At 40.2% G+C, this 1,153,433-nt stretch overlaps 3 protein-coding genes across 16 annotated transcripts; all 3 read left to right on the top strand.

The window, feature by feature from the left end:
* Window positions 1-14,981: 14,981 nt before the first annotated feature.
* On the top strand, window positions 14,982-178,538 carry LOC125465346 (histone-lysine N-methyltransferase EHMT1). 10 transcript variants are annotated; one of them, XM_048558706.2, is made up of 27 exons: window positions 14,982-15,106; window positions 79,775-79,859; window positions 82,370-82,977; window positions 91,502-91,652; window positions 92,088-92,215; window positions 96,686-96,913; window positions 99,151-99,252; window positions 110,023-110,137; window positions 117,907-118,014; window positions 118,259-118,404; window positions 121,214-121,357; window positions 125,016-125,239; window positions 127,326-127,514; window positions 129,457-129,539; window positions 129,824-129,930; window positions 130,591-130,713; window positions 137,820-137,921; window positions 143,391-143,495; window positions 145,897-146,051; window positions 149,550-149,717; window positions 151,306-151,450; window positions 163,669-163,746; window positions 164,044-164,159; window positions 165,762-165,848; window positions 169,749-169,827; window positions 176,075-176,250; window positions 177,795-178,537. In XM_048558706.2, exons 1-27 carry the CDS (start codon window positions 15,086-15,088, stop codon window positions 177,976-177,978), a joined length of 3,957 nt encoding a protein of 1,318 aa, XP_048414663.1. In that variant the 5' UTR covers window positions 14,982-15,085; the 3' UTR covers window positions 177,979-178,537. The 10 variants fall into 10 exon arrangements, with proteins under 10 accessions (XP_048414663.1, XP_048414664.1, XP_048414667.1 ...); XM_048558707.2 differs by lacking the exon at window positions 14,982-15,106 and adding an exon at window positions 15,565-15,650; XM_048558710.2 differs by lacking the exon at window positions 14,982-15,106 and adding an exon at window positions 15,586-15,660.
* Window positions 178,539-232,048: 53,510 nt separating this feature from the next.
* On the top strand, window positions 232,049-798,933 carry cacna1ba (calcium channel, voltage-dependent, N type, alpha 1B subunit, a). Of its 2 annotated transcripts, XM_059638404.1 has the most exons (49): window positions 232,049-232,804; window positions 234,351-234,456; window positions 241,456-241,595; window positions 433,640-433,731; window positions 439,663-439,815; window positions 449,733-449,908; window positions 536,983-537,086; window positions 595,962-596,077; window positions 601,123-601,179; window positions 603,106-603,195; window positions 618,108-618,161; window positions 622,060-622,263; window positions 623,545-623,657; window positions 623,748-623,860; window positions 625,399-625,530; window positions 627,054-627,126; window positions 630,593-630,710; window positions 631,737-631,804; window positions 637,702-637,808; window positions 641,367-641,429; window positions 651,126-651,965; window positions 653,644-653,855; window positions 655,620-655,758; window positions 661,113-661,242; window positions 667,037-667,096; window positions 668,835-668,941; window positions 677,962-678,058; window positions 682,571-682,731; window positions 693,256-693,393; window positions 695,335-695,536; window positions 697,454-697,618; window positions 701,040-701,150; window positions 702,728-702,811; window positions 713,472-713,588; window positions 715,450-715,515; window positions 722,735-722,826; window positions 728,364-728,514; window positions 737,143-737,270; window positions 749,307-749,403; window positions 752,298-752,403; window positions 765,935-766,042; window positions 770,624-770,733; window positions 773,397-773,527; window positions 782,480-782,609; window positions 783,654-783,761; window positions 785,539-785,571; window positions 787,382-787,607; window positions 790,467-790,690; window positions 794,157-798,933. In XM_059638404.1, exons 1-49 carry the CDS (start codon window positions 232,539-232,541, stop codon window positions 794,712-794,714), a joined length of 7,176 nt encoding a protein of 2,391 aa, XP_059494387.1. In that variant the 5' UTR covers window positions 232,049-232,538; the 3' UTR covers window positions 794,715-798,933. The 2 variants fall into 2 exon arrangements, with proteins under 2 accessions (XP_059494387.1, XP_059494388.1); XM_059638405.1 differs by lacking the exons at window positions 749,307-749,403; window positions 785,539-785,571 and adding an exon at window positions 749,821-749,917.
* A 15,985-nt stretch (window positions 798,934-814,918) lies between these two features.
* On the top strand, window positions 814,919-1,150,557 carry LOC125465535 (collagen alpha-1(I) chain-like). 4 transcript variants are annotated; one of them, XM_048559170.2, is made up of 68 exons: window positions 815,442-815,543; window positions 857,603-857,749; window positions 923,746-923,893; window positions 928,342-928,500; window positions 939,771-939,966; window positions 958,519-958,680; window positions 984,888-985,775; window positions 991,741-991,776; window positions 1,000,402-1,000,521; window positions 1,004,511-1,004,549; window positions 1,005,294-1,005,347; window positions 1,011,080-1,011,133; window positions 1,024,779-1,024,886; window positions 1,027,486-1,027,539; window positions 1,028,433-1,028,486; window positions 1,030,528-1,030,572; window positions 1,041,816-1,041,869; window positions 1,045,602-1,045,646; window positions 1,045,838-1,045,891; window positions 1,048,549-1,048,593; window positions 1,048,769-1,048,822; window positions 1,049,991-1,050,035; window positions 1,053,025-1,053,078; window positions 1,055,218-1,055,262; window positions 1,057,927-1,057,980; window positions 1,064,517-1,064,624; window positions 1,066,150-1,066,203; window positions 1,068,661-1,068,714; window positions 1,069,545-1,069,589; window positions 1,072,503-1,072,556; window positions 1,075,633-1,075,677; window positions 1,079,228-1,079,281; window positions 1,080,155-1,080,208; window positions 1,081,389-1,081,442; window positions 1,087,758-1,087,811; window positions 1,089,960-1,090,013; window positions 1,090,500-1,090,544; window positions 1,096,115-1,096,159; window positions 1,098,586-1,098,693; window positions 1,103,039-1,103,092; window positions 1,103,296-1,103,349; window positions 1,106,288-1,106,341; window positions 1,108,979-1,109,086; window positions 1,110,262-1,110,315; window positions 1,113,679-1,113,786; window positions 1,114,159-1,114,212; window positions 1,114,361-1,114,414; window positions 1,116,436-1,116,489; window positions 1,117,818-1,117,871; window positions 1,118,960-1,119,067; window positions 1,120,393-1,120,446; window positions 1,120,597-1,120,650; window positions 1,120,746-1,120,799; window positions 1,123,072-1,123,125; window positions 1,123,235-1,123,288; window positions 1,124,061-1,124,114; window positions 1,127,237-1,127,290; window positions 1,127,386-1,127,439; window positions 1,128,363-1,128,416; window positions 1,133,893-1,133,946; window positions 1,134,449-1,134,466; window positions 1,135,938-1,135,991; window positions 1,137,941-1,138,003; window positions 1,143,606-1,143,771; window positions 1,145,223-1,145,329; window positions 1,146,615-1,146,695; window positions 1,146,797-1,147,009; window positions 1,148,896-1,150,557. In XM_048559170.2, the coding sequence occupies exons 3-68, from the start codon at window positions 923,829-923,831 to the stop codon at window positions 1,149,040-1,149,042; spliced, it is 5,457 nt and encodes a 1,818-aa protein (XP_048415127.1). In that variant the 5' UTR covers window positions 815,442-815,543; window positions 857,603-857,749; window positions 923,746-923,828; the 3' UTR covers window positions 1,149,043-1,150,557. The 4 variants fall into 4 exon arrangements, 3 of the variants coding, with proteins under 3 accessions (XP_048415125.1, XP_048415126.1, XP_048415127.1); XM_048559168.2 differs by lacking the exon at window positions 857,603-857,749 and having other exon boundaries at window positions 814,919-815,543; XM_048559169.2 differs by lacking the exons at window positions 857,603-857,749; window positions 1,120,746-1,120,799 and having other exon boundaries at window positions 814,919-815,543.
* The last annotated feature ends 2,876 nt before the right edge of the window (window positions 1,150,558-1,153,433 follow it).

Here is a 1,153,433-nt window from a genome sequence, read left to right as displayed (position 1 = left end):
AACACAGCAGGCCAGGCAGCATCAGAGGAGCAGGAATGTTGACATTTCGGGTAAGGACCCATCTGTAGAAATGGGGAGGGGGAAGGGAGATGGGAAGTAAATAGGGAGAGGAGGTTTGGGGCTGGGGAAGTTAGGTGGGATGGTGATAGGTGAGTGCAGGTAGAGTGTGGTGGGGATAGGTCACTGGGCTGGGAGGGGTGGATAGGTGGGAGAGAAGATGAACAGGTTGTGTCGGGTCAAGGAGACAGGGATAAGAGGGAGGGTTGGACTTAAGATGAGGCCGGGGTTGGGGAGATTTTAAAACAGGTGAATTTCATGTTTAGTCCAATGAGCGTAGGCTCCCGAGGTGGAATATAAAGTGATGCTCCTCTAGTTTGCAGGTGGTGTCACATTGTGACACTGGAGGAGGCCCAGAAGGGACATGTCACCCAGGGAGTGGGATGGTGTGTTAAAATGGTTGGCTACCGGAAAGTACAGTTGTTTCTTGCATACAGGGCATAGATGCTGTACAAAATGGCCTCTGAGTCTACGTTTGGTCTCACTGATGTAGATGAGGCTACATCGGGAGAAGCGAATGCAGTAGACCAAGTTGATGGATGTGCAGGTGAACTCCGGTCTGATATGGAAGGTGTGTTTTGTGCCTTGCATGGAGGTGAGGGGAGAAGTGTAAGGACAGCTGTAGCAATTCCTGCTGTTGTAGGGGAAGGTGCCGGCAGTGGTGGTGTTAGAGGGAAGTGTGGAGCAGACGAGGGGGTCACGGAAAGAACAGTCCCTACGAAAGGCTGATAGGGGTGGTGAAGGAAATATCTCTTTGGTTGTGGGATTGGATTGTAGATAATGGAAGTGGTGGAGAATGATATGCTGGATGTGGAGGTTGATGGGGTGGAATGTGAGGACGAAAGGGATTCTTTCTTTATTTTTGTTGGGGGGAGAGAGTGTGAGGTCAGAGTGTGGGAAATGCTAGAGATGCAGTTGAGCGTATTTTTGATCACTGGAGGAGGGATGTTATGGCCCTTGAAATAGGATGACATCTGGAACACTCCATCTTGGGAGCAGATACGATGGAGGTGGAGTAATTGGGATTGGGGGATCACATTCTTACAGGAAGGTGAGTGAGAGGAGGTGTAGGGAGACAAAGACAGAGTCAAGGTTATGCGGAGATGAATTCAGTGGAGCAGGAGCAGGCAGAGACAATGGGTCGGCTGGAGCAGTCAGGTTTGTGGATTTTGGGAAGGAGAAAGAAATGGGTGGTGCAGAGTTGGGGAACGATGAGATTGGAGGCTGTGGGTGGGAGGTCACCTAACGTGATGAGGTTATGAATGGTCTGAGAGATGATGGTTTGGTGGTCAGTGTTAGGGTCATAGAACATAGAACATAGAACATTACAGCACAGTACAGGCCCTTCGGCCCTCGATGTTGTGCCGACCTGTCATACCGATCTCAAGCCCATCTAACCTACACTGTTCCATGTACGTCCATATGCTTGTCCAATGACGACTTAAATGTACCTAAAGTTGGCGAATCTACTACCATTGCAGGCAAAGTGTTCCATTCCCTTACTACTCTCTGAGTAAAGAAACTACCTCTGACATCTGTCCTATATCTTTCACCCCTCAATTTAAAGCTATGCCCCCTCATGCTCGCCGTCACCATCCTAGGAAAAAAGCTTTCCCTATCCACCCTATCTAACCCTCTGATTATTTTATATGTTTCAATTAAGTCACCTCTCAACCTTCTTCTCTCTAATGAAAAAGCCTCAAGTCCCTCAGCCTTTCCTTGTAAGACCTTCCCTCCATACAGGCAACATCCTGGTAAATCGCCTCTGCACCCTTTCCACAGCTTCAACATCCTTCTTATAATGCGGTGACCAGAACTGTACACAATACTCCAAGTGCGGCCGCACCAGAGTTTTGTACAGCTGCAGCATAACCTCTTGGTTCCGGAACTTGATCCCTCTATTAATAAAAGCTAAAACACTGTATGCCTTCTTAACAGCCCTGTGAACCTGGGTGGCAACTTGCAAGGATCTGTGCACATGGACACCGAGATCTCTCTGCTCATCTATACTGCTAAGAATCTTACCATTCGCCCTGTACTTTGCCTTCCGGTTACTCCTACCAAAGTACATCACCTCACACTTGTCTGCATTAAACTCCATTTGCCACCTCTCAGCCCAGCTCTGCAGCTTATCTATGTCTCTCTGCAACCTACAGCATCCTTTGTCACTATCCACAACTCCACCGACCTTAGTGTCGTCTGCAAATTTGCTAACCCATCCTTCTACGCCCTCATCCAGGTCATTTATAAAAACGACAAACAGCAGTGGACCCAACACCGACCCTTGCGGTACACCACTAGTAACTGGTCTCCAGGGTGAACATTTCCCATCAACTATCACCCTCTGTCTTCTTTCAGCAAGCCAATTTCCGTTCCAAACTGCTATATCTCCCACAATTCCATTCCTCCACATTTTGTACAATAGCCTATTGCGGGGAACCTTATCGAACGCCTTGCTGAAATCCATATACACCACATCAATCGGTTTACTCTCATCTACCTGTTTGGTCACCTTCTCAAAGAACTCAATAAGGTTTGTGAGGCACGACCTTCCCTTCACAAAACCATGCTGACTATCCCTAATCAATTTATTTTTTCTAGATGATTATAAATCCTATCCCTTATAACCTTTTCCAACACTTTACCAACAACTGAGGTAAGGCTCACTGGTCTATAACTACCAGTGTTGTCTCTACTCCCCTTCTTGAACAGGGGAACCACATTTGCTATCCTCCAGTCATCTGGCACTATTCCTTTAGACAATGACGAGTTAAAGATCAATGCCAAAGGCTTGGCAATCTCCTCCCTGGCTTCCCAGAGGATCCAAGGATAAATCCCATCCGGCCCAGGAGACTTATCTATCTTCACCTTCTGAAGGATTTCTAATACCTCTTCCGTGTGAACCTCAATCCCACCTAGTCTAATAGCCTGTATCTCAGTATTCTCCTCGACAACATTGTCATTTTCTAGAGTGAATACTGTTGAAAAATATTCATTTAGCACTTCCCCTATCTCATCTGACTCCACACACAACTTACCACTACTATCCTTGATTGGGCCTAATCTTACTTTCGTCATTCTTTTATTCCTTAAATACCTATAGAAAGCCTTAGGGTTTACCGTGATCCTATCCGCCAACAACTTCTCATGTCTCCTCCTGGCTCTGCTGAGCTTTCTCTTTAGGTCTTTCCTGGCTACTTTGTAGCCCTCAAGCGCCCTAACTGAGCCTTCACACCTCATCCTAACATAAGCCTTTTTCTTTCTCTTGACCAGAGATTCCACCACCTTCGTAAACCACAGCTCCCGCACCCTACAGCTTCCTCCCTGCCTGACAGGTACATATTTATCTAGGACACACAGGAGCTTTTCCTTGAATAAGCTCCACATTTCTAATGTGCCCATCCCCTGCAGTTTCCAAATCAAGAGGTCATCATCAAGAGGGCCTAAACCTACACATGGAATTCACCAGTTTAAAAATCTCCACATTCCACACCCCACCCCACCCCCGCCCCCGGCTTCATCCCATGTCCAATCGTCCCTCTCATCCCTGTCTCCTTGACCTGACCCAATATGGTCATCTTCTCTCCTGCCTATCTGCCCCAGCCATCTGCCCACTGACCAATTCCCACCATTCCCGAACTGCACTCACATATCCCACCTACTTCCCCAGCCCCAACCCTCCTCTCTCTATTTATTTCCCAGCTCCCTTCCCCCTCCCCATTTCTGAAGAAGGGTCCTGACCTGAAACATCAGCTTTCCTGCTCCTCTGATGCTGCCTGGCCTGCTGTCTTTCTCCAGCTGCACTCTGTCTTGTGTCCGTCACTTATCTACCTACTCTATCAACTTGCTGATGTCTTCATGAAGTTATGTACTGTTCTCCTCACTGTTTACAATACTCCCATTGTAGTCATCCATTTTGGTAGGAATAACAGTAAAATGGGCTATTACTAGAGTGGTAAAAAGTTGTGGCATGTACAGAGGAATCGAAGTGTCCTTATGCATGAATCACAGAAGGTTGGTTTGCAGGTACAACTGGCAATTAAGAAGGCAAATGGAATATTGTTCTTCATTGCTAAAGGGATTGAGTTTAAAAGCAGAGATGTTATATTACAGCTGTATAGGCTGCTGGTGAGGCCCACCTAGAATATTGCATGCAGTTTTGGCCTCCTTAGTTGAGAAAGGGTGTACTGGCACTGGAGTGGGTGCAGAGGAGATTCACTCAGTTGATTCCAGAGTTGAGAGGGTTGGTTTATGGGGAGAGGCTGAATAGACTGGGATTACATTCACTGCGATTTAGAAGAATGAGGCAGGGATTTTATAGAAACATAAAATTATGAAGGGAATAGCTGAGAGAGAAGCAGGGAGTCTGTTTCCACAGGCAAGTGAAACTAGAACAAAAGGGTATAGCCTCAAAATTAAGAGGAGCAGATTTTGGACTGAATTGCAGAAGAACTTCTTCACCCAAAGGGTTGTGAATCTGTGGAATTCCCTGCCCAGTGAAGTAGGTGAGACTTCCTCATTAAATGTTTTTAAAGCTAAGATATATAAAGGAGCAATAAAAGAAATAATGGTTAGGGTGAGAGGGCAAGTAAGTGGAACTGAGGATATGAAAAGATCAACCATGATCTTATTGAATGGTGGAGCTGGTTCAAAGGGCCAGATGACCCACTCCTGCTCCTGGTTATGTTCCTATGTTCTCCCAAGTTTTATGACACCAATGTACAGCATGTGGACTACTGCCATTCAAGAAGGCAATTCATCACTACCTTCTCACAGGCATTTGGGGATAGGTAATAAAAACTGCCCCAGTCAATGACGCTCAAATCCGATGTGTAAATAGAAAAAAATTGCATACTTTGAAATTTTCACTTGCGCAATAAGATTTAAACCACAGATGTACATCTCAGGAAGAGGAAGGTTCCCAATACTGACCCCTGGGCCACTCCACAACAAACATACATTCACACTGAAAAAATGCCTATTACCTATTGCTTTCAGTTACCTATCTTGCAGTTAATTTTATATCCATATTGCTACTGTTCCTTATTTCATGACCTATAAATTTTTTCACCAAGTCCATTGTGTGGCATCGTATCAAACACCTTTTGAAGGTTCATGTAAAGCTCATCACATCATTACCCTCATTGCCCCTCTCTGTCATCTCTTCAAAAACAAAGTACAGCAAATTAGGTGGATACAATTTTCTGTTAAGAAATCCATGTGCTCTCCTCCAAGTGAACTCATATTTTCACATGTGACTATTAATCCTATCCCAATTAATTGTTCCTACAGATTTGCCATGACCAAAGTTAAACTAACTCATCTGTAGTTGCAGGGCTTACTTTTTACAAACATTTTTGCACATGGGCATGGTGTTTGCAATTCTCCAGTCCTCTGGCACCACACCTGAGTCGAGGGAAGATTGGAAGATTATAACCAGTGCTCCTGCAATTTCCACTCTCACTTCCTTCAATATCCTTGCATGAATTTTGTGTTGTTCTGATAACTTCCCAACTTTGAGAGTATTGACAGCTTATCCAATACCTCTGTTTTATCAATTTTAAACCCTTCTAGTTTCCTCCTGTGTCATCATGGCCTGGATAACATCTATCTTGCAGGTAAAGACAGATGAAGAGTATTAATTTATTACCTCTGCCATGCGTCCTGCCTCCAAGTGCAAATCTTGCTTTTTATGCTTAATTGGACCTACTCCTTTCCTGGTGCATGGACCTTCAGAAGATTTTGAGATTTCCCTCTTGTTAGCTACCAGTCTTTTTTCATATTCCCTCTTTGCTTCTTGATTAGCTTTTCGACCTTGCTCCTGAAACTTTTGTATTCAGTTTAGTTCTCAATGGTATTTTCAACATGACTCAAACACATTTTTTATTCTTTAACTTAATTTCTATCACCAGTTGGTGATTGTTAGGTGATATGAAGACATCGGTTTATCAGCATTAACTGGCAATTAAATCTGATTATTACTGTAGTGTAAGAGAGCCAGAATCTGGGGATTTTACTGGGGCTACATCCTGCACATATTCTTTTGAATTGTTAAGATTCAATTAACGTTTATAAGTTCAGCAGAGATAACAAAGGATACTCTTTCTTCGTTCATAGATGGGATGTGGACATCGCTAGCTATGTCAGGATTTATTGCACACCCTTAATTGCCCAGAGGGTATTAGTAGTAAACCACATTGCTAAGACTCTTGATTAAGACCAGGTAAGGATGGCAGAGGTCCTTCCCTAGAGAATAATAGTGAATCAGGTAGCTTTTTACAAACATTCTTACATTTAACAGTTCATTTTTGTTCCATATTTTTAATTTAATTCAAATTTCACCATCTTCTGTGCTGAGAAAACTGGAGAAATCCGGCAACATCTGTGGAAAGAGAAACTGGCTTTAAATTTCAAGTCTGGTATGATTCTTTCTCAGAACTGGAATACTTCAGTTCTGAATTCCAGTCCAGTAACATCACTGCTATGCTACCACCTTCCGTATGTTGGTAAGGTAAAGCACATATTCACGTAAAGAAACACTAGCTCTTTTCATATCTCAGAAGTAAACAGTTTTACTCAAGATTTTGAAATGGTTTAAAATGCCCAATGATGCTGAAAGATTTACTCTTTGAAACACAGTAAATGTTGGACCTATTGCTGCTGTACTCACTTACAGTTTCTTAAATCTTAGAGCAATCACTCCAAGCGAGTTGCATTTTCTTGAAGTAAACAATGACAGGACAATATCGTAACAACATGAAATTTTTGTTAATGCAAACAGAAACCTTTCTTTAATTGCCTTGTTGTTTATAAATTAGTTATGCTGAGTTTGGTTGCCAACCCCCAAATGGTCTGAAAGTGTGTTTCTGGCTGTGTGTGTAATATTGTGTTGACTTGCCAAATCTGCAATCCACACTTACTTCTGATATAATTCCACAGAGGCCAGTATCCTGCCAACATGTCACCCTTTATTTACATGTGCACAGTACTTCATGCTGGTCCAGTTTCCTCAGAGTCAACAGACCCCTCACATTCCCATTTATACCTATCAGCCAGGACTCTCCGAATGGGCCAGGTTAACAGCCCCAAATAGGAAACTCATATTCTATGGGGTCCACCTGCTGATCTCATTACAATCATTACATCCCTCGCCATCTAACTCCTGTGACATTGACAAGTTCTTTTCCCTGCAGCCTCTCCTGCAATGTTTTCGCATCGAGTCTGGTTCCTCTGACTCAGCCTTGTATACGGGCAGCAAGTACAGGACTGCAGCCTATCTCCTGTGCCCAGAATGTCTCAGAAGAAATTCATCCTCATCTTCCAGCAGTAAAGGCATTGAGGCTGCAATATCCACTGTGTCCATCTCAGACTCTAAGGTTTCTTCCATGCTAGATGGAGGGGGAGAACCCACAAATTCTGACAACCGGCTGTCCTGAAAGGCCGGGAAGGTTTTACATATGCCCTGTTCATGAATTTGCAGCTTTCACATGGTCCACACGCTTGCTCAGGACTGCCTCACCTACGCAAACTTTGAACATCTTGGGACCAGACCTCATGTTGACCATGCCTGTTACTGGTGCAAGGCCATTTCTGTGGTTTTGGCAACTGAAGAAAACAGTCTGTCTCGCTTACCTGAAACTTGTGTCTACCATTGGCATTTCTAATGTCATTTCACCCTCCCAACCTATTTGGGTAATCAGATTTAACCTGGTGTGAAATCTTGATCCTATTAGCAACTTTGCTGCAGCTATCACTATAGTTGCATGAGGGTCAGTCTGATAATCAAATAGGAACATCCAGCTCTACACCATGTTATCTCAGGAACCAATACACTTTGGTATCTAGTGAAGCTGCAGGCTGTTTCTTTAAGTCTGCCTTCAAAATTTGGACTGCTTTTTTTTGCTAGAGCACTTAATAATAAATGGTATTGAGTTGTCCTTACACCAATTGCCATCTGACTTTAGGTAATACTCAAATTCCTGCTGTTAAAATGACCTGTTGTCTGTGAACAACATTTCCAGGAGTCCATGTGTTGCAAAAGCTGCTCACATCCCCTTGTTTGATGAATGAACTCTATGCAAATCCAACAACTTTGACTAAGTCCACAGTGACTAAGAATGCTGAGTCAATATAAGGGCTGGCATTGCCAATGTGTAATCGAGGCTAGGGTTTACCCGGCCGTTCCCACAAATGAGAGGGAGCTGCTGGCAGTAAATGTTTTCCTTATCGGCATTCAGAGCCTGCCCCACCAATGTCTGTATCCAATCCTGGCCACCAGACATAACTTCTTGCCAACATTTTCAGTTTAGACACCCTGAATAACCATGGTGAAGTTCAGCCCGTATCTGATAGCAACCTATTGCTCGGGACAATCACTCTTGCTCCCCATAATAAAATGCCATCCTCTATGGTGATCTGGTCTCACCAGGTCCAGAAAGGTTTCAATTCTGGTTGTGACGGTCCTTTAGTTTCCCCCATTTCTAACAGCTGTTGTAGTTTTGCCTGGACTGAATCTTTTTGCATCCACAGTCTGATATTGTCAGCTGTGACAGGAAGGGTGTCCAGAAAGTTTAAAACCAGGATGGACTCTCCTAGAGGTACATCACCAGTGGTGTTTCTGCTAGAGGGAGGTGCCTCAAGGAATCTGCATTTGCTACATGGCCTCCCGGATGGTGTTCTAACTTAGAACTGTATATATTTAGAATGAGAACCCACCACTGAATTGAACCTGAAGCAATGGGTGGCCCGGCCTTGTTCTTTCTGAGCAGACCTAGCAGGGGTTCATTGTCTGTTACTATTACAAATTTAAGTCTGTAAAGATATTGGTGGAACTTTCTCACACCAAAGATATCCGCCAAACCTTACTTCATCAGCTGGGCACATTTGTGATCTGCATCAGCCAAAGTCCGGCAGCATACACTATTGGGCGTTCCTTTCCATTCGGCAATCTGAGAGCCAATACTATCCCCATACCATACAGGAAGGCATTGCATATCAGCACCACATCTCACTTGGGATCATAGTGTGTCAACACCTTAGAAGATGACAGCTGCTTCTTCACTTCCTTGAAGGCCACATCTTAGCTAAGAGACCATTTCAAAGACTGACCCTTTTTCAATAGCAGATGTAAGGGTGCCTGGATGGAAGCCAGGTCATATATGAAATTTCTGTTAAAGGCACCAATCCAAAGAATGACCTAAGCTCCGGTACAGACTTGGGAGCTGGCACACCTTTGATTCCAATCACTTATCGTCCAATGGGTATAACCCAGTTTTGTGGACTCTGTAGGTGTACGTCCATCTTGGAGAAATGTCTAAGAATTATGTCCAATTTCTCTAAGTGCTGGGAACTCATATTCTTTGAGATCCACCTGGCTGACCTCATTGCATACACAACAATTTCCTTACCCTCTCATCTGGAATAAAACTTTAATGAAACAAGGTTGAATATGCCATTTTTTAAAATTCTCACTCTGTACACAGACTATTTTAACAACAGTTTCTATGCACACAAAGGGAATATATATTATAGCCAGCCTTTGCTCATTAATTATTAACCAGTCAGTATCTAGCATACTGCATTGAATGACTTTGTCAGTGCGTCAGTGTCTTATGATCTAGATTCATTTCTCTGCCATGAATATGCTAATCCTATTTGGATATTGTTCATAGTTCCACCAGTACGCCTTTCTTTCACTTGTGTAATGATCGTCAAAAATTTCAATTAAAAAGACAACTCCTTAATGAGACAATGATTAAAAATAAACACCACAGGAAATAATTTATGTCCTTCCAGCATGATGGCAGATCCTGCTTTGTTTGTCTGTCTGGAACATTAAAATAGTACATACAAATTGATCAACTGCTCCAGTATGTCCGATGAAAAGGCTTACAACAAAAGTATTCTGAGATTTCAGTTAAATATTTATCATTTTATTGCAACAAATTGTGTTTTAAATAAATGTGTAGGTACTTCATTACATCTTGGAGGAGTTTAAAGTTAGGCCATTTCTACTGAAGGAAATGGTAAGAATACATGGTAAGTGTATATCATTGGGAGTTTGTTCAAAACACTTCGATGCTGCTATGGGCCATTTCCAATACAATGATTTGTTTTAGAACCGTCTTTGCACCATTTTCATTTACTGTCATGCCACTTGACTGGAAACACAAAAAAACTGGGAGTCTGGCAGCTACTGTACAACATTAAAATGTTGAATGTACATTCAGGTTCTTTGGGGTTTCTTTGCAGAAAGATGCCGAGTGACAATATTTCTTTTGATTCTCTTTCTCCTCCGTCAGACAGGCCAGGAATCTGAGACTTTTTTTTACATTTCTGCACAAGATCCACATTTAGTGAATCTTGTCATTATATGCAGCTGCTGTTTTGTATTGATGTCCATTTCACTTTGATATAAAATATTGAAGACTTTTCATCAGACATAATGCAGAATAGGCTAATTGAAAGAAATCGTACTTAAAAGAAACCTCCCACAAAGGTTCACCTCATTGTTAGTTCAGTGTATTACCACTGTATATATTAATCGAATGCAAAGACCAGCAAGGCACTGTACTCATAGAATTTGTAGCGGAATGGCTTGGATGGCTGTTAACTTTGCAGAGTGAAGCTAACAGCCTGGGTTCAGTTCCTGCACTGGCTTAGGTTATCACGAAGGTCTCTTTCTCAATCTCTCCCTCCGCCTGAGACATGGTGACTGTCAGGTTAAGCCACTGTAAATTGTGTCTAATGAGAGAACAGTCCACTAGAACTATAGCAATTTTAACTTAATATTAAAAAGAAGTTTAACCTATCGAAACAAAATAATAAAACAAAAGAAAAACAAAATAAACAAAACAAAAAGATGCTGGAAGTCTGAAACAAAAACAGAAATTGTTCCGAGAAAGTCAGCAGTTCTGTTAGCGTGTGTGGAGAGCAAGCAGAGTTAATGTTTCAAGTCCAATGACTGTTCTGCAGAAATTATTTAGTAGCTGATATGATTTCTGTATTTACAGATTTTTTTTCCTAACTGGTATGATTTCTGGGTTTACAGATTTGTTTTCTTAGCTGCATTTTTATTTTGACTGCAGAACTACAAGCTCATATTCTCCAAAGATTTGTTTTATAAGCAGGGATATTTCATATGTTAATGACAAATATTTATATAGAGCACAGTTCTGTGCATGTCCATAACATACTTTTGTACTGTAAAGATAGAATATTATACTTTCAGTGGACAGCACTCACTTTCCAGTCACTGCTTCACTGGTTTCCCCCTTTAAACTATTAGTCCATTTTATCTGTTTTATAGATAGTGAATTGTGTTGGTAAGATTGATTTTGTCTGAGGTAATTACAACTACTGATCAGGAAGGAGATTGACAGCTGCTTTTACAATTTTAATTGAGTTGTTCATGTAAATTTTCTGCTATCCAGTCTGCACCAAATTAACAATTGGATATTGTGCGATAGGCGTGATTGTAATTCTAAGGAGTTCTATTGAAATAATTACTCTGAAGTATTCAGACCAACAGTAATTCAAACGATCCTTATACAATTTGAGATGCAAAGAGTTTGCACTGACAAATGGAATCCAGACATTTGGCATTGAACTACGAAGGCTGCAATTCATAGGCAAGCTAGACAGGTTCATACATTATTGGATGCAATATGCTTGGATAGCTTTGACTTTTCATACCATTCACCTTTCTAATGTACAGCTTTAAGGTTGGGGGAGACATGTTTTTCTTCTTAGCTCTGAGTATATTAGTTACAGATGGACTAAATATTCCCTATTTTACAGGCTGCATTTGAACAAGGCTCAGTAGTTTCCTTTCAAGATTTCAGTTCTCAGTAGTTTTAAGCATTTTCAGAAGTTTTATAAGCCCAGAGCTATTTAGAAAATGATATCAAAAATCAGGTAATCTTGTATTCTGTATAAATGGACAAAATTAAAGATATGCAAATATGTAACTTTGAAAACAAAAGTGACTCTTCATTTAGTGACCTGATTGTCTTGTTTTATCTCAGCCGTGACAGAATATTCCACATTGATTTGATAGCATAATGGAAAGACCTTTTTTTGTTGGGAAAACGGGAAGCATGTATGTTTGATTCAGTATTGGGAAATGGGTGGATGATGATGACTGTGATTGAGATGGATGGATGGTTTGCAATCTCTCTCTCACTTACTCACACAAACACACACACAGATTCTCAATTTTTTTCAGTGAATCGATCATATGTATCAGTAGTCTGGACTGACTTTGTGTATCACGGTATTGTATCTGAGCTATAGGAGAGAATTCATGTCAGTTTGGTAGCATAATAAGGACCAGGAATAACTATGCTAATACAAAAAAGCAATGTGCATTTTGGTGTGTTAGAGATGGGGATGGAGGACTTTGTGATTGAATTGCAGCCACTCACCTTATGTCACACATATACTCCAAACTGCTGTAATTATTTTTTAAAGTTAAAACTTTAAACTGTCCATGTGTTCTACTGTTTTGCAGCATCTTAGCCATGGTAGGCAATTCCATATTGATTTGATAAATGATCAGGTACGAGACTGAGGTTTTGGGAGGGGAAATAAAGTGAAGGTTGGGGAAGTGGATGGAGAATATTGCTATGAATGAGTTGCAGTGTCACAAACATTCAGACCTGCTCTGCTCTAAATTTTTAAGAAGTGTTAGTCTCATTCCTTAGCAATCTGGATAATCCACACGTTCTATTGTGGTGCTGTATCTAAGCGAAGGAAAATAGTAATAGTTAGGAACAACAGAGAGGTCTTACATATAAAAAGGGGAATGTGTTTCTTGGATGTGAATGTTGGGAAAAGGGGTTGGAAGGTGGTTGCTATGATTGGGTTATGCTTGCAACTACACAAACTCGGTCACACACATGTTCAGCCACATACAATTATTTACCCACACTCATTTTGTCATCCATACACTCTCAGTTAATGATCCGTACGGTTTCACCCACACTTTCATCCACACACACACTATCCCATACAAACTGTCACTTGCTCACTCACCCACACTCTCACCTAGCTGCTCCAGCAGGCCCAGACAGAGACATGATGAATCACAGACACTGTTAAGATATAAACACAGATTGACAGAGATACGGTCAACACATGCACAAATACACACAGTTACAGACAAAACACAAACAGATGAGTCAGTCACACACAATCAGACACAGCCGCATAGTCAGTCACAAGCATACACGGACACAGTCAGACATAGAGTCAATCACAGACAGACATATTCAAAATCAGATACACACAGAGCCAGATAGACAAGGAGATTCACAGAGTCAGGCATTGGCACTGTCAGTAACAAAGTCAAACATAGATAAAGCAGACAGGCATGGATAGTCACAGACATAGTCATGCACACAGGCACAGACAGACCCAGATGCAGTCACAGATATACGCAGATACAGTCACAGAGTCACTCACAACAGACACAAAGTCAAGCACAGACAAGAGTTAGACAGACGTGGACAGTTATGGACACAGTCCATCACCAATCTGAATGTCTCAGTCAGAGTCAGACACAGGCTCAGTCACTCATACACAGATTCAATCACAGACTGACATACGGCCAATGAGACAGTCCCAAAGAGATTGTTACAATCCACACGATGAGACAGTCAGATATAGACAGTCAAAACAGAACACACAGTTGGATGCAATGAGACACAGAGGCTGGCATGAAGTCAGTCGCAGCCACAATGATATATGGTCAGACACAGTCAGACTCAATGAGTCATGGTCTGAAACAGTCAGACATAATGGGACAGCCATATATTCAGGCACAGTCAGATACAGACATAGTTACAGCCAGTCACAATCTAAAACAGTCAGATATAGGCATGAGACAGCCAGTCACAGTGAGACACAGTCAGACACAAACACAGTCACAATGAAACACAGATACAGCCATTCACAATGAGACATGATCAGATACAGTTAGTCATTTACAATGAGACATAGCCGCAATGAGTCAGAGACACTGAGCCAATGAGACAGATATGTACACAGTCAGTCAGAATAGGGCAGAATATAGTCAATATGAAACAGGAAAGTTGGCACACAGTCATAGTGAGACATGGTCGGGTACTGTCAGACAAAAACACACAGTCAGTCACAATGTGATACAGATAAAGGTACATCCAGTCACAATGGGATGGCCATGACAGAATCAAGCACAATGAAAGCAGTCAGGCATGATGAGACAGAGACAGATACCGTCAGTTGTAACAAGACACAGTCACAGTCATTCACAATCAGATAAAGGCAGACACAGATATAGTAATTCACAATGCAGCGAGGTCAGGCACAGTCACAACGAGGCACAGTCAGATACATATAGTCAATGAAACACAATCAGGTATCGACACAGTCGTTTACAATGAGCCAAAGTCAAATATAGGTACAGTCATATATATTATCAATGAGGCATATTCAAATGCTGACACAGTCATTCACAATGAGACAAAATTAGATTCAATCAGATTGATAGTCAATGAGACATGGTTAGGCAGTGTCAGTCACAAGACAGTGAGACAGAGAGGTAGTAAGATACAGGCACACTCAGTCACAGTGAGACCGTGAGGTACAGGCGCACTCAATCACAGCGAGCCGATCAGATAACTCAGTCACCGTGAGACAGTGACACGCTCAGTCATAGCAAGACAGAGAGAATCAGTGACACACCCAGTCACAGCGAGACAGTGAGACAGAGACACATCGAGTCACAGTGAGACAGAGGCACTCTCAGTCACAGCGAGACAGTCACAGCGAGACACAAACACACACAATCAGCGAGAGAGTCAGAGACACACTCAGTCACAATGAGACACAGTCACAATGAGACATTCAGTCACAGTGAGATACAGACGCAGTCAGTCACAGGGAGACAGTCAGATACAGACACAGTCACAATGAGACAGTGTGGCTCTGGGCGGCGATGACGTCACGCGGCGGGCGGGCGCTGCGTCACTCGAGCTGAGCCTGAGCCATGGCTTCACCGGATCCTGAGGTAAAAGAAAAGCAGCAACTTTTCTCTCTCACACTTCACCCTCCCCAGCCGACTGCCCCTTCTATGATAACCACCACCTGACAAAACACACACAGACACCGCCCGCCGGGAGGGGGACGGAACATATCTTTCTCACCTCGGCCACCTTTACCCTCCTCCACCCCCAAAACTCGTCAGAGCGCCGCCTGCCGCTTTTCAAACACCAGGCGACAGCTTGTGTCTTTTGTCCCCCCTTTAAAAATTAAAAGTTGGAGCTTTGTGCTCTGCGTTGTAAGAGAGAGAAAGACAAGAAGCTGCGGGAGGAGAGGGTGGGGGAGGGGAATTGATGGAGGGTGGGAGGGAGGTTGGCCTGCTGACCGGGGGACGCTGGAGCGTGCCGCCCCGCACCATGTATAACGGATACGCTGCCCGTGTCTGCCCAGCGGAGGCAAAGCCTTTAGGCTGGTTCCTGGGCTCCGGGCTTACAGACGGAACGCAAGCCTGGTTTCAACGTCGAGTCCTTTCTGAAGATTTTTGTTCGGCCAAACGGCTGGGAAACGCGCGTGTATGTGTGTGTATGTGTGGGAGAGAGTTTTTTTATTGTTAGTCATTTTTTCTCTCTCTCCACCATCCGCTACCACCCCCCCCCCCTTCCTCCATGAATCCGGGCACTGGTAGATGAGACCAGCGTGGTTTTCCTTTTAATGTGCGAGTCTGTACTCGACAGTTGCCACTCAGCACGTTCAAAATAAAAGTGCTTTTGGAGGGAGGGGAGATAAGAGTATGGAGGATGGATGGACACCTTTCCCAATGGTCAACCGAAGCCTCTTGGAAGTTGAGCTCATACACGTTGGAGAGGTGGTCTTTTGCAATAGTATATACATCTCTGCACTTGCATGTTTGCAGATTCTTTTGTTTGTACAGTGACCATTGATAAGGAAGTTTTTAAAAAAAGCTGCTTCCACTTTTTGTAGATAAAGAAATGACATTTGGGCCGTGCGCTGTATAATGGGGATGTGCTTTTGGGCTTGAATATTTAGTTCTTTTATAATTAGTGGTACAGTAAATTGGCTCAAGATTTATTTTGAGCTGCATTACCGAGTTCTTAATTCTGCTTGAGCTGCAGTGCAAGCTCATTGTTATACAGGTGAATGTCAAAGTACATTTCTGCCAGCACTTAATCTTGGTTTGGTTGTTATGACATTCTTAAAAACTGAATTACCTTGTTGAGTTCTAATGCATTTAGATTAGTACGCACTTTTATAGTGGGTGGATTTGCACAGTCTAATGGTGGATATCTGAATTCTTGTCTTGATTACCTTTTCTTCGTTTACTGATTTGCATGCCAAAATGTATGTTTTGGAATCACATTTTTCCTTGTCATTAGTTAGCCTAAAGTAAGAAGTTTTTACTGTATGTTACTTCATTCTGATATTAAAACAGGATTTTCACTTTAGACAGTGACCAATTAAGGTCAAGACAGGCCTAAGTAAAATAGAGAAGATACTTCTTGCTTAAAGGCCACTTTCTTTCTCAATCTGTTTGAAAGGTAATTCATCTTTTTTCACATCTTTGGCTCTTTTTTGAATTACTAGATATGTCTAATTCTTTACAATGTAAGATGCATAGTCAGAATGTATCAGATCACTACTGTAAAAAGTTGTTTTAACTTATTGGGAAAAAATGTTTAATTTTTGATGTTTGAATTAGATGAATGTCGAAGTGAAGCTGTGGTTGCATCTCCAATTTTTATAGGTGTTTGACCATTGACTCTGATGGAAATGGTAATATCCCAAACCAGGGAATGTGTGTTACTGTTACTGTTGCTGTAGTTGTCGTCATTGGTAGTAATAATGAAAGCCAAGCCACCTAACATGCTCCAATATGCAATTTAACTTAAAAATGCAATTTAGTGATCATTGGCACAGTTTGGCCATTAGGACAGATTTGGTATCTTGTGTTACTTTGTCCAGAAACTTCTCTTTATGTATTTAGGACATCTGTAGTTTAATATGGAGTAGTGATGCAGTATCAGTTTTGTAGTGTGATTATTGTCAGTATTATGGCAAAATAAATTTTAATTGTTCAAGGGAGTTTAGAGTTGACTTTTCCATCAAACCACCAGATATGGCAGGACCGTACAAATGCATTTGGTGATACTTGCAATTCTTATTGTGAATATTTGAGATCAATATTTACAGTTGATTTTGTTGGTAGTTTCACATGCTTTTTACATGGATAAAATTTAACCATAAATTTAATTTGAGGAAAGATTAATGTTATCTGTCCTTCTGGCACAGAAATATAACTGTTTTGAATGTATTGGGTGGCACAGTGGCTCAGTGGTTAGCGCTGCTGCCTCACAGCGCCGGGGACCTGGGTTAGATTCCATCCGACTGAGTGACTGTCTATGTGGAATTTTGAATATTCTCCCCATATCTATGTGGGCTTCCTTCCACAGTCCAAAAATGTGCAGCTCAGGTGGATTGGCTGTGGAAAGTGCAGTGTTCAAGGAATAGGGTGAGATGCTCTTTGGAGCGTTGGTGTTGCTCAATGGACTGAATGGCCTAATTCCGCACAATTGGGATTCTATGATTCTATCCCAATCTGTTTACATATACCAAGTTGAGAATAGTGTGACCATTATTTGTTTTAATTATCGGTAATTATTATTTTCATTTGAGCCTATGAAATTGAGATTCAGAAAAATGGGTTAAGGGAGTTTAAAATAAGACATCCTTTTGTGCTTTTGTAAATGTGGTTTTGAAGTATTTTAAATGACTTCAACCATACTCCATTGACATTTAGGAATGGTGTGACTACTAGCACCCCCCAACCAATCCCAACCACCCTACGTAAATGTCACATTGAAGTGAACAGTTGGTAGCCTAGCCTAGTTCTGACTTGCCTTGGTGTTTGTGTTGAGGTTAATCTTTCTCTGTAGTAAAGTTGTAAAGAAATAAGTCTGTGCATCCATCACACTATTCGCATTGCATCTATTTGTATATAGTTGTTGATTATATCTAACCTGCCCTTTTACTACTTGCAATAGCTATACTGTACTCAAAAACAGATGTGGCATTCTTCATAACATAATAAATTAGACTAAGACATGATGCTGGATGATTTTGTCACTGATTTAACATTGCATATGTTAAGCAGGGCTAAAAGATTTGCATACACTGTTGTGTTTCAAATTCTGTTTTGTGTAAGTGGTGTTGTAGAAATTTACAAAATGGAAGAATATGTTTAGATCTTCAAGCTATATATTTCCAATAACTTAAAGTGAAATTTACCTTAAGTTTTGTATTATAAAAAATAAATGAAGACATTTGTTTTATCAGATTCATAGTAACACAGTGAATTAGTCTCCAAATGGCAGGCCTTCGTATCTGCCAGCAGCTTGGACCATGAAATGGCTGAATCTGCAGTGAATTTATATCCAATGAGCATGCTCAAAGTCTTGTAATTGAACCTATAGGGGGGGTAGAAGAGTTGACTTGTTTATTGTACAGTATTGAGATGGAACTGATCAAGCTTACAACTATAGAACCATCCTTCATTAAGTGCATAATTTGCACATAACTCTGTTTAATGCCTTACCGTACAGTAGTTGCAACGTTCTAGTGAGTTTTTGAAGTCTTCATCTTGTATCTTATTGGAAGTGTGCTAAAATGGACTAGCCTTTGTGTCTGTTACTGTTAATTTAACAGTCTGTTCAGTCTTATGGTGTATTCTGTTGTGCCATTTAAACAGAAAACACTCTTGAGATTTCAGATTAGCACAGCATGTGTAGTTTGTACAGTTTCAATACAGATTACTATAGGTCAGAGAATAATGTTAATTATTTTAATATTGCCTCTTGCCAATTTTGATCTTGCCTTTTACTTGCCTTGTAAGTAGAACAGAGTTGATCATAGTTGTGGAATAATATTGGTCAACTGTTGCTTTCTTTCTACTAATAGTAGAAATTTATCTTAAAGATAAATTTTCTTCATCTTGTGTTGCTGAAATGAATTTGTTCCTAGTTCTAAAATGACTCTGAAGTGTTTGGTAGAACACTCTTTGTACAATGTGGCATCTGGTTGAAATGGATTGAAACATGATCCAAAATGATATATTGGCTGACAGCTCGATAATTGCAGTGTGTAATGCAAGTATTTACCTTCATAATAATCTATGGTCCATAACTTGGGGTGTTGTTCAGTGATGACAAAGGAACAAAAGAAACAGCATGCAAGTGTTTTTAGCTAGGAATATTGTAACAATTCACTATATTCTGAACCAATGTGCTATTTTAAATGCTGGGCATAAGTATGAGCTAGGTCAGAGATGGATTGCAACCATTGCTTTGCTGAAGAATTGGTGTACTAGCAAACCATTATCTAACGAAGCACGATGAGATATGCATTTTCAGCATTACACATAAAAAAGATAAACCTGCAAGGGTGAAATTGGCAGAATTTATAGCTTGATAAAAGACTCCATTATGTGTGTTTTTTTTGAATGATCAGGTTATGTTGTTATCCAAGTTGCACAATCGTGTTTGGCCATAATCTTTTGTATTATACAGTATCATTGGTAAATTGATAAAATCAGAAGTGAAAGTATTTTATATAGATTGGGTGAATTTACAACATTCTACCTGTTTTGAAAGAAATGACCATATACAGTGGCTGAGTTAATTTTAGCAGGATGCAAATGTCTTCCTGGAATCTATACATTTGTCAAATGTTGCTTTAATATCGTTGAAAAATTGTATGGGAAAGGTTTGCGAATGTTGAAAAAAAAAATCTGATTTCAGCTAATTTTATTTCACAATAGTAACTTGACTTTGGTTGTGGTTGTCTGAAGTTTGCAAACACAAGAATGTTGGTTGTGGCTTTGTTGTCTGTGTTTGACAACTGCTGATTTGCAAATGTATCTCTACTATATAGTATATTTTCTAGTTATACTCAATAAAATATCTTATCACATTTCATCATAGCAGTCTTTGTTACTTGAGATGATGTACTTATGTTTTTAACCCAACATATCTGTGGATTGTCTCAGAATAAGCAACTGCCAGTACAGTTAAAAGGCAACCTTGTCACAGTGTAGCGTAGACAGGAAGGAATATGGAATGTGCATCAGGTGAATGGATAACTATCTGGCACTGCAGTGATGAACTGTTGACTGACTGTTTTTACTTTTTTTTGTTGGAACTTTAATTGACATTTCTCCATCAGAGTACTTAAAATACTGAAGCCTACACAGAAAATTGTTAAGCTTACATCCTGATGAACAGCTCATTGCTAGATTTTATTAACGGGGCAATATTTTCTTTTTAGATTATTGTACATGAACCATGTTGAGCTGAATTTGAGAATATAAGTTGTGCAGCAATTAGTTGTGGAGAGGCTGTTTCTCAATTTAATACCTTCCTTTTAACAATATGTCTAGATAATTTTGCCAATCAATGAATAAAATATCTGAAAGTGATTGATGTGATGCCTGATAATAGTGTCAGAAGGGACTGTTTAGTCATTTGTGTAAATCAATCTTTCCCTCATCTTGGGAGTTTATTCATAGCATTTTGGTATGGATTTGCACAGTATTGAAGCTTTGTTTACCTTATTATGCAAAAAGTAAATGGCAGCAGGTTAACATTTTGCATTTTTGGAATTAACTGTAAACTGAAAGATCATACAGTCCTATACTTATTTCTGCAAATGGCAGCCCTACATACTGGCCAAAAGTTTGGACCACAAAATGGCTGCATCTGCAGTGAAGAAATGATCTCCAACAAGCATGCTGAAAAACAAACTGAGGCCAATAGGGGGAGTTGAGAATTGAGCTGCATACAGTAGAGTACTGTATTTAATAAGAACTCAGTTTTGAAAGACCATCAAATTTAAGTCACTTTCCTAGTACCTTTACTTCAGATGTGCAGAATGTATTTTTAGGAATATTTATAAATAAGTTTGACCACAGACTTTTTAAAACAATGATATTGCACAATAAATCTCAAGCACTAACGTGCCTGATCATCTATTGATTTAGGGATCATAGATGCATTTCTCTCAAAGGTGAAGGGTTTTATGACTGAAAATGAAACTTTACTCCCAAATATTTTATGTAATCTGCCATCAAGGTTTATAGCAGTGCCATATTTTAAGAATCAATGCTTTGGTAATTTCTAGATTTGCATTACCGTGGTTTTGAAATTGTCTAGGATTTTGCCATTTATTTATGAAAGATACATTTCCCGTTGGATGCTTGAGATGATTAGAAAAACCGTCGATATTGCATTGTTGCACTACATAGACCACAAAATTTGATCATATACAATCTGAAAAGAAAAGAAATTGTTCATCCTGTAAACAAAATTTAGTTGGCTATGGCTGCTAAGAATTGTTCTCTGGTCTCTTAGACAACTTAACATTGTATCTGACAAGAAGTGATCAGGTCCAGTAGTTTTGTAAATAGTGTAGAAAATAATCCAGTGAACTGTGCATGGCATAGTTGAAAGTACCAGTTTCATTAGTGTGGTGTAATTTTTGGAGTATCTTGAGTAAATATGTGTTTAAAATAAAATTCAGCATAGTTGAGACCAGGAACAGTAGCTTTAACTGTTTTAAAGCCCGTAGACAATAGATGTTTAATGCAGTGAGTGTTGACTCTTGAACATGCACAAGGTTTCCTCCGTGCTTTGCAGATGTGAGAGTAATTTGGTAATGGAAACAGAAAAATTTGAAAGTAAAATATTTGGCAAAATTTCATTTAAGTGCTCACTGCTTACAGAAATTATTCAAAACATTTTTAGCGTCATAAACTGAGAAAGTTTGAATAATTTCTGTTGTGAGTTTGTGAATGTTTGCCCTTTATCCAGTGTGGACAGTTTATCGCAGGAGATCTTGAATTTTATAACTGAATATATATGTCAAAGCAAAATCCACATAATTGTTTACCAGGCTAGATTGTGTACAAATTTCTTAAATAAAATTATCTGAGCTATACTCTGAACATTGTCTTTATTATCTTTATTATAAACACAAATTTGCAGAATGCTTTGGTTATTACTGTTTATACCTGTTTTCATGAGATTTTAAGAATGTGGCGTACCTGTAATTTGAAAGCATGGAAAATTTTAATTTCCGATTTGTTTGATTCTGTTTGAATCATTGTCATCACTCTATTCTGCATTATTTGCAAAATATGTTGTATGCTAAATTGTTTTCTTAAGTGCAGTGAAGGAGCTTGTGTACCTCAGAATTTTTATATTTGAGGATTTAAAACTTTTTTTGTTATTCACTGTATGATGTGAGAGTCACTAACTAGGCCACACCTAATTACAGTTGAGATGTTAATAGCTGCCCTCTTGAGCTGGCATAGCCCTTAAGATTTAGTTATACCCAGATCCTGTTAGGAAAGGAGTTTAAGGATTTCAACCCTGAGTCAATGAAGGACCTTTGAATTCCATGTCAAGATGATGTAGGGCTTAAGAGTGTACCTTACAGGTTAGTGGTGTTCTCGTTGCATCGTCTGCCCTTGTTCTTTTGGTTGCTGGAGGTTACATGTTTGGAAAGTGCTGCCTGTGGAGGGGAGTTGTTTCAGTGAATCATTTAGATGTTACATGCTGCGTATTGGTGAGGGTGAATTTTGAGGCTGATGGGTAGGATGCCAATCAAGAGGACCGTTATGTCTTGGATTGTGTTGAGTTTCTTGAGTGTTGTTGGAATTAGGCGATCAGTATTGTGCCTTATGAATGGTGGACAGTCACTGGCAGATTTGAAAGGTGAGTTGCTTGCTGCAGCGTTCATACCTGAGACGTGCTCTTACAGCCACACTATTTATATGACTGGTCCAGTTCACATTCTTGTCAGTGCTAACCTCCAGGTAGTGGATGATGGGGGTCTTCAGTAATAGTAATGGCATTGAATGTGAAGGAGTGATAATTAAGTTCCCACTTGCTGGAATTGTTCATTCCTTGGCACCAGTGTTACTTGCCACGCCTGTGGTGGTTACTTCTTACTGCACATGTACAGTATCTAAGTAGTTGTGAATGTTGCTGAAAATTGTGCAGCCGCAAGTAAATAGTCCCACTTCTGGCCTCATGATGAAGGGATTCTTTTTGATGCAGCTGAAGATGATGGTTGTGCCTAGGACATGACTCTGAACAACTCCTGCAGTGATATTCTAGGACTGAGATAATTGACCTCCCCAAACATAAGCATCTTTCTCTGGCATCCATTCTGTAGTATTGCTGGGGCTCCTTTAATGTTGTATTTGATCAAATGCTGCCTTGATGTTGAGCTTGGACATTTGCATCTTGCTTCTGCAGTTCACCTGTTTGTCTGTGTTTGGTGAGGTCAGGAGCTGAATGGCTTGGGATGGGAGGAGCGGCGGCGCAGAACTAAGCATCAGAGACTGTTTTGGTGAGCAAGTGCCTTTTGATTGCACTATTTAAAACCCCAGTCTTGATTCCTGTATTGATGATGGAGAGTGAACTGATAGGGCAGAAATTGGTTGGGTTGGATTCATCTTGGTTTCTGTGTAAAGGAAAAACCTGGGAAATGCTCCGAAATTCTCCAATTGCTGGGAGGATGTAAGCATTATAACTTCGTCAAGAAACACATTAGACTTGATCTTCACATTAAAGCAAATCCATGAAACATTCAGATCAACTACATTCTCCACGTGACTTTCTTTGACCATGCAAAGGCTTTTGATCCATCAACCAGGAGGAGCTATAAAGTACTGTCTTCAAATTTGGTTGCCAGCAGAAATCTGCCACCTTCTTTTGCCTGCTCCCTGGAGACACCCAAGCAAATGCTCAAGCTCAACGTCAAGGCAGCATTTGATCAAATACAACATTAAAGGAGCCCCAGCAATACTAGAGAATGGATGCCAGAGAAAGATGCTTATGTTTGGGGAGGTCAATTATCTCAGTCCTAGAATATCACTGCAGGAGTTGTTCAGAGTCATGTCCTAGGCACAACCATCATCATCTTCAGCTGCATCAAAAAGAATCCCTTCATCATGAGGCCAGAAGTGGGACTATTTACTTGCGACTGCACAATTTTCAGCAACATTCACGGGGTCTACCACATACCCAATAAGTATGCAAACCGTGATTAACCAAGACTGTATTGCATCAACATTCTTCTCTATCTGTCTTAACTGCAACAGTTCACCCTGTATCCATGGATTCTTTTGCTGGTACGGAGGTAATCTACAGGTTGAGGAAACTGTGGAAACAGCTTCATCCCCTGTCTAGAACCAAAAACCACCAACCTGTATTGAGCTGCAGAATGCAGATGACATTTACATCTACACAAACTTTAGACCCAAACATCTGGAAGACAAAAGTCTTGTACCAGCCTGCTTCCACCATGTAACACTGCCAACCCAACTATCAAGACCCAGAGAGAGCCACTGGACGCAGTGGATCAATTCCCATATGTGGGAATTTCCCCTGAGGGCAGACATTGACAGCAAATCTCAGTATTGCCTGTAGTGTGCCAATGAAGCTTTGGCCATCTGACAAAAAGAGTGTTTAATGCTCAAGACCTCCAACTTTACATTTAGGCTTATAGTCTATAATGTAGTGATGTATATACGTGTGTGTATCAGCGTGGAGACACCTCAAGTCCTTAAGAAATGTTGCCAACAATGCCTCATTAAAATTCTGAAAATCCACCGGCCAGTTCGGGGTCACTGACATTGATACACATTTCAGGCCAGCATCCCTAGTGCTAAGGCCCTGGTTGCAGTCAATCAGCTGTGTTGGGTGGACCATTATGCATGGTTGACACATGGCTTCCAAAACAAGCTTTCTACTCTGAGCTTTATCATGGCAACAGTTACCACAGGGCAGAAGAGGCACCTTTTTTTAAGGACTTCGTCAAAGCCTTCCTAAAAATTTGTAACATGCCTACTTCTGGACATCTCTAACCCAATTTGGAGAAGAAGCATCTGTGAAGGAGCCAGTCATTTCAAACAATTGAAAATTTGAGTTGCTCAGTTTTTTGTGCCGTGAGGCACCAGCAAGCACCATGTGCCTTTCTGTAGCAGTGTGCATAGCTCCAGCATTGGACTAAAGACCAAGAACAAAGAGGACGGATGCCAGAAATCTGAAACAAAAACTGAAATTACTGGAGAAACTCATCAGATCTGGCAGCATCTGTGGAGAGAAAGCAGAGTCACTGTTTCAGGTCCAGTAACCCTTCATCAGAGCTCTTCATCTAACATTTGGATATAGCAAGAACTGTAGATGCTGGAATCAGAGTCAACACACTGTGGAGATGGTGGAACACGCAGGCCAGGCAGCATCAGAGGAACAAGAAAGTTGACGTTGTGGGTTGGGATCCTTCATTGGAACTGATCAGTTGCCTGACCTGCTGTGTTCATCTAGCATTGGGCTGTTTGGTCAATTCAGGACCCATATCTCTGGGGTGGGATAATGTCATTCTTGATCCTGAGGGGATTGCTTAAAAAGGCAGAGGACTGTAGTGCAATTGCTTGTTTGTGGCATGGGTAATTCTGAAGAACAAGTCTTCAGTACTACCACCAGAATACTGTCAGACCACCTAGACTTTACTGTATCCAGGGCTTTGAGCCATTTTAAAAAAAAATGTGATGTGGATTGAATTTAATTATTTGAAGACTGGCATCTGTGACCCTGGTGATCTGAGGGTGTTGATCATTTGTTCTGCTCCTTTGGGTGAAGATGGATGAAAATGCTTCATCCTTGTCTGTTGTATTGATAAGCTGGAGTCCCCATCATTGAGGATATCTGCAGAACTTCCTTTTTCTCTTGTTTAATTTTTCACTATGGCTCAAGACTGAGTGCAAGTCTTAAATCTGATCCATTGGTTGTAGAATTGCTTAACCTTGACTATCATATCACATGCCAAACAGCAGAGGCAGCATAAGTCCTGTGTTGTAGCTTTACCAGGCTCTCAACTTGTTTTGAGATTTGCTGATCCTGGCATGCTCTCTTCAAACCAGAGTTGAACTCCTGTCCTGATGGTAATATGGAAAAATTAATATCATTGTATGGCACAGTTATACCAATCCTTAGTTATTTGTTTTCATTGTATTCTTACCGTCATATTTGCTTGTAGTTTTTCTCTCCTCCATGAATACACTCTCACCTATCTGTCTCTTATTTGGGACCCCTCACCCACTTGCCTGTCTCGTCTTTGTTTTTGGTCCACCTGCTTGCCGACACATACACCCTCAGTTGGTTTGTAGTCCCTCTGTCTCTTTAGTAACGTTTCCTCTTTTGTGTATTTTCTATCAGACTTCCCTCTATATTTTCTTTTGTATACTTCTGCTGTTGTGATTTAACTTGTATATTGGATCTCTTTTATTTTGTTCTTGCTGTGTTCTTTCTTTACTTACAAACTCCTGTTTGTGCTAACTTTCTTGTTCTTTTCCAGTTCTCTGTTATATTGGCATAGGCTGTTCAGCCATTTGAACATGCTCTGCTATTCAATATGATCGTGGCTGATCATCCAACTTAACATCCTTTCACTCCCCATACCTTTTGATCTCTTTAGTTCAAAGAATTATATCTGAATATTTTCAAGGAGGAATTAATGTTTCGGCCTCACGTTTTCTTTTGCACAGAATTCCAAAGATTTTGTACTCCCTGGGTGAAGAAGTTTTTCATCATCTCAGTCCTAAGTGGCTGACCTCCCTATGTTTAACCTGCCACGCTTGGCTATGGACTCACCGGTCATCAGGACCATACTTCCTGTGCTTGCTCAGTTTAGTCCTGTTAGAATTTTATGTGTGAGATTTTTCCTCCAACCAACAAAGTCTTCAAAATTCCAGTGGATATAGTCCTAACTGATTGAGTCTCTCCTTATATGTAGTCCTGTCATAGAATCCTAGAATCCTTACAGTGTGGAAGCAGGCCATTCGACCCATCAAGTCTGCACCAACCCTTCAAATGGTGCCCCACCTGGATCCACTTTCCCCAACTGTATCCCTGCATTTCCCGTGGCTAATCCATCTAGCCTGCACATTTTTGGATTGTGGGAGGGAAATGGAGCACCTGGAGGAAACCCACACAGATACTTAGAATATGTGTAAACTCTACACAGGTAGTAGGAACTGCCAATGCTGGAGAGTCTGAGATAACAAGCTGTAGAGCTGGATGAACACAGCAGGCCAAGCAGCATCAGAAGAGGGGCCTAGACTCCAGCATCAGCCTTCCTGCTCTTCTGATGCTGCTTGGCCTGCTGTGTTCATCCAGCTCTACACCTTGTTATCTTAAACTCTACACAGACCGTTGCCTGAGGGTGGAATCAAACCTGGCTCCTTGGCACTTGGAGACAGCAGTGCTAACCGCTGAGTCACTGTACAGCCAACCATGTCGTTCAACTCTTTGTTGCACCTCCTCCATAGCCAGAGCATTCTTCCTGAGATAAGGAAACTGAAAGCTCTTGCAATACTCTAGATATTGTCTTACTAAGTTTCAGTGCAATTGTAGCAAGTCATCACTGCTGTTGTGCCTGAAACCCCTCTCGGAGGTCAATATACCGTTTGTCTGCTGTGCTTGCTTCCAGTGACTAATGTACAGCCAGTCTCATTGTGCCACTCCCTTTCTCAATCTATAACCATTCAGATAATCTGCCTTCGTGTTTTCGCTACCAAAGTGAATACCTCACATTTATCCACGTTATTCTTGATCTTCCATCCATTTGCCAACATGCTGGACTTGTCCAAGTCACACTGAAGTGTCTCTGCATCCTCCTCAGAGCTTATCCACCTACCCAGCTTTTGTGTTGACAGAAGACTTGGAGGGAATTTGCATTTAATTCTCTCAGAAATAATTAATATAAATTATGAAAGGCTTGAGATCCGAGCATTAATCACTGCGGTCCTTCACTAGTCTATGCTTGTCTTTCAGAAAAAGATCTGTCTTCCTCATCGTTGTTTCCCCTCTGCCAACCAGTTCTCTATCCATGTCAATACGCTATACCCAATACCGTGTGCTTAAATTTTACATCCTAATCCCTCATGTGAGTTCTTACAAAAGTCTTCTGAACATCCAAGTAGACAACATCGCTAGCTTCCCCTAAATTGATTTTATTGTTACATTCTCAAAATTCTAGTAGTTTTGTCAAGTGTGATCTTTCATAAGTCTGTGATAACTCTGTTTAATGCTGTCATTATTTCCCAAGTGCCCTACTATTAATTCTTTTAAAATTGGTTCTAGCATTTTCCCCACTACCAATATTAGGATAGCCAGTCTATAATTCCTGCTTTCCCTCTACCTTGTTTAAATGGTGGGGTTGCAGTAGCTACCCTCCAATCCATTTTTTTTCTGTGTAAAGGTTGAGCAAATCCAAATGTGGAATAGTTGCTGAATCTTAAAATATTGAAAGATGATCACCAATATATCCACTTTATCTAGGGCACTTCAAGTATTCTGAGATGTAGGTTAAACAGGCCCTGGGGCTTTATTTGATCTTTAATTGCATCAATTTCCCCAACACCATGTCTCTATGAATACTGATTTTCTTCAGTTCCTTGCATTCAGTAAGCTCTATATTCCCTAACATTTCTGGGACATTATTTGCATTCTCCTCTGTGAAGACAAAATCAAAACTTATTGAATTGGTCTGCTAACTCTTTGTTCCCAATTATAGTGTCCCCTGTTTCTAACTGTGAGGGACCTACATTTGTCTTTGCTGATCTGTTTCTCTTCACAGACCATATAGAAGCTTTTACAGACATAACAAGGCGTAGAGCTGGATGAACGCAGCAGGCCAAGCAGCATCAGAGGGGCAGGAAGGCTGACGTTTTGGGCCTAGACCCTTCTTCAGAAATTTCTGAAGAAGGGTTGAGGCCTGAAACGTCAGCCTTCCTGCTCCTCTGATGCTACTTGGCCTGCTGTGTTCATCCAGCTGTACTCCTTGTTATCTCAGATTCTCCAGCATCTGCAGTTCCTACTATCTCTAGAAGCTTTTACACTTATGTTGTGTGTTCCTGTAAACTTACTGCCATATTTTATTTTCCCCTCTTAATCAATACTTCGTCCTTTGCTGAAATGTAAACTGCTCCCACTCTTTAGCTCTGCTTTTTTTTTGTCAATTTGTATGCCCTTTCCATACTATTCCTAATTTCCGTTGCTAACCATGATTAGGCCTTCTTTCCTATTTCATTATTCTGGCCAACAGGAATGAACAATGGTTATATTTCCTCCATATGCTCTTTAAATTTTTCCCATTACTTGTCCATCGCCATCTCTTTAAGGTAAAGTTCCCCAATCTATTGTAGCTAGCTCACATTTCATTCCATTGTAGTTTTTAGTTTAGATTCAGGACCCTAATCTCAGAATCAATTGCATCCCTCTGCAGCTTAGTGAAGAATTTGTATATTATGGTCACTGTTTCCCAAATGGCCTTGCACGATTAAATTGCTAGTTATTTCCTTCTCATTACATTAGATTCTGTCTAGGATGGCCTGTTCCCTAGTTGGTTCCTCAATGTGTGTATCCAGAAGACCATTCCATACCCATTCCTGGAATTTCTCCTCTGATTTATTACTGATTTGATTTGCTCAATGTATATGCAGAATTAACTTGCCTATAATTGCAGATATATTGTTATGACATGCATCTCTAATTTTCTGTTTAATGCCATTACTAACATTACCGCTATCGTTTTGGTCTGTATATATCCCTTACTAACATTTCCGCCCCTTGGTGTTTCTAATCTTAATCTGTACTAATTCCACTTCACCAGAGCTAATGTCCTCCTCCTGTATTGTGTTAATTTCCTCTTTAACCAGTGATGTATCCCACCTTCTTTCATTCATGTCTCTCCTTCATAAAACGTGAATGCTCTGGATATTCAGTTCCCATCCCTTGTCACCCTGCAGCCATGTCTGTGTAATCCCAATGATATCGTTCCCATTTATATCTATTTGCGAGACTAACTCATCTATTTTATTGTGAGTGCTGTCAACATTAAGCCACAAGCCTTGTCTTTTCCACATTTTTAGTCCCATTTGCATTATTTTGCACGTTGGCCCTGTTTGATTTTTACCTTTTCAATTCCCTGCTGATTTTCCCCACCCCCCCCCCCACCCCTTTCTTTCAGTTCTGTCTTGTGATTCTTGCTCTTGTTTCACTCTCTTCTATCTCCTTGCATAGGTTCCCATTACCCTGCCATTTTAGATTTAAATACTCCCTAACTGCACTTTGTGGTGTTCTGTCCATATTTCTCATTTATTTTTGCACTAATTATTGTTCTTAGTTCACATACACTTTCCTTCCTCTGTCTTTTTTGGATTTCTGAATTTCTCTACTGCTTTGTTTTTCTCTGCTATGCATTGTTCTTCCTGTCTTTCCTCTGATTTATTTGTCCATTTTGAGCTTTTGTTCTGCAGCTTCTTTTCTAGTTTGTGTGGCATATCCATTCTTCCCATATGTCCAGCATTTTGAGTTTGATTTTACTCTTACTCAATTGCAGATTCTGTCTTAGTGTCATGTCTACTTTAATTTGATTGTGGAAACTTCATCTTTCACCTTATTGTTACAATTCTTTTGAAAACAAATTTCATGTTTGTTTTGCTACAACACATTAAATCAGGTGCTGAATTCTGCTAATTCTCCAGGGCTTTGCAACATCAAATACATGTGGTGTTAGCGAGTTTTGAGAAGATTTGTAGCTCAGGTTGAGTTTCTGGATGTGAGTTTGCTCGCTGAGCTGGGAGGTTAGTTTTCAGACGTTTCGTCACCATTCTAGGTAACATCATCAGTGAGCCTCCGGTGAAGCGCTGGTGTTATGTCCGGCTTTCTATTTATCTGGTTAGGTTTCCTTGGGTTGGCGATGTCACTTCCTGCATTGGTGATGTCATTTCCTGTACTTTTTCTCAGAGGATAGTAGATGGGCTCCAAGTCAATGTGTTTGTTGATGGAGTTCCAATTGGAATGCCATGTGGTGTAATTTCAAAGGCTGTGAGGTTTGCTTCCATCTCTCCCAAGGATCTGTTTATGAAAGATAGATGTCCTGGAAACTGACTTATTCTAGGATGAAGGGGTTGTCTTGTCAAGAACAATGAAACAGATTAGGGCTTATTAGAAGAGTGAAGGGTGATCTTATTTCAGTGTTCTCTGAGGGGCTTGACAGAGTCGATGTTGAGAAAATGTTTTCATTTGTGGGGAATCTTGAACTTGTGGCCATAGTTACAGAATAAGGCAATACTCAATTAAAACTGCCCCTACACCTCCCTCCTCATCTCCATCCCAAGCCCCAAGAAAACCTTCCACATTAAACAGATGTTTACCTGCATATCTGCTAATGTGGTCTGTTGTGACCGTTGTTCCCCATGTGGCCCTGCTGTACATCGGGGAGACCAAGCGGAGGCTTGGAGACCACTTTGTGGAGCACCTGTGCTCGGTCCTTGACAAATGACAACACCTCCCAGTCGTGAACCACTTTAGCTCCCCTTCCTACTCCCTGGACAACATGTCAATCCTGGGCCGCCTCCAGTGTCACAACGATGCCACCTGAAAATTGGAGGAACAGCACCTCGTATTCCGTCTTGGGACCCTACAACCCAATGGTCTCAATGTGGACTTTACGAGCTTCAAAATCTCCACCCCCGACCTCATCCCAAGACCAGCCATCCCACTCGTCCCTGCCTCCTTGACCTGTCCGTCTTCTCTCCCACCTATCCACTCCACCCACCTCACTGACCAACGCCCACCCCCACTTTCTAACAGCACTCACCTTTACTAGCTTCATCCCCGCCTCCTTGACCAGTCCGTCTTCTCGCCACCTATCTGCTCCACTATCCACTTTCTACCACCGCCTCCCTCCCTCCCTATTTATTTCAGAGCCCTGTTCCCCTCCCCCATTTCTGAAGGAGGGCCAAGACCCGAAATGTCAGCTTTCCTGCTCCTCTGATGCTGCCTGGCCTGCTGTGTTCATCCAGCTCCACACCTTGTTATCTCAATTAAAACAGAGATGTGAAGGAATTGCTTCTCCCACTTGGTGGTGGTTGTTTTGATTCTATACCCCGGAGATATGTGGAAGCTGGATCACTGAAAGTATTCAGAGGAGGTAGATTTATTGAAATATTGGGATGCTGGAAACTATGATAAGTTGGCACGAAACAGAAGTTGAAGCCTCCAGCAGGTTAGATATGTTAAATGACTTGAGCGGTCAAATGGCCTCTCCTGCTCAAAGCTCTTATGCTTTTAAAAACAGGATGAATATGTTTATGCATCGGGAATTAAACTTCAGAACTTGGTCTGCAGTTTGAATCTGAAGAATTGCAAACATAAAAGGTCACCAAGTCCCATTTGCTACAACAGTTAAATTGTCACCTTACTAAGTATCCATCTCTTTTGAAAATAATTCCTTTGCTGTTGTATGTCATTTTTAATGTAGACAGCCAGGATGGTCCTAGACTAAATTGTGCTCTGAACATGAACCTTAGAATGGTATTACACAACACTGATTTGGCGTACCTTATCTATGTCAGATGTTTGGAAGAGCAACTTATCTAGTCCTGATGCTTATGGTCCTGTGAATGTTAAGTTGAGATTTGATTCCTGAACATAACTTCTACATTGCAGAGTAGCTCTGTTGAAGCACCTGAACTGCTACAACATGAGGTTTAGGTTGCCTCTGTGTTTCTTAATCCTTCACCTTCATTTTCTGAATTTTTCGTTGTGGAATGTAGACTTGGAAAGCCCACAACTGTTTATACCGAACACCAGTGGAATGATTTTTTGAGTTGCTGCTTGATGGGGTGGCATGGGGGCTCAATGGTTTGCACTGCTGCCTCACAGTGCCAGGGTCCTGGGTTCGATTCCACACTCGGGCGACCGACTGTGTGGAATTTGCACATTCTCCCCATGTCTGCATAGGTTTCCTCTGGGTGCTCTGGTTTCCTCCCACAGTGCAAAGATGTGCAGGCTAGGTGGATTGGCCATGTTAAATTGCCCATGGTTTTCAGCGATCCGTGGATAGGGAGAAGGGTCTGGGTGGGTTGCTGTGAGGGTCATTGTGGACTTATTGGGCTGAAAGGCTTGTTTCCACACTCTCTAGGGATTCTATGAATGATGTCTTTTGATTGAAACGATCCTTTAAAGAGCGATGATTGATTCAACTGTTCAGGCTACTGCAACTCAGTTCCATTTGGAACACAACTTTCTCATAGCCATTCAAATCTCTTAATGCATGATTCTTTAAGGAAGTTACTCATCAAATGTTGAAGGGTAGTTCGGAGATCGCAAGAATAGTTGCTCCACGAATTCGTCACTGAGTCAGCACTTGGTCTCATTGATGTAGATACAGTAGACCAGGTTGGAGGATATACAGGTGAATCCCTGTCGGATTTGGAAAGTTTGTCTGGGGCCTTGGATGGAGGTGAGGGGGAGGTATAGGGGCAGGTGTAGCACCTCTTGCGGTTGCAGGCAAAGGTGGCGGGGTTTATGGGGAGTGTGGAGCGGAGGAGGAAGTCACTGAGTGATTGGTCCCTACAAAAGGCAGATCAGGGTAGGGAATGAAATATCTCTTTGGTGGTGGGGTCCGATTGTAGGTGGTGGAAGTTGTGGAGGATGATGTGCTGGATGTGGAGATTGGTAGGGTGGTATGTGAGTACCAGGGGTCTCTTTGTCCTTATTTTTGTTGGGGGTGGGGATGGGAGTTTGAGGGCAGAAGTGTGGGAAATGCAAGAGATGTGTTTGAAGGCATTGTGGATCATTGGACAGTGAAAGTTGCGGTCCTTGAAGTAGGAGGTTGTCTGGGATGTCCGGGAGTGGAACACTCCATCTTGGGAGCAGATGCAGTGGAGGAATTGAGAGTAAGGAATCATAATCTTGCAGGATGGTGGGTGAGAGGTGGTGTAGCCAAAGTAGCTACGGGAGTCGGATTTGAAATAGATGTTGATGTTGAGGCGATTACTAGAGTTGGAGACGTGGGGAGAGGTATCAGAGATGGTCCAGGTGAATTTGAGGTGGGGGTGAAAAGTGTTGGTAAAGTTGATGAACTGTTAGAAGCTCCTCATGGGAGCAGGAGGCAGTGCCAGTACAGTCATCAGTGTAGCAGAGGAAGAGGTGAGGGATGGTGCCAGCGTAACTGCGGGTGAGGGACTGTTCCACATATCCTGTGAAGAGCCAGGCATAGCTCGGACCTGTACGGGTTCCCATTGCCACTCCTTTACAGCGCTTCCCGTTGCCAACCATTTTAACTCTTCCCTCCCAACCCTTGATGACATGTTCAACCTGGGCCTCTTCCAGTGTTATACTGACATCACAGGCAAAGTAGAGGAACAGACTTCCTATTCCACTTTGGGAGCCAACAGCCTGAGGATTTAAGCATGGAATTCACCAGTTTCAAAATCTCCCCACCCCCAGCCTCATTCCACGTCCAACCCTCCCTCTCATTTCCACTTCCTTGACCTGACACTACCTGTATCCATCTTCTTTCCTACCTATCCGGCTCACCTTTTCCACTAACCAGTCCCCACTACCCATTATCTGATCCACCTATCACCAGTCCACCAACCTTTCTGCAACCCCTCACATCCTCTCTGTTGCCTCCTTGACCTGACATGATGTGTCCATCTTCTGTCCTAAGTATCCTCTCACTCTTCCCACTGACCAATCCCCACTACCCACTACTTGCATCCACCGAACGCTATACCACCTAGCTTTCACCAGCCCCACCCCTCCTCCCTGTATTTATTTTCCAGCTCCCTTCCACACCCCCCCCCCCACCTCCCCAGATCTGAAAAAGGGCCCTGACCCAAAAAATTGACTTTCCTGCAGTTTTGATGCTGCCTGACCACACTGTATTGGATAACAAAGTGTGGGGCTAGATGAACACAGTAGGCCAAGCAGCATCTTAGGAGCCCAAAAGCTGATGTTTCGGGCCTAGACCCTTCATCAAAAAAGGGGGATGGACAGAGGATTCTGAAATAAATAGGGAGAGGGGGAGGTGGACTGAAGATGGATAGAGGAGAAGATGGGTGGGGAGGTAGGGAGAGATGGTGGTTGGATATTTCAATGATAACCACTGGTTTTCTTTTTGCTGTTTGGAAGACAGTGACTTCTTTCTGCTGGGTGTGCTTACACAGCAGCTGGTACTCGTCTCGTATTGTCTCCAAATCACTTTTTACATAATCATTGACCGTATTTGACCTTGAGCTGTGACTTCATTCTTGGCATCAGTAAAATCTTTCTATCAGTGAATGGATGAGGTGTCCTCTTTAGGATTTTAGGTGAATTATTAAACCCCTGTTATGATACTGGTAGTAGTTGCGTACTCAATGCCTTCAAGCTGTCACCAGATACAGCATTCACACTTTTTTCAGACTGGCAAATCAATAAATCTCATATTTCCCGCACCTTGTTTAAAGTTAGGATCTATGAAGGAAATCAGAAGTTGCCTTGGTACTTAACACATTACGGTATTTTCAGCTTGTTCTTTGTAAAATATATTTGATAGTTTCCATCTGTGCTTAAATTTCTTGTGGAAGGACTATTTGACTCTGCTCTAGAACTTGGACATGTGGCCTGGTGAAGTATGTGCCCTTTCAGATGCCTGCTGGATCAATTTGGTTTAGTCTTTTCAGATTTTTTGACCTCAACCTAGATGTCTACCTATAATTCTTTATCGGTTGAAATTGAGAATCTTAATAGGGCTCTGGCATAATGCAGCTACACCACACGTGCTTGGATGGGTATATTTAAAGAAGTGTTATGCAGGCCTTGTATTTAAGTTGGGGAGTTCCAAAGTCAAGTCATTAAGCCCACCTTAAGACAGATCATATGAATTCCATAAATGTTTTCAATCTGTGTTTCATTTGTGTTGATCCATTTTTAGGCCTTGGCTTCAAATTTTTAGAAGTGCTTTCTAACTCTGTTTCATGGCATACTTTTACTTCAGACTATTCATGATGTACTCTTTGTATAGCTAATCAGGATCTCTGTGGATCACAGAATTGTTCTATTTTAGTTTTTGCCAGGTATTCTTATGCTAAATGAATTTGACAAAATTAAGCTAGCAAAGGTAGCCTAATGAGATCCTGATGAAACAAAGCTGGTACTGCTATGCACATTTAAGTGTTAATGTCTAAGCCTATCTTTTATGTAAATTCAGAGGAAGTAATTCTGGAAAAACAGTAGATAACAAGGTGTAGAGCTGGATAAACATAGCAGGCCAAGCAGCGTCAGAAGAGCAGGAATGCTGATGTTTCGGGCCTAGACCCTTCAGAAATTCACCAATTTCGGACATTCTCTATCTCTGAAACAACTTGGTATTTTCTGTTTCATACCAATCCACAATGCAGGGCTATTGCATATGTGTCTACTTCTGATGGTGATGCACCAGACTTAAATGAACTGAATCGTGTGCAATAGAAAAAAACAGTAAGTTTGAAGAATGAGATCTTTGGAGAACAAATTGTGGAATTCTTGATGGCACTTCATTAATCTAATTTAAAGATTTTGAGTCTCTTAGGAAGGACACTCCATAATCTGTCAGGAGTAGTTTGTTTTTGAGATTTACATGCATATTACAAGGTATTGTGGTATTTTTACCAAGCTTACGAAGAAAATTAATTACTTTGTAAACCTAACTGACTGGTTCCGTAGTCTGGTCCATTTGAGGCGGAGAATATGAAGTGAAGCAATAATACAGTCAGAGATGTACAGAAACAGACCCTTCGGTCCAACTTGCCAATGCTGACTAGAAATCCTAAATTAATCTAGTTCCATTTGCCAGCATTTGGCCCAGATCCCTCTTAAACCCTTCCCATTAATGTACCCATCCAAGTGCCTTTTCAAATGAAATTGTACCAAGCCTCCACTGCCTCCTAAGTCAGCTCATTCTGTACTTGCACCGTCTTCTGCATGAAAAAAGTTGCCCCTTTTTCAATCTTTCAAATCTTACTTAAACCTATGCCTTCTGGTTTTGGACTCCACTACCTTGGTGGGAAGACATTGCTGTTCACCCTAATCATACCTCTTTTGATTTTATAAACCTCTGCAAGGTAACTCTTCAGCCTTTGCTCCCAGGAAAAATAGCCCCCGTCTATTCAGCCTCTCCCTATAGCTGAAACCTTCCAACCCTGGCAATATCCATTGTAAATCTTTTCTGAACCCTTTCAAGTTTCACAACATCCTTCTTGTAGTAGGGAGACCAGAATTGAATGCAGTATTCCAAAAGTGGCCTAACCAATGTCCTGTACAGCTCTACATTACCTCCCAATACCTATACTTAATGCACTGACCAGTAAACGCAATCATACCAAATGCCCCCTTCACTATCCTGTTTACCTGTGACTCTAATTTCGGGGAACTAAGGATCTGTTTCGCAAGGTTTCATTGTTCGACAACACTCTCCAGGACCTTACCATTAATTGTGTAACTCCTGCCCTGGTTTGCCTTTCCAAAAGGCTGCTTCCCACGTTTATTTATCTAAATTAAACTCCATCTACCACTTCTTGATCCGTTTGCTCATCTGACCGAGAACCGGTTGTACACTGAGGTTACTTACTTCGTTGTCTACTGCACCACCAACTTTGGCGTGGTCTGCCAACTTATTAACCATACCTCCTGCATTCATGTCCAAATCATTTACATAAATGACACAAAGCGATCGACCCAGTATTGAGCCTTGGGACACACTGTTGGTCCCAGGTCTCCAGTCGAAAAAGCAACCCTCGACCACCGACCTCTTTCAGTTACCTTCGAGGTACCAAATGTGGATCCAAATGGCTAGCTTCCCCTGTATTCCATGTGCTTAAAATATTGAAAATTCCAAGGAAGAAAATGTTTGGGTATTGTTTCTATGATTTTGACATCCCTAGCCAGAATTATACGCATTCTGCAGTAAATAATGAATGACTGGTGCTTGCTGCTGCCTGCAAAAAAGGCAGCTGTCAAAAATTTGGAGTGTCCATTTATCCTATCCTGATGAGACTTTCAAATCCTGCACAATCCAAGAGGGATCTGTGGTGCCCTATGACAAACTTAGGTTTTAGGTTGACCAGCCATTTGGGTTGGTGAATTCTCTCAGACAACATATCAGGAAGTAAACAGTAATTGAATAACAATCAGTTTTCAAATTAAACATTCGTACAGTGGTGGGCCATTTAGGTAGAAGCTGAAATAACATGAAGTTTAATTTTTATTATTTTTAAAATAAATAGTGTTTATGATATGAGGCATCGTACTCCAAATTTGTAATAACTGAAAATTCATGGCATGGTGTAATGACAGAGAGGGGGGGAATGATTGCCCTTCTTTCTTTCCTACACCAGAATATGGGCAGGTTTTGAATATATCACCTGACATATCAAGTACAAAGTATCCTGCTTTATAGAGGGTTAATGCCAAATATCATGCTGTGCAAATAAGAAAAATGAGCATCTTTAGCAAAGTTTCACCAGTTGAACAAACATGACAGAGAAATTTTGAAGGCAGAGAGAATAGCAAGAGAAAAATATTTGTCAGATGAAAAGGTGTCCAACAAAACAATGGTGAGACTTATGAAAGAAAGCAAGTGCTACACCTGCCCCTATACCCGCCCCCACTCCGATCCCAGGCCCTAGGAAGACTTTTCACATCAAACAGATGTTCACCTGCACATCTGTCAATGTGGTGTACTGTATCCGCTGTTCCTGTTGTGGCCTCCTCTACATCTGGGAAACCAAACGGAGGCTTGGGGACCGCTTTGCAGAACACCTACGCTCTGTTCGCAACAAACAACTACACCTCCCAGTCCCAAACCATTTCAATCCTCCCCCCCCCCCCCCCCCCCCCACCGGGTCCTCAGACGACATGTCCATCCTGGGCCTCCTGCGTTACCACAATGATGCCACCTCAGCATCTCATATGTCGCTTGGGAACTCTGCAGCCCAAGGGTTGCAATGTGGACTTCACAAGCTTCAAAATCTCCCCACTCCCGACCACATGCCAAAACCGGCCCAGCTAGTCCCCGCCTCCCTAACCATTCCTCCCACCTCGAGCCCCACCCCCATCCCTTACCCACTAACCTCATCTCTCTTCTCTCCCCCCCCCCCCCCCCCCTCCCACCCCCCCAACTCCCCACCTACATTCACCTTCACTGGCTCTAACCTCGCCTCTTTAACCTGTCTATCTCCTCTCACCCTACCTTCTCCTTTTATCCACAGCACCAGGGACCCGGGTTCGATTCCAGCCTCAGGGGACTGTCTGTGCAGAGTTTGCACGTTCTCCCTGTGTCTGCGTGGGTTTCCTCCGGGTGCTCCGGTTTGCTCCCACTGTCCAAAGATATGCAGACTAGGTGGATCGGCCATGCTAAATTGCCCATAGTGTTCAGGGGTGAGTGGGTTATAGGGGTATGCTACAAGGGGCGGTGTGGACTTGTTGGGCCGAAGGACCTGTTTCCACACCGTAGGGAATCTTAAAAAAAACTAATAACGTTGCGTAGTTTTTAAACCTGCTGCTAATTGTCTTCATACCATAGTAATTACTTTTATTCCCTAAAGATCCAAATTGTTCTGAAACGTGCCAATCTTGATTATGCTGACATCAGTCACAAAAGACTGTCAGCTAACATTTCCTCGTTACTTAAAAAGTGAGAGGGGGAGAAATGGATCTAGAGGGCATGCAATATTTTTTCCTCATTAATTTGTTAGCAGTACTATTCATGACATTTTGCAATGTTTGAAATTTCCCAGGTCAACGTGCAGATTTTACTGTCACTGCCTTCCTGTTTTCGGAGACCAAGTGTTTTTTTGAGGTTTACAACTAATGAGTTTTCGGAAGAGTAGTTCAATTATTTTGTCTTGCATTGAAATATGGTGGAACTGCTGAGGTCCTAGAAGAAACAGGGCAGTGCTGGACATAGTTTTAGGGCACAGAGCTAGGTAAATGGTAGAAGTGTCAAGTGAGAGAGCATTTGAGTTATAATGACTGTAACACACTGAGATTTAAGGTAGTCACAGAATAGGACAAAGGTGGACCAGAACTCAAGGTTTTGAATAGCAGGAAAGCTGATTCTTAATAGGATAAAAGCAGGATCTGGCCAAAGTGGACTGGTGCAGTTGCTTGTAGGAAAACCTGCATCTGAACAATGAAAGCCTTTCAAAAGGGAAATTTGAGAACTCTAGATATTGAGAAATGTAGAGGATTGGATAAGGGGGAAAAAAAAACTGAAGCTTATCATGGATACTAAGGGCTCAGAATACCAGAATCCCTAAAGGCATACAGAAAGTGTAAGGTGTTACTTAAAAAAAAGTTTGCAAAAGTGAAGAGGGGTTGCATGATGAAACAAATTGACAGACAAAAGAAAATCTGAAGGTGTTGTATAAATATAATTAGGGGTAATATGATAACCAGGAAAAATGTAGGGTCCATTGGGGACCTAAATGGCAAACCACAAGTGGAGGTTTTAATTGAGCAATTTACATTTGTATTCATGACAGAAAAGAGCAATGTTGGCATTTAAATCAGCAAAGAACACTGTGATATGCTTCAACAAATGAGAATTGAGAGTGAGGAGGTATTAGTGGTTTCAGTGGGCTTAAAATTTGATTTAAGTCATTGGGCTGGATGGCATGTATTCCAGGCTGCCTGTAGAGTCAAGGGAGGAGATTGCAGAGACTCTGATATCAATTTTCACATCCTTGCCGGACACAGAAGGCACGTCAGAGGACTGGAGTACTGTTAATGTGGTATCATTGTGGAGAATCTTGATGAGATTTAGCGAGGGAAGTACAGGCCAGTGATTTTAAAATCAGTGATAGGGAACTTGTGTGGAAAAAAAATGTTCTGAGGATTGGAATTAATCTCCACTTGGAAGACAAGGATTAATCAAGGACAGGCAGCATAGCCTTTGTTGGATGGAAGGTTGGGAAGGGGGATCAAGTATGACATGTTTGTAATAGCTTTTCAAGAAGGTTACTAGCTTTGTAGTTAATAGTGCAGCTATTGTAATTGGCGTGGACTTCAGTGTGGCTTTCGACAAGGCCTGCCACGGGAGATCCTGTTTTTCTGTAGAGCTAGGGCCATATCCTGTAGTGTACTGTATGATTTTTTGCGGTAGACTTAATGCTTTTAAAGGTGATTAGGATAGTTAGAAATGTTAAATGCCGAGCTGTTTAAATCTCCTACCCTTAAAGAAAGAAATCAGTCACTGTTTATAGGAATTGAAATGACTGGAAAGATTTTCTTTCAATAGCTGTTTATTGATATAACCCTTAGTGCTATCATTTGTGCATTATTAATGCTTGATATTTTTATAACCAAACAACATTGATCAGTGAACCATAAATGCACCGGATTGACAATTTGAACAGTTTTTTGAAGGATTAGCTGTCTGATGTGGTTAATAATACAAATGATTGTTATTATTGTGGATGAAGTGCTTGAAATTTAAATGAATGGAATGATCTTGTGATTTAGTGTTTCCTTTATATCCAACTTCTGTAATAGACATTTGAGACTTGGTTTTATTTCATTTTAGCATGACTCTTGTGTTTTGCCCATGGTGGATAGTGGGTGAGTTTACAGAGATTTTCAGGAGCCATGGGATTTGGTTTGGTTGATAAATTGGCACTAAGTTAGCGTTGAAGTTATGAGGAACCATTTCAAATGGGTCAGCATAGATGTTATGAATATAAAGGCCTGCGGTGGGTGTTTGAGAGTCATGGATTTGCATGAGTTTGCTTGTGCGGACAAAGGGACTGACCAGAGGGTGTGGGTGTGACGGTTATAGGGCCGAATGTTTATGAAGTGAATTTGGAGTCCAGAGGGCTGAGACCTGCCTTTTTAAAGCAGGCCACCTCCTCAACTGGCTGCCTTTGTCCACTCTGATCTGGCAGAATCAGGTTCTGAAAATAAAGTAATGCCACCTGGGACCACCCCCCCGCCATGTTGTGATAAGCTGGATTTCCTGGCATTGTGCATCTACTTCTTCAGGGGTGCTGAAATGCTTTTGATGGAGTTACCGGATAACAGAGGTCTCTGGAAAGTTCTCCAATTGTTGATCAATTTTCTTGTATACAAGTTGCAAATGGTTTTTATTTATTTTCTTGTTTGTAATAATAAACATAAGTAAAGACAATTGTCTTTTTATTTCCTAGCAGTAGAGCATCTACTTTCCAATTGTATCTTGAAATATTTTTAGAGCTACTGAATAGTATATGCTCTTTATTAGCATGGTAGAAATTGGAGGATGTTTCAAAATATGCAAAATGTAACATTTTAGAGATATTCTGTCAATTTGAATTCTGAGATAACTTCACATCAACAACATTTGTATTGATGTGTTGGTATAAGATAAAGTATTAATGCATTTACCAACTGGCTTTCATCACCTTTGTATACCTCAAAGCAGTTTGTAGCCAATTGTGAGGTGCTAAACAGGGGAACCAAAATCCCGTTGACAGCAATACTAAATAAATTGTCTGATGAAGGGTCTAGGCCTGAAACGTCAGCTTTTGTGCTCCTGAGATGCTGCTTGGCCTGCTGTGTTCATCCAGCTACACACTTTGTTATCTTGCCTGTTTATAGCTAGGATTTTCCAGTTTTCAGTGAACCAGTGGCACAGTCCATTTATTACTGTTGCATTTACCCATAAGCTTTCTATTTTCCTTTGCACTGAAGTTTACAATTATGAGCAATTGAGACTAGTGCAACACTCTCTCCAAGGCTTCCAGCAACTGTGAGAAAAGGACCAGAAACTGCTTCTCCTTAACCAGTAAGATCGAGGAATCTTTACTGAGGCATGCAGAATTCGAACAGAGAAACATAAGAATTTGGACAATTGAATGACAAATCATTTGCAGGCAGCAACACAAGGAGGTGGACAGAAAATTTGAATTGTGAGCTTTTTTTAAACCAAAACAAAATAGGTAAACTTTTTTTTTGAAAAATCAATGCTTCAAAACTAATTGGTGTGAAGAAATGAAATTCCCTACTACTTGCCCTTCCATTTGCTTCAATGTTTGTTGGCTAGATACTGTTATAGTGAAGTTTTTGGAACAGTGTGCAAAGTATGTATGAACAATAGGAAAAGCAGCTTTCTGCATTCCACGTAGAACTACACGTGTTACTAACCCTTCAGTCATGGTAGGTGTCAATAATGTCACTGTTTATTTTTGCAGCAAAATCTGGGCCAACATATTTAAGGAATTGTTTGAGAGATGAATGTTGGCCAGGACACCAGGAGAACATTCCTGCTGTTCAAGAAGGAAACTCAACATCTCAAAGGTGATGAGGACAGAACAATAAATGCTGGCCTGGCTAATAACCCTCCCATCCAACAAATTTATTTATAATACACGAGGGACCAGATCAAGACTCAATGTCTCATCCGAATGGATGGCTTTTCCCACAATACAGGATTACCTTAATATTGCTCTGCAGTGTCACACTATACTTGGTGCTTTACGATGCAGCCAGTGGAATGGACCTTGCACATATTGTTCTGACTGAATTCAGAGTGCTAGCTACTGTGCTCATGCTGAGACCTAATGTAAATGCAAATGTAAATGTACACATGGATACAACTTAATAGGTGAACAAAAATAGAACGAGTATCATCATTCCAGAAGATATTTTATATCATTGAAAATTAAAACATTATAGTTCCATATGAAATAGTCATTCTAATCTTGTTTAAGCAATTGACTGTAGCAGGTCAGCCAGTGGACAGAGACTTCTTGCAATTTGCACTAGAGCTTGCTCAGATCTCAGCAAAGCATGCAAAGTGGCATTTTGCTGGTACTGACTTTAACTTTTTAGTTAAGGGTATGTTGGTAATTTTGGTTTTCATACAATAATTCTTGTACTTGTGTCTACATTTCATTTTGATTTCATTTTGTATTGTTACAGTACTAACAGTTCGAAAGATTTATTGTAAAGTACACTGTAGAGTGTGATAATTATCAAATTTACTTTAATGTTTATTTTTGTTAAGACAGTTATTGAAATCTTTCACAGAGAGATTGTAGATGATCAGTAAATGAAAGTTTCTGTTCTGATTTCCTATTAAATCTATGTTCCCATCGCAGCACACCAGTAATGAGATAAAGATTTGTCATTGAGGCTTTACATCCTGTTTCAAATTGACTAAAATCATTTTGGACATTTGTATTATATTTGTTGTTACCTTTGTAAATTGTTGTGCGAGAAATATAGTATTTGATGCAGAGGATGTAATAAGATGCATTTGAGGCTTAGAAGGCTGTGATGCACAATCCACATGGTAAACCAGACCCCTTTCTAGTTTTACTAAACTGTGGTTGGCCTTAAGGGAAAGAAAGCCCAGGAATATCATTAAAATGTTTGGCACATCATTGACATTTTTAACGTTAAGGGTTGAGCTGTTGATTCATCTTGCAAACTTCTAAGAAATGAGATATACTTGTAAGATGCCTCAACGAAGCCTACAAAAAAATTAAACTAGGAAGCAATAAGGGACATGTACGAAAATTCACAATGTTTAAAGTAGATTTTGTTGAAATTCTTTTTCAAAGATATAATTCACTACTTTGACAGATTTACTTCAGCAGAAGTTATGTTTAAGTGAATTATGATTAAAGTGAGCAGGATGTGGTGGCATCTTTCTGTAAAGAAAAACAGAATGAACAAATCTTTGTTAGGCTGTCCAGAGTTTAGCACCATTTGAGCATTTTCTTTGTTTGAATTTTCCTCACACTATCATTGGATGTTGAAGCTGTCAATTCTCCTTCCCTGTAGAGAATGCCATTACCTAAATAATTCCACTGACGTTAAGTAGACATTTTCACTTTGTAATTGTAAGCAACTTGATATTAGTAGTTAGTATCAACATTTCTTACATAACCTGTTTATTCATTTCATTGTGTTAACAACAAACAAAACAGAAAGAAGTGACTGTGATATATTAATAATTTGCGTAGAGGTATTGCAAGATTTACTGAGATTGAAGGAGAATATTTCGTTGACTCATTGTGTTTCTGAGAAGGGTGTTATATCCAATATTATATTGAAATCAGTCAGTCAGCTGGTCCCAATATTTCTACTCCTGATATATATATTCTAGGAATGCTTGCATTTTGTTCAGTTGCTGGTAAAACTATAACCTACAAAGTCACTGTGAGATCTGTTAATTGCAACATTTCATTTGTCACTTCTTGTTCGATGTATTAAACATTTAAAAATCGCACTTTCTCTTGTAGATATTAGCCATTTTGAAATTAAGATTGAGATCCTCAATATTATTATTTTTAAATGGTTGCTGTAATATCCTTAGATTGCTGTGAGAGAAAAGCACAAATTATTTAAACATTTTTTAAAAATCTAAACTAAATTGAACAACTTGTACTATTTTTTAAAGCCTCAATTTTTCACCATGGTTTTGCTTTTGTAAATTAAACAAGATTTATATTTGTGTCACAATCATGGATGAGTAAAAAGTTTCAGCTTTCGCTTTTTATTATGAAATTTCCAATCTGCAAAGAATTTCATTCAAAAGAAACACCCTATAAGTACTTTTGGCGGAAATTAACATAGCAAACAAAATTATTCAAGAAAGAGAATCATTTTTCTGCAGTGTTGATGGAATTTTGTCTCCCAGTCTTCTAAACAGATTGGAGTCTGTCTACAGACAGCATGATTAGTTTGTTTGGCTTATTTTACATTTGAAACTTGTCTTAGAATCATGTTTGCAAATGATCTGAAGTACTTTCTTGCATAAGGAGTGTTCTATCAGAATTGTAGAGAACTACCAAAATGCATACTAATTGTAATGTTGAAAAAGATTTAATATTAAAATGAAGTACAATAATGCCACATATGGAGTCTTAATTTTGCACAGCTTTGCACAAATTAAATCTAAAGGTCTTTCCTAGAAATTGTTCAACTGTTTTGCAGTTTGTATTTATTTTCAGCAATTGAGTTTTAAATTGTCGAAGTGTTGAGTCATAGACCTTGATCGAATGCATGACCATTGATTTGTAATATTCTCGGATGTGTTACACAGTATCCTACAGTGCAGGTAATTTTGTTGCGCATTATTGTTTAAATTATACCAAAGGGACGGACACAAATGAGGATAAGGAACATTGAGCACGAAACGCTCTTGCTTGACCACTTGACAAATGAAGGAGTGACCTTAAAAGATGAATTAAGGAATTAAATGCATGTTATAGTCTTCCTGTGCATTTGCGATTTAAACATTTATTCATTTATGTAGATTAGCAATTTCAGACAGAAGGGAAGATCCGATCTGGGAAGAGTTGTTTCTTGCTGAGTGAACATATATTCTGAAATGTTTTTCCCCAAAACATCTGACTTGGCCTCTGAGCAATTTTCCTGCAAATTTCCAGACAATTATTTTTGTCAAGAGAAAAAAATTCAACTACATTTCCATTCAGAGCTACCTAATATTAATGTTGAAATGTTTAGCAGTTTATAATTTTGAGATGATACAAAAACTAAGTGTAGAAGTTATAATGTAGAATCAGGATTTGGAGAAAAAAAGTTAAAATGCTGTAGGTTTGAAATAGAAACCCAAGATCTTTGGAATACTACAGGCTTGTCATCTAAAGAATGAAGACAAGGCCATGTTCAGATGTAAGCTTTCATCAGAAGTGACAAGTTTGCAATTCCCCTGTAAAAGGATTCTTCACTTGTTAATTATCCCTTCCCTACCTCGTTTCCTTAAATCCTTTTAAGGTGAAACAATAGTTTCCAGTTCTACGTATAAAATAGTAACCTACCTTTTGTTTAGCGGTGCTAATGAATCAAAATTAAAGGTGATACTCATGGTGCTTACTATTTATGCACAACTGGTATGGCAGCTTCAGCGAAAAAGCAAATACATGTTCAGTAGCCAAAGGTTTCTGCTTTATTTGCACTTATTCTTAGGTTTCTGAAAATGGTATTGCACTACCTGGTTCAACCTTGAAATACATTGAATGGCATGAACTTGCTGTAATAGTGCAGTACGTATGAACTAAGCTGCATGTGCCCCTCCAAGCCACTCACCATGTTGACTTGGAAGTACATTGCTTTTCCTTCACAGTTTTTCGGTCAAAATCCTGGAATTGACTCCTTCAGGGCATTTGTGGATCAATTTTCAGCGCGTGGACTGTAGCAGTTCAGGATGGCGGTTCACCATCACCTTTTCAAGGGCCAGTAGGGAAGGGCAATAAATGATGGCCAGCCAGTGATGCCCAGGGAGCAGATTAAACCTCACTTCAAAAAGTTAATTTTGTCATATTGAGTCTAAATACCCTTTTAAATATGTTGAGTGTCAATTATTGGTAGTTGCTATCTTTTAGCACTAAAAGGGAGCTGTTACAAAACAGAATTTCATGGGTTAATTGTTTGAGATTTTTGAATGTCAATTTTACAACAAACTTTTACTTTTGTCGTTTTTTTTCTTAGATGCACAGCATGATTAGTTTGTTCTGTACCTCATTTGACACAATCAATCCACTCTTAATTTACACTTCAACCAACTTACTGTGAATTTCACAATCCCTCAACAGATTTTAAAAGTTGGACAATTGCCTTTGCTCAGGCACCAGATATCCATATTGCTTCAATATCACTTTATTGGCTTTGACTTTTAACAAATTGCCACACTAAAAAAATTAAATAGGCAAGCCAACTAATAGCAGATGGTGATGAGATGCCCTGTCACAAAATCTAGGCTGGTGCATTTTTCCAATTTTTTTCTTACAAGGTGCAACTAAATTGGCATGTTTAGCAATCCATTACAGATTGGAAGTTTTGCCTTCTCCTCTTCAACATGAAAATTGATTTGCTGCTTCTATTTACTGTTTGAGATGACAGACACTTCCTACCTTTTCTATTTTGAATTTCCTTAGTTATCACTGTCCTGAGTTCTAGGGAAGCGATGGCTAAATATGGCATCAAGGAGCCCTTGCAAAACTGGAATCAGGTGAGAATCAGAGCAAACTTGCTTGTTGTTTTGAGTCATACCTGGCACGTAGGAAGTTGGTTGTCATTGCTGGAGGACGGTCATCTCAGCTCCTGGGCCCCTGGAAATCAAGATAGTGCTTCATCTGCAGTTGCTTCATCAATGATCTTCCTTTCACCGTTAGGTTAGAATTGGGAATGTTAGCCAGTGATTGTGTAACACTCATCATTTGCAGATTCTTGGACACTGAAGCAGGTGACACTCAAATGCAACAAGACCTGAACAATATTCAGGCTTGACCTGACAAGTGGCAAATAACATTCATACCAGACAAAAGCCAGGCAATGAATATCCCCAGTAAGAGACAATCTAATCACTGCCCTTTGATATTGAATGGCAGTGCCATCACTGAATCTACCACTATCAACATCCTGGGTGTTAGCATTGACCAGAAACTCAACTGGAGCAGCCATATGTTTACAGTGGCTATAGGAGCAGATCAAATGCTGGGAATACTGCAGTGAGTTACCTGACTCCCCAAAGCCTGTCAACCATCTACAACACTCAAAGTTTGACATAAGCAGGTTGCTTTGCCCTGGATAAATTGGCACCAGATCGACCAACATCCACTCCTTCCATCACTGACACTCGGTAGCAGCATATGTATAATCTCTGCAGAAATTCACCCAAGATCTTTCGTATTTTCCAAACCCTTGACCACTTCCGTCTAAAAGCAGATATGTGGGACCACTGCCACCTATGTGTTAACCTCAAAGCCACTACCCGTCATGAAATTGGAAATGTGTCGTTGGGTCAAATCTGGAATTCCTTCCTCGATAGGTTTATCAGTCTACGTACAGCATGTGACTGCAGCAAGAAGGCAGCTTATGACCACCTCAAGGAGCAGCTGGGGCGGGCAATAAATGCTGGTCAGCCAGTGGTGCCCACAAGACAATTTTTAAAAAAAATTATCCAACTCCTACAAGAATATTGTATTCGCTTTCTCATGTAAAGTGAAAAAAGTGACATAGAAACATGTTTTTATATTTTAAAAACTACCAAAGATTCTTGGAGATGGGAATGTAATTGATTAGTAAAGCAAAGAAAGCAGTTAGGGAAATGTGATGCCTTCTGACACTCTTCAACAAATACCTGTCTACCAATGCAAACAAATGAAAATTTGGAACCAATTAGGTTGAACAAAGGCCCCTCTAAGACGAATAAGGGAATAAGGAGAGATTTTTTTAGTGTATGTGTTTTTGTGCCAAAATGTAGAATATCTTGATACATTTTGTTTTATTTCCTTCCTTAAGTCATCAATATTGAGTGGGAAGGAGAGAAGAAATTTCAAAAATAGTTATTGAAAATATTTATTTTGATTTGGATGAAGTACTTAGACAAGTTAATTTTTTATTAGATTTTATATAATGTTTTATATCGTAAAAATATTCACACATTGAGTGTGTTTTGTGTATTTTGCATATACCTGGGAGATGCCAAGCAACTGAAAGGGTGATGGTTTTCTTTGCATTTTGGCAAACATTTCTCGCTGGTTCCTCTTGAGCAGCTCAACTGTCTCCTGAGGGAGTAATGATTAGACATTGAGGGTCCATGAATGAGCAGCAGCAAGCAACCAGCAGCCATGTAAACATTTTTATCCCGTGAACTTGTCCAGCTTAATTTACATTAGCAACAAGTGTAGCCAGTGCCACTACTTGTAAGTTTAGATCTTCAAAGGACGAATATTATTTTTACCTTTTATTACTGATGTAAATTTACATTTATTCAAATGTCCAGATGATTAAACAGAAGCAATTTGCCAGTTTATAACCGAAGCTGAAGTCTAACCAAGTGCTATTCCACCACCTTTAAAGTTGAGTCAGGTCAAATGAGATCATATGATCTAAACCGTGAACTGAAATACTGTGGGAAATGTTTTTCTGGGCTCTTTACAAATTATTGTGCCATTGAACAGGTAAAATGCATTCCTGATCAAATGGAGCAAGACTTATCTGGAAGTATTCAGAGAGATATGTAGAGTAAAAACTTGGTTTCCACTATGGATATCAAGACTTCTAAACTTTTCTTTATAATTTGTAGTTATTAACTCAAAATAAACAAAACACTTCTAAATAACTTTTGTTTTAACTTTAGGAAGGTATAGGTTTTTAATAAACTTGTTCAACAAGATCACAGTTAAATCACCAACAATGTATTTTTGAAGAAGAATCAGAATGACCTCAAAACATTAGCTATGTTTCTGTGTCCCAGATGCTGCCAGACCTGCTGAATTTCTCTGGCATTCTGTGTTTGTATATTTGTATGGTGCTATTGGAGCAAGAATTTCTGTGTTTTATTATGGAAGAGAAGAAAAAGGTGATTGAAACTAACCATACTGAAGTGTTGAGAAAATTGGATGTTCTAGTTTGGAACTTGAAGTTGATGATAAGTTTTTTTTCCTTAAAAATTTGAAAGGAGAAAGTGGTAAAGAAGCTACTGGTTAACAAGTTCAGGAGTGAATGGGTGAATTGCCATCAGGACTACAGTGGAGAAATTGATAAGCCATTTTGGAGTAGTGGTCCATGTGGAGATGAAAACTGAGTGAAGGATGTGAAGAATGAGTGGGTAAGCAAAAATGATTTGAAAGCTAGACTTTGTAACTAAAGTAGAATGCTGCAAATTTTGGAAATCTGAAACAAGAACAGAAAACGCCAAAAAAAATTGAAGTAGAGTTTGAAATTTAATGTGATGGAAAAGGTTGCTGGACCTCACTTAAAATTATAGATGAAAGTGTGACTGAAACAAATTGCTTTGTCACAATGCAGTTTAATTGCTCATGCTGGTTGGTTACATACTTTCAAGCAATCTGTATATCCATGCTATTGATTTTATCAGCCAGTCATAGATTAAACACAAGTAACTTTTCGCAAAGTCCAATAAAATTCAAGTGGAATTGAAAGAAGATCAAGGTTATACTGATTAAGTATCCGAAAAAGACATTTTTAATCAAAAGTTTCACACTAAAAGTAAGGTGCACCAATTGCATTGTGTTAAAAATTGTAACAAGAAGCATGTTCAATAACAAGAAAAATGAAATGATTTGAGTAATCACTTCCAACTTCACAAAAATAATCTGCTGAGAAGGACCAAAGCAATCATGTGCTCATTTGTTTTTGGGGCTCCTTTAGGTTCAAATAAATAGCAAGATCTCAAATATATTAAATGGGTAATATGAATCCTTTCAAGGCTTAACATGTAGACCATACTATCTAGCGCTACTGCATTATTTAAAAATGACGTTCCATTCTGATTTTCTTTAAACAATGCCATTATATCAAATGAAAATTAAGTATATGAAAGGGTTTACATATGCAACAAAGCTGGAGCAATACCAGTCCCAAAATTGCAGCTTTGCCCAAGAACACACAAAATCATAACTCCAAATTTACAAGAATATGTACATATATTTTATTTTCATGCATTTCCAACTATACAAGATACTATTTCACCAGGACCATTGTTCATTCAAACTGAAAAAGTAAACCAAAATTATAAAGAGAAAATTTAATAATAGCAGGAGAGAAATATCTAATTTCTTATACAATGCAAATAGATTCAGCTTCAGTTTATAAAATAGGCCTGGAAATCAATGAAAGAACTTTTGATGTCATGGTGGCGAGTGACCTGACAATGCCAAGCTGAAAGAAAACTAAAGTAGCCTTCCCATGGTGGCTACACAAAGCACTGCAGTAGCGCTAGATAGTATGGCCTACATGTTAAGCTTTGAAAGGATTCATATTACCCATTTAATATATTTGAGATCTTGCTATTTATTTGAACCTAAAGGAGCCCCAAAAACAAATGAGCACATGATTGCTTTGGTCCTTCTCAGCAGATTATTTTTGTGAAGTTGGAAGTGATTACTCAAATCATTTCATTTTTCTTGTTATTGAACATGCTTCTTGTTACAATTTTTAACACAATGCAATTGGTGCACCTTACTTTTAGTGTGAAACTTTTGATTAAAAATGTCTTTTTCGGATACTTAATCAGTATAACCTTGATCTTCTTTCAATTCCACTTGAATTTTATAGGACTTTGCGAAAAGTTACTTGTTTTTAATCTATGACTGGCTGATAAAATCAATAGCATGGATATACAGATTGCTTGAAAGTATGTAAGACTCTGCTGCTTTGGAGAGGATGTTTTGTTAGGTGTATTTTTCCAATGGAAAATCACATTTTTGAAATGTTACTTGTGAAATTGTAGTCAGTGTTTCTATCAGTTTATTGAAATACATGTGAGGACCTGAATTCCACTTTTGCTTGGACAAAACAGATTCCCATTGCAATTTTCAGAGTTTTTATTTTCATTATGTAATTGTTGTAATATTTTGATATTAAGTAAAACAGCTGACCTTTCAGTACTGCTATATAGTGGGAAGTTCTGTAACTGATTTAGTTTCCAGTAGTAAAATCCAGCTGTTCCAGCAGTTAAAGCCACAAAATGGTGACTTTCTCAAAGTACCTCAACTGACCATACTCAAGTCATTAAATCTGATTGTATGAGGCTACAGAAATATTTAATAACTGTGATATAGTTGAAAATTATTCTTCTACATAGAAGCTTCTTGAGATTTAGAAGTTGGTTGGTTTATAGGTCTTACACTAATCATGCTTGTTTTTTTTCTTTGTTTTTGAGCTTCAAGTTTTGAATGCTGCATTGTTAGGTTAAAAACGTTTTTCTTTTGCTAATATATTTTATGTTGGTATTGGGAGTTCAGAGTATCCAATGGTTGAAATATTGCTGACTGAATCAAGCATTCATGTAATTTACTGTTGTAGTACAAAGACTCCGCAGTATTGAAAATCCTGGATGATTTACTAATTGACAATTTTAAAACACCAGGTTACTGTTGAATAAAATGGTTTCCATAATGTCATGCTTTCTTACTGAACATTGGAAATCTGTTGATGAGTTATATACTGGATAAGATATGCTTATTTGGAATTATGCTTTACAGGAGTCTGTTGCTGGCTATTTGCAGGTCAGTGACATTACCAGATGTTGAAAATAATATATTGTAAGGATATTTTCTTTAAGTATTATTTTATAAACATTATAATCCAGTTTTTCTTGGAATGTACATGAAATAGGATGTTTGTGTAACTCAATAAAATTTGTTTGGTTTCAAAGTAAACTGCAACTATTCATCAAGCAAAGTGATTCACTCAGGTTCATTCAGGGATGTGTTTACATTTTTAAGAGTAAGGCTTTAATAAAAGGGCAAATCTGATTTCAATAGATGTATTCGTACCATTGCTCACAGTATGTAATATTCTGTATTCTAGAAATCTACTACAAAAGAGGAAGGGAATAAGTGAATTTTGCAGATGCTTAAATTGGAATCATCTCAAGATTTTTCTTTCAGTGAATCATATTAAGTCAAATTGTTTTCAGTTGCTTGTTGACTTCAGGTAAGAGAACATGGGATTTTGTAAATCAACCTTGTTTTTTCCAACTCAAATGAACAATTTTTTTCCCCTTTGTCCAATTCTCCCACCAGCTTATTTTTCAGTTTAGCTATTTGATGGCAGTCAGTTCCATGAATTTCTCATACTTGTGCAAGTTATAAGCAATCTCACTAAAACCAAACTGATATGTAAAATCTGAACATAACCTCCTGTGCAATTTCCTTGTGTTAAGGGCCATTTTTTTTGCTTTAGGCCCATATAATCTCAAGACTGGGGTTATTATGGTTATGCCAATGCCATAATGCAAGTGTTTTCAGAAACCTTGTACTTTGAGCTTTTTAATCTTTGTGCAGTTATCAGTTACTTGGAATTTGAGGGTGAAAGATAGCATTTGGTTCTGTGAAGCTGTAACTTGTAACATTTCAGTTGATATTCTTGGGGCCTTGTGTTTACGTGTTTGTGCAAAGTAGCTTCAAAGTTCAAGCGTGCAGGCAAACAGAACCCTATTTGTACAAGTTCAGGTAAAGAGGTACTTTAATCTGTCAGCATAGAAATTGCAAACTGCTTTCAGGTTGGAAATTTGGAGTTGCTGCCTTTTAATGTAAAATAGTATTGATGGAGGACCAGGAATCTGAGGTTTTTTTTCCAGGAAACAATGCCTCAGAAAATACTATCCAAGATAAACAGTCAATCTACAATTAATTAACTATTGCTAGATCTGCGTGAAACAAAATACAAATCTTTATTACACTGCTTTGAGATTTCATTGGGGTATCATAGATGGAAAATATGTAAAGGTTTTTTTTTTGCCTTCCACTAGTTTGACAAATGCCTTTTGTAATTAACCTATGGTGTTGAAATACTGTGATCAGAGATAATGGGAACTGCAGATGCTGGAGAATCCAAGATAACAAAGTGTGAAGCTAGATGAACACAGCAGGCCAAGCAGCATCTCAGGAGCACAAAAGCTGACATTTTGGGCCGAGACCTTTCATCAGAGAGGGGGATGGGGAGAGGGTTCTGAAATAAATAGGGACAGAGGGGGAGGCGTACCGAAGATGGAGAGAAAAGAAGATAGGTGGAGAGGAGAGTGTGGGTGGGGAGGTAGGAAGGGATAGGTCAGTCCAGGGAGGACGCACAGGTCAAGGAGGCGGGATGGGGTTAGTAGGTAGGAAATGGAGGTGCGGCTTGAGGTGGGAGGAGGTGATAGGTGAGAGGAAGAACAGGTTAGGGAGGCGGGGACGAGCTGTGCTGGTTTTGGGATGCAGTGGGGGGAGGGGAGATTTTGAATCTGGTGAAATCCACATTGGTACCATTGGGCTGCAGGGTTCCCAAGCGGAATATGAGTTGCAGTTCCTGCACCCTTTTTGGTGGCATCGTTGTGGCACTGCAGGAGGCCCAGGATGGACATGTCATCTAAGGAATGGGAGGGGGAGTTGAAATGGTACGTGACTGGGAGGTGCAGTTGTTTATTGCGAACCCAGCGGAGGTGTTCTGCAAAGCGGTCCCCACGCCTCCGCTTGGTTTCCCCAGTGTAGAGGAAGCCACACTGTGTACAGCGGATGCAGTATACCACATTGGTGGATGTGCAGGTGAAAATCTGCTTGATGTGGACAGTCATGATGGGGGTGAGGGAGGTGTGGGGGCAGGTATAGCACTTCCTGCAGTTGCAGGGGAAGGTGGAGGGGTTGGAGGGGAGTGTGGAGCAGACAAGGGAGTCGCAGAGAGAGTGGTCTCTCCGTAAGGCAGACAAGGGTGGGGTTGGAGAAATGTCCTTAGTTGTGGAGTCGGATTGTAGATGGCGGAAGTGTCGGAGGATGATGCGTTGTATCCGGAGGTTGGTGGGGTGGTATGTGAGGACTAGGGGGATTCTCTTCGGGTGGTTATTGTGAGGATGGGGTGTGAGGAATGAGATGCGGGAGACACGGTTGAGGGCGTTCTCGACCACTGCGGGGGTGGGGGGAAGTTGTGGTCCTTGAAGAGCGAGAACTGGTTTTGGGATGCAGTGGGGGGGAGGGGAAATTTTGAAGCTTGAGAGGTCCACATTGATACCATTGGGCTGCAGGGTTCTCAAGCGGAATATGAGTTGCTGTTCCTGCAACCTTCGGGTGGCATCATTGTGGCACTGCAAGAGGCCCATGATGGACATGTTGTCTAAGGAATGGGAGGGCGAGTTAAAATGGTTTGCGAGTGGGAGGTGCAGTTGTTTATTGCGAACCGAGCGGAGGTGTTCTGCAAAGCGGTCCCCAAGCCTCCGCTTGGTTTCCCCGATGTAGAGGAAGACACACCGGGTACAGTGGATACAGTATACCACATTGACAGATGTGCAGGTGAACATCTGCTTAATATAGAAAGTCATCTTGGGGGGGATCCTCTGGAGGTTGGTGCGGTGGTATGTGACCGCCGACACCCTCATCCGGCTAGCCGAACTCGTCCTCACCCTCAACAACTTCTCTTTCGCTTCCTCCCACTTCCTGCAGACAAAGCGGGTGGCCGTGGGTACCCGCATGGGCCCAAGCTATGCCTGCCTCTTTGTAGGTTACGTGGAACAGTCCCTCTTCGGCACCTACACAGCTCCCAAACCCCACCTCTTCTTCCATTACATTGATGACTGTATCAGTGCCGCCTCTTGCTCCCAAGAGGAGCTCGAACAGTTCATCTACTTCACCAACATCTTCCACCCCAACCTCAAGTTCACCTGGGCCATCTCCAACACATCCCTCACCTTCCTGGACCTCTCAGTCTCCATCTCAGGTAACTAGCTAGAAACATGTCCATTTCAAGCCCACCCACTCCCACAGCTACCTAGAATACACCTCCTCCCACCCACCCTCCTGCAAAAATTCCATCCCCTATTCCCAATTCCTCTGCCTCCGCCGCATTCCACTCCGGCACATCCCAGATGTCCACATTCCTCAAGGACCGCAACGTTCCCCCCGCAGTGGTCGACAACACCCTTGACCGCGTCTCCCACATTTCCCGCAACACATCCCTCACACCCTGCCCCCGCCACAACCGCCCCAAGAGGATCCCCCTCGTTCTCACATACCACCCCACCAACCTCGAGATACAATGCATCATCCTCCGACTCTTCTGTCAACTACAATCCCACCCCACCACCCAAGACATTTTTCCATCCCCACCTTTGTCTGCCTTCCAGAGAGACCACTCTCTCCGTGACTCCCTTGTCCGCTCCACACTCCCCTCCAAACCCACCACACCTGGCACCTTCCCCCTGCAACTGCAGGAAGTGCTACACGCCCCCACACCACTTCCCTCACCCCCATCCCAAGCCCCAAGATGGCTTTCCATATCAAGCAGATATTTACCTGCACATCTGCCAATCTGGTATACTGTATCCACTGTACCCGTTGTGTCTTCCTCTACATTGGGGAAACCAAGCGGAGGCTTGCGGACTGCTTTGCAGAACACCTCTGCTCGGTTCGCAGTAAACAACTGCACCTCCCAGTCGCGAACCATTTTATCTCCCCCTCCCATTCCTTAGATGACATGTCCATCCTGGGCCTCCTGCAGTGTCACAATGATGCCACCCAAAGGTTGCAGGAACAGCAACTCATATTCCACTTGGGAAACCTGCAGCCCTATGGTATCAATGTGGATTTCACAAGCTTCAAAATCTCCCCTTTCCCACTGCATCCCAAAACCAGCCCAGCTTTTCCCTGCCTTCCTAACCTGTTCTTCCTCTCACCTGTCTCCTCCTCCCACCTCAAGCCGCACCTCCCATTTCCAACCTACTAACCTCCTCCCGCCTCCTTGACCAGCCTGTCCTCCCTGGACTGACCTATCTTCTTTTCTCTCCATCTTCGATCCGCCTCCCCCTCTCTCCCTGTTTATTTCAGAACCCTGTCCCCATTCCCCTCTCTGATGAAGGATGTAGGTCTGAAACATCAGCTTTTGTGCTCCTGAGATGCTGCTTGGCCTGCTGTGTTCATCCAGCTTCACACTTTGTTATCTTGGGTTGAAATACTGTTACCAATTTAAACTGATGTGCACCTACACTACATTAGGAATTCTCTTGGGACTGGTCTCATTTGGACTAGCACTAATTTATACATGGAATAAAATGATTGAGAATGGGTTTCTCTTCTCATTTCTCAGTTGGAAATTAGATTTTAGATCTAAACTGACAAAGTGACAGTCGATGTTGACTTCCTTTCAAATATCAAAGTCGGATTTTCTTCAGGTTCACCAACTTTGGAGGTTCAGGATAACATCAGAAATGGTACTTACTTTTACTTTTCAATGTAGCTGCTGTGGTTCTAAAGTATAAGAGTGCCTGGTCAAATGTAAAAATGTTGTGTAAAATTTGGTGGATTCATGGTATTCCATCCCTTGCAATTGGTATCCAGGCCAAAGAGATTTTAAAAATCCATTTTATGCTGCAGATTTTATATTTTGGTTTCAAAAGCACCAATATGTGGATGACAAAATTAAACAATTCTGGTTGTATTTGAGTCATGATATCCTGAAAAAGAAATGGTGGCCTGTTTTCTTCCATCCCTTGCACATAACATCCCTCTACAATGGCAATAGCGGTTTTCTAAGATAAATTAAAGTTTAAGTAGGAAAATAATTTGAATACGTATAAGAATGTAAGAGAGTTCAAAAGAGAAAAAATTATCACTTTAGGACTTAACAGTGACTATTTAAATATATACATAATTTTTAATGTTCTTAAGTAAGTGTATTACTTCTATTGGTCCATGTGTGCTGTTGATAATGAGGTGACCTGTGGGTGACTGTGTTAGATCTGTGCCAGCGTACCTGCTGTAGTTCATGAGAATCGCAAAACCTGGTTGAAATTCAACAAGCTGTATTGTTTCGTCTGCAGTTGTTGTTTGTTACTCTTAAGATCTTCCTGGAGACGTGAATAACCCTGGGTTCCATTTTACTGCAACTCGCCTCCTCTGAATTGTTGGCTTCTCCACCTATGCCGTAGCTACCAGATATGAGTAGATCACAGATTTCGTCTCCTAGCAAGTTGAAGGCTTTCCATGTAGTTGCTTATGCTATATCTTCCCTTTTGCCTTGTCCTCACACATTCTTCCACTTTAGCCTCCAGAGTCCTACTTCTTTTTAAGCACCAGTTTAATTCCAATAATCAAAAGTGCCACAATTCCAAATACAGAAGTGTTTGAATACAAAATTCAGCCCATTGTGTCAGAATTGACTCGCAACTGCATAATTCAGTGAGTACCCATATCCTGTTCGTCCCCCCCCCCCCCCCATAACCCTGTATGCTGCAATTAAGCCCGACTCCACCTTACCTTTCAGCAGTGCTTTCCAGGCCTTAAGCATACACTGCGTAAAAGTTACTCCCTCCAAAACACAAATATGCCTCTTGTGGCGAGGCCCAAAACAGAATATAACATTCAGGTTGAGAGATGAAGAAGGCTCTGTTAAACTGAAGCATGTTATATTTCAGAACAACACTCTGTCCCCCAGCTCCCTGCCCCAACTAGAGCTTAAAATCTGTGGAGGATGCAGCATAGTGGTATGGTTGCTGTGCCCTGCAAAGGCCTCCTTATTAACATCTGGGGGCTAATCCCAAAAATGGGAGATCTGTTAGTCATACTGTCAAATTCAAATCTTATAGTTCGTGCGTCAGATAACGCCATCATTATCCCTGGGAACACCCTGTCTCACCAGCATGACTAACCTCTTCTGGGTGTCTGCACAGTGGTAGAAAGTGAGGAGGAGTTTAGCCTAGAATTCCTCAACCTTGACTCTGGAGCCCAATGTCAAATCTAGGCAAAAAAACTTCCAACTGACTACCATTTACTCTTTGGCTGATGGCTCAGTACTCCTTCATTTTGAACACCATTTGGAGTAAGCACTAAGAGTGGAATGGTGCATAATGTATCTGGGTGGGGAACTTCACTGTCCATCACCAAGAATGACTTGGCTTCACCACCACTGACTTGAACTGGTTGAGTCTGAAAAGATGCAGCTGCAAGACCTGGTCTGTGGTAGGTGATTGAAGGAAACGTTAAAAGGGAAAAAAACATACTTGAGATCATCGTCCCCAGTCTGCCTGCCCCTGTTGCATCTCTCTGTGACAGTATCAGTAGAGTGACCACTGCACAGTCATTGGGTTTTAAGCTCTGTCTTCACATGGAAGGTATTTTGTCTTGTGTGTATTACCACCTTGTTAAATGAGATAGACTTTGGACTCATGCAGCAATTCAAGACTGGGCATATGAGAGGCATTGTGCACCATCATCAGTAGCATATTTATACTCCAATGCAGTCAACAACCTCATGGCCTGGCAAACTCCCCACTCTGCCTTTGCTGTCAAGGCAGAGGATCAACTGTTGTTTAATGAAGAGTATAGGACACCATGTCAGGAGTCACATAAGCAACAAATAATAGGTGGGATAAGGGATTTCATAACTTTTGGATTATGTCTCAGCTTTGCAGTCCTACAACATGCAGTTGTCAATGCTGGTGGATGATTAAACTCGTCACTGGAAGAGGAGTCTCCACAAATACGCCCATTCATCAATGATGGAGGTCCCAGTACATCAGTGCAAAGACAAGGCTGAAGATTTTCATCAATATTCATCCAGATGTGTTGAGTGGAAGTTGCATTTGGGCCTGTCCAGAGGTTGCCAGCATCACAGGTGTCAGCCTTCAAGCCATTTTGAGTCACGCCACATCATATCAAGAACTGACTGTAGGCTGTGCTCCTGTTTTTTTTTCCCCTTCTGTATCAACCTATGAGGCTCATGCTAGCAGCACTTTCCAAAGTCAGTGCTAGGAACAGAGTCCACGCATTTTGGACCTGCTGCGTAACTATGCAGTTTAGAGACACTGTTGACTGCAGACACTGGATACTGCAAAGAATATAAGCACTGACAACACTTCAGAACTAGTACTAAAGACTTGTCCCCAAATCTTACGAATCCCCTAGTCAGACTGTTTCGCTTCACTTATGACAGTGACATCTATCTGACAAACGGAAAATAGACCATTATACAAAAGGTATGATAATCCAGTCCAGCTACTTATTGGCCAAATGTAATCAGTAAAGTGGTTGAAGTGGCCATCAAAAGTGCTTTGTTCATGCTTAGCAACAATCTGCTCGCTGAAACACTTGCATTTTAAAATTCTGTTGAGACATGGGTACCACTGGCTGGCTACCAGTTATTGCCCATCCCTGGCTTCCTTTGATCTGAGTAGCTTGCTTGGTCATTTCAGTGGGTAGCTGAAACGCTACCTCATTGTTGTAGCTCTGGAGTCACGTGGGCCAGACCAGGTGAGGATGGCTGATTTCCTTCCCTGAACGGCATTAGTGAGCTAGAAGGGTTTTTCTGACAATCAGCAATGGTTTCATGATCATCAGTAGATTCTTAATTATCTTTAAATCAAATTCAAATTCCACCATCTGCCATGGTGAGATTCAAAGCTGGGTCCTCAGAACATTACCTGATTCTCTGGATTAATTGCCTTGCCATAATACCACTGAACCGCTGCCTCCCCAGTTTGGATTCCATCAGATATACTGATCTCCAGACTTCACGACAGCTTTTATCTGAAGATGGACAGAAGAGCTGAACTCCAGAAGTGAGGGGAGTGATTTTTCTTGACAATGTATTTGACTGAGTGTGGTATCAAGGAGTTCTACAAAGCTGAAGTCAATGGGAATAAAGTGGAAAGCACACTGCTGGTTTAAGCCATGAAGGAAGATGGTTATGGTTGTTGGAGGTCAGTCACCTCAGCTCCAGGACATTACTGCAGGGGTGGTGTCCCAGGGCTTAACCATTTTCATCTGTTACATCAACAATCATCCATCCATTATAAGGTCAGAAGTGGGGATGTCAACTGATGATTGTACAATGATCAGCATTCACAGCTTCTCAGATAGCAAAGCAGTCCATGTCCAAATGTATTAAGATCTGAACAATATCCAAATTTGTGCTGAAAAGTGGAAAGTAACTTTTGGACAAGTGCCAGACAATAACATTCCCTTGATATCTGATGGCATTACCATTGCTGTATCTCCCAGTTATCAAGAAGCTGCTGTTATCCAAGAGCTGAACTGTATAAGCCTCAAATATTATGGTAACAAGAGCAAGTCAGAGGTTAGGAATTCTGTGGTGAATAACTTGCCTCCTTTCACACTAGTGCCTTTTCACCTTTTACAAGGCAAATATCAGGAGTATGATGGAATTCTCATCCTATCCCCAAACTTGCCTGAATGAGTGCAACTCCAGTCACAGGAAGCTTGACACCATCCAAGGCAAAACAACCCACTCGATTGGTACCATATTCAGATGCACTGCAGAAATTCACCAAAGCTTTCTTAGACAAATACTATCTGGAACTCCATATATACAATGCCTATCGATGTCATTTCCCAGTCTCTCATATTGTTGTACTGCTCAAATAGGTTAATTAGATCAATCAGATATGATCAGTCCTTCAAAGATCCTGTTCACAAAAATCAGTATAAATTCATCCTGGCCAGTTACTGACTCCTGAACTGTTGAGTGTGGAATAAGTGGCACTTACTCCCTAATAACCAAGTAACCACTGGTCAGTTTGGGTTTTGCCAGGAGCACATTGCACCAGCCCAAAATATAATTGGTCCAGATATGGTGGGCATAAACTAAATAAAGATATGAGGCTAGAGTGATTATCCTTCACATGAATGCAGCATTAAACTGAAGTTGATGTAAAATATCTTCAGTAAAACTGATTCCTTTCGATCAACATGCAATATTTACTGGTAATTGGAGTTAATACCTGTTACAAATGAAGGTTGTCGGAGACCACTTAACTCAGCCAGCAATCTAATTCATCTACCTTTAGCTGTTTTGTTAGTGAACCATCTGTCAAAAGGCCCAATAATGAAGCAGTCTGCAACCTGTGCAGAAAGACCAGGGCAGTATTGTCTTTGCTGATGTGGCACCTGACATTTGTGCTACATGTGCCAGTGAACAACCATTCCTGACAAAAGATTTACTTGTCTTGGCATTCAGTAATGCACCATTCCACCAACCTCCGTAGTCAATCGATGATTCTCCATCATTTCCGCACGTCCAGTGATTGTCCAACCAGTGGTACTTTCCCCTCCACTTTGAAGCATTATGAAAGGATCGCTGCTAATACCCTAGTCCACTTTCCTTACCAAAGTGCCTTTTCATTTAAGTGTGGGAAATATGATACTTGTCCTTTTTACCTACTCCCATTCTCAAAGACCCCGAAGACTCCTTCCAGCTGAAATCATGATTACTTGTACATTTTTCATTTTAGGCTACTTATTTTGACTATTTATCAGTGGACTGGTTGACTGCTTTATGCAACATTTTTGTTCACTCGTATACGGACTTCACTTATGCTTTTCAAGACAGATCACTGGACAAATTTTAGGTGCAAGGATATTATTGATGTTTGTTTTGCTAAGCTTGAGAATGTGAGGCCACTTGTCTTACTGCCTCAGCTGTGACCATTTCATCATACATCAGAAATCAAACTTGAAGCTTTTTGTTTTGTGAATTGTAGCAAAATTGAATGGTTCTTGTGGCCATTAAGCATGAGTGAGCACGGTACAATGGATTAAACTAAAATTCTTAGCTTAATAAAATGCTAATTTCTTTCCTCTTCAATTTTTTTTAATCATTTGCTCGTGGGTTACGAGTGTTGCTGGAAAAGTTAATGTTTGTTGCTAATCTCTTATTGCTTTTTAGAAAATGATGTTGAACCACTACAGCCCTGTTGATTTAGGTATACTGGTGGTGTTGTTTAGAAGGGAATTTCAGGTTTTTCACAACAATTGAAGGAATAACTGCAGCTGTAAGCGTGTATAGTGTGTGTTTGGATGCACTTTGTTTTTGTTAGGTATCTGTTGCCCTGGTCTTCTGAGAAGATTTCGCGTTTGGAAGGTGCTGTCTTAGGCTCAGTGAGTTTGCATGCACTGCTGCTGCTGTGCACTAGTAGTGAAGAAAGTGACTCTTTAAGGAGTTGAATGGGGTGCCTTTCAAGGAGGCAGCTTTACCTTGAGCTGTGTTAAGATTGTTCAGTGTTCAGGCCGCACTCATCTAGACTATTGCAGAGCATTTCGTCACACTCAAGACTTTGGTTATATGGTAGGATTTGGGGATATTCAGTGTTTGGTTACTTACTGCAGAATTTCCAAGTTGTGATTTGTTCTTGTAGATAGATTATATGGCTGGTTCATTTGAGTTGCTGATTATCACAGAATACCTACAGTGTGGAAGCAGGCCATTCGACCCATTAAGTCCACACTGACCCTCCTGAAGAGCATCCCATCCAGACTCACCCCCTACCCTATCCCTGCACGTTCCATTCTAGACACTATGGGCAATTTAGCATGGCCAATCCACCTAACTTGGACATCTTTTGAGATAACTGGAGCATCTGGAGGAAACCCACGCAGACACGAGGAGAATGTGCAAACTCCACACAGACAGTTACCCAAGGCTTGACTTGAACGCAGGTCCCTGGTGCTGTGTGTGGCAGCAGTGCTAACCACTGTTCTACCCCAAAAATAAGTCTGAGCCAGGTTGGAGTGGTGGCTGGGATCAAGACATTGACACTGGGAGATTCCATGATAGTGATGCCATTGACCAACGATTCTTAGTTGTTGGAGGTTGTTAATGCTAGGCATATTTGTGGATTTGAATATTAATTGCCAGCACAGTTTGGTTCTGTGCCTAAGGAGTGATGGGTGTTGCCGAACTCACTGCAATGAATGTATTTTTCAAGAAAAATAGCCTTTAAAGCCAACAGCTCCTAATGTCTTCATTATGGTTATAAACATTGTCCATTATTAAAACATATTTGTTGTTGCTGAGTGATGTGAAATTGAATAGTAATTTTAATTTTGGGCTTGTTTTTGTTTCGCACTATTACTAAGGCTTTGACTTTGAGAATTTAATTTATTTGTGACTAGAATATTTTAAACTGTTTTGAAAGCATTTGCTCCTGGATTTTATATGCCAGTGGGTCAGCTGGATTTATCTCAACTGTTAAATCCCCATTTGTAGAAGAATGTGGGATAAGCTATTTTGAATCGCATGATTCCACAGTTCGCATGAACTGGAGATAAAGTCCTGGTATATCTTTGGGAGAGATTTTCGATCTTTTGTATTCTTAAAAATTGGTCACTTGTAAATGAGTACTATATTGAAATTGTGATTTTAGTTTAAAATATTTATTCATGGCATGTACTGTCAGTGGCTAGCTTAGCATTGATCGCTCACCCTCATTACTCTTGAGAAGGTGGTGATGAGCTGACTTCCTGAATGTCTGCAGTTCCACCACTCAGGGATGGGAGTTAGGAAGGGAGTTCTAGGATTTTGACCCTGCGACAACAAGGGAACATTGTTATAGCCCTGAGCCAGTAGAAGTATGAACTGAGGGAGAACCTTGCAGGTGTTGGTGCCTGCATGCATTTGTTACCTTTGCCTTTCAAGATGACAGTGATGGTTGGTTTGGAAGAAGCCGTTTAAGGAGTCTTGCTGAGTTGTTGAATGCATCTTTGTAGGTGGCACATACTATCGCTGTGTGGCGATGGAGGAGAGATGAATATTGAAAGTAAGCGGGTTATATTGTTCTAGACAGTGTCAGACGTCTTGCATGTTGTTGGAGCTGCATTCATTTAGGCAAGTTTGGGGGACTTATTCCATTGCACTTTTGACTTGAGCTTGTAGTTGGTGGAGAGGATTTGAGGAGTCAGACAGTGAGTTACTTGCTGCAGGTTGCCTACACTTTTGTAGCCACAGTATTTTTACGGCTCATCTAGTTCAATTTGTAGTCAATGGTAACGGGCGGGAATTGGTGGGTGGAAATCAGTGATAGTAATGCCATTGAGTGTCAGAGGCAGATGGTTGAGTACATTTTAGTTGGAGATGGCTATTTCCTTTCATAACACAGATGTTGCTTGTCATTTATTAACCCATACTGAATGTTGTCCAGGTGTTGCTGATATGGGCATGGATTTCATTATCTGAAGAGTTGGGAATGTTGCCGAATATTACCCAATCATGTGCAATCATCCAGGCCTCCTGATGTTATAGTGGAAAGAAGGTTATTTGATAAAGCAGCTGGTTCATGGTTAGGCCTTGCACACTACCTTGAGGACCTCCTGCTGAAATGTTGAGATGATGACCTGCAACAAAACACCTTTCTTTATTAGGTATGGTTCCAGTCAGTGGAAAATGTTCTCCTTGATTTCCATGGACTCCAGTTTTGTTGAGGCTTGTTATCTGACTTTAGAAGTATGTTAAACCTTTGGGGCATTTTGCCTTTGTCCAATCGTAATGATCAATTACAGTTGCCTCAGCTTTAAGACTGGCTAAGTGATTCCTTGTGTACATTGTGGGATATTTAGCAGTGGCAGAAGCATTAGCCTTACTGAAGTTTTGAGAGCAGGAGGGAAAACCTTTCTTATTTAGTGGTCACTCTGCTCTCTTCCTCACCCCCCCCCCCCCCCCCCCCCCCCCCCCCCCCCCACCGCCCACGTGTGCGCGCACACAGAAAATTACTTTTGTGTGTGTGTGACATATTCGTTGCAGTGTCCTCAATTTCTTCAAAATTGCTGTGGCCTCAATTTGTGCACCTTAAAGAGAAAATTGACTGGAGGACCCCACTTTGCTTCCTTTGTGAAATGGTGGTGGCAGATCTTTTGAATCTGGTCTTTATTAATCTATTGTGCAAGTTGTTATGAAATGGAACCATTAAGTCCAGGATTTGTTTTGTTTTCCTAAGTCCTTGAAATATGAGGACAATTTGGAAGTGAAGGGAAAACAAGTGTATTGGAAAATATCTGTAATATGGTGATTTATTTTTCCAGTTGGTACTGACAATTGTATTGTAGACCACATGTCCATGTAAAATTTTGTACATCAGATGATAGTTGCACAATGTGCACCTCGAGAGCAATTAATCCTGATGTTATTACCCACCCAAATGCACATAGTTATTTTGGTCCAATTATATACCCTATCTTAAGATGCCTTGAATCAGATCCTGTAATCAAAATTCTCACAATTGATCTTGTCTTGACCCTTGAAGTAATATATGACAAAATTGCACCATGCTAGTTTTAGAACTAGAAACCCTACACTAAATTGTATGGAATTCTAAACTTGGAATGTTGTTTAGAATTCTAATTTTGTATTCGGGTGTATTGCAGCTCAGGCATACTTCTACAGTCCTCCAAAATGTTATTGATGCAAGGGAATTGAAATGTAAAACAAGGTGTTATTTTTTCTTTGCAATTCTACATTTTAATTGCAATTTTAAGCTCATTGACCGAAATTGTAAGCAATCTACAAAAATACTGTTTTTATGTCTTCATTCCAGACACAATGGAAGAGTTGGTAGTGTGATTAAATTATTTCACAAAATAGAATTATACACAATATTTTTGTCGCAATGTCAAATTGTGGTCTAAATAAATTTGATACAAATTTGTATAAGTCATTGTCACCTATTACTCATTTATAAGGATGATTATTGGATTGAAATTGTGTAGTCATTTTGACTCCTTTTGTAGATTTGCCACCACCATTCTTGAAGTAAACTTGCAAACTTATCCAGATTCCCCCTCTCCAATGTCCGAGGAATTTATCAAGTCTCATACAAAAATAGTGTAATATGTTAGAATTTTAGTGAAGCATTTAGTATCACCATGATATGCCTGGTTTAAATATACTTGAGCCAGTGTTGTAGTTAACAACATGATTTTTACTCTTGATCCACAGTATTCAGATTGAAAGTTGGTTTGAAGTCTTTGTTGATTCATAGATCATACAAATTCTAGTACATTTAAAAGAATCTTAGATTTTGATGAAGCAGACTGTTTGTTTGTCTGCCACAGCACCCTTTTTTTAATATTTGCATCCTCCACAACCAAGAGAATGAGAATTTAAAATACATTTTGAAGCAATTGTGTTCAGCGCCATTTTGGGTTACTAAATACTAACGTAGGATTTTGCATATTTTCAATCCATGTTGACACAACACATAGTACAGTATTTTGCTTAAGTGCCTCAATTTCAAACTGCTTGATGTCAGTGCAACAAAGTAGGAAGCACCAATTATTGTTTGTGTAATGCTATGCTCAGGATACCAGCAAGTGTCATTTGAAAAGATACTAAAACTTAGCTTGAATCCAGCAATTGCTATTTTATAGACTTGCGTGCATATTTGTATAGAGTATATAATGCAATCCATTGGAGTAATTTTATATCTTTCTTGAAGCATGGTTTACCAAAATTGTTAACTTGTGCGAAATAAATTTTATCCTCAAATGTAGTCATAACTAAATCAATGGAAAATTGTTGATCTTGTCTGCATACAACTAGTATCCATAAAGAGTTGAATTTTCAAATGCGATACTTTAACTGGCTGTCCTTGAGCATGCTCACTTCAATGAATAGAACCCTGTTGGGAAGCTGTAGGATTTGCTCACAATTCTTTGAATCTGATGTAAACACTAGTGATTTTATGAAAGGAAAGATCTTGGATATTGATTGTATAATACACTGTATATTAGTTTGTGTTTTTCATAAATGTATATTGCAGTTTCCTACAGGCATTTTTTTTTTATTGGGAAGCAATTTTTAATCTTGGTTTTTGAATTTTTGTAGATGCCCTGCTTCAATGGATGTAGGATAGCATGTTTTGCATATCTGAAACCACCATTTAACATTTGACTGTCTACTTAGTGTTGTAATTCTCAAAAAGCAATGAATAGATGTAAGTATTTGAGAGGAAATGCATAAAATTTGGCAATTTATTGTTGTTTCCTTTTAAGATGTGTTTATGAGGATTAGTATGTTGTCAAAAGAATTTCACAAATTGACATTTTCCATATTTAGTTGTATTAGTGGTGTGATGATTAAAAAGAATCTTAACTGGGAGAGTTTCAGACCAAAGGAGAAATGTGTATGAATTTTAAACTTGTTCCAGTATTTTCAATAAGCAATAATTAAATTATTTATAATTGTGATGTAACAGTTATGTCTGGCTTGCAGACCCTGCAGCATTGATGCATTGTGGTGTTTTGGCATTCTAAAATGGAGAACATTTTCACTGTACCCTTTCCTCAGTTTTAACATGCAAGTGCATATGCAAACTGAAATCCATATAGTTGGTGATAATGGGAACTGCAGATGCTGGAGAATTCCAAGATAATAAAATGTGAGGCTGGATGAACACAGCAGGCCAAGCAGTATCTCAGGAGCACAAAAGCTGACGTTTCGGGCCTAGACCCTTCTTCAGAGAGGGGGATGGGGAGAGGGAACTGGAATAAATAGGGAGAGAAGGGGAGGCGGACCGAAGATGGAGAGTAAAGAAGATAGGTAGGGAGGGGATAGGTCAGTCCAGGAAAGACGGACAGGTCAAGGAGGTGGGATGAGGTTAGTAGGTAGATACCTCTCAGTCTCCATCTCAGACAACCAGCTTGTAACTGATGTCCATTTCAAGCCCACCGACTCCCACAGCTACCTAGAATACACCTCCTCCCACCCACCCTCCTGCAAAAATTCCAACCCCTATTCCCAATTCCTCCGCCTCTGCCGCATCTGCTCCCACGATAAGACATTCCACTCCTGCACATCCCAGATGTCCAAGTTCTTTAAGGACCGCAACTTTCCCCCCACAGTGATCGAGAACGCCCTTGACTGCGTCTCCCGTATTTCCCGCAACACATCCCTCACACCCTGCCCCCGCCACAACCGCCCTAAGAGGATCCCCCTCGTTCTCACACACCACCCTACCAACCTCCGGATACAACGCATTATCCTCCGACACTTCTGCCATTTACAATCCGACTCCACCACCCAAGACATTTTTCCATCCCCTCCCCTGTCAGCTTTCCGGAGAGACCACTCTCTCCGTGACTCCCTTGTTCGCTCCACACTGCCCTCCAACCCCACCACGCCCGGCACCTTCCCCTGCAACCGCAGGAAATGCTACACCTGTCCCCACACCTCCTCCCTCACCCCCATCCCAGGCCCCAAGATGACATTCCACATTAAGCAGAGGTTCACCTGCACATCTGCCAATGTGGTATACTGCATCCACTGTACCCGGTGCGGCTTCCTCTACATTGGGGAAACCAAGCGGAGGCTTGGGGACCGCTTTGCAGAACACCTCCGCTCAGTTCGCAACAAACAACTGCACCTCCCAGTCGCAAACCATTTCCACTCCCCCCTCCCATTCTGTAGATGACATGTTCATCATGGGCCTCCTGCAGTGCCACAATGATGCCACCCGAAGGTTGCAGGAACAGCAACTCATATTCCGCCTGGGAACCCTGCAGCCATATGGTATCAATGTGGACTTCACCAGTTTCAAAATCTCCCCTTCCCCTACTGCATCCCTAAACCAGCCCAGTTCGTCCCCTCCCCCCACTGCACCACACAACCAGCCCAGCTCTCTTCTCCCCCCCCCCCCCCCCCCCCCACCCACCCCACTGCATCCCAAAACCAGTCCAACCTGTCTCTGCCTCCCTAACCGGTTCTTCCTCTCACCCATCCCTTCCTCCCACCCCAAGCCGCACCCCCATCTACCTACTAACCTCATCCCACCACCTTGACCTGTCCGTCTTCCCTGGACTGACCTATCCCCTCCCTACCTCCCCACCTATACTCTCTCCACCTATCTTCTTTACTCTCCATCTTCGGTCCGCCTCCCCCTCTGTCCCTATTTATTCCAGTTCCCTCTCCCCATCCCCCTCTCTGATGAAGAGTCTAGGCCCGAAACGTCAGCTTTTGTGCTCCTGAGATGCTGCTTGGCCTGCTGTGTTCATCCAGCCTCACATTTTATTATCTTGCATATAGTTGGTGCTTGGGGTTCTGTACTTCTATACTGAATGCCTTTGAATGTAAAATGACACCAAAATTTCCTCAGCAATTCTCTTCAGTCGTTGTGCTATTCCCTGAATGGTTGTGGATTATTGCCTTGGTGTTTGGGATTTTGTAGCTCCCTAATCTCACTTGTTTATTACTAATTGAAATTGAGCAACATGGGACTTTTTAGTAATATTGGCTGCAATGAGATTTTAGAACTTGGGAAGCCATGAGGGATACTGTTAGGAAAAAAAGGGTTAAGTCTATTTACATAAAATGAAAACTTAGTCACAGTAGAAATGAGAAAGAAGTATCAATTTTATCTACTAATTGCACCATAATTTTAGGGGTATATGTATCATGTTTCAATGAAATATTTTAAATATGAATTCAGATCTTTTTCCTCTGCTGTGAATTGAGTGGTGCAGCAGCCTTGAGCAGTGTTTCATCTCTGGATCCAGGATTTAGCCAAAACGAGAGCAGATTAGTGCTCTGAGTACATTTATTGCTGTATTTGTAAATATTATGATACACATGGCTCTTATGATTCAGATATTGATTGTAAATCTGCCATAAAAAGTACCCTTTTGAAAATTGAGTCCAAATGTGCTATTTATGCTTTAGATCATAAACCTAACCCTTTTGCATTCCTAAGTACAAATGCAGTGTACAGAATTCCAAATGATTCTCCTTTTTGTTTTATGGTCATCTGCACGAGTTTTTTTTGAAGTGAAGTTGCCACAGTGAAACAATCTTTTAATTATTTTCAGTGAACCACTTTTAATCTCTTGTCCATATCAATAGGCTCTTAATTCCTTTCTTTCATTCATAAAATCACGTTGTTTACCAGACGGTCATTTTTCACTCTTCCTGCAAGTAAAACTTATTGTCTCTGCTCTGCAATGGGTACTGACTTTTCCCTCACCACTGCACTCATCCTACGGCATCTTGATACTTAAGTATGGGCTGTGATTGTTGACACTGAGGCACTCAAAATTGAACCACATTCCAGTTTTGTGGGCATTTGCATGAAAAGTCTGGAACCTTGGATGATTTATTTTATCCTCCTTGGTTCTCACATGCTGAATCCATTTGTCATATCCAGCTGTGTCTGTGATTGCTGTGAACTGTAATACGTGGAGAATCACGCTCTCTATAGGTTTGTGGCCTGTAGGTCTCATGAAAAATAGCACGAGGTAGGATCAGATTTGTTTTTGCTGAAATAAATCAAAAATTGAATATTTTTTGTTTTCATGTCCAGATTTAATAGAAAGCTTTTCATGTAAGACTTAGAGATAGTAATGTTCTCAGCTTTAATTTTCAAATGGTTGCTCCATATAAACATAAAATGGCAGAAACTTAGAAGAATTTCGTCCCGAGCTTAAATAAAAGTTTGACCTTCAAATTCAGTTGTAATATCAATTGTCTTAAGATGAGACATTTCCAGAAAATAATACAGTGTATATTGTGATGTGAAACAATGCTTCAGAATATAATATTTTCTCTTGCTATTTTGATTCTCACTTGTTTAAAAGATGTAGTTTTGGATGAAATTTTGCTTGGCAATCAACTTGAGTTCTTTCTGCCATATTTTTGCTTCACATGTTATAAGTTGTTTAGTTCTGCCTTTTGTTGTGTTTGACATACACAAAATTTTGTGTAAGCGGTTTTGGTATTCCAATTCCGTTATTTGATAAATTAATATTGAAGTTTTTGCTTATTAATTGCTGGACCCTCAACTGAAATTCTTGTTTATTTCCAGTGTGCATGCTTTCTTCAAAGGGAATTGATACTGCTTGTTTAATTTACATTGAAATAAAGGAGCACAAGGTTACTTAAACAATTTCTATCTGTATGATGATAGTCACATGGTAGTGAGCTGAGGTGGTAATTTCTGAAAGAATTCCTCTTTTGTTTCTAACTACGTGTACCGTGCAGTTAGAGACAACTATCATCTTAGTATTAAGTGTTATATTTTCAATCTGCTTGACTACTTTCAGTAAAGCACAAACTTCCATAGTAGTTCTTCCAATTGAACTGTGGCCTTTTTGTGAGCAGTTTTTTTTTAACTGAACTACATTAAGTTCAGTGTAATACGGTAACGAACCATTTTAGAAATTTATGATCTGTTGTGTAATCACTCAACAAACCTTCAAAACTAGGTCTTCCAAAATTAAGGATGGATTAGTCAAATTAGATTTCTAGCAATTCCTTTGTCTAAGTTCCATCCAAGTCTGAACGAAAGCAGATTTTTAAAGAGTGAGGCTTTATTTTTGTATTGAGGTAGTTTACATTCATAGTTCTACATATTCTGCATTAAGCATGTGTCAATGATACTTTGCACTTCACAAGATTTAGCACTTGTTTCTACCTGTGGAATTGCTCAGTATTTTTGTTTGAAATTAGGTCGATGATGATCAGTTAAGACTTGCCAAGAGGGAGATGTTTACTTATTTGCATGATCCTGCCTTTCACAATTACAAGACATAGATCAGTGTTTAATGAATTAAACGTGTCTTAATTGAACTGAACATTTTCATGAAATTTCAAGAAATTTTAAAGAGCTTAAAGCAAAGAACATTGTCTCAATAAGCCTCAAAATGGCAGATAATTTTATCTGCAAGGACTCATGTTTTGAAATGGCTGAATCTGCAGTCAGCTGTCAGTATTGAGCATGCTCAGGTCATTGAATCGTAGTCCATAGGGGGAGATGAGGAGTAGAAGCTCAGGAACGGTCTTCAGCAGGAACTGGGATTTACAACTATTTTGAGCCTTTGTCCATGGAAAGGTATCAGAGTGAGCTGTAGATCTTTACTTTTGCAGACTTTGCTATCTAAAAAGCTAATGTTCACTTGCTACTTGTGGCTCAACTTAGAGATTTTAGAATTATCAGCAATCTTCCTGAATGGTTTGCAACCAAACAAAATTCCCCAAATAATTCTCCTAAATTTAAAGATGAGAATAATGATTCATAGCATAGAGAATTGTTAAGCAATTTGAGCAAAACTACAAGATAACCACTTGATTGTATAACTTTAAACGCCACTGGATTTTAATGATTCAAATAATAGTTTCATGTTAGGTTGATAAGCTTACAGCATTGCTAACAAATATTTCTCCAAGTACTTGAAGATTTGAAGTAACATGGATAATATTTATGGAGTCAAAAATTAACTGTCCTAAAGAATGACGGTTGAAACATTAGGGAGTTAAAGGTCTATCAAGAAAACATCAATAAGCAAATGGCAAATACATTTTTAAGCTGGTATGTAAATTTCTGCCCCATTAAATAAGTTTTTTAAAAACAACATTCCTGAGGATTTCACATGCGTAGCTATTTGTGCTTCTGTATTTTTCTAAGCATTAATACTTCTGCCAGATGGACTTAAATGTCTAATAAAATCAAAGTCATGGAGAAATTCAGCAGGTCTGTCAGCATCTGTGTGGAGAGAGGAGAAGAGTTAGAGTCTGCTATGACTGCTCTTAAGAACTAATAAATTGGGTGGAAAATTGCATCTAAGACATGTTTTAATCCAGAGGCATGTTGCTTTGCTCCAAACAACAAAAAGACATTGATTTGTTCAGTGTTTGAGCTCTTGTGGACATACTTTTGGAGCAATGCTGCCAATTGGGTTAACTTTGCATGAATCTTGTAAATGTAATGAGCAACACAATGGAACACATTAGAAGGGATTCTGCTGTAGCAGTGCTTTTTACCTCTCTGCTTTTAGAGTATTATGAACTGTGCTGGGCTCTCACACATGTTTACTGAAATAGTTAAAATATTTCCAGTGGGTTGACGATTTGGCTGTAGTTACAATATCCAGTTGGAATATAAACATTTCATTGTGTTCTATGTCTCTTTTCCCCACTTCAGTAGTTTTCTTTGTTATGTAGCTGATGATGTGCATTATTGATGACCACTATAGCATATGGAGCATTTTAGCAACTGCGAATATAATTTTTCAATAATACTGCATGAATAGGTAGTTTATGAATTGCAACTTGAGAGCATAAGTCTGAGAGCTTTTTAAAAAAAAGGCAGTTGAATGAACTTTTAATATGAAACAGTAGTTAACTCCATAATTTGGTGAGTTGCTAGTTGGAGCAGTTTTTCAGTGTCATTGCGATTTAATTATTCAGTCAGAAGGAAATAATTTGGTGGAGGTGGAGCCAACAGAAAATTGAAAAAATCTTGGCCGTTGTGTTTTTGTCATTTTTTCCCCTGAATTTACAGTCTTCGTATCATGAAAGCCGCACTTGCTAAATAGGGAAGAGATAAAGGAAAGAAATAATTTTTATATAAGGTATCTTTGCATTAAATTGCTGTTATAAAATGTCAACATTACTGTATTCTAAAACAAATATACTATTAATTAAAGTTAACATAGTGTTCATGTCATTGGGAATGAACGTTTTGCTCATGCACCAACGATAACTGGAACAAAAACAGTAACATTTCATTACTGTTTACAGACTGAATTGCTGAGATTTATCAGGGTATTTACTAATATGCAGTCCGTGTAATATTCAAGTCAGGTAGCTAAGAGCAACCTCTTTGCTTTTGTGTCTGCACCCATCTCGTTCAGTGAAAGACTGACTGATTACATGGCACAAATCAGAAACATTTTGTTAGAAGTCCTGAGGTTTTGGGACAGAGGGAGGTGGTCCAGTGTTGCTGTGTTACATACTTTGTATTAGTCTTGCTCTGAATATTTGATTGATTCCATGAAATTGCTGTTCACCAAATTATTGTACTAAATTATGAGGTAGAGACTATTATTTATAGCTTAGAAATTATGTAATGTGATATTAGAAGCTTTAACTTGTAATTTTGAAGTTTCCTCAAAACATTTTGGAAGGCAAAGTTGACAAGATAACTTGCAACAAATTACTTTTAAATTCTAATTATTTACATATGAATGCAAAAAGAAAAGAGCTGATGTAGATCACCGGCCATTTTGAGCCTGCTCGGCAAATTGGGAAGGTCATCGCTGAGCTGTTTTATTAGATTCCACATTTCCAGTTAAACCCACCCCCCATGCCCAATGACCACTTATTCCCTTTTTGTCAAGAACCTGTCTACCTTGCCTTAAAAATATTTTAACGATTTCGAGTTCGGTGCCTTCTGAGGCAGAGTTCCAGAGCTGTACAACACTCTGGAAGGATGAAATTCTCATTGCTGTACTTGCTGGTAATGATAAGGCTTTAGTCTGGAATGACAAAATTGTAATGTTGTTTTAATGAATCTATACCTTGATTTTAGGAAGTCTTAGCAGTCTACGTTACATCCAGTAAAATAGAATAACACCTATACACTTTTACTCTTACCTCTAGGGTACAATTTAATTATGGGTTAGTTGAAACTCAAGGCACTTGCAACTACTGCATGTCTTTATTTTGTCAACTCAACCAAACCTGTTAGGAAATGACAGTTTTGCTCAGTGTTTTGGTTGTGTTTGCGCAGTTGCTCCTCCTAGCCTGTAAGAGTGACTCCTGCTGGGCAATCACCAGTACTGTGGTGCCACAGTCAACATGAATTGCCTGAGTGCTATTTCAGTCTGAGAGTGAGAGATGTGCTTTCTCTATGTTACTGTGTGTGTTTTCACCCTACACCGTTTTTAGAGTGCCATCCAGTTTTAGGAAACAAAATCTCAGCCTAGACCAATTGCAACCAAAGAAGAATGCCTCTTCTCTGATAACAAAGTGTAGAGCTGGATGAACACAGCAGGCCAAGCAGCATGTTAGGAGCAGAAAGATGCAACTTGGCCTGCTGTGTTCATCCAGCTCTACACTTGTTGTTATCTTGGATTCCTCAGCATCTGCAGTTCCTATTAACGCTGATAAAATGCTTCTTCTGTATTTGTTTTCCTAGACATTGGCTTTTGTTGCTTGTGAATTATTTTGTCCGATTTTCTGGAAAACTTTCTAATTCTCTTTGCGATTGGAATAAAGTATGTGTACTACATTTAAGTGTGTTGATTGATTGTTCCATTGAAGTGGGTGTGCAGAAATCCATGGGCAGATTGAAATATCTTGATCTGTTAGAAAAAAGGACAGGCAGGGGACCTGTATTTGGGTGTTTGTGTAAAAGTCATTTTGGACTTTACTTTCCTCGTTTCCAGTGATCTCAGTACAATGAAAAAGTAGCTGGCAGTCATGTTCTGCCATAGTTTGAGAATGAGAAACCCTTTTTATGATAAGCCAGTGCCTCCCAATGTTCACTTTCATTCTGACCAATATCAGTATGTTTTCCCTCATGCCACTAGAGTCTACTGATACATTACTTATGCTGACACTAGAAACAAAAAATTTAGCAAACCCCCTCAAGATAATACATTTGAATATTCTGTATAGAATTACTACTGTAAATTAACCTAGAATGTCAATTTCAATAGTGCTGCAAATAGTTACACCTGACATTTGTAATAACTTTGTATTCAGACAGTTTGCACCATAGAAAGAAACCACCATGTCGTGTTGGTGCTAGGTCTTCAGTTGAAACTGTCTGTTCTAATCCTATTTGCCAGGCTTTTCCTCAAATACATTGTTCAGTTTTAAATTATACAAACTTTGATGTAGTAACTCCCTTATGGGAAGGCATTTCAGATTCTAACAAGCCTTATTTTTTAAATTTCCTTTTTTGATCTTCCAATCACCATTCAAAGTTTATATCTCCATTTTACCAGTTTGCATAGGGAAAAGAAACATTTAATTCACTCAATCTTTCATAATTTCGAAAATGTCTTTCACCTTCTCTATTCTAGGGGAATAAAGCTTTTCTCCACAGGTACAATGTGTAATTTCTAACATTCTGGTGAGTCTTCACTGTCTCTTACCATAACTCCCTGAAACCAGATGCATACTTGCAATGCAGTGCAGCAAGTCTGGCCTACTCAATATCTGGTGTAAATTCAGTAACATTGACTTGCTTGATTGTCAGCCCACATGTGTATTAGAATTTAATTTGCATTTTAATAACCTTTCAATCTGCAGTCTTTATAAATCTGTTTATAAGTAGTACCAAATCCGTTTCTCCATTTGAAGTCTTCCAATTTATTATCATTTCACTACAGTTCCAGAATTTCATTACAAAGTTTGCATATGTAATTTGAAACTTTTTTAAATATTTAGAATAATGCAGAAGATGATGTAGAAATGATCAAAAGCAAAACAGATGGAAGCAGGCTGTTTGCAGTAGTTGAGGGATCTAGGCAATACTTCATCTCATTTTTTGGTGTGCAGACCTTCAAGGCCTCTGGAAGTCAATGTCTTTGCAAGCTGATCAGCCTGAGGGCACATTGCATCTAGAATGAGGGGGTAGTGAATTTTTTTTAAAAAACCGCATTTATCTAGTAAATCTCTCAAAAAATGAACACCCCAAAGTACTTTACAGCTAATCAATTAATTTTGGGGTGTAGTAAATATTGTAATAAATCACTGAAGTCCACGTGCCTCAGGTACACGCATAATGCTGCGAGCAAAGCAGTTTCCAAGTAAACTTTCAACAAATGAGTTCAACGTTAGTGATTCCATTGCCTAATGAAATCATCATCTCTTTTCTAATAAAGATCTATTTCACAAGGATGCTGACTTTGATTTGTTGACCCCAGGGTTTTGACCATGTTACAGTGAAAGAATGGCAGTATAGTTGCAAATTAGGATGGTGTGTGGCCCATTTAGGTACATGAACAATATTTCAGGCATAGGCTGAAAAATGGCAATTATGTGCCAGACAATGACCATCTTCAATAGGAAACAATCTCACTGTCTCCCAATGACATTGAATGCCATTACCATTTCTGAATCTTCCATTCTCAACATCCTGGGGTTACCCTTTACCAGAAGCAGTTGAAGCGAACATGAACTGGACTGTAGCTGTAGGAAAAGATCAGAGACTAAGACCTCTGCAGCGAAGTGACTCACCAACTGACTCAAAGCCTGTTGACCTTCTACAAAATACAGATCGGGGGTGCGTCAAAATATGCTTCAATTACCTGACCAAGTACAGCTTCAGTAATGCTCAAGAAGCTCAACACCATTCAAGACAAAGCAAACCCATTTGAATTACATTCCATTGACTACTTATTCCATTGGCACACAGTGGCAGCAGTATTTCCCATCTATAATATGTGCTGTAGCAACTCAGCAAAACACCTTCAACAGTAACTTTTAGACCCATGAATGTTTTTTAATATCAAGAAAGACAAGGGCACAGATGCATGGGAACACTGTTACTTGCAAGTTTCCCTCCCAGCCGCACACCATCCTAATTTGGAACTATATTGCCATTCTTTCACTGTAACATGGTCAAAACCCTGGGGTCAACAAATCAAAGTCAGCATCCTTGTGAAATAGATCTTTATTAGAAAGAGATGATTTCATTAGGCAATGGAATCACTAACGTTGAACTCATTTGTTGAAAGTTTACTTGGAAACTGCTTTGCTCGCAGCATTATGCGTGTACCTGAGGCACGTGGACTTCAGTGATTTGAGAAGGTAACCAGGGATGAGTGACAAATTCTGGCCGAGCGAGTGATGCACACACCATGTAAAAGAATATTCAAACCGAATGGCGGAACCTTGCGGAAGACTTAGAATGTTTTGGAGACTAGCAGGATAGGTAGATGTGTTGGAATGCACTGATTGTAGAAAAAAAAATGAATTATAATTCTCACTACTTAAATATTCTCTGTTCATCCAGTATTGGCTTCCAACATTTGCCCAAGGTGTGTGTTTGAACTTCAGTTGTTTTTTGGTGAAGAAATATTTTGGCCTGTCAAATGTCAGATTTTGGTTAACGTTACGTTGCAACCATAGCCTCCTATTACCTGACCTTTGAACAGGAGCATCCAGAATAATGAACTTAACCCCCTGGTTGGACCCCAGTGTATTTCCTTAGAGCAGGATGAATGTAACCTGGCACTTGGTAATTCATTATTTTTCCGCTTGTTTTGCACAGCCACACCGCAGTGGAAATGTTTGTTTTTGTTGCTGAAAGTGTTCTTCTTGATTAAATTATGTATCGCATGTTATTGTGTTATGCCAGTACACCATTGCTCATTTGCAGAATCTAGATGTGGTGCTTCACCCACTTACCAGGGTCCCTGGATGCTCTTTCACATAATTTTTGAGTTTTCTTTTGTTTAAACTAATCTTGCAACTTGATAAAATTGACAAGGTCACAAATGGTTAGAGTAGTTTCGAGTTAGCTTCCTTCCGTCTGCATGCAAGTGCAATTGATCTTGTTGAAAAGGGATGATTTCAGAAGGCAGCGGATCACTTAAATTGAGCTTAGTTGATGAAAGTACAATTAATAATGGTTTTCATTGATCACAATCTCCAAATATGCATGAACTATAGAGAAAGAAGTACTAAAGTCGACAAAAATAATCCATCAGTTCAAGCTATTTTAAAAACTAAGTATATTTATGTAGAGGTACAGTATATCTATAAACGATAGCAATTCTCTCTTTGGATTTCAGTCTGCAGATATGACTGGGGCAGACACTGCTATGGAAGATCGGAAGCGGGAAGTGGCAAAAGAACTATCCACAACTGAAGACAAAGGTGAATAAAGACACACTCAGAAACTAAATGCCGTTAATATTTTTTGAATATGTTGTCAAAGCAAAGCACTAAAACTTTTAGTTCACAGAACACTTGGAAGTAATTCTAATGAAAAAAAAATGGATTTTGATTTCCAGTTATGATAGTCTGTTGAGTTTGGTTCATAGTTGACTATGGAGTTTAAAGTAAGCCATGTAAGATGGAAGAGTTTGTCTGCCATAGTTGATTTAGAAATCAAAATTGTACCATGTTATGTCAAATTGTATTTGTTGGCAAAAGATGCTATTTAAGCTTTCAGTAGAAACATGAATTCATAATTTGCAATGCACAAATTTTTACTCTGGTGTTTTAGCTGATTGAAGATAACTGTTGTGGTGAAATGCATCCTTAGGAAATTGAGTTCATATGTTAGAATGGGGTTATGGGTATAAGGCAGGAACAGGATACTGATTGTGGATGATCAGCCATGATCACAATGAATGGTGGTGCTAGCTCGAAGGGCCGAATGGCCTACTCCAGCACCTATTGTCTATTGTCTAATTCATGATTGTGGAATTTTGGACAGTTAACATAGAACAGTTCAGAAATAACTTGGGTGTGGGGATTGAGAATAGTATAACCAAACTTAGAGATGAAGTTAGAATAGTTGGGAAAGTAAGTTGCAGTGAAGAAATAAGAAATTTACAAATTGATATTGGAAAATTAGGTGAATAGGCTAGAATTTGGCGGATGAAGTTTACCGTGGAGTAGTGTGAGGTTATCCATTTTGGTCAGAGGTATAGAAAGGCAACTTAATGTGTAAATGGAGAAAATCTTCAGATTGCTTCAGTGCGGAGAGGTCTGTGTGTCCTTGTGCATGAATCACAGAAAACTAGTATGCAGGTACAGAAAGTAATGAGGAAAATAGAATTTTGGCATTTATTGCTAAAGGAATAGAGTATAAAAGTAGGGAAGTGTGGCTGCCACAGTATGAAATATTAGTGAGGCTGCATCTGGATTACTGCATACAGTTCTCACCTCCTTACTTGAGGAGGGATGTAGTTGTATTGGAGGTGGTGAAGAGGAGGTTCATTAGTTTGATCCCAGAGATTAGGGGTTTGTGTATAAGATTGAGCTGTACTGGCCTACACTCGCTGGACTTCAGAAGGAGAGGAGATCTGGATGTGAGTTTGCTCGCTGAGCTGCAAGGTTAGTTTTCAGATGTTTCATCACCATTCTAGGTAACTTCGTCGGAGGCTCACTGATGATGTTACCTAGAATGGTGACGAAAAGTCTGAAAACTAAGCTTCCAGCTCAGCGAGCAAACTCACATCCAGAACCTCAACCTGAGCTACAAATCTTCTGAAAACTCGCTAGAGAGGAGATCTAATTGAGATATATAAGCTGGTAAGGGCAATTACAAAGTAGACATAGAAAGGGAATTTTCTTGTGGAGCATTCTAGAATGAGAGGTCTTAGTTTTACGCTCGGGTAGCAGAATTAAAACAGATGAGGAGAAATTACATCTCTCAAAGGGCTATGAATCTGTGGAATTACTACCCCAGAGGATACTAGAACATTGAGTAAATTTAAAGAGAAGCTAGACAGATTTTTAGTTAGTAATGGGTTAAAGGGTTTTGGAGAGCAGGCAGGAAAGTGGAGTCGAGACCAAGCTAAGATTAGCTATTATTGTATCAAATGTTGGGGCAGGCTCAAGTGGCTGAATTGCCCATTCCTGCTCCTTGTTCTTCTGTTCCAAAGATGCTAATGGCCCATCTTGTCCAAACCTGTGCTTTAGAAAAGCAGCTCTCAGCTTGACCATTCCCTTGACAGCTTGGCAGTTTCCTTGGTAGTTTCAATGCATTTATCTTCCTTTTTGCACATGTTGATATCTACTTTTAACAATCCCAAGTGACACTTAGCCACATGTACAGATCATCTTAATTCTCAAGATGCTCTTGGACTTATCCAGAAGGGTTCTCTTTTGTTTAAAAAAAAAACTCATGACAGTTTTAGACTGTCTCCTGAAAGTTCTGAAGCGTATAAATTGTGTCATGGACACCCACTAATAAAAATGAAAATGCAATCGTGCCCAAGAACCATGGATGTGCAAATTATAACCCAGCCCCGTTGTCCTTACTAGTGATAGTCATGGGTTTCGGGAACAGGACTTCCTGAATTGCAACTCTTGGACCATTTTGACTAATCTAGGTATTGGGTTGCTTTCCAGCCAGTTTCTGCAGAGGTAAAACTTCACAATTTTCTACTATAAGTCCAAATGAATGAGTCTGAAAATAAGTATTTCTATTGAAAGCTATCTCTTGCGAGGTCAAAATTTAAATGTTTAAAATAATTTTCTAAAACTGTTGATTTAGTACAGTTCTTTTCTTGATCTGAGATGTTTAAAAAAAAAGTCTTACTGCATGTATTGAGAGTTTAGTATTTTTCACTATTGGTTGTAATTATTTATTTAGTTTATCCACAGTGTTTTTGTGAAAAGAAATAATGAAAGTCTTGTGACCTCTACTACAGGAAGTGACCTTACAGCTGCTAACTTGAGTGCCACAGAGAAGCCGCTGGAAGCTTGTGAGATGTTTGCAGATGGTGAAACCAATGGTTCTTGTGGAAAGAGTGAAGAAGCATCTTCAACAAAGACTCATCAAGCATCAGTTAGAAACTCTCAGGACACTCTGAAAACAGCATCATGGGATTTAAGTGAACTAAAGCAGATAACCGAAAATGGAATATTGGGAGAAGATAATAAGACTGTTAAAACTAGCAATCATATGAATTCAGATGATGTGACACTAACGCCTTTGACAGGAAGTAATGGATTTGTTTTAAATAGTAAACCCTTACTGCAGGTACAGACTGGGAGTCCTCCTCTAATTGGTCATGCTGCCAAAACACTTCCTTCATCTCCTAGCAAAGGTGGAGGAGTTAACAAGGTGAAAAACTTAGGTGCAGTTGAAGTTCTGCAAAACCAAGCCATGAAACCGCTTAATATGGCATCAGCCAAATCAGGAGAAGAAAACCCAGAAGAAAACACATCTCAGGCTAAAAAACTGTCACAAGGCCTTAATGCTGAGGTCAAGATTCACAGAGCCAGGAAAACTCTGCCGAAACTTAATTCAAATCAGGTGAGAATTTGGCCTTCAAAATAAAAACTGCTGTTGCTGGCTACGAACTTTTGTCTAATTAACTCAAATTCAGAATTAATCACTTTTAACCGGATGTCGCCGTAAGAAATAGATCATTGATAATTGTGAAGTATTTACTTTTGCAGAAAAATTATTACCTTTGGCTTTGCAGAGAGAGCTTCAGTTATGTACAGCATCAACTCGTAGTTAAAAACCCTTTCTGTTTAGACTGTTTTGATTGGTCAATTTAAGGGGTATGCTTATTTGTGGGTTTGTATGTTAGGACGTTCCAGGAGCAGGTGCTGCATGTATGGCTGCCAGTGGTTGGTGCCAGCAGGTAGGGAGCAAAAGCTTCAGAAGGTAAGTGAATGAATTAATAATTAATTATTCCGTTGATTGTAGAGAAACCTATTTGGTTCAGTAAAGTTCTTTGGGAAAGGAAATCTGCCTGGCCGACATTAGAGTCTACGGCTTGGAGTGCAGAGCAGCTTTTAGTTCTGATTGTAGGAAGATATGGTTTAGGAGTGTGTGAAGTAAACATGCTGCCAGTTCAGCTTTGGCCTATGTGTATGATAGAGCTTTATGATTGACGTGTCAGTATTTTTGGAGCCATTTTTTTGAAACCAGCATGAAAGGGATAGTTTCTGGAGTGCTAATGGTAATTTGTTTTACGAGTAGACGTAATAAATATTGAAGTGCATGAGCTTGCTTTCAATTAGAAGGATAGGCAATCGTTTTTCTTTGGGGAAACACCCATATTTTTGGAAAGCTTTTGTTTTCAGTCCATAGAATTCCTAGTTGAAGTCAGATGTAAGAAAATAATTTTCCTGAAACAAAGAATTAATTCAGAAAAATTAGAAATAGGTTACCTCAATGTAAGGATTTAGTTTGAAAGTCCTATGCCAGAATTGTTTGGGTATCAGCTTGAAGGTGTTATTTGAAACTGTGAAAGACTGAACTCGGCATCTTTGTTGAATAATCATGCACTATTAGACTCTGAACATTGGGAATTGAAAGCAGCAGTTAAGTCAAGCCTATTAAACTGATAGGGACGGGAGTCCTCTCTGGTCTAGAGGGATTCTTTTGCGTTAGATGGAATATTTTTGTTGTGTTTCAGAATCTTTCAAAATATGTTGTATGGACATAGCTGGGTTTATTAATTTATCTTCATTTCTTTTATGCATTTAACTCTTAATATATTTTTTAACACCAGATCTGCAGCAATGTACGCTTGTGACTCAGTGAAAGATTACCTTCTGAAATTTAAAAAAACACTCTCCAGCCATATTTCAGCCTGGGATCTAACCTGCCCGGTAATAACTTCAGCTGGAATCATAACACCACAAACTTTACAACTGTCCTTCAGAGAAAGGAAAACTGCCAGCATGTAACTCAGATACCATGCATCACTGTTGATGCTTAGTTCCTTCTGAGGTCACTAACTTGATATGAAATTTAGGGCAGCACAGTAGCTCGGTAGTTAGCACTGCTGCCTCACAGTGCCGGGGACCCGGTTCATTTCTACCCTTGGACGATTGTCTGTGGAGTTTGCACGTTCTCCCCATGTTGATGTAGGTTTCCTCTGAGCGTTCCGGTTTCCTCCCACAGTCCAAAGACTTGCAGGTTAAGTGGATTGGCCATGCAAAATTGCCCATAGTGTTCAAGGATGTGTAGATTAAGTGGATTTTAGGGGGATGGGTCTGGTTGGGGTGCCCTGAGGATTGCTGTGGACTTGTTGGGCTGAAGGGCTTGTTTCCACATGATAGGGATTCTGTGATTCGATGATTTATACTTGTGAGCAGTAGGAGTGAATCAGTTTTCCATTTTGCCTACCTGGGTAGTGTGGTCATTTTTAGCCCAGCAAAGATCAATGCAGATTCTGTCTTCTTGAATTGCACGTATTTGTGATGTGTGTGGCTGAGATTGGTTTTAGATCAAAGCTAATGGAGCGCTGGTGAACAAGACAAATGCAGCAGGTGGTAGAAATCTACAAACGTAAACTGAAAGCAGTATAAGTATTCAGCAGCTCTAACCGTATTTGTGGAAAAGAAACAGTAATCTGTTTCTCACTGAAGCACTTCACAGGTGCTTCTTTGCTTGCGTGTGATTTTAAAAGTAATTTCCCCTGTCCACTTGTGTTCCTTTCAATCAATAATGTCTTGATCACAGGTGTTTTAAAGGCGTGAAACTATATACTAGGCTGGAGAACATGGAAATCAATGGTTCCTGTAGTGAAAGAGAATCTGGGATGTTGCTTAATGCTACGGCGGGAGCTAAATGGGGCATGTGTTTTAGCACTTTTTTCCAGTTATAATGAAAGGCGCCAGCAAAAAAAAAGGTGCTGTATGTGTCAGAAGAGGAGAAATTAATTGTTTGGAATATTTTGAGTGAGAAGTTGTGCCTCGTCATGCAATTTACATTTTAGAAGGCAGAAGATAATCTGTCTGATGCAGAGGTTTGCAAGGTGGAATGTGGAGTTTTAGGGTTTTTAAGAAGGGTTCAGAGGAATAAGAAATGGGATAGACTGAGAATGATGCTTCTGAAAACCTCAATGGAAGGACATCCTGAGTTGACAATATATTTGCGTCATTCTTTTTGTCTGCAACACCAGAGGAAAGATTATTATCAGCTTCTTCATCTTCTGAGATTCAGTCTGACATTCAAGGTTAAAAACCCTCTTAAAGATAATGGGGGATAACGGAAGATAATGAGAGAAACATTTGGTGAGATTTAGTACAACTGCTTGTTAGAATTGAAATATCACACATTTGAGGTTTTAACTCTTTCTCTTTCCACAAGTGCTATGAAGCCTGTTGAGTAATTCAGCATTTTCTCTTCTTAATTCCCAATTTCTTGTGTTTGACATAATTTAAGAATTTGAATATCTTTTTCCAGTACAAATTATGAAACTTGTCGCTATCCTATTCAAGCAGTGTTAGAATTAAAAGGGTAATATTCCAACTTTGTGTCCTTGCTAGAATGACTCCAGGGATGAGATACATGTGCTACATAAATAAATTTGAGATGCTGAACCTGCTAGAGAAGAGAAGTTTAAGAGATTTGATAGTGGTGTTCAATGTCGTGTTAAGCCTAGACAAAAGTACATGGAGAGGAACTGAGAGACCTGAAACAGAGTGGTAGCATCTCTGGGCTAGCAGGTCCAGGTTGACATCCCAGTTACTCTGAAGGTGTGTCATAATGTGTTTGAATAAGTTGATTATACCAATATATCTCTATGGAATATCTGCTTATGTATTTAAAAGGCAGTGGGAATTTTTAAAATTTCCTTTTCTCCCCATTTCAAACAATGATTGATGGAGATAACAAAGTGTGAAGCTGGATGAACATAGCAGGCCAAGCAGCATTTTAGGAGCACAGAAGATGCTCCTTGGCCTGCTGTGTTCATCCAGCTTCACACTTTGTTATCTCGGATTCTCCAGCATCTGCAGTTCCCATTATCTCTGAATGATTGATGGATGCTGGTTGAAACAGGGAGGTGGGACTGTAGGGATATTGCCACTGGACTAGCAATCCAGAAACCCTGCTTCCTGATCTGAGGACATGCGTAGAGTATCACTGCGGCAGTTGGTGAAATGTGAATTTAAAAAAATGGAATAAAAATCTTGTTTAATGGTATCCATGTAACCGCCGTCAATTGTCATTAAACACAAATCCATTTGGTTTAGTAACATGCTTTTCGAAAAGGAAATTGGCCATCCTTACCTGGTTTGGCTAAATGTGATTCCTGACCCGCTCAGACAGCAATGTGTTTGTTTCTAACTTACATATGGGCAATAAATGCTGGCCTAGCCAGCAATGCCTAAATCCCATGAACAAAGTAAAAAAAGAAAATAATGTGTGAATGATTAATGATTGAGGTGAAGTCATCAAAGGTTTCCTGAAATGTAACCTCCCAGGTGTTTATTTTAATAACTAATTTTTTTTCAATGTTCCATCCATTGTGTTGTGTACATACAAGAGAGAGAAAATATTTGTGCTGATCAAAATAAACTTGTCAGTGTTACAGCTTGGACATCCTGTGTTAACACACGGTACGAATGAGATCAGCTAGTAACATCGTTGGAATCTCAATTGTAACTCAATCCAAGCAATTCAATCCCTTTTATGCAAGCTCCTTTTGAATTCTTCTTTTCATCAGTCTTGACGTGACTTAAATGCAGGATATGAGGTACAGAAATAGGCCATTCTGAACGGATCTGTGATTATTTTAGGATTTGAGTATTCTGAATTACTAGCTATGATTTTTATTATCTGCTTTGACCCATTCCTTATTACTAGATCCAGTTATGAGTCCTTGCTTTTTTGGATTTTTACATATCGGGTTGGTTGGTTACCAAGGAATGAAAGATTATTGGGAATATTCACGAGGTTAGGTTAAAATAGGACCAACCACGATCTTGGTGAATGGCAAAACAGGCTGAAATGGCTGTGTGGTCTCTTCTTGTTTGTTGTATGTTAGACAGGAATTTAAACCCATTGTAGGAACTCCAGTCTGTTATCCCTTCTGCCCACTTCTGTCTTCTGTGCATTTGCAAAAGGGGTAGTTGAAATCCCAATGACTATTATTCTGTTTTATAACTCCATATCTCAATTTGTTTACCTATTTCTTTCTCCACCTCCATTCCAATAATATGTGGTCTACAGACTACATCTATTAGTCTGATTCACACTTTATTATCTTGTATCTTTCATCCGTGTGGTAATATTGTTGTCATTCTTATGGCTATGTCCCTATTTTCAGTGCCATTATTTTATCCTCAATGACTACAGCGACACCATTCCCCACTGTCCTATCTTTGCCTTATAGTATACCCTGCAATGTTTAATTCCCTACATGATTTTTCTGTAGCCTTGTTTCAGTAATTACTATCTTGGTTCCTCCAAACACAGCTCCTGCTTTATTAGGGACATTGTGTCCACTGGTATACAGATATTGTGACTAACTTTTTAAAAGGATTTTCTTTCACTCTGTGTTTAATCATCATCTTGTGCTGCTGTTCCATAACACTCTTTATTCCATTACCATCAATGCCCACCCTCAGTTTTTACTGTTATGTTCTCATCCCCCTTTCATTTCCATTTAGGTTACTAATGTTTCTTGTAGTTCCTTCTCTATATTTTACTAATTTGAGACCTATGACATCTTACACTTTACCCTTTCCGCTCGGACACAGTTCCTGTCCTGGCTCACTGTACCCAATTTTATCAATGCAGCTTCTTGCAGTTTGAATTGATGCCAGTGTGAAGCGCCCTGTTTCTGTACACAAGTCCCTTTTAATTTCATGATCAGTTTGCTCCCTTGCCAATTTGTATGTGATTATGGCAGTATTTCAATTAATACTTTATTAATTTAGCAGTGAACTCTTGATGTACATTAGCAGAGCAACCTCCTTGTTCTTGCCTTTGAAATTTGTTCCAATATGTACCCTAGCTGAATTTACTTCTTTCCTTTCCATGTTCTTTTCCAGCGCCAGCAACAAAGAACTGGTAGTAAGACAGTTCTTACCATCTATAGTTTATTATGAGTACTGGTTTGAAAAGCAATCTCATTGTGGTTTGCTCACAAACTCTTTAATGTTTCTAGGAAAGTGCCTTAACAATAAAAGTAGAAATGTTCAAAACTTAAAACGGTTTTTACAACCGAATCTGAAGACAGAGCAGCCCACTTGATTGACTTACCTCCAGCTGAAGCACACTGATTGCACCCCATTTAACACCTATAGCAACACACCATTTACAAGGTGTTTTCACCAACTCACCAAGGCTTAGATAGTACCTTTCAAACTCACAACCTCCAGCACCCACAAGGGCAAAGGCAGCAGCTATATAGACTACCAAATTCACGTTTCACTCAAAGCTACAAATGGAAATGTATTGCCATTTTTTCACCAGTTGGACTAAATCATTTCCAGAAGACAGCACACCAGCACCTTATCCAGAGCAATTAAAGAATGATGGACGATAAACATTGGCCTAGCCAGCAACATCAACATGGATTAAAATAAACCAACAATGGTTAGGCTGTCACAGTTGTTGCTCTAATTGCGTTTGGACAAATGCATTAATAGGATTAAAAGTTGATTCTCAGTTATCAAAATGAATTGATCCCTGGCCAGCAGCAATCTTTGTTAGATAATTATGATTCCCAAATCTCTGTCCACAGACAGAGGTAGCAGTAGTCACCTGTCAGGAATACTGACTTTTACTTTCAGGGCTAAGTACTCAGTTTCTAATTTTGCAGTAATGAAATCTGTCATAGTGATTGTAACATAATCGAGTTCAGTGTAGTGTTTGAAAGTGAAAAGCATGAATCAGTTTCTAGATTTTAGATTTAGGTAAGGCTGACTTTAGGGAGATGTGGTGAAGACTGTCTACACTTAACTGGGAAAATATGATAATGAATAAAGTAACTGACTGGTGGGTGCTTTTGAAAAATACATTTAAATGCAATACAGAACCAGTTTAAAGCCCTGGGTGGGAAAATTTCACTTAATAGAAAAAACAGTGATGGACAACTGAAGAGAGAGGGGACAGTATAAAATTTTAAAAATGCTTCAAAAGTGCAAAATACAGGACAGATCCTGTCAAATGGTAAATATACAAATACGGGGAAAGGGCTTGTAAGACCTACTATAAAGGATTATGAAAAAAAGTTTGCAATGGACATAAAAGTCAATAGGAAGGAATATTATAATTGCTCCTGACCTTTCACTTTCCCTTTATGCAATGTTGGCCGACTAGGACTGAAAGTGGGAATATTGTCAGTGACAATGGTGAAGTGGCAGGCATGTTGAATAGTTACTTTGCCTCAGTAGTTATAATAGAAAAAGAGGATAGGTTGTCAAAAGTCCCAAGGGAATTAATAGTGGATCAAAGGCAGGGATTGAATGAACGTAATTTAAGTCAAACATCAAAAATGAGAAAATTACCAGAATGAAACAATGACAAATCCCCACAATCTGATAGTTTCCATCAAGGGTATTAAAGGAAGTTGGGAAGCCCATTGTAGAAGTCCTAACTGATATTTCAGAGTTTTGTTGATAAAGGAGTTTGCCCCTCTGGATTGAAAAATTGCATATGTCACGCTACTTTTTTAAAAAGCGAGAAAGAAAATCAGGAATTTCAATACCAGTTAGCCCAACACGTGGGGAGGTGTGGAGCTGGGACATTGTTGGGAATTGTTGGAATCTATAATTGAGGATAAGATAACTTAGCACCTTTAAATGTTACAGTTAATCAGCATGGATGCATGATAGGTAGGTCATACGTGACAAACTTTCATTGAATTTTTTGAAGAAGTGACTAAGGTAGTAGACAGTGGATGGTCTGTGGATGTTATTTATGTGGGCTTCCAGAAGGCATTTGATAAAGTCCCACATAAGAGACTTGACTAAGGTACACGCCCATCAGATTGAGAGTAATGAATGACACAGCTGGGAAACTGGTTGAGTGACAGGTTGGTGACATTCTCAAAATAAACTAACGCTGAAGTCATGTTCCAGTGCCCATTAACCCTCTTTTTTTCCTTCACCAATTATCTGACCTCTCAAAAGTTGACAACATTCAAAGCTGATTAAAAATGACAGTAGATGCTGGATACCCATGTCCCATGAATGACTAACAACATATTGTATGATATTTAATCACAAACACTCTGAATTCTGGAGTTTTTTGGCATTCAGCAAACAAGTTTCTTTTGCTATCTGTATTAAGTTTTAAACAATTAATTTTAAATGTATTGTTCCTTTGTTACAGACTCCAGAATCAATAAAACTGTGTTTTCTCTCTCTACTCTGTCCTATTCAATCGTAATTATTACCATACTTGTCAAATCAGTTTATTCTAATGAAAATAGCTGCAATCTTAAAACCTGTACCAGTCAAATCATATATTGCACAATTTAAAATAAATGAACCCTAAATAAAATCTGTTGTGGTTTTTCACAGCTAAGGATTGTTCAATATATATCTGCAGTTTTAGACTCAAGGTTAAGAGAATTCAGGAAATCAATTGATGCCTTAACTTTTGATATATTTTGTATTTGTACTTTGTATTAGAAAGCTGAAGTTTAGATTCATAATTAATTTGCAGTTATATATTCATAATCTGATCCAGATAGGCTTGTGAAAATGTCAAAATTATCATGTGAAAAAGGTCATTTTAAGTAGTGAACTATCTGCTTCAGCATTGTCACAAGATTTTGGTTTTGTTTTCTGTTTTATCCAGCTAGAACTGTTTTAAAGAAACTTCTGTATCAAAAGTTTGTGAGCAGATAATTGAGTTGCATTCAATAGTACACATTATCAGGGAACTAATTTCATGTAAGGACCAGCTAGGGTCTTATTCACTGACAGCAATTGGCTTTGACTAAATTTATTTCATCTGTATTAAATTTGCAAACATCCTTTATCAGGACATACTTTATATCAATTATAATAACTGAGTGTTACTTTTAAATCACCGTGTTTACAAAGCTTTAATTTTGTACTTCTACCTTTCAAAGCCACCAAACAAAGACCCAAAGGAAGAGAGTGTAAATAGTCTAGAATGTGGAACAAAGCCACCGCCACCTCCATCACCACAACCAACACCACCCCAGCAACTGATACTACCTCAGAATCAGAACAGTACTGCCACTAGCAAACCACAGTCAGGTAATAAGAAAAACTAAACTGGAATGCAGTAAGTTTTCATTTGATTGTGCATTCAGTGTAGTGTTGAGCATGTATGGACATCATTGTTTTATGTTAAAGAACAAGTATTTTAAGCACAGTAATTATTAGATGAAATCACTTGCTGTAAATCTATAATGACTGACTGCACAGAAGGAATCATGCTATGACAGAAATGTTAATTTTTAAAATAGTTGGAGATGGTACTTTAGTATTTATTTTTGTTTAAAGGCCAAATAGCACAGCATGTAACACATATTCAGACAGTGCAATACCACAGATCCATTTCTGTATAACTACATGCATTTCTGATTGACAAAGCAGCAGATATAAATCTGAAAGACAGCCATGACTTAAAGTAACAAATTTCACACTCTTCAACGTGTTAAATATTCAAAATAATTAAAACTTTGACAGTGGCTAGGAAGAAGAAGAGGAAAATGGGAACTTATAGCCTGGCTCCTAAGAAGAAGACCAAACTGCTAAAACAGCGCACCGTACTTGAAATGTTTCAGAACATGTCACAGTCTGCATCTGGCATGCAGGTGGGTTGAAAAAATGCAAGCTTATGATAAGAGGAACTTCTTCCTGTCTCTGCTTCACAGAAATGTATTACAGCAGATGAGTATAAGTTGATTTTCCCCTCAATTTTTTTGTTCCATTGTCTTAATTTTAATGAGTAGCCACTTTTAGATAAATGCCTATTGTACTTTATTCATGATGAAGATATTGATGATTTTGTCAAGTGAGTGTTACAATTTTATTTATTCATTTGTGGGTGTGGAATGTAACAGTTGGGCCAGCATTTATTGCCCATCCTTGTTACCACTGAGAAAATAGTGATGAGCTGCCTTCTTGAACTTCTGCAACTCATTTGGTGTAGGCACATCCACTGTGCCATTAGGGATGATACTGGGAGGAGTTCAACTGAGATTGTGCCCTTTTAAAACTGAAGTTAGAGTTTACCTTTTTTGAAAGGCATGTTGCACCCGAGTTTGGCTATAAGATTCAAAACAAAGTGTCCAACGACACCCCTTTTCCTTTTTATTGGAGTCAGCCTGTCTCAGATTGAGGTGGAAGTTGCTTTGAATGAAAATGGAATGTTCTACTTAAATTTTAACTATTTGAATGAAAGCTTACATTTATTATAAGAGTGAACATGGCTGTGAAAGACTACATTATTTAGTGCAAATTGCAAGCAGTCATATCAATACAAAATTTTAGGTCTTGACATTTGTTTGCTTAATTTACTTTTGGCACAAAGCCTCCATTTTGTATATGGCATTATTTCAAGAAAAGTGAGTCATTGGAAAATTAAACTTGGACGTCTGTTGGAAATAATGATAAAATTAATTAAAAATGAATACATTGGATATTGATGCGATTCTTAAAGTGGTCACTTATTCAGTATGTTCACTCGTTTCAGATACAAGTAAAATTGAGCAAAAGTGCAACCTTTGGCTTTAGAATTCCATCTCATGCTCTTCCTGCAACTCTTGGACAAAGAAGGAGCCGCTAGTATGGCTGTCCATCTATCTTTTTCTCTCATTAGTCTTTACATGTTGTCATATTGCCACAATGGCGCAAGTAGTAAGGAAATAGCTCCGCAAGCATGGAAACTAAATCCATGCCATTGCGTTCTTATATACATAATGTAAACAATTTGGCAAACTGGTCATCTGTATAAATTCTTACCATTGCAGAATTAAATAAATAAATTCCCCTGCATAACTAATATTTTTCTTCCTTGTGTCCCATTTGCTCGAATGCCATCACATAGAACCAGATGCATAGTCCTCGAGATAGTTGAACTGCACTTTTCTCACCCTACCCAATGCACGTGGTCTCATTCCTGGCAAATAATGACCAAATTCCATGAACGTTATTTAAAATCAAAAATCAGCACTTCTTGTCCTGCAATTGATAACCTGTGACAGTTTCTCTTAGATCATGAGAATGACACAGATGAAGAGGAGAATTTTTTTTTCTTTGAAAATATGCATCGGCCCAGTTGGAAATAATCAGCAAAAGCCTTTTATTTGATGATTAACTATGATAGAACAATGCAGGACTGAAACCGGCCCTTCGGCCTACAATGTTGTGCTAAACATGATGCTATATGAAACTATTCCCTTCTGCCTGGCCTTGGTCCATATCCTTGCATTCCTCTCGTATTCATATGCTTACCTGACAGTCATTTAAATGCCCTTATTGTATCTGTCTCAACCACCACCCTGGCAGTGTGTTCCAGACTCCCTCCACTCTGTGCAAAAGACAGCTTGCCCCTCACACATCCTTTGAACTTCTCCCCTCTCACCTTAAGTGCAGGCCCTCAAGTATTAGTTATTTCCACTCTGGGAAAAAGATGCTGACCGTCAACCCTCTCTAAGCATCTCATAATTTTATAGACTTCGATCAAGTCTTCCCCCACTTGAGAAAACAACCCGAGTTTTTCTAGCCTCTCCTTTATAGTTCAAACCCTTAATCCGAGCAGCGTCCTGGTAAACCTATTCTGCACCCTCTCTAAAGGCTCCATATCCTTCCTGTAATCTGGTGACCAGAATTGAACACAATATTCTTAAGGTTGGCCTAACCAAAGTTTTATAAAGCTGCAATGTGACATCCTGACACTTGTACTCAATTCCCTGAGTTTAAAAAAAGGCGAGCATACCATATGCCGCCTTTCCCACCTGATCTACTTGCGTGGTCACTTTTAGGGAGCTATGGACTTGAACCCCAAGATCCTACTGTACATCAGTGCTGTTCAGAGTCCTGCCATTAGCTGTATACTTTTCCTTAACATTAGATCTCTCAAAGAGCAGCATTTCACATTTCGTGAGATTAAACTCCACCTGCCATTTCTCCGCCCACATCTGTATCCTTTGACAACCTTCTACACTATCCACAACTCCACTGATCTGTGTATTGTCCGAAAGCTTACTAACCCACCCATCTACATCTCCATCTAAGTCTGTCATTATCACAACCAGCAGAGGTCCCTGTATGGATCCCTGCAGAAACCACTAGACATGGACCTCCAGCCAGACAAACACCTTTGCACCATTACTGTCTGTCTTCTATGGGCAAACCAATTCTAATCCACACCGCCAAGTCAGCGTGGATCCTGTGCATCTTAATCTTCTGGATGAGCCTACCATGAGGGACCTTGTCAAAAGCCTTACTAAAATCTTCTCAACAAATGTCACTGCTCTAGACTCATCGATCACCTTTATCACCTCTGTGAAAAATACCAAGTTTGTAAAATATGACCTGGCCTACTCAAAGCCATACTGACTGCTCCTTATTCGGCCATGCCTTTCCAAATGTGCATAAATCCTATCCCTAAGAATTCTGTCCAGTAGCTTCCCAACCACAGATGTGAGACTCATCTGGTCTGGAGTTTCCTGGATTAACCCTATTTCCATTCTTGAACAAAGGAGCGACATTAGCTGCTGGCCAGTCCTCCAGGACCTCTCCATTGACTAGTGAGGATACAAAGTCTTGGTCAAGATCCTGGCAATCTTGCGTCTTGCCTGTTTCAGTAACGTGGGGTAGATGCCCTTGGGCCCTGAGGATTGTCCATGTTAATGCTCTTCAAGAGATCCAACACCAGTTCTTGATCTCAAAATGCCTTAGTACATTAGCATGCTCCTCACCAATCTCACTATCTTCCATATCTTTCTCCTGGGTGAATACTGATGCAAAGTACTCATTTAGGATTTCACCCACATCCTCCAAGCAACAAGTTTCCTTCTTTAACCTTGAGTGGTCGTACCTTTACTTTAGTTATCCTCTTTTAATGTATGTATAGAATGCCTTGGAATTCTTAACCCTACTTGCCAAGGCCATTTCATGGCTCCATCTTCTCTCCTAATTCCCTACCTGAGTACTTCATTGCTTTCCTTAAATTCCTCACAGCCCCTGTCTGAATTTTACCTTCCTACACCTTGCGTATGGTTCTTTTTGACTTTTGACTAAATTCACAATCTCACTCATTATCCAAGGGTCCCTTGCTTTGCTGTTCTTGTCCTCCTTCCTTACTGGAACATGCCGGTCTTGAGCTCTCATCAGCAGGTCTTTTAAACAATTCCCATATGCCAAATGTGGACTTGCCTGATAACATCTCCTCCTAATTAACAGTCCCCAGCTCCTGCCTACTGATGTAATTTGCTTCCTCCAATTCAGTATCATCTTGTAAGGTCCTGACTGATTCATAACTACCTTAAAACTGAATTGTATGACAGCATTTTTGGTTTAGTTATATTTAACCATTTACTTGGATTGAAATGTGGCCGTTTTGATCTGGGTTAGCATAAAATTGTTAATTGGAGGGCTTTTGTGGTACAGTGCTGTCTCTCTAGCTTTTGGTCAGATGTCTTGGGTTCAAGTTCTACGTGCTCTAGAAGTGTCATAACACATATGAATAAGTTGATTAAAATATTTAATATTGCTATCTGAGCATGTTCAAACCTTTTTTCACTGAGCATTGTGGGATATTTGATATACCAGATGCTGCTGTGTTGTTAGAAGATTTCATACTGAAGAAAATAATCATGGTGGTATGGGCAACATTTTGGAGAAACAATGGAAACCATTCTATCTAACAAATATGATTTTGTGTTTAAAGGCAGCCTAAGATAGTTCATCTAAGTGGCAAACATAGCTGTTATCACTAATGCAACACGAAAGAGATAGATGCCAGAAAACGAATGCTGATTATATTTGAAAGTGTCTTCTAGCCACACTGAAGCAATGGATTTTAAGTCTGTTACATGAAATTTGTGCAAATCCATCTCTGAATTCCGTGGATTTTAAAAATTGAGTAATTTCAAAAGGGGAGAGTCAAGACTTGGAGCAGATTTTGAGGTAAAAAACAATAAGTGAGAAAGCACGGTGAATTTGCTAAGGCTAAGCGTGAGTTTTAAGTGACTGAAGATTCTAAGTATGTGTAACTATTTTGGCTGCGCCATATATTTAAATGTTGTCGTGATTGTTACCTCTTTCCTGTTTTATAGGAACAGAAAGATTCCTCTAATGGTGTCACTCAAAACCTAAATGGAGAGAATGCTGATCTATCTCAAGACATGGAGTCTGAAGATGAAGAGGAGGAAGATGACGAGGAAGAAGAACAAGAAGAAGAAGAAGAAGAAGAGAAATACAGTGGTGTAGACCATCCAGATTCAGAGTTATGCATGGACTTTGGAGGCACTGACAACATTCATAAAATGGAAATGTCTAAGAAAGTATGTTCTTGATGCTTTGTCAGTTAATTTTCACATTAACAAGAATATTACATGAGCATGGATCATTACCATTCAGTGCATGAAATGAAGTTCTTCTTCAAACCTCTTCCGTGAAACATTAAATTTACGCTCCCTTGTCCAGGAAGTATTAGCTAACATTAGCAGCTTTTCTTTTCTGTTCTTAGCTAGGCTTGTCTTAATTTTGTCTGTATATGATGACCTCACCACCTCTTTTTTTTTAAGGGAAAAAGCCCTAAATTTTGCAATGTAACCTTATCAAAGACTCTCTCATTCTTCAAGTATCACAATGAGAAGTATTTTAGTTGTGGACTCACTAAAGTTTTATGTTGATTCGGGACATACTCCTCACTTTTGAGCCAATACTTATTTTATGCAGTTTCAAACATTGAGATTATGAGCATCTGCTAAAAATGTGTATTTGGGGAAGCGTACCATCTGCAAATGTACTAGTTACAGTTAAATTTAGTTGCTGTTTTTGTGAAGCATTCTGTGGACTCTTGACCTTTTATAATTGTGTAACCAAAAAGAATCAGTAACCAGACTGGAAAAATGAGTAGTTATACACTTGGATTGGCAGTACCTGGAGTATTGTATTCACAGTTCTAGCCAATAAGAACTATTAAGAATTATGAATTCTTTCATAACTTCCATTGAAGTTAGACAGGAGTGTTTTGAGATTGAGTGACAAAATATCACCAATGCCGTACTACTTTCCCTGTGTTTGTTCAGTACATTGAATTTCTAAATTTTGGTTGGCTTGAGAAACATTTTACCGGCAGTGGCATTACTGGCTAAGGTCGGAATTACATCCTATTTATATGTTGACATTTTATAAAGAGCTTAAGTTCATGATGAACTATGATACCTTAAATTTCAATTCTTTTTCAGTACGATGTTGATAGTTTCACATATTTTTAAGTCTCCATCCAGTTCCATGTTGTATCAATTTTGCATTGATGCAATTAATATTACATTTATACCAATTCCAAAATGATAGAATCCCTTGAATAAGGTCTGCACACAAAGGCAAGCGATGCAGTGCCAATACTCTTAGTTCCTGGGATTTTGCACAGAATGCTACCTGCTCCAAAATAGGAGAAAGTTGATTTTCCAAAGTTTTTTGGCAAGTCTTTGAACCTTTCTTTAAAGCATCACAAGAAATGTCATTATGGGCTCATCTCTGTTTATCTGGTTCTATTATATGACACACTCTTCGAAACAATCCTGCACTTTCTGTTTTCAGCCATAGTAATTTATTTGTCCAGTGGGTTAGCTTTCAGTCCTCATAGAACTGGAAATAAATTTGAATAAAATTCTGTAATTCCCTTCTGTTATGGATCAATCACTTCTATCAGTTACAGAACCTGAGGGCATGTAGCAAAATAACTTAAAACTTTACATTTCCAACCAGATTGTGCAGATTATAAAATGATGAGTGAACGTGGCTTAAATCTGAGATGTAGGGGATGCGATGGTTTCGCTAGACTGTGAATCCAGAGACCGAGATAATATTTGGGGACTCTAGTTCGAATCCAGCCATGGCAGTTGGTGGACTTAGACTTTTTTTTAAAATTGAAGACAAACAACAGTGAAACCATTGTCAATTGTCAGAAAAACTGACCTGGTTCATGAATTCCCTTTAGAAGAAGGAAGAAGTTGTCCTTCCCTGGTCTGGCCTGCATGTGACTCTAGACCTTTAACTCCTCTCTGGGCAGGGATAGGTAATAAACGTTGGCCAAGCCAGCGATACCAAATCCTGTAGCCTTTTATTTTGTTTTCCATTGTGAATTTCCAATCTCAGTTGTCCAGAATTGATTAGTTATGAGTTGGGTGGAAATGTAAGAAAGCCAGTTGAAATAAAATACTGTTCCTTGGATGTGATCTTCTCAAATGACCAAGTCACTATTTGCTCCTGTCAGATTGAAAATGCTATTTGAAATCAAACCTTTTCTCTTTCACAAATGTAACTTACCTGCTGGTCAAATCGTATTTTGTGCCTCAAACTTCTTCCCAGACTTGATTGTTGATAATATAGCAGGTCAAGTTTAAACATATATGTGGTGTCAGAGACTTTTTATGTATGCAATATTGTAGCTTTTGTTTTGCTGCTTTAAAAGTTACAATTTGTTTTCATTGTTATTTAACATTTTGAAACCAGTAGAAGTTTATCAAAGATTATAGTTCACTGTAGAATTTTAAAATATTTCACTACCCAGGCTAGCCAGCAAGAAGAATATGATCCTGAAGAGGATCAGGACTCTGATCTGGAAGATGATGATGATGATGATGATGTTGATGATGACTTTGAATCTGATGTGGTGAGTCATTCATCCTGGAGTTGTGATTGCTGTAAATTTCTGCTGTGATTTTTTTCTTTCTCCCAGTGTCTCAGATCACTTTTCTAAATTAATATTTGTTTCTTATAACCTGGAAGATGCTATTACTTGCCCATAATCTCAAAGTTTGCTACAAAATCCAGAAATCTGACAAGAACATCTCACCTGAGTTTTGACTTCCTGGTTCATCTCTTGAACTTAGGTAGTATCTTCCTTTGCATCAGACAGCAATGGAATAAACAATTTTAGTTGACAGGACTTGGGTCATGAGCTGCCAATTCATTATCAAATTGTAAATGAATAAATTAGCAAAATTAATGATATACTTGTAGATTTAGAGTAATTAAATATTTGCTGACTGTCAGCTTATTTTGACTTTTAGCTCCAGGTGGACTGTTTGATTTGAACAAGGCAAATTGAGAAACAGTATTCTGTTGACAATTCTTACAGACAAAAAGAAACTGTGTCTCAACATCAAAAGAGCTTTCAATCCAATCAATATCAAAAAAAAAACTGAAAATGCTTACATAAGCATTAAATAGCTTGTCCTGTTCTTCACACATGTCATCACGACAGACCTGAAATTTAACTTGAAAGTATGAGTGGGTTTTGGTCCTGTTTTCAAGATCTAGAAATGGTGGTGATGCTGTACTTATTAAACTATCTTTTTTAGTGGTTGCAAAATTTGCAGTTTTGATTTTGTTTTCACAGAGGTTTATGTCATTGCATTAAGGTGTTATTGTATCATTACATTTAGATCATAAGATACCAATTCCATTGAATAGCCGTGCATTAACAGAACTCTTTACAACTAGCTAAAGCACTTGAAGAAATAGCACTTAACACTGTTCTTAATTAGTTCTCTGGAATTGGATGAGATTAATAATGCCACATTAATTGCCCATTTCTACGATTCTGAGTATATAATTTGAATTTGAGACAATTGATGTTTGCATTGCCAGTTCACATAAAATGGTTTCATTTTAGTGGAGCTCCATTTAGTGGGTGGCAGCTTAGACTGATGGCTGATTTGATTGGCAGCTAAACTGGTCACTCCCTGAAGCCAAATACCGGGATGGCAAAATTCAAGGTTTTGGAATCCAGTTCCCTCAATAAAATAGAAACAAAAAAGTGTATGGCCTGGGACAACTTTGCTTAAGTTTACGAAGGATAGCAAGCCCAGAGAGTGAGCATCAAATTTAGGACAAACCAGTTTCAGGTAAATTTCTGTTTAGAAAAGTGGAATTAGCCTCGTAGAGATGTTATGTTTTCTTGTGAGGAGGATGCTGAAATTGAAGTATGAGGGAATTTAATGTAGTTTATTTGTTCACCTTTTCTTTATAAAGTAAATCAGTCTATTGACTTGTAAAAGGCTTGTTTAACTTGAATATTCATCTGCCTTTCTGAGATTAGGGAAATGTATTTGACAGCTTGTTCTGGAACATGTTCATTTGACAAGGGATTTCATTGCCAGGCTTCTGTTGGTCATGATACTGTATGTTGAAAAAGAATTCACAAGGGTTGTAATGTCTATTTGCGTGAAAGACCATGAACCATAATCTTTTGAGAATATCTAGCTCATATGTAATTTGAAACTGTTTTATATTATCTGTATTCATTCACAAGAATTTTTTCTGTAACAAACTTAGTTTAATTAAGTTGTAATAGGTGTATATATAGTGGCATCCCTAATGTTTTAAGAAGAAAGAACAACGAAAATTACAGTACAGGAACAGGCACTTCGGCCCTCCAAGTTTGAGCTGATCCAGATTCTCTATCGAAACCAGTCGTCTATTTTCCAAGGATCTGTATCTCTCTGCTTCCTGCCCATTCATCTATCTGTCTAGATACATCTTAAATGACACTATCATGCCTGCCTCTACCACCTACGCTGGCAATGTGGTCCAGGCACCCACCAACTTCTGCGTAAAGAACTTTCCACGCATATCTCCCTTAAACTTTTCCCCTCTCACCTTGAAATCGTGACCCCTAGTAATTAAGTCCATAAGACCATAAAACCATAAGACATAGTAGTGGAAGTAAGGCCATTTGGCCCATCAAGTCCACTCTGCCATTTAAATCATGGCTGATGGGCATTTCAACTCCACTTTCCTGCACTCTCCCCGTCGCCCTTGATTCCTTCTGAGATCAAATATTTGTCGATCTCTGCCTTGAAGGCATCCAATGTCCCGGCCTCCACTGCACTCCGTGGCAATGAATTCCACAAGCCCACCACTCTCTGGCTGAAGAAATGTCGTCTCATTTCAATTTTAAATTTATCCCCTCTAATTTTAAGGCTGTGCCCATGTGTCCTAGTCTCCCCGCCTAACGGAAACAACTAGCATCCACCCCTTTTAAACCATACATTATCTTGTAAGTTTCTATTAGATCTCCCCTCAACCTTCTAAACTCTAATGAGTACAATCCCAGGATCCTTGGCCGTTCATCATACGTTAAACCTGCCATTCCAGGGGTCATCCGTGTGAATCTCCGCTGGACACACTCCAGGGCTAGTATGTCCTTCCTGAGGTGTGGGTCCCAAAATTGGACACAGTATTCTAAATGGGGCCGAACTAGAGCTTTATAAAGCCTCAGAAGCACATCGCTGCTTTTATATTCCAACCCTCTTGAGATAAACGACAACATTACGTTCACTTTCTTAATTACGGACTCTACCTGCAAGTTAACCTTTAGAGAGTCCTGGACCAACACTCCCAGATCCCTTTGTACTTCTGCTTTGTGAATTTTCTCACCATTTAGAACATAGTCCAAGCCTATATTCTTTTTTCCAAAGTGCAAAACCTCACATTTACTCACATTGAATTTCATCACCCATTTCCTGGACCGCTCTCCTAAACTGTCTAAATCTTCCTGCAGCTTCCCCACCTCTTCAGTACTACCTGCCTGTCCACCTATCTTTGTATCATTGGCAAACTTCGCCAGAATGCCTCCAGTCCCTTCATCAAGATCATTAATGTATAAGGTGAACAGCTGCGGCCCCAACACTGAACCCTGGGGGACACCACTAGTCACCGGTTGCCATTCCGAAAAAGAGCCTTTTATCCCAACTCTCTGCCTTCTGTCAGACAGCCAATCCTCATTCCAAGCCAGTAGCTCACCTCAAACACCATGGGCCCTCACCTTGCTCAGCAGCCTCCTGTGAGGCACTGTATCAAAGGCCTTTTGGAAGTCTAGATAGATAACAACATCTACTGGGTTCCCTGGTCTAACATACTTGTTACCTCTTCAAAGAATTCTAACAGGTTTGTCAGGCACGACCTCCCCTTACTAAATCCATGCTGACTTGTTCTAATCTGACCCTGCACTTCCAGGAATTTAGAAATCTCATCCTTGACAATGGATTCTAGAATTTTACCAACTACCGATGTTAGGCTAATCGGCCGATAGTTTTCCATCTTTTGCCTTGATCCTTTCTTAAATAAGGGGGTTACAACAGCAATTTTCCAATCATCTGGGATTTTCCCTGACTCCAGTGACTTTTGAAAGATCACGACCAAAGCCTCTGCTATCTCCCCAGCCACCTCCCTCAGATTCCAGGATGGAGCCCATTGGGGCCAGGAGATTTATCAATTTTTAGACCTTTCAGCTTTTCTCGCACTTTCTCTTTTGTAATGCCTACCATACTCAACTCTGCTGCCTGTCTCTCCCTAATTGTTGGCACACTACTCATGTCTTCCACTGTGAAGACTGACGCAAAGTACTTATTAAGTTCTTCAGCTATTTCCTTATCTCCCATCACTAGCCTTCCAGCATCAATTTGGAGCAGCCCAATATCTACTTTTGCCTCTCGTTTGTTTCTTATGTATTGAAAGAAGCTTTTATTATCATTTCTAATATTACTAGCTAGCCTACCTTCATATCTGAGCCTCTCATAGAACTCAGAACATTACAGCACAGTACAGGCCCTTCGGCCCTCGATGTTGTGCCGACCTGTCATACCGATCTCAAGCCCATCTAACCTATACTATTCCATGTACGTCCATATGCTTATCCAATGACGACTTAAATGTACCTAAAGTTGGTGAATCTACTACCGTTGCAGGCAAAGCGTTCCATTCCCTTACTACTCTCTGAGTAAAGAAGCTACCTCTGACATCTGTCCTATATCTTCCACCCCTCAATTTAAAGCTATGCCCCCTCGTGCTCACTGTCACCATCCTAGGAAAAAGGCTCTCCCTATCTAACCCTCTGATTTATTTTATGTGTTTCAATTAAGTCACCTCTCAATCTTCTTCTCTCTAATGAAAACAGCCTCAAGTCCCTCAGCCTTTCCTCGTAAGACCTTCCCTCCGTACCAGGCAACATCCTAGTAAACCTCCTCTGCACCCTTTCCAAAGCTTCAACATCTTTCTTATAATGTGGTGACCAGAACTGTACACAATACTCCAAGTGCGGCCGCACCAGAGTTTTGTACAGCTGCAGCATAACCTCTTGGTTCCGGAACTCAATCCCTCTATTAATAAAAGCTAAAACACTGTATGCCTTCTTAACAGCCCTGTCAACCTGGGTGGCACCTTTCAAGGATCTGTGTACATGGACACCGAGATCTCTCTGCTCATCTACACTACTAAGAATCTTACCATTAGCCCAGTATTTTGCCTTCCAGTTACTCCTTCCAAAGTGCATCAGCTCACACTTGTCTGCATTAAACTCCATTTGCCACCTCTCAGCCCAGCTCTGCAGCTTATCTATGTCTCTCTGCAACCTACAGCATCCTTCGTCACTATCCACAACTCCACCGACCTTAGTGTCGTCTGCAAATTTACTAACCTATCCTTCTATGCCCTCATCCAGGTCATTTATAAAAATGACAAACAGCAGTGGACCCAACACCGACCCTTCTGGTACACCACTAGTAACTGGTCTCCAGGATGAACATTTCCCATCAACTACCACCCTCTGTCTTCTTTCAGCAAGCCAATTTCCGATCCAAACTGCTATATCTCCCACAATTCCATTCCTCCACATTTTGTACAATAGCCTATTGTGGGGAACCTTATCAAACGCCTTGCTGAAATCCTTATACACCACATCAACCGGTTTACTCTCATCTACCTGTTTGGTCACCTTCTCAAAGAACTCTAAGGTTTGTGAGGCACGACTTTCCCTTCACAAAACCGTGCTGACTATCCCTAATCAATTTATTCTTTTCTAGATGATTATAAATCCTATCCCTTATAACTGTTTCCAACACTTTACCAACAACTGAGGTAAGGCTCACTGGTCTATAATTACCAGGGTTGTCTCTACTCCCCTTCTTGAACAGGGGAACCACGTTTGCAATCCTCCAGTCATCTGGCACTATTCCTGTGGACAATGACGAGTTAAAGATCAATGCCAAAGGCTCAACAATCTCCTCCCTGGCTTCCCAGAGGATCCGAGGATAAATCCCATCTGGCCCAGGGGACTTATCTATCTTCACCCTCTGAAGGATTTCTAATACCTCTTCCGTGTGAACCTCAATCCCACCTAGTCTAGTAGCCTGTATCTCAGTATTCTCCTCGACAATATTGTCATTTTCTAGAGTGAATACTGTTGAAAAATATTCATTTAGTGCTTCCCCTATCTCCTCTGACTCCACACACAACTTACCACTACTACCCTTGATTGGCCCTAATCTTACTTATGTCATTCTTTTATTCCTTAAATACCTATAGAAAGCCTGAGGGTTTATCCTGATCCTATCCGCCAACAACTTCTCATGTCTCCTCCTGGCTCTGCTGAGCTTTCTCTTTAGGTCTTTCCTGGCTACCTCCATAGCCCTCAAGTGCCCTAACTGAGCCTTCACACCTCATCCTAACATAAGTCGCCTTCTTCCTCTTGACCAGAGATTCCACCGCCTTCATAAACCACGGCTCCTGCGCTCTACAACTTCCTCCCTGCCTGACAGGTACGTACTTATCTAGGACACACGGGAGCTTTTCCTTGAATAAGCTCCACATTTCTAACATGCCCATCCCCTGCAGTTTCCTTCCCCATCCTACGCTCCCTAAATCTTGCCTAATCTCATCGTAATTGCCTTTCCCCCAGCTATAACTCTTGCCCAGTGGTATAAACCTATCCCTTTCCATCACTAAAGTAAACATAACAGAATTGTGATGACTATCACCAAACTGCTCACGTACTTCCAAATCTAACACCTGGCCAGGCTCATTACCCAGTACCAAATCTAATGTGGCTTCGCCCCTTGTTGGCCTATCTACATACTGTGTCAGGAAGCCCTCCTGCACACTTCCTTATTGTTCTCTTTGTTATCCTCTGTTTGTTTTTGTAGCCTTCCCAATCTTCTGATCTCCCAGTGCTCTTGGCCGCTTTATAGGCTGTCTCTTTTTCTTTGATATATTTCCTGACTTCCTTTGTCAGCCATGGCTGTCTAATCCCACCCCGGATGATCTTTCTCTTCTTTGGGATGAACCTCTGTACTGTGTCCTCAATTACACCCAGAAACTCCTGCCATTGTTGGTCTACTTTCTTCCCCACCAGGCTCTGCTTCCAGTCGATATTCGTCAATTCCTCTCTCATGCCCCTGTAATTACTTTTATTTAACTGTAATACCATTACATCCGATGTTGCCTTCTCTCTTTCAAACTGCAGACTGAAGTCTACCATATTATGATCGCTGCCTCCTAAGTGTTCCCTTACTTTCGGGTCTTTTATAAAGTCTGGCTCATTACATAGCACTAAGTCCAGAATAGCCTGCTCCCTTGTGGGCTCCATCACAAGCTGTTCCAAAAGGCCATCCTGCAAACATTCCATGAATTCCTTTTCTTTGAATCCACTGGCAACATTATTCACCCAATCCACCTGCATATTGAAGTCCCCCATGATCACCGTGACCTTGCCTTTCTGACATGCCCTAGCTATTTCTCGGTGCATCTTGCGCCCCTGGTCCTGATCATTGCTCGGAGGCCTGTACATAACTCCCATTATAGTCTTTTTGCCTTTGTGGTTCCTTAATTTCACCCCCACAGACTCCACATTTTCTGACCCAATGTCATTCAGTGCCTTAGATTTAATTTCATTCTTAACTAACAATGCAACCTCACCCCCTCTGCCTACCTCCCTGTCTTTTCGATATGTTGTGAATCCTTGGATGTTGAACTGCCCGTCCTGAACTCCCTGCAACCATGTCTCTGTGATGCCTACCACATCATAATCATTCAAGAGGATTTGTGCTGTTAATTCATCTACTTTGTTGTGAATACTGTGAGCATTTAGATAAAGTGCCTTAATGCTAACTTTCTTATCATTATTAGAGAGGTTGGAAATCCCAAAGCTATCCTTCCTTTTTGCTGTATTCCTCGTCTGCCTCGAGCTTAAATCCACCTGTACACGTGCTATCCTGTTGCTTATCTTTCCATTTAACTCCACATTCCCTATCTCTTTCACTTTCCGTTCTCTCCCCCCCCCCCCCCCCCCCGACTCAGAAGTTTAAAGTCCTACTGACCACTCTGTTTATCCTTTTCGCTAGAACACTGGTTCCAGATCGGTTCAGGTGGAGACTGTCCCAACGGTACAGATCCCCCCTGCTTCCAAAACTGATGCCAATGCCCCATGAAATGGAATCCCTCTTTCCCACACCAATCCCTTAGCCACGTGTTTACTTCCCTAACTTTCTTTTCCCTATGCCAATTAGCACATGGCTCAGGCAGTAATCCGGAGATTATGACCCTTGAGGACCTGTACTTCAATTTCTTTCCTAGTGCTTCATAATCCCTGAACAGGTCCTCTACCCTAGCTTTGCCTATGTTATTAGTCCCAATATGGACCACAACAACTGGATCCTCCCCCTCCCGCTCCAATATCCTTTCAACCCGGTCGGAGATGTCCCGCACCCTGGCACCGGGCAGGCAACACACCATGCAGGATTCCTGATCTGGCTTGCATAGCATACTATCTGTCCCCCGAATAATAGAATCCCCGATAACAACTATCTGTCTTTTTGCTCCCCCCTCTTGAATGGCCTTCTGGACCACGGTGCCGTGGTCACCTGGCTCATCCTGTCCACAGTCCTTTTCCTCATCCATACAAGGAGCAAGAATCTAATATCTGTTGGTCAAGGTCAAGGGCTGAGGCTCCTGCACTCCTGAACTCTGAAGAGTCCCCTACTCTGGAGGGGGAAATGCTTCTTGCCATGCACCCTGTCTGTACCTCTCATGATTTTGTAGATCTCAATCAGGTCCACCCCTCAACCTCTGTCTTTGTAATGGAAATTATCCTAATCTACTCAACCTTTCTTCATAGCTAGCGCCCTCCATACCAGGCATCATCCTGGTGAACCTCCTCTGCACCATCTCCAAAGCATCTACATCCTTTTGGTAATGTGGCAACTAGAACTCAGTATTCCAAATGTGGTTGAACCAAAGTCCTATACAACTGTAACATAACCTTCCAACTCTTGTACTCAACACCCTGTCCGATAGACAATAGACCGTAGGTGCAGGAGTAGGCCATTCGGGCCTGTGAGCCAGCACCACCATTCATTATGATCATGGCTGATCATCCACAATCAGTATCCTGTTCCTGCCTTATCCCCATAACCCTTGATTCCACCATCTTTAAGAGCACTATCCATCTCTTTTTTGGAAGTATCCAGAGACTAGGCCTCCACGTCCTGATGAAAGTGTGCCATATGCCTCCTTGACCACTTTATCCACCTGCGTTGCTACCTTCAGGGTACAGTGGACCTGAACACCCAGATCTCTGTGCATCAGTTTTCCCCTGGGCTTTTCCATTTAGCATATAGTTTTGCTCTTGAATTCGATCTTCCAAAATTCATCACCTCGCATTTGCCTAGATTGAACTCCATTTGCCATTTCTCTGCCCATCTCTCCAATCTATGTATATTTTGCTGCATTCACCGACAGGCCTCTTCATTATCTGCTACTCCACCAATCTTAGTGTCATCTGCTAATCAGTAATTGCTAATCAGACCATCGCTATTCAGACCATCTATATCTTCCTCCAGATCATTTATGTATATTGCAAACAACAGTGGTCCCAACACGGATCCCTGTGGAACACCATTGGTCACAGTTCTCCATTTTGAGAAACTCCCTTCCACTACAACTCTGTCTTCTATTGCCCAGCCAGTTCTCTATCCATCTAGCCGGTACACCCTGGACCCATGCTATTTCACTTTCTCCATCAGCCTACCATGGCGAACCTTATCAAACACCTTACTGAAGTCCTTACTGAAGTTTTGTTTGTTTCCTACGTTAATTGGGACCTTGCAGGGTTTTTGTGGTGATATTTTTCTATTGGAAACTTACTCAGCAAATTCTTAAACTTGCGTGCATTTTTATACTGTATTTTGGTTTTTCTGTTCTTGGACTTTGTAATTCTCAATTGTCATTTTTGGAAGTCATGAAAATACATTTTTTTTCAGTATAATTCTGGTTTGTTGTTATGTCTGAAGGTATCTTAGACTAATGTTCAAAATGAAAAGTCACAGAGCCGAAGAGCTGTATGGCATGGAAACAGATTTGTTTTGGTGCAACTTGTCCATGCCGACCAAATATCCTAAATAAATTTAGTCCCATTTGCCAGCATTTGGCCCATATCCTTCTCATCTCTTTCTGTTGTACCCAACCAGAAGCCTTTTAAATGTTGTAATTGTACTAGCCTCTGTCGCTTCCTCTTGCAGCTCATTCCATAAAAGCAGCACCCTTTGTGTGGAAAAAATTGCCCCTTGGGTCCTGTTCCCTTCTCAACTTAAACCTATGCCCTTTAGTTTTGAGCTCCCACATCCCCTTTCCCTGGGAAAAGACCTTGTCTATTCACCCTATCCATGCAGCTCATAACTTTATGAACCTCTATGATGTCATCCCTTAGCCTCTGATGTTCCACTGAAAATCGCCCCACCCTATTCAGCCTCTCCATAAAGGTCAAACCCTACAACCCTGGCAACATCCTTGTAAATCTTTTCTGAACCCTTTCAAATTTCACAATACTCTTCTTTTTGCAGGGAGACCAGCATTACACACAGTATTCCAAATGTGTGGCCTAATCAATATCCCGTACAGCTGCAACATGACCTCCCAATTTCTATATTGAATGCACTGACCAATAAAGGCAAGCATACCAAATGTTGTCTTCACTGTCCTATTCACTTGTGACTCCACTTTCAAGGAACTATGAATCTGCCCCCCAAGGTCTCGTTGTTCAGCAACACTCCCCAGGACCTTACCATTAAATGTATAAGTCCTGCCCTGATATGTCTTTCCAAAATGTAGCATCTTGCATTTATCTAAATTAATATCCATTTGCTACTCCTTGGCCCACTGACCCACCTGGTCATTCCATTGTATTCTGAGGTAACCTTTTTTGCTGTCTTCTACATCTCCAATTTTGGTGTCATCGCCAAATTTATTTAACTATATCTGTTCACATTCAAATCATTTATGTAAATGACGACAAGCAATGCACCCAGCACCGATGCTTGTGGCACACTGTTGGTCACAGGTCTCCAGTCTGAAAAGCAACCCTGCATCACCTTCTACCATCAAGCCAGTTCTGTATCCAAATTGCTCGTTCTTCCTGTATTCCATGTAATCTAACCTTGCTAACCAGTCAACCATGAAGAACCTTGTTGAACGCCTTACTGAAGTCCACATAGATCATATCTATCGCTTTGCCCTGATCAGTCCTCTTTGTTAGGTCTTCAAAAGGGTAATTCAGAGAATATTCAGCAGTAAATCTTTGTTGAAAATTTATTTTTTTGTCATCCAGAGTTCAGAGTCTAGTTTGAAAAGGAAATGGAAGAGAAAAGGGAAGAATGACAGTCCATGGGTAAAACCAACTAGGAAACGAAGACGAAAAATCCGGCCAAAAAGTGATAGTAGAGGTAACAGCAGTAATTGCTCTATTTTGATGGAAAGGAAGTGTCACCTTTATTGTAATTGGTACTGTGATACCGGGTGAAAATGAATTATTCTGTCCTCTGTATTTCAAAATTCAGTTCAAATGTCAATCATCATAGTTAAATTGTAAACCATGGAGAATTGTGAACTGTTTTAATACTTTACATTGAACGTTGGCAGTAGTGTTGTGAACTTGAATGATCAAGTGTGGTTTTCCCCATATCTGTTCAGTGCATTGAATTTTATAAATTCCGCTGGCCTGGATAAACATTTTTGAACCTTTCAAAAACATTTTGAAACATGGGCTATTGCCGCACGGCTGCCTTTTTGTGCCAGGGACCCGGCTTCAATTCCAACCTTGGCTAACTGTCTGAGAGTTTGCACATTCTCCCCATGTCTGCATAGGTTTCTTCAGGGTGATCCGGTTTCTTGCCACAGTCTGAAGATGTGCAGGTTATATGGATTGGCTGTGCTAAATTGCCCGTGGTTTCTAGGGTAGGGGGTAGGTCTGGGTGGGATGCTCTTTAGAGGATTGGTGGGGACTCAATGGGCTGAATGGCCTTTTTCCGCACTGCAGGAACTCTATGATCTATTCTATGTTTGCATTACCAGCTTAGAATGATAGAAGAAGAGAGTATAATTAAGTCCTCAGCTAAATTTTTGACACTTATCAACCTCTTCATGAATTCAAACCTTTCAATGGTGTTTCAAGGCACCATGCTGATTAGTACGTTCACAAACTTTGAAATTTCCATTTAATTCCAGTAGTAGAACTTTTGCATTGATACAATCCACTTTAAATTTATATCAATATGACAGTAACACTTGAATCAGCCCTGTAATCTGTGTCCCTGACACTAAAACCAAAGATAGAAGGTCATTTCTAGAAGGTACTTTTTTTTAAAAGTTTCTAGAATTTTGCGCTAGATGTTGTACAGCTCCAGAATAGTGCAAGGTTGATTTTAAAAAGTGCTTGGGCAGGTTGTTGAGGCTTTCTTTAAAGGCTCATAAGAAGAATTATTCTCACTTGATCTTTATTTACATTTAAAAAATGACTAACTGGAAATCTGGATTTTAATCGTGGGTCCAGACAGTTTAGCAAAGTTGTTAGTGGGTTATTGCATTCTGTGTTTTGTCTGTGCCCATAATTCCAAATTGGGAATTTTGGTGCTCAAGCACATTGGGTCTATCAGGATAAAAGATCTGAGAGAGTTTATTTAGGCATGAAAAAGGTGGGAAACCTTGCAAATGAACAAGGTTAAAAGCAGGGGTCATTTAAACTGAGGTCCAAGACTCATTGACTGGAGCAGGAATATTTGTAGTAAGGCCACAAATGGTAAGATTCATAGTGACTGGAAGCCCACATTTTACCCCTCTATGCCACTAATATTTATTTCTGTCATAAGAGGAGGGAACTCTCCATTTCAACTGCCAGAAGATGGGAGTCTTGCATTTTATTTGTGAAATGCAGATGAATCCTCCAGACATGAAAGAGCAGCGAACTGTATATTACTGTGAAATAAAATTATTAAAATTCTGTAATTACATAAGGAATACATGGTCTCAGAAAAATATTGTCAGTAGAACACAGAATTGAATATCTTGAAGAAAATAGCTTACCTTCCCATCAAGTAAATACACTTTCTCTGTGCACAATCGGGGATACAGTTGATGATGTTACAGCTTGTTAAGTGGCTGAAGAAGCAACAGGAGTACTTTAGAAGAAGCAATGAAAACCTTTGACAATTTTTCAACCGTTAAACTCAAAATTCTTGAAAGATCAAGGTTTAAGTGAGTTTAGCTTTTGGTCCAATTCATAGATGATTTTATTAATGATAAGTACGTTTTAATGAAAAAATGTTTTGATGGTGACTTTATGTTAGAATTAATAAGAATTGAAATTGTGGGAATTGCTAATGAAGCTCTGTTAAATTGTTACAGTCCAAAGTAGGCTTGAGTTTGGAGAAAGTCAGACAGATGATGAGTGAAGCATAAGCCCAGAAGCAATAGATCAATCATAAGAGAAGATCAATCTTGACGCAGGAGATTAACAGTGGTTTTACAATCCTGATAGGAAGTGTGTACTAGACATTCAGCCCAATTATTCTTAAGTCTTCACAAAAGTATGTGATCGATTTAGTCACTATAATGGTTAATTTGTCCAACTTTGACCACTATCGAAGATCAAAGCAACATACTGTTTGAGCAATAGACAAGAAAACAAAGCATATTTATTAGAAATAGTTTGTCCTTAAACATGTGGTTAACATGGATTATCATTTAATAATATGCAAACTTCAATGCCCACTTTAAATTCCAACGGACAAGTTCATTCACAAACAGGTCAGACAAGACACAGTTCTGCAGAAATAGCATGGGAACAAAATATAGGCACAGAAGAACAAATTCTCTGGATCAAGAGTCCAACAATAAGAGTGGGTGGAGTGAGATGAGTTTCTCAGAGTTCTTTTGCTTTGTGTCAGTTGCAGAAGTTTCCCTATTCAGTAGCTATTATTTGCGTGTAGGTAAAGTTTGTCTTTTCTGATAGTTTGTTTTCTTCGACTCTCAGGATGGATGTAGGGGTTACACGAGCATTCAAAGTGTTGGTTTTCTTCCACTCAGAGGAGAGTGGAGGTAGTGTGGAACAAGTGAGAGAGATGGAGGTAGAGAGAGAAAAATGTGTCTTGTCCTGCAGGCTTCTGGAGGTCTGAGTACAGCTGTCCCTTCTCTGTGATCAATTGCAACTTAACTGCACATCAAACAGCTTTTATAGTTATCTGGTGTCAGCATCTCTCAAATATATCAAATGCACATTTTCCAAAAATTACATTACAAAGTCACAAACAACAGTTCAGAAACCATAAAATGAGTAGGACAGGAACCATACACTACAAGTCCTTGTCAGTGCTGTGGAGGAAAGAAACTTCATGGACGCAGACAGTGCCTCGTTATTAAAACTTCTTTTTGTGTCCCGTTACGTCAGTTTCAGAAAATGTTCAGAAGCAGGCCATGGCTTCAGAAAAGCAAGAAATCAAATAATAATCCACCAAATTGGGTTAATCAAACAGAAAAGTCTGCAGAAGAGGAAAAAAATATGCTTTGTATGAAAAGCTGATACTTGTATCAGTGATTATTTCACAAATTTCTCTGTGATGAGTCATAATATATATTATCAGAAAATGAGCCATGATACAGTCTGTAGCCCTCGGCCGTGTTCGCTATATGGTCCAGGAGGCGTAATATTTCAGACTGAAGGAATACGGTGAGGAACTCCCCAATATTTGGGACATACTAAATATTACATTGCATGGTTCACAAACAAGAATCCTCAACTTGAGTAGGAAGATATGTTTTCACTTTAATATTATACCAAACATGAAAGAGGTTAAAAAGCAGAAGTTGAAAAGTTCCTTTAAACAGGAATGCGCTCAGTGATCCAAATGATTGAAGAAGCTGCAAGACAGTGAGTGATGTAGTGGTACTGACACTAGCCTAGTAACCAAGAGGCACAGCTCATGTTCAAGAGTTGGTGATATTTGAATTCAAATAATAAATCTGGAGATAAAAGCAAATCAAGTAATGATTATGAAAGAGAGTGGTGGGCTTGTGGAATTCATTGCCACGGAGTGCAGTGGAGGCTGGTAGGTTGGATGCCTTCAAGGAAGAGATCGACAAATTCTTGATCTCAGAAGGAATCAAGAGCTACAGGGAGAGTGCAGGAAAGTGGAGTTGAAATGCCCATCAGCCATGATTTAAATGGTGGAGTGGACTTGATGGGCTGAATGGCCTTACTTCCACTCCTATGTTTTATGGTTTTATGGAAATCATTGTTGTAAAAACGCACTTGGTTCACTGATGTTCTTCAGCAAGGGAAATCTGCTATCCTTACCCGTTATGGCCTACATTTGACGCCAAATCACAGCAATGTAGGGACAGCTCTTAACTGCCCCTCTGTACAGTGTATCATGTCTCATTATCAGATAATATTGTACCATTCACCCTAGTAAAATTTGAGATGACCACTGATACAAATATTAACTTGTCAAAAGTAACACTTGGTTTTTCTTTTGCTGTAGACTTTTCCACTTCAGTAACCCAGTTGTGTAGGTCATTATGCAGCAGGTCACACTCTACAATAGGTATTGGAAAGTAGTTATCATATTTGGGATAGAAGAACAAGTTTGTATCAGGGATCTGAACAGAAAAGATATGGTCATCCAAGGAGCTTCAGATCTTGAGGATTGTGTATTACTCATATTACCAGAGGGTCTCTATGAAGGAACCACAGGGATCTTATTCCACTGCAGGTTAATCATCCACCACCGACTGATTAGCATGAATCCAGTGGCGAACATGATCTTGTAATGGATCTGCATACTTCAGGCTATCAGGAAGAGAATCAAAAGACGCCAGTTTCCAACCAGTCTTGCAAGTCTAAAGAGAACATTTTCCAAGAAAATGGTAAAGCTTTCAGACTGACTTTACAAATTCAAGTAGAGTAGGGAAGGGGTGAGAAGAACATGGTAGCAATAAACAGAGTTATGTCAGCAATGCATAACATGAATGATTAAAATAAAAGCTTGGGAAGAGTGTGTAACAAAAAACAAATAACTGTGGATGCTGGAAATCTGGAACAAAAACAAATTACTGGAGGAACACAGATAAAAGGTGTAGAGCTGGATGAACACAGCAGGCCAAGCAGCATCAGAGGAGCAGGAAAGCTGACGTTTTGGGCCTAGACCCTCTTTCAGAAAAGGGGGAAGGGAAGGGGGATCCGAAATGAATAGGGAGAGAGGGGGAGGCAGATTGAAGATAGATAGAGGAGAAGATAGGTGGAGAGGAGACAGACCGGCCAAAGAGGTGGGGATGGAGCCAGGAAAGGTGAGTGTAGGTGGGGAGGTAGGGAGGCGATAGGTCAGTCCACAGAGGACAGACAGGTCAAGGGGGCGGGATGAGGTTAGGAGGTAGGAGATGGGGGTAGGGCTTGAGGTGGGAGGAGGGGATAGGTGGGAAGAAGGACAGGTTAGGCGAGACCGAGCTGGGCTGGTATTGGGATACAGTAGGGGGTGGGGAGATTTTGAAGCTTGTGAAGTCCACATTGATACCATTGGGCTGCAGGGTTCCCAAGCAGAATATGAGTTGCTGTTCCTGTAACCTTCAGGTAGCATCGTTGTGACACTGCAGAGGCCCAGGATGGACATGTCGTCTGCAGAATGGGAGGGGGAGTTGAAATGGTTTGCGACTGACAGGTGCAGTTGTTTAGTGCAAACCGAGCGTAGGTCTTCTGCAAAGCGATCCCCAAGCCTCTGCTTGGTTTCCCCGAAGTAGAAGAGGCCACAAGGGGAACAGTGGATGCTGTATACCTAATCAGCAGATGTGCAGGTGAACATCTGCTTGATGTGGAAAGTCTCCTTAGGGCCTGGGATGGGGGTGAGAGGGCAGATGCAGGGGCAGTTGTAGCACTTTCTGCTGTTGCAGGTAAAAGTACCGGGTGTGGTGGGGCTGGAGGAGAGTGTGGAGCGGACAAGGGAGTCACAGAGAGAGTGGTCCCTCTGGAAAACAGATCAGGGTAGGGAGGGGAAAATGTCTTTGGTGGTGGGGTCGCATTGCAGATAGCAGAAGTGTCGGAGGATGATGCATTGGATCCGGAGGTTGGCGGGGTGGTACAAGAGGACAAGGGGAAGTCTGTTTTGGTTGTTATTGTGGGGAGGGGCGTGAGGGACGAGTTGGGGGAAATGCAGGAGACTTGGTCGAGGGCGTTCTCAACCACTGAGTGGGGGAAGTTGCAGTTCTTGAAAAACGGGACATCTGAGATGTACGGAAGTGGAATGCCTCCTCCTGGGAGCAGATGCTGCGGAGGTGATGGAACTGGGAATAGGGGATGACATTTTTGCAGGAAGGTGGATGGGAGGAGGTGTATTCTAGGTAGCTGTGGGAGTCGGTGGGCTTGAAATGGATATCGGTTTCTAGCTGGTTGCCAGATATGGAGACAGAGGTCCAGGAAGGAGAAAGAGGTAGTAGAGATGATCCAGGTGAACTTAAGGTTGGGTGGAAGATGTTGGTGAAGTGGATAAATTCCCCCACCGCCCACCGCATCCCAAAACGAGCCCAGCTCGTCTCTGCCTCCCTAACCTGCCCTTTCTCCACCTATCCCCTCCTCCCACCTCAAGCCCCACCCCCATATCCGACCTACTCACCTCATCCCGCCCCTGACCTCCGTGGACTGACCTATCTCCTCCCTACCTCTCCACCTACACTCACCTTTCCTGGCTCCATCCCTGCCTCTTTGACCGGTCCGTCTCCTCTCCACCTATCTTCTCTTCTATCTGCCTCCCCCTCACTCCCTATTTATGTCAGATACCCCTCTCCCTGCCCTCTTTCTGTAGAAGGGTCTAGGCCCGAAATGTCAGCTTTCCTGCTCCTCTGATGCTGCTTGGCCTGCTGTGTTCATCCAGCTCTACACCTTGTTATCTCAGATTCTCCAGCATCTGCAGTTCCTCCTATCTGCTGGAGAAACTCAGTAGGTCTGGGCAGCATCTGAAGAGAAAGTGGAGTCAATGTTTCAGGTCCTGTGACTCCTCTTTAGAGATTATGTACATGGATTTGAAAGCATTAATAGTGATGAGTGCCATAAGCACCACTCACCATCGTGACATCATTTGGGTTAGTGGGCTGAACAGTTTAGGATCTTGAAGGATTGAGACTTGACATCTGGCCCTTAAAGTCTCTGGAACTTTGTCTATCATATCAATATAATCTGTAAGTAATTGCTGATATGCAAAAGCATATATTGTTAATGACAAGAGTGTCCTTTTGTTAGACTGGCAAATGGTATCCTGTATCAGGTGAGACCTGACAGGCCTCCTATTCTTAGAGAAGGTTGCAACAACCTTTATGAACAACAACTCAAATAGTGTAGTGAGGCATGCCCATGCAGTAATGATTTTCATGAATTAGCTTGGTTTTTGATTCTGAATATGGGCTTTCAGGCATGGGTGAAATCAGAACGTTCCCATTAGTCTTACTGATGGGGTTCCTATTTTGGCACTATATTTGATTAGCGCTAAAATTAAAAACATATTGTTTAGAGACTTTATGCTCACAGAATTAAACACTGGTTGCAAAATTACATGTATAAACTTGAGGTGTTGACTGCAAATTTATCTCCTGCCAAATCACGGTCTAATACTTGTGCTATGCAGATACCAAGTACCAAGCACAGTGGCTCTGTCCTCCGTTAGCTGCATGCGTTGCAACGATTCCATGGAATTACTGCCTTTCTTGTGATTTTGGGACTAACTGTTAGGCCCACATTTCAGTGAAGGTTACATTAAAAAAGCTTATCTGTTTCATGAAGTGTTATCATTTACAACATGTGCTAATTGTCTATCTCAGTTGTGCTATGAATGGACTGACCTCTAATCATGAATGCAGTTAGCAATGCTAGAACCAGGTGTCTGTCATAAGCTGTACTCTTGTAGTATAATGTCACTAAAAGAATATTCAGTCGAAAAATGAAACCAATTACAAGCTTTAATCAATTAATCCTGAACTCCCAGACCTGACTCAAATGTTAAGAATTGAGAGAATATTGAAACAACATCTGGAGAAAGCAAATGTTCTAGGCGCTAAAATGTTTAGGAACTTACAATTAGAACAAAACTTCCATCTTGTAGAACCAGCATCCAAAACCAGGCTTTTGTATGATTGGAGTATTTTATAAACATCTGACTGTGAACTTCATTATTTACAGGTGCTGAAACAGAGACTCCAGCTCTCATAGATAATAATGAGTATACTGAAATGCCTCTGAGTTCACTGAATCTGCCTGCAGGTGGTCTGTTCACTTCTCAATCTATAGGTAAAGCTGCATTGTAGATTTTCAAGGTGTTAAAAAGCTTTTTTTAAAAGTTGGAATTATTTAGTAATATACAGTAAGAATTTCAAAATTAATTTGGCAGATGGAAGCATTTGGAAAATATACGTTGTTTGGAGACTTCAATGACATTTTATATGGTTTGCGTCAATGTTTACAACTTTGTTTCTGTATTCATAAACGATAAAAGGGTTGGTATGAACTGTTTCAATATTGTAATTCATCGCAGGCATTTCCCAAAGCTCTGACTCAGTGGAACTAGATAAGCTACAGGAGTTACCTCTTTGCAGTTGTCGGATGGAAACACCAAAAAGCCAAGAGATTGTTAAACTGGCCAACAATAAGTGTATGGCCACAGAGAATATAGACGAAGAGGTAAGAAGGACTTGGCACGAATTTGAGTAAACAATCACTCGCGTGGACATATGCTGGCTGTTCGATTTGTTATTCTCAAAATGTCTGAATTATGTTCAAATGTAACTGACTACAGTACACCCCCCCCATGCAAAATGAGCAGACAAATGGAAATTAAAACAGTAGATATAACAGTTTACAAAAATAATTAAATGTATCCTGACAGAAATAAGTATTTAAGTTACTTGGTCATATTTCTGGAGCTTCATTTAAGGTTTAAATTTAATCAAAGGAAATGTGTAGTTGTACATTTGTTATTAATGTGCAAAATATGGTGCTATATCTTTGTCATTTGCATATCCTCCCAATGTGAAGACTTTTTTTAATGATTACTTGCTGCAGCTTGTTCTTTAGAAGGTTCCCTATACATGTAGTCTGTGTAAACACAAGCATGCGCCACATTACAGCAAGTTTGACGTTTGGGTAAATTTTCACTCAATTCCATGTGCCTCTCTTTCAGTCATTCTAAAGCCTGCCTATCTAAATGGTTTGTTGGATTGAATCCCTTTAAAGGTAGAGTCTCAAAGGGCAGTGAACTTTAATATGTCATCTTAAATATTTTAATTTAACTTGAGTTGAACTGGTTTACAAATTCAGTGCATTTTGTCAAAACTCAGTTGGGAAAATATTGAAGCCTAGTCTGCTTTTACTTGCTTTTATTTACAGAAAGAAACTTCGTATAAAGTACATCTCCAGCAAAAATGACCTGTTTTTAAGCAGCGTAATGGTAAAAGAACTGAAGGGACGATTTATTGTGTTCATAAATAGGATTTCTGTTTTGTTATTTTTGGCATGCAGAGAAAGTCTTGACTATTTGTACTTTTCACTGATTAATTTACAATTATCAGAGAATTAAAATTTTGACTTATGGATTTGCCTGTCTTTAGTGGTTTATGACTTGGGCAAAAAATTGTAGAACTAAAGACCAGTCAGTTTTACTTCTAATGGGGAAATTTCTGGAATTGATGAAAGAGGAAATAACTAAATACTAAGAAAAGTCAAGCTCAATTCACCAGTGCCAACACAGTTTCACAAAGAGAAGTCATGTCTGATGAATTTGTTAGCGTTCTATTAAGGATGTAACCATGAAGGTCGATAATGGGCATCCAGTGGATGTGATATATCTAGACTTCCAGAAGACATTTGTCAAGGTGTTGCATAAAAGACTGATCCAGAGAGTTAAGGGTAGTGTATTCGCTTGGATAGAGGACTGGCTGACTGACAGAAAGCAGAGGTTTAGGATAAATGCGTCCTACTCTGGATGGTAAGCTGTAACTATAGTGGGGTGTGGTAGGGTTCAGTTCGCGGACGTCAAGTATTTACAGTCGGTATAAATAATCTGCAAGTAGGGGAAGAGTATAACAGCAAAATTTGTTGATGATACTGAAATAGTTAAGAAAGCAGCCTTTGATGTGGAGATAGAGTTTACAGATTGATGTTGACAGACTAGGAGAATGGCCCAGAATCTGTCAGATGCAGTTTAATGTGGATAAGTGTGACGTTGTCCATTTTGGTTGGAAAAATTTAAAGACAAATTATTATTAAATGGGAAGCAAATTAAAAGTGCATCAGTACAGAGGGATCTAGGCATCTTTGTGCATGAATTACAGAAATTGGGTGTGCAGGTGCATTATATAATAAATGAATATCCTGGCATTTATTGAAAAAGGACAGGACGACAAAGTAAAGAAGTATTGGTACAATTATAGTAGGAATTGGTGAGCCCACACCTGCAATATTGTGTTCAGTTTTGATCTCCTTACTTGAGGAGAAAATGGTGGCACTGGAGGCAGTTCAGAGGATGTTGACCAGAATGATTCCAGGAATGGAAGGGCTGCCATACAAGGAGTGGTTGTGTAACTTCGGCTTGCCAGAGTTCAAAAGAATGATAGGGAATCTGATTGGAGTATGTAAAATGCCGAAGGGGATTGATAAGGTGGAAATTGAACAGATGCTCTCCCTTATGGGACAGTCTCGAACAAGATGTCATGGCTGTGGAGTGAAAAGACGTAGGTTCAAAACTGAAATGAAGAGAAACTACTTCTCTTGGGTTATGAATCTGTGGAACTCACTGTCCCAGAGTACCGGAGGCAGAACTAGTCAACAGATTCAAGAAAGAAATATGTTTCTGATGAAAAGTGGGATAAAGGGCTATGGGGAGCAGGCAGGAAAGTGATGTTGAGACCAGGATAAGATAAGCCATGATTATGTAAAATGGCAGAGCAGGCTTGAAGAGTTTAATTGCCTACTCCTCTTAATTCCTGTGTTCCTATACTTTAATCCGCTGAGTAGAATAAGACAAAAATAAATAAAGTCTCGCATTTAGAAAGCATCTTGCACAAGTTCTGGAAGTTCTAAATTGTGCTTCAGTCAATAAGGTACATTGGAAGTGTAATGAATGCTCTAATACAATTAATACAACAGTCATTTTGCACACAGCAAGGTCCCGGAATTATCAGTGAGAAGCCAAAACAGGCAATCTATTTTAGTCATTGTGGTTGAGAGATAAATATTGACCAGGACACTGGAGAAAATTCTTCTTAAAAATAATACCACATGATCTCTTCCATTCATCTGAAAGGAAAGACAGTCCCCCAGTTTAAAGCAAAAGTGCAATATTCCTTCAGGACTCTCACTTGATAGAAGGAAGACACTGTATGTACAAATCAGAGTTAAGCTGTGGTAAAAATTTCGTGATGATAAAACCTAGTTCATGGATGTCCAAAATGTATAAAGCAAGAGCTCTAATTTGACTACATGTTTCTTTCAGCTAAGTAGCTGTATTAACAGTGTAATCAAAGAAGAGATGATGCGACCCTCCAATAAGGTGCAGCTAATGGTATTGTGTGAGGACCACAGATCCCGGATGGTTAAACATCAGTGTTGCCCAGGCTGTGGATACTTCTGCACTGCTGTAAGTGTAGAGCATTCCTTGTAGATAAATACAAATATCAAGATGCCAAATATTTATCACATGATTTTGATTGTAAAACTAAAATGATGTGTTGAATCTGTTTTGTGGAGGTTTTCACTCCATGAGGCCACGTGGGCTTTCTTGCCACACTTTAACAAATTTTCTTCATTACTACTTACCCTGCCCCTCTGGTGCTCCTCCTGCCTGATTCTACCGTTCTCTATATCTGGAACAACTTTGCCACGGTTCAGATACCTTGGAATGGACTGGTATCCCTGGTGTCAGTGCCAACTTCAAAAGACAGTTGTTCACCTAATCACGCATTGCTAGTTTGATTCTGCCCTGCACGTTACTTGATATTTATGCTGGATATAGCAGTGAAGAGAAACTTGGCATCCCATTTTCCAGACAGGGACCTGGAGGTCCATCTGGGTAGGGTGCTGCAGAGATGGGAACCAGCAGTGAAGACCAGAAGACGAGACGTTGCCAGTGTAGTCTGAGATTGTCACTTAGGTTAGTGCAGCCTGACATCTGGAGGAATCCACAGCATTGTAGGAAGAAAGTAATGAGCAACTTCAGTTGTCCAGTGTAAGTGCCACCATCTTATTCCAATATCTTCCCCTCTCTCACTCTATCTCTGCTACTATACCACTTTACACTGAGACTTCTGATATACCAATCTCACTATTGCTTGCTGCATCTTCCTTCACTTGTGCTTACCCATCCAACCCGTGACACCACTAATCCTACGTGCTTTCTGCGCTCCTTACTTGCTTGCTTGAGACACTTCGCCACCTACACCAAATGTAACAGCTATACCATCCACTTGCATCTCCCTTAATATCTGCCTGTCTCATTCCAGGAGGAAAACAATCCAGATTAAGGTAGCCATGTCAAGGCAGGTAGTAACATGCCTGGTATTTGAACCCTCATCCATTAGGTGGTGCAGGTCCTGACTCTGACTGCCCCCAGCACCTGACTGACCACATCCAAGCCCTGGGCTGGTTTTGGTGCTGCCCTTGACTTACTGTGCTGGGACCCCTTGACTGAAGGCTATCTCCCTTGATTTGACTGAGAACTACTGACAACTTGTGTTCCCTCTTTTTATTGCAGTCCACTACATTTGGATTGTCTTACCACTTGTGTGGCCAAGCAGCTTAGAGTAACATTCCCAACAGCATGACAAGCTGTGCTAAATGGCAGAACATGCACCAGTGCCATAAGCTTAGTATTTCTGGCTGAAGGGCAAGTTGCAAAAACACAATGCAAGCAAGGCATAGCAGGGTTGCACTGAGCATCCAGATAGGCTCAAAGTTGGTGAGCACTCAGAGGAAGCTAGCACCTTGAAGATGCTGCCGGGTTCAGTCCATGGACTGTGTGCACGTCCCTGAGCACAAACTGTTATGGTAGTTGCCATCATGCCCCTAGGTGTAGCATCAAAGTGCAGAATTGTGTTATAATGACACATCCCTGACTCATCTACGTTTCTTGGAGGCTGGTTCATATTGTATACCAATATCCATGGGCACAGGATTTGTGGTCAGCACCTGTGGAGTTTGCCATGAGATGTCAGTATCTCATGTCTAGCATGGAGGTCCTTTGTAGTAAAGCAGCAAGCTGAAGTCATCAGATACCAGTTCTGAGCGGAATTTTGAAAATTCTTGATATCCAGTTTACTTGTTGTGGTATGATAGAAGGCTGCATATTAGTGAGACAAGAAGTGCAATTAATAAACTTGAGAACAAGCAAAATTCCCAGTAAATATAGACCACTTGCTGCCTCGCGCAAGTCTCACCTTAATGCCTGCAACAAGAAATGTAGAGTTGTTTCAGACTTTGAGATAGGCTCACTGCACCTCTCACATAATTGTGCTGTATTTTTCACCAAGGCCCACATTGTTTCGACCACTAATAAGATTTCACTGGTGTTTAGTATAGAGCAAAGATGCAGAAGTATTTTGTCATATATGTGATATAATTAGTCTGTTTCCAATTTCAGGTTAACTTGTAATCCAAAAGATCACTGTGATAATGTAGATTTTTAATTCATAATCAGAAAGTGTGTAAGACTTGGTTTGTTTTTTTCAGGCAATAATAGAGCATTTTATATCCCTCACAAATTGAGAAACAAAGAACTTCTGCATTTTTGAACTCAATCACCAAGCAGCTTGAGGATTCGCCTTGTACTTTGGAAGTTTTTAATTGTCGACCAGATAGCATAGAGATATAAAGGGGGATTTAAGTGTATTTGGGTGTACAATGGCAGAAATAGCAAAGGTTTTTGCACTTTTACAATTAGATATATTTTATACACCATATTTAAATTAATTATGGATTATGTTCTTTAGATACGTTGTTAGGAATTAAATTCCTTCACATTTTGAGTAGAATGAGAGAAGAGGAAGTGCTACTTGTTGCTTGCCTAAAAGTGATCAGAAGTAAGTACATCAGTGCAGTTAGGCCAAGTTGGAAGAATTTTGAATCCTCTTTCTCATAAAATGCGCAATGCATTAATTTACCTGAAAATAAACGTAAGAATGGGATGGTTACAATCTCAACCAGACTGAGAGCACATCCGTTCATAAAAGGTGCGAAGGGATACGTTTATTGCTACACTGAACGCGTCTTATGTTTTTTGACTAGTTTACAGTACTTCAATTTAAACAAATAATTCAAATTTGATTTTTTTTTAAACTAACAGGATGATCCTCCAACACTGCAGCAGAATGTGTCAAGTTGATTTAATAACTTTGGGGCAACTTGATTTCAAAACTAAGAGTACATGTCTAATCAGTTGTCTGCTTTAGTCAAAGCTAGTTCAGGAGGCGCAAGAGAAAGTTGTCTCTTATGCTGGGAAATTATGAAAATTTAGAATTGATAGCCAGTTTTTGTCATTTAAATAGAAGTCCAAGCATACCACTGTCAGCTAATTCATTCATTTTACATCATGAATGATGAAAATAATGTGAAAAAATTGACCTTTACTGCTTGTTACTTGTGACAGGCATGTATTAATTTTGTAAAAACCAAAAGAACTGCGGTTGCTGTAAATCAAGAACAAAAACAAAGTTGCTGGAAAAGCTTAGCAGATCTGGCAGCATCTGTGAAGGAGAAAACAGAGTTAACATTTCAGGTCCGGTGACCCTTCTTCAGAACTGATGGTGGCTGGGAAAACATCAGTTTATGTACAGAAAATGGGGAGGTGGGTGAGGTAGGGAGTAGATGATAGGATAGAGTCCAAAGAGAGAGAGAGACAGTTGGACAGACAAAGGAGTTGCTAATGATCAGGCTGGGAGGGTGGGTAGTTGTTAATGGCGACAGTTGGTGACTAACAACAGGGAGTGTGTAGTGGCAGGCTATGTAGGGGCTGGGACATTGGAGAGCTTAGGCCCTAAAGTTATCGAATTCAATATTGCGACCGGAGGGCTGTAGGGTCCCTAAGTGGAAAATGAGGTGTTGTTCCTCCAGCTTGTGTTGGGCTTCACTGGAACGCTGTAGCAAGCCAGAGACTGAGATGTTGGCCAGGGAGCAAGGTGGTGCATTGAAGTGGCAGGCAACTGGTAGTTCAGGGTCTTTTTTGTGAGCAGAACGTAGATGTTCTGTGAAGCGGTCGCCATGTCGATGTATTAATTAATGTGTTAATTTTGTGGTTGTTCCAGGGGACCTTCATGGAATGCCAGCCTGATAGTACCATCTCACACCGTTTTCACAAGAATTGTGCATCTCATGTGAATGGATTGTCTTTCTGTCCACATTGTGGGGAAGATACTATTCAAGCAAAAGAAGTTACCATTGCAAAAGCAGACACTACCTCTATGGTACCTCTCCCAGAACAGGAGAAAATTGTTGCTGTGAATGGAAAAGCAGACACTACTACAGCAAGGTAGCCATCTTTGTTCTGACTGGATGAATTGCAAGCATTGGGACTCCAATTTGTATCTTGCATATTTGTATGATGAGAAAAGCTTGATGAATATTGTTTTACTTTTAAAATATTCTTAAGTTGAGTTTAACTGTGATATTTGGAACAGAAACATTTTTTGTTTGAAAAACCTTGATAACTCTACAATGTGTTCTCTAACTTTTGTTTACTTGTCTTCATAACCAACTATCATTAGTAGAGAAATTGCTGGAGTCTGTGTTATAAAGGATATGATAACAGGTCACTTAGGAAATACCAAAGGGCTTACACAAAATCAGCATGGACTTTTTGAAAAAAAAAAAAGTTTTTGACAAACCTGCTGGAGATCTTTGAGAACATAACTAATAGAATAAATGAGGGAGAACCAGTGGATGTAATATATTTTCAGAAAGATTTGGTTAAGATCCCATTGAAAAGTTTGTAACGCAAAATCCAAGTGATAATTTACTGGATAGATCTATATATAAATGGGTCATTTTGAGTGGGTGTTTGAATGATAAGGAAGACGTAGAGGCTTAAAGGCAATTTATGTAAATTGTGTGAGTGGACAAATGAATGGCTGATGCGCTCTAACTTGGATAAATGTTTTCCGCATTAGTCAGAAACACAGAGTAGCAAAGCATTATTTAAGTAGCGATAGATTTGGAAATATTGATGTACCGAAAGGTCCTAGGTGTCCTGTACACCAATCAATGAAAGCCAGCACACAGTTGCAGCTACGCTGGCCTTCATTGCATCATGGGTTGAGCGCAGGAGCAAGGAAGTCTTCCTACATATGTACAGATTCTTGGTGAGATGACGCTTGGCAGTATTGTATGCAGTTTTGTTCTCTTTACCTAATAGAAGATGTACTTGTCATAGAGGGAGTACAGCAAACAAAATCACCCGCTGGGATGGCAGGTCTGTACCAAGAGGATTGACTAAGCTTGTATTTACTAGAATTTGCAAGAATGAAAAGGGAACTCATTGAAACTTATAGAATTTTGACAGGGGTAGAAAGACTGAATGCAGGACATGTTTCCCTTGGCCAGGGGTCAGGGGCAGGAATCTAAGACAGGGTGTTGTGGTCTCAGAATATGCACATACTATTTTGGACTGAGATGAGAAATTTGTTCACTCGGAATGGTGAACCTGTGGAGTTCTCTACCACAGAAGGATGTGGAAGCAAAATCTCTGAATACATTAATGAATAAAATAGATTTCTAGAAGCTGAAGTGTATTGCAGTATGAGGAGAGAATGTGAATGTGACATTCAGATTGAGGATCAGCCATAATAATGCTGAATAGCAAAGGAGCCACATGGCCTGCTCCTGCTCCTATTTTCTATATTTCTGCATATATATGTAGATTATTGGCTCTTATATGTTATTGAAGGGCATGTTTATAGCCAAAATTTTGTTCTTGCATAATTCCTGGGGAGAGGATAAAACCAATGTGCATACCATTCACTCATTATTTGCAAGAAATATAATTTGGGATATCAGATTATTGGCATGACTTAATTTTAGCAACTTCTATTTTTATGTGCTGTTGTATTGTGCACCCAAGACATGTTTAGGTTTGCTTTTCTCTTAAGATACATTAATTTTAGTTATTTTTGCCTTCTGTATCTTAGATATTTTGTTAATTTTGAATTAATCAATTTCTTGCTTTTATCAGTAGTTAACTTGGCTTCCTACTTCAAGGTTTTGATGAGAGCCTTGTTTCTTGTAATGCATAGTTAGTTTTGCTGTACTTGATTTGCCCCTTTCTTGAAATAATAGTGGGAAAATGATGAGTATTTGGTGGTCTTGAAGATTAGTAGATCGGCCTATAACAAAAATACTTTATTTAATAAAGAAATCAAGTTTCTCCTCAGAATTCTGTTTGTAATGGTGAAGGATGTTCATAAATGTAATTTTTTTTATGAATAAGCTGATTAGTTCAGTTTAACCTTAAGCACATTCATAACTTGAATGGTAGTGGCGTCGGTTAATGAGTGAATGATCACCTTTGGAACCTGAATTAACTTTGGTCAGCTTATGTAATTTTCAAATAATTTTTGTAGCAGTGCTCGCATAAGAATGTCCGTGGAAAGCAAGCCTGAGGGTGCTATCTCCAAAGTAGCTGATAGTTCAGATACCTGTAGCCTTTCCACTACATTGAAAATGGGAGTAGCCATGTCAACTACAGGACTGCCACCTGGCCCTGGGAAAGAGACTATGGAAAGCATTCTTATTGCACTTGATACAGAGAGGTAAGCATTAAAAAGTAAATGTTTACAACAGAATAAGGATTAAACAAGAGCCATTTCTTTTTGAACCATTTCATTCCTTCAGACAGGGCTTTGTCAACACTAAGTGAGTTTCTAAGAATTCACAGGTTGACATGAGGTAGTCCTCTCCCATGTCTGTCCCTCACTTTCATGTAGGGAACTGGCATGTTCCTGTTCCTTTTGGTTTAGCTGGAATCTGCAAGTTCAGTGTGAATGATGAGTGCCTTTAATTTATTTCAACAAGTATCAGTCGCTTGGCTTCCATATTTTGTTGTTTATTTTAAAATGCAAAAATAACCCTGAATTTCTCATGTTAGGTTGCACTGACCCTGACATTTGGATTACTATTGTAGCAAACTTTTGAGATTCAGCACTGTTCTGCAATGGCACTCTCAAAGTTGTGCAGTACTTACCTGAGAATTTGACTTCTGACGGGCAAAACTGGGAAGCTTAGACCTCTCTATGGCTTTGTCTAACACTTATCCTGCTCTTGTAATCCCGAAATAAATGCTTTCAACTTGCCCAGAAATTTACTTAAGAATTTCATGGTGTTATTCATAGGTATTAGGACCTGAGAGTGATTAATAGCAGAGTAATATTGGTAAGGATTCAAAATGCATTTCAAAGCAGATTTGTTGAACAATTAATAAACCTTCACACATCCTTCAACTCATATTTCCCGCACCTTGACCCAGCACCCACTCTCCATGCCATCCAGTCACCCATACCTCCCCTTGCCACTCTGAAACAATCCCGATCCACAATTGCAACCCATAATCCCACATAATTAGCTTTTGTGCACCCTTCATCTCTTCAATAATACCAAAAAAAAAATCAGTGCTGTCTTGGACCTAATGCATGTGGAAACAGCAGCTGTCCAGTTTCAGTCCGTTGTGCGGATAAATAATTTAAAAATGCAATTAGGAGTCCAATACACTTTACCATTTATTTAATTTGAAATACATTTTTAAAATTCAGGACAAGACATTGCACATTTACTTAAATTAAGGTTATACAAACTTGTAAAAGCTACTAAAAGGTTTTGAAAGATTAAAAATAATTAACTTGTAGTTGAGGACTTTAAAACCTCTCCAAAAGTCTACAAGCCTGCTGGACCATATGCAGCATGCTTTGTGCAGCTCACAAAAGGGATGCAAAAGGTCTTGGTGATTGTGGATCTTATTACCATCCCTCATAATTGTCTTCATGGATAGTAGTGCCGTTGCCTGGGACAAGAAGCCCCTAAATGTTTTGTGGAAAGATTGAGAGTACAATTTACCACGGACAGTGCTGTGGCATTGTTGTTGACTTGAAGGTATTGGCCATCGTATTCTGCAAAATACAGACTTCTTTCACTATGTTGAGAGCTTAACATTTTGAACCATCCTTTATTAGCTTAGTGAACAAAAGTTTCCCAACACGGCACTGAGCTTGCAGGAAAGCCTCTGAATTTGATTTCATGTTTCCGTTGAGTTTATTAATATGATTGGAATGCTGGCATTTAGGGTGTCACTGATCTAGGAAAAGTAAATGAAAATGTCTTTTATCTGTCGTTTTCTATTTGGTCGATGCATGACAATATGGTGAGAAGTTGGATCAGTTAGTCACAGTATCCTCAGGGTTGAATAGTCTGTCAACTGTTGCTTGTGGAGCTGATTGAAAGTTGGGTAGCAAAAGTTTATGAATAAAGCAACAGACTAGAAATGGATTCTGAATTCTCCTTGAGATTTCTGTATCGACTTTGATTACGCTTAAGACTGGGAGCTCAGCTTTGGGAAGTTTGGGCCAAAATGTATCTTCTGCTCTGCGAGTGCCTGTTGGATTTCACAGAATTGAATGCTGTGCTGTCCATATTCCTCCTAGTCATGAGAGAATAGCCGATGGTCCTGCACGTTTTTAATGAAATTTGTTTTCTTTCATGTAGACCCAAGAAGCTGCGTTTTCACCCAAAGCAGTTATATATATCTGCTAAGCAAGGAGAGATGCAGAAAGTGCTTTTAATGTTGGGTAAGTTCTAATATAGCTAAATTTGGGATATAAAAATAAAACACATTTAAAAAGAGAATGTGCACAAGACTCTTCAATCAGCTCTAAAGGAGTGGGATTTATCGGCTGAAAAGTCACCTTCCTGCATTTTTTTTCTTGCATCTCTAACTTACAGGTGGAAATAACAATCGCTTTGATATCTTTACTTTTGTAATGTACTGATCTATAACTGGCCTTAAATTAAGACCGTAGGAACACAGAAATTTGTCTGAGTGCTCATTTTTTTCCGATCATCTTTTCTCTAGTTGATGGGATTGATCCTAACTTTAGAGCTGAGCACCAGAATAAGCGGACACCTCTTCATGCAGCTGCTGAGATAGGCCATGTGGAAATTTGCCATATGCTCGTACAGGTTAAAACGGTTTTATTTTGTTAATTCTCAATCCCTATCCTTTTCATTATATCTTGTGTGTGTTCCACCTAGATAATTCTGCAATAAATGAAAAAGATAAACCACCTCCATAAATTCATTACTGTATGAATTCAGCATTACAGCCAGGCATATGTAATGATTTCCAACATTAAAGAAGTGCAAAAGCTGGAAATCTGAAACAAAACCCACAATTTCTGGAGAAGCTCAGCAATCGTGGCAGCGTTTGTGGAGAGAAAGTAGTTAAATTGTGCTTCCTCCACAAATACTGTTTTACCTGCTGAGTTTCTCCAGCAATTTCTGCTTGTTGTAAGTCATCTTTTTAAAAAAAAAATTGATCTGTCTCCCTTGTGGGTAAAGACCACATTTATTGTTCTTCCTGACTTGCTCATTAGAGGGGGGTGATGTTTCATCATGAATCATTGCAGCCTACCTTGTGATTTTTGTTCTAATTTATTCTGTACATCTACTTTAACGTAAAAATACATTGTTGCAAAAAATTGAGTGAGAGAGGTATGAGCCCCGTTGGATAACATAGTTGTAAATCTGATTATTGGCTTCACCAGATAACAACTGAAAGTTTTGTGTAGAGTGAAACGTTGTTACAGTTTGTATCACAAAGACAGTTGGCCTCTCTTGCAGGCTGGTGCCAATCTCGATACTTGTGATGATGATCAGAGGACCCCACTGATGGAAGCAGCAGAGAACAATCAACTTGAAACAGTAAAGTACCTCTTGAAGGCAGGTGCACTGGCAGATCACAAGGTTAGGCTGAAAGTAAAAGATAGCTTTCAGTGTTCAGTAATCTCTTGTATTTTCCCTGTAAATTAAACTTGGGCTTGAGTATTGCACCAGTTTATAGTGTGTGTTTTTGGATGTAAACCAATGGATTAAAGTCTCCGGTTCTTGGAGTCCCGGATTAAGGGAATTTGGTGGTCTCACTTCCATATTTTGAACAAAAGCGTACGACTCAAATTTAGAAATTAATTGAATGAGATTCATTGATGACAATGGAGGAGATATCGAAACATGATGTTTCAAAATGACGCATCCTTCTGAAGCTGAAATTGAAGTAAGCCATTAAGTGAAGATTATTCTGCATCTGTGATCTGAGTTGACACAGGCTGCCAAAGAAATTCCAATTCCCATAAATGCCAAGCATCATCAATTTTAGAAAATATCTCCAAATATCTGAACTTAAGAAAGGTTACTAAACTCTCAGACCTAGAATCCAAAGAATGGAATCCGCTGACTTGTTCAGTAGTCTCGCTGTTCTGTTTGTTCATTGTTATTAGCTTCTTGCTGATGACCTTTGGTTGTGTTTTCTTGAGTTTTTAATTCATTCATGGGATGTGGAGTTTGCTGACTCGTCCAGCCTTCGTTGATCATCTTAATTCCCCAACAGAAGGTGATGATGAGCTGCCTACTTGAACCGCTGTAGTTAATACAGCATAAGAACACCCACATGACTATTATAGAAATAGAAATAGAAATAGAACATTACAGCACAGTACAGGCCCTTCGGCCCTCGATGTTGTGCCGACCTGTCATACCGATCTCAAGCCCATCTAACCTACACTCTTCCATGTACGTCCATCCACGTCGAAAACAATTGAAGTACCTTTCCAGTTTCTCCTGATGTTCACATCATGTGTGTATGTGCGTGTGCACACGCGCAGTTGTGTTTGTAAGGGGGAGCTGATAAGGGCAATAGAGTTTAAATGTTATGCGTTATCTGCTGGTGGGTTGGTAACTCTTTACCTGCTGCTAGAGTTGAATTACTTGTAATAAGTTCCTGTTCAGTCCAGAATCCTGCTCCAAGTTTTCTATCAGCTTGGTTCTGGGAAGTTTGAGTTTGATTTGATTTATTGCTGTCACATGTACCGAAATATAGTGCAAAGTGTTGTTTTGCATACTGAATTGGGGAATTGTACCATACAAAGTGTATCGGGGAGTAGAACAGAGTGCAGAATACAGTGTTACAGCCACAGAGAAGGTGCAGACAGAATTCAAAAGTCTCAGTCAGGTACATTGGGGATTTTGTGAACTTTTTAGATTCATCAGTTTTGTAATGAATCCAGGAATGGCATGGTTCAATTTCCAGCATGCCACCCCAATCAGGCGTAACAATATGAAGGCCAAAACTGCTTAGTTTAAGTCAACTCCATAAGGCCATAAGATGTAGGACCATCAGTAGGCCATTTGGCCCATCTGTCATTCAATGAGATCACTGTTAATCTGAAAGTCCTCAACTTTCCTGCCTTTTCCCCATAACCCTCGATGCCTTCACTGATGGAAGATCTGTTTATCTTAGAGCGTTTTTTTTTCTCAAGATGGCAGTGGAGTAGCAGGTGCTGAGACTGGAACTCATCCACTCCGATCAGCTTTCTTTCTCTTTGTTCTTTATTCTTTTAACCCTCCAGCAGCATCAGCAACTGCAGCAATTCCAGAACGAGCTGGACATGATTCCATTTAAACTCAGGGTCTCCCAGCAAGCAAATAACAGGTCCTGTGCTGACTCTATAAGACCATAAGGCCATAAGACATAGGAGCAGAAATTAGGCCATTGGCCCATCAAGTCTGCTCCACCATTCAATCATGGCTGATAAGTTCCTCAACCCCGTTCGCCTGCTTTCTCCCCATAACCCTTGATCCCCTTGACAATCAATAACCTAACTATCTCAGTCTTAAATGTACCCAATGACCTGGCCTCTACCGCCTTCTGTGGCAGTGAATTCCATAGAGTCACCACTCTCTGGCTGAAGAAGTTTCTCATTATCTCCATTCTAAGAGGTCTTCTCTTTACCCTAAGGCTGTGCCCTCGGGTCGTAGTCTCTCCTACCAATGGAATCATCTTCCCGACATCCACTCTGTCCAGGCCATTCAGTATTCTGCAAGTTTCAATTAGATCCCCCCTCATACTTCTACACTCCAATGAGTATAGTCCCAGAGTCCTCAAACGTTCCTCATATGTTAAGCTTTCCATTCCTGCGGCTATTCTCGTGAACCTCCTCTGAATCCACTCCAGGGCTAGTACATCCTTCCTGAGATAAAGGGCCCAAAAGTGCACACAATTCTCCAAATGTGGCCTGACCAGAGCCTTATAAAGCCTCAGAAGTACATTACTGCTTTTATATTTAAGTCCTCTCAAAATAAATGCCAACACTGCATTTACCTCCCCTGTCCCGGGCACCTGCAGGAAGAGAAAGGTGATCTTGGCCCAGTGTAGCTGTCTCTCTGTGTGGTGGTCTTGTTTCTGTGCGGGGGTCTCATCCTTGTCTGGCGTCTTCTTTGCCTTCAGCACCCAGGTATTCCAGCAGCCCAGTGTGGCAGTCTCAGCCTGGATCCATCTTCAAGGTATTCCATTGTTCCCAAATCGATCTTCGCCAGTAACTGAATTGTGATGAACTTTATCCTGATTTACTTTTTTTTTATTACTGTGCATGACTTCAGTCATTGATGCAGGTGCTATGGTGAGGCAACTTGGAAAACCTTTCACTCTATTTTTCATGTAAAAGTAGACGTGACAATAAACTTCTATTCTCCTTTATTCTTTGAACATACTTAATGACCCAGCTTTGACAGACCTCTGTGGTAAAGAATTCTACAGACGCACCACAGTCTGGGAGAAGAAATTTCTCTTCATCTCTCTCTTAAATGTGCGACCCCTTAGTCTGAGATGATGACCACTGATCCTAGACTTTCCCACAAGGAGAAACAACCTCCCCATATCTACCATGCCAAGCTCCCTAAGGATCTTAAATGTTTCAATAGCGTCTCATTTTTTAAAACTCCTATGAGTACTGCCCCGATCCATTCAACCATAAGACAGTGCCTCCATACTAGGGTTAGCCAAGTGAACCTTTTCTGGACTCCCTCCAATGCCAATCTGTCTTTCCTTAGGTAAGGAGCCCAAACTGTTCACAGTATTCCAGTTCTTGTCAGAGTAATACCTTGTACAGCTTCAGCAAAAGCTTAACTTTTGTGGTCCATTCCATTTGAAATAAAGGTCAACATTGCATTTGCTTTCCCAATTACTCATTGAATTTGGACACTGGATTTTTATGATTCATGTACAAGAATTCCCAAATCCCAGCTTCCTGTAGCCTTTCGCCCATTTAAATAATATTCAGCTCCTCTTGGAAGGAAGTTCCAGAATTTTGATCTGGTTGTCGTGAGGGAATGGCAAGTCAGTATGGTTTATGATTTGAGGGAATTTTACAGGTGCTGGTGTTTTCATGTATTTGTTACCTTTTGGCTTTTTAATCATTTGAGGTCATGAGTTTCGAATGTGCTGTTGGAGCAGCCTTAGCGAGTTACTGCTGTGCATCTTGTCGGTGATACACGTTATCAGTGATGAAGGAAGTGCAAGTTGAAGGTGTTCCATGAGTTCTTTGTCATGGATTGTGTACTACTTGAGTGTTGTTGGAGCTGTTCTTAGACTGGCAAGTGGACAGTATTCTGTGATAATCTTGATATAGTCTTGTTGATGGTAGACAGGCATTTTTGGACTGACTAGTTTTTTTTGCTTAACTGTCATACTATTTAATGATTTTCACCATATAGTCAGATGCTATGATCCAATGAGTAGTGTGGCTATTTTGGAGATATGTGTGACTCCAAGAGGAAGCAGAACATCAGAAATATAAAATTTAGTTACTATGTCATGCATCTGGTACAGGATACAGTGGGAATGCTTTCAATCTCAAAATCTTTACATTGTGGCTAATTGGGCACAATGGGCTGGATGAGCACTCCTATGTTAGCCATTACTTGTGTAGATACACTGTATTTCTGGGGTATCTCTTAAGCTGTTTAGTGATTCTTAGAATGTGGGTATGGTTACAGTTCACTGACAAGCAACCTTCAGGCCTTCTAACAGCTACCATGCTAACAAGAAATATCTGTGAACCTATGGGGAAAATCTTTTGTATTGGCATGCTATTTCAACTAGCCATGTAATTCCTTTTGGAATCTTTGGTGCCTAATGATAACCTAGTAGAAGATAGATGTTTGATAAAGTTAGAAATGAGTATGATTTATACAGTTCTGTTCTGTTCTGAGGAAGGGTCACCGGACCCGAAACATTAACTCTGCTTTTTCCCCTCACAGATGTTGCCAGACTTGTTGAGCTTTTCCAGCAACTTTGTTTTTGTTATGATTTATATAGTCCTATTTTAACAAAAGAACTTGGAGCAGGAGTAGGCAATTCAGCCGCTCGAGCCTGCCTGCTCCAACATCTGATAACGGCAATCTCATCTCGGTCTCAGCTCCGCTTTCCTGTCTGTGCTCCAAAACCTTCGACTCATTAATTAAAGTTTATCTATTTCCTTCTGAAGTCACTCAATGTCTTAACATCCACTACACTGAGGTTGTGAATTCCATGGATTCATGACCCTTTGAGAGAAGTAATTTCTCCTCAGTTTAGTTTTAAATCTGCTACATCTTTTCTCAAAACTATGACCTCTTGTTCTAAATTGCCACACGTGAGAGAACATTCTTCCTATGTCTACTTCATTAATCCCTTTGAGCACCTTATAGACCTCAGTTAGATCTCCTCGTTCTTCCACACCCCAGAGATTAAGGGCCTAAACTACTCAATCTCTGTTCGTAAGACAAACCTCTCTGAAATACCTCCAATACAACTACATCTAACCTCAAATATGGGGAACAAAATGGAAGAAAATTATTCCAGTGACAGTTCCCAACAAAACTAAGCTGGAATATGACCTCAGGTAATGCTTTGTTAAAAAAAAATTGTGAATTGAATTTTGCTGGCTTGACAAGTATTTATTACGAATTTTTAATTGCCCTTGAGAGGGTGACATTGAGCTGCCTTCTGAAACAGCTGCAATCTGTTCTGTGTAGCTACACCCACAATCCTCTTAGGAAATGATTTCCAGGTTTCCTGTGAGGGAGTGGCAATACAGTTCCAACTCAGTATGTTGAGTGGTTGGGGGGAGGGGGAGTTGCAAATGGTGGTTTTCCAATGTTACCGTTGTTTCACTTGGCTGATGCCATGCATTTTGAAGATGTGTCGAACATCTTGGCAAGTTGTTGCAATGCATCATGTATAGGGTGTTTGCAATTGCCATTCTGCGTCAGTGCTACATAAATTAATTTTGAAGATGCAGTTCTAGTTTTCTAACTGTTGGTGAGTATTGCACTCTTATGCCATCTTGTGGTGCAGGCACTCATTTTCAGAAAGGGTAGATTTGGGTACTATTCAATAGAAAACAATTCATTAATTTTAGTTAGAGTATCTAATCTTTTACATAATGCTATGGGGCGTAGCTTGGTACTTTGGGCCCTTTTTAGGAGTAGACAATTTAGGAGTTAACAGAACCTGCATTTATACCAGGATACCAAAATTGGACACATCAGATTTGGTTGCATGATGTCAAGATAGCAACAGCTCAGCATGAAAAGAGGCCCTTTGGCCCATCATGTCCATGCTATTTATCAAACATTTATCTATTCTAATCATAGTCATTTCAAATGTTCTTCTCAGTAGTTATTAAATGCCTTGAAAATTCCCAACTCTGCTGCCCTTCTGAACAGAGAGTTCCATACATAACCAATCCACTGTGTGGAAAAAAAAGTCCTCAAGTCCTCTCCATCCACCCCCTTACCTTAAAACTATGTCCCCTGTTTATTGTTCATTGTACTGAAGGGGAAGCTTTCTTCTTAGCTACTCTATTTATGCCCCTTAGAACTTTGCACACCTCAATCACATTCCTCCCGTAGCCTTGGGAAAATAACACCAACCTATCTATTGTCTCTTTGTATCATGTTTATATGCATGCAAAGAATGCAACTATGTCATACAAAAAAGCTAGGGATGCATGGTGCTGCCTGGCTCCAGGGAGGCACCATAGACCAGTGGAGTGCTGGTGTGTCAGTTGATTTCACTGGAACTTTGAAGTTCACAGGGCACAGATGTGGAGTGAGAATCACCCAGTTTTATTTCATGACTCGGAAATGTAGTTCAGGATGAGTTGCATTGGACCTTACCTTTCTTGGAATTTGGCATTTATCAAGATCAGTAATTTCATTTCTGCCAACTAGTATCAGAATCAAGCAGTCCTTGAAGAGATGTGCCGAACTTCAATTTCAGGAAGATGAACACCACCGTTTGGCTGTCCATGTGACCTCTGAACCACAGAATTAAGGATAGTTTTGAACTATCAGCTGAAGTCCATTTGAAACTACTTTAAGCTATCTGAAATTAATTTGCAAGATTCTCAGAATCAGCTGATGCAGGAGACTTTGATTCTGACAGTTGAAGTTAGATTTAAATCCTGTTTCCTTTAACCAATGCCTTGGATCCACTGTGCAACTTTATTTTTTGACTTCCAGCATAATTTATTATTTTGAATGTTGAGATACAATTTATAACTTTAAATTCAATTAGAAGCATAACTTCTAGATTGATATTGTATGTGAAATAAGTGTAAATGATTTGTTTAAAATTGCATATATTAATATTTTACTAGAGTCATGTGGCTTAATTGCAGTTCTTTATTGGAAATGCTTGCATTTGTCATTGGCCCTGGACCTCCTATTTAAGTAACTAAACAAATCTCTTTTTGCCTTCACTGGCATTACATAGCCTGCAGACAGAGTTGACTTTATTTTACCTAATAATTCCTTTGGCTTTATGGGAAAAAAAAGGAACTTGAAAATGCTCAATATGTTTAAGTTTTATGAACAACTGAATGTGCTCCCAGTGATGTTCCTATGTATTTCCCATTGCTGAGCACTCTGGGTATTTGATAACCAAAATTGTATTAGTGATTGCAATTATTTGTCTGCATATTTTTATGCTGCATTTTACTTTTAATTGCACAATTCTGACTTTTTCTCCTTAGGATGTTGAAGGTTCAACTTGCCTTCATCTGGCTGCTAAAAAGGGACATTATGATGTGGTTGTATATCTTCTATCCACGGGGTTAATCGATGTGAGCTGTCAGGTGAGACAGATATTGTGACATTGTCATAATTTGTGTGTCCCACAGACTAGATGTCAAATGTTTGTTTCCTAATATCCACTAGAGATATTAAATCTAATTGATGTATTCCTGGTGGATTCATGACGTCATCCACCTGCCTTGAATCACCCATTCCTAAACACTCAATATTGGTCAGTCTTCCAAATATGTTGCCCTCCCAAGCTAAATACAGATAAACTCACTTTGTTACCCTAATTGGGTACTCTTGATTATTCATAATACCTCCATCTTTTCTCCACTAATTTTATAATTATTGGAAACATTCAAAGAATTTAAGAAACAAGATAATTTGGTTTAAAACCTTCTTGATTTTTCTCCTCAGTTGCTTATGGAAGTGACTTGCAGCTAATCATCATTTTCTTTAGATTTCAAAACAGTCTTGTATGATTGGTAATCCGAACCTCTGTTGAGTTAAAACAAATTTTGCTTAGTGTTCCTGGATAAGGGAGCAGGGAACTAAATCTAGAAATCCAAACTGTGAGTACTCCTATTTAAATATCAAATGAACATAAGGTTGTCCTTGGCTTTGATGGCTCCTCTGCTCCGATCAACATTCAATGTCAATGTCTACCTGCCGAATGAATGTCAGGGTAATATTTGAAGTGAAAACAGATGAAAATTGCAGGGCGCAGTTGATTGCAAAAGTAAAGCTAGAAAAAAAATCAGGTTTTTGTTTTAAATGCTAAAGCTTGCTGTGTCAGTCTGTTTAAATGCAGTAGTTAAGATATTTAGTTAAAATGTATTTTTGCAATGTAAACTGATGGCTTCCATGGGAACTGTCTCTCTTTCGCATAGAGGTATGCTTTTCACATATCTTTAGGGCTGTGCACTTCATCTAGCTTACTGTATTGTGGCTTGTAAAGCACGAATGGCTTTGCGAGTATTACTGAAATATTATCAAAATGTTGTTGAAAATCTTTATAAAGGAATGGCAAACAATGATGCATATTTCGACTTTGAAAATTTAAATAAAATTGTTAAAATTATTAACACTCAAAAGCATTACTAAATTTAGTACAAAAGACATGAAACTGATTTGCACGTTATATGAAATTTTTAACAGATTTGTTTTGGCATCCCCACTGGGTATGTAATATAGTTGTGTATGCAGTTTATTTCTACAGTTTATAACTGACTTCTAAAGTTATAAACATTTTATATATGAAAAATGTCAAATATGAATCTAATCTTAATACCAAATCATTAAATATCCTAAGGGAACAGGAATTCTACTTGACAATTAAAACATCCGGAGAAGAGGTAAAAGTTAATATAAAGACCTCGATTTTGTGACAACAGTTGCCACTGATCTTGAAGAAAGCCGCCTACAAAGATCTTGGAATTTCTGTGCATAGGTTTCACCTTTCCTGACCTTGAGTCTGACTCTATGTCAAGGAAGCCTCCAGACATCGGCAATAGTGATTCATCAAGCAGAATAAGTAGCTAAATAAATGGAAAAATACTCTGACTGCAAACTAGCAAGCTGAAGGCACTGATTATGCTTCATTTTTAATTTGTTATCATGGAGAACAAAATAAATTATTGATTAGGATACGCACTTAAGATTACATAAAAAGGTAAACTACAAAAAAAGTTAAACAATGTGCAATTTTTTCTGTTAGAGAAGTTCGATATTCCGCAAATGAAATATTGGTGTTTCAGGCCAGACAGGGTATTTAGGAATAATCATGAACTGACTTATGCTATTTAAAGTCCAAGATGTACCTCGTTATCAAGGCATGACCCATCGAATGGGCATCATCTTGACAATTACAGAAATCTCTGCTTCTGAAATCTGATTACAACTGGATTTCTACTTCAGTGTTCTCTCCCGCAGAATCCTTCGTTCATTGACGATTGACTGTATTCCTCAGGGTATTGTCACTTCTAGGAATCTCTGAAACTGGGTATCTGTTTGAGTGGTACTTGCCCAGAAGATCCTATATTCCCTGGCTCTTACAATTGTTCTGAATGGCCACCCACCTACTTTCCTTGCGACTCACTGCCTTTCTCTTGACCATCTCCAGGAATGCACGATGTAGGATACTCTCCTTCTTCCGGATGTTCCACTGACTCCAGCTGTCCCCTGAGCTTGGAAATCTGGAGCTTGAGCTGGAGCAACCTCCTACACACAGTCACCCAAGAGATATGAATGTCCTGAAGTTCCCATCTAGTGAAAATTTGCTTAATTTCAGTCTTCACAGTAGAGGAAAAGGATTCTTTATCTGTCCCTCTGGGGAAACTAATAATGATCCAAAATTTAATTAAGTTAATGTGAGAAAGAAAGCAGTCTCTCCAAAGAAATGTTACTAATGACTAGCAAATTCTCACAACTGGACGATTTTTACCAAAGAATCAAAGCAAGCAATTGAGGCAACTACAGGTGCTTTTGCCAAAATCTTCCAAAATGCACTTGATTCAGGAATTGCCCATTTTTAATCAAAATATGGAATCGTAGAATCCCTACAGTGTGAAACCAGGCCATTTAGCCTTTTGAGTCCACACTGACCCTGTAAAAAGCCTCTGACTCAGAACCACTCCCCTACACTATCCCTGTAACTCTGCATCACCCATAGCTAATTCACTTATCTGCATACCTCTGGACAGTATGGGCAATTTAGCATGGCCAGTCGACCTGACCTGCACATTTTTGGACTGTGGGAGGAAATTGGAGCACCCAGAGGAAATCATGCAGGCAAGGGGAGAATGTGCAAACTCCAGACATACAGTTGCCTGAGGATGGAATTGAACCTGAGTCGTTGGTGCTGTGAGGCAGCAGTGCTAACCACTGAACCACTGTGCCACCCTAATATTTCAAAGTAACTCAATATTTGAGAGGTGGGAGAGAAATCAGGAAATTATAGATCTGTCAATCAGATTTTTTTTGCGATAAGACTCATGGAATCTGTAGTTTAAAAACAGAGTGCCAATATGCGTTTATATTGAGTTAATTATTTCAAATGAAGCTAACTTAATTTTTCGTGACTGTAATTAAAATTGCGGTTGGCATTATCTAGGGATGTAGTTATAGCAGGGATTGGAATCTAAAATTAAAGTTCCTTGGTGTTGAAGCCAAATTATTGACCTAGTTAGGAAACTGCCTTTTGCCGTTTAACCAATGTTGGGATAAATGGGTTTGTACCAATAGAGGAAGGAAATGACTCATGATATGCCACAAGTATCTGGGCAGAGGCCTCAACTACTAATGAAATTTATTAATGACTTGGATATCAATAGAAAGCCATATGTCCAAGTTCACTGAATATACAAAGATAGTGGCATAAGAAGTAGTACAGACAGGAATATAAAACAGCAAAAGACATTAATATCTCAAGTGAAAGGACAAAACTGCAGTAGATTGATTTTAGTATAATTATGTATGAGAGCAACAATTTCAGACCAATGAATGGTGCATATGAGTTTATTTAGAAATACTAGGATCATGGCATTGCAAAAAGATCACTGAAATGTAGTAATTAAAAACAGAAACATAACCAAAAAGGCTAATATCAGTGTATGATAGCATCCCTGAAAAGATTGAATAGAAAAACAAGTCAAAAAAAGCTAATAGAATGCGATTTTGTGTGTCTAGAGACCGAGAATAAAATGGGGCAACACTTATCAGCTATTTAAAGTCCTGGATAGACCAAATCTGGAATACTGTGGACGGGTCTGGGCACCTCACATTAGAAAATCTATTTAACTTAAAATGAATGTTACTAAGGCTCCAAAGTGCAGAACATGAGGAACAATGGCATAAAATTAGGCTTGCAGTCACTGGAATGTAGGAGGTTGAGCAGGGGAAAGGATGTGTTGATTAAGGTTTTAATAATGTTAAAAAATTAATCGACTGAGATAGAAACATTGGCCTCGCTGATGCCTTCCGCCCTCTGCTATGGACAATCAGGAGAGAATGTGGCCAAAAGACATTTAGTCTTTTGGGAGTATAGGACTTGAGTATTGCTTAATAAAAGGGAACATGCTTTTAAAACTTGTCATCTTGCATTCGTTAGGACAAGGTTGCTAAGATACCAATTCTCAAAGGGAATATCAATTTGAAGTCCATAGAAAAAGGATGCTAAGTAGTTGGCAGGTGAGCTGTGATTGGTAGAGAAGTTATCATGGAGAATGTGCTAGTTAATATGCTAGCATTTTTCCTTTTCTGTTTTCAAAGAATAAGGCCTTGCACTTCAATATTTGTGGTGTCTAGCATGTGCCAGTAAGGCACACTGTGATAAACTCAATCTTAAATTGGTAGTCAAGTTGCAATCTTGAGTTGCAATTCCTAGCGCAGTCAGGATCATTCAGGAAATGTCCAGTAGTAGAATCATACCTAATGTTGGACAGTATGTCCTGAGTTTTGGAAGCATGGGTAGTTGGATACAATCAGTTGCTGCCTTTTGCAAATAGTTGCAGGATGTATGACTAGTGTATCTGGCATTACTTAGCACTGAAATTCATAGACCTTTTGTGTGGTAGAATAGTCTTCCTGGCTTGATGGCAGCTTTTTGTTAGTGGAGTGTTACTTGTGGTGCAGCTGCGGAATAGCCATGCAAATTTTCCTTTACTCATTCACGGGATGCAGGCATCGCTGGCTAGGCAGCATTTATTGCCTGTCGTGAAACTGCCTTCTGGGCAATAAGAGTCAACCACATTGCTGTTGGTCTGGAGTCACATGTAGGCCAGACAAAGTGAGGAAGACGGTTTCCTTCCTCAAAGGACATTAGTGAACCAGATGTGTTTTTCTGACAGTCAACAATGGATTCATCTGCCGTGGTGAGATTTGAACCCAGGTCTCCAGAACGCTATCTGGGTCTCTGGATTAACAGTCCAACAATAATACTACTCAGCCATTGCCTCCCCTAAATAGCTAGTTTCACCTGCTATTTAGTTGTCTTTTGCAAACAGAACATTTCTTGCACGTTGCCCCTTTCAGTTGAACGAAAGCTTGGGAAACAGACTTTCTTTGTGATTCCCTGTGGTAATGCCTTGACCAATGATAGTTAATTTATGTGGTTTGACTTTAGTTAAAAGCTGACAGTTAACCAGTTCCTGTTGCATACTTTGAGGCAATGCCAGTACCAAATTTCACTTGCTGACCAATCTGTGATTCTTGTCTTGGTGAGTGCAAGATGAAGAGCTTTGGCAGTGAATGTTTCTTCAGTTGTAAATGATCCTTTATATAAAAGACGACAAAAATGTGGAACACTCTTCTGCAAAAAGATGCTACCTCAGTTAATAACTTCAAATCTGGGATTGATAGATTTTTGCTGGTCAACCAAGTGTATTGAGGGATATGGAACCAAGGTGGATGATAGCTATGATCTTATTGAATGGCAGAACAGACTTAATGGGTTGAATGCCCTCATCTATTCCCATGTTTCAACTTGATTTGTGAATTTACTTGCTTTCTCTTTATTCTCTGAACAGGATGATGGTGGTTGGACGTCTATGATTTGGGCCACAGAATATAAGCATATAGATATTGTAAAGCTGCTGCTGTCAAAAGGAGCTGATATCAACATTAGGGACAATGTGAGTTAAACAGTTGGGCATAAAGGAGGCTAATCATACGTAGTCAATCTGTATACACAATTGTATTTGGAAAGGACAAAATGTTTCTGATGTACCTGCTTTCTAGTTTCATGTTTTAACCATTTAAGTGTTAAACAAATGGGGTAAAGGAAATTTTAAAAATATAATGGGGAGCTTGGCGTTGCTTTTTAACAAATAAGTACTACTTTTGTCTTGATTTGGTTTCAGTTTAGCACTAGTTGATGGAATGAAGTCTTCATTCTCTTTTGGTTGTAATGGTTTTATATAAGTTAAGTTTAGGCAGTTTCAACCTAATGCATTGTTTGTGCAGCTGTTTATCACATTTTGTTGTTACTTTGGCAGTCTGATTTCTATCAAACGGAGTTGCTGTGAGAAAACTATGGTGCTGTAACTGCAGCCCTTTGGCATATTGTTTGGATAGAATGAGAGGAGATTTATTGTGCATATATTTCAGATGAGCTGTATCTGTCAAGTATCATATTGTCTTAGAAGCTTCATTTTCCTTGTTGCCAGGTATCATTCCAAAGCAGTTACCATTTTAAATTATTTAATCCAGCCAGGGTTAATAAGTGTAACAGACTTGACTATGTTAATAGATTTTGAGTGATATTTATGAGCAGTTAGACAAACAGTTTGCAAATCTTTTTTTTAAATTGGCGAGTGTACCCCTGAAGAGTGAGATCCATCAACACAAGTTACAGATTCACATGTTAATATGCCACTCCTACTGAATTACACCTTGTCCAGCCTGTGTAGAATTGTTTAAGAATGGTTCTTCAATTTCAAGCGCAACAACAGTTGCATTTTGACATGCTCTCTGTTTACCTGCAGTGCAGTTTTTTTTTTCGAAAAATGTTAAAGGCCACAAGGCCACAAGGCTACATGCTTTGTATTGTAGTTGCATCCCCTCAAAAGTAATTGTCAGATCTTCACTGAGCAGGTAGTAATTTATTTAACAAAGAAAGCGTAGCTTGAACTTCTGAGCTACTGTCTGTGTTAAATGCAGCAAGTTACAAACCGAAGAAACTGAAAACTTATGGAACTGATAGGAATCCGCCACACCAAAATAAAAGACAACAGCTGTTACCTTTAGAAACTATTTCCATAAGAAACTAACTAAAATCACTTAATTTAAACATTACCTAACGGATTAAGGCTATTTTAAATGAGGTAACTTTCACTTTAAATAGTTGATGTATCAAAGGTACACTTATTGAAATTATAGGCATTTGTATTACTATCTGCACAAGCATAGAATCATGTGCCATTTTACAGACTTTCCAAACGAGCCTCCGTTTTGTAGGGTTTCTTTCTTCTGTTCTGGCTTGAGCTGCATTCACAAAAAGTGGCCTTTTATACCAAGTCCCCAGACATAGTTACCACCAACAAGGCACTTGTCCATGAATATTTCTTGAGCTAGGATGATCCTGATGGCACAGATTCCTCAAAGTCCCTCCTTTAACTCACTTAAATGGTCTGATGGATACTGGCACCACTAGTTTGGCAGCATTCAGTATTGCCCAATTCACAATTCCTCACTTTTCAGCGTTCAGCTCTTTCTAACTGCAGAGCACACATAGCGACGCAGTCTCCCTTTATCTAATCTCATGGACCTGCTTAAGCACCAGGTTATGTTCAAAGAATGCCAAACTGAAAGACTCCACTCTGGTATAGACACAATAGTTTGAATGGCCTCCTTCTGAACTCTCAAATTTTATGATCCTACCTGGAGAAGACCTTGCTTATTTTATCTTCTTGCACATTCCCAGTATTCTGAGCAGCCAAATGGAAAAGAAGGCTAGGCCTGCTTGCTGCAATTAGCTTTATATATACCCAGACCTAATTAACCATCTATCAAAGAACTTTTCATTATATTGTTTCGTTAAAGGGGTGTTGCTCAAAAGAAAATACAGGCTTTTTGCAGCCTGTGGGTCATTCGCAAATACTCTAGCAGTTTACCCTAAAAACATGAACTTTGTTTGTCTTTTCTATTGGTAAACCTAAGTCTTACATTCTTCTTCTCTTATTCTTTTGAAGCTGATTTGATTTAACTTTATTTTCAGCAATGAAACTGATATCTTGGTGGTCTTTTACTTAGCCTGTTATTGTAATCATTGCTTTGAGATCATTGATAAAAATCCAGTATTTAATTGCAAATTCTAGATTGGCTTTTGGAAGAAAATCTTGTGTTTCTCATCAAAAATTGCAAAATAATCATATCCAAATTGTTATTTTAAATGATTCTCTGACATTAAAGCATAACTTCAGATTCGTAGTTGGTCTGGACACTGGCTGAATGGCTTCATTTGTGTCCTCATTTTTCTGTCATTGTATTGTTCTAGGTTAACAATTGTTCTCTTTCCCTACTTTCACTGCACAGGAAGAGAATATCTGTTTGCATTGGGCGGCTTTCTCAGGGTGTGTGGATATTGCTGAGATATTTTTAAACGCAAAGTCTGATCTAACTGCAGTAAATATGCATGGTGACTCTCCTTTGCATATCGCATCAAGAGAAAATCATTATGAATGTGTAGTGTAAGTACTTCTTCAAACTCTGAACTGTCATAGATAATGATGTGATGATGTGTTATAATTCACTCAGGGAGTCCATGTTGCTCTGGCAGCATTCCCTTTCGCATGCATGTAATAGCATGGAGCTGTGGCTAGTGATGTAGAGGCTTTAGTGTTCTTACCATCATATGGCTAATCAGGAATATGTCTTGTGCTCCTAATGCTTGCCATTGGCATATATTGGAAGTATTGCGGGTTGATACTCACCCTACCTAGCCATGAACAATCCTTCCTCTGGGCGATCACCAATCTGAACCACAATTTACCCTCTTACCTCCATGTCTTCTCAGATAATGAAATAAGGTGCAATTTTTGAAGTCGAAATTATAAGCTCAACGCAAATGATCAGGCCAATATTCCTGAGATTTTAAAAAAAAGAGATTTCCTGTGGGTAAGCTGTAAGAGAATGACAGTATTCTGTCATGCATTATTAGTCATTTTTGTCGTTGAATTCAGATTGACCTTTGGACATCAACTAGTCAGCTGACTGCTCAGCTTGACCTCCATTTAACATTTTCTTAAAAATAGTTGCTTACTTTTTGCTTTGTTTAGGATTTGCTATAACAGTTACTAAGCTTCTTTACATTGTTCCCCTTTCCTTCTTTTGGAAATACAAGATCAATAAAGTAGTGAGTGAGGAGGGGTCCTTCACCTTTCCTGTTTTAATTCTCTTCCGTTGGCTAAAGTAATGATTGATGGTGCTTTTGGCATTAGTCTATACCTCTGGATAACTAGATTCTTTTTAAACTACATGTATACCAAGGAGCCAAATCAAAAGTTTTCTTGGCAATCATGATAAATTATGGAAATGTGATGTAAAACATACATATCGGTACAAAGTTGTAAACTAAAGATATATTGTTCGGTATGGAAGGAAGATGTAAGGAACATACAGTTTTAAGCATGCTCTTCAAGGTTTAAGTTTCTAATCTGAAACTGTGTTCCTTGTATTGATGATATGTCTTGTATCCCAGCAGTTGAGTATTATAGTATCCTTCAAATTCTAATTATCAGGATGTTGAGGTTGGTTGGCTCACTGAGCTGGTTTGTTGTTCTGCAGATGTTTCGTTACCATGCTTGGTAACATCCTTGGTGCAGTCTCTGATGAAGCATTGGCGTGTTTTTGCGCCTGGTTTTTAAACTCTGGGGTCTGTTGCGATGGATTGCCTCACTTCTGGGTTTCCTCTGTAATGGAATGCATATGGGGTTGAGTTCAATGTGTTTATTAATAGCATCTTATTAATAATGAATGGATGGGATCAAGCTCCTACAGAACCAGGTTTTTCAGTTTCAGCTTTCAGCAGTTGCTGGGTTCTTGAAACTGGATGTGGAAGCCCTTATTTCTCTCTTTTTACACCAAAAAGCTGGGGTTTTCTTCCTGCTGCTTGAATTGCATGTGAAACAATTTATTTTACTGAATTTGCCTTTGCCAAGTGTGTGTTTATGGGATGTTGCTACATTGGAACTGGTAACTGGTAGTAGTTAATAGGCATATTATTTTCTTTGCATTTTGATAGTTACAGTTAAGCCAATTCTTTTTTTTATTTTGTCTATATTTTAACTGCTGTAAAAATAAAGTGATTTTGCTTAAAGTTGAGTAGTTTGACCAATTGAATTCCAAAACAAACTTGGAGCACTTGTTGGGATCAAAATCTCTAGTTCCTGATTGGCTTTAGGATTATTGGACTGAAAAGCACTGAGTGATCTTTTTTTAAATTTTGTTTTAGGTGTTGCAATCAGTTGGTTTAAACAGGGTGTATCTTGTGTAATAATGGCTCTTTCCGTCACTGGGGGTGGAAGAAGTAACTTTGGGCATTTTATAGAAAGTGAGCAAGTCAGGGCTTTTGAAATTGGCAAGCAAGTTGAGTTGGAGTTTCCTGTGTCTGTGAAGAAAGGGGAAATAATTGTAATTACAATTGCCAGGAACGCATTCAAAATCATTGGGGTTTGCTATATTCAATTGCAATTGAAGCAGCCTGAATTGGAGGCAATGGTAAAAGAAAAAGCAAGAATAGACACGGCAGAACAAAGAGAAAGTGAATCTGTTTGAATTATGATTAAAAGCACAGGAAAAAGAAAAAGAAAGGATGACTCAAGCAGAAGAAAAGGAGAAAGAGTTTTTGAATTTTGGAGGCTGGAATTGAAAACTCAACGTTGACTTAAATTGGCAGATGTAGATGTGAAAGGTAGGAATAGGGATGAGGACAGTGATGGAGAGCAATCCATCGTAGCCAAAGGCCTGGTGGGTACCATTTAAATATGCCCAAGAGTTGCCTAAGTTCGATGAGAAGGATGTGGAATTTTTAAAAAAATTTCATTTGAGAAGGTTGGTAAACAATTGAAATGGCCAGTAACTATGTGGGTATTGATCCAAGCAAAGTTGGAAGGTAGAGCTAGTGAGGTATTTGCATCACTAGAAGAGGAGGTGTCTTGAGAGTGTGATGAGGTGAAAAACTGTCTTAAGTGCATATCAGCGAGCACTGGAAACCTACAGACAACATTTTAAGCATTTAAGGAGGTATCCTGGACAAAAGAACATATATAGGCTGAAAGGATTAAACACGGTAATTTTGATAGTTGGGTAAGGGCATTGAAAGTCATTAAACATATGATGCTCTTAGATGATTATTTTAGAGGAGTTCAGAAAAACACTTCCTGAAGTAGTGAGCACTCAGGTGGAAGAGCAGAGAGTTAAGACTGAAAGATTAGCAGTGGAAATAGGAGATGATTATGAGTTGGTTCATAAATCAAAATTTGGCTTCTGACATCACTTTTACTTTGAGAGGCGATAAAAGTTGAGGAAAAGAGAAACCCTTAGGTGGTTTGTGAAAAGGAGAGCTCATTGAAGATAGTTTACCTAGGGTAAAAAGGAAATCCATGAGGGGAAAGAGAAGTTAAAAAAATGCTCAAGTAGTTTCACTGTAATAAAGATAGAGTTACAGGCAAGCCAGTTTTTAAATTTTTATTTTGTCTGTTTTTTAACTGTAGTTTAAAAAGGTGCATTTTTGTTTAAATTCGAATAATTTGACGGATCGAATTGCATCTGGAATACAGTGCTTTACATTTACCTCTAAAGTCAGAAAAAGTTAGGGTCCAGACTGTCTTAATATATTTTTGAAGGGGTTTGGTCTGGTTGGTAGCAACCACTTTATTATCATTATTTAACAATGTGGAAAAAACACGTTTCAAAATCAGTGTGTATGTAGCATGTTGTGTAACATTTTTTCTGTATCAGTGATGAAACAGATCTGTCTTTTGCACTCCAGTGAAACACAGATGTGCAGATCTTAATTGCAATTGAGAATGATGTTAGGAAATACAGCATAGAATGAAGTATGAATTATTGTAGTTCAACGTGTTAAAAAAGATTGCCCATTCAAGTGAAAATGTACTTCAAATAATTGCCATTTAATATCCCTATTAATATTCTGATGACAAAACTGGTTATCTGTCCACATTTAGGCTTTTTCTTTCACGTGGCGCTGATGTTAACATTAAGAATAAGGAAGGAGAAACACCACTCGAATGTTCAAGTCTGAACTCTCAAGTATGGGTTGCACTACAGATGAACAAAAAACTTAAACAAGCATCAGCTAATAAGATTACCCAGGTTGAAAAACTAGTTAGCAGGTACAGTTTTGCACATTCTGACTTTTTCAGCTTCACTGTCAGAGCCAAATATTTTAGTTTGAATTTATTTGTATTTTACATTTTCTGAATTCAAGAACTAGTTTTTGTTTTACTGTTGTCATTCACAATATTCATACATTGGAAATGGTCTTGGAGCAGAGTTAGCTACAATACGGAGTAAATGTTGAAATTAACTCTCTCTTATTAGCATTTGATTAATCAGCATTCATGAAAATGCATTTAATGTGCAAAATTGATATGAAAGCCACACCAAGTAGTGAAGTAGGTTTCTTTTTTCAAAAAGTAACAAACTTTACATTTTCATTAGATATTTTAGATACTTCGTTTTCTGTCATAATCTCTTACAGGTTATGTTTTGTTTAATTGTTACAGATAACATTAGTTATTTGTTGGTTCTAACTTGTTGGGGAAGGACATGCTAAGATGAGATGAGACTTTTTTGGGATGTTGGATTTCATGCAAGTTTTCTGCTGCTATTTAACTGTTGATCTGTGCACATGTTTATAAGTAATGCTTAAATAGTTAATGGCAACATACGTGCTCGATTATTTTTCCATATTATTTATCCACTACTGAATCTTGAGATTTAAATTTTTGATTTTTATAAAATGTTTTGTTTGAAGCATCATTATGACTGGTTCTATTTATCTACATAGCAATAGTCTCTGTGCTTCAAAGTATGTGATGTACTTTTAAGATGATTCTGAGCAAGGGGTTAAATACTTTACTCATTTGTTAAAAATAATGTTCTTCTTACACTATATTAACACTGACAGTAACTGACACCAATAGACTTGGAGCAGAATCAGTGGCTCTTGTAATGAAATGAAACAAATTTAAATTGCAGTCAATGGGATAACCAAGTGGAGGGGCAATATTTAAGTGACACTGAGGGAATATATGTTCACGTCCAAACATTAATAGATGCTTTTTCACCGATGATCTAAAATTTTTGATTTGTTAGTAGCTGTTTCAGTTTTCTTGATGAAGGCCTATAACTCCACAGAAATTAAAGTTTCAGTACGTTGTTGAATAATGAACCCTATCAGTAACTGAACCATATATGGAAGAAATGTTATCGGTCTTATCCCCATACTGTTGTTTGATCTGTATTTGTGGTGGGGCCAGAAATTCACCACTACCATCCTGCGGCCTTAGCACTATGATATTGAACATCACCTAAACAGTGCAGAGAGAAAAAGTCAGGCAGGAATGTAATAGATGTTCTGTCTTGCACAGATGATTGATAATATATAAGTAATAAAAATGAAAGGTTTCAACAAGCTTCATCAATTTAGAAATAAAATTCCATGATGATTTGTATGAAACCTCTTCTACTTCTGTATGTAACTAAATTGTTAATGTAGTCAGACAACTTCATGAATATTTGCTAAGACCAGTTCAGTTAGTACCTTGGAAAAGTGGGAAATTGAAAGCAAATTTGTTTGTATACGTATTTTTTCTTCATCATTGTCTTTCCAATTGTATACTTCTTAGAGATTGTTTTGCTCATTGATGTGCCTTCAACAAGAAAATGTTCTTCTTTTTTCCAAAATTCACACAACAGAGATATTGGTCGAGGTTATGAACGTGTACCAATTCCATGTGTCAATGGTGTTGATGAAGAACCTTGTCCAAATGACTATAAATATGTTTCCCAAAACTGTGTAACGTCTCCAATGAACATTGATAGAAACATCACACATCTGCAGGTATGTTATTAGTTCAACCCCAGGTTATATTACTGAACTCAGATTTCTACTGAATTAACAGCTAAGAACGTAACCAAAGTATTGATTGTCATTTTAAAAATAAAGTCAGTGATTTGTTGATGATCTTCTCGGAAGCATATCTGCTGTCTCTTCCTAGACTGACCCACATGTCCCCTCACTGATCCCATTCCAATACTGCAGTTGACTTATTGCTATTATAATGGTTGGGTTTAGGTGATAGATACTGCCAATGTTATCCATGTTCCAAATTTATATATAATGCACACATTTTAAAAAGCAAAATGGTAAAACCATGTTTACCTATGTTGGGAAATGAAAAGTTATAAATCAGTTGTAAGCTGGGGGCAATATCTCTACTGTCATCAAGCCCTACTTACACAGAGAAAAAGTACTGAAATTAAATACTTCAGTCTTACCAGCTTTTGCATTAGAAGAATCATATTCAGAAAAAGACAATGCATAAACACATTTTGAAGATTTTCATCTTGCACTGATTAGGACGTTTTGCAAGAACATGCATTTGAGGGGCAAACCAACATATATGACAGGAGAGACCTGATTGGTTGAATGCTAGAGGCAATAAAGAATGCAGACATTAATGCTGATTTTAAACAAAGCCTGATTGTTAACCTTTAATCCATAACCATTGGTGTCCAGCAGTCTTGACCTTGGCCTTTAACTTAAATACCCAAACATAAAAAATAGTCAGTAGGAGCCCATGTGTCTTTTCTTAATACTTCATATAAGAGGTTAATGTCAGCTGTACCATCTCAAAACGTCTGAAGGTGCTGTGTAACAAACAAAAGTTGTCTTGACTGTTTTCTATTGTAAAAATCTTGATAGCATGAGAGATATTGCAACTCATTCCTAGATTTCTCTTAATAGGTTCTTGATTTGAAGTTTTCTAATCGTACTTGATTATACTTAATTATTTTCAACAGTTGGCCTCCACAAAGTTGTGAATTTCCATACACTTATCCCATAAATAAAGATTGTCCTACACTGGGAAATGATTAAATATAGAAGCAATGTTATCTTTTCATTTATTACAGAATAGAACTGGGGAATACAGTTTTTGGTATATTGGCAACATTGTTGCCTAAAACAAGGAAGATGCTTTGGTGTTAAAATTCTACTTCAGTACACAAAAGGATTAACTAAATCTTGAAATAATATTTCACATAACAGAAGTGTGATAATGGATCTGTCACCTAATCTGTGTTTGCCTTACATGTCTATGTTAATAGAATCTTTTTAGGTTTCCATCGATTTTGCTGCTTAACTAAGGTTGTTATTACCATGCATTTGTCAAAGGCTATCGACTATTGTTTGAAGTATGAATTATTAATTTATGATTAGCATTTGCGGTAAAACAATTTCATATTGTTAATAAAAGTTATCTCATGGTCTTTGAATTGTCATTTCTTCAAAGAAATGCTGTAATATTCCAAACATGCAAAAACTAGAATGGTTCTTCGAGTTTCTAGATGCATTGGTTGACATTGAATGTACTGTCTATAATTTGTGCAAGTTAGTTATTGTACACTCCTGAGCAAACATGGTGCGATTGTATAGCACTTTTTATTCTACACACAATTGAAAAGAATCTTCATGGCATAGGAATCACAGATCTTTGACATACTTGCCAATTTCATGTCCCAAATAAACATTATTGCACTATCAAGATCACCAGGTATGTTCAAACTAAAGTAGATCAGAAGTCAAACTTATCTTTTGAACAGACTGAAGGTCAGTTTCTAGCAATTGTTATCAATGCCTTGGGGGTTAGCAATGACCAGAAACTGAGCTGGACCAGCTGTTTAAGTATTGTGGCTATGAGAGCAGGTCAGAGGCGAGGAATCTTGCAGCAAGTACTGACTTCCTGACTGCCCAAAATTTGTCTGCCATCTGCAATTTGCAAATCAGGAGAGTGATAGAATGCTCCCCACCTGTTGGGATAAGTGCAGTTCCAACACTATTCAAAAGGCTTGAAGCCATCCAGGGCAAAGCAACTTACTTGATTGACAGTCCATCCATGAACATTCACTCACTCCATGACCGATGTTCAGTAACAGCAGTGTATGCCATTTACAAGATGCACTGTAGAAATTCTGCCCTTCAGAAAACACCTTCGAAACCCGTGACCACAACCATCTGGCAGGGTAGCAGATACATGGGAGACTGCCACCTGCAATTTCACCTCCAAGCTGCACACCATCCTGAATTAGAAGTATATTTCCACTTCTTTAGTGTTGTCTGGTCAAAATGCAGGAAGTTTCTCCCTAACAGCATTATGGGTCTACCTACAACAGGTGGACTTTAGCAGTTCAGAAGGAATGCTGAAAAATTTCTTCACCCCGCAAGTGTTGAGACTATAGAATTTTCTGCCACAGAAAGCGTCTGAGGCCTAAACACAGTGTCCTCAAGGAGGAGTTGGATTTGTTCTTAGGGTGAAAGGGATCGAAGGGTATTGGGAGAAAGTGGGAACGGGCACTGAAATGGATGATCAGTAACGATTGTATTGAGTGACAGAGCAGGCTTGAAGGGCTGAATGGTCTACTCATGCTTCTGTTTTCTATGTAAGGAAGCTTACCACTACAATCTCAAGTGTTCACTATGCCCCTCTTATTTACAACTAGGGTCCATTGCTTGAATTCCTTTTAGCTGAAGTGAAGAAGTTAATATGTGAAGTCAGATCTAGCAGGATGGCATTCCTGAAATGCTTGATGTTTTCTTATGCAGTGAGGCTCTGCAGGATAGAGAGAAAATTCCTGTCTACTGGTTTTGCAACTAGTTACTTTATCGCAGACCACAAGTTGTTTCAGGTTGTGTTTCTCTTCCTAGCTCTTTTTCTGTCTGGAGCATTGTTTCTTCTGGTTATTTCAAGATGGAATCTCTCTTTGTCTCTCCAGTTTGCCTTTTCCACCGTTCTTGGCTGGCGAGGATGGCTGCTGTCACTGGCAGACCTAATCAAAAACTAAATCACATTCTAAAGAAGGCACTGACATTCTCGAGAGCTCCTTTCCCAATTATCGTTTCTTAGGTTCGTTGATCAATCCAGAATTTATGTTTTTGCAATAAGTTGTCAAAGAACTTCCATTATTTGGGAGGATTTAGACAGACTTAGTGAGTGGGCAAAAACATGAACAGTACAATGTGAGAAAATGAGATTATCCATTTTGGTAGAAGGAACAGATGTGCAGAATAGTTCTTAAATGCTAAACAGTTAGAAAGTTGAAATGTGCAAAAAAGACCTAGGCATTCTTGCCAATCATTCACCGAAGGCAAACGTGCAGGTGCAACAAGCTGTTCGGAAGTCAAATGGAATGTTAGCCTTTATCTCGCAAAAGACGAGTTGAATACAGGAGTAATGCAATCTTGCTTCAGTTGTATTGAAGGTTGGGTGATCTGCACCTGTGATACATTGCTCTGAAGAATTATCTTCTGCCATCTTGTTCTCTCCCTCCATGGATGCTGTTTGTCTCAGTGTTCTCTAGCATCTGTTATTTTCATTACTATGCAGTTTTGGTGTCCTTGACCTAAGAATGTTATTAATGCCAAAGAGAGAATGCAACAAATGTTCATCAGGCTTGTTCCCAGAATGGCAAAACTGTCCTATGAAGAGAGAATTGGCAATCTGGGACAATAGTCTTTAGAGTTTCAAAGAATGAGAGTTGATCTCATTGAAACTGTCAGAAGTCTGAAAGGAATATACAGAGTAGATGAAGGTGAGATGTTTCCACTGGTTGAAGAGCCTAGAACTAGGTCATGGGGGTGGGGCACAACTTAATAAGAGTGATGTCATTTAGAACCAAGAAAACGAAATAAATTTTTCTTGAATGCTTGTGAATCTTTGGAATTTTTACTCCTGAGGCTTTGGAAGCTCAGTCTTTCAGTATATTTCAAGTACAGATTGATAGATTTCTGGTTGCTAATGGTGGAAACTATAAGAGCAGTAGTGTGGGTCAAAGTCATTGAAGTGTTTAATCGTTGATCACGTTAAATAGCAGAGCAGACTTGACGAGCTGAATCATGCACTCCTGTTCCTCTATTTCTCTTTTTTCCTGGAGAAGAGCTGTTACATAACTGGGCATGCCTTGAGGAAGGGCTCATAGAATGCATCTGCAATAATTTCCTGCTACAATATGTAATGGAACCTACGAGGGAGCAAGCTATCCTAGATCTAGTCCTGTGTAATGAGACAGGAATAATTAATGATCCCACAGTTAGGGATCCTCTTGGAAGGAGCAATCACAGTATGATCACATTTAAGATACAGGTGGAGTGTGAGAAGGCTGAATCCAGTACCTGTGTCCTGTGCTTAAACAAAGGAGACTATGAAGGAATGAGGAAGGAGTTAGCTAAGGTAGAATGGAAGCAAAAACTTTATGGTGGGTCAGTTGAGGAACAGTGGAGGACTTTCAAAACAATTTTTCGCAGTGCTCAGCAGAAGTATATTCTAGTGATAAGGAAGAACTGTAGGAAAAGAGAGGGCTAACCATGGATGTCTAAGGAAACAAAGGAAAGTATCAGATTGGGGAAAAAAAACAGACAAAAAAGCAAAGAGTACTGGGAAATCTTTAAAGGTTGGAAAGCCACAAAAAAAAGTTATAAAGAAAAGTAAGATAGATTATGAGAGTAAACCAGCTCACAATATAAAAACAGGCAGCAAAAGTTTCTATAAATGTAAATCGACAAAGAGTGGTGAAGATAAACGTTGGTCCTTTAGAGGATGAGAAGGCCAATTTAATAACTGGGAATGAGGAAATAGCTGAGACATTAAACAGTTATTTCGTGTCGGTCGTCACAGTGAAAGACACAAATGACTTGCCGAAAACTAATAGCAAGAAGGTTTTAACAGGTGAGGACCTAGAAACTATCATTATCACGAAGGAGGCAGTGCTGGGCAAGCTAATGGGGCTAAAGGTAGACAAGTCTCCTCGCCCTGAGGAAATGCATTCCTGGGTACTAAAAGAGATGATGGGGGAAATAGCAAATGCACTAGTAATTATTGACCAAAATTCACTGGACTCTAGGGTGGTTCCTGGAGATTGGAAAACAGCCAATGTGACGCCACTGTTTATAAAAGGTAGTAGACAAAAAGCACACAACTACAGGCCAGTTAGCTTAACTTCAGTAGTGGGGAAAATGCTTAAATCTATCATTAACAATGAAATAGCAAGACATCTGGATGTAAATTGTCCACTGGGAACACCTAGCATGGGTTCTTGAAGGGTATGTCATGTTTAACTAATTTGGTGGAACTCTTTGAGGACATTACTGACATGGTGGACAGTGGGGAACCTCTGGATGTGGTGCATCTGTTTTTCCAGAAGGCATTTGACCAGGTGCCACACCAGAGGCTGCGACATAAGATAAATTTGCATGGTATTACAGGTAATGTACTGGCATGGATAGAGGATTGGTTGACCAATAGAAAGCAAAGAGTAGGGGTAAATGGGTGTGTTTTTCTGGTTGGCGGTCAGTGGCTAGTGGTGTGCCTCAGGGGTCAGTGTTAGGACCTCAATTGTTTATGATTTGGAGTTGTGGACTAAGTGTGGAATGTCAAAATTTGCAGATGACACGAAGATAGAGCAAAGTGTGCAGAAGACACTGAAAGTCTGTGGAGGGATATAGATAGTCTAAGTGAGTGCGCAAGGGTCTGGCAGATAGAGTACAATGTTGATAAGTGTGAGGTCATCCATTTTGGTAGGAATAACAGCAAAATGGACTATGTTTTAAATGGAAAAAAATTGCAGCACCCTGCTGTGCAAAGGGACTTGGGTATATTGTGCATGAATCGCTGATGCTGGGATTGCAGGTGCAGCAGATGATTAAAAAGGCAAATAGAATTTTGTCTGTCATTGCTCGAGGGGTGGAGTTTTAAAAACAGGGAGGCTATGCTGCAGCTGTATAATGTCCTGGTGAGGCCGCACCTGGAGTACTGCCTGCAGTTTTGGTCTCCTTACTTGAGAATAGATATACTAGCACTGGCGGGGGTGCAGAGGAGATTCACTTGGTTGATTCTGGAGTTGAGAGGGTTGGATTATGAGGAGAGACTGAGTAGAGTGGGATTGTACTCATTGGAATTCAGAAGAGTGAGGGGAAATCTTATAGAAACATATAAGATTATGAAGGGAATAGATAAAGTGGAGGCAGTGAGGTTGTTTCCACTAGCAGGTGTAACTAGGACTAGAGGGCATTGCCTCAAAATAAAGGGAAGCAGATGTAGGACTGAGGTTCAGGAGGAACTTCTTCACCCAAAGGGTTGTGAATCTGTGGAATTTTCTGCCCAGTGAAGTAGGTGAATCTACCTCACTGGTTTTTAAGACAAGGCTAAATGAATTTTTGAACCGTAAAGGAATTAAGTGTTCTGTTGAGTGGGTGGGTAAGTGGACCTGAGTCTCAAAGATCAGCCGTGATCTTATTAAATGGCGGGGCAGGCTCGAGCGGCCAGATGACCGACTCCTCCTCCTAGTTCTTGTTCTTATGTCTCTTTGTGATCCATTTAGATCTTGCAGTTATATAGTCAGGTGACTTTTTAGCTTGTTTTGTCCAGTTGTAGTCATAGAGTCATAGACATGTACAGCAAGGAAGCAGACCCTTTGCTCCAACTCGTCCCTTTCGACCAGATGTCCTAAATAAATCTTGTCCTATTTGGCCCTATCCCTCTGAAACCTTCCTATTCATATATGCATCCAGATGCCTTTTAAATGTTGTAATTGTACCAGCCTCCACTACTTCATGTGGAAGCCCATTCCATACATAAACAACCCTCTGCGTGAAAGAGTTGCCTCTTAACGTCTCTCAGAATTCTTTCCCCCTCAACTTAAACCTATGCCCTCTAATTTTTGACTCCCCCATCCCGTGGAAGAGATGTTGTCTATTTGCCCTATCCATGCCCCTCATGATTTTATAAACCTCTATAAAGTTACCCCTCAGCCTCCAATGCCCCAGCGAAAATAGGGCCAGCCTCTTCAGCCTCTCCCTAATAGCTGAAACCCTCCAAACGTGGTCACGTTGTTGTAGATCTTTTCTGAACCCTTTCAAGTTTTACAACATCCTTAGCCAGTTTAATTTATTTTATATAAAAGCCTTGGAAACAGATTTTTTTCCTTAGAACGTACAAGGCTGTAACTGCATAGCTGTAACATGAAGCATTATTCAGGAACCTTTTTGTGCAAGTAGGAAGGATCAGTGTAAGAGACAATATTTGCATGAGCATGGAGATTTGAACCATTGGGGCTGTGATTTTAAAATTTGGTGTGTTAATGTAACATGAAGTTTGTGCAACATGACTTGCTGTGCAGCTTTTTTTCTTGCATGTATTAGGGCATTTTGCAAGATAAAACTGTTTTGCCTTGTGGTTTCTGTTAGGAATTTCTGGACTTGTTTTCTTTAAGGATGAGGGAAAATGTCCATTGCTAGAATATGTTCTCGATTAGTCCCAGACTGGCCGTATTTGTCTTTGAATAAATCCTGTTTGAGCTCAGGTACATGCTTACTCCGCAAAGAAGCTATCAAATTTTCCAGAGATAATGGGAACTGCAGATGCTGGGAGAATTCCAAGATAATAAAATGTGAGGCTGGATGAACACAGCAGGCCAAGCAGCATCTCAGGAGCACAAAAGCTGACGTTTCGGGCCTAGACCCTTCATCAGAGAGGGTCTAGGCCCGAAACGTCAGCTTTTGTGCTCCTGAGATGCTGCTTGGCCTGCTGTGTTCATCCAGCCTCACATTTTATTATCAAATTTTCCAGCCTGGCAGGTGGTCATAGTTAAATTAAACCCATTGTGGTATTAAAGAAAGGACTTTCTAATATAGGTACTTTATATGGGGAGCTTTTGATTACTGTACAGGCATTTGGATCTGTAAAAGTGTGTTATTGTGATTAATGGTTGCTGTATGTTGCCACGTGTTTTTGTCTGACTTGGACACAATTATTTCTTTTTATTGTTGAAACAAAATCTGCAACATGGCATGCGTATGTTTCAGTGAGAGACCATCTCTTTAGAACTAAAACAAAACAAAATGTGATCTATCAAGCCAGATTTCAGTCTGGGTTCTGACTTGTCCAGTAATAGAATCATAGAATTCCTACAGTGTGGAACAGACCATTTGGTTTAACAAGTTCACACTTTCCCTCTGAAGACCATCCCACCCAGACCCATTCCCCTATCCCTGCATTTCCCGTGTCTAACCCCACTAACCTAAACACCCCTAGGCAGTATGGGCAATTTTGCATGGCCAATCCCACCTACCCCGCACATCCTTGGACTGTGAGAGGAAACCAGAGAACCCGGAGGAAACCCATGCAGACATGGGGAGAATGTGCAGACTCCACAAAGACAGTTGCCCGAGGCTGGAATCGAACCCTGGTCCCTGGCGCTGTGAGACAGCAGGGCTAACCACTGAGTTGCCGTGCCGCCTCAGTTTGGATTATACCATAAGGAAGGTAGTTGTAATGTTGACGTTTCTTGTAAAGACAGTGAAATACATACGAAACAGAAATTGCTGGAAACACACAACGGGTCTGGCAGCATCTGTGAAGAGAAATCGGAGATAACATTTTGGGTCCATTGACCTTCCGTCAGAGCTGAAATATATAAGTAGGTAAGTTGTACAGCAGCTGTACAGAGCCTTGATGGGACAACATGTGGAGTATTGTGTACAGTTGTGGTCTCCTTTTTTGATAAAGACTCATTCCTGGGATGAAGATTTTATCTTGTGAAGGAAAATAGAACTGTTTAGATCTATACCCATTGGAGTTTAGGAACATGAGAGGTGATTATATTGAAACATATGACACTGAGGGGATTTCATTAGGTGGATACCAACTGGATATTTCCTCTCGTGGAGGAGATTAGAACTAGATGTTTCCACTTTAAGACCAATTTTGTTTTTTAACTTAAGAGGCTATAACTTGGAATTTCTCTTCCCTAGACAGCAGTAGAAACTTGATTTTTTTTCAACCCGCAGTAAAGGCCTCTGGAAAGCTGCTGGGCAGTTTTAATTGAAACAATAACCAGATCAACCGTGATCTTATTTATTAGCAGTGTAGGCTCAAAGGGCTGAATGATTTACTTCTGCTCCAAAGTCCTATGTTTTCTTGTGCCTCCATAGATTTATTGGAGGAGCATTAGAAAACTGGACAGATTCTGTTTTCTAAATCATCTGCCAGAAGAGAGGAAAAGGGAAGAATGAAATGACAGGAGAGTGAAGTGTGAAGGTCAGTTTGAAGCATCTCTCCTGCCATTAAAGTAGGGAATAATAAGGTTTTTGTTTTGGGGTTTATCCCACTATTGTGTCCACTGAGCTGCTTAACAGCTTTTCAAGGTTCTTAGAACAACAGGTTGAGCTGCATATTTATGTACTGTTCCACACAGTGCCACATTCTTTTGATTTATAGGTGCTAAATATCAGTGATGAATTTGGAGTAAATATTGCAAATATATACAAGGGTCTGGATTTTCCAATATCCAAAGTTATTTTTGCAGTGTGGATGGGAGTTGTGCATTTGGATCGTACAGAATCCTCAATGCAGCAGCCTCCAAAGGATTTTCCTGGGAAATTTAAGATTCCAATGGGCAATTCCTCGATGCCTGGAACTCGCATGAAATTATCCATTTTTATATTGGTCAGCTCAGAGGTTCTGCTGCAGTTAGCTAAATTGTTACTCACAAAAAGTTAGATAATTAAAAGATGATTAGGTAATTGTCTCAAGTTCAGGCTAACTATTAAGCTGACTCCCAGCTTACTGCACACATCCTCAACTACATCTCCCCAGAAATCTTCTGCCCCTGGAATTGTGATGTGACCTTTCTTCCTGCCACAGGACCTGACCCCCACCCCACCAGAACTAAACCACCTTCCCCCACTTCTCCTGTCTTACAATCTGGTATCTTAACACTCACTTTACACCTTTACTATTTGAGCTGTCAAAGTAGTTGCAATAAATTACAGAATGTGGCAACCACTATAATAGAAGGAAAAACCAAGGATGCTGAATATCTGAAACTTAAACAGAAATTGCTGGTGAAACTCAGCACGTGTGGCATCAGCAATGGGTAGAAAGCAGAGTTAACATCTTGAGTCTGGTGACTGTACTTCAAGTTCTGTTGAAGATTCACTGGACTTAAAACATTAACTCAACTTTTTACCCACAGATGCTGCCAGACCTGAATTTCAACAGTAACTAATGTTGTAGAAGAAAGTGTGGTTGTCGCCTGTCATCTGCCCCCCACGCCGCCGCCCCCCCCCCAAAAAAAAATTATTGTGTACACTACAGGAGATTTGTTGGTTCAAAGTACATGCCACATTTCTGAAGGTGTGCTGATTGGAATCTCTTGTCAGAAATGCATAGCTGTTGATATTTAAAAAAAAGGAGCAGAGTGTCAATCTAAGTATTATTGTAATTCCTAGAAAAAACAGTGTAAGCCTTTCTGTTAAATCATGAGTGCGGTAATTAAATTTAAAAAACTTGTGAGAAAGCAAACCTGTCAGGTTAACAGTAATTTTCAAAAAACTGAGCTGAGAAAACCTGCTCTGCAAACGTTGACGTAGTCTATAAGCTACTATATTAGCACGGTGGCTCAGTGCTCAGCGTTGCAGCCTCACAGCACCAGAAAGCTGGGTTTGAAACCACCTTCGGCTGACTGTGAAGGTTTGACATTATCCCTATGTCTGCGTGGGTTTCCTTCAAGTGCTCCAGCTTATTCCCACAGACCAAAGATATGCAGGTTAGGTGGATTGACCATGTTACATTACCCATTGCATCCAGGATGTGTACGCTAGGTGGATTAGCCATGGGAAATACACGATGGGGGGGATGGGTGGGTTGCTATATGAAGGTTTGGGATGGACTTGATGGCTGAATGGCCTTCTTCCACACTGTAGGGATTTTTGATATCAGTTTAGTCCTTTGACAGAAACAATAGCATTTCCGTACCACATACCCGATTCAGTGTTTTAATGTTTTTTTTTGTTTCTCATTATATACTTCAGATTTCGCATGTGATAACTTTTAAGTTCATTACTCATTATTACTCATCATTAATCCTCCAAATTGAGATCTTAAATTATGGTAATTAAAAATGAAAAAACATATGCTCTTTCTGAGGAAGGACTATTGATGCTTCTATCACAGGTTGATATTAATGAAGGTTGTCTTGTGTCAAATGCTTTGATAACAATTTCAAATAGTGACTGTTATTTCAGAAATAGTGCTTTTAAATAGCTTACCTGCGAACTGTTCTAGAACAATGATTTCATGTATTCTACCTTACTGGTAACTATTCAAGACTAATATTGCTTAAAAAATTAAAACCATGGATGTTAATATGGAGATCAGTTGTAGATTGCATGTGATTGTGTACTGGAGGAACTTCAATCCTCAGTTCTGTCTTCAGGCATGCGTTTTTTTTTCAAAATTATGGTTAATTCTGTCTGCTAATGGAATTGATTTTTCCTGTTTTCTAGAAGGGAACCTGTGACCAGTGCTGAGTGGGAGATTGAATTTCAGAGAAGGATTTGGGATTTCAGAAATTCAAATTTGTCGAGATAAATTGATTTGCTTCTCTGATTCTCTGCTTAGATTGGGTGCACGTTTCCCGTTTATCATTTCATAAAGGACCAAGGAATTCCACCCAGAAATTATCAAACTAACTAATTAGAAAACTTAGCTGAGGCTTAGGGAAATTGGGCTGATCAAATTTAAATCAATTTAAGTTTCTCTACCAGAGTGGTGGTGATTTGTGACAAGAAAAAACTCAGCTGTCAAAAAGAGTGCTTTTAAAGTATTGATGCTGCAGTTGAATCATGATTAGTATGTTTGGCTAAATTTGTGTCAGGTTAGACTAATGTAGCATATGGTTATTTGTTTGTTATGTCATTTAAATGATGTATCCTAGTTTAATGTGACTAGTGAATTTGCCAAATTTAAGGGAGGGAGAATAAAGATACATATTTTTAAATAAATAGTCCAGTTGTCTTCGCAGATGCATGGTATCTCATGTCAATGTACTATAAAGTGCCATTTGCAAAATTTGTTGCAACTAACACAAAAAAGCTTTTAATTACCTTAGTGACATTATTTTAATGCAACGCAATTCATATTAAAATTATTTACAGATTTAATTTTTGTTTAAGACTTGCTGGTGGAGTCTCCAAAAGTAATTTTTTCTCTTTAATCCCTGCAGTACTGTTTTTGTGAGGATGACTGCTCCTCTAGTAACTGTATGTGTGGCCAACTAAGTATACGTTGCTGGTACGACCAGGTAAGCAAAATAATTTCAGTTCAGAAAAATCTTTCCCCCTAAGTCTCCTTATGGAAACTAATTTGTTTTCTCCACACCTCAAATCGTTTTCAAACAGTAGAACTTGGTTATTCCATTTCTGTCCTATAATCAGAGCTTGCACTTGTTTAATTTTGTTAAGCAGTAGAATTACTCAAACCCAAGCTTATGTTGAAGAGGTTAACTTTTGAAAGCAGTACACTATGGTTTGAGACGTAATGCTTTGTCAGTTACTCGTACAAGTTTAAAATATCATTGCAGTGTGCCTTGTATTTTCAGGATGGACGACTTCTTCCTGAATTCAACATGCTGGAACCACCACTTATCTTTGAGTGTAATCATGCCTGTGGATGTTGGAGGACATGTAAAAATCGTGTGGTGCAAAATGGAATCAGGTCAGGCCGAGTTTATTGTATTTATTGTGGCTTACTATAATCCACTGATTATAAAACCATATGACTAGGACTAGAGTAATCAATCATCAATCCTCATTCCCCTGTTCTCATTGTGGCCTTGACTCCACTTCCTTCCTCTTTTCCCAAAGCCTCCAACTTTCATGTTGATCCAAGATCTGTGTAACTCAGCCTTGAATATATTCAATTACTTAACCCCCACTGCTTTCTGTGAAAGACAATCTCAAAGACAAAGACATTCCTCCTCATTGCCCTTACACGTGGGGACTGATGTTTTTAAGGTGTGCCTGTGTAGATTTCCTCACGAGAGGAAAGATCCTCTCCGCTTCTATCCTGTCAGACTCGTTCAGAGTTTGCTTTTCAGCAAGATCACCTTCCATCCTTATGAACTCCAATGAGTATAGGACCAGTGTGCCCAGTCTTTCCCCATCAGACAACCCCTTCATCCCAGGAATCATCGCAGTGAGCCTCCTCTAAACTACTTCCAATGCAAATATTCTTTTCTTATGTAAGGTGACCAAAACAGACATTTTTCTAGGATCGTTTGATCCGAAGCTCTGTGCGGTGATAGAAAGGCCATCCCTATTATCATGTTTGTGTATTTACAGTGTATAATGGAAAGCCAGTTATATTATTCATAAATGTGTGGCATATCTTCGGGAGATAGTCATTCTTCAGCAAAGTGCTTGTGTGCATGACAGCCGAATGGATTATTATATGAAACTGTAAGGACAACTTTATGTTTAAACAATGCTTTAACTGTTCAAGCTGTATAAATACAACATCCTGTGTTTAAACAATACAAAGCAGCGTAACCAGTGACTTTCATTTTTAGAGAATTGCAATGACTTTGATCATAATAAAATTTAACTGAGTTGTATGGTGTGACGACTGTTACGCAATCTGAAGTGCACTGCAAAAAGCCATGTTCTTTTCAGCATAAGCAAAACAATATTATTTTTGTATTTTGTGACTGGTAGGGAAGAAAGTACTTGCTTTTCCTTCAAGTGTGGTCATGGTTGGCTGTGCTTTACCGAGATTGGTAGATTTCCATATCCGATGAAGTTGCAAGCAAAACATTAATCTATAATAAATGATTCTGATAATATTCTCACACCTAAATAAATTGCTTTTCATAGTTATGATTTCTCATTTATAATGTTTAATTCCTAACAGTCATTTTACGTGTTGAAATTGGTTTCAACATGGGTTGTGATGAAACTTTTGAGTACAAAAATATCAGCTTTCAAACTACACACTTTGTATAGCATCTTAATAAAAAGGTTTCCTTTGAAACATAATGTATAAAATTAATGAGTTTTGCTTACCACAAAAAGACTTAATTGTATTAGTGGCTTATTACCTTCACAAAGAACAAATTACTTTGAAATGCATGACCTGTTGTATGTGCAACTGCAGTAGCTATTTTGCACACAGCAGGAGTTTACAAATAGCATTGTGTTGAATAGCTGGTTAATCTGAAACATGAAAACTTTTCACATTTTCTGCCAACTTTTGCTTAAAATTGCACACTGTTTGCAAATATTTCTCGTTGCTTTATTCTGTTTATTCCATTTTCTTCAGGGTCCGACTACAAACCTATCGTACAAAGAAAATGGGATGGGGTGTTCGATCATTGCAGGACATTCCCAAGGGTCATTTTATCTGCGAGTAAGTATTGGATGTCTCAGTGGTTGCTTCTACAAATTAAGAATGTTTATATTTAATCAATTTTCCTGACTATTTAAATGCTGTTACTTCAACATGCTACATGCCAACAGCTGGGATGCTTTTGCTTCCCTGCTAACTTGTGAAGGTCTTAGATATTTGATGAAGGTGCTGTTCTGATCATCCTTAGCCAAAACAGAAAGAGAAAGTGTATACAATGATGCATAGCTGTTTGCTCTGCCAAACTTGCTCTTTGTTCGCTCACGAGCATTGTCCTTTTTTTAAGCTGTATCTGAACAGGCTGTGCTGAAAGAAGTGAAAAGGTATAGATGTGACTTGTAGAAATCTAAGGCTGTGAAAAATCTCCAGCCTTGAATAATTTATCAATGCTCCAAAATTCCAGTTTAAGGATTGCATTTTAGGTTTCTGACATTGAGGGTTCATATTATAGAAATAACCAATGCCCATCTTGTATTTCTGTTACCTATAAGTCTTATTGTGTGTTTATATTAGCGAAGATGTAGTTATGTGGCAACAGCCATTCAGATTCATTCAGCAGTAACTTGTTTCCCTTTTAGTTGTTTTCTCTGTTTTTATTTGTGCAATTTTCTTGTGTGTTTTTGATTTTCAATTTTGTATATTTCTGTGCAGTCAGTCTTCCATTTTGTTGTCTATTGATAGCATGTCAAGTAAGTTTTTTGCTGCTTGCTTTTCCCTCACCTTTTTTCAAGGTGAGAATGAGTGCCCTTGAAATCCAGACTGCATTTGATTGAGTGTGGCACCCAGGAGCCTGAGTAAAAGTCCACTGGTTGGAGGCATACCTGGCACAAGGGAAGATGGTTATGGTTGTTGAAGGTCAATAATCTCAATTCCAGGATATTTCTGTAGGAGTTCCGTAGAGTAGTATCCTAGGCCAATCACCCCTAGCTGCTTCATCCTTTCCTCCATCAGGAGTACAGGAAGTTTGCTGATCATTGCAGACTGTTTAGCACCATTTGTGACTCCTCAGTTACTGAAGCAGCCTGAGTGTAAATACAATAATACCTAGATAATATCCATGTTTTAAGTAACATATTTGCCACACAAATGTCACTGGGTCAAAATTCTGGAATCCTTGCCCCAGCAGCATGGAATGAGTACTTAAACCAATTGGTTTGCAGCGTTGTAAGGAAGTGATTCATCGCATTCTGCCCAAGGGCAACCAGGGATGGACAATAAATATTGACCCAACCAACACTGCCTGCATCCCGTGAATAAAACAGAGTTTGTGGAATAATCTGATTTTGATGTTAAATTACATTTTTAGATCAGATTATAGATTCCTTACAGTGTGAAAACAGGCCCTTCGGCCCAACAAGTCCACACTGCCCCTTGAAGCATCCCACCAGACCCCACACCCCCCACCCCACAATAAGCCACACACCCCTGAACACTATGGCCAATTTAGCATGGCCGATCCACCTAGCCTGCACATCTTTGGACTGTGGGAGGAAACCGGAGCACCCAGAAGAAACCCACGCAGACGCTGGGAGAATGTGCAAACTCCACACAGACAGTTGCCTGAGGTTGGAATCGAACCCAGGTCCCTGGTGTTGTGAGGCTGCAGTGCTAACCACTGAGCCACCATGCCGCCCCATGAAAATGACACTTGAGAACTTCTTTGAAAAATGACAGTTCGTATGAATGTTTCCATTGCTCATTTGAATTATTTAATTTGAAGAGAATAGTAATGGGTAGCCGTTACTAGAAATTTGCTTTTAGAAGTCAGACTTCTTTCTTAATTGACCAGTTAATTGATGTCAGTAGGAATGAGTTAAAATATTCCAGTTTGAGGTTTTCTTTGAGATTTTTCTTAGTATTGGGAAATTTCTGTGGAACCTGGACAAAAGATCTTGCCATTTACTGTTTGAAAAGGATTTTGCTTCTGTAAACCTCTAAGTGGTGGGGTGTATACCCTTGCCACCCTTTTATAACGTGATTTTGGGCTATGAAATCAAATATGGTCCAGAAAATCCAAATAATTTGTTATCTATTTAGAGCCACTACTTTCTGATAGACTTATTCAAATGTTAATCTATTTTAAAACTTGATTTTAATTTGTATTGCATGCGTGTTATTGAAGTAAAGCCACTAGTGGTTGCAGTGATGAGCAAGTACATGTGTGCACATGGGAATTATAACAGGGGAAAGGGCTGTTAAGTCCAACTAATCTGTTTTGGTATTTATCCTCATACTTACAAATAGGTCTAATCAACAATGCTTAGGCTGTTTATACATCCCTTCAATCTTTTTTCTCCCTTTTTAAAATTATCTTGTGAAACAGAATTTAATGTTTCATACCCATTATGATTATTTTACAAGGATTTCACTAATATAAGTAATTGTAGGTTTTTATACATTGCAAAATTTATGATATGTTTTAAATTTGGCAAGCATTCGCTTGGTGCCATTTATAAAATTGGTATTTTATCACATCACCTTTAAATTCACAACTTTGAGGATTAGTATTTGTGTTCAATGTGTGCAGCAGAATCACCTGCATGTTGAATTTTGTTTTACAGAAACAAATATTAAGAAAAAGAATGTTCATGATCCATATACCTGGATTTTTGAAAATTATAATGCTTTCAGCATGTTGTCAGAGAAAGCTCAGTTGATTTCATTGTTTCTGCTTAATTATTTTAAATTATATGTATTTATGCTATTCACTCAATTTATGTTTATGCTTTTCATCATTGTGAAAGAGGAGGAATCACTTGCTATTTATGTTGTAATTTTATTTGTCATATAAATGTCATATACACCTTTTCATTGAATGTTAAAAATAAGTGCAGACTCCAAAATGCATTGTTGAACAGCATGGGTCAGATTTGAAACATGAGGGTGCAGAGTCACTGTTACAAGGGGACTGTTAGCTTCCGTGAACTGAGTGTGGGTGGTTGCTACCTCTGGAGAGTGCTCAAAGATGTTGGGGACTGCTGTCCAAAATTGAGGCCTGGAGAGGCAAATGGCAAGTTGTGCTCACTATTCTGACTTGCATGTTGGGAATTGTTGCCAAATTATTTCTCTTAGATATTTTACTTTTCTCCCAAATAACAATCAGTAAAGTGAGATTAGGTACTAATGGCTTGTTAGTGCATGAATTGAGAATCACAGAATCCCTAAAGCGTGGAGGCAGGCCAGTCAGTCCATCAAATTCACACCAACCCTCAAGGGTATCCCACCCAGACCCAGGCTATCCCTCTAATCCTGCATCTTTCTCATGGCCAATCCACCTAACCAACACATCCCTGGACACTATGGGCAATTTAGCATAGCCAGACTACCTCAGCTGCACATTTTTAGACTTTGAGAGGAAACCGGAACTCCTGGAAGAAACCCAAGCATACACAGGGAGAATGTGCAAACTCCATACAGACAGTTGCCCATTTAGTCCTCTCACCACTCACGAGTGAGATTTTCATCTCACTATTCAAAAATTAGCTGCAGAATCGGACATTTCTTTCTCAATATTGAGAATTACTTTTCTGCGGGTCTTGCTATTTTTTCCCAACTGACTGACCACTGCCTGCATTATTGAAGGCTGGGAATATACCTCCTCCTATCCTGGGTGAATTACTTTGTAGCCTGTCTTGAATTGTATTTCATTAATCTAGATTATCTTTCTTCAAATGTTAGAAGTGGGATCCGTTAGAAGATATTCTCAGGTCTGTCTGTCACCACTGTGTCTTTTAAGGTCTCTATTTGAAAGTACTATTTTTCTGAGATATCAGTACATCTGGAAATGTAGATTAAGAAGCATTGCTGACCAGACATTTTGGCTGACTTGTATTTCTCAGTAAAGAACCAGTATTAGCTTATCAACGGAAACAACTTCTGAAACGATGCCTTTTCTTTGTACAGGTATGTTGGGGAACTTATAACTGATGCAGAGGCTGATGTCCGAGAAGATGACTCCTACCTTTTTGACCTCGATAATAAGGTACTTATTAATTTGTCACATGACCTGTGTCAGATCTGTTATTTTATTGGTGTTGCTGCTGCATCACATTATGGTTTGATTTACAAATATGTTTATTTAATGTTGACATAAATCTTGAAGGTTGTCCATTTTCCTTGAAATTCTGCCTGGCCAGGAAAGCGAATACTTCTCAATCAAGAAAGTGGCAAAAGTAATAATTTGGATGGTAAAACTGCATAAGTGTAATTCACTTTAGCCTGATGCATTGTCATAACTTGTTGAAAATTTGTGAACTGAGTGCAGAGATATTCATGGTAACAATAAGGATAGAAGAATTTCAGCAACATTGATTGTAGCATAAATGTTAATGTACAAAATGTCATGTTGAAAGGACCATAGCATTTAGATAAAGACGTTTAAAATAGCCATCAGTCACTTAATGAAGGTAATTGTGAGTGTTTTCAATAGACAATGCAACATCTATCATGTAAAAAAAATTATGAAGAAATTTTCTGGGAAAAGTAAGATATATTTAATCATACTATTCCATGCCTTGTGCAACCCCATCCTACAAATTGATACATATAATGATGTGCAGTTGACGTAGATTGTGACAACAGGCCATAACATTTAGACATGCAAGATTCTAATATATTATTTTTGATGTGGAAAGTCAATGTGGCAGTAATTAACTGCAAAGCTAATGTCTTTAGCGAGAATAAAGAAACTATCACGGTAATATAGAAAAATTCAATAGTGTAAATGAAGTGTGGGATTTAATAATTTCTAGCCATTACCTGATCCATATTGCTGGTAGTTTGAAAACAAATTTCAGATTAACATGTTGCACTCATTCCAAAATCTAAGAAGTCTTTTTTTAAATATTGCAATGTGCCATTTTTATTTCACAATTTTAAAAAGAATTGTGATAAAACGATTAATAATGTCACCAAAATTAATATCTCAATCTTAGTTTTTTTTTCTGATGAAGTTCTACTCCTCACGTAAAATATTATTGACATTAATCCATGCTGATGGTTGTATCATATGGTTTACATTAATAGAGAATTCTCAACTAAAGACGACCAATTTCAATGCGATGAAAAGGTCTGAAATCAGTGTATAATGGGACCTGAGAATGTCAGGGAAATCTAATGGAACAGTGGGTGATCTTTAAGGAAGAGATACTTCCAAGTACAGGCAGGGTACAAATCAATAATGGGGAGGCAGTGGCATTAGTGGTATTATTGCTAGAATATTAATCCGGAGACCCATGTAAAGTTCTGAGGACCTGGATTCAAATCCTGCCATGACAGATCTGAATAATGGGAACTGCAGATGCTGGAGAATCCAAGATAATAAAATGTGAGGCTGGATGAACACAGCAGGCCCAGCAGCATCTCAGGAGCACCAAAGGTGACGTTTCAGGCCTAGACCCTTCATCAGAGAGGGGGATGGGGTGAGGGTTCTGGAATAAATAGGGAGAGAGGGGGAGGCGGACCAAAGATGGAGAGAAAAGAAGATAGGTGGAGAGGAGAGTATAGGTAGGGAGGGGATAGGTTTCAATCAAAGTGGTGTCCTTCCTCATCTGTACGTAAGGATACTAGTGATAGTGGGTCATGTCTTTTTGTGGCTAGTTGATGTTCATGTATCCTGGTGGCTAGCTTTCTGCCTGTTGATTTGGGACAACACATCCATCCTAGGACAAGTCAAACAGAGGCACGCATGAGAATTCCTAGAAGCATGGCATTTCAACCAGAACTCCATCAACAAACACGTTGATTTGGAGCCCATCTACCATCCTCTGAGAAAAAGAAAAAGGAATGACATCAATGCAAGAAATGACATCACCAACCCAAGGAAACCTAAACACATAAATAGAAAGTGGGACATGACGCCAGCGCTTCACCGGAGGCTCGCTGATGTTACCTAGAATGGTGACGAAATGTCTGAAAACGAACCTTCCAGCTCAGCAAGCAAACTCACATCCAGAACCTCAACCTGAGCTACAAATCTTCTCAAAACTCGCCATGACAGATGGTAGAACTTAAATTCAATAAAAATTCGGAATTAAGAGACTAATGATGACCAGGAAACCATTGTCAATTGTTGGGGGGAAAAAACCCATCTAGTTCACCAATGTCCTTTAGGGAGGGAAATCTACCATCCCTACCTGGTCTGGCCTGCCTGTGACTCCCACAGCAATGTGGTTGACTCTTAACTGCCCTCTTGGCAATTAGGAATGGGCAGTAAATGTTGGCCTGGCTTGTGACACCCTCATGAATTTAAAAGAAGAGTAGGGTGATCAGTAAGAAAGTCAGAAACAGCACTTCTCAAATGACAAGGCATTTCAGGTGAATTATTCAAGTGAGAACCAGATTAAATACAGTAAATTGAGAGGGGAAATAAAGAGGAAAGTAAGACTGGCAAAGGGAGGATGGCAGTAGAGTGGCTGTCACCATCAGAGAGAACCCAGAACTCTTCCACTAGCATGTGTATGGTAATTGGAAAGTAGGTGGTGAATTGGTTGGAGGCATTAAGCAAGGTCAGAATACTGTTAATCAATGTTTACTAAAGAGAGAATCTGACATACCATTGATAGAAGCAGAGATAATAAAGACCATGAATCATAGAGAAACTAAAAGGGAGGTGGTGCTGGAAATACTTTGATAAGTCACCTGGTCCAGATGGTTTGAATAACAAGAGCTTTCCATAATCTTCCATTGTTTCCCCTCTCCATTGGAGGAGGCATCAGAGAATCGGAGAGGAGCAAAATGACACTATTCCAAGAAAAGATAAAACAATAATTCTAGCAACTACAGCCTGGTAGGTTTAACATCAGTTGTGGGTAAAGTTTTGAGATTCTCAATCAGGAAAAAAAGCAACAGGTACTTGGTGTGGTTTCAGTAAGTTAAGGTGATCCAGCATTGATATATATTTTTTTAAAAGGAGAACGTGCTTGACTAATCTTTTATATGTTTGATGAAATAACAGAAAAGGTTGACGATGAGAATTTGTGGATGTGATTGATATGGATTTTAAGAAAGCATTTGACAAGAATTTTCGTTGAAGATTGTTTAACAACATTTGAAATAAAATTGGATAAAAAGTTGACTTAAGGGCAGAAAGTAGTAACTCATGGTAGATGATTTTTTTTTGAACTGAGGGATGGTAGACAACATTGTTCCTCAAAGATCAGTGCTAGGGCCGCTGCTGATTTTTTTGGCTTAGATCTTGGAATATGGAATACAACTTCAAAACTTACTGATAATGCAAATAATGGCAACTATGAAGATATGGCAACAATGGGGTATAAATAGGCTAGCACAATGGGCAGACAAATGGCAGGTGGAATTTTAATACAAAGAAGTGTGAAGTGATGTGTTTCGATCGATGGCTAGTGAGAAGCAATATAGATTTAATGGCACAATTCTGTCGAGATTGCTGATGGTGGCAAGATATATTAAAATAGTGGTTACAAACAAGTGAGAATGACAGGAAACACTCGTGGAACAATAGGTGATCCTTAAACCAGAGACAGTACAAATATAGGCAAGGTAGGATCAACAAGGGTGATCGGTAAGAAAACCAGAAACAACATTGCTTAATTGAAGCGCGAGGTTGATGTCAGGTGAGTTATTCAAATGGGAACCAAATCAAATGCAGTAAACCAAGAGGGGAGATAGATCTTGGGTTTCATTAAATAGAAGCATTGAGTTTAAAAGAAAATTTATACCTAACCATTCCTGTGGGATTCCAGTGAGGCATCAACTAGACTACTGCATCCAGTTCAGATCATTGCACTTCGGGAACGATGTGATGGTCCTTTTTGCCAGAATGTTTGTGCAGTAGCGGCTTCAATTGGCTACAAGATTAGATTGGAAGAGCTGGGCTTGTTCCCCTTGAAGCAAATGTGATTGAAAGGAAAATTGATACAAGTGTACAAGAGTATGGTGGGTTTAAGGAGACAAGGAAAATCTTTGGGTGTTGCTGATTTAATATTTTCGGCAAAAGCTACAGGGTGTACCTTTTATACAGCAAGTGCTAATAACCAGGAACTTGCTACCCATGGAACAGAAACAAAAATATTAAAAGAAAATTAAATGGCCACCTGAAGGAATACATTTGTAGAGCTACAGGAATCGAGCAGGGCAGTGGAACTGACTGGATTATTCTCTGGGGCCCTGGCATGGACTTGATGAGCTGAATAGCCTCATTGTGCCATAAATAATACACTCTCAATAGTGATGAGAGAAATTGCAGTAGCACTGATTGTTCCTCTTTCTTGTTGTGGAATGTACAAGCATTTAAAAGGAAAGGGTGTGGACAAACTCCTGGCTTATTTATGTAATGTCGTGTTTCAGTAAACAATGCATTTAATCAGTCAAGTCTGCGATATCAATTTAATCTTTTGAGTGATGTTAAATGATTTTGGAAGTGCGTTTCCGTTTATTACAAAAATGACTAAGTGAGAGACATTGCCCTAAAGCTTGCTGGATAGTTGGCAAACGTTTTAAAACTTAAAAACTTTAAAAATTTAAATTCTCAAAATAGCATTGAAATCAACTGGTTTTTCAAATTTAAAACCTTAACATTTGAATTGAAGTTGACCAGTGTTGTGTTTGTTACTCCTTGTAGATACGTCAGTTTGCGGCTACTGGTACTCCGATTAGAATGCAAAGAATAGCTTAATAAAATGCACTTAAATCAAGCAACATTTTTGTGATTTATGTGTTGACACATTGAGTAATGAGCAACCCTGCTGTTTAAAAACAGAAAAAGTATTCGGACGGGAACATTGTGTGCAGTTTCTTGCCCGCTCAAACATCAAACAGTCAACTCACCCAAAATTAACTAGGTACACGCTATTGTAGTTAAAAGATTGAAAGAAAAGGAGGAGAAATTCTACAAATGAAATTAATATATTCAGATTGTTAAATTATAAAAAAAACCCAAAAAAAAATTCTAGAAGGGATTAACTGAATCCTTCGGACAACTTAAAATTTGAACAGTGACTTTTCTAAAACTACAATTTTTAGGTATTCAGATTTATTGAAGATGTATCATTATTATAAAGATGGATTATTACAATAGATATATTTGAACATTTTACAGTCCTGTTCAGTACAAATCAAAGTTGTTTGAGCACTGTCCAGTGTTTTCTAAGAAATCATTATTTCAGCATCTGTGTGGCATTTTAACAAACGGGTTGAATATATGTTTGAATAGAAGACATTACGAAGCAGTATAAGATTGAAATGTTAAAACATCTCTACAAATTGAGCTCACTGATTTGAAGTTGCTCTCTTTGCCAGAGGAACCCACCCAAAAGAATCTGTTACCCATGCCTGTCCTTTGTGGTTTACATTTACGTTGGATGACTGCCTTGATGAAGGGTCCTGATCTGAAGCATCGACTCTCTTGCTCCTCTGCTGCTTAACCTGCTATGTTTCTCCAACTCTGTACTACATCGACTCTGACTCCAGCACCTGCAGTTCTTGCTATCATCTTCTCAAAGCTTTGTATCTTTTCAGCTGTTTCAAAGAACTATTCATTTATTCCCACTTCCTTGTTTGTTTTGTATAGCTAGCGAATCTATTCCTTTTCAATTATTATATCTGATTTCTTTCTTTTAAATTTACTGTTGGATTTTCTTAAACAACCCTTTCAATCCGTGCATTTCAGATCACATATATCTCATTGTGTACATGTTTACTTCTCAGCAAATCTCTGGATTTTGCCAGTTATTTGAATTCTATGTTCTTTGGTTGTTGACTGTGCCTTGCTAGTGGAAGCAGTTTCTTTGTATTAACTGTAGTAGTAGTTTTGACCGTCTCTTTCAAAACTTCCCTCAGCCTTTCTTCTCTAAAGATAAGAGTTCTAGCTTTCCTATTCTCATCAGTAATTTAGAAAATAGTCTGAAAGTGGCAATGATAAATGTTTGCCAGTTTTTTGCCAACTGATTACATTTTGTTTAATTTGAACCATTTTGGCAAAAATTGCCGAATTGGATGTTGTTACTTTGTTTTTTAGTATCCACTGAAGAGGTAGTATTTGTAACTAATACATGCATATCTTTAATTTTTAAAAGTACAGAAAGTCATTCGGAGGAAAAATATTTGCATGAGAATTTCTACCGTTTCCTGAAGTATCTCCCATGGTGCATTCTAAACATCATCTTTCTGAGCAGACCATAATTACATTTCTAGTATTTTTAACTGAGGGAAAAAGTAATCAAATCCATGATGTGTTTTTGCTTCATTTTTAGGAAGGGGAGGCATACTGCATTGATGCTCGTTATTATGGAAATGTCAGTCGTTTTATAAACCATTTGTGTGAACCAAATCTGATCCCTGTGCGAGTTTTCATGTCACACCAAGATCTTCGTTTTCCAAGAATTGCATTTTTCAGCAGCAGGGATATCAAATCTGGCGAGGAACTAGGGTAAGTCTTAAATAAATTACGTTTTCTCAACTAATAGCTTGTTTTAATATTTCAACAAAATATCGTAAACCAAATGCAGTTGTTCACTACAGTGTTAATCAAGATATTTGCAATTAAAGGATAAATTCCATCTTGAATTATCTTGAAATGAGTTTCCTTGTAAGCTAGTTAGTGCACATTTTGGTTCAATTTGAAGTGCGACAGTGAAGCACACTAGGCGTTTGATTTGATTTATTATTGTCATACGTGCTGGGATACAGTGAAAAGTATTGTTTTGTGTGCTAACAGACAAATCGTACCTTTAGGCAAGTACATCAGGGTGATAGAACAGAATGTAGAATATAGAGTTATAGCGACAGACAAGGTGCAGAAAGAAGTCTGTTCATAGGTCTGAACAGCGGGGAAGAAGCTTTTCTTAAATCCATCAGTATGTGCTTTCAAACTTCTATGCCTTCTGCCTGATGGAAGAGGATGGAAGAGAGTATAACCAGAGTGGGAGTGATCTTTGATTATGTTGGCTCTTTCCCAAAGCACTGGGAAGTGTAGACAGAGTCAGTGGACGGAAGGCTCATTTTTGTGATAGTACTGAGCTGCATTCACAACTGTCTAATTTTTTTGCAGTCTTGGCCAGAGCAGTTGCACACCAGACTTCTTTGCATCTTGATAAGATGTTTTCTATGGTACATCTATAAAAATAATCTGAAGTCCAACTTCCCTCATTTCAGGCTTGTGGAACAAATTTGGGTGCATTCTTGGGATATTTGGCTAGTAGCCAACTTTAAGGGCCTTTAAATGGCCATTGGCTAAACATATGGATAATAATGGAATAGTGTAAGTTAGATGGACTTCAGATTGGTTTCACAGGTCAATGCAACACCGAGGGCCGAAGGGCCTGTACTACTCTGTAATTTTCTATGTTCTAATTTGTTTAAAATGTCCCACTGGGTAGGCTGCGTTTTCAAAATGGAGCAATTTGTTTCCCTCTATTACCGTCAATCATATTGCTCTGAACAAAATGCACATGATAAATGGGCACCTGCAGTACAAAAGTGGTGTTCAATATATGTTCACTGATGAATATCATACTGCAGTCAGCCAGGAAAACAACATAGCAAACTTTGTTTGAACCAGCACTCTTTGACAAACAGGCAAAAATTATTTACCTGAGAGGCCAGATGTTTACTGTATTATCGCGATCTCTGTACATTCTGAGTAGTCAGTTGAGGGGTACAAGTGAGAAAGCTCTCTGCTGGTAAGTTTTATTTAAGGCAAAGTTGCATTATTATTTGTGATGCATACTGCACATAAGGTATAACAGTGATGTGCAAACCCCTGCATTACGTTTCTAATACTTAGTGTGTGTTTTTACATTGATCAAGTGGACCTTTTGCTCAACTGGAATATTTGATCAACTGGTACACCCCTGGTCTCATAGATGCTGATGAGTAAAATGTTTGTTATATCACAAAGAGGCAGGGATGTCTTGCTTCATTGTAACTATTGTCTTTTCTAAGTCCTAACTGCCTACTGTGTTTATTTCTTAGATTTGATTATGGAGATAGGTTCTGGGACATAAAGAGTAAATATTTCACCTGTCAATGTGGTTCAGAGAAGTGCAAGCATTCAGCAGCTGCCATTGCTCAGCGACAAGCCACAGTGTCTCAACTAGAAGCACAACAAAATGGACTCCCAGACACCAGCTCAGCCACATCTGCCAATGTTTCTTGACATGCTAATTCAACCTGGACCACATTGAGCTGAATTGAAAGAAATAGCTCTGCTTGTGTGAACAGAGTCTTGAAGCACCAGCTCAGCTGTACTGATGAAATTCTTCCTGCGAATTGTCTGTCTAGATATTGACAATAGGACATTTAATAAATTGAACTTTTGTTATAGTGAGGGCCAACAGTTATGGTGCTGATTATTGTGTGAGTTTACATCCAAGTAAAACTCACCGCAAGATTGTATAAAGGAACAACCTGTTTTTAACATGAATTCAAGTAAACTTTTTTACATGTAGTAGTATTAGTAATAGTGAAGTAGTAAAAGTTTGTCACTATGAATTTGCCATCTGCTGTTGATGCGTGATGGTTGGACATTAAAAATACCATTTTGCATAAACTTTTTCAAGGTCCTTTAGTGCAGGTCAGTTTTTTTGTGCAAGTCTTTCAAGAACTTTACAGAAATGTTACTGTTTGCATTCATTATAATTTTTAATGGTTTTAAAGGGCATTTATGCTTGATTCATTAGTGTTCTGAATTTGTATGCAAATCTTGCTGAAATGTTATAAATAAAAGCAGTTCATAATTGATTTATAAAGTGTGTAAATGCTTATTTTAAATTGATGTGACCACACTACTTTGAAGGCTGTTGTCTTAATGCCTTATTACAGAGTAGTTCAATTTTTGACAAGCTTGTGTAAAGTATTAATAAAGAGTGTGATAGTGACACAAACAAGACACAAAATGATGGCATTTAAATGCACGCCAAAGGATTTTTTCATTTGGCTGCTTTAGATGGAGTAGAAAGTTTAAAATTATTTTCAAAGATGCATTTCTGCTTTGTGAAATTTATTGGACTAAAATAGTCAACCAGTGTTCATCAGACATGCAGGTGTAAAATACACTTGATCTATTCAACTGATCACTTTGATTTGATCGTGAGAAATATCTCTATCAGCCAGTGTAAAAACATTTTAAAATTACTTGCAATCAGTATGCCATTTCAGATTCTTGGCAAACTTGGTTGCCATTGTATACTCCAATTACATGGCTAGATAGTCCAAAAAAAGCAAGATTTCTTCATCTTGACCTACCAGATGATCAGCATTTTTGGGAAAATCACCACTTGCAGCATTTCTTCCAACTAGTTTCCATACTGACTTGTAAATGAATTGCAGTTTCGAATCCCTACAGTGTGGAAACGTGCATTTGGCCCGTTGAGTCCACACCATCTTTCTGAACAGCATCCCACCCTGAACCACCCTGTAACCCTGCACTTCCCTTGGCTAATCCACCCAGCCTGCACATCTGCAGACACTATAGGCAATTTAGCATGACAAATCCACCTATCCTACACCTCTTTGGACTGTGGGAGAAAACTGGAGCACCCAGAGGAAACCCAGGCAGACAGAGGGAGAATACGCAAACACCACACAGCCAGTCACCAGATGCTGGACTCAAACCTGGGTCCCTGGTCCCTTGAAGCAGCAGTGCGAACCATTGCAACACTGTTTCTTTAATTTTATGGGCTCAAAATTCTGTAACTTTCAAACTAACAGCACTTCCCATGAATGACAGCAGCTTTAAGGGGTTGATTCATTATTCCCTTCTCCACTGCCATTAGAGATGAACAATAAATATTGGTCTTGCCATTGACCCCACATCTTTTATGTCAATTAAGAAGTCACAGTATATGTTTTGGTTATTGGATGATGTCAAGTGAATTTCAGTTGAATGAGTGCTTTTGAAGTTCAAAATCAGTAAGTGTGGAGAGTGGACATCGCATTGCAATTTGAAGAGGTTATTTTCTTCACTGAATTTTTGTAAATGTTCCCCAGTTCTCCTCTTGCATATGAACAAAATTAATTGTCAATAATCAATGATTCAGCTGTACCTTTTGTCAAATATAAATGCAAGATGTGTATTAAGCAGGAAGAAATTTTATTTTAAGAATCATTTTCAGTACATTTCATTGCATTACACTTTCCCTGCAACCTCTTTACGTTATTGGCAGGGTCTTGGTAGGAATGGCTTAATGAAACCTCTTTACTTATTAAATATTCATCTTAAGTTAAATGTAATAAATGAATAGATTGATGTTTGCCAAATACATTCCCTATGAGAGAAGTTTTTAAAACAAAAATACCTAACAAGTGCAGGTTAAGTTTGTTGTCTGCAATTCCAGCTTTATTGCTGTTAATTGCTAGACCCTGATGTACTTCCCAGTAATTTTTTTTTGTTTCTAGATTTTTGCCTGAAAAGGGACAAATGCACCATTTCTGAATTTGGCTTTCTCTCTTTTGCCTATACTCTGTCATGGAATGTGGTGTTGCTGGTGAGGCCAGCATTTGATGTCTGTCCCCAATTTCTCTTGAACCAAGTGATTTGGTAGGCCATTTCAGAGGCCAGTTTAGGGTTAGCTGCATGGCTGAGGGCCTGTAATTTTAAATAGACCAGGTAAAGATAGCAGATGACCTTCTCTGAAGGAAATTAGAGAACCAGATGGACAATCAATGATGTTTTGGAATAACACTTTTAATCCAGGATTTTATTTTTTAAATTGATATTCTATCATCTGCTGTATTGGGTTTTGAATCCATGTCCCCCCAGATCATTAGCCTAGGCCTCTGAATAGTTTGGTGACAGTATCACTATCCCTCCATTTCCAGCACACAGTTTAACAAGTTTTGTCTATTGTGGGAGTTAGAATTATGCCTATGGCACTTGGAAGCCACCAAAAAGCTTTAATTGTTTACAATTCCTCAATGAAACTAGAAGCAAATACTTTCATCTACAAAAATAACCAATCGAGTGAAGAATGTGTCAAGGCTTTTGCTGCGCTTTTTCAAAAATGAACTTCCTTTAATGATTTGACCAATAAAATGAACGATTCTTCTACCCTGTCACCAAATCGGACAAAACCCATAAAATTATAAATCTTGAGACATTACATATTTCAACAAACAATTTTCCATTAACAACTGGTAAGTTGCTTCATTTCGTTTTTCCAATGTGTCCTTGGGGGCGTAGGAAATGGTTTGCACAAGTTCTTAGCCCAGAATCCTGCCAACTTTTAGTCTAAAATATCTTAGCTGATTTCCTGACGCAATTGGTCACGGAAATTCAGACACAAGTGACTTACACCTATTCTTGAATTGATTTATTTGCACTGCGCATTGGAAATCTTTGCCCAAGTCATCGTTTTTGTTGTGTGAGATGTGATCCTTTCATTGTACGTTAGACAAATAAAGAAATGTCCTTTCATCATTATCAAATTCAGTTCATTTGATCCAAGTATGGTATAAACTATTGAGCATATAATGAAGGCAATGCAGTTCTAAGGTAGTATAATTCAGTCTGTAAAAGTCATTGTCCATAAGGGATCATAGACATCCTCCTTTATTCGCTGCAATTCTTTGTTCTGCAGTTATTCTTCTACTTGCTGATATTGTCTGTCCAGTCCTCCTCGGACTTGCCCTGTTTTTTTCTCCTGATGTTTCACCTTCATTAGCTTGTAATTGCTTTGGTTGAAAACAGTATAACCTTTTAATCAAAAGTTTTGTGAAATTTCAGGAATGTTGAGGTTTAAAGACCTTAAAATTGGTTCTTAAACATTGAGAGTTGTTCTTTGGGAGATCATGTGTCCAAGTCAAGGAAAATAATCTTGTTTATATTGCATAGGTTATGTGCAGAGACATTACAGGACAACGCTAGAATTAACCAATTGAATCAATAAAGTGAAGAGAACTTTAACTTGTGTTCAGATGCGGGCATCAATTAATATTCATAAGCTCTATGTCCAAATTGTGTAGATTCTTGACCAAACAAAAATCTGCCATTCTATATTCTATGTGCAATGTTGAGGTTAAATATCAATATATCCAGCATCATTGAGTGAAGAAAGTGCCTTAGGACTCATCAAAATGTAATTTGTACTTTGTTCTTGCCTTCCTTGAAGAAGAGAGAAGTTTCTAAAGCAGTGCAAGAACTATTGCAAGGTTTTGTTAGAGCTTATAATCGTTAGCTTTAAAATTTAGAATTATTTAATTCTGGTGAAGAATAAAGGTGAAATTTGTAAATGTGGCTAGAGATGAAGTAAATATTTGGTAAGCAGAAGTTATTTGTGACAATGAATGAGGAAAACCACACAAACCTTGAGACTCATTCAGCAAATTATCTTCTGACGAGAACAATATCTACAGTGGTGTAGAGCTTACTGCATTGATGTGCCATTTATTAATGATATTGTTTCTGAACAGCTTGTTCAGATTAATTTTACTCTGTTAATCATGTGTTGCTTAATATTGTCTGTGTTATTCCTATTTCAAAATATCAAGTTCATTTTGGAAGAAAGAACAAAATAAAATGATTATTTAAGTAGAGAAAGCTACACAGAGAGACTTGGAAAGTACTTGAACACAAAACACAGAAAGCGAGCACATGGCTGCAACAGGTAATCTGGAAGGCCAATAGAATGTTGGCCATTATTTCAAGGGGGTTGAATTAGAAGGATAGGGAAGTCTTGCTGCAATCACAAGGTGACAACATTTGAGGTGCTATAAACAGTTTTATCTCCTTCTGTAAGGAAAGATATAATTTTGCTGGAGGCAGATCAGAGGAGGTTCACTAGGATGATCTGCGATATGGAGGGATTGACCTATGAGCAAAGGCTAAACAGGTTGCAACTCTACTTACTCTACTAGAAGAATGAATGGTGATCTCACTGAAACATGACATTATTAAGGGGCTTGACAAGGTAAATGCTGAGTGGATGTTTCCCCAGGTGGGAGAGTCTGGGGCCAATGGGAATAGTCTCAAAATAAAGGGATGCCAATTTAAGATACAGGAGGCAAGTTTCTTCTCTGTGGGTTGTAAATATTTGGAATTACTTATCACAGATAGCTTTGGGACTACGTTCTTGTGTATATTTAGTCTGAGGTCCTTGATCAGTAGGGGATTTGAGGGTTATAGGGAAAAGACAGGAAAGTGGACGTAAGGAATATAGATCAACTATGATCCTCTTAAGTAGCAGAAAAGGCTTGAGGGACTGAATGACTGACTGACTCCTGTTCCTGTTTGTTATGGTCTTACTGGTGATAACAACTGCAGCAACCATTAGTTTTTGTCAAATTTATGATAGATGCATTTGATGTTTGATGGAATGTTAATGTATCATTTGTTTCACCCTGTGTATATCAGTTATGTAACCAACAGAACGATGAGCTTAGTCTGTACTAAGTTTTCCTCATGTCCAAAAAATGTATTTTTGTATCCATCCTTTCCTCAGCTTTCATTATTTTAAATAATCTGAAGCTGGGCATCTGTATCCTCAATTTCCTCTTCTAATTCCTGATCAGCAAACTGCCTCTTCAGCCCTACTTTCACTCCTCTTATCAACTTGTCCCATCGATCTCCACAATCATCACTGCTGATCCCTCAAAATAGACACCTGAAACACTATATCCAACCTTTTAAAATCAATCTTATCTTTTCACTGAGTGGAAGTTAAGATTGATAATTCATTGGAATATGTAGACAGCTTAGATCTGTTAGGATCGAAACATTAGCTGTGCTTAGCAGACCTACAATGGCTTCCAATTATTTTGCTCCTGTGGTGTAGAAAAATGATGCAAGATACTTGTCAGAAATGTAAAGAAAACAGTGGATGTTAAACAAAGACAATGATTTTAAGAGAGGTGATCAGAAGTTTGACCCAGGAGGTGGGGCCAGGGAGTGCAGTAACTGCACTTAGTTGAGTGGAAGACGCAACCAATAGTGAGACAAAAGGGAGGGTACTCAAGATGCTGGAATCAGAGGAACATGGGAGTCAGGGTAGGGGTGAGGGAAAATTACACAGGTATGAAAACTTTAGCTTTTGAGTATGGGTGCCCATAACTCAATAGAGGCCATCAAAAATCCATTTTGGAGTTGATGTCACATTAGATGTATACATTTTAAATGAGGTCAAGTTGATAAAGATGGAAGTGGCAAAGGCATTGGTAAGAATTTCAGTAGTAGGATGGCTAAGATGGATGGGTGATGGCACAGAGGTGGTCGTTGTAGGAAGATATGGGTTGAAATTGCCGTCATTCAAATACAATGCAGAAGCTGCAATCTTCCTGAGACAATGGCAGAGGAGGGCATTGGTGTTAGGGGTGTTGAAAACTATGCCTTCAGTCTTCCCAATATTCAGATGAGTTAAACAGTGGCTTACTCTAGATTAGATATTGAACAAGCAGTTTGAGATAATAGAGGTACTGAGAGTGGTGGGGAAATAAAGCTGGGAACCATTGACCTGTAGGATGGAGAGTACTAAACTACGAATAACTTCTGTAAAACATTCTCTTTTCTTCCTTGGAATGCCCATCTTCACACTTTGAATCCTTTTAGCCCAATCCATCCAAAGGTGGTGGTTGTAGATGAGTTGGAATTTTATCAGATTGATGTTTGTAATTCCAAAGCCATCCATTTTATCTGAAAACTATATTAAAATTGTTTCTCTGACTTTAATTCAATGACACCTCTGGATGTTACCTCAGAATGAGTAATGATGATAATCCAGGTAATAATAATAATGATTAATGAAAGTCAAATAACTTTGGCTTTGCTCTAAACTTGAAAAAAGCAACAAAATAGCATCTCTATTAAAAAAAAGCTTTTGCAATTATCTTGAACAAGTAACACTTCAATAATTTCATGTGTACTTAGTACATGTTTAAAAGTGGCAAAATAAGCCAAAAACATTATCCTCAATTCTTATAAAATGACACGATTGCATGGCATGGTGACAGATAGCCCATTTACCCAGCAAATGTTAACTGCTTTCAGCATGACTGTATGTTGGTGCTTTGATAATATCCACTGTGAAAGGAAGTAAGACTTCCCTTTTCAATTTGCAAAGCCTCAGTTTCTGACTGCTGAGCTCCAATAAAGTTCAGAAGCATTTTCTTCACAGAGTGAAGTCTTTATTTCTCGTATATTGTCTTGCACACGCATAAACTTAACATTCATTGTTCCATTTTAAACTCGACTGAGTCTAATAAGAAGAATATGGCACAAGAAAGAAGGTTGGAGAATTTGCTCTGGGATGAGTGGCGATCATCCATTGTTTATGGTGAGTTGCAGATGAGATTGTAGGATAAAATTAATGGAACAAGTTGTTTTGCATTTTCTGAAATGCTGCCTACAATTTATGGGTAAGCACAAATTCAACTTCAGTGCTCATTCATATGAAAACTGATGGGTTGTGTTTGCTTTCAGTAGTGGTTTAAGGTTACAGCTAACAATATTGTGACTGATAGCTTTGCAGGGCGAATTGCTGGTGCTTTTGGGAAGGTTTAAAATAGGCTTCTCATTGGGTAGTAATCAAAGACATTGCTCAAGGTGAAAAATAATGCTGACAAGTAGAAGAAAAGTGGCATGTACTGAGGATCATCCAAGCTGAGAATACAGAAGAAATGTAAAAATGAAGTGAAGGGGGTGCAATATTATTTGCAACGAGGTCAATGAATTAAAAGCACAAACTGAGGTAATTGCCATTATGCAAACATGACTGTAGGATGTCTGTGACTAGGAATTGAATTTTCAAGGATATTCAACATTTAGAAAGCACAGTCGAAAATGGAAGAGATTGTGTTTTGCTACAGTTAAGGGATGGGATCAGTATAGTGCCAACAGAAAATCAGAAGACAAACTGTGGAATCTGTTTGGGTGGAATAAGAACAGCAAATAGTTGGAGATGTTTAGAAACCATCAAACAATAGTAGAAGTGAGAGACCTGATATTAATCAAGAGATTAGAGAGCATGTAGTGTGTGCATTGGAAGGATATTATCAAGCTGTCAAGGGGTCAGAAGAGATTTACTAAGATGTTGCCGGGTCTGGAAGGTTTGAGTGATTAATAAAGCTTGGATAAGGTAGGACTGTTTTCACGCTGCCATTCCATATGATCATGGCTGATCACCCAACTCAGTATCCTGTTTCTGTTTCAATGACTGCCCTACTGGGGAGGTGACGGCTGCTGCTGGTATAGCACCCATCCCCCATAACCCGACATCCAGGATCATCACTGGTACTGTCCACAGCCAGGGTGGGGAAAATGAGTCATAGGCTTGGGGGTGTGAAAATGGGAAGGTGGGTGCTGCAGGAGGGAATGCTTGCACGGGAGATAGATATAGATAGATAGTTAATGGTAGTTAGGATGGGGGATTTCAAGACTAGAGGGCATATTTTAAGGTGAGAAGAGGGAGTTTTAAAAAAAGGACAGAAATTTTTCTGTACAAAGAGGGTGGTTTCCATGTGTTTGCTTTCAGGTTACAGCTAACAAGATTGTGACTGATAGCTTTGCAGGGCGAATTGCTGGTGCTTTTGGGAAGGTTTAAAATAGGCTTCTCATTGGAAGTATACCCACATCCACCCAATGTTTCAAAGACATTTGGACAAGTACACTAATGGGAAAGATTTGGAGGGATAGGGGGCAGGAGCAGGCAGGTGGGACTAGTTTCCTGAGGAAGTGGTGGATGTGGGTACAGTTACAATGTTTCAAAGATATTTGGACAAGTACACCAATGGGAAAGGTTTAGAGGGATATGGGCCAGGAGCAGGCAGGTGGGAATAGTTTAGGTTGGGATTATGTTCAGCATAGACCCTTTGGACCAACAATCTGTTTCCATGCTGTATGAATCTGACTTGATTCTGCTTTTAGACCGGGTAGAGCTGAGGAGAACTAAGGATGCAGAGGTTGAATTTCTGGAGTATGTCAGAGATGGCCCTCTGGAGAATGTTGAGGAATGTGCTGGAGAATAGAATTTTTTTCAGTCTAGTATTATGTGAAGAAAAGAGGTTAATTATAACCTTGTTGTAAAGAACCTTGAAGGATATGTGACCATAGTATAATTTATTTTATGTCTGAGAATATGATAGATCAGTTTGAAGTCAGGTTCTTAAATTTAAACAAAGGAAATTTATGAAGGTATGTGGGACGAATTAGTTAAGGTGGATTGGAAAAATACACTTAAATATAAGGAATGGGTAGTTTTAAAATAATTTTTACATAGTTTACAGCAACATATATTCTTTCAGGCACAAAGCCTCCCTAAATTGTCAGACAGTAGTAGCTAATAAGATAAGGATTGGACAAGGTTGAAAGAAAAGACCTGTCGAGCTGCCAGAAAAATTGAAAACTTGAGGACTGGGAGGATTTTAGAATACAGTAAATAATGACCAAGAAACTGATGAACAAAGAGATAAAATACAGTTGTAAACAATTTTGTAGGCATATAAAAGGAATGTTTGACTAAGACAAATGTGGATCCATTGCAGTCAGAGTCAGGAGAGTTTGTAATGGGAGTGCAGAAATGGCAGAGAAACTTTTTAATTACATCGCATTTGTCTTCAGGGAGGAAGATGCAATAAATGTCCCAGAATTAAGATGCAAGAGATTAGAAAAAATGAGGCTTTGAAGGAAGTTAGTAATACCGGAAGAGACAGTAATAGGTGGTGACATGGTAGTAATGTTATTGATTGTAAGTCAGTAACTGAGAGGGGTTCAAATCCCACCATTTTGAAAATTTGAATTCAATAACATTCCTAATAAGCAACAGTGATGATGTAAGCTCTGTCTGTTTGTCATTCAAGTAAGAACCAATTGGTTCACTAATGCCATTTAGGGAAGGACGTCTGCCATCCTTTGTTGTGGAGTCTCATATTGGTCAGATCAGCAATGTCATTGACTCTTAACTCTCTTCTGGGCCTGGTTAACAATGCCTATATTCTGTAAACAAATAAAAACAACAATATTGGATCTAAAAATCTAGCAGACTGATGTGGCTGTTGCTTTTCAGGTGAATATCTGATAACAAGGAAATCACAAAGAAAATTGTCTAATAGTGAGGGAAGAAATTGAAGTTTGCATTGGAGAAATTAAAGATTGTGATGGTTAGTGAGTCCCAGACTGTTGAAAGAGATAACAATGGTGGATGCATTGTTAGTTATCTTTAAAAATTCTATAAATTCTGGGATGGCTCTTGCAGGAAGGCAACAAATGTCACCCCACTATTTAAGCAAGCACTATTGCAAAGGAGGAAGAAATTGGGAACCATATTGGTCATGCATCATTACCCTTGAAAGAAAAGTGCTGGAATCTGTTGTAAAGGGCACTTAAGAAAGAACAATTTAGTTGAGCGTAGCCAAACCTGGGTTTATGATAGGAAATCACATTTGACAAACCTGTTACTAACAGACAATTATTTTGGATAAAATGGAATCAGTGGATGTAGTATACCTGGAATTTCAGATAAAGTGTCCCACAGAAAGCTAGTTGGCAAACATCAATCACATTGGGACAGGAGTTAATATACTCGCATTAGGGGTTAAGGATAGGCTAAAAGGCAGAAAACAGAGTCAGAATAAACAAGTCTTTCTCGTGTTGGCAGGCTGTGATTCGTGGGATACCGCAAAGGTCAGTATTTGGGACCATAAGACATAGGAGTGGAAGTAAGGCCATTCGGCCCATCGAGTCCACTCTGCCATTTAAATCATGGCTGATGGGCATTTCAACTCCACTTCCCTCCTAATCTCTCTCACTCTCTAAGTCAGCGATTTGAATGTAGACATAATGTAATGTTTCCAAGTTGGCAGATGGCACAAAGCTGGGTGGGAATCTTTGTCTTGAAGGAAATATAAAGTGGCGTCAAGAGGATTTGGTCAGACTCAGTATGTGGGCAAGAACATAGCAGAATATTATTTACATATTTGCTTAAGAAACAGGAGTATCACTGTCTGGCCAGCATTTATTGCCTGACCCTAGTTGTCCTTGAGAAGGTGATGGTGAGACACGTTCTTGAAATGCTGCAGTCCACATGCTGTTAGTTGACCAGCAATGCCCTTATGGAGGGAATTCCAGAATTTTGAGCCAACAACAGTGAAGGATTGGCAATATATTTCCAGGTCAGGATGGTGAGTGGCTTGGAAGGGAACTTGCTGGTGGTGGTGTTCCTATGTATCTGCTGCCCTTGTCCTTCTAGACCAAAATGGCATAGGATTAGAAGGTGCTGCCTAAGGATTTTTGGGAAATCTTTGCAGTTCATCTTTTAGAAGTACACACACTGCTGCTGCAGAGCATCTTTGGTGGAAGGAGTAGATGTGGAGCCAGTCAAGTGGGCTGCTTTGTCCTGGATGGTGTCAAGATTCTTGAGTTCTGTTGGAGCTGCACTCATCCAGGCAAGTGGGGAGTATTCCATGATACTTCTAACACTGCCCTGTAAATGATGTACAGGCTACAGAGAGTTAGGCGATGAGTTATTCATTGCAATATTCCAGCCTCTGACCTAACTTTGGAGCCACAGCATTTATATGGCTGGTCCTGGCGAGTTACTGGTCAATGATATTGTCATGGTTGTAATGAGGCCAGTCAGGCGGACTTCATAGAATATGAGTTCCCTGATTGGGACTATTAATCCAGTCCAATCAGGGATCCCTGGCTGACAGATATAAACAGGGATGTCAGAGGTCCTGTTCCCTCCGAGAGCTGGCCCTGAGCAAGCTGGATCAGTTAAGGATTTGCCTTTTTGGGAGTTTTAATCAAACAGTAAATCCATTTTCGCAGATGGATAAATACCCAATCCTTTGCATGGAAGATTTGTATGCAAAGCTGATGGGGCTGGGGGGTGCTGTCCTGCACGAAGTTGGACAAGAGTCATGCGTACTTACAATTGCAGTCAGACATTCAGTTTGAAGATCCTGTAAATGTATTATCCTGACACTGCTTTCCCTGTTTGACTGAGAATATGTCCTTTGATAAGGAGTTTTGGCTTCCGTGTCACTTTTTGTTTTACATTTTGCTATTTCTCATTTCCAGTATCTTATGTTCATCTTCCCTACAATTGTTCCTTGTTTACTGGTGTTTAAAACTGGTACCACATTCATTCAGCATATATTCTCGTTAGAATTACTGTGAATGATATGCAACATTTTTAATGAACACCTTTTAAAAATATCCTCCCAGGTTCTGGTATCCAGATTGTTAATTTGAGCAAATAGGACTTTACTAACAAATGCAATCGCAGCATGCCTGATTATGTTCATTGGCAGAACTGGCAGGATTAGTACTTTGGCCTCATTACTTAACATCCACATTTATAACTTAGATAAAGGAAACTGTAATGTTTTTAAGTTTGATGATCATACAAAGGGTAGTGCAGTGGCTCACTGGTTAGCACTGCTGCCTCATGGTGCCAGGGACCTGGGTTCAATTCCACCCTTGGGTGACTGTCTGTGTGGAGTTTGCACATTCTCCAGGTGCTCCGGTTTCCTCCCACAGTCCAAAGATGTGCAGGCTGGGCAGACTGGTCATGTTAGATTGCCTATAGTGTTCAAAGATGTGTAGATTAGATGGGTTATAGGGGGATGAGTCTGGGTGGGACACTCTGAGGGTCAATGTGGTCTTGTTAGGCCAAAGGGCCTGTTTCCACATTGTAGGGATTCTAAGAAAGTTAGCTGTGAAAGTTCAACAAGTGGGTAGAGTACAGAGAGACATAATACAAGGGCGAGTAGGCAAAAACATAGTAGATGGAATATAATCCAGTAGTGAAGTTTGACAGTAACTGGTTTGGTAGGAAAAAATGTGTTTTAAAAAGCAGAATTTTTTTGGAATGGTCAGAGCTGGGAAACATTATGAGGAGATGTTGTGTAGACTGCATCACTGTTGACTGAAATTGAGAAGAATGAGAGGCGATCGAACAAATATCGTCTTTTAAAATGGACTTGACAAGTTAGATGTTGAGAAATGCTTCCCTTGTTTGGGCGACAGAGTCACTGTCTCAGAATAACTAATCAGTCATTTAAAACCAATGTGATAAATGTCTTCACTCAAAGGATTATGAATGCTTGGAATTTCCTGTCTCAGTGACCTGTGAATACTCAATTATGATGTATATTCCAGACAGCTGGATTTTTGTGTACTGACAAATGTAGGGATAGTCCATGAAAGTGAGATAGAAAATGAGCCATGATTTTTTTGAATGGCTGAGTAGGCACAAAGCTCCAAAGAGCAGTCTCCAGTACCCTCCTTTATGTTCTTAATGACATGGCCAATACAGGTTGAATGTTCATATTTTGTGTTTTAACTGTTCTGTAATTTGGAGAGCTATTTGGATAGAGTTGTGAGCTGCACTTTTAAGTGAAGTCAGACAGGATGGATGCCTAATAAAAGCAAAATACTACAGATGCTGAAAACCTGAAATTAAACAAAAAAGAACTGTAGGAACTCACTGGCAACATTCAGGGAGAGAGAAAAATAGAGTTAACATTCCAAGTCCTATGACTTCTTCTGAAATTATTCTGAAGAAACTTATTTGATTCAAAACATTAACTCTGCTTCTCTCTCCACAGATGCTGTCAGAGCTGTTTAGTTTAACCGGCATTCTCGGTTTTTTTAAATTTAGAATTGATACTAATATGTTTTAATCACACAAGTGCAACAACATGCCTTTTTCATTGTTCCATTTTGTGAGATTTCCTATTCTTACTGGATTTGACCTAATTCAACTGACTACAACCCCATCTATCTGCTGCTTGCTAATATTTGCATGAATCTTGCTTACAAATTTGATTTAGAGTTTCAGCAGGTTATATTTTCCCCACAGATGACCGACAAAATGCTTCAAATTATTTCTAAATTAGGGTTTGCTCCAAAAAAGATCTGGTGGTTCTTCAACTCTAGAGAATTAGGAAAGAAAGGCAGTCATGAAGTTATTGACATTCCATGTGAACTACAGTGAGCTTTGGTCAGTAATAACTAGCAATGGGATCCACTTGCTTTCTGCCCACTAACAAGATATGAAGGTAACAAGAGGAGAACAAATGCTAAAATCCCCATACCACTCCTTGTTGCTCACATTTGGTGACACTTGTAAACTCAGTTACTGATGGTTTAGCAACAACCTTCAAACTGTAACTGCAAACATTTTGCTGTGGTAAGTTCTGAAGATCTTTTGTTCCGTGATTAATATCACATCCTGGACACTCTTCTCTTTCTATGTTATAACTGGTATATTAATAAACAGTACAGACTGGCATTGGGTGACCTGAGAGTTTAGATCTAGGTTAAATGGTTTGAAGCCCAGTGGAAGGATGGATTCCAGCTTTCTGTCTGGAATATTTCTGACTGCAGAGTGTTTGGCCAGTGTCACTTCAGCCCAGAACGTAAAACAAACCCTACACTCTGAATGAATCCATTCTGCATGTTGTAATGGCTGTTTTTTTTTCAAGAAACATGTTCACAACTCCAAAGCCTGAATTCCTGTCCAGGTTGGATACTCTGAAGGCAACAGTCTCTGCTCTACAAGGCTTCTGCTTTTCTAGAGAACTCACAGCACTTTACAGGGCAGCAAGGAAAAGCCTTCCTGAAAGTTGTGATCAGAGATAATGGGGACCGCAGATGCTGGAGAATCCAAGATAACAAAGTGTGAAGCTGGATGAACACAGCAGGCCAAGCAGCATCTCAGGGGCACAAAAGCTTTTGTGCTGCTTAGATGCTGCTTGGCCAGCTGTGTTCATCCAGCTTCACACTTTGTTATCTTGCCTTCCTGAAAGTTAACTGTTTTTGAAATAACTCCATAGAAGCCAGTATCCCATCACCAACTCATTTGCTACTTACTTATGGAGAGTCCTTGACACTGCTGATCCAGCTCCCGGAATGAGAAGAGCCCTCTGATATTCCTGTTTTTGTTTGCTCTAAAGATGCTGCTGATCAATATTTTAACTTGTTTCTTTCTCCCTACTCAACCTGTTTAGAGATATTATTACACACCTTTGGAGTGAGTGGGACTTGAACCCAGGTGTCCTGGCTCAGGGAGACTATCACTGCACTACAAGAACCTGACACTCCTGTTCAATTCGATCGGCCAGGCCTCCTTGATTAGACCAGGTTAACAGCCTCAATCACTGCAATCATGAAAGGTTACAATCACTAGAGCTGAGATTGCAGTTTGAAGTGCCGAGTTCTTGCCACTTAATTACTGTAGAGAGAGGTGGGAGTAGAGAAAAGAATAGGTTAAAATCTTCTGTGCTGACTCTGACTCATGATCTCTCAGGTTCTGGGTAAATTCTGTGGTCCAGGAAAGGCCTAGTGCCAAGTGTGTTGGATTAGGGAGATACAACCTGGATACAAATTTGAGATACTGAACTTGTTGCAGGTGCTAAAGGACAGGAGACCTTTACACTGATGGCATTATGAGGAAATACTTGAGGCAAGGATTTCTGCTCATCTCATATCTTATGAAGCTGAAACCGAGAGGAGATGGATGAAGACTTTAAGGCATAGGAGCGGAAGTAGGCCATTCGGCCCTTCATGTCCGCTCCACCATTCAATGAGATTATTGCGGATATGATAATCTTCAACTCCACTTTTCTGCCTTTTTCCTATAACTCTTGATTCTTCTCTCGATTAAGTAATTCAAGAAGTGACTGAGAAGTTCTTTCCAGGGTGGATATACAGGCCGGAACCAATTGTGCACTTTGTACACACCATCAAACTGGCATTTAAATATTACAATGAGCTGGGACTGACAATTAAATAGCTAGACATGAGTCAGAGAGTAGGCAGCTTTAAATTTGAGGCTTCATATCAATAAACCTATGGAGGCTCACTGGAGATAACAATGTGTGGAGCCAGATGAGTGCAGCAGGCCAAGAGGCATCTTAGGAGCAGGAAAGCTGATGTTTCGGGCCTAGACCCCAAAACATCAGCTTTCCTGCTCCTCTGATGCTGCTTGGCCTGCTGTGTTCATTCAACTCCACACCTTGTTATCTCGGATTCTCCAGTATCTGCAGTTCCTATGATCTCCGGGGCTCACTGGAGTGTCTGGCGGAGTTATACATTAGTTATCCAGCAGAGGGAGTAATGCTTACATTTTAAAAAAATTGAAGAGGCAATCAGAAGTGTTCAATTGATTTATAAAACATGTTGCCATTAAAACCACTGGACTATTTGGAATTAATTATTAACTAGTGCCTTTTAGACTGGAGTCAAACAATATCTAAATTTTAATGTTCTTATCCTTGTTTTTAGGTTTATCTTTGATTTTGCCCCTCTCTGTCCCTCCAATCTCCTTGAAATTCAAATCCTCAGAGATACTACACTGAGCATGAGGGAGTAAGTAGGAATCCCTTGGGCAGAGCTCGAACATGGTATAGTTCTAAAGGAGAGTCATCTTTGTTCTTGCAGCTGTAGTTACAATGACAGTCCATCAGATACATGATGATATAAAGTAGCAATATATTTAATGATTCTGGGTTTCTATTTCCAGTAAAGAGTCACCCATGCCATCTCTGGACCCTCAGAAGCTGTTCTGTTTTATTTTCCCTGTCACTATGTACACTGTGAAGAGCTATTTGTGGCTGGCAGCTATTGACTTGGTACATGGCTCTAACTATGGTGTCAGCAGTAAAAATCCTGGAGAGTCCCAGCTATGGTGCTTAGAAACAAACAAAATAGGAGCATTTGACCTTTCGAGCCTGCTCCGCCATTCATTATGATCATCCAACTCAGTAGCTTATTCCTGGTTTTCCATCATGCTCTGCAATCACTTTAGCTCCATTGCTATAACCAACCGCTTCATGAAATAATACTTCTGCTGGTGAGCACAGTGCAATATAGAGACTGCCCACACATAATGAGGGCAGCTCATTGTACGAGGTATCTTACTAGAGCTCCCCAAGAAAGGCTGTCCATAGATCTCCATAATTGACATTGAAATTTTTACATAAAATTCAGCCCAAAGAGGTAGTCTAAAAATTCCAATCTTATTTAGAAACAGCAGAGAATAACACCATGTTTTCTTGCAATGTGACACAGATTGAGCAGTGTGGATTCAGGTTACTTGAAAAGTTCAAATAGTTTAAATAAGAGCTCAAACTACAATCTAGAGTTGCAGGTACCTATATGGTACCTCCTGCAAGCATTGTTTCTTGCTTGATTGCACATAATAGTTGGTCACTTGTATACCTTGGTTCATTAACAGATTAAACACTGAAAGAAACACACCTCTTGAAGAACTAGAACACTAATTCAAACCTATGTGAGTCGTAGTTCTCGAGAGACTACTCAAGACATTCGAAAAGTTTAAGTGCTAGAAAAAAAATGGCATTTCAGTTAAAAGTTCATGATGCAGAAATAAAAATGGCGAAGTTTGTGATATTATATCTGACTCAAAATATTATATAACAAAGTGTGAAGCTGGATGAACACAGCAGGCCAAGCAGTGTCGTAGGAGCACAAAAGCTGACGTTTCAGGCCTCGGCCCTTCATCAGAAAAGGGGGATGGGAGAGGGTTCTGAAATAAATAGGGAGAGAGGGGGAGGTGGATCGAAGGTGGATAGAGGAGAAGATAGGTGGAGAGGAGACAGACAAGTTAAAGGGGCGGAGATGGAGCCTGTAGAGGTGAGTATAGGTGGGGAGGTAGGGAGGGGATAGGTCAGTCTGGGGAGGACAGACAGGTCAAGGGGGCGGGATGAGGTTAGTAAGTGGGAAACGGAAGTGCGGCTTGAGGTAAGAGGAGGGGATAGGTGAGAGGAAGAATAGGTCAGGGAGGCAAGGATGAGCTGGGCTGGTTTTGAGATGCAGTGGGGTAAGGGGAGATTTTGAAGCTTGTGAAATCCACATTGATACCATTAGGCTGCAGGGTACCCAAGAGGAATATGAGTTGCTGTTCCTGCAACCTTTGGGTGGCATCGTTGTGGCATTGTAGGCGGCCCAGGATGAACATATCATCAAATGAATGGGAGGGGGAGTAGTCCCAGCTCATCCCTGCCTCCCTAACCTGTTCTTCCTCTCACCTACCCCGTTCCACCTCAAGCTGTACCTCCATTTCCTACCTACTGACCTCATCCTGCCCCCTTGACCTGTCCCCTCTCTACCTCCCCACCTACACTCACCTTTACTGGCTCCATCCCCACCTCTTTGACCCATCTGTCTCCTCTCCACCTATCTTCTCCTCTATCCATCTTCAATCCACGTTGCCTTCTCTCCCTATTTATTTCAGATCCTCCTCCTCCTCCCCCTTTTCTGATGAAGTGTCTAGGCCTGAAACATCAGCTTTTGTGTTCCTGAGATGCTGCTTGGCCTGCTGTGTTCATTCAGCTTCACACTTTGTTATCTCGGATTATCCAGCATCTGCAGTTCCCATTATCTCCACGATATTATATCACTCTTTTTCCTGTTCAGAACAAATTATATTTGCCTTGAAATGTTAATTCCATTTCTCTTCCCATAAATGCTGTTAGACCTATTGATTATTTCACAGCATGCCACTCTTATTCCAAATTTCCAGCATTCACACAATTTTCCTTTTATTATTTTGGATATTTTCGAAAACTGAAGATTGATTGAGTTACAGTAGTCAGGATACGTGGCATCAGTCATCCCACTACAGGTATAAAAGATATTACTTGTTGGTTGTTTTCTACTTTGGACTTTAATAAGATGCGGTTACTTTGCAGTTGGTGCTGAGTAATGCACATTGCAACCTGGCATCATTTAGAAACAAAGTTTCAAAAAAAGGAATTGTGTCTAAAAAAGAGACCGTAAGAACTGCTGATGCAGGAGTCAGAGATAACAGTGTGGACAACAACAGAAGAGCAGGAAAGTTGACGTTTCAGGTCAGGACCCTTCTTCAGAGAGAAAAAAGTTTTCTGTAGAAGGGTCCTGACCCAAAATGTCAACTTTCCTGCTCCTCTGATGCTGCCTGGCACGTTATGTTCCTCCAGCTCCACACTGTGTTATCTCTTGTATCTGAACAAGGTGCTAACTTTCGCACAGCACCTAATTCTGCCTGGATTATGGAGTGCTTAACATATTGTACTCAGTTACAAATTTGTCATTCAAATTGTGAAAAAATTTAGTATTTTTTGTTCCATTTAGATATATTGTGTGATGATGACAGAGGATGTGTTATTCGTTGATAGATTTCTTTTTAACTGCAGTCTTATCCATTTTCCGTCAATACTAAATTGGTGGAAAATTGTCAACAGTAGCCCAAGTGGCAAAAGTGTGCTTTGAAAATAAATTTCCTAACATGAAGCACGCTCCCTATAATCTCTAAAAAGACCTGGTACAACAAACGTTTACATTCTACCTTGCACCGGCAAAGTATTGGGAAGGTATTTTCTGTAGTTTGTCTTTAATGTGCTTCCACATCTAGGTGTGCGTGTGTGCACATGTATGATTTAAGTGTGACCTGCTGGATAATTGTATGCACAATGGGCTGGGGTGAGGATTGGGGTTTGTCTAGCCCAGTTGGCTAGTCAGCTTATTTGGAATGCAAAGTAACACCAACTGCATGGGTTCAGTTCACACACTAGCTGACGTTATCATGAGGGACTCTTCTCTTCAACCTCTGTCCTCACCTGAGGCACAGTAACCAACAGCAGTCGTCTCTCTCTCTCTCTCTCTCTCTCTCTCTCTCTGTCTCTCTCTCTCTCTCTAATGTGAGAGTAGCCCTATGTCTGGTAGGACTTAGATAACTTTACCTTGAGTACAAGTGGGAGCAGGGTTTGTGGAAGCTTTACTTGGTATGGTTAATTTGTAAGACATGGTACATTAATGAATTCTTTCTGTTCTTTCTGTTTAGCTGTGCGCCGCTTTGGCTTGCACACCTGGAACAGGCTGAGAAGAGGGTCCACAGCTGGCAGAGGCTGGTCTCGTGGATCATCCAGTCAAACGAAGAGTCTGAAGGCTGATGTAGAAATGGCTGCAACTTTGGATGAAAAGACAGTGGGTGCTTCTTCTGAGCCTGTAACCTACTATCATGCTATATACCAGCTACAGGGGCAAGAAGAGAACAGAAATGCAAAAACCTCATCTAGCTCTGAAGATGATTGTGATATGAGATACTATGCACTGGCCAGTCAACAGCTAGAAGCAGGAGATCAGGCAGCAAAGAAGAGAAACACCAGTGAACAGCATAACAGCATAATTAAAACGCATGAAATATACAAGCATGACCTATCACTAAACAGTTGCCAGCAATCTTTTCTCCAGCACAGGAGCCTTCAGCAGCCTTCAGAAAGGAATAAGGACAAAGACTACAGATTTAAACAGAATAATCCTAGGCCACGGTAAGTTAGCAACAAAATTGTGTTAATTAAATTTTAAGAAGTCATAATTTACAGCCCTCTTTGACACATACAGAAATCAGCCTTCTATCACTGTGATTCACCACTTGCTTTTGGACAACGAAATAATTTTGGTTTGCTGCATAACTTCATACAAATGAAGAGTGCAAACTGGAGCATCTCATGACACTGTAGCGAATCATCTATTACTAATCTCTCCATCTCTCGCCATTTCAGATGAGCAGTTGTTTATAGATAGCTTGGGCACCTGTCTACAAGTGTAGAAAAATGTGAGGGGACATCCTTCATGAAGTACCACAGTCAATGCTGGAAGTGAACCCACACTGATAGCATCATTTTGCATCATTTTCTAACTGTCTTGCAAAAAGAGTTAACCAACTGGGCAATAAGTCCAACAGCACTGAAAAGCTATTTCACTGATAGCAATTGAAACAATGGACCACATTTTGTTTCAGACCCAGCTTGCATGAAAGATATTCCAGCGCCAGCGTTGTGTAGCTGTTTATGTGATAGACTTAAATATTTCTATTGGTGAGATTGTGTATCCCTGTTCTCAATGTCCACACAATTTTCAATGTAGATTGAAACAGGCTTACCGATTCCAAAAATCCATCTTATTTTTAACGACTTCATGGACTTGATGGCAATTGACAAATGAAAAAGCTACTCGTATATTGTATTCAGACAGGTCCACAAGTTTTTGAAACATGGTGTCCCACTGTCACCCACATGGTGTCTCTGTGCACTATCTGTCTCAGCTGTGTTTCATAGTTGAGGAATTTTTCAGATAAAGAAAATTTAAATGGACATTTTATGCATTACATCTCTGTCAAGAGGGATCACAGTTTACGCAGTTAAGGATTGATGGACATTTGAGCAGAAACTCTAACCTATAGTGTGTATATTTGCAGAAATGTACAAAAATAAAAGTGAAGGGACAGTCACTAACTCATTTCTGGACTCTTAAATATCTGCTATTTCTTTTGCCCTATTAACAACTCTGTTTTCAGGTGTGAAGGCCTTAAACTTTCAAATTGTCTCCTTCTCACCTCCTTCAAGATGCTCCTTAAAACCTACCCCTTTAATACAATATTTAGCAGCTCATCCCTTTTTCTGCTTTTTGGGTGGAACCCTTTGATCTATATTATGTAAATGAAAGCTTTGGCAATGAAAGGCTGAATTTATTTCGTTTTTCAATATTCTTGATCATTTTGTAAAATTCAATTCATATTTAAGTTTATAATATGTTTCTCTATTTTAGTGAGGTGGAACAGCTTGCTCTCTTCTCGATCAAGTAACCAGAATGCAAAACAGTGATTTGTCAGCTGCTGTCTATATTTATTACTATTTATGTTTATTGTTTGAATGTGGGCTCTTGAAAGAACAATCCCATCCTGTTAATAATTGAGGATGTTGAGTTCATCAGATTGGTCTTAAAATTAACAGTGTGTTTCCCCACATTTCACAAAAACTTGGCGAATATATTGACAGTACCCTGTCATTTGCTTGTGGTGATCTTTTTAACATCATCAGTGAACTGAGTGAATATGCCTATCTAATATCATCACTGGATGTCATTACTAGCTTCAGACATGTAATTGATTCAACTAACATGAACATTTACAGTGGAACTTTTGCTGGGGTTATGTAGTATTTACATTCTTGACAATTTATTTTATGCTTTAGTTTCATTTCCATTCTTTCGTTCAAATTCTCTGAAGTTTCTTTAAATGAAACATAATAAAGTAACAATTCAATGCCAATCTTGATATTCTTGATGCAAAGCACTTTAGAACGTAATTACAGAAGAACTAATGTGTAATGATTTTCCAGTATCTGAAATGATCAAAAACTGCTCTGGAACAAAAATATACTTGTAATTAGTTCTTTTTTAAACAAGCACTACCAGGATGGTAAGAAATCTGTTTTTCGAAGTAGTTGCCCATGTCAAAAATATTGAGAATTACATAAAATGCAAACTTTTCATTCACATTGGCTGCAATCTTTGATTCATAATTCATGTTTAAAGTGTGTAGAAGTACAAACTGCCACAAGGTATTTTTATTTTAGCATTATTTTAATTTCAATTTGCACAATTTTGTGAGTCATGGCTCAATGGGAATACAATGGTCATTATGGATCTGTTAATAACTGCAGCTGTCAATTCCGTATTCTTGGAAAGTTTTACTTGCAGCAAGGATTGAAGGAGATGGATCAAAGAATGCATTGAGATCAAATTTTATGGAACAGAAGGACATTTGCTGATTATCTACTTACATTTTTCAAGTGAATTCATGCTAAACTGTTGTGAGACTGGAAAGCTAGGGAATTACAATTTGTGTTTGATGGAGAACACTCATTTTCTGTTACTTCCATGGCCTCAGAGATAACGATAAAAGTGACAAGTGGTGTTTCTGGTAGATGATATCTTCTGATTATCAAATAATATAGCTCCAAGATATAAAATATTCAAACTGGCCCTGGGGTTGATTGGAATTGGGTTTTATGATGGTTTCATATTTAAGAAATTTTTGTGACTTTAAGTTGAAGTGTGGAATTTGAGAATCTGGATTGTTACTTGTCTAAGAGGTGAATTAAAGGACAATGGAACTTTTTAAAACTTGCCACATCTTAATAGTCCCATGTCTTTCGGTAACTGCTTGTGTACTGATGTGCCCTTCCCAGGATACGACTGTCAGGTTACAGCTTCTACTTTGGATATTGTTTGGAGCAGTTGGTGACCAGCCTACCAAAGGAAAGAAGCTCATAGCTCAGTTCTACTAGTTCTAAGAATAAACTTTTATTGTGATTATCTTCTTGAAGAGTAACTGAAAGACTTCATGATATTATATTTTCTGAGCAGGCTGCATCTGCCAAGATCACAGAGGCAAATGTTTATGTTTTGTGACACACATCTATGCATGCCAACATATTAGACCTAGAGCCATCTGAGAATCTCAAATCTTATCTTTTCTCATTCAAGAACTAAAGCATAAAAATGTTCTTACCCAATAAAATCTCTGCAGAGACAAATCTAGCAATTCCCTTGTGTTTGTTTGTGTGGATTTATGTTTTGCTTTATTTCAAGGAATGAATGTTTACATTTTCATTTTACATAAAATAAGTGTTAATCTTGCATCTTCATTGAAAAAGTTTTGTTTTATAATAAATCAAAAATTTCATGTTTATTAAAGTAGTCTGGTTGATGGGTATTTTTATTGTTAGTCTAATATAGAGGATGTACAATTGGCTATATCAAAGCTGGCTAAAACACTTGAATTTATATTGTTACCCATGGGATAGTGGAACTGGAGAAAGACAGTGCACTCTTCCATCACAGCCATGACATGACCAAAGACTTAGACAAAAGATTAAAATGTACTCTGCGCTTGAACTAACAGCTTGAATTGAAATGGTGCCTTTTATCATAGATAATGGCCTGAGGTTTTTCGTAGGCTAGACTTGGAAATGTAACTGACCATGAAAAATGGAAGAGGTAGAGAATAATTATAAAGTGGAGCAGAAAGCTCAGCTGATGACGTGGATTTAGAATTCGATAGCTGAAGTGTTCTGGGAAGAAAGTTTCAGAAAGTGGGACTAATGGAACTGAGTGAATGGCATAAAATGCTGTAGCTTGGCAGTCAATGTACAGATCAAGCAAATGTCCTGTTTAGACCACAGTTAAATTACTGCAATCAAACTCTCTGGGTACTCACAATTAATTCAATACTTGTTGAAGTATTAATAGGACTTTTACATTTTAAAATGTGTGACGTTTTTGCAACTGTACTGCGATTTTTCTTTGTGTCGCTACAAGAAATGTTTGTATTCTGCTATTAGAATATGCAAAGTTAAATCCTTCAAGGGTTGTGAAGCAGGCAGTTTTGAAGCTTATACTGCATGAGTAGAGACAGAATTCAGCACTGCCTTTTTTGCCTGTTTCTCTGCACATTCATCACTTATAGTATGAATCATTGCATAATGTCCTATACTCATCTGAAACCATTCTATAGGTATATCTGTGACGGTAACCATCCTCACTAAACTTTATCATTCCCTTTATCAACCAAGGCTGCTCTTGTTTAGAGCCTGACTTTAGATTAATCCCTGAAGTTCATCTACTCATTGCTTGTACTTTGCTTGGATCTGGCCTTACAAAATTTTATTATTGATTGCAGTGTGCTCATTGTGATGAATGTTGAGTATTCATCCTGACGAGCTCAGGCCTTTGCATTATTGAGAGCAGAGAAGAAAATTTGTTTGTGTTCAGGGAAAGAAAGGTTGTAGGCTGCTGAGGGAAGTAGTTGTGTGATGGATTATGATTCAGATTTTAAAATGGTGAGAAGCACAGATAATGTAGATGACAGAGGTTATTAATCTAGGACTGTGAGAGCAGTTCCAGTAGATGTAAATACAAATGCAACAAGCCTCAAGCAAGCTTGGATGGAGAATATTTTTCCTTATGTTTTAGTGAACTCTTGAACCAGCCCATGAGTTAAATGTTTGACCTGGACACTGACCTTCAGGAGGCAGTCTCCTACAAAATTTAGCCTTAGAGGAGCCTCAGCTGCTGTGGTTGTCCATTAGGTATGAGGTTCTTACTCCCATGTGGAAATGAGAGGATGAGCAAACTGACTAAAGCTCTGTGGGACAGAGCATCTTTCAACTGGGAGAGGAACAGAGAAAAGTACAGGTAATAAGCAGTAACATAGTTATGGGAAAATATACTGTTTGTTGCAGCAAAGGCAGAGAGTTCTGAAAGTTGTATTACCTACCTGGTTGCAAGGTTCAGGAAATCCCTTCTGGGATGGACAGGAACTTGGAGCAGGAGGGGAAGGATCTAGTTGTCATGGTCCACTTAACTACCAATGACATAGTTAGGATTAGGAAAGTTGCTCTACTGAGGGATTATGAGCAATTCAGGGCTAAATTATAAAGCAGAACTATACAGGCAATAAACTCAAGATTACAACCTGAGCCATGTGTAAATTGGTGTAGGGAAATTAAAATAAAAAAGGTAAATGCATGGTTTTAAGATTGGTTTGGGAGAAATGTGTTCTGGTTCATGGGGCATTGGCACCTGTATCAGGGAAAGACTGCCCTATTGAGGCATACTTCATTTGAACCATGCAGGGACTAGTGTCTTAGTGAATCCTGATACTAAGGTTGTAGATAGAACTTTAAACTACTTAGTCAGAAGTGGGGGTTGGGGCCAGCATTCGATTGATATGAATATTTTAAAATCACAAAGAATTGCGAGAGTAGTGATGCAGGGTAGTGAAGGGGCAAACAAAGATCAACAAGTAACAGGAAGTAGCAAAAAAACTGTTTGAAATGATTGTTCAGGAAGGGAGGGAGACTGAAAGCAGGAAACTATTGGCCAATTACCCTCAAATATGTCATTAGGAAAAGACTGAACTTCATTATTAAAGAAAAAGCAGGATATTTAGGAAACTTTAATGCAATCAAACTGCACCATCATGGTTTCTGAAAGAGATCTTATGATTGAAAAACTTTTTAGAGTGCTTTGAGGGCATGACACATAGAAATGATAAAAGGGAATTGGTTGATGTAGTGTATTTGGATTTCCAGAAAGTAATTGATAATGTGCCCCATAAAAGGTTGTTGAATAAAATAGGAGCTCACGGTATTGAGGGTTTACATCAATATAGAGTGAGGATGAGTATGTTAACTAACGTCTCAGAGTCAGAATTAATGAAGATTTTTCTAGTTTCAAAGATGTAACAAATGCCACAAAGATCAGTGCTACGGCCGATATTATTTGCTAATAAAAGAGGGCAGAATGTAATGTATCCAAATTTGCTAAAATGATACTAAAATAGTTAACCAATGGAATGTTATGAAGACATAAGGAACCTGTACATGCACATAGATAGATTGAGTAAGCAGCTAAAACCTTGGCAAATGGAGTTGCAATGACAATAGGATTGATTCAGTTTCACTGTAAAAGGCACTAGATATCACACAACAATTAGATACTAAACTGTTCCGTGCATTAACATTTCAGATGGATTTTGCTGTGGCAGGCATGAAATGGCATCTGCTCCTCGTAGGATTTGTGTTTGCAAGTTTACCTTTTAATTTTTTTTGTATGCGTTGAGGTGCTGGAAGTGTGGACTGATAACGTATAATAATGGAAGTCAGGTTTCGGGGCCATCTTTGGAGGGAAGATTAAGAAAAACAAAGTAAAAGTTTAAGAATAATAGACATTCATAAAATCTCCACAACAAGCGAAAGGATGGTAATCTAGAATTGTGGTTTTAGTTTTTGATGCCACAAAAGATAGACTGACTGTAGTTGAATTATGTCATTCAAAATATTTTTAATCTGGAATGGACAAAGATTAGCAATCTGTGGCAAATTAACTATACTGAGTATAGAAAGCAATTTCATGCCATAAAGTCAATATCAACACTGCGCCCAAGATCTTACAGCGAATTGGTGCAACTTGAACAGTGGCTTACAGATTTTTGTATTTAACCATATACTGAAGGTAATATACCATTTGTATCTAAATAACTACAAATAGCATTAGTCTTACCATTAACAGGAAATCTGGGTCATTTTCAATGCAGCATAATGCCAAGTTTTGTCAATATATGCATGAAGAATGTTCTGATGTTTTATTACATGAATGTAATATCAATGCAAGGTATTATAAAGCTGGGATCATCACGGGGTCAAAGCTTCAGGCCATTTAATATGAGGACAGGCCCTGAAAAACACAGTCAGAAGTGGCATACACTATTTTAATGGTAAGAATTAAATTGCAATATGTTATTTGAAATAGAAGGTTTGTGTGTCAGGTGGCCATGCCTATTGATAGTAGATGGTATGATTTGTTAGCATGCCATTACTTCCGCAAACAATTTTGTACATCATATGGTGAGTGCAAAGTCACTAAGAGACTTTGTCAATTATAGGCTAGTTAGTGAATAGTGTAGACTATTTCTCTTGGAGTCTCAGATTTTCTGTGAATTGCCATATTTCTTTACCGGAACTAACAAACAGTATTATTAAGAGGTAGCACTGCAATGTGTGAGGGGGGACTGTCTGCTCATTTAGCCTGATGGTCTTTCATCATCCTTTTGGTGCATTTAATTGTGCGGCTTGAGGGCTTTGTGTTCTGGAACTGGGCGATGTGTGGCTCAGAGTTCATTTAATGGTAACTGAGGCCAATGCTAGTAACAAGGCTACAATCCTTGATTTAAGTGAGTGGGCAAAGGGGCAAGAAACAGGTTCGTTTAGGTATCCTGCACATTGCTGGGCAAAACCAGATAAAACTGAGACAAAAGAGAATGGAAATTGAGAATCAATTGACAATAAAGTGAGCATTAATCATGAATAGCAATCTGAACAATCTTGTTTGGTGAAGATATGACGGGCACCCCATGTTGCAGTTACTATAGGACACAACTGCTTGAGTCCACCACAATGGGCACGACACTCCTGATTATACGCTAATGCTGTAGCTGTTCCCTCTCACAGCCTGACAAGGCTGATCGAAACCTACAGATTTCAGATCCTGACTTCTCATTGCAATGTGGATCTAGTGCTTATGAAAACTGAACAAAGAGAAAGTGAATTGAGAGTTAATTCCTCTTGTAGGGCTCACCCTTCTCTTCCTGAGTATCACATGCATGGTGACCAGCTGTGTGAGTGAGAACCACAGAGCAGATGAATATTCCAGCTGTTTGCTCATCCACCTTGGTCAGCAATGGCACCTCATACTGGCTACATGGTGACATACCCCACAGTACACCTGAAAGTAGAGATATCTTATTGTACTATTCATATCTTGAGCCTGTTGAAATGCCAAATGACCATTAGACTTGAAGCTTATTCCCCCTAATTTGGTTTTCCCCCATATATTAAAACATTAGCTGAAGAATTGGATGGTGGCAACATCGCCTCGGTTCAATTGCTATGACAATGAAGGCCTGTGGAACTCTTACTAGTGGATCAAAGCTCATCTGGAAAAATATCCTGATTAGTTATACATTCTGGGTCATTTTGGGCATTTACTTTACTTGAATCATTTGATATTATTTGTTTCAGTATTAATTCTTGTCTTATTTGATGTTGCTCATTATCTGCAATTTATTTTAATCACGTTATCCAAGGTTGCACATAAGTAGTCCTTGGATGTCGGCGTTGAACACCATCTCCACCTATTGACTATATTTTAGACAGACTGTGGAGAACTGGTATAGGCTGCTGATTGGGATGGATAAGAGATGCTAGTTGAGTCAGCAATGCTCACAATTCATGAAGGATAAACGTGGTCGAATTGACACTGAGAAATGGAAATTGGAAGCAGGAATGCCATGAAGAGAATTACATTTGCATTGTTTTCTCCCTCTGACTATTTTGGGCAGCACTGAGATGGTTTCAACAGGGATGTGCCCTCTCGGATCCAATTGTCTTTGTAGATTTCATTCTCAATTTTTAGTGAGTGCATAGCTTGATAATGCAGATTCCTCTTGCATTTAGCCAGGCAACTGTGAGAGAAGGAGCAATGTTAGGACTTCAACAAAGCACAACAGACATTTTATCATTAAATCAATCTAAGGAATCACCTAAATTATAAATACTTGATGAAGAATCTATATTCAAAAGTCAAGATGTTTCTTTCACACAATTTAGTACAACATCTTGGCATATGTGATCAAAAGAGACCTCAAATTAATGCTTTCCTTCTGCATATCATTAGACATAATTGATACACATTTAATTTTACTAGCATCAGATTCTGATGCCGCCTAATAATTGAAGGCAAAAATTCCAATCAGTCTGGACATGGACAGATGAGACATCCTTCAGAACTGGGCAAGGTATAGTTTTGATGCCATGAAGTGAGCTAGCATATGCTAGCACAAGGAGCTGTCTGATGCAATTGGAGTGCTTTTATATCAGCTGAATGATTTGAGAGGTCCTTGGTAACAATTTGGGAATTGGTAAGTCCCAATAACACCAGCAGCACCTGAGTGTAGAATTCACAGTGGAATTCATATGATTTCTTCATTACATCAAATGCTGACTAGCTTGCTTACAAGTCCAGCAGAATCCTATCCACTGCTATACAATCACAGCACAGAATGGGTACCATCTAAATTTCCAACCAATGTCTGGTGAAAGCTCATTAACAGATGCCATCTAATTGTTCCCTTTTCATGTATCCCTTAACAGCCTGCCTTTTCAGTTCAAATTAATTTGCAGTTTCTGTCCCAACAGAGTCTGAATCTAAGGAGCAGCTGCAAGATCCATGCTATTCTCAGTCCATCATGTTGCCAATTGTTCCAACAATCCTTGCTAAAAAGTAATTCAACAAGTATCGCCCGATTTATTCTTCAAGCTTTAACCTTAAACTCTGCGGTTTGTGGACACTTTGAGTCACAGAATCATCAGTCGTTCTCTCACTACTTCTCCGAAATTTCTTACTTAGACCTAATTTGTCCATCCCAAAATTGCACACGTTTATGGATCTTGGCTCAATGTCAATCAATGGCTTAATGAAGGAGGGATTCAACAATTTAAATTTTTCTTTCAAAATGAGTGTCCCACAACCTATTCTAGAGTCATGGTTCAAACTGATCAGAATATCCAATGATAGTAGGAACTGCCGATGCTGGAGAATCTGAGATAGCAAGGTATGAAATTGGATGAACACAGCAGGCCAAGCAGCATAAGAGGAGCAGGAAAGTTGACGTTTCGGGTCAAGAGTTCAGAAATTCTTCTGAAGAATGGTCTCGACTGGAAACATCAACTTTCCTGCTCCTCTGATGCTGCTTGGCCTGCTGTGTTTATCCAGCTTCACACTGTGTTATCGCAGAATATCCAATGAGTCTGACAAGGAAAGCTTACACATGTTATACAGATTTTTTTCAATTTCCAGGATTTGAGTCTTTGTATTCACCATTATAGCAGATTTTGCTCATTCTGACTCCTGAAAGGAATGTTTTAAACTGGGACTTTGAACTGTTTAGCAACATTTCCATTATTCCCATCTCCTTCGCAAAGCATTGCTGTTCAGATTTTCTCAGGGTCGCGATCTGTATAGCTAAAAGGTCCTCATTTTGATGAAACACTGCTTGGAAAACTATTAATCTTTAATAAGTTTATAATGCTTTAGTTCACTAGACTGCAATGACAAATTTCTACACAGTTATGACTCAGAGAACAAAGTCTTGGGCATTGAGGTTACTGTCATTCTATGTCTTCTCCTTTGCCCCCTATTCACTGAAACAGCAGTTCAGATTTCAGACCGCAGAGCTGGAAGGCTCCAGGTCATTGGCCATGTTGGACACTGTTGATCATGAACAACTGATTCTGGTATTGTGCCAATATGTTAGTGAAACTGGATACTGCATGTGGAGATCTTAGATGAAGCCAAACTGAAATTCAACTAGTGTCATATGCATTGTTTGAATCAAAAAGTCCCTGCATGAGGGAAAGACCATTACAGGTGACGCAGTTCTGTTAAGTCCAATTATAAACCTGCAGCTAAAGACGGATAAATGCATGCCTGAGACTGTCTATGGTGCACCAATATTACTGAGTCTGTTAAACTGTTATATTTCTCATGACACCTTTCACAAATGTGAAAACACGATGTTGAGTCAAACTTTCACTGATCATAACTTCTCATCAGACACCATTAAAATTAAACTTTAACTGTTTTTCTTTCCAAAGATTCTGCCTGACTTGCTGCGTATTTCAAACTTTTTGTAAATTTTACATTTCTGCAGTATTTTGCTTTAATTTCTATTTAATCGGTTGGTTTTCATTATTTACGTTCCCCATTAACCTGTTCTGACTGTCGACACTGGTAGATTCAGTTCTAGATAGATAACGAGTCAAGGACAGACAATATACTAACCTTCCTATCCCTCTCAATGATTACGCAGCCTCCTGTCTCACATTTAACCAGACTGCAAACTTAAAGTGAGGCCTGATCTCACTGATGTACAGGGTAATGTTTAAGCTTGCTCAGCGATGTCAATCTGTGATCTGTTCGGTTTAGAGGGCATTTGCTTAAAATAATGTTCAAGAAATCTTAAATAGAGGCGAGTCTCTCAGGAGCAAAATGTGATGCACTTTATTTCACTTAGGGTAATAGAAATCTGAAAGTCAATCTCATAAATGGCTATGGATTCTGAGTGGCAATTGAAGTTTTCAAAACTGAAGTACATTTTTGTTGGAAAAGGGAGTCAAAGGGTATGAGGGGCTAATGAAGATGTGGTGCTGTGAATTGACAGATCAAAAGCACAATATCTACTCCACATGTATGATACTTTGCTGAATCTCCTGCACAGAGCTATGCTGTCTGAAAGGAAGAAGTGACCCAAAGTGCATATTGCTGCATTCTGAGTATTATGTCAAGAGACTAAAAAATGGCTCTGTGGCCCCTATGATGAGAAACTGTGCTACTGATGCCTTTTTGGCTGTCACTTAAACCAAGGCTAATTTTAATCTCTCCATGTCCTATTTAAGAAACCCAAAGGTATGGTGCAGCACACTGTACCCATACGTTCTGACCTCCTGAACAAACCTTCCAATGACACCATGGCTGTCTTATGTACTCGGTTTCTTTTAGAGATCAGAATCCTTTACTTTCATTCTCCATCCAAATACCTCTTCCTGCTCCTCCTCATTGAGCACTTGCCATTTGCTCCTGTTTATTTCTGCTCTTCTAATTCCCCAATGAGCCACCATCAAACTGATGATCTAAATCTCCCCTGAACTCTTGTTTTTTCATAGGTTTCTCACTTGGCTGTCTATTCCTGGTATTGTCTGATTTCTTGGATGGCATTTTCTGATTTCCTGTCTGCCATTTTATCTCTTCATAATAGTTCATGAAGCTGTAAGCTTGCAGTGTTAACCTGAAGAAGCTGCAAACAAAATTGCCAGAAGGTGCCACTGAATGGCACACAGATATTTAATAACTGCTGAATGTTATGTTCATTCAATATTTATGACCAGCTACAAATTGTAGGAGGGTTGACAGTTTACTTAAATTAGCTCTTGCCTGCTCTTTTTGGCAGTAGGTAATTGGTAACATGGCAGATTCACAATACTGGAGACGTTTTAGTTTTAGAAAAGGAAATTGCATGGCAGAGTAATTGCTATTGATGATTGATGTGGGCATAATTTAGGACTTGACCTTTCACAGATTTACATATTGTCTTTTTCAATATTGCAGATCTTGTATTGGACATCTTGAAGAATTCAGAACCAACACATGAGTTTAATTGAAATTAGCAATGAAGGTTGAGTGGCATGACAATGGGGTTAGTATTCTGGGAGGTGGGAACCTGACCATCAAAACCAAACCTGATTACTAAAACTACCAAACAAGTAAAATAGGCCTTTAAAATTGATATAGTTATGAGGTGTATAACATTACGGTTTGATACTGAATCTTTTCATTGACAAGACAATCATATTTTGGGTCTGGATTTTTAAATTTAGGGTCAATGAAAGGGACCATATGATCCATTCCATGGTCTACCTGACAGAGACCTTAAATGGTTTGACTGTTTCAGATAAAGAAAGGCCCCGAATGTTTTGCGGTGAAGAAGGTATAAAATATCTATGCATGGAGACAATGATAGCAATGTCTGAGTATATCATAAGTAACTTGCAAATCTTCCAAGGCCTCGAGAATGGTACTAAAAGGATGATCTTATGAACAATTATGCTGTAAATGATCTGTTTCTAACATTAAAAGGAGGTAGTATTAAAGCAGCTAATTAGGAATTCTATCTAGATGTAACATGCAAAACAGTGTCATGAGGAAAATCTCAGGACAAGTCACTTTTGAGATCTAGTAACCCAGTTCTACACAAATTCATAAATATGAGAAATAGACAGAAATTTGTTTGGTCCAATTTGTAGCTATAGGAGAGGCAGCAAAGAAGGGATAGATGTAGTCAGTCCTGTATCTGAAGCAGAGAAACTGATTATTCTTCTTCCTGGGATGGGAGCTCCTGTTTAAATTGAGGTGATTGATGTCAGGAGGAATTAAAGGAGGCAGGAAGATTTGCCTAGCTTGGACTAGTGTGAAGGAAGTTATAGTGTAATGCTCACAATGAATATCTGTTCTGAGATTTGCATTTATATAGCTGGGAAAGTTAAAGGAAGCAATACAGTGGGCTCACGGAGCAACTGCAGACAGTTTGCTTCAAACACTGTAATTCTGTAGAAGATGCCATATGTGATGAGTATAAAGGAGAATATGTCTTGCAGTAATTTAAAATATAGTTTACCTACAAAATGAAAATTGTGCTTAAACAATTGTGTTTTCTTTAGGTATTTTTATAATAAAAGTTTTAAAACATGAAACCTTGTCATGCTATTCTTTCAACTCATAACTTGAAGTCTGAAACCCTTTTAAAAAGTTTTTGGCCACTTTTAAGACCATAATAGAATATAAATGCAGTATTTTTATATTTATGGAAACTCATGAAACAATCCAATACACAAGACATTGTGTTTTTTTGCTGTTTCAAGCGATTGCCAGACTCTATATTCTAAATTAGATTATTGCAAGACAACTCAATTTAATGGAATTGAAATATTTTGAAACTCCAGGCTGAGACAGGCACTGTTGAAATAAAGTTCATTGTATATTTATGTGTGAGAAACCAATGACATCAGACGTGAACAAAAAATTGCTGTCAAATGTTGAATTCAAGATTTTCCTGAACCTGGTGGACTTATAAGTACATTCCCAGAATTAATAAATTGCAAAGCAATGGACTAGCAGATGAGGCTTCAGATTACTTGGAAACTAGTCTGCAAACAATGCTTTACAGGAAACATTCTACCAATTATTAACCATAGAGACAGGAAAGAAAGAAGGATTTGATACCTTCAATTTACCATTTGGAGCTGTGAAAGTACATGAGTTGCATTTGGGAAAGAAAGACTGAAAGAGAAAATGAGGATATTCCAGAATGCATCTCTGTTGGGAAGTGTAGTCACTATTCCAATATAGACAAATCCCAACACATACATAGCAGTACCCCAAAAACATAACGATGAGTTAAACGGCTAGTAGCTCAGTTTTTTGTGTTGCCGATTGTGGAACAATTACTGACCAGGGTACCAGGGCAGCTCACTACTCCTTGGTTGAAAAGTGGAATTTGAATCATTTAGGATCATTTGTTTGGATGATGAGAATTCAATTCAATTACACTTCTGAAAGTCCCCATGCTATGATGATGCAGCATTCCTTCGGCACTGCACATGCTGTTAGATTTCATGCTTTGCTCCTGGAACAGATCTAAAATATTGAATTATGACAGTGGTAATTAGAGAATGATTATGGAATGAAGGCCTCATGTTGTAAATAGCACCATCCATCTGTTTCTTTTACTGTTGCAACAGGCTACTTAAAAGCTGAGGATTTATTCCATCAGTTTCATTATCAGGCAACATTATAGAAGAGTCCTGTGTCTTTCCTATAGCCCATTTAACATTAACATTTTGGATGCAGAAACTTCATAAGAACATAGCATAACAAATAGGAGAGTGTGGAACAAGTTCGTCCTTCAAGCCCGCTCCACCAATTGGTAAGATCATCGCTTGTTATTGTTATGTATGACATAGATTCCAGACCAGACAGACCTACTTTAGATAGGTTATGGCATCAAGATGTCCGAACAAAATTGGAGTCAATGGGCTTCAGGGGCAAACTCTACTTTATTTGGGTCATAGTTGGCATATAGGGAGATGATTGTGCTTGTTAGAATCATCTCAGCTACTGGACATCTCTGCAGGAATTCGTCAGAGTGGTCTCCTAGGTCCAACCATCTTCAAGTGCTTCTTAAATGACCTTCCCTCCATCATAAGGTGAAAGTGGGCATGTTCACCAATGATTGCGCAATGTTCACCATTTATGACTCCTCAGATACTGAAGCAGTCCTTATTCAGATACAATAAGACTTCAACATTATCCAGGCTTGGGCTGACAAGTAGCAAGTAACATGCACACCTCACAAATGCCATGCAATGTCCAAATCCAATAAGAGACAATCTAAGCACAGTCCTTGACATTCATTGGTGTTACCATCACTGAATCCCCACTATCGACATCTTGGTATTACTGTCAACCAGAAACTCAACTGGACTCTCCACATAAACACAGTGGCTGCAAAACCAGGTCAGATATTCAGAATACTACAGCAAGTAATTCACCTTATGACTCCCTAAAGCTAGCCTACCATTAAAGGGCATAAGTCTACAATGTGATGGAATACTTCCCACCTGCTTAGGTGAATGCAGCTCCAACAATGGTCAAAATCCTTGAGTCATCCAGGACAAAGCAGCATGCTTGGATAGCACCACATCAATGAACATTCACAACCTCCACCAATGATGTTCAGTAGCCAGAATGAGTACAATCTACAAGATGCAGTGCAGACATTTGCCCGAGATACTTAGAATGCACTTTCCTAACACATAACTTACTTTCATCTAGAAGGACAAGGGCAGCAGATACTTACAAGTTCCTCTCCAAGGCCACTCGCTATCCTGACTTGGAAATACATTGCTGTTTCTTCTCTGTCACTGGATCAAAATGCTGGTGTTCCCTCCCTAAGGGCATTGTGGGTTGCCCTACAGCACCTGACTGTTGTGAAGAAGGCAGATCACCAACATCTTCTCAAGGGCATCTCGGGATGGACAATAAATGCTGGCCAGCCAGTGATGCCTAGGTTCCACGAAGAATTAAAAAAAGTTATTTAAAATTACAACATTTGATATTCCAGTACAAAATATCCATCTCAATTGCGGTCATTGACATCATGTAATGAAGTCAGTATTGTGTTTCAGTTACAAAAACAAAGTTGCTGGAAAAGCTCAGCAGGTCTGACAGCATATGTGAAGGAGAAAACAGAATTAATATTTTGGGTCCAGTGACCCTTTCTCAGAACTCTGCTCTGAGGAAGGGTCACCGGACCCGAAACGTTAACTCTGTTTTCTCCTTCACAGATACTGCCAGACCTGCTGAGCTTTTCCAGCAACTTTGTTTTTGTTCCTGATTTACAGCATCTGCAGTTCTTTTGGTTTTCATTATGTTTCAGTTAGTCACCTTTGTGCATGCAATGTATATTGACATAGGTAAGCACTGAACCCAGATTAAGTGTGTGTGTCTGTGATAGTGTAGTCATGAAAACATTTAGTGTGGATAATAAACATTAAGATATCAGTCTCACTAAGATTATGAATCTTTGTATTGTATGGACTAAAATATAGAAAACTAAAAAGCAGATCAGTCTTCCATCTTAGCTACACATGCCCATAATTCCTCAATTCTGCGAGTATTTGAAAGTTTAGCAACTTAAGGACCCACTTGTTGTTATGATGGAGGATAGAAGAAATTAACATTGAAGAATTAAGAAAAGTTGGGATGAATTGCTTATCTCATTCGCATTGATTTTTAGTTGACAGATGCTTTTATGGAGGCAAAATCCCCTGCAAAGGAAGGGAAAGGGAGGTGATGGCCTAGTGGTATTATTGCTGGACTGTTAATCCACAGACACAGATAACATTCTGGAGACTCGGTTGCAATCCTGCCACGGCAGATGGTGGAATTTGAATTCAGTAATTATCTGAAATTAAGAATCTAATGATAACCGTGAATCCATTGTCAATTGTTGGAAAAACTCTTCTGGTTCACTAATGCCCTTTAAGGTAGGAAACTGCCATCCTTACCTGGTCTGGCCTACATGCAACTCCAGACGCACAGCAATGTGGTTGACTCATAAGTGCCCTCTGGACAATTAGGGATTGGCAATAAATGCTGCCTGGTCAGTAATGCCCTCATCCTGTGAATGAATAAAGAAAAATAATAGGAATTTTCTCCAGCACAATGAGAAGACGTCAAGAATACGCAAAGTAAAACAATAAAGAGTTTTAAATATGATATGGGAATAAATGTTGAAATTGCTGTTGAATTTACAGAAAATAAGGATTTCAATGAAGTTTAAATTCTTTATTTTTAAATGTTCTCCAATTGTAGCATCATTGTAAAGTTATAGTTTTGTTAGTTGATTTATGGTAGAATGCATGTCTAAGGATTTAAGAAACATAGCCAGCATTGCTTTTCCTAAGCAAGACATGAATTTTAAAAATCTAAAATGTTTGCATTAACGTTCAAATTGCAATTGTAGTGAACGATGATTTGCTAAAGGTAAAACAAGCAACCGTGTCATAAATATTTGTAGTAAAGCTGTGGTTATGAGCCCAAATTAGTCGATACATCTCAGGAATGTGAATTGGACAAGATGGGATCAAAATGGGAAAATTCACACCTTGATCTCGATCAGGAAATTTCTTCACATGAAAGGCAAGGAACACATGTAACAGGCATTGCTTTGGGTGGAGTATAAAAAGTAGGCTGAAAGTTAACACTCAATAATGGTAAAATAAAACAAAAAGCAACAATAATTGGATTACCAAAGAAAGCAGGAAAATGGGGAGAATGTGGTAGATGCCAAAGTTGAATCATAATCTTAAAGGGTAGAATCTAATTGGGGCCTGAGGGACCTGGGCTATGTTGGGATTTGTGGCAGAATCATGAGGAAGTCCAGTGAGGCTTGACTCAATGTTAAGATAATCTCACTACATCTTTAATGCATCTGCCAAGCAGGGAGGTGAGTTTGTCATTAGGTAGTGGAGAGTTGCCAATAAATGGGACATATTGCTTGTTGAACGGCTTTTCATTGGTACAATTTACCTCATCAATTCATTTCCTATCTTATGAAAGGCACCAAACAAACTAGATGTTGAGATTTCCTGATATGGAAATTACAGTAGAGGTATCAGACAACTTTATTTTGCTGCTAGTTGTGAGGAGCTGCCAAGCACAAGGGAATATTTCTGGGCATGAACCCTGGGCACCATTCACATACGTCCCTCATCTGCAAACATTGTTATCTGACATTTATCAACACCTCACAATCGTCATTTTACCTCCTGAATCCTCTTGCAGGATTACTTAGGAAACATAAATCTTTGTTGCAGAATACATCAGTGACTAACACAGAAAGGCTTCTGCAAAGGCACTTTGCACACAGGAACCGGGCCTAATTCACAGATTGGACTTGAATTGCAGATATTTCCCTCCATACACCTGAGCTTCCTCACATCGCTGTCCTTGTTCCCAACACCATACGTGCTTCAGCTTCCCACCCAGTCTTCATTACCCCTAACCCTTACATTGGTTAGCCCTCCCAAGTCCATAACCTTACACTTTTCTAGGCTGAATTCCATTTGCCACTTTTCCACTCCCTCAAACCATTGATACCCCCCTGCTGTTTACATTTATGCTCTTCCCTGCCAACTATGAGGCTAACTTTTATCAGTGATAATGGGAACTGCAGATGCTGGAGAATCCAAGATAATAAAGTGTGGAGCTGGATGAACACAGCAGGCCAAGCAGCATCTCAGGAGAATAAAAGCTGATGTTTCGGGCCTAGACCCTTCATCAGACTGCTGAAGGGTCTAGGCCCGAAACGTCAGCTTTTGTGCTCCTGAGATGCTGCTTGGTCTGCTGTGTTCATCCAGCTTCACACTTTATTATCTAGGCTAACTTTTATGTCATTTGCAAACTTCTGATTTATGCCGCCCCTCATGCTTTATACTCTTACTGGCTGGAGTCCCTCATGAATCTACTGAGGACTGGGCCCATTTAACTTTCAGATTGGCCATTAGATTGAAGCAGAATCAATGTGTTACCACATAAGATGCTGGCACATGCTGTAGGCACTGAAACACTGTGTAGCACAACAATACATTCATCCCCTTGACTGTTCAATGCTGACAATCATGATAAGTTGCCTGGCTTTCAGTCTGCACTTAAAACAAAATGAGTCAGAGGCATTGCGAGTGTGTAACATCTCATTGCAACATAAATGAACGAAAAGGCAAAGTAAAACAGAGATGTTGTGAGCGTCCAAGTAAGCACATAAGAGAGAGCTTAGAAGGCAAGAGAAAAAGCATAAAATGCACCCTTTGCAGATGGGTTTATATCACTGTGTGCACAGTGGCATGGCAGGAGCATTGTACTGTGAGCTTTGAAATGCAGCAGTGAAGTTTTGAGGTATATTATGTGTTATTCTGAGCTCGAGCATGATGATGTGTTGAGCCTGGTAATTTCCCAATGCTGGCTTCAGTGGAGCATCCGTGAGAAGTTGGTGAATGGGCTGTAAGGTGGAGGCTGGTAAAAGCAAGCCATGAGTTGCGTTCACCAGGTAACCGCTCCGAGCTCTAGCACGTGATTTGGCACCATGTAGTTTCTCACCGGTGCCTGAGAGAACTATCAACTATGTAGAAATGAGACAAAGTTAACTAATGATGACTTGCAATCACATGAAAATAAGCTGCTCACTGCTCATGAGCCTTTTCCCTTGTGGTTAAAAATTCTGACTATTTTTCTCCACATCAAAAATCAGATTTTTATTCATTCTTGCTGTATTTTTTCCAAATATCTTACCATGCTGCATGCTGCTCAAGGGCTGGGAAAAAGTATAAAAAGAAAGAAATTCTTTGAGAAGAGATTGTTGAAAGGAAATTGGGTAGAGACATTCAAAATTATGAGGGGCTGAGAGAGAGTAGAGAAGGAGAAATTATTTTCGTTAGTGGAAGGACTGAGGACGAAGATTTAAAGTGATTGTCAAAATAATCAATGATGACATGAGGAAACACATTCATACAGTGAGTGGTTAGGATCTGAAGTGCATTGCCTAAGAGGGTGGTGGAGTCAAGTTCAATTGAGGCATTAAGGTGGGAGTTAGATTATTTTCAGAAAATAGAGAATGTGAACAGCCATAGGGAGAAGCTGGGGGAATAGTACCAGGCAAATCACTCCTGCATACAGCCTATGAAGACATGCAGTGCTGAATAGCTGCCTTCTATTTTGTAACAGTTCCATGATTTTGTGATTATAATGTTAGAACAGAAATTGAGGGTCCTATAGAAACTACAGGACATCCAGAATTCGAGCACTGACTTCAACTGTTGCATCAAGGTCTGCTCCTCTATCCTTGCTAATCTCCTTGTCCTTAAACAGGCATTAAATTAAAAAAGACATGTTCTCATTGATCAGCTCTTATCTACCTCTGCAACCTCCTCCAGCTCATGTGTCAGTGCATGCCATCTGCTATTTCGATTTATTCTGTGCCTCGTCTCCTGCCCACGCTTCAGCTTTGGTGGAAGAACCTTGTTTTCTTGGCCCTACACTCTGAAATACACTGCTTCAATATCTCACTTTTGCTTACTATTTTCCTACTTTCAAGAACCACTTTAAAACTTCTTTTTATTTTGTTTGCCTCCTCTAACATTTTCTAGTACTTGTTCCACCAGTCAGTGCCTATATATACAGGTTACTTTGGTTAAATATTTTGAGATGTTTATGTCAATTCTTATGTAAATATGTGTCATGAATAGACAAAAGGATATGAGAAATCCCCAAGTAATCACCTACAATTTTCATTTTTTCTCCTTTATTCAACATTCTATATCTAATATATTCTATATCTAATATACCTCTGTTAACATTTTTTCCTTAGAAGTCAGTTTTACAATGAAGCATTCCCGCGGAGACAAAGGTCCAATTAAGAATCTATCATCCCCACAGAAGCAATGGAATGGTTTGGTCAAAAGCAGTAAATCCTGTACTGTAATGTTGTCACCTTACCATTCCTTTAAACTATGCCAAACCACATATGTTTCCAGTTCTTTTACTTGAGGCAAATGTAACACATGCCCTCTCACCAGCCCTGGTGTAATGTACAAGAGATTGTAAAGTAAAAGCATCCAAGGTATGAATCAGAACGGTGACTGTGTTGACCATTAAAAATTGAAATCATTAGCATCAGTTTTTATTACTTCGTTGAAAAAAAATCTTTTTTTAAATTTTTGGCAGGGAATGGGGTACAAATGATTGCCTTCAGAATTTGAAACAAAAAGTGCTGTATTATCCCACCATTTATCTGTCAAAGGCCAAATGCAGAAAAATCTGAGCATCAGACACATGCTGTACACACTGTGCTCAGGCCCTAGCTGCAACGGTGGTGCGCTTTGATCCTGATTTCCAGTAGATAAAGAACAACAATGTTGCATCTTGTTAAAAGTTCTGGAAAAGTTTTAAGTAAAATTTTGAATGAGTCCTCTTTTCTAACATTGAATTATTTCAGAATGAAGCAACTCCACTTCTTTCCTGACCGATCATCCACGTTTTCAGTTACTTTCCATAACAAATAGTATCTTGGTTTGCTGGCTCTGATTCTGTCCTGTTAACATATTTCACCAGGTTTTCATGTCCCATTCAGTAATTCAGTCATTACTGTATGTTGCCTTTTTTGATAATGTAGTGCAACTTTTCTTACTCTAGCTTTACTCTAACTTGTCCAATATTTGCTGCATGTGAAGATGGTAGGTATTCGTTGGAATGCTGCAAACATCCCTCATTTTTTACAAATGAAGTATGAAGCAGGGGCAACAGTACACGGAGACAGTCACCACACTGATGAACTTGTGAAGACTCAGAATATCAATCACAGGATGTCCTTAGGTCACAGACCAGGCAAAGCTGTCAGTGTACTACTGCACACCAACGCCAACAACTTTTATGAGATCATTGTTATAGTATCCAAGACTGACTACAGCTGTAACAAAGATGTAACCCTAAATTTTACATATAACTGCAAACAAATGTTGATAAAAGTCTTCTGATAGTTCATTAAGATGCTTTTCAGAAATTATTCAATTAATAGCAATCAAATAACTTCACCATTCTTTTGCTATGTAACATTTTTGCTCATTTTCTTCATTTGCAACGATGTTTAAAATGACAACTAATCCATTAACTCTCTTTGAATTTACATGGTTAATGAGGTCCAATAGTTCTAGGTCTAGGGGATACAGTCCCTGACAAAGAGGTCATCCATTTAGGACTGAGATGAGGTGGAATTTCTCCATTCAGAGAGTGGTGAATCTTTGGGAAAATATGGATGCCTAGATAACGTATATCCCAGAAGGCTGCAGAGGCTCAGTCAGTGAGTGTGTTCAAGATTACAAATTGAAAACAGATCTTAAAAATAGAGATTAAAAACATTAATGAACATGGAGATACTGCAGGAAAATGTGTTTGAGGTAGACTAAATATGATCTAGTTGAATGAAGGAGCAAGTTGAACAGCTGACTGGACAACTCTTGCTTCTATGTAACATGTTCCTGAGTTCCTACTGTGTAGACATTTATGTGCATATGCCCAAATACAGACATTTTCCACGCAGCTACAGAACTGCGCCAAAGTTTTGCATTCTAATGATATTCACAGATAAATTCTAAATTCACAGCTTCCCTTATGTTAATCAATTCTGTTTAATTTGGGTGTGCGGAGATAGCAAAAAGAAAATGACTTTTGAAATGTACCTTCAGCCCATTAATTAGGGCAGCAGAACAAGGCACAGCATTTGCTACTGCACCTTGTATGAACCAATTAAAATATACTTTATTCATTAAACTGAGGACATCGTCTCCTGGATTTTCTTTTAAACAAATATCCTTATCGGTTAGCACATAGTGAATGTAAGCAAAACGAGTTTTGAATAATTATCTTCAAAAAAATGATGCAAGCTTGAGAAGAATAAATGGCTTGATGAGGCAGGAATGCTTTGCAAATGAATGGCTTTTCCTTGCAATGGATCATGGTTACAAAACCAAAATTGATGACATGATACTTGCCTTTAATTTATCTGAAAATGAAGCAAAAGACCAAATCCACTGTGAACCTCCAGCAAGATAGAAAAAAAGGGCAAGCAGAAGAATCAGTAGGTCATTGTTGGGTAAGTCCATGTTCGGAATTGTGCTCTTGGAAGTAAGGAATATTGTTGATTTTGGAAGTGCCAAGAAAGAACGAAACTAGGGATCTGCAAAACAGTGGGACCTTTGTTCTTTTTTAAGGTGATAAAAAGATTTTGGGAAAGTATTTTCTATAATAGTATTTATTATAATGGAGATGATGAAGGCCAAAAATGGAGAAAAGAGACCAAAGCCCACAACTGGATAACAAAGCACTGCAGGTGTGAATCGGTTATGTGGAATGCACGTCAGGTTTTTTTAAAATTCATGGCTCATCAATTACCAGCCATCTGTTTTGATCAAAATAACAAGTTTACATTTGCGTGTGTTTTTAATAATGTTTTTAACAAGCTTTTCCCACGTGTTTCCAGTGTACATATTTTGGCAGCTGCCCAAATGTTCTATATTGTTCTCTTTTGATGCCATTGTACGTTGTGCTACAGTGCCAATCTAGCAATTGCATATTTTATAGTGCCCTGAGGTTTATTATCAGAACCGTCTGATCTACAGAGCTCTTTAGATTCATATCAGGGTGATCCTAGGTTTTCAACAACTTGCAATGTTCAGTAAAAGTTGTGCATTTGTAATTATTTCTGAGTACTTGTTAACACCTGCCAGTGAAACAAAAGAATGAACAACTAAAAGCTCTTTTCTCAATCATCTAAAGGATGTAAGGTTTAAATATATTTATAGATATCAATATTGCATTTTTTCAAACCTCCAGGTTTGGGATCTGTGCCGTGTGTGCTGATATTCTGCCTAACGATTCTTTTCAGTGTTTTTTTTAGGACAACACTCCTCTACCTCTTCTGAACCTATTCATCCTTCCCAATATTCAGACTCTGTAAAGCCTGTTAAACAGTATTCCACTCTTTGTTATCTCAAGCTTTCCAAAAATAAAATCACACTTGTCTTATTTTTAAACCTGAATAACCTACCTGTACAGTAGCAGAAGCTCCACTGGTAAGGCCTGTCGACCCATATGTCACAACTTTGTAGTCTATCATCAAGCTATTGCAATAAGCCATTATGGATATTTTCCTTAATTTTATGAGTTATTACGTGGCGAGACATTGTCAAATGATTTCTCAAAACTAAGAAGTTTATCAGAAATATTTCTTTTCAACACTGACATGACTGCATCTTAATTTCAATTTATTTAGCTCTTACATGAATTGTTAAGAAACTTGAAAGGATCACTCAGCCCAATTATTGTCTTTTTTCACAATTACATGAGCAAAATCAGTCAGTAATTCAAAATGTCATGTGTCTAATCTAATTTGAATTGTCTTATATTCTTACCTGCTGTGGCTTCAATGCGACTCCAGCCACGTACATAAGAACATAAGAACTACGAGCTGGGGAGGCATTCAGCACCTTGACTCTGCTCCGCCATTCAATACAATCATAGCTGACTCATCATGGCCTCAATTCCGCTTACCTGCAGCTCCTCATAACCCTTCAACTAATTGCTACTTAATAATCCTTCAATCTCCTCCTTACATTTATTCATTGTGCTGGCATCTACAGTATTCTAAGGGAGTTCCACAGATTCACAAACCTTTGAGAGAAATAATTTCTTCTCATCTCTATTTTAAATCTGCCACCCCTTAGTCTAAAACAATGACCTTTCATTCTAACTTGCCCCTCAAGGGGAAACATCTGCTCTATGTCTACTTTGTCAATCCTTTTTGCATGTTATATACGTCAATCCTCTTGTCCTTCTAAACTCTAATAAGTATAAGCCAAAACTACTCAATCTGTTCGTCTGGAATTAATCTAGTGAGCTATCTCTGAATACCAAAGCAATTGACTTTTAGCTACCCCTAAAGTGGTCTCGCAAGCTACCCAGTTGTGTAAAACATCAGACAATTGTGAAGGACAATGATGCTAATATTTTCAGTGACATGTCCTAGAATGAAAATGTATATTAAAAAAATTACACAAATAATTTTCAATCTCTGTTTGATGAAAAATAATGAAGGACAAGTATCCGTCCTGTAATAACCCCGACAGGGCCCATGGGGAATCATTGATTAATTTCCTCATGGAGCTTGATGAGTATAAGTTCTCTCGGTAACAGGCAATGGCCTGCCTAGCTGGAACTCATCACCTGAGCCCTTTTAAAGCAGTCTCAAGTATATAAAAATGAAAATCCCAGGGGCACTTATAGTGCAGTGAAAGTGTCCCTATCTCTGAGCCAAAAGGCCTGGATACAGGTCCCACTTGCTCTAGAAATGCGTCATAAAATTTCGGAGCAGAGTGATTTAAATAAAGCAGACCCAGTACTCGTGGTGGTTAATGGTTAGAAACAATTCAGAGAGTTACGGTGATTTGATGGTGGGAAAACTGTTCGGTTTGTGTGATAACTTGTAGAAATAAGAAATGAATAAAGCAAACCCATGCCAGTAGTCAAGAAGGAAAAAAATCATGGTAATTTGATGGTGGGGAGAAAAAAAATTCAGTTGTGTTTAAAATCACTTCTAGATATTAAAAAAGGAAAAATAAATTTAAAAACAGCAGACACAGGGATGTCTGTCATGGTCTGGTCTAGCTTATCATGAGTAGTGGCTTTATTTTGGTGTTCAACAATAAATGATGTTCCTTTCCAGTCAGATTTCCTGAATTATTACAGCCTTCTTTCACTATTCTTGAGTGCATTCCATCAAAGGAGAATCAACACTGACTCAACGCTGTAATTAAAATTTCTTGGAATTATGTCTCAAACTCAGAAATTTTAGAATGTTAAGGAGCACAGTTACTGACGTTAAAACGTTAAAGTTATGACATGAATAATAACAGCCACAGAATGCCATTTTTTCCCCCAATAGTTAATGAGAGATGCATATTTCTTACTGAATTGCGAAGCTGTTCCCTGTTTGGAATAGTACAACTATAATACTTTATGACATTTTCAGGGCAATATATGGTACTCATTAATGGATAGAGACGTGGCGGTTCCTATCATAGACTTAGTTTACAGTTACTAATATCATTTGTGTTCAATTATTCAGTAAATATTTGTCATAACTTTTCTCATTACCAACATAAGCACATGAAATGTATATAACTATAATTTTTGTATGTTACTCTGTGTTAATAATTAATATCAATGAATCATCTTGGTTTTAATTTGATGCTATGAATTACTTATGTTCGTTTTTTGTCAAATGCACTTTTGATCAATTATCTATTAATAGCTCACTCCTCTTTTATGCAATTATATCATGTTATTTCTTCATTGCTATTGAATTTTTTTTCTTCACACATCCTGATGTTATATCACAATGGCAAAACATTGAAGTGGCTACTTAAGGCACAGGACTTTAGACTTCATGGAATATCCTCTCAGGAGAAGTATTTAGTAACTTATGTTATCCCCCATTAATGGATTCATGGATTTTGCATTTGAATGTTTGGCCATCAGAAATACAAATGACTTGGTAAGCTTTGCATGGGTATTTGGTACTGTCTACTGTCCTTAACCAACTAAATAGAAAGATCCTTGCTGACAGATGTAGAATCTGAATATTGCAATTGTTGATTCAAAGCCAAACCATATACAGTAACCTTTTTATTATCTAGCACCGATGGGACCAGGAATGTGTCAAATGATTAAATATTTTAGATGATCAAGAGATCCACATAATCAGTGTAAAAATACAAACTAAGTGATAGAAACATAATGCAAGAGGTGTACACAGCATTGTTATACCTTGTTTACAGCATAAATCACTGAAATAATAATGCAACTTTGCTTTAAATAAAACCTACCAGCAGAGAACCTTCTCATTCACACCCTTAACTGCCTATTCAGACTCATGGTAGATTGCTGTATTTGAGGAGAAATTGGCTTGAAATTGAATCAACTGTTGATTTTTTGTATGGTTATTTTTTGACAACTAGAATATTTACATATAGGTCAATAAATTAAAAAATGTAGTAACTGGACAGAATAATACAGTATACTTTGCAGTATTTACCATATATAATTTTTGCTGATTTATCTAGACCAATTAAAACTAAGTTTCCCATACATTCCTTTCTATCATCAGCGTATAGTTGTGGTACTGTGTACATTGTAAAGAGATGGACAAAGGAAGTCCTAAAAAATGGCTTCTGCATGCCATGTAGCTTCTCTTGTGGATTCAACTGAAGCAAAAAGCAGAGGCCAGGTTGTATTGCCTTAAGAATTACTCACAAAAGGCCGTTAAATAAGATTGCCCATTCAAACCTAAAATAATGTGAAGACTCAAAAGTTCTGGAGTGGTAAACAAGAGACTAGCGGTATGTCCTAAGGAAGTTCAGCATAGCTTATTTTGTTTTGTGGAGCAACAATTTATCAAAATTAACATTTGCAGCTATTTTGTTTGACTGTGATAAAGCTGGCTGGAAACAAGCCATTTTAAGGAGAACCATCTGAACCCTGACCATGAGAGAGGCAACTTGAAACAGTGATTGCTTCTCAACAGGAAGATAGAGGGAGGTATCCAGGACTGTTGTACTGAACCTAAAGTACCATACGACGAAACAAACAGTTTTCACTCACTCCCAAGTCCTGTAGAAGCAGCTGCTAAGTACTTGACTACAGAAATCATCACAGCTACTGAAAATGATGCCAAGTTTTTACGTTGTCACTTCAGAAAAAAAGAATCTTCGGGCAATAGATAGTCGGAACTGCCGATGCTGGAGAATCTGAGATAACAAGGTGCGGAGTTGGATGAACACAGCAGGCCAAGCAGCATCAGAGGAGCAGGAAAGCTGACGTTTTGGGTCTGGAGCCTTCTTCAGAAAAGGGCTGAAGAAGGATCCAGACCCAAAACGTCAGTTTTCCTGCTCCACTGATGCTGCTTGGCCTGCTGTGATGATCCAGCTCTTCACCTTGTTATCTCAATCTTCAGGTAAGATTGACCTAAATGATGTTGGATACTGCTTCTTTGTTCATTTTCAAACATGCCTTTTATCCTTATTAACTTTCTTTCTTTGTGTTTTACCAAATAACTGTAAACAGGGAGATGGTGGAAGCGTGGCAATGTCAACAGTTTAATATTCAAAAGGCCTAGCCTAATGTTCTGGGGACATGGCCAAAGGTGAAATTTGAATTCAATAAAAAAACTAAAATTAAAAGCTAACCTGACAGTGGTCATGTGACTATGGTTGATCGTCGCAGAGCCCCACCTGGTTCACTCAACTCTTTTCGGGAAGGAAAGCTCTCGTACTTATCTATTCTGGCCCATAGCTGACCCACAACAATGTGATTGACTCATTACTGCAGTCAGAAATGTCCCTAGCAAGCCAGTTAAGAGGCATTTAGGGACAGGCAATAAACATTGGCCTAGTCAGCATCAGCTATTATTGATGAATTTTTTTAAAAAGTTATCTTTTTGCACTTGAGTAATTTGCAGCAATTGTTGTGTTATAAACTAACCATTATTTTGTTCAAAAAATAAAACTGTGCTATAGTTAGTTTAAAACTGAAACACTCAGAAACTAAAAGGCGTTTGCATATGAGCTGATAAATGTTTTTAGTTCATAGATAATTTTGAGATGTCAATTTGTAGTCATGACAGTTGCATGTGAAAATTAGCAGTCACCATTAATAATCTAGTTGTTGGAATTAACTTGTCATTTGGATGAATCTTATGAAAGTATCTTAAAATAAATAAACAAGCAAAATATTTGCTGTGTGAAATTTATCTCTGAGTGTTAGAATTATGTTTCACCCTAAGAATAATTTTTATGATATTGTGAAATACAAATATAAAGTTAAGAAAAATGAGTTAAAGAAAAGTGTTCCCAGAAATATGGTACACAAGGTCAGTTGCAGTTGGCTGACAGAATTATATTGCCTTTGGTTCTCCATTCAATTCTTAAATTAATTGAAAAATGCATACTGGTTGCATATCAGAGTTGGCTAGTGTGCTGCTATGAATTGGCACCAGATTCTTGATCACTAAATTATGAGAAGAGACTCTTCTGAGTAGTAATATTAATTGTGCTGCATTTTTATGATGAATTCAGTACAATGCATTAAAGGTCTCTAAGACCTATCCTAGGGGAAACAGCATAATGGTGGTAATGTCACGAGGTCAGTAATCCAGAGACCTGATGCCCTAGAAGCAGGAAGGATATTTTCCTGGCTTGGGAGTGTCTAGAACCAGATGTCACAATTCAAAGATTTGTGGCAAGTCGTTTAGGACAGAGATGAGGAAACATTTCTTCACTTAAGCAGTAATCAATCTGTGGAATTTGATACCGCAAAAGGCTGCAGAGGCCAGGTCTGTGTACATTCAGGAAGGTGATTGATAAACAGTTAGTTCTTAAAGGCTTAAGAGATATGGAGACAAAGCAAGAATATGGCTTTGAGATAGAGGATCAGTCTTGATCGTGGTGAATGGCAGAACAGGCTTGAAACGCAAAATAGCCTACTGATACATATTTTTCGAGACCCACAGGAAATAGTTTGATGTTTAAAAGTCTGTGAGGTAGCTGAGCATACCACTCAGTTCTATGACAATTAGGAATGGATACCAAATGTTGGGATTCTCACATCCCATACAAAACAAAAAGAAAATTGAACTGTATCATATTGGATTTATTCTGAGTGAAGAAAACCAAATGTTATCTCGTTTTGGACATTTTACAGATATTCTGTAATCAAAAGATGAGAGACTTGTTAAATCTGAGCTGCTTTCCAGTGAATGTACAAAATCTTTCCGGTCGGAATGGCAATACAGTAATGGTGGCACACAGTCGTGCATAGTCCTGTATAGCTAATAGACCAGATAGGTGACAAGTAGTAGAGATAATAACAAACTTGGCCTGTAATTCCTTCTGTTTAGAAAATTGTATTTGACTAATTGAGGCTTTTTTAATATAAAAGGATTTTGTAATGTTGATGCAGCAGTTTCCTCTGACAAGAGAACCAAGAACATTAGGAGTCATCTCAGGAGCTTGGTTGTTCAGATGGGAATAAGGAAATACTTTGATGTGTCAATTGGAAGGAGCAATATGGAGTACTGTCTTCCATCTCTCTCACTCTACTGTCTCCAAATATACCTCTTCTAGCCTCACCTCTGTCCCCTCTGTCATCTCTATCATCCATCCTCATCCTCCATTCATTCCTGACCCTCTCTGCCCCTTATCCACTCTGCCTCTTTCCCTTGGACCTAGCCCACCCTCAACACCTTACCCCCTACTTCGCCTAAACCTTTGGTCTCGCCTCAACCTCTACTCCCTCATGCTCTATTCTTCTTGCCCTCTACTCCTTACTCTTCATACTCTCCTCTTCCCATCTATTCTTTCCCTTTCACTCAACCCACCCTTAGCATCCTTTCCTCTAAGCCTCTTCTCTTCTTGAATTTCTTACCTGTGCATGCTCAACTGCCGCTTCACCATTTACTCTTCCCTTCCTTTTCTTTGCTACTACAATAAAGATGTTTGACTTTGGGCAGTGTCACCATTAATAATGAGCAAATATAGATAAATGGAGCTGAGCTGCAGATCAGCCATGATCTGATCAATAGGGCAATGTGCTATTGAATTTAATGGCCTACTCCTGTTCCTGTTACTGCTGAGGTGGGTGTTTGCTTGTACGGAACTTTACTCTTCAGATAGCTCTTTTTTAATTTGGGGTTTGGGTTACTTGCTACTAGCAGTTTCTAAATTCCTGTGAGGTTTGGTGAGACCCAACTGTGTAATGTGGCTTGCATATAGATTGAGTTTTCTTGCACCCTGGTGCATCTCAGATGTAAGTGAAGGACACTCAAATTACGCAGTTTTGAGTGTATCAGACAGAACTGAAGCCCTGGTTTACAATGTCACATCCCCATTGGGTCTTAACTGCACTTGGAAATTCGCGGGGTGTCGTGGAGATAGCATGAAATCTGGGTATCATGTTGGCTCAGTGGTTAGCATTGCTGCCTTACAGTGCGGAAAAACTGTGTTTGATTCCACTATCAGGCAACTGGCTGTGTGGAGCTTGCACATTCTCGCTGTGTCTGCATGGGTTTCCTCTGGGTGCTTCAGTTTTCTCCTACAGTCCAAAGATGTGCCTGTTTAGCAGATTGGCCATACTAAAACTGCCCATAGTGTTCAGGGATGTGTAAATTAGGTGTGTTAGGCATACAAAATGCAGCATTACAGGTATAAGGTAGCAGGATGTGCCTGGGTGGCATGCTTTTCAGAGGGTCGGTGTGGGCTCGTTGGGCTGCAGGAATTCTGTGGCGCTGGTTTGAATAGTTGAGTCGGGTTTGAGTACTTTTATTTTCAACTTGATATGGAAACAACATAGTGTGACTCAATTGTTGGAATTTGAAGCTGTCTGTTGTAATTTTGTAATGCATCATTGCTGCTTTGATTCCATTTAATGATTAAATTCTGATTTACTTTTTTCCAGGAGGATATTGTTATTGTTTGGTTGTAATGTCAGACAGGCTATGGAATGGTTGGCTTGTTGTTCTATGGCTCTCATCATTTCCTGTCCAGTCTTCTGGCTGTCTCTGGCCTCCAGGACATTATTCCTAGTGCTGAACAGCCAGAATTGAAGCCAACTCAGTCTCAAACCTCCAGAAGGACTGGCTTTAAGTTGGAGGTCTGGTATCTGGCACAGTTTCACCCACTCGCTGTAATGAGTCTAGTCCACATGGCGATGAACTGGGCAGCTGCAACCATTTTTTAATCAACGTGTTTTTGGATATGATAGGACAAGCAGTATGGCCAACACATCCTGAGATGGGACTTGAAGCAATGCCACTGTCCCACATGACCTGTCCCAACTTTTATTTGTTGCGTTGTTTCAAAATGGTTCTTGATCAAACCATCGTGTTTGAAGACCTTGATTTACATTGGCATAGTAATATGACATTTTATTAAAAACAAAGTACATCTCTGAATTGAGTGGCATTAAGTTGCCTTTGGTCAGTCATTTCTGGAGCAAGTTTGGCACAGTTTAGATTTCAGCTGGGATGTCCATTTCAAGCCCACCGACTCCCACAGGAACCTAGAATACAACTCCTCCTACCCACCTTCCTGCAAAAATTCCATCCCATATTCCCAATTCCTTCGCCTCCGCTGCATCTGCTCCCAGGATGGGGCATTCCACTCCCGCACAACCCTGATGTCCTCATTCTTCAAAGACTGCAACTTTCCCCCTGCAGTGGTTGAGGATGCCCTCAACCGTGTCTCCCGCATTTCCCGCAACAGATCCCTCACACCCCGCCCCAACCTCAATCGCCCCAAGAGGATCCCCCTCGTTCTCACATACCACCCCACCAACCTCCAGATACAATGCATCATCCTCCGACTCTTCTGCCATCTACAATCCCACCCCACCACCCAAGACATTTTTCCATCCCCACCTTTGTCTGCCTTCCAGAGAGACCACTCTCTCCGTGACTCCCTTGTCCGCTCCACACTCCCCTCCAACCCCACCACACCTGGCACCTTCCCCTGCAACCGCAGGAAGTTCTACTCTTGCCCCTACACCTCCTCCCTCACGCCCATCCCAGGCCCGAAGATGACTTTCCACATCAGGCAGATGTTCACTTGCACATTGCCAATGTGGTATACTGCATCCGCTATACCCATTGTGGCTTCCTCTACATTGGGGAAACCAAGCGGAGGCTTGGGGACCGCTTTGCAGAACACCTCCGCTCGGTTCGCAATAAACAACTGCACCTCCCAGTCGTGAACCATTTTAACTCCCCCTCCCATTCCTTAGTTGACATGTCCATCCTGGGCCTCCAGCAGTGCCATAATGATGCCACCTGCAGGTTGCAGGAACAGCAACTCATATTCCGCTTGGGAACCCTGCAGCCCAATGGTATCAATGTGGACTTCACAAGCTTCAAAATTGTACCCCCCCCCCACTGCATCCCAAAACCAGCCCAGCTCGTCTCCACCTCCCTAACCTGATCTTCCTCCCACCTATCCCCTCCTCCCACCTCAAGCTGCACCTCCATTTCCTACCTACTAACCTCATCCCACCCCCTTGACCTGTTCATCCTCCCTGAACTGACCTATCCCCTCCCTACCTCCCCACCTATACTCTCCTCTCCACCTATTGTCCCCTCTATCCATCTTTGGTCCGCCTCCCCCTCTCTCCCTATTTATTTCAGAACCCTCTCCCCATCCACCTTTTTGATGAAAGGTCTAGGCCCCAAACGTCAGCTTTTGTGCTCCTGAGATGCTGCTCCGGCCTGCTGTGTTCATCCAGTTCCACACTTTGTTATCGATGATTCTCCCACAAACAGCTCCATCCAGTCCTATGTCCAGGTGAAATCGGCGTCTGTCTCTCTGAATGCTTCTCAGTTTGTTATCTCGACTGCAAAACACAGAGAGGAGAAAGAGAGAGAGAGAGAGCCCACCCTTTGTGGGTAACCTGTTTTTTGGAAACTTATTATTTACAACAAAAATATATTTGAAAGTGCTCGGGCTGGGGTTATTCACAGGACCATCCTGAAATACATCGAATGGCGTGAATTGGAGGAAGATAATTAGAAGGGCCAATAATTCTCCTGCCTTACTAGAGAGAGAAAGGAGTGCTGAAAAACCATCTCTCTGTCTTTGGAGGGTGGGAGGTCACCCGGGCGGCGTTTTGGGAGCAAATTAAGTTCGAGATTGCGTGAAAGTTTCATGTAGCAGGGCGGGCTGGCAGTGTGAACGTGTTGCTGCTCCCCTCTGTGTGTATGTGTGAGAGAGAAAGAGAGAGAGTGCACGGTGCGGGTGCACGCTGGACACGCCTGTCTTTGTTGGGATTGCTTTGTTCCTCGTTGGCAGCCTCTGTTTCTCAGGCATCTCACCCCATCAGCAAACAAGCTTGCTGCAGCCCTGGAGTGCCTACTTCAGCATTGGCAGAACATGCCAGGGAACTATTCTTGACTCCAGCCTTCACCCCCTACCCCCTTCCCCCCACCCTCTACTCTTTTTTCAAGAGGCAGCAAAAGAAATGATGCAACCCAACCCACTAGTGGAAATGATTTGGAAATAAAAAAAGGGTGGAGTGTTTTTGCTGATTGGCTACTAGGAATCACATGGGTAGGTTTCTATAAGGGACTTGAAATTGGCAAATCTGGTCACTTTCAGCATCTGGAAATTGACAGCTGCTTGTGTATTCGTGGCGGCCCCTGTTCTCTCATATCCAACCTGAAAGAAAGAGAGAGAAGGGGGGAGAGAGAGAGGAGGAGGAGGAGAGAGAAAGAGATGTATTCCTGAGGACGGCGCGATGTCGGATTGTTCAATTGTTGCTCTGGATGTTTGCTGAATCCTCTGTGGAACTTATGGGAATGAGACCGAATATTTGTCTTGGCGCCGTCTAAATTCGCCAGAAGATTTTAAATTCGCAGAGAGAGCCATCTCGTCTCCTTTCTCTCCTCTCCACTCCCTCCCCACCCCCCCGACCCGACCTCCCCACTCACCTCCTCTCCATCCTGATGTACACAGCCCGCGACCCCAGGAAGAGGAGACCTGCGCGTTGGTGATGCGTCTTCCTCCTGTGTTTAATCTGAGGTGGGATTTTAACGTGTGGTTTACTTTTCCAGAATGGCTCGCTTCGGAGACGACGTGTCAGCTCGGTATGGAGGCGGAGGTCCTGCCGGCGGGGGGAGAGGGGCGAGCCGCCAAGGGGGACCGCAGGCCGCCCAGAGAGGGATGTATGGCTCTAAATCCATGGCTCAAAGAGCCCGGACTATGGCCCTTTACAACCCCATCCCCGTCCGTCAGAACTGTTTCACAGTCAACAGATCACTTTTTATATTCAGTGAGGACAATATCATACGGAAATACGCCAAAAGAATAACCGAATGGCCATATCCTTTTATTATTTAACATATAAGCCGGGAGATACAGGTTAGAGGGGATCCTGAGAGGACAATGAGGAACACTGGCTATTGGTAAAGGCTAATCTCACTGTTGTGTGTATGTGTGTATGCATGAGTGCTGTATATCTCCAAGGAGGCTTTTTTTCCCTCATTCACATGTAATTACGGTCCCGATTGATTCTGTGTGGGAGCAGCAGCAAGTCTCAGACACATTCTGTCTGATGCACGGGGTTATCTGACAGACACATATTCATCTCCTCCAACATGCTGAAGCCCAAAGCGATTTAAGAGATTGAACCCATTCGTTATCAATAGATTGGAGCCCGTTCAATCCAAACGGCAGCTGATAAAACGTTTCGCCAAGTGATTGCCTCACTGTGAAGGCAAGGCTGCGTTTCCAGCTGCCTGTGAACATCCACCAATCCCTTCGAATATTTGCAACAACCAGCTCTGCTCCCCCCCCCCCCGCTTCTGTTAACTTGTGCAGTACGAACCTAAGAGGAGTGCAACATGCCCTTCAAGACCGTTTCTAAGAGTGATAGCAATCTGGGGAGAAACTCTTCCTCCGTTGCACTGGTTGCGTTATAAAAGGGGAGACAGATGGGCGTGTGGGGTTCTGTTGAGAAAAAGTTGCCGTGTTCCCGTTGGTGATATCCGCTGTAAAATGGGCTCGAGCGGAGGCGCTGTTCACTGTGCAGTGGTGCTGTCCAAGGTGCTGAGGATGCGCCCACGCTTCTCGGCAAACCCGGCTGGGAAACGGCAAAACAAAACCCATGTTGTGGAGAGACGGCGAGGGAATCATCTGTTCCCTTGGGTGGAACAGATCAATTGTTGTCTGTGCGTGCGTGTGTGCGTTTGAATAAGATCTTTTGGAAAACACCTATTACAAAGGCTAGATTGCCCTGGTTAAGGTTTGCACCCAGACTGGCTAATGATTTATGGAAAAAAGGAATTAAAAAGACACAAGTTGCTTCATATAATGGTGTGGTCGAATATGTTTTTCGAAATTGCTCGTCTCCCAAGAGGTACTTTCACCTGAATTGACCCCAAACTTGAAGTCAACCAATGTGGCCCCACCCCCCACACCTGATTCGGTCCTTTGTAGACGGAGAGAACGCCTACGTTGGCCAAGTTTGTAAACAGTCCTGGCGAAGAGTTTTGGCCCGAAACGTTGACTTACCTGCTCCTCGGATGCTGTCAGATCTGCTGTGCTTTTCCAGCCTCACACCTCTAGCTTCCAGCATCTGCAGTCCTATTGTCTTCAAGTTTGTAAGCTCTTCACAGCGCCACTATTTCCTCAATTCAACCTCACATGATCAGTGTGGAGAAAAGGTTAAGTGCAGTAATATTACTGGGATTCTTTTGGAGTAGAGTTCTGAAAGTTTCAGCATCCTCAGTGTCAGAATTAGTGAAAGGTATCGAACAATTACATGCTGAAACGACTTTTTAAAATAAAAATGTTAAACAGTGTATTTTCACAAGACAAAATTAAAGCCTGTACGATTACGAAAGCTCCTTCCTTAACCTCACTTACTCCATTTGAATACATGATATTAGCGACCATCATTGCAAACTGCATCGTTTTAGCTTTGGAACAGCACCTTCCCGATAGAGATAAAACGCCCATGAGCGAGAGACTGGTGAGTACCGGATGCTGGTTACATTTTCCAGGACACTGTGCAACTAAACTGACACTAAATACGTCCTATTCTAAGAGAAGAAACCTAGCAGTTAGATCATTTACATGAACTTCGTTTTATTTTTGAATCCTCCGTGATTTCAAAAACTTACCTGGAATCGCACTTAATTTACATCTCAGAAACGAACCATTTTGCGAAACTGGTTGTGAAGTTTATCTCACCTTTTCTGTTAGAGTAAGAACAATGTGTGAAAATGTTTTCCTGTGATTCCAACTGTAAAATAGGAACATGCCCGTATGAGAGGAATGTGAGGCGTTACGGGTTGCAGTGGTTTAAGTTGTAGAGACTTCAAAATATAGGGAAAATGAAATCTGTGTTTTGTCTCTGTTTAAATAAAATGATGAGCTTCTGGAAGATCACCTAATATTTATGAACAACTACTTTAGGCAGATGACAGCAGTTTGTACACAGCACACATGAAGACATAATTTGGGACACAATTGTATCAAGCATGTGAAAATAGTGAAGTAGTCTGCTAATTTCATCTTGTAAGCAACAGGTGGGAAAAGTCTCTTTCCTGATTCGAGAGTAATGTTAAATGGTTCATGGAAAACTCAAATCTTATGCAAATAACAGATAATAGAAAAAATGGTTTCCTTTGAAAATTAGGATTTGACACTTTGATGCCAATGGCTTTCAAAACATTCTGAATTGATTATATTGCATAACTAGGCCCCAATTCTTATATCATTTTCAAATTATCCTTGTTTCCACATTGCCAATTTGAAGATTGTTATTATTGCATGACTGTCAGAAATGTGAAGTAGAAAAATATTCCACACAATAGAATCCAACCTGGTTCTTTCCCTATGGCACATTAATCATTGAGATATATAATTGAGCTTTAATTGAGCAATAAAGAAGGAGAAGGTACCAATTTGCTTTTCTTTTGAAACATAGTTCTTGTCATATGTTGCTGTTGATCAAAGTAGAACTTAGTGCTCCAAAGGTGAAGATCAACTACAGTTCATATAAATGCAAATGTTAGATTTAAATTGATGGAAACTAAGGATCTCCGCTTGACATATACTTACTCAAAAGGATTATTGCTGTTCTGAGCCAATCAAAATGTCCCTCTTTCCATTAACTGTAATCTAATTCTTTCACTAAAATAAAAATTACACTTTAAGAATCATTTTTTTACAGTGGTTAATCAGTTTTGTAATCAACCTTTAACACTACTTATTTAAAACAAATCTTACACTCCCTCATGACTCATTTGGCAAAGGTGGTGTATAACTGGTCCATTCTATCTATAAAATGTCAGTCCCATTATATGTCATATTAGCTAAAAGCTATGATGATACAATTAACTTTGGAGTTCTTTGGTTAGATTGGAAGGGTCAGAATTCCTGTTTCTCATGCCTAGGTATTTGCTGGAAAAAGAACATGTATAGAAATCAGGTAAGAACACGGTGGACATTGGCATTGCTACATTCTAATACACAATCCTGTCTAGTATCAGGCTAAACATCCAAGAATGGACTATTGGCTGAGATACCATCTTGTGGAATTGTATTCCTCCTAAGTCAACGTTATCAAGGGAAGTATTGAAGAAGAAGAAAATCCCATATTAAATTATTTTGCATGCTTAATTGCATAAATACCAGCAACAAGAATATCAGAATATTTATTAATACCATAAATGGGAAGAGTTGGGATATCAGCTTGTCTATTTGTGCAAACCTTGATTAACAAGCCTCCGGCGATAACCATTTTAACTGATTTATAAAACATTTGAACTGAGTTATTTGAAATTCCTCTGAATGGAGTTTATCAACCAAATCTATAGTCCTTTGACATATTGTTCTACAAAGGTGAATGGAGCTCACCTCTACACATTGTAGTTTAATCAGATCACGTCACAAGTCTTATTGATAACTTTTCATTGCAAAAGCACAGCAAGTACTAAATGATTAAAGCCAGATAAATTAAATATAACTAAACCTACTTTATTTGAAAAATCCAACTGAATCCAATATTAGATACATTTTTATACAAATGCCAATTTAACATGAAAATAAAAAATAAACTTCTGCAGACATTTGCACAACTGAAATTACATATTAAATTTTGGAAAAGCATTAATAGCAAAGTATTTTACAACTTTCATGTGCTATAAGAACATAAGAACTGGGAGCAGGAGTAGGTCATCTGGCCCCTTGAGTCTGCCCCGCCATTTAATAAGATTATGGCTGATTTCTGACACTCAGCTCCACTCACCTGCCCACTCACCTTAACCCTTAATTCCTTTACTCTTCAAAGCCTTGCCTTAAAAACATTCAGTGAGGTAGCTTCAATCACTTCATTGGGCAGGGAATTCCACAGATTTACAGCCCTTTGGGTGAAGAAGTTCCTCCTGACCTCAGTCCTACATCTGCTTCCCTTTATTTTGAGGTGATGCCCTCTAGTCCTGGTTTCACCTGCTAGCAGAAACAACCTCCCTGCCTCCACCTTATCTATTCCCTTCATAATCTTATATGTTTCTATCAGATCTCCACTCACTCTTCTGAATTCCAATGAGTATAATTGCAGCCTACTCAGTTTCTCCTCATAATCCAAGCCTCTCAACTTCGGAATCCATCAAGTGAATCTCCTCTGCACCCCCGCCAGTGCTAGTATATCTATTCTCGAGTAAGGAGACCAAAACTGCAGGCAGTACTCCAGGTATGGCCTCACCAGGACATTATACAGCTGCAGCATAGCCTCCCTGTTTTTAAAACCCCACCCCTCGAGCAATGACAGACAAAATTCTATTTGTCTTTTTAATCATCTGCTGCAACTGCAATCCCAGCTTCAGCGATTCATGCACAATATACCCAAGTCCCTTTGCACAGCAGGGTGCTGCAATTTTTTTACCAGTTAAAACATAATTCATTTTGCTGTTATTCCTACCAAAATGGATGACCTCACACTTATCAACATTGTACTCTATCTGCCAGACCTTTGCACACTCACTTCGACTATCTATATCTGTCTGCAGACTTTCAGTGTCTTCTGCACACTTAGCTCCACCACACACCTTAGTGTCATCTGCAAACTTTGATGCACCACACTTAGCCCCCAACTCCAAATCATCTATGTAAATTGTAAACAATTGCGGTCCCAACACTGATCCCTGAGGCACACCACTAGCCACTGACCGCCAACCAGAAAAACACTCATTTACCCCTACGCTTTGCTTTCTACTGGTCAACCAATCCTCTATCAATACATCACCTGTAATATTGTGCAACTTTATCTTAGTAGCAGCCTTTGGTGTGTCACCTTGTCAAATGCCTTCTGGAAATCCAGATATGCCACATCCACTGGGTCCCCATTGTTGACCATGCAAGTAATGCCCTCAAAAAATTCCACTGAATCAGTTAAACATGACCTACCCTTCATGAACCCATTCTGGGTGTTCCCAGTGGGACAACTTATATCCAGATGTCTTGCTATTTCATTGTTAATGATAGATTTAAGCATTTTCCCCATTACTGAAGTTAAGCTAACTGGCCTGTAGTTACCTGCTTTTTGTCTACATCCTTTTCTAAACAGTGGCGTCACATTGGTTGTTTTCCAATCTGCGGGAACCACCCTAGAGTCCTATTTGGCAAAATTAAGTTGCGATTCATATTAAGTATTTTAAGAAAGGTATCACAAGATGAAATTAAGTACTTCGTCTAATGTCTGTTACTTCTGAGTTTGTAGAAACAAAATGAATTAGTGAAATCATTGTTTGAAACTTAGTTGATGAATTTGGTATTCTTGGATGGTTGTAATTGAAGAGCTATGTCCTTCTGTTTACATTCTCTTTTTTTGAAGTGTTTTCATTTGCAACAATGGTCTACCTCAGCCTTGTAATTCTGTCAGAAGCTGTACAGATGGCTTATGTCCAGAATTTTAAATGGGTAGTCAGTAGGATGGGCATTTTTTTTACCATCACAGCTACCTAATTCTGTTGGACGTTGTCCTGACAATATTTTCACTCAATGGCTTGAATGAGCAGTAGTGTTGCATAGAGGATGCTATGTGTCTTCTCTGTTTACTTCTGCATACGTGGAAATGCCTCTTACTGACAAATACTTTATTGTGCTGCTCTGATTTTTTGTTTCTGGCAAGGCAGATGCTTTCAGAATAAGAAAATCATCAAGTTTGAAAATGCTATTTGCTATAAAGTTCAAAATACAAATGCTATCCATCAGATTGTTCTGCTAGCTGTACAGCAAAAACATATGTAATATGTTATTATGTATTTTACAACTAGTAATTGGCAATGTCGTACCGTTTAGCCAAATAAAGGACCTGCCAAAAATCTACTTCCTTAAACCAATGCAATCTTCTTCAATTAATAGGATGTGTAAAGGGCCCTGAAAAAAATCTACATTCCAATGTAAAACAAATACAAATCTTTGCACCACACACCAGCTTATGAATAGTTCATGATTTCATAATTTTCTGGTTATCAGTCCAGAAGTAGCAGAGTGATTTAGGAACAAATCATCAGCTAGAACTGTAAGACCCCAGTTTTGCATATCATTTTGGGACAACAGCTGGTGTTAACCTTAAGCACTTTTCCCGTAAAATATTGGTAGTTCCTTTGTTAAGCTTCTAGCAATCTATTTGTAATGAAAAGTAACAAGATAATGTGGATTGCTGGAAATATGAAATTTTTAAAAAAATGCTAGAAACTCTCAATTTATTTTTTTATTAGAGTTTCAGTATGAAACATTTAACTGTTTTGGTCTCCCAAGTTGCTGTCTGACCTATGAAGTAATTTCTTCATTTTCTGTTTTCATCCATGATGAAATATGCCTTCTAAAGCTGCAGGGCATCATAAATAGAAATTTTCTGCCCAAGACGTGGAAGTTTTATATTCAATATGTAATTGACTTGAAGTATCACCTTTTCGATTTAGAATGATCTGGCTTTAACCTGAAATATCCTTTCAGCAGGCTTCAAGTTCCTGGAGAAAAGTTAGTTAATCTCACTGAAAACAGTGAGGGATCTGTTCCTGTTAATCCCTCTATATGAATCTCTGTAAAAAACTGGATATGAAAGTCATTTTTAAACAAAAATGATACATTAATGATATCTTACATTAAGAATGCATTCCCAAGTTTAGCATCAATGCAAATCATCTTTGACTTTGTATTAATGCAAGGCTTAAGGAGTATAATGACTGATTCTAGAGAGCTGCAGAGCGAGACTTTCTGCTCAAGGAATATCATCTGCTTTGTTGTGATGAGGTGTTAGGTTGTTACTCTGAATTCAAATTGCATTTAACCGTTAACTGAAATGAGGTTTCAAGATTCTATGATTGTATTAAAATGCACCTCTATACCACTAAAATGTGATCATTTGTAGCCTTGCACCTTTCAAATAATTCCATGGCATGGTGTTCATTGGTGTAATGTTTTGATTTGTAGGCATATTAGCATGTCAGTTAATGCCTGATATTTTCATAATTTGTTTCCATGCTTGAGAGATCCCTTGAAAGGATGGAAACATGCAATAAGTACATCCCTACAAGCCAAATGGTAACATTGAAAGATTTGGGTCACTTTTGTGTCTCCACAACAGCAGACTTAAGGAAAGTGTTGATAAACAGCAAGTTTTGGAATTTCTGGTCAGCTCTCAGCTGAAGCATAATATTAATATTGAAGGATCAATAGGAGAGAAGAAAATTGGTTTGAAAAATTGAGGAGGGGAGATTGAAGAAATGTTAGGAGGAACATGTCACTATTGTGGGTAATGAGAGCATGCTTTTCAGTATTGTTTGTCAATATGTTCTGTTTTTTGAAACTGTAATTCCCTTCCCATTTCTAATTTCTATTCACACTTACCCATTAACTCTTAAATGTACTTAGCAAAGTCTGTTGGTGATATACAACATCATTTGGGAAGTTTTTAATTTGCAACACATGGAGTCATTAAGTCATGCAGCATAGGAACACACCTGTTGGTCCAACTCATCTGCACGGATCAGGCATCCCAATCTGACCTCGTCCCATTTGCTAGCATTTGGCCCATTTCCCTCTAAACCCTTCCTATTCACATACCCATACAAATGCCTTTTCAATGTTGCAATTTAAGAAAACAGTGTACATTTGAAAACGCTTATAACACAAGTCCAACTAGAATGCTGCACTGAATCCTAACATATGCTGCTGGGTTGATTAGTCACCAAACATTTGTGTTTTTTTTTACAGTTTCCCTTACCATAACCCAATTTTCACCTCAACTATCTTGAAGATACTAATTCTCAGATAGGCAAAGCTACTTAAACCTGGTTGAAATCCATCGGATATAGATCTAGGTATTGAATTAGCTGAGTTTAACATCATGGATGCCAGCACAATTAAATCTATTTGAGCCTTCATCCAACATCCATGCTTGTTCATTTCCCAACATTGCATAGCGTTCAAAAACTCAGATACTGGCTATTTATGCCATTGGCTGTGGGGTAATATTGTCAATAGAACTGAGAGCTAATCACCTAGACTGAAAATTCAATATGATCATTGAGATTCAGGTAATCAATTCATTTGTAAGACTTTGACTTTGATAACTTTTATTCTCCATTGCAAAGAAGGTAGTGTTTTTCTCTCTGATTTTGATAAAAGTTTCAAAATGGTGTTTTCTATAATTTCCAACCATAATATCTGTTTCATGAATGACTTTACATTTACTGCTATTTAATGGTGGCCATTTTTATAATCAATCTGAATTCTGTTTTCCATATTTCACCTTTCCAGTAAAACAATCTTGGGCTAGTAATTAGACAAGATAAAAATGTTCTAATTAATTATATTTGACTATTTTCAAATGCAATATTAAAAAGATCACTTTGTATAAATTGTCAAACCTATTTCTGACTGTTGACCAAATAACTTGAATAATGTTTTTGTCAACAGATAAGCTGACCTTTCTCTTTACTGTATGCTATTCTTACAGGATGACACTGAGCCTTATTTCATTGGAATATTTTGCTTTGAAGCTGGCATCAAAATTATTGCTCTTGGATTCGCTTTTCATAAAGGTTCTTATCTTCGTAATGGCTGGAATGTGATGGATTTTGTGGTGGTTCTCACAGGGTAAGTTGCTGAAAAATCACACAGCCAGTACAATTGTTATAATAACTGATTCCAAGTATTTACCAGGTGAAAGTTTGAAATGTTAGCCATTCTGAAATTAGGAGATTTGTTATTATGCTAGGGGATTTGTTGTGGACAATGCAACGGAACTCCATCATTCTCAATTATCGTCTCATCGGTTCTTAGGATATTTCATGGCACTGATTTATTGGTTTTTAATTTACTTTCTGTTACTTGATGGATAAACATAGATCTGTTTGTAGGTGTTTATTAATCTTTGCCTTAGTGGCTAAAAAATTGCAGTATCATAACATGGAATACCAAGATTGGGACACTTTCGATTATGCACCAGTTATTAATGATCTACCGCGAGGCCTCTTCATTTTAATGGATGATAATGGAGGCTCTGCAGTGTACTCATATGCGGGTGGCTAATGCAGCATATTTTTTACTGTGGTGTAATGGCAAAATTGAGCTTGTGTTGAAATTGCTTTGATTTTCTGAACCTGCCCTCAAAATTACTTAAAAGGAATGAGAAAATATAGAGTACTGTACTGTTTGATCCAGGATCATGTAACATCAGGCCTAAGATTGCATTCCTAGTTATTGATCAGATTGTAGTTGTTCGTTATACTTGCTTGCATGAAACTGATAATGTTACACAATATTTGAACAATCAAAGATTTGCCTAACTTAACATGAATCACAAGTTAATTTATGATTATAGAAAGGAAGGTGAATTTGTGTCCATGTTGGTTTGCAATAAGGCTGTAGATTGCATGATATTGTGTAATCTAACAATAACATATTGACAAAACAGAATTTTGATACATAGCAGAATGCAGTATGTCTGCACCATTTGTATTGAGATGATCTGCTTAATGTTTTGGGCAAAACACGTCAGAATTGGAAAATTAAGTGGGAAATGAAATAATGTTAAAAGGCCAGAAAAGAAATAAAGGCGAACAAGATACCCCAAACAAAGAAAATTATTTCAAGTTACTTACATCCAGCAGCAAGTTATACATTCACCACAGATTTTCTAATTTAGTTTGTTTATAGTTTACACTTTCTCAAATTAGGATCCATTATGCAATGTGCTTTAAATGCAATGAATAGTTTTAAAATATTTTAGAGTGTGCTTGTTTATAAATAAATACAATGATAAAGCGTATACATTAAAATTTGTGCATTGAAGATAAATATAGCAGGAGATATATGATTTTGAATATCCTTATTGAACTGTCAATACAAAGCTATCACAATTTCAAACCTTAGTTACTTAACACCATGAAACTTTGCTTCAAGTATTCTGCAATTGTCCTTTAAAGTTATAATTTCAAATACTGCCTGAAATGCTGCATTTGGAATTGACCTGCTATAATGGATGCTGGATATTTCAAATGTCATAGTTCTGGCTGTGATTTGGTGGGATGTACCAGTGAGTGCTCAGTTCATGTGCCGACCTGCATCCACACTTAGAAGAATTGTTCAGTGTGGCATGACATTTAGTCGCAGTTTGAGTACATTGTTAAAATGCTGCTTTACATTAGATTTGTGGAGACAGTGGCATAGTGATAATGCCACTAGACAAGTAATTGGCATGGCAGCTGTGGAATTTAAATTCAATTAATAAAAGTTCTGAAGTTGTGTGCTTGTATCAATGGCCATTAAACTATCATGGATCATTTAAAAGATCATTCACTAATATCCTTTGAGGAAGGAAATTTGCTGCCTCTACTTGCTGCCAGTAACCTACAGGTGAATCCACGTCCACAGCAATGTGGCCTTCAAAATGGTTGAGTAATTCATTCAGCTTAAGAACAGGGAAAAAAAATGCCAGCCACTCCAGTGCAATCCATATCCTGTGTAAGAATAAGAGAAAGGTTAAAATTTAGCTAGATATCTTAATAACTATGAGATGTGGAGGAGAGATTACTCTCACTGATGGCTGAAGTTTTACCTCTCAAACAAATTTCAGATATTGGCTAACATTTATGTTTAGTGAAGGAGAATAATGCATAATGTGAACAATGAGTAACTAGCGTTTTTTTTGTTCATGATAACATACATTATATTGAAAAGCAAATAGTTATTCAGTGCTGTCATTGTTCAAAAATTCAGTGAGATGGACTGCTTCTGCTATCTTGACAATTTGTCCTTACAGTCTACACCTCACTTCTAATTCTTTTTCTTTTTAATGAATTACACTTTACAAATTGAATTGCTTTAACAAGTCTCAATAAATGATCGTTGTGATTCAATGAACTCAGAATGGACTCATTCTATGTGAGACAAAGTTCAATAAAACATATTATTTATATTGTCTTAAACAATTGAGTATTCGGATCTTTGAAGTCAATGCAAAGAATCTGCTGAAGAATTTTCATAAAACTGCCTTTAAATTGTTTATATTGGCTGTTCATTTAGTATAATTTAAGCAACAATGTATTTTCCTGTAGGAGAGAGAAATGTAGTTTTGCTTTGATTTGTATTAAAACACACAAATGATGTGTGATGCCCTGTTGTGAACACTGAATAAGTGCACTCTGCAAATGTGTTAATGACCAATAAAGAAACCCTCAGCAACTGACGCATGATACAGTTCTGACAGACGCCTTGCTCGGGTCAGCTAAATCTATTGAACTGTTTTTCCCTCCCAACCCAAATTCATTGTTGATAGAAGGTGTTAGCTCTGATTCGTTTTAGCGTACTCAGTGATCAAACAGATTTTTTTTTAATGCAAGTGTTCAAAGCACTGCTGCTGGAAAATTTTTGAAAAAGTGTTTATCATTGAAGCAGGTGTCCAATTAGATGTGTGAAATGCATTTATCCAATTGGACACTAGCTAAACTGACAGAATCTTTCAGGAATGGCTTTGTATTCAGGCCATCGGTGATGGATGCATAATCTATCTAGATCCGGAACGCGAATGTGCTAATTGGGAAAGTAAATTTACTATTTTAGCCCTAGATAAAGATCGCTATCTCTCTGAATGATTGTAGAAAACCTAATAGACCAACTCAAAGGGCTTGGTTTGTTGCTGAAGAAAATTTCCTTCCTCATTCAAGGGCTAATATTATATTTGAATTGTTCATTTTTAATACACACCGATTAAACGAGTAATTTTTTTAATGCTGTGATTTGTCAAGATTTTATAAATCATATGCTTTTGCTTATTACATATTGACTGACAAACTCGGTTGCTTCTTTTGTAGAATCTAAAACTGTTATCTGGAAACACAGTAACAGAAAAGTTCCTCTCCTCCTTCCATATCCCATTCAAAGACTGACAAGATAATTTCAAACAAAACCGCTTTCTCACTCTTTCAGACTCTTTTTCAAATATGCAGGACGTTATTCTGTATGACAGTACTGGGGATGTTGGAAATCTGAAATAAAATCGCTAGATGCTGGGGCAACCCAACAGGTCAGGCAGCATCTGCGGAGGGAGAAACAGAATTAACATTTTGAGTCCAGTATGACTTTTTTTTGGAACTGAAGCTATTCTAACAGCAATCTGTAAGTTAAATATATTGGAATTTTTTTGTTTTGCCAGTTTGTAACCAGGGATGAACACATGCTGTCACCGGAAACCTATTTCTGTTTGCACTGGTTAATCTGAAACGATCTTACAATTTTCTACCTTATTTCTTCGAATCCCTGCAGTGTGGAAGCAGGCCATTCAGCCCATTGAGTATACATTGACCCTCTGACAAGCATCCCACCCAGACCCAACCCCCTATCCTATAATATCACATTTCCAATAGACCATCTACCTAACCCACACATCCCTGGATGCTATAAGCATGGCCACAATAACCTAACCCGCACATTTTGGACTGTGGAAAGAAGCCAGAGCAAATCCAGTCAGACACAGGGCAACTGTGCAAATTCCACACAGACAGTCACCTGAGGGTGGAATTGAACCCGAGCCCCCGAAGCTGTAAATCACTGAGCTACTCTCTCTTGATGCTTTTTCTATTTGGGCCTCTGCAAACTTGGCAACAAACACCTGACTTCCTATTAATGTGGATTTTGCTGTTGAAATCCCAAACTCAGTAACATCTGAAAAGATGTTTCTTCATATAGACAGTCTGCATCACATTACTGCTTCAGTTTACTCTCAATAATATGAGTGATGTTAATGAGGAGGTTGGTTTGATGGAAGCTATGACCTACATGGCTTTAAATGAATATTTTGATTGTATGAACATATCTGTATATTTTTATTAATATCTCATAATTTTAAAAAAAGCCTTCCTGGGTCACACAGAAATACAAGCTGACATTGCCAATGTCCTTCTGGATTATTAGAGAAAGAAAACTGGGGGTAGTTTAATGGCATGCTGCAGGAGAGGGGAGAGGTTGAGAAAGCTAGTCCTCATGGTAACCTCAACCAATGTGAGAACTGAACCCACACTGTTGGCATTTCTCTTATTGCAGACCAGACACCCAACCAATTGAGCTAACCAACTTTTTTAAAATACTGAAATACTGCTGTGCTACCAGTGAAACTGTGCTTGAAGTGAAAAAGAGACAAATTTTTATTGGGAGGTATTAAGAGGTATTGAGTGTTTTGCCCTCAATGAAGGCAATTGATTTAAATACAAAACCCGAAAAATACAGAAAACACTGAATTTTCCATAACTTATATATTGTTATTAATGTTTCGTTTTTTTGAATCCTCACACAAAATTCCAACAACGGAATAGGGCTGCATTCTGCCTTATTCTCGATAATCATAACTCATTTTCAGGAATCTGTCCATTTCCTGCCTTTCAGATCTGTATATTCAATATGTTGTTAGGAAGCTAGGCAGTCTGGTGGTGCAGTGCATTAGACAATCATTACTTGATAGGATATGTGTTCTCATACATAATTTACTGTTACTGTATCATATATTTTGATTGGACCAGCAGAAAAGGTGTGATGTGAGGAAGGAAGAAATTTCAGCAAGAAACCCCCACGAATTATATTTGCTTCTTTAATATTCATTGTGCATTGTAGAAGCCTTTAAATCATTTCTATTATTTCTTTGAGACTCTTGCTACACAATATTGGGAAGTAAAAACAATTAATAGAAAATTGGGAATAATATGCTTCATTTACAAGCTAGTAACTGTATTTCATGACTAAAATAACTACTGATAGAATGTTTTCTTTTTTGTAATTCATTTGCACGTCTTCCCTTCAAGTACAGTTTGAGCTACTTGTCTCTTTAATTGACATTCATCTGAAAGAGACTATACTGTACATCATTAATAATAGTAGCTCAAAAAATCACAAGTGCTGTTTCAGAATAGCAGCTTTCCTGGTGGATAAGGATAGAGGTATTGGGTCACTTGTACTTGTGAAATCAGATGAGAACTATTACATTATGTTCATGAGCAGTATGAACACCCACATATCGATGCCAACATAGCTTCAACCAAAAAAAACAGTTTTCTTTGAAAGTCAATTGTAAGTGTAGAATATTGTATCTGGGAGTATTCATAGTAAATAATGAAAACCAATATTGTGAAGGAAACTGATCATGTTTAGTCAATTATCTATGAACTATGTGTGGATATATTATTGATTGTAGTAAAATTTAATAAACTCACAGTGATTCATGGCACAGTATAATGATTTACAAAGCTTGTACGATTGTAAATCTCTCATAGTATAACCATAGGTGTATAACTAGAAAGCTAGGAGCCAAATCCAGAAGCATTACAATTAGATGTCATGACTCGGGGCTACGTGAATAGAGCTGCATTATATTTATTCCACCCTGCATTAACCCTACCTGCTTTGCATTGGATTTCAGAAAATCATCAGGAGGTGATCGATTCTCCTTTGAAATAATTGGGAAGAAATTATTTCACACTGTTTGTGCTGAGCAGTTTAATGTGAAACAACAATAAATTAGCAACTGGGAACAAGTCTGAATTTACAGCTGTGGTGCAAATGAAGCTTTTAAGAGGCATGCTGTACACTTGCTTATTCATTAATAATGGATTAAAATGTAAAACTGTTGGATCTGTCATATAGGGCTGAACGTTACTTTTTGTTTTTGGCTCAGCCTGGGTTATTTTGAGGGATTGTTGCCATAAGGCCTGGTGAGTTTTCTCACCTATTTCTTACAAACTTGCTTCATTAAATATCATTCACATTTCTATAGCTTCTCCCATGTCTGCTTTCTGTCCCAAATCACCACACACTGTTTGTGGAACAATTTGCTACTCAACAGATATCTGCCAAAATACTGGCATCCCTTGTGCCTGTGCCATCTTTAAAAGTCTGTTGTACTTTCAGATGAGCACTGTCAGTCTGGAGCAGCCCTACCTGGCTCCTGATTTGTGCCCAGGACATGGCCAACAGGGGAAATTGATATCCTGCTTTGTGTGTAGGATCCTTGATGTTTGGCTGACATGAGAGTTCCTGCTACCCCAGGAGCAGCAGTGGAGGCCATGACAGCAAGTAAAGATCCTGGAGATGCAGTCTGATTCATTCTTACTAACACCCTTTAAAATTGTAGTAAGATCATTCCTGTACTCCAAGTCCCTTGCAAGAAAGGCCAATGTTCTATTTACCATATTAATTGCTTGCTGCACCTGCACTTGTATGAGTGTCCCAGTCTTCTCTGAAGATTAAAGTTTAAATGTTCAACTCCTTTTAAAACAAAATCCGCTTTTCTGTTTTACATTCCAAAGCGAATAACCTCACACTTTCCTTTTTTATACTGTCTCCCACCTCCTTGTTCACTTACTTAACCGAACTGCTTTGCAGTCATCTTGTTGTCTGTACAGCTTACGTTCTGACTTAGCTTTGTTTAATCAAAAACCTTATCTACATTCCTCTTTGATCAAATCAACAACATAGATCACAAACAGCTGAGACTCTAGCACTGATCTTTGCAATAGTCCACTCATCACAGCCTTCCAACTTAAAATTGCTCTGTTCATTCCTACTCATTGCTCTCTAAGTCTGTTCATCAACCGTCCATCCGTGTGAATATATTCAAATATAATCCATCTACTGGCTCCTTTTTACCTAGCCTATTAGTTACACCCTCTGAAAAATACCCAAAATTTGTAAAGATATTTTTATTTTGGAAAAACGTACTGGTTGTCAGATTATGATTTTACAGCTGCATTGTTAAGATTTATGATAAGGCTTCCTAAGTACAAGGGCAGGGGCATTACATCAGACCTTTACAAAACTCTGGTAGGGCTGCAACTAGAGTTGTGTGTCCAGTTCCAGTCACCACGCTTTACAAAGGATTTGACGGTCCTTAAAATGGTGAAGAACAGATTTACCACAATGGTTAGAGAAGTAGAGTTGCTCTTTTTGGAGAAAGGAGATTGAGGAGAGATTTGACAGAGGTATAAGATGACCAGCTTATGAAACATAGATGAAAAGAAAAATGTGTTTCCTCTTTGCTGATATTACAACAGACTTAAACTGTTGGGCAAAAGATTTGGGGGAACATGTGGAAGAACGTTTTATGCACTGGGTGGTAATAAACTGAAAATTGCTGTCTATGTGAATGGCGGAAGCAATGAATGATTTCAAAAGGAAATTGGATGGATACTTGAGGCAAATAAATTTGCTGGGTTATGGGGAACAATTGAAGTGATTGCTCTGCAGAGGGCAGGTGTTGAATATTAATTGGATATAGTGGGAAATGTGGTTATCTTTTTCTTCACTTCCCTACCTCTGAGCATATTGCCCATTTCTTGTTTTCCTAGCCTTAGGAAGATGAAGTATCCTATAATATCACACCTCTGCTTTGCTTGTGTTGAGGTTGTGAAGCAGGGAAATTGAACCAGGAACCACATTGATTCATATGGCATAGTGCAACCTATTTACACAATCACCTCTAAGAAGAGACACTGTGTGAATAGTGGAGACTGAAATAATTGTGGGTGCAAAATAGTCAAAGTTTTGATCTGTCACAAATATAGGATTGTCTGATCATGTTTGAAGAGAAGTACAACATGTATTTTTAAGGCATGTTTTGCTTTGTTTGCTTCTGTGAAAAAATTAACTGGCTTTGTTCCAAGCTGAGCTGAATGTATGGATGCCAAAGTCACATGACATTACAGGTGCACCAGTATAATAGATGTTTGCTACCCAGAGCTATAGAATTACAGCAAAGTAATATGAATAGTTTGATATAGATCCACATGGCATGACTGGGAGAAAATGCAGGCAGAAAAAAGAATTGTATTCTTGGTTGGATTGGAGAGTAGGAAGTTATCTTGGTGTTATTCAGCTCTTCAAATCCTGCCTGATATAATTCATTGATAAATAGAATCACACTCAATGATTCATTTCCATATACTTTCATTTACTTCATGCAGTTGTCATTGGCAATGACAACATTTATTGCAGATCTCTAATTGCACCTGGGGAGGTGGTAGTGTTAAGCCTCCTTAAACCACTCCAGTCTATACAATGAAGGTAGCGCCACAGTTCTACACGGTAATGAATGTGGGAATTTGATTCAGTGACAATGATGGAATGGCGATACATTTACAAGCCAGCTGGGTGGGGTGACTTGGAAAGAATCTTGCATGCGTTGGTGTTTCCATTGCATCAGCTGTACTCCTGCCAATTGACAAAGGGTGGGAGATTATACGTTTCTATCACAGAAATCTTGCTGAATTGCTACACTGGGTTTTGGTAGATGACAAGAATTGCAGGCATGTTGAGTCAGTGTTGGATGGAGTGATGATCAAGGGCATTGCTGTGGCCAGAATGGTGTCAAACATCTTGAGTGTTGTTACACCTATACAGGCTAGTTTAGAATATACCATCACACTTCTTAAAATCTTTTTGCATCAGGAAGTGAGTCATTTACCTTAGAATACACAGCCTCTGACTTGCTAGGGTCATTAATGTGGCTAGTGCAGTTAAATATCTGGTCAATGGTGATCTCTGAGAGGTTGATGGCAGCTGATTCAATGATGGTAATGCTATTGAACTATCTTCATGAGAAGATAGTTAGATTTTAGTTTTTGAAAAAGTCATTATCTGGCACCAACGTAGTGTGAATGCTCAATGCCACCTTATCAGTGTAAGCCTGAATGTTGTCTGAGTTTGGCGGATGTGGATATGGACTGCTTCAATATCTTTAGGCTTGCAAATTGATTTAAATACCGTGCAATCATTGTCAAGTGTCCTCACTACAGACCTTCTGTTAGAAGAATGGTCGTAAATGAACTAGCTACACTTGTGTTGAAAGACTCCACTTGTACTGTACATATTTTTGGATGTCGTATTGTAAAAGGGATAGAAAGGCATTGGAGAAGATGCTAAGAAGATTTGTACGGGTGATACCAGAAATGTAAACATATACCTATCAGGAAAGCACGAAAAGCCTGCATCTTTTTTTCTCTTGAAAAGGCTGTAAATTTACCTAAAAGTGTTTATTAAAATAATGAAGCATTTTGTTAAAATAGAGTCAGGTGAGTGTAAACATTTAGAATAGAATCCCTACTGTGTGTAAACAGGCCATTTGGCCCAACAAGTCCACACTGGCCCTCTGAAGAGCATCGCACCCAGACCCATCCCTGTATCCTATCCCTGTATTTTCCATGGCCAAAACACCTAACCAACACATCGCTGAACACTATGGATAATTTATCATGTCCAATCTACCTAGCCTGCACATCTTTGGACTGTGGGAGGAACCTGGAGCACCCGATGGAAACCCACGCAGACACAGGGAGAATGTACAAACTCCACACACACAGTTCCCCGAGGGTGGGACCAAATCCAGGTCCCGAGCGCTGTGAGGCAACAGTGCCACCCCATTTCTATGGTAATTTTCCAAGTTTGCCATGTCTTATTATTTATCAAAGAGAAGTTGGTGTCAAAAGCTGAGCCAACATCACAATATATTTAATTGGAAAGCACGTTATTATAATGTGTCACCCTCAAATTATCTTGGCCCTCAAATTAATCAAACACTCCAGTTTTATGTCACCAGCCAGTTCCAAACAGCTAGAATGTGTTTCAGGAATGAGAGACCGAAGCTTCTCTTACATGACTTTCACTTACTCAATTTTCAGGCTTAGCTACGTACAAGATTAATTAAAAATTTAAATTATATTTGGAGTTGTGCTTTAGTATCTTATAAAACAAAGGAGGACAAATTGAATATTTAATTGTTTACAACATAAACATTTGTAAAGAAAATAGAAAAAAAACTGGGAACTTTATATGAAATAAGTTTACATAAAGAGAAAATGAAAATACTGTTGAATTGCTACATTTTCAAAGAGCTTATCGCCTAACTGTGCTGACCATTTCTATCATTTTTCAGCAGTTCCAAAAAGTTGCAGTTAAAAAAGAAACAAAGAAGTCAATTTAAAAAATGTTGAGTTACCGCAAGAAAAAAGTCACAAAGAAGAAAATATTGCCTTTGTGAATTGGTAGCCGTTTTGCCTTGAATCAGGAAATTATGGATTTTAACTTTTATATCATTACCGCACAAACACAGCTGACAATCCAGTACAAGTACTTTGTCAGAGGTATTGCCTGTCTTTCACACAAGGTGTTATACTAAGGCCTGGTATATTCTAGCAGTCCTGGTGGATATTGAAGAATTCATGGAATATGTTCCACCATCAGGCAAAAATGGATAATCTGCTTAATCATTTCAGTGATGTTTGCAAGAACTTGATTTGCTTGAAATAGCTGTTATGTCAGGGGTAGCTTTAAAATTTATCATCAGACATTCGTGAATTGGTTGCTTTACATACATCCTTTTGTATCCCCTTGTATCCCCTTGTGATCTTCTCGCCCATTAATAAGCTAGAAAGTCTGCCATTGTGCTTGATTGTTTTGCTGCATTTTGAACAGCATTTCATACTGTGTCATTTTGAAATGATGGGTTAAATTGCTATGTCAATGCATTTTTAAATTTCACATTAACAAATTCATGGTTTGAAAAATGCCTCGGTGAGAAACAACATGTTATGATGTTACAATATGCTTGTCTTCAAACATGTGAGAGGAGTAAAACTTGCCTCATGTTGACAGACCATGGCCATTGTACATAGATTATAGATGCAGAACGAACAATGAAAATGGGAGGAATGTTTGTGTTAAGAATCTGGGAAAATATTCCGAAGTATTCTAATAAATTATAAAACAGGGGAAGTTGCAATAAACACAGGAACAAAAACAAAGTTGCTGGATAGGTTCAGCAGGTCTGGCAGCATCTGTGAAGGAGAAAACAGGGTTAACTTTTCGGGTCTGGTGACCCTTCCTCAGAAATCCTTTCTCAGTTACATTAAACTTGTATGGAACCTTGGTTCAATGACATGTGGTTAATGATGCACAATTCTGGTCTTCATGTTACTGAAAGTGGAATTAGAAATATTGGAAAAAAATTCAAAAAATTTCAATGAGAGTTACCAGAACTGAATTATAATTACCAGGAAAAACTGAACAGATTGTGGCACCTCTGTCTAGAAGAGAAAGCTGAGGAGTGACCTAATACAAGTCTTTATTATTATGAAAGTGTTTTGATAAGGCTGGCATATGGAAGCGATTTTAATTTGCTTGTGGATTCACAAAAAACGCCTTTATATTGAGAACTGTTAAAATATGAAACTTGCTATCGCTTGAAGTAGGTGTGGAAAATAGCATAGATGTATTTTATGGGATGTTAGATCAATACCACCTGCAAGATCCCCTCCAGGCCACTCACCATCCCGACTTGGAAATACTTCGTTATTTCTTCAGCGTCATTGGGGTGAAATCCTGGAACTCCCTCCCTAATGTCATTCTGGGTCCATCTACATCATATGGGCCCGAGTGGTTTAAGATTCTCAAGAGTAACTAGGGGTGGGAAATAATTACTGGTCCAGCCAGCAATGCCCACATCCCATGAGTGAATTTCAAAATATATTTATATGAAAAGGCATAAAGAGTTTTACTGATTGGACTGAAAGTAGAGTGAGAGGAGGCTTGTGTGGACAATAAACATCAGCCTGGACCAGCTGGGGAAAATGGTGCCTTTCTGTGCTGTAATTTTATGAAGTTGGACACTGAAATTCTGATCAGTGAGGAGGTAAAATATACAGAACAATTTTAGCAATTTGAGTACAGTACTGCCAATGAGAAGGTAACTAATTATTTGCAAATAATCGTTGATGGAAACTAGAGACTATACAGAAGTTATAAAATTACAATAATACGCAGAATCACTGGTTGGGGGTGGAAGGAGGCCATTTGGCCCCTCATACCCACACTGGCATTACTTACTGCCAATCTCCTGCTTTCTCCCCATATGCTTACACTTTACTGTTATTCAAATAATATTACAATGTCCTCTTGAATGCCTCATTTGACACTGCCCCCAACACATTTCCAGCCAGTGAATTCTATGTCTTAGCGACTGGGTGTTGGTTATTTCAGGTGGTTGGATAGTTAGCTGATAGCATAAGCCAACATAATATAATCAATTTCTATACCAGATGAGGTTACCATGGGAATCCTACCTCCTCAACCTTACCCCTTACCTGAGGTATCTTAGCCATCACCAGGCAACTTTCTTTTTGCTCACTGAGTCAAAATAAGATCTCACATTGCCCCCTTTTTTTTGCACATCGCAATGCATCTTGTACTACTAGTAACCTGAGACTGAACAACCAGTTGATCTGTAAGAACATTAATTTTTCATTTAGCCTGTTTTTACATAGCCTAAAATAATGGCTGACTAGTGATTTATGGAGATTCTGGCCTATCTCCCTTCTAATTGAACAATAGTCAGCAGCTATTTTTATCTTTAAAACAGTGAACAATCTAACGTGGGGATAGGGGGACAGACATTGATGGGGAAGAGTACACAATATGAATTAGAAGCTTTAGGTTAACTTTTGTTATAAAAATGTCTTTGTCTATGATAAGTAGCTTTACTTTGTTTATTTCTGACTCATTCTTAGTTATTATATACTGTGGTCTTTATTCTTCCATTTATAATGTTTGTTTTTTTTTGATCTGTCGCTTTAAAATTTTGCATGCTGTTATTGTTTGCATACCCTCTGTTGTGTTGGCAGATTGGAGCAATTCAAACTTTGCAAGCTATTTATACCCTGGATGGTAAAGTTTGTCAGAAGCGTGCAAAGATGCAGTTGTACTTCCTTTAGAGGCAATCGGAACGACAAAATTGTTTTTTAATTCTGGCCACTGGAGATAACGTGACCTCGATTCACCATATAAACACAAGTTGAGTCAAACGCTGAGATCTATATGGTTATTGTTCAAGTGACTGTCAGGTATGCATATCAATCTGAGAGATGCAAAATGTTACGCTGAGCATTATGAAACGAGAACTGTGGTTCTACACACCCTGGTCCTCGTACTGAAGCAACTGAAGAAAGAGCTATCCTTCATTGCAACCTACAGTCATATTCACCAGTCCTTATATTGGACACTGGAGACTGAGCTAGATCCTATAGCTCCACTAAATTAGCTGACCTCAAGCAAAGTGGAGATAATGAATTATTTAACACTGAAACCACTGAGTGAGAGAGGAGGAAATCGTCTCAGGGTCCCCTTTCTGATGGCTGGTGTGTAAGACTTGCTAGTAATGTGTGTGGACATCTGGCATGGACAGAATAATGCATGTTCCAACTATTCCTATGAACTGTGGAGACGAACTGGTCAAGCTCTTGCATGAGAATACTTTGGTGAGGTACAGCAGGACAATCAGCAAATAGTCACTGGATTTCAGACAGGAAGTTAGAAAAATTGACAGGAAAATGAGCATTAGAATTGCTCTCACAGTTTGCAGAAGTGAGCAATGCTAGAAAAATTTCTGTCCAGGCTCTGAGGCTGTGCTTGAATTGCTTGTCTTGGGATTAGTCTCTTTTGTTTTAGGTTCTTCCATTCAGGGCTGCTGGTAGTATTTTGCTGCAAATCTAAAGAAGACAATTTTGACTGCAGCCCACATGTTTAGATCTGGATTCTGCAGAGTTTGGTTTCCTGGTTAAGTGATGTATTGGGAATTCTGCACTTGCTTTGACAGAGTGAATGGCACCATTGATTCTGCCAGTTGCTCAGTCGAAGCAAAATGCTCGGGCAATCATTGGTATGAAACTGAAAAGAAATTCTGAAATGACAGCCTGGACAAGAGATGTCAGGAATTTTCAGTCTGAACATTACTCTGGGCCACAATCATATGCCTGGTTTGAAGCAGGAAGCTGCATTCATCATATTGAGTTTGAATGTTAGTCAAAACTAACTTCCCATTGGGTCTCTAATGATTTTGTTTGAGTGACGGCATCACCCTCCCGACACACATTCCTGTGTAATTTAAAAAATATTTGTTTATTTAATAACATTGTTAATCTACTTAAAAGTGTTGAAAGACGAACATCTAGATAGAAATGTCTGTGCTAAAGTTGAAATTAAACACCGTCCCAGAATACGGATTAGTAACTGGGTGAAAAGCCACAGTAGATATTTCAGCCTTGAAAGAAGGAATTCTCTGGTTGTCATATACCCAGAACTCTACAATTGATTGTAATGGCTAGGGCTGGTAAAAATGAATTCTGATGGATGTTAAGCACATTGAATCCTCAGGCTCAGCTGTGAGGTAAACCTGCTGCTAAATTTCGCGTCCAGCGGCACACAAAAGAAATGAACATTTGGCCAAGGCACTGATGGTGGCTGGTACTCACTGAACGAGATCCTAACAAAAGTTAGCATCTTCAGGAGAGAGGGGAGAAAGGTCTGATTCGAAAACAGGAAATAGCAAGATAAAGACTCATTTTCCTTTCGGATATTGGTAATAATTTTGCTTCACATTGTAATTTTGTCTTCTTTCTGGCAAATGTCGAGCCTTGAGACCTATTTAATAATTTAAATAATACTTTCGTTTTCAGTCAGCAGTGTGGAAGTTAAACGTTTGAATGTAGGATTCTAAAACAACCAGGCAGGATTTCAGGTGAACCTTGTTGCCTGAGTTTGTATTTGTTGACCCTGATACCTAACCCTGGGGATGCTCCCAGCTGTTTTGTTGTGCTGTGTTCTGGAAAGTATCTGTACTTGTTATGGGTAGGTTATTGTTATTGTCTTTAAGTTAACAGATAAGAGTAACTGAATTCAATAGACATGACTGTAAATTCAGGAAGTTTTTGGCATTCTCAATTTTGAATAGCTAAAGGGAAGGAATTGAAAATTGAAGGAAGGATGTTGCATTTATAAAAACAGTTTCAGCAAAAGTTGTCTAACTTTACAAGACATTTGTCGGTGAAAACCTATTTTGAGTTCTAAGTATCCTGGGGTCAGCGAGGTGATGATATAAAAAGTCTCATTTGTCTCATTGTCCAGCATTGGGAAATTTGAGATAGTCATCGAATTGTAGAATTTTACATTTCAGAAGGAGGCTATTCGGCCTATTTTTCCAGTCCAGGCTCCTGAAAGATTTGCCCAGCCAATCTCACTCTCCAGCTACATCTCTGTAGCCCTCAAACTTAATCTCTTTCAAATATGTTTCCTGCTGTCTTTTGAATCTTCCTATGGAAAATCTGTCTCTACCACTCTTCCAGGCGGGGCATTCCAAATCCTAACAATCCTCTGAGTGAAGAGGTTTCTCCTCATCTCACTCGTAGCTCTTTTGCTGACAATCTGGAAGGTCAGGCCAGGTGGAGGTTTGGAGATGCTGGTCCTGTTAGCAAGAGTAACTTTTATTTATTCTTATATTGCAGAACATGCTTCCTTTTTAGTATTTGTTATGAATAGGAAAATGCTTTTGAGATTTTTCTTAAGAATTTCAAGTACTTTTGCGTCATCTTCTTACAGTCGTCTTTTAAAAAATGAGATATCCAAGGATCAGAGATAATGGGAACTGCAGATGCTGGAGAATCCAAGACAACAAAATGTGAGGCTGGATGAACACAGCAGGCCCAGCAGCATCTCAGGAGCACAAAAGCTGACGTTTCGGGCCTACACCCTTCATCAGAGAGGGGGATGGGGTGAAGGTTCTGGAATAAATAGGGGGAGAGGGGGAGGTGGACCGAAGATGGAGAGAAAAGAAGATAGGTGGAGAGAGTAAAGGTGGGGAGGTAGGGAGGGGATAGGTCAGTCCAGGGAAGACGGACAGGTCAAGGAGGTGGGATGAGGTTAGTAGGTAGATGGGGGTGTGGCTTGGGGTGGGAGGAAGGGATGGGTGAGAGGAAGAACAGGTTAGGGAGGCAGAGACAGGTTGGACTGGTTTTGGGATGCAGTGGGTGGAGGGGAAGAGCTGGGCTGGTTGTGTGGTGCAGTGGGGGGAGGGGACGAACTGGGCGGGTTTAGGGATGCAGTTGGGGAAGGGGAGATTTTGAAACTGGTGAAGTCCACATTGATACCATTAGGCTGCAGGGTTCCCAGGCGGAATATGAGTTGCTGTACCTGCAACCTTCGGGTGGCATCATTGTGGCACTGCAGGAGGCCCATGATGGACATGTCATCTAAAGAATGGGAGGGGGAGTGGAAATGGTTTGCGACTGGGAGGTGCAGTTGTTTATTGCGAACCGAGCGGAGGTGTTGTGCAAAGTGGTCCCCCAAAAGCTGTTTTCCATAATAAAAAAAACCATCCTTGTGTTTTGTTAACTTTCTCACTCTGTGACCCATTGAATATCCTCACAACCTCTCACTGAGACCTGTCTGAGTGAAGGCCTGTTAGAACTGGAGCATAGTCACTATGACTTAGGCTGAACTCCACAGCCCTCGTTGCTGCCTTGGACGCTGCAACCATAAAACTTCAGCTCACGACCCCATTTGAGGCCCCAGCCCCTGCTTTGAGAACCATGTTGAAAAGTGATGAACTTCAGTGGTACTTTGTATTTTAGTTAAAGTATCTGAAAACCTTAAGGATTATTGTCTCTCAGCAAAATCCCACATCTTTGTGAAACTGAGAGTGCTTTGATGAAATTCAAGATGACCTCCAGCAGCACTCTAGTTCCATTGCAACAGCTGGGGAATCATTCATGGCTGCATGCCTTTCACCTCTAGGTTATAACAATCAAAAGATTGATACTTCTTGAACTGGAGTATGATCGGACAAAACCCAGGACCCAACCCCACCCCTGTCTGCTTTCCGGAGAGACCACTCTCTCCGTGACTCCCTTGTTCGCTCCACACTGCCCTCCAACCCCACCACACCCGGCACCTTCCCCTGCAACCGCAGGAAATGCTACACTTGTCCCCACACCTCCTCCCTCACCCCTATCCCAGGCCCCAAGATAACATTCCACATTAAGCAGAGGTTCACCTGCACATCTGCCAATGTGGTATACTGCATCCACTGCACCCGGTGTGGCTTCCTCTACATTGGGGAAACCAAACGGAGGCTTGGAGACCGCTTTGCAGAACACCTCCGCTCAGTTCGCAACAAACTACTGCACCTCCCAGTCGCTAACCATTTCCACTCCCCCTCCCATTCTTTAGATGACATGTCCATCATGGGCCTCCTGCAGTGCCACAATGATGCCACCCGAAGGTTGCAGGTACAGCAACTCATATTCCGCCTGGGAACCCTGCAGCCTAATGGTATCAATGTGGACTTCACCAGTTTCAAAATCTCCCCTTCCCCAACTGCATCCCTAAACCAGCCCAGTTCGTCCCCTCCCCCCACTGCACCACACAACCAGCCCAGCTCTTCCCCTCCACCCACTGCATCCCAAAACCAGTCCAACCTGTCTCTGCCTCCCTAACCTGTTCTTCCTCTCACCCATCCTTTCCTCCCACCCCAAGCCGCACCCCCATCTACCTACTAACCTCATCCCACCTCCTTGACCTGTCCGTCTTCCCTGGACTGACCTATCCCCTCCCTACCTCCCCACCTATACTCTCTCCACCTATCTTCTTTACTCTCCATCTTCGGTCTGCCTCCCCCTCTCTCCCTATTTATTCCAGAACCCTCACCCCATCCCCCTCTCTGATGAAGGGTGTAGGCCCGAAACGTCAGCTTTTGTGCTCCTGAGATGCTGCTTGGCCTGCTGTGTTCATCCAGCCTCACATTTTGTTGTCTCAGATATCCAAGGACACCATCAGGTGAAATGGTTAGGAGAGACAGATATAAAAAAAGCTATTGGTTGATGACACAATCTTTGTATTTGTTGTATGACTATAAAATTGCTTGCTTAGCTGTCAAAGCTCTTTTGAAAAATGATGAGAATTCCTCTAGCAGGAATGCAAATAGTTTAGAATGTTACATTGGATTTTTGCAGCTTGTATATCACCAGACCCTCTCTGGTGATATAACACTCTGTTGCCTTCTCTTCAACTGTGATGCATTATATACCAAACTGTGCATGGGCAAAATCTTGATATTGTTATAAACATAAAATACTGAGCAAGATTTGTCAGAAAATTCTGCTTTGTGCCTGTATTTGCTTTAAAGGGATGTGGAGGCTTCACTGAGCTTTATAAACTATTGAGGTACAGTTGTTCTGTATCAGTTTGTTTTGCAAAATTATGAATTACTGAACAAGGGTATTTGACTATTTGTAATGTACATTCTTAAAATGACATTTCAGTTCAATATTTGTTACAGGCAAAATGGATTGAATGGCCTCCTTCTGTACTGTAAAATTCTATGATTCTATGAATATCTCACATCTCTCAAAGCTGGACAATGAGATAAATTAGGGGTCTACATGCTTCAAATTAATATCATGGAATTGTTGTATATTTTAGCAAAGAAAATATATTTCTACAGAAAAGGATTGACTATTTCTACAATGTAATGCGAAAAGCTGTACTGGGAAAGGTTGGTCAAAAATTCATTTAATCTTTCACTTCAAGAAGAGAATGAACATCACAACAGAGAAACTGACTGGGTAATGTTTCTGGTTGTAATCTTTTGTTAGAACTAATGGCATTTTGAGAGCGTGCTTTGTGTTCACAGCATCATCTGTTTTTATTTCAAATTTCTTGCTTTATTATATTATGATCTCAACTAATTGCTCTAAAGTTGCTGTTTAATTTGCCTTCTCTTCGAGGGCTTAGTTGCCTGGTGTGCAGAGGGAGTTTGCTGGATGTCTAACTGCTTCTATTAAGGCAGAGACCTATGAAGCACAGAATAAAATCAAATGGTTCCAAAAGGGCTAATGTCAATTTGACCTACTGCAAAAATTAACCCTAACTTTCATAAAGCAAAGAAATCCATGTTGTGCACTTAAGGTGATGATACGCTGTTTACAATTTTGTTCAAATATCCTTGACCACACACTATGCAGACCTATCAATGAATCAGCAAACTAAATTTATAGCTTTTTTTCCTGAATGTTTAATTTTTAAAAATTAACTAGGTAGCCCTACTTTGAGAGAAGTTTCACTCATATACTGTTTTGTAGGTCCTGAAGAAATGTCAAGCACTTCACAGGCAATCTATTACTTTTGAAGTATATGTACTGTTTTACTGTAGACACATGCAAGAGGTGACCTGCATACAAGAAGACTCCACAAGTGGGAAATAACAGTAATGCATAAGTGGTCACTGAAGAAAGCTGACAATTCAATTTGATAGATTAATAGTTCTGCAAACTGTTGAACTGAAATGTCTCCTGTGTATTTAAGATAAGCATTTTAAGAAAGTACATCAGACGCAATCATGAACAAACTGTGCAGTGGCCTCGTCAGATCACATCTTCAATATTTCACTTAGTGATGGTCACTGCAATGCAAGGTAAGCTTAGCTCTTTGAAGATAATGCAGTGAAGTCAACACTGTAAGGAAAGACTGGGGTACTCCAGAGCCCGAAAAGTAATCGTGTCCACACATGCCATGCTCAATGTTAACATGGAATATAACCTAATTATTGGATTAGTGGATCAGGTTTAAATAGTTAAAAAAGAGTGGCATAATGAGATGTAGAGCTGGATGAACACAGGAGATAGATCAATCCAGGGAGTATGGACAGGTCAAGGGGGCGGGATGACCTGTCCGTCCTCCCTAGACTGACCTATCTCCTCCCTAACTCCCCACCTCCACTCACCTTTACTGGCTCCATCCACACCTCTTTGACCGGCCTGTCTTCTCTCCACCTGTCACCTCCTCTATCCATCTTCTACCCACCTCCCCCTCTCTCCTCATTTATTTCAGAACCCCCATACCCTCACCCATTTCTGAAGAAGGGCCAAGGCCTGAAACGCCAGCATTCCTGCTCCTCTGATGCTGCTTGCCCTGCTATGTTCATCCAGCGCTACACCTTGTTACCTCAGATTCTCCAGCATCTGCAGTTCCTAGTAACTCGAAAAAAAAGTGGCAGTCTTGCTTTGGTGATAGTGTTTGAGACAGTAGGTCATGGCTTCAAACCCTACTTCAGGCACTTGTATGCATATTAAGAGTAATGCCATCTTTAGAATGAGATATTGTAATATGCCCTTACGAGTGGACTTGAAAGATCCTGTCATACTATTTGGAGTAGAACAATAGCGCTGTCCTGATGTTATAGCCAACTGTTGACTGTGCCTGCAAAGTGATTTGTTGTATGTGCCTGCGTCACAATTGTAACTACATTAAAAGATGCACTTAAATGGCTTTAGGATATAATGAGGCCAATGAAAAGCATAATGCAAAATTAAAAGGTTAAATGGCTGTTGTAGGATGGACAGCAGGAAATTGTTGACAACAAAGTGATTAAATCTAGTTAAAGTATTGGAGGCAAAATTCCTCCAATAATTTCAGAAACATTTGCGGCTTTGGTATCCTCATGAACCAAGATGAGCCTCTTAAGGGGCAATACTGTGCAGATCTTTTACATTTTAGGTGTTGGGGCATTGAAGAATGTGTTTGGAAAGGTTGCAGACAATATAGTGAACCGCATAGAATCACTACAGCATAGAAGCAGATCATTCAGCCAATCAAATTTACACTGCCCTCCAAAGAGCATCCCATCCTATCCCTTGCATTTCCCATAGCTAATCTACCTAGTCTGTACATCCCTGGACTTGATGGGCAATTTAACATGGCTAATCCACCTAATCTGCACAATTTTGGACTGTGGGAGGAAATTGGAGCACCTGTAGGAAACCGACGCAGACACTGGGAGAACGTGCAGATTCCACACAGACAGTTGTCCGAAGCTGGCATCAAACCCGGGTCCCTGGTGCTTGTGAGGTAAGGTGCTTGTGCTGACCACTGAGCCTCCTTTCAATTGTTACCTTTCTGCCTAACACAATTCAGTACATGAGAGTCCAGAGCAAAATATAACTATTTGAGTAACTACTTCCATTGGAAAAGAAAAATGTCACCTTAAATCTTTCTGAAGGTAGTCAGTTTACATCATAAAATTAATCAAGGATCGCTGTTGCATTCATAATTTTGAATTTGTAAAGCAAATTTTATCTTGTAACAAGTTTACGTGTTTTGTCACCAAATTTTATTTTGTATTTTTGAATATGGACTGTTTCAGTGTTGGAAACTGATTATCTGGTTTACATGCAATTCTTATTCATTAAATCCATTCCACTTTTTTTTACAAAAAGCATCTACATTTCTCCAGGGAAAACAAACAAAAGATCCATCACATTCTGCATGTGGCCAATCAAAGCATTGACTGCCTGCCTTCTCTCAGGGACTTGGATGTTTCTCAGTGAATATACCCTGATTGTAAAAGCTGAAGTATCATTTTTAACATACTCTGTGCTACTGTGATCAGGTACTGTGGACTGCTTTCTGTTCTCCTTGCAAACATAGGGCTGTTAATGAAATATACACAAATCCAAAGAAATGACAGCATTATTGCCAATTAAAAGTTTTAGGGAGCTGTTGATATTATTGTTATTTTTGTTTCCATTGGAAAATATAGCACTCTTATAATTTGATGTATTAATGATTCAAAACATCAAAATATTGATGTATATTTTAATATTACATCAATACAGCAATTAACAGCTTCCTGTATTTTAAAATGCAGGACTTATATTTGCTGGATTTCAAACTTTAAATATGAAAGCCTTTTAAACTTTTTGGATATTCCCAACAACCTCCTTTGCCTATTTCACTTTACCCTAAATTATTAGATTATATAATCCATATACGGCATCCTGTATTGTGCTTTGATAAGATGTTGCTCTTAATTATACATTTTGTCATGATCCAATTCAGTAACACTTTCCTGTGGATCTGTCGGAAAAAATAATGTTGCACAATTTTAAATAATCCAATACATGGAATTTTGCTAGTATACTGCTTTGTGTTTCGTACTGAAAGTTGTCAGATCCTGTGGTGTAATGATGCATTTGTCCAAAGCATCAATCTGCGCACGCTGCAGCACAATACTCTGTAATTTTGAGATTAATTGTGAAAGGAGTGCATGAAATAATCATGACTTGAAAATTATGGTGTCTCATTTTGCTTAAGTTATTTGTATAAAGCGATATAAAAGCTGTCCATTATCATTGTGGGAACCAGAAGTGCTAGAGGCTGCTGTCAGATGGGAACCTTTGGTTAGACTTATTTCCATATATTTGACCTATAGCTGCAGGAAAATAAAAGATAAGCCTAGCAATGAGATTGAGCTGTTGGCTGGCTTTTATTCTTCTTGTTTGTGTTATGCTGTGCAGTGTTTTCTAAATATATATTTTTAAAATGACACAACAAAGTTTTCCCAGGTCTAGTATTGGATCATACCAATTATCCAATAGTTATTTAAAGCAATAAGCAGCTCAAAATCTTTTAAAAGGTGATAGAAACATTAAACACAAGCTTCTTTAAACGTAAAATGTTTGTGCAAAATGGCTGGAAGGCTCTGAGGATTAAAAAAAATGACTGACTGTTGTACCATCCTATATTATTTCCCTTTCAGGAAAATGGTGTGCAGGCTGGAAGGATTTGTGGGCTGATTAGCAACCTGGTTTGAACCATCGAAAAACATTTCTTCCAGCGCTAACAAGTCCTGGTGTGAGATTTGAATCTTTGGCTGTAACAGTTAGAGGTAGGAATGCGACCAATTGAGTTAGGAGGTAACAAGCTGGCAGAAGTGCTGTTGCCAGCTAAATTATACAGCAATAGCGATTTATCCAGCAATACAGGGATTTTTGCTCTGAACAATATTTGTTTGTAGGATGAAGCAAGTTTCCCACAACAGCTGAAAGTTTATTGACACCAGGATCTATAGCAAGAGTGAAATCGCATAAAGAGTCAAATTTGGCTAACTTGCAATTCCAGTTGTGTTGAAGTAATCAGCCTACTCTGTTGGTAGAATAACAAATCCAACAGAATGATGTCAGTAATAAACTGAAAAATGAATGGGTAACTCTGGATTAATTCAACTATTAGTTGGTTTCATTTAACATTTTTGTTTGATTGTGCCAGCCAATTGGAGTGTAGTTAAGCCCTGGAAGAGTACAAAGTCAAGGAGCTGTGGGGGAGGTATCAGTTAACATTGTACATTTTTTGACAGGGGGATCCCAACGTCTGTATGACTAAACCTGTGAGAAAGCAAAAACTACTGTCAATTAGAGAAAAGGTTTAAGTTGATTCATAAGTGGAAAAAGACACAAAGCAAAAAGCAGACGTTGCTAAAAAGTGGTACATTCCAACATCCAAGCTTGTCAGCTATTCTGAAGCACAAAGTAGAAACTTCGGAGCAGCTTGATAATTCAAACCAGCTTTCCAGCCGACTGTAATATCACCCCCAACCCCCTAACAAGTGTACAGTAAATATTGCATCAACAATACAAAACAAAAACATTGCAAATCTGAAAAAAAAAGCAGAAAATACTGGAAACATCCAGCAGGCCAGGTAGCAGTTGTGGAGAAAGAAAAACAGAATGAACTTTTTACGTCAATAACCTTTCATTAAAACAGGGAAAACAAGAGCACCAATTTGTACTGTATAGCACCTTTAATGTAAGAAAACGTCCCAAGGGACTCTATAGAGACCCATTATAAAACAAAAATGTGATGCTGAACCACAACAGGGTAGGGTTGAGAAGGGATTCAAAGTTGTTAAATTGATCCAAGCCACCTGGTGAAATAGAAACTGGACACAGGGCAATTTTTTTCCTGGATGCTGAGTTTATTCAGAGATGCAGGCTTGCAGAGTTCAGTCTCCTGTCTACTTTCTCAAATATCATAGGAATGCCTTTCTTTAAATTCCCAATGGATTGGTACCATAAAATCACCTGTGGTCATTTTTATCTACTATCTACCACCACTAAATCACCCTTGTTTTAAACTACTCGAATTATGTGCAATATCCCTAGTGAGGGCAATGCAGACACCAAAGGTGAGGCAAGGGAGGGAGAGGCTAAATCAAAAATGGAGTTCTTATACCATTTTAATTAACCAATCAGAATTTAATAACAAGATTACAGACTAAACTGTGATAGATTGTGAAAGGGGAACTGCAAGAAAGATTAATTTGTTGAAGGTAACATGACTCTGGGAGCATTGATACACTTTAGCTTTGCTTTTGCCAACTAAAGTTGCATTAGATTGAGTAATGATTGCAATGATGACTTAAGCATTGGAAGTGGTGTTGTGGGTGTGGTTCAGCAGATTGGTAGCTACAGAAATCTCTGTGAAATAAGAGTCAAATGTTGAACAATTGGAGTTGTTGGTGGGGTAGGATTTTCCAGGGACAGATCCAGAAGAAAGCAGGATGTGTGGATGGAGGACAACCCAAATGGAATAGATTTTTATAGTGTAGGCTGAGCATCACAGCTGAACTTGATGCTACCCTCCACTTGAGAGCTGGATAGTCAGTCACATACTCTCTTTCTCTCTCCATTGCTGCCCTGCCCTCTGACCACACACCATTCCATTTCTCCCCTTCCCCCACTCAGGATAAAACCAGCAACAAATAATGATATCAATAGTGCAAAACTATTCAAAATCTGGCATTAGTTGATTGGTTTATAATGAGAACAATACAGCTGATGTGAGAACAGTTAAAATAATATGGTAAATGCAGATTGGGGATTGGCGTTGGTTGACTACTGGGAGTGTTATTTTCCATGAATTGAATATCTTTCTTTCATTGCAAGGGGCTTGGAATAAGAAATCTTTCATTATCTCGTATGAGCATCCCCCATCTCAATGACCATGTCACATTCTTGCATTCTTTTCACAGATTGACTGGTACATTTTACAGAAAAATTGTCCTTGAGGAGCAATTTGTCTCAGAATGTCCAGGGGTTGTTAAGTTGGATTCTAAATTAATTATTTTTTACTTTTTAAAAAAAAATCATTCAGGGGATGTGGGTTGGCATTAGCTATGTCAACATTTATTGCCTCTCCCTAATTACTCAGAGAGTAGTTAAAAATCAACCACATTGTCCTGGGTCTAAAGTTACATGTAGGCCAGATCGGGTAAGGATGGCAGATTCCCCTCCTAAAAAGGAGGATATTAATAAACTAGAATGTATTTCAGCAATTCATATGAGTTACATACTCATCATTAAGCTAACTTTTGATTCCACACTTTTTTTAATTGAAGGAAATTTCTGCAAGTACAATTGGAATTTGGACCTGTGCTCTAGTACTTTACCCTTGGATTCTAGGTGATGAATCCAGTAATATTACCACTACACCACAAGACAATGCGTTGGCACAGAGGCTCAGTGGTTAGCATTGCTGTCTCACAGCACCAGAGCCCTGGTTTTGAGAGCAGCCTTGAGCAACTATCTGTGGGGAGGTTGCGTGTTCTCTCTGTGTCTGCATGGGTTTCCTTGGGGTGCTCTGGTTTCCTCCCAGAGCTCAAAGATGTGCAGACTAGGTTGATTGGCCATGTTAAATTGCCCATAGTGTCCAGGGATGTGCAGGGTAGGTGGATTAGCCATAGGAAATGCAGGGTTATAGGATAATGCCTATGACTCTGGGTGAGATGCTCTTCAGAGGGTCAGTATGGATTTGATGGGCTGACTTCTACAATGTAAGGATTCTATGATTCTAATGCAGTTAGTTGATGCATGAATATGGGGGAATAGGGTGTCATGTGATGTTTTCAATTACAGAAGGATTCTTCGGAAACTGTTGAGCGCTGACAGGGACACAGTGAGGCAAGACAGAAAACTCGTGAGCCATTAGAACATCTCCCTTTTGTGCTTTCCTCAAGATTCATTCAAGTGTAGAAGAGGGGTCTATTTTTTGCGTTATGTTGCAGTCTTTTGTCAAACCTAAGTTTTTGCAGGATAAATGTCCTCTTTCAACACGGGATTACTCATTTTAGCAAGTTGAAATCTGACTGCTGGTATGAAATAAAACTGAAGTCAAAATCTGCTTTGAAAGTTCTTGATAGACTACTAACCTGTCAGTTATAATTTTGAGCATTTTAAAATAGTTTAAAATGAAGAGCTGCCATGTGGCTGTTAGCAATGGGTTTTGGAACCAAAGAGCCATAGAGATGTGTAGCATGGAAACAGATTCTTTTGTCCACCTCATCAGCATTGACCAGAGAGATCTCCAAACTATTTGTTCTCTGTGATATGAAGGGTTCTTTACCGATGAACCTCTCTTACATTGGTTTCTGAAGTAGTTGTTAAGTTAAAATGGTTTTGTACTGCACTTAAGCAAACATACAAAGTGATTGTTCCTTGAAAGATGGATCCACATTACGTACATGATGGCTAGGTTTATGTGCTTGTGGATATGTTAATATCTATTCAGACTCCATCTTGAACTTTTTGAAGTATCGAAACCTCTAATTAGTAAGTGGGCATCCTCTGGGTTCAGAGAGGTATCATCCAAGTTGTTTTTTTTCGATCATTCTGGGCTTTTAATTCCTTCTCAGAGGTTACTTGACTGCTGCTGGGTGGAAATATCAAGGGTCCTGGTGCTTAGCTGCAGCAGAGTTGATTGGAGCTCTTTCATTGGAACAGCTGGTCTTTTCCTGTCTACTGGATTCATATGTACATATTTATTTAAGTTGATTGCTCATTCCAATTCCATTCAGGTGTTATGTACATTATTTGGGTGGCATAGTGAAGAGGCAGTGTGTGAGTCCAGGGTCTTAATTCATCAGAGAACAACAACAGGCAATGGGATTCACTCATTATACATACTGGAGGAAGAATGCATGATACTCCTACAAAACAGCAGCCTCCAGGGCATTGCATCTAGATAACATTGCAATCTTTGCATTAAATTTCCAGCTGCAGTGAGCTCCTCTACTCTTTGAGCTCAGCCAATCACCTCTGTGAGAGCTGCAACCATACATAACCACAACTGTGGATTAGAGAGCAGATCATGATATTTTGAAGGGGGTTTAATATGAGGGAGATGCCTCAGCAATTGTGGTGGATGGAGGCATACCAAATCCCAAAAGTAGAATCAGGAGGAGGTGGATAAAGAACAAAAGACAAAGGTAGCTGAGGGAGATTCAGAAAAACAAGGTGTAGGGAGAGTTGGAATTAGCTGTGAGGAGACTGGCACTCCTATGAGGGCAGTGTAAGCTGGGTAAGGCACCATCATTCTCTGCAGAGACAGGAGCAGCAAGGTACAACTTGAGAGAGGAAGAGCCAGTAAATTGAAAGAACTGAGTTGGAAGACTCTTAAACTGAGTGTTGTTAGAGTCTGAGATCCTTTATTCCAAATTGCTATTGAAGTAGAGAATTGTTAAGAGAATGGTTCTGAAGAGGTTATTGGTGAAGACTGCATAAGCTTTATCCAATCTAATGAGGTCATAAGGACTTGGATGAAGAACAGCGGAACAACTCTGGAACTCTAAGGCGGCATATTTAGACCTCCTTGTGTTGGTAATAATGTGTATCATGCCAGTGTTATGTACTTGATTGCTACCATGCAATCAAATACATCTTGTTCAAGTCCAGACCCTCTTCTCATTAAACTATGTAGTGGTCTTCCTCGACCACAGTAGACAAAACAGGCCTTGTGAATCCCAAACTTAAAAAGGTAGCAGCAAGACTCCAACTAACCCATACAGACCAGTGTAGTTGGGCTTGTCTCAAGTTTCTGTTAATTTGTACCTTTGCAACAAGAGTAATGTTTAAAAAGGAAGGCAATAAATATTTGCAAAGGAAAAGTAATAAAGAATTGCGAAAGTGATGTTTACAAATGAATGTAGTAACACTGGAAATTGGAGAGTTCCCGCTTAAGATAACTTCTTGATTTTTCCTCTTCACCTGCTCATGCTCCTCATGGTTCTTTGAAATGTTTGCCCAGAAGTGCATTCTGTCGTCATTGCAAGCCCCAGAATCGGGAAAGCCCTCCCTTAGTGGAAAAGAGCCTGACGATGGCAATGAACTGGAATATCAATAAATAAACAAGATCACTGAAATTGTATCTTGTTGGTGAAAGTGACAGGAGGAAGGAATGTTGTAGAAGATGCAACCAAAGCTGGCACTTTTCGTTAGTCAGTTTATTTTACATACATTGACTGTTCTGAAAATAGGAACATCTGCTAGGAAAACTTATATGATGAAGATTCATTCGGTATCCGTAACATTAAGGTTTTACTGTGATATTATTTATGCATAGCATTAATTAGGGATTCTGTATTGAAGAAACAAAGATCTTTACACTCTGCAATTACTTGCAAAATAAAATCCAAATGCTTGGACCAAAATTTAGTATTCCCAAATTAATATATGCTGTATGTTCTCATTTGGTTTGGCAAAGATATGTTAATAATTTAGTCTGTAGATAATTATACTTTCTACATCCTCTTGCCTGATGCAGTTTTTTTTCAGTTAGATGAGCTTTGCTGTTTACTGTCATATTTAAATTAGCTGTGGAGTGGTGCATCAGTGCTGACTGGTTCAGTTTCTATGGAGATGTTCCATGGAGCAGCCTTCAGTGATTCGGTTATTTCCCAACAGATGAATTGTAAATGCTTGTGCCACAGGCAGTATTATTCAAACAAGCTGTGTCCATGCTCGAAAAAATAGTGAACTAATTCTGGAACAAAATTTGCTCCTAACATTAACAAAGATTACATGAACACAAATAACCCAGCTGATGGTTTAAATGCTAACTGTAAGATTCTTTTTAGTTTTTCAGCTTGCTTCAGTTCCAAACTTTGCATGTGAGGGAAAAAAACAACAGGTTTGTTGATTCAGTAAGTGACTTCAGTACTTGACCAGAACAATGAAGGGGAATAAGTATCCTTATTTAGCAACAAACCTATCTGAATTACCATTGTAATCCAAATATTTATTTGCTGAACAAGATTGTGTGGTTAATTTGCTATCTAAATATTCATGCCTCATTCTACTTTATTCCTTCATTTCATGCAAGTCTTGACCCTGCTTCCACAGGTAATGTGACAAAATGGTCAGCCATGACCCCAAACAATCAGTTTAGGCAGGCTATTTCTTTCAGCAAGGTGAGTCTCACGGGTGAAGGGAAAATTGTTTATGATCAGTGTTGACAAAGGTGCGCGTTAGCATGTGTTTCTTTATTTCTTTCGGGAATTGAATAAAAAGCTGATTTTGCTCTGCTCAATCACCCCCTTTCCAAGCTTTGCTTCGGTCAATTGTAATGCTGTTTGGGCACTCATCTATTAATTGAACATAAACTGAACACTAAACCTATAGTTTCTCTGGGCCTTGTGGTTTATCTCCACACAGGCAGGAGACTAAACAAATAAGCCATTGGTGGTGGAAATCTTCTGCCTGAACATTGCTGACTTACTTGCATGGGCACAACTTCTTCAATAGCCACACGGCAGCTGTAGATCCACTTTAATGGAAAACTGCAAAGTACTTTAAAGTTTCTTATTTTGTTCCTTATTTTGAAGTGCTCATCACAAATGGATTGGATGATGCATTATGATTTGTTTTACACCTTGTATCAGGTGATTTTGTTGAGATGACTCTTAAATGCCTGTCATGTGTTTTTTGAAATTTGAATTCTGAATGCCTTGAAATCGTTCCATTGTATCATTAGACTTGCCACTTGTTCTGATAATAGATAGAAATGGGTCTCATTTGGAATATGAACAATTTTACAGAAGGGACATGAGCTTAGAGCATGGACTAGACTAGATTACATGGGACTAGGATATTGTAGCTATTAAAGAAATGTGGCTCAGGAATGGACAGGTCTGGCAGTTTAATATTCCAAGGTATAGATGCTTTGGGAGGATTGAAAGAGAGGCAAGAAATGAGGGTAGAAGGAGTTTTTCATTAGGGAAAACATTATGGCTGTACTTAGTGACGATATTCCTGAGTGATCATCCAATGATGTTAAATAAGTAGAACTGAGAAATAAGAAAAGAACGATCACCAAATTGGGATTGATTTGAAGGCCTTCCAAATAGTCAGTGGGAAATTGAGAAGCAAATACATAAGGAGATCTCAGATGTCTATAAGAATAGTAGAGTCATAATGGTAGGGGATTTTAACTTTCCAAACATGGACTGGGACTGTCATAGTACTAAGGACTTGGATGGGGAGGAATTTATTAAGTGTGCACAAGAAAATTTTCATAATCAATATGTCGATGTACCAACTAGCGAAGGGCGATACTCGACCTTCAGTTGGGGAATGAGGCAGGACAAGTGAAATGAGGTGTCAGTGGGGGATCACTTTGGGCCAAGAGATCATAATTCTGTTAATTTAAAATAGCTATGGAAAAGGATAGAACTCATCAAAAAAGTTAAAGGTTTAAATTGAAGTAAGGCCAATTTTGTTGGTATTACATAGGAACTTTCAAACGTTGATTGAGGGAGTCTATTCACAGGTAAAGGCATGGTTGGGAAGTTGGAGGCCTTTAGAAATGTGATAATGATATTTCAGAGTTAGTATTTTCCTGATTGTGTGAAGGGCAAGGCTGGTAGGTGTAGGGAATGCTGGATGCCTAGAGAAATTGAGACTGTGGTCAAGAAAAAGAAGGAAACATACATCGGGTATAGACAGCTGGGATCAAGTGATTCTGTGGAGGAATATAAGGGCATTATGAGTATAGTTCAACGGGTTATCAGGATGGCACAAAGGCAATATGAGATAGCTTTGACTAATAGAGTTATGGAGAATCCAAAGAGATTCTATAAGTACATTAAGGACATTAGAGTAACTAGGGAAAGAACAGAGTCCCTTAACAGGAGTTGAGTGAGATATTAAATGGGTATTTTCTGTCAGAATTTATTGTGGAGTAGGACGTAGAAGCTATGGAGCTTAGGGAAATAGATAGTGATGTCTTGAAAAGAGTTCATATTAGAGAAGAGGAGGTGCTAGAGATCTTTAAACGCGTAAAAGTATATGAATCCGCAGGACGTGATTGGGTGTTTCCCAGAATGTTATGGGAAGCTAGGGAAGGGATTACTGGGCCCCGTGCTGAGATATTTTATCAGCAACAACCGTGGGTGATGCATGGAGGATCATAGGATCATACAGGACGGAAACAGGCTCTTTGGCCCAACTCATCTGCACTGACCAGGCTGAAGGTTGGCTAATATGGAGCCATTATTTAAGAAAGGATGTAAGAGAAAAACAGAGAATTATAGGCTGGTGAGCCTGGTTAAGTTGTTGGAGGGATTCTGAGGAACAGGATTTACATATATTTGGAAAGGCAAGGACTGAGTAGGGAATGTCACTGTGGTTTTATGATTGGGAAATCATGTCTCACTAACTTGAGTTCTTTGAAATAATGACAAAGAAAATTGAACGGTAGCTATTGTCTATATGGACGTCAGCAAAGCGTTTGACTAGGTTCCGCTTGGTAGACTGGTTAGTCAAGTTAGATTGCATGGGATCAGGGGAGCTAGCCTGTTTGATACAAACTGGCTTGAAGTAGGGGACGGAGAGTGGTAGTAGATGGTTGCTTTTCAGACTGGAGGACTGAGGTGTGCTTCAAGGATCAGTGTTGAGTCCACTGCTTTTCCTCATTTATATAAATAATTTGGATGTGAATGCAAGAGGAATGATTAGTAAGTTTGCAGATGACACCAAAACACGTTGAAGAGTGGACCATGTAGAAGATTATCTCACAGTTCAATTGGACCTTGATCAGATGGGTCGATGAGCCAAAAAGTGGCAGATGGATCTTAATTCAGACAAATTTGAGGTTTTGGATTTTGGTAAGGCAAGCCAAGGAAGGTTGTTAATTGTAGGGCCCTTGGGAGTGTTACATACAGAACATAGAACATAGAACAAAGAGACCTTGGGTACACGTGCGTATACTACCTGAACATGGTGTTGCAGGTAGACAAGGTGGTGCAGATAGCATTTGGCATGCTTGCCTTCATTGGTCAGTGCTTGAGTATAGGAGTTGGGACGTCATATTGTGGTTATACAGGATGTTGGAGAGGCTACTTTCAGAATATTACATACAATTCTGTTCACCCTTCTGCAGGAAGGATGTTGTTTAACTTAAGAAAGTTGAAGAAAGATTTACAAGGGTGTTGCCAAGACTGAAATATTTGAGCTCAAAAGGCTGGGGCATTTTTCCGGAGGCATGCAAGACAGAGACATGATCTTACAGAGGTTTATAAAATCAGGAGGTGCTTGGACACGGTGAATAGCCAATGTCTTTATCCTGTGGTGGGGAGGCTAAAACTACAGGATATAGGTTTAAGGTGAAAGGGGGGGAAGATTTAAAAAGAACCTAAGGGGTAACTTTTTCCACACAGAGGGTGGTGCATGTATGAAATGAGCTGCCAAAAGAAGTGGTGGAGGCTGGTAAAATTACAACACTTAAAAGGCTGGGTATATGAAGAGGAAGGGTTTAGAGGGATATGGGCCAAGTGATGGCAAATGGGATTAGTCAGATTCGGATGTCTGCTCTGCATGGATAGATTGGACCAAAGGGTCTGTCTCTGTGTTGTGACTCTGTGTGTTAAATACGTCCGGCTGTGCTCAATGTGACTTAGGCTTGGAGTGAAGTGCTGCTGTTAGTTCGTTGCATTTGTGTAGTGAAGAGTCAGAATAAAACAAATTTTGCTGCAATTGGAGCGGAAGACATTGTTCAATCCTTCATTGCATTGAAGCGTGATTATGTTTATTCACTATCTTTATTAAGTTCTTTTTAAAATTTAAATGTCAAGTGGTCTAACTCAAAGAGTGACACTGGGAGAATGCTATGAATTGATTATGTGCTTTCTGAGTGTGGAGACCTATGCAGGTGGCACCCACTGTTGATGCTGTGCTGTTACGGAGCTGACTGCAATCCAACTGTGCATTTTCAATGATGACAAGAACTTGCGTATGTAGAGCATCTTTAAGATTGTAAAAGACTATGCGTCATGCAAGTGTATTGGGCAGAAAACTGAAAGACTGGCCACAGAGAAGTGTTTAAAGAAGGAAATAAAGGTGGAGAAATTTAGGTGAGGAGTTCAGGAGTTTACAGTGTTGGCAGCTGAAGGCATGACCACTGACAGCAATTGATAAAATCAGAAGTGCTTAAGAGTAACTACCTGATTTATTATTAAATGGCACTTGGATGTTAAAGGATTTTGGCTGCAGACTTGCCTCTATGCTGCCTGCCCTTTGCAACATTTACTCAGCAGCAGGACAGACCTTGAGTGGAGAGGGAGGAGAACTCAACAGCAGCATTGGCCCCTAAGAAATGTGTTTTAATATGGACTCAGGATAGGAGAACAGAGCCACACTGAACTGGGGGAACAAATAAAAAGGTCAACTGGAAGGAAAAAGTCGCTGAAAATTCAATGAAAATTGAAAGTTTCTTTGTAAAATGGGAATTGTATTGGACGTAAAAATTATTTCTTCTCCCGTTTGACTTTCTGCATCAATAAGACACATAAGACACAGACACAAGAGGATGTATTTCATATGATGTGCTGATAAGGGAAGCTGAGGGTGAAAACAAGAACAGTAAAATCAAGCAGAACATCACAAGAGCTGGAAATCTGAAATAAAAACGAAAAATGCTGATACACTCGGCAGGACACGCAGGATCTGTACAGGCAGCCACAAAATGAACATTTCAGGTTTGTGACTTTTCATCAGAAATAGGAAAAATCAGATTTTCCAAGTGACAGCAGGAAGTTGCATGGGACAAGGAGCAAGAAGGGAAACTTGGGCAGCGTGGAAGGCCAGAGACGCTGACTGGCAAAAGTTTTCATGGCACAAGGTCAAGGGAGTGATGTGGGTGAAGGTATGGGCTGAACAATATGGGCTATGGTGATGTGGGAAAATCATGTGAAAAGTCCCTTTGAGCCTTTTCTGATGTTGATTTGAGATGAGATTCTTATTTGAGTGTACCAAGATACCTGTTAGTGGGGATTACTGCTTGTTGCCATCTTCATTAACTGCACATCTCATCTCTTTAATATGGTGTGGAGGTGCCAGTGTTGGACTGGGGTGGACAAAGTCAGCAGCCACACAACACCAGGTTACAGTCCAGCAGGTTTATTTGAAATCACAAGCTTTCGGAAGTGCTTCTCCTTCACCAGGTGATGAAGGAGCAGCACTCCAAAAGTGTGTGATTTTGAATAAACCTGTTGGACTATAACCTGGTGTTGTGTGATTTCTTACTCATTAATATACAGCTTCCTATTGTATCACCTGCCACAATGGAAGTCTGAGTGGGCACCTGGTGACTTTAGCTCACCGCTACCACCTTCAGATCATTACCTTGGAAACCCAGGACCAGCGTGCTCCGTGGACAGTGGCTGCAAACATCCCAAGTCCACATACACCATGTCATTGATATCAGACAGTCGTCAGTCTTTCTGCATTAACGTGGAACACCTCTGATCCACTTGAACAATGCTGCATCTCAGGGTGAGCCAGTGCTATCTTTGTAATGTTGCTACAAGGACACTGAGGGACAGGCACCCAGCTCATGGTCTGGACAGGCCACCTCTCAGGGCTGCTCACTGTTCTTTTAGCACTCACTCACCTTGAACCTACCTGGATGTTCACATCATCTCATTTCTTTGCACCATAATCCCTCTGGCTGCAGTTTTGGCCTCTTGTTCATACTAACATAATGCCAAGCAAACTACTTGTGTCAACAATGTATAATGACAGAGATGAGTATACAGCCCTTTAAATTTTATCTCTCTGCTATCCTTCCCCCTTCTACAATTTTGGGAAGATGCACCGTGGCTGAAATGACTGAAACTTCTGTTTGTATCGCAACGTGCTTCAAATAGTCAGTTGTCACATAAATTAGATGATACTGCAATAGTATCATTGTACCCAACTAACAAGAGGTAAGGTTGATTTTAATATAATTTGATTGTCTAAGGGTTTTAGCATTAACATGATCCGTTGATGATTGGTTTCATTTCTTGGACTGCAACTCATGCATTACATCAGCTATAATGTGTGTTTTGTTAACGTGAATTGGCTGTAACATGACTGATGAAAAATTGATGCTGTTTGGACAACAGGAACTTTCTGCTGTACAGGTATAACAATTTTCTGTGGCAATTTCCTTAAAACACAATTTTCTAGTGGTGATTTTTAATAACGCAATTTTCTGCAGCACGAGGTCACACAAGAACTCAACTTTGTGTTATAACAGATCACCCTCTGCCATTTTTGCCATCACAACAAGATGCCTCCTCCAGGCACATCTTTCTTTCCAGCACTTCAAATGGACACATTCCCTTCACTACGCCCTGATTAAGTCTGTAGTCCCAGGGAACAGGCCTTTCCTTGTCTGTGACACCTTTCCTTACAAGTTGAACTATTGCAGTCCATGTGCTATAGGTAGACCATGTCAAGAGGGAGGATGTTGGACGATTTTGATCTAGTGACACTAAAGGCATAGTGATATATTTCCAAGTCAGGATGGTGAACGGCTTGGTGGAGAGCTTGCAGGCTGTGGTGTTTCCATGTTGAGCGGATATTTCCCCTCATTGGAAAGCCTAGAACCAGAGGGTACAGTCGTGAAATAAAAGGGAGCCAAATTAAGATTGAGATGAGAAGGAATTTTGTAACTTGGTGAGTTGAGAGTTGTTAGAACTGCTTGCCACTGAGAGCTGCTGGGCAGAGTCCTTGTGTACATTTAAGGCTTAGATGATAGATTTCTGTTCAGTAGCGGAATCAAGGGTTACAGGGAAAGTGCAGGAAAAAGGACCTGAAGAATGTTGGGTCAGCTGTGATCCTTTTGAATGACAGAACAGGCTTGAGGGGCTGAATGGCCTACTCCTGTTCTAATTCTATGGCCCTATGGAGGAAGGCAATATCTGTTCATTCAGAGCATCCTTTTTCACCATCTAAAGCCCCAAGCAGTAATTTACATGTACTTCTTTCAATCTATTGTGTTCACTGCTAACAAAGTGGCCTCCTCTACAATGGGGCATCCAAACAGATTGGAGATTGTTTTATGGAAACTTCCATTCAGCTGGTAAGTTCAACTTTGTATTTCCATTCACTAGTCATTTTATTTCACCATGTCACGCTCAGCATTCTCAGTTGTTTTCCATCTGCATGTATGATAGGCTGGATGGACTACCAGAACATCTGTAATCTCCTGATGTGAACTGCTTGTCCATACTGTATTCTTATTTGACATGGAAACAATGCACACTTTTCTTGTACAATAACTTGAATCCTAAACACTGAGAAAATGCTTTTTAGTGAATGAAATAGCCAAGTATTTACAGCTGGTGAAGAAGGCATATTTATCATGTTACTTATTCACAAATTTCAGTTACGTTTCAAAAATTGGGCCTGTTCAATTTATTATGTTGTGTGTTTTGAGTGCTGTCTTTTTAAATTACATTTTGACTACTATATCCAACACTGTGAACGTTAAACACCTGCATCCATTATAAGGACCTTCAAAAAAATTTCAGCTCAATTTGAAGTGGTGCATTGTCTCGGATCAATGGTTATACATTTGCCCCTGTGTTAGAAAATTGTAGGTTCAAGTCCCTTTTAGAAGTTGAATGTACAAACTAGGCTGATCGAGGTTCCGGGGAATCCTGTTTGTTGAATTTGCCAGCCATGAGGTGAGATATTGAATAGAAGCTCTTTCAGTCTAGTGTTGTGGTATAGCTATGTGTTTGAGCTAAAAACAGCAAGTTGCCGATGATTCTAATTCAATGTTCCTTACTTGTCTGATTCTTCTCATTGAAAAAAGTTTCATCAACTATTACAACTTTAAAAAACCCCTTGGCTCCTAGCATAAAAGTGCAATTGTGCTCACACGTTTTTCTGCTGTTTTAATTTGATTTTAACATGGCTTTCATATTCAAATTGTTATAGAGTCATAGAGCCATAGAGGTCTACAGCACAGAAAAAGATCCTTCTGCCATTGAGCCTGAGCCAGTCAAAAACAAGCACCTAACTATTCCAAACCCATTTTCCAGTACTTGCTCCACAAACTTCTATGCGTTAGCATCACAAGTGCACCTCTAAATACTTTTAAATGTTGTGAGGATTTCTGCCTCTATCACCCTTACAGACAGAGTTCCAGGTTCCCACCACCCTCTGGTGAAAATGTTTTTCCTCATTTCCTCTAAACCTTCCGTTTTTGCCTTAAATCTGTGCTCCTGGTCATTGATCCTTCCATCAGGGGAAAAGTTTCCTCTTGTCTACCCTATCTGTGCCCCTTATAATGCTATCCATCTCAATCAAGTCCACTCTCATTCTCCTCTGCTCTCGTGAAAACAACCTCACTCTGTCCAATCTCTCTTCATAACGGAAGCTCTCCGGCACAGTCAACATTCTGGTACATCTCTTGTGCACTCTCCAAAGCAGTCACATCGCTCCTATAACGTGGATTCCAGAACAGAACATAATACTTTAACCATGGCCTAATCAACATTTTATACATTTCCAGCACTGCCTCCCTCCAGTTAAACTCTAACATTCGTATTCAGATTAGACTTTGAGAACCATACATAAGTTACACTGTTCTGGTGAAAATTCAGTACCCAGAAGTCTTAAATCTGTTTTCCTCTCTCCACTGAGTCTGCCTAGCCTGGTGCACTCCTATTATAATGACACTGAGCATAATTATGAGAAGGGACACTATCTGATGTTTCCAAATAGGTTCCAATATACCCCTCAATTCTTGCCAACATAATTACAAAGCAACGTCTTTTGAAAATGACCATTTTAAAAATGATTACAGTTGAAATGAACCAGAATTACCATGGTTATCCCCGAGCAAATTGTTCTGGAAAGTTATGTGCACTCAAGTTAATAACCATGAGCAGTTTTCATTTCTATTTTGAAATCTATGCCCATCAAAGATTTAAAAATGTTAAGATTCTAGTTTGAATACTTAGTGTCAACATCCCAAGTCAGGTACAGCTTGGTACATGTAGAGCAATCGACTAATTTCTTTCATTCAATTTTACTGAAGCCTCATTATAGCTCTGAGGTTTTTGCATGAAAGGACCTGCTTTGTGTGGTTGGAGTTTACAGCCAGTAGAGATATACTTTCTCCCAATAGTCTGAAGTGAATCTTCAAACCAAGTTTGAGCTGAAAGATCAGATACTTATCTTGGGGTTCCTTCTCAAGCTTGAGTAGGGGCAGTAATAGAAATGTATTCTTATTAAACATATACTGCTTGATCTGTGAGTGTCTTCTGCTAATAATAGGTGTATAAAATTAAAAACGTTGATCCAATACAAAATTCACAAATTAAAAACAATGAAGATAGATTTGTCAGGAGATAGGACATCAAACTTATTTTGGATTCTGTCAATTTTTCTGCATGATCAAGCGAGAAAGACAAATGTGAGGAAGTAATATGATACCTGTCAGTTAAAATGTCCAGCGACCCTCATAATTCAGCTTGGCTCTAAACATGAAGATTATTGTGTATGTTACACTGAGCTGCTATGTTTCAGGCTGGCTCCTTCCTGTTGTAATCACAATGTGGTCAGGTTTATTTTTTCCTTTGCATTCTTTTAAATCTTTGGGTATTTTGCTGGATCTAATGTTAGCCAGCAGTGGGATTTTATTTTTCTCTGCTGTTATTGTGGTGCTTGCTTATGTGTTATTGAAGGGGTGGAAAGTTTAACTCTGAGTGGAGTTGCTACAAGAAATGCAATATTTCACAAGTTACATTTGGAAAAGAATTGCTCTTTCGATCTGTAGGCCAAGAGGGAAAGTCAACCTAAGAGCTCACTTAGGTTTGCTACATGCTTCCAACTGCAAGTATTTTGAAATTGCAAGAAAATAATGATTGCAAACGCAATAATATTTCATGTTATGAAGGCCAGTGTGCACTATCAAAATGCATGTGTTTGACTAATGTTTCTGATAGCTTCGTCACCTTACTAACAAGAAACTTACTGAATGGGGAGGGAAATAAGGAACAGGAACTGCCACCAAGCAGGGGGCTTCTATCAGCAAAGGCCAGTGAAGGGTGGTCATTTTCCTTGCCCAGACAGACCCTTATTAGCTCTTGGAGACGCTGCGCACTCAAAGACCTTCAACTGGCACATGGACCAGACCGGACTGCTTCACTGACCTGTTTGCTGGCTTCATAGTCCTTGCTTGTGTTGAGCCTACCTAGATGCTCATATCGCCCCTGCCTTGCATTGCCGCTTTTTCTTCTCATATTTTGCTTTTACCCCATTAATCAGAAGTACCAGGCTCACTGTAGTGCTGTATTGACGTGTTATTTAGTGCAAAGCCCTTATTTCAATGGGGTTAGGCTATAAGAGTAGGGAAGTCTTACAGCAATTGTACAAGGTGCTGGTGAGACCACATCTGGAGTACTGTGAGCAGTTTTGGCCCCTTTCTTTAAGGAAAAATATGATTACACTAGAAGAAGTTTAAGGAAAGTTCACAAAAATAATCCCTGACAAAGAGGGATTGTCTTATGAATAAAGGCTAGATATGTTGGGACTCTACTCATTGAGACTTAGAAAAATGAGAGGTAATCTTAAGGGGTTGACAGGGTAAATGCTGAGAGAATGTTTCCTCTCATGGGAGAGTCTGGGATGAGAGGGCATAGTACAGATAGAGGGGTGCCCATTTAAGACTGAGATGAGGAGGATTTCCTTTTCTCAGAGTGTTATGAATCTTTGGAACTCCTCGTCATAGAGAGCTGTGGAGGCACAATTCTGTGTATATTTTAAGACTGAGATAGATCAATTCATGATCTGTAGGGATATCAAGGGTTTTGGGAAAAGGGCAGAAAAGTGGATGTGATGCATGTTGGATTAGCCACCAGTCTATTGAATGGCAGAACAGGTTTGAGGGGCTGAATGGCCTAGTCATAGAGTCATACCACACAGAAACAGACCCTTCAGTCCAACTCATCCATGCCGACCAATTGTCTCAACTAAATTGGTTCTGCTTGCTTTGTTCTGGCTTATATCCATCTGAACCTTTCCTATTCATGCACCTGTCCAAATGTCTTTTAAATGTTGTAATTGTACCTGCATTGACTACTTCCTTTGCACACATGACCCACCCTCTCTGTGGAAAGATTGCCCCTTCCGATCCCTTTTAAATCTTTCTCCACTCACCTTAAAAATATGCCCCCTAGATTTGGACTTCCCCAACTTAGGGAAAAGATCTTTGCTATTCATCTTATCTATGCCCCTCATGATTTTATAAACTTCCATAACGTCACCCAACCTCATGCATTCCAGTGAAAGGAATTCCAGGCCTTTCAGCCTATCCTTAAAACTCAAATTCTCCAGTCCCGGCAACATCCTGGTAAATCTACTCTAAACCCGCTCTAATTTATTCTTCCTATAGAGGGGGACCAGAACTATACACAGTACTCCAAAAAGGGCTTCATTGATGCACTGAACAACCTCAAAACGATGTCCCATGCCTGCTAAACACCTTTTCAACCACCCCGTCTACTTGTGATGCAACTTTCAAAGAACCATGTACCTGAATGCTTAGGTGTCTCTATTGACATCATTACCCAGGCCCCTACCATTAACTGTGTAAGTCCTGCCTTGTTTGTTTTACCAAAATGCAATGCCTTATATTTATCCAATTTAAACTCCATCTGCTACTCCTCAATTGATCAAGATCCCTTTGTAACCATCTTTACCATTGACTATATCACCAATTTTGGTTTCATCTGCAAACTTACTAACCATGCTTCCTAGATTCTCATCCAAATCATTTATATAAATGTCAAACATACGTGGATCTGTCACCAATTCCGTTCGGAACAACGTTGGTTATAGGCCTCCAGTACAAAAAAACAACGCTGTACTACCACACTCTGTCTCCTACCATCAAACCAATTTTATATCCAATTGGAATGTTGTCCCTGAATCCCATGACTGACCATATTAATCATTTTTGGTTATGTCCTCAAAAAACTCAATCAAGTTTAAGAGACACAATTTCCTAAGCACAAAACCATGCTGACTAGTCCTTGCCTCTTCAAATTGCATGTAAGCCCTGTCTCTCTGAATGCCTTCAAACAACTTACCCACCACTAATATCAAACTCACTGATTTGCAGTTCCCAGGTTTCTCCTTACAGTTTTTCTTTCATAAAGTCCCATTCCTATTTCTTATGGTGTTATGGTAAAGCCAGGAAGTTTGCCGTGATGGCTAGCAATCCTCAGTCAAGTTAAGGGGCATGGTCTTTGGTTGGGGTGTTCCAGCACAGAAAGTCAACTGCAGCCTGCTGTATCAATCTAGATGCTTGAACATAGTTGAGCAGCTGCTTGACACAGTCTGAGTCAGGATCTAAGGGTGAAGAACTGAACATTAAGCAGCCCACCACCCATCTTGAGTCTTCCTGGCCTTTCTGAGGCCGTTTTCCTCCTGGAATGAGATAAAGGTATGAAGAAAGATGAAAGTGAGTGGCACAACAATTACTTTTGATGCAGGTGGCCAAGGTGTCACAGGCCAGTGAGTAGATAGCACAGAGGGCCTGCAGGGTTAATGATGATTGGGGTTGGGGCTGATGAAAGCAAGTGAAGGAAGATGTTGCAACAAGACTAGTAGAGCATGGTCCTTGGTGGGAGTCAGGTACAATAACAGACATAGAGTGAGTTTAAGGTGTCAGATGAAAGATGGTGGTATGTATACTGGAGAAATGGAGAAGGCCATTGACTTTCTTCCCACATTGCTGTGCATTGCTCTTGATGGTTGAGAATGCACTGATCCAGTGGCAACCTCAGACCCAGGCTAGCACGAACTGGTAGCATGGCCTCCTCTGCTGCCCATGCTGAAACAGGACATCCTGCTTGTGCCTCCACGTCCCTGGCCACAATGTGATAAATTTCCCTTGTCTGCAATGTCTGAAGCAAATTTCAGGAACTGTACAAAGCAGTTCTACACCGACAGTAGAGGGTCTAGGGTCTAGGCCTGAAGTGTCAGCCTTCCTGTTCCTCCGATGCTGCTTGGCCTGCTGTGTTTGACCAGCTCTACACCTTGTTATCTCAGATTCTCCCGCATCTGCAGTTCCTATTATCTCTCTCCTACACTGACAGTACTTGTCTGGGTGCACTGTGGCCTCTCAAAGGTAGCCCGGGCCAGCATTCGCTCTAACTTTCTTACCATCTACATGGGTCTTTGAGGACTGTGCATGGCAATGACGTCCTGTTTCGGAAGCCAGTGCCTCAACTGGTATGACAACACTGATAACCATGCGAGGAGCATTTAGAGGGAATATCGGTCCTGGTACCAGCAACACCAGTGAATTCTGGGAGATCCTGGGAATGGTGAGTTGTTCCAGGAACAGCAAGAGGTAAGATGGGGCTACAATCAGACTAGAGGGGTGCGGCGAGGTGTTGCAGGTAGCTGATGACACAAGTTTGGTAAGATACAGCGGTAAAGCTGACCAGCCTTTGTGGTGAAAAACCCTTCAAAAACATTACACATCTCACACTGAGCCAAAAGAAAACACAAAATTCAGCCAGGGATGGTTGTTCAGCCTGATTCTGCTATAACCCGCACTCAATCCGTTTCTGTGAAAGTTTCCACATTTTCAGTAGGAGGTACTGTATGGGGAATGGAGTCATACGGCTGACCTCTTTTCCAAGATCAGGGTGTGGAGGCCAGTTGTGATCCAAATTCTTAATTCAAGTATTGTGATTAATAACCCCTGAATTGCTTCATTTCTCAGTATAATTCCTGGGAAATTGTGTTGGAGCCAGCAAGTAATTTTCTAAAACAACAAATCAATTTTAAGTATCAACAAAAATAACAGCTGTAAGGGAAGTCATAGTCAGTAAAATATATTCACCATGATGGATTTTGAAGCTGTTTTACCATTAAAAATATACAATCGCGCAAAAGACTCAGGCAGGTAAAATGCGGAGAAGGAAAATCTTGTTATGAATATTATGAGAAAAGTCAAAGCAACATCTGGATGCAGTTACGTAGGATAACAAAATACACAACCTGGAATGGATTATTGCTGTTTACACAATAGGGCATCATTACAGTTGGAAATGCAATCTCAGAATTTTGAGTTCATTTCAGTGCTGGTGTTACATATCACCAAGGAAATCTTGATCAATGCGTCACATTATCAACAGTGATTGTAATCCCATTCATTTTCAAACTTTGCATTAACTCAAACAGGTTTCTGCTATAAAAGACATTTTATTTTCCAGGTAATATCCAGCACAAATACAGCTGTCAATAATATCTGCAGTGTTGACGAGATATTAATTGTTTCACGTTTGGTTTGTACAATACTGCATCACGTGCTGGTGACTCTACCTGTGTAAATAATGCCCAGTCTTCTAATATTGACTGATCTTCAGATTGCGTCATTCAGCTATACTCTTTGTCCCAGATATCAGATAATTCTGAGCTCTTTATTATAGACAGACTGATTAAATCCAACTGGTTTTTAATGCCGCATTGTGCTGGGCTTCTGTCTTAAGCTTTTTTTGGTTGCTTATTGGCAGAATTGGATACTTAGGCAGGTTTTCCACTGATGATTTGATGCATATTTTCAGTTTATTGTAAACAGGATTAGCTTTTGCATAAAAAAGTTGTTGTTCCTAGTTCTAACCTACCCCTGCCTGAAAATGGATGCATTCAATATGATTGTTACCCTATTTCTGGTAGCAAAAACATTTGTCCATTGTACTCAGAGAAACATATTTAGATTTCTCTTCTCTGAAGACAGTCTTGAGTCCAACTTAGGTGGCAAACCTTGCACATTTCAAGAAGCCACAACTGAGCCACCTCTGAAGGTGATCTTCAGGCATATTTCAGAGCAATGCTTTTCTAGTCTGTTCATTTATAATAGATTCAGAAGTGGACGGCCATTACTTTGGACTCCCAAAAGTAAAGGCACTGCCTATTGCAACTCGTTGTAGAGACCGTAATTTTATAGGTTCAATTCCTTTGTCTCTGTTGAGTCAGTAAAACTCAGTGAGCTAACAGTAACAATTATATATGTGCATAATGAAACCAAATCAAAATAGGTCATCTCTCCCAGTGCTACTTCATCGTCTTTGAAATGGTTCATATTAGGTTTTGGTGTAATGTTTAATAAGATCATATGTCCATGCATAAGACTGGTTGAATACTGGCATGAAGCAAAGAAAAATGAATAGTTTCAAATTAAATCCGGTGTTCTTTAATGAAAGCTGTTAAATTCTCTGGATTTTAAGAGCTATATCAAATTTTCAACAATGAGTGATGCACTTTCTCAGCCATGTAAGTAGAGAAGGCTGCCACGTTCTTCAAATAGCTTTTCTAGTGTGAAAACATCTGAATATGTTGTAACAAACCTGTCAGTTCTGGCCCTCAATTAATCACAGTGGCTGTTGAACAAGTACTTTTTTGGAAAAATATATTACTTCTGTGATGAGTCCTTTGGCTCATGATTACATTGGGGAGTATTATATTCCAGACTACAATGCCCTATCTCCTTATCTTCTCCCTCATATTCTTGAACATCTCCCTGTGGTTTAAATTCTGCTTCCTGGAAGATGCCTAGTGTCTCGCACCAACAACCTTGAGCAGCTCAAACATGTGGATGTTGAAGGAAAAGGAAGCAAAAAAGAAAATAAAAAAGAGAAGGCAAAACAAAGTAAGACAAACATGTCAAAAGTTGTACAATGAAGTGACTGCAGAAGGAATTGTGAATGAAATGATATTAAAATCAAACACAGAGGATGCTGGTGATACTCAGCCGATCTGGCAGCATCTGTAGAGAGCAAAACAGAGTTAATGTTTCAAGTATGGCATGATTCTTCTCCAGAAGTTCAGTTAAGATTACTTTCCCACAATATGCTGGAGCTGCAAGGCAGGAAATCTCCGCTGTCTGTACAAAGGTCATTTGCAGAAGACCACAAGAAAAATGACAAACATTCCGCTGACAACAAAATCCTCAGCCCAACATGCCACCTCTGCATCTTCAACCACACAAGGAGAATCAGAGAATCCCTACAGCGCAGACAGAGGTCATTTGGCCCACTGTACAGACCCTTCAAAGAGCATCTCTGCAGCAGACCTGTAGCCCTACATTGCCTATGGCTAGCCCACCTAACCTGCACATCCCTGGCTGCTATCGGGCAATTTAGCATGGCCAATTCACTGAACCTACACATCTTTGGAATGAGGGAGGAAACCGGAGCACCCGGGGGAAACACATGCAGATAACGGGAGAACATGCAAACTCCTACATAGACAGTTACCCAAAGTTGGAAATGAACATGAGTCCCTGATTCAGTGAGGAAGAAGTGCTAACCACTATACCATCCATAGTTGGTGGACTGACAGTACGTCAGTCCTATTACGTTGCCCAACATCAAATAATAAGAGCATCCTATGCAATTATAACAAGAACTTCAGTGTCTCAGAGAATGGAGGAGACACAGTAACAGAGAAGAGAATGATCTATAGTGAACAAGGCACTCTGCAGTTAATATCTGCGTCATTCTGTCCATGGAGCGAACGTTTCACAGTGGTCGCATTCTAAGGACACAGGATGTCAAGTGAGAATCTAGCAATTGGAAATTCTTTCTGTTCAGAAATCCCTCAAAAGGAGGGGATATCAGTGAGCAATCTAAAGAAATAATGAATCAACTGCATCACAGGAATCCATGCTGTCATCTTCACTCACTCCAAATTCAGTTGATTGTGAAATTATATTACAAACAGTCAAGGAATTTTCACTTCAGCAAACAGCTTTTGAATAATAACATATTTCAGGCTTTCTGCAGAGCTCTCTTTTAAAAACCAACACAAGTTTGGCTGCTCAGTGTGTTGTACCACTCTAGTAGCACCAATACAGTCACCCTGAACGTGGAAATGCTGCTTGATCAAGTCAAGTGGCAATTCCTCAAATCACAAGAAAGTTATTTCATGGCACATTTAGGAGATGATGTGTAGTCCAATAATTACACCCCATTTTCACAATGCATCACAAAAGTATCCTGGTCACCAAGTCTAATTTATGCAGTTTGTAGAACCTCCAATGACCAGCATCAAAGTGAATATCGACATTTGCTGATTCCAGGTAAGAATGATTGAGCAGAACATAGCCTATGTTTTGATTATCTGCTGCTAGTTGCAACCGACCTAACTACTTCATTCATATTCATAAATCAAAGTTTAGTATCTGGCTAGGTCATTAGCTTGACTATTCAGTAACCTGAGCAATTGCATTCAACAGTTCCTCTGTCAATGGAATCCTAATTCAACCCCTTTCCTTTCAGACCCGTCATTCACCTTTACACGTGGCCAATGGAGAGTCAGAAATAAATTTTACTCCTGTCTAATATATCCATTCATGCTGTCTCCAGATGAGCTATTGTCCCTTGAATCCTTGATTGTTTGCAGATTTCAGCTTTGCCTTCACTCCCCAGTTTTTTCTTGTGGGGGTGTATTGCTTCCCTGTATGCTGTTTTCTCTCCCATTACCCAAGGATGAAATACAAATCCTTCTTGGGAATGACACCTAGACTGACTTTAAGAGAAAAGGAATGACAAATAGCACGTTATCAGACCTGAACATACAATCTGCAGTGAATACATGAAGGCCAGTCTGAAATCCTATATTGCATACATTCCATTGATGCTATATATGATCCACTTCATTTATCTCTCCCTGTCATATAATTGCTGTAGGTTCTTTGGATTGAAGGATGGTCCAGATATTCCAGTCTTGGAAGATTATTATGAATTTGAGTTGCATTGTGCTCACATTGGAGACACATCTCAATGTTTGTTAGGCTTATGAACCTTAGAGAATTTTGACTCCACTTACTACCCACAAGAAGGCATATTCCCTTTGTTCCTTCTGCTGTTATGGATATATAAATATCAGTATGGATATCATGAGATATCAAGCACTTTGCTTGCCTGCTCTCAGAAGCCCACTTAACACAAACTGTCCCTCCATGCGGCAATTCCTTACACCAGTCCTGAGGATCACCAATTCCAAACAACCCATCTATGAGTGCTCTGAGGAGGGGTCACCGGACCTGAAACGTTAAGTCTGATTTTTTTTTCACAGATGCTACCAGACTGCTGAGCTGTCCAGTGATTTCTGTTTTTGTTACGAGAATTCATGATTTCTTATCAATAGCTCAGAGCTGAAAAACCTGCAGCAAACTGGCTACCTCATTTTGTCACTGATTACTCCCAACCGGCATTGGTCCCAATAGAAACAGTCAAAATTGGTAATCCATTCCATCCTTAAGGCATAGTAGAATGAGGAAGCAATGTTACATCATAAACTGTGTATGAGAGTGTACACTTAAAATATGTGATTGGATATTGACTTCATAAAATATATATCAACATATCTGTTATCACACAATGGCTTCATAGAATGTATGTCAATGTACATCTTTTGAGTATAATAAATTCATAAGTTATGTATGACCGTGCACCCATCTATATAATAGCTTCATAAAATATAAATGTACTCTGACAACTTAATTTAAAGAAATATTTTTGTGTAGGAAGCTGTCCCTTGGCGAAACAAGAGTTACTGCATAAGATTATCTTTCATAATACCATCAATTTATTTACTTATTATGGATCAGACGTGTGTTGTATGCACAGTTTGTGTGAAATCAGCTTATGAAGGAAAAAGTAAATGAAAGATGTTTGAGAGTTTGCCATTGTAGTTAATATATTTCCTCTCAATAAACACATGACAATCTTGCATGGCCAGAAGATTAAACATTACTGAAAAAGAACAAATTCTTTAATTGGACTTTAAAATTCCAATATATTATAAAGAAGGGAAGGCATTTTTTGTGATGATAATTGAAAATAATCCATTCCTTTTATTTGTAACTAAGTGCCATGATTATCACGTTGAGAGGTAAATATACCTTCCTTAAAGTTGAACTGCAGCAATGTTTTTGATATCAAGCAATCTCAGTCTTTGGAAATGGAAATTAACTTATAAATTATGGAGCTTATTGATTTGTTGACTTAAACAAGAGTGAAAAATTCTCCAAATTAGTTTCCCTAGCCGCCATTCCTCAGCTCCTCGTAAATGGATGCAGCAATTCTATCCTTCCTCCAGAGCATGAACATGTTGCTGGAAAGTAAATATAAACTGACTGGCTAAACAAAGGGACAAAGAATGTTCTGCATATAGCCTTAAGTTAGCTACTATTAGCAATCACTCATTGACATTGTTGAGACAGCAGACATAGCTAGCTGTCGTTGACATTTTGTTTTACAATAGCATTTTGCCAAATTTGCAGAGAACCTGAACCTTCTAAAGACCTAGATGCAAGGGCAGTGCATAAATAAGAAAAACAGTTTTGCTTCAATAAATAAGTTCAAGGGAAAATATTATCAATTGTTGAGTAGCCATCAACAAAGGTAACGGTTTGAACCATGGAGATTCATGTACAAAGGCAGCAGGGTGAGTGTCAAGACTCATACCATTCACACTGACCCTTAGCCCCCACCTGCAGTTGAAGAGAGAGTGCACTGTACATTTCTTCAGATGATTTTGTTCTGAATTTGCCTCAAGCTGTTTATGACTTAGACTGTAAATTTCTGGGAAGATATTTGGGTTACTTGCCTGTGACAATGGAATGCTGTCAGTCGTGTTTGAAGCGGTGAATAATTTATCAATATACACTTTTCAAGTAGTTTAAATTGTGAGATAAATCAAGAAAAGTGCACAAACCACTATTTCACTATTCAAACGAATATTAAAATCGGAATGCTTTAGCCTCAATAATATGTATCAGCAACAATATTCTTTGGTGGGCAATAAGATTGTACTTGTTTTTTTGAACAGGTTATGTTTGGTGTTGTGCTTCAGTTTCCACTCAGCTTGGGCAAGTGAAAGTAACACACATGGTGATCTGTAAATTGTATAACACAAAGTACTAAAACATTCTTTCCTTCAATCATTTTGAGATGAGGAATGACACTATGATATCAAAAGGTCCAGGTGGGGAGAACAGAGAGGTTTGTAATTCCCAATTGCCTGCCTGTCCCTTGCAGCTATGTCTTTGCTTGGTTGCCCCTGGAGAGGGAGCACATGGTATCCATCAACACCCTTGAAGTTTTTAGAGAGAGCGGTGGGCACCAAGGGGCTGAAGAGTATTATCTCCTCACCCCATCATTATTTTGATTTTGTTCCCTTCCTTGTCTCCCCCATTGTTTTGTTTTTTTCGTATTATTACGCTGCCCCTTGCTAGCCGTGTTAGTTATTTTGTTACTTGATTAATTAGGAGATTCAGTGATTAGATGGTAAGTTTATAAAAATCATTAAAAAGACTGAATTCTTCTGCCCGGACACACCTTGGCATTCCCAGAGTTACCAGTGGAGGGCTTTCTATGTGGGAGTTTTCTCATTTTGCATGAGAACCTGGGGTGAAGGGTATTGCATGCAGCAATTTCATGTAATCGTAGACTAAGGTACCTTACTGAATTCCAGGCCAACTGTTTTTTCTGCAGTGCTGTGGAATTCATCGGCCATGCTTATGTAGGTTGTGAGAGTTTGCTCCCTTGTTTGTGGTTTTAAATAAAAGCTTCTACAGGTCTTTTGGTTACACATCAGCCCTACACTCCTGCTGCTTGGCCATCCAGTGCAGGGGTGGAAGGCCTCCACTTGGGTCTGCTCTTGGGCCAGGCTGAAATAACCATCAATAGGCTGAGGCAGTGCACTGTGTAGGGGATCATAATTCCTGACTGCCTCCCTCTCTTTTATTGTTATGTTCACACACAAGTGACCTTGGAGAGGGATATGTGGTGTGCCTGCTAATACCCTTGAGGTGTTTGAGTGAGGCGGGCACCTGGGGGGCCAGAGTGCATTATCTCCTCCTCCCTTCATTCACATCTTTTAGCTGTTTATTATTGTTATACCTCCCTGGTAAGTGGTGTTAGTTATTTAGCTATTTGTTTAATTAGGTGATTAGAAGGTGGGTTCGTTACCTGCCAAAGGGGCTGGAGTCTGTTATTTCCCTGAGCCGTTCCATTTTGATTCAGTTCCCATCCTTGATTCCCTACTTTTCTGGTTTTTGTTATTGTTACACTGTCCCTGGTGGGCAGTTTTTGGGCTTTGTTGTTTGCTCTTTGGGGATGATTCATTCATACGATAGTGAGCTGATCAAAAAGAAAATGGGAATTGGGATCTTACTGCCCCCTGTGAACAGTGCTGTATTTAGTGAATTGGTTGTTTTGTTAACTTGATGGTGGTTTCTTTTTTAAAAGAGGTGGGTTCTTTACCTACTGCAGGCAGATTGCAGGACCTTCTCACAGGTGTGTTCCTGGCTAAAATGGCCATTAACAGGTCTGGGCAGTGGACCTTGGTGAGGGTCATAATTCCCAACTGCCTGACCCTTTTCTGCAGGTGTGTATATACTCCGGTATCCTTTGCCAGGGAGCACATATTGTCTACCAGCAGCCTCAAAGGCTTTAGAGAGAGGTGGGTGTACAGGAGCTGGAGTACATTATCACCCCTTTGAACACCATTTTGATTTATTCAACCCCAATCTGCTCCCCTATGCTCCCTGAACCCCACCACCCTCTGCTCCCTCCACCCTTCCCTGCTCCCCATCTCCCCTCCTCCCCTTTCCCACTCTGCTGCCCCATCATTGATTATTTTTTAATGTTATGCTGGCCCTAGTGGACAGTATTTGTCAATGGGTGATCTGTTGGTTGGTTAATCTAGTAGTGGATTTCAAAATGAAATAAAATGTTAGGTTCTTTCATGCTATCCCTAGTAGTGGACAGCATTTATTATTTGATTAACAGGGTGTTTTGTCAAATTTGATGGTGGATTTTCTTTAAATGAAACAACTTGTATACTTAAAGATTCTTGTAGAACAGTGGTATTGTCCCTATCTCTGGGCTCAAGTCCCATCAGCCTCAGAGGTATGTCATCACATGTTTAATCAGGCTTTTCAAAAACTAACTTGATGGATGGTTTCCTAAGGGAGGGGTGTCATCACCTCTGGTGACAAATTTGCCACATTGCCTTCAGTAGATAATTTATGTTGTTTGGTGAATTGGGAACTTTGCTAAAAAGTGGTAGATCTAGTGGTAGATTTACTTATTTGAAAAAAATGTGTTGAGAAAAGAAAGAAAGAGCTAGGTTCTTCCCCACTGAGAGTGGCTTTCTGGACAGGAAAGAGTTTAAAAGGGAAATTAGAAAACTGGTATTTGTGCTAAACTATGGGTTTACAATAAAACTCTCCTGAATTTCTGAAAGTCTTTTGCTGCTTAACTGATCATATGGACATCAACCTGTTTAAACAATCTAACTCGTGTACAGTAACTTTTAAATGGCTGGGATCTGAATTATTGAAGCCATTTTTTATAGCTTACTGGAAATTTGGCACTAGAAAAGTTTCTAATCATATTGACATATTTTCTTCAATCAGATCTTTGGAATTCTGCTGAATTGAGGCCTCTTTATTGAAATGGCAGATTGAATAAAAGGAAAATAGAAAATAATGTGCGCTTTTTATCATCTGAATTGATCCATATAGAAGCTGAGCACCAAATAATGAAAACTACTTTCTTTTGATACATGGATAAAAGTGTGATAAGTCATATTATGAAGAACACCAAATAGCTTGCCTAATTTTTCTGTTGTAAACAAAAGGGTTGTTGTCTGTTCATAGAAGAAATACTTTGCTGAAGTGTTGTTGAAACCGGTAGTGTGCAATGTTGTTATCACACCACTTGCTGTTTGCTTATTTTACAGTCTGTTGATGGGATTCGTCAGCATACAAATATTGATTCAAGTGAGTGAAATATAAGGGTACGTTTAATGAGTGCAAATACGGCCTCCTATTGACTACAACTTGAAGTCCTTTTATTTAAATGTATTTGACACATTCACAGAAGTGGATAGAAAACTAGTTTGAATGCAGGTTGCCTGAGATATAATTGAAATGTATTAAAACAGCATATTAACATGCAGAACATAATGGATATCTTAGATGTTGAATTGTAACTCCATTTTAGCATTGTATCATGAGAATATGTTTCTGTAGAGACCTAACTGAAGTAGAGTTACAGTTCCATTTCCAACCTGTTCTTTCCTTTTGATGGAGAAATCTTTGTTTTGCATCCATTAAAAATTGGCAAACAAGTTAATATAAATCAAAATATTTATTCATGTCATTTCTTTTATTTTGCCATTTTCTAGTTGTTCTAGTTGTTTGAATAATACATCTTGAACATGCTGGTCATTCAATGACAGGTCAAAGCTATTGTAGGGCAGGAAAGGAGATATTTTAGTCACTATGCTTGTGCTAATGAAAGGGTAAGTAGTGACCATGTGGTATTATCATTCAATTTTTAATTTAGAGACCCTGGTAATGATCTGGGGGTCGGCATTCAACTCTTGTCATGGCAGATGCTGGAATTCAAATTCAATTAAAATGTCTGGTATTAAGAGTCTCATGATGCCAATGAACCCAGTCTCAATTGTTCATTAATGCAAGTCTGGTTCATTAATATCCTTCAGTGAAGGAAATCTGCCATCCTTACTTGATCAGGCCTACATGTGACTCCAGACCCACAACAATTTGGTCGACTCCTAACTGCTCTCTGGGTAATTAAGGATTGGTAATAAATACTGGCCCAGTGAGTGACACCCATATTCTAAGAATGAATAAAAAAAGCATTCTTTAACAGGAACAGTTCTTTACTCTTTCTACATACCTTTTTGTATTCTTCCTTTCCAAATACTTCTAACTGATAATTTCTACTTCTATATTCAAATGCAGTAAAACATCCTTGGTCTAATAGTTAGAAGTATTTAACTTTTCCCTTCATTTTTAAAAATAATAACCCTACCTGACAACACCACACCTCCCTCAGCCTCCCACAACTCTCTGCCCCTTGAGACTTTGACTGTGTTGATCGATTTCTCAGTGATGTTGTTAGTATTGAGCAGTGCTCCCATGGAGGGCTGTCAGTGAAAACTACAGGACCACAGCCTCTGAATTTTCCATTTAAATGCTCAGATGTAATGATTTCAGACTGAACCCTCCTTAAAGATAATGCTTCCTGTTGGGATCACTCAATTTGATAATTAATCACCATCTGCTTCATTGAGGTTCACCTCTGATGTGAAATAATTGATGGCAAGGTTCAATCAGCCAGTGTTACAACAATGTTATTTAAAGTTTTGTACCTTATTATTTTCATGGACTGTTTTTGCAATTTAGGCATCAGTGTGATCTGAGATAAACTTCAGGAATTGTACAGATAATTATTTAAATTACTGAAACTGGAAGTCGCAACATTAGAAAGTACAGTCTCTTCAGCAAAAGGAAATCTACACATTGTGGATTGTACATCGTGTCGTCATTGTTGGATCATTTTGGTTTGTTCTGGCTACTTTGCCTTTCACCACCTGGGTGCCTTTACTGAGGGGGACGGTGTAGCAAAAATCTCCACCACGGTCAGTGAACCTTCCACAAGGGGAAGAGGCATTAAATATTGTTATCAACCCACCCACTGCTTATGCTTTCATTCCAGGTTGATTCTTTCCAGCATAATGCGGATGTGGTTGGTGTGCACTATAGTCAATTCTCTGCCTTTTGGTGATTAGTCGACAACCAACGTTTGGATTATTTAATCCCTTATGAGCTTGGTATCCCATGGGGAAAGGAGAGCTCGGAATGCTGCATTTTACTATTCAATCTTAAAAACATCTAGATTTGTTTTCCATGATAATGCAAGTAGATCCCTTGACATTCAGGATGTAGTTTTGAGTTCAGCCATTTTGGAAGTCAAGTTTACATACTGCACCCATGCTTTCTGTTTCAGAGTTTGTTCGAATGCTGATATTTGGGCCTGGTTATACATTACTGCCATTTCCCTGGTATTTTTAAGACATGCTGTTCCTGGGAACATTTGCATGAAAGAAAGAAAGGAACTTGTCTTTATGTAGTGCCAAAATACTCCAGAAGTAAGAGACTCATTGTTGTGATGATGGGAAAAGTAGCAGCCAATTTACACACAAGAAAGTCCAGCAAAGAAAAATGAGATAATTGTGTATTAAAGGGTTGAATGAAAGATAAGTGTTAACAGATACTACTCCCCTGTTATTCTTCAAATCGTGCCATGAGATCTATTGTATCATTCTGAGAGGATAAACATGATCTTGATTTATCACCTCAACTCAAAGGAGTCATCTTGGGTAATGAATCATTTGCTCAGTGCTGCATGAAAATGTAAGCCGAGATAACGTAGTCAAGTTTGTGGAGTGGGGTATGAGCAATTGCTGTTTAAGTGTGAGAGTGTGACCTCAGTGTTAAGGATGTACTAGTTGGCTATTTTTCCCAGCATCATGTGCATTAAAAGATAACAAATTCCATCCTATTATCCAGCTCTTAGACACTGCAACTCCTTCTTTATTCCTTCTCCCTTCCGCAATGACACTGAGTCACATCCTGGAAGATGAACAGGAATTTTTTACTGGGTGTTACTAACCTTTACATAACCCCTCACATGCACTTGGTACTGCCCATCCAATTGACTGTAGGATATGTGTGGCTGGATTTTGTGGGTTTGGTAAGACTTTTATCCACTGGTTAGAAAACCAGCATTTAGAATGTAATGTAACCAGTTGCTGCATGGGAGAGGGCTGACAGAATCAAGTGTCTCTCAGGTATTAAGCTGTTACCATTGGGCCTCCCCTGTTATTCAACTTCTGTAGTTAGAAGCTGACAGCGAGCTGTGTGTTGCTCTAGGGTGTCTTTAAGAACAGTGGCTGCTGATGGCACAGCATTTACCAGAAACCCAGGAATGTCATGAGATCCCAAACCAGAGGTGAGTGAAGGTGGGATGGTATTGTGGTGTGGGGGGCATGAGTGAGGTGGGGCAGAGAAACTGGAGGCAATGGCAGGGGTTCTGGTCCTCGCTCTGCCTGATTATTGGTTCTCCCAATCAGACAGAATGTTCGATAGTCAGGACATCTTTCCCTGACCTAGGAGGCTGTGAGCAGGATTTGTTGGGTATCCTTCTGATGTTTTCAGAAAGCAATATGGATACAATTTGATCAGCACTAAGCTGCAGTGGACTGGGATAATCGATGTTAGATAGCTAATTAATGAGCCAGAGTGACATCCTGATGTGTGGGGTGATGGGAATTCCATACTAGCTTCTTCTGCTTTTTGACATAATTAGGGTGATGTTCTTCCACGATAGGATGGCTGACATGTGGCCTTTCCAAGAATTAAGTGGGCCTGACCATAATGGCTCCTGGATCTACAGACAGCAACTAATCTTCCCCTTTTTACTTTGCTGAGTTAAAGTGTTGAATAGATCTCATGATGCAAATTATGAGTTCATTAATGGTTTGCAATGCGTCATTTACATATTGGGAGGCGGTCACTTTTCCCAAGAGAATGATGCTGCATATGGTTTTGAGTTGGTCGAGAGCATGTAAATGCTTGGTAATGGATAATAATCAATGATTACCTTCCACGTCTGCTCTAATAGATTTTCTGCAATGATAGGTAGGTTTGGATTGTTGCCAGTTTTTCAAATATGCCTATTTCCCGTATCTAAGGAAGTGTGAATTCAGTTCATGCTGGTGTTCTTTTAATGGAGGGAATTGAGCGTGCTTGACCTTACTTCCAGGGACTGACGTGAGGAGGTTCTGGATAGCAGCCTGAGGATTGCTGCACTGCTGGGATTAGTTCGAAAGGCAGGTAGCTTGTCATTAGGGTCTTTTCTCCCCTCTGCTGCTTGTCCTTCATATTAAACAGTCTATCTTTTGCCATTCCAAAGTACCCTTGGGCAGCAGAGTCCCAAAGTGAGATTGTGCATTACAGAATATTTAATTAAAATTCCAGCAGATTTCTTTTAAAACTTTTATTCATCAATTGGGAATTGCAATGTGCAAAGGGTTTATGAAGGAGTTTTCCTTTTATAGACCAAATATTCAGAGGAGCAAGGAGTTAACTGCATGTTTTAACTGTCTTGATATGACACTGAAGAACTACATTACAGATATCATATTAAAATATGTTTATAAAACTGTTTATACTGTTCCCATTGGATTGGTGCCTTATCTTTATTGTTTTTAAGTTATACGTGTCTGAAATACTAGGCTGCTGAAGCAATGACTGACTCCAAAAGCCAAATAAATGATGCGAAGAGTTTATGGTTGGCCAGAAGCTGTTAATTCTGAATGTATCTAAAATGTTTTGCCATCTTTCTTTGGGACAATGTTATAGATTTTAAAATTAAATTTCACTATTAATATATATTCCCCAATGTTTTCTCCTCTTTCTGAAAGTGTTATCTTGAAGTGGGTACAACTTTGTAGTTGCAGGCAGCCAGTACCTAATCCAGTAGCTACATTTCCAGTACAAACATAGCTAGTAAGTGCTAGGAGGTTATTTGAGAGTGAGGATGTAGATATATTTAACTTGTGCAAAGATGTTACTACACACATCTCTGGGGCAGGTGGGACTTGAACCTGGGTGGCCTGTCTCAGAAGTAGGGATATTACTACTGCACCTCAAGGTCCCATCAAGGATGGATCTATCACAGCTAAGAACCTGTCCTTCCTCCCACCTATCCCCTCCTCCCACCTCAAGCCCCATGCCCATCTCCTACCTACTAACCTCATCCTGCCCCCTTGACCTGTCCATCCTCCCTGGACTATCTCCTCCCTAACTCCATACCTACACTCACCTTTACTGGCTCCATCCCCGCCTCTTTGACCTGTCTGTCTCCTCTCCACCTATCTTCTCCTCTGTCCATCTTCCATCCACCTCCCCTTCTCTCCCTATTTATTTCAGAACACCTTTCCCCTCCCCTATTTCTGAAGAAGAGTCTCAGCCCGAAACATCAGCCTTCCTGTTCCTCTGATGCTGCTTGGCCTGCTGTGTTCATCCAGCTCTACACCTTGTTATCTCAGATCCTTCAGCATCTGCAGTTCCTACTATCTCTGAAACAATTTTAACTCTCTTTGATGAGTTGATTCTTATCCATGTGCTCAATTCTGAAAATCTAATGATTTCCAGTAACCTACCCTGGATTAAATTCTGAAAATCTAATGATTTCCAGTAACCTACCCTGGATTAAATGAAAAAAATTCTGCAGGCCCATGGGACAGTTGGAGAATGTCATGCTGTCTGCTTTAGGGAAGGTGTGCCATTCTCTGTGCAAACTGGGGGATCATCCTGCCTGCCACATTCGGGGCTGCCAGCTGTATTTGTGCAGGTGTGGCATTGGTAAGACAGACACTCATGCCAGTCCAAAACCCATGAATGCTGAGGATTAGTGTTGGATCCCAGGTGAATGGTGTTTGTAGCAAGGATGGGGGAATATCTCTTTTAGGCTTCTCTTGAGTGCCTGAGGGATCCCAAGGGAGACTGCAAACGAACATGCCTAATTCCTAACAGGCATTCATACAGGATTATATTTCTTCATGCCAATTGTGTGCCACATACAGCCAAGTGTGCACAGAGGCAAGGACTCCAATCAAGATTTTTGGAAAAGTCACCAAAGGATTTGTTCAGTTTGAGTGGAAAGATGTACTTAGTCCTTGTTAAGTATTATAATGATGATGGATTAAAGTTGCAAGACTTCATTTAACCACAGCAGATTCAATGATTAGAGCACCAAAAAGGAATTTTGCAGTATGTGGTTTAGTAAATTGATATCAGACAATGGACTCAGTTCTTGAATGAGGATTTGAGGAATTTCACTTTGGAAGCTGGCATTGGTCAGGTGTTAAATTCTTCATCCCACCCTCAAGTCGAATGGAGATCCAGAAAGGACAGCCAAAACTCCGAGGTCAATAACACATCAGACACCAGTTCTGCTCAGTTGCAAAGCAACATCATGAATAATGAATGGCATCCCAATGGAATTGTTGATGGAGACACGGTTATAAACAAATACACTGGTGTCAGAACATAATCCCAAGCTAAACATAAGCTCTCAAGTGCATGAGAAGGTAAAGCAACTGGAGAAAGCCATAGCAAAGGCAACTGAGGTGATACAACTCTAGCAACAGGGTGAAGACACTGTCAACCTTAAAGTCAAAGCAGAAAATCAGTTTAAGGGAAGCCCAAAGGCATGATCATCAGAGAGACAGATCAACCAAGATCTTGTGTTGTCAGACTACTTGAGGGTACATTCATTGTCAATCATTTTGTCGTTTGGTATAGAACTTCAGTATTGTGGAAAAAGCACCTTTCTTTCTTTGAAGCTTTTTGTAATCATCAGGACAATGAGAGGTATGAGAGGAGGTGTTGAATGACTGGCAAGCAGATTCTAATTGTTAGAGGCTACTGGTCAGTCATCATTAATTGTTGCTTTTTCCATGGCAGTACTGCTACCTATCACAGCCGTACCTACAGTACAACAGACAGTACAGAAAGTGGTACACCTCTCCCAGACACCACACAACATGAACTTAAAAGACCCTATATAGACAACAAACAAAACAAATGTCATCTACAAAATACCTTGCAAGAACTGTGACAAACACTACATTGGACAAACTGGCAGAAAGCTAGCCACCAGCATACATTAACATCAACCAGCCACAAAACGACATGACCCACTATCACTAGTATCCTTACATACAGATGAGGAAGGGCACCACTTTGATTAGGACAACACATCCATCCTAGGACAAGGCAAACAGAGACACGCACGAGAATTCCTAGAAGCATGGCATTCCAACAGGAATTCCATCAACAAACACATTGACTTGGAGCCAATCTACCATCCTCTGAGAAAAAGAACAGGAAATGACATCACCAATGCAGGAAATGACATCACCAACCCAAGGAAACCTATACAGATAAATAGAAAGCGGGACATAACACCAGCGCTTCGTTGGAGGCTCACTGATGATGATACCTAGAACGGTGACAAGTTATCTGAAAACTAACCTCCAGCTCAGTGAGCCAGCTCACATCCAGAACAAAATAAAGACCCACTCTTTTGTGGACCGAGAAGAGGAGAGCGCGGCTGTGTTGGCGGTGGAAGGAAGACGTCGGGTTGGCTGTGCACCCTTGTAACCGGCTTCGGCCTAACGCTGGTTCAGGGGAACAGCCAACCTGCAAAGATGGCTGTGGCGAGTTCTCGTGCCCCGGGTCAGGGGGTCCAGAACGCCATCTGTGTTTCCGTGAAGAAGGTGGATGAAGGTGCACCTGTGGACTGCACCTTCTTTGTGAAGAGGGTCCTGTTGGACAGTTGTGGGTTCACTACTGCGGACATTTACTGCCTGCAGGATTTCCCTGGAGGAGGTTTCTACGATGTAACCTTCAGGAGTGCCAAGCTTTGTGAGCGCTTCCTGGAGGTTTTCGAGGAGAAAGGAGGTGAGGGCCCCCTCGCCGTACTGACTGCGTCCTGCTGTTCATGATGCTGGTGCAGAGGAGCTGTATGGTGACCGTCCACATGTACAACCCGCATGTGCCAGCAGCTGATGTTCTGACCTTCCTCGGAAGGTACGTGAAGGTGGAACGGGACCTAACTGACATCATGGACCCCTTTGGGATCTGGACCAGTAAGAGGCAGGTCAAGGTGATGCTGAGGATGGGCGCGGACGGGAACGTCGTACACCCACCGTCCAGCTTTGCGATCGGCGGGAGCAAGGGCTACCTGACCTATGCAGGGCAACCTAAAGTCTGCCATGCCTGTGGTAGGTCAGGTCACGTGGTGGCTGACTACAAAGCCACCATCTGCAGGAACTGCAGGGAGGAGGGACACCTTGCAAAGGATTGCCCACAAGAAAAAAGCTGCAACCTTTGCGGGGAAGTGGGCCACCTCTATAGGGCATGCCTGCAGCGGGGGACCATCTACGCCCAGGTCACCGTCACGGGCAATGCGGGGCAAGCCCCCCTGGAGGAGAAGAAGACACCAGGCCCCTGCAACAATCCCCCTAGTGTGCAGGAGGGCCATGTTGTGCAGGAGGGCCCAGCCCCGCAGGACGGACCCGAGGCCAGCAAATCGCCTCTGCAGACTCCGCTTCCCCTGACAAACCGGAGTCGATGGAGCAGGTGACAGGTGAGCCAGGGGAGTGGGCGACGGTCCGGAAGGCGAGGAGAAAGGCACGCTGGCGGGCCCAGGCACCGCAACCATCAGGCAGGAAGAGGCAGCTACAGGGGGCCTATAAGAGCTCCTCTGACGAGGGAGATTCGGAGGAGGCCCGCCCAAAGCAGAAGCTGAAGATTTCCAGGGAGAAGGAAAGCAGCACCCTAATCCCAGGTGACGGGAGGTGTCCTGAGGCTCCCTCCGACACCCAGCCACGTGCCGCTGGGGCCCTGGAGGGCACCCCGGAACCTTCAGACGGGAAGCAGCAAACAGTGTGTCCCCAGCCTGACCCAGAGCCGGACTCTCCTGCCTCCGTACCCCTGGCGGGGGGATGCCACCCGTAAGGCAGCACGGACGGTTTCCTAAGCCAGGAGAGCATTCAGCAGTTCGCCTGGGCAATGGGCATGAAGGGACAGATGGAGGGGCTGGACCTTGGACTTGGGGAGGGTACTGCGTTCACTGCCCACAATGGGGATATGAGTTGCGAGCATTAATGTGCGCAGCGTCAAGTCCACCGCAAGATGTGCATCCACGTTGGCCTACCTGACCACCATCAAGGCGGACCTACTGTTTCAGCAGGAGTGCAGGATACCACACCTCGGCAGGTACGGGAAATGGTCCCGTGCCTGGACCTGTGGGTCTTCGATCTGGTCGGGGGGAACGACTGTCGCTCCTCGGGCCTGGCTATTCTGCTGCGGGGGCGCAACTTCACCATCTCTCAAGTTCAGGAGGTGGTGGGGGGCGCCTCCTAGTGGCTGACATCACCTATGGGAACACTCCCCTGAGGCTGATCAATGTGTACGCCCCAGCGGTACAGAGTGAGTGATTGGCCGTCCTGCAGCGGCTTCCACCCCTGCTGGCTACATCCAGGCCGGTCATCCTAGGCAGAGACATCAACTGCATCATCGATGTAGATGGAAGATCCGGTGTGGGGACAGCGGGTGGGGGGAGTAAACTGGACGTCATGTCCAGATTCCTGATGGGCACGGTGAAGGACGCCAAGCTGCTCGATGTCTTCAGCACCCCTGCAGACGGAGCGCAGCAGAGATACACCTGGTCACGGCCAGACGGGTCTATCCGCTCAAGGATAGACTTCCTGTTTGTTTCGCGGACATTCTTGGTCAGGTCCACTGGCGTCGAGCCGGTGTTCTTCCCTGACCACTACCTCCTGCTGGCCGACTGTCACTTACAGGACGACCAGCCGGCCGGCAAGGGGACGTGGAAGCTCAACACGACTCTGTTGATCCCAGAGAACGTCCAGGAGCTCAAGAGGGAGTACAACGGTTGAAGAACCGTGAAACCCCTCTTTGAGTCTCCGGGTGACTGGTGGGAGACGGTGAAGGAGAATATCAAGAGGTTTTTTGTCCTCAAGGGTGTTCGGAAGGCGAGAGAGAGGCGGGGAAAGCTGTCGCGACTCCAGAAAAGGATGCAGAACCTGCTCCTTCTACAGTCGATGGGAGTCGATGTCACGGAGGACCTCCGTGAGGTGAGGGGCCAGCAAGCCTCGCTCTTCGCTGCAGAGGCCTCCAGGATAATCTTCCAGTCGAGGGTCTGCTCCGTGGAGCAGGACGAGACATGCTCGCGTTTCTTCTTTCAGAAGGTGCACAAAGTGAGCTCTGTGCTTAGCCGGCTGAAGGAGGACGACGGCTCGGTGACGTTGTCTCGGCCCGACATTTTGAGGATCAGCAGATCCTTCTATGCCGGACTGTACGATGCTAAGCCCACGGACAGCACGGCCTCCGAGTCGTTCCTGTCGTCTATCACGAAGGTCTTAGATGACGGCACGAGGGAGTGGCCTGACCGGCCGATATCCCTGGACAAGCTGACCACAGCCCTCAAGCCCTTTGAGAGGAATAAGACTCCCGGGAGCGACGGCTTACCAGTTGAGCTGTATTCCGCTCTGTGGGACCTGGTCGGCCAGGACCTGCTGGAGGTGTACGATAGTGTGCTTCGGGCAGGGGAAATGTGCAAGTCCATGAGGAAGGGCATCATCACCCTCATTTACAAGAGGAAGGGGGAGAGGGAAGAAATTAAGAATTGGCGTCCCATTTCACTATTGAACGTGGACTACAAAATCCTGGCCAAGGTCATTGCCAACCGGGTCAGGTCTGTCCTGGAGTCAGTGATTCACCCTGACCAAACCTGTGCTGTGCCGGGCAGGAAGATCGCTGAGAGCCTCGCGCTCATCAGGGATACGATCGCCTACGTGCAGGACAGGCGGGTGGACACCTGCCTTGTCAGCCTGGACCAGGACAAGGCCTTTGACAGGGCCTCTCATGCTTATGTGAGGGACGTCCTCTCCAGATTGGGGTTCGGGGAGGGCATCCGCAATTGGATCCGGCTGCTCTACACCAACATCGTTAGCGCAGTCTCAATCAATGGGTGGGAATCGGACAGTTTTCCCGTCAGATCTGGAGTCAGGCAGGGCTGCCCGCTCTCTCCTGCCTTGTTTGTGTGCTGTATGGAGCCCTTCGCCACATCCATCAGGAAGGCTGTGAGCCTGAAGGGTGTGACTATCCCAGGCAGCGGAGGCCTGCAGGTCAAGACCTCCCTGTACATGGACGATGTCGCCGTCTTCTGCACCGATCGTCGGTCGGTGAGTAGGCTGTTGGACATCTGCGGCCAGTTTGAACTGGCCTCGGGTGCCAAAGTCAATAGGGGTAAGAGTGTGGCCATGTTCTTCGGGAACTGGGACGACCACTCCTTCATCCCCTTCACCGTCAGGACAGACTACCTGAAGGTGCTGGGTGTTTGGTTCGGTGGAGCTGGGGCATGCACTAAGACTTGGGAGGAGCGTATCACCAAACTGAAGCAGAAGCTGGGCAGGTGGACGGTCCCCTCCATCGCGGGTAAGAACCTGGTTGTCAGGTGCGAGGGGCTTTCGGTACTGTTGTATGTGGCGCAGGCCTGGCCTATTCCCTGGACCTGTGCTGCTGCGGTCACCTGGGCCATCTTCCACTTCATTTGGGCATCGAGGATGGACCAGGTCCACAGCGACACCATGTACAAAGACCTGGGGAACGGGGGAAAGGACGTACCAAACGCCACCCTGGCCCTGACGGCTACCTTTGTGTGTGGCTGCATCAAGCTGTGCGTAGATCCTCAGTACGCAAACACCAAGTGTCACTACTTACTGAGGTTCTACCTGTCCCCGGTGTTGCGAAGGATGGGCCTGGCCTCGTTGCCGCGGAACGCTCCGAGTAGTTGGACCATCCCGTACCACCTGTCCTTCGTGGAGAAATTTTTGAAAGGAAACACTTTTGACCACAAGGCCGTCAGGCAATGGTCAGTACGTAGAATCCTCGAGACACTCGGGAAAAGGAGAGGGTGGATCCTGTCGTGTGGTTCCCCACGCAGACTACCAAAGTCGTTTGGCAGAATACCTCATCGCCAGAACTTTCAAACAAGCACAAGGACATTGCTTGGCTGGCGGTGAGAGGGGCTCTGCCAATGAGATCCTTTATGCATTCCCGGAATCTCTGTGCCACTGCACGCTGCCTTCGAGGTGGCTGCGGGGGGGACGAGACTGTCGATCACCTCCTTCTGGAGTGTGCCTATGCGCAGGAGGTCTGGAGGAGGATGCAGTGGTATTTGTCGAGGTTCGTCCCGAGCAGCTCCGTGACACGGGACTCCGTGCTCTACGGGCTATTTCCCGGGACGCACACCGAGACCAACATCAACTGCGCCTGGAGGACCATCAATGCTGTGAAAGACGCTCTTTGGTCTGCCCGCAACTTGCTGGTCTTTCAGCTGAAAGAACTGACCCCGACCAAGTGCTGCAGACTGGCGCACTCCAAGGTCCAGGACTACGTGCTGAGGGACATGCTAAAGCTTGGGGCAGCCGCCGCCAAGGCGCGGTGGGGAAAGGCCACGGTATGAAACCCCTCGTCCAGAAAAGAAAAAAGGGCCCCATCTGGTAACTGGGCCCAGCTGGCGCCTTCCCCAACTGGTCAGGGGGGCCAACGGGGACTGTGCGGGGAGACGACTGCCGGGGTATTTTTTTCTTTCTTTGATTTTTTGTTTTTTTTTTTGTTTTGTTTTTTTTCCTTTTAGTTGGTGTACGTACCCCCTGGGTAACCTGGAGCGGCTTGCATGACTGGGTAGGTGTATAAATGTTTTATTATTTTGTACATTCTATGAATAAAATATATTTTTTCAAATTAAAAAAAAGATGAAACGTCTGAGAAACTAACCTTCCAGCTCAGCGAGCAAACTCACATCCAGAAACTCAACCTGAGCTACACATCTTCTCAAAACTCGCTAGCATACAACATAATCACCCTAGCGTTGAATTTAAGTGAACCAGATTAGGATGGGCACACAGTTCCAGATATGGAGCTCAATCTGTGAGATTCAGACTTTGAAGGTGTGGCAGAGGAAAATGGTTAAGATGCTAATAAACATGATAATAGAACACAGAACAGTACAGCACAGCGCAGGCCCTTTGGCCTACAATGTTGTACTGACCTATTATCCTATGAATATCAAACTACCCTGCATACCCTCCATTTTACTATCATCCGTGTGCCTATTCAAGAGTCGCTGAAAAGTCTCTAAAGTGTCTGACTCCAATACCACAGCTGGCAGTGCATTTCACACACCCACCACTCTCTGTGTAAAGATGGCAATAATGTTAATGATTACAAAAAATAGACTAAACTACTGGAATAATGCAGATGAAGTGTCGAGAAACTTGAGGGTTTATTCAGCTAGTGATAATACAATGGACTGGAAGATCCCTTGCTGAGGGATTTTAGAGGTTTCACAGATTTGTATCAATCACGAGTCACATGATTCTGATAACTGTAAAAGAGAAGACACCAGTTGAGAATGAGTGTGGAAAGAGTGCAGTCTACAACACTACAATAGTCAGCTGTATTTGATAACCTATGGTGTACAGATGTAACTAAAGGAGTGTTACAGCACATAGTTAGTTGAAGAACCTTAACTTAGAGATAAAGAGCAAGCTGCCTCAGCAGTGGGGTATGTCAACACCCAAAGCCTGAGATGGTCTCGACTGGTGTTTCAATGTGGAGGTAACATTATTGGCTTAAAGCACAAGATAAACCAAATAGTATGCATGGACAGCTGTCGTAGCTGGCTGCTATGGTAAAATATGTTACACAAGTGATCCGTGGCCATGCTTTGCCAACTTCTAATACTTCAGAGTATCTTGTGTGATTCAACCAAAAACTCCCCACTGACTATGAATAGCAAGGCTCTTATGGATCCTAAATCAAATAATACTATTATCTCATGCTGTGTCCGCCAACTGAAGATAACAAAGCATAGCATTCCCAGAATGCGGTTGCTAGTGCATTCATTCAGTTGTTACACTGGTTACAATCTATCGAAGAGCTTATATGCTCCTAGCAACCGGCAGGGTCACTTTTATGAAACATCTGTCTTCATCTACAGATGTACCCTGTTGCTATGCCATCTCATACATAACCAGAAATAATTATAGTTGATGAGGCAATAAATGACAGGGTGCTGAATAAATAATAAGATTGCAGGGAGACCTACTTGTGAGAAATCCTCAGAAATATCTCACATAGAAGAACTGTACCCCTGTCAATGAAGGGTTGCCTAATACAGTGGAGTATGCTGAAATACTAACAAAGAATTTTGCTGATATTTTTATAGAGCTTTTAGTTCAAATGTGGTTCATAAAAATGTGTTGGTTTTGTGTGGAAAACTGTTCTGAGGTGCTTTCAGAAGGGAGCTTTGTAAGACATGTACTTTAAAAAATAACGGCTTGACCCTGGGATATGGTTGAATTACTGGCAAGGCTGTATATATTGTCCATGCATTGTTAGCCTGAGGATATTGTCAGTCGATTTTATGTAGTGCAGTAGGAGAGGGATCTAAACCAGACATAACAGAGCTGGTAGGTACCATTGTTTTTTCAATACCCCAAAAGTCATGCTAAATTTCTCAACAATTATTGTCTCATTTTGTTTTTGTTCAATGGGGTGCAGTTTGTTAAAGAACTAATATTGTTTGCAATTCTATTTATTGGCAAATATCAAATCTTGTTTATTCTGAATTTTGATCAGATCTTTATTTTTAAACATTGTATTAATAGCAACTTAAATACTCAAATGTCAGTCTTAGCAACTGATAGGCCATTGAGTTGCTTCGGAAAGTGTAATCTGATGCATACAGGATTGCTGAGCTGTCACAATGGCTGCAGTCAGATACTTTATCTGTCCTGTACTCATAGCTTTCACTTAGCTTTCAGTTAGGTATATCCTATTTTGTATAATAATTTTCAAGAAGAACCTGTCTACATCTATATTTGATCTGAACGATCTTTATAGCTTTAAGATATACATTCCCTGCAAACTTTGATAATCAGCCTCTTACAGATATCTCAATGTTGGTGCTGGTCCAGCATTCATCATCAAATGCCATTTTAGTTGTTAAATTATTATGAAATATAAAATAACTGTACATCAGAACAAACATGCCTGGTTATATCAGCGTAATGAAAATGTTAATCTCTGATAAATCAGTATCTGCTAGCTAATCGTTCCTTTAAATCCAATTGCACTCTCAGCAAATTTAGCCTTTTTTTGGTTCATTGATGAATTTTACTACTCAGTGACAATTGCCGCTCCTTGTGAACGGCAAAATTTTTGGCTGATTAGTTGTGCAGTTTCCTCGGGTCATGTGAGGTGGAAAGTTAATTCATGCTCGCTCATTGTTTATTTCATTTTTGCTATCCTGTGTCAGTACTCAATTAGAGATAATGGGAACTGCAGATGCTGGAGAATTTGAGATAACAAAGTGAGGAGCTGGATGAACACAGCAGGCCAAGCAGCATCTTAGGAGCACAAGAGCTGACATTTCCGGTCTTGACCCTTTGTTATCTCAGTTCTAAATTAACCCAGTTCACAAGAATACCTTACTTGCTTCCCAAGTGATGTGCTTTGGCCCAATCTGTGAAGGCGATCCCACATTGCATGAACGTGAAAATTTTCCAGTTAGTACACTTGTATAAGTAATTCTGCTATAACGCGTGTATTATTTACGGAAATTGACTGTATTGCCATTGATAAACAGTGGGTGCTATTTAGATAATGCGATCTTTCTGTTGTACAGGTATTGTGATTTTTCATAGCTCGATTTTCTATAGGAGAACTACCTGTAAAGCAAAGGTCGCTGAAAATAAAACTGGTGAAAAACAGCCCTCTTCCTAGGGAGGAATTAATACAACAGCTTGCAACTACAACAATTATTAAACAATTTCTAACTAATTGTCTGTTATTGAGATGCAATTAATGCAATTAGTCATCAGGTTCCACGTTCAGTTCTCACTCCCAAGCTCAAATCCAGCTACAGATAGCGAGATAAAGTTCTGATATCCAGTGGTCTGTAACGATCCAATGATTGAAATGCTTTTAGTAAATCTCAAATTGGAAAGATCAGCAGCGGATATATAAAACTATCCACGGGTCAACAAGAATCGGCAATCCAAGATAACAAAATGTGGAACTGGATGAACACAGCAGGCCCAGCAGCATCTCAGGAGCACAAAAGCTGACGTTTTGGGCCTAGACCCTTCATCAGAGAGGGGGATGGGGAGAGGGTTCTGAAATAAATAGGGAGCGAGGGGGAGGCGGACCGAAGATGGAGAGAAAAGAAGATAGGTAGAGAGGAGTGTATAGGTGAGGAGGTAGGGAGGGGATAGGTCAGCCCAGGGTACAAAAGAGTTGCAGTGGTTAGGCATCAACCTGAAGAAGTTACCCTCCTCCCTCCGGACCAACCTCAGGGAATCTCTTTCCCACTGCAACTCTCTTGTACCCTGCATCCTGAGATCCCATTTTCAGGAAATCGCTATAGGAAGTCACTACACCTATACAGGAGAAAGTTTGCATTATTCAAATAGCGCCAACTACTCATTAATCGTGTTATAGCCAATTCCCATTAATGAAGCACACATTTAAGCACAACTACCTGTACTTTGACTGCACAATCGTTTGGACTGATCATTAAACTGTTAGTTCTGTACCGAATAAATGCAGCCCTACCAGAAAATGATGACTGATGCTGGGGTACAATTTCACAGGAAATGGTAACAAAACATAACTGCCGTTGTCAGACTCTTGTGTTGCATCTCGTATTGATACATTCTGTACAGGCGATCAGAAAGTGACTACTTGGACATAGTGTTATGAGAGGAAAAACATGGCTCATGGTACTGTACCCGAGGAATCTACAATTTTTGGGAAGAGGGAAAAAGAAAACTTGGAAAGAAAAAAAAAGAAATTAGTTGAAATAAAATGAGACTTGGATGTTTCTAGTGTTCATAGTTAAATTTATGGTTCCATGTTCAATATAATTCTGAATCCCACATCAATTTGTGTATTCTTTATGGCCAGGGCAGTGCTGCTTAACATTTTCAGTACCAAGGCACACTTCAATGAGACAAACAATTCCACAGCATACCCACCATGTTGGAAATCTACACGTGTGCATCTGTTATATTGTTGTGAAAGATGTCATTGGTCTTATCTAGGGCCTTTTGTTAATTTGAGTTTACCCCAAGCTTCTGGATCAATGTTTCTGCATTCCTGTTGCAACCGAGGATTGCAAATTCACTGATCACTTAAAACATTTACAGTTTGAATATTTTCCTCAGAACATATCCAAGAATACTGGAAGTAAAGAGGTTAAATTAGGAGAGCTATGACAGAAATGTTTCAGACGTCTTTGACACCCATGCTCCTGGAGGATTTCAAAGTAGCTAATGTTATTGCAGTCGAGACAAAAAGATGTCAGGCACACATTAGGAACTACTGGGCTGTTAACTTGATGGCTATAATCAGGGAAAGCATTTATGCACAATGAGAGAGTCCTACATTGGAGGTGCCAAGGCAGAGAGAATTGTCTTTGATTGCTAGTTTTAACAAAATAATAAATATTTATTTTGAGTCCATATTGAATGTTGTTATATATAGTGATGCAATCACTTTAGTCTAGTCACCTGCAAAGGCATCACCTCAGAGACTATCCCATCATTGCTGAAATTCTATAGGCAACCAGACATATACACAAAGGAACAGTGAATAGAATATTGAAACATTGCATTTTATGTTCAGCAGTACTCTATTTTCAAATCTTTTATGCAGGCATAGGAGATGTTACATACTTGCATGTTCATTAAAGGAAATATTAATGTATCTTAATGAATGATTTAAGATACCTTAACTGATAATTTTAGCTTGTTTTCTGTATTGGTGCAGTTTTTCCCAACTGCAATAGAAATTTGTTCAGTGTAATTAATTTCTAAGTTGTAGAGGGAAGCCTAGTGGCTCAGCAAATATGTGGCATTTTAATTTGGATCAAGTGTAATAAATTATTGTTATTACCATTGTTCCTTTCTCTAGGCCAAAGTTATTGCTGATATTTATGTTGATTTCTAGATTATATTGCTCCTATACAAGGCTGTGGAACTCATGTCTGTTCTTCCTGCAGGCCAACTAGGGTGATTCTGTTATGTGGGAATTCATACCACACTGGTGAACACTAGCCTAATTAATTGAAATCCACAGTGTGTGGGGATTAAGGAATAAAGTTTTCATCGATACGCATCAGCTTATAGACTCACGGGCATCTAAAGCAGTGAATAACAACATGGTTAAAACATTTGAAGTGAATTCACTGGGTCAAAGTCCCGGAACATCCTCCCTAACAGCATTGTGGTTCTACCTACAGCATGTGGAGTGGTTTGAGAAGGCAGCTTAACACCAACTTTTCATGGGCAGCCAGGAATGGAATTAATGCTGGCCCAGTCAGCAACACTTGCATCCCATGAATGAAGACGGAAAGAATTTCAATAGATTTTTTGTTAAATCCATATATTTCTAAAGGGAGTCAGAGGTGTACTAGTAGTGGACTGGATTATACCATAGGGACATGGATTCAACTCCCACAATGGCAGCTGGTGGAATTTGAATTCAATTAAGAAATCTGGAATAGAAAGTTACTTTAAGTAATGATGACCATAAGCTGCTAATTTCTGTAAAAATACACCTGCTTCACAATGCGGAAATCCACAGCTCCATGTAAAAATGCAGGTGTAAATAACACCACTCAACTCAGTGAGGCTTGGTCACAAATGCAGGCTGGGTCAGTGACACATTAGTTCCATGAAAATGAAATAAAATCTGATTCATAAAATTATGAGACAATGATAAAGGGACAATATTCATCCACATGATCTCCAAGTTCTTGGGATATATAACTGGTTGTTGAGGTCCTGTTTCCTGTTCATCTATGTTTTGCTCATTTTGTGTAAAGTACAATATTCTGATATTCATCCTAAATTTGTTCTTTGCTATTTGGAATAAGTGTTGTCTTGTTGTCCCTCAAATTAGTTTGAAGTAGTTTTCTACATTTATCTTTGATAAGATGTTGACTGCATCTTCTCAGATGCTTACTTTCAAAGTTGAAAAGTCTCATGACATGGGCTTCCAGCATTAGACACTACACCCATAATTTTTCTCTACATTGCCTTCTGGACCTCAATATCTTCCTTTATTGTCAACAACCAGAACCAGTGGAAGTATTTGAAGTGCTTTTGATCTCAATATATATTATATCTAATCATGACTTCTTTTGACTTATATTCAGTTGTCTTGAGACAGAAGACTCGCATGAAGCCAGTTTAAATAGTTTTTAGTCATCATTTGATGTACGATACTTAAGATTATATTTTCCTGTTTGAGTATTTTTGGGCTTACTCCTACCACAGTTAAGACTTGTAAATAAAAAGCATTTTTTCTTTCCCTGAAACACATTAAGTTGGAGAACAAGAGTTTGAGAGTCAATTTACATTAAGAATCAGAAAAAAAAGCCCTATTACTTTGCCCTAACACAGATACTTTGGGCATGGTAGCAATATAGTGCTAAAAAAAAACTGGTTCTTTGAAGTAAACTTATTCCTCACTTTAGCTCCCAACTCATTTACATGTTCACAGAATTAGGCTAGATATTCATGAAGTTTGGATAACATTGGAGATATCTAAAAATGGTGGATGCATCCTGAATACAGAAGGCTTGACCACAAAGATCCCATTTTTGTCAGCAGGGGGAGAGGAATAGCCTAAGAATCTCACAGTGGGATACCTGCACTCAGCAAGGCCGCTAAAAGTATTGGCTGCGTTCAAACAGACCCCGTTTTCATATTGCAAGGGCATTAAACCATTGTGTGGTACTCACAAACTTCGGATTAGATGTAAGTGCTCATGGAGTCTGGATAAGGTCAGTTTAATCATAATTATCTGAAACTACTTGTATCCCCACCCCGTTAGAAGTGAAAAAAAAATGGTGCAGCTATCTGTGAAAGTTAACAAGAAAAGTAAATGCTAAAATTATTGGTTCAGTGTACCATCTGATTTAGCTTAGACAAGACTATAATCATCCACCTGCAGTTTCACTTGTGTCCGCAGTATGGCTGAGTTTACATTTTGATTGCCAGTTCAAAAAGGTCTTTAATGGATGAGCTTTGATATGCCTTTTAAATAGAAGTTTGTTTGTTTCCATAATAGATTGACACTTGATATTTAAAACCTTTAAATGGATTTCATGAATGAGAGTTTTTCTGTGTGAATCCATTAGATAGTTAGAAATCCCTTATTTTTATCTTCACATGGCTCCTGAGGTCTGTCCATAATGGATGCTGGGTAAGTGGATATGTAGGTATAGGATTTATGAATTGGCACGGAGATGACAACGAGAGTAAGCAGGGGCATAAGTGTGAATAGGAGTATAAGTAGGAATGAAGGGAGTTTGGGAGTTTTTGGGTGTGAAATTGTGAATAAGGCAAGGGCTAGAGGGCTTACATTCCATATACCTGAGGTATATGCATCTCCTGTGTCAGGATCTTTCATGGATCAGCAGAATTGGGCAATGCAATAGGACAAAACTGCTTTTCTTTACTAAATAATATTCAAGTGTTTAAGATTTTAAAACATTCATCAAAGGGAAAAAAACATAATTGAAGTGACAGATTGGCTGATTTTTAAATAAATAATTTAGGGGTGGCATGATGGCTCAGCACTGCTGCGTCATAGCATCAGGGACCCAGGTTCAATTCCAACCTTGGGCAGCTGTCTGTGTGGAGTTTGGACATTCTTCCTGTGTCTGCGTGGGTTTCCTCCGGGTGCTCCAGTTTCCTCCCACAGTCCAATGATGCGCAGGCTAGGTGGATTGGCCATGCTAAATTGCCCCATAGTGTTCAGGGACGTGTAGGTTAGGGTGGATTACAGGGGGATGGGACTGCATGGGATGCTATGTGGGTTGGTTTGGACTTGTTGGGCCAAAGGGCCTGTCTCCACACTGTAGGGAATCTAAGGAAGAAATAACTGCACTATTTACATATTCTTAGTGAAGTCAATAAATTTTAATATGTAAAACCTTTTTGACCATGCTTTTGTGCTGAAAACACAAAAAGCTTAATTTGATGAACTTCCTCAAAATAGCACAATTGGTGGAAGCTACTTCGCTCATTATTTTGATCTTACAGCATGGCCATTTTTGCTGATGAAACTGGACTTCCACACCTTTAAAGTGAGTTTAAAGATCATAGGAACTTTCTTTCTACTGGGGATAACTTGTAGTTAAAATTCTGTAATGTTTTATGCTGGACTTGGCTGCTATGTTGCAATCCTTCTAAAGCTTTGGTGATCTCCATCTCTAATAATCTCAGTCATTATAGCTTGTGTTTTGCTAATGCATTGGCAGTGAATACTGCCAAAAATTACTTTTACTTTTTCTTCAAATAAAATGAGATGAACCTTTCTCATGAGGTAATGCCCTGGAGCAGGTCTTATTTTAAAGTAAGAGTTCATATGTTTATTGAATTGACAAATCATTAATTCTACGCAAGAACCAACCTCCTTTTAATACGAAAGCTATGGGGCATAGCCATTTTTTGTTTAAGGCCTATGGGCTAAATTTGCACATTTTTAAGTAAAGTGTTTTCTCAAGTGAGATTCATGGTGAAATTTTAAAATGCCTCAGCTGACTTGAGATATGCGCACAAATTTGTAAAATATGTATGTACAATTGTTTGATTTCCCATTTAAATGCCAGAATTCTACCTTGTGTGTATGGTGCATAAATGAGGCATGAGATGTGCATCCATTATCTGTTTTTATTTCTGATATTTATCATCTGTAGCAATTTGTTTTCCCAGTAAGGATTGCTGAAAAGAAAAATGAGAATGAAATCCCGATCAGTTTTTCCCTTAAGTCACAATAAAAACAGAAAGTGTCAGAGAAATCAGCAGTTTCTACATCGAGACAAATAGTTTATGTTTTAAGTTCAGTGTGACTTTTTCAGAATCCTTTTAAGCCAACAGATTCAAGAAAGCCTTCATTGAAACAGTTTTCAGGTTGTGATTCTATCTTACGATTGTGGTATTCAATCAGACAATTTGGGCTTTTATTGATATTTAAGTACCTTGTAGTGCAACTCGATGGGGAGTGTTATTAGACTGGTCTTGCAAATACCATGTTTTTCTATGAAATCGAACCATTGGGATATTTAACTGGAACTGAGACTTGCAAAGGAACAACAGTCTAAAAATGGCTGTATTCAAGCTAGTGTGGAGAAAAGCATATCTGGAAATGATTCCAAAGTGAATTAACTTCCTGTACTGAGCTGATATTCATTGTTGTTATTGCTTTGTATAATCAATAATTTGTATAATGCTGTCGTCATTCATTGGAAAGAATTTAAAACTGAAGTATCACACACTCGTTAATTGTTCCTTGTTGCTTCAGTTGAAGTGAGCACCACAACATCAATACAAACTAAGATGAGTGTAGTGATGATCAGTTATAAGCAATATGCATGTTTTTTCCTATGGTAAAACTGTCAATCCATTGGTGCAGGTCAATTTGAAGAACTAGCTCCGAATTTATTTTGCCAAAGCTGCAGGTTTTCTTTCTATGCTTTTGAGCAACTGGCCATTTCCAGGGCAACTTCTAGTCTGCCACCTGCAGTAGATTATTTTCTGGAAGCAATAATAAAGTAGTTTTTACTCAATGCGGAAGTATCCATGTGATGCTTGTGCTGTCAGGTCTTCACATTTCTGTTGTGGGAAAGTTCAAGCATGTTTTATTTTATTAAATAATTTTAACTGACTTACTTCTGTGGCTGAGAGCCGTAAAATTTACAGGTTCTACAGCACACCTCAGATCTGAAGGGATATTTTTCATTACCATCATTGTTCCTGTCTAATAACAATCACTCACTTAATGGCATTGAATATCCTATATGTGTACTCATACAGCATCACTATACTGCCAACCACTTTCAATCTTGCTTGCTTAAAATATGAGTGACTAATTTGTTGCAAGTGATTATAACTAATGCATAAAGTTGATTGTACTGTAATGCTATTGAATTTTTTAATTGAAAAATCCTTGAACCTGCTGTTGCTTCTCAAAGACTCATGTTTTCTTGTTTGAATTTCTTGAACCAGTTTTCTGAACTTGCCAAAATAGTCACAAGTTATCCCGTGCGATTATGACAATACAGTGCAACGTCACGCCCAGTCCTTCTTGAGCTATCTGCAGCATTTGATACCATCATTTTACAGTGTTCCCACTCTGTGCCACAGCTCAGTTACACATGCCACTTTCTTATGATTCAATTATAGCTAAAATATCTCAAGCAGTGTCTTCTTTCTCCAGACCTATTACATCTGGCATATGTTCTTCTTACTTCTGGGATCCCCAGGCATCAACTTTTGGTTTCTTTCATTTCCTCACCTACATGTTGTCTTTTAGCAACATTATCTGAGTGCACTGGCTCGGTCACACTACACTGATGATACTCAGTTCTAGCTCTCTACCACCTCACTCAACTATGTATTGTCTGCCCATTGGACCAACAGTCCTGATTGGACACAATTTCAGTGAGAAATATGTTGTAAAGGCCAAAACTATTGGGCAAAATTTTGTTCTGCAGTAAGGTTGCAAGTGTACACGTTGGTCTTTGACATCTGCATATGTGCAGACTCAAACATGGATATCTGAAAGTTTCTGTTAACGATATGTTGTTCCTTCGCAGACTGCACTTCCAGGAATCAGCACAAAAATCTCTGTAATGATGAGAACCTAGGGTAATTACCCATTGTTTCCACAGTGAAAACAGATGGGAAAGACTGTCTTTGAATGATCAAGAGCAACTGAGTTTTCAACAGGGTAGTGATAATTATTACTGATTAATCTGTTGCTTAAAAAAATGTGTTAATTTTCTTCTGTAGGAATGAGATTTATTATTGCTGATTTGAAAAAGAAAACTTTTTTTGTTCTTTCAGTCTTTCCTTCAAACCATGTGCATTTTCCAAATTTTATTTTTCTTTTTCTCAAATATTTAAACATAATGCTTTCTGTTATTTTCATGATGTTCTTTGCCATATGTGGTCAGTGAGGAGGTTTCAGCTATTTGAAAAACCTTCTTGCTGCTTACACTGAGATGCCTCACATCCCCTATAAATAGTGTTGAATTCAAACAGATACCAATTGACTGGGTATCCACCAGTGGTTCCATGGTAGCACTTGCTACTTCCAGATTCAAATCCCATTCTAAGTTTTGGGCCCAAAAATCAAGGCTGAATCTTCAGTGAAATATTGAGGGAGAGCTGCACCAAATTAGTTGTGCTGCCTTACAGCCTAAATTTTAAGTAGAGCCCCATCTGCCTGCTCAGGTGAATGCAAAATGGTCCCAAGGCACTATTTGAAGCAGGACATTGCAGTTATCCCTTGTGTCCTTGCCAATCTTTCCCAATATTCCTGAACCACCATCAGAAAAAAAAAGCAACATTATTATCAAGTTGCTCGTTGTGGGATCATTGTGTACATCAATTAGGCATTGCTCTACCTATGTTACAAATGTTACATTTCAAATGAATTTCATGCATTATAAGGTACTTTATAGATTTCGGCAGATACACTATACAAATACAAATCTCCCTTTCAGTAAACAACTGAATCATGAAAGGTTTTATTTTAAAGTAAGAGTTCATATGTTTATTGAGTTGACAAATCATTAATTCTTCGCATTGCAAAACCCAGGATAGTTTTGATCCCTGTCACAAACTCTATACCTATAACACAATTCCATCCTCCACACTAACCACTGTTTCAAGTTAGACCATTCAAAATCCCGATGTTCTATTTGGTCCCCGATGTGTAAATTGACTCCATGTTGTTTGTGTTCATTACCTTCATTACATTGGCTTCTCCACCTCTTCCTGAGCACATCTGCTGGTGAAACAAATACCCATGTTGTTATTATTTTCAGACTGAAATAACTTAGTGCTCTTCTGATCAGGCTGCCATCTCCTCCATCCAGGAATTATCTAATGCAAGGCAGTTCTGCCATTGGTTAAGTCCTTCTCATTAAGTCCTGTTCATTCACTGTTAGCTTATATTGACTCTCAGTTGCTTACTCCCTAACTCATCCTTGTGCTTAAATCTGTCTGTTCCCTTATCCATCCACACCACTAATCTGCCTCGGCCCTGTGACCATTTGATTTCTGTGTATTCCTTTGACTTTGGCCTGTTATGCATCTCCCACTCCCTTTGACTCATTTGGGCAGCCATGCATTCTGTTGAACAGGCCAAATGCTGTCCCAGCATTCCCCACCTAAACCTCTTTGTCCACTTCCCTTTTCTTTTTAAAATCCTCAAAACCAACCTCTTCAACTGTTGAAATAGCCACCTTTCCTATATCCATTTTTGTCTATAGTCATACATAAAGCACCATGGGATATTTTGCCTTTATAAGGATATGCCTTTTTAATTGGTATTTTTAAAAGAGTGAAATGAGAAAAAACTGTTTTAAAAACCAATGTAGAAAGGAGGCTGCAGTTTTTGGAAGCAAGTAACCTGACACCTATGACAGGTGTTGTGTAAACAATTGTTTGAATAAGCAGTAATTGAATTTGAGTTGCAGATGATTTGGAATGAAGGAGGTGTACACATGAAGCTGGCAACAAGAGGCTGTTTAGTCTATGGATTAATAATCCGTTGTCAATTATAAAGATCTAGTTGCCTGGCAACAACTGTGTGATTGATTCTCAGGTAACTGAACATCTTGGACCAGGGACAAGATACAGAGGGAGAGAAGTGTTCAATTTTTCCCCAGCTCAGGAATGGTCTCTCTGTTCCCTGTAGACAAAATTCACTGTAACCCTGAAGAAAACTGGTCTATCATTCAGGAGAATGTTGTTATAAGACCATAAGACAAAGGAGCAGAAATTAGGCTATTCAGCTTATCGAGTCTGCTCTGCATTCACTCATGACTGATAAGTTCCTCAACCTCATTCTCTCACTTTCTCCCAGTAACCCTTGATCCCCTTGATAATCAAGAATCTATCTATCTCAGTCTTAAATGTACTCAATGAGCTGGTCTTCACAGTCTTCTGTGCAGGGAATTCCATAGATTCACCACTCTCTGGCTGAAGACATTTCTCCTTATCTCCATTCTAAAAGGTCTTCCCTTTGCTCTAAGGCTGTGGCCTTAGGTCCTAGTCTCTCCTACAAATGAAAACATCTTCCCAACATCCACTCTGTCCAGGCCATTCAGTATTCTGTAAGTTTCAATTAGATTCCCCCCTCATCCTTCTAAACTCCAATGAGTATAGTCCCAGAGTCCTCAAACGTTCCTCATATGTTAAGCTTTCCATTCCTGGGACCATTCTTGTGAACCTCCTCTGAATCCACTCCGGGGCCAGGACATTCTTCCTGAGATATGGGGCTCAAAACTGCACACAATACTCCAAATGTAGCTCCACCAAAGCCTTATAAGGCCTCAGTAGTACATCCCTGTTTTTATATTCAAGTCCTCTCAAAATAATAGCCAACATTGCATTTGCCTTCCTGACTACTAACTCAACCTGCAAGTTTACATTGAGAGAATCCTGGACTAGAACTCCCAAGTCCCTTTGCACTTCAGACTTCTGAATTTTCTTCCCATTTAGAAAATAGTCCATGCTTTATTCTTCATACCAAAGTGCATGACCTCATACTTTCCCATGTTGTACTCCATCTGCCACTTTGCCCAATCTCCCAATCTCTGCAAAGCCTTCTTCAGCCTCCCCACCTCTTCAATACTACCTGTCCTTCTACCTGTCTTTGTGTCGTCTGCAAGCTTAACCGGAATGCCCTCAGTTCCTTCATCTAGATCATTGATGAATAAAGTGTAAAGTTGTGGTCCCAGCACTGACCCTGACGGAACACCACTTGTCACTGGCTACCATCCTGAGAAAGACTGTTTTATCCCCACTCTCTCCTTTCTGCCAGACAGCCAATCTTTTGTCCATGCCAGCACCTTGCCTCTAGCACCATGGGCCCTTATCTTACTCAACAGCCTCCTGTGCAGCACTTCTTGAAGTCCAGGTAGATAACAACCATTGGCTCTTCTTGGTCTACCCTGCTCATTACTTCCTCAAAGAATTCTAGCAGATTTGTCAGCTATGACATCCCCTTGATGAAACCATGATAACTTTGCTCTATTTTGCTATACACTTCCAAATATTCAGAAATCTCATCCTTTCCAACGAACTCCAAAATATTACCCACAACCGAGGTTAAGCTAGTCGGCCTGTAATTTTCTGCCTATTGCCTTACTCCCTTTTTAAACAGGAGTGTCACGTTAGCGATTTTCTAGGTGTCTGGGACCCTCCCTAACTCTAGCAGTTCCTGAAAGATCACCACTAACACTTCTACTATCTCTTCATCTTTCTCCTTTAGAACTCCGGGGTGTAGTCCATCCGGTCCAGGTGATTTGTCCACCTTCAGGCCAATCAGTTTTACTTGCATCTTTTCCTTGGTGATGGCCACCAGACTCAGCTCTGCCGCCTGACTCTCTTGAATTTTTCGGAGATAGCTCGTGTCTTCCCCCGTGAAGACTGACACAAAGTAATTTAGTTCCTCAGCCCTTTCCTTGTTCCCCATTACTATCTCTCCACTGTCATTTTCCAGTGGTCCACTATCCACTTTTGCCTCTCTTTTGCCCTTTAGATACCTAAAGAAACTCTTACAGTCTTCAGTTATATTACTAGTTAGCTTACCCTCATATTTAATCTTCTCCCTCCTTATTTCTTTCTTTGTTGCCCTCTGTTGGTCTTTGTAAGTTTCCCAGCCCTCTGGTTTCCTAGTCCTCTGGTTTCCTTTGCCCCATGTAATGTCCCTTTGCCATATTATATACTTTCTCTTTTGGTTTTATGCCATCCCTGACTTCCTTCGTCAGCTGTGGTTGCCTCATCCTCCCGGTATCATGCTTCTTTTTCATAGGGATGAATTTTTGCTGTACCTCCTGTATTACTCCAAGAAACACCTGCTGTTGGTGTTCTACTGTTTTTTCCTGCTAGGGTCCTCTTTCAGTTAATTCTGCCCAGCTCCCCATTCATACCTCTGTAGTCACTTTTATTCAGCTGTAATAGCATTACCTCTGATTCTATCCTCTCCCTCTCAAATTGCAGAGCAAATCCTCTCATCTTATGATCACCGCCTTCTTAAGCTTCCTTAGCAAGTCTGCCTCAAGTTGCACCACACTAAATCCAGTATTGCCTGTTCCCTTGTGGGCTCAACCACGAGCTGCTCCAAAAAGCCATCTCCGTAGACATTCCACAAATTCCTTTTTTTGCAATCCATTACCAACATGATTTTCCTAGTCCATCTGCATATTGAAATCCCTTATGATCACTGTGACTTTGCCTTTCTTAAACACCTTTTCTATCTCCTGGTGTATCTTGCACCCCAGCTCTTGACTACTACTTGGAGGCCTGTACATAACTCCAACTATGTTTTTTTTAATCTTTGCGGTTCCTCACCCCACACAGATTCCAAACAATTTGACTCTACTTCATTTCTTCCTATTGATTGACTTTCATTTCTTAATAATAAGGCACCCCCACTCCCTGAGCCCACCTGACTATCTTTTCTAAAGGACCTACATCCTTGGATATTCAGTTCCCATTCCCAATCCCAATCCCCCTGCAGCTATGCCTCCGTGATGCCCACCACACCATTCCAGCCAATTTCGATCTGCGTCACAAGATCATTTACCTTGTTCCTTATATTGTGCGCATTCAGATATAACACCTTCAGTCCTGCATTAACCATCCCTCTTCTCATTATCATTCGTTTTTCCAGTGTTTGATTGCTAGCCCTTTCCAAACACTCTGTCCTATTTGTGTGTCTGTGCTGGAGACTTTAATAACTGCTCCTGAGTTCTCCCTCCCTGTCATTTCTTTCATGTTTTTCCAGATAGTTGAATCCACCACTACAGAGGTTAACCTGCTGCTTTGTTTCCCACTGGGGCAAGTTTCACCATTTGCTTCACCCCAATTTCTAGTTAAAAGTTCTGTAGATCAGCCGATTTACGCTTTTCGCCGGAACATTGGTTCTAACTCGATTCGGGTGGAGACTGTCCCAACAGTACAGGTCTCTCCTGTTCCAATACTGATGCCAGTGCCCCACGTAAAGGAACCCCCTCTTTCCCACATCACTCTTTTAGCCACGTGTTTACTTCCCTTACTGCCAATTAGCACATGGCTTGGGCAGTAATCTGGAGATTATAACTCTTAAGGACCTGTTCTTTAATTTGCTTCCTAGATCCTGTTAATCTCTGAACAGGTGAACAGGTCCTCTTTCTTAGTCTTGCCTATATTGTTTGTTCCAGCATGGACCACAATGACTGAATCCTCCCCCTCCTGCTCCAACATCCTTTCAGGCCGGCCAGAGATATCCCCTGTATATACCAGAGATGGCACCGGACAGGCAACACACCATGCGAGACTCTCAATCCTGCTTAAAAAGGAAACTGTCTATCCCCCTAATTATAGAATCCCCTACAACTACCACTTGCTTATAAGCTGTGACTTTTACTGTTAAGTCAGAGATCATTTGTAAAGAAACTAGGCACCTTGTATCTCTTACCAACTAATTGAAGCATTTGGAGAAACAATGCACTGGGTAGCAGAAAAATCATAAGGATCATCTCAACAATGCTGCCTGGGAACAATGACTATTAAACTATCTTTCCCCTCTGTCCATAACTTATTTTAATCTGTCTGTGTGTCTGTGTCTTGATATGTATGTGTGTGTGTGTGCGTTTGCAATGAAGCGTTTATAAAGAGGATCAGACTTTTAATTTGTAGCATTATATGCTGACCGTTCAGAATTGCTTACCTTAGGCTAGAGTCTAATCACTTGTAAAGAATAATGATTCGTATTCAGTACAGAAACCTGGTCTGTGCTTTTTATAAACTTGGATCTGAAAGTTAGGTAAATTGGGGACCTTTGGGCACCATATCAAGTCTTTAATCTGTTGATGACTCCAGGAATAGTGTGGTTTGATTTCCAGGGTGCTGCTCTAGCGAGTCACATCATTATGGTAAAGGTGCTGTCTAATTGCATGCTCTTTATGACCTTCCTGTCTTGCTGCGAAACTTTGATGTACCCAAGTGCAACCTAGACAAGAGGAATATAAGCTTTCCGGATGGATGTATTACATCAGTCATGGCCCTGTATCAGTTCACACTTCAGATCTCATTGCTCTAAAGAAAGGCAACAATATTTTCAATATTGTGAATTTTCAAAATAAGTGCAGTTTGGTTAATGTTGAAATTGGATTTGCTCCACCCGATCTGGTGGTATCAGAAATTGTCTTCAGATGGAGATAGTGAGTTTTGCAAACAAGTGCACCGATAGCAGATGTATTCTGCACAGCTCCCAAGAGTCTTAGCAATTATACCTGACTACTAACGTAGCTGTGCTTACTGCTATCATGCAATAAACTATCTTGTTGACTAAGAACAGTGCCTCCTTGTAGGTGCTCTGTGGTGGTGGAATCTTTACTGCTGATCAAGACAAAGGACAGATAAAGAAGAATGATTCCAGTGCACTACCTCAAAAAAACCCTTAAACTGAAGTAGATGCTGGAGAGACAGCAGAACCCAGCATGGGGCAGTTGTGGCAATCAGGGTAATTCCACACCCGAGTAAATCGCTGAGTCATAGAAATTAGGAAGGCCTCAGGTTTTGTTTCCCATTTGGTGTTGAATTAACTCATCACAGCCAGTAGCTATGATGGCTCAGGGTCACTGTTAGTTGCAGCTCATTAGAGTATAATGGAAAAGGAAAATCAGATGCATTTTCTAAGTCTGATTGCTGCATAATGATTCTTTGCTTTTTGAATAAGCACAGAATCAGGTTGATTCTTCTTACACTCACTACCACACAGGCTGCCAATGGTCAAGTGCAAGGTATGGGAAAAGGCTTCTTGGGCCAAAAGAAATCTGGTGCTTATGCATAATAAAACATAACATTCCCCAGTTGAAGGGAAAGAAAGTTTGTTAAAGAACATTGTTTTAGTAAGTTACATTGACGCATGCAATGGAAAATGAGTAGTAAAAATCGTAAAACAAGAACAAATTTCTCTTTAGCTTGTGCTGCAATGCATGAGAAAAGTTAGAGTAGTCACAATATTTTGAGATGAAGGAGTTGTCTTCCAATAGTGCAAGAAGAAATAGCGGGAATTGGAGTAGGAGAGGAGGTTGAGAAACATGAAAATTGGAAAAAAAGATGTACAGGCTAGGAAGAGAGGAAATGTGGAGGATAAAAACACAAATGAAGCTTATTTGCTTGATGGGGAGGCCACTTCATCTGTTACAACAGATAAGAGACAGGATGTATTGACTCTCAATTGTTAATTTAAATATCTCGAATAAAATTCAAAATGGAACTTGTAAGCATGAAACACATCAGAACTGTGAACAAGATACAATGTTTCATCATTACAACCTGCAGCTTTCAGCTGGTGGTTTAATAATCAAGGGAACTACTGTGCACAATTAGTGTTGGAAGTCATGAAGAGCTGTGCTTCCTTTGATTAGATTTCATGGGGGGTGGTAAATTATTTTGCAGCTCTTTAAAACATAATTCCATCTTTTCTTCTCTAGTTGCTGTGTTACATGACAACCATACAATGACCCAATAATCTTATCAGGATAATATAACAGAGGAATGGTACATCAGTGGAAAACATGATCATTCAGCTTCTGAGGACACTCAAAAATTGGCTTTGATGTCTTTCAACAAGAAAATGCTATTTTACCCCATCAGGTCTATTCCTTGCAACTAGCCAGTTATAATTTGTAACATTCTGTTCTTCCTGACTTGTACCTCTTGCTATGAAAATGACTAACCTCAAGGATTCTCAAATTTCCTTTTAGGTTAAAAAATATTTTTCTGTTATACCAGACAGTTTTTGTGTGCGAGAGCCAATATGTCAATTTAAACACAGTCAGAAGTCACACAACACCGGTGACAAGCTTCCGGAGCACTGCTCCTTTGACAGGTCTCTTCACCTGACGACGGAGGAGCACTCTGAAAGCTTGTGGTTTTAAATAAACCTGTTGGACTATAATCACTTCACCTGATGAAGGAGCAGCACTCCGAGAGTTTGTGATTTTAAATAAACCTGGTGGGCTGTAGCCTGGTGTTGTGTGACCTCTGACTTTGTCAACCGCAGTCCAACACCAGCATCTCCGCGTCATGGCTACCAACTTATAAACACACAGCTTAGACTGCTGATCTCAGACCATCGTATTCCTTTTACAACATGTGTATGACCTTGCTCTATCAGGTTCTGTGTCTCCACTGATTGTGCTAACTGTTCCCTTTAATTGGACATTCATGCAGTCCCTTTAGAAACAAACATATTTAAGATGGCACTAATCATCTTTAATGGATATCTGTTTCCTGTAATCTTTGAAACTTTAATGCTATGTGGTTTTTAATTGTATACTTATGTTCTTCGGAATGGGAATAATGATATGTGTGATGCAACTTTAAGGTGGCTGTGATATTTTTAAGTGCAAACCTAGGGTTACTTGGTTAAGTTGTTACTAGGTGAAAAGCATTATACTCCATGGCTGTTAGTGCGTGTGTCTCATTTTCTTTTGATGCATTGTCATTCTTTTGTTGTACTGCATTTACTTGAAAGAGTGAATCATAGGAAACTACTTTTGCAATCAAAGCTATCTGGGCAGATTTCTCTTCAAAGAGAAGGCTTTACAGTAAACTGTGATGTAATTCATTTATATTGTGCAACATCAAAAGGTGAAAGGGGAACAAACCCAAGTAAGCCAAACAAAAAAATTCAATGTCATCTTGTGTATGAGTATAATCAGATAATAACATATGCAAAAAAACATTTCAACATGTGTCAGGATTTAAATATAAGCCCCCAATAATTGGTCAGAAATTGAGGAGCAAATATGTATGGAAATCTCAGACATCTGTACAAATAATGAGGTTGTAATGATTTTAACTTTCCAAACATAGACTAGGACTGCCATGGTGTTAATGGCTTGGATGAGGAAGAGTTAGTTAAGTGTGTTCAAGAAAGTTTTCTTTGTCAATATGTAGATGTACCTAGTAAAGGAGGAGAAAAACTCAATCTTCTCTTCAGATTGAGGTTTTAGTTGGGGAGCACTTAGCACCAGTGACTATGATTCTATTAGTTATAAAATAATTACAGAAAAAAGATATGCCTTGCCTAAAAGGTAAAGTTCTACGTTGTATCAAGTCCAATTTTGACAGTACTAGAAGCTAGGGAACTTGGGGAAGTGGTGTTGTCTTGAAAAGTGCCCACATTACAGAAGAGGAGCTGCTGGAGGTTTTAAAATGATCACGTGTATCACCAAAATTGTGGGGTCCCTAGCAGAGATATTGGTATCATCTCCAACCATGGGTGAGGTGCCAGAACACTGAAGGGCGGCTAATGTTGTATTTTCATTTAAGAAAGGCTGCAAAGAAAATCCAGGAAACTAGACTAGTGAGCCTCACATCAGTTTGGATGCCTTTATGGAGGGGAATCTGAGGGAGAGGATTTATATGCTTTTGGAAAGGCAAGGACTAATAATGGAGTCAGCGTGGCTTTGTCCTTGGAAAATTGTGTCTCACAAACTTAATTGAGTTTTTTGAAGACATGGCCAAGAAGACAGATGAAGGCAGAATGGCCAACATCGTTTACATGGACCTTAGCAATGCCTATGACAGGGTTCCGCATGGTAGTTTGGTTAGTAAGCTTAGATCATGTGGGATCCAGGAAGATCTAGCCAATTGGATACAAAATTGGCTTGACTGTAGGAGACAGGGTGGTAGTAGAAGGTTAATGTTCGGACTGGAGGACTGTGACCTGCAGAATGCCACAAGGATCCATGCTGGGTCCACTGTTACTTGTCATTTACTTAAATGATTTTTATGAGAATATAGAAGGCACAGTTAGGAAATTTGTAGATGACACCAAAATTGGTGAAAATTGGGCAGTGAACCAGATTATGTCAGAGTACAACAGGACCTTGATCAGATCGGCCAATGGGCTGATGAGTGGCAGATGGAGTTTAATTTAGATAAACGTGATATGCTGCATTTTGGTAAGGCAGACCAGGGCAGCACATACACAGTTAATGGTAGGGCCTTGGGAAATGTTGTTGAAGAGAGAGACCTGGGGTGCAGGTGCGTAGTTCCTTGAAAGTGGCTTCACTGGTAGACAGGGTGGTGGAAGGCGTTTGGCACCCTTGCCTTCATTGGTTACAGCATTGTGTATAGGAGTTGGGACATCATGTTGCAGCTGTACGAGACATTGGCGAGGTCACTTTTGGAAGACTGCATATAATTCCGTTTTCCTGCTATATGAAGGATGTTCTTTAACTAGAATATGTGCAGAAAAGATTACAAGGATATTATTGAGACAGGATGGTTTGAGTTATATAAAGGGACTGGGACATCTATCCCCGGAGGCTGGGGGGTGACCTCAATAAAGGTTTATAAAATCGTGAGAGACATAACGTGAATTTGCCAAAATATTCTCCCCAGGATAGTGAAGTCCAAAACAAGGCAGCATAGGCTTAAGGTGAGAGGGGAAAGATGTAAAAGTGACCTGAGGGGCAACGTTTTCACACAAAGGGTGGTGCAAATACGGGACAAAATGCCAGAGGAAGTGGTAGAGGCAGGAGCAATTACAACTTTTAAGAGAATTTGGACAGGTACGTGAATAGGAAAGGTTTAGAAGGTTATGGGCCAAACGCAGGCAAATGTCATTACTCAGTTTAGGAATCTTGGTCGTCATGGACAAGTTGGACTAAAGGCTCTGTTTCCTTGCTGTATGGCTCTGTAATGTCAAAATATTGATTTTCTTGAGGAAATAAACTGACATTTCATCACCAACAGCATCTTTTCCATATCTATTCACTGATTTTTTTTTAATGGTCGCTTTTAATTCTTGATGATTTGATCCCATTCTGAGTGCTGTGTGCGATGAAAGGAGCCAGAATCATAAAGTTGGAATTTTGGTTTTGTATACTGAGCAAGCATAGAGATATATTCTGCTTCAGTCACAGATGGTTTGGGACTTGGAGGAATGAGTGCCCTTGTAGCTTTGGCAATCGATTTTTTCCTTTCCTCATTCTGGTTCCTGTAAAGTACTGTGGCCAAGAACTTTACCTTGCAAAAGCCAAAAACTGGCCAAAATGGATTTCAGTTTCTGTACATTGATGTTTCCCAGGCCTTGAGTGTGGGTCACCTATTTGACAACGCACCATTTCCTCTAGGTGTGTCTGGGTAATTTGGAATTTTCCATGATGAATATAACAGCTGTCTGATGCTTTATGAGGACCATCAATCCCCTTAAGAAGTTTGCCTTGCTCCATGGACACAGGTTCAATCCCACCCTCGGGTGATTGTCTGTGTGGAAATTGCACGTTCTCCTGGCATCTGCATGGGTTTCCTCCAGGTGCTCTGATTTCCTGCCACAGTCGAAAGATGTGCAGGTGGGAAATACAGGGTTACAGGAATAGGTGGGGAAGGGGGGTGGATGGATCTGAGTGGCATGCTTTTCAAAGGACTTGTGCGGACTTGATGGACTGAATGGCCTGCTTCCACACAGTAGGGATTCTATGAGACACTAGGAATACTGCGGTGAGTGATTACCTCCTGACTCTCCAAAGCCTGCCCAATGTCTATAAGGCACAAGTTGGAGAGTAATGGAATACTCCCCACTTGCCTGAATGAATGCAGTTCCAATAACACCCAAGAAGCTTGACACCATCCAGGACAAAGCAGCAGCTAGATTGGCATGCATCCACTCCCTTTACCACTGGAGCTCAGTTGTAGAAATTCACCAAAGTTCCTTAGACAGCACTATCCAAACGCTTGACCATTTCCATTGAGAAGGACAAGGACAGGAAATATCTTGGAACACCACCACATGTAAATTTCCCACCAAACCACCCACCATCCTGACTTGGAAATATACTATTGTTCCTTCCCTGTCACTGTGTCGAAATCCTGGAATTCCCTCTCTTTGGGCATTGCCGGCCAATTTACATCACATGGACTGCAGCAGCTCAAGAAGGCAGCTGACCACAACCTTCTCAAGGGCAACTAGGGATGGGTAATAAATGCTGGCCAGGCAGTGATACCCATATCTTATGAATGATTTTTTTAAAGAAAGTGTGGACATCTAATGTTTTTGTCAGTATTTTAATTCTTCTCTCGAGACGCAGTGCTGAGCTCCTCCCAGATTACAACCAGTTAGAAATCAGTGAACTGATGACAATTTGCATTTTTACATTCTAGGAATTAAGTTGCAAATTACATCTGGTTGAAAGACATGTTGGTTTGTTAAGGATGTATGTACATTATAAATGATGCTGGACAGGCTCACTTGACCCAAAAGAATAATTTTGTTTTGTGAAATAATCTGCATCTTTCTATTTTTTTCAGAAGTGTGTTTATTATCCTTCATCTACTTTTAATCCCAAATTTATGTCCTGATCGTTCATTTTGCTATCTGTAAAATTAAAAGTGAAAGGAATTGGGGGTTTTTCCTTCTGAATTTCTGTCTGTTGGAATACTTTAATGTGATTGGCCACTTCTACTGACTTGGCATCAGATGTGAACAGCCTTCCGGAATGGCAAAATTAACATAACAGTACTCGTGCTCCATGGGCAGCTTCCTTAGAGGTCAGCAACAAGTATTGTCGACTGCAAATTCCAGTTATAGGTTGTTTCATTCCTCCTGTAGTTTAGCTGTACCCACATATGTGCCAGTTACATGAGGGTCTTACTGGTTAATTGTTTTCCAATAGAAAAGTTCACTGGTTTATTCCAATTGATGACCATTTGAACAGTCTGGGGTAGTGGTTCCTATACTTCCACCTCTTAGAAAATTCTTTGACAGAATTCTTTCCTGGCTCACAATTTGAATAAGATTTAACTGAAGCAGTTGCTTTAGAATTGAGATTGAGAGCTTGAGCTGTTCACACCATGTGTTATGAGCAGAAGCCACTGAGTAAATGGAATCACCCTAGTTCCACTGTCTGTCATTACAAATTATTACCTCGTCCTTGCAACTGAGGGATCATGCTTATACCTGGTGTGATATTGGCTAACTACAAGCTCGTAATTTGAGGTTAACATCGAACATCACATTGACTTTTTTGTGTTTGTTTTTATAGTAAGCAGGATAGCTCAAATTGGACAAGAAGGTATCATGTCTTAGTTTCCTGTCACAGCAACTAGCCCTTGCATGGGAGCCAGTTAACTCAGTTGGTTAGACTACGGTTCTGAATAATGCCAACAGCAGGAAAACTCGGCATCTATCTCATTGCTCTGTCCTCATATGGAAGATATTGGTTTGGCAAAACTGCAACCAGTTGCAGGCAAATCCTTTCTTGTTTTTGTATTACACATCCTCTTGAAATCAAGTTTTTAGACCTCGGTTTTCTAGGCTCACTGATTAAAATTCAAATCAAATGTAGGACAGGGATATTGCGAAGAAATCAAATAGTGTTGTGCAGCCCCACCCCAAGGTTATGTTTTTCTCTTGATAATCAGTAATTTTGCTGGAAAAAAATAAACGGCCATTGATGCTGAATGTTGTTCAATGTCTAAGAGACTTATCTAATTTCTGGCATAGGAAGGAATGTTTCTCACTTAAATCTAATAGACCTGCTGCAGCTAATGTCAGATGGTATTAATCACGGAACTTGGCTGGGTGACAGGGTGACTGAAGAGCACACTGTTAATCATTCCCTTTGAAATGTATGGCTGTATTTTCTTTTGCAAAATGGAGTAACGTTCTTGTGCTAATGGAGCAAATCTAATTGGTTAGACAGGGAAAGAATTCAATTGTATTACCTCTGTAGGGAGATTGCAACAGCCCTGAAATTTTTCATATGTTCACACCCAGCCATTTGAAATTGCAGACTTGGTTGAAATCAGATATATCCACCGCACCCCAAAACAGTGCTTTGTATCTTGATTTAATGTAATGTTTAATTGGATCCTACCCTTTGTTTAACTTTATTTTTAATGTCCTTTTCTGTGTGCATATTAAATGTGTGAAGATTTTGTGAGATTACATTTTTGCTTTTTGCATGCTTTCTTAGAGTGTGGCCAAATGCGTCCATAAGTATGTCACTATGTGCCAGTGCGTGAAATATAAACAGGATGCTTAACGACTCTGGGACAATGAGACATCTAATAGAAATCACATCATTCATCCACTTTGCAAATATTTCTCAACCTGCTGCCCAAGTTGTACAATTTTGCATGAAATGTCAACTGCACAAAAAAATGAAAATTCATAACATTTCATACAATTCTTACAACATTGCCTGACCCCATTCTCTTTGCTGCTCCTGCTTTCCCCCTGTATTTTCTGTAGTCCATTGTCCCCACTGTCTTCCTTCATTTATTTTGTGCTTTTCATTTGGTTGGAAAACTTTCCTTACTAATATATTAATACACATTTAATTTCCTTTCCACTGCAAAATCTTGATCAGATCATGGGGTTCAATTATAAATGTTGGTAGAAGCATAAATATTTTGTTTCATTATTTACGTCTTTCCTCTTCTGCACATTTGAGAATTGCCATTTCAGCACAAGCAGTATTGTTCTGGATGTTCTTCTGTGATAATTAATGATTTGATTTAGGTTGAGTTGCAGATGAATGATTTAAATGGTAGAGATGCAAACTGCCTTTAAAGAAAAAAATGCTGCCCTATTTAATCCTTTCTGTGCTGAAAGTGAGTTTCTGTTGAGTGGGGCCACTAGCTCACCATATGTCTGATGATTCACTTATGTAACTTTGAGCTGAAAGAAAGGCTGAAAGAACTTGTATCTCGACAGTGCCTTTTCTGGCCTTAGGCTTCCCAAAACAGCTTACAACCTACAAACTCTTTCTGAGATGTACTTACTGCTGATACGTAGGTAAATGGATAACCCAGTTTGTGCATAGCAACAGCTGGGGGATAAATAACCAGTGATTGGTCTTGATATGGTTTGAACAGCACCTTGGGAGTTATTGCATCTATCCAAGCAGTCATCCAAAAGATATGCTGTTGAAAATATAATACTGATACGGCCAGTTTAGTTTAAATGCTGTAAGTCCTGGAGCAAGCCTTGATCCCATGCCATTTTGAAAGGGATGCCAGTTTAAGACCTTTGTTTGAAAATCTGCTGTTCAAAGAGAGGTTTTGGGATGAGCAAAGTTTCATTCACCATTAACCTAAAGGGCAAGGGCTAGAAGAAATGCAAACAAAAATGGGGAACTGGCAAGATTTAAAGATTGTGGAGGGAACATTTCTCTCCCTGGAAATGGTGTGAGGTGGTGAGAAGGAGAAATAATTGAGCAGGTTAGTTCTGGTGAGAGACTCATTCCCTTGCTGCCTCAGCAATTGATTCTGGGCATCATGGTTCACAGGGAACTTTCAAGACCAGCCACTGAATTAGGCGCTTGAAGTAGCTTCAGACAGGCTGGTATCTGCCACTAAGTCACCATTTATTTACGCATGCAAAGTACTTGACACTGAACCAATTCCCTCAGATCCAACTCCCAGAGTGAACAGAATCTAAACACTCCTGGTTATAGCTGTCAGCCAGGACTCCATGATTGGAACAGATTAACAGCCCCAATCAGGGAGCTCATTCTATGAGAGATAGTGGGAACTGCAGATGCTGGAGAATCCAAGTTAATAAAGTGTGAAGCTGGATGAACACAGCAGGCCAAGCAGCATCTCAGGAGCACAAAAGCTTTTGTGCTCCTGAGATGCTGCTTGGCCTGCTGTGTTCATCCAGCTTCACACTTTATTAGCTCATTCTATGAGGTCCAGCTTGCTGATCTCATTGCAGTCACAGAGCTGTTATGTGATCAACCAATGGAAACTTAAAGATTTCCAATCTCAACCAGCCCAATTATCTGCCTTCCTGGTGATTGTTGACGGTGGCATGTTTCCTGAATGGGAAACCAAGATGACCTTCTTGTCCAGCGCAGGGTTGCTTCCAAATGGACCAATTTGGATGCAATCATAGGCAAGCATGCAGAGCTGCTTTCAGAAAGCCATTCTCCTACCCCTACCTATCACAGTCCCCCTGCCCATGACAAGAAAACAATGGACACTGGCCTTCTTACTGCTGGATACCACAAAGAGTAGGCCTCAACCAATAGAATTTAAGAACCAAAAGTTACAAACTCTGGCTGTTGGCTTCATTTGATTCTGAATACAACTGCTGAAACATTTCTCTCTGCCATGCCCTGTCAGCTCCTAAAGAGCTGTGGAATTTGGTGAGTTATCTTGCTGGTAGTGCTAGAGTGTCAGATGCCATCTTGTACAATTGGCTGCACACTTAGACTAAAAATCAGAAAATCATATTTTTCAGCAATAACTTTATGGATGATTACAGCAGGCAGGGAAGACTATGAGAGATGTATAATTGAAGCTTAAGAAAAGAGATAATTGGCACTTACCACAGTTTATTTAAGATACCTGAAAGAGTAAGGAAGCAAACTCAATAGTATCTCTCCTTAGAAACTTGGATATTTACTTATTCACTTGGATAAATACAGCACAGAAGGATACCATTTAGTCCATCATGTCTGTGTCAGATTTCTGATAGAGCTTTCCAATTTGTATCACATCTCACTAAAACTGCAATTCTCCCTTCAAGTCATTATCCTTGTAAATACTCAAAATTGTCCTGACACTTAATGAATTCTAACATAAGGTCGTCCCAAAATGCTGTCAACTGCAGGTCCTCTGAAATTCCTTTCCCTTTCAAAACACGGGTTTCCATGAGGGGAAAGAGCTTTTCCCTCAACAAAGTATTTCAAAGTGACAAATACAATCTGCTCCCTCACCCTCCAAAATGGGACAAAGATGGACATATGAAGGTGAACCGCAGATTGATTGTGATCTCATTGAATGATGGATGAGGTTTGATGGAGCAAATAGACTCTCTCAATTCTTGTGTATATTCTTAAACGCATGTCAGACAATTTTCAACCAACTGTCAACGCATGGGATGTAAACGTAACATTTCTCGCAAATCTTTGTCAGCGTTCGTCATATCTAAAATTTTGGAATTAATCAGTTGCTGTTTTACAATTCCTACAGTTGAATGGATTATCTGTGTTTGGACATAACGTACAAATAAACTATAATTTGAAGCCCAAGGTATTTCATTTAAATGATGTTTCTATTTGCCAGGTAGTACAAAGCTTGCCTAGTGTCATAATATCTTTTTTTCCCCTAAGCTTGGTAACCATAATTGTGAAAGTAATTTGCAGTTATGTGTATGAATAGTCATAAAAGTCTCAATAGTCATAAGTTGAATAACCAATTTCAACAAGAGAGAAACTAAGCATCCTTCCTTGGTATTCACCCACATTAGGATGCTGAATTCCACATCATCAACAGCCTGGGCATTACAATTAAACCAAAAGCTAAATAAAATCAGCCATTGTAGAGCAGGATCAAAGGACCAAGGGGCGTACACCTGTTCCTGCTTCCTATTTTGTTAATGTAAGTACCACATCTTCAGGTGCAGGACAGAGTTCAAGATTTCTGGTCAAGTAACCAAGTTTCTGACTCCCCACTAACACTGTCCACCATCTGCAAGGAAGTCTGCTTGATCAATGCCCCAAACACTATCATTACTAAAGCAGAGCCTTCCAAATTCTTGACCTCTATCACTTAAAAGAACTGGGTTAGCAGGAACATCAGCATATCACAACCTACAATTTACCTTCACACCATAGCCCATCCTGAATATTGCCATTGCTTCACTGTTGCTAGAAAAAAAATTCTGGAACTACGCCCTCAACATCACTATGGGGTTTACCAACCATGGCAGAGATTGTAGAGTTGAAGATGGTGATTTGCCATCACTTTTTAAAGGGCGGTTTGGTTGGGTATCAAGTGCTGGCCTTACCACCAAGCTCACATTCTTATATATAGTCTTGATAAGCTCATAAAATGTTATAAAAACACAGATATATGATCTCATAGCATTACATGTTCACCAAGTCAATATGCATCTTACAACCCTAATACCTTTTGCTATTTGCTGTTCTCTAATGACATTCAATCGAGCCAAGTTATTCAAATATTAGATTAAATTAGTATTTAGTTGCAAACCCTGCAAACAGATTTCCTCCTGCACCCTCCATCTCCAATATTTAATCTACTGCTTTCAACTCTGTAAACCCTTTGAACTATTTTTGTCATCATTGTCATTAATAAGATAGGGACATGTATGTTCTCCCATTACTCTGTAAAGAAGAATTTCATTTCCAATTTTCTTTCTCCAATTTCTTTCTCTAATATGTTCATTTTGATTTTATTTATTAATTTTTAAAAATTCACTGGACACCAGGAGCTGGTTTTCAGAGCAAGATTAGCTTTGATGTTAATGAGTAGCAAATTCAGTCATTTTGCATGGTGCACTTAAATACATTTTCAGAGCAGTATCCATCATTCAGGGAGTTGTTTTGAATTTGTATCTGATACAGCTTTTTATTCAAATATCTAGGAGTTGAAGAGATCAAATCGAGAGTGTTTTAAGCAGTGAACTTGAGTTGCAACTTAGAACAGTAATCAACTTTCGCTGGTATAATGTGTACTATTAAACGTGTGAAAGAACAGACTTTTGGAATATTGAAAAAGTATCTCTCGCATTGTGTTTGTTTGACTGACAGCACACAAAATGCTTCTAAGAAAGACTGTTTGGGCAGGATAATTTTCAGGATACATTGCATGTACATTGTTACAAATAAACATATATGCTTATTAAACTGATAAGTAGGATACCTGATTGCAGGCCATCATTGATCAGAAGTACCACAAATTGTTTTTTACATTTACACTTTTTTGCACAACACAAGCACTTTTGGCCGTAGGAAATCATGTAAACATAGAATTTGAGGCCATTCTCTTTGTCTGAAAAACACTAAAATCACTTTTTTCCCACCTCTGAATAGCAAGCATTGGGCCTGAGCAATTGTCTCTTATTAAAATCTCCTCACCTTTCTTTACCTTCTTTCATCTCATCAAACCCTTTCCTCTACATTTTTCAATCCCAAAACCACGTGACACATGTTTAATTTAAGCATCCATCATATAACCATGTCCTTTGGGAGTACAGTTCAGTTAATTTACCTATTATTCTATTGCTATGCTATCCATGAAGGTGATGAAGATAAAAAGAAATGTCACTGGGTCCTGAGACTGGACGTAGAATGAAATGCTTGATTGGCCCTTTATCATTCCTACTTATGATCCTGTTGAAATAGTCTAACAGCTTTGATTTTGATGAGTTTGTAAAAATACAGAGTTAAGAATAGACATGGAGGAATAAACTCTCACACATCTTGGCTGCAGATATGTCAAGGCCACCAATATCATCTGCAAAATTCTAACAGCATCTGCCAATAAATCTTAATGGTCCTTTAACTTGGTAAATTAACTTTCTGTTACTTACTCCCTTCCTTTTCACCATGGCCCTGGAACCACTCTGGTTAATTTCAAACTAAAAATATTATAAGCATATGAATCTATAACAATATATTGGAGATCCTATAAAATGTCAGCTTCTCATTGTCTACTACGATTATTGTCTTGATTAGAATTACTGACTCAAACCAGGAAAAGATTGCCACATTGCATTCCACAAGACTCCCCCACTTCACGAAAGTCCAGTTGTGAACACATTAATCAGGCCATGTTTGAAATATTTGAACATTAGCTTACTGATACATATCCAGGAGAACTGAGAATCAGAATTGTGAAGCACAAATAGCTTCATTTGTTTCATTGGTAGAATTGTACTTGTTCTCTTGAGAAGAAAACATTTAGAGGCAAAATGTTCTTGGATTATAAAATACTATGCAATGAGTCCAATGAAAAATAATGCAAGACACTTAATTTGGATAATTATCAAAGGTCTTGGAAACCAAGATGCAAATATGTTTTTACAAGAGGTAGGTTTATTGGAAAGCCACTTGACATAGGTGGCGTAAATGGTGATGTTGAGAAAAACATGGTGACTCTGCTGTGACACAGGATAGAAATGATGGATTCAGGTGTCTGAATAATGTTCCTTCATTCCTGCAACTTAATGAATCCTTTGGCAATAAGCAGCATACATCAGTTATGAAGTCCTTTCAAAGAAACAGAAACATAGAGGACTAAAGTCTGTGGGCAATTTGCTGTAGTCATGTCACAATTACTGAAGTGTCATCTGTGACTTGATATTGATTGTAATATGCCTCTAAATTTGTCTTGGAACAAATTGAATGTTGAGGTTGCAGAGATTATACTTGGCTCATCCAAAGTAATGGGCGCAAAATGATTCTTTGATTCAACACTTGAGCTTATACAGATTTATCAAATAACCCCTTTTTGACAGTATAGTAAGAAAAGGACTGTAATCTACCTAATGCTTGCAACACTATACTCTTGCTGTTGTGATTTTGCTCAGTCTTATGAAAGCACTAATAGGGCAATAAATTCGATGGCTCCTCAGTATAGCCATGAAGATCATGCTGCCCATTCATTTAAATGATAGCAGTGTGCATCGCTGTATGAGAGACCGCGCAAAACTAGCATTACTTAAAGATAGTCTGCCCTGCTCAGAAAGTAGATGTATTTCTGTCACAGAAGGTATTAGAAACTGTTGTAAATGAGTGTCTAACCTGTAAGAAGAGTGAAAATGGCACAACATGGCAGAATCTGCACTCCAATATGTCCTGATATAGACTTGAGACTCTGCTGCAAGGGACAGAAAAGAAAAGAAATCCCTTAATCAAGAGGAGGTCTTCTAGGCAGGCATTTGGGAATGGATGGAAACAGTTAGTAATGGGGGCCAGTGTGAACAATGTTACTCCCAAGGGCCTGGATGCAGTGCAGCAAAAACCTTGATGACTCACACATTGGTTCAAGGTTTATAAATGCACCAGAATCGGGTGCCATGTCTTCACAACTGAACTATTTGCCTCATACACTGCTCAATTCATCACTTACTGTTTACTCACCAGTGTTCTCCGTCAAACATAACTCATACATAATATTCACAGCCTCACCTCATCTTAACACACTTAGCTTTGCTGCAAACCTTGCACATATCTCTCACAGCTTGCATGCACTGTCAGCTGTTCAACCATGATTGCTAAGTTACTCAAACATATTGCATCCCATTCACAGACATACTTCCCTCTGTCTTGCAGGGCAAGATGGCACACAATCAGCGGTAGCATTAGCTAACTAGCAGAAGTCATGTATTGCGATGTGTTCTCACTCTCCCCTGTAGGAGACTGCGGTTGCGAGAACTGGAGAGGTCCTCACTGATCCCAGGGCTGAAACTATAAAAGATGCTGTCCCACTTTCCCATTGTCTCACAATCTCTTCTGATCCACAAACTTCAGATGGAATAAGCATCGCCATCCTACCCCCAGAACTTTGCCTTGTGTCTTTGCCCTTTCAGAAAGCCATGACCTGCTGCCTGGCCAGATAGTGGTGCTCTGGCCTGAAGTTAAAGATGTGCAAGCCTCTCATGATAGAGAAGGCCTGACCCTCAATCTCACTCTCAAAGGTATTGCCAGTTTACTTTAGATGATAAAATAGTGGCAGGATCTGTATGTTGGTGAGTCTCTGAGCATGAGTGGCCTGAAACCAGGGCCACGGGCACTGATGTGGCGACTATCAGTTCCCTGGAGACTGAGCTCACACGTGTTTCCTGCAAAGAGCTCGGATTAGAACTTTGAGCAAGCACATAAGAAACAGTGGACAGGAATGTACACATAACTGCTCAGTGCATTCGCAGGCCTAGCAGTAATTCTACTTTCACTTTTAAGGAGCATGGAGGAATCTGGCACCAACTTGGCATTGGGCTTCATGCAGAAGTTAGAGTCTGCCCTTTCCATTGTGGAAGTGGAGGTGAACACTGTGAGAGTACTTGATCTGATCAAGATGCAGCATCTGATCACTGATGTCACTCCTTTTGTGCAGGACAAGTAGAAGCCAATGTCTGGGTGTTGAAGCGAAAGCTCAGACTGAATTCCTGGGCTCTCAGTTTAATTTCATTTAGATTCAGATTGCCACCATCATGACTAGAAGTAGCAGCTCTGCCCATGTGGCCTTTGCAGCAAGCCAGCGACCACTTGAAGTATCACCCCAGGTGAATGATAGTCACTATGGGGCCACAGACCTGCTGCTTTCTCTGGATTACAGCATTCACACTTCCACTTGCCCAGGCTATAACCTATGCTGAGGTAGCGCAGTCTGAATCTGGTGTCCCAGACTTAAAGTGAGGCCATGTGCAGCTTTTTTCACTGAGAGTTGATGGCCTTCCACTAGCCACACCACCTCCACAATAGCAGCATTTTACAGGAGCACTAGGACAGGACAAAGTATCTGCAAGATTGGCTTAAACTATCTATACATGGATGATTAGCTCAGGATCATATGGAATATTGGATATTTTGTTCAATAAACTTGGTTTGGAACAATTGTTTTGGATCAGTTTCTGTATCAGCTTTGTGATTAAGAGAACCCTCAGATGATCTGCACCTAAGGGATAGTAAGATGTAAGATTGTTGTACAATGGGAATTTGTAGCTGCATTCACAGAAACTGTGGTCTACAAAAGTGGCTGCAGACTGACAGAAATTGTTGTCTCCTCTCTCCTACTCCTCTTGAGATGAATGTTGTATCCCTGATGGCCAGACCCGTGTTCTTACAATGGTCACATTTTGGAGAATAAAGGTGATCACTCAAAACTAACTGTGGCAAGGACTGGAAATCTTATCGAGAACCTGTTCGGTGAGGTTTTTTTGTGGCACTGTAGCATTCATTGTCAGCCTGCTGGCTATATCTGGCTAGTTGGTAGATAGCATTCATGAGCCAGGAGAAAACTAGTTGCTCATGTGACAAATCTATCACCCTCTGGTTTGACTTGATGACAGAATGACCTGGGGAACAACAGGCTAGCACAGAATGAAAACCAAAAGATTTCTGCCAGTATTCACCAATATAATCTTGGTCACCATTGCTGTCATTAATTCTGGCATCCTCACCCTGGTGAGGTCTGGTTGTGTGGGGTGATAGATCTTTGTGAGCATGTGTTTTGTAAAGTGGCGATGATTGACGTACTGCTCTGTAGAAAGGGAAACGCTCCTGGAAGATTTCAGGTGAATAAGGCTCCCAAATCCAAGGAAAGTCCTTTCTCCCCATCTTGCTCCCTTGCAAGCAGCTTGCCTCTTTTGTGTAGCCTGTCCTGCATTTCCTCTCATGCTGTGTATCTCAAGAAGGATGGTAGTCCATAGCACCCATGACTGGTACCAAGTGGTCTGCCTGGAGCCTTTACAATTAATGTGCAGCAGCAGCTTGTTGTCAATTTCCACAACTCAGACACAAACTGAAAGAGATTAACTGGTAACTGTTCTACAAGCTGTTGATGATCCCCTTAAATGTCACTGGTGTGTGTCAGGTCCTTGCTGCTACTGCTGAGCATGTGGTCTCCCATATGAGGTCTAGCGAAGGCACTAGCTGGCATGGGGAGTTTGGAAATGGCAGTGTCGATGCCAAATGAAGACTGAACTTTGATGTCACCATCTACTTACTCTTCCTTCTTCCAACTCGTGCCCACACTACCACCCCCATCAAATATGGTGTTTGGTGGTAGCTATGCCAGTGGTACAGAGATACCATTATATAATTTGAAGAACTAGAAACCGAATGTAGGCCAAGCCAAGAATGATATCTAAACAGGACAAATATGGATAGCCACAGTTTGAGTGAGCTGACATTTAGATAGTGTACAGCTTCCAAGCACAGCCAGGACAATATACAGTACTGTTTTAGAGCTGCCAATTCTATGGCAGAAAGTTTCTGCAACCGATGGGCTGAAGCAGAGGCTGGGGTAGGCAATGTTGCAGATGTGTAAATTGACAATCTTGTGATGGCAAGGATATGAGGAGCAGCTCTTGGCATAAATATGAGGGAACTGTCACTGCCTGTAGCATCCCATCCTGTGGATCATGTCATTTTATTTTGAGTAAAGTGTCCAAAGATTGAGCGGCTGGCATGCTTTGGACAGACACTAAGTAGAACACAGTACAAAACCTTTCCATTTCCCTTTTGAGAAAAGTGTTCAAGTCTAGACAGAATAAATCAGAAGATATTTAATTGTAAGAATTCCAGCTGAATTGAATTTAATGAATGTTCGGGTGATTGAATTATTAAATGGAAATCACGGCCAACTGAACAATGTGAACTTGGAATGCTATAGCTTCATTTTTTGCTTTGACACGTGAGATGGTGCGAGTATAAACTGTGGTAGGGGCACCATAAATCACTCCCTTTTTGGTTTCTACAGAATTCAGTTTTGCCCAAAATTCCCACTACTGATCCGTACTGACCACTTTTGCAACTTTCAGTCTGAAGGTCTCCCAATAATTATTGATTATATTTAAACATACAAAATGACTAAGACTGGAGGCCAATATTAGTAATGGGGACACTATCACAATGTGAGAGTATAAGGATATGCTTGGGGGTTGCATTAAGATAGAATCCATATGGAGAAACTTAAATGCTTTTGGTACAATTCTTTTCAGTGTATAGTAAATCAATGAGGAAGCATTGGAGATCTAAGATCTCTAAACAATTTGAGAGATATATGAGAACATGAGGCATGAGAATTATTGATTCTAATGAGGTTAAGATAAACTGAAATAAGCATAGTGCGTATGGAAAAGCAATACATTTCTCTTTATTGCAGTTTTAATACACTTACTGCTTAGCAGCACAGGCGTGTTTTAATGGGCACTTCTGAATTTGGTAGCAAGCATTAATTTTCTTTTCCACACATAACTTCCCCCTGTTGATTCTTCTTTTATGATTGACAGACTGGGAGGAGATGGAGGGTTTCTGTTCAAAAGCGATTGCATGCTTACTCACATCATTAAAAAGCAGAAGTGAGAGCTGATTATTCTATTGAATTGATGAATGGTAATTTAAGCAGTTTCAGGTATTCCATTCACACTATGCTCTGAGCTACAGGAAGCAGAATGAAAGAGAAATGCAATCAATTAACATGCAGATCCCATAATTAATAATTAAATATTTGTTCTTTGGATTATTGCCTTTTTTTGAAATGGCCTAAACACTGGAATTCGTCTCCTAAACTTCTTCACCTCTCTACCTCATTTTACTTTTAAGACATTCCAAAACCAAAACCAAACTTTGGTGCATCATTTCTCTCTGTGGGTTTTATGTCATTCTTGCTTTAACATGCATCCGTGAAGTGCCTTGAGCAATTTTATTATGTTAAATGTTCTATATAGATGTCGTTGATATGTGATCTATGATGTCAAAAATGATTTTTCTCTCTTGGGACTTTCTTGAACATCCATTTCAATGAATGCAAGAAGGAATTCAGCAACATCCAAACTGGTCTCCAATCTCTGGCAGTGCTTTTCTTGGATATAATTTAGAATTAGTTTATGTCAAATCACTTGTCTGATATTTTTGTTTCATTTCTGTGTCTTGGTATGGAAGTATCTAGCATCTGTTTTGCAGCTGCCATGGTAGATCTATTTGAATTTTGAACATATTGTGCAAGGAGTATGTGCCCCAGCATGACTGCATTTCTCTGCCACCGACACCTTCCACTACCAATTTACTAATATGCTCATGCAAGAATTGAGGCAGTTTAATGATGCATTGCCTGAAGTTTTGATCTCATTAAAATGTCAATCATAATGTTAAACAGAGCCTCTGGAGAAAATTTAAAACTATTTATCCCCTGATTTCTCTTGAGCACTGAATTCCTTTTTCAATCCTGAAGGGATCCGAGATGCACGGTAATGTTGAAATTACATGTGATGTAAACTTCATACTAACGTTTTTGGCACCATTGTATGCAACATTTGCTATCGCACGTGATCATACAGTAGATAGCAATCATTACAGATAGCTACAAGAGGCAGAAGGGGTCTTTAATAATACAGTAATAAGCTTTGGTTGGCAGTCTCCTGTCTTGCTGCTTTAACAGAATTATTTTGGGGTGATAGAATGCTCTGTATGTACTATTGCTTAGGGCATTGTCTTACATGTAGTCTAAAATTCTTTAATGTATAATTATAAACCTGGTTTCTCTTTTGTCGTGTGGTTTGATGAGTTTGGGCTTCAGACAGATGGATCGAGGAGAAGGCAAGGTCAAGAACTATCTTCAGGCTTAGACTTCAAAGTAATGCTATTTATTATACATTAGCACTAAATATTGCTATGCGTGGTAATCATAGATATACCAGTCTGTGAAGTTTGATGCATACAGGCAGTCCCCAAATTATGAATTGCTTCTGTTCCTATATGTGTAAATCAACTTGGATGCAGTTCAGAACACAATACAGTATGATATAAAATGGCCTTTCAGAAGTGAACATTCACATGTTGAATCATTAAAAGTAAAATAAAATAAATTAAAATAAAAATGAAAGGCTATGCAATCTCATTTGTAAGTATAAACATTTGTACGTTGAATGTTTGTAAGTCTGGACCCCCATACTGAGATACTGTTTCATTAGCTATGCTATGTAATATAAACCATTCTACTCAGCAAAGTTTCCAGCATATGCTTCTCTGTTACACTCTTATGGTTTCTCATGCTGCTTCTGTTCTCCTATCAGGCTTTATAATCAACCCTGCCCACATGGTACTGTTTATGGCCAGTGAGGAATAGCTCAGTGACATCAGTACGTGGCTGCTTCATGGCTCTACATTCCCTGAATACCAGTTTTCATCCATTTTAATCCTTTTTAGGAAAGGGACAGAACCACAGGAATGACGAGATGAAGAATGAACTTGAACTTAAGAGGCAGAATTTCAGGACACACTGAAATACACTGCAAATCAATGATGAACACTTTTATAAGTGCATTCACTATTGTAATGTTGGCAAATGTGACAGCTGAGCTGTAAACAGCAAGGTCTCACTAATAACTATGACATTCACAAACAGGTGAGTTATTTCACTAATGTTGATTGAGAAACATATGGTAGCCAGGTAGCTGGGAAACTCCCTTGCTCTTGTCGTCATGTGATCTTTCATGCCCTTACAAGAGGGCAGTTTAGTGTCTCATCTAAAAGACATCAGCCCAAAGAGTATAATGCTCACTTAGCTTTCCACTCATAACTCAGCCTGCTCAAATTTTGAGTGAGGCTTGAATTATGGTCTTCCACTACAGATGGAAAGTCCCTGCAGAACCAGTTAGTGAACCAAAGCTCACACAAAGCAATAAGTTTTCTATGGAAATATGCCAGACTTTCCTCAGCAACAAATTATAAAAGGGAGTGATCTCAATAAATTAAATTTTGATTTTGTAACATGTCAAGCACACAGGAATTGTTCACCCCATGTGTACAGACCATGGGAACATTACCTGTGGGATGTGATTGGTCAAAGTTGATCATCTCAGATCATTCATTTGCCTCAATAATCTTTAGTGTTGCAGACATTTGCTGGTTCACAAACAATAATTGTTGTTAGATAATTATTTGGGGAAGAAGGCATAAATTGGAAAAAGATATGGAGGTAGAATAATGCCTGTGAACTCCTGGGAAGAGTGGTGTTGATGGGTAAAATTGTCTTCACTAATCCTGCATTTATCTCCCTGTGAGGCCACAGAGTGTTAGTTTGTTGCTTCTGGTGCGAGATTAACAATTATTTTCTGGTGGGGTCATGAACTGCCTTTTTCGATTGGTATCAGGTGCTGAAACACTGCAGCTGCGCTAAATTTGTCAGGAGATTAAAATGACGCTGTTGTCTTCAAAGCCATCTGACTTGTTTCCTTTCTTGTTTTTAACTCTTTTGTCTTCAGCTTTTAGTTTCCATCATGCATGTAAAATGTGGAGGAAGTTCTGTTTAATATCTGAATACTTGCAATGAAATGCCTTACATTGGTTTTTGAAATGCATGAAGAATAGGGTTTATCTATCATCTGCAACATTTCAAATCTGCCTTCCCTGAAGTTTCTAGTGCTTTCAGAATAATTACAGTTCGGCCAGAAATAATGCAGTTGGAAGACTGCTCCCTGGGTATGTAATATTACCAGCACATTGCAGGTTTTCATAACAAAAGTTTCTAAGATAATAATCAATAAAAGTAACTATAGAATCCCTACAGTGCAGAAAGAAACCATTCAGGCCATGGAATCTGCGCCATCTGTCTGAAGAGTATCCCACCCATAAACAAATCAAGCCCCCCCATCTTATCACCATAACTCTACATTTCCCAAACCTAATCCACCTAGCCTGCTAAATTGTCTGTAGTGTGCATGGCCAATCCATCTAACCAAGTGGCCCAGTTCAGTTCAGGTTCCGTGCTTGCGTGCATCTCACCATGGTCTCTTCACCCTGTTGGTAAAAATTGCATCTGTGGGAAATTGGGGCCAGGTGGACTAGATTTCTGCATCTGGGTCCCATGCCCAATTGTTAAAGGTCCCCAAAGCCTTCCTTTTCCCTGAAAAGTCAGATGAACTGTGGGAGGAAACTAGAGCACCTGGTGGAAGTCTCTGCAGACATGGGGAGCATGTGTAAACTCCACACAGACAGTTGTCTGAGGCTGGATTCGAACCTGGGTCCCCGGTGCCGGTGATGGTGCAGTGCCATCGTGAAAGCCTGTGAAAAAGGACAGTTGGTTTATTTTTTTTCACTCACATTTTAGGCATGTGTGTGCTCTGTAAGAGCTTTTCATTTGTTACAATTTGAATAAATCTAAAATTTTCAACAATGGGAAAGCTTCAATCAGGAATCTGGTCTATCAAAATCAATCAATCTGTAGTGGCACTAAATAGAGACTCAGTCAGAGTAGAACTTTAAGCAGAAAGCGTGGCTTTAATGTATTCCATACATACAATGACACATAGGAGCTCCTGCATTTCATAAAGGAGATTCCAGAGCAAACACTATAAACTAATGAGTTTATAGCTTTTCTTAAAATCAGTTCTTTCGGTGCTCAAATGCAGAAATCTCTTCACCCCGGCCTTGTAACAGCCTTTTATAACCAGATTTGCAAAATAGAAATGTTCATGGGCTAACCAGTATTTTTAAATGAACAAGATACTGCTGGATTTGCACAGTACAAATAAAATCTAAATCCAAAAAGAATGAATGCTGGGGAAATGTTAGCCAGTCAGCATATGCAAAAAATACAGATTCCATTGAGATGTATAGCCTAGCAACATGGCATCACGCTAGCACTGAAAATTATATACCATGTTACTTATTTTCTGTTTTCTGGGTCTTTACCATTTATAGATTTAAGCATTTGCTTTATAAAGTCATAGAGATATACAGCATGAATACAGACCATTCGGTCCAACTCGTCAATGCCGACCAAATATCCTACATAAATCTAGCCCCATTTGCCAGCATTTGGCCCCATCCCTCTAAACCCTTTCTATTCAAATGACCATCCTGATCCTTTTTACATGTTGTAAGGCTGATAAGTCCCTGGGATCTGATGGTCTGCATCCCAGGGTACTTAAGGAGGTTGCTCTAGAAATCGTGGATGCATTGATAATCATTTTCCAATGTTCTATAGATTCAGGATCAGTTCCTGAGGATTGGAGGGTGGCTAATGTTGTCCCACTTTTCAAGAAAGGAGGGAGAGAGAAAACAGGGAATTATAGACCGGTTAGCCTGACGTCAGTGGTGGGAAAGATGCTGGAGTCAATCATAAAAGATGAAATTATGACTCATTTGGATAGCAGTAACAGGATAGGTCAGAGTCAGCATGGATTTACGAAGGGGAAATCGTGCTTGACTAATCTTCTGGAATTTTTTGAGGATGTAACTATGAAGATGGACAAGGGAGAGCCAGGGGATGTAGTATACCTGGCCTTTCAGAAAGCCTTTGATAAAGCCCCACATAGGAGATTAGTGAGCAAAATTAGGGCACATGGTATTGGGGGCAAAATACTGAGTTGGATTGAAAATTGGCTGGCTGACAGGAAGCAAAGAGTAGTAATAAACGGGTCCCTTTCGGAATGGCAGGCGGTGACCAATTGGGTTCCACAAAGTTCGGTGCTGGGACCGTAGCTGTTTACAATATACATTAATGATATAGATGAAGGCATTAAAAGTAATATTAGCAAATTTGCTGATGACACAAAGCTGGGTGGCAGGGTAAAATGTGAGGAAGATGTTATGAGAATACAGGGTGACTTGGACAGGCTAGGTGAGTGGACGGATGCATGGCAGTTGCAATTTAATGTGGATAAATGTGTGGTTATCCACTTTGGTGGCAAGAACAGGAAGGCAGATTAATATCTAAATGGAGTCAAGTTAGGTAAAGGGGCAGTACAACGAGATCTGGGTGTTCTTGTATATCAGTCAATGAAAGCAAGCATGCAGGTACAGCAGGCAGTGAAGAAAGCTAATGGCATGCTGGCCTTCATAACAAGAGGAATTGAGTATAGGAGCAAAGAGGTCCTTCTGCAGCTGTACAGGGCTCTGGTGAGATCGCACCTGGAGTATTGTATGCAGTTTTGGTCTCCAAATTTGAGGAAGGACATTCTTGCTATTGAGAGAGTGCAGCGTAGGTTGACGAGGTCAATTCCTGGAATGGCGGGACTATCATATGTTGAAAGATTGGAGCGACTGGGCTTGTATACACTTGAGTTTGGAAGGATGAGAGGGGATCTGATTGAGGTGTATAAGATTATTAAGGGATTGGACAATCTGGAGGCAGGAAGCATGTTTCCGCTGATGGGTGAGTCCAGAACCAGAAGACACAGTTTAAAAATAAGGGGTAGGCCATTTAGAACGGAGTTGAGGAGAAACTTCTTCACCCCGAGAGTGGTGGGTATATGGAATGATCTGCCCCAGAAGGCAGTGGAGGCCAAGTCTCTGGATACTTTCAAGAAAGAGATGGATAGAGCTCTTAAAGATAGTGGAATCAAGGGTTATGGGGATAAGGCAGGAACAGGATATTGATTGTGAATGATCAGCCATGATCATAATGAATGGTGGTGCTGGCTCGAAGGGCCGAATGGCCTACTCCTGCACCTATTGTCTATTGTCTATTGTAATCGTACCAGCCATCACCGTTTTTTCTGGCAGCTCAGTTCATACATGTTCCACCCTCTGGTAAAAAGTTGTGCCTTAGGTCCCTTTGATATCTTTCCTCTCTCATCTTAAACCTATGACCTCTGGTTTTCCCCCAGGAAAAGACCATGCCTATTTATCCTATCCCTGCCACTCATGATTTTATGAACTTCTATGAAGTCACCCCTCAGCCTCTGACACTCCAGAGAAAATAGCCCCTGCCTATTCAGAATCTCTCTATACCTCAAAACCTCCAACCCTGGCAACATCGGCAGCTTTTGGTTCTAATTGGAAATTGTAGATTTTTAAATGTTAACCTGTCTTTTAGTTTTGCAGATAATGATCAAATGTGTGCAGTTTCCAACATTTCCTGTTTTTGTTGGAATTGAGGAATTAAGCACTTTAAAGTAGCGTAATGTTACAGATTATGGTTTGATTTTGGGAACAATGTACTCTAGTCACCTGCCATATTTCATCTGACTGAAGGTGAGGAGTAAGAGGTCATTGAGCAGGGTTGATTGATATTGTAGGAAGAGCTAATGGCACATTCAAAGTTTTTCAGGGTATTTGAAGGAAAGAAGATGCGAGTAAACACAAGGATTTAGGGAGAGGTGTCCCCAGATGAAAAGCAGTACTGACCAAGAGGAGTGCCATCCCAAGGAAGAGTAGAGAAAATGGGGAACACAAAAAACCCAGAGGCACAAACACTTTGTGGCTAGAGGCAATTACTCAAGTAGAAAGGAATGAGTGTGGAGAGATTTTAAAATAAAGACACGGGCTTGGATTCAATACGTGAGACCGAGAAGCAGTAAATTTTGGTAATGGTAGAGGTAATGGGAGTGTGCAGTCCAATGTGGTTTGCAAAAAGACTTAAGGTACTGAGATTATGGTTAAATAAGATTGGTAAGTGGTGGAGGTGTCGGGATTTGAGGTGGCAGATATTCGACAAATGAGCCCTTGACTTGAGGCCAGGGACTGGAATTCACTGGAAAGGTGCAGGGTAATAATCCTGAGGTGGGAAAATGAAGTACTTCTCAGAGCTACCATATCAGAATGCAGGCTTCGAAGGGAAATATCAATCTGCAGCATGAGAAAAGGATGCTGATTTGTTGTGCAGTGGCTGGCATGGAGATGCAGCAACATCTCAAAACTGGTCAGTCTTCACGAGCTGAGTAGCCTTAAAGCAGCCTCCATGACTATTTCTCAATAAAAAAAGTGGCAAGCTATGCACAAATTCCTTTTATCTGTGCAGCACTGTGTGGGGAATTGTAGCCTCCAGATCATACAAATGATGTGCATTGTAAGCCTGATGGATAATCTTAAATTTTGTTTCTGGTGTATTTCTTGGTACAGCCTGAATTACATAATCAATAGCAGAATCACATTAGAGTTGGACACAATGTCCTGTGTTTTGCATGTAAAGGCTCACTAAACACATTAACTAGTGAGTTTTGGGAAGATTTGTAGCTCAGGTTGAGGTTCTGGATTTGAGTTTGCTCGCTGAGCTGGAAGGTTAGTTTTCAGATGTTTCTCGGTAACATCATCAGTGAGCCCCTGATGAAGCGCTGGTGTTATGTCCCGCTTTCTATTTATCTGGTTAGGTTTCCTTGGGTTGGTGATGTCATTTCCTGTTCTTTTTCTCAGGGGATGGTAGATTGGCTCCAAATCAATGTGTTTGTTGATGGAGTTCCGGTTGGAATGCCATGCTTCTAGGAATTCTCGTGCATGTCTCTGTTTAGCTTGTCCTAGGATGGATGTGTTGTCCCAATCAAAGTGGTGTCCTTCCTTATCTGTATGTAAGGATACGAGTGATAGTGGGTCATGTCGTTTTAAAAGACCCTATACAGACAACGAATAAAACGAACGTCATCTACAAAATACCTTGCAAGAACTGTGACAAACACTACATTGGACAAACTGGCAGAAAGCTAGCCACCAGGATACATGAACATCAACTAGCCACAAAACGACATGACCCACTATCACTCGCATCCTTACATATAGAAAAGGAAGGACACCACTTTGATTGGGACAACACATCCATCCTAGGACAAGCCAAACAGAGACACGCACGAGAATTCCTAGAAGCATGGCATTCCAACCGGAACTCCATCAACAAACACATTGATTTGGAGCCAATCTACCATCCCCTGAGAAAAAGAACAGGAAATGACATCACCAACGCAGGAAATGACATCACCAACCCAAGGAAACCTAACCAGATAAATAGAAAGCGGGACATAACACCAGCGCTTCGTCGGAGGCTCACTGATGATGTTACCTAGAATGGTAACGAAATGTCTGAAAACTAACCTTCCAGCTCAGCGAGCAAACTCACATCCAGAACACATTAACTATCTGTAGCAAGCAGTGTGTCAAAAGAGACAGGTGATACGATTTGATAAAGTCCATCATTGAGAAGATTAGCTTACGTACTGGCATCACATTAGCACTGAAAATTACAAAACACATTACTTATTTTCTCTCTTCTGTTTCCTTTCAGTTTTGATCAGTGTCAATCTATTTACTGTGGTGTGAACATGATAATTATGATCCAATGACAAAAGCGGAATATCTCTCCTCAATTTGCACCTCAATATTATGTGTTTGTGAAACAAAAACAGAAATTGCTGGAGAAACTAAGTATGTCTAGCAGCATCTGTGGAGAAACAGCAGACTTAAGTTTTCAGGTTTACTTACCCTTCTTCAGAGCCATGGACCTGAAATATTAACTCTGCTTTGTCTCCAAGAGTGCTGCCAGATCGCTTCATTCCAAACTTTTGTTTTTGTTTTGGATTTCCAGCATCGACAGCTTCTTGTTTGACATTTCTATGCTTTTATGTTCACAATTAAATGGAAAATAGCTGATGTTGAAATTGCCTTGTCCCTCATTGGAATACTTAAATTAGATCAGCAGATGGCATTAGATTATTTGACTGAACAATCAGGCTGACTGCTTCTATCCAGTACAAATCCCAGACCAGTGCCAGGCAGCAACCTCCTGTTTCTTGGAGGCGAACCTGCACTGACTGGTTGCATTCACTCTGGGTTTTAGAATCAAATTGTCCATAGAAAGTATAACAAATGAGCAAAAAAGTTTTAAATAATATCTCTCTTTTTAAAAAAAATCTTGTCCTAGTTGTTACATCACATTTTGTGAAGATGCAAGGTATATTACTGTAAGTATAGTTGATTAGCTGGCTACAAACTGAAACCATATACACATTAACAATGATACCGCATTATTCTGGTAGCATATAAAATTTAGAAACCGATTAAGTTGATTCTTATTGCAGTAAAATAGAACGTATGAGATCTGTAAAACATTGAACATATTTTATTGTTTGTATGAGTTCCCTGCTGACAAATATCTAGCCACAGCTGTAGCTTGTTTTTGAAGATGCCAATTAGTTCTTCAGTGCATACCCACTCTTCCAGATCATTTTCGATGCCAAAAGTTGTATGGTGTCACTTTTATTTCTCTAACAGTATTCCCACGAAAAGGTTACTGTGGTGTGAAACAATTAAGTGAGCAGTATCTCTATTGAGGAAGATGAGGATGCATGTATAGGTGCAAAGTTCAAGTTGAGAAATATTCCATTGTGGTACATTTGGAGTATTGTATGCAGTTTTGGGCCAATTATCTCAGGGAGGATGCACTGGCCCTAGAGTGAGTTCAGAGGATGTTCACGAGAATGGTCCCATGAATGGAAAGCTTAACATGTGAAGAATATTTGAGGACTCTGGGACTGTACTCATTGAAGTTTGGAAGGATGAGGGGGAATCTAATTGAAACTTACAGAATACTGAAGAGCTTGGACAGAGTGGATGTTAGTAAGATGCTTCCATTGATAGGAGAGACTAGGGTCCGAGGGCACAGCCTTAGAGTAAAGGGAAGACCTTTTAGAACGGAGATAAGGAGAAATTTCTTCAGCCAGAGTGGTGAATCTATGGAACTCACTGCCACAGAAGGCTGTGGAGGCCAGGTCAGTGAGTACATTTAAGACTGAGATAGATACGTTCTTGATTATCAAGGGGATTGGGGTTATGGGGAGAAAGAAGGAGAATGGGGTTGAGGAACTTATCAACCATGAATGAATGGCAGAGCAGACTCAATGGGCCGAATGGCCTAGTTTGTGCTGCTATGTCTTACAGTCTTATCATGGGCCTGCTCTGTTTAAAGTCTCCTGATAGACCCAATTTTCATTCTAGGGAGTTAAAGGTAGAATCGAGTCAGGCCATCTGATCCTGGAACCTGATAATGGATGGCCAAGGGGAGGGTGATGGTCAGGATGTTTTGAAGGCCTGTCTTGATTCTCTGAAACATTGTCCCAATTACGTTAGAAAGCCTAGTGCCCTGTATCCCTCACAGGCTATTGCACCCACCTAGCTCCATGGTTTCTCAAATTCCGTATGATCCCTTCATGCCACAACCACAGCCATATCCCTCATAGTCCCTTGCTACCTCATCCACAGGCTCCATTATCACTCATCCAGTTTTTACAATAAGACAACCTTTGGAACCATGTTGAGATGAAGGACAACTAATCTTCTAATAATCTAATAGAATAGAATAACAATTTATAGTCATGTGTATTTTGACAAAAAAGGTGAAAATTTAATAAGTTGCCATATCACAGTGCCTAATTTAATGACAGAAGTCATAAATAAGAAGAAAAAGTAAAAGTTCATCACAGTTGAATTAACGTGCCCTGGTTTAGCATACACTCGAATACTGGGATGAGACCACAGTGCAAGGCCAAGACCGCCCTGCCGTACCAGGACTGGGCCTCCATGCCGGGACTGGCCTCCATGCCGGGACTGTTGGAAGATCTGGAAGTTGGCCTCTGAAGCAAGGAAGGAGACTTCCATGCCAAGATTAGACCTCAGGCCGGGACTAGACCCTCACGCTGGGCTGCTGGAATACCTGGAAGCTTCCAAACGAGACATCCACGACGGGACGAGACAGATGGGACAGGAATGCCACTTCAGGCCGAGACCACCACTCCTGGGAAAGATTCCCACACCAGAAGTACTGCACACTGTGCAACAGCTCCACCAGGCCTATTCTGCCATTCCAGGCCATTTGAAGCCACCTTGGCACTGGTCCTGGGCTAGGAGAAGGTGCCTTCTGCTGAAATTGTTAAAAAAAATGGTAAGGTACCATAATAAATGGAAAATGTTTAAAGAAAGCACACAAAGGAAATTAAAGGTAGAGTGGGTAGAGTAGATGAGCTCCCCGCTCCTAGGCTGTGGAGCCCACACATTACAGTGCTTCTCCGCTGCCATCTTGAAAAGACAAATCTCACATAGGCAGACACAGTTGATTATTAAAACAGAACTGTCATTCATGAAACCTATTCAAGACTCTTAAATCTCCTAAAGTGGTTTGTCCCTTATAAAATCAATTAAACCTCTGTTTATGCCCCACAAAGACAATTAACATTGTCATAGTTTCTATAGACTGACAATCTGTGAATTTAGAACTTCTTGCTGATGAAAGGATATGGTCACAGAAATTTGAGGGTGCATACATGAGGATCAATGGTCGGCACAACATAGTGGGCTGAAGGGCCTGTTCTGTGCTGTACTGTTCTATGTTCTATGTTCTATGTTCTGAAGATGGTTTTGTAACTCAGCCAAACGTTCACAATGACACAGCACTAGCCCTTTCTGAAACGTCACCAAATAACTCAAATGAAATTGCATGCGCAGGTAATTCTTTTTCTAAACTCCCCTGAATGGTTTTTCAATCAAAGAAGTCCAGCATTTTTATTTTGAACACTGACAAACAGCTTCAGCTTGCTTCTTTCACATTTAAAAAGAGAGGGGGAGTTAAGAAAGATCACAAATCATAACACTTCAGACCATTTATGTCTACTCTGTCAGTTTGTGCCTCGCACACTGTGGGTAAAGGCCCTTGTGTCAAAGAAAGTATGGTTACCTTGAAGTGAGCATTCAGTTCAAATGACCTGGTTCAGTTCAGGTACCCTGCTTGCGTGCATCTCACCATGGTCCCTTCACCCTGCTGGTAAAAATTGCATCTGTGGGAAATTGGGGGCAGGTGGACTAGATTTCTGCATCTGGGTCCCATGCCCAATTGTTAAAGGTCCCTAAAGCCTTCCTTTTCCCTGAAAAATGTAGCACTTGTTTACAGCCATGACCAGTAAACCATTCTAAGCTGGAATTTCCTATTAATTTTTAATCTGTACTTGGAATGGTTTTTCTCAGAGTTGTCAACTGGCTGATTATTAGTGCACTGTTTTATCTCGCTCAAGGTTTTCTGCCTTACAGAATTGAGGTGATTTTATAAGTATCTGCTGGAGGAGAAACCATCAAAGCTATTGGTCAGCTGAAGAAAGCAAAACATTTTTGTTGAATCCCATGATGCTTGCTGGACTTGTTTAATTATTACACATCCATAAGCAAAGCCCATAAGCCCCAAGAACATTTTTATAGTAATCATGATACATTGGCAGATTTTGACATGACCTTAAGTGGCAATACAAGGGTAAAGTTAGCTGTATTATCTCTCATATCGGACACCTTTCTATGTCTCAGTAAAATTGAGGGAAGCATTAATAAAGTGGAGTGCACCCCTCATTTCCCTCTTGCCTCTGACAGTAGCTATTACTCCAGCTAAAGGAATAGTAATTGCAACAAGAAGACTGTAAATTTACTATAAATAGTGCAACTATGCAGGTTAGAAATGAAAGGGTGACAGTCTCGGCAATTCATATCATTGCAGCTTATTTCTGTTTTTCCATGTAACGGTGTTTAGATTAAAAAAAAACTCATTAAAAATCATAACTGGAATCTAGAATTATGACATGCTTTACATTATTTGAGTCTAAATTTTCTGTTTTGTTGTTAAAGTTCAAAGGATGCTTAATTTTTGCTAGAACTAATAGAAATGTTTTCATTCAGCTGTGTTAAAGAAAGTTGGATTTTAAGAGTTAGCCATTGATTGAGAAAGAAAAAAAAATGTTCCAAGGGGGAATTCTGTTGCATTATTTACGCTGGCGACGGAGAATAGCATTTGATGCCTTCTCACTTCATTCTCACCTCATTCCCTCCATGTTAGGTTCAAACTTTATCAAATAGCAATGGAAATCCCACAAGCTATCAATTTGATTTTCCTGTTAGACAGAAGGACTCACTGGGAAATCAATTTATATCAGTCTAAAAATGCTCTTTGTCAACCGTAAAATATAGTGGTTGGGTGCCATCAGAGGCTAATTCATTTTAAGGGCTGTGTCAGTTGTAATCATTGAAGATTTGCAATTTGAGCCTGTGCTGGCCAAATGGACTTTTAAATTCTTGAAACTAATGGTTAGAATTTAAAAGTCAACTCTTTTTGGCATGACTGTTTGGCTGACAACAGGTCAAAAATTGAAGTATTGACTCAAATTCGTCAAATTGAGATCATGTACTTTCATTTCATGAATTGTCTTTTGGGGCCTCTGAATTAACTTGGCAATGCATTAGCAGTTTACAAGGCTTTCTGGTCTGTGCATTTATGTGCACAAGGAACAAAATTTCTCAATCTTAGTACACCTAAACCCTTAAATGTTGTGGTACTTTCAGATGGGATGAGAACATTGAGCAGAGTGAAGGAAGGAGAGTAAGCAACACAAATTGACTGGAAGAGAAGGGGACAGTAAGGGAGCTGATGGAGTGGCAGCAATGTTACTGAATTGGTAATCCATATACCAGGCTGATACCCTGTGGACCTCCATAAAAAATGGACTGCTCAAGTCTACTATAGTTCCAAAATCCTAGAAGACAGAGTGAACAAAATGTCAATAAAGCTTCTTAGGAAGAAGATATACCCTAAAAGTAAACATTAAGCTTACAATATTTGTATTCTCCTTCAGATTTTTGTGTACTTCCAGTTAATGCTGATGAAGAAATGTTGGGTGTACATATTATCTTAAATTCTCAACTTGTGATATACTCCGGCTCCTCTGATGCTGCCTGGCCTGCTGTGTTCCTCCAGCTCCACATTGATCTCTGACTCCAGCATTGGGAGTTCTGACTATCCCTGTAATATAATGGTTTGTTTTGATGTGTTGTGAGATGAAATTAGGAGAACTTCTTCATTTTCTGAAATTTGCATGAATTGTTTCAATGCTATTGCATATCCATTCTGGTTTAAAGTTATTCTGAAATATTTCAGCAATGATCTCCCAGACTTGTTTCAGTTGCCTGACAGGTTCACAGAGTAATTTTCTCCTCATTGCTTCTGGACTTTTCTCTTTCTCACATCTCCTAGGCGATTACCATTAGTGGATTTTGTGGAGGAATTTGGAGGGAGGCAGTATTCCCTGGGGGTGGCATCAAAGAGAATATATGCAACTGGGATTTTCCAACAGCTTCAATGTACTAGCTGGTCTTTTCTTCCTTGTCATTACGGTTGTCCTATTTTGTTATTATTCATTGTGATGACTTTATTTTATTAACTGTGTTTCAACTAATTTTTAAAGTGGTTGCTGTGGAGTGTTTTAATGACTTTATAACCCAAAAGCTATCATGTATGTAGAATATTCTGATATCTTTTGATTCACTCACAATGAATCATCCTTTCTGATGAAATGAAGTTTACTGTTACTGACACAATTTGAAAAATGTGACACACTGCATTATGAATATGAAAACGTCAATGGACAATTATTGACATTACTTTAGAAACTTTACTGAGTGCATTGGGGTGGTTAGCTGGTGTGGTAATCTGTGACACTGGCTTTGGAACACAATGTACTCACACAAGAAACGTTGCTTTGCTTCGCTGAATAAGTTACAATTAGTGTCTCCTAGTCTTCCCTGACAATTTTTTTTGCATTATCATTCTAATATAGCAAAAGCAAACTGCTACACATCCTGGTTAAGATACTGACCTCATATTCTACATGAAAAAAAACACATATGGAAATTTTTCAAACGCTTCAAAATATCTTTTATTAGGAGAAGTGTTTTACATGGACTTATCCCTGTGAAATTTTTAAGTCCTGTGTAGTATCATTCACAGATTGCAGTCAGTAAAAGATTCTTGTTGTTCTGAAAACTGTGTAATTTGAGAGAATGATAAATAATTGCTTAATAATACAAAACACTGCTAGAAGGAGACAAGAGGTCAAAACTTTTGTCTTGCAAACATCAGGCCCTGGACTCAGGAAACAGACTTAAGGACAGCAATTTGATACAACACGAGAAGAGAGTGCTGTTTAGTTCAGCCATCAGCAGTGAGAAGATTTAACTGTCAATGTTAGTTTTTGGGCAAGACAAGTAGGTTCTGATTGATCAGGGTGATAACCATGGAAATGCAACACAGATTGGCAGTCTCCATAACCCCTTATTGTTTTTCTTTCCATGAAAATCTTTGTCAAGGGACAAAAGGGGTCATGGAATCCTCCTCAATCCCATGCCAGCATCCTGACCAATCTGAGCCTACCTACCTAGTATGAGATGACATCTTGCTGTTTCCTGATGCCAATAATGACCTAACCAGTCAGTACCCTTTTCGAAATAATTCATGGTTCTTTTCTCGGATAGGTTTCTGACATTCCAGTCCTATTAGCGCAACATTTCAAAACTTTGACATTGTCTCTTTTTAAATTTGATTGGATTTAACATTGTCAAATGTACTTAAATATATTTAAAAGTTTTGCTTTGCAAGCAGTACAGGCAAATCATACTATACAAAGTTAGCAATGTTAAAGTGATAAATATAAGGATAAAAAAATGGTGAACAATTCCCAGCCTTTCACCCAATGCTGCTCAGAGTACAATTATGAGGAGATATTTGGAAAGTCCAGTATTCCACTGATGCCTTCTGCTTTCACTTAACATCTTACCATAATGAACGAGGTGGCTGGGAGAAATTGTCAGGCCAAGGCCATTGTGGTACAGCCCAGTGATATTCAGACAGACCGAATTCCTGCCATCAGTTGGTTTATCAGCAAAACCTTCCTGGAAAGTCATCACAGTCTTGCCAGACCATAGCACTGCTCTCTCAATAGAGTGACACTTGGTGATTTACCCTGGGGGTCACCATTCCCTCAGGTGTGGGAGTGGCTGAGAAGGAGAGTCCCTCATGGTAACCTCAGGAATTGTACCCACGCTGTTGGCATCACTCTGCATTGCAAGCCAGCCATCCATTGACTGAGCTAACCAACCCCAGAAGCCTTCCCTATAGGAGTCATGAGAAAATTGACTTCCTTTATTCTTCCTGATAGTCAGAGTTTCTTTACAATCATTACTTTTGCATGTTCTTGTTTTGATTGTTGCTAAGTGAGGATTGAGGACACATTGATAATGGTCACCCTTAGTGCCAAACTAAATCTTTGATCAGTATTTGTAATATCAATAGTCTCTATGTTGATCAATGCTATTAAAACAGAGGATCTCTCTGCAACAGTCACTGTTGAAATCGTTGTTTCAGCATCCTCCACCAGATAAGACCATTGATTGATTAAGAAATCTGCAGTGGTTGTACGATTTAATAAAATTACAAATTAAGATGTAACAGTATTGAATAATGACATATATATATTTAGTACACAAAAATTGCACCCGCTTCAGGTGTATTTCATTATAGTATTATGATGATGTATCTATTGTTCACAAAATCCCAAGTAAATGTTGTTTGGAAGAAAAGATAATAGGAAGAGCTTGACACTGAGATACTGTGTAACTTAATAATGTTTTAGAATTCCATTTACAGCAGAAAATTGCATTCAAGATGATATGATCTGAATGCAGTTTCACAGTGTTGCAACCCGCCTCTGTCCCTAAACTGACTGCAAAGCAAATGGTATCAAATTACCAGCTCAGTGTATCTACTGTGGTTTTCCTGAGGACAGAAACAAACATGGATTGTAATCTATAGTATGTGACTTCTTGACCAGTTTTCAACCTGGGCTACTATTGTGAAACAATTCTGTGCCAGTTTACACCAAAACTGAGATAACTTGAAAGCAGCAGCTGATGTGAGATGCAACAAGATTGTTATTTCATGGAATACATTACCTGAAAGAGTGGTGGGAGCAGATTCAAAAGTAATTTTAAAAAGGAAAATGTCACTTTTTTAAAATTCAGAAGATAAAGTGGGGTGAGGGTGTAGGGAGTAAATGATAGTTTACCAGTGGTAGTCGTGGAAGCGGAGTCATTAGTGACATTTAAGCGACTGCTGGACATGCACATGGACAGCAGTGAATTGAGGGGAATGTAGGTTAGGTTATTTTAATTTTGGATTAGGATTATTCCACTGCACAACATTGTGGGCCGAAGGGCCTGTACTGTGCTGTACTTTTCTATGTTCTATGTTCTATGTTCTATAGTGATTGAAGATAGAGCCCAAAGAGAGAGAAGAACAGTTGGACAGGCAAATCTAGCCAGGAGAGTGAATAGCTGTTGGTGGAGCCAGTATGTGGCTCACAATGGGTTCTGTGTAATAGCAGATTATGGAATGACAAGGCCTGGTGTGTGTGTGGATGGTAACGAGGACATGGTAGAGTTCAAGCCCTAAAGTTAATGAACTCGATTTTGAGTCCAGATAGCTGCAGGGCCCCCAAGTGGAAAGTGAGTGGGATACCCTGGCCCACTCTTCTTTCACTGCCAACACACCCCCTCAGACTCTTGTCTACTGTATTTGCTGCTCACAATGTGGTCTCCTCTATATTAGGGAAACCATGTGTCGTCTGGGTGACAGCTCTGCAGAACACCTACATTCTGCTTGCAAAAAGACCCTGGGCTTTCAGTTGCCTGCCACTTCAACACACCACCCGGTTTCTGTCTCAGACTTGCTGCAGTTCTCCAGCGAGTCTCAGCATAAAAACAACACCTCATATTCTGCTTGGAGACCCTACAGCCATTCAATACTTTAGGGCTTGAACTCTACCATGCCCTAGACCTGACCCCAACACACCTGGTGTTGTAAAAACCAAGAGAACTGTGGATGCTGTAAATCAGGAACAGAACAAACTGGCTGGAAAAGCTCAGCAGGTCTGGCAGCATCTGTGAAGGAAAAAAAAAACAGAATTAACGTTTCGGGTCTGGTGACCCTAGCCCTGTTCTGAGGAAGGATCACCGGACCCAAAATGTTAACTCTGTTTTTTCCTTTACTGATGCTGCCAGACACCTGGTGTTGTGATTGCATAGTCTGTTTTTATGCACAACCCATTTTTAGCTACTGACAGTCTCCATTAACAGCTATTCACCCTCCCAGCCAGATCTTTATCCACCTCTTGGCTGTCCAGAAATTCTTCTGCTCTCTTTGGGCTCTGTCACCAATCACCTAAAGAGAAATTAGTCTGAGGAAGGGTCACCAGACCCAAAATGTTAACTCTGATTTCTCTTCACGGATGCCGCCAGATCAGCTGAGCTTTTCCAGCAACTTTGGTGTTTAATTCTGATCTACAGCATCCTCGGTTCTTTCGATCTTTAAAACAGAAGACATGCTTTTCCTTAGCTACTGTCTCCTTTTGAGGAGCACCAAATAAGATTAGTGACAAAATCAGCTAGGGTGAAGGTTGGAAGGGAAGACATAAAAATTCAAAATTACAAGTAGGTGAAGAGATTACCCATTCAGTGAGGGGAAACTGCCTTTCCTCCCTTTCCAGCCTATGTTCCAAGTCCGCACAATTTGGTTTAATTCTTAAGCCACACTGTGTACGGGACAAGTAGACACACAATTGCAATTTCACAGGAAAATTGAGAATGTTATCATTTATCATGCCATCTTTGTGGACACTTACTGAGATTTGTGGTTATGTCTTATTTGTATTAAATTGTGAATGTTATTTTTATTTTGGATCTTTACCAATAAAAACTTTTGTGACCCCTAAAAATTATTTTACATTGGAATATCACAAACAGCAGGAAGGGAAAATTCTAAGTCTCATCAATTCTTTGCTGGATTAAATAGTAATTTATGTGCCAAAAGCACAAATTTGAGTGTGATCTAGATATTCTAACCTTCAGATATCAGTATTTATAACAAAACATGAGTGCATGTTCATAATATAATATATACTAAAATCTTGTGTAAACTTAGATAAAACTCTGGTTCTACCACACTTGGAATATTGTGTTCTGTTCTGGTCACATAATTACAGAAAAGATGTGGAAGCTTTAGAAAGGGTGCAGAGGAGATTGACCGGGATGCTGCTTGGACTGGAGGCAGGTGTTATGAGGAAAGGTTGAAAAAGCTAGGGCTTTTTTCATTGAAGCGAAGAAGGATGAGAGGTGACTTGATAGAAGTTTACAAGATGATGAGAGGCATAGAAAGGATGGATAGTCAGAGACCTTTTCCCAGGGCAGAAAAGACTATTATGAGGGGTCATAGTTTTAAGGTGATTGGAGGAAGCTATAAGGGAGATGTCAGAGGTAGGTTCTTTACACAAAGAGTGGTGGGCATGTGGAATGCACTGCTGGCAGTGGTAGTGGAGCCAGATACTTTAGAGACCTTTAAAAGACCCTTGGATAGGCACATGGAGGATTGTAAAATGTAGGGTATGCAGAGTAGATTGATCTTAGTAGGATAATAGGTTGGCACAACATTGTAGGCCAAAGGGCCTGTGCTGTGCCGTACTTTCTATGTTCTGTGTTCTAATGATTGGAGACATTGCAACTAAACATTTATGAGAAACAAAGCAGAAATTGCTGGCCAAACTCGGCAGGTCTGGCAGCATGGGGAGTTGATGTTGGAGTTTGAATTCAGTAAAATGTCTGGAAGTAAGAGTCTAGTGATGACCACAAATTAATTGTCAGAAAATCGTTCACTAATGTCCTTTCAGGATAGAAACTGCCATCCTTATCTGGTCTGGACTACATGTGACTCCAGACCCATGGCATATAGTTGACGCTTAACGGCCCTCTGGGCAATAAATGCTGCCCTAGCCAGTGACACCCTAATCCTGAGAATGAATAAAAAAAATTGTGGGACAAAAGCAGAATTAATGTTTTGAGTCTGGTGATTCTGCAGCAGAATGGTTCAGTTCTGATGAAAAGTCACTGAACTATAAACATTAACTCTGCTTTCTTCCCACAGATGCGGCCAGCCTTATTGAGTTTCACCAGCAATTTCTGCTTTTGTTTCAGATCTCTGTTTTAGTTTACCTTTCAATGTACCTTTTATTAGTCTCATCATGCTGGAAGTTTTACACTGTGGCTGTCTGTCAGAGGTTGATAACCAAAGATTGAGTTCTAGCTGGGCAGAACCTTGTTTTGGCTGCTTGCATTCTACCAAATTATTATGAAGACAGCCCTATCCACTCCCAGACACATGCATTTGCAGATCTCTCTTATAAAAAATAGAAATGTAGGTTAAGTTACCTTATGGTGTACTTGGACCGGCTGTACACTAACTTACACTGTAACACCTCATTGCATATTCACTCTGTATGGTGTGACTCTTCTGCCTTCTTTCAAGGGAGTTCTACTTAATTATTCTGTTCGGTCAAGCTCTGGCTCAGGATATATACTGATTGGTTTAACTACCAATGAACTAGTTCTGTTCCCCACTAATACTAAATTTGGTGTTTTTCCCCCGTAATTATCTTTTAGATCTGAAAGCTTTTTTTACAACTTTCAATATACTGATCAATATGTGCTGTAAAGATTAGCAAGTGTCTCGCAAACAAATTCATGGCTTGCTTCTTGCAGATTATATTATTTAAAATTTAAGAGTAGACAAAAAATGGAGTCAAAACTAATAGCTGTTAATATTTCAAAGTCATGATTCGACTTTACTCCCTGAGTTCTACAGGAATTCTTCAGAAATAAAACTTATGTGTCTTGGGTTCTTTCCCAAGAAAGATAATTAGAATTCAAGACCTTTCATATGTTACAACACCACAGATTACACCCATTGTTGCTCTCATTTTATTTTTTTTAAAATTCTGAGCTACTTCTGGAAATCAAGCTTTCACTTCCGATTTACTTACAGACTTCTTCTCCACCCCCCCCCATACATTCTCTGTAATTTACATGATATCATTTCTGCAGCAAACATATAATTGAAATACATTTCCTCCTGTCAGCAAACATTAATCATGATTATCAACAGAATTTTTATTTAATCTTATCTCTGTAGAGAACATTTATATTAAAATGCAGAAAATACATTAACCCATGGCTTTGTTAGGGATCTTTGTCGGCTCAGTGAGTTTGCCCTGAAGATAACACAATTTGGAAGCATTTAATAACTCAAGTACATCTTTGCTTGGAAAACCAACATGCAAGAGTGGTGATAGTGAAAACTCTTGTTATATTTATTTTCTTCCCAATGATGCAGATATCACTACTGGCAGATTATAAATATTCAAATTCCAATGTTGGGATGTTGGATGATAATATTGAATTCATTTTTAAATTGTATCTTTTCTGTCCAGTGGTGAGAACACTGGCACATATATTCTGATAGGCTTATTCACCAGGGGAACCATTTGAATCCTTAGCAGTCACCTTAATTATTTTCATCATGGAATTATGTTGGATTTCCCATTCAGCTTATGAGTCTAGGAGTTAGTAATGATTTTTGTTAGGCTCAGTTGCCTAGTTGCCCTTCAGAAAGTGGTGTTGAGCTGCTTCTTGAACAGCTGCAATCCTCCTGCTGTAGGTTGACCCACAATGCTATTAGATGTATAAAAGAACAAAAGTGATGTACAAAAGAAGCAAGGGTGGTCTGAGAAAAGCTTTTTTTGTATAGCAAGTAGATAGGTATGGAATGCACTGCTTGGAAATGTTAACTGAGGCTTTCAAGACCATGTTACGGATGAATATTTGGAGGAAACTAATGTACAAGAAAAAACAGGTGATTGTCATTAGGTAATGACACTCATTTAATGAGCTATTGTTGGCTTGGTGGGACAAATGACTTCCTTCTGTGCTGAAATACATCATCACAGTCTCCTTCCCCTACCCATTTTAAATAGAGACAATGTAGCCAGCGTCCCACTCTCTCATTAGAGTGAGATAACAGGTGGTGGAGTTAACCTGAGAGTCACCAGACCTCAGGCTAAGGCCGAGATTTAGAAGATAGAATCTTTATGGTAACTTCAGCTGGTGCAGGACTTGAAACCACACTGTTGGCATTGCCCTGCATCAGAAACAAGCCATCCAGCCAACTGACTGTACATTGCCATCCCTTAATGGCAGACTCAAAGTTCTGCAGCTTTCTACCTAACAGCACTGTTAGAGTACTTCCAATGCACAGACTACAGCATTTCAAGCAGTTGGCACTAATAACTTCCCAAGGGCAATTAGAAATGGACAATAAATACCGGCATTGCCACTAACACTTACAGTCTGTGAATAAGTTAGAGAAAGTCTGCATGAAGCGATGAAAATTCTCGGTCTCTTTCCGCATGGCTATTTGAGCTGCTCCGATGTCAGAGATGCCCTGCAGAGAGTGCCACAATGGATCAGATGTAACTTAGAGCAAGGATCCACCCCGGATCCTGAGAATACTTTATGGGTAACTGTCAGCATAGTAAATGGTGAATGCCATTCCAATCCATTCCTGCTGACTGCAAAGTGTGCTCCATTATCTTGTATATTAACTGTAACTGATGGCTTTAAAATAAAAAACAAGAAGATCTGATCAGTATGTACAATTTTGGTGGAATTAAGCCGATGTGATCCACTTGGTGGATGGCATTTTTGAATAACATAATGCTGATCAGTGCTGTTATTTTTTAATATCTATCCCTTTATGTACCTTGTGTGCAAATCTGCCAATTTCTTGGCATTCAGAGGAAGATTATCAGCAAAATCTCAATTTCACAAATTTAATGAAAGCACAAATTGTCCAACACCTAATCCTGACTTACTACTCACTATATATCATTTATTTTCCTCAATTGGCTGATAATTTTGCATATACAATGTTGTCATTATTTTGCACAAAAGCTGTTGGTCACAGTTGCACCTGAGTACGATTTGGAAGAAAATATCTAAGAAAAGAGACAAGATTCCTTTATCACAAGAAAGTCCTTTTTTTTGCCACAACTAAATGTGCACTGACCAAGTTACTTAATCAGAAATTGCACATTTCGGAGGTACTCATTCTCTCCTCGTTGGCAATTTGGTTTAAGGACATGTAATCTGTTGTGCTTACTGTCATGAGGTATTTCCACCAAAATAGAACAAAAAATGCAGTGATGAATTGAAAGCAGAATTTATGGGACAACATGATTGTGCCACAGTCACTAGTACTAAATCAGTGAGTTATGTACAGACTGGCCCAGATCTGTTTCAGAATATAGTCATTTCACCAGAGTCTAATATTCGAGATGATAAACTGTAATTTAAGCTGTTCAAAGTTTTGTTTATCTGATGCTTGGTACACAAGTGCCGTGCCAGTAACAAAAATCTGGTGGTCAAACCAGATCTGGTGGTTAATCCATGCAAAGGCAAGTGTGAGACAGCATTTTAATCTACTACTGAACCATCTGTGTTGGTAAAACTCTTATCAATGAATGTTCGCTGCCAGATTCCCAGTGGGATATCGTAGGAGGAATCTGAGGAATGAATGGTGCAGGTTTGGAATCATAATAAGGTGAAGATTTTGAAAATAAAACCTTGCTAATTGATCATTGATGGCCTAATAATGCTAATACACCCACTTCACACCACAATAATATTAAGAAAATAAATATTTTGAAAATTTCAACAGCATGTGAATTAGAAGGGAGCAATCGTAATTCTCAGCAGATAATCTTTTAATAAGATGTGGGAGTATTTCTAAATATGTAAAGTTTGCACAATGTGCTTAAATAATTTGATGGTTTGCTGCAAAATTAGACTTTACACCTTCACTTCTGACATGCACTGTGCCTAACAGTCCCATGCCTCATTACAAATAAACAATTATGGGGGATTAGCTTTGTGAGTCGAAACGTTGTATTTGTGATAAGTATTATGTACACCAGTTCATGCCTAATAGCATTTTATTATTCTTCAGTTAACTGTGAATACTAAAATAAAAATACTTGTTAAAAAAAAGCTATTCTGTCACCCCAAAGTAGGAAATGTTATTTAGTTTATTGGTTTCCCTGGCTAGTTATGTTAATTCTGCAACCAAATTGAGAAGGATTACAAATTACTAAACTTTTGGGATCATGAAATATTCTGGTATAAGGTAGGCTTGAAAGTCCTTGGTTATTCTGATACATTGCCCTTACAGTAGGATTGCATTGAGTCAAGTATCTGTTGAGGAATTGGATGTGTTATTCACCCTCAGAAACTCCTTATTTTTCACAAGGCCAGTCTACCTTTGGTTTTAGGTGAAGGTTGGAATAGCTTCACAGTCTGTTTGGCTCGGAATTATTCCACATGCCTGATTCCAGTCTGAACACAGTGATAAATGACCATCACTTATCGTTTCAAAGAAAGCAGCCCAGTCTGTTGGGAACACCTTTACTGAAATTGATTCACAGTCTCCTCCCCAGCACAGAATATTACGAACATTACTGGAGAAATCAGAGTCTGAACAGTTTTAATTGAGTTCTGTAATTATCATAACATTATCATTTTCCTAGGTGACCTCTGTTTGCCCCTGTGGTATTTTCCACCTCCATTAGTATGTGGTGCTGGTAAATGGTTGTTTGAGTTCAATCTTCCTGTCTCTTGGGCCTACTGATTAGTGGTAGAGGATATACCACTATAACCTGCAGAAGAGACACTGTTGTGAGAAAACATGGTTTCCAGCAGCACTGTGTTTGGTCAGGTGTAATTATGAAGACCTTAGAAAGCTTGTATTGATGCATGTCCCTCTGAAAGTTATAATAGAACTCCTTCTCTCCACCTTAGAGTGGATCACGGTAGTAGAATGGGTGAGCCAATATAACATGAATATTAATCCATTCAGAACTTCTACCTTGTACAACTGATTTGACAGACACAATAACTGTGGAATTTCACTAAAAAAAATTAAACTGCTAAGTGCTGACAGCTTAACTGTGGGAACTTCTTATTGTAAATTGTTGCCTTCATATGGATCTGTCAATTTTCATGGATCTTCTTACAAGTTCTTCAAAACTGAGATCATAAAAGCAAAGGGCTGTGGACGCTGGAGATATGAAATAAAACTCAAAGTGCTAGAGAAGTTCAGCAGGCCTCAAATTATCCTCAGAGAAGGAAACAAAATTAGCACTGTGAGTCTGATATGGCTTTTCTTTGGAACAGGAAATTTGGAAGTTCAGAAATTGAAACAATGTTGGGGGCTGAAACGGCAGAGTTAAATCTCAGATTGGTACCAGTGGAGTCCTGTGGGAATTATAGTACCAGCTTTGCATTGTTAAGGATTGCACTGAGGCAAGTAATGGAGGAGCTGTGTACATGTGTATTTCATTGCATGTCCTGACTTCTCTTTCCTGGACAGTTTTAATATTTGGATTGTGTAAATTGGAATGTCAACTTTGTCCTAATATTTGAAACAATGAAAATGAATTTTGTACAGTTCTCAGATGGATGCACTGTCTATTTTTGAAATGGAACTTCCTAATAACTGGCTATACAGCACCAGTGGAAAATTGTAGCTTTTATTTCAGTGCTGTTGAAAGGACACTTGTGATTCATGACTGAAGCCCAGATCTTTCAAACTGAAGATGGTCATTGCACCAACATAACTTGACAAATATGATATGGGACCTCCGATACCCTGATATAGCAACAACCTGGGAAATCCTTTTAAACTTCCAATGTGGTCACTCAGGAAAACTCAGAGCAATTAATACTTGTGATAACGCTAGGGTAACTATAAAACTGACACTGCGTGATTCCTCACTGAATGGCCCCAAATCCTTCACAAAACCCGACCTATTTTGATTCAACATCACTCTACTCTAAAGCACTCCCGATCCAATGTCCCTGCCACCCTTCACACTCACGCACATACCTGCCACTCTAGGCACCTACGCATCTACCTGTCACTCTATCCCCTCACCCATTAACCTTACATTCTTATCTTCTGTGTACAGCTTCTTAAAAAAAGCTTTGAACCTTGAGATTCAAGAACAGAACGGTAACGGCTGTAAAAAGGGTATGCGATTTAGAGTTCCATATTGATTGTATACTGTCCGGAGATTTGTAGATCAGACATGGTGTACATTTCTCATGGAACCCCATTTGGGAATTTGGACTGGAAACATGGATCTTCAAGGCAGGGTAAGGGAAGGCAATCTGAGTGTGATTGCCATTCCTTGTAAGATTTTGGTTCTGAGTTTTATTACCAGTTTTGCATAGTTACCTGGCTAAGGTTGATTTGCTTCAAAACAACAGCAGCAATGTGATGTGATGTGTATTCAACGTGCAAGACAAATAGTGGAAATTTCTGAAGAAGGGTCCTGACCCGAAATGTCAGCTTTCTTGCTTCTCTGATGCTGCCTGGCCTGTGTCCTCCAGCTCCACACTGTGTTGTCCCTGATTCCAGCATCGGCAGTTCTTACTATCTCTGTAATGGAAGTGTTTGTTTCTTTACATTGCAAACTGCAAAATAAAGAAGAACCAATTGATATTGTCATAAAATTAATCAAGATTGAAGACTTTAAAAGACTAGTGTTACTGAGTATGTTGAATTTGTTTTGTGAGACGTGATTTTAAGTACAAAGTGAAGCGGAACTCCTCCTTTCATTAGCCTTTATGACGAAACTCACTGCATCCTGGAGGCATCATGACTTGTGTTCTTGTTACGTGAATACTGGAAGAATCACTCTCTGTTAGCTTAGTTTTTAAAGCCATGTCTGTTTCCAGTTCATCTTTGCCCTCTTGATTCCTCTCTTCCATCCATCATCTTCTCTCATCATTACCTCCACAGACACTGTACAGCTATATCTCTGACTTAAGATAACAAAGTGTGAAGCTGAATGAACGCGGCAGGCCAAGTAGCATCTCAGGAGCACAAAAGCTGACGTTTCGGGCCTCGACCCTTCATCCCGAAACATCAGCTTTTGTGCTCCTGAGATGCTGCTTGGCCTGCTGTGTTCATCCAGCTTCACACTTTGTTATCTTGGATTCTCCAGCATCTGCAATTCCCATTTTCTCTGTATCTCTGACTTATTCTTTTCATATTGTCTTAGGTGATGTACAGGTTACTTTTTTGGACGATGGTTAACACATCCCTGTTGATCACAGCAGCTTCACATCAATTTGACAAATTATTTGAGGTATCTTCCACACCTTACTCAAAGTCCTGCCTGTGATCCTCATTGTTCCTCAATTTTGAGGCCAGGCAGGTCAATAATTGGCCACTTAAGGGTGACAGCTGGGGGAAAGTGAGCAAGCTCTCTTAGGCATTGCCTGCCCCCACCCTGTTAAACTGTGGACAGGTTGAAACAGGTGGGATGTTCCACATGGGAGACTTTATGGACCACATGCACATCTCACCATGCCCCACATTTCCTTAATGTGCACTTTTTTGATATGCTTGATGATCCATAACCTCATCTAAAATTATATTTAGTATCAGGCAGCATTGAATAAACTCTGCATGAAATGGCCACTTTCACAAAATAGACACATAGAAGAAGGCACCATAGGAAAGTTGCAGCACAGAAAGAGACCATTGACCCATTGTATCTGTGCTGGTTGTATAAACTAGCCACCCACTGCAATCTCATTTCCCAGTACCTGACCTGTCGCCTTGCAGTGCTTCAGATTTAGATACACATCCCTTCTAAATCAATTCAAAGTAGTCAATTCCAAACACATATCACCTTATTGTTTAGCTCATATCCCCCATAATCCTTTTACTGATCACCTTAAATCTGTGCTCCCTTGGTTTCAGTAAGGGAAGCAAGTCTAAGTCTGTCCATTATATCTAAGCTCCATATTATTTTACAGACCTCAGTTAAGTCTTCCCTCAACTTCCTCAGTTCTAAGGAAAACAACCCGAGTCTGCCAAATCTTCCTGCATCGCTGCAATTTTCAATATTGTAAATCTCCTATGTGCTGTCTTTAGAACAATTTTGTCCTTCCTCTAATGTGATCAGAACTGTGCACAAAACTCCAGTTGTGGCCTAACTAGTGTTTGCACAGTTGCAGCATGAAATAATTGCTAATATATTGCGTGCCTCACTGTAAGAAGGAAAGAATCTTATATGGCTCCTTTACCACGTTATGTACCTTATGCCACCCTCAGGCACTGTGGACACACACTGCAATGTCTCTCATTTCCTCTACCCATCTCAATATGCTCCTGTTTTCTTTAATTTACCACTGGAACATGGACGTTGCTGGCTGGCCAGCACTTATTGCCCATCCCTAGCTGCCCTTAAACTGAGTGAGTAGGCCATTACAGAGGGCAGTTGAGATTCAATCATCTGTGGGTCTGGATTCACATATAGGCCAGACCAATCAGAATGGTGCATTTCCTTCACTGATGGACATTAGTGAGCCAGATGTGATTTCTTTTTTCCAAAAATTGGAAATGGTTTCACAGTCATCAATAGATTCTTAATTCCTGATTTAAAAAAAAGAATTCAAATTCCGCTATCTGCCATGATTGGATACGAAACCAGGTCCCCAGAAAATTACCTGAACTAATTGTCCAGCAATAAAATCTGACATGAGGCTATTACCTCCACTTTATTTTGTTTATGTTCCTTTACTTAGTTTGCCCTCTCCAAATGCATAACCTCACACATAACATGATTGAATTCCATTTGTTATTTTTCTGCCTACTTAACTTAACTGCTGATATCTTGTAGTTGATAGCCATCCTCTTGTTAACACAGCCAATTTTTGGGTTGCCTGCAAATTTCCTAATCAAGCCTCCCACTCTCAAGTATACTTCATTAATATATCCTACGAACAGCAAGGATAAGGCTATGGAATGTCACTGGAAACTGCTTTCCATTCCCAAAAACATCCCTGAAATATTACTCTTTGTTTCCTGTTAAGTATGCTGTGGGTTTTAATTTTTCTGACAAGTCTGCCATGTGGGAGCCTGACAATGCCTTACTAAATTGTCTGGAGATAACATCCACTGCACTGCCCTCATCAATCCTTGTTACTTTCTCAAACATTCAATTAAGTTCATAAGACATAATATTCTCTTAACTAAACCATGCTGAGTATTCCTGATTAATTCATGCCTTTTCAAGTAACAGTTAATCCTCTGTCTCAACATTAATTGTCATAATTTGTCATCCACTGGTATCAGACTGAACAGCCAAAAATTATTTGGCTTATCTCTTGCTGACTTTTTTGAGTAGTGGTACAATTACAAACTTCCAATCCTCTGGGACCTCACCTGGTGAGGATCGATAATGATCCTGAGAGAGACCACAGTTTCCTCTCTGACTTCCTTTGACAGCCTAGCCCAGTGGAAAAATAAACACAGAAAAATTGAGGAATGGGAAATACTGCTCTGATTCCTCTTATATACTTCAAAGTAGAGGACCAATGTATTCAGTTCCAAGTATTGCTGGCCTTTCCCTCTGGGAGGGTACAACTTACCTGTGGGTGGCGATATATTGACCTTTGAAGAGATGAGACCTTCCAATACTTCCTTTCTCATCATGTATAATTTACCTAATGTTTCACATGCCTTTTCTTTAACCAGAATCTGCATCATCCTTCTCCTTTGTGAAGACAGAGACAACATTCTCATTAAAGAACTTTACCCACATCTTCTCCAAAAGTTATTGTGTACATCTCTGACAGACCCAGCCTGCTCCTTATTTATTTTCTTACAAGAACATCTTTTAAATGAATTTTAATGGCCTTTTTAAAAAATATGCTCTGTGCTTTCTGAATATCATTTTTCACCTCTCTCCCATACTTATTATATTCCTTCAGGCTCCCAAATGTATAAATTTTGGGCTGGCCCATGAGCTTTAATTTTCTGCTCTATCATAACCTATATGCTTCTGGATAACCAGAGAATTCTAGGTTTGGTAGTAGAAATAGTTTTCTTTGTGGAATCTTGCTTTTGATATCTCCCACTGATTTGCCACTGCATTTCTTCAAGTAGCTGTAACCAGTCCACCTTTGCCAGACAATTCTTAGCTTTATGTTTGCCTTCTAATTTAGAACTTATACTATCTTTATCTCATTTCATAATGATGCTAAACCTAACTGTATTATGATTACTGTCTCCAATGTAGTCATCCATTTCTACTTCAACCACATGCTCAGCCTTCTTTCCGAAGACCAAATCTAAACTGTACCCTCTTTCATTGGGCTTGGGCCATGCTGGCTAAAAAAAATCTCTTGCATGCAAGTCAGTTGTTCTCCCTCTGTGCTTTTTTACATTTTTTTCCCCTTGCCCCCGATCAATGTCCCTCTTACTAACCAAATTCCCACTTCACACTCAGTGCATATAGGGGACCTCTGTTTATATTTCCTGAAAACAATTGGTTCAAGCTCCAAGAAATTGGATTAAATGAGCCACGAGTTATCTTGGATAAGAGATAATGGGAACTGCAGATGCTGGAGAATCCAAGATAATAAAATGTGAGGCTGGATGAACAAAGCTAATTGTGCTCCTGAGATGCTGCTTGGCCTGCTGTGTTCATCCAGCATCACATTTTATTATCACGAGTTATCTTGCCCCAGTTTGTCTTATGTCATTGAGCATGTCAATCCCTGAATTAAGGCTGCAATAAAACTTTATTTCTCTTAAAGTGATAGTCACTAAGTTACAGGAAGGACTAGACTTCATATTGTAGAAAAAAGCCTCTAAATCTCCCCAAATGTAACAGCTCCCAGAGCAGACCTTCATAAAATGAGAAAGTGGGATGAAATGTAAATTCCCATCTGACAAAGAAATTGGTGCAATCCTTAAGAGAGGGTTTAATGTTGCATTGTTCAATCTGTAAAAATGAAACACATTGCTAAGAGCTTTTAGAAAATGTCCTATATAAATCTTCAGTTCACAAAAGCCAGATGTGGTGATTTCAGGTCATCTAAAATGGACAATGTGAATCAGTTGCTGCACTGAGAAAGTAATTGTTTGTTACTGAAACCCAATGAATACTAAGCCAGGTGCAGCACCACATAAAGATTCTTTGTGTCTTTTTTTTTGCTGGCTTTGTGCTTGTCAAGGGAGGTAATGACAGCCTCAGTGTTTCAGAAGTGCTAAAGTAGGTGCTTGTGGGAGGGTAATTAGAGTAAGATTATCCAGGAGGCTGTTGTCTGAATCATGTTAATTAATGCACTTTGCTTGGGAAGAGAAAATACTTAAGATTGACTTGTTATTAACTGCTGTGTAGCTTTACCTTGCTCTGGTGCATTGATGGAGGAGGCAGGATGGGAATAGTTTCTCCTTTTGTTGATAGATTTAATTGAAAAAACCTGCATGACTAATATTGGAAATCCCTCACGTCCTCTGCATTCATTATCCAGAAAATACTTAGGATGTACAGGAGTAAGTGTGGGCACTCAATGTGTTTTGGAACCTGCTTAGGAACAACAAAGGGTACTCTCCGGTGCTTCTGTCAATAAAGATTTATGGTGATTTCTGCTCTTGAACCCTTTAAAAAGGGGAGAGCGAATTTCAATGCCACATTCACAAGCAGAATAACAAAACCAGGTACTGCTATGTTCCATGTAACATTCATTTGTTTCCCTGCCATGTTACTGTTCATTCAGTTATTGCAAAGTTACACCAGTGTGTGTTGGATACACTATCTTCACTGATTCCTTCCCACACCTCTCCTTGGAGAAATCTTTGACTGATAAGTAAATTAGGGATTTTTTAAAATTATAATTAAGTAGGGAGAGAAGGGGAGGGAGAAAAAGGAAGGGGAGGGAGGGAGAGAAGGAGGAGGAGAGAAGGGAATTAAGTAAATGCTGATGAATTTATAGGGGAAATGTATTGAAGGCACGAGTCAAGATATGCGATGAAATACGCTCCAGTGGTTGAGATGAGTGCACCTCCGACAAGCTGCCCAACACCATCCAGGACAAAGCAATCTGCTTGATTGACCAAATCCAGCAAGTTCAACATTGCCTTCCTCCCTCTATCAGTGTATCTTTGCTGTAGTGTTTACCACCTGCAAGATCCACTGGAGTAATTCACCAAAATGTCTTCTCCAGGAATTCTGAAAACCTGGTGACTTCTACAGCTTGGAAGGATAAGGTCAGCAGATGCATGGAATGCTGTCACCTGAAAGTTGTCCTGGAATTACATATGGAACCCATATTGTTGTTCTGCTATCATTGCTGGATCCCTCCCTAACCACATTGTGGTTGCCTGCACACACAGATGGCAATGATTCAACTTATCTGTTCACTACTATTTACTCAAGGGTAGTACAACAGACTGCCCTTGACAGTGATACACACATCATATGAAACAAGCAAAAATAAAATCCACGAAAAACCGTTTGAATTATGAAATTAGAATTGAAGTTATTATATGGATGTTAATGAGCTAACTTGACAGAGGCTGGTATCCCATCACCAAGTCACCCTGTATTTACACATGAACAATCCTTGACTATAGTACTGCCTCATACAGAATCAGGTACCATTCTGAATGAGCAATATCTCTGAGACTCACCCTTTTTATCTGTCAGTCAGACTCCCTGATTAGACCAGATTACCAGCCTTAAATCAGGAAACTCCAGTTGGATGACCTCATTACAATCACTACAGTTGGCTCTTTCTTATCCAAGGTGGTTTCATGTAAATCTTCTCATTGTGATGGAGCCGATACTCACTGACAATATCCACGGTAACAATAGGTTGAGTGGGGAAGTAAAATATTGGGGAAAAATGATGTAGCTCCAAAATACTGATTAAAAACACTTGAGGGGACTAATTATCATTCCCTGCAGAGAATGAATGGCAGTGAAATGAGAAAATAAAGATCTGGGATGGCAAGTTGGGTAGATAAATTGTTGTCATCCTTTAGCTATGTACTTATTGTTATCAGGTGTAACCTTGTTCTGTAAGAAAGCAAGCATAATGGCAGTGTTAAGATCAGGTCAGAGGTATGATTCGCTCCTGCCACCCCTTTCAATCTCCTTAGTGCCTTAGCTAAGATTTAAATTAATTTGAAATACGAGGCAATTACGTCTCTCTAACAAAAAAAACAGCAACCAATTTCTATTGAGGCAGTAAGGAGCCAGTTGCAAGGTTTTTGAGAGTGGCCAAAGAGCAATTTATTACATACAAGCATACAGCCATTGGGCAACCTTGTACACACACACACACACACACACACACACACACACACACACACACACACACACACACACACACACACACACACACACTTATATACACCCCTTTCCCCGCCCCCACACACACACACACACTCAAATAGGATAGTGTCCAGTTGCAAGAGGAAGATAGGAAGAATATATGGTCTAAAGTCAGAAGTGTGCCCTTGAGATGTAGCCTTTCAACATGAAACCATAATTCTTCAATTGGTGTCTTAGATTATGAGCGGTGTTATTACTTACATTATCCTTTTGAGTTCTTGGCATTACTTTTTGTTTCTTTTCTCTACAATCTATATTATCACTGGGTATTTTTTTTTCTTTGGAGGCTGAAGAGAGGGAGAGTGTTCTGCACCCTTTTAATTCAATCCTTTTTTTCTCTCTCTCTTTGTCAAAAGCAGCTTCTTATAATCATTTCTTGATATTTCTGTACCTGAGTTCATTGTCTTCAAGCCCGATAATTGCAGGTGACGTTTTCATCTCCATTCTGTGAACATTCTCATATCAAGTTGTAAAATAAAAATTGAAACTTTTCACATCCCCTCAGAAGAGTTGACTGGTGCCATTGAACAATTTTAAGTGTGTCCATTTTGGGGAGTAATAGTTGTCTTGATGTGTGGAAGATGACAAAGAAGAGAAGGGCTGTAGATGCTACAGTGGAAGGCCAGTGATTGAATGAATGTGCTGCATTGATTGGAAAAGATCACTGGAAATGGGGGAGAAATATGTTGAGTACAGGGGCAACCAGTAGTGTGGTGCCAGGCAGACATGTAAGAGACTTAGATTAGCTAGCAGCCTTAAATCTTCTTGGGGAGTCACACCCAGGGAGCAATGCTTTTGGCAGGTATGCACCCTGCTATCCCTGGTTTAGGAATGCCTTCTTCTGCCCAGTGGGTATAACATCATCCTTCCCTGACCAAAATTTGCAATGCAGCATCTTGAAAACCTGAGGACGAGAATTGCTCTGCTGTGGCTGTCATTACAAAGTGCTCCTCCAATTTTAGTGCTCAGGACTGGCTTTAAATAACTGCAGCAACATGCCAAGTTGATGTCTTCCACCTACCCCACCCCCTACCTCACCTCTCTCTCTCCAACTAAGCATGAAGAATTGGAGTAACGGTTGTGACCCAACCTATTTTAATTCAGTTATAGAACAGCAAAATATTTAGGAGCTTATTACAAACTTCCCAGTCAAGTGCACAGTGTGAATGTGGCAGCTATTCTGTGCAGGAAAACATACAGATATTTCTATCATCTGAACTCTTCATTCAGTTGAAAGCTGAAACTAAAGATTATAAACTGGCACCATGTCAGGTGTCACTTTTTTTTTAAGATTAGATTCCCTACCGGGTGGAAACAGGCCCTTTGGCCCAACAAGCCCCTTGAAGCATCCCACCCTGGCCCATCCCTCTTTAACCCACACACCCCTGAACACTATGGACAATTTAGCATGGCCAATCCATCTAGCCTGCACATCTTTGGACTGTGGGAAGAAACCAGAGCACCTGGAGGAAACCCACGCAGACATGGGGAGAATGTGCAAACTCCACACAGACAGTCGCCCAAGGCTGGAATTGAACCCGGGTCCCTGGTGCTATGAGGCTGCAGTGCTAACCACTGAGCCACTGAGCCACCGTGCCACCCTAAAGCACATGGAGATCTGCTATTTAGAATATGGTACAGTTTTGCCTGGAACAGACAGCTCATCTGTGGCATGAAAAGATTAACATGAACTCCTCCATTGCAGCAACCTACCTGAAAACCTTTAATACTGTGAAAAGAGATGAAGGGATTCAAAATTTCCACATTGTTAAATTCTATTAGCATCATACACTGTGGTCTTCACAAAGCTATATGTGGTCTTCACAAAGCTATAAATATGGAAGAATTACAGGAAACATTTGTTGAATATGGATCTGGAAGGGACTGACAGGGTACTAAGGTTTTTGAAGGAGTCAGACCTAAGACTAGGTCCTTCTAACAGACTTAGCAACAATGTATTCTTGTAATGTGTAAGTAGTTGCAGAGATACAATGAACTATATCTTGTTTACTAGAAGAGACTCTTAGTTAAACCAAAAAGTGGCTGTCCACATCCACACTAGACCACATGGGCTGTTGAGGAATATATAGCTACAAGGTATTGGTGGTGGCACCTGTAACAGCCTTCATACCTGTCAATGTGAATTGGTAAGTCCAGCCAGGATTTTCCTTTAAGACTTTAGTTCTTCTAATTCTCAGCAGGTGTGACTAAATGTTTGCTGGTAGATAAAGAAAGAATTACAATGGTTAGTCAAATGTCTGGCCACTCTGATGCACTTTCTTGTAGGTACCTTGCACAATGGTTGGTCTTCTAGTCAGTTCGTGAAATATTATGAAGAAAAAACTGTAGAGTGCAGGAAGAAAAGAATACGATGGATATGAAGTGAGGTGAGCCAGCTAACATTGGTGCAAGTGAAAAACTCAATGTGAAGTTCCATTATCTGATGTGGCAGGGTCTGGATTTTTGTTCAATAAGTTGGACAATGTTTATTTGTGTTAGATTTTCTCTGAATTGCAATGTTGGAGATTTGAGTTAGTAGATGGTTGGCAGAGAAGTGATCATTGCTAAGGCTAAAGCAGCTGTTGGGCAACGTTGTTGACTAGGAAAAGAAATCCTGGTTACACACACTTACTTTTCAAAGTTAATGGTGAATATTATCCAATTCTGAAGTAAATTACAGTGATATTCAATTGCATTCCTTGCAATCTAAGGTTAATATTGAGAGCAAAGCCAAGAGTTGTTGGAAAAATCTCAACAGGTCTGGCACCTTCTGTGAAGAAAAATCAGAGTTAGCATTTCAGGCCCAGTGATCCTTCCTCAGGGCATTCTCAGGAAGGGCCACTGGACCCAAAATGTTAGTTCTGATTTTTCTTCACAGATGCTGCCAGACCTGCTGAGCTTTTCCAGCAACCTCTGTTTTTGTTCCTGATTTACAGCATCCACAGTTCTTTTGGTTTTTGTTATTTCTGGGAGAGTTGCCACTGTTGAACAAATTATTTTTCTTCACAGAAATTACTTTTGTAGCTATCAATGGTAAGCATTTAATACATTTGTATAACATTCTGCTATTCTGAAATAGTGGATGTGCTAACTTGTTATTTTTAACTGGATTAATATGGATTAATACCTCTAATAGAATCACAGAAATAAGGTTAAATTCACATTGGCAGTAACTCCTGGATATATATCTGTCCTTATTAAGACTCTGCATTTTATGTTAGCCTATAAAAGATTGGGGTCAGCAACAACCAGAGATTTCACAAATGACAGATTTACACTAGAGCATTGGCTTTACAAGCTATAACTGCTGAACTGCTGAATAAGCAACAAATTGAAATCATGTAAGCGTAAAGAATAAAAGCAATTACTTGAATGTATATGAAAATAAACCCATTCAAATCAAACATTCATAGGGAAGCAGGGTGAATTATAATTTAGCATAATATCTTCAAAAGCTGTGTTACCTATCAGCAATTTAAAAACATTCGTGCAACTGGGATTAGGAAAAGAAAGTGCACTTGACATGAGCATATTCAGAAAACTGAATTGTTGAGCTCATGTTTTTATTCTTCTCCCTTGAAAGAATTTGTGAGGTTGAAATATGCAGATTTACTATTCTGCTTCTAACTGTCTTAATCCATTTCTGTAAATACATTGCTTCACAAATATCACATGTTGTGTTTTGATTGTTGTTTAAACTGACAAGACCGTGACTGCTTGATTTAGTTAGGCAAGTAGATCAGTCACCAATTATTCAAAAATAATTATATTTAAAGGAGACAAGGTACAATCTTTATACCGTATACACTGGATGGGTAAAGTTTAATGCCACATATTTTTCTTTGTTTTTCCGTTAAATCAAAGAAAGAAGCACAATTAATGTACATTTGAGGAGGATTTTAACTAATTGAGAATGATTGTAATTCAGATGGAAACAAAAAGATGGTAATCATTTTAATCCAGTTTATCCCATCCTTGACATAATTATATCCTTGAAAACAGTTTAAGAGATTTTAAGAAATGTCAGATTATGGCATTTTAATAGTATGAATCTAAAAGATATCCTTGAAAATTTTTCTTCAGTTCAAAGTTATCCAGCTTTCTCTGAGTTTAGCAATCAACTATTGATGAGTATTCATGGATAATATTTCAGAGATCTCTGAATAGTACCAGTGCCATAATTCTGAAATTTTCAGTCTAATGTGTTAAAATATCAGGAGGAGAGAAACTAAATTACCATTGCCATTTTTTAAAGAATCATCCATGATTATTTGATATGTTACAATCCATGTAGAGACTGATAACTTTTTAATAATATATTTACATTTCCAATTAGTAAGTGTAAGGATGAAACATCAAGATTTCATGTTTTAAGATAGTTATTGCAACAAAAGATGAAAAGCTGTTGATTAAGCTTCAGAGATAGTAGGAACTGCAGATGCTGGAGAATCTGTGATAACAAGGTGTACAGCTGGATGAACACAACAGGCCAAGCAGCATCAGAGGAGCAGGAAATCTGACCTTTCAGATCTAGAAATCATTAAATCATTAGAAATCATTAAGATTCAATTAAAATTCAGAAGTGATTAAACTTTATCTTTTCAAGTAATTTATATGTTAAACCACTTTTACTTTTAACAGAACTGAAAAGTATACTTCATAGATATATGGTACACTTTCCTTTTCAGTGGCTTTTTGATTCCCCCAAAATATGTCCCAAATGATTCTCAGTGTCCAAGGGTTTGTAATGTTCTCATCCTTTCTCTGACTGCTAACATCTAACCTCAGAACTGCCCTTCATGTTGAGAGTATTAGTAGAGCTCTTTCTCAAAGAGAAGTGAGGTAAAACTTACAGCTTTATAAATTTTGTCTTTTGATCTAGCTGTGAGCTTTCCCCTGCATCGCGATGAGATGAACTTGAGAGATTTTCAGCCTGTAGCTGCTGTCTCTGTCCTGGATCCCAGCAAACTAACTGGCTAGTATTTTCTTTTTTTGAGAGTATGGAGTGAATGTAAGAGTGGGAGGGATATTCCCATGAGGGTGGATCACATTTTTCCATGCAAATATTCTTTTCTCAGCTCATTTTATATTTATGACTAAATAAAACGTTAAGTTTTATGGGCAGGAAATTTGAAGGCTGCTGGAATTTTCATAGCATACATAATGTCTCCAAAATAGGGATGACTTACTTAAAAGGCATCGGGGCAGAATTTCATTTTCTTCAACCCAGCAGTACACCCAACTTCTGCTCATCAACCCCACTCACTCCTGGAGATGCCAGAGATGGGGCAGAAGAGCGTGCCCCATTTTTGTGATGCCTGCTTAGATGTTTCCCTGCAGGCTGTCCAAGAGAGAAGGGAGATTCTTTTCCCTCTGGATGGCAACAAGAGATCTAAAATTTTATTGAATTCTTTGATTTATTTATTGTCATATGTACTGAAAAGCTTTACAAGCAGTACAGGCAGATCAGAGTTAGCAAAGGATGTACAGATCAAAAATACTTATCCAGGACCATACAGGTTACATTGCACAGGGCATTTGCTGGGCAAGGTCAATGTTAGCAAGATCAGTGTTACTTGAGGCTAGAGAGTCCATTCATCAGCCTAATAACTGCCAGGAAGAAGCTGTTCCTGGATCTGCTTGTACGTATGTTCAGGCTCCTGTATCTCCTGCCTGACGGAAAAAGTTGTAGGAGGTCATTACTGGGGTATAATGGGCCTTTGATGATGTTGGCAGCCTTTCTGCAGCAGCGAGCTGTGTAAATGGAGTCTATGGATGGAAGGTTGGCTTCTATGATGGTCTGGGCTGTGCACATCACCTTCTGTAGTTTCTTACTGTCCTGGGCAGAGCAGTTGCCGTACCAGGCTGTTAAACACTCAGACAGTTTGCTTTCAAAGGTGCATCTGTAAAATTTTGTGAGGGACCTAATGGACATGCCAAATTTCCTGAGCTGCCCGAAGAAGAAGAGGCATTGTTGTGCCTTGACTGTAGCATTTATGTGGGAAGCCCAGGACAGATTGTCAGTTAACGTCACTCTGAGGAACTTGATGCTGTCCACCATCTCGACCTCAGTTCTGTTGATGTACAAGGGGGTCTGTTCTCCTCCTTTCGTTCTAAAGTCAATGATCAGTTCTTTAGTTTTGCCAACATTGAGAGACAGATTGTTTACATTGCACCACATCACCAAGCCCTCTATCTCCCTTATGTAAATTGACTCATCATTATTTTTTACAAAAGGCCTTTCCCCAGCTACCCTACTCAAATCTCTGAGTGGCATAGGAAATTCTGCCCATTCTTTCTGTGATATTTGGTGGCATTCTTAATAAGCCTGCTAACTAATTTTTACGATGGCTTCTTCTGCAGTGTTCCCCATTGCAGTGCGAATCACAAAGATCCTGTATCTAAGTAGAAATGCTAATAGTCTATTCTTTCGACCCACACAGCCCCCCAACTCTACCTCAGGCTGAAATGAAATGGGCAATTCAACGTATACCTTTTTACAACCTGACATGTCTAATATTTCTCTAGGAGACTCATAGTCCATCCACTGGCATCACAGCTGTGATCACCATCATCTACAGGTTAAGTATCTTCCCCATAAGTACCTTCCTTTAATCTTTAGCAGACTTATTGTCAGACAGAGTTCTACACTGGTCATGTGACAATCTCCAATTTACCTTAAATTGAAAGACAGAGGCTCAAAGTAGAATCTTAAAAGTCTTATTATTGTAAAAGATAATTTACATTTATTCTTAAATAGCTTATACACTCAAGCTGTATTATACTCTGGAGGAGATAGGAACTGAAGATATATAGGTGCCATTGTTCCCCTCCCTAAAGGTGGCAAGGGACATGGCAAGAAATGGGACTTACTGGGAGAGTTAGTCTCAGAGAGATACTTCTGACCACCTCACCAATAAAGTGCTCAGCAAGAAGGTTGCCTAATGACTTTCTCGGTTCATCAGCAATTAAAGCCCTTGTGTGGTAAATTTAATGGACGTCCTAACAACCTGAACATACAACCTCCCTGATTGACTACCTTTATGGCATGCAGGAGTGGCTGGTTCATTGACTGGGTAACTAGGGCCACATATCTGTGAAGTTATGGTGGGACATTTTCCCAAATCTGGGTGTAATCAGAGGAATAGGTAGGGGAATAGGGTGACTTCTGAAGACCAAAACACCAATCCTCATCTCTGACCACTCTGAATCCTTTCACTGTGAATGCTTCCCCAGGAAAACCCTTCTCACTGTTGGATCCTCCAATGAGTGGGCCTCAACAGTTTCTGGTGAGATGAGCTTTATACTAAATCTGGGAGAGGAAAGTTTGTGAGAGGAAGTAATGAAAAGACTTGGCAACAATGCAGCCTAATAATCTGGTTGGTGATAACCTGACAGTGACAAGAATGGACGGAGTGCGGTTCTATCGGTGCATATTTGATTCTCATGTGTTCTGTACTAACAATCAGTTATCGGATAGACATAAACATATATCTGGCTTATACACTTGCTTCATTTATGGTTTTAGTTCCAATATTGGCTTTGTTATAATCCAGTTTGCAACTGTTAACGTTTGCAGGAAATACATCCAGTAATCAACTGACGGCATTACACCATAAAGTTCTAAGTTTTTAATGAAAGAAAAAACTTTATTCTTTTTGGAAAGAAATGAAACTCACATGCACATTTACTTTATGAATATAGCCTTATAAAAATTTGTGCCATAGAGTCAGTTCGACATTTTACTTGCCTGCTAGAGTCCTCTTTAGTTTACAAAATATTCATTTACTTTTCCTTTGAAAGGTATGCCACAGCATTCCAGAAGTTTCTTCAATTATCTGGAGCATTCTAGCTATCCTATCAAAAATAAGATTCTGTGGGGACCTTCCATTAATGCTTTGGCTCTTCGTTACCCCCCTCCTGTTTTTTTACTCACCATGGATACCATGGCTTTTAAATTATTTCTGTCACAAAGTTCGGTGTGGGGAGCACTGCAGATTTCTTCCTCTAGCTGCCAAGCGAAAGCCTACTTTTCAGCTGTTTTTACCTCAGAAAATTCAGACTGAACTGAATGCATCTGTCAGCAAACTCGAACAGATGAATTAAACAAAAGAGCCTTCCAACTATATTGCACTCTAAATCACATCTCCATGTCAACATGAAACATACAATCTGTTTCAGGTAGAAATGCATATTAAGCCATCTATTATTTCAAAAGTTTTATTTGATTCTGCAAAACCATGAGAATAACTTCCTTTTCAAATGGTGTTTTATGATCTTTGTTCCAGACTTGCTGAGTTTGAGCTTATTTTATGATGGTAAGAAAATCATGCGTAATGCCTCTACACGGAGATACAGATAGGTCATTTTTATTTTTGTTTATTTCATTTCCAGCTTGATTGAATTACATTCACTTTAGAATTATTGCCATTTCTCAATCAGTGTTTTCCATTTAGTCTGTCATTTAATAATTTAAATTGTACTTAAAAAAAGAATTATAAACAAGATAAGCATAATGGCTTCCAAATGTTAGACCACAATCTATTAATGGTGTAGATTGTACTGTCTTGACCTTTGATTATCCTGGTTTGATTTTGTCATTACCCTCAGGGCAAATGAGCAGAGTATCCATGTTTATCCTATGCCTGGTGAAGAGAAAAATGTTTTTTCTTTGGATGGTTAATGTAACATATTACTTTGCACTAACTCCAGTTACAGAAAGGAGTTTGCTGAAGTCTCTTTCTTTCTGGGTTCTTCTGAGTACATTAATGGTGTTGCATTGTTGTATGGAAAGCTTTTAGAAGATAACCCTCACCTGAGGGAAGTCATTAATGTAAACAAGGCGTAGAACTGGGCCTAAACCAGACTCCCTTGAGGTACCAATTTTGTAGCAGCTGAGATCAAATCCTGTATGGCCAAATGCTATACTTTGATATCTATCACTTAGATGTAAATGAAATCAATATATGGCCTGTCAGACATGCTAACCCACTTATTTCACAGCATTCTGTGATAAACGGAAACAAAAAACTCATTAAGGTCTCATTGAATAATTGTACCTACCTTTCCATTCTTTGTATTATTTTAAACCTATTTTCTGAACTGAAGTAAAGCTGTGGGGGTAGACCACAATCCTGGTGGGTGAGTACTTGTTCAGACTATGTAGGTTCATCAAAGCACAGTTGACATGTTGTTAGCTTTGTAAGCTTCAATGAAAGAGGCAGGTAGTGAGTAATCTGTAATTTTCAGAAATTACTAAAATGCTTACTGATTATTGAGAGAGGATGAGAGGGTAAAAAAGTTTTTGCAAAAGGACAAATAAATAATTTAAATATGTTCCATAAATTTGATTACTTTGCTAAAATCTTTAGCCATTGTAAATATGAAATGCTCTGAAAGTTGTGAAATACCACATTAATTTTTGAAACAAATTCAGCAATTCTTTCCCCAACCCTTGTAGATTTTTTTTGTTGTTTACTATGTTGTATTCGAATAAAAGTTGAAAAGTAGAATTGGCTAACAAATGATCCATGACCATATTAAGTAGGTAACTGGCTCAAGGGATTGAATAGTTCACTTCTGTTCTAATGTTCCTAACCTAGCGTAATGTCTGCTTTTGACAGCAATGCTGTTTTAGTGTCTTTGAAGACTTCAAATGACATTTCCAATTATTAGTGCCGTTTAAAATTTTATCCAGAAAATACTGGCCCAGATGGGAGCCCCCGGCCGTGCAGTCAGATCCTGTTTTTAGCCTTTCCTTACTATGACCTGAGCTCCCCTCCTGCTTCAAGAAGACCACCATCATCCCAGTGCCAAAGAAAAATTGCGGAGCGTACCTCAATGACTATCACCCGGTAGCTCTGACCTCCTAGTTATGAAGAGCTTCAAGAGCTTAGTCATGGCTCACAATAACTCCAGCTTACCAACTGGCTTGATCGTTTGCAATTGAGCTACTGGCGTAACAGGTCCACAGAAGATGCCATCTCCCTGGCCTTAGGCTCATCCCTAGAACATCTGGATACCAAGAATACCACAGACTCCTACATATTGGCCACAGTTCCACCTTCAACAAGAGAATTCCAAACACATTTTTAAACTATATCTCGCCTGCCACCTTTGTAACTGGAGCCTTGACTTCCTGACCCATACAGTGCAGCCAGTAAGAATAGGCAACAACATCTCCTCCACCATAATCCTCAACACCTCTGCCCTGGAAGGCCGCATACTCAGCCCTCTACTACACTCCTTCTACACACATGGCTGTGTGGCAAAATTCCTCCCCGACTCCATTTACAAGTTTATTGATGCCACTGCTGTTGTAGGTCAATTGTCAAACAATGAGAGACAGATAACAGAAAAGAGATTGAGTGCTTAGTGGCATGGTGTAAGGTAAGAATCTCTCCATCTATATATCAAATTGTTTCTTCAACTGTGCCAGGTCATCCAAACTACGAATGTCTTATATAGGAAGCTGCTTCTTATACAAAATGATGCAAGCTGTAAACAGGTTATTCATGTTTAATTGCACAAGACCATTTATGTACTTCTACAAACATGAGGAAATTTGACTTTTGTCTGATAAATATCAAACTTGTTCAACTTCAAATCACTTGTTTGAGCTAACTTTCAGTTCATGTGCCTGCTTTCTGCATCATACACTAAAGCCAACTTAGTAAATTTGGCTGTACTTAAAATACAATTTAAGTGGTTGTCATCAATATAGATCAATCAAATATATCAGAATCAATTTTGATCTAATGAATGTCTTGACCTAGGTCAGGGGCATGACCAAAATTAGACTAGATTAGATTCCCTAAAGTGTGGAAACAGGCCCTTCGGCCCAACAAGTCCACACCACCCCTTGAAGTATCCCACCCAAATCCATCTCCCTATAACCCACACACCCCTGAACACTACGGGCAATTTAGCATGGCCGATCCACCTAGCCTGCACATCTTTGGACTGTGGGAGGAAACTGGAGCACCCGCAGGAAACCCATACAGACACAGGGAGAATGTGCAAACTCCACACAGACAGTCGCCCGAGGCTGGAATCAAACCCAGGTCCTTGGGGTTGTAAGGCTGCAGTGCTAACCACTGAGCCACCGTGCCACCCAAAATCATGAATTTCTGAATTCATTTCTTGAAATCTTTGCCTTTTGTCTCTGCTGCAAATAAACTTGCTTTGCCCCATGTCAGAAGATATTAGCAATAAAATATTAAACCTTTTATAATAATCAAAACAGCTGCATCTAAAAGAAAATGCACATCTTATAATGGATTATATATTCATATCTTTCCACATCATTTGATGATAGAAACCAATTATTTGATGCTTTGACATTGAGAAATAGACTTTATGGTCCTCTTAGATAAATGAACTGTATATTTCGAAAAGAATATTTAGAAAATCATTATTTCAATTCATTTGCAGGAGGTGGGTGCCTTTAGCTGGGTCAGCACTTATGGCTCGTCTCTAGTTGCCCTTGAGAAGGTGGTGGCGGTAGTGAAAATGTTGATTTATTAGAATGCATGCTCCATCTCCTCTTAATTTAAAATTAAAATGACTTGAGGTTCTGGTAGCTTAGCTTGAACTGAATGTAAACCAGGGAGCTGGAATTCAGGCCTCTTTCTGTTAAAAATAAATGTGCTTGCGAAAATAACTTGCGTTATATAGTGCAGACAGTCTGAAAGGTTTAACTTGAAGCTTTGGAACAGCTCTACTCATAGAAATATAAGTGACTGTTGTTTGGCTCAAGCTAGTCAGTTCTAGTGTGTTGCTAATTGTTAATCAGTTTCACAATCTATAGCCATATAGCATAGACCTAGTTACTATCTTTTAGGAGGTAACAATGTTTCTTCCCTAGTGTTAAAATAGTTAGCCAATCTGAAGTTAATGTATACTGTCACCTTACCATTATGAGAAGACAGCCTGTAGCCAGCAGGACAATCAGGACTGCAAGGACCAAGGTGTAAACTATATATTTTTTGGGATGGGTGGTCTGTGCAGAACCCGAATTCATAGCCTGATAACAACCTAATCAATAAAGCTGTTTTCTAATTAACCTGTTCACACCTCTGGAGCAGGTGGGACTTGAGACTCGACCCTTTGAAATAAGGTGGACTCTGAGAGCCATAACAACAACTGTCTTCTGATTTGTCTGCCTCTTCTCCTGAATGTAACTGTGGCCCAGGTAGGATAAGGCCCATATTTATTTATTTATTTCATCAAGGATCTTAAAAGTCTTAAAGAAAGGCAGGGCAGAAAGTACACCCATGGCCCTCCCACTCAGAACTTCCTTGGACAGAGGTGTGAGACACCGGGTACCTGTTCCAACAACAACATATCAAGTTTTGTAGATATCCTGCTTCCTTCCCAGTTTCATGTGGGTTTGGAAGATTCATGCTTTAGCTCACTGTGTCTTCTAACTGAGCATAACTCTAACAGTCAGTCTATGCCTTTTCTCTGCAATGAAAGTAGTGTTTCATTGACTCACCTGTATCTCAGTGAAAACCTGAGACATTGCTCAAGAAGTGATCATCTATTGGTGAAGACATTATTAATTGGTTTGTCTTGACAGGATAGGTAACTCTATATTCTTTAACAATTGAATGGAAGCAAGGAAAGATTGTAGACTTATTACAAATCTGTTCTAGATTTGGACAAATGTTCATGTAACAGTCAACCTAGGTTCAACAATACCTGTTTTATTGATAAACTATGGGTTTTGGGTAAGCTGGAGGCCTAGAAAGAGGGAGGCAGTTCAATTTTTGGGTGTAGAGTATTTGGTGTGGTGTTAGAAATGGTCACTCTGACATTCCCAATACATACCTGCAGGGTATTGTGATTCTTTTGTGTTAAACAGCCAGTCTGACAGTACTAAAACACAAAGGTCATGGATGAGGGCGGACAGGTAAGTTTGAATGTCATTGGTATAATTTCTAAAATGCCCTTACCCTTGGTGGACGCATTGAATAAGGCGGTAGAAACTTCTGCCTATTCTATTTTATATAAATAGATATAAATATATATACAATATATGTTAAAATATTCAGCTTCAGTGAGTCTTTCATCTGCTCTTGCACGTGTCCTACAGCCGCAGTGCACACCATGGATGATATCCAATTAGTTAGTGACGGAAAGTTGATACTATTATTTTCTGCCGTCAAGTGTTCCGTTTGAAGCAACACAGGCAAGCGTTGGATGAAGTCTTGGCTACAATGCCAAACATCTCTTCAATGTTTATTTTTAAAATACAAGAAATAGTTTTTACATTTTTTTTGTTTCTTAGGCCAGCCATACACATCTTACACAGAAATATAGAAAATAGGAGCAGGAGAGCATTTGATCAGCCATGATCATAATGAATGGTGGTGCTGGCTCGAAGGGTCAAATGGCCTACTCCAGCACCTATTGTCTATTGTCTATTGAGAGGGTCATTGTCTCTCTGAGCCTGCTCTGTCATTCAATATTACACGGGGCTGATCATTCAGTACCCTGTTCTCACTTTCTTTCCAAATCCCTTTAGCCCTAAGAACTATATCTTTCTCCTTTCTGTAAACGTTCAATGTTCTAGCCTCAACTACTTTTCTGTGGCAGAGAATTCCACAGGGAATCACCACTCTCTGGGTGAAGAAACATTTCCTCAGCTCAGCCCTAAATGGTCTACCCCATACCTTTAGACTGTGATCTCTGGTTCTGGACTCCCCAGTCATCAGGAGCATCCTACCTCTTTTTACTCTGTCCAGTCCTGTTGTAATCTAATAGGTTTCCATGAGATTCTCCCTCATTCTTCTAAACACCAATGAATATAGTCCTAACTGATTTTATATGGATTCAGGCATCAGTCCTCCCATCCAAGGAAGCAGTCTGGTAAACCTTTGTTGCACTCTCTTCAAAGACAGAACATTCTTCCTCAGATAAGGAAAACAAAACGACACACAATACTCCAGGTATTGTCTGAGCAAGGCCCTGTATAGCTGCAGCAAGACATCCTGCTCCTGTACTTTAAATCCTGTCACTATGAAAGCCAATGCACCGTTTGCCTTCTTCGCTGCCTGCTGCACCTGCACAATTACTTTCAGTGACTGGTGTACTTGCTTTGGGATAAATACTTTTGGCTAGATAGCAATGTAACATATTGCATGCATACAGTGCAGTATATTCTTGGTGTGAAGACTTAAGGAGCTCAGGGAAGAATACTGTCATTGTTTTGAAGTACATCTGAACTGGAATGAAGTGAGCATTTAATGTATGTCATTTAATCTTTACAAAATTTGGAACTTGTTGACTAACTCTTGTGTTGGCTGGGCATTGCACCAAGATATTAAAATAATGCTTATATTCATCTAAAATTAATTGTAAGAATGCTTTGGCTTCTTCTTAGGTATTTCCTTGTGCTCAAGGATGACTTGTTTCCGCACTAGTAATGAATTCGCAGGTGAGTGAAGAGTCCAGTGCATGACCTACAGTCACCGTGTGGGGAAGAGGGAGAAAGATAAAACTTAAGGCCTACAGATGCTTCCAAGATGCTCTCCTTCCACTTTGGGAATTATTGGGCTGGTATTTCACTGGTGTCGATGAATGTGGCACTTTTCAAGGGAAGTTTTTGAGGATCCCCTTGAAAAGTTTCTTTGCCTTCCTGGGTCTCACTTGCTATGTTGAAATTCTGAGTAGAGCTGTTGTTTAGGGAGCCCTGACTCAGGTGTGCAGACAATGTGACCCCCACCATGGACCTGAACAAATGATATCAGTTCTTCAAATGTCGTGATGTTGACCTGAGCATGAACATCCAAGTTGGTTCGCCTGTCCTGCCAATGGATTTACCTGATCTTGTGGTGGCAGAGCTGGTGCCAATAACTTGGTTACTCCAGATTGTGTGAATTATCAGACGGTAATTCTTATTTTCTGTGAAGTAAAACCTTATTTTCATCAAAATTGCCCAACATTGAAAGAGCTTTGAAGAATACATATGCTATCTCTTGAAATATAAGGAACTTCTTTTAACAGTGGGCAAATAAAACCTGTCAGCGTATGTCAAACTATGTTTTGAAATAATGGCTCAGTATTATGGCATATTGACGTCCTGCTGTGTTATGCCATAGACTGTAATGATGTGTATCCAAGACCCCAGGATCATTCACAAGATGGATTATTCATTTCACCAGCATTGTTGGAGTCAGAGACTGAAGTGAGAGTTATGTCTGAGAACAATAGCTGGTGACTTTCAGGGAAGAAGGGGAGGTAGGATGAAGCATATTGCTTGTGCTTTCATTCACAGGTCTGTAAACATATGAGCTGTGTTTGCAGCCTGTTTACCTGTGATCTTAGCTGGGAAATTCTACATCTCAGGAGAGATTTTTGGAAGAATGGGGAAAGTATTTGTCTGTTTGAAGTCATATGAAGTCTTTTCTTGAAGCTAAACCCTGAAATTGTACACAATATTGAAATGATCACTTAACATGATTTTGCAAAGTATGAAATACTGAAGTGATACAATAAGGGCTGATTGCAATGAATCTGTCATGAAAATCTTTCAGACACTTTTCTATCAGTGGAGCACCTAAAATATTCCTATTTGTCCCTATTAATACGTTAAATAGGTTTTTAAGATCTTTTACTATGACTGAACAAAACCATTATTTAGTAACAAGACCCTAGGAAATTATTTCAAATTATGTTTGAAAGTTTTCTTTTATATGCGTTTGGATCATTGTTCCTAGTTATTACTGTGCTCTGATACCCAATAAGTGTTACTGCTTGATTTATTGTGAGATAGTAAAGCAATGGCAGGCTGACCCCCTGAGGTATAATCTTGTTTTATCTTTGTCTGCCAAAGCTCAGCAGAGACGTTATTATTAAGTCAATTAATATCCTTCTCTGTGGGAAACGTTACAACTCTTACCAAGTATGGTACAGGTTATTAAGGGATACTCGTCAGGTCGTCCATTTTCCTGAGTACAAGTCAATCAATCATTGTTGTATATTGTACCTACTGACTCAGCAGTTTCTGCTAATCAACAAAGTAGCTGCATTTATTTATGCTTACTATAGGTTAATCTTAAGCAGTCAGTGTCTGAGAAACTATCAGAGTCAAGCACAGTGTAATTTATTGAAAGACGTTTTTGGCAGGAAGACTGGAACACTAGTGCATCGATCAAAGATTTTGGTGTGCCAGCATTTGTTTATCAAGATTATTTTGCTGTAATTTCAACATTTCTCCCTAAGGCATTGAATCCTGACTTGAACTTTGGTGCATGTCAACTAGGTACTTAGTAGATAGGGAATATGCTGGATGATTTTGAGAAGGTATTTGCATCTATCTTGAGCCACTCCTAATCCCATAAATGCATTCCAATATGGCCTGAAATATTCACTCTTTAGTGACTGGGATAACTCCCCTGTTGAACAATACCATGAAATCTTTTTCACCTACCAGATGGGAAAAGCAAGATTTTGCTTAAACATCTCTTCTGTAAGACAGCAGCTCTGATTTTGATTCCAGGTTGAGTGCATAGGGGCAGGAGAATTCCTGGTTTGTGGACCTTGAAAAATAGTCACATGCACTTGACATTTTTGGTCTGGGAGGGGCACGGACTGGATTGGAATTTTCGTCCAGCTACATAAGAATAGTTGAGGAGGCTTCCTGATAGATATTACCACATCCTGTCATGTCTTAACACTGCATGATACTTCTTGCCAGGTCTTGAGAAGATTGACACTTCTTGACAGGTCTTTTACAGGCTTTACTGTTCTAAGAGCTCCTGCACCATTTATGCACAATCCTCTTTCCAGTTAACAATCCCAAATGTTACATTATCTCTCATCAAAGCATACCTGAACCTGACCCCAAGGATTCCTTGGACCATATCCACAGGAGTGCCTTAGCTTTCCAAAGGACTACCTTTGCTATTCAAAACCAGTCTACTCAGAACTTTTTATCTGAATTATTTTCTCTGGAGACAGCAAGGATTCCAAAATTCAATTTGAGTAGAGGAAGCCACTCATTTAAATAGCCAGCTACCTCCACAAAGCATGCTTGTATCAATCATGGCTCTTCCCAATCCTGTCACCATGTAAACAGAAAATGCTGGATTTAGGGATGCGAATGAGGATTTCCAACATCTGCCATTTTTGGTCATGACAGAGAAACTTCATGTTTAGCAAAAATCTGGGCCATCAATTATGACTGTAATGCAAGTACAACACTGATAAATCAGTCTGGATTATATATTCTGATTTCTAGATTGGAATATGAAACCATAAATGTCTGATTTGAAGATGAGTATGTGCATCATAGATATAACGAATGCATCATCTGAGAACTATTGCCTCCTATAAATCATAATTTTATGAACCCATTTCCCTTTAGTTAAATAATTGTGAAAAAGTATCAAAAAAATCTATTCCTACAATGTTGAGGATTTCTAAATGGCTGGGTCCAATGTTAATATTATTGCACTTGATTTGCATTCATTGTTCAGGTCTATATGCAATATTTCTGTTATGATGGTGGCTGAATTTTTGTTCTATGCAAATTTTGTCATGTTGCCAGCATTTTATTATAGTTTTATAATGAATCAACTTACAAAAAATGCTCCATTTCATCTAACATAGATTGAGAGACTAGATACCTCTGTACTCATTTACAGAATGCTCCCAAAGATTCATAGTCTTAGCCCTATTATTGACATCCTGATTTGCATGTTATTCAGGACACAGTGAATAAAACAGCACAGAAATTTAAATGGCTGATATCATAAAAATATAACTGATATTGGGGAATAAATGGTCCACTTGTTAAGTTCAGTGACTGAGTCTGCATTTTGAAGCCGATTTCAGTGGAGTTGCAGGTTGCTGTTCCAGTGCAGCTACCGAAGAGATCAATAGTAACTGGACAGGAAAGGACTCCATGATCTTCCCTCCTTTTGAAGATAAAGAGAAATGTAGACAATATACAATATTTCTGATGAAGTTTAGTCCTAGAAGCATTGATGGGTTCCTGTGCCTCATTGTGAGAGTACTGTTAACATGACTGTGAACTACCTACACTTGCTGGCTGTTTAACCATAGGGAACAACAGTATAAATGAAAAATCCTTTCTTCAACTAATGTCCATATGTACACCTTCCACAGCAGTATATGGGACTAAAAGTGTCAATGCTGAAGATTACCATAAGAACAACCCTTTATCATGATTTCCTATGGATGTGTGGGGACTTAGCTTAGGAGCGTGATGAACTAAGACCCAACATCCAAGCCTTTTCATAGTCCTTTAAACAATGTCTATTATATTAATGTTGCTTGTAATCAGTTGCTGACATTGCAATGAACTAGTTCTTCTTCAATGTAAGGGATGCTTCTAGTTAAACAAATAAGTGTTTCCCATCAATCACACTAGACTAAATAGGTCCTGTAGATCCCTACGATTAGTACAGTAGTAAGATACCTATCACTAAGCTGCATATACACAGTGGCCACTGGATTGGGATAAGAACAAAGATGATTTCCACTAGCCCATAGCTGCTGAGGCAAATTATCATAAGAAGCAGCATTTTAGGAGTCATCAAAAAGATTTGCAATAGAATTATCATAACCACTATCCTGTTTTAAGCTTCACCTCCTGGTTCTTCATTGTTAGAATATAGACACATATGTCAATGCATACTTTCATGTATCTGTCCATGCAAACACGCATACTCACATACAGATGTGCATGTACCCATCCACATATGTAAACAACACTTTACGTTCACTGTGGAAAACTATGGGAGATAAACGAACATATACATTGTTATCCACAACAGCAGAGGAAAATTGCTGCCGAAGGCTTTATATGAATCTAAGTATGTTTTCAGTCATACCTTCCCTTTCAACCATGTTGATAACATTTTCACAAAACTCCAGGATGTTAGTCAAACATTACCACTGTTTACAGAAATGATACTGAATATTATTAAAAATTTTGGTTTCCCAAGTTTTGGTCCACGATGTGTTACAACTTATTTTGAAGTGCTATTCTTACAAATGGTTTAAGGAATGTCAATGATGCAGTTCGGTTGTTTGAACCTAGAGTGTAGGTGCTGCATATCATTGCTGTTTATGAATAAGCCAAATATTTAAATATGGTTTTAAATTTTATTCGGTATTCAACAATAATTTGCTTGTACACTTTTGTTACCCCTTAACTTTTTGGTACTGCATAATTATCACAGGAGTTGTAAGAAAGCAATAACCAGATCAATAAACAGTCATCATCCTTAAATAAAATCTATGTAGATTGTATCTGCTGTCCAATTACTGTGTTTACATTAGGTTCAAGCCCTTTCTGTGAGTGACACTTCAGGGATCTACAGTACTGATGAAGAATAGTCTCTTGCACTTCAGTTGCCTTTAATGTGGGTTCTGCATTAGGAATTCCAAGTGCTATGGCAACAGATCTCTTCACTCTGTGAATGTTGTTCAAGCTGAGCTTTTCTTCAGTCCATCTCCATGTTTTCTAAGCTCCACAGTTTCAATCAGCTTCTTGGTTGATATTAACGAGGTAGCAAATTGCTTCCTAATTGGAGAAAATGTTACTTCCAGTGTTTTGCATTTGATCATGAGATCAATCTAAATGCTGCAGCCTGTAAATTAGTGCTGAAATCCTTGAGTATGTGTGAACAAAGCAATGTGAAGTACATAGAGGCTGCAGCCTCCATGTAAATGGTAAAGTGAGCGAGCACTTAGTAAACACTCTGAGGTGCATCCTATGCAGATGCATGTGTATCCCTGTGCATGCAGTGACTTAGCATAAGCATGGAGCCGTAGGATTCTCTTAGTTCCAATGAAAAGTCGCTAAGTGGTGCCTGATTTGATCTGAGAGCAGACACAATGATGTGGGGAGGCTGGTGATTTGTGTGGATGAAAGGACATGGAGGATGATGGCCCTGGAGGATGCAGGGATGTTATCATAAAGCAGCATTTGCAGAATGACCGGGGCAAGCAATTTTTGAACTGCAGTGCCAGGTATTTAGTCTGATTTACATGTTAGGGTTGTGCACCATCTAGGTTCTCAGCAAAGGAGAAGTGAAGTTGGATGGCTGGTGTAAGTGAGGAGAGTTAGAGTTATAATGAGATACTCATGCATAGACATAAGGCCATGACTCAATGGTGAGACTGAGAAGTCCCCTTTTCAGTTTAAGGGGAAAATTGGAAAATTTTTCTTGATATCGAGATAAGATTTTTAAAATTCTCATTCTCTTCTCCCACCTTTCCAGTGATTGCCCACACCACACCCGGGAGGGGAAAATTCCATTCCATGCTTTCACACGTTTATAAACTTTATTTTGACAAATTTCCCTTCCTGATCAGTCGGAAACTTTGTCAGCTCCCCAATTTTGGTTCCTGTCCATTTCTCCATGATTTTATCTTCAATCACCCTTTTGTCGTTGCCATTTATTACAGTAAAAGGACTAAATCTAGTTGCCATGCCAATAAATTGTAAAATGAAAATATTTGAACCTGGACCTTTTAGCCGAGAGGTGAAGCATTACCATTGTCTCACTAGATCCTTAAGCTTGAAGAATGATGTTTATGCGCACAAGCAGTTACCAATGAGTGCTCTCCAGCTGCGAACAAAACCTTAATTTATATCAAGTAAAATTTCAAACCTTGTAACAATAAATAACTTGACATCAGTATAATATGGGAGAAGCTCAATTTTATTTAAAATATGGAATACTAGCGGTGGCCATTATACTGTGGAAGAGCTTGTAAAAAGCTCCTTGTCAGTCCCTCTGGTCAACTATGCCTATTCTCCTCAAAATAAAAAGAAATTTGTCAGTGAAGTGCAAGTATACGTTAATGGTAAAGAAATGGGAATAGACACATCACAAAGTTATTGGCTATTTGTCTAACATTAGAAAATTGATGGTGACTCCAGGTATTTTGTCATCATGTAGTTAATAACCCCTGCAGGCTAAATCTGTTTCGCTGTTAAAGTGCTCTGATAGAATACAGACTTCTTTTTTATAAAAAAGGATATTTACATTGTGCAAGAACTCGTAAATTGGGTTTCTGTGGATCACCAAAATTCTTTGCTGGATTCAGCATAATTACATAACAGTACCACCTGTATGTCTACCAAACAATCTGCAGATAGCAAAACAAAATTCACAACTTTAGAACTTTCCAAAATGCTTTACAGCGGAAGTAGTGTTTGGAATTTTGTTATTGAATTAGTTGAGTTAATCTGTTAACATAAGCTTAGGCTTAGACCTCAAGTTGTTTTTTAACAAACAGAATTTTTTGAATGTACGCGCATAATGATTTAGCAGAACACATTGCTGTCTAGAGTTGTCTAGTTCCAACCTTTGAGCAGAATCTTTATCATATTATTACTGAAGTCACAATTACAATATTACAACACATCTCGTCTGCAAATTCATTAAAACCTATTTCTACAATGGAAGTGTAAGAATGCTTTGTATGAACACTATCATTAATGCATCAGTGATTTACTTCACTCAAAGCCTAACTGAAAAGGATCCTTATATTTACTCTTTCATTCTTATGTGGAGAGGTGGTGACTTTGTGGTATTATTACTGGCCTCAGTAATCCACAAGTCCAGGCTAATAACCCTGGTGATATGGTTTCGAATCCACAGATATCTGGTAAATAGTTAAATTTGAATTCAATAAAAATCTGAATTTTAGATGGTGACCGTGTAACCATGCTGATGGTTGTAAAAACCTATCTGGTTCATTTATGTCCTTTAGGAAGAAAATCTGCCATCCTTAACTGGTCTGGCCTGTTTGTGACCTTAGGCCCACAGTAATATGGTTGAAGCTTAACTGGGGTTCATAACTAGGGATAAGAAATAAATGTAGGCCAGTGATGTAAATGTCCCACGAATGAATTGTGAAAAAAAGAGTTTTCAGCAAAAGTGATAATGGGAACTGCAGATGCTGGAGAATCCAAGATAATAAAATGTGAGGCTGGATGAACACAGCAGGCCCAGCAGCATCTCAGGAGCACAAAAGCTGACGTTTCGGGCCTAGACCCTTCATCAGAGAGGGGGATGGGGTGAGGGTTCTGGAATAAATAGGGAGAGAGGGGGAGGCGGACCGAAGATGGAGAAAAAAGAAGATAGGTGGAGAGGAGAGTATAGGTGGGGATGTAGGGAGGGGATAGGTCAGTCCAGGGAAGACGGACACGTCAAGGAGGTGGGATGAGGCTAGTAGGTAGGAGATGGAGGTGCGGCTTGGGGTGGGAGGAAGGGATGGGTGAGAGGAAGAACCGGTTAGGGAGGCAGAGACAGGTTGGACTGGTTTTGGGATGCAGTGGGTGGAGGGGAAGAGCTGGGCTGGTTGTGTGGTGCAGTGGGGGGAGGGGACGAACTGGGCTGGTTTTGGGATGCGGTGGGGGAAGGGGAGATTTTGAAGCTGGTGAAGTCCACATTGATGCCATTGGGCTGCAGGGTTCCCAAGCGGAATATGAGTTGCTGTTCCTGCAATCTTCAGGTGGCATCATTGTGGCACTGCAGGAGGCTCATGATGGACATGTCATCTAAAGAATGGGAGGGGGAGTGGAAATGGTTTGCGATTGGGAGGTGCAGTTGTTTATTGCGAACCGAGCGGAGGTGTTCTGCAAAGTGGTCCCCCAAAAGCTGTTTTCCATAATAAAAAAAACCATCCTTGTGTTTTGTTAACTTTCTCACTCTGTGACCCATTGAATATCCTCACAACCTCTCACTGAGACCTGTCTGAGTGAAGGCCTGTTAGAACTGGAGCATAGTCACTATGACTTAGGCTGAACTCCACAGCCCTCGTTGCTGCCTTGGACGCTGCAACCATAAAACTTCAGCTCACGACCCCATTTGAGGCCCCAGCCCCTGCTTTGAGAACCATGTTGAAAAGTGATGAACTTCAGTGGTACTTTGTATTTTAGTGAAAGTATCTGAAAACCTTAAGGATTATTGTCTCTCAGCAACATCCCACATCTTTGTGAAACTGAGAGTGCTTTGATGAAATTCAAGATGACCTCCAGCAGCACTCTAGTTCCATTGCAACAGCTGGGGAATCATTCATGGCTGCATGCCTTTCACCTCTAGGTTATAACAATCAAAAGATTGATACTTCTTGAACTGGAGTATGATCGGACAAAACCCAGGACAAATTTGCGCATGCTACTTAATTTTGTTCCTCGAAAACAAAAAATTTTAATATTCAAAAGTACCATGATCTTGTGGATGGAAAACTAAGATAAGTATTATTTTACTACCATAAATTGTAGATGGTTCAAATGCTTGCTATGAATTGTTCAACTATTTAGATTATTTCTTATCTGTTGTGTTTCCAGCTGCAACTGTATTACTTTCCCTCCTTTCCCTCTGCTTTGAGCTACTGCTTTATCGTTCTGACAGAATTTTTGCAAGCTTATTGGCTGCGCGAAGCTGCCCAAAAGTGCATTGAGCAACATTGAAGAGGCTAGCTGGTCATTTGCATGGGCATGGGACAGAAAGCGTATTTAAAGAAGTAGCAAGTACACAATGAATTGAAGCTGAGTAAAAGTTTATTTTAAAGCGTGTGCCCATTTAACAGTGATTAAATAAATTTAAGATGAATATAGACATAACTTAAAACACACCCTCGATTCACCAAGATGATGCCAAAAATTTAAAAAAATTAGTTAGAAGGAAACTTGAGAAACTGGGACTTTCTCCATTGGAGGAGAAGGGCTTCTTTTGGTTTTATTTTTAATCGGATATGGACATTATTGACAAGGTCAGCACTCATTGTCCATCCCTAATTACGTTGAACTGAATAACTTCCCAGGTCATTTCAGAAGCCAGTTAAGTCTGGAGTCACATGCAGACCAGAGCAACGTAAGGATGGCAGATTTTGATGTATATAAGTTTAAATATTTTAACATTTATTTTAGGCCATTAAGGAGAAAGTCATAAAGGGTATATACACATACAGAATGTAACTGGACATTAAATTAGGAAAAGAAGGAACAGGGGCTGAACCATGTCTGATGCCAGTTGCCCATTTCATTGTTTGCCCTGCCCCTATTTTGAATGATACAGAAATCCCAAAGGTCTACATTCAATGGGAAACATTTATCTATTTATTCATGGGCGTTGGGCATTGCTATCTAGCTCAGCAATTAATGGCCCATGCCTAATTGCCTTTGAAGAGATGATAGTGAGTCAGCTTCCTGAACTACTGTAGTTCATGGAAAGAGGTCCTCGTGGGTACAACCACACTGCTGTGAGGTAGCGATTTCTAGGATATTTGCCTCAGCAACAGTGAAGGAAGACCGTGTAGTTCCAAGTCAGAATGGTGTACAACTTAGCAGGGAACTTGTAGGTAGTGGTGCCGTCATGCATCTTCAGCCCCTGTCCTTTCAGAGCTGCTTTAGGTTATGGGTTTGGAAAGTAATGTTGAAGAGGCCTTGGTGAGTTGCTGTAGTGAACCTTGTAGATGGTGCATACTGTCGCCACAGCATTGGTGGTGAAGCGGCTGCATGTAGAAGGTGCCAATCAGGTAGGGCCGTTTGTCCTGGATTGGGCTGAGCTTATCTTGGCCAACGGAGACTCCTTCATCACACTCATGTGTCCTGCAGATTGTGGACTGGCTTTAGACAGTTAGAAGGTGAGTTGTTCACACAGAATCTCCAGCCTCTGACCTGAAAAAAAATGATCCATCAATATGTTTCATGGAAGATGCTTAACAGGGGAGTTTTTTTTATTCATTCACTGGATGCTCTCATTGCTGGCTAAGTCTGCATTTATTGCCCATCCCAAATTAACAAGTGGGCAACTAAGAGTGAACCACAATGGGTCTGGAGTCACATTGTAGGCCAGACTAGACCAGACCAAGTAAGGATTGCAGCTTTCTCCCCAAAGGACATTCGTGAACCAGATGAGTTTTTCCTGACAATTAACAATGGATTAATCATTAAATTCTTAATTCCAGATTTTTGTTATTGAATTCAAATTCTACTATCTGCCGTGACCGGTTTTGAACCTGGTACCCCAGAATATTATCTGGGTCTCTGGGTTAACAGCCCACTGATAATATTACTTGGTCTTTGCCTCCCCTTAAGATGCTAGGATTTCCTCTGTGTTAAGTACAGTAACATCATAAACAGCTTGGGAGTAAATTTCCATCAGATACATCACGCTCTAGCATTGTGAATTTGGAAGATACAGGGAGGACACAGGACTGAATTCCACCGGCTTATATATGGTACAGCTACCCCCCAAAAAAAATCTTCTTTCTTGTTTTCAAATGCCCCCAAGGCTCTCCTACCCACGAACTCTGTAACCTCCGCTAATTGTACAATCTGAAGTTCTCCGTGCTCCTCTAAATGGAGACCCTTTCTTGATATTAATCCCTGCACCATTGATAGCTGTAATTTACACTACCTAGAGCCCAAGTTCTGAAATTCCCTCTCCAAACATCTCTGCCTCTTTTTCCACCTTTTAAAGTGCTCCTTAAAAACCTACATCTTATTACCTATCCAAATGTCTCCTTTTAACTCTCAGTCATTTTTCTTTTGATAATGGTGTTGTGAGAGTTTTTTTTTATTAATCAGCCCTAGATGACACAATATGAACTGTGCTGAAGAAATCATTCCTTTCATTTTCCATATAGACCATACTCCTTTGCCTTTGAATGTGTTAACAGAATAGGTCAAGAGCACCTATACTGGAAGAAAGGCTTTCCATGTGACTTCAAAAGGATTTCATTGCTATTACAAAACAAGCATGTATTAAAAGGGCTGCCTAATTTTTAAAGTCTTTCTAAAGCCCCATTAAATCACACCACTGGAATCGGCTTACTCTTTTCATATGCTTCACAAGGTGACTCATTACCTTTTCACAGACAGAGCTTTGATTTTTTTTAACAAAAAAAGACATGTTCACTGATGTAATTAACATTTTGATTCAGTATTTAACCAGACCAAAGTAGAGCTGTTTTTCTTTTCATGTGTACCTGTTTTAAAAGAGCCATTAAATTATGTGTAACATCGCTTGCAAAACCATATCCACACTGATGTGTAAAATGTGAGGCTAGATGAACACAGCAGGCCAAGCGGCATCTCAGGAGCACAAAAGCTGATGTTTCGGGCCTAGACCCTTCATCAGAGAGGGGGATGGGGAGAGGGAACTGGAATAAATAGGGAGAGAGGGGGAGGCGGAACGAAGATGGAGAGTAAAGAAGATAGGTGGAGAGAGTATAGGTGGGGAGGTAGGGTGGGGATAGGTCAGTCCAGGGAAGACGGACACGTCAAGGAGGTGGGATGAGGTTAGTAGGTAGATGGAGGTGCGGCTTGGGGTGGGAAGAAGGGATGGGTGAGAGGAAGAACAGGTTAGGGAGGCAGAGACAGGTTGGACTGGTTTTGGGATGCAGTGGGTGGGGAGGAAGAGCTGAGCTGGTTGTGTGGTGCAGTGGGGGGAGGGGACGAACTGGGCTGGTTTAGGGATGCAGTAGGGGAAGGGGAGATTTTGAAACTGGTGAAGTCCACATTGATACCATTAGGCTGCAGGGTTCCCAGGCGGAATATGAGTTGCTGTTCCTGCAACCTTCGGGTGGCATCATTGTGGCACTGCAGGAGGCCCATGATGGGCATGTCATCTAAAGAATGGGAGGGGGAGTAGAAATGGTTTGCGACTGGGAGGTGCAGTAGTTTGTTGCGAACTGAGCGGAGGTGTTCTGCAAAGCGGTCTCCAAGCCTCCGCTTGATTTCCCCAATGCAGAGGAAGCCACACCGGGTACAGTGGATGCAGTATACCACATTGGCAGATGTGCAGGTGAACCTCTGCTTAATGTGGAATGTCATCTTGGGACCTGGGATAGGGGTGAGGGAGGAGGTGTGGGGGCAAGTGTAGCATTTTCTGTGGTTGCAGGGGAAGGTGCCGGGTGTGGTGGGGTTGGAGGGCAGTGTGGAGCGAACAAGGGAGTCACGGAGAGAGTGGTCTCTCCGGAAAGCAGACAGGGGTGGGGATGGAAAAATGTCTTGGGTGGTGGGGTTGGATTGTAAATGGCGGAAGTGTCGGAGGATGATGCGTTGTATCCGGAGGTTGGTAGGGTGGTGTGTGAGAACGAGGGGGATCCCCTTTGGGCGGTTGTGGCGGGGGCAGGGTGTGAGGGATGTGTTGCGGGAAATACGGGAGACGCGGTCAAGGGCGTTCTCGATCACTGTGGGGGGAAAGTTGCGGTCCTTGAAGAACTTGGACATCTGGGATGTGCGGGAGTGGAATGTCTTATCGTGGGAGCAGATGCGGCGGAGGCGGAGGAATTGGGAATAGGGGATGGAATTTTTGCAGGAGGGTGGGTGGGAGGAGGTGTATTCTAGGTAGCTGTGGGAGTCGGTGGGCTTGAAATGGACATCAGTTACAAGCTGGTTGCCTGAGATGGAGACTGAGAGGTCCAGGAAGGTGAGGGATGTGCTGGAGATGGCCCAGGTGAACTGAAGGTTGGGGTGGAAGGTGTTGGTGAAGTGGATGAACTGTTCGAGTTCCTCTGGGGAGCAAGAGGCGGCACCGATACAGTCATCAATGTACCGGAGGAAGAGGTGGGGTTTGGGGCCTGTGTAGGTGCGGAAGAGGGACTGTTCCACGTAACCTACAAAGAGGCAGGCATAGTTGGGGCCCATGCGGGTGCCCATGGCCAGCCCCTTAGTCTATAGGAAGTGGGAGGAGTCAAAAGAGAAGTTGTTGAGGGTGAGGACGAGTTCGGCTAGGCGGATGAGGGTGTCGGTGGAGGGGGACTTGTCGGGCCTGCGGGACAGGAAGAAGCGGAGGGCCTTGAGGCTTCCTCTACATTGGGGAAACCAAGCGGAGGCTTGGAGACCGCTTTGCAGAACACCTCCGTTCAGTTCGCAACAAACAACTGCACTTCCCAGTCGCAAACCATTTCCACTCCCCCTCCCATTCTTTAGATGACATGTCCATCATGGGCCTCCTGCAGTGCCACAATGATGCCACCCGAAGGTTGCAGGAACAGCAACTCATATTCCGCCTGGGAACCCTGCAGCCTAATGGTATCAATGTGGACTTCACCAGTTTCAAAATCTCCCCTTCCCCAACTGCATCCCCAAACCAGCCCAGTTCGTCCCCTCCCCCCACTGCACCACACAACCAGCCCAGCTCTTCCCCCCCACCCACTGCATCCCAAAACCAGTCCAACCTGTCTCTGCCTCCCTAACCTGTTCTTTCTCTCACCCATCCCTTCCTCCCACCCCATGCCGCACCTCCATCTACCTACTAACCTCATCCCACCTCCTTGACGTGTCCGTCTTCCCTGGACTGACCTATCTCCTCCCTACATCCCCACCTATACTCTCTCCACCTATCTTCTTTACTCTCCATCTTCGTTCCGCCTCCCCCTCTCTCCCTATTTATTCCAGTTCCCTCTCCCCATCCCCCTCTCTGATGAAGGGTCTAGGCCCGAAACATCAGCTTTTGTGCTCCTGAGATGCTGCTTGGCCTGCTGTGTTCATCCAGCCTCACATTTTATTATCTTGGAATTCTCCAGCATCTGCAGTTCCCATTATCTCTCCACGCTGATGTGTGACTTCTTAACCTGACATTCCTGAACTAATCAAAAATGTAAGTAATATTAAAGTCAACAACATTATGTCTAATGTGCAAATGGAGACCTATTGCTTTAGTTTAATGTTCAAGTAGGTATCACAAAGTTTTGTAGCCATTTTTGAGAAATGTCTTCATCGAAATATATTATATTGAACTTCTGTTCAATTACATGAGAAAAATGTTTTATTTAACAAAAAGATCTTTTCAGCATTAAAACAGTAAACACTGAATATTCATGCAGCGTGTGGATATTCCCAATTTCCCTGAGTGCCTTAACCCAGAAACACTGAGCGCCCGGCACTCATTTGAGCTGGGACTTTCCCCTGTCGTGTGATGGTCATATATTTATTTTCCAACATTAGGTCATGATTAAGATCAGATACTCAATGCCCACTCCCTGTCCTTTCATTCTGTTCGACTCACTGACCTTATTCATGCTGACTTCAAATGTGCCTACAATCTGAAGATACAGCCAAAGAACCATGGCATTAATGAGGATTGTATAATTTTAATAACGGCTTTTCCTTTGGATGAGATCTGCTCTTCTGAGTGGGGTCAGCAGTTATGGTTTTCCTAATAAAGGCATTATACTCAGCAGGTTTGGCAGCATCAGTGGAGGAGAAAACAGAGTTAACGTTTCGGGTCCAGTGACTCTTCCTCAGAACCAGACCCGAAACGTTAACTCTGTTTTCTCCTCCACAGATGCTGCCAGACCTGCTGAGCTTTTCCAGCAACTTTGTTTTTGTTCCTGATTTACAGCATCCGCAGTTCTTTTGGTTTTTATAAGGCATTATACACTTAGTTTCAGCTAGGGCTGGTCTGGTGAGCCATACATTTACTTTTGAATATAATCCAATGATCTGCTGAGAAGAGCAAAAATTTGTTGCGATTAGGATCAACTGTGAAGCTGTCGTTCACGGTCTCAACTCAGACGTAAAGTTGAGTCATTTTGCTGATTTACGCGAGGGTTGCCAGGGTGATAAGGAACAAGATTTAGCACTTACAGGACATACCTAGGACAAAATGATAACAAACAAAATTTATAAAGTTTCTTAGTCTGGATGCATATTGCACTTGCCAATCAAAATATTGAAAGACTATGTCGTGAATTTGCTAACATCATGCTCACCGAAAGCATTGAGCGATATGTTAGATATGTTGACACATTTGCTTTGTTTTGTCACATATTTCTGCAGCCAATGCAGTGAATGTCTGAAAAATGAGATTCAAAACCTGGAACTGGTATTTCATACTGCCTCTGAAGATAGAAAACAACGTGATTAATCAGTTATATCATATTGAACAAAGAGCTGGTGGGATGGAAGACTGTGTATTACAATAGTGAGTGTAGATAATGTAGAATCCTTTGGGTTTGTGACTCACTAATAGAGGGAGAGGAGGAAGTATGCTAGACATTTGGTACTTGTAAATATTCAGCGCATTGTATAAGTTAATAAAAGTATATTTAAAATGTATTAGGGTAACTCATGTTGTTACATTTCTCTACAAGTTGATGTATAATGACATGGTGAGGAATAGACCTCATTAACATAAACAGAAAGTTAAGTGCAAGATATTTTTCATGACAGAGTGTGGTGTAAGCTTTTCTAAATGGAAAAGTGGAAGGTACACTTGATTTATTTGCTTTATTAGCAAGATTAATATGATTGGGCAGGCACGAATGCGCTTTCAGCAATAGAGTGCCAATTTCCTCGAGTTGCCTGTGGCAAACTAATGTGCTTTGTGGTGTACTGCACTTTTTAAAAGATTGCCTTCTGGGAGGAAGTTTTGATTATGTTAAATTGCAGTTGGTAAAGAAATTGTATCATATCCATGAGGTACTTGTATGTGTATCTCTTAAATCACATTCATGGCAGCATTGGAATCCTGATAGCGCATTTACAGTATGCCACAGCCACTAGTCTGAGACTGACAGCGATAGATCTGTTCTCTCCCTAGCAGTGAATTGTTGAGAGTCTCCAGTTTCAACTGCAGAACTGATGATCAAGAGTAAAACTGAATCACTTAACACATTTGCAGATCTCCCCCTCCTTCTGCATTTGCAGTTTTGTTGATTTAACAGCCTGATGGCGAGTGTTTGTGTTCATTAAACATGGAAGGCTAGGCTTAAAAGAGGGCCAAGAAGTTCATGAGAGTTCTAATTTGACAAGTTTTGGCACTGCATATAAGTTATATTGCTTAAGGCTTCGGGCCCAAGAGTGTCACAGCCTTCCTCAAGCATTCATCACTTAGCAGCCCCAATGTGGCTAACATCACTGACTTGAGTTATGCTGCAAATTGGCCTCACTATGGTGCAGAAACTGCTGAAATTGCAATGCAACTGCACGCTGTAACTAGAACTGAGAATACGACACAGGAAAAATTCTGAACAGTTTAGTCCTTTTATGCCATTTGTTTCATCTTTCCTGGTGTTGGGTATTGATTACTTAATGATACTAAGCTTGCACAGTACAGTCGATGGAACGTCACACTTTTAATCTGAAGATGCAGTGTTTAACAAACAACTGGGCCTCAGATTGATCTGTTCTTTCAGAGTCATATGGTTCATTTGTGGGGACTGTTGTGGTGCAGTGGTAAGATGCCTACCTCTGAGTCTGGAGGGCTGGGTTCACGTTACACCTGCTCCAGAGGTTTTCCACAGCATGTCTGAGCAGGTTGATTCAGAATATTTAATTGTAAGATGTTTAGTGGGGGAGGGCTCTTGGGAGGCCAGAAGGCTTGGGTTCAAGTCCCAGCTGCCCCAAATGTGTGTTGTACACATTTGAACAGGTTAATGAAAAATATCTACTGTGCGTAGGGAGCTGCTGCGGCACAGTGGTAGTATCCCTACCTTTGGGCTTGAAGATCCAGATTCAAAGTTCCACCTCTCCCTGGTGGTTGATTAAAGTAACCACCTAGGCATTGCTAACGTACAGTTGTAGTTACCCTATATCTGACCCACAAAGATTTGGTTCCAATCCCACCTGCTCCAGATGAAGGTCAAGACACATTCAAATTGGTTTCTATGGAGCCAGCTAATAGAGGCTGACTGTATTTTTGAATGGAGAAATACATCTGTGCATGAAACAATAACAACGTTTTTCTGCAATACTTTGGTGTCAGAGTATGCTTCACAATTAGGCCTAGAGAATCTCTAACACTGAGTGCAAATGTGAGTTAATGAGTGGGAAAGGTCAGGCAAGATGAATTGAAAGTGATTTTGCTGTGTATTCAAGACGCTTTAAACAGTGGTTGGCAAATTTTGTTGCATCATTTACTCATCAGATGACAATGATAATTGAACCAGTGAAGAAAAGATAACTGATCTATGAAGGAATTAAATTATCTCATTTTAATAATGAGTTTTTAAAACGGATAATGTGATGACATGTTTCTTAAAAAAAATGGCATTTTCATTGACTCACTGTGATAGAATCTCAATTTTTGGATCGTCTCAACAGGATATTAAAGGGCAGTTGCACTGTTGAAATGTCGCATTAATCTTTACACTTTAACACAGTTATATATAAAGCCATTTATTACAGATTAAAATCTCTATTGCCATGGCTACTTCATCAGTGATGTCTGTACTATTATTGGAAGTGACAGAGTGACTTCTTTTATTCATTCACGAGATTTGAGAATCATTGGCTGAGCCGGTATTTATTTGCCATCCCCAGTTATCCCTGAGAAGGTAGGGTGAGTTGGGTCTTCATGAATTGCTGCAGTCCATTTGTTGTAAGTAAACCCACAATACTGCTAGGGAGGAAGTACTAGAATTTTGACCTAGCAACAATGAAGGAATAGCGATATGTTTCCAAGTCAGGATAGTGAGTGGCTTGGAGAAGAATTTGTAGTTGGTGCTGTTCTGTTGTAGTTGATCCCCTTGTACTTCTAAATGGTAATGTTTGTTGGTTTGCAAAGTGGCAGAGTTGTTAGCAAAATCCAAAAAAAAGATTGAGTTTCTGCTTCCTCATCCACATTCATACCCACCTCAATTAATTCGGGAACCACTGAATTAATTCCTTGATGATTTAATATTAGGTCTTTATTATATATTAAGAATAGGTCTTCATTGTGATCCCTTTGAAAGTGCTGCTGGCTAGTTTGACATGGAGAAAAATAACTTACATTTGTGGTACATTTCACAACCTCAGGATGTCCAAGACTACATGAAAGCTATGGTATTTTGCTGGATGACCACACCTGGTCTTGTGGTTTTTTTCCCGTACCTTGGCTAATAAAAGCTATTCAAGGGTTGTTTGAAGTTCTTTGTTGCCATCAATCCTCCTCTTTGCTTTAGCTTGGGCCTATCTAGTTATTAGTGGTAGGGGATGCGCCACCGTAGACTATCAACAGAACAGGAACTGATCTTAGATAACAAAGTTTGTTGCACAATGCATTGTGAAGTTTTATTTCCATCTGAGCGAACAGGGAGGACTTCAGATTAACACCTGATCTGAAAGATGACACTTCTAAATCACATTTACATATGATGTCTTGTTTCAAAATAAAAAATTTAGAAAAATATTAGACCTTTGAAAATTAAATATAAATTTCTTCTGTCAACTATTTTTAAAAAATTGCAATTTCTGTTCAATTGAGAGCACACTATGATGACTATTGAGTTCTGAGCTGATGGTGTTCCGTATGTAAACCTGGAATGTTAGGATTCACTTCCCTCATGCTGCATATTCTGGGACAAGGTCAGAAGTCACATGATGCCAGGTTATAGCCCAACAGGTTTACTTGAAATCACAAGACTTCAAAGTGCTGATGAAGTCACTTGTCAAAGGGGCAGCGCTTCAAAAGCTTGTGATTTCAAACGAACCTGTTGGACTATAACCTAGTGTCATGTGACTTCTGACCTTGCCCACCTCAGTCCAAGCACCTCTATATCATATAATCTGGGAGACTGTTCTGAATGTGGGTGCATGCAAGTATACACAGAGTCCTTCGGTGGGGCAAGAACCAACAGACTAAAATCAGAGCCAAACTACAGTGACGAAACTTGGGCTATCACCTAAAATATAAATGCAAAACAAACACAGGGAATGTTGGAAAATTTAATGCATGTGGCAGCATCTGTTGAGAGAGAAACAGTGTTAAAATTTTGAGCCTAGTATGGATCTTCTTTAGTCATTCATATTGGATTTGAAACATTAACTCTGTTTCTCCACAGATGCTTCCCAACTTGCTGAGTTTCTCCAGCCTTTCCTGTGATTGTTTCAGATTTTCACCATCCTCTGTATTTTGATTTTATTAACGTAGAAAGCACTCTGACAAAACAAATTAGCTTGTGAATTTATTTGGAATGCAAAGTAACATGTCGCAGAAATTCAATTGATATGTCACAGAAACTATATTCTCTCCATTTTGTGATGTTTGAACTGAATGCAGTAATTAGCCTTTCAGTCAGGATAATTCGAAGGGTGTCCAGCTTATGGAAGTGGCTGCATATAACCTTCTGGAATTCTAAGTACTGTGCATTCATCAGTATCCATATTGTTTATCACTTCCTCAAAAGCCATATTTTGCAAGCAATTTAATCTACCCCAGAGTTGGGATCATAACAAAGACTTATTTTAACCTATCTGATGTAAATATTTGCGTGTAAATAAGTCTGGATAGAATAAGTTTCATCTGTGACCAGAGATGTCTGTCACTATAAGCACTAGTAATAGTAATTTTTAAATGGCCAAACATTTTAGATGGTAATCTGCTTGAATAGAATGACTTCAGATTTGTTTGTTGAAATTTTCATTAATAGGTTGATTGGAGCCTTCGCATCTTTGATAGAATAGAGCTGGAAACCAAGCTATAATGAACTGATAAATGGTAAATGATAATCAGCTTTTTACACTATTTACATGATAGGCTGTTGTAGGGCTTCATCTGAAACTTTCACTCTCAGGCTCCAGCAACTTGCATCTCATATTGCTGATGATGTATTAACAATTTGCATAAAATCTATTAACTCAGTGTACTACACATCCTGAAGTAGTTCGTTTGAGCCATGAACTAAGCTGCCAAACCCAAATCTCTTTGCCATAGGAATAAATCTCCAACTTGGCTCTCTTAGAGGGTATGCTGGATGAACCTACCCATTCTGTTAGGAAGATTTCTGCTTCTTAATCACTGTAGACATATGATGGATGGAGATTATCATCTTCTCTGCTTCCTTCCTTCTTCCTTCTTCTAGCACACTGGGTAAAAGGATTTGCTGTTAGCTGCACCTCAATCTCAATCAACTCCTGTGAGAAGTTTCCTGGCTATATTTTCTACCACTGCAAAATAAACATAAAGCCTGGAATGATGGTTCATCCATGAAGAGATTAGATGAATGAGGAGAAGAAGGAAGAATACCCTGAAAAGGAATTTATTTTCTTGTTGATACTGTAGGAACGTCATTTTTTGTAGATAATGATTTTTCTTGCACATTGTTTTCAGTGTGAGTCTCCTTCTCATTAGGCACTATCACCTCTGAAACATCAGCAGGAAATGTTTTGTAACCAACATCAGCAGTGAAGGATCTCTTGTAGTCTCCGAGTAATTACTAGCCTCTCTATGCATGTATGGCATTACTACAATTTGTAATAAGATCATCCATGGCTTTTTTGATCCACAGACTGGATCGTGCCAATGGAAAGATCTTCCAGTTTCAGTGACCCATATAAAACAGTTGATGCATCAAGCTGAAGTTGGCACATGTCATTGGTGAGTTCAGCAGAATGAACTGACTTATTTGAATCTTTTTCACTTTCACATAAACAATGCTGATCGCTGTCAGAGGAGACATAAGAACTGACATTACATACACAGTCTTCAAAGGATAAAGCAAAGTTTGGGACTGTTTTCTGCAACAAATTTTTGATAACGGTGGCATTTGATTGATTACCCTCTCCTGCTGTTTCCTGAAATAGCAACTCAGGACAAGAACATCGCTTTAGAGCTGGTTGCATTCATTTTCTGTGCTATATGTTCCCACTTCTTTTAGTCTCTCCTGAAAGAGAAATGAAAGAATGGAGTTTTTTCAAGGAAGTCTGATCCACAGTGCATTGAATTTCTACTGCAACTGACGAACAAAAAAAGACTCAAATTCACATAATCTTTCTCCTTAATAATCCTCTTTATTATTCCTTCATAAAGAAGAATGGTGATTCAGAATGACATACAGGGAAACTAGAGAAATTCAAGTATCAGCCATGGTGTGGTCTTGGATTCTCCTCCATCAAGTTTAAAATTTGTGTGCCTGCCATTAGCCGTCACCTCTGTGTATTTGCGAGTATACCACTTTTCCTAGGAGGGATGTATCTTGTGCTTTAGAATCATCTGGTTTTAATGTTTCTCTTTAAACTGCATACATTTTCTTGCTGACATGTTGGCAGCTCTCTGATTAATGAGCTGGACCAAGTATGTATGGGTAGTCTGGCTCTAGGAAGCCTCCAGTTTCCCCAGATGGAAGTCTTGTTTGGCCTGCAAGTTCAGCTATATTGTGAACTGCATTGCTTTGACCAATATAAGTTCTTCTTTGGATTGCAGAAATTCCTATAAAACTTTATCTAGCACCAACAGTATAGATGTAGTCTGGCTTGACCACCTCTCAGTGTCTCACACATGCTATAATTTGCAAGATGATCCAAATTGTTTTATAAAAGGGTCAGTATTTTCTCTTGGTTTGTGGCTGTGTTGTTAAATTTTGTCCTCTCTATTATATTGTTAGGTCACAAATTAAAGGTAGACTCAAAAAATTTTAAGACTTCTTGATATCTCCTGGTTTCTTCAATGTGCCCCTGTCTGACCATAATAATGTTGGCACTGGTGTGTAATAGCACACTGTCCTGGTACCTATTTGGTTTCTTGATGAGTTTGGAGATGGTGTGGTAACAAGTGAAGTGGCAATGCTAGCTGATCCTCATCAGAGCCTGAACAAGGTCTTCTACATGGTCCACGAGCTTTGGAGGGTGGAAGTTTTCTCTGTATCTCTGTGAACTACTTTCAGTTGCAGTGGGACTCCCCTAAATAATTGCTGCTACAGTCACTTCGAAAGTGTGATCTACAAATTCTGATTATTTTTCAGCTTTCCTACCTTGCTCAGTGGTGCTGGTGATTCTTTAGAAAACAGTTCTGGACTGCCTCCACCATGCATTAATAGCATGGCTAGGGTTTATTTCATAAAAGAGAGCTGGAAGCCATGCTGTTATAAACTAAGAAACACATCAATACTTACGCTGTTTACGAGGTAGGCTGTTGCAAGGCTTCATTCGAATCTTCCTCTCAGGTTCCAGTAGCATGTGATCAGTCTCCACTGATGATTTTAATGTAATAATCACTAACTCGTCGTATTATAACACCAAGGCAATTGGTATTCTTTTCTGTGTTACCTGCCTCGAATAACCCAGTGAACAGATTTCTTTGCTGAATGATGCTGCATTCGGTTTTGCACAAATTTTATACTTCTCTATTGTATTACATTTTAATGCAGCACCCCCTCATGATGTCCGATGCTAACTTCTCAGAAAAGATGTAATTTCATGAGCATTTCAATTAATGCCACGGGAGTAGTTTATGGAAATAAATACCAATGAATGCAACATCCTATTAATGAACAGAGCAACCTCGGGAGAGGTTTTATGGTCTATCTCTTTAATGCGTGCTTGAAGACAAAAATCAGACAGACTGGGATTAGAATCCCTATAGAAAGTGACAACTCCATGTTGTCTATTGAAAATGACACAATTCTGAAAATACGATAAGTATTATATATTCTGATCAAAACCGCAGAATTAGAAGTTTTGCTTCTGTTTGCCACAGACTAAGACATACATTTTTGTGTGCTTGGAATTCGGAATTTAATTTCATTTTTGCAGTCACAATGCATTTATCACAAAATTGACAGTGTGGGGTTCTAATCAATTAGCAGAAGAGCTCAGCTTGAATCACTGCAGAGGATGACATCTGCACCTGCTGTCTTCATCCTCAGGCTGCGAGCCACTTCCCGTGTTTTGATCAAGAAGAGTATCTTACCTTCTAAAGAGAATCTACTATTTGTCATGCTGTGTGTCTAGTTTCTCAGACAGGTGCATGAATACTTTTGACTGTAATGAGCTGTAGAGCACAACCTCCCTGCAGTCATTTCCAAATGCCCATGGTTAGAGACCAGTACCATTTTATTATAGTATTGAGCTCTATGTTTCTGTCACTGGAAATGACAACTGTTTCTGACTACTACTGCATGAGATTGAAACATCATTGTGTCTGAACCGGTTGTATTGAGGAGCAGCAGCAACACTGGGATAACTCATTAGAAGTGATGTTCTATGTTGGTTTGAAGTTCTGAATCAATCTTGGAATCTGACAACAATAAATCAGTATTTTAAGCTGCATGTTATCATGCTAAATTTATAAATGTGTACAAATTTACCTTGCTGAAAGCACTCAATTATAGAAATAGGTTTGTAGTTTGTACCTGATTATTTCCCAATGTTCTAAACAGAGAATGAGCTCCAGAATCCTGTCAATTGTCGTAACCAATAGATGATCTGTAATACATGATAGTGGATACAAAATTCACAGTGAATTATGGTTTTCTCTAGTTGCTATGTATTTATGATGTTGTAGACATTGTTTTAGAACTTGTTTAGGATTCTGCTGCAATAGTTGTTTGAAGCCAATCTCACTGTAGAGTCTATGGCCAAAGCAAAGTTGGTGGGAATGGGGATTTATTGAAAGGGAAGGATGTGAACATTGAGCAAAGGTCCATGGTTAGAAGTGGCAGGACACCGAGAGGTTGAGCATGAGTGTGCAGTAGACAGGACTGTGTAGCAGGTTGGCAGTGCAGTGGGCTGGAGTAGCCATAGACACACAGCTGGTTGCTGCTCTGCTATTGCTCATTTTAGACCACAGTTACAGGTTAAAATAAGTCTTAAACTGGCCAGAGGTCAGCTCCCCACAAAATTCCAAAATGTATTTGGAATTGAAGTTTTTGGTTCAGTAACTAATACTGCTGTTCCACCTTTGTTAGGGTCCTGGATTCGATTCCAGCCTCAGGCTGTGTGGAGTTTGCACGTTCTCCCTGTGTCTATGTGGGTTTCCTCCTGGTTCTCTGGTTTCCTTCCAGAGTTCAAAGATATGCAGGTTACATTGATTGGCCATGCTAAATTATTCTGTAGTGTCCAGTGATGTGCAAGCTAGGTGGATTGGAGATGCTAAATGCAGGGTTTAAGGAATAAGGTCGGAGTCTGATGGGGTGCTCTAAGGAGGGTGGGTGGAGACATATGGATCAAATGACCTCTTTCTGCACTGTAGGGATTTTATTTTATTATTAAATTAAATCTTAACTGACCTAGCTGAACTTTGCCCTTTGCCCTAACCACCTCTCCTGATACTCAGAAGGTAACAAAGTGGGGCAATTAATTTCTAACACAAATATACCAGGGCAATGGTATTCTTTTCTGTGCTACCTACCTCCAATAATCCAGCGAACAGATTTCTTTGCTGAATGTTGCCGCATTCGGTTTTGCACAAATTTTATACTTCTCTGTTGTTTGTATTACATTTTAAGGCATCACCCCTCCCCCCATGATGTCCTCCTCTAACATCCCAGAAGAGACGTAGATCAGTAGATTTAATGTTGCTTCATCCAGTTAGCCTGTTCACATTCTTAAAATGTCAATTGAGGTTTGAATATTCCCACCATGGCTTCAGATAATCTTCAGATACCTGTGAACACTATCTAAAATAGATGTTAGGGACCATTGCTAGTCAGAATAGGCAGGGTCAGGTAAGCTACCTTAGCCCAGCTCAGAAGCTACTTGTTGCATGAAGTGAAATTTACTCATTCATCGCACACTACGATTGAATTGCAAATGTTTTTGACAGCTGTTACATAGTATGACACTAATGGTGGCATGATTCAGTACAATATTAATCTTAATTTTTGTTGTCAATCATTGTGGACAATATCTGCAATAGCTGCTGGAATTTGATTTAATTTAATAAAATAATTCAGCTGTCAAAATATATCCAAATTTGATACACTGTGAACTAGCCTAGCCTGTTCAAATGAAGGATGTATTGCTTCCTCTTGATTTCAGCCTGAGTTGTTGAGTTCCAGTCTCTGTGATGTTGTCATTGATCTACTGAAAGATTCAGCAATACCTGAACCTATTGCTGTTACTGTGGTGGATGAGCCTCTTGTTCTACCTAGACCTAGAGTGTGGCACAAAGATTTTCTTTTTAAAGAAAATTAGTTCAATTAAAAAGACTATCACCAATCTATATTCAACTAGATTTGAAAAGTTAGCTTGTTCTCTCTACAGATGCTGCTTGACCCACTGTGATTTCCAGTATATTTTATTTTCTACAGCAAATAACTTTGTCTCTTCCCCTGGAAATTTCTGAGGCTGCAATAAGGTTATTTGCAACCGCAGCATGGCATTTGGGTACCAAATAAGCTTTTGATTAGCTGATAATGCCATCACAGGGGATGTCTATCCTTACTTCTGAATATCACTCATTTCCACCTCTGTCTCAGCCTGCCTGACCTCCACGATTCTACCCTCTGTCTCCTTGAGGTCATCTAAAACTCCTGCTCATGTCTTAAGTTGTATCTAATCCCAATCATTCATGTCATGAATGTTTGCCTACGTTGGCTCCCAGTGAAGCAATGCCTCTATTTTAACATTCTCATCCTTGTACTCAAATCCACCCATGGCCTCACTTCTTCCAATCTTTGTAACGTCTTCCATTCTCACTACCCTCTGGGATATTATGGCCTCTACAACATCCCAAATTGTAATTGCTACACCATTGTTTAGACCTTGTGCTATGGATTTATTTTCTCTGATTCTGTACCTCTCTTTTCTCCTCTATGGAGATCTTTAAAATCTATTTCTTTGACTAGGCTTTTTGGTCATTTGTGTGTGTCTCCATGTCAGGTTTTGCTTAGTATTCTGTGAAACACCTTGAGATGTTGTGCCATATTAAAAGTGCTATATAGATACAAGTTGTTGTTGTTTTTGAGGTTAATAATAGAATTGTTTGCACCAGTATTTTTCAGCTGCCTGTGTTTTTCCTCTAGAACAGAATGATCCCACCAGATGTGCATGACAAGTTGTTTTTGCTCAAGACACTCTGTCTATTGTGGCTTGAAGTTATGGCAGGCATTACTGCTTTTTGCTTTTTATATTTTCTGGGATTTTTGCTATTATGATAGCCTTCTCTTTATCTTTAAGGTCCAGCTTTGGCAGCATACTTGAATATTGTGTGTTGGCTTTGGGGAAAAATTATATAGCCCACTGATTCCTGTTCTTCTGGAGGAACTTCACATGGAACAATGCACTACCTTCTTTTAACAATGAAAAAAAACAATTCAGCAATATTATCAGGGGACTGTATTCATAAATTTGAAACTTAGAGTTCTGCACCAATGTGTTCATGTTCCCAAGTGTTTTGTCACATCAAATATTTGGAAGATTTATCCATGAACAGGAATTCTTACAGAAAGTCCATTCTTAGTAATTCTTACTCACTAGCGTGTAATGGCCCCCTCCCACGTATCAGCTTGGGTACAGTTTGCATTGAGCAAAAGTTTGACAATCGTTTAACTTCATTAACTTTGTGAATAAAACCCAACACCAACTTCTCAAATAAGGGTCCTGATTTTGTTTTGAAATAAAATTTAACATTTTAGATATTAATTAATTCCCAACACTCATCTTGTGTAATATGTCTTCAAGAATATACTTTTGCTTGTATCAAAAAAATGTTATTTTCCTTCCTCACATGTTTGTCTATGTTGCCAATCACAATTTTTAAAAAAAAAATTGAAACTCCTGCATTCAGATGATTAGAGGAAAAAAAGGCAAACTGACAACCTTTGGTAAAATCACATCAGGTTTCAGAACTGCCTTACAGTTATTATGGACGAAACCATAAAAAAGTGCCACAGAGCGTTCGTCACTTCATTCCATTGAAAGCAGCCTAATGAAAGATTGTGAAACGCAAAGGGATGTGAATAGTTTGGCAGATTATGATAGCATACCTTTGGTACCACAGCTGTTGGATCCCATGTTCTGATTGTAAAAGTGCATCAAGTACCTAAAAATATTTGGCATATAGATCATCTTTGCATAGTAACAGCATTAAGTGGGAATCAATGTCACGTAAACACTTAAGTAAACTGTGTCTACGGCAAGATACTCAAAAACTGTGGCAATTGATTTAAGGTAGGGTCCAGGCAAACTGTGGGCACTGTGTCAAACCATTTTACACTGTTTTCCTTCATCATGTTTTATGAAATGTCTTGTGCAGGCCCAAAGGGTTAGGGGCAGGTTCTTTTCAGGTGCATAACCAAGAGGTGTACCACTCCTGAAGCAGATGTCCATTCAACATTGCTGTACTTACCAGAAAGAAATTGCCCCGAGGGGTACTTGAAAGCAGCAGTTGGGCCCCAAGCATTTTTAATGAAGTGTTAAACGCCAGTTCTGGGCCACCATTCAAAAATCGGACCCGAGAGCCAAGACAAGGGGCTTGAATACGCAGCTGGAAGCTTGCTGCTGATGACCAGATGCAACCCACGCCATTTTCTGCCCTGTAGCCTTTATTAAAAAAAAGTGATACAACACAGTTTGAATGTTCAAAGAAGAAAGCAGGCATGAAAGAAAATTGCACATTCAAGCAAATTCAAGATTGAGTAGTTTTTCAACATTCTTACCCACTCTCCAATTATTAAGGAGCTGCACCAAATCATTACAACTGCCTTGCAATCTTTACTCAAAGGTTGAAAGAAATTATAACTTCCAATTCATAGCTGAATAGATGACATGACTAAGTATCATCTTTTAAGTTAGTTACTAGAATGAATAGACTGAAGATGCTTTTGATTAAAAACTACAATGTTGAAATAACTCCGTGGAGACTGGTATCCCATCATCAAGCCACCATTTATTAATGTGTGCATGGTATGTGGTCTCTAACCAGCTAACTCAGAACCAATGACTAGAGTGAGGAGACTCTCTGATGCTCCTACTTATATCTGTCAGCCAGGGCTCCCTGATTGGCCCAGATTAACAGTCCCAATCAGAGATCCCATACTCAGTCTGATCCACCTGGCCAATCTTGTTCCAATCGCAACTATCATTTACATAGATATTCAATTCTCTCAAAGTTGGTAGAAAAATGATTCTTAGCTCCCAAGTGTCTTACCTTTTTCCTTCCTTAGTTCTGGAGTTAAAAATTTCCAGACTGTCATTTATGCTGTGGGTTATCCTGTAATTATCTCTCTCTAGGTAAAACTAAGCTGTTCTTTGAGCCTTGACATAGCTACCTATGAATTTTGTCTTTCCAATCTGAGTGAAAGCTCGCATTCACATTTCTCAAGGTGAACTACGACATTCTGTGCTACCAATAGTTACTCTCCCTTTCTTGAATCCTGACAGGCTCACAATCTAATAATGATATTTTAGGAAAGGCTGCAGCAAGGACTTTATAATGTCTTTCTCTGCAGCCTTCTCTATGGCAAAGTGTACCTTTCATATAAGTTGAAATGCTGATTAGCTCATCTTTATGCTTCAAATTTATCGTATTTGAGAATCAGACAGATGGTTCAAGGCATACACTTTTGTAACCTGACATTTTAACAAATTCCCTTAGATTTGGAGACCCGTGGTTTGTCCATTGGCATCATAACTATTTGCAATTGCTTCCAATTTTGAATCTGCAACTCCTTCCCAGTAAAATAATGTAGGCCTTTCTTGAATATGTAATTGACCTGTGACCCAGATCAGTTGTCAGGCATACTGCAGTACAGGTGACATGACATTTTTCATTTTGCCTTAAGTTTAAAGATGCCGTCCAAAATGTTACTCATCTGAAAAATGTCACAGGTGTAAAATGTACTTGGCTTGCTGTGGGAAATGGTAGTGTGTGTATAATATATGTATCCTTATATATAGTGTTTTATTCATTCACAGATGAGGGTGTCACTGGCTAAGCTAGCATTCACTACCCATTCCTAATCGCCCAGAAGTCAGTTTGGAGTCAACGAATTGCTGTGAGTCCGAAATTAAATGTAGGCCAAACTAGCTAAAGATGGCAATTTCTTTCCTTCAAAAAACATGAGTGAATAAGATGGGCTTTTTCTGACAATTAAAAATTGATTCATGGTCATCATTAATTTCAGGTTTTTATTGAATTCAAATTCCTCCTTCTGCTGTGGCTGGAATTTGAACCCAGGTGCCCAGAACATTACCTGGGTCTCTGGATTAACAGTCTACTGATAATACAACGAAGCCATCACCTCCCCTGTGTGCCAAAGTATTCTGAGTTAATTTCCAATTGTTGCACAATGGTCAAGTTTCCCCATGAAAGAAGTGAGCACTCAGTTCAGAGCACATTGCTGTGAAGTATCTCACGTTGGGAAGTACTGCTGCCTCTAGGGGCAGCCAGAATAATTAATTCCTTCAGAGACAATTAGGGGACTAAAATTAGTAAGAAAATATATAGTGGCAAGATTAACAATAGTCAGTTTACTCATGATTTCTTCATATATTTGTCAGTTCTATTTGCCAATCAAAAATGTGTATTATCCTGTGATATAGAGAATTTGATTGCATATTGGTATGAGTCAGACCATAAGAGAAAGAAAGGTCTTTAATTGGCTCTCTGCGTGAGGCAGGTTATGAAATGCTAAGAGATCAACAAAAAGCAATTTCCTGTTCATTCATCATCTCACTCGTGTGTTCTCTGCATTCTTATAAACCTTGCACTGGCAAAGCATGATTTAGCAGGAAGTTTTGAGTGTTGATAAACATTTAGATCATGCACGTATAAAATGCTTTCTTCTTTTTACACAATTTATTCTCAAAACAGAACTGGCAAGGACAGAATAGCTTACCAGTTGAGTACTGAATGTGGAAGGAGGAAGTATTGCTGGTTGTTGGGCTCACTATTAAGATCATCAGTGCAGTAGAGCTTATTGAGTTGAGAACCCCTTGGGTTCCTTGGTGAATATTAAAACTTGAAGCTGGAACTGTAACCAAATAATGACTCTCAGGAATCCTGTGTCTTTGTTTCAGTGTTTCTGCAAAAACCGTACTTAGCATATGGCATCAATGCAACAGGTTTAATTGAAAACATGAAGGAACAGTGAATCAGAGTATCATGATTTTATTTCCCATGCCTTTCAGCATTATCTACTTTATTTTCTCTGACCTTTCAGTGATTATAAGAATCAATTGTCTGCAGCCATTCTGAATTATGAATGCTATATTTTGAAGAGCTGGAGGTTGCCATTTTAAAAACTATCCTGAGGGATTAGCTAACTGATGTGAGACAATTTCTGTCAGTTTGGACCTATGAAAATGATAAGTGGAAATTTATGCAAATCAAAAGCAAAAAAAACACACTCACACGCACACAAGTAATTGCAGCTTATTATGATGTACTACTGCAGGGTCAGATTTGACATTATGACATCTGGCACATTAGACAATTATAATTGTCAGTCAGCTGGAGATATTTAAATAGTGATTTGAGCAATTCTGTGCTGAGGTCTAAGCTCACTGCAACAGCGTACAAAAAACATTGGCAGGATCTCACTGAAATAAGAGTGGAACAAAGACTATGTGAGAAGCCTAGTGATTATTAGCAAAACTGTATATGTATTTAACAAGAGTAGCTTATGTATGAGACAAGTCAACAATGGGATTCCTGACGGCACAAATTAGGAGTCTAAAATTTGACCATTAAAATCTTGAGATAGGGTTGCTTGTGTTCAACTATGACATTTTGCATAATGTAGACCATTATTGTATGCATTGTTATTAAATTTTTTTGCAGTTTCTGGCTGACATTTCTTGATTGCATTGATAGGGTGGGACTCTGTAAAATTGACAGAGTAAAGATAGCAGTGACGTTTGACCAAGGGCAATAACTGGTGGCACAGTAATACTTGAGTTGTAGAACTAAAGGAATAAAGTTTCCCAGTTACATTGTAGTTAAATATGATTTATATACCTGATAATTAAAAACACATTAGGAAAAATAGGAAGTGGTGAAGATATTCACTACTTTGTTGAGTATATGAAAAAGTATAGATTCATTTTTCTAGTGGAGACTCTACATTTGAACACAAAATCTGAATTCAGTGCTGAACTGTCTTGGGAAAGCTGAATAAAATTTGTTACCATGGGGAGCTTACCTGACATTTAAATGCTGACTCATAAAAGAATAACAGAGCTCTGAGGTATTGGTTGCTAAGATGCAATTAGGTGAAATTGGAACCTTATGTAAGGTTCAGAAACTTCAGTATCATGGAGTTACAGGCATAGAACCTGGAGATGTAATTTTTCATTTTCCATTTTGGCATGTCAACTGTCAATTGATGATGCATTTTGTAAATATTTAAAAATACCATTCAAAAATGATTGTTAATGAGTTATACATTTGATAACAACAACTGAAGTGCAGAAAAATGCCCTTGATTATAAGCTAGCAAATCCTACAAATGACATTGTCCCTCATATTGCATTTTACTTATTTATATCAAAATCCAATTGATCCCTATTTTAATGTTAAAACAGTGGACAAATAGATTTGCTACCCACACCACTAGTGTTTAAACCATAATGTTGTCTGATTATAATTTCCAGGCTTAAATCTCCTTCTGCTGTGTTACAACCTGGTTGTCTGCAGTCAGAAACTCTGGTTCAAGCAGATAACTTTATTTACAGAGATCATCAAATAGTCCAATTCCAAACCAAGTTTAACAATATTTTGTATTTAGTCCACATTTGCTAGGGGGGAAATACAACCTGGTCAAAAATCCTCCCAGTCTCTCTATGTGTGATGTGTATTGTGGATTACACCTCAATTCCTCAGTGTCCAGGCAGAACAATTTGATTAAAGAGCTCAAACTCTCGAGAACCTGACATCAGTTGCCATCGTACTGCTCCATTAGCTGTTAGAAATGTGGAATTTTTACATTAGTTTTTAAAATATAATATTTCACTGAAGTAAAATAGAACATCTTGGATAGGAAGGATGATGATCATGTTGACTATCCCCAGGGATGGCCCCGTGTGATCTAAGCTGAAGCCTGTTGAGATCAAGGAAAATTTTTATACTTTGGTATAGAAATGATGTGTTTTTTGGACATGGAGGTAGACACGAAGAAAAAGCACTGGGGAACAAACAGCGTCAATTACTCCGAACAATAGGTTATATGTCTTTGAGCTATCACCCTTGCACATTGCTTGTATCAGTTCTTTTTGTTCCAAAAATGAAATAAATAAGGCTTATGGGATTTTGCAGTTCGAGGAACAAGGAGTCATTGAAGTGAGCTTTTACTGTTAAAGGTCACATGGACGATGGGCATTCAAAAGAACAATTTTGTTGTAGTGGCTATTAAATTGCCCCATTAAATTATGTTGCCACTAACTAAAACCCAAAAAAAACTGTGGATGCTGTAAATCAGGAACAAAAACAAAGTTGCTGGAAAAGCTCAGCAGGTCTGGCAGCATCTGTGGATGAGAAAACAGTTAACATTTCGGGTCCGGTGACCCTTCCTCAGTTCTTCCTGACCGGACCTGAAACGTTAACTCTGTTTTCTCCTCCACAGATGCTGCCAGACCTGCTGAGCTTTTCTTACAACTTTGTTTTTGTTCCAAATTACTTTGCCATGTGCTTCATCACTTGTACAGTCTAGATATACAAAATAACAGATCTACACTCTTTTAATTAAATCCTGCAAATTAAAATATCTGCCAGTTTTCTTTCCCCTTGATGTTTAATGGGACTTTATTATCTTAAGAAAAGCTCTTTACCAAATGCATTTGCCCGATTTTGTTTTACACAGGGGATATTCCAGATTCATTATCAAACTTCTATTTTGAAGTTTAACAAATAAACATTGAATATTATTTGTATAATGATTGAGCAATGTGACAATTATATCAAGGGATATAATCTGCCTTAGAGTGCCGTCTTGAGTTAATGTAGAGATGACACCAGCATCATTACCAATTCCAACATTAAAATGTATCTCCCCAGAAGTAAAATTTTGTTAAAAATAATTACTTTATTTTTTTGATATGGAGTTCCAGTTCTTCTTGGTTATAGAGATAATTGCATTTATTGAGTGCCTTACCACACTGAAGTGTGATGCGTTCGATGATTTTGGCAGAACTGTAAACTACATAATTAATCAGGAACCTACAAAATGAAATATGTGGTGAGAGTTACCACCCCTAATACCAAGGCAACATTGAGTATGGCATTAAGGGACCCTAATAAAACCAAAGTCAATGGGAATTGTGGGAAATTCCTCCATTGCTTGACATCGCACCCAGTACGAAAGAAAAGGGTTGTGATTGTTGGCGTTTGATCATCTCAGATCCAAAGTTTTTGTGCAGTTTCTCAGCACAGTGTCCAAAGCCCAGTCATGTTTAATTGCTTCATCAATTACCTTCCTTCCATCATTAGAGCAGAAATCAGATATTCACTGATGATTTACACAATGCTCAGCACCATTTAAGGTGACTCAGATCAGGAAGCAGCCTGTGCCAATTTGCAACAAGACTTAGACAATATCCAGGCTTCAGCTAGTAAGTGGCAAATAATATTTGAGATATACAAATGCCAGGCAATGACTGAGAGAATGTGACCAAAGCTCCCTAATGTTCAAGGCACTACCATCACTAAATCCCGCACTATTAACAATCTGGGGGACAGGAATTGAACTGGACCAGCCACATACACATTGTGACAAAAAGGACAGATCAGAGGCTAAGACGTCTGTGGTGAATAACTCACTTCCTGTCCACTATCTACATGGCATAAATGACAAGTATGAAAGAATCCTTTCCATTTACTCAACAACACCGTAGAGGCTTCACACAAGATGAAGCAGCCTACTTAGTTGGCTCTCATCCAGTACATTCAACTTTCACTCCCCTTACCACAGACACACAATGACAGCAGTGTGTAGCACTTAGAAGACGAATTGTAACAACTCCCCAAGGCTGCTTAGTCAGCTCTTTCCAAACACATGACTACTACCTTCTAGCAAGACAAGTGTAACAGATACAAAGGAACACCACCACCTGCAATTCCCCTCCAGACCACTCACTATCCTGACCTGGGCCTAAATTGTGTCTCCCTCACTATAGCTAGGCCAGAATCCTGGAACTCCTTTCCTACCAGCATTGTGGTTGTCTCAACAGCCCAAGTTTTCAGCTGTGGCAGTTCAAAAGGGCAGCTGACCACCACCTTTTCAGGGCAATTAGGGATGGGCAATAACTGCTGACTTAGTCAGCAATTTCGCCATCCCATCAGCAAACAAAAAGCTCTAAAGGTGACTGTCGTCTTTACAGAGCAATTTCACTTCTGGGGAAGATGGACAGTGAACGTCTGTTTTTTTTCAAAGACAAAGTGGACCAAGTAGCTCAATAATTTGTAGGAAGTTGCAACCAGTGGAGTATCTCTCATCACACATTTCTCAAGTTCTTGTGCATTAATACTGGCAGGCACCATGATCTCACTCTTATTTTCCAAGATTTGAGCCAATAAAGAAAAATAAAATGCAATAACTTGCAACCTTTCTCCTATAGAAAGGGTTTCAAACTCAAAAGGGCAGAAGAAAGTAAGAAGAACAAGAACATAAATTATACGAATTTGGGAATAAATATCAGAAATAAAATGTGATGCACTGGATCCACTCTGCTTTGTAGTTATCAATTCCCAATTAAACTGATCAGGAATTGCAACTATATTTAATTGCCCATGGCATTGATACTTGTTACCCATTGTCTCTGCTAAGTTTGGATTTGGAGACTTGGTTACAACAATACCATCTTGTCTCAGCAAATTTGATGGTTAGGGAAGGCCAGATTACATTAGTTTGTCTTGATTCTTAGTTTTGGTAGACATAGCTCTTTTATTAAGAACACTTTTAAGTATTTTGAGAGGAAAATACAAGTTACTTGTGGTTCCTTCTCAGTTAGCGTTCACAAACGCACAGTTCATGGTATGACAAATCTGCAGCACCAAGGTTAAAAACAACAAGAATGCAGTGACAGGGCTTCATTTCTGCTCGTGCAGCTTTGCCAGGAATCTTTCAAGTGGAGCAGACATGACACTGTTTGTAAGATGTGTGCTACCATTTACAGAATCTGCCTATTTTATCTTTCTCACTGAAGTGTAATGGCTGCTGCTTACAGGCGTCTTCAGTTCCTCTCAGTGCTTTCCTGGCAGGTGATGCTCGTGTTCTCTCATCTGGAGGAGGAGGGTAGAATGTGTAACGACAGATTGATGACTCTGAAGTAATATGATTTCTCAACTGGGATCTCATCACTTAGAAAGCAAAGAAAAGTTCAATATGATGGTGTCAGAAACCTTACATTAATTGTCAGGGACTTACTATTAGTAACCAAATTGTTTCAGAAAGTGGAACCATAGCAACAGAGTAATTCTGCCTAATTTTTCTGTGTTTACTTCAAGCTTGTTAAAGTATATTGATTTCAGAATATGAGTGACAGAAATCAAGTATCGCTTTCACAAAATTTCTGCTTGCTGCTATTGGAACACCACAAAGCCATACAGTGCTAGTCATGTTATTCTGTATTTTGCATTAGTTGTAAAAATTATTCCTGGTAACACTGTGCATGATGACTTAAAATTCACTTTGCATTGGTAAGCCTAGTATATACGTGTTGACCTTGCTCTACTGTGCATTACTTTCCATAATGAGAATGTAATTGTAGACTGTTTCACTCCAAAGGAAAATTGACTAAAAGCAAACGTGGAATCAATAATCTAAATTCTGGAGATTGGCAGCAGTAAAGAGCCACAAGCATGTTCAATGCATTTGGAGATTTAAATAAGTAACTTCCAGTAATAAAATCAGAAAGTGCTGGGGAAACTGAGCAAGCAAGAAACATGCATGGAGAGAGAGACAGAGTTAACAATCTGAAGTAGGGTCATATCAGACTTATAATAATAAATCTGTTCCTCTCTCAACACATGCTGCCAGATTTGGTGACTTTCTCCAGCACATTCTCTTCTTATTTCAGACCTCCAGCATCCACAGTATTTTGCTTTTATTGAGTAATTTCCAGAGTTGGCACAAGGATTTCAGTACATAAGGAAAAATTTACCTCTTTGCCCATGTATTCTAACACACTTTAGATTTGAAAACTGACTTTCTGGCTGAGAGGTAGGGAACACTAATCACTGCACCACAAGACCCTTAAAATCACTTGGAATATTAGCAGGAGTGGGATAGATATTTTGAAACTACCTGTTCAGACTTGTTAAAATACATACTTTCCCTAACTGCTCCAGCTATTCACAGTGCCACGAGAGCCCCTATCAGTAGTTTGGTATATATAATTGCCTTGTATGGAATGAGAGAATTGATCCAGCAAATCAATTGGGGCAGCACGGTGGCTCAGTGGTGAGCACTGCAGCCTCACAGCACCAGGGACCCGGGTTCGATTCTAGCCTCGGGCGACTGTCTGTGTGGAGTTTGCACATTCTCCCCGTGTCTGCGTGGTTTTCCTCCGGGTGCTCTGGTTTCCTCCCACAGTCCAAAGATGTGCAGGCTAGGTGGAACAGCCATGCTAAATTGCCTGTAATGTTCAGGGTTGTGTGGGTTATAGGTCTGGGTGGGATGCTTCAAGGGGCAGTGTGGACTTGTTGGGCTGAAGGGCCTGTTTCCACACTGTAGGGGATCTAATCTAATTGTCCCAACCAGATGGCTCAATTTTCTCCACGCTACATGTTATCAGCACCAAATACACCTTTGAGATGTTTTAATATCCTTAATGTTTCATTAGATTAGCACACAATTGACTTATTTCAAGCGGTATGAATAGTTTACTGTCTTAGTTGGATTATTAGCAAAGTATCTATTGGAAGCATGCTATATTCATTAAACATCATCTCACTTTCAGGGTATTCAAACCCTGAGACTTTATTACCATAGCAGCTGTTTCCCAAACCATTTATGCCAATAGGATCTTTTGAGCTTCCCTTTATATTGTCACTGGTTTACAGTATGATTTTTTTACTCAGGCATTTTGATATAATCATTAATTAATGCGTGGAAGTAAGTAATAAACAAATCCACAGGTGTGTTTACCTTCCAAAAACAAAACAAAATATTGGACAGTGGAGGGGTGGGGAGGTAAAACATGCACCTCAATACACTTTTTCAAAGAATTAGCCAATTGCTTTAGAATCAGTTATTACTTCTTGAGATGTAAAAGGCCTTTACAACAATCTCCATTGATGCCTACTGGGAACTTAACATGGCTTCCTGATAATTTTTGGATTACGTTTCTTTTACTTTTGGAGCTTGAACATTGGGGAATTGAGAAGGAAGAGATAATTCAGTGTTTATAAAAAAGAGTTACCAAGGTCTTGAAACACTCTTCAATATTTACAATGTCAAGAATTCAAGTAACATGTTGAACATCATTTCAGTAAGAAATAGGAGAAACAATTTAAATCTGATTATGGCTGCTGTGATTATTCATACAGATGACACAGGTGGAGCAATATCAAAGGAAAATGACTTAATGTTTTTGAGCAGTTTGATTTAATTTTAAAGATTTGGTGTTTAATTATTGGTCATCGTCTAACTGTTGCATTCTCCATGGCAATGCATCTACCAATCAGAGTCTACCTGCAAATGAATCAGTACTTCCTCCTCATAAAGATGTTGCCTTCCCTTTACATTGGTCTTCTTGCAAATTGTTCTGATAAGTGGTAAATGAAAAGTTTTAGTAAATATTTCTTTTCAGCAATGCACTCTGTACAAAAAAATGACTAGCTGTAGCACACAGAATCCATGAAGATTTCTTCACACATAGCTTGCCATTAGATGAAATTTTATGTTTCCTTTTTGTGATGAAGGAAGAAAGAGTGAGATAGCAAATAAATCGGTACACTGTTTGATTTAGAGGATATCAACATTTCCGAAAGCTTTGAAATAATTAATCTAAATTCCCTATTAGACAGAGTCGTTACTGGCATCTGCATGGAATTACACAGAAATTGATCATCCTGCCCATCAATTGTGTCAACATTTCTTGTAAACTCTCCGTGTAAACTAATAGTTCTAATCATATTGATCTACCTGGTTTCTCGATCTCTTCAACCCATTTTCTCTCAATACTTATCCAATCTGTTCTTCCATGTGAACATTTTTTTGCCTCGATTAAAAACTTTAAAAGTAAATTCCACACCTTCGACAACTGCCTGTGAAGATTCTCATACCCTGTTCTCTAAATTTATCGTGTTCAATGTTCTATCTACGGTCTCTCATTCTTGATATCCCAGCTTCTGCAAATAATCTGGTTCTATTGGCCCTAAACTATCCTTTCAAAATTTCAAAAGCTTCTCTTACATTGTCCTGCAACCTGTCTTTCTATCTGTTTCCTTTCAATTAGGCAGAATCCTTTTTATTCTGTGTCATGTTCTTTCTAAACATTTAATTTCTGACCTAAAATGTACTGTCAATATAGTACGTGCCACTCTTAATTCAAGATTTTTATAAAGACCCAATAGTATCTCTTGCCTGGATAACAAGAAAAATGTGCAGAAAAATCAAAGATAACGAGGTGTAGAGCTGGATGAACACAGCAGGCCAAGCAGCATCAGAGGACCAGGAAAGCTGACGTCTCAGGCCTAGCCTCTTCTTCAGAAATGGGGGAGGGGAAGGGGGTTCTGAAATAAATAGGGAGAGAGGGGGAGGCACATAGAAGATGGATAGGGGAGAAGATAGGTAGAGAGGAGAGACAGGTCAAAGAGGCAGGGATGGAGCCACTAAAGGTGAGTTTAGGTGGGGAGTTAGGGAGGGGATAGGTCCTATATAGCTCCTCAACTCCCCACCTACACTCACCTTTACCGGCTCCAACCCTGCCTCTTTGACCTGTCTGTCTCCTCTCTACCTATCTTCTCCTCTACCCATCTTCCATCTGCCTCCCCCCTCTCCCTATTTATTTCAGAACCCCCTTCCCCTCCCCGATATCCGAAGAAGAGTCTTGACCCGAAACTTTCTTTCTGCTTTCCTGCTCCACTGATGCTGCTTGACCTGCTATGCACATCCAGCACTACACCTTGTTATTCCAAAATAAGCTCTTTACCATGAGCTTCATCACAGCAAGCAATTACCAGGATGGCAAAATAATCGACAAAGATGTCCTCAAAGTCTCTATGAAAAAATGCAACATCCCCACTTTTTTAAGAGCAATGTCTAGCCAAAGACTACCCAAACTGGCAAAGAAACATCTGCAAAAGTGCCATCTGTTTTGTACACCTCTGACAATTCCGGGTCGAGAAAAGTGTGAAGAGTGAAAGGAATGGGTAGAAACCCAAGCATCTGACCCATCCGCCTCTTCAAACACCACTGGCCCTAGTGGGAGCAGAGTGTGTAAATCAAGCATTGGACTGTGTTGGTTGTCCTGAGACCTATAACCTTGGAGGAGAAGACATGAACCTGGGACTCAAGAGACTGTCTGAGAGAGTCGAATTATGGTTTCTGACCATGATTTCACATATAGCCTGATCCCAGATTGCAAAGAGAGGTGCTGAATAGAGATTTAAGGAGAAATAGAGCATGTAGGATTGATACTTACTGTCTTGCTTGTTCACTTGCAGCTCAGAGATAGGCTATGATGTGGTGAGAATTGAAACTCGAGTAAAAAATCCATTGGTGATGCACCAAAAGATTAAAAACTTGTATCCCCGTGGAAACTGATACTTAATGTAATTGTTGCTTCATCCTGTATCCTATATTGCCCTAGCCATTTTTGCCACAATTCTCCCAATGAATGAATGAAGTATTATGGATGTATGGCTATCTGAGATACAACATATGCATCAGATTAAGCTGAAAGTTAAATGTTTCCATTCACACTACCTAGGATCTATTAGGGTTTGTGTTGACTTGACATCTGATATTTCCATGGTTAATTTGTAAGATTTGTATTTCATATTCAACTCAAAGCCAAAATGCTAGATTTGACCAAAGGAATGGTGAGATTCAGCTCTAGTACAAGAAATGAAGTGAACTGGGTATTTAACATGTATGAAAAGAATCCTTTTAAATGTGAAAAATTATACGTAGTTTCAGCATTGTAATGGAAGACATCTGACCTGGATTTGCACAGGTTCAGGAGTCAGAGATTTTCTCATTTATCTTTTCTGTAGAGGCCACTCTGCTTTGTCAATAACTACACTATGTACAAATTTGATTAACTGTTAACGGTCACTGTCATTTTTCAAAGTTTTGGTTACCCAACAGCTTTAGGAGTTATAAGGAGGGAATGGAGAGTAATTCCTTTTCATCCAATGGGCAAAATAAAAATCAGCCCTGACTGGACTCTGCAACCAGCCCTGACTGGACCCTGCAATCAGCCCTGACTGGACTCTGCAAATGCCCTTTCTCTTTATTCTAAAGTTAATGTGCATTACAAAACTACACTTGACAGAAAGTATGCAATTGTGCTTTAAAGAATTCCGTACAATCTTGTTGCACAGTTTATTGACAGAAGAACTGGATGTCAGAGAATTGCTTTAATGTGGGAGGCACTGCCTTAATGGGTTGTGGAAATAAATTCAATTATAACTTTCAAAATGGAATGGAATAAGTACTTGAAGAGGGGAAAATCAGCAGGATTCTGGACAAAGAGTGGTGTTAAAAAGGGAAGATTTGTATTTATGTCATGCTTTCTGTGATCACTGGATGTCTCAAAATGCTTTACAAAGTCAACAAATTACTATTGTAGTGAGGTCATCATTAAAATGTATGAAACATGAAGATAAATTTGCAGTCAACAAAGCCCCTCAACAGGCAATATGATAAAGCCAATGTTATCTCTTTTTGTGCTGCTGTATGCGGGATCAATCTTGACCAGAACACAGAGGATATTTGTCTTCAAAATAGTGCCATGGAATCTCTTGCATTCACCTGAGCAGAAGCTGGTACCCCATATGTGTCCTATCCAAAAGGTGGAACTGTAAACATTTCCCTCAATAGTACACTGGAGAACTGATGTGGGTCTTGAGCCTACAACCTTGTAACTTAAAGCATGATCACATGAGCCACAAACAGCCAGGCAGAAGGGTGAGACTAGTGAACAGCTCTTTTAAAGAAGGGACACAATCCAAATAAGAGAGAACACATTGTGGAGCTGGAGGAACATCGCAGGTCAGGCAGCGTTAGAGGGGCAGGAAAGCTGATGCTTTGGGTTGGGACCCTTTTTCAGAAATGGGGACATTTGAATATTATATTGAAAGCCCCACTGTGCACCTGGTCCATCCACAAAGAGCTCATCACAGTCCATGCGGTGGAAGGGAAACTGGCAAGTTAAACTTCTGAAGATACATAGGCGACACTTCATATGTAAATAGAACCTCACAATTATAAATGTACTTCAATTTTACAACATCTTTTATCTGGTTGGCTGTCTTTGTAACTGCAGCTACAAGAATCAAGTTGCACAGCCATCTGTCCTTAGTGCCTTACCATGTTAGAATCGGATCTAATGCTCAGTGTAGCATTACATCTTCTCACTGTTCAATGTGGGAGCGTCACATGTTGGAAAGCCTCCAAATAGTTGAAGCAGTACATTTTGCTGAGCAACAGCAAAGGAAAAATGTACAGATAGAACTGCATCACCTCTGGGGACTAAAAGGATTGCTGTACTTTCAAGCAATGACAAACTTACTGTCAATGAATGATCACTGCACCCAACTTGTATCTACTGGACATAGATGTAATTTAGGTGCTATCTTACTGCTAATGCCTGTGCTGCATTGTCCTATCATGCTAAAGTGGATGTTTGTTCTGCACAATACCCTTATTTTCATCCTCGGAAGACTACTGCATCGCTCTTAGTTCTTCAGTATTTATCATATTTCCTCTTAGCCTGCTCCATTTGTGCAGATCACAGCATGCAAGGATTAAGAGTCACACTATACTCTAACGCCACCTGCCCCAGGCTAATCAAAGCTTTGGAATCCCATCTTTAGGAGGCTTATTACCTACTCCATGACGGCCCCAGTTGTAGAATAGACTGCATTGTATCTACTCGTAGCCATCGTGAGGAGCTTGCATAGCAGAGTCAGCAGCCATAGCTTCAGTGGTTAGCTCTTATCTCCCAATAACCATTAAGGCATTTGGGCCTTGAAACAAAGCAGGATCCTGAGAGGTTTCAAGGATATAAGCATCACAAACTTAAAGTGAATAAGCAGCCTGTTATATACTGTGCCTGATCTTATTTTCCACTGAAGTTTTGAACAAAAAACAGCAGTAACAAGGGCTTAAAATTCACTAGGTGTTATTCACTTTGCATATTGTGTTGATTGCCGATACCTAAGCATATGTAAGTGATGAGTATTCATTTGAGCCTTATACAAATACACTTGTTATTGTATCAGTTTGTAAAGTATAGCCCTGTAAATAAATGAAAACATTTACAGAAAAAAGACATATTTTTAAAGCTTTATATTTGAACTCGTTAAGGCAATTTGCAAGAACATCAATGTAATGAGAAACTATCATTTGTCCTATATGAGAAGTGATTGCTGATTGTTGGCAATTGGAACTTATGAGTAGAGACATTGCCATGGAAAATACACCTGCTAATGATAACTGGCAGTTAACTGTCAGGTTTTGTTTAAGTTTCAGAACCAATCTGGTTGGTTTAAAATTTGAACAAAGCCTGTTACCTATCTGTCCGTTAACATTGACTCGTGCATTGTCTATGGCAATGGGTCTACGAGACTCAATTTTTCAAAGAATCAGCATTGTTTTTTCATACAAAATAAGCAGTGGTTTGCCCTCAAACTGATATTCTTGTGAATTGGTAATACTTAAAGCTTTGTACTACCAAACAATTAAATGTAAAAGTATGTAGGCATTTGGTCCAGATCCAGCCATAACCAATTATTTTCCTGAAATAGAACATGCTTAACTATTGCTGAGGACGAATTCCACTCCCAAAGTCACTTGGCATTTTTACATTGATTTTGTATCAACAGCACCCTCATGTGAACTTATCAAATTCGTCAAGAATGTCTGCTAAACCGACTCAGTGAGAAAATATTAATCTTTCTGGCAGCCAGTCAGAACTTGTGAACTTTTCACAAGCATGGCTTGAAAGATATATTCAAGCAGCTTTTCTCTTGCTCTCTTCCCTCCCCCACTTTGTCTTGATCTCTCATAAGGATTGAGCGTATAATGGATTGAGATGTAGCAAGCCATTACCTAATTGGCATGTTTGTTATTGTAAAACTGTACATACCCAGCAGAAATCAACATAAAAGATCCATCAAACATTAAAAAAATTGAATAAATTGATCAAAATTTGTAAATGCCGTTCTGTTCTTTTTAAGTACAATGATGTATTTAAGTACTGTGTATACTTCAGGCTAATTTTGTTTTTTTTGTGATGATTTTACAGAGAAGTTAATATTCCAATCTTTATCTTTGTGCAGGATTTTAGCCACTGTTGGAACAGACTTTGATCTGAGAACGTTGAGGGCTGTCCGAGTTCTGCGGCCATTGAAACTTGTATCAGGAATTCCAAGTACGTTGAACAATTAGCTTCCGTTATTTTTAAAATTAATTTTATCTGTCTAAGAACTAGTGTTATAGGTTCTATACGAACACTTTTATATACTTCATTATTCACGTTAACAAAACATGTGCATCAAATACAGCTGTAGAATCTGTCTAGTGGAATTTCTCCTTGATCCCCTCCAATTTCATGGCTGCACACTTCCCCTCAGTAATATCCTCCAAAACCGAATCATTTGTTTTCACATGTAGATTGAGAACGTTGAGCTGTACTTCACCAATTTTTGGAACCCCTCCCCACCTTGCTAAATCAAAAGACTGTGTATCCCATATTCAATATTAAATAAGCTGAAACATTTTCCTATTAGATATTGGGAGGACCAAATCAATAGATTTTTGGTGAAACACTACAGTCTGGGATTAAAGCTGTTTGCAAATTTGGTGACATGATTGACTCCCAAGATGAACTTCTGATCACAAATCCATACCTTACTAAGACTGTGTACTTCCTCCTGCCTAGCATTGCCTGATATTGTCTCTGTCTTTGATCATTTACTGCTGAAAAGTTCTCACATACATTTGTTAATAAGAGAGAGGCGAAACTGCAGATGCTGGAGAATCTGAGATAACAAGGTGTAGAGCTGAATGAACACAGCAGGCCAAGCAGCATCAGAGAAGTAGGAAGGCTGACTTTTCAGGCCTAGACCCTTCTTCTGATCCTTCTTCAGAAGAAGGGTCTAGGCCTGAAAATTCAGCCTTCCTGCTCCTCTGATGCTGCTTGGCCTGCTGTGTTCATCCAGCTCTACACCTTGTTATCTTTGTTAATTTTAGGCTTGATTGTTCAATACATTATCATTCATCTTCCATATTGTATGCTCTGCAAACCTGAAGTCCTGCAAAACACTGGTGCCTGTATCTATCCAGTTACGCAAAACCCCTGTGTTCTCTGGCTTACATTGGCTCTTGATCAACAAAGCCTTGATTTTAAAACTCTTACCCTTTTTCAAGGGATTTTTAAAAAATCCCTCCATGGCCACTCTCTCCATATCTCTGTAATCTCCTGCATTCTTCAACCCTCAGAGATATCTGCTTTCATCTAACTCTGACCTGTACATCCCACGTTTTAATTGCTCCACATTCATAATGATGCCTTCAGCTACCTATGCCCTCAACTCTGGGATTATTTCCCTAAAGTTTTCTCTCTGCCTCTCTTGCATCCTTGACAAAGCTTCCTTAAACCTTTTTAAAATCTTTCTAAACCTCCCTAAAATCTTTTTGAATAATCTGCTTCATATCTACTCATGTAGGTAGGTCCCAGTCAGGTGTTGTTTGATAATATTCTCATGAAACACCTTGGCGTGTTTTACTAGATTTAATACAATAAATAAGGATAAGTTGTTGTTTTGAGCAGTTAATAGAATTGTTTGACCCATTGGTGAATGACTCTATTTTTCCTGTAGAACAGTATAAGTCAACTTGTGGGATTCTAGGTTCTCTATCAAGCAATGTCTTGATATTAAAATTCTCATCCTCATTTTCAAGTCCTTCTTTAGCCTTGCCCCTTCCCTATCTTCATAATATTCTCCAGCTCTACAAATCTTCTAGCTAACTACACTCATCTAATTCTCGCCTCTTGAGTGTCCAGACTTTAATTGTTTCGCTGTTCGAGGCTGTGGTTTCAGATCCCTAGGCCTGAATGTCAAATATTCACACACTACTCGTGTTCCTCACACTCCTCCTTGGGGCACTCTTAGAATCTACTTTTTTGGCCAAGCATTTGATCATGTAGTCTAATATTTATTCATGCAACTCAATGTCACATTGGTAGTGCTCCTATGAAATGCCATGCAATATTTATACATTAAAGGCACTACATAAATACGAATTGCTATTATTTTATAGTCCCTAAGAATACTTCTTTGTTTTTGACACCAGAATATCAAGATAAAATCTGTAACAAAACATTACATTCCTGCATTTTTCCAGTGGTCATTAATCATTACCTTTCATCATCAGTAATAGTTTTCAAACAAAAATAACCCATTAGTGTTTTTTTTTGTTTCTATGCTTAATTCTATAGTGTTTAAACTCTCAATCATCTAAAACACAGACACACACACACACACACACACACACACACACACACACACAAACACACACACACACACACACACACACACACACACACACACAAAATGCATAATTGCATGTTGTTAAAAATGATTTGTGAAGGAGCTGTGAATGTTGATGGCCACGTGATAATAAAAATGCAAAATCCATTAATATCATCCTTCTCTCCTAATATATTTTAAAGAGCTATCTTTGGTCACATTTAAATTCCTAATCATTTGTATGTTGTACAATCATTTGAAAATTGAATTCTTATTGTGGCTACTGAATGCATCCTTTTCATTCTGCTGCCTGCTTTCTAAATTAAAATGGAGAAACTGGAATGCCCTCATTGTTGAGACAAATATCAATGAAACTTTCACTTCCAATCTCTTTATGCTTTGGGTCTACCTTTTTCAGTAGGACTGTGTGGAATCAATTTTTTCCCTATAATATGATATATTTGAATGATTAGCTACTCCAGACTAATTTGTATCCAGCTTCTTGGCTGTTACCACAAGCCAGCACTTCCAATGTTAGAATTTGAGACAGCATCTCTAGACAGAGCCCAGGAGATCGCCATCTGTTCACACTACTTCACTAGAGTGTCGAAAACCTGTCTAATGCATGGGAGTGTGTTGGGTCTATGTTTGAAAATGTTATTTGGTTCTGAGAAAGGATAAAATAATACATAGCTTGTTTCCTCTATGTAACTGCCAGCAATGTGGCTTAGGTAATAACTACGAATGCATTGAACAATGACATTTTGGCTGACAACGCATGTGTGCTAACATTTATAATTACTTCTAATGGCCCTCAGGAAATAATTGAAAACTACCCAGGCTTGGAACAGCTTCATTCCACATACTCAGGGGTGAATATGGATTTGGGCTCAGAGGTGAATAGGTAGTGTATAATTGATGGAACCCTCCCCAGTTTCACTTGCATTGCTTTCCGCAACAACAACCATAACATTACATTTGTATGGGAGATAGTAGGAACTGCAGATGCTGGAGAATCTGAGATGACAAGGTGTAGAGCTGGTTGAACACAGTAGGCCATGCAGTATCAGAGGAGCAGGAAGGCTGAAAATTTCTGAAGAAGGGTCTAGGCCCGAAACATCAGTCTTCCTGCTCTTCTGATGCTACATGGCCTGCTGTGTTCATCCAGCTCTACACCTTGTTATTACATTTGTTTAGTAGCTTTGAAATTGCCCAACATGTTTCAAAGGAGCTTTATTGAATTAAACTAAGACCAAGCCACATGAGTTAGTGGAACAATTGACCGAAAACTTGGTCAAAGAGGAAGATTTTAAGGAATGTCCTCAAAGGGGAGATATAGAGAGATTCCAGGAGTGCAGTCTAGAGCATCAGACCAAAGCAAGGGAAGACATAGCCACTAAAAATGCAGCAATTTAAACTGGGAATTTTCAAGAGGTCAGATTTGAATGTATACATATTGTCATAGGATTGCGGAGCTGGAGGAGGATGCAGAGATAGAGAGAGTGTCAGGTTACAGAGGGAATTGAAAATGAGACTGAGAATATTAAAGTTGAGGCACTGGGCGTTGACAGGATGGACAGAGAAGAAAATTATGGGTAGAGAGCAATACAAGGGATTACATAGTGACTCTGTGATAACTGGAAATAATGAGACCATGTGGGATTTCAGTTAAAAGTGGCTTTGAATTGAGGGAATTGGAATGCACAGGTATTGCGGTAATTTAAAAAATATCATTTATGGGACGCAGGCATCACTGGCTAGGTTAACGTTTATTGTGCATTCCTAATTATCCAGAGGGTAGTTTAGAGTCAACCACACTGCTGTAGATCCGGAGCCATATGTAGGCCAGAACCGGTAAGGATGGCAGATTCCTCCCCTAAAGGAGATTAGTGAACCAGATGAATTTTTCTGACGATTGACAACAGTTTCATGGTTGACAAACAGGAGGCTGGAAGAACAAAGCAGGCTGGGCAGTATCTAGAGGAAAGGAGCAGTCAACGTTTCGGGTATTACCCTTCTTCAGAAGAAACATTGACTGCTCCTTTCCTCCAGATGCTGCCTGGCTTACTGTGTTTTTCTAGCCTCCTGTTTTTTGTTCGAGCATCTGCAGTTTTTTTTTGTCTCCAGTAGTTTCAGTGTGATTATTAGACACTCAACTCCAGATTTTATTTTCAAAATGGATTCAAATCATGGTAGGATTCGAATCCAGGTCCCAAGATCATTATTGGGGTCTCTGAATTAATGGACTAGCAATGATAACACTAGGCACTCATCTCCCCAAATGCAGTGATATCAAGAATGCTGTGCGCCTGATGATTGGGACCCATGTATGGTTATGGAGTGAGCTTTGCAGCTGGTACGAGTCAGAGAGGCTTCAACTACAGCCATTCATCCCTGTCTCCGCTGAAAGGCCAGATCAGAGAGCTCTTGTAGCCGCCAAGGGCACTCCCATCATTATTCAATTGATTTTGTACATTCAGACTTAATGAAAACAGGAGATACATCATATATTCAGTGGAGTTCAATGCCATCTCCTAACTTGCAGGCTGACTTCATTCAAGGAAAATAATTCACTGTGGGAGCTATGAGAACTCTGTCTGCTATATTGCAGTTTTTCAAATTCAAGGCACATGAATCATTGTTAATCTGAAATAATCAGTCACAGTGCTTTGAATAAATGAACACTCTAAAGTCAAATATGGTCAAAGATAGTCTAGCTTGAATAAGGAGCTTCACGTGACATACACCAGTGTTTCACAGGCCGTCAGATCAATCCCCTTCTGATACGCTAGTTACAATGAAAAAAGCAGCTAAAATGTTAAATGTAGAAAATGAATAAGGTTTTATTTTGAAGCAGTTAGTATCTTACACAAGTGGTGATCAGAATTTGTGTAGATTCAATTCCAGCCAAGTGCAGTGATATGTCTGTTAGTTATTGTTGCTCAGATCTGTATCACAGAATGGATCTGCATTTGGTAGGGTAAGACTGTGTTCAATTTATGCATGAATAAAAGGACCCTTTGCCTCGTAAGGTGAGATCATTCCTTTTGCTTTTATCCACAATGTACAAAGGAGAATATTTCGGGGAGAATTAATTATACTTACCTCCTTAAAGAAAAACAGCGTTCATCATAGCATGAACTATTAGTCCTTTTTTTTGTGGTTACTTGCTGAAGCCTGTGCTAGGAAACTGTATTTTAAGTGCATTTCTTTCAGCATGGTTGTATTCAGTTTCTCCAGTTTTGGAATTCAAAATGAAAATTCAAAACTTGAAAGTTCAAGCATTAAACCAGAGTCGCTCGTATTTTCTTTTTAAATTTCATGTTTTCCACACTTCTTTTAAAGTGAGATTTTATTTTTATTGTTTCAATTATCTGTGGAGCACTTTTAAAATAAAATTTTCAAAGGGTAATTGCAAGTTACATTTTGTGGACTTTTTTGCTGGAGAGATATCCACAAAGTAGTTTCAAATATGTTCTCTGTATTTTGAATTTACTTGCATTTGATACATTCTGATGGACACATATATACAGACTAATTTTCTTTTCAGTACTGTATTCCACAGTCACCAGTATCTCAGTTTAATTGTGCCTGCAAATAAAAGACTTGAGCATGCAATTTTGAATTAAGCATATTTTTTTCAACAGGATAAGTGCAATTTGAACTGACTGAGCATCAAATCAGTTGACATCGGATCTTAGGAGTTGACCATTCAATCCCTTTAGCTTGTTCTGCTATTTACAGAACTCTGATTCGTACTGTGGCTCTGCCTACCTGTCTTGGTTTTGTAGCCCAAGCAAAATCTATCATTTCTGCCTTCCTTCCATCAGGTTTACAAGTCGTACTGAAATCAATCATGAAGGCGATGGTGCCACTGCTTCAGATTGGGCTTCTCCTGTTCTTTGCGATTGTGATGTTTGCCATTATTGGCCTGGAATTCTACATGGGAAAGTTTCACCAAACCTGCTTCAGTGAAGAAACAAGTAAGGAAACATATTGATACTTTGGAATGATGCTATCAGATTTTGAAATGCCATCACCTTATTATTTCCAGTCCAGAATGGTGAAATAATTTTTTAAAAAGCCTAAATTTCTCTGATGCATCCAGAATTGGAGCAGCTCCTGTATACTTCTCATTGAACGACCACCTCAATAATATTTTCTAGTCAAAAGCAGCCACATGCTCTTTGTTTTAAAATACAAGCATTTAAAAAAAATCTACAATGCTATAATATTTTAAACACATGACTTTGCAAATACTAGATATAAAGGATTGAAGTATGTAAGCATGTGACCCTTTAACATCTGTAACAGTCAGAATAGAAAACATAATTAAAGGCCACAACAGCCGTTCTAGATCTGATTTTCAATATTGCACAAATAAAATTAAATGTATACTAAATATTCACATTTATTTTCCAGCAAGAATTGTAAAGAACATTTATAGTTTTAATTGTGCTTATGCCTGCGTTCTTTAAATGATCATTTTCTGCTTGAAGCCCGGTGGTAAAGTTGTGTTTAAATGGTTTTACAGTGGCAGATGGAATTGTTGTTTCCATACAATGTGTTCCCCAGTTTAGAAAATGGGTTTGCAGCAGGTTGTTTTAGTGTTCCTGGAACTGAAATTGTTTATAAGATATTCCAAAACATATGTACTTCTGGTAAATTAATCTGCCATTTACCCATTTCATTTTCAGAAGATGGAAGACTCGATTCTGCTACACAATACTCCCACTGTTCTAGTTGGGAGTCATCACTTCTTGTGTTAGTTGTATGTTTTCAGGAATGTTTGATTGGATTGTCACAGTTACCCAATTCTGCTGAAACTGCCTTTTGGTACTAACAACAATGGTGAAATGCTAGAAGCAATCAGGTATCGCCATGAGAAACAAGAACTTTCAACGGATTCTTTCATTAGGTAAAATTGTCTCAGTTCATTCAGTTACTCCCATGAGGTGATGTGATTTATAGTTTTAAGCTTGTAAAGGGACTAGATAATGCATTTTTTTTGTTGTCCTGGGCAGTAAATCATGAGGACACGTCATGTGGCTGAAAGTGTGCATTGAAAAAGAGATGTAGGGATTGTGGTGATTGAGAAAGTTAATGCTGGTTTTGGTTCTGCACAACTGCTATTGGAAATACTTTTCAGCAAATGTTGTCAATTTTAAAAACAGGTTGTCTAAAGGTCTGAAAAATGTGGTTAATTTTGTTTCTTTCAAATGCATATTAATTCAGTTACTTCAGAGAACAATATCTGGCATGCAGTGTGGGAGTAATGAGACACGACGCTAAAAGTGTAGAAGGCTTAGGAGAAATTTGTATCTTTAGTTATTAAATCTTCCCACTTCTGCAGGTTTCCTAACTAACACTATGTGTGAGACTGTGGTAGACAAATTGATAGATGGCAATTGCAATCGTAGGTCAGGGAATCTCACTATTGATGCATCATGTGGCAACAGAAAGGTAAAAATCAAACAAGACAGGCTGTGATGTTTAATTGTCTAGCAATTCATAAAATATTTCTTAACGATGTGGTTACAAACATTCAAAATACCAAGTATTTGAGAATTAGGCCATTCTGATCATTATTTCTGTTACTGTAGGTGGTTGGAGGTAATGTTTTCATCCTTGTTTGTATTTTCTAAAAAATCTGAAAAACTAGTTAAAGGATTTCGATAAAATCTGGCAGACAGACAGGGTATGGTTCAAGGAAGAACTGATTAGATTTTGGCAAAAATGTAGACCAAAGATTCTGTATTTTTTTTTAAAGGATTTGTTCATTCCTGGAGATTGGAGAAAGTTTACTTTATGTTTAGAATGTTGTAGGTTGTTTTATTTAGAATGTTGTTGATTGTCTCAGCTGTTATGGTGGAATTTTCCCCTATTGATAAACAGAGTTTTCAGGGCAGATTGATGGCTGTGGATTGGCCTAAAGCCTCTTCAGTGAGATGGAAGCTCTGAACAAAATATTGATTTATTTTTCACTTTGTCATTAGACTACTAACTGGGCAGAGACAAATCTCAGTCATGCTGAAAATTGCAATAAAGTCAAGTTAAGATGACAAGGTTGCGTTATATACTCTACTGAATGCTCTCTTTCCTTGTTAATGAATTAAATTTAATATTCTGACATAACTAATGGAAAGACTGAACTGCCAACAAGAATGGACATCATATCTAAAATCAAATGGAAAGAAATGCTTGAAGACAGAGTGGAATGAGAAGGCTCAGTTGGCATTTGAGTGTGACTTCATCAGACATAATGAAATATAAGTTTCAGAATTGTATTATTGTACTTCTAAATTATTAGCCTATCTTTTTCTTCTGCAATTGCTAATTGTACTGCACTGTTTCTTAAATTCAGCTGCTTTTTCATACTTATAGTACAATTGCATATGCAATTTTTTGGATGAAATGACTTGATTACTTTAAATAATATATTATTCCAGATAAAAGCAAATTATGCCTATGCACTGAAGTATAATTCGTTACGGCTTTTTTTCAGTCACAAAAGTATGAGTCCTCAAAGGAAATGTTTCTTAATCTCTGGTTCAAAAAACTAATAGGAGGAGTCATGTTTATTCACTCAACAACTGGATGGCAAACGATGGCAAAAGAATGACATTTCATTCGTCTGAGCACCTTGCTGAGATTTGATGAGACCTGCAAGATTTTCAACAGTGGTCTCATTGTTCTAAAGGGAGCTCAATATCACTAATTCTTATCAGGGACTACGATGTCTTATCTTTCTGAACTGTACCTTGCATTTCCAAGAACAGAACTTTCTAATAAGTTACTTCTGTTACCAGAGTAACCTTGGTGAGAAATATGACTGTACGAACATTACAGTTTCATTGTTCCTATGTCAAACCTGTTGACCTAGCAGCTTTTAAGGATTAAAGAAGAAACAGAGGATGTAGGCAATAGGTGAATTTGAGTTGAAGATAAAGAGGGATAAAGATTAAGTGGCAGTACAGTCTTCATGGATCAAATGGCCTCTTCTGTATTGCATGATTCAATGAAGAACAACTGAAGAGAAAAAAAAAGTGCATTATTTGAGATGGGCAGAAGATACAAAAAACAATTATCAAATTACACATTCAGCATTTTAAACTCTCCAAGTATTGTCTATGCACAAGAATGAGATTTGGTTTAACTTATTTCTATTCAGAGCCAGACAGGTTGATTGCCATTATATTAGCAACTAGAGCATTGTTAAAAAGGTCAGGCAGCAACTGTGGGGGAGAGAAAACAGATTTTGCATTTTGGGTTGATCATGCTTGAAGTCAAGCATTAACTCTGTTCCTCAGTAGATGCTGCTAGTCTGCTGAGTATTTTCAGCATCTCTTGTTTCTACTTCAGATTGCCAGCATCTACAAATAGTGTTCCTTTATAAACTTTTTCTGGATGAAGTCCATGTTTTAACAACACAAATTACATCATTTCAGGCTAAATAGGTTAAAACATGTGATGCTAGATAAATATTGATTGCATAAAAGTGTGCAAGAACATTTTTTGTAAACCTGACAGACTCTCTTGACATTAAACATGGAGAGGTGAGATCAAGTTTGTGGTCTTGGGGTCAAGAATGTTAGAAAGTGGTAAAGCAGCTGGTTACAGGTTGGACAAGGGGGGATAGAAATAAGAGGACTGGGCCAGGGATGGAAGAAGAGTGGAGAGAAGAAAGAATGAACCATATAATGGGGAGGTGAATATGAAGAAAGGGGAAGGAGAGGAGGAAGAAGGACAGGGAAATTGATGAAAATGGAGGAAAAAGACCAACCATTGATATCAGAAAAGACGTAATACTGTCCTAGGTCTTACACAATGTAAATACTGAATTTCCCTTTAAATTGGGATTCTTGTGAATTGTTGTAATGAGTGCAAGCCAAAAAGGCTTCAACAATTTTTTTTTCTTTTTTCAGCAATACTCAAGTTTTGTTTCACCAAACAACAATCATTGGTGCATGGTTCTAGATCAAGGCCTGGATCTTCACTGGAAGCAGTGAGGAAAAGGATGCTACGGTGGTATGGAAGGAAGATAAAAGGGAGGATAGGAGACAATGAAGAATGGACCAAGCATAAAGGGCAGAATGTAATAATGGATGAGGAAGGGTCTGTTTTGAACTCAAAGTTAACATTCCTCTCAAGTGTTGAGGTTTGAGTGGGCCAGTTTCATCTCAGAGTTTGATATGGAGAGGAGAGCATATGTTTCTGAAATGGAAGGAAATGTCACAGAGTGAAAGCTCTTTTCGTGTTTGTTTTGAGTTTATTGAAGGTTGGACTTTTAACAGCCAAAACATCTTTAACTGAGTTTCAAATATTGTGATTGTTAGCAATTATCTTTAACTCCATATTTCTTGTCTTTAGCTGAATGAGGTATACCAACACTTAAATATTCTTGCAACAATATTGTGCAGAATATTACATCTACACATACCACAAGATTAAAAACTTTCATTTTCCACTGAAAATTAACCAGCAAATTATGCACTAAATCTGGCAAATGTTTAAGGTGGGAACTGATCATTCTGAAACAGAATAGGAAAATTACCTATGTACTCCAAGCATCTGCTTTTTAAACTGGATGTTGCAATTTAGGGGCTACTCTGGACTGTGTATTATTAATTATATAGAAATTGAGTGTTACATTATGTTCAAATAGTGAATATTAAGCAGAAATTCAACTGTGAAACTATGATTGGATTTGGAGGTGCATGTTTGTATTGACATAAATAAATGCTTGTAAGTGAATTATACTTAGGCTTTTGTCTTGTCCTACACAGCCTGGCCATCAGCACCAGAAAATTTAACACCAGCTTTTAGGCATTTCATTGACTTAAACTTGACAATGAGACTATAGAGGTGCTGGCAGACTTCTGACAGCAAACGGGCAGGCTGCCACTTTGGTGAAGTGGCTTGTGTGTGTAGCTGGCAGGGGCATAGAGGTTACAATATCAATTTTTATACAACTTTGGCTCGATGCCCAAGATACCATATCCAAACATCATACTATTTTCCAAGTACTATCTAAAACCTGCAACGCTGAAAATTATTTTATACAGGATGATGAGTCCCTCCCATTTAAAGTGGCCATGAATTACTTTTGGTTAGTTGCTGGATTATTTCTTCAAGTTGCTTTTATGCCTGTGTTTGGGACTTGCCTACCCTTGCCTTAAGTTTGAATATTCTAAGTGGTGTGACTGACTAATGGACATTTCCATTTATTTGAAAGTTTGGGCTGAAACAAGTTGCTTGCAGGCACAGATGCACAGTAGGGTTTCTGCTTGGATTTGAGAATAAGTGAAAGAATGAAGAAGGGTCACACAGCAAGTCAAGGTGGTCAAGGAAGAAGGAGTAGGAAGGGGAAGCCATATCCATCAAGATACCATGGCACGGTGGTTCAGTGGTTAACACTGCCGTCTCACAGCGACAGCGACTTGGGACCCTTGGGCAACTGTCTGTGCGGAGTTTGCACATCCTCTAGGGTCTGCGTGGGTTTCTTTTGGGTGCTCCAGTTTCCTCTCTCAATCCAAAGATGAGCAGTTTAGGTGGCTTGTCCATGCTAAATTGCCCATAGCGTTCAGGGATGTGCAAACTAGGTGGATTAGCCAAGGGAAATTCATGGTTCCAGGGATAGGATAGGTTGGGATACTGTTTGGAAGTCAGTGTGGACTTGATGAGTCAAATGGCCTCCTTCCATGCTGTAGGAATTTTATGATTCTAACAGTCTTGAAGGAACAATTTTCTTTCTCTTCAAATTCAGCGAAAAATAATGCTTGAGATATATTTGCCTCACAAAAGAGGCCTGAAAACTGAAAATTGTTGCAGCTTCAATTACAATCTCAAAGTAGGATGAGAACAACATCACCTGTGGCTATCAAAATGACTGTGATTCTCAACTTCTCTTGCTTTAGTTCCGCTGAACTTCTGCTGGAGATATAAGCAACTGCTTGTAAAACACTTCTGCACAAGCAACAGGGATACGTTTCACTACTAACAGAGAGAGAAGTTCATTTCATTGCTTTTTACCAGAATTAAGCACAATGGTTTGAAGATTTCAGTATAATGCAGGGTACTGTTGACTTCATTCACATTACTTAGCTATGTTTCATGTGAAATGCCCCATTTTCATGTACTAAAATGCTTGTTAACTTGACAACAATCATGATTTCTTCACTCATCTGTATCAGCTCCACAATTCTCATTAGTGAATCAGGGCTGGCTACTAGGTGTCAAGGACTTTCCAATGAAGACATAGCTTACTCTTACAATCAGGGACCCAGGCATGTGTGCACAATGGGATTACAATGACAAATATATATATGTCACATGGAATATTACAAAGTATGCCATCGACATTTGCTAAGTTGGGAAGCCAGAGCAGTATTAAGATTTGTGCTTCAAAACCACATCAACTCCACCTCCACTTACTCTGTACTTTGTTCTGCTGCTTACATGATTCTGGATGTCTTTATGCTGTGGAATTTTGGAGGAGCTTTTTCTATTTTATACATTTATACCTCACTTGGGTGAATTTACAATGATCTAACTCCTTAATTTAAATTAAATCAAAGGAATCTCTTTTGCCTATTCTGCGTGGCTTTAATGCATGTTGAAGTACATATTGAGTTGGGGACAAAAATGTGCTTAAAAGTTCAAAATTGGTCATAACAACCTCAGGAGTTATAAGAGGAACTTAACTATGTTTCCAGACTTTGTTGTAACAATGTGTAGGCCTGACTTTCCACATCTGCATCTACTCTTGCTGCCTATAGTTACTAGCCAATTGTCAAGAGGCAAGAAAGTGTATCATTCGAGTATACTGCAATATAGTTGAGTGATGTACCTGTTGTGGTTGAAATTGCTACCAGGGTATGAAGGGTGTGTGCTTGTGGCAGAGAGTCATGTAACAGTGCTAAGCAGATGTGGAAAATTGTGTGAATTGATATATTGACACTGATTAAAAGAGATTGTTACCAAGGAGTGATGAGAATGCACAAAATAGATTAGGCTAATGATGCAGTTGGTGACAGGAAATATCATTAAAGATGAATGCACTCATTAGAAATCATCAGATTGTTACATTTCTTCCTTCTCAAAGTAATCTTCCTCCTTCATTCTTGGAGTAACATTCCTGGTACTGGCCTGGACCTTTACCTCTTCCCATTGGCCCATGCTGCTCCCTCCTTGGATACAGGATGCCTCCCCTTTCCACCTCTTGCACCCACTGCCTTCAGTATTGCTATGAAAGCTTAGTGTTTGCCATCTGGCATATTCTGCCACTTCCGAAGTACAATAGTTTGCGTCCACTTTTCAAAAAATCTACCACCACTTACTAGAGCCACAATTCACCTTTTCTTTGCTTAAGCTTCTTTTGAAAAGCTTTAGTTCCCACAATATTGACTCCACTCCCCCACAGTCTGTGCTGTCAGCAAATATTGTACCATACCATAGGCTGCATGTAGACTTCATTTTAGAGGAGCAGGTGGCATCGTCATCTGCACAGAAACATAGAGGCATGGGGCTAATCACATGCAGAAATATCCATTCCTGTTCTCAGAGTTTAAGCTAATTTAACCTCACCATCCCTCCCCACCCACCTTCACTATTCCCAGTAGTTGTACACAATTCCTAAAGCTACTGTGAAAGGTAGTCATTAATCGCTCATTTGCTGTTACTGTTTGATTGGGATGTAAATGAACATATATCCTTATTTTCTATCTCTTTGTTCCTCTTCCAAATAAAATCTCATTCTTTAAAAGCAGGCAGCTGCTGCTTTTTTCTTCTTATTGCTCGACTTCCCCTGACAATGAATTGTTCTCATTTTTTACTCCCTTGCCACTCAATGTACCACTGAGCCACAGAAAAGAATTCTGCTGTTCCAACACTTGATATCGGCTCTCCAAATTTAACATGCTTATGGCGAAAAGGCTGCAATATCAATTTGACTGGAGCTTATATTTGTTTGTGACATCTACATGAGCAGCAACAACTGGGAGATGCAACTGTTCCATCAGATTATAGGTTTGAAACCAGCCACAATGGCATGAAGACCTTGCTTCCTGCTTTCTCTTATTACTCATTCACGGGGTGATGTCGTCACTGGCCAAGCCAGCAATGGTTGCCCCCATTGTTAATTGCCCAGAGGGCAGTTAAGAGTGACCCACATTGTCTGAAGTCACATGTAGGCCAGACCAGGTAAGGATAGCAGTTTGCTTCCCTAAAGGACATTAGTGAACCAGATGGGTTTTTCCCAACAATTAACAATGGATTCATGGTCATCATTCGACTCTTGATTCCAAGAATTGAATCTTGGAATATTAATTCTGTATTTTTTAAAAATTACATTCAGATTTCACTATCTACTGTCGTGGGATTTGAACCCCGTCCCCAGAATATTATCTGCATCTCTGGATTAATAGTCTAGCAATATAATCACTAGGCTATTGCCTCCCCAGCTCGCTGTCTGCTTGTGGAAGTCATGACTTGACAAAAACTCTGACCTCCCACACTCTTCCTTTCTCTTTCTCCAAGGTCACATATCCTCCCAACACAGCAAAACTTTCATTCCACCTCCAATGTTTCAGTGCTGGAAGTTTTATCAAGAAATAATTCACTAAACAAAAATAATTTAACCATAAAATTTAATCAGCCACCTTCTACCTATCACCATGGGTTTCTCTATGGTTGTACTAACAAAATGATTTTGTTTTGGTTGGAGTTTTAACCCACGATATACTATCTCATTTTTCTGAGCTTAAAACAAATGAATTTCTTCTGCAGAAGTGTTGAATCATTTTCAAGTTGAGAATGAGTAGGCAATGTTTATCCAATATTCATTTTCAATCAATTCCTGACGCTGGATAAAATTAACTTTTGAGTAAAATATTGGGATAGTCTGATGAACTGAATAGGAAACATCACTGCCGATAATGTATGTTAGATACAGAAATATCTGGCAAAGACCCTTAAAGTCTGATTTGAGATCTGCACGTATCCCAAAACTGATTTGGACGCTCCCCAGAAAAGGATATGTTGCAGTAGAAGGAAGATTATGAGCTCCGTGTGAAGTTTTGTACAGCATTTCTTATGAGTATCGATAAATGTGGACATTTTGTACTTTTCTTTATAACTAGTAAAATTTACTGGAATGTTACACCTTTGCATTATGAATCCTATTTCATCCATTTACAGAATAAGTTCCTTTCAAAGAAACTATATTGTTGCACTGATAGTATACATAGAACGTAGAACATTACAGCACAGTACAGGCCCTTCGGCCCTCGATGTTGTGCCGACCTGTCATACCAATCTGAAGCCCATCTAACCTACACTATTCCATGTACGTCCATGTGCTTGTCCAATGACAACTTAAATGTACTTAAAGTTGGCGAATCTACTACCGTTGCAGGCAAAGCATTCCATACCCTTACTACTCTCTGAGTAAAGAAACTACCTCTGACATCTGTCCTATATCTTTCTTCCCTCAATTTAAAGCTATGCCCCCTCGTGCTTGCCGTCACCATCCTAGGAAAAAGGCAATCCCTATCCTATACCAATGTGTTATATCATGCAAGCAGCTTCTTACTTGTTGGCAACTTCTTGTATTTTCTTGGAAACTGGGGGCTGTTTCAGAGAGGGAGGGAAATTAACCATTGCAACAAGCCCTCTTCAACCTTCATTGCTGTCTCCTCCTGAGGAGATCGGAGGAAGGTTGGAACACATCAGCTGGGGAGCTCTCTCCAGTGGTATAATTAAAGGCACAGACAGAATATAACATGTCTTAGAAAAGTAAATTTTGCCTATTTGACTTTAAAGATAATTTTAGTGTGGAGGTACCTAATGGTTTGTAAAATGTGGCCGTGAACTGAAACTGTTTGCTTCTGTTTCTATCTAGATGAGCCCGTGACAGATTTCCCGTGTGGCTCTCGGAGCTGTCCAAATGGAACTGTTTGTAGAGGATACTGGACTGGACCCAACTATGGAATTACAAATTTTGACAATATCTTGTTTGCTGTGCTCACTGTCTTCCAGTGTATCACCATGGAAGGGTGGACAGACATTCTGTACAATGTAAGTACAATTTAATTATTTACTTCACAGCTTTACAAGTGGCAGCCATTGTGGTTGCTAAGGTGACCTGTTGTTGTCTTGCTCCAGCGTGATCTGTGGAATATTCGAGAATTAGGTCTTGAGATGTCCATCAGGACAAGAAAAATGAAAATTCTGCATGTTCATGGCAAAATGTAGGTTTGATATTGATCTTTCAGATGTTGGTCTGTAGCCAGCCTGTTTCAGTGGCCAGGAGCATATTAGACACCCTCTGTAATTCTTCAAATCAAAGGAGTGCCTACCTAGAGCCATAGAGATGTACAGCTCAGAAACAGACCCTTTGGTTCAAGTCATCCATGCTAACCAGATATTCTACATCAATATAGCCCCCTTTACCAGCATTTGGCCCATACCCATCGAAACCCTTCCTATTTACATAGCCATCCAGATACCTTTTAAATGTTGAAATGTTTCCAGAATCCACACCTCTAGCTCATTCCATAAATGCACACTCAGTGTATGAAAATGCCCTTAGGTCCCTTTTAAATCTTTGCCCTCTCACCTTAAACCTATGCTATCTAGTTTTGGATTCCTTTACCCTGAGGAAAAGATCTTGGCTATTCACCCTATCCATGCCCCTCATGACTTTATAAACTTCTATAAGGTCACCCCTCATCTTCTGACGCTCCAGGGAAAATAGCCTGAGCCTATTCAGCCTCTCCCTGTAACTCAAATCCTCCAACCCTGATGACATTATTGTAAATCTTATCTGAATTCTTTTAATTTTCACAATATCTTTGCTATTGCAAGGAGACCAGAATTGAATGCAGTGTTCCATTTTAATATCCTGACTGCTATTTCTTTCTCAAGAAACTGTTGGGCAATTGATTAAATGATCTTTTATCTCTTGGCTGTTTGCGAGCTGTTGTTGTCATAGAAGGGCTTGGATACATTGTTTATTGAAGAACAGTCACTGTAGTCACCAACAATTCATTGTGTTTTATATTTGAAACATGTTGCACAGCCTGGTGGAAACAGAAATTGCAAGTATTATTGTTCAACCAGACTAGATCAATTTAAGAGTTCATAATTAATCTTGTACGACGTGACATTTAAAAGCAATCTAGCTATCGTTTCTTTAATGATCATAATATTATGTTCGAGGGCAAAAAAATCAATCCCTTCATTATATTTGGTACTAAGCTGCTCATAAGCATCAAGTCATTCATGCACCTGATATGTGGCCACAGACAATTAACATGAATAATAATTTTGTTTCATAATGTGTTTTTCTATTTATACTGTGATGTGAAACTACATATCATCTAATTTTATATATCATTTGTTTTCCATTATAATAAGCTAAAAAGCATAGCTTTAAAGGCTCTCCTAAACCTTTAGAAATGTTTAAATCTCAAACCTAAAAACATCCAATCTGTTCATGGGAAAAGCCTGAAAGGTTAAAAGCAAATGCGAGTTGAGATTTTTGCTTCTAGGATGTTTGATTTGCTCTCTTTTGTTGTTGCAAAATAAAGATGAAGATAAAGTATGTTAAAAAAGATGTTGTTTTGCTGTAAGAGGGATAAAGGATTGCTGGAAGTAAAAGGTGCAATTGTTTGGTGCCAAAGGGAATGGAAAGGTTTGAGGTGAAGACAATGAAAAGAGCCTTACTTGGAGTACAGCGAGGATGAAAGAAAAGGAAGATTTTGAAACATCAGGAGAAACAAGAAATTGAGTTCAAAGGAACATCAAATATGGTATTAGTAACTGGAGAGAGAAACATTTTTGCAATATCTTTTGCCTTTCATCTGAATAGTAGCCAGCAATGCAAATGTCTTACTATCTTTTAAACTCTGTTACTGTCTGGCATTTGCAAGGGGAAATTACCAAGTATTGCATCGTATTCACACCTTCCTGCATTTTGATTCTGTTAAATGTGTATTCCGAAGGTTTTGGAAGGATGCCATCACTCTGTAATCTTAAACTGCTGTAACAGGTAAATTTTTTTTAGAGATTATACTCATGTTTACAAATTAGCTGAAGAAATCAATCAACAGATGAATGACATTGTAGTCACAAGGCATTTTGAGACAAATTTGCAGACAGTAGACTTCTTGAAAATCAGTTCATCTCTTATATAATAAAAGAAAAAAACTGGATGCTGTAACTCTGAAGCAGAAACAAATTGCTGGAGAAACTCAGCAGGACTGGCAGCATTTGTGGAGGAAAAACAGAGTTAACCTTTCAGATCTGATGACTGTTCTTCAGAAAAAAAAACGTTCTCTCCATAGATGCTGCCAGACCCACTGAGTTTCTCTAATAATTTCTGTTTTCTTTCATCTCTTCGATAGTTATCTACTTACCTAAATTGCTATTGGGTAATCATTGAGCTTTCTCTTTTGCCCATTTACTACTTATCTGTAGATGCATTCTGATTTAGTTAGTAAAAAGGTTTATGCAGTTAACAAAATTTATTGCAGTAAGAGTGCACTATTTGTATTTTGTACTGAAATAGATAGTGAATATGATAATAACAGGTACACTCTTGTGCTGGCACTAACTGTATTTTGCATCATGTGTTGTCAATAATTCTTGTACATAACTGCTGTGCTTGGAGAAATAACAGCTGGAAATTTACTTCAAGCAGCAGGAATGACATTTGCAGCATGTCAGTTGCTTAGGATGCTCAATTACCTTGTGTGCTTTTGCCTTTCTGGACAGCACATATGGAGTAATGAAAAAGCGCTGTGACATTAGAACAGGTTGTCTTCACAAGTAATGGAGTCCACAAATATTACTAGACCAAGTAGACCAGGAATGTCCCAGTATTGAGCAGTAGCACATTTTGAATTGGTTGGAATCACCACAGACAGTGTTTGTAGTACTTTTGGTTATGGTTCCAGGGAATTGTGTGAATTGTATTGAGTGAGTACAGCATTAGGTTTAGTTATGCTGAATTTGATTGTTAAGCGACAAGGCACAACTGCTTGTTTATTTTTGTGCTTCCCATACAATGCTGCCTAGGTCACTGGACTTGTCCCAGAATTTCACCACTGAAAATATATTCCGCTTTCATTTTCTACCAAATTGGTTAACCTCATTATATATATTATAGTCCATTTTCCACTGTTATTGTCCACTTTCTTAATTTAGCTATATTCCTATGTAGTGCCTTTGAATCTTACTCACCACTTACTTACTAATGTATAATTAGCAAACTTAAATATGTTACACTCAGTTTCCTCATCTATGTTATCAACATAGATGATAAATTGTTGAGAACCATGTACTGTCGCCTGTGATTATTATTGGTGTAAGCCTTACAATATTCAAAGTGAGAGAAATGAGTTATGACTCTTCCAAGCTTCAAATAATGATTCCCGAATCATGCCAAAACTAAAGCCTTTTTCAGACAAACATGGAGGCCATGGAAAACTAGTGTACCAGAACATTAGGTTTAGGTAGAATCAAGGAAGCACCAGTTATGATGCCAAATAGGATTTGTTAGCATTTAATACCATAAGATGGAATATGGAGAGTAAGTTTTTAAAACTTTGAAACAATCTACACTTGTAAATATTTTCATTTTTCAACATATTCTAAATGGGCTACTTCAATTTGGAATTTGACTATCAGCATTAACGGCATTGCAATTTAATGTGGGAGTGAAAGATATGGAGAGAGAAGCACTGTATGTGTTATTCAGAGTTTCCTCTGTTTACCAGAAAATCTAGGGTGCTAAATACTCGGTTTTCATTGCATTACACTTCCTTCCAGTGAAAACAGACAGAAGAGTAGTTATCTTGCATTTAGAAATTGTGAGGTAAAATTAGCAGCATTTTATTCATACCGAATTCACTCCACTTGCTAACGTACAGGCCTGGAAATTTCTTGGTCCTTATTTCTGAATGCTTCCATTGCATCAGACTTACCTATTCTTGTAACCTTGTACACAGCCCAATAAACCTCCAAAATCCTTGCTTTCATTCTGTTCTGACCTTTTGTACATTGTTGATTTTCTCACTGCTTCAATGCTGGCCATTCCTTTAGCTGCCTCAGCCAGAAGTGCTGAAATTCCCTTCCTGGACCTCTGTGTCAGTTCATCTCACATCTCCTGTAAGACATGCATTAAAATGTATCCCTTTGACCAAGCCTTTGGACGTAATGTGCAACTTTCTCTTTGTAACTCATTTGGTTTGTAGTCAAACTTTATTTGGAAACACTCCCGTGAGGTATGGTTTTACTATGCTGAACCTGCTAACAACAAATTACATTTGTATTATATCCCTAACTTAACAAAACAACCAAGGCACTTCACAAGAGCATTATGAAGCAAAACAGTGATCCAGGATTTAAGGAGCATTTTAAAGGAACAAAGAGAGTTGGTGAGATCTGGAGAGGGAATTCTATCGCTCAAGAATGGTGTGACTTTAAGCACAGTCACAGATGGAAGAGCAATTAAAATCTATGATGTTTAAGAGGCCAGCGTTAGAGGATTGTAGATGTCTATGAAGGCTGTGAGCTGGATATAAGCAGGGAAAAGGCAATGGAGGGATTTGAAGACATTAAAGATGATGAAAGATAAAATCACAATGCTGGTTGACAAGTGTTAAGATTGTGTTAATAGTTCAATGAGCACAGGGATGCTAGCTGATTGCGACTTAGAATGAATAATGCTAGGGAAAGTAAAGCTTTGGATAACTGTAAGGATGTGGAAGGTAGAATATGTAAGGTGCATTAGAGTAGTCAAATCTTGGCGTAACAATGGCAAGACTATAAATGCAAGATATTGCTTTTAGAAATTTATTAATACAGTTTTATGCAGATTATATGTCCTGTCATTTTATGATGAGTGGAATGATATGTGCCCACAGTTGGTGTACAGTATAACTGCAATATTTCAAGTATATAATGTAAAAGAACAGTATACAAGCTACTTAGGGACTGAATGTTTTCTATAAACTCTACTCATGATTCAGTGTTTAATTATTTAAATGCATGCTTCATTTTAATTTCTATTAAAACGTTCAATCAATAAAATTATTGATATTCTTCTAACATTAAAATAATTGGCTTGTTGAAATGAAAGCTGCAGGTTTAAACAATTGTGAGACAAAATAATATCACAAACAGTGTTGTTTATTTAGACGGAGAATCTTGTTACAGTATCTGAGTAACATGACCCACGCAAGGAAAAGATTTTGTAAGTGTCTGAATGTATTAGTTATCTCTTTTTCTTTTAGTCGCTACGTGGTGCAGTGGGCATAGTTCAAAAGAGTTCCCATGTACTCAATTGAACTTGGAATCTTCCTAAAATTGACTCAGCAGTCTATTAAAAATTGGCGAGTTCAAGAAGTGCAATTTAAATGAAGGGTTACACAAGCATTTCTTTAATCATCCAGAGAGAATGAAGAAACAGCAATAAAAAAAAATCAGTAATACTTAGAAATAAAAGCATCAGTGGTTCTGGTCTTTTGTTTCAAAGTAAATGAAAGACATCAGACTGGTATTTGTCATTCTCAAGTTTTACTGTTTCATTTTCCTTATGGGTAGGATATTACAAACTCGTATTTAAAACTGCAATGATATAGTCGGGCAGCTAGAATGCAAAATATGATATTCTCTTTATTCATCTATGGGATAAGGGCAATGCTGACAAGTCCAGCAATTACTGATCTTGAGAAGATTGTGATGAGCCACTTTGTTGTACCATTATAGTCTGCTGGGTGAAGTTACTCCTACAGTGAAAGTTCATTTTATCAAATGCTTTGAAGAAGAAGTCAACAATGACCTGGAGCTCAGTTTCTGAATGAGTGCACACACAGGCAGCATCTGCATACTGGAGCTTAATGACTGACGTTACAGTGATTTTGAAGGCAGCATAGGTTGAACAGTTTCCCATCTGTTCTGTAAATGATCTCCACACTGCTAGGTAATTTGCTGGAGGTGAGCTGCAATATTGCAACAAAGTAAATGCAAAAGAGTGTTCAGTTTGATCCCAGCTTTCAGTCAGCAGTCATTCCATTGGCTTCATACGTAACATGTCATCTGTGTTGTCTGCCAAGTCGTGTCCTTGGCTCATTGCCAGCTGATGCAACAGTAAGAGCAGTTTCCTTGGCAGTTTTGTTTTGTGGGGGTTTGCTATTGCTTTCCACTCTCAAGGGCAGTGCAATGAAGCAGCACCTCAGTCAGAAGAAGAATCCAAATTGTCCTTGTTTCCTCTTAGCTAAGAGTGATTGGTGCTTGTTTGACATTAGTAGGTTTCTACAGACTTATACCATGGAACTTAAAGAGAACAGTATTACGTACATTTTGCTCACAAACTATTCCATCCATACTTCAAAATCTCTTTGATGTTATTGCAGATATCACTGCTATATTATGATATACAGCATCCTCCCATTATCATGTACATTCATAGAATCATAGAAGCTCTACAATTTCAGAACATTTCAGCAATCAAATTCACACTGACCCTTTGAATAGCATCGCACCCAGTCCCATTCCCCCTGCTGTATCCCTGTAACCCTGCATTTCCTATGGCTAATCTGCTGAGCTTGCACATCCCTGAACACTGGGGCAATTTAGCATGGCCAATCCACCTAACCTGCATATCTTTGGACTGTGGGAGGAAAGCGGAGCACCCGGAGGAAACCCACGCAGACATGGGCAGAATGTACAAGCTCCACACAGGAAGTCCCCTGAGGGTGAAATCAAACCTGGTTTTATGAGGCAGCAGTGCTAACCACTGAGCCACCGTGCCATTTAAATGCAGCCCATTCTCATTATATTACAAATACATCTTAGCTTTCACATGTTTGTTGCTGTCACATGTCTGTTTACTGCCATATCACTGTATTTGTGAGCAACGCTCCACCTAATGTATTTTTTTCAGAGCATGGACCTCCGAGGTGGTGCACAGTGTGCACATAACCTTGGGGAAATCCAAGGAGTAGCAGTGAGGTGCACAGCCTAGAGGGAACATTGCCAATGAGAGAGTGTTTCAGTGCACAATGGCAAACTAAGAGTGATCAATCGGCCCCTGCTAATGACAACAGCTGAGAATTTAAAAAATGCTTTTTAAAGGCCAATGCTGCGAGTAAGTTATACACAACTTGCAAACAGGGATACTCACCCTATCTCATTATGAAGCAAAGTCCATTTTATTTGTAGCAGGCTTTAAAGTATGAATTCCAAACAATATGTTTGTCAGCAGCATTCAGAATAAGTTTACACTATCACAGACTAGACATGCAGTGAATTTTAAGTATTTTGCATGTTGGGAATATAGTTATTCTTAAATACTGAACAATTACTTTATAACTAATAAAAATGGTGAGTAAACTTCCAGAGAATACAATAGAGGTGAAATTCATACTTGGGAAAAGTCTCAAATATGGAAAACCAACATGGATTTGTAAATGACAAATCATACCAAAAAAGAGAATATCAAGAATTCTTTGTGCACATCACAGAGTTAATTGACAAAGGAAATATTGTGTCTTGATGAAATCAGAAATGTGGTATTAAAATGTAGGTCAGAAGTGAGTTAAAGAACACAAAAACAGAGCATGATTAATGGATTTTTTTGGATTGGAGCAATGTAAACAGTTAAACAATGGTATCATGAGCAGTGTTGGGATGTGTATTCTACAGATTATCTGATCAGAAATTCATCCACAAGATTAATATTTGCAGGCAATATAAAAGTAGAGTTTGTAGATAGTACTTGACTTCAGAAGAGCCAGTGATAGTTTCACCATTATTACCACAACAAAGTCCAAATCTTTAATACAATATCTAAGTTTTATGAATCAAAGTGGTAATATCAAACAGAGGTAAATCATTAATTATATCTCTGATATAATCACTTATACTGCAACTAGTTGTATGCTTCTTACAAGGAAATATTTAATGGCCATGGAAAAGCTGAGGAAGTAATTCATGATTTTGGCAAAAACAACTTGTATTTATACAACACCTTTCAAAAAGTTTCCTCAGAGAATAAGAGCATTAGGGGAACACAGTGTTATTATTGGTAATATCATTGGACTAGTAATCCAGAACCTCAGAGTAATGTTCTGGAGACACATGTTTGAATTCCACCATGACAGATGGTGAAATTTGAATGCAATGAAATTGGGAATAAAAAGCCACCCGAGTTGTTTATCTAATGGCAACCATCTAACCTTTTTTGATTCTTTTAACGAAAACATCTGGTTCACTAATGTTCTTGAGGGAAGGAAATTTGCCATCTTTATGTGGTCTGGCTTACATGTGGTTCCAAGTTCACAGCAATGTAGTTGACTCTTAAACTGTCCTCTAAAATGTCTTAGCAAGTCTCTCAAATGTATCAAATTGATGCAGAATCAGAAAAAAAGAAACTGGATGAATTAGTACCTGGCATCCACCTAACTGCTGGAAATGAAAATGATAGACACAGCCTTGCCCTCCCTGCAAAGTTCTTCTTATCAACTTCTGGGGACTGGTGCCAAAATCAGGAGAACTGTCATGTAGACAAGTCAAACAATAGCTTGACACACTCAGACTTGTGGTATCATACCTTATAGACAATGTCCCAGGTAATACCATTAGCACCCTTAAGTGTGCTATTCCACTTGCAGTACCTACCCACTAGCGATGGTGGCACAGTGGTATACAGTCAGGGAGGGGTTACACTGTGAATTTTCAACATTGACTCCACACCCAATGAAGTCTCATGGCATCAGGTCAAACGAAGGAAGGAAAGAAAAAGTACTCCTGCTGATTACAAAGTACTGCACTGACGTCCAATCCCCAACCACTTAACTGATGAATTAGTACTTGTCTTACAATACCGCTTGTAGGAAACGCCAAGGTAGCAAGAGTACAGAATGTTCCTGAGATGGGGCAATTCAATGTCCATCACCAAGGCTGATTCAGTGGCACCACTAGTGATTGAGCTGGCTCAGCACAAAATGACGTTGCTGCAAGACTGTGTCTGGGCCAAGTGGTGAGGAATCCAACAGGACGGAGAACCCCACGTCTCCACATCCTCAACCATATATCTGCTGCAGATGTGTCCATGCATGATAATATCAGGATGAGTGACCACACACAGCCCCTGTGGAGACCAAGCCCTGGGTACATATTTAGGATATTGTTCATCATGTTGCATGGCAGTAGCACTGTGCTGAATAGGATGGACTTCAAACATATTGAGCAAGTCTAAACTGGGCACCCAATGGGTGTTGTGGGCCATTGTCAACCATAGAATTGTGTTCAACCACTATTTTTAACTTCATAGTCCAGCATATCCCTTGATCTACCATGATCATTAGGCCGTGAGATCAATCTTGGTGCAGTTAAGAATGAGAGAGGGCATGCCAGAAGTGCACCAAGGCATACCTATAAAAAGTGTCAATTTGATGACCAAACAGGAGAAGTATACAGCAGCCAGAGCTAAAAGATGCCATAACTGAAGGGACCTAAGCTCTACTGCCCTGCCACATCTAGTCATCAATGAATTAATTAAACGACCAATAGCAGGTGGAGGCTTCACAAATATTCTCCATTTTAACAATGAGCAAGCCTGGCATATCAGTGGGAAAGATTAGGTGGATGTATTTGTATTATTAGTGGACGATCCATCTTGGCCTCCACTGATGTCCTCAGAATTTCAGATGCCAATCTACAATCAACTTGATTCACTCCACAAGATATTAAGAAATGATCAAAAGTATTACATACTGCAAAGGCTACTGGATTTGACAACATTCTGGTAATAGTACTGAAGATACATACTCCAGAACTAGCCATTCCCCTAGATGAGCTGTTCTGGTCTAGCTACAACATTGGCATCAAGCTGACAATGTGGAAAATTGTCCCTGTATGTCGTATACACAGAAGTCAGGAAAAGACGAACCCAGACATCTGCCAAATATTAAATCTGTTTTTAATCATAATCAAAGCAATAGAAGGTGTAGAAAGAATTATCAACCGTGCTTTCAAGTAGTACTTGCAAAGGAACAATCTGTACAGTAACACAACAGTTCTGATTCTAAAACTTTCCAGACTTCTATTACATCTAATGTAACTAACTAATAGTAACTTTGCTTGCGGTTTGACTGCTTGTTAGAAAACACTCAACAATATCTCCCACAGTCCAATGACGCACAGGTTAGGGGGATTAGTCATGCTAAATTGCCCATAGAATCTAGGGATATGCAGAATAGGTAGGTTAGCCATGGGAAATGGAGGCTTACAGGGGTAGGGTTGGGGTGGGGATACTCTTCAGAGGGTTGGTGTGAACTCGATGGACCGAATGGCTTGTTTCCACAGTTTAAGGATTCTATGATTCTATGTCTTCTGTCTCCTTTTCTGCCAAACAGAAATACTAACCTCTTCCGGAGAGTGAGTTGTTTCTTCTACTCGCAAGGATTCTGTATGTTACTCTTTCTGCCCCTGCCTACTTCTACTTTCTGCCTGTGTCTGTGGGCTGATTGCCTTCAACATCCAGCCCCTCTGTTTATTATTCTTCCTTGTGTCTGTCGGCCATATGGCTTATATCTTAACTTCCTTCCTGTTAGTCATACTTCCAGATCAAGGAATACTGGGTTCGATATACTAGTATTTCTTACTGTTCACAAGAGCTACAATTGATCCTTTTAAAAATTCTACCAAATCTTAAGAATCATTTCCAAACATTCTTAAAAGCAATTGCATATTCTGCACATATTTTAAATAATTTACAAATTTACATTCATTATTTCCAGGCCAAACTACCTCATGCATGGTGAGATTGCACAAATATTAATGCGATAAAGATTAGATAATTTGACATATTTGTGTTGTTGGATGAGAGATCAATATTCTTCAGCAGGCGATTGGGAATTAATTCCCCTGTTCTTCTTAAAATTAGTGCCGCACACATTTTTTATCCCCCCATGAGGGCAGTGAGGCCTATCTTTATCATGCCATTAAAAAGAAAGCAGGGCTCCCCCAGAACTTCACTGAAACAGCAAACTAGATTGTTTGTTCAGATTCTAGACTGGGACATGAAACTACAATCTGCTGACTCAGAGCTTAGAGAAATACTATGTTAGCTACTTCTGATAATATTGTTGTAAGCCCTCAAATTGGATGTTTAATTGAAATTGGTTCAATTGAAATGTTTACAGGTATAGAAATGATAATAGGGTAGATTGGGAGAAATTTGCTTTCAAGCATAGGGAGTCTGGGATTAAGGCCATAATCTCAAAATAATAGCCAGACGGGAAATGTGAGAGATGGTCAAGGGCGTTTTCGACCACTGTGGAGGGGAAGTTGCAGCCCTTGAAAAACGAGGACATTATAAATGTTTGTTAGGTAAAGGCATTGAGGAATATTTCACAAAGGTGGAGGTCAGTCACAAATCAGCCAGAACCAGAGGTCAGAGACTATGGGTTTGAGGTAGGTCATTTAGGACTGATATGAAAGATATTTTCTTCTCCCAGGGATTGGTGAGTCTGTGGAATTCTCTGCCCCCAGAAAGTAGTTGAAGTCAAAATACTGAACGTTTTCAAGAAGGATTCAGACATAGTTCTTAGGCCTAACTGGATCAAAGAGTATGGGGAGAAAGTGGGAATGAGGTATTTTGTTGGATGATCAGCTGTGATCATATTGAATGGCAGAGTAGGCTAGAGGGCCTAATCCTGCTCCTATGTTTCTACTTTTCTACATTATTGGTTGGTAGAACAGCCTTTAAAGATTAAATACTCTGCAACTGTACCTGAGTTTGTCCACAGGTAAATTGTTGAACAGTTTTACTTCTAAAATTAGTTTGCTTTTTTTTATCAAATACTCATTTATGTAAACAATTGGATGAGAATATAGAAGGCATGGTTCGTAAGCTTGCAGTTGACACAAAAATTGGAGGCATAGTAGACAGTGAAGAAGGTTTCCTAAGCCTACAAACAGATCTTGATCAAATGGGTCAATGGACTGAGAAATGGCAGAGGGATTTCAATCTGGATAAATGCAAGGTGTTGGATTTTGGTACAAAAAACAAAGATAGAGCTCATACAGTTAATGGTAGGGCCTTGGATAGTATTTTAGAACAGAGTGACCTAGGGGTTCAAGTTCACAATTCTTTGAAGTTTGCATCACATATGGACAAGTTGGTTAAAACTCTGATTGGCACACTTGCCTTCATTTATCAGTCCTGTGAGTACAGGAACTGGGAAGTCATGTTGAGATTGTACAAGACACTGGTGAGGTCTCTTCTGGAATACAGTGTCCAGTACTTGTCTCCGATCGGGTGTATAAGGTTCTAAAAGGGGAGGGCGAACAGCCAGAAATCGTGTTAGATATTGGCACTAATGATATAGCCAGAAAAAGGATTGAGGATATAAAAAGTGATTTCAAGGAGTTAGGATGGAAGCTGCAAAGCAGGACGAACAGAGTAGTGTTCTCTAGTTTACTACCGGTGCCATGAGATAGCGAGGCGAGAAACAGGGAGCGGGCGCAGCTTAACACGTGGCTGTGCAGCTGGTGTAGGAGGGAGGGCTTCAGTTATGTAGACAATTGGGATGCCTTCTGGGGAAGGTGGGACCTGTACAAGAAGGACGGGTTGCATCTGAACTGGAAGGGGACCAATGTCCTGCGTGGAAGGTTTGCTCGAGTAGTTTGAGGGTTTAAACTAGTATGGCAGGGGGGTGGGAACCTGAGCTGTATACCGGAGGTGAGCGTTGATGCAGGTGAGGCAATAGCAAGAGGTAGACCAGCTAGTGGGAAGGATTTTCCTGGGAAGGAACCAAGGGATCGGTTAAAGTGTGTTTGCTTTAATGCAAGGAGTATCAGGAATAAAAGTGATGAACTTAGAGCATGGATCAGTACCTGGTGCTATGATGTTGTGGCCATAACAGAGACACAAGTTTCTCAGGGGCAGGAATGGTTGCTGGATGTTCCAGGGTTTAGAGCATTTAAAAAGAATAGGGAGGGGGGAAAAAGAGGAGGGTGTGTAGGACTACTAATCTGAGAGGGTATCACAGCTACAGAAGCTTCCTTTGTCGAGGAAGATCTGCCGACTGAGTCAGTATGGGTGGAAATTAGGAACAGCAAGGGAGTAGTCACCTCGTTAGGGGTTTACTACAGGCCCCCCAATAGCAGCAGGGAGATTGAAGAAAGCATAGGTCGACAGATTTTGGAAAAGTGTGGACGCAGTAGGGTTGTTGTAATGGGTGACTTTAACTTTCCCAACATTGATTGGAACCTCCTTCGAGCAGAAGATTTGAATGGAGCTGTTTTTGTAAGGTGTGATCAGGAGGGTTTCCTAACTCAGTACGTTGACAGGCCGACGAGGAGAGAAGCCATTCTAGACTTGGTGCTCAGAAACGAGCCGGGGCAGGTATCAGATCTTGTGGTGGGAGAGCATTTTGGTGATAGTGACCATAACTGCCTCACATTCTACATAGCTATGGAGAAGGAGAGGATTAGGCAAAATGGGAGGATATTTAATTGGGGAAGAGGAAACTATGATGCGATTAGACATGAGTTAGGAAGCATGGACTGGGAGCAATTGTTCCATGGTAAAGGCACTGTAGACATGTGGAGGCTGTTTAAGGAACAGTTGTTGCGAGTGATGAACAAATATGTCCCTCTGAGACAGGCAAGAAGGGGTAAGATAAAGGAACCTTGGATGACGAGAGCGGTGGAGCTTCTCGTCAAAAGGAAGAAGGTAGCTTACATAAGGTGGAGGAAGCTAGGGTCAAGCTCAGCTCTAGAGGATTACAGGCAGGCGAGGAAAGAGCTCAAAAATGGTCTGAGGAGAGCCAGGAGGGGGCACGAGAAAGGCTTGGCAGAACGGATTAGGGAGAACACAAAGGCATTTTACACTTATGTGAGGAATAAGAGAATGGTCAAAGAAAGAGTAGGGCTGATCAGGGATAGCATAGGGAACTTGTGTGTGGAGTCTAAGAAGGTAGGGGAAGCCCTAAATGAGTTTTTTGCTTCTGTCTTTACGAAAGAAATGAACTTTGTAGTGAATGAAACCTTTGAAGAGCAGGTGTGCATGCTGGAATGGATAGAGATAGAGTAAGCTGATATGCTGAAAATTATGTCAAACATTAAGATTGACAAGTCGCCGGGCCCGGACCAGATTTGTCCTCGGCTGCTTTGGGAAATAAGAAATGCAATTGCTTCGCCACTTGCGAAGATCTTTGCATCCTCGCTCTCCACTGGAGTCGTCCCTGAGGACTGGAGAGAGGCAAATGTAATTCCTCTCTTCAAGAAAGGAAATAGGGAAATCCCCGGCAATTACAGACCAGTAAGTCTCACGTCTGTCGTCTGCAAGGTGTTAGAAAGTATTCTGAGGGATAGGATTTATGACCATCTGGAAGAGCATGGCTTGATTAAATGCAGTCAACACGGCTTTGTGAGGGGCAGGTCATGCCTCACAAACCTTATCGAGTTCTTTGAGGATGTGACTAGAAAAGTTGATGAGGGTCGAGCTGTGGATGTGGTGTATATGGACTTCAGCAAGGCATTTGATAAGGTTCCCCATGGTAGGCTCATTCAGAAGGTCAGGAGGAATGGGATACAGGGGAACTTAGCTGTCTGGATACAGAATTGGCTGGCCAACAGAAGACAGCGAGTGGTAGTAGAAGGAAAATATTCTGCCTGGAAGTCAGTGGTGAGTGGGGTTCCACAGGGCTCTGTCCTTGGGCCTCTACTGTTTGTAATTTTTATTAATGACTTGGATGAGGGGATTGTAGGATGGGTCAGCAAGTTTGTAGACGACACAAAGGTTGGAGGTGTCGTTGACAGTATAGAGGGCTGTTGTAGGCTGCAGCGGGACATTGACAGGATGCAGAGATGAGCTGAGAGGTGGCAGATGGAGTTCAACCTGGATAAATGCGAGGTGATGCATTTTGGAAGGTCGAATTTGAAAGCTGAGTACAGGATTAAGGATAGGATTCTTGGCAGTGTGGAGGAACAGAGGGATCTTGGTGTGCAGATACATAGATCCCTTAAAATGGCCACCCAAGTGGACAGGGTTGTTAAGAAAGCATATGGTGTTTTGGCTTTCATTAACAGGGGGATTGAGTTTAAGAGTCATGAGATCTTGTTGCAGCTCTGTAAAACTTTGGTTAGATCGCACTTGGAATACTGCGTCCAGTTCTGGTCGCCCTATTATGGGAAAGATGTGGATGCTTTGGAGAGGGTTCAGAGGAGGTTTACCAGGATGCTGCCTGAACTGGAGGGCTTATCTTATGAAGAGAGGTTGACTGAGCTCGGACTCTTTTCATTGGAGAAAAGGAGGAGGAGAGGGGACCTAATTGAGGTATACGAGATAGTGAGAGGCATAGATAGAGTTGATAGCCAGAGACCATTTCCCAGGGCAGAAAAGGCTAACACGATGGGTCATAGTTTTAAGCTGGTTGGAGGAAAGTATAGAGGGAATGTCAGAGGTGGGTTCTTTACACAGAGAGTTGTGAGAGCATGGAATGCGTTGCCAGCAGCAGTTGTGGAAGCAAGGTCATTGGGGACATTTAAGAGACTGCTGGACATGTATATGGTCACAGAAATTTGAGGGTGCATACATGAGGATCAATGGTCGGCACAACATCGTGGGCTGAAGGGCCTGTTCTGTGCTGTACTGTTCTATGTTCTATGTTCTAGTCACCCAGTTATAGGAAGGATATTATTAAGTTGGAGAGTGTTCAGAAGAAATTTATCAGGATACTGAGGCTGTAAAAGGTTTGAGTTATAGAGAAAGGCTGGTTAAGCTGGGGCTTCTTTCACTGGAGTATAGGAGGTTGAGAGGTGACTTTATTGAAGTTTATAAATAATGAGGGGTATAGATAGAGTTTATGATAGTTGTCTTTTCCCAAGGATGGGGATTTCAAGACTAAGGGTCCCATTTTAAGGTGAGAGGAGAGAGATTTAAAAAAGGCATGAGGGGCATTTTTTTTGTTCACAGAGGGAGTTTGGTTTGTGGAATGAACTTCCTGAGGAAATGGCAGATGTGGATACAGTTACAGCAACTAAAATACTTTTGGGTGAGTACATGATTAGGAAAGGTTTGGAACGATCGGGGCCAGGAGCAGGCAGGTGAGAGTAGTTTAGTTTGGGACTATATTCGGCATGGACTGATTGGTCTGGTGTCTGTTTCTGTACTGTATGACTTTATGACTTCACTGATTAATCTGTGCAACTCAGATGTCAAGATAATAACTACGTCATTGTACCACTGAATACCAATGTCATGTTGAGTAATATGTCATGTGAAGATTAAGATACTGTCCAAAAGAATAAATATTTCTCTGGTGGATTATGCATTTCTCAGTGCCACAGAGGGCTGTAAAGGCCAAGTCATTGAGTGTGTTTAAGACAGAGATAGATCGGTTCTTGGTTAGTCAGGGGATTGAGGGCTATGGCAGAGAAGGCAGGAGAATGGATTTGAGAAACATATCAGCAGTGATTAAATGGTAAAACACACTTGATAGGCCAAATGGCCTAATTCTGCTTTTATATCTTATAGCCTTATGGTCTTCAGTGAAATCAAATATTATGTTCTGCATCTCCCATGAATTTAGAATCACATATTTTCATTTAATATGTTTATGATGTTTTGAACTTGAAACCACTGTGAGTTTGCGAACTCCCTGCTCATGTAATGCAGTTAATGCTGGTTAATTGGACACCATCGTTATTGTGAATAGTAGGTGTTTGTCAGGGTTTTTGTCATAATGTCCTACCTTCGTTCAATTCCCATCCACTTCAGAAGTGTTTAATAACATATGCAAACAAGTTGATGAGGAGAAAATTCGAAGGTGCTGGTGAGGAGCTGCACACAGATCCTTGGTACTATTTTGACAACATACAGGAATTCTTCTCCTGCACCAATGTGGTGATTTGATTATCAACTCAGTGAGCCCCAAGTCTCTTCTGAGCTTTACAAATTACATGTCAAATTCAAAGATCTGTGGATATCATGTGCTGTGTAATTCTGCCAATCAACTGACAGAACTCATTCAATTTGAAACCCTGGAAACAGCTGGTCAGTAAGGGTTGTACATGTTTCTTAGGCAAAATTTTCATTTCCATCGCTATAGTAACCCTTATGCGTATAAATCAATAGATTGTCAATCTTTTCCTTTCTCCCCTTGTGCTTTGAGCAGCCTTGCATGTATTTCAATTTCTAAAATAACCGTTGTAAGCAAGAATATAAGTGAACACGTTGTGGGGAAGAAATATTGTTTATTGTTATACGGTTCACATCTGCTTCCCGTCAGCTCAAACACACTTTGCAGTATTCTTGTCACTTTCAATTACATTGAAGGTCTTAACAGTTCAGCATGTCAGCAAGGCAGGTCCATCACCCTGAGCATTGCTCTGTATAGTGTGAAGGCAGCTTTGTGTCATTTCAAATAAGATCTGCTACTTAAGAAGAGATCAGCAAATGGACATTTGAAATTGCTGGTACTCTCTGTACTATACAGTTATTTCAGAGAAATATATAATCCACCAGAGAAATATTTATTCTTTTGGGCAGTATCTGAATCTTCACATGACGTATTCCTCACATGACATTGCTTTTCCAGTGGTACAATGAAGTAGCTATTACTTTGACATCTATAATAAATGTGTTACATAAAAATACAAGTTCTAAAAGGAAGCAAAGCTATGTCAATCAAAGGCTAACTGAAGGTAAAATATTATGTGAAAACAAAAATAAATTCCCATAACAATCAATATATCTTAAACATAGTAATCATTTGTAGATAGCACGGTGTAGAGCTGGATGAACACAGCAGGACAAGCAGCATCAGATGAGCAGGAAGGCTGACGTTTCAGGTCTAGACCCTTCTTCAGAGATTTTCTGAAGAAGGGCCTAGGCCCGAAATGTCAGCCTTCCTGCTCCTCTGATGCTGCTTGGCCGGCTGTGTTCATCCAGTTCTACACCTTGTTATCTCAGATTCTCCAGCATCTGCAGTCCCTACTATCTCTGAATCATATGTAGCTTTAACTGTGTCTAACATAAAATAAAAGCTTCATACAGCAATCAATGTTTGCAAAATAAAGATATGAAAATCTCAAGGAAAGTCATTTTTTCTGCACAATAATATTTTATACATTTCAAGTAGTATTTCCAGGAGGAGACTTATGCCTTTAAAAAGACTGGAGATTTTGATGTTGTTGGCTTCAAACAATTGAGTTTTAAGCATTGTTATGCATAGCTGCTTAACTCTAAAGCTTTAGTCAAGATATCTTTCATGATGGAGCTAAACTTGATGGCTGCTTGTTCTTTCTCTATGTCAGATGCTCCCTTTTAGAATATGACCTCCTTTTCTGTTGTACACAGAAGGTACCCAATAGTTATTGAATTTGGCAGCACACATGAGTAAAGAGCTATATCATTTACATGCACAGTGAACAAAGGTATCCACTCCAACTTTCCATATGACATTGTCTTTTTTGCCCCAAAGCTCTTGAATATTGTCATCAAATCACTCAGTTCTTACACTTCATTCTATTCTCCTTTGTGAGATTTTCCTTGAAATCAAAGGATCATGAGACATGGATTCTGAAGTAGGCTGTTCAGCCCATCAAACCTGCTCTGACACTCAATAAGATCATGGCTGATTTGATAATTGCCAACTCTACTTTCTCGAGTTTTCCTTATAAACTTCGACTCCCTTTCTTATTAAAAATCTATCTCAGCCTTGTATCCACTTAATGATCCAACCGTGATAGTCCTCCATGGTAAAGAATTGCATAAACCCTCTGAAAGAAGGAATTCAACCTCATGTCTGCCTTGAATGGAGATACACCTTATTCTGAGATTATGCCCTCTGGTTCCAGACTCTCCCATGAGGAGAAACAACCTTTTCAACTCGCCTAACAGTCTTCCATAATGTCACCTCTCATTCTTCTAAATTCCAATGAGTACAGGCTCAATGTACTCAACCTCTCTTCCTAAGACAGTGCCGCTATACCTGGAATCAGCCTAGTGAACCTTCTCTGGACTACCTCCTATATCTTTCTTTAGATAAGGGCCTGAAAACTGTTCTCAGTATTTCAGCTGTTATCTGATTAGTGCCTTCAAATATAGAAACATAGAAAATAGGAGCAGGACTAGGCCATTCAGTCTTACGGGCCTGATCTGCCATTCAATATGATCAAGGCTGCTCATCCAACTTCGTGCCCTGTTTCCACCTTCTGCCCATACCTTTTGACCCCTTTAGCCCTGAGATCAATATTTAGCTTGTTCGTGAAAACAATCATTGTTTTGCCCTCAACCACTGTCTGTGACATAAGAATTGCACAGGCTCACCATTCTCCAGATAAAACAAATTTCTTCTTATCATAGTCATAAATGGCCAACCTGCTTCCTGAAACTATGATCAGAGATAATGGGAACTGCAGATGCTGGAGAATCTAAGATAACAAAGTGTGGAGCTGGATGAACACAGCAGGTCAAGCAGAATCTTAGGACCACAAAAGCTGACGTTTCGGGCTGGCTTTGCTGGTCATCAGGGACATTCTTCCTGTCTAGTCCTGTTAGAAATTTTACATTCCTATGAAATCCCTACTCATTCTTCTAAACTCTAGTAAGTATAGTCCTAACTGATGCAATTTCTCTTTATACATCAGTCCTTCCAATCCAGGAATCAGGCTGGCCAACCTTTGTTGCATTCGCTCCATAGCCAGTATGTTGTTCCTCAGAAAAGGAGATCAAAACTGCACACACTACTCCAGGTTTAATTTCACCAAGGCCTTGTGCAATTGCAGCAAGATACCAATGCTCTTGTACTCAAAACCTGTTGCTATGAAAGTCAACATACCATTTGCCTTCCTCACTGCCTGCTTACTTTCAATGATAGGTATACAAGGACACCACTGTCTCTGTGCTTCCCCCTTTCCCAATCTATTTTTGCTCAGATAGTAATCTGCCTCACTGTTTTTGCTAACAAGAGTGGATAACTCACATTTATCCATATTATACATCATCTGCTCTGTATCTGCCATTTGCTCAACTTATCTAAATCACACTGAAGCATAGCTGCGTCCTCCTCACAGTTCACCCTCCCTCCCAGCTTTTGTTGTCTGCAAACTTGGAGATATCACATTTAGTTCCTTCATCCAAATTATTAATATATATTGTGAATAGTTGGGACCCTAGCACTGAACCCTGCAATACCTCACTAGTCGTTGCCTGCCACTCAGATAAAGACTCATGTATTCCTACTGTTTGTTTTCTAACTGTCAACCAGTTCTTTATCCATGTCAGTACTCGACCCGCAATACACTTTAAATTTACATGCTACTTTCGTAAGTGGGATCATTATTGAAAATCTTCTGAAAGTCCAAATAAACCACATACTTCTTTAAAAAAACTCTACTCATTACATCCTTGTAAAATTTCAGGAGATTTGTCAGGCATGATTTCCCTTTTGTAAATCCATGCTAACTCTGTGATCCTGTCACTGCTTTTCCAAGTCCTCTGCTATTAAATCTTTTAAAATAGACTCTAGCATTTTCCCAATGCGAACTTGAGCCTAATCCATTTACAATTTCCTTTGCTGTCAGGACCTCATCTATAATGTCATCCCTCCTTAAGTTTTCTTGGAGTAAGTACTGATTTTTATCTACTTGTACTGTAAAGTTCTTTGGAACACTTTTTTCTACTTTAATTATGAGCTGTAAATGTATTTTGTTGCGATTGCATCAGATTTTCCTGTTGCCTTCTATCTCGTTAAATCAGTGCTGTCAGAAAAGTTGCTACTTCTTCTCATTTCTCTACGGTATTTACCCGAATTTGGAATTCTATTGTTAGCAATAGCCTGAAGCCATTTCCAAGGAAGCGGGAATGAGAGGCAAGTAAGAAAGACAAGTCCAATCATCCAAACTAGGTATATACATTGCCGAATAAGCTAAAGATACAGATTGAACCCTCTGGCAGAATCTACAAATTGAGAATGCACTATACTAAAATAAATTAAAAGTATGCTTTAAAATATTAAATCACAAAGTCAAAGCTCAACAACAGATACTGTAACTTCTACTGATCATAAAGAACTCTCAACTGTCAGTGTACACATTTGTTGTTTATGATGCTGCCGTAATATATGAAAATTAGTCACTGCAATCTTACATTTTGTGCAAGTGGAAATACCTATGGTGGACATGTTTAGTTTGGTTATATGGCTAGCCCAGTTCAATTTCTGGTAAATGGTAAACCCTAGGCTGTTGATGGTGAAGTATTCAATGATGGTAATCTGTGGTGCAAATGCTACTAGCTATTTTGGTCTCAGGGTAGTGTTCCTGAGGGAACAGTCCAAGGATCACCAACCCTCCATTATAAAGCCAGGACTGTAAAGACTTCCCCTCAATTATAAAGTCAGGAGTGAGGAGGTTCACTTATAATTGTACCATTTGCAACTCCTCAGATACTGAAGTAGTTCATGCCTAAATGCTGCAAAATCTGAACAATTTCCAGGTTTGGGCTAACAAGTGGCAAGTAACATCTGAGTCACATACGTTACAGGCAATGTCCATCTCCAAGGTAGAATCTAGTTATTGCCTCTTGACCTTCAATGGTATTAATAACACCAAATCTTCTCACTATCAACATTCTGGGCATTGTCATTGACCGGAAACTGATCTAGACTGACCGTATAAATACTGTGGATACATTCTGAATGTGAGGCTGAGAATTTGCCATCTGACGATATAACTGACCATGTGACTTCACAAAACCTTTCTACTATCGACAAGGCACAAGTCAGCATTGATAGGTTACTGTCCATTTGAATGCAACTCCAACAACACGCAAAAAACTTGACACTGCCCAGGACAATGCAGCCCACTTGATGGGCACCATATTTGTAAACGTTCAATCCCTCTGCCACCAACATTCAGCACTACCTACAAATTTACCAAGGTTCTTTTGACAGCACTTTCCAAACCATTACTATCGAGAAGGACAAGGGCAGCAGATACATGGAAACACCTCTCTACATCTGTAAGTTCCCCTTGAACCCACTTGTATTCCAGAGTTAGAAATATATCATCATTCCTTAAGTATCGTTGGGTCAATATCCTGGAATTCCTTCCCAAAAGGTTGATCTACTTTCAGCAGCTGGGGGCTGCAGTGGTTTAAGGCAGCAGCTCAAGTGAGATGGGCAGTAAATGCTGGCTCAGCCAGCAATGCCCATGTTTCATTAATAAATTTAAAAAATCTGAGTTCATGCAATTTTGCTCTTACCGTGAGGATTACTAAGATGATAGGTGAAGATGGTGCCTCATCAGAGGCAGTAGATAAAGTGCTATACGAATGCTACACATGCGTTGCTCATCCAAGAGGCTGGCTTGAATGTTGGTAGAGGTGTGAAGAACTGTAGAATTGTACAGGAAAGTATAGGGTGGAGACACAATCACCTTCTTCAAGTGAACACCTTAGGGCCTTATCCTTCTACTACTGATATTTGACTAGTGACAGAGTGAGTCCTGCCATGCGGAAGAATTACCAGCTGAAACTTGGCAGGAATGCCTGTGGACGATAAGGTGGTGGGGAGCTCTGGTACTGTGGATCTTGTACTTACCATGGGCCCTCGCCAGTGGCCAGGGGAGGGCCTAAGAGAACATATGCTCTCAACCATCACAATGGCTCCCTTGTCCAGCTCCTCCCTGACTGGGCCGGCCCATTCATTTTCACCCAGGGCCGCCTGCAGTATTGGAAGTGGCCACTACACCTAGTTGTGCTGCTGATTTTGAGAGCACTGTCAGCCACTGATTAGTTGGCAACTCACGGAGGGTGGGACATCCACCCTGTCCCAGGAAATTTGGCAGGAGAAGCTGTTTTAGTGGAACCGGAATCTCGTAGTTATAGTCAGCAGTCTGCCTATTTGAACTGAATTTCAGTGGGGTAATGGCTGTAACACAGTTGCCACCTGTTCTCCAGATGGTGGATCGGCCTGAGTTTCCTACCTTGTATATATTTTCATGTCTCCTAACATAATTAATGAACTATTTTGATAAGCATCAAGCCAATCTCATATCCATGTGCTTATAATCACCAGAAATTATTAGAAATATTCAGCCTTGTCATTATTATTATTTGAGTTGATATTTGACGGTGATGAATGTGGTGGTCCTTCGTGTAGTAGACTAGTGTGCGATCCATGCAAAAATATAATTTGTAGTAAATGTGCCTATTAATGATCAGATCGTAATACAGATTATTTAGCTGGTCTTATGATGCAAGGAAGCTGATGATTAGAGGTAAAAAAAAAAGGCAAAGACTTTTGAAAAAAGAATATGGCTTACACAATGATCTAAATCTGACTCTACTGTCATGGCCATTTACCTAAGCCAATTTGGGGTTAACTTGATACTAAATGAAAGTATTTAATAGCCTCCCTTCTGAGAATTACAAAATAATAGCATCAACATTGCTGTTACAGTGCTATATTTAGATGGCAGTCCATCTTGATTGGTTCTTTAATTCTTTTTAGCCCTTAGCTGACAAGTGGGGTCTTGTGGCTCAATGGCAATGTACCCCTGTCTCTGAGCTAGAGATTCAAGTCTCACTTCAGGATGAGATGGTCATGGTAGCTGCATTCATAACATTTGTCACAGCTATGGCAGGGAGGAGGAGTCTGCTGGGCTGTTATGCTTGATGCAGAATTGCTGCCCTCAAACTATTGCCTCTGGCAACAGGCTATCAACCTACCCAGGGGAAAAGAAACCAGCTAAAGAAACATGCATGCAGACATACTATTTGCATGACACAATATCAGGTGTGAGGAGAAAAATACATGATAATGATTACATTCTCAAAGCATGCCAGAAAAACTGCATTGATCCTGACTTGGTTCACAGCAGTGAACTGTCAAGAATGATATGATGACCAAAGAAGCTGAAGGTTACATCTCTTCTTTTAAATTTTGTAAAATGCATCAAAGCAGCTCATGTAGTGAAATTGGTCTTTGACTGAGGGACAATGGTGACCCTTTACTGTAAAGTTTTTGTTGTTGAATACAAAATTGGAATTCATCATAAATTAAGCAGCTCTTTTACTGGCACACATAGAGTCATAGAGATGCACAGCATGGAAACAGATCCTCGAGTCCAACTTGTCCTTGCTGACCAGATATCCTAGTCCCATTTGCCAATGTTTGGCCCATATCCTTCTAAACTTTTCCTATTCATATACCCATCTAAATGCATTGTAAATGTTTAATTGTACCCAGCCTCCACCACTTCCTCTGGCAGTTCATTCCATGTATGCGCCACCCATAGCGTGAAGAAGTTTCCCCTTAGATTCCTTTTAAATCTTTCCCTTCTCACCTTAAATCTATACCTTCTAGTTTTGGACTCCTCTATCCTGGGGAAAATTCCTTGACTATTCATCCTATCCATGCTCCTGATGATTTTCTAAACTTCCAGAAGGCCACCCCTCAGCCTTCAATGGTCGAGAGAAAATAGCCCCAGCCTATTCAGCCTCTCCCTATAGCTCAAACCCTCCAACCCTGGCAAAATCCTTATAAATCTTTTCTGAACCCTTTCAAGTTTAATAACATCCTTCCTATAGCAAGGAGACTAGAATTGAGTGCAGTATTCCAAAATTGGCCTAGCCAATGTCCTGCATAGTCACAACATGACCTCCCAACTCCTGTGTTCAATGCGCTGACCAATTAAGGCATGCATACCAATTGCCTTCTTCACTACCTTGGCTACCTGCAGTTCCACTTTCAAAAAACTATGTACCCATATTCCAAGGTCGCTTTGTTATGCAACACTCCCAAGGACCTTACCATTAAGTGTATAAGTTCTGCCCCATTTTGCTCTACCAAAATGTAGCACTTAACACTTATCCAGATTAAACTCCATCTGACACTCCTCAGCCCATTGGCCCATCTGATAAAGGTCCTGTCGTACTCATTCATTTCAAATATCATGGAAGACCAACTTCTACTGACCCACGTTTTGAATCAGAATACGTGGCATTAACTCCACAAGAAGGAAATTTAACAGCCTTTACATCACATGATCAATCTGTGTCAATTTATCCAAACACACAATTTTTCAGTGTCAACGTTGCTATGCAGTAGTTTCAACGAGTAAGGCAATCGTAGATATATCTTGACACTGGCTGCTGATATAAGAAGAAATACAAATTGAATAAATCTGTCTTCATCTATTCTCTAGATGTATTACACTTACAGGGGAGTGATACAGGGGAGTGTAATATTCCTGGAGTGCAAATGAAAGCTACAAACCAAATTTAATTTTTATGACAATATCATTTGAACCCTGAAATAAATCATACATCTGCATCAACTCATTAGCTAAGTAATGAGTTTGATGCTCCATTTAATGCTTCTGCCAATGTAGCATGCTATTTGTTATTGCCATAGGATTGAAAGCTAATATTATTCAGCAGTGAATAGAAATGGATACATCTCTTTTAAAGTGTTTGTGGCAAGATTCTATGCCAATTTTTGGAGGTGATGCTGTGGTAATAAGATTTAATTCTCTGTGCTCAAAGGTGCAACCAGCATATCAGCTGAATGTGTCCTGACTGAATATCTTGCACAAAATTTAACAGAAGTGATTCAATTGACAGCAGAAGCTGGAAGAGGGTCTTTTTTGTGGCCCACCGCAACTCAGAACCAGTAACACCAATAATAATGCTGTTGCCACCTCCCTTTCAGTTGATCTCAGAGAACGTGGAATAGATGGACAAATCAAACACTTGTCAGTGAATGTAGAAACTGAACGATCGGAGGTGCACATATTTCGTTAATAGCATATTTACCAAATGAAATATGTTCACACTGATCCAACTTAAATAAATATATTGTCTGTCGGTATTTTGAATAATGCAAGCACAACTATTTAGTAATGAGGAGATCTGTACAAAAGAAAGTAAATCTTTAATTCTGCTTATATAATTACACACAAGCTAATCATAAAAATTGTTTCAGAGATAATAGGAACTGCAGATGCTGGAGAATCCGAGATAATAAGGTGTGGAGCTGGATGAACACAGCAGGCCAAGCAGCACCTTAGGAGCAGGAAAGCTGATGTTTTGGGCCTAGAACCTTCATCAGAAATGGGGGAGGGGAAGAGGGTTCTGAAATAACTCGAGAGAGAGGAAGGTGGATTGAAGATGGATAAAGGAGAAGGTAGGTGGAGAGGAGACAGACAAGTTAAAGAGGCGGGGTGGAGCCAGTAAAGGTGAGTGTAGGTGGGGAGATAGGGAGGGGATAGATCAGTCCAGGGAGGACTGACAGGTCGAGGGTGCGGGATGAGCTTGGTTGGTAGGAAATCGGGGTGCGGCTTGAGGTGGGAGGAGGGGAGAGGTGGGAGGAGGGGAGAGGTGAGAGGAAGGACAGGTTAGGGAGGCGGGGACGAGCTGGGCTGGTTTTGGAATGCGGTGGGGGGAGGCGGGAAGATTTTGAAGCTTGTGAAATCTACGTTGATACCATTGGGCTGCAGGGTTCCCAAACGGGACATGAGTTGCTGTTCCTGCAACCTTTGGGTGGCATCACTGTGGCACTGTAGGGGGCCCAGGATGGAAATGTCATTCCAGAAATGGGCGGAGAAGTTGGACAAAGGTCTGTGGAATGGGAGGGGGAGTTGAAATGGTTTGTGACTGGGAGGTGCAGCTGTTTATTGCGAACTGAGCGGAGGTGTTCTGCAAAGCGGTCCCCACCACATTTCCCTGCAACCGCAGACACCTGCCCCCACATCTCCTCCCTCACCCCCATCCCAGGCCCCAAGATGATTTTCCACATCAAGCAGATGTTCACCTGCACATCTGCCAATGTGGTATACTGCATCCACTGTACCAGTTGTGGCCTCCTCTACATCAGGGAAACCAAACGGAGGCTTGGGGACCGCTTTGCAGAACACCTCCACTCGGTTCACAATAAACAGCTTGTCCCTGCCTCCCTAACCTGTTCTTCCTCTCACCTATCCCCTCCTCCCACCTCAAGCTGCACCTCCATTTCCTACCTACTAACTCATTCCGCCCCCTTGACCTGTCCATCCTCCCCAGACTGACCTATCCCCTCCCTACCTCCTCACCTACACTCACCTCTACAGGCTCCACCCCCGCTTCTTTGGCTCTCCTCTCCACTATCTTCTCCTCTATCCATCTTCTATCTGCCTCCCCCTCTGTCCCTATTTATTTCAGAACCCTCTTGCCGTCCCCCATTGCTGATGAATGTTCTAGGCCCGAAACGTCATCTTTCCTGCTCCTAAGTGGCTGCTTGCCCTGCTGTGTTCATCCAGCTCCACACTTTTTTATCTTATAAAAATTGTTGATATTTTTAAGTGTCCCAATGGGCCAACCTCAGGGCATTGCAGAATAAGGGTCTTCATTGATTTGAAAAGTGATGAATTATGCACGTCACTGATGATACAGCTGAAAACTAACATTGAACAATAACAATTTTCAGTCTTATAATTGCAACAAGAAAGATTTGATTCCCCTGATGTTTTTGTTCAGGTGTTTGACAGGAGAATTCAGTTAGGCTCGTACATCCTGACTGATTTAGGGTAAGGTGCATTTGACAAATTGAAACAATTTGCATAATATTGAGAAGTTCGGTTTATGTGATTGCATCAGGACAACAAGAAGGCAGATTTTCTCTGCTGTGCTTTCGCCTAGCTGATGGTGTCGAGAAAATAAAGAATCTATTTCTGCACAGTTACGTGCAGTACCAATTCTACTTCGATAAGATGTTAACTTATTCATGAGTCACCACTTGCACAGAGTTAAAATTGAGCTTCTGATGTATATATTTAAGAACAAAAATGACTGCAAAATACAGGCTCATAGTCAGTACACATGGATCTTACACTTGCAAAAATCAGTTCCATCAAGGGTGGAAGATCTGCTTTCTCTCTCCACAGAGTATAATTGGGATCTTGTGGTGCAGTGGTAGTATCTCTATCTTTGAGTCAGGAGGTCTGGTGTCAGGTCCTATCTGGCCCACAGGTGTGTAATAACATCTCTGAACAGATTGATTGGAAAATAGATATAAGTCCAACCTGTTTGCACCTTGCTGTTTTACCTAATATAGAAAGGACAACTTCATCTTCCTTGTGGCTTACAAAATAAGTACGCTATTTAGGAATAAATCACATTTTGTTACTACGTTGTGACAAGAATAATTGGAGAAAAGCAATATAAAAATAATAAAGCTAACAAAACATTTTTTTGAAATCGCTGGATAGGGGCCTTTTCTTATTGCTGATGCTGCACAATAATGCTCCTCAAATAGTTACAATAAAGGGAACTGATCTGTATTTTTAAAAGACAAAATTAAAAGCTTACTGTATATTATTTTAAACTTCTATAAGCTATTTTAGTCAAGCTTTGAACTGAACTGGGTAAATAATCTCACTTGTAGAGGAAATCCTTTATTAATCATTCTGAATAAATTCTGCACGGTTTAAGATGCAGTGTTATCAGTTGGTAACAGATACATTTCTGTAATCATTTATTTAGAAATGTTGCCCAGCATGCCTTTTCCTAATCTATTGTTTGAAACAAAAATAAGAATGTGAAATTAATTAGATTAATGAAACATTTTGTTCTCCGAAGTGAGTGGGATCATGACATTTTACACGCCAAAAAATAATCAACTTTCGTAATATCTTGGAAGTCTCTAATATAACAAATGAGAAAGTAAGGAGGGGTTGGAGACCAGTCCAGGGCTGGCAATTTCAAGTTAGCATTCACACAGTTAATGAGGCAATAAGCTGTTGAAAACAGCGTGCAAGTGATAGCCACACCATGGAAGCCTAAGGTCTGCCTGATGGGATTTTGCAGGGTTTCCCATCATCATTTCCGGTGCCTAGGTTGATGGTAGTGGTCAACTGGTTTCATTTCTCTGTCGAAATTTTGTAGCAACCGAGTAGCTTGCTAGGCAATGTCAGAGGGCAGCTGAGAGTCAACCACATTGCTGTGTGTCTGGAGTTGCATGTCATCCAGACAAAGTGAGGATGGCAGATTTTCTTCCCTAAAGTCAGATGGGTTTTTCTGACAACTGATGCTCAACAGGAGATTCTTAATTCCAGATAATTTTTATGAATTCAAATCCCACCATCTACTGTAGTGGGATTCAAATCTGAGTCCCCAGAACATTTGCTATAATAGTCTAGTATAGTAGCATTGAGCCATTGCATATCCTATTATGATCTAGGACTCATTATCCGAAAAGTTGTTGGGACAGATTCCATTGTAGCTTTGAAAATGAATGTGGATAAATGCTTAAAGTGGATACATGACAGACAACGGTGAAAGAGTGAAAGGAATGGAATTAATTATGGAGTTCTTTCAAAGAGACATAATGTGGAAAATAGACTTCTGTCCTGTATTATTCTGTAAAATGGTGACGCCACCTTCGTGTATTGACTACAAAACAATGTGAAGTGTCTCGTTGCGAAGAACGATTGTTGGAAAATTGCACAAAGCAAGTTCTCATTTTATTTTTACATATTGGTACAATGGAAGGCAGAAGTCAGTTGCCTGATATTAAAAGCAGCAAATGTAATTGTTTCGCACGTTGGAAACTGTCAAATAACTGCAATCCATAAGGAGATAATGGGAACTGCAGATGCTGGAGAATCCAAGATAACAAAGTGTGGAGCTGGATGAACACAGCAGGCCAAGCAGCATCTCGGGGGCACAAAAGCTGACATTTCGGGCCTAGACCCTTCATCAGTTGGCGTGAGGGTTCTGGAATAAATAGGGAGAGGGGGAGGCGGACCGAAGATGGAGAGAAAAGAAGATAGGTGGAGAGGAGAGTGTAGGTGGGGAGGTAGGGAGGGGATAGGTCAGTCCAGGTAAGACAGACAGGTCAAGGATGTGGGATGAGGTTATGCGGTAGGAAATGGAGGTGCGGCTTGAGATGGGAGGAAGGGATGGGTGAGAGGAAGAACAGATTAGGGAGGCGGGGATAAGTTTGGCTGGTTTTGGAATGCAGTGGGGGGGAGGGGGCAAGCTGGGCTGGTTTTGGGATGCTTCCTTCCAAATCTGCCCTTCCCCGACTGCATCCCAAAACCAGCCCAGCTTGTTCCCACCTCCCTAACCTGTTCTTCCTCTCACCAGTCCCTTCCTCCCACCTCAAGCCACACCTCCATTTCCTAGCACCTAACCTCATCCCGCCTCCTTGACCTGTCCGTCTTCCCTAGACTGACCTATCCCCTCCCTACCTCCCCACCTATACCCTCCTCTCCATCTATCTTCTTTTCTCTCCATCTTCGGTCCGCATCCCCCTCTCTCCCTGTTTATTCCGGAACCTTCTCCGCAGCCCCCTCTCTGATGAAGGGTCTAGGCCCGAAACGTCAGCTTTTGTGCTCCTGAGATGCTGCTTGGCCTGCTGTGTTCATCCAGCCTCACACTTTGTTATCTTGTAATCTATAAGGAAGCAGGTTGTATCGAGCCCTACCAATTCACATTCTGCTGCAGTTTCAATTGCCTGTGGCAACAAGCAATTTACCATGGATCCTACAAGTTGTAAGTTTTACCGATATGAGAAGAACACTGTAACTAATGCTTAGTATGGATTTGAAGGCATAAGAACAAAATCAGAAATGCCATGTCTGTTTCAAATATTAATTCATTATTCATTGATCAGTGATTGTTATTATCTGTTATTGTGGAACAGTAAAATAATTGCGAGACATGAATTGGAATTTACAGTTTGGGCAAAGGTGTAAATGGTCACCTTTTGTCATGCAAACAATTTGCTGCATAAATCTTTTGCTTGCAGTCAGTTGTGTGCCAACAATTTCTAAACTGGAAAGTATTCTTGTCCAGTGATAATGGGAACTGCAGATGCTGGAGAATCCAAGACAATAAACTGTGAGGCTGGATGAACACAGCAGGCCAAGCAGCATCTCAGGAGCACAAAAGCTGATGTTTCGGGCCTAGACCCTTCATCAGAGAGGGGGATGGGGTGAGGGTTCTGGAATAAATAGGGAGAGAGGGGGAGGCAGACCGAAGATGGAGAGAAAAGAAGATAGGTGGAGAGGAGAGTATAGGTGGGGAGGTGGGGAGGGGGTAGGTCAGTCCAGAGAAGACGGACAAGTCAAGGAGGTGGGATGAGGTTAGTAGGTAGGAGATGGAGGTGCGGCTTGGGGTGGGAGGAAGGGATGGGTGAGAGGAAGAACAGGTTAGGGAAGCAGAGACAGGTTGGACAGGTTGGACAGGTTTTGGGATGCAGTGGGTGGAGGGGAAGAGCTGAGCTGGTTGTGTGGTGCAGTGGGGGGAGGGGACGAACTGGGCTGGTTTTGGGATGCGGTGGGGGAAGGGGAGATTTTGAAGCTGGTGAAGTCCACATTGATACGATTGGGCTGCACGGTCCCCAAGCCTCCGCTTGGTTTCCCCAATGTAGAGGAAGCCACACCGGGTACACTGGATGCTGTATATCACATTGGCAGATGTGCAGGTGAACCTCTGCTTAATATGGAAAGTCATCTTGGGGCCTGGGATAGGGGTCAGGCAGGAGGTGTGGGGGCAGGCATAGCATTTCCTGCGGTTGCAGGGGAAGGTGCTGGGTGTGGTGGGGTTGGAGGGCAGTGTGGAGCGAACAAGGGAGTCACGGAGAGAGTGGTCTCTCCGGAAAGCAGACAAGGGTGGGGATGGAAAAATGCCTTGGGTGGTGGGGTCGGATTGTAGATGGCGGAAGTGTCGGAGGATGATGCGTTGTATCCAGAGGTTGGTGGGGTGGTGTGTGAGAACGAGGGGGATCCTCTTTGGGCGGTTGAGGCGGGGGCGGGGTGTGAGGGATGTGTTGCGGGAAATGCGGGAGATGCGGTCAAGGGAGTTCTCGACCATTGTGGGGGGAAAGTGGCGGTCCTTGAAGAACTTGGACATCTGGGATGTGCGGGAGTGGAATGCCTTATCATGGGAGCAGATGCGGCAGAGGCGGAGGAATTGGGAATAGGGGATGGAATTTTTGCAGGAGGGTGGGTGGGAGGAGGTGTATTCTAGGTAGCTGTGGGAGTCAGTGGGCTTGAAATGGACGTCAGTTACAAGCTCTCTGATGAAGGGTCTAGGCCCGAAACATCTGCTTTTGTGCTCCTGAGATGCTGCTGGGCCTGCTGTGTTCATCCAGCCTCACATTTTATTATCTTGGATTCTCCAGCATCTGCAGTTCCCATTATCACTCACATCAGTTACAAGCTGATTGCCTGAGATGGAGACTGAGAGGTCCAGGAAGGTGAGGGATGTGCTGGAGATGGCCCAGGTGAACTGAAGGTTGGGGTGGAAGATGTTGGTGAAGTGGATGAACTGTTCGAGCTCCTCTGGGGAGCAAGAGGCAGCACCGATACAGTCATCAATGTAACGGAGGAAGAGGTGGGGTTTGGGGCCTGTGTAGGTGCGGAAGACGGACTGTTCCACGTAACGAACAAAGAGGCAGGCATAGCTGGGGCCCATGCGGGTGCCCATGGCCACCCCCTTTGTCTGTAGGAAGTGGGAGGAATCGAAAAAGAAGTTGTTGAGGGTGAAGACGAGTTCGGCCAGGCGGATGAGGGTGTCGGTGGAGGGGGACTTGTCGGGCCTGCGGGACAGGAAGAAGCAGAGCCCTTGAGGCCATCTCCCCTTCCCCCACCGCATCCCAAAACCAGCCCAGTTCGTCCCCTCCCCCTACTGCATCACACAACCAGCCCAGCTCTTCCCCTCCACCCACTGCATCCCAAAACCTGTCCAACCTGTCTCTGCTTCCCTAACCTACTCTTCCTCTCACCCATCCCTTCCTCCCACCCCAAGCCGCACCTCTATCTCCTACCTACTAACCTCATCCCACCTCCTTGACTTGTCCGTCTTCCCTGGACTGACCTATCCCCTCCCCACCTCCCCACCTATACTCTCCTCTCCACCTATCTTCTTTTCTCTCCATCTTCGGTCTGCCTCCCCCTCTCTCCCTATTTATTCCAGAACCCTCACCCCATCCCCCTCTCTGATGAAGGGTCTAGGCCCGAAACGTCAGCTTTTGTGCTCCTGAGATGCTGCTTGGCCTGCTGTGTTCATCCAGCCTCACATTTTATTGTCTAGTATTCTTGCCCAGTTGTGTTCAGCTTTGAGATGTGTTCTGATGAACTGATGTTGAGTCAGCACCTTTGCATAGTTTGCATGTCTTAACATATTTACAGTCCAAACGAGATATAGTCATCTTTATAATATGTCACACAACACCCTTCATTTTAGCTGTATAAAGACCTGCATCAAGTCAAAAATAATAGTGCTTTGACTTCCTCAAATACACTTTTACCCTCTGAAAGTGTGCAAAAATATACTTTACACTCTTCTTCCATCAGCTAGGAGGTTGATACAAGTGGAAACACTTAACAAAGTTTGAATCTTTAAACTAAAATGCAATTTGCTTGATGCAGATCCCAGAGGGAGGCATCATATATACTTATTCCAGAGAGTTTAAAAGAGGATGGACGAGCTAAATTTCAAGGTTGCAGAATTGTGCTCAGAATGCAGTCAGAATCGTACAGTATACCAGCAGCAAGATAGAATTAGAGTAAATATCAATGAGTCAATGAATTTCGACTGGAACAATGAAGATGAAATTTTCCCTTGCTGACAAGCAAGAAATACATCTAAGTGAAAATGTTAGAATTGCTGGAGGAAGCATATTTTGACTTCCAATCTGTTCTACTATTACGTAGAAGTAAGAGAGATATACAAGAGCCTTCAACATTCAGTGTTTGAGCCATTCAGAATACCACTGTCATTTGATTTTGGGCTCAATATTTCCTAGATCCTGATTTATTCGATATCAATCGAGTGAACTGGAAGCATTTCAATCACAAGTATGAATCAGAAGCACATTCATTAGCTGTTCAGGCACCTATTCTCCCTCCTGTGTTTGCAACCCACTGTTGTGAGAGTTATTAATAGCATTTTGTTAAAATTATGTGGACCCAATTCATTACCTTGTACTTGGTTGCCAGTAAGTTTTGACAATTTTCTTCATTCCTGAAAATTTATTAATCATGACAATATTTTTCAGGAATCTTTACCTGACCTACATCAGTAAAAAGGATTGGAAGCTAAATAATGTTGCAATTATTGGTGAAATTCACTCATTATTGACAACTGATGCTATTACAGCTGTTTTAAAGGAGCAATGCAATGTAGATAAAAAATATGCTTTTTTGATTTGGCTCAGGAAGAAGGGGAACCTGAAGGACAAGGTGTGACTTCCAACAATATGTGCCATATTATTTTTTAAGATTGTCCATCTTGCTGTGAAATAAGTTTGTAACCTAATGTTTATTAAAAAAAATTACCAGGCATATTTTTTTCATGAAAATAGTAAACATTTCATCCCTTGCTGAAGCTGTTCGAGTGCATCCACTGGCATTCAGTACAACACTGGCATCTACCCAACAGTGTGAACGACAGAAGTAGGTAATAGAGTATACCTAGCATGGAAAATGCCCTTCATCCCATCATGTCCATTCTGGTCATCAAACATCAATCTATTCTCTTCCCATTTTCTAGAACTTAGCCTGTAGTCTTGAATGTTATGGCATTGAAGTGCTTATTTAACAATTTCTTCACTGTGTTGAGGGGTTCCTGCATCAGAAACAGTTTCAAGCAATGAGTTCCAAAATCCACCACCTTCTAGGTGAAAAGTATTTTCCTCAAATCCTCTCCAAACCTCTTTCTCATCCCAAAACTTTAACCCCTCATTATTGTCCCCTCTACTGAAGGGAAAAGTTTCTCACTATGTGGTCATCTCAGAACATTGTGTACCTGAAATAGGTCCCCCTACAGCCTTCTCTGCTGTAAGGAAAGCAATCTGTCCACCAGCTGGAAAGCAAAAGTCATGAGTACAAAGGAATGATCACTTCTTGGAATCAATTAATCTCCGACACGTTCAGGAAGGTCTGTACCATCCCAAATAGTGTAGTCCCTGTGACTATCACCCTATCCACCACATTAAACGTTTACCATCACCAGCAATGCTCTGAAGTGGCAACAACATGCACCCTCAGTGAAATGTTCTGCAGCAGTTCACCAAGGCTGCTTTGAGAGTACATTTTGAACCTATGATCTCAACCATCTCAAAGGACAGGGACAATAGACACATAGGAATGTTATCAAGATCCCCACCCCAAGACACACTGCATTCAAACTTGAAACTATACTACCATTGCTTCACTATCTCTAGGTCAAATTGCTGGAACCCTCTCCCTAACAGAACTGTGGGTGTACCTGAATAGATTGCAACTGTTCAAGACAGCAGCTCACCACCAACTTCTTGGCAGCAGTTCAGTATGGGATGGAAGTGTCGGGTTTGCCAGTGACAATCAACTCAAGAGCAAATGAAACAAAACCATTCACTTTCTTTGGCAGTATCAGATATCAGTATGCTGTTGCTGCTATTACTAGAATTAGGAATAAAGGAAGTAAAAACATTCAATGAAGGATTCAATGTTTTCGTTTTTGGATGCTACCAGGCACAATGTTTGGTTATGATTTTCCCTTGTCATTCTAGGCCTTGATCCTGAACTTACTGTCAAATGAACAATAAGGTGCGTGGCACTTGATGTTATTCATACACAAATTGAACAACAACATTTAGGTGAGAGGCAGGTGTTTACATAAACAAGGATATACAAGGATTGTTACTGGAATTGCACAACAATTCCATATGCTATGTAAAAAGGGCCATTTGCAGTCTGATTCCCAATTGAAACACATTAAATAGTGTGAAGTTTCACACTGATTACAAAATTGACATAACCAAAACCTATTACAGTAGCTTGAGTCCTATCTTTTCCTGTATAGTACGTCTTAGATGATGTGGAGACTGTGAATTACTATCAAGCCACCTTCATTGTGCTGAAAGCTATCTATTGTGTCAAGTCTCATTCCATCATGTGATAATTGTTGTTGGATACTTAAACAATATAAAATTAAATTTATTTTCCCATTCTCTTCTGCCTCTTCACTTGGTGAATCCAGTCTCTTTTCCTATTTGACTTTCTGTATCTGATTTGACATCGACATTACCCATGTTAATTTACATTGCCTTTTCACTCCTCGTACTGTTGATGCTATAATCCTTAAATCTGATTGTGAAGGAGGTACACAGTTACTGGGGACCGGGTTTGAATCCTGCCATGACAGTTGGTGGAATTTGAATTCATAATGAATATCTGGAAAAAAAAATCATGATTAGCCAGGTTCAACATTTCCCTCACAACAATATTATAAGCGGGCATTTTCAGCAAATTGCCAGACAAAAATTCCAAAATCTAAATGTGCTAGGGCAGGTCTAAATAGTGTGATGATGCTGTGGTTTTGTCCTGGTTTGTTTTAGAGAGAGATTGGGAGACAGGTGACAAGCAGTCTCTGAGAAGATAAACAACTTGTGAAGCTTTGAGTGTTTTATTTTTGGAAAGTTGGAACAACAGAAGCAGCTTGAATGGATGTAGTCAAGTACCCACCCACAGAACCATGATACTTAGTTTCAGCATTCAGCAGATGTTGCTGGGGGTCTCAGCAGGGTAGGAAGCTGTAGTAAATCTCTCCCACCTACTACATTCTGTCAGAGTTCTCTTGATGTTTTTCCTTTGGGCTACTGGAGTTGTATGTGAGACAATCTATATTCTGAATTTGCTTTGCCAAGGATGTGTTTATGGGATGTTACTATGCTGGAATAGTTCATTAGTAATAGTTGCTGTATCTATTATTATATAAAGTTATTCCTACTCCTTCTTTCTTTTACTGTATTTTAACTAAAGTGGATTAATAAAGTATGTTTTGCTTTAAATTGGTAGCTTGACCAATCAAATTGCACCTGGAATGCAATGCCTTAGAATTACCTTTAAAATAAGAAAATGTTAGGGTCTAGATTGTGTTCTGAATATGTTGATGATCCATAATAATAACAACAGACCCACCTCCTCAAAGTCTGTCCACTGCCAACGAGGCACAAGTCAGTAATGTGATAAAGTAAAATCCACTTATGGGAGCTTGATACCATCCAGGTCAAAACTGCCATTTGATTGTTTCACATCCACATAAATTCAGCCCTTCCACTACTAACATTCAGTAGCTGCAGCATACCACCTACAAGATGCACTGCAGAAATTCACCAGGGCCCCTTAGAAAGCACCTACAGAACCTGTGACCCCTAGCAGTTAGGAGGACAAGGGCAGCAAATACTTGGGAAGACCACCACCTGCTAGTCCCACTCCAAGCTGCACACCATCCTGAACTGGAAATACAATTGCCATTCTTTTCAGTGACACTGGCTCAGAGCCCTGGAATTGCCTCCCCAGAGAGCATTGTGTGTCTTGCTACAGCACATGGACAGCAGCGGTTCAAGAAGGTGGCTCACCACCATCTTTTGAATGAGTTTTAAAAAAAGACACCGTTGAATGTCCTGCCATAGAAGTTATAATTCATCTTTTTAAAGATTCCTGTGTATAAATGGGCAGCCTTCCTAGGACTGCAGAAGACCTTAGATCAGAAGCAGCACTTGAGGCTTGGAGGACAATTAAATGGACCAGACTTGCTGAGGTCAGCCAAGCCAGCCTGAACAGGCAGTGGCTACAAAGGCTGTGGGAGCCTTCCAGTGAAGATAGTCCTTGTTACTGTGATGGGGGTGTTCCCTCTCGGGAGAACAGGGTGTCTGATCAGAAACCTCTCCCTCTCTGTATCTCTCTGAGTGTGGAACCCCTCCATTTGTTAAGAGACACTTAAGCAGTCATTATTTCAGCACTGAAGGATCTTAATTTTACATCACCAGAATGATAGCAGTGGAAGGGCTCCTGTGGCATAGCAGTAGTATCCCAATCTCTGAGCAAGGAGGCCCAAGTTCAAATCCCACCTACTCCAGAGATGTGTAATAACATAACCGAGCAGGTTAATCAGAAAATTGAAGATACCAGTGGAAGCAGGTAGATGATTGGAATGGCTGCCCCACCACCCTCCACACCCCCCTCACCAGATGTAATGATTTTACACCCCTCGCCCATGACCCCCAACCCACTGCCAGTACATTCCTGGGCAAGGCTTTGAAATCAATCACATTGCACACTTGCCCCTTCCACTTTACAAAATGACCACCGATATTATAAAATAATGTAGCCTCTGACTATATTTGGATCTTAGGAAATCGGCTAATGCTTAAATAAATTTGTAATGAATATCCAGTAAAATAGTCCTGTCTGAACAATTATTAGCGATCTGTCATCCATTTCCATTGAAGGGTAGCATCAATACAAATCAATAGACAAAAGAGACATAATCAATTACTAAGAAAAAAACCATAAAATCATTGAATCTAATCTAATCGGATTACATCAAGTTGCAGTTAAAAGGTTGATTTTATACTTTGGGACTGTCTACCCGCTTCTTTTTCAAAATGTAACAAAGTCTCCAGCAGGTGGTGGCGATGGTAAGGGAGGGCGGCTGGAGCAGTCAAACTGACCCTTTCAGGAAATAAAATGAGTATCTTTCAAAGTAGGAGAGCTCATGGGGAGAAGGAGCAGACCAACAAAGGTTTTCTCAAAGTAATTAAAACAATAGGCTTAATTCCATGTAAATACTGGGCACCATGGTGTCTCAGAGCTTAGAACTGTTACCTCTCAGCGCCAGGATCCTAGGTTTGATTCTACCTTTGCTGAATAGTATGGGCCATTCAACATGTACATTAGTCGTCTACTGAATGGGCTATTTTTTAAAATCACTGACCCAAAAGCTCTACTGACAAAACTATTTTGTGTTTTCGTAAGTGTTCAGCACACAAATAGCAGTATTGTCAAAGCCTTGTAAAAAAATAGAAGCATGGATTAAAGATCCATGTTATAAAAATCAACCAGTTGCACTCAATGACTTTGAACCTGTAGTCACGTCATATTAGAAAGGAGCCTCAACTGAATTTCTTTTCTGTAACACTGTGGCACGCAGACTATTTGCGTCACTCCTGACACTTGCCAGAGATCAGTTGTTATCTCGGTGTGGACTGGAGATCAAAATGTGAAATTCCCAGTCTCTTGTGATTCCTCTCCTCACTGAATAAGGTGACTGAACCATCAAGAAACTTGAATTGTCCATTTTTGACAATGCCAACCATTTCAGATTTTAATTTTTTGTGTGTAAATTATGTTTATTGCCAGTTGGAACACAATTCCTATTTTTAACACGGTGATAAATAAAGTAAAAGATAATGGATCCCTGGCAGTATATTCATAAGATACAACTTGTAGATACACCAGATGATTTTCCACGCCCTGCCAGTTTCCCTGGTGTAGTGGAGCAGCCAATATATAAGAGCATGACAAGCTGTCATACCTTGGATGGATTCACCAGTGGGATAAGTGGCTTACATTCTCTGTTACAATTACGAATCTCTTTATTCAAGAAAGGTAGACAATACCCTAGAATATTTATGAGCTATCTTCCAGAAATGATTTTCCCACAAGGATTTTTTGAGTATCTCTTGTTACAGCATGCTACTGAATAAAATCTCAATGTCATTACTGAGGAGTAAAAATTAAAGTATTTTTCTTTAAGAAATGACTGATGTTACTTTTATTGAACCTAGGTATAAGCTGAAAATATTTAGTTTTCTTTCATCAGATGAAACAGAAACATATTCAAGTACATTAATATATTTTGTTTATGAACTAATAGCAAACGGTTAGTGATTCAGTAACCCACCTACAAAGTTAGTTTTAACTTTAACAAAATATAACATGCCGCATTGTATTTCTTGGATGTAATAGTATCAGTGAATCATTCTTACTTAGAGATTTAATTTCACATTAATCATGTTACATAAAGCTTGTTTAAATTGATTTGAGGTGCTAATGCTTTTTTAATGCTTATTAAGAACATAAATCAATGTAAAGTCAAAAGAATCTTCCTTCCATATATTCATAAAGAAAAGCAGAGTAAGAATTTGTATTAAAGTGATTGATAGTTTCCAGAATAATTTTCTAAAATTACTGACATTTCAATAGGATATTGTTTCTGGTTAACAAAGTTAGCTAACTTTAATCAATAACATACAAATCAATCCTCTCTCTGATGAAGGGTCTCGGTCCAAAACGTCAGCTTTTGTGCTCCTGAGATGCTGCTTGGCCTGCTGTGTTCATCCAGTTTCACACTTTATTATCTTGGATTCTCTAGCATCTGCAGTTCCCATTATCTCTGCTCACATACAAATCAAGGCTGGTTTGAGTTTTGAATTCTTCATGCTAATCTACTCCCAATAACCATTGATGCCCCTGTTTAACAAAAATCAATCTGCCTTAACTCCACTCATCTAAATCATTGACATGAATTATAAAAGGTTGAGGACACTGCTCCAAATGAAAAGTGAACACAGGGGCCCTTGTTCTGGGAGAGAGGAGATGTCAATTTCTTTTCAGTACCTTCCTTGAACGGTAGTATGCTTGTCCGAAAACTTTTAAAACTGTGCACACTTCATACCTTTTCTCCCAGAATGTAGTGCTGAAGAGAATATGCTTATCTGTTTCTTATTTTTCACAGCCTATCAAAGCATTGCCTTTCTTTTGAACCTTTTTCTTTACTGTCAGCAGGATGAATGTGTCCTTAATTGGTTGCAGGATCCAGTCAGTCTACCATACATCTTTTCTGAATGCAGCTTACGCTGTGAAATAATCCATGATACTTTCTGATCTTGGTCAAGCTAATAATGATATCCTATTGTCATTTACTGATTTGATGTTGCACTACAAATGATCCATTCCTCAGCAAGCTATCAAACTCAACTCCACCTACATATAACTCAGAGATAGTAGGAACTGCAGATGCTGGAGAATCTGTGATAACAAGGTGTACAGCTGGATGAACACAGCAGGCCAAGAAGCATTAGTGGAGCAGGAAGGCTGAAGTTTTGGGCCTAGACCCTTCTTCAGAAATGCAGAATCCTTCAGGTTTCCTTCCTATGTTGAAAAATGTTAATCAACAAGTTTGCTAATTACTAATTGCTAATTGCTAATGTTATATTAATCAACCTGATCTTTTGCAATTATTTTAACAATTGAGTTTGAAAGGTGTGCTACAACAATAAACTTTTCAATGCCTTGTGATTCATGTTTCAATGAGATTTGTTAACTAGTTACAGTTGCTTTGAAGAGTTTTTGAATTAATAAAGTATGAAGAATTGATTATAGCTGTAGATGGTTTTCATTCCAAAGCCAAGTATCAAGAGCAATTGGTAAGCCTTAATTGATTTTATCCCTCTAAATATAAGAATGAATAAAGATGTAGGATAGCACACTTATTATTTACTGTTCAGAAATTAGCTCTCTTACTTCCTATTTTGCAACAACGCTTTAGCAATGCTTCTAAAGTATTCCATTGGCTGTAAAGTGCTTTGAATTATCCTGAGGCAGTTAATACTGCTAAATAAATACAAATTATTTTCTCCCTTTTTTATTCTTTAATACTTGTGTGAGTTACAGTTTACCACAATGTCAATCAGTTCACAACTGTGTGCTAAACATTTGTGCTGATTGCGCTATGCACTATAATATTTTTTTTTACTTTTTCCCAACTGTTTGTCATTCAGAACACTTTTTTCTTTTGCAAAAATAATTTGTAGATATTGATTGGGTCCAGCTCAAGTTGTAACTGGCTGATGTATTGAAACACTGTATATTAATTTTTGCTACTCTGTGATTAGATTAGATTAGATTCCCTACAGTGTGGAAACAGGCCCTTCGGCTCGACAAGTCCACACTGCCCCTTGAAGCATCCCACCCAGACCCATTCCCCTATAACCCACATCTGAAATGATGTTGGACTGCCATTCATGGAGACAAGTCTGATTATTCCACCAGATTCTTGATGTGTGCATTGTTGACAGTGAACAGGCTTTTGGGAGGGAGTTACTCACTAGCTTCTGAGCAGCTCTTGTAGCCAATATATTCACAAGGCTGTTTCAGTTCAGTTTCTGGTCAATGGCAATCCAAGGATGTTGATAGCGAGGCATTTGGTGAAGATAACATCCTTTGAATTCAAAGGATGGTGTTTAAGTTCTCTTTTGTTAGAGATGATCATTCCCTGGTGTTTGTGTGGCACAAACATTACTTATCACTTTTCAACCCAAGCCTGTAATGATCAGACCTTGTTGCATTTGGACATTGGCTGCTCATGGAACTAAAGGTTTGAAAACAGTGTTGATATCCTGCAATCATCAGCGAACAGAAAATCTAACAATTTGCGTAGATGTTGGCATTCAATCTTTGCGAAAGTATTTGTAAAATCTGTAAAATCTTTGAGTAAGCACCATAAATGCAAGAGCAGAAGTAGACCATTCAGCCCATCAAGTCTGCTGCACCGTCCAATGATATTATGTATGATCCTCAGCTCCACTTCCCTGTCTTCATTCTCTTACTGATTAGAAATCTGTCCAAGATAACAAAGTGTGTAGCTGGATGAACACAGCAGGCCAAGCAGCATCTTAGGAGCACAAAAGCTGACGTTTTGGGCCTAGACCCTTCAGAGAGGGGGATGGGGAGAGGGCTCTGAAATAAATAGGGAGAGAGGGGGAGGCGGACTGAAGATGGATAGAGGAGAAGATAGGTGGAGAGGAGAGTATGGATGGGGAGGTAGGGAGGGGATAGGTCAGTCTGGGGAGGACGGACAGTTCAAGGTGGCGGGATGAGGTTCGTAGGTGGGAAATGGAGGTGTGGCTTGAGGTGGGAGGAAGGGATAGGTGAGAGGAAGAACAAGTTAGGGAGGTGGGGACGAGCTGGGCTGGTTTTGGGATGCAGTGAGGAAAGGGGAGATGTCCATGTCAGCCTTGAATATACTGGACTCAGACACAATAGCTGCCTATGGTAAAGAATTCCATAGATTTACCACCCTCTGAGAGAAAAAAATCCTCATCTCTGGTTTAAATAGGTAACTACCTGCTCTGAAATTATAGCTTCTGGTCTTTGACTCTCCCACAAGAGGAAACAATCTTTTTGCATCCATCCTGTTAAGCCCCTAAAAATCTTATATGTTTCAATAAAGTCTCGTATCATTCTCCTAAACTCCAAAGAGTGCAAGCCAAGCCTACTAAAGTTCTCCTCGTAAGAGAATCCTTGCACGGTCAGCATGAACTTGAAGAATCTTCTCTGGACTCTCCCAATACCAGATATATTTCCTTCATAAAATGACCAGATTGTTCAGGTATTCAAGCTGTGGCCCTACAAGTGCCCTGTAGAGTTGTACTAAGATCTTCTGTTTATAAACTTTCTTCCTTTTGAAATAAAGACCAGGATTCCATTTGCCTTGGCTATTATCCATGTACTTGGAAGCAGGCTTTTAATTTATGCAATAAAACATCCAAATCCCTTTATACTGGGACTTTTTGTAGTCATTTACCATGTAAGTAATCTTTGGTTTCTCTATTCTTCCTGCGAAAGTGACATTTTCCCACATTATATTCCATCTGCCAAGTTTTTGCCCAGTCATTAAACCTTGTCTCTATCCCTCTGCTGACAATGAATGTTATCCTCACCATTTGCCTCCCCGCTCATTCTTGTACCATCTGCAAACTTGGCTACAGTACGTTTATATTCGTTATTCAAGTCACTAATATAAGTCGTCAATAATTGTTGTTCTAGGATAGATCCTCATAACACCCCACATCCAGAAAAAGCCCCCCTTATCCAAACTATCCATCTTCTGTTAGGTAGTCAATCCTCTATCTATTCTAATGTATTATCTTCAACTTCATGTGTTCTTACCATCTTAGGTAGTCCTGTGTGCATACCTTATCAAATGCTTAATCTGTTGCTCCACTTCTGTAACATAATTTTCATCTGTTTACCTGTAAAACTCTCAACTTTACCTTTATTACCTCAAATAAAGTAAAACTGCTGCTGACAATATATCTGGCAATAAGGTTTGATCCACATTCCTATTTTAATTCTGCACCCAATACTAACCCAATTCCTAACTTTAAATACAATGAGTTTAGATGTAATACAACTCTTTTCAGCTCCAATGTAGTAAGGTTTTATTTCAGACTCACCTGAATACAGGTGAATTTTCCAACACTGCTTGTTTGTCCTTCGGTTAAGTTAGCATTATGATGAAAAGGCCAATGAGTGGGGAAGGAGGCATACAGAAGCAGCAATAAAACATGAATCCAGCATCAAGAGCATCAGTGAGAGTGGGAGTAAGATTGGTGAAAGGATCTGTGTAGTAGCACAAAGGATTTAAGGACAAGAGAGAAAAAAATGCAGATTTTAAAAAAGGAGATAAGCCTATCTGCACTTTTATCGCGATATCATGGAACCAAGAAAATGCAACAATAAGTTGTCCTTTGTGAATCAGCCATTTGGAAGTATTGTTGCTTTTGGTCAAAGTCTTGGGATGCAAGCTCTAGCCTTGGGCTTTGACGAAAATATCTTCCAAAGTCTGCCCACCCCTGTGAAAATCTTGTAAGGTCTGAATTTGCGAACTTTAATAGAGATGGGTGGCTTTCTGCTGTGTCGAATACTATAGATTGCTCTGCTAGTGCCAAATCCGAGGCGACATTCAGGAGCTTTCCAAATCTCCAATGCTGAAGACACGTATTCTGCTTCTATGTCATGTTATGCTGTTTGATCTTACAATTTGGTTTATATCTGATGTGTGATTAAGCCAAAAATGCTAATACTTAATTATACCTTCATATCAGACTAACTCCGTTTCTGATATGCATGAGATGATTTGGGAGGAGTTTTGTGGCGCAGTGACAATATTCCTGCCTCTGGGCAAGGTGGCCTAGATCCCACTTGCGTCAGAGGCTTTTTGTAAAAGTCTAGACAGGTTGATGAAAAATATCGACCATCACCAGGTTAGGAACACCTGTTGTGGTACAGGGGTAGTGTCCCTACCTCTAGACTAGGAGGTTTGGGTTTATGTCCCAACTGTTGCAGAGGTGTGTAATAGAATATGTCGAGACGTTGGTTGCAAATATCGACAAGATGATTAAGAAACCTGGATATGTTTGTACAGTGCCACAAATTGTGAAGAGTAATTGATTGCACATGAATGAGAATTACCTGACCTTTGCTCTCAAAAGGCTTTTTGAATGTATATAGTAATTGTTTTCAGTTGGAGACTTTACATTCAATTATATGAGGTACATGAGTGAGTCATTTTTCATTCACATAAGAACCTTAGTTCATGCTGATAAATGACACAAGATGGAATGAATTGTTAAACCGTAACACAATATGTTAATATCATTAATCAAATATATTATTTTAGTGTTTTCCTGATGGAATATTAATTGTATTTGTGTGACTATTTATTGGAAACCTGCGTCAATCAGACAGAGACATTTTCAAAAATGCTTTATATTCAACTAATGATACAGATGATAGATGTGAAGCATTTTATATATGGTCCAATGGCGCTAAACAATTTTTACAGTGGAACGCTGATTTGTGCATCATAACTCAGATCTTACTGATGCCAGCTGAGGGTTGTGATATCCTCGGTATGCTGTGGTTAAAAATTAAAGCTGTTTCTTTAAAAAAAGAAGTTTGCATTTAGTACCAACAAGGGGTAACAAAATGATCAATTTACATTGACTCAGTAATTATGCTAGAGGAATCTATTGTTTGTTTCTAAAATAGTGATGAGAAAAATTTCCGACACGTGCGTTAAGCATTCTTATGGTCACTCTTCGTGCAATTTCAGAGCCCTGTTCTCTCTTTGTTCACTATACTTAGCTAAAAGAGTGTCATAGCAGCGCAATTGTGCTCTAGCAATAATTCTGTTTCCAGTTAATTTAATTCCTTATGTGGAAATGGGGTACATGAAAGTCTGTATTTAATAATTAGTGCTTAAGTCAATTTTGAAATAATAACTGTAGTATTTCTATCGCTGTGACATTTGTAAAACTTTAAGTTCACCAAAGCCTCATGGCATCATCACAGCTTTGAAGTATTTATAATTTCCTTGCTTTGGTTTCCTTGGAAAACTTATTGCTCACAGGTCAAGTACATATTGTTTCCTCCTTGCAGTTATTTAAATGTATAGTGAAATTTTAATTTCTTTGCAATGGCGGTCATGATGATAAAGATATGTAGTATTTACAAGCAGCTAACTGAAGTGATGAGTGATCTGTCTGAGGTCCGACAGAAAAATGAAGTAATGAAATGGCTGGATCACTTGTTTTCCAGACTGTGGGAAGTTGTGAAATTAATGATAATCGGAGGATGCTGTGCAGTGGCAGAGATTGTCTGTTTCTGTCATTCCTTGGTTGGTAGCATTCTTTTTCTGAATCTGAGTTATAGATTTAAGTCTTATGGCAGAGTCTGGAGTACAAAAATCTGAATTGATACTCCACTGCAGCGCTGAAAGAACACTGTGATGCCATCTCTCAGAGGCACCTTTTCAATGGATGCAAAAAGACAGAATGAAATAGAGAAGAACATGGCAGTTGTTCCTGTCGGCCCGATCAGTATTTCTCCTTCAAAACAATCTCACAAAAATTAGACTATCTGGTCATTACCACATTACTGCTCTGGAGAGAGGTTGCCCTTCTGAAGTCCTCTTGTCAGGTTTCCCACAATTACAGCAGTGACCACACTTCAAAATTACTTCTTTTGATAAAAAAGCATTTTGGGACAGCCTGGGGCTGAGCAAGGTGTTCTCTATTGCAAGTATTTCTTTCAAATGTTGTAAGCAGCTGCTCCCTCCACCACTTACACTCAATAACAGCAGTGTATACAGTCTTCAAACTGCACCGCAGAAATTCACCAGAAATCCTCAGACAGCAATTCCCAAACCCATGACCACTTCCATCTAGAAGGCAAAGGCAGCAGATACATGGGAACACTACCATTTCAAGTTCCCCTGCCAGCCAGTCACCATCCTGATTTAGAAATATATTACCACTTCTTAACTGTCGCTGGGTCAAAATCCTGGAATTTCCTCCCTAATAGCCCTGTGGGTCAACCCACAGCAGGTGGACTGCAGAAGTTCAAGAAGGCAGCTCACCATTACCTTCTCAAGGCCTCTAGGGACGGACAATAAATGCTGTCCAGCCAACAATGCCCACATCCCACAAATGAATTTCAAAAAATCATCTGTAGACTGCACTGCAGTGATTCATATTGTGATCCATTATGACAAACAATTTAATGCTTAGCTTCCCTCAGAAACCAATTCTTCCACTGAGACTTTTAATACAATTGAAGCACTGAAGCAGGAAATTCATCTGCAAAACTTAACCAGAAGTTCATAGCCTATTCTGTTGTTAGAAGTCATTAAGGGGACACCATGACGATACCAAGACCATGAAAAGGAGATTTAGAGCATTGGAATTTCAAGGTCAATATCTTAAAATGAGTGCAATGGGAATTTAATGGAAGTACAGCCAAAAATACCTGCAATATTCTCATTTTTAGAATGACCAGATCAATTTCATAAATTGATTAAAATTTTTGGAAACTAATATCCGAGTTATTAAATGAGACAAGACAGTTAGTGTTTTAATTTATAGTTTCAGAAAAGTTTCAATCCCACCTTTTTATATTCTTCCTTGGCAAGTGAATATATTTTTATCTCTTCATGAATATATGTCAAAAAAATGCCATTGCATATTAATCACATTTATATGCACATTTACAGAAGGAAATACAATTCCTCTATATTAATTTCACCTATTTAGTATTATCCTTGTGTTTCCTTCTTTAGAAAGTTAATTGACACTTGTCACTTTCTGGAAGCACTCTGCAGACAAAGGTAGCTCTAATTTAATGCAGAAGTATTTAATTCATCTGAATGCATTCTGAAAATTGAGTGTGGAAAATTAGTTTCTTCATGGTTGACTTAGTCAAGTCACAAATTGCAAATTTATCATTTGTTCCTTTCACTAAATAAAACTTCAAAATATCAAAGGCATATGCATCCAATTGCAAAGAAAAATGTGAGAGGGATAGTACGGGTGACCGGTTTGCTTTCATCTGGTTTTTTTTGTTTGCTGATAAAATTAAAATGGTTCTGTAGACTGCAAAATGGTTTTAAAAAAATGATAATGTTATATTTTTCTTCATTAGATTGTTTAAATAGAATGTCATTCCTGAAATCACAGCATCTAATTTTTTAGAGCTTTTATACCTCAGCAAGATGTCTCAAAGATTAAACTGCTTCTTGTTCAATATCTTTCCTGTCTTTTTCTCTCTTCTTCACAATCAGAGTTTACAGGATTTTCCCTCAAAATTATTACAGTGCTTCGTTTTGATTACCTGGATAAGAAAATAAATTGTTGATTGTTCATTATCTGGGAAAAACAGCTTAATTTAGTGTATTCATCAATTTTACATTTATGAATCTTTCTCACAAACCTGTGTGAACACTTCCATTTAAAAATAATCTAGACTTAAAATATTTAATGTTAAAGGTCATCCATATTTTCCAATTGCTTTTGTGGGAAACCATGGATAATGCTTCCTGAAATGTAATGGTTAATCATGAATAAATCCTAAGGTGTGCATAGTTATACTTTCTAGCAACTTGGAAAATTACAAATATTCAGTTAGCTGGAAGAACTTTACCTTATCTCAGTTCAAATAAATCTCTATATTTGCTGACAGTATATATTTGATTCAGAGATAGTAGGAACTGCAGATGCTGGAGAATCTGAGAGAACAAGGTATAAAGTGAAATGAACACAGCAGGCCAAGCAGCATCAGAGGAGTAGGAAGACATTTCTGAAGAAGGGTTTAGGCCCGAAACATCAGCCTTCCTGTGTTCATCCAGCTCTACACCTTGTTATCTCAGTATATATTTGATGTTTGGTTCCGTGATTGTTCCCAATTATAAACATGTATTGATTCCCATTGTGGCTGAGATATCTAAGATAAAGCTTGAAATGACTGAATGAGAACACTAAGCCTACACTATAAAATCTACCAGTTTTAGATTTATTTTATCTTCTATGTTTTGCAATACAGGACCAGCCTGATATTGAAATGAAGGTGAGGACTATGTACTTTCATTTGTAAGTGTAGCACCAGAGTGTAACAATAATCTTTACCTAAATAATTGCACAGATCTCTTCTATTTGTGTCTTGATTTGAAACAGATAACATAGAAAATAGGTGCAGATGAAGGCCATTTGGCCCTTTGAGCTATTTGTTTGGTAGCTGATTATTTTAGTGGCATTGTTTGAGCACAAAACAATCATTTGTGAGCAAAACATTAACGAAATAACAGTCAGAAGAAAATGCCCATGGTCCATTGATGCCTATGACCATAAAGGGGAACAATTAGATGAAGATTAGTCTTTAATGATCTCCACAAATCTGTGTTATGGAATTTATGTGCCACCAGTATTACAAATTTAGATTATCTCATGCCCAGTCCTTCTTTCAAGACGCATGCAAAATTAATTACAAATTACAAGCAACGACTGTCGCAGTGCTACAGGTCACACCTTGTCACCCAATCTCTCTGAACAGCAGTGTAGACTTGGTTAACCATCAATCACGGCAGACCAGTCCAGACACTAGGGAGCAATCCCTCCAACCTGCAATGCACAGGCAGGTACAATTTCATGAATGAAAAGAAACTTTACTATTGGTCCCCATGTGGATATTGAATGTGAAAGTGAAACAATCATAAGCCTTGTGTGAAAATTCGTTTCATGAGGTCTTATTATGCAGCTGGGAAGGTATTATTTAAGTGGATAAAGACTGTAGATTCTGTAGTACAGAAGGGTCTGTGTGTCCTTATGCATGAATCACCACAAGTTAGCACAGGAGGTACAGCAAACAAATAGGGGAAGACATGGAATGTTACCCTTTATTGCAAAGGACACTGAGGATAAAATCAAAAGCCTTGCTACAGGCATTGGCAAGACTACAGCCAGAGTCCTGGACGTCCTGAATTCGGATGTTACATACTTGTGTTTGAGACAGATTAGAAAATTTTCACTTAGTTGATTCCTGCATTGAAGAAGTTATCTCATGAGGAAAGTTTGAGCCTGTACACATTGGAGTTTAGAAGAATAAACAGTCATCTTATTGCAACAGAATATTCTAGGTTCAGTTAACTGGTTAAAGTCTAAGAGATAATAGACTGTGAAGCTGGATGAACACAGCAGGCCAAGCAGCATCTTAGGAGCACAAAAGCTGACATTTCGGGCGTAGACCCTTCATCAGAGAGGGGATGGGGTGAGGGCTCTGGAATAAATAGGGAGAGAGGGGGAGGCGGACCGAAGATGGAGAGAAAAGAAGATAGGTGGAGAGGAGGGTATAGGTGGGGAGGTAGGGAGCTGATAGGTCAGTCCAGGGAAGACGGACAGGTCAAGGAGGTGGGATGAGGTTAGTAGGTAGGAAACGGAGGTGCGGCTTGGGGTGGGAGGAAGGGATGGGTGAGAGGAAGAACCGGTTAGGGAGGTAGAGACAGGCTGGGCTGGTTTTGGGATGCAGTGAGGGCAGGCGATGAGCTGGGCTGGTTGTGTGATGCAGTGGGGGGAGGGGATGAACTGGGCTGGTTTTGGGATGCGGTGGGGGAAGGGGAGATTTTGAAGCTGATTAAGTCTACATTGATACCATTGGGCTGTGGGGTTCCCAAGCGGAATATGAGTTGCTGTTCCTGCAACCTTCGGGTGGCATCATTTTGGCACTGCAGGAGGCCCAGGATGGACATGTCATCTAAAGAATGGGAGGGGGAGTAGAAATGGTTCGCGACTGGGAGGTGCAGTTGTTTGTTGTGAACTGAGCGGAGGTGTTCTGCAAAGCAGTCCCCAAGCCTCCGCCTGGTTTCCCCAATGTAGAGGAAGCCACACCGGGTACAGTGGATGCAGTATACCACATTGGCAGATGTGCAGGTGAACCTCTGCTTAATGTGGAATGTCATCTTGGGGCCTGGGATAGGGGTGAGGGAGGAGGTGCGGGGGCAAGTGTAGCATTTCCTGCAGTTGCAGGGGAAGGTACCGGGTGTGGTGGGGTTGGAGGGCAGTGTGGAGCGAACAAGGGAGTCACGGAGAGAGTGGTCTCTCCAGAAAGCAGACAAGGGTGGGGATGGAGAAAACAACCAGCCCAGCTCATCCCCTCCCCCCACTGCATCCCAAAACCAGCCCAGCCTGTCTCTGCCTCCCTAACCTACTCTTCCTCTCACCCATCCCTTCCTCCCACCCCAAGCCGCACCTCCATTTCCTACCTACTAACCTCATCTCACCTCCTTGACCTGTCCGTCTTCCCTGGACTGACCTATCCCCTCCCTACCTCCCCATCTATACTCTCCTCTCCACCTATCTTCTTTTCTCTCCATCTTCGGTCCGCCTCCCCCTCTCTCCCTATTTATTCCAGAACCCTCACCCCATCCCCCTCTCTGATGAAGGGTCTACACCCGAAATGTCAGCTTTTGTGCTCCTGAGATGCTGCTTGGCTTGCTGTGTTCATCTAGCTTCACACTTTATTATCTTGGATTCTCCAGCATCTGCAGTTCCCATTATCTCTGATACAAAGTCTAAGAGATTCTCTCTGCTGGCTGGGAATCAAGAATGTAGGGGACAGTTTCAAAATAAAAGGTTAATCATTTAGACTGAGATGAGGAAGGATTTCTTCACTCAAAAGCTTGTGAAGTTTTGTATATCTCTCTCCCAAATCATTGCTCATGATATTCAAGGCTGAGATTAATGGATTGTTGAATAAAAGAAAGTGCAGGCGGGACAGAAAAGTGGAGAATCATCGATAAGCATGTAGAATGTTGGAGCAGGCTCAAATACTCCAAGGTTTCTTTCTGCTCCTATTCCTAACGTTCCTAGACTTTGCTTTCTGAATGTCTCTGGTCTGGTGTCTACTGTCTCAGAGGGAAAAATACAGTAAAGATTAATCATACTTGGAAATGACCACACTGTTTGCACTGGCTCTCCATTTTGAAGTGTACAAGATGAGTCAGGCCAATATATCTCATTACCTAGTTTTACTAATTTTTCCTTCTGAAGTATTTGAGGCATCACAGTGTTGTTGGTGTTGTCTATTTTGTGCCTGCAAATTTAACAGACTGTTATAAAATTTCTAGACCATCCTGCTTGAGCACAAACTCATTTTTAATGAAGACACTCAGCGGAAAATGTTGCGCTATGGTGCAAGAAATTACATTACAATGTTTCCTGTCAAGCCTGCACTGTCTTTCAAGAAGATCATGCTGATCTTGCATTTCAAATCCACTTTCCTGTCAACTCTCTATATACCATGGTGCCCAATAGATGAAAAAATTGTCTTTCCCAGCCTTGAATATATATCTCTATAAAGTGGAATTTAAACACTTATGTGGTCCAAAGATCATGAGCAGAGATTCTTTATTCCATTGGTGTCAGGTTGTGATAAACACGAAGAGAAGTAAGATTAAGAATGGAAGACGCTATTATGTGGAATTAACCTCATAGTTTACACCTCATTAAGGAAATCTTTTGTCTGATTTTTCTCCTCATGAAGCTGCTTCTTCCAATTACAACCTTTCCTCTAATGAAGGTCAATTTGACTGCTTAACCATCTTCTCTTAAGACCTGCATCTGGAGGTTCAGCCATGGCTACATCAACTGTCCTGCCTGGTGCTTTGTATCACTATTACTGCTTGTTACAAGGTCTCATTACACAACCATCAAGCATCCACAGCCCTCAAAGTTTAGGAATTCCAATGATTCACTTGTTCATTCACAGCTGTAGACCCATAAGCATTGTAACTCTGGTTCTGTTGACAAAGTACATTTTCTCTCCTCCTCCAACTTAATCTCAGGAGTGGTAGCGTAGCTGCTAGATTGAGTTGGTCAAACATTATAGCATGGAAATGCTAATCTGTGAAGAAGTATTAGGGATGAGATGTTGGTTTTCCATGTGAGATCCTGATGAAGTCAGGCTACCCTTATTGGGCTGTTCATTTGTTGGGTAAAATTCTGCTGTACAGCCACCTCTGCATGGTGAGTTTGATCCACCATAACCCATGGCCCTTTTCCCCTTCCTGATGCTGATATGTGCAAGGCCTTTGTGGCCTTGATCTTTACATTGTTTTCCATTTAACAATTAATTCAATATGAATCTTGACAGCCTTCATCATCCTTTGCAATTCAGTCCTTCAAGCTTGGAATATATAGTTTGGATAACAGTTTTGTCACTGTGTCCGTAACTGGTCTGAGATTGCTTCCGCAAGGCTGCATGTGGAATAACAAGCCTGCTTCCCTCAACTACCATCACCACTGTTTGAGTTTTGAGTGACCTTCTTCTGAGAGTTTAGTGAATCACAGGACCTGGCTAGGGATGTTAGTACTCAGAGCTGATTGCACTTTCTACAGCATTAAGCCATTAACAGTGCTTTTGCACAATTGCAATTCACTGTTTCTGCTTAAATCCTCTACTTGGATGTGTTTGTGTGATGTGCAAACATATGCAAACAGATATTGGGCCTTTCTCATCTACAGAGTGCATTCTCTGTTAGCTCTCCTTTTGCATCGCACTTTTGGAGAAATGTGGGAGTTGAGAATTTTTCATTTGATTCATTTACCATCTACACCTTATCCCTATCTCTCTGCATGGTCTTCACCTTTCCTTTGTTGTCCCTGCTGCTCTCTTCAAACTTATTGTGACTATCAGTCCTTTCAGTATGTCTTTTAAGATTCCTTGTCTTCCCCCGAACCCACTCCCATCCATCCCTGTGTCTAGGCTCGGCTTTCTACCACCATTATCCAACTTACTTGCTCCTAATTACCCTTTATGTTCCCCACCTGAAAGATGCACATCCCACCCCCGAAACAAACCTGCCCCCTTCCTTATCCCCTTTGTCCCCATCAATGACTCTCCATCCCATTGCCTTCTTCCATCCTATTGGATACATTCAGTGTCCATTAAAGCCATGCTCTTTAAGTTATGTTTCTACGTAGCCTACCTTCAGCTGCACATTATTGAGCTGAGCCTCTTTTTGAGTTCACCTACCCTGGTCATATTTGCTGACATTAGTCAATGTGACTGGTTAACTTGAGTAAACTGTTGGCCTGCTGAGGCTTCACTCCTTACACTGTAGGCATTTAATAGCAAAATTGAGATTGCACATACCCAAGACTTCTTTTGATCTGGTTGACCCAGTTAAGCTTCATCCATTACAAGAAGCATTTGCACAAATGTCTGCCTTGGTTACACAGGAGTGAAGTTTCCGAAGAATTTGGAAGAGGAAGCATACACTGCAAAGTAGACACCGCATATGTACACAGATTTGTGAACATGTTTCCCATTTTGTCTAACAAGATTGCACGCATGAATGTACTTCCAGTAGGCTGGGGTCTTAATGAGTTTTTGTGAAATGCCAATGAATGTAATAAAGTTGACAACCGCCAACCTGCCTGAATGGTTCTGAGAACTTAAGACTAAAACTTTAATCTAATTTTTAAAAAAAACTGTGTCCTGTCCAATTAAGTCCCCCTGCTTGTCCTTTCAAGAGCTACAGTAACTCCAGATGATCCTACCAAAGGTATGGACAGAGTAGGAAATAAAGAGAATGAAACAAAATTATGGACAGAATGAACAAAAGCAGGAAGAGAAGAACAGAAAATGAACTAATTAAAAGCCAAAGAGTGTGGCAGAGCAAAATAAATTGGGAGATGGAACGAGATGATGTGACAGCAGCCTGTGAAGTAACGTAAGTAGATTTAACAGGAATGGACCTTCTCCAAGGAAAATTAGCTGCAGTAACCCTGAATAACACCTCAGCACAAATTGTCTCAGTGACAGGATAAAATATCATTTCTGCCAGGAAGAACAAAGCAACCTTCAAAAATTAGCAGCTTGATTTCAAACAATTTTACATTTAACTTGATATTTCAAAAAAAAAAATTTGAAGAAATGTCTGATTAACAAGATTGAACAATCTAAAGGTAAGTGCATGCTTGACTGATCAAACTCTTGATGGAATAATACAGTTTGATTCCTGTTGTGACCATGGAAATGTCAGCTTTGGAATCCAGCTGCTGAGCGGCTGAATAATGATGATTCTGATTTGAGTCAAATGTTCTCTTTTTCTTGCTGCGTTAGCTCAGTGTTTGGGGAGACATTTCACACAGTGTTATTTTCAAGGTCTGGACTTTTCAGATTCCTCTGGAGGTTACATGAGGTGGGCACAACATGCCATATGACCAAATGTACTGTGGGATCAGAACAAGTTTGATCAGCCATCTGGCATCCTTTCTTTTCATTCTTTTATAGATATTTCTGATTCTACATTCTTATTCCCTTTTTTTGCAATGTTATCAAACGTGTATATGCAGCAAAAACGTTAAGGAATATAATAACATGAACATACAAAATTACCGACAGAAGGTGACCAGCCATGCTATCAAACCTGCCCCACATTATGATGTCAAAGAAAGCATTGTAATTAAATATTTCTCCCCTGCCACTTCTGCCCTAACCCACCACATTTCCAAAATCCCTGCAATCTCCTGACACAATCAAACTAAAATCCAGGATCAATAAGTGATCCGACAAGTTTGACTCTGACTTTCTAAATATCCAAGAGATCTTATGGACTAAGTGTCATCCAAAAGGATAGACCTCCTATCTAATAAAAGGAGAAGGCTACATTTGTATAAAGTCAGAAAGCGATCAGGAGTGCAGTGAAATCTGCATATAATGATCTATTTTGTTAGATCGCAAAAATAATCATATTGCTGCCTGATCAGGAAATAAGTTAAATGAAAGAGGGTGCTGATAGGGCAGCTGTCTGATCAAGGCATAAATGTGCTAAAGCACGGAATGGTGCTTATTGGTAATTTAGCCAGTTACTAGCAAACTGTTTGCACCATGAACCTCTCTTCCTGTTTGGCGGCAGTTTTAAAAAGGCTGGAGGTGTGACAAACAAGGAAGAAACATTATAACCAGGATTTGTAGGATTCACTGGTGAATTTTGGTCCACTGCCTAATAACCATGCTACAGGCTAGTTAAGAGTCCTCTGTTCAAGTAGACAGTGCATAAAATGTATGGAATTACCATCCACCTCAAGGCTCACAGTGATCATGTGATTAGAAAGTTAACATTAAAATTGAATACACCTAGGTTTCTATTCATAAAGGTCAGTATACGTCCAATACTGTAGAATTGTTGGCAAGAGAGGTTCAAGGATCTAAGAGATAGTAGGAATTGCCGATGCTGGAGTCTGAGATAACAAGGTGTGGAGCTGGATGAATGTAGCAGGCCAGGCAGCATCAAAGGTGCAGGAAAGCTGACATTTTGTGTCTGGACCCTTCAGAACATGCTAGATGCCAGTGCAGTGCCAACATGTGGTAGGGTGGAGGGGCAGAGGAGAGATCAGTACAAATGTTTTAGACCTGGTGCTATCTTCTAAAAAATTTAGCCCTTTCATAATTTGTGCTGATAGTTGAAGTAGGCCGTACTGGCTTTATTTTCAAGCAATTGACAGGGGTTAAAGTCATATTGCAATTATATTAGCGGACCATTAAACTAGAGGCTTAAGCTAATGATCTGGAAACTTGAGTTCAAATCAGTCATAACAGCTGGGTAGTTTGTATTCAGTTAATGAATTAAGTAAATCTTCAATAAAGTTTGATTCAGAAAAAAGATGGCTGTGGAACAACTGAATCTCCCATAAAAACCTAACTGGTTTATTACTGTTCTTCATAAAAAGAAATCTGCTGTCGAACCTGATCTGGACCAACAGTGACCCCAGATCCATTTGAATTGGCCAAGTTATGCAACTGTGGCTGAGACATAACTGCTGAGTTTGCTGGTGATCTGTGTGAATATTTACAAGATAGGTACTAAAGGGAATATATAATACATAATGTATAATTTTGAAAAGTTTAGGGATGTTTTTAGACTCCATTCTCCATTTTTTGTTGAAGGCATTTAATTAGTTATTAATCAAAATCATAATCCAACAATGTTTGTCGTTAAATATCATTCATTGCAAGCCATGCATTGTTCTGTTCACTATCTGACTGGTGAATGGAAAAAAATGCTCAACACTGATTACTGTTCAGTTAGAAAAACGGGAGTAGGATATGACAAGTTGATTCTGGTCTGTCTAATGTTAAATTCATCGATAGCTGTTAACTTAATGATGATCAAGTATAATTTTAATAGGCATAAGATCTTGCAGTTGATATCTGCAGCTTGCAGTATTTGGGTGAAGTAAAGGTACAGGTCATACACAAGATTGTTTTTCTTCTTTTCTTCTGTCCAATCCAGCAGGGCGCCTCTTCCTGCGTCATTGTGATTGTTCACTTCTCCTCCAACAGTCATCTTCTTTTTCAATACGATAGTATTCTAGTCTAAGTTTAATTTCAGATTAGGTACAACTTCATTCTTCCAAAAGGCGCCAAATTTCAAGTCCTCCAATATCGGTTTGTCTCAGATCCATCCCACTGATTTCTAGATGAACCGAGTAAAAGATTTACTAACAAAGTGCTCATTGCTACATGAAAGGTAGTGCACTCTGGCTCATTTGAAAGGACATTTCACTTTCACAATTAGTGATTTTCATCCAAAATTCATCATAATTGCCACTTCATGTTTTGCATTTCTCCAAAAAAGTAGCACTCTGCAGATTGAGGAGCGCTGCCCTTCCTTTCACAGAGGGTTCATTCCTATTTCTAAGAAAGAGCATTTTCCCTTTCACAGTGGGACATTTCTGCTAAACCTTTTCTGAGCCTACTATCATCTCCCCACATTTCAGCCAGGCCATGTCTTTCTAACCTTTCTGTTTGACTGAGCTACTCCACCATCCTGAACACCCAGTATCAGAAACACTTTATAAATCCTGCCCAATCTCCCCGCCTGGGTCCCAACCTCCATCCCAGAAATAATGGGACAGGCAGTGAGAAGGGCAAGTATTGGGGAGTGTTGACACCAGCAATATACCTGCTGACTTCCCATCACTTCAGCCTTTGGAGGGGAAAGGTCCATTGGTACTATTCCTCAAGGCTCTGGCCAGATTTAGCAGCCTCCCCGGTATAAAGTAAAACAGTTATTTTCCTGACAGGAAGTCGGGTGTGCTGCCTGCCTGGTTGGAGGCTCTCCATTTTTTCCAACCTGGGACTTCCTCGGAATAGAATCTAATAGAGTGAGAAACCCACCAGTCATCATGTAGGTGCCGGATTGACTTTTGATCATGCGGGCTCTCTCATGTTGGAGGTGGGAAGGTTACTTGCCATTAAAGACATGCTCCCACACTTAGAGTGCAAAGAATTTAAATCCTAGTGATTATTTTCCTTAACTGGTAGTCTCAGACGCTTAATTCCTCCTCTCAATCATAGAAGAACTCAAACCCCACTCACCCCAAGTGACAGAGAGACTGGGACCTCGCTGACCCTTCAGTGACAGAGACACTGGGACCTCGCTGACCCTTCCATGACAGAGACACTGGGACCTCACTGACCCTTCAGTGACAGAGAGACTGGGACCTCACTGACCCTTCAGTGACAGACACATGTCCTGTGTTCAGCAGCATATAAAACATACACCTTTCCAAATCCTATTCAGAGGGCAATCCTATTCCCTCTACCTCCCCAAGCACTGTCCAGTCAGGTCTTCCAGTTAACTGGCAAAACTACTAAACTCCTGCCATCAATCTGGAGATGGAACTGAATGAGGGGTTGGAGGCGGATGGTGTTTGGACAGAAGGCCATTAGGTATTGGAGCATAATTAGGCTATTTGGCCCATCATGGCGAAATGTTTCTCAACCCCATTCTCTTGCCTTCACCCTGAAACTCTTAATGACCTTATTAATTGAGAAGCTATCTTTTTCTGCCTTGAATACACTCAATTACTTGGCCTCCACAGCCTTCTGTGGCAATGAGTTCCACCGATTAACCACCCCTCATTGAAGAAATTCCTCAGTAACTCAGTTTTAAAGGATCATTATTTCATTCTGAGTCTGTGTCGTCAGGCCCTGATTTCTCCTAATAATGGAGAAATCTTTTCCATATCCAGTCTGTCCAGGCTTTTCGTTATTCTGTAAATTTCAAACAGATCCCCCCTCATCCTTCTAGACTCCAACGAGTCCAGACCCAGAGTCTTCAACCACTCCCCACATGTCAACCCCTTCACCCCGGGATCAATCTTGTACACTTCTTGTAAAGAAGACGCCTTGTTGAGTGTTTGCCCTCAGTGTGTGCTTATCACAGCTGGATTTTGGTTTTGCTGGTGGTTTGGTTTATCAGGATAGCTTTCACACTCTGGGAGGTTTGGCACTTACAGGATCACAATGCACATTAAAACATAGAAAATAGGAGCAGGAATAAGCCATTTGTTACTTTGAGCTTTCTCTATTATTCGGTGTGATCATGTCTGATCATCCAACTCAGTAACCTGTTCCTGCTTTCTCCTCATGTCTTTTAGCTCCAAGAACTATAGTGTAACTCCTTCTTGAAAATGTTCAACCACTTTCTGTGGCAGAGAATTCCACAGGCTCACCACTCTCTGGATGAAGAAATTTATCCTCATCTCAGTCCTAAATGGCCTATCCCAAATCCTGAGACTGTGACCCCAAGTTCTGCAGCTCGGTAATCAGCAACATCCTTCCTGCAGATGCCCAGTCTCAGCCTGTTACATTTTTATAGATTTCTATGAGACTCCCACCTCATTCTTCTGAATGCCCATAAATATATTCCGAATCGATTTGGTCTGTCTTTGTGATGTCAAAGTTCTCATCCCAGAAATCAATAGTTGGTACAATAAATGATTATGAGCAGCAGAAATGTCAAGCTTCACCCTGCTTGGAGAATGCTCAAGGTGGGCAGTGTGGAAGAAGCATTCAAGGTCTGCTAGAATCAGAGCTGGGTGAGGTGGAGGATGAGACCTGCAAGTGATGAGGGTTTTTGTTTTAAATGTTGTGGCTGATAGATGACATATGGGAATTGACAGAAGTATTCTGTGGAACTGATGACAGTTTCTGTAGAGAGAGAAACCAAGTTAACCTTTATGGTTGTTACCTCTCATCAGAACGGTTGGAATTTTGTGTTTCTTTTTCAGATTTCCAGCATCTGCAACATTTGGCTCATGATGTGTTGACAGTACATTTTGGACACTGACTAAAATACATTGGAGTAGCAGCAAACAAGGCACAAATGATACTCCATATTGCGTTACTTTTGTGAAGTGAAGCTGTGGTTCAGTTTTCCACAACTTATTTGCATAATTGGCTGCCTTACAGTGCCAGGGACCTGGGTTTGATTCCACCCTCGGGCAACTATCTGTGTGGAGTCTGCACTTGCTGCCTGTGTCTGTGTGGTTTTCCTTCGGGTGCTCCAGTTTCCTCCCACAGACCAAAGATGTGCAGGCTGGAGTGGATTGGCCATGCTAAATTGCCTGTAGTGTTCAGGGTTGCACAGGTTAGGTGGGTTAGCCATAGGGAAAGCAGTGTTACAGGGATAGGGTAACTGGGTTGGTCTGGTGGGATGCCCTTTAGGAGGTCAGTGTGGTCTTGATGGGCCAAATGGCCTGCTTCCACACTGTAGCGATTCTATAATAATAATGTTAAATCTTCTCGAACCAGCACATCCTGTAAGGTTTCAACATCTAATTTCTTTTGATCTTCGCATTCAACAGCGATGACCTGATATTCTTATTAATACATCTAAAAATGGGTTTATTACAAATTAAATTAGTGGCAGTGTCACAGCCACCATCTGATTTAAAACAATTGAAAGTGACTTTAGAAATGATGTGGAACCATTTTCTAGTTTCGTTGATGTACACCAGTCAGTTTGTCAGTGTTTTAGCTATAGTATTGAAAGTTGAAAACAGTTTAGTTTGAAAAGCTATCCTGAACGGCTGCAAATGGGTGTAAATTGCAGAAACCCACCTCTGGTTCTGAATAGCTTTGCGTTGATTTTAGATTAGCTTGGCTGAATTATTCTGATAAAATCAAAGCAAATTAACACAACTCTCCCTTTGAAACATTGAACACCTCAGACATGGTGCCACTAACAGGTGCAAACTGTACTGAAGGTAAATCAGATAGAAAACAGACAAGCAGATTATATTACATTGGAATTTTTCAGTGCATTTAACATTTGACTGCTGTGATTCACACAGCAGGTTTAGTAAATAATGAAATTATACAAATTGGCAGACAGGAACAATCAGCTAGTCTTCAAGGTGGGACTGTGCCTGATTATCTTGTCCTTAACCATGGTTTTTGAGACAACGTTTTAGCACTTCAAATCAATGTTCCAAATGGAACCTTACCTGAAATGGGACATATCGCAGCTCCATGACCACTGCCTACAGCTCGTAGCCATCTCTTTGCCTGAACAGTGAACTACTATCCCCTATTTGTTATTGAGTGCAACTTTTTCACTTTAGTGCTCATTCCTGTATTTTTTTCTACACAGTTTTTCATGTGGTTTGCAGCGGAGGATATAGAGGAATAGAAGGTGGACACAGACAAAGCTAAAGTGCTTGCAAATGTGCATCAAAAACATGTTCAAGAGCTTCACAGTCAAAGTGAACTCTTCACTCCCCAAGACACTATTAAATATCAGCCAGGTTACAGAGGGGACAGAGATAGTGATGTATATGATGATATACTAGTCACATCAGTAGTCATGTTCTGAACGCTGTAAAAATGAAAAGAACAGTTTGAATCAGAATTAGAGATTGAACATAAGTTAGTGCAGCACATGGGTGGGCCCTGCAGCCCAAGCCCATTATGCTGAACATGATGCCAAGTTAAACTAAGCCCTTCTGCCTGCCTGTGTTTCATATCCCACTATTCTTGCATGATGTGTAAACTCATAGTAGTGCCTGTATTATGGTATAAGTAAAGGAAATTTATAGAGCCCTAACAAAGTCAGACTATAGTCAATCTTAAATCGCAGAAACCTTCCAAATAATTACCAGGCCTCAGGTTACCTGAAGAGACATCCAGATATGATCCAAAAGTGGGACTAAACTGCAAGCCAACGTCCACTCTAATCTCTTGATACATAGTGAACTTTCTTTTTAAAAAGGGCCAAGGACACGAAGTGTATGAATAACATGCAGTGAAACATAATTAACACCAAACAGAATCTTCTGTCAAACGTATTTTGGGAAATAGAATGGAACAAGTAGTATCATGTTATATTGGAGATTACAGATAGGATTCCTGACAGTTTCTTATTGTTGCTAAATCTGTGTGCTCTATGGATCAGATATTGAACAAAATCCATAGAGCACACATAATCCAACAGATGTTATTATTGAACAAGTCAGATAATAGTCAGGCTCCTGGTTTGATAGGGTTATATTTCATTTTATTTTATTTGAAACTGCAAATTTTGTTTTAATAAAACTGAAGTTTATTGTAAAATGAATGAAGACAACATAGAATACTGGTCTACTAATAATACAACTTCAAAGATTTTAAACACACAGTAAAAGTTATAGTTCCATTAATCCAAAAACACTTCTTTATACATTGAAAATAAGCAAAACAGCATTTGTACAATACCCAAGACACCACTCATGGTACAGTTCCGAAAACACCACTCCTATACTACACCAGAATCCCTCGAACAAACATTTTGATAGATTTAAGTCACATCTGAGGTGCAGATGGCTTCTTCCTGAAGCTATAATGCACTTGGGCTTCAATATACTGATAATAAATAGCCACTTCCAGGTTTTTATCCCAACTCTTCTGGCCTGGGACAGACATTAACTTTTCACTCCAAGGTAATCTATTTCAATAAATTTTGCATTCCCTTCTCAGGAGTGCCCCTGTTTGCAGCTATCCTGTCCCAAAGTCTTCGAAGGACTAACACTGCCCAAAGTTTAAAATGAAACTCTCTTTTAGCTATGAGGATTTCTCTTAAGCTGAAAGAAAATTCCAAAAATCTCCTCAAAACACTCATTATTTACCATGCTTGGCCACAAACAAACAAATGATCTAAAATAGACAGAAATTCATAAGTACACAAACTCATTTGTTGGACAGCTATGCTTCAAAACCTTTTTTAAAAAAGGAAATCACAAGACTACAGAGATACTTACAAATTAACTAATAAGTTAACGGAGAAAACCCTATTCGTTTCTAACTCAAAATCAGCAGTTCCAATTCACAGAAACTAACATCCACATTTTATATCACAATGGTTAAACATTAAACATTGAGCACGAAGGAGAAGAAGAATAGCATGGTTGTACTTGCCCCTTGTATATTTTAAAAATAAAAATTATTTAAAGATTCTCAGAAAAGTTTGAAGGATTCACAGCAATATATCTTTTTAGGGGATACAGCAGCATCTTAAAATTTGCTTCAATTTTTGCCGTTCTGACATAAGATCATCAAGCTGAAACGCAAACTTTGATTCTCTTCCATTATAGATGTTGCCTGACCCATACATTGTCCCCACTATTTTCTATTCTTTTATTTCAAACCTCAAGCACTTCCTAGGTTTCACTCTTGTAAGCAGTTAATTCTACTTTAAGAATAAAACAGCATTCAGTACAGACATCACTAAACTAGGGGAGTTATTTAACCCTTATAAATTCCACAAGCCATTGCTGTTGCTGATTTTGAGCAATATAGCATGGAAAACATGCCATTAATTTTGACAGAAACTGGTGTTCTTCAGTGAGTATTTTGTATCTTGACAAGGTTCAATTACCGTGCATAATTAGTCACTTCAAAATGGTGTTGGTTAATACAGAAAATGCTGGGAGGAATTATGAACACAGTGACTGACAAGTGTGTGAACAGATGCAGTTTTCAAGCCTCAGTAACATTGTTTTAATTAGTTGTTAATAAAAGATTTCACAAGCTGAGATGATACTCAAGACCACTTTCACTTATGGCACTTAACCATTGAAATAAGTCGGTGACACAGATTTATGTATTGACAGCAGTTTGTGATTAGAGTTAATACTTCAATTCCTCCCACTAACTTACAGTGAGAGGAACGTGCAAAACAGATGTTGGTGTTACAAAGGAAGACATGGAATAGGTGCAGATTTGGCCCAATCCTGCCTGATCACTCAATAGGACCAAGATCCATTCCGTGAGATGGGTGCCTGTCTCTAATTGCAAACGACCCATGCGTCTGCCTTTCACTACCACTTGAACACTTCAGGATGGTGAACTGCAGGTGTCAACTTCAGAAGTGTATCAGAAAGATGCCATGAAGATTACTGGGTGTTGGCAACTATTTGATGCCAATGTCCGTCGTCAAGGCATGTATGTAGCTGATGCCCCTGAATCAAGCCCTGAGACACAGCTTGGTGCTAAGCAACATGGAGGTTCCCCTCAGCCAGCAGTGAGCTGAGTCACTGAGTAGAATCAAAGAATCCTTTCAATGTGGAAAAAGAGTATTCAGCCCATCAAATATGCACTGACCCTACTAACATCACACCGACATCCCACCTAAATACAGCCCTCGACCCTATCCCTGGAAGTCTGCATTTATCATTGCTAATCCACCTAGCTGCACATTCCTGGACACTGTGGACAACTCAGCATGGCCAATCCACCTAACCCGCACGTCTTTGGACTGTGGGAGGAAACGTATGCAGACATAGAAAGAATATGCAAAATCTAAACTCCATGTACCATTCTGACTTCCATGTCTCAAATTCTCACCACAAAGCTTGCTCGGTACATTTAGCAAAATAGGAAATTGACTATTAATGAGGCAAGTTATGTCATTAGTTACATACTCACCAAGCTATAATCCCCTCAAACACCTAGAGAGGATCCCATCTTGCTGCTCTGCAGATGCGTAAAAGGTACAGCAAATTGCTCCTGACATTGAGATATGCTAGAAATAGTAGGCACTGCCGATGCTGGAGAATCAGAGATAACATGGCGTGAAGCTGGATGAACACAGCAGGCTAAGCAGCATCAGAGGAGCAGGAAAGCTTGATGTTTTGGGTCAGGACCCTTCTTCAGATATGCCTCTTGGGGCTCCGCACCCAATTCTGTCATTAATCCTGTCTTTGCCCATGTCATTCAGACCCCGATAAGATTCCCCTCTATGTTTGTTTTGATCAATCAGGGAATTATATATCCTGCTTCTTTTAGAATAAAAATAAAACTGTTCCCAGTTGCTGGAATTAAATGTCCATTATTTCATGAGGATGTGAATTAGGTTTTGACAGACCATTATCACAGTTATGTTGATTCTTTGTCTTTCATCTCATAATGTGCAGATACTTGTAACAATTTGCACTAGAATTTGAGGTGATTAGAACTAAAGAACAAAATGCTGCCCTTGACAGGAAATCTGGGACCTCTGTGAACAGAGCAAGCAACTTCTTACCTCAGCAGAATGAAGAATTCTCAATGAGTCTGAATCAGGAAGTGTAACTCAAAATAGTTAATTTGATGCCAAATCATGTAAAGAAAGGTAAATAGGTAGAGAAATGAAAGATCATTTAACTGAGAGGAAAGAAAGACAATGATTTTTAAAAACAATCTTTTAAGAAGTCTGTGACAGTAATTTATACCTGAATGAGTGAGACTCCACAAGTTGAAAAAAATATTCTTCAGTGCCAGAGGGGTTTTTGGTCATTAACTGAGATTTATATGATTAAAAGTTTAATTACACTAGAATGGACAAATGTTATTTTTTCTGGTAAAGTTAGTGGGCATCCATTACAACACTTACTCTCCAGTCCTTCAGTGAGTTCCCATACAGCAAATACTCATGAGGTTCAGGGCAACTTGGACTACAACTTCTTGATTTCTGCATTTAATTCTGCAATTGGGATGCCATAAACTTCTGTCAGTTTCACTCTTGATGACTGTTAGTGTCACCAATATTTCAACCGTGAAATTTGAACCAATATCAAGAATATGAGCCCCACTGATGCAGGGGCTAGTCATAGATGTAACTGTAACAACATACCAGAGCAACAATATATCCACTGTTAAAATAATCAATATCCAGAAGTGAATTAAGTTACTTTATCAAATCTGGAAATTCAGTTTTAAATCCCACAAACCCTACATTTACTTCATGACTGAATCTCCTCAGTTAGATTTCAGCCTTGTATCGATCCCCTTCATGTACAAATTATTCACATATTTAGGTTGGAACAAAACATATGTCAAGCAGATTTAGTGTTGACTAATTATATGAATTGTTTGCATGTAAATATTCTGAAATAATGCAAATATGAGGAGCTTTAATTAATGTCAAATTTATCATGGCGGAAAGAGCTCAATAAATAACTTACAATCTGATCAAATAATTGATAGCGTATTTAATAAAGAAATGTTTGCTGACTTTAGAAATGACATTTGTATGATGTTTGCTTTTGAAAAAGCTGGCTAAATGCAATAATGTCCCAGTATCTATTGCTCCTTAGTATGTCTCAGCTGCTTCCATGTTTATAGAATTAACAATTGGAGTTTTACTGCTTACCACCTTCTTTTTTCTGCTTGAGCAATTTTGACACTTTGGCTCAGAAATTCCAGGCTTTGTGGAACTTTGGGAACAGGAAGACAGACCATGTTGTTGGTGAAATCTGATTACCTTCATTTACGTTTAATTTCAGCATTAACTGGAATGCAGGTTTAAATGTTACCAAACATTAGGGATGGAAAACTTATGGTTTAACGGATTAACGAATGCCATCTGACACTTTGCAACCTTTGGTTTGGGTTGTATGTGAATGTAATTAGCTCAGTTGTTGCATTAGTGTCTCATTCGTTGTTAATTATTTTAAAAAGAGGAAGTTTTAAATTATTTATTTCACTCTTATTTTTAAATTGGATATTTGCACAGTTAAATTCAATCAACAGTAATCAGTGAGTGTCTATAATACTGAATGAGCGCACTGCTATCTATTTGGATGAGATTTTAAAACAAAGCAGTGCCCAGGACTAGGGTTAAAGATCCCACGGCATGATGTGAAGAACCATAAGAAAGTTCTTCCCCAACGGCAGTGAAACAGATTATCTGTTATTTATGTCATTGTTTTTGTGGCATCTTGCAGGTTTTAAATAGGTTGCTTTGTGGCCTACGTTAGAACAGTGACTATTTCTCCAAGGTGGGATTTCCACTACACTGGGACCTTAATTCTTTGGGAGACCAAAGTAATCTAGATGAATGCCTGATTGAATTTAAATATCATCAGGCCTCCTGTCGAATGGTTACTTGGATCTCCCATTGGTTCTCTAACTATTGTGTGGGAGCCCCATCACCAACACTAAATTCTGTTTGACATCCCACCACCTGTGAAGCAGCTTGGGGATATCCTGAGAGTGAGAACACCCTTGAGTATACCGAATAAACCTGAGTTTGTTCTTTCTTTACCCTGAAACCAAATGTCATCTATAAGCAGAGATTGCACTAACACATGCACATGAGTTGCATTTTCCCAAAAGCAAAAACTAGGCTAGGGCATTATACCAGTTATAAATAAATGTACTGTTCTGAAGAAGAGCCACTAGAATTGAAACAGTAGTACCACTTTCGCTCCACAACGCGGCCAGATGCACTGAGTTTCTCTAGTAATTCTGTTTTTGTTTCAGATTTCCAGCATCCACAGTTCTTTGTTTTACTTATTATGAGTAAATTACTTTGCCTTAGTAATGTAGGTGTTATCATATTGGCACTCTTATCTAGTGTACTTTTGGTGGTACAGATTCAATGGGCTGAAAGGCCTGTTCTGTACTGTATGGTTCTATGATTTCTGTGATTCTATGAACCTTACAGCAAGAACATGTCTTCCTTTTCATTTCCCAGTACGGGTTCCTGAGACTTTTAATAAGGTATCTGATATTAGTATATTAACATCGGCTCAGCTACAAGCCATCTTGAATAAGCTTATTCAACATTACAGCGGTCAACATAACATCAGTGGTCTATTCACAATTCTGCAGATTATGGACCATAAAAGCCATGGATTTTATTCAAAAATCATTTACTGAGCTTGTGTAAACACTTTGAATTATTTATTTGTTCCTCTGATGTTTTCAAGCATAATAGTTTCTTTCATTCTCCATCAGCTTAGTACTTTTGAAGGCAAGATCAGTAGGAAATTGGGTAAACACAATTGTGTCTTTGAAGGTCCAGCTATATAAAAGACTTTCATTCACAGTCACACATTTGCACAAAACACAATTGTGGCAGTATCCTATTAATGAATTAAATATTGGGATGATGGTTTGAAATGATATTAGGATTGGCAATGTTATTGCCATCTTATAATATGAGGATCAAAAGATGTTTGGTTTTAAAATTGCCTTCTATATTTGAAGTGTTCTGTGTGGCGTTTTACTTCATACTGACCAGGTAACAACCTCATTTGGATTTGAATGTGGAATTTAGCCTTATACACACCAGATTTTATTAGATAAAGCCTGTTTAATTTTTAACAAATGTGTTTGACACATGATTATGGAGGGACAATTATATGCTAAGTCTAGAGAAATCTGGCCTCTCTGTTTAAATTTATTGGCAATTTTTCTACACTCAGTACATAATAAGCAACTTTACCTTGTGGTGTGTTTTAGTATCTACCCAAGTGTAATTTGCACAAGGATTTCAAGATTCCGTGAAGCCATTTCAGCATCAGAGTTTTTCAATGTCTGAATCAAATTAAGGAAAATTAAATACAAATGGCTCAGTCATCCCATTTGCTAGATTGTCACTCTTTCATTCAGATTTGCCCCTATGCAGACAATTGACTTATCATTTAGCTTTTTCTCAGTCAGTGTTCATTTCATCGTCTTTCAGATTTATGGTCATTCAGGCAAAAGGTTCACAAATCCTGCCTCTCTCTCATTTTCCTTTAACAAGCAGTTTCACTGTATTCAAGACTACCCTCATTACTTCAGTTTTGCTTAGTGTCTTCCGGTAACATTTTGCACAGCACATACCAATAATATTCACACCTAGTTTCCAAGCTTGGGTTAGAGACTGGATTTCAGCACTGAACAGAAACTAGCCAGCAGCTTGACGCACTCCATTTGCTACAGTTTCTCCAGTCTGTGAAAAAAGATTTAAAAAGGAATGAGGTAGTCTTGGCATTAAGAGAAAACATGAAGGCATCACTCTTTTTCTCAAATATGCCAACTTTCTGTCAATGAAAAGGATGCTCTAAAATGAAAATGTTTATTATTTTAAAAGAGAAACCTTATATTTCTACTCCAAGAGCTATTTTAAAAATGATGTAGCAGCCTGCTTTGAGTGTCCTTGGGTGACATAAGCAGTATCTTATGCTAGCACACTGTGCTACACTGTAAAAGAGTGAAATCATTCTTTTGGAATTTAAAGAGTGATATAGTTAAAGATAAATATGACAAGATAACAACTAATTAGAAGCATAATCATAAAATAATAATTTTTTTTGAAATCAGGGAGGGAAATTGTTTTAATTCAAGAGGTTGAAGAGAAGCAAATACAGTCCTAGGGCATGGGGATTCTAGAGGCTGGCTTCTCACTTTTTAGCAGAGTTCTAACTGAGTGTGTCTTCTACTCCAATGCTCCCTACTGCAACTCTTCCCCCCAATTCCATTTGCATGCAGCGTGTGAGGAAAGAATGTCCAGCAACTGTTCTGATAATGAGGTAGCAGTAAGCCTGAAAACTAGAATTCTTCTTTAGAACTTTCCCAACAGTTTTGCAATGAACTTCATAGGTGACACCATTTTAGGGATCAATAAGCTGATGTACTCACAATTTACAGTAAGTCTTACAGAAAAACTGATGAACACACTGCTATTATATAATTCCTATGGTCTACAGTATAAGTAATGTACACACTATCTTCTTGCAAAGCTCTGTTAGCCCCATGTTCTCTTTTATGTTCCTGGCCGCAAAATTCTTTATTGGTAAAGGCAGCCTTACATCAGGCACACGATAAGGCTCACTAATTGAAAACTCTAACATTCAGTTCACACAATTCTGCAAATCTGAATTGTTTTGGAAAGTAAGTTTGAATTTTCTGGAGTTGTCCAATGTCACTCAAAACTAAATTATGGGCACATAATTTGTGTAATGAGTATGTATGAAGCTGACAACGGTCATTCAATGGTCCTCTCTGTCTGAGTGAATTCATAAATCCTGTTCTTCTTATGATGATTCCTGTTGAGACCAATAGCTTTCAAAAATGAAATTGAACTTGCCATTTATAGCTGAAAGGATAGGACACCAAGAGTTATCTTGTAATGTTTACTGTAAAAAACAACTAAAAACACTCTTGACTGAACGTAATCTTTTCAGGCAAACTATACATTAGAGAGTAGAATTGACCATTCCTTCCCCTCCTTATTTTCACCACAGTCAAAAAATTCATAGGAGAGCTCAGTGTTCCTGCTAATTTAATACTCGACTGTGTAGGCTTCTGTGGTCCATAGGCAGCAGTGAATTCGAAACTGGAAGTTAATGCCACAATTGATGTGCAGCCGCCAGTTACCATGTGCGGTGTCTTAGAGAGGCTATGCACGCAACTCAGATGGATTGTCACAGCTATACTTTTCACTATCCTTTATGTAGTCATTTGATTTTTCTATAATTACTCTTAGATCTCAAGAGTTTATTCACATTTTTTTCTCAATCTGGTAACTTGCAATCTAAAGCTGCCATCCCCAGGAAGATCATAAAATGTGAGGCTGGATGAACACAGCAGGCCAAGCAGCATCTCAGGAGCACAAAAGCTGACGTTTCGGGCCTAGACCCTTCATCAGAGATGAAGGGTCTAGGCCCGAAACGTCAGCTTTTGTGCTCCTGAGATGCTGCTTGGCCTGCTGTGTTCATCCAGCCTCACATTTTATTATCTTGGAATTCTCCAGCATCTGCAGTTCCCATTATCTCTGATACTATTTTATCCCAGGAAGATGTTTTTTACCCGGATACTTCCCCTCTATCTAATCCTTCTAGCTTTGGTGTAATTCCCCACAAATTTGATTTTTTCAGTCTGAGCATGAGTTTTAACTCATGCTATCCAGCAGCAAACCATGGAGGTGACCTTTTTTTTGGCCTCTATTTGCTCCCTCTGTCTCACATCCATGAAGTTTCATAAAATAAAGAGCAGCAGGGTGCCTCAGAGGTTAACACTGCTGCCTTACAGGGCCAGGGACCTATGGTTGATTCTACCCTCGGGCAACTGTATATGTGGATGTTTGCATGTTCGCCCTGTGTCTGTGCGGGTTTCCTCTCACAGTCCAATAATGTGCAAGTTAGGTGGTTTGGCTGTGCTAAATTATCCGTAGTGTCCAGGGACGTGTAGGTTGGCCATGGGAAGTACAGTGTTACAGGGATAGGGATTCTCTTCGGAGTGTCAGTGTGGACTCAATGGACCAAAAGGACAGCTTCCACACTGTAGGGATTCTATTCTATTCTATAAATAATTTGCAATAATCAGTAATGTTCTTAAAAAGAAAGCCTTTAGACTCATCTTTTAATTGTTTCATTTTGCATCCTTCCCCATGACAATGTGTATCACATAGGCCTTGTATCTAAGGAGAACTGACCATGAGCAATCATTGGGAGTACAAATCTCTTTAATCTTGGAATTAAGTGGTAACTTAGAACACAACTGTTTACATCTTCACATTCTGAACGCTTTCTTGGATTTTGGAGACCACCAGTCTATGCATCATTAACACATGCACTATTGCCAATTTCTGCAACTGTAAATACTTTGAACTTTCTTTCCAGTAAAACATTTTAACCTGTCCTTCGATCTGTCAGGATCAAAATAGTCAAGCTTGCAGTTGGGTGATTTCGATATATTACATTCCCATTTTGTTTTACTTTCAGATTTAAAGATCCTGTCTCAAAACAGAATATATCGTTGATAATAATAATTGTAAAATATTTTTAATACCATTCACTGAAAAGGTGCTGACTTATTTCTAACCTTCATCTTTCAGCTGCAGTTATCAAGTTGTGCCTTCTGCATGCCATGTTAAATTATAAATATGAATTAATCTTGATACATTTAGTGCTGAACATTTAACAAAGATGCAAACACTGTTTGTGGCACACAATCACTTTTGTTGTTCCTAATAATATAATCTCATTTTCTACTGCATTGCACTAACCTCTTAATTTAAGGAGTCATTGCTTTGAATTGCAAGAGACAAAGCAAGCAATATATATGAAATGCTTCTTAGTAAATATCTTCTATTGCATGAATGAAAACTATTATTCAGCACTAAGTGCAATGTGTCATAATACTGTGCAGGTAAAATTCTGATTTGTCAAACCATTATTTTTCGCTAGCAGTTAGCTATCACTGTGAAAATACCATGCATCACAAAAGGGAAAGTCTGTATTATAAAATGAAAAGATTGCATCTTTCTTAATATAACCATCTGCATTAATGTCACCCAATAGAAAGTTAGCCTACGGCAGACAGTATAGTCCAATTTTAAAAACAAACACAGCTCCTCGATTGTCTAAGGAAATTGTATTGTAGTTTTGCATGATACTTGTTAACCTTTTTCAATGCAGTTCCTCTAACTATGTGTTCTTAGTGTAGGATTAATAACATTATTCAGTCTGTCAGCCTGGTATTGTGGCTTGTCAAAAAGCCTTCGGCTTACATATGCGTGCGGTATATGAGGCTTGCTTAACTCATGATTCAGTAACTGTACATGTGATTCTGTCCTTGGCAAGAGAGAAGAAGCAAGTCTAGATTGAGCCTTAAATGTGCCTGATCTTAGATGCTACATGAGAGAGTTGTATTTGATAACTTACCATGTATTAAATGTTTGAAAGGGATGTTACAGTACTTGATGAGTTAGGCAGTTACTGAGAGATAAGGAGCGAGCAGATTCAGGGTCAATGTACACACAGACATCCATTGCCTGAAATACTGCTGACTAGTATCTCAATGTGCAAGAGGCAATATGGGCTTAAACTCAAGATAAATCATATTGGCAGCTGTGGAAAAGTCTACAGAGCCAGGATTGGAAGCTAAAACAGAGTGCAAGAGGCACAGCTGAAAAGAGAAGACTCTGCATGAGGAATGGGACTTGGGAAGACTTCAAAAGGCACAGCTGAGTAAAAAGCGAGAAGACTCTTATAGTTGTCCAAGACCTCTGAAAATGTTGAGAATAAAGCTGGAAAAGTAGAAGACTTCAAAGAATGGGAAAAGCTCTGAGGGGACTTTGCTTATAGAGGGCTACAAAGTGGGAAGTGCCAAAGGGAAATGTAGAGCTTAAGCATAAATCAGCAATATTCTGGCAAGTAAATCTGAACAAATCCACAAGAGCAAGAAAAAAACCCAGATGCTCTAGTCGGTCAGCCAGGCTTAAAGGACATTAGTGACCCAGAAGGGTTTTTCTGGCAATCAGCAATCATGATCATCAATTGACTCTTAATTCCAGATGTTTATTGAATTCGAGTTCAACCATCAGATGTGGCAGAATTCAAATCCATGTCCCCAGAACATTCCCCGGTCTCTGGATAAACAGTTCAGTGAAAATACCACCAGGCCATCGGCTTCCTCTTGACCTTTCTAGAAATCCCAATCTGAAAATACCCTTCATCCAAACAACAGTTGGTTCCAAGGTTTTAATGTAATAAAACCATTAGAAATAAAAACAGGAATGGGCTATTTGGCCCATTGAGCCTGCTCCACCAATTAATAGGACGATAGTTGATCCGACATTCTTCAGGTTCACTTTCCTGCCCTTTCCCTTGATTACCTCTGATCAAGAATCTATCTATCACAGCCTTAAATACACAAAAGGACCCTGCTCCCACAGCTCTCTGGTCAAGTGGTTCCAAAGATTCACAACCATATGAGAGAAGAAATTTGTCCTCATCTCAGTCTCAAATTGACATGCCATCATTCAGAGACTATGCCCTCTGGTGTTCAACTCCTCCATGAGGCAAAACATCCGCTCATCATTTATCCTATCAAGCTTCTTAAGAATCTTGTATGTTCTAATATGATCACCTCATTCTTCCAAATTCCAATGAGTAGAAACACAACCTGCTTAGCCTTTGCTCGTAAGACAATCTCTCCACTAGAGGAATCACATTTCCAGATGAAGGATTCCCAATCTATAGTACATTCTCTTATGATACAATTTGGGTGGTATTGCTTCAAGCATCTACCGTTTGGAATCTCCTCTACACCAAAGACTTTGGTGATGACTCCTGGCAAGGCTATGTCCTCAACTAAAAATCTTCAGTCTTACTTTACTCTTGGCAGCTGAATTTCTCAAAGGTGTCCTAACACCAGCTTTTAAAAGCCTTATAAAACAGAGGCCTGTATCTCAATTTAAGTAGATGCTTGGAAATGATCCAACCTAATTATATGTCAGATATTTTTCAGACAGTCTTTGGAGAACAGGAAATTGATCTCCAACACTGGATCTCATTGTGTTCCATATTATGCCCATAAAGTGGGTCAATGAGGTACAGTTCCTATTCCTTGGCAACATACCTCCCCTCAGTATTCCTCCAGTGAACGTTCCTAGCCTGTGAGACTGCCTTCCTAACTTTACACATAATCCCAAAATAACGTTTTCTGAAAAAAAAATTAACAGGCTGTCCTTGGCTTGGCCACCATTCATTCCTCACTTCTAATTGTCCTCAAGAAAGTGATGTAGAGCTGCCATCTTTAACAGCAGCAGTCCACATGGTCTAGGATTACCCACAATATAGTTAGGAAGGGAGTTCCAGCTTGTTGACTGAGCAACAGTGCAAGAATAGTAATATAGTCCAAGGCACGATAGTGTGTGGCTTGGAGGCTCCAGGGCATCTGCATCTGCCCTTCTAATTGTTCAATATTGCAGGTTTGGAAGGTGCTGTCAGAGGAGCTTTGGTGAATTTATGAGTTATCATTTTTATTGAAGATTTTTCTCTTACCAATATTTCAATGTCTTTATCAAAATAGAGTGCTTAATCCAAGTGCCAAAAACCTTGTTCTGACAGTTATCAGCTTTTGACTTTAAACAAGATTTAAAACATTTTGCAATGAAAGATACCAAGCAATCTAGTTGTCTCCTGAGATTGCATTTGCAACAGTCCTGAAGTAACCCTCCTAGAACCAATAGATGAGAGACTGAACCTACATTTTTTAAATATTACTCAAAATGGAATTGATATTGTTTTTTTTATTCATTCATGGGATGTGAGCATTTCTGACTAGGCCAGGATTTATTGTGCATCCCTAATTGCCCAGAGGGAAGTTAAAGGTCATCCATATTACTGTGGATCTGGAGTCATATGTTGACCAGGCCATGTTTGGATGGCAGATTTCCTTCCCAAAAGGACATTAGTGAACAAGATGGGTTTTTTTTCCCAAACAACTAACAATGGTTTCATAATCGTCATCATACCTCAGCCCCAGACTCTTCATTGAATTCAAATTACACTGTCTGCTACAGTGGGATTTGAACCTGGGTCCCCAGAACATTAGCTGAGTTCCTGGATTAATAGCCTACTGATAATACCACCAGGCCATTGCTGCTCCCCTGCAACCCCCCGTCAATCTGTATATTTGTGCCACCTTTACTTTGAAAGCTTATCAGCATTCATATAAAAGACAATAGCATAGCAGTGTCTCACCTATTGTAGCCATAAGCAACATGTTGTGGAGTATAATTAATTGCTAGGTGAAAAGACAATTCAAACAGTTGTATGTGTGACTGAATATGTTTAAGCTTTTTACGTGAATGACAATCTTTCAAAACTGGAGAATTGTTTACGCCTGTCTTAGGAAGGAATACTGCACAACAGCTGAAATGACTGGAGGAAATAATTACTGAGAACAGTATTTTCAAAAAGGACCGAGCAGTGCCAATTACTGACAAAATCTTCAGCAGAGCTGGAACAATGCGGGGCTTACCTTGAAATCAATACAAAACCTTTCAGCTAATAGAGCCAACATTGTGCTGACACATTGTTAGTGTAGATGAAATGATAAAGTAGTGGTAGTTTCACAGGGATAGAGATAAACATGGCTTTGAGTTGGCCAGCCCTTGAAGTGAGATCTTGCCTTGAAGTTCAGATCATTTCCCCAGTGGATTACCCACCAGTGACTGATCTTACCACAAAGAGGGGTGAGATTCAAATCACAGACACTTTCTATGATCCTGTGGATGATTTGAAGTGTTAGTATGTGTGGGTCAGACAAGTGTCTTATATTTCAAAGCAAAAACAAGCCAGTATTCATTAGGAGGAATTCCAATATTCAAACAGACCTTTAAAATTGTGTGCGAGGGTGGACAGTAGCAGGAGAGTTATCATTTTGTTAAAGATTACCGTGTTTGAAGATATGAAGCTGCCCTTCACTGTACTCAAATCTCAGTATTTGAATTTGCAGGGCTTGATCTTTACAGTTTCCGAGGAGTGTGTTGCCACAGAAAATATGACATGAAGGAATTTAATCATCAAGAACTAACCAACATGATTTAATTTTAAGTGTATGTCAGATCTTCAGCAAAGTGGATAATGGTTTTGTGATACCACTGAAGTGATGATTGGATTTTTCAGATGCATTTCTCAAACATTAAAGTGGCAAATCATATTGGATCAATATATGTCTAGCATCTTGTGATGCTAAGGTGAGGCACATATAGCATAATATCTGAACTGGAATCTGTTATTGACCCTGAGGGCTAATTTGCCCTGTATTAGATGTTGAAGATATGGTTAGAGTAGGGGAATTTAAGTTTGCATTGTTAGATATTACCCTCATTCATGCGGTCAGGTTATATATGTCTTATAATCATCGATACACGGATGCAAAACACCTACCAGGAAAGTTTTATTTACGACTGGCTGCAATTCCAAACTATAATCAGCTCTTCAAGGGGCAATGCTTCAGGAGAGAAGATGGTCATGTCATTGGACTAGGAATCCAGAGGTGCAGGATGATGCTCTGGGGACAGGGGTCCAATAAGTAAATTCGAGTCTGGAATTGAAAGCTGGTTTTAGTGGTTGTGACCATGACCACCTAGTTCACTAATGCCTTTAAAGGAAGGATTAAATCTGTCATCCTGATCAAGTCTGGCCTGCCTGTGACTCCACAACCATAGCAATGTGATTGACTCTTAATTGCCCTAAAAATGGCCTCAACAAGCCATCTGTTCAATTACGGATGGGCAGCAAAATGCTAGTGATGCCCACATCCCATGTAATAAGGGGATAATTTTATTTGAATAGGTTGTCATATAGGTATTTCAGAAAAATAGACCTGTCGATTCAGAAATAAAAGAAAGCATTACTTGAGACTGCGCGGGGACTCACAGACGTACAGAAAATTGGTGATTTTGCTCAAAATAGTGCATGCAGTAAAGACTGAAATTATTATCTTTTTACCTCCAGACTTTTCTTCTCAGGTTTTTTAATTAATAGCTTGATTCCTACACCAACTGAGGTCACCATAATGACCCTGCCTTCTCAACCTTGCCGAGGCATGGTGACTCTCAGGTTAAACTCAACATCAGTTGTCTCTCTTTAATGAGAGAGCAGCCTGATCATCCTCTGAGATGATAATGACTTTCAGCTCTGCTAATCTGTGACTTTTTTGATGCTCCTCCCAAGTTGCCAACCTCTCTAATTAACTTTTTGCATTCTGCCCCCAAATAATTGTGTTCCTTTCACCCTTGTTTAAGTATTAAGCAAGTAAGACATAAAAGGAGGGCGAGTCACTGTTGTTATAGCCGTAAAGTGGCAATGAAAAGTAATTACAATGACAATCTACTCCAGTGATTGAATTTTTAAGCAAATATATTCTTAATAGGCAATATTTCAAGCACTGATTCATTCTAAGGTCTTTTTACAGACAAGTATACAGCTAGTAAATGGACTGATATTATCATGAATATTTTTATGGCAATAAATTATCTCAGATTACTCAGCTATTCTATACGTTAAACCAGTCACTTTCAGTTCTGTGATAGCAAGGTGTAGAGCTGGATGAACACAGCAGAACAAGCAGCATCGGAGGAGCAGGAAGGCTGACTTTTCGGGCCTAGACCCTTCCTCTGAAGAAAGGTCTCGGCCCAAAATGTGGCCTTCCTGCTCCTCAGATGCTGCTTGGCCTGCTGTGTTCATCCAGCTCTACACCTTGTTATCTCAGATTCTCCAGCATCTGCAGTTCCTACTATCTCCGAGACAGTGTCAGTTCTATTTTTTTTTAAAGTAACATTTCTTTTTCTGAACTTTAACCTAAGTAATATTATATTTTATTGCCATTTATTCATAGTAAGCAAATCAAATATTTTTAGTTTCTACATATAGCTTATGAATTAAATAGAGTGTAATCTAGGCAACAGTAACAGCAGAAGAGAACTCTGTATAGAGAAAATTTTGTTTGGATTTAATTTTTGTTGCAGAAGTGTTTTAATGCAACAAAAACAAGCATATGAACTATTACCAGATGCCTTATAGATAAATTTCATACTTGATTTCATAAACTGTTGTTTTTTCTTTGTTATTAATCAATGGACTTAAAATAGGTTAGCAATTTGTCATGTTAAAGAGTTCATCCACTAATATCACAACAAAAGTATTGATACTGCCTCTCTGTGCAGTTGTCATCTTATTTTGAGCAAATGTGTTTTCTTTATCCCAATCACTAATTATATTGAAACAGGAGAATATTAATTAGAAAGAACTGTTGCGTACTAACAATTAGGGGCACCTGTTCATCTCAGTGTTATTTTCTTCAATAGTGAATGGCAGTACAAAGAAAATGAAAGATATGCATTTATATAGCATCTTTGATGATTACAAGGCAGCCCAAATTGCTTTACAGCCAATTAAATACTCAAACAACAGTAATGTGATTGTGACCATGTAAGCTATTTTTATGAAGCGCCACAAGAGATTAATTTTGGTCAGGACACTGAAGGATAACTTCCCTTGTTCTCATTCAAAATAGTGCCACGGGATCTTCAATTTGAGAGGACAGACAGGGCCTTTATTTTACACAGAGATATCTACATTTTTTGCAAGGGGGCCATATTTCAATTTTCCTCTCAGAGGAATTTGGTGACAAAATTTCAGACAGAAAAGTTTTGACACAACATTAAATATGAATTTCTGTGATAAAATAAATAATTCTAAGGCAATAATTCAATAATTTAAATAAATGAGTAATTTAAAAAATTAGCCAAAAAGTGTCAAGTATAATGAAAGGTATGATGAAATTTATATTGATATCACATTTGGGACTGGGATTCCAAAATAGAGGCAGATGGGTGTTGGTTACTTATGTGAAGGGTTTTAATTTTAGAAAAGCCAGAGAGTCCTTCCGGGACAGAGACCTCATTGTAGCAGTGTAAGAAAGCAGACAATTGCCGATTCCCTGTAGTGTTTGGGCAAAGATATTAATTTTTCTGGATTTATGACAAGTATGACAAAGATTTAAGAGCTTTCATTTCAGTTCAGAAGAATTTTAGGTTGAGCAAGTTTTGTTTTGAATTCAGTTCAGGAAACAAGAGTTGAGTTCAGAAGCAAGTTTAGTTTCTCTCCTTCAAGGAGTTCAGTGCAGTTTGGGGAACCAGTCATCTTACCAGAAGGTGTAGTTCATGAAGCTTCTAAACAAGGAGAGTTTGGTTCAAAATCCACAGGTTACCAGAATTGAGGGTGTTCAGGCTGCTACACTTGAGAAAATGTCATGTCAGCAGAATTGGAAAGGATCATTAAATTGCTTTCACAGTCCATTGCAAAGAAGCTGCAGGGAATCAGCTTAGTAGAATTTTTAGGAAGGTTATATAGGTGTATACTTTAGCTCAAGATGAGTTTCTATAGTGAGCTAGTGAAGAAAGCTTTGGGCTTCTGTAGTGTCAGAGGACAGTTTGAAACATTGTTCTGCTGTGTGATTTAAGATCATCCTACTTTTATATTTAGATAACTTTATTTACTTTTTATTCTTCTTTTGTAGAATTAACTTGTGTTGTCAAAGAAAATCTGTATCCTTCTGCAAATATATTTTAACTACTAGACAAAAAAAAATCAAGCTAGTTTTAATTCTGGAATCTGATTTGTCTGGTAGTACCATCAGCTGGAGTCATCACGTAAGCAGCAGCAATAAGTAGTGAAACCCTGTTTTTGCCTTTTTGGTTAAGAAGCAGAGTTTGCTCGAAATAGACATTGTCCCAATATTGCTCACTAAGGAGGTGAATTAGATTAGGGCCAAGGTAAGGATTTGGATTTAGCTAACATAAATCTTGGTTTACCACTAAGCTGGCCTTGGTAGAATTTATACGAAAGTAGAGTTCTGAAGCAGACTGTCTGTCAACCTGGAATTTCATGTGCTCTGGGTTGTGTGTGTGAGTGAAGTGTGTTTTTAAGTGTGAGTGTGCATGTGTGAGGTGTGTGTGATTGAGGTGTGTTTGCGTGTGTGAAAATGAGTGAGTTGAGTCTGTGTTTGTGTGACTGAAACGTGTTTGTGTGTGTGTGCGAGTGAAATGCGTTTGTGTGTGTGAGAGAGTGACGTATGTGTGAGAGAATGAGATGTGCATGTGTGTGTGAGTGAGATGCGTGTGGTTGTGAGAGAGAGTGAGAGTAGGTTTGTGTGTGAGAAAAAGGTGTGTGTGTGTGTGTGTGTGTGTGTGTGTGTATGTGAGAGAAAGAGATGTGTTTGACTTTGTGTGTGAGAGAGAGAGGTTTGTGTGTGTGTGTGTGACAGAGAGAATTGTGTTTGTGTGTGTTTTTTTAATTCATTTGTGGGATGTGGGCATTGTTGGCTGGTATATGAGAGAAAGAGAATTGTGTGTGTGTGTGTGTGTGTGTGTGTGTGTGTGTGTGTGTGTGTGTGTGTGTGTGTGTGTGTGTGTGTGATGTATTTGTGTGTGCGTGAGGTGAGTTCTACTTCTAAATCTTTTGAAGTAGATACACGCACGTGCTCTCAGTTCTGCATCCGAGGTCATTCTCCAGACTCACACAGGGTTCTGTTGTTCTGTCTGTACTCCATGTTTCTCCACATTTACATGATGAGCAACTGGCTTGCCGCAATGCTCAGGAACTGAGCACTGATGTGTGCAACCCACCTTCCCACCACTTGCTGTTTTTCTAATCACAGGCTATTTGATCCCCACATTTCCTGTTGTTAAGTTCACTGGTAAGCTGATCAGCAGCAAATGTAGATGAGAAAAAGCCTATGATGGAATGAGTAATTGATTGAAAGTGGACTTCCTTCTTGAGGGGGAAGAATCAATTTATTTAAAATAAGCTCTCAAGGAAAGAGGCTGTGGATTGCTGGATAGTTGACATTCAGGAGCATGTCAGTATGTTCTGAATATGCTTAATGATGCTGTAACATATGGGGTTACACATCTTCGCCTGGTTTGAGCTACGTTCTGACTAATCGCTTTTTATTTGTGCGAAATGCCGAATTATGGATTGGATGTTTCTTGCTTAGCAAATTGAAGTTGTGGGGCATGAAAACACCCTAATAACTGCTAGAGCTCAGCAGGTGGAATTCTAAGCAAACGCAGCGTGGCTGGCTTGTCTGTGATGTACCAAGGGTGTTAAGCAACCTCAGACAATAGGTGGAAAATAGTTATGCTAATCCTGATGTGTTTCTGTTGGCCCTGACAGAGTATTAGTCTCACTGTACATACTTAATTTAGAACAGAGAAACATAATGGGAAATTGATAGAACTTTTCAGCATGGGCAGTAAGTAGAGAGTGTACCTTTGGTGAAATAGGTAGAGTGAAATGAGAATGCATTTTCTGGGAAAGGTTGGGACTAATTGATTAGTTATTTTAAAAAGCTGGCACAGATACAGTGAGCTGAATGGCCTCTGTCTGAGCACTATCATCGCATGAATGAGGCTGTGCAGGAAACTAAGATTGTATAAGCTTGAAAGAAAAAAGCAGATTGATTGATATAAACGACACCAGGGTCATTTCCTCATGCTAAAGCACTTCATAACCTACTTAATGAAAAAAGATCGGTTCGTGTGAGATGAGTGGGACTCACTTGACAATTGATTGGCATAACAACTTGAGAATCCTAATTCTAGCTGAAGGGTGAGATGATGGATCTGAAACATGCTACAATTTGAAAATACAAGCCCTTTGAATAGAGATAGTGTCAGTAAAACTTTCTAATTCACAATCCATTCTAACCTATTTTAAAATTGCTGCAATATCTGATAAAGCAGACAATCCTCAATATTGATAAGGCAAGCGTTGCTTGGAATACAATGTCAGCGGATTTACCAGGCTCTTAATAGTGCGGGAAAACATTTCAGAATAAGGACTAACACTCTTCTTCCAGTTAAGGTGACTATTAAAAGGCAGCAAACCCTCTTGTTTGTGACCCTATTGTTATCTCTCACGCTTGCAGCCAATAGAGAATTAGAGTGGTCAAAAAGAACGAGAGCCCTCACTCCAAACTCCAGGTAATGATAATTGCATAAGTTCCTGATACTTCATCAATATGGAAAAAAAATACTTTTTAAAATCCTCAAAAAAGCTTTGGAGCTAAACTTCCCTCAACTCCGCTATGACAAGTTAAATAAGAAAATGTACATCTTCAGAAGACACAATTAAAAAGCTCAAACAATGAGGAGGTCATTTTGACTTTTGACTGATGATACTGGAGTAGCTAGCTATTAACCATCTCTCTGAAATTTGATTTCCAATGATATTAGTGAAACTCTCTACAGATATTAAACATGTAACTGATTTGATTTCATCATTTTACACAATCCTCCAAAATCAGAATTGCATCTCAGATACTTAGAATTTAAAGACGCCCTCTGCACAACAATGGAAAAGTCATGAAGCAGCCTGGGGTGACTATAGGTACAAGAACTAAATGAAGTTTCACCAGCCCTGTTCTCTCTTTCTTCTGAAGAAGGTAGCCATGATGTGGAGGTGCTGGTGTTGAACGAGGGTAAACGAGGTCAAAAGTCACACAACACAAAGTTTATTTGCTATCACAAGCATTCGAAGCACTGCCCCTTCGGCAGGTGAAAGACAACGCCCAGAAAGCTTGTGATTTCAAATAAACCTGTCAGAGTATAACCTGGTGTCATGTGGCTTTTGATCTTCTGAAGAAGAGGCATAGCAAATGCAAAACATTAACTATTTCTCACTCCAGAGATGTTGCTCGACATGCTGCTTCTCTCCAATATATTTTGTTTTTATTTTTGGCCCTCATCCTCTTTAGGACTGGGAATTTTTTGTAGTTGAGAGAGAAGCCATGAACAGAAAAAGCTTCCATTAGGGAATGCAGATGTTTTTATTGCACGTTGTGTCTATCCAGGCTATTAGTTTAGCAGCCAGGTTATTGAAAAGAAATGATCGGTCACACCAGAGATGACTCATTGAGTCATAGAGTTTTACAGTACAGAAACAGACCCTTCGGTCCAATGTATCCATGCTGACCAGATATCGTAAATTAATCTAGTCCTATTTGTCAGTATTTGGCCCATATCCCTCTAAACCCTTCTGATTTATATGACCATCCAGATACCTTCCAAATGTTGTAGTTGTGCCAGCCTCTACCACTTCCTCAGGCAGCTCATTTCATACATGCACCACCCTCTGTGTGAAAAAGTTGCCCCTTAGGCTCCTTTCAAATCTTTCCATTCTCACCTTAAACCTATGCCCTCTAGTTTTGGGCTCACCCCATCACAGGAAAAAGATCTTCGATATTCACTGTATCCATGCCCCTGATGATTTTATAAACTTCTATAAGGTCACCCCTCAGCCTCCCACGCTACAGGTAAAATAACCCCAGCCTAATCAGTCTCTCCCTACTGCTTAAAGCCTCCAACCCTGACAGCATCCTTATAAAACTTCTATGCACCCCTTCAAGTTTCACAACATGCTGCCTGTAGCAGGGAGACCAGAATGGTGCACAGCATTCCAAAAGTGACCTAACCAATGTCCTGTACAGCCACATCATGACATCCCAACTCTTATACTTAATGTACTGACCTATAAAAGCAGGTATATCCAACATGTAACAGGGACATCAGAGGAAAGACAGCAAAAGGAACCCAGACTGAGGTGGAAATTAGAAAAGTTGTGAAGACATTTAGTGCTTAGATTAACAAGGGTATTCTTTATATTTCTTCAAGCTACCCTGGGACTGAAGCATGTGTACTTGAATTTATTACCAAAACAGTCATGGATACAAGCAGTTGTCATGGCTTGGGGCTGAAATACATTTTGACTGTTATTCCTTCTCAATTTAGAATCATAGAGTTATACAGGACAGATACTGTCCCTTCAGTCCAACTCCACTATGATGACCAGATATCCTAAACTGATCCAGTCCCATTTGCCAGTATTTGGCCCATATCCCTCCATACCCTTCCTGTTCAATACTCATCTAGATGCCTTTTAAATGTTGTAATTGTACCCATCTCCACCAGTTCCTCTGGCAGCTTGTACCTTTACACCCTCTGTGTGAAAAAGTTGTCCCTCAGGTCCCTTTTAAACCTTTCCCCTCTCATCTTAAACCTGTCCCCTCTACTTTTAGATGCCCCTACATTGGGAAAGAGACCTTAGATATTCACACCCTTTATGACTTTATAAACCTCTATAAGGTTACCCCTTAGCCTCTGACACCCTGTAAAAAAAAATGCCCCAGTCTACTCAGCCCCGCCCTATAGTGCAAACCCTCAATCCCCCAGCATCATCATTGTGAATTTTTTCTGCACCCTTTCTGGTTTGACAACATCTTTCCTGTAGCAGGGAGACTAGAACTGAATGCAGTATTCTAAAAGTGGTCGAACCAATGTCCTGTACTGTGTTAATTTCATGTCCCATCTCCTATACTCAACGAAAACCAAAAGAACTGCAGATGCTGTAAATCAGAAATAAAAACAGAAGTTGTTGGAAAAGCATAGCAGATCTGGTAGCATCAGTGAAAAGAAATCAGAGTTAACGTTTTTGAGCCTGGTGACCCTTCCTGTACTCAATGCACTGGTTAATAAAGGCAAGTGTATCAAGTACGTTCTTCAACTGTGACTCCACTTTCAATAAACAATGCACCTGCACCTCTCGGTCCCTTTGTTTGGCAACACCCCCTAGGGCCTAACAATAACTGTATAAGTCTTGCCCTGATTTGCTTAATCAAAATGCAACATCTCACCTCTATCTAAGTTAAACTTCATCTGCCACTTTGGCCCATTGGCCCATCTAATCAATGTCCTGTTGTACTCTGTGATAACTTTCCTCACTGCCCACTACATCATTTGATTGAACCTGCAGATGTTAGATATATTTTTTATTTGACTTATCCCTTTGATATTAAGCATTTCATACAACAAATTGTGATCCTAGGATGTGATGCTATTTTACATATCGTCCTGGTCATTTCAGTTGGTCGCAGAAATTGCGAGCCTAAGTCAACTCATGACTTTCAACTGACTGCATCAAAATATTATGCATGCGATATTCAGTGAACAACTCAATCAAGTTCATGTTTCGGTGGAAGTTGGTTCTGCAGACCAAAAGGAAATTAAGGCATGAAAGCAACTCCTTATACTGTGCAAAGTGTCGAGTAAATGGATTGATGACATGGTATGCATGGTTGCCTAATTTAGAAAAAGCAATGTCGTGGCATCACTTAATTTTTGGCTTCAGAAACGTTTCGTCCAAGAGAGTTCTGTGTATTGAATAATCTGCAGCATCAGTCAACAAAGACAATGAATTGTCTTTACCGGTGTTGAAAATTGACTTCTCATTAACATATTTCCAGTTCTGCAATCTGTCCTAGGTTGTTGACATAGTACTTTGTGATAACATAGGACAGTTCAGTTATTGAAAAGTTTCAAACTAAGACTGCATAATTTGATACCGTAATTAAGCACAAGCACATGCTGTAATTTGGCTTCTTTTTTAAGCGTTTGCCAATGGGAATTGTTTAATCCAATAAAAATGATTAATTCAAGAAGATTGCCACAAAACATTACATCAAAACAGAAGGTTTCAATACAGAAATGATCTCAAATAGCTGCGATGTTGAAACTTTTCCATAGATAAATAATTATTGCATAACAGGTTTTTATTAACTGCAGAAGTTTGCTACTATCTGACTTACAGTAAAGCTTATTAAAAAAAAACACAGCGATTAGATGTTGCGACTTTTTTTTAAATACAGTAATCAAAACACAATTGGATGATCTGATTTGGAAGACCAAACACAAAGGCACGAGAGGATCTGAAGTAATGTCACTACGCAGAGGTTCATTACTCATGGTCTTCAGTGGTTGTAACATTCTGAGTGGGTTTGATCCAACAGTTTTATTATGACCATTTTTCTCCACACCAGCACCAAGTGCAGTGTATCATTCAGATATCAGTAGTTAGTGCCTTTTGTTGGGTTATTTGATTTATATATTTAATTGTAGTATAACTGGGATATGTATTAAGTTGCATTTAAAACTGAAAAGCTTTTAAAAGTGTGTTAGTTTAATATGGTGGTGTATGACATCTTCATGCTGTACTTTCAAAGATGTTTCAGATTCTCCCTAGTATCCTCAGATTTGATTCTTTCCATTGATTGCTTTACCTTCAGTGTTATTAGCAAAGCCTTCAACTTGCCTTCAGTTTAATCCATACCTTATTACGTAATTGATTTTGCAAAAGCATTAATTCAAAAGTCAACATCACAGCATCAGAGATTGCTCATTGAAAATATAGCTGGATGTTAGATCAGGGATCATATGCAAGCCTTCTCCTTGCATTGACTGGAGTAAATCTACTGCCTTTATTTAGGCAGTGAAATTAAAGATGAACATAAATTGGGCCTATAATTCCCCGATTGAGGTAAAGGAGTCAAGGGTAATCTGCCGCCTCTGATGGATCTTTTTTGGGGAAGCAAAGGTACATCTTTGAGGTGCATGCATTGGGCCATGAGTTCCAGCCTTTTGGAATCTTCTATATGAGCATCCAACAGAAATAACAGTGTTAGGATAATAAAACAGTGAATTAGATGGGCAAAAGGCCGTTTGTCATACCACTGGAATGAATGGCAATACTCTCAGATATTGCCAAATGTATTTGTTGAATTTAAAATGTGCAGTAACAAAAGGATCGAAGAGCAAGGTAAATAAAACTGACACCAACAAACAGAATATTTTTGCACAGTTTAATTTGTTTATAAGATTGAAGTTGGCTTATTCAGGTCTACATTATTTAATTTTATAGCTGACTGTACAGAAGTCTTTGCCAGTTCTCCCATTTCACGAGAGTTCTGTTTTATTTATTTGACAGGCAAACGATGCCTCAGGGAATGTCTGGAATTGGTTATATTTTATCCCACTGATCATCATTGGATCTTTCTTCATGCTCAACCTTGTTTTGGGTGTTTTGTCCGGGTAAGTGAATGGAAATTTCTAAACCACTGATTTGAATATTTTGGAGCACAGAAAAAATAGGGATGTGACAGGAACCTCTTGATGGCAGAATCATTTTCTAAGTAAGAATCAGTTTTCCTTTGATCTATGACCTGTCAGCAATGCCTTCACTTCAATGAGAAAGTTGAAGCTCTAGCACGTGGGCTGTGATCAATCTTATCAGGGACGCTATACTGATGAAATGGCATTTGAATGGAAACATGCTCGTTCACGTGTTATACTGTCAGAAATGTTGATTCTATTGAAGATGTTTGCTTTAAAAAGCACAAACTACTTTTGCAAATCTCTGCCATTTTCAGAACAATTTGTACCACTGCAATTAAATGCTTAGCTTTCTGGACACATTGAGACTTCCAAACTCAATCAGTGCAGAAATGTCTCAAAAAAACTCTGAAAGAACTGCAAATGCTATAAATCAGAAACAAAAATAGAGATTGCTGGAAAAATTCAACAAGCCTGCCAGTGTCTGTGGATAGAAAGCAGAGTTAATGTCTCGGGTTCAGTGACTCTTTCAGAACTGTTCCGAAGAAGGCTCGCTGAATCTGAAATACAAACTCTGCTTTCTCTTCAAAGATGTTGCCAAACTTGCTGAGTTTTTCTAGCAACCTCAGTTTATCTTGTAGAAATATCTCAGTTTAGTTTTATTTCTCAGAAGGATTTTTTTTCAGAGGGGTAAAAGCTGGTTGTGTGCCCAAGCTTGGTCCCAGACATGGCTAAAGTTAAAAAGAGTAGATGATTAATCAGGAAGTGGTTATTAAGGCAAATTAACCTTGGCTCTTAAAAGCCTGAAGGTGGTCCAAGGAAAAATGATCTAGACAGGATAAAAGCAGCAAGGATGTACCTGGTGATTGAGGGGCATAGAACCAAGCGTCACAGCCTAAGTATAGGGGCTCAGCTGTTTAAAGTCTTAGTCATACAGCCATACAGTATAGCAGAGATCCTTCAGCCCATGAGGTCTGCATTGACCTATCTACACAAGTCCCACTTTACCAGTTCTTGGCCCATACACATGAATTCTGTGACATTTTAAGGGCTCATTCACATAAAGTTTTAGAGTAGACTTGTAGCTCGGGTTGTGGATGTTATAGTAGGTTGGCTCACCGAGCTGGTTTGTTGTTTCACAGACGTTTCGTTACCTTGCTGGGTAACATCATTAGTGCAGCCTCTAATGAAGCACCAATGTGTTTTCTCACCTGTTATTTAAACTCTCGAGTCCTTTGAGCTGGGTTACCTCACTTCCAGCTTTCCTTCGCAGTGGAGTATATGGGGTTGAGTTCTGTGTGTTTGTTGATGGCTTTCTTCGTGGAGTACCACGCTTCTGGGAATTCCCATGCTTGTCTCTGCCACACTTGTCCCAGGATCTTGGTGTCGTCCCAGTCGAATTGGTGGCTGTCCTTATCCATGTGGACCTCGAGACCATATACACTCCATCTCAAAGGAGAACCAGAAGTGAAGTAATCCAGCTCAATTGACTTCAGAGTTTAAATACCAGGCAGGAAAACACAACAGCACTTCATCGGAGGGTACCCTGATGATGTTACCCAGCAGGGTAACGAAACATCTTCATCCAGGAAGTGATTACACTGGAATTCTCTGTCACAGAAAGTGATTGAGGCCAAAACATTGAATGTTTTAAAAGAGAAGTTAGATATAGTTCATAGAGGTAAACAGATCAAAGAGTACCGAATTGGATATGCAACCAAGAGCGTATTGAATGGTGCAGCTGGATTGAAGGGCCAAATGGCCCACTCTTTCTCCTATTTTCTATGCTTAAAGCTGAAGAATGTAATTGATATCTGAGATGGGATTTATTTAGTGGCACATGGAGTCCTCATCAACTCCAATTTCCCACATGTAGATTTATAGAACACTTACAGTGCAGAAGGAGGGCACTTGGTCCATCAAATCAGCACCAAACAGCATCCCACCCAGACCCAAGCATCTACTATGTCGCATAACACCTCATTTTCCATGACTAGCCCAAGTAGCCTGCACATCCCTGGATGTTACGGGAAATTTAGCATGACCAGTCCCCTTAACCTGTACATTTTTGGATTGTGTACCCAGAGAAAACTCACACGGGCACTGGGAGAATGTGCAAAATTCCACACCAAAACTCACACAAGGCTGGAATCGAACCCTGTGAGGCAGGAGAGCTGACCAATGAGCTATCGCAACTCAGGCATTTATTACAATTCCTTCATGACTTGAGCGTGCATAGTTGGATTGCCTACCTCACACTGGTTGAAAAATCAGCTCACTACCAATGTTTTCAAGGTGAGTTAGGCCTGGACTATAATTTCTGACCTTGCTGATACACTCTTGGACCCAAAAACCTATTTTGAAATGTCTGCATAAGGGGGTATTTGATTTGAATAGAAATTAAAAAGCAAATTCTTGTTTTTGAGCATTTGAGATGATAACCATCAACTTCTCTGTGAGAAAGAGTGAGTAGCAATTTAATTAATATTTAATCTAGTTACATTTTACAAAAGAAAGCAGATGGAAGAGTCTTGCCTATGAGATCAATTTTTCATTCCTGACACACACAGTTCTACAATGGGCAAAGAACTTTGTAAATAAAAATCCTGCAGTCTTTTAATGACTAATTCAAATGCTTCTATTTCAACCATCTAACCAGAGTCACATCTGAAGAATTGCATATAATATCCTTACAATAACCTTGTAAAATATAGCCGATATCTGTAGGAGTGCAGCCTGAAGAAAATAAAGCTTTCATGAAATCAGATCATTGCTGAACAGTAATAATGATTCAATGTCAAATCCAAGCATTCATTCATTCCTTGGGTCAGCACCTTTATCTGATATTTGACTTTGTTAAACCATTATAAGTAAAGCTAATGCAGAAATTATATTCATTTTGCAAGGCTTGTTATGCCAGTAATACCAAAGAAAGATTCGCCCGGGGTGCAAGGACTACAGAAACTGTACAAAATGGTCACCCTCTGTGAAAGTTCTCGCTGATGCCTTTAGATGTATATTATTACTACATTTCCATAATGATACTGCCAAATACCCTTTCATTATTTCTAGTCAAACACTGGGAGTCCTTTTCAATGGAGCACCAGTTAGAGACTATTAGACGCAGTACACCACATGAAATCATATTAGGACTATGTTATTTTACCATGAGATAAGAAGAGCTTCTTTACTGAAGAACTACCCTGGGAAGAGAAGGTGTTAGCCTTTCATCAAGCCTTCGAAAGCCAGAACAAAACATTTCAGATTGATAGGAAGTCAAAAGAAATGGCCCCTCTTATCTCTCACTGTTCTTGAACTTTGATTGTCCAGATGAATAGTTCTGCGCAAAGTTGAACAAAAAATAGATATTTCTTTCACAGGGATGTGGAGAGAACTGTAATATCCTGTGCTGTCAGACTTCACTTTGATCGCCACCAGCCCATGTACCAAAAGTCAACTCTCACCACACCTTACACAAAACATTTCAGTTTCTGCAGTTTTATGAGGTGGAACAAAGGGGGAAGTACATTTCTGGGTGGAAGTTTTGATTTAGATCAATAGGTCTTACATCATTCCAATTCAATCTTTTTTTAAAAAATGGGATCATGTACATCCTGTCTGCCAACATCTTTCTAACAAGGTATATCTTACCATTTAGCAGCAACAACTTAAGGGGAGGACTTCTTTACACCATACAAAGGCCTGTTTAATAACTGCAGCCTACTACCCTAACACCGACATCATTTATTTTGTGCAAATGGAGTGAAATATTTGGCAGCACCAAAAAAAAATTATAAACTGTGTTATCATTGTCAAATGAAATCAGTCGAAGAACTACAGATACTGGAGATCTGAAACAGGAATTGCTGGAGAAACCAGCCTCTGAGAAGAGAAAATAAAAGTTAATGTTTCAAGTCCAGTGACTCGTCTTCAAAACTGACAGTAATTCGGAAAGGATAGTACTTATACTGAAGACAGGGGGTTAGCAGGGTGATGGATGGTGGGAGGGGACGTTGGAGTGAGTTGATAGCTGGAGAAGGATCCCCGACAGAGAGAGAGAGAGAGCAAGAGTGAGAGAAAGAGAGAGAGAGAAGGCAGTCAAAGGGATTGTTTATCGTAAGCCAGGCAAGTAGAGTATCTAGATACGTGATAATGGAGACTATGAGTCAGTGAAAAATTGTTGATTGTGCTGAAACAAAATCTCATTTTACAACAGGACTTGGGCTGGGATATACTCTGCAGGTACCATTTCCTCCTGACAACTTGGTGTTCTCCTCCTGCATTCCCAACGCCTCCCACACAATTGCACAAGATGCAATACTTGCCTGTTTATCTCTTCCCTCCTTACTATCCAAAGCACCAGCCACACCTTACAGGTGGAGCAGTGATTTACTTGCATTCAGAGACAATGGGAACAGTAGATGCTGGAGAATCCAAGATAATAAAGTGTGGAGCTGGATGAAGGGTCTAGGCCCGAAACGTCAGCTTTTGTGCTCCTGAGATGCTGCTTGGCCTGCTGTGTTCATCCTGCCCCACACTTTATTTACTTGCATTCAATCCAGTCTACTGTATTCACTGCTCACAATGTGGTCTCCTCTACATTGTAGAGACAAAATGCAGATTGCGTGATCAATTTGCAGAACACCTACGTTCTGTCTGTATAAATGTCCCCCACCTTCCAGGTGCCTGCCTCTTCAACACACCACCATGCTCACACACCAGCATCTCTGCCTCAGGCCAGCTGTAGTGCTCCAGCAAGGGTCAACACAAGCTGGAGGAACAACGCCTCACTTTCCACTTCAGGACCTTATAGCCTTCAGGACTTAACATTGAGTTTAACAATTTTAGAGCAATGACTACCTCCTTCCATGTCCACTACTGAGCTCCCACCCCATATTCTGCCAAGAAATGGGCTACTTTCATTACAATCATTTTCAACAAATCATAGTCCCCATTGTTACAGAGATAATGGGAACGGCAGATGCTGGAGAATTCCAAGATAATAAAATGTGAGGCTGGATGAACACAGCAGGCCAAGCAGCATCTCAGGAGCACAAAAGCTGACGTTTCGGGCCTAGACCCTTCATCAGAGAGGATGAAGGGTCTAGGCCTGAAACGTCAGCTTTTGTGCTCCTGAGATGCTGCTTGGCCTGCTGTGTTCATCCAGCCTCACATTTTATTATCCCCATTGTTACAGCCAACTTTCTTATCTTCTGGCTTACTGTCAACAATCCCTTTGTCTGCCCACCCTTTTAACTTGTGCTCTCTCTCTCTCTCTCTCTCTCTCTACCTTGGCTCCATCTCCAATATCCACTCACTCTCACACACCTGTCATAAGCATAAATACTACCATTCCCTAGCATTCTGAAGAAGGGATGCAGGACTTGAAATAGTGATGCTACTTCCTCTCCACTGATGCTGCCAGATTTCCTGAGTTTCTCCAGCCATTTCTGTTTGAATGTGTTTTATGACCTAGTCAGCCTGCTGACTCTTTTGAGCAGTTCTACTGAATATATATTACACTGAATTTTTACCTCGATGTTCCCATGCATTTGTAATTTTGTTAATATGTAGTAATTAGTTTAATCAAAAACTTTACAATAGAGAGGGCAAGAGAAAGAGAAATGAGCAATCAACATCATCCACAAATTGAGTTCATAGTCTGATCTTACATCTTTAGCAGCATTGATTGATTCCATGCTGCAATATTTAGGCTAGCTTCAGCTTGTTAGAAGAATAAAATGAAGCTTAACACTGACACCAAAATGAATTGCTTTAACGTACAATGGCTGAACTGGTCATTGCTTATATACAGAGCATATTATGGTAACAGCAATTAGTGGTGGGAGTTCCATAAGTTACAGTAATCAAAACAGTTTGTCCAAGAGGTGGGCTTTAAGGAAATCTTAAAGAAGGAGTGGAGATTGTACTTCCACAGAGTTTGATGTAAACGACTGAAGGGGATTCTTCCAATCGTGATACCAAGGAAGGGAGTTTCCCCAAAAAAGGGCAGGTGTGAGGGAGCATATTTGAGCTTGGAGAAGGTTACAGAGTTAGCACAATACAGCACAGAAAGGAGGCCATTCAATCTATCATTCTGGCCGTTGGACAACCAGCAGATGGATTTAGATGCAAGATTGATGCATTTTCAGTTGACTTGATCATCGAAATGATCTACTGGTTTGCTAAAAATTGGAAGCTTGGACACCAGGAGATCAATTCTCTGCCACTATCTTCATCAGATGCCAGATCTGTCACCTCCTGAAACTTGAGTGCAGATGCAGATTCCTACAGATTTATATTTTCTAATTTGGCTATTTGTAGATAGCCTTAAACCTGTTTCTATACACTGGGCAAAATAGTTTTGAAAGATCATCATTCTTAATCCCCCCATGCTAATGCTGAATGGATTTTAAAAAACCATATTGAGGATTATTATCTAAATTGTGGGTGCTTTCTTAACAATGGGAGGATGTGTGAAATGAAAGACGTGACCGGTATTCAGTTATTATAGAACAAAGAGGCTGGTAACCCATCACAAATTGCTTGACTACATTTTGTTCATAACTAAAAGGTAGTATTCTAGATCTACATGATTAATCTCTGCATTGAGAATAAGTTGTTTTCTATCTGAAGACTTGTAAATTAAGTATGATCCAATGATACTTTAAAAGATTTAATCTGCACTGTTAAGTAAATGCTATTTTAATCATTCCCTTGTAAGTTGACAGATTCCTTCAGGTGTTTTTCTAATTTGGCTATTTGCATTAGTTAGTGTTGAATCCATAATCTATGTTGCTGAGATTATTTGTCCTGCCACATTCTCTATTAGAAGGCTGTTACAGCTCCATAATTTCCCCAGTGCTTTAGTTCCTTTATTTCATGTGTTACCTTACATCTAAGTGAGAATTAGATTCTGTATTATGCTGTGACCTGTTCACTGTGATTTCCGTCTTTTCTGTAGTGAGTACAGTTTACAGGTTTATCAGTAATGTAGTGATGTCAGTGCCAATACTTGATATTTGAATCGCTATTTTAAGCATTAAACTGTTATTCTTATTCATTCACTCATTTGGCCTATTGAGATAAGAACTACTTAATTGTCTTGCCTCTTAAAACAGAACTCAAATAATTTTGTTCCTTGTTGTTGTTTTCTGGTGTGACAAAAATATCAGAAAAAGATTGTTGTTTCAGTCACTTCCTGAAGTGATTCTGTGTTGTTGACTCCCAGTTTCACTACTGCAGACATTGTCTCATTTATAATGTCTCACCAAATTCAGAGCAACTTTAAAACAGGAAAGCAGTTTCTCCAATAGCTGGGAAAACTCTTGTTCATGGTGGCCAGTATTTCATGGTGGCCAGTATTTAATGTTGTTTGCTGACTTGTACAGAGGAAATGGATTTTTCATCCCCAGTTTTTCAGCCTGCCAATGGCTGTGTTTTTGATCATTCCTGTCGGCGAAATGATAGTGCTTGTGTTAATTTTGAGGAATGGCTTGAAACCATTCTTTCTGCATTGTTCATACTGACCACAAGCTACAGATTTATATTGGCTATTGAACTATTTACGACATGCATCACTGTTTTATTCTGAAGACAAACTTAAGGCCTTGTGACATAAATTTCTTGGTCCAGATTATTACTCCTCAATTCTTAATACCTCTACACTTAATGTTTCCTTATTCAGTGACTGATATCTTGTAAAACATTCAATATTCTATCTGTTCAGTTTATGACCGAAGAGCAAGCATATTCCTTTGCGTTGCCCTGGGGGCATTTAGGTAATGGGGTAGGAGATTCACTATATTATTCCTATTACCATGGCAATATTCTGAGATTGCCTCAGATTCTCCACTCAGATGTATTTGGGTCTTTGGAGTTTTGGAGAGGTGAAATGTAACATCCTCATTACCTTGCCTTTTAGTCCTCTTAATGTCCACCCCCATAACATTCTTTCTGAGTCTTTGGTCATTTTTAACTGTTGTTCTCCAGCAGCTAAAGGTTACAATACTTTTAGCTGAAAATGTAGCTCAAGAGAAAAAGCCACGTGGCTGTCTACAGCATTACACACAGAGATATATTTAAGTTGAGGATATTTGCTGTCTTCCTTGTTAAGTGTAGGAAATGACAGGGCTTGCTTGGTTTTGTATGGCAGAAGAAAACCACTTGTCTAACTAGAGAAGACCCTTGTAGATAACAACATATCATTTATTACATGTTAACAACTAGTCACAGTTCACATTGATATGATAAATATTCTTACAGAGACTTTAAAGAAGGACCTGATGTTGTGTTTCACTGAGCTTTAAAAGAGAGTATTGATGCCCAGAAATTCTACTCGTTGTTCTTATGAAGTGATCGCTGTTGAAAACTTCTGTGAGCAAACATGGAGTCGGACAGTTATACAACATGGAAACAGACTCTTTGGTCCAACTCATCTGTGCCAACCAGACATCCCCAAATCTGAGCTAGTCCAATTTGCCAGCATTTGGTCCATATCTGCCTAAACCCTTCCAATTCATGTACCCATTCAGATGCCTTTTAAATGTAGTAATTGTACCAGCATCCACCACTTCATCTGGTAGTTCATACCAGACACGCACCACCCTCTGTGTGAAAATGTTCCCCTCAGATCCCCTTTACATCTTTCCCCTTTCAGCTTAAACCTATAACCTTTAGTTTTGGACTCCCTTACCCTGGGGAAAAGACCTTGTCTATTTACCATATCCATGATTTTCAAAACCTCGATGAGGTCACCCTGCAGCCTCTGACATTCCAGGTATAAATAACCACAGCCTATTCAGCTTCTTCCTATAACTCAAACCCTCCAACCCTGGCAACATCCTTGTAAACTTTTTCTGTACTCTCTTGAGTTTAACAACATCCTTCCTACAGAAGGGTGACCAGACTTGTATGCAGTGTTCTACAAGTAGCCTCACCAATGTCCTGTACGGCTGCAACATGACATCCCAACGCCTAAAGATGGAGATTAGCTATAACATTCCCTATGGTCAAATAAGCTGACAGTATTCACTGAGCTGACTTTCCCATGGAGTGTTCCACTTTGACAAAGAGTCTTGAGGTTAACCAACTCCTGCAGAGCTAGCACAAAAGAGCCCCATCAGGAAAATGGGGGAGAAAGGAACGAAACTGTAAGCAGTGGAGTGTGTTTGTAAGTCAGTTTCATTCAGTTTTCTGTGTATTCTCAATTCATCATGATATAAACAATACATTTTCAATACATTTTTTATATTATGTGATTGCACGTTTCTCTGCTGAGAAACCTTCAGCAATTGTCACTGAGGTACTAGATCAAATTAAAGTGCATTTAAAGTGGCAGGGGATAAGATTCTGCTCTTGTATGATCAGGTCTGCGCTCAGGTAAGTGAACATTAGCAAGTTCTAATAAACTGAACTGTAGCCTGAGGTTGCAAAGGACAACGTGACTGAGATCCCACATACTTAGGTCCCAGTTCCGTCTTGATAATATAAACAAGATACAGCTCTTTAAGCACAGGCTTTGTTAGTAAAAATATAGTTAACTCTTTATTCTTCAACTGCTTAAAATGGCCATAATATCTGAGTGTAATATCTGTTAATGGGGCACAAGAAAAAAGTTTCACATCAGCAGTTGAGGGAGCCGAGCGCCTGTCTCCTCATCTTAATTCATACCTGATTCACAGTCCAAATCCCAAATGTCTATGCACAATGTTTATAAAGTTGTGAGTAGTTTTCATTTCTTTTTCCTCAGGACGTTAGAAACTCCATGCACATTTGCCATTGAGAAGGTGGTGGTGAACCACCTTCTTAGATCACTGCAGACCATCTGATAAGGCTGTTGTTTCACAGGGAGGGATTTCCAGGACTTTGATCCTGCAAAGATGAAGGATCAGGGGTCTATGCGCCAATTCAGGATGAGTGTGTTACTTGGAGGTGACGTGTTTGCACACATCTGCTCATCCTTGACCTCCAGCAGCTGAGAAGCTGAGAAGGTTTCAAAAATGCTGCTGAAGAAATCTTGGCAATTCACTGCAGCATTTCCTGTAGATAGTGCACATTTATAGCCATGGTGTGTCAGAATGAATCTTTAAGGTGGTGGATGGTTTATTGTGTCTTGGATGATGCTGAGCTTCCTGAGTGCTGTTGCAGCCGTGCCCAGCCAGCCAAGATGTAGTGTTATTGTCTTTAGTAGGAGAATGAATAACTCCATAGCCTGTCAACATGCAGTGACAATGACTTTAAATCCATTCACACTTATCCTTTATAATAAGCAGCTTGTATTAAAACTGGGCCTCAACATAACCATGATAATAAATAGAACAACTAATCTGAATTTAACCTAGCGCCACACCTGACATAAATATTTTTTCCTGAAGCTTGATTGTTAACGGGAAAATGATTTATAAACATGCTTGCAGCTTATGAACAGAGCTTGCTGCTGAGTTAATCCTCTAATCTTTTCACACCTGTTTAAAACTATTACTATAACCGTCTGTTTCTCACTTCTGCTGTTCCTATGCCAGCGGTATTCATAGTGTGGTGTGAGCTGGAAATATTGTCTGCACTTGTTCCTACAGAGGAGGGATTATCAAAGTTCCTAGCGCAAGTTCTCAAATGCCAACTCTCCAGGGGTATTTCTACACTGTCAGCTTTGGGAGAAGAAAGACTCTGTACATATTTCTCCCCTTTTCATTTTTCAATCAGGTTCAAGTCAGAATGAAAAATTGGCTGTGTGCAAGTCCCACTGGTCCAGAGGTGTGGCAAAACATTTATGCAGATGTTGATTAGAAAATATCTAGGTTAATGGTGACTGTGTCCTGGTGGTGAACAGATTAATATTGACTCTCTCCCATGGTATTGGAGGAGTTAATTTTAATTTAAACTTCATTTGTGGGATATGGACATTACTGGCTAGATCAGTATGTATCACCCATCCCTCATTGCCCACTGGGCAGTTAAGAGTCAACAACACTGCGGTGGATCTGGAGTCACATGTAGGCTGGACTAGGTAGGGATGGCAATTTCCTTTCCTAAAGGATAGTAGTGAATTAAATGGATTTTTCCTGATATCTGACAATAGTTTCGTGGCTATCATTAGACTCTTAATTCTAGGTTTTTTTTAAATATTGATTTCAAATTCCACCATCTGCAGTGGCAGAATTTGAACCTGGTTCCCCAGAACATAACCTGGATCTCTGGAAAAAAGCCCAGCAATAATATCACTAGGCCATTGCCTCCCCCAGTTTTGACTATCTCCTGGTGTTGGACAGATCAATGTTGACTATCCCCTGTTGTTGAATAGATTAATTATTAACCCATGAAATACCAGTATAAGTAATGTTGGCTCTTTCCTGTTGTTGAATGGGTTAATGTTGAATATTTCATGTTATTTGAAGGGTTAATATTTACTGTCTCCTATTGTTAGAAGGAGGTTGCCTGCATCTCTCAGTTGTGTTTTGGAAAAATTTCAGTCAATAGGAGATTGGCATTTGTTTGGCTTATATCTACCCACTGTTTGTATGCATGTTGCCATTACACCCGGCTCTTCTGTAAAAAACATGGTTTCAAAGAGAGGCGGCACTGTGGCTCAGTGGTTAGCATTGCTGTCACACAGGGACATAGGTTCAATTCTACCTTCTGGTGACTGTGTGGAGTTTGCACATTCTTCCCTTCTCTGCGTGACTTTCCTCCATGTCCACCAGTTTCCTCCTACAGTCCAAAGTTGTGCTGGTTAGGTGGATTGGCCATTTGGAAATACAGAGCTACAGGGACAGAGTAGGGGATGGTTCTGTGTATGATGCTCTCCAAAGGGTCAGTTTGGATTTGATGGGCCAAATAGCTTGCTTCCCCACTTTAGGGATTCTACATGAGAGAGCAGCATACCAACTTATAGGGAAATTACCTGGATGTAAGTTTGCTCGCTGAGCTGGAATGTTCGTTTTCAGACGTTTTGTCACCATTCTAGGTAACATCATCAGTGAACCTCCGGTGAATTACCTGTCCAATTCCAGTCTCTTCTTCTTTGACAATTTTGCCCTTCATTGTTCCTTTATTGAAAACACCTAGCCAGATCTCATTTGAAACGCAGTTACACTGTGACATGCAACTGGTACGAGGCCTGCATGCTCAATATTACTTACTAGTATATAAATTAGCTGCTGGTAACAAGTGGTCCTTTAACCTAAAGGAGCCAAGGTGGTTTAATCTTTCTAAGTATTGAAATTTACTGTTAATTTATGGGCTCTCACAATTGTTTTTAAAAAATCATTACATTGCCAAGTAAAGAAAAATAAATAATCTACGTCATTGAAAGCAATTGAAGAAAAGACAGAAGTTGAATGGAATGGTGGTGCACTTTGGCAGAAAGAATAAAGGAGATGACTGTTATTTAAATTGAGAAAGACTGCAGAAGGCAGCAGGAGAGGGGGATTTGGGAATCATTTGGTAGATGGCACAGTGGCTGCAGGTGGTTTGATCATTTAGCAGTTAGCACTGCTGCCTCACAGCACCAGGGGCCTGGGCTCAATTTCAATTGACAGGATGCAGAGATGGGCTGAGAGGTGGCAGATGGAGTTCAACCTGGATAAATGCGAGGTGATGCATTTTGGAAGGTCGAATTTGAAAGCTGAGTACAGGATTAAGGATAGGATTCTTGGCAGCGTGGAGGAACAGAGGGATCTTGGTGTGCAGATACATAGATCCCTTAAAATGGCCACCCAAGTGGACAGGGTTGTTAAGAAAGCATATAGTGTTTTGGCTTTCATTAACAGGGGGATTGAGTTTAAGAGTCGTGAGATCTTGTTGCAGCTCTATAAAACTTTGGTTAGACCGCACTTGGAATACTGCGTCCAGTTCTGGGCGCCCTATTATAGGAAAGATGTGGATGCTTTGGAGAGGGTTCAGAGGAGGTTTACCAGGATGCTGCCTGGACTGGAGGGCTTATCTTATGAAGAGAGGTTGACTGAGCTCGGTCTCTTTTCATTGGAGAAAAGGAGGAGGAGAGGGGACCTAATTGAGGTATACAAGATAATGAGAGGCATAGATAGAGTTGATAGCCAGAGACTATTTCCCAGGGCAGAAATGGCTAGCACGAGGGGTCATAGTTTTAAGCTGGTTGGTGGAAAGTATAGAGGGGATGTCAGAGGCAGGTTCTTTATGCAGAGAGTTGTGAGAGCATGGAATGCGTTGCCAGCAGCAGTTGTGGAAGCGAGGTCATTGGGGTCATTTAAGAGACTGCTGGACATGTATATGGTCACAGAAATTTGAGGGTGCATACATGAGGATCAATGGTCGGCACAACATTGTGGGCTGAAGGGCCTGTTCTGTGCTGTACTGTTCTATGTTCTATGTTCTATGTTCATTATTGAGCAACTGCACTGTGTGGAATTTGCACATTCTTCCTGTGGCTATGTGGATTTCCTTCAGGTGTTCCACTTTCCTCCCATAGTCCAAAGATGTACAGATTAGATGGATTATCCATGCTAAATTACCCTTAATGTCCAGGCATCTGCAGGCTAGGTGGATTAGCCATGGGAAATGCAGGGTTACAGGGATAGGGTGGGATGGGTCAGTCTGGATGGGATGCTCTTCAGAAGGTCAATGTGGACACACAAGGCCTGTTCCCGCACTCTAGGGATTGTATGTTACTTGTGCATAATTCACAGGAAAGTTAGCTTAGAAGTTTAGCAGGTAGAATGAAAGGCAAATGGAAGGAAGTGTAAAAATAAGTTAGTCTTGCTAAAACTATATAAGATATTAGCTAAACCACAGCTAGAATACTGTACACAATTTTGCTCCATTTAAAGTAAGTTTTATCAACATTGGAAGGCTCACCGTGTAGATCCCAGGCATGGAGACATTTTTCTATGAGGAGGTTGAGTGGATTGTCTCTGTACTTTTTGGAGTTTAGAAAAATTGGGGGGCGGGGGGGCGCCTTTACAGAAAGAGACAAGATTCATAGGCAGCTTGGCAGGGTAGGTGTGGAAAGGTTGTTTCCCCTTGTGAGAAAGTCAGAGACAACAGGGCATAATCTCAGAATAAAGTATCAATGGTTAGGACAGAGATAAAGAGGAACTTCTTAGAGCCCGATGAATCGGCAGAATTCTTTACCGTGGAGCACTATCAAGGCTGGGTCATTAAATAATATTCAAGCTGAGATACAGATTTTTAATCAGTAAGGGAATCAAGAGTTATCGGGCAAATTAAGAAAGTGGAGTTGAGGATTATCAGATCAGCCATGATTTCATTGAAAGACAGAGGGGACATGGTGGGCTGAATGGCCTATATCTGCTCCTGTGTCTTATGGTCTAACACCACTTTAGGGAATTCATTGCTTCATCACCAAAGCTTTATTTTTCTTCGCAAAGCAACTGAATGCAAGTGTAGGCACATTTTGATCAGAGTTCCCTTGCTTTTGACTATATCATGAAATCATGTCAGGTAATCTGCAGAATACACCATGTGCACTGAATATCGTTTCCTTTTAGATTCGGTCAATATCCAATATCTCACTGGGTTATGTCCTGGTTGCTGATTACTGAAGGACTAGCGTACTGGACAGAGAAGTGCCGCAGCTGTCAAACAATTTTAGTTGGCATAATAATAAAAGCAATTCCAATTCCAGCACTAATTAGATAAGAGTTTGTAAGTGGATATGGAGTGAAAACACTGAACTAAAGGACAGAGTGTTAAAACAAATAAAGATCAAGAGAGATTGGAAAAATCTTTTCACACAGGAGAACATATGTAGAATTGATTTTGTAAAAAAAATCATTACAGAAGAGCTTTGATTCGTGTTTCAGTCTCACTAGAGTCCAGGTGTAATCATTACTGGGCAAGGAATTAAACAGCAGATAGCCTGCAGTGTTGAAGCAATGTGCAATTTTGTTTCTAACTAATTAAATTAACATATCTTAACTGATTGCTGAGTATTCTAGTGACCACATTGCTTCATCCAGCTGATGGATAAGTCGAAAACTCCCAGATTTTAACTTTGGATCAAGATAGCATGTTTTAACTCAGGTACTAGAACGTACAGAAGAGCAGGGATAAACATGTTGGCAGCTCTTGCCTTTCACATAAGGGAAAGCGTCCTCTTAGCATTTACTTTGTCAAGGCTCCTTATGCTGTTATATGTTTCAATTAACATTCGTGCTACACAAATGCCAGGCAATGAACATCTCCAATAATAGACAGTCTAACCATTCAAAAAATCACATTACCATCACTGAATCATCTACTGTTAACATCCTGGGTGTTGCCATTGACCAGAACATCAACTGGACTTGGCATATAAATACAGTGGCTACAAGAGCAAGACTAGGAATATTGCAGTGACTCCCCAAAGCCCGTCCATTACCTATAAGGCACAAGTCTGGAGTGTGATGGAATACTCACAATTTTGTTTTTAATTCATTGATGCGATGAGGGCATTGTCACATTATTTTTATTGCCCATTCCTAATTACCTAGAAGAAAGTTAAGAATCAAACATATTCTTCTGGGTCTGGAGTTACCAGGGATGGAAGATTTCCTTCCCTAAAAGATATTAGTGAAAGAGATGGGTTTTCTTTCCCCCAGAAATCGACAATAGTTTCATAGTCATTGTTAGAATCTTAATTCCAGATTTTTATTGAATCAAAATTCAATAGCAGGATTTGAACCCAGGTGCCTGGAATGTTATCTGTATCTCTAGATTAACTGTCCAGCAATAACACCACGAGGCCATTGTCTCTCCCATTTGCCTGGCTGGGTGCAGCTCCAATAACACTCAAGAAACTTGACACCATCCTGGACAAAGCAGTCGCTTGATTGGTACCACATCCACAAGCATCTACTCCTTCCACCACCGATGCTCAGCTGTAGTGTGTACTATCTACAAGATGCACTGCAGAAATTCACCAAAGATTCTCAGAGAGCACCTTCCAAACCCATGACCTCTTTCACCTAGAAGGACAAAGCCAGCAAATAGGTGGGAACAACAACACCTGCAATTTCCCCTCCAAGCCACTCACCATTCTGTCTTGGAAATGTATTGCAGTTCCTTCATTGTCACTGGATCAAAATCCTGGAATTCCATCATCAACGGGGGTCTACCTACAGTAGATGGACTGCACTGGTTCAAGAAGACAGCCCTCCATCATGTTCGCAAGGGCAGCTAGGGATGGGCAAGAAATGTTGGCCAGCCAGTGACACCCATGTTCCATAAGTGAATGGTGAAAAAAAAGTTATTTCTCAGTCTTTGAACTCTGGTGAAATGGTCTAATCTTTGCCCATAAGATGATCCCTTCCAGGAAACAGTAAATGTGATTATCTGTAGTTATGTGTGTGAGAACAGCATTGGCTTTAGCTGTGATGCAATGCAGCAATGAACAATTCACCTGTACACTGCCCAGATATGGAATATGATACACGATTGCTTGGGAAAAGCTGATGCCCTGGAGCAGTCTGGCATTAGTCAGGATTTTTAGAAAAAGGGAAAGTAAATAGAAGGGTATGCAAGCAGATTGTTAAAACTTAAACAACTCCACAGAGGCTGGTGTCCCTTCACCAAACCACCCTTTATTTCCACATGGCGAGTCCTTGACACTGATCAGCTCCTTCCAAGCCAGGTGTCAGAGTGAACGGGATGTCTGACACACCTTAGATTATCTGTAAGCCAGGACTCCCTGATTGGGCCAGGATTACAGCCCCAACCAGGGTACTCATTCTACGAGATCCATCTGGCTGACTTTGTTACAATCACTACAAAAACTTTTATAGTTGTGAATAAATTAAGTCTGAAAGGAAAGTGAAGTAATATTTGATTAGTGAGATCTGAGTAATGTTTGACAGGTACATTTAATAATTATTTGATAAGCAATGTATTTAGCTGTCTGATAAATATTTAACTGAATTAATTGTGCAGGTTCAGTTTATAATTTCCACTAATCTCTCCTAACTGTATGCACTGAATGTATTTTCCATGTGTGGTTTGGGTTTCTTTTCAGTTAGCTCATTTCCAAAATTTGCCTGGAGCCATAGCAATAATCAAACAGGTCACATTTTGACACCAGGGTAATTAGGTTCCAATTTTACCACCTAAAACAGTCACATTTAAACTCCCTTTATGAACACGATGCTGCTCTAGTATTGACCAATTCTACATAGGAATGTTGCAAAGGGAGCCTCAAAATGCCCACCTGCTTCCTCAACTGAGGATTCTCTACATCATTGTTGACAAGGTCCCCAGCCAGATTCAACCCATCTCTCACACATCAGCCCCTTCTCTTCCCTCCAGCTACAGCAATACCCCTTGTCCTCACCCGTCAACCCACCACCATCCACATCCAAAGGATCATTAGACGCCATTTCTGCCACCTCCAGATGCCACCACCAGACACATATTTCCCTCCCCTCTCTTGTCAGACTTCTGCAGGTACTGTTCCCTCCGGGACACCCTGGTCCACTCTTTCTTCATCCCCATGCCGCCCACAGCCTCACATCACCTTCCGCTGCAACCTCAGAAGGTGTAACATCTGTCTATATACTTCCTCCCTCCTCAGTATCCCAGCATCTAAACACATCTTCCAGATGAAGCAGCACCTTACTTGCACTTCACACAATCTACTGCATTCACAGCTCACAATGTGGTCTCCTCTACATTGGAGAAACAAAGTATAGAATGGGTGACCACTTCACAGAACACTTGCGTTCTTTTCACAAAAAAGACCCTGGACTTCCAGTTGCCTGCCACTTCAACACATCACCCTATTCCTGGCCAATATCTCTGTTGCAGGCTTGCTGCAGTACTCCAGCGAAGCACAGTGCCAGAATAGCACTTCCTTTTCCACTTGGGTCCGCGCAAGCCTTCCAGATTCAATAACCAAGTTCAATAATTTAAGGGCTTGAACTCTCCCATGTCCTTACCCTAACCCCCACACACCAGACCTTGTAATCTCAAAGTCTGTTATTACACACTACTCGTTGTTAGCCACTAACAGTCTTCATTAATAACTATTCACCCTCGCAGCCAGATCATTATCCACTCCTTTATCTGTCCAACTGTTCTCTCTCTTTGGGCTGTGTTCTCCACCTATCATTTACTCCTCCCACCTTCCAACTCTCCCACCCCCATCCACCCTCTCTTCTGCATGTAGACTGACATTTTCCGAGCTACCATCAGTCCTGAGGAAGGATCACTCAAGCCGAAACATTAATTCTGATTTCTCTCCACAGATGCTGCCAGAGCTGCTGAGCTTTTGCAGCAATTTCTGTTTTGGTCTCTGATTTACAGCATCCACAATTCTTTTTGTTTTTATTTTACATAGGAATTGATGCAACAATTTTAATCTAGCTGATGTTTCACAGGCATTTTTCAGAGGTGTAATCAGATGAAGGTGAATCATAGCACAAAAGTGGAATTACACATTGGGATTAGTCAGATCAGTTTCACAGAAGGAGTTGAAATGGTTTGGTGGAGGGGTTGGGGGGTAGGGAGATCTCAAAGTGGCACCAAAACGCAGAAAACACAGATGCTAGCTCGAGTAAAGTTTTGAAAACACAAGGATGATAATCAGATTTTTGTTTGAAGATGGAACGTGTTCTTTGGTCTGGAAGAATTATTTCCTTTTTTTTGTGAATGTGATGCAAGCACCAGAGGCAGGGCCAACATTTGTTGCCTATGCCTGGTTGGCCTTTAACTGATAACTATCTTCTGAAATAGCTTCAATAGCCTAAAACTCAACCATATTGTTGTGGAACAAAAACAAAGTTGCTGGGAAAGCTCAACAAATCTGGTAGCATCTGTGGAAGAGGAAACCGAGTTAACATTTCGGGTCCGGTCAGGCAGAACTGAGGAAGGGTCACTGGACCCGAAACGTTAACTCTGTTTTCTCATCCACAGATACTGCCAGATCTGTTGAGCTTTTCCAGCAACTTTGTTTTTGTTCCTGATTTACAGCATCCACAGCTCTTTTGGTTCATATTGTTGTGGATCTGGAGTGACAGACCGGGCAAGGATGGTAGATATCCCTCCAGTAAAACGTAAATGAACCAGATGAGTTTTGCAGCAATCAGCAACAGTTACATGGTTCGTCATTAGGCTTACTTTTAATGTTTTAAAATTCAAATTTAAGTTTCACCATCTGTACTGGAAATTCAACTCATGGCACCTAACATTATCTCGGCTTTTGGACTGCTAGTCTAGTGATGTTATCACTCTACCACTGCCTCGCACAGTGAAAGGGGTCAGGATCTTGAAGAAATTTAATCAGAATAGATGACATTTGTGATGGAGAGGAAATATGGTCAGAAGCTAAATTAATATGAAGAGTCAGCAAACAGTCCAGTTCATCCCCAGTTGATGGCTGAGAAGTGGAAATAAAGGTAAAGGTCTTATGTTGGTGACTGACTTTGATTCTCCAACTTCCACAATGTTTAATTGGAGGAAGTTGTCATTTATCTAAAACTGGATATTAGATATGTAATCAGACTGTATAGTGGCAGAGCTTTTTAAATGCATCAACCGAATATTCAGTTGTTGTGGAACACAGGGATGCAGTACAAGGATCAAAATGTTATCTTCCAGTTTCAATTCTGTATTGTAATTTCAGATGAAATAGCAGATGTTTCCCCTAGAGGGTTGTTAATCTGTGGAATTCCTTGCCCAGTGAAGTAGTTGACGCTACTTCAGTAAACGTTTTTAAAGCTAAGGTAGATTTTTTTGAACAATAAAGGAATTAAGGGATACGGTGAGAGCGCGGGTAAGTAGATCTGAGTCCACGAAAAGATCAGCCATGATCTTATTGAATGGTGGAGCAGGCTCAAAGGGCTGAATGGCCTACTCCTGCTCCTAGTTCTTATGTAAACTAGATTTATCCAAGTTGAGATGAGATCTAGACATCATGCAAATGCCCAATGAAGCCAGACGTTACAAACATGAGAAATGGCATGCAAGTTTCAATTGCTTATTACCACTGAGTTGGAGGTGACCTGAGTAGCTGAGAGATGATATGTCAATTCAGGTGAGATTTGGTTGGGGAATAAGACTTGTGGGAGGTAGTTCGACAAGGTGGGATGTTAGGAAGATTTGGGGCTGGGCAAACGAGAGAGGATCAGTTAGAATGACCATTAACAATTTTAATATCGGGGGGGAGGGACATGGGTGCAGGAGAAGCACCCCTACTTCTCTCAATGCAATAAAAGTGTTGAAATCTGTTTTTGGAGTGGCAGTTTCTGGAAGTTTCTTTAACTCCAATGGATTTGACAGACGGCTGAGGTAGTAAATGCTGAGGCTATTGGTTCTTTCAGTCGCTGTGCTTATGCTCTCTAGAGCTGTCTCCATTTCACTATCTTCCTGTTGTCAAAAAGCTCTTTAGTAGAATTTCTTTTGGACCATTCATCCACTCATACTGGCCAATTCTTTTCCATTTTTTAAAGCCTCCCTTGATGTCCGCATGCTTTTATCTGCAAATGAAGATACGTGAATTTTGTCTCTGACATTAATTTATATAAGCATCTCTTCTACTCCAAAAGGCAGTGGCAACATCTTCCTTTTGGTACGTGGCCTTGTGCCTTCCAGAAGATGCATTGCCACTTTGTTAACTTTACAGCTGCCACTAACATCAGCCATTGGCAATTGTTGCCCTGAAGAAAATGGGTTCAAGATGTCCTGATTACAGTTTCCTGTCATAACTGTTTGAATAGCCCTACTCAAACACTTGATAAGCAGCAATTTTTATGAAAACAGTAAAATGTAAGAAATCACCTCCCTGAAACTTATTTTACTTTAACATAATCTCCAGCTGCAATAGAAACAAAGTCAAAGTTTAAGAAAGATATGTTAAAGAATTTATGTTTTAAAGAACTTACACTAGGAAATGATCGTACTGGGCATATTTTGAATGTACAGGACAAGTCAAGCCAATATTTGTCAATTTCAAACTTTACGAAAAGCCTCTTCTAAGAGATGGGGACTTAGGGACTGTCTTAATGGAGTTTAGAGAAGGAAAGAGGTTTGTGAAGGGAATTTTTTGAGCTTTTTGATTCTGAGCTATTACAATCATGAGAACCTAGTGGAGAAGTCAAGGACTTGGATGGATACACTTGATGGAGTAGAGAGTTCCCTGACTTTTGTAGGGCTGTAGGGAGGATTTGAAAACAAGGAAAAGAATTTGGGAACTGGATGTCTTGCTTGACAATGAAGCAACTTAGTATTAGAAAGATGGATGAATGGGACCTGGTGCAAGTTAAGATACAAATAGAGGCATTTTGAATGCGCTTTTATCAATGTAAAGTGGAAGCTTGGAAAATTGGCTGGGAGAGAGCATTGGAATAACTGAGTCTAAAGATAGCCAAAGCATAGGTAATGGTTTCAGCATCAAATGGACTAAGGCACAGGCGCAAATGGCATTGATACAGCAAAGCATTTGTGATGGAGAGCATATGGGATTGAAAGTATAGCCTCGGTTCAAATAGGACACCTAGATTGTAATGTGGCTGACAGGATATGTGATAAAACAATATATAAATTCAAGTCTTATTCTTTCTGATCCATTGGATGATACAGGATTCAGTCAATACTGAAAGACCTTCAAATAGTTAAGTTTCTATTTGTCCACCTAATTTGCTGTACAGCTCTTTATATTTACTCAGTGGTAATTGCACTTCGCAGCAATGAAGAGTGGTCTTTAGAAAATGAGCCTGAAGTTAGCCATCAAATCCAAATGAAAGTCATACCCCATCCTTTGAATGGATACCATATCACAAGACCATATTGCTAATTATTTGCTCTAAAATATTAACTGAATTTTAATAAACATGGTTATATTTTGGAAAAGAAGGTACCAAATCAATATTCTTTTAGGCATATTGCCTTACAAATGAAAAACAAATACATTTTAGTTCCAAAGGAAATAACAAGTGCTGAAAAAAAAGACAGAGCCCAAAATGGATTGAGCTAGCAAATAAAATATGGAATGTCATTCATCAAGTCTGTTTCTGTCAAGGTGTGAATTTATGTCAGAAAGGAATTACTGGCTGGTCTGTTTCTGTCAAGGTGTGAATTTATGTTAGAAAGGAATTACTGGCTGGTCACCTGCTTATTCAATCACCTCATTGCTGAGCACAGTGTGATGGAACATTAATCTAAAGATGAGACTGCTGTCTGCCGTGCTGTTAAACAGTCTCTTTACTGACAGATTGTCTCTGCAAAAAAAACCTCAGATTTGCACTTCTGGGATTTAATGTTGAGTTGGGCTCATTCTAGCATCCTTTGATTTTCTTTGTGGATTTCCTAGGTTTAGCAGAAGAATATTTTTAAAGATACAAATTGTCAGAAATATACCACTTTGTAATTTCATTACTTATTCAATGAGCATAGATCTTATAAGAGTGCTATTTGGCCTGTGCTGCTGAAAATGATTAAACTTTAGTTACATGCTAAAATACATTCAGCACTTGTTCTGAAGAGATCCATTTTCTGTTCATTTTCAACTCTGACTTATGATTTTTAACTTGTCATTTGTAATCGTTCTGCTCCGTTGTTTCCTTTTGGCTTTTGAAATCCTCCTCAGGGTTACACTATTGTATAGCAACTTGGGAATAAAAGGAAGATGTTCAGCTCCTTAAGCCTTTTTACCATTCAATGTAATCATGGCTGATCTGTGTATTACCTCCATCTATTCAGCTTCAACAATACCATGTCTTTCAAGCAGAGCTGTTAATAATTATATCTTCCACTGAGGTTGTTGACTTGTTCGATGAGCTGCTCTGTTATGGAGAGTAGTGTCATTTCCAGTTTTGATCTGTGTGGGATTTTATATGGGATTCAATTCTATATGTTTGTTGCCATAGTAACCATAGTAGCCCCAGGCAGACATAGACATGAACAGGAATTCCTAGAGGCATGGTTCTCCAACCATACTTGAGTCAACAAACAAATAGAATTGGACTCCATCAACCCATACAGCTCAAAACCAGAAATGACAGTACTCACTATAACGGACTGGACAGTATAAATTCCAAGTGGAATAGAACAACATCACTTCATCGGAGGCTCCACTGATGATGTCACCTAGCATGGTGACGAAACATCTGAACAAAAGGAAGCTAACTCATCGAGCCAGTCAACAACCTCATCCACAACCCAAGCTACAGATCTTTGCCAAAACTTTAAATATATTTCCATTCCCTTGAGATAAGGCCAACAGGCCATTATTATTTTTTATTAATATCAACATTCAATAGCTTTTAGGGATTTTTGTTCTTGATTGGTCCAATCACATGTTGTGGCAGTATAAGATGTGGTTTGGCCACTTTTGGCATATCGTGTTCTTTTCTGGTCTCCCTGCTATAGGAAAGAAATTGTTAAACTAGAAGGGGTGCAGAAAAGATTTATGGATGTTTCTGGGGTTGGATGGTTTGAGCTATAGGGAGAGGCTGAATAGGCTGGGGCTATTTTCCATGAAGCATCAGAGGTTGAGGGGTGGCCTTATAGAGATTTGTAAAATCATGTGGGGTAAGGATACAGTGAATAGGTAAAGTCTTTTTCCCAGGGCAGGAGAGTCCAAACTAGCGAGCATAAGTTTAAGGTGAGAAGGGAAAGCTGTAACAGGGATCTAAGGGGCAACATTTTCATGCAGAGGGTGGTGTGTATATAGACTGAGCTGCCAGAGGAAGTGGTGGATACTGGTACAATTCCAACATTTAAAAGGCATCTGGATGGGTATATGAATAGGAAGGGCTAAGAGGGATATGCTGGTAAATTGGACTGGATATCTGGTCGGCATAGATGAGTTGGGCCAAAGGGTCTGTTTCCATGCAGTATATCTCTATCTTTCTGTTCCTTCACAGTTTCCTCATTTCATCATTTACAAATGTCAGGACCTCTCTTTCTTTGGACAAAAAGTAGCTGACCTCGTACTCACCCACGTTGAATTCATATCTGCCACCACAGCTGTCTCCTCAATCTATAAATGTCCCTTTTTAACTTTTTGCTCACATCTCATTATTGCTACCTAACTCAGTATCATCACTGCCAGTGGGAGTGAAATATATTAAATATGATCTTTCATTCAGAAAGTAGAGGTGTCTTGTTCCAGAAGAAACGTTTTGCAAAGAATTTACAACGCCAGTGGGGAAAAAGGTTAACTCAGTTGGTCCGACAGTTAGTGTGTGGATCAGATTGGCGCAGGCAGAACTGAGTTTAATTCTCATCCCAGCTAAGGCATGTTCAGAAGCTACTTGCTTGCCCTGCTCTTGGTAAAAAAAAATCCTCAGTGATCTGATGAATAATCTCAAAGGCTGTCGAGTAGAGAACAGAAAAAGATTCAAATATTTGTTGTTAAATGTTAAAATACAAGTGTATAATTCTGATGTATTAAAGATGATTTCAAGACGTGGCTTGGCAAAGCAAAATACTGGCAAATTTCAAACTTGAAAGGCATTGCTGCAACTGGAGATTTGTTCTGATTTCAGGTTCGCTTTGTGTCTGACGCTGTGCGTCCAGGAGTTTGTATCTTAATTACAGAATAGTTTTGACAGAATCTTAACTTTGCTTTGAGCCAATTAATTTCCGTGTTTCTCAAGCCAAACAATCCCATGTTGCCTCAGATATGTACCACAACCTGGCAGAAACAGATAACTAATATTTTCCCATATCACAATCCCAAATTTTACTGTGTCATACTCATCTAGGGCAAACTAACTCCACACAGTTGAGTTTTATTCATGTGCACTTCTTAACAAGTTTAACAGTTATACTGTAGCTTGTGAGTACATGCTTTTCTTACAATCAATTGGTTCCACTGCTATTGAATAGCCTCAGTTAAATTGCTGATATGACCATTTTTCAGGTGTGAGGTCAAACATAAATGTGCCACCAGTTTGTCTGTTGGACGTTCTCCTGTTTAGACATAGCTCTTCTCTCACCCACATTCATACATTATGATTTAACATAAGTGGTCATTGCATTCCAACTAGGAACAGGATTTAAAAGTGGTATCTATGTTTCTTTCATTTGCTGTTGGCGTACATACCAGTGAAAGCACTTCTATTGCACAACCTTTCCAAGATCAGTGAACTTAGCATAAACCTGACTGGAGTCAAACTTGCAATATTCCTGATCTGTACAATTGTCATTCATTCTGGAGAATAAATATTCCATATGAATTGTGAGGAAATCTCAATCCAGGTTTACTCAAGAAACTTTAGTTCTTCCTCTGAGCAGGGTACACAGTCAGAATCTTCGGTCTTTTAAAATGTTAAAGTCTAAAACCATACTGCACAGAAGGAATTGGCAATTGTGGCTGTGAAGTGGCTTTGAAAGAAATATAAGATTATTCCTATTACTTTGCTTTTACCCTATTGTCCTGTGAATCTTTTAAAGTAATTATCCAATTCCCTTTTAAAAGTTACTTCTTTCCTTTTCAGTCAGCATAATCCAGTTTATGTGTTTAAAAATATTCTCATGATCTCCCCTGGTTCTTTTGCTATTTCCTTAAATATGTGTGTTTTTTAGCCTCCTACCAATGGAAACTGTTTCTCCTTATTGATACCATCAAATGCTTCTGCTTGAATGCTTCTGTTAAATGATCTTTAAACCTTACATGCTAAAGAAAACAATCCTAGACTTCTCCACATAACTAATTTCCTTCAGTCTGCTATAAATTTAAATATGAATTTGATGACAATTAAAGTTTATATAATAAATTGGCTGGAGATTTTCCTGTTAATATTTGGAAGTCAGGGCCCTGGTTGGAGTTCCACCTGGCACAAAGGGCCTGGTTGTGATTGTTTGATGTCAGTCAGCTCAACTCCAGGAGATGTCTTCAGGAGTTCCTCAGGGCAAAAGCCTAATGTCAACTATCATCAGCTGCTTTCGTAATGGTCTTCCCTCCAACATAAAGTCAGAAGTGAGAATGTTCACTGAAGACTGCACAATGTTCAGCACCATTCATGACTCCTCAGACACTGACTCTATGTCCAATTGCAGCAAACTCCAGACAACATCCAGGTTTTGGCTGACATATGGCAAGTAACGTTCATATCACACAAGTGTCAAGATGTGACAGTCCCAACCATGGAAAATCTAACTATTACACTTCAATATTTAATGCATTATCACACTCAAAAACCTACTATCAATATCTTGACAAGAAACTGTTGGAGAGATTTTAAAGAGGAGTTTTGAATCCCGTGGTCAGCAGCACAAATTGATCTTTATTTAGGGTTCCTTACCAACATAGCCTGGGGAGAGGTCTCTGGAAACAACATCGAAGACAATCAGATATAATACATTCCACATTACAATGATTGCATGTAGCATTGACATCTGTGCTTACCACATCCCTGCTGACCCTCACATCCAATCCTGTGAATACACAACCAACTTCATGGATAACCCTAGATATTCCCATGATCTCAAGATGTTTGCTAGGAATCTTTATCACTTATCCTTGGGGTCTCACAATACATCTTGTGCAACCACATTCCTATCCTGAGATTTGGATCCATTTTTCAACCTTCCCTATCAGAAACATTCCAGCACTGATGTTATTTAACCCTCCCTGCTAACAGGATGGGAGTTTATTCCTATTGTCCAGTATTTTCCTGTCCACAGGAATTCAGTTAAATCTCCTAAAGTTTGTTTGTCAGATGCATTTATAATTTCAACTTACCTGTATAGACTTATTTGATTATTGTGTGATCAGAGTCTACTCTGTTACACTTTGAATGAGCTGGAAAAAGTGCCTCCCCCAAGTTTTTCTGGAAAGTTTCTTATTATAACCAGCCTCTGAACCCAAGGCTGAATGTATATGGGGTCTAATTAAATTCTCGATGATTAATAGACCAGAATTGAAGTTACTGCTGTTATTGTATGAATATATGTGCGTACATGTGTATGCACTTATTACGACCTATAGGGTCTTAATTAAGGTTAGTCTGGTTTCTACCCTTCTATCCACACTAAATGACAGCTTTTAAATCAGCTTGCTACAAGACTTGCATCGAGCTTCACTTATCAGAAATGTCTTTGATGTTTATATTTTTGTTCCTCCCCACTAAGATTTCAATGATGCACTTCTTTACCTTATCTGGTTGCTATGAGCATGCAGGCCATGATTTTGATCGTGGAAACTACTGCCTCAGTTATCAGTTCTCTTCAGCCATCTTATGTTAGCTGAAAGCCACAGGCGACCATTTTATGTTATCTTCAGCCACAAGCAGTTCCAACAACTCACTCCTTTAGGCCCTTGGTTTCATGCTATTCATTGACCAAGGCAGTAATCCCTGTGTCGCAACTTTTCTCGCCTACTTTTCCACTTTATTCCAATTGTTCATTGCCATATTCAATTAACCCTGAATGGTTAACTCCTAATTGTGTGTTTTGAAGGCAACACTTTTGACCCTACCACTACTGTAAATCTTCGAAACATACGATCAAGGCCGTACATTAGTATGTAAATGTCAATAATCACAAGCTGATTATTCATATGATAAAGTTTAAGATTCACTCATGCTTAACAGGCGACAAGTTATGCATGGACTTAAATGATTCTCCAGCTCTTCCTTCATTTTTACCCATCTTATGGATATTTCTTCAATATTTTTCCCGCTTTGTCTCCGGTTGTAAATTTTACCTGCTTCTTACCATTGCCAAAAGCCAGTTTCCGGTATGGTTTGTGTGTCAGTGGCTTGTCATTTGTTTTTGTCCTCTTCCAGACCATACTAATCATTTTGTCAAGTAGATGTATATAGATGAGGCCCATTCTTCAGTGCATTTTTTTTGCCATGAATTCCTGCATGTTAGTAATTTCAGATGTAACAACCACCACTGCAAATTTAAATTGGTTTCCAATTTATTACACCAGACAAACACTCTTGACTTTCAGATGATCTTTTTGAAAGCTCAAGTCACTGCAGGGTGCCTGTGTATCCTCCTCACCTGGTCCAGTGTTTGAGATGGTGGCCAAATTAGCTGATTCAATTCCCTTAAAAAAAACCTCACAGGGCTCACATCTCTCCAAAAGAAAACTATTAATTATCTAATTATAGCAACACACAAGATGAGTCATTCCCACTTCCATTTGTTGCTGTGTCACCTTTTTCCTGTTACTATTCTTTTCGTCCCATTAATTATAATTAAAACTGATTCAACAACTCTGAAGAAACCTTACTGCCTAGAGTATAAAGCAAAAAGAAGCATGTTTTTGCAATAGTTTTAAAAGAGACAAACAAATATTAGTACAGTGTGGTTTCAAGCATGACCAAAATTAGCTTGTTTGGTCTATATTACAAAAAAATACAATTTTCTCCAATATAACATTCTAGATTACACTTGACGTTCCTTTTTTTGAAATTTTTCCAATTCAAACTTGACAACAACTGACTCACGAGTCTTGAATTAGACAGTTAATAACTGTAGCATCAAGAGCAGGGGATCAGAGGCTAGGAATCATGCAGCAAGTAACTCACCTCCTAACTCCCCAAAGCCTCTCCCCCATATACAAGACACAAGTCAGTTGTATAATGGAACACTTCTCACTTGCCTGGATGAGCTCAACTACAATTACAGCCAGGAAGCTTGACACTATTCAGGAGAACACAGCTCACTTGATTAGCACCACATACGTCCATGCATTTCCTCCAGCACCCCTGCCCAGTAGCAGCAGTGTGTACCATCTGCAAGATGTCCTACAGAAATTCACCGAGGAGCCTTAGACAGCACTTTCCACATCCACAACTACTACCTTCCAGAAGGGCAGCAAATGCAGGGGAGCACCACCTTCAATCCACTCACCCCTCCTAACTTGGAAATATGCCAACTTTCCTTCAGTGTTATTGGGTCAAACTCCTGGAGACCCTGCTGCAGCCCCACTCCAAAAAAACAAACAGCTTTGTGGTTTTATCTCCACCAAATGGACAGCAGGAGTTCTAGAAAACAGCTCATCACAACCTTATCAAGGGAAATTAAGGATGGCCAGCCTATAAAAAGCCATCAACCCCTGAAATAACTTGTAAAAAATAGAGACAGTGAGGAGGATTCGTTATAACATTTTTTTAACTTGAAAAGAGCCCTTATGTTTGTGCCATGCTTTGTTACTAATGAATTTGGCTGGTTTACAATAACTCGTGCAAGAAACAACCATGAGGATTATGTGAACCCTGTTGATGAATATATGACAACAGTCACTTCTGCAAGATCTCAGGCAAGTGAGTCAAGTTAAACACTGGCAAAGTGGATACCGATTTAAGTATCAGAGATAATGGGAACTGCAGATGCTGGAGACTCCAAGATAATAAAATGTGAGGCTGGATGAACACAGCAGGCCAAGCAGCATCTCAGGAGCACAAAAGCTGACGTTTCGGGCCTAGACCCTTCATCAGAGAGGGGGATGGGGGGAGGGAACTGGAATAAATAGGGAGAGAGGGGGAGGCGGACCGAAGATGGAGAGCAAAGAAGATAGGTGGAGAGGGTGTAGGTGGGGAGGTAGGGAGGGGATAGGTCAGTCCAGGGAAGACGGACAGGTCAAGGAGGTGGGATGAGGTTAGTAGGTAGCTGGGGGTGCGGCTGGGGGTGGGAGGAAGGGATGGGTGAGAGGAAGAACCGGTTAGGGAGGCAGAGACAGGTTGGACTGGTTTTGGGATGCAGTGGGTGGGGGGGAAGAGCTGGGCTGGTTGTGTGGTGCAGTGGGCCCAGCTCTTCCCCCCCACCCACTGCATCCCAAAACCAGTCCAACCTGTCTCTGCCTCCCTAACCGGTTCTTCCTCTCACCCATCCCTTCCTCCCACCCCCAGCCGCACCCCCAGCTACCTACTAACCTCATCCCACCTCCTTGACCTGTCCGTCTTCCCTGGACTGACCTATCCCCTCCCTACCTCCCCACCTACACCCTCTCCACCTATCTTCTTTGCTCTCCATCTTCGGTCCGCCTCCCCCTCTCTCCCTATTTATTCCAGTTCCCTCCCCCCATCCCCCTCTCTGATGAAGGGTCTAGGCCCGAAACGTCAGCTTTTGTGCTCCTGAGATGCTGCTTGGCCTGCTGTGTTCATCCAGCCTCACATTTTATTATCACCGATTTAAGTAATTCCTTATTCAACTTGCTGTATTACCATTTGATTCTGAAAAAGCTACAAACAAGCTGAGAAAGATTTGTTAGGATATTGATTCTACCTACATTGTGAGTATATACTGGGAACGATGTTGTGGATGGTATTGAAGATGGCTGTCATATTGGAAAGAAAATTGGTGCTACAAATTGTCACTAAACAAATCAAAGAGCAGAACATTTGGTTGGTTTTCTGTCATGAAGGCACTCAGTACTTTTGGCAGGTTTATTAAATCTAGTGTAAAGGTTAATATTTAAACATGAATGATACTGGAGGGCTTGGTTGCAGGAAGTAAGGGCTTTACCACATCTCATTTGGCAAAGTTACAGCCTTTGTTGCACCTAGGAGATTGATGTATTCTTATACATGCTCAAGAAAAGAGCCAATACAATATGTTGGAGGGTTTTCAGTCAAGATCTTTATATAAAATCACGTTTTCTCGAGTCTAGCATAATGATCATAAAGATTGATGCCTTTCAACTGTTATGTCTGAGAAAGTTTCCGTTATATAATGATTGTAGCTATGAAGTGTCAGGCATGTGTCAGCAGCCTGACATATAAACTTAAGTCCCATCGGACAAACAAGGCACAAATTTTAACAACCATAACCGGCATGATGTTGGTACTGCTATGAGACCTGGCAAAGCCACACCAGGGAAAGACAGTGAACACAGGGTTAAGCCCAATATTAAAACTTGGTCAATTTTTAGCTGTGGTGAGTGATGGGTTATCCTGCAATAAGAGATATTTTGTTTAGATCTTTCGCTTTTGCAGCAGAAGTAAGTAATTCAGTTCCTTGAGCCTGTTCTACCATTCTGTTAATTACCATACACCCTCTCCTTCAAACCTGAATGAAAATTGATTTTTCTATGCTATTTTCCCATTAATACCAATAGAACATCAACCCTTGATAGTGAATTCTAAATTGGATCAGAAAATTGGAAACATGCGTCACAATGAAGAATCATAAAGACAGTGGCAACAGTCCTACCCCCACAAATACACTCCAGACCTTTCCAATTGTGTGTTACTTTAATAGTTGGAATGAAATGGGCCCCTCTTGTGGTGCAGAGGCACGTTGCTACCCCTGTACTGGGAGGCCCAGGTGCAGGTGTGTGTGTGATCGGCGGCCTGGTGGCTCAGTGGTTAGCGCTGCTGTGTCACAGCACTAGGGACTCAGGTTTGGTTCCACCATTAGGTGACTGCCTGTGTGGAGTTTGCACATTCTTCCCGTGTTTGTATAGGTTTCTTCCTGGAGCTCCGGTTTCCTCCCACAGTCCAAAGTTGTGCAGGTTAGGTGGTTTGGCCATGATAAACTGTCTATAGTCTCCAGGAATGTGCAGTGTAGATGGATTAGCTGTGCGAAATGCAGAATTACAAGGATATGGTAGGGGAGTGGTGTGAGAGGGACGCTGTTTAGAGGCTGGGGGTGGACTCGATGGGCTAAAAGGCCTGCTTCCCCACTGTAGGGATTCTATAATTCCCACCTGCTCCAGAGGTGTGTAATAACACTTAACAGGTTGATTAGAAAAATAAGTTAAAATAAAAACAATGTTAATGTTTCCTTGAGTAAACACACATTTTCACATCGTAAAAGTAGTCATATTTGTCTTGAAATCTGTTTCTCTGGGAGTGCTCACTTCAAACCAGAGAAGGTTGAAGAGAAAATTTGATAAAGTGAACATAATCTTGAATAGATTTGATAGGGCAAATAAGGAAAGACTATGGTAGAATGATGAGTACATGTGAACATAGAAACAAAGAGCAGAAGAGGCCATTCGGCCCCTTAAGCCTGCTGTGCCAGCCAAGAAGACAGTTGCTGATTTGTTTGTACCTGCATTTCTGCCTACCTCTGATATCCTATCACCTCCTTGCCAAACAAGAATCTATTTTCCTCTGTCTTGAACATATTCCAGGATTTGCTTCCAGAGGATACATGTTTAATTTGTTTCATAAAGGAATCAATGGGAAGTAAGACTCTTCAACGTGCCAAGTTGTTAACATCTGTAGCTGATGCAGGAGTAATCTTAAAAGAGATTTGGATAAATACTAACTAGGTAAAATGTGCAGTGCTATGGTGAGAGGGTGGGGGACTGGAACTAATTGGATCGATCTTTCACTGAGCTGCTACAAGTGTAGGATTGAGTTTATTTCTTAATTAATTTTAGTTTAGTTTTGTATGATAGTCCAACATGGCATTAAATTATATTTTATTCAGTTGCGGTCAGTAAGATGCTTTCATACCAATGGGCCTTTATGTGTGGCTCGAACCTGCACATTAAAATGAAAAGTGCCATGTTGCCTCAGGACAAAATAAACAAATGCTGAGAGATTTGTTTTTATGACCTCAGGCTAATGTAGTGTAAAGCCACTTTGAAGTGGGTTTGAAGACATAGGGCTGAATCTCACCAAAAATGAACTAAATCTCTTTTTTCACTACGTTTCATGGGGAGCTTCTCTATATGAACAGTACATAACCAGTCTCAGTTTGACTAGGTTTCTAGACATCAAGATGAGACATCGAGAGGCATCTCACTGGCCATCTCAAGTAATTTTCCCAACTTTCTTGCCAAAATACATGTTGTTCAGTGTCTGAGAAGATTCTGTCACAATTTTAGCTATTTTCTTCTGAAATCGGTAGCAGACTCAGACACACACATTACTTTGGAATTAAGTTCTGTAATTTGTTTTGTATCGTGACTACTTTTAAGACAATCTAGGCTGTACAGATACTGGCCTGAAATAAGGTCTGATTCCTGGTAATGTGGTATGATTTAATGAGAATTCTTGTAAACCATGTGATTGCTGTCTCTGGCAGAGAGCAGAAGAGTCTATGAAAGATGGTACTGCTGTTCATAAGTTAGCAAGCTGATTAGAGTTGATAAATTCCAGTGAGCAAGCATGGGACAGTGGACAGAAAGTGCTAGCTGTTGGTTTCACTGAGACAAAACAAGAAAAAGAACATCAGTCAATGGAATAGAACAAGTGATGTTGTCTGGTCATAGAAAGATAAGAGGAGGCGTAGGTCCGTTGAGTGCCTATGACAGCCTGTTTCATCATTCAATATGATCATGACTGATCATATCAGTACCTGTTCCTGCTTTCTCCCCGTACCCTTTGATCCCTTTAACCATAAGAATGATATCTAACTCCTTCCTGAAAACATTTGGTGTTTTGGCCTCAACCACCTTCTGAAGCGGGGAATTCCATAGGGCCACCACTGTCTGGATGAAGGAATTCCTCATCATCTCATGAGCTGGTGTCCTGATGTAGACTGACTGGACCGTATGAAGCATCATCCCTTTGCTCTTATTGTGAGGAGTCTGGTGGCACATGTGAAAATATGCTCATGCATACAGTGATCTTGTGGGTAATCAGACTGAAAGACCTTTTAGAACTCAGTCTAAAGTTATAATTAACTTAAATCTTCTAAATTAAGTTAAATTAAACACTCCAGACCTGACACAAATGCAAAGGGCAGCAAGACCCCTTTCTGTGCAGAATCGTTTTCTGATCAAAGTGAGTTATCTTGCCAGACCACTCACTCATTTAAAGCAACCAATGTTGGCATTAAGCACCTCGCAGATCAGAAATTGTTAGATTTACAGTAAATTTCTTTCTACTCTGTCATCATTAGCTTGAATGTCAGAGAGACAATCTTTACTGCACCAATATGATATATCAAAGTCATCACTCTGGGCTCCCTTGAAAACTTGCCTGTTTTGAATTCATTAAAGACACATTTGGTTTGTATAAAGGGATTTGAATCAGCAGACCTTTCCTCTCACAACCTTATTTCAAATTCGATCATCAGAGATGGAGGTTTTCAAGACCACTGTTTAACCAATTTTCCCTCCCTTTCTGACATCTTGTGGCATTGATTCCCGCTCAGGTGCAGTTCAACAGGTGCTGCACCCTTTATTTAAGTGTGAATCCGAGCAATCAATGTTAACAACCTGGACAGCATTATAACAAAGTCCAGTTTTAGTCGGAATTGATGCTTACAATTGATGCTTACAAATGAACCATCACGGCAGTGTTCAGAAATGGAAACTTCCATTACATTGCATGACATCAAGACTTTATTAGAAGGCAGACCCATAATGTACATGGAATCCACAAAAGGACTTTTCTTCTGGATCCCCTACAGTGTGGAAACAGGTCCTTTGGCCCAACAAGTCCACACTGCCCCTTGAAGCATCCCACCTAGACCCATCCCCCTATAACCCACACAACCCTGAACACTACAGGCAATTTAGCATGGCTGTTCCACCTAGCCTGCACACCTTTGGACTGTGGGAGGAAACCAGAGCACCCAGAGGAAACCCACGCAGACACGGGGAGAATGTACAAACTCCACACAGTCACCTGAGGTTGGAATCGAACCTGGATCCGTGGTGCTGTGAGGCTGTAGTGCTAACCACTGAGCCACCGTGCCGCGACTATGCTCCGAAAGCTTGTGTTTTCAAATAAACCTGTTGGACTAAAACCTGGTGTCAGTGATTTCTGACCTGGCATGGAATCATTAGTGAGTTCCCATAGCATTACACATGAAAATTTAAGGCAAAGTAAATTTCTCTTAGAATGCTCTCATAATGCTGCACATTGGGGTATAGGTTCTGCATCTTATGAAGTTCCATTTCATGGTGCAAACACGCAATTGAAATTAGGATTATCTGTTGATGCCCAAATGAAGTGTGCACAACATGGAAAGCAAATGTAATATAGACATCACAGGCTGGGTTTGCATTTGCTGATGGACATGGGACCTGATACAAGTGCAACTTAAATATCATGGTCCCAGAAGCTGACTGAATTCTATCTCCAGGACAGTCTATAAGTTGGAAAATTGTGGTGGATGAGAGGGAATGGAGAGTCCACTCGGCACGAATTAATGGTCCAATGAGGGCCTTTGAGAGTTTTTAGTGGGTTAGGGTAAGCAAAGATTAGATTTTCAAATGGCAAGTTGGCAATCCTGAAAGTTCAGGCGTACATTAGTGCCCAGCTGTCAGGAATGTATGAATATTCAAACACACAAGTTAGGAGTAGGCCTCTCAGCCCTTCAGGCCTGCTTCACCATTCAATAGATTATGGTTGATCCGATTGCTTCACATTCCTGTCTACTGCCAATAATCTTTTACCCTCTTCCTCATCGAGAATATATTTATTTCTGCCTCAAAGCACATCCATTGCATCACAGTTTGAAGTCACATAACACCATTAGTCTAATAGGTTAATTTGGAATCACAAGCTTTTGGACCAATGACCTCACCTGATAGAAGAGCAGTGCTTCGAAAGTTTATGACCTATAACCTGATGTCATGTGACTTATGACATTACCCAGTCCAACACTGGCATCTGCATATCATGATAACCTTTTGAGGAAGAGAGTTCCAATGACTCAAAATCTTCAATTTCTCCTCATCTCTGTCTTAATTGGGCAAGCCCTTAATTTGAAATGGTTCTAGATTGGCCCACAAGGAAACTTCATTTCCACATAAAGCTTGTCAAGAACCTTCAGGATTCAATCAAATCACCTCATACTGTTCTAAACTTGACTAGATAAGAACCTAACCTGTCCAACACTTTCCTATATGGCAACCAGTCTCTTCATGCTAAACTGCCTTCAGCACATTTATATTGTGTCTTCAATAAGGAAACTAATACAGGAAATTCCAGATGTCATCTCGTGAAGAACTTGTATAGCTGTGGCACTACCTCCCAATACTTGTATTAGGTTGTCCTTGCAATAAACAATAACATCTCTCATCAAAAACCATTCTGAGGAAGTGTCAATGAACCTGAAATTCTCATTCTGCTTTTTCTTTGCAGATGCTGCAGAGCTTCTCCAGCAAATTCTGTTCTTGTAATATCTCTAATTACTTGCTTTACCTGCAGACTAATCTTGGGCAACTCATGCGTTAGGGCACCAAGATCCTTCTGTATCTCGGGTGGCTCGGTGGCTCAGTGGTTAGCATCGCTGCCTCGCGGCACCAGGGACTTGGGTTTGATTCCACCCTTGGACGACTGCCTGCGTGGAGCTTGCACATTTTAACTGTGTCTTTGTGGGTTTCCTCTGCACACTCTGGTTTTCTCCCGAGGTCTAAAGATGTGCAGTTTAGGTGAATTGGCCATTCTAAATTGCCCGTAGTATCCACGGATGTGTGGATTAGGTGGATTAGGTGGATTAGCTTTAGGTTTACAGGGATAGGGTAGGGGGTGGTTTGTTCTTCAGAGGGATGGTGTGACTTGATGGGCTGAATGGCCTGCTTCCACACTGTAGGGATTCTATGATCTCAGAGATTTGCAACCCCTCAACATTTATGTAATATGCTTTTTCTAAAAATTTACTGCCATATTAGACAATTTCACAATTTTTCACATTGTACTCCATTTGCCAAATCTATGCTTACTCACTTAACATATCCACATCCCTTTGTAACTTCATGCATCCTCTTCAAAACTTAACAATATACAAGATCCTTTTATTGTCAGTTGTACTCCATTGTAGGAGTACAGTGAAAAGCTTTTACAATGCCTGCCTTCTTATGGCAAAATCTTAAGAACAAGTACCTCGGTACAATTCTTGGATACAGCAGAGGAATAAAAGTAGTTGTATCACTTAGAGTTGAAAAATAAGTTAAAAATAGGAAGACATTAAAGGCTTGACATTAGAGTAAGGTAGGAAATTTTAAATAGTTAATACAGTGCAGCAGCTCAGCACAGGGCCTTCACATGTGGCCTGCCTGCCTGTGCCAGACCCCAGTCTAACAGCCGTCCCCGTCACCTCCAAGCCCCATTCTGCTCCATGCTGGCACTCAGCTGCCTACCTATTCCTACTTTTGTGTCATTATTAAATTTAGCAGCAACACCTTCAGTCCCTTCATCTGAATCATTTATACAAATTCTTGCAAGGTGTGACTACAGCACTCATTTCTCGTGGCATTTTATTCATCACATTTTGCCAGCCAGAAGATGTTGTCCTGTTAGCTAGCCATTCCGTGCCAGTATATGATCCCCTACACATGAACTCTTTTCAGTTGTAACAGCATTTGATGTAGCAACTTATCGAATGCCTTCTAGAAATCTAAGTCCAGTACATTCAGAAATATCCTTTATCCACAGCACGTATTACTTCTTCAAATGATTTCAATATGTTGGTTAAATATTGTTTCCCTTTCACAAAATGGTGTTGATTCTGCCTGAATAACTTGCAGTTCTCTAAGTGCCCTGTTATAACATTTTTACAAACAGCTTCTAAGATCTTCCCAATGACAGATGTTAAGCTAACTCGTCTGGAGTTTCCAGCTTTGTGACCTCATTTTTTGAAAAATAATTACGTTCACTATTTTACACTCTAATTGAACCTTCCTCAACTCAAGGGAATTTGCAAAATTAAAACTAGCCCATCAATGATCTCAATATCCACTCTGTTTAAGACTGTAGAATAAACTCACCAGGACCCAGGGAGTTGTCAGCCCACACAACTATCAACTTGCTCAGTTCCACTTCCTGGTGATTGTAAATTTCTTGAGTTCCTCCCTCCTTTATATTCCTGGGTTTACAACTATTATGTTGCCAGAAGAAGACCAATGCAAAATATCCATTCAGTTCATCTGCTGTATCCGTGTCTTCCATTATTAATTCTGCAGACTCAAGTACTACAATGCTAACTTTGATCATTCTTTTAAATATCCATTACAAATCTAACTGTCTGTTTCATATTTCTAGTTAGCGTGTCTTTACTGTCTTTCTTCTTATTTAATATTCTAATTTACCAACTATCAATGTGCAATTATCTCTTTTTTCTTTAAGTTTGATTGTACCTTTAATATTTTTAGTTAATTTAAGATTTTTTTTATTCATTCATGGGATGTAGGCTTCTCTAGCTAGGCTGGAATTTGTTGCCCATCCCTAATTGCTCAGAGGGGAGTTAAGTGTCAACTATGTTGCCGTGAACCTGCAGTTGCACGTAGGCCAGACCAGGTAAGGATGGCAGTTACCTTCCCTAAAGGACATGAGTGAACTATATGGTTTTTCCAACAATTGACAATGGTTTCATAGTCATCGTTAGACTCTTAATTCCAGATTCTTTACTGAATTCAAATTCCACCATCTGCTGTGACAGCATTTGAACCTGGGGGTCTTCAAAATATCAGCTGTGTTTCCGGATTAATAATTAGCAATCATACCACAAGGCCATTGCCTCCCATTGGCTCATTGTGGGTTATCTGAATGCTTCTTTGCATTTGTTCAAAGCTGAAGTTTCATGGTCAACTTGTGTCAGGTTTACTAATGTACCTTTATTTTACTTGCATGGCAACTTTCCACCATCTTTCATGCTACTGGCCCTCTGAGCAGCTGCCTGATTCAGTTCACAAGGCAGCAGCAGGCCTAATCGTGGCTGACATTTACCTTTACCCTTGATGGCAGATTGGCAGCTCCCACTTTTTGAAGACGTTCAGTGACACTATTTGGATGTCAAGCTCACCTGCTCAGTCAGGGTATTTATAGCTAAAAATAGCACCTCACTAACGATGCAGTTGAGTTATGTCATCACAACCTGAAACTCATCATGGTTAAAAGTTTCACATTGAAATTCTAACTCCTTGTCTTTCTAAGTATCCAATGATATATTTAGGCTACAACTGTAGTATTGCATTGAAAGGTTATTTGGAGGTGAAGTCACCATTGTCCTACTCTCTCATTAGAAAGAGATGACTGGTGGTGGTTCACCCACATTTTAGGCAACAGAAGAGATTATGAAGGAAAGACCTTCATGGTAATCTCAGCTGGTGCGGGAATTGAACTCATGCTGTTGGCAGCACTCTGCATGACAAACCAGCCATCGAAGCTAATCAACTTTTCACTAATACTGCAATTAAAATAGACATCAGAAATCAAAAGGTAGGGCCAATTAGCTCAGGTGGTTGGATACCTGTTACATGGGTTCAGTCTACTGGCCAGCTGACGTGTTTTTTTTGATCCTGTCTCATTTTGATATCATGTCATCATGGAAAGATTATCAAAAATAGTACAACCAAGAACACAACATGAAACGAGAACGGAAGAAATCTAAATGTGCATCATATAATGCAATAAACTGCTCTGAAATCTAGGCACTGTTGTTTTTGCGAATTGTTATTCAATGCCTTTACTACAGTCATGGCACAGATCAGCTAAATTAACATAACTCAGGCATCAACACATCCTCAGGATCAGTTTTAGATTGTAGATAAACTATCGTTAAGAAAAACCTACTCAGTTTATACTTAAATGAACAGAATTGTTTCTGAAACTTCATTGTTTAGAAAGGGGAAAAGTTAAAAAATAAGCGACAGAACTTGAATACAACAGTACAGTTAGAAAATAGAACCTGTAAAAGTATAAGAAACAGTCGGGGAGGCATTCAACTTCAACTCCACCATTTGGCATTTGTTAAATGGATGTAAGACTTTTACGTGGCTTATTACAGTGTATCTCTCCAGATTAGAATTGAAATGCACAGGATACTGCATTAGCTCAGGGGAAATTTAATCTTCCTGGCTGTGTGTTTAAACAGGATTAAACTACTTTAAATGCACAAATCAAAGTCATTGCTGGTTATAGAAACCTTTATGTGAAATTCAGGTATAAGCTGGACGTGTTTGTGCGACAGGGTATTGCATTTATCTACGATTCCAGATGCTGTAGATACTTTCCAATGCCTCTCCCTTGTTAACCTAAACAATTGCCACAGAAAAACTAAGATGTTTTTAAAACTTGATATCCAAGAGCCTAAATATAATACACTAAATACAACTTTGAGGAAAGAGAAATGTCTGCAGAACCTGGTTTCAGTGAGATATTGGTGGTCTAGATGCAAATCTTTTAAAATTGACATATAATTTTAAAAATATTATTCAAATCGACATTGATGAAGGCAATGATGGCAGCTAAAATCATAATATTTTTGAGATGATTAAATCTATATGTGTTTCAAAAAGAATGACATAATTGAGGGTTAGAATGAGATTTGTAATATTTGACATAAATATACCTATTGTGATCCTCTGACCGGTGCGTATTCTTCATGATAGGTCTTTCTACACAAAATGGAGCACAAAGTAAGGGAACTTACAGGGTGATTGTATTTAAGCAGCAGTATAACTGTAGTCACCAACTTTTTCTTTGAATAGTTGGATTATTAGATTACTGCATCCATTGAGTTTCCAAAATGTCAGCGGGAAGGTAGCTGGAGCCTAAAAAGCTTGGTTTTTGGATTTGGTTGATTGTCCCATCAAGCAGATGCAGCAGGGGCTCATGAAAGGAAGGTCATGTTTAACCAATTTACTAGAATTCTTTGAGATCGTTACAAGCACAGTGGATAATGGGGAAACTGCTGGCTGTGCTGTATCTGGATTTCCAGAAGGCTTCTTTCAATGTGCCGTGCAAAAAGCTGCTTCATAAGATAAAGGTGCGTGGTATTATGGGTAATGTATTAACATGAATAGAGGGTTAGTTAACTAACAGAAAGCAAAGATTGGGGATAAATGGGTGTCTTTCTGGTTAGCAATCCATGACTAGTGAAGTACCTCAGTGTTAAGACCAAAATTGTTTACAATTTACACAAATGATTTAGAGTTGAGGACCAAGTGTAGTGTATCGATGTTTGTAGAGGACATAAGATGACTCATAGAGCAAAGTGTACAGAGGACACCGAGAGTCTACAGAAGGATATAGATAGGTTAATTGAGCGGGCATGGGTCTGGCAGAAGGAGTACAGTGTTGGTAAATGTGATGTCATCCATTTTGGAAGCAATAACAGTAAAGTAGACTATTATTTAAATAGTGAAAAATTGGAGTATGCTGCTGTGCTGCGGCACCTGGGTGTCCTTACGCGTGAACCACAAAAGGCTGGTGTGTGGGTGCAGCAGGTAATTAAGAAGGCAACTGGAATGTTGTCCTTCATTGCTGGAGGGATGGAACTTTAAAAAAAGGAAAATTATCCTTCAGCTGTTTGGGGTGCGAATAGGCCAGACCTGGAGTACTGTGTATAGTTTTGGTCTCCTTACTTCAGAAAGGATGTACTGACACCAGAAAGGATATAGAGGAGGTTCGCTAGGTTGATTCCGGAGTTGAGAGGATCAGCTTTGGAGGAGAAATTGAGTAGTCTGGTACTGTACTCATTGAAATTTAGCAGAATTAGAGGGGATCTTGTAGAATATCATAAAATTATGAAGGAAGTGGATAAGATAGAAGCCGGGAGGTTGTTTCCACTGGCGGGTAAAACAAGAACTAGGGGGCAGAGCCTCAAAACAAGCGGGACCAGACTTAGGACTGAGTTGAAGAGGAACTTCTTCACCCAAGGGTCATGAATCTGTGGAATTCCCTGCCCAGTGAAGCAGTTGAGGCTTCTTCACCGAATGTTTTTAAGGCAAAGACAGATAGGTTTTTAAACAGTAAAGGAAGAAAGGGCTATTGTGAGCGGGTGGGTAATTGGAGCTGAGTTCACGAACAGATCAGCCATGATCTTATTGAATGGCAGAGCAGGTTTGACAGGCCAGATGGCCTACTCCTATTTCTTATGTTCTAATAGACAACACCAATGGAAACATTGCAATTTCCAATGGAAGCTTCTGGCGTTTATCTTTCACCTGGCCGCAAAGGGAACCATCAAAGTTCTTAGCTTTTTACCAGAAACTACTTGATTCAATTTAGTTATTTAGGAATTGTCTTACTGTACACTCTCAAACTATAACTGCAGCAGTGCAGTCTAATGCCACTGTTGCTTTGCTGACACTAAAACTAAGATGTAAGTCGGGTGCCAAGATAAAACTGCCTTTCAAAAAAAGCAAAAACTAGGACCTGTCTTCCAGGAAGTGTCACTTTGTTTAAGTCAATGTTAAGTCAGGCCTGGACAATGGAATTTTAATGTTGTTCTTTGATAACAATTACAAATTGAGGAAACCACCATGCATAGTATAAGGATTGAAACAAGAAATCGAGTTATAAACATATAATGATCTTTATCAATTTTACCACATTTTGCATGAAAAGATCGTTGAGTCTTAAAATTCTGCCAAGCCTCAACATTTGATTGGATGAGTTTAGAAGCCTAGAATAATGCAGAAGCTACTTAGAACAACTTTCTGATGACTTATTTGTTTAAATTGTTGACAAAATGGTAAGTCAAGCTTATTACAAAAAAATACACTTGACAGCTCAGTGCTGAGGCATAGAGAGCATCTTTTGAAAAGATTATAATAGCTTAAAGGCTAAATTTAGATGTGTTTTGCTAAGACATCCTGGAAGGCATCTTGACCCCTCCATTCTATCTGTCAGAAAGCTATTCCATGTTGCTGACAGAAGATAGAAAAATTAACAAAATTGAACTGTGCTCATCACTGTGCAGTGATTGAAAGTTGGCCCCAGAGGACATTTCCAGAGTGCAAGTAAGATTTGTTTCAAGATTGTAAGTTTTTTTGGATGATTTATTGATTTCTGCTTAGAATAGGGGCAGTATTGTTGTGCTGTAAATCTAAGGAGGATGTGACAGTTGGGGGATTCTGGGATTGACAATTCACTCCTAACGTTTTCCATAAGGACTGAGCTGTGCAGTTCTGGCTGGCATTTCTGATCCCAGCTCCTTTAGAAATGCAGACTGTACTTTAAATCCAACAAAATCCAACAGATTCCTCGCAATATGAGATAGTCAGGCTAGTTAACCACAGCATCTTTTCCACACCAGTTAATGGCACGTTTTGTATTTTAAATATCCAGCAGCACATTCATTTGGAAAGGATAAGTATGTGGGTAAAAATATAGGATTAGTGTACCAGATGTGTAAGGTCCCAGAGGGTGCCAAGTAAATAGAGTGCCAGATGGATAGTTTCTCAGGTTGTCAGTTGAGTAAGGTAAGAAAATTATGAATCAATACAAGATGGAGTTTACTGCAAAGAATAAAGACTTCTGGTTCTCTGCGATGATAGTTGCTTTTCTTTTCAATGTTGCGGACATCTCATTTCTTCACTCAATGTTATTGACTATTAAGATACAAATTCGTGCCTGTCCAATTAATGAAGGCTTCTGTTATACTTCATTAAATGAGGAAGTACGTGAGGCCTAATTGGTTCCAAGGATCCCTGTAGTAAAGAGGGACAAGTTTAGATTTACAAAGCACCTTTTATGAACTCTAGACACTCCGGAGTATTTTGTGGATAATTAGTAGCTTTGGAAATGTTGTAATGCAGGATGTGCTATAGCCAAGTTGCAGACAGCAAGGTTACACAAACAGTTATTTTAATCAACCTGTTCAGTCATGTTAAGACACACCTCCAGCCAGTTGGGATTCAGATCTGGACCTTCTATCCCATAGATAGGGACACTAGCACAATGCCAGATACATGATAACAGCCAAATAATAAAAAGATCATCTGTGTAAATAAGTGTTTGGTTGCGCAGAACTTAAATGTTGTTAAAAGCATCAACTTCTAGTCTCCTTTTCAGCAATAATCTATGTATTGCTATGTGAATTGGGGTACAAACAAGGGTTCAAACTATGGAGAGAACTGCACTGCTGTTTTCAATTCTGTTTTAAGGGAATTTTTGCATGCATCTGACAAAGCTGACAAGGTCTTAGTTTATCATCGCATCCAAAAATGGTCATCTCAGTTCACTTCAGGTTTCCCAGAGCTTAATCCTTACAAGCAGTCAGTTGTTATCTTAAGAAATAGCACTGCTGCTATATGAAGTTTGAACTCTTGCTGCATGCAACTAGTCTGGTCTCAACTAACACTCGGACTGTGTCTCTTTATTATAGAAGCTATTGAACATCGGACTTTGCAACTTTTAATTAAACTGAGTTCTCTAGAAATGAAACCATTAGCTATGTATTATAAAATGACTGTTCTTCCCCTAGTATTAATTACAGTTTTAACTCAATCTCATTTTATCTTGATTTAGTTTGGCTTTTAGCCGAACAGCCTTTTCTCAGCAACAAGAGTTATTGGTAAACAGAAGTTTAAGTTTTATTGCACAACAGTGTTGAACCATATGAGTAAGATTAATTGCTTTTGAGCTCCACGAGGAGGAAAGGTTTTAGAACAGCATGTTGAAGTACCTTAATATTTTTAAAGGAGCACCACTTTATCTAGAATTTATAAAAGCTGGTCAGGAATGAACTTGCAAAATGCAGTTTAAATCCATTACAATTTAGTCTTACTAAAAGTGAATATTTGCAATGTTAACTTTTAGTTAAATTTCACATATAGGCTACCATTTGCTTGCGGCACGCATGATTTATCATTCACTGGTACACTGGGACACAAAACCCAAAGGTTGGTAAACATGTAAAGGCACAGAAAGCAGGATAGTTGTGCATGACTGAAGGGAGATATAACAGGGTACATCCTAGAACCTTAGTTTTGAGGACCATTGCTCTTTTTGATACGTTAATGAACTGACAGCATCATTTCAAAGTTGGGAGATAGTATGAGATTGGGTCAACCAGTAAAAGGCTGGAGGAACTCTGGAGCCCAATTAAACTGGTGAAATGGCAGACAGTCTTCAAAGCATTTTAATGCAGAGAAGTGTGAAGGGAAAAAAAGGCAGAGGTGAGTTTGGATGGAAGAATGGGGTAATGCAAACTGAATGGTACAATTTTCAGCAATATAGGAACAGATTGACTTAGGGTTTTATTTACATAAAACATTGAATGCAGTACAACAATCTGATAAACCTTTTTAAAAAATGCCTTGGGCAGAATCTTATACAAAAACAGAAATTGCTGGAGAAACATGGCAGGCCTGGCAGCATCGGCAAAAGGAAAACACAGTTAACATTTTGAATCTGGTAACTATTTATAAGAATCTTGCGGGTTTTTTTTGGGTGACTTCAAATTGTGTCTAGTTCTTTGGAAGGCTTCTTGCTGCGAGGACCAGCGAGATTTCTCACCAGATCTCACCAAGCACTCCTAACCTGCTCTGATGGAGTATCTCTCACCCAATTCTATCCCTATCATACCACACACTGTTACCAAAACAACTTGATAGCTATCTGCCGAAAGACCACCAGCTCCTCCAACCACACCATTTGAAAAGGCCATTGTGCACCCAGAGAGGCACTGTCAATCTGGAGGTGCCCTGCACAGTTCCTGATATTTTCTCTGAATATGGCAGACAAAGGAAATCAGGAGCCCATTGTTAGTCACTAATGGCCCCCATTTATAGCTATTTACCCTTGTAGCCTGATCGTTTTTCACTCCCTTGCCCAACTGTTCTTCTCTCTGGGCTCAGTCTCCACCTATCGATTACTCTTTACTGCTCCCCCCACCCTATTTTCTGATAAAAGCTAACATTTCCCTAGCTGCCATCAGTTCTGAGGAATGGTTACTGGACCCAAAATGTTAACTCTCATTTCTCTCCATAGATGCTGCCAGAGCTGCTGAGCTTTTCCAGCAATTTCTGTTTTATTTCTGATTTCCAGCCGCCACAGTTCTTTCAGTTTTTCTTAAGGAGAACAGCAGCCCGTTTTGAGGTGTAGTGGGGGTGCTGGTGTGGTAGGGTGGAGGTAGTGGTGTCTGTTTAATGAGGTGTAGGGACTTGGACACCTTCTTCCCCCATGTTCAGTGGAGTAGGTTTGACACCAGACAGGTTGCCATCTAGAGGAATGCATAGTGTAGGAAGAAGGTCAATGACCTCCTTCATTCTGCCAAGGTAATTGCCACCATCCTCTCTCTGATACATCACACTCACTGTATCTCTGATACGGTGCCCATCACCCACCAAGGCTCATTCTCTGTGCTCCTACCCACCTTACCCACTTGCTCTCACCCATGCCATCCTCCCGCCACCCCATCATCAGTAACTCTGAACACCCTCTGAATGACCAATCACTCACTTTAAGTACCTTCAAAACTGTACAAAAATAACAGCTGTACCATGCACTTTCACCTCACTTAATACCTGCTTCTCCCCCATTTGAGGAGGAAAACAGTCCACAATAAGGCGACATTCAACTTTTCATTCTTTATTGTGCAGAACATCCTGAGGCTGGCCACCATTGGTGGAGGCTAAGCACCTGGACTGATATTGAAAGCTGCATTTGAGTTACTGTGCTGGCAGGCCCGGTGCAAAAGCCATTCTGCTTGAATTGACTGAGACCTATGCAGACAAACATGACAAGCTTCCTGGCTTTGTGTCAATGCTAAATGCAAAGCAAGACACAAGTAATATGAGACAACAAGGTGTAGAGCTGTATGAATATAGCAGGCCAAGCAGCATCAGAGGAGAAGGAAGACAGACGTTTTGGTTCTGGACCCTTCTTCAGAAATGGGGGAGGGGAAGGGGATTCTGAAATAAATAGAGAGAAGGGTGGAGGCGAATGGAAGAAGGATAAAGGAGTGGATAGGTGGAGAGGAGACGGACAGGTCAAAGAAGCGGGATGGAGCCAGTAAAGATGAGTGTAGGTGGGGAGTTAGGCTGGTGGTTGGTCAGTCGAGGGAAGATGGACAGGTGAAGGGGGTGGGCATGAATTTGGTAGGTTGGAAGTGGGGGTGGGGCTTGAGGTGGGAGGAGTGGATAGGTGGGATAAAGGACAGACAGGTTAGGAAGTCAGTGACGAGCTGGTTTGGTTTTGGGATGTAGTCGGGGGAGAGGAGATTTTGAAGCTTGTAAAGTCCACATTGATACCATTTGGTCGCAGGATTTCCAAGCAAAATATGAGGTGCTGTAACTGCAACCTTCGGGTAGTATCATTGTGGCACTGCAGGAGGCCCAGGATGGACATGTCGCCCAAGGAGTGGGAGGGGGAGTTGAAGCGGTCCACAACAAATGACTGCACCTCCCATCAATGTAGGTGTTGTTCAAAGCAGTCCCCAAGTTTCTGTCTGGTTTGCCCAATGTAGAGGAGGCCACAACAGGAACAGCGGATAGAGTATACCAATTAGCAGATGTGCAGGTGAACATCTGTTTGATGTGAAAGGTTTGTTTTGGGACTTGAATTGAAGAATAGCACTTCCCTCTGTTGCAGGGAAAAGTGCTGTGGTGGTGGGGCTGGTGGGGAGTGTGGAGCAGACAAGGGAGTCGCAGAGAGAGTGGTCCCTCCAGAAGGCAGATAAGGGTGGGGAGGGAAAAAATGTCTTTGGTGGTGGCGTCGGGTTGGAGGTGGTGGAAGTGCTGGAAGATGATGCGTTGGATCCGGAGGTTGGTGGGGTGGTACATGAGGATGAGGACGAGGGGGATTCTGTTTTGGTTGTTATTTCGGGGACGGGGTGAGAGGGATGAGTTGTGGGAAATGCAAGAGATGCCGTCGAGGGTGTTTTTGACCACTGTGGAGGCTGGTTCCTCTGGCTGAGAGGGCAAGGTGCAAGAAAGCTAGGCAGTGCAAGGCAGGGATGGTATGAGCATACAGGTTCGCTCAGAGTGAATGAACACTATGAGAGCAGGGGAACAGTGCTAAGATGTAGCCTGGAGGAGTCCATGAGCTGAATGTGTGTCCCTGAGCACACAGTGTCCTTGTTACAGCATCACAAGATAGTTCACGCAGCCAAAGGTACAGCATTAACTGCACAAACATAACATCAGTAGATCAGGAATGTGGCATGAGTATTCTTAGAGGCTCACACATGCCAGTGTTAATGGAAGTGGGTTCTGTCTGCCTGATGTCTATGTAATGTGCCCTGAGATGTTGGAGGATGGCTGCAGCTAGAGGTGGGCTGATGCCACCAGGTACTCGCTCAGAGACCCAGGTCCAGATTTCTTGACAACTAAGAGGCAATAAGGACTGCAGATGCTAGAAGCCAGAGTATATAGGTGTGAGGCTAGGAAAGTACAGCAAGTCAGACAGCATCAGAAGAGCAGGAAAATCAAGGTTTCAGGCCAAAACCATCCTGAAGCATTTTGGCGCGAAATGTTGGCTTTCCTGCTCGCCTGATGCTGTCTGACCTGCTGCGCTTTTCGAACGTTACACCTCTAGGTTCTTGGCATCTGACTTTATTTGCAGGTTTGATAAGATAGGAAGTCAAATACTAGTGTGGTGATTAGTGTTCAACTAAACATTTAATACAGAGTTTAACAAGCTGTCATCTCCTTTATTTAGCAACTCCCCTTAGTTTGCTGCTGCCCAGCAAGAAACTCAACTATGTTGCTCAACCAATTCTTTATAAGATGCGGCAAGATACTCCCAATGTCACAACAGACCTAGCTGGACTTTGTACCCAATTTTGACATGAATCTTGACTGTGGCTCAGACTCTAGATGCTTCGATCCACAGGGTCTTTTGCATTATAAATAAAGTGTAAACGTATAATAGGGAAGCGTTCATGTTAAACATGTATAGTTCACGATTTAGGCTTCTGCTGTTGGGGCATATCAAGTTCTGCAGCCACACTTTAGGTGGGATACCAAGGTCTCGGTTAGCACATAAAAACGTTTTACTGTCTTCTGCAAACAACTGAGATGAGGAGCTTCTATTGTGTGGATTGATGAGAGAAGCTGGAATTGTTCACTTTGGAGTGGAGGAAATTATGCAGAAATTAAGTTGAAGTTTTCATATTTTTGAGGGGTTTTGATAAACTGTTTCCACAGGCAGGAAAGATGGTAATCAAAGGGAAAAAAGGATGTTGATTAATTTACAAAATAAAGAGAGAGGAAGTCAGAACTTTTCCTTGTAATGGGCAACAAGCTGAATTGTGCTGTCTGAAAATTTGTGGAAGACGGATTCAATAGTAACTTAAAAAAGCAAATTGGAAAAATATTTGAAACGGACAATTAGAAGGACTTTAATAAAAGAAAGCAATAGAGGGAGACCAATTAGGCTGCTGTGTGAATGGCATCCTTTGTTCTCTATGATGCTTGAATGTCTGCTTTCTAAGACACTGTAACAGACAAAAATACCTTGCAGAGTTTTCACTTCATTGTTAGTATGATTGCTTTCTAGTAGCAAGTATAATATGTATTAATCTTTGCAGTCAAACTGTTTTTTTTACAATTGCAGTGGTAGTTTTTAGTTTGTATTTAAACTTTGTGCTGTGAGAACGAACTAAGTAGACCCATATTGATGATGAGTAATTGCTCCTGTAAGACAGACTACCAGAGATTTACAGATGGTACTTTTATTAATTAACTGTGTTCTCTTCTTTGATGTGTCAAATAGAATTATCAGGCACGCACACATTATCTTTAATGAAATTATAATCACTTTTAGTGCTTTCTAGACTTGATATAGCTAGAAAGGATTAAGTTAAACAAGACATATACTAGTCTAATCAGAGAGTAATCACTTTTATATTGACATAATTATGTTTAATCACTTTTTTTGGCTCAAAAGGTCGAATGACAGACAGGGAAACCTCGACCCAAGAAAGTGGACATCTGAAATCCAGCCGCAACTGATGTTCAAATCCGCTGAGATAGTAGGAACTGCAGACGCTGGAGAATCTGAGGTAACACGGTGTGAAGCTGGATGAACACAACGGCCAAGCAGCATCAGAGGAGCAGAAAAGCTTGACGTTTCGGGTCGGGACCCTTCTTCAGAAATGGGCGGGGGGAAGGCGATTTTGAAATAAATAGGGAGACGGGGGAGTCAGATAGAATATGGATAAAGGAGAAGATAGGGTGAGAGGAGACAGACAGGTCAAAGAGGTGGGGTTACAGCCAATCTGTCTGTCTGTGTCCTCTCACCCTATCTTCTCCTTTATTCATCTTCTATCCGCCTCCTCCCCTCCCTATTTATTTCAGAATCCCCTTCTCCTCCCCCATTTCTGAAGAAGGGTCCCGACCCGAAATGTCAAGCTTTCCTGCTCCTCTGATGCTGCTTGGCCTGCTGTGTTCATCCAGCTTCACACCGTGTTATTTCAAATCTGCTGACTTTTGTTTCATGATGATCACCCCAGAAAAGGTCAGCACATTAATAACACATGACATTGTGTTGATGGGTGCTGCAGGATAGTTGATCTGCCCTACTACATTGTAGTACTGCCCAGCAAGAAGCGAGAAACACAATGTGTAGTCTTGGTCGTTAGTCCTTATAAAGGAAAAAGCAGGAATTAAAATGGTTTATTTAGAATGAAGTGTTACAATCAGGTAAAGAGAGACAGAATACCTTCTTGCTTTTTCCAATCCTTCTTTGGTTACAACTGTCTATTAAAAAAGGATGCATACTAATTCAATGAGTCTTTAACTGTTTACATGCTGTGATTGTAGGATAGAGTCTTTTGGTCCTCACATACCAACCCACCAACCTCCGAATATATTACCCTTCAACATTTCCGCCACCTACAATCAGACCCCATCACCAAAAAGGTATTTCCCTCCTTACACCTGTCCGCTTTCAGCAGGGACTGTTCACTCTGCGACTTCCTCGTCAGCTCCACACTCCCCACCAACCCCACCACCACACCTGTTGTCTTTCCCTGCAACCACAGGAGGTACTACATCTGCCCCTACACCTCCGCTCTTATCTCTGTCCAAGGCCCCAAACAATCCTTCCGAATTCAGCAGAGATTCACCTGCATTTCACTTAACCTCAACTACCGTATCCATTGCTCCCAATGTGGTCTCCTCTATATCAGGGACACCAAACGCAAACACGGGGGCCGGTTGGCAGAGCATCTGTGCTCTGTATGCACTAACTAGTGCAACCTTCTGGTTGTGTTTCGCTTTAATGCCCCCTCCCACTCTTCCTCCACTGTCAGCGTGAGGCCAAACGCAAACTGGGGGAACAACATTTCATATTTCGCCTTGGGAGCTTACAGTCCAAAGGCCTAAAAATTGACTTTACCAGCTTCAAAATCTCTCCTCCCCTCCCATCTGTCTATCTTCTGACTCATCTATCCGCTACACTCTTCCCACTGACCAACCACAATAACCCCCTACCTGTATCAACCATCTCCATACCACCTACCCCCGTTCCCTCTATTTATTTCTGGGCATCCATCCCCCACCCCAGCTCTGAAGAGGAGTACTGACCTGAAATGTTGGCTGTCCTCTTTCTCGGATGCTGTCTGACCTTGTTGTGCTTTTCCAGCTCAATATTTTTTTAACTCTAGCTTCCTGTGTCTGCAGTCCTTTCTGTCTCCAACAGACAAAAAGATTTATGAGAGTTATTCTAAAGAGAGAATAGGTTTTGTTGTGCTTCACTCAACTAAGTAAAATAAAAACAAAGCTACAATATCCATACACACACAAAATCCAAGGCTTAAACAAACAAGTAAGTACGAATTTGAGGGTGAAATCCAGCCACATTAAAAGGTGTACAGCTCTTGAATGCTGGTGACTCAGTTAGCTTCAGGCAGAACTCTGTTGTCTTTCTGGAGCTGATTAAGGCAATGAAGATATTGATGATTGATTTATTCTTCCTTCTAGAGACAGGAGCTGCTCGGTTGGCTCTTTGCTCTCTGCCTTTGGCACATGGATAGTCAAACAGCAGAGGCAGGACTCAAATTTAAAAGCAACGTTTCCTCTCATTTTCTTACTGGCTGTGCAGGCCTCTGGGGTTCCTGTGTGAAAGCAACTTCTGGAACAGGAAGTCAAAACCACGAACTGCATTGTTATGGACCAGACCAAACCTCCTGCAAATATATCAAGGAGATAGCCTAGACCCTAACTTTCATCTTATTTAAAGTCAAGGGTAAGGCTCTGTGTTCCAAATGTAATTCGATAGGTCATACTACTTGGCTTTTGTAAAACACACTTTATTTTTAACGGCTCATCCAGCTCTACACTTTGTTATTCTTAACGGCCCCCACCCACCCCAGTTAAAATACAAACAAAAGAAAGAAGAATTGGTATAACTTTATATTATTGGAAAACTTAACATAGTAATGATTATTTAACCACTAAAAAGTAACTGTGCCAATATTATAACATCCCATAGACACACACTTGGAAAAGACAGTCAGTAAAACAGATTGACTAACACGCAATTCCGACAGCAGGAAGAGAACTGAAGTTTTTAGCTGTAACTGAGAGAGAGATGTAGCAGCTTCCACAACCAGCTTCAAAACCCTATCAACTGCTGAAAGCTAAACTAAAACCCTGGCTCTGTCAGAGCCCGACTCTGCACATTCATGCTGCTTTTGTTGTTCCAAATTTTAAAAAAAACACAAGGCCTCACAAGCTGTCTATCTTATCGGCTTGGAGGAGAAGGCTTGTTGCCACAGGACAAAATACATCTCTGAAAGCCATCGTATTGTTGCAGCCTGCTGACACCAGTCGCTGTGGCTATGCTCACTCACAGTCACACAGCTGAGAGGGAACATTGCCTACACGGTGGATGGAAAGAGCAAAAGGCAGAAAGGGAAACCATGCAAAGCCTTGCTACTTTAGTATCTTGTACATTTGTGTCTCTTTGCCTGCAGAAAAACCAACTGCTTAAACATGCAGCTTGTAACTGATGTCCATTTCAAGCCCACCGACTCCCACAGCTACCTAGAATACACCTCCTCCCACCCACCCTCCTGCAAAAATTCCATCCCCTATTCCCAATTCCTCCGCCTCCGCCGCATCTACTCCCACGATAAGACATTCCACTCCCGCACATCCCAGATGTCCAAGTTCTTCAAGGACCGCAACTTTCCCCCCACAGTGATCGAGAACGCCCTTGACCGCGTCTCCCGTATTTCCCGCAACACATCCCTCACACCCCGCCCCCGCCACAACCGCCCTAAGAGGATCCCCCTCGTTCTCACACACCACCCTACCAACCTCCGGATACAACGCATCATCCTCCGACACTTCCGCCATTTACAATCCGACCCCACCACCCAAAACATTTTTCCATCCCCACCCCTGTCTGCTTTCCGGAGAGACCACTCTCTCCGTGACTCCCTTGTTTGCTCCACACTGCCCTCCAACCCCACCACGCCCGGCACCTTCCACTGCAACCGCAGGAAATGCTACACTTGTCCCCACACCTCCTCCCTCACCCCTATCCCAGGACCCAAGATGACATTCCACATTAAGCAGAGGTTCACCTGCACATCTGCCAATGTGGTATACTGCATCCACTGTACCCGGTGCGACTTCCTCTACATTGGGGAAACCAAGCGGAGGCTTGGGGACCACTTTGCAGAACACCTCCGCTCAGTTCGCAACAAACAACTGCACCTCCCAGTCGCAAACCATTTCCACTCCCCCTCCCATTCTCTAGATGACATGTCCATCATGGGCCTCCTGCAGTGCCACAATGATGCCACCCGAAGGTTGCAGGAACAGCAACTCATATTCCACCTGGGAATCCTGCAGCCATATGGTATCAATGTGGACTTCACCAGTTTCAAAATCTCCCCTTCCCCTACTGCATCCCTAAACCAGCCCAGTTCATCCCCTCCCCCCACTGCACCACACAACCAGCCCAGCTCTTCCCCCCCACCCACTGCATCCCAAAACCAGTCCAACCTGTCTCTGCCTCCCTAACCGGTTCTTCCTCTCACCCATCCCTTCCTCCCACCCCAAGCCGCACCCCCATCTACCTACTAACCTCATCCCACCTCCTTGACCTGTCCGTCTTCCCTGGACTGACCTATCCCCTCCCTACCTCCCCACCTATACTCTCTCCACCTATCTTCTTTACTCTCCATCTTCGGTCCGCCTCCCCCTCTCTCCCTATTTATTCCAGTTCCCTCTCCCCATCCCCCTCTCTGATGAAGGGTCTAGGCCTGAAACGTCAGCTTTTGTGCTCCTGAGATGCTGCTTGGCCTGCTGTGTTCATCCAGCCTCACATTTTATTATCTTTGCTTAAACATGCAAGGGTTTATCTGGCTTGTCATGTGAACTTCTCTCGCCAACTGCCAGTGGCTCAAAATGGTCTACTGGATTCCAGGCACCTGGCTTAGATCATAAGATTAAATCTGGGGTCATTTCCTTGCCACAGTTGTCCAAATCATTACGTCTAATGATTTGTTCCTACTCATTTGAGTATCAAGGGGATTGTTGGGATACTTTGCTAATGGGATATGAGTCAGCTCCTATTTACACACCTTCAATGTAATTTGTATGGTTTTGTAGACAGGTTGTCTGCGTAACATTTGCTCTGGAATGCAGAAAGCACAGGATACATATATTCAGTTCTCCTTGAGGCAGCAATTTCTAGCCACTGGGATGTGGCCTCAGTTCCTAAAAGAAAATTTCATTTAGTAAATTAAACAAATAATTCTCATATAAAGCTTGTTTTGCGCCCTCCGAGCATGTAAATCAGTTCAAAGCTAATGAAGTAATTCATTAATGCAGCCGCTGCTGTTTCTTGGGCAAGCTCAGCAGCCGACTTTAAATGGCATTCGCTCACAAGCAAAATTTAGCTAAATGCCCAGTTAATCAGTCCTTTTGTAGTGACATCGAGGTATTAATTTTGGCCAGGGTACCCCTTCTCTTCTTTCAGTTAAGTTGTGGAAACATTTTTGTTCATATGATGAGATAGACATGGCCTTGGTTTAACACCCCATTAGCACTCTATGAGTATTGTACTGAAGTATTAGGGTAGATTGAGTACTCCAATTTCTGGAATTGCACTCAGACTCAGAGGTGCAATTGTTACTTAGCAAATACATAACTGTATTATTTACATCTCCCTTGACACTATTATCTATTTCCTTCATTGAAATATTTTCCATTGTAGATTTCTTCATGGAAGATCAAGATCGGATTTATTCTAAATAGATAGTATTGCTCCTGCCCCCCCACATAGAGCATTTTGTTCCTATGCATCTTCTGTTTATAATTTTTTATTTGGCTTTTTTTTAATATTAAGCTGTTCAGATATCATTACACACCTCTGGAGCACGTGGAATGTGAACTAGGTCTCTTGGTTCAGGCGTAGGGGCACTACCTCTGTGCCGCAAGAAGACCCCCTTAATCATCATTTGTACTTTTAAAAAATTAACCTATTTTTCCTAATCAACCTGTTCAGAGATGTTATTATACACCTCTAGAGCAGGTGAGACTTGAATCTGGGCCTCCCTGTTCCAGGGCAGGGACACTACCATTGCATTACAAGAGGGCCCCTTTATTGTCTGTTTGTATTTCTTTGGCTGCTAGCAAGTGTAAGTAAAAACTCATGATTAATCACTTACCAATTAAATATAATGAGATGTTGGCTAGAATGTAGCTGAAGCAGCAAGGTTATTTTTCTCTGCAGGCTGGCCAAGGACTAATACCACAGGAGTGGGGCAGGAGGCTCTATTGAACTGTGAGCCAATCAGGCAATGATGAGGCCACCTGCAATTTTTGCAGATAACAAGGTGTAGAGCTGGATGAACACAGCAGGCCAAACAGCATCAGAACAGCAGGAAAGCTGACGTTTCCGGCCTAGACCCTCTGAAAAAGAGTCCAGGCCCGAAATATCAGCTCCTCTGAAGCTGCTTGGCCTGCTGTGTTCATCCAGCTCTACACCTTGTTATCTAAGGTTCACCAGCATCTGCAGTTGCTACTATCTCTGACACAATTTTTGCACTTCTCCTTTTAAGGAATGAAGAACAAATAGACACATGACATAACAACAATTTCAACAGCAAGTTTATTTGAATAACACTGTAATTGGAAATCTTATTCATAGCCTCTGCAACCAGGGGTTGTTAGTCCAGTGACAACGGTTCTGCTATCATTCATGTAAATCTTACTTTTTTATTCATTCATAGATGTGGGCACCACTGGCTGTACCAGTATTTATTGCCCAGCCTTAATAGCCCAGAGAGTGGTTATGAGTCAATTACATCACTGTGGGTCTGGAGTCACATGTAAGCCAGACCAGTTAAGGATGGCAGATATCTTTCCTTAAAGGACAATAGTGAACCAGATGGTGTTTTTTTTTCCTCCAACAATTGTCAATGGTTTCATGGTCATCATCGGATTGAATTCCAGATTATTATTTAATTCAAATTCCACCATCTGCCATGACAGGGTTCGAACCCAGGTTCCCAGAACATTACCTAAGTCTCTGGATTAATAGTATAGCAATAATACCACTGGATCATGGCTTACCCCCAGTGACAATTATAATGACTGATTCCACTCTTCAGTTTCAATTAAATGTCATCCACATATTTCCCAGGGTATCTACCAGAATGCTCTCATCATGCAAATCCAGAATTCCTGCTTCATGCCCTCTGCTTGACAGTGTCACACCTAAATGAACTTAATGAAAATGACGTTCTATTCTTATACTGTGCTGAAATATGTGGGCCATGTTTTTTTGGTAACTTATAGGCCTTTTCGTCTTCATCTTGGTGCTGTGATACTTTGAGTATAATATAAAAAGTTGTTTTCTCAAAGCCTGGGTGTTTTCATGGTTTGGCCTTACATTTCTAAGCCTTCTATTGTTCATATATAAAAATGATTATTATTTCCTTTCCTCACCCAATTATTCTTCAACTAAAAGCTGTGCAAGTAGGGAATGCTACAACATTTTAAAATGATAGAAAAAAATCAATGTGTAATAGAAAAAAATCAATGTGTAATTCATGATGCATCAATTTCCCACTGGATTATTTTCAGTTTGTTCAATTCAGCTCCATTTATCTTGGATTACTTAATATTTTAGTTATCTCTAGGATACACTGTGATTTGTATGAATGGAACAACTATTTGATGTCTGTTCATCACATACTGTACACTGCCACCACAAAACACATCTTGGTCTCCCTTGTCCGCATTCAGATGGACAGTCTCCTGTATGACACTCTTGTCCACTCCTCTATCATCCTGAACACCTTGTCCCCCTCCCATGGCATCTTCCAACTGCAATCATAAGAGTTGTAATATTTGCCACGTTATCTTGTTCCCACTGCAATTTCAATTTGGGCTATTGTGTTCACTGCCCACGTTATGGTTACCTCGACATTAGAAGGATCAGCCTCAAACTGGTCATCGCTTTGCAGAACATTTCTACTCAGGCTGCAAGTGTGACCACACCACTTCAGTCGCTTTCCATTTCGATATACTGTCTTGCCCTTGTGCTCCTGTTTCTGTCCTGGCCCAGCTGCAGTGTCCCAGGGAAGTCCACATGAGCTGGAGGAATAGCACACCATTTTCTGCATGGGTACTTCACAGTCTTATTGAGTTGCATAACTTCAAAATATGAACTTTGTCCTCAATTTTGATTTCCCACCCCACCAGTGTTTTGTCTTTATGGTGCTGCTTTCAGCAGAGTTGACTTATATTCTGTTATTAACATCTATTCTGGATCCATCGAGCTTCTCTACAACCATTACCGTTTGCTTTGTCTTTTAATCTGTGAAACCAATGATATCTAATCTCCCTCACCCTCTAATCTTTCCCTCCTCTTCAACTTGCTTTGCTCAATGTCTTCCTATAAAACCCATTACTTTTTCACTTCAAGAATAGTCATGTTGGATTCAAAATGCTAAGCCTGTCCCTGTTTCCAGCTGAATGTGAAATAGCATGTTTGTATTAAGTAGCAGCTCTTCAAGGTGTTTGTTTGGTACACTTATAGAAGGTTTACAGTGAGTTCTGGCAAAAGAAATTGCTGTTACTGTTAACATCCAAAATTTTGAGCAATAATGCTCAACGTTGCTTTCACTGAAAGATTTAGATGTTACCTAAGTTTTAATATTACTATTGTACATCAGTCATAAAATTATATTTAAAAACTACATAAAGTACTGGATAGCTTGAGAGATTCAATATTACCATGTCAGTATTACACTATCACCTCAATTGATTCTTGGTGAAGCATTTGCTAACATCAATTAAACGCTAGACAGAGGAATATGTGGAAAAGACTGCGCAATATTGTCGGTAATCTCTGCAGAGAATGATCCAATATCTTTCTCACTGAAGAATAATAAGCAATGATAATTGGTGTGAACACGTAGGGAAATAAGTAATGGCAGGCTTTAAAAAGGCCAACAAAAATAGCATCTTAAATTCGTCTTGCCTTAAGAGAAATTTTTTACTTGTTCCCTCACGGGTTGTGTATGCTGCTATCTAGGTCAGCATTTTTGGCTCATCCCTAATTGCTCTTGAGAATGGTGATGGGCTGCTTTCTTGAACCATTACAGGCCATGTGCTCCAGGCACAACCTACAGCCCCATTAGGGAGAGAGGGCCAGGATTTTGACCAAGTGACAATGAATGAAAGCCAATATATTTCCAAGTTAGGGTGGTGTGTCACTTGGAGGGGACTTCGCAGGGGATGGGGTTTCTAACTCTAACGCTTGTCCTCGATGTTCATAGCTGTGGGTTTGGGAGGTGAGCTTGAAGGAATGTTAGTGAGTTGCTGAAGTGGGGCTTGCAAATGGTACACCCTACTATAACTGTGAATCAGTGTTTGGGCAGTGAGCAATGAAGGTGGTGGAATGCATGCTAATCAAGCAGGCTACTTTGTCCTGATGGTATTGAACATCTTGAGTGCTGTTGAAGCTACAACCAACCAGACAGTAGGAAAGTATTCCATTCAAATTCTGGCTTGTACTTTGCAGATAGTGGGCAGGCTCACAGCAGACTTCCCAACCTCTGATCCACTTCTGTCGATACAGTTTTTTTATGACTGATACAGTTCAAATCACAAATTACATCATTGCACACTCTAGAGAAACTTGATCCAAGTTAACACAGTGCAACTTACCTACTTATTGGCTCAGCATTTTTTAAAGATAAATTTGAACCCAACATTAAAAGGCTTTTGTTCAAATCTTTTCTGTTGTTAATTAGCTGGAACACCCTGAAATGTGACAATTATAACTCATGCTACTTTTTACAATGTACGATGCCACTCAATAACTCATTTTTGTGCCATGAGTCAAGGAAAAATGATCTTCTTTTATCTTGCAGGGAGTTCGCTAAAGAACGAGAAAGGGTGGAGAACAGGCGTGCATTTCTAAAATTAAGGCGACAACAACAAATAGAGCAAGAATTCAACAGATACCTGCGTTGGATTCACATAGCAGGTAAATCTGATAAGTACTAAGTCAGGATGTTTGACCCTCTGAGAAAATTTGAACACCCAATATTTTAAATTATAACATTACTTCTGGATGGATCACATCTGAATTTTCCAATAGGTAGTTGTCTGTGTTTCATAGATCGGCATTCTGCATGGGTCCCATACAGAATCTCCATTAAAGCAGACTCCGAGGGAATTGTATAGGAAATTAAAGATCCTGCCAGCAATTTCTGTGTGTCTTGACCCCTCCAAAGGTATCCATTTAAGCAAGCAAATTTAGAGGGTTCCACTGCAGTTAGGTAAATTGTTACCAGAAAGTATTAGATGATTAAAAACCTAGTCTAACTTCTCAGTAACTATTCAACTGAACCCTAACTTAGTTCACACGCCTTCAATTACACCTTCCTCAGATCCCTTACACCTCCCAACTGCTGGATCCCTCACCATTCTTTGACCCAAAACCACACCTCTTCACTCAGGACCAGGCAACCCCATCCTTCCCCTACTCCTTACCAAATGCTGGAATGGACATGATCCCCACACACATACCCTTTTCCACCCAGGACCTAATACTCGCTGTCTCCCCAGGACCTGAGACATCATTACGAGGCTCAACACGTTCCTCTTTCACAGGACTCAAATCAAACCCTTGGCACTGGCCGCAGAACTGCTTTCCCCATCCCCAACTACCTGGCCAGGTACCTATTATACAAAATACCCCCTATTATACTAAAAACCCCATCACTTACCTGGTCTCCTACCTACCTGGCTCCCTTGCACCCTATCCACTTGGCACTCTAACCCCACACTAAGTTTACCACTTATCCTTTCATAGGAGCTGTCAAAGAGCCTGCCTCTGATGCTGGACACTTAAATCACAGGATACAGCAACTGACTGCTGTGAGAAAGAGAGCATGATTTGCCTTCCCCTGACTATCCTGCATTATGAAAAAACTGCTCCAACTTTCTGAAAGAGCCCTGATTAGAATCTCGTGTCACAAATGCAGAGCTCGTTTTTAACCTAAGAATGGAGGAGCAGAGTATCAATCTGAGTGTAATTACCACTCCTCAGAAAATCTAGCTCATTGTCTGCAAGAATCTCAGTGACTAATCTTTTGTGTTACATTAGTTCATTGTTCCACGGTTATGGAGGCCTTAAGTTTACAGCATGCAAACTGCAGAATGCTGGATTTCTGTCATGCGAACATTTAAAGGAAAGGAGATAAAGCAAGGCAAGTCTAGAATTATGAATAACAATGAACACTTAACCAATTCCATTCTTTGCTGTGATAACAAGGTGTGGAGCTGGATGAACACAGCAGGCTGAGCGAGCTGACATTTTGGGCCTGGACCCTTCTTCAGAAAATTTTCAGAAGATTTTGTGAAGAAGGGTCCAGGCCCAAAATGTCAGCTTTTCAGCTGTCATACTGCTTGGCCTGCTGTGTTCATCTAGCTCTATACCCTGTTTGTTATCTCAGATTCTCCAGCATCGGCAGTTCCTACTACCTCCTATTCTTTATAAGATAATAAATTGTGAAGCTGGATGAACACAGCAAGCCAAGCAGCATCTCAGGAGCACAAAAGCTGACGTTTCGGGCCTGAAGGGTCTAGGCCCGAAACATCAGCTTTTGTGCTCCTGAGATGCTGCTTGGCCTGCTGTGTTCATCCAGCCTCACATTTTATTATCTTGGATTCTCCAGCATCTGCAGTTCCCATTATCACCTCCTATTCTTTGCTGTGTTTGTCTTCCCATTTGTACAGAGAGAAAAATCCGAAATCATCCATAATTGTGTCCAAAATTATTTAATTATGATTTAAGAATGTTAAAAATTTATCAGCAGTTGATATGTCATCTGATCGAACAGAACAATAACCCAACGAATCTACAGGTAACAGTGAAAAGCTGGCAGAAAGGAACCAATCAACAGAGCACACCGATGACATGAGTACTACTTATTCACGGTCTGTGGGGAAAGATCATCAAAGATACTTCATTAGCATCTTATTACCGCTTATTGACTTTTTACCTTGAAATCAACGTTAAAAGTAGCTCATCTTTGTTCATATCCATTCTGGGGATAAAAAGTACAAAGACTCATTTGCATCGATAGATCACAGTGCAGATTCTTTCTCGGCGGTCTGCCTCAGTTCCACTACAACAGTACATGTTAGCAGTAAATCTGTTCAACATCAAAATTATTTCCCAGAGTTTCATGATTTATGTTCTTGTGGTACTGCAATGTGATTACAGTGGATCTTTGAGAAAGTACTCATAATGATTGTTCTAAAGTGGAAGGATCTTAACTTGTTCAGGTTTAAATGACATTACTTTTTAACATTTTTGTTGAGGTATTACCCAGATTTAAGGTCTTGCTTATATATTGTGCCCTTTGAAATATTGTCAGCGGAGTGGGGTAAGGGGAAGGCAGCTATGTATCTTTACCGTGCGAGATTTGAGTTTGTGTCAGGAGTTAAATCTCCGAAAAGTTTTAAATCAACATCTTATCAACATCCTTTGAACTTTGAAGGTGAAAGGGAAATCTCTAGTGATTGATAAACAATTTTCACATGACTCATGTAGTTGTGCTTTTATCAAGCAATTCTGGATTTAATAGCCGGAGGAACTAATCCCCAAAATGTATGGAACTCACCTGGGTCACAAAGGTGAGTGCACAACAGTGAGAACTTCTTCAGGGACATTTCAGGAATCCTTTCTTTGGGGGCAGGTAGGGGGGGACATTGAGGAGCTGGATTCATGGTCAGGTAAGGACTGCTAATCCAGGGCACTCCCTCCCAGAGAATGCATTCAGTGCTGACTCATGACTGTTAACTTCTTGGAAAGCATTTCACTCACTTTCAGCCGCATTTCCCTGCTGCCTGCCTTTGTGGCCTGGGAGCAACTTGGGCAGCTCAACGTTTTCACTTCTGGTACAGAGGGAAGAGTAGCAATGCCAACACCAGCAGCACCAGGACAAACATCAGCATTGTCTACCTTCTTCTCAGCCATACGCCACTTCACAAGACAAGGAGAATGGACCAGAGATCCAGCTCGAAAGAGATGAGGTTTCCAGCACAGGTTTTGAAGCTGAAGGACCAGCTCTCTTGACAAACCTGAACACCAGTCCTTCAGGAGACTCAGGCTGTCTTTGCACATCACAGGTAACATCTGCACCTCTCTGGAACAAGATCAGCTTCCCAACAGTAAAGCTGGACATGCATTGACATTGGCTGGCAAGGTGCCCGTCACTGCAGGGTTGTCTCCTAGGTCTCAGCTTTTTACCATGTTTTGTGCTTTTCTTTCCTGCAGGGATAAAAATCAGGAAGTAATGAGTAATAGCAATGGCTTGTGTGGATTGTTGTGGAGACTAACTGTCCGGTATGGGTGTGAGGGAAAGTGAGTGTAAGTGTGGGTTGCTTTGACAGGATATGAGGTGGTCCTTGGACAGAGAGGGATAAGTGCTGGATGCTATGCAGGAGAATACTGGCAGGTTAGAGTTTGTGACCTGGCACCTGGTAGCGTTCTGCCACCTGCCATTCTGTCCTCACGGGTCCTGGATCCTCTTGGTGCACTGTCTCCAGGTTTGAGGGATCATACTCCTGCTGCCGTTTACCTCATGCACATGTTCCATGTACACGTGGTAGACTGGAGAGGATGTTCTCTTCCTCCCATTCTTGGGAGAGCTGACCTGAGGCTACCCCTCATATCCCGTAGCAGTGAGAGCACCCCCCGACCCAATGTCCCTTTAATGCATTTTAAACCATACTCTGAACTCATTGTTTAGAAATCCTTCATTGACATATCCTCCTGAATTGGTCATGCAGTCCACAGACAGGATGTTAATGATACAGCTCATTTGAAGAAGCACAGTGGAACCCTCAATTTGATCAAACTGGACCTAGACAAACCAATAGCATTTTCACACCATAGCTTTTCAAAATTGTTCATGATCATCCTAAACTAACCTTAAGAATTTGTTTCAGTACCTGAAAATTTAATTTCAAAATTATGCTAAGCACTTCCTGGTTTACTGTCTGTGAGAATACTTCACTGTGATTGGTTGTTTGCCTTACTTGTTATGTTCCAAGCAATTCCCTTCACTTGATGCCAGATTTTGGCTGTTATTGGACAAAGAGTATTCTATACCATTGAAACTACTGGACCTTTTGGTCAGCTTTCTTCAAGGCCAGTGGCGAAATCTATTGCTTCATTGCTGATTGCAATGTTCATTCCGAAATAATTAATTACATGGCAGTATAGGAAGCCTGAGAATGAAAGTTTGTTCAAACTCTCCCATCAATTCACAATTAATCCAAAGTACATTGAAATTATGGTGTGAATAATGCCTATGTACATGTATGACAAGGGACTCGCTGAATTCCAGATTTGCATGATTAAATTTGAGTTCCAGATTCTAGGATACTAGTATTTCTCCTGTGAAACAATAGTTATGTTCTTGTATGACTTCATGCTATAGAAAATTGCCACAGAAAATTGCATTAGAGGGAAATTGCTATAGAAAATCACTACACGAGTACACTAGAAAGTTCACATTATCCAAAGTGTCCACTATTCATCAGCCACATTGCAGCCAATTCATGTTCACATCTCATGCATTGTAGCAGAGATACATGTACACAGTTGATGCAAGTTTTGGGAACGGTAACTCAAAATATAGAGTTTGCCTAAAATAAGAGTATTGGGCACGTTTGAAGTTCTGCCTAGCTATTCAGCATATTGAAATTTATGTTGAAAAATGTGTAAAAATCACTATAAGGATACAGGAGAACTCAAACAGTATTGATATCAATGTACACTGGGAACAGATAGAAAGTGTCTACTTCATTTATTAAACTGCCATAATTTTAAGCACAATAGTTGTTTAATTGGTCTCTCTTTATATTCAGCCACGTGAATTAGAACCACAGTGAAGGATAGGAACATAGGAAACCACTTGTGGATTCGCTGCATCAACTGGGTAGTTCTCTGTTGGCCACACTGACATTAAAAATATTGCATGTTTCAGCCTTCTTTCTTGTATCTTGTTTTAGAGGAAGTCATGTTGGCAGAAGAGGACAAGAATGCAGAAGATAAGTGTGCTTTGGATGGTAAGTGTATATTCTGTTAATTGCAGCATGATGAAGAAAGAAAGTGGTTTTAATGTTGTTCGAAGGATTCTAGATTATTTAAGTCTTAAGCAGCCACTATTTTAATATAAATGTTCTGTACATAAAACCTCCTGCAGATATTTGTCATTCAAAACTAACTTTTGCCAATAACATGCTACTAGAGACCTGGAATTTCATTTGTCACTAATGTGCGTAGATTTACTGTGGCATACTTCTAATAGCCATTGTGTCAAACAGTCAATGTTTAGCTGCAATCCTAGATGATACATTTCAGGGTTGACTGTTGGTTGGGATGTTGGGTTGGGGGGAGGTGTTAGTTGGTATCACAAGCCGATCCTACTCCTCAAAATCTAAGCACGTACTTTACAGCAGAATAACTGGATAGCGATCAGATTTGGGAGTATTGTCTAATTCAGTTTCATTTGCCTAGCACTGACAAAAATTTTGGAGATCTTTCTGCCACTTTTGTCAACATCAGCTCACATAACATGACCGGGGATCAAGCCTGAGACTTCCGAGGTCAGCCTGGTCCATTCTGTGTGGCATTATTAACAAAACCACCAAGAAACCGTGGCACATATATTTGACCAATGACTGTTTCGAGCAATTAAGGGTACTTTAATAGCAAAATGCTCATTACATCCCTTAAGCTTAAACAGTAATTTGCAACTTGACTTGAGGTCAGCTGCATTGACATATGAGTATCCTGAATCAGTGCAACATTAGAACAGTACCGCCACTCTGAGGAGATTTGTTAAAAGCAAATAACCGTAATTCTTCTGACATAATCTTCCAGTCATGATTTTATTTCAGCTGAAGCTGCCAATATTAGTCTAGTGCTCTGGGGAAGGCAGAGATAAAGATTAATTCAGGTTATTCAAGAATATTACCATTCTTATTAACAATGCAGTTCTGGTAATGCAAATTTGAACTTGTGTGTGCATATATAAAACATTTATTGTCTCTCGGGGCAAATAATCATTCTACATTAGTTGGGAATCACACATTCTGTTCAGCTGAAGGGCAATAACTTGAATAATTTCGATGTGAGACGGTGGTGAAATATTTGTTTTATTATAATTCCTAAAAATGTGAGAGAAATGTCATAAATTAATAAAACAGATGTACAATACACAAACAATTCTTATGACCCAGCAGCATTATTCCAAAAGCATGGCCTCTAAAATGTAAGAGGAGGCCATTAACCCAGGATTTGGTTTATTGTTTGCTTCATCTTGAAATCTATTTCTTTGCATGAATTTCACCACTTGAGACCTAATTACACAAGCCACCCAACTCTGTGTTTTGAGAACTGAGACTTTGTATTGATTAAAGCACTTAATCTTCACAGTCAGCCTTCGAGTTTTGAATATAGGGAAGATAAAGGTGAAGAATAGAATTGCATTATTCCTGCAATCTGTGAACTCAAAGGGATCTTCAGCAAAAATGTATGATTATCATCACTTGTGATCTTTATTTACTGCATGAAAAACTATTGGCTTTGTTGAAAGCAAGACTAAAGGTCCTAGATTGAAAACTAAATGGGCTGGCAGTAGGAATAGGAATAGAGAAATGTGTAAAATTGTTGGAAAGCTTTTACAGGCAGCTCTGAATGCAATTGACAAGAACTAGATATAGTCTCTATGAATAAGTGAATAAGATAAACAGGAGATCTGCTCCTCCAGTTAGCAATGCTTAACCAAAGAGGGTGACTGGTATCAATATCTAACATGATTTGTTTGTCTCAATTAATTGCTAGACTGACAATTAACCCTGAATTGGAAACTCCAACTCAGTACTAATCTCTGATTTAGAAAGAGTCTTGAGATTAAGATTAAGAATTTTGTAAGATTAAGATGGTGTTAGACAGATTGATAATGCAGTAACACTTGGTTGTTTACACAGTTTTAAAAAGAGCAACAACGAAAAAGAGTAAGAATGACCTGATTAATGCTGAAGAGGGAGAAGATCATTTCACAGATATTTCCTCTGTGGGTGAGTGATAGCCTTTGAAACCTTTTAACTGTAATTTGAGATGCCATTGGGAGCAGAGGATGGGTGGATGCGTACTTATGGTGGGCGTTTGTTAGAGGTTGGGAGATGGGTGGGAATGTGTGGTTAACATTATACTTAAAAGAGTTTTGGTGCCGATATGTGGCATTTTATAAAGTACATTTTTAGCTTTGACATATTCTGTTTATGATTATAAGTGAAACCATTCATGTTAGCAAAATTATACTCCAATTAGTCAGGAAATCCATTAGTGAGGGAGGGACAGGTTAGAAGTGAGGGGGATGGAGAGCTTGCATTCACTATTCCTGAGATTACTGCAGTCTATAGATAACTGCTTACTTACACGCTGAGTGTAGATTTATTGACTGTATTGCAAAGGACAGCCTGTGATGGACTAACTATTCCTTTCATCTTTAAATGGTTCTGAAGTACTATCCATTCTTGCCACTTTTATCAATCTGTTTTCTTCATTCCGTAGCATAATCAACCTGCCTCCTTATCTTTCTGTACGCTTCTTATTTCTTTTGCAAGGCTCTTATAAAGTTTGTTCATTTGTGTTTTGGTAATCCTGTTGTCCTGTTTGGCTGTCTTGCACTTTGTTCTTACCCTCCTGTACTGTCTTTCCTCTCAAATTTATAAATTTGCTTTGTTGATTCCTTCTTTCTAATATTTCCTCCTTTTGATTCATGTTGCATTTTTTTTTATCCTCAGCCTCTTTCATTAATCTTCTAACAAAGTTTGCTCTTCATTTCAAATTTCCAAAACCTGGTCCTCTGCGTTGAACTTAGGAATTGGGTGCTAGGAGCATACTACATTGATTCAGGTTGAACAAAGGAGTGAACGAGTTTCTCTGAGAAGGAAGCCAGGTTCAGTCTGGGCAAGACCTATTAGTTTAGCAGATTAGGCTGTGAAAACATGGGTGAAATATTTTGGCCCTCAGCTTCTCTGAGAGTGTTTGCATTGAACGTCCTTTAAAATTGAATACAATTTGCTAACAAATCAAACTTAGTCTGCTTAACTAAGTTATTTAAGTATTGTTAAACATTAAATGTATGCAGTTTAGAACAGCTTTATAATATAAAAAGTAATGTAGTCTACCACCATGTCACTTATCTGTCCCAACATCTATGTCCAAACTGAAATCGAAGCCTTTTATTGGTGTTATTGACCATAATTAATCTGCATTGTCCAAACTCTCCTGGTGTTATTAAATCTGTCCTTCACATTGCTTAACTATTTATTGTGGAGCAATGTTATTGTCAGGGGCAATGGCTATGCAAGCAAAGTGAGATATGTTTGTGCACATATATTTACATAGGCCACACGTTGCACATCAAACTTTCTGATACCGTCGATCTCTAGAAAACAAAAATGGAAGAAACACTTGTGACTTCAGGGAAGGTGCTCTAATTAACTATGAGATCTTATTTACAGCAATTAGATTTTGAGGCCCTTAAATGACAAAAAGTTACTTCGGGAACATACAATACATTGCTAACTGCATGCTTACAGCATTTTAGAACGGCCCATCCTCCAACTTACAATTGGTTAGGCTGTGGAGATAGGTTTGTTCAATTAACGTGTTGGGAGCACAGTTTATGAGTAAATTCAGAGGGATTTCATTTGTTCCTGTGGCACACTGGGATATGCTTATTCAGAATTGCCATGAGTATTACTTTAACAAAGTTGTTAGCTAACATATTTAAAGAGATATCTTCAATGAGAATGTTACAGAAAGTGACTCTACATGATTGTGTGAAACAATTAGCTGACACAAGAAATGGTAGAAAACCACCTGCTCATTGCTAAACAAGCTGCAGTTTTATAGATAAGGACCTGGATGTTTAGAGAGAGCCAGAAACTTTGTGGAGATGTCCAAGATCCAGTATCTAGACATTACTTTGGCAGTGATCCCGTTGGTAAACCAGAGTGTCACCCTCAGCATCCAATAAACTACTGTGAGCTTTCACTATCCTGCAGGTCAAAAACATATCTCAGTAAATAGATAGTCAGCCTAGTAATCCAGAATCTACACCAGACACACATTAACGAACAAAAATAAAAGTATCTGGAAAAAGAAATAACAACGTGTAGAGCTGGATGAACACAGCAGGCCAAGCAACATCAGAGGAGCAGGAAAGCTGACATTTCGGGCCGAGACCCTTCTTCAGAAATGGGGGAGGGGAAGGGGATTCTGAAATAAATAGAGAGGTGGGGAGGTGGATGGAACATAGTTAAAGGAGCAGATAGGTGGAAAGGAGACAGACAAGTCAAAGAGGCGGGGATGGACCCAGTAAAGGTGAGTGTAGATGGGGAGTTAGGGTGGGGGTTGGTCAGTCCAGGGAAGATGGACAGGTCAAGTCGGCAAGGATGATGTTGGTAGGTAGGAGGTGGAGGTGGGGCTTGAGGTGGGAGGAGTGAATAGGTGGGCGAAAGGACGGACAGGTTAGAGAGGCGGGGACGAGCTGGTCTCGTTTTGGAATGCGGTCTGGGGAGGGGAGATTTTGAAGCTTGTGAAGTCCACATTGATACAATTCGGCTGCAGGGTTCCCAAGCAGAATATGAGGTGCTGTTCCTGCAACCTTCAGGTGGCATCATTGTGGCACTGCAGGAGGCCCATGATGGACATGTCATCCAAGGATTGGGAAGGGGCATTTAAGTGGTTCACAACTGGGGGGGTGTAGTCATTTGTAGCGAACCAAGCGTAGATGTTCCACAAAGTGGTCTCCAAGCCTCCACTTGGTTTCCCCCAGTGTAGAGGAGGCCACATCTGGAACAACGGATACAGTATACCACATTAGCAGACGTGCAGGTGAACATCTGTTTGATGTGGAAGGTCTCCTTGGGGCCTGGGATGGGGGTGAAAGGTAAAGTATAGGGCCAGGTGTAGTACTTCCTGCGGTTGCTGGGAAAAGTGCCGTGTGTGGTGGGGCTGGAGGGGAGTTTGGAGCGGACAAGAGAGTCACAGAGAGAGTAAGGATGGGGAGGGAAACATGTCCTTGGTAGTGCGGTCAGATTGCAGATGGCGGAAGTGCCGGAGGATGATGCATTGGATCCGCAGGTTGGTGGGGTGATATGTGAGGACAAGGGGGATTCTGTTTTGGTTGTTATTGTGGGGAGGGGGTGTGAGGGATGAGTTGTGGGACATGTGAGAGACACGGTTGAGAGCGTTCTCAATGACTGTGGAGGGGAAGTTGCGGTCCTTGAAAAACAGGGACTTCTGTGAGTGGAATGCTGCATCTTAGGAGGAGATGTGGCGGAGGTGAAGGAATTGGGAATAGGGGATGGCATTTTTGCACGAAGGTGAGTGAGAGGCAGTTTATTCTCGGTAGCTGCAGAAGTCGGTAGGCTTGAAATGGATATTGGTTTCCAAGTGGTTGCCAGAGATGGAGGCAGAGACATCTTAAGATGAACTTAAGGTGAACTACTATCTCAGTATCTGGAAAAGCTCAGCAGCCCTGGTCGCATCTGTGAAGAGAAACCAGAGTTAACGTTTCGGCGCTGGTGACCCCTCCTCAGAACTGATGGTAGTTAGGAAAATGCTGGTTTATATGCAGAAGATAGGGGGAGGAATAGAGTAAGGAGTAAACAATAGGTGGGAATAGAGCCCAAAGAGACAGAATAGCATTTTGACAGACAAAGGAGTTGATAACAATCTGGTTAGGAGGGTGAATAGTTGTTAATGGAGACTGTTGTTGACTGACAATAGGTAGTGTCTGATGGCAGGCTATGTGATAACAAGGCCTGGTGCATGGGGTGGGGGGCTAGGACATGGGAGAGTTTAGGCCCTAAAATTATTGAACTCGATAGTGAGTCCGGAGGGCTACACGGCCCCCAAGCAGAAAATGAGGTGTTGTTCTTCCAACCAGTGCTGAGTTTCACTGGAACACAGCAGCAATTGTGAGACAGAGATGTAGGCCAGGGCACAGGGAGTGTGCTAAAGTGGCAGGAAACTGAAAGCTCAGGGTCTTTTTTGCAGGCAGAACATGGATGTTCTGTGAAGCAGTCATCCAGTCTTTGCTTTGTTTCCCCCATGTAGAGGAGACCACATTGCGAATACAGTAAACTAGATTTTGGGAAGCGCAGGTAAAGTGTTCCTTCACCTGGAAGGTATGGTTGGTGCCCTGGATACTGAGGAGGGAGGAGGTAAATGGGCAGGTGTTACACCTTTGGTGGTTCCAGAAGAATGTGCTTTGGGGCTGTTGGTAAGTGCTGGGATTGAAGGAGAATTGGACTAGGGTATCCCCGAGGGAATGGTCCCTGTCCAAGGTGGAAAAGGGAGGGGAGAGGTGTTTGTTCTGATGGTGGCATCTTACTGGAGGTGGTGGAAATGGCAGCTGATGATCTCATGGATGTGGATGCTGGTGGGATGGTAGGCAAGGACAAGGGGCAACCCTATTGCTGTTGTGGGAGGGAAGAGAAGGAGTGATGATGGATGTGCAGGAGATGGGTCTGACCTGGTTGAGGGCCCAGTCAACCACCATGCTGGGGAATCCTTGGTTGAGGAAGAAGGAGTACATTTCAGAGGCTCCCTTGTTGAATTTGGACTCATCTGAAAATATGTAATGGAGATGGAGGAACTGAGAGAATGGAATGAGTCTTTACGGGAAGCAGGGTTTGAGGATACATAGTCCAGGGCAGCTGCGGAAGTTGGTGGGTTTATGGTGAATATTAACGGCTAATCTACCTCCAGAAATGGAAACAGAGATACCGAGGAGGGACAGGGATGATCAGAGATAGACCAGGTGAAAGTGAGAGCAGGGTGGAAATTGGAAATCAATGAACTTTCCAGTCCCAAATGGGAGAGGGAAGCAGTACGTATAATATAATCGATATATCAGAGAAAGTGTTGGGGTGGGGGCCGGAATAGCACTGTAACAAGGAATGTTCTACATATCCCATGAAGAGAAAGGCATAACTAGGGCCCACACAGGCACCCATGGTCACCCCTCTCACCTGAAGAAAATGAGGTTAAGAGAGAAGTTTTTGAGGGTGAGAACAAGCTCAGCCAAGCAGAGGACGGTGTGTGTGGATAGGATCAGTTCAGGCCTTTGCTCCAGGAAGAAGTGGAGAGCCCTGAGGCCATCCTGGTTGGGGAATGGATATCTATGGTAAAGAGGAGGTGGCTGGAGCCTGCAAACTGGAAACTCTGAAACTGGCGAAAAGTGTCAAAGGAATCATGGATGTGCATGGGCGGGGTCTGGACCAGGCAAGAGAAAAGACTGGGTCAAAGTAGGAAGAGATGAAGAGTAGGAAATAGGACAGGAACAAGCTGAAACAATGGGTCTGCCCAGGTAATCCTGTTTGTGAATTTTTGGAAGCAGGTAGAAGTGAGCTGGGCAGGGCTGTGGGACTATCAGATTGGAGGCAGTCGGGTGGCGAGGGCGGGGGGTGATTGCCGGATGAAATTAGGTCAGTTATCACGGTTGATACAATGGCCTGATGTGCCATGGTGGGGTCATGGTCTGGGGGAGATAGGAGGAGGTACCTGAGAACTGGCTCTCAGCCTCTGCAATGTAAATGTCAGTATACCAGGCTATAACAACACCACTCTTATTGGGGCTTTAGAAGAAAGTCAGGTTTGGATATTAGCGCATAGAGTGCAGTCACTTCAAAGGAATATGGTTGGATTGGGTGATGGGGCCAGAGAAATTGCAGCAGCCAATGTCACTTCAACAGTTCTCAATGAACAGATCAAGTGCAGGCAAAAGGCTAGAGGGTGGGCTCCAGGTGGAAGGAAAGTGTTGGAAGTGGGCGAAGGAGTCTGTGGGATGGGGAGAGGACTCTTGCCCAAAGAAATTAGCACAGAGACAAAAATGGCGAAAGAAGAGTTTGGTGTCATGTTGTGCCCAAAATTCAATAAGATGGGGACACAGAGGAGTAAAGCTGAGGCATTTTCTGAGTACGGAACATTCAGCATCAGACAGCGGAAGGTTAGGAGGGATGGTGAATACCCAACAGGAGGTGGTGTTGGGGGAGGGGACGGAGTCAAAGGGAAGAGGAGGATAGGAAGATTTCAGTGAGCCAAGTTGTCCAATCTTGTGGACCTTGATGCCTGCGTGGAAAGGAAAATGTTTCTGATTAGCATGGCGAATGAGCGGAGGATGAAGTGGAACTGTAGATGGGTGCACCCTGAGCCAGCATGATGCGATGCTGTTGGACAGAAAGTTTGAGAGTGCGCCTGTGGCGCTGTATGGCACAGAGTGTGGATCACAGGATGTGGCGAGAACAGCTGTCCGTGGAATGTTGAATATCATGAACATATCTGTGATCCTGGGAGGATTCAAAGCATGGGGGTTGAAACTTCAGTTGGAATCCACATGGGGTGCACCTGAGCTGGAGGCAGTCAAAGAGGAATGAGATATGGCCCACTGTGCTCCTCCAATTCCATGCTGTATTATCTCTAGCTCCAGCATCGGCAGTTTTTACTATCTCTCAGACAGTCACTTGCAGTGGCTTTCCTTCCCATACCACTGTTTCTAGTGTCCCCTATGGAATTGTCCTTGGCCCCTTCCAATCTCTAATCTGAATGCTATCTCTTGGTAACAGCTTCAAAAGGCACGGTGTTAGTTTCCACCTGGGGCCTGATGATACCTAGTTGTTCCTTACCTCCACTTCACTTGACACCTCCACTGTTGCTAGGCGCTGTTATCAGGAGCCAAGAATGTTAGAAATCACTGTGGTAATAAATGCTGTACAAATGAATGAGGGGTTTCTAGCTTGAGTCTACATACATTCATGAGCTAATATATGGGAGAAGATGTTGTTGATGCTATTTAGTGAACACGATATTAATAGTTACTATTAAATCTGAGATGCAGTAAAAAGGGTAGGTACTGCTTGGTTAAAATATTCCAGTTTTGTGTGTATGTGATGAAAATGCATTTGTTGTGACATCATCAGTCTGTAGAGGATGAGTTTGAGGCGATGGCGTTTTGTGTGTGGAAGTGTGTGTCATTTATTTTGAAAAAAAGCATGCTACTAACAAACACCTGTTTTCCTGTGTTAATTTAAACATTGTGATGTGTAAACAATTGGTGTTTATGTGTGTGATTTAATGGAGGGTTGATAATAATTGAGGATATTGATGAATTCTTCTAACGCTGTTCTGTATGAGTCCAAAAACCTCATATATCAACACAAATACAGAAGGTATTATTACAAAGTGACTGGATTATTGAATAAGCAAGTAAGTAAGAATGAAAAAGTAGCCTTCAAGAATATCTCACTCAGAAACCTGAAATAGTTTTGTTTTATTTTGACCCTGGTTCAATCCTTCCTGTGCATACTGATTTTATCTCAGCTAGGAATGGTGCAAAAGGATTTGTTTTCCCTGGACGCATGAAGAGTTAAACAGTTCAGGATTATTAATCCAAGCTATTTGCCTATGTTCCCTATAGTGCAGATGTATATAAGAATTGCATAACCACAAGACTGAGTGCTACAATATTACCCTTCAAGTCTTTTTTATGACTCACTGGGGTAGAGAACTGAAAGTGAAGCCCTGCTATTTCCAGAGTCATCACAAAGGTTAGAAGTTTTACAAAGTATGTAAAATCCCTAATTTACTTGCCAGACAGACCCATGCTAAGAGAAAACACAGGGCAGGCTTCTAAACTTAACGAGAACTTCGATTTATTACAAATTTATAGATTCTAACGACCGACAAACTACAATCAACAGTTGACATATAATTCTATTAGTTTAAACTCACATTCCAAGCTCCAACACCCTTGGTCTTGGGTCTGCACTCTGTAACTGAATCCTTTCCTTCCTCACCCATAGACCATAATCAATAAGAATAGATGGCAACACTTCCTCCACGATAATCATCATCAAGACTGTATACTCAACCCCCTAATGTACTACTTATATTCTCACCATTGCATGGCTAATTCGGCCCCAACTCCATTTAAAAGTTTGCTGACAGCATCACTGTTGTAGGTCAGATCTCAAACAACAAACAGGTAGAGTAGAGGAAAGTGATAGAGTGTTTAGTGGTATGGTGTGACAACAACAATCTCTCCAATAACGTCAGCAAAATGAAGGAACCAGTCATTAACTTCGGGAAGTGAAATGGAGAGCACATTCCTGCCTACACCAAAGGTGCTGAGGTCGAGATGGTCAAGAGCATTAGGTTCTTGTGAGTGATGATCACCAACAATCTACCCTGGTCCACCCACGTCAATGCGATGGTTAAGAAAGCACAACAATACCTCTACTTCCTCAGGAGGCTAAGAAAGTTTGGCATATCCACAAAGATGCTTACCAATGTTTATAGATGCACCATCACATCACAGTGTGATATGGCAACTGTTCTTCCCCACACTGCAAGAAACTGCAGAAAGTCATAAACACAGCCCTGACCACCCAGCAAACCAGCCTTCCATCCATGGGCCCATCTAAACTTCCCACTGCCTCAGGAAAGGTCCCAACATAATCAAAGACCCCTCCCACCGGGTTATACTCACTTCTACCTTCTTCCGTCAGACAGGAAGTACAAAAATTTGAATAGAGATACAACCAGATTCAAGAGCAGCTTCGTCTCTGCTGTTACGAGGCTTTTGAATGGGCGTCTTAATTGTAACTGTTGATGTACGTAGAGGTTAGGACAGTTACCTCAAAACTCCAAGGACCCTGCTTCAGTTCCACCCTCAGGTGACTGGCTGTGTGGAGTTTACACATTCTCCCAGTATCTGCGCTTGTTTCCTCCAGATGCTCTGGTTTCCTCACACAGTCCAAAGATGTGCAGGTCCATGCTAAATTGCCCACAGTGTTCAGGGATGTGCAGGCTATGTGGGTCCCCCATAGGAAATGCCGGATTACAGGGATAGGGTAAGGGGGTGTGTGCCTGGGTGGGATGTTGTTCAGAGGGTCAGGATGAACTTGATGGGTTAAAGGGCCTGCTTCCTTGCTTCATGGGTTCTATGCTTCCATGCCTCTTGCTGCGACTGTAACAGCGTATTCTACACTCTATTGAGAACATTTTTCATGGAATCTTCGTACATATGACAACAATAATTGAAAGAAACTCCCTTTTGAACTCCTTTACACAAAAATGCATTCAGACACATTCAGACAAAAAGCACTGGTTTTGTGGGTGGAACAGAAATAACAAAACTGGGAAGCACCTCAACCGCCTCAAATCACATAATTTAATAAGATGATTTTTTGCTTGCCAGGATTTTTTTGTTCTTCAATTTATATTTTTATATCAACCTGCACACTATGTTGTGACATACCTTTGGCGTAGGTGAGACTGGAACTCAAACCCGCTGACCTGGAGACAGTGACACTACAATTGCACCACAACAGCCCTCTTTCTGTTTTTCAAACCAATATTTTCTAATCAACCCATTTGGAAATGGTATTACACCCTGGAGCAGGTGAAGCTTGAACCCAGGCCTCCTAGCTCAGACGTAGGATCACTAACACCACACAGCAAGAGGTCCTCTTCATGTTCTTCAATCTGTTTTCACGAGATTCTTTTTCACCTGTTTGCAAAAGCACAGATAACTGGTCTCTTAACTACAAAGTCTCTTGGTTTCTGGTTAAAAGTCATAACTTACAGCAACTGTTTGGAAAAATAACCTGGCCTTTTTCAGGGTTTAGGTAAAAGGTGCACTGTCTGTCCTTGCAATAGTCTGAGACTTCTGGTGGTATCATTCACAGCCACAAGCTGCTCAGCTACCAGGAGTCAATCAGACAGTTGTTGATGTGGAGGTGCTTGTGTTGGACTGCGGTGGACAAAGTCAGAAGTCACATGACACCAGGTTTTAGTCCAATGGGTTTATTTGAAACCACAAGCTTTCAGAGTGCAGCTCCTTCATCAAGTAAAGGAGCAGTGCTTTGAAAGCTTGTGATTTCAAATTTGGGAGGGAAGCAAGGACCCAGGAGAGAAGCTAGCAATGAAGTGAAGATCAGAAATGGAGCTTAAATGTGAGAATGGGGTCTGGTAGGGGAGGAAACAAGGCCTAGAGGGTAGGATGGGAGAAATGAAGCTTGGGGCAGTGGACAAGGCCCAATGGAGAAGATGAAATGGGCATGGAGCAAGTCAGGAGATGAGGCCAGGCGGTCAGGCTGGGGTGAGACAATGCAGGGTAGAGCAAGCCTGAAGACTATGTAACAAAGTGAAATCAAGTGGAAGGCAAGACCCCTTTCCCACTGCCAGGCCAAAAGGGAAGAAGTGTCTGGGCTGCAGTTAGTGTAGTACAGGATACTGTTTTGTAATGGTGACACAGCTCATTAATGATGCCAAATGAAAATCATCATGTAACATGGGAAGACAGGCTCAAAGAATGAATGACTTGAAAAGAAAATAACGTGAAGTGGAGCAACATCAAATGGGGATTAACTGCACTTGCATTGAAGACATTAAAGAGAACTTGCTTTGGTGATGATTCATGAAGTGGATCCCTGAAGGGGTTGTCTAACAAGAGAAGTTTGAGCAGTTACGTCTATGGTCATAGAAGTTTGGAAGAATGAGAGGTGATCTTATTGAAACATAATATTCTCAGGGATTTTGATTCAGTGGTTACAAAGAAGTTTCTCATTACAGGCAACTCTAGAAATCACAGGACTCATGTTCAGATAAAAAGAGTTTAAAAATGACAGGAAGAGGAATTTCTTTCTTCAGGGTTGTAAACCTTTGGAATTCTCTCCCAGGTGAGCTCAGGAGGCTGCATCATTGGATATATTCAACAGAGTTAGGCAGATATTTGATACAAGGGAGTCAGGATTTATGGGGCACAGACAGGAAAGTGGAGTTGAGTCCACAGTAAGATAAACCATAATCTTATTGAATGCAGACCAGGGTCAAAGGACCAAATGGCCTGCTTCTGTTCTTAAATACTATGCCGTGGAAGTTTGCACTGTTAAGCTGCAAAGATGTAGAATCATAGAATCCCTATAGTGTGGAATCAGACCACTCAGCCCAGCAAGTCCACATTGACCCTCTGAAGAGCATCCCATCCAAACCCAAGCCTATAACTTTGCATTTCCCATGGCCAATCCACCTAACCTCCACAACTTTGGACTGTGGGAGGAAACTGAGCGCTTGGTGGAAACCCACGCAGACGGGGGGAGAATGTTCAAACTTCACACAGACAGTCACCCGAGGCTGGAATCAAGCCCAGGTCCCTGGTGTAGTGATGTAGTTGTGCTAACCACTGAGTCACCGTGCTGCCCTGAGTAAGATGAGATGTTGAGTATGCTCCATTGCTCAGCTACTCTGGTAAGCCAATGTTATAGACTTTTTTAGCAGGGCCACAGAGTGGCTCCTATCTCTGCCGTAAACCTGCCTAGCACACAAGTTGCCTGAGTCTGGCCACAGAGGCCCACAGTAGTGCATCGGGGTAAGTTGCCTTGTGAGTCGGGCCCAGGGTTTTGATTGAAAATTTCTTCAGGTTGTGGAGCCAGAAAAGCATGAACAACAAATCCTGTATTGATCTTAGGAACCAATCTGCATTTGACTGTCTGGATGATTTTTACTCTAAATGCAAATAAGGAAATAACTGTTTGTGAAAATCAAAACAGTGCGAATTAGAGTGAAGCAAGTGATGGAGTCTGAGCTATTTAGGACAGGGTTAGGAAAGGGGAGATTTATATGAGAGAAGATTACTGAGAGAACTTCAATTAGGCTTATTCACATAAGTGCAGAACTATTACAGCGCAGAAGGAGGCAATTCAGCCCATTGTACCTGTACCAGCTTTTCAAATGAGCATCATTACATAGTGCGAAACTCCTGCTTATTCTTGCAAACTTTCTATCCAAATAATCATCCAATGCCTTTTTAAATGCCTCAATTGAACCTGCTTCCACTATATCTCCAGGCAGTGCATTCCAGACACTAACTACAAAAGACATAGGGACAGAGTAATACAGGACGGAAACAAGCCCTTTGGTCCAACCAATCCATGCCAAGCATAATCCCAAATGAAACTAGTCCCACCTGCTTGGTCCTGACCCATATCCCTTCAAATCTTTCCCATTCATGGGCTTATCTGAGTGTCTTTTAAACATTGTGCCTATTGACATCCACCACTTCCTCAGGAAGTTCATTCCACACGTGAATCACACTCTGTGTAAAAGATTTGCCCCTCATATCTTTTTTAAATGTCTCTCCTCTCACCTTAAAAATATGCCTCCTAGTCTCGAAATCCCCCATCCTAGGGAAAAGACTTCTACTGCTAACCCTACCTATACCCCTCACAATTTTATAAACCTCTGTAATGTTATCTCTCAATCTCCTGTGAAAAATGTCCCACCCTATCCAGCCTTTCTTACTAACTCAAACCTTCCATACCCAGAAACATCTTCTGAGCCCTCCCTAGCTTAACAATATGTTTCCTCCTACAGGATGACCAGAACTTGACACAATACTCCAGAAGGGGTCTTACCAATGTCCTGTGCAACCACCCAACTCCTATTCTCAAAGGTCTGAGCGATGAAGGCAAGCTGGTAAATGCCTTCTTAACCTCTCTGTCTATGTGAGACCCAAATGTCCTTGTTTCTTTTGCACATCAGTTTAAATCCACGCTTACTCATTCTTATTCCTTTTACTAGCAGGAGCAGCTTCTCCTTCTCCACTTTATCCAGCCCATTCATGATGTTTAATGTTATTGGGTGTGAAGGTTAACAGTACACAAGCAGCTCATGTCTGGCCTCATAGAGACAAGCCTCCTGGAAAGTTGAGCCTTCCTGTTCATCAAGTTGATTGCAGCCAAGAGGTGATCAAGAAACACACTGCTGATTGGCTGTACTCAGCCACTCATGTAGAAAGCATGACATATGTCTCAACTGCTCTTCTCGAGGACAGTCTGCCCCTCTTAAAAAGTTCTATAGAAAGCGGACTCAGGCTGCTGTAGCAATGTCAGGACAGAAGAGGACTGACAAAACAGTAGCAGGGCAGAACAAGAGGTTGGCAAATGTGATGCCACAGCCTTCGTGATGGAAGCCAAATGAAGGAGAGTGATCATGGTTCCACTAGGGACCAGGAGGCCCCTGAACACATCACAGAAAAATGATAGCCAGGATAGTCAATTTCTGGAGCCTGTGCTACAGCTAAAAAAATGCTGTGAGTCAATCATACAACTAATTCGCATGTTCATAGGTTAATAGTTCTGACCAACTCACCTTCAGAAGGATAATATTAGCCTTGGAGGAACTGCAGTATTATATTTACTCTACCCAGCCTCTAATGGTTAATTTGAAGGAGAGATTAAACAAACTAGGGTTGCAATCCCTCAATTTAGAAAGTCAATGGAGATTTGCAAGACATTAAGGAGGACAGATAGGGTATATTAGAAAAATTATTGTCATTAGGACTAGAGGTCATAATCTAAGAATTAGATCCAGAGCAGGAAACTGTTCTTTATGTAAATGGTAATAGGAGTTTGGAATTTACTTTCGTAATAGCTATTAATGCTAAATCACTTGTTCATTTTAAAACTGAAATTCATAGAGTTTTGTTCATCAATGTTATGAAAAGAGGTATAGACCAAAGTATATTGAGCTAGGCCATAGTTCAGCTGGCGGAAGAAGCTGGAGGGACTAAATAGACTATTCATATTCCAATGTTTGTAAGTCGGCTTTCAAAGCTATTTGACATCTATTTCTGCTGCTCACATGGTTAGCAACATTACATTCCCACTCACCCTTACATACACCGGTGTGGGACACACCACAATATTCTGGATGGCATTTTTAGAATTTAAGGCTTCAGCACTAATAATACCACAGAACTAAATGTTGTGACCCAATTTTAACAAACATTAGACACCCTCTAAAAGTGGACCAATGCTGAATTAAACAGGCAAATTATTTTCATGATGCTGCATTTTCCTATAATGCCCCCTTACTTTACCGCAGTTCGTTTTGACTGAGTGTGACAGTTGTTGAAGGTGCAGTGTGTTGGCTTAAATAGCATGATAAGAAAACTTACCTTTAAATCAAGAACAGAAAATTGGTGGTACTAAAAATGATCCAAGAACTAATTTATTTCAGTTCTGAATATACCAAGCTTCTTATTGGAACTAATATTTGTACTAGGGCTAAAATAAGACAAATGCAAATATTTGCCTCTTTATTTGCAATACAAGGAACTTTTCCCTTTAAACTTGATATGACTACATGCCACCTGCTATAACATTGAACGATGTAAATGGAAAGATTATGGTTCCAATCTCTAGTGTGAGTGGAATTTAGCCTCTGTGATAAATTAGATGTCACAACTGGGATCCACATCCCCGGTCTGGGATGGACATTGAGAACCAAATAGACATAAATTAAGTAAATATTTTAATTGCTACTAAAAATATTCCATGAAAGGCATCAGATATAGCAACAAAAACTGAATGATTTGAACAATGCTGGCATTAGCAGACAGCGTTGGCTGTCTTGTCTTATACATAAAGACTCATGGTGAAGCAGGCTGCCAAAGTTGAGGTAGCTGCGTTCAGGAAAGAGCCAGCACATTCATGAGATGAGAGAAAAATACTGAAGAGAAAATAAACATATTTTCTCATTAGCTCAAAAAGGTCCAGAAGCCAAAAATAAGGAAAAGTTGGAAATTAAAGCAACCAGACCAACAGACAGAGACTATCATCATATCATATCATGCTTAAGTTGAAACTAAAAGCAGCATTCTAAACCATCAGATAAGCAACGTGTCATTGGAAATGTAGATGGACCCTTTGGATGTCCTTTTTAACTCTTAAGGCAGAGAAGGAGATGATGAAAATCTAAGATAATATGCTAGGTCAGTTATGATAGAGATTGCATGCAGCATGATCTCTGGGTTTGTATTTTAAAAGAAAAGAAGACAGCGCATTTTGTCAAAAAAATGTTTTTGTTTTTTTTAAAAAAGAGCTGCACTTTTCCCTTTTTTTTAAAGGAGCTGGAGCGGATCCGAAGCCTGCAGCAGTTTCTGTAGATGACGCCAGCAGCAGTTAGTGTTATTTTAATTATTTCTGCATCTCATATCATCAACATTTCATTTTTGGCTCTTTTTTTGATCCACCTGTGTGATTTGGTGACACTATTGGTAAAATGCATAGAGTCCCATCCATCAAATTACTTCAATGTAACGCTGCAGCGCCATTATCCAATCTGTGTTCTCCACAGCAAGACTCCCTATGTGAGTGTGGATTAAGTAAATATTTTTAACATGTTTTTTATTGTTGATCGATTGTTTTGTTTCATTACCTTCATCTTGCCCCTGTCTTTTGATAACTGGTTTCTGTTCAGAAACCAATCATTAACGTTAAGCCAGAATTGGAGGTAAAATGGAAGAAATAGAAGCAGGAGTAAGCCATTTGGCTACTTAAGTCTGCTGCAGCATCTGATAAGATCTTTGCTGATCTGATTGTTGCCTTAATTTCACTTTCCAACTTTCATCCTTGACTCATTGTACATCACCATCCCTTTCCTTCTGCTTGTCTCCACATCTACAGAGCAGTGGTTGAATTTTGTAAAATTAGTTCCTGTTCTTCAATGGAATGATTTTGCTAATGTGCATGGCACAGATCAGAGTGAGCACTATTAAACTTTGACCATCATATCAATTTTAATGAAGTGAAACTAGCGGCCTATTGTTTCCTGGTTTCAGCCTGTCAACCTTGATAAAACTGAAACTACATTTGGGTCTTTTCAGCTTGAGGGAACAGTCCATGACTTTCGTGAGCTATTAAAGACATGGGGGAAGACAGATGAAACTTTTCTTTAAGGGTACGACAGGAAGTTGTGATCTTTCGTGAATTTCATTATTCTGTCTAAAATGGCAGAGAATGTCAGTTGGCTCACACAAGTAACTCTCAAAATAATGAGTCCAACTTCATAATATGTTTAAAATTTTCCACCTGTATGCAACTCCTGTCAGTTTATCCATTTATAAATCACTGTGTCCGCACTTGTAATGGAAATGGTCTCTGTAAAATCATCCTGTAATTACAATCTCCAGCCAATGGATACACTGAAACATGGTAAACCAAAGTACACACAGGGTGTTCTAATGAAAGCATAACACTTCAGACAGAATATCTGTTCATCCTGCCCCAATTGCCGAATTCATCTGAAAGCCACACTTGTTCCTCATTGTATGTGTACAGTGCCATAGTGTGTTGTATCATTACATGCAATGTTTTCAAATTACAGTTGCAACAGCAAATATGCAGTTCAGGCTTCCCATCGTTTTCTTCTTTACACTTTGAGATTACAGTTTAAATGTAAAAAATACTAATATTAACAAATTAAGATTAATCATGTGGACTCCCCTCTGTTGTTAATTCACTCATACTTTATGCTAAATCATTTAGGTTATCCAGTAATTCAAATAAAGCATCTGAAACAAAATAACACTCACAGCGTTTTTTTCTTGAACACAATTCACATTGGAATTGCGCCATCATTTGAATAGCTGCAGCAACTAATTAGTGGAAAGATACTGTATTGAAAATGGTAGTATGGTGAACTGTCCACTTGTGTGACCATGCATTATTAAGTAGAAAGCCAACTCAGATCACCTACCCTGCAGTAGGCTGAAAGTCTTATCCAGCAGAATTTAAGAAAAAAAGGCATCAAATTTTAATTGGAGGAGAACGTCAGTGATTTCATTCTAGAGTATTGTTTATGTTTTTACTTGCTACTTCCTCTACCACTCAATTTCATATTTCTTTGGATGTTTTTTTTGCCTGTCTTCTGCGGCAGTCTCCCTTTCTAAGACCTGTTGGAAGACTGCACTAGCAAATTGTTTGGTTTATTGCTATTAAGATGCATTTGCTTGAAAATGTTGTTTGAAATTTGACACAACGCATTAATGGCACCAACTGGGTACCAGTGGAGTGTAAATTTGCTACTTCAATCTATTGTTACCTATTAAGCTTTCCAGACACATTTTCTGTGCATCAAGTTGAGCATCCACAAAAAAAATCACGTCTGTAGTAACAGGATAACTAAGAATGTGTTCTGGAGTCTGTAACAATCCTCTGTCAGAATAATTTTTCTTTGAGAATCATCACTGAGATAATTGCATACAAACACCAGCTCATCATCTCAATTAGCTATAAACATTTCCTGCTTTTAACCAGAATTGATCAATGAACTCCTTATCTTTACGACTGAGATTCTTGAGAAATTGACAGCCTGATAAAAATAAGTAACAAAATCACTCAGTTTGCTTTTGAACTAAGTTAAATATTCCAAGTAATGTGTTACCATAGCAACCAATGAGAACTTGCTGTGGGAATATGCAAATTTGAATCTTATTGTGGAAACAAGGTAGTGTGATGGATATTACGTAATGATGTAGGGGGTTTCGTGGCCTCTTTTGGGCAGTTTAATTATACTTACAGTTTTGACTGTTTTAGATCCTACGTATTAAAATGTGCAAGTTTTTACACAAGAAAAATGCACATCAGAACTAAATACTACAGAGGCATAAACTGAGTTCATCCCTGTGATAAACACTTACCGTTTGCTTGTCTTACTAGAGGATTCTTCCCAAGAGAGAAGAAAGACTGGAGATACTTTATTAGTCAGATATGCTGCCAATTTTCCAAACACTGTCTCTTGCACTAATTTTGGAAGCCTTGCTACTTATCCAGAAATGTTGCACTATATCTGGGTAATAGAAAATAACTATTGAACAGCATGAGAATGAGATGTCATCCTTTCTTACAAACTTCCTGCTGCTTGGCATAAAGAAAAGTCTTATTGGAATACTCAGTATTTTCTTTCTTTATTGCCATCAAACACATTGAGCTCAATTGTGACTATGATTAGATGCAGGGTAAAAATAAGGCAGAAATAGGCCATCCAGCTGACCTGAGTTCTGCCTGAACACAAAGTCAACCATATGTCCAAAGATTTGTTGAGACTTTGTTAATTGCCAATTTCCAAACCGAGGTTGATTTGTTTTTATTAGACCGGACAATAAAGGTAACATAATCAAAGAGGACAGATGGATTAAACTGCGTATTGTCGATGGTTTAACAAGTAATGGAACAGGCTGGAAGGGCAGAATGGCCTATTTCTGTTCCTATGGCTGAGAACCTCAACTTGCAGCCACACAACATGTACTATGTCCTTTGTGAGATCCATTCCTCAGCACAGTTGCAATTCAGGAAATGTGGTGAGACTGGCAACCTAGTACCAATTGATCCTCAGTCATGAGCTGCATTACACTGTTTATTGTGCTCACTCAGAACTGACCAGCAATTGTCCAATTGTCATTTCATTTGGGAGATGGAGATCCATGAGGAGACTTCCATTCCAACAATGGTGGGTTGAATTCATTCAACCATGTATTTCCAAATCAAGCAGCAGGCTTGAATATATTTTCATCACAACATTGCAGTCATTTGGCCCTGACCAGATGCTGTCTGCAATCAACTTTCATCCAGAAGCCAGGAATATAAGCAGCACTGTTTTTTAGAGAATATCTGATTGTTTATCTAGAGTTATTCTCATGACCTTCAATTCTACCGCCAACCAGATAATTAAAGAGTCATTTGTGCAAATTGATGCTGTCATGAATAATTAACTGACAGTAGTTTGTTAAAAAGAGAGTGAATGAATAATTATGCTTATTTAAAGCAGAACATTTTAAGAGCCACGACTAAATAAGTAGTCACAAATCATTTTAAATAATATTATATAAAAAGGAGTCCCTGGTCTCCAATACATTTGCTGCACAGTATTCCAGTTAATATATTTAACTTTAACATTCAGATAAACCAATGGACTTGAAGTTTTGTAAATTAAACTTTTACAGAGAACATCACCGACTCTTTTGATACAATTACAATAACATCACATTTTATAATTTTAATTTACTTTCCGTTTCCCAGGATTTACCCGACCTAGCCTGAAAAGTGTTAAAAATGACAGCTCCTCCTATTTTCGGAGGAAGGAGAAAAGATTTCGTTTCTTCATTAGACGCATGGTGAAATCACAGAGTTTTTACTGGATTGTCCTCTGCGTGGTGGCACTTAATACACTCTGTGTTGCAATTGTCCACTATGACCAGCCAGTGTGGCTCACTGAGGCTCTATGTAAGTATGCAAGACAGTAATTTTTAGCTATTTGTCAAATATATTTTCATGTTGCTTCTGTTTGGTTCAATGATGTTTATAGAGATATTTTCATTGATCCTGGCAAAAACTGAGGCCTCAGTACACCTCAATGTTGATATTGTCTCTGCATGTAAAGAGGGAATCCACTTTCACTATGACATTTATGACTTAATATTTTTCAGTAATTTACTCATTCCAGGAAGAGTAGCATACACAAACTCCTACATCAGGTATTTACTTGCTATGTTGTATGCTGCTTGAAACAAGAAAGTGTCTCACATAACAGTGGGGGCAGGTAGCTAAAGAGTCTAGCACAATCCACTTTTCCAGCTGATGATTCGTCAACAACACTCATACACACACACAAGTGCAGACACACTCACACAGACATATGCACACACAGACACATTCAACCAAATTCTCTCTCAGTCACACACACACAGTCACACAAAATCAACTCACAAAGATAGATGTTAGTCAAGGGCAATGCCTTGGCCAATCAAGATCAGCAGCCTGCTTTAAAATGAATTGATATTGAATTTAGCAGGTAACTGTCAGTCATCATCCAATTGGCGCATTCTCCATTACAATATCCCTGCTGATCTCAGTTCATTTTCTGACCAATCATCTTTATTCTCTCATAGAGTATAAATAATTTTCCCTTTGCATTGCTAACTGTTAAGCATTGTACTGAAGAATGGAAGTTGAAAAGCTTCAATAAAGTGTGTCTTTTCTTCATCAATACTCAAATTGCGCTTCATATATCTTTGTAAAGTTTTTGCATTTGACTTTTATATTCCTACCCAACTTACTTCAGTCATGTTACTCCCAATTTAGAAATACATAATTCTAAAAGTTAATGTGAGAAATTATGAAGAGCCTATTTTGGCACAAAGTTGGCTCGATTATAGAGCAGTTGAAAAAGGAACTGTTGCAATTTTCAATATTAAAACAAGTAAACAGTTGAAGGAGAGGAAATTACAGGCAATGGGGGAATGAGCGGAGAAGTAGGATTGGTTTTGATTGCTGGAGCAGAAGGGTGACATGGAGTCCATTAACAAGTTGACCTGTACACAAGTTAGAATACAGTACGTGGCTACATAGAGGAGCTGTAGAGAGCCATACAGCTGTAAAGCTTATTAGTTATTATACACCAGGAAACAGTTGCAAGTGGTTCCCCTGATGAGTTGCTATTATGTAAACTATGTTGCATGTTTGTAATGGACTGTGTAAAACATTAACAAACAATTTTTGTTTCAGATTTTGCTGAATTTGTTTTCCTGGGGCTTTTTCTGACTGAGATGTCACTGAAAATGTATGGTTTGGGACCAAGAACATACTTCCATTCTTCATTCAATTGTTTTGATTTTGGGGTAAGGATGCAATTGTGCGATTGCAGAAAATAGAAATACTATTTGGCAGAGCTCACCATCTTAAACATGTGTTGTACAATGTTTTTGCAGGTGATTGTTGGCAGTATTTTTGAGGTAATCTGGGCTGCTGTGAAGCCAGGTACTTCCTTTGGCATAAGTGTTCTCAGAGCACTTCGCCTGCTCAGAATCTTCAAAGTAACCAAGTAAGGAGGATATCAGTTGTTGTGAACTTCTTTTCAGTTTCTTGTAAAATATTATCTTGGAAATAAAAGATAATTGTTATTTGCAGTGCAAGGTTTCTTTTTTGGTTCAAGCTGTAGATTTTGTAAACTCTAACACACTATAATGTACATTTATTACAGCTTTGTTCCATTCTGCACCAGATTCAGTTCTTTACTGTGCCAGTTTATGTATGAATTTTGAACAATTCAGTTGTTTCTCCTGTGAAGATTTTATTAGTTTTATATTCATTGCATCAGTTGATATTTGTTCCATTGGATAACATAAGTGAGAAGATGGCAAGACATTTTATTGTCATCAGTAAACAGTTTGCTGATTGTGTAATTTGTCTTGTTGCTGGAAATAGCCAGTTATATGAATATATTTACATCTAGGCATCCAATATCCATCACAGACTTTCTGGCTACATGAACAAGCAACATAAGAATTGTAGAGTTGTGTACATACTCAACAAGAATTATATCCTTATTTGAACCTGGGATAAAAACATGAAATCCAAAATGAGAAAAGGCCATTTGGCTCATCAAAAATACCAAATCCAAAGTTAATTTGTGATTATTCCAATAAGTAGTTCCCCAATCATCATTGCCATCAACATGACCTCTTTCAGGAAAGATCACTGTTTTCACCCTAATATGGAAAATAAAAATCAAGGAGCAGGGTTATGGGGGATGGGTCTGGGTGGGATGCTTCAAGGGGTGGTGTGGACTTGTAGGGCCGAAGGGCCTGTTTTCACACTGTAGGGGATCTAATCTAATCTCTCTCCCATTAGCTAAATTCCTCAACATACATATAAGGGTCCATTTACCTTTCTAAAAGTATTAATTGACCCTAATTAAACTTCATTTTTGACAGCCAGTTCCACATGCCCACTATCTTATGGGGTTGAGAAATATTGTCCTGCTAAATATTATTTCGATACTGATATGACAGGTCCCTCATGCAAGTCACTTCAGTAATCCACAGTACCACATAAAATATCTTACTATAATATAATCTTTGCAGTTGGACATTTATCGAACAAAGTAACAAACACACACCTTTCTATTAAACTCATAGCATCTGTAGTGCCTTGCAGCACTTTGATTCATACAATCTTACATTGTTGAAGGAGACCATGCAGCCTATGCCCATGAGAGACGTGAGTTCTGTTCATTATTCACAAGTTGAACATAAGCCTTAAGCACTTTATTGCCTTGCAGCGTTAATCTGAGTTCCCAAATCTTTCCAATTTTAAGCCATTTAATAATCCATTTATTCTGTAAAAGTCTCTTTAAAATTCATAATATGAAGAAACATAAGAGGATGATCATTATTTATCCAATAACTCATTCAGAATTCAGTAAAAAGATTTTTAAATTTCTTTTAAGCATTTTATTTTAAGATTGAACTCATAGAAAAATGGACAATATTTATTTAAAAGTGTTCATGATCCGGAAAGATACTAAAAGAGTATCATTGTTGTTAGTGTTTTATTAAGATTTTTTTTTCCTCTTTGTAGGTACTGGAATTCATTACGTAATCTGGTAGTATCTTTGCTGAATTCCATGAAATCTATCATCAGCCTGCTATTCCTGCTTTTCCTGTTCATTGTAGTCTTTGCCTTACTTGGAATGCAGCTCTTTGGAGGACAGTAAGTATGCTCAAGTCCAATATGAATTTAAGATCAGATTTTTTTGTAATCATTGGGTAACGTAAATAAAAGATGAACTGCTGAACTATAAGACTAGGAAGATTGAAAAGGGAAGGACAGCAGAAGAAATCATATGGAGATGAGAGGCTTACATGCCTGTACTCTGTTAAGAAGACCAACTGAGGGTATAGGTCGGGACTTTCCAATGAGGGCCCTGAACCCTAAAGTAGGATGGCAAGCTGAAGTGTTGAGGTCATGAGTAACAAGACAGCAGTGGTCACCATGAGCTCTGACTGAGGTGTAACTATCAAAGAGGTCTCCAACATGCATGACTCCTCACTCTCGCAGATCTCCCTCTCCATGCTACAGATCTTACTTGGGCCATGATAATTTTCCAGCCTTAAAATGGGGTCACAGTCAGGAAAAATTTGGGGAAGCACTGATGTATGTTGTATCTCCTAAGGAAATATAGGCTCAGTTATCACCCGGTGTAAGTGTAGTCCAGTGAACAGTTAAAGTGGCTGTGAGGCAGGCAAGAAGTAGCTGCCTGTTGGACAAAATTACACAAAATAGATGTACCATCAGGAAACCACGGGAATAGTTGTTGGCACAAGGTAAATGGTTGGGATGATTTAGTAAGGGAAATCAAAGTCTGGAGAATAGAAGCAAGGGCCAGAAGAAGCATAAGATTTTCTTCTGCTATCCATTAAGAATGCCTGCACTTCTTAGCCCACAAGAAGCAGACAAGATTTTATTTCAAATTTCTAACCCTGCCTTCTGATGCTTACAAGTTTAGCTTGACTGGATTTGTCACAGCTGTTTCTAGCACTAAAATAGCAGATCCTCCCTTTTAATCCCTTTATAGTCCAGTTTCCATATGAGAAGGAGGAGATATAAAGTATCTTCCAAAGCTTCACTGTAGAGTTAAAGTGCAATAAGTTTTATTTCCAGAATAGGGATCTATGTACAGACATGGGAAGGAATAAGTGAGCTGATATATTTTCACTTGAGGAACAAAAGAAAACAAAATTTCATGGAGCCTATGATCAAAGACTCAGTTAAAAGATAAGAGATACTTAGCAGTTGAAAGAATGAGAAAGCTGGCAATCTTGTTGGTCATGTCATATATTCACAGTGCTATTTAGAAAACATTTCCAATGCTTTGAGAATGAATTCATAGCTTAAGGTAGAGGTTGTCTTTTACCAAATTCAATTACATACAAGCTAATAGCCTTCCATCTTTTATGGGTTCTCATGCATGTTCTAAAAATCCAGAGCGAATGGTGTCACAACACAAATGAATCTCACGTGATCCCCCATTTGTCTGCACGGCCTGCTTACCACGGGCACTTCCATCATTAAAACCGTTCAACAGGTTTTGTCTGAGAACCACACTGTGAATCAATGTTATTACTAGACTGCTGTGGGAACTTATATTGGGCTATAGCAGTAAGCCAAACCACTACAAGTGTTAAACAATGGAAAAAGGTGCTAACTCAACTGTGGTTCTGGTTCATCTCTAGGTTTAATTTTGAAGATGGAACCCCACCGACAAATTTTGATACATTTCCTGCTGCAATTCTTACTGTGTTCCAGGTAACACAAATGTGTCTTTTCTGAGTGAACTAAGTTATTTTAAAATCGTTTCTACTTTTTAATTGTGTCGTATTTATTGCTCACTTTTGCTTACAATTAACTTGCAATGAACACAAATCGTAAACTACATTTCTTGTCATGACTATGGATCACCTGTGGACTTGACTGATTTTCTGGGTTTTACACACTCGCTGCCCGCTCTGATAATGAGAGTAGACATCTGCAATTAATCAAATGTGCACAATTCAGAATATTAAGCATGGAGCTACTAATTTGACTCAATTGATGGTGTTGTGCTGAGGGAAAGCAAGGACACTACAAGTGACTGCAGAGCTTCTGGGTCACTAACACCACACATTAGCCATGCTTCTTGCTTCCGATTGCTTTTCAGTGATCTCTGCTGAAAAGCAATGATGTGACATGAAGTAAAAATAAGGACCAGCTGTAATGGCCTTACAGTTAGAAAGCCTTCTCATTCTATGAGGAATATCTTTTGTTTGAGAAACCAGAGAGCTCAGCTAGCTTACTAAACTATTATACAATAGGGAGAGTGTATTGCGAGGGAAAGGAAGACATATGAACCCAAAGTCTGATGAATCTGCACATTTGATTAATTCACGCTACAACAAAAGCCTCTGCTTAAAAAATTAAGTTATGAGAGAATTAGTACATCATTTTTGTGTTAATTGTACACCTATGTATGATTACTTAATATAAATGATCAAGTCAATGATTGTATCATGCTGGCTAAACTTAGAAAAAACGATACAACATCATAATGTTGACTATTTTAACAATCTCGGGTCAGTATCTTTCAATAAGACTGACATTTTTAGCCTCGATTTAACATGGAAAAATCTGAAAGGCCTGACCAGATTATACAGTCATCTGTCAACTAAGGCCCCCATGCTGGAGGATGCCTCACCTCCAAGAGCTGTCTGTCTTTCAGAGGGCCATCAAATCTTCAGTTCCAGCAGCACCATGAAAAATAGGGCGGAGTTTAGGCCACTCAGCCCCTTGAACCAGCCCTGTCATTCAATGAGATCATTGCTGATCTCATTGTGACCTTAACTCCACTTTGCTGCCTGCTCCCAGTAACCCTTATTTCACTTGTCAATTAAAAATCTGTCTAACTCAGCCTTGAATATACACAGTGCTGCAGCCTCCAATCCTCTTTGGGGAGAGAGTTCCAAAGGCCAACAACTCCTCTGAGAGAAGAAATCCCTCCACATTTCGTATTAAAGGGGAGACCCCTTACTTTTAAACTGTTCCCCCATATGTACATTCCCCCCACAACCTCCCCATCCCAAAACAGGAAACATCCCCCCAGAATCTCTTCAAATGTCTGGCATTTCTCTACCTACTTACATTTTTATATGTACACTGATCCAACCATTACTCCCAATTCTTTGCTCCCCCTGCCGCCCTAGCTGTCAGATTGCTCTCAAGGGGTGGAAATAAATTCAGGTGTTTTTTCACATGTTATGATTTCTTGGGTCCAATGTCATCAGTAACTACATATTTTGGGCCGGTATTTAGGCAAATATTAGTGCCCTAATGACCATAAAAGTGAATCATGACTTTATACACTAGGATGTGTCACATGCCCATGCACTATTCTCTTTCCCTTGAAATGCGAAATAAGACTGCTGCTAGACTAATAAACTCTGTATGTTTGATTTATTTGTTATCATGTGTGCCTAAGTACAGTGAACATCTTTGTTTATGAGCAATACAGGCAGATCATAGTAAGCAAGGATATACATTGAGTGAAAAAACTTAGACATGCTCTATGCTTTGCAAGATTCTGTCTGTCAGCCTCGCCATCTCCCTTTTAATCATTTCTCCACTGACCCAGCACAGGCAGCTGCCTCAGTTTAAGCACTGTATTTCCAGCTGTTCCTAACTGGTGAGCTGAAAGTCAGCTTTGGTATAACAGAAGCACGTAATGATGATGAAGGAGCCCATTTGGCCCATTCTGCTTGCACTAGCTTTCCAGACAAGTATTATGATTTAGTGCCACTCTCCTATCTTTTCCATGTTCCTACTTAAGTAATCTCTATGATCCCCTTGAATACCTGCCATCACAACATTCCAGGCAGGGTATTCCAAACCCTAACAACTCTGTGTGAAAAGTTGCTTTTCTCAAAAATCTGCAAATCACTTTAAATCTGTGCCCTCTTGTTCTTGATAGTTTTACAAACAGGAACAGTTTCTCTATCCAGCCTCCTCATGATATTGAAAACTTATATCGGATTTTTTCAATGCTTGCTTTTCTCCAAGGAAAAGAGTTCCTAATGTCTCCAAAATACTATCATAACTCATGTTTATCATGTATCTTCAGCGCTATCTGCAATGTGCTCACATTCTTCTACAGTGTGGCACCCAGAACTATACATAGCATTCCAACTGAGGTCAAACAAGTGTCTAATGTAAGTTCAGCATCACATCCTTGCTATTTTACACCCCTATTAATACAGCATAAGGTATTCTGGGCTTTATTAACAGATTTCTCCACCCGTACTGCCACCTTTAATAATCACACATATATCCAAAACTCTCTTCTTTTGCACTCTCTTTAGAATTGTACATTTCTTTTATGTCAATTTTCCACACCCCGCCTATCAAAAGCATCTCCACTTCTTATGTATTGAACTTCATCTGCCAGCAATCCATCCAGCTTGTCCATGTCATTCAGGAGCTCTACATTGTTCCCCTCACAGTTTACAATCCCTCCAAGTTTTGAATCACAACTAAATGTTGAAATTGTCCTCTGTGCCATCACACTATAAATCATTTATATATAATCAGGAAAAGGAGCGACAGCTCCCTCCACGGGGAACTTCATTACAAACCTTCCACCAGCTTGAAAAATATCCATCAACATTGTGAGATTTTTGGTGTTAATCCTTGCACATTGTTTCTAGCAATAACAAAAGTTAAAAGTTCAACATCTAAGAAGTACATTTTTATGATTAGATTCTCTACAGTGTGGAAACAGGCCCTTCGGCCCAACAAGTCCACCCCACCCCTTGGAGCATCCCACCCAGATCCATCCCCCTATAACCCACCTAATCTACACACCCCTGAACACTACGGGCAATTTAGCATGGCCAATCCACCTAACTGGCACATCTTTGGACTGTGCGAGGAAACTAGAGCACCTGGAGGAAACCCATGCAGACATGGGGAGAATGTGCAAACTCCACACAGACAGTTCCCCGAGGCTGGAATCGGACCCAGGTCCCTGGTGCTGTGAGGCTGCAGTGCTAACCACTGAGCCACCGTGCCACCCTAAGATGGAGACTTTGATAGTTAAAAGGTGTTGAAAATCTTTCTGCAATTAGTTTTAAATCAACACTTCAGATTTGTAGATAATTAAAATATCTTCACAACCGTTTAAGCTTTCCAATCTGTAACATAGATGATATATATTAATGCTGTTCTTCTATTATTAATTGCACAGATCTTGACAGGAGAAGACTGGAATGCAGTTATGTATTTTGGAATTGAATCACAAGGAGGAGTTAAAAAAGGAATGTTTTCATCTGTTTATTTTATTATCTTGACACTGTTTGGGAATTGTATCCTTTGTAACTTGATCATCTTTGCAGTGCTCAGGTTCTTATTAATAACCAGTTAATGTGGAATGTCTTGAATTTCAATTCAACCAAATGGCACATATTTGATAAGGAAGTAATATTCTACTAATATCTAAGGTTTTGGAGTAGATCTGTAGCTCGGCTTGTGAGTGTTGAGGTTGTTTGGCTCGCTAAGCTGGTTTGTTGTTTCACTGACGTTTCATTACCATGCTGAGTAACATCTTCAGTGCAGCCTCTGATGAAGCTTCGGTGTGTTTTCCTGCCTGGTTTCTAAACTCTGGGGTCCATTGAGATGGGTCGCCTCACTTCCAGGTTTCCTTCATAGTGGAATGTTTATGGGGTCGAGTTCAATGTGTTTATTAATAGCCTGATTCGTGGAGTGTCGTGCTTCCAAGAGTTCTCGTGCTTGTCCCTGCCTAGCCTGTCCCAGGATCTTGGTGTTGTCTCATTTGAACTATCAGACATGACTTTGACTGGGACAACACCAAGATCCTGGGATAGGCTAGGCAGGGACAAGCACGAGAACTCCTGGAAGCACGACACTCCACGAAGCAGGCTATTAATAAACACATTGAACTCGACCCCATAAACATTCCACTATGAAGGAAAACCAGAAGTGAGGCGATCCATCTCAACAGACCAGAGTTTAAAAACCAGGCGGGAAAACACACCAGAGGGTGCACTGAGGATGTTACCAAGCACGGTAACGAAATGTCTGCAAAACAACAAACCAGCTCAGCGAGCCAACCAACCTCAACTCTACTAATATCTTGCAGTCAAAATTTGTTCATCCTGCCATCTGAACTGTAAACCAACTTGCAATATCACAAATCCTGGATAGATTTGTCCCACTACACAACTCAGTCTTCCATTCAAAGGCCTGAACATGTGTGGAATTGGATCACTCAATAGATGAGGTTGGAGAGCAAAATCTATAGTGCAAGCTTTTAATGATCTTTAAATTCTGATCTTAAAGCAAGTATTTTTCCTGAGCTTTATCACAAACAGATACACTTCTCAATGTCTTCTTGGCCATTGCAGTTGACAACCTGGCAAATGCACAAGAGCTGACAAAGGTTTGCATTTCAATTCATTGCCTTCATTGTAGAATAGATATGTTTAGGTGGAACATCATTGATTCCTTTTGGCTTTTGTTGTATAGCTTGCTTACAGTGAAACACTAAACAGCATCTTGTTATGTTGAGGAACACATTAATTTCATTATGGAGCTGAACATTTTACATGTGAAAAACCCTTGATCTCTTGAAGACACTAATTTGACAAACCAAACATTATAGAAACAACATAATTAATTGCACATCACACATAATGAGTTTAATTCCTATTATATTCAGCTCAGAAGCTTGTCTGACACAATTGAATTGTACAATTATAGTTATTAAGTGTTGGATGTTTCCATTTCCAGCCAAAGTGGGCCAAATGTATGTATACAGTCACTGTAGAGATAAAGAGATGATGCAATGGGAATCAAAATGTTTCACCCTACTGGTAATTGTTTTCACACATGTTGTCAGTAGACAGATGCCAGAAACATTTTCGATAGGCTGTGGGAGAAGTCGGATTGCGGCGTCCAATACACGACTTGTTTTGAACTGAAAAGATCCCAATGTCCATATATGAAGCATATTTTACCAATCATTTCTTTTAAAATTATCTGTAGTGAACACTTACTTACAACACTTACCTGTGTTATTTGTTCAAAAATTGCAAATATGCCATTTGTCCTCCATCATCTTGAAAACCATATGAAAAGTAAAACATTTCAAATGAAGTGAAGCGGAAAGGAAGAAGTATTTTCAACAGGAAGCGTGCGATTAAAAACAATAGCAATAAACATTTTTTAATTTTAAGTTAATTGATTATTAAAAGTCTAAAAGTTCATCAGCAGTAACATTTACTAGCAATGTAGCATTTCTGTCATACTTGTGAGCAGATTCAGTAAATGCAGCCTAAAAGCCAAGATTTACATTTAGTTTGTATTCCCATAAATATCTGTAAGATTGTCTGCAGTGTATCTTTTTTCTTTCCATATATACTCAAGTAATGTCAAGCTCGTGTTGACCCCCAAAATTTTGCCCCTAAGTACACCATTTTTTATACACCTTGTGCTAGTCTTGGCAATAGAGTCAATGGATACTGTCTACAAACTATTTTTTGCAATTGTACAGTCCTCATGTAAGTACAGTATGAGAAATACTATTAGACTCCCAAGTCACTGCTGATTCCATAACAATGGACAGCAACAAGTGTCATCAATCTCAGTTCCAAAGACCCACACCACCAGGTTATAATCCAACAGGTTTATTTGAAATTGCAAGTTTTCAAAGCGCAGTCCCTTCATCAGGTGCAGTGAGAGGGCAGGGCATACAGACCCAGAGTTTATAGGCAGAGAGATTTAGGGCAGACAGATCAAAAAATGATCCGACTGGTTTAAGTTGAGTGTCAGATAATAAGTTTCTGCAGGTGACCAAGAATGTTAGACAGTACGAGTAAAGTGTTAACAGCTGAATAACCAGCGAAAGCGTGACCTATAATCCGACAAAATGAGGCAGAGAGACAATTACAAGAAATTAAAAATTGAGTGGTGCTGGATATAAACTAAATGACTGCCATCAGATGATAGGTATAAGAGTCACATGCCAAGGGTTAAACAAAGTAACCCAAAACTATACAGACTCATTAAGGTAGCAAGATCATGGCAATTTATCAAGGTGATGGTGTCAAAACAGGACAGTAAGGAAGATATAGACGTACAGTGAGGTCACATGTGGTGTGACATGAACCTAAGATCACAGTTAAGGCTGTCTCCATGGATACAGAACATGGCTATCAGTCTCTGCGTGGTGATTCTGTGTTATTTTGTATCTCTAATTTTATTTTGGAGGACACTTACCTGACGATCAGAGGCTGAATACCCTTAGCCGCTGAAGTGTTCCCAACTTGGAGGGAATATTCCCGCGTGGCGATTGTTGCACAGTGTCCATTCATCTGTTTTCATGGGGTCTACATGTTCTCACCAATATATCATGCTTTGGAGCATCCCTGCCTGCAGCATATGAGATAACAACATTGACTAAGTCACATGAGTATCTGCTGTGTACGTGGTGGGTGGTGTTCCCATGTATGGTGGTGGCTTCCATGTCACGGATCTAACATGTCACACAGAGGTTGCCGTGACAGAGTTGTGTGGTGTTATGTTCAATGTTGTCGTGAAGTCTGGGTAAATAAGATTTGGTGGTTGTTTGAAGATAGAAGTGGAGGCGTAATGAAGATCTTGACAAAATGCTGTTTGCCATTGATGACATGTTGAAATCTGCAAAGAACATTGTGTCGTTTCTCCACTTCACGGAGGTATTGGAAGACAAAGGGTATTTTTTATTGGCTGTATCCTGTATCTGTCTTCTGAGGAGGCCATTATGGTTTTTAGCTGTGGTACATCGGAACTGGTGATTAATGAGTTGAGCATCGTACCCCATTCTTATGAGGGTGTGCTTCAAAACCTTTAGATGTCCTTGTGTTCCTCCTCATCTGGGCAGATTCTGTGTATACAAAGGACATGTCTGTAGGGGTTGGCTTCTTTAGTATGTTTAGAGTAGCAGCTAGAGAAGTGCGCCATTGTGCAGTTACCCGTGGACTTGCGGTAGAGTGAGGTACTGAGGTGTCCATCCTTGATGGAGATGCGTGTGTCCAATCTTCCTTACTGTCCTGTTTTGACACCATCACCTTGATAAATTGCTGTGATCTTTCTACTGTAATTAGTTTGTGCGGTTTTGGATTACTTCTTACTTTAGTTAGACCCTCAGCATGCAACTCTTATGCCGATCATGTTTGTCATTTAGTCATTTAGTTTGTCTCCAGCACCGCATTATTTTGAAACTGTCTCTCTGCCTCATTTAATCAGATTATGGGTCGTCAAGACTCTGTCTACCTCAGCCTTAAATATATTTAACAATTCTACAAGCATTGCTTTTTGAAGAAGGGAATTCCAAAGACACTCAACCCTGTGAGAGAACATTTTTCCTTGTTTCTCTCTTGAGTGGGTGATCCTTATTTTTAAACTGTAATGCCCTCGCTCTAGATTATCCTACAAAAGGAAAATTCTTTCTTTATGTATCAGACAAGTCCGCTCAGGATATTATATATTTCAGTTAATTCACCTTTGACTGTTGTGAACTCCAGAGGATATAGACCTGGCCTTTTCTCATAAAACAATCTTCTCACTCCTGATAATGTTCTCGTAAACATTCTCTGAACTGGTTCCAATGCATTCTTAGATAGGTGTGGTGAGCAATGCTATACACAGTACTCTTAATGCAGCCTCACCAATGCCCTGTACAACTGAAACATAACCTGTTTACTGCATTCAATTCCCTTCACAGTAAAACATAACATTCGATTAACTTCCTTGATTAGGTTCCTGGTAAGTTTCTTCTAGCATTAATATAAAGAATTTTTTTTTCACATTGATTACCGGCCACTAATAACAGTGATGTTTATCAGACCTCTAATCAGTGCAAGTTTTGGGGAGGTTCAAGATGTTTGAACCAATAACATTATGTATTTCATAACTAGTGTCATTGTTCAAATTTTACTCAACGCGTCAAACTGTTGGCTCTCTTCTTATGTGCACTGGGAATATAATTGGTGCTGTTACTTAGAACTGCTGTAGAGTTCTGGTTAGAAAGTGTAACAAGCTTGAATACTGAATAAGTTGTCCGGGTTGTCCCTTGTCCGCACTGTCTTGTGCTATCACGTGGGGAGAAATTGGTGCAGGTATAGTGGACTGAATGGCCTCTTCCCGTGCCATAATGATTTTGTGGTGATGACTGTCCTTCTTAATGGAAAAATATTGCTTTAAATTTTAGCAATGTAAAAACAAGAACCCTTGCCCCTTTTTGCTGGAGCCATTGGAGAAATTGGATCATTCCCGACGTAGAGTCATGGAGTTATTTAGCACAGAAAGAGAACCTTCGATCCAAGTCGCCTGCCTTCCTATTTCTGTACCCATCCAGATACCTTTTAAATGTTCTAAGTGTACTCACCTCCACAACCTCCTCTGGCAGCTCATTCCAAACACGCACCACTCTCGGCATGAAAATGTTTCCCTTCAGGTCCCTTTTCCCCTCTCTCCTTAAACCTATGCCATCTAGTTTTGGACTCCCAAATACCCTGGCTATTTATGCTATCCATGCCCCTGATAATTTTATAAACGTATATAAGGTCATCCCTTGGCCTCTGAAGCTCCAGGTAAAAAAGCCCTAGCCTATTCAACCTCTCCATTTAGCTCAAGATATGCATACACCCAGGATCAGGGCTGTTTAATTTTTCATAAAATCATAAAATTCTACTGCACAGAAGGAGGTGACATGTCCAATTAGCCACCGGCAGCCTTTCTGTCACCCTGAAACCAGTTCCTAATTAGCAATCAGAGATAATGGGAACTGCAGATGCTGGAGATTCCAAGATAATAAAATGTGAGGCTGGATGAACACAGCAGGCCAAGCAGCATCTCAGGAGCACAAAAGCTGACGTTTCGGGCCTAGACCCTTCATCAGAGAGGGGGATGGGGGGAGGGAACTGGAATAAATAGGGAGAGAGGGGGAGGCGGACCGAAGATGGAGAGTAAAGAAGATAGGTGGAGAGGGTGTAGGTGGGGAGGTAGGGAGGGGATAGGTCAGTCCAGGGAAGACGGACAGGTCAAGGAGGTGGGATGAGGTTAGTAGGTAGCTGGGGGTGCGGCTTGGGGTGGGAGGAAGGGATGGGTGAGAGGAAGAACCGGTTAGGGAGGCAGAGACAGGTTGGACTGGTTTTGGGATGCAGTGGGTGGGGGGGAAGAGCTGGGCTGGTTGTGTGGTGCAGTGGGGGGAGGGGATGAACTGGGCTGGTTGAGGGATGCAGTGGGGGAAGGGGAGATTTTGAAACTGGTGAAGTCCACATTGATACCATATGGCTGCAGGGTTCCCAGGCGGAATATGAGTTGCTGTTCCTGCAACCTTCGGGTGGCATCATTGTGGCAGTGCAGGAGGCTGATCTTGATGACATGTCCATCATGGGCCTCCTGCACTGCCACAATGATGCCACCCGAAGGTTGCAGGAACAGCAACTCATATTCCGCCTGGGAACCCTGCAGCCATATGGTATCAATGTGGACTTCACCAGTTTCAAAATCTCCCCTTCCCCCACTGCATCCCTCAACCAGCCCAGTTCATCCCCTCCCCCCACTGCACCACACAACCAGCCCAGCTCTTCCCCCCCACCCACTGCATCCCAAAACCAGTCCAACCTGTCTCTGCCTCCCTAACCGGTTCTTCCTCTCACCCATCCCTTCCTCCCACCCCAAGCCGCACCCCCAGCTACCTACTAACCTCATCCCACCTCCTTGACCTGTCCGTCTTCCCTGGACTGACCTATCCCCTCCCTACCTCCCCACCTACACCCTCTCCACCTATCTTCTTTACTCTCCATCTTCGGTCCGCCTCCCCCTCTCTCCCTATTTATTCCAGTTCCCTCCCCCCATCCCCCTCTCTGATGAAGGGTCTAGGCCCGAAACGTCAGCTTTTGTGCTCCTGAGATCCTAATTAGCAATTCCAGTTTTTAGAGTTTCTGTTGAATACACTTCCAGGGAGTGTCTTTGTGCATGAAAAGTCTCTAACTACCTGCTTGCTTTTTGTTATTAAATAGCTTATATCTCTGACTTCACTCAGCCAGTAGCGACAGCTTTCTGTCTCAATTGTATCAAAATATCTCATAATTAGCTTAGAACATTTTTCTCGTGTAATGCCATTTTCAGGGGGAAAAGAAACATTTCAAAGTCTGTGTTTTGAAATCTTGGCATAAATTCCATTCCTCAAGAGGTTGGAGAGACATTTTTGTGTCAGTGGAAATAAAATATTCAAGTGTGGTGTGGAACATTGTGTTGCTTAGATCCATCTCCTGTCATTTCATTTCTCAGGATGAAGAAGAAATGGAAGAAGCCAATATCCAAAAAAACACCATCCAGAAGGCCATAGAGGTTGCAGATGTCAGCCCAATATCTGCAACGAACCTATCAATAGCAGCGTAAGTTCAGAGTTTATACTGTAACATTTTGCACCGAATTTTTTGTATGTCATTGCACTTCAATTGGTTTTGCATGATGCCAAAAATATCCACACTTCTGTCTATTTTGTTTTATATGTGCTATTTTATTTGTTGTCTTTAAGTTCTGGTATTTTAATTTTGTCTGGAATCCAATATTATTGGTCCATGGAATGCATATCTATCATGTACTGCCATTGGTACCTTCCACAGGACTACTCTCATTGCTAGGGCCACTGAACAGATGTCAGTATTGAGAGCTACAAAAGAGAAAACATAGACAGCCAGGGCACATGCACTTTATTGCCCTGTAATAATCCATCTGGAAGAGTGCATGTTGTTTGAAAGAAAGTTTATGCTGAAAAGTGCTGTCTTCCCATATCTTCCTGCCTCACTGTACATGTTCTGACCTGAAAACTGTTCATTTGAAAGAGCTATCAGAAGTATGTTGATGACAGTTAATCCATGTTGGAGTGAACATTTTTTCTCAAACATTCTTTCATTAGATTTGAGCTTCACTCTAAGGTAAGTATTTGTTCTCTATCCTGAATTGTCTTTGAGAAGGTGGTGGCGAAGTGCAACCTTCAAACTTGTGCGCAGATGCTTACAGTCCTGTTCCAGGCAGGGTTGATGAAGAGTGGAAAATATAGTATCAGGTCAGGATGGTACAGAGGAGAATGTGCTTTTGGTGATTTCCCCACACACCTGCTATCCTTGTCATTGTAAGTGGGAGTGTTCAAGCTTTTATAATGTGAAATCAAAGGAAGCTCAGTGAGCTGCTAGAGTACAATTTGTTTTTGTTTAAACTTCAGCATCATGTGGAGTGTGGTTGGAGCTGCATTCTTCCATCTAAATGGAAATTAATTTAAATAACTTCAACCTTGTGCCTTGTAGATGGCAGACAGGTCTTGGTGAGTCAGAAGATGAGTTCTTGCAGCAGGATTATTTGTATGTCTGGTCTGGTTTCTAGTTAATGGTAGAGTTTCCTTTAGTTCTCTGAAAGTATTCAAAGGCCCTTCCTGAAGTAGAACTGCATTTCACATTGCAGAAGATGGATCATGGGATGGTTGGGATGAGAATGATTTGTGAGTTGCCTCAAACTTGTTAGATTATCCAGAGGGATCAAAGAGAATGCTTTACTAAATTTGGTGATAATGGGAACTGCAGATGCTGGAAAATCCAAGATAATGAAATGTGAGGCTGGATGAACACAGCAGGCCCAGCAGCATCTCAGGAGCACAAAAGCTGACGTTTCGGGCCTAGACCCTTCATCAGAGAGGGGGATGGGGTGAGGGTTCTGGAATAAATAGGGAGAGAGGGGGAGGCGGACTGAAGATGGAGAGAAAAGAAGATAGGTGGAGAGGAGAGTATAGGTGGGGAGGGGATAGGTCAGTCCAGGGAAGACGGACAGGTCAAGGAGGTGGGATGAGGTTAGTAGGTAGGAGATGGAGGTGCGGCTTGGGGTGGGAGGAAGGGATGGGTGAGAGGAAGAACAGGTTAGGGAGGCAGAGACAGGTTGGACTGGTTTTGGGATGCAGTGGGGGGAGGGGACGAACTGGGCTGGTTTTGGGATGCGGTGGGGGAAGGGGAGATTTTGACGCTGGTGAAGTCCACATTGATACCATTGGGCTGCAGGGTTCCCAAGCGGAATATGAGTTGCTGTTCCTGCAACCTTCGGGTGGCATCATTGTGACACTGCAGGAGGCCCATGATGGACATGTCATCTACTGACCTATCCCCTCCCCACCTCCCCACCTATACTCTCCTCTTCAGCTATCTTCTTTTCTCTCCATCTTCGGTCTGCCTCCCCCTCTCTCCCTATTTATTCCAGAACCCTCACCCTATCCCCCTCTCTGAAGGGTCTAGGCCCGAAATGTCAGCTTTTGTGCTCCTGAGATGCTGCTGGGCCTGCTGTGTTCATCCAGCCTCACATTTCTTTACTAAATTTGGTCTCTGGTTCTGATTTAACCCTCATAGGAAGTTTGTGTGCCTAAGAAAATTGATGGTATGCATAGCTACACCATGTCTGGACGAGGGAGATTGGGACAATATGGTCTTTCTTCATCCCAGTCATATATTTGTCTGTATCCACTACCTCTGGGAGTGGAGATTCCGGAGGTGTAGAGGTAGTAAGGATAACATGAGCAATAAAAATAGCCATATTCCATTGTTTAATGTCTGAGTTTCCTAATTTTTTGATTTTTTTTTAAAGATTGCAATAATATTAAATATGCTTTGGTTATTGACAATGCTATTCAGCCCATAATAGCACCAATACAGTTGGAAAGAATGTATTAATAAATGCTCCACACGTATACAACTCGTTTACATAGATTAACACAGTTTCTGTTTATTTCTCTTGTTTTTCTGCATTAATTTGAATGAGGAACCATTTCATTTCGGCTGTGATTTCTTTCTGTTCAGCTTTTCGTTGCTTTAATTTGAATTATATGAAGGTGAGTTGATATAATCAGTTCCAAAACCTCAGCCCATTCTTTCCCTAACTGGCTATATCTTGGACCAGTACTCTGTTCCTAAGTTGGTTTGTTCTGAGCAGAAAAAAGCAAGAAGTGGAAATGAACTGTGCAATTCGTGGGGCAAAAACGCCACTTTTAGCAAATGATAAGACCCAATAATTACTGGGCTTTCTACCTCTTTTCTGATGAGGTCAGAAGGCTTTGTAAATTTATGTCCAACCTGCTTTATGTGGCCTATGTTTCTATTCAGTCACTGAGATTTATTAATTCTGGTTAACATATCTTTAGAAGAAAACATAATAAATGCCAGATTGGTTAATGGCCTGTTTGTATGACATTTCAACTTTCTTTTCCTCAATAAACTGATAGCGTTGAGAGACGTATCAATAAATCTCCAAAGTTATTTATGTGGATTAATGTTACCTGAATATCAAGCGTTGCAAACAGAGACTTTACAAATTTTGATACTGACACTCTTCCCAGCAAAGAAAATACATTATTTTCTTAATACATCTCTGGTGCTATGTATTATTATATTTCCACATTTTGCCTTTGCAATGTATCTACTATTAAAGCAACTTGTTTGAACTCCTTCCTTTCCTTCTATCCTTGAGTGAAATGTGGTAAGTATTTATCATGCAAATAAGTTGATAAACTCCTTTTTTCTTTCTTCTGGTATGTGTAATAGACCTCTCCCCACAGGCCCATATTGTTATATATTTTATGTGATTTGTCATTTTACTGTATTTCAGATTGTGACTCCAGGAGTGATTTATACAGAAGTGACACTTGCTCAATTTATTTCCTTCTTGAAGGTTCTGTATGGTATTCCCATTGTAGTACCTTCATTCAAAGCAGGATGGAGTCTGAAGGTCAAAGCATTAAGACTAATTGTTGTTTGGCTGCATTGAGTTTGGTTCAGTAGCAGTTTTCATCAGAATAACTGCTCTGATCAAGTCTGTGGAGGTGGAGTCACAGACAAATGCAACCTGCCTGTGAATATGATGGAGCTTTTTGATCTTTTCCCAATGTATTTTTTGTCTCATCTTTTTTGCATGTGCAGTTTTGTAAAGCAAAATCGAGGTGCTCTATCTCGCAGCTCGTCAGTCTCCAGCGTAAATTCACCGTGAGTTGCTCTCTGTTACAATATTATAAGTAACCTCTTCAAAAAAGTATCATTCACCATTGTAACACTGAGTGTGAAGAGCGGATGTTGTAAACATGCAGTGGCTGTGCTCTTCCTACTGTTCAGACAACTTTGTTTGTCTACTCCATTCACTGTCATTGGTGGCTTCTGTGCTTGTCAATATCTTGTCACTTTATTATGTTCCTTTGACCTATCTGTGGTGAATTGGGTAATACACCAACTTGAACAAGGAAGTTGAAATTATGTATCATCTAAGCTTAGCAACCCTCATTCCATTAAATTGTCTAATTAAGGTTACAGTAAATTTATTTGCATGCAGACAAAATAATTGCGTCAAAATCAATTAGGACTAATTGGCCTGGAATTCTTTCATTCAGAATGAAATTGGTAATGAAACCATAAAATATTGTTTTGTCCAATATATTCCTGTTCCTAGTTGCCATTAAGTTCTTCACATTTTAAAAACTGAACAAAATTTAAAGTATGACAGAATAGTCTTAATCTTATTAAATCTATTGTTATGTTGTACGCGACTTCTTCACATGATGACAGTTAAAACCTCCAGTTGATTTTAGTGTGTTCAGTAAGGTAGCTGTTTTATTTTCTAGAATCTGTGAAACCGTGGTGGTGATGAATCTGCATCCTCAACAGTAAGGTTCTGAATATTGCTTTGGCCCTTTAATCAGCTGCAGAACCTTACTTTTAATGGGTTTTTAAATTCACAGATATTTTATGATAAAGGCATTCAGTTTCCAAAGATACCTGTAAAATACAGTGTATACAAAATGTCACATAAATCAATGGAAGTCAGAACAATTCCTTTTATCTTTAACTTTGTACCTGCCTTTGTAGCGTACTGAAACTGATATAGTGCAGTATGTCTGTGCCAACATTTAATGAGCTAGTTGAGTTTAAATGGATCAATGTTTCCATTCATGTCGTGAACAAATGTTCACAGTGTATAAAGGGCCAGTTTTTGCATTGAGCAAAAGCAACATGTACTACTGCTGATCGGGAAGAAAGTGGCTCAGAGACCTCTAACCTCCTCTTGTTGTGAAATGTCTCGGCCTTTCCTGACAGCAGTTTAAACTTTGCATCAATTCAAGGGAATACATAGGCATACAGCAGCAGTAATGTTAGCAACAAAATAAGGAACCGATCACATTGAAGTATTCTCACACTGCAAAACGGTAAATTCATTTGCATGCGGACAAAATAATTAACCACTTACATAACCGCTTAAAATTGTTTGTATTAAGGCCTGGATTTTTACTCTGAAATCAGTTGCATGGTGTCAGGAGAATTCTCAGCTACGTAACTCTGCTTTTAAAGAGGGATGCCCAGCTTTCAGTGTTTTGTTTGAAGAGGAGAGTACCCATGCAAATTCAGGCTGAGTTATCCCTGTGAATTGTGAGGGGGGGGGTGACCCAAATGTAGAGGCAGACTGGGTGGAAAACATGCCTTTGGGTCGTACCCAAAACCTAAAAAGAAAGAATAAAAGCTAAAAAAAAACCCAGGCTCTTGCCACTCATAATCCCTTGTCCTCCCCTGCACATGACTGTACTCCTATCCATGCCAACTAATACCACTCCTTGCCCTGTACCGACCCCTGTAACCCCTCATACTTTCTATTACTACTTACGTCCCTATACCCAATGTCCTAACCCTTTAACATCCCAATGCAAGTTCATACCGATCTATGCCCTCACTTTTTGTCCTACACTTAACCTGTCAACTCACCCAGAATTTGCTCTGGGCATCCTTCATTATGGCAAGATGAAGTTCCAAGAAATAAGTTTAAGGGCAGAATCTTGTACTGCACCTGGAATCGGATGTTGGAGTGGGTGGGAGATGTCTAACTGGGTGATGGCGGGATGAAACTGCAGGAACAGATTTGTGAAAGTTTGAAGATGGTAAGTGGTGGGAAGCCCTTTCTCATGTAGCTGTCTGCCACATATGCCTATTGAAAAGCAATCTTGCCAGAATTGCCCATGCTTTACCCAACCTGGTTCTCCAGGACCACCAGTATGAGCCTTAAAATTCTCAACTGCCTCCAAGTGGTCTACAGCCAGAAAAGTTATTCAATGGCAGCCAGTGATCAAAATTGGATGGTGCTAGTCAAATGCAATAGGGCAGGGCTTTCTGAGGCTGGGAAGGAGGAATAACATCTTAGGTAGCCAGAGAGGCATGGAGGGAAATGGTGGGAGCATGGTTTCATAGAATCCATACATTGTGGAAACAGGCCATTTGGCCCAACAAGTCCACAACAACCCCCTGAAGAGCATCCGATTCAGACCCATCCCCCTGCCCTTTCCCTGTAACCCTGCATTTCCTGTGACTCATGTCCCTAACCCACATATCCCTGAACACTACAGGCAAATTTAGCATGACCAATCCAAATTTACACTTCTTTGCACTGTGGGAGGAAACTGGTGCACCTGGGAGAAACTCGCACTGACACCGGGAGAATTTGCAAACTCCACACAGACAGGGTGGAATCAAATCTGGGTCCATGGTGCTGTAAGACAACAGTGCTAACTACGGAGCCAACCGTCCATAGAGAAGGCAAGGTGAGAGAAGGGAATGTAGTAAGATTCCAATTAATGCATGGTACTCCTTTCCTTCTGTTATTGCTACACTCGGGTGCGGCATGGTGGCACAGTCATTAGCATTGCTGCCTCAGAGTGCCAGGGACCCGGGTTCTATTCCTGACTTGGATGTGTGTCTATGTGAAGTTTACACGTTCTCTCCGTGTCTATGTGCATTTCTGCCAGGCACGCCAGTTTCCTGCCACAGTCCAAAGATATGCAGGTTAGGGTGGATTAGCCGTGCTAAATTGCCCGTAGTGTCCAGGGATGTGTTGGCTAGGTGGATTAGCCATGTGAAATGCAGGATTACAGGAATGGTGGGATGCTGTTTGGTGGGCCAATGCAAACATCATGGACCAAATGGCCTTTTTCCACACTGTGGGGATTCTATATCAAAAAAAGATGGGTTCATGACTAAAATAAAACAATGAACTGTAGAGTCTGGAGATTTGAATTAAAAACAGAATTTGCTGCAGAAACCCAGTAGGGCTGGTAGCATCTTTGGGAGAAAGTAGAGGTAATGTTGTGAGTCCAGCAACCCAAAAGCAGGAGAGTAATGGTTATATTTCGTTGGGTGATGGGGGTGGTTGGTGGGTGTTGTGGAGGGTAGAATGTGACGTGCACCATTTTTAAAATGTCTTCTTGTAAACACGGTAGCTCTACAAGTGAAATCCATTGAAGTGGGAAGTGGGTCTTTATTTGTGGTGGGGTGCAGAGTTAACACTGAGCACAATTGAACACAAATGGTCAGGACAGGAGGAAGGGCCAAATGACTGTACTGGCCAGGTCGGTCCCTGCAACTTGTCCATGGATCACTTCGGGGCAGCCATGACAAGGAGTCCAAATAACGCTGTGCTGTGTGTTTGCTGTGGTCTGGCTGCTCAGGAATGAGTGTGAGGTAACTGAGGCCCAGGCAGATCAATGGCCACAGCAGCAACAGCAGCCCAGGAAGCTGGCAACTAGGGGCCAGTGAGACATTGAGTGTTGGTGTACATCAAATACACCACAAACGTGAGCCTGCAAATGTCGGAAGGCAACGTCAGAGGCAGCTGGGGAGGTCCTGCCCTGCCATTACCCAGGTGTGCCAACTGCTGTAGGAAGACCTGCATCTGGGAGGATTAGGAGGCAGTCCAATACTGATTGCATGAAAAGTTACCATGGCATTGCACTTCTTCACCAGCATCTCATCTCCATAGCTCTGGTGGGAGCATGTGTGAAATATCACAGTCAGCCCCCAAAACCACAGCATGGAGGCGACCAGTGCCCTGTTCAGAAGAGAGAATCTGGTAGTTTTGCATCAGGTAGCCAAAACTACGGAGGTTTGGTGTGAACATATAGGATTTCCACAAGTGAGAAGGGAAATTGACTGCTTAAGTCCTGGGCTCAGAGCTATGTTTTAGGGCTGAGATTAATTTTCAAGCAGCCTGCAGCTTTCATTCATAAAGGGCTTTCACACACTGTAAGTAGAGCTGGCCTGTGCAAGCACTTCCCAAGGAGCTATTACATGAATATTTTCACTAACCTGCAGATACCAGAATGTTTGCTCCCGTCAACTGCAGGTTTAACATAGCATCTTGGTAATGGGGGATACCCACAGACAAAGTGGCTAAAGCTATCAGTCAGGAGGCATCCTCAAAGGACAGCTGGTCTCTCTGTCAGTGCTGGCTCCAGCTCTGTCCTTGCCAAATGTTCTGTGATTGCCGCCTCAGCTGATGTCAAGATCTTTGTGCTCAGAGACATTTTTATCCAGTTTTGGAACACTCCTGCCCACTATGAACATTTGTGTCCTGCTAAAGGATAGAATGTGTCATCCCAGTGGGTGTTTAACCACTTAGTGTGCATGCATGCCAATGACAGCTGCTGAAGTTTCCCCAGTAAGTGTTATTACTAACACCACTACAAATGGTACAACTTTCACAGCATGAAGTGACTCCCACACACTCAGCCTGCATGCTCCATTTGATCATGAAGCCTGCAACCCAAGCTTTTGTCTGACAGCTCGTTGTACTTGCATACCTTCTCTGCTTGATAATCTTATGAGGTGCCAATATGCAGTGAGCGCACAGTGCCACTTACCCTAGCTGGGCATGGCAGATTGTTCCTTCGCTGCACCAAATTCTGGAGTGGGCCCCAGGGATTCCAGTTCCCACTTAAACCTTCGTCTGGGTTTCCCTGGGAAAATAAGAGAGCCTTCTGCTGCTGTTCCTTGGAAACAGAGCATGGTGCCTTTTCTGGATGATGCGGAGGTGAATTTACAACAAGACCTCACAGAACCATGGGGTCAAGTGTTGTCTATGCTTAGATATTAGTGAATGACCAGAACCAATAGCTGAGAGCTTTGCAGTTCCCAAAACCGAGAATTATACTCCTGGTTTGTAGCTAGTTATCTTTTAAATATGATGCCTGGAATTTCAACTACATAAACCATACAAGCAGGAGGCATCAGCTTCCTGTTGGCCCCTTCCGCGTGGCACACCCCTGTGGATCTAATTGGCTGACAGCCACAAGCTAACCATCTGGCCCTAAACAGAAGTGTCACTCAATGCCTATCCTACCAACAACAACCTTACTGCTACCAAATGATTCTGCCCGAAAAGTCAGTTGCAGACTTTACTATTTTGAAAATATCCTGTCCTTAATAAACACTGTATTTACAGTTGTATGGTGGTACTGAACTTGAGTATTGTTGAAAGGGAGAGACAATTTCTCAAAGCTTTCTGACTTACACTCATCAGGGCTTTTTACAAAAATACCAATGAAGGAGGAAACCAACATTTATTTTGTGTGAGAGAAGACTGTTGATTGGTTGGCAAATGGATCTAGATTGCTAGAGGTGTTGCCATGGAGATTCCACCAGTGAATGATGGCTGACTGTTAACTCCCAGGCTTTGTTTAGATTTCAAACTGGGCAGGTTGGCTTAAGCTGGTCAGTGAAATTAACCAATGAATAGCCGTCTCCTGTTTTTTTAATTAATCTGACAGTGTGTATATGATATATTTATATGCAAAGAACAGATCCCTGTGTATTCACATATATAGCTTCCAGTATACACATTGCAAGCCCAACTGACAATTCTGAATTGGTTGGCAGTGCAATTCTTTGCACACTCAGGATTGGCCAGCAAATGTTGCCCAATTGAGAAATCCACACTTAACTTTGGAGATCATGTTGCAAGCTTTGCAAGCATGAGCTGGTCATACATGTCAACATTGTGCTTGTTGAATACAATTAAAGGAACAGGCTCAAAAATAGAAGTTACAGGAAAAACTCATCGGGTCTGGCAGCATCTGTGAAGAAAAAATCAGAGTTAACATTTTGGGTCCAGTGACTCTTCCTCGGAACTGCTGAGGTACCCTGGACTGTCCAAAACAAAATGCTCAAAGTTCAGAACTGCTCCTCATCTTTCTGCTTTTATATTCCCAGATGACTAAAATCTGATTTGAGTGGAGGTAGCTGGTAATTTAAATGAATAACTGATTCTGTGAACTGAGCATGTGCAAAACATGGCCTGCATGTTCCTGCACTTGTGTAAATGGGAAGTGCATGTTTCAGGTTAGGATTTTCAAATTCCCAGCTCTCTGAAATGGCAACAATCGAGGCCAAAGTTTAACTGTATGAATGTAGTAAAATAAAGACAAGGCAAGCTAATTTTATGTTTCTTTCTTAAAATATGGAGTTTTAATCAATGAGAAGAAGTTTAATATGCTGCAACATTTGTTCTTCAGGTCAAGTGATGGCTCAAGTAGTAATCATGAAATCAGTCATTAATTGGAAGTTAATTATATTGCCATGATACACAAGTGAAATGCATTGTTTAACTGAGTACTTAGCACATTTATAGGGACTCTTGTTGTGAAGTGGTAGATGGTACCTGGTGGTCTGGGTTCAAGTCCCACCTGCTTCAGAGATGTGTAATAACATCACTGAATGGATTGATTTTTTTTAAAAATGTTCTTACGGAACAGTGGTAGCATCCCTGTCTTTGAGCCAGACAGCCTGGCTTCAAGGCCCACCTGCTCCAGAGGAGTGTATTAACTTCTCTGAGAGTTTGATTAGAAAATATTTCAGCACATCTATCAAAAACAGTGGTGTTCCGCAGGGATGTGTTCTGGGACCTCTGCTCTTTGTGATCTCTATAAATGACTTGGATGAGGAAGCGGAAGGGTGGGTTAGCAAGTTTGCCGATGACACAAATGTTGGTGGAGTTGTGATAGTGTGCAGGGCTGTTGTAGGTTTCAAAGGGACATTGATGGGATGCAGAGCTGGGCAAAGAAGTGGCAGATAGAATTTGACCCGGGAAAAGTGTGAAGTGATTCATTTTGGAAGGTCAAATTTGAATGCAGAATATAGGGTTAATGGCAGGATTCTTGGCAGTGTGGAGGAACAGAGGGATCTTAGGATCCACGTCCATAGATTCCTCAAAGTTACCACCCAAGTTGATAGGGTTGTTAAGAAGGCATATGGCATGTTGGCTTTCATTGGCAGGGGTATTGAGTTTAAGAATCGCGAGGTTATGCTGCAGCTCTACAAAACCCTGGTTAGGCCACACTTGGAATATTGTGTTCAGTTCTGGTTGCCTCATTATCGGAAGGATGTGGAACCTTTAGAGAGGGTGCAGGGGAGATTTACCAGGATGCTCCTAGACTGGAGGGCAGGTCTTATGAGGACAGGTTGAGGGAGCTAGGGCTTTTCTCATTGGAGCGAAGAAGGATGACAGATGACTTGATCGAGGTGGACAAGATGATGAGAGGCATAGATAGAGTGGATAGCCAGAAACTCTTTTCCGGGGTGTAAGTGACTATTATGTGGGGATATAATTTAAGATGATTGGAGGAAGGTATAGGGGAGATGTCAGAGGTAGGTTCATTGTACAGAGAGTAGTGGGTGCGTGGACTGCAATGCTGGCACTGGTAGTGGTGTCAGATACATTAGGGACATTTTAAATGACTCTTAGATAGGCATATGGTTGATAATAAAATGAAGGGTCTGCAGGGTAGTTGATTTTAGAGCAGGATAATAGGTCAGCATGACACAATGGACTGAAAGGCCTGTACTGTGCTGTACTGTTTTATGTTCTAAGATTCCTGGGTCACTGGATTAGTTGGTATGAGGCACAGCTATGTAATGCTGCATTCTGTGAGTAAACGTATTTCAGGGAAAACATGAGTGTGTAGTTTTGTCCAACAGCAACTGGTTTATGGTCCAGTTGTGTTAGTATGTCATTGTAAAGACAGTTAAACTTCATTTAACAAGGTGCAGCCTTTTCAAAAGGTTTTACAGTGAGACCAACAGTGGAAAGAAAACAGAGGGAGTTCTTATCAATTCGCGATGGCAGGGGAGAGTGAAGTTTGTGAGATCCTGTTCAGAAAATCTCTAGAGGAATATAGACTGACTAATAGCAATTTTAGGATTTCTACTGGGTATTAATAGACTCTCAGGTGACTGTTAGCTTCAGTAGAGTAATGGTGGCAAATACCCACGATTTGCATGATCCTGTCATTTTACTTAGCATGATTTCAAAGCCTCAATGTTTCAGCAGTGCATGCTTGGAAAAGGATTCTTGTTTAATTTTTCTTAACCTTTAACTTTTTCACGAAGCTAGTTGTTAAGTTATGGAATGTGCTGCTTGAGAGTGTAAGGTGAAGGCTTACAAAGGGATTAGTTTTTTTTATTTGAAAAGGAACAATGTGAATTGTTTATAGAATGAAGCAGGAGGATGGCACCCAGTAAAATGCTCATCTGGAGAGCTGGCACAGACACTATGGGCTAAACGGCCTCCTTTGTGCTGTGACAAATCAGTATTTTGTATGGATTTATCATGTCTCAATATTGATCAGAATCTTGTACACTGAACTGTGCTACTTGTTGCCTCAACAGTTTAATTGTGAAATTAGAAAAAACCCCAGATGTTCTGATCATGCTGCGGACTAAAACAAAAATTGAACTTTATTTTAACTATTTGAAAATTACAATTTTCTTGGAAAACATATTGCAGATGCTAAAATATAGAAACGGAGGTCTTCCAGTTTTTGATTTTTAAAAGAACAGGAAACAAATTTGCTGCATATTTGGAACTGTTTAAAAAAAAATTAGTTTCTAACTTAACCATTTCAATTATTCCTGCATTGCAAAGAACAATTAAATAATGTCCAAATAAGCATAAATTAAGGATGCTTTTCTCTTTCCAACAGAACTGCCAAACTATTGGTTCAATAAATCCTTCACTTAGAGGGATAAGATGGTGTCCATGGCCATTATGTTTCAGATAGTGAAAGAGTTACTTTTTAGCTAACGCTTTCTGTATGGTTTCCGCAGTGGAATTGCTATACGTCTCAGAGGTCATCGCAATGTCTCATTTGAATGCTCCTATGCAGCTTTTGTTGTAAATGTGTTTCTTTGCACCATTTGGAGCATTCTTACTTGTATGTATGCTTATTTTTCCACTCTGTATTGCGTCAAGTGTGATTCTGTGCTTCTGACATTCAGCTGTTAGATTAGATATACAACTATGACAAGCTGAACATTACTGCAGAACAGGCCTGAGATTTATAGTTTACATAAGGAATGTTTTCATTCTTTTGTTTCACATTTACCACTCTCAATTAGTTTCTTATTTTGAAACTTTGTGGTTTTTCACAAACAAAAAGAATCCCCTTTCGATGCAAGCACAGAATCAGAACTTTTGTCTTCACACATTCACATTTACTCAGGAGCTGTGCTGCTGCTTGATGATAGCACCCAACAAATGACACATTGTTACATGTGAAAATGGATGGCATTTGCTTGTGGTGCTGATCTTTCCTTTTGGCACGAATGATTGATTGCGTCAGGGTTATGGAGAATGCGTGTTTCAGTGCAACAATGACATCTGGGTGACTTTTTAAATCGAGCATCAATTCAAAAAGGTAGACTTTCCATTCGATCAGAGGAGTACTCTTTGCTAAAACACCCGTTTTCACCCCTTGCTTAAAATGCTGTGTGTGGTTAATTTTTGAAAGCAGGGTGAGATTTAAAGTGGACACAGTTTCTGTAACAACTTCCTAGAAGTGCAGCATTAAATTACTCTTTGTTACTTGTTGGTTATAGCAAGGATCAACAGAAGGCATTCAAGTCAATGTCGGTCTGGGAGCAAAGGACTTCACAGCTAAGGCGCCAACACATCCTGACCAGTCAAGAGGCTCTGTTTAATGAACTTGATGATGAGCAGCGCAGAGTGTATGTCTCCTCCCATCAGATCCGGCCAGACATGAAAACCCACTTGGACCGACCTCTAGTCGTGGAGCCCAGGAAAGAGGTGCGGAACAGCAATGTTAAAATCAGTCAGAATGACTGCCAGGACAGTGAACATGAAAGGTTGGTCCAGCCCGAGAGCTGCGAGGTCCCAAAAAGGCACCATCGGCATCGAGAAAAGTCGAACGAGCCCGAGAAGGGGGATGGCATGACCAACAACGGAGAATCCGGGGCGAACAGCAAAGATGAGGCCCGGCACTTGCACAAGAGCCGAAGTAAAGAGACCGAGAGAGAGCAGGAGGAAAGGCCCAAGGATGGCAAAGGCGAGCGCAGCAGGAGTCGCGAAGGCGGGAGGAGGCATCATCACCACCAGCAGAGCTCGGTGGATGAACCTCCTGAAAAGGAGCACAGGCGCCACCGGCCCCACCGGCACGGATCAGAGCAGCAAGCCAAGGAGGGCAACAATGGTACAGCCAACGGCACCAAGAGTGAACGGCGGACACGTGCTAAAGATGGCTCACGTTCAGGGAACCGAGAGGGAGACGCAGTGGGCAGAAGTCAGCACCCGGAGGGAGCAGAAAGGCGGCGCAGGCACAGACAGAAAGCCCTCTCCACCTATGAGACCGAAGATAAGAGGGAGAATGATGAAAAGGAAGCAGAGACTGTCCTGCGAGAACGTCGGAATCACAAAGTGAAGTAAGTCTTCACAAAGTTATTGCAATATTTTATTGATTTGTGGGTTTAGCAGTTATTTTTCTTAAATCAGGATCTTAAACAAAGTTGTGGAAAAGCCCAGCAAGCCTGGCAGCATCTGCAGAGGAAAAAACAGAATTATCGTTTGTTAACATTATGAAACATTAAGCCTTTTTTTCCTTCACAGATGCTGTCAGACCTGCTGAGCTTTTCCAGCAACTTTGTTTTTGTTCCTGATTTACAGCATCCGCAATTCTTTCAGGTTTTTTTAACTCGACTGACAATTTGTGCCTTTTCTCCATGTTGAGAGATGATGGGGGAATATAAGGAACTTCAAACCATGACACTCAAACACGAGAATATTTCTTCTGTCTACCCCATTACTTCCTGACTCCTGCACTTCAGGATAAGCACCTGGCATCACCCAAAGTGGGGTAGGTTTAAATTCATCACCGTGCTGAGCAACCTTTTACACTTTTATGAACCACATCTTGTCCCTTTGCCTCTGCTAACATCAAAAAAAACTGGATCTGTCTGAAATGGGGGCAGGATTCCAGCAAGTGAGTCTCACTCTTCATTTTTGAAAGGTTTGCTTAGTCTTCCTACTGCCACGAAAATCAGCCCAAGGTCCCTGGCCTGGGAAGTGTTAAACTGTAAGATGTTGTACAGTGGGGAATTCGCCCATCAGCTTAGTGCTCAGTGCCCTGTATCCCTTTACTTCATTCTTTTGCTCTGTGAAGCCCATTCAATATGACATCTCTATGGTAACATATCGAAACTGCTCTCCTCCATTAGCCAACAATAGATGGGTTTACTCTCGTCTCTGATATAACACTGCCTTTCTCAGCCCATATATTAGTCTCGCTGCAAAATTAACTAGATTCATGTGTCTGCATCTGATGGATCAGAATGCCAGGAGAACTGAAAATCTCTGGGCCAGAAATCAACTGCAGGGTTCTGAACTTTTGGTCATTAAAGGCTAATGGACATGAAACACAATATATAAATGGGTAATTGTGTAAATGTAGCAAATCAAATGTGCTGAGACCTGAAATAGAATTCTCCAAAAGAACAGTATTCGAATTGATGGGTCATTAAAACCCATTCCAGTTGAAGGATTTATTTTGTAATTACATTTCAAAGCATTCTAAACCATAACCATTTGAGAATATTGTTGACCGGTGCTTCATTACATTTAGCGTTTACCGACAAACATTCTGGCCAAAGAAAGTCAGAGTAGGTAGACGCCATTCCTTCTCTCCTGAAACCACTAGTATCAAAGTCAATTGTACAGCCACAGAATGCTAGCCTTTATTTGCTTACTTAGCCTTTATTATCACTGAGCTGTGCATTCAGCCATTAGCTGAGCAACATGGTAAAGCTTCCTCATGAAGATGTCCCCACATACAAGGGATCAATGGAATTGATTAAGAATTTGATTGCTTTTTAAAATTGGATGTGGAAATGGCCAGGTAATTGAGTGAGATCTAATTACTGTGATTTTCAAGGAAAGATCATGGGCTAGACCCTTGCCTATTAAGCAGATGGTGCCACGTCAAAACTTACAGCTGCCACAATTTGTATCGAACAAACAAAATTCAGTTTGCTGTTGTTGATCCAAGTGATTGGCAACCATTACGAATGAGGACTCTGCATTTTGAATGTTCTCGTATTTTCACAGGGAGAGCCAAATGCCTGCGGACACAGCCATGTTGGGGACCACGTCGCTGCCTACTGCTGGTTTGAAGCATGTTCCCCAACAACCAGAGGACGCTGACAACCAGAAGAATATTAAGCTTGTGACACTACCGACAAGAGATGCAGAGCACACTGTCACTGTCAACATCCCAGTCACCATCACCGCTCCTCCAGGAGAGACCACTTTACTCCCAAGTAAGTGACACAATAAACTGCCCAGCAGAGGGGAAGAAGTAGTCCAATATTTGTTTCTCTCGCAATGGGAATTGGTTAGACATATTCCTATATGTTGCAATCAGATCAGTGAAGTCTGCAAGTGTAACAGGTCAAGGTTGCTTTTAGACTAATGGCTTACTTGTAATTTTACTGCACAAAAATCAATTTTACAGCTGGTGCCTAGCAACTTTGGTCATTAAAATTATGTAGTTGGATCCCTAAAATATCAGCATGGGCTGGCACAGGCATTGACCATTTGTCATTTCTATTGTTAATTTAAATAAGGAATATATACTGACAACTCTCAATCATAGGGGATCAGGCCAGAGCCACATTATGCAGGTCCTGTCAGAGTAAAAGGCAATGGCAAACTGTGTCCCTTCAATTATTTCTGTTCACAACAAGCCAAAACTAATTCCAGTCTACTGCTGTTTGTCTCAATGTTCCAGCCTTAATATTCCTTAACCTTATACTGAGGGCTGACCCCCATTCATTGATTTCCTTTCTCTGAATATCCTGAGCTTACAAACATGGCCACACTGTGTCCCATCAAACACTCCAAAGCCAGCTGCAAAACATATTGGTTTCTCTGCTAAGATTCTCCTTTGCACCATCATCAAGGTGTACATCCCAGTGACCACAGATCAGAAAAGCCAGCAACAAAGTAGGGCTCCTGAATTTGTACACCCAGCAGTTAGTCTCAAACTTCTCTGAAGCTGATGTCTGTTTAGCTATAAGATCAGAACCAGTGACCTCACTCTTGATCCTTCGGTCAGTGCTGGAATGAATAAGGCGAGGCAAAAACCGGGAAGGATCATTCACATCAGTTGGCGCATGAATGAAGATGATTATAAGAAAAGTGATAATGGCCTTTCAGCATGTAGAAAATAAATTGTTTTACCACTGTGGATATTAATGCAGCATATCATAAAATTCAAGAACATTTTGTTAATAGTTTGAGAAGGTAAATGGGAATTGACCTGAGATTAATTTCTAGAGTCGAATGAATAACATCTGATAGATCCTATACTGTGCTGTAAATCTCCCAGAATGGATCTCAGTTTGAGAGTGAGTAGTAACCTACAGTTTTCCACAGAGGGTCACATTAAGTTAGTACTCTGTACTCCGTTATGTTTCTATGTAATTATAAAATGATATTTCATACCTACTCAAATCTAAGCTACTTAACTAAACATGAAATTAATTTTGGTTTACATGGTACTTAAAAATGCACACACCTGTTTACAAAGTTGTACAATTTTGAACATGTGAGTGAACTTATCCAATGATTCAAGCTTTATTGGAATGTTTGGAAAGTGGACGTAAGAGGTCTCCAAGCACTATGCTGAGATAAAGCAACCTTGGAATATTGATATGATGTATATCTATTTGGGAGCTAACACTGCAGTACTTTGTGCAGAGACTGGTGACTGGTGGGCCTAAGGAAATGTTCCTATAACTCATGGCAGTTTCTTATATTGCTCTGCTTGGTAAATTCTCACAAATTCTTTAGTGGTGTATTTATTGTGAAACGTGATCTGAATGCTTGAATATAACTTATTTGGGCAATACATTTGAGAATAAATTTCACTTCTGTTCAATATGTATGCACGTTAATATTTCAAAAGCAAGTATACAACAATTTTTCAGTTTAATTGACATAACATGAAGCAAGCGCAAACTGCATTGTTTACTCGGTGTTAGGAGACATGATGAACTTCATATTTTTATTCCCTATTTCAGTCAATAACGTAGGTATTGATCTGGAAAGTACAACAAAAATGGAGGAAAAAAAAGACATTGATGCTGATGATTTGATCAAAAACGGGCCGAGACAGATACCACCTTACAGTTCCATGTTCATTTTCAGCCCTACAAACCCGTAAGTACCATTGCTGTAACCCTAGCTAATGATCAGGAGAGCCAATAGTTATTAGTACCTCATCACGGCAACAACATTCTTCTGGTCTATGTTTCTTCTTTCTCTAAACACCAATTCTTCAATAGATTAGGAAATTATAAGCTTGTTTTACAGTGCATTAGGTATGCAGAAATTGTATGTCTCGAAATAAGACTCCGACTTTTAGATTATATATATATCAACAATGAAGGGAGTGTTTCCCTGAACGATGCTTTAAGACAACAGAAGTAAATCTCTAATGAGTTTTTCGTTTGGTTGTTAATGCACCTGACATGTACCCGTGGCCAACATAATCATGTATTGCCATATCAGCAGACATACTGAATCAATAAATGTTTCTGCAAACACTGAAGGGATTAATTATACTTGCGCAATGGTGTACAGGAAAATAGCATCAATTGTAGAATTACTTACTCCAAATTGACGGGAGCAGCTAACTTAGGGTTGAAAGTTGCTATTCATTAACTGCTATCATTCGGATAATTATCGCTGAACAAAAGTCGACTGTTTACACTAGAATATGAAATATAAAGCATTGTGGGAAGAGTTTGAAATTCTAAAACTATCTGGGAACTCAAGTTAAACATATTGGAATTAACTGTAAGGATGGCAGTCAGGTGGTCATTTCTCACCCATAGCTCATTGTAGTTGCAGGAACATCATTAAAACAGGCGACACAAGAATTAGAATTCAGATTTGATTTTATTGTCACGTGTACTCAAGTATAGGAAAACAGTTCAGTGAAAAGTGCACAAGGTCACCATTCTCCAGCATCATCTTGGTTACAAGTACCAGAATTTAGTAAACAATAGCAGAAATAAAAGAAACAGAGCTAGAAGGAAAAAAGAAATGCCCAGGCACTGAAGTCCCATCTCAATAACGGTGAATGGAATGTTCAGCCTCTGATTCAGGCACCTGGGCCTAGCTACGGCCTGCAGTCTTTTGCTGATGCTGACGCTGACATTGATCCTGAGCGCTTGGCCCACTCTTGCCATTGATGGCTCTCTGTTGAGATTTCAGACTAGGCCATAAAATCAGCATCCAATGCTACTTTCTAAAACTGGCAGTGACTGTCAATGAATATGGAAATTTGGATCTTCCCGTACAAATGAGACCCCATTACAATCTATGTGCTGTGAGAACACGTTGGGAAAGGTCAGCGAGCAGCTTCAGTGAAGCTCAATGTTAAGTGGCCAAATGAACAGCTTTCATAAGGATCACTGGAGGGGACAGCATGAGTAAGTTACTTAAAGATTTTGTGGGGCTACGGGGATTGTGAGAGTTGCTACATCAATGGAAGTTGTTTCTTTTGTCGGCAATCTCCACAGTGAGAAGGTGTGTGGAATAGAAGGCAGAAAGGTAGCAATCAGGACGTTTCAACATAATGAACCCCAACTCCTCTAATCTACAGAGAAGGTGAAACAGATTTGAGAGGATAAACCTAATTTCTGAGAAGCTGTTAATGGATTGTCACATTGCATACATCCTTCATAGTTTCCTAATTTCTACCAACCACAATCGCACCCTCTTCCTCAGCATTAATAGTGCTGCTACAGTCTATAAAAATCCTCCCTTTCACAGGTAGATTATCCACCTTCCTCTCCCACTAAGATTACCTCCTTCTTAAAAAGAAGAGATTTGACTTGCAGAGATGACAAGCCAAGTTATTCTCTCCCTCTCTGCCTTAACGACAGCAACTGCTATTAGGGCTTCAAGCACACAACAGATTGTCAGTCATATTTTAATGGTATAAAAGTGGTTCAGACTGGCAGCTCAGTGTGGGACAGATGGTAGGCTCAATCAGTCCTCTGTTCACCAGCTGAACTGGCTCACTTGAAAAATAACCTCCCTGCTCTACAATCTGTGTTTGAAACATTGGACTGAATCTCACATTTAGGTTTTTTGGAGGGATTTCCACCATGAGGCTGAAGGATTTCTCTCACTGTACCTATCAAACCAGCCTCACTAATTATTAAAGAGATAATGGGAACTGCAGATGCTGGAGAATTCCAAGATAACAAAGTGTGGAGCTGGATGAACACAGCAGGCCGAGCAGCATCTCAGGAGCACAAAAGCTGACGTTTCGGGCCTAGACCCTTCATCAGAGAGTAACCCAACCCGTATGGTGTCCATCCTGTCTAAATCCAGCCCTGTTTTACCACATGCCTGTCCCTGAACATTTTGCCATTCAGCCAATATCCCAGAATTCACTGGCATCCCTTGGTTCCCCACCCCCCAACCCCTACACTTACTCTGGCCTGCGCGGACCATCTTTTAAAACCTGTGTGCACCCAGACGGGCATTATTGGTCCTGGGCTGCCCTGCAAGGCTTTGACATTTGCCCCCAGATGTGGAAAATAGGTGGGGGCAAACATCTCCCTGCTTTGTGGGCAAGACCTGCTGCTGGATGGGATGGTGCAGAGACAGGATTTATTCTTTCCCAAGACAAGGCCACAGCACAAGAACTTGCCAGACTGCTGTGGGATTGTGATCCATGTTATTGCAAGCTCAGTCATATGGAGAAATGCCCAGCATCGTAGGGAAGATAGTCACTGACCTTGTCCTTTCTGCCAGCAAAGGTGCCACCATTTTCCCTCTGATACCTAACTCTTACAGTAACTCCACTATTCTACCCACCTCTCTCCAAGGCTCATGCTCCACATTTTGCACCACTGCCTGCAACATCTTTCCTAGTCTCTCTCACCTACTCAATCCCCAATGCTACATGCCCTCCGCTCAGCCTACTCATTCACTTGGGACTCTTTCCCACTTGCACTAACATTATAGCTGTGCCATCCACTTTCATCTCCATTATTATCTGTCTCTCTCTCTATCTCTCTCTCATTCCAGAAGGAAGGCAGCTCCCAACAGGGCAAAGATAATCAAAATAGGCGGTGGGCTGCCTATCATTAGCTCCTCACCCTTTACTTGGAGAACATCCTGACCTTGCCTACCCCAAAGAGTTGAAATACTATGTCTAAACCCTTGGACTGGTATTGACTTGCTGTGCCAGCTGAATAAACCCCCTTTGACTTGAAAGAGGCATACTGATAAACACCACAAGAGTCCTGTCTTTGTACCTGTGCGAAATGGAAAGGCAAGACAGATGCATTATGAGCCTGGTATGAACCTGGAGCTGAGGTGGCAAAGTAAAAAGACACAGTTTACGGTAGGGATACTGTAAGCACCCAGAGTGAGTGAGTGTATGGTAGTGTGGTCCAATCCGTGAGTACTACATTGCATTTGAGCAGATGATTGGAGTGATGCAATCAGGCTTTTTGTACTCAGGTTTTGAGAAGGGAAGAGTCATCAGATTATTTACTTCTGTTCCCAATCCATGAGGGCTGTTCTGGAAATTATGCACACCTAGACGGAGAATTGGCACTAATAACATGTTATTATAATCAGGCAAATGTCAGTAACTTTAAAGAAAAAATGTAGGATGTTTCTGGAGAAGAACATAAAATTGTTCAATGCAGGTAATAGGATCTTTCACCTAATATGTTTTGAACTGAACATGGCTATGTTACAGAGGGCTCCCTGGATAGTAGTGGAGAAATGTTTAATGCTTCAACATGTAACTACTGCCAATTGCCTTCATAGTATTAATTAGAAATCAGTGAAGATGGCAAACATTTCCAAAGCTCAGTAATGGAGAAAAGTAGTTTTCAATGACTATTTTAGCTTAGTATTTATTAAAATCAAGCCGACTATGTGTCTTGTTTTGTCTTCTACCAATTATTTTAAAAAAAACATGATTTATGATCTGTGAACATTAGGCCCAGATCTTTTGATCTCCACATTGTTGGAGATGGGACATAAGGTTGAAGGTATGTGTCAAAATTCCTCAGAAGTCTTGACATGCTGACTTCCAAAGAAATTGCTCTAGAAGTTTGAATTTTCAGTGAGCAATTCCCCTACTCTCAGGGAACCTCTGTGAATCTCACAACTCAGAACTAGAGTTGGAGACTTTAGATAGTTCCTATGTACTTATCTAAATAGTTACCCCAGTGAAATGTTAGATTAAAGCCTCGTGTAACTCCTGGTGACTCCACAACTGATTCAGCATCACTCACACTGGCCCCTCTTAACTAGCCACCTGACTATAACCCTCAAATTGATCACCCTCCATACCCTGCTACTTCCACCCAACCAGACCTGACTACGTCCCAACACCCAACTACAGATCTATCTACTACATTCACTTGCCTCCTCAGCCACTTACATATTCAAACAGTCTGCATCAGTTCAAGGCAGTTGCTCACCAGCACCTTCTCAAGAGCAATTAGGAAGAGGCAATTACTTCGAGGCCAGCCATTGGCACCAACATCTTGTAGCCATTTTTTTAAAATGCTGGTGCCATAAGATAGAGAAGTATGCTGCCTTCTCTCTGATACTCCACTGTGATGGATCCCACTGAAACATTCAGTATTTCTGGGAAAGCTGAACTCAGAAGACCCAGGAAGCAATGTGAAGCAATGTCAATTCAGGGAAACGTTAAAACAGAGAGCCCATCCAATGAATATCAATGCTTCTTAGAAGATCTGGGTCAAGAATATTCAATGGACAATAAATGGACCTTTTAGCCTTATTTATACAATAATAGTGTCTTGTGAAACACAATAAGTGGACTCTTCACCCAATCTCCTGCAGATAAGTACAGATGACAATCTAAACTTGTTGGAAGAAAAAATCTAGAAAATTCCTATATAACTGCTTTAGGTAAGCAAAAGTGGTTTAGGAGACCAAAATGACTAATTATTCAAAGCTACATTTTATATGAGGCATCCTCCTTCTCAACAAAAACACAGGTCGACTATTTACTTAAAGAAAGTTAGCATCTCAAGAGAGAAGTGCACCCTCTATTATGAGCCCAGATATATGTTCGATTTATACCAAGAACTGCTTATAATTTTAATCAGATTAAGTAATACAAAGAATTACTTTTATGGTACTTTATAATTTCTTCATTTTGGTCACATTTTGGCTGGAGAATGGGTAGCTTCTACTAATTTCATTGATATTTAGTGTGAGAACATAACTTATTTTTAAGTTGGCTTGTTGATTGAACCTCTGAAGAAAGACCTGACTAATTAAAGTGTATCATGATTTAATTAGTGAGAATTCACTTCATATCAGAAGTATTGGCATATGAGAAAAGCAAATTACTACTTGTATGCGTAAAAATGTTTGTTACCTGTATGCATTCCCAAAGAAAATTACAATACCAGTTTATGAATCTATTCATTGATACTCTTAATTCTTGATGTAGTGTACGCATATGTGAGGATGTATTAATGACTGCTATTTGTTAGTATTCGCAGGGCATGCCACTACATTGTCAATCTACGATATTTTGAGATGTGTATCTTGCTGGTGATAGCAATGAGCAGCATAGCCCTTGCAGCAGAGGATCCTGTAACAGCAGACTCACCAAGAAATAATGTAAGTTGTGGCAACAACTCATAAAATATCCCAGTTCAGCTGCAAATGCTCTTAAATGTACCTCAATAAAGAACAGCTGTATTGTTTTATTGACAGGATAATGTCTAATTCATGTAGTGTACAATAATACCTTTACTTTGTATTGGTTGACAAACTGCCCTGTATTAACTCAGAGCTTGTGTTTCATTACTTGACCCATTTTGTCTTCCTTCCTTTTTCGCCTTCCTCCCAGATTCTTATTGTCCTCTAACTCTCCAGCTCTCCACTCCAGACCTTCTGTTTTCTCATCCTCCCCTATTTAATTGTGCAGAAAAATTATATTTCTAACTTTACACAATTTTGATGAAAGGTTGCAGATTTAAAACATTCTCTGTCCATAGAAATTGCTTTGTCTATTCATCATTTTCCATTTTAGCAGAGATTCAGGGTAGGCATAAATAGGTTATTTTTGCGTTGAAAGATGTGAAGATTATAGTGCCATATAGATCAATACTGGGGTCTCAACTATTTACAATTCATTTCAGCGACTAGGATGAATAGATTGAAGTTGGTAAATTTTCTGATGACACAGGTAGGGAAGAAATTAAGTTGCGAAATGAAGCTAAAAGAGTCTGCAAAGGGATATATATGTAGATTATAGGAGTGGTCAAAAGTTGATAGATGGAGTATTGTGTAGGAAAATTTGAACTTGTCCCCTTTGGAAGCTAGAATAGAACAGTGACATATTAATTAAACGGAGAGACCTTGCAGAAGTCTGAGGTACATGAACCACAAAATGTTAGTGTGCAGGTACAGCAAGTGATTAGGAAGGCAAACAAAGTGTCACCGTTTCTTGCAGGCGCAATGATGATGACCTAATGGTATTATCACTGGGCTATTAATCCAGAGATCCAGATAATGTTCTGGGGACTTGGGCTCAAATCCCACCAAGCTAAATGATGGAATTTGAATTTGAATTCAAAAATTGAATTTAATAAAATAAAACCACTGGAATTAAGAGTCTAATGATGACCATGAATCCATTGGGAAAAGCCCATCTGGTTCACTAGTGCCCTTTAGGGAAGGAAGTTGCCATCCTTAGTTGGTCTGGCCTAAATATGACTCCATACCCACAGCAATGTAGTTGACTCTTAAATGTCCTCTGGGCAATTGGGGATGGACAATAAATGCTCCCTACCAATGATACCCTTGTCCTGTGAATGAATGTGAAAAAGAAAAGCATAAGCTTAGGGATTTGCTGGACTTACATAAGGTGTTGGTGAGACCACATCTGGAGTACTGCTCAATGTTGCCATCTCCTTATTTAAGATAAGATATAAATGCACTAGAAGCATATCAAAGAAAGTTCACCCAAATCACTCCTGGATTGAAGGAGGTGTTATTTTATAAAATAAGGTTGGATAGGCTGAGTCAGTATTCATTGGAGTTCAGAAGAATGTTATCTTATTGAAAGTTGTAAGATCCTGAGGAGACCTGCCAGAGACAATACAGACAGGATGTTTTCTCTTATGGGAGAGGCTAGAATGAATGAACACAGTTTAAAAAGATGTTTATGTTTAAGACTAAGATGAGGAGAATTTGTTTTCTCACAGAACATTATGTCTTTGGTCCTACCTTCCTCAGAGAATGGTGGTAGCAGAAGCTAATATTTTCCAACTCTGTCTACATGTGGGTGTGAATTTGGATGATTAATACACTGGCCCCACCCAGCAGCAAACTAACTCATTGTAACACGCAATTATCAGCTCATTAATAGCTGATAGAAAAAGAAACTTGCCTATGTAGTGCCTACCAGATGCCTCAACACTGGCAATGTCACGTCACCAGATGTTGCTCTCCAGTCAGAGCGTCAGTGCATTAGGACCAGCAGGCATGGCCTTTTCTTGAGGGAATCCAGTAGTGAGATGGTAAGATTTTTTAATCTGTTTCTCAGAGGATGGCCTCTTGGGAAGAGAGATGTTCAGGTAATTGGAGGCATAAGTGCCGCGCTTGCTTTCTGGTCACTAAACTAGCCGCCATTCATGGCCAACTGGGGATGCAGATAATCAGGAAGGTAGTGATTTGAGGCCCTTATGCTGCTTTAATTGGTTACATAAGGGCCTTAATTGCTGGTGAGCTAAGCAAGTTACAGTGTGTCGACTTGCCAAATATTTAATTGCAGAGTTGCCAAGAAGGGTATAAGGGGATTCTCCAGGGTCAGCTTACCCAATCATTCCCCCTTCTCACCACCTCCAGAGAAAAGAAAAGCCGACCCAGATTCATTGAATATTTTCTAAGGCAGTGGTGACAGGTTCTTGACTAACAAAGTTAGGGGAGATAGATCTGAATGTGAAGTTGAAGTCAAAATCGGGTTAACCGTGATCTTAGAAAATGACCGAGCCGGCTGAAGGGGCTGATTGTATCTTCTGATCCCAATGTGTATGTTCATATGTTGCTATTTATTTGTTAGTAACGTTTTGTGTTGACCATGCAAAATGATGAATTATTATTTGTATTTGAATCAATGGAAACAGTGGGTCGTATATACTTGAGGCAATTGCCTACTTGCCTACAGGCCGTCGAGCTGGCAAGAGCAACTTATTGCCTCTTTTTCAGCAACATCCACTGGATTAAGTGCAAGTCAGGCAATAACTAACCACTGGTGGGCATCCCCAAGATCAAGGATCCTTAGGTAGCAGTTCTTCAATGTTTGGTTGCTGCTGGTACTAGACCTACCGGGGGCAACAGACGACTGACGGAGCTACACTCAGGTGAGTAGTGAAGTGCTGTGGGCTACTGTTTGCTGGGGAGAGAGAAGGCTCAGCTTCAGTAGAAAGGAACAGCTTTCAGCAGTTGTTGGTGGTGTCAGAAAGCAGATGGGCTTTCTTGCAACGGACTTGGTTGAAGTAGTGGCAGGGAGCCTGTGAGATCCCTGACCTCTCACTCTCCTATATGATTAAATGTACCACAGCCACCAACACATCATGGGGGAGGGAGTTAAATTCCACTTAGTAGCTATACGTCTACAGTCTGCTTACTGTAGGGATAGAATAATATAGCCATAGAGTCATACAGCATGGAAACAGACCCTTCTGGTGAAATGTTTATTTATATCACAGTTCGATATGATAGGACAGTTACTCCGTTTGTGAAATAACATTTTTGAGTTTCTTTAGTAATGATGTATCATAATAGCCAAGAATTTCTGCTGAACCCAGTATCTATAATTGACCAGACCACAAGGTATTTTGCATGCAAGTATTGTTTTAGAATCTTTTCACATAAAATCTATCCTGTGTCCAAAACCTATCCCCTTGCAACCATTTCAATGTTGAGGCGAATATTTCCTATTTACCGCTATTTGAGAAAGTCCTCTAAATTAAGATGTTATTTTTCTGTCACCAAGGCAAATTTGAACAATTTTTAACTGAGAAACTGATTCACGGACACCGATGATATCAGTAATTGATTCATTAAAATTTTTCAATCATTTTCAGTGAAATACGATGATGAGTGACAGTCTTGACATTTAATAATGCATACTTCTTTGAAACAACATCTTTCCAGCTATATTCATAAAACTGTGTCAAGATCCCATTTTTAAATTTAATTAATTAATATTTTTAAATGCAATGAGAAAATAATAATTAATTACTTTCTGTTGTGCTACCCAGTTCTACTGATTTATAGAAGATTTGCCTGTTTGTTTTAGTTGTTTATTGTTCTCCAAACAAAGACTCGAATGCTAAGTTCACTCTGGAAAGTCATCACAATATGAAGCATAATTTGCACATAAATTACAAATTACAGCCAGAGCAGAAAACCTAATCTAATTAAATAAAGCTTTCATTGATCCTGACTATGTTTCCAGGCTCCTGCAACTTCCAATTCCAAATAATGTATTATTTTATATAGTCTTCTTAAATTGTTTATTACTGACATAAATAACGAGGGACTTTTGATTAATGTAACAAACAAAAATTACTATGACGTTGCAATGAAAAATAGTAAACATTTTTGCAATACCGTATTCCATGGATAACGACTTACATATATCTATGAATAAATAAAATATGAAAACAGAAGCAGTTGCTTTTAAAGATATTAGGAGGGTGACCAATCTAAATCAAGAGTACAGATTAGTCTCTTTATAAAGAGAATGATTGTGTTATGAATTGTTTTAAACAATTATGAAGTGCTGGATTGTTAAGTAACTCTTTCGAAGAGGAGTTGAAGAAACAGTTGACCAAGAAAGGGAATGAATGCTCCAAGAGTAAATGTGAACTTTTGAAACAAATGCTCTGTGAAATTGCATACCTCCAATCTTGCTAGGATCTTGGAAGTGTTCTCTGTTGACTGCAAGGAGAAAAATTTGAGAACTGTTAACTGCTTTGAGCTGTAATTATCACACAGATCACAGAATCACACAAATGTTACAGTGTGGAAACAGGCCCTTCAGCCCAGCAAGTCCACACCGACCCTCAGTCACACCAGACACATTCCCCTATAACCCACCTAATCTACACATCTCTGAACACCACAGACAATTTAGCATGGCCAATCCACCTAACCTGCACAACTTTGGACTGTGGGAAGAAACCAGAGCATCCAGAGGAAACGCACGCCAGATACAGGTAGAATGTGCAAACTCCACACAGACAGTCTCCTGAGGGTGGAATCGATCCTGGGTTCTTGGCGCTGTGAGGCAGCGCTGTTGCTTCTTTTGCTTGATAGCAAACCAGGTTCAGAGAGAACTTACAGTTTGACCATCTTTGATATTTCACTTGTGAATGCTTACTTCTTCCCAAAGAATGAACTCAATTGGCGAGTGTCTTCAAAAATGTAAGTTCTATTTGAGGATGACTTTAACCTAACATGGCTTGGGAAACTGATGGAATGTGACTGATCTCCTGCTTTGTACCCCTCCCAGTTTTAATTTGCATGAAGGATGGACAGTTACAATGTTTAAAAGACATTTGGATGGGTACATGAATAGGAAAGGTTTGGTGGGACATGAGCCAGGAGCAAGCAGGTGGGACTAGCTTATTTAGGACTTAGGTCCTGCATGGACTGGTTGTATGACATATTGCATGAATGTATGACTAGATGAAGTTAATGAAAGAGAAGTTATCCAGGGTGCAGAATGGGCAGCCAATCCAAACCTGCCAGACCTCTGCCATGTAGTTTAGGTTGAGAGTACTCCTATTGTCCGTCTGAGGAAGCTGCTTCAATGGCCAAGGTATCTCTGGTACTTTTAACATTTGGCTTTACTTTTAATAAGTGAAAATATATTATTTACATATTTTGCACATTATGCCTTTAATTGTGGTTAATAGACAATGAGTTAAAGGTTTTTTGTTATGGTGTAATCTATTAAAACAGAGTTTGTTTTAGTACCCCTGCCTTTTCCTGTTATTTAACAGCTCACTTCTACGCTTTTATTTCATTTTGTTTCTGATACACATCCTGAACCAATGGTGAAACAGTGACACTGGCATTCCAGTCTTATGTCTTTTTTCACTGGGTCATATTTTGCTTGTTTCCATTCTACCTTCTTGAACAATTCTATATTGGGCAGTGTATTCTTTGAAACCTGCATGAACCCCTCAGATCAATGACTAATGCAGTATTAGATGAGAGTAGATTAGATTAGATTAGATTCTCTACAGTGTGGAAACAGGCCCTTCGGCCCAACAAGTCCACACCGTTCTTGAATTTTGGTTATTTGATTCACCAAATACCAATGAAAATGTATGGACAATGATTTGTATGCTCTAAAATCTGAAATAAAAAAATAAACTATGTTTTGCTTCAGGTTCTTAAATATCTGGATTACGTATTCACTGGCGTTTTTACATTTGAAATGGTGATAAAGGTAAACATTCCCACAGCATTCCTTATCATTTAAATTCATAAAGTATATTATTTGTAAAAAAACAACTTGATTTAATTCTATTGTGCGTCACTGACTGGGAATAGACAATTTCAATGTTTTGTGATTAATGAGGGCAGCAGTTTTACAGAATCTGAATAGTGTGGAAGCAGGCCTTTCAGCCAATCGAGTCCACACCGATCCTCTGAAGAACATCCCATCCAATCCCTCCCTACCCTGTCCCTGTAACCCCCCCCATTTACTATGGCTAACCCACCTAACCTGGACACTAGGGGCAATTTAGCATGGCCAATTCTCCTTCCTGCACATCTTTGGACTGTGGGAGGAAACTGGAGCACCCGGAGGAAACCCACGCAGACACAGGGAGAATGTGCAAACTGCACACAGGCAGTCACCCAAGGGTGAAATCACACCTGGCTCCCTGACACCGTGAGGCAGTTCTGCTAACCAGCGAACTACTGCTGCCCACTGAGCTTGTGTTTCATTTGATTGTGCGATGTGGGCTTCATTGATCGGGCCAGCATTTTGACCCATGCCCAGTTGCCCTTCAGAAGGTTGGGGTGAGCTGCGTTCTTGAACAGTTGCATCCATTTGGTGTGGGTTACCCCACAGTACTGTAAGGGAGGGAATTCCTGCATTTTGACCCGCTGATAGTGAAGGAACAGTGATATATTTCCCAGTCAGGTTGGTGAGTGGCTTGGAGGGGTTTCTTGCATGTGATTGCATTCCCATGTACTGAAGGCCTGGCTGTGTTCCATGAGAAGTGATTGTGATAAATTTGTGCATCAGACAAAAGTAATTCAATATTTTTTGTTCAGAAGTGCGAATTTCAAGAGTTGGTTCAGAAGTCTGTGCTGTGAGTTACTCAACACATTGTGGGTTTATTTCTGAGATAATGGGAACTGCAGATGCTGGAGAATCCAAGATAACAGAGCGTGGAGCTGGATGAACACAGCAGGCCAAGCAGCATCTCAGGAGCACAAAAGCTGATGTTTCGGGCTTAGACCCTTCATCTGATGAAGGGTCTAGGCCCGAAACGCCAGCCTTTGTGCTCCTGAGATGCTGCTTGGCCTGCTGTGTTCATCCAGCTCCACACTTTGTTATCGTGGGTTTATTTCCTGTGATTTTTGGATAATGTCTTTTAATTTGAACACTTCTGTGAGCAGTAAATCGCTGTGAAACTTGGAGAGTATGACATGTTTGTTGAATAATTATAACAAACATCTTTATTGATTCTCAGTCTTTCAGCTATGATTTTACAGTACTGCAGAATGAATTCGTAGACCTAGAAATCTATAACTCTTCACTGAGGTAAAATGAGTAGCTGAGTGATCAGATGAATCAAGGTCGAGAGTGTGGTCCTGGAGTATCAGAGTGCCTTCTTCCGGCCGTTTATTTCCAATTGTAGATAATTCTGTGTTGTCTGCAGTGAATAATACACCGTCCCTTTTAAGAGCTGTTACCCACTTTAAATAGCATCCCATAACCTGCCTTGTAGCTAATAATTAGTATCAACTGAAGGGGGTCCCTGTGAACAAATCACACATGACAATGGCTGTCTTCTGTGTGCCACTTTCAAATTATTTAGACCATATCCTTGAAAATTCATACAAGCTTTATGTCGTGGGACACCTAATCAGAAATAATTGGAACAAGACAAAGAATTGTGTTTTTTCATACTTATGTAATTATTTAACAGTCCCTCATTTCCTTTCATTAGATGATCAATTTAGGTCTGTTACTTCATCCTGGCTCTTATTTCCGTGACCTTTGGAACATTCTGGATTTCATTGTCGTTAGTGGTGCTCTTGTGGCTTTTGCGTTTACGTAAGTAACAGCCAAACTATTTCTGTTTTGACTTTTGTCTGTGTCTTAGCTGCTGTGAACTGCACGTTAATTAAAAATATTGTTTGCATCTCACATTCTGTTCAGTTGAGTTATTCAAATGTATCCTGTTTATGTTGGGCTATTGTTGAATCTGTTTCAACCATCCTTTAATGTAGAGTATGTTGCATCATGGTAAATTGTTGCGTTAAAAATAACGCCTCTCCATTCAGAGTATTTTGCCAAAGAACTTAAAATTTATACTTTTTTTTTACGAAGTCTCATAAGGGTGAAAACTGTATTTGAAATTCCAAGTTGAATGCAAATTCAAGGCCCAGAATCAAAAGATTAATGTTTCCAACTAATGTATTACCCAATCACCATGACTTAACTACAGAACTAACTCTTTAACAACTAAAGAAAATATAATTGAGTTTTGTTTTCGTCGTTATTGCTGTTGTCTTGTAATTGTCCTGTTTCCTTTCTTCCCTGGGTACGGGTATCTGAACAGGAGTTTCCTCGGGTAAGGATTTCATTGCAATCTTAAAACAAACTCTGTAAGCTTGTTTGATGAAGTCAGTACATCATGTGTGTTATATGCAATACTACATGTGTGATGTCTGACTCAGTGCATGTATGATTAACACTTAAAATAAAGTCCAACATTCTTGCAGTTCTAACAAGAAAGTCTGCCCACCTCCTTGACCTGTCCGTCTTCCCTGGACTGACCTATCCCCTCCCTACCTCCCCACCTATACTCTCCTCCCCACCTATCTTCTTTTCTCTCCATCTTCGGTCCGCCTCCCCCTCTCTCTCTATTTATTCCAGAACCCTCACCCCATCCCCCTCTCTGATGAAGGGTCTAGGCCCGAAACGTCGGCTTTTGTGCTCCTGAGATGCTGCTGGGCCTGCTGTGTTCATCCAGCCTCACATTTTATTATCTAGTCTGCATTTGCTAACAAGTTCTGGAATTAATTCAAATTGATGTGTGATGAATTCAAAGATTTTATATAGATAACAGAGAGCCTTGTGAAGTTAGATTTGCCATTCGCTACCCAAAGCATTTCCTTCCTTTCTTTTCTTAATTACATTAAACATTGCAATTTAATTTTCAAAGTCACTCGCTCATAGAAGTTTGAAAGAAAATTAAAGTAATTTTTCCAAATAACTTTCCAAAAACTGGTCTTTAAGTCGATAAGAAAAGCAATTTGAAGAACTACAAATTTATATGCATTTCTTAAAGATTTTCAATTGAAATAAGAACAGTAAATTCTATCTTACACCTAATAACGTTTATTGGTATTTAAAACTATCCTTATTTAGTAATTGCAAAGCATTTCAATAATGTTGTATTGCAAATCTCGTCTGGACTATTTTTGTCATTGAACTATTTCAGATCGGTTACATGTTCCTGTTTTGAAATGGAATCTATTATCCAGCAGCTAAGGAATTTACTGCCTAACACATTTGTGTGGAATTTTGAGTTATTCTGACTACTGGTATCTTTCCTATTAAAATAATCCTCCTATTTATTTGATCTAATTCTACTGTGCAACAGCATCTATGACAATACACAATTGATAGAAAGCAGAACCCAAATCATTAAGGCATAATTTTCTTAACATTAGTTGGTATTTGTAATGATTTTCGGGATTTATTGTGTTCCCCAAATGTGACTGTATTAGTGATTACTTTTTAGTCAACAAGAAAAATGTCGGAAATCAGAAATAAAAATAGAAACTTGCTGCTGATGCATTGTAGATCATGTCGTATTAAGTTCTTAAGGTAATAGTTTATGTGGGATCCATTATAAAGTAGGCCTCCCAAATTATGGACCTGTCTCCTGAGATGCATTGCCAGGATGCCTACAGCTCTGACAGCACTCAAGAAGCTTGACAGCATCTATTTACATTTAGTCAACTTCTAAATTCTTTCAGGTAACTTGTGTTGAACCTACAGGAGATGGTAGAGATATTAACCGAATATTTTGTGTCAGTTTTTACTGTGGAGAAAGAAATGGATACTAGAGAACATGGAAATATATAGTGATGATTTGAAAACAATTCATATCACAGAAGAGGAAGTGCTGGAGATTTTAGAAAAAATAAAGATGAACGAATCTCTGGGACCTGAACTAGCGTATCCCAGGACATTGTGGGAAGTCAGGGAAGAAATTTCAGAATCCCTTGCAAAATATTTGTATCATATATTACTTCGGATACTGGAGCATGGTTAATATTTTGTGCGTTTGTTTAAGATAGGATGTAAGGAGCAGCCTGGGAACTATAGACCTGTGAGTCTAACTTTAGTGGCGGGTAAGTTGTTGGAGGTGATTCTGAAAGATAGGACTTACATACATTTGAAGAGGCAAGGAATAATTAGGGATAGTCAACATGGTTTTGTACGAGGGAAATCGTGTGTCTCAAACTTGATTGAGTTTTTTTGAGGAAGTACCCAAGAAGATGAATGAGGGCAGAGCAGGATTAACTGGACTTCAGTAAAGCCTTTGACAAGGTTCCACATGGTAGACTTATTAGTAAAGTTAGATTGCAAGGGACTCAGGGTGAGCATGCCAATTGGATATAAAATTGGCTTAATGTTAGGAGATAGAGGGTGGTGTTGGGGAGTTGTTTTTTGGAGTGGAGGCTATGGTATAGTGGACAGTGCAGAAGGTTATTCTAAGATTACTAAGAGATCTGATGAATTGGGTTAATGGGCTAAGGAGTAGCAAATTGAGTTTAATTTGGATAAATGTGAGTTATTGCGTTTTGGTAAAATAAACAAGGGCCAGACTAGTACAAATAAAAGGGTAGTGTTGTGGAACAGAGAGACCTAAGGGTTCAGGTACATAATTCTTTGAAGTTTGTGTCACATGTAGATAGGGTGGTTAAGAAGCCATTCATCATGCTTGCCTTCATTGCTCAGACCTTTCAATATAAGAGTTGAGATGTCATATTGAGGTTGTACAGGATGTCGGTGAAGCCTCTTCTAGAATACTGATTGCAGTTCTGGTTCCCTGAATTAAGAAGGATATTTTAAGTTGGAGGGGGTTCAGAAAAGATTTACCAGGATATTGCTGGGAATGGAGGGCTTGAGTTATAAAGATAGATTGGGATATTTTTCACCGGAATGTGAGAATTTGAGAGGTGACCTTATAGACGTTTATAAAATCATGAGGGTTATGGATAATGTGAATGGAAGGTGTCTTTACACCAGGGTCGGGGATTCCAAGACGAGGGAACATATTTCTAAAATGAGAGGAGGAAGATTTTAAAAAGACATGAGGGCTAATGTTTTTACACAGAGTGGTTCATGTGTAGAATGAGCCCGCAGAGGAAGTAGTAGATGGAGGTACAGTTACAACATTTAGAAAACATGGATAAATACATAAATAAGAAATATTTAGAGGGATATCTGGCAAGCGCAGACAGATGGGACTAGTTTTTTGGGATTATGATCAGCATGGACTGGTTGGACCGAAAGGACTGTTTCTGTGCCGGATGACCCTGTGACTCAATAACTAGATCCATACAGAAAATTGTTAAATAAAGATCCAATGACTTAACCTTGGAGGATATAAAAGCTTATTCATTGGGTCCATTAATATTAATTCATAATTACCATCACACATTGTGTAGGCAATTTGCGATTCATTTTGACACCCACAACTAATGTTTTTGAGCTAGAAAAAGAATTTAATAATCCTTTTTACTTCGTCTTTGAATTATTGGACTTAGAAGTGTAGTACTGTTGTTTGATATATGTCAAAAGTATGTGCAGTTGAACAGGGAGTGAATTTTAAATATGAAGCAATTAAATGCCTAGTTTATCATTGGTAGGTATGAATGTGCAGTATAAAGTGCTGACCGTCCTTCCTGTTGAAAAGGCCGAATATGAATAAATCTTTAGTATAAGCCCGCACTCCAATCAGGAGCTCAACTCTTTTGGCATTTAAGGCTTGAGAAATGCTTCAAGCATGTTTTGTTCTGTAATACAAGATTCATTGGACTAGATCTTGACTTTTCACACCTCTCCAGGCATAACAGAGGCTGACACGTTGCTATTCTTTGGACCTCCTTGTATAATTCTCTTCGCCTCTGGTCCTCTCTCACCCCCTTTAAAATTCTCCTTAAAATATTTCTATTGACTTAATGCATGTACATTTCTTCTAACCTGTTCCTTCTTGGCTTGATGTTGGTTTTCATTACACTCATTTGTGAAACACCCTGAGACACACTTTCAATTATATGGTGCCATATAAAAGTCACATTGTTTTAGTGATTCTAACTACTCCCACACTGACAGAGGTCACTGTGAAGGTCTACAGAATCACTAGCCTCTGAGAGAAGAAATTTTTTCTTCATCTCTGTTGTAGATGTGTGACGCCTTATTCTGTAATTATGTCCTGTGGTCCTCGGCTCTCCCACAAGGGGAAACAACATCTCCACATCCACTCTCTCAACTCCCTCAAGTTTCAATAAGGTTACCTGTCATTCTTCTAAATACTAACAAGTACAGACCCAATCTAATTAACCTCTCCTCATAACATAATCCCTGTAAACCTGTTATCAACCTAGTGAACCTTATCTGGACTGTACTACACTTCCAAGTCCAATAATTCAAGACAAATTAAAAAGGTTTCTTAAATTCTTTTTCTAGCTCAAAAACATTCGTCGTGGGTGTCAAAATGAATCATAAATTGCATACACAATGTGTGATGGTAATTATGAATTAATATTAATGGAGCCGTTGAATAAGCTTTTATATCCTCCAAGGTTAAGTCATTGGATCTTTATTTAACAATTTTCTGTATGATAGTTTCTTTTCTTACATGGTAAAGCTGTGATCTGACTAGTGCCTTGTATAGTTTAGCAAGGCTTCCCTGCTTTTGTACTCCTATTCCCTTGAAAATAAAGGTCATTGTTCAATTTGCCTTTCCTATTCCCTGCTGAAATTGGATGCTAGCTTTTTCTGATTCATAGATGAGGACTCCCAAATCCTTCTCCTGCAGCTTTCTCTATTTAAGTAATATTCAGCTCCTCTATTCATCCTGCCAAAATGCATAAATCACATTTTCTCATGTTATATTTTATCTGCCAAAGTTTTAAAACATTTGCTTAACCTGCCAATATCCCTCTGCAGACTTTTCATGTCTTCTCAGCATGACTTGCCTTCCCACCTATTTTTGTCATACAGTCTATAACTTTGGTGAATTATTATCATACTCTTGCAACTGGTAATTGTATGTGTCTACAAGTTATTTGCCACTGCATTGGAAACAGATTTCCCTCTCTTTTATTGCATGCAGTGAGAAGTTCAGTGTTTGGCTTCTGGCCTGGTACTTGAAATGGGTAAAGTTCGAAACCATGAGAATTGAAAGCGAAGCTTGCAAATCACCGACTGGTCATTTCTGCTAACTGCGTAACATCTGCAAAAATAGGCTTCCATAAAACAGATCAAACCTTTTCAACACTGTGCATGTCAATATTCTTTTAATGACCTCCGCTGCAGAATGTTTCAGTCTTTAGCAAATAAAATTGACTATATAATTAAATGCTGCAATTATCAAAGGACATAGGAGATGTGGGTTCAAGTCCAACACAAAAAAAATCCACATTTTCACTCCATGGGGTGCTGGGGCCTTGGTGCATTGTTGAAAGTGCCATCTTTCAGCTGGCATATTAAACTGAGATTGTGTTGCTCTCTAAGGAGCTGTAATAAATCGCGTGGCACTGGTTTGAAAATGTTCCAGGGAGTTAACCTCAATGTCCTGGCTATACATAACAAAAATAGATGAGCTGGTCATCTCTTATATCGTGTTTGTTTATCCAAATTGATTGCCATATTTTGTACTGCAGCTACTCGCACATTTAAAGGCAGTCCTTCCTTTCTGGGGTTATAAAAGACAGTATCTGGGCAGCTTGGATTAGACCAGAATCTGCCACCTGATTTAAGATATCAACCCAATTTAATAAATTAAATTGTGTTAGGTTTCAGCTTTAGAAGATCTGAAATTCAGATTGCACCATAATCTGAATAATGAAATGCAAACAAAGTGCCAGTGACCCTCAGCAGGTCTAGCAGCATCTATGGAGACAGAAACATACTTAAGAGTCTCAAATCCAACCTGACTCTTCTTCTGAACAGGAGAGAGGTGAACATGTGATTTGTTGCGGTTGGGCACGTGAAATAGTGACTAGTTGGAGGGTAACGCGGATTAGGAGGCAAAATTGTGATAGAACAAAATGTGATGCAAGTGGTGATTATTGGAGAGAAGTGACAAAACATTGGTGTAAAGTAAGTGGTAATAGCACAATACAGTCAAGTCTGAATAAATGGAAAAATATGAAGAGAAAATACAGATAACATGGGATAAGGACATATCAAAATGGACATGGTTTACGGTTTGAAATTGCTGAACTCAATGTTAAGTCCAGGAGACTGTAAAACCACTTTGGCTGTAAAGTGCTAAAGGTGGAAAGTGAGGTGCTGCTCCTCCAGTTTGCATTCATTGGAACGCTGTGGTAAGCCTGGACAGAAATCTGAGAATGAAAACAAGATGAAGTGAAATAGCAAGTTGCTGGATGGTCATGCTTGTGAACTGAGTGGAGATGGTCCGTGACAATGGTGTAGTGACAAAGCAAGCAACTGGATCTGCAATTCTAGTGCACTATAGACTGCAGTGAATACAATCCACTAGCTTAAAAGAAGTATAAGTCATTGCTTCACCTGAAAGGAATATTGGGCCTTGGACAGTGACAAGGGAGAATGTACAAGTACAAATATTACATGTTATGCAATGTCATGAGCAGCTCCTATGGGAAGGGGATGAGGTATTTGGGGCTGATAGAGGAATGGACCCTTTGGAATGCTGATAGGGAGAGGAAATATGCCCGGTAATGGCATTATGCTGAACGGGTCAACACCAACATCGCATCAATGTGCCATTTCAATGCACCACCTTGCTTTCATGCTCACACTTCTGCCTGAGATTTGATGCATTATTCCAGTGAAAACCAAAGCAAATTCCGGAACAACTTCTCATGTTTTTAATGAAGTATTTCACAGCCTTCTGGATTCAACATTGAGTTCAACAACTTCAGTTCATTAACTTTGTCCTCCATTTTGATGTGTCCTGTCCCCCAGTGTCTGTATTTTGTTTTCATGTTTTCCACTTTAGGTCAGAGCTGACCTTTAATCTGCTATTAACACACTTTCAGGACTGTTTCCCTAATGCCATCTTTTTGTCTTCTAACCATTACCTGACCTTTTGATTTTGTTTGACTTGACCGTCTCCTGGCCCACCCTTTCTTCAACTGCATAAAATCCATCACATTGACAGCTCTCTTCAGTTCAGTTAAAGAGTCATATTAGATTCAAAACTTTAACTATTTTCTCTCCTCAGATGCTGCCAAATCTGTTGAGGTTTTCCGTTATTTTCTGTATTTGTATCAGATTTTCAGGATTCACAGTATTTTGCTTTTAATTGAATTAAAAAGTTGCGGTAGGCAAGTAAGTGAAGCTAGTTATATTATGGAACAGTTGTACACTTACAGTTGAAGGTGGGTAATTATCACTGTCATTTTGACTTTTGTTTCCTGGACTGAATAAATACTTCACAACAAAGAGGTCAATTAGCCCCCTCTTATTATCATGCAAGGTACAAGATTTCAGTCAGTCAGTCATTAAGAGAAACAATTAAATCTGTCATTTACTATTGCCTGGAAAAGTTAATTTTTCAATCACATCTTGTCTCAATGTGTTGCTGCTGCTGCTGCTACAATTCATAATTGGTCACTTTGATGGCATGAAGACTTCTGTTGACATTCATAGTTTGGTATCTTGCATTCATAATTTTTTTTATTTCAGGGAAATATTTGAGAAGTGTGTGTAGTTGGAGTCGGAATCCAAAATGGTCCACTTTCAGTTTATATTTATTTCATTCTCAGTTCTGCCAGCATAACATGGACAGCACTAGTTCAATTCCCATTCCAGCTGAGGCAGACTTGGGACCTACCTTTTTGAGATTGGCAGGCAGTGGTAAATCGATCCTAGTAAAAAACAAAACTGCCAAGATATTGGTTCAGGATGAAGACTCAGATTGTGAACCAAGGATTTGCCTTCGGGCAGAGCACATCATATTTGAAGATCACAGCAGTATGATTTTCCTTTTCTGTCAGGACTTTAAGACCATGATTGTAATATCTGTAAATGGCACATCATTTTCTGTCATAACAGAAAGGACTTCCTTCTTCTCATCCTGCAGTGAAATAATAGATTTGACAAGTGATGAAGAATCCCAAGATTTGCTTTTACATATATTTTTGCATTGATAACCACAGGACTATAAAGAATTTCCATACAAATTAAAATAATTTATCCTGTTAAAATTTGCCTGGGTAGCAAGAAATGACATAATGAAGGTTTCATGTATTGAAGTGTTCCCTAATGCAGTCTATTTTTTTTTGAAATTCACTGGATTTGAAACAATAAGTAAACATAACAATACTTACTTCCATGAAAAAGAAGTAAATTATACATATGCAGTAGTTGATCAATACAGATTACGCACTTAGCAAAGATTAAATGTTTATTGCATTAGCCAAATATAACAAATTGAACTGCTTTCCAAAATACTATGTAAAACATAATAGGATTTAAATGTGTATGTGTGAAACTTTATTGGAGCAAACTTTTAATATTGATTCCTCATACAATATTTACATCATAAACATTGCTTCCTCCATTTATGGAATTGATTATAGATTTAAGTAGATATTTCTCCACTTCAGTAGCGTGTACTTTTTATCATTTTTGTTTGTTTTGTCATTTGTCACGCAAGTGTGACCTTTCTTCCATCTATAATCATGGCAGTTTCATCTCCAATTACAAGTATGGTTCCTGGCCATGCCTATATATTGAGAGGCGGTGCGTGTTCTGCATTTAATCACTGCTGTACAGAGTAGATAAAGGTAGATTTTATTCAGCTCTGTGTATATAATTCTTGATCTTTACACGTACAGCGGAAACAAAGGCAAAGATCTCAACACCATCAAATCCTTGCGAGTTCTCCGAGTTTTGAGGCCACTGAAAACCATCAAACGTTTGCCAAAATTAAAGGTATGAAATCTTTGTATCTTTGTGTTTATGCAGAGAATCTTGTGTTACTTAAAAAAGTCAATAAAAAGATTGTTTTTGCAGTAATTCCTGCGCCAACTGGAAAGGAACAGTTGCGCATAAGTACTTGGCTCACAATGTGAACACTGGCACTCACGCAGAATTCCCACTGAGATAATGGCTGCTAGTTTAGCACTGCAAAAGTGACCTGATTGGAAAGATTTTCTGCAGGAAATTTGTACATAGCTCAGTTTGTAGATAATAGAACTAGTAATCCTCATGTCAGATTTAAAACTTCTCATCTTTTCTTGTATATTGCATTCAAAATACTTCTTTTAAATTGATATTCAACGATTGTGGAAGCCCCCCATTAAGACCATGTTATTTTGGCTTCCAAGATTGACTGCTAGCCAAACTAAGGGGTTACTGGGGAAAGCAAAATCACCGCTTAAACCTTCAGTCCAACATGTCTATGCCGACCATTCTAAACTAATCTCATCTGCCTACATACGCTCTGAATCCCTCCATTCTCTGCTTATTTATGTGTCATGTCTGAATGTCTCTTAGACATTGCTGACATATCTGCTTCTACCACCTGCTCTGGGAGCACATTTCATGCACCTACCACCCTTGATGTAAAAATTACTTTGCTTGCACATCTCCTTCAAACTTTCCCCTTTTACCCTTAACCCTAAGCCACATAGCGTTTGACATTTCCACCCAGAGAAAGAAAGACCCACCTTATCTATGCCTCTCAATTTTAAATACTTCTTTAATGTTCTCCCTCAGCCTCCAACGCTCCATCAAAAACAATCCAGGTTTGTTTAATCTCTCCTTATAGCTAGTATACTCCAAATCAGGCAACATCTTGGTAAACCTCTCTTGCGCCATCTTCAAAGCCTCCACAGTCCTCCTACAGTGTGGTGACCAGAACAGCAGACAATACTCCAAATGTGGCCTGACGTTTTATATGGCTGCAATGTGACTTGCCAACTTTTGTTCTCAATGCCCTGAACAATGGAAGCAAGTTCATGTTGTACACTTATTCACCACCTTATCCACTTGTGTTGCCACTTTCAGGGAGCTGTGGACTTGGACCTGAAGAAAGATCTGAATGACAATGCTCCTAAATGTCCTGCCATTTCCTCTTGCATCTGACCTTCTAAATGGCATCATCTCACACTTGTCTGGATTAAACTTCACCTTCCATTTCTCCATCCAACTTTCCAACTGATCTCTATCCGACTGTATCTTTTAATCACCTTCCTCACTATCAATGATTTCACCACATTTTTTTGTGTTGACTGCAAACTTACTGATCAGAACAATGACATGTTTATTTATATGTCCACAGCAGAGATCCCAGCTAAATTCCTTTGCAGAACACCACGGGTCACATACCTCCAGTCGGGAAAAAAAACTCCTCCACGACCAGCTGTGTCTTCTGTGACCAAATCAATTTTATATCCACCTTGCCAAACACCATGGATCCCATGTGCCCTAATCATCTGGACCGGTGTCCTATGAGAGACCTCATCAAATGCTTTAGCGAAAGCCACATAGACAATATCCACTGCCTTACCCCCTAAGTCTTCCTTACTTCGTCTAAAAGTTAGGGTAGCATGGACGCTCAGTGGTTAATACTGCTGTTTCACAGCACCAGGGACCTGATTCTAGCATTGGGTGACTGTCTGTGTGGACTTTGCACATTCTCCCTGTGTCTATGTGAGTGCTCCACTTTCCTCCCATAGTCCACAGATGTGCAGGTGAGGTGGATTGGCCATGCTACATTGCCCATACTGTTCAGGGATATGCAGGCCATGTGGATTAGCCATTGGAAATACAGTGCTATAGGCATAGGGTAGGGAGCTGAGTTTGTGTGGGATGCTCTTCAGAGGGTCAGTGCAGACTTGATGGACTGAATGGTCTCTTTCTGCACAATAGAGATTCTATGAAAATACTGAAGTTTATGAGACAAAACCTCACCTGCAAAAGGCCATGCTGACCATCCCTGATAAGACTATTCATCTCCAAATGAGAATAAATCCTATCTCTAAGAATCTTCTTCAATAATTTCTCTACACCGAGGTGGAGTTTACTGACCTTTAATTTCTTGGATTATCCTTATTGATTTTCTTGAACTACAGAGGACACAAAGATTTCCGTCAAGGCGCTTGCCATCTCCTCCCTTCCTCCATTCAGTATCCTACGATAGATCCCATCAGGCCCTGGGGACTTATCTACCTTAATGTTTTTCAAGACACCCAATATGTCTTCCTTATTATTGACATGCCTCAGAGTATCAACAAATCTCCCTCTTAGCTTATAATCATCCATGTCTTTCTCCTTGGTAAATACCAACGCAATGTACTCATTAAGGACCTCACCCACTTTTTCTGGCTGCACAAATCAATTCTGTCCTTTTCCCTCGAGTGTACCTGCTCTTTCCTTAGCTACCCCCTTGCTCCTAATATACATATTAAGTGCCTTGGGATTCTCCTTAATCTAACCGCCAAGGACATTTCATGGCTCCCTGTGACCCTCCAAATTTCTTGTTTAAGTGCTTTTCTGCTCTCTGTATACTCCTCAAGGGCCTTGTTTGATTTCAGTTTCTTTAATTCTTTATTTAATAATTAGGTGAAGCACCCCATTAAAAACTTGCTGTTATTATTTTTGCCATTATAAAATGCTGTCTGAGTAATTGCAATTTTTTTCCATTTACTGATTGATTTTGTGGAAAGGAGACAGTGATGAGACACCAGCTGGTAGGGGGACAAAATGGTACAATTCAATGACAAAGCAAAGCAGCCCTTTCAAAGCATCTCTCACTTTCGATAGCCACAGATCAAACAGCATGGCATCTGTACATCTGCCCTTCCACAGCAGTACAAGTAACTGCTGCCTTGAGTTCTCTCCTACTTACATAGCCCAGAGTTGAGAAATTTTCAGTTGAATTTGTGCACTTTATATGCAATTTGTGTAATTTTTAACAAATACATTTCTCAGGTTAATTGTCAAAAACCCTGGCCGTTTACTTCATTTCTAGCTGGTTATTCATTTTGGGGACCAGTTGGTTCAGTTGGCAAGAGTTTTGTTCTAAATAATATTCACTGATTTTGTTACTAGTCCAGCTAGACTTGGGATCTACCTCTTCAGCCTGCCATGACTGCGGCAGCCAATGGTAAATCATTGATGATCAAAGAATATTTGCCATGAAAATAGCTTAGATTAAGTCAACAGACAATGAGCTAAAGACCTTCCCTTCAGGCAGAGCAGACATACAAGGGCCAGGGTTGGAAAGAACAGACCCCAGTGCTGCTCCTGGCCTGGGCTCACATCCAGTCTCCCTCCTCAAGCAGAGTACTCCTGCTCTTGACTCCTACACAGCAGGGTCCCCCCAGAACTCCAGGCCCTGGCTTTTGGGCCCTGATGTATCCCTCTGGCTTGGGCCCTGATAATATACCATACTTCCAGATCGGTGACACTTTGATTTAGGGAGGTCTTGCAGTACAGTGGGTAGAAAAGAATTAGAATTAGATTTTATTGTCATGTGTACTCCAGTACAGGAGTACAGTGAAAAGTGTATGAAGTCACCATACTCCAGCACCATCATAAAATACAAAATACAAAACCAGAATTCTTTCTTTAAATGAAACTAGAGAAGAAATAATAGATCCTACCTCTGAGCCAGAAGCTTCAAGTTCCAAGCCTACCCAAGGACTTGATGGCTAAGGAAGCTGTGCTCCATCATGCTGCCAAGCATGTTGATCATTGAACTGCAGATCTTTGAAACACATGGCAGACAGTAAAAGCAGAAAAGATTTCTGGCCAGTCAAGATGGAAGGCATGTTGGGACCCCCACCACCACTACTCATAGCTACAGACAACAATATCCATGTAAAGTGCATGATGCCACAGCAATCTGGACTGCCAGAGGAATCTGTAACACAACAACAACATCCATGTAGCTTCTGATATTTAAAAAAAACTGTGATTTTTCAGTGCAGTGACCATATAGTTTTGTTTGTAGTTGCATCATATATTTTTGAGTGTAAGAAACCAGCTGAAGTGAACTACGTTAGCTTTGAGAAGGTCCTCTCATACCACATCAGCCTATTAACACCGACCGCATTTTCGTCAGTTCAAAATGAAGCTTTTCAAAACTCTCCGGTTGATCAGCTGATAGTTTTTGATTCGTAACTTTAGACATTGTAATGTTCACAATGAGTTGATAATCCTTTTCAGGTGCACCAATGTAATTACCATTTCACCTTGTCTTGTCTGGTTAGAGAGAAGAAGATCTGACTCCACATCCCGAGTCTTGTATCTCTCCAATACTCAAAACTGGTATCAATTTTAAATTAACTATATTTACAACACACCCAATGCTATCAGTTGATCAGATATTCTGATTAAATTCTTTTAAATACAGATTGCCACTCAGCAATGATTCTGCGAGTCTAGTATTGTCTGTCACTGCTTATTAATACCTGACTACGAACTTGTATCCTTTAGGCTGTATTTGACTGTGTGGTGAACTCCCTGAAGAATGTGCTGAACATACTCATCGTTTACATGCTGTTCATGTTCATCTTTGCTGTCATTGCTGTGCAGCTTTTTAAGGGTAAATTCTTCTACTGCACTGATGAGTCAAAGGATTTGGAAAGAGACTGCAGGTAAACATGTTCAAAGAGAGTCAATGGCCGCATTACTTTGAAGATCAATATAAGGTTCAAGAAATAACAACTTTCAAATGAATTTTGTTGTTTAAATGATTGCAAAAATGTCTTTGATTTACACAAAATGCTATATCATGTGTTGATTATTCATCAGTTAGTTAAGTAGAGTATCTGGACATTATTACACACTTGCTTATAGGAGCTGGCTGTACAAATTGTTCTCCTAGTTTCCTACATTATAACAATTACTACACTTCAAATACAATTCTGGGATGTCCTGAAATTACAAAAAGCAGACTGTCAGTACAATCCTTTCTTTAAAGAAATGTAACCACTATTTAGGGATAGAATTTGCCTTATGAAGCTTAAGATGACGGTCAGATACAAACTAGAATCATGGAGTTATTTGTGGTGCAAAAGAAGGCCGTTTGGCCCTCTCAAGTCCGTATGAGTTTGTAAACACAATCCAGTCAGTTCCATTCCTGGTTGGTCTCCATTACTCTGGAAGTTTATTTCATTTAAATGTCTGTTGACTTGCTTTCAAAATCATTAATTATATCCATTTCCACCATGCTCACAGGGAATAGATTTCAGGTCATTACCACCTGCTGTGTAACAATGCTCTCCATCCTATCCTCCCTACATCTGCCTAAAATTTTAAGTTTGTGTCTCCTGTAGTCATTGCACCATAAACTAATTGGAAGTGGTTCTTTCATTTCTACCCTCTCTAACTAAGCTCATACGCCTCTATCACACCTCCCTGTAATCTCTTTAGCTCCAAGGGTGACAACCTCTGTCTTCCAAACTACCCTGGTAACTAAAACTCTGCATCCCTGGAATCATGATCATCAGTCTCCTCGACAACCTGTTATTGACTTTACATCTTTTCTAAAATGTGGTGACCATTACTGGAAGTAAATATGTCGTTGGGACCTAAACATAGCAGATAGGAGCAGGAATAGGCCATTCAGCCCCTCAAGCCTACTCTGCCATTCAATATGATCATGGCTGATCATTGAGCTTAATACCCTAATCTCACCCTTTTCCCAAATCCTTTAATCCCTGTGGCCACAGAGCCAAATCTTCCACCTTCTTGAAAAACATAATGTTTTGGCCTCTACAACTCCACAGGCTCATCACTCTCTAAGTGAAGAAATTCCTCTTAACCTCAGTCAGAAAAGGGTAATCCCTTCTCCTTAACCAATGATCCTTGATGGTTTTGGTATCCCCAAAATCAGGAATATCTTTCCTCCATCTAACCTGTCTAATCCTGTTAGAATTTTGTAGGTTTCGATAAGATATCTCTCTCATCTTTCTAAACTCCAGTGAATACAATCCTAACCGATTCAATGTCTCTTTATTCATCAGACCTGCCATCCTCAGGAATCAATTTGTAAATCTTCACTGCGGTCCCTCTATAGCAAGAGCATCCTTCCTCAGATAAAGAGACCAAAACTGCATGCAATCTTCCAGATATGGCCTCACCAATGCCTTGTATAATTGCAGCAAGAAATCTTTGCTACGAGACTTGAACCCTCTCACATGAATGACAACATACAGTTTGCCTTCTTTACTGCCTGCTGCACCCATGTGCTTACTTTCAGTGACTAATGAAAAGGGTACCCGGGTCTCAATGAACATGCCCCACTTTCAATTTGCATTAATTCAAATAATAACCTGCTTTCCGATTTGTGCCATTGAAGTGGATAACCTCATATTTATTCACATTATTATTATATCTGCCATGCTTTTGCCTCCTCACTCAGCTTGTCCAAATCATACTGCAACACGTTTGCACAGTCCTCACAGCTCACTCTCTCACCCAGTTTTGTGTCATCTACAAATTTGGAGATATTACATAGAACATTGAACATAGAAAAGTTCAGCACAGTACAGGCCCTTCAGCCCACAATGTTGTGCCGTGGAATAATCCTAATCCAAAAATAAAGTAACCTAACCTACATTCCCCTCAATTCACTGCTGTCCATGTGCATGTCCAACAGTCGCTTAAATGTCGCTAAGTTATCCTAGGTTGCTCCGGGAAGCGAGAAAGGAGGTTGCTAAGCCGCTGGCGAAGATCATTGCTTCCTCACTCTCCACGGGAGTCGTTCTGGAAGATTGGAGGAAGGCAAATGTTGTTCCTCTTTCACGACTACCACTGGTAAACTATTCCATGCCTCACAGCTCTGGGTGAAGAACCTCCCTCTGACGTCTCCTCTATATCTTCCTCCTAACACCTTAAAACTATGACCCCTCGTGGCAGTCAATCCTGCGCTGGGGAAAAGTCTCTGGCTATCGACTCTATCCATGCCTCTCATTACTTTGTACACCTCGATCAGGTCACCTCTCTTCCTCCTTCTCTCCAGAGAGAAAAGTCCGAGCTCAGTCAACCTCTCCTCATAAGACACGCCCTCCAGTCCAGGCAGCATCCTGGTAAACTTCCTTTGCACCCTCTCCAAAGCCTCCACATCTTTCCTATAATAGGGCGACCGGAACTGGACACAATATTCCAAGTGTGGGATCACCAGGGTTTTATAGAGCTGCAGCAGAACCTCACAGCTCTTAAACTCGATCCCCCTGTTAATGAAAGCCAAAACACCATATGCTTTCTTCACAACCTTATCCACTTGGGTGGCAACTTTGAGGGAGCTATGCACTCGAGTACCAAGATCCCGCTGTTCCTCCACACTGCTGAGAATCCAGCGTTTAATCCTATATTCAGCATTTAAGTTCCACCTTCCAAAATGCATCACTTCACATTTATCCAGGTTGAATTCCAACTGCCGTTTCTCAGCCCAGCTCTGCATTCAGTCAATGTCTCGCTGAAGCCTGCATTAGCCCTCGATACTATCAACAGCACCCCCAACCTTTGTGTCATCAGCAAACATACTAACCCACCCCTCAACCTCCTCATCCAAGTCATTTATAAAAACTACAAAGAGCAGAGGCCCAAGAACAGAGCCCTGTGGGACACCACTCAGCACTGACCTCCAGGCAGCATACTTACCATCTACAACCACTCTCCGCCTCCTGTCCGCCAACCAATTCTGAATCCAGACAGCCAAATCAACCTGTATCCCATACCTCCTGACTTTATGAATGAGCCTGCAGTGGGGAACCTTATCAAATGCCTTGCTAAAGTCCATGAACACCACATCCACTGCTCAACCCTCATCAAGCTGTCTCGTGACTTCCTCAAAGAACTCAATACGATTTGTAAGGCATGACCTTCCCCTCACAAAGCCATGCTGACTCCTTTTAATCACGCTATGCTTTTCCAAATAGTCATAAATCCTATACCTCAGAATCCTTTGCAAAACTTTGCTGACCACAGACGTAAGACTGACTTGGTCTATAATTTCCAGGGATTTCCGTGTTCCCTTTCTTGAAAAGAAGAACAACATTTGCCTCCCTCCAATCTTCCAGTACGACTCCCATGGAGAGTGAGGAAGCAAAGATCTTTGCCAGTGGCTTAGCAACCTCCTTTCTCGCTTCCCGGAGCAACCTAGCATAAATCTGGTCTGGCCCTGGGGACTTATCAATCTTAATGTTTGCCAAAATTTCCAGCACATCAACTTCGTCAATCTTGATCTGTTCAAGCCTGTTTTTCTGCTCCTCAAAGTACTCATTCACAACAGGTCCCTTTCCTTAGTGAAAACTGAAGCAAAAAACTCATTTAGGGCTTCCCCTATCTGCTCAGACTCCATGCACAAGTTCCCTACGCTATCCCTGATCGGCCCTACTTTCTCCCCGATCATTCTCTTATTCTTCACGTATGAGTAAAATGCCTTCGGGTTCTCCCTAATCCTTCCTGTCATGCCTTTTCCGTGCCCCCTCCTGGCCCTCCTCAGTCCACTTTTGAGCTCCTTCCGAGCAAGCCTGTAATCCTCTAAAGCTGTGCTAGACCCTTGCTTCCTCCACCTTACTTACGCTGCCTTTTTCTTTTTGAAAAGAAGCACCTCTGTACCCGTCATCCAAGGCTCCTTAATCTTACTCCTTCTTACCTGTCTCAGAAGAACAAATTTGGACATCACTCGCAACAACTGCTCCCTAAACAGCCTCCACATGTCTGCTGTGCCCTTTCCGTGGAACAATTGCTCCCAATCTGTACTTCCCAACTCCTGTCTGATAGCGTCATGGTTTCCTTTTCCCCAGTTAAATATCTTCCCCTGGTAACTGCATTTAGTTATTAGGTTTTGGAGTAGATCTGTAGCTTGGGTTGTGAGTGTTGAGGTTGGTTGGTTTGCTGAGCTGGTTTGTTGTACCACAAATGTTTCATTACTGGGCTTGGTAACATCCTCAGTGCACCCTCTGATGAAGTGTCAGTGTGTTCTCCCACCTGGTTTTTAAACTCTGGGGTCTGTTGCGATGGATTGCCTACTTCCAGGTTTCCTCCATAGTGGACTGAATATGGGGTCGAGTTCAATGGGTTTATTAATAGCATGCTTTGCGGAGTGCCATGCTTCCAGGAATTCTCATGCTTGTCTCTACCTATCCTGTCCCAGGATTTGGTGTTGTCCCAGTTGAAATGGTGGTTCTCCTTGTCCATGTGGATTGTGATGAGTGAGTATTTGTCGTGTCCTTTTGGAGCCAGTTGGTGTTCATGCCCTCTTGTTGTTAGTTTCCTTCCTGTTGTCTGATGTAGTGTTTCTCGCAGTCTCTCCAGGGGATCTTGTAGATGACATTGGTCCTGGCCATTGGGCGGAGTGGGTCTTTAGTTCGGGTGAACAGTTGTTGTAGGGCTGATGTGGGTCTGTGTGCCACTCTGATGCCCAGTGGTAGTAGGAATCTTGTGGTGAGTTCTGACGTGTTCCTGATTTAGGGTAATGTGATGTGTGTGTTGGGGCGTGTAGAATCTTTGTGATGCTGTACCTGTGGGCATCTCCTGACCCAGTTCTTTGGATATCCATTATCCATGAACACTTGGAAGAGGTATTCCTCCTCCTTTTGGCATAGTTCCATGTTGCTGCAGTGTGTTGTTGCCCTTTTAAACAGAGTTTGTGTGTGCTGGGATGGTTACTGTTGAAGTTCAATACCTGATCTGTGGGTGTGGCTTTTCGGTGTACTTTCATTTGCAGTTCCCCATTTGTCTTGCGCTCTCCTATGATGGTCAGGAATGGGAGTTGTTTGTTCTTCTCCTCTCTGGTGAATTTTATTCTGGTGAAGGTGGTGTTAATGAGTTTGTGTGTCTCTTCTAATTTGGTCCGTTTAGTGATGACAAAGGTGTTGTCTACGTGGTATATCCATAGTTTAGTTTGGACTTGTGGAAGGGTAGTGCTTTCCAGTCTTTGCATCACTGCTTCTGCTATGAGTCCGGAGATAGGCAAGTCCCATGGGTGTCCTGTTGATTTGTTCGTATGTTTGGCCGTTGAAGGTGGTGGTGGTCAGACATAGGTCCAGTAGTTTAAGCATTGAGTCCTTGGAGATGGTTTCAGTGACATGGCAGTGACATCAAACTATATCATCGTCTCTTCGTCGTCGATCTTTGTCTTTGATGGAGTTGAGGAATTCTTGGGCTGCGTGGATGGAGTGAGGTGATTTGTTGACTAGGTAGTGCCTGGTAGGGAGACACTGGGTCTGAGGGGGACTTCCGGCTTGTGCACTTTAGGGAGTCTGTAGAATCGGGATGTGTTGGTTTGTTCACGTTTCATTCTTAAGAAGTCTGTTTTGTTGATCTGTCCTGTTTGTTTAAGTCTTTGTAGCGTGTATGGGATCTTGTTGCCTAATTGTGGCGTCGGGTCAGTTTGTACTGGACAGTGTGTGTTCTCGTCGACGAGCAGTGCTTGTGCTTTGGAGATGTAGTCCTCTTTATTCATTATCACTGTCATGTGCCCGTTGTCTGCAGGTAGTATAGTGATGTTCTTGTCCTTCTTTAATCAGCCCAGGGCTCGTCGTTCCCATGTGTTGAGGGTGTTGAATTCCCTCTTTCTAGTTTGTGTACGGACTACTGTCTGTCTTATAGTTGCTTGTGTTTCTTCATTGATGCTGTGTGTCGTGAGTAGGTCTTCCAGTGTAGCTAGGAATTCCGTTTTGTTGGCGTCCCTGTAGTTGTAATTCTGTCCTCAGGTGAGAACGACTTTTTCCGCGCCTGTCAGTTTCCTGTTGGAGAGGTTCCTTTTCCATGTGTCAGTTCTGTTGTTGTCGCTTTTGTGGGTAAGTGTGGTTAGCTTGTCTTGCAGGGTCTGTCTTTTCTTGGCCCTTGTGGTCTGTTGGCCGATGTTAATGGCTTCGCCCATGTTGGTTGTCCAGTCTTGATTGTTAGCTTCCCAGAATAACATTTTTTGGCGTGTAATTTCTCTGTTTTGGAGCCGGTTGTGTGCGTCGTTTATCATTACCCTGACCATCTTGTGGCTGTTTTGTTCTGCTGTTTTCCGGGCTTGTGGGTCGTTGATGGGTGGTTTGTACTTCACACTGCATGGTAATACCTGATTCCTGAGGCATCCATGTAGGAAGCAGAGTTGTTCGCGGGTTGCGCTCTCTCTTTTGGCATAGTTTTCCCATTTCCTTGCCAGTTTGTGCATGTTGCACCCGCAGGTTTCTAAGGTTTTGGAGTAGATCCGTAGCTCGGGTTGTGGGTGTTGACGTTGGTTGGTTCGCTGAGCTGCTTTGTTGTTCCGCAGATGTTTCGTTACTGTGCTGGGTAACATCCTCAGTGCAGCTTCTGAAACATCAGCATATTTTCCCGCTTGGCTTTTTAAACTCTAGGAATCTTACAACAAGAGTACACGAACGCCAACTGGCTCCAAAAAGACACGACACTCACCTCAATCCACATTGACAAAGAGAACCACCATTTCAACTGGGACAACACCAAGATCCTGGGGCAGGCTAGGTAGAGACAAGCATGAGAATCCCTGGAAGCATGGCACTCCATGAAACATGCTACTCATAGACACATTGAACTCGACCCCATATACATTCCACTACGGAGGAAACCTGGAAATGAGGCAATCTATCGCAACAGACCCCAGAGTTTTAAAAACCAGGCGGGAAAACAAACCAACGTTTCATCAGAGGGTGCACTGAGGATGTTACCAAGCCCGGTAATGAAACATCTGTGGAATGACAAACCAGCTCAGCGAGCCATCCAACCTCAATACATTTTGTTTCTTCACCTAAATCATTAACATATATGGTGAAAGCTAAAGTGCTTCAACAAAACTACTGCACTTTTTTATTCGTTGGCTCTATTTATAAGGCTAAGATCCTATATGTTTCATTAACTGTTCTATCAATGTGTCCTGCTATATTCAAAAATCAATGCACACATGACCACTGCTTCCATTTTACCTGCATATTTTTAGAATTTTGCCATTAAATCTATACAGCTTGTTACTACTTCCAAAACTTATTGCCCATGTTTCTGTGTATTGAATTCCATCTGCCACTCATCTACACATTCTGCGACCCTATCTATGTCCTGTTGCAGACATCATCATATTATCTTCACCGTTACCACTCCTTCATGTTTGGTATCTTCAAAATATCTTGAGATTTTACTTCATGTTCGAAGATCCAAATAATTTATGCAAAGGTTCATGATCTTCATCAGCCATCCCTGTTCCTTCATCACAAATTCAATCAGATTAGTCAAACACAATTTTTTATTCAGTCACAGGATGTGGGCAAAACTGGCTGGGGCAACAAAGTTTCAAAGGAATAAATTGACCATTCCTTCAAAAATAAGCAGTTAATAAAAATGACGATTAAATAGTGCTAATCTAAAGAGTGATCTAACAAAACCATTTTTGCCTTTTTGCTTGAGAACTAATGCTAGAAGAGGACAGATGAGGCATGATATCGTACTTACCAGGGAAACGGGAGGCAATTAAGGCCATGCAGAGGCGTTGAGATATACATGCATTTGCCTCACGTGGTGCACGCTGCCAGTTGCCTCTCTGTGATTGGGATGAAAACAGGGTTTGGATGCAAGTTATTTTTCAGCCTGGCCGTTCCTCCTCTCCTGGTGGTTAGATTTTGGGAGGAAGGTAGAGGAGGCAGGCGGATATGTTTTAATGAGACAGCATTGGGAGAAGAGGGAGGAGGTTGTCTTGGTAATTGGGATTAGAGTGGATGATGAGAGGAACCATCAACCGCCATGAGACACCACGGAAAAGGAGGGAAGAGATTGGGGTGGGAAGTACATGCGGAGGAAGTACAACAGCCCTAGAAGGCTATCAAAAGGGAGTAGAGGGATGGAGGAGGCCAGGTCTCATGTCAAAATAGCCACAGCACATAAAATAGCAGAACGAGGTTGAAAAGGACCTTCTAGGTAGAGGTGAGGCGCTATGACGTACTTTTGCTTTTACCTTGTGCTCTAGCAGTCTCTGGCCCTGTCCAACAGATTAGTCCACGAGTCACCGCATGAGGAAGGGTGAAGGGAGAGACCAGGGAATTGGGTGCCTGGTGGATTGACCAATTAATGCAGTTGTTCAGAACAACAGCAATCATTGGTCAGTTAACCCATCAATCAGAATAGACTCCATGCCAAATTGACCGTCCTGATTGACAGGCTACTTGGTCAATGAGCCCTGGCTCCCCCACAGGCACAGCTCCATGTCATTAACACCGTCTCCTTCCCAGGCTCTTAGTTAGATCCCTTCTCATCATATTGAAATTAGCCCCTTTCAAATTGGAAATTCTATATAATTTGTTTCTTTCTCTTCGCCGTTATTAGTGTAAACCTTATAGGATGATGATCACTCTTACTCAAATCTTCCTTGCAAGCAATTGACCCACCTGGGCCCAGAAATGCCCCAGTGGGGCAAGAGCGCGCTGATCAACAGAGTACTCTTGTTCCTTTTCTTCCTCACCCTTAATATTATGCCAGTTGATAGTCGGGTGATTTAAGACCCCCCCCCCCCCCCCCCACACCAAAACCGGTATCCCCACTCTGTATTTTCGCACGTCTCTGTGATTCCCCAACAGATTTTTTTTCCACATCTCTCCATTACTACTTCGAGGTCTCTAGAATACCTCAGGCAGTGTGATCTTAACTTTTTGTTCCTCAACTTAGAGCAAATAGACTCTGTCCTTTTCCCCTTAAAGACATCTGCTCTTTCCAATAGTGCAATGTCTTCAATCAAAACAATACCTTTAATTTTCTTTTTCACACCCTTTATTCACATTTGAACCTTGAAGATTATTCATAGCAAGCAGCCTTTAACAGACAAGTTGCAGTAATTAACCTGATTTGTACTCCAGACCAATTTAGGGTTCAAAGTGAGAAACCCCTCCAGTCCCTCTGGCTGGCATCTCACCAATGTCAGGTGGGAGGTAGCTGCAGAAATCTCCAGAGACTGTTGGAGTTGGGTTCGTGTCAGGATCTGGTACCAGAACCAACCTGTGAGACTGTAGAATTGAGAAGGGGTTGTGTGAATCAGTTGCAGGTGAGGCTTAAGCCTGTTGTTGTGAAGCGTCCTGAAGCAATGGTTTAATTTTTGTTTAATTCCCAAGGAAAATACAAAAGAAAAGTTTTAGCATTTGTAATATTTATTTATTTTTATTTTTAACTCTCTACATCCCTCCCAGTTTGGCCTGGTAATAGTGGAGTCCAGCTCAGGCTTCCAAATTAAAATTGCAGCTTGGATCATTGCAATGTATATGTTAAGAATGACCCTGCCTGATCTGACCACATCTCTCCTGCTGCCTGATCTAGAGATCAATTTGCAATTAGAACTGGTCAACTCCATGTGACTCCAGACAGAGTAAGCTCCCTGATCAATTCTAATGACCCTTTTTGAGTAGAGTTAAAAACATCCCAAATGTGATGAAAATCAAGGGGGATTTATTCTGGACAAGTAATCTTCGCTGGATTACCTCCCAGAAAGTGAAAGTTAAATTTCCACTCACTCTCCTACTGATTAGCAGTTCTCAATTAGACAAATAAACCTCAACACAGAACTGTCACCAATTCATATTTATTTTGTATCATCTACGTCTTTAGAAAATAAAACTATGAGTGATGTACAGTGGCTTTCATAGATTTATAAAGCAACCTGATTTAACACTCTTAGCATTGGGATAGACTTGGTTTGTATTTCTTGCTGTATTGAGATTTTGAAGGAAATACTTTACAGATACCTGGACCAACTTTTCATTGTGGCATCTTGTTAGTTTGACTTTGCCAGTGTGTCCTAGTCTGGGTCTGAGATCCCTGGTTAGCATTCCAGATGAATGGAACAACTTTATCCTCTGTGAGAATATATTCAACAGTGGGCTATGTGTTAATGGGACCTGCATGTTAATCCTCCCTTCTCCATGAGTCAAATTGACTGAGAATGTTTGCTCTGTTCCTCCCTCCACAGAGGCTGATGGACCTGCTGAGTCATTCCAACATTTTTTCATTTCTATTTAAGCTCATGGGAGTCTTTGTAATATTCCAAATTATTTAACCTCACAAATATTTCTCTTAAACTTACTTTGAGTCATAGAAAATTAGAAATTAAACTTAAGAATTTGTTGAGGAACTTTTCAGACAAAATATTCCTTCTGCTGATCCAGTCACTCTGTATTTTGTAGGGGCCAATATCTAGTTTATGACAATGATGAGATTGAGGCAAAACCCAGAGAATGGAAGAAGTATGAGTTCCACTATGATAATGTGCTGTGGGCCTTATTGACACTATTCACTGTATCTACTGGTGAAGGCTGGCCAATGTAAGTATTGTGTTCATTGGTGTTTGATTGCTGGGAGTCATTAAAAATATTGTTTCTTTGGGAAATAACTGATGCAAAACTACAACTTAAGTTGTGAAAACTCAGATGTACTAGGCTTAGCAGGTTTTATGATAGGCTGCAGAAAATACAGTGACACAAGCTGCACGATTATGCGGTAACAGGTTTACAATAAGGCAGTTCCTTCAGCTTGCAATCACAGCCGACTTTAAATTTTGACAGAATGAGTGTTTTTTGATTGTTGCACTCAGGTTTGTCATACCTGATTATAAGTTGGTCATGTCTCTTCAAAGTAAGTGACTTTTAAGTAAAGCACTTTGTTTCTGAGAGACATGACAAGATACTGAATTGATCCACTTCTTTTCAATTGTCTCATTACTAAATGCAACACACAACCAATGCATTGTATTTTATATGTGACTTTATTTCATTGAGAGAAACTTTATTCGTTTTCAAGGCAGATCAAAATAATTCGTACCATCTCTGTCCTTGGCTGAATGTCCTCTGGTGTTCTTACTGTTTTCTGAAAGAATTTCAGAGAGACATGCTAAATACAATTACGGAGAACAGTAAATGCAGTATATGTGCAGTCAGGTGATTAACAGCACAGATTTCAAACAAAGGACATGCATATAAAACTCAAAGACATTTCATTTTTTTGAAAAGATAACAGTGTGGAGCTGGAGGAGCACAGCAGGCCTGACAGCATCAGCATGGGTAGGTCCACTTCTGAAGAAAGGTCCCGACCTGAAACATCACCTTTCCTGTTCCTCTGATGTTGCCAGGCCTGCTGTGTTCCTCCAGCTCCACACTGAGTTATCTCTGACTTCAGAATTGGCAGATCTTACTATTTCATTTTTTAAAAAAATATTTGACTCATGATCTATCAAAAAGGATATCTATCAAACCTAGGGTTTCAGTATTCAGTAATTGGGCGTGGAAATTTGGGAGTTGGATCAGTGTGTTTTTTTGTATTAGCAATTTGAAGAAACCTGGAAAATTTTAGATGCCAGAACCTAAAGAGTTTTTGACTGGGCTCTGGTGGAAGGTTAAGGCTCATATGCTGGAAACATTGATTATCCGAGATGAGTAAAAGTAATGATAAGATAATAACAAGGCTAGGTAGAAAACAGCATACTTGGTCGGAGGACAGGACTACTCCTGGAGGTGTGAAAGAATGATATTCAGTGTATCACTACAATAATGAGTTAGCAGCAGAAAGGAGCAGCATGCAGGAAGAGGTTCAAAGGCATGTCCTGGTAAAATGCAAATGTAAAATAAGGAGCACACTAGTTTATGGATAAAACAAAGAGTGGTACCAGAAGGAGTATGGAGACAGAACGATTATAGGCTGGCAGAAACATAAGGGAAGACGTTGTCATCTGAGATGCACATGCTTACGAAACTTTGAGGGAGACGACGAGCAGAAATTCCAAGACTTGACAGGGTGATAGATCTCATGTTTGGATGCATGGCTGACATGATATAATGGTAATGTGCCTAACAGTACCCTTTTTCTTTTGTTATACTGGAAATCCTTCAGATGGACTGTTTATTCAGTTCCCCTGAAGCTGTGGTGGGGATCTCATTGAAAATTATGATTATTTATAGCTTATAGAAAAGATGGATTTCTTAACCAACATAAGTGAAATGATTTACATACAGCATTGTATTGTTCAGTGTTAAATGGAACTGGTTCATCTAATTAGAATTTAAAAGTCATTAAACAATTGAAATATAATTTTAATATCTATTAGAGTAAACTGAATTTTGGAAGCATTTGGGACGTGGAGTAGACAGTCTAAGTTCCTTGTGACCATGTGTAAATTTGGGGCGACAAGGTTTCTGCTGATAAAATAAAGATCTGTTGTCTCTAATGGATTGTGAATTAACCTCATAACATGTTTGTTTTCTGTTCCTCAGAGTTTTGAAACATTCGGTGGATGCTACAGAAGAGGATCAGGGACCCAGCCCCCGCTATCGCATGGAAATGTCTATCTTTTATGTTGTGTACTTTGTTGTGTTTCCATTCTTCTTTGTGAATATTTTCGTTGCACTTATTATCATTACATTCCAGGAACAGGGTGATAAGGTGCTGTCTGAGTGCAGTCTCGAGAAAAATGAGGTATGCATCAAAAATGTAATATTTGCTGACCTGCTTATCGACTACTCTATTTCTAAATTTCCTTAAAGATTGCTTTTCATCACTGGGATTAAAAGATAAAACATAACCCTCTCTGACAAGAAAGAATCTAATCATTGGCCCTTGACATTACCTTTGGTGAATCCCCCACCACAAACATCCTGAGTGTTACCCCCGACCAGAAACTGACTGAATTAGATCTGTAAGTACTTTGGTTACAAGAGTAGGTCAAAGGCTAGGAGTTCTATGATAATTAACTCACCTCCTGACTCCCCAAATCCTATCCACCACCCATAAGGCACAAATCAAGAGTGTGATGGAATGATCTCCTCTTCCCTGGATGAGTTTAACACCAACAACACTCAAGAAAAAGGCCACCATTCAGAACAAAGGAACAGACATGATTGGCACCCCACCCATCACCTTAAACATTCACTCCCTTCACCAATGATGCACACTACCAACACTTTGTACAATGAATATAATGCAACAATTCTCCGAGCTCCCTTCAACAGTACCTTCCAAACCCATGATTACTTTAATTTGGAACGACTATGACAGTAGATGCATGAAAAAGCACCACCTGCAAATTCCCCTCCAAATCACTCTCCCTCTTCACTTGGAAGCATATGATTGTTCCTCAGTTATCACTGTGTCAAAATCCTGGAACACCTTTCTGAATGTCGCTGTGGGCGTATCTATGCCATGTGATTGCAAGAGGCAGGAAAGTGGCTCACTACCACCTTTTCAAAGATAGTTGGGGACGGGCAATAAATGCTGGCATATCCACCAATTCCCACATCCCAAGAATGAAGAAATAAATTGTAGTAATTTATTTTTTTTCAACTGTAACATTCAATAATGAATACACTTAGACTTATTATTCCAAACTGACATTTGATATTTCCAAACTGGCAGAATAATTTCTTTCTTTTTAATAAAGTCTACTCGTTCTCAAGTACTGATAATGACCTGGACAACCATTGAAAATATTTTTCTATATTTTATGTTTTACATTATTAGAAGAACTAATTGTGCCAATCAATTACTTTGACAAGTTTTAATATTAAAACTAATCATTTGGAAAACTCAATAAATGAAATTCACCAAAGGGTTGACCTATTTAGAGCACAGATAATGGATAATTTCTGTACAATGATAAATAGGCGAATACTGCATATATGACTTAATGTGGTAATACAGAGAGAAGTATAAATAGTAGAGACAGTGAATAGATGATGCAGAGAGTTTGTAGTGATGGAACACATGAATGTAGGACAGACAGCACATTATGTTTAGGAGAGTGAAAACAAGTTAGAAGGATCATACGAACTGGCAGTTGACTGTGAAATAGAAAGAGAACTTCAGACTAGGGCAGAGGTAGTAATCAGGGCAAACACAGATTAGATAAGAGTAAAGGATGTAAATAAAGTATAGAAAATGCAAAGTGATTAATCAATGAGAAGAAATTGAAGAGGGTGCTGTTATGAGGGAGCTAATAAAGGAAACAGTGAATGAAGGACAAAGGTAAAATTAAGTGGCCTTATGAATGGAAGTAGTCAAATTATAATAGCTATCTGTATTTTTTTAAATTCCTCCTCATATTTGCAATAACTCCCTATCTGGTACCTGAACTCAGGATGCAAGATTTGTTGTAGCATATATGAAATGAATTGGAAGTAGTACAGTTGCTGTACAAATGTACAAATAATACAAATGGTATTATTTCACTGTTAGTTCATGAAGATTTCTTGTTGAAAAGTGCTGCCTAAGTATGTCATTAGATTGCGTTTTTGAATATTGTGTAATTTTTACTATGCCCGTCAAATGTTACAAGGCAAAAATGTTGTGATAATTATAACCTTGCTCAATTCAGACACATTGGCTGTTTCCTTCCAGAGAGCCTGTATTGATTTCGCTATAAGTGCCAAACCGCTGACTCGCTACATGCCACAGAACAAGCAAACTTTTCAGTACAAGATGTGGAGATTTGTGGTCTCCCCTCCTTTTGAATATTTTATTATGGCTATGATCGCAATCAATACTGTAGTGCTGATGATGAAGGTAATGTGCAACAGTGAACACTCTACAAAACTGAAGTAATTTGAATGTAGTTATTTGCTGTCCTTCAAACACAATTAGAAATTTTGCTTCTGTAATTTTTTTTGTCGAAAAAATATCTGCTTTAAGGATAGCCAAATCTTTTATGTGACATTTTGCTATTAAGAAACCTAATCTTTTATTTTCACAAGTAACAGAGCAGTCTTCAGCACAAGTTAAAAATGCATGAAATCGCTGTCTGTGCACAGTTGGACAATTGAATTATCCAGAGCAGGAGTAATGATAATTTTTACTTTGGGCTATAGTGGATTAGTCATCCATTCAATAGAAATGAAAGATGTGAGCGAGATATTACAGGAAGGCTGAATTGGTGTGCCTGTTCATACTGTCACCCAAAGTTCATGTGCAATAGTCATCATCAAGAATCCAATAGGCATTTGGAAATTTTCATATTTTAAACTGAAAATTTTGTATCGAGTAGTCACTTGGCTTGTGGTTGTTACACATTTATATTGTTTAAAAAAACTGTGTTACCATAGTAAGATTTGGAACTAATGGAATCCTATTCAGGAGTACTTATTGTCATAATTTGTGATGAATAAGCAATTTATAAATATCATTTGAACTGGAATCCAGATTAAAATAACCTGTCTTGTTTTATAATAACCACATAAATTAGTTGGTGGTCTAATTTAATTCAAAGCTTTTTTTATGATTGCAGTTGATGGTTCACTTCAAACCACTTACGTTTGTTGACATTTATATTAAAAAAAAACTGATATGATGACATTCATTTGTGTATTTCTTGAGAGGAAATGAATAGTTTATTCATTACATGGTCAGTGTAATAAAAACACTGATTACTGCTCGTGAGCCTGCTCTTGAGGAAACTAAAATTGAAAAAAAAATTAACAACACCAACTTTCATGATTCCATTGATGGAGCAATCAATAAAAAAGAACTGTCGCAAGATAACTTGGAAAGAAAACATTGACTGCTAAGTCGATCATTGAAGCAATGATTAGGCTAATACAAGGTGTTGCATTTTGATAAGACAAATCAGGGCAGGACTTGCATGGTTATCGGTAGGGCCCTGGATAGGATTGTTGGACAGAGAGAACTTGGGGTGTAGGTGCATGGTTCCTTGAAAGTGGTGTCAGAGGTAGACAGGGTGGTGAAGAAATTGTTCAGTGATCAGAACACAGAGTATAAGAGCTGGGATGTCATGTTATGGCTGTATAAGACCTTAGTCAGGACACTTTTCAAATTGTGTATAATTCTGATCACCCTCCTATTGGGAAGCTGTTATTGAACTGGACAGGGTACAGAAAAGATTTACAAGGAAGTTGCCAGGATTGGAGGGTTTGAGCTGTAGGGAGAGGCTGAATACGCTGAGGCTTTTTTCTCTGGAGCATAGGAGGCTGAGGGGCAACCCTATAGAAACTTATAGAATTGTGAGGGGCATAAATAAGGTGAATAGCCAAGGTCTTTCCCTCAGGGTAGGGGAGTCCAAAACTAGAGGATATAGGTTTAAGTTGAAAGGGGTGAGATTTAAAAGGGACCTGGGGGGGAAATGTCTTCAAACAGAATGTGGTGCATATATGGAATTAACTGTCAGAGGACGTAGTGGAGGCAGGTACAATTACAACATTTAAAAGACATTTGGGCAGGTACATGGATAAGAAAGATTTAGAAGGATATGGCCCAAATGTAGGCAATTGGAACGAGTTCAGTTTAGGAAACCTGTTTGGCGTGAATGAGTTGGGCTGAAGGGCCTGTTGCAGTACTGTATGACTCTGTAACGAGATGATAAACAGTGAAAGAGTTGGACCCAAGTGTGTGGAACCAGAAGACATAATTGAGGCTTTAAATGAGTGTTTTGTATTCACTGTAGAGAAGGAAGATGTAGATATCAAATTCAGGAAGGTGGTCTGTAATTACTTGAAGGAATTAGCATAGAGAGAGAGCTGGTATTAGCAGCTTCAGCAAGTTTGGAAATTTGAAATTCCCAGGCTCAAATGAGATAGATCGCAAGGTACTGTGGGATGCTGGAGAGGTGCCTCTGACATTAATTTTCAATTCCTCTCCGGACACAGGAGAGGTACTATAGAAATGGAAAGCAGCTAATGTGTTAGCATTATTCAAGAGAGGTGTTAAAGGTAAGCCAGGGCATGAAAGCGAGTGAGATGACCATTAGAAGAATGGAAACCTTTGGGAACAAATTCTGGGGGGACAGCCAGACTCTACTTGGAGGGACAAGGATTGATTGACAGTGGTTAGCATGGCTTTGTCAGGAGGAGCACTGTCTCACAAATTTGATTGTAGTTTTGTGATATAAATGAGGGTAATTCAGTTGATCTAGTCTACATGGACTTCACTAAGGCATTTAACAAACAATTGCATGGGAGACTGATCAGGAAGGTAAGAGTCGATGAAACCCAGGGCAATTTGGCAAATTGGATTCAAAATTGGCCGAGTGACAGGAGGCAGAGGGTGATGATTGAAGTTTGTTTTTGAAACTGGAACTTCTCCTCCATTGGCATTCTATAGGGTATGGTGCTGGCTCCCTTTCTGATTGCAGTGGACAGTAATATTCCAGACATAAATGTAGGAGGTATGATCAATTAGTTCGCAGATGACCCAAAATTGAGTGCTTTCGTAAATAGCAAGGAGGAAAGTCTTAGACTGCAGGAAGATATAGACAGGCTGGTCAACTGGGCAAAGCAGTGAGATGAAACGTGAAAAGTGTGAGGTGATTCATTTTGGACGGACGAGCAAAGCAACAGAATAAATGATGAGTTATAGGACCCTATGAAGTCCTGAGAATTACAATGGATCAGAAGCACCTTATTATGCATGTGCAAGCTCCTTGAAGGGAGCAGGACAGGCGAGGAAGGTGGAGAAGAAAGCGTATGAGATACTTGCCTTTATTGGTTGGTGGTAGAGACTGGAATTCTCACAACATGTAACAGCTTGAACTGTCATAGCATACTTGGCTGCAGGCCAAGTGCTGGAATGGGAGACTTGAGAAGCGTGGTCACGATGAGCTGAAGGGCTTCTTACAACTCTAGTGACAGTATGGGAAATTGTTGCTTGTGCATCACTAGCTGATGTTTGAAAGTAGAGAGAATGAAACAATGTAATTTCATGTAAACTTGGGAATGAATGAAGAAATGCTGATGAAAGTTTCATATGGACATCGATGAATAATGATGACACATCTGTATTTGAACAATCAACCTGCAGTGCAACTCAGTTTTCCAAAATCCTCAACATAGCTGCGTTTAAAGGAAACAAATAAACTTTTTTTCTGGGCAGGAAATTATTTTACTCTTTGTACACAAATTGTAATCTTGGTTTATTTAATCAAAATTCTCCAAAAGACTGGTACTAATTCTTTGTGTTTTCTTTACATTTCATGTAGTTTTATAATGCTCCTGACCCTTACGACAGAATGTTGCAGTACCTGAACATATTATTCACTTTTCTGTTCTCCATGGAGTGTGTGCTGAAGCTTATTGCATTTGGTATTCTGGTATGTTACATTTCAACTCAACTAACAAATCAGTTGTAATGTGATATATTAAAAAAAAATCAGTGTCTTGGAATAAAAAAATTTGTGAAGATATTACTGAAGTATGGATTCACTATCGTATAGAGAAAATTAATGTTTTCTATAACCTGTTAAGCTGCAGCTCCGTTAAACAAATATCTAAGTTCATAAATAATCAGTGGTTGGCTTTATAGGCCTCAGTCTGATCTCTGAGTCAGCAAGATATGGCTTTAAACTCTTCACAATTTGAGCACATGATCTACTCTTATGATCTGACCCCTTGCACTTTGGATAAACTGGCTGTTTGGATAGACCAAAAAAAATCTCATTTTTAATAAACGTAGCAAGTCTTTCTGGTTTATATTCTTTCCTCAACAAATTTTGCTAAAGCAGTCGCTGCTTGTGTACACTTTTTGCTGTGCGTACGTGTTGACTGTCTCATGTACCCACATTGCAATAACCTTGCACTTCACATTTATTTGATTTTATGAAGAACTCTTTGGAATGTTACTGAAAGATATGACAAAATACTTTACAAATGCAATGTAAAACATTCTATTGATTGGTAGAGGTATTTTTAGTTATTAATCTGCAAAATTCTTTTTTTTTAAATAATTCTAACTTTTGCTACCCCTGTTAAGCTTTGGACCTGCATGATTGAACCATTTCTGACAGTTATTTGTGTTAATGTAAAACGTAATAATTGCTTTCAGAAACTGAGGTAACTATGCCTTGCCAAACATGAAGAAAATGATCAGTTAGTTTAAAAATTATGATCAAAACGGAAGTTTTGTATCTTATTTTTCCATTGATACGGATTAACATGATAATGATAATGTCTCATGGTCATTTGCTCATTAGGGATTATTTACTGCTAAGTTAGTTTATTGCAAACACTAAAACCAATTGTAAGTTTTATGGCAGACATTACAGCAAACCAAATCATTTCTGTGTGCTACTTGCAAATCATTAGTGGACTCACAATAAGGCAAAGTGGCCACATTGTAAATATATGGCACGTAGAGTTCTTAAAGGCAAAGTGCACATGCAAGACTAATCAGGCATATCACCTTCGAGGGGTGTCAGTTGTGTATGGACTTGTCTGAGATTGGCCTGAAGCAACATAATGCAAAGGCTCAAATTTTAGTACAAAAATCTGTGTGACAATCTGGAAAAGCTGGAAATCCATCCAAAATTTCACACAGAGAAATCCAATCACTTGTATTTTGTTAAAATTGTCTTTTGACAAACAACTGCCTGCCCCAGACCTTTTGTACAAAGTCTCAGGAAGGTCCAACGAGGCTGTGAAGATATTTGTAATGTCGCGACTGTGGCAGCAGACTGCTTCCTGTTGGTGTTATCGCACTTTGCCACAAAGTACACTTTGGATTATTTAACAATTATTCTATATAATTGGTGTAGGAAGTGAAGCTGAAACAGCAAGATAGCCCAGTTTCACATACATGGACTATCTTGCAACGATATATGAATAACAACAAAGTTGAGCACTTAATATGATAGCAATCTAATCATGATTTTCCCTTTTTTATTTGGTTTAGAACTACTTCCGCGATGCATGGAATGTGTTTGACTTTGTTACTGTATTGGGAAGTATTACTGATATTTTAGTCACTGAGCTGGCGGTAAGTGTGTCTCCCCTAAATCAAGCTGTTATTTTAAAATCTACTTTCACACCAATGGTTGAGGTGGAGCGTAATGTTGAACTGGATTCTTACATAATCTGCATTTGAATTTTTCTTTTGGAACAATGAAAAAATACCAAACTTACCAGTTTGGTTCATTTAAATTGGCATGATGAGGATGTGTTGAATTCCACGATTTATACTGCAACAGAATTTTTTTTTATATGAGTTAATGTTTTGGGGGTAGACCAGGCTCTGGAAACGTTATGCAAGCTGTTTCAGATAATTATTGTTGTAAATGTACTTTCCAGGCCTTTCTCAGTTTTGAATGTACCTCAACTAATAGCTGGGGATGCTACGGGTAGCGAATCGAATGGGAAGAATGTGATGTGGCTTTGTTCTGGTTCACTAACTTTCCAAATGCTTCTGCCTCTCCACAGATCACCACACATTTCCCAGCCCCACTTCCTCCTGCAGCTTCCTATTTAATGAGCATGGGGTAGAACAGATATAGATTCATTGTGTTGTAGTCAGCTTTCTGTTGACCACCCCAGTCTCTGAAAGCATCAGATTATGGACAAAAAAACGAAATGAAATGAGTAAATCAACATTTCACTCCTGAAAACTGGGATTGGATCCAGCCTGCCAGATGGTGGCAGATTGAAGTCTCATTTAGTTGTGGATACCAGCTCAGGCAGTTTCAGCCTGCAGTCTAAATTCACCAGGAGCCCACAACCCGATGATCTTCCACACTTTGACTGTGGGTGATACCCATTTTGCAGCTTCATTGGAAACTGTGATAGGGAATGGAAATGGTATGAAGGGATTTTCCAAAGGTGTTCCGTTTAGAACAATGGAAATGGACATGCAATCAATAGATGTTAGTACCCAAAAACAACTTTAAATAGTTTTAATTTGTTGATATTCTCACCTACTGCATGGCTATCCTTCATCTCCATGACAAAACTGACACCAGGAAAGATGGAAAATTACATGTTTGAGAGTATTAATGGTGCTGTGAGTGATCAGGAGTTTAGTATGTTTCTTTGCTTTCTATTTTAACTAAAGCATTCACCTTTTGTTTTTAAATTGACTAATTTGTTTGTTAAAATAATGTTGATGGAATCATTTTTGATGCTTCTCCATTAAACTTTTCAACATTAATTATTCTTTTACCTAATCCCTGACTTAAGGGTCTTGAGGGAAGTTCAGAAAAAAAATTTGTATCTCACATTCGTTGGAGAAGACTCAACAATGTGAGAACTGGTAGAAAATTGTATACTTTTTGTAGCTTACCTGGAGTGACTGTCAACTTTTCAATGTGAGCAACAAACTAGTACATTGTTGTACTTGTGAAAAATTTTAAAAATCAATTTAGTTTTTTTTAAAATTACCTTTCAACAATTCTGACTGAAATTACAGATGCTTTGGAAGAAAAAATATAAATAAAATGTTTCCACTTGCCACAAGTAAATCTATGATCTTGTTGCAAGTAAACTTACTTTTCATGTTAACGCAACTATGTAATAAGCTGTACTTGACTGTAGACTCACCAGAGACCTATTTAGCCAGTGTCAGCCATGAGGTTTTGTCAGGATGTTTCTACAAACAAGTCAATATTCATTGGCATCATTTCATTTGGCCGTGAATGCAACTGGGAGCTTTCCAGAAATGCCAGCCAAGTTCTGTTGTACACTCAGTTAGTCCTGAATTCTAAAGCTCTTCAAATTGCATTCAATGTAACGGTGACAGCCCAAGATTAATTTAAGCTTCTAAGTGATGAAATGAGATGCGGAAATAGCAAAAATGGTGATTATAAAGCAAGAAGAACATGCTGATTTTTCCAAACATTTTACTGATAGCAATCTTCCATTAAAATATGGATGACTTGCTTCGCACAGGTCAAGTTCTCAACTAACTTGATTCCATTGCAAGTTAGACTTAAGAATTTACTTGAGGTTCCCAACTTGAGAGGGCAGGGATCTTCTTGAGGCCATATTGAGAAGATTAAACTATTCATTTATTCCCAAAGGAAACAAATTTAAGAAATACATTTTCCCTAATGACTCGGCAGAGTATTTCACTGTATTCCTTCAGGAAGAAATATTAGAGTGGTCAGTCCCTCCATGAGACATTTTTGTTATTTGGAATCAGTTAGTTACTGGCCTGGATATGCACCTGAAATGTCCACTAGGAAGACTTGCATGACAGAAAACATTGGGAGGAAAAGATGAAGGGAAAAATGCAAAGTAAGGGCTTAAAGGAAAAGGAGCCAAGATTTCTGCAAATATGCATTGTTCAACACCTATGCATATGCACATAGTAAACACCTGAAAGAGATGGGTCCTATCCATTATGATTGGAAGCCATCAGTTCTAGCTGTTCCCTTACCTACCATTTATTAGAAAGTATATTCTGCTTTGGGTGTTAATTTTCGCTAATGGTGGACTTTGTTAGCTTAGCAAGTTAAAATGGAAGTATTCATATTCGAGTATTTAAGTAAAAATGCATGAAATATATCACAAACTAATGTGGTACTAAGTTGAGCTTTCCTAAAACAAAGGGTTTCTTGGATATTCTGCAGAATACGACAGATGAGCACCCATCTGGTTGATTTGTGCATGATTAAATTAGTAAATGGTTTCTCATGAGATGTATTACAATTGCACCTCAGCCACGATCATTATTATTATAATAATGCATCCTATTCACCGACAGCTTGTATTGTTTATTCTTTAATGCAAATCAATAAACAATGCATTTGTATTCATGCAGTTATAATTTTTATTTTTGTCAGTTTATTCCTTTAGGAGCGACAATTCAAGATTACTTTGAGTAATCATCCATTACTACCGGTTAGTGAGCACAGGTTAAAATGAGGTTACTTTCTTTTAATTCCCTTTAAGTTCATAGCCATGTCAACTTAGGTATATGGAGACAGTAAGGGCTGCAGATGCTGGAAGCCAGAGTCAATAGATGTGAGACTGGAAAAGCACAGCAGGTGAGATAGCATCTGAGGAGAAGAACAAACCTGATGAAGCCGTGACAAAGGGCTTTGGCCTGAACCTGTTTCTTGGATGCTGTCTGACCTGCTGTGCTTTTCCAGCTTCACGTCTGTTGACTCTGTCAACTAAGGGATACTTTAAATTTAAAAACAATCCCTTCCTCTTTTGAAGCTGACAGTTCTTCAGCATCAGTAGGCTGACAAGGCCACATACAACTTGCGATTAATTTTGCTTGACTCTGCATAGTGATTACTGCTATTTAACTGTTGGCAGCATCTCTGTCAAGGCTGATCCTTTTGTCATCTGATAGTCATTTCTACTGGAAATCCATGTACACTTTCTGGAACACGCTGCCTCACAGCACTTGTTTGTCCCTGCCTTTTACTTTTGCATTTGCACTACAACAAAATTGTAACAGTTAAGTTTAGTGCAGGGTAAATTTTTTGAGTATAGTCTGTCAGGAGAATCACTTCATGAAATGGAAAGGTAGTTGAAGAGCTGGAGCCTGATTTGCGAGTATGCAATTTTTCCAGTACTGAGCTTTTATACCAGTGTTCAAACTCGATCACCGTCATAACTGAACACGGTAAATCCATCCCAATCCCTGAAGCCATTGAATGGAACTTTGCATCGGTAACACAGCACTGCAAAATATACCGTTCAATAATTGTAAAGTGAAATATATTCCTAAGCAGATTGCTATGTTGTGCTAAACATTATAGAGTTAAAGTGACATCCAATGCAGTAGACAAAATGTTTCAAGTCCTAGGTATGAAATAAGTTAACCAGGAGCCTCTTCCTTGTAATGAAAAATTGATGTGCTTATAATTGCTGCCGTTTGTTAGAAGCTGGTGGCAATGTAGAACTTTTAGACCTTTTGAGTTACATGTCACATGATTATCCGGCTATAAATTGCTATTCAACTCCTAGGTCTCCACTAGTTGGATAAAAATTGTCGCTCCTTATTTGTTGTGTTGGTTTTTATTTCCTGGTAAATCTGCAATGAGCCCACATTCTGATTTACTCCAAGATAGTCCTTTTCAGCATCACTGTGAAGATCATGAGTTCAAACACTGATTTGTTGGACTGTTATTTGATTCAAGAGATGTCTTTTTTTTAAAAAAAAGACTGAATTTAGTTTTGCTCATCTGATTTCTCATTTCCTCTTGTTTTTGTTCCTTATTTTCTCCAACGGTCCTGCTGAATCACGCCATCCAATCAACACACAATATGAAAATCCATGTATTCGTCTGTATGTTGCACACCTGCTGCTCCCTCCCAAAAAAAACCTTTCTTTGCATCCTGCCAACATCAATCATCCATGAACAACATCAACATATAGCAACGGGTTGGTTTAATCAATTTAAGAACTTTTTTTATTGGAATCGGTTTGCTTTATAATTTGCTTTTCTGGTTAATTGGTGCATGCCAAAAGACAGAGGTGAAGCTTTTTTTTCTCTGCTGTGATCTGACATGCAGGAGTGCATAGTATTCACTGTAGCACCTTATCGTGCCCAGAACCTGTTCGTGCCCAGAACCTGTTTTCCTTTTCCACGCTGAAGATAGACTTTGGGAGTTTTGCAGTCTGTGGCAGAGAGTTTTGAAGTGTAACCTGAAACGTTCCGGTTGAATTTTAACAGTCTCCAGTTTAAAACAAAAAGGAGGAAGTAACTAAAATAAAAAGGCATTTAAGAAAGATACTGAGCAAGGAACAAAAGACAGAAAATAGAATAAGTATGTTCTTCAGCTTTGCAGTCAAACATGCTTTACTTAAGTCTTACTAGCAATAATAGTTCTCACTTATTGTAGGTCTGTAGAATTAGGACTAACATTTTTTATTGTAACTTTTAAAAATTATAATTGGATTGGAGGAATTGTTCTGGTGAAGAGCTACTCACTGAACTCAGGAAAATTCCACAATTGTTTTGTTTCACATTCACTTTAATTCAGTTCTCTTTTAAACAAATCAGTCTTCCCACATAGTTCCCTAGATAGTATTTATCTGGTTTGGCTATTGAAAGAGATCTACTCCAAAACATTAGGTAAACATAAATGGGGGGAAGAGAAAACATTGGAATGAACGACGTGCTTTAAATCTGCCCTAGTTAGCTTTTTATAATGCAGTTATGATTTGCATTTTCCATCAGCAGGATTGCTCAATTCAGATCCAGTCCAGCATCATCTGCAGTAACATGTCAGAAATATTGATCAACCTTGTTTCAATTAGAGAGGAAAGCTAAAAAAAAAATCCATAACACCATATTTACCATATCTGTTCAGTTTGCAGTTTTGCTAAGGGGAAAAATAATGAGTTCAACAGAGAAAAACTGTTGCTAAGTAAGATTACTAAAAGACCAGAGGAGCAATCCAAACCCCTCTGCTATTGTATCTCAAAGCACAAGTCACTGATAACTGATAAAGGTAAGGCCCTACTGAGGCAAAACTCAGCACCCTAAAATTTGTACTTTCCTTAAACTATATCATGTTTCTGTCAAGCTTTTCGGTCGTACTGGCAAGATGTGTGACCTCCCCTTTTTTTTTGGAAGTAAGTCCAGAGTGGAATTCAGTTCTTTGATGAAGTATCAAATCACACTTCAAAACATCATGTTTTCTCTAGAAATTCCAATAATAACCCAACCAGGGGCTCCCATATAGGTGATACCTGCAGGACCGCAGTAATGCTACTTAAGCGCATTAGGAGTTAGTTGGATCTAAAGTTTGCTTTAAGAATAACAGGTTCTTGGGTGTTTCTCAATGTGCTGTAAAAGAGACAATTTACCCTTTGAGCTGCCTTCACTTAAAGATGGCAGTATTCCTGAGGTAAAGAAATATATGCTGATTTTGCAGTGATTTTTTTCAGCCTCTAATGGAATAGTGAATGACCTGACAAGTCAGAAATCCTGCAGAGCCTCAGTCACCAAGAACATAATTGGTTCCACAAATAGGCTGGGGGTTTGCTGTAGGGCCCATAGACAGTAATTACATGATCGGTTTCCCTCTGAGGGATCAGCGATCATTATGAGAACATGCTTTGAGTCCCTGCTGATTTAAAAATGGAAGGATTGACATGTCTTCCTGATGTTTTGAGGAGTATACCAAACCGTCCACCTCTCCTGTGCCCACGACACAATCTAACATCCTCTATGCTAATCAGATTTATCTTCTGGGCCAGTATTTGATAATATTATCTTCTTATAGGAGTGACAGCATTTTCTTGTCTCTAATGGGGTAATTAACACAATTGACATTTAGTGAAATTAGTGTTAAGTCAGCTGCAACTATTAGATACCAGTTTTATTCCAGTCACACATTTCACTGAATGCATAATTATATTTAATATTCCCAAATGCAAATTTGAGAAATCTATTCCCCACTCCAGCATAGAATTACAAAATTAATTTGATTGTTACTGTTAAAGATCTTGATATCAGGAGTGCATGACTTTCCAGTTTTCTGATCCTCAATAATGCACTGGAACAGTTACAGCCTCCCATTCTGATGATGAGAGCAAAGGGTCATTTCCAAATGCTTCTCCATGGATTCCTTTTTCTCCAATTCCACTAAAATAAATTCTGTGAGAATATTTAATCAATGACCCACTACAGGATTGGAACCAGCCTTTTTCTCTTTCTCCGCAGACTCTGTCTCTCTCCCAAACAAAGTTAAGTCTGTAGAAAGACAAGGGCAGGGAAAATGAAAACTCGGTGCAGTCTTCCATCCCACATCTCTCTGTTCTTTCCATTAACAACCCCAAGAATTGATAGTTGATTGACAATCCAGTTCTAGGTACGGACATAGAAAAGGAAAGTGTTTTGTTCCTAAAGAAGCAAGCTGTAATTAAAAGCACCTTCGAGAAGATTCAATTTGCCTATTCAAATCAACTCCTGATATGCATCAACTTGCAGGGAATAGAGCAGAAGAAAATATTTGCAAAAAACCACTAAACGTTGAAGGCACAATGTCAGCATTCTAAACAATAATTTAAAAAAAACACCTAATTTAGTTGAGGTTGGCTATTGGCTTGGAATAGATTGATTTCTGTAATTTGTCTCACAGTAGAATTCAAAACAAATTTCAATTTTTGAGAACTAAATGTCCAGTTAACATTTTAAACTCATTGTTCAAATCTTAAATTACAATAGAAGTTTTAGGTGGATCAAAGTAGTTTTGACAGATTGAAGGAAATGTGTGTTTGGAGTCCTCTCATTAAGAGGAAGCTTTTAGTTCCAATTTCCTTTGTCTTTGATATGTTCAAGATTTAGTTTCTGTTAGAGAAGTAATTATTTAGGTGGAGTCTAATACAGGTTGTGAGAAAGCAAGCAATCTTTTAAAAAATTTCATAGCAATCAAGTCATTTCCTTTCTTTTCTTTTAGAAAATATATACGAAATTATTGTTTGGATTTTAGCTTTTCTGTTTTATAATTAAGTTAACAATTAACTTTTCTGGGCTCTTGTAGTAGTGGCCCAAACAGACAACCATCAGTTTCTTTAATGTACTTGCTTAATGAATTCATCAATTCAAAAGTGTTCCTCATATACCAGCCAAATAATTCCTTTCCGTTAACCTCCCTTGTTCAAAAATAAAATCAGTTTTTGGATAGTGAGATGCTGATCAAGAAAAAACATGTCAAACGCAATATGAAAGCGCAGAGTGATATGAAAGAATCGTTGATGTGTCTGTTTCCTCACAGGAATCTATAGAACCTCACTAGCAGTATGACTGCCATAGTTACTCCTGATGCTTTTATCTTAGGAAAAGCCCAATTGTTGGTCACAACTGAATCTTGTAAATTTTCCTAACTGTGCAGGAGTGGGTTAATGTTGCATGAACGCTTAAAACTGACTGCTTCTATGTGACAAATGCTTCATGCATAGATTTACTTTTTAAATTAATGCTTAATTACATTTGAACTACATCATCTTTTTGGCTTTAATTTGCCTATGGGCTCAATGGCCTGATAGCTAAGTGACCAAGTCCAGTATGTGTTAGTATGGACTTCTGTATAAGAAATTATACCTGAGCGTATATTTGTTCAATCAGTTCATTTTAACCAATTTTGTCCATTGATGATTACCATTCACTTTTAAAACAGTGGAGTTCAATCTGTTTAATGAGTTAGGTATTCCATTAGTTGGATTCTGCAATTTGCAGGTTGTAATAATATTAACTCAAAAGGAACACTCTAGAAAATGCTTTGGAACTTACCATTGTCATTTACAGTTGACTGGTTGGTCCAATGGTAAAACATTTTACTAACTTCCACTTCTGATCAAGCGTCTTGCTGTTCAGATCAATTCATTTTACTTTCAGGAAGGTTGGCCTCAGGAAGTCTTTGGCATTGTCTTGGAAAATGTTCAATTGCATGTAAGCTCGTGTAAACAAAACAACTAAAATATGCAATTCACTAGTGTGTACAACTGTTATGGTAATAGTGATCAATTGTTTTTTCCAGAAATTCATTAACATAGCAGATTTAATTAGGTGCTTGTTTTTGATGAGCACAGACTTAATGGGCCAAAGGATCATCTTCTGTTCTGTAGACCTCTGTGCTCTAATTAAGTGGCCAGTTCTCTTAAAAAGCCAGTGACAGAGTCATATAGCAAGGCCCTTTGGCCCAATTCATCTATGCCAACTCTTTCCTAAACTGAATAATCCCATTTGCCGGCGTTGGGCCCATATCCTTCTAAGCTTTCCTATCCACGTACCTGTCCCAAAGTCTCTTAAATGTTGTAATTGTACCCATCTCTTTCACTTCCTCTGGCGTCTCATTCCATATAAGCATCGACCTCTGTGTGAAAAAGTTGCCCCTTAGGTCACTTTAAATCTTACCCTGCTCACCTTAAACCTATGCCCTCTAGTTTTGGACTCCCCTAATCTGGGGATAAGACATTAACTATTCACATTATTTATGCCCTTCATGACTTTATAGTCCTCTACGTGATCACCCCTCAGCCTCCCATTCTCCAGGGAAAGAAGCCTATCTAGCCTGTCTTTATATCTTATACCTTCTGGTCACAGTAACATCTTGTAAATCCTTTTCTCACCCTTTCCAATTTAGGCCAAATGGCCTCTATCTGTGCCATATTCCATGAATGCAAATTTTAAACACGTCTATAAATCCCTCCCAAAAAGCAAAGTGATGAAGAGTATATGTTGAAATGCTCATGAAGACCATTAGCGAACAGTGCCAATCCAGTGACAACTAACCATTTGACAGATAGAAGCTAGAGGCTCTGGTGTGCTGATGCTTGCAGAGGATGGACTTTTTAATTATTCTCTGACTGAAAAGTGATTTTCTGTTTGAATCAGTCTCATGCCTTTTGCTTTTGCAAAGGACACTCACCTTTGTCCCTTCAGATATCCACCTCCATTGAAGGTGTCATCGAAACAGCTTCTTGCTGTATCAACTGAAGCCTGCATTCTAATGAAAAAACTGCAACATGAAGTCAGTAACTCCAATTTCTCGTAAAAGTTCAGTCTTTTGCAATAATTTAAGGCAACACTTCATCAGGGTTTGTTTGATGCCGTGGATTCAGAATGCCACTGCAAAACAAGTTAGTGACCCTATTGGATGGCATATGTGGCAAATCTGGAATTCACTACATGTTTGTACTCTTGCAACCAAAATACCACAATAATGCTCTGCATTATCTTTAGCACAAGAACAGCAGTGGAGTGTTTAAAGACTGACGTAAAAATGTTTTACCGTTGCACCACCCATTTGCTGCAACTTTTTGAATGTTTTCAATTGATCTGTATTGCAAATGATTAAGAAAGCTTAACTTTTCAGAGGTTCAAGAAATACAAACTATCTTCTAATATTCATCTGTCAGAAATCAAACAATTTATCTTTTTGCATATTCCAAGGAAAAGAAGAAAGTTGAAGTGTGATTTAATGTTAGCATTCTTCTTAATAAAGTGACAAACAATCATGTCTTCCAAAACCAGAGGGCAAAACATAATGATGACCTAAGATTATATTAATTATACTATTGAAGTTTAATATGCATTTGTAAATTAGTATAATTACACATCTATTTGAAAGGAATATGCTCTGTTTGTTCTCCAATTTTTTTTGCAGTAATATTAATGTAAACTTTCTCATCATGAAAAATGCTCAATGTTGTCCTTTGGTGGCCTTCATTGGGGAAAAAAGGTTTAATTCAAATTGTAATCAGTAAAGGGAATTTAGATGCAGGATAAAAACCAAAAGAACTACAGATGCTGTAAATCAGGAACACAAACAGAAGTTGTTGGAAAAGCTCAGCAGGCCTGGCAGCATCTGTAAAGAAAGAAAAAAAATCACAGTTAATGTTTCAGGTCCACTGACCCATTCTGAGGAAGGATCACTGGACCCTAAACGTTAATTCTGATTTACTGCCAGACCTGCTGAGCTTTTCCAGCAACTTCTGTTATAGATGCAGGATAAGTGTTTTTAATTCAGTTTATTTGTTGATAATGAACTTCTGAAAAATATTCATTCCTTCATTATTACATTCACATATTTCAAATAAGGAATAGATGTGACAAAGTTAAACATTACATAATGAGTGTTCCTTTTAAACGATTCATTGCAGTGCGAACTCCACTGCTCAGTTGATATGTTTCTGGTTGCTGACAATTACCGTACCCTGAATTCTTTGCTTTCACCAGAATAACTTTATCAATCTCAGCTTCCTGCGGTTGTTCAGAGCAGCACGTCTTATCAAGCTCCTCCGCCAAGGATATACCATTCGTATTTTGCTCTGGACGTTTGTGCAGTCCTTCAAGGTGCGTCTCAGAACATCATGACTAAACTGAAATGCAGCATGAGCATCGTGAATTTAAACAGGAAGAATTAAAGGACAGCTTTAAGTTTGGATCAATAGAAGAGCTGTTTTATTGCTTAGTAATTGTACTTAACAAGGTTTATAACTGGTGTTTTAGAATTGTACTCAACTGACCCAAGTTTTATGGTGTAATTCTGCCACCTGCTGGTTATTAGTTGTAGTTTTTATCCCTGCAAAGGGACAAATGAACACTGAAGACCGCTGTTAATTGAGCAGAAAGTTTGCCACAAATTAGTACCATTGATGTTAATGTACAGAGACTGACTCAGTTAATGACAGCAATAACAATTGGCCCTGTGAGATCACTGTCTTAGAACAGCAGAACAAAACTGGCAATTCATTTAGATTTTGAGGAGTTTTAAAATGCCAGTGGGCAAGATACTAGCAGACTGGCTAATGGGTGGCCAGCTCTTATAGAGATTCAGCAGCTCCACCAGAAAACGTGGGCACTGCTGAGGAAGTTCTGGGGTTGAGAGGGCATCTACAGCCCCTTGCTGAGGTTGCCAGCAAGACTTCAGTGAGCTGGTAAAATTCCTGTCATAAGGACATTGATTAGTTAAATTGGTTGCCTGCTCCTATTCATAATTCAGAATTTTTCATAGTGACAGAAATGTCTGGGAGTCACCTGATGCAGCTCTCTCCATTGTTACCCCATGTCCCAGCCCATCTCCCAAGAAAGGTACACCCTTGCCAGTGATGTAGGTGTCTTTGTGTCACCTTCATTAGCACATTGGAAATATTAGTGGGAAAAATCATTGGGTATCACATCCCAGAACGGATTGGGACAGTAAACAACTTTAATAGGAGAATATGTCTTCAACTCGGACTAGAATCTACCGACAGTTTGTATTACCTTAGCACAACAAAACTAATGATGAAATCGCATTAAAGTTGGCATTAAGTTTATCTATTTACAATTATATATGTTAATTACAAAGTTTGTTGTATGCATAAATAATTGAACAATGGCTAAATCCCACCATCCATTGGACACTCGCAAATTTGGATTTGATGCCAATCAAGTAGAAACATATCTTTCAAATGAGATAACAGGCAAATGTTAAGTTCCTCGTGCATGTGGTCATTAACTGCAACACTAAAGAAAAATAATATTTGTTTACTGAGCATGATGTTTTCTACGTCTGCTTTTAGTCATCTGAAACAGAATGTAATCTTATTTCTGCATTGACCAGATGAGTATTCCATTAAAAAGTGAAAAATAAAGGAATCTGACTGAGGGGGACAGACTAGTGGTGTAATGTGCCTTTCACTAAGTGCCGACGTTATGCCAAGACCAAATAGAATATTGTCTTATAGTTTTAAATAAAGTCCTGGCTGTTTTGATTTGGCCTTGTTAGGGCTTCAGTATTCTTCAACTGAATAAATGTTTAATTCTTATTTTTTAAATTCTTCAGGTTCTGCAATACACTGGCTTGTACTACTATCCTTCAATGCCTTCAAAAACATAGCTACTATGACAAAATAGGAATAAACATTAATTGTATGTTTCTATAAAACATGATCAAAATCACACAAAAGCAGTTGCCAGACAATTATGTCAAATTGATGGCTATTATTTTCTGAGAATTTGCTAATGTTTATAGACTTAGATTAATTCAAATTTATTGCAGTACAGTACCTAACCAACAAATTGTTTGGTGAGCACAAATAGCAAGACCGTAAAGCAAAGATGCAGAACCCTATGTGTTGTATCTACTATGCCAATAAAAATGTTAATGTTTCCTATCGTATTGATGCTGCATAGGCTTTTTTCAGAGCTGCTTACTTTGTTTCTTCTGCAGGCATTACCGTATGTCTGTCTCCTGATTGCAATGTTATTTTTCATCTATGCCATTATTGGAATGCAGGTCAGTGCAATTAATGTTGCATTAAGTTTTAATGTAGTTTGTGCTGAATAAAAGACTAATTAATCACTGACACATCATGAAAATATGAACAATGTTTATTTTTCCAGTGTCCATATTGCATAGTCATTGATTAGCAAAGCAGCTTTTCAATAATTGGGAGGAAGTACTTAGTAAAATTTGTTTCTGGATTTGTAAATGAAATGCAAATGAATTTTAAAATTTAGAAAGGTCAGTCTAATTTATATTGAGCAATAACCATTTAATTTAAAGTACAAATTACTTCAATCTCCAAAAACCAAGAAATGAAAATATAGTACAAAATATTAATGAATATAACTAATACATTGGTTCATAAATATGTAAAATAACATTGATGTTTGAAATGAAGAAAATACTGGAACTCATCTCTTTTTAGTGAGATTTAAGTTTTCAGTCTGCAGATCATAACATTTAGTTATTGGAACATGAGCTGAAAAAAAGACTCATTTTGCTGAAGATTTCTCTTATATCCATTGGGACACCAATTCAAGGATAAAACCAACATCTATATTATGAGGATGAGTTCTGATTGATTGGCAAGTAGACTCTGATTAGTAGAAGACACTGCCAGAGAAAATGCATCCGTTAATGCTGATTGATAGCTAACTGTCGGGTCTTGTTCAAATTTTAAAATAGATAAGTTGAATCTGATTGGTCAGGGTATTACCTGAGAAATGAACTAGTGAATCATAGAATCCCTACAGTGTGGAAACAGGCCCTTCAGCCTGACAGGTTCACACTGAACCTCAGAGCATCCTACCAAGGCCCATTCCCCTATAACCCACCTAATCTACACCTCCCTGAACACTACAGGCAATTTAGCGTGGCCAATCCACCTAACCTGTATATTTTTGGATTGTGGGAAGAAACCAGAGCACCCAGAGAAAACCCATGCAGACATTTTCTGAACAAGGGTCCAGATCCGAAACGTCAGCTTTCCTGCTCCTCTGATGCTGCCTGGCCTGCTGCGTTCGTACAGCTCTACACCTTATTATCTCAGACTTCAGCATCTGCAGTTCCTACTAGCACATTATGTGAGCCTGACTAGTAATCCTTAATTGAGTGTCTGCCTTATTCTTCACATATTCAGAATTTCTCTCGCAAATATTCTTCAATTGCAAAATCATACCTAGGGTTACACACTATATTGCAAGTTTTTCAAACACGGGCTAGTTTGGTGTAGTTAATAACTTGCTCATTGTGAACAGCCAAAGGGACATGCTGTTTGATATAATATGCGAGCCTTGTGATTACGGCCTATTGACCTGGCATCCCGCCAGCACTGGAAATCACATCACTTATTTCTGTGGTGAGCAGTCTATTTTTTTGGCTTGACAACAACATTTTGTTAGTGGTGAACACCTTTTATGTTGTTACTGTATAACAGAAGTACAGAATGGCTTGTCTTACCTGCTATTCAAACCTTTGTGATACTTAACCTTTCAAGGGTAATCTGAGGTGAACTGGGCTATTTTCAGGACCAAGAGTGACTTAGGGCCTCTGTGTTTGTCCCAGATATGCCGAATGATGGTGTTGCTATGGGATCCGCACTACCATCAGTGCTCACTAATCTTCCACACCTTCTACATTTCCCAGATGTAGATGTTACATTTGCTATATTTGAACCTGCAGCTACATGTAAGAATTTTCTCAACTTGGTAGGCCCATCCTGGGCTCAAATTGATTTTGAAGTGCAACACCAGTCAAATGAGTTCCTTTTCCTCAATGTTCTGATTGAGAAAATGACCTAGGAGATTCTCTACTATGGTCTACCTCAAACCTACTTTCACTGGTGAATATGCACACTGGCATGTGTCTAAGATTAGCCTTATCAGCAACCTTGTAATAGATCCAAGCCATTTGTTCACTGCGCAAACTCGGCATAAAATACAGTACATCAAAACTATTCTGTGGGATAATGGCTACCCAGATCAGATCATTTCTCACTGGACTTTGCATAAACCTATCAAGGCCCTAATGTGGTCTCTCTTTGTCCTAAAATTTGCCCAGTCTACCTGAGATTACTGTGTAATAGTAAGGTATCTCAAACTTTTGAGAAGCAGGTAAAGCTAGCTGTTCCAACCTGCTTCTAAGCAGTCACCAATGGATGGGTTTCACCACTAATATGCTGCTGCCATCAAGGCAGAAGGAAATGCTGCCTATCACACAAATGAGTGCGTGCTATATGAATTTCAGTGCTGTTGTGATGCCATATATGTACACTATAAGACAAGTGGAGCATATCAAACAGAATGTTTGTTCAGCTGTTCACTAAAACCAATGGACTAACCATAACCGATGAGCTGCATTGGCAGAATCTGCCACACATTGTGTAGCATTGGACTCCATTTACTTGATCAGCCTGAGTGTGTAAGGAATTATGCCCACCCTTAACACCGACAGTAACATACACTTAATGGTAGGGCCCTGGGGAGCACTGCTCAACAAAGAGACCTTGAAGGTGGCATCTTATTTAGACAGGGTAGCGAAGGTGATGTTTGGTATACTTGCCTTTATTAGCCAGTGAATTGAGTATAAGATTTGGGATTTCATGTCACAGCTGTATAGGACATTGGTTGGCCCACTTTTGAAATACTGCATTTAACTGTGGCCTCCTCGCTATAGAAAAGAAATTGTTTATCTTGTAAGGGTTCAGAAAAGATTTACAAGGATGTTGCCAGGATTTGAGCTTTAAAGAGAGGCTGAATAGGCTGGGACTATTTTCCCTGCAGCGCAGAGGTTGGGGGAGGGGTTGATCTTATAGAGATTTATAAAGTCGTGAGGACAATGGATAGGGTGAATTGCCAAAGTATTTTTCCCAGGGTAGGGGAGCCTAAAACTAGGATTTAGGCCTGAAATGTCAGATTTTGTGCTCCTAAGATGCTGCTTAGCCTGCTGTGTTCATCCAGCTCTATATGTTGTTATCTCTAAAACTAGAGGGTGTAGGTTGAAGGTGAGAGGGAAACATATCAAAGGGACCTAAGGGACAACATTTTCATGCAGTGGGTAGTGAGTCTGTGAAAGAAACTGTTCGAGAAAGTGGTAGAAGCAGGTACAATTACAACATTTAAAAGGTATCTGGATGGGTACGTGAATTGGAATGGTTTAGAGGGAAATGGGTGAAATTCTGGCAAATGATTAACTTAAGATATCTGGTCAGCATGGACGAGTTGGACAGAAGGGTCTGTTTCAGTGCTGTATAACTTTATGACAGTATGACTCCAAGCAATTCTGGATTGTTAGTTGAGCTCAAGTGTAATGGAAGCTTAAAATATTTACATGCAGTTCCTGTCCTTTGTTACAAAAAAAATTGATGCACCATGCCTGTGTCAAATTACCAGTGATGGAGACTTTGATGAAACAAACCTAGACATTGCTGGAGAAACCCAGCAGGTTTGGAGACACCTCTGGAGAGAGAAATAGAGTTACTATTTTGAGTCAAACCAAACTTGAAACATTAACTCTATTTCCACAAATGCTGCCAGACCTGTTGAGCATCTCAAGCATTCTCTGTTTGTTTAAGATTTCCAGTGTCCGCTGTATGTAGCTTTCATTCAGGTGACTGGATGGTTTATTTCTCAGGTCACTGCTCCTGATCAGATTTACCCTGCCTGGTTTATAATTGAAAAAAGCATAGCTGTTAACTGTTAATCAGCATTAATGGATGTAGTGACCATGGCAATGTCATTACGAAACAGACTCCTCTTGCCAATCAATTGGCACTGTTTTGTCATATAGTATAAAGGTTGTTTTATTTATTTCTCAAGTTGGTATTCTTGCCGAATGTTCTAACAAGTCACGGTAAAAGTGTGTATTTGTTTCATCAAGTTCCAATGTTGCACAGTCATCAGTAAGTGTTAGTTCCATACATCACACTTATTCTAGGTTCCAGACATTCCAATGACTATCTGCAGGACAGAGACTGAAACCTTATTAAGGTATGGAGTAAGAGTTGCAGTCTTGCTCTAGTTGGAGTCTGCATGACCATTGAGTGTCAGAGATCCAATGGCGTTCTTTAAAGAATAGGAAAGAGTTCTTACTGCACCTGATTCAGCAACAATTCTATAAATTAACTAACCTACAAGTGACACATTTAATTTGGTCAGACACTTAAGACAATTAAAATGCATTATATTAGGGAAGTTATTAATCACTTGATTAGCTATGTTCCTGTTACTCCTTATCCAAATGTTAAGTATGAACTAGCTCATTATAAGTGTCCTGGAACCTTCTAGAACAAAGAAAGACCATTCAGCCAACCATTGTCTGTGCAGCTGAAGGAACTACCCACCAGTTCTAATTCCACTTTCCAGCAAAGGGTTTGACGTAAGATAAGTCGTAAAGAAAAAGGTATCCGCATTTGTACAGTATCGATTTATATCCTGAGGGTGTTCCAAAGCGCTTAACTTCAGACAAAAATAGGCAACCAACTTGTACAGAATTAGGCCCCACAAATAGCAGTGAATAAAATGGTTTGTTAGAGACAAAATAACTGCAGCTGCTGGAATCCAAGGTAGGCAAACAGGAGGCTGGAAGAACACAGCGAGCCAGACAACATCTCGAGGAAAGGAACAGTCAAAAGTCAAGGTATTAACCTTCTTCAGGACTGGATTTGAGGGCAAGGGGGAGCTGTAGAGAAAGAGTTAGGGGAAGGGGTAGAGGCAGAACGGTGGTGATTGGCAGACACTGGTGATAGGTACGATGTGGTTGCTCAATGGGAGGAATGATTGCAGTTCATGGCTGGAAGGGCGGGTCAGAAGGTAGAATGGAAGGGAGTTGGTGGATAGGTGGCAATGTTATTTGAAATTGGAGAATTCAGTGTTGAGTCCTCTGGCCCGTAGGGAGTCCAGGCAGAAGACAAGGTGTTGTTCTTTGTGTTGTGAGTCACTATGATGCTGGAGAAAGCTGAGGACAGACATGTCAGAGGGGGAGTGGGACAGGGGGTTGAATGGGTGGTGACCCCAGGTGGTTAGGTTGGTGTTATGGGCCAGGTGAAAAGGCTCTTGGTGAACCAATCACCTAGCCTATGTTTGGTCTCACCGACATAGAGAAAACCACATTGGGAGCACTGGATGCAATAGACTAGGTTATAGGTTTCGTGACCTCTCCATTTCCATTTCTGGTGACAGTTTACAGACCAACATTTACTATAAACTCATGGACTCCATATTTATCTAGACTACACCTCCTCCCACCCTGTATCTTGCAAAAACTTCGTCACTTTTTCCTAATTCCTCTGTTGCATCTGCTCTGACAAGGAAATGTTCCACTCTCAAGGATCCCGGATGGCTGCCCTTTTCAAAGAACGCTCCCCCCCACCCCCACCCCACCCTGTCATCCAGACAGTCCTCCAACGTGCCTCCTTTATTCCCTGTTCCACAGCTCTTAACCACCCCTCCCCTCCAAACATAAGATAGGGTCACCCTTGTCCTCACTTACCACTCCAGCAGTCTCTGCATCCAACATATCATCCTTGAACACTTCCACCAACTCCAATTAGACCCTACCACCTGGAACATCTTCCGCCCTTCTCTACCTTCTGCAAGGACCATTCCCTTTGCCATCGTTAGTTCATGCCACACTCCCCGTCAACCACTCCAACTTGCCCGCTACCTTGCCTATAACCATAAAAGATGCAACACCTGCCCACACACCATCTCCCTCATCTCCATTAAAAGCCCTAACCAGCCCTTCCAAGTGAAACAGAGCTTCACCTGCATCTCCTCCAACCTAGTTTATTGCATCTGGTTCTCCTGATGTGGTCTTCTCTACGTCGGTGTGACCAAACGGTGACCATTTCGCTAAGCACCTCTGCCTGGCCTAAAACGGCCAACTGATCTCCTGGTCACTGCCCATTTCAACTCCCTGCCCGACTCCCCCTCCGACATGTCCATCCTCGGCCTCCTGCAGTGTTGCAGTGTCTCGCAATGCAAATTTGAAGAACATCATCTTACCTTCTGTCCAGGCAACCTACGGCCCGGAGAATGCAACATAGAGTTCTCTAATTTCAAATAATGTTCCCACCCATTCCCCGCCTCCCCTTCCAGCCCCACCTCCACCTTTCCATTCAACCTTATAACCCTCCCTTCCAGCCACCAAGTGAATTCATGCCTCCCATCAACCAACCAAGTCATACCTCCTAGTAGTGCCCACCTACGACCATCATTCCACCTCCGCACCCCCCACACTCTTTATCCGCAGCTCCCCGTACCCCCACAGCCAGTCCCATCTTCAGGAGCATTGCCTGTTCCTTTCCTCCAGATGCTGACTGGCCTGCTGTGTTCTTCCAGCCTCCTGTCTGTCTAAAATGATTTGTTAAACTGTTTTAATTACAATTAGTTGAGGTGTAAATGTTGACCTGAAAAACAGTTGAACAGTGCCTGAACTCCTGGAGTTCTCTCTGCAGTCCACCCGAGAGTCTTCTCTGCAGTTCACCTGAGCAGGCAGATAGAGCTCAATTCAACAGCTCCCCCATACATAATATTAGTAGAATTCCTAAATAAATTCAGAGTTATTTAGGAAGTGCTTAAATGTCTGACTTCCACATTAGCTCAAAAATTTCAGTAATTTTTCCCATTGCAGTGCACGTACTGAAAACATGCAAGTTTGATTTCAGTTGGGTACAATTGCTTGATCTGTTTGCTTAAAGCTATCCACTGCAAAAAAAAAGTATCAATGTTTATATCACATCCTGAAAGAAGATACATAACCTTTAGTGAATCTGTCTAGCTATAACTTTGTTAGTTCAGCACAACTATTAGTTCCTCCCTTTTTGTCCTGAAATAGTCCAACATTATACCAATCAGTCCCCAGATACAACCATTGGTTTTACATGTTAAATTGGCAATGATCATGGAATATTAAAATAAATCTTGTGAATGTCTTTGTTGACTCAATTTGATGTTGCATCTTTGAGTTAAATTTTGTTATTTCTAGTTGTAATAAATCTATTCAACATGATAATTGATCTATGTTTAAGGTTAAAGTTGTAATTCAAGCCACAAAGTGGAATCAGAATTTCATTATTTAAAATCAGTTCCAATTGGTTCAGAAATCACTTCATGCTATATGATGTACTACAGTGTTTGCCACAGATTTTGCTAACTATTGGAATATTAACTATTGTCAAAATAACAGTTACTAAAATATAAACTGCAACATTTCGTTTTTTCTTTTCAAGGTATTTGGCAACATTGCACTCGATGATGATGGTGCAATTAATCGCCACAATAATTTTAGGACTTTCTTACAAGCCCTAATGCTCTTATTCAGGTAAAATAACAGAAAATATAAGTTTTGCAATTCAAAGTGATCCAGTGCTAACACAAGTTATGACTAATGCGACAAATACTGTGACATTACAAGTTTCAGGACTGATCCCAATCAATCATTCCAAGAATATAGGCCTCGAATTTTCTCAATGCTTTTCACAGTCAAATCATTCCCAGTCATAGTTTCAACATCTGAAAGCAAAGATAGAGTAAATGTAGTAACTATTACATTGAAAATGTTATCGGTTTATTATTTCAGTTGAGAGACCAAGCCCCAGAATACAAAATTTCACAAGGGCTGAAGACACTAAAACTACAAAACAGTTTGGTAAGTGGTGTTTTCGTAGTCTGGAAGCAGGCCATCCAACCCATATTGGCCCTACATCCGCTCCAGAACTGCCAGCCGGCACATCTCCAGACACTGTTGACAATTTGGCTTGACCAATCCACCTGACCTGCACATCTTTGGAGTGTTATGGGAAACCAAAGGAAACTGACGCAGACAGAGGGAGAATGTGCAAACTCCACAAACTCCACACAGACAGTTGCCTAAGGTTGAGATTGAACCCGAGACCCTGTCACTGTGAGGCAGCAGTGCTAAACACTGAGCCACTGTGCCACCCTTTGTTTTTCAGGAATTGAAAAGCATAAGAAGGAAATCTAGGAGAGATGAATAAAAACCAAAAGCACCGTGGATGTTGTAAATCAGGAACAAAAACAAAGTTGCTGGAAAAGCTGAGGAAGAACTGAGGTTCTGAGCAAGGGTCACCGGGCCCGAAACATTAACTGTTTTCTCCTCCACAAATGCTGCCAGAACTGCTGAGCTTTTCCAGCAACTTTGTTTTTGTTCCATAATTGAGCTTCTTGTGAAGAAGGTGTTTGAGCAGAAGACTTCAGTGATTCTTGATTTTAAACACAGTAAGATACAGTGAGGAGTGGGAGAAGGAAAGAGCACAGGAGGCCACTTTTATCAGTCAAAGGAGATAATGAAATCAATGATATCATCTGGCTAATGAGTGAGAATCAGTAGCTATTGTGTAGACTTGAGAGCCTTCACAAAATTATATCTTGAGAAATTGAAGGAGATCTAATTTCAGTTGAGGAGGAGATTTGATACCGTTTCCAGCACTGTAAGGAGGGAGTCAGTTGTTCAAAAAAGTGACCAGGTGGAAGTGATGAAAGATCCAAGAATCCTAAATAATGAATAACAGTCAGAGAATGAATTATAGATAACGAAGTGTGGAGCTGGATGAACACAGCAGGCCAAGAAGCATCTTAGGAGCACAAAAGTTGACATTTTGGCCGAGACCCTTCATCAGAAAAGGGGGATGGGGAGAGGTTTCTGAAATAAATAGGGAGAGAGGGGGAGGCAGATTGAAGATGGATAGAGGAGAAGATAGTTGGAGAGGAGACAGACAAGTTAAAGGGGCAGGGATGGAGCCTGTAGAGGTGAATATAGGTGAGGAGGTTGGGAGGGGATAGTTCAGTCCGGGGAGGACGTACCGGTCAAGGGGGCTGAACTTTGACTTGTCACACAGATGGACAACTTTGAGGGAAATTCGATAGCCATGTATAAAGCTTTAAAAGGGACCATCTAGATTCAGACAATGACTATAGCAAAAAGCAATGTTGTTCGGCCTGTCATGTTCATTTCAGCTCAGTAAGGTCGGTTCAGAGGGACATGGAGGTAAACAAACATAGCAGCAGCCCTATCCACTGGTACTGCCTTCCAGAACAGACGTTGTTTGCTGCAGCCATTCCTGTAATGGACATTGGCTGTCTCTTATTCTGTTGTGTTGAAACAGGTGCAGCCTATGTACATGGTCTTCAATACATTTCTGCATTAGCATATGTAGCTTGCAGTACATGCTAGCATGCTTGCTGATTCACCTCTCATTACACTGCCTTAGTCAACCTAAGTTAACCTGCCCAATTACAAGCAAATCTTGGCAGTTAACATTCAGTCATATTAACCAGTGCATTCTCAATGGCAATGACTCTACTCACCAGAGTTCACTTACCAATAACGCAGCGCTCTCCTGTCACAGTGATTGTTGGCTTCCCCCTTATATTGGTATTCTTACAAACTGTCCTGATGAGTAAGAAGAAAATTCTTGATGAGATGTTTTCTTTTCAGAATTACTGAAATTCTTTGCTACCAAATGACTGATTCTGTGTTTAATCTGCCAAGTATCCATCATTCCACAAGACTGGCTATGCCTTTTGGAAGCTTGTCACTGTCCTCCTCATAGTTCACAATACATCCACGTTTTATCACAGTCAGATTTTGAAATTGTGTCCTATGTCATCTGTGACTGCCCCTCAATTTGAGAATGACATCCATTCAGGATCACACGTTTCTCACATGGATCCTCATATGCCTGAACAAGGTGATTCCTATGGACATATGGGACGGGATTTCCAATAAGCCACTGGGAACCAGAGTGAAAACTTCATTTCATTTTCTTTCCTTCTTTGAAGGAACAGTACCTCATCATCAAGGTATTTAGACTTGAAGTGCAGTGCAGTGCAGATTGGTCAAGTTGGTGCCATTTTGAATGATTGGTAACAAACTCCCTCCGGGGATAACATCAGTGACTTTCAATGAGAGGTTCAGAGTATCATTTTGAAGTGTTCATTTGCTTCCCAGCATACAAACCATTTGTGAGATGGCTGGCAAGACTCTTTCTGACCGTTAGGTCTTGGTGTCCAGTCCAAAGAATCTGTACAATGTAGAAACAGGCCAACAAGTCCACACCACCCCTTCAAACAGCATCTCACCCAGACCCATTCTCCTAGCCTCTCTCTGTCTGTCATCCCACGGCTAACACACCTAACTTAGACATCCCTGAACATCGTGGGTAAACTAGTATGGCTAATCCACTGAACTTGCACATCTTTGCACTGTGGGAGGAAACCCATGCAGGCAAAGTACAAACTGCACACAGACACCTGAGGGGGGAATTGAACCCAGGTTCCTGGTACTGTGAGGCAGTAGAGCTAACCACTGTGCCATCCAGTCAAAGATGATTTTGCAGGAACTTTGTCTTATGATCATGAAGAACACTTGTGTTTGTTCAATGATCAATGGTGACTCCACAGGATACAGTGGAGGTACAGCTGATGGAATTCCTCCCATACTCTCTTATGTATCATTTATACATATCTCAGATCTCTGCACTTCAGGAGTGTAGTGGTCGCAATTGCTCTGATGTACTGTCTAGTACTTTTCAGCACTTTTTGTCGTCCAGATGGTACAAGCTTTGAAAAGATCATTGGAAATAAAATCTAATGCCAGTCAAAATGATTAGTGGAAGGAAAGAAAGAGTGTAAGGACGTTCTCTGCAAAGATCATTGCAATGCAAATTAGGTGAAGAAAAGCAAACCAAAAAGATTATTTTAGTTTTTGAAGATATGAACTAGGCAGTTAAGATTGCAGTGTGAGCTGGGAAATCACATCAGTTGAGAAAGATAATTTTGGCAGGGGGCCAGCTGGGGATTGAATGGTAGATGGACAGGAACACAACAGTTGATGCTTTCTTTCAACAAAATTGTGTTTAACAATTCATAAAGTGGATTCAGGGAATTTACACTGAAATGTAATGTTTGCTCAGGTAGTTTCTGACTGATCAAGACAGCAGATATAGTTGACGGAATATTCATGAAGCAACAGAAAGATGGGCCTAATTGAACTGAGATTTGGTGCCAGATCTGACAGAAGTCGAAAGAAGAGAAACAAAATCTTCCATCTAAAATAGGGTCTGTCCAAAACATTATTTAGATCCTTTTTTTCTCTGTAAAGGAGGCTGTTCTGCCTAATCTTTAATCGCTGCATACTAATTGAAACCTCCACTCACACAACTCTGAAATACATTTCATTTACTTAAACATGCTTTTCATATTAAGACATGACAGAGAATTAAGAGAAGTGATTGTTTACCCGAATAGCGGGGGCAGCGTTTATAGAATCCTTACAATGTGGAAAAAGGCCATTTGGCCCATTGAGCCCACACTCAAAGAGCATCCTAGCCAAACCAGTCCCCCACGATGGCTAATCCACTTAGCTTGCACATCCCTGGACACTGGGGTAATTTAGCTTGGCCCATCCACCTAACCTGCACAGCTTTGGATTGTGGGAGGAAAATGGAGCACACAGCAGAAACCCATGCAGATGTAGGGTGAACGTACAGACTCTGCGTGGACAGTCACCTGAGGCTGGAATCAAAGCTGGGTTCCTGGGACTATGAGGCAGCAGTGCTGCCCCATCCCTAATTGCCCTGGAGAAGGTGGTTGTGAGCTGCCTGCTTGAACTATTGCAGTGTCTCAGTGCAGGGACACCCATTTAGGATGAAAGTTACAGGATTTTCACCCAAGGACACTAAAGATGTGGTGATATAGTTCCCACTTAGGATGCAGTGTGGCTTAGAGGGGAAGTTGCAGGTGGAGATGTTGTCATGCATCTGTTGTCCTTGTCCTTCTGGTTGAGTGAGAAGCTACGTACAGGCTTTATGATCATTCTTGATAGAAAATTGCACTTTTCCTTCCCTTCTAAAGATGCAAACTCATGTTGACCTTCTGTTACAAGGGCAAAGCACCCAACTGCTCAAAGAGTGAAGGAGTGAGATTTTAACCATCGTGTTTTGCTGTGAACACACATCTGGGCCCAAGTCAGCCCTCACAGTGTCCACCTTCCAGCCTGACAGCAATCAGGTGTTAGGAACCTTAGCTAAAATTTTCTGCGTCTATCCGAGAAAGACTAGAGCCAACGATGGAATCTTAACTGCCACTCCATCCAACAATTGCTGACACAGTACTGAGAAAATTGATTTCAGACTTTGATGAGAAAGCAATCCTACCCATGTGAAATCTGAATGCCATTGAACAACATTCGTATCTCCTAATTCCCAAACAAAAGATCACAGAATTTTAACAGCACGAAAGGATATCATGCCACCAGTTCACTCAGCTCTTTGAATGAGTTGTCCAATTTAGCTCCATACCCTACCTTCTCCCTTGGCCTCCATAAAATTTCTGTTCATGTCCTGTGGTCTTCTGAAAATTGTTAGAGAATCCATTTCCATTATCCTTTCATTCCATATCTTAACAGTCTTCTTATGTGCACAGAAACATCTTGTTTTCATTTAAACAACCCTCTTTTCGTGTTTTAAATCTCTGTTCACTTACTTGAAGAAACCATTTCTTTCAAATGGCTCTGTAAAAACCCCTCAATTTTCAATAAACTGTACCTTTTTCGCGCCAACAAGAATAATTACAGCTTTTCCAATCTCTGGCCATAACTGAATCCCCTCATTTCTGGGGAATATCATTCCTAATCCTCTCCAAAGCCTTGGTATCATTCTTAAAATGGGATGTGGATGTCTACAGTTGGAATTTGTTTTATTTCGTGAAGTTTGATGAGAAACTGTTCCTGTTGTCTTATTTGAAAGAAACTGGTGGGCTTAACATTGTCTCTACATGAATTTGGAAGGAGATAGAAATGGAATGACATTATTAAAACCTTGAAAATATTTTTTGCAGGAGTGCCACTGGAGAAGGCTGGCATGAAATTATGCTGGCATGTCTGAGCAAAAGCCCATGCGATAAAGACTCGGGAACGGAAAACAATGAGTGTGGAAATGATTTTGCCTATTTCTACTTCGTATCTTTCATTTTCCTTTGTTCTTTTCTGGTAAGTTTGAAGCTTTGTAACACCAAACTGTTCAGCCCAAAGATTTCAGGCTTCTTTCCTATGCAATGCACCATTTAATCCTTTGAACTGGTCAGTGGAATTGTTCTGTCAAATCTTTTCATAATGCATGGAGTCTATGTTAGCCACTGTACAACATATGTAAGACTATTTAAATGCAAATGAGGAATTTACACTAGAGAACTGCTCATTGGAAATGATGACAGAATTTAGAGTACTTTCATAAATTCAAGCACTGATGTGGTCTTTTCATCTTTTTAAGAGTCCTTGATTATTTACAGTTTGAAAGGAAAGATGGGGCTAAACTCAATAGCATATTATGGAGACACCCAGCATTTTTCACTTATGCTTTATGCATGGTTCAAAAGATTGGTGATTACAAACATGGAATACACGTGTGGGAGTAGGCCATTCCACCTTTGAGTCTGCACTGCCATTCACTATGATCATGTCTGATCATGCAATTTCAGTATCCCACTCCTACTTTATCTCCACACACCATGATCACTTTAGCCACAATGGCCACGTCCAGCTCCCTCATATCTAATGAACTGGCCACAACAGATTTCCATGGGAGGGAATTCCACAGGTTCACAACTCAGTGAAGAAATTCTTCCTCATCTAAGCCCTGAACGGCTTGTCCCTTTTTCTTAGACTGTGACCCCTAGTTCTGGACTTCCCCAACACTGGGAACATTTTTCCAGAATCTAGCCTGTCCAGTTTCATCAGGATTTTATGTTTCTATGAGAGCCCTCCCCCTCATTCTTCTAAATTCCAGTGAGTACATGCCCAGTCAATCCAGTTTTTCTTCATATGTTAGTCCTGCTATCCCAGGAATCAGTCTGGTGAACCTTCGCAGACTAAAACTGCTCACAAAACTCAAGGTGCAGTCTCACCAAGGCCCTGTATAACTGCAGGAAGACATCTATACTCCTATACTCAAATCCTCTCGCTATGAGGGCCAGCTTGCCATTAGCCTTCCTCACTGTCCACTGTCCCTGCGTGCCATATTCAACTGATTCTACCTTGAAACTCATTTGGATTGTAGCATTTTAGTTTAGCTAACGAAGTTTTTTTCTCAGCAATTGAGTTAGATTTATTTTCATGTTTTTGAGCCCTTAGTTATTCACTCCCCTGTATTTTACTGATCGTATTCTCCAGGCAAGCCTTCAGCACCGCACTCACCATCCTCCTTCTAGGTCAAATCAAAGAAATGCTCATCATCAACTTGGTGATCCAGATGGTTATAGCTGCTTTAGTGATATCCTTCAGGTTAATATGAAGCAGTACATGATTGTGCCATCTGACTCCTCTTCTTCTTTCTCTGCCTTAGCTGGGTATCTTCACTCAAAACATTGCTGAATGTTTTGCTTTGTACTTGGAGGAGTGTTTTAGAACTTAACACAGGGCATAAACTATGAAAAAATGAAACATTTCTCCTATAAAGTAGCAAGTTATACATGGTCTCTTAAAAGTCAATGTTGGCCAATCTGTATTTAGTAAGTAGTTTAAATTACTTCATTTCCAAAGACAGACATAAGGGATTCTCTCAAGACATGGTATAGTTAATAGATTTTGATCTTTGTTCTTCATGTCGATATAGCTTTCCTATTACATGAGGGCTGCAATAGGGGAAAAGAGGATAGTGTGAGAACCTAGTGGTGAATCTCTAGAATCTGGAAATTCAACCCTCACAGTATAACTGCTTTATATTTGGGATTCTCTACGTTTAGGGACAAAAATGTAAGAATGCAAACCACATTAAACTCATCTCTCGCTTATATTTTATGTTACCTTATTTCAAACAAAACTATGAAACAAAATGCCTCTGAATCCGAATAGGCATTATTGTTTGCAGATGTTATATAAAATATTGGGATCAGATCAATGACAAGAAAGCTGTGCAAGATTGTGCTGCAAATTACTAGTTAGATATCCCAATAGCACAGTATGTCAGACTGTGCTGTCGAAAGACATCATATGAAATTGTGATTCCTCCAGTTGTTCTGATCCCAGTCACAAAGTAAGTAACTGATGAACAAAGGGATTGTGAAATGACTGCTTTTGGAAGGACACATTGTATTTTGTCTTCAAATTGCAAGTAACTTACTAGATTCCTGGCATCATGTCTGCTGCCCATCAGCTTACCTTGTAAGTTGGTTCATCTCATGGGTAATGTAAAATACAGGGGAGTGAATAACTAAGGGCTCAAAAACATGAAAATAAATCTAACTCAATTGCTGAGAAAAAAACTTCGTTAGCTAAACTAAAATGCTATTTTTTCTTTTCAAATTATTACTGGAGAACTGTCATGCCCTGAAGTATCAAGTGCAATTCAGCATTAGGGAAATCATAGGCAGTGTGGATTTGGAGTGATAATGGCATTTACATAATCTTAGTTTAACTCATGTTTCAGTTTTCTCTTGTTCAATACTGAAAAAAAGGACTTGCACTCAATTTCTCCCTCAATCACTAAGCAAGGAACTCATTAGCGTACTCATCTCTTAAGTAATTCCCAGTGCTGCTCCTGTATTTATTCGCTAGAACTGTAGAAAAACAGCAAAATTTCTACTTTTCATTCTCCCTGGAGTACTCTAGTGCAGGCACCAGCTGCAGCTCAGTGCCTAGAATGGTCATTGCTCAGTCAGAAGGTCCTAGGTTAAAAATCACTAACAAGGTATTTGAGCATCTAAAGTAGGCTGACAATACACCGCTGCACTAAGAGAGTGCTCCTGATTCAGGTGAATGTGAAAGCCTGACATTATTTCAAAAAAAAGAGCAGGAGAGTTCCTTCTGGTGTCCTGGACAATATTGATCCCTCAATCAATATCATTAGGATAGATTAATTGGTCATTGCTAAAATGCTATTTGTGGGAAATGCTGTGTGCAAAATGGTCTTCTTTTACATTGTAACAGGGGCTGTATTTCAAATGTATTTCACTAGCTGTAAGGTGCTTTGGGACCATCTGAGGATGTGAAATATGCTGTACAAAAGCACATATTTCTTTTTCCAGACTGGCCTCCTGGTATCAGAGGCTAATTTGATGTAGCTAATTTGATGTGTCTTTGAGCTACAATATATTGCAGGCATCTCTCCCAATTTTCATTGACTTCAGTGAAAATAAAAATCAAGACGTATCTAAAATGGACAGCTGAGTCAATCTTGCATGTTCTACCTGATTGCTCCAAGTCAAATTGAACTTCAGTGTATTGAAACAAGCAACCGGCAGCACTGCCCAACTGGCAGTTTAACAAATGACATCAGATTTCAATTTCTGCTGGACAGGAGGAAGAAGTATGATCAAGCTACTGCAAACTGCCTCAGAATTAAAGCAGGATTTTTAATCTCGAAAGCTGAATTCTCAACAATTTTGTGTAATTATCATACAATCACAATGCCAATCTCCAATGCTGCTATCGAACGTACATTACCTAACTTAATGGTAAGGTGGATTGCAAGAAATGGGGCCGTTTAAGACAGAAAAACAAACAGCTTTGGAATATAATGACATTCCCAACCAGTTGTGTCCAAAACCTTTCACTTGCTGCATTCAGGATGGAGATTGCTAAAAATTATGCTTAACAGCTCTAGGTGTTGGAAGAGGCATTATGTTGATTACATTTAGCAGTAAAACTGAAATTGATTGATTCAAAAGGTAAAGTTTAAATTAGACCATTACATGCCAGTTTTCCTGCCTGGTTTTGGATGCATGCAAGGTGAGTAGTTTGATGGAGATTAGAAATTCTTTTACAAGGACTAATACCACCCATAGACCTAATTGACTGTAACTGATTGCCAGGATTGCATAACTTCTAAAGGAATGAGCTGATGAAATTAGAGGCCAATTGATTTTAAGATTGCTAGCAACCTTTTTACAAACCCTTTTGATCGTGTTTATATCAGTTTTTGATGCTCTTTTCCAAATTGACCATCCAAGAGAAATTAACCAAGAACTGTAGCCTAGACATCAATGACCATTAAATTAGCTGAGCAAAAGCGAACATGTTTATACAACATTTCTTGTATATAATATTTTAAAAGGATATCTGAATCATTATTTGAAGCAAAATAATATCTCAATGTGGGAGGCCAGTTAGGTCAGTTGGCTGTAAAGCTTGAGTATAGCTCAGAAAAGGACCAGCAACATGTGAAAGGTTTGAGACCCGCTTCCTGACTCTGCCTTAAGGCAAAATAATGGAATAAACTGCACTTTGGCAACAGACAGTTAATTCAGAATGGTACCAGAAAAAGAACAACAATACCCCTAGATAAATGGTGAACATCAGAATGTTGTCGCAGTTTCTGGCTTCATGTCTGTTCAAAACGAAGAGTTTAAATTTTCTAACAAGTTACTCACATGTTTGAAATGAAACCACTTCCCAAGATTTTTTTTCTTTTTGACTACCTTGAGAGCTGAAAGTCTGTTTATGAATCCAAATGGCTGAGTTCTTGCCCAACAGGGCTGGTCTAACTTTGATTTTAATTGCTGCGCGTTAACTTAATTATAATCTAGTAATTTGTTCACTCCAGAGAAAAAGCTTGTCTTTGTATTCTTCACGTTTAGCAACAGGTGGAAACCTTCACTGAGAATCACCTTACTGCATGGCAATGTCGGTCATATGGTATTTCTGCAAGTGTTACTTATCTATTTAATGAAGGACATACAAGTATTTATCACTCAGCTCAATTCAAACCAAAATGTTGCAATAATTAAGCTTAGAAATATATATTAACAGATATTTAATGGCCTTATGAGAAATGACATGGGATTTACATTTGTAGTCTAATACCATTTGAAGCTTTCGCTTTGCCAGTTCTTAACATATTCCATTCTTTCTCTATAAACCCCACTTGCCTACAACCCCCAAACATCACTGTACGCTAATAATGACTTCTTATACATCCTTGATGTTATTAATCTTAAACTTTCAGTTACCTAAACCCTGAACTCTGGTTTGCTCTTCCAAACATCTCTGTGTCTCTCTTCTAAATAAAAATGCTCCTTAAAACCTAGCTTTGTAATTACAATTTTGGTTATTCACCCTAATATCCTTTTAAATGTCTCAGAGTGGAAATTTGTCTGATTATGCTCTTGTAAAGCACCCCGGGACTTCTCTTTACTGATGTAAAGATTGTTATATAGATAGCTGTTATTATTCTGTTTTCCAGTGTTGCTCATTTGGAAAATAATTATTACATCTAAGATTATCCATACAGATGTGGCTTTGAAATGAGAGAGCTTTTATCAAGGTTATTAACGCTGATTAAGAGCAATATGTTGAATAATGAACTGAAAGAGTCAGTCACAGCCATGGAAACTGGAGCACCTCTCAGTCCAAGAATCCAATTAACAAATGCAACAACCTGGTGCTTCAAGGAGCCGAACAGACACTAGAAAATCACTGACCTTCCGTGCTTCAGGCAGGAATGCTGGTGATCAAGGAATTGTCTGACATCACAAAGAGGCAATCTACATGGGTTTCAAGGCTTCAAACCTCCGTTTAGAAAGATAACATCATTATCAGTCAAGCACCATAGTGGAACCAACTCGCAAACTAGCCAAAATGTTAAATTATCCAGTTTGTCACAGCTTCAAAGCTTGCTTCTTGCATGAGGCTGCCATCAGCAAACATTCCATAATTCAGGCACATTTGCATTAATCGCACTGACCTTTCCTATGCTAATAAGCACTTTGATGCACTACAGATGTATATTCAATAGGACCAGATGTCGCTGTATTGATTTGGAGGCCCATTCCTCAGACATGACATCATGGTAAATTAAAACAAATCTTAGCAAAAGTCTTTAACCACATAGCGCAGTTTAGTAGCAGAAAAACTTCAGTGTATTTTAGTTAATCAACCCCATCTAGCTTTCATACCTAGATTTTTAGGTTTTGTCACCTATTCCACAAAGAAATCTGCAATTATATTTTCATTCATCAAACTTGTGGAATCATTTAGCAGGGTGAAGCAGGCAGTTCTGGTAGTTCACAAGCTAATTTATGGTTATGTTTTCCTCTGTTCCAAAGGACCAGGAACAACGTCTGGTTCCCCTCTGTTATTTTTATCCTGCCATAACAAAAGTGGGAAAAATACTGTTGAAAACATCATTTTGTTGGAAAAAGAATGTTTGCAAGAAGGGCTTAATTTTGTTTCAACGTAATATTGCATTATTTCTTCAGATTTGGTACTTTTTATGAAGTTTTGATCCTCTTAATATAGCTAAGAGTAAAGAAAGATGATACCAAGAGCTGCAGATACTGTAGTCAGAGACAACACAGTGTGGAGCTAGAGGAACACAGCAGGCCAGGCAGCATCAGGGGAGCAGGAAAGTCAATGTTTCGAGTCTGGACCCTTCTTCAAAAATGGGGAGGGGGTGGAAGGGACCCCAGAAATAAATAGAGAGAGGAGGGGTGGGGCTGTGGAAGGCAGATAGGATGGTGATAGGTTAATGCAGGCAGGGAGTGATGGGGATTTGTCAGTGGGAAGGATAGGGCCGATAGATTGGAAGTAAGATGGACAGGTTGTGTCAGGTCAAGGAGGCAAGAGGGAGGATAGCTGGGGCTGGGGAAAGGTGAGTGGAGTGGTGATAGGTGGATATGGGTAGGGGGAAGTAGGGATTGGTCAGTGGGAAGGGTGAGGCAGGTAGGTGGGAATGAAGATGGACAGGTTGTATGAGGCCAAGGAGGTGGAGATGAGAGGGAGGATTGGATGTGGGATGAACCCGTGGGTGGGGAGATTTTAAAACTGGTGGGTTCTATGTTCAGGCCACCAGGCTGTAGGCTCCAGAGGTGGAATATAAGGTTCTGCTCCTCCAATTTGCATGTAGCGTCATTGTGGCACTGGAGAAGGCCCAGGATGGACATGTCACCAAGGAGCAGGAGGGGGGAGTTAAAATGGTTAGTGACCAGAAGGCAACTCTGGCCTATTGTGTTCCTGCAGTCCCACATTTTGTTATCTCTGACTCCAACATCTACAGTTCTGGCTATCTCAGCGACTGGAAGATGTTGTCAGTTATCACGTACAGAGCACAGATGCTCTACAAAACAGCCCCTGAGTCTGTGTCTCACTGATGTAGAGGAGGCCACATAGGGAGCAACAGATACAGTAGACAAGGTTGGGGATCTACAGGTGAGCCCATGTTGTATATGGAAAGTTTGCTTTGGACCTTGGATGAAGGTAAGGAGGGAGGTGTAGGGATAGGCGTAGCACTTTCTGAGGTTGCAGGGAAAGGTGCTCGGGGTGGTGGGATTAGTGAGGAGTGGACAATAGACTCATGGAGAGAGCGGTTCCTGTGAAAAGCAGATAGGGCAGGGAGGAAAATATATCTTTGGCTGTGGGTTGGATTGTAGGTGGTGGGAGTGCTGGAGAATGATACAGTGGATTTGGAGGCTGGTGGGGTGGAATTTGAGGACAAAAGGATTCTGTCTTTATTTTTGTTGGGGGCAGTGGGTTTGGGGGCAGAAATGCAGGAAATATAAGAGATGCAGTTGAGGGCATCGGAGGTGGGGCATTTGACAATAATAAATTAAAATCAATAATAAATTATAATCAATAATAAATTAAATCAAAGTATTTTTTCCTTGTTGAAGCTTTCCTCAGCCACAATCACATGAAAAACATGGGTAAATATTTTATTCCACATCAGATCTGGATAGAACGAATATGATCACTGTGAAATATTACCGACAACAGGCGCAAAGAAGCGCCTTATCCAACATTGAGTAACTTCTTCATCATGGTAAACAAGGGTGAACTGTCATTCACTCCTTATGTAATCTTGAAAACTTAAATGGATCCACCTCGAAGGCCCCTCATCACAAAGAAAACAAATCAAACATCTCTAATGATTCATCACAATTTACCTTTGTGACAGCCAGAGTCATCTTTAATAGTTTACCTCACATTGTCTCCGCACTGGTATTTCCATTGGTCTGAGTAGGCCAGAAATGTACTAAGTGAATAATACGGGCTTGACTGTTGACGTTCAGAGCAGTATTATAAAAGCTTTTGATTTGTAATGTATCCCTCTGTTAATACAGCTGAGTACTCTTCTTAGTCTTAAAAAAGATTTCTGGATGCTGGAAATCAGAAACATAAACAGAAGTTGCTGGAAAAGTTCAGCAGGCCTGGCAGCATCTGTCGAGAGAAAGCAGAGTTAATATTTTGGATAACAAAGTGTGGAGCTGGATGAAATCAGCAGGCCAGGCAGCATCTCAGGAGCACAAAAGCTGACGTTTCGGGCCTTGACCCTTCCGGTGACCCTCCTTCAGAACTCCGGAATCTGCCAGATCCACTAAATTTTCCTAGCAATTTCTGTTTTTGACTCTTAGCCTCATGATCGACTGCACTGGAAAGGAAATACATGACAGAGATGTCTCTAGAATTCCTTTCCCTGATCAATGCATCATATTTGCAGTTCCATTTGCTAATTGCTGTTGCTTTTAGTTAATTTCATCTTTGTTCACATTAACTATATCCACATTGGCTACCAAATGCTGGATTTCAGCATTTTCAGAAATTAGTTTTGCAAATGTTCATTTTTTAAAAATTAACAGCTTTATATTAATCAATTATTTAATGTGATTGTTTTGTTTCTTTTTTCAGATGTTGAATCTTTTTGTAGCTGTTATTATGGACAATTTTGAGTACTTAACCAGAGATTCCTCCATCCTGGGACCACACCACTTGGATGAGTTCATTCGTGTATGGGCGGACTATGATCCTGGAGCCTGGTATGTGAAATTGGCTTTATTGCTGCATAACAATGTCTGATACCTGAAATGATCATATAATCTTTGAACAGTAATGGGGATAGTGGTGTTGTCAAACATGTGTGACGTCAAACAGTTAATTTATAGAATGGAGAAAACAATTGATTTGCGAGCAATACACTATCAAGCGTATCGTTCATAGAAACATGTTACATCTGGCTTTACTTATCAGTGGCTTTACATTTAAAAGATATAATAAAAGTGAGCACCAGTCCAAAGAAGTTGCTGAATGTTTTGCCAGAAGGCAACAGTCATCAAGCAGCTCAAAGCAATGTCATAATATGATCGGGTCAGCTCCATTTTCAAAGAATTGAAAGGACTGGTAAAATTCTGACAATATTTTGTTTTTAGTTCTGTCTTTTATCACACCAGGGGTCTCATTGTGTATTTCACCATTCGTCAGCCAAGACAGTTCCAATATTCGCCAATACCCTTACAAGTAAAGGTTTCTGTAGTATGCAAAGGAACGTCCTGTGGTAACGGGTCTGCAGTTTTCTCATTTCTCATTGTGACATCCAGTTGATTTCACCATGTGGTGATTCAGCTGAGACAAGGAGCTTCGTTATATGAAGGATATTGCATGAGGATTCCCTACTGTTCATGCTATATGCCATTGTTGCCACTGACTGACTGACAACGTACTGAATGTTTTGAGTTACAGCAGAATATTTACAAATGCTTATCTGCTTCCATGTTTTTTTTTGATGCTTACATTTTGATTGTACTTACATCTGCTCATTTCCACATGAACAGTCATAGAGAGGCAAAAGGTTGGATTTAATTACTTTTGGTAGCTTGACAGAGGAGGATTGGAAAGTAAGTTGTCCACTTGTTCCCAATACCATGATCTCAGCTCGATACATTGAGCATAGGTGACCAACTGCTCACTGCCTAGTGTGGAAGCCAATGAGTTATGGTAGGAAGGTGGTCTTTGCACTTGATTAGGAGTCTCACCCAAGACCTTATATAGCAGAGTGGCTTGGCCATGAAGAACAATTCAATCATGTTGAAAGACCCCTGGCTCTCCGAATCTCTTTCTTTCTGCAAGCTAAAATAAATCATAAACCATACGGGCACTGCCACCTTCATCTGCTAAATCTGCTGCCACCTGCAGCCCTAGTCCCTGTGGCAGGATCTTTAGTTCCTGTTTTGTGCCACCTCTTAATAACTGCTGTAAAACACTCCCAATTTCCGAGTGGCTCTTTAACAATCTCAATAGCCTGTTAACTGGTAATTTTAACATGGAGAGTGGGCATGTGATTTTGGTGCTGTATGTCACGCATCATTGTGGAGACTAGCGCAATGATGACATATTGCTGCGCCAATGTAATTTAGTGTAATTTTCCCATTGCGTTAGATCTGGGGTTGCAGGGTTGTTGCTGTTTGCCTGAGGTGATGGCTGCCTATGGAATCTGGCCCAGTGTAACGAGTTCAAAAATGAGTGGTATTTCATGGTCTGACCTAAAGGGAGTACATGGAAGTTGAAGGCAAAATGGGATATATCATTCTTGTATGGGAACCAGTTTAGAAACTGTCGTAGTAAATATAATTTAGAAATACTTATGTTAATGACCCCAAAAGTGTACAGTAAGCCTTCTGGGCTGCAGTGATTCATCATTTAATCCATCAACTCACTTTGTAAACATTTAAGTACATCTGACAGAAGCCTTAAGATAAATGAAGGAAAGGATTCCAAAGTTCTCCATAAAGGAAGACTTGCCTGAAGCTGACGGATTGGGTGAAAGTGAAATAAGACTTTAAAGCATTGAAACAGTCCATGTTTTAAAACAAACGCATGTGATTTATTGACCATCTAAGGCCAACCAAGCTTTGATCAGAAGTTGTTGTGACTGATTCAGGGATACATTTGTTTTGCCACAGGTACTTTCATTTTGCGGTTATCGGGTGATAATTCGGCACACCTTGTTATATTCTATTTGCAAAAGCTGCCTGCCTTTGGGAAAACTGACCCTGTGCTGGAAGAATGTCGTTACTACTAGGAGTCACCTGAGACTGTGGATAATCATATCGGCAATATTAATTAAAATTAAGTTATCTGACGAATGCTGAAGGGACAGGGTGGAACGTAATTAAGGGTGATCAGGCTGTCCAAGGGAAGGGTTAGTCTTAGAAAAAGCTGAAAACCTGTGGTGAAAATGCTCAACAGATTAGACAGAATCTCTGTGGTAGACAGAATCAGGTAATGGCTTGGGTTTTCTGCTGTCTAGAGGCTCCTTATTTCAGCTTGAAAAGAAGTAGTGCATTGGGATCCTACAGAATCCCCATTTTCCACTACACCTGGAATCCTATAAAAGTGTCCATTTAAATCAGAAACTTTGGATGATTTGAATCAAAATAAGTAAAATAGCCATCCGGGAAAAATTTAGATGATTACGTGCGTAAATCTAACTCTCAAGTAACTGATAAACAGGCCCCATACTTACCTCGCACACCACAACTGCACTTCCACCAGACCCCTTATACTCCCAGACTCTAACCAACCTCCACTCCTGCTGGTTCATACTGTACTCAGCCTGATGTCTCTTTACCCCGCATCGCTCTGGACCAGACCCAACACTATCTGATAGTAATATAGTCCAAGTCAGATCCGAGATTGAAATCTGGCTTGATAGACCATAACTTTTTTTTGTAATGGGGAGGCAATGTCCTAATGGTATTAATTCTGGACTGTTAATCCGGAGACCCAGGTAAAGTTCTGGGGAATTGAGTTCAAGTCCTACCATGGCAGATGATGGAATTTGAATTCAATAAAAATCTGGAATTAAGATGACCATGAATCCATTTTTGATTGTCAGGAAAATCCCATATGCCATCCTCGCCTGGTCTGGCCTACACGTGACTCCAGATCCACAGCAATGTAGTTGAATATTAAGTGCCCTCTGGGCAATTAGGGATGGGCAATAAATGCTGCCCACCCAGTGATGCCCACATCCAGTGAAAGAATCAAAGAAAAGATTGGTTACCATGATGGTTAATCATCGAATATGTTTAAACAAGGCTGCAAGTGTTCTTCAAGAAAATAAAATATTTATTACACAAAAAAATCAAAGCTTGATATTTGACAGTTCAGAATGATCCAAATATAACCAGCACATCAACGTTTTGAAATGTTTCCCAACAATATCCTTTTACAGATACACAGTCCCAGACAAATATTGCATTGATCTCAGAACTTTAATTCCTTACTTAACTGTTCTCTTTCTTGGATTCCTGAGACAATTTTAGTTCTTTTTTCTAGTGACAATGGCCTTGAACCTGCTTTTAATTTCAAGCCTTCTTGAAGCTTGAAAACTTCTTTACAAACTCTCAAAACTTGTGGACTTCAGAAATTAAAACCCTTTTGTTCGGGTGACTGTTCTCCTGAACTGACAGCTTGATTATTCTGCTCGGAGGAAGCTTCTCTTCTGAACTGAAAACATTATTCTTCTGAACTGAGATCAAAATCGACGAGTGGCCCCTGGACTGTTTTCTGTGTCTGCCATGAACTCAGCAGTATAAATGTTTTATTAATTAATATCAGGCATCCTGCTAGGCACTTAACTGAATCACACACTTTCTTGGAAATGATGTACCTGAGTCACTGTTGCAAGTCATTTTGAAATATCTATAAAAAAGAGCTACCTTCACAGAATTGAAACCACAATCTAACCGCCTTTATTTATTTAATATAAATTGATCTGATGTTAGATAGATGTTATATATAAATTGTATATATAAATTTTGTTTCACATTTCTAACCTAGGAAAGATGAGGTTTGTTTTATTTGTTCAAAGCTGTAGAATTTTGTGTCTTTATCCTGTTAGTAAGTAGCTGGAATCTCAAGCTTTGTCTACTTTAAATTAAGAGGAAAGCTACAGGCCCTGATCAGATCATAAAATAATTTGACATCCTTGTTTGCGATTGTAGTAGAAGAGCTGTGTGCAAGGTATATTGCAACAATTAAATCATACATGAATAAAATGATTCAAGAAATCAAAACGTAAATAAGCCGGGATTAGTGAGCAGAAGGGAGAATAAGAAAAATCCTAGAACGTGCATCAAAGAAACAAATTCAGGAGAGAGGGTGACATTAGAACTGAAAAGACACAAAAGGAAGTAAGAAAATATGAAAGAAATAAGAACAAAACCAAAAAGTACATGCAAATGATGGGTTTTGTGGGTGGGATGGATGTCTGCTTCTGCTTGTTCCCGAGGTATTATTGCATCCGTCATATTGGTTAGATGCTGTGAAGTGTTGCTTCTTAAAACATTTCTTGGTTTAAAGTTGGTTTGTATTAAAATTTTTCATCATAATGGGAAGCAGCATTATAGAACAAAATTTACCAGATGCTGCCTGGACTGGAAGACAGGTCTTTTGAGGAAAGATTGAAGGAACTGGGGCTTTTTTCATTGGAGCGAAGAAGGATGAGAGGTGAATTAATAGAGGAGTACAAGGTGATGAGAGGCGTAGATAGAGCTGATAGCCAGAGACATTTTCCCAGGCTAGAAATGACTATCATAAAGGGGCATAATTTTAAGGTAATTGGGGGAAGGGATAGAGGAGATGTCAGAGGGAGGTTCTTTACTCAGAAATTTGTGGGTGCATAGAATGCGCTGCCAGCAGTGGTAGTAGAGTCAGATACATTAGGGACACTTAAGCAACTCTTGGGTAGTCACATGGATGACAGTAAAATGAAGGGTATGCAGGTTAGTTTGATCTTGGAGTAGGATAATAGGTCGGTACAACATCGTGGGCTAAGGGCCTGTTCTGTGCTGTACTGTTCTATGTTCTATGTTGCAAAATTCTCCTATAATGCTTGCTATTGTATCTCAAACATACTTGATTAATAAACCTACTCATGGAACACAATAATTTTCATTATTCCATCTGATTGAAGGAGGTTATGCTTCCAGGAGCTGTCATTTGAGCACAGTAATATTGAGTACACTCTAGATTAGATTAGATTCCCTACAGTGTGGAAACAGGCCCTTTGGCCCAACAAGTCCACACTGCCCCTTGAGGCATCCCCCTATAACCCACACACCCCTGAACACGACAGGCAATTTAGCATGGCCGATCCTTCTAGCCTGCACATCTTTGGACTGTGGGAGGAAACCAGAGCACCCGGAGGAAACCCACGCAGACACGGGGAGAGTGCGCAAACTCCGCACAGACAGTCGCCCGAGATTGGGATCGAACCCGGGTCCCTGGCACTGTGAGGCTGCAGTGCTAACCACTGAGCCATTGTGCTGCCCTCTTCTTGATGATACTTGGCTTCTGTTGGACGAGTAAGACCGTGTTACTCTTTGACAGGTGACTGCTTTCCTCTGATATCACAAGAACAATTGCAGCCCTCTTGTTTCTGATCAAACTATCCATGTAGCCAGAGGATTGACAAGCAACAGCAGACCGTAGCAGATATTCGCTTGCTTTCTGGCTAGAGCTGGTAAAACAGTGGTTATAGAGTAATTTAACTGAACATTCAGTTTTGTCAGTTTTTACCTGATCCTGCTGCTGATTAGAGGGTTTCAGTATTCCTTCTTACCCTTCTTTTGTGCCTTATAGATAGATCCTTATAGTGGATCAGCTTTGATGAGACAGGAGGTGTGCAATGCAGTACAGAATTCCTAGCTTCTGACATGCTCTTGTCGTCAAAGTATTCCTGTTGTGTGTTCAGTTCAGTTAAGGACAGTGTAACACCCATATTTTGAGACTTCTGATCCTTCGTGACAGGACGACACTTGTTGACAAAGCGTGGTACGCTGGACAGTTCCAAAGAGCTCATGCACCATTTACACATGTGGTTCTCAATGGTTAACCTTCCCAGCAATACGACTCACCATACTGTATTCCCATTCGTTGTATACCTGAGCACTTTCTAGCAGCACCTACTGGTTCATAGATTCTAGCTGATTTTCTTCCCATTCTCTCTCTCTCTCCCCCATTGCTTAGCGTATGGGTGCTGAGACCAGCCATAGTTCTGAATTTTACCAGAAATTGGCTAAGCGTAATTTTTTTTGAGCTTCATGAATGTTACTCTTCATGACACTTGTCCCAAACACACCTAATTAACCATACACGGTGCTGCTATGCCCATTGGTCATTACAGGGTTGATCGATCCGAGTATCAGAACCTCATCCTCAAGGAAGCCCAATTGTCTAGTCCACATTGGCCCTGTTTGAAGAAACGGCTGCATGGTATTGAAATTTGGCTTCAGTCAGGGGCTTGTGTAATGGAATCATCAGCCATGGTCACAGAGGCTAGCCCTTGTCCCTTGTAAGACATTTTTCCCCTCTTACACAGCAGGAACATGAGAGTGAACAAAGGTATGGGCTTCATGGCAGCCCCCAGAGAACTTGGTGCAGAATTCTAGGATGTAGTACCGATGATTACAGGTGAACTGCTCATTGAAGAAATGGAGTCCTTTTCGACTGATGAACTCAGTAATGCTGTGACTCAATCCTTTCAGTGTGACATGTATCCTGTTTATTACATCAGACACCCATGGGAAGCCCAAAGTCACCTGATTTTGTATTGGGGAAACCAAATTAAGAGAAATGATCTGACAGAAACATCATTAGTAGTAGCCTCCCTACATTTGTGGGTGCATAATTAAGAGAAGCCACACAGGCTTTCAGATCTTTGGAACTAACAACATAGGAAGAGAAAACGATGAGATTCTGAGGAAAGAGTGTAGGAATTTTGGCAGGAATTTAAAAGGTGGTTCTCAAGGGTAGTAATATCTGGATTATTCCTGGTGCCACAAGCTAGTAAGAGTAGGAATGGGAGGATGGAGCAGATCAACACATGGCTGAGGAGCTGGTGCGCTGGGGGGAAGGATTCACATTTTTGGATCATTTGGAATCTCTTCTGGGGTAGAAGTGACCTGTATAAGAAGGATGGATTACAGCTGAATTACAAGGGGACTAACATACTGGTGAGAAGACTTGCTTAGAACTGCTTAGGAGGATTTAAGCTAGTAATTTTGGGTGGGGGGGGGGCAGTGGGTGTTGGGGTGCGGTGGTGTTGGGTGTGGAGTTGGGACCCAGGGTGACAGTGAGGAAAAAATCTGAGACTGTTGCAGATGGAGAAAGGAGCAAATCAAACAGTCAGGGCAGGCAGGAACAAAACAGAGAACAGTGTCAGACTGATAAATTAAACTGTATTTATTTCAATGCACGAGGCCTAAAAAGGAAGGCAGATGAAGTCAAGGCAGAGATGGAAACATGTGAGTGGGATATCATAGCAATTACTGAGACATGGCTCAGGGACAGACAGGACTGGCAGCTTAATGTTCTAGGTGTAGATGCAAGAGGAAGGATAGAAAGGGGTGGAGGGGTTGCAATATGGAAAACATTATGGCTGTGCTTAGATTAGATTCCCTACAGTGTGGAAACAGGCCTTTCGGCCCAACAAGTCCACACTGCCCCTTGGAGCATCCAATCCCCCTATAACCCACACACCACTGAACACTACGGGTGATTTAGCATGGCCAATCCACCTAGCCTACACTTCTTTGGACTGTGGGAGGAAACCGGAGCACCTGGAGGAAACCCACACAGACACAGGGAGAATGTGCAAACTCCACACAGACAGTTACCTGAGGCTGGAATCAAACCCAGGTCCCTGACGCTGTGAGGCTGCAGTGCTAACCACTGAGCCACCGTGCCACCTGTGCTAAGGGAGGGTATTCCTGAGAACACATTCATGGAAGCTTTTTGGGTGGAACTGAGGGAAAAAAAGAAAGGGTTGACCACCTTATTGTGATTGTACTACAGAGCCTCCACCCAGCTAATAATCAGCAGGTAATTAAGAAACAAATTTGTAAGGGGATCTCAGTTATCTGTAACAATAATTGGTGGTTATGGTAGGGGATTTTAACTTCCCAAACATAGACTAGGACTGCTGTGGGTGTTAAAGGATTGGATGGAGAGGAATTTAAGAGTGTATAAAAAATTTTCTGATTCAGTATGTGGATGTACCTACTACAGAAGGTGTAAAACCTGACCTGCTCTTGGGAAATAAGACTATGGTGTCAGTGAAGGAGCATTTTGGGGCCAGTCACCATAACTCTATTTGTTTTAAAATAGCGATGGAAATGTGTAGACTGGACCTAAAAGTTAATGTTCTTAATTGGACGAAGTCCAATTTTGATGGTATTAGGCGAGAGCTTTCAAAAGTTGATCAGGGGCAGATGTTTGCAGGTAAAGGGATGACTGGAAAATGGGAAGCTTTCAAAAATGAGATAACAAGAGCCCAGGTATGTTCCTGTTAGAGTGAAGGGCAAGGCTGGTAGGTGTAGGGAATGCTGAATGACAAGAGAAATTGACATTTTGCTCAAGAAAGTGAAGAAAGCATATGTCAAGTACAGACAGCAGGGATCAAGTGAATTCTTAGAGGAATTCAAAGGCAGCAGGAATATACTTAAGAGGGAATTAGGAGTGCATAAAGCGAACAGGAGATAGCCTTTGCAAATAGGATAAAAGAGAATCCAAAGGGATTTTATAAACACATACGGACAGAAGAGTAAGTAGGGAGAGAATAGGGCCCCTTTAAAGATCAGCAAGACCACCTACGTGTGGAACATAGATGGGGGAGATACCAGTTTAGTATATTGCAGCAGTGTTTACTGTGAAGAAGGATATGGAAGATACAGAATGTGAGGAAATAGATAGCAACATCTTGAAAAATATCTGTACTGCAGAGGAGGTGGTGCTGTACGTCTTAAAACTCATAAAGATGGATAAATCCCTGGGACCTGATCAGGAAGCTGGGCCCCTTGCTGAGATATTTGTATCATTGATAGCCACAGGTGAGATGTCAGAAGACTGGAGGGTGGCTAATGTGGTGCACTATTTAAGAAAGGTGGTAAGGAAAAGCCAGGAAACTATAGACCGATGAGCCTGACATTGTTGGAAGGAATCCTGTGGGACAGGATTTACATGTATTTGGAAAGACAATGGGCTGATTAGGGACAGTCGACATGGCTTTGTGTGAGTGAAGTCATGTCTCATTAACTTGATTGAGTATTTTGAAGAAGTAACAAAGAGAATTGATGAGGGCAGAGTGGTGGAGGTGATCTATATGGACTTCAGTAAGGTGTTCAACAAGGTTCCTCAGGATAGACTGGTCAGCAAAGTTTTATCACATGGAGTACAGGGAGATTTAGCCATTTGAATACAGAACTGGCTCGAAGGTGAAAAACAGAGGGTGGTGGTGGGGGGTTGCTTTATAGACTGGAGGCCTGTGACCAGCGGTGTGTCACAATGATAGGTGCTAGGGCCACTGCTTTTCGTCATTTGTATAAATGATTTGGATGTTAACATAGGAGATGTGGTTAGTAAGTTTGCAAATGATACCAAAATTGGAGGTGTCGTGGACAGTGAAGCAGGTTACCTCAAACTACAACAGAACCTTGATCAGATGGGTCAATGGGCTGGGGACTGGCAGATGGGGTTTAATTTAGATAAGTGTGAGATGCTGCATTTTGGAAAGGCAAATCGGGCAGGACTTATACACTTAATGGTAAGGTCCTGGGGAGTGTTGCTGGACGAAGAGATCTTGGAGTACAGATTCATTGTTCCTTGAAAGTGGAGTCGCAGGTAGATAGCATAATGAAGAAGGCATTTGATATGCTTGCCTTTATTGATCAGTGCATTGAGGATAGGAGTTGGGAGGTCATGTTGCAGCTGTACAGGACATTGGTTAGGCTACTTTTGGAACACTATGTTCAACTTTGTTCACTCTGCTATTGGAAGGTTGTTGTGAAACTTGAAAAGGTTCAGAAAAGATATAAAAGGTTGTTGCCAGGGTTGGAGCATTTCAGTAATCGAGAGAGGTTGAATAGGCTGGGGCTATTTTCCCTGGAGCATCAAAGGCTGAGGGGTGACCTTATAGAAGTTTGTAAAATCATGAAGGGTATGGATAGGGTAAATAGACATGGTCTTTTTCCCAGGTAGGAGAATCCAAACTAGAGGACATAGGTTTAAGGTGAGAGGAGAAAAATTTAAAAGAGACTAGACAGGGAATGTTTTTTATGCAGAAAGTGGTGCATGTATGGAATGAACCGCCAGAGGAAGTGATGGAGACAGGCATAATGAGAGCATTTAAAAGGTTTCTCGATGAGTATGTGAATAGGAAAGGTTTAGAGGGATATAGACTGAATGCAGGCAAATGGGACTAGATTAAATCAGTCTATCTGGTCAGCATGGATGAATTGGCCCAAAGGATCGATTTCCATGCTGTACAACTCCATGATTCTATGACTGTTTCTTTGTAGAGCTTAGAGCAAAACCAGCAAAAACCCTGTACCATAAGCTTTGACTGATTTAGGTTGTAATTGTGTCATTTGTATTTGAAAATAAGAATGATGCCCACAAACAGGAGTTACGCTTAGAAAGCTTGACTTTGATTACCAGTGGATAGTAGGTGGTGAATTGAGTTCACGCTATCTTCCAGATATGATTCTGAATGTGGCAGTCACGCTAAATCGTCAGCCTCCCAACATGTAAACAAGGAAATGAATGACTTGTGCTAGATAGTCTTTGCTCGGGTTTGCCTCTGATTAAAAATGGTTTCTCTGCACACATTGGCAAAGTCCCTCTGCTTAATTATCATTAAGTATCTCAGGAAAATACTTTGTCATCTCTGCCTCATTTAAAATTTTGATTTTGATTTTTTAAATTCTTTCACTGCACAAGCATCAATGTATCTCTCATTTAATTCACCAAAATGTGCAAGCAGAACAAAAACAGACTTTTTTTCCTTCAGTTTTGCACTTTAAAGAGAACTAAAAGAGAAGTGAAAAATGTTTGGCGTCATGTACACTTAAAGGAATCAATATTCATACTGGATGCAAAAATGACTGTCACTTCCTAACCATTTATTTCTGCAGATTGCTTGGACAAGGCAAACTAAATAGTGGAACTACTAAAGATAAAATCTACATTTGGAATTTAATTTTAAAAATCAGATAGCAATGTCTGTGAGGCTTTTGTTTGAGAATAACAATCCCAGTTAATTGAGAATTAAAATTTGAAAATACAGCCCATGTTGTTCTTTTCAAAAGTTAACAGATATCAAAAATGACTAATCCATTCAGTATTTTAAACTGGAAATTTCTCATTGTTTCATTTTGTTTTTCATTTATTATTAATTCAACATCAATTAATCCATGTAGCCCTGGACCAATATTTTGGAGTGCTATGATACTTAATTGTAATCATTGTGTGCTCATTTTGATTTAATTTTGAATATGTTAATATTAAAACCAATATTGTCTGGATTGCACATTTAAAATATTTGCATTGTCATTGTGAATGTTGTGTTCATGATAGTTGCTTCTCATTATTTCCTTAAGGATCAAGTGTAAGTATAGCTTTTGTCATGAACTGCCTGGGGTTTTCAATCAATAATTACTTCACAATTTTTTTTGAATGAAAAGTAGTTATTGTAGAGTGAAGTGTCCAAATAAATACTTCAGTTCCAAATCTTTTGATGTCCCTGGAAAAATCCTGAAAATAAAAAAAAGTTTCAGCATTTTGTATCATTCATAGTTTTTCTCAGAAAAGCTTATAAATTGTATAGGGCTGGAGCTGTCACCCATCCAGTAGTACAAATGCTCTGTGTTTTTATTCAAAGTTTAAGTACTGTGACTCGTGCATGTTTGTCTAAACATTTGGAAGAAGAAGCCAACGATAAAACATGAATGAGAACACTTAAAATTATGAGGTTATGACTTAAATAAATTATTTTAAATATATTTGCTTACCGGTGCAAATGCAGCCTGATAACGAAATACAGTTTGTTTTAATGAGTATTTATTTCTCAATGTCCCACATAGATGTATTTACTTTCTTGTTCTATAATCAATTATTTCTGCATGTACTGTGCTGTCTCTTTAGTTTGTGTTAACCAATCAATTCACTGATAAGTTTTGTTTCATATAAACTCATTTCTAACGCTCATTTTCTAACTTGTGAAATTCTTTTTCCAGTTACCGGATTCATTATAAGGATATGTACAAATTGTTGCATATTATCTCACCACCTCTTGGCTTAGGAAAGAACTGCCCACATAGGTTGGCCTATAAGGTTTGAATTTAAACTGATAAGCAGAATATCCAAAAAAGACTTGACTGCCTGCATCTGAATAGGAATGATTGACTTGACCATCTCTTCTGTTCAATTCAACGTTTTAACTTTTATGAGTTTGCTAGAGATTTTTTGGCATGCTGACTTGAAGTATGTTCTCTAACAGGAAGCCATCATCCCTTTTATCATGTACTAAGCTGTCAATCATTCCTTATTGAAACAGGGATTAGGAAGTCTAGATTTCACTGCGAGAAGGCATATTCCAATGCAAAGCCTGTATTTGCACTGGAAAATATTAACACTTCCATTTTGGAATCTAATTAACCTGGATTTCTGTGTTTCTTTTCTTTTTTTGTTTTTGTTCCCTTTTCTGTTTTGTGTTTTTGTCTTCGCTTTTGCTTCACTTCTTTTCCAAAGTGGGCGCATCACTTACAATGACATGTATGAGATGCTGAGACACATGTGTCCACCATTAGGCCTGGGAAAGAAATGTCCTGCAAGAGTCGCCTACAAGGTAGCATATAAATCAAGCACACACAAAACAACTTTTGCGTGTCAAATCCAAATCTGTGTTTTCCTGTACGTGCTGTTATATTTACGTAACTGTTGTTCATATTTTTCCATTTGCCAATCAGAAGTCACATTGTCAATCATGATTTTCGTCTGTCTGTGTTTTGTGAAATTGATCAGTTTTTGTTTAGTCAATAAAGGATGTTATTTCATAAAGTGCTTAACTACATTTTATAGATACCTAAATAGGATTTCATTCTAATTTCTATTGCGATTCAAACCCTAGTCTATAAACAATAGTAAATACTTAATTAAATGAAGAGCTTTGCTATGCCCAATTTTGTGACTGAGCCTGCATACTGCTTTGAATTAGTAAGGTGTGGAGCTGGATGAACACAGCAGGCCAACCTGCTCCTATGACACTGCTTGGCCTGCTGTGTTCATCCAGCTCCACACCTTGTTATCGCAGATTCTCCAGCATCTGCAGTTCCTACTACCTCTACTGTTTTGAATTGTTGCCTTTTTAATGGAGGCAAATAAATTACGCTGCATTAGTATCATACAGGCTTAGAAAGTATTTCAAATAATAGAAGTTTCCTCACACAATGAGGCTGATAACAATGGCAGCACCCTCTGTATAACAACCATAATGAGTTCCAACGGAAGTGTGCAGACTAGTGATCCAGAGTGTTCTAAAATAATTACTAAATCACGTTTCGATTATATGTGTTAAATTGAATGATACAAACAGGGGTGTGCAGATAATTTGTGTGTTAGTTCTTGTGTCTGGTGTCCAAAAATGTCCTGTCACAAGCCACTTTCCTTTCATGTCTCACTTCGTGTCCTTTCTTTGCATCTCCTTTGATTTGTGAAATCACACAGCCACTTAAAATTAATGTAAGAATCTGTTTTCTTTATTTTTTCAATAAAAATCAATGCCACTTAAAAACATTGATTTCTGAATCCAAAACATATGGAAGGGAGTTAGGTGTGGAATGAACAAAATAACACATAAGAATTACACAGTGAAAGAGAGAAATATGAAGGGTGGAAGCAAACAGTCTTCTTTAAGAAGATCATAGAATTAGAGAAATTGGGATGTAATTAGAGACAGGCACAAGAAGAGAGACATTTTGATTTTATATTCCCCATAACTGTAGCAACCAAAGAGCTGAAATTTTAGATAAATCAACCATAAAGATCTTTCTTGATAATTATGCATTACATATTCACTCATTACCATCGGCATTTAATTGTTTATAAGTTCAGCAATTTATTTGCAGTCATAATAGCGAGTAAATATAACAGCATATTTTTAGTTTAGAACTTGTGGATGTGCAATGGAACATTGTGATTGTATCTACCCTGTACTATATACATTGACAATATTCCATATTTAACCGTTTGTATTGAATATTATATTGTTACAAAGATCTTTCTCTTTATTTTACTTCTCTGTCCTTTTACCATTCTCAGAAAGATCTTTCTTTAAATCATATTGTGTGGCAAAAACTCAAAATCTGCTTTTTCTTATTATTTTAAAATTCAATTGTAAATCTGAAGTTTGTTCTTTTTTCCTTCCGCAATCGTATATCATTCTGTCAGTCTTCAAAAATTCCTTCAGAATAGAAAGCAAATCCCTGTACAGTTCATTTGCCATTGCATTCTAGCATGGACTAAATTGCTAGCCTTTTGAATTGCATGCAAGTCTGTGCCTGTTTCTGCTCTACTGGGGAACTCTCCATCTGTCTGCTCATTGCTATGCATTTCTCTCTCCCTCTCTGTCGCTCACTTCTCTTGCTCTCGAATGGATTCACACTGACTCTATTTCAGTAAGTTGTTTGATGCATTGTATTGTATTAAGACTAAAGATGCTCACTTGTGTTAACTCCTGGTCTGCTGATTTGAACTAGTGTCATAGTTCTACCTGGTTCGCAAAAATTGTGAACCTGTCTTCTTTCAAGAGCTTTATTGGCTAATTCTTTTATTCTCAGAAGGTATTGGCAAGTGTATTGCTGCTTGAAGTGTTCTTTTATCATATTTCCATTAGTCTGATTGAAGAACTGAATTTTTAGGTACAATACATGCAGTGATTACGAGCAATCCCACTGAGGCCGCAAAAAGACAAAGCCCAAGACCAAACCAAAACAATTACCCAAAACAAATGTATTCTGTGTTTCCATTGTACACAATAGGAAAGTTTGATATCATTTTCCTAGCACTTTTTAAGGGGCAAGTTGATTTCAGATTTGACACCTGTTGCATCAGCAGATGAAGAGGTAACATTGCTAAAAGTGCAGCTTACCAAATGCATTGTCTGGCATCTACACTTAATGCAGTAAAACCCACTAATGCCCCATGTCCTTGTTGCTATTTGCTTGCAGCGCCTCGTAAGAATGAACATGCCAATTGCTGAAGATGGCTCTGTGCATTTCACATCCACACTGATGGCATTGATTAGAACAGCACTTGATATTAAGATTGCTGGAGGTGAGTGGACAGGCTTTACCACGTTGGTACTAGGATTGAGAGCATCGAATTTGACTGGAAGATTCAGCTCAAAATGTTTTAATTTCAATGTATATTTCCAAGAATACAAAAAGAACTTTGACCTACCTGGGCACTTGTTATCCTGTTACAGTGTTTGATTTTGAGATGTTAGAATGCATATTACAAATAACATAATTGTAACTGTGCAGCAGAAAGCCATTTGGCCCATTATGTCTGTGCCTGCTCTCCAAAAGAGTGATGATTCAGAATAGGCCAAACCTATAAATGTAAGTTGATCATTGCATTGAACAGCACTATGTAATTTTTTTACTGCCCTGCAGTACTGTCCCAATTGTCACAACGTTGCCATGTTTTGAAAATGTAAAATACAATGTCCCGTTAGCCTCTGTTGTCATATTTTCCTTTCTCCCTGTGATTTAAACTGACAGCTTGGAAGAAACAAAGAAGAACTTCTGCAAAAAAAACTAAGCCTGCTTTTCTCTGAGTTCCATTTTAAAATGGAAGGAGGACACTCTTTTGCTCTATTATTTTCGGGCAATGTAGCTCCAATCTTTTTTTCAAAAATGACAGATGTTTGGATGGATTTTGAAGTGAAAATGGATTCAACTCATCAGATGATCTGTTGGTATAAAAACTGACTGAAAATTTTGAGAGGCTGTAAAAATATTCCTTTGATGTTTGTTGCCTAGGTTAGCCATTTAAATGATTACAATTTATTTTTGCACTGGTGTGGTTTTGTTATCTTTTCTGTCTCAATGAAGACATGTTTCAGTTCAAGACCTCACGAGGTTTCATTTATTGTCCCCCCGTGATTCTAAAGTAATTAATTCCTAATTAATGGCAGCCGAGATTGTCAAAGATTTTAAACAAGAAACTTGAAGTCAGTTTTACAGAACAAGAACCTCCTTGAAGCTGAACAAGGAGGCCATCAATGACAATCTTGATCATTGAGTAGTATCTTCATATTTCAGGGGTGGCAGGGCTGGAGGTGTGAATGTGACCCAATTAAGCAAGGTGATGGTATTCCTGAACCCATCACTTTCCCACTTCCACTTGAATTAAGATCTGGGCAGGAAGGTGGAGCTGGGGCCTTCCACCCCCATTTGTAGTCAATGAAACAAGGGACGATAGTTAATTAAATAGATTTGATTGAGCCAGGAGTTTCATACTGATAACCATTTAATTGAGAAACATGTATAGTCCTGTTGTTTCTATTCAATCACGGTCCTGTATTTTCAATGAAGTTAACCATTTTATTCTTGCTGCAATGGGTATATGACCTAATAAAACGTTGGGCTTCTTGTTCAGCATTATAAAATAGGCAATGAGAATGCAAATAATGAAAGTCATTCGGGGAGGGAGTGGAGAGATAATGGGAACTGCAGATGCTGGAGAATTCCAAGATAATAAGATGTGAGGCTGGATGAACACAGCAGGCCAAGCAGCATCTCGGGAGCACAAAAGCTGACGTTTCGGGCCTAGACCCGAAACGTCAGCTTTTGTGCTCCTGAGATGCTGCTTGGCCTGCTGTGTTCATCCAGCCTCACATTTTATTATTGGGGAGGGAGTGGCGTTGACATAATGTCATTGGGCTAGCAATCCAGAAAGTCAAACTAATGTTCTGAGGTCATGGGTTCCAAATCCCACCGTAATATTTGAATTCAGCAAAAATGTGGAATTAAAAAGCTAGTTGAATGGCAGCCATTTTAGTAAAGGCCATCTGGTCCACTAATACCCTTTACAGAAGGAAAGTGACCATTCTTACTTGGTCTGGCCTCCATCTGATTCAAGACCCACAGCAATGTGTTTGTCTCTTCGTTGCCCTCCTGACAATTAGGGATGGGCAATAAATGCTGACCTAGTTAGCAACAACCACATCCTACGAAAGAATTTAAAAAAAGAACATTTTTACAGAGTGACCTATAAAAGTCAGCACATACCTTCCCCATTAAGTGCTTTGTGGCACACAAGGCAGCATCTGTACCTCTGGGTCAGGGTTCTTGGTTCAAGTCCCAAAATATGTCAAAACAAATCTGAACAGATTGATTAAAAATACTGCACCTTCCACGTATCCAAGAGTTTGGACTTCCCCAGGATAATAAGTTTCCTAACTAGGCCTAATAATCTCGTGATGTTTGTGAAGCAGATTAAGCCTGGATGTGTAGCTTTTAATAACTGCCAGGAATCCATCCTCATATATGTGTAAATAATTGAGTCACAGCACTGTTGGTTTAGTGATATCAGCAGGCATGCAAGCATTTAAGCTGGACAGACTAAAAAATATAGTTAGGGAAAAATATGCAAACCAAGTGAAACAATCATTTGAAATTTGTCAATGAAACTAAGCCTCTACAGTATCCATGGCAACCTGCAGTCCCTGATGTAAGTCCTATAACTGAAGTCTTCACTGATCTTTCTCCTTTTGTTCATACCACAATGGCCCAGCAGTGCTCACTACATGAACTTCCTGATGTTTATGAATTACTCCCTTCAACTAACAAAGGCTAAAGCAGCAGCTGCATGTCAAATTGTCAGGATCTATTGCTGTAACTTGCAGGTCACAACACATCCAACTTTGATTAGTTTCCCCAGTTATTGGAGGTTCTCCGTTCACAAACTTAAAGTGAGTTTAAAAACATTGATTTCTGCTTTAAGATTAAAATTGGTAAATTCAAATTTGCCACCCGAAGGTTGCAGGAACAGCAACTCATATTCCGCTTGGGAACCCTGCAGCCCAATGGTATCAATGTGGACTTCACCAGCTTCAAAATCTCCCCTTCCCCCATCACATCCCACAACCAGCCCAGTTCGCCCCCTCCCCCCACTGCATCCCAAAACCAGCCCAGCCTGTCTCTGCCTCCCTAACCTGTTCTTCCTCTCACCCATCCCTTCCTCCCATCTCAAGCCGCACCTCCATTTCCTACCTACTAACCTCATCCCACATCCTTGACCTGTCTGTCTTCCCTGGACTGACCTATCCCCTCCCTACCTCCCCACCTATACTCTCCTCTCCACCTATCTTCTTTTCTCTCCATCTTCGGTCCGCCTCCCCCTCTCTCCCTATTTATTCCAGAACCCTCACCCCATCCCCTTTTCTGATGAAGGGTCTAGGCCCGAAATGTCAGCTTTTGTGCACCTGAGATGCTGCTTGGCCTGCTGTGTTCATCCAGCTCCACACTTTGTTATCTTGGATTCTCCAGCATCTGCAGTTCCCATTATCTCTTTGCTCCTGCACTGTGTTACTTATACTTACTAATGCTATTTATGAATCTTTTGATTTTTACACAAGCGTATAGCTTTACATTAATATTAGAAGATTGTTGTGTATTTTTCATTAATGTTAGTAAATGGGGGAAAATATAGACCAGTATTCTGAAAAACCGAATTGGAACTCGTTTTTCCATCTGGGAACGTACTTGTGTCCATTTGTTTGTAATTAAATAAAGAATGATTCAGAGTGGAGGATTATAAGAGTCACATCAGGAAATTTTCTGAAAGTTCCTCAATTCAGCCGCAGTGGAAACCTTTATTCCAAGTGAAAATATAACTTTCCATCATAGAAAACAACAATAGATACTGCATTCAATTTGAGTCAATAATAAGAAAATCATCATTATATAGTAATTGGCAACTAGGGATAGTAATTGAATAATAGAAATGTAAGTAATCAAAAATCTCAATACATCTGACAAAAGAGACTTATTAGTGCTCTTCATCAAATTTACAAATTTCTGGTTATCTTTTACCAGAGAATAAAGATCTCTAGTACCTGTTTTGATACCCAGTTGTATTTTGCAAATCAAAGGACAAGTTTTTTTTAATTATAATTGCTTTTCTTATATTCTGACAGTAAAATGTTTTTGAGTTTGAGAGGTCAGGGTGATATTGTCAAAGTTAAAATATAATTTAATTTTCAAGTTGACAATTTGAAGATTGCCATCAGCAAGAAACCAGAGAGAAAAAAAATGACTCTGAAATCTAGACAGGTAGATTTGTTACATGATGACAGTTACCTTAAAAAAAATCAACATGGTTCTGAACTGACAATAAAAAGTAAATTGAATGGGTCTGGAATTGGCCATTACTTCTCTGCCTTTGACACAGGGCAGGAACCAGCTTTACTTATCCTGTGTGGGTGGAGCAGCCATTGACATCTGCTGCCATGTAGTATAGATTGAAAAACTGATGCCTGCTTGCAGACTCAACACAGCCTGGTCACATTATATCTCAAAGAGCGATCAAATCAGATCTATAAAGGTTGCTGTTTAAGTGAAAGCTGATCTGCTAGGAAACAGGAAAATCTGTTTACTATTCAGTGCTAAGTTCTGCTGGCTCCTCAATTTAAAATGTCCAAAGGAGAACAAAGTGCCGCAAGTATGACTAATAGAACTTAACAAAAAGACTTAACCCTTTTGTAGAACATTTTAAATTTTCAGAAGATAATTTGAAATATTTTAAAGATACTCAGTTATCAAAATATATTTATGTTGCTGTCCATCTCTGCAAAAATGGCTGGAGATTTTTGATATTTTTAATCATGGACTTAAATTGCACCTATTAATTGGAAGGATCATAGCTGATATTTGTGATCTAACAACATCAAGTCGTATTAGGGTGTCAATAAATACTGAAGGCATTGATAAAACACGCAGTGTCAACAGATAGTTTAATCCCCATTTTGACATCAATACAATATAACATGTTGACACATTTTAAAAAGCACCAGCTAAACATTATTTTGCAATCTGTCAGAGAAATTAAGTGGGTGTTTGCCACAGTTATGCCGATGTAAATCATGGCAATTAGTTAAATGATTTGTGTATCTAGCAGGAAAGCTTTCTCACTGTATGCATGTACATTTTTTTTCTAGGATATGGTAATATTTTTGTGAAAGGATTTGTGAAATGTAGTCTGTTCAATATCATATTTGCATGAGGTCAGGTGACCTAATCCAATGTGACAACAGAACAACAGAGAAGAAAGAGAGATAACACGGTGTGAAGCTGGATGAACACAGCAGGCCAAACAGCATCAGAGGAGCAGGAAAGCCGATGTTTCGGACCTAGACCCTTCTTCAGAAATCGGGGAGTTCTGAAATAATTAGGGAGAGAGGGGGAGACGGGTAGAAGATGGATAGAGGAGCAGATAGGTGGAGAGGAGACAGACAGGTCAAAGAGGTGGGGATGGAGCCTGGAGCCAGTAATGGTGAGTGGAGGTGGGGAATTAAGGAGGGGATAGGTCAGTCCAGGCAGGACAGCCAAGTCAAGGGGGCGGGATGAGGTTAGTAGGCTGGAGATCGGGGTGGGGCTTGAGGTGGGAGGAGGAGGTAGATGGAAGGAAGGACAGTTTAGGGAGGCGGGGTCGAGCTGGGCTGGTTTTGGGATGCAGTGAGGGAAGGGGAGATTTTAAAGCTTGTGAAACCCCCATTGATTCTATTGGGCTGCAGGGTCCCCAAGCGGAATATTACGTGCTGTTCCTGCAATCATCGGGTGGCATCGTTGTGGCACTACAGGAGGCCCAGGATAGACATGTCGTCTGTGGAATGGGAGGAGGAAATTGAAATTGTTCGCGACTGGGAGGTACAGTTGTTTAGTGCGAACCGAGTGTAGGTGTTCCGCAAAGTGGTCCCCTGGCCTCTGGACATCGGTTTCTAGGTGGTTGCCAGAGATGGAAACAGAGACATCCAGGAAGGAGAGAGAGGTATCAGAGATGGTCTAGATGAACTTAAGGTTGGGGTGGAAGGTGTTGGTGAAGTGGATGAACTGTTTGAGCTCCTCATGGAACCATGAAGCGGTGCCGATACAGTCATCAACGTAATGGAGGAAGAGGTGGGGTTTAGGGCCAGTGTAGGTATGGAAGAGGGATTGTTTCACGTAACCCACAAAGACGCAGGCATAGCTTGGGCCCATGCAGGTCACCATGGCCACTGCCTTTGTCTGTAGGAACTGGGAGGAATTGAGAGAGAATTTGTTGAGGGTGAGGACGGGTTCAGCTAAGCAGATGAGGGTGTCACTGGAGGGGAACTGGTCAGGCCTGCGGGACAGGAAGAAGCAGAGGACCTTTAGGCCATTTGCATGGGGAATGCAGGTGTTGAGGGACTGGACGTCCATGGTAAAGATGAGGTGTTGGGGACCGGGCAATTAGAAGTTTTGGAGGAGGTGGAGGGCATGGGTGGTCTCACGGATGTAGGTAGGGAGTTCCTGGACCAAGGGGGAGAAAATGGAGTCGAGATAGGTAGAGATAAGTTCGGTCGGGCAGGAGCAGGCAGAGACAATGGGTTGACCAGGGCAGTCAGGTTTGTGAATTTTGGGAAGGAGATAGAAGCAGGTGGTGCAGTGTTGGGGAATGATGTGGTTGGAGGCAGTGGGTGGGAGGTCACCTGAGGTGATGAGTTTGTGGCTGATTTGGGAGGTGATGGTTTGATGGTCGGGGATGGGGTCATGATCAAGGGGGCAGTAGGAGGAGGTGTCACGATCATGTCCCTCCCTAACCTGTCCTTTCTCCCACCTATCCCGTCCTCCCACTTCAAGCCCCACCCCCACCTCCCATGTACTAACCTCATCCCTCCCCCTTGACCTGTCTGTCCTCCCTGGACTGACATATCTCCTCCTTAACTCTCCACCTACACTTTCTTTTATTGGCTCCATCCCCGCCTCTTTGACCTGTCTGTCTCCTCTCCACCTATCTTCTCCACCATCTTCTATCCACCTCCCCCTCTCTCCCTATTTATTTCAGAACTCTCTTCCCCTTCCCCATTTCTGAAGAAGGGTCTTGGCCCGAAACGTCAGCTTTCCTGCTCCTCTGATGCTGCTTGGCCTGCTCTGTTCATCCAGCTCTACATTTTGTTATCTCAGATTCTCCAGCATCTGAGACAGAGAGTAGTAGTGGAAAGGAGTTTCTCAAATTGGAGACCTGTGACCAGTGGTGTTCCACAGGGATCTGTGCTGGGACCACTGTTGTTTGTGATATATGTAAATGATTTGGAGGAAGGTGTAGGTGGTCTGATCAGCAAGTTTGCAGATGACACTAAGATTGGTGGAGTAGCAGATAGCGAAGGGGACTGTCAGAGATTACAGCAGAATATAGATAGACTGGAGAGTTGGGCAGATAAATGGCAGATGGAGTTCAATCTAGGCAAATGCGAGGTGATGCATTTTGTAAGATCTCATTCAAGGGCGAACTATACAGTAAGTGGAAAAGTCCTAGGGAAAATTGGTGAACAGAGAGATCTGGGTGTTCAGGTCCATTGTTCCCTGAAGGTGGCAACGCAGGTCAATCGGGTGGTCAAGAAGGCATACAGCATACTTTACGTCATCAGATGGGGCATTGAGTACAAGAGTTGGCAGGTCATGTTACAGTTGTATAAGACTTTGGTTCGGCCACATTTAGAGTACTGTGTACAGTTCTGGTTGCCACATTACCAAAAGGATGTGGATGCTTTGGAGAGGGTGCAGAGGAAGCTCACCAGGATGTTGCCTGGTATGGAGGATGATTAAAAATTCACCGACTTAAAGCACAAGGCTTGAGTAGCTCATTGCTATCACCATAGCCTTGAGAAAAGAGCCTTTTCCAAATGGTTGCCATCTCTTAAAACAGGCATGAGTCAATGGCTGATGAAGGATGATATCCTCTTTGAAGAATTCAAGTTTGAGATGGATTGACTTAAATTTCATTCAAAAGAAATCTATTGGCTTTATATAGTACCTTTCATGAACTCAGGGTATAGCAAAGTTTTCGTGTGTTTCCTCATGCTACCTTCCAAACTTGTCTCATTACCTATGCACCATGTCTCCAGGACGGCCTGCTCATCCTATTCTCCACTTTGTCAGAGGCGAAGCTTTGCCTACTTCTCGGACCTCTCAGGATTCCTGGTAGACAGCCATCTTTCAAGCCCAGCTATATACCCAGTCATGTGCTGGCAGTCCACAGTAATGTTGCATAATTCATTTTAATTGCCCTGGACTTGTTGGACAGAGGGTAATTGGCACCCACTTTGTCAGCTACCACCTGGAGGTCCCACTGGACAGTGGGTGCATGCCTAGAATGTGGCCTGAGATGTTGAAGACTGATGAAAGTCCAAAGCTGGAGTTGCCAGATTACAACTTTGATTAAGAACTGCAAAAGCTGAAAACCTGAAACAAAACTTAAAACAGAAACTAACTGCTGGAGAAACTCAGCAAGTCTGGTACTGGACTTGAAACGTTCGGTCTGTTTCCCTTCACAAATGCTGCCAGGCCTGCTGAGTTGCTCCAGAAATTTCTGTTAGTTGTTACTGCACTGATTTTCATGTCTGAGAATTATCACTGTCTATCTTCTACCCAGCAAGACAGAATAGGAAAGTGGATATCAGTGAGGTGCGATCGTGTAATATTGAGGCTTCCCACCGCTGTCTCGTGAGAATCACTTCTTGTCAGTCAACACTGTTGAAAAATTGGACATTTTGCTGTCAATGGCAGGAAGCTTCTTGCCAACCGTCTCATCTGTTTCAGAGCTGAGGACATTCTGCCCTCTGTCACTAGTGTTTAACAGATTCATCAGATACAGCATTTGCACATTGAACATGGAATAAAACAATACATGCTCAAGCTCGCTTTCCTGTTGACTGGAGTGATCTGTAGGTGCATATCATCCTGAAACTTCCTGATTTCCCTGACCAGTGCATTTGATCATTCAGCTCTGCTTTTCCTGTGATATGCAGATAAATGCAACATCTTCCTTTGGTGGCATTTAGAGGCTTTCCTGCCTTAGTTAGCTTTTGTTTTGCCCATATTGTATTTATGCAACTTGCATTTAATTTACAAGAACTTAAGATGATCCAAATCCAAATACAATCTTACCGCGTACCCTCATATGTCCAAATGAATGGCTGTTGCAGTGCTTTTATAGATGTTTCTGTGCATATTAATAGAAGTGATGTCAGGGTCTTCACGTTGGCTTGATACCCTGGAGAGGTTGCATCGATTTATACTTCACATGTTTGTAAGCAATACGGTGATAGTCATGTATATTACAAGAAAAATGGGTTATACAGTCACAACAAAATGCCAATTTCATTCTTGTTTTTTCTTAGGACACATTTCTTTCTGCATTTTTTTCTCATATGGTTTCTGCTAGCCAGTACTGCCAGTTCTCGCCTAGCCTGTACATTAACGTCATCTATACCAATCCATTCCTGGGAATGCTGATGAATGTGAAATGCTGAGAGGATGTTTGTTTTCCTTAGCGATACAATTTATAAATCAGTCACTAATACAACATTTTAGGACTGAATGAGAATTACAGTGGCACTATACTTCTTCTCATAGATGATGTAATCCACAGCAGGTTGCCTTACTTAAAGCCAGGAACCTGTTACATTATAGAAAGCTTTATTGAAATACATATTTTAATACATTTAGATTTCTAGTGAGTCAGTCTTGAGTACCCGGTATTTAAATATTGAGGCTAAAATGGTGAGATCACATAACCAAGATATGATCACCATATACATTTTTTTGGATATTTAAATAGACTAGTATATGAAAATTTAAGAAGCTCACTTATTACAGTTTTTGTAGAAAAATTAACACTATCATTTTAACAGGTAGCCTTCAGTGCTACTGTTAAAGTGGGGATAACTAGCCCAAAATGGTCTCTTTTTCTTGTTTTCCGATAAGAAATACTGAACTTTGCATGCTAATGCATCACTATCTTCTGCAACAGAGTTTTTTGTTACTTGTTTGTGAGATGTTAGCATTGCTGGCAAGGACAGCATTTATTCGCCACCACTAGTTAGAATGGTCTGTGACTCTGAGAAGTTGCAGCTGACAGGATTTCCAAACAGCTATTGCACTTGTTTCTTTAACTAGTAGAGGTCATTGGTTTGTAATGTGCTCTCTAAGGAGCCCAGTGCTGCAGTAACTGTCCTAGAGAGAGAGTGAATATTCTGTGATAGATGGGATGCTAAGCTAGTGGGCGTCTTTATTCTGGATGGTATTCATCATCTTGAGTGTTGTTGGAGCTGCACTCATCCAGACAAGTGGAAAGGATTCTATCACATTCCTGACTTGCATGCTATAAATGGTGGAGGGGCTTTGGTAAGTCAGGTGGCTTGGTAATTGCTCACCAAAGAATTCCCAACATCTGACTTTCTCTTTTAGCCACAGTAATTATGCTGTTGGTTCAGTTACATTTCCAGTCATTAACCTTCCCAGGATGTTAACGGTAGGAAGACCAGAAATGTAACTGAAACCACAACATATATCTTATATTTGTAAGAGCAGTGACAGTAATACTACTGAATACCTAAAAAGGGATGGTTAGCTTATCTCTTCCTGTAGATAGTCATTTTCTGGCATTTAAAATTTTACTTGCCGGTTATTACTCCAAGTCTTGAGTATCATCCAGACATTGTTGCACTTGGGAATGGACTGCTTTGGTATCTCATGGTATACAATAGGGGTTGAACAGTTTGCAGACGTCAACAACATCCCATTTATGAATGTCATTCATGAAACAGCTGTAAGTATTTGCATGCGACACTAACCCAAAGAGCACCTGCAGTGATATCCTGGGGCTGAGATGTTTGGTTTCTATGAGCCACACCATCTTCCTTTTGTATTAAGTATGACTCTAGCCAGCGTAGATATTCCCCTGGTTTCAATTGATCTCATTGTTACTAGGGCTTCTTGATGATACCCTCTGCCAAATGTTGTCTTGATGTCAAGGACAGTCACTTCCACCTCATCTCTGAAATTCATCTGTTTATCCCATGTTTGAATCAGAATTGTATTGAAGTCTAGACCAGTGAGCAGGCTATTGCTAAGTAAGTGGTGGTCGATAGCACTGTTGATGATAGCTTCCATGGCTTTGCTGATGATGGAGACTGATCATATGATAATTGTTGGGTTTGGATTTGTCCTATTTGTTGCCAGGCCCTTCCTGGGCAATTTTCCATGTTTCTGTATAGATGCCAATGTTGTAGCTGTACTGGAACAGCTTGGCTAAGGGGAAGACTAATTCTAGTGTGGAAGTCTTCAGCACTGCAGCCAAGGAGTTGTGATGCTTTTTAACGGCTCCACTGGTCAGACCACAAGGAATGCTATAAGATGAGCTACCTGAAGATGATATAGTAGTAATTAAATCATTGAAGAAGAAAAACAATTTTGCATTTGGTTTACATTAAAGATATATTGAATCACAAATCTCAGAGAATTTGTGTGTATTGAAGCATCGAGATCAGCTAATTTAGTTTTCTTGTGATAAACTATTCAATGTCTCTTATATTGCCACAATATAGTACTTAATTAGAAATACAATATCATCTGAATTTCTTCCAGGGAGTAAACACAACTTCCAATAAAGGCCAAATCACAATGAAAATGTCTCTTCTTTATTTTTACAGAATATACTAGCTTAAAAAAAATAAGATTCTCAGCATTGAAATGAGATTTTAAAGTGGAATGTAATTGCAGAAAATAAAACTATGGTGGACAAACACCAAGCATTACAACTGAACAAGCTTGCAGAGTTTGAAGCAGAAGGCGAAATAGTTTCTGTGCAAACAGCTGAATGAGTCAAAAAGTACATTGGAGACTTGGGACCTACTAATAGATGTTTGCAGCACAAAATAGACCATTTGGCCCATCGCACCCATGCAGTCAACAAAGATCTGACTACAGCAATCCCATTTTCCAGATTTTAGCCAATATCCCTAGAGACAATTGGAACACAAGTGAATATCAAAGTACTGCTTAAATGTTACAAGAGTTTCTTACTAAGCCACTCTTTCAGACAGTAAGTTCTAAACTTCCATCACCTGGCTGATTACAGGCTTGATCTGAAAGTGACTATAGTTCCTAAAAAAAGTGAAAGTATCAGATGGCAGTAAGGTGAGAAATGGCTATCTATTAGAGATGTCTGATTTCTTTATGACTGTGTTCAGACTATGCATCTGGAAATTAGGTCTTTTCACAATTTTGAAATGAACCAGTGGAGTGCTTTTCCACATTCAAAGAGATCTGACAGCTGGAGAGATGCAGGAATTATCTATTTTCTGACAAACAGTGGAAGCAACCTGTCCGAGATGTGTAATTGTGCTGAAATCTAAAGGCATCCAAACTGATTTTGTCTTTAAGTAGGATTTGGAATTGTTCATTCAAATCACTTAAAGAAGTTTGCTACATTTTACTGAGGTATAACTTGGAAAATTTAATGGCATCATCAAGAAATCAAAGAAATTGAGTGCAACAGAACTGTAGAGAATAGAAGAGGCCATGCTGTCTATCGTAAGTGTGCTAGCTGTTTAAAAGAAGTAGTCAATTGGTCTTCCATCCTGGATCTTTCTTCCTGGTGTGCAAATTCCTCATTTTCAAGAAAACATCTGAATCTCTCTTGGAAGTTTTAACAGAACCTGCCTAACTTCCTTTTTCAGGCAGTGAATTCTGGTTTATGCATGCAGAAGGTAGTGTTCATAATTGAACGATACGAGTAATAGATCTCTTGTGGCACAGTGATAGTGTTCCTACCTCTGACTTAAGATATAGCAGTTCAAGTCTTACTGGCTGTGAAAATCTGTAATAAAATCTCTGATCAGATTGAATTTGAAACATCTCGAGCAATGTCAGTTACCTGAGGAGTAAATGGACAGATGATAATAGAATTAAAGAATGCCCACAAAAAATCCAAGAGGCATGGAAGGACATGTTCACATGTGAATGTGCAGCTGTTTTTCTAAACTTCAGAGATAAGGATAAGTTAGAGCTTTGTTTGAGTAATTCCCATTCACTTACAAACCTTTCATGTTAGAACCCAGCCTTCCTTATTTTACTCTTTTTCAGCAACATGAACTCTTTTTTTAAGCTAAAACTTGTATCAAAATGTCGAATGAAAATTCTGTAAGATATGTCAAATTATGCTTTTGGTACATTGTAAATATTATTAAACTTGACTATCCATAAAATAACTGGTTATGATAGCCTAGGGAACCAGTTGGAATGTTGTGGGGATATTGTACATATATTCCTCAAAGTATTTTCACATTGTGTGCATGAAGAAAGAGAATCTGACCCTGCTGATCATTTGCAGTGATTAAAGTCATTAATGAGGCACATATGCTGTTTCACTATCTTCCATCACTTTCCCGTATTTTCCCTTCTCTACATTTAATCTTATCATGGGACATGCTTATATTGTGAAGTAGTCCCTTTGATTCCACAGGCTATTTACAAATCTCACCTGCCCTTGCTTCTACCTTAAGTATGTAGAGTTATAATTTATCTCCTATTCAACTACTTGTCTGGAGGATTGTTTTTATCATGCATTGTCAAGGAAGATGGCTAATGAATGGACACCTTGTTGTTTCACAGCATTAATCCCAAGGGTTTAGGTCTTTTCATTTAGCCTTGCACACACAATGAACAAAAATACAGCTGTTGTATGCCTGGAGCTAGATCAGAATGGATACAGAACAATAGTTTATATGTGCACTGGAGCAGGGGCAGAGTCTGACTGTGCTTGTCTTCTCCCGTAGGAGGTTCATACCAGCAACAGTGTGATGCTGAGCTTCGGAAGGAATTGACTGCTGTTTGGCCAAATCTGTCTCAGAAGGTTTTGGATATACTGGTGCCTCCTCATAGACGTAAGTACTCTTCCTCAGTTTGAAAGGTTGGGTTTTGCCTGAGAAACATAAAATCTCTTCAGTTGGGTTTAATGAGGCGATATTTTCACATGTCAATTTCAGTTGATAAATTGTATCAGTGATAATGGGAACTGCAGATGCTGGAGAATCCAAGATAATAAAATGTGAGGCTGGATGACCAACACCTTCCACCCCAACCTTCAGTTCACCTGGGCCATCTCCAGCACATCCCTTACCTCCTGGACCTTTCAGTCTCCATCTCAGGCAACCAGCTTGTAACTGATGTCCATTTCAAGCCCACCGACTCCCACAGCTACCTAGAATACACCTCCTCCCACCCACCCTCCTGCAAAAATTCCATCCCCTATTCCCAATTCCTCCGCCTCCGCCGCATCTGCTCGCACGATGAGGCATTCCACTCCCGCACATCCCAGATGTCCACGTTCTTCAAGGACCGCAACTTTCCCCTCACAGTGGTCGAGAATGCCCTTGACCACGTCTCCCGCATTTCCCGCAACACATCCCTCACACCCCGCCCCCACCACAACCGCCCAAAGAGGATCCCCCTCGTTCTCACACACCACCCCACCAACCTCCGGACACAATGCATCATCCTCCGACACTTCCACTATCTACTATCCGACCCCACCACCCAAGACATTTTTCCATCCCCACCCTTGTCTGCTTTCCGGAGAGACCACTCTCTCCGTGACTCCCTTGTTCGCTCCAAACTGCCCTCCAACCCCACCACACCCCGCACCTTCCCCTGCAACCGCAGGAAATGCTACACTTGCCCCCACACCTCCTCCCTCACCCCTATCCCAGGCCCCAAGATGACTTTTCATATTAAGCAGAGGTTCACCTGCACATCTGCCAATGTGGTATACTGCATCCACTGTACCCGGTGTGGCTTCCTCTACATTGGGGAAACCAAGCGGAGGCTTGGAGACCACTTTGCAGAACACCTCTGCTCGGTTCGCAATAAGCAACTGCACCTCCCAGTAGCAAACCATTTCCACTCCCCCTCCCATTCTTTAGATGACATGTCCATCATGGGCCTCCTGCAGTGGCACAATGATGCCACCCGAAGGTTGCAGGAACAGCAACTCATATTCCGCTTGGGAACCCTGCAGCCCAATGGCATCATTGTGGACTTCATCAGCTTCAAAATCTCCCCTTCCCCCACTGCATCCCTAAACCAGCCCAGTTCATCCCCTCCCCCCACTGCACCACACAACCATCCCAGCTCTTCCCCTCCACCCACTGCATCCCAAAACCAGTCCAACCAGTCTCTGCCTCCCTAACCTGTTCTTCCTCTCCCCCATCCCTTCCTCCCACCCTAAGCCGCACCTCCATCTCCTACCTACTAACCTCATCCCACCTCCTTGACCTGTCCGTCTTCCCTGGACTGACTTATCCCCTCCCTACCTCCCCACCTATACTGTCCTCCCCACCTATCTTTTCTCTCCATCTTCGGTCCGCCTTCCCCTCTCTCCCTATTTATTCCAGAACCCTCACCCCATCCCCCTCTCTAATGAAGGGTCTAGGCCTGAAACGTCAGCTTTTGTGCAGATGGGCCTGCTGTGTTCATCCAGCCTCACATTTTATTATCTCAGTTGATAAATTGGCTGAATTTAAACAAACGAGCCGAAGTACCTGACATTCCCCTAAACTCAACAACTGATCAGTTAGTTTATTACTGAGCTATCAGGTGAAGAGCCATGCCTTAAGTTGTAGCTTTTAATAAAGCAAGTATTTGTAAATATATTTACATTACAGCACTCCAAATTTTGGACATTAAAAATAGCTAGAAACATTTGAAACATCTTTTTTTTAAAAAAAGGGACAAACAAGAAAAGTGAGAACAAAGAAATTAAATGAAATAGTGCAATGGTGGTTATTGTGCTTGTGAATTGTTCTAACGATTTGCAGTTAATAAGCCTGATTTATTATTGATTTAAGAATTGGATATGCTGCTGAGACGAGGATTAGAATGACATAACATGGCCAATTGTAGTACATAGTCCACCAGAAACAAGTTAGGAGGAGGCTGCATGCAGTCATGTGTAATTGAGAATTGCAGTCTGACTGAAACGTCAACTTTCCTGCTCCTCTGATGCTGCCTCTCCTGCTGTGTTCCTCCAGCTCTATACTGTGTGATCTCTATTTTCTGAGGAAAAGTCAGTCAACCCAAAACATTAACACTGATTTCTCTCCACAGATGCTGCTAGACCTGCTGAGCTTTTCCAACAATTTCTTTTTTGTTTCCAATTTACAGCATTCTCTGGTCTTTCGGTTTTAATTTCAAATAGTTTCTTATTTGTTTCTTTTTTTGACATCCAGAAATGCTGTTACACAAAACTGAAGTTTTTTATTCTCTCCTCACCATGTCACCTGTGCCATTCTTTTCATCCATTGACCATCACCAGTAAATCATTCATGTTTTCCAATTGATTAGCTTATGTGGAGAGCCTGTTAAGGGCTACGCAGATCATCAAAGGTGAGGGAGAGAGGGAGGGGGCTGAATCAAAATGGTGTTGTAAGGAGAGATAAAGCTCTGTGCCCCCTGTGGTGTCCACCTGTCACCAACAGCATCTAGAATATTGGTGGAAACCATTTGCTGCCACTCTAAGGATACCCAGGCATAATATAGTTATGGAAGAGGGTCAGACAGCTGGCGGCTATGACACCACCCCCTTCACTGCTCACTGCCTGGACTTGTTAAATTGCCAACTTGGCCAGGCCAATGGGCAGATCCATGAGGTGGTCCTCTGACTTGCTCATACCCCTCCGCACCAGGTGTCCAAAGTTCAGGGGTATGCGGCTGAACTGCAGCCAAAAGAACATCAAAAGAATTCCCAAATGACTAAAAAGAGACTGCAACCACCTATAATCAATACGTATGTGGTCCACAGACTCTAGAGCACCATAAAATAAACAGCTGGGCTGGGAGTCCATGTACTACCACAATCCGCGGTTACATGGGATTGCCTGGTGCAAAACATGCAATATGCAAATGAACATTCAATTTACACTTCTCCAAGGACACCCAGGCATGGGTGTAACCATGACTACCACCATTGCCCTTTGGAGCAAGTGGGGCTTGAACCTAGTTGTCCAGCTCAGAGGTAGGGGCACTACCACTACAATACAAGATTCTTTTGAATACCTTCTTAGTTATTTACTAATCAACCTGTTCAGAAATGTTGTTACACTTTGCTAGAATAGGTGGGACATGAACTTTGGCTACCTGGTCCAGGGGTAGGGTCACTGCCTCTGTGCCACAAGAGGGTTCTTGAATAGTTTTTAAATTTTTTATTATTAACCTGCTTTTCTAATCAACTTGTTCAAAGGTGTTATTACACATTTCTGGAACAGGTGGGACTTGAACCGGGGCCTCTAGGCTAGAGGTAGGGATACTATCACTGTATTACAAGAGCCCTGTCAAAGTGTGTGCAAACATTCAATGGTTAGAACTGCTGCCTGACAGTGCCAGGGACCCATGTTCGATTCTAGCCTCGGGCAACTGTCAATGTGGAGTTTGCACATTCTGTCTGTGTCTGTGTGGGGTTTCCTTTGGGTGCTCCCATTACCTCCCACAGTCCAAAGATGTGCAGGGTAGTTGGATTATGGGAAATGCAAGATTACAGGAATAGGGTGGGGTGGGTGGAATGAGGTGTCTGGACTGGATATCCTTTGGAGGGTCAGCATGGACTCAATCGACTGAATGGCCTGCTCCCACACTGTAGGGCTTCTGTGAGTCTACTTTACCAAAAATCAGTTTTATGTTAAATTCTGGGGGGTTCTGTCAGAAGTTTCTCTTCCTGAGCTCATATGTTCCCATGCTGTTCTCTGCAGCTCACCTCATTGCATATGCACCTCGCCTCTGTGGCGCACCACGCCTCTGTGGCATCTCACCTGTGTTGTCATGCACTCACCACTAGTGGAAGTATTTGCTACTAGCCGGACCTCCTGGGATTCCTGGCCAGTGCCATATTTAAAAGCCAGCCATGAACCAGACAAGAACTGCCCTTCCAATGCATGTCGTGAGAGGACACTGAAAAAGAAGTGCTTTTCTAGGCACAGAGGTTGTGTGGGTGACATTTAATTGCAAATATAGGCTCACATTTGTAAATTTGTTGCTAATTTATGTCATTGCCTGCCTGTTTGACTATCATTGCTACTATAGAGATGAGAACCAAGATACACAGGTTACCTGCCCACAGATCTTTGTTATTAAAACCAAGTTAGTAAACGTTGGTTTGATTTAGGATTTGAAATTTCAGAGGAAGATTACCGGCAAATCAATTTTCATAGAAATGTTTTCGCAAACTAAAATGCTAAACATGTGGAAGCTTCATCACCCTTTTGTGGGATATTTTACAGATAGTACAACTGTTTGCTGGCTTTCATTTTATTTTTATATGTGCATGCTTTCCAAAATTTTTGATCAATACAGTGGTTCAATGTAGATAATGAAATAATTTTGAAAGAGAATACTCCACCAAACTAGCTCCTTAATTAACCCTGATTGGTTGCAAGAGTGGAGATTGCTATCACATTTATCATTCCTTTCTGCAGCCACAGAGTTGACAGTGGGGAAAGTCTATGCAGCGCTGATGATTTTTGATTACTACAAGCAGAACAAAAGTAAAAGAATCCAACAACAGCAGCCAGGCAGCTTGTCACAGGTAATTAGAAAGACTGAGCCATGAACTAACATATGGTCATTTCCCTGTTGATTCAATATTTCCATAAGAGACAGCACACTAGATAACTTTTATATTGTTTAAACATAGAAAACAACTTTACATCTTCCAAAAATACCTGGCTATTTAATTTCCATCTTTCTCAATATATGGAGTTTTCAACAATTGTTAAATTCTTATCCCAATAGCTATTTAATCACAGACAAATTTGGTACTAATTATTCCAGCCCAGTTCCATCAGTAATGAACTTCACTGATTACATGTAAATTTGGTTAGTCACCAAGCTGTTCCCTTTAACTATACTATTTTAGTTAACTTTGCATTGATTTCTACAGTAATACAACAGCACTGCTTCCAAGTCTTTCTGAGAAGAAAACTGTAAATGGTGTGTGTGTGTGAGTGTGTGTGTGTGTGTGTGTGTGTGTGTGTGTGCGTGCCTGTGTGTGTGCGCAAGTGAATAGATGTTTACCTGTGTATGTGCATGTTACTCTTCCCCAAATGGGCACAGAGGAAGGAACTTCTGGGAGTAAGTTTCTTCATTACCATTCAGACGGTAACCATCAATTGCTCAGACATGGTAAAAGCCTCCTGATTTTCTTCCCAGTGAAATAAACACATTAAAATTCATGCAGGTTGTACAACAAGTGATTGACCTATTACATCAGGTAGACACCCAGGTGGTGAAGTTTAAATCTGCCTGGTTCTGAAAAAGTGACAATGTTGGGGGAAACCACGATACATAGATTCTGGTTGGAACGTATCATTGGAGTCAGATAGCTTTACTTACTGCAGATGGTTTTATTTGACTTTATTCTTTATCGTAACAAGAAAGAGAATTTCCTTATTGTTGAGGCAAATTCTGAACAATTAAAAAAGATTTATGATTTAGGGGAGTACTTGAAATATAAGGAGCCTGGAGGCTGCTAGTGTTTGAGACTTTTTGCAGATGATGGAAGCACTTGAACAGTGCTCGGTGATGCAGTTTGTGTTTTATGAAGCACCCAATTCTCACTTCGCAAGCTGAAGGTGGAAAATTTGGCCCACAGTCGCCATTCCGTGTGGCAAATCCTATTCTCCAATTTTCTATTCTGTGCTTGTCTCCTCTCCTTTTTGGCTCCATCTGCTATTTCCAATCACACTGCCTAGAGAGCTAATGGAATTCTACTTTCAAGGACTCTGCCTTTGGACAGAGGTGAAAAAAGGACATGTCAGATGCGACTTTCTAGAATTAATGATGTTGTATACTATTTTCTTCTGGAGAAAAGGGGTCTGCTGACTGTGGAGGCCTGAACATGTGTTATGACTAAAGCTGAGTAACCATAGTTACCTCATTAGATTGACCAGAAAGCAAAACTCGCATTACAATTATTTCAGTGCCGGGGGAAACAAATCTCCCTTCTGAGAGATCAATAAAGATTTGACACTTATCAGAGGAACTGTGAAATGCCATAATTTATTTCTGCCCCCACATTAAACAGTAAAATAATTTAATATTTCCTTATGTAATACAGATATAAAATAAAATTGCAATCATTAGTTTACTTTAGAAAAATCGGAGAGTTGATTTTATTTGTAGGCATCCCATCTGTACAAAGGCCAAGTTTGCACCATTGCAGGTTGGTGCAGCACTGACCACTGCTTTTGCTGTACAAAGTGGACTGCAGTGTGGGCCATCTCCCTGCTGAAGGCGATGTGTGTTTAATGAGTGAGTGCACCAAGGAGATAGCTAAACCCAAATCCCAAATAGCCATGTGTGTAAGCAACTTGTCCTTGTTTTAATAGTGTCATAAATAATAGAGCTGCCACGTGGAGTGAATTTGTGATTGTTCATTTTCTCAGTAGTACTATTGTCATTGCCGTGCAACAATAATCCATTGTTTCAATGTAAGCATGTTTATAATATCGCAACACCTTTTATGTCCATCGTTTTCATGCCAGTATCAAAGTCGCTTTATTTCTTTGCATGTCATTTTGTACTGTCCGTGATCGTTGTCTCTCTATCTTCATTTGGCCATTCCACCAGCCTGTGCCAGACCTCTGCACATATCTGTTGAGCTGCTCTCTCCCAGACTGCCATCTCTCTCCTGACTTTCGGTGATCCCCACAATGGAACAAAGGCCAGATCTTGAGTACAGTGTCACACAGTTGATATCATAATGGCTGTGTTACTTCTGTTTGGACTCAGTGACAGAAATTTGTCTAAAATGTGCAAAAACTTTCTCAATTCTATTCTTCCTTCAAACCTTTGATAAGAAATCCCTTTAATTCAGCACAGGCGAAATGAGTTGGAGAACACATTTCCTTAAAAATACCCCGTACTTTTAAACGGACTAAATAACCCATTTTCTTTCATGTAATTACATATCATTATGTAGTACACTATTTTTCTTAGTGAATTGCTTTATTTCTGCATGTGAGATTGAAGGACTTAAAGCACAGAAGACAGGTTATCACTGAGTGGCATTTACAATACATCATTGTATAGCCATATATATTTCCATGCAAATGGAATTATCTAGCAGTGGGATCCAGCAATAAATCAGTCTCCTCAGATCTTTTCCCTTTGATTTTGCTTGTATTTTTTTTGGTTTGCATCCACAAGTCCCTTTCATTCCTGGCTTGCACTGTATTATATTTCATACAGACTCGAACATCGTTCTTTCAGCGTATGGTGGGAGCTTTGACACCCACGCAAGAAGAGCCTCCCTCACTGAACAACACAAAGTCCACCTCTCATCCAATGAGCAAGAATGCAGTCAACAATGGTGGCAACATGTATGTATCTGAAATTTCTATTCAATGTCTTGATGTTTCTCAGAGTTACTCAATACAAGCCTGTTAGGTGTATTGGAATGAGTTACAAGGGAATGCCAGGAATCCATGAATTCAACAGAACACTGGGTACCTTGGTGAAGGGAGGGGAGGTTGATAACTGATGTGGATTAGTTGGTACTAGATATTTCTACTGAGGACAGTTGGCCAAGTTAGGTAAAATGGTCATTACTTGTTCTGGAAATTATTGATGCTCCTATAATCAATGGGGTACCAACTACTTTGGAACTGTTGTTTTGTTGGACTATTATTGCTTCACCACAGTATTTTGTGATTTAACAGGAGATTTTACTTCAAGGAATGGTTGTTTGTTGAGTCTCAATTTACATGCATTCAAAGCTTGACTGAAATTAATCATTACTCTTGCCAGTTTCTACCCCAAATTAATTCATTATTCAGACACTACAAATCCTGCTGGCAATAAAGGTGGATAGATGATCTGCTTCCAAATGCTGTTCTCTAACTGTTCTTTTTCTAGACAGTGTGCATAAACAAAGTGGCTGGAGGTATTCTTTAATTTTCTGTCCTCTCATCCTGTTTATTAGAGATGAATGTACATTGTGAAGCACCAACTCGAATACCGTTTGAGTGATAACGTTTTGTTGGTACCCCAATATATGCTTTAATGACTCAAAGATGGGTAGAAAAGCACGTTGTGAAGCAGACAAAAGGAGATGATAAGGGGTTATGGATAGGTTAGGTCATTAGGTAGGAATTTGGCAGATAGAGTGTAATGTTTCAAGAGAAGAACTTGCCCACTTTTTCATAAAGGGTAGAAAAGCAGGCAAACTGTAGAACGATGAGGCACAGACGAATTCACGTGTCCTGGTGCTTTCACGCAGTGGGTGGTGCAAATGTGAGATGTGCTGCCAGAGAAAGTGGTTGAGGCGGGTACAATTACAACATTTGAAAGCCATTTGGACAGGTACATGGATAGGAAAGGTTTAGAAGAATATGGGCCAAATATAGGCAAATGGGACTAGTTCAGTTTAGGAAACCTGGTCGACATGGATGAGTTAGGCTGAAGGACCTGTTTCTGTGCTGTATGACTCTGATGCATGAATTACAAATAGTTAGCTTCTAGGTAAAACAAGTAAATTGAAAAGCAAATGGAATTTTGTTGTATATTGCAAAGGGAGTGAAATATAAACGTGGCAAAGTTTTACTATCATTGTACAGGGTATTGGTGAGAACACATCTAGAATACTGTGTGTGGTTTTGATCTTCTCCTTTGAGGAATGACACAGTTACATGAGAAGCAATTCAGAAATGGTTCACCCAAATGACTCATGAAATGAGGGGTTTGTTAAATGAGGCATACTTGCTACTGAGATAATAAAATGTGAGGCTGGATGAACACAGCAGGCCAAGCAGCATCTCAGGAGCACAAAAGCTGACGTTTCGGGCCTAGACCCTTCATCAGAGAGGGGGATGGGGGGAGGGAACTGGAATAAATAGGGAGAGAGGGGGAGGCGGACCGAAGATGGAGAGTAAAGAAGATAGGTGGAGAAGGTGTGGGTGGGGAGGTAGGGAGGGGATAGGTCAGTCCAGGGAAGACGGACAGGTCAAGGAGGTGGGATGAGGTTAGTAGGTAGCTGGGGGTGCGGCTTGGGGTGGGAGGAAGGGATGGGTGAGAGGAAGAACCGGTTAGGGAGGCAGAGACAGGTTGGACTGGTTTTGGGATGCAGTGGGTGGGGGGGAAGAGCTGGGCTGGTTGTGTGGTGCAGTGGGGGGAGGGGATGAACTGGGCTGGTTTAGGGATGCAGTGGGGGAAGGGGAGATTTTGAAACTGGTGAAGTCCACATTGATACCATATGGCTGCAGGGTTCCCAGGCGGAATATGAGTTGCTGTTCCTGCAACCTTCGGGTGGCATCATTGTGGCAGTGCAGGAGGCCCATGATGGACATGTCATCAAGAGAATGGGAGGGGGAGTGGAAATGGTTTGCGACTGGGAGGTGCAGTTGTTTGTTGCGAACTGAGCGGAGGTGTTCTGCAAAGCGGTCCCCAAGCCTCCGCTTGGTTTCCCCAATGTAGAGGAAGCCGCACCGGGTACAGTGGATGCAGTATACCACATTGGCAGATGTGCAGGTGAACCTCTGCTTAATGTGGAATGTCATCTTGGGGCCTGGGATGGGGGTGAGGGAGGAGGTGTGGGGACAAGTGTAGCATTTCCTGCGGTTGCAGGGGAAGGTGCCGGGTGTGGTGGGGTTGGAGGGCAGTGTGGAGCGAACAAGGGAGTCACGGAGAGAGTGGTCTCTCCGGAAAGCAGACAGGGGTGGGGATGGAAAAATGTCTTGGGTGGTGGGGTCGGATTGTAAATGGCGGAAGTGTCGGAGGATAATGCGTTGTATCCGGAGGTTGGTAGGGTGGTGTGTGAGAACGAGGGGGATCCTCTTGGGGCGGTTGTGGCGGGGGCGGGGTGTGAGGGATGTGTCGCGGGAAATGCGGGAGACGCGGTCAAGGGCGTTCTCAATCACCGTGGGGGGGAAGTTGCGGTCCTTAAAGAACTTGGACATCTGGGATGTGCGGGAGTGGAATGTCTTATCGTGGGAGCAGATGCGGCGGAGGCGGAGGAACTGGGAATAGGGGATGGAATTTTTGCAGGAGGGTGGGTGGGAGGAGGTGTATTCTAGGTAGCTGTGGGAGTCGGTGGGCTTGAAATGGACATCAGTTACAAGCTGGTTGCCTGAGATGGAGACTGAGAGGTCCAGGAAGGTGAGGGATGTGCTGGAGATGGCCCAGGTGAACTGAAGGTTGGGGTGGAAGGTGTTGGTGAAGTGGATGAACTGTTCGAGCTCCTCTGGGGAGCAAGAGGCGGCGCCGATAGAGTCATCAATGTACCGGAGGAAGAGGTGGGGTTTGGGGCCTGTGTAGGTGCGGAAGATGGACTGTTCCACGTAACCTACAAAGAGGCAGGCATAGCTGGGGCCCATGCGGGTGCCCATGGCCACCCCCTTAGTCTGTAGGAAGTGGGAGGAGTCAAAAGAGAAGTTGTTGAGTGTGAGGACGAGTTCCGCTAGGCGGATGAGAGTGTCGGTGGAGGGGGCCCTCCACCGACACTCTCATCCGCCTAGCGGAACTCGTCCTCACACTCAACAACTTCTCTTTTGACTCCTCCCACTTCCTACAGACTAAGGGGGTGGCCATGGGCACCCGCATGGGCCCCAGCTATGCCTGCCTCTTTGTAGGTTACGTGGAACAGTCCCTCTTCCGCACCTACACAGGCCCCAAACCCCACCTCTTCCTCCGGTACATTGATGACTCTATCGGCGCCGCCTCTTGCTCCCCAGAGGAGCTCGAACAGTTCATCCACTTCACCAACACCTTCCACCCCAACCTTCAGTTCACCTGGACCATCTCCAGCACATCCCTCACCTTCCTGGACCTCTCAGTCTCCATCTCAGGCAACCAGCTTGTAACTGATGTCCATTTCAAGCCCACCGACTCCCACAGCTACCTAGAATACACCTCCTCCCACCCACCCTCCTGCAAAAATTCCATCCCCTATTCCCAATTCCTCCGCCTCCGCCGCATCTGCTCCCACGATAAGACATTCCACTCCCGCACATCCCAGATGTCCAAGTTCTTTAAGGACCGCAACTTCCCCCCCACGGTGATTGAGAACGCCCTTGACCGCGTCTCCCGCATTTCCCGCGACACATCCCTCACACCCCGCCCCCGCCACAACCGCCCCAAGAGGATGCCCCTCGTTCTCACACACCACCCTACCAACCTCCGGATACAACGCATTATCCTCCGACACTTCCGCCATTTACAATCCGACCCCACCACCCAAGACATTTTTCCATCCCCACCCCTGTCTGCTTTCCGGAGAGACCACTCTCTCCGTGACTCGCTTGTTCGCTCCACACTGCCCTCCAACCCCACCACACCCGGCACCTTCCCCTGCAACCGCAGGAAATGCTACACTTGTCCCCACACCTCCTCCCTCACCCCCATCCCAGGCCCCAAGATGACATTCCACATTAAGCAGAGGTTCACCTGCACATCTGCCAATGTGGTATACTGCATCCACTGTACCCGGTGCGGCTTTCTCTACATTGGGGAAACCAAGCGGAGGCTTGGGGACCGCTTTGCAGAACACCTCCGCTCAGTTCGCAACAAACAACTGCACCTCCCAGTCGCAAACCATTTCCACTCCCCCTCCCATTCTCTTGATGACATGTCCATCATGGGCCTCCTGCACTGCCACAATGATGCCACCCGAAGGTTGCAGGAACAGCAACTCATATTCCGCCTGGGAACCCTGCAGCCATATGGTATCAATGTGGACTTCACCAGTTTCAAAATCTCCCCTTCCCCCACTGCATCCCTAAACCAGCCCAGTTCATCCCCTCCCCCCACTGCACCACACAACCAGCCCAGCTCTTCCCCCCCACCCACTGCATCCCAAAACCAGTCCAACCTGTCTCTGCCTCCCTAACCGGTTCTTCCTCTCACCCATCCCTTCCTCCCACCCCAAGCCGCACCCCCAGCTACCTACTAACCTCATCCCACCTCCTTGACCTGTCCGTCTTCCCTGGACTGACCTATCCCCTCCCTACCTCCCCACCCACACCTTCTCCACCTATCTTCTTTACTCTCCATCTTTGGTCCGCCTCCCCCTCTCTCCCTATTTATTCCAGTTCCCTCCCCCCATCCCCCTCTCTGATGAAGGGTCTAGGCCCGAAACGTCAGCTTTTGTGCTCCTGAGATGCTGCTTGGCCTGCTGTGTTCATCCAGCCTCACATTTTATTATCTTGGAATCTCCAGCATCTGCAGTTCCCATTATCTCTCATACTTGCTACTGTATTCATTGGCGTTTAGAAGGATGAGAGGAGTGAAATATTTAAGGTCCTGAGGGTACTTCTCAAGGTGGATACTGAGAAGATGGTGAGTAGAAACCGGAACTAAAAGACACATTTTTAAAAAATAAGGGATGTCCCATTTAAGATCAAGAGGAGGAGAAATATTTGTCACCCTGCAAGTTGTGAGTTTGAGGAATACTGTTTTCCAGGGAACAGTCGAGATAGAGTCATAATATTCTTTAAGGAGAGACAGATAACATCGTTGACTAGTGAGGGAGTCGGAGGTTATCGGGCCAGTGACAGATCGTATCAAGTGGCAGAGCAGTCTTATGGTGCCAAATAGTCTATTCACTCTCCTCACATGAACGTTCCTATATTGTTAGATATTCTGTCGATAACTACTGTGGTTTTTTCGCTCACTGAGCTGGTTCATTAGTTTGCACATGTTTCATTACCCTGCTGGGTAACATCATCAGTGCAGCCTCCAATGAAGCGCTGTTGTGCTTTCCTACCTGGTATTGAAACTCTGAGGTCTGTTGGAGTTGATTACCTCATTTCTGTTTTTTCCTCACAGTGGTGTATATATATATATATATATATATATATATATAATATCTAATTCTACATGTTTATGGAGAACCAGGCCTCTAGAAATTCTCGTGTTTATCTCTATTTGGCCTGTCCTAGGATCTTGATGTTGTCCCAATGGAAATGGTGGTTCTCCTTATCCGTGAACTCAAGAACTTTATGTAGATAACTCTGAAACTTCTCTGCAAAGTAATTTATTGAAAAATGTCTAACTGCAAATACCATGGACATAATTCATGGATTTTTTATTATGTATAATTTGAGGTTTTTATCTCAAGCTGTAGTGGTGAACTATGCAAGCTTTAATATTGTTCCAGAAGAATGATCAGATGCAAGTATTGAATTTGATAAATGTTACTTTCAATATAGGTTGTAACTATGGCATTTAGGATTGAGAATCACCTCTCCATTGATGTTCTCACACACCACCCTACCAACCTCCGGATACAACGCATCATCCTCCGACACTTCCGCCATTTACAATCCGACCCCACCACCCAAGACATTTTTCCATCCCCAACTCTGTCTGCTTTCCGGAGAGACCACTCTCTCCTTGACTCCCTTGTTCGCTCCACACTGCCCTCCAACCCCACCACACCTGGCACCTTCCCCTGCAACCGCAGGAAATGCTACACTTGTCCTCACACCTCCTCCCTCACCCCTATCCCAGGCCCCAAGATGACATTCCACATTAAGCAGAGGTTCACCTGCACATCTGCCAATGTGGTATACTGCATCCACTGTACCCGGTGCGGCTTCCTCTACATTGGGGAAACCAAGCGGAGGCTTGGGGACCACTTTGCAGAACACCTCCGCTCAGTTCGCAACAAACAACTGCACCTCCCAGTCGCAAACCATTTCCACTCCCCCTCCCATTCTCTAGATGACATGTCCATCATGGGCCTCCTGCACTGCCACAATGATGCCACCCGAAGGTTGCAGGAACAGCAACTCATATTCCGCCTGGGAACCCTGCAGCCATATGGTATCAATGTGGACTTCACCAGCTTCAAAATCTCCCCTTCCCCCACCGCATCCCTAAACCAGCCCAGTTTGTCCCCTCCCCCCACTGCACCACACAACCAGCCCAGCTCTTCCCCCCCCCACCCACTGCACCCCAAAACCAGTCCAACCTGTCTCTGCCTCCCTAACCGGTTCTTCCTCTTACCCATCCCTTCCTCCCACCCCAAGTCGCACCCCCAGCTACCTACTAACCTCATCCCAAATCCTTGACCTGTCCGTCTTCCCTGGACTGACCTATCCCCTCCCTACCTCCCCACCTATACTCTCTCCACCTATCTTCTTTACTCTCCATCTTCGGTCCGCCTCCCCTTCTCTCCCTATTTATTCCAGTTCCCTCCCCCCATCCCCCTCTCTGATGAAGGGTCTAGGCCCGAAACGTCAGCTTTTGTGCTCCTGAGACGCTGCTTGGCCTGCTGTGTTCATCCAGCCTCACATTTTATTATCTTGGAATTCTCCAGCATCTGCAGTTCCCATTATCTCTCTCTCCATTGATGTTGCTTTTTCTGTGATGCAAGTGAAAGGCAGAAGTAGGTATTTATGTTCTGTGAGTTCTTAACAGCCAACATTTGGAGCAGATGGTATACAGCATGTCGAAACATTCCTCACAACTCTATTTTTGTTTTCCCTTGACTTGTGAGAAAGTTTTAGCAGATGACAGTGAAAATTGGAGCAACTGGAGTCTACTGTAACTGTTTCATTAGGATTAGTGATGCGTTGTTCTCAACATATTTAGAATCAATGATTTGACATCAGCTCCCACAAAAGGGTGGCTTCAGGTCTTGCCAAAATTTTAAATACTATATACCTTAAAAGAAGTACCCAATGTACCTTGTAATTTTTACTGAAATGGGTGAGAGTCAGACCAGCAGTGAAGTGGGTTTGTTAGCTAAATAGCAATGAGGCGGCCATCCTTTATTTTAACAATTATTCTATACTAATTCATTTAAACCAGGTTTAACTAATGCTAGAGAAAATCAACAGCTGAAAAGCCCGAATCTATTAGTTAAATGCTTTTTCAGCATTGCTTGTTGATCAGGAGGAACAGAAGTGTTCCATCCTCAATCAGCATGTCACCAAGTTTACCATCTGTCTCCCCTTTACCTTCCTCCCAAGTAATCTGTCTGCTCTCTCATGATCACCATTAGAATCCTTCCAATGTGCTCCCTCATCTCTCTCACTTTCCCAATACACTGACCTGCTCTTATAGGCCTTGGCCTTGTGAAGTAGGCTCCTGATGATTTGAGGTCCATTTGTCAATCAAGCAGCCGTAGGGAGGAAATCAACAGAAAAAGGATTATAAAAGCTCTGCAATTAAAATCTACAGATTATTTGTGAAAATCTATTCTTCTGCCTTTTGTGGAACTCACCTCCAGGCTAAAATCTAGACTGACATTGATACCCGGGTGACACAGGGGCTCAGTGGTTAGCACTGCTGCCTCACAGTGTCAGGGACCCGTGTTCAATTCCACCCTCAGGCAACTGTCTGGGTGGACTTTGCGTGTTCTCCCCATATCTGTATTGGTTTCTGCCGGGTGCCCTGGTTTTCTCCCACAGTCCAAAGATGCGTAAATTTGGAGTGGCCTTGCTAGATTTGCCCATAGTTTGAAGGTATGTGTGGATTACATGTGTTAACTGTTTGAAATGCAGGGTTACGGGGATGGGTCTGAGTGGGATGCTCCTCAGAGGGTCAGTGTGGACTTGTTGGGTCAATTGGCCTATTTTCACACTGTAGGGATTCTTTAAGACATTCCCAGCAGCATTCATCATGTTTTTAAGAGTAACATTTTTAATATTTGGCTCTTTTCACATGGGATGCCAACGACTTTCACATTAATCTTGTTTGATGCTTAATCATTCAACTATTAGCTTAAAAATCCAAATTTGTCATTTGTTGGAGAACGATAGTTAATGGCCTCATTGACATTAAAGGGATCTTTGCCTTCAAGACAAATGTTAATCCTTTTACTGATCATAGCTTGATGTAATAAATGATGCAAAAACTCTTCTTCATGCATTCCTTGTGTGCCATGTATTGCAGAATAATGATGATTGGTCTCTTTAATCAATGTTGAGGACGCTATGTAGTCAGTCACTGTATTTTCATTGTTTAATTATCGCTGAGTGTTTAATTTTGAAAGCATTCCTTACATATCCAACACCTTTTCACAGCCAAACCTATTATTACTTGTTTCCATTCTGATTTTAAGCAGCTGATTATTAACATTGCTCCTTCATCTGATTGTGATTCTCATAGAGCAGATATTCGCTATTCTTGTTACGTTATAACTTAACATGGCCAAGTATTTAGTATATCTGAGAATTTTGCACCACAGTATGTGTGTCCTTAGAATAAAGAATCTTTTTACTGCTAAATACTTGGAAATAAGTTCGCAGCCAGATTATAACGGAGCAAGACTTTTTTTTAACAGAGTGGGAGTGGGCAGCACTGTAGTAATTACATTTTCTATCATTTAGTTTGTACCAAGGTGGGCTCAAAGAATCCTCACCCTGGTTGCGGGCCCAGGAGGCATTTAACGAAGCCAAACTGCGAAAGCCTGAACTGAGTCAGGCAGATGAAACTCCAGCTCCACAAAGCAGCCCTCAGGTACAAAGTTAATATTTAATTTGCAAGATAATTCTCATTGACAACTGTGAGTGATTGTGGCCAAAATCATATCTCAAGTTTGCTGCTTTTATTTGACCTTGAAAGGTGCATCTTGTCCATAGGATACATGTGACTGAAAGAACAATATGTGATGTTGTATAAAAGAAATGTTGAAAAGGCCAACATTAAGGAATGAGCATTGAGAATGGTCCATTGTCGGTTCATGCAGTATTCATTTATTTTGTGCCATGGAAATGCAGGTGTAAGTTTAGTCTCTAAAGATCATGCATTGACTCTGATCGTACACTGTCTTCCCCAGCACCTGCACCCCCCTACCTCAAAGAGGAGACAGAAGATGTACTACTAAAAGTGTGGCTTTAATCCTATTATATAGACAGGTGTGAGTTCCACAATTTCCATCAATCAACAGCTGAAAACCCTAAAATGGCACTACATTGATTGCTAGCAATCCACTATTAAAGAAATTTGAGGTTAAAACATGCTATTCTACAAAAAGGAGCTTCCACAAGACATTAACATCTCTTTTGAGTTTCAGTGTAGACTCTATGGGCTGAATGGTCTACTCCCACACTGTCTGGATTCTATGTTGATGAGTAAAACCACTGCTTTATAACCTTCTGGACTTCCCATAGAGTTTAGTAATTTAGAACGTAATCCCATTTTGTTTCCTCTAATCTGGGTGTTGTAGCTTTTGTTTTTATCTTAGTCTTGCTACCAAACAGCAGCACATCCGCTCTGGAGAAATCTTGCGCATCTTTATGTCTCTCTTCACTGATACTACTGAATTTCTCCGGCAGATTTACAGTATCATCAGTATTCCAATTTTTTTACATAAAATATTTTGTCACCTGTGTCATTAAAAGGTCAAAAAATGGCAAAGAAAAATAAGCGTTGCAGGTTTTTAATTATTTTTCTGTTTAGATGGTGAAAGTATTTTAGCAGACTTTTAATCTCACTGATCAGTGAAGTTATGATGAATTGACTTGAATGGAAAAGGACTGGTATTTACTTGCTCTTACACAGACTGTGGAGATGAGAGAGATAGGGTCTGATTCAAACCAGACTGATCAACCAGGCCTTGAGAGCCAAGGGCGTGCAGCATCTATGCCTCGATTAACTGCAGAGACCCAGGTAAGTGATTCGCAAAAAAAAAGGAAGTGTAAAGACTTTAGATATTGCCAATGTACTTGGAGTATTTTGATGTATGTACAGAATCTAGACAAATCCTGACTTATAGGGATGTCGTACACAGCAAAATTCTCACAAAAGAGCTGTCGGTGTTTTATGTGCTGCAGGACTGGCAACTCCAGTTAATAGTTGGGGAAATGCATTATCACTAATCCTCCTTTCTGTACTGGCTTGTAGGACCTGTTTGGTGAACAGTAGTAGAGGGTGAACCTTTGGCAAGAGTTAGTAAGTAGCGGCACTTTTCATGACAACCAGATCTAGTTTGTCGTGTGATAGCATAGGTAAAATTTACATTCGCTAGTTAGCCATAATCACTGCCAGGAATAACACATCTGATCCCATCAGGATCTTGAGCTAGTCTCCTTCCAAGAGTATATATCATGCAGTCCTTAACATTAACCCTTTCAGAACCATTATCTTATATAACAGTATGATTGAGGCAAGTCTGTGGATGGGAATCATGAGAGAACAAACGTTAAACACACAAGAGGGGTCAGGATCATGAAACTATTGTCTTCTTTCAGTGCAGCCTGTGAGCAAGGACCATTAGTAATTGACTACATTAAGTGTATGTTCACTCCGCTCAGTATTATTTATTATCAGGCAAACTTTGATTTTTTTTAATAAATTGTTGTTTGGGCATCCTAACAAAATAGTTGGATAGGCCTTTTATGGCTTATTTTGGGGCTATGTTATCGTTTGAGAATTTAGATAAATTTAAGTAATAAAATTCTTTCTAATAATAAGAGCTAACCCACTGTAAGTGTTTACAATTCAAAACATAAGTTAAAATCAGCTTCATAAAGAACTCTTACTAAGGGTATGTTTGTTGAGTGCCATCTGAAAACATAGCATTCAGTGCTTAGGTAAGTAAATTGACAAGTGTGCAATAAATAAAGTCTAAAAGTCAAGGAAATCAAATAGTAGGAGTTAAACTAAGGACTGACAAAAATCATTCACAACTTTAAGATTTGATCTCTGCATGCCACTAAGATGCAGCTTCCTCCAAAGATTTAAAACAAATTTCTTCACTTTTCTGCTGACGGTGAGGCCCGTACGCTGGTTCAGTTTATTCACCTGAGATTGATGTTTTATGCTTTCAAACACAATTTGTATTTCCAGGATTTATTCATTTTCAACGATTAACCACTACAATGATATTTTTGTGGGTCTACATTCCTGTCTTGATGCAACACCATTGCTTGATAATGCCCTGGATATAACTCATTCTAATTGTAACAATCCTTTTCTTTTTAATTAAACAATCAACTTCAATCACAATACATGTTGCTTGTTCTCTCATCCAGGCTGGTTAAATCATTTGACCAAAACAGACTTGCAATTGCTTGTTATTGTGATTTCGATTGCTATAACATTTCATAATGTTTTGTGCTTTGTCTTTCTCATCCCAAACAACATTTGCCTCATTAATCCTTCCTATCATCCCTTAATCTGACTTCTTATTTAACTGGCTTCTGTTGTATTCTTCTAATAATCCTTCTCTTTTAATACTGTCACTTGCCCCATATCTACTTTTATTTTTATGCTGTCTAATATTCTGGGTTGATCGGTTTTGCTTTTGTATACGTATCTGGTGTTTTGGTTTGCTGTGCTTTTTCTCTGTTTCCATCTGACCCACCTGTCCTAACCCCTCCGCACCCTGTGAATGCTGTGCTATGGGCTGCTTCACTGTGTCATCTTACTCGACCCTTTGCTGAAGAAAACATCTCGATCATCTGGGAGTGTCCTTGCAGTATGTAACTTGTATCTCATCCACGTTATTTTGTTATTTCAGTCCTTTGCCCTTTATGCATTTTTCTATAATTTCTTATAAAGCCAGTTACAATTGTGCTGCTGAGGGTGCTAGACATCATTTCAATGTGACGCATTGCCCAGACCTGTAATTGCATTTGTTGCATCACGTACTAGCGCAAGGTCTTCCCTCTGAAGCATTGGTTGAGTTTATAAAATCCTTGATTGCGCTACCGTTACATCTTAAAGAGACCTCCTACCAGACACCGGTCTCCAGTTGTTATTAAAATTGTATGCTGTGACTACAAATTCTAATTTGTGTGCATGAAATCAACAATGATCAGTAATTGGTAACACTTAGGACATTGTGTGTTTAAAAACAGATGCAAAATTCTATTCAGAGTTAAAGTGCAAAAGTTCAGTTTGAATTTATTTATGCCAAAAGTAAATAATAAAAGATTGCTTGGTCTTGTACAAAAATTACTTTAGTTTTGCGTCAAGCTTGCATGTACTTCTATGTAATATTTATATGCTTTCTAGTTCTAGCTTAAATTATGATTTAGAGATTAATTGGGCATTCCAGAATGCACTTATGAGAGACAATTTAATCAGAATTAGAATTAGCTTTATTGTCACTTGTACTCAAATACAGGGATACAGAAGTACAGTGAAAAGTGTACAAATTCACCATTCCCAGCGCCATCTTAGGGAGAAGGGTCTTAAGGTATAAAATCTTACATTCAAAGTAGAAAAATAAAGAAATAAGTTAAAAGTTAAACACTAATGAAAATATTATAATAATAACAACAATAACCAAATATAAGGAAATTATGCTGGAACATGCAATCAAGAAATGCAATGCACATAAAAATTGACTGGGGGTTTCCATGAATTGTAAAATTCACATAATGTATAGAAATCAGGGCCTAGTGTAGGTCAATTCATCTTAGTATCAGTCATTCCTATTGATAACTATTCCTGTTAGTTAAACTCTCAGTTGAGTTATCCAAATAATAGAACAATTTAAAGTCATCAGCACATTTGAGGAGCGTTCTTGCGATAATAGCAGTATGGAAAATACTTGCTACCATAATTCTATTTGACAGGATCAAAAAAGCCTTTCAAGTGTCATTAAAATTTGCTTACTACTGGCACTGAGACAAAATTAAAGGTCCAGATTGCTTCAGCTAGGGTCTGAATACTACAATATAATTGATTGATTGGCATATCTTCCTATAAGATGAACTGCTAAATTTTATTGTTAATCCAGATCACTTGGTTGAAGTTTTTTTTATCTGTAGAGATCCAGTGTTTACCAATATTTAAAAAAGCAGAAAGCCAACCATAAAGGTGAATCTTGATGAACTGCTTTGTCAAAATAAATCATAAACAATTTTCTCAACATTTGAGCATTTAAATACAGAGAAAGTATTTTTTCCCTTTTTTTTTCCTCTGCCAAGGCCCCAGAGCACCCTGTCTAATTACATTGTTTGAATGTCTCGAGAATCTACGTACTTCCAGTTGATCAAGAACGTGGATTACTACCACTTTCTCAAGGACAATTGGGGGTGGGCAATAAATACGAGCCCAGGCAACCAAAACTACTGAACAAAGTAAAAAGACATTTGAATCAACATAAGTAATAGATTCAGCTTCTTTTTTTTTTAGTATTAAGCACAAAGCTTAAAAGCATCACATTAAGTAGACTTGTATATCCATCATCAATAGAATAATCGAATAAAATGTTATCATTGTCTCTGCTATACTTTGACATTCTGACTTCCATGTGCATTTCTAATATTGTGGTCCAGCCAATTCCAGACACAAGCCCCATGAAGCGTTCTGTGTCTACGCTGACGCCACAGCGAGCTCATGGAATGCATCTTCCTGATTACTCTCTGGAGCGTGTTATCCCAGAACGAATGCCTCATCATCATCACCACCACCACCACCACCAGCACCGTTGCCATCGCAGAAAAGAGAAAAAACAACGGTCACTGGAGCGGTCACCTAGCAGGCATGCAGATGGGGAAACAGGTAACACACTGGGATTCCATAAAATTCAAAAATTAGTGGTTGTACGATGCATGTGGGAAATTTCGGTTTCTTCCACTTGACAAGGACATATGTTTTCTGAAAGAAGGATATCTTTAAAAGTACATTTGGTTATTGAGGGTTGGAGAGAGATTGAGTGGGTAAAACATCTTCAAATCATGCGACTGAAAATGGCCTCCTTTGGTTGCTTCCTCCACAGGTGCTGCATAAAATAATTTATGCACTTTTAATCTAGCTCTTAGTGCACTTTATGTCAACTTTAACATGATCTTCTTAGGTGAAAAGTCTCCTCAAAATGTAGAATGGTGAAATAAATCCATAGAGGAGAGTATCCCATCACCAAGTCACTCTTTATTTGTATGTTATTTGACACTGATCCAGCTTTCACAGTGAACAGAACCTTGACAAGTCTTATCTGTCAGCCAGGGCTCCCTGGTTGGACCAGATTAGCAGCCCAATCAAGGCACTTCTATGAGGTCCATCTGACCTTGTTACAATCACTACAATGGGATTGGGAAAACAACAACTCAATTGCAGTCAGAGTTTTTTTTTCCTCCTGATGTTGGGACTGCAACACATTTTCATTCATAAAAATAGAAGGATTCATGTCAACAGAAACTAAAAGATCCAGAAGAAAATTAAAGAGAGGAAGCTCTCCATCTCGTCTTGAAGTGGGATGGATAACTGGAAGCTGGATGCATGGAGACATAGTCTCCTGTAAAAATGTGACATATCCCATCAGATCACTGGGCTGAAGGGAACATAATTTAAAAAAAAAACCTTGTTCTAGTTTGGCAGTTTGTCATAGCTCTGAAAATTAAAATAATTTGATTCAGCAAATTGTAGGAACGTATGTCAAGAACTGATTAAGGAACTGGAAAATAAAATTATCTGCATCAAGCAGATGTGACTCTGGCATTGGCTGAACATGTTTGGGAGAACTGTGTCTGATCCTTGTGAATCGGACCATTCTGAGAATTCTGTGGTGTGGGTTTGTAACTTCAAAAGGATGACAGATTAGAAAAGAAATCCTCCCTTACTGCATCCTCCCTGATTGGTGCATATCAGTTATACAACATAATCCTATACCATTTGCTGAAATGAGGGAAAAAAAAGATAACTGCATTTAAATAACATCTTTCACAATCTCAGGACATCCCAAAAGGTTTTACAGAAAAGTAAATATGTTAGAATAGTCATCATTGGTGCAGTGCCCAGAATGTTTCTGAAGATGGACATTCAGTATGCTGCCACAAATATCAAGTTGATAATTACCAGCTAATTGATAGTAATTGAGGTTGATAAGGGATTAATACGGGTCAGGACACCAAACAGTAATTGTTTGCTCTTTTTGAAGTAATGTCATTTTATAGGGGCCAGAGTTTAGCAAGCTGTTCCAAAAAAATGTTTCACTCAAAAGTAACCAAAAGTAGAGGGTGCTATATTTGTTAACAAAGTGCGAGGCTGGATGAACACAGCAGGCTAAGCAGCATCTCAGGAGCTATATTTGTTGCCGCTTCTGCCTGTGGTATTTTCAGCCAGCAATAAAGCATACGATAAAGTTAAAATAACACCAAAACAGTACAAACGCTACTGATCTGAAATGATAACAGAAAGTGGTGAAGTTCAGCAGGTCTGGCAGCATCCATGTACAGAAATCAGAATTAATGGTATGATTCTTCTTCAGAACCAGTGGTCATTTATAACTCCTACATTTACCTGAAATCCGCACACACTAGCTGCCATGTGCTGATCACGGCTCTGAATTCTTCGCTCCCTACATCAACTTTGAAGCCAATTATATGCCCTATCCCCTTTCCAAACTGGCTGAGAACAACTAACTCAGCACAAACAAAGGGTGGGGCCTAATACTTCATTTTCTTAGTTGTAAACTCATCACACGCAAGGATTGGTGAAATAGTGAGGTGGATTCTTTACTTAAAGGTAAGACTGTATATTAATAACACTGATTGGGAGCTAGATGTAGTATCTCCTACTTATATCACTACTCTTTCAGGTTGCCTGCCAATCAGGAATAATATATCACATTTTGCCAAGGAATATAATGATTGAGAATGGTTTAAGCTATGCCTCTCTAAAGATAAATGCACATATCACAATTTCTTCCTTTTTTCTAAACAAAACATTTAAAGATTCAATTATTTACATGACAGCTAAGCAAAATAACATTTTTGTCTCCCATATCAAAGTCATAGCAATGAAACGACAAGTTTCTGAAACACGGCGGTAGTTTACTTATCAGAGATAACGGGAACTGCAGATGCTGGAGAATCCAAGATAATAATATATGAGGCTGGATGAACACAGCAGGCCCAGCAGCATCTCAGGAGCACTTATCCTTTACTGGAGGCAGCTTTACATTTTCTGAAATAAAGGCAAATTACTGCAGTAGCTGGAAATCTGAGACAAACACAAAAGATGCCAGAGAAACTCAGCAGGTCTGTCAGCAACTGTAGACAGAGAACTAGAGTTAACGTTTTGAGTCCAGTATTACTTTTCTTCATGACCAAAGAGGTGCCACTGGATTCAAAAGAGTAACTCTTTCTGTGTCTCTGTTAAGTTCCAAGAGACTGAAGTTACATACAGCAGGAACTTTATTCTCAAGGTGTCCAATCAACAAGCAGCAAGTTTAGAGAGAGTTGTTTCCAACCCAAAATGGCTGAGGACATCATCATGACATCACAAGGTTGGACTCTTAAAGTGACAGTCCATCATCCTTACACAAATACACCATGAATAGTACTAGTGTATGGACACTGACTGTTGAACAAAAGTCTTATTTAGATGTGTGTTAATGCTCTCTGATAATGTTCCTTGCAGACCAGAGGGATGACCTCAGTTCTGTGGCTCGCCAAAAAGAACAACAATCAAAGGAGTGTGCACGAGGTAGGTCACAGGAGCGGAAACCTCCATCTTCCAATGAGAAGCAGCGTTACTATTCTTGTGACCGATACAGCAGTCGGGAAACCCCACAGCCCAAGTCAACTGATCATAGCCGGTCAACATCTCCCAGTGCAGGCCCAGACTACAGCCTCCACAGACAGGTGAGGAGAAACTAACACATAGCAGGAAATTTTACTGGTGACTGTCATTTCTTGGTATTAACTGCTGATGAGAATGTTAAAGTTGACTTTTGAAAAATAACTATTAAGTTAGGGGTTATTACAGGTTTAAAATGGTATTTTAATTGTTGACATAGTATTCTATTATGGTGAACTCTTCATACTTAAAATCTAGTTAATTTTCATTTATACTTTAAAAATTGACTGTGCAGAGATCTTTGAAGATAGAAATAATATTTTGTTTTTGTGTAATGCTTGAAGTAGAGTAAACAGAGGTGGGAATGTGAGGCAGCTTAAAGTTGAGCACCACTAAGAATATTCAGTTTCTTCCATGCACCAGTAAAAGGTAAAGTCACCATTATCTTTACTAGATCATTGGATGCTCTTTCAAGACAGAGATAGATAGTGGTGGTTTAACCTGAAGGTCACACACCTCAGGTGAGGGGAGAGGTTGAGAAGGAAAATCCTTCATTGTTTGTAGCATGGGAATTGAACCCATGCTATTGGCATTAGTTTGCATTGCAGACCAGCTAGGGCAGATGATGGAATTTGAATTTATCAGAAACCTAGAATTAAGAGTCTAATGATGACCATGAAACCATTGCCAATTGTCATTAAAAAAAATCCAGTTCACTAATCTCCTGTGGGGAAAGGAACTGCTACCCTTTCCTGGTCTGGCCTACATGTGGCTCTTGAGCCACAGCAATATGGCTGATTCTTAACTTTCTGGGCAATTAGGGATGGGCAATAAATGCTGGCCTAGCCAGTGATGTCCTCCTGAACTAAAAAGATATAGTTTCAAGAATGTTTGCTTTCTTAAGGGAACGTGTGTTTTGTTTTGCATGCTTTCATTTATTACCCCACTGTTCCAGATGCATATCAGGAGTGCTAGACAAAACTTAGCTGTAAAACCATTTATTAGATGAGAGAGAATATACATAAATAATATCAATGTTAAAAAGATTTTCATGCTGAGCTCTCACACGAACATCAGTTAGAAGGTAAGGGTACAGTTAATAAGGAGAAGTTATATTCACTGTTTATCGAATCTTGCTCACCCTTGGCTACTGATAAGTCCACCTTTATATAAAGTTTTTGTGTTTTACATACCAATATCCCATTTTGAAGAGAGATACAATGAATCTACAAGTATTTGTAACTTTTGCTTGTAGCCCAACATCCCAAAGACCTCAGAGATAATGGGAACTGCAGATGCTGGAGAATCCAAGACACCAAAATGTGAGGCTGGATGAACACAGCAGGCCAAGCAGCATCTCAGGAGCACAAAAGCTGACGTTTTGGGCCTAGACCCTTCATCAGAGAGGGGGATGGGGTGAGGGTTCTGGAATAAATAGGGAGAGAGGGGGAGGCGGACCGAAGATGGAGAGAAAAGAAGATAGGTGGAGAGAGTATAGGTGGGGAGGTAGGGAGGGGATAGGTCAGTCCAGGGAAGACGGACAGGTCAAGGAGGTGGGATGAGGTTAGTAGGTAGATGGGAGTGCGGCTTGGGGTGGGAGGGAGGGATGGGTGAGAGGAAGAACAGGTTAGGGAGGCGGAGACAGGTTGGACTGGTTTTGGGATGCAGTGGGTGGAGTGGAGGAGCTGGGCTGGTTGTGTGGTGCAGTGGGGGGAGGGGATGAACTGGGCTGGTTTAGGGATGCAGTTGGGGAAGGGGAGATTTTGAAACTGGTGAAGTCCACATTGATACCATTAGGCTGCAGGGTTCCCAGGCGGAATATGAGTTGCTGTTCCTGCAACCTTCGGGTGGCATCATTGTGGCACTGCAGGAGGCCCATGATGGACATGTCATCTAAAGAATGGGAGGGGGAGTGGAAATGGTTTGCGACTGGGAGGTGCAGTTGTTTGTTGCGAACTGAGTGGAGGTGTTCTGCAAAGCGGTCTCCAAGCCTCCGCTTGGTTTCCGCAATGTAGAGGATGCCACACCGGGTACAGTGGATGCAGTATACCGCATTGGCAGATGTGCAGGTGAACCTCTGCTTAATGTGGAATGTCATCTTGGGGCCTGGGATAGGGGTGAGGGGGGAGGTGTGGGGGCAAGTGTAGCATTTCCTGCGGTTGCAGGGGAAGGTGCCGGGTGTGGTGGGGTTGGAGGGCAGTGTGGAGCGAACAAGGGAGTCACGGAGAGAGTGGTCTCTCCGGAAAGCAGACAGGGGTGGGGATGGAAAAATGTCTTGGGTGGTGGGGTCGGATTGTACATGGCGGAAGTGTCGGAGGATGATGCGTTGTATCCGGAGGTTGGTGGGGTGGTGTGTGAGAACGAGGGGGATCCTCTTTGGACGGTTGTGGCGGGGGCGGGGTGTGAGAGACGTGTGGCAGGAAATACGGGAGACGCAGTCGAGGGCGTTCTCGATCACTGTGGGGGGAAAGTTGCGGTCCTTGAAGAATTTGGACATCTGGGATGTGCGGGAGTGGAATGCCTCATCATGGGAGCAGATGCGGCGGAGGCGGAGGAATTGGGAATAGGGGATGGAATTTTTGCAGGAGGGTGGGTGGGAGGAGGTGTATTCTAGGTAGCTGTGGGAGTTGGTGGGCTTGAAATGGAGATCAGTTACCAGCTGGTTGCCTGAGATGGAGACTGAGAGGTCCAGGAAGGTGAGGGATGTGCTGGAGATGGCCCAGGTGAACTGAAGGTTGGGGTGGAAGGTGTTGGTGAAGTGGATGAACTGTTCGAGCTCCTCTGAGGAGCAAGAGGCAGCGCCGATACAGTCATCAATGTACCGGAGGAAGAGGTGGGGTTTGGGGCCTGTGTAGGTGCGGAAGAGGGACTGTTCCACGTAACCTACAAAGAGGCAGGCATAGCTGGGGCCCATGCGGGTGCCCATGGGTGCCCACTCTCTCAGTGCCTGAAAGTTCACTAATGTTTAACATGTGTAACTTACTTAAATTCATAGTCGTGTTTTCACTAATGCACACAGGTAGTGTGAAGTATGAAGGCATATCATTCCATAAGAACTTAACTTTTAGTCAGTGATGCAAATAGTGCACCATATTTTAACAATTTTCAATTGATGAAAATAGCACCTCTGAATTGTGATTTAAATATATCAACTATTTACTCAAATTGTTTTCGAATACTATTCTTCAAATATGGCACCAACTACATTTCTGTTGTGTTCTTCGGCTTAACTACCTCTGCACTCTTCCTATTGGTGAGCTTCTTCTGGGGTTTTGTCTTGTATGCTTAATGCCTAGTACTGCTAATTATTTACCTACTTTTAAAGTAATTGATTTTGCCACTGATGATAATCATTTTTCCTTCCAATTCTCTCTGCATCTTGCCTCATACTTTACCATTTTGGTGCCTGTCTGAACATTCCGCCTTATTTCTTCTTTCATGTCCTTTTTCTGTTGACATTTTTTTTTACTTTCTGTACGTCTGTTCTTTTTTGTTTTTGTTTTGAATTGCTTTGTTCCAATTTTCATCTAGGGCAGTGGTTCGGTTAACGGCAGCCCTCTGCAGTCAGTCTCTGGTGTGAGCACCCCGTGTCGCGGTCGACGGCAGCTTCCGCAGACCCCCTTAACACCGCGCCCCAGCGTCACCTACAAAACTGCAAACTCCTCTCCAACTCAGTTTAGCAACCTGCACGGTGTATTGCCCCCAACTCCGCCAGGGAGACTGAGCCGTGGACAGTCAGAGCACAACACGTTCCTGCGTAGCGAGTTCCAGAACCAATCATACGCTAGCGACGACAGCAGACAGCCAATGGTGATGCGAATCGGATCGGACCCCTACCTGGGGCACCACCAGACTTGCAACAGCGGCGGCCGTGCGCTGCCAGAAGAGACGCTCACCTTTGAGATGGCTATTGCCACGAACACGGGCAGGTCCCCCAGGACTTCCTGCATCTCACCTTTCACATCTCAGTCTCACCAAAGCCGCAGAGTCCCAAACGGCTACCACTGCAACCTGGGTATGAGCACGGGTCCTGGCACAGGCACGGGAGAGCGGAAATATCGCGAAACAGATGTAGACGACTGGTGCTAGCATGGCGGTCTAGCGAGACTCTTACAGATTATGCATTAATATGATGAGTTTTATCATCTGCAGGGTGTTCTGTCAGAGCTCAGAGTGTATATTAATATGCAGCATTCATGGGGATTGAGAAACTGGAAATTGTTCCAGAAATCTGATTTTTTTTTAAAGAGTTGCTTCAGCTTGTTTTTGCACTGAATTTGCAAGTGAAACATGGTTCACTTGAAGTGAAGAAAACAAAAGACTGTTTCATTCTAGAAAACATCTGTTTTTCTATCTCTCTCCCTACATTGGCTATTTCAGAAAACAACAGATGCCAAATTTCTTTACAGATATATTCACAAAAAAAACTAGATGAAATGCAGTAGCCTGCTCTTGTGAACTACAAGGGCGAAAGGTGAATGAGTTTGCCTCTTCACGATACAGTTTGTGAGAAGGTGCTTTGAGTACTGTGGCGGGGGCGGGGTTGGGGGAATAAGATATTTTAATGCATATCGAGAGACTAACACAGACAGCAAAACCTTTTAAATGTAAGACTCAATGTTAATAACAGAGAGAAATAATGTCTTGAATGGAGCCAGTAAACAAATTCTGCTCTCCTCCTGCACTTTGTCTCCACGTTACTCTGCATTGTTCATGTCTGTACCAAGAACCTCTGCAAACATGTTCAGTTTTAAGTTGTGGAGTTGTCGGCACAATTTCTTTGGCTCCAGAGGCCTTTTAGTGTGCTGCTTTTCACGCCTTGTTAAGTTATTAAGTTGATTTGTTTATTTGATCATTTTTGCATTTTACCTTTCACTCACCATAGTGATAACATGATCTGTGATTCTGATTTTGTAAATTGTTAGTGAAGAGCCTCATGTAGTTGCACCAACTTCATGGCATACATTTGTTACTCATAAAGTGTACAAAAAAGTCGACATTTATATGCAAAGAGTTAGCCTGATGTCATTCCACTATGTATTTCTTGCTCCAACTGTTGAATTCCAAGTGCCTAACCTTTTAAATATCTCCTAAGTCAAGATGCAGCCTCTTGCTTCGGTGCATCTCAACCAGTAAGTGGGAACCCTGGGAGGTATGGCTAAAAAGCATAGGTGAATGATGTTAGTGGTTTAAATCAAAATGTCCATAAATAGTTTCTTGAGAACTGGACTTGAAATTAATACTGACATGTTGTAAAAATCAAATTTGAAACATAAAGCCAACAGACTTTTATGTGGTGTTGATGAGCAAAGCTAGGCTTTAATCTTTTCTGAAGTTCGGACGTAGGAAGGTCAGTGCTGAAACAATGTGCGAACCAGTACAGCGTTATGTCAGCTGTCTTTAAAATTCACAGTGCATGTCCAGTCTTATAAACTTGGTTGTAGCAGTTATGAGCACATGTTCTATGGTGTACCGTTTCTATGTTGTAAGGATACATGGGAAAACATTGCTGTTGCCGTTGTCATGTAAGTCTTTTCAGGAACATATGTTGAAAATAGCCTACAAAATGTGCACTTTGAAAAGTCAAACGATGAAGTAAGAGCACTGGGTTACAGAGTATGATCCATGTGTTTGTCAGGAGGGCTATGCAACAAGTTGATATTTGTCAGGCAAAAAAGACTATCATCCTTTCTTTAGCTTTATCTGCTGGATTTTCCTGTTTCAGGCTTCAGCATGATTGTGACCAAATGTTTTATAGATTCCGTTATAACAAAGGCACAATGATTATTTGAAATTTTAAAGAAAACCCATTCTTGGCTGGGTGGGGGAAGGGAATATATATTGATAAAATTAATCCTGCAATGTTTAACCGTAAATTTTAAGTCAAACTCACATCGTGAATAATGCATGCACCAATTGTAATCATTATTATAGAATCTACATCTTGCAGAAGAATTGAATTTTTTTAAAGGTAAACTTTCCCATGATTTTGGAAATGATAGTTTGTGATGTGATGTTGGAAGTTGATTGTGACCGGGGGGTGGGGGTTTAAAGCAAACTTCTCCCTTTTTGTGTACTACAAATGTACAAAAAAGTGTCAATGCTCTTATTTAAAATTGTTTTCTCCCAAGTCAGTATTGTGGGGCTGCTATGGGTAAACAAAAAAAAACTAATGATGACAAAAAAAACGACAATGGAAACTCTTGCTAGTTCACTGTCAACTGTTACCTGTGGCCTCTCCACCTTTCTCTGTGTGCAGCTTAGGCACCTTTTCAACTGCACTCGTTCCCTTCATCTGTTTACAGTAGGTTGCCAAACTCAAGACCCACCCAACTATTTTCACATCCAGAATTCAGTTTATTCGTGGTTTTACTTTGAAGAAGTAATGTTAGCATGTTATAAGTGTGTGCATGGAATATTGTTTATCTTGGTACCACTTTTTTGATATGATGTATTCTTCATCTGTCCATTTTTAATAAGGGAAAGACAGACACATTTATAAATTTGGGAGTTTGTTGCGATAACTTTATACATGAAACAGTGTTGGGTAAATTACTGAGTTTCAACCATGCAACATGACCGGAGCTAATAAGGTCCTGTGATTAACAGTTTGCCGCCTGATTGATATTTATCAGCCAAACTTTGAACTTCTGCAGTTTCTACAGTTACATTTTGTATAAGGCAGAGTCCTTGAATTAAATAAAACTTAGAAGGAAAATTTCACGTGCTTCATGTTTTTCTAATTTGCACAATTTTTAAACAAGACTTCTGCAAATCTTTAAAAAAAATTAACTGGCTTTGTTGCATTAACTAGTATGTTGAATATGTATGAATGTTTTGAAACTATATAGAGATGCATCTGATGAGCTGTTCTTATGTTTTTAATTGATGGTTTGCACTTGTACCAAAAAGAACACAACCCTAATTATAATTGGGAGAAATGTTGTTATGCACCACAGTAACTTTTTGTTTGATGCAACTGACAGAAAATGCATGTCATGCCCCAAGCTTAAATACTGCATTAATGTTTCGCCCTGCTGGTCTTTTTTATATCACTTCCGGTCTACAAAAAAAAACTTCCTGCATGGGAAGTGGCGAACCAAAAAGAAAACATGAAACTGTTTGGAATGTTTGACTGGGTCTTTTATTTGTCCATGCATGATTGACCGAATAAAGATTAATTAAAAAAAAACTGTTATAAATTTGTTGCAAAGTAATATGCTGTCTACCACAGCAAGCAATGAACTTCCTGGATGTAACTGTGCCATCATTTCTCAAAGGAGGTTTCAAAACAAAAAGCAAAGCTTTAATTGACTTCAATGTAATGAAACACTTGTTTTAAATAATTTTTGATTCCTTGGATACAAAGAGAAACAACCCTAACGACAAGTGGGGTCTTTTGAGCATTCCTAAGAATAGTTAGGGTTGAGTTGTCACTTTAAAGGGACTGTGTCATCTTGAAGGAAGGGCTTAAGTGGTGGTTACCATAGCAAAGTATTTATCATTGATAATGTACTCATGGCAAACATGGACCATTTACTGTCACACATGACTTTGCAAAGTCAATTTTTTTGGAAAATATGGAATTTTTTTGACTGTTTCCAAAATGTAATCTTTGTAAAAATCCCAGGTTTGCCAATTTTAGCAAAAAAGACAGGTGCGAGTATAAGGTGACAATTGAGTGCTTCATACTCATGTCTGTAATAAAATTAGTGAGAAGAGAGAAATATTGTACTTAAATTCTTTGAAACAGTCAATAAAATATCAGTGGTTAAAAGAAATGGCAGGCTTTGATATGCCTGAGCGGCCTTATTTGAAGGATACAGTTATTTCAAAACAATTTTACAGAAGCTACCCGGCTTGAAGGCCACAGATTAACAAAAAATCCTGATGACGTAGGCCTTTTAAGAAGTTATTACTATTGTAAAGCAATTAAATGTATCTACATTCTGTTGTTCATTTGAACCCTGTTGTAAGATCAAATCAATGTTGTTGAAGGACAGTTGCTTTGAAGACAATCACGATCTTATCAAAGTTATTTCAGTGGTAGATGTCAACATATTTAACAATATAAAAATGTAAAAGGAAAGTTTTTACAGGATTCAATCTAGAAGGGAGTCTACTGCATGTACACTGTCGTTCCCAGTGGGAGTGACCATTAGGATGTTATATGCCTGAAGTCAAAGACCGAGGGCACTTCAACATACTGGAGGTCACTCTCATAACATGGGTGAAAATACAGTATTATGATATATACAGAATACTATATCCCCCTGTGTTTTCTGAAAAATAAACCTTGTACTTTGCACATTCTGATATCAGAACGTGCGTGTTATTTTCCGACTCACTCTTTGAATCTCACGCTTCCATTCTGTGTTTGCACTCAGTTCAGAAGTTCCGAAGGGCTGTTAGCTTATGAAGCAGTGTCAATTGGAATTCCAGGTTGACACCATGCAGAAATTTTAGTACAGCTGACTCTGCGGGAATTGTCAAGAAAGTTGAACTTTCCTTGGGGTAATTACTGGCGTATGGAATCTTCTGACAAAGTGTTCAACTCTTGACTTTTCAGAAAATGGTGTTGGGGTTCTGATTCACTTCATAGCCAGGAAAAGTTGGTGGATTAAACTCTTCCATAACTCTGGTGTAGTGAGTAGTAAACTTTATCTCCTGACTAAGCATTGCCCCCATCCCTGAGTGACATTTGCAAACCCTGATACTGCCCTAGACTAGAGACCCATTGTGTCTAAAAACCGAAAGAATTGCAGATGGTAAATCAGAGACAAAACTAGAAATTGCTGGAAAAGCTCAGTAGATATGGCAGCATCTGTGGAGAGAAATCATAATTAACATTAGCAGGTGCTGCCATACCTGCTAAGCATTTCCAGCAATTTCTATTTTGACTGTCCATCTTGTACCCCTCTCATCTCACCTTTATAGCCACAACTTCAACCCCCTCCCAGACCCAACATCTCCGTCTATATCCCTTGACCTTGCCTAAATACTCATCCACTTATGACACCCAACTCCCCCCTCGCCTACCTGGCACCCTATCGCATCAGCCACCTTCACTCCTCACTCAGCCAGCTACAAAACTTTTATTTAAAAGAATACAGCACTTATTGCTGAAAAAAAAACACTGGTTTCCATTCTAATGCTCTCTAGCCCTGTTTTTGTGGATTCCTGAATTTATCTGTGCAGTATCACTTTGGTTTTAAAGGGCCCAGTCACGAATATCTCAGGGTGGGCCCATTTTAAAGATGTGTCATTTTTAGTTTTTTAATCAGGATTGGAAAACCTGGGCCAACCAGTCCACTGTTCTTCGTTTTAAATGACTTTGACATTTGTTGTTGACCGTGATAAATTTTTGGCCATTTCAACATTCCTAAGATGCGTATGTGTGTATGTGAAAATGTTATTAATGTATAAATGTTAAAGGATTCGAGTTGGTTGGAGTTACTTCAGTCATTCTGTTTTGTTACCAAATATTGTATGTACAATCCTGGATCTTGCTTTCCTGCACACTCAGTAAGTGCTGTATGATTACAGTTACTGTAAGTAATTACTGGTCAAAGGTGAACAGACCTCCCAGATTACTCCATTCCATTGTTCTTCGACTATGTATTGGTTGAGAAAGTTATCCTATTACTATATCAGCCAGCCCGACTAATTTCTAAAGCTTCACATTCAAAATTAGGGCATTGAACACGCGGCTGGCTGTGGAACCATTTCCAACTCAAATGGTTGCACCTCATCATGTCTTTTTATACTTTGTCACGCAGAGAACGCTTTAGAAAAGGCTTGTATCGAGTCTAGGCCCGAAATGCCAGCCTTCCTGCTCCTCTGATGCTGCTTGGCCAGCTGTGTTCATCCAGCTCTACACCTTGTTATCTCTTAGTTTAGAAAAGGGTACTGTTTTCTCCCCACTATTGTTTCCTCTCATCCTTCCCTGAAGATACTGCTGCAGTAACAGTGACATGTGATGAGCAATGGCAGTCAACAAAGATCTACTTTTCTAACCTGAGCCAGGCTAGTGAATATCAGGAGTGTTGATTTACTATGAATGTATAATGGCCATGACTGACTCATGCACTTATCTGATACCTGCACTTTCCAGCTGGAACTGCCATGTAGGGTTAGGGTTAGGGTTAGGGTTGATCAGAACTCTGGCTGAATTCGTCACTCCCTACATCAAAACCCTGAAATCAATTTTATGCCCCATCCCTTTATCAAACTGACGGAGAACAACTAACTTGACACAGACAGAGGGACCTGTTACTTACTTCTCTCAGATGTAAACCCAATATACACAAGGATTGTTGAAACAATAATGTGGGCTCATTATTTCAAGGTAAGACTATATGTAGATAACCATGACTGGGAGCTAAATATTGTACGCTGAACTTCCATCACTGCTGCTTCACACTGCCTGCCAATCAAGGAAATATATATCCTCTCAAGGAATGTAATGATTGATAGTAATTTAAGATATGCACCTTTTAAAGGTATATGTACACCATATCACAACTCTATCTCGATATCACAACTTCTCCCTTTTTTTCTAAACAAGCATTTAGCTTTAAAGAATCAACTGTTTACACAACAGAAAAACAAAACAATTTTTTTTCCAAATCTAAGACATAGCAATAAAGTTACAAGTTTCTGAAAGATATTGGCAGTTTGCTTATCCATCCTGCCTTAGTCCTGGTGAATTTGCAGAAATAAAGTTAAAATACTGCAGATGCTATAAATCTGAAACAAACATTGAAAATGGTGGAAAATTATAAATTTCTGAAGAAGAGTTATATTGAATTGGGAAACATTACCTCTGTTTCTATTTCCATGGATTTTGCCATAACCGTTGAGCTTCTGCAGCATTTTCTGTTTGTTGCACATTTTGAGAATGCTGGTTAGGTAATCTTTGTATCTATTGTGGTGTTTCTGATTGTAGCATTGTCATGATTTGCAGCTGTTACATTGCCATGCCATTTAGTCTTCATACTTCATAGTGTCTTAGTTCTGGGCATCTGACGATTTCCCCCAGATTCCTGAAGTCATCAGTCAGTTGTTGTACTGCACTGTAGCTTTCTGCCCAATGTAATGTTTGGTTATTGGGAAATTCATTACCCACATGCTAGCCCTGGGCATCCTTCTTCCTTCCCTGCTTTCTAATCAGTGTATCATGTACACCTGGGAGTATCGACGTGTGGTGACTGCTGATCAGCAATTCCTATTAAAATTTTGAATGGGTATGCATATTTGGTTCAGACAATGCTGTTCAGCCTGTTGGCTGATGATCAGTGTTGCAAATTTAGATGATCTTCTCCCAGTTTAACTGTAGCGTTTCTAATGATTCTCCATGCTATCAGTGATACATGTCATTATCTTGGTAATACCAAGGACATTTCCTTGCCTCTGGTAGAACTGTGGTATCCATGAATAAAACATGCAGGGTGACCAGGGTGAATTTGCCACAACATTTGTAATGGAACCCTGGGATGGAATCTCTAAGATAATGTATGCAGTGAGTTTGGTCTCGGCTGGTTGGATCATCATTTGCAAATTCTTTGGGAACATATATTTCATTGTGCAAAGTGGAAGGATGTTTGCATCTGCAACGCTATCAAGTTTTTGCATATGGATAATGCTAACCCTGCATCTGAGGGCATATAAACTAGATGATGGCACATGTTTCTGTTTCTACCATTGTGCCAAAATATTCTTCAGTGCCCACTTTGCAAATTATTAGTGCACTTTGTGTGTTGATGTTATAGCCATCCTCATCAGCTGACCATCTAGCTTGGCCCAACATTTTGTGGATCTTTCCTTACTGCTGTTTGGTATGGGCTGTTGACTGCTAGAAATGTTGTACCCGTATGGTTTTTGCTTCTGGCTTCTTTGAGTCACTTGTTTTGATGTCTGTTTTCTGCTTTGGTGCTTCCTATATCCACTGGTGCTATATGTCTTCCCAAATGGTATTAAAATTTGGGCAATTTCTTTCTGCATGTGTGTGCCTGCACCTCCCTCATTGCTTTCTACTTTGCTTGCACTGGCATTCGTGCCAACAGTGGGTGAATTGCACACAGCCTACAGATTCAACCTACCCAGAAATATGGATTCATACTTGAGTCTGTTTGTACTAGTGCTTCAACAGTAGAATCTTTAGAAACAGCAAAGATATATTTTTGGTACACATCCCCACACTTAGCCACATGCTATCTCAAGCTCAGTTGTTGTATCAGTGTATTGTGCTGTTGTGAACTCACAGTCAGGACCCTTGTTTCTACTTTTGAATTAATCAATCATTTCTTTCTGTTGTTGCCTAAAATACACAAATTACAGAGTTTGTATTCTGAAGTCTTGCTTCATTCCTAATTAAACTTTTGAGTGTTGATGGCATTTTGTTTGGATATTTGAGGTAGTTATTGGACAGACCTGATGTGATCAGTTTGTGGAGGCCTTCATTGTCTATGGCAATTTTAATTTTGATGGCTTGTTTATCTGGTTCAGATATAGCAAGACCAAAAAAAAAAATACATTGTTTAAAAAAAAGTAAACTTGAGATTAGAGATGTTGCATTTTCCTGCTGTATGTTGGAAATCTTGAATCCATTTTGCATCTTTTTGTTGAAGTTTCAATGTTAGCTTCCATTTTTGAGACCTGTACAAGTTTCCTTCAGCTGTTCCAAGGGTAAATTAGTTTTGAGTTACTGTAGTTTTGGCGATCGCTGCTTTATATGCTCATAAGAATTGCTTTGTGGTCCCGTTGAACACTGATTTTTTTTTTTCAGTTTTACATGTAAGCTTCGCCCACAAATGATTTTAACCAGGAAGAATGCCTATCGGTTTCTAAACGTGGAAGAATAAAACTTATTTCCAAGTGTCTTCTGATTATTAATGTATAGATCCTTCTTTCCAGCCTAGTCTGCCAAGTTTAATTTCAGCAGGAATGAATTCTCATGCATGTTTGTATTCATAGTCATAGAGTCATACAGCAGGACAACATACCCTTCAGTCCAACTTATTCACGCTAACCGTAGATGCTGAACTGATCTCATCCCGTTTGCCAGCATTTGGCCCATATTATTTCTACTTAATGTGTAACCAGATCTTGGACTTGCTATTTGATCTCTGTTCCTGCACAAATCTCACAGCAGGTAAAATTTTACTTCCTAAGCTTTTTCATATTTCAATAACTTTACCTGGATCTAATCCCTTTTGTCTGGTGTATGGTGTGATCTAATTCAAAGGCACTGTGTGTACAGGATTTCTACATAAACTCCTTTTTCCTGCCATGGAGTTGAGGTTTCTATACTGCTTATTAAATCTTCACAATCATGCTGCCAGTTGCACACCAACCTTGCATTTCAAAAGCAAAAACCTTCAGAAACCATCAGCTGGCAACATGTTATATTCTTCTCTTAGACATAAGCATACCAATCATGTACAAGGGTTGGTGAAACAATGATGTGGCTATTTCTTTGAAGAATAAAACAATATGCAGATAATGTTAACAAGGGAGCTAAATATATACATCTCACTCCTATCACTGCTGATTCAAACTGATTGGAAATTGTGGGATTAGTTCATCATATCTTGACAATGTATGTAATGATTGACAGTAGCATAGGATACAAACACCTAAAGGTGTATACACATCGTATCACAGGAGAACCTGACTAGCTTCTATGGATTAGTAAGCACTAATATTTGTCTAAATTCAAGGCACAGAAACACCTCAGAACAAAGTGATTCCCATAGATATCATACAACACCAGCCTTTGATTAAATATCCAATTTATAAGGAAAATCAAGAATTTTCATTTAAATAGTCAGTGCAGAGATTTTGTTTTGTTTGGTTTAAGATTAATAATGGTGCAGGCTGGATGTGAGGATTCAGCATTTCAGAATGAGGTTGAATATTTAAAAGAATCAAGGGTAACAACCTCCCAAATCAGCAGTTATGTTTATGATGTGTTCTTTAGAAAATGTCTACACAGCAGACCAGTTTCTCCTGACCTGTGCAGTCAGTTTCTAAATTAATAAAAGGATATTAAAGGATTTACATGTCGTGAAGCCAGACTGTGGAATTACTGTGTTAACTACAGGAGTTGGAACTTCTTGCTGTGCAGTTAATTGCTGACTTGCAAAAAAATCCTGGGAGCTCTCTTGCTGTATAAATGCATGCATCGTATTTGCAGTGGAAGTTTAAAACCAGGGAAATCACATATCTCCTGATATATAATTTGTATGAACTTTCTTGTTTAATTATTAAGTTTATTTCCTCATTTTATCATAGTGTCCTCTTGCTGTACTCAATCTCAAGTCAAGAAGATGAGCAACTACCGACTGTAAGACCTGAGCCAAAACATCTCTCAGTAACTGTCAGAATCCACTAAGATCACTGCAGCATTGCATATCACTGAATCCATGCCCAGGTTTCCAAAACCTCCATATGGCCCAGTCCCCATTCGCTGTTAAAGCCAATCCATAATTACACAGCTGGGAATAATAACTAAACAAATAGAAAACTATGGGAATTGATCTATCACCCACTAAATGATGATACAAAGCTGATCAAACTCCACATGCTGTCAGCATGCAGACCCACAGTCAAATGATAAATCTGTAATGTCATACCTTTCCTGTTTGAATTGATTTACACATAAATACTACCTGACGATCTATTTTATCTTTAAATATTTTAAACATGTTTTGTGAAAACTTTTGATGCTCCAAGAAAAATTAAAGGATAAAATTAAATATTTTTAAAAACTAGTCAAAGCGCCCAGTGATAAGTGGATGCAGAGCTAATATGTTTATTTTGACATTTTTATTGTGCTACAGATTAAAACAAATTTGGCCATCTTTGTTGTTTTAGAAATTAGAGGATATACTTGTAATCTGAGTTCAATTTTGCAAAGTTAGGGGTTTTCCTGCATTTACCTCATACATCAGTAAATGCATTTACTTTGTGAGTGAACAGTCATGTAGGGAGCTCTTTATGAATGTAAGATGAGTTATCTGTAGAAAAAGTTTAACCACAGCTTTGTCCTTGTGAGTATATTCCAAACAAAGCCATTATCTGACTTTGTAAGGCTTAGCATCCATTTTTGAAGCAGATTTTAGGAAAATGCAAGATAACGACTCTATGGTGACATGTTTCTGTACCTTCAACCCTCCACTAAAGTGATTTGAGGGGTTGCTGCTTTGTCTTTTAGCAGAGGCTCAACCAGTTCCCCTCCACTACCAAACTCCTCTGCCTGGGTGAATGGGTTTTTACGTTGAATGGTTTCTCCTTTCACTGCATGAACTTCATCCAAATAAAAGATATTGTATCAGAACCCATACAAGTCAGATCAATGCCTTTTGTTTTATGAGATGTTTGGAACATTCTTTGTCCCAGTTCTATTCAGGTGACATCCTCCTCCTCCTTTCTTTTTCTGGTACATTGATGCTGGCTCCTGCTCTCACATTAGCCTAAAATATTGAATCAACTTGGATTTCAATTTCAACATTTGATTTTCCTTCAACAGGTCTATTTCTGATTCTTCTCTTTTCTGAATTCTCTTTATAACATCATTCCTGGGCTGAAAAACCAGGATTGTTCTTGCTGGATCAATGTATCATGAGTATAGATTTAATAGAGGTGTACAATGAGGTTGTTGACTTGGTCGCAGAGCTGGCTTGTTTTTGTTCAGACATTTCATCACCGTGCTATGTGACATCATCAATGGAGCCTCCAGACAGAGATGTACAATACAATAAAGGGTTTAGATAAAGTAGACAAAAGAAAACTGCTCCAAGTAGTGGCTGGTATAAGAACTAGGAGATACAAATGTAAGGTTTGGCCAAGAGCTGCTGGGGAATGTGAGGAAAATCTTTTTAGCACACTTTAGGTAATAACTTGGTCTACTGCCTCTGAAGGTGATGGATGCACAGATGGTCAATTACTTGAAAAGGGAATTGCATAAGCAAATATATTTGCAGGGCTTTGGGGAAAATGACTAGATAACAAAGTGTGGAGCTAGATGAACACAGCAGGCCAAGCAGCATCTCAGGAGCACAAAAGCTGACGTTTCAGTCCTAGACCCTTTATTGGAGAGGGGGATGGGGTGAGGGTTCTGGAATAAATAGGGAGAGAGGGGGAGGCGGACCGAAGATGGAGAGAAAAGAAGATAGGTGGGGAGGGGATATGTCAGTCCAGGGAAGATGGACAGATCAAGGAGGTGGGATGAGGTGGTAGGTAGGAAATGGAGGTGCAGCTTGAGGTGGGAGGAAGGGATGGGTGAGAGGAAGAACAGGTTAGGGAAGCAGAGACAGGCTGGGCTGGTTTTGGGATGCGGTGGGGGGAGGGAACGAGCTGGGCTGGTTGTGTGATGCAGTGGGGTAGGGGAAGAACTGGGCTGGTTTTGGGATGCATTGGGGGAAGGGGAGATTTTGAAGCTTGTGAAGTCCACATCGATACCATTGGGCTGCAGGGTTCCCAAGCGGAATATGAGTTGCTGTTCCTGCAACCTTAGGGTGGCATCATTGTGGCACTGCAGGAGGCCCATGATGGACATGTCCTCTGAGGAATGGGAGGCGGGAGTGGAAATGGTTCGCGATGGGAAGGTGCAGTTGTTTGTTGCAAACGGAGTGGAGGTGTTCTGCAAAGCGGTCCCAAAGCCTCTGCTTGGTTTCCCCAATGTAGTGGAAGCCACGCCGGGTGCAATGGATACAATATACCACATTGGCAGATGTGCAGGTGAACATGTGCTTGATATGGAAGGTCATCTTGAGGCCTGGGATAGGAGTGAGGGAGGAAATGTGGGGCAAGTGTAGCACTTCCTGCGGTTGCAGGGGAAGGTGCCGAGTGTGGTGGGGTTGGAGGGGAGTGTGGAGCGGACAAGGGAATTGCGGAGAGAGTGGTCTCTCCGGAAGGCAGACAAGGGTGGGGATGGAAAAATAGCTTGGGTGGTGGGGTCAGATTGTAGATGGCGGAAGTGTCGGAGGATGATACATTGTATCTGGAGGTTGGTGGAGTGGTATGTGAGAACGAGGGGGATATTCTGGGGGCGGTTGAAGTGGGGGCGGGGTGTGAGGGATGTGTTGCAGGAAATTCGGGAGACACGGTCAAGGGCGTTCTTGACCACTGTGGGGGGGGGGGGGGGATAATTGCGGTCCTTGAAGAACGTGGACGTCTGGGATGTGCGGGAGTGGAATGCCTCATCGTGGGAGCAGATGCGGCGGAGGCGGAGGAATTGGGAATAGGGGATGGAATTTTTGCAGGAGGTGGGTGGGAGGAGGTGTATTCTAGGTAGCTGTGGGAGTCAGTGGGCTTGAAATTGACATCAGTTTCTAGCTGGTTACCTGAGATGGAGACTGAGAGGTCCAGGAAGGTGAAGGATGTGTTGGAGATGGCCCAGGTGAACTTGAGGTTGGGGTGGAAGGTGTTGGTAAAGTGGATGAACTGTTCGAGCTCCTCTGGGGAGCAAGAGGCACCGATACAGTCATCAATATAACGGAGGAAGAGGTGGGTTTTGGGGCCTGTATAGGTGCAGAAGAGGGACTGTTCCACGTAACCTACACAGAGGCAGGCATAGCTTGGGCCCATGTGGGTACCCATGGCCACCCCCTTTGTCTGTAGGAAGTGGGAGGAATCGAAAGAGATCGAAAGGAAGATGACTAGATTGTCCCTTAGAGAATTATGTCCTCAAAAGGACAACATATTTCTTTCTCCTGCTGCTATGACAATCCAATTTTTGGAGCTAGGCTTTCAACCAATTATTACTATAATGCATTGACATCCATAGATATCTTGGCAACACCTCCTCACAATCTACACCCTATTGCAGTTCTATTTCATTTTCTCAGTTTCTCGTTTCTCACTGTTATAATTTCCAGACAATGCAAACTTCCATGTTAGCATTTTCTATGTACTTTTTTATGAGTTGAGGACTATGACGGACAGGAATCTTGAATATGATCAGAGATAATGGGAACTGCAGATGTTGGAGAATCCAGGATAACAAAGTGTGGAGCTGGATGAACATAACGGGCCAAGCAGCATCTTAGGAGCACAAAAGCTGACGTTTTGGGCCTAGACCTTTCATCAGAGAGGGGGATGGGGAGAGGGTTCTGAAATAAATATGGAGAGAGGGGGAGGTGGATTGAAGATGGATAGCGGAGAAGATAGGTGGAGAGCAGCCTTTCCAATTTGGCCCCAACAGTGAACTTCCCATTTCCCAGTCCCCAACACCTCATTTTCACCATGGACCTCCAGTCCGTATACACCTGCATTCCCCATGCAGATGGCCTAAAGGCCCTCCACTTCTTCCTGTCCCGCAGGCCCGACCAGTCCCCCTCCACTGACCCCCCTCATCCGCCTAGCCGAACTCGTCCTCACCCTCAACAACTTCTCTTTCGATTCCTCCCACTTCTTACAGAAAAATGAGGTGGCCATGGGCCCAAGCTATGCCTGCCTCTTTGTAGGTTATGTGGAACAGTCCCTTTTTTTGCACCTACACTGGTCCTAAGCCCCACCTCTTCCTCCGTTACATTGATGACTGTATCGGCGCCGCCTCGTGCTCCCAAGAGGAGCTCGAACAGTTCATCCATTTCACCAACACCTTCCACCCCAACCTTAAGCTCACATGCACCATCTCCAACACATCCCTTACCTTCCTGGACCTTTCTGTCTCCATCTCAGGCAACCACCTACACACCGATGACCATTTCAAGCCCACCGACTCCCACAGCTACCTGGAATACCCCTCCTCCCACCCTGCAAAAATTCCATCCCCTATTCCCAACTCCTCTGCCTCTGCCGCATTTGCTCCCAGGATGAGTCAATCCATTCCTGTACATCCCGGATGTCCTCGTTCTTCAAAGACCACAACATTTCTCCCACCCCCGCAGTGGTCAAGAATGCCCTTGACCGTGCCTCCTGCATTTCCCGCACCTCATCCCTCATACCCTGCCCCTGCAATAACCACCCAAAGAGAATCCCCCTAGTCCTCACATACCACCCCACCAACCTCCGGATACAACGCATCATTCACCGACACATCATCTACAATCCAAATCCACCACTAAAGACATTTTTCCAATCCCACCCTTGTCTGCCTTCCGGAGAGACCACACTCTCTCTGCAACTCCCTTGTTCGGTCCACACTCCCCTCCAACCCCACCACACCCGATACTTTCCCTTGCAACCGCAGGAACTGCTACACCTGCCCCCACACCTCCTCACCCACCCCCATCCCAGACCCCAAGGCGACTTTCCACATCAAGCAAATGTTCACCTGCACATCCGCCAATGTTGTATACTGCATCCGCGGTCCACGGTGTGGCTTCCTATACATTGGGGAAATGAAGCGGAGGCTTTGGGACCACTTTGCAAAACACCTACACTCGGTTCGCAATAAACAATTGCACCTCCCAGTCGCAAACCATTTCAACTCCCCCCTCCCATTCCTTAGACAACATGTCCATCCTGGGCCTCCTGCAGTGCCATAATGATGCCACCCGGAGGTTGCAGGAACAGCAACTCATATTCTGCTTGGGAACCCTGCAGCCCAATGGTATCAATGTGGATTTCAAAATCTCCCCTCCCCCCACTGCATCCCCAAAACCAGCCCAGCTCGTACCCGCCTGCCTAGCCTCTTCTTCCTCTCACCTATCCCCTCCTCCCATCTCAAGCCACACCTCCATTTCCTACCTACTATCTTCATCCCACCCCCTTGACCTGTTTGTCCTCCCCTGACTGACCTATCCCCTCCCTAACTCCCCACCCATACTCTCCTCTCCACCTGCCTTCTCCTCTCTCATCTTTGGTCTGCCTCCCCCTCTCTCCGTATTTATTTCAGAATCCTCTCCCCATCCCCCTTTTCTGATGTAGGGTCTGGGCCCGAAACGTCAGCTTTTGTGCTCCTAAGATGCTGCTTGGCCTGCTGTGTTAATTTAGCACCACACTTTGTTATCTTATTTTGAATATGTTGTTCAATTTTCTGCGTCACTGTTCTAACTCTTGCCTCCAACCCTTCCAAATCCGTGATACTTGTACACACCTCCATGCTATCTGTCTCGGCATAAGCTGGATCTTCCTCTGCCTTTCGAGTGATGCCATTACGAAACAAAACAGATTTTCCCCTCTTACACACCAGTCCAAGCCCACGACAACTTCCCATGCAAGCATAGATGATGCTGCATTTATTATTTTTACCCCCTCACTTCCCTCTATTTCAAACCCAAATAATGCTTTTCTGGTGACACAGTGATTTATATTTATTCTATTTGGTTAAGTATATTGTATTCACTGCTCACCATTCTATCTACTCTTTATTGGAGAGATCAAATGTAGATTGCAAGTCCATTTTTCAGAACACTTCCATTCTGTTCTCAAGACTTTTAATTTTTCAACCAATTTGTCGTTTGATCTCTCTGTTCTTCGTCTGTTGCACTGTTTCTATCAAATTTAACAAAAGCTTGAAGATTATATTTCAGCCATTTTATGGACTCAACATTAAGTTCAACAACATCAGATCGTAACCACTGTCCCTTTTACATAGAATCCTTACAATGTGAAAGTAGGCCATTTGGCCTATTGACCCTCCAAAGCGCATCCCAACCAAATTCTGCGTTCCCCATAATCCACCTCATTTACACATCCTAGATACTATGGAAAATTTAGCATGGCTCATCTACCTAACCTGCACATCTTGGGTCTGTGTGAGGAAATCAGAGCACCCAGAAGAAACCCACATAGACGGTGGGAGAATGTGCAAACTCCACACAGACAGTTGCCTGAAGGTGGAATCAAATCTGGGTTTCTGGCACTGTGAGGTAGCAGTGCTAACCACTGAGCCACTGTTCAGCCACATTTTCTCCTGGTTTTTGATGGCTGCTTTTGGTAGTGTTTCTGTTACTCCAATGTAAAGCTCTTTTAGACATGCCTTTTGCATATTGTATTATCATCTCCTTTTGCCTTGTGCCATCATCCTTTTTTATTATTTAGTCTCTCTTGCCTCACATTCTATCAAAGAGCTTCCTTAATGTTCCTCCCTTCACTCCCTACTTAAAATGATTATATCTCCAAGTCCTTCCAGTTCTAGCAAAGTATTATTCACCTTAACTGTTAAGTCTGTTTCTATCTCCATGGACGCTACCAGACCTGCTGAGTATTTTCTGCTTTTGTGGTTTTCTATTTAACTTTAGTACATTAATAATCAGGTGAAATGTGTATTTACAGATTAAATGGATGAGTATTATCTTAGTAATGAATGCTTCAAGTGTATTTAGGGAATCATTTTCACCTACTTTCAATATATTCATATAAATCGTACTTTAAAAATACCTTTTGATGAGCAACGCCTTTTCATGAGCTGATTAGCTAACCTAATTCACAGAAATGTAGAATCATTTGACAAGATTATCAGACAGTATTTCTAATTTTTGTGGTATTCCATGTCATTCAATCATTTATTTGCATCAAAATATGTTGAAAATAGCATGTTTTGATTAATTAAGTGTTTTTGCAACCAAGCTGTGGATTAAAAGGCTTCCTGTAACTTTCTAGTTCCGAATTAGCCTCTTTCGCGTGTTATCAGCTCGAATAGAACATCCACTTTTAGCTAGTTGTCAGGTTGTGGTAGTTTCTCTTTAAAACTGGAAACTGCGGTAACAAAGTAGTTAGTTATTTTTAATTGTTGAGCTTAAGAACATGTTCAATAATAGCTGTGATCAGTAATCAGGCTTGCACATCTACTGGACATATAAAGATTGAAATACTGGCAGGTGCTCATTATTGAACTTGTATTCTGCCATATCTCATCAGCATTAAATGTGCAAGTTTTTGCTTTTATTATGTTGATGAACACTGATTTAAAGGGCCCAGTCTTTTTGTAACTCGATTGCCCAGCCTATGTTGCTTGGGACTGGGAGCGATGAATTCCCATGAAAAGCTGGTGTAATATATTTTCTGCTGATGGCCTTCTAAAGCCTGACCCGCATTTTTTTTCATTCACTTCTGTGACATGGATGTTGCTGGCTGGCAAGCACTTACTGTCCTTCCCTCGTTGCCCTTGAGAATCATAGAATCCCTAGAGTGTGGAAGCCCCGTTAGGTCCACACTAACCCTCCGAAGAACATCTCATCCAGCAGCCCACCGCGCCCCCCCCCCCCCCCCCCCCCCCCGCCACATTTCCCACCATGGACAGTGCAGGTAATTTAGCATGGTCAATCCACCGAACTTGCCCATCTTTAGACTGGGAGAAAACCAGAACACATGGACGAAACCCGCGCAGGCACAGGGAGAATGTGTAAACTCCACACAAGCAGTTGCCTGAGGCTGGAATTGAACGTGGGTCCCTGGCACAGTGAGGCAGCAGTGCTAACCACTTGAGCCACTGCGGTGGTGAACTGTGTTCTTAAACTGCTGCAGTCCATATGCTGTAAAATTGATCCACAATGTTCTTAGCGAAGAAATTTCAGGATTTTGATCCGTTAACCATAAAGGAAAGGTGATATATTTCCAAGTCAGGATGGTGAGTAGCTTGGAGGGGCATGTGTAAGTTAGTTCGCATATGCTATGCAATTACAGCAAGTTCATGCCATTCAGTGTATTTCAAGGTTGAAGCAGGTAGTGTGAGATCATCTTCACAAAAAAAATGAGCAATTAAGTGCAAATAGGGCATAAACCTTTGGCTACAATATTTGCATTTTCACTGAAGTTGCCATACCACCTGTGTGTAAATAATAGTCAGCACCAGTGCCAATTTTAAGAGCACAATCTGATACATTCACGTCATTAAACAAAAAGTAGGTTATCATTTCATGCGTAGACCTGGAAACTGTTGTTTCCCGTTAATAGGATTTTGCAAAATTAATTGGAAAATGGATAATCAACATGACAAGTCAAGAATCCTTTCACAAATGTTGTCACTTCTGATGAATGCTTACATCAGAACACAGCCTTATCTTCAGTTTTTAGATGACAATCCTGCAGTGTTCTGAAAATCTTAGGTTTCTGTTCTGAATTTGCAGCATTTTTAACTTTTTTTTCGAATCCTCATTTTAAATTATAACTTTTTCACTTGGCTTTTGAATTAAAATATGTGTCATCTCACAAAAATTTTTTAAAAATCACAAACTGAGAAACATTGCAGTAATGGGTTATTCCTGTGCAGGATAAAAGCCTTGGTGATTTATCACACTGTTCAATCCTTTTGTCTCTGTGCCAGTGAGAGGGTTGACCTGTTCCTTTTTCTGCAAACTCCAATGATTCCAATAGGAAAGAGTCTAACAATCTCCACTTGGTGTTCAGTGTTATCGCCATCACTGAATCCCCTACTATCAATACTTTGGGAGTTAACATTGACGAGAGACTGCACTGCACCAGCCAGAGCAGGTCAGAGGCTAGGAATTCCGAGGTGAGTAACTCCCCTTCTGTATCTTCATTGTTTGTCCAACATCCACTAGGCACAAGTTAGGAATGTGAGGGATACTCCCTGCTTGCCTGGCTGAGTGCAGCTCCCATAAGACTTCACAGGTTCTGTACCAACCATGAGAAAGCAGCCTGCTCGATTGCCACCTCATCTCCCACCTTCACCATTCCCTCCCTCCCCCTGTAGCAACACAGTGGTAGCAAGGGTGTACCATCTACAAATTTCACTACAACAACTCACCGAGTCCTTCAAAAGCACCTTTAGTAACCTGCACTTGCCCCCGTCAAGCTACACAGCGTTCTGAGCTGGAATATACTTGGTTGTTCAAAATTCCGGGAGTCTCTTTCTAACAACAATGTGGGTCACCGTACACCACAGGGCTCCGGTGGTTCATGAAGACAGCTCACTGGTATCTTTCCAAGAACAACCAGGGACATAAATACTAGCCCAGCCAGGAATGTCCACGTCGCATTAATAAGTTTTTTTTAAAATGCACCGTGACTTGTCCTGTTATTAAAGCAACCTAACTGCCTCATTGCTAACAGTAATAAAACAAGGCACAGAACAGTAACTAATGACCCTGGAATCAAATGTGGGGCTAACTCGCAAGTCTACTTGCTTCGTTAAACTGGTTTTAATCTGAATTGAAGAGTTTGACAAGACGGAGGAGCCCAGTGCTTTAAAGCGAAACATTCTCGTGCAAATTGGGTCTGCAATCTTTCTCATTAAGTTGACCTATGGCACGTCCTCACAGATGACCTTTTTTTTAACAGCTATGACTTAGTCCTTGACTTCGGTGCCGTTTTAATCCTACACGGATCCCCTCACTCCCACCTCCTGCATTAAACTGTAAATGCAATGGGAGAAACACTCGGTCCCGCTGGCATCCTGCAGCCAAGGTTGGAGTGCGCGCAGATATCGCTTGTCCCTGCCTTGCATACTTAATTCCACAGGAGCTCAACCTCGGAGCTGGTGTCCTGATTCTCGGGTTGGAGGAGGGGGGTGGTGAATAACGCTGGAGGCCGGAGGATTTGATTAGACGGCAGAGTGCTGGTGGGGTTGGCTGCATATTAGACCCACTGGCTAACGCTGGAGGTGGATGGAGGAGGGAGAGCGGGTGGAGGAGCAGAATTTGACTTGAGTCAGTGAGAAGTGCTGCTTGTATTGACAGAAGCTGTTTCCCTTCAACACCTCCTCCCAACCCCCACCGACCTTCAAATCTGTCCTGAATCCTCACAGCATGGAAGAGTCACTTGGTAGATTTCTGAGCAGTTTACGGTGATTTCTGTGGAGTTTTTACACTTTTCAAACTTAATAAAAAGACAACTGCTCATTTGATTGAGCCGAGAGACAACGCCAACGGCTCAGACAAGAGGAAACTATGATCTGGAGGAGCTTTGAGGTGGCTTTCATTTTGTCATCCTATGTCTGCCTGTCCCGCTGTGGACCAAGTGTTGAGGGTGACCCAGAGCTGGGGTCCGGGGCATCACTCCCAGGTAAGCAGTTTAAGTTTGAAAGCGTCATTCACTTCAGTTTGCTAGAAAAGTCATTTGCAATCCTGGTGGAAGCATTAACTTCGCAAAAGGCTGCAGCGTGAATGCTGTACCTCAGATACAAGAAAAACATTTTTAACACCTTAGCACACCACCTCATCGTTAATAGATCTAAAAGTAATGACATCTGATTTTGTATCAGTTTGCATTGGGCTATTGGTTCATTTAGTGCCACATTGAAGCACTGTCCTGTGCCCTGTATTTGGTGTAAAACATGTCAATCTCTGACTAGTTTTGCTCAGCACTGTCTTGAGTGAAAAAGATACTTGAGTGACTGTTTGAATCTGGACAAGGCCGGCAAGCGGCGCTATATGTTCACTCTCTGCGTTCGCAGGTGCTTCCAGAATACAACATATCAAATTCGGCTGCATCCCCACTCTCTTTAATATAGATTAACAACTATTAATCAGAACAAAAGTATTCAATTTTATGTTAGTTCATGCAACTTTTACTATTGTTAGAATCTACGATATCTAATTATCTAAAAAAATCTAAATAACCTAAATCTAATTATTTAAATATAAAACCCAACAGGAGTTGCCAATTTTGTTGAAAGATTTAAACATGAGAGCAACTGCTAATAATTGATTTGTAATTTCAGTAATATTGTACAACTGAGTGGTCAGTCGAGATAAGCAGTTGACTATATTGACAGGCCTTAAGGTACTGTTAAACGTTGCAATATGTATACACTTTGGGTAGATTTCATTTTATTCCGAAGAAATGGGAGGTGGACCATAATTTAACAAAAGCAATCTACAAAACCATGACTTTATAATGTCACTGTTTTTCCTTTGGGAATGTTCAGTCATTCTGATGGTAAGTGATGCTGAGCTGATTTGAACATCCTCATCCTGCACAGGTGGATCTTCCAGTGGGCCCTGCAGAATTGCCATACCTGTATGAATGATTTTCTAGAGGGCTTTGTTTTATCCTCATTGAATCAAACAGGCCAGTTTCCCTATCTCCAATATGCTTGAACGAATACTCAGTGCAATTTTTCCTTGGGCTTCTGGCAGCAATGTCTTGGATATTAGACATTTATTGGCAGGTGAGCAACAATGCTGATTCTTAACAATATAGATGCTGAATGAGTGGAGCTGGATGCAGAACTGTTCTTTCAGCCAGAGTCTGTGGCCACTGTTACAATTGTGAGCCAATTTAACTCAATTTCCTGCACAGATGCTTCACATATGGTTGAAACTGGGATGGTTGTAATCTGAAAGACTTAACTGCACTAGATATACCTGTTGACTAGAATCACAGAATCCCTGCATTGTGGAAACAGGTTATTCGGCCCATTGAGTCCACATTGACTCTCTGAAGACCACTCTGCCCTATCCCTGTAACCCTGCATTTCCCATGGCTAATCCACAGATCTCTGGAAACTATGGGCAATTTAATATGGCTGGTCTACGTAGCCTGCACATCTTTGGACTGAAGGAGGGGACTGGAGTACCTGAAGGAAATCTGCATAGATGTGGGAGAATGGGACAGACAGTTGCCCGAGGGCAGATTCAAACCCGGGTCACTGGCAGTATAGGGCAGCAGTGCTAACCACTGAGCTCAAAACTGAGCAGCTTTGACAATTTATTTAATTGAAGTAGTATGTTGTAGCACAGTAACAGTGTACTTATTTCAATCTCAGAAGGTCTGGGTCCAGGATTGACTTGTGATAGGATGAGTGGTAACATATTCCAAACAAAGGTTTTTTTCTAAATTTAAACTGGGGACAAATAAGAACTTATTCTGTTAAATGGCTGTTGTTATCCCTTATAAGACCATCTCACCATGTTATGATCTGGTCAAGGACCAGTGATTTTTTTTTTTGGCTTAAGTAAGTGAAGTTTGAGATCCTATTTACATGGTTTTAAATAAACAAATAACTTTGACTGTACAATGTTAGAAAAGTAAAATAAGTTTTTATACAGAATGAAAGAGTTATCAAACAAACTGGTCAAACACTTCACTTTAAATGATTAATGCCAATAAAATGGATTCCACCCCGATGTTCATGTTACTGTGGGCAATCAACTCTCATTAAAACAAACTCACTCTCATTTGGCAGATACCTTCTTGGAGATCTGGAATTACCTCAAAATCCTATTTTGTCACCTCCTCAACACAAGCTCATGTATTTATATTATTATTTATGTATTCTATTCTGTCTCTTATGAGATTATTCCACTGGGGTTTTAAGGCTGTGCCCCAGTATCTCCTCAAGGAACAATTCTAGCTCTTTTGCAGGCAACTAACTTCAGTAAGCTAGTATTGCCACTAGGTTTCTCCAAATTCCAATAGTATTCAGCTGCAACAAGCAAATACTGCTTGTGGACTTCCTCCACCCCTACTGTCAGTGTACCGAACAATCAATGGTTACAAGGACATTGTTATAGCCCTAACCATTTTCCATACTATGAAAGGGTCACTCCCTGGCACCACTACTGGATCTGAACTGCCTATAGTCTGTTGAGGTTGATTGGCACACCAAGATGGTTTATTGTTCTGCAGACATTTCATTACCATGCTGGGTAACATTCTTAGTGCAGCCTCTGATGAAGCGTCGGTGTGTTTTCCCACCTGGTTTTTAAACTCTGGGGTCCAATGCAATGGATTGCCTCACTTCTGGTTTTCCTTCATAGTGGAATGTTTATGGGGTCGAGTTCAATGTGTTTATTAATAGCCTGCTTCGTGGAGTGCCATGCTTCCAGGAATTCTCCTGCCTGTCTCTGTCTATCCTGTCCCAGGATCTTGGTGTTGTCCCAGTCGAAGTCGTGGTTCTCCTTGTCCATGTGGATTGTGATGAGTGAGTATTTGTCGTGTCTTTTTGGAGCCAGGTGGTGTTCATGTACTCTTGTTGTTAGTTTCCTTCCTGATGTCCGATGTAATGTTTCTTTCAGTTTCTGCAGGGGGATCTTGTAGATGACACTGGTTCTGTCCATGGCAGGGAGTGGGTCTTTAGTTCGGGTGAGCATCTGTCGCAGAGTTGATGTGGGTTTGTGTGCCACTCTGATGCCCAGTGGTAGTAGGAATCTTGTGGTGAGTTCTGACGTGTTCCTGATTTAGGGTAATGTGATGTGTGTGTTGGGGCATGTAGAATCTTTCTGATGCTGTACCTGTGGGCATCTCCTGACCCAGTCCTTTGGATATCCATTATCCTTGAACACTTGGAAGAGGTATTCCTCCTCCTCTTTGTGTAGTTCTATGTTGCTGCAGTGTGTTGTTGCCCTTTTAAACAGAGTTTGTGTGTGCTGGGATGGTTACTGTTGAAGTTCAATACCTGATCTGTGGGTGTGGCTTTTCGGTGTACTTTCATTTGCAGTTCCCCATTTGTCTTGCGCTCTCCTATGATGGTCAGGAATGGGAGTTGTTTGTTCTTCTCCTCTCTGGTGAATTTTATTCTGGTGAAGGTGGTGTTAATGAGTTTGTGTGTCTCTTCTAATTTGGTCCGTTTAGTGATGACAAAGGTGTTGTCTACGTGGTATATCCATAGTTTAGTTTGGACTTGTGGAAGGGTAGTGCTTTCCAGTCTTTGCATCACTGCTTCTGCTATGAGTCCGGAGATAGGCAAGTCCCATGGGTGTCCTGTTGATTTGTTCGTATGTTTGGCCGTTGAAGGTGGTGGTGGTCAGACATAGGTCCAGTAGTTTAAGCATTGTGTCCTTGGAGATGGTTCCACTGGGGTCGTCTTCTTGTTCAAACAGTGTTGTCATTATTTCCCTTGCTAGGTATGTCTGTTGATGTGAATAGGGCAGTGACATCAAACTACATCATGGTCTCTTTGTCCACTATCTATATGTCTTTGATGGAGTTGAGGAATTCTTGGGCTGAGTGGATGGAGTGAGGTGATTTGTTGACTAGGTAGTGCCTGGTAGGGAGACACTGGGTCTGAGAGGGACTTCCGGCTTGTGCACTTTAGGGAGTCTGTAGAATCGAGATGTGTTGGTTCCTTTGGGTTTCATTCTGAAGAAGTCTGTTTTGTTGATCTGTCCTGTTTGTTTAAGTCTTTGTAGCGTGTATGGGATCTTGTTGCCTAATTGTGGCGTCGGGTCAGTTTGTACTGGCCGGTGTGTGCTCTCGTCGACGAGCAGTGCTTGTGCTTTGGAGATGTAGTCCTCTTTATTCATTATCACTGTCATGTGCCCTTTGTCTGCAGGTAGTATAGTGATGTTCTTGTCCTTCTTTAATCAGCCCAGGGCTTGTCTTTCCCATGTGTTGATGGTGTTGACTTCCCTCTTTCTGGTTAGTGTCGGAATTACTGTTTGTCTTATAGTTGGTTGTGTTTCTTCGTTGATATTGTTGGTCGTGAGTAGGTCTTCCAGTGTAGCTAGGAATTCCGTCTTATTGGCGTCCCTATAGTTGTAATTCTGTCCTTGGGTGAGAACGGCTTTTTCTGCGCCTGTCAGTTTCCTGTTGGAGAGGTTCCTTTTCCATGTGTCAGTTTTGTTGTTGTCGCTTTTATGGGTAAGTGTGGATAGCTTGTCTTGCAGGGTCTGTCTTTTCTTGGCCTTCTTGGTCTGTTTGCTGATGTTAATGGCTCATTCCATTTTGGTTGTTCAACTGCTGAGCCAGTTTCTGATTGGTTGTACACCAAATAAAAATACTGCCGATTACAACAGAAACTACATCTCAGAATGACATCATTGTTCCAATATTTATTGCAGTTGCTGCGGAATTGAGATGCTGTATAATCATCACTTCCATTTTCAGTTCCACTGCTCAGACTCCTAACAGCAAAATGTATGCCACACACACTTCTAATTGACTTCTATGTACTATTTGAAAGAAAGTGGAATCAATCACAGAAAAACTCTTGTACAAAAGACTTGTATTTTAAGCCATTTGTTTCCTGTGAAATTTTTGAAGGAGCCAGTGGTTTTGCAGGTTGCAACCAATTTAGGATATGAGATGCTCTCTACTGGCTATTTGGGATAGAATAGAATAGAGTAGAAATGTATTATCTCATGTACTTTTACATGAAAACTACAATTTGTCCCACAATGGCACCTACATCAATGACAAAAGTCATACATAATTTTTTAAAAAGTACAAAGTTCATCAAGTTCAGTTAATGTCTCCTGGGCTCAAGGGAAGTAGATTAAAGAACGATGGAATAACCTGAAGACACAACCTGGACAAGACTGCCATTCCAGGACAACACCACCATGTCAGCCCACTGAAGTATGAGGCAAGACAGCCATCCTGGACCGAAGCCACCACTCCTGGATGAGACAACCTGCCAAGTTGTGAACACCTGGAAGACAAAGAAGTAGAAGATCTCCATATGGAGATGACACCTCCACAGCGGGACAAGACAACCACACTGGCAGAATGCTACACTGTGCTGAGACTGCCACTTCTTCTTCAGGTATCCGGGCCTAGTTGTGGACCTGAAGCCTCAGCCTAGCCTGCGAGTCTGGCCAGGGGAGTCAGCCCGGTACCTAGTCGCTCACCGGGAGACTCTGGGCAGGGGTGAAGCTATGTCTGGCTCATTATGGTGTTGTCACTGGAGTCTTCCTCCTTCACCTGCCACTCTTTAGACTTAAAAGAAAATGAAGAGAAAATGAAAATGAGCCAAATAAAAATAACTAAAGAAAAAAAGACAGAAAAAAAGAGAAAGAAAGCAGATGGGAGCATATGAACCCTGGGTTCAGCCCACCTACTGCTCCACCATCTTTGACGACCATCTTGGTGAAGTGTGTCGCAGTGCTGTTACTTTGTGGGTGATTGTTTTGGGAAGGAGAAACAATTGCCCATTGCATCTGGTTAACCTAATACGCCCACTAAGGACCACTGTGCTCTTTCACTGCCTTCCCCCTCTTTCTCTTCACTCTGCTATTCCAAGCAGAGAATAAGGTGCAGATACTGCTGCAGAAAACAATTTGCCAAGTTTGAAGGAATATATCACAGCAAACAGTCAGCTGCTTGCCTCAAGCTGGGCTCTTGCTATGCATTGGCAAAGGTCCCCTTTGTCCCCAACTTTGTTATATAATTAATCACTGGACTGCCTTTTTAAAGATAGAAAGAATTACCCTACCCTGCATTAGATGTGTAGGGGAGATCTGCTGGAGTTTTGCTTTGGCACAATGAATTTGGACTTTAATGTGATCTAAACAGTTTAGAAAATCCGGAAAACAAATTGTTCTGAAAACAAATTTGGGGTTCACAAACATAAGGATTTGTTTCATTCTGCTGTGTTGAACTTATGTAGTGGGCGTTAATCTGTACAATAGCCTGCATGCTTGTTAAACAAGAGATTTTATTATATAAAATGTGAAAATGTATAAAGCAAGGTTTCAACCCAATTCAAATAATTCTTTCAAAAGTCTTATTTTGGCTGAGAATGGTTTGATTTGTGGGGTGGAGTTAGCTGCGATATAAATCTCCTACAGCTGTCCAAACACTCAACACATACTGTACTAATCACATCCCTGCAAACTATTGACCTATACAGTCTTCTGGAATTGATGCATGAGGACAGTTGGAGGACAGGGCAATCCCAGAGCTTTTAGTGACTGAAAGACAAATGCATTGCATTGTTCCAATTCCTAAGCACTTGCACAGTAGAGATGCTTCTACAGCAGTATTGTCTGTATCCTGCCTAAAGCTATTATTTTACTGTGCTCACCTATGATTTTCAATGGATAAACATGAATCAAATATGTTTCGAGCTGTATTGCCTGGCATGCTTCCTTACTTTGTGGTAGGAAAATATAAAGCTAGAACATTTACAGTTTTAAAATAAAGTTGCCTGGAAGGTAGGAGTAAAACATATGTAAGTCTGTTTCCAAATTACTTTTTGGCTGAATCTGTAGCCTCAGAGATCAGATTTTCAGGCATTTTCTGAAAATTGGGAATCCTCCTCATTAATCACAAGGTTATTTTTAGCAATGTATTTGGCCAACACTTTTTAACCAGTAACCCAAGGACATCATCAGAAAAAATGCCAACTCAGTCACTGAACAATTTGCAATGTTTCCAATCAAAATCTTACATTCAAGTCAATTTTCCAATTCTAAAATTTCCAATAATATTTTTGTTACAGAGGTATTTTGAAGAGGTATTTGTACCATTTCCTGGAGATAATTGTGTATAGGTTCTATCTGAGATTCGGCTGTTACCCCTCAAATAAATTAGTCTCACATTGTGGCCTATAATTCCCAGAATTAAGCTAACCATGTCCCTTCAATACACACAATCACATTTTACATCTGAAGTCTGCAGTCAACAAACCAAGTTGTTTTTAACAATTTGAATGACTGCTTGGCTCACTGTTCACAAAATATGTCAATGTTCATTCTTGTTGGGTGATGGGCAAGTGATGGTGCTAAAATCCAAGAATATTTTTACAGCCAGTGAATACCTCAATAATCAATTCCTAACCAAATTAATTCATCATTAGGGATAGGCTGGGATCATTAAGGACACCCATCCTGGACTTGCCACAGGCAAGTGATAAATTCCATAGGAAGGAAATTCCGACAAACTGCTCCCATTTCATTATGGTTTTGTCGGCAATATTATGTTTATATGTGGAAGCAGTTTAGCTGTTGTCCATAAAGTGAAGTTAAGCCTGGGGGCTAGGAGTAATTTATGATATTTTTTGGAAGAACTGATAAATATGTTTTAACATCTTCTACAGACATAGATTGCAAGGGCAACATTGTTGCATGTGATGTGCTGGTTTGTGAGGAAGACATTTCCCAGGTTTTATTTCCTCCTTATGTACCCTTGTGTTTTTACCTCACCCAGGAGAATTCATGCCTATTGGTTGATGATATGGGGAGGAATGCAAGGCTAGAAAGTCTCCAAAATCAGTGATGGATATTATGAGTGTGGGAAGGTTTGATTGATTAGCTCATGAGCCCCTACCAGAGCTTTTTGTACACTTCTGTATTCCGTCAAGGCAGCTAGTAAAATTTAAATTCAATTAGTATGTCTCAAGTATAAAGCAAGCCATAGTGCTAGTGACCATTAGAACCATTTTGAATTGTTGTAAAAGCCCATCTGGTTCACAAATGACCTTTAGGGAAGGAGCCTTACCCTGTCTGGCTTAAACATTACTGCGGACCCACAGCAATGCAGTTGATTCTTAGCTGCCTTCTGAAATGGCTGAGTAAACTACTCAACTGAAGGGCGGTTAAGGATAGGCAAAACACTGGAGCCTTGACAGTAACACCTACATTCAAGCAAAAATCCAGTGGATGCAGAGGAAATTTCAAATGAGATGTTTCTTGCAGAAAGTTTGTTGCAGAAATTCTAGTGTATGGGCAAAATATTTCATAGGAAATTTGTTTCTGAGGAATGTTACAAGAAGATTTACAAATTTTTAAAAGACACTTAGATACGTACATGGATAGGAAAAGTTTGGAGGGATATGAGCCAGCAGCAGGCAGGTGGGATTATGTTTGGTATGGCCTGCTTGGACCTAAGGGTCTATTTCCCTGCTGTATGATTGTATGACTCCATAAGTCGTAAGGTAGAATAGAGTGGACACAACTCTAACCATCAGGATTAATGGAGAATGATTAATTAAATATAATATATATCAAACATAAATAAAAGATTTTCTTTTAATTCTTGGTGTTTGTAAATATTTTGGAGTTTATGCTTTGCCTAAAGGAGAAAGATACTGAAGTGGCTGGTATCATAGAAACAGAATATTATGCAAATAACATGCCAGGCTATAAAATACTGTCAGAGAGCATAAGTTCATTAAGAATGGCTAATTTCACATCAAAGGGTGTGAGGTAATGCATTTTAGAAAGAAATTTTGGAAGGAGTATATACAATGCAATGAAGCTAACAACTGTGGGTGAATATAGGGTTCAAAAATGCGCAGGTTAGGTGGACTGGCCATGCTAAATTGCCCATAGTGTTCAGGGATGTGTAGATTAGGGATATGGGTCGGGGTGGTATGCACTGAGGGTTGGTGGGGACTTGCTGGGCCGAAGGGTCTGTTTCCACACCATAGTGATTCTGTGTCGGTGCAGGCTTGAAGGGCCGAAGGGCCTGTTCCTGTACTGTAATCTTAAAAAAAATACATACACGTCTGGAAGTCTGACCATAAGTAAAGCCATGAAGAAATAGCATTCTACCTTTATAGTTAGAATAATGCAGTAAAATAATAGTGAATAATGGTGTGTGTTGCTTGATTCAGCCTAGGACCTCAGGAATTTGACCTATCTCAAACTCATCAATACCAGAGCTGTGGGGAAGATTGCTGGTTATATAGTTAGAAACAAGAAGTAAACTGGAGGGAGTCCAATAAAGAATTACAAAAGTATTCGAGCAAACTACGGAACTAAAGTTCAATTACTGGTATGTTATATTGCATTTAATTAAATCCAATATGAGCCAAAGTAGACTGCAAAACACTTTATGGAGTTATGAAATTTTAATTTCCATCACAATCCTTTGGGCTTGTGCTGTTGCCTATTGTTTGGAGCATGGCGGGTAGGTGAGCCATCCCGTACACCATGGGATTGAAAGGACTTTGACAGAGTGTACTGGTATCACTGCAAAGTTGACAAGTGCTGCAGTTGCAGCTTAACTAAGTAAGTATCCCATCATGGGGTAGCTTTGCTGCTGCCATCATCTTTAACTGTAGGGACTTTCAGGGCTTGCTTAATGTGGTAGTAGAAGATGACCTGGCCTATCTAGAAGAGACTCATCAATTGAACAAGATGTAGTTTATTGTAACTGGTATGATATTATTGAGACCACTGTTACTTTTCTTTTAATTTTTTTTTGCTTTGAACTAAACTTTGAACTTGAAACAGCAATGTGTTTTTATAAGTAGTAGAGAACAAAGATAAATGTTAACTGTGACACATTGACCTGGAAAGATAATGCAGGTTAATTACTGTTCTACAGACACTGTAGATGATTTTGTACCTAGATGTTGCTATTCTCAGGGACTGATAGCCGGTTGAATGTTGAATTCGTTAATCAAGGGAGGGCCGGTGCTGGCCAGCCAATCGCAGAGACTGTTGAAACAAAAAAAGAAAACAAGGAGTGATCTGGTTCTGACTGTTTTTTAAGCAGAGGGCAGCTTGTGTTTAAAAAGTTTCTGGATGGTGCTACTTTTGCTCTGCCCTCTCTCTTATTTTATTCCAGTTATGGACTTGTTGAATGTTCTGAGAATAGAAGCCCGATCTGTAAGAAGTGAGTGAATAATTCTGAAACAAAAACAAAGTTGCTGGAAAAGCTCAGTAGGCCTGGCAGCATCTGTGAAGGAAAAAACAGAGTTAACATTTTGGGTCCGGTGACCCTTCGTCAGAACTCAGGATCCAAAATGTTAACTCTGTTTGTTTTTTTTTCCTTCACAGATATTGCTGAGCTTTTCCAGAAACTTTGTTTTTGTTCCTGAATTACAGCATCCTCAGTTCTTTCAGTTTTTATTTGAATAATTCAAAAAGTCTGTTGAGGCTGTTTACACTGACTGGTGACTTTGGAATTCAAGCAAAATAGCAAGTCTGATGTGCCTGTAATAGAACTCATCGCCCAAGGTTTCATAAAGGCCCGGTATTCATCATTTCAACAGTTAACAAAGTGGCAAATTATGATTTTTTATTTTCTTTAGTAATCAAACTGTTTCTGTTTGTCACTGTGTAAGTGGGGGTTCACAATCAAAGAAGATTGAGCTTAGATCATAGATATTAATTAGATTGCCTGTTTGTTTATCTGTGTTCCAGTAAAGTTATGTTATTAATAATAAATTGTTAATTTTTGTTTAAATTACATACTTGGTGTCCAAGATACATTATTCATAAAGACTGGTTAGGAAAAGTTGAGCAAATTTGAGGAACATTGAATGTTTAAATTTTGTTGTACCGTGAATTCAGTAATAATGAATTTGGTTTGATTTGGCTTGCTATTCCTGCATCGTTACAACACTCCAGACATTGTTACAGAGACTATGAGGAGGACCTGGATGTGATATCTCACTTTTCTGAGATCCTATGATGTTCTTCCCCCAACACCATACCATAGCATCATATTGTGTGGTGCTTATGCCACTTAGTATTACTCCTTGCGGACCTTTTCAGATTCTGATGTGTCTCTCCCTAAAATAACACTTTTTCTCAACAAGCTATGTTGGACTCTGAGTTACATCTGTTATGGATTTGATGTGTTCAAGTGGGGTGTAGTATTCACTGGCTATCTCATTTGTTTGTATTTCCTCACAAAGCTTTCTAATTTTTGCAGCTTGAACTTGCTTCAGTGTTGACAGCAATGAACAACTCTTCTGCTGTGACAGTTTAGTTAGAGGTTTCACAAACAGCTATGAGATCTTTGTCTTTGGAGTTCCCAGGCTGATGTATCCCCAATCAAGGCTCTGGCTCCACACATGGTGATCTCTAAATGTTCCTGGTGTAGTTTCCTAAGGTCAAAAATTACACGACACCAGGTTATTGTCCAACAGGTGTATTTGAAAATGCAAGCTTTTGGAGCTCAGCTCCTCCCTCTGAGCTTTGGCCCAGTCAATGTCCAGACCCAATATTAACAGATAGTGAGACATTCCTGATCTCGCATTTGCCCTTGTTGGATCTGGGTTGAGCTGATTATTGCTTGCTGACCATTATTTCTGCTTGTGAGGCTTCTCTGTTCTACAATGCTATCAAAGCCTTTTAGTATCTGGTGTCCGACTGCTCACTGTGCTAGTCTCTAAGATATGTCATTTGTGGTTTTTGCAACTTAAGAATTGCAATGGATTTTCCTGATGTCTTGTGCCTGCGTTCTCCTCTTAAGATTGATCTGTGTTGCTTCCAGATCTCCGTTTGTATTTCTCCACTAATCTGTAGAGATTTTTAATGAAATCATCTAAAGATTCTCCTGAATGTTGAATTCTTCAATTAAAGCTTACTCTTTCAAAAATGTATTAATTAACAATTCCCAAAGTTTTCAGAACATTTTCAAAAGAATATTTGCTTCTTTACCCCTTTGGTGGGTTCTAACATCATCTCCTCAACTTCCAATTGTATGTAAACGTGTCTTTACTTATTCAACTCTAACTTACCATCTAATTGAAAGCTTTTCTGTGTTTTAGGAACAGTTTTCTTCAAGATGTTCGATTCTACATTCTGCTTGCTCCATCTCCTGGTAATATTGTGGATAGGCTGAGTGTCAATTTTCTGCCCCAGTACAAATCTGAGATTCTGTGATCATTTCTGCCACATCTTCCTATGTGATTATACATTATCATTGCCTGAAAGGCTCTCATCTTTCAGTAATAGTTGTAATGTTGTTCACTGTTGATATACTGGAGGGCTTCCCTCAGCATTTCAGCTAAAATGGATGATTCCCACATTTCTTCATTGGACATATTCCTGTTTGCTGGTTTAATAAATCATTCCCATTTACATAAATTCTTTACTGAATGAGTCTTGCTGTCTCAGCTTTAATCTGTTATGAACCAGAACCCTCCGCTCAAAATATATTAATAATGTAGTCTTGATCCTAATTTTTTTCTGATGTTAAAGGTTAAGTGCAAGACATTGCATTCTAGATGCAGTTGATTGGTCAAACTATCAACTTTAAATTTAAACTTCAGTTAAAATACAGACAAAATGAAAATAAAATAAAAGAATTGCCTTAACTGTAACCATCGAAATGCTTACAAAATAATAGATATGTTAACTACTACTAATTAACTGCTCCAATATAGTAACATCCCATAAACACAATCTTGGCAAAGGTAAATTTAGTAAAATAGATTGTCTCACATGCAATTCTAGCAGCAGAAAGATAACCCCAGCTTTTAGTGTAACAGGGAGAGGAATAAGGGCTTCCACATCCAGCTTCAAGACTGACAACCACTGTAACCTAAAGCTAAAAATACTTGTTCTATGGGAAATTGACCCTCCCATTCAGCTGCTTCTATTGCCCCAACTTTAAAAAAATCTGAAGGCCTCACAAGCTTGTCTACTTTATTGACTTTGATCAGACTGGTTAGTGCCTCTATCTCAATTTTTCTTCATATGGAAAAGACAAAATAAGCCTATTATTACCATTGTATTGTCACAAATAAATGATGCCCTTCTAATCACAGTTTTATGAAATGCCACCTCTGTTTTCCAGCTTCAAGAGATAGATCTCACCTTTTAACAATGGTTTTTGTTTTAGATGATTCCTGGTATTAATAAAATCTTTTAATTTTCTTCTTCTGTAAGACCAAGGCAAGTAATTTGCGACCTTAATTATTTACTTGCGATATCCTTCGCACTACAACCATCTTTTATATTCCTTCGTGGCCCTTAATTTCCCTCAGTCTACTTGTGCCTCACAGTGCCCTCCCATGAATGGTAATGATGCTCAACCCAAGCTGTAACTAGTTTCCTCACCTTTCACCTTCCCAGCTTGTAATTGGTTTCCTGAAAGTTTTCCATTGGCCGCCAGGGATTTTTATTTTATGACAGAGCTTCTGATGCTTGTTTTCTCTGAGGCCGTACTCTGACTTGAAACAGCTCCTATAGACCACCACCTCATGATGAAGTCTGTATCTGCTTCAGAGTAACTAATTCTCCTCTCCAGGTGATTTCTACCTCTCCTACTGCTGTTTGCTCTCACCAGGTGTTTGCCACGGTGCCAGACAGGATTCTCCAAATTATTTTGCTCCTACATCCAGAGGGATGAACTGGCTTCACTTCTTTCTGCCCTTGGTTGGTAACAACAAGGTTAATTAGAAAAAAAAATCCATATATCTCTCAATATTTCAGCGTGAGATAAATTGAGCATTTCTTCCTCCACTGTGATATACTGTCTCCAATGCTTGTTTAATTTTTTGGAAGAGAACCTGATCGATCTCTGTATCCCAGATTCATCTTCCTAGAGTTGAGCAGCCTGATGTCACTCAACTTGATGACCACTTTAAAATGCTTCGTTTAAGTTCGAAGCTGCAAACACCAGATCGCTTATTAAAATGGCCAACTTTTTGAAAGCTGCCTGACATTTCTCAGTCCATACAATTATGTTTTTTTTTCTGCAGGAAGTCTGCCAATATTGCAGTCAGTGTATTAAAGTTTGGTACAGATTTTCAGTTGAATCCACATGTTCGCAATGCTGTTATAATTTCCTGTATTGTTGTGCATGTTGGGCACTGTACCATTAGTTGTACCTTTGCACCCCTGGGCAGTACTTGTCCGTGACCCACTGTGTATCCTGGAAAGGTCACTTGAGTCTCAGCGAACTCATCGTTTGTGAGATTGGTTACTCGGCCCCTGACTGTATTTTCTGGAAGCGGGTATCCAGTTATTCCAAACGCGTTTCCTAAATGTTGCTGTACACTAGGAGATCATTTAGGTACACTGCCCAATTATATAAGCTTGCCACTGCCTAGTTCACAGGCCTATGAAAGGTGATAGGGACATGTCAGAGTTGAATTGGCATTACTCAACACTGATAAAATCCATTTGCAATTACAAAGTCAGGGATTTCCTCTGTGCAAACAAATATCTGTTGGTAATTTAGGCTGCTCTGCCTGTCCTATCTATGCAATCTTCTGGTAAGAGTCAGTGCTGGTCTCTGCATTAATTTTTCGGTGGTCAACGCAGCCTTGTATAGCCATCTGTCTTGAGCACTGAATATAACTCAGGAACTCCAGCTACTGCTCATTTGTTCGGTTAGTTGGTGCTCCAGTTAGGTAAAAAACAGAAAGAATGAAAATAAAAATCAGAATGGGTGATTTCATAATATCACCTAGGATTGGTAAGTGCCTTTTTTCGCATCTCATTAATGCTACAAATCAACTTATTTATGCACCATTTCCAATTCTCCACTCCTACCCTGAGAAACTAGATGGTGAAACATGTAGGTCAGAGCTGGGTTAGCTGCTGTAGCTTGTTGAATGCTAGTCCTGACCATCAACTAACTGTATCTTCAGCAGAGTGTCCCTGCTTGCTCCGTGACAACCATCTCCTTAACATTGAATCCATGTAAATTAGTATCAGCAACCGCTAGTTTCACCATGTCATCAAGCCTCCCCTTGGACCTAATCTCGTACCATTTCGACTCATTATTCTGGAGCCCCAGGAGACCACTGACTTACATTCTTTTGCTCAGTTGCTGTCTGTAACAGAGCTTACATGCATTTGTAACATCTATCCAGGATGCATCTTATGGCAGTTAACCTGCTTTGTTAATGTTGTGCTTCTGAGTCTGTCTTAGTGCACAGTAACTAACTTTACCATTGCCTTTATAGGCTTCTGGCTTCAAGTTGCATTTCATCGGCAGGATGTCAGTTGTCTAAGAGCGTGCTTTCCAAATCTTGGCCTCAACTAATCAGGAGCATCAGGCTGTGCACTTTAATCATATCATCTGTATTGTGTCAGTGAAGCAACTACCATGAGAAGAAGGCATTAAAAACAAAATCTGAAATTTCCATTTTATAAACACATTCCGTAGCTAGCACTGGAAGTCAAAACCTCACAGCTGTTAGATTCTTATATTGGAATGTAAGTATACAAGGACACAGTTGTGATGGGAAAAGGATCATTTTCTTTGGGGCACATGGGTGTACAATGGTGGCTCACTTGCAAAACTCTATTCCTAATGTAGCAGTAATACACAGTGGTTTCATGTTAGATACTTTGGAGCTCCTCTTGCCATTAGGAGGCCTGCATGTCACACAGAAACTTCATAGTGATGGATGTGACCGTTAAGGACTTCCTTCAAGAAACACTTGTATTATCTTTCTTCTCATTCTCCATAAATTATTTCACATTGAGAGCACTGTGCTAGGGTTAAAGGATCCCTTCCAGGCTATCCGCAGTCAAGGAGTCCGGGATGTGCAATACTTGGCAATTGTAACTTCTTGCTTCTTTCGAATTTCCAAAAGAGGCTGATCATTTCTCACATGGGTCTGACAGTAAAAATTCAAGTATGGATTTCAATGGTACCAGAGAACATATATTTACAAAGGTTATTTTCAATAATGACTCGCCAGTGATTATCTGCCCTCAATAATTTATCTTGCTCCTCTGCCTCCCACTACATCTATAAACAGTCCCAACTTCCACAGCTGAGGTATCGGGACTTTTCTTTGTAGTTGGCTCTGTTGGCCTGGAACTCTTTGGCAGTCAAACCCTCGTGCCTTTGGGCCTGGAGGACCTTGCCTGCTGAAAGTCTAATGCCCAGATGCAAGCTCACACTCCTCAGGTTGAATTTCTGCAGGCTTTGGGATTCCTCACGGGGGAGCTGGAAGATCTACTGAAATGCCCTGAGAAGACACTTTTGGGGTTTTATGTAGGGTTCTTCCTCTCTGTGGGTGTTTTCCTGTGAGGAAGTGGCACTAGAGGGAAGTGCAAGTCTCTCAGCGCCTTCTCATCTTGCCTTTGATATTGAGCACCTTTGGCCAGAGCAGTGAAGCGTGGGCCTGTGCCCATCTGTGGCAGGCACTTAGTGGGCTAGGCCTGTATTTGGAGGCAACCAGGCATACACAAGCCAGAACCAGCATGAATGATGGATTTTTACCAAGTGCCTCAGACAAACCTGCCTGCTGTTTCTGCACCGGTCTTTGCATTCTGTCAAGTCATTAATGGCTGTGATCTGGGGCTCATCTAATACAAGGGGCTGAGCTGGTGCCTGATCTCTGGCAATCCTCTGAGTGTCACAAGCCTGAAGCTGCAGAGACGTGTCAGTGATGTGTGCATTAGAATGGGCTCCTTATTCAGTTCCAGAAAGATAATCTGCTGAGGTGAAACTTTCTGACCTCCTTCAAAGTGAAGTGGAATTGAGGGTCTCAGGTGCTGCCTGTTTGCAGAGGCTCGCTGGGTCTTGCAAGTGCTTCCTTAAGAGTACAAGTGGTGGTCCTGAACGTGAGATAGCAGAGGGACAATAGTGGCATGTAGCCTTGAGGGGCATTGAGGATCATGGATCTTTTTCCTGCGCTGTTGCAAATTCCTTCTAACTGAGGGCACAGCTCAGAACTTGGCTGTTATGTGGGTCCAAGCTGGGCTGACCTTATTGAGATGCCTCCTGTGGTGGCCACCTGGAAGAAGCACTGCCTTCCTTTCCACCACCCTGTCCACTAATTTCTCCAGCTCCTGTCCACAATGTTGCCTACAAGCTTTCCTGTGTTCCATAATGGTCAAGTACCATACGGTCACCGCACCGAGAAAAGTCACTCCGAGCCATCGCCTCATAATAGTTTAAGATCATCTTAGCGGCTTGGCACCTCCAACAATGCTGCTCGTCATTGCTATGTTAGCCCACTGGCAGGTTGAAACCTTGTAGCACAAGTCAGGTTGTTACCAACTGATCAAAGCTGAAAATTAACTGTTGACTACCATAATAAGATCGTATTAGCCACCTCTTGTTTTCTCAATACATTTTCAGTTACATCTGTGCGATGGTGATAATTCAATCGCATTATTTTACCTTAGCCTTGAATGTACATGCCCTTCTGACTGTTCTGAAGGCGGTGGTTTGTTTTGGGCTGACTCCAGAAACCCTCCAGGTCTCTTATTTATCATTGAGGCCTTTGACAAAAACAATTACGTCTTGGTCAGATCTGGAAAATCATCATGCTCAGATGTAATCAGAGATAATGAGAACTGCAGATGCTGGAGAATCCGAGATAGCAAAGTGTGAAGCTGGATGAACACAGTAGGCCTAGCAGCATCTTAGGAGCACAAAAGCTGACGTTTCGAGCCTAGAAGGGTCAGCTTTTGTGCTCCCAAGATGCTGCTTGGCCCGCTGTGTTCATCCAGCTTCACACTTAGGATTGACATCTGAGCGTAATAACAAAGTGTGAAGCTGGATGAACACAGCGGGCCAAGCAGCATCTTGGGAGCACAAAAGCTGACCCTTCCAGGCTCGAAACGTCAGCTTTTGTGCTCCTAAGATGCTGCTAGGCCTACTGTGTTCATCCAGCTTCACACTTAGGATTTATATCTGAGCGTAATAACATTCTCAGAACCTAGTCACCGGACCCGAAACATGAACTCTGTTTTTTCCATCACAGATGCTGCCAGACCTGCTGAGCTATTCCAGCGACTTTGTTTTTGTTCCTGATTTGAGCATCTGCAGTTCTTTTGGTTTTTATTCTGACTTTGTTTCTTTCTTGGTTCTGAGCCTGGACATGCTGAGGCTTGATACAGTGCCCCACTGCTGTTCTGATGGTCCCCGATGACTTTGCACAGACTAGAATGAAAACTTCACAAATTCATGATCTGTGTGTCTTAGTAACACAGTGGGTGATACTGTTACCTACTGACCTCTTGGGATTTCTGATGCTACACTCTGATGCATATCATCAAATCCATTCTGGAAGGATGTAAACTGTTTGAAGTTTTCCTGTGACTGATAAAATCAAATTGGAACCCTTGAATTGCTTCAACAGATAGATTATCATCTCTGGAAGCTGCAATATCACAAGAGTGCTGCATATCTAGTTACTTCATGGTCACTCAGTCATGGGTCATCAGTCAAATTTACTGAACTATTGTTTGCGGATTAAAAATGATGTATCTTCTTTGTATATCTCAAATGTTTGTTTACTCTCTGCCTAAACAGCAATCTTTTCTGTGAACGAGCCTTCCTATTTTTACAATATTTTACTGGGTGAAAAAAGTGATGTTCACACTTTGTAAATGTACCATGAAATTCAGGACTTGGCTATTTATCACACTGAGCACAGCTGATTGCAAGAATGTGTTAGCAATTGACACGATTTTTATCCATTTCTCTGAAATCAGTCGACATCAATGTTTGAAGTGACTTTTTTTTCCTACCTCCACATACAAATTAGTGACATGGGACAAATTGAAAGCTTTAATTGTCCTGACAGAGTTGTTGCAAGCAGCATTATTAGCCATGCTGTTCATCTATGCTCTCAATTATTTTTCTGTCCCCACTCTACGTTGGTCTTACATCATAAAAGATGGCCATTCAGCCTGTGAAGAACCTTGATGTCCTTCCTAAGTGTGGTGCCCAGAATTATACATGACAAGCCAAGCCTGAGTTTTTGTTTGTTTATTCATTCACTTGACATGGTCGGCATTGGCTGGTCAGCATTCATTATCCATCCTGAGTTACCCTTGAAAAAGGTGATGGTGAGCTGCCGTCTTAATCCACTGCAGTCTGCATGCTATGGGTTGACCCACAATACTGTTAGGGAAGGAGTTCCAGGATTTTGACCCAGAAACTGAAGGAATGGTGATATATTTCTAAGTCACAATGGTGAGTGGCTAGGAGGGGTATTTGTAAGTGATAGTGTTCCTACATATCTGCTGCTCTTGTTCTTGTAGATGGAAGTTGTTATGGGTTCAGAAGGTGCTGTCCAAGTCGACAGTTTATGAAGGTTTAGCATGACTTTCTTGTGTTTATATACTCAGCAACCTATTTAGAAAGCCAAATATCTGCTCCTTTGAATCTTTTACAATGTACCTCCTCTGGTCTTTTGGCTGTACCATCCCATTGTTCCCTGCATCACCACTTAAACTCCTCTCTACCACTTAAAATCGCATTATTTCTGCTCATTTCATCAGTTTACTAATGTATTCACATCTGATCTCTTATTAGGTATTAGATTTGCCAAGTTTTCTATCACCCACAAATTTTGAGGTGTACTGTTCAGGAGTCAAAGCTTTGTTAGCCGACATTGAAAATGCTTTTAATTCACACTTAGGATCTTGGTGCTTCTAACAAGACTTTTTTCTTCATTTGTTTGGATATGGACTCCATCGGCGATACCAGCATTCAGTGTGTATCCCTAATTGCTCTGGATGAGATAGTAGCAAGCACCCTTCTAGACCACTGTAATCCTGGGGTTAAAGAGATATGCACAGTGCTGTTTTTGAAGGGAGTTCCAGGATTTTGACCCAGTGACTACGAGAGGGTGAAGGCTTCCATTTATCGTCATGCTTAAACCATCAGCTTCTACGTTTGAGAGATAATGGGAACTGCAGATGCTGGAGAGTCCGAGATAACAAAGTGTAGAGCTGGATGAACACAGCAGGCCAAGCAGAATCTTAGGAGCACAAAAGCTGACATTTCTAGCCTAGACCCTTCAGTCTAGGTCCAAAACGTCAGCTTTTGTGCTCCCAAGATGCTGTTTGGCGTGCTGTGTTCATCCAGCTCTACTTTTTGTTATCTCAGCTTCTATGTTTGGGTTGTTCTTTTGACTTGTTTGTTAAATGGCATTCACATTGATGGGGGACTAGCTCAACATAGGTAGACGGGGTAGGATGACCAATTTTCCTCCTGAAGGGAGATTACAGCAGGGAGGCGATGGTCTCATATTACCACTGGACTATTAATCCAGAGACCCAGGTAATGTTCTGGGGACCTGGGTTCTAATCCTCCCTTGGCAGATGGTAGAATTTGAATCCAATAAAATATCTGGAATTAAGAATCTAATGATGACCATGAATCCGTTGTTGATTGTTGAAAAAAACCCGTTCAACAATGTCCTTTAGGGAAGGAAACTGCCATCCTTTCCTGCTCTGACCTGCATGTGACTCCAGACCCACAGCAAGGCGGTTGACTCTCAACTACCCTCTGGTAAATTAGGGATAGGCGATAAATGCTGCCTGGCCAGTGAGGCCCTCATCCCATGAATGAATTTAAAAAACCAGCAGATTTCATGGTTACTGTGTTACTGATCCAGATCTGTTGAACTGAGTTCCAGTTTTGAAACTATTGTGGGATTTGAATTTCTGGTCTCTGCATTACAAGTCTGGTAACACAGCCAGGAGGTTCACCTCATTAATTTTATAATGCTTTGATACTGCCAAAGATCTAGACACTTCATATTTGCTTATTTATTTTTTCCTGGAATTATCTTTTTATCAGCTCTTTGGGGCTCAATTATTTCAATGTTTCTCCAGTATGTGCCCATACGAAGTTAAGTTCAAATGTTTGTCCTATTTGTTTTGGATGCCTTATAGTACTGCAGACAGATGATCCCATGCAAACAGATTGGTACGGAGAATTGTTGAATTGGTGTTTTAAACAAAAATATCAGGTTTAAAAATCAATGTACACATATTTTTCTTGCTATGCCGCTAGTTTGTAGTAACTTCCAAAACCATTACTTTTAGGTGTGTGAAATTCTCATGTTTCAGATGATATGCCATAATTCTGACTATTTCCATGTGAAATCTGCAAACAGTAGCTTTATCTATCTATTTTTATAACCTGTTATACTCCTAAATTAGATGCTTTTTTTTAAAAAGATGCAGATTTAAGTTAACTCAGCCACATTGGGGGCATTTAAACAGTCCTTGGATAAGCATGTGGATGATGGTGGGATAGTGTAGGGGAATGGGCTTAGATTAGGTCACAGGTCAGCGCAACATTGAGGGCCGAAGAGCCTGTTCTGTATTGATCTATGTTCTATGTTCTATTTGTTTTACTTAACTGACATCTGTGGTAGATGGATAGTTGTGAACTTTAAAAACATAATCCAATAACATTCATGCCATATTTCTGGTTAAGAGAGTGAATTAAGGAACTTTGATCATTTCAAACTACTTGAATGAAATTTGAGTCATATTTTCTTTGCAAGCCAGTACAATTAGAAGCAATTTAAGCCTTGTAAAACTGGAAGTTTTCTGAAAGGGATGAACATGTGATGGGAATGATCAGTTGTCCAGATGGGAATTAAGATCTAAGTAGATGCTAGCATATAAATTGATTTTTGATGCCTCAAAAATGTCCACAAGAAACAGGGAACAGTTAGATGCCAAGTATAATTTGAAGTGCTGGTCTGGCTGTGGGTGGTCACTATTTTAAAATAGCATAAGCATCTGATGCAAAGAGTGCGTCTGTCTTAAACTCCTGTGCATTTTCACAACACAAACAGAACACCCGCTTGATCTTTTGTGCCCATTTATAAGGTAAGGGAAGTAAGTGGGGTTAAAAATTGAGACAAAATAATAATGGGAATTCTGGTTGAACAGAGGAATTAACTTATAGGCCATGCATGCAGAAATGTAAAGCTTGGGCATCGAGAAATTGGTTTGTTTTATACACTGGGTGAATTTATACAGTTCAATTTTTTAGTCTGTGAAATTTTAATAACTGAATTGTTCTATTTTGATGTGTCCTGCCTCTGGGAATAATGGGTAGCATTCTGTTGAAATAAAGCTCTTTTGAGATGGATAAAACTGAACTATTTACCCTTTGCAATTGTCACATCCTGCACATCACAATCAAGTGACTGATTAGGGGCAGAAAGATTCTATCTTGAAATTTTTTTTATAGTGCTGTTGGGGACTTGCCTCAGGTACCAGCCCACAAATTGGCAGCTCTATTAAATTTACATCGAGATGGGATCTGAACTGCTGACCTCCCTGTTAGGTGCCAGCCACAGTACTTGACTACTACATCAAATCCTTCATGGTTTATTGGTATTGAAAACCACAAATATTTCAGTTGCTTTTTCTTCCGCCTTGCCCAACTCAGGGTTCAGTTCCCTGAAGTGAACCAGCGCCACATCACCATTTTATGTGACTTCAATTAACACGGTGCAGATCAAGAGAATACTGGATATGAATGAATGAATCTGTTTCCTTCTCAAGTCTCCAGATGTGATCATGAGCAAAGTTCAAAGAGTTTGAAAACCTCTTGAGACAAAGATTTAAATATAGAAGTCCAATCATTTTATACTATCACTAACCTAATAGCAACTGCGTATATTGTTATACATTTTAACTGTTCTAGTTGAATTCCAGCTTCCCTGTAATTCTTCTTATATGTGTACATTACAGAATCCCATATATATTGGGATGCTATTCTGTGAAAGTATTGGGCTTGATCTTGCGTGGATTGGCAATTTCATACAGAAACTTATGAAAGAAATTTCTGAGGAGAGATTCTGATAGGAGATTCCAATCAGAGCTCCTTCAGAAAGGTAGATCCATACTTCCATTCTGACAGTTCTTTTGACGCACCAAAATATCAGAGGAAGGCAAACAGGGCCCTGTTTACACAGCAGACAGCTGTCACAGAGATAATAAAATGTGAGGCTGGATGAACACAGCAGGCCAAGCAGCATCTCAGGAGCACAAAAGCTGACGTTTCGGGCCTAGACCCTTCATCAGAGATGAAGGGTCTAGGCCCGAAACGTCAGCTTTTGTGCTCCTGAGATGCTGCTTGGCCTGCTGTGTTCATCCAGCCTCACATTTTATTATCTTGGAATTCTCCAGCATCTGCTGTTCCCATTATCTCTGAGACAGCTGTCACAGTCTGGAATATAAAGGTCGTGTCAGCCATTTAGACACCTTCTGTCAAACTGTGAGTAGATTAGGTAAGTGTGATGTTAGGTGCTAGGAGAGTAGGAGAACAGTTGGGTAGAATGCCAGTTGGGTAGTATTCCAGGGCACTAACTGCATAGAGAGACTGCTAGGGAGGGATGGGGTGCCATGTTTAGGACACCAGAAAGTAGAGAGTGGGGTGTCAGGTAAGTCAGCTGGGTAGTGGGTAGGCTGTCAGCTGATAGGATACCAAGTGAGAAGGGGATAGTGTGCCAAGGTAAGAATGCATTGTTTAGGATAGGTTGGGAAGGTGGGAGAACTCAGTTGAGGTCCAGCAGCAGGAGGGGAATGAGGTTGCGTTGGGTTGGATACAGTGGTAGGAGGGTTGAGTTCACTCTGGTGGTAGGCTGGTTTCATTAGGTCAGGTGGCAGGGTTTGAGTGTAATCCAGTGGGGATGACTTTCACATTTACTGTGGCAGGAGGAGAGTGCGTCAGGGTGTGGTGTGTGTATGTGATCTGAGGAAGGTGTGTTGGGTGTCACAATGGAGTAAGTTGAATAGTTACTCAGGAGTTAGACAATGTACTTAATAGTCCAACTTTTCTTGAGGAACTGTTTGACTTAATTTTGTAAAACACCTCCGAAACCTCTGATCTAATTGAAGACTTTCAGAGGGTTCCAGGCATAGATAAATTGCCCACCAGAAAATTCAATTTCCTGGAGGATTCCTTCAGAGTGTGCTGAGAGGAATGTTCCACAAGGTTCCTTTGTACAATCCTATCTATCCCAGAATAACAACTGTCTGGTCATCAGAAAATCTGGGCCAACATTTCTTTAGCCACAATAGGCCAATAATTTGCATAGTGAGTGGAACTTTCTCAATATGTAAATCAATCCCTTTCAAAGGGAAAACTGTTAGTCTGCTTCCTTTTCCGAAGGTTAAAAAGATACCTGAATTCTCCTGTGTACAAATGAGGAACTGATGGCGAAGGAATTATGAACAAGTGACCACAATCATAAAATTAGAACTAAGTCATTCAACAGCGGGATCAGGAAGCTGTTTTTCAGTGAAGTAGAAACCTAAAACATTCTCTCTCCAAATGTGTCAGTGATAATGGGAACTGCAGATGCTGGAGAATCCAAGATAATAAAATGTGAGGCTGGATGAACACAGCAGGCCCAGCAGCATCTCAGGAGCACAAAAGCTGACGTTTCGGGCCTAGACCCTTCATCAGAGAGGGGGATGGGGTGAGGGTTCTGGAATAAATAGGGAGAGAGGGGGAGGCGGACCGAAGATGGAGAGAAAAGAAGATAGGTGGGGAGGAGAGTATAGGTGGGGAGGTAGGGAGGGGATAAGTCAGTCCAGGGAAGACGGACAGGTCAAGGAGGTGGGATGAGGTTAGTAGGTAGGAGATGGAGGTGCGGCTTGGGGTGGGAGGAAGGGATGGGTGAGAGGAAGAACAGGTTAGGGAGGCAGAGACTGGTTGGACTGGTTTTGGGATGCAGTGGGTGGAGGGGAAGAGCTGGGCTGGTTGTGTGGTGTAGTGGGGGGAGGGGACAAACTGGGCTGGTTTTGGGATGCGGTGGGGGAAGGGGAGATTTTGAAGCTGGTGAAGTCCACATTGATACCATTGGGCTGCAGGGTTCCCAAGCGGAATATGAGTTGCTGTTCCTGCAACCTTCGGGTGGCATCATTGTGGCACTGCAGGAGGCCCATGATGGACATGTCATCTAAAGAATGGGAGGGGAAGTGGAAATGGTTTGCGACTGGGAGATGCAGCTGTTTATTGCAAACCGAGCGGAGGTGTTCTGCAAAGCGGTCCCCAAGCCTCCACTTGGTTTCCCCAATGTAGAGGAAGCCACACCGAGTACACTGGATGCAGTATACCACATTGGCAGATGTGCAGGTGAACCTCTGCTTAATGTGGAAAGTCATCTTGGGGCCTGGGATAGGGGTGAGGGAGGAGGTGTGGGGGCAAGTGTAGCATTTCCTGCGGTTGCAGGGGAAGGTGCCGGGTGTGGTGGGGTTGGAGGGAAGTGTGGAGCGAACAAGGGAGTCACGGAGAGAGTGGTCTTTCTGGAAATTACCAAACCATCATCTGCAACACCATTCATGACCTCATCACCTCTGGGGACCTCCCACCCACAGCCTCCAACCTCATTGTTCCAACCCCACACGGCCCGTTTCTATCTCCTTCCCAAAATCCACAAACCTGCCTGCCCTGGTCGACCCATCGTCTCAGCCTGCTCCTGCCCCACCGAACTCATCTCCACCTATCTGGACTCCATTTTCTCCCCTTTGGTCCAGGAACTCCCCACCTACTTCCGTGACACCACCCATGCCCTCCACCTCCTCCAGGACTTCCAATTCCCTGGCCCCCAATACCTCTTTTTCACCATGGACGTCCAGTCCCTATACACCTGCATTCCGCATGCAGATGGCCTCAAGGCCCTCCACTTCTTCCTGTCCTGCAGGCCCGACCAGTCCCCCTCCACCGACACCCTCATCCGCGTAGCCGAACTCGTCCTCACCCTCAACAACTTCTCTTGCGATTCCTCCCACTTCCTACAGACTGAGGGGGTGGCCATGGGCCCCAGCTATGCCTGCCTCTTTGTAGGTTACGTGGAACAGTCCCTCTTCCGCACCTACACAGGTCCCAAACCCCACCTCTTCCTCCGTTACACTGATGACTGTATCGGCGCCGCCTCTTGCCCCCCAGAGGAGCTCGAACAGTTCATCCACTTCACCAACACCATCCACCCCAACCTTCAGTTCACCTGGGCCATCTCCAGCACATCCCTCACCTTCCTGGATCTCTCAGTCTCCATCTCAGGCAACCAGCTTGTTACTGATGCCCATTTCAAGCCCACCGACTCCCACAGCTACCTAGAATACACCTCCTCCCACCCACCCTCCTGCAAAAATTCCATCCCCTATTCCCAATTCCTCCGCCTCTGCCGCATCTGCTCCCACGATGAGGCATTCCACTCCCGCACATCCCAGATGTCCAAGTTCTTCAAGGACCGCAACTTTCCCCCCACAGTGGTCGAGAACGCCCTTGACCGCGTCTCCCGCATTTCCCGCAACACATCCCTCACACCCCGTCCCCGCCACCACCGCCCAAAGAGGATCCCCCTTGTTCTCACACACCACTCCACCAACCTCCGGACACAACGCATCATCCTCCGACACTTCCGCCATCTACAATCCAACCCCACCACCCAAGACATTTTCCCATCCCCACCCCTGTCTGCTTTCCGGAGAGACCACTCTCTCCGTGACTCCCTTGTTCGCTCCACACTGCCCTCCGACCCCACCACACCCAGCACCTTCCCCTGCAACCGCAGGAAATGCTACATTTGCCCCCACACCTCCTCCCTCACCCCTATCCCAGGCCCCAAGATGACATTCCACATTAAGCAGAGGTTCACCTGCACATCTGCCAATGTGGTATACTGCATCCAGTGTACCCGGTGTGGCTTCCTCTACATTGGGGAAACCAAGCGGAGGCTTGGGGACTGCTTTGCAGAACACCTCCGCTCGGTTCGCAATAAACAACTGCACCTCCCAGTAGCAAACCATTTCCACTCCCCTCCCATTCTTTAGATGACATGTCCATCATGGGCCTCCTGCAGTGCCACAATGATGCCACCCGAAGGTTGCAGGAACAGCGACTCATATTCCGCTTGGGAACCCTGCAGCCCAATGGTATCAATGTGGACTTCACCAGCTTCAAAATCTCCCCTTCCCCCACCGCATCCCAAAACCAGCCCAGTTTGTCCCCCCCCCCACTACACCACACAACCATCCCAGCTCTTCCCCTCCACCCACTGCATCCCAAAACCAGTCCAACCAGTCTCTGCCTCCCTAACCTGTTCTTCCTCTCACCCATCCCTTCCTCCCACCCCAAGCCGCACCTCCATCTCCTACCTACTAACCTCATCCCACCTCCTTGACCTGTCCGTCTTCCCTGGACTGACCTAACCCCTCCCTACCTCCCCACCTATACTCTCCTCCCCACCTATCTTCTTTTCTCTCCATCTTCGGTCCGCCTCCCCCTCTCTCCCTATTTATTCCAGAACCCTCACCCCATCCCCCTCTCTGATGAAGGGTCTAGGCCCGAATCGTCAGCTTTTGTGCTCCTGAGATGCTGCTTGGCCTGCTGTGTTCATCCAGCCTCACATTTTATTACCTCTCTCCAAATGTTATGGATTTTGTGTCAATTTGAAACCTTTAAATTAGAAAAACATGGAAAACAGGAGCAGGAGGAGGCCATTTAATCTTTTGAACTTGCTCTGCATTCAACATGATCATCGCCGATCAACAAAACTCAGTACCCCGTACCTGCTATTTCTCCATCTGTGTTGATCCCTTTAGCCCTCATATCTATTTCTGACTCCTTCTTGAAAGCATTCAATAATTAGTCCTCTATTTTTTTTCTGTGGCAGAGAATTCCACAGGCTCACCACTGCCTGGATGAAGAAACTTCTCCTCATTCTCAGTCCTAAATGGCCTACCTCATATCCTCATGTCCTTAGACCGTGCCCTGACTCTGGACTCAGTTATCAAAAATATCCTGTCTTTACCTGCCTAGCCCTGTTAGAATTTTATAGGTTTCATTCTCCAAAGCTGAAGTGAAAATAGTCCAAATTGATCTAATCTCTTTATATATGCCATTCCAGGAATCAGTCTGCTAAGCCTTTGTTGCATTCTTTCCATAGCCAGAACATCCTTCCTCAGATAAAGTGACCAAAACTATGATTAGTGATATTTTCACAAATGTTGTCTGTGCTTTAGCCATTTAGACCTGTTTATGTATTAAAACACTTTACCCAAGCGCTCTTGTTAGTGAGGCAGACAAAGGACACAGAATTCAGTTTGCCATTCAACTCCATTTAATGAACAAGATATTTCTGATTTAAAAAGAGCATGTGAGCACTTCCCAAATTCCCACAATGTTTACTCTAGCTCTATTTATCAGAGAATGTGCAACAATCAGCATATTTAAGCTGGTCCAGTGGAATCTCTTTCTTCTGTCTTCCATGAAGATCAGCTTTGCAGTCCAGGGCAGATCTTCTGCTGGGTCTTCTTGGGTCGTCATGTGGTCTCTTGCCCTGAATCTTGCTGTGAGATCTTCAATGAGGGAATGGTTTTTATCCTCTCTCGCACCAGATCTTCCAGAATGTTCTGTGGCTTTGACCAATGGAGCCATGAACAGGATTCAAAGCATCCAATAGGTTTACACCCTTCACTATTGCACGGGGAGAATGCTCAAACTCCTATGTTTGGATATATATACATAAACAAGTGAGTCTCACACTGCCTTCTATCCATGAGAGACTTTGGCAATAGTAACACCCGGAGCTCTATCTCTGATTACACGACGCCGGTCCCTCAAACTCCAGCCCAATGGTGAAAATTTGGATGCGTGGAGCAAAGTCCCATATACTAATACCATTCTGAAACTAAGGTCGTGTGCTGAATCCCCAATTTGTAACAACGTTAGTGCTTTTCTGACTTTCATAACAGGCTGAGAAACAAATCCGGATGGTCTCACGTGACAGCACAACAGGACAGTTCTCACAACCAATTCAATGTCATATGGTTACCTCCCAGTCAAAACAGGCTGTTTTTGTATTAGGTCTGTTTTTTTTATTGCACTTTTCTGCTTTAATTCAATAACTCGTTTACATGTCAACTCTGCTGCAGTGAAAATTTATCCTCGGGCGACAAAAAAGGCAATATGAATCAAAAAATTGACTTTTATTTTTCACCTATCACTGGTAAAGACATTCAGTTGGACTGTAATCTTATGAACATATTGCCGGAGGTTTAATCAGGTGACCTGCTCCCCTCAAACACCAACCTAGTCAATTTTCTTATCAGCTCTGGAGTGTGTCCCTTTAAGAACTTAACATGCAGATGAACGAAGTACCCAGATGCTGTCACTTGATAACAGGTTGTCTACACTATATATCTCAAGGTAGAGAGTCTGGAGATTACTGTACTGCAAATATTAGTTTAGCTGCAGCATCCTCAAGTGGACAGTGTCTCTGTCCCATATTTGTGGTCCATTTAGATAGCAAGAATATTGTTATATGGTGCACAGCTGGAATTTTTATTTTAGAAATAAAAGAAGCCAGTTTATATTTCTTGGCACCAAACAAAGACAACAACAATGCAGAATAACCACAGCAAAGAGAACAGAAGGGAAAAAGCTTACTTTGAAAACTGTCAGTAGTTTCAAGTTGGCCAAGTTCATGCAGGTAGCAAGCACATTCAAAGCTATAATGTCTAAAGGCTTTTTCAAATTGGAGCAGCCAGCCGAAGTCAGTCCCCTGCTAAATTAAGAGAAAACATATATAAATGTAATCACTGCAAGAATGGCTGCCCCAGGTACAGTGCAGAGCCAAAAGAGCAATCCCTAGAATAAGTTACAAGCTGATAAATAGAAAAGTGATAATCATACAGCAAAGTGCGAGAAGATACACAAATTGTAATAGAAAGTGAGAAAGCAGCAGAAAGCAAAACCAGCAAAAGGATGGATACCAAATCACTCACCGTGAGCTGGGAAGTCACAACTCTGCTGTCCAAATTTCAATCTTTTAAACAAAGGATGAAGTTCTGCTTCATAGACCAAGTAGGTACAAAACTGGTTAGACAAGCTCTGAAGATTCTCACAGCAGTTGGCAATGAAGGATTGTATAAAATCATCACCTTGGGCATATTTGAAGAAAACCAGAAATCTCCAGTAATATGGAAAGTCCTAGAAGGGCTGGTGCTTGTAAGAATTATCTTCAGAATTAATTGTTTAGAATTGATGGCCCACAGGCAGAGCCTCAGGAATCAGTAAATTACTTTGTCAGTAGATAAAAGGATAATAAGACTGCATCAGCAATGTAAAGAACATCTACACCCACACAAGATTCTAGCAGTCCCTTAGTGCAAAACTGCCACTGTATTTCTGTCAAGAGACGGCTTATCTTAATCACTGATTTTTTTACCCCAATTTCCAATTGCCAGAAGAAAGGTAAAGAATGATTTAAGTGTGCCTGTGGCAAACACATTGATTGCTGTGTTTAGAGATAATGGGAACTGCAGATGCTGGAGAATCCGAGATAACAAAGTGTGGAGCTGGATGAACACAGAAGGCCTAAGATGCTGCTTGGCCTGCTGTGTTCATCCAGCTGCGCACTTTGATTGCTGTATTTAATCTGTTCACTGTACCTGAAGAAATCATTTCAGACAATGGCTACAGTATACAGAATTTCTGTGCCAAATGAGGCACAAGCCATATAGTGTGCTAATCATATTACCCAGATCAAAGAGACAGTACTTCATGCTGCTAAAACACACATCTTGAATTGTAGGACAACCAAACAAGATTTTTGTCTTGCCGTCTTACACCTAACAGATGCACCTTTGAACATAGAACTACCATTGCCAGCAGACAGCCTGGTCAGAAGGCAAGTGAAAATGATCCTGCTAAGCCACCCACTTAGCTGAATTCTCCAAGATGCAGAATACATATCTTGATAAATACAGAAGGATGAAGATGGTGCATGACCAGTATGAAAGTGCATAACGAACTCATACTAAAAGTAGGAGCCAAGTTAAGGGCCATACACTCCACACTGGGTACATAGGTACCTGCAGAGATTTCCAAAGTGTACAGTGAGCCTAGATATTATGACGTCATGAACACCTGTCAGAGCAATGCTAGGGAGGAACAGAATCTGGTGAAGGGAGGCTGACAGCACATCAACTGTGTGTAGTGAACATGGAAGAACACAACAAAATGGCAATAGTGTGATTTAGTACCAGGGCAAGAATTAACTCACTGATTAGGCATTTATAGACTAAGAACAAAACCCACACTTCAAGAAAATTATACCGATACAAAACCAGGAGGAGCTGCCAAACCACTGAAATGATATACGGACTCTTAGACTCCTGTACTTAAATTTTAGAATCCCTCGCTTTATGTATTTTCCTTGTGCATTTTCATGTGTAGCATACATGAGTTACCTTTGGAAAGAAAATGAAATGTGTTATCAGCTTTGGACTGCTGTCCCTTTAAGAATGCAACAAATAAATGAGCTAATTGCTAATATGTTATTAGATGATCACAGGCCGCAGACACTCTGCCTGTAGCATTTGAGATAATGTTTATTTTGTCGGGTGTATCTTCACTTAGTGTAAATAAACCCATTAGAAATCTTCAAGTAAACGGAATCCACTTACCTCATTTGTGTGGTATTTTGATAACACAACATTTCTATTACAGTCAGTTTTCTTCTCTCATTTAATAAGGAAAGTGAGAGTATTAAAATACACTTTTGATATCCTCTGATTTCTTTTCAAAGTTGCTCACATCAGGGTCAAAGTGCTTCCTCTTTTGTCTTTGAATCTCCAGAAATTATCATAGAAACAAAATTTTGTCTCTTAACACATGGTTCAAAGGGTAAGCAGACTTGCTTTCTTTCTATGCTGGAATGCCCTAGTTTTATTAATTCAGAATGTTTCTTCCTTAACTGGATTGCAGCTGTTCCTTGATCTGGGTAGGAATTTCCAAGTTTCACTTCAATAAGCAAATAAAACAAATTTAGACTTTACAGGCATGGACTTTGAGAATTTTACTTTGACCACAAGTGAAATACACTGAAAGGAGACATTTTCAAGACTATGGGGACAATGTTGGGGCAGTCACGTTAATTGGATAGTCTTTTAAAGCTTCAGCATTTGTAAATGGGCTGAATGACTTTGATGCTGTTTGATTGTTTACGGTAATATAGCCATCAGACTCCAAAGCAGAAAATACACAATACAACGAGTGTCAGGTGACTACAGTCTTTTAAAATGGATTATTTTTAGGAGAACCTCACCATTCTTCTCCTTCATGGAACCGGGGAATCATTGGCATGGCTATCATTTATTGCCCTTAAAAAAATGGTAGTGAGTTGCCTTGAACCACTGCAGACTTTTATTCATTTAGGGGATGTGCACATCATTAGCTAGACCCTCAATTATTGTCTATTCTTAATTGCTCTTAAGAAAATGGTTGTGAACTGCCTTCTTGAACTGTCATCAGTCCTCTTGCTGATTGGGGGAGGTGACAGTCTAATGGTATTATTGCTGGTCGTGGAAGTGTTCGGAGGACCGGGGTTCAAATCCTGATACAGCAGATGGTGGGATTTGAATTCAATAACAATCTGGAAATAAGAGGTTAATGATGACCATGAATCTGCTGTTGATTGTTAGGGAGAAAAAAACCCATCTGGGTCACTGATGTCCTGGCCATCCTTACCTGACCTTGCCTACACATGACTCTAGATCCACAGCAACGTGGTTGGTTCTTAACTGCCCTCTAGCCAATTACTGCCGGCCTAGCTAGAAGCCATCATCTTATGACTGAATGTTTTTAAGAAAATGTAGGCCTACAATAAGAGGGAATTCCAGAATTATGGCCCAGTGACAGGACAGAATCAGTGATACATTTCCAAGTGTGGTTTGGAGGGCAACTTACTAGGACGGTGGTGTTTCTCCTGTATCTGCTGCCCTTGTCCTTTGAGATGGAATGGTTATGGGTAGAAAGGTGCTATTTAAGGATCTTTGAATTTCTCCAGAGCATCTGCAGAATGGAATAGATTAGAATAGGCATTTATTGTGACTTGTACATTTTACAAAAAAAATACAGACACAGCTGTTAACATGGATTGGTGGTGGAAGGAGTGAATGTTTGTGGAAACGGCACTCATTAAGTGGGCTGCTTTGTCCTGAATAGTGTCACGCTTCTTGATTGTGTTAGAGCTGCTGTACTCATCCAAGCAATTGAAGAATATTCCATTGCATTCCTGACTTTTAGATGGTGGTCACATGTATTTGAGAGCCTAGTGGTGAGTGAATCGCTACAGTATTCCTAGTCTATAACCTGCTGTTGTAGCCACTGTATTTATGTGGCTGGTTCAGTTCAGTTTCTTGTCAATAGTAACCCCCAGGATGTTAATAGTGGGGTTTCGGTGATAAATGTCAAAGGGCAATGGTTAAAATTTATCTTATTGGAGATGCAGATAGAGTTCAATTTGGATAAACGTGAGGTATTGCATTTTGGTAAAATGAACAAGCACAGGACTTATGCAGTTAACAGTAGGGCCCTGGTAGTGTTGTCAAACAGAGACGCCAAGGGGTTCAGGTACATAATTCTTTGAAAGTTGTATCACAGGTAGACAGTTTGGTCTGTATGCGGCGTTTAGTACTCTTGCCTTAAATGCTCTGTCCGTTGTGTACAGGAGTTGCTGCGCTGTTATGTTGAGATCGTACAGGACGTTGGTGAGGCCACTTTTGGAGTACAGTTCTGGTCACCCTTCTAGGGGAAGGATATTATTAAACTGGAAAGGGTGCAGAATAGGTTTACAAGGAGGTTACTGGGACTTGAGGGTTTGAGTTAAACATAGGCTGGAACCTTTTTCACTGGAGCATAGGAACTGTATGGGTGAGGTATTTAAAATCATGAGGGGCACAGATAAGGTGAATAGTTAATATATTTTTCCTAGGGTTGAGGAGTTCCAAACTACGGGGCATATTTTTAACATAAGAGAGAAAGATTTAAATAGGACCTGTGGAGCACCATTTTTCACACAGAGAGTGGTTCATATGTGGAATGAACTGCCAAAGGAGATGCAGGTAGATGCAGGTACAGTTATAACATTTAAATGACATTTGGACAGGTACACAAATAGGAAAATTTTAGAAGGATATGGACTAAATGCAGGCAAGTGGGTCTAATTTATTATGGGAAATTTCGTCGGCACAACCAAGAGTTTGTTTCTGTGTTGTATGGCTCTTTGAGTCGACATTGCTTATCACTTGTCAGCACAAGCCTGGATATTGTCCAAATCTACTCCATTTGGAGATGGACTGCTTCAGTCTCTGAGGGATCGTGAGTTGTTCTGAACATGGTACAATCATCAGTGGGGGACATGCCCATTTCTGATGTTATGATAGAGGGAAGGTTATTGAAGCAGTTGAAGATGGTTGAGTCTAACACCCTACTCTCAGGAAGTCCCACTGACATGCCCTGGAGCTGATAAATGAACTCCAACAATCACAAATATCTTCCTTCGTGCCAAGTGTGACTCCAACCAGCAGAGAGATTCTCCCCCACCACAGCCATTAAATCTAGTTTTATGAGAGCTCCTTGATGCCATATTTGATCAAATGCAGCTCTGATGACAAAGGCAGCCATTCTAACCTCCCCTCTAAAGTTCAGCTCTGTTTCCCTGTTTGAATAAAGATCATAATGAGGCCAGCTGCTGCATGGCCCTGATTAACCCACGCTGAACAGGTTATTGATGGGCAATACCTCCTCAATAGCACTTATGATGACACCTTCTAATCTAAAAACAACTTTACCTATTTTTCTAATCGACCTGTGCAGAGATGTTAGTACACACCCCTGAAGCAGATGGACTTGAACCCAGGTCTCTTGGTCCAGGATGATACCTTCTATCATATTGCTAATGATTTAGAGCAGCCCAATGAGGCAGTAATTGTTTGGGTTGGATTTATCATGCATTGTCTGTACAGGACATACCTGGTCAATATTCCACATTGCCTGGTAAATGCTAGAATTGTATCTGTACTCTAATAGCTTAGCTAAAGGTGCAAACACTTCTGGAGCACGTGTCTATAGTACTATAGCCAGGATGTTGCCAGGCACATAGACACGTTGATTGGGGAGGATGAGGTTTTTTATTTGGTCTCCTGTTGACTTTTTCGCCACCTATTGCAGGTCCAATCTGTCAGCAATCTCTTTCAGGACTCTGCCAACTCAGCCTGTAACATTACTAATACACCAGTCCTGCTAGTGGATATACATGTTCTCTGTAGGTTCTGTCACTGTATCTCTGTATGTCGATCTGTCGCTTTTTATCTGTTTGTTACTCTGTAACTGTGTGTGTGTCTCTATCTGTTCTCTCCTCCTCTCCAGTATCAACTCCTTCCAAGCACCTGAAAATCCAACCAAGTCAGCATTTAACCTTGTATATTCTATGAATTTCCAACCTAGTTAGTGTAATGTGGTTATTGACAGGGAAATATATATACCTTGTGTAGGTAGTCACATTAGCTAATTGATAAATGTGCATTGGGTGCTCCTTGCTAATGATTGGTTGATTTTACCAGCATGATTCTTTGCTAACAGCTGCTTAAAATATACAATGGGAACAGAAAATAAAAATGGCTTCACGGACATGCATAGTCTTTCTTTTGGGACACATAATTATATGTGAACTTTTCTAGGCAATGTTCACTAAAGTTGATTTGGATTCAAAATCTGTACTAAGCAGGAAAACCTCTTCTGAGATATCAAACCTTTTCCATGTGTCATACAATTTAAGAAGCTTCATATGATAATTTTACACCTTATGAATGTGATTTTTCATTTTGAGGCTAAGTATGAGAATGGGCGTGCTAGTTATCCACTTACTCACTGCCTCAATGCTGAGAAAATATTACTAATCAGCTTTGTATGAGCTGACTAGCAACCTTCAGCAAGTAACCCATCCTGTCGCAGTCCTCAATTCAGAAGGCAGCTACGTGTTGGTCCCAAAGACCATCACTCGAGGCTTATTTCTCAAGGAGAAGCTAAATCTTTTTCTTTTGCTCTTTGTGGTATGGGGGTCATGCACAGAAAGGAAGCAAAGAGATTGGCGGCAGGGACAGGAGGTTGACTTTCAGAGGGCAGCCTGTTGTTCCTCACCTGTGCTTCTGCACAAGTATCTCTCCAGGATCAACTCTCCCAATCATTTCCACATCTTGCCACCTTCAGGAAGGGGAAAGTTTCACCATATTTCTTTCATTAGGGCAACAGAGACACTTTCAGTTATGGACACTGTCTCTGATCTGTGTGTCATTAACACTGTGTTTATTTGATGTGTGTACTGTCACATTTGTAGATTTTATTCCAGGTATTTCATAACATCAGACACCATTTCTGCAAACAAGCCCTTGTTCCTTACATAGTGCAGTATGACTTTTTCATGCACAACAGCTGCTAATGTAGCACTACAGAGGGGTAGGCCAGGATGGTCTGTCATGTCATAGTTGTCATTTTAGACCCAACATGAGCACATCTCTGCAGACATTCACAACTATAAAAACAACAAGAAATCGCTGTCTCTCCCTATACTTCATAGAATCCCTACAGTGTGGAAGCAGGCCGTTTGAGTCCACGCTCACCCTCAAAAGAGCATCCCACCCAGACCAGCCCCCTACCCTAGACATTATGAATAATTTAGCATGGCCAATCTACCTAACCTGCTCATCTTTGGACTGTGGGAGGAAACCAGAGCACCTGGGGGAAATCCATGCAAACACAATGAGAACGTGCAAACACCACACATACAGCCACTCAAGGCTGGAATCAAACTCAGGTCCCTGGCAATATGAGGCAGCAGTGATAACCACTGAGCCACTGTGCTGCCCAGTAATTCAGCATTCATGCAGCAAGCCTGTGAGTTATCTAACCACATTGAATTCATTAGACATTCATTTTTATCTGAGTGATCCAAGAAAGAGCCAAAAGTGTCTCGGTCAACCTGTGCAGGAGGCAATATCTGTTTTCCCCCTTCCCAACCTCAAATAATCTCCAGGGGAGGCTCTGTCTTTCTCCACACACCCCACAGAAACAAGTTACTACAGATCAAAGCTGACCATTAGGACTGGGCGCTATCAATCAATATGCTGTAGCAACTGATTTAGCATTAGTGTGGAACAAAGCCAGTTTTGAAAATCTGGTGATTTGTTGAAATTATATTTGCCTGTCATGTTCAGATCTGGATTGTTGTGTGCAAAAATGATCTGAACAGTCTTTCCTCATAAGAATGCAGACAAAGCTTCTGTTCCATTCTCAGGCAATCCATGAGGAATGTGAATTCACTCCAAAATAATCGAAGTCTATGGTAAGCAAAATGAAAGTGACTGAGCATATCGAGTAAAAATAGATGTTGTGCATTAAAATGACAGGATCCCTATCCATCGTGCGTTGCTTTTGTAATGATTCATTCTGCAACACCATGAGAGAGGATGTAGACTGAGACCACATATGTTTCCTCTCTAAGAATATTTGCCACTATCCAATGTGAATAAATTTGAGAGGGACTTTCTGTCCTTAATTCCATGCATCTTGATTTCAATACTCTATATCACTCCACAAAACACACCATTCACTAATTTTTCTTGTGGTCTTATTTTACAAGTTGCTGTTTTCAAAACCTCATGAAATTAACATCTGAATTCAACTCCATGTCATTTGCACCAATGTATATAACTTCACATTTAATGATTAGGAATTAAGTTTAGCGATATTTTTGACCATTGCCATTTCATCCTCGTAACTTCTTATGGACCACGTTTATTTATTATTCTTCCTATTTTGTTAACATCTCTAAATGTGGCCCCATGAGAATTCCTAGCAGTCTTGCTGACTCTTCGATGCAGACAGGGCACAACAGGAGCTCCTAACCAGAATCCTGCAACACTTTGCAACATTTTGCAACACACCTTTTAATAGCTCTGAAAAATTACCCTTAACTTCTAATCTTTGTAATCCCATGCTTTTAATCAAATTTAGCACCCTTTCCCTAATTTCTTGCTCTTTAATTTTCTCATTTGGTCTGTAGTGTGTTAGCGGATAAAAGAAATTCTGAAAATCCATCATCACATCTGTCATATCTTCAAAATGTTTTTTTTCAGTTGTTGAGTACAATCATCCTTTCTAGAATCTGCAAATGTTTCTAATTTCATGTAAATTAATTCTTTTCATGGTAATTTTAATCTAACCAGGTTATAAGCAAAGCAATTGAATCAACAATCCATTTTCTGCTGTCGCTCAGTTTATTTTCCATTGGCATTTTTGGAAGTAAAATCAGTTGAAGTGAAAAGCAGTAGGCTAACATTACCAACTACATCTTGCAGAAATGCCAGCTTTTCTACACCAAATTAACTGGAAACTTTTAGAATCTGTCCATGTGGGCAACAAATGTTTCTATTTCTTTTGAACAAAAGTGCAGCCTAATTCACTAATAATATGCAAACAGTGCAAGAATATTGTTGGAAAATCCAACTGGCAATCTTTCCAACGACTGCAGTCTGCAGTTTACAGATATGACACCTAGAATGGTTAACTACAGTACAGGCGCTTATGCTTTTCATTAGTTGAATATAAAAGTTTTGTTCCAATTTGAAGTTGAATTGAAGGTTCAAATTACATGTACGCCTTTCAGTGGTGCAAATTTTACCTCAGCCATAACTTACATACAGTGTTAAAATTATTATTTTTATTGCAACTAATCATTGTGGTTATAATTATTGTATTTATTCTTAATTATCCATATTTATTTGTGACTTACTGTACCAGCTTTTATCTAGATATTGGCACTAGTTGTATACGGCAGAGCTTTTTAAAAAAACTTCATGGCTGGCAGGTCTTTTGATCGTCTAAATTGCTTTTAAATTTGCGATGGCTGCAAACATCAAAAATGTTTGACATGCAATGCCAACGTTGTTAATTGGGCCAGTTAGAAATACGAAAGATGATACGTTGTCATTCCACTTTTACCAGATTGAATAACTGATGGTGTTTATAAAGAACCCTTATGAAAGCAAAATTTTCTAAGGCAATTAAAAAATGTTACCACACAAAATATAACAGTAAACCTCGTAAGTGGCGTTACGTTGAGGAGGTTTGTCTTCACTTACAAGGATGTCAATCTGTGGGATTCCCCGCCCAGTGAAGCACTTGAGGCTATCTCATTGAATGTTTTTAAGGCAAAAATAGATTTTTGAACAGTGAGGAAATTAAGGTGAGTGGATGGGTAAGCAAAGTTTTAATGTATGGCAAAGCAGGCTGTACAAGGCCAGATGGCCTACTCCTGCTCCTATTTCTTATGTTCTTACTTCTCATGTCAGAACCTATTAGGGTGGGTCATCAAAAACATCGATGCTCTTAAGAATTGTCCGAAAGAGCCGAAGGGAGAGATCTGAGAAGAAGTTGGATATCCTAGACTTGAGTTAATTGAAAGCCTGGCAGCACTCTTATCCCCAAATAAGAAGGTTGAGGGTTTGAGACGAGAGATTTAAACAGAAAATCATGGCTCAAATTCAATAAAATACTGAGGAAATACTGTGCCGGGAGGAGATGACCTTGTGGTCTTATTGCTGGACTGTTAATGCAGATTCCTGTGTATTGTTCCAGGGACCTGGGTTTGAATCCTGCCATTGTGGATGGTGGAATTTGAATTCAATAAAAAATGTTGAATTAACAGTCTAACAATGACCATGAATCCAATACTGATCGTTAAAAAAGGCCCATCTAATTCACTAGTGTCCTATAGCCATCCTTACCTGGTCTGGACTACATGAACCACTGCAATACAGTTGACTCTTAACTGCCCTCTGGGCAATTAGGGATGAGCAATAAATACTGGCGTAGCGAGTGACACCCTCACCTAATGAATGAATCAAAAAAAATGTGCTGTGCTATTCAAGGTGCTGCCTTTTGTCTGGTAAGTTAAACTGTAAAACTGCTGTTTTTAAACATAAGCAGAGGAGTTATTCCCAGTGTCCTCACAAATACTCACTACTTGATCACTGACTGAAATAGATAATCTGGTCCATTGGTGCCTATAGGAACTTTTTATACACAAACTGACAGCTGTGTTTCCTACATTATAACAATGAATACATTTCACGTGGTATTAAAGCACTCTGAGACACCTGAGGTTGCAAAAGGTGCTATATAAATGAAAGCCTTTATTCTAATATTTGTTGCCTTGATGCTTTGCTAAATGCATCATCTTTTATAGGTATAATGGGACTCTAGCAAAAAGGTAGAAGAAACATTCCCAGAGGGGGAAAGTAATTAAAGACCACTTAATTGTAAAATTTTACAGTCTCTGTTGTGTGTCTGTGTTGTATAGTTTTCTCCACCTGTCAAGGTTAAACATTTCCCTAGACAGATATCCATATGTTGGATGAAGTCATATGTTGGCCAAGGCTGACAGACATACTTGGCTCATGCTGTGAAAAATGAGACTACTTTTTTTAACTTCATTCATTGTAGATGTTGTATTGCCAAAAATAACACTTGGTTTGTCCTGGAATAACATGTAGGTCAGTTCAAATCTGTAGTTTAGCAAGATGAAGGGGCTCTAGTAAAAATGGATAGTGAATTCTATTGGCCCAATATCCCTGGGAAACATTAAGCTTATCACGTTACACAATTTATCATTGCAGAGCCAGCAACACACCCTGGATATTTAACAGATTCTGTAAAAAATGGCACTGGGGTTACCTTTGTTTCCAGTTACAAGTCAATTAATATCAACTACTTAGCAGTTTGAATGTTCTTATTTTGATAGTAATCTGCCACATATTAGTGGCCTGATGACTGAGATTTTGCTAATGTGATCTTTTATTTCATATTTCTAATTAATGTAGAGTTCACATATAAAATGCAGCCATCCTGTAAAGTAACCAAGAACTTAAGTTTAAAAGACTAAACTTCACCTTTTGTTTTCTTACTAAAAATATGCATTAATATAGTTTAGAAATGAACTATTGTAAGACAATAATCATCATGAGGTGGTGGCATAATATTGAGGGGGTCATGTTTCAGTTGTACAGGATATTGGTTAGGTCAGTTTTGAAATACTATGTTCAATTCCCACTATAGGAAAGATGTTGTGAAACCTGACTGTCTTCAGAAAAGATTTATGAGGACGTTTCCAGGGTTGGATGATTTAAGTAATAGGGAGAAGCTAAATAGGAGAGGTTATTTCTCCTGGTGCAGCAGAGGCTGGTGGGGGTTGGCGGGGGAGCGGCATGAGCTTTTAGAAGTTTATGAACTCCTGAGAGGCATGGATACGGTGAATATACAAGGTCTTTTCCCCAGGGCAGGGGAGCCCAAAACTAGATGGCATAGGTTTAAGATCAGAGGGGAAAGATTTAAAAGGGACTTAAGGGGCAACTTTCTCATGCCGAGGATGGTGCATATATGGAATGTGTTGCTGGAGGAAGTGGTGGAGACTGGTACAATTACAACATTTAAAAGGCATCTGAATGGGAATACAAGATAACAAAGTGTGGAGCTGGATGAACAAAGCAGGCCAAGCAGCATCTCAGGAGCACAAAAGCTGATGTTTCAGCCCAGACCCTTCATCAGAAAAGGGGACATGGGGAGAAGGTTCTGATATAAATAGGGAGAGAGGGGAAGGCGGATCAGAGATGGATAGAGGAGAAAACAGGTGGAGAGGAGACAGACAAGTTAAAGAGGTGGGATGGAGCCAGTAGAGGTGAGTGTAGGTGGGGAGGTAGGGAGGGGATAGGTCACTCTGGGGAGGACGGACAGGTCAAGGGGGCAGGATGAGCTTAGTAGGAAGGAAATGGGGGTGCAGCTTGAGGTGGGAGGAGGGGCTAGGCGAGAGGAAGAACAGGTTAGGGCGGCAGGCATGAGTTGAGCTGGTTTTGGGATGCGGTGGAGGGAGGGGAGATTTTGAAGCTTGTGAAATCCACATTGATCCCAAGCAGAATATGAGTTGCTGTTCCTGCGACCTTTGGGTGGCATCGTTGTGGCACTGATGGGTATATGAATAGCAAGGGTTTAGAGGGATATGCGCCAAATCCTGGCAAATAGGACTGGATTAATTTCGGGTTTCTGGTCAGCATGAACGAGTTGTACTGAAAGGTCTGTTTCCATGCTGAACATCTCTATGACTGTGTGATTCTGTGTCACCTGCTCAGAATAGTGATGTGTCCAGACCCACCGTGATGTGATTGACCCTTAACTGCCTTCTGAGTATTTGAGGATCGTCAGTAAATACTGGCCTATTGTGACATCCATATCCTACAAGCAAATTAAACAACAATTCAACAGGACTGGAAAAACTGGTAAGCGAGTAAAGCCTGAGCAAACTTTTGGTACATTCGGAAATGTTGCAGCAAAATAATAGATATCACTAGCTAATTGTCTAAGTTAACAGTTATCTAATTGGGGAACATCTGATGATGTTCACCAAAAAATTTACGAAAATTTACAAAATTTGTTATGTTACGTACTTATACGTAAGCTTGAATGTGCCACAAGTATATGTTAAAATAAAGAATGGGCATTTATATCACAATTATCATGTAATTATAAATTTACCTCATTTGTCTAATGCTGATCTTTGAGGTAGATTTGAACTTGCTGTGGATCCTCAGAGGAAACTGCAGCAGAGTTAATTTCTCTCCCTGCATCAACCACAGTGGATTTAAGTGCGTAGCCTTTGTAATATGTTCGATGACAACTTGGTTCCCGGAACAAAGAGGCTGCCACTCTGCTGCAAATCCTTTGGTCTATCACTGGAACTTGAGTAAGAGTGTCAGTGGTGCTCTGCGCATTTGCAAAGGGTGACAGTTGACAGTCTACAGCAGGAAAGGCCTCAACATTTCCTGTTGGGCTTGGGAGCATTGGCAATTTTCTTTCAAATTTCCTTGGATTCAAAGAATATGCTGCAAGATTGAAAAATTGCTAATATTGAGTGTTGTTCAAAAGAGATTATAAATTCTAGCCCAGCGATTACAGATCAGTAAGCTTAACTTCAGGGCTGGGTAATCTTTTCAAAATGATTATTCAGGCTAACGTTAATAGTCACATGGAAAAATCAGGATTGATTCAGAAGGATCAGCATGGATTTGTTCAGGAAAATAAAGTCTCATTAACTTGCTTGAGCTTTTTGAAGAGGCAACAGAGAAGTTTGATATGGGTAGTGCTGTTGACATGATACATGTGGACTTCAAAAAGATGCCTGATGTTGTGCCACACAACAGACTTGTGAAGATAGTTACAGGTCATGGAATAAAAAAGGACAATAGCAACATGGATACAAGATTTGCTGAGGGATAGGAAACAGAAAGAAATAGCGATTTTTTTTTGGATGGAGGAAGGTTTGTTGTGGAGTTCTGCAGGGTTCAGTGTTAAGACCCTTACTTTGCCTGAAATTTACACATATAATTGAGACACCTTTCCACCTGCACCAAAGATAATAGCTGTGCTACCCATTTCCATCTCTCACAATGCCCGCTTGTCTCATTCCAGGAGGAAAACAGCCCCATTTAGGGCAGAAAGAGTCAATATACCTGTCATTCAGCTCCTCACCCCTCATATGGAGAAGGTCCTGACTCTGACCAGCCTGAGCAGGGCCTGGGCTGGTACTGGAGTCTACCCTTAACTTACTGTGCCAGGGCAGCCTGAGCAAAGTCTGTTCTCTTGACTTGAATGAGGACTGATGACAACTACAACAAGCATCTTGGCTTTGTGTCTGCATGAAATGGCAAGGCAAAGCAAGGCAGTGGTAATATGAGCCTGCTATCTTAAGTTGAGGGGAGAAAGGGTAAAAAGACAAGGTAAGGATGTTCGAATACCTCCGTAGGGTCAGAGTAAATTGGCACAGTGACAGAGAGTGAACAGCCCAGAGATTATGCCTGATCCAGCCTATGTGCTGGGGATGTGTTGTCGAATGTACAGTGTCCTCACTGCCGTGTTACAATGATAGTTGCCGGTGCAGCCCATGATATAGCATTGAAGTACAGAAGCAGCCTGTAAATGAATTGGGGATACACCATGAGGGTTCTTCGAAGCTGACACATTGGAATTCCAATGCCAGTGCACATGGGGCCATGTGGCCAAATGCTCTTGGAGCTCACCCTGGGATAATAGATGACTGATTTCTAACATGAGGATTGTTTGGGGCAAGCAGCAAGTTGAACTCCCCAGGTACTTGCTCTGGTTTCCTTGTTGAATTTTCCCAACTTCACGTTTGTTTGGTGAAGTTGGTAGGATGGGAGGCTGAATGTTAATGAGGCAAGTTGTGGGATTAACAAGGGGTTTATAAATCACTAATCATTGTCAATTGGCATCTCATTGCTGCCTAGCGAGAATCTCGCCCACGGTGCTAATGAAAAGCATAAGACATGGAATGAGATGGTTTCAGGCATTCGAGATGGGCCTTGTCACCCAATTTTGCTGCATGTATCACAAAAGGCTGCATTGTTCAGACCCAAAAAATCCCGACAGTGTGGAAACAGGCCATTTGGCCCAACAAGCCCACACCACCCCTTCTGAATAACATCCCACCCAGACTCATCTCCATACCTTTTCCCTGTAACCCTGCATTTCCCATGGTTAACCAATCTATCTTACAAATCCCTGGACACTATGGGCAATTTAGCATGGCCATTCTACCTAACCTGCACATCTTTAGACTGTGGGAGGAAACTGGAGCACTGAGCAGAAACCACACAGACATGGGGAGAATGTGCAAACTCCATACAGTCACTTGAAGGTAGAATTGAACCTGGGTCCTTGGTGTCATGAGGCACCATTGAGTCACCATGCCACCCTGTTAGATTCGGCCCAGTATCTTTCTGCATGATCCCCATGCTCCTTCATTCCTTTAGTTTGTAATATTCATCCCTGCTTCTTGGGTATATTCAATGACTGGGTTATCAATATCACTCTGTAGTAGTGAATTTCAAAGATTGTGATTGAAAAACTTTCTGTTCATTCAATCCTAAATGCTCAAGACTCCCGACCAGCAGAATCTTCCTTCCCAGATTAAGCCCATCAAACCCATCACAGATTTACAGCTACACTATAATTTATAGGCTAACTCAAAAACGAGCCAGAAAGCTTTGCATAATATTGTTATCCACTGCCAACATTTCAACTCTCGTTCATCTTTTCTCCTGAAATGAAAGCCAGCCTCGTTTATACGTTGTTAACTTTTCATTTTGAAACAATTCAAAGGTAACAGAATCCTCTTGTTCAATTCTTTTACACTGCAAGAGTGAATTTGTTCTTTTGACTTGGGTTATAAATGAGCAGTAGAGAAAATCTCCCATAATGAGATGTCTGACTTAAATGGCACAAAGTATGCCTGTGATCTAGCTGATAGCTTGAAAAGCATAACAGGAAATGCTTTGTGTGACCAAAGAAGTTGGATAATTGTATTCCTGGAGATTTCAATCTTCACTATGCTGACACCATATTTTTCTAAACTATTTTGCTTTGACATATTTTTAATTCCTAAATTATTAACTAAAACAAGTCTGAAACTGTCGGATTCGAAGTAACTTGGACACACCTTTAAAGGAGCCTTCAAATTAAATAGTTCCAAGTTGTGTTAAACTCTGTTATGAGAGGCTATGGACTTTTGTAATGCACGTTGCATAGAATCTTACAGTGTGGATACAGACCATTTGGCCCATCAAATTCACCCCCCTACCCTATTCCTGTAACCTTGCATTTCTCATGGCCAATCCACCTAACCTGTACATACCTGGACAGTATCGATAATTTAGCATGGTCAGTCCACCCAACCTGCATATCTTTGGACCATGGGAGGAAACCGGAGCACCCGGATGAAACCCATGCAACACGGGAAGAATGCGCAAACTTCACACAGACAGCCACCAGAGGGTGGAATAAAACCTAGGTTCCTGGCACTGTGAGGCAGCAATGCTAACTACTGTGCCACCCCAAACAGCCACTCACTCGGCTGAGCTAACTAATCCTAATTTGTTACACTTTTCTGAATTGCTCGTCAAGTTTTATTTACAATTACCCTGAAGTGTCTTTTCTAAAGCTTGTCCTATAGGCAATGCAACTGTGAATTGACGGTCAGAGATCTGAGTTTTTTTTAAAAATGGCATAATGTTCTGGCCCACCTGAAATTTTCAGAAGGGTGAATGGGAGGAAATTAATTGGGCAGGAGGCTGGAACTTAGTTTCCTGACAGTAGGTTAAAGTTAAATTCTTAAGTACTCTGAACCTTGTATATGGCCTGGTGTTTCGAACCTTTAAGTCATTCTGCTGGGGGTGTCCTATCCAGGTGCTATTGCAGCCTCCTTGATCTGACTTGTTGGAGGCGTTAGAGTTTCAGTAAGACCCACTGTGGTCCAGACCTCTTGCCTTTCTGCCCGTAGCATTTGGCTTATGTCCAGCGAGCTTGGAAGAATGTCAATGCGTGAGAAAGCTGCCTCCACACTTAATCTAAAAATAAGGCTTTCTATCTATTGATGATGTCAGTAGCTTAAGGGAAAATAGTGATCCAGGTAGCAGGAGAACACTTCCCATCTTCAAATAGTGCCTCCGTTGAAGGGACATATGTGACTTATATTTAACATCTTTCACAAAGGCCTGACCCTCTCGAAAAACAGCGGTGCCTTAACAGGGTGCTGAGGTATCAACTGACATCATAGTGTCCAATTTTCACAACCCAGGCAGATAGCTTGAGTTGGGAGATTTCTCTACTTGACAATCTTGCCTATGTTTAAAGAACTCCTCACACAGTTTTCATTCAGTGGAGGTTTGGGGGCTGGAGAGTGGCTGAAGTTGGGTTTGCTGATCCTGGAAGCAGAATGAAGGTAATCATGGGGCTGGGGAAAGTGCCAGATCTGGCTTGTTAGAAGGCCTTTCTCATTTTTTGTTAGACTCTTGTTTTAAAGTGTTATGACAAATAGCCCTTACCCTGCACGCCAACCTACACCTCATCCAGCCTCATGGCCTCTCTGTGCCAACTCACGTCTCCCATCCAAAGTCTTTCCAATAGTTCCTCATTCCTCCATGCTACCTGTATAGTCACCTCATCATCTCCATGTGAGCTCCATAGTCATTCACACTGTATCCACTATGAGCAGATCTTAGGAGCTATGTAAGATGAAAAAAGAAGGCTGAAAACAATATAATACCTTTTTCACTCATACATCCTTCATAGTGGTCACTGTCACTCTTGAAGCCCATTCAAAAAAGTTTTATTGCTCTTAAATATTCAATCCCTATTAAAAGTAACCTACCCAATACTTACATAAAAGTGATGAATTCTTTAATAGTGTCTTCAAACTGTCATATCAGACTTTGGTCTTAGAACCCTAAGTTTATTAACAACAGATTTTGAAACTCGTGCATTCACAACGATTAAGAACAGTCCTAGGCAAATGAAAATAACAATTATAGTGAAACTATGGAATAACTGGTCGTGTTTTTAGCTTACAGCACATAGCACATAAATCTAGGTAAAATGAAAACTGTGAATGCTGGAAATTAGGATCCAAAAAAGAAATTGCTGGAAAACCTCAGCAGATCTGGCAACATCTGTGCAGAGAAAACATATTTAACATTTCAGGCCCACTGACCCTTCTTCCTGGTTTTGAAAGACTATAGCTGAGCAAGAAGCTTTGCGTGAGTGAGAACTAAGGAATGTATCCTGTACTGAGTGGTCTTTCTGATGGTTTCACAATCGACCAAGACTATAATCATGATGAAGACTGGCTCCTCCAGAAACAAGAGTGAGAACAAAATTTGGTATATGTGAGTCTAAGGAAGGACCAGAGTCAGAGTGATGTCTGAGTCTGGGGCTGAATGGAGCAGGAAAAGGAAAGGGCTTCTTATGTTTTGAAGAAGCAGGAGACCACAAGTTCAATGTAATGCGAAATATGATGTTGTAATTCACAATCCACAGTTCTTGTTTATCGCTACAATTTATTTTTATAGAAAGATATGCAAAATACTATCCTGGTTTGTAGCAGTATTCCATGGCATTCCTGTATTTCTCATTGCTTGGACTAGAGATTTGGAGTATGCTATTGGCCCAGTTCTTTTGGAATCTTTAAGTGCTCATTTAGTGACACCAATAATAGGAGACCTAACCTGAGAGCAGAAGACAATCATTTCAAAGTTAGAGGTGAAGAGAGAATGTTGAAACATGAGAACCAGATAGATGTAGGATGTGCTTATGGAAGTCTGGAATTTTTCAAACTTAATACTCAGCAGGTAACCTTTCATCTCCAATATGTGAAATGATCACGTGGGTGTGATTGAAGCAAGAGATGCAAATTTCTTGACGCCTCGCTGAGCTTCAGGGCCTCCTAATTAAACATCATGATTCTGGGGCAGCTGGTTCGGTATATTTCATGTGGTTTGCCTGTGCTTGTCAAGTGTTCACATCAGCAATTTTAAGTCAGCAGTACCATTTTTGCAATAATGTTAATCCATAAATGTTTCGGTTATTTAAGTCAAATGATGGAACTTGATTATTTGATAACCTCTCATCCATTTGCTGTTCATTCTAAAATATGTGCAAGCTTTTTACATCTAGCTGCTGAAAATTATACAACTTGAATGCATTTTGACATATTGTTTTAAAGAATCTGGATTTGAGTCTTTGGACAGCAGATGAATTAAGAACTCATTGTATTGGTATTTGGAAATATTTTATAGTGCTGCTTTGAAGTTCGCAACAATCTGTAACAGCAAGTTTGGCAGATAATCACTTGTGACATATTTCATATGCATACCTCCTCTGTCTAAACGTTTGTCATTGACACTTCTGGCATGCTCTAATGAAGCCAGATGGACACGCTTGAGGTTTGGAGAGAAGACTGCACTGAGTATCTGCTGCTCTGAGCAGGTTGAAGTCATGATACATGTGCAAGGAGATTGGATGGAGCAGTTCTATGCACTGTAGAACAAAGGATCTATTCAACTATTTTGATGGCGGGAAAGTAAATTTTCATGTTAAGCCACCTAGCTAGTTGCAGAATAATAACTGCAGTTAGTTTAATTGTTTCTCTCAAAGGGCTGATGTAGGCGCAGAGGGTCTAATAGCCTTATGTTTGGTGCTGCAAAAGGTTCCATTGTGCTATTATATTTAAACTGACTTCTGAACAGTTGCTCCAGGATAATATATGCGGTAATCAATGATATTGGAGACCAGTGTAAGGGTCTGCAATTCACTTCTAGCTACCTCTGCAACATGCAATATACATTCTATGTTTTGTGGATTAAATGCTTGTCACCCAGTGATTATAATGTTGGATCTAGTGAAAGGGGTCAGGGCACACTGTAGGAATCATTCAATAGTGACAAAGATGAGTTGAGGATGAGTTTTTTTTAAAAAATTGTTGAATTTTTTGAAAATAGTTTATAAATAGTGGTGTAACTGGGAATTGATATGGTGATTTTATGTTTGAAGATTATTTTTACCAGGATGATTTTGGGTATATTAATGTAACAGAGAAAAATGTGGCATGAGGAAAATGTGAACACATTGGGAGTGATGAAAAGATTGGTTAAAACTAGGTTTTAAGGAGAGGTTTGCTGGAGCCCAGTGAGATGGAGAGAAATGTGCATTTAAGGAACAAAAGCAAGAATGTAGGCACTTGGTTAATTAATGCAAAGTGACTGAGAATGGGATCAAGGACTGGGACTGTATATGAAGTCAGTATAAATAGAATTAAGACTTTGGAATGGGAAATATTGTTGAATTAGAGACGTGGAAGGGAGGGTTTTGGCATGATTTGATTATAATGACTATTTTAAATTAGAGGTTGAGAAACTGCGATCCATTAAAAGTCGGGTAAACAGGAGCAATTGTGAGGATTAGTTACAGACAACAGAGTTTGAATAAGATAACAAAGTGTGGAGCTGGATGAACACAGCAGGCCAAGCAGCATCTCAGGAGCACAAAAGCTGACGTTTCGGGCCTAGACCCTTCATTTGAATAAGCTGCAGTTTATATGGGTGAAGGATGCAAAGTCAGTCAGAAGGATATAGGTGTCTACTCTGGAGATGACAGAGCATGATTGAGGCTTCCATCGGCATTTGAATTTGAATGGTGGGGTGGGGTAAGCAATGAGAAAGCTGGGACTGTTTGTGATGAGGGCGATAATGGGTCAGAAAGGTGGAGTTGAACACTATGTCATGATTGCAAACAGTCTAGATCAGACAGAGAAGCTGACCAAGGAGAGGAATAGTGTAATTAAGAGGCTTTGTTCAAAAGAAAGAAATATTGCTTTACATTATGGATTATAATTAGGGTGAAGGATCTAACATTTTTGATTGGTTATTTTACCAGTCAGAAACAGACAAAAATAATACAAGTACTTTACCATGAAGAAAGAGGATAGCTGATTAATGTAAATGATAGGCTTGATGGTCATGCCACAGTAATTGGTTGATTTTGGAGTAGTGCAGCACATGGTGTAGGGTTGCACCAACACACAGTGGCATGAAAGGTTCAGAGGCCTGTTAATAGCATTAATATTCACGTAATGATTTTTGGTGTCCGTTGCATCGATTAAACATTAGAACGTCCAGAAACATTAATAACACAATGTAATCTATTGATTGAAGCTTTCCTTTTAATTTTGTAGGTTGAATGAGTAAACCAGCAAGTTAAGATCAAAAGATACACCCAGAGTATATTCAAGATGTGTTTCCTGTAATGAGAGTTTGTGTGGACTTCCTGTTAACTTGCTGTGGATGCTTGACTCGTCTTTGTTAATAGGCCTGTGTCATCATAAAGAATACTTTCAACGTGATTATTCCAATATTAAGGGATTAAATTCATAGCTTTAGGCTGAATGCAGTTTCGGAGTTAAGAATGGCCATCTACTATTTTTTGGGCCCATGGTTCTGTTGTTTTCTCAGTTGTATTGCAGCACTCAATATTAAGCAACTATCAGCAAAGCACAGTTTCATTCATTTAAATGTGGACTTTAGAAAAGCTTGTTGGACATCTGCTAAATGGTTTCTGTCCTTAGATCTCATTAAAATTGATCTTGATGTCAAAATGGCACTCCCCCTCTGCTTCTATAACCAGGACAGAGTGATAGAAAACAGCTAAGCCAGCTCTTTTGCAATCATCAATCTTTCAGATTCTGTGACTAGTGTGCATTTTCGTTATTACAGCTGGGTTTTGAATCCCTGACTTAATAAATTGTGGCTATTGAAATGAATGTTTCATTTTACAAGTATCTTCTATGTCTAGCCATTTAATTCCTGTTTCCACACTTATAATGTTCCAATTTTGTTATTATTACATCTTTACAAACTCAAGCTAAAAAAGTGGTTTCATTGAATCCCCATGACAGGTGAAGAGAAATGTTGAATTTGGGAGAACTGATATGATGTGAGGAGGGGGAGTGTGAGCAATTGGTCTCAGTCTTAAACTTGAGCTGCACCTGCTTGGTGGGTGGGAAGCTTTCTAAGAAACGTCTGTGCTCACCTTTCCCTACCCTCAAATCCCCAGTGCCTCCCCAATCAGGGATTCTCCATTAGAAATCACTGAGCATTTAAATACATTTATTACATGGGCTGGTATGGACCGGATCATATTTCAACTAAATATTATATCTTCTCAGGTGATTTTTGGACATTGATATCAATGCAACTCCGGTCTGAGATGCTCAATAGTCTCAGCCTGTGATGTTTGACATTGTAATATACAGCAGGGAAGGATTTTAAAAACTAAGCATCCATATTACAGACCGCAGGCTCCACGCGTTCAGGCACTGCAGACTTTCCATGGCTATTCTCACTCCGAACCAATACCCTAACGCTATGAAAATCACATTTTCAATTAATTTTGAGAAAATCATGTGTCAATTAATTGACGCTGGATTCTATTTGTCCCTGCAATACCTGCAAAAAATATTCATTTAATAGTGAGGAGTTAAAAATGATACAACATCTATTTCTACTTCTACCATTCTGGCTGAACGACACAACAACAATTCGCCAATTGACTAGTCACAGCAATCGATCTCTGTCAAATGATCCATAACAGATGTAGAAATGACACAAGTAAAATGAGACAACTTGCAAAATTTCGCACACTACATGGACATTTTTACTCAAATGTTTATTCAAATTCTTATCTGTGATTCATATCAGAAATTCCCCGTATCACTGCATGCCTGAACGTCTGAACGAGAACAAGCCAGCTCGGCAGCAAGTCAAGAAATTCATCCGCAACCTGAGCTACAGATCTTTGCCAAAACTTTAAACTGCATGCCTCCCAAAGATCAAACTTATCAAGTGGGTTTATTCCAATTGCAGAATTGTTGACTTTAATTTGTGCACACTGTATGTAGAGGCTGAATGAAATTACAAGTAACAACAAGCTGCTAATTTTATGTGAGAAATTAAATGTCGGAAAAATTTGTCTCAGAATCATAGCCATACAGCATGGAAACAGACCTTTTGGAGCAATCAGTCTATCCTGTACGTAAATCCAAACTAAACTAGTCCTACCTGCCTGCTCCTAGCCCAAACCTTTCTAATAGTGTACTTAGCTAAGTGTCTTTTAAATATTGTAACTGTGCCCGCATCCACCACTTCCTCAGGAAGTTCATTCCTCACGAGAATCACACCTGTGTAAAAAAAATTGCCCCCAAGTTTTTTTTTAAGTCTCTCTCCTCTCACCTTAAAAATGTGCCCTCTAGTCTTGAACTCCTCCATCCTAAGGAAAAGACACATACCATTAGCCCTATCCATACCCTCATGATTTTATAAACCTTTATAAGCTCACCTCTCAACCTCCGTGGCTCCTGTAAAAAAGGTCCCAGCCTATTAAGCCTTTCTTCATATCTCAAACCTTCCATATCCAGCAATATCGTGGTATATATCTTCTGGACCCTCTCCAGCTTAATAATGTCCTTCCTATGAAAGGGCTACCAAAACTGGACTCAGTACTCCAGAAGAAGCCTCAAGAATGTCCTGTATAACCTCAGTTGCACTCATCCAAAACCCCAGTTTCAAGAAAAATTGTTATTCTGTTAGCCCAGTTGAGAATAACAACTTCCAAAAAATCTACAATGGTTAGTTTTATGTAACTGTTAATTTATTGATAGCTAAAATTATTATGTTATATTAAATCTTGCAAAGAAATGATATTTAATATGCTATCAGTCAACTAATGCTTGTGAATTCATTGATTCTTACATCTAGTAATCTCTGAAAATATTCATACAGAAAATCTGGCACTATTTCATTTGGTTTAGGTCCAAATATACTTCTTGATTAGTTATTTCATCAATATACATTTCTGAATATTGCATTCTATTCTTTCCCTAAAAGGATAAATGAAAATATTGCACCTGGTTTTCCACATACAAACAACCGAATGCAATCATTTCTAGTTCACTTACTCTTGCAGTTCTGACTGTAGGATCTTAGGATTATAAAGACAATTAAGAATAATGGCAGAGGACATTGTCGATATCTGCACAAACAGTTGTCCCATGGTGACAGTAATCACAGCTTGTGCAATAAATTAGAAATACAGGCAAAGAAAAGGGCAGTACAATTACAAACACTGAAATTGTCAAGAAAACTGAAGCAGGCAGCCATAAAAAGCAGATACTTTAAGGTAAGCACAGTAGATGGGGTAATCATGATCCAAGTGTTCCTGAAGAGAGACTTCCTCTCTCTTATGTCTCGTTCAGAACGTCCTGTTTCTTGGTAAATCAAAGGTTAAACGCTGACAGTGGGCTGTCATTTCCTTGCCTGCTAAAACTTCAGCAGAGAAAATTGTTTTGGCTTGTGATGTGAACTATACTTGAGGCAATTAGTCAGGACAATTTAGTTAACTTCACTCAAAAGAGGTCATTGTATTTGCTAGAAAGCAATTAGTAAATCATTACATTCTGTTGCTAAGTTACTAAATTTACTAAAGACAATGAATATTAGTGAGTGTAATAATATATTTTTATAGCGGTATAAACAGCACTTTTTTCTGCAAGTCTGTTCAACTAAAAGAACTAGACATTCAAAATGATTTCTGGTTTTCATAATCAGTTAGCTCTCTTAATATTTATTATCATTGGTGATGTATTTTTAAAATAATCAGATTGTGATGTGAATATTTTACATGACAGAAGACCTTTAAGTTCAGTGTTGACTGAGATGTAAGAAAACAGCTACTAAAGGACAAACTATTGGTGCTGTCTTTGTCAATGAATAGCTCGTTTACAAAGAACAGGATTGTGATTTAGTTACGCATGCAGAGGGAATATTTCTCCCTCCGGGTAGCTCATACCTGTAACATGTTGCCAGCTACAGTTCATCTCCAATTTTAAAAAATGAGAACATAGAATATTTTATGGCAAAATTGAACTCTGAGAGCTGGCTGTTAAATACTTTAATGATCGTTTGGGCCCTATATGGTACCGAACTATTCTTTTCATTCAGTCGTACACAGTATTAGTCATTGTGGCCAATGGTGGAAGATGTACACCAATCATTGAAAAGTCTGAGAGAGTGAAGTGCTCAGTGCAGTGGTAAAGGGCTGTATTTTACTAGAGGGCATATTGTGAGTGATAAAAACAGAAAATGCTGACAATATGCCACAGGTCTGATAATATCTGTCGAGAGAGAGAAGTAGAGTTAATGCTTCAAGTCAACTATTGACCAGAATTTTGAGTGAATATTAATGCCCTCCATCGTTGCGCGTTTGCTGGTGGGAACATCTAATCAGCTGGGAAGGTTGTTAATGTATAAAGCAATAGTTCTGAAAGGGCTGATGTTGGAAAAGACATAAAGTTCCACCCGATTTGACTTTTTATCCCCAAAAGTATGCCTTATTCATCATGATTAATAGAGTTTAGTTTTCAGGATAAGCCTGGTGTTGTGACCAATTCCTAGAGAGCAGAAACCTGACCCGACTTGACTGAATATTTTCAGTCCTCTCATGGAGATGAAAATCCTACACCCAGAACCCCTAGCAGAATGTGTGGCAGAAATTAAATAAGGAGGCAGAAAAGGCAAGTAAGAAAGGCACTACTACAGTAATCTTTGGGACTTCAATATACAGGTAGACTGGAAAAATCAGGTTGATAACTGATCCCAAGAAAAGGAATTTATGGAATGTCTACAAGATGGGTTTTGTTTTGGAGCAGCTTGTGGTAGAGCTCATCACGGAATAGGCAATTCTGGATTTGATGATGTATAATGAGGCAGACTTGAGTCGCGAGCTTGAGATGAAGGAACACCTTGGGGGCAGTGACCATAATATGCTAGAATTCGTCCTGCACTGGGAGAGGGAGAAGCTGGAATCAGTGTACCGGTATTAAATTGTGTAAACGTAACTACAAAGACATGAGGGAGGAGCTGGCCAGACTTGATTGGAAGGGGAGTCTACCAGGGAAGACAGTGGCAATGGCGGGAGGTGCTGTGGGTTGTTCAAGAGGGACAACAGAGATTAATCCCAAGGAAGAAAAAGCATACTAAGGGGAAGGCAAGACAACTATGGCTGAGAAGGAATGTCAGGGGCAGCACAAAAGCAACAGAAAAAGAGTATTTTGTGGCGAAGATTATGAAGAAGCCAGAGGATTGCGAAGTCTTTAAAAACCAGCAGAAGATAACTAAAAAAGCAATAAAGTGGTTGATCAGAGGAAATATGATGATAAACCAGCTCATAATATAGAAGCACATTGCAAGAGCTTTTTTAGATATATAAAAGGTAAGAGAGAGGCCAGCGTGGACATTGGACCACTGGAAAATGAGGCTAGAGAAGTAGTAATAGGGCTATAAGAAACAATGGAGGAACCGAATGAATATTTTGCATCAGCGTTCATGGAGGAAGATACCAGTTGCATACCAGAACCTGTTGAGAGTCGGGGGTAGAGGTGCGTCTCGTGGCCATTACTGAGGAAAAGGTGCTGGGGAAGCTCAAAGGTCTGAAGCTGGATAGATCAAATGGATGACACCCCTGGGCGTGACAGAGAGAACTGAGGAGATTTTAGAGGCATTGTTGGTGATCTTTCAGGAATCACTGGAGTCAGTGAGGCTCCCAGAGATCTGGAAAATAGTCAATGTAACACCCCTATTTCGGAAGTGAAGGAGGCAGAGACAGGCAATCGAAAGCTGGTTAGCCTGGCCTCAGTTGGAGAGGTGATGGCCAAGTGGTACTATTGCTGGACGTTAATCCAGAGACCCAGACAATGTTGCCGGGAGTCAGATTCCAATCCCACCACGGCAGATGGCGGAATTTGAATTTGATAAGTAATGAATCCATTGTCACTTGTTGGAAAAGCCCATCTGGTTCACTAAAGTCCTTCAGGGAAGGAAACTTCCATCCTTATCTAATCTGGTCTATGAGTGACTCCGGTCCCACAGTAATGTGGTTGACTCTTAATTGACCTCGAGGCAATAAATGCTGCCTAGCAGCAATACCGTCATCCCATAAATGAATAAAGGAGTCATTGGTAAGATTTTAGAGTCCATTGTTCAGAATGAGATTGCAGAGCACTTGGAAATGAATGATAAAATAGAACTGAGTCAGCATACCTTCACCGAGCGGAGGTCATGTTTGACAAATCTGTTCTTTGAGGAGGTAATGAGCAAGTGAGACACAGGAGGCCCGATGAGCATGATCGATTTAGAAGGCCTTTGGCAAGGTGCCACATAGGAGATTGATAAATAAGATAAGACCCCATGGTGTTAGGAGCAAGGTACAACATGGATAGATGACCTGCAGAAGGCAGAGAATGGGGATAAAGCAGTCTTTTTCAGGAGGGCAGTCAGTGACTAGTGGAGATCCACAGGGATCAGTGTTAAGACCACAACTATTCACATTATACGTTATCAATCTGGAACTGAAGTGAACTGTTTTGTTCAGTCTGTAGATGATACAATAATAGGTGTAGGGACAGGTATAATCGAGAAAGTGAGAAAAGCTGCAGAAGGCATTGGACAAGCAAGAGATTGGATAAAGAAGTAGCAGATGGAATACAGTTTGGGAAAAGAATGCATTTTGGTTGTAAGAGTAAAAGCTTAGACTATTTTCTAACTGTAGAAGGTCTATGGAAATCTGAAACAGAGAGGGATTTAGAAGTTCTAATTCAGGAAAATCTTCGGGTTAACATGCAGGCTCAGTTGGTGGGTAGGAAGGCAAATACAATATTGAAATTCATTTTGAGAGGGCCAGAATACAACAGCAGGGATGTATTTGCCGAAGTTGTATACTGCTGTGGTCAGACTGTATTCAGAATATTGTGAGCGGATTTGGGCTTTGTATCTAAGGAAGGATGTGCTGGTGTTGGAGTTTCACAAGTACGATCCTGGGAATAAAGCACTTGGCTTATGTGGAGTGGTTGAAGATTCAGGGTCTGTACTTGATGGAGTTTAAATGATCAAGGGAGATCTGACTGAAACTCACAGAATACTGACAAGCCTGGATAGAGTGGATGTGGAGAAGCTATTTCCGATTGTAGGTGAAACTATGACCTGAGGGTGCAGACTCGGAGAGAGGGGGCGATTCTTCACAACTGAGATGAGAAGAAATTTCTTCAGCTCGAGGATGGTGAATCTGTGGAAGTCATTGTGGCAGAGGGCTGAGGAGGCCAAGCCATTGAGTGTATTTAAGATAGAGATGGATATGTTTTGATTAGAAAGGGAATCAAGGGTTACAGAGAGAAGGCAGGAGAATGGGTTGAAAAACATATCAGCCATGCTTGAATGGTGGCTAATGGGCTGAATGGCCTAAATTTGCTCCTTTATCTTGACGTCTCACAGTTTTACATTGGAGAATTACAAAATTTGCAGAACTGTAAGTAGTATTATAGGATGTACAGCCCAACATGGTTTTTAAAGAAGAACAGCTGTATGTTTAATCTCCATTCTGAAGTTTCAACACTGGAGAGTTAGGAAGGCCCAGTGAAATATGTGTGTAAAACCATGACAGAACATGTGGTGGTAATATTGGGAGTGAGAACAAATCATGATTTTAAGAAGGACAAGACAAGTTTTTATGTTTTGAGATTGAGGATCAGCATGCTAAAGGCTGACTGCTTTAGTATCTTCGGTAAACTTTCGGAGTCTGAATTTACAACACACTATAAAAATATTTTGTTAACATTCTGCATCTTAAATCATTATACATTTTTATGTAAGCTGGATGTTTCATTTCATTTAAAAAATTTCAATGTACCTGGTCTGTCTGCAGGATGAATGAGCACCAGATTGAACTCCCATCCATTCATCTGATACATAAAGAAGCCTAACAAGTATAGAGAAATCTGACTAAAGATGCATTTTTCTTGTTTGTAGTTTCCATTATATTTAATGTCATCTTTGAAAGTTAACAAATAAGACAATGGACTTAATTTTATTCAAGTCTGGGGAGATGTGAGCAGCGGTGAAACGTGTGGAAGAGTTAGCCCATGTCAGGCCAGGTCCATCTTGATGTCAAGGTCATCTCACTCCATCTTTTATGTTTTTCACAAGAGATGTGGAGGGATTCTTGTTACACTTGAGAGTAGTGGGTGAAGGTGGAGGTCTGTCAGTTGATGGGTTTTAACTCTCGTTAAATGTTTTGTTGAAGGCACAAATTAATATTCAGCATCCCGCCTTATCAAACTTGCCAATCAAGCTAGACAGCAGAAAACTTAACAGGAAACCTGACTAGATACCTGGGGGATTCAGATCACTATTTCCTCCGAAGGACTTCCATGTTGCTAACTGGGCACCGATATCTCAGGGGAGGCCTAGTAGTATAGTCGCTAGACTGTTAATCCAAGGACCCAGATAACGTTCTGGGGACCTGGGTTCAAATCACACCTTGCTGGAATTTGGATTCAATAAATATCTGGAATTAACAATCTAATGATGACCGTGAATCCATTGTCGTTTGTTGGAAAAACCCATCTAGTTCACTAGTGTCCTTTAGGGAAGGATACTGCCATCCTTACGTGGTCTGGCCTACATGTGACTCCAGACTCACAGCAGTGTGGTTGACTCTTAACTGCCCTCTGGGCAATTGAAGATGAGCAATAAATGCTGCCTTGTTAGTGACACCCTCATCCGGTGAATAAATAAAGGGAAAAAAAGCTCCCAGGGCAGAGGCCATATGCACTCCACATCCATGGACATTGCCCCCTGACATCTGCAATCTGTATGAACCCTGAGCCTTGCCCTTTTGAGCTATGCTCTTTCAGCTGGAGATTCCAGGCTTGTAATACTTCTGCTATGCCATGCCATTTAGCGCAGACACATAGCCAGTAAACATGCCATTATTGTCAGCAAGGTTCAGTCAAGTCAAGAGGGATAGCCTTCACACAAAGTACCAGTATAATAAGTCTAAGGCAGCCTCTGACATCTGTCCAGGCTCTTTCCAGGATGTCAGAGTCAAGATTCTCTCCATATAGAGGGTGAGGAGCCAATGTTGGGTAACCCCCACCTGTCTTTAATCTTACTGCCATATTGATGGCTATTTTCCGACTAGAATGAGGGAGATGCAGGTATTAATGGTGATAAAAGTGGGTGGCACAGCAACACTTGTTGGAGCAGGTGGAAAAGTGCCCTGAACAATTGAGTAGGCAGCGTAGAGGTCATAGAATCCCTCCAGTGTGGAAGCAGGCCCTTTGGCCCAACAAGTCCACACCGACCCTCAGACATCCCATCCAGACCTTTCCCCTAGAACCCACTTAATCTACAAATCCCTGAAAACTACGGGCAATTTTTAGCCTGGCCGATCCACCTAACCTGCACACTTGGTCAGACTGTGGGAGGAAACTGGAGCACCTGGAGGAAAGCCATGCAGACATGTGGAGAATGTGCAAACTCCACACAGACAGCACCCAAGGGTGGAATAGGTCATGCAATGTAGGTGGTGTTGGGCCTTGTGGTGAGTTGCAGCGATTGGGGAAGATGTTACAGGGGACAGTAAGAGTGATAGACCGTGTGTCTTGGTTGGAAGTGGGCACAGTAGCAGAGAAAGAGTGAGTGAGATGTATCAAAGAGGAGATGGTGGCACTTACCCTGCAGAGTAATGATGGCCATTGACTTTCTTCCTGAAGCGCTGGACAATCCTCCTAATGGCTAAGGTGGTTTGACCCAGGTGGAAATCTTGGACCAGGCTAGCATGATCTAGTGTGTGGCTTCCTCTGCTGGTCCTGACAGGGGAGGAGGTGACGCCTCAACACCACCTGGTCCAGGAGGACCTCTAAGATGCTGCCCACAAAGCGGGACACTGGGGCAAGTGACAGTAATGGGGGAGTGCCGCTCTGGGCTGATGGAATTTGTCTGGGTGCAAAACAAAGTTTTAAAGGTGATGCATGCGTAAAGGATGCCGGTGTTTCTGCGGATGTCTGATGAGAGTTGAGTTCCTTCCGGGAGCAGTGTATCATAAGGTGGGGCAGAAGACCAACATCAGAGATGCCTTCAGGGTGTGACATACTTATTGAGGTGAATTTGGCAAACTAAGATAGGAAAACACTCTAGCCTCATAGCAAAAACACTTAGCACAAAAAAATGTAGGATCCAGCCCTATGTGTATTCCATTTGTGTACCCCATTAGTAATCAAAGAAAAATTATAGTCTTATAGTTACTATAAAGGAAAACTACAATCAAGCAAAGAAAAGAAGAGTGATGTTGAGCAGTTAGTAAAAGGAATGTCTCAACTGAACCTGCCTTGAAGTATCATGGAGGCAGATTTAATTGAGGCATTCAGGAGGGTATTGGATGCTTATTTGGATAGAAAGAGTGTGCAGGAATATGGAGAAAAGGCAAGAGTTTGGCAATAGGTAATACAGCAGGGCAGCACAGTGGCTTAGGGGGTTGCACGATGGCTCAAGGATTGGCACGGTGGCTGTGGCTAGCAGTGCTGCCTCACAGCACCAGGGACCTGGGTTCAATTCTGCCCTCGGATGACTGTGTGGAGTTTGCACGTTCTCCCTGTGTCTGCGTGGGTTTCCTCTGGGTGCTCCTCCCACAGTCCAAAAATGTGCAGGCTATGTGGACTGGCCATGCTAAGTTGCCCATAGTGTTCAGGGATGAGTAGATGAGAGGGATGTGTCTGGGTGGAATGCTGTGTGGGTTGGTGTGGATTTGTTGGGCCAAAGCACCGGTTTCCACAATGTTGGGATTCTATGAGAACTAGTGCAGACATGATGACCGAATGGCCTGTTTCTATACTGTAAAAAGCCTGTGATTATTTTAGAAGGCCATTTCATTTTTAAAGGAGAGGGAACTAGGGGATCTCAGCCGTGACGGAGTGATTTGGAGAGTTTGAAGTCCATGTGCTATAATCCACTGTATAATCTTTATCGTGCATGTTAAATGGAGCCCAACAGAATTATTCTTAATGTTATCTTTCAAACCAGCCAACTATTATTTTTGTTCTGTCATGTGCTTTATTCAAATCAATCTCGAAGATTGTCTCCGTGTTTTACTGAAGCAACCATCTGCATTGCCAATGATAGCGTTTTCTGTATCACTTGTATTTCCTGCACACAAAGAGCTTGCAGCATTCAAATGTCTTCTGTATATCAAATGTAATTAAGTTTAAATCGGACATCACAAAGTCTTTTTAATAATGTAAAATGCACCACGTAAGTGCAAGGCTGCAGATTACCTCCCATTATCAGCAGCACACAAGTTTTGTTTTCACTGAGATCATACATATTCATCGAAAAGAAGCCAACAGTTAAAAGAAAAACATTTCCGTTATCATATAGGCCACTGTCAGCAAGCAGCAGCTCATCAATGAACAGAGTTTTCACTTTTTTTGGCAGTTGAAGAATCCTTACTTTCTCGTTATGGTCGCAATATCTATCCTGTCTTGTTGCCCATTTGGTTTACTTTCTTAGTTGTTCTCAAATTTTATATTATTTGTCCCTTTATGTAATTATTTTTGACATACTGTTATTGTCTTCCGTTGTTGGCATGTTGCTAATAACTGTGCACAGAGACATAGTGTGGGCCTGCATTCTGCTGCAGAACATTATGATACTTCAAAATGGCGGCAGGAGGATTGGTAGCACTTGGCTCCTGAGCGCTCATGACTTGTGGTGGATTCTGCCAGATCCATGTGGTTTCATCGTTATCTTTCCAGATTGGTAACATTTTTGTTTTGTTTGTGCTGCCCTGGGGCCTCCTCCTGATGTCCTCCTGTGGGAGGCCAAGGTGGTGACATAAGACCCCATCAGTCAACTCAGAACCAGGACCCTGTTGGTGGATGTCCAGCTTGGGAAGAGGTGCATGACCTGCACAGCGTGACTGTCTCCAGCTTGGAAGCAGAGGGCGCAGACTCTATGGTGCCAGTAGCAGCAGAAAAGCAGCACATTGCCGGGATCCTGGGAATGATGTCAGACAGTGGTGACTGGATGCGCAGAGAGTGTAAAGTCTACAAAGAGGGAAAGATGAACTTTTGGAGCTATTTCAGCTTCAGTAATATCAATTTAATATCAATTTATTCAGTATTTTACCATTTCTTTAGTTTGTTCAGCAATTTGTTCTGTAATCCAAGATGGTGCTGGAGCGTGGCAACATTATCCACTTTTCACTGTACTTTGGTGCGAGTGCCAATATATTAAATAAATAAATTCATTGAATCATTCAGTCAGGAACATAGTAGTTTTGGACACCTTTGATAGTATGAGCTTTAGTTGTGATACAAACAGGAGAAAGAGCTAAATTTGACTCAATAAACTCTTTAGGTTTAAATCAGAAGTATGGTTTATTCACACATTCAAACCTGGGTGATGTTGATCACAACACAGGCACACATAATAGCATGTGAGGTAGTATAAAAAGAGAGAGCAAACAATAAGAATCGCCTTAAAAATGAAACATTTGGATATTCATTGTCGTGACATTGAATTTTTGCTGACCCACATGTTGGTTTATCATGTGTTCACAGTAATGAAGGAGTTTCAACAATTTCCACCTTAAAAATGAAACATTTGGATATTCATTGTCGTGACATGGAATTTTTGCTGACCCACATGTTGGTTTATCATGTGTTCGCAGTAATGAAGGAGTTTCAACAATTTCAGTGAGAGCTTCAATGATTACTGTAATTGAGTCATACCAGAAAGATAGGAGAGATAAAATTTAGAAAGGGAGTATTTGAAGGAATTATATTCTAGCTAACCCATTGTGACAAAAGAAAATGCTGCAGATACTGGAATTGGATATTGTTAGCAGTATAAGTTACTTTAATACAAGTTAATGTTTATTTTAGATTATCCTCAATTTTTTATTTTAGAAATAACAAAATTGCATTTACATAGCACCTTCAACATGTCCCAAAATGCTTCACAGCCATTGAATCTACATAGAGTTACAGATGAAAATTAATTGGAACAACCTATTTGTTGGGATCTAAGTAAATTATCAGCTAAATGGTAACAAATACTTTCATTTCCCGGACACAATAATGAGTATAATCATCTTCAAGACCCGACTCTAAAAAGATGTTGCAGGAGTTATTACAATTATATTCATTTGGCATTATTATATCACAATTGTTCGCAGATGTTGTTAACTAATAGTGAGAACAGATGTTTATCATATTGTCAGTCCCTTTAGAAATTTCACCTTCTGACCCCTAAATGTGCTTCCCCCTTGGAAGTCCAAGGATGGCAAGGATGAGTGAATTTGGTTGTGCATTTGTTTAAACATTGTTGCAATTTTTTTGTCAGAAATGCTGACATGGCCTAATATTCAATCCAGTCTGCACGAATACAGCTAATCTCAATGAGGCAGAGATTGCACAGTTGTCTGATAGTACCCCCAAGGTTTAGGAGGAGAGAATTAGCTGGAGTTGACACTGCTGATTGCCATACTTAACTGCAGATAAAAAGTGCACGCGAGGGAAGATGTGGGCTTGCCATGCATCCCCTCCACTGTAGAGCTCTCCACACCCCCCACACCATCCAACACACTTAGATGTACGTGTTAAACAAAGAAACAAAGAAACAAAGAAACCTACAGCACAGGAACAGGCCCTTCAGCCCCCCAAGCCTGCACCAATCAAGATCCTCTGTCTAACCCGTCATCTATTTTCTAACGGTCTGTGTCCATTTGCTCCCTGCCCATCCATGTACCTGTCCAAATATATCTTAAAGACGCTAACGTGTCTGCGTCTACCACTTCCGCTGGCAACGCTTTCCAGGCGCTCACCACCCTCTGTGTAAAGAACTTACCACACATATCTCCCTTAAACTTTCCTCCTCTCACTTTGAACTCATGACTCGTAGTAATTGAGTCCCCAACTCTGGGAAAAAGCTTTTTGCTATCCACCCTGTCTATACCCTTCATGATTTTGTAGACCTCAATCAAGTCCCCTCTCAATCTCCGTCTTTCTAATGAAAATAATCCTAATCTATTCAACCTCTCTTCATAGCTAGCACCCTCCATACCAGGCAACATCCTGGTGAACCTCCTCTGCACCCTCTCCAAAGCATCCACATCCTTTTGGTAATGTGGCAACCAGAACTGTACACAGTACTCCAAATGTGGCCGAACCAAAGTCCTGTACAACTGCAACATGACCTGCCAACTCTTGTACTCAATACCCCGCCCAATGAAGGAAAGCATACCATATGCCTCCTTGACCATCCTATTGACCTGCGTTGTCACCTTCAGGGAACCATGGACCTGAACACCCAGATCTCTCTGTTCATCAGTTTTCCCTAGGACTTTTCCAATTACTGTGTAGTTCGCCCTTGAATTTGTTCTTCCAAAATGCATCACCTCGCATTTGCCCGGATTGAACTCCATCTGCCATTTATTTGCCCAACTCTCCAGTCTATCTATATTCCACTCTAATTTCTGACAGTCCCCTTCACTCTCAGCTACTCCACCAATCTTAGTGTCATCAGCAAACTTGCTGATCAGACCACCTACACCTTCCTCCAGAACATTTACATATATCACAAACAACAGTGGTTCCAGCACAGATCCCTGTTGAACACCACTGGTTACAGGTCTCCAATTTGAGAAACCCACTTCTACTACTACCCCCTGTCTCCTGTTGCCCAGCCAGTTTTTTATCCATCTAGCTAGCACACCCTGGACCCCATGTGACTTCATTTTCTCCATCAGCCTGCCATGGGGAACCTTATCAAACACCTTACTGAAGTCCATGTATATGACATCTACAGCCTTTCCCTCATCAATCAACTTTGTCACGTCCTCAAAGAATTCTATTAAGTTGGTAAGACATGACCTTCCCTGTACAAAACCATGTTGCCTATCACTGATAAGCCCATTTTCTTCCAAATGGGAATAGATCCTACCCCTCAGTATCTTCTCCAGTAGCTTCCCTACCACTGACGCCAGGGTCACCGGTCGATAATTACCTGGATTATCCTTGCTGCCCTTTTTAAACAAGGGGACAACATTAGCAAGTCTCCAGTCCTCTGGGACCTCACCCGTGTCTAAGCACACTGCAAAGATATCTGTTAGGGCCCCGACTATTTCCTCTCTCGCTTCCCTCAACAACCTGGGATAGATCCCATCTGGACCTGGGGACTTGTCCACTTGATGTCTTTTAGGATACCTAACACTTCCTCCTTCCTTATGTCAACTTGACCTAGACTAAGCAACCATCTATCTCTAACCTCAACATCCGTCATGTCCCTCTCCTTGGTGAATACCGATGCAAAGTACTCGTTAAGAATGTCACCCATTTTCTCTGACTCAGCGCATAACTTTCCTTCTTTGTCCTTAAGTGGGCCAATCCTTTCTCTAGTTACCCTCTTGCTCTTTATATATGAATAAAAGGCTTTGGGATTTTCCTTAACCATGTTTGCCAGCAATATCTTACTTCCTCTCTTAGTCCTCTTAATCCCTTCTTTCAGATTCGCTCTACATTCCCGATATTCTTGCAAAGCTTCATCTGTCTTCAGTCGCCTAGACCTCATGCATGCTTCCTTTTTTCTCTTGGCTACTCTCACACTGTCATCCGTGGCTCCCTAATCTTGCCTTTTCTATTCCTCATTTTCACAGGAACATGTCTCTCCTGCATGCTAATCAACCTCTCCTTAAAAGCCTCCCACATATCAAATGTGGATTTATTCTCAAACAGTTTCTCCCAATCTATATTCCTCAGATCCTGCCGAATCTTGGTATAGTTGGCCTTCCCCCAGTTTAGTACTCTTCCATTAGGACCACTCCTATCCTTGTCCATGAGTATTGTAAAACTTAAGGAATTGTGGTCGCTATTTCCAAAGTAGTCCCCTACTGTAATATCAACCACCTGGCCGCGTTCATTCCCCAGCGCCAGGTCCAGTATGGCCCTTTCCCGAGTTGGACTACATACATACTGCTCTCGAAAACCATCCTGGACACACCTTACAAATTCTGCTCCGTCTTGACCCCTAACACTGAGTGAATCCCAGTCAATGTTGGGAAAATTAAAATCTCCCATCATCACCACCCTGATTCTCCTACACCTTTCCATTATCTGTTTACATATTTGTACCTCTATCTCACGCTCGCTATTGGGAGGCCTGTAGTATAGCCCCAGCATTGTTACTGCATCCTTCCTATTTCTGAGCTCTACTCATATTGCCTCACTGCTTGAGTCCTCCATGGGGCCCTCCTTCAGTGCGGCTGTGATATCGTCTTTGACCAGTACTACAACTTCTCCACCCCTTTTACCTCCCTCACTATCCCGCCTGAAGCATCGATATCCTGGGACAACTAGTTGCCAGGCATGCCCTTCACTCAACCAAGTTTCAGTAACAGCAATAACATCATACCTCCAGGTACCGATCCAAGCCCTAAGCTCATCTGCCTTGTCTACTACACTCCTTGCATTAAAGCAAATGCACCTCAGACCACTTGTCCCTTTGTGTTCATCATCTGCTCCCCGACTACTATTCCCGTTAGTCACACTGACTCCATTATCTAGTGAACATCATGGCACAGTACTGATTTATTTCTGATTTAGTCAAAAACCCTGTTGCTGTAAAGGTAGCGTCATTTTGAATCAATGTATGATATTGGTTGTTTTCTCACAACTAACATGCAGTGTAGTAGGTTGCTAACATCTACAGATATTGCTCCATAAAGTTGTGGAGAATTTCTAATCAGGTTTATGTCAGATGAAGTGCTTGATTAGGTTTGTCTGGTCCTTGCACAGTGTTTGATTGCTTCAGTCTTTGTGTGTATGTGGGGGTGTTGGATAGCTCACTTGGCTGGATGGCTGGTTTGTAATGCAGAGTGACACCACCAGTCTGGGTTTAATTCCCCAACTGGCTAAGGTCACCATGGAGGCCACACCTCATTGTCAGGCTCAAGCCTTTACCTAAGGTATGGTGACCCTTGAGCTAAACTCACCACCATTGTCTATCTCTCTCTCTCTCTGTCTCGAATGAGAAAGCAGTCTCTGGGACCCAGGCTGCTTCCTCCTTTTGTGAATGGAACTAATGAGTCAAATGACTGACCCCGAACTCTAAGAGAAAGTTACAGAGAGACTAGGCATGCTGCTTCTAGCTATGACTACATGTTTATTGAAAGTTCTTTGTAAAGTTCAAAGAAGTTTTGAGACATGTAAATAAAATGTTTGAAATTAGAACTATCTCTTCATTACACTGAAATAAATAAGATGTACTGCAACTAAGTTCAGAATCAACATTGAATGTACCAATTTTAGTGCTTAAGTGGAAGATTGTGATGAGGGCATTTAATTCTCTGGTTTAGCTCAAGTTACACTGTGTTAAGATTCTACAAATTGTATTTTACATTAAGCTACACTAAGTGTTAGATGAATAACTTCATGTGAATTCTTTTTGCTATTAAATAACTCAGTATACTAGCCTATTTTTCCTTAATCACCCTGTTAAGCATTATTATTGTTATTGTTATTGTACACTTCTAGAGCAGGTGGGATTTGAACCCATGTCTCCTTTGTCTGCAGGTAATGATGCTACCTCTGTGCCACATGAAGGCCTTCAGTGTACGAACAACACCTCATAACTAGTAACCAATTGTATAACACCCATTTAGCCAATTAATCCCAATTGAACTAAACTGCATGATTGCCAATTTAGCCAAGAGACTAAAGTGTTAATAACAGTAATCATACAGCTGTGGCATAAGTTATCATGGCATTTAACTCAGATATGCAATTGGACTGGCATGCTATGAACATTTGTTAGTTGTTCAAGTGATGTGTGAGCCCCTGGCTTCGTACTGAAAGGGCAAGATTCAACAACGTTGTCGTACAAAGATGGGAATAAGTTCTGATGACAGTGACACCACCCACAAAGTGGAGGAGCAAGACCTCATATTCCGCCTCAGGAGCCAACACCCCCATGGCCTAAACATGGAATTCACCAGTTTTAAAATCTCCCCACCCCCAGCCTCATCCCATGTCCAAGCCTCCCTCTCATCCTGGCCTCCTTGACCTGACACAACCTGCTCATCTTCTCTCCTAACTATCTGTCCCTCCCAATCCCCACCAGTCCCTACCTGCACTCACCTATTACCATCCCACCTAGCTTCCCCAGCCCCACCCCTCCTCTCTCTATTTTTTTCGCAGCTCCCATCCTTCTCCTCATTTCTGAAGAAGCGTCCCAATCCGTAAAGTCAACCTTCCTGCTCCTCTGATGCTGCCTGGTCTGCTATGTTCCTCCAGCTCCATACTTCGTTATCTCTGATTCCAGCATCTACAGTATCTCTGAGTTCTGATGACAGTTTTCTTTCCCTAAAGTATGTTAAGTGAACCAGATGGGATTTTACGACAATTAACAGTTATTATACGCGTTATTATATCAGTCTAGTCTGTTTATTCCAGATTTTCATTGAAATCACTTGGTTTACTAGCTCTCATGATGGATTGCAAACCCATGTCCTCAGATATCAGTCTGGCCCTTTGGATTATTAGTCCAGGGACATTAGCATCAAGCCATCATCTCACCAAGTCATATTCAAGTACATGCATTTATAATACATGAATGAAATTGAATTGGCAAGAAGCGACTTGGAGAAATCTTGGGCGACAAAACTCTGGACAACATTTACAATTAGAATTAGGCTTTATTGTTACACGTACTCAAGTACAGGAACACAGTGGTATGGTGAAAGTATACAAAGCCACCATTCTCCAGCGCCATCCTAAATACAAAAGTACCTAGATACAATATCTTAGGTATAAAGTAGCAAATAAAGAAATAAAGTTAAAAGTTTAGCGTTATAGTCCTTCTTGAGTGCTTAGCCATGGGCCTGGATCTGGGCACTTCCACCCTGACACTGCAACCATTGCCAAACCATGTTGCCATTACTTGATGCCATCTTGCTTCATGGCCACAGTGTGAGGCTGATCTCAACAAAGCAGCTGCCGCTGAAGCTGCCAGATTCTCTCCGCAGAGCGCAAGCAAGGTTAAAGGGGGAAAAAAGCAAAGAAAGAAAACTAAGTAAATGCAGACGAAGCAGATGAGTCTGCGCTGAGCTTCACTTTGACTTCATGCTGACTCATCCCATTACCAGCAATGCCATCCTAGGACGAGAAGTAAGTAGAAAGGAGAACGAAAACAAGAAAAAGGGAAAAAAATGGGTGGAGTGAGTTCTACTCTGCTGCCATCTTGACTAATACTTTAGTAATCGATAGAGTAAAAATCTGCAAAAGTTATATGAGCATCCTTATGTACTTGAGATCACACTTGGAGCATTGCAATTCCAATCACACCATACCTCACTGCGAAACATCTCCAATAACCAGACAGGAAACAGAGTTGAGCAAAATGGGAGCTGTATAGCTATAACAGGAATGAGTTGTCATGAAAGATTAGAAAAATTCCAGTTTTGGAGTCCCATCAGAAGGTATCCATTTTAATTTTAATGAAGTATATTCAAACATTAAAAACATTTTACAATGAGATATTGAAATGTTCATTTAAGGACCAGATTCTCCAGCAATTGCTGACACATAGCCATCAGACCTGATAGATTAAAAGCCAGAGCAACATTTTGAATAATCTTCCAGATTGGATTGTGGAAGCAAAGACATCAGGGATAGTATAAGCACAGCGATTCAACAGACAGTGCCCCAGTCTCTGAGTCAGCTGTCCCAGGTTTGAGTCTAGTCCATACCTTCTAAATGTCTGTTGCTGATGCTTGACCTTGTACTCTGATGATAAAAGTCAATTGGAAATCGTGCTTGCAATGGTATATGACTAACTAGTTAGCTAGTACATGGCACATGGTACTACAACCTCACAGCACCAGGGACCTGGGTTCAATTCCACTTCTCAGGTGACTGTATGGAGTTTGCATGTTCTCCCTGTGTCTGTGTAGGTTTTTTCTGGGTGCACTGGTTTCCTCCCATAGCCCAAAGATATGCAGGCTAGGTGGATAGGCTGTGCTAAATTGCCTGTAGTGTTCAGGGATGTGTAGATTAGCTGGGTTATAGAGTGATGGTTCTGGGTGGGATACTCTGAGGGTCAGTATGAACTTGTTGGCCTGAAGTGCCTATTACCACATGGTAGCAATCCTACGATATTTATTAGTTAGTTTAGCAACTATCATTGGCAAAATGTTGGAGATGCAAGAGAGATCGGGTGTCCTTGCGTATTAATGTGAAATTTTAAAAAAGCAAGTAATTAGGAAAATGAATACAATGATATCATTTATTGCAAAGATATTTAAATGCAAAAAAAGGGAATAATGTTTTAATTATACAGGGTACTGGTGAGACCACATCTGGAGAATTGTGTATGGCATTCATCAACTTATTTAAGGAATGATGTAAATGCTTTTGAGGCAATTGAGGTAATGTTTACTGGACTCATACCCGAAATGTACTGCTTTTCTTCTCGGGAAGGCGGGGCAGCTAGGCTCATATCCACTAGAGTTTAACAGAATAGATGGTGACTCGATTGAAACATATAAAATCCTGAGGAGTCTTGATAGGCTAAATCATGGAAAATCATGTCATCATAGAATCCCTTCAGTGTGGGGACAAGCCATTCAACCCATCGAGTCTAAGCCAAGCCTATCCCTGTAACCCTGCATTCTCCATGAATGACCCACACATCTCTGGGCCCTTAACCAATTTAAGCATGGCCAATCCACCTAGCCTGTACATCTTCAGGCCGTGAAAGGAAATGGAAGCACCCACAGGAAACCCTCACAAACACAGGGAGAATGTGCAAACTTCACGCAGACAGTTACCTGAGGCAGGAATTGAATCCAGGTCCCTAGTGCTGTGAGGTGGCAGTGCTAATCACTGAGTCACCATGCTACCCATCATGCAGAGAGGACGTTTCATCTTATGACAGAATCTAGAACTTGGGGCCACTGATTAAAAATTAGGCGTGTGCATCTAAAACTGACATCGTATGAATCATTTTATCCCTCAGAGATTGTAAGACTCTAGCATTTTCTCCCTGAAAAGGTAGTAGAAACAGATTATTTGAATATTTTAAGGCAGCGGTAAATAGATTCTTGTTCAGCAAGGGGTTGAAAAGGTAACAGGGTAGAGTGAATTTGGATTTGAGGTTGCAATCAGGTCAGCCATGACCCTATTGAATAGTGAGCAGGCTCAAAGAGTTGAATGGCCTACTCACACTTGTTAGTAAGAAGATTTTTAATTTTGGAGGGGTGCATGTATTTTGCATTCAGATTGTGATGCATACGCATTGTGTAGGAATGGTGCTGGCTTATGCTCCAATTCATGTATCAGTTAAATAATTATTAACTATCAGTTAAAAAGTTTTAGAATTGATCCTACAAAATCTTACAATCTTGCCATGTTATATAGATATTCTTACTACTTAATTTATAGATTCCATTTTCAAAGGCTCTGAAAAGATTGTCAAGCTAAAGTAAATTTATTTAAATTGCACATTACAATATTGCTTCTATTAAGGACTGAAGGCAATGTTGACTTGCAAAAGTGGACCGTGACTGAGAGAGATAATGAACATGGGGAGAATGCATGGTGGGGGGGGGGGGGGGGGGGGCAAACAGTTATGGTATTATCAATGCTCAGACCAAAGAAGAGTACAGAATGGTGTAATACATGAGTTAAAGTTTTGACTGTACATGTGGTTGATTTAGTTCATTGCAGCCAGTGGAAAGTTCCCTCCTGATTCCCTTAGATTTCAACTTTGCTATGCTGCTTGATGCCACCGTCATCCACAACTGTCTTGGTGTCAAGGCTATCAATGCCACCTCACCTCTGGAGTTCAGCTTTATTGTTCATGTTGGGATGGAGACTGCAATGAGACCTGAAGCTGAGTGACCCTAAATGAATTTATTGAGCAGGTTATTGCTATTTAAGTAAAATCAAAATACTGTGCATGCTGGAACACTGAAACTAACACAAAGAATGCTGGAGAAACTTAACAGTTCTGGCAGTGTCAATGGGGAGAAAAACAGAACTAACATTTTGAGCGTGGTAATCTAGCACATTTTGCTTTACTCACTGCACAGTTGGATATTACTGGGGTACAATTATTGGGAAGCCGATGGCCTACTGGTATTATCCCTGGCCTGTTAATCTAGAGACTGAAATAAAATGCTGGGGATCTGGGTTTAAATCCTGCCACACCAGATGGTGGAATTTAAATTCAATAAAAATATCTGGAATTAAGAATATAATGATTACTGTGATTCCATTGTTGATTGTCAAGGGGGCAAAGCCATTCGGCTCACTAATGTCCTTTAGACAATGAAATCTGCTCGTCTGGCCTCTGTGTGATTCCAGACACACAGCAATGTGGTTGATGCTTAACTGTGCTCTGGGCAATAAGTGCTGTCTAGCTAGTGACACCCTCATCCTGTGAATGAATAAAGGGGAAAACAAAGTTAGGGGAAGGGTCACCAGTGTCGGCGTTGTTCTTTGTTGGAGCCTGACCTAAATCTTTAGATTTGAAACAGCACAAGACTAATGAAGTGAGGCGGTGTCCTAGTATAATTATTGCTAGGCTGTTTTAATCTAGAAACTCAAATGATGTTCTGAGAAGCTGGGTTTGAATCCCACCATGCCAGATAGGAATTTGTTAAATTTAAAAAAAAATCTGGAATTAAGAATCTACTAATGACCATGAAACCAAAGCCAATTGTTTGGAAAAATTGATCTGACTCACTAATGTCCTTTACAGAAGAAAATTTGCCATCCTCACCTGTTCTCTCCTGCATGTAACTCCAGACCCACAGCAATGTGGTTGAGTCTCAACTGCCCTCTGAAATGGCCTAGGAAGCAACTTGGTTCAGCTAGGGATGGGCAATAAATGCTGGCCATTCAGTGCCACGTCCTACAAGTGAATTTAAAAAGAATTACAAATTATCCTTGTGTCATTGATGGGCTTCAGCATCAGTTGTCAGTTCCATCCTGCCCATTCCTCATGGATGCAGGGTTTTTTTGTGAAGGCAAGCAAATAAGTCCCACATTCTGAATTTAAAGATTAAAAGCAGCCTTTCACATTGTGCTAATGTATGTTGTGCAATTGACATTAATGCTTATAAGTCTATTTGTTCTTAATAACCATTGGCAGATTATGCTTCTTTTTATCCATTGGATTCAGCAGGAGATGTGTGAATCCTTTCAGGATCTGAGGATTTTCCCCCTTCCAAACTTTGTACATGCATTTGAGAGAGTGAGTAACAGAGATTCCTTTAGGGTAAAGAACAGGTGCTTGTGATAACTTCTTTAATTGTGGGCTCCAAAAACAAAATTTACTGAAGAAAGGTTTTTGATCAAATCTTTGGTTCTGGTTTTGCTAAAAAGTATGTTCTACTTCAAACCAAATGTAAGTAGCAAACTGAGGCACATGTTTGATGTTAAATGAAATTATGCAGTTTAAAATGGTTTCCTCAGGCATTTACTCTTGTATAATAGGGCCTTGTATGAATCACTATGAATGGTAAAAATGAATGCCTGGACCTGGCAGTCCTTTCAGTATTGCAAGTTTCTCCCTACTTGCAGCTTTTGTCATCTGCTTCAGAGTATCCATTTTATTGCTAACAGCCATGTATCACATCCTGACCACTTAAAACTATCCTTAAGCAGTGTAATACTTGCAGTTATCAAAAGACAACATTCCTTTATTTGTGGGACAATGAATGTCTTTGTCGTTACACGATATATCATGTTTATTATCCCCAGCATAGTTACCTGGTTTACCATAATTGAAATGAAGAAATAACAAACGGGTGGTTTTCCTCAGACTACTTTACGAGCTGGTGTCTGGAGATATCTTAAAATGGAACGGGGTTCCCAGCTTTCCATCGCCTGGCAAGTATTGAAATTAATCTGGTCACTGATCTTAAAACCCTGCAAACTCATAATTCCATGTCAAATCCCTAAGAAACAGAATACAATTTCTTTGATATAAATATGATGGGCTCGAGCCCTTAAACCTAAAACTGCTGAGTGATAGACATTTAATATCAATATTGTCTGATGAATTGTTCAATCCCTCTTTGGGAGAAAGATGTCAGTAAAATAAGCAAAACAAAAACCCTTTTCTTTTATCCTTTACCTGGTGATAGTCTTAGCAAAGAAATAACTGTTATGAAATTACTTCTTGCAGTGTTTTTTCTTGCCATAATGTTTTTGTGTTTTTTGCCTGGTTTTAAAATCCTTCAATTTCATAGCAGCGTCAAAGTGCCTGTCCCACACAGCTTACTTTTGTCCGAAAGCCTCGCTGTAGTTCCATAGGAAAAAAATTATGTCTAACTTTACATTTTAAGAAATATGCTCTGAATGTGAATGCCTGTTTGTTGCCGTTCTTGTGGTCCTTGTATAATTTTCCACAATTATTGTGACAAATTCTGCTGCTGAACGGCAGCGTTGGTTTTGTGGTTTTTATATTTTAGACAGAAGACGAAGAGTACTTCTCTGATACCCCACTCCACCACTGTTTCTCTCTCTCTCTCTCTCTCTCTCTCTCTCTCACACACACACACACACACACACACACACACACACAATCACCATCCACTACCCCATAAGATACCCATTTTAAGCATTAGATACAAGCAGATTAAGGCAGCCTTCCTTCCAAAGAATTGTTTCTGTATTATTTGTTCCTGGAATGTGAATGTTCCTGGTATGGACAGAATTTGTTGTCCATCCCAAATTGCCCATTGCCATTGAAAAGGTAGTAATGAACCATGTGGTGCAAGTACATCCTGTTAGGAAGAAAATTTGGCACTGACAATGCGAAAATGCATCAGCGTGCTTTCTGCTGCATCTGCTGTTATTTTTGTTCTTGTGTTTCTGTCCAGACGAGTGCAAATGAAAATTCATGTCTCTTTTTGTAATGTTTAAATCAGCGTATGAAGCAATTATTAGGATTATATTTTGAAGAGATTTTTTGAATAGCTTTCATTGGCTATTTTGACAGTTTTACATGCAATTTTGGATTAAATTTTCTTTAAGTGGAGTTTAGTGGCTGTATTTGACAGTTTTATGGGCTGTAAAAGGAATTAAGATTTTTTGAAGAGATTTTGAATGGTTTATCTTGATAGTTTCACAAGCAAAACAGAGACTTCCTACTTAGGCTGTTGAGGGGCTTGGTGAATAGTCAAGGTGTTTTCTCAGGCATGGGTAGTCCAAGACTGGAGGGTGTAGCTTTAAGGTGAGGGGGAAATATTTTAAAGGGACTTAGGGGGAAGCTTTTTCACACAGAAGGTGGTGTGTTATTGGAATGAGCTGCCAGAGGAGGTGGTGGAGGCTGGTACAGTTACAACATTTAAGAAGCATCTGGATGGGTATATGAATAGGAAGGCATTAGTGGGACATGATCCAATTGCTAGATTAACTTAGGATATCTGGTTGGCATGGATGAGTTGGACGGAAGGGTCTTTTTCCATGCTGTATATCTCAATGACCCTTGAGATTTGATCATAGTGAGTACCGGCTAAATGGGCAAAGGGACAGCAGGGACCGTGGCCATAAGGGTTAGAATACGTAATACAGAGTTGGGCCAATGATCCAATGAATGGAGGTGGGCTTTTGAACCTGACTGCTTGAATTCATCTTGAGCCTGTTTCAGAAGGTGGTCATTTTGATTCTTGCCTTTCCCCCATCAACCCACCATTGAACTAGACCGAACAGGCATTACTGGCCAGGAAGCAATATTGTGATTTAGGAAATGGGTGAACACCACAAGTATCACCTTAAGGATGGAAATCTGAAGCCTTGTCTTTACTTTGTCCCTCTTTCTGATGCCATGATTAAAGTGCAGTACACGCTGTGTGCCATTGCAGGTGTAAGCCTCATCTACTCCACGCTGTGCTGCTATGAACCGTGGCTTATTTTGCTTTCCTGTGTAGGTTTTCAGAGTGGCAGCATTTTGCTTTGCCTAACTGTAGCAAAAGTTACACTCACTGGTAAAAGTTGTGTAGTGCCAATGCCAATAGTTGATGGCTATTGTTGTTGGCAGTTGCTTTGTGCCTTTTTTCATTTCACATCTAACAACAATGTGAAGCTGAAGCAGGGAGAGACAGCTAATTCAATCAGTGCCACGACCCAAATAGATAGCAGTTTGACCACCCTTGTAGATTTCCCATCACAGCAATGTTGAAACACCTCAGGCACAAATGCATAATAAAGAAGTAACATTACAAACATAAGCTACTGTGGATTAATGTAGAGATGGCATTTCAGTACCATGCATTAATTTCGTTTGGTCAAATTTTATTCAGATAGAAGAAAATTGGCAAGATGTGATGAGAACCACTTCAAGCTTTATTTATGCATTTTGATTCGTCGTATTCTGGACTAAAGTTCACTTATTCAGCTTTTGTTTTTTTAAAGCAAAATGTGACATGCTAGAGCCATCTAGTTGTTTGATGTAATTTCAATTTAGTTTATGTAGGCGTGACATTGCAAGTAACTTTAGATACCTTCTCATCTTTCCATTTATGCATTCCAGAACAAAATTTGACTTTTATTTGCACCTGAAGTTTTAATGTAGCTTTTCTTCGAAGTCAGAAGGAAAATAAATTACTAGATTTTCTTCTGCTTATTGGATCTCCAATGTGTATTGGGGTTAGATTGCTGAGAATTTGTGACACTGAAGGTTATGGAAGTGTTTGGTACAAATGTGACAGTACTGCTATACTTCAAGCTTGTGAAATGATGACATACACAAGTCATCCAAGATTGCAGTCATTCACTGACTTTCTGCATGGGGTCATTGTTGATGAATTCAGGACTGATAGATTTACATGAATACGTGTATGGTTTGAGTGTTCACTTAAGTCGCACTGTAGCTTCTTTCATCATGCAGTTCTAAATTGCGCAAAAAAAAACTGGAACTGAATTCTGTTTCTGTGCTTCACTGCCAGCGCCCAGTAAATTTTAATTAGTTCCTTACTGGAATATTTCAACTGAGAGTTCCAAAGTATAATTTAGTTTTCATCTCAACTGTCACTGGTGTAAGTTAGGCCTTGTCTTAATGGTTGCAACCATTTTCTGTTGACATAAGGGTATTTTTCAACCAAATCTGGCATTGCTTCCTTTTTTAGAGCCAAGTGCAAAAGAATCAGTAAAGCCTGCAACATGGCAAACTGGCTTGTTCTGATAAAATATTTGGCCCAACGTATATATCCATTATGAGTGAGTCTGTCAGATATACGTTCTCTTTTATGTTGTAAAACCTGCCCATAGTTTGTATAAGCTTTCTAATTTAAACTGGTGCACACTTCAAGGGTTTTTTTTTGTAATTACTTGCACCAGATTAATTTTAAAATCATTTTTCTTAACCCTGTCCCCTAAATAAAAATCACAAAGATCCCAATGATTTTCATTTATATCCAGCTACCAAATGCCACCTGGTCTTTGCCTTCAGCAATCTGGCATTTTTGAATGTAATTTTGTCCACTTCTAAACAGAATCTAGGGCTGCTGGAAAAAGACAATTTTCGACAGTAAAAAACTTCTGCTTGTTATTCACCAACTATCTCTTTTTGAGTCTCTCAGAATGTGGGATGGTCTTTTGAAATTGAACATAGCATGGTTCACTCTGAGAGCTTTAACTTCAACCCACAAATGACCACATTTAGAGTATTGACAGAGTTGGCAAAGAAGTAGCAGATAGAATACAATGCTAATTCTTTCCAGGTTTTCTCTCACTGTTTGTGAAACCAATATTAAGTGTAACTATCACAGTAATCTCCAAAGGGTTGGTACTAATTAGAAATTCTGTTTCATTTCTCATGGTAACAAAGAAGTGGAGAATGAAGATTACATTGCATTAGTATACTGAAATCTAAAGTTCTTGCGTGAAATATATATTGCTGTGCACTCAGATTTTTGTGTGTCTTTTTCTTCACATTTTGATCACTCAAGGCAATGAACAAGCATTTTAATGAAGAATTATTTCCAACTATAACCCAGAGAAGGTGAGATATTAGAAATGTTGAATCATGCAGTTGCAGTGACAAAGAACGAACTTGTATTTTATCTTGTACTGCCAACTAATTTTGTTTTAAGTGCAGTCCCTGTTGATAGTTACGTACCCCCGCATTCGCAGGATTTCAAGTAGGCATTTGATAAGGGGGTTGCTGAGTAAGATAAAGGCCCATGGTGTTAGAGGCAAGGTACTAGCATGGATAGAAGATTGTGTTTCTAGCGGAAAGCAGAGAGTAGGGATAAAAGGATCCCTCTCACGATGACAGCTGGTGACTACTGGTGTTCCACAAGAGTCAGGGTTGGGACCACATCTTTTCACTTTATACCTAGATGAGGATCTGAGGGCATTCTGGCTAAGTTTGCAGATGATACAAAGATAGGTGGAGGGACAGGTAGTATTGAGAAGGCAAGGATGCTGCAGAAGAATTTACACAGGTTGACAGAGTTGGCAAAGAAGTAGCAGATAGAATACAATGTGGGAAAGTGTGATGTCATGCTCTTTGATAGGAAGAGTAAAGGCATGGACTATTTTCTAAATGGGGAGAAAATTCAGAAATCTGAACTGCAAAGGGACTTAGGAGTTCTAGCCCAGGATTCTCTTGTGGTAAACTTGCAGTTGATAGTTAGGAAGGCAAATACAATGATGACATTTAGTTCGAGAGGACTAGAATATAAAAGCAGTGATGTACTTCTGAGGCTCTACAAGGCTCTGGTCAGACCACATTTAGAGTATTGTGAACAATTTTGGGGCCCATAATCTAGGAAGGCTGTACTGACCCTGGAGCGGGTCCAGAGGAGGTTCACAAGAATATTCCCAGGAATGAAAGGTTTAACATATGAAGAACGTTTGAGGACTCTGGGTCTATACTTAATGAATTTAGAAGGATGGGGGAGTGGGAAATTTAATTGAAACTTGCAGAATACTGAGTGACCTGGCCAGAGTGGACATTGGGAAGATGTTTCACTTGGTAGGAGAAACTAGGTCCCAATGACACAGCCTTAGAACAAAGGAAAGATCTTTTAGAATGAAGATAAGGAGAAACCTCTTCAGCCAGAGAGTGATGAATCTATGGAATTCATTGTGGAAGACTGTGGAGGCCGGGTAATTAAATATATTCAAGACAGAGTTAGATAGGTTCTTGATTGTCAAGGGTATCAAGTTTTACAGGGAGAATGCAGGATAATGGGTTGAGAAAATTTTCAGCCATGATTGAATGGTGTTGCAGACTCAGTGGACCAAATGGCCTAATTTCTGCTCCTATGCCTTCCAGTCTTATGGTCTAATATAGAAGTCTGTTGCTGTTTTGGAATGTCAGCCTGGAGTTGATTTCCTGATATGCAACATTGTAGGTGTAAGTGAGTGGATTTTGAATCAGCTAAAATATCAGTGTTAGAGTGACGAAATCCAAAATGCCTGAATCAGGTGAGAATGCTACCTGTTAAGCAAAGTTTCTGGTTATTATTTTATTTTGTCCAGATCTAATTAGTTACAGTTAAACTGCCTCTTGTACGTTGGTGAAAAACTGTTTCAGGTGCCTTGCAATGTTTGGGGAAAGTGGATACTCCTGTCTATGGGAGGTACGCGCAGGCAAAGTTTCTCTGTGGTTGACCTTTGTGATTCATAGACAGTAGGAACTGCAGATGCTGGAGAATCTGAGATAACAAGGTGTAGAGCTGGATGAACACAGCAGGTTAAGCAGCATCAGAGGAGCAGGAAGGCTGACGTTTTGGACGAGACCCTTCTTCAGAAATGGGGGAGGAGAAGGGTCAACATCTGCTTGATGTGGTATGCTATATCCGCTGTTCCAGTTGTGGCCTCCTCTACATTGGGAAAGCCAAGCAGAGGCTTGGGGACCGCTTTGCAGAACACCTCCGCTTGGTTCTCAATAAACAACTGCACCTCCCAGGCGCGAACCATTTCAACTCCCTCTCCTATTCTTTAGAAGCCGTGTCCATCCTGGGCCTCCTGCAGTGCCACGATGATGCCGCCCGAAGGTTGCAGGAACAGCACCTCATATTCCGCTTGGGAACCCTGCAGCCCAATGGTATCAATGTGGATTTCACAAGCTTCAAAATCTCCCCTCCCCCTACTGCATCCCAAAACCAGCCCAGCTCGTCCCCTCCCCCCACTGCATCACTAAACCAGTCCAGCTCGTCCCCACCTCCCTAACCTGTCCTCTCTCCCACCTATCCATTCGTCCCACCTCAAGCCCCACCCCCATCTCGCACCTACCAGCCTCATCCCTCCCCCTTGACCTGTCCGCCCTCCCTGCACTGACCTATCTCCTCCCTACCTCCCCACCTACACTCACATTTACTGGCTCCACTCTTGCCTCTTTGACCTCTATGTCTCCTCTCCACCTATCTTCCCCTCTATCTATCTTCTAACTGCCTCTCCCTCTCTCCCTATTTATTTCAGATAACCCCTTCCCCTCCCCCATTTCTAAAAAAGGGTCCAGGGCCAAAACATCAGCTTTCCTGCTCCTCTGATGCTGCATGGCCTACTGTGTTCATCCTGCTCTACACCTTGTTATCTCTTTGTGATTCATAGTCAGCTGTAAAATCTGGATCTGTCAAAGGATCTTTGTTCCCACAGATATCAGGCTGAGACTATTGAGGACCTATAACTTCAGCTCAGATTTATTTCAAAAAGCTTGCAGATTTGATCAAGCCATAAAAACAAAGGAATTGATCTCTACATGGTTGAAAGATTACTTGGCGGATCATTGGTGCAGTACAGTGTTACATTTGATTTAATTTAGTCCTGCACTGGAGATGAGAAATATCAAGCAAAATTACAGTTCTTTATCACAATGTAGTTATTTCTTCATGCACCTAGTGTGTGTATTGCCATTTGCGCATGTAGTGCCAATCACGTGTGGTTTGGTAAGTAGCTGCCATTTTCTGACTGGGTTTGTTAGGCCCACTTGGTCTAAAGTGGGTGAAGAATGCCATGAGGTAGTCGCATGAGAAGTGGCAGTTGTCTTAAGATGTCATTGATTGTGTGATAGCAATCAAGTCCAAGTCACATTAATAAGATAAATAAGATAAAGATGTTTTAAAAGAAATAGGGAGGGTGGTAAAAGAGGCGGGGGAGTGGCATTGCTAGTCAGGGCTAGTATAGCAGCTACTGAAAGACAGTTTGAGAATGATACGTCAATAGAGTCAGTTTGGGTTGAGGTCAGGAACAAGAAAGGAGCAGTCACTTTGTTGGAGTTATTTTTTACAGACCCCGTAATAGTTGCAGAGAAGTGGAGGAGTGGATTGGGAGGCAGATACTGGAAAGGAGCAGAAGTCACAGGGTTGTGGTCATGGGTGACTTCAACTTTCCAAATATTGATTGGAAACTTTTTAGTTCTAACAGTTCACATAGAGAGGATTTTGTCCAGCACATTCTCGAAGGATTCCTGACACAGTATGTAGATAGACCAACATGAAAAGAGGCGAATTTGGATTTGGTGCTTGGCAATGAACCGGGCCACATGTTAGATCTGTTGATAGGAGAGCATTTTGATGATAGCGATCATAACTCTGTTACTTCTACAACTGTCTTATAAAAGGATAGGTACATACAGCAGGGTAATGTTTATAATTGTGGGAAGGGTAGTTACAATTCTGTTAGGCAGGAACTGGGTAAGATAAAATGGGAACAGATGCTGTCAGGGAAGAGCACTATAGAAACGTAGAGATTGTTCAAGGAATGCATACTGCATGTGCTTGATATGTTTGTCCCTTGCAGGCAGGGAAGATGCAGTCCATTGAGGGAGCCTTGGTTCTCAAGAGTATTCAAACAACTATTGAAGAGGAAGAAGAATGCTTATATAAGGTTTTGGAAACAAGGATTGGAAAAGGCTCGAGGGGGATACAGGTTATCCAGGAAGGAGCTGAGGAAAGTGCTTAGGAGCGCTATAAGGGGGCATGAGAAAACCTTGACAGAAAGGACCAAAGAAAACCCCAAGGTTTTTTACATGTATGTGTGGAATAAGAGAATGACCAGAAAAAGGGTAGGGCTGATCAAGTATTGTAAAGGGAATTTGTGTACGGAGCCTAAAGAAATAGGAAAGGTCCTTAATGAATACTTTTCTTCAGTATTCACTACTGAGAGGACCTAGTTGCAGAGGAGAACAGTTTGAAGCAGGCTGGTAGGCTGGAGGAGTTGGATATTAGTAAGGAAGATGTACTAGGAATTTTGAGGAACTTGAAGATAGATAAATCCCCAGGGCCTGATGGGATTTATCCAAGGATTCTATGGGAAGCAAGGGAAGAGATCGCAGGGCCTCCGGCAATGATCTTTTCATCCTCACTGTCCACAGGTAGTTGTTCTGGAAGATTGGAGAATGAGTAACATCATTCCCTTGTTCAAAAAAGGGAATAGGGATAACCCTGGAAATTACAGGCCAGTTAATCTTACTTCAGTGGTGGGCAAATTATTGGAAAGGGCTTAGAGATAGGATTTATGATCACTTGGAAAGGCACGCTTTGATTTGTGATAGCATGGATTTGTGAGGGGTAGATCATGCCTTACAAACCTTATTAAATTCTTTGAGGAGGTGAGCAAATATTTCGCTGAAGGTAGAGCAGTGGATGTGGTGTACATGGATTTAAGCAAGGCATTTGCTAGGGTTCCCCATGGTAGGCTTTTGCAGAAAGTAAGGAGGCATGGGATAGGGGGAAATGTGGCAGGTTGAATTCAGAATTGGATGACCTTTAGAAAACAAAGGGTGGTAGTGGATGGAAAATATTCAACATGGTGCTCAGTTACGAGTGATGTACCACAAGGATCTGTTCTGGGCCCTCCTCCATTTGTGATTTTTGTAAATGATTTGGATGAAGGAGTGGAAGGGTGGATTAGTAAGTTCGCGGACAATACAAAAGTGGGTTGAGTTGTGGATAGTGTGGAGGGTTGTTCTAAGTTACAAAGGGACATTGATAGGATGCAGAGCTGGGCTGAGAAGTGGTGGATGGAGTTTAACCCTGAAAAGTGTGAGGTAATTCATTTTGGAAGGACAAATTTGAAAGCAAAATACAGGGTTAATAGAAAGATTCTTGGCAGTGTGGAGGAGCAGAGGGATCTTGGGGTTGATGTCCACAGTTTCCTATAAGCTGCCACCCAGGTGGATAGAGCTGTTAAGAAGGTGTATGGTGTGTTAGCTTTCATTAATAGAGGGATTGAGTTCAAGAGCCATGAAATTATGCTCCAGCTGTACAAAAGCCTGGTTCGGCCACATCTGGAGTATTGTGTCCAGTTATGGTTGCCTCATTACAGGAAAGATGTGGAAGCGCTGGAATAGGTGCAGAGGAGATTTACTAGGATGTTGCCTGGAGTGGAGGGAAAGGCTGAGAGAGCTAGGTCTTTTCTCTTTAGAGTGACAAAGGATGAGAAGTGACTTGATAGAGGTGTACAAAATGAACAGAGGTATAGACAGAGTGGACAGTCAGAGATATTTTTCTAGGGTGGAGGTAGCTATTATGAGGGGACATAGTTTTAAAGTGAGGGGAGGTAGATATAGGGGAGGCGTCAGAGGTAGGTTCTTTACTCAGAGAGTGGTAGGGGCATGGAATGCATTGCCAGAGAGGGTAGTGGAGTTGGCCTCATTAGAGGCATTTAAGCGGCTTTTGGATAGGCATATGCATGATAGTGTAAGGTAGGGTGGAGGTTAGATAGATCTTAGGTTTAGGGTAAAAGTTCGGCACAACATTGTGGGCCGAAGAGCTTGTACTGTGCTGTATTGTTCTATGTTCTATAAACATTTTTACAAGAAGAATTGAGATACTGTGGATAATAGATCTGTCAATTTCAAATTCCTAACATGTTTTGTTTGTTCCCACCCAAAGCCATATGATATAATCATTGGTTGCGTCATAAATTAGTCTTCAGCATTAACATTTGCATAGTCTTTTCTTATTACCTATTGCATTTACAAATCTGTATGTGACAGTTCATATTCACACTTTGCATACTAATATTCGTGTACATAATAATGCTTTGCCTTTGTATGCATTAAAAAAGACAGACTTGTAGTTGTGTTGTGCCTTTTATGATCTCAGGTCTGTCCAAAACACTTTACCACCAAAAAAATTATGGATTGCCCTATTCTGTCTGTCAAAATAGTGCATAGGATTGGATGACAAATGATGGCCGTACTTGTCATGCCAACATCCCATGAAAGTTTTTTAAAAGCCCTGTTTAAAGTTTCCTTGATTTCTCTTAGTTCTGTCACAGCGACATGATAAAATGAAAACTCTTTTACCCTCGCAGCCGTGTTCCTACTTTTAGTTACATCCCCTTGCAGAAAATTCCCTCATGTGGCTGGAAAATTAAGAGTTGGAAGTAGCAATCCACTCAACTCACATGTGAATATTTGTACAGGATTTGCTCAAAGGTTTGTTTAAATTTAACATGGACTGCTAATCGCTATTTAAAAAGGAGGCCCAGTTAATTTTTCAAGGGTATTTATCAATCTCCTTATCAGAGGGTCTGTCTGCAAATTTTACAGAATATCTGTGCAAAAGCTGCTTTGGCTCATAAGGAAAGGATAAAGAGTGTGTTGCTAATTTCAGACTGAAGCAGGTATCCATGTTGATTTAGTAATGTCTGCTAGTCAAAACAATGATTTAGCTGCCTGCTTTTCCTGAGCAGAGATTGACTTCCTCTGCCCTGTCTCTGCTGACCCAAAAGCTTTACATTGAAACCACTTGTGATCCTGAAGGAGTCTCCATGTCTTAGGAAAGTTGCCACCTTTCATCTCTCAGGACCTGGAATAAGTAAACACTCAGTGTTTGTAGGTTATTATTATTCCACTGACAAAGCCTCTAGGATATTAAGACAGGTTGTGTTTGCAATTACAAAATGTTGGAAAATCTCCCTCATTTGGGAGGGTCTTTTCCCCCTTTTTTGGTTTCTTTTGGAACCCTTCTGACTTCAGATCATAAGCCCAATTGTTGTGAAAAAAATTGAATAACAATGTTTAACCACTTCTGGAAGTGTTTGTTTAAGAAAATTAGATGAGATATGTGAATGACAGTTGAAATGACGTCTGTACTTTCATAACATGCCTCTTGACATTCCTGGGTCAAACGCAGTGAATTGCCATGCCAATCTGAACCATGACAAATCACTAATTAATAATTAAACAAGGCTTCAGGAGAGAATTACAAACTGCTAATTTTCTGCCATGAGATCTTTGGATACACAATATACAGTTGCAATTTGTTTACTGGATTACGTTTTAAGAACTTGGCATTGAAGCTTAAAATGAACCATAATAGTTGAGATTTTACGAAAGAGGATTCTTCATTCATTATCCCGTATATTTTACCTCATCACTAGACTCAGTAGAAACAGCCTAGAGGATTGGCAATCTGGGATACATATAGATAGCTTGGTTTTATTGCTGCAATTTCATAGAACATTGGTGGTACATCATCTGGTATTGTGCACAGTTTTGGCCCCTTTACCTAAATAAGGAAGGAAATGCAAGGAAGATTCACCAAACTAATGCTTGCTACGTCATGATGGTCTCATCAAAACAGGTGGAGGAGACCAGGTCTGCTCTCTCTAGAGTTTTCATAATGAGGGGTGATCTCATTAAAAGCGCAGAGCTCTTTTAGACCTTGGCAGAATGAAGACAGAAAGGATGTTTCTGCTGGCTGTGGGCTCTAGAACCAGGGAACATCAAGGTAAGCCATTTGTCACAGAGGTGAAGAGGAATTATTTCACTCAAAGGGGTGATAAATCCTTGGAATTCTCCATCCAGAAGTGCTGTGGAGGCTCTGTCATTGAGTAAATTTAAATTTGCTAGACTTCTCAATATTCCCGTTATAAAGGGATTTGGGGATAATGTAAGAAATGGATTTGAGGTAGAAGATTATCCATGAGCTACATCATGATGGAAAGTACTTGTGGGATCAAATGACCTTCACTTGCTCCTATTTCCTATGAAAAGGTACAATGCAAATTTACAGAAGTACTCACCCTCATATGAATAAATATAAATGCAATAAAGAATTGAAAATTGGAATAACTTTCAATAGAATAGAGGGAGAAAGACTGCCTTAAATATTTGCATCAGAAGATATAAAGTTGGATTAAATTTTCAGGTTGACAAATGGAACTAGTGAAATGCTATGAGGTTTCACCTAGTTGCAACCTCTATTCATCTCTTAGATGAAAGGACCAAATTTGCTGAATGTCCAGAGGAAGGAAAACAAGTTGTGAGGATGATACAAAGCAGGATGCAAATGGATATAGACAGGTTAAGTGAACAGGGAACAATCTGGCAGAAGAAGTGTAATGTGGAAAAATGTGGTATTTTCAACTTGTGTGGAAAGAAATAGGAAAGTAGAGTATTATTTATTTGGAGCGAGATTGCAGAATGGTGTCGTAAAGAGGGAACATGTGCTACAAAAGAGTAGCGTTCAAGCAACGCAAATCATTCTGCCAGTAAATGAAATGCTGGTCATTATTGCAAGGAGGAATTCAGTATAAACATACAGAAGCCTTGCTACAATCTTACAGCTCATTAATGAAATCACACCTAGAGTAATACATACAGTTCTGGTGTCCATATTTATGGAGCAATATCGTTTGAAAGCAGTTCAGGAAATGTTCAGCCGACTTCTTCCTGGGATGAAGGGATTGTCTTATGAGGAAATGTTGAGCAGCTTTGGCCTATTTGCATCGGAATTTAGAAAAAAATGAGAGGATTTTGTTGAAGCATGTTAGATTTTGAGGGGGCTTGACACATTAGATGCTGAGAGGCTGTTTCCTCTTGTGATAACCTGGAATTAGGGGCAACTATTTAAAAAGATTGATTCTCCCACTGAAGATGGAGATGAGGAGAGAATTCTACTTTCAGAAAATCATTAGTCTTTAGAAATTTAGAATTTTAGACTTTAGAAGTCATTGGGGCTGGGTTATTGAGAATCTTTGAGACTGTGTTAGACAGGTTTTTTTGAGCTACTCGAGAGTTTGGCGTTCGGAGGAATCAGGCAGAAGTCCACTATTCAATGATTCCTCCTCTCAATCACATCTGTTCTAATTATGTTCAATTGTCACTAATTTATCAATTCTATACTCTCATACCAAACAGCATCTTCATAAATCTCCACTGTGGAGAGTTCAGAACTACATGCGAAGTACCATCTGCGGACTTAGGTTTCATTTTGACCATTTAAGATAAAGTTGCCACAGTTTTACCAGACCATAGGGCTGCTCACCCATTAGAGAGAGGTGACTGATGGTGGTTGAACTTGGGGGTCACTTCAGGCAAGAAGATTGGTTGAGATAAAGAGGCCTTCATGGCAATCTCCGGAATTGAACCCACACTGTTGACTTCATTCTGCATCTCAAACCAGCTACCCATGTTAACTGATACCCCTCATTAGTCATTACCTCTATTTTTCATACTTACTGCTAGAAAACCCAGTAGTTCATTTAAACTTGTTTTAGTCTTGCCCCTTTGAAGTGCAATGGGTCATTGAGGGGGATTTGTAACATTGGAAGACAGTAACAAGGATAGAGAGGAATGGAGCAATGAAAAGATGTAAATGTACAAATGGAAATTATCACTTGCCTGTGTATAAGAATAGGGAGTTTGTGTAGGTCAGAAAATATAATAGTCAATGGAAATTGGAATTGGATACAATAGAAATATCTGAGCATTGGATTTAAAACACAGAAACATTGGATGTATGCGCAGGATAAACCATGTTGTCCATTGAGTCTGCTGTGCCATTCAATAAGATTATGGGTTAAGGATGTGAGGCTAGCCTGGACAGTATTGGACTTATCAACTTTGGTTATGGCCAGTCTTAACAGCATGAGGACTGAGCAGGTACAGTATCAGGCAGTCTTAGACTGAATGAACATAAGAGTCAATTTGGGGTCAAACGGCATGCTGAAGTTATGAATGACCTGAGCATGATTCAACGCATCTTGCAGAATCTGATTTTTCTCTTGCTTCACTGCATAACTTCCCTATAGTCTATACTGATTTAGAAAAATAAGTCGTTTGAGCAAAATGAGCTTAATGGGTTTTTTTTCTCAGGCTTGTTTGAGCTGACTTACCAGGGAACAATCTTTATAGGGGGAACTGAAGGTATTAGGTTCAAACTTGGTGCTAAAATAGCTAAAAGCTAACCAAAATATCTCTGAAAAGATCAAACATATTGAAGAAATCTATCTTCAAAACAAGTGGTGTATCAATGTAACATGGTACAGATTTCTGGTTTTATGACAGAGATTGTTTTCATCAGATTTTCAGTGTGCAAAGTATAAGTCAGCCAATCCTGTGATGGTTTACACACCTGACAAACACATGTGGAAGTTTAAAGTTTTTAAACGAAAAACACATGTAAATCTCGCTTCGAGCTTCACTTCTAACTGGAGCTTTGCCCCTCAGCAACAGCTGGCAGCAGTGTTTGAAAGTGTTCGTAACACCTGCAGAATTGCACATATGTCATAATACATTAGTTGACAATCCCATAAAGCTGAGTAAACTGGTTTCAATTAGGAAAATGTTCTGATTCTCCAAACTTCAAAAGTGCAGAATAAATTTAGCAATTGCTCAATGTCTTTTGATCAAAATGATGTGCAGTGGAGAAAAGATTATAACTGTGCTCATAACTAACTACTACTGCACATCTTCAATGCGTCAACGGCTGGTTATTTACCACAGGCATTTCTTACTGTTAAAGGGAAGCAATTTGCTACTAAAGAATCTGTATTAATACAAACCAATACTAAAGAATATAGGGGAGGATTTAATTACCTTCACCATCACTAAAGAAGTAGCATTAGACAAATTAATAGAATGAAAGGCAGAAATGTCCCCCTGCCCTGGTGCTTCGCATCCTAGAATCCTAAAAGAGGTAATTACAGAGCTAATGGATGCAATGGTTGTTGAGAGGTGCCAGAGAATTGGAAAACCGCCAATGTGATACCCCTATTCAAAAAGGAAGGGAGGCATAAAGTGGGTAACTTTACGCTGATTAGCCTGACATCTATTGGAAAAGTGCTGAATCAATTATGAAGTAATAGCAGAACATTTGGAAAATCATAATCTAGCCAAGAGTCGGCATGGCTTCATAAAAGAAATATTATGTCTAACCACAACTGTCTACAATACATATTAATGGCTTGGAAGGAAGTAAATGTACTGCAGCCACATTTGTAGATGACAGAAAAATAGGTGGAAAGGCAATTTGTGAGAGGCATGCAAACAGTTCACAGTGAGACATTGTAAGGAAAAGTAGGCAAAAGTTGGCAAATGATATATGATGTGGAAAAATGCAAAGTTAATTTTGGAAGGGAGAATGAAAGAACACAATATTATTTAAATAGCAAGAAACCTGGGTTTGATTCCACCCTCGAGCGATTGTCTGTGTGGAGCTTGCACGTTCTCCTCCTTCCTGTGTGGCTTTCCTCCGGGTGCTCCTGTTTCCTCCCACTGTCCAGAGATCTGCAGGTTTGGTGGATTGGCCATGGCAATTGCAGGGCTACAGGAATGGGCCAGGGTGGGATGCTCTTTGGAGTGTCAGTGTGGACTTGATGGGCTGAACAGCCTACTTCCACACTGTGGGAATTCTATGATTCTAAACTACAGGAAGCTGCATCGCAAAGAGGCTGGGGGAAACACAGAAAACTAGTACACAGGGCCTTATTTCAAGAGTAACATATTTGTGTCAGTTTTACCAGTTCTTGTTCTCAAGTTAGAACTTTGAAGAATAGAAGTATTGTGTCTTACAGTATAACAATGAGGACATGGTTTTTGTGGTCAGCTAAAGACCACTTACTGGCCTGAACCTATTGTCTGCCCTATCACATCCCTCCCTAATAAGGTGAAAGAAAGGTGGCTCAATTCTTAATACAAAACCATAGTGGTCTGCTTACTGGGTTAGAGGAGGGGGCCTCGAAATGGAAGCATGGATGACAGGCAAATGGGTGGCCTAACTCTGAAAGCCAGCCATTGTTCTTGCTGCTGGATACCCTGAGGAGTGGGCCTTGACTGGCAGAATTTACAACCCAGAACTTGCCAGCTTTTGACTGGCAGGTCATCAATGTTAGGCCTGTGATGGGGTGAGCTAGCACCCTCAGTCACCTGTCAGCATTAAATGAGCCAATTGGTTGGCGATCAGGTGAACTATCTTGCTGGTGTGGGGGGTGACATGTTAGTTGCCACCTCACATGCTTATCGTCACATTACGGAAATTTATGGAAAAATTCTGTGTTTTAAGCCACAACTTGATTGTGCGCTCAGTACCCTTTCTCTTGCAGTAAAAAGTAGTTTTATAAGTAGTTTGATCAAAGGTAACATTGGTGTAGATAGAAATCCCCTTCCAGCATATGATTTGTAACCTGAACCTTCTACAGTGGAGAAAGTACTGGCATGCATTATCAAGCTGTCAATTCAAAAATATAGAATGACAGTAAAGGAAATAGATTGAAGTCAAAATAAGATGGTGAAATGCAGGAGGTGCCTAAATTTGGACATTTTCTGTAAAATGTAGCATAATTAGTGGATAGGAATATTGTGAACATCATTTCACTACTAAGGCAGTTCTTGCAACATCTGCATTAAGGGAAAAACAACATTTTTTAATTCACATGTAGGACATGGTCTTTGTTGGCTGGAGCAACATTTATCGATCACCCCTGGTTACTCTTGAGAGGTGGTGGTGAGCTGCCTTCTTGAACTACTGCAGTTCATGTGCTGTCGGTACGCACACAAAATCACTTTCAGATTTCACATTTTAATGAGTTGTTCAGAACAGACGTTTCCTGACTGGCAGGACCCATCTCAGTATAAAGTCCCTTGAATTGTGAGATTTTACAAGATTTCAACAGAATAAATTCAGACTGGCTGACCTTAAAGCCGATGCTAAGAGGATATTTGAATAGGTGGTTGTCACAATGACTGGTCAGAAAGCTTGCTTTAGTTGCCTGGAACTTGATTAAAATTGTCCTACAAGATATCAGGTACTATACCTCTCACAATGCCTCACCCCAGAATACCCACCATGGTCCCCTCATAAGCTGCAAGCTAACCCATTCACCCAGTTCCACTATCTCTGTTGCATCTGTTCTGATGATGCCAGCTTTGACAAGGAGGCCTCCAAAATGCCCCAAAATGCTCCTCAACTGAGATTCCCCATCACCGTTGTTGGCAGGGCCCTCAGCTGTGCCTGACCCATCTCCCCCACTTTGGTCCTCACTCCCTGTCTCCCCTCCCACAGCAGGAATAGGGTTCCCCTCTTCCTCAACTGCCATCCCACACATATCCACGTCCAAAGGATCATTAGCCTCCATTTCTGCCACCTCCAGCGGGATGACACCCTGGTTCACTCCTCCTCCACTCCCAACATCTCCCCACACCCCCATGGCACCTTCCCATGCAATCACAGAAGCTGTAACCCCTGCACATTTACTTCCTCCAACCGCATCTTCCTAGGCTTCAGACATGCCTTTCAGGTGAAGCAGCGATTTGCCTGCACTTCACTCAATCTAGTCTCCTGCATTTGCTGTTCACAACGTGGCCCCCTCTACACTGGGGAGACAAAGCACAGACCAGGTAATTGCTTTGCAGCGCACTTACATTTTGTCTGCAAAAATGACCTTAAGCAGAGAGCATTTAGCAGCCAGAAAGATCAAGTTCATGAGTTGTCTTCAGAGTTGCCTCCTGTCTATTACTAGACAAAATATGCAGATGAGGACTCATGTTCTGATCTCAACTATATGAGCTGCTTTTCAATATTTAAACTATGTAAGGCTGTCACTATGTGACCTGCCTATGTAGCGTCAGTGATGAGCATGTTCTGAAATTCCTTTGTCTCATTTTTAATTAAGGCCTTAAACCTGTTTATTTTAAACTGATTGACACATTGCTTAAAATAATAGAGAACTTCATTCAAACACAGTAGGACTTCTCGCTAATGCAGTGATTTCAGCCGACATTTTTCACTGAATTTATAGATATCCTGGTAACATTAACAGCACCACTTCAAAAGATAAGAGTTCTTAATTTAGTTTAATTGTACTCCAGTTTTAAGGTTAAAATTTCAAAACCATCATCCTTTCTTTTGTGAATTTGTCTTCATGGTGTTTTTTAAAGGGTACGCATAAGACTTCTATGGCTCAGATTAGCTTATTTAAGGTTGTGGTGTTTAAGCAGCTGTACTAATTTCCTGCTGCTTTCTGTGTGCTGTGTGGTCTGAAATGTATCTCTGTCAACTCATCAAGAAATGCTCACATGTGTCATGAACTTTATTGTTTTATTAAAAGCTCAGCTATTGCAATGGAGTGGTTTCACATGAATTTTTTGAGGGTCTGAGTACGGTAGTGAGTAAACCTAGTGAGTGTTAACTGGGGTGCTGGCGGAAATAACTATCATTGTCCTCAAAATTGCCACAAGTGATCTAGACCCTGCTGTAGCCAGGGTACAACTGGGATTAGACCAGATTCACATCATTGGATCAGAAATCCATCATTTCTGCAAGAAGGTCCCCAAATCTAGCTAATACCATTCTTTAAAAATACATTATGATTGTTAGCAAACAGAAGATGTTGGATTCTTGGAAGTGAATTATTATGGCATGGACACTTTTTGCATGTTTTTTTGGTTAAATCTTTTTGCTCATTAAATTAGACACCCTTACCTTCACTGGGAAGTCATCTGGAAGTTTGTGTTTAAAGAACTTCCCTGAAATTAAAGCCTGCAGGGAGTTTTATGTTTACAATGATACAGCCTATAGCCTGGAAAGCAAAGTACAAAAGGTAGCCACCAAAAACATCCTATGGATGTCAAACCTATGTATTTAACCCCAGAATATCATACTATTAATGGAACTGCATGTGAAGAGGATTCTGTATTCAGTGCTACCTGTTCCCAGTTTCTGGGGATGACCAAAATTCTGATATTCCTTGCGTTGTAGAGGAACCACCACTGAGTTAGAAATTGATTATAGTTTATCTTAGTGATAGCATATGTTCAGAAGCGCATCTGTGGCTCAAATGTGACAATGAGGCTACAAACAGTCTGTTCAATCTCAGAAATTTTAAATTGTTCGTGGGTGTGGTGTTGCTGGCCGGGTCAGTATTTATTGCCCATCTCTAGTTGCCTCCTTGAACCACTGCAGCCCATTCACTGTAGGTAGATAGACCCACAATGCTATCAGGAAGGGACTTCCTGGATTTTGACCCAGCGACGTTGAAGAATCAGCTATATGTTTCCATGTCAAGGTGGTGTGTGGTTTGGAGGGAAGTTGCAGGTGGTGATGTTCCCAAGTATCTGGGTGATATTGGTCATTGGATTTGGAAGGTGCTATGCAAAGAGCCTTGGTGAATTACTGACATTGGAAACACATGATCAATTGTGAAGAAGGAATTGTTTCCCTCTTGTTACAGCTTTTTTTTGTGATTTTAAGTGACCAAGAAAGCAAATAATGGAATCACTGGAATAACTGGAAATGACAACTGTGGGTAAAGTTTTAGCAACAGTAGGTTTGGCCAAATTATGCTGTGGAAATGTGCCATTTTAGTGTTGTTCCTGTGCTGAGTGATTTTTATTTTTCATTTAGCCTCCAATTTTGTGGGATATGACTGGCTTGAATTCTTAGCAAAAGACTGACACCATTGTGTATTCTGCTTATTTTAATACTTCAGTTATGGTAATTTTGAGGTGAGCCTACTGAATTATTTCCTTTTGGAAAGGAAACCTGACCTTACTTGGTTTGGCTGGCCTGTGCTTCAAATCCTACATCAATACAGTTGGCTCATCACTGTTCTCTGAAGTTTAGTTCCCTTTCTCAGGGAAACTTGAAGGAATCCTATGTTTACACAATTCCATTGACTCCCAGAAAGGGGAAAACAATGTGATCTGATTGTGTGCAAAGTTTCAGATAGTACAATGGGTAAGATTTTATTTGCCCTGACTGGCAGCCTGGGAGGTGAAAGGGCAGTTAATAAAACGTCAAGGGGCAATGTTGGGAAGGCTTCCAATGCAAGGTACAAAAGGGCCACATTTCAGTTTGCCATGCATCATGGGCTCAGTGGTGAGCACTGTTGCTTCACAACGTCATGGGCCCTGGTTCAATTGAGTTTGCATGTGCTCCCCATGTCTGTGCAGGTTTCTTCCAGATGTTATGGTTTCCTCCCACAGGCCAAAGATGTGGATGTGAAAGTTAGGTGGATTGGCTATGCTGGAGTTGTCCGTAGTGACTAGGGATGTGCAGGCTAGGTGGATTATCCATGGGAAAATATGGAGTCACAAGGGTAGGGTAGGGGGCTGGGTCTTCAGGGGGTCAGTGCAGACCCAATGGCCTGAATGGGTTATTTCAGTACTGTAGGGGTTCTATCATTCTGATGAGACAGCCAGATGCAGTAAGATGGCTTCTAGCAGCTCCCATGAGGGGAATGGGGCTATCCCATTGTGAGGCTCAAGGAGAAACTACCAAAGAAAATTCAACATAGGTGCCTTGCTAACTCTTTTCACTGTTCAAGGGACAAATTCTAATTCTCCAAGAAATTCAAATTCTCCTTGAATGCCATCCTGTTGCTATGTGGACATTTCTATACTGTAGCAGTGCAAACTCAAGGAACTGTTTTGAAGGTTTTTTTTAAAGATCAGTTTCAATTTGCTCACTCATAATCTTTTGTTCTATGTGTGGGTTCACATCGTGGGCACGGGGCCACCAGTTTGTTACACCCCATCCCAATCTATTCTGCTTTCAGACTGGATACCCCAGACTGACAAAACTCCCAGTGATAGAGGACTGAACATGTTCCCCTTCTTTAGTTACCCACACCACTTGGTCATACCATGTTTATTTATAAAGGATCTCTTCCCCTGTCTCCCTTGTCAAGTGAAGATGTGTTGTAAATGGAGCCAATGTAACCAGTCCTTTTTGAGTTAACAGATCAGAGAAGTCCTACAGTGTGGAAGCAGGCCCTTCAGCCCAACAAGTCCATGCCAACCCTCAGTGCATCCCACCCAGACTCACCCCCTGACAATCCACATAATCTACACATCCCTGAACACTACGGGCAATTTTGCATAGCCGATCCACCTAGCCTGCACATCTTTGGTCTGTGGGAGGAAACCAGAGCACACGGAGGAAACCCACGCAAACATGGGGAGAATGTGCAAACTCCACACAGATGGTTGCCCGAGGATGGAATCAAACCTGGGTCCCTGGCACTGTGAGGCTGCAGTGCTAACCACTGAGCCACTGAGGCGACTGAGTTTATTAATTGCTAAATGTAATAACTCGACACAGATACACATATACTAGTAATAACAGGTAAGACCAAGGAAATATCAAAGTTTAAAAAAAAGATATGCAGTTCAGTCTTTAAATTCTATGAAGAATAAGCACTGCCTGTTACCACTGTTATGATGGATGATAGTGGTAGTACTGATGGTGGGAAGGGAGCAATTGACTTGGAGATGTTTAGCTTTGCAGGTCAGCTGAAATGTCTTTGTCCTGTTTCCCTTCAACTGCAGCTTTCTTTCTGGCTTTCAACAAAGGGTGAGAAATACAGTATTTTTAGTCTGTGATACAAGGATGCTTGATGCAAGGGTGTGACTGTTACAGCACACTAGTCCACTAACACTAAGTGATAAGGTTGGAAACTGATGTTTAAACTATTTTCTTTTTGAATTCCTGAAAGAGGAAAACACAAACATGTCTGGATTTTGTGACATGATCTTCAGTATGTGACTTTCTGCTAAAGGGGAGTAGGGCATATACAGTCCCTTACTATCTCTGTGACCTAAGGTGATCACAGTCCAGTTTGTTTTATTTAACCTGTCTACTGAAGTATATCCACAGAGGCTGATATCCAGTCACCAAGTCACTCTTTACTTATACGTGAATAGTACTTGACTCTGGTCCAGTTTCCTCAGAGCCAGGTCTCAGAGCAAACAGAATGCCTACGACCCCTGTTTATATCTGTCAGCCAGGACTCCCTGATTGGGACTGTCAATCTGGTCCATTCAGGGAACTCAGGTTCTATAATCTCCAATTGGCTGGCATTGTTACAATCACGAGATCTACCTCTGAAGGATTGTTGTTTAAAGTTCCCTTCAGGTGATGCATTCTAGGGTTTCTCTTGAAAGCTACTGAACTTATCCAGTTATTTTTTGGCTGCATGTTCTCTCTATAAAAATATAAATTAAAAGTTCGACATGCCATTGGTAAATTGGGATTCTGAACCTTTCTCATGACAATATTGGGGGTATCCCTTTACTATGAAATATTAACTGAACACCTAATCATCTGGGGAGATGAAAACCCAAGTTAATCCTTGTCATTTTTCTTTTTCACTTTTACCTGCACCAGCTGAGTCTGTCTTGAATCTTTCAAGTACTGGACTATGTTTGTATTTTGCCTTCCCTGGTCCATAACTAATGAGCCTAATGTGAGCATTTTGGTGGGGATTTGGACTTCCAGAGAGGTGTATCTTGAATGTGGAGCCACCCTGCTTTTCCCCCAGTTCTCCAAACTAGCTCAGGCCAACATTTAATAGTTGGGAATTTAATTTTATAATACACAGCAGGTTTTGTGCTTTGCCTTAATTAAACCCCAATTTAGGTATTAACAAGGATTTCATAAATAAATGTTATTTCAGAAGTGTAGTATCTCCGTTTCAATGGTCTACCTGTCATTCTCAGAAGTTTGAGATCAAGAGTTAAGTGATATTTGTTTTGGAAAGAGTTTACAAATCCCTGTAGAATATTCTGCTGGTTTGAAGTCTCAATCTTTTTCAGAACAAAATAAATAATAATCTCAACTTCCAGCCACTTCTGTTTGATTTTCCGTGGAAAGCTAATTACTGCACAAGAAATGAATGAAAGAACATAGTGATTGAGAGAAAGGAAATACCAAGGCGGTGAAAAGAAGTAGGTCAATTAGGAGTGCAATATACTAATGTGCTGATGTTGAGTTATACAGTGGGCTTACAACAAATGTTTCCCAAGTGTCCTGAACCTATCGGCGGTCGGTAAGACATGCCTCAAGTGAGGGTACAGAACTGAGCTGCTCTAATGTAAAAAAGATCAGGATCATGTGCAATGGAATCAGTAGAGATCGTGATCTTCATTGCTTTGCCTACTTTCAGCATGAGGAATGCTTACTGAATAAGGAAGGAAAGTAAAAATTGTGCTGAAACTAAAGCAAAAGCAGTGCAGCAAAAGGCTGTGTCTTTGTATTTTGATAATAGGAAAGGGTCTAGGGTGAACCTTTGCCTTCATTAAACCCCAATTTAGGTATTAACAAGGATTTCATAAATAAATGTTATTTCAGAAGTGTGGTATCTCCGTTTCAATTATTTAATACAAAACTAGCCAAATATTTATTTTCATGTTAATCAAATACAAAGTGAAATAATGAAGGAACAGCGCCATTATGTATGTGCTGCAGGTTGTGGGCAATTGACGCACAGTAGACAGTACTGGGCATCCTACTTAAGGAAGGGTGTTAATGCATTGGAAGCACTTCAGAAAACGTTTACTAGATTAATACCTGGCACAATTGGATTGTAAGGAAAGCTTAGACAGGGCTAGGTCTGTAACCTCTGGAGTTTACAAGAATCAGAGGTGACTAAATAGAAACATAGAAAATCCTGAGGTGACATGAGCAGGTGAATGTGGGAAGGATGTTTCCTCTTGTGGGAGAATCTAAATTGGGGGCAGATAGTTCAGCATAAAGGGGCACCCACTTAAAACAAATAAGAAAACTTTTCTTTCCTCTCAAAGGGCTGTGAGTCTTTGGAATTCCCTTCGTTAAAGGGCAGTGAAAACGGAATCTTTAAATATTTTTAAGGCAGAAGTAGATAAATTTGTTATTTTCCAGGGGATGAAAGACTTTCGGTAATTTGCATGAGGTTAATGAGCTTATTGAACAGCAGAGTGAGCTGGAAGGGCTGAGTCGCTTACTCCTGTTCCTTCTCTATATGTTGTTTTGCAAAAAAACAATACCGCAGGCATTTTTTTTACCTGCAAGAGGATTTTAACGTATTCATTTTAGACTCATGTCTGAAAATGATGACCGAATGATCATTCATTACTTGATATGTGCTAGTGATTAGCTCCCAGTAATATTTTTTCCTCCTTTGCAACTGTTAATTTAGAATAGCGAGTAGATGCAGTGGTCAGGATATCAGGATGGGTGAGAGGGGAGAGCAATATTCCTATTGTGTTTCTCAAATGATTTAGCATATGTTTTTAAAGCTGGTAGCTAATCTCAGGAAGTGATTCCTTGAAAAGAATGGTGCTAATGCACTTAGTCATGTTGGCCTGATTTCTAAAATGAACAGTAAAGGAACTGAACTTATCATGGAGTACACTGAGAGCTGCTCAAAGATATTTTGCAGGCTTTTCAGTGACACTGAAGTGCATTGGTGCGTCAGTGTGGTCACAATCAAAAAACCATATAAAAACCTGAAGAACTTTACATGCTGTAAATCAGAAACAAAAACAGGAATTGCTGGAAAAACTCAGCAAATCTGGCAACAGGAGAGAAAACAGAGTTAATGTTTTGAGTCCAGTAACCCTTCTTCAGTACCGTTCTGAGGGAACCTGCTAGTGATGACATGTTTCCTGTTCCTTGATGCAAAGTTTTCTGCTGATAGATCCGGTTCAGGAAGGCTGCTGCATATGAGACACTGAAATGGAAGGTTGGTAATGTGTGAGTTGACCAGGTCCTCAGGAAATGCGTAAGTGAGGATCAGGTCATTTCCACCAGCTTGTGGGCCTTCCTCAGTCAGCAGGTGTGCGGGGGCAGATACCTGTGGGAAGATGAAGCTAGGGGAGGAGCATTGAGTGCAGTGTGTGTGGCAAAGAGAAAGAGGAAACAAAGTGATCTATATAAAGCGATAAAGCAAAACGAATATGAAGAAGAGAATAACAAGTTGTAAAAATAAACCACTTCCCAGGTAACAATGTTAACATTTGGCTTCAAAAGCAAGAAATGCTGACAGATATTTCCAAAGTATCAACCTGGGCCAAATGAAATAATGAAAATATTGCCAGTGAAAACTTTGGAAGAATTACATTCTGGAACTGAAACATAGAATGCAAAAGGAGATTTGAAACACAACTTTTAGTTGGATTCCCCTCTCTATTGAATAATATTCAGCAGATCAATTCTTCAGAATTAAATCTCTTATCAAATAATGCAGATTTGGCACTTGACCAATTATGCGTAACCGCAGTTCCTTTCCAGGAGGTATACTGGCATGTTTGTCATGACATCTCCACACAGCCACCGAATCTTGTCTGTAACCACTCTGTGATGTTTGCCATCTGCGGTGCTTAGACTAACCCCTAGCTCTTTCTGGTGCCCTTGTGTTTGCTTTTTAAAAGAGATCCCTGTAGCTTTTCGGCTTTGATTTCAACCAGCTGAAAGACTGGCAATTTCTTTCCGAGGTTTCACTTTCTAGAGTTCTTTAGCTCTTGCAATTTAGCTACTTCACCATTTGTCTTGAATTGCACATATGGAATTTTTAACATCTGTCTTATCATTGTAAGCTTTGAAAGTGTTTAGATAGTTGGGTTCAATTTGGTTTTTCATTCCTCGTAAAAATCTTGAATTAACTCTTTCAAATTATTTAGTTCACATTCTTCAAATTGAATAGACACATACAATCAGGCAAGAGTCTACACTGAGTTAATAAATAATGTTAAATTTTATTAGGTATAATCAAATAAAATACACTCATCTTACAATTAATGATGCTAATAAAGAATACAATAATTTATACTTAACAGAAATGCAAGACAGACTTTAAACTGAATGGCCAATACAGAATCCAGATCATGGACAGGAAACTTTTCCTCATTTGAGACTAAATACCTCCAGTTTCAGATTGAGAGGAACAAGACTCACAGACAGAAATATCTATGCCAAGAATTGCTCCTTCAAATTGGTGTTTCTTATGATCGACCTAAATCCCAGCCTGGGGCAGGAGTATTCTCTGACTAAAAGATGAATGAAATATTCAGAATCATGGCTCCCGCAAAGTTTTTGTACTCAATTATAGGATTAAACACAACCCCTTTAATTGAAAGTTGTTGAAATCTAATTTGTTAATAATGTGGCCATTGTCAATTTGATCAGACTTGTCCATGTACATGCGTTGCCTTAAACACCAAGATAATTAAATATTTTAACATGTTAACGTATCTTTAAACTAAACAGGCCTTTATTCATTAGTATGTCTATGGTTTAAGACTGAAGGGCAGTGCTATTGATAAGAGCCTGGTGTTGTCCAATTTCTTTTCCACGCGACAATATATTCTTAAGATACAGCTAATGCAATTAGCAGAAATTAATAAATCCACAGCTTTAATATTTATTGCTAATTTTCCAATTATATCCTAATTGAGATTTTTATCAAATTGGTCATCTGTTGTTTGGTAGCGACGATGTCAGATGAATGGTTTGTGTTCTGAAATTCTATTAGTTTGTTGCAGCATGTGACAGCACTTTTCTCCGAGTTAATGATTAACATTATGAGATGGTTTCTTTACCTTGTTAGACTGGCAATAGATTTATATTATGCAAAATCTCTAAAACTGTCCATGGTGACCAAATTTAAATGTAAACATTACAGTCCAAAATAAAACCAGGTTTTATGCAGCATGCACATGGCAAAGGCCTCAATTTCTTCCACAAACCTTCACTTATTTTGTGGGTTTCTGTGGCATACAGGAAAGTATATGGAAAGTAGCATCTTATGAAATTTTCTTCCCCTTTAGAAGCTTGAGTTTTCTTGATATTAACACACCCTACGTCTTCACAAAATTACTTCTATTTCTCTTTCTAACTTATGCATTGCATCTGCTATTGTCTGTTATAATTTATCCTGAATAGAGAAATTTCTCTAATGTTCCATTGTGATATGATTCGCTGCAGTCTTCTAGTTATTTTAATATATTCTTTCTGATGATCATAGCTTCATTGTTCAAGTTTCGTTGCTAAGATCCCTATATTATAATAATGGGGAAAATGTAATGGATTACTGCATCTGTGGCAGGACAGGGTGATGACAATTTTCATTCTTGTGCTCAACAATCAGGGGAGTAATTTATACTGCCTGACATCACAGTATTTAATCATGTAAATTACAGCAGAGTGATTAAATTGGAATAAATAATCCAGAGCACTCTACCTTGAGTATTCTCCTGATAGAAGACATAAAGTATTCATTTAGAAATGGCATTGAAAATATTTCCAAAGGGTTAACTAGCCTACCACTTATGATTAAAATAGGTTATCATCAAGAGATTCATTGTTTGAAATAAGCTCATAAATGCCTACGGTCTCTTCCTGTTAATTGCAATGTGCTAATGAGCACCTTCAAAGAGAACAAAACCTTGAATTTCTGAATGAGATTGAGTTTTCTCCGTGGTACAGCAAGTAAATTTTCAATAAATAGCGATGCACTTACCTGTGAATTGAGTTGAAGTTCAAGTGATCTGTTTGTGTGCATTAATATTGCAGATTTAAACATCATTCTCTGCATCATGTGACAATCTCGTCAGACATGGATAACAAAGTGTGAAGCTGGATGAACACAGCAGGCCAAGCAGCATCTCTGGACCATAAAAGCTGACGTTTTGGGCCTTGAGCCTTCATCAGACAGGGGGCTGGGGAGACGGTTCTGGAATAAATAGGGAGAGAGGGGGAGGCGGACTGAAGATGGACAGAGGAGAAGATAGTTGGAGAGGAGAGTATAAGTGGGGAGATAGGGAGGGGATAGGTCAGTCCAGGGAGGACAGACAGGTCAAGGAGGCGGGATGAGGTCACTAGGTAGGAAATGGAAGTGTGGCTTGCGGTGGGGGGTGGAGATGGGTGAGAGGAAGAACAGGTTAGGGAGGCGGGGACAAGCTGGGCTGGTTTTGGGATGCAGTGGGGGAAGGGGAGATTTTGAAGCTTGTGAAGCCCACATTGATACCATTGGGCTGCAGGGTTCCCAAGTGGAATATGAGATGCTGTTCCTGCAACCTTTGGGTGGCATCATTGTGGCACTGCAGGAGGCCCATGATGGACATGTCATTTAGAGAATGGGAGGGGAAGTGGAAATGGTTGGCGACTGGGAGGTGCAGTTGTTTATTGTGAACCGAGCGGAGGTGTTCTGCAAAGCAGTCCTCAAGCCTCCGCTTGGTTTCCCCAATGTAGAGGAAGCCACACCGGGTACAGTGGATACAGTATCTCATTATCTCTCATCAGACATGGAATTCTTTTAGAAAGATTTTCCAAGTTCCAGTTGATATCGAAAAGGGCTACACAGCAGGTTTACATTTTTAAGATGTTTACAGAATTAAATACTTAGCACTTTATTTCTGGGCAACCTTAACTTTAAATCACAGAACAAAATGCTTCCATTGTTATGTTAGCACAATTGAGAAAAAACATAATTACCGTTATTTGTTACATTTTTATTTTTAGTAAGACATTCAGATACCTCAGAATCAGTCCATAATGTTTATTAGCTCCTGGGTGTTTACTTCTGTTCTTCCCATTCTCAACATGGTCAATAAATGTGAGGTACTGCATTTTGATAGGGCAAATCAGAGCAAGACTTTTACACTTAATGATCGGGTCCTGGGGAGTGTTATCAAATAGAAGAGACCTTGGGCTGCAGGTTCATAGATCCTTGAAGTCTCAGGTAGACAGGGTGGTGAAGAAGTGTTTGGGATGCTTGCCTTTATTGGTAAGTGCATTGAGTATAGGAGTTGGGATGCCATTTTGCATCTGCACAGGACATTGGTTAGGTTACTTTTGGAATACTGCATTCAATTCTGGTCTCCCTGCTATAGGAATGCTAAGTTTGAAAGGGTGCAGAAAAGATTTACAAGGATTTTGTGAGGTTTAGAGTGTTTTAGCTATAGGGAGAGGCTGAATAGGCTGGGGCTATTTTCCCTGGAGCAGCGAAGGCTAATGGGAGACCTCATATTGGTTTATAAAATCATGAGGGACATAGATGGGATAAATTCGTGGGCTTTTCTCCCTAAGGTACCAGAGTCCAAAACTAGAGGGCATAAGTTTAAGGTGAGAGAAGAAAGATATAAAAGGGGCTTAAGGGGCAACTTTTTTGAGGCAGAAAATGTGCATTAGGGAATGAGCTGCCAGACGAAGTGGTGGAGGCTTTCAATTATAACATCTAAAAGGCATCTAGATGAGTACATGAATTGGAAGGGTTTAGAGGGAAATGCGCCAAATGCTAGTAAATGAGACTAGATTAACTTAGGGCATCTGGTTGGTATGGATGAGTTGGACTGAAGGGTATATTTCTGTGCTGCATGAATCTATGACTCTATGGTCACTTCTAGTTGCAGACTACAAGAGATCCTTCTAATGCATCTTCATTTTAATCCTTACAAATTCACTCCTTTGAACTGAGCCTGAGGTTCCAGTGGCAGTGATATATGGTGAACCAGGGAGACTCGTTGTCCAGTTGCACTTTCTTTTCTGGATCCTGACAACTAACTGTGTCTGAGACTTTTCAGATATTTTAAAAATCCTTTCTCTCTCAAAGCCGACTTTGGTGTCAATGGAAATCATGTGGGTCTTGTGTTAGTTGAGTTTAGTTATCTTTGAGGACTCAACTCTCTTTCTTCATGGAAGTAAATGGACATATTAAAACATAACTGTTTTCAATCTGAGAGAGTAAGAACTGCCGATGCTGGAGTCAGAAATAACACAACGTGGAGCTGGAGGAGCACAGCAGGCCAGGCAGCATCAGAGGGGCAGGAAAGCTGGCGTTTCAGGTTGGGACACTTGTTCTGACCTTCTTAGCACTTTTCTACGACATTACAGAATTAGTCTAACCACTTGTGGCATTGTCCTTCTTGTAAACACCTAACACCTTCTTCCGAGTAAAACAAACTGGGTGTAGTGTAATAGGGTGTGACTTTACTAAGGATGATTATGAGGATACCTTGACAACAGAAGAGCAGTAGAAAGCAGACGAGGAAGAAGCACGGAAAGGAGTGGAACTCCATACTTGAGAGCTGAATTTAGTAAAATGAATAACAGTGCCGAAGAGAAGAAAGGACTTATCCTTGAATAAGGACAAACTAAGGATGCTAGGGACTAAGAACAGTGACAGCCTGGCAAAACAGTGGCCTGTGAGAATGCAAGTGTAGACATGCAACATCTATGGAAACCAAGAGAGTATAGTGTCTACAAAGAGACAAACAGCTGCACTATGTTCATTGTAGTCTCTTAAGCAGCAGGACTCATTTGATTTCTAACAATAAAATTGTCTGGGCTTGTTATCCAACAGGCATCAGACCATGTAACGTGAATACCTTCAAGCTGACTAAATTAAAGACACAGGCTTCAATTATAACAACTTTCAAACTCCGCAATAATAACAACCAATGCTAAACTGGGAGTAAAAATTCAGAGGCAAGGTTGACTGACATTGCACCAAGGGAGAGTGGAATTCTCTGAAGGGGATATTCTTGTACGTCTTTAATTTGGTCAGGTACAGGCAGAGGTGTTCTCTAAAGATAGCAATGGTTCCAGCCGGGCAAGACCAAGCAATGCAAACAGAATTCTGCTTGAATGCAACTTGAAATCCATGTACTTGCCACCCAGGTTGACAGGGCTGTTAAGAAGGCATACAGCGTTTTAGCTTTTATTAATAGAGGGATCGAGTTCCGGAACCAAGAAGTTATGCTGCAGCTGTACAAAACACGGGTGCGGCCGCACTTGGAGTATTGTGTACAGTTCTGGTCACCGCATTATAAGAAGGATGTGGAAGCTTTGGAAAGGGTGCAGAGGAGATTTACTAGGATGTTGCCTGGTATGGAGGGAAGGTCTTACGGGGAAAGGCTGAGGGACTTGAGGCTGTTTTCATTGGAGAGAAGAAGGTTGAGAGGTGACTTAATTGAAACATAAAATAATCAGAGGGTTAGATAGGGTGGATAGGGAGAGCCTTTTTCCTAGGATGGCGAGCACGAGGGGGCATAGTTTTAAATTGAGGGGTGAAAGATATAGGACAGATGTCAGAGGTAGTTTCTTTACTCAGAGCGTAGTAAGGGAATGGAACGCTTTGCCTGCAATGGTAGTAGATTCACCAACTTTAGGTACATTTAAGTCGTCATTGGATAAGCGTATGAACGTACATGGAATAGTGTAGGTTAGATGGGCTTTAGATTGGTATGACAAATCGGCACCACATCAAGGGCCGAAGGGCCTGTACTGTGCTGTAATGTTCTATGTACTGAATTCAGATAGCTAACTGCGGCACACATACATCTCTTACTCTCAGTCAGAAAGAAGAAAAGATATAGGCCAGAATTTTAATTAGTTCTTGACCATTCATTTTCCAGCATTATTTGCTGGAAACATACATGAGTAGGCTGTGAGCTTACACTGGGAAGTCTGTGCTGCAAACAGGAAAACAACTTAGTGAAACTATGAAGACTCACATGAATAATGCTCACTTGATAACATATAGAGAGATAGCCTTAGGACATTAGTTAAGAACAACAGGATCCATGTCAGGAGCGAGGAAAATAGACAGCAAGGAAATATCAGAATATTATGATTTCATGCTCAATGGCAAAGTAGGAAAAGAAGGCCAGTTGAGACTCAGGTAATGAAATGTGAGGCTGGATAAACACAGCAGGCCCAGTATCTCCTGAGATGCTGCTGGGCCTGCTGTGTTCATCCAGCCTCACATTTCATTATCTTGGATTCTCCAGCATCCGCAGTTCCCATTATCACTGAGACTCAGGTAATGTTGTTTCAAGAAAGGTATGTCTAACATGAATAACTTGGATTGTTGAAGTTGAATATTTCAGAGACTTTTCCAAAAAAAGAGCTTTGCAGACTATTGTCTTCAGCTTAGTGTGATCCATGTCTAGTGAATCATGCACACTAGGATTGATAGGTAACATAGTGTCAGAGATAATGGGAACTGCAGATGCTGGAGAATCCAAGATAATAAAATGTGAGGCTGGATGAACACAGCAGGCCAAGCAGCATCTCAGGAGCACAAAAGCTGACGTTTCGGCTCTCTGATGAAGGGTCTAGGCCCGAAACGTCAGCTTTTGTGCTCCTGAGATGCTGCTTGGCCTGCTGTGTTCATCCAGCCTCACATTTTATTATCTTGATAGGTAACACGTCTGTTTCTGGTGTGCAGTTTGTATATGCATACAAACACCCTACAATGCTGGAAAATCTATACAATTATGTGATTTAGCCAGAAGGTTACCAGTCCATCAAGATGTGTATTAAATTATTCATATCACCATTATGACTTAATAAACGTTAAATGTTATGTATGCAGCCAAGCAGCTTTGTGTGTGAAGTTGAGAGCATAACACTCAGGTTGGATTTGCAGTTGACCAGTTAGATTATAACCAATTATATCACTGATTTTGAAAGGTCACTATCGAGTTTTACAAGGCAGGGAAGAGGTGAGGAGAGCACTTCATTTACTGTTAATTGATATAATTCTCTTCATGACTTGTCCTTCCACATAATTTTGAATGAAGGGAAAGAGCTAACATTTGTCTACCTTGAGGAAGTGATTTGTTCCTCCTGCTGAGATTTCAAGGTCTAAAAATATTGTTGCAAGTTTCGATTTTGCGATGAAAGAATAGCTGAGCATTATTTATTTAGCTGCCAGGATGACTTTTCGCATTACTATAATCCACTCATAATTTAGGACAGGTGCCAGCAGCTGTCACAATTCTCCCCTCGGGACAAAAAACAGTTTAATGAACTTGACAGCTCTTGAACAGAATCTGTAGGTGCTGACCTGTAGATCTCTCCCATTTTGAGCTGATTTTTCCTGGATTACTCGTCCTCAGATGTTTTTTTCAAAAAATTTTAGAAGAACAATGAATAAAATTCACATTTCATAAAAAGCAAAAATGATCCAAACTACATGGTCCTCTGTGTGTTAATTCAGTTTTGTTTTAAAATAAATATTGGAGGAATAAATTGATTAGCCAACATGACTAGAGAGACAGAATATGGTTGCCAAAGTCTAGTTATTCCACCCTTCAAGTTCATGATGAACACTTCATTCAGCATGTCTGGCTGCATCTGTGAAGGACCCGAAACATTAACTCTTTTCTTCCTTCACTGATTCTGCCAGACCTGCTGAGCTTTTTCAGCAGCTTTGTTTTTGTTCCTGATTTACAGCGCCCACAGTTCTCTTGGTTTTTACTCTATACAGTGTATTTTAATGGTTGTGCACATTGAATGTTAATGTGAACTGTACAATGTTAATATACAATATAATGATACAAAGGTTTACACATGGTTTAGAATGGATCTGTTGTCCTTCTTAAATTGTGATGAAGTTAATACCAAATCTTTCTTTCCATTGACCCAAATGACAAAACTTCACACTTGGAAGTGAATCTGTGCTCTGAATTTTCTGTAAAGAAAGCACTTGCCTTCATAGAATGCCCCTCAGAAGCTGGAACTCTATGTTGAAATATTTCAAACGCAAGTTGTAATATCCCATAGACAATTTGTTGAGCAGTATAAAACATCTATCTTGACAGATGTCCGTAGTCCAGAAGACACTTCTGTTCTTATCCTTTGCCATGATTTTATAAATTGGTCCTCAACCTGTTTGATTGTATTATCAATACACTTTCCTTGACCATCAAACTCTGGAGCAGGACTTCAACGCAGATTTTATAACTCAGAGGCAGGGATACTACCCACTTTGCCACAAAACTTGCTGCTGCACTACTCAATCTCCAACTTTTGTCTTTCCCCCTGAATTATTACAGAGTAAATTTCCTACATGACAGTTTATCATGCTCCATAGTAGAAATTTGTGTTGTTACAATCTTTGCATTATCTTCAAAATATATATTGATGCTCATGTTAGAAGCAAAGCACTTGGACCAAAAGGCTTCATAAGAATACAATTGAATCACGTTGCTGAACACTACAATGTGTCATATTTCTGTTTTTCATGTAGATGAAGTAGACTTGCTGGACAAGCTTGCTTCCTTGTCATTTGATCTCACCAACATTTCCATTTCACTTGATGAAGAGAATTGCATGGTCTATGAAATTGGACAATATTCCACCCTCAGCATAACAAGTGAAGAAGTATTTGGAACCAGGTACGGACGTGAGTTTTATTTTAAGGAATGTTTCCAGATTCATTGGGCTAGGTGGTGGTCATGCAGGCAGGAAGCTTAAATTGGGAAATCACCTAATTTTGCATGCTATGATTTTTACTGCATAGTGGGCAGGAAGGAGATGTATGGAGGAATTTCCATATTATGCCTTTTTGCCTTTCGAAGTAGCCACAAATGCTGGTGAATACCAAGGCAGGTTGGCTCGATATTCCACCTTAGTGGGACTTTTCAACCACGTTTTAAATGGCTTTCAGGCTCTCCAAACCTCACATTCAATCTTCCACCATCTCCTTGCTATCCCCATGCTGCCACATACCTCAATGTCACATTTGTGCTACCTGATACACCAATGCTACTTCATATCCCCAGAACACCTCATACCTCCATGCCACTTTCATAGACAATATCTCAACATCCACCATAGATAGACTTCAGCAACTTTATGGAGATGAGGACAATAAACTCTCAGCAATCTAAGAGAGATCTCACTCGTACTTTAGAAAAATATTCTAATTTAAGAAACCTATCCAATGCTTTTAAATCCCTTCGTGATCAATCTGTTATACCATAAACATTTACTCAATAATCATATGAAAAGGCAGTTAGCCCTCTAAGAGTCTGCTAAATTTGTCAGTCAAAATGAGATAACAACCCCTTGCTGAGGTGAGTGATTTTGGAGCTTTTGTGACTCAGCCAAGCAACCACATAGGATAAGAGCCCAAGGACAATCCCAACAATAATGTCGATTGAAATTGCAGGGAAAGTTGATAATGGTTTGGTTTTAAGTTACAGCAGATAGCCTGCCAATCAATGCACTCTCCCCAACCACCCATCACACCACAGATATTTTCATTCTTAATCAGTACTTCTCTTTTCCATAGTATTTAAGCATCTTTAAATTGTGATTCTTAAACATATGCTATCCATCCTTCAAGAGCGTTTATGCCTTCTCGATAAAATTGTGATTCCCACATTGTGGATTAAGATGAGCACAGATTTCAGATTCAGCTGTTGACTTCCATTTTCCCAGTATGTGTTCCATGCCCCATCCCTTGCCCATTTTGGCAAAAATGGGATCTGGGTCCCGATGCCAGTTTTTTTAAAGTACTCTAGAGTTGACTCTGCTGCAAAACTCTAACCCATAGTATATCGTAAATTGTTTCAGAGATAGTAGGAACTGCAGATGCTGGAGAATCTGAGATAACAAGGTGTAGAGCTGGATGAACACAGCAGGCCAAGCAGCATCAGATGAGCAGGAAGGCTGACGTTTTGGGCCTAGATCCTTCTTCAGAAATTTCTGAATTTCTGAATTTCTGAAGAAATTTCTGAAGAAGGCTCTCGGCCCGAAATGTCAGCCTTCCTGCTCATCTGATGCTGCTTGGCCTGCTGTGTTCATCCAGCTCTACACCTTGTTATTTCTATATCATAAATTGCTTGTTTGGCAAGCTATGATCTAGTTTTGTGTACAATAGTTTTGAGGGAAATTGGCTCCGTGTCTACTAGATGTAGCAAGATTATAAACCACATCTTTTCAAATACATTTTGATGTTTTACTGCAATCAACAAAAAGGATATTTTGCCCATTAATAAGTCCAAAAAAGTACATTAGCAGTGAAGAGTCTTTGAACAATCCTCCAGCAACATAAAGAGCAAACATAACTCACCACTGTCTCTCAGTTGTGGAAAACATGTTGTGTAGACACTTGCCAGGATTGGTGTTCTCCTTCAATACCTGGTGGAATGTTATGATTACATGTCGAAATTTCAATTAATTATTTGCAAAATTTAAAACCTTTTTATATGTAAGGAAACTTATATGACCAGGTTCAATTCCTATTCATTGCTAAAATATTTACAAATTTTCAATGCTATTTAAGCCCTGAAATTGCCATATAAGAATGTTAGTACACAACATATGATAGAATCATTAAGAGGCTGGTATTAAATGGGATACCACTTATATTACACAAACTGCTACAAGTGCACTGAGTATTAATTTGCTAATAACAGAGTACGAGTTTGAAACTTCACAATCCAAAATTCTGTAAACATAGCTGAACTTTTCCTAATTTTCAGGCTAATGCATTAATTCCCAAATCTTCCCACAGTACTTTGGTAAAATGCACTGTTACTCTTCAGAATTCTGACTTGAGGTCTAATTAGGTGGAGCTGTGTGACGTAAATTCTGTATATTTTTGCCTGCTGATTTTCAAGAGGCCCCTGGACGCTACTATTAAAATAAAAGATCTCAATCAGTTTTCTGACATAATTATTTCAGGTCCATGAGCACCCCTTTTGGTCCAGTTGATATGCTGTTGTCTGGGCAGGCCCTGAGTCTACCCTATTATAAGTCTTACCATCTGTTCTTGTAGTGCTTATTTTTGACGAGCTTGATCTTGAGGGTGCAGGAATAACCAGTTCTACCCTCCCTCGATGTGTTGAGCTGTTTGTTAATGTTCAATGACCATGAGGCAACTTACTTAACTGATGCGAAAGAAGTCCAAGCCAGAAGTCAGTTCGAGCCTGTGAAACTGGGTACAGCTGATTTGCCAACTTCAATGTCCTTTTCCACTAGTTCAAAACCATGCCCCTTAAACCTATTCACTCAATTTCAAATATTAGAACTGCACTCCATTTAAGAGGTACGTGGTCTAGGCAAGTTCCAAAATATTCAGGAATTAACCAGTCCATTTTTACATCATTTGTCGAGAATAAGGGCAAGTACACCTTTTGTAACTGATGCCAATCATTTGTCAATTAATCCAAACTATCAGCCACATGTCAAAATGCCACATGTATGGAAAGTTTCACCATACAAAATGTCCAACGACAACAGCAGCTTGTCTGGGTAGAATTTAACCAGTTTTATTATGCACGATGTAGATAAATATATATTATTTAGTTTTCACAGTGGATTAATTCAGTTTGTGCTTTCCCATGTTCATCTTTAATTGCCTGACTTGCTGCCAGTTGGGGAGCCAGAACTATAGGATGAATACAAGCTGATGTCCTTTGAGACTGTGGTCAGTCACTTTCTGGACAGCTGTTGAGATGTTATTATTTCATATTAAGTTGACAGGCTTCTTTAGCTCTATCCAACATTGAAAAGATTGATAGCTACCTTTTCTTTCAGTTGTCAATTAAGACATCAGGCTAAATGGTGCTGATCTCAGTAGTCCCCGTCAGGGCCAAAAGTAGAAGGTGATCCTGTTAGCGGCTAGACTCGGGCTAGGTCACCGTTGGGCCACTGTAAAAGTTATTCTCCTGGCCCACTGCCAAGAGCTGCCAACCTAATTGGAGGGGCAGCACCATCACCATGGCTGGGTGCCCTCAAAGATGAATGTTGGAGGCAATAGGGAAAACAGGGCCAGTGGGTGGGAGGGATCATGAAGTGCCAGCAACCACATTACCATAAGAGCCAATCTGTTAATGAGGGGATGGGGTGTCCCACAGGGTACATACTGGGAACTCAGGGGGCATACAGTCATAGAGGTCTCAGCATGAAAACAGGCCATTCGGCCCAAATTGCCCATGCTGCTCAGTTTTCATAATTTAAACTAGCCCTATTTGCCTGAGTTTGGTACATATCCCTCTACATATTGTTTAGCCTTTCTGAAGTTGACAACATTCCCATGGTGATGTTGAATGCTTATAAATCTCAATTGTGCAGAGGTTTCCATGTGTGTTTATTCACGCCACTATCTTTCTCACCTATAACAACACAGTCTGGTGATAAGAAGACATTGCGCCTCCCTCCTGAATCCATGCTACCACCACCTTACCAGCATCTCCCACCTTTGACCTCCCAACCTATTCCCAAAAGGGCCTGGAAAATTCAGCACTTTTCTCTGTAAATTTCTTTAAAGTGGTTACAAAATTGTTTTCAAAACCAAAGTCATCCTTGTTGTGGGAATGTTGGTGCTAACTTAGTATTTTGAGTTTTTTCAACTGTTCTTTCATGTAGGAGGATTGAGTTGGGATATGAGGGGAATGCAGCTGTGTCGTAGGTCCTAATCTGCATTCCATATTTCAGTAAACCAATTCGTACAGTTACAACATTTAAAAATGTTTGGGTAAGTACATGGATAAGAAATGTTTGGAGGGTTAAGGGCCAGGAGTAGGCAGGTGGGACTAGTTTAGTTTGGGGATTACGGTCGGCATGTTCTGGTTGGACTGTGCTCTGTGCTATATGACTCTATGTCTCTGTAACACTGGAGTCTTTTAGAACATTCGCGTACACATTGCTTTTCATGATCGACTAGAGTTTGCCTCCAGACCAAAAATGAAAAGCAAAATACAATGTGTATGTGACTCATATTATTTGCAGAAGACCAGCAGAATTGTTAACAAGTGCACAATTAATATCTTAGTGCCATCATGAGTGTTATCTGTGGATTCACAGGAAGCTGTTCACTTTCTGGCTTTCTTAGTTTTCCAGATGAATTCAGCCTCATGATCAAACTGCGCTACACGATGAGAGAAGACACTGTCCTTTTCACTGTGCTGAGCTATCAAAGCCACGTCCTACTCCAAGTCAGACTCAGTCCCTATGCCTTTGTTTTTGTGACCACCAGGAGGCGCCACTATGAGTAAGTCGGACACTAATCGTTAAATGAAGAAAGTGCAAGAAAAAAATGTCACATGCGTGTGAGTTTGAAATAAAATGTTCAAAAATGAGCAGAATATCGATCATAATTATTGCTCCATATTTAAATGCCTTTAGGTATGAGCTGTAGCATAAAGGAAAACATCTCTGAATTTTGTCAAGTTAGTTTTAAAAATGAGGGCGCTCACTCTCCATGCATACCCCAGGCTGTACAGCTGCAGAAACAATTCATAGATGTTTGTTTTATCAAGGAATTCAGGTGCAGAGTCCCCGTTGATATATAGAATACACTCCTTAGATTGAAACAAACTCAGCAGAAGGCAAAGTCAGTTAAAGTGCTCATGGTTCAGAGATGCTGAGTTTGGGTTTTCAAAACCCTTTGGAATTTCAACTGGTATTGTGTACCAACTAAAACACTGGCATCTTAAGTGGTGGATCGTCAATTTAAAACTGATGCACTGTATCAGGCAGCCTGGCGAGTGGGATAGCAGAAGTGAAAACATGGCATCAGACAACGCAGAAGGAAACCTTTCATTCCATTATACTGGTATGTGGCATTATGGTATGCCATTATGGCAGCACAGTGGCTCAGTGGTTAGCATTGCATGTTCTGTTCCAGCCTCGGGTAACTGTCTGTGTGGAGTTTGCCCATTCTCCCTGTGTCTGTGTGGGTTTCCTCTGGGTGCTCCGGTTTCCTCCCACAGTCCAAAGATGTGCAGGCTAGGTGGATTGGCCATGCTAAATTGCCGGTAGTGTTCAGGGGTGTGTGGGTTATAGGGGGATGGGTCTGGGTGGGATGTTCCAAGGGGCAGTGTGGACTTGTTGGGCTGAAGGACCTGTTTCCACACTGTAGGGAATCTAACCTAAATCTAATACCTCTACTGACCTATTGAACTCACTTGGCTGTTTTTCAGTCCATGCACCTGCCTTTATCTTTTCTTCATGGGCACCTATCCAATTTGCTTTTGAACTTTATTTTGAATCTGCCTAACTTACAGTTTCAACCAGTGCAGTCCAAGGCTTAACAACTCACTGCATAATGTTAAAAGTTTTCTCCTGTTACCTCTGGCCCTTCTGCCAATCACCCTAACTCTGTGGAGAAGCTGGAGTCAAAATATGTGGAGCCGGAAAAGCACAGCAAGTCAGATAGCATCCAAGGAGCAGGAAATTCAATGTTTTGGGTTGGAACCCTCCCTCAGTTTTTAATTCACCCTAAATCTGTGTCCTCTGCTCATTCTTGACCATTCTTGCCAGTATATGCAATTACCAACACCATCATGGTTTTGAATATCCCAATCTCCTGTTGACCTTTCCTGCTTCAAGGAAATAATCTCAACTTCTCCAGTCTCTCCAGATAACTGTGGTTTCACATCTCTAGTACCATTCAAATGAAGTTTGTCTGCACCCTCTCTACAACATCAACATCCTTCCTAAACCTTGATGCACTGAATTTGACATGCTACGTTAGCAGAATCCTAACTTAGATTTTAGAAAGACTTAGCTTCTTGCTTTTCTACTCTATACCTTTGTGAACAACTCCAAGGCACCCACGATATTTATACACACATCTCAATCTGCCCTGCCATTTTCTCAGTTAGGTAAAGACAGCTCTCCCTGTTTCTCTGCATCCCCTTACAGATTGTAACCATTTAGCTCATATTGCTGACCTCACCTTTCAACCAATTGTATCACACCACATTTCTCTGCTGAGACTCACTTCATCATTCTGTCAATTTCCTTGTATAGCCTCTTCATTGTTTGCTACATTTGAATAATGTGTTATGTACAAACTTTGAAATCAAGCCCTGTGTATGTATGTCCATAAGATATATAAAAAAGAGCAGTGGTCCTAATACCAGAGTACAAGAAGTATCAGTGTAAATTATTCTCCATCAGAAAAGCCAAATTCCATCACAACTCTCTAGTACTCCTTACACTAAGTCTCCACTTTTCATTGGACATGTCAACCTCATTCTGTATAATGGAGCGCTTCTTGTCTCACTGTGAATTCCACATCTTAACACTTTTTCAGGCAATAGTCCTTCTGAAATACATGTCTCCTCATTCTCATCAAAGATTGACATGCTCCCGTATGTCTTAAAATTGTAATTGCTTTACCTGTTCTTCTTGGCAAAAACAAGCAAACCTGCACAGGTCAATCCCAGGCTGACCTTTAGCTACTTCTATTGAATGGATATCCCCAAATTGGTTTCCCTCCCCAAAGTGACATGATCAAACCAGAGAGAGATTGGGCCTTCAGTCATCTGATTATTCCGGTTTAAATACCCTGCACAACTCGAATCTATGGGAATTGCTTTTGCTGAAGTTTTGAAATTGAATCTATTCATGTCCTTGGAAAGTTTGAAGCAACTTATTTCCTTGAGGATTTAAACAATTGCACCTGTCAAAATGCATTGCTAATCAACATGTGTCTCATCACCTTGTTCATTATTTGTCTCAGCTTGACATTTTTCAAATCTTTTTTGTGCATGTAGTTTTCCAGTGTCCTGTCTCAACTTGTGTTCTTTCAATTAGACTGTTAGATATTATCCATGACGGGTGTTTACAACAAGGCTATTACTTATATGTATTTCATTGAAGAATGTAGTTGTTCAGTAACCTTTTTAAATGATGATGGTTCAGTGGTGGCACAGAGATAATCTGACTGAAAAACCTTCAGGGAGTTCCACTTGGGCCATTGATTACAGCTTCCAGAACCGCTGAAAAAAGTAATGCTGAGGTCAGGGCTGTCCTTAAGTACCTCCAGCAAAACTCTTTCAAGCGTTTTCTAATACATGCATTCTTGTCCTCTCCTGAAGGCATGGTTTCACCCTGGAGTTCTAATTCATTTGGCCAGCATTTCTGAGGGAACTAAAAATCACTGAAGAAATAGAAAACCAAATCCACTGGGGCTGTAATGTTACAGCAGTTCCCTTCGTGAAATAGAGGCTTTATACACTTGTGCCTAACTTAAAATAGCACATCCGCCTAGCTCTTGGTTATTAATAATGCAACCCCAGCACCAAGACTAACATCCTGGATTCTGGAGTTGCACATGTGACAACTTTAAAGTTGTGAATCTTGGCATTCAAACCAAAGCTTTCCTCTGCCCAGAGTTGAGTCTTTTAAAACTTTTCTTTTCATTTTCCATAATCTTTTGCATCTGATCTTACGCTGTGCAAAACTGATTTTAAACATAAAGCCACTACCTCTCACCTCCAATTCACTTCCCTCTCCTTGGTATGAATGGCGCTTATTAAATGGTGATCCAAAACAGGTGAGGTGGCTGTTTCTGCTTATTTTCTTGGCTGATAACTTCTGGAATGTGTTTATTTGATGTCCAATGCACAAACAGTTAGGTGGATATTTTAAAAATCAATTGCTGTTGTGATTAATGTCGGTGGAATCTCAAAGACCCTGAACATTATAGGAGTTAAAATGGGAAATTTGGGGGGGAATCATGTAAGATGTCGAATAAGGCATCTTTCAGCATCAGGAGCAACAAATCACACTTTTCAACACAGTACCAGATATCAAGATGAGCTTCTTGCCCGAGTGTGGTGCATTGCTTATTAACAGTGATGACTGTTTATTATCGCCCTCAAATCTCACCTCTTAATCTACCTCAGTCTCCCCAGTCTATATTCACAGCCTACCACACAACAGACAGAAATTGGATGCCAAGAATTCCACATAAAAATGTCAAGTGGGTACCTGGACAACTCCAGGTCATTGCTTGCTTTACCCTCTGCCACCTTGAACACCTGGCACCAATGCCTCGGGGCACACTTTATGGGCGGCAGTTGCACGCATCCCACATCCATTGACAATGGTCTCTGACACATGCCAGCTGCACTGCATCATCATTTCTAAACCCTTCAGAATATTTCTGCACTCTAGTGCTACACTCTAGAGTGCACTGACACCTATCATTGGAATGATGGCTCAAGGGCACTTTGCAGACAGGGACCAGCTCACAGATGAACGAAACCACATCCCAGGGCTCATCAATAGCTCTAATGTTCACTCACATAGTGCCTGCCTGGATGCTCAGACCTTTCCTGCCTTGTTTTGCTTTGCTGTGTTATGCTTTGTCCTATCAACCAGAGTTCAAAGGTTCACAGACGTATTGCATGCCCAGCCTGTCACTGCAGATGCAAAGCCAGGCAGCTTGTCATGCAGGTCAGCAGTCGCTAGTCAAGGGGTGGATGTACTCCGTGCTCTGCCAATCATACCCCTGCACCATGTGTCAGTTATGTATGATGCAAATGCACAGCATGTGCTGCAAGCAAATGGCCATGTCACAAAGTCAAAGGGGTGTAGTTCTCATGAAGTCAAGGAAGGCATCGATCAGTCAGAGGGTCCTGCCACTGTAAGTGAAGGTCAGCCTATCAATTTTAGTCCAGGAGCTTGGGCTTAGTCAGATAGACAGTTGGGGCAGTCATGATCAGGGGTCATTACCTTTTCGTTCTGAGGAGTGGGCCACAGTTGGCCTTGTGTGAGGGAGGGGACTGCAGGCTTATGTGACATAAGGTTCCTGAAAAGGAAATACCAGTGGTTCTCTGTCTCACTGTAAATGCAGCATTGTAGGTACTGGAGCTAGCCATCTTTATCCCAGTACAATGTACTGTGACCAGGCAATGCGTACATCACAGATACTGTCACTTTGACAAATGTACCTCATCTTCCCATATGCAAAGATATTCTATCAGTGTGATGGTGAAAACTGAATGAATATTTACAAAGGTGAGAACTGGCTTACCAACAAGTGCCATCTGTGTACCCTCAGAGGACCTTTCTCTCCCTCCCACCATGTCTTGCTGTAGACACAGGTTCTGAACTGGGATGGAGGGAGCCTGCCTTAAATTGGACCCTAGTGGCTTGGAGATCTGGTGGTGCAACAATGGGGTATTTTTGCCTAGACCTCTAGACATGCTGAGGAGTTGGTCCTACCCAGAGACAGGTGCAGCCTTCTCCGCTAGAGCCCCGCACAGGGCTGAGAGGGTGGAGCTGGAAGGCCCAGCGCCCCCCTCCCCCCGCCAGACTGTTCTGAGGGGAAATTTCTGTGAGACTTATATGGCTTTTGCTCTTGCGCTAGGTGTCCCCTTACACTGCCCTGTGTCCTTGTTGAGCACCAGCTAAGTTGGGACTGTGGAGGTGCCCAGTCTGCAGTGGTCGTCTGAGCGCCAGTGGCCTGGGGCATATTTTCCTTGCCATCTGTGAAGAGTTGGCAATAAAGCGTTTACTGGCATGTAACTCAACTCCAATGTCGCCACAAAGTATTCAACACAAGTCAGTATCTGAATTAGTGAGGGATGCAGGAGGCATCCTCATCTCTCTCCCTCTGAGACTTTTGTGCTGTCTCCCTCACAGGTAGAGAAAGGTTGGAACCACTGTGGACCATCTGCATGTACCTGCAAGACACCTAAGAGGAAATATCATGACCAAGGGGTGGAAGATGTGCCTTGATAGAATTAAAATAAAGTGTAATTATATCCGTTATATTTCTCTTTGCAAAGCAAATTTCAGTTGGGCAGTGACCACTTCCTCAAATTCAGGGCATCTTTTTCATTCGATGGTGAGAAATTGAGAAGTTTTGGTGATTACTTTTAATCAAACAGAAGTCATACCACAAGTTTAAGGGGTTCAACATTGGTTCGATCCTCTGAAAGAAGTGACTGACGCCAGAGTTCCTGAGAATGTTATGCAGTGTTTCCAACTAGCATAAGATCAATAAAGGATTTTAATGGGTCATATGAAACAGCATTTGTATGTGATTGAATAAAACGACTCCTATTGGTGGGACAAGAGGAGAAGGGCATGATGAGAAATATGTTATTGCTGTCCAGCTGTGCTAGATTTGCAGAAAGAGGTCATTCCTCTCACCAGTACCTATTTCTGTATCTTGTGATGTGGAAATGGTCTGAGTTTCATTTATGACTTTTCAATGCTTGAGAAAGAATATTTAAACATTTGAAGGATTGTGCAAAGCAGGCACCTGAGGGCTATAGATTTCTGATTTCAAAGAGCTTATCTTCAGAATCGGTGTACTAATAAGAGAAAAATATTTCTACAAATCCATGTTGCAGCATTATTGATGTCAAGGTAACCTGAAGAACATCAACGAGAAGCAAAGTTTTCAAAACAAAACAAAAACACTGATCCCACTCAGTCTTCATCCATTTTCGGTAACTTTGTCATCCAGGAAAGGGGATTAGTGACAACTTTACGCATTGCTGAGAAATGCTGTAAGGTTTTCCTTTTGATAGTCCCTGCTTTTGTTCTCTGATTCTGCTCACATCTTGTGAGTCACTTAACAATCTGATTCTATAAGTTCAAAAATCGAGGGCAAAAATCACCTTGACGGCCTGTTGTATAACTTGGCACCGTATGGTGCCAACTTGTTTCAGATATTTTTGAATCAACCTATTCAGAGATGTATTATACAGCCCAGAAACAGATGGAACTCGACTGCATGCCTCCTGGTTCAGAGGTAAAGACACTAACACTGCACCACACTTCATTGAAGCCAATAGGATGACACCAGGTGGGTTTTATAACAAACAAACAATCAACAATTTTGAAATTGACCCTTGCCTGTCAAATTTATACCTGTCTGTAATAAGAATATAGTAAATCACACTTGAATAGGTAGGAAGCACGTCAATAAATAATATGCATTTTTATGTGCTCTTAGCATGAGGAACAACAGTTGGGTTTTAATTGATCAAGGATTGTCTCTAATTAGTGCCCTTCTCAACTGAAAGTACTTGAACAGAAAGAGGCTCAGTCAGAAACACATAAATCTTGCAGTAGATTACAGGTACTTTTAGGTTTTGGAGTAGCTTGGGTTTTTGGTATTGAGGTTGGTTGGCTCGCCGAGATGGCTTTGTTGTTCTGCAGACATTTCATTACCATGCTGGGTATCATCCTCAGTGCAGCCTCTGATGAAGCGTCGGTGTGTTTTCCCACCTGGTTTTTAAACTCTGGAGTCTGCTGCGATGGATTACCTCACTTCCGGGTTTCCTCTGTAGTGGAATGTATAGGGGTCCGAGTGCAATTCAAACACATTGAACTCGACCCCATATGCATCTCACTATGGAGGAAAACCAGAAGTGAGGCAATCCATCGCAATGGACCCAGAGTTTAAAAACCAGGTGGGAAAACACACCAACGCTTCATCAGAGGCTGCACTGAGGATGTTACCAATCCCGGTAACAAAACATCTGCAGAACAACAAGCCATCTCGACGAGCCAACCAACCTCAATTACACAATTTCCAGAATAAATTGGGGATTGTTTTTCTTTAATTATGCAAAGGATATGGACACTACTGGCTAAGCTTGCATTTATTGCCCATCCCTAATTGCTTAGAGGACAGTTAAGAGAGAATTCCTCACCTACCATCGCACCAGATCCAGAAGATCATCAGATGCCATTTCTGCCACCTCCAGCAAGATGCCACTGCCAGACACATATTCCCCACCCCTCCCTTGTCCGCCTTCTGCAGGGACCGTTCTCTCTGGGACTCCCTGGTCTGTACCTCCTTCACCCCCAACACTTTCCCGCAGCCCAAAGGCAGCTTCCCCTGTAACTGGCAAAGGTGCAACACCTGCCCATTAACCTCCTCTCTCCCCAGTATCCAAGGGCTCAAACATACCTCCCAGGTAAAGCAACACTTCACCTGCACTTCCAAGAATCTAGACTACTGCATCCGCTGCTCACAATGTGGTCTCCTCTACACTGGGGAAACGAAGCGTAGACTTGGCGACTGCTTTGCAGATCATCTATGTTCCGCTCGCAAAAAAGACCCTGAACTACCTGTTGCCTGCCACTTCAATGCACCACCTTGCTCCCTGGCCAACATCTGTCTCCGGATTGCTACAGTGTTCCAGTGAAGCCCAGCACAAGCTGGAGGAACAACACCTTATTTTCCGCTTGGGGACCCTATGGACTCAATATTGAGCTCAATAATTTTAGGGCCTAAACTCTCCCATGTCCCAGCCCCCCACCCCACACACCAGGCTTTGTTACCACATAGCCTGCCATTACACACCCGCTGTTGTTAGTCACTAACGGTCCCCATTAACAGCTACTCACCCTCCCAGCCTGATCATTAGCAACTCCTTTGTCTGTCCAACTGTCTTTCTCTCTCTTTGGGCTTTATCCTATCATTTACTCCCTCCCCAACGCACCTCCCTATTTTCTGCATATAAACTGACGTTTTCCCAGCCATCATCAGTTCTGAGGAAGGGTCACCGGACCCGAAACATTAATTCTGTTTTCTCCTCCACAGATGCTGCCAGACCTGCTGAGCTTTTCCAGCAAATTTGTTTTTGTAAGACAGAATTACATTGCTGTATTTTTGGAGGCACATGTGCGACCAGGTAAGGACAGCATTTTCCTTCGCTGAAGGAGAATAATGAAGCAGATGGGGTTTCTCTGACAACCGACAGTCGACTTCAATAGAATGACAGCTGATTTGTGCTGTAGTTTGATGCCAACAGCGGGGGTTCAATTCCAAGAGTGGCTGAGGTTGCCCTGAAGTATCCACCTTCTTGACCTCTTTTTTTTGCTTTCAAAATATACTTTATTAATAAAAACATCTGCATATATGTTTAGTACTGTGCGATAGCACATCAAGGAAACAAAGAAACCTTGGAGTTTTACTCTATCCAAACAAACCAAAGGCATTCTTCATTGAACAAGACTATATTTACATGCATTTGAGGCGCCAGGAGGGTCCGACAGCTCAACGGACCCCATTTACCTTCAGCAGAAGGCCCTCAGACAGTGATCTTTCCACACTGTACCTTGGCAGCAGCTGCACTAAGCTTTATTGCACCCCTCAGCACATAGTCCTGGACCATGGAATGTGCCGTCCTGCAACACTTAGGCGAAGTCGACTCATTGTTCTGGAAGACTGAGACATTTCGGGCAGACCAAAGAGTGCCTTTCACCGAGTTGATGGCCTTCCACAGTTTATCTCGGTGTGGATCCCTGGGAACATGTTGCAGAGCACAGCATCCTGCGTCACTGAACTGCTCGAGATGAGTCTTGACAAAAACCACTGAGTCTTTCTTCAAACTTGCTTTGCAAAGGTATGTTCCATAGGGAGATGTGTGACGGTCTCGGACCTTCCCCTCTGCACCTGCCTCCAGGGCAGCGTGCAGTGGTGCAGCCCAACTGAGTGTACATGAAGGCCGCCACAGGTAGTGCCCTTTTCCTTACCCTCTTCCTTCACCTGATGCAAGGTGACCCTCAGATTAAACTGCCACTAGTTTTCTCTCTTTGACGAAACAGCAGCCTTATGATCTAGTAGAATGGTAGTGACTTTACCTGTATCTATAACTAAATTATATAGCAAAATACTCAGTAGGATGAAACAATGAGCAATTTTAAAAATCTGTTTTGCCTATATGATTGTGATTTATATTCACACATTCCAATTTCAGAAGTGTTATATTTATTCAAAAATGAAATGGGCTCAGTACAGCAAACCTACATCTGATTGTAGAATACTGTATTACTGCAGTACTAATTTATGTTGTGACTTAGTGGAACATATTATAATTGTTCCAGTAAATGGTATCTTCGTTGATGTGCTTCATCCAAAAAAAATTCACTTTACCATCCCCCGCATTAATGTGTGTCTTATCGGCAGAAGAGGTTTAATTTTTCTTCATAGCATGACCGTATCTGCAGCGTTACGTTTTGGCTATAAACTGGACATAAATACATCAGAGGTCCTTTTTCTGAATGTAGGGGACTTTGTGAAATTTTGAAATATTTTTCAGATTTGTCTAACACAAACTCCCGTGTTTTTTTTATTCTCAGAGAAACTTCCTCTTTTGTGAAGTTCTATTAAACATCTTGCCAGAGGTAATGCGTGAAAATAAAGTTACGGTTCAGAATATAGTTTGGCAAAATAGTTACGTTTTGTTTCAGTATCTTTTTTTAAATTTTGCACCGTTTGTGAACTGTTACATTACTGATAACCAAATATCTTAGTTTGTGACAAAACTTAAAACTGCCATTGCTTCAGTCCCCTATCAACATTATATGCTTGCAAACACCTATGAAATGATTAGATTTCAGCCCATGTTTGTTAAGCTAGACTTCAGAATTCCTGATCATTCCATAAGTGTTGCAGAACAGAGGGACTTAGGGATTCAGGTACATAATACTTTGCAGTTTGCATCACATATTGACAAAGTGGTTAAAAAGGCATTTGGCATGCTTGCCTTAATTGTTCAGACCTTTTGAGGAGAGGAATTGAGGAAGTCATGTTGAGGTTTTACAGGATATTGGTGAAGCCTCTTCTGGAATACTGAGTCCAGTAATAGAAAGGATTTTATTAAACTGGAAAGCGTTCAGAAGAGAATAACCAGGATGTTGCCAGATATGGAAGATTTGACTTATAAAGAAAGGCTGGATAGGCTGGGACATTTTCACTGGAGTGCAGGAGATTGAGAACCGACCTTACAGAAGCTTATAAAATAATAAAGGTACAGATAGAGTTAATAGTAGTTATTCTTTTCCCTAGGATGAGGGATTTCAAGTCTAGGGACATATTGTTAAGGTGAGAGGAGAGAGATTTTTTTTAAAATGAGGGGCAAATTTTTTTACACAGCGAATGATTTGTTTGTGGAATGAACTTCCTGAGAAAGTGGTGGATCTGGGTACAGTTACAACGTTTAAAGGACTTTTGAACAAATACATGAATAGAAAATGTTTGGAGAGATATGGACCTGGAGCAGGTGGGTGGGACTAGTTTAGTTTGGGATTATATTCAGCGTGGACTGGTTAGAACGAAGGGTCTGCTTCTATGCTCTGTGATTCTATGTAAATTTAGAACTGAACCAAAAATGGATCCTGAAGGTGCCATATTATGGAAGTTAGGGTTAGAAGCATTCAACAGCAATAAAAAAAGTGAAGTTGCAATTTACATAAAGTGTGTAATATTCCGTACTGTACCATACTAACTGGGCTTTCAATAACTCTGGAATCTTAATATGGTATATTTGCATCATTTTACTTATGTTCACTTAGATATGTTCAACAAACTGTATGTTTGACTAGCGTGGGATTCATTATTAAGTTATTTTATCAATGGATTTGGGTATTGGAACATATTATCATGGGGTGCTGATTATTTGAAGGTGTAGACTGTCCTTTGAAATCCCCATTATGGAAAATGTTTTCTCTGGTGTCTCTCTGTGGCTAACTGTGACTGTGCTCTTCTTCCCACAGGTTTCCTGTTTCTTTTCTTTCAGATGGAAATTGGCATAAAGTTGCAATTAGTGTTGCCTTGAATAAAATGGAAGTGTATGTTGACTGCAAGCTTATCGAAAGTGTCAGGTGGAAAAATTACTTCGGGATGGAAATAACTACAGATGGCCTGGTCATTGTAGGAGGACTGATTGAGGCCTTTGAGACACCTTTCAAGGTAAGAGGATCTAAGAATAAGCCTTTTCAAAAGCAGTAAGATGCATATTCCATACAATCACTTGGACTGAGTTGCATGATATATGAAATTCTAATGAACAAGTTGCGTTGCATCAGAAATGCTTCTGTAGCACTTTTCCCTCACTCACCTTTTAATTCATCTTGTCTCCTGCTTTTGAAACTGCACTGGAGAAAAACTTTGGTAGAAATTTTGCAGTCAAGTATCAAAGCATTCACAAGATGCATATGGCATCAAGAAACCGGTTCAGTAAGGACCTAAATATTCACATGTTTCCTATATACATGTTCATTTTAAATCTGATCTTGTTGATCATCAACATTTGTTGATTTTGCATTGCTGCAGGAGAGCTTAGGTTTATCAGATCATCAATTAAGTTTATTCAAGCCAACTTTGAAATACCAGCCCAGTTTTGCACTAGTGAAATTTGGATGCCTCTGTTTTGCCTCTGCTGTCAGTAAATGCCAGGTGGAAAGCAACTTTCTCTTCACCTTCAGAGAACACTGAAATATTATTTCTTGTTCAGAATGCACGTTCCCCACTGTGCAACTGTTGCCAGCTTCTTTTATTTGATATCCAGTTGCCCTGGAGAAAGTGATAGTGTATCACGTTTTCCAACCACTGCAGTCTTGCAGTCAAATTATTCCTACAGTTCAAGTGAACTCCAGGATTTTAACCCAGTGACAATGCCCTAATGGTCAGTGCTTATTCTTTGTTGATTTACTTAGGGGCATGGGTCATCTGGTTTAATAAATAAATGATAATAAAGTGTGAAGCTGGATGAACACAGCAGGCCAAGCAGCATCTCAGGAGCACAAAAGCTGACGTTTCAGGCCTAGACCCTTCATCAGAGCTCTGATGAAGGGTCTAGGCCCGAAACGTCAGATTTTGTGCTCCTGAGATGCTGCTTGGCCTGCTGTGCTCATCCAGCTTCACACTTTATTATCTTGGATTCTCCAGCATCTGCAGTTCCCATTATCTCTAATAAATAAATGACATGTTTTTGTGGAATCATGAGCTGTAAAGGTAGTACGCTTTCCTCTTAGCAACTAAAACTGGGTTCAAGGCCCACTTACCCTAGAGATGCATTTTCACATATCTGAAAATGTTCATTTTATTTATAAATTAAAGGACTAACTTCTTTCCCAGTGGGAAATTGGCTTCCAAAAAAAAGAGAACTGGGCCCTTATATGGTTCTTGTAGTACCAGAGGACTGACCCTACTGCTGAGGCAGATAGGCCAGGGTGTAGTGACTGTAATGGGTTAGCCAGATGGACCTCATGGTATATGAGTTCCCTGATTGGAGCTGTTAATCTGGTCCAATTAGGGAGCCCTGGCTGACAGATAAAACTGACAGTCTGATGCCTGACTCTGAATGAGACATTACCAAAGTCAAGGATTGTTCATATGTACATAAAAGGAGACTTGGTGATGGGAGTTATTTCACAGGGTCCAAACCCTACCTGGTACAAAGGTACATCAGAGCAAGTTAATTTTTTTTTTGTTCTACTCCATGAGTGAGGAGGGAGATGGGCAAGTTGGAGGACTTCCTTGAAGACCTGGCCAAAGTGGTTATCAACAGATCGAAGCAGTAGGCCATGAGAGGGCCACTCTTCCAGACTGCTTGAGTCACTTCCACAGCTACACTGATGCCTGGGTATCCTTAGAGGATGTGAAGTCCATGAACATCCTCAAAATCTTTAGAGAAAAGTGGGCACCCTCAGGGTTGGAGTGCATTATTTCCCCACTCAAGTCCATTTTATACTAGTTCCCTCCATCTCTCAGTACTCACCCTCGCTTCCCCTATTTTTATTTTTGTTAATGTGCCCCTGATGAGAAGCTACAATTTGACTGCATTGCTCAGGATCTGGAGTCCATTTAAGCCAGACCAGTTTAGGACAGCAAATTTTCCTGGCTGAACCAGATGGTTTGCAACATATGTTTTTATGGTTATCATTGTGGAGATTGGCTTCTTATTCCAGATTTATTATATTATTAAATTTAAATTACCACAAGTACATAAAACTGAAAACTGCTGCATACACTGAACCGATCTTCAAACATTTACATGTGATACAGCTGGCTCTTTGCTGTCTCCTACGGAACTAAGATGAAAAACCAAGCATTGGAAGGTACTTTATTTTCAATAGTAGTTAGCCAGTTAGTTGCTGCAATGTCCAGTACTAATTCTAAGGGATTGCCTGAAACCAATGCATGTCTGTGTATATAAAATTCACACATATTATAACAGAAAGTTAACATTTATTTTACATGCTCCACAAAACCAAATTTACCACACTTCATTTAAACTCAATTCTTCTTGATTTCTACACATCTTCTCTTACTGGTTCCTTTCAATTTTACTTTTCACAGTTCAAGACAGAAAATGTTATTCCAGAATGGAAAATAATAAAGCTATAATTCTTTTCAAAATCTGATGGAGACAGATTGAACATGATAGTTCTAGGCGAATAAGCAGATTGTTAGTGTACATGGTGATGGGTTTTGTGGTGAGACTTTAGGAAGAAGTTGAATGAAACATTTTAGCAGCACTGTTTTGTTGTTAAATAAAAATCTGCACAAATGGCTGCATTTCTTTCTTCATTACTCCCATTTGAAACCTAATTCCTTCATTTAAATTAACCTCTTTTCTTTCTATTCTTTCTCTGATCCAGGCAGTAGAAATTAATGCAGTCACTCAAATCAGTCAAAACACAACATGCAATTGGACCACAGAGACACTTGTCGCACTGATGCTGACTTTGCATCATTAGGTTGTAAACTTTGTAACTTACTTGTTAATTGTGTTAAATGTGATAAGACCTTCAATAAGTGATTAGTGTATGGATAGTCATGCAACCAGCTTTGATAGAAATTATTGAACATTTCAAAGAAATAGCAGATACGTGAACTGTAGAGGGGAGAATTTTTCCAATAAAGTGAGTTTTGACAAAAGGACTGTAGTGAGAACATTTGGGTCATGGCAGCTGAATACAATGGATTATTTTTAACGAAACCCAGTGGTCAACCCAGGATTACAAATTCTCTGAGCAGGTAAGCCTCCAAGTTGGCCATTTTCCATTCAATCCCAATTGTGGCAGTACAAATAGCAGCAATGATCAAAGAATATTTTAAAATCAGCACTCACAGTGCTCAAAGGCTTGCCAGCGTTTATGTAAGGAAATCCTTTTGAGGAATTACAAATGTAACCATGCATAATCATTCCTTTCTAAAAACTATATGTTTTGTTAATATTCCCCAGTTGACTTCAATCATTATTGTATACATTATAACAGTAATTAAGAAGGGAATTTGAATATTTATACAGCACAGGGCTTTCAACAATTTAAGCAAATTAATATATGCTAATTGATATGTAATTACGAGTATTGCTGAAGTGTGTGAATCATCAGAACTGAGAAATAAAGCTGAAGTTTTAAAATTAACTGAATAAATACAGGGTAGAATCTTCCTAACCATGTTGGTGAGAAAGTAGGAAAAACGGGGTGAGATTGGCAGGGAGGGCATCCTTGACTTCAAAAGCAAAATGCCCCCTTCTCCAGCCAAGTTTTGAAAGTGAGATGAGAATCTTGCGAGGGAGCAGCAAGATGCCTATTTGTATTTATTTGCGTTCACTAACACCTCAGTGTTAGTTAATCTTGTCTCATTGATCTGCCCTTTCCCATTCTCGCACATGTTGGACAGAATCTACATGGTGAAAATTCCCACCGTGGAAGTCAGAGCATCTGCATGGTGACTCCAGCTTGCTGCAAGGTCCTCTTGACCTCCATCTTGGACAGCAGTCACCAACATCTACGGCACACTCAATTGTGCCCAATGCATCCCCATGGGCATTGGCATCAGACACATACCAGCTGTGGTATATCTCATGGTATATCTCCAATACACTTGCCAAATGGTGCACTTTGGAGCACTTTGGTACCCTTCAGCCCTGGTCATGCTGTGGGTTCAGTGCAACCAGTTTGAGGAGTGGCTGTAATTCGATTTGGGCCTGGTTCCCAGGGGAATCTGTCCACAAAATACAAAAGGCGAAGTTATCACAGGCTGATGCTGCAGTAAGGGAGCTGGAAAACTTGATTGTGGGAATTGAAGGAATCTTTCTGGGATGCAAAGGAGATAACAGCTGTGAAGGGAGGTAACTCTACCAATAAGGTGGTGTGGGGTAGGTGCTAAAGCATGGCAGGGAAAAGCGATAATGTGGAGGACATGTGTCATCAATAGTTAGCACCACCTTGGCTTGGGGGCAGTACATTTGTATGATCGGCTTGATAACTTGATATGCCTGGAGTTCATGGGGTAAAGTGTGGAGATGAACAGTTAAACAAAGAGGTTAATATAAAACAATTGTGGGTGCTGGGAATCTAAAACAGAAACAGAAATTGCTGGAGAATCTCAGCAGGTTTGGCAGCATCTGTTGGGAGAAAGCAGAGTTAACATTTCGAGTCCAATGACTGTCCTTCAGAATACTCTTCCAATCTTCGCTTCAGGTTGCCCAGTGCATCCAACAAATCTGCCTGCTGCTTCTGTGCCTGACTGTGCATTAGTATGAAGTTCTGAATTGCTGAAGCCACAGGGTCCTGTCCTGCCTGGAACTTAGGAGATATATGGTCTCTGCAGACCTCCAAATGCCAGCAGCCTGGGGCATTTATTCCTCAGTCAGCCAAAGGGCTATGGCAGAGATGTGTTTACCAGCATGTGCCTCCAAACTTAATCTAGAAAAAGTAGTCACCGACGTATTAGTGCGGGAGTGGGTGGAGAGTACGTGATGCTGCTTTGCTGGTGCATCCTTGAGGGATCTGTGGTTTCTTCCTCAGAGGTAGAGGCGGAGATGTCTTGGGAGTGCGACTGTCTTGACTGTGGAGACTGTTACCTGCAGGAGACTCAAGAGAGAAAATAACCTGACATGAAATTCGGTAAGACTCGCACTGGCAGAATAGCATAGCAATAGACAGTGATTCTTACTTGGTTGCTGCCACATGGACCTTTTGGCATCTGGACTGTCAGCACTTGATCTGGTGCACACTTGTGGTTTAAATTTGGTGCTGGGAGAGAGAGAAAGAAAATATTTTTATTTAATTAGAGTGGGGGGGTCACTGGCTAGGCCAACATTCATTGACCATCGCTAATTGCCCAGAGGATAGTTGAGAGTCAACAAGATTGCTGGAGATATAATGAACAGCGTGCCATAGGGGCATGGTGCAAAGGTAAGAAGATGAATTTTGGGAATTATTGTGAGGCCTCACAAAGAGGAACTCAACAAAATCGAAAATTAACCAACTAACAGTAAAATTCAGACCACCGAATGGCTGAGTTAAAAGTTAGTAACTTTTTCAGTTGGATGTATTCAACTCTGATTCAGCTTCTCCTTAATGCAGACTTTTCTGCTTTGTTATTTTGACCTAGACGAACCTCACAAATGGGGTGTTTCTGAAACGCGGGATACATATTCATAATATTTATTGTTACTTCCAGATTTGATGATTTCAATCCTCTCTTGATTGGATTCCCATGTTTTAGCTTTTGTAAAGTGAATGTTGTCCAAATACCTGTTGCCCATGTCTTACCTCACATCAAGCCCTGTTCAGCCATCACCCCTATCTGTACTGGCTGATAGTGTTAAATTCTCCTTTACAAAATATTTCTGTTTTTCAATTTACTTTCCTTTTTCCTACATGCCTTCATAGCCTTGCATTTCCCCATCTTGGTGATTACTCCTAACCCCACAACCTTTGGATACCCACGCTCTTTCAATTCTGGTTCCTTAATCATTTCCTATTTTGATTGTTTCAGCATTGTAGTGCATCTATCATCTGGAATTCACTGTCCCAGAGTGTGGTGGATGCTATGACATTGAACCAATTTAAGAGAAACATGGACAGATTTTTAACTATGAACAGGTTAAAGCGTAGCAGGAAAGTAGAGTTAAGGCTGTGATGAGACCAGCCTTGAATGTATCAAATGGCAGAGCTGGCTTGAGAGGCTAAATTGCCTCCTCCTGCTTTTACTTCTTCTGTCCTTATGTTGGTAGCTTCAGTCACATGGACCTTAAGCTCTGGAATTCCATCCTTAACATTTGCTTCTCCACCTTTATATCTCTCTTATCTCCTATGTTGCTTCAAACCAACTCTTTCAATCAAGCAATTGATATTATCTCATCTGTACAATATCTCTGATGTTGCTCAATGTCAAATTTGGATTGATAATATTCCTGTGAAGTGCTTTGGGAACTTGTAATACACTAACGGCAGTGTATAAATATAACTTTTTAAAAAAAAAATTACACATCCTTATTCAGGACCTCGACTTCATCTTTTCTGAATGATTTGTTTGTATCTAATTATGCATTACTATTTTAATTATAGATAATCTACAGGGAAAGTTGTGAAAAGAAAAAGTACTGTTGCTTTCAGCAAGCATTTTTTCTAAAATAAACTTAATCATTTATTAATTAACTTTAATAATTTCAAAACAATGAATAAATCTGGAAAAATGTTTTTCATTGCGAGATGTTTCGCTGTGCAGTGGATGTAAATTTGAAAAGAAACCAGGTGCCATTGAGTTTTTTTTAACTATTCTAGCTGTTCTATAACAGCTGACCTTGAATGATGTTGGAAACAGCTTCAATAGTGTCTTTCAGAAGGAAATTGAATATTAACTTTGAAATGGAAAAATAATTTGCAAAGTTACAGGGAAAGAGTATGGATGATGAACTAATTGAAAATCTCTTTCAAAGACCCTGTAAGCAAATGGCAGCTTGCTGTCCCATTTGAACTGACTGCAAATTTATCATTAGTGAAGCAACTACTTCGTAGTCAGTGGACAGGCTGAGGAAGTGGTCATGTGTGTTCCAGTTCACTTTCAGCGTGATCCGGCTCTTCAACAATTTACCTGTGATATCTGCTATCCTAGAAATATAGTTGAGGAGTTTAGTGCTCACTTTCAAGAGAAAAAAAGAAATTACTTGTCAAAATCGTTTAAATACCATCAATATCTAAAATGGACTCACTTCTTGTACATCTTCAATGTATACACAGTGCACTTATTTCAGCCCATTTACCAAATTGTGCTATATGTATTGACAGGATTATTGAGATAGCAGCAAAGTAACAGCCAACATTGAAATGAAAGAATCTGTGAGAGACCAGGTTCTTCTTCTAAGGCAATTTCCATAGTTTTAGCATTTTAAAACAGAATCACATGGCACAGCATTTCAGAGATATAAACAGAAAATGATTCCAAGCCGTATGGACACCAAGTCAAAGAATGAGAGTGGGAACGATGATCAAGTTCTTGGTCAGAGGTGGGTTTTACTGAAAGGAAAGAGAGGAACTTGCGGATTTAGGGAAGAAATTCCCAAACAGGCTGATGAGACAAACAATGATGGGGTTAAGCATCTAGAGGACGCAATATAGTTTTAATTTTTTATTGACTGGGTTCAGCAAATGGCAGTAAAGCATCAACTGGAATTTATCACAAAAGAAATTTATTGCTTGGAAGTCTGAAGTTGAGAAGTTAAATACAAAATCTATGAGACAAGCTTTAAAGCTGGAGTCTATCCAGCCCCTGAAGTTAGTAAATTAGAAGCAAACTAAATTTCTATCAGATCACAGTGACATCCATTCTTTTCCATAAATTCTGAAATAATTCCAGTTAAAATACTTCCTCCATTCCCGTATCAAGACTGTTTGAATTTGTAACAGCAAAATATTTTACAGCGTCCTCCTCTACACATTAAGTGAATTGATTTTCCGGTTATATATCAATGGTTTTATGGATTGAGCCATGGGTTCATTTTGTAGTTATGTTTCCCATAACTCTGTAAAGATGTGTACTGTAGTATATTTTCCTTGAACGTGTTCTCCAAACCTGGATAGAATTTACTGATCTCCCCATGGTAGTTTGTTTAATATTCATTTGCAGGCTAGACCAATATTTGGAGGTGGGATCTATTTAATTAGGCGATGAGGACTCTGCTATTTTACTATCTCCACCTGGATTAAGTGTGTGGTGGGAAGACTTGTAGACAGCATTCCCAACCCTCTCCAAATTGAGGCCCTTAAATGAGCAATTAATGGAGCCTCTTCCCAAAGTTGCTGGTATTAACCCAGTGGCAAATTGGGAGATTTCTATTCAGGGAGCATAACAAACAATCCATGCAGGACTATTTCTGGGATTCAACGGTTGCAGAGACGGTCCCTCATTTAAAGGCATTCTGTATCTTGTCAGGCAATCTGCCACAGGAAGGGAGAGTTGCCTTTGCTGCCACCCCAAACAACACCATTTGCCTTCACTCATCTGGGTCCTTGAGCCTCAGATGGATGTAGTACTGGCACCAGCCACTGCCTCCTGGTGCCAGTAATGTTCAATAGGAAAGCTAGCCAGTCAACAGCTCTGGGCAAGTGGGTCTTCTGCCCCTGGGGACCTTGATCTTGGCTAAGGCCCTCTGCTGTTCAGTCCATGCCTGATTTGGACATGATGCAACGAACCATCCCCAAAAGCGATGGCACACAGAGCTCACCAGCTGGCTCCTACTGCTGCAAATATATCCCACCTTAAATACCCATTGAGGTGAAACCAGAAGTGTATAGGTGGATTGTAAGTTGACCTATGTTGAATCATATTTCTTAAAGAGCATACACCCAGTCTCCAAATATTGTGGATTTTATCTTACTTTTAAATCTGCTTTGTGGTAATTTTGAGACCTGATGCTGCAGCTGTCAGCATGAAGTACAAACTCTAAGCTTTCATTTTCAAGTCCACAAATTATAAAATTTAAACCAAACAAAATGGTTTTAAGATGCATTTCCCTGTCCAAATTTTCCTGTGGAAGGTTTTCCAGTTGGAAAAATTCCTATGAAATACTTGTGTTGCTTTTCTGTGGAAAAGAAAAGATCAATGTAAAATAAGGTTAGATTTTATCAACAGCCTACAATAATAATAACATAACAAAAAGAATATATAATTAGGAAAAGAAACGACCAGGACTCAAGCAGAGAAACCAATTTGATTTTAATTATTGAAACACTAGATTTTAGGAAGAGCTGTCCTTCGAATAAGACTGAACCATTGGCTTATCTGCTTGCCCATGTCCTTGCAAAAGATAATTGAGCACAAATTGCTTTACTTTCAACAAGACTGGCAGTAATTTAGTTGTAATTAGTGCAGGTATGGGCTACAAGAACAAGTCAGAGGGTGTAGGTTAGCTCAGTTGCCTAGATGGCTAGTTTGCGAAGCAAGTTAGAATTTCTTAGCTAGCAACACAACCCCTGATACGCCAAAGCTTGCCCACCATCTCCAAGACAAGAGTATGATAAATACTGCCCACTTGCCTGGATGAGTGCAGGTTCAGCAACACCCTAGAAATTTAACACCTCCCAGGACAACGCAGCTGCTTGGTTAGCATCACATCCACAAACATCCATTCCATCCATTGCCAATGCTCAGTGGCAACAGTGTATACAATCTACAAGATGTGCTACAGACATTCACCAAAGATTCTTAGGCAGCTCCTTCAAAGCCCATGACCACTTTAATCTGGAAGCACAAGGCCAGCAGATACGTGGGATCATCACCGCCTGCAAACTCCCTCCAAGCTACTCATCATCCTGGCTTGGAAATATTATTGCCATTCCTTGTCACTGTGTCAAAACGGAGTCATAGAGGTCTACAGCACAAAATAAGGCCCTATGGCCTATTTTATATGTGTGGGTCAAAAGCAAGTACCTAGCTATTGTAATTCCATTTTCCAGCACTCAGCCCATAACCTTGTATGCCTTGGTATCGCAAGTTGCCTATCTAAATACTTAGAGTTATATAGCTGGGAAACAGACCCTTCAGTCCACCTCGCCCTTGTTGCCAAGATATCCTGAACTGATCTCGTCCCAAGTGCAAGCATTTGGCTCATATCCTTCTGAACCCTTCCTATTCAAGTACCCATCCAGATACCTTTTAAATGTTGTAATTGTAAGACCACTTCCTCTGGTAGTTTATTTCATACACACACCATCCTCTGTGTGAAAAACCTGCCTCTTAGGTCCATTTTAAATCTCTCCCCTCTCACCTTAACCTATGGCTTCTAGTTTTGGACTTACCTATCCTGGGACTAAGACCTTGGCTATTCATCCCTCTGTAAGGTCAGCCCTCAGTCTCTGATGGTCCATGGGAAAAAAACCCAGCCTGTCAGCATCTCCCTGTGACCTAAACCTTCCAGTCCTGGCAACATCCTTGTAGATCTTTACTGAACTCTTTCAAGTTTAACAATGCCTTTCCTAAAGTAGGGAGACCAGAATTGAATACAGTATTCTCAAAGTGGCCTGATCAATGTCTTACCTTCTTAAAATATTACAAGGGTTTGTGCCTCTAACACCCTTGGAGACACGTAAAATTCTGGAACACACTCTCCAACAGCATTGTGGGTGTGTACCAATACTGAATGGACTGCAGCATTTCCCCATACCAAATCTAATAAGAGATGGACAATAAGTGCTGCAGAGATAGTAGGAACTGCTGATGCTGGAGAATCTGAGACAACAAGGTGTAGAGCTGGATGAACACAGCAGGCCAAGGAGCATCAGAGGAGCAGGAAGGCTGATGTTTCAGGTTAGGCCCTTCTTCAGAAAATACTGCCTACATCGTATGAATGAATAAATTTATGAACAGATGCAGTGACTTTCTAGTTGACCTCTGGTGTTCACAGACAGCTACACGGAGCTGCAAGTGTCTGATTTAATCATGTTTTCATGTAGGATGCTTGTGAAGTGTTTATAGAGAGAGATAATGAGGTTAAATCACCAAATATCACTCTTGTTTTTCAGAACATCCATGAACAATAGCCAAGACAAAACCACCTGTGCCTAATGTTTTTCATGATTATTCAAATAATTTGTACAACTTGCAGACATGTAGTACACAATAAAATATTCAGCATAATGAAATAAATCAATTTGCTGGTTGGCTCTTGACTACATACTTTGGCAGTAATTTCAATCTCTCAGTGTCATTGTTGTTCACATCTGACGTATATCTTCCTATTCATTCCTTCGTAGGTGTGCTACAAATTGTATGGTCATCACAGCAAAAGAGCTGGTAGCTGTGCCAAAAATGAATTTTGTCATTTAATTTGGTTAGAATCCCAGTTATCTCGAGAAAGACGTGCAAGCCATACTTTTACAAATTGTAATTCACGTTATTACATGTTCCTACTAGCCTCTGATTTCCAACCTTGTCCATTGCTCATGTAAATAAATAACAGATCTCCCTTTCTCCAAAATAATATTACATACACTAAAACTAAGAACATATGTTTATATACATAGTTAGGTTAGCTGTAAAATTACTTACTCAGCAAAAATGATGAAAATAACTAAAAGTTGAAGAGCCTAAGAAACTATAACATATGCCGCAGGTTTGGCAATCTTTCCAGATCTCGTGATGGTATAACTTACCAGAGATTTAAACTTCACATTTGGGGGTTCTAGACTTGCAGGTGTATTTCAATCCATATTGTTGGTGTGTTGAATGCAGCCACGTGTTGGTGTAACAGGTTTGTTGCAGATGTTGAAATCTTATTCCTCTACTTTACCCAGAAGTCATTCTAGTTTAGGCAGTTTGAGCCAAATCATTTCCAATAGTTTGTATTCAGTTTCTATCATGATTTTCTTGCCAAACAAAATATTGGATGTTAGTGCACATGTTTCCCATTTTACATAGGAATGGTTGGATTGTGCTTGAAATTGACTATAGGATACAAAGATAAACTTTAGGATTAGGATGCTCTTGATTTGACATCTTGTGCACTGCACATTTTAGCCCTTTCCAGTATAGTCAACTTTTTTTGGAATGCTATACTGACAATGCTGTGTTGATTCTTCCCACTACCATGTATATGGCACGCCTTTCCTTAAAGAATTCTCTTATTAACGATGCTTTGCCTGCAGGTTGTCTTAATCTTGGGGGCTAGCCATGTGCCTTCCTTCTTCAACTTTGTCTACTTTGGATAGATTCCCTGGCACTAAGGGAGTTCCAGTCAATGTGGGGGAAGTTAAAATCACTCACCACAACAATATTGTTATTTTCACATCTTTCCAGAATCTGACTACATAGCTCTTCCTCTATCTCCTGCTTGTAGTTGGGTGGTCTCTGGTACAGTCCCAGCATTATAATTGCACCCTTCATATTCCTGAGCAGTACCCATAGTCCCTCATTGCAAGATCTCTCCAGGGTGTCCTCCCTCAGCACAGCTGTGATATGCTCCCTCACCAGTAATGCAACTCTCCCACCTCTTTTGTTTCCTCTTCTGTCTTGTCTAAAACATTGGTATCCCAGAATATTATTAAACTTCCAATCCTGTCCCTGTTTCAACCATGTCCCTGTGATACAAATAACATAAACATTGCATGCATTAATCCAGGGTTCAGGTTCATCCGTTTTACCTGTTATACTATTTATTTTGAAGCAAATACAGTTGAAACCTCCAGTTCTGCTGAGCTCAGCAGCCTCTCTCTCACTGCTCTTCCTCTTAGCTACACTTGCCTTAGTCTCAAGCTCATCCCCAGTCTCTGTACTTACTGACCTGCTGCTTTGTTTCCCACACTGCCGTCCCACTAGTTTAAACCCTTCTGCGTGTCACTATTTAACCGTCCTGCCAGGGTATTGGTGCCCCTCCCGTTCAGGTACAACTGTCCTCCTTGTTCCGGCCTCTCCTTCCTTGGCAGACATCCCAATGATCCATATCCCTGAAACTCTCGCCCCCACCCCCAGTCATCTCTGTAGCCACGTGTTCAATTGTACTCTGTCTATGTTCCCAGCCTCAGTAGCACATGGCACGGGGAATAATTCTGAGATTACCACCCTGCTTTTCAGTTTACGACCTAACTCCCTGAATTGTCAGTGCGGGACCATGCTGCTCTTCCTCCCTATATCATTTGTGCCAATGTGGGCAATGATTTCTGTCTGTTTACCCTCCTGTTTCAGGATGGCCAGTACCTGCTCAGAGACATTGATGACCCTGGCACTAGGGAGGTGACGTACCATTCTGGAGTCTCTGCCACAGCCACAGAGGCACCTATCAATGCCCCTGACTATCAAATCTCCAATAACAATTGCTCTGCTGTGCTTTGTCCCTCCCCTCAGTACAGCACGGCCAGCCATGGTGCCACAGCTTTGCTGCTGTCAACTGATGGGCTTATCCCCTCATCAGTATCCAAAACTAAATATTTGTTTAACAGGGGGACAGCTACAGGGGGCTGCGGCACTGACTGCAGTCACCCATCCATCTTCCTTACCTTTGGTGTGACCACGTTTCCGTAACTTCGTTGTATGATGCTCCCTGCCATTTGTATGTTTCTTAGTCTCTCAAGTACCGCTCAAGCCAATCCATTTGTTTGGTGAGCAGTTAAAGATGGGTGCACTTGCGGCTGATGTAATCAAAGAATCAAAGAATCCCAACAGCGCGGAAACAGGCCTTTCAGCCCAACCAGTCCACACCGAACCTCAAAGCATCTCACCCAGACGCTCCCCGCTATAACCCACCTAATCTACACATCCCTGGACACAATGGGCAATTTAGCATGGCCAATCCATCGAGTATGCACATCTTTGGGCTGTGGGAGGAAACCGGTGCACCCGGAGGAAACCCACGCAGACTTGGGGAGAATGTGCAAACTCCACACAGACAGTCAGGGATGCTCTCAATGTCCATCATTGACCATATCTTGAAGGTGAAGCACAAAACCCCACTGACTGACATGACTAACCCTCTATTGGGTACATTTTAATTAGCTGTCTAAAAATTACAGTTAGAACATAGAACATAGCACAGTACAGGCCCTTTGGCCCACGATGTTGTGCCGAAGTTTTACCCCAAACCTAAATTATATCTAATCTCCACCGCTACCTTATACTATTATCCATATGCCTATCTTAATAGCTGCTTAAATGCCCCTAATGAGGCCGACTCCACTACCCTCTCCAGCAAAGCATTCCACGTCCCTACCACTCTCTGAGTAAAGAACCTACCTCCTACGTCTCCCCAATATCTACCTCCACTCACTTTAAAACTATGTCCCCTCGTAAAATCTACCTCCACCCTTGGAAAAAGTCTTGTTACTTTCTCAGTTATTACTTTCTAACAAATAACCCCCACTAACTTACTACCTGAACACCCTGTACTAGCCAGAAGATGAACAAAATTGTCAATCCCAATTAGAATTTTTTTTATATGAGATGCCTCCTCATTTTTCAAAACTCCAGTAAACATCATACATCAGTCCTGCCATCCCAGGAATTAGTCTGGTAACCTTTGTTGCTCTCTTGCCACAGCTAAAACATCCTTCCTTGGATAAAGAGACCAAAACAGCACAACACCCCTCAGATTTGGCCTCCCCAGGCCCTATACAATTGCAACAAAACATCTCTGCTCCTGTACTCAAATTCTGGTTGAAGGAAATCCAATTTATCACTTATCATCTTCACTGCCTGCTGCACCTACATGTTTATTTTCAGTAATTGGCGTACAAGGACACCCAAGTTTCATTGCATCTCCCTCTTTACCAATCTATTATCATTCAATTAATCATCAGCCTTCCTGTTTTATCTCCCAAACTGGATAAACTCACATTTATCCACATTTTAGTTTATCTACCACATATTTGTACACACTCAACTTATCCAAATCCCACCAAAGTATCTCTACATCTTTCTCACAATTCACCCTCACTCCCAGCTTTGTGTTGACTGCAGACTTGGGGGATATTGCATGTAATTCCCTCATATAAAGAAATAAACATATATTGTGAGCAGCTGTGGTCCTAGCCCTGATCCATGGGGTACCTAACTAGTCAGAATTTGCTACTTAGAAAAAGACCCATTTATTCCTATTCATTGTTTTCTGTCTGCCAACCAATTCCCTGTCTATATCATTACACTAACCCAATCCCATGTGCTTTAATTTTACGTTAATCCCTTATGTGGGACTTCATCAAAAGCCTTTTGAATTCCAAGTAAACCATGCCTACTGATTTGTCCTTATCAACTCTACTAGTCACATCCTCAAAAAATTCTAACAGATTTGTCAAGCGTGATTTCCCTTTCTAAAATCCATGCCAACCCTCTCCAATCCTGTTCTTGTTTTCCAAGTGCTCTACTATTAAATCTTTTATCGTGGAGCCTAACTTTTTCCCAGGTACTGATTTATGACTAACTGGTCTATAATTCCTGTTTCTTTTCTACTTCCTTTTTTAAGTAGGGTGATGATATTGGCTATCAATCCATAGACACGCTTTCCAAGTCTGTGGCATCTTGAAAGATGATCACCAATGCATCCAGTATTTTCCTGTGGTTTTTGGTCCAAGTTTATGAAGGGGTTTAATGAGTGATTTATCAGTACTTCTGGAACCAAGTTTATTTGAAAACTCTTTTGAAAAAGTTAGCACTTGGGGAGATAATAAGAATTTGTTTTTGCAATGGGAGAGTTTAATGAGTGGAAAAAGTGATCATTCAGGAACATTAACTTGTTTACTCTTTAGAAGTATCTGTGATTTTTCTTTGTTTAGAGAAAATAACACATACATACTGAGAATACACCTCCTCCCACCCACCTTCCTGCAAAAATACCATCCCCTATTCCCAATTCCTTCGCCTCTGCCGCATCTGCTCCCAGGATGAGGCATTTCACTCCCACGCATCTCTGATGTCCTCATTATTCAAGGACCGCAACTTGCCCCCTGCAGTGGTCAAGAACGCCCTCGACCGTGTCTCCCACATTTCATCACTCGCACCCCATCCGCACAATAACAACCAAAAAAGAATCCCCCTCGTCCTCACGTACCACCCCACTAACCTCCAGATCCAATGCCTCGTCCTCCGACACTCCCGCCATCTGCAATCCAACCCCACCACCAAAGACATTTTTCCCTCCCCACCCTTGTCAGCTTTCCAGAGGGACCACTCTGTCCAAGACTCCCTTGTCTGCTCCACACTCTAATCCAACCCCACCACATCTGGCACTTTCCCCTGCAACCGCAGGAAGTGCTGCACATGCCCCCACACGTCCTCCCCCACTGCCGTCCCAGGCCCCAAGAAGACTTTCCCCATCAAGCAGATGTTCACCTACATATCTGCCAATGTGGTATACTGCATCCACTGTACCTGTTGTGGCCTCCTCTACATTGGGGAAACCACGCGGATGCTTGGGGACCGCTTTGCTGAACACCTACGCTCGGTTCGCAATAAACAACTGCACCTCCCAGTTGTGTACCATTTCAACTCCCCCTCCCATTCCTCAGACGACATGTCCATCCTGGGCCTCCTGCAGTGCCACAACGATGCCATCCGAAGGTTGCAGGAAAAGCGACTCGTATTCAGCATGGGAACCTTGCAGCCCAATGGTATCAATGTGGATTTCACAGGCTTCAAAATCTCCCCTCCCCACCACATCCCAAAATCAGCCCAGGTCATCCCCACATCCCTAACCTGTTCCTCCTCTTATCGATCCCCTCCTCCCACCTCAAACTGCACCCCCATTTCCTACCTACTAACCTCATCCCGTCCCCTTGGCCTGTTTGTCCTCCCTGGACTGACCTATCTCCTCCCTACCTCCCCATCTACACTCACCTTTACTGGCTCCATCCTCCCCTCTTTCACCTATCTGTCCCCTCTCCACCTATCTTCTCCTCTATACATCTTCGATCCACCTGCCCCTCTCTCCCTATTTATTTCAGACCCCCTTCCCCTCCCCCATTTCTGATGAAGGGTCTACACCCAAAACATCAGCTTTCCTGCTCCTCTGATGCTGCTTGGCCTACTGTGTTCATCCAGTTGTTTACCTTATTATCTCGGATTCTCCAGTATCTGCAGTTCCTATTATCTCTTAAATACATCGAAAAGCTTTTTTTCTTCAGCTTGCAGAAGTCCTCATCATTAAATGTGTGGAAAGATTTCTTCTAGAGAAAGATGTTAATTTAGAACTGTTAAGAAATAGGCTATCTCAGTGGAAGGATTTCATTTTGAAAGTTCCAGAAGTGCTTGATTAGAATCCTGAATAATTTATTTAAAGCCAAGAAAGTCTAAGTTTGGTTGCATGATGAATCAAGGAAGAGGCAAACAAACACTCAATAGTGGGAATTGAAAGAAATGATGAAGTTACACCTATAGATGAGATAGGGAAGTAAACTCTGGTGTTTGAGAGCTGTAAAGTCATGGTGTTAAGATAGTTGGATTGTACTTTACTATTTGTATCAAAATCTTTCAAGATGTGTTATAAGTAAATAGTTTATTCTATTTCATATTAATTTCTTTTGCATAATAAATTTCTGTTTTATTGTTAAAACCAAATCTGCAGAATTTTGTATGTGTGGTGGCTTAAGATCAACTTATCAATTTAAAAAAAACTATGAAGTCAGAATTCAGTCTGGGACTAACTTGTCCAGTCATAAAATCAGTTGGGATGATAAAAATGTTATAAAACTTTTGATAGCCTATGCAGATTCATCGTGAATTAATTGATCCAGCCCTTTGTACATTTACAGAATTCCTGGTTGAAGTTATATTTCAAATGATTTATTTTGCATTAACCCTTCACAACAAAGTGGGCATGTGAAATGGACTAAGTGTTGATACAAAAAAACCAGCAGTCCCTTCAATTCCCTCTCACAAATTAACACAAAAGCTAAGTTCATTTTCACAGTCAGTAAGATCAAATTTTACTTTTCTAAATTTGCTTTTCTAAATTCTTATTTGGTCCATGTTATTCCTCTAAAAACTGCTTTCTGTTTACATGTTTTTGACTTACATTTGTGTCAACTTGCTTGCTAACTCCCTATCGCCTTATTTATAAAAGTAATGGTCTTTTCCAGCTTGTTTGATCAATTGTGAAATAACCCACCAGTACAGTATAGCACAGCAAGCAACTCAGTTACATATTTTTCCCAAATCCTCAACCTTCCCTACTGAAAACAAATTCTTATATTATAATCAGCTTAATTTTTCTGGCTCTGCATGGTTTACTACCCGACCAGAAATAATAAGGTAATCGTATGTAATGTACAATGGAGGCCTAAATTGAAGCTGAGTACCCTAGCCCAATTATCCATCACACTCTGACACTGCTTCAACTGAGGAACACCCTTTGTGCAATTTGTAATCATTATAACGATACAAAACCATACGCAATCATGCAAATCTAGCGTTGCGTGTCTGTCTGTCAAAAAATATGGATCTGGCTAAGGTAATAGTTCCTTCACTTCTTTTCCAAAACAAGCAATGTAATTATCCTTGGCAAATTATCAATTGTGTATTTATTGAACATGTTCCCCATGTTAGGGAAAACATTAACGAATATAGAATTTGCACAACAATATCTGTTTGAGATTCACTCTGCTGATCAACTGATTTGCCTTCAGCTCAGTTGGCTTTGGCCAAGTTGTTATTATTAAATTATTACATTTGTGATTTGAAGCTTATTATTAATGTATACTTATTTTAATATTTTCTGAAGTCAATGTTATTCCTTTCTAGGGGCTAATTCAGCAATTGTTATTTGTCATGGGAGAACCAACTGCAGCCAAAGCACACTGTACAAAATACAGCCAAGATTGTAGGGAGACTTCTGACACTGAGACTGTCCTTAATGGCTCTGGATCTCATCTGAACAAATATTTTTTACCAGTACAGTCTGAGGTATGCTAAATAATTGTATTCATTTCTTGAGTATTAAGTGAAGCATTGACATTGTGAAGTATACTTCACATTTATTGCCAGCTGCTCTTGTGTCAGCCCTTAACTGAGTAAGTTATGAAACTCTTGATTGTATTTGTGCTGACATTAAATTGACAATAATCTTGCCTTGGACAAATGACTAATTTATTGGTTTGCACAATGTCCCATGTGCACCCACAGCTGTTAGGATGTTTACCCTTGGTACCAGAGACTTGTAGTAGAATTGCACTTCATACATGTGGACATCCCTACTGCTTATAAAATCCCAATAAATGTTCTTTATTTTTTTCCTCCCTCTTGTGAAAACTGTAAATGTGAATCTCTGGGAGGGATTACGGTTTCTGGATTTAAGAGCACCATTTAGTTATCATCGTAGACACATGGAGATAATGATTACAATACCTTTGTTTTGCTGGCAGTGTGGGGTTAATTAGGATCATCCTATTGGTCAAAGCAACCATCTGAAAACAAAGTCTATTTATTTTAATGTGTGCTGTGCTATGCAATCTTTATTAATGTTTCACCGTATTCCAATTGCTCAAATTACATAAAACCTGTGTAAAAATTTAACTTGTCTATTAAATATTAAATAGAGTTATTAAATGGCTATGTAATAATTTGATATGTAAACAGACGCATTTCATTGAGAGCCATCGTTGGTATATTCAAACACAACTTTCTGTGCCTATTTTTGTTTGAGTGGCAAGTTATTGATTTCATGTATCGCACAGAATTTGTGGACCCTTGCCAACAATTTAGGAATATACTTAGCTTATTGTCCCCACAATTTTGTAAGACTGAGAAACTTCCAGTGATGTCAGAATTTAAATGACAGATCACTAAATGAGTAGCCCAGAACACAGTTTAAACTAGTTTTATTTAATGCATCTATGATTGAAAACACACCTGAAGAAACATCTCTGAATGAATGTAGCTATAAATTGTGATGAAACTTGGTCAGAACCTAAACAGTAGAATGGTAATTTGATGATTACATTACTACCATCTCAGTTACATAGAATGGCATGAGTACTATTGTGTTAACAGGACCTTTAGCATCTGCTTATTAAATAAAGATGGCAGAATGGCAATTTTCCAAGCTCCACAATTCCAACAAAAACAGAAGTTGCTGGAAAAGCTCAGCAGGTCTGACAACATCCGTGAAGAAAAATTCAGAGTTAACATTTCGGGTCTGGTGACCCTACATCACATTCTTTTGGTTTTCATCCACAATTTCAATCTGAATTAATGGTTCATGGTTTCATTGCTTCATAGTGCTGATTGAAGTCTTACTGGTCATTCACATACAGTTGCTTTTTGCAGGCTACTGAAATCTTTTCCACTAATTTGGCGTCTGCTTAATTGCGGCACTATCTCCAGTAGAGTTGGGGGCCTATGTATAGGCAAAATACCGAGATTCTCCAGCCAATCAGATTAACATTTCCTTACCGAGCATGCAGACAGCAAGCCAGGAAATATGGAACAGAAAGTATAAATTACATGTCAATCATTCACATGTAATGAAACAAAGTTTTGGAGAGAAAGATGAGATAACAGGAGGCACAATGGAAGCTTTGCCAAGGATAATTATATTGTTTGTGTTTGGATATGATAAAGAAGTGAAGGAAACATTACATTAGCCAGATCCAATTTTTTTTTGACAGCCAGACGCGCAATGCTAGATTTGCATGATTGTGTATGGTTTCGTATCATTATAATTATTACAAACCGCACAAAGGGTGTTCCTCAGTTGAAGCAGTGTCAGAGGGTGAGGGATAATTGGGCTAGGGTGCTCAGCTTTAACTTAGGTCTCCATTGTTTGATGAAATAAAGTTCAAGGGGTTATCAGATTATAAAAGATGTAATTTTGAACAGATTTCATTAATTTATTTGATCTTCATCATAAGTGTATTTTAATAATTTGTGACAAGACAGTCATTGAATTTACTGTTTCCTTTGTAAATGATTATTTAAGAGTTGAATTCAAAGTCTAAAGCTTTCTGATGCAACTAACTATTTTTGTAGATATAAATAGCCAAGCAGATGATGCTGCATGAAATACTGAGTGTATTTGATTTGTATAATCTGCAACAGGAATCAACTACAAAGTACTTTGAAGTGGCTATCCTGAATAGTTTAATGACTGTAAGGGTGCAGTGTTCTCTCATTTTGGCTCTTTATATGAGTTATTTTGAGGATTCTCTTTTGGGTACATGTATTTTAACCCTGTGCTGACTAAATGTAGAACCCTACTCAGCATTGATAGATTTCCAGGTGGGCTTTTCCTTTCCTCCCATAATTTCACAGAGCTAATGCTAGATTTAAAAAAATCAATTTCAGCTTGTTGCTAATAACACAATTTCATGACAAAGTGAACCAGACAAGAAAAGATTTGGAGTGGTGTCCAAAAACTTTGTCAAAGAGATATGTTTCCAGGAGTATCTGAAAGGAAGACAGAGAAGTCTGGGGACAAATTTTCAGAGCCAGAAGACACTGACAGCAAATTGAGGAACAACTGAATATTGTGACATGCAGGAAACCTAAACTGCAGAATCATTTCAAGGGTAAGAAGAGACTAGTGGCAGGAAAGGAAAAGACCATGTAGGGATTTGAAAACAATGAGAAGGATTTTAGAACTGAGGCTGTGAACCAAGCAAACATGAGAAGATACATGTACAGGACTTAGTATGGGTGAGTTCAAGTAAAGGCTGCAGGATGGCTGGATAGGCAAGGACATTTTTCACTAGAGTGTTGGAGATTGAGAAGTGACCTGATAGAAGCTTACAAAATAATAAAAGTTAAAGTTAGAATTAATGGCAGTTATCTTTTCCCTGGGATGACGGATTTGAAGACTAGGAGGCACGTTTTTAAGGTGAGAGGAGAGAGATTTAAAAAAGACAAGGGGGGAAATTTTTTACACAGAGGGTGTTTCGTGTGTGCAATGAACTTCCTGAGGAAATGGTGGATGCAGGTACAATTACAAAGTTTAAAAGACATTTGGATAGGTACATGGCTAGGAAATGTTTGGAGGGAAATGGACCAGGAGGAGGCAGGTGGAACAAATTTAGTTTGGATTATGTTTGGCATGGACCGGCTGGACTCAGGGGTTTGTTCTAATGCTGTGTGACTGTATGACTCTGCGAGTTCAGGCAGTCATTTCTGTGAGAAGTTTGAAATTGCAGCATGAACTGGTAGCCAAGGTACTTTCTTATTTTCGGGGAACTGGTGTTGAGCAATCATCTTTTTCACATTTATTTTGTTGGTTTCAAATGTCATATAAGTTCAGTTAAACTGGATCAAACTGTCAGAAATTGAACTGTTTGTGACAGTAGCTAGGAGCATATATCATTTTATCAGAAAAGGGGCCTCTTAAGGGAAAGTCACTCAAATGCCTGAAATGAATATAATATAATCATAAAAGACATCTACAAATAGCTTCCATAAAGAGTAGCCTCTAAATGCAAAGATTCCACAACACTGAAAGGATTTTCATTTATTAAGAAAAGCAATTAGAGGTATAAATACTGACTTAAATTAACAGAAACATAGCTGACAATGAAAGCAATCTTGACTGTGAGAGATAAAGTTACATGATGAGTAATTGTTACTTATCAGCAATGGGAGAAAGTTGTGTAATTTATGAAACAATATCCCAGATTTTATTTTGTTGGTTTATGGAGTTTCTTACCTCACAATAGAAAGTCAAAGTATGTAATAATCTGTGTAACCCCATGAGAGTGTACATAGTATGTGATTAGTGACTTTAGTTGTAAAACGGCCCAAAGTTTAAAAAATGATGCTGAACAACGAAGGATAAGGAAACGCAGCAAATACCTTCCAAATTGACTCACGTTAAATGACAAGATGACACTTCTTGTGCAGTGGTAGTGACCCTATCTCTGAGCCAAGGGGCTGAGGCTCAAGTCCCGCCTGTTGCAGAGATATGTAATAACACCTCTGCACCAGCTGATTAGAAAAAATATTCTAGGTGACAAGATGGGGCATTATGGTATGAGAGCCAGAAAAGAATAGCGACAGAGATAATGGGAACTGCAGATGCTGGAGAATCCAAGATAACAAAATGTGAGGCTGGATGAACACAGCAGGCCCAGCAGCATCTCAGGAGCACAAAAGAGCACAAAAGCCTCTGATGAAGGGTCAAGGCGAAAGGTTAGCTTTTGTGCTCCTGAGATCTTGCTTGGCCTGCTGTGTTCATCCAGCTTCACACTTTGTTATAAAGAATAGCGACAATCGTTTTCATTATGTATTGTATTCAAATACAAAGGGAATTCTGATGTTGTGGAACATGCTTCCGGAATTAATGGCTGGGGCATTTGCTATGTCAACAATCAATATTAGATCATTAGGTTTAAAGTGCTAGTGCAGGCATAATGGGGCAAATGGCCTCCTTTTACACCATAACACTGTAACTCTGAGATACTACATGAGGAGAGAGGGGATGAAGGGCTATAGAAATTAGGTGACTGTGAATAGAACTATCACCAACTGTCAGCACATGGAGTCATCTGTGAAAAACTGTTGGTAAACAGGCCTGTTATTCCAATGTCTCAATTGACTGATGTAATGTCTAATGTGGCGGTCTCTCCAGTTTGTTCACTCAATCCTAATGACTTTAGTAACACCTCCCAACACCTGCCCTTAACCTATGAAAAAACAGTGTATCAGTATTTTAGGGGAAAGTTATGGTATTCCAAGCCATATTGCATTCTGACTGGGATGGCTATTGTTATTTGTTCTTCGCCATTTGATCGGCATCCTAGAATTTCTATCTGACACCATTATCAGAGTCCCATCATCAAAGAGAGTGAGAACCATTCTGGAATAGTTATAGGGAGCCTTGCGTGGGTCACCTACTTCCTGTGAAAAAGTCAGTTTAAAAGAAGTTGAGCCATAATAATAACAGTCTAATCAGTTTCAGTATTCCAAGAACATATCTGGCAGAGCCTCTGCTTCAGACAACATGGTTCAATAACATTGACATGCTTACCATCTGGGTTATTGCCTTTATGAAAGCCTGAAAGATAGACAGGTCTCTTACAATCTGATTTCTGCAAATTGCAACACCTTAAGGATGGTAGGAAAAGAAATGGAACATGAAAGGCAGGCTTTTAATCGCTTCCTTTTACGTTCAGCCACTTTCCCAAAGGAGCAGATGTTGGAGATCTGTGAAACCATCTTCATTTCCCTGTGTATAAATGATACAAACATTGTGTAGAAAGAAACATTGTGCCTGTCTCTGTGGCACAATGGGTTAGCACATTTGGCTCATAACATGAAGGCTGGTGGTTCAAAGTCATGCAGAGATGGCAAACTCCCTCGGGGTGGCTTGGTGGCTCAGTGGCTAGCACTGTTGCCTCACAGTGCCAGGAACCTGGGTGCGATTCCACCTTTGGGTGACTGCATGTGTGGAGTTTGCACATTCTTCCCATGTCTGAGTGGTCTCTTCTGGGTGCTCCAGTTTCCTCCCACAATCCAAAGAGGTACAGGCTGGGTGGATTGGCTATGTTAAATTGCCTGTAGCATTCAGGGATGTGTAGATTAAGTGAGTTATAGGGGGATGGGTCTGGGTGGGATGCTCTGAGGGTCAGTGTGGACTTGTTGGGCTGAAGGGCCTGTTTCCACACTGTAGGGATTCTATGACTGCATAGCTTAGATATAATGTGGCATGGATAGAATGGAGAAAGAAAATTGTAATTATATACTGTTGCTCAGAACCTCAAGATCTTTTGCAACCAATGAAGTACTTGTGAAGCACAATCACACTGGTAATGAAAGAAATGTAGTAGGTACTTAGACACAATGAATAACAAGATAATTAAATTAGATAATTAGTTAGTGATGTTGGATTGAGGAATAAATGTTAATTAGGACATTGAAAACTCATTACTTCTCTTTAAATATGCCATAGAATCATTGAGATTCTTCAAAGAGGGAAATGGGCTGAAAAACTACCACTTCATCCAAAAGCTACTATCTCTGGCAGTTCAGCACTTCTTCAGTGTTGAACTGAATTAAAATCCTGGATTGTATGTCATGATTCTGAAGTCTCTATTTTCTGACACTGAGGTGACAGTAAATTAATAAAAATGTTTTTATTGACCTATGTTTCGGATTGGGATCCTTCTTCAGAAATGTGGGAGGAGAAGGGGGCTCTGAAATAAATAGAGAAGGGGGAGTGCAGTGACAGCAGGTAGGTAGCGGTGCCAATCCCCACCAGCTACCTGCTATTACCGCGCCCCCCTCTCTATTTATTTCAGAACTCCCTTCCTGTCCCTCACTTCTGAAGAAGGGTCCCGACCCAAAATGTCAACTTTCCTGCTCTTCTGATATTGCTTGGCCTGCTGTGTTCCTCCAGCTCCACACTGTGTTATCTCAGGCTCCAGCATCGGCAATTCTTACCATGTCTTCCTAACAAACAGGTTGCCGGGCTGGGTTCAGATTGCTGTTTGTGGGAGCTTTGCTGTGTTTAAGTTAGCAGCTGTTAGCAGGTGTTACAGCAATGCATATTCTTCAGAAGATTTTTGTTGAATATAAATCATTTTGGGATGTCCTGTAGTCATGGAAAGTGCTGTTTAAAAGGGAGTCCTTATTCTGTTGGAGCCTTGGATATTCCATTGCTATATAAGGCCTCAAAGCGTGATTGAGCTAATGTAGGTGAGTGGTCTACATCGGGAACTGTATGAATTCATTGCCTATTGCACAATTTCTGTCTCAGTCTCGCTCCTTTGCTTTCCCAGAGAATTTTTATTGGCTACATTGCACACTTATAGTCAGTCAATAGATCCAGTTCTATTTAACCTAGAGTTGTGAGATGATGAATATGCAAGGATAAGGAATGCATGTTCAGTTAGTCTCAAACATGGCCCTCACATCAAATTTAATGTGCAAACTTAAGTTATAGATAACCCAGTAGGAGACTAAAATCACAATATATTCAAGAAAAAAAAACAGTTTTGAGTAAACGGTACCAACTATTCTGCTTTAAACATCATCATGAACCAACAGGGCTATAGGGTGCTACTGCAAAAAATAATGTTCCTTTTTTCTAAATGTGAACATATTTGTCTTATTTACCACTGAGCAGAATCAATCTTTTACTGAGATAAACCTGTATGTCACAACGTAGATCTTTTCATTAATTTATGTCTATTTTGCTACTTTCTGTGTGGTGATTCTTACCATTTGTAAACAATCACATTTTCTGACACTCACTAAATACAAACATTTCACGCCACCATGAGGTTTTCTCAGAAATATTGCTTCAATGGTGGGATAACTGGACCTTGGTGGTTTATTCTTTTGTCTGTCAAATTTGCATATTAAAAATGAATAATGATCATTGGAAATAATAATAAAATAAATAGTTAAAAATAATTTTAAAATGAAAAAAGAACAAATATAAATAATAATTTTTAAAAAACTATTGCAGCCTCAGTACAGTCAGAGCCTTGCACTGGGCATCGATTCCTCGTAACTGTTAGTTCCTAAATGTGATACTCTGTCCAAATTAAATATCTCACTGTCTGAAAGTGTGAATAACATGGCAGTCAGCCTCACTGAAAATGAGAACTTCCTTGGAAGAGTGTTACTAAGCCATTTCATTGCACAATGATACCTCACATTTTTTATTCAGAAAAGTTATGCAAAGAGCATCATTATGACATATTAATAATACTCCAGACAGCTGTGTAGTATTTCCAAATTGGTCAGCCAGTGAGAACTGTGTTGCTGTTTGAGAGACAAAGATAGATATTTATCAATGAAGCACATCATTGTTCCCAATAATACGGGCTCCACCTTAACGCATAAAGTGAAGAACTATATTTGCCTTTAAACAAATCATCTTTACCATATACTGACAAGGCATTCATTTTATGACACATCACATCATACAGCGCACACAGAACAAAAATATGTTCACCGTGATTTGTGTTAAAATGCAGAGAATGACAAGGCCACTTTGTACAGAAAGCAAGTTGACCAGAGGTAATCTGATAATAAATAAGTAAGATTGTCAGTGAGCACGTTATTCTTGGATCAGTGCTGTGATTGGCTGCAATAATTATAACTTTCATATCACTTTAGTTTCTTGATTAGCAGCTAATGGATGTAACAAGTATTTCCAGAATATTTAACAAATATGTAACCGATTTTGTTATAAAAACTATTCAGAATATTTAGCCATAGAATCATTTGAAGTCAAGAAGGAGCCCATTTGGGTGGCTGACTCAGTGTCAACTTAATATTGAGCAATCCAATCAGTTTCATTCCCCACTCTATCATCCTGGTTATTTATTTTCTTCAACTTTTCATCCAATTTGCTTTCAAAATCATTCATTGCCTTTATTTCAACCAGGTTTCCAGACCCCACATTCCAGTTTATCACCAGTTGTTGTATAGCAAATCTCCCCCTTCATAATGTTCTAAATCGTTATGTCCTGGCCCTGGTTCTACCAGTTAATGGAAACAGTTTTACCTCATCTGCATCTGTCACAAACTTATGCACCTCTCTCAAATTTCCCTTCAATCTTCTTTGTTCCGAAAAGACAACTTGTTAATAGACTACCCAATGAATCCTAGTCCCCTGCTTCTTTCCTAAGACCTATGTATTATTTCCTCTCATGTATTTTCCAATTTCCTTTTGAGGTTCAGGTTGCTGTTGAATCTGCTTCCATCATCCTTTCCGACAAGTCAGTTCGAATAGCAACAACTCATTCCGTGAAAAGCACATTTTGCAATCTCACCTCTCGTTCATTTGTCATTCACCTTAACTTCTATCCTTTTATTACAGTTATCGCTGGGTAAATTGCTGTAGAATTATTGCACAGATTTTTGTTTTGTTTTGCATTCATGTAAGATGCGAAGCCACCACTTTGTAATGCAGCCCAGAGTGCACAGACATGTTGAGTTAGGTGCGCACTGCTTTAGTCATATTTCCTTTGCATAATTATAGCCAGGAGATAAAATTAGTTGTTACAGTAATTAATGGAACATTTCAGGATTAATTTTTCAATTTTGTTAAAGTGAATGGAGACTTGACTGTTCCTTGATATGGTACAACTTGAATGTCTCAATATGAGTATGGAGAAAGTTGCTCTTGTCATACAATTGGGTGTTTAATTTGGTATCTGCTGTCTCAACATTGAAAGCAAATTCCTGATTCAGTCACATTGTAAGTGTATTCTTAATATGGCCCCAGGCACTGCACCAAGGATGCGTTAACAGCATAGCTATGTGAAATTAATTTGCCTCATCTTGATATAACAGGTTCTGCTAGAGAACATTATCTAAATGGCATTCATCACCCTTAATGACAGGTCAAATAAATATTTCTTTTTAAAACTATAGACAAATCCTGATTTGTTTAGTTACAGCATGTCACTAAATTGTACCCAGTGAATTGACAAGAAGAGCGTATATAACACATGTAATCTCTGGCAAATAACCATATCATTTTCTGTTTATAAAGTTTACTTGAGATTTTCCAAAGAGAGAAGTATACATTTTATATATTGGTGAATACCAAGGCTTTATAGCACTAATAAGGAGTAGTTGTGGGCATCTCTTCTCTAGGATTAGCAAACATGGAAACACTCATCTTAAGTAGAAGCATATTAGAATAGTAAATCGAGTTACATCACAAGGTTGATTTTTAGGACCTATCTTAACTCTGGAAGTAATTACATGTCACAGGATGAAAGAATGTTTTAAGGAAATAGAATGTATTCTTTTTCCGAAATGCACCAATGTACTTTGTAAAAGGGCTGCCAGACTCCATGCAATTCCAAACTTCACGTTGTTATTATTACAGTAAACATTACATCATGACTTATTATGCTGCACCATTATATTCTTAATAATATGCTGAAACATGTGAAACTGATTCAAGTCGAGCAAGTTTTAAAGTTCATGATGGAAATAATCGCCATAATGGCATTCTTTTCTGTGAACATTTGGTTTATTTTAGTCCTGGAAGATAATGATTTTTTTTTGTTGTGTTATGATCTCGATGGAGATGATTAACTTTTAAAGAGAAGTCCTAGTTTGTCTCAAAAAAAATTGTGCTGCAACATTTCATATTTTAAACAGAAACCTTTAATGTCAGGAGTTAATCAAAGCAAATACACTTAACATAACAACAAAATTAAATGTGGGTCTCAACAAAGTGGGCTTGAAACTGTACTTTGACCTGAAAGGCATATAGATACTTTAGGACCATCCCATCTTTACCAAAATGCTTCTTTGATCAGAGGAAATTTCATGAGCAATGTGAATCCCTAATTGAGAGTACTGTAGACTTTCTGTCTCCATTTCAACACTAAGAATGGAGTCACCTAATGTTTAGTATTTTCCCACTTCCGATCTCATTAGACAAGATGGGCCATCACTTCAGCTGTGATTATCTTAGCCCATTTAGTCTCTCAAAGAAAGTACGTTGATTTATTTTACTGGCAAACAATCTTAATCCTCAAACTTGAAGTTAAATTCCCAAAATACATGAATCATGAAATTTAATATTCTTACTGCCATCCTTGATTTCTACTGAATTGACACTACAAGGGAACATAAACTATAGATAGTGGATTGATTGTCGTAACATATAGCACACGAGTTTATGCTTGCAGAAATGAACCGTAGGCTTTAATAGTCTAACTGCAATGTATAATGACGCTGTGGTAAAACATCCTGATACTGCTCCATGTTCACTTCCATGTTAATAGCTCCCTTGCACAGAATGTAAGCTCCTCCAAATTCTCTTGTTATTCGTGAGAACTTTAAGATAGAGTAGGATGGGACTAAGAAACAATGCAGGCCAATGAACACAAGGTTAACATTAAAAAGCTCAATTTATTTAGGATACAAACAACAGAGATTTGGGTGACTTTAATGATGAAGTGTGCGCAAGTTGGCAGTCTGGCCAGGAACGATTTGGAGTGTTTAAGTCTGGAAGTGACAAAAACCTCCAGCAAGGGTTCAGTAACACTGAGGGTGAGACGGATATAGAGACAGGTGATATGATGGATTTGGAAATTTGGGGCCTCGTCTTCTATTAGCAGCCTGGATTTGGGGTCACAGAGCAGCATGTTACCAATACTTGTGTACCTATTCATGTTGTTTTTATGATCTCAATCGTGTTTGGAGTAGTTACATTTTGTCAAGCCACACATCAGACTGTGACTCTATAGAATGGCACCTACCCAGAGGAGAAACTTGTAAATGACACACACTGGTCCAAAGTGCCTTATATACTTCAAAATGGAGGAACAGTACACTTATTTCCAAGTATCGGGTATTTTGCTGTTTTTTTTCCCTATTTTTGGCTAAGGTGGGCCTTGCTGTTGATTCTGGAGACACCCATGATGTATCATTGGCTGCCTTCAGTTTTTCATGTACATGCTATTCCTTTGCAATATCATTCAACAGTATGCTTACAACATTCAGTTCCATCTCATTACTGAATTCCCAATTTGTCACACAGCTTGCCTGACATCCAGTATTGGGTGGGCAGAAACTTGCTCAGATTAAATATTGGGAAGCTTGATGTTACTGTCTTTGGACCCAGCCATAGACTCAATTTCTGAGAAGGGCAGCAGCTTTTGAGTGTCAGCAACAGCAAAGAGAAAGGTGCTGATGGGGCAAGTAGGGAATCTCAAAGAAGCCTCAACGTGGACGTGTAGTTGGAGGTGAAAGGGTAAGTTTTATTTTCAAAGGGGCCAAACAGGCAAGCAAGCACTGTGGTAGAGAAGAAATGTTGTCAGTAGCAGCATTTAGACTGATTTTGATGCCAGCAGCCTCCTATTCAGGGATGGAGTCTCCAGCTGTAATGACCCATTAGCCTACAACAGTAAAGCTGACTCCATTGAGTTAACATCCTCACTGTCCACCAGGGACTGCGCCACCAGCAAAATATCTTCCAACTTGCCCTGAATTCAGGTCTTAATTATTTAAATAGTTGCCTGTCTTTGACCAATGGATCGAGGAGTTTAATTTAGATAAATGGGAGGTGTAGCATTTTGGTAAGGCAAATCAGGGCAGGACTTCTACATTAATTGCTAAAGTTCAGGGGAATATTGCAAACAAAGAGATCTTGAGGTGCAGATTCATAGTTCCTCGAAAGAGGAGTCGCAGGCATGCTTGCCTTTATTGGTCAGTTCATTGAGTAAAGGAGTTGGGATATTCTGTTTCAGCAGTATGAGACATTGGTTAGGCCACTTTTGGAATGCTGCATTTAATTCTGGTCTCCCTGCTACAGGAAAGATGTTACTATACTTGAAAGTGTGCAGAAAAGATTTACCAGAATGTGGCTGGATTTGGAGAGTTTGAGCTAAAAAGAGAGGCTGAATAGACTGGGGCTATTTTCCCTGGAGCATCAGAAGCTGAAGGGTGACTTTATAGAAGTTTATAAAATCATGAGAGGCATGATAAGGTGACTAGCCAAGGTCTTTTCCCAGGGTAAAAACTAAAAGGCATAGGTTTAAGATGACAGAGGCAAGATTTAAAAGGGACTTAAGGGACAACTTTTTCACACAGAAGGTGGTGCATGCATGAGACAAACTGCCAGAGGAAGTAATAGGGGCTGATAAAATTACAATATTTAAAAAGCATCTGCATGGGTGCTTGAACAGGAAGGGTTTACAGGGATATGGGTCAAATGTTGGCAAATGGAACTAGATTAATTTAGGACAGCTGATCAGCATGGATGAGTTGGGCTGATGGGTCTGTTTCCATGCTACACATCTCTATCACTCTAAGTGGACAGTCAAATTTGTACCACAGCTGACCTCTGGGAAACGTTTCTGATAGCAGGAATACTTAAGGTACTGTGTGATATCTACTGAGCTCGTGAGAAAACACTACCTAATATCAATTATTTCTTAGCTATTGCATTTTTCCCAGTTTGTTCAAATTCGCTGAGCTAGCGCTAAGACTAGCTTCATAGTCTTATTTGAGTAGAAATTAAATAAGGCAGAAATTTAACTAGTTCTTATAGTATTTAACAAACATGCAAAGGAACTGAAGTTGACTCTATGAATTTTTGGTATTGTTCTTTTCATGCGTTATCTGATGATCCTGTGTCTTGTAAGCTTGAGCTGCACTGGGTACATTTGAAAATTTCTTGAGAGAATCAGGTAAACTCATCATAGTTCTACCAGACCATATGGCTTCTATCTCATTAGTGCGAGATGGACTGGGGGTTATTTAGCTTGAGGGTCACCAAGGCTCTGGTGAGGACAGAGGTAAGCAATTCATGGTAACCTCACCAGTGCAGGAATTGAACCCATGTTGTTTGTGTCACTGTGCATTGTAAACCAACTATCCAGCCAACCAAACTAACCAAACCTCTGTTGGAAACATGTACTTACATTGACAAAGAAAACAGATTGAATAGAAACAGTTGTTTTTCTTCAAGGATTGTGTTGTTCAGTGCCTTAAATGGAATGTTTTGTTTAGAATTACATTACCAAAATTATAGCTTAGAGTTTTAGATTGGAAGCAATTTTATTTCAAAGCTTGTTGTGGGTTGGAAGTGTTTTTATAGTGAACTAAACAATGCGAGAGCATTCTGTTTCAATTCATGGCCAACACTTCAGCAGTTTAAAAATAAACCTGGTAAAGCTACAACATTTTCTTCTCGAATGGTAATTATATGCTTCTGAGCATGATTTGTTTCCCAATTAAATAGAATACCACTGTTTTCAATGCAGACTCATATTTCATATTTTAATTATATACACTTACACTGACTTTGGCTCCAGTATTATACCAGAGTCGAATCAGTTAATAATCCATCTGCCAGTAAGTATCAAGAGTATCTTAAACATTATAAAAACTGTTTGTGCAGCTTCTGTTTCTCAGTTATGTCACATATCTAATTGAATATCATGTCTGTGTTGTAATATTCTCTGCATGTGTATGGCAAAATGATGTAGTAGGAATGAGCATGATACAGTAGCAATGAGGTGAAGTTCAGGTCATATATATTGGATCTGGACTTACTTTTTGTTGGATGCTTAGGGTATTTTAATTATTACTTAAGCTTTTGCTCACTGGTGGCAGTATGACTCGAAAGGAAATATCTGTCTTAATGCAGAATTTTCCATGGATTATTCGGAGGTTGACAGTAAATATTTTGTATGTTATGTTAGTTTATGATAGACATTGCCACATGGAGTGATCAAAGCCATCTTTGGTGCAGAAGTAACCATCTGTTATTGAATGTAAATTGAGGCTGTTGTGCCTATGGATATAGGATTAAATGAGAGGCAATTCATTTGCATGCAAATGTTGTGCCTTTTTACTGGAATCACTGTTAGGTTCCAGATGTGGACCCTGGCATGCACTGGATGAGTGTGATATGGTTTGGAGGGAGTCATTCTTTTTAGAAACAGCCTGGGTGGGATGTTCCAGACATAGCGCATCGACCATAGATGCCAGGAGCTGTCATTGAACATTAAAGTTTCTGGGTGGTGCAGCGGGTTAAAGCATTTTCTACATCCTTGGATCATGGGTTCAAGTCTATTCCAGATTACCGCCTTAATGTGGTGCAGGCAAGTTGTATTAAGATGGCATAATCAATTGCTAGCATATTGAAAAATTCTATCAAACAATTCTAAATGGCTTGATCAATGAAATGATCTTAATTTTTAGACAGCTTAACTTTTGCCAGTTGTAGTTTGAGATTTCAGCTCCTCACTTTATCACCAATTTTGAAATCCCCTTTCCTTTACTCCACCAGGCCCAGATATCACATTCTGGGATTCTCTTGCTAAGTCCCTTTATATCGCCATATTATTAAAGAGGATTTCTCTTCCTCATATCCACTATAAAAAGCCCACTAGATATTCAGTCCAATCTGGTTCTACTCTTTATAATAAAACAAAGAACTGCAGTTGCTGGAAATCCGAAACAAAAATGGAAATTTCTGGCAAAACTCAGCGGGTCTGCCTGCATGTATGGGAAGAAAGCAGAGTTAATTTTTCAAGTCCGGTGATCCTTCATCAGAACTCAGCTTTGGTTTGACTGTCTTTCTTCTCTCTTAGATTATGCTGAGGGTGCTTTCTAATTCGTTGCTATTTGAAAGACGAATCCTATCACTTAAAAGATTGGTGAAGGAGAAGAAAAGTAAATTAAAATTTGTTGATCAGAAGATGATATAGGACTGTTTGGAATTTAGTTCATATTGTTAGCAATTTCAGATAGAGAACATGCGATGATAATTGACCTGTAAAATGGAAATATTCATGTGCTGAAGTTGGATTAAACTACACCACTCTGATGCAGAAAGAGATCCAATGCATAATGAACCTATGAATGCTTGACCTGACATTATGTGCAAAATCTAGAAAATTGCATGACTGTTCAAACATAGCAACGAAAATGACTACACCCTGAAAAGGAAGTAAGAATGAATTTTGTTCAGTGAAGCACTGCTCAGACAGCTGTTGTTCTTCATCACAATTAGTAATATTTTTAATCACTGAATTATAGAATCATAGAATAATCAGGGCATAGAGGAGGCTAATTGCCCAAGAAACTGGCTCTCTCCGTGAGTTCAGCCAGTTCCCTTTCTGTGTCTTAGTATGCTTTGCACCCATTCAAATAACAGAATAAAAATCAGTTCTGCTATAGGACACTTAGCCAATTAACACACAAAATCCAACAAATGGAAATGAAATAAAGCCGCAGAATACTTTGTTTTCGAAAGGTAGGGAGTGAGTCCATGTCTCTGAGCCACTAGATTTGGATTCCAGTCCCAGTCACTGCAGGTATACACATAATGTGGTAAGGTTTAAGTATAAACTTGTACGCCCTCTTAGTATGCCAACGATGGGAGGGCCACCTGATTAGTCTCAAACTAAAGTGGAGTGGTGTCCCTGAAGTGATAATGGGAACTGCAGATGCTGGAGAATCCGAGATAATAAAATGTGAGGCTGGATGAACACAGCAGGCCCAGCAGCATCTCAGGAGCACAAAAGCTGACGTTTTGGGCGTAGACCCTTCATCAGAGAGGGAGATGGAGTGAGGGTTCTGGAATAAATAGGGAGAGAGGGGGAGGCGGACCGAAGATGGAGAGAAAAGAAGATAGGTGGAGAGGAGAGTATAGGTGGGGAGGTAGGGAGGGGATAGGTCAGTCCAGGGAAGACGGACAGGTCAAGGAGGTGGGATGAGGTTAGAAGGTAGGAGATGGAGGTGCGGCTTGGGGTGGGAGGAAGGGATGGGTGAGAGGAAGAACAGGTTAGGGAGGCAGAGACAGGTTGGACTGGTTTTGGGATGCAGTGGGTGGAGGGGAAGAGCTGGGCTGGTTGTGTGGTGCAGTAGGGGGAGGGGACGAACTGGGCTGGTTTTGGGATGCGGTGGGGGAAGGGGAGATTTTGAAGCTGGTGAAGTCCACATTGATACCATTGGGCTGCAGGGTTCCCAAGCGGAATATGAGTTGCTGTTCCTGCAGCCTTCGGGTGGCATCATTGTGGCACTGCAGGAGGCCCATGATGGACATGTCATCTAAAGAATGGGAGGGGGAGCGGAAATGGTTTGAGACTGGGAGGTGCAGTTGTTTATTGCGAACCGAGCGGAGGTGTTCTGCAAAGCGGTCCCCAAGCCTCCACTTGGTTTTCCCAATGTAGAGGAAGCCACACTGGGTACAATGGATGCAGTATACCACAAGTAGTCACCTCTGGCAACAATATTGACGTATTCCAGAAAAAGCTAGCTACGGAAGCAGATATAAGTGCACGTTTTACTTACCTCATGGGCCACCAGATATAGGAAGATATTACCAGAAAACAATGTACTTGTTGCAAGGTATTGGCTGAGGAGTATATGCTGCTCAGGAAGAATTTCCCTGGTCTTCTTTGAAGAATGAAGTAGGATCTTATACAACTACCTGAGAGTGGATCATCCAAAGAAACAAATCTCAGACAGTCCAGCAATCCAGGCATATATTCCAGCACTAAAGTGGATAATGCAATCGAGTCTTTGCAACTATAGTCTTTCAGCTCTTTTTTTTGGGAATGTGCAGAAAAATAACTCAATATACGAGTCTCACAAAGTTAGTGATAGAAACTAGTTGGAGTATAGTGTGGTATATATTTGGTAAGTGAAACTATTTTAACATATTTGTCTCTCAATATTGGAATGGTTTGAAAAATAAGGCTTTCTCATAATCATGGGCTCAACATATTCAGATTTGGTTTTCCTTGCGAATGTAAAGGTTTGATTGCCCAAAGGAAGTGAAAACGGAACACCAATGGAAACTCGATCAAAAGTTTGAATCTAATGAGGCAGAAATTTGGGACACAAGTTTCAGGACCCCAATAATAGGTGCCAATGGGATTTGAAAGTTGACACTGTTGTATTATAACTGTGATTTTCTCCAAAATGGTAAATAAGCAGAAGGTGGGCACACTGTCGTTCATTGGACAGTGGGTAGACTTTTGAAATTGGAGGGCCAATAGTAGTTTTTCTCGACTGAAGTCTGCCATCTCATGTAAATGAAAGAGAGAGTATTTCAAGTTAAGAAACAAGAAAATGGAACAGGGTGGAACATGTATGGGTCTAGCTGTTCCCAGCTCCATGCCACTCCAGCCCATGATCTTAGGGATGATATTGTGACGGGGCATGGCAGACTATTAAGGGTCAGGACAGGACAACTAAAAATCAGTTAAACTGGTAAATATAACACACTGGTCTGACTGGTCTTTTATACTTCAACATGTGATGAGAGAATGACAGGTTCCAAGGAATCAATTATAATAGGAGATTCTCTAGTCTGGGGCGCAGCAAGGCATTTCTGCAGTTTCAGCAGGACATCAGGATGGCGTGTTGCCTCCCAGGTACCAGGGCCAAGGATGTCTTGGACAGGGTGCAGATACTCTGAAAGGGGAGAGTGACCAGCAAGCGGTCATTAGTACCAACATAGGTAAGGAATGAGATGAGGTTCTGCAGGCAGAATATGAGAAACAAAGCAGGCAAGTTAAAAAGTAAGGTCCTTGAGGGTAGCAATATCTGGACTACTGCTGGGGCCATGTGCTGGTGAGAGTAGGAATGGAAGGACAGAGCAGATGAATGCGTGGCTGAGGAGCTGGTGCAGGGAGCAAGGATTCCGATTTTTGAACCATTGTGATCTCTTTAGGGGTAGAAAGGACCTGTATAACAGGAATGGGTTCCACATGAATTGGAAGGGGACCAATATCCTTGCAGGAAAAGTGACTTGTGTTACCTGGGAAGCCTTAAACTAGTAAGGGGATGGGAACTACAGCAAAAGTGAGAAAAGAGAAAAAGCTGAGGCTGGTACAGTAGATAAGGAGAACAAGTCTAATAGTGAAGGCAGAGAAGGTTTGGCGGAGACTAAGGTAAGACTGATAAGTTATATTGCATTTACTTCAAAACAAGAGACCTAACAAGTAAGGCAGATGAACTTAGGGAGTGGTTGGGTACATGGGTCTGGGATATCATAGCTATTACAGAAACCAGGCTGAGGGATGGACAGGACGTTCTGGGATACAGATGTTTTGGGAATTGTCTTTTTAGTTAGGGAGAACATTAGGGAGGACATTCCTGGGAGACTGTCCAATGAAGTTGTTTAGGTGAAACTAAGAAATAAGAAATGGATTGTTGGCCTTGTATCACAGGCTTGTAATAGTCAGCAGGAAACTGAGAATCAAATATGTAAGGAGGTCTCAGATATCTGTAAAAAAAAATGTCTGTAATGACAGGGCACTTTAACTTTCCTAACATGGACTGAGACTGTCATAGTGTTAAGGGCTTGGATGGAGAGAAATTTGTTAAGTTTGTACAATAAAATTTTCTTATTCAATATGTGGATGTACCGACTAGAGAAGGAGCAATATTTGACCTTCTGTTGGGAAATAAGGCAGGGCAAGTGATCAATAATAATGGAAAAGTATAGAGCTGATCAAAGAGTTAAAGCTCTAAATTGGACTAAAGCCAATTTTGATGGTATTATAAAGGAACTTTCAAAAGTTATTTGAGGGAGGCTATTCACACGTAAAGAGATGGTTGGGAAGTGGAAGGTGTTTGAAATTGTGATATTCCGAGAATTCAGTGACAGTATGTTCCTTTTAATCAAGGTCAAGGCTGGTAGGTGTAGGGAATGCTGGATGATGAGAGAAATAGAGGCTCTGGTCAAGAAAAAGAAGGAGGCGTTTAATAGGTGTAGACAACTGGGATTGAGTAAATTCCTAAAAGAGCATTGGGGCAATAGGAGTATACCTAAGAGGGAAACCAGGAGAGCAAAACGGGGATACGAGATAGCTTTGGGAAATAGAGTTAAGGAGAATCCAAAGAAATTCTACAAATATATTAACAACAAAGGAGTAACTAGGAAGAGATTTGAGTACCTTAAAGATCAACAAGGCTGTGGGGGATCCACAGAAGATGGGTGAAATACCACACAAGTATTTTACGCCCATGTTTAATGTGGAAAAGGATATGGAAGCTAGGGAACTTGGAGAAGTAAATAGTCTTGAAAAGTGTCCATATTACAGAAGAGGAGGTGCTGGATGTCTTAAAACGCATAAAGATAGATAAATCCCCAGGACATGATCAGGTGTTTCCCAGAACTTTATGGTAGAACTAGGGAAGTCATTGCTAGGCAATAGTCATGGGTGAGGTGCCAGAAGACTGGAGGTTGGCTAATGTGATGCCATTATTTAAGAAAGGCTGTAAGAAACAACCAGGAAACAGTGAGCCTTCCATGAGAGGTGGCTAAGTTGTTGGAAGGGATTCTGAAGGACAGGATTTACATGCATTTGAAAAGGCAAGGACTTATTTATGGATAGTCAACAATGGCTGTTTGTGTGGGAAATTGTGTCTCACTAACTTGATCGAGTTTTTTAAAGAGGTGAAAAAGAAGATTGATGAAAGCAGAGCAGTAGATGCTTTGTCTATATGGACTTCAGCAAAGTGTTCAACCAGGTTCTGCATGGTAGACTGATTAGTAAGGTTAGATCATATGGGATCCAGGGGGAGTTAGCCAATTTGATACAAAACTGGCTTGAAGGTAGAAGGCAGAGGGTATTGGTGGAGGATTGTTTTTCAGACTGGAGGCCTGTAACCAGTGGTGTGTCCCAAGGATCACTGCTGGGTCCACTCCTTTTCATTGTTATATAGATGGTTTGGATATAAATATAGGAAATATGGTCAGTAAGTTTGCAGGAAAATGGGTGGTAGAGTGGACAGTGAAGTAGATTTTCTCAGCGGAACCTTGATCACACGGGTTAGTGGCCGGGGAGGGGGGGTGGCAAATGGAGTTTAATTTAGATAAATGAGGTGTTGCATTTTGGTAAGACAAACCAGGGCAGGCCTTATGCAGTAAATGGTGGGGTGCTGTGGAGTGTTGTCATATGAAGAAACATCGGGGTGGAGTTACATAGTTTCTTGAAAGTGGAGTTGCAGGTAGACAGGATGGTGAAGAAGACATTTGCACATTTGCCTTCATTGGTCAGAACATTGAGTATAGGAATTGGGATGTCATGATATTACTGTACAGCATGTTAGTTAGGCCACTTTTGAAACATTGTGTACAGTTCTGGTCACCCTTGTATAGGAAGGATGTTGTTAAACTTGAAGGGTGCAGAAAAGTTTTACAAGGATGTTGCCAGGACTGGAGGGTTTGAGTTATAGGGAGAGGCTGGAGATGCTGAACATCTTTCCCTGGATCATCAGTGGGTGAGGGGTTACCTTTTGGAAGTTTATAAAATCATGACAGGCATGGATAGGGTGAATAGACAAGGGTGTGGGAGTCCAAAACCCATAGGGCATAGGTTTAAGATGAGAAGGAAAAAATTTAAAACAGACTCAAGGGAGTAACAATTTCATGCAGGGGTTGGCGCAAGTATGGAACAAACTGCCAGAGGAAGGAACATTTAAAAGGCATCTAGATGGGTTCATGAATAGGAAGGGTTTAGAGGAATATGAGCCAAATACTAAGTCAAATTGGGATGTCTGGTTGGTGCGGATGAGTCAGAGTGAAGGTTCTGTTTCCGTGCTGTTTGACTCTATTGAGGACCAGTGAGACCAGCGAGCCTTATTAGCAATATTAATGGTTTTCTTTGCTGTATTTTTTTTACACTTCTGGCCACTTAATCAGCCTTGAAAGTCCAGCCTGTGATAAATGTAGTCTACATATTTAAAATGAATACAACATTGTTTATATTTGTTTTGCTATTTTAAAATATTTGCTAACCCATTTTAGGTCACATAGACAAACAACAGGTTAAAATGGTCTGTAGAATTACAAATTGCTGTATTAATTTTTGTTACCTCTATGCTCTGTAGAATTTCCTATATAAAGAAAATCAAGCCAAACAGTGAGAAATCCTTTCTAATAACTTAAAATCTGAGTTTTCCATGTCTGCCTTTATCACATAGTAGCATCAGTGCATTTTTCTATGGTAGGCTTTTTTCTGTGTTAAAGGTTGAGCTACAGCAGATAGTTAGGATTTTTATTGTTAAAAATACATCTGTGCCTAACTGCCACCAGTAATGTATTAAAACCCGACTTACTGTTGAGTGCTGAATCTTTATTCAATCCCCAGATACTTGCATGTATGAAACTCCCCAAAGAGTTTTACTCAGGTTACTGCCACTTGAAACCTGTCCAAAAGTTTCATGTGCATTGTTTTATGATGTGTTAGCCGTGGAGATGGTAGAGTGAGTTCAATCCCAGTTAATGTCTGTGACACATCAGATGAAAAGTGTCATAAATCTAAATTTCCCTTGTATTGATCAGTCGTTCGGAAGCCATTTTGCACAAGAACAAAAAGAGTTTTTTTCTTCACTTTCCAGGGGGTCAACAACCAGTCAGATAACACTGCTGGGTGAAACTTCATTAAGGAGTTTCAATCATTGAAGCATTTCCTCAACAGCCTTGGGAAGGGCAGGGCTTGAATGTGGTCTTCACTTAAAATGTCATTCAGCTACTTAGTTCCATATGTGTGGATCTACTTCGAGCAGCTGATACAGCCTCTCAGCACAATGGTGAAGATCTATTTAATGATCTGGTTATTTGTTATCTTGTCACAGAAGATTGCTATTGTTAATGGTGGCAACAATACGGTAGGAAAATCTATTTATATTGAGGTTATAAGAATTAACATACAATTAAAATGCATTCTGCGTCTTGAAGTAGAGCACAGCTTTGCTCATTGTCTTGTAGTTTTGAGAGACGATTTGACTCCTGGAAATGGTTAAGTACCCAAGTTAAAATATATTTTCTGAAAGGTTTGCAATGCTTGCATTATTATTAAAATGCCAAGTTTAAAATGTGAATTGCTACAGACTTTTAATGGCCACTTTTGTCCCGATAATAGCTTAACTTCAGTGTTAAATATGGCTTTCATTAGTATTGATCTATCAGCAAATATGCAATAATATATTAACTTTGAAAATCTCCAGTCATTCAGTTCACCTATTCATTCAGTTCTGTTGGCAGCAGTTGATTTGTCTGGAATCAGATCTTCAAAAAAGATGTTGCATTGTCTGTGGAGCCATATTCAAAAGAAGGGAACATTTTCCTTTTCGTTTGGTTGGATTTGTTTGTATCCTCACATTACAGGCAATGTTTTGGCACTTACTCTCGGGAATCTATGCATCGCTACGTCTTCTTCCACAAATCAAAGAAATGTGTTGTTAATAATGGGAAGCGAATTTATCATCTAACATTTAAGGACAGCTGTAATAGCCACCTGTCAGAGAAGCCGTGTTGATTATGATTCAAAACAGGGCTATTTCCTGAATTGATGAGCAGTCTAATTGCTTAGCTGATGGTTGATAGGTGAGTCACTGTCTTCGCTCGAGTCATAAACTATATCATTCCTTCAGCAATATGCAGCTTACAAATCGAATCACAAGCCTAATTTACTGAAATATCATTGCACTGAAATTTAAATCTGAAATTGACTGTTCTTTTGGAAACACAGCCTTTGATCTGAAATTACCTGAAATAAGTAAATAATTCTGTATCCATTATTACTGCTTGCTGAGTGTATGAAGTGTACTATCAGCAAATTCAGGAATATGAAGCAGTCTACTCAGAGATGATGGACTGTACTTTGTGACCAGTCATGGATCTTTGCAAGCATGGACATTGCCTTTCCCAATGAGAGTTTGACTTACCAAGTAAAGGGATCTCCAAGTGTTTAGCTCGGGAGTACCCAACCAATCACAAAGAAGTATTCTCACAGGCAGTAAACCAAGCCTGAAGTCCTTTTACAGACAGCAAAACAAACAACTGTGAGATATAGAGATAACAAGGTGTAGAGCTGGATGAACACAGCAGGCCAAGCAGCATCAGAGGAGCAGGAAGGCTGACGTTTCGGGCCTAGACCCTTTTTCAGAAAATTTGAGATATGCTTGGGACTGAGATAGAACCTAAATTATTATCACTTTAAGTTTATGTCGAATTTCTCTTCAGAAATCTGACATAGAACAAACAAAAGTTGCTTTTTCAGGCCCAGTGAGGCTATTCATGAGTAAATGTGAATGTTTTACACCTTTAAAATTTTAGCTACACTTCATTCAGCAAGGCATAATGTTTTCCAGTGTTGTTGTATCAAGGCAAGGGGCTTGATTTTCAGGGCATGGTCAGGAAGCAGATGTTAGACCATCTCCAGGACCTAACCCCATTGCCTGCTCGTCTGGTAATATACATCCCCTCATCAGGCTGGGGGTAAGCTTGGCTTCCAGCCAGCACCAAGTGCTGTCAGGAAGGTGGAACTGACTCCAGTGATTAATCTTTTTTTAATTGCAAAAACATACTTTGTTCATTGAGGGGAATCTTTATGTACATTTACAGTTAATGAAACCATTGTGATCTATATTGTCCTTACTTAAAGAGAAGAAAACGATCACTGGGGTTCAGTTTTCTGTACGCTTACAATTAAACACTTGGCATTTAGCTGAGGTATCGGGAGGGTGCGGTTACTGAATGGAACCCCCTTATGTTTTGGCAGAGAGATCTCAACACAGTGGTCCTTTCCCACTGTGCCTTGGTGGCAGCTGCCCCAAACTTTAGTGTGCCCCTCAGCACATAGTCCTGGACCTTGGAAAGTGCCAGTCTGCAACACTCAGCTGGAGTCAACTCTCTGAACTGGAAGACCACCACATTTCGGGCAGACCAAATAGCATCTTTCACCGAGTTGATGGCCCTCCACACGCAGTTAAAGTTTGTCTAGGTCTGCATCCCTGGGAACAGATCGTAGAGCGTAGAGTCCTGCATCATGGAGCTGCTCGGAACGAGCCTCAGTAAAAACTGGTGTATCTTTATCCAGATTTTCTTTGCATAGGCACATTCCAGAAGCAGATGTCTGACAGTCTCGTCCCCTCCGCAGCCGCTTTGAGGGCAGCATTTGGTGGTGCAGAGAGTCTGGGTATGCATAAAGCTTCTCACAGGCAGAGTCCTTCTCACCACCAGCCAAACTATGCCCTGGTCCTTGTTGCTCACTGTTTACTGCTGGGGCGCACACATTAATTAACGCTCAGGGGAGTGTTTCTGTGTGTGACATAGGAGGCACCACTAACCAACTCCTTAACTTCAGAGATGGTGAAATTGCCTCCTCGCAGCAGAATACTCAGGCCGGAGGAGTGGCATCCATTTCCCCCTCCCGACTAAATCGAAGGCACATGGGGCCACAAGCTCAACCATTTCCTAGAACTGCTGAAGTGCAGTATCCTGCAGTCCTGTAGAAACAGGAGGTCTGCTTTCACATTTGCCAGGTAAGCCAAAGTGGAAACACGTCAGGTGGTAGATTTGATACGATGCTCCTTAATACTCATGGTTTTTAAACCCGTTTTAGATTTCTACAGTTATTAGAATCTGAAGTCCATTTACCCAAAGCCTTATCACTGGGGCAGTTTCTGCATTCCCATGGTTTAGGAGAACAGTTGGACCCTCACAAGGCTGAGGTGGCTGTCCTTTTCCTCCCTGGGGGCATTGCCCCGGTCTGGTGTCATCAGGGCGAGAACAGAGGAGTTCAATGCTGAAAAGCAGACAACAGCCACAGATAGGTTTGCATTAGCCTTGCGAAGGTGAGGAGGCAGGAGATCAGAGGGCAGCAGCCTTGTAGTACAGACAAATATCCAAACAAAAAACAATAAAATTATCTATTCATCCAGAAATAGTAGAAACTGCCGATGCTGGAGAATCTGAGATAACGAGGTGTAGAGCTGGATGAACACAGCAGGCCAAGCAGCATCTCAGAGGAGCAGGAAAGCTGGTGTCAGCTATATTTGTACATGTAAATGTTTCTGTCTGGATCCTTCTTCAGAAATGGGGGAGGGAAAGGGGATACTGAAATAAATAGAGAGAGAAGGGGAGGGATGGATTCTTTTTGCCTAAACTTTTCTTCTGCATAAACATGACTTAATGACTCATTTTATCGACCAGCATCTGTGTAGTAATGTATTCATGTGATGGGTGTTGCTGATCTACAATTTTAAAAACACACACACACACACACAGTGTCTTTGAAAATAACATCCCAAACACATCCATATCAATCTCAGTTGGAAAGTTTAGGCCTAATTTCAATTTAATTGCAGAATAGAAAAGGGCTTAACAACTTGCCTTTTGGAGAAACATAGAATCACGAACAGCAGCATCTGCGCATTTAACTATATATGTATGAACTTCAGACATTGCCGTCAGTTTCAGAGGAGTAAAGACAGCAAAGACTGACAATTTCTCTGTCATTACTGCAATAAAATCTGTGCTATTGTGTAACTGTGGATAAAACATAATGTGAAATTTGAATTGAATGAAAGCATGACAGTCTAACTTGATGCCAAATTCTAGAAGCATATTTCATCTCAAAACCTTTGGTCAAAAAAGTTACTGATATCTTTTGAAATCAATAAATGCTGGACAGATAGCAGTGCTGACATGAGCTTACATTTTGAAGAATTAGAAGGTGAGAGTATAATTTCCCAAAGAAAGCAAGATAAATCTTCACTCAGTTTAATGTGTCCTACATGCTCTGCACTTCAGGTTGAGTGAATGCATTATTACCCTTCATGTTTCTAGATTTCAATCATATTTAGTTGTTTCTAATTCAACAAAAATGCACTTTTTGGAATTATAATTTGTAGAAAATTCCCCTTTGCTAATTGTTTTCATTTCTTTTCAGAGTTCTGAGTATACAACCCCTAAGACGCATGCAAGATCTACCTTACCTGGGATTCTTACTAAGGGTATTCTAAGGAAGATTCCGACTGTGAATATTTCCATTACAGACTCTGGACCAGGAAGGCCAATTGAAGATGATCAACATGGGAGCATAGAGCTGCTAAACCTTACTTACAATGAAATAACAAATTCAGGACGAGCCTGGTCTGGTTTAAATATCAGCAATCCAACATTCACACTTAATACTACAGGCATTTCAAATGCCATTCCCCAGGTTTTTGATTTCAGGCTCAATAAAATACGAGGAAAGAATGACAAGTGGCCTAATTTAGGGACTTCCAATAAACTTGATGAACTTATTGGTAAAGACTTCTACTTATCGAATACAGAAGATCAAGAACCTGTCACAATCCATGGAGATGAACAGGATAGGGGATTAGTAGTCTCTGACAAATCCACAATGTCATTAGCCACTCCAACAACTTACACATATTTTCAGACAATTTCATCAACTTCAACACCCCAAGATATGATCTTATCTCAAAAGAAGATAGATTCACAGCAGGAGGGAAACATGTTGGCCAAATATGATAACCTTGCAAATGAGAATACTGCAGACTCAAAGAGGATGAGGTGGTATGAAGTTGACATTGATCTAGAGGGCGAACATTTCCTGGGTGAGAAAAGCAAAGGAGATATTGCTTTCAAAGCAGAGACCAAGGGAATGGATCAGATTGATGACTCAATCTATTGGGAAAGTGACAGACACCATGATGTTTTAAAGAGTGCTGGAAATCAAACAGTGAGCCATCCAAATCACAAAGGTCAAATGAGAAAAAGGAAAGGACCCCGTGGGCCACCAGGACCGCCAGGGCCACCTGGCCCAATAGTAAGTAACTACAGAATTGTGAAAAGAGAAACTACAAGGTCTTGATATATCCTTAAGACAATGTACCATTTGTATAAAATAATAGATGGTTTGGTATGGGGATGAATGTCATGTAATTTAAGTGATCATAAACAATCTACTGTGAAGCCCCCTATTTAATTTGAATCTGAATATAGCTAACATTCTTACTCAAAAAATTAGAAAAAAATATATATAGCTTACCACTCAGGAACAATGACAAATTTTTTTTTCGTGCAATAGCTATTTGTCATATTTAATCTTGATTTTAGAATTTATTCTGGTCTATAGGTTTATAAGTTATTTCTCTTTCAGGTGTTATTTCTCCCCAATTAGGTATTAAATACAGAAATAGAATTTGCTCGCTGAGCTGGAAGGTTAGTTTTCAGACGTTTCGTCACCATTCTAGGTAACATCATTAGTGAGCCTCCGATGAAGCGCTGGTGTTATGTCCAGGTATATATAAATAGAAATATATAAATGGTGTTATATATAAATAGAAAGCGGGACATAACACCAGCGCTTCGTCGGAGGCTCACTGATGATGTTACCTAGAATGGTGACGAAACGTCTGAAAACTAACCTTCCAGCTCAGTGAGCAAACTCACATCCAGAACCTCAACCTGAGCTACAAATCTTCTCAAAACTCGCTAACAGAAATAGAAATTACTTGAGCAGGAAATATTTTAAGACTTGATTGAATTTAAGGAAACTGTTTTGCATAAAGCTTTTACAATTGTTACTATAATACCAAAAACTTTATGCTCAAGCAAAGATACAGAAATACACCTTGAATGAATCCTTTGGTAATTCATACCAATCGCTGAAACCCATGATTTATAATATCTAAGATAATTATTTGGTTACAAACAATTCCAGATTGTGGTCCATCTCATATCAAAATCCATCAAACACATTACATCAAACTAAGTTTGCTTTTCTTCCTGGTTTATGTCTTTGATGCTTTATGGAACTTATTGGATTAAGGTCAACACAAAGGTCTTATGCTTCAGTGCTGAGTATTCACTCATGAAAAGGGAAAATAAATCATTATGGCATTTCTGCAAACCACTCATGGTCATATGAATGGAATGAGTAACTCCTCAATACAATATACCAATAGGAACAAGTCTTTCACATTATAGAAATAATGTGGCAGAAATACTCGCATTACCTGAATGGCAAGCAGATCAATATCCACAACGTTAAAATGAAATAAATAAAATAAACCATTTCATGCCACTGTCTTGTGGCAAAAGAAAAGGTGGCTCTCTGTTTCTGTTTGCAAATTAAATCTGAGAAGTTCGCGACATCAAAAAATGTAGAATACTTATGGTTTATATCATGCTCATCTGAAGATTGGCTTAAGTATCACCATTGATTTTTTTTTACACAGTGCAATAACGCCAATGCTCCACATATCTTGGATTAGACACTTCCTCCACAAGCAATATTTATGCAAAATGAATACATTCAGTCATTCTCTGCAATGACACCATTTAAATTGAAATAAACATTGCCTTTAACAGTTAATGGACAGTTTCTATTATTAGAATTTCCTTAAAATTGCTCTTTACATAATTGTAGCTGCTACTTCTCTTTTGGAGTATAACAAACACTGGTTTTCTTTCCAGCTAGATTAGGAAATCTAAGACAGTGTTTGCATTTATATGATTTCTTATTAAGTGCATTCGAGGAAGCATAAGACCGTAAGTTATAGGAGAAGAATTATACCAGTCATTCCATTGACTCTGCTCTGCCATTCAATCATGCCCAACATGTTTCCCAACCCCATTGTCCTACTTTCTCCCCAGAACCCTTCATCCCCTTACCAATCAAGAACATATCTACCTCTGCCTTAAATGCCCTCAATTATTTAGCCTCCACAGCCCTTTGTAGCAATAAGTACCCCAGATTCACCACCCTCTGGCTGAAGAAATTCCTCCTCATCTCAGCTCTAAAGGGTCAGCCCTTCAATCTGAGGATGTGCCCTTGGTTCCAGTCTCTCCTACAAGTAGAAACATACTCGCCACGTTCACGTTATCCAGGCCTCACAGTATTCAGTAAGTTTCAATGAAATCCCTCTCATCCTTCTAAAGTCTGTCGAGTAGACCCAGAGTCCTCAGACACTCCTCAAATAACAAGCCCTTCTTTCCTAATATCGTTCTTGTAAGTATACTCTGGAACTCCTCCAATGCCAACATAGTCTTTCTTAGTTACAAGATCTAAAACTGCTCACAGGATTCTGAATACAGTCTGGCCAGACTATTATACAGTACATCTCTTCTCTTGTATTCCAGCCCTCTAGAAATGAATGATAACATTGCATTTGCTTTCCTAATTGCCAACTGAACCTGCATGTTAACCTTAAGACAATCCTGTGCTTGGACTCCTAAGTCCCTTTCTGCCTCAGATTTCTGAAGCCTTTCCCCATGTAGTGAATAGTCTATGCCTCTCTTCTTCCTACTAAAGTGCTACTACTTTGCCCACTCTCCTAGCCTGTCCGTGTCTTTCTGCAGCCTCCCTGCTTCCTCAACATTACCTGTCTCTCCACCTCGCTTTGTGTCAAGTGTAACTTTAGCAATAATGCCGTCAGTTCCTTCAATGAGATCATTCATGTATAACGTGAATAGTTGTGGCCCCAACATGGACCACTGAGCAACTCCAATAGTAACCTAGGCTGCCTTCCTGAAAAAGATCCATTTATCTCTATTCTCTGCCTTCTGCCAGTCAGCCAATCCTCTAACCATGCCGGTACTGGCCCCTCACACTGTGGACTCTTATCTTACTTAGCAGCTTCCTGGATGGCACCTTGTCAGAAGCTTTCTAGAAGTCCAAACGAATCATGTCCACTGGCTCTCCTTTGTCTAACATGCCCATTAGGTCCTCAAAGAATTGTAACAGATTTGTCAGGCATAAACTCCCCTGAACGCACTCTGCCCTATTTTACAATGCACTTCCAAGTATTTCACAAATTCATCATCTATAATGGACTCTAAAATCTCACCAAAAATGGAGGAGGAAACCAGCCTATAGTTTCCTGTCTTCTGTCTCCTCCGTTCATAAGTAACAGTGTTACATTCGCAATTTCCCAGTCCTCTGGGGTCTTCCCTAACTCCAGTAATTCCTGAAAGATCACTAGCAATGCATCTACAACATCTGTACTAGTAAAGTTTATTTAATAGGCTAACCTTCAAAAAGGCAACACTGCTTGATGTTTAAATACTCTTGAAAACTGCCTGTCACATTTGTACATAACAGTATACTTTCCACAGAATGGTACATTTTACAGGCAAGAGAATAAACTTACTTTTAGTTTCCAGCTGGCTTGCTTCATTGTGTTCTGTTGAGTTATAATATCTAGTTAGCATTGAATGTCCTCAGTCCTGTGAGAATTTCTGAACCATTCAGCAGTGATGCTTTCTCCATTTCCATTCTTTCCATTGGCTACTCCAGGTTAAATCCCCCAGAGACATTAAATTTCCATACCTTCCATCTCTTCAATCATGGAAAGGCCTCCTGCCTGCAATCTGTCTGCTAACTATCAGAGATTCGTCTTTCTCCTAATGCTCACCATAGCAACTACAGTCCTAGTATCTATCTGGGACTCTTCTTCTTTGTCCAAAGTGTCAATGACAGTACATCTTTTCAATGCCAGGCCAACTGCTTCTGTCTTTGTGTGCAGGTGCTAAATCTAGACCATGGATTGCAAAAGCACTTGACTGAGTCCCATCATAACCCAACCATGCTGGTTTAGTGCTGGCCAGGACTAAAATTAGGTCATTTGCTCCCTTTTTAGCCTTTTTTCGCTTCCTTGAATTAAAGAGACAATTTAGAACATTTTTTTTCACAAGGCTAACACCTCATGTAGTTCGTTTAAATGCAGCAGCATGCCTGTAAGTGCTGATTGAACAATAAATTGTTGAATTACAGACACTATCATTGTAGCAGAACCACATCTCAGAGCAATCCAGTAGGCTTAGATGAAGGATTCAGGAGCTAGCCCTGATCTAAACCTGCTATTAGCTTTGAGTGAGTAACATTATGTCTTAGGCACTGCTTTCAATTAGGGTCAGATGAATGTTTCTCATGATATTTGCTGATAAGAAGAAATTAATTAAGAGGATACTATGTTCTTAACAAGGGAAGTTTCAGTTAAAAGGTTTTTGTTGTATTTAGTTATAATTGTGGTCACAATTTTCTGATTTAAACTGTTCCAGATTGCCACTGCTTTGCAGTATGAACATTAATAATCATGTTGACATTTAAAATTCTTAAAGTTGAAATCAGGCTGTGCAACTTAATTAGTGATCCATTCGCATATTTGTATAACACATTTTATCCACATTTTAATTAAAGCAGTAACTTATCTAAACAGCTTACCATAAAGTTGTGTGAGGAGGAACTGCACATGGCTAAGTTAATGGCTTTGCAAGATGGTGTTATGCAAAATGTTTCCATACAAAGTAGTAAACAATGTATTCATGGTAAACTTTCATTCACACATCATTTGAGGGAATATTAATCAAAATTATTTCAGTGCCGTATAATTTTGAAAATATTACTTGGTATTTACTGAATAAAAAATATTAGCCTCTCTGCTGAGATTAGGTGCACTTTAAAATTTATAACACAGGAAAACATTTAGTTTTTTTTTAGATTAGATTCCCTACAGTGTGGAAACAGGCCCTTCGGCCCAACAAGTCTACTCTGCCCCTTAAAGCATCCCACCCAGACCCATCCCCCTATAACCTACATGCCCCTGAACACTACGGGCAATTTAGCATGGCCAATCCACCTAACCTGCACATCTTTGGACTGTGGGAGGAAACCCATCTAGACACAGGGAGAATGTGCAAACCCCACACAGAGAGTCGCTTGAGGTTGGAATAAAACCTGGATCCCTGATGCTCTGAGGCTGCAGTGTTAACCACTGAGCCACTGTGCTGCCCCCTCATGTGCAATCTCTTGTACCTTTGGAGACTCTCTGAAAGAGTTAATATCCTTTTCCCCTGTCCTATCACCTTGGCCTTTCAATTAGTTTATTTTTTAAAAAATGTAACCACTTCCTTTCCAGGAGTTATCGATTCTGTTTATTCCATCCTAATGCTACATCAAAATCTCTTTGATAGTTATTGTAAGTTGCAAATTCATGAACACATCCTTACCTCATAGTGGAAATTGTTCTTTCTGTTTGCCTTATTATATTTCCTCTCCTTATTTTTTCATCCAAAAATATGTCTCCTCACATTTCCCTGCATTTATTGAACAAATAAACTACACTGTCTGTGTCTTCATGGTATCCCCTTTACAATTAACAATGCTTCATATATTTGTTATTGATTGTTGAAAAAAGAAAGTGATAATGGGCAATGAATTCAGGCCTTGCTAACAATTCCCACATCTGACAAACAGATGAAAAACAAAATACAGATTATGGGAATGTAAAAGCATTGAATATGTTTTCTCTATCGGAATTTTTGATGCTAAGGACATACTCGAAAATATATTTACAAATTGATGTTAAACAGGTTTGGAAAAACGCTGAACGCAAAAGTAATGCAAGTTATGAGGACAGCCAAGGTTTCACAGTCCAGAATTACACAACTATCCTATGATCAGGATCATTAATGTCCACGAATGTCATAAAATATTAGTAAAGAGAGAAGTTCACATGAATCCATGTCTCTTGCTGCTGTTTGCCTGAGTATAAACTGAAATAGAATTCTTTATTTAAATATATAAATCATTATGAAAAATAATACATGCTTTTGTCAGATTTTACAGTGATAATATGATCTGGCGTTTGAGATGACGTATACAAATCATTTAACTATCCATCTTATGTTTTGATATCATCTGAAGACTTTGTTGGGATTGGTAGCTAAGTTAAACAGATGCTTTTATAAGGTTGTACATTCATTGTCCCTCTCTCCTTCAACATCAGGGTGACCCTGGACCACCGGGACCGAAAGGAAACAAAGTAAGTTGCAATCTGTAAAATAATCCATCAAGAGGAACTCTTAGCATTAGTTTTGTTAAAAGCAAGTAACTTGGTTAAGTATTTGGATATTGCATGGTATTTTGTGTTGAATATAAAATAGTCAATTTGACTGCTTACAATACAGTGCTCATTTGGAATGGATAATAGTTTTTAATTTTACATACAGTTCTTGATCATTTCACATCACTTGACTTTCCCATGCTATGAAGCACAAGGAAAGTTTCTTCCAGGTTATGTGATTAGGATCGAAAGCTAAAAATGATATATTTGTATCAGTGGAGCCTTTCATACTGCTGTAGTTGTAGCTAAACAACAATGGTACGCAAGATCCATGAAGTACTGTGTACTCAGAAGAGATGTGAAGTCATGAAAGCAACATTGAAGACTGTTTCTTTCGAAATGAAGTTTGAATTTCTTTCACCCATACACCACACACCAAAGTAACATACAGCCAACATTGATTTTGGAAACCCTTCACCATTCATCAATTAGAGGAAGTTGCAATCAATTGCTTCTACACTATTGTGCCTTCCCATGGCAAAACATAACCTCATTTCTTTCACAAAGAAGAGTTTCTCTCATAATTTTTATCGCACACTACATAGTTTTAACCTTGAAATCCCAATGTACCAAAGGGAGAAGAACTCAGTTAGGATGGGGAGCAAGGTGATGGTGGAAGATAAGGTCACACTTCAGACAGACGTCTTGAAAAGTCGGATCCTGTTGGATCCTGGGCTCTATAAATAGTGGCATATAATTTAAAAAAAACAAAGAATTTATGATGAACCTCTACAAAAATACAAGTTGAGCATCAACTAGAGTTTTGTGCCCAATTCTGGGCGTAACGTTCTAGGAATTATAGGCTTGTGAGAATGTGCAAAAGATGCTTATGAGGACGGTTCTAGGAATGTGGGATTTATTTTGCATTGATATGTTACAGACATTGGCTTTGTTCTCTTTGGAGAGAGAACATTCAGTCGAGGTGTCAAAGGTCACGCGGTGCCTCGACAGATTAGGGAGACTGTTTCCTTTGGCAAATAAGACTAACTTAGGTGAACGGAAAAAGAGCTAACTATGATGTAATGTTCTGTGTTTGATTATCTGAGTCTTTTTGCTGATTAGTTAAGCCTGGATGTGGTCTTGGAGAAAAATAAATAAACTAGCAGGAGTTAGAAGCCAAGGTTTTATCATGGAGTAGAAATTTTAAAAGGACTGTGAATAAAACCTGTTACACATGTGTGTTTTCTGCAATGCTTTGAGATACATGGAATAACAACAGAGAAAAAGCTGACTTGTGGCATTTGGTTAAGATCACTGCCTGAGAGTGTGGCGGAGGCAAATTCCATCATGTTTGTTCAAAAGGAGATTGTATAAGCACTGAGAATGGACCTGGTGCTGCTAATAGCATGCTGCAAATGTGTTGTAGCTTTGTAAACTAACCCTTATCTTAAATTATCATGGATCCCCTTAGGACGCATTCTACTGTACCTCCTCACAGGAATTCTCCAGCCTTGCCAACACCTGACCTTTAGTGGCAAATGTATTTAAATCTGTATGTCTTCTTTTTGTGTTTTTTATTCTCTCGCCACTTCATGTACACTGAGTATTTGAGTAAACTTTTAAATTTTAACTTTGTATTCTACTTCTTGAAGGCACAAATTCTGAAATAACTGTTTGATGCTCTCCCCTGAGGCACCGAGGCAGAATTTTGCACCTTTTGACTGTGGCCTGTGGCCCATCAAGAAGAAGTGGATCATGTAAAAATACTTTGTTTACCAGAATACAGCCAACACATTGCAAAAGATATGTCTTTAATGCTGTGGTGAGATTAGTTACAGGATAATAGCATGAATATTCGACTGCCTTTGAATGTTTTAGACCATGAATAAATGAGTATGTGCAAGGGAGAGAAGGTAGACTATCATCCCTGCTCCTAAGATGCTGCTTGGCCTGCTGTGTTCGCCCAGCTCCGCACCTTGTTATCTCAGACTATCATCCCTTTTGGTTACTCTAGAGAAAGGTTCAATAGGCTGAATTTTACCAGCAATCAGCTAAGTGTCAATTTTAGTGAGTTTGATGTAAGGTTTCTTTCTGTGAATCCTAGCAAAAGTTCTTATGCTGCTTTCCAAAATTCACCATGTTGACTATGCAACAGTGGTGATAACCCCCATTATGGATGGGTCCACTGGATCCAGTTCCAATGAACCAGTGAGAGGAATATCAGTAACATAACAATTTCCTGGTAATGTGAGAAGACAGTTTCACATCACTCACAATCGGTGGATTAACATACTCACTCTGTACAGTGGGACATTGAAGACTGTGACCTGTGCAGCTTCCCAAATCACACATTGTGACTTCCCTGACTGGTTACACTGGACCTACAGGACTGAATATGATCCACTGTTGTAATGTGAACTCCTTTACCCTGGTCACTCCAAACTTACTGATATGTCCAAACCGCTACACTGATAGTAAACACTGCCGTTGTCTTACTGTGCTGGCACCCCCTGACTGAACGCAGTTTCCCTTGTTCTGACTAAGGATTGCTGCCATTAAACTTTGGATCGTGGCCATTTGGATGAAACACACTGCGTGTTTAACATGTAAGCTGCCGGCACACTTTGTGGATGTAGCATTGATAGAGCACAGTGGTGCTCAGCAATATGTCCACTTCCTCGATGGATGCCAACTCACAACTGTGACAAGCTCATCTGGCTTTATGTCTGCACTGAAAAGCAAGTCAAGGCTGAAACAATATGAGCTGTTAAGTTCTCCTGGGTGGTGGACAGAGTACAAAAATACAAGGTAGGGCTGCAATGACCGTCAAAGTGAGTAAGAGCTAGAAGAGCAGGCAAGGAATGTTGAGATGTACCCTGGTCATATTCATGATGCCTGTTCCTGTGCACAAAGTGTCCTGGCAGCAGCATTATAGTGAAAAGTGCCAGCATGCACCAAAGTGCAGCATTGAAGTACAGAATTATCGTATTTATGGATTAAAGATATGCCATGAGGGTGCAGGGAGGCTGGTAGATGTTCAGTACCAGCTGGCCAGAGGGTTCAGGCAATCACTTTCCATTATGTGTCTCCGAGATGTTTGTGACCCTGTGTTCGAGATGGAGACCTGAAAGAGCAAGCAGTTAGCTGTAGTCACAGGGTACCAAACGCGACTTTTATATTGGGATTGTCACTGTTCTATTTTCTATCCAGGTGGTGGGAGAATGGGAAATTTCATACAATGAAGTGAGGGTAGGTAATAAGAAAGTACAAGGAGCTCTTTGCCAGATTCTTGTCACACTGTTGATTGGGGAATCAAATGTTTTGCTCTTGACGTTGAAATTACCACTGATGGCATCCCATTTTTCAACTTTCTTGCTAACGCTCACATTGTACAGAGATTAGGCAGGTATCACCCATTGTGATCAAGACAGGGCGAACAATGTTTGTGAACCAAGCTCACATTTATTTAAGCCTTGACTACTTTCTGTGACTTGGTCATCCTGTGGATATCTGGAATCTCAGAATGTAGTACTTTTGTGGGTATTGCCACCCCCTACCACAAGGTCTGGATCATGACCGTTCCTTCCTTCCCCCAGTCTGCGTTCAAACATTATTTAAAACAGACCAGTTTCTCAAAGCAACCCCCTGCTAAATTGTAAACAGTAAGCAGTTAATTGCAAATGGAAAATTCTCTGAAACAATAGAAAACCTGTTAATCACATCTGCTTTTTCAACAGCGCTCTTCCTACTTTGGTGTTGGAAATCTTTGTTTTGATTTTTGTGGGAGCTGCAAAAAACAACTTTAAAAATCAGAATCCAGATGCAAGAGTCAGTGTGCAGTCAGTCATCGTAACCATTAATGCCACAGACATTTCCCGTGACATTCTCCTTTTTTGTTTCCATTCTAGTCTTCTCAATGAGCCTCTCGGATTTTCCCAAACACAGACCACCATTTCAGTTTTGAGTCAAAATGTACTCTTCATTCATCTGGAGCCCCTCACATTACCTATCACTAGGACCAACAAAAACACATAAGAAGAAAGTGCACAAAATTAGCTATGAATATGTGCAAAGAGTGATGGGTTAAGTTGATCTATTAGATAATTCACATAGCTTTCATTTACAGCCTTTTTTTTGCTTCAGAGTGACACAAAAATATTAAACCTACAAGAACTGCACAATGTTACTAATCTAAACAGAGCATCGGAGAACAGAGCAGGGAACATGAAAACCAAACCAAGGCTTCTGGCAGCCAAGTTATACACATGTTTAGCATAAGAATGTAGAATTGAATTCCGAATCTGAGTTCACTGTGGATAGAGATAGAATTGTGTACAATCTGAGAAGGAAGGCCTCTGAGTGCCTTGGGCTTTGGTCATCTCAGTCCTCTGGTATAGCCTTACATGACTGTGTCTATAATGATGTTGTAATCTCCCATTCTAATGTCATCTGTGTTCTTATTTATCTGGCTATACATTATGAAGAGCATCGTTCCCTTCATGTTTTGAATGAAAGGTGTTCCTTCTCCTTCCACTGTATTTCCCACAAATAGTTAAGGGGGTGGCACTGAGAATATTTGCTCCAGCAGAGATTTTCTTCATCTTGACTGTGTGGAATCCTGCCCAGGTACTCTTCCAGATGGAAATGTTGCATTTGGGTCTTAGTCAGTGAATAACAACAAAATATACATGTATTGAGCATTTTTGACATATTAAAATATCGTAAGACACTTGATCTGAGCATTGATAAACAAGATATAGCATGGTGCCATACAAGGAGATATTAGGTCAGTTGACCAAAATACGGCTCAAAGAGGTGACTTTTAAGGACTTCTTCACTGAGGAAGGTTAAGTGGAGAGATAGGGAGGTAAAGAGAAGGAATTCTAGAGCTTAGGGCCTAGGCAGCTGAAGCTGCAGCCAGCAAAGGTACAGTGGCTAAAGTTAAGATTATTCAAGAAGCCAGAATTAGATGAAGGCCGACATTACAAAATTCTTGTGGATTGCCACACAGAAGACAACAATTTGGTCTATCGTCTCGATTTCAGCTCTCTTCTGGAGCAAATTGGTTCATCCCGATCAACTACCTTTTCCCTGTAGCACTGCAAATACTTTTGCTTTCTCTAATAACCAATTCTCACAAGGTGTAGGACAGAGGTAGAGAGAAGTGAGATACAAATCAGTTTAAAACCAAAAAGCATTTTAAAGTAAAGGCATCAGTTGACAAAGAGTCAGTATGGGTCAGTAAGCACAGGTCTGGAATATTGGAAGTTAAGACATGGGCAACAAGACTTTGGGTGACTTCACATTGTCAGAGGCTAAAATGCGAAAGACTGACCCGGAATGTGTTCTTTTAGCCAAGTCGAGATGCAACAGTGTTGCATAAAAGGAGCTGTAGCAAAACTGAAGCCAATGAGAAGTGGGGGGAATTGCTTCACTGTTGGAGTCATGCTAAGCATAAAGGAGGATGGTTGTTGTTGTTGGAGGTCAATTATCTCAGCCCTAGGTTATCACTGAAGGAGTTCCTCATGGTACTGTCCTAGTTCCAGCCATCTTTGGCTGCTTCACTGATCTCCCTTTTATCATAAGATCAGAAATGAGGATGTTCACTGATAACTGCACAGTCTTCAGCTATAGTTACAACTTCTTGGATACTGCAGCAGTTCACGTCCAAATGCAGCACAACTTGGACAATACCCGCACTTGGGCTGATAAGTGGCATGTAACATTCACGTCACACAAGTACCAGGCAATGACCATCTTCACCAAGAGGGAATGTAATCCCTTGGCATGCATTAGCATTGTCTTTGCTGAATCCTCCACAAGCTCAGCACCATTCAAGACAAAGCAGCCTGTTTGATTGCCATCCTATGCTTCACCTTCAATATTGGCTCCCCCCACCATTTATGTACAGTGGCTAGTTGCACTGCAGCAATTCACGAAGACTTGTTTGACCTTCCAAACCACAATTTCTGCCATTAGTAGGACAAAGCAGCAGATGCATGGGAACACCAGTGCCTCCAACTCACACATCAGCCTGATTTTCAACTGTATCACTTTCCTTCCTAACAACACAATGAGTGAACGCAACAGTGGTTCAGAATGGCTCACTACCATCTTCAGTTAAAGATAGATAATAACTACTGGCCCAGCCACTGACTCCCATGAGCCATCACTGAATAGTTAATGAAAAGCAAGGGCACGATCAGATTTTCAACAAGTGAAATGGAAAGTGGAGCAGTGTTACTGAGGTGAAAGCACATTGTAGTTGTTGCTATTGGCCTCTTGGGAAAGTCTGCTAATTCTCAAGCTTCACTCCTCTGAGGTTGCCAAGAAGATTCCTTATTTAATCAAAATAAATAAAGTTCCCAATTTACGATTTTCACTTGAGGTATTCAAGAGATTATTGGATTATTATGTGAAATCAGTGAACATCCTCATTTTTAACCTTATGGTGGAAGGGAGATAGAGTCATAGAGTAATACAGCAAGGAAACAGGCCCTTCGGCCCAAACTGACCCACGCTGACCATGGTGCCCACTCAGTTAGTTGCAAATGCACGCATTTGGTCCATATCCCTCTAGACCTTTCCCATCCATGTACTTATCCAAATTTTTTTTAAATGTTGCTATTGCACTTGCCTCAACCACTTTCTCTGGCAGGCCTTTCCATGTATGCACCACTCTACGTGTGAAGAAGCTGGCCCTCAGGCCCTTCTTAAATCTTTGCCCTCTTACCTTAAACCTATTCCGTCTAGTTTTCAATTCCCCACCCCGGGAAAAAGACTGTATGCATCTATCCTATCTTTGCCACTCATGATTTTATACATCTCAATAAGGTCACCCCACATTTTCCTACGTTCCAAGGAATAAAGACATATCTTGGCCCACCTCTCCTTCTAACTCAGCCCTGTTAGTCCTGGCAACATCCTCATAAGCCTTTTTTACACACTTTCCAGTTTAACTATATCTTTCCTATAACAGTCTGGCCAAAACTGTACGCAATATATTCCAAGTGTGGCCTCACCAATGAGCTATACAACTGTAACGTAACACCCCAACTCTTATGCTCAATGCCTTGACCGATGAAGCAGCATGTCTTCTTCACCACCCTGTCTCCCTGTGACGCTGCTTTCAATGAACTATGTACTTATACTCCTAGGCCCCTCTGTTCAACAACACTCCTCAGGACATTACCATTTACTGTATAAGCCCTACCTTGGTTTTGAACTCTATAGAGATCATTGAAGCAGCCGAAGATGTTTCGTCCTAGGCCAGTGCCCTGAGGAGCTCCTTCAGAGATAACCTGGGGCTGAGATAATTGACCTCCAACAATGACAACCATCTTCCTTTCTGCTTCGCATGACTCCAGTAGTGAAGCATTTTCCCTGGATTCCTATTGACTTCTAGACTTAGCTAATGCAACACAATCCTTGCCAGTCTTTCACATTTTATACTCTGACAATGTGAAGTCATCCAAAGTCTTATTGCCCCAGTGTTTTAACTTCCAATATTCCAATATTGTTATCTGAAAAGGAACAATTTGTAGCATTATGGGGGGAAGGCAGGAGAATGGCAGGTCTTGAACTCCTCGTTCAGAAGGCTGATGTCAACATGATTGCCCTTCTCCTGTACTTCTCCTGTAACAATTCTGAGATTTTATATTAGAATTCTAATAGAACTGTGGGTCAACGCACAGCAGGAGGATTTCAGTGGTTCACAAAGTCAGCTCACCACCACCTTCTCAAGGGCAACTAGAGATGAGCAAGAAATGCTGGCCAGCCAGCAACGCCGACATCCCACAAATGAATGAATGAGCTCCCTTTATACATCCACTTGTTATTTCAAAGCCACTGATTAAAATGTCTTTAAGACCTAGAAACAGGTGTTAGTGAAAATGGGGAGCAAGAAGAAGAACTGCTTTCTGAAAAAAGGTTTGCATTAAACGCACAAATATTTGACCTCTTTCCTTCAAAATCCCAGATATCACCCTCTGTCTGATTGGCAATGTATTCCTGCGCACAAATACTGCAATATCTCCCCTGTCTTGAATAGTTTTGGAGGAGACATGGACCTAGAATATGACAAAGATTACTTTCTCTTCTCATTCCATCATACCTGGAGTTGAGGTTGACTTTAATAAATTACGAAACTTTGATCCTGAATGTTTAATCCAATCTGTTATCAAACTCAAGCAGCTGGTTAAAAGCTTTAGCCTCGTGACTTTTGGGCGTACTCATTCATTAAATATAACAAATGCTAAACATTTGAAAAGTGAGGCTTTAATTGGAAAGAATAGAGTGTTTCATTTTCACTTAATTTCTTTTGTTACGTGGAAGATTGTTTAATCTCATTGTCATTTGAGACTGATTGTTCATTGCTTCTCTCTTGATTACATTTTGAGAATATTCTGTTCAACGTTTATAACTATATATCCAAACAGTGTTTCCATATGAAATACAATGGTTTTGAAATACTTAGTAGCTACGGTGCTGAAAGGTGACCCCCCCCCCCCCCCCCCCGCCCCCACAACCCTTGCCATGGCTGATGTTGTAATTGTGTTGCCGTCATGGTGAGGCTACACTTATGGATGCTGCTGCTGATTTCAGGGTTATCCAGGTGGAATAGGACGGACTGGCCAAACTGGTGTTCCTGGTCTTCCGGGTCCTCCTGGCCTGCCAACAATTTATCCGTGGAGAAATTCACGTGAAGACTGGTTGGCCTTCTTCGTAAGTTACTTCTATTATACTTCACAGTATATCATTATGAGTCTGTAAAAGTAAGAGCTGGAATAGTTCACTAATCCTGTTCCTTTAGACATGGTATTCACATATTCAGCCCAAATGTCTAGCTATGCAATCTCCAGGGATCGGCGAATGTCAAACCTTGTGGCCAGTTCAGGAAAACACTGGAGAAATTCCTTTCTGGCTTCCTAAGGCAAACTAACTTCAGAATTCTGCAGTACTTCATAACTGAGACAGCGTGCTTACAGTCTCCTGTTTGCAAAATGTGTCTAACTGCTGGGTGCACGTTCTCTTTTCTCTCTCCCCTCAAAATACTGCAGCCATCCACACAATACAAAATATTACGAGTGTGATTTGTTCCTGTTTACATCACATGAATGAACTTAAAAATTGTCAGTATTTCCCATCCTTCGTTTAACATTTTCATTTAATAAATAATCTGTAAATGGCCTCAAATGTCACCCATGGTTAAGACTGTTACTCATCTACAACTACGAATAGGTAACACTAAGTTTGTACAAGGTGTAGCTGGGTATTTAATGAAAACATTAAAACAATAATTACTTGACCCAGAAGAAAACTTGAAGCCCTAAATTAAGTAACAGCTAATTTATATTTTATATTCTGCCACAGTAAGTATAACGTGAAAATCCAAATTGTTCTTGAGAGATTCTCTTTTTATATTATTTCTGCCTTTCTGACTTCCTTTATTTCATTAATTTATGCCATAAAATATAACTGAATGAAAAGCAGCATCTCTTACAAAACTTATGACTTATTGGTCACAAAAATTCATGTTTATTCCTCTAATGCAGAGTTTAGTCGGACAGGTGTCTTAAAAATATAAGCAGGAAGTTGAATTGTTATAATTGCAAAATAAAAATTGAAAGAACTGCAGATGCTGTAAATCAGTAAGAAAAACAGAAGTTACTGGAAAAACTCAGCAAGTCTGGCAGAATCTGTGAAGAAAAATCAGAGTTAATGTTTTGGGTCCACTTCTGAGAAAGGGTCTGAGAAACATTAACTCTGATTTTTTTCTTCATAGATAATACCAGACCTGCTGCCCTTTTCCAGAACTTCTATTTTTGCTATAATTGTTCAATTATAGAGTCCTGACTGTGTGGGAACAGGCCCTCCAGCCAACCAAGCTCACACCAACCCTTAGAGCATCCCACCCAGACCCATTCCCCCTAATCTACGCATCCCTGAACAATACGGGCAATTTAGCATGGCCAATTCACCTAGCGTGTACCTCTTTGGACTGTGGGAGGAAACCGGAACACCAAAAGGAAACCCACACGGGTACTAGGAGAACATGCAAACTCCACACAGGGTGGCATCCAAGAGTGGAATTGAACCCAGGTCCATGGCACTGAGAGGCAGCAGTGCTAATCACTGAGCCACCATGCCACCCCTACAATGTGAATTGGCTGGGAATCAGATGCGGGCCTCCCACATGCAGGGGAGAATTCTATCGCAGAACAACCAATTGCAACACAAATTGCATTATGGTAGTTTCCATTTTCTGCTTACTGTTGGAATTGTTTAAGACTTTTTCACCTCCGAAGTTGCGTGTGAGAAGAGGGATCTTGTGCATGCATCTACCTTGAAGAAATGCACAAATACACAATTTCTCACAGAGCTCTTTAACCTAATTGCTAACACATGGGATTAAACTTTTCAAAAAGTAGAACCTGTCATACAGTCTTCAAGTTCCAACAACTCAATCAATGATCACCTGATATCTGTTGAATATTTACATCTTTTTATTCGTGGAGAACATGGCTGTCCTAGCTAACCGTAGTGAAAAGGTAAAAATTCTACTAGTGTTTATATTCAATCATGATTCTCACATTCCGATTTTAATGATTGATTCCTTAAAATGCTCTATAACCCCTGTTGTTCATGGTAAGTTCAAAGTTTAGTTGTACTCTCTTTTTAATGTATATTACTTGTTAATATTTAATGGTGTGTTTTCTCAAGACTGTCCCAGTTCCCAAACTGACCCCACAGGTAACTATGTTTTGTCTTTGGTAACTAGCTGCTTTTGTGTGACAGATGAATGCCTGTTAATGTTCCTTCATATTCCTGTTTCTCAGATTGAAGTTTAATATGTTTTAGCCATCATTGAAGTTGTCATTTTGTATTAAAATTCTTTTTAATGTTAAAAAATATTAAGTGTGATATTAAATAATATTAATGATATAATGATATCATTATAAATGATACAATGATAGTAAATTGATATAAAATAGATATACTACTAGTTGAGATCTTAGTATCATGAGAATAAACCAGGATGAGCTACTTGTACTGGTTGGTGATTCGTTAACTGGAGGGAATAAATTTTAGGCAATTACCAGTTGGGAAGTTTGGAAATGTTAGCATATGTAATTTGTGTTATTTTTACAATTTCCTTGGCTGAATTTGAAAATATTTTGACATCTGTAATTAGTATGCATATAGCTTCATAAATTTAAAGAGGGAAGAATTCACTCAGTTCTATTGAAAATATGTTCCTTTCTGGATGTGAGTTTGCTCGCTGAGCTGGAAGGTTCGTTTTCAGACGTTTTGACACCATTCCAGGTAACATCATCAGTGAGCCTCCGATGAAGCGCTGGTGTTATGTCCCGCTTTCTATTTATCTGTTTAGGTTTCCTTGGGTTGGTGATGTCATTTCCTGTTCTTTTTCTCAGGGGATGGTAGATTGGCTCCAAATCAATGTGTTTGTTGATGGAGTTCCGGTTGGAATGCCATGCTTCTAGGAATTCTCGTGCATGTCTCTGTTTGGCTTGTCCTAGGATGGATGTGTTGTCCCAATCAAAGTGGTGTCCTTCCTCATCTGTATGTAAGGATACTAGTGATAGTGGGTCATGTCGTTTTGTGGCTAGTTGATGTTCATGTATCCTGGTGGCTAGCTTTCTGCCTGTTTGTCCAATGTAGTATTTGTCACAGTTCTTGCAAGGTATTTTGTAGATGATGTTTGTTTTGCTTATTGTCTGTATAGGGTCTTTTAAGTTCATTAGCTGCTGTTTTAGTGTGTTGGTGGGTTTGTGGGCTACCCTGATGCCAAGAGGTCCGAGTAGTCTGGCAGTCATTTTGGAAATGTCTTTGATGTAGGGGAGAGTATTTATGGTTTCTAAGCCCGTTTTGTCTGTTTGTTTGGGTTTGTTGCTGAGAAATCGGCGGACTGTGTTCATTGGGTACCCGTTCTTTTTGAATACGCTGTATAGGTGATTTTCTTCTGCTCTTCGTAGTTCCTCTGTGCTGCAGTGTGTGGTGGCTCATTGGAATAATGTTCTAATGCAGCTTCATTTGTGGGTGTTGGGGTGGTTGCTCCTGTAGTTCAGTATTTAGTCCATATGTGGAGAGAACTTGCAAGAACTGTGACAAACACTACATTGGACAAACAGGCAGAAAGCTAGCCACCAGGATACATGAACATTGATTTGGAGCCAATCTCCCATCCTCTGAGAAAAAGAACAAGAAATGACATCACCAACGCAGGAAATGACATCACCAACCCAAGGAAACCTAAACAGATAAACAGAAAGCGGGACACATCACCAGCGCTTCATTGGAGGCTCACTGATGATGTTACCTAGAATGGTGATGAAATGTCTGAAAATAAACCTTCCAGCTCAGCGAGCAAACTCACATCCAGAACCTCAACCTGAGCTACAAATCTTCTCAAAACTCACTAAAGCCTGGTGTGTGGGGATTGGGATAAGGACATGGGAAAAGGGGTCTCAAGTCCTAAAATTATTGAACTCTATACTGAGTCCTGAAGGCTGTGGAGTTCCCAAGCGAAGCATCTAAAGTTGTCTTAAGATCGCAATTGTTTCCAGATGAGTTGCACCTCATTTCCTGACTCTTAAACAAAGGTGAAAACAATTTTCCTCATTCGTTACTTTTAAGATACCAAAAATCCGATGTAAAGTTTAATATAATGATTTTATTTTGTATTTTGACAGCAAACACCTTTTTATCAGATATTGCAAGCAGGATGGCCTGTACGTACAAAATCTCATTCATACTATATAAGTTCATTACTGTTATAACTCTCGTCATTTACTATATTTCTCATAAACAACAGATGTTACTATACCTGTGCTCAAAGGCAGGCACATCGGTAGCAACATTGGGTTTCAATTGATATGGCTATCTTGCAGGTTTTTGTAAAATCTATATTCCCTTTCCCTCTTAAGGGTGTGTAAGGCCAGGCATCATTTCATGACCTTTAAGGACAGTTAACTTGTTCTCTGCTGTTTGAGTCAAGGAATAGCTCTCAGCAAGTTTGGCAACTTGCCCTCTCAATGTTTCTGTAAGTGCCTGAGGAGAAACACCTGGTGTACTCGGTGATGTCCTTTTCACCCCTGACAAGACTGCAAATTCAGGGAATTAGCGGAATAGACTGATATCTGGCTGACCTGGGAACCAGTCTACAACCTCGGAGTTTTTAAAAGGTGCAAGATGCCTTATATAAGCCACCTTTAACAAAATCAGAATAACCTGGACTTTCTGTTGAAAGAGTATTTTAAGGAAAATATTGGTTCAGAAAGGGGAGCAACCACTCTTTTTTCAAATGATTAATTCATACCACAGAATCTGTGTTTATTCCTCCCACGCATTTATGTCTCCTTATTCAACTATAAAGTTTGAAACAGGTAATGATGTAAGAAATCTGTGCCTTTTTACACTTGGTGCAATTTAAGTTTCAGTTTGTTTGTACTGCATCTGTTTTATGCCATTTTTAGACACAGCGTGGGATTCCAGGGCCCCATGGACAACCAGGAAAGCCAGGACCGCCTGTAAGTAGAAATGAAAACTAGAGATAACAAGAAAAAACTTTAAAGAAAATAGCATGCAAGTTTTTAACATAATGGCCTGGACTTTCATCTGGGGAATAGATACTTTATTTTGTCCAATAGCAGCCTCCAAGGCCTGGTTTCAAGGTAAGTGGTAATGGCAGTGAAAAGTCAAGGTGTGATTGAATAATTTCCATTTGCATGGACGGGTGCACCTCCAATGACACTTCAGAAGCTCAATACCATTCAATACAAGAGATAACGGGAACTGCAGATACTGGAGATAACAAAGTGTGGAGCTGGATGAACACAGCAGGCCAAGCAGCATCTTAGGAGCACAAAAGCTGACGTTTCGGGCCCAGACCCTTCATCAGAGAGGGGGATGGGGAGAGAGTTCTGAAATAAATAGGGGGAGAAGGGGAAGGCGGATCGAAGATGGATAGAGGAGAAGATATGTGGAGAGGAGACAGACAAGTTAAAGAGGCAGGGATGAAGCCAGTAGAGGTGAGTGTAGTGGGGAGGCAGGGAGGGGATAGGTCAGTCCAGGGAGGATGAACAGGTCAAGGGGGCAGGATGAGGTTAGTAGGTGGGAGATGGAGGTGTGGGAGGAGGGATAGGTGAGAAGAAGAACAGGTTAGGGAGACAGGGACGAGCTGGGCTGGTTTTGGGATACAGTGGGGGGAGGGGAGATTTTGAAGCTTGTGAAGTCTACATTGATACCGTTGGGCTGCAGGGTTCCCAAGCGGAATGTGAGTTGCTGTTTCTGCAACCTTCGGTGGCATCGTTGTGGCACTGCAGGATGCCCAGGATGGACATGTCGTCTAAGGAATGGGAGGCGGAGTTGAAATGGTTTGCGAATGGGAGGTGCAGTTGTTTGTTGCACACCGAGCGGAGGTGTTCTGCAAAGCGGTCCCCAAGCCTCCACCATTCAATACAAAGCAGCATGCTTGATCTGCAAACCATCCACTGCCTCCTGCATTCACTCAGTCCATCACTGAAGCTCAGTGACAGCAATGCATGCCTAACGGTAGCCCAATTCCTGACAGCATTTTGTACCACGTACACAGTTTTGTCCAGATTAGAGATGGTACTGCTCTGATACAAGCACTGAAGGACACTGCAATCTGAACCGAGTGTAATTGGAAGTGAAAAGTAGTTGGCATTTTAGACTTTGTGGAGGAAATCTGACCATATTTTCTGACTGCTGTGAATACTAGTGCCGACTTGCTTGAAACTCCTCCTGCCTGGTGCTGCAGAAGGTGGGGAGTCAGGAACAGGAGAAGTAGCAGTACAACCTGAAGCTGCATAACTGGTCAGAGGGAGAGTAAATGAATGTAAGGAGTGGGAAGATACAGAGTGCACCCTACTTTGACTGCAAGGTTCTCAGTTAAACTGTCAAACTCAGATTTCCTCAATGACTTCTATAGCTGGAAAAGTTAACAGTACCCCATCTCCTGTTTCTGTTGTGAGTTATTCTCCTGATTCCATGGCTTGTCTTACCCGCTTCCACTTCCTCTGGTACTGTTTAGCCTCTTGTGTTGGCTTCCCAGCTTTAACTCTGCCATGTTCCTCTCCTCATCCTGTGAGCCCTTCTGTTGCTACAGAAACCCCAAATGTTCCCACTGTTCTTGTTTCCACAGCTCTGAAGTTGTTAGGCGGTTTGGTGCCTGGCTGGCTTTGGGCAGAATGATTGATGAAAGCTTGCATGTTTCTGGTTTGGCTGCATTCCGATGACTGAATACTGGTGGGAGTTTGTTGGCTGCTGGTTGCAATTGGGTTTTTGGTTGTTGTGGTCAACTTTGAGATGGTGATGACTGGCTGAAAATTTGTGGTTCGACTGTGTGCTTCTCACATGCCGACTGCCAGGCAGCTGGCCTTTCTAGACTGAATTCTTCAGCAAAAACCTGGACAATATCCAAGCCATCAAGGGGAATAGTTCTTCGTATCTGAATTATATGATTTACTTTTTAACAGCTTACTAGGGGGAAATGGCCTAGTGGTATTATCGCTGGGCTATTAATCCAGAGACTCAGATAACATTTTGGGAACCTGGGTTCAAATCCTGCCACCAGAATATGGTGGAATTTGAATTCAATCAAATAACTGGAGTTAAGAATCTAATGAAGACCGTGAATCCATTGTTGATGCTGGGGGGAAAAGCCCACCTGGTTCACTAATGTCCTTCAAGGAAAGAAACTGCCATCCTTACCTGGCCTGGCCTACATGTGACCCCAGAACCACAGCAATGTAGTTGACTCTGAACTGGGCAATTAGGGCAGAGCAATAAATGCTGCCTAGCCAGTGATGCCCTCATCCTGTGAATGAAAAAAGAATCATAGAAGTATAAAAAGCAAAGTTGCTGGAGAAGCTCAGCAGGTCTGGCATCATCTGTGAAGGAGAAAACAGAGTTAACGTTTCGGGTCCGGTGAACCTTCCTCAGAACAGACCCAAAACGTTAACTTTTTTTTCTCCTTCGCAGATGCTGCCAGACCTGCTGAGCTTCTCCAGCAACTTTGTTTTTGTTCCTGTTTTACAGTATCTGCAGTTCTTTCGGTTTTCACAGAAGTATATCTCATTTATACCTGCACATATTAAATGTCTTCAAACCACAGGAAATAAAGTTTCCAAAAAAAGCATTTTTTGTTTGCAGACATGTCTCCAGACTCTCCCAGAGAGTAAACCTAGTGAGTTGAGAATGATTGGTCTTGACATCAAGGAAGCATTTGACTAAGTGCAGCATCAAGGAAACCTATCAAAACTGAGCCAAAGGAAATTGCGGGGAGAATTCTCTGCTGGTTGGACTCACACCTGGCCCAAAGACTATGCTTATGACTGTTGCAGGTTAGCCATCTCAGCCCAGGAGATCTCTACAGGAGTTCTTCAGGGTATTGTCCTAAGCTAAGCCATCCTTGGCTGCTTCATCAATGACTTTCCCTCCGTCATTATCAGAAGTGGGGATGTTCACTGATGACTGAATATGTTCAGCACCATACGCAACTCTTCAGAAAGTGAGCAATCCATGTGCCAATGCAGCAATATAAGGACAACATCCAGGTTGGACCCATGAGTGGCAAGGAGCATTTGTCCTACACAAGTGCCAAGCAATGAGTATTTCTGATAAAGTCAAATCTAATTATTGTCCCATGGCATTCAATAGCATTACCATTGTTGAATCCCCCATTATTAACATCCTGCGGGTTACCATTGAACAGAATCTGAACTGGATGAGCATGTAGAAATTTTGGCTACAAGAGCAGGTCAAAGGCTGGTCATCCTGCAGCGACTAACTCACCTTCTGACTCCCAAATGTCTGTCCAGCATCTACAAGGCACAAGTCAGGAGTGCGATGGAATATATTTGCCTAGATGAGTGCAGCTTCCCTTACAACACTGAAAAAGCTTGACACCATCCTGGAAAATGCAGCCTGTTTGATTAGCAGTACCTCCTTAAGCATTCCCACCGTCCACCATTCAGGTTTTTTTAATAGTGACACTCACACTAAGCAACCTAACCAGTGTGTACCATTTACAAGATGAACTGCAGCAATTCACCAATGCTCCTTAAACAATACTTTCCAAGCTCTATTCCCCCCTACCATCCAGAAGGACAAGGGTGGCTAATACATGGGAGCAGTACCACCCACCTTCAAGATTCCCTTTGAGCTACTCACCATTCTGACAAGGAAATTTATCCCCATTCCTTTAGAGTCATTGGGTCAAAGTCCTGGAACTCCTGCCTCAGTGATATTGTGAGTCTACCTGTACCAAGTGGATTGCAGCTTTTCAAGAAGAGAGCTCACCATCACCTTCTCAAGGGCAACTAAGTGATGAGCAATAAAGGCTGGTCCAGCCACATCCCTTGAGTGAATAAAAAAAAAGTTTAGCCACTGCTAAAATTGCCGGTGTTCTATGGATGAGAGTCCACAGTCATCTCAGTGTAAACATTGCTGACTCACCCAGATAAAGCCAGAACAGCATTGGCACAAATTTCAAAACTATCCGGAACAGCGTGAACCCAGAACAGCTGTTCTGTCCAGTTGAAACTGAATCGCAGCACGAGTAATACAAATCTACTCCGATCACTGCCAACGATCCTTCTCTGATTATGTGCATCATTACCCTTCATATTGCCCAAAGTTTCAAACTCTCACCCTTTGATCCTCCAGTGTGGGAGTGCTGTGTGAATGTATAAAGCTAATCATGTTTTATGTTGGTTTGAGTTTTATACTGTGACACATGATGCAAAAAATAATTGTGTGTGTTTGCTTCAGAACTAAAACCTAAGCATGTTGTGGTATTTCAATCATAAAGTGGCTCTGATGTATAATATTTCCTTGCCAACAGCAAGCAAAGCAACATTTGAAATGGCAGCAAATACAGATGGCATCCTGATTATAGTATATTTAGAAATGACATCTTAGTTCAATTATGATTGCAGGCACACTTCAAGCTTTGGAATTGAGTTGAATTAGCTTTATCGTCACATGTACTCACAAGGACAGTGAAAAGCTTACAAGTTACTACTTAGGACATAATCTCAGGTACAAAGGTATCTAGGTAAAGGTCCTTGAAGTAGTCACTTTTTAAAAACTTTTTGGCACTTTAAAGTTGGTTTTCTACCTGCTTTTCTGCAAAGGTATAATGATGACCGATAATGTGCTTGTTGGTTTGAGAGGTGAGCTGTTAGCCATTCAAAAATAGGCCAGACAATCTTGAAAAGTTATCCTTTGGTCTGCTAATGAATAAATAGGCTAATAAGCAGTAATGTAAAACCCTAGTGATGGAGTTTACATTTTGCTTCTATTGTACATAGTTCATCTTGGATTATATACTCACGGCCATTTTATTTCCTGATTGTCAACTATAAATTGTGGCTGGCTGAAATTACAGTGATTAGTCATGATTTTATTGAATGGCAGGGTAAGCTTGAGAGGCTGAATGTCCTACTTCAGTTCCTAATCCAAATGAAGACAGTTATCAGGTTTGTGCGGTTGTAAGTTCCAATTTCAATTCAGTCTGAAGGGCATAGACAAAGCAGCACTTCAAAATTTCAAATACTGCATCATTTTCACTTCAGGTGAAACCTGCCCATTCTTGGCAAGATTGAAACCTGACTAAACAGGGAAATTGCAGCTTGCTAATATGCCTTGCTGTCATGCTAAATGCCAAGATTGGGAGGCTCGCCCATTGTGGACCAGTCAGCATTTGGTAAAGTAAACCTTTTGAAAAAAGTTATTTTTCAGAGGTGTTCAGACCTCCTCCTGACCCACCAGGGAAGCCTTAGATCTCCTTTCCCCTGAGCTTCTCAATCCTTTTCATGGTACCGCGATCTCTAATGTTCAGCTCTCCCACACACATTACCCATCCCCTAACTTTCTGAGGACCATTGCCTTAGAATGTCGGCAGCCTCCTATCTAATTTAGTGCTTGTATCCCCAAACCTGATCTCATTCTCCATCAGCTTTGGGCTGGGGATGGTCCAAACAAGTTTCAGTAGGGCTTAGAATTTGTTCTATTTTGCACTGAACCTTCCTTGGGTTATAATTGTGACTGCAATGCCAGCTTAGACTCTTTGGTCAGATTATTTGATGGTACTTTGCGCTCTCCTTTGTCAGTGAAAATTAGAATCAGATATGCTGTGAAATAAATTGGTAGTCATGTGCTCTTTTTTGCATCATTAAATGATTCAAACTCTTACATATTTCCTTAATGAGTTGTGGAACTGAATGTTTTGCAGGGTCCTCGTGGAGACCCAGGAAATCCAGGCACACCAGGCTTACCAGGGGACATGGTAAGTGAAACCGTAGTAACTCAGTGCACAATCAGTTGGTGAAGTGTCAAATGTAATATACTTCTATTCAAATATAATTCAATTGTAATATAATTTGGAAAGTAGAATTCTAAATTATATCCTTATTAATTGTTCTCTGAGAAATTTTATTTATAAAATGGTTAAGGGCTTGATCACTAAATGATTGGGCCATACAGATCAAAAAAGACTTACAGTTGGTGCTGTCAGCTGATCCCGGCCTAGGTGGTGTTGGGATTGATGAATCACTGTGACTTCTGTCGGAAAGGTGTCAGAAATGGCTTTACATGCACACACAGTGCACACCGCTGCTGCTGCCACTTATGCAACTGATCCTGACCCTTTTTCATTCAATGGATGGACAATCAACATGGCAATCAGAGGCCTGGTCACCATCAAATCTCCCTTCAGATCCCCACTTCATTATTGGAGGTAAATTCTTGTTGAATTCACGACGCAATCCAGACTTACCAAACAGAAATCATTGCAGATATAAGTAAATGTCTTCCAAGGCAGGTTGAATTGGCTTTGTGAATGCAATTCCTAGCTAGCTTAGTTGGAAGTTAATGGTGCTCTTAAATCTGGGTCTATAATGTTAGAACCCAACGTTCGGAGTTGAATTTTTTTTTGTTGTTTTTTTAAATCCAATGTTGCTTACTATTTATTAATCAAAGAATACATTCACTTGTAGAAATTAAAATGAATATTTTTGATAATGTCATTAAAAATCTTCTTAATAAGGCAGCACTATCAGTGTATCTCTGAGAATTTAGTAATTATGACTGACAGAATATTTTTGAGTAAGGTTTCAAGTCTAGTATGACTTCTTCAGAACTTCTGATTTTTAGTTTTGAAGAGTGTTTCTCTTTCCACAGTTAGTGCCAGACTGGCTGAGTTTCTCCAGCATTCTCTGTGTTTGTTTATGATTTCCAGCAACCACAGTATCATACTTTTTTATATTTGTTGACACACCCTGTCTATGCTCAAATGAGTAATATCCTCTTACATCTTGTTTTTCATTAGTACTTAATGAATGTTCCCAACTAGTTAAAGATGGCACCTGGAGCCATCTGGGTCTGCTCAAACGACTTGGGCTCGCCTCCATCTACCTGCTGGTGTGAATTTATAAGACTATAAGACCATAAGACATAGGAGTGGAAGTAAGGCCATTCGGCCCATCAAGTCCACTCCGCCACTTAAATCATGGCTAATGCACTCTCCCCATAGCCCTTGATTCCTTCTGAGATCAAGAATTTGTCGATCTCTGCCTTGAAGGCATCCAACGTCCCGGCCTCCACTGCGCTCTGTGGCAATGAATTCCACAAGCCCACCACTCTCTGGCTGAAGAAATGTCGTCTCATTTCAGTTTTAAATTAACCCTCTCTAATTTTAAGGCTGTGCCCACAGGCCCTAGTCTCCCCGCCTAACGGAAACAACTTCCTAGCGTCCACCCCTTCTAAACCACACATTACCTTGTAAGTTTCTATTAGATGGAGTTCTGTGCTTCAAGTCAAATGGGAGGGCAACTTTTTCCTGTTGATTTAGATGGCTGTAAATGCAATGCTTTCTTGATGCATTTGTGCTGTTTTGCCATGACTCCTGCTTCATCCACATTCACTGTGCCTGATACGGATTTATCCCAAAAGCACAAAAACAGAAATTACCAGAAAACTGAAGAAGGGTCACTGGACTCAAAATATTAATCCCATTTTATTTCCACAGATTCTGTCAGATCTGTTGAGTTTCTCCAGCAATTTTCTGCTTTTGTGTGTTTTACATGTCCAACATCCACAGTTCTTAGTTTCATTCATGGATGTATCCATTTTTGGCTTCTAATATTTCACTTGTGCCACTTTAAGCCAAAGAATAAGTTGTAGGTATGTGTTGTCTTCTCCTACTTTTTGGCAGGACCTACTTTAGATTGTTGTAGTAATCTCCTGTTGTAAGGTCCCTGAGCAATTCTGATGTTATTTTTGCAATTACTGGATAGGCTGAGACTTTTTCCACTGGAGGATAGGAGGTTGAGGGTAGTCTCATTGAGGTTTATAAAATCATGAAGGGTGTAGATCAGGTGAATAGCAGGTATCCTTTCCCTAAAGTGGGGTATTTCAAGACTAGGGGGGCATTTTTAAAGGTGAGTGGAGAAAGATTTGTTTACTCAGCGAGTGGTTCAGTGTGGAATGAACATCCAGAGGAAATGCTGGATGAAGTAGTTACAATGCTTAAAAGATATTTAGATAAGTACATAAATAAGAAATCTTTGGAAGAAACAAAAACAGAAACTACTGGAAAAGCACAGCAGATCTGGCAGCATATGTGAAGAGAAGTCATGGCTAACATTTCAGGTCCAGTGACCCTTCCTCAGAACACTCACTTGAGTATTACAGGGCTAACTGAGACATTATTCCATCACACTATGAGTACCGTGTTTATATAAGGCAGTTTAAGATGTGCATCAACAAAAACCTGGCAATGTAATTACTGGCTGAACTGACTAAAGCGCTGGATTCCTACTCCCGATGGCTTGAAAGACATTGTACTAAGAACACTGTGACACAATCTTACAAGCCTGAGCATATAGACTGTAAACAACTCATATGGAATGATGGATGGATATGCTGAAAGAAGTCACATTGCTACACATCATCTTTTGCACCAGACTCCAAAGGAAGACATGTAAATACAGTCAGAGGTTGGATTGATGTTTGAGCATAAAACACACATTGTTCACATTACCTGCTCCAGTATCAGTCATCATATTAATAGCCCACTCTTCATTGGTCCCGGCCTACCTTTTAAAGATTAAAAATCGGGATTAGTGTATGTTGGTTGGATCTTCCAATGGGAAGATAGTTGCTATAAACTGAGCTTAGAAATCGGAACAGGAGTAGACCATTTGGCCCTTTAAGCCTATTCCCAATTCAATAGGATCATGGCTGATCTGATATTCCTCATGTCTACTTTCCTGTCCTTTCCCCAGAACCCTTGATTCCCCTACCGATCAATAAACTATCTATCTCAGCCTCAAATATACATAAGGACTGTATCCCCACAGTTCTCTGTAGCAAGGAGTTCCAAAGACACACAAGCCTCTGAGAGAAGAAATTCCTCCACATCTCAGTCTTAAATTGGCATCCCATTATTCTGAGATGATGCCATCTGGTGCTAGACTTGCCGAAGAGGGGAAACATCCTCTTAGTCGTTACCCTGTCAAGCCCCTTAAGAATCTGAAATATTTCAATGAGATCACCTCTCATTCTTCTAAACTCCTGTGAATAGAAACTCAACCTGTTTAGCTTATGTTTGTAAGACAATCCTCCATGCCAGGGATCATCCTAGTGGACCTTTCTGAACTGTCTCTAATGTATTATACCTTTCCTTAAACAAGAGAACTAAAACTGCTCACAGTAATCCATATCTGGTCTCACCAAAGCCTTGTATAATTGCAGTAAGACATCCCTGCATTTATACTCCAACCCCCTTGAAATAAGGGCCAACATTCAATTTGTCTTCTTCATAAATTGCTACACCTGTGTGCTAGCTTTCCATGCTTCATGTATAAATCCCCAAATCCCCTTGTGTTGTGGCTTTTTGCCGTTTTTTTTCCATTAAAACAAATCTGTTCTTTTATTCTCCCTTCCAAATCACAACTTTGTAATTTCCCACATCATACTCCATTTGCCGAGTTGTTGTCCACTTACTTAACCTATTATTATCTCTCAGCAGACTGTTCGTATCCCTCTCACAACCTGCATTTTCACCCGTTTTATATCCTCTTCAAATCTGGCTACAGTACATTCAGTTCCTTCCTCCAAGTCATTAATTTATACTGTAAGCAGTTGTGGTCCCAGCATTGATCTCTGCGAAACCCCACTGGTCATGGGTCACCAACCTGGAAAAGAATGCCTTATCCCTACTCCCTGTTTTCTGCCCATGAGCCTATTGTCTACACATGCCAATATACTACCTGCAATACCATGGGCTCTTGCCATATGACCTAACCTTTGTGAGGTATATTGTCAAATGCTTTCTGGGAGCCCAAATACAACATATCTACTGGTTCCCCTCTATCCACCTTGGTTGAGACTTCCTTGAAAATCTATAATAAATTAGTCAACACAATTTCCCTTTCATGAAGCCATGCTGACTACTTGATTAGTTTATGATGTTTCCAAATATTCTGCTACATCATCCTTAATAATTGATTCCAATACTTTTCCAAAAATAGATGTTGAGTTAGTCAGTCTATAGTTACCCACTTTTTGCTTCTATCCCTTTTTTTAAGAGGGGTGTCTCATTAGCAGTTTTCCAATCCTCTGGTACTTCACCAGAAATCCAACAATTTTTGCAAAATTACAATCAATGTGCCATTAACTCTGGAGCTATTCAATTTAAGATGCTAGGTTGCCAACTGGGGTTTGATTTCCTTGGAGCAGAGGAGATTGAAAGGAGAAAAGATTGAGATGTATGATGAGGGGCACACATAGGCTAGACAGGAAGGAATTTTTCCCCTTGATGGAGAGATCAATAATCAGCAGCATATATTTAAAGTAAAGGGCAGGAAATTTAGAGGGGATGTGGTGAAATGTTTCTTTTCACCCAGAGGGTGATGGGAATCTGGAATACACTGCCTGTGAGGGTGGTAGAGGAAGAAATCCTCATAACATTTAAGAAGTATTTAGATGTGCATTTGCAATGGTAAGGTATACAAGACAATATGGGTCAAGTGTAGGCAAGTGGGATTACAATCGTTACATGATTGCTTTTGACAGCACAAACTTGATGAGCAAAGGACCTTTCTTTGGGCTGTAGACCTCTATAACTTCAACTCCTCTAAAGATAAATGTATATTTATTTGACCAGACAGGCTCAGGATCAGAGGTAATGGAAATTGCAGATGCTGGAAAATCCGAGATAACAAAGTGTGGAGCTGGATGAACACAGCAGGCCAAGCAGCATCTTAGGAGCACAAAAGCTGACATTTCAGGCCTACACCAGGGTCTAGGCTCAAAACGTCAGCTTTTGTGCTCCTAAGATGCTGCTTGGCCTGCTGTGTTCATCCAGCTCCACACTTTTTGTTAGGCTCAGAATCAGGATTTCCATCCTGATTGGAAGATCTAGACCATTAAAGCTCTGTTTTAAAGCTGTAACCCCATCGCAATTGTAAAGCAACTTGCTTCTAACATTTTGGAAACCGGCTTATTAACATTTTTTTCCCCAAGTAAGCAATTATAAAGCACAGTTTCATCAATGGGGGATCTTTTTGCAAGAATGCATGTTAGTTGCAATATTCATATTTTACCATGGACTGTGCCTCAATAAAATCATGCATAAATTCATTCACTTTAAGCTGAAATCTGCCAAAGCCTCATCGTGAATACAGATAAGGTAAAAACATTAGGGTAACATTACATTTCATAGCAAAATGAGGAGCAAAGTCAAGTTCTACACATGGCAGAAGTTTTAAATTAAAAATTCTGCAATTTGAGGAATCATGGCTCTGACCTGTTAAGATGGCTGCCACCCTGATTCCATTCATATCAATGCAATGGAGCAACCTCCTTCCAGAGCTCCTCTTGTCCTGATTTCAGACAACAGCTGTCTACTTAAAATAAACTCCATAGAACTAGCAGGAAAAACCACCAACTTAGAAATTAGAGAGAGTAGGAACTGCAGATGCTGGAGAATCTGAGATAACAAGGTCTTTTTTTCTGAAGAAGGGTCTAGGCCCAAAATGTCAGGCTTCCTGCTCCTCTGATGCTGCTTGGCCTGCTGGTTTCATCTAGTTCTACACCTTGTTAATTTAGAAATTGGCTCTGGGTTAAAAAAGTTGTTTGTGATAAAGCATCGCCATTTGCTATAATTTTCAGTTTGACCTCAGCACCCTGTTTCATTGTTTCATTGTTCATCCCTTTATTGTATCTTGGTTAAAAATGATTTTTTTAAAATACCAAAATTGTGTCAGTGTTGTAGAGAGAGTATTATACATGGTGCTCAAAGGCAAGCCATTGGTGTTTGTTGATGCTTCATCGTCAGTTGCTTTACTCAATGGTGGCTCACCATTAGAGGGCTGGCTTCAAGTCTGCTTCACCTGGAGTAGGAGTTGAACCCATACTGTTGGTACTACTTTGAACCATGTGCTAGGTGACTGAGCTAACCAGCTTCCCTGTGTTGTGGAAAAAGAATAAAATTAAAAGCCTTCAATGATTTACTTTGCTCCAAGGAATCGTATTCTATTTCATTTCCTCCTGTCTTGAAGCCCCTGACTAATATTGAGATGTAAAGGCACAGTGACTGAAATACTCCATCACTCTTTCGGCATGAGTTTGGACAGTGAATGCCAGTAAGTAGACCATTCTATAGGGAAACTCACCCTATTCTCACTTTATCTCCCCTATTTTGCATTTTCCAACAGAAAATCCTGCATGGCAATTCACACCGGCACTGAATATTTTTGTTCTCTGTCGGCAATGTTTCTACCAGCACCAATCAAATTACTCAGAAAGGTTGGGAGCTAATGCTGGAGTCTTTCATGCTTTAATCTACCATGAGTAGTAAACAGGATGATTTACTTTACAAGTGTGCTGTTTAATTCCAGAGGCTCAATTGCACCTTCTTGGTCCGTACTCATGAATAATGTTATTCGATACATAAATGGATACACAAAATTTATGAGAGTTGATGAGAATTGTCCATAAATATTTCAAAGTATTGGACAGAATAATCTTTCTGGTAATTAGCTACCTCACAAGACATTCATTTTCTGGCGTCATATTGCCACCAGATGGTCTCTATGTGAAACTACTTAATACACTGACTGATGCTTAATGAAGTCATTTGGGGACAATTTTTAAGGCGGTGATAATGCACCAAGCAATATTCAACTCTGTTAACAGCTCAAACCTCTCAGCCAGGTATTTTATGTGATTTCCTTGGATTAGTAGTTTTTTTGTCTCTTTTGACTGAGGAAGCAAATTGTAAAAATGGCACTTCTATCATATTGAAAGGTCATTTTCCTCAATTTTTTGAACACATTTGAATGATGGACTATTTTAATAAGACAAAGTTAATCTGAAATTTTACTTCCGCTGAGCAACTCTCTTCTCAATTAAAATTGATTTTCCAATAAGGTAGCCAAACAACTTGCCAGTAACATAAAAGCTACCTGTAATGGGAGAAGAAGTGAATGAAGCTTCACTTCATCCAGCCTCACATTTTATTATCTTGGAAGCTTCACTTTGTATCTGCTTTGAGCTTTGCAATCAACAGTTCAAACCTTCTAATCATCAGACAAATCTGACAAGTCCTGAGCAATAGTCAACAGGCTCTGAAGAACAGCAGAGCAGTTTTAATAATTTCACACCAGTGCCTGTTGGTCACATATTTGGAGTGAAGTCTCGTGGGTTAATTACGTAAATTTAAGGTACAGAAGGAGATCATTCAGCCTGTTAGGCCTCTGCTGGGTGACAAAGAGCAATCCAGTGGAATTTCACTTTCCAATTTTTGCCCTGTAGTTAATCGAGCTTTAACACATCAAGTCAATGTCCAAATACCTTTTAAGTATGTTGAGAGCTTCTGATTTTACCAGCCTTTCAGATAATGACCCTCTTGGTGAAGAAGTCTCACTTTGACCACCTCCTGGTTCTTTCAGCAATTGTTTAAATCCAGCTTTCTGTGAACATTAGGTCATTCCTACTCATTCAATCTGAGCCCTTCATGTACGTCAGTTATATTTCCCTTAATCCTCCTCTGCTCCAAAGAAAACAGCCTATCGTGTTCAATCTTCCCTCACAACTAAAATCCCCCCGTCATGACATTTTTTACAGAAATCCCCTCTAGCCTTCTACCACACAATCACATCCCTTCTGTAAAGCGTTGAACATAACCCTATGTAGTTGTCTTAAATCTGACCTAATTAATGTTTTATATAGTACTGTAAGCCTTGCCTCAAAGGCTAAATAATATTTATCAAAAATCTGCAATGAAGGCATATGTTATGTACTAATAATACAGGAAAGGACCTCATACAAGGCAGTTAGGAGTCTATTAGTGCCATGAAAGTGTGGAATAGTTCTGGGTTTAGAAGAATGAGGTATTTTAATACTTGTAGTGATTTCACATGACTTTCTTGTTTTTTGTATTCAGCACCCCCATAAAAATCATGTGCCTAAAATGCTTTATTAACCATTTAATCAACTTACCCTCCTGCCTTCAAAGGTTCCAGGATTGTGTCTCATTTCAGCAAAAAGATTAACCATTACTGTCCACAACCTGTAGTGGGCGAAATTGATTCTTTATCACCTGTGTGAATGACAAATGACAAAAAACGGATTCATTCAGGCTATATAAATACGAGGCAATGACCATCTTCAGGAAGAGACAATCTAAACACCGTCCCTTAACATTCAGTAACATTACCATCACTGAATCCTGCACTGCCAACATCCTGGAGATTACCATTGACAAAAACTGAACTGAACTAGCCAAATAAATTCAGTGGCTAGAAGCGTAGGTCAGAGGCTAGGAATGATGCAAAGAGGATCTCACCTCCTGTCCCCCCAAGCCCTGTCATCCATTTACAAGGCACAAGTCAGGAGTGTGATGGAATACTCCCCAGTAAGGTGGCATGTTGGCTCAGAGGTTGACATTGCTGCCTCACAGTGCCAGGGACCCAGGTTTGATTCCAGCATTGCTAACTCTGTGTGGAATTTGCATCTTTTCCCTGTATCTGTGTGGGTTTTTCTCAGGTGCTCCGGTTTCCTCTCACCATCCAAAGATGTGCAAATTAGGTAGATTGTCCATAGTGCTCAGGGTAGGATAGGCGGGTTAACCATTGTAAATGTGGGGTCAAGAACATGATGGGCGACTGTCCTTCAGACGCTCACTGCAGACTCGATAGCCTGAATGGCCTCCTAAAGATTCTATGACTAGTTGAGATGAGTGCAGCTCCAACAACACTTGAGAAGCTTGGCACCATCCAGGACAAAGCAGCCCGCTTGACTGATCCCACATTCACCCCCTCCACTACTGAAGCTCAGTAGCAGCTGTGTAGACTATCTACAAACTACACTGCAGAAGTTCAACAATCTCCTTAGATACCACCTTCCAAACCCGTAACCATAGCCATTGAGAAGGACAAGGGCAGCAGATATTTGGGAACACCACCACCTGAAAGTTCCCTTCCTGGTCACTCACCATCCTGACTTGGAAATATTTCGCCATTCCTTCACTATCATTGGGTGAAAATCCCTCTCTAATAGCAATGTGGGACCACCTCCAGCTCATGGACTGCGCAGTTCAAGAGGGCAGCTCATTACAATTATGGGCAGGAAGACAGCTAGGTTCAGACATGCAAACATCCCAACTTATTAAATGCCCTTCCTGCCTCAAAGCTCACCATGGGGAGAACAAAAGATCTCATCATAAATACCCCTGCCTCCTTGCCATTTTAAAACCAACTCCTTTCCCAAGCATTTGATCATTTGCCTAATGTCTCCTCCTCTCAATCTTTTGACCAATTACTGTCAAATTGAGCTCCTATTGAGAACTGTGGGATGTTTTCCTACACTAGTTGCCAAATGAATACAGATTATCTTTGTTGTTGACTGCCCTTTCCTTTGATCAACTCCAAGGAAACTGTGAAGAATCAGGTACTTACCATGTGTGAATATTGCAGACGGGGAATGTATGTTGTGCCTCCCACACTATGAGTTCAAGGTTGTATACATTGATCTTGGGTAGCCCTTCCTTTAGCTGTCAGTTTTATTATATTTCTGTGACAATTCTGCACTTCAGGATCTGATACTTCAAAATTAATCAAACAAAATGAATACTGATTACCTAAGCAACTATATGGGGTCGAGTCTCCCTAAAAATAAAGGGCTTGCAAACAACGTAAATGAGCTGAAGGGGCAATTGTAAAATTCTGTTAATGAATTATGATGGCTTTACTCATGATTTTTAAACACATTTTAATTGAAATACTAACCAGATCATGCTGAAGGACTCTGTAATGTAAACAGTGAAATAACCTTATGGTATTTACATAATTCTAAATGTTACTCTAAACATTTGAGAATTTGGATTGCCAATACTTGACATCTTAAACTGAAACCTGGCATCAGGGAAAAGGCAGGTTTTAGCCTGAAGTTGCTGCTATCATCAAGGTTCTGTCAATGCTTTGTCACTCAGTGCAATGTATACTGATCTCAGTTACTCCGAATTGCCCCTATGGTTTTAATTAGACAACTTTATGATTTTAAGCGTGGCTACAGAATTGTCCTCACTCAGCTGCAGGACTATAGCCTTATAGAAAGCTTGAATATTTGCACCCGGTAAATAGCACTAAATGTACATTGTGGGGTTAGGTCATCTTAATATGTTATTATTTCATTTTTCAGATTGTTATTGTCAACTTTCTCATTCTTGGTTTTCAACTTTCCCTGACCTGAAATGTTGGAAGGTAGTTTCATGGACTTAGGTTAGCATGCTCACTCAATCAACTGGCTATTCTTCACATTTGAACTTTGTATCTGGTCCTGGGGCCATTACAGTCAAGTTCAGTCTGATTCCGATATGATGAACATGTTCTCTACCTGGAGTCACTGGATGGTAAAATTACCAAGTTGAATTCCCACCCATAGCACACAAGGCCATAAGCTTCCAAGTGTTGTATAATTGGGTCTTTTGAAATTTCCTAATTTGAGTACCACCTATAGGAAGTTCAGCATTACCAAAGACCCTATTTTTGTGAATCGGCTGTGATTTGATACTTCCAGCACGTCTGTGAAAACTGACCGCTGGTTAATGCAGATGACAAATTATATGAAATCGATAACTAGAGATAAGTTTTCTCATTTCTTGTGGAAATACAATTTTAAGCAACAAATTCCATAAAATGAAAGAAAACTTTGGTTCCATTCCAATTCAAATCTTAACAAATAGAGAATAAAAAAAACAAACATGAATTTTAACCAGGCTGTAAGTGCGAGATCAAAGTGCATCAACCAATCTATGCCTCTCTCTAGAATCTAGGACTTCAATATATGTTTGTGAATAAATTTCTGAATTTGAGGGGAACCTTTGAGAAAACTGCTGGTTCTTGCAGCAACGTAGATACATTGACAGAGTCAGAGGAACAAAAAAACACATGGCAAGTGCATTGGGCATGTGAAGGCTTGAAGCCTAAAGGGACCTATATCTTACATGTGTAAGAACCATTACACCCCTGACTTGCACTCCAAATAGGCAGCCACTGATAATTAAAGTTCCATGTTTTATATTTACTACGACATCCTAAGACGTCAGTGGCCTAGTGGTAGTATCCCGAAACTCAGCTAATATTCTGGGAACCATGAAATTTGAATTCAACAAAAGGAAAATCTGGAATTAAGAATCTATTGGTAAACATGTTGTCAGAAAAAAGAACATCTGGCTCACTAATGTCATTCAGGGAAGGAAATCTGCCATCCTTGCATGGTCTAGCCTGTGTGACTCCCGAACCACAGCAATGTGGTTGATGTATAACTGCTCTCTGAAGTGGCCCAGCAAGCCGCTCAGCTCAAGGGCAGCTAGGAATGGGCAATAAATGCTGGCCAGCCAACGACATCCACATCCCGTGAGTGAATAAAAGAAAAGATAATGGTAGTATCATGGTTATGTTGCTTGACTGGTAACTTTGAGGTCTAGACTATTCATCCAGACATGAGTTCAGATCCAACAACTATAGCGCTTGAATTTGAACTTAATTGAACAGCTGATGAAACTATCAGATTGTGAGAAAATCCTTCTGGTTCATGTATCTCCTCGGGGGAAGTAAATTTGCCATCGTTACTTGGTAGCATAAAGTTTACTCCAAACACGTTGTGATGTGACTGACTCTTTACTATCCTCTAAAATTGTCCAGCAATACACTCAGTTATAACACATTCCAGGGCACTTGGAGGTAGACAATAAATGCTGCTTTGCCAGGGTGCCCACATCCTGGTTTATAAAATCATGCAGGGCATAGATTAGGTGAATAGCAAAGGTCTTTTTCCTAAGGTAGGGGAGTTAAAGACTAGGGGACTAGGGAATTTTAAGGTGAAAGGCGAAAGATTTAAAAAAGAGATGGGGGCAATTATTTTACACAGAGAATTGTTAGTGTGTGGAATGAACTGTCAGAGGAAATGGTGGATGCTGGTACAGTTACAATATTTAAAACACATTTCAAAAAATACATGAATGGGAAAGATTTGGAGGAATATGGGCCAAGCGCAAGCAGGTGGGACTGGTTCAGTTTGGCAACATGGTTGGCATGGACTATTGGATCAAAGGGTCTGTTTCTGTGCTCTATGACTCTGTAAAGAAGAACAAACCTTCCTCACCACTCAACCCCAATATGCTGTTGAAACCTTTGGAGGCTTTTGACATTTGCAAATCTGAAATACTTCAAAAGAAACAACTTCTCTGACCTAGATTTTGCTTTACTGTGCATTTGTATGACCTCATGTATCCAATTTCCTTGAAAAGGTTTATGCTTATTCAATAGTGAAACTACTTTTCTTGACAACACTTCAAAGTTTTGAAGATTGCTTTCATTCAGCAGCAAATATTGGGAGTAACTGCTTTAATTTTGGGAAAGGCTTGAATGTGGACTTGTTTAACTCATGTTTCTTTTGATTCTTCCTTGCCCTCCTGCAGGGCATCATTTCCCTTCTACATTCTCTTCCAAGAGACATGAATTGTAGATTCTTCATGTGAGAAGGGCAACGTAGGCTTCTCTTTAATCTGCAACTTTTTTGTTTAGAAGTTATTATCTTGTTTAAAATAGCTGATCATAGATCGAGAATGCTAAATTGCTCAGAGCCATTGAAAAACCCATAGCAAAGAGAATGGCCTTAGGCAGAAAACCTTTGACCCCTTTCATCCTATGACATTCCAGCTCACTGGATAAGCACAGCTGCCAATGGAATTGTTTGCATTATGAGAGTGCGCATAATTCAGTACTAATGATGAATTTGGAGATGTGCATTCTTCTAAGCCTGAGAATTTAAGCATTTTGTTGCTGCTTCATTCTTTATTATAAAAGCATTTCCTCATGCAATAAAAACCCACAGAAAGAACATATGTTTTCATTCATTAAAGCCTAATTTGTACTTTTGACAATAAATAGGCTTGTCACAAGCAGTTACCTAATAAAGAAAAACCAATGAGCTGGCATAGGGCTTTGTATTTGAACCTGCTGTTTGCATTCTGTTGATTTTTCACATCTGTATTGGAATCTGTAACTGCAGTATGTGCAATTCAGGCACAGAATGATTCCTTAATTGCTGCAAGATGCTTCTTTCTAAATGTACACCATGTCAGAGGGTATCAGTATTCCTTTAGTATGGATATCCTCATTCATCAATGACATAGCAGTTATTAGCAATGTCAACCCAAGTCTGAATAAAATAGGTCCAGAAAATGAACAATCAATGTCACAAAATAGTGCAGACCTAGGAAGATAACTATGAGTTGCCTGAGCCTTCCCGTAATGTGTATAGGTTAAAACACATGCCAGATAACATGGATGGTATGTAAACAATTTTGCTTCAGGTTAAACATGAGGCACTTAAATAACCCTTATTTCCTGTTCCTTTCTAAGGGGCTTGAAGGACCAAGGGGTTTCCCAGGCTTACCAGGTCGAAAGGGGTCTCACGGAATCCCTGGTGAAGTTGGTCCTCGAGGTCCAACTGGAATTCCTGGAGAACAGGTAATGGAAAAGATAGGCTCGGCTGATGCTGCTGTATTGTTTGAAGGTATCATTTGACAATTAGCTGTTTGCAAAGTCTCTTCTTCTAATTTCCTATAATCCTGAGAGAGCTGTGGTGTTCGTTTGAATGGCCTGTGAGAAAGGGAATGCCAGCACTAAATGGTGATGCATTGCTGCTACAGCTGAATGTAAGCCTTTATGTTAAATTGGTGAGAAGTATCTATGGGAGTGATAACGGGATTTACAAAGTTCACTATGTATACCTGCAGTAAAATCCCTGACTTATAACTGAAATTAATGCAGTTTTTAGCATTCAAGAATCTATCCATTTAATGCAAAACATTATCAACCTTGTGTCACTGCTAAATTCATGGGCTTCAAGTTCAATCTTAAACTGTATCTAAAGTGTATGGAAACTCTCTCCCTCTTATTTGTTGCAATGTCCCATTGGACCATTGCCCTGGATACATTGCACCTTTAAACTGCAATGTTGGTGCATTTACTGTGTAATGTCAGAATTTCCTTTCATGCATTCTTTTCACGTAAAACCACTTCATGCTGATGTATGGTTTCATGTGAATAAATCAAAATTAATTGATTCAGGGGAAAACATGACTTCTGAAATTTGATGCACTTATTCTGTGAAGCACGGTGAATAACGTTCTGTCTTGATTATTGTAGCTGTTGCCTTATCATTTAATATTGGCTGCATTGTCAGGCAGTTAACAAAGGTGCACTGTTCAAGATCATTGTGCTTATATATTTAAAGGAGAATAGTTGATTTCATAATTAATTAGCTGGAATCTGCCGGTCGAAAATCTAAATTTCAAATATCTGCCTTCTCTTCTTGACCCTATAAACATGAACCAGTATTGAACTGTGAGGAAATAGTAAATTCTATAAATCCACGCCTGATTAATGTTGCTAAAATAAGGGATTAGTCAAGGTTAGACTGTTTAGCTGAGCTGTGCTATTATGCATTTGAGTCATCTTAACCCATCCTGGTGTTGAACATGCAATGAACCAAATACCTGCTGTGGGGATTAAATAAGAACTTTCTGGGAGTCCATGTTATTCAAAGTAAACTGTGTGCCTTTGTATTGAGATGCTAAGAAAACTTGGAGCTCCTACTGGGTCAGCAGATTATGTTTCATTTTGCTAAATAAATCTGTTAATCCTCTGGATTTTATGAGGGTCTTTTGAGTTTGAGTGCCTAATTGTCATGTTCCGAACATCAAAAATGAACATGGGGATGGAAACAACAACATTAGCTAAACAATCTATTCATCCTTTGAAAAAATAAGCAAAGACTTATATTTGTATAGCACTTTTCATGGTCTAAGAACATATTTTTATGGTGAAACTAACTCAGGTTATGCCAATGCACAGCTGTTAAAATTGCTCAAATGGATTTTTTTTAAACTCACAGACAAAGGCAGGCAATTTGTTTTTAATTTTTAAAGGGAAGGCGATAAAAGCAACTTGATAGCTTGGCAGTTCTGCAGACCTAATCTGTCCTTCATGAGCATTTATGTCATCTCTAAAGGTTTGCAGCTCCTACACTGTGGAACAAGACCCCTCCTTTAACGAAAAATGAGCCTTTTTTAAAAATTCTGTTCAAATGACTCCTTGAGTTTAGGTTTGCCTCGAGTGAATCACATCTCCTTCCCCAATCTCTCTTCTGGCAAAAATAGGAACGGGCAGCAATAGGAGGGGATTGGCCAGATCCAGGACCTACTGGTCATTATTAAAGGTCCCCACAGTCTCCATAACACCACAAAAATCTACACCATTAATTCTGTTTCTCTCTCCTTAGATGCTGCCTGATCTGAGCATTTTCAGAATTTTCTGCTTTGATTTTAGATTTGCCACAAAATCTTTATGTGGGAAGATCTAACCTGATTGATTCTCCAGTAAAGTACTGCATGAATGCTGCTGTGCAGGAGGTGTTGACCTAAGAGATGTTACAACAAGGCCAGTATTGTGATAACTCCACTGAGGCTGGTATCCCATCACCAAGTCTCCCTTTATTTACATGTGGAGAGTCCTTGATCCAGTTCTCTCAGAGTCAGTTCTCAGAATGAACAGGATGTCTGACATTCCTTTTCTTATCAGACAGCCAGGAATCCCTGATTGGACAAGGTTAACCGCCTCAGTCGGGGAACTCATATTCTGTGGGTCCACCTGGTTACAATCACTACAGGGGTACAGGTACCATCATACTATATTATTTCAGAGAGGAGCACAGAAGGTTTTTGGTTATCCTGAACAATGTAATCCCTTAACCAACATCATAAAAACAAATTATTGGGCCATTTTATTAAAGTTTTGAAGATCTTCCTGTGTGCAAACAAATCATGGTTGCATTTTAAAATGTACTTCATGGTTTGTAAAATTCTTTTTGATGTCCTGAGATTGTAAAAGGTGTGTTTTAAATGTATTCTTCTTCTTTTGGTTTTACGCTGAGATGTATTTACTGATATGAACCGATTTAGCAACATCAAACCAGGACAAACCCCCAGGCAATAATTAGAGTTAACCCTTTTGCAAAACCTAACCTGGTAATACCTTGGTGTTCATGTCTTCTCCTCTGTGATAGGGACCTCAGGGCTACATGGGAGACAATGGAATCCGTGGAGAGAAAGGGGAGCAGGTGTGTATTGATCTTCTCTGCAATAGAACAATGTTTTTTTTTTAGATGGTGTAGGCTGCAAACTGGATCTATTCTCCCTCGTCATATAAGTTTGCCTACAACATATGGAAAACAAATGAAAACTTCATTCCAGCTCCAAACTTTAGCCTTCCAATGCCCTTCCATTTATATTTGTATACATACACATGTTGTGAAGAATTCCGAGACTTTATTTAATCCATGATAGCGTAATGTTTTATAAGTGGAAGATAATGTTCTTGTTCTTCTGTGAAGCTTCTTCTGCTTAAATATTTATGATTATTGGAACTAGTGGTCTTTAATCGAGCCAGACTCTTCTCAGTCTTAGGAAAGACTGAAGTAAATTGAAATACAGTTGACTGTCTGTCACTCCCTTGTCCTTTTGCATCATTTCATTTCCCTGCTCTTCCAAGATTTGGTAAGGGACATGACATATAGTTCCATAGATGGCCACAAGCCAGCTGTAAAAGTGGCAAGACCAGATTGTCAATGTCCAAGGACTCTTCAGCTATGAAGTCCAGCACATCTGAGTGAGGTTGGACTTAAAATATTGAGACCGTATTTGTCTGTGAGAAGCAACTTATCTGAGCCCAATGCTGTTCACAGTTGATGGTCACGCGTGCTGCTGTGCATGAGTCAAAAAACAGCTCTGGGTTTTTACTGCTTGCTGTTTTGCGAAAGTGAACTTCACTGATAGTTAACAATGTGGGATCAATCATCTCATTGCAAAGTCAAGATCAAAATTACACAATCTGTGTACCTCAATCATAGCCCAAACCTATCAAGGAAGCAGTTTCAACAATCAAAATGATGCATTTTCATTGTTATATTGTAACAATGTTCAGAGTATATGTTGAAATGTGCTTTTATTTCAGGGATTTAGAGGATTACCTGGACCAATTGGGGATAAAGGAGAAAAAGGAGCCAAGGTACGATATTGCCTTGAGAAAAGCAAAATTCTGAATGAGATTTAATTGTTATTAAGATCGAGTTTGACAAAATAGACCTTGAACATGCTGTAGATGACTGAACAAAAATACATAGAATTTAGGATCATATTTAACATTAGACCTTAAATTTTTGTGCTTGTAACCGGGTTGAGGGTGTTCACAGCTGACATTTCAACAGCAGATTTCCTGATCTCCCCTGTGTCAAAATGATACAGCACCTAAAATGTTGCATCAGAAGTGCATTTCCTAGGGGAAAAAAAGAAGTACTGTAAATATATGATAATAAAGTGTGAAGCTGGATGAACACAGCAGGCCAAGCAGCATCTCAGGAGCACAAAAGCTGACGTTTCGGGCCTAGACCCTTCATCAGAGAGGCTCTCTGATGAAGGGTCTACGCCCGAAACGTCAGCTTTTGTGCTCCTGAGATGCTGCTTGGCCTGCTGTGTTCATCCAGCTTCACATTTTATTATCTTGGATTCTCCAGCATCTGCAGTTCCCATTATCTCTACTATAAATACATGGCACTTCAAGTGGCATCTGAGTCTGCAGTATTTACTTCTGTACTTGTCATTTGGTTGGATCCAGCTCTATGTTCCTAAATTAGCAAATGAGAAGAGAAAAGATTTATAAGAGCCAGTGAACACCTTCATTCTTGTTATTTCCATTAGTTTTCTTAATAGTATATGTAGTCGTTGAAAATTGTGGCTAATTGGAAGACAAACACTTTTTTTCAATTTTATCCACTCCTGTGACATGATGTCACTGGCTATTCCAGCCTTATTGCCTATTCCCAGTTGCCTTGAAAAGATGGTGGGTGAGCTGCCTTCCTGAACTGCAACAGTCCCTGTGCTGACCAATTCACCTAACCTGCACAACCTTAGACTATGGGAGGAAACCAGAACTCCCAGAGGATACTCACACAGACACGGAGAGAATGTGTAAACTGCACACGGTCTGTTGCAGGAGGGTAGATCAGACCAAGTTGCTCCTGTAGCCAGTTTTTGAGTCTGCCACCCAACAGTAACCTAAACTTATCAACCAGTGAACATCCCAAAGTAAAAAAAAAACTAGCACAACATGGAGTGAAGGTCCCAAGGCTTAATGATGGGAAACTCCTCATTGCAGACTTCATGCAACTCTCCATACTTTTTCACCAATGCCCACATCATTCAAGGACTGGGAAGATTCAACTCTGTAGCTTTGTTTTTTCCTTGACAGATGCTACAAGACCTGTTGCGTACTTCCAGTTTATATCCGAAAAATCTATCTAGCTGATTATGATTAGACTACCTACAGTGTGGAAACAGGCCCTTTGGCCCAACAAGTCCACACCACCCTTTGAAGCATCCCACCCAGACCCATCTCCATAGAACCCACATGCCCCTGAACACTACGGGCAATTTAACATGGTCAATCCACCTAGCCTGCACATCTTTGGACTGTGGGAGGAAACTGGAGTGCCCGGAGGAAACCCACGCAGACATGGGGAGAATGTGCAAACTTCACACAGGCAGTCACCCAAGACCAGAATCGAACCTGGGTCCCCTGGGTGCTAACCACTGAGCCACCATGCCACCCATGACCTTAGCAATCACAATTGCAAAGCAGTCACTTAATTCCTGCTTTTAATTAAGGAGATCAAGAAAAAGACAAGCTTGTCAAACTCTTCTTTTGAAATTCCTTCCACTGATCCAATCAGACAGAGTCACAGGACTAAAGGAAGACTAGCATTGCCTATGTTGATCATTGAAAAAACTATACAATGAGTCACGCTCTCCTACTCTTTCCTCTGGCCTGATATCAGGAACTATTTTATCACATGTTTTTTGGGTCTTCTAGCCACCTCACTTTTCAATGAAAACCTAAAATGCAAACATCCATCAGGAATAATCATTTCGGTTTGCAAATATTTTAAAAGACAATGTGGATAATGTGCATAATTATAGACATTGATTGCTTCTTAATTTTGAAACAATCATACTTGTACCTATGCCTTATTAAGTTTTCCTTTGCATTTTAGGGTGACCAAGGTGAAATTGGACTCCCTGGGCCTTTTGGACTTTCAGTAAGTAATTTGACTGCCTTGTATTTGTGAGTGTTAAATGGTAGTGATTGGCATGCACTGTCAACGAAGAGTATACTGATCCAAACAGGGTCTTGTGCAGTAGAAACAGTGCCCCTGCTGATAATCAGGAGGCGTGGGTTCAAGTTCCAACAGATCCAGAGGTGTGTAATAACATCTCTGAACTGGTTGGATAGAATGTATCTATACTGATTCAAAATTAATACACTTGTATAATCCTGACTATTTTCCTCATGTGTCAGCTGTAGTTAACATTCTGGTCGTTCGTTTGTTAGCATATCACCCTTGTAAATGAACACATCTCCTAAAGTCATAATACACCACACTTCGTCAAATTATTAATGAAATACTTTGCTGAGGATCTGGTTTATTAAGAAAGTGATCAATTTGTGGCCAAAGAGAATGCCTGGAATGCAGTTGTTTATATTTCTACTCTTATTAACTCTCCTTATATTTCATGGTTGATTTGTTGTTTTTATCAAAAGAGGAAAAATTAAACAGCTGCTGTTTTTTTATCGGCTGTTCCACCCTTTTCTGTTGTTTATCAGAGAAGTTTAATTTTGTGTGATTTAAACCCCTCCTTAGGCACATACACTAACAGCTCAGGGCTAGCAGCGAGGAGAACGTTTAGCTTCAACACAGTTGGCCCCAGAGTGGGTCTGGCTAGTCGCAGAATGGGTCTGGCTAGTCGCACAGTGGGTCTGGCTAGTCGCACAGTGGGTCTGGCTAGTCGCAGAATGGGTCTGGCTAGTCGCACAGTGGGTCTGGCTAGTCGCACAGTGGGTCTGGCTAGTCGCAGAATGGGTCTGGCTAGTCGCAGAATGGGTCTGTCTTGCTGCAGAGTGGGTCTGGCTAGTTGCAGAGTGGGGCTGGCTAGTCATAGAATGGGTCTGGCTTGTCACGGAGTGGAGCTTGCTAGTCGCAGAGTAGGTCTGGCTAGTCGCAGAATAGGTCTGGCCAGTCACAAAATGGGTCTGGCTAGTCGCAGAGTGGGTCTGGCTAGTCACAGAGTGGAGCTGGCTAGTCGCAGAGTGGAGCTGGCTAGTCACAGAATGGGACTGGCTAGTCGCGGAATGGGTCTGGCTAGTCGCAGAGTGGGTCTGGCTAGTCACAGAATGGGTCTGGCTAGTCACAGAATGGGACTGGCTAGTCGCGGAGTGGGTCTGGCTAGTCACAGAGTGGGTCTGGCTAGTCGCAGAGTGAAGCTGGCTAGTCGCAGTGTGGAGCTGGCTAGTCGCAGTGTGGAGCTGGCTAGTCACAGTGTGGAGCTGGCTAGTCGCAGAGTGGAGCTGGCTAGTCGCAGTGTGAAGCTGGCCCATTTCCCTCCCCATCACCTCAATCAGCAAGTAGTCCTCTCACCGCTAACCTGCAAAAATCTCTTGCTGTTCAACATTGGTTTGGAAAATGGGACTTCTTGCTCTTGATGTTCAGACGTTCATGATTGGCCATTTCATGAGTTTCCTAACTTTCCCACAAAAGCCAACACCATCTAGTGCCTCGGAAGATTTCAACACAGTCCTTATTGTCAAGGCTGAGATAGATAGATCTCTACATATTTCAACCATCAAGGGGTATAGTGTTTTTCAGGAACATGATGTTTAAATAGAATGTCATGGAGTGGGCTTCAACGGCTGAATGGCCTACTCCAAATTCCTCACATAGACTCACACAGAAAACACTCCTTTCTGGTTTGCTATGAGAATTATTTTTTCAGACCTTCCCATTTTCTCTATTGTCCATTGCCGTGTCCTGGCTGCTGCAAACGGGAAGCATTCTCACCTGATGTGAAATATGCACCAATATTTTGGGTCCACTGTTGCATTGAAATGTGAGATCAGCCCAAGATATTCGCTCATTCCCCTGTTATACCTGTTGTTAGGAATTGCTTGCCCCTCACTGAAACTATGACTGAGGTAGGTCAATGGTATGTAGGAACCCAACATCAAGCTTTGAAAATGGGTCTTATTGTTCTGTTAAACAACTCTCCATTTCCCTCAAACTCCAATGGTGCCAAACTCATAAATAAAACTTGTAAATCACTGGGGGTTTTATGATGCAAAGCAAATTGAGATCTTTCAAATACTCTTTATTTAAAAAAACATTTAATCTCCTGCAATGCTGACTTGTCAAGAATGTTGACTACCTTGTATTTAATAACCCTTCTGGGTAACATATTGCACTAGTTTATTAATGTATTACAAAAAGGAGACTTTCTTTATTAGAAAATGCTCATGTTGATTTCTGAGCTCAACTCCTTCTATTACATATCCCTCTAATGATTTCTGAACATTAGCACAAATCAAAATGATAATAACACTTGTTTTATTTCAAAATAACATTAAAATGTAGATGATATGTTCCAAGCAAACATTTTGGTCATGTACAACAGATCATGAATTAGTTGAATCCTTGGCAATGTATTTTGTTAATAACAGTAATGATTAGCTGAAGAATATCTTGATAAACATTAACTAAAGAGTCCTGTAAATAAGCGCATTCTAACTACCTGCATAATTATATAGGTTACAGTGGGAAAAAACCAAAAATGATGTTTGAAGTCTTCCAAAAATAATTTTAATCTCAGTACTGGGAAGGTTTATAGAAATGAAAGCCAAAACAAATTCAACCATCCCTCAGAAAAATGTGAATTAATTGGGGAAAGGAAGCACAGACTTGTTAATGGTAAACTGTGTTTCACTTATTTAATTGTGTTGTTGCTGTTGTAACAAAGAGGATTGATATAAAAAGGTAGCTGATGTGTAGTGTACGTGGATTTCCAAAAGTCATTTGATCAAGTGCTATATGCCAGCTTTGTCAACTAAATTAAAGCCCATACGATAAAAGGGATAGTAGCAGGATGGATGAAAGTTGGCTGAGTGACAAAACAGAGTCACTTTTCAGACTGGGGTAATGATAGAGTCTTCAAGGGTCAGTACTATGTCCATTGAATTTCTTGCTCTGTATTACTGACATAGACTTGAGCATACAGGGTACAAGTTCAAAATTTGAAGGTAAGATAAAACTTGGAAGCATTATCAAGAAGTGTAACAGACTTCAAAGTGATGTAAACAGACTGCTGAACTGGTTGGAAAAGTAGCAGATGCAACTTAAGGTAGAGAAATATGAAATGATAACTTTGGTAGGAAGATTGAGGAAAGGAATTCTAAATTAATGATTCGATTTGAAAGTGAATACTGAATCAGAGGTACCTGTAGATGTTTGTATATAACAAACGGGTGTGCCAAGGCAGATTGAGAAAGTGGCTGGTGAGATAGGTTCAATCTGAGTCATATAAGTAGACACATGGTGTGCAAAAGCAAGAAAGTAATGGTGAAAACATTCGTACAGCTACTATAGGGTGGCACGGTGGCACAGTGGGTAGCACTGCAGCCTCACAGCACAAGGGACCCGGTTCGATTCCAGCCTCAGGCGACTGCCTGTGTGGAGATTGCACATTCCCTCCGTGTCTGTGTGGGTTTCCTCCGGGTGCTTCAGTTTCCTCCCACAGCCCAAAGATGTGCAGGCTAGGTGGATCAGCCATGCTAAGTTGCCAGTAGTGTTCAGGAGTGTGTGGGTTATAGGGGGATGGGTCTGGGTGAGATGCTTTAAGGGGCAGTGTGGACTTGTTGGGCTGAAGGGCCTGTTTCCACACTGTAGGGAATCTTATCTATTTCCAGGCACAATGCTTTAAGAAGGACACAAAGGCATTGGGGAGGGTGTAGAAAAGATTTAAGATTGCAGATTCATGAAGAGGGACTTTAAATTTATGAAGCGATTGAATAACCTAAGTGTTTTTTCTTAGAGAATAGATGGTTTGGAAATGACTTGATAATTATGACGAACCTATACAAAGTGAAAGGGGACAATCTGGCCCCATAGGCAAAATGGCCAAGAACTGGATGACACTGACTTAGAGTGATTCATAAAGGACTCAGAGGTAACACAAGGAAAACTTTATGCAGTGAATGATTAGGATTTTGAAGTCAGTATGATACAATCTCTACAGAGACATAGAACTTCTAAAAAGAAAATCAGAATTATAGTTCATGTCTGAAGGGATGACATGACAAGAATTCAGTTTTAAGCTTAAAAAAAACGAAAGAACTGTGGATGCTGTAAATCAGAACAGTTCTGAAGAAGGGTCACTCAACCCAAAAAGCTAACTCTGATTTCTCTCCACACATGCTGCCAGACCTGCTGGGCATTTCCAGCAATTTCTGTTTTTGTTTCATGTTTTAAGATACTTGCTGTAACAAATGATCACAAGTACTATTGATTAATTATTATCATTGTGGTCAACTTAAACCTTAAATCATAGAATGGAATAGCATCTTATTTTAAGCATAACGGTTAAAACACACTTCATGAGTTTATATTACACTGTTCTTTAAGTAAACATCCCACAGTCAGTACAAAAATAGTCTTAATTCCTGAGGATTTCCTGCTGTTCCATTTCTTCCTCAGCTCCTAATCTGTAAACTCAAAACTGTCCTATATAGTGTGAGTATTTCCAGAGACCTTCCCTCCAATGCAAGCTTCATTATAATACCTCACGAACTTTTTCGGTCCCAAACCTAAACTTTTACTCTTTTTCTGACAACTTTACTGTGTAGCCATGAAAAATTTGCACCATTTCCTTGTACAACAATTTTAATATTATCTTGAATAGCCCCATCATCTTGATTTGTTATCAAGTTTACATCAGCACAGCCACCCTAAATATAAAAACACAGACCCAAACACCATAATCTTGTAAATCCAATAATTGTAGCTATTGGCTGATAGTGTGGTGGAGGAGATACATTCAGCTTTCGAAAGAGGTATGGATCATTGCAATATGTAAACAGAGAATATTTGTAAGATTACTGGGTAAAGGCAACTGAATGGGATTGACTGAGTTGATGGCATAGAATCGAAGGGAAGAAGGCTTCCTTCTGTAACTTAAGCATTTTACAATTCTGGTCATTAAACCTTTATATAATTTGCTTTTCACAGATTTTTGGAAAGTGAAAAAACAGACATACATTGAGGTGAGGGATAATGGGAACTGCAGATGCTGGAGAATTCCAAGATAATAAAATGAGAGGCTGGATGAACACAGCAGGCCAAGCAGCATCTCAGGAGCACAAAAGCTGACGTTTCGGGCCTAGACGCTTCATCTGATGAAGGGTCTAGGCCCGAAACGTCAGCTTTTGTGCTCCTGAGATGCTGCTTGGCCTGCTGTGTTCATCCAGCCGCACATTTTATTATCTATACATTGAGGTGAAGCAGTTTTTCAGAGTTAATTGAAAAGAACCATAGACAGAAGCCGTTCTATTCAGAACATTTGTACCAGCTCTTTGAACCCAGTAGCCCGCATTCCAGTTTTTTTTATCCCTGTACCACTTCAAATTGCTCCTCTTCAAGTTTATATTCAAACATTCCTCTGGAAAAGTCCATTTTCTGCTGTGGAAATATTTGGTCAATTGCTAGTTAATTATTTACAGATAACTTAAACACCCTTTAATATGGGATCATTGCTGATAATTCAAAATGTGTCACATAAACAATGTGAAAAACAAGAGACTCTGGATGGGGGATAATAAAAACTAATAATAGTTTGGACATATTCAGATGGACTGGTAACACGTTTTTCCAAAACATGCAAGAGATTTGGGGATGTGATCAACAGCGAATAGTTTTAATAGATTCTTCAAGATTAAATTTAGTTTTAATTAGAATTTTTCATGCTCCTCACTCCCTGTGGGTAATCTTTTTGCTGATTGCTGTTGTGGTGAGAGATGCCACTACCAGAAGTAAGACAGTTTGCCACTTTTGGAATCCAAGTCAAGCTTGCTATGAGGAGAAACTGGCTGCGAATCTCACAGTGTTCATTAAAATGAACAACAGCTCCCACACCAGACGTCCTTGCAGCCTGTCTGACTAAAATTACCAGTTGCAAGCTGTCAGCCTGTACCCTTTGAAGAGCTGAGATGTAAATGACCAATCACCATTCTTTAAGGAATCTGTCAGTCAAGAAGGGTGGAGACTTTTACTCATTAGCCTGGTATAGATTTGAAATCAGATTTTAGTGGTCAGAAGATCAGGCAGTTTCGCACATTGTGCCAGTCAGCTCATTCATTATTCATGGAAGTATCAATTAATCATTAAAGCAATGACAGTCAACTGGAGACAGGTCTGTGTTTTAGGGAAAGCAATCTATTAGAGGGGCTCCTCTGGTGCAGTGGTAGTGCCCCTACCTCTGGCCAAGATTTAAGTCCCACTTGCCCCAGCGGTGTATAATAACATCTCTCAACAAGTTGGTTAGAAAAATAAGTTCATTAAAAAAGGATGATCCAGTTTAAGAAAGAATAAGAAAATTAATTTTCCCTTAGGGGAGGTGATGGCCTGGTGGTATTTTGCTGGACTGTTAATCCAGAGACCAGACAACATTCTGGGGGCCTGGGTTTGAATCCTGCCACAGCAGATGGTGGAATTTGAATTCAATAAAATATCTAGAATTTAGAGTCTAATGATGACCAGGAGTCGATTGTCAGGAAAAACCCACCTGGTTCACTATTGCTGTTTAGGGAAAGAAACTGTCATCCTTACCCAGTATGGCCTACATGTAACTCCAGACCCACAGCAATCTGGTTAACTCTTTACTGCCCTCTGGGCAACTAGGGATGGGCAATAAATGCTGCCTAGCTAGCGATGACCTCACCCTGCAAATGGATAAAGAAAAAAGTCCATTGATGTATTGTATTGTCCTTATCAGACTTCTCATGTAAGGTAATCAATAGGAAAAGCTGGGCTATTTACTATTGGTGATTAATAGATGAAAAGTGTACAATGGCTGATTTGGTGATGGAAAAAACCAACTATTCGGTTGTCTGACGTATGAGGAACAGTGGAATCAGTTAGGATTATATTCACTGGAAGTCAGACAAATGACTTCTCATTTAAACTTATGGAATTCTAACTGGGGGAACTTGACAGGGTACATGCAAGGAGGATGTTCCCAAAGACCAGGGAGTCCAGAATCAGAGGTCACAGTTTGAGGAAACGGGGTAAAACAATTTAAAGCTGAGATGAGAAATTCCTTCGCCTAGAGAGTGGCAAACCTGCAGAATTCACTATCACAGAATGCACTTGTGGCCAAAGCATTGTATGATTTCAAGGAATAGGATATAGCACTGGGGGCTAAAGAGATCAAAGGATATGGGGCAAAAGTGGGAACAGGTAATTGAGTTGAATGATTAGTTATGGTCTCAGTGAATGGCAGAGCAGGCTCAAAGGGCTAAATGGCCTCTTCCTGCTCCACTTCCTACATTTCTATGTAACCAGCTACAACAGTAGATGATTTTCTGAAGTAGCTTTATTGTGGGCTGGAAAGCCCTGAGTGGGGCTGCGGATTGGACTATTGGACTCTTTTGTTATCTTCTTTTTCCTTACCTTATTCTAAGTCAGTGTGAATGGCGCCATGTGTGTACGGCGAAGGTACATACTTTTCACTGTATTTTTACATTGAATACACGTGACAATAAATGTTACAATTAAATTCAATTATTTATGCAGATTGGGCAGCCCACTGCTGAGACAATTCTAAGATTTAATGTTGGGTTTCATGGATGAAGAGTTGAAGGGAATGAGGGATGACTGAAGCCCAAGTTTCTTTGTGGATGCTTACATAAATAGAGGAGCTTCTTCAGTCACCTCTCCCTTTAAATTCAGCAATGAATCTTGCACTCACCTTCCAGGTGTCCACCAGGTGGGGTGTCAGAAAGCAGGTAACTTAAATAACTTTAATAGTAAATCTGTTAATGGCCTGTTTACCTCCTCCCTCCTCACAAGTCTCCAGACACACCTTCCAGGTAAAGCAGCAACTTATCTAGACTTCGCTCAACCTAATCTACTGCATTTGCTAACAAAGTGTGAAGCTGGATGAACACAGCAGGCCTCCCTAACCTGTGCTTCCTCTCACCTATCCCTTCTTGCCACCTCAAGCCGCACCTCCATTTCCTACCTACTAACCTCATCCCGCCTCCTTGACCTGTCCGTCTTCCCTGGACTGACCTATCCCCTCCCTACCTCCCCACCTGTACTCTCCTCTCCACATATCTTCTTTTCTCTCCATCTTCAGTCCACCTCCCCCCGTCCCTATTTATTCCAGAACCCTCTCCCCATACCCCTCTCTGATGAAGGGTCTAGGCCCAAAACGTCAGTTTTTGTGCTCCTGAGATGCTGCTTGGCCTGCTGTGTTCATCCAACTTCACACTTTGTTATCTCGGATTCTCCAGCATCTGCAGTTCCCAATATCTCTACTGCATTTGTGGCTCACAACGTGGTCTCCTTTTAAACAGGGAGATGGAACATAGCCGAAACAACCACTTTGTATTACACCTCCATTCTATTCAAAAAAGTGATCCTGAGCTTCTGGGTGCCTTCCACTTCAACTCACCATTCTATTCCCATTGGCAACGGACTCAACAATTTTAGAGCTTGTTCACCTTCTTCCATGTTCTTCACCTCAGCCCACGCTTAGGTCCTGAGATGGCATGGTCTGATATCAGCGCACCCAACCCATTTTCACCTACTTATGGTCCTCATTATCAGCTTTTCTTTCTCCCTGGCATACAATCATCCATTATTTTGCCTAACTGCCTTTCTAGCTCTCTGGGCTCCATCTCTATCTATCCACTTTCTTCTTTTCCCAAACAGCACCCTGTCTTTAGCGTATGCCACCTTTATCTAGCTGCAATCAGTTCTGAAGAATGGTCACTGGGGTCTAAATTTAAACTTTAATTTCCTTCCGCAGAATCTGCCAGACCTGCGGAGTTTCTCAAGCAATTTCTGTTTTTTATTTCAGATTTCCAGCATCTGCAGTTATTTATTTTATTTTGTTCATGGCCTCCTATATTTGTGAGCGGTCATCATATTATCCAGCAAATCCAACAATTTGGTGTACTGCTGGTATCAACACCTCACTTCTAACTTCTGTCTGCAAAAGATTTGTGGAAGTACTAAAGAGCTAGACATCCCTTCCTATTTTCCGCCATTTCAAGAAACTCTCCTTAACTTCACTAATGGTGGCTCAGTGATTAGCACTGCTGCCTCACAGCACCATGGACCCCAGTTTGATTCCACCCTCGGGCCACAGTCTGTGTGGAGTTTGTACATTCTCCCTGTGTCTACGTGGGTTTCCTCCAGATGCTCCAGGTTCCTCCCACAGTCTGAAGATATGCAGGTTAGGTGGATTGGCCATGCTAAATTGCGAATATTTTTCAACGATGTGTAGATTTGGTGAGGTAACCATGGGAAATGCAATGTCATAGAGAAAGGGTAGGTAATGGATCTGGTCGAAATGCTCTTCGGAGGGTCGGTATGGACTTGTTGGGCCAAAGGGCCTTTTTTCACACAGTAATGATCCTATGATTTTTATTCCTGGTTTGAAATTTTGAAATCCTGTTTCAAACCATTCTGCTACCTGACTCCACTTGCCTGACTCCAAAATCTCTCCACCTCACAGAAACTGTGTGGAAAAAGATCTAAAATCTCATTTCTTAACTTCAGAAGTTAATAGTTCACTTCTTTTCTTGGGCAGCTGGCACAGAACAAATCTTTAAAGTACGAATTTGGGTTGTTATGTGTCTGGAGCTTTGTGGGGAGGTAAACAGGTCATTAACAAGTTTGCTTATTGCGTGATATGTGGCAATTTAAATTCAATATCACAAAGCTTGAGGTGCTTCATTATTGTAGGAAGAACAAGCAGACCAGCTATTCTTTAGAAGGTCAAGAAACACCTAAAAGGTAAAGAGAATAGAGATCAATGAATACAGATAAATAAAAACATTAGAAGTAGTGATACAATTGATAATGGCATTTAGGATGTAGATAAATTACTGGTGGAGTACTATATAAAAGCAGGGAAGTACAGTAATGCTAGATTTGTATAAAACCTAGGTTAGATCATTCTTGGAGTACTGTTTGTCATTTTACAAAAGGAAGTGCTCAACAAAGATTCACAAAGCATTTACTTGAATCGTGAGCTTGCAAAGATCAAGAAGGATTAGGTAAGAGATCGTAGGAACTGCAGATGCTGGAGAATCTGAGATAACAAGGTGTAGATCTGGATGAACATAGCAGGCCAAGCAGCATCAGAGGAGCAGGAAAGCTGACGTTTCGGGCATTGACCCTTCTTCAGAAATTTCTGAAGAATTGTCTTGGCCTGAAACGTCAGCTTTTCTGCTTCTATGATGCTGCTTGGCCTGCTATGTTCATCCAGATCTACACCTTGTTATCAAATATTAGGCAGGTTGGCCATTTATTCTGGAGAATACTTTTTAAGAGATATTTAAAGTTTTGAGAGAGTTCGGTGGTGGGCATGGAGAAAACTGTTTTCAGTTCTGTGTGAATTCAGAACTAGGCGACGTAAATATAAGTTAGCCACCAGTAGATCAAGGAAAGAGTTTAGGAGAAATGGCTTGACACTATGGTGAAAATTTGCATTTTAGTACCATATTGTGTGGTCGAAGCAACTTACATTGACATAGCAAGGTCAGGCTTGATGTCTACATGAAGAAAATCGCAGTAATTACACAAGCCGCATATAACATATAAACACCAGCATATTGTAGTCAACCCTAATACCACATTCCGTGCTCTAAATTCTATGCAATTCAAAGTTCCCAAATTATAATTTTTATACTTGCCGTACTTTGTGATGTTGTTGTAGTATTGTTAATTAAGATTTCTCAGTGTCCCTATGAATAGCATTTTTTCTACACACAACAGTGCAAGGAGCCAGCGCTCTGGCAAATAGCAGATAATTACAACTAGTCATCTCATCACATTTTTTAAATGTGAATTTAAATTATAGAGTGGTCATTCTTAATATGTAAAGTGAACTGCAGCATTTGACCTATGCATTGGTTGATATATCTGTCATTGAATGGACTATTGTTGGAATATAAATATATTCTTGTCATGTTTAGTAAAGGGTATTTATTTTTACAATTGGATCGATGCACAATCTGAGCAATATCATAATTTTATTGTACTTTCTGCAGTATCTGCACTGAACTGATATGTACTGTACTTATAGATAATTTATGAATAAGGTATATTTTTGCAACAAAATCTGCAGTTGAACGGATTCTGACAAATCCATGCAGTTAGTTGGCTTAGCAGCATGCATTTGATCTATATTTAAGCACTGATCAGAAACTGTGTTGTAATAATTTCAGGGTATCAGGGGTTTGAAAGGAATTCCTGGACTACAAGGACCCAGAGGTCCCCCAGTGAGTATCATTATAAAACCTCACAGACTGATTAATTTGCTACATACCTTTTTGCATCTTAATAAAACAAGAATTTCTGGTAACTTTTCTCTAAACTTAAATGTGGTAAATTATTTTTGATTAAGCAGTACAGGGTAATACAGCAATAATTAGAAGTCTGACATTGTAACTTTTGGGTGAGTGTGCGCTTTGGAAGCTTAAGTCTCAACCTTGGCTCATGAGCAGCACTCTCACCTCTGAGTCAGCCTCACTCCGGAAACAGGAAGCAGAATTTTTCCCTGATATGGAATGTGAGAGCAAACGTGGATGAGTGGAAGTGTGCTGTTTTGTTTGTGTCATCTCCTCCCCTTCGACTATTTTGATTTCGCCCACTTCAGTGATACAACGGATCCTTACCCACAAATGGATGACAACGCGTTAAGCTAATTTAAAGGTCAATTAATGCCAATTTTCCACACTGTTCGGAGAACAGCAAATGTCTGATTTCAGGGGTTGTACTCTCGGATGACTTTAAGGGCCCCCTTTCCCTGAGTCCCAAGGCCCCAGTGCCTATCTGATGGCAAGGGTGGCTCAAGATGTTTATCCATTTCATTTTCCAATTTTAATTTTAAAGTTGCCGAATGGTACCTGAGGGTGGAGTCTTGAGTCTTCCTGAAATTCACATACCTTAATTGGACAGCAACTGGAAATTCAGAAAATATCACTGCCAATACCTGATCCTGGAATAATACAAGAAACTTTGTTTAACACGAGGGCCATTCTTAGGGTGGCATGGTGGCTCAGTGTTTAGCACTCCTGCCTCACAGCGCGAGGGACCTGGGATTGATCCCAGTCTTGGGTGACTGTCTGTTGGGAGTTTGCACATTCTTCCTGTACCTATGTGGGTTGTGCTCTGGTCTCCTTCCCCAGTCCAAAGATGTGCAGGCTATGTGGGTTATTCATAGTAAATGAGATGTAATAGAGAATAAGGTAGAGGGGGGCTTGGGTCTGGCATGCTCTTCAGAGGGTCAGTGCAGACTTGATGAGCCAAATGGCCTCTATTTGCATTGAAGACATTCTGTGAACACCAATGCCATGCTCCTGATCCAGAATTGTATCTTGAGCACAAAATCTAGATTGACATTGCAGTGAGGGAGTAGCTACTCTGACTTTTGAATGAGATGTTAGATTATTTTCCTGAGTCACTATTTTGAAGAGGAGAGGAGTTCTCCACAGTGCTGTGGCTGGTGTTTATCCCTCAATTACATGACTTTCTGCTTATTATTTCGCTGCTGTTACCCTCTTACTTACAGCAGTAAATATACTTGAAAAACTCCCATTATCTCTGATACTTGAAAAGTACTTCATTTGGTATCCCCTCCCTACCTCCCCACCTATACTCTCCCCACCTATCTTCTTTACTCTCCATCTTCGGTCCGCCTCCCCCTCTCTCCCTATTTATTCCAGCTCCCTCTCCCCATCCCCCTCTCTGATGAAGGGTCTAGGCCCGAAACGTCAGCTTTTGTGCTCCTGAGATGCTGCTTGGCCTGCTGTGTTCATCCAGCCTCTCATTTTATTATCTTCATTTGGTATTAAGTACGTTTGAACATCTTGAAATTGTGAAAGACACTGCATAAACAGGTTCTTTCCATCCCCACTCCCAACTTTGACTCTCCTTTTCCTTAAACTCATTTCTTGTTTCATGCGCTTTGTTTGCAAAACACTAAGTGCTGTCTCTCCTGTAGATTAAAGTGAGCTGAAATATTTTAAATCCAATGATGACCCGTTTGAAAGCTGAAACCTTGGCTTGAATTTCCCAAGTACAGCTGATATTGAACAATATCAGCCACTGCCCCATGATGATCGTGATTTTGACAATATACATTGTAGAGATTCCACCCCTCTGAGTCGACTTGAAAGATGTATACCACTGCATATATGTTAATCTGTTCTAGGATGTTCCTAAGTGTATCAAAGTGGGTGGAAGGGAAGCTGTTTGTCTCCAGCTTAAATATTTAGAGACCATTCACCCCATTGAAAATGTGCTGGCTGTTTGAAAGAGAATTTGTGCTTGTTACGTACATACTTCTATTTTTTTTTCCTGCCAATTTCTCATCTTTAAGTTGCTGCCCAATTCTCTTATAAAATCATTCTTGGAAACAGCTTTTGCTTTTTTTTTCCAGATAGAATGTCCCAGATCCCTTCTTGTTTCCCATCTAGACTTTCTCTTAATAGTGATAAATCTAAGGCCTCCAATTATTGAGTCTCTTACCAGAAGGAGTAGTTTTTCTCTGCCATAACCAGGCAATAATTTGAAAATCTTGACATTTTTATGTACTCATTCAATGAACTGGGTGTTACTGGCTCAGCTGGCATCTATTGCCCATCCTTAATTGCCATTAAGATGCTGGTGGTAAGCTGTCTTCTTGAACCTCTGCCCTCCATGAGGAGTACTGTAGGTGCACCCTCAGTGCGTTTGGAGAGGATCTTGCAAGTGATTGTCCTCCTATACATTTGCTGCCCTTGTCCTTCTAGAGGGTAGAGGTCGCACCTTCAAAGGTGCTGTTAAAGGAGTCTGGGTAAGTTACTGCAATGCACCTTGTGGATTGTACATGCTGCTGCAACTGTGTGTTGAGTAGTGATGTAAGCAAATGTTGAAGGTGATCACCTGGAAGAGTCGTAGAGTCATAGACATGTATAGCATGGAAACAGGCTCTTCGGTCCAACTCATCCAAGCCAACCAGATATCCTAAATTAACCTAGTGCCATTTGCCAGAACTTGGCCCATGTCACTCCAAACCCTTCCTATTCATATACACATCCAGATGCCCTTTAAATGTTGTAACTGTATCCACCTCCACTACTTCCTCTGGCAGCTTGTTCCATACATGCATTACCCTCTGCCTGAAAATGTTGCCCCTTATGTCCCTTTTAAATTTCTCCCATGTCATCTTAAACCTATGCCGTCTAGTTTTGCATTCCCCTGCCCTGAGAACAGACCTTGACTATTTACCTTATCCATGCCCCTCAAGGTTTTATAAACTTTTATACGATCACCCCTCAGCCTCCGGGTCTCCAGGGAAAATAGGCCCAGCCTATTCCGCCTCTCCCTATTGCTTGAACTCTCCAACCCTGACAACATCCCGAGCCTTACTTGTTCCAAGGAGAACAATCCCAACTTTTCCAAATGGAACCAGGTTGACTAATCCAGTTGATTCCTTCTCCTACTTAAATAGTGATACAACATGTGCACCCTTCAGTCTCACAGCATAGATGCTGCATGCAAACAGGATTGAGCAAATACTTCTACTACTTCAACCTTACTTTGATATATGCCATCCAGACCAGTTGCCCACCAACTTCCTGAAATTCTCACCTTGTTGATATGTCTTTATCAATTATTATCCAATCCATAACTTTCCTCTTCGCATTTGTATTTCGTGCAAGCTTCTTAAGGTCCACTGCCTTTGTGAGAACAGATGCAAGTACTTATTATGTACTTTAACCACGTTCTCTGTCTCCCTGTTATAATTTCCCTTTGGGGCCTTAACAGATGCTACTTTATTATACCTAACTTACTCTTTGTATGTTTATAAAATGTTTAGGGTTCAATTTAATAAGGTTTTCTGCACCAAAAGTTGGTTTTAGAGGAACTGGAAACAAAATTATGAAAAATTAATTGACCAAATGCCTTAGATATTTCAATGGTAATAAGTTCTAATGATGTCCGTTCAATTTTAATTTGTTTTGCAGGGAGAGTTTGGATTAATAGGAGCACCAGGACTGCCTGGACCAATGGTATGTACACTTTTACATCCTTTGGAAATAAACAGCGCTGAGTATTAAGAATGTGCACATTGGATTAATAAATTAGATTTATATCCTGTGTGATTTTAATAACCTATTTCCAAAGCAATTTGCTTCTTTTGTTACTCTGAAGTGCTGTAATAATACTGTCCAGTATTGTTATGTTTATTTTATGTCGATAGGGTGAAGAAGGACCGCCAGGACCAAAGGGTGTAGCAGGTGTGAATGGCTCAGAGGTATGCAAGTGATAAAGAGCATAGAACATAATAAATAGCAGCAAAAAGTAGTCCTTCAGCCCCATTCTTTCAATGAGATGTTACTGACTTTCTACATCAACAGCATTTTCCTACACTATCCCTTTAACCTTTGATGTTTTTAATATGTAAAGGCATGCCAACCTGTGTTTTGAACATAATGACAGAGCCTTCAAAGCTCCTGGGGCAGAGAGTTCCAAAGACTTGTCAATCTGAGTGGAGAAAGTTTGAAGTGGCCTGCTGTTGAGAGACTATGTCTTCTAATAGTGAGCCCTTCAGCAAGGGTAACATCAACTCTGCATCTGCCCTATCAGTCTGGGTCAGGCCGTTTCTCATTCTTCCAAACTGCATAGGAACTCATAGGACAACTGCCTCATAGGATAAGCCTCCCATCCCAGGGATTAATTTGGATTAGGTGCACTGATGCCTCTGCAATAAATGGCATTCATGTAAATCTGATTACACTCAGTGCCATTTGTGGACTGTTACACATTCTTATCAATTTGTTGGTCCTCAATCATCAAATCTATTCCATGATTTTACTACATCATGGTTCTACCTCAATGCAGTTTTCCCACGGTATTTCCTTATCCCTTGATGTATTAGAGACCTATGGATCTTTATCTTGAGTGTACTGAATGACTGAATCTCCATGATCCTTTGAGGCTGAGAATTCTAAAGATTCAGCAACCTCTGAGTGAAGTCACTCCCCCTCATCTCAGTCCTAAATGGTTTACCTTGTGTTCTGAGACTGTTTCCCCTAGTTTAGAATAACCCCAGCCAAGGGAAAGACACTTTCTGCATCTACTGTATCAAATTCCGTAAGAACTTTGTATGATTCAATTGGATTGGCTCTCATTCTTATAAGCTCTGCAGACTACAAGCCCAATCTCCTGAATCACTCATAGTAGGATAATTACACCATGCCAGGAACCTGTCTGTTGAATGTTCATTGCATTCTTCTATGGCAAGTAAATGCTTCCTTAGGTAAGGTATAAATAAAAACTGTACACAATGGTCCTAGAGTAGTCTCACTAAGGCTGTATAAAAATGGAGCAGGATTCATTATTCCACTACTCAACTTCACTTGCAATAAAGGCCAACATACCATTTACCTTCCTAACTGCTTGCTGCTCCTGCACACTAGCGCTCAATGACATGTGAACAAGAACATCCAGGTGCCTTGATCAATCAACGCTTTCCAACCTGTTTCTATTCAAGAAATACTCCACATTTCTACTTTTTTTCATACAAAAATGAATAAGTTCACAGTTTTCCATGTTTCTGCCCATTCCCTTAGCTGGTCTAATTCCCCTTGAAGCCTCTTTGCATCCTCTTCACAACTCACATTCCAACTTAGTTCTGACCCATCAGCAAATTTGAAAGCATTGCATTTGGTCCCCACGTCCAAATCATTGATATACGTTAGGAATATCTGAGGGCCATGCACTGATTCTTGAAGTATCCTTCCAGTAACAATTTACCAACTTGAGAATGACCCATTAATTTCCACTGGAACAGAGATTGTTAGGGCCAGGCAAGGAAATGTTAGAAATGACAGAAGGGTTTAAGATGATAAAAGATGAAAGGTCATTTCTACTCATTGTATAACTAGGGCACACAAACTTAGGATATGCATAGAAACAAAAAAAATTAGTAATAATAAATACTGAAGGATGTGGAGAAACAGCAGGAAGGTAAATATCAGACAGGGACACAATAATTCAGAAATAAATAATCTCCTTCCACATATGAATTCTGCATCCAGCTGTTTTTTTTTAAAGTTTCCTATATCTGCTAATTTCTGGCAGACAGACATTCCTAATACTTTAATCAGAAATTTTGGTCTACAATTACAATGCCAAATTGGAAGCATTCCAAATTGAGGCAGATGCTACAGTTTATGTCTTGAAAATGAGTTAAGCAAAAAGTAAGGTCATTCCATATGATTTTCACAGGAGACAATCTTTAAAAGTGCCATATAAATTTGAAAGTAATCCCAGATCCAGTTTGGTGCAATTCTGCCATCTGTTGGCCATCTGCTGTCATTTTGAGTAAGATAATGCAAGTTGAAGTCCAGAGAGAAAGCATTTTTTGGCCAGAATATGGAAAGTATCAAATGTTCAAAAATGTTTGATTGAAATCTTCATGAGTCATTTGTTTTACAGATCAACTGTTCAAGGCTGGTGAAGTGACCTCCTTTGCCAATACATGCATGTACAAACTCTCTGCTCAGCTGACAATGCTGTTACTGGACTCCCACCCATCATTTCACTCTCTGTGATCTCTCATTTAATTACTAAACCTTGTCTTGTAGTACTTCCTTCTTACTGCCTTCTAAATCGATTCATCAGATATTTTAGTCTTTAATTAACAATGCCAAATGTGCAATCAAAAACCTCCTCTGTTTTTTACTCTCTTCAATCCCTCTGCAACTTTTGATCCTGGCTCCTTGTAATCCCTGCTATGAAGCCATTTTCAGATCATCTTGCCGTTACTATACATAGAATGAGCTTGTGTTTTTCTCTTGTTTTACCTTTTGTTTGCTGTCTGTATGGTGCCCACATTGTTGCCATGGAGCCTCAATTGATAGTACATTGAGGTACCAGGTTCATATATTTTTGTTCTGTTTTCAACAGGGGCAGATTGGGTTGCCAGGGTTACCTGGACAGAGGGGCCCTCAGGTACAGTAACTATCAAGGGATTATCTCCTTTCTAAAGTTATATCTGAATATTTAATCTCAATACATTGAAGAAATCTTTCTTCAATTGAATGTTCATTCAGAATGTTATTTTAATTTTTAAAAGCCATCAAACATATAAATAAGGTATATATATTAAAGTATAATTTTGTTTCAGGGACCACAAGGTATGAATGGAAGAAGGGGATTTAAAGGAAAGAGGGGGCATCAGGTATGAATTTACTGAAGACAAATAATTACAAACTATTTTTTGTAAGTTTAACTGAGTGATTTGAATAGTCTATTTTTGAAATTGTTTATGTGTTTTTCTATTCGCTTTTATATTGGCTGATCATGTGAAATCAATTATATATTTAAGCATTGATGTGTACATAACCCAGTGTAAAAATGAAGCACAGTAAGAAACAGAGAGGAGGCAGAATGTTTACAAACATTGGCAGAAAAATAAGGAAAATCTCCAAAAGGGGAAAAAAATAAAATAAGGCAGAGAGAGGGTAAGAAACAAATGAAGAATGTATGAAAAATGCTTGTAAATGCTTTAAAATAAAAACAGATGTAGCAGCAGAGACACAATGCACCAGCCTGAAACTATTTCTGGAAACTGCAAACACGTAACATTTCATGATTGCATGAAGATTTTATTTATGTAAGTACAGATTAAACTAACAATTAGAGCTAGAATATTGGTAATGGACTACCAGCAGGGAGATGGTGTGCTTTATGGCATTTCCATTCTAATTTAGATGGCAAATGTGGTTTGTTAATAACACCATTGTACACCAACTATAATGAATGTAGTGTAATTGAGACTATATAGAGCAAAGCATACCAACAGATCTACTCAGCCGAGAAGTAACAGCGAAACTATAATTAAGAGAAACCGGACAGTTGGCCTAATTTAAGGCTTGATATCATGCCAATCAATGAACACCAATCTCAAGGGATTTGTGAAACTTGAAAATATTGTCTTAAATTAGCAACGCATAATGTAACAGTTTCAATAATAGGCACAGTGGGTGAGCTCTGGTGCCTGTTTAAGATTTCCCTTTGCAGAAGTGAAGTGTATGTGATGGTAGTATGTCCCATACGGCTACAATCAGGGCCATGAGGCTCTTGGCGACTAGACCTATGGTTCTTAAGAGAGACAGCAGGAGGCTGCAAGCACAACAACAATCTTGATTTTTTTCTGGCTTAACTCATTGTGAACCAAGAATGATGAGGGTTTTGTTTTCAATAAACTGACTGGAGCAGATTGACACGTTCCCTGTTGTTACTTCTTGATCCTGAGAAATGCTGGTTCAATTTGACTAGATTTCTCTTTTCTTTGCTTGCTGATATTCAAACAGATCACAAACAAAATGTTTCTTTTCATTCCCAAGGGCCGTCCTGGATTAGAAGGACTAGCTGGTACGAGGGGGGATCCTGTAAGTAAAATATTGTTAATACGTAAAGCTTTAGTTCTGTTTCCACTAAGTTCACCCTGTTTCTTCATAGACCATTCAAGCAGACCTAACAATTTAATTATGAAAAGCAGTTCAGAATTCATTGTATAAGGCAGCAAGTGTAATTTGCACTTCATATTAAATAATACTTGGACTTACAAGCACTATATTATAGGTGGACCATATTGGAGGCAAAAATTGTGTTAGCATTCAACAAAGAAAATGGTGTGAGATGCCACCCTAACCATGCTTAAGAAGTTCAATTGATTGACTCCATTGCTGAATGGCCAGGGTACTTAACAAGCAACTGATATAATATTGTTCAAAATTGTTTCCTTCTCGTTGAGCTTGCAAAAATAATTTGTAGTAGTGAGGCAAAATAAATTTGCTTTCAATGCAAGATCAGTGTTCACTTTGCCAAACACACTGACTTTACAGATTTTTGGTTCTACTTACATGTTGTGAAGGTCAAAGTTGGAGGACTGTGTTGTCTTTCTCTGATTCTGTTACATGTACACAACTGTTTTACCAAGTTACCAATGTGGCCAATTATATATGTAACATGTCAGTTTCAGAATACACAAATCATCAGCCAATGAGGTTTCTTGAATGATGAATAAAGTTATTGGCCCGGGTATTCTGATCAAGGCCAGAAACCCTACTTCTGACCCTGATCAGATTTAGAATTACCCACTTGCCTTTTGATCTTTTCGGCGGTAGAAATTTCTGGACAGGGAGCTTCAGTTCTGAATGTGTTCATTCTGGAAGAGGTGTGCAAGAAGCTTTTCAAGAGCATGGCTACATCAGTTTCTTCAGCTCATACACTGGGCAACCTGAAAGGTTCTCTCATCAAGGTGGGAAAGGATGAGTTGTGTGGCTTCTCTATCTCAACAGCCTACACTCTCTACAACACTCCAAACAATGTCAGACAGCTACAACTCCTGACAACCATAAACTCAGAGAGGGGACTCCCAGGAAACAAGTCCAAGAAATTAGTTTAAAACACATGCCTCCCAGTAAATTTGTATTTGTATTCTTTTTGCGACCCCTAAAAAAATCCATACCTCTTGAACAACTTTTTAAATTAATTGATTACCACCATCATTTAAACACAAGTTCTCAAAAACAAATATTGGAAGTGCCTTCATAACAATGTGTTGACAAATGAAAGTTGGCTAGTTTTTATGGTTTTTTAAAATATTGTAGCCATTGTCATGCTTATTTTTATTTCAACCTACCCTGCTACACATAAACCCATAGTTGATTAAATATGGATTTGCAATTAGAATTTATAGCTAGCGAGTTTTGAGAAGATTTGTAGCTCAGTTTGAGGTTCTGGATGTGAGTTTGCTCGCTGAGCTGGAAGGTTCGTTTTCAGACATTTCGTCACCATTCTAGGTAACATCATCAGTGAGCCTCCAATGAAGCGCTGGTGTTATGTCCCACTTTCTATTTACCTGGTTAGGTTTCCTTGGGTTGGTGATGTCATTTCCTGCATTGGTGATGTCATTTCCTGTTCTTTTTCTCAGGGGATGGTAGATTGGCTCCAAATCAATGTGTTTGTTGATGGAGTTCCGGTTGGAATGCCATGCTTCTAGGAATTCTCGTGCGTGTCTCTGTTTGGCTTGTCCTAGGATGGATGTGTTGTCCCAATCAAAGTGGTGTCCTTCCTCATCTGTATGTAAGGATACGAGTGATAGTGGGTCATGTCGTTTTGTGGCTAGTTGATGTTCATGTATCCTGGTGGCTAGCTTTCTGCCAGTTTGTCCAATGTAGTGTTTGTCACAGTTCTTGCAAGGTATTTTGTAGATGACGTTCGTTTTATTTGTTGTCTGTATAGGGTCTTTTAAGTTCATTAGCTGCTGGTTTAGTGTGTTGGTGGGTTTGTGGGCTACCCTGATGCCAAGAGGTCCGAGTAGTCTGGCAGTCATTTCGGAAATGTCTTTGATGTAGGGGAGAGTGGTTATGGTTTCTGGGCCCGTTTTGTCTGTTTGTTTGGGTTTGTTGCTGAGAAATCGGCGGACTGTGTTCATTGGGTACCCGTTCTTTTTGAATACGCTGTATAGGTGATAGGAATCAAGTCCGCCGATTCTGTGTTCATAGGGTACCCATTCCTTTTGAATACGCTGTATAGGTGATAGGAATCAAGTCCGCCGATTCCTCAGCAATAAACCCAAACAAACAGACAAAATGGGCTCAGAAACCATAACCACTCTCCCCTGCATCAAAGACATTTCCAAAATGACTGCCAGACTACTCGGACCTCTTGGCATCAGGGTAGCCCACAAACCCACCAATACACTAAAACAGCAGCTAATGAACTTAAAAGACCCTATACAGACAACAAGCAAAACAAACGTCATCTACAAAATACCTTGCAAGAACTGTGACAAACACTACATTGGACAAATAGGCAAAAAGCTAGCCACCAGGATACATGAACATCAACTAGCCACAAAACGACATGACCCACTATCACTAGTATCCTTACATACAGACGAGGAGGGACACCACTTTGATTGGGACAACACATCCATCCTAGGACAAGCCAAACAGAGACACGCATGAGAATTCCTAGAAGCATGGCACTCCAACAGGAACTCCATCAACAAACACATTGATTTGGAGCCAATCTACCATCCCCTGAGAAAAAGAACAGGAAATGACTTCACCAACACAGGAAATGACATCACCAACCCAAGGAAACCTAACCAGATAAATAGAAAGCAGGACATAACACCAGCGCTTCGTCGGAGGCTCACTGATGATGTTACCTAGAATGGTGACGTAACGTCTGAAAACGAACCTTCCAGCTCAGCGAGCAAACTCGCATCCAGAATTTATAGCTATCAACTTCAGGTGCAAGATGTAAAGATGAAATTTCCCCATTGAAATTTTATTGTAAGCCAAACTCTTGCAAAATGTAAAAGGAATTGATTTAAATGTAATAATGAGAGAATGTGTTTTTCAGGGTGAAGATGGACCATCTGGGCCCAAAGGGGAGCCTGGTTCTGAAGGCCCAAGGGTAAAACTGTACACATACCACCTTGAATATATCTAACAATTTAAGTACTTAAATTTAACATAATATTTAGCTACAAATTGATTTTTGGACCTATTAATGTTTTCACTACAGGAACTCATTCACCCCAAAATCTCCATGTATGTCCTTTGTTAAACATTCACAAATAATCCAAAGGCCATGTTCTTTCTCTGAAATCATATTTCTTCCTTCATTTTATAAGTTCAAGAATTCATCCACTAAAATATACAATGGCTTTAGCCTCTATTTCTTGATGTAGCAAGTCTAATAAACAGTTTAACTGTTCAGTTCCCTGAATAATGACTTCGCAACTTGAGAAAATAAGCTTTTCCTGCACGACCCAGTCTACTCTGGTCATGTTTCTTACTTATATGTTCTATATTCCTCCTGCTGTTTTCTATTATTAGTGGCTTAATTTTTATCACGTCTCCCTTTAAATTTGTTAGCTTTCATGTCACTAGTTTTAACTTAACCTCTTTAGTAAACCATAGATGGAATTTTCTTACGGAATATTTGTTTTGAATGAAATGTCTTTCTGTTGAACATTTTACTTAGGTGATTCCCATTGTTTACATACCATATCTTTGGGTGTATGTATACAATCGACCTTCACCAGCATTCCTCTCATACGTATGGCTTTGGTTAAAGTTTAAGGTTTTTGGTTGTGTTTGGATTATGATGGTTTCAAACTTTTTTTTGTTGTTCATTGGATGTGGATATCGTTTGGCAGAGCCAGCATTTATTGCTTTCTCCAATCTGCCCTTGAGAAGAAGAGCTGTCTTCTTGAACTGTTACAGTCCATTATCTGTGGGGGTGTGAGGACAAGGGGAGATACACCCACAGCAACAGTGAAGAAATGATGATGTAGTTCCAATTCAAGTTGGTATGTGGCACAACATGTACAGGATAAAGTAGTCTACTTGATTGGGAGCTCATCTAACACCTCCAACATTCACTCCCACCATCACTAAAGCACAATGGCATCTACCAGATGGACTGCAGTAACTCACTAAGCCTCCTCAGATATCATCTTCCAAACCTGCAAGCTCTACCATCTAGAAGAACAGAGCAGAAGATACATGAGAACACCACCTTCTCCAAGTTTCCCTCCAAACCACATCTTGATTTGGAACGGTTGTGTCATTCCTTCGCTGTCGCCTGGGGACTTGCAAGAAGCCAGCTGACCAACACCTTTTCCAGCATAATTAGGGAAGGGCAGTAAATGCTGGCCTCTTACCCACATCCTGTGACCAATTAGCCCTGCTCTGACACACACCTAGATCTAAAATATCTTTATAAAAAGTCGGCTCATGTTATATTTCTCCAGGAAACAGCCACATTGACTCAGGATTGCTAGCTTTGTCGTCAAGCTAATTTGGAACCATTCAACTGATATCTTTGCATATTGCCATTTCTATAATAGAATCAATCTTGACTCTTCATCCTTAAAAGCTATTTTGCACATTGCAACTAAATATGTTATGCTCACTATTTCTCAATTACTCTCCTATTCTTACATCAGATACTTATCTGATTTCAATTTCAGGATTTAATTGTGCATGCATTCTGTCTTCTCTTCTTAGATGCAGAGACAAATTAATTTGTATCAAACGTTAGCTTAGCTTTTCATGTCCAGCATGACAATTTGAAACATGTTGAAACAAACCTTACTAGGATGCTACTGGAATAAAATCCAATTGCTAAAAAGCAGCAGTAATTTCTGTTTCAGCTGTCAAAGTAGAATGAACCAGAGCTTAATGCAGATTTGCGCAAATAGGCTTTTATTGTGTGATTACCAAGCATTACTAGACATTGAATATAACAGATTACAGCGTTATTGGGTGCAAGTTTACGAAGTATTGTTAAAAGGAGAATAACTTAAAAGTCAAAAGGACTATATTGCCTTTGCAGTAAATGTGATGATTTGAGGCTGAGTATAAGTTGCTCCTAAAGTAATCCTCTTACACAAGCTGCACTTGAATATTCAGTCCAGTAAGAGCGCACTGGTCAATTGTCAAACACTTGCTTTATGAGTGAATGGATACTACTGTGCTGTTCATTTGAATTCTTAAATTAAACTTCTTATAACTGTGCTAAATCAAATTACTATATCTCTTTCAGGGTGTGATTGGAATGCCAGGTATCAGAGGTCTACCAGGCGAGCCAGTAAGATTGATTTTTAATTATTTCACAATGTAGCAATTAATGATACCTGTGATTGCTTCAACGTTATTATCAAAGGTTATTCTCAAATATAGATAAAAGTATGAAGGGCGGAGTTTTGCCAGGAGCTGAATGATGCGGGCATTGCCAAGAATGTTTGGAAAGTTGAGTGAGATGGCCAATGAGGAGTTCTCAATGACAATGTTCCAACAAAGTGTTGAATGGTGAGACGGGATTCTCACTTGTGAGCAGCTGGAGACTGATTACCATACCTTATCTCACCTCATTAATATTCAGTTCCCCATTCTCCAAACCACTGGATAGAAACTAGATGGTGATCATTTGTGACCTGTAAGTCACAGTGGCTACCTGGTGACTCCAGCTTGCCACTTGTTCCTCTAGACCTCTGTTCTTGGACACCAGGAAACAATAGTTCAGGGAAACTTCAAGGGTAGTGCCTCATGTCCACAGACCTGTGAGACATACAAGCCTCACTACATCCTCATGGCATATTCTTGATTCATTTGCAAGATAGTTCTGCACTACACACTGTGTCTTGGAGCTCACTGGCACCTTTCATTGGAATGCCTCTTTGAGGACACTTTGCATGCTGGGATAAGCACCAATGTAAGAATTGAGCACAGGAGCAAAGAGGTCCTTCTGCAGCTGTACAGGGCTCTGGTGAGACCGCACCTGGAGTATTGTGCGCAGTTTTGGTCTCCAAAATTGAGGAAGGACATTCTGGCTATTGAGGGAGTGCAGCGTAGGTTCATGAGGTCAATTCCCGGAATGGCGGGACTATCATCTGTTGGAAGATTGGAGCGACTGGGCTTGTATACACTTGAGATTAGAAGGCTGAGAGGGGTTCTGATTGAGGCGTATAAGATTATTAAGGGATTGGACACTCTGGAGGCAGAAAGCATGTTTCCGCTGATGGGTGAGTCCAGAACCAGAGGTCACAGTTTAAAAATGAGGGGTAGGCCACATAGAACAGAGTTGAGGAAAATCTTCTTCACCCAGAGAGTTGTGGATACATGGAATGCTCTGCCCCAGAAGGCAGTGGAGGCCAACTCTCTGGATACTTTCAAGAAAGAGATAGATAGAGCTCTTAAAGATAGTGGAGTCAAAGGTTATGGGGATAAGGCAGGAACAGGATACTGATTGTGGATGATCAGCCATGATCATAATGAATGGTGGTGCTGGCTCGAAGGGCTGAATGGCCTACTCCAGCACCTATTGTCTATTGTGTATTGTCTATTGTCATAATTCAGCCTGGCTGCATTAGAGGACTGCTTACACTCTGTCTCAGCATTACTAACTTTGTGCCTACTTTGATGCTAACAGCATCCCTGCCTTGTCTTGCTTTCACTTTTAGTTCTTTGCCTCCTCAGCAAGAGCACAATTTTCACTGTACTTTTGTCTTGCCTTAGTGCTTAGCACAGACACAAAGTCAAGAAGCTTTTCGTGTTTGTTCCAAATGACACCACTTCACCTCATTTCTTTGTGACAAAGTCATGCTGCAGCCCAGGCATTAGGTTTAGGCATGAACAATTGTTAAGTACATTTTATTGACAGACTGATATCATAATGTAGCTGAAGTCAGCATTGGAAAATGGGTTCCATTCTATCAATGAAATAAAGCCAACTGTGATCATTAGAATCACACCTTAGACATCTGTGCCAGGTACCTGGGAGCAGCCGCAATGTCTGTATCATTGAGAATGCTCGTGTTCCAGATGTGTCATAAGGATGGTCGCTGGGATACAAGGAGAACTCTCTGCAACCACGACTGTTGACTCTATTACACAAACCCCTAACTGAGGCCAGACATAGAACCAATATCATCCATTCTTTGACCAGGGCCATGGTAGAACTCTTGCTAGACCACCTGAAGATGAGATGCTGATGCTTGGATCAATCCAGGGGATGGGAGGCGGGGAGCTGATATCAGTGCCGGATATACCAATGAGCTTGCATGGTTATTACCTAACACCCAGTTGCCAAAACCTTTGCCATTGTAAGCACCACCAAATGTTAATTTATTCTGGTTCTGTTGCAGGATCCTTCACTTCGTATCTTGAGATAATTGGAATGTTCAGTCATTCCAGTTGTTCCTGATCTTTGACATGCCATTTTGCATAGATGCTGAGGAAAGGCTTGGTAGTTCTTGATAAGTCTGGGACAAAATTAGCAGAATGTTCTTTAGGTTATCTGTGCATCAAGTTAGGCATGGGCCAAGGTGTCTTAGACAAGGTTAAAAGTAAATTGTCCACTGATTCTCTCAGCTCAGCGAATGGCATGTAACGTGTAAACCCAAAGGATAGTGACAGATTTGTTTAGAAATTGTTTGGAGGATTAAATATAATGAAGCCCGGCAGTTAGTGATCTGAGAGTATTATTACAGGAAATCTTCTGAAAATATCAAAGCTGTAGGTTTTCCAATTGGTCACAGGTACAAGCATGAAACCTTGTAATGTTGACTTAAGACATTCTGGAGCATGCACACCTAATTGAATCATGTCCAAGTTCTTATGTGCTTCGCTAGAAGGAAATATCACCTGTTCATCTCCACCAAATAAAAGAAAATTGGACAATTATTTGATGATTCAATCCAAATTCATTCACGTTATTTTGAGATTGCTAACAATGGCTTTAATACTTTGACAGGGGTCAAGAGCATCAGATGGTGCACCTGGGGACCCTGGAGAGAAAGGGGATACTGTAAGTATCAAAAGATTAATTCAACTTTAGCTTTAACTGTTATTTGTGCATAAATATGTGATAGTATTTTCATATAAAACTGTTTGGGCTGGCTTATGTCCTGAACGCTTGCTCACAGACTTTCTATCAGGCATTTGCATGGAACATATTGTAAATTCAAGATCTAAATGTGGAGAACTTTCTGCAGGACATCAGTGATGAGTGTGATCAAGTAAACAACAGTGTATCTTCTTAACAAACCAGACTGAAGCAATGCAAAGTCTGAGTTGAGAAGTGTCAGAATATTTAATTCAATATTTACTCACATCCAAGAGGAGCGATGGAGAATGAAAGAAAGATTGGATTTTGAGCATGAAGGTTTAATAATAATAAAATAAGAAATGACTTACTTTCTTAATTTTAGTTGTAATTAAAACTTGAAAGAATCAACCTCACATTTAATCTGCCTGCACTGCTCGCAAAACAGAACTTTTCACTGTACTTAGGTCCATGTGACAACAATAAATCAAAGCAAATCAAATCACATTTGTAAAAAATCATATTTAGCACCACAGGTGTTATTTGATATTCATTAAGACTTATTGTAGTCTTAAAAGTGCTCTTAAACTGGAAAGCTCAAGATTGAAATTAATCAGCAAACCCCAACCCATTATCCATATTTTTCTTCAAATTATGTTTGAAATTCCTATTGTTACCAGTGCATCAAAATTGAAACAATTGTAAGTTTAGAGTGTGAACCATATAAATTAGTATAATCTTTAAAATATTGATCACTGGAAATTTAAAGGAAACCTTTTATCCATCAGATTTACATTTTGAAACAGAAAATATGTTAATTTGTTAAGTTGTGAAGCTTTGCATGCGTTAAAATGACTAATGAGACTAGGATGGTTGCAAAATTAAAGTGGCTCTTTCTGAATGTACCAAAGTGAATTCAATTTGCTGCATAATGTAACATTATGTTAGTTTTTCAAACATCAACGAACACATCATGTTGGAAATTTGGTATACACCGTATAAACAGCATTCCTACTTCTTTGTTCTTTCACACGGATCTCTGAGGTCCATACATGGTAGCGATTTCTGGAGCAGGAAGCTAATGCCGTGATTCATGTCGGCATGCTCAGCACAGAACAACATGCAGCTTAGTGGCAATGTTACAAATAAAATGTCTCAATGCAATGCTAGCAACAAGGATCATCCACACTGATTGTCTCTCGATGCTGCATTGAGCAAAATAACTGCTCATTTAATATGAGGAAATAGGACAGGAACAAAGAATAATGGACCAGATCTCCATTCTAGTTGATAGTATTGAGAGCTATTGGAGGCTTCAGCGAGACATTGGCAGAATGCAGAGCTGGGCTGAGAAATGGCAGATGGAGTTCAACCTGGATAAGTGCGAAGTGATGCATTTTGGAAGGTCGAACTTAAATGCTAAATATAGGATTAAAGGCAGAATTCTCGGCTGTGTGGAGGAACAGCGGGACCTTGGTGTTCAAGTGCATAGCTCCCTCAAAGTTGTCACCCAGGTGGATAAGGTTGTTAAGAAAGCATATGGTGTTTTGGCTTTCATTAACAGGGGGATTGAGTTTAAGAGCCGCGAGTTATGCTGCAGCTCTACAAAACCCTGGTGAGATGACACTTGGAATATTGTATCCAGTTCTGGTCACACTATTATAGGAAAGATGTGGAGGCTTTGGAGAGGGTGCAAAGGAGTTTTACCAGGATGCTGCCTGGACTGGAGGGCTTGTCTTATGAGGAGAGGTTGACTGAGCTCGGACTTTTCTCTCTGGAGAGAAGGAGGAAGAGAGATAACCTGATCGAGGTGTACAAGGTAATGAGAGGCATGGATAGAGTTGATAGCCAGAGACTTTTCCCCAGAGCAGGATTGACTGCCACGAGGGGTCATACTTTTAAGGTGTTAGGAGGAAGGTATAGAGGAGACGTCAGAGGGAGGTTCTTCACCCAGAGAGTTGTGGGCACATGGAATTGTTTACCAGTGGTAGTCGTGGAAGCGAAGTCAATAGTGGCATTTAAGTGACTGCTGGACATGCACATGGACAGCAGTGAATTGAGAGGAATTTAGGTTAGGTTATTTTTTGGATTAGGATTATTCCATGGCACAACATCGTGGGCCAAAGGGCCTGTACTGTGCTGTACTTTTCTATGTTCTTACGTTCTATGTTCTATGTTCTATCTCCAAGTGGCATTGGAACTGTCCAACTGATTCTAGTTGTAGGAAAATCTACTCACCTATCTGCCCCTGCATTTTGATGGCTGTCAACCATGGCTGATTACAGGAGCTTACATCGTAAATAAAAGTTTTCAGTGCAGTACAGGGCAATTGTAACCATGTTCCTTATGAGATCAGAAGAACTGGGAAAGCCCACAAAGAGCAGCAAACAGACAGTATTGAACTGTGTGATAAGTTTAATAAACTCTTTAGAATTTTACAGGTATTATGTTTTTAAGAAAATATTTCTTCTATTTCTTTTAAACATTTAATGTTATCATTGACCAATTTTAATTTTTTAGTTTATAAACATTGAATAAATTGTATTTTAATAATTCTAAATGTATAAAGTCTTGGTTATTTAACAATCAATGTTATTTATACATTCCTGGACAATGAGTGTCGGTGAGTGAAGTAAGTGGCAAGGGGGTAGGGAAGAGGTAAGTGATGAAGAGGTTAAGATGGGACCTGGATAGACTGGCATCTGAGTAGGATGGAGGTGCATAGGTGGTAATGTGGCAAGTGGATTGGGTGGCAAGTGAAATACGTTCATACATTTTATAATGGCTGGTTTACCAGAGTCAAGTGAATCCTGCTGAAACTTGCCTTCACTATAGTTTGTGACGACCATTAAACAAAATACTGGGAACGTGATATCAGAAGTGTGATGCTGAGATTAAGAAACTGTTCAGAGTTGTAAGAGAACCAGCTATTGCAAAAATAAAGCAAGAAAATATTAAAACAACAATATTTGCAACACTGAATCGGAATGGCTGTGAGATTCCCATTCCCTTTTGTTTTGGGAATGAAAACAGATGTGAACCATAATTAGAATATGTTCTAGTCTCAGTGAAAAAACAATAAAATAACTATGGAGTTGAAAGAAAAGGATTAGTAAATATGAATGATTTTCTGTTATCAGTGCTGGAAAAAGAATATGACAAGCTGCATCGTACCCGAAACTTCCCTGAGGAACAAAGAACCCAAACGAGAGATTCTGAAGCCATACTTTGAACTTTCTAGTAATGTTGATGCAAAGTTTGTTTAATTTTCATGAAGCTGAACAAAAGTAGCAGTTTTCTAACTACATTCTGGATGTCATTCAGGAGATATAGATGGTTTTATATGTTGTTTGATATTTGCACTGCACTGGAGGAGCATCAGTGAAACAGCATAACATAGTCTCCTGGAGTCACAACTATTGTAGATGATCTGCTCTTCTGTTGATGATGAGATTGTGGACATCAGTCTGAATCTAATGCAAATGCTACAGAGACCTTATCAGATAACAAGACAGCGTAGACCTGGAGAATCACAGGCCAGGCAGCACCAGAGCTGCAGGAAAGCTGACGCTTCAGGGCAGGACCCTTCAACAGAAATGGATCTGAAGCTGAACAACAGAGAGATGCAATTGAAGCTGCCTGAAATCAAGTACATAGGTCATGGATCCTACCTTGATGAGAACTGTAGCAGAGATGCAGCATCCAACAGATATGAACCCGATGCAACAATTTGTTGGATTCATGGACTGTCCAGCGATGTTCATGTGTAATTTGTCATGAGTGTGTGAACACCTATGAAAGCTCATTGCTAAAGGCGTACAGTTGTGCTGGGGCACAGAATAATAAGCAGATTTCCATCAAATAAGAGAATTGGCAATGACAGCTTTATGTGTTCTAGAGATTATCAGGTCAGCAGGGACACTGAATCTGAGAGACAAGTTTCTTGCTCTGATGAAATGTTCTCCACAGGAGCAGTACTCTCCAGGAGAGGCACACCATCGCAGGAATGAGCAGATACCATACAAACTGAGAACAACAACTCTTAATGTGGCATGTTATGAAAGAATATAGGTGCTTTAGAGATAATGGGTAAAATGTATTTGCAGAAAGTGTGACAATGCGATTGACTAGAATTGACATTCATTAACATTGAATAAATTGTGTTTTAATAATTCTTCATGTATAAAGTCTTGGTTATTTAACAATCAATGTTATTTACACATTCCTGGACAGTGAGTGTCGGTGAGTGAAGTAAGTGGCAAGGGGGTAGTTTGGCTAATGAATGATTTTTTTGTTTGAACATTTAAACCGTGTCACTCGTCATTGCAAATGATACAGCGTGCAATTTATTTTCTGTAAAGGTAGACATGCGGAGGAAAACATTTACACAGACTGCACTGATTGGCTTTCTATAGTTATGAGACCATTTCCTTATAACTTGCTTTCATTTCAGTTTGTGAGTCATTAAATGCAATGGCCCAAATTTTCTGATGGCCACTGCCATTATTCCAGCATAGATGGGAGCTGCTCATCGGGTCCCTGAGTAACTTCAATGCAACCATGCAAACAAGGAACAAGAGAAAACCACTTACCCCTTTGAACCTGCTTTCAATAAAGCCATGATTGATCTGATTTTAACCTCAACTCTCCATTTCCGCATACCCCTGAAAATCTGACATCCACTTGGTAATCAAAAATCTAAATGCCTTAAAAACTTTTAAATCAAACAGGCGGAGTCCTTATCGACATCTCCTCTCTGAAATGTAGAGCTCTCTTCTTTTATAAAAATGAAGGGAAGGAGTCACAATCTTTGAGATTGCTACACCTCTGAAAATGCAAACCATTACTTGAAACATTAACCAAGGAGTCAGGACAGATTTTAATCCCTCTAACCTTTCCAAAGTAACTATTTGGGTGGAAAGCTTGTCAGAGGGTTGATGCAAACGCGATGTGCTGAATGGCTTATTGCCATACTGTAAGGATTCAATGATTCTAGTTCTGTTCAAGTCTCTGACTGTGATTCAGAGTTGGAGATGCTTTTGAGGGTTCTAGATGCTGAGTAATTGCCTCACAGAAGTTTAAACGTTCTGGACAATTTCCTCATGTTAGCCATGTTGGGACTTCCACATAGTCCCAATGCCCATCTCCTGCTGCAAGGATTGTCTTCCTGTCAGACGATATGGGACAATCACTACTTTAACCTTTAACACCTTCAAACCAGACCTGTACGTGCAAACACAACACGTACAAAACTACACTGAAATTGCCTTTACCTTCCAAATCACGCTTGAGTACCTCAGTGCTGTGTCATGTTGATTCAACAGGAACTTCTTGTAACCTGAAAACATTTACCGGTGTTGTTCCAACTTGATAATAGAGTTATCAGGAAAGAGTAGGTGAGCACATCTAATTGGTTAGAGGGCCAAATTACATTTTCTCTGCCACAGGCATAATTTTCCCCTTCCTGGAAGAGATTGAAATGATGGAATGAGTTGGCAGTAGAGGGAGTTGGCACCTTGTATGTTCACTCTCACATTTTAAAAATAGATCAGAAATTCATACTCACAAATTCTGATTGTCGGAACTCACTCCATCTCATTTAAAACTTTCCTTCAACTCTTAACCTATTTCCTTTTTAAATGCTCAGATTAGCTTGACTTCAATAACCTTCATAAAAAAAGTCAGGGTCTCATTTTTCGTTTTAATGTTTATTGCTCCAATGAAAATTGCGGAATAATTTTTCTGGATTTAGACATTTGCTTTATACCTAATGTGCTATACCTGGTCTGCCTTATGTTAACTAGTGGGAGGCAATAATGGGAAAGATTTTAGTTAGCAGCACTAGCCTTCACTGTTATGAGTAGAAAATTTATGAATTAGTATAGATTTAAAGTGTATTTCTGTGATGGCCTTGGTAGATGGGGGTAATGATGGAATGCAGGCAAGAATGAGGCTGCAGGATATATTCAGTAAGTTGGGAAAAGTGAAAAAAGGAATTAAAGAAGGACATCTGTTGTTCTCATTTGGAAAGGCCCACCACACATTGGGATAATTTAATATTTACTTTAGAAGTTATCGTTTAGCTGAAGTCAGAAGAAGTGGTCAGTGGGAATAATTTAAATTAACAATGGCATGATCTACATTGAGGTGAAGCAGATATAGATTCTATTTTAATTTGGCTGAGAAAATTTGGAATATAGTCCCTACTTGTTGTTCTAAATATTATATTGTGCATTGAAAAATGTATTAATTCCAATGACTGCTCCACTGAAGTAAATATGTTTCAAAATAATGTGTAGTAAAGGTTTTACATTGCAAAAAGGATGATTGTCTAGTGGTAACGAACTGGAACCAATGAGTTTCAGAATTTCCACCTCAACAATAGAACTTTATTTAAAAATTTCTGCATATTATTTAATCCAGAAATAGAGACTTTACAACATGTTACTTTAGGTCTTTAAACAAGGAAGAAATGATGGAATATCTGATTGATGAATAATGAACTTTGTTATTTTTAGGGGCCATCTGGGTCACCAGGTAAAAAAGGATTCCTAGGACCAAGAGGGCCACCTGGCATTCCTGGAAATTTTGGGCATAAGGGACAGATTGGAGCAGTTGGACCTGATGTGAGTTCCTCAGAAAGACTGATCATGAAACAAATTGAAATTGTTTATTCATCTCTCTTTATTTCACTGACATAAAGATCTATATACCTGTAATTCTTTTACTTGCTCATGGAAAGAACACTTTTCAAGGTTTGTCGTATCTTTATCCGTACTGTGTCGAAATCAGGAGACATTGCACTACTCAGCTTTTCTATTTTGTACTGAAGGCTTCAAAACTGTGGAGCAACATACCCCATTACACTTCTCTTCATCTTCCAATTTAAAACCCAAAGGCCCTGTCACCTGTACATTATTTTGTTTGGTTTATCACATTTATTGAAATCCCACTCCTGTAGTGTGAGCTTTGGGCTTTTACTGGAGCTTCTGAGTAAAGGGTGAACATTGAAATGGAGGCCGTCCAGTAGTGGTAATGTCACCAGACTGGTAATCAGAACCTCAGGCTAATGCTGTAGGAACATAGAAAATGGTGTACTTTGAATTCATTAGAAATCTGGAAATAAAAACAAACTATTCTATTGGCGACTATGTATCAATTTTTGTAAAACCCCGCCTTGTTAACTAATATCCTTTAGGGAGCAAATCTGTCACTCTTATCAAGTCTGTCCCGCATGTGATTCCAGAACTTTTCACTGTCCTCAGAAATGACCCTAATAAAGCCACTCTGATCAGGCAGCAATTAAGGAATGGGCAAAACGTTCTGGCACACCTATTGATGCCCACAGTCTGTGAATGACTGAAAATAAAAACACAGACAGGTCAAATATACTTCACTCATAACTATCTTGTAGGGGAAAAAGAAGACACTTTATACCTAACATTATTTAATACTCATTTAAAAGATTTTGTTTTCCCCTATATTGAAATTAGTATGTGTTGTTGTTGTTATAAAGTCGTCATAATGAGCAGAATTGTTCTAAATATCATGTTTTGTTTTGCACATGAATCTTTGTATTGGATGGTTGAGAAGTACATGTTGAACATTATTAGACATGAAAACCTCCATTTTGTTCCAGTAATTCTGAATTTTTGCAAGAATTTTACAATTCTGCATCCTCAACACTTTAGCAAAGGTGGACAACTGCATGAATATAGTACAGCTGCAATGTAATGGTACAGCTCTCGTGCATATTTTTCCCTTGATACATTGCATTTTGCAAAGTCGAGTGATGAAATTGGAAGTTCCTACACAATACATTTTGATTCAAACTTCCCAATATGCAGATGGCTTTGATTTAAAAAGAGAGCTGGAATTTTGGTAGTAATCCAGGAAAACTCTTGTAGAAATTTAATTCCAAAGTGCGTAGTGAAGAGGAAAGGTTTAATACACCCAGTTTAGTTGGATAAATTTTAGCTCACGTAGATGACAACTATGATCAATTATTTATTACCTTTTATTTAATCATGTTGCCATTTAAAGAATTTTGAGTGTGTAATATTTTGATGCATTGCATGGCTATTTCCTCTCTTTGAGAAAAATGAGTAATTTGTCATTTGTTTAATATTCATTTTGTAACCATTATTTCAGGGTGAGGACGGAGTCATGGGTCTTAAAGGACAGCAAGGACCTGTAGGACCCAAGGTCAGTTTTGAGAGGTTCTGATGTAAGTTCTAACAAGAACTTAAGCTTAATAATCAAAAATCAGTGAGAAGACCTAAATGTCTGTGTTTTTACTGACCGTGAGGTACTAGAAACAATTTGAATAGCTCAATTGTCTGTTTTGCACTATAATTAAAATGAATTGCTGGGGAGACTTACCCACTAGTGCCTCTTACCATTGGTGGAACAGTTGAGGAAACCTCAGATAAATCGTGTTAATATTATTCATGCCACTTTCCAGAGTTTTCAGCAAAGTTATGGAAGACAAGCAGGACAACATGTAGGAAGCCAAATCCATACCTAAATAGAATGATCCTGTGCAAATTGGTCAAAATGAATTAGAAGAACCTAAAAAAATCTTGAAACCATATGCAGGAGCACAAGATCAAGATTGTCTAGTACGTGAAAATTGGTAATACTCTTATCCCTGTCCATCTGATGTATTATGCATAGTCAAAAATCCAATTTATCACAGTCTAAGTAACTGAACATAGTATCACTTTTTTTTTAGAAATGCATCTTATCACGTGTTTCTTTACCCATTCTGACAGTAGGATATTACCAAAATTACTTTGTAATTTACATTTGTATTAGCTTGGCAAATATGTGCTTGTTTCACTATAAGGTTACGTGAGATTTGATTAGTGGAACAGGTGAATCACATTGATCAAAACCTAAGTCAAGACGTTATTTCAAAACATCCCTGTTAGGCTTAATTTGTCTCATATACAGCACAAACCTTGTAAGCGCAAATCACATTCATCCAAGTTTCAAAAATGCAGGAATGAATTAAGAAAATGCTGGACACATTCAACACACCAGGCAACATCTGTAGTGAAAGGAGGGTAGTGTTGATATTTCTGGGTGAAGACTTTTCTTACCAGTTCAAATAGATGGACTTTAGCCCAAAACATTAACTCTCCTTTTATCTCCTCCCCAAATGCTACTCCACCTGGTGAATGGTTCCAACATTTTTGTCATCATTTCAGATTTTCAGTCCAGGTATCTGCAGTAATGCTTTGTGGTAGGGAGCTTGAGATCACATTGGCGAACGCCAATGCTTAGGGGATCTCAGCGTATGCACTGGGGCTCGCGGAATTTAATGGGCCATCAGATTGTAGTTTACCAATATAGAAGTATGTTGAGATAGATCATCCTCCAGTTATGGGCTTGGCAATCACAGGTTTATTCCATCAAAGTTTCAGCCTGTTGCATCAGTCATCATTACCTCCTTGGTCATACCTGGCTTAAATGTTAGGTTTGTTCCAATTTCCCTTTAAGTGGGAACAAAACACAGGCTTCTTTTGTTTTCTCCTTCCTTAATTAGACAAGAGAATAATTACTATTACCACATTAACCAAATTAAAATTATAAGAATATGAATTACATTAAGGAAAATCATAAGTTTTGTACTGGAAAGTATCAGAGAGGAGATTGGCAGATGAATTATAATGTGAACAAATGTGAATTTGTTCTTTCTAGCAGCAAGAACAGGAAAATAGTCTGCTATTTAAATGGAGAGAGATTGCAGGACTTAATGATAGGAAGGGATCTGATGGTCTAAGGATATTTTGCAGGTGCAGCAAATGATTAGGAATATTGGCTGGAATGTGATAGTAAGTAAGTTTTATTACGGCTGTACAGGGAATGCTGAGACTATACCTGAAGTATTGTGTCCAGATTTGGCCTCTCTGTTTGTAAAAGAAATGCTTTAGAAGCTAATTAGAAAATATTCACTTGACTTAGCACCTGTACATGAATGGGAAAGTTTTGGAAGCTTATGGACCAGGAGCAGGCAGGTGGGACTAGTTTAGGCTGGGATTTTGTTCAATATGGATTGGTTGAACCAAAGGGTCTCTTTCTGTACCATATGACTCTATGACTCTTTCCTGGTATAGAAGGCTTGTCTTGTGAAAAAAATGTAAATAGGTCAGGCCTATATTGGTTGACATCTGGAAGAATGAGAGGTGCTGTTATTGAAACGTACAATATGTTGAGGGGACTGGATAGGGTGGACATCAGAAGGATGTTTCCTCTTATGTAGGAGACTAAAACTGCGGAATATTGTTTAAGCATGAGAGATCTTCCTTTCAGAACATAGGTGATCTTTTTAAATCTTACAGAAGATTGATAAAGTGTGCAGTTCTCTTCCCTAGAAGATATTGGACGCTGAGCCTTTAAATTTATTCAAGGCTTGGCCGGATAGAGTTTTGTTAGATAAAGGAATTAGGCCTTATAGGGTTTGGTGAATAGGAAAGTGTAGCTGAGATCAGTAGATCAGCCATGATCTTATTAAATGGCAGAGTAGCTGCAAGGGAAAGACGGCCTATGTCTCCTTCTATTTCCCAGGTTGCTCTAAGATACTTAAAAATAGCCATAAGAATTAGAAGGAATTTATGTTCTCTCCAAATGCTGTTTCTTTTTTGTTATCCATCTCAGGGCAACAGAGGATCTGATGGCCCCAAAGGAATTCAAGGATCCAGAGGGCACAAGGTTTGTATGTTTTGGAAAAATGCTTTGAAGGGATAAGCAGTTATATGATGGCAGAAAGCTCTACCCCATATATAATATGTATCACATGGTATTTTGTGTATTATAAGGAAACATTTTTGTTGTTTTATATGTGCCTGTTTATTAGACAGCTTCTTTCACCATCAGCTCCAATGAACTCACTTTTCCACATAGCCTGTCCCCTCTTTGCTATCGAAGCCTGATATTGTGAGTAGACAAATATTGTCAATAATAAGTCATTCTGTTTGAATTTCCACAAGTAGGCTTCCAACAGAAATTTTTAATTTATGTTTCTGAAATATTTCTTGTTCACATGGAAATGTTGATTTTGGAGACAGAAGTATTTACCAGGAACCTTGAGACAATGACTATTGAAATAAAAGCCAAAAATGTTGGAAATACTGAGATTGTCTGGGAGTATTTGTAGAGAGAAGAAACAAAGTTGATGTTTCAGATCAGTAACTCATTCTAACGAAGGATTGTCAGAGGATTTCATTATGAAATGTGAATGAGTTGCACACGTTTCTGCTGTTAGCTAGATTTGCGCTCGGCCAAAGACTCTAAATGGTGTTTTTCAATTCAATCTACTTCTGACCAAACAACATGGCATCCTCTTCAAGCCATCCTGTCATAAATAGTACTTAATTGATCACTTCTGTTCCCTGGTGTTTTAAAAAAATGAACAGCTTTTTCCAAAACCATGCAACAGTTGAGAATACGTTGCTGAAGTGAACAGATTTTCTGACAGTCATTAGTCTGCAGTCCCTTTTGATCAATTATTTAAATTGATTGTGTTTTCTTTTTAAAAACAGGGACGCGTAGGTCAGCGAGGATTAGTAGGATTACCTGGACCAGCAGTAAGTGAAATTACTGAGATTTACTTTGTTGAAATATGTATATTTGGAAGAGTATGTGTGACAATGATGAAGCAAGGCATAATGGCTTAATACAGCACAAGGTCAAAATGGTCAGAGAATCAGAACCTTATAATGCATTCCAGAAGATCTTTTGGCCCATTGTGTCTATGCTAGTTCTAGTAACATCTCCATGATATTGTGTGTTATTTCTCAACATCAGATACATTTTATTGAAATACAGTAAAATCTCAAACTTCTGTGATGATAACATAATGAAGCCATTATCTTGAACCTAGTGTGCTGAGCACTGTAGTTCAAAAGTTTATTTTATAATCACAATTAGCCAACCAGAAAATAATCTCTGAGGTCAATGTGTTCAGTTTATCACAATTGTAACCTTAATTTCAGGAAGGTTCGGTGACAAATAAAATATATTTATTTCTGGCTCCCTGCACAGGAGTGAATAATTTGGGTTGCATCCTGCAACAGAAGTAACAAAATAGACCATATTTTTAGTAATTCAGAGGTTCTGCTTTGTTCAGATTGATTTACAGGAAGTTCTGACTGTCAGAATAATTCTGGAATCAATTCTCCGTAAGGTCATGAGCCCACTAAAGCTAGGGAACACAATTCCCTCTTCAGGAAACTATATCATACTCTTTTCAAGTTCACATGGGCTGCAGAAAATCTCCAACCTACTGCAAAAACATGTCTGAGAAGTTTCCATTTGCTTTTCTCTTCAATGACATGGAAGAGCATGGGATTAAAATTGACCTTGCAGCCACAGGATAAAATTCACCATGCAATCTATCCTTGACCCTGGGATAATGGGAACTGCAGATGCTGGAGAATTCCAAGATAATAAAATGTGAGGCTGGATGAACACAGCAGGCCAAGCAGCATCTCAGGAGCACAAAAGCTGACGTTTCGGGCCTAGACCCTTCCTCTCTGATGAAGGGTCTAAGCCCGAAACGTCAGCTTTTGTGCTCCTGAGATGCTGCTTGGCCTGCTGTGTTCATCCAGCCTCACATTTTATTATCTATCCTTGACCCTGTCTGATTTTCAATTCCAATGAAGCCAATGGAAATTAGAATTGGGTGTTGGATAAAATGCGACGTTGACTGATCAACCATAGTTGGCCTTCACCTGGATTCAAACCCCAGAAGTGCAGGTCCCTCCAGATGCTGGCCAGATATAGGATTAGCAGTTCCATGGAGGAGGCTAGGGTTGCTGCTAGTAGGGTACCCATACTTTTGGAGGACCAAGGTAGAAGTGATATGTATGAGGCACTGGTTTCTGGACATGGGGCTTGCAAGATTCAGGGGTCTTGAAACATGGGCAATGAGGGGTAGCTGTCAATGAACATGACCTGCTCTAAGTCCAGTATCTTGATGAGGCACTGATTGCTTTTGATAAAAAAAATCTCCCCCTGCTAAAATACGATTTGATGGCCAGGTACTAACCACAGGTGGCTTCTGGCTGGGATAAAGTATTGTCACCAGCCCTCCTTCCCGTGCCAGCCTGAGGCACTGTTCAGTAGTATGTGGTAGAGGTTGGGCCACAAATAAATCTATGCAGAAGAGGCTGTTGGCACTGAAAAGAAGATGTAGCCTACTTCATCTCAACACCAATTACAGCTTACACTAACTTTTAGGTATATTAACCATTATTAACAAAAAGAGAAAAGCCATGCTACATTAGGACAGTTCCACATGCAGCTAGGTTAATCTATACGGAGGAAGCTAATGAACTTGAGTGGCCATAAAAGGCAATTTACACATCTCAATTGGCAGGGGCACAGGAAGGTTAACCATGACTCTTTTCACACAGAACATAATTCTAGTGGAGGAAGGAATGTTTTGGTATGTCTGTTCCCCAATTAAACAAAAACAGGAGAGGCTGAAGGTACTCTGCAGATCTGGCAGTATCTCTGGGAAGAAAGCAGGGTGGTGGGTGCCTGGAATGTGTTGCCAGCAGAGGTGGTAGACACAGACACATTAGCGTCTTTTAAGATATATTTGGACAGGTACATGGATGGGCAGGGAGCAAATGGACACAGACCGTTAGAAAATAGATGACAGGTTAGACAGAGGATCTTGATCGGCGCAGGCTTGGAGGGCCGAAGGGCCTGTTCCAGTGCTGTAGGTTTCTTTGTTCTTTGTTCTTCACATTTCAAGCCTGGTGACTCATCGTCAGAACCTAATTAATTTGTCTTTCCACCTTCAAGCTCGTTATCTTTGGGAGCACAAACTTCCACCCACTAATGTCTGATCTGACCTCCCTGTCCAAGTTAACCTTCAACCCTGTCTCCTCTTTTAAAAACACAGGCATCAAGAATAGAATTACCTTTACACATCACACATTAATACATGCAGTACTTTTTGTGGCTAACCTTGGTATGGCAAGTCTAAACACACAGGCTGACTAGTAAATGTTAGTGATTCTACTTCAAAAGTCAATACTTGCAATGTATTCATGTACACTATCTTACTGTTGAGTTTTATTTTTCATTTACTCGCATAAATTCCAATTTCGTCAAACAGGAAAGACATTTTCACAAAAACAAAGTTGCTGGAAAAGCTCAGTAGGTCTGGCAGCGTCTGTGAAGGAAAAAAACAGAGTAAGCATTTCAAGTCCAGCTGAGAAAGAGTCACCAGAGCCGAAACGTTAACTCTGTTGTATTTTCTTCACAGAAAACTGCCAGACCTGCTGACCTTCGCCATCAACTTTGTTTTTGTTCCTGATTTACAGGATCCGCAGTTCTTCTGGTTTTTATTTAGACATTGTCACAACTTAAGATTGCTGTTTGTAGCTTTTCAATTATTTTCAGCCATTAATCATTAGGATGTCTCAATTATTTTATCCTCTTGTTTCATATGCAGTTTGATCTAAAATATGTTTTCATCTCCACAGGGATTAAAAGGCCAGCAAGGAATACCGGGTCCTGAAGGAAAGCCTGGTACACAGGTTCCCATTCTGTACTTTTAATACAGATTACAACCATTTTACATTCTCCGTATTTAATTTTCACTTGTTATTCGCTGGGTTTGTATTGCAGATAAAAGTTAGTTTTGTTTTCATTGTAGACTTTGTTTTTGGACTATTCAATTCAACTCCAAGTGTGTATTGGCCGAGAGGACGAAAAGTACCTGGATAATTTTGTGCTCCAAATCTGAAAGAATTACAGTTGCCTTCCAACATACAATAACAGACATAAAATTTCAAATTAGCGAAAGCATTGTGAGTTAATGATGAAGTTAATGGAGGAGCACAGCAGGCCAGGCAGCATCAAAGGAGTGGGAAAGTTGATGTTTCGGGTCGAAACCCTTCTTCAGAAATGAGGGAGGAGTACGGGAGCTCTGAAATAAGTAGAGAGAGGACGGGTGGGGGTGGGGCAGGTAGGTGGGATGGTGAAAGGTGAGTGCAGGTGGGCAGTGGTAGGGATTGGTCAGTGAGGTGGGAGGAGCAGACAGGTGGGAGAGAAGATGGACAGGTTGTGTCAAGTTATATCAGGTCAAGGAGGCGGCGATGAGAGGGAGCATTGGCCATGGGATGAGGCTGGGGTTGGGGAGATATTGAAACTTGTGAAGTCCACATTTCGGCCTTTGGGCTGTAGACTCCCGAGGTGGAATATGAGATGCTGCTCCTCCAGTTTCTGGGTGGTGTCATTGTGACACTGGAGGAGGCCCAGGATGGACATGTCACCCAGGGAGTGGGAGGGGGAGTTGAAATGGCCGGAAGGTGTTGTTGTTTGTCGTGAACTGAGCACAGATGCTCTACAAAGTGGCCTCTGAGCCTCTGCTTGGTCTCACCAATGAGGAGGAAGCCACACCATGAACAGCTGATGCAATAGACCACATTGACGGATGTGCAGGTGAACATCTGTCTGATTTGAAAGATTTGTTTGGTGCCTCTATATCCAACGTATCATCCTCCGCCACTTCCGCCACCTACAATCTGACCCCACAACCAAAGAGATATTTCCCTCCCCGCCCCTATCTGCCTTTCGTAGGGACCACTCTCTCCATGACTCCCTTGTCTGCTCCACACTCCCCACTAGCCCCACCACCCCAGACATCTTGCCTTGCAGCCGCAGGAAGTGCTACACCTGCCCCTACAACTTCCCCCCTCACCTCTATTCAAGGCACCAAACAAACCATCAGACAGAGCTTCACCTGCACATCTGCTGATGTGGTCTATTGCATCGGCTTTTCCTGATGTGGCCTCCTCTACATCGGTGAGACGAAGCAGAGGCTTGGAGACCTTTTTGTAGAATGTCTGCGCTCTGTTTGTGACAAACGACAACACCTTCCGGCCGTGAACCATTTCAACTCCCCCTCCCCCTCCCACTCCCTGGGTGACATGTCCATCCTGGGCCTCCTCTGGTGTCACAATGACACCAGCCAGAAACTGGAGGAGCAGCATCTCATATTCCACCTCGGGAGCCGACAGCGCAATACCTGAAATGTCAACTTTACCAGTCTCAAAATCTCCCCACCCCCCAGCCTCATCCCATGACCAACCCTCCCTCTCATCCCAACCTCATTGACCTGATTCAAGTGTCCATATTTTCTCCCACCTCACTGAGCAATCCCCATCACTCCCTACCAGGACTCACCTATCACCATCCCAACTACCTTCGTCAGTCCCACCCCTCCTCTCCGTATTTCCTTCCCAGATCCCTTCCTCCTCCCTCATTTCTGAAGAAGGGTCCTGACCCAAAACGTTAACTTTCCTGTTCCTCTGATGCTGCCTGGCCAGCGTTACCCCTCCCATTCCACACTGTATTGTCTCTGACTCCAGCATTGGAAGTTCTTACTATCCCTGAGTGAAGTTAATGATTTTCTGCAAGATGTATTTCAGCTAGTAAGATTAATTCCATACAGTCGCGCACACTCTGTCAGCTATTGATCCCATCTGGCAGAATTCTTTTGTTTATTTTATTGAGATTTTCCAGTCCACAGACCTTTTAGTTCTTTCTGAAATGTCTAATATTAATGCCCATTGCTTAGAAACTTGTGTGTATGATAGAACTCTCACTAGGACAACATGAATTAGATGTTGAAGTAAGGTTTTAATACTATGGTGCCAAATTTTCAGATTTCAGCGCTTACATGTATGTCCCACTGATTCTGATTATATTCTTCGGATTTTGTAACACAAGGCTCAGGCCAAAGTTGTTGTGTTGGACGGTTTTCAAATCTTCAAGCATCGGTGCATTTAATGAGACACCGCGCTATTCCTCCACCTTCACTTCACTTCATGTATCAAGTGTGAACAGTTTTGTCCAGACATTGAAAGCTCACCCAACTGATACCTGGGATGGGAGGGTTTATTTTATGAGGAAAGGTTACCCAGGCTTGGCCTGTATGAGTAGAAGGCGATCTTATCAAAGCATGTTCGATCCTGAGAGCGCTTGACAGAGTGGATGCTGGATGATCTTTCCTCTTGTAGGAGAGAGTGGGACCAGAGGCAGAGTTTAAAAAGGAGTCTCACATTTCAGATGGAAATGAAATGTATTTTTTCTCTTTCAGAGGGTTTTGTGTGTTTAGAATTCTCTTCCCTCGAGACCATTGAAGGTGGGGTCATGGAATATGTTTAAGATGGAGGTATATACAAATCTTGACTAACAAAGGTTATCTGGTCAATCAGGAATATGGGGTTGAGGCTACAGTCAAATCAGCTGCGATCTTATTGAATGGCAGAGCAGGGTCGAGGCACCATATGGCCTTCTCCTGCTCCTAATTCATACGTTCAGATGAATACCTCATTACTAAACCAGTTACCAGCCAAAATCGATCACAATTCAGACAGGTTTTATTTTCGTTGGCTGAAAATTAACTACCCGGTAAAATTTCATTTGTATGCAGCAATCAGTCAAAAGTGCAGTGAATTAATTGGGTGATTAGCACAGTTAAGGCCCAAATTTAATTAATAGCTGGACTTGCTGATAACCTGAGTCAATTATAGGAATACATGTGTACTTTATCACATGAGGAAATGAAACGCAATACTTACACTCAATATTTGTTTGCTCTCGCAGGGTGCATCTGGAATTCCAGGTGATACTGGGAAAAAGGGGTCATCTGTAAGTTTCTGTGTTTCAAATTACTATTGTATGATCTATTCTGTATTAATTAATTTTAATTTCAGGATTATTGACTTCTTCACGCTGTCCTTTCTCACTCTTAATAATTGTGTGGTCGCTTTGGAATTAGTATCACAGGCATTCAGTGGAGTAAGAGGACTGCAGGCTGTTAGGTTTCCAGCAAAGGTCTTCACTGCACAGTCATTAGAAGGTTTCTGAATAAAGAGCCTGCAGATTACTGTACCTTTTTAATCTTCAGATTTGATGAGGGCTCATGGGTACAACTGCATAACCATTTATCCAACAACACTGTATTCATGAATGCCCAATTATTTTCAGACCCATCAGTGCCAGGAGGATGCTCTGTGTTTGCAGTGAACTTAGTGAGAAAAGAAACACACAAAACACAAGCAGCCTATGATGTAGCATTGGAGTGGTTTGTAGAGATTAGCTAAAAGGATTTTAGATCCATAAAATTAATTGCAGCCTTTAGATACTGGAAAAAATGTCACTCCTACAGGAACATTTAAACAGGAGAATATATAAGGAGGGAAAGGAGACACTCGGAGTTCAAGACAAGATTAGGCGACCATTGACAATTGTGCCACAATGTTTTAATTTTAAGAAATTTTGGAGTTGAATGTCAATAAAACCCAGACACTCCACACTCTCACTTGCGCCAAAAATGGCTCAGAACCTTTGGTGATGGAGAGTGCAGGAAGGTGCTCATGACAGAAAAGTTCATAGCAGCAATCAACATTTTGGGAGGGGATACTTAGGAGGTGCACCGTTGCTCACCAAAACTAAAATTAGAAGCTTCCTGGATAATTCCCTAAGCATCCAGCAGTGTCCCATAAAATAACCATCAGCCACTCTGCACTTAACCAAGTGCAAATGAACAGGGTGTGTGTGTTATGTATCCCTCGCAATTTTCATTAAAAATTTGATTTGGAGTCAAATCACTGCGTGATCGTGACTTCCACTTACATCCCACAACTAGGTGGGTCAGGACATCTCTTCCATTTACAGGTACAGCTGCAAATTATACCAGACAAACCTTGGATTTTAATGGGTTGTGTCAAATCACAAAAGCCTGTGCAAATTCCCAATTGCATTTTTTTTCAAGCGAGAAACTCACTTGTTATTTTGCTTCACTATCTATCCTTGAAAATGATTAAACAGTTTCATTCATATCTGTGAAACTCTTACATCTCTTCTGAACATTTATCAAAGAAAATTCCTTGTAAAAATGTTGAGTAACCCTGAATCAGCTATTTTTTTTTTGTTTGGCACTCTTAGTACAATATTTCCCAGTCATGAAAGTTTTGATGAAGCCTCAGTTTGTATCCACTTTCTGTACTGTGTACATTCTGTGATGGGTAACATTTATGGAACAAGCAGTTCCAAGACTTGCTGGGTGGCAAACTTCAATTCTGGCAGGCAGTATAAAAGGCACTTATGCAAGGGTTTTGGAAGGCAACATGGGACAGTTCTGGGGTTACTGCAGAGGAGTCCAAAGCTTACAGACAGTGAGTGAGGATGTGTGAGACGAAGAACAGAAGCACACTGCATGTTACAAGTGCTGTAATTAGCTGTACTGCTGGGTAGGCAGCTGAATGACACAGATGCTGTGCAGTAGGTTCAGTGAGGAGCAAAGAGCTGCTGGATGGCTTTGCACTGTTAGTGCTTGGAAAGAAGGTCTATTTTTACAGTTGGGACCCCAGGAAACTGAAAAGTGGGAAGGCTGCTGGTTTAGTGTGGGGGAAGCCACGAGGGTCGCTGAAGAAGTCTGTGAGCTTTAATGCTTCACTGTAGCTGAGAGAGAGAGAGAGAGAGAGAGAATGGGGTTGAAAAACACACCAGCATTACTTGTTTGATGCAACCAGACAAGATTTGACCTCGGGGAAAGAAAAACTGAGGCAGGACAAGTTTGGTGAGGCCAGCTATTGATGGATAGCTGGAGTTGTTCTTGTGAATAAGTACTGGAGTGCAGCACTAGAGTCAAAAGAAGCATAGACCCAAAAAAAATGTGATTAAATCACAGAATCCCTACGGTGCAGAAGCAGGCCCTTCAGATTAACAACCACACCAACCCTCAGAGCATCCCACCCAGACCCATTCCCCTTCTCTACACATCCCTGAACACTATGGGGCAATTTAGCATGGCCAATTCACCTAGCCTGCACACCATTGGACTGTGGAAAGGAACCAGAGCCCCAGGGGAAGCCCACACAGACATGGGAGAATGTGCAAACTCCACACAGACAGTTGCCCGAGGGTGGAATTGAACCCAGGCTCCTGGCACTATGAGGCAGTAGTGCTAACCACTGAGCCACCGTGCTGCCCAATTGACCACAATGGAAGCCATTTATTCAGGCAGTTCATGACAGAGCAGCTCTTGAGTGGGAGTTCAAGGCCAGATCAGCAAAACTGAAGAACTAAGATCCCTCGTGAAGTTTAATGAGTTTGATTACCCAACATGTCAATAATGTCTGACAGAAATCATTGAGAAATCTTTAGGGTCTGTCTTGATTACATTTCTTATTTGATGTGAGCTGTGATGTTTTCAACCACTATCTATTACCCATATTTACCACATGTTAATTCTGGCTTCTAGAGGCAAATTGTGTATTGTAGATTGTGTTACCGTTTTAACGTTGCATAGTAAATTTTGTTATTCTTTATTCGAAACCATATAATCCTGTGGCTTTATTTTCTTCATAAGTTCCCTGGTTCTCTCACTTTGAGTACGTTAAACAGAAAGCTATCAATCCCTAATCAGATTGCAGCATGAATTTGTTGACTTGATCCATGACTTTAATAGTTTTGTAATTTGATACTGTATTCTTGCAATTCTTTTAAACATTTAACGCTGTTGACATTAAAGGTTTATTAATACAAAATGATAGGGGTCAACAAAGTTATTCTACAGATTTTAAAAAAGCAACTTTTTTTGGTGATAAAGAACTTGTAGTTTTGTGTAGCTTTGAAAAAACACACCAATGGTCAAAGCTTTACATGTCACACTCATCAGGACAATTTGCAGGAATACCAAGATAACCAATCAGCAGTATCTGTTGCAGTCTCCATTTCAATGCCTCTACCAATGACAGTCCAATTGCCAACCACAAGAAACACGATTAAGAATAGGCTGTTTTGCCCTTTGAGCCTGCTCTGCCATTTAGTAGGATCGTGGCTGATCCAATACTCCTCACATCCACTTTACTGCCCATTTCTCATAACTTATGATAATTGACTGATGAGGAATCTGTCTATCCTAGCCTTAAGTATACACAAGGTCTCTGTCTCCAGGTGTCTGTGGCATCGAGTTCCAAAGATACTCAAACCTTTGAGAGAAGAAATGATCACTGCCCTCTTATGTGAAAAAAATGGTTTTCCTCTATTATTGGCCTTCATGAAAATTGTCCTGATGAGTGCAAGATAAAACATTTTGGCAACACATGTCCTTTTTCAGCAACACTTTTTTTGAATGGCAAAGGTTATTACAGTTGCTGTTGAAACTTATTGGAATATTTGTTCATGATGGCAGGGCTTCAGAGGAATAAGGGGTGATCGAGGATCAGACGGACCTCCAGGACCACCTGTAAGGAAATTCGCCACTCAAAAATGAAGGATTTGCTTTGAGTTTATTATTTAGTCTCTAATTTAGAATCTAATAATGTATTTGATGAGGCAAAAATTGGTGAACACACAGTTCACACCATCAATCTTGTGGAAAACATCAATGTCATCACACAGTCCAACGAATTATCCAAAGTTCATTGGCGACTTTTCATTATTGGTTAAGATTAAATGGGGCAATTGCCAATAAGCAAATTCTAAAATGCAGTTATCCACAGACATAGGAAGTCGTGGTGAAACTTACAAATGTAAGCTTTCACTGTTCAATGACTCATTAATTCCATCTGCAGTTCAATAATGCTAGATGCAAGTACAATCAATCTGCCTGGAGGTTGCCTGACATTCTACATCAAGACGAGCAATTGCAAATATGTCATTATGTCGTGTCCTGGCACTCATCACGATCCATACAATAACTGAAACAGAGACACAGCAGAGATTGCAGCAGAGTATTCAAGAAACACTTGCCGAACTGAATGATGAAGGAGAACAGAACATTTCACTTTCTTCTGACAAGTGAAAGCTCAGGAGGAAAGCCTAATGTACTAGCTCAGGACAAATTCAAGCTTGAGAATACCAGATCTGAGATGAGGAAGTCTTAGTGTGATATATCTGCTCAACTCGAGAAGATGAATGAAGACAAAAAGAAAGTAGGACGAACTCCAAGCTCTAGATCATCAACATAGTGAAAAGATTGCTTGCTTACAGGACAATTTGGAACAATATGTATGTCGAGAAGATAGTGCACAGCAGGGCTAGTTTTACTTGTGTGCAACAAATATTCTTTGAAAGCAAATATGAAAACTGTTCATATACTTTTAAATTTTATTCGCAGGGTCCTCCCGGGCACCCAGGACTAGATGGAATTCCTGGTCAAATAGGAGAAAGGGTAATTTTAGCAGTTGTATACACTAGCACTATTATAGTGTTGCACAAATATTTAAATGGCTTAAGACATGCACTACAGTGTTATGATGTTCAAATATCTCGTTGTTCACCTCAGTAGAAACAATAATAGATTAACGTTGAGAGATTTCACACATTCATTGCTGAATTCAGCAAAATAAACAATTTATTAGCAGAGTATTGTTAACAGATAGACTTGACTATGCATGTCATCTTTCTTTCCTGTCAAACCAAGGAAAAGTGGCTACTATATATACTATCGTTATCAAACTGAATTGGCAGTGTTTTAAAATGACAATCCTTATCTTAATTCTGAGAAAACTTTGATACGTGCTTTTCCATTGTACACAAATATATATCTGTTCATGACCTGTAAAAATGGCTTTTGTACTTTGCCATTAATTTGTAGAGGTGTTTTCTTATTGATAATATTTTGAGTTTTTTTTGGATTATCATTGGCACAATGTCACGTCTCATTCTCAAGGTTGAATCTTTGAACAAATTAATTGTTGGATTGAGCTGTAGCTTTGTCTTCCTGTCTCCTCTTTCTCCCTTGCCATCTCTCTGGCTGGCTGTTACTAGGTTACGATAAATATTATCATGTATCATGAGGTTATCAATGTTTAGGATGCTTCTAGTTCAGTGGTAGTGTCCCCACCTCTGAGCTAGTAGACGCAGATTCAACAATGTGTCTATGAAATATCTTCAAATGTTTACAGTGTAAGGTGGATGTTCTGATTTAACATTGAGCCATGTTAGGAGGTAATTTTTTTTGTTTAAAATAGCAAATATAGTAAAGCTTGGTCTTTACCATAAGAGAAAGAAATTGGCATTCCAATAGCAGTACTTGTGTTGGGGCACAGCCCCATGCTTTGGTCAATGGCAGGGCCTCATTACACGTCACAACATATTTAATAATTCTTTTTCCAACCAAAGTACCACTTCATAAAGGTAGCTTCCTGTTCTCAGTCAACTTTCAAAGTGCATTGACATTATGAACGTCACAAGACTTCTTTAGATTGAGATGAAGTCCTATCTGCTTTATTATGAGTCAGGCTTTATTAAATTACAATAGGTGGGAGAAACATAGTGCAGATTTAAACTAGAAGTTTGTAACATTTATTAATAATGTGAATGACTATTTACATATTTTACGTTTCTAGGGTCCCACTGGTAAACCTGGACTCCCAGGACCGCAAGGACCTGTAGGCATGTATGTAAGTGAGAAGTAAAACTCGTTGTTACATACAAATTAGTAAATGAGTGCAAATTAACCAAAACATTGATACATTCCACAGTACCAGATAATAAAGTGTGAAACTGGATAAACACAGCAGGCCAAGCATCTCAGGAGCACAAAAGCTGACTTTTCGGGCCGAGACCCTTCATCAGAGAGGGGGATGCGGTGAGGGTTCTGGAATAAATAGGGAGAGAGGGGGAGGCGGACCGAAGATGGAGAGAAAAGAAGATAGGTGGGGAGGAGAGTATAGGTGGGGAGGTAGGGAGGGGATAAGTCAGTCCAGGGAAGACGGACAGGTCAAGGAGGTGGGATGAGGTTAGTAGGTAGGAGATGGAGGTGCGGCTTGGGGTGGGAGGAAGGGATGGGTGAGAGGAAGAACAGGTTAGGGAGGCAGAGACTGGTTGGACTGGTTTTGGGATGCAGTGGGTGGAGGGGAAGAGCTGGGATGGTTGTGTGGTGTAGTGGGGGGAGGGGACAAACTGGGCTGGTTTTGGGATGCGGTGGGGGAAGGGGAGATTTTGAAGCTGGTGAAGTCCACATTGATACCATTGGGCTGCAGGTTTCCCAAGCGGAATATGAGCTACTGTTCCTGCAACCTTTGGGTGGCATCATTGTGGCACTGCAGGAGGCCCATGATGGACATGTCATCTAAAGAATGGGAGGGGGAGTTGATCCCTTATTGCCAATTCCTCCGCTTCCGCCGCATCTGCTCCCAGGATGAGGCATTCCATTCCCGCACATCCCAGATGTCCAAGTCCTTCAAGGACCGCAACTTTCCCGCCATAGTGGTCGAGAACGCCCTTGACCGCGTCTCCCGCATTTCCCGCAACACATCCCTCACACCGCGCCCCCGCCACAACCACCCAAAGAGGATCCCCCTCATTCTCACACACCACCACACCAACCTCCGGATACAACGCATCATCCTCCAACACTTCCGCCATCTACAATCCGACCTCACCACAAGACATTTTTCCATCCCCACCATTGTCGGCTTTCCGGAGAGACCACTCTCTCCGTGACTCCCTTGTTTGCTCCACACTGCCCTCCAACCCCACCACACCCGGCACCTTCCCCTGCAACAGCAGGAAGTGCTACACTTGCCCCCACACCTCCTCCCTCACCCCTATCCCAGGCCCCAAGATGACATTCCACATTAAGCAGAGGTTCACCTGCACATCTGCCAATGTGGTATACTGTATCCATTGTACCTGGTGTGGCTTCCTCTACATTGGCGAAACCAAGCGAAGGCTTGGGGACCGCTTTGCAGAACACCTCCGCTCGGTTCGCAATAAACAACTGCACCTCCCAGTCGTGAACCATTTCAACTCCCCCTCCCATTCTTTAGATGACATGTTCATCATGGGCCTCCCGCAGTGTCACAAGGATGCCACCCGAAGGTTGCAGGAACAGCAACTCATATTCCGCTTGGGAACCCTGCAGCCCAATGGTATCAATGTGGACTTCACCAGCTTCAAAATCTCCCCTTCCCCCACTGCATCCCAAAACCAGCCCAGCCTGCCTTTGCCTCCCTAACCTGTTCTTCCTCTCACCCATCCCTTCCTCCCACCCAAGCCGCACCTCCATTTCCTACCTACTAACCTCACCCCACCTCCTTGACCAGACCTTCCCTGGACTGACCTATCCCCTCCTTACCTCCCCACCTAATACTCTCCTCTTCGCCTATCTTCTTTTCTCTCCATCTTTGGTCTGCCTCCCCCTCTCTCTCTATTTATTCCAGAACCCTCACCCCATCCCCCTCTCTGATGAAGGGTCTAGGCCCAAAACGTCAGCTTTTGTGCTCCTGAGATGCTGCTTGGCCTGCTGTGTTCATCCAGCTTCACACTTTATTATCTTAGATTCTCCAGCATCTGCAGTTCCCATTATCTCTGATATATTCCACAGTATTTGCTTTATGTATATTTATTTCAATTTCACAAACTGTCAATATTGGTCAGTCCAGTGAAAACACCAAACCCACCACCAAAGTCATTTTTCCCTCCCCACCCTTACCTGCTTTCCGGAGGAACCACTCTCTCTGGAACTCCCTTGTCTGCTCCATACTCCCCTCCAACCCTGCCAAAACCCATACTTTTCCTTGCAACCACAGGAAGTGCTATACTTGCCCCCACACCTCCCCAATCACCCCCGCCCCAGGCCTCAAGAAGACTTTCCACGTCAAGCAGATGTTCACCTGCACATCTGCCAATGTGATATACTATATCCGCTGTTCCCGTTGTGGCCTCCTGTACAACAGGGAAACCAAGCGGAGGCTTGGGGACCGCTTTGCGGAGCAGCTATGCATGGTTCGCAACAAACAACTGCACCTCCCAGTCGCAAACCATTTCAACTCCCCCTCCCATTCCTCAGACAAAATGTCCATCCTGGGCCTCCTGCCACAAAGATGCCACCCGAAGGTTGCAGGAACAGCACCTCATATTCCGCTTGGGAACCCTGTAGCTCAATGGTATCAAAGTGGACTTCATAAGCTTCAAAATGTCCCCTCTCCCCACCACATCCCAAAACCAGCCCAGCTCATCCCCACCTCCCTAACCTTACCTTCCTCTCACCTATCCCCTCCTCACACCTCAAGCCCCACCCCCATTTCCTACCTACTAACCTTATCTGGCTCACTTGACCTGTCAGGTCAGTCCAGGGAGAACAATCTCCTCCCTAGCTCCCCACCTACACTCACCTTTACTGATTCCATCCCCACCTCTTTGACCTGTCTGTCTCTTCTCTACCAATCTTCTCCTCTATCCATCTTCTATCCGCCTCACCCTCTCTCCGTATTCATTACAAAGCCCCCTTCTGCTCTCCCATTTCTGAAGAAGAGTCTAGGCCTGAAACGTCAACTTTCCTGCTCCTCTGATGCCGCTTGGCCTGCTGTGTTCATCCAGCTCTACAACTTGTTATCATAAATACCATTATCATTGAATGCATGGCAAAACTGTGTCACATCAAAGAGTTGATTAGCCTGCTGTACACAGGTACCATAAAAATATTGCAGAGTCAAAAACAAAACAGATTATGTCTTGCCATTGAGAGAGCTGCTAACTTTGATAATGGACCCAATCACTCGGGACAGCATGGTGGCTCAGTGGTTAGCACTGCAGCCTCACAGCATCAGGGACCCAGGTTCAATTGCAGCCTCCGGTGACTGTCTGTGTGGAGTTTGCACATTCTCCCCGTGTCTGCGTGGGTTTCCTCCCCACAGACCAAAGATGTGCCAGCCAGGTGATTGGCCATGCTAAATTGTCCATGGTGTTCAGGGGTGTTTGTGGGCTATAGGGGGATTGGTCTGGGTGGGATGCTTCAAGGGGCAGTGTGGACTTGTTGGGCCAAAGGGCCTGTTTCCACACTGTAGGTAATCTAATCACCCATTCAATATATCCTTTAATGTAATTATGCAATAAACTACTACATCAGTAACAAAGGAGATGTTTTGAGATTGTTTCCTAATCACATTGTAAAGTGCTTCGCCAGTAGGACTTGTTATATTCTCAAACACATCAACCATGGGATTAATTTTGCCACTTTGATAGGCCACTTTTATATCCTATGGTATCGTATTGAACCAAAAATGATTGGGATGGGCATGCAGAACAACAGTCACTGATTAAAGATGAGCAGTTAGTCTTTGTTCATCCCCACCTGGTTTGCACATAATTGGTGTTTTGAAGGAGTGGCTGGGGAAACTATAGTGGGGATGGCCACTGTCCATTTTGTGGAGCTTAAGAGACAGAGCAATCCTGCTCCCTTCCACTGAGAAACCTGTAAGTTTTTGCTGTGATTTTTCAGTGCTGTAGATCAGCTTGATCCTGGCAGAAAATCCCTTCAAGGCCCCAGTTAAAATTAAATTGCAGTATGTCTGGTGTAATCAAACCCAAATTTGCATAAACTCACACAGCTTCCCTGCTGCTGTAGGCAAGCACCTCATCTACCTAGACAGCCTGCAGTTAGAATCAGAAATGATATGACAGAGTTGAGTTCTAAGTCAATAAATTACCCTCTTAAATGCCAATCTGCCTCTGCAGGGTGAATATTTGCTCACCTGTTTGTGTACAAATATAACATTGACCCGACGGCAGGGTCAATAGTAGAAAAATGTTTGACTGGCTGGACCTCTTGCTCTCTTCAAATACCACAATAGAATTTTTAACATCCACTCAGAGTGGAGGAGACGTCAGTTAAATTGTCCATTTAATGGGAGATATCTGCAAAGATATTGTACTCTTTCATTACTGCACTGGGATATCTGTCCAGATCATTGAAAGCTCTGATTCATCGCAGTGGAACTTCATTAGGTTATTTGACATGGCGATTTAATTTTGAGTTCTCAATCTTTCACATGTATAAATTTAACGTCAATAATGTTCCCACTATAATATCCTCTGATATACAGCTGATCCCCTCATTGTTTTCACAATACATACCTGATTTGATTTACAACAGGAGCAAGAGAGGTAATATGTACACATGATGACATATATTTCATGCTTGTGATCCTTACCAGATGTGGAACAACTGTATACCGCACATAAAATTATGACAAAGATATTATTTGTAAAACAGATAAATCATATTGAAATTGCTATTACAGCATTACAAGATGATTAGAGGATTAGATAGGGTGGACAGTGAGAGTCTTTTTCCAAGGATGATGACTTCAGCTTGTACGAGGGGGCATAGCTACAAATTTAGGGGTGATAGATTTAAGACAGATGTCAGAGGCAGGTTCCTTACTCAGAGAGTGTTAAGGGTGTGGAACACCCTGCCTCCCAATGTAGTTAACTCAGCCACATTAGGGGCATTTAAACAGTCCTTAGATAAGCAGATGGATGATGATGGGATAGTGTAGGGGGATGGGCTTAGATTAGTTCACAGGTCGGCACAACATCGGGGGCTGAAGGGCCTGTTCTGCGCTCTATTGTTCTATGTTCTATTTTCTATGTTCTATTAAATTGCTAAATGTCTTGTACATTGCATATTACGTCCCTAATGATGCATTATCAGGTTTATTCCAGCCAGGAGAATGAGTATACAGATTCAGCTGCACAGAGAGAAAATTAAGGAACCTTGAGGAAGATTAAAAGTCAGAAGAAGTTTTAAATGCCCCACAGTTGAGGCTGAAAATGACAAACAAAATGGGAGCTGGATAAATATTTGGTTCATCTTGGGTTTCAAGATTACAGGGATGATTTTTGATCGAGATGATGAATTACTTCATGGTCTGAAGCCATTTATAGGCTGCCAGTGTGCAAGTATTTATCAGAACAGAATTCCAGATTATGGTGGAAGTCTGTGAAAAGGTATTCTGAATTTTGATCTTTGGAAATTGGGACATTTTATGCAGGACTGTCTGTCATGGGGTTAAACGAGTGAGATAGGGTCCATGAGAGAGAGTCCATTATAGAAGAGATATGCATGTCAACAGAAGAAATAGTCTTTTCTCAACGCTACAAGACATGCAATAGTGATTCATTAAGGATCCTTTCACAGCACCTCCACCCTATAACCTAGAAGGTCAAGGATGGTGGATGTCATCTGCAACTTACCCTTCAGTTCATACTTCATACTGATGTATGTAAAGTTTACTGAAGTGCATTGTTGCCTCACTCTTGCTTGGTCAAAATTCTGGACTTCCTCCCCTAACACCCTGCTATGGGTGAACCTACACAAGGACTGCAGAGGTTCAGATGGTTCATCACCACACTGGGTTGGCCAATAAAGCCCAGAAACATGCCCACACCATGAATGAACACTTTTTAAAAGTCTGTGCTTGTTAACCTAAAAAGGTTCTGAAGTAAACCTGAAAAGGTTCTGAATTAAACCTTAAAAGATTCTGAAGTAAACCTCAAATTTTGACATACCCCAATTGAGTCTGGGAGATATGCAAAGATCATGTGCAAAACTCTAATTTGTATTTTCTTACCTGTATAGTTTATTTACATTTAGAAGTTTTCACTCCTTCGGTAAACCAGTGCCATAAAATCCACTTCTGAAATAACTAAGATTCTATGAGACATAAATATTTTATTTTGATGCATTCTCTAATTGAGCAGATTTGTTTATTCATTGCTTCCTGTAACTCTGGCTCTTGGAACTAGGACGTGTTGTTTTCAACTTCTGGTATAATACACTGGGTTTCTTTGTTTGGCATGATTGTGATGCGCAGTTTTAATTAGTTTGACGTTCATGGTTTCACTGGTCAATACTGAATGTTAATACACTTGTCTGCTATTATAGTCAGCGGAATTTGGTGTGATTGAAGTGTTCTTTGTTACCCTAGGGATTCCCTGGCCCTTTGGGTTTGCGAGGAAGGTCAGGATCAAGGGGAAGCAAGGTACGAAAGATTCTTCCTGTTTGTAAGGACATTTGCCACATATGTTATAGTTTAACAGTGGTCTACGATTTCAGTGGCAACGATTGAAAGTTTACTTCTTGAAAATAATTGTATCTCTCCTAACAATCTTCCGGTTGTCATTGGTGCTGACCGTTGTTTCCTTCATTCCTATGTGATTCCTTTGCCTTTATGTCTTTATTCTGTTCTCCATGCTAACTTTCTGCTTCCTCTGACTGTGAACTATAACCATGCACAGAGCTCCAATATCACTCATCCATAACATATGCTTCAATCTACCATTTGTCCTTCCTCTGAATAACCAAGGGTGTCTTAAATAGAAGATATCTGATGTATAAACCTACATTCCCCAGATTGCTCATAAACAATATATTGCATGCTGGCAGTAACTTATGTATTCTGTATCACACAGCTTTATTATCAATGCCTTGTTCCTGTGATACCCGGAAAGTTTCAATCTTTAGTCTAATTTTTCATAATCTGTCCCTTGACAGCTGTGCTGTGTTTTCAGGAAGCTGTGCTATTTTCTTTTATATTTGAATTCCCTATTTTTAACTTTGCATGCGTAATCTATTAATTTAAAAGCTTTTGTGTTAAAATTGAAGCATAATCCGTTTCATTGTTTGCTCCTGTTGTGCCTGCAATCAGGATTTTCGATTTCAACATCTGATAATGCAACATAAAACTCAATTAAGTTTCAAACAAAATAGAATTTCACTGCGCAGTATTTAAAGTGCAAGGAAGGAGATGGATTAGTTTCTTGTGTCTGAGATCTAAGAACAATATTTTTGATTTTGATTATTTTCACTGTATCAGTAGCACCACAGATTTTAATTTAAAAAAAAGTGAAGCATGTCTTCTCTCTGTCTTGCCTAGCATTAGGAGACAGCTTCTGCCTTTGGTTGGACTAGTAACTTTCTTACTGAAAGATGAACTCTCTGCTTTGAATAGTGTATTTCAGGGTAATAACTTTGCTGCATTTGTTGGAGTATTTTAAATTCATATAAACTTCTGGGCTCAGGTTCCTGCTTGGTTACACAAAATTAACCAAAGTAACATAGACAAAAAGCAAGAACTTTCACAGGTGGATTATGTTGGCAATGTTGGACACAAATCGAGTTTGCACACCTTTTTTATGCTAAACCTATTTTCAGCTATATTAATAAAACTGAAAATGGTTGCCACTGTTATACTGAAGTGGTTATGTTCTAAATTGAATGTTAGTGCTTTAAGAGCTATGGTGTTTTGAAAGATTTATATTCTAATGAGCCACAAACTAAGATGCGAACCATGTCACCAACTGCTATGTGTAATTCAACAAGAAGCAAGCCGCCTGAAAGTTGCATACGTAATTATCTGTGCCGTAGTTTGTGGCCTAAATTGTTAATAAATCTATTTGAGCTTTTTTAAGTAAACTGCATCCACATTACTCAATAACATAAGAAAACATGACAAACCCAATTGTGTTGATTTCTGGAAAATCTTGTGATTATGAAAGCTGCTACTAAGTTCCACTTTGCAAAACCGGGGTAGTTTTGAGCACAGTTACTGCCCATGCTCATGAAGGAGGAAGCTCTACTTCCTGATGCTGTAAGCGTGTCTGCAGTTTGCAGAGCAAAATCTTTTGAAGTTCCTTTCACATCTGTAGGTATGACTTTCAGTAGCCACTCGATTTACATCTGCAGCCATTTTTGGCTGTATCAGTCCTCTTTTATAAAATACACTTTGAAATTACAAGTCAAAAATTTTCTGAGGAGAAGTATAATTTATTACATGCAATGATGTTTTGATATAAGGTTCTTGACTAAAATGGATAAATAGTTTTATTCTTGTTTCAACATAATTTAACAAATGTTTATTCTTCTTGACAGTTTATCTGCTGCCCTTCCTCTAGATAGGGGAAACAAAGAAGTTAGAATTGCACTGAATTATGTTGGAGAATTGGTGGAACACTATCATGAGCAACAGTGAATAATAAAACTTTGTTTGTTGACAAATGTCAATGACAAACCTGATTTACATGCTGTCATGTGGTGCTTGCAATTAATTCTGTTTCAAGCAATTGTATAATTGTGCATCAGAATGTTATTCCCATTAATTTGTTATTAACTGTGCAATAATTAACTTTAGGGAGAACCAGGTAAAAGGGGACAACCGGGACATTCAGGAAAACCAGGTCTAAAAGTAAGTAAGACCATAACACAAAAACCTAACAAGTATTGAACAATATTGTTGATTGCAACATTTCATTTGAACTGTTACACTAAACAACTGAAATCTGTGCTAAAGGCTGTCACTCCCTGATATCTGTTAAAAATTAAAGTAGAGAATGGTGTGTTGGAGCATTATTGCACTCCTCTATAGCACAATAGAGATTGAAATTGGTATTTGACAGTGTTCAACTTGCCAAACTACTCAGTCCTGTGTTATTGAGGAAACATGTAAAGGCCCAGTGTCTCCCAACAGGAGAGAAATGGAAGATAAATGAGAAGTGAACAGTTTTGTAATAGTTAACAAAATGTACTGTAGGCTTCATATTCTGTCTGTTGCCCATTCTACTCCATAATATGAAATATGTATTTGAAGGAAATGACAGGAAACTTTGGATAGTTTTTTGAACAGGATCTAAGCTCTTGGAGCTAATTTTTTTCATATGGAACTATTTTTCAGGGTCCACGTGGCAAGCCTGGTGAGAGAGGGCCTCCTGGACCAACAGTAGGTTTACAGTTCCCTTCAATTACCAGAAATAGTGGTGTCCTTTTCATTGTATGACAAAAATGCTTTTGGTTTTCATGTTAGTGCACAAACTCCTTTTTCTTCTATTGATGTCAAATGAGTTTCATGAATTCTTTCAGTGTGTTATTGAGGTACACAAGTATGTTAAAGGATTTGTTGTCATAGAGATGGTTAGAATTTTAAGTCTCAGCTCAGTTGTCCTGTAATGAATTGCCACCCTTATCTGAATTAAACCAACCGCTTCTTTTGTCAAGATGAGAGAGACCTGGAGTATATGTGCATGCATCATTATGGCACAACAGATAAACAGAGCTATTAATAAGGCACACAATATTCAAGGCTTTATTAAAAGAGACTTTTATGTGATACCGGTTAGACCTCAGCTGAAGCAGTGTGTACAGTTGTGGAGAGCCTGTTTTGGAGAGATGCAAACACATCAGAGGGATATTAGTATGAGACACTTCAGTTACAAAGAAGTTAGAAGTCTTTTATTTGGAGAGCAGAACGCAGAGGAGAGATTTGATCAATGTTTTCAAAATTATGACAGTTATGGACTGAATAGAGAGGGAGAAACTGATCTGAATTGCAAATGGGTTGAGACCAAGAGAACACAATTTTAAAGTGCTTTGCAAAAGAAGCAAAAGCGAGGTGAGAAAAATGTTTTTCACTTGGCGAGTAGTTGGGGTATGAAAACGCACCCTGGAAGTATGATAGAGGCTGGTTCAAGTGAGGCATTCAAGAGAGTGTTCGATAATTATTTAAGTGGAAACACATTCAGGGTTACAGGGAGAAGGCAGGACATTGACAATAACTCAAAGACTCAGAGAGCCGCTGCAGACACAATGGGCCAAATGGCTTCCTTCTACACTGTAATAATTTAGTGATTCGGTTATTTTGCTGGCGGCCATTGATCTGCCTTTGTTTAATCAAACCTCACCTATATTCAATGAAACAAACTGCTTTGATGATTGTGGTCACGTCTCAGCAAAGTACTTCTTCCTGGCTGGAGGAAACAGAGAATAGATTTTCTCATCAACCTATTCAGAAATGTTACAGCAGATTTCTGGAGCTAGTGGGACTCAAACACCTTTCTCAGAAATGGGGAAAATTAACCAATTGTATCATTGTTTTTTACTAAATTAGATGCACACAGTAGTTAACAAATACCCCTGGACTGCCAGTCAAACACTTTGTAAACACTTTGTCATGCTATTCAGGTTCTTTGCTTCTCATAACAAAGTGTGAAGCTGGATGAACACAGCAGGCCAAGCAGCATCTCAGGAGCACAAAAGCTGACGTTTCGGGCCTAGCCCCAGAAACACTTCAATGTGCAATATTATTGGTGGACGCAGTGGCTCACTGGTTGGCACTGCTGCCTTGCAGTCCCAAGGACCCAGGTTCAGTTACGGCCTCGGGTGACTGTGTGGAGTTTGCACATTCTCCCCGTGTCTGTGCGGGTTCCCTCTGGGTGCTCCAGTTTCCACCCACAGTCCAAAGATGTGCAGGCTAGGTGGATTGGCCATGGGAAATGCAGGGTTGCCGGGAGAGGGTAGAGGGGTGAGTTTGGGTGGGATGTTGTTTGTAGAGTTGGTGTGGGCTTATTGGACTGAATGGCCTGCTTCCACACTGTATGGATTCTATGATTCAATTGTAAATCCTTGAAGGGAAGAAAGGAGTAATTTATCATATCGATGACATATCTATAAATGGCCCTACAAAGCAGAAGCATGAGCATGCATGACATTCATGAAGTTTGAAAGTACAGCAAAATGTAGGCCTGAAGCTGAATAAAAAGTGTTCATTTGCAAGGACAATAGTTACTTTCTTGGGCTATATTATTGAATATGTGGTAGATGTTGAGAAAACAAAGGAGATAGCAACTTTCCATTAGCAAAAAGTGTCACTGATGTTTGACAGTTTCTAAGAGTCATTGACCAGGCAGAGGAATTTGTTTTAAATTTGGTGATGGTTACACAACCCCAATGGGATCTTTTGTTGGTGGGATCTTTTGTGAACAGGTCAAATGTGGCTTTGGATACTAAGCAGACCATTGCATTTTGGAAGGTGAAAGCAAAATTCCTTTCTTCAGGTGTAACCGTAGAACCCTTACAGTGTGGAAACAGGCCATTCAGCCCATCAAGTCCACACCAGCCCTCCCAAGAGCATGTCATCCAGACCCACCCCTTTACCCTATCCTATGACCTCGCATTTCATCATGGCTGATTTACCTAGCCCGCACATTCCTGAACACTGTAGGAAACTTAGCATGGCCAGTCGGCCCTAAGCTGCGCATCTTTGGACTGTGGGAGGAAACTCAGCAGATACAGGGAAAACGTGCAAACTCCACACAGACAGTCACCCGAGGCTGGAATTGAACCCGGGTCCCTGGTGTTGTGAGGCAGCAGTGCTAACCTCTGAGCCACCGTGCCACCCTTGATAATAGAAACAATGGTAAACAGAATGAGTGGCAAAGGACAGAGAACATGATGTAGAGGGTGATGAGGCACAGAAGGGACATGTTGATATAACGTCAATATGGCTAGAGAGCGGAGATAAAAATGGAATTGTTACCCACACAGTTTGCATAAGACATTGCTTGACTGTAGGAGGGTACTAGCATATTGAGATCCCAGGTTGCCACATAGTGGTAGCCACACATGCACCTTATGCAGGACTGAGCAAATTACTCAGCCAGGTTCTTCAGGTGTAACCATAGAACCCTTACAGCACGGAAACAGGCCATTCAGCCCATCAAGTCCACACCAGCCCTCCCAAGAGCATATCACCCAGATGCACCCCTTAACTCTATCCCTGTGACCTTGCATTTCCCTGAGTTAATAGGTAGAAGCCAGTCTACTTCACCTCCAGGGTACTAACTGAAACAGAACTATACAATACTAAAAGAGGTTTTAGCAATAGCTACAGAGATGTGAACATATCTCAGATTACCTAATGGTTTGTAGTTTCAAATTGAGACAGACCTCAAACCATTGGTTAACTGTTAAATTCCAAGGGGTTAGTTAAAATATCTATCAAAATCCAGAGATTTGGATTCAAATAAAAGAAAAATACTGCAGATACTGGAGATCTAAACTATAAACAGATGGACAAACTCTGCAGGTCAGGCTGCATTTATGAAGAGAGAAACAGAATTCGCATTTCAAATTTGACATGACTCTTCTGCCAAGCCAGCTGAGTTTCTCCAGCACTTTTTGTTAAAATATAAGCTTTAGGCTCAGGTTGATGTGTCTGTACAACACTCTGCAACACCAGGAAAGTGCAGGTCACAGCTAATGCATCATCTGGAGTTGCAGTGGATAAACCTGAAAAAGCTGAAGCTTGAGTCCTTATTGAAGAGGTAGAAACATGTTTCTCAATTGTCATTAATTTTAAATCAACTTTTTTATTGAAGTGGTTGCAGGGAATTCAAGATCACATCACTGCCTTGGAATGTATTTGCATCAGCAAGTTCTGTCTCTTTGGTTGTCAAGAAGATGATCTTTCGGTTTTTAAGTACAAGCTTTTTATACCAAAACCTAGGATGGGGGAATTTCTTTGTCAAATTCACAGAGGTCACTTGGGAATATACAAGTGTAGAGCTTGTGTGGATCCTGTGCACTGCTGGCTATATTGTGGCTAGATATTTCAAAAGAAGTAAAAGATTTCATAGCATCCTGCATACATGTGTAAATGTTAGTCAAACCCAATGAAGTCCGTATATACAAGCAGATCTCGGCAAAGGGTGAGAGCAGATCTACGTCACTTTCAGGCTAAAACATACTTGATTGTGGTAGGTCAGGCTTCACCTGACAAAGGAGCAGTGCTCTGAAAGCTTGTGATTTCAAATAAACCTGTTGGACTATAGCCTGGTGTTGTGTGAGATCTGACTTTCTCCACCTCAGTCCAACACCAGCACCTCCACACCTTCATCATAGTAAATTACATTTCCTAGTGGATAGAAGTTACTGGACTTCACACTACCATAGCTGAGACAGTGATAAAAGCACTGAAGAGAATCTTTTTCCCACAGGAGTTCCCAGACAAGATTGCTTCAGGTAATGATCTACAGTTAAAAACTGGAGGCATTAAGATATTAACAGCAGAATCAGGAATCAATCCGGTCACCAGTTCTTGTCTTTGTTCACAGGCCAACAGAGAAGCCAAGAGAGTGGTAAAAACCTGAATTTGTTAATGATCAAAATCAGTGATAGTGATCGTGATGTATTGAATCACAAATCAACAGGTGTTGAGAAATAGATATTTACCAGCAAAATTACTAATGGGCAGAAGATTGAAAACAGAAATTCCCTTACTACAAAATACGATCAAACCAAATATCAGATCTCAGTACTACAAGAAAAAAGAAGTGATGTGATTCCAGGCACAAAGTGAAGACTTCATGAGCTTTGGCAACAGGCCAGAAACTTTGGATCAGCCAGAGGAAGTTGAAAGATACTGTCTTTGGTGATGTTAAACTTGTTGGAGTTGATGGCAGTGATAGGTTGATGATGATACTGTTACTAGTTTAAATAAGTTGTTGATATGATGTTAATGTAAAAGTTGAGAAAAATTTGGCAGGGAATGGAGTATAATGAGAATGTTTATATGAATGTGATGATGTTTATGCTGATCTAACATCAGCAGCCACGTGCTGTTGAGACTCTGAGAAGAAATAACCGAATAACAAAATAATTGTGCTAGAGAGCTATAGTGCAAAGATTATGTTCTGTTCAACAGTATGTAAATGAAAGAGTTTATTGGAATTCGAGAGAGCCAGACAATAATCAGGCTTAGACAAGGCAGAGTCAGAGACTTGGCATGCTCAGGGTAGGGACACGATAAATTAAGATACCAGCCTCCAGCAAGATTAAGATCGAGTCTTAATGCCCAACCCTCAAGTGAGGCAGAATCTACATGGACCAATCAATTAAGAATTACATATATGGTGGTAGATCATTCCATGGTATCATGTTAAAACACATCATTCTTGTACTAACAAATATCCAATATTTGTAGTTCGAAGTGCCAATATAATAAATGACCTGAAAGTAAGTACACCTCTGTTGACTTCATCAGTGTCATACACTATTGGTTGAATGCAATTTTACCTGTACCCTGGCATCTTTTAAATATTTTCCTATTTATCACATTTTTGTTCCTTCTGTGCTTTGAATAGCACTTTGGCTGGGATGACAGGCAAGTTACCAGCCCCCTTTCCATGCTCCGATCATCTATCCATTACTAATGAAAGGGTAATATGGGTGATTAGCAGAGACTTTTCCTTTGTTGTCCCTCCTCTTGCCTTTAAGGTGTTTCACCTTCACATTTTCATTTTAAGAAAGAACCTTGAATAGCTATTTTCTGCAAATTCCTCTTCCACCATTCTGTAACACTCTTCAGCATCTCGAATAACATATCACCTCAGAAGCAACATGTATTTTATTTTGCAGGAAATCAAATTGTCAGATAACGTGAGACGTTTTTTGTTTATTCTTTTTTTGTTGAAAATGATATTGTTCTATTTTCAAAAAATTTCTTTGCATTTTTAGGGCAGAATGGGAGATCCAGGCCCTAAAGGATTAAAAGGGCTTCCTGTAAGTCATCTCCATGTAATTTGCAATTACCAAGTGAATATATAATTAATATTAGTATCTTACACTAGCCTGTGTCTCCATTATCTGTTAAAGTAAAACCAACTCCATAGTAAAGGAGTCTGCACTATTTCATTCGAAATAGCATTTTATTGTTGTCATCAAAACTCTGAAGTGCTCCCTATTCAACAACTATTTGAAATGCAGATGCTGGAATTATTTAGACAAACATAGTGGCCAATCTGAAACCAGCAGAGGGCCACATATTAACAGTGAGGCAAATAAACACAAGATCTGCTTTGTTTGACATTGGCAAGGCTGCTCTTAAAATAGCATCATGGAATCTTTGAACTTGAGTTACCAGAGAGGTGCTGCCTTAATTATATCTCATGCAAATGATCTATAATCATTTATGTTTTTAGACCATGCACATAAGCCCTTAACTAGGATTTGAATCCAACCTGTCTCACCCAGAGATGGCAGTGCTGCAGCTAAGTATGAAATGCACTTAATGGGCATTTCTGTCATTTCATTGTTATGTTTGTCACTTGAACACTGCACAATATAGATCTGCCTGGACACAGACAACAGTAGGAGAGGCAGTGGTGTACAGGTAATGTCACTGAAGTAGCAGTCCAGAATCATAAGCAGACATAACAAAGTGCAGATCTGGATGAAAACAGCAGGCCAAGCAGCATCAGAGGAGCAGGAAGGCTGACATTTTGGGCCTAGACCCTTCTACAAAATCATAAGCAGTATTCTTGGGTCATGGATTCAAATCGCACCATGGCAGATGATGAGATTTGAATATCACAAAAATCTAGAATAAAGAGTTCACCTAATTTCAAAATATAACCACTGTCATTTGTCATAAAAAACAATCTGGCTCATTAATGCCCTTTAGAGAAGGCAAATCTGCCATACTTATCTGGTCTGAACCCACAGCAATGTGGCTGACTCTTCTGGGCAGTTAGGGGAGGACAATAAATCCTAGCCTAGACAGTGATGCTGACATCCTGTGAATGAATAAAGAAAAATCCACAAATATCTAAAGTATAGGAAATAAGATGGCAACTGGAAAATAAATCTTTGAACACAGGCACTTATGCTTGCAGTACACTTATACTTATGAACTTGTGCTTGGCTAGTTTTGTCATAGCTGTTATGTCATGATAAAATAATACACCAGTAGTCCTGTGAATTGCTAACAGCAGCATTTTACAAGCATCTTTGTTGGCAGACATAATGCTTTGCTGTTATGCAAAGAACGTTGTTTAACATCCATTCGTGGATGAGAGAATCGAAATTCAGCTCAAAAATCTGGAAAGCAAATAATGGTCATCAAGACCATGAAGCTGCCAGATTGCCAATGGATGATTGCAACAGAAGGCTCTGTGAGGGGAGATTTAATTGAGGTGCACAAATTTTGAGGAACCAAGATAGAGTTCCTCGGAATTACCTATTTCCCTTAGCAAAGAACTCAAAAAGAAGGTGCCACAGATCTAAAAATAGTCGATAGAAAGAGCTGATGATTAATTATTCCACCAAAGATGGTACTGGGAGTCAGAAATTCCTTGCCTGAGGGGGTGATGGAGGCAACATCTCTATGAATTTGCAAAATATTTCAAAATGCATTTGAAGTGCCGTAACCTTGAGACTATAGTCAGAGTTGAAAAGTGGGATTAGAAGTAGGGAGGTGATGGCCTAGCCGTATTATCACTGGACTGCTGATCCAGAGACCCAGATAATGTCGTGGAAACCTGGATTTGAATCATGCTGCAGCAGATGGTAGAATCTGAATTCAGTTGAAAATATATCTGGAATTAAGAGTCGAATGATGTCCATGAACCCATTGCTGAGTGTCAGAAAAACCCAACTATTTAACTAATGTCCTTTAGGGAAGGAAACTACCATCCTTACCCTGTCTGGCCTACATGTGATTTCAGACCCACAGCAATGTGATTGACTCTTAACTACTCTCTGGGCAATTAGGGATGGTCAATAAACGCTGCCTTAGCCAGCAACACCCTCATCCTGTAAATACATTTTTTTTAAAAGTGGTTTTTCTTCCGTCAGCACAGAAATCAAAGTAATGTGAAGTTTTGTATTCTATACCAAAAGAAAGTTCTTGCCTGATTCACTAATTCTCTTAAAGGAAAGGAACCTGCTGTACAGACATGATTTAGTCGTTTTGATTCAGATCACATAATACATGTTGACCCTTTGGTGCACCACTTTCTCAAGACCGAGCTATGTCATCATTCTTATAGGGGTGGACATCTATGAATGCCCATTTTCCAAAAATTAATTAAAGAGGAATACCACACACATCACTTTCTATTTATGGGGTCTGTCTTGAGAGGCCCAGACTATACTTTAAACAAGTGTGATGTTCTGTAATATATCTAACCCTCTTATATCACCCTCAGGGTCAACCTGGAAACCCAGGGAGAGATGGTGCTTTTGGCAAGGTGGGACCCCCAGGTGACCAAGGACCCCCTGGAGCAACAGGCCTCAGTGGAAGCCATGGATATAAAGTATGTTTTAGAATAGAACAATAATTTGTTTAGTTAAAGATATTTAAAATAAATTAAATCATTCCAATAGACTGTTTGCAGTTGCATGCTTTTGCAAATGGCCTCAAACAGGAATTATCAATTTTTAAAATCTTGAATGTTGCTGTCACTGAGACTTGTGTCAGGCAATATACTGTTAGCTAAACATATTTTACATTTATTTTTCTAGTAATCTACTTGATTTTCTCCATACAGTTTTTATTGTACCTGTTTTACAAAAGTGCTATCCTGTTAAATTGTACAAGATGAATACCTATAATGAAATGCACTGACAATGAAGTGGTATTTCTGAGGTTATTATTGCTGCCTGTTTTGGTCAAGCATTTTGAAAGAATTTGGTAACTGGTCCATGAATGTCATTTCCAGAGTGACATTCTGTTACTTGAACAGTATTGGACATTAACTCAGTGGTTGCAGTCATGGATTGTATTTGAGAATCTATGTATTTACAAAAATGAAGGCTTTCAATTCCTTTCATCAGTTTTTTTTAATGTATGGACTCTTGCTATCCTTGTTGTACATTACTGTGAAATTAGTGTAAATTGTAATTTAAAACCAGGAGCGGAATTAATTATAAACTATCCTTAAAGTCAAAAAGTGACCCTATAAGAAATATTTTAAAGGGAAGAGTTTTTTTCATACAAATTTGGCATCTAAGATTATTGTCTGTCATCAGCTGAAAAGTAAGATCTTCTTTACTCAGTAACACACTGTGGAGCAATACAGGTAATACAGTTGAGATTATTCCAATATCATTTTGAGTAGTACATGAATGTCTTGGTGAGAAAAGAAATCTTCATCCCATCAGTATGGACTGGACAACATCAGGTCACAGTGACCAACTTGTCTCTTTCCCTCCTTCAATATTTAGATTAGATTACCTACAGGGTGGAAACAGGCCCTTTGGCCCACACCACCACTTGAAGCATCCCACCCAGACCCATCCCCCTATAACCCACGCACCCCTGAACACTACGGGAAATTTAGCATGGCCAATCCACCTAGCCTGCACATCTTTGGGCTGTGGGAGGAAACCGGAGCACCCGGAGGAAACCCACGCAGATATGGGGCGAATGTGCAAATTACACACAGACAGTCACCTGAGGCTGGAATCGAACCCGGGTCCCTGGCACTGTGAGGCTGCAGTGCTAACCACTGAGCCGCCGTGCCGCAATAAGACTATTGGAAAAAGTTATTATTCTCATGACAGACCTGAATGGTGATGGACAATTGAACAACAGGAGGATTCACAATTAACCCCATCTTCAATGAGGGCAGAGCACGGCACATCAGTGCTAAAGATAAGGCCGAAGCATTCGCAGCAATCTTCAGCCAGAAATGACCAATGGATGATCCATCTCAGTCTCCTCCAGTGGATCCCAGCATTAGAGACACTAGTCTTAAGACAACTCAGTTCACTCCACATGATATCAAGGAACAATTGGAGGCACTGGATACTGCAAAGACTATGGTCCTTGACAATATTCTGGCAATAGTATTCAGGACTTGTGCTCCAGAACTTGCCACTACCCTAGCCAAGCTGTCCATTGGCATCAACCTAACAATGTGGAAAATTGCCCAGTTATGTTCCTGTATATAAGGAACAGGACAAATCCAATCCAGCCCAGTATTGCCCCATCTATTGATTTCAGTCATCAGTAAACTGATGGAAAGTGTGATCAACAGCAAGCAGCACCTGCTCAGCAATAACATAGAACAGTATAGCACAGGAACAGGCCCTTCAGCCCACGATGTTGTGCTGAACATGACGCTAATCCTTTCTGCGGGCCCTTCATCCGTATTCCTCCATTCCTTGCATATCCATGTGTTTATCTAAATGTCCCTTAAATGCCCTATCGTACCTTGTGTAAACACACCTTCAATGTCTGGCTCTTTCACATATAAACTCTTCATTGATTTAGGGGCTGCAGCACATCTCCATGAGGAGAATTCTAAAGCCATTCAATTCATTTCAAATGGAAACACCGAACTGAAATACAAACTGTTATTATAGAACAATAAGCATTCCAAAATAAGGTCACTTGTGAAAGGCACGCACTGAGCTCCAGGGTGGTTCAAAATCCTTATCCTATCCAGGAATTGGACCTCAGCACTGTCAATTTTAAAGTGCTTTCGAACTTCTAATTATCTTGAGAACGGATGAGAAAGAAGATCGTGTCTGAGGTTATGTTCAGGTGATTGAGTTAGATTAGGTTGATTAAATTCTCAGATAAGCTTTTTACAATGAGTGGTTTGTAACTTGGCCTGGGTTATATGCTTCATTTATTATAGCTGCAATGGGAGAGCTCCATCACTTCTCCTTTCGAAACTTTTGGACTTTGTTTTTAAATGAAGAAGACCCTAATGCTGGCGACCACACGGTGAGGTACAGACTCAGTATTAACTGCACTGGCAGTGCGTTAGACGGGGCTCTGGATTTGTTTTGAAAGCGCATGCAACACCGTGCAATGAAGGAGCCCTGCAGCACTGCAGGCTATTGTAATCAAATCACCACAACTGATGACCAGGCACCATGACCTTCAGAGCAGCTCTTTATAAAAGACAAGCTGTCGCTTTCACTGGTAGTTTCTTCCAGTGACAAGCTGTCTGTTCTCGATGATGAGAGATAGTAGGAACTGCAGATGCCGGAGAATCAGAGATAACAAGGCGTAGAGCCGGATGAACACAGCAGGCCGAGCAGCACCAGAGGATCAGGGAGGCCGACGCCTCGGGCCTAGACCCTTCTGTTCACCTTGAATATTCACCGTACCGACGGAGTCAGCATGTTCAGTGACGCCCAGTTTGGGTTCAACCCAGGACCATTAAGCTCCTTATCTCATTACAGCCTTGGTTCAAACATGGACTAAAAGCTGAATTCCATAGGGGCAGTGAGAGTGGCAGCCCTTGACATTAAAGCCACCAAATATAGCATCAAGGAGCCCTATTAAAACTGGAATCAATGGGAATCAGAGGTGAACTCTCTGGTGTTTGGAGCCTTTCTTAGCACCTAAGAAGATGGTTGAGGTTGTTGGAGGTCAGTCATCTCAGCTCCAGGACATTTCTGCAGCAGTTCCTCAGGGTAGTGTCCTAAACCCAACCATCTTCAGCTGCTTTGTAAATGATCTCCCTCTATCATAAGGTAACAAGTGGGGATGTTTGCCTATGATTACATAATGTTCAGCACCATTCACAACTCCTCAGATATGAAGCAACCCAAGCTCAAATACAACAGGATCTGGACAATACCGAGGCTTGGACTGACAAGTGGCAAGTAACACTCATGCCACACAAATACCAGGTAATGACCATGTCCAAAAAGAGACAATCTAACCACCACTCCTTTTACATTCTATAGTATTACCATCACTGAATCCCCACTATCTCCATCCTGGACATTACCACTGACAAGAAACTCAACTGGACTCGCTATATAAAAGCAGTGGCTACAAGAACAGGTCAGAGGCTGGGAATGCTGCAGCAAATAACTCACTTCCTGGCTCCCCAAAGTCTGCCTACTATCTACGAGGTGCAAGTCAGGTATATGATGGAATACTGCCCACTTGCCTGGATGAGTGCAGCTCCAACAACACTCAGCAAGCTTGACACCATCCAGGACAAAGCAGCCTGTTTGAATGGCATGACATCCATAAGCATCCATGCCCTCCACCACCAATGCTCTAGCAGCAGTGTGTACTATCTGCATGATGACCTGCAGAAATTCAGCCAAGATTTTCAGACAGTACCTTCCGAACCTGCTGCCAATTCCATCCAGAAGGACAAATGTGACAGATACATGGGAACACCACCACCTTTGAGTTTCCCTCCAAACCATCACCATCCTCACTTGGAAATATATCACTGCCATTCCTTCACTGTCACTGAGACAAAGTGCTTGAATTAACAGCATTGTGGGTGAACCTACAGCACGAGGACTGCTGTATTTCAAGATGGCAGCTCACCATCGCTTCTCAAGGGCAATTAGGGACGGGCAATAAATCCTGACCTGCCAGCAACTCACAAGTACCAGAAGAGAATTAAAAAAATCACAATTAGTGAAGGATGTAACCAGAGTCAATCTTCACTCAATTTAGGTTTATTCAAAATGTGAAACATTACAGGTTTATACTTCCTAACTCTAGCACACTGCAGTGTTAATAAGTGCCAAGTACTCAATTTTGCTTATGTGCTGAAATCTGCTCAAGTAACAACATAATCAATGCCCTCTAAATTCAAACACAGTAGTTAAAGACAATTAATATAGAACTAACAAATTGTGTTCTACAATTGACTTTTCTTACTTTCTCAGGGAAGAGAAGGCACTTTTGGACCAGAAGGATCTCTTGGACAAAAGGGGGAGATGGTAAGACTTTCATACTGAAGTGTGCAGCAGTTTCTGAAAATATGCATTTATACTTTAGCCATGCTTTGCTTGGATTTAAAGGACCTGCAACATTTTAACAATTAATGTTCTTCTTGTACAATGCCAGTTGAAAACAGTCCAAGTGTCTTTATTGATTACATTTGATTTGGAAACAATTTTCTTCCCGATGATTTTAAATTTAGGGTGAAATGGGCCCAATGGGAGACACTGGTATAGCAGGACTGGATGGGGAGCAGGTAATTATTACTTTTTAATTGAATTTCTAATTGCAAAATAAACAGAAGGTGTGTGATAAAATAAATACTTAGATATGAATTATGAAATGATTATGCACACGTAAAATATACAAATGTTCAGCTTTGTATGGCACAGTTGAAGCCAGTCAAAGCCAGAGGACATTTATGGCACAAATGTGTTATTTATTAGAACCAGGGGACAATAATGGCACATTGCAATATGCCGGTTTCACATGTAAACAATACAAGTAATCTAGTTTATCCAGCAGTTTCCCAAAAGGTAAATTCACATCCTGGAATGAAGCAGTCTCTTCGTAGAAGCAGCAAGTCCCTCAAAAGAGTCAAATCAAAAGGGAATGATGAATCCTCCCAATGTTTGTGGCTACTACCAAGGGATCTCCTCCATAGACTGTGAATGACCTCCATGATTAACTATGTGGCTTATCCTGCAATGGGGCCCCAGACCTTTCACAAGTGACTGTGCACTTTCCTCCCTATGTATCATGACAGTGCCCTCACACCTTTTTGGTTTCCCTAATATCACTCATTATGTGAGGAGACAGTATGATAGTGGTAAGTCATGGGGCTAGAAATATAGATGCCAATAGTAATGTTCTGACGATATTGGTTCAAAATTCAACATGTCACCTGTTAAAATGTAAATTCACCTAGTAGAATCTGGAATTAAAAGTCAGTTTCAGCACTATCATTGGTTGTCTGCCATCTGGAGTGGCAATGTAGGTATAATGAAGCATTGGGTGAAATCAGTTTGTGTGGAAATAAGGAATAACAAGGGGAAAGAAATCATCGATGGAAGTCGTCAATAAGCCCCCAAAGAGTCGCCTCACTGTAGGACAAAGAACAGATCAGGAAATAAGGATGGAAGTGTGAGAGAAGATCAGTACAATTGTCATGGATGATTTTAAGCTGCGTTTTGACTGGAAAGATCCGGTGCCCAAGGACTACATGGAAGACAAATTTGTAGAGTACATAGGGATTGATTCTTAGAGCAGCACAGTACACAACCTAACTGGGAGCAGGCTTTTTTAGATCTAGGAATGTGTAATTAGCTGGAACTAATAAGAGATCTCATAGTTAAGAGTCCTCAATGGATTAGTGATCACAACATAGTAGAATGTCGGTCTGAGGGAGAACAACTCAGGTCTCACAACTTAAATTAGGGTAATTACAGAGCCATGAAGAGAGATTTATCCAAAGCCAGCTGGAAAAATAGACTAAAGGAAGGTCATTAGATGAACAGTAGCAGAAAATTAAGCAGATATTTAAAAATGCACAGCAAACGTTCCAGTCAAAAAGAACTGAATGAGAAGGGTGAGCCATCCATGGTTAACAAAGATAACCAAGGAGAGTATCTGGAAGGGGAACTCAACTGTATAGTGACACTATAGCCCAAACATGCTTTAAATGTCCTTAACCATATATTCAAAGAGAAGTCTGACTAATTTATATCATAAATTTTGAATTTACTCTTATCATTAATTTGTTTTTTCACAATGTATTTAATATTTTTGGGGCTACTGCATGTTCTACATTGGTAAGAGAACATGGCAAGAAGCATTGAGTGCCTTAGAGCTTTAAGAGGCTAGAGTAAAAAGTTGACAGATAGCAAATAGAGAAAGAGAAGGTGAAGAGGCAATAGCAAGGAGACAAGTTAACAGTGAATAGAGTCATTGAGCTGTGCAGTATAGGAACAGACCCTTCGGTCCAACTTATCCATGCATACCAGATATCCTAAATTAATCGAGTCCCATTTGCTAGCATTTGGTCCGTATCGCTCCAAACCCCTCCTATTCACATACCCATCCAGATGCCTTTTAAATGTTGTACCTGTATGACAGAACGTAACAAGAGCCAGCCCACAGACAAGAGATGAAGGACTAATGGCTTGTAGATGATTCCCCCATTCCCCACAAAGCCAGAATAACTACCCCGCAACCATAATGCTTTGTGGGAGGCCTGAACAAGCAGCTGGTGGGACCTTCTCTCATCAGTGGTTGGGGATTTTATCGCTGGAATCTAAGCTACTGGAAGTATTAACAAACATTGAGGAAATGGGTGTAAGTGTCGATGTAGATTTTGATTCTGAGAATTTTCATGGCTGCTGAAAATGTACAGAAAGATAAGTACACATCATATCGTAAAAATTGGAAGTCCCATAAATCTGGGGTCAAGTCAAGGAAATTAAACAAAGTCAATTAAAACAAATATACAGTGAAAGGAATATTTTTGTCAAACAATGTTTTTACGTAAAATGATTTTATATTAATTTAGGTATATCTTTCATATTTGTTGAAAGATATATTTGTGGGATTTAATTAGTTAATTAAAACAATCGCAGATAAGAATATAATCAAAGAAATTGTGGAATGAAATCTCTTGGATATTCAATCCAAATATTCAGGGCAAATAGCTCAGTGCATTACTTCATAAGATTGTTTTCTTGATCATAGTTTTAAATGTCACTTTTAACTTTCATCGCTTTATTTCCCAGATGTAAGGCAGGGAGCTCAGCTAGTAAATTATTATTTGCCCCTAGATTAATTAATCATACATAGCACCTCAAACGCCCTCCTTTGTTAGATATAAGGTGGTGATATAAGATGAAAACTGTCAGTGTGTAATCATGAAGTATACTCTTTTTGCACATAAATTTAAATAGCTTGTTAGCAAGACCACATGATACATTTCAGCCGAGGAATGCAATATGTGGTGAAAAGATTGTGCAGAAGAACCTTTGAAAACCCACTGTGCCACCAAGTAGAGATTTTCAAACCTGCAGGAGACATCACAGGCAAAGCATTTCTCCATATGCAGCCTAGAACTTGAATCATTTGCAGATTCTGTTTTGAGTTTCTAATATGGCACATACATTCACAGAAGTTATTATAGCAATATTGTCATTATTTCTCTGTGACAGGGTGCACCTGGACGTGTAGGTGAAGGAGGCCCTGCAGGAAGGAAGGGAGAACAGGTCAGGATTTGAATGTATAATTGTTGAGCATAATTTTTCTGCTTCATTGACAATTCTGAATATTATTTTCACATCTCCAAACCTTTCCCTTGGATTATAATGAGAAAAGAAGAGAGTTTTCAAAGGTCATAATGTGAATGAATACAACTTCCACGGCTGCCATCGTCAGTGTAGAATGGTGAGAGATATCTAGCTCCCACAACCGATCAGATAAGGGTATTCCCCATCGTCAGTGTAGAATGGTGAGAGATATCTAGCTCCCGCAACCGATCAGATAAGGGTATTCCCCATCGTCAGTGTAGAATGGTGAGAGATATCTAGCTCCCGCAACCGATCAGATAAGGGTATTCCCCATCGGACGTCACCCAAAATTCAGAGCTGGAGCTCTCATGTTCATTTACCAAGGCAGGCTCAAGCAGGTTTCACCTCCCAACTCCTATTTGGAAATGTGACCTCTCAACCAACAATTTACTCCTGAAAATTTTGGCTATGTAATCTGGAGAATGAATTTGTTTTCTTTAGAGTTTTTTGATATTGCCAGCAGTATTATCCCGTTGTTTTTCCAGTAGTCAATCAAGATCAAGGTGACTATGTGGGAATTTCCATGAAATGTTTTCCCCTTTCTTAGTTTTTCCACAGACGTAATGTAAACCTATAGTTACATGTTAATGAGAGTCAGTACTTCACATCAGAAGGATGCATTGGCCACTCAGTTCACTCCAGTTCCTAAGCACAGTAAGCCTTTTCATTCCCTTGTACTCTGCAGCTGGTGCCATGCAAATAGGTCAATTTATTGTTGCTGCGATTTAATAACATTAATCATTGATTGTTGATCACGAATTTATGCTGTTAACATTCTATGATAACCTCTCTATCACATGTATTTATTAATATTTTGATCAATATCAAGGCTCATTGTTGCTTTCAAAATAAAACAATCCTGGTCTGGATGCTGACTATTTAGTTGGCTTTGCAGAATGTGTCTCCTTTAGACAGAGGTCTTTATACATATCCTTACTCAATCCGTTCATCGGTGTTATGCTCTGGAATGGGCAGGACTTGAACCTAAAGATACTCTGCCACAGTGAAGCTGAGATCAGACACCATCTTTGCAGCATCACCTGGCAGCATCAGTGGAGAGAAAACAGAGTTAACATTTTAGATCCAGTGACCATTCTTCAGAACTGACAGTAGCTAGGAAAAGGCGGTATATATGTGCTGAAGGCAGGGCCTGGGGAGAGAGTAAAAGAGTACGAGATTTGATTTATTATTGTCACATGCACTGAGATACAGTGAGAGTATTGTTTTGCGTGCTATCCAGGCAAATCATACCTTAACGTAAGTACACCAGGATAATAGAACAGACTGCAGAATATAGTGTTACAGCTACAGAGAAGATGCAGAGAAAAATCACCTGTAATATATGAGAAGTCAGTCCAAAGGTCTGTTAGCAGCAGGGGAGAGAAAAAAGCAAATAGGCAGCTAAGGAGATGGATAATGGTGAAGCAGAGAAGAAGAAAAGCTGCTAAGAGGGACCATTAGGTGTTGAAAGTATATTGGCTGTGATGAAAGTAGCCTGTGTCATTGACAGGGCCAGGGGTGTGGGGCTGGGTAAAGGATCTGGAAGAAGGTGTTGAGGCTCTAAAATATTCAAACTCTGCATTGAGTCCCGAAGGCTACAGGGTCCTCAAGTGGAAAATGGGATGCAGTTCTTCCAGATTTGGTGGAGTGTTACAGCAGGCCCAAGACAGAAATGTTATCATGAGAACACAATGGTGGGTTGAAGGAGCAAGCAACCAGAAGCCCAGGGTCATTTTTGTAAGCAGAATGTAAGTGTTCCCCAAAGTAGTCGCCCAGTCTGCATTTTGTCTCCCCAGTGTAGAGGAAACCACACTGTGAGCAGTAACGCTGCTTTCATCATTGTCAACTCATTTTCACCAACAGTAGTCCATATTATCAGCTTTCCTTTCTCCCTGATTCACCATCATACATCCTTTTGTCTGCATGACTGATCTTCTGTTTCTCTGGGCTCCATCTCCAACTATCGCATACTCCTTTCCTCTCTTCCTCACCCATTGTCTTAATCATCTTTCCCTAGCTACTATCAGTTCCCAAGAAGTGTTACTGGAATGTTAGCTCTGCTTTCTGTTCATGGATGCTGCGCAACCTGCTGAGTTTCTCCAATAAGGCTGCTTCATGTCTCCAGCTCCTGCAGTTCTTTGGTTATTTTTTCAGACACCACCTTGTTTTTCCTGTCTGAGCACTTCTGAAGTAAACGGCCCAGATTCTCCAACTTGCTGATCCCTGAAAACTGTGTGGTGGTGAATAGCCAGAATGTGTTTCCAAAACACTGCACAAGGCTGAATCTGTCCAAAACATGTGTAAATTGCAAAAAAAAACCCCTCCTATCGAATCTGCTGTGTTTAAATTCTATTTTATTTGTATGTCTATTGCTGTTTGGTCTGTCATGAACATACTACATGAACAAAAAAAGAACAGCGGATGGTGGAGAAAAATGCTAGTTTCGGAGGAAAGGTCACAAAACATTGATTCTACTTTCTGTCGGTGGATGTTGCCAGAGTTTCTCCAACTATTTCTGTCTTTTTTACTTGAATCTTATTTGGTTTGGCTTGAAAGGGTGCCCCAGGAAGCCCCGGGATACTTGGCCCAGCAGGAATGAAAGGAGAAGCAGGAGCTGAGGGATTACCAGGGCCTCCAGGAGAGAGAGGAGAATCTGGAGCAATGGTAATAAATGTTTGATATGGCTTCCTGTGCTGCCATCATACATAGTAATGACAAAGTAGGAAAAGGGCCAACAATCTCAGTTTCTTGGAAGATGAATCAACTATTGCCTGCCCCTTAAGGTTGATGTTCTTTATCCAAATGATATTGATTTGGTTTTTGAACAGGTTTTGATTCTACTCACTTAAGTGATGTTCCCCATTTTTTATAAATCCTTCCAGAAGCATTCAGATTTTTAACAAATATTTTAGAGCTATGCCTTCATTGGTGGGGGAGGAGAAATAGATCAGACAGAGTGTCATGTTAACTGCCAATTTGCTATCATTTACTTTGAACAAAACAAGGTAATTTTCATCCTCATACTTATCTGAGGTCTCGTATAAACTACCACCATCTTTTCAGCTGGATCCTTATGCTATCAACAGTTGAGGTAGTGTCAGGTTGGTATACTGAAGTCGGCAACGGTTGTCTTCGGATATGTTTACAAGTGAATAATTTGACGTCCAAGGAAGTTATATTTCAAATCCACCACAACTCTGGTGATAGCAGCAAAGAGGGCAGATTATAGCCCAAACTCAATTACTAAAAGTTTTTTCTGACTTCAGGGATTCCATGAAGATTTTCAATTTCAAACAGAAACCGGATTGGTAGCTGGTGGTGTAAATGCCTTGAGAACCCAACACCCAGAAAGTTGCCCACTATCAGTGCACAAGCAAGGAATCTCCACCCCAGCCCCTGACTCACCTATCATCAGCACCTAACATTGCTGGTGGGTACTAACATAATCGCTGTGATGTCAAACCTGTGGATTTTCAGGGCCCCCACTTGCTTTTGGTATTTCTTGTGAGCTCAGGGCCCCTATAAAACCTATCTAGGCCAATACCAACAGCCATGGGTTAAGTCAAATTGAAATGACTAGACTACTTATTGATACAAGTCAGATTGATATTTCTCAGTGTTTGTCAGAATTCTGAGGCATTTTGTTTTTTGATGTTTTGGAGTTCCATGTCAAGTTAGAGCTACTTTTCACTGAAGCTAGATAATCCGATCTTGTTAAATGCATCATAACTGTGTTGAAATTTCAAAATAGGAAATTAACGTTTGAAAATTTCAGATGAACAACAGTTACCTGTAAAGGAAAGAGCTGGGTACTTTATTTCTTGCTTTGTGTGTGACAGGGGGAGATAGGTCCTGAAGGTGACCCTGGAGACCTGGGGCCAAAAGGAGAAAAGGTAAAATATTTGTTTTTTCGTTGTCTATCACGTAGCATGTAAACTAAATCAAAACAAGTCCCAGGTATCAACTCTTAACGACTTTTATTGCCCGGTTCTTCAGGGTAAGTTGCAACACAGGATCTTTATACTTTACTGGGGTGATGCTAGTGTTTTTTTTATCAAAAAGCCTGTTGAAAGTATTAGGATCAGCCAGGCAAGGCATAACTAAGAATATGTGGAAAGATGCCTTAAAAACGTACAACAAATAATTTTTTTCTAAAGAAGGGTCTAGGCCCGAAACGTCAGCTTTCCTGCTCCTCTGATGCTGCTTAGCCTGCTGTGTTCATCCAGCTCTACACCTTGTTACAACAAATAAATATACAATGCCAAGGTTTGTTTTTTTTTCTGCAAGGAAGGAAAGAGGTTTAATAATGAGGAGTTTGACTGTTTAGTGTGCCTGAAGGAAATCAGCACAGCAATGTGTCTTAACTTAAAAACAGCTTGGATTTGCTCAAAAAGAAATCTGTTTTTATTTGTGCCACAAAATTCAGCCTATTGCGCAGAATCTTCTGTCCTCACTAGCGTTGAGCTTGCGGGTGGGTGGTGGGGCAAGGGGATGTGACTAGGTGGAATGGAAGGGTATCTGAACTTCACTGTCTTCCTGCCTCCATCAGTGTTAAGTCCTGTACAGGAAGACTCATGGTCAAACATCTTGCCCCTAAGTGGCCAGTTAATGACCAATGGAAGCCCCAGACAGAGGCAAAGAGACAATATGAGCAATGCCAGAGGGGATTTAAGACAGTTTTATTACACCCAGAGAGTGGTGGGTATATGGAATTTACTCCCGGAGAGGTATGAAAAATAATAACATTTAAACAAACACCTGAAACACCGTGACACGCAATACTATCAGACAAGTGCTGGAGAAAGGTATTAGAGTGAATAGGTGCTCAATGAGCAACATGGACACAGTGGGTCAATGAGCTTCTCTCTTTGCAGTAAAACTTTCAGAGTCATTGACATTACAACAACAGTGTCACCCTTATCAGCAGGATTGATAACAAAGTCAGGATGAGACCAGAAAGAAAAGAGTGCAGCAAGATCAGAGGGAGACCGGTCGGAGTGGATGAGAGGAGCAAAGAAATTAAGGTGGCTAATGTAATAATAACAGTTCTTAAGAAGAAATCAAGTGCAAAGTAAGAGGCCAGAGGGAGGAGGTGTATGCAGATGGGTGGATGGGACCATGGAAGAGAGGAAAGGTCTCCTGTCCAATGAAGTGGGCATAGAGGCAAAGGCAATGGAAGAACAACTTCATGTTGCGCACAATATTCATTGATAAAGCCAGGAAGGAGGGGACAAAACTATGCCCTTTGCTGAGCACAGATCATTCAATTTCAGAGAGGGGAAGGTCAGAAGTATAGTGAATAAATTACAAAAAGTGAAATTAAAAGAAGAAATGGAAACCGGGCTGGGACGGAGGAAGAATCCAGTTAGACATAGGTATTTCAAGATAACAAAGTGTGGAGCTGGATGAACACAGCAGGCCAAGCAGCATCTCAGGAGCACAAAAGCTGACATTTCAGGCCTAGACCATCCAGACATTGGTATTTGTTGTTGGAGCCTACATTCCCTAACACAAGAAAGCAAGAGGAAAGTTTTTTTATTAAGTTAATGGATGAGGCACAAGTTGACAAGAAGCTGGAGACCAGGACAGTTTTGAGACAGCATGACATGGTACTGATGCAGAGGGAGAAATAAGGGAGTTGATAACGATCTGGCTGGGGTGTGGTGAATAGTTGTTAATGGGGACTGTTAGTGACTAACAACAGGTGGTGTGTAATGGCAGGATATGCGATAACAAAGCCTGATGTGTGGGGTAGGGGCTTACTACATGGGAGAGGTCAGGCCCTAAAATTATTGAACTCCGGAGGGCTGCAAGCCCTTCAAGCGGAAAATGAGGTGTTGAAAATGAGCTTGCGCTGAGTTTTGCTGGAATACTTCAGCAAGCCAGAGACACAGATGTTGGCCAGAGAGCGGGGTGTTCTGCTAAAGTAGCAGGCAACAGGTAGCTCAGGGTCTTTTTTGAAGATGTTCTGCGAAGCGGTCACCCAGTCTACACTTTGTTTCCTCATTGTAGAGGAGACCACATTGTGAGCAGCAAATACAGTAGACTAGATTCTGGGAAGTGCAGGTGATGTGTTGCTTCACCTGGAAAGCATGTTTGGGCCCTTGGATACTGGTGCAATGTTGGCTTTGCTTTCAGTGGAGCTGGCCTACTTTCTCCTCTTCAAACCTATTATTCACATCTATTTTGCAAAACAGCTGTTCCTTTACCACAAATAGCAATCTCTTTGTCTTTTTCTCGGGGCACTCTTACCATCTTGACTGCTTGCTCCTCTCCCTCTCCGTTGACAGCATTAAAAATGCCATTTACTAGCCCTTTTCCAGTTCCAAAACTCGTCATCATCATTTGTGGCCCCTTACAGACGAGGATGACTCTCTTCCACTCTCAGCGTGAGTTCACAGGTGACTGTACAAACTGGTATGGCTGTCACCTCAGTCACACTTGGGGTGGGTGGTGGTTACAGGAAGGGTTGTGTGATGCTGGTGTGGCACTGAGCTCCCTACACTGATTTAGACCGGCTTCCACATTTTCCCAATGGCAAATCTTGAGGTGCTCGATACCTTTCTGGGTGCTCCCCCTCCACTTTGGACAGTCTTTGGCCGCTAATTCCCAGATGTCTGAGAATGCTGCACTTTTCCAGTGAAGCCTTGAGGGTATCACTGAAGTGCTTCATCTGTCCACCTGGGGCTCGCCTGCTGTTTTGGAGCTGGGAGTCTAAAACAGATCAGGCTCAAAACATTAGCTCTGTTTTGTTCACCACAGATTCTGTCAGACTTGTTGAGTTTCTCTAGCATTCTCTGTTTTTATTTCAGATGTTCATCACCCACAGTATTTTGCTTTGTTAGCAATGTGAAGGTAATGTGTTTGCAGACCCAGAACCTTGATATGAATGTAATGAACACAGATGAGTTTTCTAATGGGTGTGATTCTGAAGCATAATCAAACTGATACTCAAAATACCACATGTCAGAGAGAAGCCTGGAAAAGGATGCCAATCACAAAAATAATGATCTCCTCGTTACTTGTAGTAATTTGATAACTGCTCAAAATAAATTTTACAGTGGTGTGCGAACAATATGAGAATTTGTACTCTGTATTCAAGCATTTCTACTTTGCATGTTGAGTTTGGAAAATTAACATGTAATTTAGAAGTAAAAACAAATTTTATTTTAAAATAAAATGATCTTCTACAAATATACTCTAAGGAAGGCCTCTTGCGCATTATTGACATCCAGTTGCGTGTCTTATATTTTCAGGGTGTTATCGGCCAACAGGGCCCTCCCGGTCCATTTGGCCCTATTGGAATAACAGGAAGAACAGGTAGCCGAGGGCAGAAAGGGGAAAAAGGAGAGCCCAGTTTAATGGTGAGAAACTTTCTACTGTTACAGTCTGATAAAAAAAGCATCCTGGGTCTTGATCTACTTGGAGCTTTCACTGAACAATTTAATGGATTTTTTTTTCATGTGCATGATCCAATGGCATTACATCTTAACATAAATGTTCGCATTCATCCTTTTTTTCCCAGAATGGCTAGTTCAGAAGTCATTTTTTTTTCTTGACTTGTCTTATTCTTACTTCCTGAATGATAATGTAGTGATTTTTTTTAAAATGACATTGAACAGATCTAATGGCAAAGCTCCCCATTATTTCTTGCACTTGCTGAAGTCTGACTCATAAGTTACTGCCCCTGACACACCTCAAGGTAATAATGTTCTCAACATATTGCTGTTTAACAGGGTCCTGTAGGTCTGATTGGCGTTACAGGCCTGGTAGGACATCGTGGACAACCTGTGAGTAAAAAACTGAACCTCATTTATATCAACCACACAAATTAAGATGGAGAATGTATACTGTAAATGTTGTCATCCATTTGTTTCTGTAGGTACAAGAATCAAAGTGATGTTTCTCAAATAGGCTTTCACTTTCCTTTTTCTTCAGGGTGAAGTGGGACCGATTGGATCACATGGAAACGTTGGCCCCAAAGGAAAGAAGGTATCCATCAAATATTCCTCAACTACTTCTAGCCATTTTCAACCACTTATTTTCAATTTTGTACTCAATGTTTCAAATACCTGAACAATTAGTGTCATCTTCAACAGATCCCATTAGAAGGATCTTTACATTCTTCTCTCAATCACTTGTACTGTTAGCTTTGAAAATAATTTGCAAGACAGCTATTGTATAAAGATAGTACTCAGCAGAGAAGATTGAAGAATGCAGTGATTACAATAATGCAAATGTCAATACTGTGGAAATTTGCAATAAAAACAAAAAAAGGCAGAGAAAACTCAACAGGTCACCCAGCATCTGTCAAGGATGGGTTGAGAATAAAGCAAGTTGCTGGAGAAACTTGGCAGGTCTGTCAGCATCTAAAGAGAGAAAGCAGAGTCAAACATTTCAAGTTTAGTGACCCTTCTTCAGAACTGATGGAACAGAAACATAGATGGAGTAGTGTGAAGTAATAGAATGAATGGGAGCCAGCAAAGTGGAATAGTCTATGGGTATAGGCTGGCGTGATGCAATTGGAAGGACAAGAATTAGTAACATGTGGACTCAGAGAATATTTGCATGGGGAGAGAAAGAAAGATTCTTAGACTGTGTTATAGGCCCTTGTATGTTGACAATGATATCTAAGATTCATAATCAAAGAAAACATACTTCATAGAGACCATGACTTCATGGGTAAAATTGAATTAAATAAGGGAATACCCTGAAAATTTCAAAGGACTGCTGGTAAGGTACCCCAGCACCTGGCGTGTATCAACTGTTCAACCAAAATCTGCAGGTAGAATGTGAGCAAGACAATTGTTGAGGAATTTGAACTGCTTGTAGGTTAAGGGGCGGTGTGGATATGGAAAGTATTTGTGAGTAGTTAATATGTCCCATTTTATATTGTCAGAGGAAAATGTTCCAACAGCAACAAGAAGCTGCAAACACACAAACAGAATATTGATTAAATGATGAATAAGCAAGCAGAGAGTTGGACGACACTGTTCTTGGGACCCTCAGAAGAGTCAACTTCAGAGATGTGTAATTATTTTCATGGGAGATGAAATGAATAGTCAGCTTTGCACAAGGGAGTACATCCGTATCTGATACAGCGTTGATAACAGTGGTGCAAATACTCTGGCTTCAAAAAACTTATAACTTACATTACGGGGCTGTCTGCCATAAGAAGTTGAGTAGAAATATCTATAACATACTTTGTTACAATTACTGAAGAGCTTCGAGGTAAGTTTTAGTACCAATGACTTCAGTCAACCTGTAAAGGATGGCACTGTTGTGTCTCATCACAACTCCTTTAACAGCACCATCTTGCGTGACCTCTAACTAGAATGAAAGATCCAGCAAATATATGGGAGCACCACCACCTGTAAGAAGGTATTCAAGAAGGCAGCACATTATCATCATCTCCGAGTCAACCAGGGACAGATAATCAATGCCAGCCAAGTCAGCAATGCCCACATCCCATGAACTAATATAATAATGGAAAAGAAAGGGCTTTCAGATGCATTTTAAATGGAAACTGGAGTGCATTTCATGAAAATAATTACACTTTTAAGCCAGGCCTTCTCAATTATTGACAGAAACAGGTTTTGAGATGTTAGGATATTCTGAGGAAGGGTCACTGGACCCAAAATGTTAACTCTGATTTCTCTCCCAGATGCTGCCAGATCTGCTGAGCTTCTCCAGCAATTTCTGTTTTTTTTTCCTTTTTTGACATCTCATCTCTGTGATCAATTTTTCTGTGTGGGTTACCAGTTTTGCTGGCTGTGACGCGTATGACTGACAGCCCTGTCCCTGAAAATAGCTCTCATAGTGCCACTTCCATTTCCAACTGGTGCTGTGTCAGCACTCTGGATTCAACAATAACAGTTCAATAACCGTTAAAGATTTTGATAAATCACTGACCTCATGCAGCAGCCTACCTTCACCAGTGACGGTATCTGTCAGCTAAAATAATACCCAATTCTGTGTACTTTTATTTCCACTTTATTATTTTTTTTTCCCAGGGTGAATCTGGACCTGTGGGAAAGCCTGGACCATTGGGTGATATTGGACTTGAGGTTGGAAAGTACACACACGTTTTGTAACTAATATCATTGGTTTGCTCCAAAACCCTAGTTTACAAAAATATTCAGGAACTCATTCATTTATTTTTCAAGGGAGTGTTTTCACTTTATTTTCTCATATGAAATAATTACAAATTACTTGTGAACTACTTTGTGAAAATTGCACCATGTGGAAGATCCCTAGGCTTTGAGTGCAGGCCTGGAGTGTCTTAGGTTAGGAGCTGGTATGATGAGTCATAATTTCAATAAAGAGAAGATGATGATGCTGGACAGCACAAATTGAGATGCTAAACTCACTTTGAAAGATTTAAAGAGGTTGGAAATAGTTAGGCTTTTGCTCCTCTGTACAAAAACAGATTTAGCAATCCAGATTCTCCTCTTGCCTGACTTGCATTTTTGTCCTTCCACTTCGTTGAAATTAAGATTCATTCCACTTACTGAATGCAATTACCCCTTCTCTTCATTAATTTGGACCTGCAGTCGAAAATCTTTATAAGCACAAGCTTTACATCATCGAACACCATGTTTTTAATTCTTATGGACCTTTACCTCCGGTTGATTTTCTGCACTTTGACTCTTTGACTAGATTTGCCGACTTTTACGAAAATCTTTCCAAAGTGCAGAGCACAGCATGAGGGATGTTTCTCTTCATTTGTCTCCCATTCTTATACAATGCAGAACTTTCATGGGAAATCAAGATTTCCACCATCAGCTAGAAAGAGCTAATGTTCAAACTTCAAGAAGCAACTGGAGATTGACGAAGTCTGTTGCTTCATCTCATTGTTTGTCAGCTTTTCATTGAAAGGGCTTTTCCCTACACTACTTAAACAGAAAACCCATCAGAAAACCCATAAACTGCCAAGGCTGGGCTACAGCAGCAAGGTGCACTGTTTCAGTTTAGTCTCAGCTTAGCTTGGGGTTGGGGGAAGAGAGCAACAGAAAAAAACAATCACCTGTCAATGTTACAGTTTGCAATGACACATCTTGTCTTGATGTTGATTTGTGGATTGGGGGCCATGAGAGTTTGAGAGAAGCAATAACTGACCTGTGCGATAACCTGTCACTTTGGCTGAATATGAACTGTCATTTGTCTTCAACTTGGAGACAGCCCCTGACCCAGCTGTTCTCAGGAGAATGTATGATGGAGTAATCTTCAATGATTTTCTTTTCCTGTGTAAGTGGGCACATTTCTGTGATGTGATTTGTTTAATGTTTGCTTCATAATTTATGAGGCAAAGTCATTTTCCAAAGCAAGCAAAACAGATGGATAGTTTAAACTGTGTCATGATTCTAAATTATTTCTTTTTAAATCAAAACATTAGGGATTACCTGGGGAGAAAGGAGAAGTTGGTGATCATGGCAACCCTGGACCCATTGTAAGTATTCCATTGTAAAGATCCCTACTGTGCCATTCAACCCATCAAGTCTGTACTAATCCTCTGAAGAACATTGCTTCTAGGGCTAGGCCCCACCTGATCCCTGTAACCCTGCATTTCCCTGCTCATCCCTGGACATTATGGGAAATTTAGCATGGCCAATCCACCTAACTTGCACATCCTTGGACTGTGGAAGAAAACTGGAGTAACCAGTGGAAAGCCATGCAACTGAAGAGTGTGCAAACTCCACAAAGACAGTCAGCTGAGGGTGGAATTGAACCTGGGCATCCGGCACAGCAAGGCAACAGTGCTAACTACCATGCCACCCCTGATAAGTTGTTATTTTTAAGCAAGTGTAAAAGCAACTAAACATGAGAGTATAGTGGCAACAGGTTCAACTGATCATTCAAAAGGGAATTAGACAGTTATCTGAAAAGATACATGGTTAAAGGGTAAAAGCAAGAGATTGACCCTGGCCAAAGTGCTCATTCGCAAATCTATTGCAGACACAATGGGCTGAATGGCCTCCTGTGACAACTTTGTGATTCTGTGACAAAGAGTTGCCAAAGAAGTACCAGTACTCGGCTCACTCTGTGTGAATAAATACTTTGGAAACAGTTTTACTTCTGCAGAGGTGTGATTTAATGGCTCGGAGCATTTGAGGTGGACAATGGTTCAAAAGTGTGCACCAGACAGTTTGCTATTCCCAACCTGAAAATTTCCACCTAGCCCCTACAATTAACAAGCTCCTCCAGATGTTTAACAGCAGAAGTGAGTGAGTTATCAACTCACACATTGTAAGTAGCAGTGGGACAGACAACTGACATGCCAGTCTCGAGAACTATTTTCAAATCAGGCTCATGCCTGACTTCACCCTGTGGAAAATTGAAACTCCAGCCCATGGATCTAACTATTGTGTTAGTCTGGAATTAGTTGTTAAAATGTAAGTATTGCACACTTGTATTGAAATTGCAAGTGACAAAATGCTATCAGAAATGCTTTATGAATGTTTCGCAAATATATCAGTGGAGGGTGATTACATTCCTTCAAATTCATGCAAACTTCTTGACTACAGCTATCTGTTACAGGGTCCACCAGGTCCTATGGGAACCAAAGGTTTACAAGGACCCAGAGGTGAAATTGGATCTCAGGGAATGAAGGGTGAAGTCGGTCTTGAGGGAGAACCAGGTCTCATGGTAGGTTGCTTGTTCTGTGACAGGTCGGAATGGAAAATATCATGAGCATTAATGGAAAATATCAGACTGGTGGTCTTTTTACTTAACATGCTATTAGAGCCATTTAGATTGGTTAAGCAAGCATGTTTCTGGAGCACACTTCCATTCTTCTGCTGTTTAATTTGCTTCTGTAGATTTGAGTATCTCTTAAACCAGGAAAATGACGATATCTTTGCGTGGACAATTTCACTGTCCCTGGGTTGTTGATTCTTTGAATATTTACTCTACACATTTGATGCAAAAAATTCAACTGTCATTTTTAAGTTGTAATTCTATGCCCATAAGTAAAAATAAAACATGTATAGTTAAAGTGTAAGTGCATTATTTCTGCTTGTTCGATAATGTCTTTCCCAGCATTCTTGCATTTTCCCTCTTATATTTCTTTGTCTGGGTTTGATTGTTTGTGAGCTTATTTATTTCTCTGTTTCATATTATGAACACTGCTTTTGTCTTCATGGCTAGCCATTCAATTTGGAGGTAATGTATTTTTCTTGATTATTGACCTTTGACTGAATGAATCATACTATGAATGATTTGTAGTGGAAGGTCATTTGACCCAGCTATCTAAAGCTAACTGTTTCATTCTTTAGGGGCCTATGGTTCGGAAAATTTGCTGTAATCTCTTGCATAGTTGCTTTTCTCTTTCAGCATCAGTTACAGCCGCACAGTAACCTTTTCTGGTGAAGAGTCTAGGTCCAAAACGTCAGCTTTTGTGCTCCTAAGATGCTGCTTGGCCTGCTGTGTTCATCCAGCTCTACACTTTGTTATGTCAGGGAATTTTAATTGTCTGATTTGTCAGTATACACAGGAAATTGGATTTAAAAACCAAAGGAACAGAGGATGCTGTAAATCAGAGACAAAAATGGAATTTGCTGGAAAAGCTCAGCAGGTCTGGTAACATTTATGGAGAGAAATCAGATTATCGTTTTGGGTCAAGAAACCCTTCCTCAGAACTGGGAAGTTGGAATTGGTGGCTTTCGTTCACTTTGTGAAGTTTTAACTTCATATCTCGTGTGATGTCAGTGGCATGCTCATTGTTTGAGAGCAAGTGAAAGATTTGGCTTCCGGTTGGGTGGGGATAACAGGGGAAGAGGCTGCTGGACCAGGTGAATCTAACCCTTGACCTGAGGTAGCAACCTATGGTCCTCTCAGTTTATGATGACTTTCATCAGCATAACCTTTTCTCCCCTTTCTCCATCACATGTTTATTTCGTTTCCCATGAAATGATAATATTAACTTAGTTCCAATAATTCAGGATCTACCATGACAAAATGCATCTTTTCAGGGACCAGATGGACCGGTTGGTGAAACAGGCCCAGTTGGGAAACCAGGAATAGAGGTTGGTAAAAATGTTGAGACTCTTGGCCTATGCATGATCAAATGGAGTGAATAAAATGATGTCTCCTCATGAGTTAAATGCCTTTACATTTTATTTTGCAATACTTTTCATCCCTTTATCGTGAACTTATGTTGGAAACTTTAATATTAGGGTCCTCTTGGAGAACAAGGACCACGAGGTGGAGTTGGCCAACCAGGCAGAATGGTAAATATTACTATTTGAAAAGATAAAACACAAAGACATGTGACCACTGCTCTATGATAGCTTAAATAGTTCATGTGAAATGTTTGCATTTCTAGGGTACAAAAGGTCAACGAGGACCTGAAGGCAGAATGGGGGTCAAAGGAGAAAAGGTGAAGTAAGCACAGGAACAATTGAACTATTGAGTACCTGAAAATGAAGACCTTCTATTTTAGCACAATGTCTGAGGCAGTATTATCTTCTCCCTGCTCTTTCATGTACCAGTGAATTAGTGAAGGAATGCGCAGATTTAAATGTACTGGTGCTGGTTTAGTTTCATATTTGTTGCAATGCATTATTTAATCACAAATCTCATGGAAGACTGCACTTTCTGTAATCTTCATAATTTACAAAATTTTCACGAGATATCTCTCACCATGGGATAACTCCTGCTTGGCCTGTCCAGATGCAGAGCTCCAAATGCCCCATTAAAATTATAAGCTGTGAGAGGAATGTAATTAAATCTGAGGTAATTCAAAAGAAGAGTTTTTAAATTTCACTAATCTGTTATTGCATAGCTCAAATTACTTTGTTGTATTTCATTGTTCTGCAATGGTATATGGAATTATTGGCCTTTCAGCTGACAGTGCTTTTTAAAGTTGAATTTGGCAAAGGTGCACAAGACAAACTCCTTTTGCACTCATGCATAAGTACTTTATAAAACTGTATGTGAGCCTGGTTAAAATGATAGGACTTTGCAACATTGAGCTTACTTGAATCTGTCTTGTCTCAGCTAAGCTGAAAGAAAGACGTAGTAAATCGGGCTTTTTCACTTCCACTACACATATTACAGGCAATGAAGTGTAGTCACTGATTGTGATGTGGAAACGCAATAACAAAGTCCCAGAAAGAGCAATTTGATAATGTACGAATAATCCACTTTTGTGATTGAGGGAAGTTATTGCTAAGGATGGAATAGGAAACTTTGTGTCTTTCATTGGAATAGTACTATCAATATTTTTTACAACCATCTAAGCAGGTTAATGGTCTCTTGGCGTAATGTCTCATCTGAAAGGGTACACCATAAAACAATGCAGTGTCTTCTCATTCCTATGCTGCAATGTCAGCTTTGATTTATGTACTTCAAAATCTGCAAGGAAACAGACCCATAACCATGTGATTCAGAGGAAAGAGGTCTACTAATTAACAATAACCAGTGTATCACCAATGTTTTGTCTAAGCCTCCAGACACAGCTTTCGGTGTCGTTAATCTTTTTAACTTGGCAGAGCGAAGGGCTAGAAATGGAGGCTTGGCCATTTAGAAATCCTGTTCCTCCAAGTTAATCATAACCTGGAAAAACTGTCGTGTGTTGATCTTAACTGCATCTTGACCTATATGGAATTGCAACAGTCAGAATATGTGAATAACTTTCATGTGCCCGACTGGCACAGCAAAGGCATCTGCTGCGCAGAGTAGCAAAAGTAGTACACACCAGTTGTTGGGCACAAATACTTGATAGGTCATGCTCAATAATCTTCAAATTGCAAAGAATTGTCCTTTTACCAAGAGCACAGTGGGCACTTCCTAAAGGAGATTGGCTATGTTATTGTGGTTGGTCACCCAGCAAGAAATGGCTGCCAGCAGCAGACAGGAGACTGGCAGTAGTTCCACTGCATTGTCTGTGGAGAGTTGCTGTTTGGCCTGCTGTGTTCATCCAGCTCCACACTTTGTTACCATTGTATTGTCCCACTGGTCTGGCCTCCTTTAGTTATAGCAACAGAAAAGAATGGTCTGTCATTTAGCCTCTTTCTTGAAGGAAAGCTCTGAACTGTGGAAACAGTTTCCACTACTATGAGCTGCCACTACTTCCACCTAACAATGACCCCAACGTGCCAGGAACCCCAATGTAATTGGGAACTTGAATGTCCCATTCCACACAGATGTGTTGGCTCTCAAGAAAGAGCAATTTCCCCGGCTGTGTGAATGAAAGAAGACTGTTCTGATTTATGTCCTTTTGCCCTCAGTGGAAAGGACTGCTGAACCCATGAGTTACAGAAATACATTGAATAAATAAATCGGATTTGTAGACTATCCAGGCACTGGATTGTGAATGGACTCATAGTGAATGCTGCCGCGAGTGGTCCTATAATCTTAACTCCACCCCTACCAGCAGATAAATCTGTCTATTAAAACTTATTGTAAGCTTAAAACCTCAACTAAGGGAAATGTCACACTATCAAAGAAACATAGCTTTACCAGCTGTAGACTGGGTTCTACAATGAACCATCCTTTTCCCCAGGAGAATTTAAATCAGTGAAATCCAATCCTATTTTGTATCATTTCAAATATCACAATTTCTTTTTTAAAATGTATAAAATGAATGTGAACATCGTATATAATCTATAATCAGCAATTGATGTTGATGTTTATATTTTTGTTTTAAGGGTGACACTGGGATTGATGGAAAGCCAGGAGACCCAGGAAAACCAGGAAGGATGGTATGCACCCAAAAGCCATTTGAAAATTGCTTCCACTCAAACAGATTATAATACCCATATTTGAGAACATTTAAAAATAATGCCATTTAATATTCTCTTCTGCCTTTAGGGGAGGAGAGGAAAAGCAGGGTCAAGAGGTCTAAGAGGAAAAAAAGGCTTCAAGGTAAAATTCAGTCCTGTAAACCTGGTTATTTATTTGGGGTACGAAAGGGGCACCTTAGATAATATTGAGTAGATATGTATATCTTTGAAAATGGCCATAACTAAAAAGAATTAATAGATTATTTTGTTATTCTGAGGCACATTAATGAATACCCAGATCTTACGACAAGGTGAATCTCCTTGAAAATTAGGCCTTTCATGTCACAATACAACAGGAAAACGCTGTAGGAAACTGACAACTTAATTTTACAAGGTTATAATAGTAGCAGGGCTGGAGGAGGTTACAAACATAGGGAAGAAAAAGACTGTGGAGGTTCCATTGGAAAGAAGGATGTGCAGAAACTAATTCATTGGTCCCTCTAGTGTAATTTTAGTTAAATCTCTTCTGTCCACATTAACTCTTGAGTGTGCATACGCGGTGAGACTTCAAGATGAAATGAATACTTATTCATAGCAAGAACCTGTACGTGGAGTCTTTCAACATTGGGTAGCTGTTACACTCCAGCTATCACATGGGTATGGCTAACCAGGAAACTCAGCTGCACCTACCACCTGCCGTAAGAAAATTAGGCGTATTTACAGATTAATAATTGACTTGGATCACCTCATTATGATGCATCTTGTGTGGTCAGCAAGTCCTGAAGTGGAATGCTATTCACGACAGACCCTTCTTTGCAAGTGCTTACTTTGTCAGCGCTCCATCAGTCAGAGCACTGTATTGTTCTAATGAACTATCCTTGTCTTTTATTAATTAATGAATTTCTCTATTTTAGGGCTCAAGAGGTGAAGCTGGACCTGTAGGGCCGCATGGATCGATTGGATCTCCTGTAAGTTGTACATTTTTATGCTGAATCATTAGGGTATGCTTTCCTCATTACTGACAGCCCTTTAAGCTGGCAGATAGGAACTTCAAATTTAGTCTAATTAGACTCAGGAACAAACCAAAAATCAGTAGCCCATTTTTGCTTTAGCAAGAGAATCAACATAATTTTAAGACAATATATAAGAAAAGTTATGTGGATGCTGGAGATCTGAAATTAAAGCAGAAAATGCTGAGCAACCCAGCAGGCCAAGCAGCATCTGTGTGAAGACAAGACAAAGTTAACATTTTGAGCCCAATGTGTTTTTTTTCTTGGAACACAAACCTTCGCCTTTTTGTTTTTGCATGAAGTAAAAATGCAGTACATTAATTTAGGCCATGTTCATTCTGCTCTGCATGATATGTGAGTATAGGAAATGACTGCTCAATCACTCAGTTACTTCTGAGGAAGGGTCACTTTACCAGAAATATTAACTCTGAATCTCCCCACAGATGCTGCCAGACCTGCTGAGCTTTTCCAGCAATTTCTGTTTGTGCCTCTGATTTACTGTATCTGAAGTTATTTCGGTTTTTATTCAGTTACTTCATGGTTACTCTGCCCTTTGGTTACACTTACTCATATGAGCTCCAAATCCCCTCATTCTCGTAGCTAATGAAAAAGTGTCACTGTTGTATCAACAGAGAATAAAAAGGTTTCTAGTTATGCTTCAGAGAAATCATTGAATCCCTGCAGTGTGGAAGCAGGCAATTCAGCCCATCAAGTCCACACCAGCCCTCCAAAGAGCATCCCACCTTATCCTATCCTTCCCCTGTAAACTTACATCCCCAAGGCTAATCCATGTAGCCTACACTGCCTTGGACACCACGGCCAATTTAGCATGGCCAATCCACCCAAACCTGCACATCTTTGGACTGTGGGAGGAAACCAGTCCACCCAGCAGAAACTCACGCAGACACAGGGAGAATGTGAAAACTCCACACAGACAGTTACCTGAGGCTAGAATTTAACCCAGGTCTCTAGCTGCAAGAGGAAATCTCAAATTTTTATTTAACTTAAATTTTATTTTGTTGCATGGTACACAGAACTGTTATTACTTCCAAGTATGGCATTGGAACAGTGGTGCTCATAATAGAAGTTGATATCAGCTCTATTAATGATATTTTCCAACCTAAAGGTTTAAAGTAGAATGTGAGAGTTTCTCTTGAATCAGCCATTACTGTTCAATGCAGAAGTATTCTGAAAACTGAATAATACCATCTTCATTATATCCATAGTGGGAGAGTTCTTCTGTACTGTGTAGCATAATTAGAAACCTATCTGTTAAAAAGACATTTATGATTTGTTGAAGGCAGCAGAAATAAATACCTTCCTCATTTCCTTCGATCAACACGGACTAATATGGGTTGGTGTATGATTCAATTTATCTTAAGGTGCTGTATCAATTAATCTTTTGTTGCAACAGCCCAAAGCATTGGCCCAAATTTTCACTTCTGTATCTGGAGCACTGATTTGGGACAAGTTCTGGCTGTGCAAACCTGGGAGAAAGTGCTCCAGAATTTTGGGTTTCCGTTCCAGGATAGGTGGAAGTGAGTTTTGGCTGGTGACCCTGGAAATAGTGTGGAGGTGGCCTGGGTTGGAAGACTTTTCCTCTTTGCACCAGTACTTTGTTAAAGACTTGTTTGAACAATGCAATGAAACAAAGTGCAGCCCTTACTTCTCAACCCACCATGCACACTCGCCATGCCATTCCAAGGCAACTCATGTCACTTCACTAGTCTTTACTGCCCCTTGTATTATTCATATCAAGCGATGCTGCTTTCCCATTCCCTTTCATGCCTCATATCTTCTATGCCTTCCAAACAGATCTATACATTCCCTATAGTACCTCATACACTCGATGGCAGTCTTTGCACCTGTACTCACATTCACGATAACACATCCTCCATCAATTTCTATATGGCCGTTTATAACTCCTAGGGTAACTTACACGCTCCACCAAAGGTCTCCTATCCCTATATATCAACTTAATGAAATTCATGCCAACCCATGCCCCCTTCCTGCCAGCCTATGCTGTTATACTCATCAGCTCTGAATACTCAGCTCAGCAGTCCTACCACATCCAGTCGTGAATGGTGGTGGACAATTAAACAACTCACTGGAGGAGGAGGGTCCACAAATATCCCCATTCTCAACGATGGAAGAGACCAGCACATCAGTGTGAAGCATTCTGCCAGAATCTTCAGCCAGAACTACTGAGTGGATGATCCATCTTGGTCTCCTCCAGTGATCCCCAGCATTACAGATGCGTCTTCAGCCAATTTGATTTACTCCACATGATATCAAGAAATCGTTGGGGGCACTGGATACTGCAAAGGCTATGGGCCCTGACAACATTCTGGCAATAGTGTTGAAGACTTGTGCTCCAGAACTTGCCGTTACCTTAGCTAAGCTGTTCCAGTACAGTTACAACACTGGTATCTACCTGACAATGTGGAAAATTGCCCAAGCATGTCCTGTACATAAAAAGCAGGACAAATCCGACCTGGTTAATTACCGTCTCATCCGTCTACTTTCGATCATCAGTAAAGTGATGGAAGGTGTCACTGACAGGGCTTTCAAGCAGCACCTGCTCAGAAATAACCTGCTCAGTGATGCTCAGTTTCGGTTCTGTCAGGGCCACTCAGCTCCTGATCTCATTTCAGCCTTGGTTCAAACATGGTCAAAAGAACTAAATTCCAGAGGTGAGGTGAGAGTGACAGCCCTTGCCAGCACGGCTGCTTTCGACCAAGTGTGGGTACCAGGAGCCAAAGCAAAACTGAAATCAGTGGGTATCAGAGGGCAAACACTCTAGTGTTTGGAGTCATACCTGACACAGAGGAAGATGGTCATGGTTGTGGGAGGTCAATCATCTCAGCTCCAGGACACCTCTGTAGGAGTTCCTCGTAGGTAGTTTCCTAGGCCCAACCATCTTCAGCTTTTGAGGGTGAGTCTATAGAATCAGGCTATCAGATCCATTTTCATAATGGAGAGGTTCTCGGTACTTTTTTTCAATCTCAAACATGAACCTTCAGTGGAAAAGTGCAATGTAACTGGGGAAAGAGGAATTAAATGCTATATTGTATCTACAGGGAATTCCAGGACTAAGAGGAGACAAGGGGATTCTTGGCCTGAAAGGTCGTAAGGTAATCAAATATACTATTTACCTGTACAATAGCTGCTTGAATGGTCAAGAATTTTCAGTGAACTTACCACAGCTAAAATATCTCTTTTGTGAAAGGGAGTAATGGGAGATGCAGGACTTCCTGGGCCTCTTGGGGATCAGGGGAAGAAGGTATGTTGAAGGACATTTAAATGTTGTTTAAGTCTAAAACAAGCTTTATGCACTTTATTGATTTGTTTTACTTCTGCTGTTTAATTAAGAGCTGAGCTTGGAAAAGTAACAAGCTCTGATTATAATGTTGGCTACAGTTCAATTCTACTATGTATGATACCCCTGATGTTCCAATTGATGCTAGGAAGCTTTATAAGGAGAGCCATATTCAATCCTTTGTCCACGCTGATTTACCTCTTATCAGCCAACTACTGGTTTGCACAATTGTCCCTGGACGATAGGGCTGAAAGGTTATTCTTCCAACTCATGCTATGCTTGCCATATTTCCTGCTGGAATGTGGATGGAAACAGATGAAGGATGAGATGGGGGGTGCAGTTTTGCTCGCCAGTGATCCCCACAATGGAAAATAGCCTGACCAACTTAAATGGCCAGGTAATCAAATGGAGAATATCAGAGATAGCAGAGAGCTGTCAGTCTCCATTAACCTTTTGTTGTTAATATTAAATGAAGCTTATGTTCTTCATGCTATCTTATTGCTTAGCCCATAAAGTTACTGAGACTGTATAGTTTTCAGTGGACTCAATGCAGCAAAAGACAGTGACAATAGAAAACAGCATTATTATTGATAAAGCCTCCTGAACAATTTAAGGATTTATGTATATTTTGATAGACTTAACAACAGTCAGTGTTATACCTACTCTCAAATACTGCAGACATAAACCCTGCTAGTTTTGATTTCTGTGTAAAAGTACGCTTCTGGTTTATCAGATAAACACATATTGTTAAGGTAGAATCGCCTACAAAATAGGCTATAAAAAGGACATTCCTTTTGGTTCTTAGTAGTAAAGTTGCATGGCAATGAGTAAGACTGTGTTCTGAAAAGATTGCAATCTGAAAGTACTTCTATTTCTCAATGTTTAAGGGGAAACCAGGATCCGCAGGTCTATCAGGAGCGGCAGGTTGTAAGGGTGAACAGGTAAACTTAATTGAACATTAAATATAAATAATAGGCTGTGTTCTGCACAAGCCCGTCACCAAAAATTCTGAGTGGTAATGTTACATTTTTGGACTTGCCAACTTTGCTGTGTATTTTCCTGAAATGGCTTATTTGTTTCTGTCAGCCTCGTTTACCCTAATCTGAAGGCTGCTATTTCGGTCTAATATGTAGGTGGTTGATGGACAGAGCACGAGCGACCGAGCACCCATGCCTGTACACTAGCTACCGGAATATATTATGTAATGCCAAAACCCACCACATAACCCTCTCGTCAAACAATGAAAAGGATAATGAGCAGAATGAAATGGCTTTGCAGCAACAAGTCATTTCAATTTCACAAGACCAATTAAAACCAAGCTGGCAATGGAAGTCAAAAATATAAACATTTTCACAATCATTGAGACATAAATATAATAAAATTGCTTTCTTTGTTTATATATGGCATGGTTTTAAGCTTCCTTATATGGTCGGAAGTGGGAATATTTCCAATGATTACACAATGTTCAGCACCATTTGTGACTCCTCCTATCAGAGAGCATTGGCAAGAGATGAATGGGAACACCGCCTACCTGCAAGTTCCTCTCCAAACCACACACCAGCTTGATTTGGAACTATAATGATATGTTTTCGCTGTCAGTGGCAAACATCCTGGAACTCCCTTCCTAACAGCATTGTGGGTGTGCCAACCCCACATGAATTACAAGAAGGCAGGTCAAGACTGAAATAACTCCACAGAGGCCAGGATCCCATCAGCAAGTCCGGTTTTAATTACACATGGAGAGTCAAAACTGATCTAGATCCCTCTGAGCTAGCTTTTAGAATGAAAAAGATGTCTGACCCTCCTGTTCTTATTTGTCAGCCAGGGCTCCCTGATTGGACCAGGTTAACAGCCTCAATCAGGGAACTCATTCTATGGATCCACCTGGCTGACCTCACTACAATCACCACAAATACCATTTTCCCATTGGAAATTAAAGATGGGCTACAAATATTGTTCTGGCTAGTGATTCCCACATCTCATGAAAGAACAAATAGAAATTTCTGATAAAAGCATAAAACCTTAATCATAGATCTGTCAAATTGACGCCTCAAGCTTAATTTGCTATTTTCAATTTGCATTTCTTATAAATGCTGCAGCAAGCCTGTTTAGAACTGAATGAATGTATTTCCACTTGGAATAATCTGCTAGCTCTGATACCAGACGTTCTTCCATTCCTTTTCTTCTGGTATTTAGTGTGGCATGGGGCATTTCTGTCAAGAACATTGTATGTTTTCTGGATGGCCTCAAGAAATTCTGCATTATCTTATGAGAAATGTGAATAAGGGTGTGGTAATATATAATGGTTTTATATAGATAATAGTTATATATGATGTACTGTATATCAATGTATTTTAATAGCTGACACACAAATAAAGGTGCTGGAAAAGCTCAGCAGGTCTGGCGGCAGTTCTGAGGAAGGGTCACCGGACCCGAAACGTTAACGCTGTTTTCTCCTCCACAGATGCTGCCTGACCTGCTGAGCTTTTCCAACAACTTTGTTTTTGTTCCTGACTTAGAGCATCCACAGTTGTTTTGGTTTTTATTTTAATAACTTTACTGTCAATTATGTTTGTGGCTTGTTTGGCTTCCTGCACAAAATCAACACACATCGGCTCAAACACATCCTCAGTAGCTCAGAATCCTGGCATAAAAATTATTGTAAAATTGAATTGATTTCATATCAAGTGAATTCTTCTTTGGAAAGAATTATCTTGGCATTGTAGAAAAAAACGCATTAGTAATTATCTTGATGAAACTTTGAAATAAACAGCAACTGTAATAGTCAATTCCCTCACATCTAGCCTCCAGTATTTGAGCCTTGCTTTTTTAACATAATTGCATAAGATAACTTTTGGCTTACTTTGATTTGCATGCTTTTGTTCACAGAACAAATTTAGAATTGACTCAGGCGAGTGTTCGCAAGTTTAAATATTGCAAGAAAACAGAGCATTATTCAGCCAGAAGGGGGCGTATTCTGGCTATATGTAAGAGAGCCGTCATTGTTCGCTTGTGCAATAATTATAAAAATGTTGGTCTTTTACTCTTGTCATTTCTGAAGTTGAAAGTACCAACAAGCATGACATTAGGCAAATGTTGCTTCTTAGTGAAGGGATTTATTGCAGAAACAACTTTCATGAATATTTAACATACAATTTTATCTTTGATATTGTAGGCACAGTTGCATTCTTAATGCAAGCTCTTGGGGAATTTAACATTACTCATTTATGATGATGTGTGAACTATGAATGATCAAAATTAAATAGGATAATTTAATTTGATTTAAAAATACCAATGCATAGCAAATCGTTGTGAAGCCTCACAGTTTAGACCTTTCCATTAAGATGCTATGTTGCAGACGATTTTTTAAAATTAGTTTGAAATATCACATTGTTCTTCTCGGAGCCACTAATTAACATTTAGTTACAATTTTTAAAAGAACTAGGAGCGGGGTTAGGTAATTCATCCCCTTGAACTTGTTCACCATTCAATATGATCATGGCTGATCTCACCTCAGCTTCAACTCCACTTTCCTGCTCACTTTTCAAAGCCCTTCAACCCATTTTTAATTAAAAATCTATTTATCTCCTCCTCAAATTTACTCAAGGTCCGTGCATTCACCACACTCTAGGGAAGTGAACTCTTCAGATTCATGATCCTTTGAGAGAAGTAATTTCTCCTATTCTCCATTTTAAATCTGCTATCCCTTATCCTAAAACAGTGACTTCTCACTCTGTGACCTCTCATTCTAGATCCCCCATTGGGAGGAAACATCTTGTCTATGTTCACTTTGTCAATCCCCTTTAGCTTTTAGATCTCCTCTCATTCTTCTAAACTCCAGATCATATAGGACTAAACCGTTCCAACAGTGTCTTCACTTCACCTGACAAAGGAGCAGCGCTCCAAAATCGTGCGATTTCAAACAAATCTGTTGGATTATAACCTGGTGTCATATTACTTATGACTTTTTCCATCCCAGTCCAACACCGGCACCATCCCATCTGTCTTCATAAGACAAGAGCATTCTGGAATCAATCTAATGAACCTCCTCTGAACAGCTTCCAATGCAACTACATCCATTTTCAAACCAAGGGACCAGAATTCTATGAAATACTCCGTGTGTGGCCTCACTAATGCCTACTACAGTTTCAGCAATACTTCCCTACGTTTATGCTCTATTCTTTTGGTAAAAAAAATGCCAAATGTCCATTTGCCTTCCTTATTACCTGCTCTCTCTGCATAATGGTTTTCTGCAATTCATGCATGAGGACATCAGATCCCTCTGCGCCAAAGCACTCTGAAGTTTCTCTCCATTTAGATAATACGTTTTCTCTCCAATCTTCTGACAAAAAAGGATAACCTCACACTTAGCCATGTCAAGCTCCATTTGCCTCATTTTAGCACATTTATCTGACCTATCCATATCCATTTGTGAATTTCGTACTTCTTCCAGTTCAGGTGCTTTCTTTATCAGATTTCAAGCTAAATATAATTCAAATAGGATTCTTCCCTGATGCAAGTATTAATTCCACCAACTGATTTAAAGGGGACAATAATGTGGAAAAGAAACTCTTCATTTCTGTCACTTGTGGAATGCTGTCATTTGGTCTGCCATTGAATCCAATCAAGAATGCAGAATCTTGCACAATATTTCAATTGTGATCATAGAGCTTGCATTAGAATAAAATCACATATGATGTCGTCAGCCTTGTTTACAAGTCAAAGCTGGTTTGTCCTATGTCCAGTCCAAAATATTAAACAGTATCGTTGGGAAAATTGGTACCTGTAGTTGCCTTAAGACTGTTTATTGATTTTACCCCTTAAAATATTGTTTTTTTTAAGGAATTTGGACTTTTAATTTGTTGTTAGAGTGGGCCAGATTTTTCCTTTAAAAATGACACTGAGTGATGGTTTTATGACAGCATTACCGAGACTAAATTTATTGTAGAACTTGTACCTGTCTGCACTGAGGAATGGACCAGTCCCCTGGACTGCTGGCCCAGTGACATTACAACTATGCCACACCATCCCCTGACGGAAATGTGGATATCACATCTAAAGCATTATGAATCTGTCGGATTTCCTGCCCAGTGAAGCAGTTGAGACTGTCTTGTTGAATATGTTTTTAAGGCAACGTTAGATAGAGCTTTGAACAATAAAGGAATTAAATGTTATGGTGAGCGGGCAGGTAAGTGGAGCTGATCCACGAAAGGTTCGGCCATGATCTTACTGAATGGCAGAACAGGCTTGAGAGGCCAGATGGCCTAATCCTGCTGCTATTTCTTATGTTCTTATTAATTGGTTTTCAGTCATGAACAGCAGTATATTTACAGTAATTTCAAGGTCCTGAAATTAGGCTATTGGTAAATGTCCACCAGTGATTCACTCACTTGAACTTCCAGTTCAGATCATTTATTATCGATTTAGTTGTTGAGTGAATTTGGAGACCAGCATTAATTAAAGCTGCAGAGTAATTAATTTATTGGGAAATATGATGTGACATTTGTTATTAAGGTTATCAAATGTTAAAATATTAGCCATATACACACCAAGGACAAGGAACTTCCAAATTTCACCACAGTAGCAAGTGAAATACTTTAAGTTGAATGTTTCAGAAGAATCTGTAGTATCCCAGTGCATTGTCATCTTTATTCTTAGTCTCTCTGCTGAATCTATCTTCTGGATAATTATTCGGTGAACCGCAGCAAAATGCTATGATTTATTTTCCTGTTAGGAGTATGGAGTGGAAGTAGGTCCAAAATCTGCCACAGCCGGGGATCAAACCTCATGCAATTGAGGTTAATCTGATCCAGATGCCAGCTGTCTAGCCAACAAAGCTAAACAGGTCACATCTTGTTTAAATTTGCTTTGCAGTTACAGACAGAACCGAGAGAATCGTGTCTGAAGATGCTATGTCCTGGGTGCATCTGGGTCAGTACTGAGGGCACAATGTTGATATGGCATGGAATGGCCTGGAAAAATGCAAGCATTGTATTCCAGTGTGTGTTGTTCTCTTGTCTGGATTAGCAAATCACAGAAAGGAACACAATCTGAATTTTAGCAATGCAATTCCCATGTGTTTTCAATTTCCAAGAAAATGCCAAAGCAGCCCCTATCTTTTGATTCGTTTTTGACTTTGTATAAATATTCAATGCTCCTCATTGTTTTAGTGAACCTTCAAAGCAGTCAGAAAAACAGTGTATAATATACGTTATATAATAATGGAAAATTAACATCATAAGCGTAATTGGATAAAATGAATTGCCAAGAATGTAAGTAGAATAGAGATGCTGTTTTCAAGCATATATTTACTTCACTAATCTAGATTTGTATTAGCTTCATTTTTACAGATTTTCAATGTGTTCAGACTTTGCATTGTATGAGTAACAGAGGGATATTATTTGTCTCCAATGACAGGGTGACATTGGCCATCCCGGGGATGAAGGAATGAAAGGAATGCCAGGATTGCGGGTAAATGTTACTCATGTAAATTAATGTCCTCTTATTTCATTAAAATTTGAAATAGTTTGCTGTATTTTCAATCACAAACTGAATTAGCTACTTGGAGATCAAATACAGTTTAAAAACTGGATACACAGTGCATGTACTGCCCACAGCAAGACCTCAACTTTTGTCCATGCTTGGTACATGGTCAGTAGGTTCTGTAGTAGAGATGGTATAACAAGCCTTTTGGCTTCAGGATATAACCATGAGAAACCAGCCATCAAATGAGTTTATCATTGATGTCCATTGATGCTGAGAAGTCCTCATGGATGGACATCATCTGAGAACAAGGGCAAACAAGATCATGATGCCAACACAGCTGAACTGCCTGCCAAAAATTCTGCATCCAATACAAGAAGAACGGTGCCTCTGGTGGCACATTGAAGGTACCTGTTGAACTGCATGCTAGTAAGAATCAGAACTATTTTGTTTCCTGAAAATGAAATTGTTGTTTTCTGCTTCATTGCAGGGTCTACTCGGACCAAAGGTAAAATAGTTTTCTATCTATCCAGGGAGTTTATAATGTATCTTGGTAATAAGTTTGACTATTGAAGAAAATGTATCAAGGTTAAAAGTCATTGAAGATTTTTCCAAATCAAGTAAATACAACTCACAACATTTAAATCATGGAAGACAGAATGGTCGTTAGAAATAATGTATAATTGTTCTGTGTGATATTAAGATTGAAAGCTTCATTGTATTTAACATTCCTGTCTACTTCTTTCACTATGCCAATAATTCATTTAAACCAAACTTTTGATTTACACATATATAACAGTGTGGAGCTGGGGGAGCCCATTTTCTGAAGAAGGGTCTCAACCAGCAACGTCAGCTTTCCTGCTCCTCTGATGCTGCCTGCCCTGCTGTGTTCATCCAGCTCCACATTGTGTTATCTCTGAGTCCCGCACTGGCAGTTCATACCATCTCTTTTCATTTACACACTTGTACTTTGGAACCGGGGGGTCAGTTAACTCAGGTGGCTGGACAGATGATTTGTGATGCTGAGTATTGCCAATGATGTTGGTTAAATTCTCACACCGACTGAGGTTACCATGAAGAGCTTTCCATCTCAACCTCTCTCCTTGCCTGAGGCTTGGTGCTGTTCAAGTTAAACCACCATCAGTTATTTATTGGTTTCTCTTCCAATGAGAGAGTAGTCAGTTGTGGCTATGCCACTCTCCACCAGGATTCCACTTTGCCGAACTTCAACAAAAGCCCAGCAAATTAATATTGGTAGAATAGTTCTTTCTCAGACAAAATGAGTTCCCTCCTTCCATGAAACAGAGCAGTTTGCAGACTCTCTCAACAGCTCACAACATTTATTTCATGAGTAGTTGAGGCATATCAATCAGAAAGGTCTAGAGTCAGTGCACACTTATTGTTCAGGTAACTGCTCTAAGCTGAGGCAGTGGTTATGCCTGTGCTTGCATTAGATGGAACAGATTGATCGGTAGTTCTTTGCAAGCAACCTGATTAGGGTGGGATTGGGGAGGTTGTGGGGGTAGGGTTTTGGAGAGAGGCAGGGGGCGAGAGACTGTTCTTGTGTATGTAATCATTTAGGTAGGGATAGATTTTGCTGTGATACACTTGAATCTGCAATTGCTTATTGTGACGGCTCACTGAAGGATGATATGCAATGGTACTTCAGTAAAGAATGAATAGAGTTGATTTTTGGCTTCACAAATGGACAGAATAGAGTGGTCCCTCAATGAAAATTGCAAGACACCAATCACCACCTTGGCTTTGCCACTTATGCTGAGGGCACACACCAAGCTCTTAATAGCCACTAAAACTTCAAGCTAATCTTTAACTCCTATATGCAAAAATATGGCTTCTCTCTTCTCTATCATGACAATGTAATAGTTAACTGTTACAATAAATGGACACAGAGTAATCAATAATAAATCGAATCTTCAGTAGGATAATAAAAATTGATTGATGATATTGATAATTTTCAGGGGCTTAAAGGATTTCCGGGAATGCCAGGAATGAAAGGTGCTGTAGGACCACCAGTAAGTAAGGACTTTGTTTCGTGTGTATAGATCAACATCCATGTTGATATTCCCACATACTTAACGTATCTTCCAGTTTGCTAGATATAAAAATAACTTTTTCTGTTGTTGGGCTTGTAGTACAGTTTTTGTTCTGGATATATGATGGCAAAGGGCAGTAGAGCAGGTTTGCTGGAAAGGAAGGAGAATAGAGATGGTTGATGAAATAAGAACTACTTCTTCTGACTATTTTTAGTGGTCAGCATGAGGACTGTACTGTTCAGAGGATGTATTTGAGATCAGAAGAATTACAGGGGAGCAAGTGGTACACCTTACTTTTGAGACAATATCAATAAGAATATATGGCAATGAGTTCCAGTTTAGCCTATCTTTATCAGAATCACTTGAAGGTGGAATAAACAGAATATGTTGCATAAACAGAGAAGCAGGAAAGTTGGTGTTTTGCGTCGAGACCCTTCTTCAGAAACAGAGGGGAAAGGGAGCTCTGAAATAAATAGAGCGAGGAGGGGTGGGGCTGGGGAAGGTCAATGGGATGGTGATAGGTGAGCTCAGGTAGGCAGTGGTGAGGATTGTTCAGTGAAATGGGAGGAGCGGATAGGTGGGAAAGATGATGGACAGGATTCAAACAGATATATTTTAAGAATATACCTGTTCAGAAATATTCTGAACCCAACCTCCTGGCCCAGAGATAGGGTAATACCACTGCATCACAGCAGCCTCCAAAGTTCAAGCAGGTCAGCTCCAGCATTGATGGGGAGAAAATGAGATACATTTGACTTATGTATTTGGGGGCTGGGCTGCATTATTTCTTCCTCCAACTCCATTTTGATGTAACCCCTCCCTTGTTCTCTGCCTAATTTCTTTCGTCTGTTATTGTTTCACTGTTCCTGCTGGGCAGTGCTGGTAATTCATGAATTGCTTATGAATCACTTGGGCGATTTATGTTAAAATAAAAGAGTTGAGTCCTTCCCCAATGGGACAGTTGGTATCTGGACAGGAAGAGGGTCAAACTTATATTTGTGCCCTACTATGTATTTAGAATAAAAATTCTGAAAGTCTTTTGCTTGCTAATTTGACATATGGAAACTAGTGTATCAGGCATCTTGTAATCTTCGTAAAAGACAGCAAGTTGTTCAATGCTAATTAGAACAACATTGCTAATGTGGTCTGGGATATGGAAACTGGTTAAAGTTCTATTGAAATTGCAGGTAATTAACATTTTATTCCTAACATGTTATGGATTGACAGGAACCTTTAAAATTCACTGGACTGTTAATCTAGAGACCTGGGAAATGTACCACAGCAGATGGTAAAATTTGAATTCAGTGAAAACCCGGAATGAAGGCTATAATGATGACCATGATACCATTGTCTATTCCTGGAAAAACCCAACTGGTTTACTCATCTCCCTTAGGGAAGAGTAGACCTGGTCTGGTCTACGTTTGAATCCGAACCGACAACAATGAGTTGACTCTTATCTGCCTTCTGAAAAATTAGTGACAGACAAGAAATATTTGCCAGGGATGCCCACATCATGTGAATGAATAAAAAAATTTCAATGTTTCATTCCCTCCATAGAATTGCACTGTTTAATATGTCTTATGAGTAACACGTGTTAAGTTACATTGTCGAATGTTTGAGGAAACTCAAACACAAGTCAAAAAACTTACCAAGCTGTGCACCTATACAACTAAAACATAAGCCTCACTTGTAGCAACAGTCATACTATAGCTTTGGATATGAAGAGAGGTGATGGGGGAAGAGTATATTATATTGTTGTTTATCCTCATCATTGAGTGAATTTACCAAGAAGAAACCCTGCTGTTGATTATTTATACAGAAGTGGAGGTAGACAGACATTGAAGTCACTCATTTTGGACTTAAGACAAACAAACAAATTTGTAAATGGTGATTTGATTGTGTAACTAGAATATATCCATTTCTTTTAGGGTCTCCCTGGTCCTCCTGGTCCGCCAGGACATTCGTTGAAAATTCCTAAAGAAGAATACCAGGTACGTATGATACGTAGAATCTACATGAAACACATTTATTCTCAATGGAAGATGTTTGCTCAGACTGGAGAATTATTCTATTCATATCAACCACACCTCCCTACAATCACGAAAAGCAAAAAGCAAGGGAAACAAGCATAGTCAAGAGTTTGCAGTCTGAAATTATGAACTCAGTGTTGAGTCTGGAAGGCTGTAAACTGGTTATTTGAAAGCTGAGGTGCTATCTATGAAGCATACCTTGACCACGTCTGTCACATTTCCCGTATTTATGCTGTTAACCACTTCCTGTCCCTCTCAGAATCACAATAGTCTTCCCATATCGCCTTCTTCCACTCCAACAGCCTCCAAATGCATTGCATTGTCCATTGTTATTTTTCACTTTCAGATAGCAGCCGACCTGTTTGACGCACTGTTTTTGCTTGCTCCGTCTCTCGTCCCAGTCACATTGATGGACGAACCTCTGTCATTCCATCTCTTCCACCCTGTCACAGATTCAGGCTTTGAGCAAGGAATAGATCTGGACAAGAACAGCTCAGAGTCTATCGTGTCTCTAAATTTTCCCACTTCTGAGGAAAGGTCATGAGCTCTGTTTCTGTCTTTAGATGGATGTTGAGCAACCTGCTGAGTATTTAGAACATAGAACATTACAGCACAATACAGGCCCTTCGGCCCTCGATGTTGTGCTGACCTGTCATACCGATCTCAAGCCCATCTAACCTACACTATTCCATGTACGTCCATATGCTTGTCCAATGACGACTTAAATGTACCCAGAGTTGGTGAATCTACTACCGTTGCAGGCAAAGTGTTCCATTCCCTTACTACTCTCTGAGTAAAGAAACTACCTCTGACATCTGTCCTATATCTTTCACCCCTCAATTTAAAGCTATGCCCCCTCGTGCTCGCCGTCACCATCCTAGGAAAAAGGCTCTCCCTATCCACCCTATCTAACCCTATTTGTATTTAAATGTCAGGAAGTTGTTCAATGCTGACCAGACCAATGTTGCTGATGTGTTCTGCGGATATGAAAACAGGTTAAAGTTCCACTGAAATTACAAATAATTAACATTTTATGCCTACTTTTTTATGAACTGAGATGTACCTGTAAGATTTGCTGTACACTGATAACTGCACATAGAAGTCAATGTTTTAGTACATTTCCTCCATAGAATTGCACTATTTGATGTGTCTTATGAGCAGGTCATAAATTAGGTTTTTGCTTCTACTGAGATGCTGACTCTGTATAAATGCCATTCAATCCTGCTGGATCTCTGTGATTTGGTTACTCATTTGGCAACGCATCCACCGGCTGATCTGAGCAACAGCTCCATTATACATGTTAAAATTACGTAGAGCTCTATGAATCTTTCTACTGTTCATTTCATCTGCATGCTGCAGCTTTAAGCAGCATAGCTGAAACAAGGTATGGCAGCAGTTTGCAAAGTCTCTAAGCCTGTGAAAAGCAGATGTTATAGGAAGGATATTATTAATCTAGAGAGGGTTCAGAAGAGATTTACCAGGATGTGGTCCAGTTTGGAAGGTTTAAGTTATAAAGAAAGGCTGGATAGGCTTGGACTTCTTTCTCTGGCACATGAATGGCTGCACCAGAAAGCATTAATAGTTGTTCAATCATTTCTCAAAGGCATTTCTGAGTTGTAGTTTTTTTTAAGTGCTGTCGCAATGACTTAGAAAAGTGTAAGTATAAAGACCCTCTGAAGAAAATTAGTACCCTGTTCGTTTGTTTGCAGTATTTTAATCCAAAAATTGGTCTATTGACCAAATATTAACTATTCAATGTATGCACATGGCTCTTGTTTGGCAAATGTACTGTCCAAAACTTCAGTCCACAATTTGTGACAACAAAGTGTGAAGCTGGATGAACACAGCAGGCCAAGCAGCATCTCAGGAGCACAAAAGCTGATGTTTCGGGCCTAGCCCCTCATCAGAGAGGGGGATGGGGAGAGGGTTCTGAAATAAATAGGGAGAGAGGAGAAGGTGAATCGAAGATGGATAGAGAAGATAGGTGGAGAGGAGAGTATAGGTGGGGAGGTAGGGAGGGGATAGGTCAGTCCAGGGGGGACGGACAGGTCAAGGAGGCGGGATGAGGTTAGCAGGTGGGAAATGGAGGTGCGGCTTGAGGTGGGAGGAGGGGATAGGTGAGAGGAAGAACAGATTAGGGAGGCGGGGGATGAGCTGGGCTGGTTTTGGGATGCAGTGGGGGAAGGGGAGATTTTGAAGCTTGTGAAGTCCACATTGATACCATTGGGCTGCAGGGTTCCCAAGCAGAATATGATTTGCTGTTCCTGCAACCTTCGGGTGGCGTCATTGTGGCACTGCAGAAGGCCCAGGATGGACATGTCATCTAAGGAATGGGAGGGGGAGTTAAAATGGTTCGTGACTGGGAGGTGCAGTTGTTTATTGCGAACTTAGCGGAGGTGTTCTGCAAAGTGGTCTTCAAGCCTCCACTTGGTTTCCCCAATGTGGAGGAAGCCACAACGGGTACAGTGGATACGGTATACCACATTGGCAGATGTGCAGGTGAACATCTGCTTAATGTGGAATGTCATCTTGGGGCCTGCGATAGGGGTGAGGGAGGAGGTGTGGGGGCAAGTGTAGCACTTCCTGCAGTTGCATGGGAAGGTGCCGGGTGTGGTGGGATTGGATGGCAGTGTGGAGCGGACAAGGGAGTCCCGGAGAGAGTGGTCTCTCCAGAAGGCAGACAAGAGTGGGGATGGAAAAATGTCTTGGATGGTGGGGTCGGATTGTAGATGGTGGAAGTGTCTGAGGATGATGCATTGTATCCGGAGAAATGGTGGGGTGGTATGTGAGGGCTAGGGGGATTCTCTTTGGGTGGTTATTGCGGGGGCAGGGTGTGAGGGATGTGTTGCGGGAAATGCGGGAAGCACGGTCGAGGGTGTTCTCAACCACTGCGGGGGCGAAGTTGCGGCCCTTGAAGAACGTGGACATCAGGGATGTGCGAGAATGGAATGCCTCATCCTGGGAGCAGTATCAGTGGAGTCGAAGGAATTGGGAATAGGGGATGGCATTTTTGCAGGAAGGTGGGTGGGAGGAGGTGTATTCTAGGTAGCTGTAGGAGTCGGTGGGCTTGAAATAGTTTCTAGCTGGTTGCCTGAGATGGAGATAGAGAGGTCCAGGAAGGTGAGGGATGTGTTGGAGATGGCCCAGGTGAACTTGAGGTTGGGGTGGAAGGTGTTGGCGAAGTGGATGAACTGTTGAGCTCCTCTTGGGAGCAAGAGGCCGCACCGATATAGTCATCAATGTAACGAAGGACGAGGTGGGGTTTGGGGCCAGTGTAGGTGCGGAAGAGGGACTGTTCCATCTTCGGTCTGCCTCCCCCTCTCTCCGTATTTATTTCAGAACCCTCTCCCCATCCCCCTCTCTGATGAAGGGTCTAGGCCCGATACGTCAGCTTTTGTGCTCCTAAGATGCTGCTTGGCCTGCTGTGTTCATCCAGCTTTGCACTTTGTTATCTCGGATTCTCCAGCATCTGCAGTTCCCATTATCTCAGTCCACAATTTGTGCCTATTTGCTAGTAAGGGTGAGTGAACATGCTTCTGGAGCTCAGGTTATGCAAATGTAGAAATGAGCCAGGAAGCGTGTTAATGACTGCAGATGTTAGAAATCAAACAAAAACTGGAGAAACTCAACAGGTCAGGCAGCATCCCTGTAGAGAAAACACAGTTAACGTTTAAATATCCAGTGTCCAGGGCTCTGATGGAGAGCCACGGAACTGGAAACATTAGCTCTGTTTTCTCTCCAAAGATTCTGCCAGACCTGCTGAGTTTCCTTCAGCAATTTCTGTTTTCATTTCAGTGTGTTGATAGTAGCCATTTAATGCTGCTTGTATAATTTAAACTATACAGCAAAATTGAATCATATTGTATCATCTGGTAGGGATGCCTGAGACCAAATGGAACTAGATGATGGTTAAATTAATTAAGGAACAATTGGGTGAGAACTTGGGGTATTATATGGGAAACAAGTAATCTGTATGTTGGAATTTATAATGTGTAAGTTGAAATAAAAGTCTGACGAGAAATGTATATGCTTGGACTCTATCCAACCAACATTTTCCCTTCTGGTCAGGTTATTACAAATGGAGTGGAAGGTAGAACATTAGTGATACCACTCTGGGGAATTAGCAAAATTTGTAGATACCAAGGAGCACCCAATATTTTGCTTGGAACACTGTGGCAAAAGTGTTTACTGCATCATATTACAAAGCTATGTCATTACATTTAGGACCGCAACTTTCCCCCCACAGTGATCGAGAACGCCCTTGACCGCGTCTCCCGTATTTCCCGCAACACATCCCTCACACCCCGCCCCCGCCACAACCGCCCTAAGAGGATCCCCCTCATTCTCACACACCACCCTACCAACCTCCGGATACAATGCATCATCCTCCGACACTTCCGCCATTTACAATCCGACCCCACCACCCAAGACATTTTTCCATCCCCTCCCCTGTCTGCTTTCCGGAGAGACCACTCTCTCCGTGACTCCCTTGTTCGCTCCACACTGCCCTCCAACCCCACCACACCCGGCACCTTCCCCTGCAACCGCAGGAAATGCTACACTTGCCCCCACACCTCCTCCCTCACCCCTATCCCAGGCCCCAAGATGACATTCCACATTAAGCAGAGGTTCACCTGCACATCTGCCAATGTGGTATACTGCATCCACTGTACCCGGTGTGGCTTCCTCTACATTGGGGAAACCAAGCGGAGGCTTGGGGACCGCTTTGCAGAACACCTCCGCTCAGTTCGCAACAAACAACTGCACCTCCCAGTCGCAAACCATTTCCACTCCCCCTCCCATTCTCTAGATGACATGTCCATCATGGGCCTCCTGCAGTGCCACAATGATGCCACCCGAAGGTTGCAGGAACAGCAACTCATATTCCGCCTGGGAACCCTGCAGCCCAATGGTATCAATGCGGACTTCACCAGTTTCAAAATCTCCCCTTCCCCCACTGCATCCCTAAACCAGCCCAGTTCGTCCCCTCCCCCCACTGCACCACACAACCAGCCCAGCTCTTCCCCCCCCACCCACTGCATCCCAAAACCAGCCCAACCTGTCTCTGCCTCCCTAACCGGTTCTTCCTCTCACCCATCCCTTCCTCCCACCCCAAGCCGCACCTCCAGCTACCTACTAACCTCATCCCACCTCCTTGACCTGTCCGTCTTCCCTGGACTGACCCATCCCCTCCCTACCTCCCCACCTATACTCTCTCCACCTATCTTCTTTACTCTCCATCTTCGGTCCGCCTCCCCCTCTCTCCCTATTTATTCCAGTTCCCTCCCCCCATCCCCCTCTCTGATGAAGGGTCTAGGCCCAAAACGTCAGCTTTTGTGCTCCTGAGATGCTGCTTGGCCTGCTGTGTTCATCCAGCCTCACATTTTATTATCATTACATTTCCTACAACTTTTGAGTAACTTAGACAGGAGGTATTTAATTCAAATTTTACACCCATTAATAGCAAAATAAGTAATAACCATGAGGGGCACATTTGAGGAGATGCTAAACTAAAATTTTTGACTTGGGAAATTTATTATGCCTTATGACCTTTTGTTGGCAGATACTTTTCAGCAAAGCGCATGGTACAGTTTCCCAGAAAATTTGGAAAACTCTGGAAGCTTTAAACATGGAAATTCGGTATATTGTTGCCCCACCCACTGGAAGCAAGGACAACCCTGCCTCGACCTGCAAAGAACTGAAGCTGTGTCATCCACAGCTCAGTGATGGTAAAGACGACAGTGAACCAACCCTGTTTCCATTATGCTGGTGAACTTCAGTCTGGATGGCTAGCCATTTATTGCTGTATCTCAGTCACTTTATATAACAGGCATGCTTGACAAAAATTCAATGTATCTTTAATGCACAAAAATCTAGACTAAACTCATATCCCATTATGATTTTGTAAGTCATTTAACATGAAGCTGCTGAGATCTTACTCAGGACATTAATGAATTAAATAGTGACAGCGTTCATAAAAGTCATTGATTCTTGCTACAATTTTGTGATCATAATGTCCAACCCCACCCTTTAGTTCACAATAAGGCTGTGTGTAGGTGGTGAGATGGCTGTTGGACCAAGACAATGAGTGTGTCTTAGTGATGGTTTTAAAATAGTCTCAGGTAGACAAAGAGTATGCATAGTAATCTTTTCTGAACAATTGCAAGTTTTACCTAAGATTTTAAGGTGTGAGGCACATTTCCAGCAGGACAGACAACAGCAGGGTGACAAATTTTAAATTATCCAATTCAAAATTAGTTTACGCATTTGTCCAACACACTTGCTGTGAGCATGTCTGCCATTTTGGTGGTGAATATGAACAACTTAAATACAGTTTCAAGCAAAATGTTATGCTAATCTTCAATTGGTATAATTTCAAGACCTTTGTCATAACTCAGGCGTATATTTTGTTGTATCCATTCACACGATAATTCATTAAAGCAAAAAGTTGGATTTATATTGTGTCTTTCACTATTTCAAGACATACCAAAGCATTGTTCAGTCAGTGAAGAGCATTTGAATTGCAGTCACCATTATAAGTCAGGAAGGAAGAGATCAGTAACATAGTAACGACATAAAGATGCTAATTACAAACATTGGCACTTGTGTCACTGCAGTGTTTTGGAAATTAAATGCAATTTATTTCAGAACATTGTGAGTTTTCTTTGCTAAAGAACAATGGGAAAAAGAACAGCATCATAGAAGCTAATGCTTAGGCCAAGCATATGGCGCATGATACATTCACAACAAATTCAGGCTGGGCTGTCAACCAGGGCTATGCTGCATTCTCTGTTGTTCTCACATTATTGCCCATTTGCTGCCGAAGTAAAGATATGCACCAGTAACAACCTTGCAACTTTCATTTTTTCTCATTAATGAGGTCTTGCAAAGTAAACTTAGAATTATATTAATCTTAAATGATTAAGTCCAAAGATGTACAGGTTAGGTGGGTTGGCCATGCTAAATTGCCTATAATGTGCAGGCTACGTGGATATTCCATGGGAAAAGCAGGATTACAGCGATAGGGGAGGAGGATGTGCTGCTCTTCAGAAGGTCAGTGTGGATGCAATGGGCAAAATGGGCCAGCTTCCACACTATCAGGATTTTATGATTCTATTAAAAATGGAGGATACCCATAACATAAAAACAATCTGATTTTGTTTTCTTTGTTCTTCGCTAGGTTTCTATTATATTGACCCCAATCAAGGTTGCCCCTATGATGCACTCCGGGTGTATTGCAACTTTACAGGTGATGGTGCAACCTGTTTGCCAACTGTGGAAAATGAGGTACTACAGGCACTGAAAATTAATGGAATGTTCTAATCATAAATCATAGCATACCAGGACTGGAACTGTCCTATAATTAATACATCTCCCCATTAGTGATAACACACTGCCAGTGTTCATCGAGAGTAACCATAATGTTATGGTAGAATTTGCATCTTCATCTGGGTAATTGTGGAGGAAATTTGACCTGGGTTCTTCACCAAAGAAGGTGATATCAGGGTTACAATATGGATAGGGGAAGTAACAACTTAGTGGTGTTGTCACTGGACTGATAATCCAAATACTTAGACAGTGTTCTGGGGACCTGGATTTGAATGCTACCATGGCAGATGATAGAATTTGAATTCAATATAACCATCTGGAACTAAGAATCTAATGATGACCAGAAATCCATTGTTGATTGTTGGAAAAGCCCACCTGGTTCCCTAATGTCTTTTGGAAAGGAAACTGCCATCCTTACTCAGACTGACCTACATGTGACTCCAGTCCCATAACAATATGCCTGACTCTTAACTGCCCTCTGGGCAATTAGGGATGGGCAATAAATGCTGCCTTAGCCAGTGACATCCTCATCCTGTGAATGCATAAAATAAAATTCCAAATTTGAGCAATAATGTGAAAAGACAATGCAGATATCAAGATTCTATCGTACAACATGTTTCTAGTTAAGTCTTTCTACCACCTTTGAATGCAAGGATCACCAGAATGATAGGTATCAAAAATTGGAAAGAATTACATTTGCCCAAACTGGCTTTGTATATTTTGAACAAAACATCTGAGGAAAAAATGGTAAGCAATGTGCTGAGTTGAGAAAAAATGGATATTGGATAAGTGATCATTAGTTGAACACATAAAGTCATTACAGTTCCACTCCTTCATTAGTGTGAGTTTAACCTGAGGGTCACTGTATGTCAGGCAAGGGACAAAGTTGACAAAGACAGGATCTTCATGGTAACCTAAGCTCATGCAGGAATTGAACCTGCATCACAAAAACCCATCCAACCTAGTGAGCTAACTCTAATTTGATATATGCGTGAAAAGAGGAAAACAAAAATGCAAGACAAGGGGAAAGAGTAAAGAAATAAAACTTGTTGGTTTGATCTGTTAAAGAATTGATACAAACAAATGCTTAAATAGCCTTCTTCACAGTTGTATCACTCCAAATTAAGAACCTTATTACTCTGAAACAACTTTACTCATTCAATTTTGTTTTACGCGGAAGAGCTTTTTTTTAAATTGCAATATGATCTCCTGGAGCAACAGCCTTTTTCAAAATATTCCCTAGGTCCCTACGAAAGTCTGGTTCAAAGAGTATCCAAAGGAAAATGCACATCAGTGGTTCAGCGCTACAGAGGGAGGATTTTTGGTGAGATTTAAAATGTAATTTTAAATAGAAACAAAATAGATCAGAGGATGTATTTAAAACTCTAAATTTTCCAAATCTTATTTCATTTTTTTCATTTACAGTTTGAATATCCTGGAGTAAACATTGTGCAGCTTCGTTTTTTAAAACTTCACAGTACATCTGCCACACAAAAAATAACCTACAAGTGTAAACCTGGTCTTGATTTGTTCAAAATGAACATAAGTGATCACAGAACAATTCAATTCATGGGTGACAACCAAAAGAAGATATATAATGGGCACAAGGGCTTTTCAGTTAATTTTGATGGATGCTCGGTAAGTTTTCATTGATTTATGGAATAATACTGTAGCCTTTTATATGTTACACACTATAGCAATATGAAGGAATATTGTGTGACAGAAACTGATTGTGCACAAAATAAGTAAGTAGCTATTATCTGCCTTTCCAATGTTTCATTTACAAATCGCCCCACTCCATGAAAAATACAAATTAACAATGCGTTTGCATTTATACAGCATCTCTAGACATCGTGGGGACATTCCAAAGTGCCAGCTAATAGATTGTGTTTCTCAAGCAATCTTTTCATTATACCAGTCGATGTTCACAAGGTCCCAGAACCTTCAGTGAAACAAATGAACAGAAAAACTATTTTGGTAGTAGTGATGGATTGGGACAATGCTAACTAGGACACTGGAAAAATCTGAGATAATGGGAACTGCAGATGCTGGAGATTCCAAGATAATAAAATGTGAGGCTGGATGAACACAGCAGGCCAAGCAGCATCTCAGGAGCACAAAAGCTTTTGTGCTCCTGAGATGCTGCTTGGCCTGCTGTGTTCATCCAGCCTCACATTTTATTACACTGGAAAAATCTCCTGCTTTTTGAATAATAATACAAGAGATTTATAAAATCTTGAGTTTTCATCGGCATAGACTTGGTTGATCCAAGCAAGATATCCCAATAACGATGTCATAGAAAAGCCCTAATTAAATGCAAGTGCTTGTTTTCCTTTTACAAATAAGATGCTTGCATGTTGGGAAAAAAAAACCTTCAGAAACTTGTCTTAAATGACCAATTAAAGTCTATAAGGAAAAGGCTCAAATCTTCCAATCAATGTCATGACTTCAGTTGCTGATATAGATGGGTCGGAAACCTGCATGCTTATCTGGTTATATATTTAGAAGATTTTGTGTGCTGATGTACGATCCTGAGCTCTCTTGAAACAGAAATCCATGCTGAGACCTGTGAAGAAGATTGATGCAGAAGACATGCCCTTTTAAATGGTAATAGCTGCCTATGTTAAGATTAGATGTCCAGTGTGAATGTTAGAGAATGAGTGGGGTGGATAGAGTTGGTGAGATACGATGTCAGGGCGGAAGCTTAGTAGGGTGGCATATGGGTCAGTGAGAGTTGGTTCAGGGTCAGATGGGATAATCTGGTCAAGGTGGTCATAGCCAGATGAGGTCATTGGGTGAAGGGAACAGTCAGGTTGCGTTTGTGGTTAATTGGGTGATTGGTGGTTAATCTGCTAGGGAAGTGTCATCAGGTGGAGCGAGTAGTAATTCAGCATGATATTCAGGCAAATTAGTGAAGCAGTCCTTACGCGAGTGATTGGATAGTGACCGCAAAGTTATGCAGGAGTTGGACTAGAATGTTTCAGTCTAACATTTACTGGGTAATCATTTACAGAAGTACGGTGGTACTGTCAGAAATATGGAAACTTTTGGAGAGAAACTGAAATTGGAAATTCAAACTTCTTGGGCAATTGGTTAATGCATCAGGATTTCTGTGGTGGTGTATATGCTGCCTCCTATGATCAGGAGACCAGAAGATCTTTACTATTGTTGAAATCAACAGTCACAAATAAAATGCCAGTTCTGAATGTTAAATGTTGGCACATAATTGCCACAGGTGTTATGAGAATTGCAAATGTACATATAAAGTACAAAAATAACACATGTAAATACTTTACTTTGAAATTGTTCAGTACAGTATGGTTATTATTAAGAATATATTGGTTGGCTCAGTTTTTGATTAATAGGATTACTTTTATTTTAGTTCTTTTGTTCTAAATTCTATCTTCCCAATTATATGTCAATAGTACATGTATGCTGACACTCCCAAATATTGTCCCACTGTAGTAACAGTTACAAGCTATCATTGATGAGCAACTCTTTAATATATTATTGTTTTATTTCAGGTGAATGAATCTGGACCGCATGAAATTGAGTTTGAAGTCACCACAGATGAAGTTGATCTACTACCTCTAAGAGATTTAGCACTCCTTAATAATGGCAATGGCACTCAGGAGTTTGGCTTTTCTGTTGGTCAAGTATGCTTTTACTAATCATGTAATCTAGTATCTGAAGGACCAATGGACAATATGAATACAAATAAACCAACAAGTGAGGACAAGAAAAACAATTTTTTTTCAAATGACTAACTGCAAGACAAGTGCTTTTACGAAAGCTGCATTTTTTTTTGGAAAGCATTATTTACAAAGGCCTCCATTAACCTTTGGACTAAGTTCCTACTGAAGGGCCATGTATTGTTTACATGTGTGATGCAACTTTGAAGAGTTTGCTGCCAATTTCTGCAGTATATGCCTACCACCTTACATATATTGGATGGTACTTGATTGAGGGTCAAAGCTGGGTCATGTTGTATTTTTGTGTTCATTAAACACCTAAAATTAAGCTTTCAAAACCGGATGAATGAGCACTGAACTCACAGTTTGCAAAATTGATCGCAGTTATTATTGAGAAACTGCATTTGCATGTGTACGTACAAACACTACTGTTGCCTGTCAGTCTTCTACTGTATCATCAACACCTAGCCCATACCTTATTCCTTAAAAGCATGACACAAGGCAGGGTCTTGACTTCAATAATGCGCATGTATATTATTTCCTGCTTTATTCTGAAGGGTGCAGGATTGATGTTATATGCAGTAATTGTAATACAAGCTGGAGGTTTCAGGTCCATACTGATCAGCAGCAGAGGTTCAGTTACAGTTTATCAGTGCATTTTGCCTTGCAGTCGCCATGAGTTCGTGAAGGTTCAACATAAATTTCTGAACTTATTCTTCCAACATAAAGAAGACTGCAATTCCAGAACACATTTGGTTCTTTGTATTTGTTTACATGCTACTAACAACTCAGATATATTTACATAATGCTACTAAAAAGAGAGTCCGTGGAAAATATACCTCACTGTTGACCACATTGTATGGCTGAACTGAATGTGACGTTTTAGACAGCCACAATCATCTGCCAGCATGCAACAGTTCTGTTTGTATCCTATGGCAGGAAAACCCGATCAGGCATATTTAACCATAATGTGGATAACATCTGCATATTAAATACTGAATAGTAACAATAAATTATCTGCTGCATCATTCTGTAAAAAAAAGAAAACCATTTCAGGAACTAGCTATTGAATCAATTCTCAACCATTTATGTAGGAGAAAGAGAGGCAACACTGCCCACAAAGCCTTTTCTGGTTTGATATTGCTTGTTCATATTTTAATCCTTTCTTAATTTTGATTTTATACATTGCGCCAGTTTTTTTAAAATTTTAAATACTTATAGATTCTCTTCTTTCTGTACAAGGTGCGAAAGGTTTATTAGTATAAAATAAAATGGCACACGCCTAGAATGTTGTATTTATATACCTTACCTGGCAGTGAAGGGGTATTTTCTGCTTTCTAGCAATACTGTATCACAGATCTTATTTCTATCATTACTTTTGTGTAATATACATCCTCTCTGTTAGAGCATGATCCTGAATGAAAGTGATATGCTGGTCATTTTTGCTGATTAAAATTCCAATTTTTGTGAATAAATAAAGGTATTTTAAATGTACATAGTGTACAATATCTTTGTATTTCACCAACGTAATAGGTCAATGTGCAGTGGGTTATAGCTTTGCAAAACTTTTACTTAATTATTGATCACATACTCACTTGTTATTAATGAGCTGATGTACTCCTGTGCAAAAGAAGAACATTTTATTAACCATAATGAACCGAACAGATAATAGGAAGCACTTGAGTATTGACTTCAGGATCTTTATAATTGGGTCTGCTCAACTTTATTGATTTTAATTCCGTTTAGAGACCATGATGACATACTTAGAAACAAATTGTCCTAAATGTGCACAGAGGATGGTTTTGCTTTTAAAAATTCCACAAATGTTGGAGATAGCTTGTCCTTGATTTGATGATGACTTCTCCTCAGTGTCATGAATGCTTGCCATGGATTTTCATGTGACTAAATTGGCCTTTTCCTCACCCACAGATCTTTAGACAGGTAAGGCAGGACATTTCATGATGTAGAAGGATCTGCACAGCAGGTTTTGCTTTCTCTTTTCTAATCTGCTCTACCTTGTTATTAAGGGTTTTTAGACTCAACATGCCATACAGTTTGACGGGCAGTTTGTTGCCATTTTGAACATTTGGTAGCAAGCTCGTCATCCCAATCATTTGTCAATGCGACTGAGAGTTTCAGAGTATCTTGTGAAGCATTTTCTTTGTCCTCTCCTGACATCGTGGTCGTTGGAAGTTGTGAAAAGAGCACCGGTGGAAAAGAACCATCCAGACATTGTGTCTAGTCCTTCAGAACTGTTTCTGCAGGAGTGTTGCCTGAATGCTTACAGAACTCACTTCAAGAAGAGCACTAGTATTTGTTCAGAAGACCTCCAATCTAATCCAGAGGATTTGCCGGTCACTGCTGCTGGAATTCCTCCTGTGTTCGTGTGTTGCTAATACACTGTCCAAATCTCATTACAGGGCAGAAGTTTGGTAATGATAGCCTGTATGTAAATACATTTGTCAACTTGCAAAGATTTTTGTTGTCATTCATCTGTAAACGCTGAGCTGATCCAGTGCTGGATTTCTACATCAATTATGACCGTTTGAGAGAACTGGGTGTCACGGTGTGGGAAGTGCTCAGTGTTGGGAATAGAAATATAATTCAATGCAAATGTGCCTCCTGGCTTGCTGACACTTCAACCACAAGGTACTCATTGCAGACATCTATCTTAGCCAGTTCAATAAAGACAGAGTACAAGCAAGACTGTTGCATTGCAAGCTCATAACACTCAGTGTATTCCAGGAACTTTCCTTTAAAATAAATGGGAGATAGCATATTTGACTGCAGAATGTGTGTTGGTTGATACGATTTTTGATATGGCAACATTCAAAGACAATCTGAGTCTGTGAAAAGCTAGTATCCATTTGGTAGCTTAGTTCATCATCAGGACATGAAAGAGCATTACAATTCCTTCAACTCTCTTTGAACATCAATCATATTTGTTTTAGTGGTCCATTTGAAGTCAGGAAGTCCCAAAACAGCAGGTCAATGATTAAACAATCGAACGTGTTGGTGCTACCGAGGATTCTTTACCACATTGCTACAGGGACGCCTTGCTCTTAGGTTGGACTGTGTTCTGGCTGCTGAACAGCCCAATAGATCCCTAGTTGAAAGTTGCATCCAAAACTCAGCATTTCAATAATGTAGCACTCTTCAGGTGGAGCACAAAAATAGCAGCAAGACTATGAACTCAAACCTAAGGATTTTGACTCAAACGTTGCCTGAAGAGGCAAGCTATTAATCTTTTTGAGGGAGAACCTGATTTTGCATTTCACTCCTGCTTTTCCGTCAGAGGAAAGAATGGTTCTGTTTACAGCAATGCCAAACAGCATTCCTTTTCACAAAAGCATCTTGCTCCCCTCCTTGCTTCTTTTGTCTCCCCATTCTTCTCGCCCGTTCTCCATTCAAGTAGCAGAGAGATTGAGAATAGAAAGGCTTTCTAGTGTGCCACATTTTCAAACAGGTTGGAAAGATGAAAAAAAAATAACTTGATGGAATGTGGCATCTTCTTGTCTCTGGAGAAAGATTTTACTGTACTTCAAAATGGTGGTTTCTCTTGGGGGTAGAGGGTGAGAATGGGTAAAAAATGTCATGAATGTGAGAGGCAGGTAACTGGAGATTAAAGTTTTTAATGTAACTGGGATGAAGGTTCAACAATGTTTAATAAAGTTCCTGTGGGAAATCATAAGATCCCATCGGCAGCATTCCTCATAGCAAAAAGGTTTAAAATGTATCTGTCCGCCAGTATTGAGCTCAATTATAGCTACTTTTCTGGGTTAACTATTTCCAATGCATGAGCCATAGACTTTTACACAGCATTTTCAAAGAATAATAAGCAATTTTGGTGAATTTCAGGGTTCAATTTTTAGCTGGGCACATGATTCGCCACACTCAGAGATGACATTTGCACAGAGTTCAGGTCACTTGTAAACCTTTAAAAATGGCAGACAGGGTGAAATTCTGAGGGATTTCCATCCCATTCCCAGCATACTCAATCTTTTTCAGCATGAAAAGTTTTCATCTGCCTGGCTGTATCGCATGTTAAAACTTCCTGGCCCTGTGTAATTTTCATGCAAGTTGTCTAGCTCCTCCAGGACTTGTAGCTTACTACCCTCCGAGGAGCTGTGAATTATAGTCTGGATGTGGAATTCTTTGAACAATAACTTCAACAAGGTCTTATCCATGTGCCCTATGCCAACCCATGCTTCCAAATCCACCCTTGAATGATCCCATATACCCTCCCTGACATTTCCTGCCACTTCACTCATCCCTGTTGTCCCTCATACCCTCCATTTTAATTCTTGATCCTCATTTCCTCCTGTGGTCTCCTCATACTCTCCATACCAACCAATGCGCCTTCTCACTAC

The sequence above is a fragment of the Stegostoma tigrinum genome, chromosome 29 (genome assembly GCF_030684315.1).
Source record: "Stegostoma tigrinum isolate sSteTig4 chromosome 29, sSteTig4.hap1, whole genome shotgun sequence".
Taxonomy (NCBI): Eukaryota; Metazoa; Chordata; class Chondrichthyes; order Orectolobiformes; family Stegostomatidae; genus Stegostoma; species Stegostoma tigrinum.
This window is presented reverse-complemented; position numbering and strand designations above follow the sequence as displayed.

Bases quoted from the DNA above. Each gene is read 5' to 3' on its own strand.
- LOC125465346 (XM_048558704.2), top strand. From the start codon at position 15,869: ATGGAGGATGGATGGACACCTTTCCCAATGGTCAACCGAAGCCTCTTG. The intron at 82,978-91,501 runs GTGAGAATTTGG...TACCTTTCAAAG, and splicing joins CGAAACTTAATTCAAATCAG to CCACCAAACAAAGACCCAAA. The intron at 125,240-127,325 runs GTAGCCATCTTT...TAATTTTTGTAG, and splicing joins GCAGACACTACTACAGCAAG to CAGTGCTCGCATAAGAATGT.
- cacna1ba (XM_059638404.1), top strand. From the start codon at position 232,539: ATGGCTCGCTTCGGAGACGACGTGTCAGCTCGGTATGGAGGCGGAGGT. The intron at 618,162-622,059 runs GTTAGTGTTATT...TCCGTTTCCCAG, and splicing joins TGTAGATGACGCCAGCAGCA to GATTTACCCGACCTAGCCTG. The intron at 623,861-625,398 runs GTAAGGAGGATA...TCCTCTTTGTAG, and splicing joins AGAATCTTCAAAGTAACCAA to GTACTGGAATTCATTACGTA.
- LOC125465535 (XM_048559168.2), top strand. From the start codon at position 815,429: ATGATCTGGAGGAGCTTTGAGGTGGCTTTCATTTTGTCATCCTATGTC. The intron at 939,967-958,518 runs GTAAGAGGATCT...ATTCCTTTCTAG, and splicing joins CCTTTGAGACACCTTTCAAG to GGGCTAATTCAGCAATTGTT. The intron at 1,050,036-1,053,024 runs GTAAGTAAAATA...TGTGTTTTTCAG, and splicing joins CTGGTACGAGGGGGGATCCT to GGTGAAGATGGACCATCTGG.